The 1,153,433-nt window shown below is 42.1% G+C and overlaps 2 protein-coding genes, 1 non-coding gene and 1 pseudogene across 4 annotated transcripts; 1 reads left to right on the top strand and 3 right to left on the bottom strand.

Annotated features, from left to right (window-relative positions):
* Nucleotides 1–321,107: 321,107 nt before the first annotated feature.
* NELL1 (neural EGFL like 1) lies at nt 321,108–1,055,985 on the bottom strand. 2 transcript variants are annotated; one of them, XM_037162229.2, is made up of 20 exons: nt 1,055,795–1,055,985; nt 1,047,697–1,047,825; nt 983,258–983,408; nt 950,663–950,833; nt 915,942–916,038; nt 897,930–898,002; nt 896,925–897,007; nt 890,111–890,245; nt 888,789–888,891; nt 877,555–877,628; nt 871,171–871,270; nt 857,654–857,782; nt 707,549–707,674; nt 604,389–604,511; nt 496,648–496,743; nt 377,374–377,514; nt 353,481–353,674; nt 325,324–325,500; nt 322,968–323,192; nt 321,108–321,518 (listed from the first exon to the last, which is right to left on the bottom strand). In XM_037162229.2, exons 1-20 carry the CDS (start codon nt 1,055,847–1,055,849, stop codon nt 321,468–321,470), a joined length of 2,433 nt encoding a protein of 810 aa, XP_037018124.2. In that variant the 5' UTR covers nt 1,055,850–1,055,985; the 3' UTR covers nt 321,108–321,467. The 2 variants fall into 2 exon arrangements, with proteins under 2 accessions (XP_037018124.2, XP_037018113.2); XM_037162218.2 differs by lacking the exon at nt 377,374–377,514.
* LOC119061668 (U6 spliceosomal RNA) lies at nt 374,208–374,314 on the top strand. Its single transcript, XR_005084833.2, has one exon. It is a non-coding gene; the product is annotated as a U6 spliceosomal RNA (small nuclear RNA).
* On the bottom strand, nt 559,249–560,406 carry LOC119061553 (isocitrate dehydrogenase [NAD] subunit gamma, mitochondrial-like; annotated as a pseudogene).
* A 16,913-nt stretch (nt 1,055,986–1,072,898) lies between the features above and the next one.
* On the bottom strand, nt 1,072,899–1,117,387 carry SLC6A5 (solute carrier family 6 member 5). The gene is made up of 16 exons (XM_037162129.2): nt 1,117,370–1,117,387; nt 1,115,789–1,116,310; nt 1,113,089–1,113,227; nt 1,110,364–1,110,495; nt 1,109,845–1,110,018; nt 1,102,472–1,102,613; nt 1,099,639–1,099,771; nt 1,094,220–1,094,354; nt 1,092,356–1,092,459; nt 1,088,509–1,088,633; nt 1,083,518–1,083,630; nt 1,082,640–1,082,771; nt 1,081,637–1,081,736; nt 1,079,458–1,079,558; nt 1,075,343–1,075,510; nt 1,072,899–1,073,054 (listed from the first exon to the last, which is right to left on the bottom strand). The coding sequence occupies exons 1-16, from the start codon at nt 1,117,385–1,117,387 to the stop codon at nt 1,072,899–1,072,901; spliced, it is 2,394 nt and encodes a 797-aa protein (XP_037018024.1).
* Between the last annotated feature and the right edge of the window lie 36,046 nt (nt 1,117,388–1,153,433).

Below are 1,153,433 nucleotides of genomic sequence, written 5' to 3'. Positions count from 1 at the left end.
CCAAAGAAACCCCAGGCTCCTTCCCAAACTCTAGCATTTAACTTTTTTGTTAAAACAAAAATTGAATCCTGATTACTTTCTGTACAGGCCCTTTAAGAAAATTCTCTTTTTCCTGAATGACGTGGAAAAAGCACCATAAAAAGAAAACAAAAGGGTCCTTAACTTAGCCATCCTTTGAGACTTGGACTTAACTTTGTCCTAGTCTTGCAATGTCTGATATCTCACGTCATTTCTACATCTCCTCTATTTCCGGCTTTACCTTTGGTGGGATGGGTCTGATTTTCCCAGTTGTGACTGAGGCTTCCCCTTAACTGTATTATAGTTTTTATTCTTGGATTTCTTATAAATTGGTATCTCTTCTGAATAGGGAGCATTTACTCCAGCTTCGCAGATCAGATAATCCCTGAGTAAATGCAATATGATTCCAAATTAACAGTTCTAACTGAAAGACTCCGTATAATCCTTTAACTTTTATAAGGAAACACTACCCCTGGCCCCAAATAGCTTCGATTCAGTTATGTCTGCCTGTATCTAATGGCCTGAGGAAAATGCACTTATAAAGAACAAGCAGGGAGTTGAGGCTGGGCCTTGTCTATATCCACATAAAGAAAATTAATGAAACTATAAATTTTTAGGGTGGGTGACCTGGAAGACTGCAGATAGAATTCAGTCTCCCCAAAGACTGAGTGATGATATTATTAACGAACATCTGGCAGACACTTTAAAAAGCTTCACCCTTTCTTCTGCTCTTTCTTAACTGTGGAGGAAAAGCAATCTTCCCTTTCGTAAATTTAAGCGGGAACACCACCTTGGTGTGGACTGCAGGGGCTTGGTGGTGGGCTGGCTGATAGACAGACAGCAGGAACACCCGGCCTCTGCCCAGTTTGGGGACTGCGTGGGCCCTTGCCCAAGGAAGAAAAGCAAATTGGCCATGTGAATGCTTTGGAACTTCACTCAGCCATTTCTCTGCTTTTAGGGTAAAAACAACTACCTTTTTACATAATCAAATGTAATTTTCTCTTTCTCCTATATACGAATTGTGTTACTCATTGCTTAGTCTCTTTGTCACATAACTGTTCAACCTTGGACAAGGACTGTCATCTATTTGAGCCTATGTTTTTTGTATATGTAAAATCAGAGGACTGAATTTAATCAGAAATTTTCAACCTCAGCATTATTGACATTTGGCGCTGGGTGGTTCTTGGTTGTCAGGGACAGTCCTGTGCACTGCAGTCTGTCAGCAGCACCTCTGGCTTCTCCCCACTAGATGCCAGTAGCTGATCCCTTCCCATTTGTGACAGAAATGTCTCCAGGCATTGCCATATGTCCCTTGGCAAAACTGCTTCCAGTTTTGAAACACTGCACTAAAATTCCCTAAATTTCCTTCCAGTTTTTATATGCTGTCATTTTCTGTTGCCTTTTTCAATAGATAAATACCATTCCTACAAGTATAGATCTGAAGAATAGGATGGGAATAACGGGAATGGTGACCTGGGATTATACTTAATAATACACGTTTCCCTGGGAAATCTACTTTTGGGCATTTGCTTCCTTTCCTTATGAACTTTGTTTTCTTATTTACAAAGCAATATTGTTCACAACTATATTAAATTGTAGAAGCGCCATGAATGAAAAGCCTTGTTCAAATAACCAAAGAAAATCATATAAACAATTTGGCATATTTCTTTATAGGCTTTTTATCAAAAAATGACCTAAATTCTTTAATAAAAAAGTTTCAACTATAGTTAATGGACTTTTGAATTCATTGGTAAACTTGCTTAAGAAAATTTTCCTATGATGAACATTTTTGGTGCAGTTTTACAGCACTGTTCACAGTGAACAGTATAATTTCTCCTGAGATTACTACTTTGAAGCTTCATCTTGATGTCATTATGAAAGGAAGTCTAAGTACTTGCACTGTCCTGCAGGTTCAATGCTGTCTGGGGCTTAGTCTGTACCGTACTCCCTGGTATCGTCACTGTTCTGGTGATGTGGGTGTCATGCTTGCTCTAGATCCCACAGGAATATCTTCCGGGCTTTTTTTTTCCTTTATAAATTCTTCACTTCTGCTTTTCTATTTTGACTTCCCAGTTGCCCGAGTTAAGTGAGTGGCATATTCTTAGCTCTTGTATATTGGAGAGTGTCTTTTTTATTGTTATTAATGCATAAGAGATAAGTTGACTGACTGTAGTCCCTAAAGATCATATCATTTCCCTTCTCATATTCTCTATAAATTACTTCATTGCTTTCTGATATTGAATATCTTAAGATGGGATCTCAGGTAAACATGGTTCTTGTGGGTTTTCTCTTTCTCTCTCTTTGGTAGATTAACTCTTTGTTGGCAGAGATACTTAGAGGGTTTTTTCTTTATTCTTCTAATTCAGAGATTTTTTTTCTGGGATATGTCTAGATAGATATTGTACTTTATTGACTTTTCCTGCACTATACATAGGTTTTAAGTTCTGTGTACATAAGTTTTGCCCTTAAGCTGAAGCATATTCTCTTCAGTTTTAAAGAAAATTCAAGCCCTTTTGCTTTCTGTTGTGGGATTTCTTCTCTGGAGACAGTGTTCTAATGACCCGGCCTATAGGGGGAAGTTGGAAAGTGAGGGTAGAATTTGGGGGACCACTCATGCTCATTTTTTCAGGTCATCCTTGGTTTATGTCAGTTGTTCCATATAAATATTAATTACAATATTAATATTCTCTTTAAACAATGTCCAGCTTGGTCTGCGTTCATTGCCATTGCTTGGTTATTCCCGGCTGCATATTACCCTGCAATCCACGGGCAGCGAAGCTCTGCCCTTGCTGCTCCATGACTGCAACAGGTGGGAAACTGCACACCCAGGGCAGAGCGCACCCTGTTGTTGACGTACCCGAGGTGAGAAAATGGATAGATACCCCTGGCTTTCTTCCGTCCTGAGTCATTCTTTCCTCTCACAGCAGAGCAAACCTCTAGCTGCTGAGCGTGTCTTAGTGACCCATTAACCTCTCACATTTAGAGCTACTGTGTACAGGATAATTGAAAATGAAAGACAGAGAAAATGTGGAGCGTGTTAAACGGCAGCTAGATGGAAGATTGGTACAACTGTGATGTTAGATTAAAAAAAGAACCTGAGGCAAAAATTGCCAAGCATTGATGACAATGACTGTATACTGATAATGATCAAGAATATTTAAAGTTTCCAGATGTATATGCAGTTGACAATATGGTCTTAAAATATGCAAAGTTATAATTTAGATAATAATGAGGAAATATAGGTAAAATACCACTTGTAGTTGAAGATTTTAACAAACTACTCTCAAAATGATAGATCACAGAGTATTGCAGTTCGATTCCCAGTCAGGGCACATGCCTGGGTTGCAGGCTAGTTCCCAGAAGGGGATACAGGAGAGGCAACCATACATTGATATTTCTCTCCCTCTTTCCTTCCCTTCCCCTTTAAAGATAAATAAATAAAATCTTTAAAAAATGATAGATCAAGATGTCAAACAATAATTAAAATAATCATATAAAATATGCATGTAGAATTTTATACCAACAAACACAGGATTCTTTCTCCTTAACATGTAAACCACAGTCACACACATTAAATTTGTACTAATGTTTTAGATTGGGTCCCTTGGAAACAGAATCTGAGGTGGAGAGTTGAATACAGAGTATTTATTGGGATGTGCTCTCAGGAGATGCACCCACACACATATGAGAATGGCTGGATTAGACAGAGTGAGTTTGAAAGTGAAGCTCAGCCAACCCTAAGAGGAGCTTTGGAGCTGAGAAGGACCTTCAGTTTTCCAGAGTTAAGGCCGTATTGTATGTCACTGGCTGCATGTTGAGCTGGGGAACGGATACCTTGCCAGAGACATTTCCCTGCATCTGAGGGTGATTTCCACTAAGGGGCGTGCTGGGTGTCCTCAGCAGATGATATTCCCAGAGGCTGGGAAATCGGCGAGTCAGCCCTGGTAAAACCATCTGGATGGAGCCGACACTATCCACTACAACTAGATCACAAAGGTGGTGAAAGATAAACACCATACGATCTTACCTTTAACGGGAACCTAACCAAGAAAACAAACAAACAAGCAAAATATAACCAAAGACACTGAAACTGAGAACAGGCTGACAGTGCCCAGAGGGGAGAGGGGAGGGAATTTCAGGGGAAAAGGGTGAACAGTTTGTAGGAAGAAGTGTAAAGGACACATGGACAGTAACAAGGGGGTGTGTGAAATCAAAAGTGAGGTGGGGGGTTGGAGGAGTAAGCTGGGATGGGGGTAAAAGGCAGAAAACTATATTTGAACAATTGAAATAAAATTTAAAAAAGAAATCCCCAATACATCCAAAAGAATTAGCGTTGTACAGACTCTATTTTCTGGTAACAAGACAACAGTGCATTACAATTAGAAGTCAGTAACCAAAGAATAGATTAAAATCCCATATGTATTGAAAGTTCAAACAAACTATGAAGTTACCACTTAAAGGGGAAATCATGAAGATAAAATAATGAAATAATTACAATTGTATGACAATAAAAACACCACATGTGGAAATTTGTGAGATGAATTGGGAGCAGTACTTGGAAAAAATTAAAGCTTTAACTATGTTTGTGAGGAAACAGCAATGACTGAAAACAAGTGAGCGAAGAATTCAACAAATGAAGCTAGAAGAATTGGAGTAGAGTGATTCCAAAAAAATCAAGAAAAAAATAGTAAATTTAAGGGCAAGAGTCCAGGAAATAGGTAATAAAATCGTTAAAGTTAATAAAACCAGAGCATTATATTTAACAGGATTGATAAATATCAAGTGGGCGCAGGAAGTTGTAAGATAGACACTGGCTCTGCTTGAAAAATACAGAATAGCAAAGGAGGAAATAACTACGTTTGTTAAGAGAATAAAAGAATGTTACAAAGCATTAGTCAAAGCATTTGAGAGGCGAAAAAGACAATTAAAACTAAAATGGAATAATTAACACAGGAAGAAATAGAAAATAGAATGATAACGATGAAAATGAAATAATATCTTCCTTGCAAAATCCTTCATACACAGATGATATTAAGGAGTTAATATTTGCCTACTGCTAGTTGTTCTAGAAAATAAAACAATAGGAATATTACCTAAACCATTTTATGTGGCTAATGTAGACTTGGTCCTAAAAATGAATAAGGACTATATAAAATAATAAAACAATAAGTTCACTTTTAAACATATGTGCAAATATCTTAAAATATTACAAGGCCAAACCAACTAGGCTAAAATAAGTATACTTATCAAATAAGTATATAGAGATGGCCCAGTTTAAGAAAACCTATTAAGCCCCAAACATGACAAAGAAAAATATAAAGTCGGTTGAATAAATAATAAAAAAAAATTGTGAGAAATTTGGGTAGGAAAAATTTTTAAACATGATTTGAAAAATACCAACAATGAAGGGAAAAACTATGATCCATTTTATTACAATTTATCACATTAATGTTCTTAAGAAGAAAAATTCAAATTTCCAGTGCCATAAGTTCCAAAAAAGCATTGGAAAGAGTCTCCCACTTACTTATGATGAAAAAGACCTCTTAGAAAACTAAAGATTGAACTTATTTTGATAAAGACCCTGAAAAGCCTGTATCAATGTATTCCTGACCTTGATACACACTCCCTTTGAAGTTGCTAGTGAGCGTGAATCCTCTGTCACTTCTGCTATTCACCGAAGTACTGGAGGATCCGAAAAATATGTGCAATGTAACTGAGCAAAAAAAGACATAAAAGAATTAGGATTGCCATTATTTGCAGTTGGTATAATCCCACAGAAATGACATAGAACAAATAATGACCTGTAAGAACTAATAAGAGAGTTTGGAAAGTTGTGGAATACAAGGTCAACATACTACAAAATTAATGGCATTTTTCACACCAAAAATAGTAAAATAAATTAAGAGAAAAATGTTATTAATGAAAAAAAATAATTATCTAGGAATTAACTTAACCAAACATGCATAAAATTGTAGTGCAGAAAATAAATGAACTCTCTTACACGACATGAAAGAACAGCTGAACACCGTATTTCTGGCAGGAGCAATTTAACAGGTAAAGATGTTAACAATCGACCATTCATCTTTAAATTAAACTTCAAGTCTAATTAAATAGAAAATTTTAAGTGATTCAAAGTTGAAAAGAAGAAGTACATATTTTCAAATGCATTATGCAATTTTGAAAATGTGACATACCTGCTATTAGGGCATAGTACAAAGTCATCATAACTAAAAAGGTCTTGCTAAAGAAACAAAGAATTCAATGGACCAGAGCAGAGACTCAAAAAGCAGATTTATGCAAATGTAGGAACTTGATATATAATAAGAGTGACATCATAAATTGGTATAGAATAAATATATCCATTGTGTGTCAATTATATAATTATATAAAATATATACATATAAATATATTTTGTTCTATAAATTATTATATATAATATATTGACATTATCATTAATTCAACATTGGTGACATTAATCAAACTATGATATATTACTTATATATAATAAGGCTCAAAATAAATTATGTGCAACTAATAAATATTCATATATTAATATAATGTACAGTTGTTAATATATACAATTTTTATTATATGGTTATATAGTTGTATAACTAAAGTAGGAAGGACTCTACTTCCATGTCAGTAAATTCAGGTTTGTCCACGTGACTTACTTCAATCAATGAAAGGTAACTTTGCCAACATTCCGACTAGAGACTGCTTGGAGGGAAGATGACCTCTGATGGCACGTTGAGAAATAAATAGTTATTGCTGTAGAACGCTGAGATGGAGTCATCTCTTCCACAGCATACTCTAATCTGTCCTGATATAAGTAAAAATGACACATGCCTATGATTGACAACTACGCATACTTCAGAAACAATGAACTAGATTTTCATATGAAAAACATCAGTTGATCTTAGACACCATTTTGAGTTCCAAGTAGATGTGTGAAACTGTATGAATTGGTACAAGTATGAAACTATGAGATTTTTGGAAAACATAATTTATTTAAATTCATAACAATGCTATATATTTTTTCATAAAGGTCATTCATTAAATGCAATATGATAGCTATGAAAGAAAGGTGGCTATGACCAGTAATTGGTGATAAAGGAAATCTTCAAAGATGATCATCACTGAAATTAAAAACTCAGTGTAAAAGTCAAAACAGCAAATTAGACACAGTTTCCTCATCTATAAAATCAGGAAAATAGTAACCAACCTCATAGGTTATTGTGAGGATTAAATGAATTAGTGTCTATAAATGGCTTCAAAGAGTGTCTGGCATTTAGTAAGCTCTTAAAAAGAGCTTGCTGTTAATTAATTAGTTGCTGTTTATCATTAATTAGTTGAAGAGAGACTTACTAAACTTGCTGGTACAACAGGAGTTTTCCATCTTGTAATAAGAAAAGTAAACGATATATAAGCAAGAATAAGAGACATGGAGGACAGAATAAAAAGGTCGACATAAACCTAACAGAAGTCCCAGAAACAGAGAAGGTGGAAGAGGCAAAATTTAAAGAGATGATAGTTGAGGGCTTTTTAAAAAAAGATATATCCTCAATTTCTAAATCATACTGAATTTCTAGGAGGGTGGGGGAAAAAATCCAGTCTAGGTCCTTCATAGTGAAACCTCAGAAACCAAGGCATTGAGGAAATAATAATTTTAAAAAGCAGAAAAAGAAAGGCTAATTACCTACTACTAAGGAATAAAAGTTTATTTTCTTTAGTAAAAATTGATGCCAGAAAATAGTGAAACAATATTTTTACATATTATTGAGAAATTACCTACCTGGAATATGATACTTGGTTAATCTTTCTATTTGAGAGTAATGGTGATAAAGATGTATTTAGATGAAGACAATATTCTTCTTATTCGCCAACCACAGCTGACCAAGACCATGCATTTCCCAGGACTCTCCTATTAATTTTTACACTGAAAGTATTGAAGTACTAGTTTTAATGTTGGCTTGCTTTCGTCCAAATTTTCTACTGAATTGCTTACTATTATTACTGTATCATCCAGCTTTATTAAAAAGTATCTATTGACTTCAGTAAATTCCTCTCTAGGCAAGTAATTTAGCAGCTACATTTTAAGACCAAAAAAAAAAAAAAAGAAAAGAAAAGAAAAAGGTGAACTTAGAGGGACTCCTTTATTATGGACATGTATTCCCATTCTCACCATATCTCACTGCTTAATTATTTGACTCAGTTCATTACTTGCCTTTGCCTCCAGTCTTAACCTCCATACACTTTTTCTTTTTTGCTCATTATGCTCAGTTACATGGACTTCCAGCTATTCCTGGAACATACCAAACTTGAACTCATATCCTATCTGCCTGCCTGAATACTCTCTCTTCTGTCTTGCAACTCCAACCTGAATTTATTTCTGATCTCATTATTTGGCTTTTAGCATACTTCCTCAGAACTGTAGTCCATATTCACCCTAATTGGAGTAGCCATCCAGCATTCTTTCAAATGCAGAACTTGTCTATTTGTACCTTGAAACCCTGTCATTATGTAGCCTGTCTATCTGTTCGCCACTATACTTGTAAAATACGGAATAATGTTAAATACATAGTAAGGACTCCATGATCATTTACTAAATACATAAATTAATGAATAAGAAAATTGCCATAGAATACTGAGACAAATGATGACCTAATTTTTAATATGCAAAGAATTTCACATTAATATCTTATTTAGTCCTGTGACAGTCCTGGGAAAAGCATCAAAGAGAACAAAATAAAAGCCACACTGGCTGGCAGTTATTGTCCCTATTTTGCTGAAGAAGAAACCAAAAGTAAAGAGGTTAAATGATTTACGAATATCACAAACTGGTAATGAGGTTTATGGTAGACACATAATGTCCCCTCCACCTCCAAGAGGTCTGTGGGCTGTGTCTACTGTCCAGGCGTACAGAAAAGAACTCTCCTGGCTGAAGTCAAGGTTCCAGGGAATGTGACTGGGAGAGAAAGCTGAAAGGCATCAAAAAACACTGCTGGCCTTGAGAGTGGAGGAAGGGGAGGGGCCCGAGAGGAGAAGCTGGAAAGTGAAAGAAATGGATGCTCACCTGCAGTCTCCAGAAGGAGCTAAGCCCTGCCGACATCTTGATTTTAGCCAGGTGAGACCTGTATCAGCCTTGTAATCTACAGAGTTATAAGATAATAAATTAGTGTTCTTTTATACCATTTAGTTTCTGTTAATCTATTATAGCAGGAACGGGAAATGAATACAGGGATGAAACTAGAACTCAGATCTGCTGACTTTGGTGCTCTTTCCACTACACTGCACATCATGTTTAAAAGTTCAAAATTCCCCTAAACTCAGTGGCGAACAGACTACATACTGTCTGAACAGAAACACAACAGGAAAATATCTCCTAAACTGAGTAGATTATAGCATGCGTATATAAAGTGTATGTGATGGATTCTGTAAACAGTCAGCTATTTTGTTTTTTATTTCAAAGAAGATAATGATACCATGAAACAAGGCTACCTAGAACATCTAAAAAGGAGATGGGAATCTTAGAAGTGTGTTTTGAATCAATGTTATTTGAACCCATTTATAATTCGCATTATATCAATCATAATGAGAACAGAGCTCCAGTCTCATAATAATCTGTATCATTGTAATATACAGATAGCATTACTCTGAAGAGCAATTCAAAGCAGCCGAACAGCACTTTGGTGGGGACGGCTTTTCCTTGCATTTTCATGCAGCCTATAGAAAATAGGTTCAGCCAATAAGGAAAAGAAGAAAGAGAATAAAATAAATGAAGGAAAGAGAAGGAGGGTCAAAGAGATGTCGAACCCGCAGTAACTGCTGACATGAAATAAATACATAGGTGTTTTGGCTAATGCTGGATGGGCTGGACCTGACTTATTGCTTACCATAGTTCTGAGACAAAATAAAGCAGTTCATCTGGTCTTAAGGTTTGTTTTGGAATGTGAATTTATTAATATGGAAACTCTTTAAACATATGAAAATCAAATCATATTTAGTTTTCTGACTATTTCATTGACAGGAGGGGTAGGAAGACATTTAGTAAGCATGTAACTATCAATCAATAAAATATTTAGATTCTTAAAATAGGGTCTGTTACAAAAATCCAGAAATGCGTGGTCACATGTATTTTGTGACCTTTTGTGGACTGAGGTCAAATAAACAGGTTTCCTCAGTATTATTTACATGGTTAAATACATATGCATACCGCCATTCCTGAACAGGAGATATGGTGGTAGTGTTTGTGTTGCAAATTCTTTTTTAGTTATTACTTAGGAATATTTCAGGACAGACAACACAGTTTGAGTGTATAAAGGTTAATGCCAATCTATGCCTTCATGGTTGTTAGGATTTGAAAAATCCACTGAACATGTGTTGAATTTGTACCTGTGGTGCCTGACCATGATTAAGCAACTCTCAAGTGCAATGGTTTTAGTACCCAGTAATAGCACTATCAAAATCAACACAAGGAAGTTTGTTAACTGGCATAATGAATGTTAGAAATATCTTTTTATTGGGTAAATGAATGGTTTTGAAGATAACTGATGATAACAATCGCATGTTTGGTCAAGTTTGGTAAACTCAGTGTAGTCCTACTAAAACCAGGTAAAATATTATCCCACTTTTGATATAGCAAGTGATATACCATATTTCATTTAGCCACTCAAAAATGCCTGTAATCTTTTATGAATTACTTATCTTGAGTCTGGTTCTGTGTTGGGCTGTGAGATCAGAGAGATGTTTAAACCAGTCATCTCACTTATGAAGCTCATTTTCCAACAAAGCTACCATTCAGGGAAAATAACACAGAATATAATGTTAACATAATCAAGTTATAACTACCCCACCATAACGTGATCTAAGTGGGTTCCCTCAAACATCAACTCATGAAAAATAAGGTAGCGTTATTGAAAAGTTACTGAATGCAAGTTTGCACAAAGCTAGCCTTCCTCACACCCTAGGACTCAGCCTATATTTTTCCATCATAGCTGCAATCTGATGGACAGTAGTGGTGCTTGTCTGTTTCAGTTTAAATAAGGATGGAGACAACATCGGTGTCAGGGCTTTCCTGGACAATTGTCAGTGATTCAAAAGTTCCTCATTCACTTGGGTTGGGAGCCCATTCTACTTACAAATCAGGAAGTTGGACCCAGGGAACACTAGAGAGCTCAGTATCCCTGCCTTCCCTCAGCAATGCTTCCCAACATGGGGTTGCTTAAAGTAGCTCTTTTTCCTATCTCCTGTTTTTCATCTCATGCCAAGATGAAATATTAGCTTACCTCCGTAGGTGAAGTAGCTCATTACCAATCAAGGAGTACCCAATTTCTTATTATTGTGGGGAAATATAGATAGAATTTTAATGCAGATATAGAATAAGTACTGCAATATGAAATGCACAGTTGAATGAGAGCATAATTCCATAGAGCAGAGAATCCCAAATTCTGTCTGGGGATGTGGAAGCCTACAGAAAGGGGGCTGCATTTGAGTTTGGACTTGAGCAGGTATATAGTAGGCAACAGACAGTAGGCTGCAGAAAAGAAAGCTTGTCACAGGAAGAAGGAACAATGTACAAGAACAGTGATGTGGCTGAAGCACATACTTCCAGGCAAAGAAATGTGTTTGTTGTGTGTGCTTTGGAGGACAAGGGGGGAAGTTTAGGCAATAAAGACAGGTCCAAAGTACATTATTTTGAAGGATGCTATGTATCGACATTATCTCCTGTCTACGGAGAGCAACACATCATTCTGTGCAGTATGGAGTGGGGAGTTTCAATGGGAAGAAAGACTAGGAGTATGTAATATTCCAGGGCAAAAATGATAAGAATCTGGATTAAGCTGAATTTCCTACCTGTTGAGTAGGGTTTCCAGATTTAGAAAAATTAAACAAGCAAACAAAGAAACAAAAAGATGAAGTTGAACTTCAGGTAAACAACATTCTTTTAGTATTGGTATGTTGTTTGCAACATTTGGAATATACTTACACTAAAATATTATTTTTGTTTACATGATATTCAAATTTAACTGGGTATCCTATATATTATCTAATCACCCTAATATTAAGCAAAAGAAGAAAAGATTTTATAAAATTGATTGTTGTTCTAACTTTGCCTCCAAATGAAGCAAATCTTTTCTTAAACTGTAGAAATGCACACAATTTAAACTAAATTGCATTGAAATGTTCTGTACCATTTGACTGTAATTAATTCTGGTATTGCTTTAGTGATGTTCCTTCCTTTGAAAACTTTGAAAGCTTTTACGTACATGAAAATACATTCTTCCCACTTTTTCTAAAGTACTCTCTCTTTGTTCAATGGCAAACAATATTTAATGAGAACGAATTGCCGGGAAAGCACAATAGTGCCAACACAGTTGACAGTGCCTTAAGGCTATAAAAGTATAATGCAAGTCTGTGGGCTGAAATCTATTTTCACTTTCAGTATTTTTGGGTGGAGTGTGCACCCACACTTCCATGGCTGCTGTAGAACTCAGCAATGATCATTCCTATTTTCATTGTATAAGTCTGTAGTCATATACTGCTCAAACCTTTATTTTAATTGTATGTGGTGTGGTATAGCTTTGTACGAGATTCAATTAGCCAGCAAGAACTTTCTGAGGCTGTGAAGGGAACTAGCATTTACTGATCATTTACCAAGTAGTAGACAGCATGTGAAGTGCTTTGCATCTGCTTTTACTGCATCTGACATCATCCCTGTGAAGTCAATATTATTAGCCCCAATTTAAATGTAAGAAATTTGGGTCTCAGAGAAGAAAGGAAACTTGTCCAAAGTCACATTGCTTGGCAGAGTAGGATTTTGAGACTAGATCATTATTAGTACGTAGCCTTGATCCTTCTGGATTATTCTCAACTGGGGTGATCTTGCTCCAGGTGGCAAAATCTAAAGAAATTTTTGATTGTCATGAGTGAGGGGAGGATGTGATACTGGTATGTAGTAAATAGAGGCTAGGGATGCTGCTAAAAACTCTATAACACACACAAAAACCTCCCACAGTAGATAATTACCCAGCTCAAAATGTTAATGATGCCAAAATGGAGAAATCCTGCTCTAGAGTGCAGAATTGTACCAAATGCTACAGGGAAACGGGTTTAAAGTAAACTTTGAAAGATCTTTCCAACATCTTATTTATCCCAGTATGAAGCAGGCTATGTGCAAGATTACATATCCAGATTCAGGCTGGATGAATACCAACTAAGCCTATTGTTGAGGAGTGTCAGCCATTGGGTGATAGTTTGGAACAGATGAACTCTAAGCTATTATTTTTTTCCACATTCTGTATCATCTATAATAGAATAATTTAAAATTTCTTTATGACACATCAACTAGGTTAAATTTTTTTCTGTTTTTATTTAACCCAGCTCAGAGGAACATAGAAGAAATATAGTTCTGTGTATAAAAAACTTATAATGCATTGGAAGAATAAAATGACACTGCTACATCAAAATGAGAAAAAATCATATAGCAAAAGTACAGCAAATGTTAATAAAATATAATTTGAATTACACGAGCCTGTTAAATTGAAGAAAATGAAGGCTATCTGGCTTTCAGCATTCACAAAAAACTAAACACCAGTATTCAGAAATATCTATGCTCCTCAATTCCTCTCACAGCTACCTTTATTAATATGGTATTATCTCTTACTTAGAATATAGCTACCGTCCCAATTTACCTCCCTCTCACTTCAGATTAGCTTAGGAAATTGATAATTTATGTTATTCATATCAAACTGTGATGATTATTATTCTTTTAGTAATGCATTGTATCAAATTCCCTACAATAATATAATTTTGTTCTTTGGTTACAAAGTATACCTCATTGTTTGCTACTAGCAAAAGGGTGCATAATAGGGTTTTCAATCTATGGCATTTTGTAACAAATCTCTTATAAAATGTGTTTATTAAATTTATGTTGGTTTAACTTTTCATCAGCACAGCTAATTATTTGATTAGCTTTCATTAAAACACCAAATGAAAAGTATTATTTAAACACATATCACTTTACTAATCAAATGCTATAGAAAGATAAACAAATTTTTATGTTGCAAGTTCCCAGGTGAGTGGGCTTGTGTACATTCTAGGACCCCATAGGTCTCTCCAGTGAACTCTCTCGTGAGGCTGGAAGTTAAACAGAAGGGCCCAATTTGCTTTCGAGTAATGGAGGAAGTGACTGAAAGTAGGCTGAGGGCCAAGCAAGTAGCATTGGTCCCTCTGTGCTGAGACAAAGAAATATAGCCAAAATGAAAGAACAGATCAAAACTCCAGAAAAAAAAAACAAATGATGAGAAGATAGACAACCTATCAGATACAGAGTTTAAAACACTGGTAATCAGGATGCTCACAGAAATGGTTGAGCTCCATCACAAAATGAAGGAAAAAATGAAGGTTATACAAAGTGAAATAAAGGAAAATATACAGGAAATCAACAGTGTAGGGGAGGAAACCAGTACTTAAATCAATGGTTTAAAACAAAAGAAAGAAAGAAATATCCAACCAAAACAGAATGAAGAAATAAGATTTCAAAAAATTGAGGAGAGGCTTAGGAACCTTCAGGACAACTTTAAATGCTTCAACATCCAAATCATAGGGGTGCCAGAGGAGAAGAGAAAGAACAATAAATTGAAAACTTATTTGAAAACAAAATGAAAGAGAACTTCTCCAATCTGACAAAGGAAATAGATTTCCAGGAAGTCCAGGAAGCTTAGAGAGTCCCAGGAAAGTTGTACCCAAGGAAGCACACACCAAGGCACATCATAATTACATTAGCCAAGATTAAAGATAAGGAGAGAATCTTAAAAACAGCAGGAGGAAAGGAAATGGTTGCCTACAATGGAGTTCCCATAAGACTATCAGCTGACTTCTCAAAAGAAACCTTGCAGGTAAGAAGGGGCTGGAAAGAAGTATTCAGTCATGAAAGGCAAGGACCTACATTTAAGATTACTCTATCAGGCAAAGTTGTCATTTATAATGGAAGGGCAGATAAAGTGCTTCCAAGATCACATCAAGTTAAAGGAGTTCATCATCACCAAGCCCTCATTATATGAAATGTTAAAGGTACCTATCTAAGAAAAAGAAGATCAAAACTGTGAACAGTAAAATTACAATAAACTCACAAGTATCAACAACTGACCCTAAAAAAACAAAGACAAAAACTAAGCAAACAACTAGAACAGGAACAGATTCACAGAAATGGAGATCACATGGAGGGTTATCAGTGGGGAAGGGTAGGGGGAGAATGGAGGGAAAAGGTAGAGGGAATAAGAAGCACACAGGTAGGCACAAAATTAGATGGGCTGGGGGAATGCTGGTGGGAGAGAGGTGCAGGCAGAGAGGGTTAAAGGAGAAAAATGGGACAACTGTAATAGCATATCAATAAAATATACTTAAAATAATGAAAAGGAATAATAAGCTAATTTTTAGAAGAACAACAAATAATAAAGTCTAATTATTATTTCTGATTCCAAAAGCTAGCTAATTAAAAACAAAAGAGGGAAGGAAGAAACACATTAAGAATGGGAGGGTCAGGACTTCTGAAAATCTACTTCCATGTAAAGGAGGAACACTGGTCCCCTTTCAAAACAGCAAAGCCAACATTTTCAAAACTGGAGATTAACCTAAGGTTTGTAGCAATCTGAGGAGCTTATTCAAGATTCCCATAGAGTGTTTTGAAAAATTCCAGTATATTCCCAAGGATAGAGTCATGATTCTCAAAGAATGGTCCAGAAACTGCACAAGGCAAAAATTATTTTCATAATGATAGTAAGACATTATCTATCTTTTTTAACCTCATTTTTCTCATAAGTGTGCAGTGGAGTTTTTCAGACTCTGAGTGATATGTGATGTCATAAGATCGAATGCAGAAGTGGGTAGAAAAGTGGAGTTGTCCTGTATTAACTAGGCCAGACGTTAAGTGGATTTAAAAATATATATTAAACAATGTCATTCTTATCAGTATTTTTGAAAAAAGTTATTTTTCTCAAAAAAAATGTTATTTTTGTTTATATGTAGTGGGTTTATTATTTTTATTTAAAATATTTACAAAGTATCTCAGTTGAAATAGCATAATTAATATCTAATGTAAGCCACTCATGAGGTGGGACCCCCCCCAAATAGAATTTATTTATAAAAATTGTGTATTTATTCCTTTAAAAATATTTACATATAAATTTATTTTATTGTTGTTCAAGTACAATTGTCTGCCTTTTCCCCCCACCATGCTCCCCCACCCCAGCCCTCCTCACCTTCCTCCCCTGATTTCACCCCATCTTGTTTTTTTACATGCTTAAACTTCAGTCACTATCCAAGTCCTCTCCATTTGATGTATACATCTATTGAGACATTTTTCTCTGCTGAAAACAGGTTTTGAACTCGTCAATTTTGATGCCTTTTAGTGCTTTTGCCATTTCTCTCTTACTTCTTTTACATTAGCAATATACTTCCATTAGAGGACTTTTTTCATCTGCAGAAACAAAAAAAAAAGTTGCGTGGTGAACAGGGAGGGTGGGGCACCAGGGTCATGCTTGTTTTGGTCAAAAACTGCTGCGCACTCAGCACAGTGTGAGCAGGTGCACTTGTAAATCACCCATCATGTAATGGACAAACATGTTGAAAAGAGTCTTCAAAAAAAATCCACTGCAGCTGAGTGCAGCCTCTCACAACAATGTCAGCTGGTGCACTGATACAGATGGGTTCCTAGAATACCCATCAGGTGGAGGGAAGCCTGTACTACAAGGGGGTCTGCCTTCCAGAAGACAATTCTGGGGGCTTGGGCCCCCCCTTTGCATATACATCTTTAAGATCCTCAATAATTATTAAGCATAGAAAGTAATGTTGAGACCCAAAAACTTAAATGCTGTATTTTGCTGCATAATGCACATTTTTTGCCCAAATTTTTAAAGGAAAAATAAGGATGCTCATTGTATATAGGCCGTACCTGAAATACCTTGTATCTGTTCTTGTGTTTTGTAATTATATTTGTTACATAAAATGTCTTGTACCATAATATGTTCAAAAAGAGATACTAAAATTTCTTCACAATACAAAATGCAAGTGTCTAAATATAAATAAATTAAAAATTGAATTAAAAAATTAAAACAAAAGATTGTTTCCTAAAAGTTTTGGCCAAAAATGTGGGTGCACATTATACACAGCAAAATAGCATATAGACTCTTACAGGCATAAAGTATATGTATTGTTTATTCTTCTAAAGCTTGAATGTACTTCAAACCCCATCTCAAGCCAGTAGCATTCATATCTTTGCCTACCATGAAAACTGTGAAGTTGAAATAGTTTAACAAAAATTGAGCACCTGCTGTAATCATCATGTGATTAAATTTGAATCACTGTATGATAACTGACATGCAGCAATTCTTGGTTCCTTGAATGTACTTGTAAGTAATCCTCAAGTGTTTAGTGTGACTACATACTGGTTGATTTCCATCTTGATTCAAGTAAAAGGGGATATGCCATATTCAATGTCAATTTCCTTATATTTTCCTAGATCTGATTCATTCTTTATTAGGCACATATGAATATCTAAAACAGCATATGCAAACTTTAGTGGTTATTGGTAAATAGTCATCATTATTTCCTGTTTTCTTTTGAAGCAAAACATAAAAATACACATAGCTGCTCAGACAAAATCATGTCTCATAGAGCCTAAAGAATCACAACATTGTCATGAGTGATGACAAGCTACAAAGGAGGGTCCAGAACTTTAGACTCCAATGCCCGAGGCACATTGACCAGTGTGCTAATTTTGTACTCCTTGAGTACAAGACCATAAGTGGGCCTAGAAAATTGGCCATTTATGTTAACTCTTCAAACTCTCCCAATAAAGATTAGAAGTAAATAACACGATAATGAAATGAAATGCTGACATGTTTCCTTCCAGCTTGGTGCACAAACCTAGATTTTTCACGAATGATTACAACACTTTGCAAAGCTTGGACTGTGCAGGGAGACCTCAAGTTTGTTTGTGCCTGAGCTTAAGATGGCTTCATTTTCACATGATACCACGTGTTTGGTAAGTCCCAGCAGGCGTAGATTTCAATGTACGTTGATGAAGCCACCAAATGTGCAAGGCGACTGTTCTCTGTGGGTGGGAGTCGGCCTTCTCTTGCTCCTCCCCAGAGCCACTCCTGCTCACGTTCTCTGCACTCTTGTGTACTGTGGGTACTTTGAGGCAGTCCTCATGTGGAATGCTTCTGTTCTTTTTTCACTAAATTAATTAAGACATTTTCCACAGCTAGGCACAAAACTCCTTCTTTTAACCATTCAATTTAATGGTAGAAATTAGACATATAAATCATCAGTGGACAAAATCCCCAGGAAACTTGAAATGTGTTTCTGTACATCCTGAAAAAGAACATTTGAGAGCCACTCATACGACACTAATAGTTAAAGCCGCGCCTTGGTGACAGTTTTCCATTGCAACAGTGTGCAGTCTATGAGGTGTGGCACTAATGTGGATTAGTCAACGCACATCCGGGCAGATTTTGTTAAGTAGCTACTAGGACTGTGACACCACAGTTTGGACTGTTTAGCTTTAGAAGATGTACATAGTGTTGTGATCAAAAGTACATTTCACAATTAGATCTAAGCCAAAAGAAGTTCCTGTAATAACTCTATCCCAATCAATTCGCGAGCTCTCTTTGAAAGTAGCAAGAATGATTTTATTGCACGCTGAGCATTTGGAAGAAGCATTTATTCAGGCTTTCTTTTCTTTTGGCTAGTTGTCAACTCTACCAAAGGGTGGTGCCAGTTCCCATTGCATTTTTTTCTGTTCCAAGCATCAGAGAGTCCCCACACAAGCCTGGGCCTCCCCATGGTAGGGTGAATGGGCAAAGTACAATTGGGTATCTCAGGTCCGATGGGCCAGCTGTCCACGTCAGCCACCACCACTGTCTCAGTCCCGTGGTAGATTTCAAATGGATAAAAGAAGGAGAGCAAAGTTACATCAGATATAAGATAGTAAATTGCTACAAAACTTGATTTCCAGATCTTGTTAAAGAAGAGGAACATTTTGTCCTAAAAGTTTGACTTATTGTTTCTGCCTCAAAGAACTTAACCATTTTATTCCTGTAGATTGCAATTTTTGTATAAATAAATCCTAATAGTATTTGTGATAGAGACTTGCAAAGGATTCTGAGATATAATATAGCAGGCTGAATTTTTAATTATTTAAATCTGGAGAATTCAGATATTTACAAGAAATCATATTATTTCCTTTATATTATTATAAATCTGGATGTTTCAGTGATCAAGCACAAAAATAAACCCAGTGCTTTTTTTCTATAATATATGAAAGAAAGTATATAAGGAAATGTAAAATAAAGTCATTAACTTTGAGGGAAATCCAGCAATCATGGATTTAAGATTTCCAGGGATTATTCAGGTCACCAGATTTCATAATATACAGAAGAAATAGAGACCAATCAGAAGTTCCTCTAATACTTGATCCAAAATTTTGACCAACATAGTCAATTAACTTGTAGCTAAGCCTATATTGAATATATTATTCACCATTTTTCAACCAATTACATTGTAAGGGGTGGATTAAATATCATGATCAGAATATTTTACAGCTCTTTCCATTAAGGAATGATGTCTTCTTCCTCCTTCCTTGAATCTGCGCTGGCCTTGTGCGTTGCTTTGATCAATAGAATACAACCTAAGTGATATGGCTTTGCATCTGTTACTTCAAAACAGAAAAGGACGTTATTTTAGAGAGTGGTTTTACATTCACAGAGTTGAGAGGAAACTACAGAGATTTCTCACATACTCCTTGCCCCGATACATGCACAGCCTCTCCCATTATCAATAACATTTGCCAGAATGGTACATTTTTCTACTGAGGATGAATGTATACTGATACATCATAAACACCCAAGGTTCATAGTTTACCTTACAGCTGACTAGTGGTGTTGTACATTCTATGGGTTTGGACCAAAGTGCCATGCACATACCAATCATAATAGCATACAGACTATTTTCAGTGCCCCTTAAATCTTCAGTATTTGATCTATTTTTCCTCTCACCCAGCCCCTAGCGATCACTAATCTTTTTACTCTCTCATGGTTTTGCACTTTCCAGAATGTCATAGAGTTGAAATTATACAGTATATAGCCTTTTTCGGATTGGTTTCTTTCACTTCTTAGTATGCATTTAAGGTTCTTCTGTGTCTTTTCATGGCTTAATAGCTCATTGTTTTTTTAAGTACTGCATAATATTCCATTACTTGGATGTAACAGAGTGCATTTTTCCATTCACCTACTTAAAGGTATCTTGATTGCTTGACAATTATAAAGCCACTATCTATAAGATGCTATAAACATTAGTGTGCAGGTTTTCATATGGACACAAGTTTTCAGCTTCTTTGGGTAAATACCAATGGCTGGTCACATGGTTAAGAATATGTTTAGTTGTGTAAGAAACTTCAAATCTGTCTTCCAAAGTGGCTGTGTCATTTTGCATTTTCACCAGCAATGTCTGAGAATCCCTGCTGTTCCACATTCTTGACAGCATTTATTGTTGTCAGTGTTACAGATTTTGGCCATGCTGTACACACTTAGAAGTGTGTAGTTGTATCTCACTGTGGTTTTAATTTTCATTTCCTTGATGACATGATATAAACCATCTTTTTCTATGTTTACTTGCCATTTTTCTGGGTAGGTTGGGCCATGCCGACCAGAGAGAGAGGGCTCCTGTGGTTGGGCCTGTACAGTGTGGATGCCCCCGCCAGTGTCATGGTCTCGTAGATCATCAGGAAGTCTAGGACAACAGTGGTGTGGTGGCTCAACCCAAGGCACGGTGTGCCAGCACAGGGCCTTGGCTTTTTTTTTCCACTAGGATAACTTCAAGGCCATTTTTCAAGAGGTTAACATTATCAGCTACACTTCCAGTTTCCTGTTCTGCGTATGAGGAGCTTGGAAGCCATCACTCCATCCAAAAAATAAGTAAAAAGCTGAACAAAGTAAAAAACCCACAACTCTTCTGGGATCCATAAGGGAGGTGAGGACACAGGGCAAAACTGCTTCACCAGAGACTAGAGAGACTGCCAGATAAATACAAGGGTAATAATTCACCACAGCAAAGACTCATGAGCAGAAACTGCCATGGGAACCAATGTTGCTGTAACTGATGGTTACTGGAAGCTCAGGGCAGTCAAGTCTGAGAGGTAAAAACTCCAGGGAGAATCAGTCATATGGACCCCCCCCCCAATTTTATGAGCTTTATCTCCAGGAGCTAGACCAGGTCTCCATAGTAAATATCAGAGAATAATAATTTCTTTATGCTTCTGACAGAGGGAAGGAGAAAGGAACCATTTGAAAAGATGGCCAGAGTACTTTGTTCTCTGTAACTAAGTCTTCCTTCAGTATAAGCTAAGTAAAGCCTAATCTCTGGAATAGGCTCAGAACCTAGTGACCTGGAGGAAGAGAAATACCCTTCAGTCAGCTCTAGCCTTTCACTTAGGAGAAGGATTGAAATATTCGACCTCAGCCTACTTCTGTGTAAACAGTACTTAGATGGAACTTTATAGCATTGCATAGATTAGAAAAGAAGAAACTTCTGAAACCAATCATCTAAGTTTCTACCTTAGGAATCTGGAAAAGAGACAGCAAGTTTAACCCAAAGTAAGCAAATTAAAAACATAATAAGAATGAGAGCAAAAATAAATAAATATGAAAACTGTAAAGTAATAGAAAAAAATCAAAGAAACCAAAAAATGGTTCTTTGAAAAGATCAAGAAAATCAATAAACTTCTATGCAGGTTAATTAAAATAAAGAGAGAGAGAACCTATATCAGGAGTGAAAGCAGGGAAATCATGACAGATATCATGGTAATTAAAGAGATAATAAAAGAATACTCTGAATAATTCTATCAACACAGATTTGATAACTTAGATCAAGTGGGCCAATGCCTTAAGAGTGTCCCCTAACAACCATCAACACTGTCCTTGATGCTGCGCTTATCATGGGTCATTGATGGAGTCACCACACAGAGTCACATCAGTGAGACCTGGCCTGACCTCTTTCTGGGCCATGTGGATGAAGCCCTGGACAAGAGCAAGCTGAGTCAGCTGGGCATCACCCACATTATAAATGTAACTGAGGGCAGTTTCAAGTAGAAAGAGGTGCCAAGTTCTATTACAGAATGCCCTTGGAGTCCTATGGCCTCAGGGCCAATGACAACCCTTTCTAAGAAGACAGTGTCTACTTTCTGAATGTTCCCAAGGCCCCATGAGAATAGAAATACCACTATCTTAGTTGCTCAGTTCATCCCCAAGCTGATACCGCCCTCCCACCTTCCCCTGCTCCACCAGCTGAATGCAGCATATAAGTGAACCCAGGCAAACCAGTAGAAGAACTGCCCAGTCCACCAATAGAATTGTGGAAAATAATAAATCACTGTTGCTTTAAAGCCACTAGGTATTGAGTTATATATATATATACCTGAAAGCTGTATGGATACCTTTAAATGGAACATAAAAGGTAATGGGTATATTATGATAGATCTGTCTTCTTACTGAATAAGCACATTACTTGAAAAAAGTACGAGGTCTGTCTGGAAAAATCCAGCCATTGTTAATATAACAAGGGCAGTTTGAGTGACATCATTGTAAGCTGACAGCCAAGGAGAGTGGACTAGAATGTGCATGTGTGAACAATGATGACTTCACTGTACTAGTCAGTGGGGGAAGTACACACCATTGAGTGAGCATGTGTACTGCGTGGCCATCATATTCAAACTGAGCAAGCAGAGCAATTAATCTGCATCAAATTTTGTGTTAAGCTTGAACGCTCCTCTGCAGAAACTATTTGGATGATTCAGGAGCCACAGCTATGGCCAACTGGTGATTGGCAGCTTCATTAAGACAACACATCCACTTGTGCATCACATCTCATAGAGTTTTTTGGCAAAACATCAAATCACCCAGGTGCCTCAGCCCCCTCTACAGCTTAGATTTTGCACCCTTTGACTTCTGGCTTTGCCCAAATTAAAATCACCTTTGAAAGGGAAGAGCTACCAGACTGCTGATGAGATTCAGAAAAATATGACAGGGCAGCTGATGGCCATTGGGAGAACTGTGTGAGGTCCCAAGGTGCCTACTTTGAAGGGGACTGAGATGTTATTGTCTTATGTACAATGTTTCTTGTATCTTCAACAAACTTCTCTATTTTTCATAGTACATTACTGGATACCTTCTGTATAGAGCTTATATATTAAAAGTATATTTTTGCTAAGGGATATTGAAACCTCATATATTTCTAAACCTTATGGGAGTCATTAGAACAGTCTATAATGTTATTTTTCAGCTTTATTGAGGTATAATTGGCAAATAATATTGTAATATACTTGAAGTGTGCAACATGATGATTTGATTTATATATTCATGTAAATGGATTCCCACTATTGAGTTAATTAACACCCATCATCTTACATAGTATTTACATTTGTTTTTGTTTTGTTTTTGTAAGAACATTCAAGTTCTGCTCTCTTTACAAATTTCAAATTATAATATGGTGTTATCAACTACAGTCACTATGTTACGATTAGATCCTCAAACCTTATTTATGTTATAACTGGAAGTTTGTATCCTTTTACAAACCTCTCCTTATACCCGACCCTAGCCCTTGGAAATCACTTCTATACTCTGTTTCTATGAGTTTGACTTTTTGGGGGTGTCCACATATAAGTAATACCATGCAATACTTGTCTTTGTCTGGCTTATTTCACTTGGCATAATTCCCTTCAGTTTCACCTATGATGTCACAAATGGTAGGGTTTACTTTTTATAGCTGAATAATATTTCATTGTGTGCATGTCTCTGTGTGTATAATATTTTCCTTATGCATTCAATTATTGACAGCCACTAATGTTGATACAACATCCTGGCTTTTATGAATAATGCAGCAACAAACAAGAAAGTAAAGGTATCTCTTCAAGATAATGATTTTGCTTCCTTTGGATTTATACCCAGTAGGGGAATTGCTGGACCATATCATAGTTGTACTTTCAATTTCTCGCGAACCTTCACAGTGTTTTCTACAAGGGCTTTACCAGTTTACATTCCCACCAACAGTGCACAAGGGTTCTCCTAACAGGTGTGAGGTGATATTTCACTGTGGTTTTAATTTGCATTTCTCTGATGATTAGTAATATTCAGTACCTTTGTATCTACTTGCTGGCCATTGGTATGTATTCTTTGGGGAAAAATCTATTTAGGCCCCTTGTTCATATTTTATTTGAGTTATTATTATCATTTCTATAGTGTTTGTAGGAGTTTCTTATATGTTTTTGATGTCAGCCCCATATTGAATATGTAATTTGAAAATATTTTCTCCCATTCCATAATTACTTTTAATTTTTTGATGTTTTTTCTTTTTGTTTTATTATTGCTGTGCAGAAGTTTTTTGTTATTGTCATTTCACTTTTTTCTGAACACTAATCTATAAGATCATTTTTACTTTTTGTATTTCTTGTATATTTAGGAGTTTCCTTCTAGCTTTTGTGTGAAAATATCTATTTTAAATTTCTTTTTCTTTTCTGCATCAGCTTATCATATCTGCCCATACTGCCTTTCAATGTTCTCTCTGATTTCTTAGAGGCACGGATGGTTTCTGATGCATGTTAGCCCCCTATATTCTCTGCATCCTTCACTGGTTTAATGTTTAGAAGCAAATGAGCCATTAAGATAATAATCCCTGTTCTTACTTTTTTGCCCCGAAGCTCTTTAGCTTGTCTTTCTTTTCATTGAATCTAGTCACTGCTTTCATCAAGTCAAGTTACTGTAAAGGTTTTTACAATTTTTCCCCCCTTTCTTGAGCACAATGTTCTGACTACATTTTCATTGACCCTTTGGTTTGCTTCTGTCTCATTGCCAAACATAATTACTTTTCTGCTTCAGGACAGATGAACATTTAAAATCCCTGGCTCTAGAGTCACAGCCAGCCTGCACTGATTTTGGTTAAATAATTAACCTTCTCATCTGTATAATAGATAGCAATTAGACTAACAAAAACACATTTACTAAGCACTTAACTCCTGTTAGGTACTTTTATTCAAAAACCTAGTCAGTGTTCCAGTAACCCTATCAATTGAGTACTATTATTCTTCCTATTTTACAGACGATAGAAGTGAGATTTACTTATATTGGAGTTTTTGAAAGTACTGTGGAAACTAGTTTTCCATGTCCCATATAGCACAGGGAACACATAAGTTATATTTGGTTAAACCAGGCAAAAGCAATACTTTGAAATTAAGCAGTATTATTAAATGGCCAGAGACCAACCTGTCCCTGGGACAGAACAACTATGGTAATGAAATCATACATCTGCTCACAAATCCCCAAGCATCTCCTGGCATATTCTTCAGGATCTAGTTCTGATAGGTGGGGTGGCATAAAGTTACCTCTGTTGCCAAAATATATTTGCTTTAGAGACAGTGATACAAAGAATAGGAAGAAGCTCTAGACACACAACTCACTTCCTGTCCCATGTAGATATGTGTGAACTCTTGGTGCTACTAGCCATTATTACCAAGAAGCCAGAGTTTGTAGCCAAGAGATTTCCCACTATAGCCCCAGCATAGAACACGGCAGTTCGTCCTCAGTACAACTTGCTGAATGAAAGAACACATGAACTCCAGACCAGAGGTCAGACAACTTGAGTTCTCATCCCGGTTTTTTCTTCTGCTAAAGGTGTCATTTATTAAAGGTTGTTGGCTCTGCTTCACAGGAATGAGGAGATTCTTTTCTGACTTATCTCAGTAATAGGCTTAGCATGAAGACGAAATGAGATAAGGGATATGACCATTGGGGAAATTTTTAAATGCCCTTTAGTAGTTGAGATGAGTGTTACTTTACACTCAGCTTTTTAACTTGCCTCATTACCATCATGAATCCCATACATCTTTGCCTGCATTGCCTCCCCTTGTTTTCCTCCTCTGGAGAATATCCTCAGTTTATAATCTTGATCCTGTATTATATCATATCTTTGCCAAATGTCTTTGCAAAAGAACACTGTTCTTCTTGTTATAGTCTTGCAGTTAAAATAATTCAATAATAAAATAATTATTGGTAATCTGTCAGCTATAAAGATATCATTAAGCCTATTGAAATTGAGGCAGAGGTTAATGCCACTGGCTGAGATTCCAACAAATGCCATGCCCTTAGATGTCCGAAGCTTCTTTATCATTTTTACAAGTATCTGTGGACCTCTGCTCTCATAACCTCCTTTTCTGTGGTTCCTGTCTCTGTGCTTTTTTATTGTTATTTGCTTGTTTTTATTTTTGTTTCCCTGCCATCCACCCAAACCCAGGAATAAACCTCTTTGTACTTCCCAAAGGAATATTCTCACACAAAAGCTTTAGTCAGCAATGTAGAAATTACTTTAGATTTTGTTTCAGAGTTTAGAAAACTCCACGTTATGCCATTTTGTTCTCTAAAACTCTCTTTGATGCTGCTGCTTCCAAATTTTCTTTCTCCTGCCCTTTCCCCAACATTCTTGTAACTGAGTCTTCTCTCTTTCCTGCTTCATACACAAAGGTCTGTACCCACTGGAATTTCACATTTTTCTTCTATTGCACAGAGTAATTTTGCCTCTTTTCTGAATCAGTCTTGTGGCAGCCAACATCTGCATTCTGTAGACTGGGTTGGGAATCTGGAAAGCCAAAATTTCACACCAAGCACATATGAACCCATTTTTGTTGTTAAGATGAAAGTTTTTCCCTGATACAAATTCTTCTGAATAAAACTGTTTCTATATTATTACTGATATTGTTCCTTTTGAGTCCGGTAGGCTATTTCTGTTTTCCCACAGGGACTGGAGGACAGATTAGATCTGAACAGTCACAGAACAGAAAAAACTATTTATTGATTATGGTGTCAAAGATTTATTGACACTATTTCCTGGGCATCAGTCTAAGGGTTTTTAGTTTAATTACTCATTTAGTTTTCTCAATAACCCCATAGGCTAACCAGTATTGTTTTTACTTTTACAAATGAAGAAGGTAAGGCAGATAACAGCAAAGTGGCCAGCATAAAGTCACAGACTTAGCAGTGGAAGAGCCATCATCAAGCCCAGGTTCTTTGGATTCAGAATCTATACTCATAGTTACCCCCCTACGTGGACTTCCAATTGCCAGGAAACTGTACTCACCCCTCCATTGTGTTGAGATTTTACCTGTCAATCCATGGTGGCCAGACCACCAAGGGCAGAACCCACTGTTTTGAACAGTAACAAGTTCATCAGCAGTTTCTTGAAACAATGGAGGTTTCTTTTATAGAGCCCTGGGTACCATTAAGATCTTTATTGATTTATTCATAACCCATGGCACTTAGCATTAGTATTATTGTTCCTTGGTCTAACATACAAACACCCGTAGATGTAGAAAGATATATTACTGTGTCAAATGTAAGTAATATAGCCATGGAATCGTATCTTAGGATAACTGTTACTTAAAAGGGCTTTCTTATTTTGTTTATTAATTAGTTTATTTGAACAACAAAAGTACACTTTGTAAAATAGATTTTAGTTACAGACACATATGAGTCATAATTCTGGCTTCCCCATTTACCAGTGGGACTCTGAGTCTCAATTCCTCATACATAAAATAAGGAAGAATAACTATTCCTCTGAATAAATGACTGATGATAAGACAAGGTAATAGATGTGAGGTAATAAACACAGTGCTTGGCATCAAATAATTATTTATTGAGTCTTAACTGTGTGACAACCACCTTGCTCAGCATTTCACACACATTATCGCGTGGCGCCTTGTGCCTCGTACGCTCTCACTAAATTGAACTGCTCATTATTATTAATGTAGATTTTTAATAGCTGGATATTTTAGCCTTGGGTCTTTTTTATTTTTAAAAAACCTTTGAAGTCCACGGGCACACTGGATTTGGATGTAACTAATTTAATAGGGTTACACTCTTCAGAATAAAATTCTATATAAAAGTATTGACCTGACAAAATGAAATCTAAAAGATGAAGATAGAAAAAAAATGGGATAATGACATCAAAGAATATCAGACCTCAGAATACACTGGAAGAATATTAGTCCTGCTCTTCCAACCTCTGGCAAGTCTCCTTTCTGGACCATTCCTGGTAGTTCTAATATTCTATCCTAAAAGCATAGACACCGCCTTCCCCTTTTTGGCTTTGGTTTCCCCAGAGTTCCATCATCTCATGAAAAATAAGGTGGCGAAGAGATTTGCATTAACTTGCAGCTTTGCTTCTGCAAAAAAAATAAGAGAGAAAAACCATATCAGTGGTAGGCTGCCTTGGAACGAATATACAAGGTAGGGCAAAAGTAGTTTTACAATTGTTTAGATGGAAAATAATACAGTAATTAATGCATCATAATACTACAGGAATAAACTGTGTTTTATACACACACAAGCTGTAAAGCTACTCTTGGCATAAGTGTTTATAAATGTTTGTGTGTACATATGTACATATTTTGCTTTTGTGAGAGAAATTGACCTATAATGATTACAAATCAGAAGGCATGGGAAGGATACAATTAATGAGGTATGTCAGACTGGGGAATTTTAAAACACGTAAGTGCTTAAACTTGTCTTCAGGGGAGGCAGAGTAGGAAATTCCAAATTGGTACATTTAGTGCATTTGCTGGCTGCTTTTTAGTTTAGTGGAGCATCACCCAAGCCTTCTGTTATCATTTAATTCTGTAGCTGCAGAGTCTTCTAAAAGTGAGGCAGCACGTGGTAACTTTGGACCCCTGAACTTGATTTCTCTTCGTTTAAAGATGTTTCAATATTTCCAAATTTTCTGGAGTTTCTTTTTTTTTTAATTACTTGTTTCTTGCAGGTTCTTGTACCCCTTGCCCTAGACTTCTCTATAAAGACTTCAAAGCTTTATGGGGGAGGGAGATTTGTTCGTTTCCTTTTGTTGAAATTGTCAATTGATAATAGATAAGGTAGAACATAAAGTACATTGTCTTCTCCAAGCTCCTATTCTCTCAAGTGGCAACTGATTTGGTCAGTGCATGTTCACTGAACATTGATTTAGTTTAAATTCACTCAAGAAGTTAGGTCAATCCAATTTCTCTATTCTCAGTTTTCTCCTCTGTTCATTGGAAGTGGTAATAGGACCTCCCTCATAGGACCTCCCTCAAAATGATGCTGGGAGGATTAAGTGAGAAAATGATAACAGTAATAAAAAAAATATTGTAACTAACAACTTCTCAATGCTGATGTGTGAGGGAATAGTGCGAGTTCATTTTATGAGACTAAGACACATATTTATGAATTTGGATTGTAACCCAGCTGACAAGGGCCCATTCACATGGTGCCTTGGTGAATGACCCAGCAGTTAATGCTGGAAGGAATAGGACTTTGTTTCAACATTCCAACCCTGGGGGGCTCAGAGCACTTATGTTCAGAGCCCTCCTTTCCCATGAGATGCATCGCTTCCCTTGTTCCCCAAAAGGCTCTAAGCCAAAAGCAAACCCAACGGCTCCCCATATTCTTATCTTAGGCTGGCTGCGTGAACAGTTCTCCAGTCCCTCTGGAAGGTACCCAAGTCACCATCCTCACGCAGCAGCTCTCTTCTTCAGGCATGTTCTCATCAGCCTCCATGTAATAGTCCAGAAAAGCATGTGCGGTGGTGCATTGGATCATGGCGAACTGAAGTTCAGGAAAGACCTGACCTTCACCATCGTCCTGAGAGTCCAGATAAAGCCCATGTTTGCATCACAGTGGGTCAGCGTCTTGCAAGGGAGAGTCTTCCGAGTCAGCCAGAGCAGGCGTGATCAGGGCAGTAACATGCCTCCTTCCTTACTACCCCAGGCCACATGGCTGGATCCTAACTACAAGCTACATTAGCTGTTTGCTCACTTCTTTCTCTCACATGGCTGCTACATCATTCCTCCCTCAGGGCCCTTCTACTCCCATCCAAGCTGACTAGCTGAATCCCTCCTGGCTGCCCACTCTTAATTTTAATCCAGACCCAGAGCCTCCTGTGTGACCTCAGCTCTGACTCCTCCCACAAGTGAGTGACCCTTGCCAGTTCTCCTGCATAGTTTACATTCATTTGGCTGCCATTCCCAGTCAGGAAAAAGTGACTCAGTGATCCAGGGGAACCTGCCCCCCCCACCCACCCCCCGCTGCTGCTACTAAGTCGTAAGTCAGGTTACACCCTTAAAGTCATGCCCACCTTGCCTCAGGTGGCAGCATAGCTATTAACATAGCTATTAAACTAGCTACCAAATTGCTATAGAAATGCAAGATATCTTAATCAGTATTGTCTTCTCCCATTCCTCAAACCATGGGTTGTGGGGGGCCTTCTCCTATATTCCTGGGAACCTCCTCACCCTGTACCCCATTACAGGGTCAGGAAATTAATCTAACAAAAGTTTTCCTTTCTCTAGTTTTCATTTATTGTGCTTGCACATGAAATAAAACACAATGAAATGAAGTAAAATATATATCACACAAACAAATGAAACAAAATAGAGTACATGAGAGTTAAGTCCAATCAAACTCAGGTTCACCCATATCTCCTCAGTGGTCTCTGAATTCCTTGATACCTATTCAGAGTCCCCACTACACAGAGACATCTAAGACCTTCTTCTGGCCCACCACTCTGGAAATGAGATCTGAGTACACTACCAATTTTAGTAAAATCCAACCCGTCAAACTGTATTTGCAATACATCCTTTGGCTATGTGTTCAGGTATTAGCTATGATGACTGCCTTGTTTAAATTCATCACCATTCCCTTGGTAATTCCTGTTCCCTCGCCCTAACTTATTTCTCCCATGATACTTTTCATTTACCATACAGTTTACTTATATGTTATATTTCTTGTCTGTCTCCTTCAACTAAAAGATCCTGGAAGGCATGCTTTTTGTTTGTTTGTCTGTTTTGTTCACTTTCGTATCCCCAGGTCCTAGAAATGTAACCCTTCATTAAATATTTGTTGAGTAAATAAGTCAAAGAATGAATGAATAAGCTAACGGGTAAGGATACAAAAGGTAATAGAAAGATCATGGACTTCACATTCTATTGATTGTACTGTTCTAGCTGTGGCCCTATAGTTGATTCATATGTTTACTATACTGATATGTATTTAGCCATGTAGTATTATTTGTTGGAATCTCCAGGAAGCTTACATTCTAATGTGCAGACAATAAACAAACAAATGAGTTAAAGAATAATATTTGACAATAATCAGAGACTTCTATAGAATTTTACATAGGTGTCACGCATTGCAAACTTTGGAGAATGGTGGCTGGGGATATTATCCTCTAATTGTATTTGTATGACAAGCATATTTTTAGTAATGTACATTTTGTGTTATTTGACTTTGAAAGTGCTGATGGATTTCCTAGGGAGACATCAATCCTCTCCCTCCCCTAAGCCATCACATACTATATTTTAAGATAAGTTCTATAAAGGAAATAATGAAGATTGTGTGATCAGTATAATAGGGTGGGGCTTGTGGGGAATGTAATATTCCAAGTGCCTCCCTGAGATGGTACATTTTAAACTGAGGCATAAAGAATGAGAATGAGTCTGTCAAGCAGAGAGATGAAAAGTGAGAGTCTGGGGCTGAGGGAATGGGGCATACAAAAGCGCAGAGGTGAGGAAGTACACAGGAACATAAACATGGTCAGTGTGGACTGAGGGGAGAGGCTTGCATGGGGTAAGGTCTTAGGGATGGTGAAGTATATCATGGCAGTTCTTATAAGCTGCGGTGATAAGTTTTCTGTTCATTCCAGTGGTTGAATGGGAAGAGATCAACTGATTTTAAGCAGGAGAGGAGCATAATTTGATCTGTATTATGCAATAATCTCTCTGGCTACAGTGAGAAAAATAGTTTGGTGAAGAGCAAGACAGGTCATTCAGGAGGTCAGTGCTCTAGGTGAGGGATGATGGGGGTTTAGACTAAGGCAGTGGTCATGGAAAGGAAAGACGTGGGGGTTGGGCATATAGGTTAGGGGTTGAACCAGGAGGACTTGCTAACAGATTCAATGTTGGGGTGAGGGAAAAACAAGTTTCAAGGGTGGATCCTGAGGTTTTGGCCTGAAAGACTAAGTAGTTTAGAACAAAGCCTGAGTGAGAAATACACAAACAAGAAAATCATGTAGAATAATGTCTGACACCTATATTGGTCATTCAGGGAATGGTAGCTACTAATCCTTTTATGTTAGGTGTGGAGTAGAAAATAAATCATATGTCTCTGGTTTTCTGGACAAGGGGAGAATTAACAAAGTGGTAGAATTGGAAGCCAGATTAGAATGTCCCAGTCGCTAGGAAAACTTACATTTCTCCCCATCTCAGAAAAAAGTAAGTACTTCCTTTTTCATTTTCATTCAAAAGTATTTGGATCATATACACACATTCTACACTGAACTTAATCTGTTTAGTTACTTTGCTATTTGCCAGCCTAGATTGTTAGCTTTTTTAAGGGTTAGAGATCATTTAACATTCAGTCATAAATCCATAGTACCCAGCACATAGTTGGGGCTCAAATATGAGTGAATGAATAATTGTGTGCCTGACATGAATAAAACATCAGATTCTCAGGCTTCCCAGAGGTTTCCTGTGAGACAATATTTGGTGCACCCCCTCCATTTGTCAAACATTTGGAAGGAAATGCATATAACATCTCAGGTGAGGCACTGCAACACTTTTTTTGAAAGTCCAGAGGAGTATGGTGTGAAGTGGTCTCAGGATTAACTTTTATATAGATGGCTTTGTGTTTCAGAATACTGTGAAGTTACAAGACCCATAAACTATAAGCTCAGCCTTATGCTCAAAACTCTTTTATATCAGGTTGTGGAGAAAAGGGAACCCTAGTGCACTGTTGGTGGAATTGCAGACTGGTGCAGCCACTGTGGAAAACAGTATGAAATTTTCTCAGAAAACGAAAAATGGATCTGCCTTTTGACCCAGAAATTCCACTGCTAGGAGTATATTCTAAGAACCCTGAAACACCAATCCAAAAAAACATGTGCACCCCAATGTTCATAGCAGCACAATTTACAATAGCCAAGTGCTGGAAGCAACTTAGGTGCCCATCAGTAAATGAATGGATCAAAAAACTATGGTACATTTACACAATGGAATACTATGCAGCAGAAAGAAAGAAGGAGCTCCTACCCTTTGGGAAAGCATGGATGGAACTGGAGGGCATTATGCTAAGTGAAATAAGCTAGGTGGTAAAAGACAAATACCATATGATCTCACCTTTAACAAGAATCTAATCAACAAAACAATCAAACAAGCAAAATATAACCAAAGACATTGAAATAGAGAACAGGCTGACAGTGACAAGAGGGGAGAGGGGAGGGAATTTCAGGGGAAGTGGGGAAGGGTTTATAGGAACTAGTATAAAGGACACATGGGCAATAAAACTGGGGGGTGGTGGACTGGAGGGGGTGGCCTGGGATGGGGGTAAAGGGCAGAAAACTGTACTTGAACAACAATTAAAATAAAACAATAAAATAAAATAAAAACAAATATAACTCAAGAATATACAAAAAACAAAAATGAAACCTCTTTTATATCTGATAAGGGTTCAAAGCTGGCTTTCTTTGTTTTGTTTTTTCCTGTACTGTGCACTGTGGCTAGAAGAGTTGTATATGTCTTCACTGTGGCACCTCAAATACCATCTAAAGTGGGGTTAGGTAGAAGGTCGAAGCCCGAGATCAGAGGACAGAGAAGTTGATAAATGCTTTTTTACCCAATAGTTTATTATCTGCTATTAGGTGAGTTCTTGTCTGACCCCTACAAGGGATTCTCCAAAAAAATGGCTTTGCATTATTTCAGTCAAATCATCCTTGTTAAAATATGACTGACTGTAGTCCCACTTCAGCTTCTGTCTCATGCTGGATATCTTCGTGCCTCAGTGCCATAATCTGCAAAGCAGGGGTGTGCAACAAGCATGTATCTTCTGGGGCAGGGGTGTCAAACTGATTTTCACCAGAGGCTGCATCAGCCTCATGGTTGCCTTCAAAGGGACAAAATAATTTTAGGACTGTATAAATGTAACTACTCCTTAACTGTTAAGGAGTTGAAATTACATTTGGCCCTTTCAAGGCAACCGTGAGGCTGATGTGGCCCCCGGTGAAAATGAATTTGACACCCCTGTTCTAGGGCATGACTTCTCAAACTTTAATGTGCATAGACATCACCTGTGGAGGTGGTTAAAGTGCAGGTTGTGATATAGTAGCTCCAGGGTGGGACCCAATATCTTCCATTTCCAATAGGCTTCCAGCTGATGCTAAGGCAGGTGGTCACAGATCACACTTTGGGTAGGAATACTCCAGGCCCGTATAGAGTCAAGGAACACCTAAGTGTGATTTTTAATAGTGACTTACTATTTTGGTCTATGAATGTACCATCATTTAGTTAATAAATTCCATATTGTTGGAAATGCACCCTTTGGCCTTTGCAAATATCATTCCAATGAACTTCCTTGTGCATAAATATTTGTCTGTGTTGCTGGTTATTTTATTTATTCACTTATTTTTTGATATATTGCTAGAAGTTTAATTGGATTTTTAAAGGTACACATTTCAGTATGCATTTTAGCATGCATTCCCAAATTGGCAAGATTTTCAAATGAACTCTGATGAAGTCATTCTGTATAATTTCATCTTTGCAGCTTTTCCGCCTCCAGACTCATGTGACATTCTGACACCGTGACATTTTAACAATGCCTTAAGTAATATTTTATTCCAGCTATCTGATCTTGCCTCATCTTTTTAATGCTAGTTAAGTATTTTAAGTGTTGAGTTTGTGAAGTGTTGAGTGTTGAATCAGAGCTGTTGCTGAGAAAAAAATTTATAAGTGCATCCCTGGTCCAGAATACAAATACAGTATATGGCACTTGGATGCTATATGGGACCTCAAATCAGACAAAATGACTTTATATAAGTTAAGATATGCATGCCACTCAGTCAGATGATTAAACATTATCCTGAACAGCTGGCAGCTGACAGGAATGAGTTCTTTTAGATTAACTTGGATTCTCTAGATTCAAATAGAGAGAGAGGAAAAAAGAAGAAATAAGTCCCTTCATTACAGCTTAACACATACAATAATGATGTGGAGACCCACTGTGTTTTCAGCTAAGTAAAAAGGGCTCATCTGAGGAGCACAGTTTTGGCTTTCTTATCTGTTAGATGAAAAATACTATCTGATTTGCATACCTCACAGGGAGTTTTGAAGATGAATATAAGAACTAAACATATAAAATTCAGGAGAAGGGGCGATCCATTTCCATAGTAAGGTCTTTGTGACTGCACGGATGCTGGTTGTTTCAGCACAGCTGGAGCTCACCGCGGGGCCTTCACCATTTACAGTGCTACCCTCGCAGGGGCAGTGGGCACTGGGGAACGTGCCGAAGGGTTTCCTCTGGACACAGTAACCACAGGACAGGAAGATAATTGTGTTGGACCCGAGACCTCTGAACCAAAACCAAAAAGCAAAACAAAACACTCCTCAAACAAATGAACAAACATATAAACAAAAATGCCTCTGTTTCTTAGATTATTTCTTGGATGGTAACCATAGGGAAGATAAGGCCAATAAGAGAGAATTTCTTTTTCTTATATCTCCCTTGATCTTTGAGGCTGCAAGCTGGTTTAATGCTCAAATGAAAGGTCTCAGATAAGACCTAATACAAAATATAAATTGCAAATTAACATCTAGCACATTCCTCGGAGGGCGAATAGAATGAGGTTCACATGGGGTGGGGAAAAAAGAAAACTTCTTTTTATATATTTCATCACTTAGAATTTTTTTCTTACAAAATGTATATGACATACATTTTATATGTGGATAACAAGTGAAGAAATATTGAGATATTGGGGATGCATATGAAATGTGGCTATTGTTAGGAGTTTGTAGTCCTCAAAATACAGAGTTCAATGGCAGGGTGGAGAAAACTCTTGGCTGGAAACATTCTGGATTGACTGATTTCTGGATTCACCATTTATTTATTACCTGTATAATCTTCTAAGTCACTTAACCTTTCTGACTCTTAGTCTTCTCCTTAAGAAAATGGATATAATATTTGCCATACCAATCTCATGGGACTGAGCTTAAATAAAACAATTTTATTTTCTACAACAGAAGAAAAAACATGGGTAAGTCATCATAATTGTTCTATTTTTAAAATTAATTATCATTGTTGATTTCTTACGGTGCCTAATTATAAATTAAACTTTTTCATAGGTGTGTATGTGTAGGAAAGAACACAGCATGTGTAGGGTCTGGTGCTATCTGCAGTTTCAGACAAATGCTGGGGTTCTTGGAACATATCCCATGCATAAGAGGGGGATCCCACTGTTGTGTAGTGATGTTTTCTCAACATGAGAGCACTAGCCTGTATCGTCTTTCTTGGGTACATTTCAGGAGACAAGTAACAGACTATTGAGGCCTGAGCAGCAAAGGGCAAAAAGTAGACAGAGCAAAGGAAGACACCAACGATTGCCTGCAAGCACACTGAGCTGGGACCCATTTTTGTCCTTGCACACTGTGTGGTGTTTTTAGTGTACCAGTGTTTTATCTTTGTTACAGTAAGGACTGCCTTTGTGCTTTAGCATATTTAACAGTTGTTTGGGAATGATACATTGGCTCACAACAAACCCATCAGAGGAAAATCAAGTCTATGTTACCTGGAGGGGAAGATACACTTTATACCTTAAATGTGATCTCAGCAGATGCTGCTGAGGACGGTGACTACCCATGAGATAGTTCAGTGGGAGTTTTATTATTCTGTCCTAATCCCATATGTCTTTAGGTCATGTAGCTCTCAGTTCCAATAACAACAGCAGTTTCTCCCTAGTTTTAAGTGTGATTGTATACATATTTTGTAAATTTTTTATCAACACTCGTTGTTCCACCTGTTCTCCCCAAACATAATTTTTGTAAACTGCTTTTCCGCCTCAGTTATTCCTTTGTGATGAAACCTCGTGGAACTTTTTTAAAGCTTTTGTTTCAAGCTTTAAAATTTTATAAATTGACATCTCAAAACTCAGCGTATTGCCTGTTGTCGTCATTACCAACACTTGAATCACATTGTCACACCAGAGCAAATGTGAAAGAGCGGTAAAAATAAACAAGGAACGTTGGTGTTTGTCTCCAGAGATTTTTTCAGGGAGGAAGGGTTTAGGTAGATGTCTCATTTCTGAGAGTCAGAAGTTCAAAAGGTTAGAAAATGCTAAGAGGATTTGGTATTTTCTGATCTCCCTTTCCTGGATAAACGGGGGCCCAGGTGACAGGCTCAGACTGGGCTGCCCAGACGCTGAGTTGAGGTCGGATGTCAGGTGGGGTTGCTGCCCGCAGGTGGTGTGAATACTATTGTTTTTGGAGCCAGGAAGTAGAAGGGGTGGTGTATAGAGAGGAACAGAACGCAGATTGAACAAGAGCTTGTAAAAGGCTTATCGAAACATCTTAAACATAGTTTTAAATTCTCTCCATCGCTGAGAAAAATCAACTGTGATAAATAGTTCGCAGCAGCGAGCCTTAAGCAGAGGCGGGACAAATGTGATTTCAGGAGCTCTCCAATATCCCTTCCTCTCCCTCAAACTCACATGTTGGTTGTTGATGCCAGAAATGCTACTGTCAAGGGGGTTGGTCCATATTTGATAGCGATCCACTGATAGTAGCACTAGCTTGGCTGAGGAATCTATGAGCTGGAGAAGAATATCCAAAGAGTAGACAAAAATAGAGAGGTCCTGAGTCACCCAGCAGTATTTAGATTTTGTTGCCACAGGATGGACACACTGTAAGAGCAGGTCAAGGAGACAAGCAGGAGGACGCTATGGGTCAGTGCCTGTCCTAAGGATATTGACCACCGCTGGCTGGCTCTGTGAACTTCTTTTATTATATCCTTTGACAAATTAACTGCACTTTAAGGGCCAGCAAGGCAATGGACAGTCCAAATTGTGTAATATGCTCTGTTAAAACAAAACCTTCCAAAAGGGGTCGCTGTTAAGCTATAATTTGTTGAGACCAAATTTCCCAGCTCAGAGAACAGGTTTGGAGGAGAGAATAGGTGAGGGACCAGAAGACACTGTGAGCTTCACTGAGGCTTCACCACGGACCCCTAGGGTAGGGAAGGGTGTGTGAATGGAAGGATTAAGGGTTTGAAGGGGTCCTGTATCTATTTCACAATTTTTCTTAAAGCAGGTCTGTTCTTAAGAGATGGCTGGAGATCTTGGCTGGAGGAGGGGAGTGACTATAAAAATAACTATATTCAGATTTCTTTTCATTCATCATTAAATGCAGTATTTTCTCTGATGGAGATAATGAAATAAATCCTATATATTTTATAGGATACTCAAAATGTTCATATGAGATTACTCTATTTAGTAGTTTTATTAAGTAGTATGGAAATATGAAAGGACTATCTCTTGTGTGTGAACCACAAATAAAATAATTCCTGCCCCAAAGAAGCTTGTATATCATATAAGATAATGATATGTGAATATCATTATTATGTAAACATTCTCCAAATTTTTTCTCATGTAGAGACATACCAACTGCATTCATAATAAGCTCTTTTAAACTCAAAATTCCAAATCCCAGGCAAAATTTCAGCAACCATTACTGAATTATGCTGTACATTTCAATTTAGGTTATGGTCAAAACAAATCGTGTGAAGGTTAGATCAGAGGAATTGATACTTAGTAGTTAAGATGCCGTAAATAACTGATCAAACACTAGGATCCCACCATTGTTAACCTGAGTCCTTGGTCAGCAGCAGGGAAGGTGCAAAGACAAGAGCAAAAGTGGAAAACTAGCACTGTGATTCAAAGGCTGCTCCCAAGGACAACTGGAGACTTGAACGAAGGACAATCTTGGACTATGGATTTGAACAAATGACATCCCCAGGAGCAACAATTTTGAAAATCACTCTTAGCCAAGATTGTGATCTGATATATGGAAATCGCCCCTACTTCTACCTTATTTTTGGATTGTGAGACTAGGGGGAAGCAACAAAGTGAGCGGTCCCATCACTGCCTGTCGGATCAGAGTATATTTATTTATTCCAGCCTTTTTGCCATTCTGAGCCTTGAGAGGCAGGAGAAACACAGGCTAGTTTGAAGTTCCTGGAAGAGCAAGCACTTCGGACAAGGAGAAAAGTCTTCCTGTTCCCTGGAAGTGGTGCCCATTACAACCTCATTTCCCTTTAAAGCATCTCTCAATAAGAGCATTCTTATCCCTCCCTGGTGACTGCAGAAACCCGGGGAGGCATGGGGAGTCGGGCCCCTCATCCCCTTTAAATACTGACCCATTCACTTGGTAAATGAAGTGAGCTACACAGTGTAAACATTTCTATGCCAGCTTTCTCTGAGAATTAAAACTCTTCCTTTGATTAAGAGACTAGGTTGTGAATTCATCACAAGGAAGCACTTCCCATGCTATGATTATATTCTAGGATGATCAGGAGATAACACTGTAATGCAGAGAGAGCACTGACTTCAAAAGCAGATACATTTCAGGTTTGGAACCTCTTCTACCCCCTCTTCCCAATGCGTCTACTCACTAACATTGCGGGTGTGTAAAGGTACTTGATTTTTCTAAAATTTTAGTTCTTTCATCTGTGAGGTGAGACTAGTAACGCGACATAGTTGATACACATTGCAAATATGATATTGTCACACTCTACCCTAATCCATCCTTCACACTTTAACCAGGGGTATTTTCCAAGTCTAGCAAATGGTCTCACACTGATCTCATGAGTCAGCACAAGTTCATGAATGAGACTGACAACGCCTGGATGGTGTGAGCAATATCTATTCTCCAACTTCGAGCATTGCTCTCCCCAGCACTCTGTCACGAGGCATTTTCACCTGGATCCTCAGCTGTGCTTTGTCTGCAGGTGTTTTTAGGTCTAACATCATGCCAGTCTCTGTCCCAATTCCTCCTTTACTCAACTCCATTTGTACTCCTCCTTCTGACTTGACCAATTTTTCTTAGAATTCTTCTTCACCATTTCTAAGTCTGGGTTTGGTGCTCCTCCCAAAGGTCTTCCACCTCCCAGCACCTCCTGGACTGGTTGTAACGGCCTGTTTACCTACCTGCCTTCACCTCATACCTGTAGTACCAGTTCCATAATGTTGGACATGGGACTCAGCAGGAGACGGTGCCTGGTGAGACCGTACCTCCTGGTGTCTTTCAGCTGTGCCCTCACATGGTGAGAGAGGTGAGGGAGCTCTCTGCCGTTTATTTAATAAGGATACCACCCCATGCATGAAGCCTCCATCGTCATGACCTAAGTATCTCCTAAAGATACCACCTCTAAAACCATTACTTTGGGGATTAGGTTTCAACATACAAACTTGGGGGAGACACATATTTAGTTTGTGTTTTCAAGCGGGGTCTGAATGATCACTGGACTTAGAAGCACTTTGGGGGTTTATTGAAAATGCAGCCTTCCAGACTCCATTAAACTCTTGAATCAGAATTTCTGGGAGTTAGGTTTATAAATTTGCATCACAAAAAAGATACCAACTAATTTATATGCTCACTAAAGTTTGACAGTGACTGATAGAATAAATATTCAAATGAATATTTGATAATTAATTCAAGCTAAACCAGATTTCTGTGTTTTCAAAAGGCATCCCAGTCTCTGGTTCAGCCATTGGCAACAGCAGAGTGAAATGCTGGGCTAGCTCTCTATGTTTATTTTAATCAATTATGTAATACATCCCTGGTGGATGAACGGCTTCCTCCAGACGCCACCACTGTGTGCCAAGGCAAGCACACACTGCGTGTGTTAGACAGTAACATCTGCACATCTAATGTCGCAGTGAATTATTCAAGGACTCTGCCTTCTCGGTCTTATGGCAGATTGCGACTCCAAAGCTACCTGTACATGTTCGTGTGCACACAGAAACCCTGAGCTCTGGGAGACCGGCCTGCATGCCACGGAACAGGTCTGAGGGTGGGTATCAGTTCTCCACATCACAAAGCAGAGCTTCTTTATGAAAACTTATGCCACCTGCTAGGTATTTTTTCTGACCAAGGCCGTTTCACCATTTATGCTGTCAGACTCCTCTGTAGGGGTGCATATCCCCCAGTGAATCTCAATGGGACGCACTTCGTGCTGCTTTCGTATCAATCTTATGTAAATACTGGCTCATTAGATGGTTGGTAAAGACCTGTCTTAGGGGAAGAATAATGAAAAATACACAAAGCAGCCATAATGGAGGAAAAGTTGCTACTTAGGAAAGTCTGTCTGGATGGAATGGAAATTAGAAGGGCAAAATCTAAAATAAGCCTACTTTCTAGAAAATGTTTTCAAAGACATCACCATGTCTTTGCTGCATGCTCAGCTTAATTACTGGATTTGCATTCCAGAGTACATTTCGTAGTGTGGGATGTTTGAAAATCACATGTAGTAAAATCTCGAGCAGAATTCATAACGCTGCCACTGCCTTTCAGAGATGAGGAGTCAGTATCATAAGACACAAGTATATATCAAGAATTAAATTTTTAAAAACAATAAACAAAGCATGCATTAGAGTCAGTACTCACTCATTTTCTGCAGGTATTGGAATCGGTGCTGTACACAATCAGCAAACACTTAGTGTGTGACCCTCATCATGCTAAACACCAAACATATCTGATAAATAGAACCCCATCACTCCCCAAAGTACTTCAGCCTGGCTGGGGAAACAGCCAGCAAACAAGACAGGATGTGGGAAGAATGGAAATAGAGAGCATGTGCAGAGAGCCAAGAGGTAGAGCGCTGAACTCAAGGGCTCCATAACATCATCTTAGTCTGTTCTTGCTTAGGGAAGAAATAGAGCTCCTACATTTCAGGGAGATTTTTCTAAAAATTTTGTGCACTGCTTCATTGTTTAAAAAGCCCATTTATAACCCTGAGTCAGGTAAAACCTTATAAAACCTTATATCCCAAATGGAGAGCTTTTATCTGAGCTTATGCTGCCTTGGGCACAAGATATTTGAGTAATGGGAAAGATTCCTCCAGGGAGCATTTACTGGAAATATATTTCCTTCCCATTTGTAAAACCAGAAATGCTTGTAAAAGTAATCTCCCCATAGTAGTCAAAGTCAGTCTTCATAAATATCTCACAAGCCAATAACCTTGTTTTGCGGTCCTTAAGTTTGTACATTTCTGCATTGCTAACAGGAACTTCATTTGTTGTAGCCAAGGAGAAGCCCACCAGCCTTGGTGGCTGCACTTTGAACAACTGCAGCTGAAGGGACTGAGTGATACCTATGGAAGTAAATCTGACTTGACATTCAACCTCACCAGCCAGACTTGGAATATGAGGCGAGAGATGGCGCTAAAGCAGAAGTGGAAAGAAAAGGGGATCTCATTGGAGACCTGAGTAGCCATATCAGCGTCACAGTGGTGCCCTGTAATAATTAGATTGATAGTTAGGACCACAGCATGCTAAAGTAATTCTTAATACAATACACATTGTTTCACCAGAATAGACTCTCCTCTCAAGAGTTCTTGTGTGTACAAATGCACATTTTTATGGCCCCGGCTAAAACATTTGCGGATCTAAAACCCTGGGTAAATGATTTACCTGAGACCTGCTACAACCGTGCTCTTTCAGGTATCTTCCTGTTCATGTTCATGATTAGAGAATGGCTTAGTTCTTCATGTGGAGTTACTCCTGGTTCTTTCCACAAGGGAATCGAGGAAAGAGGGCCCTCAGGTTTCATTTAGGCAAACTACCTGAGCTCAGGTGTAAGCTTATCTCTTTTGTTCAAAGTGGACCAAATACACCACTACTACAATAATTCTGAGGTGACGAGTAAGCCACAAATCCCGATTCCCATTTTACAGATGAAGAAACCGGAGTTCTGAGAGGTTAGGTCACCAATTCAATAATTTAAGAATCTGTTAGACAAGAGGAAGCCAGCTTGGAGAGATGAAGTGACTTGCCTAGGGCCATTTTAAACTTCCCATCTGGCGGAGGCAGTGCCTGAATACAGACCATCACCATGCTGACCACTACTCTGTATTCTCCAAGCTCTGAAGCGGTGATGTTGGGTTTTGCTGTTTAACTTTTGCTAAATTCCACAGTTTCTCCCATTTCACATTTTAGGAAGTCTTGATTTCGAAACATTAGCCATACATACTAGTATAGTACTCTACCAGAGCTTGATTTTTCCCAATTTCAGCCTCCAGTGAATATGCATGATTGCATTTTGAAAAGTCAGTGATCTCTGGAAGGTAAAAGCTGATAAAGGAACTGCTGACACAGTAAGGCCTGAACTCTGGCAGTCCTGGGAGCGGAGTAAGCCAGGTTGCCCCGCCACCCAACTGCAGATGTCAGGTTGGCTACATGTTAAAAAGATGTAAAGTCAGCTAGAGCCTGTATGGGCACTTTCTTAATTTATTTTTCACAAAGCAATTACGATAATATTAATCTTTGAGCTTTAGGAGTCTCTCTGACAGCTTTAGTTACCCTCTAGAAAAGGTCTCAGAAAATTCCCTTTTACCCATTTCTGGGAAAAACACATGGAGGTCTGTTGTGGGAGTAAAGGCACTTGCAATTAAGAAAAAAATAGAAGAGGTTCAACCTCTCAGAATACTATTCCCTGTTCTCAGTCTTCTTTTCTCCCCATAACGGCAGTGCCTTTACCCATCAAAACAGGCAACGTGCCTGTTTTCATTGTGAGTTACTTCCATTACTGGCAATGAATTAGGACATCTTTTTGCATGTATGTTGGTTTATAATTCTGCATGCTGATGATTGGACTTTATTATCTGGTGACCGCTGAGGACATACAAAAGAAGCAATGGGAGGGAGATTTTTCCAGACATGTTTTAAGGTCATGAGGCTTCATAGTAAAACAGTGACGCAGCTCGTGCGGACAGGCCAGAAACATTCAGCAATTCATTGACACCTGCCCTTTGCGGACTTAACAGTTCGATAAAGGTAGAATAGCTTCAGTGCCCTGGCTTTTTAATATATACTATCTTTTCAGAAGTTCTTTCTGTTAATCTGGTTTAATATTTTTTAACTATTTTTTTTTAATTTTCTGTTTCTTTCTGTTGTGAGATCAATGACTTGTAATTTTAAAAGTGCCAGTCAGGTTACCAGAAATCCGAGGTAGTTAGAAATTACTCACAGGTACTGTTTTTGTTTGCCATGGATATTATGAACAATATATGGTTCCCGAAAAGTTAGACTTGAGAATGACTCTTGCAGCTATACAATTAGAACAGCGGCTTTTCAGGTGACAGTGAACTTCTAGAAGAGTTTGGGGTGTCACATTATTCTCTCCGAGATAGTTGTCTAGCTCCATAAAATTAACAAAATGTCCCATGTGACCATGGTCTACCTTTGTACGTTCTAAATGTCCCGGAAGCTACAACAACTAAAGAGAGAGACCTGGACCATCACAGAGAGTAGTCCTGCCTCCGTGCAAGCTACCACTTCCTGTGTGTCTGTCATGTGCCAGTGTGGGCCCGCTGAGCACTTTATTAATGACCTCTGGTCTCTAAGGCATTCCTATAAAATACGTGTTCGATTTCTCACTTCCCAAATGATAAACTGAAACTCGGAGAGATTAAGTGATGTGCCCAACGTATAAGTTATATAGCCAAAGCCTATAACTCCAACCTATATAACCACAAGTAAGTGTTGAAGCCAAAATTTAATCCTACATCTATCTGATTACAAAGGTAGCGCCTAGTGCTTTCATGTGATTAGGGTACTGTACACGTATTTTAATAGAAAGTTTTACTTTGTGTGATTGGTCCATGGAGAAAATATAAGACCAATTGATAAAAATCAATCACTCAACCTCTCTACCTTAAAGCAGAATGAGAAGCCAGTTCAATGCTTCTTCTACTTATCTGACCCCAATGGCTAGGAAGGGAGCATGACATCACAAGGATATGAGTGACTCACTCTTAGTCCCTGAAGTGCCATCATCCACTGAGTGGAGATGCCTGGTGACATTGCATGGTGAGATCAGTCCCAGGCTTGTGCAACCTGAGCCAGCCTGCCAGGCAACTCTTGGAAACAAAGAGAGTCTCCTTTATGCCTGAGAGCCAGAACCTCACCCAGGACGAATCCGCCTCCCGGTCTCATTCATCAGCCTGATGGTTTTAATTGTTAAATCAGAAGTTTAATTTGCCATGCTGGGGTAGCAACCCAATTCCAGAAAAGCACATGCATCAAGGGATCAATGGGGAACAAGTGTCGCAAGTTAATTGTAACTGATCTCTGCATTATTATGGAAGTCAGAACAATAGGAACATTTGTTTATCTTATTGTTTTATGTCTTAGAGATCTATGGAAACTAACAGATTTTATCAAGTTAATTTTTACTTTATTTTTATTTGTTATAGTCCAGGTACACATAAACATACGCACATCCTTTTTCAGTGTTCTAGTTTTCTGCTGGCTAAGTTAGCAAAGGCCTTTTAGGTTTAAATTTTTCTATTTAATCTCCACAGGAATGCTATGATGTACAATCGCCATTTTGCAGTTGAGGAAACAAATACTCAACTCTGACAAATGCATAGCTCTCAGTAGGTCGCAGAACTAGCCAGTGTCAAAGCCAGGACCCGCACCCAGGTGAGGCTGTATTCAAAGCCCATATTTTTTTATAACCCCTGCAGTAACTCCCATGCACTTTGCAAACAATGAAGAATGACCAATTAAGAGACCATCGTGGTAAAATTATATGAGGGAACCAGATCACACTAGCGAGAACTAAAAAAATTGTTCCTATTCATCCTCGCTAAGAAAGAGCTCAGAGAAACATAAAAGTTGCCTTTAAATTTATGAAAGACAGTCACATAGAAGTGAGACTATACTTGGTCTCCACCATCTCAATGGTGCAGACTCACAAAGCTGTATATTTTGTTTATGCTGAGTGTGAGCTTTGAAGTATGTTGGAACTAAGATTAAGCCCTAGCTTTATTACTCACCAGTTAGTACAAGTAAGACAACTTTTCTCATTTTAGTATTTATAAGATGTGTATTGTACAATATTACTATTTAGTGGAGCTACTCAAAACATATTTTATCACCATATAAGACAGACCTGCAAACACCTGGGGCCACCCCAAACTGGAGTGCTCATGGTTGTTGCCTCCCTCATCTCCAGTGCAGGTCAGGTTACTCAAGGTGGCTGAACAAAAACCCAGCCAGGGTTTTAAACATAGGAAGAGATTTTTGATTAGATTAGACCAGTGGTTCCCTAAAATTTTAATTTTGCCAAATATTAAAAGTTTAAAAAAAATGTAACGCCCATATATTAAGGATACATATTTTTGAATAGAAACAAAACAAAAGGATTAATTTAATCTGTAATTATTATTTAATAAGAAATTCATATTAAGTTTGAAGTGCATAATCTTAGAAAAAAGAGTCATTGACTGCAAGAACTTTATTTAAAATTTAGCACCCTGTCCTTTTCTGATTTTGCCTCGGACCAGCAACTTTCTAATGAGTGGATGTCTGTCCATGGGCCGTCATTTAGAAGACATTGGAATAGATGTCTTGGAATACTTGTTTCAATATTGAAATTTTGAAATACTAAACTATATTGTAAGCTGATTATCCCTCTTCCTTCTAATGGTGGAACTAGTTCAAACTGTTAAAGATAAGTAGACTGCAAGGGCGTCACCCAGGGATACTTTCTATTGCTGTTTACATTGTTACCTAGAGATAGTTAAGGAAGTCCGGTCATACCTGGTTCACCAGATCACTGGACATCATTTTGATAAGGATGAGACTGTGCTTAGTCCTGACCCGGAAGCAGTTTGTCAGAGCTGCCTGCTTTATTTTAACCTGAAATCTCACTTTGAGATGATGGAATAATAAACTGAGCAAGGGATTCTGAGAACGCTGTGGATGTATCAAAGTATTTAATGTGAATTGGCCAATTCACAAAGATCCATAGCAGAGGCCATTCCCTTTATTTCCTGGGCCTGAAAAATATAGCATTTCCACATTAGAAATCAACAAATTCCACTGTTTATATAGAACCCTATAATGCTTTGAAATCTTATCCTATGTAAATGAAGAAAGAAATGTCAACATTTCTTATGGAACAAATACAAATAGCAGCTCAGAAGTGACTTCTAATTCAATTTGCTTATTTTTCAAATAAAGAAAATGAAACCTAGAGCTTTAAGTAACTTGGTCAAGGTTAAATCTGTGGCTCAGTTCAGACTAGGAGTTCGGACTCTATCCCCTCAGTTCAATAATCTGGCAGACCACCTTGCCATTCAGAGCCACAAAGCTCATCTGTAATGTTTTCAGAAAGACGTTTCTAAGAAGTCCAAATTTTCACAAAGTAATTGACATGGTTCAATGTACACAGTAAAAAGATTGATAACCTTGGTCTGAATTCCGGCTGCGCCACTTGATAGCTGTATAATTTCGAGCAAATGACAATCTCTCAGAGCTCTGTTTTATTGTCTATAAAGTGAAGATGCTTACCTAATACTGTTGCTATGATAAGTGAATGATGTACTGTATATAACATTCTTAGCCCAGAGCTAGGTGTATGGTTAGTGCTCCTTAAACTAAAAAGCACATCTTTTTATTGAGTTTATTGGGATGACAGTTGTACACAAAATTACACAGGTTCCAGGTGCACAGTTCTACAACACGTCATCCGTACACTGTATTGTGTCTTCAGCCCTGCAAGTCAAGTCTCCGTCCCTCACTCTTTATCCATCCCACTCCCTCCCCCACCACCCACTCCCCGCCGCCACCCCGGCAGTCACCACACTGTTGCCCATGTTCATGAGTTTCTTTCCTTTTTTTCTTTTTTTTAGATTTTTATTTTATTTTATTTATTTATCTTTAGAGGGGAAGGGAAGGAGAGAAGGAGAGAAATATCAATATATGCTTGGCTCTTGTGAGTCCCCTGCTGGGAACTGGCCTGCAACCCAGGTATGTGCCCTGACTGGGAATCAAACAGTGATTGTGTGGTTCGCAGGCCTGCGCTCAATCCACTGAGCTAGACCAGCCAGGGCAGTTTTTCCTCTTTTTTTGCTCAACCCTTGAACCGCCCCCAACCCAGCCCCTCCCATTTTTATTATCAACATTTATAGTTCCTTGAGAAATTCTAGAATTTCAAACTTTTAAAAAATAATTTATGCAAGTTCAAAATTGCTCATGATGTTTCTTTTTTAAATTAAAATAGTAGGTGACACATTGGAAGTTTGAAAGATACCAGAATTCCAAACTTTAATATCTTTCAAACTTCAACTGTCACTTTATTAAAGGAAACCATAGGCAGTGTAGTGAAGACCAAAAAATGTGTATGGCAGGGGATCAGAGCCAGCTTTTCCATATTGATAAAGCTCTTATGACCAAGCTTATTTTATATAACATACATGTATATTATATATATAATTTTGGCATAGGCACATATGAACACATTTATATATCTCAGCATGTTGGAAATGAATAAGGAGCCATAGGGTGCTATCCAACCTTTGTGGGCGTTTTTGGTTTGTTTTGTATTTGGCTAAACATCACTATTCTCCACCTAAGCACAAACCTGGGATTTACTCAAAATTATGTACATTCCTTCTGCTCCTTATATGCAAATTCAGTCTTCGTGTTTAATTTTCATTCCCAAATATCACTTGTATCTGCCCCCTTGTCTCCTTTCTCTGGGTAACTGCCTCGATTCAGATTCTTCTTGGTTCTCACCGGACTACCCCAAAGGACTAGTCACCACATGACTACTCTAGTGGTGCCCTCCTGTGGTCCACCCTCGCCCCTGCAACTGCTGCCAAAATCATCTAATGTTAAAACCAAGCCTTGTCATTTTCCTGCTCAAAATTTGCCAGTGACTTCTCATGCCTACAAGAGAGCAGAGAATCTTTTTTAAAAATTATTTAATTGTTGTTCGATTATAGTTGTCTGCGCTTATCCCCCACCACTTCCCCCCACCCCAGCCAAACCCACCTCCCTCCCTTGCTTCCACCTCTTCCCTTGGTTTTGTCCATGTGTCCTTTATAGTTGTTCCTGAAAACCCTTCTCCCCATTCTCCTCTCCCACATCCCCTCTGGTTACTGTCAGTTTGTTCTTAATTTCAATGTCTCTGGTTATATTTTGCTTGTTTTTTTCTTTTGTTGGTTAGCTTTCTGTTAAAGGTGAGATTGTATGGTATTTGTCCCTCACCACCTGGCTTATTTCACTGGGCATAATGGGGAGCAGAGAATCTTGTACGAGGCATGTCAATGCAAAGGCCGTTCTTGAACCATTTTCAACGTGCTTGTCCAGTCTCATCTTTCTGAAGTTGTACTTCAGTACCTAGCCCAGTGCTAAACATGGAGAAGGCATTTAAGAAATAATGGCTGAATGAACAGATGAGTAAGTAAATGAATAATGAATGAACAAATCAAAATCAACAAATTGTAATGATAGATTACCACAAGAATTACTGTGGAGGTATTTTTTGTCTTATGATAAATCTAGTCATAATATCGTTTCACCTGATACCTAGTAGCTCTGTGGTTGAGTTTCAGTGTTTTCCATATCCTTTGTTCTCTCTCCCTTCCTCCCTCACTCCATCTTGCTATCTCTTTCTCATTTTCTTTTTCTCATAATGGCTACTTTTGCTCTTCTCCTAGGCTTAATAAATCCAGACTTGTGTGTTTCTCCTGCTAAAAAGTGTGTGCATGTAATCAGTAACTGTTCTTTCTTGTTTGGGGTGTATTCGTGTCCGTGTTCGGAGTCCTGCCATCTTTGGGACATGTACAAAGAGGAAACTACAGCACTAATCAATGTCTCCCTGAATATAAAGCTTTTATAATTTTTAATCATTCTATGGTTAGCCCTCTCAAGTCTTAAGTCTTTGTTTATAAACAGAGTCAGAAAACTAAAGCCAGGAAAGAAAGCGTTTTCCCTTCCCAAGTCATCCCCATTCTTAAAACTTTGCAAAATAGACACATGCACAAAATAGATACAAAGGACACCTCTTTCAGTCTTTTAGTTTATGAGACCAATGCTCTGAGACCTTGGGCTTGAGGATAGAATAATATGTAATTTATCATGTAAAATATTGATTCTGGGAAGCTGTTATTCTCCTAAAGGTCCTCATATTTTTTTTTAAATTAAAATTCACATTGTCCTTGCATTTACGTTAGGGACTTAAGGCAGAAAAGCACAAGGACCTTGTGAATGCCAAACTTCCCAGACTACTGCTCAGCCCCTTGGCCTCTTCCTTTATAAGCTGGAGGGACTCAGCTTGTTTGCATTCTCATTCTCCTCAGGGGCCACCACCAAACTGCTCTTTGGAGATCCAATCCTCCCAAATGCAGGTGTAAGGAGATTCAGGCTACTTAACTTCTGTTCCTTTAACAAGTTCCCTGGTTCAGGGAAATATCCAGGGTGAAAAAGAGAAGTTACACAGCTCTGTGAAACCTTACCAAGGTTTTATAATCTTAATGCTGGGTCTGTAGCTTCCACTCCTTTTCTTAGGTGGCAACCTGAAGTCCCAGTAGCCTCTTGTCTCCTAGTCAATGCTGTCTCAGGGTGTACTTTGGCTTGTCTCTTTCACAATGGAGAATAGATGGCTTTGGCAATTCCTGCAAAGACTCATTGAGCTTCAGTTTTAAGTGACCATAGATAATCCCATGTTCCCCTGAGGCATACAATTGCTCTTGGTCTCCTGCTTTTATTCACACCTCAGATTTTCATTTAAAAGCCATTTCTAATTGTGTGGTTCTGTCTTGTTGCCTTAGGTGTTGCCTTTTTGGGTACACACTGGGGTGACTTTAAAATGAATTGCAGAGGAAAAGAGTTTTCCATTAGAAGAAAACTAATATCAATAGTATCAGCAGGATCTTCACGTAAGACCCTGAAGGGGAGAACTGTGCAGTCCTTAGCAATGAGGGACAAGTCCCGTTAATACCAGACTCTTTGTGGCAGGGAGTGAATGATGATAAATTCCATTACTGCGAATGTCAGTTTAAGGGTTGATGAGAAACTTTGCTGTATTTCCACACTGAAAATGCCCACTCAGAGGAGAGAGTCTGTTTCCTTTGTTCTCTACCTTTAATAAGTCCATCTCTGACCAAAGTTAGCTGATTCTTACAAGTTGATAAGAACACAGCTGTCAATTATCATGAAGATGGAGTATTTATGAAACCAAAGGGTTTGTAATTCGCCCATTTGCGACATATTTTCTTTGTCCTAAAATAAAATGAGTTCTCCCCTTTCTCATAAAACTCATTTTCTTATGATATCTTTTGTTCTGTTACATTAGTCTGTAAAAAGTCTATGTCTGCAATTAAGACTGAATGATAGAATATGTCAATAGGAAGGAACTAAGGTTTTGTGGTTTTTTTTGTCCCTCCCACAGAGTAGTACAGGTAGCTAATGGGCAAATAGATGAATTGAAAAGATCAAGGCCATTTTACTAGAAAGTTCACCTCATTATTCATGGTCATAAACCCCAATCACAAGGGAGAAACGATTCCTATTTCTTATATCTCACCTAATTTTCTCCAATCAATGAGTCAGAACAAACTGGCCATCAAAGAAAACATTAAAGACCCAAATTATTGAGAATATACACATTTGTGAAACTTTTTGTATCTCAGCAGAGCCTAACACCTAGTGACACTGGAGTTAGGTGTCTCAAAGTGACCCACTAGTTATGTGTGGACTCTCCCAAATGCATTTGGCCTAAGGGGTTTCTGAAAGATGCACCATAGGTTAACTTTGGATATAGGATCAAAGGATGGTACTGAACTGCAGCTCTCTGTTCTGGAAGGCATAATGTTCTTGTGTCATTGTCCATTACTATTCATTAACTTTTGAAAAAATCAGTTTGAGATATAGAATAAGACATTAATGAGTATGACTCATTTTAATGGAAAAGCACACAGCATGGAAGCCTGGCACACTGCAGGGAGAGCCGTGGGGCAGAGGTGCCAGCAGTACCCAGGCTGAACTCCCTCACAACTGGAAAATATAGGGTGATCAAATTTGAAGAGACTAGCATAGGCATTGGGTAGCCATATGCTCAACTAAAAATAAAATTTTATTTATCTAAAGAGAGCTCAGATCATGGTAAACACTACCAGCACCTACCATATAATTTTTAAAAGGGAGAAGTCTCAACTATAAAAAGCAGCATGGTTTATTTACTAAGAATTCTACATTTTATTTAAAAATTTTTTGATTAAAAAGAAACAGGTTAATTTTCTGGGTATTTACTGGTTTTAATGGCAGCCCATTAAAAGGAGGAGGAAGAAAAGGAGAAGAAAACTTTTTTTCAGGTGGAGGGTCATGGTAATACAATTTCTTTCTTTCTATTTTTTTATATTTTCTATTTTCTTTAAAGAAAGCATTTACATTCTGTGAAAAATAATTAAAATATTGTCAAATTTGATAAATATGATATGTTACTCATTCTCAGACTCAGAGTCCAGTGAACATAATATGCGCTGTGTAAGTAAGTAGTTGACAATGCACAATATGATTTTGGGAAATCTGCCTAAAGAGTGATAATCTACTTGTAGTGACTCCTCTTCTTTATGGAGAGTAAACTCTTTCTTTCATTTGTTCTTTCAAATCCTCTTCTATCTGTTATTGGCGTGCCCTCTAGTACTATTTTCCCTGGTAATACTGTGGTTTTGTTGGTATTTCCTATAATATAACCCTGATATTTAACTTATTATCTCTTACAAACATGTAGGTGGATGTCTATGTGAGTTTGTGTATATGTATAAGTATGACCATATATGTATTTATGTGGGTACATCTATGTATATATCTATGTATGTGTGTATGAGTCTATGCGTATATAGTTATGTGTGAGTATAGATGGTGTATGTGTTTGTGTGTTTAAGTGTGAATATTTGTTTTTTGTTTGTCTATCCATTTGCCTACCTTTAAAATATTATGATAGGGGACCCCCAAAAAGCAGAAGTATCTTCTGAAGGGGAGTATAAGCTTCCCCTGCTAGATGAGTGTTCTGGGAACCCTTCTGTATCAGAGTACCAGCTGGTGTTGTGAGAGGTTGCATTCAACTTCAGTGAATGTTTTTTGAAGCCTCTTTCAATGTACTTGCCTATTTTATGATGGATGATTGACAAGTGCACGTGCCCACATTGCAATGAGTGTTCAGCAGTTTTTAACCAAAAACAGGCTTGACCTCCATGCCCCACCCTCCCTGTTCACCCGATCTCACCCTGGATGACTTCTTATCTACTGATGGGCACTTGGGCTGTTTCAAAATCTTAGCCATTTTAAATAACACTTCACTAAACATAGTGGTGCGTATATTCATTCTTTCAAATCAGTGTTTTGGGTTTTTTAAAGATATTTCCAGAAGTAGAATCACTGGATCATAAGGCAGCTCCATTTTTAATTTTTCAAGTTATCTCCAAACTGCTTTCCACAGTTGTTGCACCAGTCTGCATTCCCACCAACAGTGCAAAAGGGTTACTCTTTCTCCACAGCCTTGCCCACACTTGTTTGTTGATTTATTGATAATAGCCTTTCTGACAGGTGTGAGGTGATATCTCATTGTGGCTTTAATTTACATTTGTCTGATAATTAGTGACATTGGGCATCTTTTCATATGTCTATTGACCATCTTTGGACCCATCTATTCAGGTCCTTTGTCCATTTTTTAATTGGATTGTTTGGGTTTTTTGGTGTTGAGTTCTATATGTTTTTTTCATAAATATTGGATATTGACCCTTAATCATATATATCATTGACAAATATGTTCTCCCATCCTGTGGATTGTCTTTTCATTTTGTTGATGTTTTCCTGTGCTGTGTAAAAGCTTAGTTTGAGGTAGTCCCATTTGTTTATTTTTTCTTTTGAGAACTTTTTGTCATAGTTTGAGGAGGATTCAGGTTGCTGATCTTTCTAAAGTAAAGTATACATTGGAGTCCTTTTATGGCTCTTAGCACAATGTGTCTAAAGAGAGCAATCAGAGGTAAATGGCATAGTAGTAGCCTGCATTACAGTATTCACTCAGCCATTTCTCAGTTCTAAGACTGGAGTGGAGTAAGAGGTGCTATTAAGCACTAGCCTGACTTAGCTCACTATTTTACTCATTTTGAGCAATCAAAATTTCTCCTCTCGTTCTTCCTTAGTAACTATCTCATGCAGTAATAGGTGCTGGATGGGAAGAAACTGGGGACTGAGAGAGGTCCCCACAGGCTCTGAGAATACTTCTGATCAGTCCTTCAGCGCCATCCTGTATCTCTGAGCTGGGAAGTGCACAGGAAATCCAGCACTTTGATTTGAGAGCTCAGACTTTCTCCATGGAATCAGTCTAGAGCTGAAACCTGGAAGTCAGTCAAGTCACAGACGTGGATATGATTGACAGCACAGCACATGCAATCAACTTAATCAAAAACGATTTGATGCTTTTAGACAGGCTAGCAAATTTCCCATTTGACAAAGGCTTCAAATTCTGTTTTCTTATACTTCACGTGTTTCAGATATGTTAGGTATATACCGAGCTCATAGGCATTTGAGTTGTTGACCTGTGAAACTCTTTACAAGCCAGAGCAAGTCAAAGTTTTGTAGATCTAATTTCTCTCTCTCTCTGTGTTTCTTTTATTCTTTGTTTTTCCTGTGATGTGTATTGTGTGTGTTTGTCTCAGCTCACCCTCATTTTTCCTCTCTCTTCCTTTATCCTTAACCGCAGGCCCCATACTAAGTAGCTAATTTCCTCCAAAATTACTACCACTACAGGGGTGTACTGGGTGATTAATGCAGAAAAGGAAGGTAAAGTATAAAGAAACTGTATAAAAGACACATTTCATATTCTATCTTTGTTGATTATTATTTTATTCTTTGTAAAATGACTGCAAAAGAATCAAACATGACGTTTTTTGAAATAGTTAATGAGTATTGTGTTGCTGATTCCTTCCTTTCTTTTTGTCTTGATCACTGGGAAGCTCTAGGTTACATTCTGTGCTCATAGCAGGAGGTGTTATTAGTCCACTGTTCTAGTAAAATTGCTTATCCCTTCAATTATACAGCTTTTCTCATTTAAAAATTATCAACATTGTAATTACCACATGTCTATGGTGTGCGTTAATGTGGCTACACATTTTTTGTTTGTTTTTTAAAAGATTTTTTTAGAGGAGAAGGGAAGGAGAGAAGGAGAGAAATATCAATGTATGGTTGCCTCTGGTGAGTCCCCTGCTGAGAACTGGCCTGCAACCCAGGCATGTGCCCTGACTGGGAATCGAAACTCGATCCTTTGGTTCACAGGCCCACGCTCAATCCATCCCACTATACCAGCCAGAGCAAGGTGGCTACTCCCTGCATTAGGAAGTATTGTCAACTTACCTCCCCTTGGGTCAAGAGTTAGTGACTGGTCTGACCTCTAGAATGTAATGGAGATCATGTTCTGAGATTAGGCTGCTCTCAAGAAATTTCATGTTTTTTCCCCAGGCATCTCGAATCACAAAGGGACAGCTACCTACCATGTAAGAAGTCCAGCTACCCAGAGACTGCTGTGCCTGGGGGAATCCATTAAGAAAGAGAGAGACATCCAGCCAGCCTCAGCTGTTGTAAGCATTTCAGAAGAGCCAGACATGTGAAAGAGGAAGCCACCTTGGCCATGCCCAAGGAGACTCCAAACAACCTGAGGCTCTAGACATATGGCCCCAGAAGTTGAGGGTGTTCAAACCACCCCATATTAGGTCCCTGTCATTGTGGAACAGAGACAACCCAAACCATCTCTGAGTTCATTCCCAAGATCCTGACACATACCATTGTCTATAGAGTAAATGATTGTACAGCATATAGAATCAACTTAACAAAAAACAATCTGATGCTTTTAGTCAGGGCATGCACTTCCCATTTGACAGAGACTATACATTCTGCTTTCTCATACTTCACGTGTTTCAGATATTTTAGGTACACACAGATCTTGTAGGCATTTGGGGTAGTTTGATACATAGCAATAGATCATTGGTACTTGGATTATACATGTGTTTTTTTAAATATATGTTTGATTATGCTATTACAGTTGTCCCATTTATTTTCTCTTTATTCCCTTCTGCCTTGCACCACCCCTCCCATCAGCATTCCCCCTCCACTTAGTTCATGCCCATGGGTTGTACATAAAAGTTATTTGGCTTCTCCATTTCCTATGCTATTCTTAACCTTCTCCTGTCTATTTTGTACCTACCATTTATGCTTCTTATTCTCTGTGCTTTTCCCCCTATTCTTCTCCCTCCTCCTCCCCATTGTTAACGCTCCATGTGATCTCCAATTCTGTAATTATGTTCCTGCTATAGTTGTTTGCTTAGTTTTTTTTTAGGTTCAGTTATTGATAGTTGTGAGTTTGTTGTCATTTTACTGTTCATAGATTTGATCATCTACTTTTTCTTAGATAATTTTCTTAGGTAACATTTCAGATAATAAGGGCATGGTGATGATACTCCTTGAACTTGACCTTATCTTAGAAGCACTTTATCTGCCCTTCTATTCTAAGTGATAGTTTTGCTGAATATAGTAATCTTGGATGTAGGTCCTTCCCTTTAATGACTTTGAATACTTCTTTCCAGCCCCTTCTTGCCTGCAAGGTTTCTTTTTTTCTCAAAAGATGCAGTTTATGGAAACTCCTTTGTAGGTAACTCTCTCCTTTTCTCTTTCAGTTTTTAAGATACTCTCTTTATCTTTAATCTTGGGTAATGTAATTATGACGTGCCTTGGTGTGTTCTTCCTTGAGTCTAACTTCTTTGGGATTCTATTAGTTTCCTGGACTTACTGGAAGTCTATTTCCTTTGCCAGATTGGGAAAGTTCTCCTTCATTATATTTTCAAATAAATTTTCAATTTCTTGCTCTTCTTCTTCTCCTTCTAGCACCCCTATGATTCGAATGTTGGAGCATTTAAAGTTGTCCCAGAGGTTCCTAAGCCTCTCCTCATTTTTTTCAGTTCTTGTTTTTCCGTTTTCTTCTGGTCGAATGGTTATTTCTTTCTTCTTCTCCACTCGTTGAGTTGAGTACCAGTTTCCTTCCCTTCACCCTTGGTTCCCTGTGTATTTTTCTTTATTTCACTTTGCATAGACTTCACTTTTTCCTCTATTTTGCAACCAATTCTGTGAGTATCCTGATTACCAGTATTTTAAACTCTGCATCTGATAGGTTGGTTATTTCTTTATTACTTAATTTTATTTTTGGAGCTTTGATCTGTTCTTTCATTTGGGTCATATTTTTGCATGCCTGCTATGTAGTAAGGGGTCGGGCCTTAGGTATTCACCAGGGAGGGGCAACACCCTGTCACTACACTGTGGTGCTGTATGTTGGGGAGGGGTCAGAGAGGAAACAATGCCACTTGCTCTGCTCTCCACTGGCTTTCAGTCACTTGCTCCACTAACCACAGGCAAGTAAGGTCCTTCTGGTGTTGATTCCCAGGTGGATTGGTTTGTGTACATTCTAGGACCCTGTGGGTCTCTCCCACAAACTCTCCTGTGAAGCTGGGAGTTTTTCCTGCCACCACAACCTCACAGGATATTACAGCCAGAGGTTTTGAGGCTTTATTTCCCCATGCTGAAAGCCTGGGTTGTGTGGTCTGTCTAAAATTTTCCTTTAAATTTTAGTTTGGTTGTATGTCTTTGGATTTCATGACTTGGAATACCTCTTTCCAGACCCTTCTTGCCTGTAAGGTCTCTTTTGAGAAATCAGCTGACAGTCTAATGGGAACTCCTTTGTAGGTGACTGTCCCCTTAGCTTTTGCTGCTTCTAGGATTCTCTCTTTCATTTTAATCTTGGCTAATATAATTATGATGTGCCTTGGTGTGTTTCTTCTTGGGTCCAACTTCTTTGGGACTCTCTGTGCTTCCTGGATTTCCTGAAAGTCTATTTCCTTTGCCAGATTGGGGAAATTTTTCTTTATTATTCGTTCAAATAAGTTTTCCACTGGTGGTTGTTCCTTTCCCCTTTCTGGTACCCCTATAATTTGGATGTTGGAGTGTTTAAAGATGTCCTGGAGGTTCCTAAGTCTCTCCTCATTTTTCTGAATTCTTGTTTCTATATTCTTTTCTGGTTGGTCAAACTTTCATTTAGAATGGAAGGGCAGATAAAGTGCTTCTCAGATAAGATCAAATTCAAGGAGTTCATCATCACCAAGCCCTTATTATATGAAATGTTAAAGGGACTTATCTAAGAAAAAGAAGATAAAAAATATGAACAGTGAAAGGACAGCAAACACACACTTATTAACAACCACATCTAAAACAAAAGCAAGCTAAAAAGACAGCTAGATCAGGAGCAGAACCATAGAAATGAAGATCTCATGAAGGGTTAGCAACAGGGGAGTGGGAGGAGGAGGAGGGGGGAGAAGGTACAGAAAATAAGTAGCATAGATGGTAGGTAGAAAATAGATAGGGGGTGGGTAAGATTAGTACGGGAAATATAGAATCTAAAGAACTTGAGACACATGGTCATAAACTAAAGGGGGGGAATGGTAAGGGTGGGGGGTGCAGGGTGGAGGGGAATGAAGGGGGGAATAGAAAAACTGTAATGGCATAATCAATAAAATAAAAATTAAAAAAATAGTTTGGAAGGATAATTACTTGTATAAATTGGCAAATACTATTGGTATTAGAGAAAATTTGCATGCTAGCACAATTGACTTGTTTCAGTTACGCAAGAGCATAATTCTCTGCCCCTTCAGCGCTGTGTGGTGGCACAGGGAATATCCCACAGCATGTTTAACAACCCCTCATTGTGGTAATTGTCATAAACCATGTCAAACTCACTGGGTAGCCCCATCTGCAGCTGAATGACAACATGTTAAGTCTTCATAAAGCACCTTCTTGTTCTTAAAAATGCTCTGAATGTAGAGACAATTCTTTCCAGGTGGACACATATTTTTGCAACAGGATTACTACAATTGGGGAGTCTATACAAGTAGCTTTTCTAATATATACAAAAGTAAACATGATATAAGTTATCCTCTGTGAACAAACGGCACCCCTCCATCTCTTGACCATCACGGTCATGAAATATGTCAGTAAATCACAGTCTTCCCAGTGTCCTTCAGTCTTTTGCAATCTCAGCTGTTGCAGCGGTATAATGTGCATTGATTTTTACTTGGAGTTCAATGACAAGGAAAGCTGTTTAATCATTCAGCTCCTGATACTTAATAAAGAATATGTCTCATTTAATAAGTTTATTTTAGATAAGACCACTGTCATTGCTATGACTCTGCATCCCTTTCCACTTCTTTTGGTGGATGATGGCGGGAGGGTGTGTGATAAATGAAGCGTCAGATAAAACAATGCAACTGTAATCTTCCTGCTGCTTTCCTGGACCATCTCTATGGTCTTCCAGGCTGTTTGACAGTTCACCAGTGAAAGGTACTTAATCATCTTCTGCATAATTGTAAATACACAGTACATTTCTGTGCCTTAGAAATCACGATTAAGTAAAGAAATTCTGGCATCCCCATTCCAAGCTAAAGCCTATGCTGCAATTATAGATGGCAAGCACCCTATTGCTATAATTTTCCACCCAATCACATATCATTAGCATTCAATTTTGCTAAAACCACATGACATAAAAGTCACTACTAAGCTGCTACATTTTTTAGGGTATTGGCAAAAAGTGAAATTAGATACAACCACATTAATGTTCTGTGATGGGAGCCTGCTAATAGGATTAGAAGCTATCAAAAGGGTTAGAAGAAAACCATCCAAGAAAGTCACTCTCAATGTTAAAAGAATAATTACCTTGGCTCACTTTAGGGTAGAAGATTTTGTATACCAACTGGGGCCTTGGGAAGAAGAAGGACAGAGGGGACAAGATTTATTTTTGTTACTGAGGCATGGTTAACTTTCAAGTACAGGTTCCAGAAAAAAAAATCCTTTTAACTTCTATTAACACAAAATAAATGACTCCCCCATCCTCAAAACTTTTCTTGGCTCCCCACTGACTCTAATTTCTGGGTTATCTAATAACAGGTTAAACCTGCTTCACGTGTTTTCATGTGAACATTTATACAAACTTGGCCTGTGGCAAGACCAAGTGCAGAAGTCTTAGACTCATCTCTGGATACCTTTTAGAGTCTCAAAATTGAAGGGACATTTGTAGGAAGTCGGGGCACCTGCATGTATTCTAGGTGGCAGCTGGCATCTACCCTACCTAAGATAACATGTTCCTTTCCACCAAGATTTGGCTGTCTCATTTCTAAGCTGGCATGCCTATGCTTCAGACTTCGATAACTTCTTATAGTTAAGCCACAGAAAAATGAAGAAATAATACACCAATGTGTTGCATAGGATTTCCCCCACGGGAAACTTTTGACCAGTGAGAGTGTGAGGTGGGAAGCATGACCTGCCACATGTCAGGAAGCTTCCTACAGGGCAGGTTACACTGACACTATATGTTTTAATGCTGTGAGTTGGTCTTGAAGAAATAAAGGGTCATGTTTGACCTGTGAGTCTCTGGCCATGGACATGGTTGTATTGGTAAAAGTAAACAGTCTTAATCTCTTCAACTTTAAAGGGGAGTCAGTTGGTCTGATCTGGGATAAGACACCTATAAGAACTTGAAATATAATAACAAAACCCAACAGCAACCTTTCATGGTGATAGTTCAGCCCATTAGAGCAGTCAATACTTGGAAATGGGTATTTAGTTAGTCAGTGAGATTCATAGTCAGTAAGGTCTGGTTTGGCATCCAAGCTCAGTCACTAATAGTAAGAACTTTGGTAGGTTTGATTAACCACTCTCAGCCTCATTTCTCTTGTCTGATTATCTTGTCTATCAGAATAACAGAAGTGTCTGCCTCATAAACAGTTGAGAAGATTAAAGGGGGCAAAGCATGTAAACAAGGCACATAGAATGATGCCAGTAGCCTCAACGGTCCCTTCCATGTGAGATAAATAACGCCGAATACTTCCAGAAGGAAAAGAGAATTCCCTGAGAGGTATGAGCTGGCAGCTAGTCTGACAATAAGAATTAGTCCATGGCCTTCTCCTATTGAACACAATAAGTAATGAGGATAGAGAAAGGAAAGACATGGGTCCTGCCTTTGAGAACTTAGACCCCAGTAGGAGAGGCAGACACCTAAAGAGTTACTTGCACAATCACTCCTAGATGCCAATGCACCATTCCTGGAGACACCAGGTAATTCTGGCTTGGTCATAGCACCTAGTGGATGGAGAGAAAAAAAATTGAAGACAAGATGAAGAACATGATGGAAAAAATAAAATCTTTCTAAATTTTGCTCCAAGTCAGGTAACTCTGCCAAAATCAGACAGTATTTCTTAGAGCTTGGTAACTATTTTAGCCTTAATATTTCTATCTTGTAATGGATATAAGAATTTTTCTCTAATTGGCTTCTTTAGTAGAATATCCAATAAATGTCAAGTGATTTAGGCTAAGTGATTTATATGTATTATCTCATTTTAGTGCCATGAATGATTCTATTTATGGATATTTCTTGCTATTTTAATGAGGGACCTATGGCTTAGAGAATTTGCTTTCCCAAGTGACACATCATGTAGGTAGCAGAACAGATGTCTGTCTGATTTCTAAATCTGTGATCTTACCTGCAATCTATATTCCCTGCCTCACCTGTGGCTGTGGCTGGAGAAATCTTCCACATGAAGCCTTTAGCTGTTTATTTATTTATTTTTGAATTTTAATTTAAAAAATTTTTCAATTACAGTTGACATTCAATATGATACGAGTTTCAGGTGTATAGCATAGTGCTTAGACATTTATGTAACGTACACAGTGACCCCCTGATAAGTCTAGTACCCACCTGGTGCCATAGTTATTACAATATTATTAACTATATTCCCTCTGCTGTACTTTACATCCCCATACTGTAGCTGTTTATGATGCTCAGATACCACCAAACAATTTCTTAGAACTCAGAAATAATCATTTTAAGACATGGCCACTCCGGGTATGTGACTTAATAATGTTCTAGTTTTGCTAGCACAGGGCAGCTGCATGCACAAGCTTGATTGAAAATTGCAAAGTGAAAAATTTGGCACTGACTTGTGGGGAGTAAATATGTGCTGTCAATTGAATCTGTGAGATGGAATATTTTCTGAGAAATGTCAAAATACATTTCATATTTATGGTTTAGACGAGGAGCTATCAGAAGTCCTATAAACACAAAATGTTCTATTTTCCTGTTGGGTATTTACAGCCTGATAGGTTGGACACTGTGGAAAACTTCCAAATGCTCAGGAAGTTGAAAGGGGACTAGCAAAAGGGAAAAGGGTTAGGTTGGAACCCATTGTGGACAGGAGAGTAGAGAAACAAAAGTGACTCATTCTCTCTCTGGAAGGCTCAGTCGCTGGGTGACCTTTGATGACTGGAGCTGTAATGTCAGCTAGAAGGTCCGCAAATGTGAGCATTTATGCTCCATAATTCAGGCTACCTCTGATTGTCTTCCAGGATTAGGCGAGAGTCTGAGCTCACCAAGGCAGGACTCAGAATTTGGCCAAATGCTTTGTGAGAAGGTGTCCTATTTCTTAGGGATCACACCGGAGGCTGCATATTTTACGACAGGAGTTTTCATTAGAAAAATTGATGATTTTATTATGGTGAAAAGATTTTAAGTGCAGTTAATATTGAGGTATACATTACTGAACATTCATAGCAGGCTCCAGGAGACAGTGTGTACCGACTAACCCGACCTGATAAAATTTACACGTAAACAAAAACAATGTGTGCTGCGTACTAGGTTGGCAGAAGGGGTGGGATGAGGAGGAAAACGCCCAGAGATGAATAAGAGAAGAGTTTCTGTGCTCAGATTTCACAGTCTTCCAAAGGAGATAAAACAGATACGTGAATGACTGGAGAAGAAAGCTGAGTAAAGACTGCTGGGGGATTCGGATACATTCATTGAACCTCTGCTAAACACACTCACACCTTCCTTTGTTTAATCTGCACAATACCTCTGTGAGGAAGAGATTGCTATCAGACCTACTTTACTGGAGAGGGAATGAAGGTTTAGGGAAGCTAGCTAGCTAGTCAGTGGTTGAATCAGAGTTCAAAAGCACACCCCTCGCCCCCACCAAATAAAATGCATCTCAGGCGTCCCTGACTGTGATGTTATACAGGCAAATCAGAAAGCAGAACTGGAATTTAAAGGACGGTTAGATCCTCTCTACAGAGGAAAGAAAATCTTTTGATTGATGTGGCATTTGAGGCTTAAGCCTTGAATCATGAATGTAATTTTGGAGAGTAGAAATGAAGGAGTATATGAAGTAGAAATTGGGAGTAAAGGGTGGTCTAATTAAGAAAACAGGCAAATAGCCCAATTTAACTTTTCCAAGATAAATACTATTGAATATTATATATAATAATAAGATTTCAGTATTTCCTAGTGATAGTTCTTTCAATTAATTTTTTATGTTGTGAATTCCAGCTTTTCTAGATACCTACCTTCTAGTTTCTAAGTCTCTTGAGGTCAGGGGTTGTGATTTGTCATATTCTTTTCTTCCTATGTTACACAGATCAAGCTTACTGTGATTGGAAATTTCTCAAAATTTAAAGGGTGGGAAAAACCTAAGATATAGTTTAATCCAACTGTCTTATATTACATATGGGGAAACTGCAGTGAGGAAGACTAACTGACTTTTTTGCTCGATGACAGAGGAGGTTTTTAGGCTTTCATATGATGATGATGATGATGATGATGATGATGATGATGATGTGGAGGAGGAGGTAGGGGAAGAGGAGAACGTGCCTGTGATGTGTAACACATCCTCTTCCCCCTGGACAAGTTCTGTGACATGCTTTTCTTGAGAACGGTCACAGATTCACCATAATCCACCCACTTGATCATTTCACGAGATCTTTATTATAATAAAGAAGGTGGACTATGGGGAACATAGCTTCTCACTGTGGAAGAATCAAAGCAAATTAGTTTATTTAGAGAATGAGTAGATGCCCTTTACTGCCTTAAAATATGAATTGTGAATCCACATAACACTCACAGACATTGTGCCTTAAAAGTTCTCAAGTGACCTCCCCTCTAGCCTCAGACATCAAATTCTTCTTGATTGTTTCTCATCCATATTTATCCGGATACTGGAATCTTGCAGTCTCTTTTATCTTTCTTTTTCATTGTTTTCCTTTTTGGTAGGGACACCTGGATTTGAATTCTTGTGCTACAATTTATTAGTTATGTGCTCTGGAGAAAGATCTTGAACCTGCTGATATGATAATGACATCCTATCAGGCACCTGTGAGACATGCCTGACACAGTGCCTGACACCTTATATACTGTCAGTGATGTTTCTTCCCAGACATATACTATGCTTTTGTCCCACCTAGAGGCAATTTTTTATTACTTAGATCATTTAGTTCATCTATAGCTCAAATTCTTGCTTTTTAATTTCTTTCACACCTGGTTTCTCACATTAAAGTGTCAAAGTAAGCAAGGAAGGTATTTATTTTCCAGGTGGTCAAATAATCCAAGAGAGGTCAAATGGCTTGTATAAAAGGTCATCATAAATCAATTCTAAAGCAGAAACTAGAAGCCAAGTCTCTCTGATGGCTAGCCTCAGGCATTGGCACCCACACTAAGCCAACTTACTTTCTTGGAATATTCAGATACTATTAGGAAATAGCATTTCCTTCATTCAGGTCCCTAAGCCAGTTTACATTAAGAGGATTATGACTTATTTGGTTACACTGGAGACCTTGCCTGGAGTGGCTCAAGCCCATGGATTCCATTTCTGACAAACATTTACAATTCTGTGACTTTGAGTGACCTCACTTGGGTTAGTATGCATTCAGTATTTAAAGTGCACACCATCCTGCCTCCTGATTATGCTGCTGTAACTCCTGATTTGCTGTTGTGTCAGCCCCTTGATTTCGTGAGCATAATTTCTCATTTAAGGCTTAAATAGTGGAATCTATCCAAGCCTGGCACCTGCATTTGCCACTGATAGTCTTTATTCCTCTGGATTCTCGAAAAGTCTTTACAGTTCTGAGTTGCATTTCTCCCCGTCAAAGGGCTGTCACCCAGCCATCTCTTTAAGGAAACCATAGGCCCTACCAAGCTGAGAGGAATTGTTTCCAATGGCTCCTGGAGATAATTTCTATTCTCATTTTACTTATTCAGTAAAAAAATGCTGTCCTGTACAGAAAACATTTCCTGTTAGAAACAAGAAATGAATCAGTGGACCCAGAGTGGCTCTGGCTCTTTAAAGCTTGGGTATGTCATCCCCTCTGAGACCTAGTTCTTTCTCTAAACTGCAGATCTGAATACCTGTCCTATAACCTTGATGACCACTTGTCCTTCAAGACTCAGAATAGTTTTCTCAGAAGGCTTTTCTTGACCACTTTCCTATACCAGCACCCTACACCTAACCTAGCCTAGTACTTAGAACACTGAGTTGCAATTGGCCTATTTACTTATCTTTCTGCCAAGCTGGTCTATGATTCCCCTAAGTGAAGAAACTGTTACTGCCAATGTTGTACTGCTAGAGCCTAACATAATGTCTTACACATAGTAGGTTCTCAAAAGATGTTTATTAGATGAAAGAGTGAATGAATATAGCCACAGGATGGAAGGAGGAGAATTAGTTGGAGATTTAGGGAGTTTGGTCCAATTCGATGTTTCTCTAGAAAAAAATGGTCACTCCCTTAGTCTTGCCATTTCCTTATATATTGAACCATTCTTTATCCATCAAAGGACATACAAGCTAAAACTGAGCTTCGGATGCAGGAGTAATAGGAATCCTAATGACTCAAGTTCCAGAATGGAGAGGTAGATTAATCCAAGCAGGGATTCTTTTTTCTTCTACAAGTTCACACTTTATTATCTGGACCACATCAAATTATATTACTATTCCTGAGATCCTTGAAGTGATCTTAGGAAAATCACAGTGCCAAACAAAAATTTTAAAATAAAGGTCAAATGAGATATTTAATCCATATCTTCTAGAAGCTGAGAAGCTGAGTAAGATTTAGATCTTGAGAAGCTGAGTAAGATTTATCCCTATATACATTTTTTCAATATGGATGATTGTGACCTGCAGAAGCATGTGGCTATTACCCTGGATGGAGCAGTAAAAGAAAGTGAGGTGTGCTCTTTGTAAGTATGCACTCAGTGTGCAAGTGGCCAAATAAACTAATAATTTCTCTGGTCCAACAGGTCTTGGTTTAGACAACTACTATAATGTTATAACTCCATAGTCATTATTTTTTTCAACTACACGATACAAGTAGAAATTATTAGAGAACAAGATTATCTTTGGTCATGTCCCAGAAAGCTTGTAAAATAAATCAGTTTCTTGAAATGATGTGGTCTTATGGAGGATTTGGAGTTGTTGCTTGTTTTTATTTTTCAGCTTTTAAAATAGAATTTTACTTTGAGGTTTGGAGTTTGTTTCCTATAAATTTGGGAATTTTGGTCCAGAGTATAAACAGAACTTGCTTAAATAATGGTAAAACCACACTACACTTAGCCATACCACCTGAGAACATGAAGTATATTTCATTTCTATCTTCCTAGCAGGATGGGATAATTTAATTCTTCAAGAGAAGTGATTGTAAAGTGAGTTCTTTAATGAGTTCTTCAGATTGAAGTTTATTATCCTACAGTATTTTAAAATAAAGACATTTTATGTATAAGGAGCCTTCCATATCCACAGGGTATAGATCCCCAAATTCAACAAACTGTGGACAGAAAATAATGGTTGTTTGAATCTGCAGATGTAACTGCAGATACGGAGCCCACAGACACAGATGGCCCAACTAAGGGACTTGTGCATCCATGAATATCAGGATCTTTGGGAACCAATGGAACCAATTCTCCATGCCTTCTGAGGAACGAATGTATTTTTAATTCACTTAAAAATCTACTTATTCTATGTATACCTTCTGTGAAACTAGAAGAAATGAATTATTTTAATAATTGAATTTTAGAAATGATGGCTGAAATGTTTCAGTTCGAAGGACAGAGGGTAGAAGTGGGACAAATGTTTCTCATCTGCTAGACCATACTAGTCACTAGCACTAAAACTGATGCTGCTAGCTGGTGAGTCAAACAGCATGAAGCTTTAGAGTGTATTCTGAATATTTCAATACTCATGATGGCATTTTTCTTTCTAATATATCTTAGCAGAAAGTTTCCTAAGAGAGTGGGTTAGGTCTTCATTTAATAAGTTACATGGAGTGGATAAGTGATATGGAGAAAAACTAGAGTTAAATTTGAGCCTAATTGTGAGTTTAGGGCTACCTATAGCCAGGTGGGAGTTAAAATTCTACCCAAACCCCTGCATTTTGGAACACTTTTTTATGCTTGGTCCATTCCAAAACATTGCTATTGGAATCACTCTCCATTAAAAACAATTGGGAGCCAGCTATTAAACCTTGTTTGAAAGTTACAGGCTAACCTGGAAACCGAGGAGAGAGTACACAAGTTGCTTCTCTGAGAAAATTCCCCCCAGAGCTCAGAGTTTAGGCCTTTAGGGAGCCACAGATTACATGGGTCTTTAACAGAGAAAAGTCTTAAATTCTGGGTTTTGCTGCTTTGACCCATTGACCTCAGCTTCCTGAGAAATGAACTCTTGAATCCAAGTAAGTTTTCTCAACTCTGGAGAAGCTCTGTGATAAAGTTCCTGGGAGTTAAGATACCATCAACCACAGGAGTTACACTTCGTTAACAGAGAATGTCAGAATCGCAGATTTGGGTGTGATGGGGACAGCAGAAGAGACTTCGAAGTGCATCTTTCTGGTAAATGCAGAGACATCCTCTTCTATAACAGACACTTTTGCACATTTGCTTCATTGGTTCAAGGTCCTCAGGTCACCATCTCTAAAGCTTACATATTCGGAATGTTTCCCTTTACAGTGTCATTTGTCTCAGAGGGTCACCCGCCTTCCATTCAGAATCCTGTTGCTTAGCCTTAACAGCCACTGCCATCCTTCTGCTGTATTTCATGCCCCACCTTGGTGCGGTTTTAGCAGAGTGAGTAACTTGCCTCTGTCTCCTTTGATATCACTTTGTAGTATTCTGTGTACAGTGTTATCATTTCTCATGTTAGAGAGAATCTTTCCGCATACTACTTTTTGCCTTTGGAAGCTAAAAGACTTACCTGTCACCTAATAGACCAATGGATAAGAAGAATTTTAGTGTCTCTGGACTGAAGGGTATTTATTTAATTGAATTTATTTGGGTGCCATTGGTTAATAAGATCATAAATGTGTCAAGTGTACATATCTATGATTCATGATCTGTGTATTGCACTGTGTGCCCACTAGCCAAAGTAAAATAACCTTCCATCTCATGTATTAGGTCCCCTGTACCCTTTGCTCCCTCTCTTTACTCCTTCTGCTTTCCCTCTGCTAACCACCATACTGTTGTCTGTCTATGAGTTTCAGTTTTATATCCCACATATGAGTGAATTCATATGGTTCTTAGTTTTTTCTGATTGACTTGTTTCACTGAGCATAATATCCTCAAGTTCTATCCATGTTGTCACAAATGGCCGTATTTCATCTTTTCTAATGGCTGAGTGGCATTGCACTGTAGATATGCACCACGTCATTTTTTAAAAGATTTTATTTATTTTTAGAGAGAGGGGAAAGTAGGGGAAGAAGGGAGAAACATTGATGCATGAGAGAAAAGAAACCTCAATCTGTTGCCCCTTGCACACCCCCAACCCAGGCATGTTCCCTGACTGGGAATTGGACCAGAGACCTTTCAGTCCACAGGAGGATGTCCAACCCACTAAGCCCTACCAGTTAGGACAACACCACATATTTTTATCCAGTCATCTGTCCAAGGACACTTAGGTTGTTTCTGTGTTTTCACTACCATAAATAACGCTACGATGGACATAGGGGTGCATATATATTTGCAAATAAACATTTTGAAAGTTTTCAGGTAGACACACAGAAGAAGGATTGCTGGGTCATATGGTAACTCTATTTCTAATTTTTCGAGAAACCTTCATACTGTTGTCTATAATGGCTGTACCTGTTTATATTTCCACCAGCAGTGAATGAGTGCTGCTTCTTCTCCACAACCTCTCCAACATTTATTACCTGTCTTGTTGATAGTAGCCATTCTAACAAGTATGAGGTGGAATCTCCTTGTAGTTTTAATTTGCCTTTCCCCAATAGCTAGTGAAGTTGAGCATCTATTCACATATCTTCTGGTTGTGGGCTCTCAGTTCTGTTCGATTGGTCTATGTGTCTGTTTTTCTGCTAATAACATACTGTTTTGATTATTGTTGATTTGTGGTATAATTTGAGGTCAGGTAGTGTGATACCTCTGGCTTTGTTCTTTTTTTTTTTTTTTTCCTGAGAATTGTTTTGGCTACTTGGCATCTTTTGTGGTTCCATAAAAATCTGATAATTTTTTGTTCTATTTCTTTGAATGTGATTAGGATTTTTATGGGGATTATATTAAATCTGTATATTGCTTTAGGTAATATGGACATTTGAACTATGTTGATTCTTCCAATCAATAAATGTGGAATATCTTTCCATTACATTGTGTGCCTTTTTCAACCTCTTTTAATAATGCTTTGTAGTTTTCAGTATACAGGTCCTTTACATTCTTTATTAAGCTTATACCTTGATATTTTTTCTTTTGGTTGCAATTGCAAAAAAAACTGTTTTTTCCATTTCTTTTTTCTAAAATTTCATTGTTAGTATATAGGAATGCAGTGTATTTTTATACATTGATTTTGTATCCTATAAATTTACTGTATTTTTTTTACCATTTCTAATAGTTTTTTGTGAAGTCTTTGGGGTTTTTTTATGGAGAATCATATCATCTGCAAAAAATGACATTAACTTCATCCCAAATTGGATTTCTTTTATTTCTTTCTCTTGCCTAGCTGATGCTGAGTCAGAGTGGTCAGAGTGGACATCCTTGTCTTGTTCCTGATTTTAGAGGAAAAGCTTTCAGTGTTTCACCTTTAGGCATATTAGCTGAAGGTTTGTCATATATGGTTTTTATTGTGTTGAGGTACTTTCCTTCTGTACCTATTTTATTGACTATTTTAATCACAAATGTACGTTGTATATTATCAAATGCTTTTTCTTGCATCTATTGATAAGACCACATGATTTTTATCCTTTGTTTTGTTAATGTGGCATATTACAATGATTGATTTGCATATATTGAACATCCTTGTGCCCCTGGAATTAACCCTATTTGACCATGATATATTATTTTTTAATGTATCATTGCATTTGATTAGGTAGTATTTGTAGGATTTTGCATTTGTATTCATCAGAGATATTGGTCATAGTTTTCTTCTTTGTGCGTAATCCTTGCCAGGTTTTAGTATCAGGGTTATGATGGCCTCATAAAATGTATTAGGAACTATTGCCTCTTCTTCAACTTTTTTGAAAGAGTTTGAGAAGCATAGTTATCAAATCTTCTTTAAGTGTTTGGTAGAATTCACTAGTGAAGCCATCTGGTTCTGGAGTTTTATTTTTGGGAAGTTGTTTCAGTTTTCTTACTCTTGATCAGTCTATTTAAAATTTCTAGTTCCTCATAATTCAGTCTAGGAACTTATCCATTTCTTCTAGGTTATTGAATTTGGTGGTATATAGTCTTTCATAGTATTATAGTGTGATCCCTTATATTTCTGCTGATTGCCAGACAACTGTGTCCACACCTCTATGCCGAGTCTTTGCCCAGGTAACCACAGCTGGTACTTCCCACTTTCACAGGAATGCTCACTCAATATCTCCGATCCTCCTGGCTGAAGGGGGTGCCAGCCACAGCCTGATTCCTCCCCTCTCCAGACTGACCACCCCCCATTCCTTTGAGCTTTCTCCCTTCTTTCCTCCCCAGTTTGCTCCCCACTGGCCCCCCTTTAGGCAGTTCAAACTTCAGACCTCTCGGATGCATCTGTACATTGAGCAGTGAATCCTTTGCTCAATCGTTGCTAGTCAAAAAAAAAAAAAGGAAGAGACCAAGGGGATCACTCATGCCTCCTTCCCCCTGATATCACTCTGAACTGAAGGGTATTTAGAATTCCCAAATGCCCTTCATTTTGTGGATGAGGAAACAGTGTGCTAAGGGAACTGAATGACTTAGTGATGGCAATTAATCCATTATTTGCAAAACAAATGTTTGAATCCAGATTTTCCAACTCCTGTATTTTTTTCAAGTTTGATCTTTAATTCACACAATAAATACACAATCTAATAAAGTTCGTGTTCTGTATTGTCATAATAGATTACAGACATAATAGAAAAACAGACATTGTTTTTCTCTTTCATCAGTAGTAAACAATATGTAAATGATAAGGTGATATGACTTCTTAAAGAACAACCATATCAAAGTTTATATATTACAATGAGTCACAGATCTCTAGGTAGTTCCCTTGGAAGTATAAACAATTATCCAAGTATTGTGGAATTTGCTTAGAACATTATTTTAAATGGAGATAATTCAAGTACTAGAAACGATTTGAGAAGAAAAAGGTACATTTTTCATGCCCCTGGGATCCCACCATGAACAGGTGGGATGTATTAGGATAAGGAGATAGTTATCACTCTTCTCACTTAAAAAATACACAGCTGGACCAAGAAAGAGGTGGGGGAGAAACCCTGTGAACTTCCTTGCACTTTGTCACTAGTGGCTTTCTGTAGAGCAAAAAGGAGAATTAAATTTCCCACATAGTTTCATTATTGAAAGGGTCAGTGAGGTCCCTTGGGGCTTAAATATAATTGTTTTAAATCAACTGAATACTTATTATAGGATGGTTATAAACTATAAAGGTAAAATTATATATAAAGAGTTACATGAGGGCAACAGTAGAGACGTTTTTTAAAGTGCACTCTTCATAGTAGATGCTTCTTGTGTGGTTTTTTTTTTCAGAATTAAATCTGACAGCCTGAAGTGCTACACCCCCTGGGAGCTGCTCCCTTGGAAGAGATGTAAATATAGAAGCCTAAGAGTTCAAGCCTTGATCACCTGGGATTTAAACATCCATGTCAGAAACTGTTCTCAAATGTCCCTTGTTCAATCATCACATCTTATGACCTGGAAATCTGCAGAGGATAAATCTCTGACATGAAGGTATTTGTTGTATGCAAATATATAAATACATTGTTTGTTTGTTTGTTTCTACCACTTGTGGATTTCAGTAAACATAACTTAAGAATCTTTTGGATTATTAAAATACCCACAATCCCAAAATTATGCATTTTCTGTAGTACTCTTTTCACTTAATGGGTATAACAAAAGTCATTTATTTAGAAGTAGGGGGAAAAGTAGCTATTGAACTTTCACTTGCATTGAGTAGCAATTTGGTTGAGTAACAGTGAACAAGTTATTTTTTTATATGAGGAGATATCAGCTATTTTAGAAATAATTTAGTTCTACCTCTTAATTTGTAGATGAGGAAATTGATGCTGGGAAAGATGATATGATTTTCCCAAGGTGATAGGGAAGGCTAGTTACAGAGCTGGAATGAATCTTTGTGTTTAGATATTCTGCAGCAAGGTAGGGTGTGGGCATATGAATATGTGTGTTGATTTCTCAATCTGGGTCAAAATGCTTGGTGGGGGCAGGGCTTTATCATTTTGGTATACTATGGGTATATATACACATATTTACATGCAAAAGTAATCATTTACTGATATCAAACCTTTTGGGAAGGCTTTCTCAGTCTTTGTAATTCTTAAGATTTATCCAATGATCTTCAGTTCATTGATATGATAAAGTTCTATGATAAAGTCTATATTGTAACATATCTCTGGGTTTCTCAGGTAGGAGTCACAACAGAGGGCCAAATCTTTTATTTTTCTGCTGAGGAATTGGTTAGGCAGGGGCAGAGCACAAAATAAGGGAGCAATAGTTTTAAACAAGTTTATTCCTTTTTACTATTATTGTTCACCAGGAGTGCCCTGATTAAATTGGTAAAATTTTACCCAGATATCATTGGTAAAATCTGTAACTCATGCTCATATAGACAAATAATTTGTCTATCATTACCTAAACCTCAGTTTTCCAATCTTTGGTATACTCCCAGAATATATTATGGTGAGTTAGGGTAGACAACTATAACCCATGACTGGGATTCAAAAGAATGGGAAACAGGATAGATACAGAGAATAGAGAGGAAAAAGGAATATTATATGGGAAGAAATAGGCTCCAAGAGAAGAAGAGGTAGAACTTCAGATTTTACATTCTTGTCATTTCTTCCACCCACACTTCTCAATTACCAGACCTCCTAACCCTCTCAACTCTCCCTATACTTCAGACTGAAAATTAGTTCATTTGAAGAAGGTTTTATAGACAAGGAAATCAACACATAGGAAGACTAAGTGACTTGCCCAAGGTCACTAAGGAGAAGCATTTGTAAATGTGGTTCTGGAGTCTTCTCTCACTTTGGGGATCCCAGAAAAATCCCACATAGCCCAATGCGCTTTTCCTTACCTCACCTTCCTTCGTGGGAATTCCGACACCCTCTCTGCATTGTTCACTCTTCCAAGAGCACTGTCGCTCAGACTTCCTTTACTTCCTCAGCCCAGCTGCCTGTCCTGTTGAGGGTAGCTTTCCCATAGATACACACTCAGAGGCGAGGTCATTCTTCAAACAGGAGCACAGAAAAACACGGGGCTTGATGACTTTGCTTTTCAGCACACGGCTTTAATTTTCTATTAGATAGACAAGGAATGACACAACAGAGATTGAGGAAAAGTTCCAAGGACTTGGGAGCCAAGTGACGAAGATCTAAATTCAGATCAGTTTGAACTAGAACAAGGTATCCTCTGTCACTCTTCATCTCAACTAAAACAAAAAAACTGCACAATAGAAGACTCGATTTTATATAGAAGATGACTTCCCCAATCAAAAGGTTTTTTTCCCCCCACATTTTCTGCTAATGTAACCAGAAGGGAGATAATGTTTCATTTTTAAAATATTATGATTATAGTATGAATCCAGTTAAAATGATCAGTGACAGATATTTTATCTTCTTTGCAATGAATCATACTTTCAAAAGCAGTGGAAAAATTACCAATGCCATGTAATTAGATAGAAAAAGGAAAAACAATACTTGAATATTTTCAACCAATTTCAAGATCCATTAATAATAATGGCAACATTTACACAGGACTCATTATGTAGCAAGCACTCTCCTAAGAGCTTTCCATGTGTTAACTCATTGTCAGAACTCAGTGAGCCAGGAGCTATTATTATACCTTTATTTTTTCGGGTGAGGAAACTGAAGCACAGAAATGTTAAGTAATTTCCTTAATACCACATAGCCAAAAAGTGGTGGATTTGGAATCTGAACTCAGGCAGTTGGGCCTTAGAATCTGAGCAGCTAAACGTTTTGCTCTCCATAAAAAGGTGTCCCCTCCCCCCTTGAAATAATATCAGTATGTTGATGAAGTTCTGTGCTGAAATTCAGAAGGTCAAATAATTTGATTAAAGTCACATAATTATAGAACCATTTGTTGAGCATTCTGAAACAGAAATAGATGTTTAGTCTATCTCCTTCATTTCACAGGTGATGGAACAAAGGGCAAGGGCGGGTTTGCGTCCAAGATCATATTACTCTTTCATAGCCAGGGTTTGGCTTTGAACTCCAGGTTTCCCCGTCTTGGTCCCATGCTTTTTTTCATCTGCAACAAATGGGAAGGTTGCAAGCAAAACTTTCCATTGCAATTATAAGTTCAGCAAAAGTATGATCCTGACTTTTTCTGTAGTTTAGATCAAATTTCACTTTATTTCAGCTCTCTGTCCTGAGAATAAACAGTAAATAAGGAAGGATTGAGATAAAAGTAGAAGAGAAGAGCCATAGATAATGTTGCATAAAGATCAGGGGAGATAAAGACTGAGAGAAAGCTTTTGAGTTTTCTGGAAGAAGTTCTCTGGGGATATTGACAATCAGGTTAATATTTCAGAAATACAAGGTAAAGCTTGGTGGTGGAGATGGGAGAAGTGAGAACATATGGAAACTACACTTTCCTTCTGAATACATGAGTGTGTAATTCAGAATGATTATGAACTGCAGAGATGAGAATAGCAAGATGTATTTTTAAGTGCTGCTCCTGATCTATGAGTGTTAGTAGAAAAGTGTAGCTAGAGGTATCTCTCTCAGCTTACTTATCTTTATTTTTCCAGAACCCTATTCCATCAAGCTATTCTATAGACATCAAAAAAGGCACAGCAATTTTATTGAAAATTTAAAATTAGAGTGTGTTCGGTCCTTTTATGGGAGAATCACTATCTCTCAGGGTTACAGTGAATTTAAATAAGTTTTGTCATTTCCAGACTTTTGAGAACCTTTAATTTGTGACGTACATCATAAATCTCAGGGAAAAAAAAAGACCTATAGCATGCATGTTTGCCAAAAAAACTTATAGTACACATGTTAGCACTCCTATTTGATAGGCAGTATTCTTTTTTAGAAAGATAGCTTGCTGAATATTTTTATTCTCAATACATACATTGAAAAACTTTCTCAGAAATATTTACTTTTGCTCATTAATTTTTTATTATAAACTTCTATTTATGAATTCTCTCTGGAATTGGATTTTTCAAATGGTCACCTTATTAACAAATTGATAGATGTGCTCATAACACCTACTCCTTCACATTTCAGTTCAATATGCTGAACTAGAAATTATCAGCCCTGGTATTATAAGCCAGTTATGTCTCATAGTAGAATATTTCTTTATTCTCCTTCATCGATAATGAGCTTTGTAGACTTTATACCATGGGCTATGTGAAAAGCCCGAAATGGTTTTTCTATTTTCTGGGCACAAAGTAAATGATCCAGTAAATCAAGACTTTCCCTCTTGTTTCCAATGCAAAGGCTGCATCACTGTGGCTCTGGGTTTGTGACAGGAAATGCTTTCTGTACAGGACAAAGCTTTATAGGTTGACTCCCCAGCAGCAAGAAACACCAGGTTTTTAATTTTGCTACTTTGTGTGTGTAGTAGTCCTCTTTCTTCAGTTTCTATCCAAGAATTTAAGTCTAACATCCAAATTCCAGCCCCCTTTTTAGTCCTAGCCTTCCCTGGTGACCTGTCTTCCTGGACTTCCTTTGACTTTCAATTTACTGACTCGTTTATTGAGTTGTCAATTCATCCAACAATTATTTTCTATGTTAGGTGAATAGAGAGACAAATATGGAGCTTGCCATCTAGAAACTTTGGCTTAGTAGGGAAAAAAGAAATGTAGAATACATTTGATGAATATAATGCAGTAGATAAGAAATGCTATTAGATAGGGAGAGATAAGGGGCCACAGGGTCTGGAGGACTCTCTTCTAAATGGGCTCTGTGAGAAGGCTCCATTGAAGATGTGACATTTGAACTGATCTTGGTCTATAGAAAATTTTAAGCCTTCTGTATGTGCCAGCAATAAAAAAAAAAACTCCTGAAAAAAACTAATAGAAAGGAGTAACACTGAGTATTATGTACTCTTGTAGGTGCTTTTCCTATTCCTTTTTCACTATAATTATAGAAAGTATGCACTATTTCATTCTCATTTTGCACATGAACAAACTAAAGCATTTAAGTACCTTGTATAAAGTCACCCACTCAGTAAGTGGTAGAGACAGGCTTTACATCTAGGAAGTAAGACTGTGGGTCTGTACCCTCACTACACTCAACTACACTAGACTCTGCTCTCCTTGACGTAGTCCTGGATTTCATGGATAACATAGGAGAGAGTCGTGCACAGGTGATTATGACACATGTTTAAGTGATAAAATACAGGACATGGAAGGTATTTTGGAGCAAATAGGAAGAATGCTTAGTCTAGAAGGTTAAGGAATTGGGCATGTCTGATCTGGAACCTGAATGACAAATTGGAGTTTGCTAGGAAAAGAAAAGAACAGAAGGAGAATAGGAAGCGCCGGGGTAAGTGTTCCCGCAGAGGAATGGGATACACTAGAGCCTAATGATGTAGGAGCCTGGTCTGATGCCAGAGAAAACCATTCTGTGAGTACAGGGAAGAGCTGGAGCTATAATAACAATTATTACACAGGTTTGCTGTAAGACTAAATGAACACTGTTTGAAAAGGTAACCTACCGTGAAATGCCATCTATTAGGTGTTCTTTGATTTGTTCCCTTACTCTTTCTTTTTTCACTTTTAACTGTTGTTTACAACACATCTGTGCTCAGGTGTAGTTTTGTTTTCTGTTTCTGTGCGTATATGTGTACTGAGAGATTCCTTAGTCATGAATCAGTAAGAGTTATCCCCAAACAATGTTGTCACTCTTTCTAGAGTCTGAAAGCAAACCTCAAAAACGTGGAAAATCAAGATGAAATCCACTGAGTCATTTTTATTCCAGGAAAATTATAAATCAGAGATATATTTACATGCAACATTTGGGGCCATAGTCTCTTGAAAAGATCATGTAATGTTAGAAAAATGTAACAGGAAGAAGAAGAGAAAAAGGAAGGAAAGAAAGAATTTTACCAACGTGGAAGACGTCATAGGCTGGAGTAAGGCTGTGACCCTGCCCAGCTTCAGAGGGTGTTGTGCATGTGGTCATCTAGGGCGTAGCCCAGTGCACAGCCTGTGTGTCCCATGTGACAGCACTAAGGTGTCATGCAGTCACACCGTAGTGGATTTTGCAGAAAATTTTTAGGTTTTCCATAATGTTCATCAGGGAAATGAATGAGATTGTAAAGGGGACAGGTGACGTCATCCAGAATTCTCCAAGTAGAGGTATTTTAATAGATGTAGATTGTCCTTCTAGCCAAGACATTATAGAAAGGAGGGAAGCTGAACAAAGTTACCTAAGATGTGTTCTGATTCACTCTGAAGTCCCATGTATATTTTATAACAAGTTGGATGACATCTTTCTCTGGAGTTCTCTTTCTCCTTTTTACTGGGTAAGCTAAACTTATGCTTTAATTCAGCCACTGGAGATAGGTCCTGCACTTGGCTCATCTATCTTCATAATACTTTTATTATCCCCATTTTAAAGAGGCCAAAGACTGAGGCCCAAATAGATGGTTCATCTGGGAAGCACCCGCTAACTCAGAGCCTTTGTAGTGAATGATGAGATTATCTTGTAGTACTAGCTGAAGCTGACAGACCGGAGAGGATAAAAGTGCATAGCAGATTAAAATCTTAAAGAGAGAGAAACAAGTGCTAACAGCAGAAAACATTCAGGCCAAATATGATGTGAATAAAATTGATGCTGGGTGTTACTGAATGAAAATATTAGCTGAATAAAAATGCTAACAAAGGTTAACAGCCAAACATCATTGGAAATGCACAACAAATAACATTTACTGAAAGAAAATAAATGAACTGCAGGGGAAAGGAAGGAGCCAGAGTAATTTATAACAAACAAACACCCGGACGGGAGGATGCATCCCGTAGTAACAGGTTGCTGCAGTGTTCAAAGCTCCAGTGTCAAAACTCCTCAATCGCACTTGGCAGCTTTATTTTTTCTTTAAAAAAATTGTCATTCAGTGTATTTAAACTAAAAAAAAACCCCAAATACTTCCACAATATTTATATGTCTTTGATTTTTTCTTTTAAATATGTATATCATCTACCTATGTATCTATGAAGAAACACATTATTTTTTAAAAAGTAGAGTATAGAAAAAGTAGAAAAGGAAAAATGTGTCCTTATTTAATCATGCAGTGCCTGACCTGCAGCACACACAATTTCATGAAAATATGATACGTGCCACTGCTAACTCTTTGTTGTAATTTTCTTCCAATTCTCTTATGGTGCCAATTTGTTGTGTCTTTTTTTTCTCCCCAGGTGGCAGTCAGACAATATTAATCCTGCTTTTATATTTGTCATACTGTTTCAATATGTTAATAATAATTATATGTTAATTATAATTACATGTTAATGGCTTGATGTAGTTCTATACAAAGTTACCTTCAGGTCTGTAGAGTGAGGGCATCTGGCTGCCAGAAATATTATCTAAAGAAAGAAATTATCTAAAGGAGAACCTACAGATGAAATACACTTAGCTTTTCTAGTTGTTGATTAACATCTTACTCATTGGGCACTCACTACAGCATTGTTGTCAGAAAAGGCAATAGTTGTGACATCTTATGTAGTGGGTTGAATGGTGGTGCCCCACAAAATATGAGTTCCTGTTGTGATCTCCAGAACCCGCGAATGTGTCTCTACTTGGATAAATGGAATTTGCAGATATGGTTTAATGAAGATACTAAGGTAAGATCAAAGCAGTTTATTCAGGTGGGGCCAAAACCCACTGTCATGGGTCCTTAGGAGAGACAGATGAGAAGACAACGCAGATTCAGAGGAGAAAGCTTTGTGAAGACAAAGCCAGAGGCTGGAGTTTTGCATTCATAGCCAAGGAATGCCTAGAACTCTCAGAAGATGGAAGAGGGAAGGATAGATTCTCCCCTAGAGCCTCCTGAGTGAGGCTGGCCATACCAACACATTGATTTTGAACTTCCAGCCTCACAAACTGTGAGACAAGACATTCCTATTGTGTTAAGCCACCATTAACAGCAGTTTGTTCCAGCAGCCTCAGGAAACTAATAGCTGTCTTTACCTGTTTTAGCATTATCAGAACTGGCAAGGGGTCATGCTCCTCTGAGCAGCACAAACAGAACTTAGGAGGGTGGGCTGAAACTACATGGAACTTGACTTTGTTCATCATGGCACTTAGATTTCAGGGATCACTTCTGAAGTGTGATGTGCTCTCAACAGAGTGAGTTTTTCTGTGCTCTGGAGAGTGAAGCCACTCCCACCTAGATTCATAATGAAGTTCAAATCCAATCCCAGGGAGAATGGAACAAGCCAAGGCATAGAAAACAACATTTAAATCACAATGTCTGGATTTTTAAATAAAATGTAGGGCTTTCTCTTGTCCTCCCCCTTTCTAAATCATCACATACAAATAACAACCCAACATGATTATCGACAGCTCATCCTTATCATTTTCACTCACACAGAGCAGGTTTTCCCATAAATATTCATGAAAATTTTTTTCTTTTTCACTCATTCAAAATCCTTGCTTGATGGTCTGCTGTTGGATTTCTGGCACTGTTCAATGTCAAGGGCACTGCAGCTTCCTCTGAACAAAATAGGCTGGCTATCTGCAGAAATTCAGCTGCAGATACAGACTTCACAGTCTTGCATCAAGAAGACTGGCATTTGACAGAATACTGCAAGCTCACACACACACACACACACACACACACACACACACACACACACACACACACAAAGTATTGTTCACCCCAGGCTTTTTAGCTGTTCAATCGGTGCAATATCTGTAAGCATGTAGTGGGAGCCGAAATAAATATGTGTGCACCCACAATATTCTGGCTGCGGAGACACACAAAGTGTGTCTTCAAATGCTATGCATCCCTTTCAAACACAGGCAAGTATTAAGTAAGTGACACTTCTATTACACTGATTGACATCTCATTATCTAAATGTCTGGTGTTCTTTTTGCCTTTGGGATAATTAGTTGTCAGTTCCCTGAAGCAATTACATTTTCAGTGTCATTCCAGTTCTTCAGAAAGCAATAGAGGATATTAAAAAATCTTATATTCAGACCCAACAAAAGTTCTGGGGAAAATGACCTGATCTCAGAGGGTTAGGCCACTGAAAATAAAAATTAAATTAAATGAATGAATGAATGAATGAATGAATGAATGAATTGGCTCAGCACCTGCAAGAAGGATGGGAAAACAAATTACCTGAATCAGCATCACATCAGTGAAGTGCAGACATTGGGCAAGACTGCTGGGATTTTTTTTCAGAAGTGAGAGCAGTGATTCTAAAAGTTGCTGCTATCTGTCACTATGCCGAGTATGAAGCTGTCATCAAATTCTGGTTACCTCATCTAACCTCAGACCTTAGGTAGAAATTGCTGTTTGGTTTTGTATGTCTGTGTGTTCAGCACCTCCTCCAAATCTCTGGAAATATTTTTTTGCTGTTAATCTCTTTCTTCCTTGTAGCTTCATAGTACGTATGAAAGCAATATCTTCTTTTGTTGGTGCAAGGCATGTTATTGAATTTTTAAGTAAGTTCAGATTCACTCTGCAGCAATATGTGTGAAGGAAAGGCATCTGGAGAATGGAAATAAAGATACAGACAATACACAAGTGTGAAAGGTACATGATAGTGCACAGGGTCAGGCTTGAAGAGAGGTGGTTGATACTGAATTAATTTAAACTGGCGATGGCCATAAGTAAAGTACTGAGAAATCAAGGCAGGGAGGAAGGGTCTGACCCAATAGGGAAGCTCTTGCCTAAGCTGTCAAGACAGAGCATGAAGGAAGTGCCCCAGAGCCAGGACCTTGGTGGAGGTGAATGTGTGCCAGAAAGGATACAGCCATAGAATGCTGGAGCTAATCGGACCCTAGAGACCATCAAGTCCATCCCCTTTCATTAAGTCAACAAATGCAACCTTAGTTCCTACTACAGGTTAGATGCTGATCTGTAGGCTAGATGCTGAGGATTCAATGGTAAGCAGGATAACATGACCCCTGTTCTCATTTGTGATGCTAAGTCAACCAGTGGGAAAACAGAGGCTAACAATGGTGGAGCAATTGCCCAGGTCTCCCAGCTGGGTTGTGTCAGAGTGATTCTAGAATTCAGTTCTCTGGAATTTTTAAAGTGGTTTCCAGTAGCTGGGAGGCAATTGCACATATGGTTCAATGCCACCTACCTGAGGTTCAAATGCTCTGTTTTTTCATCTGAATAGATGTATGGTCTGGGCCATCCTCCTCCCCAAACACCCTCAACCACCTCCTTCGAAGTATCGTGTTTGTAGAGCATACAGGCATTAAAGCCTTGGCTAAAGACAGCAGATTCAGCAACTAACCACGTTAATTTTTGAAAACTATCCCAGAGTTTATAGCTTGATGGACCCAACTGTTACCATCAGATTCCAAATGCTGACTTTTTAATATTCACTTCTTCCAAAGGGCCCACATTGTATGAGGCACTCTCATGGTGCTGAAATGCAGCCACTTCTGGAGTAAAACCAGAAGGTCACTCACTGATTCTCATCTGTAAAATTTGCCAGACCAAGTGCCGGCAGACATCCAGAAGTCAGGTGTCAGGTGGCCAACTCTCCTTGAGTGTAAGTCTGTGAGTATGAGTGAGTGTGAGTATGTTTGTAGGGAAAATAGGGTGGTTAGCAAGTGGTGGAAACAATTTCTAGAACATGTTATTCATTGCTTATTAGAATTAGAACATTTGCCTAATTTCCTTGTGTGATGTCTGAGGAACATGATACACAGTTTAAGTGACAGTTAGTTGAAGAACCAGGACAGGTTGACTTAGCATCATAATGGAGAATAGGGGTCATGTTATCCTGCTCACCATTGAATGAATCCTCAGTGTCTAAACTATAGATCAGCATCTAATCTGTAGTGGAACTTAATATGTTACTTGTCAACTTAATGAAAGCCAAATTGAATGCAAGGGAGGTTAGATACTAGGAGGTATTTTAGTGTTAAGTGCTTTTCAGCCATCATTGGTGAGTGCTGGTCATCTTTGTTTAAGCACAGGTCTGCTTCTTCCTTGGGAGACTCTTCAAATTAAAATTTAAATGGGCGATTGGCTTCTTTACAAAAAACACAGTATGGAATTTATGTAATGTATCTATGAACTATGTACACACATCGTACTTGCCAAAACAAATGTATCTGAAAGAATATTTATCAGGACAATGTTGTTATTTTAATTTTTATATTTGAGCTGGTGATTACCTTCTTATTTTTATTCAAGCAAAAGACTTCTCACAGAGTCCACATGAATAACTAAGTTACAGTATCCAGCCCTTAATAGATGTTCAATAAATATTAGTTGAATACATAGGCCAAGAATGGACCTCAAAGAAACTTGTGGCAATGAGGAGCAGCATGGGATAGTGAAAAAACAAAGGATTTAGAATATTAAGTTTGGGATATTGGACCATTTACTTAACATCTTTGAGGCTCGGTTGCTTCATTAAGAAAATTCAGATAATAATGCCCATCTCTCAAGCATATTTGGGGAAATTAAATGAAGTAATAACTTATTATTATTAATTGAAAGTCCTCTCTCATATTAAGCGCTATAAAATATGTGTAAAAAGTACTAATTGTAATCTCTTGCTGCAATATGGTTGACTCTCAGGAGGAGCAGAATACCATTGTATGTAGTGGTTCTGAAAAGTTGGTATGTGCACTGACTACATGAGAAATGCAAAAGGAACTTGGAAAACCATAGTCTCAGGTTTCGCCCCAAACCTACCGAGTTAGAATCTTGAAAGGAGATATTTGGTTTGCAGTCCCGCAGGGCACTCTAATATGCAACCCGACTTACGAACACTGAACTTTGTGAGAATAGAGTTTCCTTATATAACAGTACTTGGAATCTCCTTCTGGAGGCTCTGTCCTTAGAGTTGCTATTTCTTTTTTTTTTTTCCTGAACTCAGGTTGTCTTATGACTGACCTAGTGCTATTTTACATGTATAAATACTTGATCAATGTTCTCACTAAGTGATAGACACATGGTTATATAAACAGCATCTTTGGCCAAAACCAAATTCATATTTGAATCTATTTCTAAGTAAATTTCAGAGGCGACCACACAGACATCACCCCTGGGATAATATGTTCATAATTTAAGGTGGCTATGCTATAGGCAGACACATTAAATAGATTTAAGGTTTCATTTTTGCAAGTGAAAAGTTCAGCTGTTTTCCTACCTTACAAATTATTTCTATAATTGCTCTAAAAACAATGCTTACCATATGTTGGTCAATTACCATCTAAAGTATATATGCCTTTCTTGATTGGAAAACCTATTTAAATTATTTTGTAGGAGTTCATTTCTATGGGTACATTTTAATTTTGTCATAACAATTTTCACAGTATGTATGCCAAAGTGACCCCCAATGAAATTTCTATCCACAACAAATACTTATTTTTTTTGCCAGTTAACTTAAATGATTTTCCATTTGAGGAACAGCTAAACCATTTATAAGGTTACCTGATGTTTAGCTCAAGTCATGAGACAAAATACTTTGTGGCCTTAGCTTAGCCACTTAATATGTTTGTGTGTAAATGTTGTTATTACATAATATGAGAGATCTGAGTAGTTAGGTTTCTTTTTGCTTTGACCTGTCAGGATTCTGTGAATTCCCCCAGCAGTGTGGGTGGGAGAACCTAGAATTTAAAAAACCTATAAAATAAAACATATCTGTCTCACTGATGGAGTAGAGAAAAAAATAAGCCTTACAGGTTTATAAAATTGAGATTGGGAAAACAACTATAAATCTCACTGAAAAGATATATGGGAATTACTGCCATCCAGGGACTCAATTATAGGCTACTCTCTGAGCCTTATAAACTATGAAGCACCCCAACAATAAAGGATAATTGCCTTAGAAAACCTAGCCTGGCATAGCTCGAGTGAGTCTGGTTCCCATTCACAACCTGTCATTTTAAAAAGATGCATCATTTAAAGGATAAACATAAAATATGAACTTCATAGTCCAATGAAACGACTCTCTCATCTCAACTGTAACTGTGTCTTAAATCTACGCAAAGTGGCACACAGAGAGCTAGGAGCTATCCAGACAAAAGTTCTGCTTTGACTTGCATTTACCTCAATGTCCCTCCTGACTTTTTCTTTCCTCCAGGGAAATACGGACTGTGATAAGGAGCATAACGATCAGCATAATAGCTTGCCTAGTCCTATGCCTTTAATCCAATTACAAATCCATTCAGAACCCCTGAGTGAGCTATCTATTGCTACCACTTTTCCTTAGTCAATTTATGCTCAAATCCATCAACACCCTTTAATGTGCACTGCTGTTCAGGGTCATTCAGTATTTTCTCCTCTCTCAGTCTCTCCAGCACCATGCGTATCACCACATCAATGTACACACATATACATGCTTGCCCAGACAAAGCTACCTCTGGACAAGATTTCTCCATAGTATTTTCTCATCCTTCCTATTGTGCGTTTTTCTTCCCTTTCTTTTCTTCTTTTAATTATAGAAAAGGGAAGTGCTTATTATTTTTTAATTAAAAAGAAGGAAATAGGATGCATGCTACATACCTACTTTAATATTGTTTTCTTCAAACACCAGGAGAGAAAATGGGCGGGTGTATGTTTTTCTTTCTTTTTCCCAGAACATCATCCTTTTCTTACTTTCTTTTCTCTCTTTCCTTCTGATTTCAAGCCTTTGTATGGAGCTCATGAATCTCTGCAGCCCTATTAACCTGGCAGGGCATGGTTAACAGCTTTCTCAACATTAGAATGCACTGAGTGGGATGTACAAGAGATTATCTTTGATAGGGAATTGGAAGATAAGAAGGGTTCTGACTATTAACTGGCTCTGTGACTCCGAGCAAGTGACTTTTCTCTGAGTCTCACTTTTATAATTTGAATAATGAGGGAATTCATGAGATTAGTAGTTTCTGAATGGACATCTTAAGGCCAGAATTAAAGGGCACAGAAGGAACAGGAAGGTGGTTTGGGCTTTGTAATACCCATTAGATTTTAATTCGAAGGGAAAAAAATCAAGACTTGGAAATTTTCAATGTCCTTTCAAGTTCTCTGATCCACAATTTGAGAAGTAACAATCAAAATTACAATCATGATATTTGTTAATACTGTTTCTAGATTTATAAATCATTTTGAATCCGTGATGTAGAAATAAATGAGGACAAGCAATCCTCGTTTATTTTGAGGTAGCTATGGCAAGGGGCCAGCCACCTCAGTTGTGTTTGGTGGAGATTCCAAGACATGGAGAAGAGTGAGAAAGATTTATAGTGTAAGAAGGGAATTCTTCAGATATGCCCTGAAGGAGGCTGTTGGCTTGGGGGAGCTGCAGGCAGGCTAAGTAGAAGCAGGGCATTCTGTTTGATTAATTAGGAGGGCATATTTGGCTTTCTCCACTTGATCCTAACTTGAAAGAGAGGGCAACATTTGGGGAAAATTCAGCTATTAATCAATCTCTGGTCACTTGGGGCTGATTTTGATAGAGATTATTGTCTGGCTGCTTGAACTGTTTGCTAGAGATAGTAGTCTTTCTGAACTGGTTACTGTAGATAGTTTGTTGGCTTCCTGGATTGATCGCTATAGGCTGTGAGTCAGAATTCTCTTTTTATGCATAGTCTGATCATTGGATGTTTACATATTCATCTCTCAATGATTTCATTTAGGCTCCAGAACAGTGAAAATGTAGCTGACTGGCTCCCCCACCACCCTGTGTTGATACCATCCATCTGAGAAGTAGTTTTCAATTCAAGACCTCTCTTTTAATGTCAAACTTTTGCCTAGCTTATTTATAAATCCCCTACCTATGAGGGGATAGTTTTCCATTTCTACCTAGGAAAAACATATAGGGATGATTAATAATGTCTGCCTTGCATATTCCTAAGTTAGGCTGGAACAGAAACCTCTGACCAACATTATCCAATAGATAGTTCTCTGCCACCGCTCGTGTCTCCCACAGCATTTGTGCCGCTAGGATGCTCCAAGTTATGTTGCCTCAGCAACACTTGTTAGGATCTTTTGAAGCCAGCCTGCTACTGTCAGCTGTAGAGCAGTGGAGACTTTTACGGCCTGTGAGCAAGATCTGCCAGAGCAACTCTAAGAAAGTCGGTCTGCAGCGCCCTCCAGTGTCAGGCTTTTGGCTCCCCTCTTCAAGTTTCTTTGGCTGGACCAGGGCACAGGTTTAGTGTCTCTTCTTTTGGTTTAAGTGGAACAACCCAAAGGGCATTATGACATCAAACGAGCAAGCAAACAAACCAACCCAATTACCTTAATTTTGGTATCTCATTTTTTTTCAAGGCAGATATACAAACAAACCCTATCAGTGACCTGAGCTTACATGATTCTTGTCTTGTTGCACATGAAGGTACAAAAAGTCTCAATGATGAAAAAAAAAAAAAGACCCAAAGGTGATTTTAGACTTTCAGCCCTCCGGCTTTGGTAAAGGGTGAGCATTCCACCATACCATATGGTACTTTGCATGAAAAACCACAATATCAGTCATGCCTATTAGGTAGATGGAAGGTCCAATTTACCTTTAGGCAGAAGAGAAACATGTTGTTTGCATTACCTAGTTTGGATTATCTAGGGCATCTCATTCTGAATTGAATTAACTCAGCTTGCACTGCTACCTGCATAAACTTAGGCTGGGCATCACCATCAGAGACTTTTAAAAGACTGGCACCATTTCTCCCTCCCTTATCTTTGAGTCTGAGTAGCAGATCTTCCCTTCCTGAGGGGGCATCCAGCCAGTCTTTCAGAATGTGCACAGGTATCTCACAAACACTGGCAAACTTACTCTCTGACTCTGGTTGTGTTTGGATTTCTCTACTGCTCAGGAGAACCTGTGTTTCCTGGTAACTGGAATCTCTACGCAGGCTGTGTGCGCTAGTCTAAGGACCTGGACTTCTCAGCAGTTTACTCCCTATGAGCACATATCATGAACATCCAGCAAGTACTCAATGATATGAACCTACTTCTTAAATGGAATACCTTGTGTTTTTGCCCCTTTATATTTACTATTACCCAACATACTGTGGCTGTACTTTCATGACTCCACATTTTTAATTCATTCACACAAACATATTTTCTTTTTTAAGTTTTTAAATATATTTTATTGATTATGCTATTACAGCTGTACCATTTCCCCTACTTTATTCTTCTTTGCCCTGCACCCCCTCCCACCCACATTCCCTCCCTCTTAGTTCATGGCCATGGGTCATACATATAACTTCTTTGGCTACTCCATTTTCTATACTATTCTTAACTTCCCCCCATCTATTTTGTACCTGCCAGTTATGCTTCTTAACCCCTGTACCTTTTCCCCCATTCTCACCCCTCTCTGATAACCCTCCATGGATCTATCTCCATTTCTGTGCTTCCAAAAATATATATATTTTCTAAAACTTTCTTGTACCAGCGTGTGTGCTAAAAGTCCACGATCCTACCTTTGAGAAAGAAATAATTCACATTTGTTTTGTTTTTCTGCCAGAGATACCTTTATTTTTTTTTCACCTGCTATCTCCTACTTATCCTTCAAGACTAGCTCAAGTTATCTGTGAATTATCTTAACCTTATTGGTAAAAGTCACCAGAACAAGGTTTGGCATGACTTTTGACCTTGGGGCTCTCACCAAAATCTTCACTAATGAGTTAAATGAATATGTTAAATTTTACCCCTATAAAATATAGTACAACTACCATGATTTTCACTTGCCACAGCTCTGACTGAGGAGACTGACTTGAGACAGAGCATGAAGGAAGTCATGCCTAAATATCAATACACTGCCAAAAATAATGGAGATTTTGTTGCCAAGCAATTAAGAAGTAGCTGCTAGTAGTACGATCCTACCACCACATATAAAAGTAGAAGACCAGACAAAAGTTTGACAGAAGGAAAGAGACAGCCAAGAAGAGCCTTCCTAGGGTCACACCCACCCCTGGGGGTCTGAAGGTATGTGCACTAGCACCCACTCAGGAACAGACTGAGATCAAGGCGGACTTCAAAGAATAACTGAAGCAACACATAGACCTATCAGCAAAGGGGAAGCCACTCCAACTCGGGGGGGGGGGGGTTAAATACAATATCTAACCAAATACTGGCTGAACAATATAATACTTTGAACCAGCAGCCATGCCCAGGAAGCCAGGCTCAAATATAGTCACCCTCATTCCTGGTGGTCTGGAAGGCTGAGCCCCCTTAAGAGTCATTAAAGAAGAAACTTCTGGGCTAGCTACTACTGCCTGGTTGAATATGAGGCAAAATTGTAAGCTTTCTAAATTGAGAAAAGTGATCTCCAAGCCACACACACATCCAAAGACGATGAATAAAAATTTAACTGACCAATGGGGCTTCGGCATAACCTTTGTCCAATGTATGGATCATGCTGCCCTGAGGCCAAACCCCAAGAAGCGTGGCTAAAATGAAAACGATTCTGAGTAGGTACATCAGAGGCCTCACATGGCAGGAAGATAGGCTTCACAAAATGAATTTAGCCAAGTCACTGAATAAGTATTAACAAATGAACAAACAAACAAACAACAAGTCTCAGAGGTGAGGGGAATCTGTGTATAATGCAGAGACCCTAGCACTTTGCCTGGTTTATGTCAATCACTAGTTTTGAGTTAGACTGAGTCCTCATATTGCTCTGTCCCTGTGACCAGTGCAAGGTGCTTTTCTCCCCTGTACCTCAGTTTTCTGTGATCCAGTGGTAATAGTAGCACCCAGTTCACAAGATTACTTGAGCATTAAATGAATGGTGCATGTAGAGAACTGGCTCATAGACCATGCTCAATGAATGAATGCATGCTAACTATCACTACCATCAAGTGTGATCGCCTTTGTCTTCCCCTGTTATGCTTAGAATATGTGCTAAGTTGCTGAGATCCTTGTAATAGATTGCTATTACTTTTGGATCAAGTGTTGGCACTTTTAAAATGTCAACAGGCCTGCAAAGGTTTGTATACGAAGTCATGGACTCCTTGTAGTGAGTATGGTCACCACTTTATCATTGCTGTAAACCAGAAGGGCCAAGAGAACATAAATTTGGGCAAAAAGGAAGAGGGCAACAAGAGAGGAACCAAGAAAGTTAGTGGATATTGAAAGACTAATTGTACTTCTTTTGCAATTTTACTTAGGAACAAACCCTCGAATTCATCCTCGTGTTTATAACAGAATGGTAGAAATGACTGACATTTAATTGCGTTTAACAAGTCTTTGTGATTGCTTTGAGATCCTGCATCCTACTGCTTGTCATTACTACGTAAGCTAATTCTACAAGTTATTTTTTATTGTGAACACACAGAAAGGCATACTATACCCCAGACCTCTCCAGAATGTGGGATTACTCGGCTCAGCATTCCTTACAAGCCAAAAAATACCTCAACTTTCCCATCCATGATTCCATTTGTTGGCATTAAATGCTCAAATCTCCCAAGAGCTTTCCTGACCACAGAACAGGCCTTGCTAACAAATAAATTTAAATGCCTTATTACAAAAAAAAAAGGCAGAAAAAAGGAAAAAGCTACTGATTTCCCTTATGCTAGGATTAGGTAGAAAGGAGATGCAATTATTTTCTTATGAAAATTTGGTTTCCTTGGTTTTAGCCATAAACATAATAATAAATATAAATTGCCTCAGGGCACATTTTTAAAATCTCATTTACAAAGGTTAGCAGTTGCATTATAATTTGAGTAAGGTTCATAAAAATGGTTTGATGTGCAGTGTACTTGTTTTATCTTTTAAAATAAATTAGCCACTGTTATTTGCTCCTAATTGGAACTCTATGTTTCCATAGAAGGCTTACTTCTTTTCTTCCTCTAATATTTTATTAAACAAACAAGTACTTTTTCCTTTTTGTTCTTTTCATTTAGTAAGTACTATTCTAAAAATGTTCAAACATTTACATAGCAAACAGTATGAAAAGCCCACAAATACTTTTACCAACCCTACGATTTATCTAGGTTTTGTCACACTTTATCTATTCTTTTTTCTTCTCGAGGCATTTCATATTATTTCATATAATATGAGCATACCCCAGACCTCATATTATTTCAACCTACAGACTTCAATATGTATCTCTAGAACCTATGTGCATTTTCTTACATGACTATAGTGCTGTTTTCATACCTAACAAAACGAATGCTAATTCTTGGTGCCATCTTTTACCTAGCCCATAATCAAAACTTCTCTGTTGTTTTCTTCCTGGTGGGTTGTTTAAATTAGAACCTGGCTCAGGTCCACCAATCTGTACAGGTCTGAGTCAAAGCTGGAATAGCGTGTCTCCTTTTCATCATATTTATTATTTTTTGATATGATTGTTTTGTTTGAAAAAACAGACAAGATCTATATCAGTTGATTTGAAGTAAGTTCCACATGATAAATATGTTTAGTCTTACTATTTATTCCCTGTAAATGGGCAGTAAGTCCAGAGACTGACAATGAGAGTCAGGTTTAACCATTTTGGCAAGAATGTTTCATAGACATTACCGCATATTTTATGTCTATCACATCAAGAGACATAAAATGCTTGACCATCTCCTTTCTGGTGATGCTGACTTATCTGTGTGTCCTGGCTGCAACAGCCTTACCTTTCTGTTTTTCCCATCTGTGTTTTATGTGATGTTTTTGGCCCCTAATCACTGCCAGTGTCAGTGACTGCACTAGAGGTTGCAAAACTCGTTTTAATAAATAAAAACATTTCTTCATATAATTAATTTGGGTAACTTGAAGTATTCCTAGAATTATTCCTTATAATTATTCCTATAATTACAATAGGAATAGTATGTAATTCTTAAATCCTTTCAGAGAAAGGATGTGTGGCCTGTTACTTCTAATATAATCAATTAGTTGGGAGAGATGTGGTGCTCTCTGTCTCTCCCTCTCTATTTCTTTTTCTTACACATCATAAGTTTATAGGTTTTTTCATATATACAATGAGTTTGAGTCTATTTCATTCATTCATTTTGATGCTTAAATTGTGTTTCTGCATCTTGGTCCAGTAGTCATCTCGCATGTAGTTCTTTTGACATGACCTGTAAGTTTTTGATTATTTCCTTGCTTTCATTTCCTATCCTTCCTGGATACCAAAAGAAATCCCAGTCTTATCCATTTTCTGTGCTTCCCCATTACCTCTGAGTCTCTGGGCTTCACAATCCAGGCACTAGATGAGCTCATTGTTCCTGAGTGATCTTTCTCTTCCTCCCTCCCTCTCTTTCTCCCTCTCTCCCTCCCTCTCTCTGTCTCTCTCTTTCTTCCTTTCTTTATTTCCTTTTTTATATTTTTTTCTTTTTAAAATATATTTTATTAATTATGCCATTACAGTTGTTCTATTCCCCCCTTCATTCCCCTCCACCCTGCATACCCCCTCCCCCACCATTCCCCCCTTTAGTTTATGACCACATATCTCAAGTTCTTTAGATTCTATATTTCTCGTACTATTCTTGCCCTCCCTCCTATCTATTTTCTACCTATCATCTGTGCTACTTATTCTCTGTACCTTCTCCCCCCTTCTCTTTCTCCCACTCTCCTATTGCTAACCCTCCATGTGATCTTCATTTCTATGGTTCTGCTCATGATTTAGCTGTCCTCTTAGTTTGCTTTTGTTTTAGGTGTGGTTCTTAATAACTGTGAGTTTGCTGTCCTGTCACTGTTCATCTTGTTTATCTTCTTTTTCTTAGATAAGTCCCTTTAACATTTCATATAATAAGCGCTTGGTGATGATGAACTCCTTGAATTTGATCTTATCTGAGAAGCACTTTATCTCCCCTTCCATTCTAAATGAAAGTTTTGCTGGATAGAGTAGTCTTGGTTGTAGGTCCTTTCATTTCATCACTTGGAATACTTCTTTCCAGCCCCTTCTTGCCTGTAAGGTCTATTTTGAGAAATCCACTGACAGTCTGATGGGAACTCCTTTGTAGGTGACTGTCCCATTATCTCTTGCTGCTTCTAGAATTCTCTCCTTCATTTTAATCTTGGCTAATGTAATGATGATGTGCCTTGGTGTGTTCCTTCTTGGGTCCAACTTCTTTGGGACTCTCTGAGCTCCCTGGATTTCCTGAAAATCTATTTCCTTTGCCAGATTAGAGAAATTCTCCTTTATTATTTGTTCAAATAAGTTTTCCACTGGTGGCTGTTCCTTTCCCCCTTCTGGTACCCCTATAATTCGGATGTTGGAGCGTTTAAAGATGTCCTGGAGGTTCCTAAGTCTCTTCTCATTTTTTTTGAATTCTTGTTTCTTCATATTTTCCTGTTTGGCCATTATTTTCTTTCTTCTAGTTCACTCCCTTGAATTGAGTCCCAGTTTCCTCTTCATCACTATTGTTTTCCTGTGCAATTCCCTTCATTTCAATTAGTTTAGCCTTCATACGTTCCTTTAATTTGTGGCTAAAATCAACCAGTTCTGTGAGCATCCTGATCACCAGTGTTTTGACCTTTGCATCTGAAAGTTTTGCTATTTCTTCATTGCTTAGATTTATGGGCTCTGGGGCTTTGAGATCTTCTTGAGCCATTTTTGGTCTGTTAGTGCCCGTTAATTATGAGGAGCGGAGCCTTAGATGTTTACCAGGGCGGGGCCGCTGAGGTCGCTGAGTTGTGATGCTGTATGTGCGGGCGGGGTCAGAGCAGGGAATTGGTGGCCCCCTCTGCTGTCTCTCACTGCTGGGGCCTGCTCGGTCCTGTTGTCTCACAGCCCACTCCCTCGCTGATCCATCTGCGCAGGAATGTGGGACCACAGTCAACCCGCTGCCCTGCACCCTCGCTGGGTACACCGGTCGTTCACTGGGTCGCTCACTGGATCCGCCTGTTGCAACCCCACGCCTGGGATCCACTTGCCTGAGTCCGCCTGACCGAGTTTTCCTGTGCAACCCCGCTCCGCCAGCTGCTGGCTTCACCCCTCTTACCAGTCAGGCTGAAGAATTTGTTGTTATCGCACTCCTGAAAAGTTCAATTTTCTGTGTTCTGGCTATGTTTTCTATTGCTAATATTTTTTTGTCTCTCAACTTGGTTGTGGGAAAGCACGGCATCTCTACCTATGCCTCCATCTTGGCGGAAGTCTCTTTCTTTCTTTCTTTCTTTCTTTCTTTCTTTCTTTCTTTCTTTCTTTCTTTCTTCTTTCAAAAGTTTTCTGATGAGAAAGGTAGGGAATATATATTTGGGAGAAAACAATAATTAATTTATTCTGAAGCTTGTTCCCCAGTGTGTTCTTTTAGAGAGGACTCATGAAACCAATATTCCCTAAGTGGTTGGGAGGAGTCCAGTGAAGATTAAGAAACAGTACTCTTCTAGGAAGTCCTAGCATAGGCACATACTAGGTACCAATCCTCTTTCAGACCCATATGCCAAGCAATTTAGAGATAATTAAACTAAGGTTCTTACCTTCAAAAAGTTCACAGTCTCTATAATACAACAGTATTATCTGGCATTAAAATCTCAGAGTTCTGCTAAGACATTACCATGTTTAGAGAATTTTTACCTGTATTTCCAAACACCAGATTTCAGATTCTTTAAGATCAAGCTGTTCCTTTGCGCTTGGCTTAGCCTATAGCTCACCATATGGGTAAGAATTGTCCTAACGTACATGGGGACTGATGTTAGACTGGAGAAAAGTCATTTTCTTTATAAGAAACTATTGAAGCATAGTAAACCATTTGAAAAAAGACCCCAATTTCATCTCTGGTGTCTCTCCCATTTCCTAAGGTACTTTCTGTGGGACACAAGGCTCAGGGTTCTTTTCCTAGAGTGCCCACCCAGCTGTCAGCCTTCCTTGGCATATTAATATCCCTCCATCTTAAAAGTTGACTTGAACTTCATACCCTTTATCCAGGGCACTGCTCTCATCTAACCCATTGCATTAATTCGTGGATAGATAATAAAATTTCATGTCTTATACTAACTCAGATGCTGATTACATGAAAAAGAAAAGCCTATATTTCAAAAGCTTCTAAGACCATATCCAGTCTCAGTAGGACTACTGTGATTAAGTAGGTATATTTGCTGGAGGATAAAGAAATGGCAGGTGGAAACCCTGGCATTTGTGATCTCTGAGATAACTCGTGATGATGCTATGCTACTTTACATAGTCTTGCCTTCTTCTATTGCAAAGCTTTTTAAAAATTGGGGCTCATGAAGCCTGAATTTTTAATTATGTAGAAATAAGAAAATCAAGGAAGATTTTAATAGAGACACTCCCATTTGTTGAATATGTTTAGGGAGTGAATATTTTGGGTTGATTAAATATAATGATAATCATCAGAATAACATAGATATCACTTATTCATTTAATGGCACACCTTAAATGTCTTGAGCTAGGTTCTGGGAAATCAGAAATAAAAAGCATATTTACAACTAAATTTCTTAAAAAGATTTTATTTATTTATTTTTAGAAACAGGGGAAAGGAGGAAGAAAGGGAGAGAAACATCAATATGTGAGAGCAACATTGATCAGTTGCCTTTCGCATGCCCCCAAAAAGGGACCTGGCCCACATCCAAGGTATGTGCCCTGCTCAGAACTGATCTGGGGATGTTTTGGTTTGTGAAACAATGCCCAGTTATCTGAGCCACATTAGTCAGGGCTCTAGCTAAATTTTAATGGTGAAAACAAACATGTCAATAAACAAATTCAGTACAATATGATAATTATTTGTAAGATTTTGCACAGTTGCTTTGAGAGCACTGAGAAGCTCTAGTTCAGAAAAGAGAATCAGAGAAGTCTCCCTAATAGCTCTTAAAGAAGAAAAGGAGTCAGCAAAACATGGTATTGGTGATAACACACAGGGTGAAGGCACCAATGCAGGAAACATGATGTACTTATAAGACTAGTTGTTCACTGCGGTGTGGATGTTAGAAGCAGGTGGGCATGTGGAGAATGGAGACTAGAAAGGCAGGCAGAGACCAGCCATTGTACGCCCTTGCACCGACTTCAGCGTATTTTTTCTACTTTACTAAGCTGATGATTGGAACCCCCAAATATTTTAATCTGGGGACTCAATAACCGTATTTAAAGATTTGTGATAAATTATACCAAAACTATGGAACATATTCATTAATTTAACAAATAATTAGTAAGCATCCATCATGTCTTGAGCACTATGCTGGCCACTGAGGATTCAATAGTTAGCAATAACATGCATATCCCTGCCTGCTTTCATGAATCTAAGGCCAACTTTCCATCGGTACTCTAGAGGCCATTATCTCTAACACCTTCTAGCCTATTTTCACCTGCATCCTTGGACTGGATTACTCCAGTTGACCTACAGACATTTACAAATATCTATCTTAGAAAATACAAATATCAAACAAGAGACGTTCTCTCTTAAAACAAATTTCTCTCTTCATTACTGCTAAATTTCTTTGCTTCTCTTCACCAAAGACCTATCCACTTCTTCTCTTCCCTCTCCACTCTGAGGTCTTTGTTCCTATCATTTCACTGGAGCAGCTTTTATTAAGGTTGTGATAGCCTTCTTGCCACACCTATGATGAACTCACTTTTTTCCTCCTATTCAACCTCTCAACAGCAACAAATACCCTTTCTTGTAGCACTTTCTTCTCTGACTCAATGATTGCACTCCTTCCTAGTTTTCCTCCTAAATCACATAGCTTTTTCCTTCCAGTCTTCTTTGCTGGATTCCCTCACTGTTCTTGGACTCAAAAAGTGACACAGGGTCTGTAATCCCCTGTCCTTCTTGATTTATACTCTCTTTTTAATTGATTCCATCTAGACTCATAGCCTAAATACCACCCATATATTGACAACTTCTTGATTTATATCTCCAGTTTCACTGTACCCCCAAGCCTCTGGATTCATGCTTTCAAATGTCCTCTCAGCATCCCCATTTAAATGTCTAACAGACATGCCAGACTGAATGTGCACATCTAAAACAGAACTTTGGTCCTTTCCCTCCTCACCTTTCCTCAGCCCTGCGTCTTTGCCAGTCTTCACCATTTCAGTAAATGGTACCGTAACTCACCCACCTGGCCTGGTCAGCTGTTTAGGCATCACCTTGATGCATCTCTTTCCCTTTTGATACTCTCCACATTCTGAAAATAGAGAGTCCTGGCTTCCATCACAAATTATCTTCAAAATATGACCATTTTTACCATCTCTTCTGCAGTTGCCCTAGCTGCTGTCATGTTGCCCTTGGGTGACCACAAACCTGCTCCCAAACTGCTCTCCATAGTCCATTCTCCAGGGAGTGGCCAGTGTTTTATCTCAAATGTAGATTGGGGCAGATTCCACAGACCTCCCTTCACCCCTGCCCCACTACCTCGGCCAAAGCCTCTCATTACAGTTACAATGATATCTAGGCAGTAGGATAGAGGAAGGGGAAAAGAAGAGCTTATTCCCTCCATTTTAAGAAGACCATAAAGCACTGCGGAGATCTCACTGGCTGCAATTTGGTTATCTAGTGGCACCTTGCTGAGGAAGAGCGTAGGAAATGTGCTATTTTTTCTTGGTGACTATGTACCCACTAAAAAATCAGAGATCTAAGAAGGGAGTACTGATATTGCGATAAGAAACTATCACTCAATACGTCATTGTTCAAGTGACTCCTCTTCAGAAGGGCTTTATTGATTATTGTGTATAAGGTGCCCTTGTTACTATCTTATTACCCTGTTTTATTGTCTTCATTACACATCACTACCTGAATTTATCATCCCTAGCAAGCTATGTCTGCCTATCCTTCTATTACTTAAGTCATCCCTATATTTATCTATATGAAATCTGCTTATGTATTTATTGTCCGTTTTTTTCTTTAGATCTAAAGACAAGAAACCAGGGACATTATGTCTATTAAATCATTGTATTCACAGCACCTAGAACAGCACTTGGTATTTTCAGCACTAATGCACTTGATGGAAAAATTCCCTCTTGAAAATAAAAGTTGAGGTTCTCCTGGGCACACATGTGTACTGTATGTATTCATGGTTAGATGGTTGTAGTGGGCAAATCAAAGTTTTAGGAGAATTGGCAATGTTTGAAATAGATAGAAAGAATGTGAGAAAGATCATAAGTTTTCAGTTGTGGAGTTAAAGATTCATTTCAGAGTGGTGATTGTGCATTTTATGACTCAGATCTATTTGGTGAGTTGACTTTCACCGGCAGTGCTTGGTTTCTAACACTCAGGCATGAGACATGACCAGTAGAGCTCATCTAGTGTTCCAAGTTTAGGGTATTGGCATAAGTGTTATTGAAGTGAGGCTCAACTTTAACTTTTTCTGGTCAAAACATAGAAGGCAATCAAAATGATTATGGTAAGTGTTTTGGATGAAAATAATATAAAGGAGAAAAGTGAGTTAGAAGAGAATAATAACAATACTGAATATTTATATTGTCTTTTTGGCATTAAATGGTGGTGGGTTTTTTTTTCAATTTATGCAATCTCATTTAATTTTCATGAGTATATAAGTAGAAATAACCTTTGTGGCTTGCAAAGGAGGTGTTACTATTTTTATCTTATACATGAGGATATTACAATTTAGAGTTTAATGAATTTCCAAAACATATAAAGGAAACTAGAGGGGGAAAATGGAGCAGATATCTAAATGTATCTAAAAGGAAAATCTATGAATGACATCTTACATCCTTTACCCTATTAATTGACATGGTTTGAGCTACTTTACTAACACTGGGGAATATTAGATTTCATCACAATTATAATGACTAAAAGGAAAAACTGTGTAAGTACCTATTTTTTGTTGAAAAATAAGTAATGTTGGCATAAACTCAAGCCACTTACACAAATGAAACCATAACTTTATGTGGAGCAGTGTTTTGAATTTCACATGAATAATGGATACAAAAATAAATTCATTAAAGGAATAGCATTTCATTCAGAATATTATAGGTGCATCCTAGTGTGATATGAATATCAACTGAAGGCAGCAGAGCATGGTAGGAAAGCACAGGATTTGCAACAGAAAAATTAGAATCCTGACCTGGCCTTCTCAGAAAATTTGTTTTGTCATTCACAATATGGGAAGGATAATAACTTCTTCAGAGCGTGGTGGGAAGCACCCTAGATAGACTTACACCAAGAACTAAATGCTTCTACCTGAAAAATGACACACTTCTGATTATAGTTCCTGAATTTTAACAGGCATATGGCCACACCTAACTCAAGGGGAAAGGAAAATAAACCCAGTGTAGACCTGAAAGGAGAATGAGAAGTCCTGGTGAGTAGCTTTTGTGTGTACCACAACGACTTAAAAATTAATTAGAAAGACAGAATGATGATGATAATAATAATAATTATAAGCATTTTCCAAAGCGTATTTTCTAGAATGATGTTGGTAAGTATTTTCAGAATAAAAGAGAGTTCTTTTCATCAAATGACTTTGGCGACTATTGAGGCATTTAAAGTTCAAGGCTTTTCTACTGTGGGATTTCTGCATTATGCTAAAATGCACTGTGGATTTCTAAAGTGGAGGGTGGGATCTCTTGTGTGTAGCATTTTTCAGTCTTAATGATCCCAGAATGCTTTTTCTCTGTTTGTTCACTTTCTAAGGACAATTGTTTCAGACTGTGCTGTACACCATAATCTCACGTGTTGAGTCACAATAACTAGAATTATTTCGAGACTGATGATAATGGAGTTTTCTAAGCCTGGGTGACAATATAAAGGCTTTTAGATTCTAGGACAATTGCCTTCATAGGCAATGATCTGCCCTTCAGTGTTTCATCATTGAGAACATAATGCTGGTGAGCAGAATTTTTAGAAGGTTTGGAAATAAAGTCTCTTATTAGAAAGATGCTCCTGAGTGACCTGCTAAGAAGAAGCTGAGGGCATTGCATGCAGACTGCTGTACAGGGTGTACGAAGGTTGCAGCTGAACCACAGCTCATAGATTTATCTCAGACACTGAGGCCCCATTCACACCATGACTGAGGTCAGGTTGGGTGATCTATCTTTCCCTTGGTGCAGTGATTGCTCTCTTTTATTCTATTAACATTACATTGATGAAGATTTTACTCTAAGCCCTGTGTCACAGAATTGATCTCATAAAAGTATGAGAAAGTAAAGTATAGTGACTCAGAGTGGTGTCTCTTTATGGACTTATACATGGTAGGAAGGTGGCCAGGGAGGCAGTGTGCCCCACAACAAGTTGCCATAAAGAGGGATGCACTTGTCTCCTTTTCAGGGCTTCTAGTCAAAGAACAATACAGTCATTCCCTTTTATCCACGGGGGTTTGGTTCCACAACCATCCCTCCATATCAAAGCCATGCATGCTCAAACACCTCGTCTAAAATGGCATAGTATTTGTTTTATCCAATACACATCCTCCCACATACTTTAAATCACCTCCAGATTACTTTTACTACATAATATAATGCAAATGCTATGTAAATAATTCTATTGTGTAGGGAATAACACCCAGAAAAATAAGTATGTACATGTTCTGTACAAAAGCAATCACTGTAGGCCTAATTACATAGTACACGTCAGCAACAGCATAACTTTTTTTTCTGGATATCTTCAACTTGCAATCGCTTGAAACCATGGATGCAGCACCTCTGGATACTTGGGGCCAACTGCCATTGAAAGTTTAGAACCTGACCCTGCCTGCATCGGTGGATGAATGATGAAACACAGAGCTGCCTCATGGTCTAGAGCATGCCTGGATTTGAAAATAAGAAGTCAGATTTTACTTATATTTGGATGATTTTTGTAGTTTCTTTCCAAAAGCATAGCTTCAGAATGCATGTCCAAAATATTAAAAAATGTTACAAGTAAAATAAAAACTCTGGCAGGCTTTAATACTAGTGAGCTTTGGATTTTAATGAGCTATTCCCAAGTGAATTGGATTTACTGTTTATCAGCACTATGCTTTTAAAATCAGAAGTTCATATTTATTCAGGTAACTTGCACAAAGAATACCTAGTTAATATGATTTTATAATTATATTCTGAATAATGCTCCTTCCAGTATTAATTAGTATTTATTTTGGCCATCTAGCTTGATACTGTTCAGAGCAACATGGTCTGTTTTGCTTAATATTGGTTTCCTCATAGTCAATCAAGAGAATATAGTTTCTCAAAATCAATTCCTAAAATTGTGGTAAAATTTTCTGGGATAACCCTTTAGCTCAGAGATTAAAACTACTTGCTCAAGAACTCAAAATGTGAGAAGGGGGGGGGGGGGGAGGGGGGGGGGGGGGTTGAAAAAAAAATAAAAAATAAAAAATAATTAAAAAAACTCAAAATGTTATGCTATATATAACTTTGTTGAAAATTAGATAGTTTTTCTTTGTTTAAATGTTTATTTAATCTCTATTGTATTTTTCCATTATCATTTAGTCCCCTGATACGCCTCCACCCACCATCCCCACACTGTTGTCCCTGACCACGAGTCCTTTTTCCTTCTCGCTCACCCCTCCACCCTTCACCTGTCCCCCAGCTATACTACTCCTGCTCTCTATCTATGAGTCTGTCTCAACTTACCTTTCAAAGTCATTTATTGGATTTTACTTTGTTATCATTGTTCTATGGCTGAATCATACTATCAATTTACACCATAATATGTAATATATATAATTAGGAATGTTCAGTATTTCTGAACTACATCTTCACATTTGGGGATCTGAGAAAGATACTTGTTTTCTCTTTTCTTAGATTTCTCATAGGTAGTTACATGTTTTATATTAGACCATCAAAATGGAAAAATATTTAAATTGAAAAGACAGTCACAAATTTATAAAGCATAGATGTTTAAACTCAGTTGGGATCTGCAAACTCCAAAATTTGAATTTTTAAAAATTGTTACCACAATAAGTTCTGAATATTTGAATTTCAAAGTTCCTGTATCAGTATTACATAAATCTGCAACACAGACAAACTTATTTAAGCTGCAGTTATAGTCTGGGTGTCATCGTCAACAGTCATTGTACTGATGTGTCTCTATTTTCACAGTTGCTTCCAGGGTTTCTATTAATAGCAACACCTCTACACCTCCAATTCCCAATGACTACAAGCTCATTTCCTCTTCATTTTCTCCTGTTCCCTGCTTTTAATGACTTTGGATAAGCCCGCTATCTGGATTCTAATTATGTTTACCCAGCTTACCCATTTTGCCTCTGAAGACAGCTATGCCCAATATGCAGTCTAATATAGTTCTCATGCTCATATTTTGCTGTGAACAGTGAAAGGACAGCAAACTCACAGTTATTAACAACCACACCTAAAACAAAAGCAAACTAAGCAGACAGCTAGATCAGGAGCTGAGCCACAGAAATGGAGATCACATGGAGGGTTAGCAACAGAGGAGTAGGAGGAGAGGCGAGAAGGTACAGAGAATAAATAGCATAGACAGTAGGTAGAAAATAGATGGGGGAGGGCAAGAATAGTATGGGAAATATGGAATCTAAAGAACTTGTGACACATGGAAATGAACTAAAGCAGGGGAATGTGGGGGGGTGTGCAAAGTGAAGGGGAATAAAGGGGGAAATGGGACAACTGTAATGGCATAATAAAATACATTAAAAATAAAACAAAATAGTTCTCATGCTATCATTAGATATTCTGATATTTTTAACAAAAGCATGAAAATCACTTGCATATACTAACTTCTCTAAATTAATTTATGACAAAAGCTATGTCTCCATAGCAAATTTATTTAATAATTCTTATAACTATTTAGATTATTGGAACCAGTCCCTCCTGAAATATGATTTAAGCTTGATGTATCTTCACTACGAAATGCTTTATAGGTGTTCTTTTTCCATAATTAGTAGAATATATAAATTAATAATATTTTTCTCACTACACATGTAATCACAAATTTAAACAGTAGGAAGTTTTGGCCAAGTATATGCAGAAATAAAAATAATGGGATTTTGTAGATATCTGTTAATAATCTATATTTTGTTCTATATTTTTCTAGATTACTGATAATATTCTATATTTTAATTTCACAAATGTGTTTAATTAATTGAAATTACATAGATTGACACTAAAGTAGTAAATGGATATCATTATATAATATTTGAGAAATATTCTGAGAAAATGTTTTTGCACTGTGCATGGTAAAGGTGGTCAAAACCAAAAAAGAACAAGAAGAAGTTCCTGCACTCAGAAAGATTAGAATCTGATGAGGAATCATTGATTGGGTCTGACCCTGACTAAGATAAAATAGTCTCAAGAATTATTTACTTTCCTTTGCTGTAGGCCCAGACTCATTAAAAAAAAAGTCTTCTATTTATCTTGTTATCAAAACAGAAGGCCATGGATAGGGTCATGAGCTTCTTCCTCAATACAGCAAGCCCCTCAATATATGAGTTGTATTTTGCTTTGGTTTTGGGTAGAATCTTATTTATTTTAAAGTTTACATGCAGTAAATGTCATTCTTTTTGATGTCCAGTTCCATGACTTTTGACAAATACACAGTAATGTAATTACCAGCACAGTGAAGAAACAGAACAGTTTCATCACTTCCCACCCCAAATGTAACACCCTTTGCAGCAGATGAAACTTCTTTTCACTCTTAACTCTTGGCAGTCACTGACCTGTTCTACATTCCTATAGTTCTGCCTTTTCTACAATGTCACATACATGTAAACATACATTATATAGGTTTTTTTTTAGTCTGGCTTCTTTCACTTAGCCTAGTCAGCAGTTTAGTCTATTTCTAAGTAGTATTTCATATATGGGTAAACAGTGTCTGTTCCTCTTCCCCATGTGAAGGATATTTGGGTTGTATCCAGTTTTTGATCATTAAAATGAGCTGCCATAAATGCGTGTATATTGGTTTTACATGAACATAGATTTTCATTTCACTTGAGTAAAAACTCAGGAGGTATGATCGTTGGGTCATCAACGATGACCCAAGTGTATGTTTAACGTTATTAAAAACTGCCAAATTCTTTTCCATAGAGTGTCAAATGTTTGTCCGTGCATCCCCACCAGCAATACATGAGAGTTCCAGTTGTTCCCATTCTTAGCAGCCTTGGTATTGTCAATACTGGCCATATTCTTAGGAGCATCCTTGAAGTTTGTGTTAATTTTTCACCAAGGTTCTCAAAATATATTTATAACATCATTTTTTGGATTTGCAAAACTGCTTGATCTTCCTTTCCCTTCTCTCTCCAAATCAATCCATTATCTGCTGATTTCATTTCCAAAATATCTCAAATCTTTCCATTTTTTTCAATTAGTTTTGCTACCACTATTGAAGATTATATTCTGATGAAACTCACTATAGCCTTTTAGCTGGTTTGCCTAATTGTGGTTGACCCAGCCCCCACTGATCCATTCTTTTCATAGCAGCAGGAGCAGTCACTATAACTCACCAGTGACTGACATCCCAGGGCCTATGGAATCCAGGGTTAAGAATTGTGTAAACTACTCCCTGCCTAACTCTTTTTCCCATTGACTTCTTTCCAGCCATTCCTGTGTTCTTCCAGTAGTTTCAACAGTCTTACCGTGCTCAGGGACTGTGCAAGTAATTCTCAGTCCTTAGCACATCCCCTTGCTTTGCTTCTTATTTCCAAAAAATCGTAGCTTAAATGCCACATATTCAGAAAATCCTTTCTCTACTACCATTTCTGAGGCATGTAACATTTATTAATTTCTCTCCTTTTTGTTTCCTTAGTAATATTTCTCATAATGTATCAATGTAATTTTGTAGATTGAACTATTTTGTTATTAAGTTTCTGTTTATATACCTCATAGTATATAAATAAGTACCATGAGAGGAAGAATGATGGTTGTTTCATATATTACTTAACCCTAAAAGTAAAAGCTAGCTGGAAAAATGATTTTATATCAAAAAAATAAGTATAAGAAAATAATAAAGAAAAGGAGGGAAGGTGGGAGGAAAAGAGGGAGAAAAGGAAGGAAGGGAGGCAGGAAGGCGGGCTGTTGCCTGGTTAGGTTTTTGGGCTGCCAACCAAGAGACTGGTTGCATGTATCCCTCTTTGCTCACATAACAAGTCCCCATTTAAAATTCTACCCTGTTTTCCACTTTTATTTCTTTGTTTTACTAATGAACATTTCAATATAGCCCCACAAAATTATTTCAAATACACCATTCATCTTTATAGTTTTCTTCCTCTATACTTTTGTCCATGGTGAACCAAATAATTTTTTTCAAAATATGTTTAATTTAAATGCCATGTGTTCTATGAAACTTGATCAGTCCTGAATTTAAAACTATAATAATATTTTATTTAAACCTTTCTTTAAATTTTTTTGTACTTTTCTTTTAAGAAATCACTTTCTGGTTAACCGTATAGAATCCTTCAGGTTTATATTTTATGTCTTCTATACTATGGGTTCCTAGGGCGGGAAAAATCTGTAGCTAATTATATTTTGTAATCCTTTAGGGTGTCTGACGTAGTACCTTAACCATAGTATCTTATCAATAACTTTTGTTTTACTTAATTCTCCATCCATGTACTAACAAGGAAATAAATGTTACATAGCTCCCATTTTCAATAAATGTTTAGACCTTGGCTTTGAACAAGGTTTTTTTATTTATTAGATGGAAAATTAGCTCTGTTATTACCTTATAAGTGCCATCCTACACTGATAACATAAAATATTACAGCAGGCAATTTCAATCCACTTATTTGCAGAGCATGGGATATACAGGTATTTAGTATCTACTCTGCACATAAACAAACATTAGGAAAATAAATTGCTGTTTTATTCTTACTTTTTTCCTCCTTCCAAATGCCAGTACTCTAACAATTCTGTCAAAACAGGATGCTTAATTATGGCACCTCTGCATTGGGAGGTTATTAATGTAGACAAAACTGTTGACACATTATAGCTAAGCTACAGCCGAGTGAAAAGTTTAATCAGCTGTAAAAACACCAATGAATTAGATTCTAACTATAATGGGCCATCACAGGAAAATGATTGTTGATGTAATTTGGAAAATAAGGTCTTGGGTGGGGAATCTTGCTGATTAAGAAAATGTGGGCTTTCAGCAGTCTGCCGAAAGGAGAAAGATTGGCTATAAAAAGAAGAACTTGGTGTTCATCTCTCTAATTGAAATCATTTGGTACGAGGCCATGAATGATAAGCTTACAAAATGCACAGTGCAAACTAACATATAATATTTCTTGCCAGAAGTAGGTTCAGAGCTGGAACTTAGAGCTTGATGAATAACATCCCAAACTCATATATCCCTAGAGTGAGATCATTATCATCTTTGGCTTGTTCTTCATCACTTTGTTATAATACCAATAATGTGAGCTCAATACTTTTTCTTACCTCTAGATTTCTGCACTGTTGTTCCCTCCTTTTGGACAACTATTTCTTTAGATTGTTGTATATATGTATCCTTCTCATCGTTCAGGCCTCGGTTCAAATATCACCTTCCTGGGAAGGGCTTCCATGATCACTGAGTCTTGTTTACCCTCCCCTCTCTAAGTCACACTAGGACGCATTGCCTTCTTTCTCTTGGTCAATATCTTTGTTGATATTTGAAATTGCTATTCTTATGATTATTTGATTATCGGTTTTCTGTCCTACTAAAATGCTAACTCAATACATATAGGATGCTTGTTTGTCTTATACACTGTTATGCTTCCAGTGCTGAAATGCTATCTGCTGTAGAGTCGTAATTTCATCAATATTATAGAACCTCACATATGGACCTCATTTGGTACATCAGCCTCCCCTGGTATTGGACAATCAGTGGTCAGCTTATTAAGAGAGGTCAGTAATGCTCCAGCCATTTTCCTGCTGAGAAAATGATATGGAAAGATTCTCTGTAAGTTGACCCACAGTATTAACTCTGAAAATCTGCTGGACTTCTCACATTTTACAAGAAAAAGGAAAACACCTAAGGAAGAAAGCAGAGGTCAGGAATTACTGTTTATTGAGGATCGATCATGTGCCAAATAATATGTTAGATGCTTTTGGACATATTGCATGCTTATTTACCATAATATAATGATAATAAAGCTTTTGAACACTTACTATGTGCCAAGCACAACTCTGAAATCTTCCATTTTATTCCAGTTTTTCTCTCATTAAATCCACACCATTAACTTGTGAGAAGGATACTGTGGTTATCTTCACTTATAGTGATGGCAATGGCTTATTGGCATGTATTATTTTCTGATTTAAGATTGGAAAGCCAAAGATAGAAGTAATTTTTAAGGCTAAAAATATAGTAAATGACAGAATTTGGATTTGAAACTGGATGACCTATAATTTATGCTTTGCTCTTCTCATGACAAATTGATGTACATATAGATGCATGCATGCATGTATGTAGTATATATGTATTTATGTGATGCCTATCACATTCAAGCATTGTTATTCATCCTTCAGAGGTGAATGACGAAAGATTCTTCAATTAGCAAAAAATTACTTTCTGAGTACCTACTTATGTGCCGAAATTGGATTTGGTTTTTTTTAAGATTTTATTTATTTAGAGAGAGAGAGGGGAAGGGAGGGAGGAGAGGGGGAGAAACATCAGTGTGTGGTTGCCTCTCACATGGCCTGCACTGGGGACCTGGCCTGCAACCCAGGCATTTGCCCTGACTGGGAATCAAACTGATGACCCTTTGGTTCACAGCCCGAGTTCAATCCACTGAGCTACACCAGCCAGGGCTGGATTTGTTTTTCTAGGAGTATACAAATAGCATAAAGGACAGGATAAGTCAAGAAGGATTTATTATGAAATGTGAGAGTGTAATAAGAATGATTAAAGAAAAAGATTGACTTGATTATTAGGTAGGTATGTGAACCCAGGACCAAAGTAGGGAGGACATGCATGATACAGGTCAGAAGGGGCTCCATGGACAGGTCGAGCTTGGATTGCATTCTGGGGGATGGGCAAGAAGAAGGAGAACAGAGAACACTAGAGAAGAGGGGGTGAGAAAGAATGAATAATGTTAACAAAGGTACAGAGCAGAAAGCTGAGCATGCATTGTGAGGCTGTAAAGGAGTGGGAAGAAGTTAACTAGATAGGAACTAAAGATGTGCACCGGAAGTGGAAAGCGGCGGTTCACACGGGGGGACCAGACTATGCTGCTAAATGTGCATCTCTTTTTCCTGCTCTCCTTTGGAACTGGTGTCTCCTTGGCATGGGTGCTGGAAGCACTGTGTGAAAAGAAGAGGAGTGAAGGGGAAATGTCTCCTATTGTAAGTGCAGGAGGTTGACCACAGGCGTGTTAAGGAATATATGCTAAGAGTAGTCTGACACAAATGAGAGCCTCCTGGAGATGCACATTTCAGCGAAGGAAAAATGGATTTCTACAGTGGGGAGAGGGCAGTCTGCCAACCCATCCATGATGCTTCTCACCAGTTTCCTACTTTTGTGGTTAACTGCCCAAATACAGGCTCTGCTTTACTTATGAACCTAGAGACTTTTGATGTGGACAATATACTTTCATGGACTAAAGAGTGTAAAAAGTGTTATACCTCCTAAAATTAATTCTGGCAAGAAAAGTCAGTGTATCATGTAAGCTTTTTTGGAGGCATCCTATCAACAAGAAAATTTGCTGTTGCCAATGCTGTAGGAGTACAAAGATAAATTGATGTTTACAAGAAAAATCATCTTGATACACAGAAATTCTAAAGTCAGAGCCTTTGCCAGGTGTGCTTTATTTTATTTTGCACAGGATTCTAAAAGGTAATTAGTCTATAATTTATTCAACCATAATTCAATAATTAAATCTTTGAAGAACCAGTATGTGTGCTGTGCTTCCATATATTTAAATGTAACACCTTTGTAATTTTACTAAAACAAAAGACAAACAAACCAGAAAAACCTGTGGGTTGGCCTTTTGCCTAAGGTCGCAAATATCCCCACCACCTCCATCCTTCCCTTATTCTCACAGATGGCTAATAAGATCTAAATTCCTAGAATTAATCTACATATTGTCAATAGAAATAAAATAAGACATTGTCCCACACAGGAAGAGTTACTAATATACCAAGGGGAACTAGATATTTAAATAATAAATGTGGTGGAGTATTAATGATTGTGTATTAAGCACTGACACATTTTGCATAGGGAAGTCATAAAAGGCTTCATAGCAAAAGTGACCGTTGATCTGAGACTTAAAAATATAAGGTATTTTCAAGAACAACTAGACACACAGGCCCGTGGCATCCTCAGCCCCAGGAATACCATGGTAGCAGGCACAGAGGTTTAAGAGAAACCACTAGCAAAGGAAACAATCTCTGCAGTCTTTCATTAATCCTCTCTCGGGTAATTAGCTTTCTGGAATATTGCCAAGCAGCAGAAAAATTTTCTTTCTCAGCACACCTGGGAACAACTGAAACACAGGACAAATATTCTTGCTGCCAAACAATGTTAACATACTTCATTTTCATGAACCTCCATGTAACAACACCCATATTAAATGTCAAACAGGTTGATTGTTTTCCATACCAGAATTTCTGGGCAATTTTATTCTGCAAAATTTGTGAACCTCACCTCAACACCTAATGTTACACCCTCTACTGAGAGAATGCTCGAGGTTTAGGAGTGCATTCACAGTGCTTTCTCTGAAGCATGGAATTAAAGGGAATAAGGAAATCCCTTGAATTCATTCTTTATTAGCGCATCATAACACTACCTCTGCTTACAGTGGTGTTGGGCTCTTATTCTTCCTCACTAGCATCTCAAAGAGAACCAGACCTTATAGTTTTTATGTTTATTGTCTTGTCAATGATCTCCTAGGAATAAGTCCAGATGTAGAAATAGGAGTTATAATGACACAGTACCACTGTGGGAGGAAGACCTTGGCCTTCAATTTGTTGGTCGCAGCATTTTTCCCACTGACATTCTCTCCTTCAGCCAGAGTGTCACTGATTCATCCAGGGGTCTCTGTTCTTCCCAACGTTACAGCCTTTGTACAGACACTGTACACACAAATCCTGCTGAGCTAGCCCAGGTGTGTTCAGCAGGTGCCTCGGCCGTGCCACACCTGCTATCAGAAAGTTTTATAGAATGGCGTACAGCTTCACCACAGCGAGAAGCATGAGGGGAAACTTCTGCATGGGGTTAGGCACCTCCAGCTGCCTCATTAAGCTTGATGCCCACAGTAAACAGATTCACCTCCATTTAGACAGGATTGAGGTTTTTAAGCCATTTGTATTGAGCTGTTTTATCTGGCACCCTCTTTCAGAGTGCAGCGTTACAGTGGGGTGAGCTCCTCCCTTCTCAAAACATTATCCCTGGCTGAGATGGCTGGGACCAGCCAGCTTCAGAAGCTGCAGGCAACTGCTGGGGTTTGGAGCTGTTCTGCTTCTCTGTGAGTGGCTTGCCTGCCTGCTAAATCTTGCTGCAAATGTAAGAGCCATCACTTCTCACAAACTCTCACAATTCTAACTAAATACCAACATGCAGAGACGAGAATTTGAAGATCAGAGTCGTGGGTGATGGAGGTTGATAGATCTAGATTCAAGTTCTTGTTCCAATCACTTACTAATTGGGACAAATTACAATTGGGAATATGGCAGTAGAAGAATTGATGTCTGGCTTATTGCAATTGATTTCTTTCTTTCATCTTAGGGAAAGAGGTAACTCTAGAAGGGGGGTGCTAATTACCATTTGAGAACCCATTTCATGATCAGTATTTATTTAGTCATCACTAAATGATACAGCATTGAACTCTGTCCCAGGCATTGTTCTGCTTGCTTGGCATTTATTAAATCATTCAATTGTCATAATGCACCTATGATGAAGACATTGTTATTATTCTTATTTTATAGATGAGGAAATTGAGGCATAGGGATATTAAATGACAGAAGTTGTATTTGGTGACAGACACAGAGCATTGTGCTCTCACCCGGCTCCTTTCTCAGGTACACCTCTGGGCACCTGAAATTGTCTCCTGCCCTGCTCATTCCTCCTGATAGGCGAGGCTCTCACAGTGTCTGGGCTCATGGGCCAGTGGACTTTTGAATGTGGCAGAGGAAACTGACTAGGGCCCAGTGGCTTCTCCAAGTTGCTCTCTGGACAGAGCCAGGCAGAGCTCAGTAAGGATATATGCTATATATAATGAAAACTACTACATATGGGTTGTGTTTTTCAAGCCAGGAAACCAAGAATTCCATTTTAAACCTCAGTATAGTGCAATAAGATACATATTATGTTTCCATATTAAAGTTTTAAAAAACCTCATAGACACAAACAGCAGTATGGTGATTACCAGAGAGAAAAGAGGTGAGGGAGGTAGAAGAGGGTAAAGGAGGGGGATAAATGGTGATGGAAGGACACCTGACTTGGGCTGCAAACACACAATACAACATGCAGATGATGCATTGTAGAATTGTACACCTGAAGTCTATGTAAGTTTATTAACAATGCTCCCTCAATAAATTCAATAAAACATTTTAAAAATTCACAAAAATCATGTATGAATGATCTTACGGGAATGGACAGGTGTATGCTCTCAGTACTCTGTAATGTAATAAGAGGGTTATTTCTTAGTTAAGGTTTTGGTTCTATTTACCATGCCCTTGAAAACACATATGACATCTCTGATCTCTTATGGTCCATTCAAGGCAAATCTCAGCACGAGCACAAACACACACGTGCTCCTCGATTTTTACAAAAACGCACGCACTTAACTGGGAAGTGATTGGTGAGTCCTGCCAGATTGGAAAGCTGTATTTAAGGACCGCTCAAAAGATTTGTTGCTGATTCCACATTATAAAGATGAAAAATAAACAAACAAATGAAAGCAAAAACCAGAAGGCAATAAAAGACACAAGTGCTTTCCCAAATACATTATGATTTTTTTCCCTCTCAACCATAGTTGAGTTTTCTAAGCTTGAATATCTTAAACAGCTTTGGGTAGATTAGCTGTTTGTGCTTGTTTGTTTATTTACTACTTATAAGCCATTTATCAATCTGTGTTGACAAAACATCACATCAAATCATGGACCCAGCATGCTGATGGTTCAGAGTTACTCGGGAATGGCTTTTGAGCACACTGTACATGGGCTGGGGCCATCCATCTGTTTACAAAGAGTAACCCTTCCCTCAGTGGGCAGAGACAATCATCTTTGTCTAATGACTATGAAGGACAATCAACGCCTAACGATAACCTTCACTGGAGTTTCGGCTTGGTTTGTGGCATCCACAAATTAGCAGATACTATAAAGGGCAGCTCAAGGCAGCATAATAAAATGTTTGCTGACCATAAATTAAAAACTGACTTTGGGAGGCCTGGGTGCTAATCCATTTACTTCACAGTCACCGTGTCTCCATCTGTGCAGTGGTGACTGGCCACACCTGACTGCATTGGGTCAAATGCGACTTTGAGGTTTGGAGCTCGAATCAAATTATTTCTTCTTATTTATTATCATTCCAGCCTTTCCCTTTTATGCTGCCCAAGGGTCACCTCTACCACGCTGTGTTTCTTCCCAGCCACTACACTGAATGGTTATGGCTCTGTTTGTTTGATCTTTGTCACTATTTACAACTTGTTCAGGCTGGTGACATTATATTTCATGCCCACCTTAACTCGGTCAATCAAAGGGCCATAAAGTAAATGCCTAAAATCACAAAAATCCAGAATAGTTCCATTGCTGTAAAACTGCCAGCAGGGCTGACGACTCTACCCAAATAGTTTTCATCTACTAATGCCAAGTGATACCTAAAAAACTTTGGCAAATAGATAAAATGTGTGATATATTAGAGCTGAACTGTTTGATTGCCTTTCTCTTAGTTACTAGAGCAGAAAGTAGGTTTTTATTTTCATGGTCAATATTTTTCTTCATCTGATTGATATGAAAGGGGTAGTAATCATTCTTTAGTTCATCTAATTAAGTGCTAATTACATTAGTTTGTTTTATATCATAATGCTGCATGGCTGTGTGAGAGGAATGTGGGAAGGCAAGAGAGAAATGCAAGCAGGGATTGTTTTGCATTTTGCTCCTAAGATGCAACCTTTTGGATTCTTTTTCAGTGCTTACACTTAAGATCCTATTATTCCATATTTTTGGTTTGATGTCAGGGCCATGAATTAAGTTCAACAGAAGAGGCTGGTGTTTCTTCAATTCAGGAGAATGAGAGATTAAGGGTAGAGTATTCAGGCAAAGGAAAGAATGCATGCGGATACTATAGGTCCAGACAAGCAAAAGGATAAATCTAAAAAAATAAATAAATAAAGGTCTTCAAACAAAAAATAAGTAAATAAAATACAAAGAACCAAGGCTATTAAAATAAGGAACCGATATGGGATCTGGTAAAAGTTCTGGGTCATTAAAATTCAGAAACTAAACAGTTGCAGTTTATGCATAGGCTATTATCAGCCAAACCATTTATCTGTCATTCTCTTTGTCACTATTAGAAGAACTTACCCGTCTTGTATCACATTCCCAGAGACCTGATTCTGTTTTCTTTTTCTTTTTAAGATTGTGTTTATTTACTTTTAGACAGAGGGGAAGGGATGGAGAAAGAGAGGGAGGGAAATATCAGTGTGTGGTTGCCTCTCATGCACCCCACACTGGGGAACCGGGCCTGTAATCCTGGCGAGTGCCCTGACTGGGAATCAAACCAGGGACCCTCTGCTTCACAGTCCAGTGCTCAATCCAGACTCACACCAGCCAGGGCTGATTCTGTTTTCTAAGATGATAGCTGGTCGGCCTCATTCTGTTTAGATGCTTCTCCTAAGATCAGTGGCTTTAGGCCCTGCCTGTACATGACAATCACCCGCTAAGCTTTAGAAACATGAAAGGCCAGTCCTTACCATGAACCAATGAAATACAAATAACAAAGTGCTTGCTATTCAACCTGGGTCCCCAAGTCAGTAACACCAGCATCACCTAGTAGCTTGTGAGGAGTGCAGACTCCCAGGTCCAACCCCAGATGCACTGAATAAGAATCTGCATCTTACAAGACAGTCCCAGGTGATTTACATGCATATTGAAGTTTGAGAAATGCTGCTGTAGGGCCAAGGGCCAGAAAACATTTTTTTTAGATCACAGATGTATTTGGATTCCCCTATAGTTTAGGAGACCAATTTACCAGTGAATAAACTAAGGATCAAGAGATTACATTTCTTACTTAAGAGAGAGTAGTAGAATGGGAACTAGAATCCAGAGTCTGCCTTTATTCTTTCCATGATTATATGCTGCCTCTTTTAAACATATTATGTCTCTCAGGGTGTATGCATTATAACTGCACTTTAAAGGACAAAGAGCTAGTACTGCATTAGCAATAATAGTTTCACTTATTTAGTACCTACTATGTGCCAGAGACCGGACTGAGCTTTCAACATATGTGAACTCATTTAATAATCTCCATGTCAGTGTTTTGTGAAGTTACTATCATTATCCCCATTTTGCATTTGAGCAATCTGATTTTGCCCAAGTGACATAACTAATAAGTGTTACAGCCAGAACTGCTGAACTGTATGGAAATGTACACCTAACACACTGCATTATCTTTGCATTGCTGTGTAAGCAGGTTGAGCACCATGCTTCTCAACCGTGGGTGAATATCAAAATCAGCTGTGGTGCTTCTTTTTAAAATTTGATTGATTTTGGAGAGAGAGGGAAAAAAAGATGGACGTGAGAGAAAAAAAAACATCTGTTTGTTGTTCCACTTACTTATGCATTCATTTGTTGATTCCCGTATGTGCCCTGACTGGGGATGGAACCCACAACCTTGGCATAACAGGACCACACTCTAAGCAACAAAGCTACAGAGCCAGGGCCTCTGTGGTGCTTCTTTCTTTAACATATTTTTATTGATTATGCCATTACAGTTGTTCTATTTCCCCTATTCATTCCCCTCCATCCTGTACCCCGCCGTCCCCACCATTCCCCGCTTTAGTTTATGACCATGCGTCTCAAGTTCTTTAGATTCTATATTTCCCATACTATTCATGCCCTCCCCCAATCTATTTTCTACCTGCCATCTATGCTACTTATTTTCTGTACCTTCCCCCCCTTCTCCTCCTCCCACTCCCCTGTTGCTAACGCTTGGGCATTACTCCTGGGGGATTTGATTCAACAGGTCTGTACTAGGGCCTAGGCCTCTGTGTTTTAACTGGACCTCACTGGTGTTTCTGGTGCCCAGTAAAATCTGACAAGCATTGTATCAGCATGAGTCTTTGTTGTGTATTGGTTTAACATGATTCCAAATCTCCTTGTTTGTGACTGATGTGAAGTTCTTTTAATCCATGTGTTTATGATAATGACAAAAAAGAGTTGCTTTCATTTAGTGGTTGTGTCGGGATGTCATCATTCCAGACCTGTCACTGATGGATAAGCCTCTGAGTGGCCTAGCTGATGATGTGAGCTGCTGAGGGCTTCTCAGTAAGAGCACGCAGAGGAGCAACCATGGCAAGGGGACATCTACACTATAAGTGTTGAGAGCTTCTATTTGAGAGTTTTGGTTTGGATGAGGTGACTCCTCACTAACTTAAAAACATTCCAGAGACCCACAGGGCATTAACTCCTATCTTGAAGAGGCAACTCATCATAGACAGAGGTGAGAAACCTTGGAGAAACCCGGTGAAGAAGTCGGCCCCAACATGCTCTAGCAACAGTGGACTTCAGTTTTGTCTCTGGCAGCTACAAGCTCCCGGTGGCCTGTCGTCTTGGGAGTGAAATCCTTGTATGAAAAGGTACACCTCTGTTATTTTGGGCTTTATTCCTTCAACTCCCATTGCCTGTCATTTTTTGGAGTATGTCTCTTTACTTGGCTGATTAGGAAATATTATACTTTATGCTATTGGCTTATGAATTTATTATCATTCCCACGGTAAACCTGTGCAAACTAAATTGCTGGCAAAGACAGAATCAGCTTTCGGAGCATAATTTTGCTGCCTCCTCCCAACAAAAACAAGCAGACTTTGTCTTCCTTTCAAGTGTTGAAAAAGTAGAGTCTAAACCAGGGGTGTCAAACTCATTTTCACCGGGGGCCATATCAGCCTGGTGGCTGCCTTCAAAGGGCTGAATGTAACTTTAGGACTGTACAAATGTAACTACTTTTTAACTAGGGGCAAGGGGCTGTGCATCGCCACTGGGTAGAAACAAGGTGCCGGGGTGGATAAAACAAGGAGGAGGGCCGGATTTGTCCTGTGGGCCTTGTGTTTGCCACCTGTGGTCTAAACTGTAATCCCAAAATACAAAGAGAAAGCCCCCCATGTCTCAAAACATTCAAAAGCATCTTTAAATTAATCTAGCTCTGCTGAGGCTCTGATACTTTGCCTAAACTTATCCCCTAGGAAGGATGGAGAGAAGAGACCAGATCCTGCTCCCCTATCATTCACTGATCGAATACAGCCTTGCTATGGACAGGTTGTTTGGAACCACAGAATTACTGTCTGCTTGCCGAGGCCCTGGCATGTGCCTGGCTCATGGCGTGACTCTCACATGGCCCACCATCTGGACCATGGGGCACTGCACCGACCGGCCAGCTGCTCTGACGGGCTCTGAAGCAAGCTGTTTCCTTCAGATCAAAAACCACAGAGTCCCATCTTCTATTCCTTTACCAACAGCTCACAAACCTGACTTCTGTAAACAAACACTCTCTCACTACCATGCAGCGCCCTCATTTTTTTATTTCCAACAACTAGGCTGGTTTATTACAGCTTCGCAGTCTACTTATTACTGCTCTAGCATCTTGCAAAGTTCCCTTCTGACCATTGGAAGTTACAGCAGCTGACCCTTCTGCAACTGGCTCTAAGCTAATATTCTTGATCTCTCTTCATTACTGAATAGTCTTCTCCCAGATCTTCTCTCGCTGCTCTGTGGACATTAAGCTTCATTCTCACTCCCCTCCCCATGGCTTTTTCTTTTGGTGCGGAGCCTGCAAACCACTGGGCCTTCACGCCCCACCTACAGTCCCACGGCACTAAACTGTGGGCCAGGAAATTTATAGAGCAATTGGTTTTCAATCAGTCTGGCTGTTTAGAACTAGAGACCGCCTTTGGCAGCAGCCCTTCTTAAGCATCTTGCTTGGCTGGTATTTTTAATTAACACAGCTAAATGCCTTGTAGCATTATTAGCCCAGGCCAGCAGGACAAAATTAACAGAGACAAAGGAAGAGAGGTTGACAGGGCGGAGAACCAGCTTGAGAGAGCTAGGTCTTAATCTCATTGCAGTGACAATTAAGTTTCCTTAAATCCTTTAAAAGGATTCTCCCTTTCAGCCCTGGAGATTGAAGTTGCTCACCTTTGGCACCAGGGTTCACTAGAGTGGTCCAGGCTCTGAGGATTTTGAAAGTGAGGGACTAGAATTCATTTATGCCAAACACCTCACAATCTAAAATAGTTGTCAACATTCAACACCTACTCACTTAACTATAAATAATAGAACTTTAGACCGGCAGTGTCTCCTTCATAGTAAACTTGTTTCACTCTCCAGCCAACATTGGAGATAAATATTATTACTCCCGTTTTTCGTAGGGAAACTGAGACTCAAAATCTTCCAGTGAACTTTTCAGGAGATCAAGATGTCAGAGTAAGTAGAGAGTAGGGTCAAAAGTTAACTCAGCCCTTCTAATGTCAAGCTACCTGTAGTGACACCATGATCACGTTAAATCTGATCTAGTGAAGATCCTAACCAATGAGCCAATGGCCAGTTTGTATTTTGGGAAGTGCTTCATAACTAACGGGAAGGAGACATCTCTTAGTGTAGCACACGTGATCAATTCATTCAAGACAGGACATGCAAGAGACATGTCATTGACGGGGCCTAATTTAAGCTTCCACTAACAGCAACTCCGGAGCTGTAGCTCTTTTCAACTTCCTCCAAGTGAGAATTAGCTTGGGCTGTGATTCAACTGGCCTGAGAGGGTATGTTGTTATTTTTCAAATTACAAAATAGAAAAAAAGAGACAAGGTTCCAGATTGGGGGTGGGAAAGTTCTCTGTAACTGGTGTTTGAGTTACAAATGCAGTAGGCAGGCTGGTTTGCCTGCTTCTTCCCAGGCGTGTAAGACATGCCTTAGAGTCAGTGCTGATAAAATGTTCTCATGTGATGTTATAATTAGAAGGTAGAACCTTAGTTAACTAGAGCTCAATTAACTAGATCATTTGTTTAGCTGATTATTATTTTTCCTGAAGTATTCTCATCAAGAGAAGGAGACAAACCTCAAGATAATAAGCTGACAAGATAGTGAAGGACAACATAGAATGTTCCCAGTATCTGGCTTGTGTCCTGAGCAGTTGGCTCAGATGTAGCTTCACATCCTGCACCTGAGTCAACTATGTGGTCATGGACACACACCCATTGACAGTGTGGAGTCCCCACTCCCATTTGGGGCTGGTCTAGGGAGGCAGCTGTGGGTGAGCTGGTGTCTGGGTACTGTCACCCAGATACTGTCACGTAAACTCTTAGTGCTTCAGTTTGCTCATCTATAAAATGAGGATATAATCACTAATTTCAAAGGCTAATTTTATTTTTTTAGTATTCATTTATTTATTTTTTGGGAGGGGAAAGGAAGGAGAGAAACATTAATGTGCACCCCATATGGGGGACCAGGCCTGCAACCCAGGTACGTGTCCTGACTGGAAACCAAACCAGTGACCCTTTGATTCAAAGGCTGGCACTCAGTCTACTGAGCTACACCAGTCAGGGCTCAAAGACAAATTTCAAAGATTAATGATAATAACTTCAAAATTTTTGTAACTTTTGAAGTACTGTATGTTTAGTAATGATTAATATTGAGTACATACTATATACCAATCATACACATATTTAAGTAGGCATATTTACATATTCTGAAATGCATATTTATCTATATATAAAAACTTACACATGTTAATTTTTGGCTGTTAATTCATTTCATGTCCACAACATCAGCATGTAGTAAATTATTTATTTTAAATATGAGAAAATAAGCAAAGACTTTATATGCTCATAGAAATTATTATTATTCATTCAAAAATTTGATTCAGTACATACTTTGAGTCAAGTATGTACTTCTCTCCTTTTATATATTTTTTACTCTTCCTTTCCTTCCTTCTCTTCCAACTACTCCTTCTTCTTCTGGCAATAGAGAAAGAATGCTAGATACAGAGGCAAAAAATCTGCCCTGCTTGGTGTAGCTCAATGGATTGAGCGCAGGTCTATGAACCAAAGGATTGTGGTTTGATTCCCAGCCAGAGCACATGCCTGTGTTGCAGGCCAGTTCCCAGCAGGGGACACATAAAAGGCAACCATACATTGATATTTCTCTCCCTCTCTCCTTTCCTTCCCCTCTAAAAGATAAATAAATAAAATCTTTTTTAAAAATTCTGTGCCAAATCCTGATATTATATAGTCTTGAGCAACTGACTTTGTCTTCCCTCTATCTCTTTTTTGCCAATTTCATAGGGTGGTTGAAATAATGAGATATTACTTTCTAATTCAACAAACTTATACAAAAGTAAGGCTAATGTCTTAGCTGTTGCTACTACAACTAGTTCTAGACAAATTCTAAGATCCTTTCATTCTTGACTTCCTAAGAGTCCATGATTCTTTATCCCCAAGACAGCACAGAACTGATAAATAGAGTGTTGACTCAGGGGACCATCTCCAAAAATCAGGTCAGGCCAGCAGATTGGAGTCCAGCCTTTAGTGAACCGGAAAATGAAAACTTCCAAGTCTTGCTTTCAACAATCTAGTACATGTATGTTTTTATCCTGTATTGAGTAAGTGCTAATCTGCCTTGGAACCTGATAGGGTAGGAAAGGGGGAAGACTACTGAAATGAAAAGGTATGTAAGAATTATGATAGCAGCCCTGGCTGGTGTAGCTCAGTGGATTGAGTGCGGGCTGTGAACCAAAGGGTCATTGGTTTGATTCCCAGTCAGGGCACACTCCTGGGTTGCAGGCCAGGTCCCCGGTGGAGGCCATGTGAGAAGCAACCACACATTAATGTTTCTCTTCCTCTCTCCTTCCCTTCCCCTCTGTCTAAAAATAAATAAATAAAATATTTTTAAAAAGAATTATGATAGCAATTTATCACATCCTATCAACAGAATTATGTTATGTATACTCACCAGGAGAAGAAATTAAGACTGTCTGCTCTAAAAGGCAGAGGATAAGTCCATTAAATTTGCCCTGTGAAGCCTTCATTTGTTCCTGTGGTTGCTGAGTAAATGCTTATTGATGATGAGCATGAAGCAATTAGGAATTGGGAGATTAGTGATAAGCCTTGAAAACATTGGTGGAAAAAAATCTTTGGCCATAATTCTAGCCAACTTAACAGATGGGAGAAAAGCTCTGGTGATTTTCATTCAGTGTAGTCACTTAGTAAGTATTGATCTTGTGACAGGCACTGGGCTAAACTCTAGTGCTACAGCAGTGACTATTGTACTCAAGAACCTTTATCTGCCTTATGAGTTGCCCAGGTTGTCATTATAGATGAGGGCTCTTATGGGAAAGATCAGAAATGCCCCAACAGTAGTGGGGATTTGGAAGTTCATTGGCTGATAGAAGTTTACTGTGACGGAACAAGAAGAGAAGCCCCAAGTGAGTATCGCAGACTCTCTGGGCTGGTGGTCCAGTGGAAGAATGCTCAGAAGGTGGGCCATTAGCTGGCTACAGGTCTCTAACCATTTGAGCACTTGAGTCTCATCAGTTGGGGGAATGTGGGGAGCAGTCTTATTGAATCAGGAAAATTCTCCATGTGTGTTTGTGTATCTAAGTGGGGAGGGGGATTGAACTTTCTTCCCAAACTAATATTCATTAAATAAAATTATGAAGAATGTTAATAAGTCAAACAGAAAGTGTTCAGTGTACAAATAGTCTTGAGATATGTTGTCCATGTATCACAGAGTTCCATAGATGCTGTAGTATGCCAGTGTGCCCTGCAAATCACTGATAATGACACAGTCCTGTTGCAGTGGGTGGAGCCAGGGCTAGCTCAAGTAGACACATGTCAGCATTAGAACCAGTGACCACTGGCACAGTTCTCACAGGAAATATAAAGGCTGAGAGAATTCTGCAAGCATTGGAGGGAGTTATTTGCATATGTCTCTATCATCTGGAAGACTACAGTAGATTGTCAATACTGCCTAAGCCCTTCAAATTCCTAGACCAGGACTTTGTATCATAATTCCTTTTTTTGTTTCATGAATCACACTTCGGCACCCACACTTATAAAATTCCATTTAGTTGCCATGATGGATTTGGTAGCCATCAGCAAGAGACTATTATGAGTTGAGTGTGCACATGCCTACGTGTGTATGTTCTCTTTTCAGAAGACAGATCGGTAGCACCGTTACCTGCTATCATGTGAAAGGTAAATGTCACCTTGCAGTCACTTACAGTATCCCAAATTGTTACTGACATTAGTAAATGTGAAACTATGGCTATATGTGTTGTTTCAGACAGACATATTCCTGCTATTAACTCTTGGGTAAGAGCAGCAACTTATCTAATGAAAAATAACAACTTGAAAACAAGGAACTCCAAATAATCCCATTCCACAGAGAAGCCAATAACAGGAAAGCAGGGCAGCCCCTCCGAGCTCCCACATTTCCTGCAGTGTGGGTTCTGAAGGCTTCGTTCGCTGTACCTGTCTCCGTAGCAGCGTGGGGAACTTAAACTTCAGTACGAATATCCTTCCCCTGCACTCCTTAGGTCTCTGAGGATGCATTTGAAATGGCTGATTGTAGTGTTCTATTGGATAAATTAACTTCCTAGTGTGTGAGGCTTCAACTCAGAAATGGATCACAACATATGCAAATCTAATAAGCTGAAGAGGCTGAGGTGGGGTTTTTTGTTTTTTGTTTTGTTTTGTTTTGTTTTGTTTTGTTTTTTGGTGGAGGAGGAAGGATTTTTCCATTCTTCTTAGTTAGGAGATATAGAAAGCAATCACATTCTCAGCCCAACAGGAGATTTTTTTTTTTTTTTTGCATATTGCTATGCCGGTTCTAAATGTGCAGTTGCAAAATGGCATCTGGGCTTATAAGGCATACCAGTTTGATTGGGTGGGTTATAAAGTCCTTTATTTATTCCCCCATTTGTACACAGTCTTCATCACTAGAGCATCTGGGAGTCTGGCATTACTTAAAAAACACAATTAAATTTGAATACCTCATACTGGAACCTTATTACAAACTTGTTATTTCCCTTTCCTTAATTTCATCCCATTACTCCTAATTATAGTTTTCTATCATAAACACTTCTCCACTTATTTTTCCCTTGGGGAATTTACAACCAGGGAAGAAACCTCTCTTTCTTCCTCCTATCCCTATTTTAGTCTCCTGAAGAATGGCAGTGGGAGCCATTCAGTCCATACTTTCTATTTCTAGAACTTTCTGTGAGAAGGATTCCTTTAGGAACAAGGGTCCTGCTCAGATGAATGTAACTCATCTGTAAGTAAATGCAGGATCAAAAACAGATGAGGCTGGCAGTCAGCTTGGCTTTTAATTCTTGCTATGGTCCAAGTAAAATTGCTCATTTTCTCTAAGACTTTGTTTCCTTATGTGTAAAATATGCATGCGAATTTGTTCTACCTATTTCTCAGAAATGTGTTGAACTAACAAACTCAGCAGAATGTTCTTAAACCATGGGGTTTTATTTAAATGTTAGGAAATGGTGCTACATAGCTAATGTTTTTGGAGCTCTTCCTATGTGTCAGTCTCTATGCTAAGGAGTTCATGTATATTCTTTTATTTTATCCTCCCAGCAACTCTTGAGGTAATGTTTTTAAATTCTATTTACAGATGAGCAAAATGAAACACAGAGAGGAAAATAATCTACCAAAGGTAAAAGTGAACAAGCAAACACTAGGAAGAGGCAGGATTGGCGTTTATACACAGGTGTTTCTGACTCCATAATCTGACTCACAGTAGCAGAATTGAGAAGCAGATTGAAGATATCCATCATCTGTATTTGTGAGACAGACCCTCGTGAGAGTCTCAAAGGTGGTCAAGGTAGGATTATTATCTACACTTGGGTGATTAGAATTGTGATCTTAAATTCAAGCTTTAAAAGTGGTCCGGATTTGGAAATACGGAGTTGGTATTGTGATGGTTAATTTTATGTATGCAGCTGAGTGGCCATGGTGCCATTGTTTAAAACATTGTTTAAAACATTGTTTCTGAGTGTATCCGTGAGGGTGTTTCTGGATGAGATGAGCATTTGAATTGGTAGACTCAGTAAATCATCTCATCTACAGAGAGTCTGAACAGAACAAAAGGTTTAGGAAAGGGTATTTTATCCCTTTTTTTCCTGGCTCACTGATTGCTTTGGGATAGCTCCTGTTCTCCTGCCCTCCCACCAAAATTTATATCATGGATGCTCCTGGTTCTCAGACCTTCAGGCACAGACTGAGTTACATCACCAGTTTCTCTGGGTCTCCAGCCTACAGATGGCAGATCATGGCACTTCTCAGCCTCCAAAATGGCGTGAGCCGATTTCTCATTCTATCTATCCATTCTATTTATCTGTCTACCCATCCATCAATGCTATTGGCTCTGTTTCTCCAGAGAATCCTAATACAAGTATAAATAGAATGAGCAAGGCCTCTATGGTCGGGAGACATCAAGGCTCTGTAAATGATTCAATTTTGCTAAAATGCTGTGTGAAGGGGGTTAATGGGGAAGAAGGGCCTTATTACAGAGAACTTTGAAAACAAGTTAGAGGTTCTGGATTTCATTAACTAAAATACATCACAATCTATTTTGAATTAATTTTCTCAAATTATATAAAAGAAAAAGAGGTGGTATGAAAGAGGAGTAGAAAGAAGAGGAGGAGGAAGAAAAGAAGACTAAAAAAAAAAGGAAGGGGAAGAGGAAGGTGAAGGGGGAGGAAGAAAGCAACAGCCACAAAAACAAAGCAAGACCCAGCACATACAAGGTCTGTTCTGATAAAGTTTCTTTCCACACCCACCCTTGTTCCCTACCTGGAACCTCACACTCTCATACACACAGATACAGGAAAACTCATGTCTATGTACCTAAACCTAAAGCCATGACCTAGGTACCAAACTGCATGTTGCTGGTTGTTTTGTACTAAGGATGGAGCCTCAGGTGAAATGCACTTTAGTTTGAGAGAAGTCATTACCTGGGCATATTTATGAGGCAATGGCAGCTGCTGAACTTTTGTTTAGAAAAGTTTAATGGCCTTACCTAATGAAGTACTAGAATTTTAAGTTTTCCTTCTATGAACAAAAGAAACCTAAGTCATGTTTTGGAGGGTGAAATCAGGCTTCAGCCACATGGTGAGAAGCTGTGGCTCGTCACTACAGAGTGATAACAGATTGTTCAGTTTTAAGGTGTTTTCTAATTGGGTCTGTACTACTGCTTAGTTGCCCCTTGGTCTTCCATTAAACCCTGTTTAGACAACTTATGTAACTAATATTGAAAAAATAGAGTCTGGGAGAAGGCAGTCTGCTTAAGTTTCAGAGCAAAGCAGACAAGAGAGAGTGTGCAGCTCTGATTCTGGCAGCTGGTCGGTCAGAGGGAAATCAGAACTGAGCTGTAAGCTGGAACTTTGGAAATGAGGACAAAACGAGGGATTTTGGAGAGAGGTTTTTTAGGTTAATGAAAGACTTGGGGTGTTTAAGTTTGGTTGGAAGAGAGAAAATAAATTGAAGGTGTTTTTGTTTTTACTTTTCGCTCTGGTGAGGGTCCTACAACCAGCCTTGGGCAGTAAACAAACTCCACCCTCCCCTACTCCACGACTTCTCAAACATTTGGTGAGGCATTGAACTTCTCAGTGTTATGAGATTGGGGGCTGGAGTTCTCTAATTGAGACTCTAAAGTAAGGTGGTCTCGAAATGGTGGAGGATCAGGAGTTGCTTTGGCAATGCAAATAACACCTGTGATATCTGCAGTCTTTGCTGTATTACTTATTTACTTTTTAAACTATAATGGAGGGTTAATAGCTTCTCTAGGTGTCCTGACTGTTGACTCTGGACAGCACTTTTTTCCCCAAGTAGCTCCAGCATCTCACTCTAAGCCAAAGAGGAGGTGAGGGTCCGGGTTACTGGCCAAAGGCAGGAGGCCTTCTGTCTCCACTTACTATTGAAAAATGCCTTGACCTAAAACTATTTAATGTCTTTCATCTTTTGCTGATTTTCTTATGCTGTTTGGGTCATTTTCATTGGAGATTTTGTCCCTTTGGATGATTCTATTGCACTAATAATTGTGCCGTTTTCATGAGTAGGAGACACATTAATGACTTGTAAATATTACTATGAAATCCTAGGTGGACAGCAGAGTGTGGGAGGAAACTTCTTCCTTTTCCCCGGTTCATTTTCAATAAAAAGCCCACATCAAAAGATGCCACACAAGAGACGCTTAGCACAGACAGGACAATCTAATTGCTCACAAAATACAATATTTACTCATTGGTTTATTCCTTTTTAATGTCCTTTAGCTAGTTTTGACATCTTTGCAAAAGGCCTAATTATGTGGTAAGTGCAGGGCTTAAATAGTCACTGAAATTCATAGCAATTAGAATTAATTTGCTTTTCAGGAGAGTTGTTTTCATCCTTATAGTTTTCTGAAGATTAATCATTTGCCCTTAGGCTCCCAGAGAAGATAAGCCCAAGGGGAAGTGTGACTTGAAAACAGCAAATGCTGAGCCATGGGGGTTATTTGAGTTCAACACTGGGGACCTAAAACACACATATTAGAGGCTTGCTCAAAGTATTATAGTAACAAACAGATTTAGGAACCTTAAATTATTTACTCCCAGTGTTTGCACTACAGGGACACTGTGTCCCTGTGAAAAGCCATTAGTGTCAACCAGGATGCCTGTGCAAAATGTGCCTAATCTTTCCTATACTAATGAAGATCAACACCTGTCTTTCAAACCTCCCATTAAGGGGAAGGATTTCCTGTCCTTTGTTTTTCCCATATTAATCTACCACTGTAGTATTTTCGTTTTGAACTTATTTCCCAGTACATCTTCTTTAATTGGTCACTTAGTCTAGAAGGTAGTTTCCTAATCTCATTCTGCTATCCAGAGCTTTTTTATGATCCAGTAAACTGGAAATTCAAATGTTGTCTTTCATTTAAAAAATAGCAGCTTCCATTACAAGGGACTTATTCAGTACTAGACAATGTACATCCATTGCTTCATTTAACTCTATGAAATACATTAAGTCCTCACTTAACATCATTACATTAATAAGTTCTACGATCTTAAGTGAAATGCCTAATAATAAAACCAATTTTATCATAGGCTAATTGATATAAACAAGAGTTTCTATGTGTCTCATTAATGTTATAATGAAGCATGTTATTCAAGGACCTCCTGTAGGCAATATTGCTGTTGTTGCTTTGTAGATAATGTTGAAGTGCTAGAGAAGTTAAGTAACTGAACCAAGGTTAGTTGGTAAGAATCAAGGGTACAGTTAAAACTCAGGCTGTCATATCAGTCCAAGGGCTTGACTTCTTTTTTTTTTCTTCTGCAACTTGCTTTTATTTTTTTTTTGTATTTTTTTATTCTTTTAATTTTTAATGAAATTTATTGGGATGCCAGTGGTTAATAAAATTATATAGGTTTCAAGTGTACAATGCTATGATCTGTCATCGGTATATTGCATTGTGTACTGACCACCCAAAGTCAAATCTTCTTCTGGCCCATGTTTGGCCCCCTTCCCCTTTGGGGCTCCCATCCACTTTCCTTCTAGTAACCACTACACTGTAGTCTGTGTGTCTGTGAGCTTTTGTTAGTTTTTCTTGTTTGTCCATTTATTGCTTTCAGTTTTATATCTCACATGTGAGTAAAAGCATATGGTGTTTTCATGACATATTATGTCATGTAATATGTCAGCTGTCTGACATATTATGGTTAGCATGATATTCTCAAGATCCATCCGTTGCCAGGGCGACTTTTTTTGAAAGTCCCCCAGTCTGCCACCAATGAAAGTAAACAAGACATGACATGATCTGCTTGGGGAAGAAAGGTGGCCAATCCCTCAAGAGGGAAGGGCCGTGAGCAGTGGCCAGTTTCTCCTAGGAAAAAGGCCACGAGCCCCCTACTCCAGGGACTTTTACTGGGTTGTAATACACAGGAATACAGGGTGGCAAGGATCAAACAGTAGATAACATTTCAAAGAAATCTGAGGGCTTAGTCTGAGTCAGTGTCTGTCAGGGAGTTTTGCAGAAATTTTGGGAGACATACTCATTTTTTGCTTGGACCCTTATATGAATGAAAGCACTAGCAGAGCAGATTTCACAGGTTTTTCAGGAATTCTTTGTGATGCAAGATTTCCCCCCACACACACACACACCCTCTAGCAAGGCAAGGAGCTGCACCCCTCCCCAAAAGGTATGAATAGGCTTAAGTGGATTAGAGTCAGGAAGCGCTTTTCCCAGAGGACAGGGGGACTCGGGCTATGTCACACAGCCTGTAGGCACGGGTCTATTGCTCACTCTTTGTTACAGCCCCCCCACCCTCAGCCTGAGTCCTTCCTTGAAGGCCTCCCAAGTGATTGAGTCTGACTTAGGTTGCCCCTCCTCTCCTACCTGTCATTGACTTCCGACCATGCTTTGGGGGCAAGGAGGAAACTGAGGCAGCATTTGCTACCAGAGACAAGCCTTGTCTCCTGTGGCTCACATTTCAGAGGTCACTCACTCATCCTTAGCCAGGGAAGGTGGTGGTGGGGGTAGGGTTACAATTCCTGAAACCAGGCGGAGCCGTCCACATATTGCTGCAAATGGCAGTAGTTTATCTTTCCTATGGCTGAACAGTGTTCCTTCTTCTCATTAGCCTGCCCCACCTCTTCAAATGGGTCAGGATCTGTACTTCCCTACCATACACTTTGTATTCACATTTAAGCCTTTGTTTGTTATCTACCACTCACCCAAATCATCTCTTTATTGTCTATCCAAACCCTTCTCTCAAAGACTGTATTAGTTTCCTATTGCTGTTGTAATAAGTTACCATAAACTTCATGGCTTACATCAACACAAACTTACTAATTTATACTTCTAGAAGTCAGGAGTCCGAAAATGTGTCTTAAAGGCTGAAGTCCAGGTGTGAGCAGGATTGCACAGATTCTGGGAAAGGGGGGAAATCTATTCTGTGCCTTTTCCATCTGCCTGCATTTCTTGGCTTCAGGCCTCTTGACCCTGTTTCCATCCTTATGCCTCCCTTGACTCCTACACTTGTGCCTCCCTCTCTCTCTTATGAAGACTCCTGTTAATATATTGGGCCCACTCAGGTAATCCAGGATAATCTTCTCACTTCGAGATCCTGAATCACAATGAAAAAATCCATTTTGCCACATAAAGTGATATAGTCACAGATTCCAGGGATTAAAGCATAGACAACTTTGCCAGATCTTAAATCTGCCTGTCACAAAGGCCAATTCCAATCTCATCTCCCATCTCAAGGTTTCCCCAAAAGGTCCATTGGCAGGCTACTCCATGCTATAGCTATTGCAAGTATCCTCTTAGCTTTGAAAAAATTGTCTTCCACTTAGTTGTATGATTTGGGAAATTAGGCTCTATTTGCTGTGAACTCCAAGTGGTCTCAGCTTCTCAGCTGCAAATTTAGAGATTATCCGAGAGTAGCAAATAGGTTTCATCTCATATGTCACATCCACGCAGCTGGTACAAGAAGCTCAAGCTTGTGTGTTAGGAAGATTTTGAGGCTCTTGTTTGAAAACAAAGAAGGCTGTGATCAATTAGGATGTTTGCCGTGAAGGCAGGAAGTGAAGATACAGTTTGGAGGCTGCATCCTGACCACTTGTGTTCTCTTCCCTCATCTCTCCCATGTTCATCACAAGGAAAGGCTGTTGGAAAAAGGCAACTGACTTTACAGAGGACCTTCTTTGTATCTGGCACAGTTCTGGTATGTTATCTAACTTAGCTTCTCTGACCCTCATAATGACCTTACATATACATGTTCGAAGTGGAAACTAGGCTTCCAAGAGATTAAGAAACATGTTCAAATGTTAAGTGCAAGAATTTGGGACAAAAATTCTAGGTCTATCTAGTTGCAAATCCAATTCTGTTCAATGTAAAAAACTCAAGATGTAAATGACTTACTCAAGGTCAAATGAAACTAGAAATAGAGTAGGTATTAAAATGATAGTAACTGCATTTCCCCAAAAAACAAGGACACAGAGATGAGCACATGCCACAATGCTGGGACTTTCATAAGAAATCCAAAATCTATAGTTACTGCGACCCATTATAGACACATAAAGCAGGGTTTTCTGTGTTTGATGACATTCAGATGACATTACTTATTTTCCCTGAATGAAAAATCTGGCTGACTTTTTTGGCTTTAAAAACTGCCTTTCTTTTACTTACACTAGGGTATTTGCCTTTAGATTTCTTTAATATTTTCCTGTAAATCAGACATTTCTATTTGTTAACTATTTCCCTGCCTTTATTACTCTGAATTGATTAACATGCTCTGGAAACTGGAGTTCTGATGGTGTCTGGAACCAGCAACATTCCAGGTCTTAGCCCAAGGGCCCTCATGCTGAGGAAGCATTCCCCTTGAGCCAACAATTTCCAAGCAATAGATCATGTCTTACTTAAATTCCTCCAGTGCTCCCCATATCTTTTTAGGGAAAAGTCACATTCTTCTTGGCCACTGAGCCTTCACTGTCTTACAGCCTACTGCACCACTAACCCCATCTTGCAGTGCTGTCCCCTCCCTCAGCCCCATCAGCCCCATTAGCCCCTTCAGCACCCCAAGCATCCTCAGCCCTGCCTGCCAGCTTCTTGGCTGCTTTCAGTTTTCTTGTCTAGCACCCAGGTTTCTGTTATGTCCTGAATTCTACCCCCTAGGTTGGACTTGCCCTTGCCCAACATAGCTGCTTGAGTGATTTTTCCAAGTGCAAATCTGATCATGTCATTTTCCTGCTCAAAATCCTTTAGAGACTTCCTTTTAACCAAATCGGTGCTTTTGAAACCCGAGGATATCAAGGTTGTATAGATGTATCTCTGAGTTTCACCACCCACTTTATCCCTTAACCAAGGTTCTAATTCAAAAGGTGTGAGATGAGGCCAATAGTAATAATTTCCAAAGTTCAAGGTCATTCAAATGATGAGCCAGACCTACAGAATATGCCCAACTTCCTCATCGGCACACATATGAGCCCTCTGTGTTGGCCTCATTAGATTCACATGTCATCACAATTTATGGTAAACCTGACCCCCACTCCTACCCAGTCCCAACCTCAGTGTTGTTAGATTTTGGCTACCCTGCCTTACTTGTGGTTCCCTGCACATACCATGCTCTCTGCTATCTCCATGTTAGGAAACATGGCATCCTTTTCTCTCAATGAGGATCTGGTTACCTCTGTAAAAGTAGTTTTCCAAATCTTGCTCAGGTATTAAGTCCTTGTTGGCTTCTCCATCCTCTCTGACTGAGTTGATCAACCCTCCTCTGGGTCAATTAATTACTGTATTTTGTTTACTTCATATGCGGTGCTTTATAAAGTAGACAACGTATTTGTCTTATGCATTAAAGAGTAGGTTTATCATGTCACAGCAAAATTAGCATTGTGCTAGAGATACAGGCCTTTTTTATGCCTATAACTGACAAAGTGTTTTTATTCTTACTATACTATTTATGACCCTTATAACAGCTATATGAAGCAAATTGGTCAAATATCCTTCTTTCTTTAGAGATGAGAGAAATGACTTTCACAGAAGCTAGCTTGCCCCATATCACAAAGAAAATTATGAGAATTCAAATTTCTCTTTCCAACAACATACATGTGAAATACGGTACATCGTCTCACAACATATCAGATAACGTCTCCAGGTATGCATGTTATGTGGCATGCCAATTAACAGTTCAAATTACTAAAGAAGTCATGTAAGTAAATACAATATATAGGATATTAAATCCTATGTAATTAACTCTACTGTAAGATGTAACTGTATTTTTATTAATAATTATATCCATTAAAAAGAAAATGCCAAACTAATCTGTTTTTAAAAACTAAAATAAGAGAACAGGTTTCCAAATTTTCCAGTGTCCAACTATTGTCTCTTTTGCATTTTGATCCTGAGGATGATTAGAATGTCCTAATTAGTATTTTGGTAAGTAGATTTTCAGCAGGGTTCCCATGAGGCCAAGCAAAGGCAGACGGGTACGCAATAGGCTGCATCCAGGACAGCATCAGGCACCAAGGAATTGATCTAAGTTCTCTTTTGCACAGCCATTCTTCAGTTTATTAAACAACTTTTTGGAGACATGATTTATTAATAAAATATCACAAATTTATTTTATTTGTTCTGACTGGTATTCCAAGCCAGAAACAAGTAGGATCAGGTATAATTCTTTGGGGTGTATAATAAAGTTTTCATTTGATAGCGCTTCCTTAATTCAAATCTAAAGATTCAGACTTTCATTTCAGAGGAATGCAGCTATTGCTATCACAGGGGAAAGCTGCGTGGGGCCCCAGCACATAAAGCTATAACTTTTTGCATTGATAACACTTCATAAACAGAGAGAAGGAAACCCTACTTTTCCTACTAATGTTTTCCTGTTAAAGCACGTTTGAGAAACCTTGGACTTCATGAAAGGATCCCTGGGAGGCAGAATAACTAGCTGAAATCCTTAATATTATGTATTGATTAAGATTCTTCTATCCTCACCAAGAAAAATCCTCTTTCAAAATATACACACATACAAAAGAAAGAAATGTATAATTTCTTTCTCTCATATAATTTCACCTCACATAATTGAAATATAGGAGATAGTGTGAACTCCAATATGATGTTATCAGTGGATCAATAGAATCATTAAAACCCTAGGTTTTCCTATATTTTTATTCTTTCATCTTTTGAAGGTTTTTCCTCAATATCCACTGTACTTGTAGAGTTACATTCAGAGAGGATGACATCCGGCGAAGGACCTAAGACAGTCTTTTTGTAGCTCTCTTGGGGAGACTCCTCAGACTAACTCCCATTCCAGTGAATTTTGTTCATGAAGCTCATTGGTCTCCAATGAATCAGATGTACATCCTCCTGTATGGGCCAGTCCCTGGCTAGGGTATAATGGGTGTTGGGCGTTAATCAAAAATTTATCAAATGCCACATTTCAGTTTTTCTCTCTACCAGAGTGGCATAATTTGTACTGAGAGCAACACGGGGCAGTTAGAGAGGACCAAGTCTATCCTAGATCTGAAAGTAGCTAAGTAGGGTTTCCGGCTAGCGAGGGCCCTAAACATGGTGGTTAGAAACACAATAATCTTGTGGTAGTCTCCAAAAGTAGGTCGAATTCAAGTGGGTGAAACATAATTTCACTCTGTCAGTGGCCATTGGCTCCCTGAAGAATGTGCCTTTGTCAGCAGCATAATGTAAGGCCATTTGGATATCCTACAGTGCAAGAAGCTGTTAGTGCTTTACTTTCTTTGGGGTGAAGGATTCAGCACTTTAAAACCATTGAATCTTTGGAGAATAAAAAGCGGTATTAAAAGATCCTTTTATTTGATTTCTCAACTTTTTTTTATATAAAGTCCTACTCATCTAGAGGAAACCCAGTATCCTTAGTTCAACTGTAGAACAAGATGAAGGGTCTTTAATCAGATTAATACAGACATAAGCTCCATTTAGTACCAATAGGAAGAGAAATTGAATAATTAATCTCCCAAAACCACCCACCACAAATACACAATGGAAAACAGAACTGAAGCCACCCATTCTTTCTACTCAACTGATAATGATGAATGGATACAGATATGAAAAAAATATAATCAGGAAAAAATGTTCAGGTCAAGAGGGTTGACAGATAAACTAATTCTGTGTGTAATGCTGGCCACATAAATATACAAAATGAATTCATGAGCCATGTGGATGCCCACATCACATCCCCAAATCATGTAAAACTAAATCATCTTATGACAAGTATTTTTTAATTCTTTGATAACTTACTTAGACCTACCCTGAAATTATCATCTCTAATCTAAATCCGACCTCAGGTTTGTCAAGCTGCATTGCTTTGAGGTAAACACTTCCTTCATTCTCAGATTAAATGTATCACATGATATGTAGGAGTCATTGTTATTTTAGGACATTTTTATCCTAAATGAAATTTAAGAAAAATATGTTTAAGAAAATTTAAGGTGAAAATATCTAGAAAATGAGAACATCTGTTCTAGAATATAGAATGTGATGATTGTTATGAATGTGATACAAATACACAAAATTCCACAATGTAGAGTGTAATGATTGTTATTGCTATTAATAATTGACTGTTAAGTTTGTCACTAGAACAAGGCAGTAGCAAATTCTTCCCTCATATTATACTGTGGAATCTTCTCTTACATCTCCTAATTTCTAAGCTCTAGTTTTCACTTATCAAGTACCTCGTTCAGTGGGGAAAGGTAGTAAGGCAGAAATTCACCCTTGTCTAGCTTTATCATGATGAATAAAATTTGTACACAATTTCAGAGTTACGCGGGAATAAGGCCCAATAATGTGGTGAAATCCATGTACATGACACTAAGGAGATGCTGATTACGTCTCAGATTCCATTAGATTTTCCTTTTTATACCAAGCCTCATTGCAGGCCTTGGGACTTTGGTGGAAGTAGTGATGCAGTTTTACTGTCTGAAAAGAACGATGCTGAATGTACAGCTCCAAAACATTCGGAACCCAAACAAGTAACACTCACAAGGGCTTGCATCTAATAAAATATCACCAGGTATGCAAAGAAGAAGGAAATTATGGTCCATAATAAGAAGAAATATCAGTGGAAGCAAATCCAGAAATATTGCAGATGTTTCATTCAATAGACCACAGTATTAAACAACTATATTGTATATGTAATGAAGTTAGAAAAATGGATTATACATGCCATGTTCAGAGACACAGAAGAGAAAATAAGGAAACAAACCAAACTTCTAGAGATGAAAAGTATAATATCTGAGATTAAAAGTATATTGGATTGGATCAATGGCAAGTTAGATATTATAGAAGAAAAGATTAGTGAATTGAGAGATTTGGCAACAAAAATTTTCCAAAAATAAAACCCACAGAGACAGAACACTTGGAGAAAAAAATATGAATAAGTTGTGGGGCAACTTAAAGCAACCTGATATACCTTTAACTGAAGTCTCTGCAGGAGAAGAAAGAGGGGACAACATTAAAATACATACATATGAAGGCAAAATGGCTGAAAATTCCCCAAATTTGAATAAAGCCACAAACTATTAAGTCCAAAAAAGCTCAGCAAACCCCAAACACTGGGAACAATGCAGATAACTATACCAAGGAATATTATAATCATATTTCTTAAAAATGAAGATAAAATCTTAAAAATAGCCACAGCGCAAAAAAGATGACATAAAAAGAGGGAAAAAAGGTAAGGGACATGGCATAATGTTTCATAGGAAGCAAACAATGCAAGTGAAGGGACGGCTGATAAATTTATTTAAACCAAGGAACGAGAGGAGGAAGTCTGCTCTTACCTCGTACTAGAGGCTCTAGCCAGCACAGGCGGGTAAGGAAAAAACCCAGACATTTAAATAGTGAAACAGATATAAAACTTTTTATTTGCAAATGACACAGTCATTTTCACTGAAAGTTGTTTTAATCTGAGGAAAAGAAACTTCCAGGGAAAGTAAAGGAGTTTTAGCAAGGTGGTAGGACCACAAAATCATTGTATAAATATATTTCTTTCTTTTTAAAAAATATTTTATTTATTTATTTTTAGAGAGAGAGGAAGGGAGGTAGAAAGAGAGAGTGCAAAAAATATCAATGTGTGGTTGGTGGCCCAACACCCCCACACTGGGGACCTGGTCTGCAACGCAGAACTGTGCCCTGACTGGGAATCGAACCAGCAACCCTTTGGTTCACAGGTCAGCACTCAATCCATTGACCCACACCAGTCAGGGCTAAAAACATTTATTTATATATGCTAGCAAAGAACATTTAGAAATTGAAATTTACAGGTGTCATATAATATATATTTGGTGTTAATAATTTATCATAGCACCAAAAATGTGAAATGCTTAGGATAGATCTAACAAAAGATGTGCAGAATATGAATACTGAAAATTGCAAAAATTTGAAGAGAGACATTAAATTACTTAAATAAAGAAATGTATTTAATACATTGTTCTCAAACAGATTCAATATTGTTAAAGATGCCAAATATCCCCTAATCAATCTATAGATTCAATGCAATACCAATAACAAGCTGAGTAGGTGCTTTTATAGAAATTGGTGAGCTGATTCTAAGTTCAAATGATGCACATTCAAAAGATGCAAAACAGACGACTTGGCAGGAGAAGAATAGAGTTAAAAAGCTTACTGTACTACCAGACTTCACAGCTTTCTATAAAGTTATAATAGTCAAGGTACTACGATATTGGCATTAAGATCAATGAAAGAGAGTGGAGTTTAGAAAAACACATATAAGATCAGTTGTATTTTCTTTTTAAGTTGCAAAGTTCATGTTGTGAGAAAAAATAATGTTTCTGACAAATAATACTGAAAAATTTGGATACCCATATGCAAAAATTAACAAAAGACTAATAAAGAAGCTGACACTAATACTTCTAAAAGGAAACACAAGAGAAAGTCTTTGTGATACTGGCCTAGACAAAATTTTCTCAGATATGACACCAAGGGCATGATATATAAAATAAATTATTTAATTTGACTCTAAAATTAGTAACTTCTGTTCTTCCAAAAACAGTCTTGAAAAATGAAAATGTAAGCCGTATTTGGCAGAAAATACTCGCAAATTATATATCTGAGAAAAGACTTGTACCAGAATGTTAAAAAAATTCTCAAATTCAGTAATATAAAAACCCATTACAAATGGACTAAAGGTCTTGGGTGAAGAAGCTGGATGAACACATAAAAAGAGTAAACACCACTTATTACTAAGTAAATACAATGAGATACTGCCACACTTTTTTTAAAAGATTTTATTTATCTATCTTTAGAGGGGAATGGAAGGAGAGAAGGAGAGAAATATCAATGTATGGTTGCCTCTCATGCGTCAAATAAGAAGGTTAAGTCTCAGAGAAGTTCCTGTCCACGTGTGGCAGGATTAAACCAAAGGCCATATGTTCTTATTCCCTGCAAACGAAGTTTTTACTGTTTCCCATTATCTTCTCATCAAAGCCCAGCTGAAATCCTACTTTCTTCAGAAATCATTTGATCCTCACCTTCCCAAATGGAATTATTTTCTGTTTTTCGTACCAAAAAAATAACCCTTAGGACATATCCATATCATGACTGATATCTTAGAATCTTTTTCTAATTATTACAAGGCAGTCTTCTTTGAGGGAAAGAGAATTTACATATGACAATGTCAGTGACTCCTAAACTTAAAGTAATATTTCTCATAGAGATGTCTAAATGGTTTTATTAAAAAATAACTTAGATTCAAGGATTTTAGTCACTCTACCTTATAATTCATTGATTTTCATGTCTTATCTCTATGCCTTTATAATCCTCACTCCTTCACACTAACTAAACTGCCTTAATATACTGTAGTAGGATCTCACTAAATACAAAAGAATTCTTTAACATCCGACTGTTATTTCTTTAAGAATCAAAGGATTGGCCTTAAATGGTAGAAAACTCATATTGCTATAGGCTGGTAAAACATTTGTAGGTAGGGAACTTCCCAATGGCACCAAACATGAGGTTGTTCAGACAGCCACACCTTCCTGCCTTGGATCCCATTTGCGAGTGTGTACTATGGGCCATAATTCTCATGACTCAGTGGAAATTATATAATAATAATAATCACAAAATAACAATGATAAGTTTATATTTAAAGTTAAATTTAAAGTAAGGGGATCATACCTATTACAATAAGACTAGTTGAACTGTTTTCACCACTGGCCCACATAATCAATTCTATTGATTTGTGAGGAAGAACCTAATATAAACCAAAGTATATGCAATCAGACATTTGAAATCCACATAGAGCAAACACTGAACATACAAAGGAGTGCACAAAAGAGATCCTACTTTATCATGTAAATAAAAAGAATTCCCAAACCTGACCAAAGACCACGTTTTATTTTGTAGGATCACAAATGCCTGAGGAAATCCAATACCCATTCAGACAAATGACAAAAGCATACTCCCACGGTTCTCCTGAATAACAGTGGGAGGTACACTAGTCTGTTGCAGGGTATCTCTGCATTTGTTTTCCACCAAAGCTAAGAGCTGCCTTTTGTCTTTGCCTTCACAACATCCTCAGAGAAAATCTAGCTGAAGAGAGACAGTGAAAGGAGCTATGGGCATATAGATCATCACTTTATCAGTGTTTGCCACCTTCTTCCCTCTCTGCTAAACTCCACTTGTGCAGTTCCACCACATAAAACACACGAAAATCAATTTTTCTGTAACTTAGTTTTGTAGGAGGAAGATTGGCTTTGTTCATAATAAGCCTGGAGTCAATTCTTGGAACTCAGACATTTAAAATATATGACTCGGGCAAATCGCTTAGCCTCTCTACTTTCCTGACTTGCCAAGTGTGGATGATAATGTATGTTTTGCTTATATTATGAGATTTATAATAATACAGATCCCTAAAATTGGTGATTTTGAATAATAATAGTAGTGTATGGTTTTTGACAACTGAAGAAATATTTTTATTTTTTAATTTAATCTTTGTTGCATTCTTCCCATTACCATTTAGCCCCCTTACACCCCCTCCCCCTGCAATCACCGCACTGTTGTCCACATCCATGAGTCCTTTTTTCCTTTTTGCTCAATCCATGTGTATATGGGGACTAATGGAATGTTTTAAAAGATTACCTGGAGAATCGCTATTTCATTTTGATTGCTATTTTGCTCTCTTTCTCTAGCCCTGAAGTGGCATAGCATTTGCTTTTATTGGCCTTTGAATGTATGTGCAATATGTGGTGTTGACCTATTGCAATATTGTGAGTTTTCAGTTATAGAGTAAATTTACTCCTTTATAATGTAGGTGCCAGTGCACAAGGTCAATGATCGCATTATAGACTCCCCACGTGAAAGCTATTGAACTGTGATATCCATCACTAAGTACAGTGGGGAATGATTTGACCTTTCGCTGAATAGTATTTATTGGATCGAATTATTTTTCAGCTTGAAAATAATTGAAGATCTCAGATGCCCATTTAAGCCACAGCCTTCTGAATTCATACCAATGCTTCATGATCCTGTTGCCACTGCAGGCAATCATAAGGAGCAGTGCATGAAATGTGCAAAAGCAGCATGCAGTAATAAAATGGCAGAAGGCTTTGGATTCAGATGACCTGAATTTAAACCCTGGTTACATGTCTGTGTTACTAATTGGATGGTGTCTGTCAAATTACTTCTCAGCATCTTAGCACTAATGTAAAGTTTAAATAAAACAGTATATTTTTAAATACTGTTGTTCAGTTTTAGTTTCAATATGTAAAGAACTTGCAGGTCATTGCTTCCAGTCTTTGCAATAAGAAAAAGTTGAGCAAACTGAAAATCAATGACTTTTCTTGATTCATTCAATGATTGAGGTTTCTGGCAAACCTTTACCACAAATTCTGGAGATAGAGGCACATCCAGAAAGACACAGATGAGGTCTGCTTGCCTGGTGCAGAATCCACTGGGACCATAAATGGGGTAGAAACACTAAAATGTTCATTTTGATGAATTGCTGGTGGTTGAGTATGAACTAGTCTGAGACTGGGAACCTCCTGGTGGTTTCAGCCTTACAAAAGCCCCCATTTTCATGGGCTTTACCTCCATAAATCCATTAGGTTCACATAGGAAAGATCAAATATTTGAAGTAATAATGGATTAGAATGGATTTCTAATAATGCATTAGAAAATAATGATAGACCCCAAACTCCAGATTCAGGAAGTTCAGAGAACACCAATGAAGATAAATACCAACACACATAACACGACACGACACAGACTTAGGCATATTCTATTCAAACTGCAGAGCACCAAAGAAAATAAAAAATTTAGAAAGAAATCAGGTCAGGAAAAATCTTACCTATGAAGAAAAATTATTTCTATCAGTCCAGAGCCAATCATAATGATCTCAGGATCATCAGTGTCAAATCTAAAAATTATAGAAGAGCAAAATCTTAGAGGTGAGAATTACAGATCCATTTTGTAAGTGGGATTGAGGCAGGAAGAAAATAAGATAATTATTTTGACAACAATTTGTTTATATGCTACAGTTAGTTTGATGTGGAATATCTGTTTAACATTGCATGCAAAATAAAACTTTCCTTCTAAAAAAAAAAGAAAAGAAAAAAAGGACAAAAATCACAGTAGACTTCTCATTAGAAACCATGAGAGCAAGTAGAGGATGTGGTATAATATTTGAAGTACTGAAAGAAAAAGGAAATTCTACCCAAAACAGAATTTCATAGCCAGTGAAATTCTCTTTCAAAAGTTAGAGCTTCATAGACAAAAACTAAGGAAACTCATTACCAAAAAACCTGCCCTGTGAGACATTTAAAAAAATTTCTTGACCAATATTTCTCATGAACATAGATGCAAAAATCCTCAACAAAATATTAGCAAATCAAATCCAATAAAGTATAAAATTGATTCTTCATTACAATGCTGGCACCAAATTTGAAAGTCAATTAATGCCATTCATTAAATCAATAAGCTAAAGAAGAAAAAGCATCTGATCATATTAACAGATGACAAAAAAGCATTTGATAAACTTTGATACCCATTTGTGATTTAAAACTCAGCAAACCAGAGAGGGGAACTTTCTCAACTTAAAAAAGAATCCCTACAAAAGTCCTCTAGCTCAGTGGCCCCCAACATTTTTGGCACCAGGGATTGGTTCCGTGGAAGACATTTTTTCCACAGATGGGGGTAGGAGTGTGGGGGGTTATGGGGATGATTTCAGGATGATTCGAGTGCATTACATTCAAGCTCACCTCCTGTTGTGTGGCCCAGTTCCTGACAATCCCCAACCAGTACCCGTCTGTGGCCTAGAGATTGGGGACCCCTGCTCTAGCTAATATTATAGTTCATTATGAGACACTTGAAGCTTGCCACCCCCCACCCCTGCTGCCCATCTGCCCAGGGATCAGGAAGAAGGCAAAGATGTTCTATCTCACCACTTCTATTCAACGTCATACTTGAAATCCTAGTGCAATAATTCTAGAAAAGGAAATAAAAGGAGTACTAATTGGTAAGTGAGAAGTGTCTTTTTTTTATTAATTTTACAAGTGACACGATTGTCTATGTATAAAATTCTAAAGAATCAACAAAAATGTCTGCAACTAATAAGTGATTAGAACAAGATTGCAGGATACAAGGTTAATCTACAAAGTCTATTGTTTTTCTATATACCAGCAATGAATAATTAGATTTTTAACATTAATTTTTATTTTTAATTGTATTTTTATTACCATTTTGAAAAACACATTATTCTTTATTTTAGCTCCCCCAATAAAAAATACTTAAATACAAATCTAACAGAATATAATCAAGGTATAGAGGGTCCAGCATAAATAACACCTCTTTTTTATTACAAAATCTTTTATTACAAAATCATAAGCATGTAATTCTGTAACATAACAATATCACACTGAAGCACACCATATGACATTTTGGGTGAAATGCTCAAATTAAAACTATAAATTATTACACTCATATTATTACCCTACCAACCATGCTCAAGCAGGCATTACTTCTGCATTACCTCATATCTTGTATATGAGGAAAACTGAAAAACTCTGATTAAAAAATTAAAGAAGATCTAAATAAATGGGAAGATATTTCACATGCATGGATAGAAAGACTCACTATTATTTAGACATCCATTCTCCTCAATTTTTAAATAGATTCAATACAATCCTGATCAAAATCCCATCAGGTTATTTTGTGGACATTGAAAAAATAATCTAAAGTAGCTGTATTCATAATTGACTAAGAAGCAACCAAGTTGTTCTTCAACAGGTCAATGGGTAAACTGTGGTATATGCACTCAATAGAATATTATTCAGTGATGAAAAGAAATGAGCTATAAACCAGCCAGTCAGAAAAAGCTACATACTGCATGATATCCTCTATATGATATTCTGGAAAAAGCAAAACTATAAAAGACAATGAAGTGATCAGTGATTACCAGGGGCTCCAAGGGAGTTAGGGAAGGTGGAAGTGGTGGATGACAGGAATTTTTAGGACAGTAAAACTATTTGTATGAGACTGTAAGAATGGGTACATGACATTTTGTATTTATCAGAATCCATAGAACTATACAACAGGTTAACCCTAATATGAACCATGGACTCTATTTGTTAGTAATGTATAACTATTGATTCATTAACTGTGACAAATGTCCTATGCTAATTTAAGAAGATAATAATAAGGGAAATAATATGAGATAGATGGGAACTCTCTGTACTGTAGTCACAACTTTTCTGTAAATCTAAAACTATTCCAAATTATAATGTTTATTTAAAAAATACCCTGGTTTCAAATATAATAGGCTTGCAAGAAGTATTAGTTCCCCTTTATCATCTAGGCTATATCACAAATAGCCTAAATTCAATTCAATATTCTTGCTGTCATATGGGTTGTTGTAAAAGGGAAGAAATTTCCTAGTGAATTAAATATAAACTTTAATAAAGTATAATTATATAGTATAAAGAGATTGATTAAAAGTTTAATAATAGACAGTTGAATCTCTTTTGAACATGATTTAATGTTTCTGATAAGTCAGATGGCACATGGGAATTTTTGAAAGCCTCTAAGTCATCACTATAACATCAGTGATTTCTGTGACAAGCAGAATTTTACTAATAGAGACCTCTTATTGTGGAAATGCCAATTTTAATTGGTTTAGATCAGGAGCAGAACCATAGAAATGAAGATTGCATGAAGAGTTAGCAACAGGGGAGTGGGAGAAGGAGAAGAGGGGAGAAGGTACAGAAAATAAGTAGCATAGACGGTAGGTAGAAAATAGATAGGGGGGAGGGCAAGAGTAGTATGGGAAATATAGAATCTAAAGAACTTGAGACACTTGGTCAAAAAATAAAGGGGGGAATGGTGGGGAAGGGGGTGTGCAGGGTGGAGGAGAACGAAGGGGGGAAATAGAGCAACTGTAATGGCATAATTAATAAAATATATTAAAAAATAATAATAAAATAAATAAAAAACTAAAGGTCACCATGAGACCAAGGTAGCTGTGTTAGCATTTCCCTATATTAGTTAGCTGCCTGAAATAAACGAGTGGAGCAAAGGATTTAGGAACTAGAAACAGTGAGAAATAAACAGGAAAGCCATTTTTGTCAGGCTACATAAACAAGGGCACATGATGTGCAAATTTTACCTGAGTCTATGTTGAAACATGCTAAGTCAAGAGAATGTTCTTTGCATTGCGAAATACATGCTAGATTACTCTGAAGAGCTCAGTGGGTGGAGTGAGGAAGCTCTCTGAACTCTGTCTAGTTCCCCAGGATGTCTTGCTACTATGTGTGATAACCCAATGACTGCTTATCCCTGCTGTACATATAGTTTTTCCAAAGAGGATTTTTTCCCCTATCTGAATCCTGCAGAGCACAAAAAAAGCTGACAATGAGGAACAAAATAAAGTGGACAAGGCAGAAGAATTAGTGCCATGTGAGAACTAAGACAATTACTTGTGCTGCCATCTTGGGAGACCTTCAAAATCCAAAGGAGGTTGTGTAGGTGTGTGTGCGTGTGTGGTTTGGAAAGAAGATTTTAGTTGAGAGGAAAACTGTCATAGAGTTCAGCAAGTCTGGGGGCAGCTAGATATTAATTCAAGAAAGGAAACTAATAATACCTGGGATCGCGCTGATTTAACACAATTATAAGGAACCTTAATCCAGTTTACCAAACTCAGTGCATTGGACCAAATACACTGATCCTATTGCCTGTATAAAATGACACTAGGCTTCTCTTGTCTATACCAAAACAAAGCAAAGAACTCCCCAGGATTCAATTAAGTGAAAGTAGATTATCTCATATCTCCAAGTCAAATATTTTTAGTCCTTTAAGACGTCCATTTGAGTGTGAAGGGATCAGAGAAGGTAATCAGGGATTTTCTTTTAAAAACTCCAGTTATGGAAAGACAGCTGTATTTACTTCAGAAAAATAAAAACCCTAGAGATCATCTCTTTAACTAAGCAGAAAATCTAAATTAGTTAATGGTCTGCTTTGCTCTAGACCATGCTCATCCTGGTCCTTAGCCATCAGGAGCAAGAAAGTAACCTGCAGACATTCTGATGGGAGATCATTTCACCATAAAATGTTATTTGGACACACAATTAAAAATGTAAAGTCTATTTAGCTCAAAGGTAGATAAATCAGTAGCCATAAAATCAATGCTCTATGAACCCACAGACAAAAAAATAATTATATCCTGGTCATTATGCCAACATTTAAAACTAGTAATAGATCTTTCTTAGACTCCCTTGCCATTTTAGATGAGGTCTGTATCTTCATCCAATTAATGCTGCAAAAACTAGTTAAATCAACAAATTACCAAGACCCTTTTCTTACTGCTCTTGTTTAGGGTTTGACACTGTTTGTATTTTAAGCCTATTTGAATTAATGCAAAAAAAATCTTACCATGCTTGTGCAATCAATTTTTGCTTATCTTTTTCCAATTCTCTTGGATACCATCTTACAAAGCTTTTGAAATTCAGCATTAGTAGGTATGTTTGGCAGTCATTTTTTTCTGAATGCTCTGGAAGAGGCCATATTATTTTAATTTGTTTCAGGGCTTCTTCATTATGAAATAGTTATACTAAGAGAGAGAATATGGTTTAGTGAAAAGATCAAGTAATTTGGAATATGAAAAATTTGGGTTTAAATTCTAGCACTATTACTTCTTAGCTATAACACTTTGGAGAAGCATCTAGCTAGAGATTCCTCACCTATAAAATGATGCTAATACTTGTATTTTCTTAAGAGGGTGAATGCAAGGATAATCTGAGTTCATGTGTATATCATATTACAATAGCACAATACCTGACACAGCATATGTACTCAGCATTTGGCACTCATTTAACCCACTATGGGCCAGAATGATGTCCAAAACTTTCCATATCAATATGACACAGGTACATCCAATCTGTACAACTGCCAATCTTAAACAACCGAGAGAGCTCTGCTAGGTTGTACTGGCTGAATAGCAGTGCCAAGTATAGGAAACAGGAGGAAATAACATTAGAAAAGACTGCTGAGAGAAATTTGATGAAGAAGTATTGCTCTGGACTCTCTACCACAAGCCCAAGTGCCCACACTGCATCCCCGAGAGCAGCCTCTGTCACAGTGCCACAAAAGCACAGCTTGAGAGCTTTATTTTAAAACGGTGCCTGTCCAGCTCCATAACCCTTGCTCTTTCCGCCACACTAAGGTTGTTGACTTTATCACTATGCACCTTCAAGATTCTGAGATGGTGCATCAGTGTCTTGGTCCAGCACATTTCAAAGCTGTGGTCCTTGAAACAGTAGGTTTCTGTGAGAATGATTAAAGTTCTCCTACAAAAAGTATAGTGAAAGTTGAGAGGGCAGAGCTAATGTGTTTCCTGAAATATGGCCCTTACATCAACCAGAACCTCCATCTCTTTCTTATACTGAGATTTCATTTAAATAAAAAGGTTTTATTGTTTAAAAAAAGGAATTAAAAAAGTCACTGTTGTATCCCAAACTCTATTCCTTGTTACTACTCATCCAAATAGAGATTTAACTTAGATCTTTGATCATATGCTCAGATTTTTCAGAGCTTTATAGCCCGGATCTCTGGCCAGGGCTTGGTTAACTCTTGTGCTAGAATGTGTACTTGACTTAGCATTTAGAAAGCTTACCTCAACTTTCCTACCTAGACTCTGAATGCCACGTGCCACCACCTTGTGTGTGATTCTAACCAACTACACTCTAACTCTGGTTTTTGTCTCAGGACTTCATGTGCCATAGGGTCTGTTTTCTCAGTTTTCACCACCTCTGGCTTGATCTTTATCTGTGTCACTCATTGGGCAAGATCCTGGCTTAGCATTTAGTTTTTCTAGGCTTATTGATATCAAGGATCAGTACATATTTTATAATATTGAGCCAGATTTGAAGGCCAACAAGTTCAGTACTTTAAATATAACCTTCTCTCTAGGCCAAGACTCCATCTGTGAAATTCAGGTTTTTGACATCTGCTTTTTTTCCTCGGGGGCATTTATTATCGATTTTTTTATTCTACTGGAACTCATTTCTCCCCCTGCCTATGACTCGAACTCTAATAACCACTGCACTGAAATCTTGACGTTCTTCACTGAGTGTAGCCTGATGAGAGGGGATGTGCAGGGGGTGTCTGTGGGGGCCACTGGGGCTGCTGAGGTTTGAACATGGACACTTGAGAGTCCACAGATGTACCAATGGTCAAACAGCCAGCATCTGCCATGGAGACCACCCAATTCATGGCCAACCCGGACCCCAGCCACCACATTGATGGTGGTTTAAATAAGTTCCGGGAAGCTGCCATGAGAGAATAAATGAATACCTGTTAGTTCAACTCTAGAATCGTGAAATGTTGTAACAGAGATGGGGAGGAAGCCACTCTGGCCACAGAGGAAAAACAGTGGCTCACCCTCAGCCACATTTGGGTCCTTTCCCAGTTCTGTGCCTGCCTACCTGTCAATCATTGGTACATGAAACTTATAACATGCAGTTTTTACAGCAGCTTAGCTAGCCTTTAAAGGATGGAAACTCCACCTATAAGTGGAACCTAATCAACAAAACAAATAAGCAAGCAAAATACAATCAGGGACATTGAAATAAAGACCAAAATGAGAGCAACCAGAGGGGAGGGGAGAGGGGGACAACATGGGAAAGAAGAGGAGGGGTTGTCAAAGAACACGTATAAAGGACAAATGAACAAAACCAAAGGGGGTAGGATTAGAAGTGGGAGGTAGGGATGGGAGGTGAGTGGTAGAGGGAAAATAAAGACAATTATACTTGAACAACAATAAAAAAATAACTGACAGTAACCAGAGAGGAGTGGGGAGAAGGATAACAGGGGAAATAAGGAGAAGGGTCATCAAGGAACATGTATAGAGGACCCATGGACAAAGCTAAAGGGGGTAGGATTGAGGGTGGGAGAGGCAGGGGAGAGTGGTGGGGAGAAAATGGAGACAACTGTACTTGAACAACAGTAAAAAAGTTTTTAAAAACTGATTTGGGGAAATAATGTTTAGTGAACATTTTTAGGCAAAAATAAATAAATAAATAAATAAATAAATAAATAAATAAATAAATAAATAAAAATAACTTTCTCTTGCTGGAAATTGATGACACTAGATTTCTGTGAACTATTTTAAATTTGACCAAAAGCAACAATTTTGCAAAAATCTTGATAAGTACTCTTGTGGTTTCATTTGATTTCAGATCTATCAAAAGAATTTTATACAATGAATAGAAATTCACTTGGATTTTTGTGTTGTTTTTATTGTTGTTACCCCAGGATTCTCAAGAGTTTATACTTCTGGGTCCCACAGTATTGCACCCATTGTCCTTATTAGCAATTAGTTGTTTACAAGTTACCTCTCTGGATAGTAAGATGACCAATATACATTCTTTGAGCAGAACCAAGTTTTCATGGCTTGAATGATTTTAGCACAGTTTAAGAACTGCCATGTAGCCCTAAAACCATTACCAAGGTCAGTGCCTGGCACTGACCAGGAAATCTAGCTTAACAAGTCTTCACAAAAGTGTTCTAGGAATGTAAAGGTTTCAATAAAATGCTATGCTCTTAAACAAGATGTTCTCTTGGGTACTTTTACAAAGCACTTACTGAGAACTAATGTAATTGTTAAGAAAATGCAGCTCTTCCTCTGAATAACACTATGTTTGTGATACAGATCCTACAAAAGTCAACCCCAGCTTTTGAAAGTAATGTGTATAATTTAAGTAATCAGTAGGACAGATAGTTCTTGAAAATGGAGAACGGTATTGCTTATTGCAATTCTAATAGCAATTCTGCCAAGTTTCAGCTCACAAATGATCATTCCAATTATTGTGAATCTTGCTCTTCTATGTTTAAATCAGAGGTAAAGTTTTATGTGACTATGACTGACAAGATACCGTCTTTCAAATGTTGGTAAGAATTATTTAGAAAATGAAGAAATCAGGCCACTGGATAATAACTTTCTTCTTTTCTCCTTTATCCTTCTTCTTGCTTTTCTCTATAATATAAAATCTTGGGTATCCATATAATTTATTGGCCAGTTAGGCAACGTAGGAGATATGGGTGGTTTTTTGTGTTGCTTATGGACCCACAAAATGGTGAGAATAAAACCAAAGGTGTGTTATGAAAGCATCCAATGTTTAGGTTAATCCTGTCTCAATGATATTCATGAAGAAATGAATAAAAATAACTGTGGCGTAAGAGGTCATCCTAACATCAAATTTATTACTGTTTTATTATTTTATATTTTTGTGTCAGGATTTCACCAGAGACACATAGTGAATAGGAGGTCTATATTAAAAGATTTATTGCAAGACATTGGTCTGTGGAGTTATGGGGACTGTCAAGGTAAGTCTGAAATCTACAGGGCAGGCTGTCAGGAAGTGTAGGCTGGAACATTCTGGAATGAGCTGAAGTTGCTATCCATAGGTGAAATTTTTTGGATTGCTCAGGGAAACTCACTTTTGCTCCCAAGGCCTTTCCACTGATTGATTCAGGACCACCCAGATTATCTAGGATAATCTCTCTTACTTAAAGTTAACTGACTATGGACCTTAATCTACCAAGTACCTTTATAGCAACACCTTGATTGAGTAATTTAGGACTTGTTACCTAGCCAAGCTGACACAAAACTGACCATCACCTTATGTTACAACACCCTTTAGTTTTCATAACAATTTATATACTTTCTTACTAAAATTAAAAATTAAAAATTATTACTTGGTCTCCAAAATAATTTTCTGAGATTTTTACTGGTCCATAAAAGGCAAAAGTATAGAAGCCACTGCTAAAGCATATTATTACTCTTCATATTCCCATTTTTCAGATGGCAGGATATTTAGGCCCCAATAGATGCTTTATTAATAAATTACGGGTCATATATAGTCATTATATGATGTATTGGTTCACCTTGTTACCTTTTAGATTAAGCCAGATCATATTAGTTTTCTATTGCTGCAAGGTGAATTATCACAAAACTTATCAGTTTCTGTGGGTTGGGAGTCTCGGGACAGAACCTCAGTGTAGGATCTCATCAGACCAAAATCAAGATGTCTGGGGTTATGATATTACCTGGATTTAGGGATTCTCTTATGAATTCATTCGTTGTTTGCAGAATTTAGTTCCTGGTTGTTGTAAGAGTGAAGTCTTGGCTTCTAGACCAGCCCCCTACTTTCTGAAATCTTTACCACATGGAAGACTGCTTCTCCAAGGACAGCAGGAGTGTTTGGTGGTTGCAGTAGTTCCGACTTCCTGTATTTGTGACCTCTGAAACATCCTTTAAAAGCTTTACTAGATTAGTTGAGGGCAACCAAGTAAAGTCTGTATTTAATTAATTTAATTTTAACAGTTTAGGGGCCTTCAATATCTACAAAATTATTTCACTGTTGCCACATAACCTAGCCTAGTCAGGTAGTAATATCCCATCATCCTGACAGGTCCTGCCTAGATCCCAGGAGAGGGTATTACCTACTGCATGTGCATGGAAGGCAGGAATGGTGAAGGTCTTTATTAGAATTTTACCTACCAAAGAGAGTCAATTGCTTTTTCAACACCATTTTATTCTTTATTTTAACTTGGGGCAAGGTGAAAATAAGATAAGAAATTTAATTCATTTCATTCAATACTTTTGGGAAGGCATTGAATAAAATAGGTTAAAATTAGGTTTATAAAAGCAATAATAACCAAGCACTATTATGTATGTAGTGGATTTTGTTCAACTAAATCAATATGTAATGGAATCTAGATAGGTTTAAACCAGAAAAAGTACAGAGAATTTTACAAGTTCCAGAAATAATCATAAACAAATGAGAAATAGATCATGGACTGACATTTTTACATCATTTCAGGCTATGAAAGGGGGTAAATACATTTGTTACAGGCTATATTCTCCTCTCATTTAGCTTCCATTCAAATACACAATTGTTCATCATGAAATTAAAAAGAAAAACAATGAGCTGAATAGTGATAAGGGTAGACCAACACCCAATTAACATCCAAGGGAACTGCACTGGTCTCAAGGTTCAGAGGTCAGCAGCCCATGACTATTTTATATCTGCCCTGGTTTTCATTCTTTTCCCCAGCAATAGATTTACCATCAAGCTCAAGAAGCTTAAACATCAGGACCACTCATTTGACCCTTCCAAGGCCCAAGAGGCCTCTGAGATTTTCACAGAGATCATCGATTTTCATAAAATTTTTAAAATAAGGTATTTTTATGTAATAAATTAAAACTATTAACTCTTTTCATTCTACCTTCCTCTCAATTATACTTCCCCTTGAGTTGGAAGGCATGGAGGAGCTATGAGCAATTTCTGAATACAATTAAGTGCAAGCTCAATTGGGGACGCATTTACTTGGGATTCAGTGTCATCTATTTATCTGGCTTACACTAATGTCTGTACATTATTACTATAGTCTGTCCCTGTGTAACAGTAGCTTCTGGGTACATTCTCACCCACTCAGCTAACTCACCTAGGAGTGTGACATAAAGAGTTTGACAGCAGTATGGAGATACCTCGAAAACTTAAAAATGGATCTGCCTTTTGACCCAAGGATCTTCCTTCTGGGAATATGTCCAAAGGAACCCAAAGCACTAATTCAAAAGAAGATAAGCACCCCTATGTTCATTGCAGCATTCTTTACAGTCACTAAGATATGAAATCAGCCTGAATGTCCATCAGTAGATGAATGAATTAAACAACTATGGGACATTTACACAATGAAATACTACTCAGCTATAAAAAAGAAGAAAATGTTACCCTTTGTGACAGTGTGGATGAACATAGAGAACATTATACTAGGTGAAATAAGCCAGTCAGAGAAAGACAAACACCATATAATTTCATTCCTATGTGGAATCTAATGAATAGACTGAACTAACGAGCAAAATAGAGACAGACTCATAGAGAACAGGATGAGGACTATGATGGGGTAGGAAAGGGGGGAAGGAATTGAGAAAAGAAAAAAGAACTCATGGATATGGACTACAGTGTGGTAATTGTGGAGGGGACAGAGGTATAAGGGGGGCTAAATTGTTATGAAAAAATACAATAAAAAAGCTAAACTAAAAAAATTTTTTAAAGACTTTTACAGCAAACTTGTTAATGAAGGATAATTGAAAGAACATTTAAGATCAGTCACAGTAAAAAAAAAACTTGGTGTGGTTTGAAATACGCTGGCACCTGTATGAAAGAAACTTGACTGATAATTCTTAAACTTGACAAAATTTCTAGACTTTTCTGCAACACTACCAAAACAAATCATAAAGCTGAAAGAAACCTTTGTAAACTATTATTATAAGATTTTTTGATCAGCCTTACTTAAGGAGAGGCTAAACTATCTTTAACAATTCTTTGTTTAGTTTCTCTGTAGAAAATATTATAAAGCCACTGTTACATCAAGACGCAATCATTGAGTATAGAGTCCAATAATGAATGACAAAATTATAGAGGTGTGTTAGATACTAAAAACATTAAGTAATACAAGATACTATTATTTTAATGTTTCTACGATCTTTGTGTTGTCAGATTTTTTAAAAATAGTTTATTTCCTTACTCACTTAAGGTAAATATTTACTTTCATCCTTAATTTTATGTTCATAATCTTATATTATGCTTCTTAAGCAAGCCTCCAAAGCTTATTAGGTTTTGGCCTTCCAAATCTGGATTTATCCCAAGCTGTTTCACTTTGTTATCTGAGAAAAAATAAAAATAAACCTTTAATAGAAGGTTTTAATCACTTCTCTAATACTTGTGCTATTTTATAATGAAAATTTATTTTATAATTACCTGGCATGTTTGCTTTCACTTGTATTTCTATACAGGTAACAGTACCCAGCTCTAAACTTTGCTGTGACTTAGCTTCTTTAAGTCTCAATTCTCTCATATGTAAAAGTAGACATCACATAGTAGGCCCCAAATAAGTGAACCTTTTATTGTCTTTGTCACTATCATCATCATTATTATTCTTGTAAATGATAGCATTTTAAATAAAGGTTTTCACTTACAGTTGAAATAGGTTAGTCAAGTAAACATTCATTCAAAAAAATACACTAGGAAACAAAGACAAAAGGAATTTCCTGAATGAATCAGATATCTAGGTAAAAAATGATAAAGGCCATTTGACTCTAATCATGAATTACAGTGCTCTCTCCAATAGTTTTCCTAAAGTGTCTCTCCTCTTAAGCAGTATTATATGCACACTGGGTATAAACAAGTTGACTGATCTGTCTCATTTATACCGTTCAAATACTTGCCCTGTTGCTACAAATGCAGAAACTGACTTAGTCACATTCTACCTGATTCTGCAATGTGTGGGGGGCGGGTAAAGGTGGTGATTGAAGAAAGGATTAAATACTCAGCAGGGATTGCCCTAAACTTCAAAAGAAAGATGAACTTAGAAATTTGATCTGTGTCCTCAGAGGGCAAAAAGGGCTCAAAACAGCTGTAAAATGTTCCTGTAGAGGGGAATCATTTGAAATTTAACTCCATAGCTGAAAACATAATCATATTAAGCATTTATGTAGCAATTGGTACTTTCCAACTTCTTTTCACATGCATCATGTGATGTCATTCATCCAGAATCATAAAACAGGATAGATTAGAAAGCTTCTGTGATATATTTAGTGATCAAGATCCCAAATTATGAAAACTGAACAATTTCTATCACTGAATGACCATACTCTCTTCATGATGGCAATGAGTGGGCACTCACAGTCTCATAATTAAAAAATGAGGAAAGAAGAAGAAAAACGTAAGGAGGAGATCAAGCAGAAACTAGATTCTAGTGAGGGTCGAGTAGAAACTCAGTGTTCACATCACCCTACTTGCTGCAGAAGGACTGTGTTCACCCTCAGGAAAGGCTCAGGCTGGGCCCAATGGAAGCGCCATCTCCGCGAGTTATGCCAGGGTTAGGAAGGTTGCCACTAAATTGAAACAAGATTCAAAACTAAGGGTTTTAAGGTGAATATGTGCTTGCACTGGCCTTTTATAGTGTGCCCAGGAGAAGCGTGTGGATGGCTTGAAGAGATATTGTGGTTCACACAGTAACTAAGTATTTCTTTTAGGTTATGGGGGCAACTTTACCCTCAAGTCCCCCTCATCTGCCATGGATGAAAGTAACACTACCAAGACACGATCTGCTTGGGGAGGAGAGATGGCCAATTTCTCAGAGGAAAAAGGCCAGGAGCCCCTTCTTCCAGTGGCTTTTATTGGGTTGTAATACACTGGAATACAGGGCAGCAAGGATCGAATGGTAGATAACATATCAAAGAAGTCTGAGGGCTTAGTCTGAGTCAGTGTCTGTCAGGAAAGGGGGTTGCAGAAACTTTGGGAGATACACTCATTTCCTGCTCAGACCCTTAACATACGAATGAAAGCATGCTTAGCAAAGCAGGCTTCACAGGACTTAGGAATTCTTTCTTATGCCTGATTACTGCTCTAGCAAGGCAAGGGGCTGCACCGCCTCCCCTATCCTAGGTTTTCAGGCTTAAGTGGATTAGAGCAAGGAAGTGCTCCTCCCAGAGGACATGGGGACTCGGGCTATGTCAGAATAGCCAGGGGGTGAGAGTCCATTGCTCTTTGTTGCAGCCTCCAGAGTCCTTCCATGATGGCCTCCCAAGTGATTGTGTCTGGCTTAGGTTGCCCCGCTCTCTGAGGAGTCTTACCCTTCACCCTTCATGGACTATCGACCATGCTTTGGGGGCAGGGGAAGAAGCAGAAGCAGCGTTGCTTCCAGAGACAACCTTTGTCTCCTTATGGCTCACATTCCAGAGGTCACTCACTCATCTTTATCTATGGGGGGTTCCAGGCAGACAGGTTCCCAACATTAGGTCAATAGTTTCCTAAGGTCTTTTAAAGTAACAGAACCTTTTTGTTACAATGATCAGAGGGAGAGTTTCGGGGGAGTAAAGCAACTGTGAGGTTCAAGATTTCGGAAACAAAGCTAAAAACATGGACTTTATTCTGTAGCTGCTAAGAATTTTAAGTGAAGCAGCATGATTACATCCTCAAATATTTTTTTTTTGCTTGTGTGACATTTGAGAGAACAAAAGAATGGGTCTCTCAGCCTCTTCTAAGGGAAGGAGACCAGAATTTCAATCAAAAGGCAAAATGTCTCCTTGAAGCAGAGTTAGGAGTTTCATTGCACTAATGTTTTTAATGAACGTGCACAATGAGCTTAAAAATATGAGCCATGTAACAAGTCCAGATGACATAATAATAATTACCAGTAAAAGGCAAATGAAGTGATGTCCCTAATGACAGCAACCAGAGAGGAGGGGAGAGAAAGATAATACAGGATAATAGGGAGGGCCATCAAGGAACATGTATGAAGGACACATGGACAAAGCCAAAGGTGGTAGGCTCAAGGGTGGGAGGTGGGGATGAGTGGAGGGAGTCAGGGGAGCGTGGTGGGTCAAAATGGAGACAATTGTACTTGAACAACAATAAAAAAAAGAAAAAGAAAAAGGAAAGGGATTTCCTGACTAAAAGCAAGAAATGCATGGGAGATTTTTTTTTAGGTTTACTCTCCCAGTGTCCATATCCAGCCAGTCAGGCCTTTTCTTCCAAGTTTGCTGGCATGTCAAGTTCCAGCCTAAAGCTTGGGGTTTCTGATGGAAATGCAGACGAGGCCTGATTGGATGCTCACTGACAAATTTTACAATCCTCCTAGCCTTGAATGGCAGCTACACTGTTTATAATGGAGAAGTGGTCCCTTTCCCTGCCTGCCACTGCTCAAGAGAATCTCTCACCTTCCAGTAATTCCCCACTATTTACTCACTGGACAATCATCATCAGATTAACTTTCAGTTATACAATGTGTAGTTAAAATGCAAATCAATAGAATGTGATAGTGCTGGCTACAGTGAAACTTTTAAAAACAGCTTAACAACACTTGAATGAAAAGAGCCATTTTCGTGTTTATATTTCATGTAATTGTGATGGTTCAGTCCTAGAAAAACTATAAAAATTTATACATTGAATTGCCTGATGAAAGGCTCATGCAATAATTACTTTCATGTACAGGAAACTGTATATGAAATAGTTCACAATGTTGAACTAACTTCTTCAGGATTTGTGGTGGCTTTTCATAGCAACCCATCGCCTAAAACTAACGTAGGGCCTTTTCTAAGGCTGTTTCTTTTTTTTTAATTTATTTTTTTATTGATTATGGTGTTACAGTTGTTCTATTCCCCCCTTCATTCCCCTCCACCCTACCCCCCATCCCCACCATTACCCCCCCCTTTAGTTTATGACCATGTGTCTCAAGTTCTTTAGATTTTATATTTCCCATACTATTCTTGCCCCCCCATCCATTTTCTGCCTACCGTCTATGCTACTTATTTTCTGTACCTTCTCCCCCCTTCTCCTCCTCCCACTCCCCTGTTGCTAACCCTCCTTGAGATCTTCATTTCTATGTTTCCACTCCTGATCTAGCTGTCCTTTTAGTTTGCTTTTGTTTTAGGTGTGGTTGTTAATAACTGTGAGTTTGTTGTCCTTTTACTGCTCATGTTTTTTTAACTTCTTTTTCTTAGATAAGTCCCTTTAACATTTCATATAATAAGGGCTTGGTGATGATGAACTCCTTGAATTTGATCTTATCTGAGAAGCACTTTATCTGTCCTTCCATTCTAAATGAAAGTTTTGCTGGATAGAGCAATCTTGGTTGTAGGTCTTTGGATTTCATTACTTGGAATACCTCTTTCCAGCCCCTTCTTGCCTGTAAGGTCTCTTTCTTGAAGGATCACCTGTTTTTTCTTCCCTGGACTACGGATTCCCATATGGTTCAGGAGGTCAAGACTTCCGGAATTTATTGAAGTGGCTACAGCTGGCCTCTGCTTCTACTCTTGCTCATCTTGTGTTCTATTTGCTGTACCAGAACCAGAGTGATATCACTGAAACATAAACGAGACTATGTTACTGCCTTGTTTAAATATTCTCCATTGGCTTTCCATTCTATTTAGAATAACATTCCATGTACTTAAAAGAGCCAATTCCAATATGCTGGGTTTTAAAAAGTTACAGGTGGGGTTGTGTTTGTCAAAAGATGTTTTAGCATCTGTTAACATTGTTATGTAGTTGTTCTACTTAATTCTATTAATATGGTATATATCATATTAATAAAATTTCTAATAGTGAACAAAAATTGCATTCTTTTAATAAATTTTACTTGATAATAGGGTATTATTTTCTTCTTATGTTGGTAGAGTTTGTTAAAAATGTTATCATATTTTTATGTGTGTGATATGGGCATGTAATTTTCTTTCTGAAGTCGTTATTGGGGGTAGGCATTCATGGTAAAAGGAATTTGGAAGTTTCCTTCATTTTAGCCACTGAAGCAATCTATGTACCCTGGAGTTTTCCAGTATTTGGAGACTTGGTAAAACCATTCGTGTCTATTTGTTGTCCTCTCACAACATTGTGTTTCCTCAGTGGAAACCGCATTCCTGTCAGGAGGATCTCAGTGATCTGCAGTCTCATAATGTAAAACAATTTCCTCTGTTTTAATGGTTATTTTCCCCTAGTCATTTCTTATTTTATATTTTTATACTTTCTTTTTCTCTCAACTAATCATTAATCTAACTTTATTAATCAAAAAATGGAATTTTTCTTTATTAAATTACATGTATTTTTCTATTAATTACTTGGTTTTTATGCTTTTAAAATTTGCAGTTTTATTTTTGCTAGCATTTTAGATGGGTATGTAATTTATTGCTTTCATTCTTTATGATTCCTGAATTTATTTATTCATTTATATTTGTTTTAATTTTCCTTTGTGAAGAATAGGGGTTAGCTCTTCCTTAAATGCTTTGTAGAATTCTCCTGTGAAACCATCTGGTCCAGGGCTTTTGTGTGATGGGAGTTTTTTTATTACTGCTTCAATTTCTTTTGTTGTTATTGGTCTGTTCAGGTTTCTTGCTTCTTTTTCATTGAGTTTTGGGAGATTATATTTTTCTAGAAATGTGTCCATTTCCCCTAGGTTTTCAAATTTCTTGGCATACAGTTCTTCATAGTAATTTCTTACAACCCTTTCTATTTCTGTGGTATCAGTTGTAATCTCTCCTCTTTCATTTCTGATTGTGTTTATTTGTGTCCGCTCTCTTCTTTTCTTGATGAGCCTACTTAAAGGATTGTCTATTTTGTTTATCTTTTCAAAGAACCAACACCTGGATTCATTGATCCTTAGAATTGTGCTTTTAGTCTCTATGTCATTTAGTTCAGCTCTGATCTTGGTTACTTCCTTCCTTCTACTTGCTCTGGGCTGTTTTTGTTGTTGTTCCTTGAGTTCTTGCAGGCGTAGGGTAAGGTTGTTTGTTTGAAATGTTTCTATCTTCTTTAGGTAGGCCTGTATTGCCATAAACTTCCCTCTCAGGACTGCCTTTGCTGTGTCCCATAAGTTTTGGGTTGTTGTGAGATCCTTTTCACTTGTTTCAGAAACTTTTTGATTTCTTCCCTAATTTCATTCTTGACCCATTTGTTGTTTAATAGCATACCATTCAGTCTCCATGATTGTGGGTGTTTTGGGTTTTTTCCTTTGGGGTTGTTTCCAATTTCAGTCCCTTGTGGTCAGAGAAAATGCTTGGTATGATTTCAATATTTTTGAATTTGTTGAGGCTTGTGTTGTGTCCTATCATGTGGTCTATCTTTGAGAATGTTCCATGTGCATTTGAAAAGAATGTGTACTTAGCTTCTGTGTGATGAAGGGCTCTGTATGTATCAGTTAAGTCCATTTTATCAAGGGTGTTGTTTGATGCTGCAATATCTTTGTTGATATTTTATTTGGAAGATCTGTCCATTTTTGATAGTGGGGTGTTAAAATCCCCTACTATAATTGTGTTGCTGTCAATATCTTTTTTGAATTCCTCTAAGATTTTCTTTATATATTTGGGTGCTCCTATGTTGGGTGCATATATATTTATGATGTTAATGTCTTCTTGGTGGATTCTTCCTTTGAGTATTATGAAGTGACCTTCTGGGTCTCTTTTTATGGCCCCTTTTTTGAAGCCTATTTCATCAGACATGAGAATTGCTACCCCAGCTTTTTTTTCTTGTCCATTTGCTTGGAAAATTTGTTTCCAGCCTTTCACTTTTAGTCTGTGATGATCTTTTGTCCTGAGGTGGGTCTCTTGTAGGCAGCATATGTGTGAGTCATGCTTTCTTATCCATTGAGCTATTCTGTGTCTTTTGATTGGAGCCTTTAATCCATTTACATTTAAGGTTATTATTGATAGGTACTTATTCATTGCCATTTTTGTACCTGTGTTCCTCTCTGCCTCTCTCTTTTCCTTCCTTTCCTTAAAGCAGTCCTTTTAGTATTTCTTGTAGGGCTGGTTTGGTGAAAGCGTATTCTTTTAGACTTCTTTTGTCTTGGAAGCTCTTTATTTGGCCTTCTATCTTGATTGAGAGCCTTGCTGGGTAAAGTAGCCTTGGTTGTAGGCCTCTGGTTCTCATTACTTGGAATATTTCTTGCCATTCTCTTCTTGCTTGGAATGTTTCCATTGAGAAGTCAGTAGCTAACCTTATTGGGACTCCCTTGTATGCTACTTCTTTTTTCTCCCTTGCTGCCTTTAAGATTCTCTCTTTGTCTTGGAATTTTGCCATTTTAATGATGATGTGTCTTGAAGTGGGCCTCTTTGGGTTCCTCTTGATTGGGACTCTCTGTGATTCCTGGATTTGTATGACTTTTTCTCTCATCAAATTAGGGAAATTTTCTCTCATTACTCTTTCAAATACGTTTTCTATCCCTTGTTCTTCTCCTTCTGGTATTCCTATTATTTGGATATTATTATGTTTCATATTGTCTTGCATTTCTCTTAATCCCTCTTCATTCTTTCCGAGCCTCTTTTCCCTTTCCTGTTCTGTCTGTGAGATGCTTTCTACTTTGTCCTCCAACTCACTAATCTGATCTTCTGTCGCATCAACTCTATTTTTAATACTTTCTATTGTGTTCTTCAATTCGGAAATTGTATTATTCATTTCCTCTTTGCCCTTGCTAATAGTTTCCATTTCCTTTTTCATGTTGATATAGTTTGCGGAGAGATTGTTGTAGCTCCCCTGTAGTTTCTGGTAGCTCATTGTGAGTTCTTTGAATTTCCTGATAACCAGTGCTTTGAATTCAATATCTGATAGTTGACTTGCCTCTGTTTCATCTAACATTCTTTCTGAGGCTTCTTCCTTTTCTTTAATTTGGGGATTGTTTCTTTGTCTTCCCATTGTTTGTGAGACTCTTCTTGTTAGCCTCAGCTTCTTAGATTGATCTGTTTTGACTCCCTGGGTTTATGGTGTGAACTTCTGTGGTGGAATGCCTGTGAAATTCAGTGGTGCAGTCTCTTTCGGTTATCCTGTCATTCTCTGCTTCCACCTACTCAAATATGCAGCAACTTGTGGCTTCTCTCCTCCAGCAAAGTGCAATGTGTCTCTCTGACTCTACTGTTCGGAGGCTTCTTCTATGGGTCCAGCTCTAGTCTTTTCGTATTTTCAAGTTGTTTGTGTCTCGTCCGGTTCCTCCATGACCATCGAGATTTCTGGTCCCTTATTTTCATATATGCTGGGCAACTGCTGGCTTGCTGGCTTCTCCTCTGCCCACAGGTTTCTCTCTTATGTACAAGGAACTGGAATTTGCTCTGTCCTACTCCGTCACCATCTTGAAAAGTCTGTTTTAATTTTCCTCTGATCATTTTTTAAATATGTCCCACTGATTCTGATACATGTGTTTTCTTATTAAATATTAGAAATTTTGTAATTTTGAATTTTATTTCCCCTTCCAGCTATAAGCTGTTTATTACATGTCTTTTCAATTTTTAAATTGAAGGGCCTTTTTTATATTGCTATTTCTAATATTTATATATTGTGATTAACATATATTATCTCTACTTACTAATGCTTTTCTGTGCCCTACCTGGACTAATTTTTGTTACTGTTTCAAGTGCTCTTGAGATAAAGTTGTGTTCTCTAATTGTTAAGATGTATAGTTCAATGTACAACCATAAATTATTCTTATGGACTATATTTTGTTTAGGATGTTATATTCTCATTTACTTTCTGGGCACTTGATCTGCATTGTACGGAGAATGGAGTCTAAAACTGTTCTATTATTAGTGTATTTTTCTCTCTGAAGCCTTGTATGTCCTATAGTGTTTGCTTTATAAAGATAGTTGCTGTCATTTTTTTGTGCAGATGTTTTGACTGTTATAAGTATTATATAATCATTCTGAATTGTAACTTTTAAGATTAATTAAGTGACCTTGATTGAATTTGATACTTTTAAATGTAAATTGTACTTGGAAATCATCAGAACAATGCCTATTTTTTTTCTATTTGCCTACTATGTATTTGTTTATCCTTTTGTTTCTTAGCCTTTCTGAATTAATTTTTAAGTTCTTCCCTTTGGTAAAAGATTACTATTGGGTCTTTCTTTCCCACCCAAATTGAAAATAATTTTTCTTCTACTAAATGGCCTAAGCCTACTCACCTTATTTCTATGACTGATATTAAGTCAAATTACTTTAAAATCTTCGGGTTAGGAAGCACCTTAATAATTCTATGGCTAACACACTTCCTAGAAGTTTTAGTCTGTTAAATCATTTCAGAGGTTGAATCAGGCTTTCTTCTGGACTACCCAAACCCTTAATTATAATGGCACTATACTTTTTACCTTGACCAGTAAGCAGTGTATGTGTGTATGACATTTTCACATGTATTTCTGAGCTGCTCTCCACTTCAGTAACAGGAGCTACTTGAAAACAAGCATCTTTTCTGTACATTTTCCTCCCCACTAGTCCTCTTTCTGCTGCCACACTCATGCAAACATCTCTAGAGGGTCAGGAACATGGTAGGTGATCAGTAAATATTTGTTGATTTAATTAGTACATGAATAACTCAGAGGAAGGAGCCTCTAGAAAGTTAATTATATTTAAGGTGTGTGAATTCATTGTACCATTTGTCTGTGGAGTGAGGTTTTAGACATATACAAGACATTTATATTTCTGGTAGAGGCAGAAAATAGTCTAATTGTCTTAGTGCATCTTGTTTTCATGTGATGGTTTCTGTCTGTAACAGTTTGCAAGGTCATGTTTGTTAAACTGCACTGCTTGTGCTTTTAACCTTATCACAAAAATCACATCTCATTTGAAAAAACAATGGGAACTGTTGCCCTGGTCCTTAACATAATACATTCCCATCACACTTGGCACGTGCTTCAGATCCCAGCCTTAACCTCATTATTTTGACTATCATAATAGCTCTTTTCAATGAACCTAAGAACTTGAAATTATGTTGATTTATTGGCTACTTAGAAAGGCAACTCTAACTTGATAGTGAAACTTCCCTGGTGTGCTTTCTTCCAGCTTTTCCTGCTCTAATTTTGTTTCCAGAAAGAACTACGGATGTTTTAACTTTTATTTTGGATCATTAATTTCACTAAGTAATTTGAGCAGCAAGGTACTTAAAGCTTCCTCAGCAATTTGAATGAAAGAAGATATTGAATGTGCCTCAGTTGAATGCTTCTTATTCTAGGCTGAAGAGTTTCATTAGATATAGGCTACACTGTCCATGGAAGATTTATGAGTATATGATTGAACCAGCAATGACAGATATGATAATATGTGAAGCTTTCACAGATTCATAGGTAAAAAGACTATCATTTACAGTGTCATGAGTGATAGTAGGAATTTAATTAAAATAAAAACAAGTTATTGGAGGAATGTTTAGAGTATTCAAATAGGGTATTCCTACCAACCAGATGAAAGAATTAAAAGTTATAAGAAAACAAAGCAATGATTGACAATTACTTTACTAATCAGGTTTTTTTAAACACAATTAAAATAGTTTTACTATTAAAATGTGATTCACTGTTTAAATTACTTACAAAATACTAGTTAGCAGAAGAGGAGAATAAAGCAAAGCCCCAACTGATGAGATTTTGATATTAAAACCTTGGATAATTTTTAAATAAATATATACGTGGTAGTCCACACAGCTTGTTTTCCAGGTGAGTTGCCACATCCATATCCATACCAGGTTGGACATTCTTTTTCTGATTGTCTAGTGTTTGTATACTCCTTCTGTATTTGAGGAATTCCTCACCTTTCAAGTCTTGGTAAAAGCCTGGAACTTGAAAAAGCTGAACTTGCCTCTGGTTGTTGGGCTGGAGACACTTTGTCACTTTCCTAGACTCTCTGGCAGCAAGTTTGTAGAGAGGTAACCTAACCTCAGCTAATCAGATGCACCCACTCAGCAGGGGTCATCAGCAGATACGGACAAGAGATCATTCCTTCTGGTGAAAACAGTGCAAGGAGTAGTTCCAATTTCCAGTCATTATCAGGGTGGCAAAGCAAGCTAGGTCACATGTTGAGAACCTGTTTCAGCAAGAAAAACAACCATCCCCATGGGTGTGAAATGTTATCTCCTTGTGGTATTGACTTGCATTTCTTAATGGCAAATGATGTTGGTTCTAATTCTTACTCATATGACTAAAGTTGTCATGAACAACCTCTTTAAGATCAATCTCTGAACACATTCTCCTTAAAATTAATTCCTAGGATTGAAATTGCCTGCGGAATATTTATGGATATTTTAACCCTTTTCATATGCATTTCTTTTTTTAATGTTTTATTGATTGTGCTGCTACAGTTGTCTCAATTTTTTCCTCTTTGCACTCCCCGGAACTGCCCTACTCCCCTCAGGCAATTCCCCCAAGTTTGTTCACATCCATGGTTCATGTGTATGAGTTCTTTGGGTACTCTAGTTCCTATACCATACTTTATATCCCCATGGCTATTCTGTAACTACCTATTGTATTTCTTAATCCCCACACCTTTTCACCCATTTCCCCAAACCCCCCTCCCATCTGGCAACTATCAAAATGCTCTCCATAGTCATGATTCTGATTCTGTTCTTCTTATTTGCTTAGTTTGTTTTCTAGATTCAGTTGTTGATAAGTATGTGTTTATTTCCATTTTTTATTCATAGTTTTGATCTTCTTCTTAAATAAGTACCTTTAACATTTCATCTAATAATGGTTTTGGGATGATGAACTCCTTTTTTCTTGTCTGGGAAGCTCTTTATCTGTTCTTCTATTTTAAATAATATATTCATTGGGTAGAGCAATCTTGGCTATAGGTCCCTGCCTTTCATGACTGAATATTTCTCACCAATGCCTTCTAGCCTGCAATGTTTCTTTTGAGAAGTCAGCTGACAGTCTTATGGGAACCCCCTTGTAGTTAACTAACTGCTTTTCTCTTTCTGCTTTTAAAATTCTTTATCTTTAACTTTTAGTACGTTAGTTGTAATTTGTCTTGGTATAAACTTGTTTGTGTCTCTTGTTTGGTACGCTCTGTGCTTTCTGGATTTGTGTATCTATTTCCTTTACCAAATCACAGAAGTTTTCTTTTCATTATTTTTTCAAATATATTTCTAATTTCTTACTCTTTCTCTTCTCTTTCTGGTACCCCCAAGATGTGAATGTTGGACCTCTTAAAGTGTCTTAAAAGCTGTTTATATTATGCTCGTTTGGGGGGGATTCTTTCTTCTTCTTGTTCTTCTGCTTGGTTGTTTTTTGTTTCTTTATGTTCCATATCATTGATTTGATTCTGAATTTTATCCACTCTACTGTTGATTCCCTGTAAATTGTTCTTTTCTATTAGCATATCCTTCATTTCCACCTGGTTCTTTTTTATACTATTGAAGTACTCACTGAGTTTCTTGAGCATCCTTGTAACCAGTGTTTTGAATTCTGCATCTGGTAGATTGCTCATCTCATTTTGTTTGGTTCTTTTTATGGAATTTTGATCTGTTCTTTCATTTTGGCCATGTTTCTTTGTCTCCTCATTTTGGCAGCTTCCTTGTGTTTGTTTCTGTGTATTAAGTAGAACTCCTATGACTCCCTGTCTTGATAGCATGGCTTGTAGGGCCCAGTGGCACAGCCTCCCCTATCAGCTATACTGGGTACTAGAAGGTACCCTTTGTGTGGGCTGAGTAGATCTTCCCCTTGTGGTTGAGCCTTGGTTGCTGTTGGAAGGTCTGTGGGAGGGATTTTCCCAGGCCAGTCAGCTTCAAGGACCGGCTGTGACCACTGACCACCAACCTCCACCCTACGTAGAGGATCAACTGTGCAGGGGCAGGGTAAAATTTCTCTGACATGGCCTGACTTGTCCATTGGGTATGCAGGTGCTGGGGTTTTCTGGGTGGTGCAGATCAGGGTCAGCCATCACCTATGTTCTGTCTGAGGCCACCCAGCATGAGCTACAAAGCAATCTGCAGATGACTGCTACTTGTGCTGGGCTTGGAGGTTTTCAGGTAGAGCCAGACTGTGATCCAAAGCTAACTGCTGCTAATGCCGGGCCTGGGGCCACTTAGAGGTAGGTGAGCTGGTCACAGACCCATAAGTAGCATGGGACAGAGCCTCAGATAAACACTAGGGCAGGGTAAACAGCATAAGTGGCTGCCTGTTCTGTGGCTCTGTAGGAAGAAGGCTCAGAAAAGGCACATTGGCTTCTGTCAACCTTTTTGTCTATGAGCGAGCTATCCCCTAGTTCTCACCCTAGTTGATGCCAGATACTTCAGTTCCACCCTTTCAAGCTGCTACCAGAGGAAATGTGTTTGAGTAAGTTCAGCACAGGCGCTTTAAGAGGAACTGCCAGGGAGTCAAGTAATTTTTTCACAGACTCAAATCTCCCTGGTTTTTACAGCCAAAAGTTATGTGGACTTCTCTTCCTGGCACTGGAACCCTGGGTTGGGGGGGGGGGCTGGTATGGGGCTGGAACCCCTTGCTCCTGAGATATTTCTTCTGAATTTTTATCCACTACATGTGGGAGTGAGACCTACCTCTTTCATGTTTCTGTGTCTCTGCATCTCCTACCTTCCTGGACTGATGTGTTTTTTTCACTTCCATACTTCTAATACTTCCATTCAGCTCAATTTCTGATTGTTCTGAATGATGGTTTGTCTGTAATTTAGTTGTAATTTTGATGTGGTTGTACAAAGAGGTGAGCCATGTTTACCTATGCAGCTCATATTCCTTTAAATATGATCCTCTAGAATGGTTGCATCAGCTTTGTTGCCTGCAACCTAGCTAACATGATAGATGAAAAATGATATCTGTGTTTTTAGTCACATGCTGGTGCAAACTGACCATTGCAATTAGACGTATTGACTTACATTCCTGTCCTGCTATGGATATGATGCATAAACTCCTTCAACTGTACTTCTTCACTTGCAATACTATTAAAAGGCTCAGCTTCAAGTGCAGAGGATCTCCTACTAATGGCAGCCAGCCACATCCATTCCAGGGATTGCCTGCTGTGGATGCATGCAGAGTGGAGTCTGGCCTCATCATCTTTAAAATTTCCAGTGATACACTCCTTGAGGCAGGTATCTCTTTCAACCACAGCACAGAATGCATGTGTTTACAACTTGGCCAGACAGCCCTGGCTTTTGCCTGCTGCTGGAATACAAACACTTCTGTGCCATCTCAGATCCTCCACTATGACAAAAATCTTGTCAGATAACTAGAAGGCCAGATTGGGGTATGGGCTACCTGACCGTGTGATGTGTGAACATTGATGAGAAACATTGGTAGGCCTCCAAAACTATCTTCTGATCCAAGATGGAAAATCTTTTCCATCATAATACTCACCCTGAAGAAGAATTTTAAGGAACCAAATTTAAAATCAATAGTTACTCATATTTGCTAATGACTTGTAGGTTTCTCCCTATGTGCAACTGCACACAAGATAAAACCTTTTTATGACATCACAACTTGCAGTTTCTGGGCTTGAATATTTTTAGCTTATGGGTTTTCCATTTTAAGATTTGAGTGTCAGTATTATTGATGAGAGAGTTTTAAACAGAGAGACCTGCTTTCTGTCCCCCATTTACTTATTTCTATTTCTTTCCCTTTCACTCTCACACTTCCAACAACTCTTGGTGTTTGCAGACTCTCCATCCCATGTAAACTTGGAATTGCATAAATGATATTTTTTTGCAAGTCAAAATGATAGATGTATTGTCTAACACACCAGTGGAATAGGCTGAACTGCAAAACAAAATACTAGATAAAGATCCTTTGTCCTAAAACACAAAGAGAACGTTCTGAACATCTGACTTTACTTTTTGGAAGTAAAGCAGAGTGTTTAAATTCCTCTTGTTCAGGATTTAATGTAAAAAAATTCCTATAAACATTCTGGATGAGAATTTTGAATTGTCTATTCCATTTTCATGGTTTATGAATTGCTAGATGAAGTGCATTCATTTTGAAAGTTGAAGTGAAGTAAATTTCATTCTGTGTTTATTTGAGAGAACTTCATGGACGTTAATGAAATCAGCTGAAGGGGAGTAAAGACTTCAACACTTAATGTCACTAGAGCGTTGTGTTTGCGTGCACAGCCTCTCCCGTCTGCCAAAAGCTACCTGCTGTCTATCTTAAGTGCATTGCTTTAGCTCTCTGAACTTCAGCCTTCTGATATCTCAAAAAGAACATGTTAATGCCAACCTTGTAATTGTTATAAGGATTACCTGAGATAATTATTTAAAGATATTAAGTGCATTATATCATCCCTGTCATATAGGTGGCTCTTCATAAAGGACAACTAACATCCTGGCACATAATAGGTACTCAATAAACACTTCCTAAATACCTTCCCTAAGAAACCCAAATTGAGAGTAAATTTTCAAATTTGCCTTTTCCCATTTTTTAGAATATGTGAGAAAAATATCTAGGGTACTTCTTTTTTAAGAGGACTTCTTTCTCTCTCAGAATTCTTCCATTGCTGTGGTCCTGTGCACTGAGCATGGACAGACCTCCAGGAAGCCCTGCAGCCACAGCATGGCTAATCTTCAGGGGCGTACTGCCCAGGGTAAAAAAGACTCTACAGTATCTTTTCTGAAATCAGCATCTCATTTGACTGCTGCGGCCTCGTGTTTTTCTGGCTTGTATTTTACATCTCTTCAAGGGAAGTAGTACGAAACATTATTGAAACTTATAGTCATGTTTTTCTGTGAAATTTTCAAAGTAATTCAGTTGGCTTTGTCTCATGTAATCCTCATGATGGACTTGGAAATTCTCCCATTTGTGGATGAGCAAGCTGAGATGTCAAGAAGTTGAAACACACGGTTAAATGTCTACAGAGAATGGCAGAGCCTGTGCCTCCTAACTCCATTTGAGCTCCCCAAAATCCTCACCCTTACCCATAATGCAGAAATTACATCCATGGAGCCATTTGCTCAGGGTCTGCTTCTGCCCATATTTCAAATGTCCATTCAAAATTATTCCCTTTCATATAAAAGCTCCAATTAAAGGGAAGATCTCCCTGAGAGAAGTAATGCTGCATTGTGAAGCATCCTTGTGGCGGTGAAGAGTCCAAGAGCTGACGAGCACAGGAGCCCTGGACAGCAGAACTTGGAAAGCTCAGAAGTCAGCCCTTGTTTCCATCCCAGACTGGCCTAGATTTTTGTTTCTTTAATCCCCTGCATATTTCATAGCAGCCTCCTTAAGGAAAAAAGGCAAAAAACAAAAACTGGTCTGTAATGTTTGTCCATTTTGAGCCAAATTCTGTCTGTCTTTATTTTTCCTTTCATTTGATGTTAGCGTCATGCTGGTGAAGTAGTATTACCTTTTCCCAAAATTTGCATAAAATAACTGAGGATGAGGGGTGTTACATAACTTGCCCAAAGTCACCTTTCTATAATGAGTGTGAGTCAGGATACGAATCTAGATTGGTCGAAATGTGAAGTTCATATTTAGTCTAGTATTAGATTGCTATTATGTTCTTGCTGAGTTTTCTCAGAATCAGAAAAAACAATGTATCGGTCACTCTAAGAGCATTATGTCATAAATCTGAGCAGTGCTGTTTGACGAATGTTAAGCCAAGTTTTGGCATGTCCCTTGCTTGGCTCCACAATGACTAAATAATGCCCTTTGTCTGGTCCCTATAATACACGCAGAGACACACACAGTCTCACTCTCCTGCTATCATTCTTTGCAGATAATAATTTAACTTTTATTTTCCAATACACCTGTAGTTTGGTGATAAAATGCAGATATAAATAATCAGAGGAAATTGGGAGTAACAAAATTTTTCAGTTGGTGGTATATTATATTGTTGATCCCTTAAACACTAGGATTTCCTAGCAAAACAAAATCGAAACAAACGTTTCTCCAGGGTGAGGTATTTTATAATCTTCAAAGGTGCCTTCATGCTCACAGGACAGTTCTTGGTTCTCTACTGACACCTAAATTCTCCTCCTTAGCTAATGTTTCACTCACTCCACTCCCAAATTTTTCTAAATATTTGTCTATTCTTTTTTTGTTTTTATATATTTTTTCTTTCTTGTCTAAAATTTCACCCATGTCAGGGACACTTTCCCCATCGAAATAAATCCTACTGACCTTTATGAGGACGTAGCTTATCAGGATAGAGAATGAAGAACACCTACGTAAATAAGATTCAATTCTTTATCCCAGGAAGGTCTTTAGCCAGTAAGTAACTTCACTGTTTGCTTCAAGACATTCTTGCATATTATTTAATCTGAACAAATAGTTTGTTCTTCTGTGGACATAGTTCTCATAGGACAATGGATTGCTCAACTAAGCAAATAATTTTATTGTCAAACAGTTGACTTGTCAAGACTGGTTTCAGGATAGTCACCATGCTTGCCTACCAATCTTAAGCAATTATGTCATGTTTCCATCTCCATCTCAAACCTTAAGAAACATTATATAAACCCATTGGAGCTTAGACCATGACCTTACAAAAATCTTTGATCTCTTCTTGTCAGGGATTACTAAGGCTCCATCAGAGTGTTAGCAATGGTTTAAAAAATGGTTTTGCTTATTTAAGGCTATTATGGGATGTGTATGTATAACTTCGTAACATTATATTATTCAGAGTTTTTTTCAGAGACAGAAAATAGAACACATGAGTCAAATTCATTACTTTGGCTCATATAACTGAAAGTCCAGAAGAAAATATCAGGATGTAATAGAGAGGTCGAAGCATTGTAATGAGAACTCAGCTCATTACAATGTATCTCAAATTTTACCTCCTGATGGCTTCTTCCCAGGTTAGCTTTCTCATGGTAGGCTCCATACCATTTGCAGTTGGCTCCAGGCTTGTATTCTCTTTAAGTTGTTTTCCCCTAAAAACAGACCTTAAGAAAAAGATTCAAGTCCAAGTGATTTATCTGAGACGTGAAAGTTATGTCAGTAGGAACATGAGGAAGCAGGGCAGGGAAGGTTAGGAGGTCAGTAAGGACTGCATTATAAAATCAGTTACCACTTTGGGCAATGGGACCATTGCCCTGGTGGTAGACTTTGGGCAACAATGTCAAATAAAGATCTCAAAGTTGTACCACCTAAATGGCCAGAAAGATGGGACACTTGTACACCAACTACTAATGGCCATTGTTTAATGCAAGAATGTCTAAGCTGACATGCCTGGCACAGGAGCCAACTTAAATGGCTGTAGAGAAAGTCTTTTGGCTGCAATCATTTGCAAAAATCCACAACTGGAAGTTGGCAGGCGTACAGTGAAGTCAGAGGCCTTCCAGAAAAGGACAGTGCAGCCTAAATACCTTATTTTTCCATGTATAATGCTCACTTTCCCCTGACACTTTTGAGGGAAAAAATAAGGATGCACATTATACATGGGTAGTACTAATTCCATATCTATAAAAATGTTTTTAATTCTTTCATTTATGCTTATGAACAAAAAGTGTAACTCTAGAAAACAATAATAATATCCATATGCAAATTAATACCATAGAATATGATAATATAACTATATTTAGTTTTATTTCTAAATACAAATAAATATAACAATATAACAATGTCCATATGCAAAATAATACCATGAAATATGAGAATATGATAATATAACTAACTATATTTAATTTCTAAATAGAAATAAATAAATAAATAAATAAATAAATAAATAATTGATTTAAAAATTAAAATGAAAGATTTTTTTCCTGAAAGTTTGGGTCAAAAACATTGGTGCATATTATACTTGGCAAAATATGGTAATTACTACACTCAGACCCTAAACTCTCAGCATGTGTAAAAATGAAATTATTTGTCTCCAGACAAGATGAAGTTACATACACTGAAAGAATCAGTCACTGCAAAACCTAAGGGGACAGTAATATCAGCTATAAATGGCAGAGTATAGACATCCAAATTCCTACCGTGCATGAAGTTATGAGGACACTGGCAGAAATTGTGACAGTCAACTTTTTCAGAACTCTGGATATTAACTAAAACTTTTCATCCACTTAGGTAGTGTTTATTAAAAAAAAACCCTCAATATTGGTAAGAACAGTAAGAAGTACAGTATTTCAATGTCTACTCCCATTTTTCTCATCTGAGCTCCACAGCAATCAGGAAACTAACACTCCACACTCATGCGGAAAACCAGCAGCCCGGAATCACTGGAGAGAAAGAATGAGATTGAAGCTCCTTTAAGAACTATTCCCTATGACACCTAAACCCAGTGTACTGTATGACCCAGTGATTTCACTCATAGCATACAATGAGGTCTGTCTGGAAAAAGTCCAGCCATTGTTAATATAACGAGAACGGTTTGCACTATATCAGTATAAGCTGGCATCCAAGAAGAGTGACTGGAATATGCATGGGTAAACAATGATGACTTCTCTGTACTAGTCCATCAAGGAGGGGTGAGGTACATGCTGTTGAATGAGCATGTATACTGTGTGACTGTTGCATTCAAAATGACTGAGTGAATAGAGCAATGAATCTGCATTGAATTTTGCATAGAGCTTGAACACTCCTCTGTGGAAACTATTTAGATGATTCAGAAGGCTGAAGCTTTGGACAACTGGTGATTGGCATCTCTATCATGACAACATGCCCATTCATACATCATGTCTCATACAGAGTTTTTTTGAGAGACATCAAATTGCCCAGGTGACTCAGCCCCCCAACAGCCCAGGTTTGACACCCCGGGACTTCTGGCTTTTACCAAAACTAAAATCACCTTTGAAATGGAAGAGATTTTGGACCATTGATGAGATTCAAAAAAAATACAATGGGGCAGCTGATGGCGATTAGAAGAGCCGTGTGATGTCCCAAGGTGCCTGCATTGATGGGACTGAAGTGTCATTGTCCTACATACAGTGTTTCTTGTATCTTGTATCTTGATCACTAAATGTCTCTGGCTTTCACATTACATGGGTGAGTACCTTCCGGACAGACTTCACAGGTCATTGAAGATCACTTTATCATTTAATCCCACAAAAATTTGCACACTACTGTTCATAGCAACATCAGTCCTAATAGCTAAAAAGTAGAGTGTCCATGAACTGATAAACAAATGAACAAAATGTGGTATAACCATACAATGGGATATTATTCAGGAATATTGATGGAATATTAATAATAATATAAATATTACTATAAAAGGGATGAAATTCTGATATATACTACATCATGAATAAACCTTGAAACATCATGCTGAGTGAAAGACAGACATAAATCTACATTCTGTATCTCATATAATTTCTTTTATGTGAAATGTCCACACAGGAAAATCCAGAGACAGAAGGTAATTAGTGGTTGCCAAGGGCTGATGGTGGATAGGAATGAGAAACAATTGCTAAAGGTACAAGGGTTTGGGGGGATGACTAAATTGTTCTGAAATTGGATACTGGTGATGGTGGCACAAGTCAGTAAGTATGCTGAAGACCAATGAACTGGACACGTTAAAGGCGTGTCCTCTGTCAGACTGGGGTTCAAGACCTTATCCCCACTCCTGCAGGATAAGGCAGCCTCAACATAGGCTGACCGTGGGATGGCTATAGAGGAAATTCAAGGCGCTACTTCCAGAAGGCAGAATGGGTGCTGAGCTAGCAAAACAAAAACTATTGTTCTACTCTGGCTAGCTCATCAAAGGCTCATGAACCCTTTGATCAGAGCCATTTGTCAGTTCTGCCAGTCTGTGCTTTTATTAAAACAACTGCTTTCCTGCTAAAAGCTGCCACCTGCTCTAATATTTCTTTTCAGTCTTGCATCTACCAAGACCAGACTGCTTTCTTACTTCTCCCAGCTACCTGCACACTAAATCATCCTTTTTCCCTACAGCCCAAATAATGCAACACTGAGAAAGAACCCAGAATTCTTATGACTACAAACTTTCCAAACAACACAGGTTTCTCTCACAGTGCTTATGCAATCAATTAGTATGAATATTCTCTGGGTGGAGGGGAGAGTCACAGTAGACCCCCAAACTGATTGGCTCCTAAATGCTCAGCCGAGGTGACTCTGACTACAATAGCACAGGTGAGAAAAGTCTCACACCTCGTATTACATATCTTTCAATAGGAAGTCCTGTTACTAAGCATGTGACCATAGACGTTAACAGAGAAACAAAATAACTAGCCAAAAAATTAAAGGTATTTCTCCACAATGTGAGCATAAAATGGAGAGTCAGTGTATGGAGTCCGTGGATTTCAGGAACCCCCACATTCTCTCGCTCTCTTCCCCAGAAATAACTTTGTAGCAAAACTCCCAGATTGTCAGAATTAAATTTCTTTCTGTTTTTTATTATGTTGTTTATGAAAATATAGTAAATATTTCAAAAACTAGCTTGAAAATCACTTCCAAAGAGATATCAACTGTTGTTTTTGATTTTATGTTAGCTTGGAAAGATGGTTTATCATAGGGTTTTATAACCCAGTGTCTCCTTACTGGTGAGAAGCGTCGAGTGATCAGCACATGTTCATTAAATTTGTGAATGATTTGCTTGCTCCCGACTCCTCTGAAGCAGTAAGTTCTTAGGTTTTGGTTCTTCTTTTCTGACTGACTCTAATTAGCAGAGCCGAGGGACCCATCCATGGATATCCAAAGATTCTTTCTAAAAAATCTTCCCCAACACAGTGGGTTGTATGAACTTAGATTTACCTCCATCCACTTTTTTCCAGAAATTCACAGAATTTGGAAAATACCATTACCTTTTTGGTCAACTTCTCTCTTCCACAAGTTTGAAAGTCTTCTCATTTAGCAAGGAAGGAATAGAGTTCCAGTTCAAGGATATTTCTGTTAAGTTTTTTTCTTTTCTTTTTTTTATCTCTTCCAAGACTGAATCATAAAAAGCATCTATTAAACTCTGCTTTTCAGGTCTTCTTTTTGCAATACCAATCTCTTCTCTTATAATTATTTACCCAAGGAACTAAAGTTAGATGTAAACTTTGAAAGATAGCAACACAGCTCAACCTTCCTTTAACATTTTGGAAACATGGCTTCATGAAAAATGAGTGAACATCAGTGAAAGTTAAAAAAAAGTTCTTAGAAGGAAATTGGACATTTCAGATGATTGGGACTACTGTGTCAAGCCTTCCAGGCTGCCTCCATTTTCCAGGGTTGGCCAGACTCCAAAGGAGCAAGAAGAGACTTGTTTGAAGCTATGTCAGGAGTTTTATTGTCGAAGTAGAATTAAGCAGAAAAAATTTGTTAGAATCTTCTGAAACATGTTTGAATGTTACTGGAAATGATGCAGGTGATAAAAAACATAAGACAGAAGCTAAAGCAATATCCTTGAGGAGAGAAAAGGACAGAAATACTGAGAACAAGAGAGGAATTGGCCTTAGCCTGGGAAGTTAGGATACAGACGCTGGGTGGCTTACACAGGTGTGGGTGAAGGTCGGCTGGTTCACAAGTGGTGGGGATGTATTGAAATTGTCCTCTGACTGACTCTGTGTTTAAAGAAAATGTGTTGCAGTTATGCCAATTATGAGCCAAGAGAGGAAAGTGTTGAAGATTTGAGGAGAAAATAACTCAGTGAAAAAATTACTTATCTAGCCGAGTAGAGAGATGATCGGATTAGGGAAGCAGGGTTTGGATAAAGAGGAGTGAGGTTGTTAGGCTGGGCAGTAGAATTGAAGCTGGATAAGGAGGGAAGTGAGAGCGTAAGGGTCCTGAGTGGGTGAAAAGGTGGGGGTTCAATGGATTGCATTTATATAGGGTTGACAATTGTTGTGTGTCTGGAGTAGAGGCAGTAGGCCAGAAAAATAGGAGGTGGTGGTGGAGGAGTGTGATGCTCGGAACTGCCATTGTGAAAGCAAAGAAATCTGTGAATCGCCTTCAGGGGATGGACTGCTGAGTAAAGTAGAGGATGACAATATTGGGTAAGAGTAAGTTATTGAAACCATCAAGAAGTAAGATACCTGTATCCTGAAATGTTTAAGGAAGGAGAGATAGATAGGAGAATGTGAGGTTATAAATATGAAGCTCTTGAAGGAATTTTGTGTCAGGTCACCAGAGGGTCAAGGTTATTCTGTAAGAGATTTCTGAACCCCACTGACAGGAGGAACCAAGAAGGCCCATTTGTAGTAGTGAGACAGCTGAGCTATTAGCCTCCCCTAACCTCCAGCGTGTAACCTGGGGAAGGTCTCTCAACCTCTCTAATCCTCAGTTTTCTTACTATGAATTGGGTAGATTAGTGCCAATCTATAGGGTGGTAATAAGAATAAATTGAGACAACACATATACAGCACTTACTACAATGCTTGACACATAGTAAGCATTCAAAAATACACTAGCCATTATCATTATGATTATCTCTCTAGCAAAATCGGACTCTCTTCGAGAAGAATTATCTTATTTCAATCACACTGCTGTTTCCCTATGCAGCTAGCATAGTGCTAGGTATTAAAAATGTTTGTTAAATTGAATCTGTATGTCTTACTCATTTCATGCTGCAATCAGTACTTTTGTTTTTGAAAATGGCAGTAAATGAGACATTTTTAAGATATACCTTAGTTCCTATGACAGCCTTTAGTACCCAGCAGCAGGGCATAAAATGCTTGGTTAGGTGCCTGAAAACACTAATCTCTGCCTATGCTTTAGAGTTTCTATAAAATGAGGATAACAATACAGTACATGTTTGCAAATGGCTTTTGAGACGGTAGATGAACACAGCACTGGAATTAAATTGTCGCTGATTTAAACTAGGTTCTGTTTAGTGCAAGATGCCTCATAAACCGTTGTTTTGCTACTTAAGCGCAAAGCAAGCCTATAGTTTTCACCCTGGAATTGATATTTTAACCAAGGAATTTTATATTTGAGTTCAGAATTATGTCTTTTGCCATACAATTTTGGTCAATGATTCACCATAATATATAATTTAAGGGTGCAGATGCAACTTGAAAAAAAAACGCTTTGCTTTCAACTGAATAAAGTACTTTGCTATATTTTACCAGTTTATGCGCCATTTCTAATTTTCTTTTTGAAATATGAAGATTAATTTTGGCCAAAGTCTCAGTTTTCTGTTGCTAAGATCAGACCTCTGTAAGTGATCACAAGGATGAATGGTACAGAGAAGAATGTGTCTATTTACACAATTTTTTTAACACAACTCTCACAGAAGCCCTAAGTGAGAGATGCCTTTATTGGTTTTATTATACAGATCAGAAAACTGCAGTAGAGACTATATCACCTGTGCAGAGTGACACAGCCAGTTAAGTGGGCCAAGGTTCGAACTCAAGTAGTGTGATCAGTGTGGCCACTTTTCAACCACGAGCTGAACGCTTTGTTTTGACACTAGCCACTACTGCCTCTTTGATGTAGAAATGACCTTCACCTTGGTTCTAGGTGGCAGTGGACCTACCTCTTAGTATTTAGCATCTCTTATGTCTTCATTTTAAGTGTAGTTGTGATGGGATTTCATTGAACATGGATAACATTTTTACTTAGGGAAATATGTTAGGATATCTGTTACTATGATGTGAGTAATCTGAGAGGTGAAATCTGCACACTCAAAGTGAACAGTTGTTTCAAAGAGACCCACAGTTTGAGATGACCTAATTCTAGGCTCACATGGGTCTCTATTTTAATAATTTATTTGCATTTCAAAAATGTTTAAGGGGTGCATATATCTTTGTGAATAAATGTTTTTTAGTTTTTCAGGTAGATACCCAAAGGATTGCTGGGTTCTACGGTAACTCTATTCCTAATTTGATGAGGTAACACCATAGTGTTTCCAACAATGGCTGTACCAGTTGACATTCCTATCGTAGAAATGTACACTTGAAACCTATATGATCCTGTTGGGCAGTTTCACCGCCCCCCAAATTTTTTAAATGGTTAAAGGAAAATAAAAGTATTTGTTATAGAACTGGAAAAAACTATGGTTTCTGGACTCAATGAAATAAACACCGCATTGGAAGCCACCTTCAAATTTGTGCTTTGCTTTTCAGTAGCTGGTATTCATGGGAGGAAAATCTGTATCCTCTTTTTAAAAAGTGGTGAGCTAGATCCTCCACTGTCCTTTCTGATGCCTATTTTAGTATTTCTTTTTTCACTGATATTCAGTGTATAGTAAATGTATCTGTGGCTCTCCATCTCTTTTTTTATTTGAATCTGATGTCTGTAGACCTTTCAAGAGTAAATGAGAATTTCAGTTTCCAGATGGTTTCCTCTAATGGTTTCAAGGAACATATGTCTGGAAAGTAGGACTTAGCACTGAAGAGGAAGTGAACCGTGCTAATAGTCAAACTGCCATATGCAGGCCATCGTTTGGCATAACTATTCAGAGCATTGTCTATGAGCTACCATAACTTTTATACTGAAAACTTTACTGAGTTAATATTAAGTTATTGTCCTATGTCTAAATATGCACCTTTTAAAGAAGAAGAAATATTTTTTTTCTGAAATAACTTTGCTTTTGAAACATATTTTATTATGGTATCATAAACCCTTAAGCCATAACCAAACCTATTTAAACAAAAAAGTCTTTAAGGTTTCAAAAGATATTGTCAAAATTTATGTCCTGAACATTATTCTTCCAAATTATTTTTTTATAACTTTTTGTCATGATCAGTGCAGGTTAGTTAGCATAACAGGATAACCACAGTAAATGAGTGAGGCTTACAAGTATCCTGGTAACTTTTTTTCCAAGGTACTTTCTGAAATGACCTAACTGCCCCACCCACAATTTGTTCCTAGTAGAGTATCAGTGAAACTAAAATAGATATGAGGCTTATTTCTGAGCACTATGGCTGGCTGAACTATGTAAGTGCACCATTATTGATTAACTGTCTAAACTGATTGACATTAATTTTATTAAGCTGGAAACTTTCTCCCTTATTTCAGCCTGTTGTTCAAGAGTTCAAGACTTTATTCCTCCACTAGGTCTAATAGAATGACTTACTGACTTTTTAAAAAGGCTTTTCATGGTCCAAGAAACAAATTCTTATGAAAGCCCAGAGGCTGAATAGTGATTTTATAAAGAAGCTTTTGGTCTTTCAATGTCTGATTTGTTCTTTGACTGCTTTCCAGATAATTAAAGTGTTCTACTTCCAAGCCTGGCATGTGAACTTAAAGACCTTTGAGTATTTCACCTTATGTAATATGGACCATTATTAGTTATGAGGTTGTGTTTACTGGGGCTGTGTAACAATAGTCAGCAAATGAACACATTACCTCCAAACAAGTGTAAAAGCTGTACTAGAAGAGTATAAGAATGTGGCTCCCACTTGTGATACCAGGTTGATGAGAAAATACATAGATTTAACAAATGGGTATTTTAAAAGCCGTACCTCTTCCTTATGTACAGTAATTTTTAAGCATATTTTATTAATTATGCTATTACAGTTGTCCCAATTTTTTCCTCTTTGCCCCCTTCCATCTGGTATCCTCTTCCCTCCAATGATCCTCTCCCCATTAGTTCATGCCCATGAGTCATGCATAAAAGTTCTTTGGCTTCTCCATTTTCTATACTATTCTTAACGTACCTCTACTTTATACCTACCAATTATGCTAATCCTTTCACCCTTTCCCACATTCTTCCCCTTCCCCCTCCCAGCTGATAACCCTCCAAATAATCTCCAAATCTAGGATTCTGTTCCCGTTCTGGTTTTTTGCTTAGTTTTGTTGATAGTTATGAGTTTGTTGTCATTTTAATATTCATAGTTTTGTTCTTCTTTTTTTAAATAAGTTCCTGTATCTTTTCATGTAATAATGATTTGTTGATGATGAACTCCTTTAGCTTTACCTTGTCTGGAAAGGGCTTTATCTGCCTTTCCATTGTAAATGATAGCTTTGCTGGATAAAGTAATCTTGGTCGTACATCCTTGCTTTTCATCTCTTTGAATACTTCTTCCCAATCCTTTCTTGTCTGCAAAGTTTCTTTTGAGAAATCAGCTGATAGTCTGATGGGAACTCTTTTCTAGGTGACTCTGCTTTTCTCTTGTTGGTTTTAAGATTCTTTCTTTATCTTTAACCTTTGGTATTTTAGTATGATGTGTCTTGGTGTGATCCTCTTTGGGTCCAACTTGTTTGGGACTCTGTGCTTCCTGGACTTGTTTGTCTATTTCATTTGCCAAATTAAGGAAGTTTTATTTCATTATTTTTTTCAAATAAGTTTTCTATTTCTTGCTCTTCCTTTTCTCCTTCCGGCATCCCTATGATTCAGATGTTGGCACTTTTGGAGATGTCCCAGAGTCTTCTTATACTGTCCTCATTTTTTTTTAATTTCTTGTTTCTTCTTTCTGTTCTGGTTGAATGTTTATTTTTCCCTTATGCTCCATATCATTGATTTGATCCCTGGCTACCTCTCCTTCACTGTTGGTTCCCTGTGGATTTTTTAAAAAATTTCATTTAGTGTAACCTTCATTTCTTCCATTATGTTGTTGCTGAGCTGAATGCATTCTCTGAGCATCCTGATCACCAGTGTTTTGAACTCTGCATCTGATACATTGGCTACCTCCATTTCATTTAGTTCTTTTTCTATGGTTTTGTTCTGTTCTTTCATTTGGGCCATATTTATTTGTCTCCTCAATTTGGCAGACTCCCTGTGTTTGTTTCTCCTTGTGTATTAGGCAGATCTGCTTTTACTTCCTGTCTTAGTGCATCTGTTTAGTTGTATGGGGTTGGAGCCTCAGGTATTCACCAGGGCAGGGCAACCTGCTTCACTGCTTTATGGCTCTGTGTTGGGGGAAAGCTCAGAGAGGGGACAATGTCTGGCTTCTGAAGGTTTACCCTGCACTCACCCCATTTCCAGTCACTTCACCCACTTCCTGTATGCAACTAGCACCCTTCCAGCTGTTGCCCTGGTAATATATGCCAGAGCGGGTGGGTTTGCAAGTATTTTAAGTCCATGTGGCCCCTATCAACAGACTCTCCTGAGAAATGGGCAGTTTCCTCCACTGCCCCAACCCCCACTTCTTTTTACAGCCAGAAATTCTGGGACTTTATCTTCCCGAGGCTGGAACTCTGGGCTGTCGCTGTCTGGCCTGGGGCTGGGGTTGCTCACTCCCAAGGTATCCCTCTCGATTTTTACCTACCACACATGAATGTGGGATCTCCCATTCAATTGCTGCCACTGCCACCTCTCCACACCACACTCAGTCTCTTCTCCTCTCCACCCCGAATCCAAGTCTCCGCCCCTCCTACCTGTCTGGATAAATGTGCCTTCTTTCAATCCTTGGCTGTCAGACTTTTATATAGTTTGATTTTCTTGAAGTTCTGGTTATTATTTGATTTTAGGTCAATTGTAATTCTTCTTGTGATTGCATGAGAAGGCAAAGTGTGTCTACCTATACCTCAATCTTGAGCAAAACAGCCCTATACACAATAATTTTTGAAAAGGTATGTGTCAGTTAAAAAAGGGATGCTAGATGGGAAGTTCAAATAATAGACAGTGGTAAAAACAGTCAGTTTAATGACTCTCTTACCACTGCCACCTCACATCACTGTTGTAATCACTGGATCATGAACTAAAAGTTGGAGTGAGCAGTCTTATTGCATATTGTAGTATCAAAAATTAATATGCATTAGTTTGGCTTTGAGGGGATAAATCTCTAAAATGAAAGAATAAATAATTGGAAATGTGCTATGTTGATTTCATCTGTCTTCTTTCTGGGGACCCAGCATCTAACGTGAGATGATTACATTCTAATTTGTTCTCTTATAAACACAACTAATTCAATTGTATTTTTGGCTTACTCCTGAAAGGATACCATGATTAGTAATGAGAATGTTCATTTTCATTTCATCTTTGCAAAAGAACATGTCTTTCCATGTGCTCACACCTGCAACTGTGTTTTCTAACTTTTCTTTTTTTTCTCTAACTATTTCTTGATTGTGGGTAAATTCTCCAAGCTGTAGAGGAAAGAAAATCATTGTCTTTTTATCACCTCCCTGGGGAATTCATTCCACTTGTTTACTGATGTGTATGGCTGACTGAATAAAGTATCCCTAATTAGAATATATGAAATAATCATTGGTCTATCTGGAGTCATAATTAATGCATTAGGAAAAATTTACTGAGTATCAAGAAGATAGGTATTAGCATAAATGAGCTTATTTCATCTGCTTTGAAACAGAGAAGATACCTTTTAGATACAGTGTATACTAAAACAGAGTGATAATAAAATGACAATTTACTAAAGTCATTAGAGCACATCATTGGAAATATAGATTATTACATCTAAATTCTCTTTTATATAATACAGTGTAGTGAGGGTGGGGGAGGCTGTTTTGATACCTTAGTAAATGTAACTGAGGGCTTAAAGAAAGAAAATTTTCACTTGTTTTCTTAGTGCTCCTTGAAAAAGTGCTCCTTAATAAGATCTGTATTTAGCATTGTCCTGGGTTTGGGGTGCAGGGCAAAAACCCTATTATGAGAATTTTATCTTTGCTTGGGAGGAAAGTGAAATCTTTTGATTGCTTTAAGCATGATTCTGGGTGGAAGATAGTAGAAGTTTGGAGCTAAGGACATAAAAGAGTCAAGATTGTCAAGAAGTTCACAAGATGTCCTTGGCTTGAAAAATTCACCACAGTCCACAGTCTACCATTCAGCCTTGCCTGCTCAGACATACAATTCTATTAGCATATTAAGAACCTATCTTTCTTTCTTGGACTGAATTCCCACAAATTCAGAATGAATGATATAAAAAGCAAAGGCTATCATACTGATTTGCCATGAAAAACATAACTATCATACAGCTGAGCATCTTTGCATTGATATGAACACTTCCTTCCCCCATGTAGCATATCTTCATGGGGAGCCAAATTGCCAGCCGAGTCTAGTTGCTGAGCATGGAAAAGGGCCAGGTCAGCAAGTGAGTTGTATGGGTTTGTCTTAAGGAAACCATCTCCACAGTAGAGATCATTTTGCCCCAAGGACTAGGATATTGGTGGCTTGTGGACTGTGGAGAAGAGGTAGTGCTAATTTTTGCCTTTCCAGCTCTTCCTTTCTTCACTCCTTCAAGGATGAGCTGTTATCTAGTTGACAAGTTCCTCTATGGAGAAGTTAATCTCTTCAGTCAAGCTCTGTAATCTACTCATTTCTTTAAGACATTTTTGCATGTTTGGATCTCTGGCACTATACATAGATTCTACATTTTAGCTCTCAGAGGTCATACTTTTTTCCAGTTCCTTGTAGGAGAATCTTACTATTGACCCCCTGTTAAATATCTTCCTATAAAAATCTATAAAGAAAAAGAAACAGAAATTCTCCTAAGACTCAGATTTTAATTGTTTGAACTGAAAAAATCTTAGATAACTTTACCAAGAAGCCATAGTCACCGCATGTACAGGCATGCTCTGCTGGGGACTGTGACATTGGTTTCAATATACCCCCTACTTGGCTGTTTCTGCATTCCTCTTTATGGCTCTTCTGCTGTTCTCTTTGACCCCTTTTCTCTGCCCACCCTTATCTCCACCCCAGCACTTACTCACATACGTGCCACACCACAAACCTCAGGAGGAACAGGCTACACAGAGCATCAGTGTGGGCCTGTGGGGAGCTCCCTGCACGCTCTTCAAGTTCTAACTCCCACCAGCCAGCAATGCACCCTTGTTCCAGGCACTAAACCTTTCCTGAACTTCAGTCTCCTTATCTGTAGATGAGGGATTGGACTTGGTAGATTTTTAAAATATTTTATTTATTATTTTTTTTTAGAGAGAGGGGAAGGGTGGGAGAAAGAGAGGGAGAGAAACATCAATGTGTGGTTGCCTCTCATGTGTCCCCTACTGGGAACCTGGCCTGCAACCCAGGCATGTGCCCTGACTAGGAATCAAACCAGTGACCCTTTGCTTCACAGGCCTGTGCTCAATCCACTGAGCTACACCAGCCAGGGCAGGACTTGGTAAATTTTTATATGTAGTTCACACTTTAGTGTAAATTAATTCAGTAAATTATTGAAAATTAAAGAAGAATCAGAATGAGCAGCGAATCGTTGATGGAATTAAGGCCCTGAGTGCATTAGTGATTTGAAAGTTATGTTCCTCTCTAATGATGGCTTTCTTTGAATGCTTATGGACATTGTATTGATTACAAAGTGATTTTATCTGTTATACCTGTTGCTTTCATCTGCTCAGAGTTGCTTGTTTGTTCCTTCAGGACCATCCTTCCTGTGGAGAACCTAGTGTAGTATGTGTTTCCTACACAACATTTCTTTTTCCTATCTGAACTATGCATTCAACTCTTATTTGGCTTCTTGTTACTTGTTCTTTAGAATCAGCTTGCTTCCCAGCTTCATGTTCTACTCCTTTGCTGCCCCTACCCTGGGGTTTCATCACATTGACTTTCTTGCTGTTCTCAACAGAACATTATGCCTTTTATTGTAAGACTGAATGTCCTCACACGTGCTGTTCCCTCTCCCTTCCTCCTCCATCTTTACAACTCTGACTCAGTTTCAATAGTGTGCCCTCTGCATAGCACTCCCTGACTTCCAACACACACAGGTAGAATTAGTCATTCCTTTTCTTTGCCCCTTACTTCCCTCTCCACTGTCTAACATAGCACAGATCCTGTACCAAAACTGTAATTACATTGTTAGTGCAATAATAAGCAAAGTGCCCATATGACCAAGCAAAATTTCATCTGGCTCCTTTTTCTTCTTCACTGGCTCTTAGCTTGCATCTAGACAGCTCCACATCAGAGGTCTGTTTGAAATCTTGAGCCTTTAAGCTAGCTAATTCTGCTATGTTTCACCTACCTGACAACCTTGGTCTCTGGAAGTTATAATGCACATATGTTCGTAATGTAATGGAGTACTTACTATGGGCAAGGCACTGTGTAAAATGATTGTACACGTATTATGTCATTAATTTTTTTTTTCATCTGAGAGGTAAGGAAACAGGCTTGGAGAATGCAGCACTTCAACAAGGACACACAGCTAGTGGCTCAGTGAAACTGGGATCCAAACGAAGGTGGATTGATGCCAGAGTCTAGGCTTGTGACCACAGTACCCTCTCCTAATTATCATTTATTCTCCTCTAAACTTCCTTCCCAATATGCTTCTCTGTTTTTCCTCTTCTCTGGTTGATCTCCCATTCATCCTCTCCTTCCGATCCATTTCTACTATGCCCTCTGGAATCCTCTACAACAGCGGTCCCCAGCCTTTTTTGGCACCAGGGACAGCTTTTTCCACTAATGGTGGGAGGAGGGCAATCAACAGGAGGAGCCCAAGGGAGCTTCACTTGCTCCCTGCTGGTCACCTTCTGCTGTGGACTTTGGGGTGGGGGGCGGAGGCAAGAGGCAGAGGTGAGCTACCATTTGATACTGGTTCCTAGCAAGCCCAAGGGTTGAAGACCCCAGCTCTACAATGCAAGCAACAGCAATGGTTTAATCTTTGATAGTAAGTCTGCTTTCCATTTTGCTCTAACCAAAATCTGACTCCATCTCTGCAAGTCCTATTCCCCTTTACACCCATTTTAGGAGAAGCTGTTCATCCTTCCTTGGGTCACGTACTTTCTGGTTCAGCCTGGCTTCCAGAGCAATACTCCTCCTCTCTTTTGTAAAATTCCCTCTTGTTTTATTGCCATGCTCTCTATTCCTTACCCCTTTGTATTGCTGTCTTCTGATGATATATTTTTCTGCCTAATAATTTTTCTACTGGGATATGTGCATCTTTGGGGGAGGGAGTAGCTTTAAAACTCTGTGTGGATAGCATGTGGATGCCCAGCTCACAGGTTCTTCTCTAACACACCTCACTGAACATTGAAGACTTCATCCTGATCCAACCAGATAAATCCTAAAATTTGTCATCCTTGGGCCATCTTCAACCTACAAAATCTTAAGAATTTATACTTGAAAATTTAACTATTACCCTCTGTCTTCCTAGGTCTCTCCAACTGAGTTATTCTTCCACTTTATATAGTCCTTTATTTTCTTTGTTCTTCTAATGGTTAATCATTCCATCTTTTCTCAGCTTGCTGCCTGCCGCCTGGTCAGACTTTCCTTTCTCCCTGGCCTCGACTTCATAGTTGAGTATTTGAGTCACTTTCTCACCAAAGCCATCAATTTCCACACTCTTTTATGTTCATGCTGCCTCTTTCCAGTAAATGGCAGCATTAAATCATTGCTACATCTGTGCTTTCTGCTTCTGGGAGCATCAGGAGACTATTACACTAAAATTATTACAAATGCTCATACAAGGACCAGCTAGTGTCTTTCCATTAAAATGCTAGGCATGTACTCTCAGCATCTCTAAGGGATGAACTGCCTGCCCCAGGAAAGCCGATCCTCCCATATCCACATGTATATTTATTATCAAAAGCATTTAGAATTATATATAAAGAGACAAGATAGAGTGGATCATTGGGAAAATTCTAATGTTCTGCTATTAATTTTTATGTAGTTTTGAGAAAAATCTCTTTTTTTCTCTGGGCCTCATACTAAAAGTTGAGATTAATTGGTGACTTCAAAATACATATTGCATGAGTTTCCTTCCTACAAGTTCATGGGAACTCTTGAAAGAGTTCCCATGAACCATTATACTTAAAGTAGAATATTATTCCATTAAATGAATCTTTTTTTTAAAGATTTTATTTATTTATCTTTTAGAGGGAAAGGGAAGGAGAGAGGGAGAGAAACATCAATGTATGGTTGCTTTTTGTGCATCCCCTGCTGGGAATTGGGCTGCAGAGAACTGGCCTGCAACCCAGGAATGTGCCCTGACTGGGAATCGAACCACGATTGTCTGGTTCTCAGGCCCGTGCTCAATCCACTGAGCTACACCAGCCAGGGCTTAAATTAATCTTTTTTAAAGATTTTATTTATTTATTTTTAGAGAGAGGGAAGGGAAGGAGAAAAAGAGGGAGAGAAACATTAACATATGGTTTCCTCTCCTCTGCCCCTCACTGAGGACCTGGCCCACAACTCAGGCATGTGTCCTGACTGGGAATCAAACCAGTGACTCTTTGGTTCACAGGCCAGCACTCAATCCACTGAGCCAAACCAGTCAAGGCAAATTAATCTTATAATTGGCCCAATAATCTACTCAGATGTGTACCTCTAAAATGTGTATGTTCATATCTATTAGTATAGTGCTGTATGTTGATCTATCTGTATATATAGATATTACGGACATAATGGGAATCCTAAGGTTAATAAACTTTGCAAGTCTTTAACTGCAGATTTTTGAACTGCAAAATAACTCAAGGCTTGCATTAAGCTGGAGTTCTAGTGGAAGGTATATAACTACAGCATTTTCCAACTTTATTCAATAATGGAAACTTCTTTGTGAACAATCAGTTCATAGGAATTTGTTTTCTGCAGAAAACACACTGGTAAATTTAATTGTAAGAAGTTTATTGTCTGGAGTGCGTTATTAATCACCGCTTTTGATCCAGTTAACAGAGAGACAAGTTGACCTAGTTCTCAACCAATCAATAGACTGTTAAGTAATAAAAATTAAATGAATTAGTAATGTTATTCAAAGTAAACAAGAAACTAGGCAAACACATTGTGGTACATTCATACAATGAAATACCACCAAGCATTAAAAAGAATTAGACTTTTTTATAATTCCCCTGAGGACATCTTTTCATTGCTTTTAGAGAGACAGAAAGGGAGACAGAGAGAGAGACATCTGTGTGAGAGAGAAGCATTGATTGGTTGCTTTCTTGTACACACCCTGACTGGGGATTGAACCTTCCAGTCACCTTCCAGGCGGTGAGGTTGATTCTGTAAACTGGGTATGTGCCCAGATTGAGAATCAACTTTGCCACCTTTCCATCTACAAGGCAACACTCCAACCAACTGAGCCACACAAGCCAGCACAAGAAATAGACTTTTAAAACACAAAATAGTATTTGTGTATCTTCTAAATATTATTTTGAGAAAAGGAAACTATACTAAAACTTTTAAAAAGACTTTTCTTGTAACGATTGCTTAATGGTCTATCATACACAAATTAAATCAAAAGAATGAACTTGGAGTGAGACATGGGAACTACTCTAGCTCTAATCTCTCTTCTCCTTTTTTTGTGACAAGGAAGATTTAATACACTATCAATATATGTTACAAAACCAAAATTATGTTATAATTATTACTTTACATAAATGTTTCTTTTAAAGAAGCTAAAAAAGAAAGAACACGTACATATTTACAAGTTGTTGTATTGGTCTGCTCATTTACCATCCCATTCTCTTCACTGTTCCTGTGGATTCCTGTTACCATGTGGTGTCATTTCCACACTCGAGTACGACTTGCTTCTATCTCTCCCTTTCTATTTTATTGTCAAATACATTTCTTATATATGTTATGGGCCCAACAATGTATATATTTTTAGCAGCTTCTTTTTAAATAACTTAAGAGAAGAAAGAGGAGAAATAGCAATTATACTGTTTTGTATAATTACCCACAGAATTTCCTTTACCAATACTATTTGGGTGCAAATGAATGAGGTCACTTGCTTTCTAAAGAACTTACTGTTTCTCTAAGATGGTCCTAGCAGCGAAAAAAAAAAATCCATCAGTTTTTGTTCATCTGGGAATGTCTTTAGAGTGTCTTTATTTTTGAAGGATAGTTTTGGTAAGATTAAGATTCTTGGTTACAGAGTCATTTTTTTCCTCCCAGAACTTTAATTATGTCCTCTTAGTGCATTCTGGCCTACATTACTTCTGATGAAAAGTCTGAAATTTTTCTGATTGGGGTTTCCTTAAGTGTGAAATACTAATTTTATTGCTGCCTTCAAGATTATTTTTGTCTTAGATTTTTAACATTTTTTACTGTGATGTCTCTGGATGGTAATGTCATTGGATTTATCCTACAGGAAGTTCCTTGAACTTCCTGAGTGTTGGTTAATATTTTTCATCAATTTTAGGAAGTATTCAGCCATTGTTTTGTAAAATATTCTTTCTTCTCCTTTTTTCCTCCTTTCCTTCTTTTATGGCACTTCATTATGTATGTATTGTTTTGATTAGTGATAAATTATATTTCTGAATGTATTTATTCTTTTATTTTTCTCTGTTCTTCTAATTTCATAATTTCTATCAAATTTCCTTCAAGTATAGATGTATTATTTGGGCTCGTTTTATGGCTAACCAATGGTTTGCCCCTGAAAGTGTTACATGCTCACTTGTGAAGAATGAGTATCTTGCCGTTTCTGGACAGTTAGTAGTGTTTCCTTGTGACATATCAAGTTTACTGTGGAGCCCCTCTCATAATTTAAAAATGGTATTGTTGTAATATCAGCTCCAAACTTTTAATTGGTTCTTCTTTTTAAATCTATCTCTTTATTGATATTCTCTATTTTTAAAGACCTTATCCTTGGAGCTTTCTTTACTCCTTAATCATGGTTGCCTTTTGTACTTTGAACATCCTAGAAGAGGCCTTGTAGGCCTATTTTTATGTGGCTGTGTGGAAGCCTCCCTGATAGTATAGGCTGGATGAAGGGAAGGAGTTTTTGACCTCTTGGCTGTAGTTGTCTGGAATGTATGTAACCTCATCACTAAGGAACTGAGAAATACTGCTAGCCTCCCTTTCCGAAGGAGAAACTACATCTGACTCTGATCTGGGGTGTGAGAGAACCTAGAGTTCTGAGTCAGCCTGCCCGAAGGGGAGGTTCCATCATGCCGAACTGAGGGAGGGGGAGAGGTGGAAGTGGCTAGTGGTTCAAATGACATAGTCTATCACTGTTTTTACTCTGGTTTGGTAGATCCACTTGAATAAATTCTTCTTCATGTTCTGTTTGCCTTTAGAACGATTTTTAGAGATTTTTATTTTAAAAAAGTATATTTCACCAGTTGCTGCCATTTTTCTGGGAAGCTCCTCACATCACCATTATGGAAGTCAACTCTAAGAGCAATTAATATTTGTTAAGAAATTCTTTCCAATCACTGAGATAAGTTTTTATCCATCTTTTATATTTACAATAATCCTAAGACATACATGATAATGAAGAGTATTTTTATCCATGCTATTGCATAGGGTAGAAGCTCCTTCTTTCTTTCTGCTGTGTAGTACTCCATTGTGTAAATGTGCCATTATTTTTTGATCCACTCATTTACTGATGGCCACTTAGGTTGCTTCCAGCACTTGGCTGTTGTAAATTGTGCTGCTGTGAACATTGGGGTGCATAGGTTCTTTTGAATTGGTGTTTCAGGATTCTTAGGGTATAATCCCAGCAGTGGAATTGTTGGGTCAAGAGGTAGTTCCATTTTTAGTTTTCTGAAGAAATTCCATACTGTTTTTCACGATGGCTGCACCAGTCTGCATTCCCACCAACAATGTAGTAGGGGTTCCCTTTTCTCAGCAACCTTACCAGCACTTATTTTTTGTTAATTTGTTCATGATGGCCATTCTGACCCATGTAAGTGCTATTTCATTTTGGTTTTAATTTGCATCTCTCTGATGACTAGTGTTACTGAGCATCTTTTCATATGTCACTGGGCCCTCTGCATGTCCTCCTTGGAGAAGTGTCTGTTCAGGTCCTCTGCCCATTTTTTAATTGGATTATTTGTCTTCCTGAAGTGGAGTTGTGTGAGTTCTTTATATATTTTGAAGATCAAATCTTTGTCCAAGGTATCATTGGCAAATATGTTTTCCCATACAGCTGGTTCTCTTTTCATTTTGCTGATGTTTTCTTTAGCCGTGCAGAAGCTTTTTATTTTGATGAAGTTCAATTTGTTTATTCTTTCTGTTATGCCCCTTGCTCTAGGGGTCATATCAGTGAGAATATTCCTACATGGAATATCTGAGATTTTTCTGCCTATGTTCTCCTCTAGGACTTTTATGGTATCACAATTTGTATTTAAGTCTTTTATCCATCTTGAGTTTATTTTTGTGTATGGTGTAAGTTGGTGGTTGAGTTTCATTTTTTGCATGGATGGAACTGGGGAGTATTATGCTAAGTGAAATAAGCCGGGGGTGAAAGACAAATACCATATGATCTCACCTATAAATAGAACCTATTCAATGAAACAAACAAGCAAGCAAAATATTACCAGAGACATTGAAATTAAGAACAAGCTGACAGTAACCAGAGGGGAAGGGTGAGAGAGATAATGGGAGAAAGTAGGGGAAGGACCATCAAGGAACATGTACAAAGGACCCATGGACAAAACCAAAGAGGGGTAGAAATGAGGGTGGGAGGTGGGGATGGGTGGGGTGGGGGAAAGTGGTGGTAAGAAAATAGAGACAACTGTACTTGAACAACAATAATAAAAAATGTGTAGAACATTAAAAAAAGAGCATTTTTCTCATTTTATAAAGGATGAAGCTAATCCCACAGACTTAAGTGGGCTCATTTGCCTGAGTTCTGTTAGGTGTCAGACCTCTGACTTCAACTGTGATTGGTAGACTCTAATACCCATGGTTTCGGCCACATCATCACTGCTGCCTCCCATGCTCCACTCTGATTAAGTATTAATTAACTAACATAAAATCGTAATGAATTAAGTGTACTAATACTCTGCAATGGGTTAATTCTGAAAGTAAGAAAAAAGGACAAAACTAATGAACATATTCAGTGCCAGAGATTTTCCATGAATAGTTGTTCACAGTTAAGTCTGTGGACCTCACCTCTGCAGCAAGAAGACTGAGTGTCTGCTGGGGAAACCAAGCCTGCTGCTGGAAAATTGTGCTCTTGTTTACAGAATCAGGACTCTTTCCTATTCCTGCCAGCACTCTGTGCGATTTCTATATTCTGATTTGACTGTGCACTCAGTAAATAATTGCAATACAGGATTGAAAATGCTATTTACAGTGCAATTCTAGAATAGTTTATACTCTTGCATAATTGAAATGGCTTGCTTCAAACAGCTCTCCACACCCACAGATGCCACTTAGCTGAGCAGAGGGACTTCCAAATCCATTCTACACAAAATATTACAGCAAATGTGTGCACTACATCCTGCTGCTGGATGAGTTTTTCTAAATTGCATTTATGTTAAAGTTGTTCATGTTAGGTGTCATTCCTTCCTGTTCATTAGCATTGTAAATATAGGAGGGTCTATTTATTATTTTATTAACAAAAACCATTCCTCAATGGAAAACAACTATAAAAATATGTCAAAAATTTAAAGAATTTTCCATATACAAGGTTTTATTATCATTCCTCAAAGAAACACTAATAGTGTTATAAAATTAACTAGTTCCAATATAAAATTAGTTCTATAATTTTTTTTCAAAACACACATTATAGAAATAAATGGTATAAATTTTCTGCAGTATTCTCTAGTTTTCTTTCTCTTCAGGATTAAGTTCTATGATGTTTTAGCTTCTAAATTTTAATCAAATAAACATTCCTTGGTCACCTAAGATTTACATATCACCATGCTAAACACTGGAAAAATACTGAACAAGTATTTTGAAAATGTTTATGGTGCTTAAATGAGAATATATGTAAAAGGTAACAGTATTTCAGACATACAGTAGAACTTACACATACTAGTGATGATGATGACAGTGAGTGTATATACAATGTGTGTATATTACAATCACCTTCCTTACTTTATATGCACAAAAATGGATACTATACATTTTCAATGACCATGTCATATTAAATGCTAATTTCAGGTTCCGAATAGTTAAATACAGTTATGTATAAGTACATTAATTAGAAGCTTAAATATTTTTAACTTGGTAAATAACTAAAACTGTTCGCTAGTGAAAACTCTGGTGGGTATAAATCAAAGCATCCAACTTCATTAAGTTAACCAGCTGCGAATCTGATTGCATTACTAAGAGTCAGAGGAATGCCTGTGGGAAAAGATGGAATAGATATCTCGACATTCGGTAAGAGGGGGAATCATGGGAAAAGGTGAAGAATGGCACTAGAGCAGAAGGGTGGTTTCAGAGAGCCTCGGGCTTAAATTCAGCTTAATTTCTAGCTGTGTGAATTACACAGAAAATCAAAATTCTTTCTTCCTCTATTTCCTCATCTTAAAGAGGGCATAATTTATATAAAATGCTTAACACAGAACCTAGCAGAGAATAATTGCTTAAAAATGGTAATTATTGTTATTTTAGCTGTTTTTTAAGTTTTTTAATTGAATTGAATTTTGTCTTGCATTTCTAACTGTGAAACATCAGTCAAAAGAAATTCCTGGGTCTAATGTTTTCCAGAGCTCACATCAGTGACAGATGAGCACAGAAAACTGGATTAGTTGCTAAAGAGAATGCCTTGACGAAATAGGCAGTGAAAGTGACACTGTGCCACACTCCTGAGCCACAGAAACTGTGAGGTAAGTTCATGTGGTTTTAAGTCACTCAACTGATGGTCATTTTTATGTAACAATAGAAAATGAATGCAAAGCTCAAGACAAAGAAATGCAGATGTGTGACATATCTTGAACTTCATGTTTAAAGATCCAAATAGGTGCAAATGTACCATAACAGCATTTGTATGCACATTGTATACTTTTAATTAGAACATGATGACTCTCTTATACACCAAGCTCCCCAAAATGTGCATGTGTGTGAAATAAGTTTGACTTCCACCCTCCAAGGAGCTCATGAGTTAGTGGGTGGCTGGAATAGACATGTCAGTAAAATTAAAAACACAGCAGGTGAACAATAAAGGTGGGACCAAAAAGAAAGGTGCTGGATGTGTGCAAAAGATGGAAGATTCTGTTTTCTTAGCTCCCAGGTGAGACATGGGCTCCACAGTATAGAAGAGAGACTTTAAAATCTGCTCTAGAGACATTGCAATGATTATAAGGTCCTCTTCTGGGCTTCCACCTTGATTACAGCAGAAGCTACTTACACCACATTTCAAATCGTGAACAACAAAGCACCTCTTTGTTCCAATTTCTGAGATTTTATCCAATAATTTTATTATTGGTCTGAAATGTCAAGAGGAACGGATTGCTTCACCAACCCTTCAAGAGCCCAAATGCAACAGAATCTGTTGTCATGGAAAAAATTATGTAAATAACGCTGAAAAAGCAATACCCATAGGAAAATAATATAAACAGCCATATGCAAAGGATGCTGCTCTGATTTTTGAAATCCCCTTTTTATTCTCCTCATTGACAGTGGAATCTAATTATGATGCCCTGAATAATAGGCATGCTTGGAGAAGGGTAGAAAATGGCAATAAAATGCCTCCACTGCACTAATGGATGCAATCTGTGTTTAACGCCCCCCCCCCCACCAACACCACCATTAATTCCCAAGTCCCAGAGTCACGGTAATTGATGGATTTTACTTTACAACTGAGTTCTGCCTCCTGTGCTTTAACACAGTGCCTGCTCCTCCTAACCTCGCTCACCAGCATGAACATGACCAGAAGGCAAACCGTCCTGCACCTGTGTCTGCACTTAATGAGACTAAGTTGCCCATCTACTGGGGTTTCTACTTTACATTAAGACCTAAGGTTTTCGTGTTAGGAAAAAATCTTATTTTTAAATAGGTTATGAATTAGAAGAGGCAACAGTTAATTAACTTTTCAACTTCATAGAAAAAAGATCAAGTCAATTCTTTTATTCATTTTTGTATGTCCATTCATTTATGCATACAACATCTGCCGGAGGCCAATTCTGCTGAATGTTGAGAATATAAAGATGACTAAGATGTGTTTCCTCTCATAAAGAGCTCTCAGTTAAGGGGAGGGAATTAGTATGCTCCAATCACATAAGACTACAGGGACATTACCTGTAAGGGACTTGGGGCATAGGGGACATAATATCTGCTTCAGGCTGGTAAGGAAGGGAGGGCTTCTTGTGCAAGAGAGTGCAAATTTTAGGAGAGAACTTTAAGAAACTCAAGCTGAGAGAAGAAAATAAGCAAATGGTAGTCAAGTTGAAAATGTAGTTTCAGTCAGCCCCATCGGGGAAAGCTGGAGCATGAACAGTACTTTCCTAAATATGAAGTTGGGTCCAAATGAAGGGTGGATAAAAAATATATTGTGAGCTTCAGAGTGGAGCTAGCTAATGGTTAACTAGCCTGGTGTCACTGTTAATATATTTAGCTGCGCTCATCTTACGTCAGTTTTGGTAATTTACACTTTTCTATTAAATTACTACTGTATCACAATTTTAATTTAATTTCAGTAAGTTGTACATATTATTCTTAGAAAAATTTAAAAACTCAACATCATGTGCAATTACATTTTCTTTTCATCCCTGATATTGTTAATTTCTACATTCACTCTTTATATGTTGACTGGTTTTGTCAACTTTATTACCATATTTCTGGAGAACTAATGTAATACTTGATTATATCATGTAAAATGTTTTTAAAAATTTTTTTCTTGGTAAATTTTATTTTTTATGTATTAGTTTCTTCCTTCTACATATTTAATATTTTAGATTTTTGTTATTGTAAAGCTTACCAGCATTCTTGCTTTCTAATATATGAATTTCAGATTAGGTATTTTTCTTTTAAATATCACTTTGATTACATCTCAGAATTTTTCTATATAATGCAGTCATTGCTTTAATTATCTAATACTTTTATAATTTTCATATGTTTTGAAGGCTACTTAGAAGCGTATGTGATTTTTTTAACATGAGGATTTTTTGGTCCCTATTTTTAAATTAATTTTACTTAAATAGTATTTTTGTCATGGTGCCCAATCAATACGACATTGATTTTTTAGAATTTCTTCAGACTTCATTATAGACTAACCATTAGGCTCTAATGTGTGGTTAAATTGTGCGGATGTTTCATGTGTACTTGAAAAAATATCTGTGTATGTGACAATGTTTATGAGAGAAGGGACTTTTGTTTGTTTTGTCCCCAGCAACAATAATTTTGCCTCACATACAGGCAGCCCTTAAATATACATGTCTAATAAACACTCACTGTGTTATACTTACACAGTTCATTGATGTCTTTTTTCTCCTGCTCAGAATATAGAAGCATCCGTGACTTTATTTTCAATCTTCCATTTTTCACTTTATAGTTGCCTGGTATTTTAGTTTAATATTGTTTTTCCTTATATTTTTATTTACATGTATATTTAATCTCCCCTCCTACACTGAAGTTCGACTGCAATTTTTATTTCATGCCTATTTGTTTCTTAGCACCAAATTGTACACAAATGCATACTAATGTATAAATAACTGCAGGGTGAGATTTATTTTGTTTTCACTATATAGTTAATGGGTTTATTTCATGAATATATTATAAATCAAGTTTATAAGGTGAATTTTATGGTCTTTCATTTTTATCTATTTTCAATCAACTTTTATTATTCTTAAAGTAATACATGCAGATGGTTTAAAAAGTTAAATAATACACAAAAGCTTATAACAAACACAGCTGTTCCCATCACTCCCCTGCTCCTGCCTTGGAAATGCTCCTTCTCATTATTTCTTTGAACTGCCTTTTCTGCTCTTTACCTTTTCAAATGTGACCACACACACACACACTCATCTGTTAAATTATCACCTATACTTATTGGCACAGTATGGTAAGAAAAAGTCAAAATATTTTACCTTATACTTTTCATTTCTCGTCTTCATTCACTCAGTATAGCTGTATTATAATATTCAGTGTTTTAATCATTATAATGGGTTTTTTTTACTGATAAACCAATTTTCTTTTCCTGAACATCTTTTGATTATTCCTACAGTTGATCATTTTTATTTTTATTCTTATAATTCTTGACAAATACCTTCATACCTTCCAATAATTCTGTTAAAAAGCTCCAAAGTGTATTTGATGGAGTCAAATCTCTCAGATAATATCGTCACTCACCCAGGAATAAACTCCTCATTTATTCTATCTCCTGCTAGAAAAATGACTTGTCTACCTTCAGGCTTAATGGAGATTTGGTCTAGGTTTTTTGGATTCCAGGTTGAAAGATTTTTTCTCTCTCAATTTTTAATACATGGCTTTATTATCTTTAGGTTTCTATTAAATTGTCTATTAGGTTGCTGTTGAATAAGTCTATAAAATGTTCTTCTGCTAGAGCAAATCTATTTCTTCTCAATCATAGTTGGGGTGAAGGGACTGTAAAAAAGATGGGGTGAGTCAGGTATAGACAAATTCCAAAAGATTTTAGAATTGACAAGAATATAAAATCTAAGGTGAACAACACATGTAGAGAAATAGATATCACCTTTATTGCTGATAACACTGAAGTAGGAGATTTTGACTTCCATGTGTATGTGGCAAAAATTGGTTGCCTAACATGAGACCTAGCAATTAAATATATTTACATACACATTCATGGGCTGGGTTGGAGAAATAACGTGCCCACACACATCTCTGCTCTGCAACTTAGACCATGGAAGAGAAGACCAAAAGACAGGGTTCCTGGTAGCAGATACTTCCCAAGGAAAAAGAGAAGAGGAACAGGGACGCCATGCATGCCTCGATAGTATTTTTAATACACATTCACACTTTCCTCTCTTACCCAAAAAGTGAGAGAATGAGGAGGCAACAGAGAAAAGCCCACACAACGAATGATCACAAACACATTGGCTTAAAACAACACAAATGTATGCTTTCACAGTTATGGAGACTGGCAGTCTTACTTCAAGGTATTGATAGGGCTGAACTTCTCCTGCGGGCTCTATTGGTATAAAATCCCATTCCCTTAGTGAACAGGTGTGAGAACTCCTTGCAGAGAGAGAGGCCCATCTTTGTTAAGATGTTCTGTTAAGTCTGCCTCCATGCACATTGAAGCTGAGACTTACGGGTTTGCACATGGACCTGTTGCTGCTGAGAGTTTAAAGAAGTCAGTCTCTGAGACTGGTGGTGGGACTTCTCTTGAGTCTAAGAGAGAGGAAGAAGCCAGTAAGAAAAGCTTAGATCTACGTGAAGAAGTGCTGAGAGGAGAAAAGAGGTGGTGGGCAGGGTGCTGAAGAGACCTTGGAGCAGACGGGAATGACCAAGGAGATTTTGAAGGCGTTTCCTGTGCGGTCTGTGTTGTGAATTTTCTACCTTATATCTCTAAAAAAGTCTCAGTAAAGTCTGCATTGACACTAATCTATCAGAGGATAAAGGTAATTCGACAAAACTGAAGGAGATGGTAAGCTACAATTTCAGACCAGCACAGGGAAAAATCAGACTATTCACTAGAAGTAGGAGCCAGGGGGCAGAGAAATGTCCACTTGGGGGGACCACTAGCAGCAAGATTGAAACTAGATTAACTGAAATATATAAGATCATGAAAGTATCCTTGTAAAGAATAAAGTAGAAGTTATATTTAGTCTTTGAATCATCTACCTACCAATTGATTAAAAAAGGTGAAAGGATTAAGCAAAGAAAAAGAACTCATAAACACAAACAACCGTATGGTAATTACCACAGGGAAAGGAAGTGGTGGAGGTAGAAGAGGGTAGAGGGTGAGTGAATGGTGATGGAAGGAGACTTGACTTGGGGTGGCGAACACACAATACAGTGTACAGATAATGTGCTATAGAATTGTACAGCTGAAACCTATATAATTTTAGAACCGATTTCACCCCAATAAATTCAATTAAAATTAAAAAAATAAAAATAAGACTTATGCCTAACAAAAGGAAATGAAGGTTTTTCTATCACAATTTTGAACAGCATAAAAAATTGTTATTAACCTTCTTACAATTTTGTGCAGGGATAAAATAGCAGTTGTTTAAATCACATTAGAGTCCAGCGCTCAGCTTTTTAGTAAGATTCTTGCCAGTAACTTGAAACCTCTCAAATTTTTATGCAACTTTCTTCACCCCTCCATGAACCCAGATGTGTTTAAATGGAGGTACCTAAGTGACACTGGGAAAAAATTGCTTAACATCGCACCTATTAGCATTACATTACATTTTCACGATAACCAACAGCAAATACTCCTTCAATGCTCCCTGGCATTACCACTGAATTTTTCTGGTAAGTGTAGTTTTTTTCTCATGGCAATGACTTTTTCCAGTTCTCTCTTCTCAAGTTTCTGGTCTACTTACTTCGTCAGCCATTCTTTTTAGGTGTCTTTGCCTCCCCAGCTGGAAGGCTCTGATTTTGCTGGAAAATCAAAGGTATCAGACATGAGATCCCTCGATTTCTTGCTATGATTACCTTAAATTTAACAACCTCCAAAACCATTATTTCCTAGGATTTTCCTATTGAAATGAGGTGATCTCCTCCTCCTCCTGTTTACCCTTATTGAGGGGCTGCCCCCTTCTACATTTTTTTGATATTTGCAGGATCAATTTTCTCCGATTTTAGCTTGCTCTGTTAATGTGTTACTTCCTGTACCAACAGGAAGTTTAAAAATGGTCACGTTGATTCTATCAACCAAACCTGTCCAACCCAAATTTTTTCTCCCACTTTATTTCTTTCTTCCTCTTAAGAGCCAAATGTCTGAAAGTTGTCTATGCTTGGTATCTCCAAAGTTTTCATTAAAATTTATGTCAACCCGCTTCAAATGGTATCTGCTTTAATTATTAATCCCCAAGGAGACTGTCCCCCAAACTCCTGATGAGCTGGAGTTTGTCAGACGTATCCTAATTCATGTTCTTATTGCACCATGTAACTTTCCTTCTGTTCACAACCCAGTTGCATATTATGTGTGTATTTTATTTTTCTATTAAAGACTCACCCTGCACTAAACCTAAGCTTCATGTGAATAGGAACTGCAGTGCTGATTTGCTCACCATTACATCATCAATGACTAGCCAGTGACTAACACATAGAAACATTTAAAATTGTTCCTGTTGAGAAGTTATGACTAGTCATAAAATCAACATTAACTTCATTTCTTGCCACAATTAAGAGCCATAATTAATTTAGTTTATAGTCTATTGACAATAGCGTTTGAGTGCCCAATGTGTACTGAAAGTAAATGGCCTACAGGTATATAATGTAGGTTTCAAGGGAAACCTCAAGGGAAATCACAACCTTGCCCTCATCTCATTCTTCAAATATTTTCAATTGTATTGCTATCCTGTTTTTATTCAAAGCAGTTCATTCATTCATTCATTCATTTGTATGAATATTTCAGCACTATAAGTTGAAGTAATCTGTGTTTCAGAAAGAAATTTGATTGGGTCGTCTTGTTCATTTCAGGGCCTAAAATGTTACATTAAGTGTTCATTCCTGCTCGTCTCACAGAAGCCCAGATAAATGCTTGGAATGACAATGGTGTGATTATCTTTGATTAGTGACTGAGTTTACTAATCCTCCCCTTCCTTTATTTTATGCAACAACAACAAAAGGAGAAGTAGTTATTGATTATAAGATGCTAATGTAGAGCATTCATAAATTTCTATAATTCCACTCATGAATATGCATAGTTATGCATATTGTTGTTCTCAACAGTGTATTGAATAAGAGGTACCTCAAGAAGTGTACACTTAGGATTAGAAAACAGACAGGGATATTGGAAAGCAATTCTGGGGGAGACGTTGGGCAGAAGCCAAGCACTGTTGCTAGTGCTCCATATGGAAGTGGTCCCTAGGCCTTTCATCGTATAAAATGTGGCTGCTGATTTAAGATCCCAACAGAGCAGCTATAGTAATCTTTAGTGGCAGCTCGGCATAATGCTGATGTTAGGGCAAGGGAACAACAATATGTAGAAGCTACATTAGTTCAGTGGAAAAGCTCTGGCTTCAGGCAGCCCTGACTTCAGGTTCTGCGTCTGTTGCTTTCTTAGCTGGGTTTCCTTAAGTCGATAATTAGCCTCTTTGAGCCTCAATATCCCCTTAGTAAACTGTAGTGATAATGTCACCTCTCAGGATATTTATCCAAATTAAGAGAAAAAATACGTAATGTTAAAATGTTAGCACGTAGGCATTCAGGTAATGCGTACGGAATGAAATCTCAACCAACAATACTGATGGCATTTTCTTTAAATTCAATTTATAAATTATTCAAAATACACATCATTTATTTATATGTGCTTTGTCGAAACTATTGTATTCTCTCGTAGTCAACATAGAACCAAACTGTGCTCTCTCACCTACTCTATCCTACATGCAATCGATTACTTCACATACATGTTAAGCTCACACCTCCCTTCCTGAGACTTTTCTGCCACCCAATTAACTAGCTAAAATGCAAGCCTATCCTCTGTGCCATTTGCACCGTCCCCATGACTGCCACAGCTGATTAGACCACCAGAGAGTACTTGACGTGGGACTGACTGATAGAATATAAGACACTCAGTTAAATTTGAATGTCACATAAACAGTGTGTAATTTTTAGTGTATATTCCAGATGTTTCGTGGCACACACTTATTTGCCAAATCTGACAAGCCCAACCTGGCAAAAAATGGGCTAGGTTTTCTTCCTTAGGGATTTAGAATTGGGATATAAGAGTCTGGTTAGTCCACAGTGTATATTGGGACTATGCAATCCTGTAGACCCACCTTTGTGCAATTAGAAATAAAGAGAGCAGGTATGCAGAGAGAAAAGGAAGAGCAGCCAGACTTCGGAAGTGCCAAGATGAGAGACCACGGAAGAGGGATAGGAAGAGTTACTCCGTAAGAAGCTTCCTATTTCTTTGATCCTCTTTATTCTGAACCCAGACTATGTACTTTCTGTTCTTGCAGTTCATGAAATGCCCTTGTATCCAATAAAGTTCCTTTTTTGCTTAGGCTAGTTTGAATGAGGTTCTGGCTGTTGCAAGCAATATTTCTGTCATGAAAGATCAGATTTTATTCACCGGCGACACCCTACCACGCCACTTTCACTGTGGTTCAGAAGATCTAGAATGAGAAACGGCTTTTGACCTGTCAGGAAAGAACCCCCCAGCTGCAGGCTGTGGATGGAGGACAGATGAGGAAAGTTGTCATCACTGAAAATTAGTAAAATCTTATGCACTCCAATTCAGAATGTTTTGAAATATTTTAGAGTGTGAGAGAAAAAGAAAAAAAGACGTTATCTGGGGAGAAGCTGAAATCTGGTTTTCTTTAACAGGCATTTCAACACCAGGCAGGCTGTGAGTTCTCTGGAATTCTGTCCTCCAATGTGTATATTTGAATGTTAGTGAGAAGCTCAGCAGGTTTCAGCCCAACTGGCCTTTTAGTTACTCATCAAATCAGCTTTTTAGTTCAGTTCATTTCCAGCTCTTTCCCACTTTACATCTTTGCCATTGCTTTTCTGCCTCTGCTGGGTCTTTCCAGAGAGTGATGGTTGCAGCTGAAGACTTTAGCTGTTAACATTTTAAGGAACAATTAATGCACCATGTCTTTCTGTTTCTTTTTCTTCCCTACCTTGTGTGACATTAAACTCTGGTTGTTTTCTGATCCCGAGACTTTGAGATTTCTAGTGGCCATATCAATATCAAAAATGTTCATAAGATAGAAAGTTGTATGTATATGTAATGTATTTTTATTTTGAATACAAGTAAAACCATTGGTTAAATGCTGATAGACTGAATAACAATGAAGAAAGCTATAAAAATACATGTAAAATCAGTGATAATATTATTTTTATATTTTGTTGATTTATTCACTTCATATACATCTTTGATTATCATTGTTTGCCAGGCATCTACATTTTTATTAAATTTTTTGAAAAAAAATAAGCAGAGTAAGTAGCATTTTCAAACCCTTAGAGGGTTTAGAAGATATAGAAGTTTTTGGAAACTAAAAACAGTTTTGTATATCAGCAATATTCATTACTTTATTCACTCGACAATATATCTTAGGGGAACAGTGGAGGAAGCCGGAGTGGTAAGCAAGAAGACCACACACACTCTCTCTTTTTAACTTGTTCCTACTGTACATGCCAGTCATTTTAAGACCCTTCCTGTTCAAACCAAAAGCTGATATTAATGATTGGGGAGAAAGAATAACAAGTTTGTAACCCCCAAAAGTTTATGAAAACCTCATAGACAACTCTTGGATACGCCAATACAATCACCTTTCCTCCAATTCCTCATGTTAAAAACCAGCATGTGCTCTGGTGTAGGGCTGAGAAAAGGAGAGAGGAATACTGATGTAAACAGGTCCAAACACATGCAGAATTTGTATAAAAGTTTATTTGAGCCAAACTGACAACAGAGGCTAGGGAGCAAGATCTCAAATGCTCCCAAGAATATCAGTTTTGCAGCTTGTCCTATGCATTTGAAATTAAGGGGAGAATTTAAAGAAGATTACATGGAGGTAGGAGAAAGCAAGGTGGTAACTGGATTACTGGATCATTAATGAGATTATGTGCTTTCTTGACAGTGGTTATGGCTTATTGCAAGAGTGTGTTAACCTAGACATACAGGAACAATAGACAGGTCTTGCTTATCCTTTTTGTAAAGATGTTTTACTAAAGAAGTTATATGCCTGGGACGTGATTATCAACCATGACCTGTCCAGTTAGGAATTTATAATCAAATCACCCTGTGCAGCTACTTTACATAACCAGCCTCCTTTTTTTCCCCACAGGAGAGAGACAGTGAAATTCGGGGCTTTATGAAAATAACCTTCCCTTTTACCAGTATCTCTTGGACCAGACCCTTCTTATTCATTTAAACTCTGAGGCCAGATCATGAGAGCAGTCAAGGAATCATTGTGCCCAGCTGACATGAAACAACTTTTTTAAGGTAAATGTTCAAAGTATTTAAGAGCTGCTAACTCTAGGTGAGTAAATAACAGAGACCTGAACTTAATTTTCCTTCCATTTTCCCTGTCCAAGTCCCCAAGCTATTGTAGAAAAGGCTATATCACAATCAAAAGTGTCTTTCAAACATAAAAAAAGAAGTATCCTCGAGTACCTGTTCTTCTCAAAAATGTTTCTTCAGCCTTTCTCTGGGGCTTTGTGAAATCAAACGTAACTTTTAGCTAACTCATGCACAAAACAGGACTTTGAGATTCGTACTTTCTTTCCCAGTAAGTTGGTTTGGGAGAATTCATGGTTTTTCTCTTCTTGGGATAATCATAGCCCTAAAATATTTCTGTATTTTAGTGAAGAAGATAAGGAAACAAAAAGATAGTGAAAAGGAGGAAACTTCACTAATACCTTCATAGACTAAGCACTCGTACACTTTTGCTCTCACATACATTAGCACATGAAGTCTTTATGCTTCCACCGCCGGGTAGGTTGTACTAGCTCTGGTTTAAAATAGAGGAAGTCGAGTGTTTGAGAAAGGAAGCAACTCCTCCAAGGTCATTATTAGTGCCAGAACCAAAATTCAGAAACAGCTGTGAGTGTCTCTGAACACTCTGACTCCCTAAATCCCTTTGCTGAATGGTTAATGAAACAGTCTACCAGGAGAAAACCTATTTTCCAATACCTGTCTCTGTAAGATACAGAGCAAAGCCATTTGAAAAAATTACTGAAACTCCAAGGAAACCATGTGGAAAAATTCTTCAGATGTTTCTATTTAGTCGATGAAACAACGTTTTGGTGGAAGATACACGTTGGCAGTGTGGTAAGGACTTGGTGGGCAGCACGAAATACTGCTTTGTTATTTATCACCCGCAGCTAATTTGCTGTTAGGGGATTTGGAATGGTTTGGCATTAACTGCTTCAGCCCAAGAGCTTTGTCTTTCTCTGTGTCCACAAACTAAAGTTTTTCACTGCTGTGGGAAGCTAATAAATTTCATGAACCTTCATAGTCACGGTGTGCGGGTGAAAGCTTATCAATGCACTCTATGGAGGAAAAAAAAAAAGAACTCTGCAATGTATAGCATTTACTGATGCCCATGGTCTGAACAGTCCTGAATAGTCCTGCCATGGCTCATTGTAGGCTCTCACCATAACATCACTAACTATGAAGTTGGAAAGAGATGCTCCTTAGATCATCATTTTTTGGTAAATAATCAAAAGAACATAGGTAACAGTAAAATTATTAGGAGGTGCTGAGATCTGAGTACTTATTAATTTTGTTTTTAAGGTGATTTATTTACATTATATACTTTAATTTTTAATCATGGCTTTGCTGCCAAACTGTCTTTTAAATCTCCAGAAAATTGAAGTTTGCTTCTATGAGCTGACATGAGGCAGCTCTAGAGCCCCGCGCTGATGCCTTCACTCTATGCCTGGTTTCTCTGGGCTCATCTCCCCTGCAGTCTATTCCAGTCAGTGCTACACACTGTTCCCTGTGTATCTGCTTTATCTCCCATGAAAACTGACCCATGCAGTGTCCCACTTCTTTATTGCCTGGAGTGATGGCTATGTTTCAAAACTGTTTAATAGATTAACAACCCCCAAAGCATGTATAACTCTAACACATGCATAAGAATACAATTATTAGTTGAAATGAATGGGTGACAAATGGTAGAAATTTCAGGGACCATAACAGAACAGTGGGTGTTATAGGCTGGTGGAATTCTCGGTAAAATTACAAGCACCACCCAATCACTCTACAGTGCATAATATAGTTCCTGAATCCAGACATCCTTGACATGTAATAGCCCAGTCATCTAATTTTTCCTTTAACATAAATAAATCCAAATCAGGATTTATATGAAACCAAACTCAATCATGCTGATGATCTCTCTTGGATTTCTTCAGTAAAGTATCCTTTAAATAGGTAGAGTATTGCTCTGATTGAACTGATATACTCCAAATGCCATCCAGGATTTAAACAAATAAAAGGCCTAGAACTGCATAATCTGAGATTTAGGAGGAATATTGTCAGGTGACTGAGGTGAGATGAATTGAGACCTTTCTTTGAATCAGACAGTGCTTTGTTCGTCCCAGACATATGAGGGTATCAGTCTTTAAAGCAGTCCAGAGGAAGATACTTAACAGCTACTCATATTCAGGTTCAGGGAGGAAACCTCAGCCTCTCCTATTGCACTTCAAATTTCATATTCTTCTCTCACTGACAAATTAAAAAGCAGTGGACATTACTGTGTGCAGTCATAAAGCAAAGCCATTCTCTGAAGATCATTAATTAGGCTGCTCACCACCCTTCCCTTTTCATTTTCTAAACAACCTCAATCTGTTTAACTTTTACACAGGAATGTTATTTGAATGTTGTTTCCCTCCTTGCAAGCATTGCAGTCTCTCTGCAACTGACTACACGGTGGGGTTTACCACCACCATCACCACCCACTTTTCCATATCCATCCATTTTCCTAACTGCCATAGCATTTAACTTTTGGGATTCCATGAATGGCAGCAACCTGCAGCCGCCAAGGAAACTGAGCCATGTCTAAACTAGTTTATAACTATGTCTCCTTTTTTCTGTTTTGGACAACTAAAGAGGAAACTGGGGCTAGGGTTTCAGGGATCACTGGTGCTAGGCTTCAGGAAGCCAATGACAAAGAGTTGACTGGCCATAACGTTCAAAAGAGCATCTGCAGATCTCTACCAGTAATACTGGCACCTGTAAAGTGTTCTGATCCTGCTGTTATCATTAATAATGATGCGGTTTAATAAGGCAAGCCCTGAATTGAGCTTAGTCACTTTTTAACATGGTTAATGAAGTGAGCCCTGTATTAGAGATCGGAAGATTTGGTTTAATCTTGGCTCTGTCTTGATCGATGACTTAAATAATTTAATTGCATAAACATTATTGCACAGCTACATTATGTAAAGCACTAAGTGTAACAATAAGAATAAAAAAGAAATATCTCTCCCCTTCAAAATAGTCATGTTGTACTGGGTCAAATCAATTAATCTCATTTTCCAGATTGTAAAATAGGGGTTTGACATGAGATTAAATGATCCCTAACATCACTGTGGGCTTTACATTATCAGCATTCAAGTTGCATAATTTTGAATATCTCTTATAGTTTCTTCTCTTGTTTTAGAAATGCACAGTTTATTCTCATCAACATTCTTGCAACTGATAAGCCAGCATGACCTTAAAAACTTGTTTAACATACCCAAGCCTCAAGCCCCTGTAGCAAATCAGAATACTAATAGCTACTTCTCAATATGAAGGGAGCTAAGAAAATAATTTAGGCAAGCTCTGGCACATAGAAAGTACTCAATAAATTATAGCTACTATTATATTAGTTAATAGATTTTTGAAGGATGAAATAATATCTTATTATTTATCTAATTTATGTAAATTACTTAGTACAGCATTGGGTCCATAGAAAGTGGGCAAATACAGGAGCAAATATCATTGGATTATTATTGGATTATTATTTTAAATCATACTCCTTACCTCATTTACATACATTAATCTAATTACAAACTCATGAGGTGAATTTTTAGTTCATATTAAGAATTAGACTCATAAAGGATAAGCTACTTATTTAAGATCATACAGCTTCCCCCTAAAAATAAAACTAAAAGGAGAAAGAAAAACCTGAGTTTAGAAAAAACATGACATCCTAACAAGTATTCAAATGCTTGATTAGCTTAACTAATCAACCTTAGTCTCTGAAGAACCAGAGTTGTGTGTGTAGGTAGCCACAGGTGCTAATGGCAGGTGAGTGTTCTTTCCTTCATTCCCTCAACAGTTCCTGAACACTATCGTGGGCCAGTCACTGTAGGTGGTGGGGACACAGTGAGAACAAACCTAGCCTCTGCTCCCAAGAAGCTTACAATCTAGCAAAGGAGAATTTAACAGCTAAATTATTACCCCAAATTTCAACTGGGTCCCAAAAGCAGGTATGTCTACAAAAGCAAGAGGGATTTGATCAATAGATGAAGGATGTGATGACTGAAGGATTTGGGGAATAAATGGGAATTGTTTAAATAAAGGAAGATGCTGAGTTGGGTACTCCAGTTCAACAGAAGCACACAGTGGGAGGGAGCACTGTGTACCTCAGCAACAGGAAATCATGGCTAGAGCAAGAGGGCAAAGGTCGGAGTGATGGGAAAAGACACGGAGAAAGCAAGGGTCTGGAGGAATCATAGTGTAAGATCTTGTGCCTTTTGTTAAATATTTGCTGTTTACTATAAAAGCAACAAGGAACCACCAAAAGCTAAACTTTGAAATACAATCAGTTTTACGTGTTACCATCCAAAATAGCTGTGGTGTGTATAGTTGTGTAACTGTACTGTTCAAGAGGATATCTTCAACTATTCCTATATTTGATCAGGTAAGGGTAGGACTGTAGCACATGGATGAAGGCAGTATCCATGTCAAAATTCTTCTCCCACTCTAGGGCCTTTTAGGACCTGATAGCATAAAGAAAACAAAGACCATCATAGTTCCCCAAGTCCTTTATTAACCTGATGCCTGGCATGCCGTTCTCAGTCTGTTTCACATGCCGGTACCACAGTGTCTGTCCCAGAGCCCTGTGCTTTCATCACCATCACTTGTTTCTTCATTCACTTACCTATGAGCAAACATCTGTTGAGAATCTATTATGTGCAAAAGGTTCTAGGTGTGAGAATTCATCAATAAATAAGAGAAAATTTTCTGTGTACTTCACGGAAATTGTGTTCTTCATTTCCTCTTGTCTCTTGCTGATAGTTTCCATTTCCTTTTTGATGTTGCTGTAGTTTGCAGAGAGATCATTATAGTTCCCCTGTAGTTTCTGGTAGTTCACTGTGAGCTCTTTGAACTTCGTAATAACCAGTGCTTTGAATTCACTGTCTGATAGTTGATCAGCCTCTATTTCATCTAACATTCTTTCTGAAGTTTCTGCTTTTTCTTTCATTTGGGGATTGTTTCTTTGTCTTCCCATTGTTTGAGACTCTTCTTGTTAGTCTCTGCTTCTAAAATTGATCTGTTCTGAAACCCTGGTTTTATGGTGTAAACTTCTGTGGTATGATCCTTGTGAAGTTCAGTGGTGCAGACTCCTTGAAGTTTCTTGATGTTCTTCGTCTCCACCTACACTCACGCTGGTCCTCGCGCTGGTCCCTGCGTTGAGCTACTACCTTTTGCAACAACATGGATGGAACTGGAAAGCATTATGCTGAGTGAAATAGGCCAGGTGCTGAAAGACAAATACCATATGATCTCACCTTTAACAGGAAGCTAAACAACAAAACAAACAAGCAAGCAGAAAAAAAAAAAAAACAAAGACACTGAAATAGAGAACAAGGGGATATTGACCAGAGGGGAGAAGGAAGGGAAGTTAAGGGGAAAAAGGGGGAGGGATTTGGAGGAACAAATAGGAAGGACACAGGGACGAGAACTAAGGGGGATGGAAATGGGAGGGAGGTGGGGAGCAAGGGGCGGCGGAGGCTGGGATGGGGAAAAATAGACAAAAAACTGTACTTGAAAAATAACTAAATAAAATTAAAAAATAAATAAATAAGAGAAAAAAATATCTCCCTTCAGTGAGCTTTCCTCTTCATGAGCGTAAGGAAGTGACAAACAACAACAACAAGGTAAATTTCAGATTCTGTCTGTCACGCTATGAAGAACATAGGAGAGTGCAGAGAGGACAGGTGCTATAAGAGGAGATGTCACTGAAAGATGATGTTTAAGTAAAGGTCTGGAGGGGGTATCTTTGGGAGAGACTGTATTTGATAAGAAACAACATGCACAAAGGCTGTGGGTTGGAAAGATGTTAAGGAAACATCAAAGAATCCAATGTTGTAGGCATATAATTAGGTGAGCATATTGCCTTGACTCTAACTGAGAACTTGCATCAAGAAGGAAGGCATGATCGACTGTGTTAAAGTGACGGACCAGGGAAGATGAGGGCAAAGAATTGGCCAACCACGTGCTGCAGTGAATAGCAAGAGGGAAGGCTTCGGAATTTGTGCCTCAGAGGATGTTTCTTCCTGGAGTTTTGTGACTCCAGCCATTGCAGAATGGCCAATACCCCCAACAAGAACAATGGTGCCCTCCTGTGCATGCTCCCATTCCAACTGCCAACCATCAGAAATGCTGGTGGTAGGACATAGGCATTATTATGTGTGTTCCTCTTATTTATACCACTAATCCCAATGGCCTATAATTGTCTTTAACAGAAATGTCAGACAGCCCAATCCTTGATTCTGTCCTAGGGATGGATATAGTACACATGAACTTCCACAGAATGACCAGCAACTACGAGGAACATTATCTAGAGAAAGCTCCCATGGCCTTCTCTGGTGTCACTGGGAGAGATTTCTGGGAGGCTTGCCCTGGGCACAGTTGGCAGGAATGGTAGGAGAAGGAATTCACAGAGTGGCTGTTCCCATCATACACATCACCATCTCTTCTTAAAACCTCAAGACTGCCCAAATCAGTATTATCCATGATTCTCGGTGTGTCTGGTGCCATTTAGTTCTCTATCATCTCTCTCAAGAAGTAGCATCATGGATACCTTGATGCTTTTACCAGTCCAGTTCAGAAAAATATCCTTACCAACCTAGAAGCCTTTCCAGTAAAATTTTCATACACTTTATTCTGGTTTCCAGCCCAAGGAACACAACTCATATCCCACTAATCATAAGGATGAACAAATTATGAGCTATGTGAGTAGACAAAAGTAAGTTTACAGTTGTGACTACACAAAACAGTTTATTATTGTATTCCTATTTATTAATTTTTGTGTTATTTGTATTGTCTTCTTGTTATTATTATTTTGTGTTCTTATTTATGACTTATCTCTTTAGGTAATGATGGTTGGTCATTTAACCTGCATTTGCCCAGCCCTGAAGAATCACTCAGATGAGCTCCTGCCTCTCATTTCATCCCCTGCTGGCCACGAGGACTGGCTGGCAGCTGACCTGAAACCATGAGAAACAATCAGCCGTTCTGCTAGAGTCCTTGGCCCATTCACATAAAAATATATGCTTTGGAAACATAGGTGTGTGACCTAGTACGTATGCCTTCATATCAAAGATTTAGATAGATATAGCTAATAGACAGGTATAGAAAGAATTAAATAATGAGTTATTTTAGGACTGGAGTAGATATAAAATAGAAGCAGAAAGATAAGGAAAGGGAGCTAATATGGAATACCTATCATGTGCAAAATCAAAAGTCTGCAAGGCTCGTTATGTATCATGTTCAATGTCCACAGTAATGCCGTGGGGTTAGAGGTCAAGAGCGTGGTCACTGAAGCTAAACTGCTTAGGTTTGAATCCTATCTCCAGTAATTACTGGTGCTATGACTCAGACCCCATTCACTCATCTCACTGCATCTCAGTGCTATCCTCCCGAAAATGGGGATAACAATGCTACCTACCCCCTACTTCATAGATTATAGAATTCTTAGAGCACTGCCCAACTCATTATAAGCACTATATGAGAATTAGCTATTGATTTTTATTAGACTGAACTTAGCCAGTGACTACACAGAAAGTGGTGATGAATCCTGATCTAATTCGAAAAAATAAAATCTATAATGAACATTACTCAACATTTGGTTAAGAATTCACATTATTTTGTCTTATGTTATTCATGAACTATGCATTCAACAAGGATTAGTGAGCACCTACTATTTATTTACCATGTGTGCCAGGCACTTGAAGTACATCAGTGAACAAAAGGCAACAAACATCCCTGCCCTTTCAAAGGTAATAAGCTACCTGGGGTGCCGGAAAAGGCAGGTAATAAATCTTAATAATAATAAATAAGTAAAATAACATTATATTGAAACAAATAATTTTTATAGGGAAAAGAGTAGATCAAGGTGACAAAATCCAAGGGAGCAAGTAAGGTGCAGGTAGAAAATATTTTGTGTGGTTAAAGTAAATAAACAAATGATACCATTTTTATTCAAGCTTCTGTGTAGCAAACACTAAATGCCCCCACTGTTGATTGTTAAGCTTAGCTAAACATTGAAGAAGCAAGGATATCTGCCTGCCTGTTGGAATTAAATAAGCCTGAAATTTGAATACTGGCTGAAGAACTTAACTAGTATGTGGCCTTAGACAAAAAATGCTTTAACCTCAATTCTTTCATCCATAAAGGGAGTTAAATACCATCTCCAACACAGGGTTGATAAGAGAATTAAATAAAGTAAATCATGTGAAGTGATTTTTCTCAGTACTTGTTAAGTGCTCTCTAACTAGCCATAGTTAGTGGCAGGCGTGGTCCTTAGGATGTTCAAAACAGAGATGCTTAAAACATTCCTTTCAGGGACACAGGGTTCAATATTTAAAGCCCCAGAGGCTTGTGAGTGAGGATGTCATTTCTCCCTACACGTGGGTGAAAAGAAATGATTTAGTAGTTTTAACTTCCGGGCAAAAGGTCAGGGATTGGAAGCTAGGTGAATACACCTACAGAGAGAGAGCACATTGTGACAAGTACTGTCAGCCTGAAAGCCTGCAGCTCACAGCGTGGACCCAGGGCTGGGACCCATGAGCTGAGCCCTGCTCCTTAGCCATTCCATGGCCTACCCTCTACATGTATTTGCATTCCTGTGTTTAGGCTTCACTTTCAAAACCACTCCGTGAGGAATTTATCTGATCATGGTCACCGTCTCCCCTAACCTGAGAGAAATGAATTTGCCCCAAATGTTTCTTTTGAAAAAGTGCAGCCCAATTTAGAGAAAAACAGAATAAATGAATGTTGTCCCTATGAGATTGAAATATATGCCCAGGGTACTCATTTGATAGGGAGATCAGGCACTAATGGATTTTCTATTACAAATCCCGCAACAAAAAATATAAAGTCTTTCATCCACCCGGAGATGTAAACCACGCTAATAAATGGAAATGGATTGGTTTGAGCACTCGAGTCAAGATAAAGGCAAAGAGATCTCCAAATGACTGTGCGCTTGGATACTTCATTACTTAAGCTGCATGGTAGTTAACTCCCTGTTGAAGCTGAGTATTTGTTGTGGGGTGAGACAGCTAGATCCTATTCCCTTGCTGTTTCCATTTTGATTTAGATTATAATAGAGTTCTCTAGGAGTCTCTATTTTAGCATAGATATCTGAATCCAAGTACCCTTCTCTATTTATTTGTGATAGGTTTTCTGAGTTTCTTCACTGCAAGACACAATTCTTGTAGATGGTCAAAAATAGCTAACATGATGTATCTGATAAACAGCAACTCTGGTTATCAAGTGGAATATATCTATCAGAAATCATATATTAATCCTCAATGCAAGAGAGGTATTTATATTTTATATCGTCCTGTGTAATTAAAGGTTATGTATTGTAGGAGGGTGGTGGCTGGAGAAGGAGGCAGAATTGCTTAAGCAGCCACTGTGTCCCAGGCTGTTGGACCTCTATGTATGTAACTCATTCAATCTTATGAAGTAATACTAGTCTAACGTCATCTTTGTAAGTGTAAATACCACCTTAGAGAAGCTAACCATTTCTCAGAGCTCGAAATTGCTTATCCTGGGTTTTAACCTAGTTTCGCCAGCTCCAAAATGCTCTCCCTGCACTGCTCCAGAATAAATCTGCTATTTCTAGATTTATGTATATGTTCTTATTTTTAAAATCAAAATGTCAAAACAAATGCAACAGACCCCATTTTTTCCCCAGTTGTTAAAGACCAGAATTGAATGTGTGTAAGAGTTAGATACATCACACGATGCCCGTATGCACACATACATGGGAGTGTGTTTTAGTGACCCAGGGGCACTGGCCTGCCCCTCATGCCCTGTTAAGACAGATCATTTGCTTGGTTTTAAATGCTCATAAATCACATGCCACACTACCAATATAATACACTTTTAAAATAACTTTTACTTCCTTTTTATTGTGGTAAAATATACATCAGAAAGTGTATTATCTTCACCGCACATCATATACAATTCAGTGGCATTAAGTACATATGCAATATTAGGCAACCTTTACCACTATTTAGTTCCAGAACTTTTTTATTGCCTCAAAAGGAAAACAAAACCTATTAAGCAGTCACTTCCTTAGGCCCTGAAAACCACTAATCTACTTTCTCTCTCTATGGATTAACCTATTCCTGGATATTTCACGTAAATGGAATTCTACAATATGACCTTTTGTGACGAGCTTCTTTTACTCAGTATAATATTTTTAAGGTTCACCTATATTGTAGCATGAAGCAACATTTCCTTCCTTATTGTGGCTAATACTCCATCATGTGTATGTGCCATTTATGTGTGTCCGCTCATCAGTTGATAGACATTTAAAAGGGGGCAACGCAGAAATGATTCTACATTAAATGTATATACCCACTGAAAGATGAATCCACATCTTCAAAAGTTTAAAATATGGCAAAATGTACCTCTTAAAATTAAACCATGATTATTTACTGAAAAAAATAGTCTATTTTAGCTGTGTTCCTCTGTGTGTTGTTTTAGAGGATAGAATCAGAGGCTGGATTTAGTAGCTGTTATATAAGTTTTTATTGCTTAAACATCAGTGTTATCATGCAAACAAAAATTAGTGAAGAAGAGCTAGCAAGTAAATGAGCCAGATTGCTGCTTATTTGTCACTTGTTACAGGGTTTCATAAATTCTAGGAAAGCCTGAAATGTTCATTCCAGATGCCAGAAAAGTGTTGATTTAGTTCGAGTTCCTGCTGTGCAGTATAAAATATGGGAAATTAAGCTGTACATCCTATTGTATATGGACGTTCAAAGCAGCATTATGTGCAATAGCCCAAAACCGGAAACAACTAACCGACACACCAACAGGTGGATGGTTAAACAAGTTGAGGTAAGTCCATGTAGTATACTACTCAGCAAAAACAAAACAAAACATCAAGCAATAGAGATATGCAACAGCACAAATGGGTGTCAGAGCGATTATGTGGAAAAAAGAAGTCTGAGGACAAGTACGTATTACATGATCTCATTTCCATAAAATGTTAGAAAATGCAAACTAACCCACAGTGACAAAAGGCAGGTCAACTAGTGTTCGGTATGGGGAGGGGGAGAGGCAGGAGAGGGGCTGCAAAGGGGGATAGCTTCCCAGGAAGCTATCCATAGAAGTATCCATATGTCAAAATTTGTAAAATTGTAAACTTTAAATATGTGCATTTTATTATATCTCAGACCTCAGTAAAGCTGTTTAAAATATACAAGTGACTACCTCTGGCTGGTGTGGCTCAATGGATTGAGAACTGGCCTGTGAACCAAAGCGTTGCTGGTTCAATTGCCAGTCAGGGAATATGCCTGGGTTACAGTTCAGGTCCCTACTTGGGGTTGTGCGAGAGGCAACCACACATTGATATTTCTCTCTCTCTTTCTCCCTCCCTTCCCTTCTCTCTAAAAGTAAATAAAGGAAATATTTTTTAAAAAGACAAGTAACTAAAATAAATAAATAGATAAATACAGGTCCCAAATTCATGGCTGCAAGTGACCCTTTATCCAAAGAAAACATAAAACACATTATTACTGTCTGCCAACAAAGAGGGTTAGACGGCTAGTATTTCATATTTTTAATAGTAGACACCAGGGCCCCTACTGCCAGCTACGCTGATGGAACTGTTTCAGGTATGCGCAGTTTGCTAGTACAGTCATCGGTAATAAGCAGGGGCCTACATTTAGGCCCTCATTTTTTAACTATAACCTTCTCAAAAATATACATGTGCTTCATCCCCCTATGAGGATGTAAAAACCGAAAAAAGACAGAACAAATGAGTCAATGTTAATGTAAGCAGCTCAAAGCTAGCAAGCACACCCTGTTGGAAAGCAGTCTTATTGTTATGTCACTCCCAGACAGCCAAACATTCCACAGTCCGGGGGTGAGTTCTGACAGTTTAGTTAGTGCCAATTCTTGGCGATGTACTAAGTGGGTTGTAAATGCATAGTCCATTCATGTGCATAAGGACAGGGAAGTGTTCAATAAAACAAATGAATATTGCGTGTGAGCTAAATTTTTCTGATTTTGTCCATTCTAAGAGAGTCTTAAATATAATAATCAATGTATAGATTATATAGATAACTAGAGGGTTCCTTAGCATGGAACTTTGGGAAGTACCCAAAATCATTAATCAAGGGTGAAGACACTGTATTGAGAATTATGTTGATGGTATAGAGTTCTAGAAAACAGCTGTAAGCCATATTCAATGTGTTTCTACTCGAATCTCCAGCTTCTCTTCACACACAAAAAAAGTGATATAGAAAAAAAGCACTTTAAAAACATGTTGCATCCACCTGCATGGATACCCCGTGACCAAGTTCCCCTTATTATGTCCATTTCATTAAGACCTCTAGTGTGGTCATTGGTTCTTAGTCGTTTCTTGTTAATCCCTAGAATGGTTGTGTGTCCTCATCTTAAGTATTTTAAATGCTTGCTGTGTTTGGTATCTAATTCTCTTTTATGGTCATCATCAATTTCACATCTTGTGACCTGTCACCTCAGTCTCCTTCAACTCTTCTCTGTACACACACGTGCACACACATGTACACACCCCCCAGTGGGAATATTTACTTTTTGCTTCAAGTCTTGCTACAAATCCACTGCCTATCGGGCAGACACGTGGAAACATCAATGCCACAATAGCTACTTGTGCGACTCCATTTACTGTTTTCCATGCAATAGGAGCTCAGGGAGTTACTGCTTAACCATAGCCTGTCTCACATCATGTGAGTTTTGCGAGCCTGAGTGGCAATCTCCATGTGCAGTGGAGACCAGGACGCTGAGTGTGCCCACCTGCATCTCACACAGCATAATTTTCTCTCCGTGCTGGATCCTAATGTTCTAATTGTGGCTCAGTGATAAAAAGAAAATGTGCTTCATCCTTCAACATATTTCAAATGAAAATTTTAAAACCCACATCAGGCAAAAGGCATAAAAACAGAATATTATCTGGGATTTCTGATGTTGTTGCCTTTGATCTCCATTTGATTTTGTAGTTGGAAGGTGGAACAGATGGTGGCCATCTTGTTGAGTATGGTGTGCCCATTAGAATGGCCCATTCTGCCAAGCAATTCTTTACAAGCAAAGGAGGCATTAGAAGGGACTGCGGCTTTCAAACGCAGAAGATGATCTCTGCCGGATGGATAATTACCCCCTCTCCAGGGGGAAGGGCGGGCAGTTTATGGCCATAGACGCAGCTCCTTTGTGAAACTCATGACACCTGTTACAATCCGCAGGGGAAGACAATGCAGACATAAAAGCAGGCAGCTGAATCAACTAATTATTAGCAGTGCAACTCAATCAGAAAAACTTCCAGACCATTCCTCAGTGAGGCTCGTATCTCTCCAAACAGCCTCATATTTCTTGTCCTCCCTGAAGACCAAAGGAAAAAATAAAAAGAAAAAAGCCCAACTCCAAACTATGTATATTTCTCATCTTTGGAAAGGCCATAAGAAGTAAATTCGACCCCAGACAGCATCTGTACAAAATATAAATGGAAGTGGCTTTGTTCTGATTCACTGGATCACTTTCAGGATCAAGCAACAGGTAGGTGCTGAAATAACCTGGCATTCCACGTCTATTGTCTCATTGCAAAAAATCCTCTCCAATCATTGTAGCAAAAGCAATAACAAAATGAAATTGCTGTAATTCATAAAATGCTACAGGTGAATGGAAATCAAGCTGCTTGTACAATAAATACCATGCCCCTGTACATTGTCCTGTTTGCTGGGAGCCTTATAGACACTTAGTTAAACATTCTTGGGTTCTACTTGGTAATGTGGCATTTGCTATCAATTTGTAAATTTGAATTTGCAAGACAAGTGAACAAGAGGCTGGTTATTTCCTTCTGGGTGTTTTGCACATAATTAGAATAAGCAGAAGAGAGGTGGCACCAGGTTCTGCTGGTGTGTATATGTTAAAGAAACTGTCCTTTCTCCTAGAAAGGAAATGATATCTACTATTAAAACAATAGCAAACTCTGCTCACCTCCCCATTAAATAGCTGCTTGAAACTTATCGGTATTGCTTACATGTTTCCATTAAATGTAAGAGCTGTGATTCTCTGCAGATGCTTCAGCCTGTTTTTTCTAAATGGAATCAAATCTTTTTATTTCTATTATATACACAAACTTATCTAAAGTTTCCTTCTTATTTATCTTTAGAGGAAGGGAAGGAGAGAGGGAGAGAAACATCAATGTATGGTCGCCTTTGTGCATCCCCTGCTGGGAACTGGCCTGCAACCCAGGCATGTGCCCTGACAGGAATCAAACCGCAAACCTTTGGTTTGCAGGCCCACGCTCAGTCCACTGAGCTACACCAGCCAGGGCTAAAGTTTCCTTCTTAAAAAGGAGCAAGCAGACATTTAATATTTTTTATTTTTCTATTACAAAAATTGTAATTAAATAATTTCATGGTTATTCAACAAAATTAAGCCACCAAGAAAAAGAAAACAAAGGAAAATGAGAATTTATAGAAATCTGTTCATGTTAACATTTCAATGTATTTTTCCAGTTTTTTCTGTACATAAGTTTTTCAAAAATATTTTAAATCATTGTAAAAATACAATTCTGTATGCTTTACTTCGAAGTTAATTAGCAATTTTTTTAAATTTATTTTTTGAATAATATTCCATAGGTTAGATAATATCAATTATTTTTAAAACATTCATTGTGTTTTTTGAACATTCAAGTTTTCTAAATGTCTTGATACTACAAATAATACTATGATAGAGAATTTTATATTACAATTATTGATATATATTAATATATACTATATATTTATATTACAATTATTTATTTACCAAAAAGTTCATTTAGACTACATCTTTAAAAGTGGTGTGGTTGTACATGCCAGTAGCAGTTAATGAAAGCTATAATGGATATTACAAGATTCTTAAAATATTCACTGGTTTGCTAAACAAAAATGATATCTCATTTTAATTTGCTTTATTTGATGACCAATCAGGTTGAGTATTTTCCCATCTGTTTTTAATCTAGTTGTATTCATTCTTTTATGAACTGTCCATGTCTTTTGCATATTTATCTACTAGGGGCTTTCTCTTCTCTCCCTTTGTGGGTGACTCCAGAGAAGAAATGGGCTGCCAGACTTGATGTATTTTTGTCTCCTAACTTGTTGCCTTGCTTTTAATTTTGGTTATTTCTTCGGGGAAAAGTTTTAACTTACATGTACATGTTTGTTTTTCCTTTGCATTTATTCTGTGGCTTTTGGGCTTAACATGTTCCCACTGACACCAGTATTCAAAAGCTCCATATTTAAGACAAAGATTATGTGGCTTCTTTGAACGTATTAACCCTTACTCTACCTAAAATTTATATTCTTTATAAGATGTGGAAACTAAAATTAATTAATTCTTCCCCAACTGTTAATCAACAGTCCCAATACCAATTACTGAATAATTTGCTTCTTGGTTGCTGACTGTTAATGCTTCCATAAAACACCACACACACACTACACGAAGGTAATTTATTACTGTTCCTTTAACACAGTGAGGTTTGCTCCAACACAAGGGAGTGCTGCCTTAAATGTAGACGTTACCAGGGCTGAGACTCTTATCAGAGAGAGCACTCTGTGCTGAGTCAGCCCTGCTCAGTGCCACCCAGTGAATTATGACAGAGTTTGTCACTTCCCCAGGGGCCCCATCCATTGGAACTGGTGACTGCCCAGCCCCCTTGGATTAGCTCTCTAACACCAGCCATGGTATCCCCTTCTCAATTATCAACAGTGTTTGCCTCTGAAGTGGCAACATACTTTCCAAATGCTCCACCTTCCTCCACGGAACCAACTCAAGTGCTCAGCGACTTAGAAACACCCAGGACAGACTGCCTCCCAATTCTGGCCAAGAAGAAACACAAGACTAATTATTTCACTCTTATCCCACCAACATTTGTGCTTGCTTGCCATTATCATAGTGCAAGATAGTTGCTCAAGCAGCAGCAATCTAGTATACAAAACTCCTGCAATGCTGACACTAAGTAATTTGTCAGAGGTTACCATGATACCTGACATTCAAGGTCTGTCCAGAGAAAGTCCAGCCATTGTTCATATAATGAGAACAGTTTTATGTAACCTGGCAGCCAAGGAGAGTGGACTGGAATGCACATGTGTGAACAATGACGACTTCACTGTACTAGTCAGTGGGAGAGGGTAGATGCCATTGAGTGAGCATGTGTACTGTGTGGTCATCATATTCAAAATGACTGAGTATAGCAACAAATCTACATCAAATTTTGCATCAAGCTTGAACATTCCTCCATGGAAACTATTTGGATCATTCAGAAGGCCATAGCCCTGGGCAACTGTGACTGGCAGCTTCATCACAATGCATCTGCTCAGGTATCACATCTTACGCAGAGATTTGTGGTGAAACATCAATTTGCCCAGGTGACTCAGGCACCCCGAAGCCCATATTTGGTGCCCTGCAACATCTAGCTTTTCACAAAACTAAAATCATCTGGGAAAGGGAGGAGATTTTAGACCATTGATGAAATTCAAGAAAATACAATGGGGCAGCTGATGGTGATTGGGAGAACTGTGTGAAGTCCCAAAGTGTCTACTTTGAAGGGGACTGAGGCATCATTGTCCTATATATAATACTTCTTGCATCTTCTTCAATAAATGCCTCTAATTTTCATAGTACATGGCTGGGTACTTTCTGGACAGACCTTGTATTATCTTCTTATTGCTACTGTGATAAATTTCCATAAACCACAAACTTAGTAACATAAAACAAAATAAATTTATTCTCTCACAGTTCTGGAAGTTAAAAATCTGAGCTGGATTTTAATGGGTTAAGATCAGAGTGTCAAGAAGGACTGTTTTCCTTTTAGGTCCTAGGGAAGAATCCTTTTCCTTTTCTCTCCCAGGTCTCAGAAGCCACCTGCATTCTGTAGCTCGTGGTCCCATACTCAGTTATAGAAGCCCACTGCCTACTATCTGCAAATCTCCCCCTGATTTTCCTGCCTCCATTTTTCATTTATAAGGATCTTTCTCATTACATTGGTCCTAGCTTGATAATCTGGGATGATTTCCCCATCTCAGAATCCTCAGTAATATTGCAAAGTCCCTTTTGCCATGAAAAGTGACATATTTAGAGGTCGCAGAGATTAGAATATGGACATATTTACAGGTTATTTTCTTGCTTATCACACTGAAGTTGAACTAATTGAATAAGCATGACCTCACAAAGGTAGCAATTTCAGGTTCAAAATAGGATCGGTATGTTAATAATTATATGTGTGTGTATTGGGAGGGTATCTTTGCCCATATTATGAATTTTATATTGGTCTTTTAGGAGAAACAGAATAGAATAGTGCTTGACTGACTATTCACTGGGAACAGAATATCCCATTTTAATCTCTTACACTGATCTTACTGCCTAGCAAGTTACTTAATAAACACTCCGTGCCTCAGTTTTCTCATCTATAAAGTGGCAAAAATGACGGTCTTTATCATAGAGTCATTGTATCCATTCAGTAAATTCATTTACATAGCTTAGAAGAATGCCTAATACGCAATATATAGAAAATAATGAAAAAGGGTTAACTGCTGTCTTCCTCATCCTCATCTATTCATTTCATATTTTGAGGCTCAGGTACAAGGATTCGTACTAGGATTTAATGCATTTTCTTTCAAGGTGCTCAAAGCTAGGAGAAGCGATGGGCTCCTAAATAAATTACTGAGTGACAGATCATACTTTGCTAAAGGTAAAATATTTATAGGTACACAGAACATCGAGCAACTGATTTTGAAGCTGTTGCACGGTGTGTTTGTGTGTGGTGGGAGCAAGATATGGTAGGAGTAACGGGTAGGAGTGTAAGGATGAAGAATTTAATGTGTGCTTAAGTCCTCTCCTTTAAGAACTAATCAGCGTGGTACACCAGTGGCTTAAAGTGACTAGAAGTCCTGGCTGGGTGGCTTACATGATTGGAGCATTATTTGGTAAGCCAAAATGTTGCAGGCTGGATCCCCAGTCAGTGCTGTGCAGGAGGCAACTGATTGATGTTTCTCTCTCTTCCTTCTCTCTCCCTCCACCTCCCTCCCTTTCTCTCTCTTCTGCTCTAAAATCAGTTTTTAAAAATATCCTTGGGTGAGGATTTTTCAAAATCCCTATAATTTTTAGCCCCCATATTAATTTCTCAATGCAGCAGGAAAGAGGCAATATAAAATAGAATAGAGTTATTTTTACTAAGGACCAAAGGAGAAGAAGTTTACATACCCAAAACAAAGAGGGCAGAGGTGCCTGGATGCTTTGGGACTAACTACAAGACTCAGAAAGCAAGAGGATGTAATTTTCATACAATATTAAAAGAACCATAGTAGACAGAGGAATCCTGTCATTCTGTGCATAAAGAGACTGAAATCTAGGTTTACCTAAAACCATAGCTATTAGATGGAAAACCAGAAAGCAAATCCTGGTCACATGACATGATAAGGACCCCTCAGGGCAAAACATAGCTGCCTCCAATTTGAACTACAATCTTTTTTAACAAGTTTCCTTCTGTGCTCTCCACTTTTTTAGCAATATAATGCCACAGCTATGCTGCTTTGGTGAAGAATAGTTACTTTTTTAATGATAAGAAGGCATCTTTACCTTCAATAACTTTGTTTTATAATTTAGTAATTGGTAATAAATAAGATATTCAAGGCCATTGCCTCTTGCTGTAAGGTGGATATGCATGTTCAATGAACTCAAAATTTTCTTAATTCAGTTCTCACGAGACACTGTGGTCATGATCATCAGCATTTTATGTAAAGAAAATAGAGACTTAAAATGATTCAACAATTTGCTCAAGTTTATGTAAGTAGTGAGTGGAGGAGCCAGGATTTAAACCTATTTCCACTTGTTTGAAGCACTTGTGACCTTGTACCTTTAACCTAGTGGTTTGTGGGTTTATTTCCTAAGTTCACATGCATCAAAAGTGACTTGGTCACTGGAAATAAGAAAAACCACCAACTAAACTTGGCAAATTCTCTGAAAAAGTGGCCACTTATCTCCTGTGATGTCCTAGGAAGGACTCCTCAGCTAGACGCAAATTAGATCAAGTGAGAGACAGAGGCAACAAAGATTAATGTGCTCTCTGCTGGCAGATGCAATCGGTATCTTCCTGTCACCTTGTTCCCTGGAAAGTGGAAAGATACAGCTTGAGGAGCGGGTTAGCTTCTGACTGTCCAGTAAAAGTCCACAGAAAATAAGGATCATTGTATCAGTATCACTGCCGACAGCTAATGTCTCAAAAAGACTCACCTTACAGAATGAAGTAAAGTTTTTTTAAAAAAATCACATAGATATCCTAATAATTTTGAGAAATAATTCTTGTTAAAGACATTAAATGGGATTTCAAGTGCACTTTTCTTGAACACCTCACTAGTACTTTCCACAAAAGATCACAAACAGCAGTAATATTTCATATTATTATATTTTTTGTGCAGTTAATTCTGCTTTTTCCCAAGTCGTTCTTTCTAATATTCTCTCCATTTGTTCTCAAAGTTGTTGTTTAAGAATGGTGGTGAGCTCTGGATGTACCAGAACTTTTCTTCTTAGAGCAGATGTATTATAGTATTATAGCCATGCACAGTAGAATATTGATTAATACAGTTAAGTAAAGAGAAGAGGAGTGTGGTGTGCCTTCCAGTGTTTGAAGCTCTGCCATATGAAGAGGTAATAGATATGCTGCTCCTGGGACTTGGGCCAAATGGTGGCAAGAAAGAGCCTTGAGGGAAACTGGACGTTCAGAGCATGTTACGAAGAAGGCAATTTTAGGTCAAAACAGGAAATACTATTCTACAACAAAATAGACTTCTTTATGAGGTAATGAGCCTTTCATCTTGAGAAGCATGCAAGCAGAAAAGGAAAGATTGCCTACTGAAATAAAAGATTAAAACAAATGAGATTTAAGGCCCTTTCTAACTCTGAGATTATAAATCTATGATATAAAATATGTATAGTAAAAGATATCTATGTCTAAGATATGGGTCACATACCCAAGATCTTATGTGTCAACGATTTTGTTGCCTATAAATGCTACATAAACTTGCTGAATTAAGGATTTTCTGATTAATAAATAATTGAGTCATTAAATAATAGACTATAAAAGGGAACAATAATGTTGACAAAGAAGACTTTCTTTATTCTTTTTTTTTTTACCCAAAATATATAGCAAGGCAATTTACTAAGGAACATTTTTTAAATCTCTTTGTTCACTTTAATAAGCTCCCTTAGCTTAGCAGAAGAGTGAAAAGAATAAATTGACCAGACTGAGGACTAAATTTCCCAATGTTTTTGGTCGGTAACAGCAAGTTATTTAGACAAAAGCTTGAAAATTCGAGAGTTGTCCCCCAACCCTTCTTTCCCCACATTCCTAATACACAAGTTACTCTTTGATGTGTACCAAAATGCTGTGGTTTTAAACAGACTTTTATTGAACTCACAACACAATCTGAATTGAGTTTACCTAAGTGGTTCTTCTGCTAGTCGCCATCGGACTTCCTCCGCCAGTCAGCTGGCTGTCTCTGCTTATGGAGGTTAGGTGTGAATTTTTCGTGGAGGTAAATGGGCCATGGTTCCCTCATTACTATCCAGTAGGCTAGTCCAAGTATGGTCACATGGTGGTGGTGACAAGTTTCTAAAAGTAGTAAGAGAAGCCCTGTCCAAGTAGCTCAGTTGGTTAGAGCGTTGTCCCGATATACTAAGGTTGTGGGTTTGATCCCAGGTCAGGGCACATACAAGAATCAACCAATGAATGCATCAGTAAATGAAACAACAAATTGATGTCTCTCTCTTTCTCTCTCCCTCTCTCCCCTTCCCTCCCTACTCCCCACCCACTTCCCTCTTTGCCTCCCTCCCTCCCGCCATCCCTCTAAAAACCAAAAAAATAAAAAATAAAAATTTTGAAAAAAGTAGAAAGGGAGAGCATGCCCCAAAGTATAAGCACTTTTCAAAGTCTGCTTCATCGTGTTTGATATTAGCTCCTTGACAAAGCAAGTCTTGTGCGTTTAATTGTATCCTCACAAAATCCATAGGTCGAGGTCCTAAACCCATGGCTCAGAATGAGAACTTATTTGGCGTTGAGGTTTGTGCAGATGTAATCAGTTAAGATGAGGTCACACTGAAGGAGAGTGGACGCCTACTCGATGTGACCTTTTAAACATGACCTAACCCAATATTTCTCTATAAAAAGGGGAAATTTTGAGACAGACACACACAGGAAAAATACCATGTGACATTTGGAATTATATGACAAGCCAAGGAACTACCAAGAGCTAAAAGAAAGGTTGGAACAGATCCTTTCCTAGAATTTTCAAAAGGAACGTGGTCCTGCCAACATCTTGCTCTTCGACTTAAACCCCGGAATTGTGACACAGTGAGTGTCTGTTGGTTAGGCCACCGGTTCCTGGCGCTCCACACAGCAGCCCGAGCAGTGACTGAACGAGCCCGGGCAGCGTGGGAGTAGACAGCAAAGAGCATGCGTACAGGGAAGCGTGTGCAAATGGGGGGGCTGATCCTGCAGTAATAGAGAATTCCTGGTATATTCAACTTCACATTGCTGAGCTGTAAAATCATTTTCAGTAGTTTCTCTGTATTGCTGTGCAATCAACATGGCCCACAATTAGATTCTTTCATTTTTCTTTCATTTTCTTTTAAGATTTTATTTCTATTTACTTATTTTTAGAAAGAGCAAGAGAGGGAGAAAGAGAGGGAAAGATCAGTGTGTGGTTGCCTCTCCAGTGCCCCCTATTGGGGACCTGGCCTGCAACCCAGGCATGTGTCCTGACTGGGAATCAGCCTGTGTGAGCCTTTGCTTCGCAGCAGGCACTTACCACTTGGCAGTAAGCCGCACCAGCCAAGGCTGTTTCATTTTACTTTTGGTTTTAGGGATACACTTTTAAATTATAAATTTTGTTTCAAAATTATGTAAATTATTTACATTGTTCCAGGTTCAAATCTATAAGACAAGGTACACTAAAGGAATTTTAACTTTTATCGCTGCTCCTACCCTGGGGGCAGATCTGATCTGTACATTGCCTATGAGAGTCCTTTTCTTCTCCATACCTACCTCAGTATCTCCCTTACCCCAAGGATTGACTGAAGTTCAATCCTTGAACATTCTTATTTCTTTCCTAATCTTGTAAGCTCCTCAAAAACAGAAATCAGGTCTTACTTTTCTCTCTGCCCTCAATGCCTAACTCAGTTATTTATTCACTGAATTATTTATAAGTTCAGACAGTGTTTATGTAGGGTCTATTATATGCTACAACTTGGAGACATGATAACAAAGAAGACAGAGTATTTATAGAGCCTAAAGTCTAAAAAAAGCGTAAGTATGATTAAGTGTGGTAAACATTACAGAAGAACTGCTCTAAAAATGCTTATTCCAACTAATGCTGTTTTGCTGCCAGAGCATTGCTTGGATAATTCTCATTATTTTTACCTCTGTAAAGTTGAATATGACTTGAGATAGGACTTGAACTTACTTGTCTAGTAGAATTTGTGGTGCACAATTTCCTCATTTTCTCCCCTATGGAACTGAGAGTGACCAATCACGTAGCTGTCATGAGGAGCAAAGGTGATTTGGGGACGCCACAGCTTTCCAACCACATTTTCTGCAGGGTCGCTGCACAAGTCAATCACATATAAACAGCAGAAAGAATGTCTGATTAGCTGGGGAGAAGGGGCAAGAGTCATGAGCCTGGAAATTAACCAGAAACATTCAACACCATTCAACAGATTAACTGTTTGTTTTTAAAAGGAGGAGCCCAGGCCCCTTCAGTCACAGAATTTAATGAGGAGCTGGAGCAAAGTAAGGCACTTCCATTATTTGTGGACACGCCTCAGTAACAAGCAATTATTGCATTCGTTTTGGGGCTGCCGCTGGCGTGGAACATGGACCCAGATGTCTCTACAGGAGCCATACAACCTCCAGAAACAGATAACATTGCCTTCTAAGAACCCGCCACTGCCTCTGATCTGTGTATCTGGCCGGTGTAATCCAGCATTTCTCAACTCTAGCTGCACATTAGAATCACCAAGGATACTAAGATAAAATTAAATAAATAAATACCTGTAACCAAATCTATCTCTCTGTACATCACAGACACCATCCCTCAAGGATTCTGATTAATCAGCCTGGAGTAGGGCCCGAAGTGTTCTTTGACAACCTCTCGATGAGATTTTCCAGCGTGCAGCCAACAGTGAGGATAACTGGGATGTCGATCTGAGATCATCTTTAGATAGAAATAATCAGTAGGATCCTGTTAACATGTATTTAACTTCTGCAGTTTGTATTACAATGATAGTGAACAAAAATTCCCCCTGGAGGTCATAATCATGAATGAGAACATGACCTGTGTTGCTAACTCATTCTCAAGTTTGAGGAAATCATTTTACCTCTGAGATACTCAGTTTTCTCCTCTGTACAAGGAGGTGGGGCACTAGCTCAGAGTTACCAACACAGATGCCTGCAGAGCAACGCAGAAGTCTAGAGTGTGGACGCTGGAGTCACGTACCTGTTATAGTAACACTACCGATATGAACTTGGCCAAGGTGCTTAGTGTCTTTCTGCCTAAGTTTCTATTTCTACAAAGCGTTCACAGTTATATTAACCATTGTCTCATAATGTTGTGAAAGTTAAGTGAGTTAATATATGTTACATACTCACCAACAGTGTCCAACTAGTACTGCTGACATCATTTGCAAGGTAGCAAGCATAGTTCATAAGTGTGAGCTGTGGAAATACACTCTTACTGCGTCCGAGCCAAGATAGATCTTTTTTTCTGTTTGTTCCTTCAGCCTCAACTTATTCTGAGTAAAACACTCCTCACTGAGGGATGAGCAGCTTAAACAGCCAATGCAGGTAAAGCCCTCAAAACACTAACAGGCAATTGAACTTAATAATACGACAAATGTCACCTACGATATTACTACTATGTGTAGGGCAAAGCAGATATTTGAAATGGCTGTGAGGTTCCCATTTTGCTTAAAGGGAAAGCTAATATTAAGCTGCAATTGATTTTTTGCTCTGCCAGATGTTCTGATCTTTTCCAGAAAAAAAAAGTTTTTATCTGAAATATTTGAATTTATAATACTGACAGTGGAATAAATAATTTAAAATTAATCCCATTAAACAAAGATGTCTGGTGTCATCAGTTTGCGACTGCTGGTCGAAGCTGTGTCGAAACCCTTTTAGCTGAAGGAACATTTGGCTGCAGTTCTTAACTCCTCCCTGAAGGCTATAGTTGCACAGTAGTTCTCAAAGTGCGGCCGGGGGCCAGCAGTGGCAGTCAGCATTTACTTCAGTTTGTTAGATATGCCAGTTCTTGCGTCCCTCTCCAGATCTGCTGAATCCAAACTCAGGGTAGATCCCAGCTGTATGTTTTAACAGGCTTCCAAGGAGATTTTGATGCTTGCTTCGTCACTGAATCACTGGTCTAGTGGAAAGACCAAGATCTTTGAAAGAAATGCGAACCCCAGTTCCACAGTAGCTGTACGACCTTGTCAGCCTGGACGAGGTCTCTGAAGCTGTGGTCGGGGTGGCCAAATGCCAGCTGCTCCTTTCAACTCAGGCCCTCCTTTCTGCTTCCACTAGAAAAGTCGCAATCTTTCTTCCTGTTCTTCCCTTACTTTTAGGATAATAATTCTGGCGATTAAAATGTTCAGCTTTTGCATTCTAAGAGTCCAATGCAACTGTGGTCTACAACTACATGAAAAAAAATCTCTTACAAAGAAAAAAAAACAAACAAAAAACTGCCCTCTGATGTTTCCTAGAAAGCGCCCAAGACTCCAGAGCAAATGAAATCCTAGAGCATTGGCTTGTCTCATTTCAGATGCGTGTTTATTATTAAATTCCACCTGTGGTTATTAAACTCTTTATCTGTGGACTCACAAAGTACTTTCCTCCTTCTCTAGTCTTACTTTTGGGACAATGTCTGATTTTCTTTCTTTGTACTGCAAGCACCAAAGTAGTAAAACAGTAAACTTACTCAGCTAGTAACTTAGAACTTTTTATTGGCTCTTAAAGAAACACAAAGATAAAGCACAACTTCATAATCTTAGGCCACATGGATGACGTGAGAAAAATGGAAGAAGTGACACTGAATTTTCCCTTGGGCCCCAGCCGCTCTCGGTCTCCTGCCCTTGGGAGTAGAGGGCAGTGAGTGCGGGATCGCAGGAGCTGGGGCTGCAAAACACTGAAAAGTTATCTAGTCCTACCAGTGCCTAGCATGCAGAGACCGTGAGAATTAACTGGAAAGGGGGTGATTTTAAAAAACACAGATTCCTGAGAAGCACTCTGAATCTTAGACTGGGTTAAGTGGCTGTTAACTTCTGGTGTAGGAAAAGATGGGAGCTGAAGGCGCAGACTAGCTCCCAAGTCTTAAATTCTCACCTCAGGACCGAACTCCTCTGGCCTCCGGGTGATCACTTTGGGGAAGGAAGTGACAGAGAAGAGGAGGAGAGGGGGAGGGGAGGAAAGATTAGAGTGAGCTGGAGAAAGGGGTGACCCAGACAGAGTGAGGAGAGAGACAAGAATAGAGATGAGGTGGAGAAAAGGGGACAGAAGGGAGGACTTCATTCTGGAGAAAGATGAGAGGGAAGACAAAGGGGAAAGGAAAGGAGAAAGACAAGTAGAGAAACTCAAATAGCATCCTATCCCTCTCTGCTCGTATTAGAGTTCAGACCGGTTAAATGAAGTTTTAACTTCCCTTTAGTCCCCTACAAAGTTTGAAACCAATTGATAGTACCCAACAGCAAGCGGGCTCCCACTACCTGCTGCCACCCTCCAGGCAAAATTCCAGAGACAAAGGTTTAGTGATAAAGGAAAAGAGTCTATTCAAAAGCTACACGATTTTGAAATAACAGCTTTCCTCCTGCATTAGTCACCTAAACCTATCAATTAATGCTAAAATCTTTAACTCCTGAGTTCCTCAATCATTTCTCTATTAGTTTTTAATTATCTTATTTCTATAGGATTAATTTACAAACTAAAACAACATAAGATACAAAAGCTACACAATTTTGGAAGAATGGCAGGCTTCTGCTTCAGAGCTTGGCCCCCCTAGAACACCGGAGAAAAATAACCCAGCTTCCCGCTGCCAGGCCAGCCTGACCTTAGGCTATGCCCTGAGTTTATTCTCCCATCCAAAATACTGTCCTTTGGGAAACGTAGCTGCAGAACCACCATCCAGGTATCATCAAGGAAGACAGCCAGAGAGCCAGTCTCTGCCCTTCTCTTATTTTAAATCTTCTGACACCTCATTCCATGTGGTCCAGAGGCAATCAGCTTCTCAGCCAGTCCCCTCCTAAGCTGTTTACCTAGGCTGCCTCAGGCAACTGCCTCCTCTGGCCTCTCCCTACTCCTCCCCAGTGATCTGATCAGATCTCTCTATCACTGAGACAGAGTCACTGGGGACAGACAGGCAGATAGAAATCAAAACATCAACTTGATACTGGCTAAAGCTAAATGACAAATCTGGCTTTACATCTGCATCCAACACAGCATTCAGTTTTTTCATCTGCCCTGGCTGGTGTGGCTCAGTGGATTGAGTGCTGGCCTGCAAACCAAAGGGTCCCAGTTGGATTCCCAGTCAGGGCACATGCCTGGGTTGAGGGACAGGTCCCCAGTGGGGGCGCAGGAGAGGCAACCACACATTGATGTTTCTCTCCCTCTCTTTCTCTCTCCCTTCCCCTCTGTTGAAAAATTAATCTAAAAATATTTTTTTCAGCCCCCTGCAGGCAGGGCTAGATAACTGTGGCTGCTGCCCACTCCTCTGACCCTGAGGCAGCATCTGTCTCTTGCTAAGCTACACAGTGCAGGGTTGTGTAGCACGCCTGTCCTCTGAAGAGTGCAGGTTGAAGAGGGAAGCCCCGGAGTCCTCCTTTTCCCAGACCTGCCAATCAGCTAAGCCACACTCGTTCCTCTGAGTGGAATGTCTGGAGCATATACCTGGTGACTCAGACAGGCCAGGAGGGTTACTTTGATGAAATTTATGAGATTATCCTCTTAATGACTCCGTATTAAAATTACCTGCTGTTTTATCTGTTTCCAAATTTCAGGGAGCCTAAAGTCCTGGGACTATATTTTGTTCATTTTTATCCCCAACATCTAACACTGTTCTAGTATACAGGAAACAACAAAAATGTTTTGTTAAATGACTAACTGAACATACAATAGTGTGTATGTGAAGTTTTAATGTTTACAGTCACAGAGGAAATTTATAAAATGCATTCATGGAGACAGGGGCTGAAGAGAGAGTATTTGTCACCTAAAAGAATAACTGGTATAATGAAAACATCTTACATACAAGCTCTAATTTGTCCCTGATTGTCAATGGAAACAGCCAAGTTCACAGCCAAGGTCATTGCTTAAGCTGCAGGAAATATTTATCTTCTTACTGACAACACAGCACACAAGAAGGTCTCCATAGATGCTGCTTGATCTCCTTAGAAAAAAAAAGGGGAGGAAGGGAAGAATGGGGGGGGGGGGTGTTTCCTTTACGGGAGAAAAAAAAAAAAAAAAAAAAAAAAAAAAAAAAAAAAGAAGGGGGGGGGGGGGGGAGGGAAGCTTTACTCTGGGGTGGGGGAGAAGAAAAAAGAGAAAAAAAAAAAAAAAAAAAAAAAAAAAAAAAGAGGGACATCAAGACTGGAGTGCTGAGTCTCATTGAGGTAGTCAGGAATTGTTCTGGCAGTTCAGGGCAACTGTGAGAACTGAAGCATCATGAGGATGGACCCTGCCATGCTCCCAGAAAGTGGTACCAACTCGGCTATTCCAAGAAAGCCTATTACAAAATGGGAAGTAAAAGAGAACAGCCATCTGGCCTGTCAGAATAAAAGTTCAAATAGGGTTGGAAGTCAAAGAAAGTCAAAGGAAGGATCTCATTATAAAAATCTATACCCCCTTGGGTGAAGCTTTTGTATACATCCATCAGGCCCATACAATATTTAATTAAGTGTGTTCTTTCATCTCTAGCTATGTTTTAAATACTGAATTAAAACTGCAGGAGGACAATAAAAGGGTGGAATTAATTTAGGGCCCCTATTCTGGGAACAATGTATTGTAAAAAGTCAAGTGTTAATAAGAAAAGCTGGCCCCAAAAGTCCTTCTTGTCACATGGGAGAAGCTGTAGGCAGTTCAGGTTTCACAAAGCTCTGGTGCAGTAGAGATTGTAGCCTAGTAAGTGATATAGCAGGTCCACACCCAGGGTGAGGATGGGTCCTGAGGTCAGATGAAAGCTTCACATGATCATGGAAATAGTGTCAATAAGCCCGATTCTTGCTGCAGGTGGACAAATGAGTGTCATTCCTTTCAGGATAATTTTCCTGCCCATCATGGATTAAGTAATGTGCTCTTACTACGCACCACCTTAGCAAACTGTAATTTTCCTATACTTCAATGATTAATTTTTAAAAATTTCTATCTTCAGCTACACTGAAGACATGGGATACTCTGATTACATATTCCTAGTGCTTAGCACAACTCTTTGCTGGTAATAGTTACCTAGATAATTACTGAAGAAAGAAAAGTGGAAGGAAGGAAGGAAGGGAGGGAGGGAGGGAGGGAGGGAGGGAGGGAGGGAGGGAGGGAGGGAGGGAGGGGGAGGAGAAGAGAGAAGGAAGGAGGATCCAGACTGTATCTAGGTCTGAAGTCAGCACTAGAAAGGTCCAGAAATCAGTGGGTTTTCAAGAAGCAAGAGGAATAGTTGCATGTAGACAGAAAAGTAGCCAACAATGTGGTGACTCAGTTACAGAAACGTAGCCATTGATTGAGATTATGGAAGAACCTTTCCAGACTCTGTCAATAATGAGAGAGATTCACTTCTCAAAAAGGAGAGAGTGGTGAGTGGCTGAGACGATGCCGTGGTAGCTGACATCAGAAATAAGGTGGAAGGCCATGTATTTTAATAAGCACATGGAAACAAGACAAGAGTCCAGAATAACTTATGAGTTTTTACAATATTTTATTTCTTCATATTTTTAAAATCAACTTCCCCTTTTATTTACTAAGACATTAGTTATGCACAATAAAGTCACTCATTAAGAACTTATACTCTTCAATGCATTCTCTTGAGAAAATGAGAAATTCAGCTAAGTCTAGGAGAAAGTATTTGAAAATCACTGATTTGATAAAAGACTGGTATTCAGAACACGTAAAGAACCTCTAAAACTCAAGAATAAAAAATACCCTTATTTTGCCATATCTAATGTGCACTTCCTTTAGCAAAATTTTGAGAGAAAAATACGGATGCGCACTCTACATAAGTATAATGATTACATACCAAGGGTGTAATATGGGCATAATAAGCCTGTGTGTAGTGCGCACAAAAATGTGGTGCACATCATTCATGAGAGCACAGTACACACAGCAAAATATGGTAAATAATCCAATTAAAATGGTCAAAACTTCAACAGACATTTTTTTAAAGAAGATATATGGATAGCAAATAAGCACATGAAAAGATGCTTTTAAAAAAACCCAAGAAAACCCACAAAACCATTGTTGACAAGGATGTAGAGAAATTGGAACCCTGGAGCACCATTAGTGGGAATGTAAAATGATGCAACCACTCTGGGAAATAATTAAAATTATACATTTAACAATAATTGAAAAATAGAATTACAGTAGGATTCAGCAATTCTACTTCTGGTTCTATACCCCAAAGAACTGAAAGCAGGATTTTAAAGAGACGTTTGTCCACCCATGTTCATAAAAGCATTGCTCCCGATTGCTAAAATGTGAAAGCAACCCAAGTGTCCACTGATGGGTAAATGGATAAACAAAATGTGGTCTATACATGCAATGGAATATTATTTGGGTTTAAAAAGAAATGATGCACTGACAAGTGTTACCACAAGGATTAACCTTGAGAATATTATGCTAAGAGAAATAAGCCAGTCAAAAGGTACTGTATGATTCGGTGTATATGAGGTGCTTAGGGTGTTACAGATCAGAGAGACAGAAAGTCTAATGGTGCTCATCAGTGGCTCGGAGGGGTGGGGCAGAGGAAATGGGAAGTTACTGTTTAATGTGTGTAGAATTGCAGTTGTGCAGGAGGAAAAGAGTTCTGGAGAGGGATGATGGTGATGGCAATACACTGAAATGAGATAACACTACACAGTTACTAGGTTGTATGAAATTTAAAAAAATGACTATACCAAGTATTAACAAGGATGTAAAGCAATTGATGGAAATGTGGCATCTCATAAAAAAAAACTATGAAAAACTGGCCCTGGCCAGGTGGCTCATTTGGTTGGAGCATCATCCCATACACCAAAACATTGCAGGTTCTATTCCCAGTCAGGGCACATACCTAGGTTATGGGTTCTGTCTGTAGGGCAAGTGTAAGAGCTAACCAATGGGTGTTTCTCTCTCACATCAATGTCTCTCTCTTTCTCTCCCCACCCCCATTCTCCCTCTCCCTCCCTTTGTCTCCAAAATCAGTAAACATAGCTTTGGGTAAAGATTAAAAAAAAATATGAAAAAATGGTAACTTTGAAAAGGTTAAACATACACTGACCATGTGACACAGCCATTCCACTTATAGGTATTTACCTATAAGAAACAAAAGTGCACATAAAAATCCACAGCAGGCTTAGTGGTATTAGCCAAAAACTGAACACAATTCAAATATCCACTAACTGGTGAGTAAATGAATGAACTGTAATAAATTCATATAATATAACATTACTCAGTGATAATAATCAGTGAACTATTGATGTGCATAACACAGATCTCAAAATAATTATGCTTGGTGGCATGAGCTCAACAGAGAATAATACACACTGTGTTACTCCCTTTATGTAGAATTAGAAGGTACAAAGTAATCTGTAGTGACAGACAGAAGGTCAGTGTTTGGGGACAGAGAAGGAGGAAGGAAGGGTCAGAGGGTTGGGTTGAAAAGGGCATAAAGAAATTTTGGATAGCGATGGATGTATTTGTTGTCTTGACTGTGTTGGTGATTTTGTAGGCATATGTATGTCAAAATACATGAAATTGTACACTTTATGTGCAGGTTCTATTTTGTCAATTATACCTCAAAGAAGCTGTTAACAAAATACATATGATAGGAAATAAATCAAAGAAAAACTGTATGTGAAGTAACACATATGATTTACCACTGCTTATTAGTGGTGTAACTGGGATTTCAGCTATTGCCTATGTGATATTAAAATCTTCCGCTTGCTCAACTTGCATGCTGTTTTATCAGGTATATAGAACCTTGGTGAATATTATTAGTGATTATTTCTGTTGCTATTATAAAGCTACTGCTGTTACAATTTCCTATCAACTGAAAGGGGGGGAGTTGTACTTGTTTTAAAGTTTTTATTACTTGTAATCAGTTTGTCTGGATACCCCAGTGAAGGCATGTTTAAGTATCTTTGCTTATGGGCATACAAATGATTCTTTACAATGTGTTTGAAGAAAACAAAATCAAATATGGTAATAAGTATTGTGTTAATATCTTCTAGGCTGTAAAATATGTCCCAATTGACTTTGTTCTAATCGTGTATAACCTCATCTGGCTATAGTAATTAAGAATAGTATGAAAGATTGTTCAGCTAATAACATTTAAGCAGTAACTATTCAGAGCCTTTAAAGAGTAGATGGCTGCTAATTCATTCTGATGAGTAGAAAATTCGTCAGTGACCAAATTCTGTATGTTGGGAAACAGTAAACTAAAATTGCAATGGCTATTCACAGCCCCGACCCTCAGGGCAGCACAGCCGGGTCCCTCTCCCCACTGTCCTGGTGCCCGCAGGAAGGTGGCAACTAGGCTGTGGAGGAAGACAATTTTTTGCTGACTTCAGCATGTTCACTGTTTCTTCTTTTTAGCCCCATCCTTAATGCCTATCCTACTGAGAAAAGTGCACATGTCTTTAATCCCATTCCTCCAAGCAAGGGAATAAATGATGCCAAGAAAAACAAACAAAAAAGGCTGTGGGAGCAGCTGATCAGATCAGATGTCCCACCTGCAGGCGTGAACGGGAGAGCACTGTCTGACCCACTGAGTTTGTGGTGGCCACGACGACAAATTTCAAAAGCACCGTCCAGGTTCACATTCTGATCCCAGCACACATTAGCAGTGCGAGCTCAGGAAAGCCACTTCCCTTTTTGTGCCTCAGTTTTCTCATTTATGAAATGACTCTAACGATAAGCCCATCTTATAGAGGTTTTATAAAATTAAACGATATCATCTATTATCTTATTTTAAAAACACTCATGAAGTGCTGTTGCACACTAGTGCTCTTTTTCCTCTACAAACGTGAGCTCAACTCGTCACCATAGTGCACACAGAGTAGTTAGAATAGCTTACAGCCCAGTGCAGGTGCTCAGCACACAACGTTATTCTTGTTTCCTGATTATGATTGCACAGGTTTATTGAAGAAAATTTAGAAAGTGCATTCAGTTATAAAGGATAGACAAAATATTGCTATAAATTCAGGGAAAAAACATTTAAAATATAAGGTTTTCAGGATCTTCTATAAAGGACACATAGACCAAACCAAGGGGGCACAGTGGAAGCAAGGGAGGGAGGTGGGTTTGGATGGGGTGGCGGGGACTGGTGGGGAGAAAATGCAGACAACTGTAATTGAACAACAATAATGTAAAAAGATAAAAATATATATTAAGCATATTTCCCATATCTTTTCCCTTTCTTGTTAAAAATAGAGCTCATATATTTTGTATTTTTCTGCTTTTGACCTACGCTTTGTGTCTTCTTTCATTTAACTTTTTTAAGTATTTCATTTATTTATTTTTAGAGAGAGGGGAAGGGAAGGAGAAAGAGAGGGCGAGAAACATCAGTGCGTGGTTGCCTCTCACACTCCCCCTACTGGGGACCTGGCCTGCAACCCAGGCATGTGCCCTGACTGGGAATTGAATCGGCGACCCTTTGTTTCGCAGGCCTGTGCTCAATCCACTGAGCTACACCAGCCAGGGTGATTTCATTTAAAATTTTTTAAAAAATTTTATTTATTTATTTTCAGAAAGAGAGAAAGGGAGGATGAAAGAGAGGGAGTAAAACATCACTCCATTTGCCTCTCACATGCCCCCAACTGGGGACCTGGCCTACAACCCAGGCATATGCCCTGACAAGGAATCAAACCAACAGTCTGTTGGTTTGCAGTCCAGCACTCAATCCACTGAGCCACACCAGCCAGGGCTTACTTCATTTAATTTTAATTAAACTTTGTGATATTAACTGCGGATCCACTTGCAGCTGTAACACATAATATATCTCACAATTGCCCACCTGGAAATATCTGACAAGACTGTAGTAAAATGTCACAACCAGGATAGTGAGACTGAAACAGTGAAGACATAGCTCAGCCCCCACGCCCACGCCGAGAGCCTCCTTTGTGGCTACAGCCCTGTCCTCCTGCCCACCACCCTCTGCCCACCCTCTTTATCTGCTCTCCCCCCAACCTTCAGTCTTGGCAACCACTAGTCTAGTCTTCATTTCTATAATGTTGCCATTTAACGTATGTGGAATGATACAGTAACCTATGGGGATTGGCTTTTTATACTCAGCATAATTTTTTGAAGATTCACCCAAGTTGTTGTTTGTGTAAATAGTTCATACCTTTTAAGTGCTGTGTAGTATTTCATGCTATAAATGGGCCAGAGTTTATTCACTTGTAAAGGGTATTCGGGTTGTTTCCAGTCAACAACACTCAATACCCTCAATACTCAAAGGGTATTGAGGTTGTGATGAATAAATCTGCTGTCAAATTCAAGTATATGTTTTGTGTAAACATAAGCTTACATATCTCTGGGATAAATGCCCAGAAGTACAATCACTGGCTTGTATGATAGTTATATGCTTGGTTTTTAAAGAAACTGCTAGACTTTTTTCAAAGAGGTTGTACCATTTTACATTCTAATCAGAAATCTATGAATCTATGAACCTGTAGAATTTTGGACATAAGAATTTCTTTTTGGAGATTAAGAAAATTATTAATATAATTTCTTAAATAATTAAGGGTATAATTAGATAATTAGGAGTCCAGTACCTGTCTGACAGACTAGACCAATACAATTGAATATTTATAGACAGTGAGTAAAGCAGAGGGCAAAGAGACAGGAAGAAAAAGAGATTTGCCTTTCATGCTAAAGGAAATGTGTTCCTCCCATTTTCAGGACATTAGATAAAGTAGTATTATATTGCTTCCTATGCAATATTATATTCTCCTTGCTTGGACACTATTATACCATATGTATTTTTATATATTGATAAAAGTTCTTTACAAAATAGCTTTAATAGGTATAGAATATTTTACTAAATAAATATATTAGTTTTGTGCCTTCAATTAATGTATATTGTTATGAAATTTAAATATTACATATAATTCTATAAAATGTTTTATATAATTTTGGACTATTTCCCTAGTTTTGGATTATTTGATGATAATTATTTTAAGTGGAATTACTGGGCCAAGAAATGTGAAACTAGTTAGGGTTTACATACATTTGCCAAACCACCTTTCATAAGCTTTGTCCCATTCTGTAGTCTCTCAAATAATATCTGAAAGGATGCTTGAAGTGGTACTTTTTTTTTTTTACCAAGAATGAGTGTTCTCTCTTTTAAAAATAGCTAATTTGTTAGTAAAAAGCACATGTGCCTTCTCTACTAGGCAGTTGTTGGGTTATAAACAAGGCCATGGGAATGTGAGGATACGGCTGCGTGTGTGTTATTTCTGCACCTGTGCTGTTCGTACTTCCATGCTGTGACACATTCTGTTTAACTGACATAGACAGAATCTTTATGTGTAAAATACTCAGTTCAACTAAACTTTTGGCAAAAACATATTTTGTTTTTAGTGTGGCTCTTCAAACTTTTAAAGATATTTTTCATGCACAAACATTTCACATTTTCATGATATGTTGTACAACTTCTTGAACTTTTCCTCTGGTAGTTCTTCCATTGCTTATCTGCGTGTCAAATTCTCCAGACAGAAAGAGGCTAAGTAATTCTGATATTTTCAAGTGTTTTATGATTTTATTTTTAGAAATGAATACTTTGAACCAGTGATTCTTAAACATTTCATTCTTAGGATCTCACTACACTCTTAAAAATTACTGTTGACTTTGGAGAGCTTTTATTGATGTGAGTTATAGCTTGCCATATAAACTGTATTATAAATTAAAGCTGAAATATTTTATATTTATGAAAGTAAACATTATTAAAACAATAATAACTCACTATATATTGCATAAATGATGTTTTCAAGAATAACTATATTTTCTAAAATAAAAATATTGAGAAGAGTGACATTGCTTTACATTTTTACAAACTTCATATCTAACTTAATAGAAAACAGCTAGATTATCATGCTCTGCTTCTGGATTCAATTAAATTCTGATAAGTTGTTTTCATCAAATATGTGGAAACTATCTGGCTTCACAAAGATGTGGAAAAAATGTAATCTTTTTCCAAACCTTTCGGACAATGGTGCAGAGAGAAAGAGTGAGCTGATGCTACAGCAAAACTCAACAAGTCATTTTCTTAAACATCAATCACAACGAGGAATCTAAAACCATGTCTATTAAATATCATACTCGGTTATCTTAATATCTATGTCTTTCTTGCACTTTGAATGGAATCTTTACTCATACATGATTTTGCAATATAATACACCACTCGTTTGGGAAATGTTGGTTCATGAATTATATAGATCTCTCAAATTTTAGCACATTTCATTAAACAGCATCAACACAATCACAAATCACATTCAGTATTGTTATAACCTATCTCATTAGAAAAGTCTTTAAGTACTTGTACGCACATTTTGTCAAGCTCTTGATGATGGATACAAGTTTCCCAAAATTCTATATTTTGCTAGGAAAATGTTATCACGGCAAAATGTGTGGCCACTTGTGTAACAGGCTCATTTTGTTCATTAATTATAATTTACCTGTCAGTCGTTATTTCAAAGTAAAAATAGTATTTCATGGAAAAAGCAACTAGTTGAGTTCTCAACTAAATCAAAGGTTGTTTTCTTCAAAATCACCATTATACTCCCATATGGAGCAAAATGTCGTAGCATATCTTCATTAAAAAGCCTCATTAAAAGGTCAAGATTAAATAGTTAACAATTTGTACTGCTTCTTTAAGGACATCCTTAGGTGAAACTGACATTTTCCCCCCAGATAGCGGAGGTAGGGATGAATCCAGCTACCAGCACAATTAGTGTCATGGCCCTGCTTTATGCTAAAACACCCTCAGTTTTGCCTACTGCTGCTTTGGCAGCATCGTTGCAAATGTGGGCACAGTGAAAAAGATAAGTTAAGAAACAACCTTTATTATTATAGTTTTTTTTAAGCTGGTAGATTCCTGAAAGAGACCTCCAGGTTTCAAGGAACCACAATTTGAAAACTGCTACTTTAAACTATGTAGATTTTTTGTTATATTGTTTGACAGGAAGACCATACTACCATACTTTTTCAGCATACTTAACCCATTGTCCTGATTCCTCAAGTGATTGGTGTAAATTACAAGTAATTCATTACATATATATATATATATATTCACCTCTGTTTTCTTAAAGACATACATATACACAAAGAGAGAGAAAGTAATTCTCTCTGCTATCAATTGATTTGTTCATTAATTCTTCCCTGAGTGTACTAATTCATTACTTATCCTCTAATATGCTTTAAAATCCAATGGGACCAAGAGTACAATTATAACTCTTCTTTTTAAAAATTTCAAAAGTGGTTTTGCATGCTTGATCACCCAAGATAAAATAAAAGATTTTATGCCCACAAAATAATTTATTTATATTTTAGCAAAATTGATCCTTGTATAAGGAATATTTAACCCACATACTTTGTCAGAGGAAAAGTTTTTATTAAGTGCAAATAAATTTAAAAATTAATTTGAAAATAATTTAAAATTTTGTAACACTTTGTTTTATCCTGGGATAATTGCTTTCCCCTTTATTTGAGTCTATACAATTTTTAACATAAATCCTAAATTTTTCACATTAGTGTAATTATTTGTATATTTCTTTGCTGTCATTAGGATTGTTAATTTTATTATGTCTTTGAACTCTATTGGTAATGTAAAGTTTTTTTATTTTTGTTTTTGTTTTCAGGTATAGGTTTTATTTCAGTCATGGTATTAACTATTTTATAATTTTCCTCTTGTTGGTCTTATTGAGTGTTATAAGATAGTTAAATCTCCTGCAAGGAATGATAATTCTGTCTGTTGTTTTATAAAAGAGGTAAAAAGATAATTGTATAGCATCCTGCTTGTTTTATATTTTGCTTTGCTTTTAAAACTTTTAATGGTGTTAAGTAGAATGGTTATTCCTTCTCATTTTACTGGGAGCACCTCTTGTGTTTTATCATTAACTAAGAGATTGATAGTTTGGGGCAAAAACATTGTTTTGCTATGATAACATCTGCAACCTAAAAATAGAGATGTACCTTATGTTAAAAAAAAATAGAGCATGTTTCTAGATATAGACAGGTTGAGTCTCTACACTTTGAAGATATAGAATCCCCCAAACATCCCAGAAACACATTAACTAGCGTTAGGCAGACCCCCAAGTTCTCCTGTGCAAACACATCTATCTGAAGGCAAAGGGGCGCCACTGACCAAGCTCTAAAGGAGAATGTGTGATCCTACAATTCTGTCCCTGGAAAGATGACTGTTGGGCAGTTAGCGATGCCTTCAGAAATGCATCAGATAGTTTCAAAACATCTCTTTAATTTTTCTTAATTTTCTAATTTCTTGAAACAAGTCTATTTCTGTTTAACCCTACTTTTCTGAACCTTCGGAGAAGATTCTTTGAACTGCGGACTCTTTCCATGTTTATGGAATTTTTTTTCCTCTTTGGGTATCTGTACAGATCTCTCTTTGCCATGTAGTGGCTGACTGTGAAACAGAAGCTGAATTGATTTCTGATATAGGAGTTTGCTAAACTCCTTCACCAGCTAGACTTGTATCAAAAGGGGGTATTTAGTCAGTTATTAATATGGGAAACCAGTGGCTGCAGATGGCGTTGTATCAACAATTCTCAAAGAAGGCCCCAACACTGAGCTCTGCTCTCTGCTTGCTGGGGATGTTTGTCCTTTGTCCCAGGCGCCAAACTAAGGTGTTCTCCCCTGTGGCTGACAGCATCCGTGCTGCTGGTCAACCCAAGCAAGATGAAATCCAAAAGTAACAAAGCCTGCTTTTAACACAAGTCCACAGCTCTCTGTGTAGGGGATGTCATTGGAGAGCTGTTAATGGCCTTCTACTGCCGATTTCTCAGGCACATCATTACCTGGGAGGGGGAGTCATGGATCAACCCCTAGTGGGTTTTTTCAATATTTCTATTTCTGTAACATTTAGTAATTTCTGGTGTATGGAAAAAATTCGTCTCTGATGCACAGTAGTCTTAGTGCAATCATTCTTCCAAGTGTGTGTACTGCATTTTAATTTATTGAAAATAGGGTTGGGAAGGGGGCAGGGGAAAAATGCCAAAATTTCCAGAACTTCATATTTGGCTTTTGACTTATACCTTTCCTGTGTTATTAAAATCTCTTTATAACTTTATCATTTACATGCATTTTAAACATTTCTTTTGATATACTCAGAAGCAGATAACTAATTTACCAAATTTCTATTTTAAACTTCATTACAAATTAAACCGAAACAGGAGGTCTGGTGGGGGAAGAGAGTATAGTGATATAATAATAATTTCTCAAAAAAGTGACCATGAGGTTGTTTTTGTTTCATTTATTTGTTTATTTTTGCTCTGTTTATCCTCCCTGACATTTCAGGCTCTTTGGGGTTAAAGTATTGATATCTTAAGAGGTCATAGGGCATAAGAGTCCCATTGAATTGTAAACTATAGCTTCTGCCTGGGTACTTTAGGTACCTTGTGTCCAGGGAGCAGCATGTGAAAAGAAGAGTCACTGTTTTGTCACAAGCATCTGGCTCCAATCATCAGAAAATGTGGGGATGCTGTTATGCGATGGAGGCAAGGGTAAATAAATGAGAACCTCGGGTGGCCACTGGCTGCCTCTTGGTTGTCTTTGCTTAAATTTTATCTTAAATGCACTGGCACAGGAGCCCAGCTTGTCTGGGTTAAGGGCAAATAAATTTATTAAGGGGCATTAATAATTTGTATTGAAAAGATTGGGGGAACAAGCTCAAGTCTTTTTTTCCTTTTTTTAAAACTAATTTTATTTAGTTATTTTTTGAGTACAGTTTTTTGTCTATTTCTCCCACCGCCCTGTGCTCCCCCCTCCCTCCCATTTTCACCACCCCCTTAGTTCTCATCCCTGTGTCCTTCCTATTTGTTCCTCCAAATCCCTCCCCTTTTTCCCCCTTAAATTCCCTTCCCTCTCCTCTCTGGTCGTTGTGCCCCTGTTCTCTATTTCAGTGCATTTGTTTTTATTTTGCTTGCTTATTTGTTTTGTTGTTTAGCTTCCTGTTAAAGGTGAGATCATATGGAATTTGTCTTTCAACACCTGGCCTATTTCACTCAGCATAATGCTTTCCAGTTCCATCCATGTTGTTGCAAAGGGTAGTAGCTCCTTCTTTCTCTCTGCTGCATAGAATTCCATTGTGTATATGTACCACAATTTTTTTGATCCATTCATGTACTGACGGGCACCTAAGTTGCTTCCAACTCTTGGCTATTGTAAATTGTGCTGCTATGAACATTGTGGTGCATAGGTCCTTTGAAATTGATGTTTTAGGAAGTCTAACTTTTCAATAACCACCTTCCAGGACGAGGACACTGCTACTGTCTTCATACTAATCCAGAATGATATTTCCTCTGCCACTCCTCTTGGCTTGAACTCAACCACAAGCCTATTGGCTTGTTTCCTCCTGTAGTTGACCTCTGAGTTAAATCCTGAGGTGGCAGGACCTTATCGGCAGAAAATGCATCATAGTTTTGCATCTTCTTTGTAAGACAGCCTGGGAAATAGAGCCGCTTTTCCTTTCATTTATCCTTGGGATGTTAGATATATAATGGGTTAAAATACTAAAATCTAGAAAGAGTGTTCAAAAGTTTTAGGGAAGATAAATATCTGCTACAAATATATTATCTTAGTTTGTGCTTGTAGGACCCTCTTTTCATCTCCATTTTCTTAAAGATAGAAGAGACTCTAGCTCTGAAAAATCAAGTAACATGCCAAAGAACATACAGCTAGAAACAGATGAAACAATATTTTAACTAATTTTTTTAAAGTATTTTATTTATTTATTTTTAGAGGGGAAAGGGAAGGAGAAAGAGTGGGAGAGAAACATCAATGCGTGGTTGCCTCTGATGTGTCCCCCACTGGGGACCCGGCCCGCAACCCAGGCATGTGCCCCGACCGGGAAACAAACCAGCGACCCTTTGCTTCACAGGCCTGCACTCAATCCATTGAGCCACACCAGCCAGGGCTGTTTTAACTAATTTTTAAAAATATTGTATTTATTTATTTTTAGAGAGAGGTGATGGGAAGGGGAAAGAGGGAGAGAAACATCAATGCGTGGTTGCCTCTTGCACTCCCCCTACTGGGGACCTGGCCGCAACCCAGGCATGTGCCCTGACTGGGAATCAAACTGGCAACCTTTTGGTTCGCAGGCCCACACTCGATCCACTGAGCTACACCAGCCAAGGCTTAACTCATTTTATTACAAAGTTTATATCCTTCTTGCATTGTCTTTCAGGCCGTGGATGAGGGAAACACTCTGCCAGTACACAGTCCTGTGAGAAGAGCCAGCACATCTATCTCATGCTGGCCTTAAACAATACCATTTCTTTCAGATTTTCATCTACTGGTTGTTTTATAAGCTGATCTCTTAATTAAAGGGAAAAACTGGGTGATGAATCTCATAGACATTTTTGGATTCTAAAATAAAGCCCTAAAAACTCAATAGAGCCTAGAAATACAGATTGTCAAGTACAAATTGGTGCCCAATCAGGGCCATATAATTTATCATCAGTCTTGAGGGTTGAAAATATCTTATTTAGGTAGCAAAGAAATGTTAATTTCTTAGACACATAATTAGATTGACATAGTTCACAACAATGGTATATTGCAAAAAAAATCACCTCGCTACCTAATATTTCTAAATTTTCCCCTGATTTAAACTCTAGTTGTAAAAAATAAACTTTAATAAGTCTTTGTCCAGAACTAGAACAAGGATCCAATCATCAGGACTGTATTTTCATTTAACATGGTTACCTGGAGAATATTTCTATTTTCAGGATAATTGAGACCCCCCCCCAAAAAAAAATTGCTCAAATTCTTTACTCAAAAACTGCTCACAAGGATTGTTGGGTAAGAGTCACATTATTAGAGAATTTTAATCATGATTTTCCTTAAAAAAAAAAAGAAGAAGAAACAAGCAATCTCTTCTCAGCAGAGAGTTTGGTGTCCATTAACTCCATATTACGTCAACTAGAATGTTGAAAACATTCATCATGGATGATAGAGCAGGCCTTTCAATGTGGGAAAATCTCTATTTTATGCTCTGAGTGATGTTTAGAAAAAAATAGAAGAACTAGACAAGTCAGAAGACTTAATTGAGTTTATAAGTATGCTACTTATGTACCTTGAAATAAGTTGCTTAAAATCTGGGAGTGTAGGTTTCTCATCTGATAAATGGGCAAGATAAGATTGTAGTGATCCCTTACCTAACCTGGGAGTTACGTTCCAGAGACCCCCATGGTAGGTGAAAATCCTCGAAGTAGAGGCATTATGTTTATTTTATTATTTATATATATTTTAAGGCTTTGTAAACCCTTTCCACACTCCTATAAACCTTTCCCACTCTCTTATTAACCTTTCCCACACTCGTATAAACACTTCATAGGCTCTTAAACATTCCTACACTCTTAAACCTACAAATTTTAACAACATATAAAATTTCATATGGGTACTCATCAGTGAAGTTTACAGTAGCTCCTTACTATATAGTGGTTCACTTATTGTGGCTTCACTGTATCATGGGTTTTAAAACACTCGCAATACAGTGAAGCCACAACAAGTGAACCGCAATATAATGAGGGATGACTGTAGTTTTACTGAGACACTGGACCAAAAGCAACTGTGCTTGTGAAAGTACTACCCATTCTCCTGTATTTTCCTTCTCTCCATTTTCAATTATTCCTACACTACTGGGTCTTGAGAGGGAGGGAAAGGAAGAGGGAAGGAGAGAAAGTGAGAGAACAGGAGAGGGATGGTGCGCCCATTAATCTTTCTGTTGTCCCCCATTTCTTACAGTCTAGTATCCATTACTAATTTGAATAGTCAATTTGATTGGACAGTGATTTAATCATCTGGTACACTAAGGCAGTTGGAACTTAAACTTGTAAGATTTTCAACTCTCTTCTGACTCTAATTTGCTATGATTTTTATCATCTTCATCCAAGGACATGATTATTGATTTTAGAGAGAGGGGAAGGGAGGGAAAAAGAGAGAGAGAGAGAGAAATATCAGTGTGAGAAAGAGACATCAATTGGTTGCCCTGAACAGGGACCAAACCCACAACCTAGGCATGTGCGTGACCGGGAATTGAGCCCATGAACTTTTGGTTCGTGGGACGGCATGTAACCAACAGAGCCACACCAACCAGAGTGGTACGAGTTCTTGTATCCTGCACACTGTTCTAGGAAAAAAGCTTTGGTCATACCATGTATCTTGAGCATCACAACATACCAGTTTTCAGCTGATAACTGCTTTTTGGTTCCCAGGCTGTCAGGAGTAGAACAGTTCAACCTACAGGTATTCCTTTTTCTGAAAAAAATAACAATAATTATAATGATATCTAATATATGGGTGTATTTCTGTATGCATACCTGTGTGTGTATATCCCATATATATACTCCATAAGTGTATGTGTATATGCACACATATACCCTATATACCACTTTGCATTTCACCTGTATGTGTATTGACACATACCTACATCTTTTATATACCACCTGGCGATTCACACAGCATTTTTACATATGTTTTTAAATTTTACTCATCATAACAACATACAATAGAGGTGTGCAGTAAAGTGTATACCATCTTGCAGCTAAACAAACTGGAGTTCAAAAAGGCCAAGTGATTTGCCCAAGACCTAGTACCATGAACATGACAGGGCTCTGTCTAGAATGGATGTCTTCTGCTTCCTTGCTGTGGGATTCTTTCTATTCCACCAGAAGCGTTTTTGTGTATGTAACACTGTAAGACAATAAAAGAGACATCTCATGCCAGGCTCTACTGAACTCCCTATTGTCTTGTTTTTCCTCAGACTTAAAAACTTATAACCCAAGAAAACAGAAAGTTTGAGGTGCTCAGCTTCTGTGTCACCAGCTAGAAGAAACTTAAGTCACGTGCTACCTGTGTGACCTCGATTTACTGATGAGAGTCTTAGCCAGGGAAAAGTGTCCTTCAGATTTCTCTGACAAATCGGGTGTATCTGACACATTGTTCTTCTCTATCAGTTATTTCACAGCGTGTGCTTCAGGAATCCAAATTTTTGTCATCCCTCCACCAAGACTCAGCAGGACACTTTTTGTTTCAAGTCGGCAGCAATGTAGATGGTTTCTAAAAGGAGGGTAGATGTGTTGTTACTGCTGGATGGAGTTCATAGAAGAGGAAGATACGACCCTTTGACCGGTCTTCTATTGTGCTAGCATTGATTTCACACCTTTTTACACTGGTCTTGCATCTATTATCCCCATGCAGAAAAGGAGGAAACTGGGGCCTCAGAGGTTAAATGTGCAGTCGAAAGATCAGAAATGGTAGAGTCTGGACACGTATTCATGTTTTCTGGAAACTAATCCAATTGAAAATAGAACCATGAATTGCCCATCCCACTTCAGTCCAATGGTGAAGAGAATTTATTTCTCTGACTTTGCTCTCTTCTGGGCTTAGAACAAAGACTTTCCAAGCAAAGACTTGGGGGACTCTATATCCAAACGCAACCCAAAAAATGTCCCCAAATTCATAAACTTCAGGATTGGCTAGTGTTTGTGCACAAGCATAATTGCCACTTTTGTGTTTTCTTATCTTTCTTTTTTAAGCTTTTATTTGGGTAACCACTAAGTATTTGTGCACAGGCTTTTTCTAAATGTTGACTGTTAAATACAAACGAGGAAAGCAGAGTAGGTGAGAGTACAAAAGGGTGTACGAGGAAAAATGTGGTGATGAAACAGTTCTGTATCTTGACTGTGGTGACAGCTACACAAACGCACTCGTGACAAAATTGTATAGAACAACACTCACACTCACAGTGCATGGTAAAGCTGCTGAAACTGAACTGAGCTCTGTGAGTTATAGCAATGTCAGTTTCTGCTTTGATATGGCACAGTATTATACAAGGCAGTGCCACAGGGAGAAACTGGATGAAGAATACACAGGAATTCCCGGATGCTTTATACGACTTCCTGTGGATCTTTATTTATGCAAAACTTCAAAACTTTTAAAACATCGATGATGAATTAGAGCTTCAAATGTAAAATAAAAGGAAATTAAATTATCCTATCAGAGTGACGGAGTAAATAAGTAATCATATTGCAATGTGTAAGTGTATCCAATCAACACGATATACACCTTAAACTTACACTAACAATTACTCATATGTATGAATTTGCAGACACGGGAATGGTCACATATACGAATATTCATAACAGGACTGCAAAAGGTTAGGAACAATCCGAGTTTCCATCAGCTGGCAAATAACGTGTGGCCTGTTCATATAATGGGGTAATATAAAGTAATGAAGACAAATTATAGCTATAAGTATCAATATGTGTAAATATTGCAAATATGCAGTAGAGGAAAATAAAAAATTTTCACACAGTATGATTTCATTTATACATGATTCAAAAACATTAAAGAAAATAATGCTTTGTTTAAACCTAAAATTGAGTACAGAATTGAATCTTGGAGGAATAGAGAGAAAATTTCAAAAGAAATTGATTATTTTCTTAAAAATGGGTGGTAAAAATATTTCCTTTGTTATTTCTTTTAATTTTCATATATTTTAATAAATATTTTATATGCACTCAATAATAGTAACAACTTTAAAAAATATTTTTGCATTTTAGTACCCTTGCATTTGAAAAGAAGCTTTTAGATCATTCTATGTTTATTTGCCGTGATAACAAAAAGAAAGCATTTTATTTTCCAATTGTTTCATATCTCCTTGGGCATCTTGAAACTGTGCCACTTGGCATGATAAACTGCAAGTGAAGGCCTTTTGAGAAAGGCAACAAATCAGAAATGCAAAATGCCATCACTGATTAATTTATGAAAAAGACGTTTTCCACCTACAAGAACCAGGGGCAAAACAAAACTGTAACTCACCAGGGGCCTATGAGCCCAGAAGTGTAGCGCTCGGTCATGTGTGACTATTTATCACTCCCTGTCTCAAGTCTGAACGCTATCAATCGTGTTGTTTGCCCCGGCACTGGTGGAATGTAAATCAGCCTTTCTGGGGGCATCAATAGGCCTTGTTCTGCTAAGTGATTTGATAGTTCTTTCATTTCAAAATGCTTAGGATGGATTATAGAATGAAAGCACACACTTTGGAGCTGTTTAGAAAAATCAATTCAAGCCACACTTAAGGACAAAGAAAAATCCTTCTGTTCTTTCTGGTGACATTATACTCGCCGGAATCATCCCACAGAGATGCAAATGCATGCACAAGGTAAATTTTGATAGGGATGTGACTGTGAGCACACGCATCAAGACAATGTTGGCACGCTGAACTTCCACATTTATTCTGATGACGATGCTAAGTGCGCTCAAAACGTTTTTGGAACTCCTTTTGGAAAACAGGTCCTGAAAACCTTGAATAAATGTTTCTAGTTTAGGGGTAGATTTCTTTGGTGTATAGAAAATGCCAGAAGTCTTTTGGAAACACAGTTGGGAGAATAAAGGGAGCTTTCAAGGGCAGGGAATTCTGGCTTGGCTCATACATAAGATGGACCTTTTTGGAGACATGAGTCTTGTTTCTGTGAATGGTTCATAAAGTGTCATTGAGGCCAACGCCCCATGACTGGGAAGATGTGGCAGAAAGTAGCAATTCAGATCCAGGTCTCCTTAGGAACCCTGCCTCAGCCACTGACTGGCTCTGGAGCAACTGGGGAGATACTGGCCACTTCAAATTTCAGCCAAGTCTCATGAAATGAAGATAATCATGGCTATATTTAAGGGTTGTTATGACAATCTAAAAATCATAAACATGGCTTCTAACACACTTGATCTGTGGCAAATAAAAGCAAAATAGAAACATAAGTAGTAAGTCTAATTCTAAGATCTTGAATGTAGGCAATGTTGAAGAGCAGTGAAGTACATGAGCTTTGTGTCAGATTCACCAGAATTTAAATCACAGATTCTCCATGTCCTAGGGAGGTAATTTATATAATTTTTAAGACAATTATAATATCAGAAAGACTCCGAAAATTAGGGTTGTAATAATAGTACCTGTTGATTTATCATAATAATTAGATATCTATTTAATATTAAAGTGGAACTGATAGTAAATTCAAGGAAGGTAGAAGTTGTAAACATTTAAGCCTTATTTCATGTACACTGAGATAAATGACTGAAAGCTGAATGATTCGGAAAGTGTGGAGATATAGGCTCTCCTAAACCATGCAGATTAGGAGTGGCAGTTTGAGTTCTGAATGCAGACAGTCTGGGATTGAATCTGGCTCAGCCAACTTCACTAGCTGCACAAATTTAGGCAAGGTCTTTAAAACTCTTTGTTTGGATCTTATACTCAAGGATGCATCTCAGTGTTGGGGGCCTAAGGTTTATACAATTTTGAACGTGTCCTTTGTGAAAATAAATATGAAGTTACAAATACAAAATTATATGCTTGATTCTGAAATTTGAGCTACTAACTGTAGAGTAAATTTGCCCCTGAAATCTCACAGGGTTGTTGCAGGGCCGAGACAGATGCGTCTGGATGTTTTCTGCCTGGTGCGCGCTCTCTCTCTGTGTTTGCTGTTATTTCTATCCCAGTTCCACAAACATATCTCAGACCTGCCAGCCCATAAAAGAAATCTTTTCAGTAGAAAAGAGAAATAGGTCTGTTTTTCCTTACCTGTGTTGTACATTTCGGATTGCCACGGAGTGCTAAAATGCCTAGCTATGCCCAGGACAGTACTGGTTATGGATGGAAGCTAAAGAGGTAAAGAAAAATGACCTCAGAGTAAGACGCCACCAAATGTGCCCGAGCAGCACTTCTCCACCTGGGGCCTACCCTGGAAAGAATGTAGTCTTGGGGACAGAGGTCACTTCCCATCAGCCTACCTTTGCTTTCAGGAGCAGTTCTAGGGAATAAGCACAGAATCGCCCTTCAATGGTGCACCCTGTGACAAATGACAATATTACTCATTAATCTTCTCAAATTCTGCCTCAAAGCCACATCTGATGATGTAAGAGAAACAGAAATATAGGAAAATTAACAACTTGAGGGGCAACCCATCCAGTGAGGTGGAAGTGTGGGGCAGGGGCCAGAGAGGGGACCCCGAGAGTGCCTCCTTAAACTCTGCACCCTGAGCATCTCACTTACCCCACCACAGGCCTGGCCACACTGTGCTTTCTCTCTCTCTAGGTCCTCATCTTTTCACACCAGCAGCAGTAAATGTGCTCCACTGTTACCAGTTTCAAGGTGTTACACTCTCTCACGTTTCTCTGACATTCTGCCCACACCCATGGTTAAATTCTGTTGAGATTACTCAAATATATGTACATATAAAATAAAGATCTCACAAAGCTAAGATCTAAGAACTCCACCCTCCCTACCATCGATGGTAAGCACCATCGATGAAGTTTCCGCCATTTCCCACTGTGGTTGTGGTGTTTGGTGGGAAGGCCAGGGAGAGAGCTGTGCCTCATCCAGACTTGCCTAGGCTACACTCAGGAAAACGTTAGCTCACCTGTTGCTTTCATCCACTTTCCCCCCTCATTTTCCAACTCATTCCCTACCCCTTCCCCCACGATGGTTAACCCCCACACCTCAGGAGTAGATTCAACCAAATAAAGCTAGCTTGCTCCAGAAATGTTCTGAGTATCATTAATTTCATGTTCTCTTGTATTTGGTTTATTTTACCTACACGGAGGCAGCAAGAGGTGATAATCAATTCACAAAAAACTTACTGTGTATTTAACAGAACTAAAAAAGAGAGCTAACTTCTGTCTGGAGGCTTGGCAAAGCCCATAGACTCATGTTTGATCACTTTTATTTGGCTACAGATATTTTTTATTGCCCTTGTCTGTTTATCCATTTTGAGGCTATAAAGCAAGAACCATCCAATTTGCAACTATCAACTTTCAACTATAGCATATATAGCTGAATGAATATATTCTTTTTAATGCAATTCTTCAGTTTTATAAAAATATCTTGTGTACTAAGAAATGACATTTTTTTTTTACTAAACATAATTCCAAAACATAGAACAGGTACTGGACCAATTCCTGGAAGGTCTTTCTAAGCATCTTTTCCACATTAAAAGTCAAGTACTTGTTTCTGAATAGCAGGCTTGTCCTGTCTGATTAAATACAATTTGCTCTCAAATGTGACACTTAGGGCATGGTCATGGTTATAAATTTAATTCATCCAATCAGATAATCATAAAAATAAAGACAGATTTGTTTTTTTTTTAGTTTACACAAGTATACCCAGCTATATTAATACTTAAAATATGTCAAGATTAATGAAAATGAATTTTTCCCATTGCCCATCAAAAATATAATCATATAAAATGCCAATAATTTGTTAAAATGATATTACAATTAGATTTTATCAGTTTAATTCAGTTCTACAAAATTGATGCTAATTTGAGAAATTATACTAAAATAGTAAGTTGATACCAAAATACCAGTGAAAGAAAAATAATGTACAGATGAGATGGGATAATTAGAGTTAAAACACTTTTAAATTTGTTTATTGTCTAAAAGTATAGAAAACACTGATAAGTTTTAGATTGTAAAATTGGGTACAGATGATAAAATTTCAAGGATAACTGCTTAAAAACCAGAGATAGAGAGTTAGAAGAGAAAGAAAAAACAGAAGCAAGGAACAGTATTATTAATCCAATACAGAGCAGTAAAGAGGAGGTGAAATAACCTACAAAAGGCAAGGCAAAAAAGATCAAAAGGCTTAATGCAAATTAATTTGTAGTTACAGAAGAAAAAAACATTAAACATTCAGGTATTGCATAATGATAATAAATATAATTGCCCTAAAGTTTCTTATATGCTGCAGATTTGTAGAATAGTTCATGTCAGAAAATTCTACTGGACAGCACTGTGTCTATTCAAAAATAGTTGGATTATATACCAAGAGGTTGACCTAACAATGATCATAGCAAAACAGTCAAACATAAAAGCAAAAAACTTGAATACCCGTCTACAAAAGAGGGGAACATACACTGTGGCTGATTTAAGAACTATACTATTAAACAAGAATAAAAATAAAATCAGCTAAAACTATTAGCATGAGAGACTCTCATGATGATATGTTTAAAGTACGTTGCAAATAGTATATACAATATGGTACAATTTATGTAGAGCCAGAACACATACAAAACTATCCAGCACATTGTTCATGTACCAGGGGAATAATAAAAGACAAAATTCAGGATACTCTTTATCCTTGGTAAGATCAAATGATGATCTAAAAGGAAAATAAAATCTGAGAGGAGCCCATTCATATAATGTTTTGTTGTTGTTCCTTTGCTGTATTGTGTATACAAGTTACCTTCCGTGTACATTATGAATAGTTTTATATGTACAAAATATTTTATTATACATCAATGGGGCATGATTTGTCTTTTTAGTGGCTAGGTCTTGAGTTTATCTCCTTTAACTTTGCTGTAATTATTTTCAGATAGATGTTATAATTAGAGTATTTAGAGTAAATTTTATATTTCTGATTTATGTTAATAAGAATAAGAGTTGAAACTTACCAAATGATTTTTAATAATCACTTAGGATGTATATTTTTTACCTATTTCCATGATTTAGGTTCCCAAATAATAAATCATACTTGCAATTCAGTGGTGAATCTCACTTTTTTTGGTATATTATTCTCTTGATGCACTGTTGGGTTTGATTCACTAGCATCTGACTTTGAATAAATAAGATTCTTTGATCCACAGTTTCCTTTTATGTTCCATCTCTGTAATGTTTTTAAATCAGCTAGGCTTGCTTCATGAAGTAAACTGAGTGGCTTTGCATCTTTTATATTTGTGGAAAAGCTGATTTTTATAGCATGGGGATGAATGGCTCCACAATAAAAACATTTGACCTCAAAAGACTTTTAGAAATAATTCTTAAATAACATTTAAAATATTTTGCATGTGTTCATATATTGTTTCAACATTATTTCATTAATTTATATGGTTAGAATAACAGAGAAAACAACTTTGTTAGGATGTTCACATTTGTATGTGCACACAATCTATAATTTTACATTATTTTTTGCATGAATTATTCCCCCAGAAATTTCTTTGGATTTATGCTTTCTTACTTTTTTTCTTTTTTAGCTTTGCCAAAAGCACATCTATTTTAATAATTTTTTCAAAGACCTTTATTTTAAATATATTTAACAGTTGAGCTATTTTTGTGCTCTGCTTTCGGATTTATTTTTCCCTCTTTTGTCTTTGTTTCCTTTCTCATGGGATGTTAGCAATAGGCCAAAACAATGCAGATAATGGGCCCAGAAAGACTTATGTTGAACCGGTATTTGTGAAAAACAGTATTCCGGCTCCAAGCACTGTGTCTGCTGTGCGTAACGGGTACATCAGCACTGACGTTTTGTGTTTTACAGCTGACTGAGTCTTCCTGATGCTCAGCCTCCCCCGCCTCACTCATAAGCACGTACAGACTGCTGATTAGCAGTGAAAATATTTCAACTTTAAATGTACCAGTTATCTTTTTATCTTATAGGTTAGTTCCTTCTTCAAAAATACCTTATTCATGAAAAATAATCACCTCTAATGGACTCTCTCCCACATTTTCTCCCTCTCAACATCTTGATAAAAGTTCTTAGAAATTCTATTGCTTTAAAAAATTTTTAAATATGTTTACTTATTTTAGAGAGAGGGGGGTTGAGAGAGAGAGAGAACATCAATCATCTGCCCCCACATGCACCCTGACTGGGAATTGAACAAGCAGCCGTGAACGGGATGTTCCAACTAACTGAACCACACCGGCAGGGCTCTTTTTCTAGTTTTACTGAGGGATAATTGACATATATGATTATACGTATTTGAAGTTTACAACATGATGGTTAGTATACATTTTGAAAAGGTTACCCAGACAGAGATAATTAATACATTCATCATTCATCACGTTACCTCACCTACTTAACTCTTTTCTTTCTTTCTTTTGGCAGTGAGAATGCTTAAAGCTCTTAGATTTTTCCCCCCACAAAATATTTTCATTTCTTTTAGAATCAGAAGGAAAAATATTAACTTTTAAAGTCAAAGATGACATTTGTCTTTATACCAAGGCAGTCATAAAATGTAATTTTAATGTGTTTTTACGGAAGATGGGGCCCACAAAGACAAAAATCCCCTAAAGGCCTACAAAAGTCATAATGTGGCCCTAAAGCCACATTACATTTTCTTTGCATAAACAGATGGCAGTGTCACCAAAAAATAAATAAATGAAAATAAATCGTATAAGGCATTTGTGATTCTCACAATTCTCAAATGTAGGTTTGTTTGTTGTGTTTTGTTTTAGGTATCTTTAGTACCTCATTGTATAGATCACGTCTTGGAAAGGGTCGCATATCCAGTCAGCGGTGGAGCTAAACATGGTTCCAATTCCCACCAACTCTGAAGTCCAAGCACATAAGCTTAGAGAAAATGGTCCCGTTCCTACTCTAAAAAGGTTCTGTCATGCCTGGGCTAGGCCTACTGACTCTCCTGTGCATCCCTTTGGGTCTGGACATCTACGTACAGCTGTGCCTGACCCTTGTCAAATGACCCTATGCGAGACTTAAGTAAGTGGCTTTAATGTTCCCTCCCAGTGAATCTCCAGCCCGACCTCTTCTACTAAGTTCTTCCTAACAGCTGCATTTTGTCTTTTAATGCTTCAAGTTCTGCTACCAGTTTGCGGTTCCTTATAAGTCATTCATCTCCACTATGTTATCAAATAACCTTTATTTGATCAACTGATAATTATTTATTGTACTGTAGCAAAAAATTTTTTTCAAATTTTCCTGGGGCAAACAAAAAGACATTTTTGGTCCTTCAACTCATTCATTGGAGAAAACTGAAGCTTAGAATGCAAAAAAAAAGTTTTTACAGTTAAGCAAACACATACACCTATTCCAAACTCTCTGTCATTACTCACCTAACCTTCCCACAGCCTTCCCAGCCAATAGATTCATATCAAAAGCTTCTAAGGTTCAGGGGTGACCCAAATTCAGAGCGAAATCTTGATAGATTTTATTAGCTCCTTTGCTGCCTCAGTGAAGTCATGTAATGTGACAGACTACACCAGTAACAAAGCAGTTTCCATAAGGTTTGTTATAAGCATTAAAATTACAGTAAAAGTCCATATCAAATGTCTGCTGCTATATAGTCAGCGAACCAAAATTTAAAACTTAAAACAGCCAATTCCACAAAGTGCTTCTTGTGTGCCCTGGCTTTTGTCTCACCTTGCTCATGCATCTGTGGCCAGGTGTGGGATGGGTGGCAGTGGGTTGTTCCAGAATATCCTCAGTCACACATCTGACAGTTGGTTTCCTCCCTGCGATGGTAGGGGGGACACTGGGACACGTGTTACATGTCTCTCAACATCAAACCACCTACCCTACGCTTGTCTACATGGTGGCTTAGGGTGCTAGAGCAGCAAAAAAAGATAATATTATATGTGAAAACATCAAGTCTCTGCTTGAATCATATTTGCTATCGGTCCCATTGGCCTAAGTAAGTCAGTATATTTGTAGATTCTTCAAGGGCATTGATACTAGCAGGCATAAACAAATGAGAGGTTGCTATAGCAGCGAGTGTCATATATTCCAGACAATCTTGTCATTTTTCCTCCTATCAACATAACATAGTAACCATCCCTGGGACTAGACTAATGAGAACATTCTCAAAGGTGCCTAAATTTTCCCCTTTAATGGAACTGATCATTCTCCTTGGCTCCATACATAAAACCAGAAAAAATCTAAACTTCCAGAATCTAAAAAGGGAAGATAAATGTTCTCCATATTTTTTTCTCCATATTTTTTGACTCACCTTTTTTCTGCGAACCTCTAATTGGGTTTCATTTTTGAACTCCTGTTTGTTCAACAGAAATTTTAAATCAGTGATGCCCAAAGAGAATGTGTGAAAAATGCTTCAAGGCAAACACACTCTTTTGGGAACAAGTTTAGTGGCGGAAACTCACCGAGGTAAGAGCAGCAGCAGATGAAGTTTCCGCTGCCCATTGCATCTGGGGGCCGCACACACGGGGCAGATCTTGTTGACCTATCAGCCCCTTCCCTGGTGTGTGTCAGCCTGAGCACCGGCCCCTCTCAGCTCCCTATCAGGACAGACAGCCTAGGGCCAGTGGGCCTCAAACTTCGGGTGTCTGGACCCTTTTCAACTCTCAAAAATGATTAAAAACTCTGAAAATGCATGTATATGTGGGTGCTATATGTTCATAATTACTATACTAGCCATAATTAAAGCATAAATGTATTAAAATATGTATTAATTCACTTAAAAATAACAATCCCTTCTGTGTCGACATCAACAATATAATTTTTAAGTAAACATTGTGTTTTCCAAAACAAAAAAAAAATCAGCAAAAGAAAAATCAGTGACATTGTTTTACATTTTTGCAAATGCCTCTACTGTCTGACCTACTGGAAGATGCCTGGATTCTCATCACTGCCTCTGCATCCAGTCTATTGTGATATCGCATGTGTGATATGCCAGGCAGCCTCTGGCAGACTCCACTGTGCACTCGTGAGAGGATGACAGAGAGGTAAACAACATCTGAATATAATGATTAAAATAACGGTGATGGTACAAACTCCCTGGGAGAGTTTTAGGGTGCCCAGAGATAGAAGACCACAATGTGAGACTGAAGCAGGTTTCCAAGGAGCTCTGAAGGATGCTAACTTCTGTTCTGGTGGAAAGCCTACAGGGAATCAATCTTAGATAAGTTAATCCTGCAGCAAAACAAAACATGAAAATGAGACAGAAAGATAAAACAAGGAAAGCCATTATGCAGATGCATGGCTTTGCGGATTTGCAATGTGAATCACCCCAGACAATACTGATAGAGATGGAGGTGGGGAAGATGTAGATTTGAAGGTTTTTAAAAAATAATACATTTAAAAACTACAAAAATGCTGATCTCCATATAGTTATTAATATTATTCTTTGAAAGTAGCGACTTTCCCGGGATCCCATAGTCACTCAGTGGTATAGCCCAAATGAGGACTTTGATTTTCTGATTCGCTAACCAGGTGCTCTTTTATTTATTTTAGTTTTACTTTTCTGGGAAGAGAATCAAGCCACAACAAATTCAGGAGTTTTGCAGGGGCCAGCCCTACTTATAAAAAATCAGGGTAACTGATACCCAAGCCTGCTGCTCCTGGGTGTAAAGCAGAGGGACACTTTGGAGATAGAATGGCGCTGTTTATGAAATCTCCAGCAAGTCTCTCCACTGCTCTGAGTCTCAGCTTTCTCATAAATACAATACAAACAATAACAGTACACACTTAAGACTGTTCCAGAAACTACTAAGCACGGTGGTCACATTCACTTGAACATGCTTGAGAAAAAAAAGAATTTCTTAGGGATGGCCAGAGAAAGGAAGGACTGTACATGTCCATCCTATAAGGTAGATGAATGACATAGCATGAGTTCCCTACAATGTAGGCTTCTTACATCCCTATGAGGTCTGAGGAATCCTTTCTGATTGCTCTCCATTTTAACCTATGCTTATAGACCAGCGTAGTTTACACATTTTACTTATAATCATTTTATAATACAGATGATTCAAATAGCTGGAAACGTTTACTGGGAAAAAAAGTTGAAGCAGGTGATAGTAAAGAGAAGAAAACTAATGTTCTAGAACACCTACCTTCTGTTAAGCACTTTAAAATAAGAGCTATTCAACAAAGTCCATTAAGAATTCTGCAAGGTAGGCTTTATTATCCTCATTTCACAGATGGGAAAGTAAAACTCAGAGATGTTAAAATAATTTGCTCAAGGCCCATGGTCTGTCTATCTCAAACAAATTCTTGTGCTTATTCCATCTCACCTCTTTGCTCCTGGGTGTGATAGATACTTGCAAATCAATGAAGAGTAGTAGTGATGAAAGGAGAAATTTGACTGATCTATTGGTCTTAAGGGATAAAAACAGAAGCATTTAGGTTTCAACTTATTGGAAATGAGTATTCTGCTGAATACAAGAAGGAACTGGTCTATGGAGCAGTCAGAAATAGCATGAAATTCTTTGGGAGGCAAGAACACATCACACAATGGGCCACAGGTGACAGGGATATGAATTTACATCTTCTGACAATGACTCAGGAGAGAATAAATGGGAAAAATGATGTAATTTCTGAAATACTACCTAATCTGGAGAATTCATCCTTAAAAAGGGCTACTTTATCCATAAAGCACTTGCTAATTCATCCCACATGTAATGTCCCCTCTTCTTTCTGAGTTCTTTGAGCAAAAATCATAAATCACACTTAATAAATGAAGATCGAGGCCTAGTTCCAGGTTGTGGGTCTGAGCACAAAGGGAGCTGAGGGGTGAAGGAGTGGGATCATTGCTTAGAGACAATTGGTCTTAGAGGAGGGTAATACCAACCAACAATCATGGAATTCATAGATTATTTGTCAAAGTGGCTAGACATACTTTTTTTAAATAGCTCTATTGAGATATAATTCTTATACCACACAGTTTGCCCATCCAAAGGGTACAATTCAATGACTTTTAGTGTGTTCACAGAATAGTATATCCATCATCACAATCAATGTTCCAATATTTTCATTGCCTCAGAAGAAAACCTGCAGCCCTCAGCCACCATCCACTAATCACTTTATCCCTCCAAGTCCTAAGCAACAACAGGTCTACTGGTCTCTAAAAATTTGCCAGTTTTGAACACGTCATAGAGATAGAATCATAAAATATGTGGTCTTTGTGGCTGGCTTCTTTCACTTACTATAATGTTTTCAAGGTTTATTCATGTTGTAGCATGGTTCAGCACTTTATTTCTTTTTTTATTCCAGAATAACATTTCATGTCTCAGAATACTACATTTCATTTATTTATTCATCAGTTGACAGACATTTGTGTTATTTCTACTTTTGGGGTATTTTGAGTAATGCTGTCATAAATTTCTATGCCCAAGTGTTTGTATGAACATGTACTGTCCTTTACCTCTTGTGCATATTTATTTCTAAGGGTGAAATTGCTGACTCATATAGTAATGCTATGTTTAACCTCTGGAGGAGCTGTCAAAATGCGTTCCAAAGCAGGTACTCCATTTTGCTTTCCCCCAGCCACGTATGAGGGTTCCAGTTTCTTCACAGCCTCACCAACACTCATTGCCTTCTCTTTAATCTACCTTTTATGAGACAGCCATCCTTGTGGGGTGAAGCAGCATTTTGCTGTGGTTTACATTTCCCTCGTGACTAATGATGCTGAGCATATTTTAATGCGCATCTTAGCCATTTATATATTTTTTCATAGAAATGTCTGTTCAAACCCTTTGCTCATTTTCAATTGGTTTTAGTTATACTTGTATTCGTGAGTTATAATAGTTTTGATATATTCTTGATATAAGTCCTTTATGAGTTATATGGTTTAAAATAATTTTTCCCATTTATGGGTTGTATCTTTTCCCTTTGTTGATGGTGTCCTTTGAAGCATAACAGTCTTTCATTGCAGTAATGTAGAGCGTATTTAATGCTTTTCTTGCCATTGTTTTTGTCATATCTAAGAAACCTAGCTGGTGTAGTTCAGTTAGAGTATCACCCTGTGCACAAAAAGTTGGGGGTTCCAGCGCACATACCAAAAGTTGTGGATTTGTGGGAGGCAACCAATCAATGTTTCTCTCTCACATTGATATTTCTTTCTCTCTCTCTAAAAATCAATAAACATTTTTTAATTAAAAACATTTAAATAAACATTGTCCAATTCAGAATCATTGCTATAACAAAAAGTCAGTGACTGAGTAACTTATAAACAACAGATACCTATTTCTCACAGTTGTAGAGTCTGGAAGTCTGAAATCAGGGTCCCAGCTGATTTCAGTTGGGTGAGGTCCCTCTTCGTGCAGCAGATTTCTCACTGTATCCTCTTCACATGGCACAAAGGGCAAGAGAGCTCTCTCAGGCCCACTTTATAAGGACATTCAGCTCATTCCTGCAGATGGAGTCTTCACAACCTAAGTGCTCCCAAAGGTCCTACTTCCTTATACCTCACATTGGTATTAGAATTTCAATATATGAATTTGGGGGAATGACAGACATTTAGACCATAGCAAATAGTTTTGCCAATTTCTTTCCAATATAGATGCCTTTTATTCCATTTTCTTGCCTCATTGGCCTGGCTATAACCTCCAGGACAGTGTTGAATAGAAATGGCAATGACAGACATCTTTGTCTTGCTCCTGATGTTAGCTCTGGTTTTATTTCAGATGCTTTTTACCAGGTTAAGGATATTTCCTTCTGTTCCCAGTGTGTTGAGCACTTTTATCATGAGCAAGTGCTGAGCTTTGTCATGAAGTTTCCTGTGTCTAGTGAGAGGATCATGTGGTTTTGGCCCTGTATTCTATTAATGTGGCATGTTACTTTAATTTATTTTGAAATATTAAACGAACTTTACATTACTAAGATAAATCCACATGATCGTGGTATATAATCCTTTTAAACTATATTGAGTTCAGTTTCCTTGTATTTCCTCCAGGGTCTTTGCATCTATATTCATAAGAATAGACTTATAATTAAACATTTTGTCACCGAAGAAAATCCTAGGAAGGAAATTGTGATGTTAATATCTTTGGCATGTGGTTTAAGGTGATTCAGGTACAAATAGAATTCAAATGAGGACTTAAAGTAAATCTATAAAAATGTTTCAGGAGGAGCATTTCTCAAGGTGATGCTCTACAGAGCACCCATCTCCATCACCTGCGTTTTAAGTTTCATTAAAATGTGTAGTTACCTGCAAAGAGCTATGGGCTCCAGTCATCTAGTGATGACAGAGGCCAAGAAAAATGATAACTAAGGGTAGAAATCTCAAAATAAAACACTTAGATTCGAATCCTGGAGTTTACATCTGTCAGCTATATACCACCGGGAACGTTTTTCAATCTTCAGGGTTCGGTGTTCTCACCTGTAATATAGGAGCAACAACAGAACTCGACTTGTAGTTGTGTTGAAGAGGAATGATATTCCTCAAATTCCCCAAATCTGTCATAGCGCTGGGATAAAAATTCACAAGTTATCACTTCGGGAATGCCCTGTTTATTAACATCTTTATGTTGGTGGACTCCAAAGAATTTTTTTAAGTGAAACTAACCTACCCAATTTTAGTATACTCATTTACAAATTAAGGCATCTCACAATCATCCTGGCTGTTATGGCTCCCTTGGCTGGAGTGTCTGTCCCATAGCCAAAGGGTTACAAGTTCAACTCCCAGTCAGGGCACATATGTAGGTTGTGGATTCCATTCCCAGTCCTGGCACATATGGGAGGCAACCACCTGATGTTGCTTTCTTCCACTGATGTTTTTCTCTCTCTCTTCCTCTCTCTTTAGGCAATTTATTTAGCTTCTCTAATTTCTGATTTCCTCAACAATAAATTAGGTGATCCTAATACCTATGTGGCTCGCTAAGCTTCTCATTGAGAATTAACATACTGCTAACATATGAAGTATTTAATATAATAATAACTGGCATGAAAGATTGCTTTTTATTTTTTAATCTATTTCTGAATCTCTCTTTCTCTAGTTTCATAGCCCTTTTGCAAACTCGATCTCACTTTTAGACTCAGTGCTTGCTATTGATATTCCCTCTCAACTTTCCTTAAAACTTTTGGGGCAGTTTCAGCTCTTCTGCTGTCTTCACTCTGGTTCATCTTCCAAGCTCCCTGAGATAATCCACTCCTGAGATGAGGCATTCACTGTACTTTGAGCAAGCTCTCACTCCCAGCCACTTACATTAAAATGACGTCATGGAGAGAGTAAGTCACCATGTACACAATCAAGCACTTTTTTTTCCCTTCGTTAAGTTCATGAAAACAGAGTTTACTGTAACACTGGGTGGTCTCTATTCATGCTATTAATAAAGTGCTTTTCACAATGCTTCAGCTTCTGCAGTCATCTTGTAAAATTAAATTGAATTTTACTCCTTTTCTCCAATCAGTGGTACTGCAGATGGTCATTTAATGCCAATTACTCTCCCCCCCCCCCAGAAGCTTGGTTAGATCTCAGCTGTTTCCTGTGTAATTAAAAGCACCTTTCCCCTTTTTTCATGCTTCCCTTCTGAATAACTGCCTGGATCATGATCAACAGTCACTCTTCCTCAGTGAATTTCTACCAGCACTGCATGAGGTGGTGACGCGGTGTCATTTTCAGGTACATAGACTTGATTGCTCAGGCTTCCTTCTTAGCTGTGATTGTTGGAGGTGGGAATAGTGTTCTGGAAAATAAGCTTAGTTTTTATATACCACTCAAAAATAAACTCAAGCAAAACAGTCTCTAATTCAGAACGAACAACTCTCATTCCTGAGTGGATGAACTAGAGGAGACTTCAAAGATCAGTTAGAATTTTAAAAAGAAAGAAAGAACAAACTTTATTTTACCAGGTCAGTTTTCCCACAAAGTAACTTCAGGACATAAACTTGTAGAAGCAAAGAGAAACATTAATGAGCAAGCCTGAAGCCCACATGTTGCTTATTGGGGTGTTCCGTGTGGCAGAGGATCCCCTCCCCCACACCAGCTCCCAGTGTGTTAGAAACTAGTCCACACAGCAGCAGGTGAGCGGTAGGCAAGCGAGTGAAGCTTCATCTGTATTTACAGCCAATCCCCATTGCCCACATTACCACCTGGGCTCTGACTCCTCTCTGATCAGCAGCAGCATTAGATGCTCATAGGAATGCAAACTCTACTGTGAACTGCGCATGTGAGGGACCTAGGTTGCAGGCTCCTTATGAGAATCTACTAACTGATGGTCTGAGGTGGAGCTGAGGCAGTGATGCTAGCACTGAGGAGCAGCTGCAAACATAGATCATCGTTAGCAGAGAGGTTGGACTGCACAGAGACCATAATAAACCAATTGCTTGCAGATTCATACCAAAATCCTATCAGTGAGTGGCAAGCGACCATTAAGCTGCATCTAGCATCAGGCTATAAAGCCACCTCCCCCACCCCTGGTCTGTGGAAAAACTGTCTTCCACAAACTTGTGCCTGGTGCCAAAAAGCTTGGGGACCACTGCCTTGTGGTTTCCAACTTAACTGCACACATCTGGCTGGCTGCCAGATTCCACGAGCTTCCACACATTCAATAAAGATGATGGTTTAGCTTAATCATAGATATTCAAGGAATTCAGGGAGGATCCTTGATGGCAATGGAGATAAAAATCACTGAGAAGCAGGAAAAGATTGAGTAATAAGTGAATGTTTTCAGAGAATCAAAACTTTACGTAGGGTAATTTAAAGTTTGATTGAATACATAATTGATTTCTTTCACTAGAGAGAAAAAGAAATCTACTAAGAAAGGAGAAGAAATGACAATTTCAAACATTAAGGCAAAATTAAGGATCTACCAACAAAAGAGAAGCAATGATCAATCCATACATTAAGGCAAAGTTTAGGACATTTTATCCTTGGGGATATTTTGTTCAAAGCAAGTATTTGGCTTGGGGTAAAGAGCAGTGCATGCTGGTATCATGTGACATACTAGAAAGTGAAAGAGCTTTGCCTCTCTAGCTGTGTGACTGTAGACAAGTTGCTTGAAACCTCTGTTACCAACTTGTCTTATCTTCTAACTTGGAAGATAAGTTATTCTGAAATGGTTATTCTGAAACCATGTTCAAGTTAGATAGTCTGCAACTCATATCTGTTTTCCCCCTCTTCCCTCCCTTTGAAAACAATCTTCCCCAAATGACATGTTTCTGTGTAGCCACTTCTTCAAGTTACTTCAGCATCTTTCCTTCATTCATGTCCAAAATACTAGTGGGTTGGCAAAAAAGTTTGTTTAGGTTTTTCCGTATGATGACTCTAACCGTGTGTAGTTGTCTTAACTTCTTTCGAAACAATTTTGTAACAGTTGTCATATCAGTGTGCATTTAAAAAAACATCAAAATTGGTGAATTTTTGTGTAGCCATTTTAATATTGAAGATAGAAGGAAATATGCAAAATTTTGGTGCATTATCCTTTCTTATTTCAAGAAAGGTAAAAATACAACTGAAATGCAAAAATGATCTGTGCAATATATGGAGAAAGTGCTGTGATTGATTGAATGTGTCCAAAGTGATTTGCAAAGTTTCTGGTATGGTTGATATTTTGGCCAAATAATTCTCTGCTGTGAGGCTGTCTCATACATTAGAAGATGTTTAGAAGCACCCCTGGCCTCTACCCACTAAAAGCCAATAGCAGGAGATAGCCGACATACTCATAATATCCAAATCAATAAAATTAGTGGTGAAATGAAAAATGTGTGTTTTATTTTATGGAAAAACTAAATGGACTTTTGGCCATCCCAATATTCAGAGTTTGCTAAGAGTCAGGTGCTCAGGTGCTCAGTGCTAATGATTAAAATAGAGTTCCATATTTTTAGAAGCCTACCTGATAACAGACAGGCATATGACTGTAGTAGACATGTAACCAAATTCTAGTTAATTTATTATTTACTTATTAAGTATTTATAGAGAACCTGATAAGGATCAGCCACTTTTCTAAGCACTGAAAATAGAGCCATGAGCAAGCAGTTCCAAAACTCTATCTTCATGGTTTATATTCTGGTAAAGAGACAGAAAAATATATATCCTACACAGCAGGTGAAATGTGCTAGGGAGAGAAATAAAGCAGGGAAGGAGAATTCAGATGCAAGGATAGAAGGGTTATAATTCTGAGTCATCGTGGAAAGTGCCCTTGATGTGTTGATGTAAGAGAAAGCTTAAAGGAGGCGAGGGGCCCTGTCATATAGATATCGGAGGGAAGGCATGCGGGAGGCAGAGGGATCGGCCCGTGCAAGGACCTTGAATAGAAGCATGCCTGCAGTGTCTTAGGAATAGCAAGAGTCCAGTGTGACTGGAACAGAACAAACAGGGCTGGAGGGGAGAACTAAGAGAAGCCACCAGGAGGTACACAGAAGCCAGATCGTGTACAGCTAAAGACCACTGCTGGGAGTTTGGCTCTTTCTCTAGATAAATGAGGAAACCGCTAAGTGTTTTTCAGCAGAAAAGTGACTGACATCGATGTTTACAGGTGTATTCTAGCCAGTAGGCAGCCAACAGGCAGTCAAAGCCAGAATAAATGCAGGGGCATCCGTTAGGAGGCTGGCGCAGTAATTCAGGTGGTGGCTGAAAGAGTCACTGAGATGGTGAGGTGTCAGATTTCGGGTACTTTTTATGGGTCAACCAGGACTTACAGATGGCATGAATACGGAGAGGGAGAGAGTAGTCAGGGAGGAATTGAAATGATAGGGTCTAAGCAACTTTAAACGTTGCGGTCGTAGTTAACTTAAATGGGGAAGACTGAAAGAAAATAGGTATAAAAGGGGGGAGCTCTCAGAAGTTCAGTTTTGGAAATGTTAACTAATTAATGTTGATAAAATTACAGTAGTACAGAATGTATGAGGGTCTGAAGGAGAAATGCTTTTTTCTTAGAAAAAGCAAACTTAAGCTGGTAATCATCTTAACATGCCATCCTAAACAAACTCACCCTTAGTTTTTGTAATCCATCAAACCCTCTTGTTTTTACTGTGCTGCAGCCTAGCCTAGCTGACTTCCACATTTCTCCCAAGGCCTTTGCATAAAGCCACTCTCCATCATCTCTTTTCCTACCTTCTTACAGAACCACCCTTCACTAGGCCACTTTTAGAACACAATGCCGAATTCAGTTCAACTCTTCTTTGCTGGTATTAGTTTTCTTAGACCCCTCTCTGGTGGCTTCTTATACCCTACACTGGCTTCCAACCTAAGACTCCTTCAGAGCTACAGCACACATCCAACGTCTTTTCTACCTTCCCAGGGCCTCTTTGCAGACTTCTCGCATTGGTTTTTGCTTTGCACGAGGCATTTGGCATGTGTCACAAATGCAGAGAGTCAAAGAAAGACACAGCTTCCTCAGATTCTGTTGCCCTGCCTGTGCTTATCCCTCTCCTGCCTTGGCTGTCTCCTGGCCACTTCTGTGCCTCGGTGAGGGGGGGGGGGGCGTTGCATGCTGGTGCTTCCTCTGCTCGGTCACTAAAGGGAAACCAGCTGCAGACCAGTCTTCAGCTGCCCCTGCCATGGCCACACCACAGTGTGTGGGACATGGATGCTACTTACCATCTAGCTCATCGGTGTCAAACTCATTTTCACCGGGGACCACATCAGTCTCGCGGTTGCCTTCATGGGGCTGAATGTAATGTGAGGGCTGTAAAAATCTCACTACTCCTTAACTAGGGGCAAGGAGCTCTACATTCAGCCCTTTGAGGGCAACTGCGAGGCTGATGTGGCCCCCGGTGAAAATGAGTTTTACACCCCAGTCTAGCTGGATGGCCCAGCCCTAAAATGCAGGGCAAACAACTCCCTGAAAGGATCATTTTGACCAGCGAGAGACAGGAGATGGGAAGAATCCAGAGACAGAAATTCCCTATCTGTTCTTCCCTCTCACAGACTGTTAGGTTTCTCAGCAGGATGCTCCCAAAATCATTCCAAGTAACCTGATGAATGTACCGGCCAAGAGACCAGCTGATTTTTTTTTTTTTTTAGAATACTAAACTATAATATGTGTCAATACATTATAGGCTCTGAAGAGTCTGCCATTACAAAACCTATTTACCTCATATATCTTAGAAATCTCCACCTTGATGGGGCCACTGGACTGTGGAAAGCATTATTTGTCTCACGACATCCAGTAAATATCATCCTGGAGCACACACTTTGGGAAATCGCACTTTAAATCACAAGAGTCGGTCTAGCCCTGTGAGAGGAGCAGCCTGGAGCGGCTGTCACCTCCCGGGTCCCCAGATGAGGCTCCCCTCGTCCCAGTCTCCCCGACTGCAGCTCTGCAGCCCCGAGAGAGGGGAGGCTGCAAAGTCTCCACTGAAGCAAAGCGCTGTCGGGCGACATTGCCTGAAAGAACAAGAATGGATTCTGAGACCCGATTCGCACGCCTCTGACGTAGCTGCTGGGTGAACGGGTGTCGTTCAGGGAGGAGTTATACAATTTCTGGGTAAAAACGAAAAGATTCTGCCTGTTCGTGGGAAGCGCTCAGTATTTTTACTCCAACTGCTCTACACAGATGGATGAGGAAGGATGGGGTGAAAAAGGAAGAAGTATGGCGCCTTTGACCTTTTCCGGTGACATAGCGTGTGGATCATTGTTTGCGTTGCTACCTACCCTGGTTGACAGAAGCATGAATATAGGGGAGCTTCTGCCACCAAGAACATAGGAAACCCCTTTCTACTAGCCCGTGGACTAGTCCAGGGACCACGAGTGTCTTCTACAGGGGCCGTGATTTGTGGAAGAGCCATTCAACTCTGAGAGAGAGATTCTGAGTTAGTCCAGCTCACCCGCTTTTTCTCACCTTTATGGGATTGCTCCGCCAAACACTCCCTTCCTCACGGGAAGTAAATATGTACTTTTATGCACCTCTGGATGTGAAAACATTAAATTGTCTTCTGTAGTTCTCCAGCAGGCAGGTGTGCTAAACCATGAATGGCTTTTAAGGACATTTTCAATCTTCTGACCACAGCCTGATGAAGTGTGCGTGCCTTGTAGCCTAGCACAGAGAGAATATTATAGCAGGTTATACCAGAGACTGTTTTCAGGTAATTACATAAGTAAAGCATTAACTGAGAAAAACAGAAACATTCTTAAAATTCTGCATATGAGAAATAGAACTCTGTGGAAATTATCCTATATGCTTAGTTTATTTTGTAACATTACTACTCTAGTAACAGCATCAGTGGTAATAATATGTACTTTGACCTTACTCTGTGCCAGGCACTGACTGAAAAGCTATACAGGTATGTTCCTATTTATTCTCTAGGGCAATAATAATTAATATTTAGTTGGTACTTGCTTCCTGGCACTGTCTGGAGTACTATACACAGGGGAACTCATAAGACACCATAATTATCCCTATTTTTCAGATTAGGAAACTAAGCCACTGAGACATCAGTGTCATACCAGGAACTGACAGAGTGAGGATTTGAACCCAAGAGGTGTGCCCCAGGCAGGTATCCTTAACCCCCATGCCAGGCAGCCTCCTAGGTGGCTGTGAACTACTTTTTACGACATACAACACACTTAATGTTCAACAATTCAGACAGTCTTATGAGGTTGGGCATATGTACTCCATTTACATAGGAAGATCCAAGTGTAATTAAATGACTAATTTCAAATTGTATTAGTAGAGTAAGTGATTAAAGCCAAACTCTGGTCTTCTTTTGTAAACTCTCATTTACTTTCTGGCATGTCCTTCTGCCTCTTTTTTCCCCTCTAATCTTTTCCGTTCTTAAATTCTTGTCAGATGGAGATGGATGCAATACCCTGAAGCGTTTTCTTGGGCCACGGGAATTCTTTAATGCACAGCCAGGAAAGATGACCGGAAGCCTGCCTCAATCTGGAGGAAAACATTGAAGGCAGATACCGTCTCAAATATATTCTCGTATGAAAAAATAAACTGTAGTGCTAGTAGCAGCATTTACATACTAGTAAACTGAATGCTAGAAACATTTTCTAGGGAAAACACTACGCTGCAGAATTTCTGAACAGAGAAGGTCTTTGTGACCGGAGCCAACCAGGAAAGAATTCACATGGGAGGCAGAGACTGGTACGTAAAGGTCACACTGGATGACAGGAAGGGGTGGAAAGGAGAAGCGTCCACCCGAGAGCTCACGTTTGCCATTCTAGAGGCCTCCAGGCTGAGATGTCTGGTCTAGGAATCCTCCCAGAATTCCACTGCACCGATCACTATGGTTCAAGTGGCACTCAGACCCCCAGTCCTCAGCAGTCGGTAGGCCCCCTTTTCCCTCCTCATCTTCCCCCACCCCCTTCTCCTCTAGCAACCACCACGCTGTACCCCGATGACACATTATAGAATTGTACACCCCAAACCTATATATTGTTATTAATTAATGGTATCCCAGTGCATTTAATTCAAAGAAAAAACTGGTTGGTTGGGGCAGCTCTGAACACAGCTCTCAAAGTGACACCTGCAGGACCAAACCAGCACTGACACTTCGTGTCAGGCCGAGGCTGCAGGTCTGGGCCACAGGCCACAGCCCTCACGGCACAATAATTAGCCTCGCAGCATTTCATTTACACAGGCCCTTCCCCTCTGCGTGTTAAGCATTATTTCATATTCCATTATTGGTGTCTGTTCACATCTGGCGCAGTTGTTTCATTATTAATGTGCAGGAGCGACTCAGAATTTTATGATTAACTTTAATGTAGATCTTCCTTCTGTAAATAATTGATGAGAAATATGATCACAGTCACACCAAAGCAGAAGCTGATATCCTTTCTGTCAACTCTGATCTTGTCAGTTGCAGGCTTTTTCAACTCCCCCTTCCCCCAGAACCTTCACTGGTTGCAGGTGTTTTGTATTCTCTGACTTCTCATCACTTAGTCCTTTGGTTATATGCCTGCAAACCCTTCTGATCACATCATGAGGAAAATAAAACACCATTTCCCCCCATTTTCTCCAACTATTTTTGGAAAGAAAACCTGAGGCAGCAGAAACAATGTTATTTTTATCCTCCTGGGGTGCTGACGCCAGTGGCAAATGAGTTAGGAGAAATCCGAGAAAGGAAAAACAACTTACATCTCTATAGCCCATTACATGGTGCTTTCAAAATTAAAAACCGAGGTGCTGCGGCTCATAGCTCAGTCAATGGGAAGTTATTTCTTTCCCTCTTCCTCTCTTCTCGGCCCACTCCCCCTTCTCTGCTGCATCACCGGCATGTGCTCTTCACCTGCAATGAGCTCCAGGCGCTGCTATGGGGAGAAAAGGAGAACATGCTCCCCTCTCAGTGCTGCTGGGTGCAGCGTCCTTGAAAAGTGTCTTATTTTCTGTTCAAGACAGAAATGGCTGGGAAGTCAGGAACCATCCTTTTTAGGAGCCAGTGAGAGGAGTGACCTGAGAAGCATGTGAAATGCAACTTCGGTATCCTCATCTGGACTGCCTGGTGCACCTGTTGGTCCCACGGGCCATTGGAGCTGGTCTCGGCCTCCTCGGAGCTGCCTGGTTCTCACATGTGGATAGCAGCTCCACTTGGCTAGCCATCTCTCCCTGTTCCCATCACAGTGAAGCAGAAATACAAAGGGAAAAGTTAGATTTATGGAAATTATACATTGAAGTTGGTGCAGTACAAGGAAAATGAGTGCTAGAGCAGGAACAAGGCCTCGTTTGTGTCAGATCTGTATGCAACAATGATCTTTCTCCCTCTTCCACCCTAGTCTCTTCATTCACCTGGGCCTACACATGTGGTCTGTGAGGAGTCCTGCCCCAGGTCAAAGCCCTGTGTGTGACCCCTCAGGCCTGACCACAGACGATTTCAAGGCCTTGTCTGGCCGACCTCGTGGGGGCAGCTACCTTCCCCACACACTTGGGGCACAACTTTTTGGAAGGAGTTGCGAAGGATGATTGAGCCCTCCAACCCCAAGACTAGCATTGTCCATATGAAAAGAATATCTGCTTTCCTAACTCAGACACCCCCATTAGGGGGCGCTGTATTGGAGGCCATGGCTGAGGCACTTTGCAGGCACCTCCACCAAGACCTCCTTATCACGGGCCTTGACCTCTGACTCAGTACTTTTCCACTCCTACACCTTTGCTCTGCAAACTCCTGCCCCCCTACTTCCTAAAAAGGCTGAGGCCTTGTATGTGATGTGCATTAGCAGGGGGCCATGAGATAATCCCCATCTGCCCTGCGTGACACCTGACCCTTGCTCAGTGCTGTCTTGAGGAGAAAAATGCAACACTGAGGAGCATGGTAATGCTAAGCAGGAGAAATATTACTTGCAGTTGGCTCATTGTCCTCATTGACAAATCAGTGTAGGAAGGAGGGTGGACAGCTGAGCACTATGCTGAGCACTTCAATGTTATTACTAGCGCAGTTCTGGAAGGGCAGAAAGCTGGAGGGTTCCTCAGAGCCCTTTACCAGAGGGTCTCAGGGAGTGCCCGCAGATTATTCACAAACAACCTTCAGGGCACCGGGATACCATGGGTCCTCCTTTTTGGTCCACGACAGCCTGGCTGAGTTCACCCTGTGGATCGAGTTAGAAATCCAACACAGGGGCTCTGAGAAAAGCAGAGAGCAGTGCCCTCACCCTCACTCATGGTTCTCTGACAATAAGACCAGGTATCATCAGCCCCAGGTCCTGAGCTGCCAAGTGCCTGATCACTGCAGTTGGTTCCCTGGTGCTGATAACACCCAGAGGGAGAGAAAGTTGTTGAGATTCCTGTGCCTCAGGATCATGTAGCTCAGTGGCCCAGCGGATCATAGACATTTGTTTGGGTTTCCTATATAATAAAGGAGGGAGTCTTGGCAAACGTAGTGAGGGAGTGCAGGTCTCCTGCTTCGGACAATGCCGAGAGCAGCCCCCACTCAGACGGCTGAACTCCAGTACCAGTGCCCAGAGCATCCGCTCCACATTGTCCAGCAGCTGTGCAGGCTGATGCCACGCTTGTTCAGGCTCCATGATGCCAGAGAGGAAGCTCTTCGCTAGCCTCCCAGAGCCTTGAGCCTCAAAGGTGGATCAGCAGGGAAAGGGCAGTGAAAGGGTGGCAACTCGACTCCCCCCAACCAAAGCCACGCAGAGCTGGTCGTTGGCAGGGCATATGTGCCATCCTGCATAGGCTTCTGAGTGCCACCATCCCTACCGTGGAAGCCAGGACAATGCCCAAACCTGCACCACCTGCCTGGCTGCCTGCCCTGAGCCTGCTGGTCCACCTGATTCTCAGCTCCCGCCCTCCCCCAGGTAACTCACAGCCAGAAACCACAGCCCATCCAGATAGCTGTTGAAAGCCTCTGTGATTGACACAAGTACCCTCTGCTCCGCCCAGTGAGCCTGGGGATGAGTCACAGAGCCCTGGTAGCCTTTGCTGGACCCTCAGCCTTCACAAATAAACCAGACGAGGGGCTAGGTTAAGGACTTTGTGTCCTGAGGGTGGAGCAGAGGCCCTATGCCAAGGTCAGAGGTCAATGGGGATGGCAAGGAGAATTGCATTTCTTGGGTCTCAGGTGACTGTTATTCCCACATTCCTGGCATCAGGATGAGGGGGACGAAGATAATTCTCTCCAGTTTTCAATCTGGGGGAGTCATCCCTGAAACACTTGCCCAGGGCCAGCTCTGGGTGGGTTCCCTCGGGTCCTGACAACCTCCACTGCTATCGCTCCTACTACTGAATATTGTATTGCTGTAGATATGTACACTCTTGTTCACCCTCATCCCTAAAGCCTGCTGGAAGAGTGCCGCATGCAGTTAGGGTCATTGTCGTGAGGCATGTGGAAGTGCATGGTCCTGCCTACTTTACTCTGTGCCTACTGGACTGGTCACTTGGTCAGGCTACAAACTGATTTCAGCATATACAACAAGCTCCAGGTGGGGGCAAGACATTTGGATAAAAACCAGCTCGACTACTTGTAGGCTTTTTGTTATCCCTGTGGTTGCCTATCGGAAAAGCCCCAACGCTGACCCAGCAGACTGCTCACGTCAGCTAAACCTGGGGACCGACTTGTTTTCCAGGTCAGAGCAAGCAGACGCGCAGCCATCTGCCTCCTGGGTCCATGAGAGGATGGCCCCTGGAAATCAGGCACCATGGTGGACTGGGCTGCACACACGGACTCCCACTGCCATCAGAAGGTGCCAAAACAGATGAAAAAGCTGTCCCGTGTGCCAGACCCTGGTCTAGGCTAAAAATCCTGTCCCAGGGACAGAGCCTTTGAGCCAGCAAACCAATGCCCTCAGCGTTCAATGCACTGAGGTCTATGACGAGGGAGGCCCGGCATCCCACTTGAGCCTTCCCTGAAGTACCAAGCTGTGGAGCTGAGCGTCTGCCTTGACGCCAGAGTCCTATGCATGTTCCTTTAGGCCATAGGTTCTACAAGGCTTTAGCTAGCAGGCCTCCTGGAAGGACACTGCCCTCCTCACACCAGACATTATGTGTAGCCCAGTCATCACTGATCTCTGCAGGGAGCTGTGGCCAAGGACACCGACACCGCAGCCAGCTGCGCTCAGGTGCCTGTCCACACCCCCAGCCCAGCCCCCTCCACCAGAGACCCCTCCTCATCACGGGCCTTGGCTGAGATATTTTTCTCCCTCTCAGATTCCATACTTTTCTTCTCCTAGCTTTTCCCCTCTCCTAACCCCCAATCCATAAATGCCAGGGACCTTATTAGATGGTCTGCAGCCATGAGATGTATCCCTCCCACACTGTATCCCACCCTCACCCCCGGCTGTGCTGCCTGCCTCCTGCTTCTCCCTGGTGCTATTTACAGGGTAAATCGAACATTGAGCAGTCAGTGCTGTTTTCTTTTGCCTCTTGTCTGCACTGCTGCTGTGCCTGATCGAAAGTGTGATGGTTACTTTCCCTCGAGCTCCTTGTCCTCATTAACCATCTCCGTGTCTGATTGCCTGACAGTTTGTTCCTAGCCAAGGCCCCCATGAGTCAAGATAAAATCAAAATTTAGTTGAAGGGACAAATACAACAACAAATTTTGAATCAACATGCATTTATTGAGCAACCGTTATGCTCTAGACACTGAAAAATACTGGGAGTTTATCAGGGACAAATTACCAGACTAATACAGAAAAGGAAAGAGACAATTTTAGCCAGAAACAAATATAACAGCATGCAGTGAGAGAGATACAGGGGTTCTGCAGTGGGCTATGTGCATGGGCTGGGGAACTAAAAATGCTTTCAAGATAAGGTAGTATCTGATGAGAGTGGCCTAGTGGGAAGGTGGGGTCGAAAAGATGTTCTGGGGAGATAGAAAAGGGGGTGTGAAAAATGAGACATGAAAGAGAACGTGACATTTTATCAAACTAAAATACATCTTTTATGTATTTGCTAGTGCACACATGCTATAAACTGTCATGTTCTGTGTGTCTGTTGTACCATGTGTACATGGCTGGAGCACAGCTTAGAAGAGACACAGTGGTGAGAGGTGAATATGAAGAGACAGGTGAGTCCACATCAGGAAACACTCTACTGTGACCGCATGTTCAGGGAGACATTTCGATCTCTACTGTCGCAGAAAAAAAAACCCTCAAAATGATAAACATTAAATGATTTAAAATATAGTGTTGTGTTTGATCCTTACAACCTCCCTTTAAGGACAATAGCAGAGGGAACAGTATAATGTTCTTATGGAGGAGGAAAAGTTAAATATCCAAGGGAGTGTGAGACCTGCAGGACGTACCCACAGTCACATGCTGGGAAACTGTGGGGCAGGGGAGCCAGCCCGAACCCCTATCTCAAAGCCAGCGTTTATGCCTTGTCTCACCGCATCGCTTTCCCTACGTCTGGTACTGGTGTGGAGAGATGCCTCTGACTTCCGGAGCATAGAAAAGGGTAGTTTTTCTATTTCCTTACATGTCACTAATTCCCAGAAAGCAACTATGATAATTATCAAAGCTATTATCAAAGCCAGGGATTCAGTTCTGATGAGAATGGGGAAGATGGATGCAAACTCCAAGGCTCTGTCATCCCAACTCATTTCCATGACCACTTTAGGTTACATCCTCTGGGGGGTCTTCTTTTATTCCAACAGTTCCCATCGGACTAGCAGAAATGAGGCCACACCAATTATCCCTGCTACCGCCTCCTCTCCAATGGTAATGAGTACTTACCATGTGCCAGGCACCATTCTGAAGGCCCTACACACACACTGATTCCTCTCGTTTTCTCTGCAATCTTCTGAGGCAGCCACTATTATTAACTCTAATTTACAGTGAGGCACCCGAGGCAGGCAGAGGCAGAGTAAGTTACACAAGGTCTCGCAGCTGGGGGATGGCAGACCCAGGGCTGAAACTCAAGTTATTCAGCCCGAGGGTGTGTGCTCTCAGCCGTTAAATGTTGTTGACACACACACACACACACACACACACACACACACACACACACACACACCCCCTACGCACCACATGTGCTTTTAGGCACACCACTTATATTACTCAGCATGATGCACTGGGATGTTTGCTAATTTTATGTTTTCTGATGCAAGTTGAGACTAACCAGGTTAAGTTTATAACCACCCAGTTCTGTGTGATGCACAGGAGTGGACAGTGCCCCGTGGAACTGCACACTGTGCTGCAGGGACTTGGACACAAATGGGTTGGCATCTGAAGCTTGTAAAACCCCGGCCCAGTGTGTAAGAGCTTTGGCTTTGGAATCAGACAGATCTTACCTACACTACCAATTGGACTATGTCTTAACTCTACGGCCTTAAGAAAGCTAACTTTATGGTGCAAGTTTTGTGAGTATCTATCCCATAGGTTTATTAAGTAAATGAAATAATGCAATTGCAAAACCCAGCAGAAAATCCCAGCTATATTCATTTTCAAAACTAGTCTGTGTGTTATTTTGTTTATCCTTTTGGCATGGTCTTGATTTGATTGCACTAACAGGGAATTCTGAGACTGGACTAGACTAAAATCTAAGGGACTGCCTGAGATCCAGCGCTGACAGGTGTTGAAGCATAGATTGCAGCCACATGCCGAGGCCAAATTACAGCATTAGATGAGGGTGGATTTAGATCAGAGACTCTGAGGTTACCAGCATGTCAGTGATGCGCTGTAACCAGCCTCATGTCCACCAGCAGCCTCAGCCATTAGAGAGACCCAGTGCAAGCCCTGTGGTCTCCTGACGTACAATGTCTTGCCCCACTGAACATCAGACAGCTCCACTGGCAGGTGAACGAATGACCTTGACTTCTGAGACGTGCTAAGAGGTATAAGCTGCTCTTAGACTCGGTCTTGTGATATAAGTGCAAGCTCAGACACTATTTAGCTGGCAATCCCTAGAAACTCTCTTAGCAAATCTTAGACTCAGTTTACTCACGTGGGAAATAAGATATGTCTAAACTCACAGGGCTTCTGTGGGACTTTACAAATAATAGTTATTGCAATAAGGAGACCCAGATGGTGAAAGGTTAATTAGTTCTCTAAGAACAGAGGGTTAGGAAGACCGCAGTTCTGTGGTTTGGAAGTTTTACCTGTTATGTGTCAGGAACTGTATTTTTAAAGATTCTAGCGTAATGCCTGCCAAACACTAGTTCCTTCGTATAAGTTTCTTCTCTTTCCCTTCGTTGCCACAGGCCTCTCAAGTGTAGCAGGGAGGAGGTCTTTAAGGACCCAATGGTTCAAGGGCCCTGTGTGGTGGGTGGTGAATACCGCAAGGGGCAGATTTCTCAACCTGGTGCTCGGGGCTGAAGAAGCTTTTTTCAGAGTCATCAACCCACTCAGTACACAAGCGTGGGGGACGGTGGCCCAATGCAAATTTCACAGAAAATAACCCTGCAGCATTTTCCTAAGACAGCCATCAGAATTGTTATGTTTGGGTAGAGGGCAAAACATCCTAGCTTAAGAAGCTCATTCTCAAGTTTATCTTGTCCCTTTTTAGAAACTGTATTTCTTTAAACAGAGTGATCAAGCTTATAAAAATGAAACCTTTTACAAAATTTCATGCAAAAATATGCTTACCACATTAGCATTTGTACAGAAAACACTGGAATAACTAGAGATTAATTAAATACTTAGATGTGTTTTTATGTTCACACTTAATATGGTGCATTTTATATGGTTAATTGGGTTAAGTATATAAATATTTAGGAACATAGAAAATATACTCCTCAGGTCTGAATTTTTAAAGGAAAACAGAATTATCTGAATTGGGAATTTGTTGCCCTAGCCAAGTGGCTCATTTGGTTGGGATGTTGTTCTATACACCAAAATGTTGCGGTATCAGTCCCTTATGCATGTGCGTAAGTTGTGGGCTCGACCCCTGTTGTGTTTGGGAGGCAACCTATTGATGTTTCTCTCTCGCATCAATATGTCCCTCTCTCCCCCTCCCTTCCTCTCTCTGTTGAAAACAATAGACACATTGTCTCTTTACTCATCTTGCAATATAATTAGATGTACTTCTGGTACTTTTCACAGAGTGAAATTCCAGACCCACCATGAGTCGCTTTGGAAAATATGGCCACGATGCACTATTCATGGCCCTGCTGCTCATTAATTCTTCTCAAACATTGCTGGAAAGACATTAGGCTCATCCGAGAAAATTTTGAAAAAATACTTTTTGTGGGATTCACCTGTAGAGGTTATGCTTTAACTTATCTGGAATGGCGTGTGCTCACAACATGGGCAGCCAGGGCAAGAACCGCTGATCTACATCATGTGCTCTCTGCTTCTGTTCTGAGCTAGGTCCTCAGAATCTCATTGGGTGCAACATCATACCATCAACCTCATATTCTCTCTGGTAAATGATAGGTGGCTTCATGTGTTTGTCATTAGAATGATGGTGGCTAGCCCACACTGAGAGGTGTTAGCTGAAACAGGTATATGAAACTTACTCTACACTTAGAATAAAGACTTTGTTCATTATGTTACTGTTTCTTTAGAAGTACATGGGAGGAAATGTGTTCTTTTGATAATATGAAAAAGTCAATTTTCTAAAGTCACTGGTTGGTTTTCCATCTTTTGGCCACTCTGAACCATGCTGACAGTAATGTTTCTCTACACCAGTTGGTTGCTAGAAAGCTTGAAGGCAACCTTGCTCTCCGCCCAATGCAAGTTGAGAAGCAACCATCACTGTATCAAAGTGGGCTTTGATCCCTTAATTCTTTCCCCTCCATTTCCTTCTGCTTCAGTTTTCTTCTCTAGTTAAAGTTCCTGAATCCACTAAGATGTGTGCATTGCTTTAACTATCTTAAATCTTTTTGAGAACACGCTGGGCTATTTTCAAACCAGCTGAAAAATCCCACTAAGAAATAATCAAAACAAAAGTTTCTGTTGTTTGGGTCATGAGTTAAAATACCTGATTTTACACTCTTCGTATCAATAAGATGATCCATCCTCCAATTTTGCAAAGAAGTTTGGATGGCTTAGTTGTCTTTAATTCTACAGTCTTTAGTCACTTCGAAGACACTTTTATATCAGCTCCACAGACCAAACAGAAAATGTGTGACTCGGAGATTTACTAGTAGAAACCACCAACGTCTTTCTTATTCTTGACTTTTTTCTGGGCCTTTCTCATGAAAGTTTTCTCTCTTGAAAATGCATTTTATATGTTGAATAGGACTGGATATTATAAGCAACAAATAATCTTAATAGAGATATAAATCTCCATTAGTTCATAAACGGTGTGTTTTCTATTTCTTTTTGTGTGGGGCTGAGTTCCCTCAGAAGTGAATTTTTAAATCCACTCTTAATCTACTTCAGTCAGTCTATCTGGATGGAAGGCCTTGGCCTCTATCTTCGCAAGAAGAAGGAACTGGCTGGTCAGCAGCTTTCCAAGCAAAGTGGACAACATGGAGAACATCTCGTTGTTTTCCTGTAATTTAATGATAAAGCAGAGCAAACGTGTACGTGCTCCATGTAGGCGGTAGGAGTGGCTGGTGGACGTGAGGCTGGCCCTTTAAGAGCCTCTTCGCTTTGCTGCATCACTGAAGTGACGGGCTCTGCTCATGTAAACAAACAACACAAGCATCCAGGAAAGCATGACACCTGTGTTTATGGGACATGTGTCTGAGGTCTGCTGAGCAGAATCCTGGGATTTGTAGGAAAAATGCACCACAGCCTTATGCCCCACAAATCTCCAAGGACTGAGGAAAACATATTTCTTGTCCTGAATTCTGTTCTGGCTTTTTTGGCAGAATAGGAGCCTGCCGGGCTGAGCAGTTGAGCTCAGTGACTGAACAGGGGATCTCTTTCCAAGGATCATCTAACTAACACCTGGCAAGAAATCCATGTTTTCTTCTTCTAATTACCAACCTTTCTGGCTTCTCTCTGGTTTTAATACTCCCAGCTTTCCCCAGCTGTCTCAATGGCAGCCTTTCCAGTTCTTTCAAGCACTGTATTATCACCTAGGTATGGATGAACGTCTGCAAGGACTGCCGGGGACCTCTTGGGGGTGCTGTGGGCTCCCTGAGAGTGTGAGGGGCTGCAGGGGCCAGGACACAAGGAGCCATCCTCACTCAAAGTTCCATAACCTTTCTCATTAATTCTAATCCAAGACTGCCCGATTTCTTCTCATATGAATATTAAAGGAACATCCCCAAATTCACCTATTTTTCATATTTGTCCTGCTGTAAAATGGATAGCTAATTCTAAGTGCTTTTGGCTAACAATTTACCATTTTAAAGTCTCCTTTTAATTTGGCCTAAGTTTTCTGTTCTGCCTTATGTGTTATTTATTGCTTCTAAATTTTTCAACTCGGTCATTACTTTTGAAATCATACAAATCTTACAGAAATTTAATCCATGCTAATTCTCCACATTTACATGTACAAGAAGCATTCCTATTGGTACAATTCCATTTTGGAAGAATGGCCAGGGCAAACTTTTATAGACATATTAAGTTGATAAAAATCTGGTGAATATTGTTGATTTCATATATGCTATTTATTGGTCACCTGCTTGCCCAAAGTCGGCTTCTACTTGCAAAGAAAGATAAACACAAGGTAAAGGAACACTGTTCTGAAACTAAGTTGCTGAGTTTCAATTATTTAAATAATATACAATGATATGTTCCCCTGACTGTAATCCACTTGAAATATGATTATTACTTTTGAATTTTTCTCAGTTAATTTGAGTGATATTCAAATATCGAGGTTCTGGCTACCTTTCCAACACAGGCACAGTAGCTGCCTGGTTAGGTTAAGGCTTTCTAGGAAAGTGGCATTAGAGCTAGATGCTGAATAATGAAGCCAGCCATGCATGGGTCAGGGTCAAGTTCATTCCAGCTGGAGAGAGCATTAGGCCCTTAGGTGGGGTAGAGTTTCCCCCCACAAGATTTGGGAATAGGCCTGGAGGTTCGTAAGCAAGGGCAAGATGTACAGGATACCACGCTGGAAAGGGACTAGATAAAAGCCGGTGAACAAAGTTTGGATTTTATCCTGAGAGCCAAGGTAGGTCATAGGCAGATAAAATACTCTATTTAAGAGACTCAGATGATAGAATATTGTTGCAGACCCTGTCCAGCAGTGTCTGCCTGTTGTGGTTGACAATGAGAATCAATGCACAGGCAACAACAACCCTGTGTGGAAAAAGGGAACAGCACGACTACTCTCTCAAGGGGGGAGTGTCTATGGTGCCTGGACCACTCCCTCAAGAGGGCAGCACCCTGACCCTTGTCTAGACAGGCTTTTATTGTCTTCCTTGGGTCTTACATCAAAGAAAGATTTATTATCTATCACACAGAACATTATTGTCTATATTCTAGGTACAATCAAGGAAATAAAAATAGCATGCAGAGGGGGATGGCAATGAGCTCATTAGCTCTGTCCTTGGGAGAGCTCACACAGGCTTTGGAAATTACCTTCAAGACAGACAATACACATTTGTTGTTTTAGACCAGGTGATGGAGTTTTAGGGAGAGCAAGCCATAATAATCTGTATGTATTTTCTAGGCCTGATTCCCCTGGGAAAACTCAGTTTGAAGGTCTGGCTCCTGCCCACCACTTTGCTTCTGTAGGTTTTCCATACAGAGTTGAGTCACATTTGCCAGGCCAAGAAAAAACCTGTCCCCTACAGAGTATATGACTTAGGGCCCCCACAGGAAGCAGGAATATTCAGTAGACATGTCATCACGTGTAGTGCGGGTGACAGTCTGATTTACTGCGATGCCACTCCATGGCACATGTGACTAAGCATCCCACCTCCCGCCAGCAAGGGGCTCAACTCCACATTCAAAAGCACGGACATTTCCAAACCAACCCACAGCTTTGTCTTGGATGGTCTATTTTTTTTTTTTTTGGTAACAATATCTTTAGATGTCAGAGGAGGTAGAAATCACACTAGCAATTTTAATGGAAAAATACTATAATCAATGGTTAACAGTATATACAGCTCACTAGGCAAGTGAAGGGGGGAAAAGAATTCTGGGGTAATAATTGCAAGAGACAGCTAATCTGATAAGACTGGGGAACAAAGGCAAGAACTCAGACTAAAAGGCCTGAAGGGGGCGCTACGTCAAGCTGAAATTCAGAACGCTTGAGGACAAGTATTGCTTGGCGTGTTCTGCATGAACTGGCTTCCAAGGCAGGGGGAGAATGGTCGTCACTGGCACGTATGCCTTTTAGAATCACATGTATTGTAGGGGCTGGTCCATCAGGACCTCTGAAGCCTTTGGGGGAAGGTTTAAATCAGGGGTGTCCAACCTTTTGGCGTCTCTGGGCCACGCTGGAACACTTGTCTTGGACTACACATTAAACATACACACAGTAACAAACACTAATGAGCAAAAAAAAAGTTTTAAGTAAATGTACGATTTTGTGTTGGGCCGTGGATTGGACACCCCTGCAGGGCACATAGAGAGTGATCTGTTAATTGGCTGGGTGATGCGTAGGCACTCAGCTTAGGGAGTGAAGGACCATGCTGACTACCTCCCATCTGCTGCATTGATTTTTTCCTGTATTACAGTCCTTGGGAGTCAATAAAAATTTCTGCCTTTCAGCACCTTCTTTGTTCTGCTTTATGATGGTGAGACTTTGAGTGTGCGAACCACATTTTTGCAGGGCTGAGAATAGACCTGCCCCTTTCTTTCTATTTCTTGTTCTTGTGACAATCACCTCGTCAATGTTTCTTCACCCTAGTGGCGTAGGAACAGCTGAACCCAGTTTGCAGACTTTCCAACTCAAACAGAAGCAGCCTTGTCGAGCCCTCTTACAGGCGGCCATGGCAGCGACCTGGCCTTCCATCCTCGGAGGTCTGGCACCCCTCAGAGGGCTTCAGTAGTGGCCTCTGAATGACCCTAGGACAAACCAAGGAAAGGTCTTTCTCCCTCTTATAGTTTTTATTCTCCCCGATCAACAGTTTAACAGATTAGACCTATAGCACCAATTGCTAATCAGAAAACACTTGATTGAGTCTCAGGTGGTCTTTTGAGGTAATTAACAGCTGACTCCTCTTTATCTTGGGAGAAGGTTTGGTAATCCACTTCTTTCAGGAGGCCGGGGAGCTGCTGGGAATTCCAGTCATGACCAAGGTAATTTTCATGTTCATGGGTGTATATATTGTAATTAGCACAGCCCGCTCTGTCTTTGGTCTGCATTTAATATCATCACACATGGATGTGACTACAGGGGTCCTTGCTCTTTGGAGCCTAAATTGACTTTGTCTTGAGGGGTCCAGAGATTCAAGTACAAAAGCATCTTAAGAAGCCACTCAGAAGTTCCTGGGGTGTTCTGAAGCACAGGTCAGTTACAAGTTCACATGTAGAGCTCTCTAGGAGGAAGGCAGGAAAAGGAGGAAGCAAAAAGAGATTCAGTCCTTACTCTTCATCAGAATATAAAACAATTAAAAAAATGAAACACTTGGATAAGCAATGGTTTCTAAAAGAAAAGCAGAAGTTAGGTTATTCCTAAAATTATGCAGACAAGGAGTATAAATCCAGGGATTCAAGTCTAATTGGCCCAAAACACCGGCATGCTTTCCACCACATCATGCCACCTATTTGTTTTAAAAATAAAATATGTATTTTTTTCATTTGGTCTTCACAAAAATCCTGGGAAGTGGTCAAAGAAGTGAGTGTTGTCGTCATTTAGAGATTTAAAGAAACTGAAATGTACAGGTTGTGAGCAAAGCAGAGATTAAGTGGCAAAACTAAACTTTTGTCTAGAACCCCTGTCTCTGCTGCTTCCTTTATTAACCTGCTAAAGGTGGAGAGCATTCGTCACCATCAAAGACAGCATTGCATCAACAGTTACAATGCACCAAGAGCTCACAGGCGAAGTGTTATTAAATACGCTTTCGCTCGAGCCTCATTTAATCTTCACTACAGCCACATGTAAGGTTGCTTGGTTACAAGGTACATAAACCCCTCAAGAAAACTGGTTGAATGTGACCGTGTGGAACTGGAACAGAAAGCCCTGGGAGTAGATCATGTTATCCTTGGAGTAGATAACCATGAAATAGTGGTAAAGGAGCAGAGTCTGGCACAGATGCAGCTGAGTTTGCCTTGCAACGCAGGCACTTCCGAAGTATTTAATAACCCAGGGCAAATTGTTTCACCAGCTTGAACTTTCTTTTCCTTGTTTTTAAAGAGGACATTATAAAACATTAGAGCTTTGTTTTGACAGATACATGGCTAAAGCTAAGATCTGTTTCCTGAGATCTTCTTCACTATATGGTTCCAGGTTAGAGCTGCCAAAAGACGAACTTGCTTGGGATTAGGAAGGTGGAGGGAAACCGAAGTCAAACTTTTCGGAAGGTCACCACCATCAGACCTGGTGACGGGTGAGTGTGGAAATCCCTGGCAGTTTGAGTTCACCTGCTCTATCCTTCATTCCACATCCAACTTGTTTTCCTAGCTGCTCACCCTGATGACCAGGATGCATATCTCTAAAAAAAAATTACCCAGCTGATTACCAAAGATGTTGGATAATTTGATTTTATGCTCACGCCAGTAATACATGAACATTCCAGTTGCTCCCATCATTACCAGTATCTGCCATTGTTTGTCTTTAGCCATTCTGCTTGGTGTCTATTGGTATTTTATTTTGTCTTTAATTTTTGCTTCCCTGATGACTAATGATGCTGAGCACATTTTTATTTTCTCAATGGCTTTTTATACATCTTCCTCTGTAAAATAATTAAGTATTCTGACCATTATATTGTGCTGTTTGTCTTTATTATAGAATTATAGAAGTTTATATATTCTGAATGCATGTAATTTGTCAGACATATGTATTGTGAATATTTTCTCTCAGTTGATGGCTCACTAATTCATTTTATTAATGTATTTTAATGAGCATACATTTTTCTATTTTGATTCAATGAATTTTTTCAGCTTTTTCTTTTATGATGGGTCCTGTTTATATACATATATTTGGGTCCTGTTTAAAAATCTTCACTTATCCCCAAAGCCACAAAAACTTTTCTCCTATGTTTTCTAGGTATAAGTTGAGTTTTCCTTCCTTGAAAACATAGCCAACTGTCCCAGCACTGTACTGTGGGGGGAGGGAAATACTTCACTTTCCCTTCTGATGTGCTTTGTGGCCTTGGTCAAGAAACAATGGTCTCTTCCTGGTCACAGTTGTGGGACTGTTTCTGGGCTTTCTGTTCTGTCCCAGGGTTCTGTCTGTATGTGGACACCATGCCATCTAAGTAGCTATCTTAAATATTCTGCCCGAAAGAATGTAAGTGCTTCGACTTTTGATTATTTTGTTCAAGACTATTTTCACTACACTAAGATCTTGGCATGTTCACATAAATTTTGGAATAAGCCTGCAAACTTTTATAATAAGTAAAATCAGCAGAGAACTTTATTAAAATTATGCTGAATTGTAGATTAATTTGGGGTGATTTATGGTCACTTAAGTTCAAGAATCACTACAAAGTGTTTTTATTATTGTTGTTCTCTATCACAAGCCTTTTTTATTGTTAGTGTATTGCAGTTGTCCCAGTTTCCCCCCTTTGCCTACTCCCTGCCCAGACCACTCCATGCCCCACCCACTCCCTCCCCCCACTGTCCATCCCTCACCATTGTCCATGTCCATGGGCCATTCATACGTGTTCTTTGACTAGTCCCTTCTCCTTCCTTCTCCAAGTCTTAATCTCAGTCTCCTCTCCTATGTTTTACTCATTATTTCTAACGTATTTATTTTTTGTGCTTGCCTGTAAATGTATTGTTGTATACAATTACACAGTCTCCCTACTTTTGCCATTTCACTTATGCACTAGCTTTCTGGTTGGTTGATATACTGTTTTTACTAAGTGCTTATCAGCACATCTTTCCTATATTTTTTAAGTTATATTTTCATCTCTTCCACTTAAAAAAGTCCCTTTAACATTTATTTTAATATTGATTTGGTGGTAATAAACTTCTTTACCTTCATCTTGTCTGGGAAGCTCTTTGTCTCTTTGATTCTAAATGATGTCCTTGCTGGGTAGAGTAATCTTGGTTTTAGGTCCTTGCTTTACATCACTTGGAATATTTCTTGCCTTCTGGCCTGCAAAGTTTCTGTGAAAAAATCAGCTGACAGTTTGATCTAAGCTCCCTAGTACGTCACTAACTGCTTTTCTTTGGCCATCTTTAAGAATCGCTCTTTGTCTTTGAACTTTGTGCCCCCAGAATCCTTTTCAACAGAACCCTGATGTTACCACCGAAAGATAAGTCTGAGAAGCTCTTTGTCATCTCTGCACCCTACATATGGTTTTTAAAAATATTATTATTATTATTATTATTTTTATATTTTAGACAGGGAGAAGAGAGACAGAAAGAAACACAGAGAAACATTGATGTGAGAGAGAAAGATCAGTAGGTGGCTTTCTGTACATGCTCCTGCTGGGTCCAAACCTGCAACCCACCATGTGCCCTGACCAGGAATTGAACTGGTGACCTTTTGGTTTGTGTGATGATGCCCAACCCACTGAGCCAGGCAGCTGGGGCCCTACATGCGGTTTTTAGATTGTTGTCTTCATCTTCTACTTCCACTCATTTATTCAATGATCTTCATGAGGAATAGAGGGTAAAGGGCCTCTGTTTGCTCTTTAAAACAGCAAACAGGATTCCCTGTTGGAAGCTATGTGGGCCACCAGGTTTACACAACAGGGTTTGGGAACGCTGTTCTGAACAGCGATACAGCGACTACAGCTGGGAAATAAATTAGCTTCTGAATGCAGATCCGCTCTTCTAGTTAGAGACTAACGTATTTTCCCACATTCAGAAATAACACTCCTAATCATGTGAGTTGGGCCTATCCAATTGTGCAAACACCTGTTTGTCTTGGCACAAGTAGAATGTGTGGTCTGGTAACACTTGAAATCCTCCTGCTTGCACATAGAGTCAGTAGCAAAACGTGTGCAGACTCGGAGCACCTCAGACAGGCAGAGAGAAGAGGTTGGAGTGACTCAGAGATGAGTGTATCTGGGTCGCTTCCCCTGACAGAATGCCAAGTGTATGAGAGGAAGGAGTGGGAGGAGCGCCGTGATTAAAGACGGGAGAGTAAGAACCCAAGTTTTGCTCCAAATCAGGACAGACTCTTTATCCAACAATTATTTAAAAACTGCGGCTTGATACATCTTTCTACCATTTTGCTATGGATCCTTTCCTTTTCTTCAGGAAATGCAAGCCCAGAAAATAACTTGTGTTTTGTCATGAAAATGACAAATTGATAAGAGCCCCAGAGTACTTCTTTAGGGTTGTGGGGGGTGAAAAACAATTATATATTATTCCAAAATAACTCCAGCAGCTGAGAGTTGAGGAATTAATACCTAAATGGCCATGGAAAATGAACAAGGAGAATTGCGAACTTTTTAATGGGGAATGTTCAGCCTGAGCTCAAGTTGTAAATACCAGCGAACGTTCCACGGTGCTTCATTGCATTTCTCCAGCACAATTTGTTTAGTGCTTCAAGATAAGAGACAGCCATATATTTTACTCTCCTGGCTAGTAGCCAATTTGCAAGAAAGCGAGTAATATAAAAATGGCTATTTACTCTGTTACAAGTGGTACAGTCCATTATCACTCTCCACTGATGCTGTTACAAGGATAGCAAATCAATAATCAGTTCTCATTCCCTAACTCAGTAAACCATCTGCTTTCATTATTGTAAACCGTGCTCAGTTTGGAGGCAAACTTTACTGCTATGCTAGAAGCTGATTCATTTGTGAAGACCACAGACATCACCATGGGAAAATTACTCCTTAGTTACCTTTCTCCAAAATTTAAACAGTTAAGTGCTAGAGAATTTCTTTGTAACAGGAGACACCAAAATTACAAGACATTATAAACATATCTGCCAAGAGAAGGAGTTTGTCTAAATAGATTACGTAGTCCATCTTGCACAGCCTTTTCTGAGTCAAGATTGCTTAAGTAAATACTGCCTCTTCATGGGGAACATCTGCTAGACACTTCATCCCAGCCTGTAGGCGGCTGCTTCCAGAGTGGACATTCAGATCAAGTGCACACCGTCCTGAAAACCGAGATGGAAATTGATGGGTACACTGCAGATAAAAAACATAATGGTCCCAAGCCCAAGTGTAGCAAATAATTTGTTCTATGTAACTCAGTTTAATGAATGATGCCAAGCCTCCATTCTGCCTGATCCAGAAAATGTCAACCAGTAACTTGCAAACAGATTCACTAAAATTCTGTTTTCTTAGTCAATTTACAATTTGAATCCCACCACTCCTCTTCCCAAAGCCAATCTTCCCCATCCATACTCTTGCCAGAGTTCAATGCTAAGTTTTGCAGAAGCTAACACAAATGTGGGAGGAGCATCTTCACTCCAATCTTATCTATTCTCTTTATGCTAGCATTTTTTGGGGATGCTACTTGCCCCATCTTGTCTCAGGTATGGCTCCAGTCAGGCAGGTATGGACGAGGATGGAGAAACAGTGTCACAGAGATGCATGAACCTTTGTGATTTCTTGTCAAGCTCCATGTTCTGTGTCCGGTTCACCTCTGGTCTACAGGCCCCCTCAGTCAGCTAACTTCAGTCCCCTTTCCTTAGGCAGGGGAAGAATTGGCTAGTGTTTTGTGACACTTTGGAACCAGAGCAGAGCAGACATTCATGCCATCATTACCATCCATTGCCGCCATCTCTGTTCTATTATTTTCATGTTGGTGTGGCACAAGGGGCATTGGTGAGGCTTCTGGATTCACATTCCAGACAGGACTAGGGAGGCACAGGTCTTTGCACTGAGGTTCACAAGGTTTTGGTAATTTGGAATATTTATTCTGTTACCTACACTAACAATCCTTATGCAATCACTAACCTTCTATTGGGTTGGCCAAAAAGTCCAAAGACATAATTTTCATTTTCACCAATAATTTTACTGATTTGGATATTTTGAGTATGTTGGCTCTCTCCCTCAATAGGCTGCTAGTGGGTAGAGGCCAGGGGTGCTGCTAAACATCTTCCAATGCATAAGACAGCCCCACGGCAAATAGTTATTTGGCCAAAATGTCAATATTACCAAGAAACTTCACAAACCACTTGTGACACATTTGACCAGTCATGGAACCTTCTCCATACACTGCACAAATCCTTTTTTGCATTTCAGTTGTGTTTTTACCTTTCTTAAAATCAGAAAGCATAATACACAGAAAACACTGCATACCTTCTTCCATCTTCAATATGAAAATGGCTGCACAGAAATTCACCGATTTTGATAAGCTTTTTAAAAAATGCAGGCTGATATGACAGCTGTCACAATACAACCTAACAAAAATCTTTCAGATGAAGTTAAAGACAACCAAGCACTATGAGAGCCGTTGTATGGAATAAACTAAATGAACTTTTTGGTCAACCCAATATTTATTTGCATGAAAGGGTAGGAGAGACACCTACTAAGTGTGAGAACAAGCTATTTAATACTTAGACTCCTGCCACGACAGAGTTCAGCTTTAATTGGTTGCTTCTACGTGATATCTCAAACAAGAGGTAGTCCTGTCTTACAGCCTTTATTATACTCAACCAGCATCAAGTAACTGTCTTTAGCTTTTTGTCCCATATCAGATGGTAGCCATTTTAAAGGCAAGCTGAATGGGTTTTTTAAAGATTTTGTTTATTTATTTTTAGAGGGAGGGGAAGAGAGGGAGAGAAACATTGATGTGAGAGAGAAGCATTGATTGGTTGCCTCTCACACATGCCCCTACTGGGGACCAAACCCGCAACCCAGGCACGTGCCCTAACCTTTTAATCTGCGGAATGATGCCCAACCAATTCGAGCCACACCAGTCAGGGCCCGAGGCTGCCTCTTTTCCCTTATTTATTTTTCAGAGGATGAGATAGAATCTTTATTTTAAAATAAAACTTATATGCTGAGAAATTGTATAAAAACATATAGTTTAGTGCGTGATTGTAGAATTTATACCCATAACACCACCATCAGTCCAGATTGGAATGATGGAAACACTGTTTTACACGCTGCATCCATTCATTTTTGTTGATGTGTAGAGTTCCGCTGTACACAAACACACCATGTCGTTTTTATCCGCACTAGTGTTTGGTACACCGTCAATGCATTTCTAGCTGGAGGGTGTTCTGAGCAATGCACTATGTATATTCTTATACAGGCGTCCTGGTCCGCATAAGCACCAGCTTCCCTAGGGTGTGTGTTTAACACTGAAATTCCCCGGGTCATAACGCCATCCAGGTCATTAGCTCTAGAAGATAATGCCAAATAAAATTGTGGAGGTCCAGACTTCCAACAATAGTGCATGATTTTTCCATCACCCTGAGCACCTGTCAGTGCTTGCCACATTTAAAAATTTTTGTCAGTCTGGCAGGGCCATGGTTATCAGACTTGTGTCTTTCACGTGCAATTTTCTGACAACTAATGAGACTGAGCTCCCTTTTGCACGCTCTTGGCCTTACTTTAGTCTTTGATGAATCCCTGTTCAAGTCTTTAAAAGAGTATTTTTTTCAGTGTTTTTTTTTAAGATTTTATTTATTTATCTTTAGAGGGAAAGGAAAGGAGAGAGGGAGAGAGATATCAATGTATGGTTGCCTCTCATGCGTCCTCTGATGGGAACTGGCCTGCAACCCAGGCATGTGCCCCAACTGGGAACTGAACCACAGTCCTCTGGTTTGCAGGCCCATGCTCAATCCACTGAGCGACACCAGCCAGGGCCCTGTTCAAATTAATTGCTAATTTTTCTTTTGGGTGTCTGTCTTTTTCTAAATAGATTATGAAATGTCTTTGTAAATTTTGATTATAGACTGTTTTATGGGTTACGCTTGTTACAAATATCTCCTATCTCACTTGCCTTTTCACATTGTTACAGTGCCTTATGATGAAGAAAATTTTCATTTTTAATGTGGCCAAATGTATTCATTTTCTTCTCTATGCTTAGTAGAGTTACAGCTTGTCCTCGAGATTATGAAAGTGCGCTCATATGCTCACACTGGGATCTCTGATCTCTCTGGAATTTGTTTTTCTTTATGATGTAAAGTAGTGAATCAACTTTATGTTTTTCCATATGGACACCCAAGTCCTTCATCATTTTTTATTGAACAGCTGGTCTCTTTCCTATTGTCAGCAATGCCACCTTGGTGAATATTTGAATCCATCTATTATTTCTGTGCTTACCATTTTCTTTTATTGGTTTGCTTGTCAGTATCACACTCTCTTAATTGCCATTGCTTTATAATAAATAATGACAGCTGGTAGAACTAGTCTTTTACCTTGTTATTTTTCTTCAGGTACATCTAGACTATAATTGCTCATTAAGTAGCTATTAAAATGTTAGCATGATCTTGCCAATACACTTAAACATTGTTGGGGTTTTAACTGGGATAATACTGATTCCTTATACCAATTTGAGCATAACTTAAAAATATTGACTCTTTATGTTTCTGAACATAGCGATCTCTCATTTTATGTTTAATTTTTTTTCAGTAAAATTTTATTATTTTCACTTATAGAAACTTACCAACTTTTGTTAGACATAATACTAGATATTTCACAAATTTTGATGGTGCTGCCACTTGTATTTGGTAATTTTTTTTTACCTATCTGTGGCTAGAATATAATGTTAAAAATTATTTTTTGCCCTGGCCAGGTGGTTCATTCGGTTGGAACATCATGCTGCATGCAAAAAGATTGCAGGTTCAATTCCTGGTCAGGGCACATGCCTGGGTTGTGGGTTCCATCCCCAGTTAGGGCATGAGTGTGAGGCAAGCAATAAATGTTCCTTTCTTACATCAATGTTTCTCTCTCTCTCTCTCTCTCCCCTTGCCCTCCCTTCCCTCTCCTTCCTCCTCTCTTTCTAAAAATCAATAAACATATCCTCTGGTGAGGACTTAAAAATATTTTTTTCTACCTTGATTTCAAAACCAACAACTTTGTAAAACTTTCTTATTTAATAATTTAAACTATTTTAAATAATTTATCTGAATAATTTATAGCAATTTCTCTAATGTTTTGCTTCTTTTAATAATTCATCTATAGATTTTTAAGATTTCCATGAATACAATTATATTGAATAAAATTATATTAATTTGATATATGTTCTTTTCCAACTTATTTTAAGTAACATTTTCTTCCTAGTTTAAGGCTAAGACCTCAAATATAAAGCTGAATAGAAGTGGTAACATTGTGTATCGTTGTCATGTTGCAGGTCCCAAAGGGAAAATTGTTAATGCTTCCCCATTTAAAAGTACTTCATTTGTACATATGCTTTGTCAGATCAATTAAATTCCCTTTTATTCTTTGTTTGGTACTTTCTATTAATAAGAGTGGATCTTGAATATTATCAAGAAATTTTCTGTCTCTGTTGAGATGTCCTTTTTCTACTTTAATCTGTAAATATGATGAATTATACCAATTTTTTTGCTATTTTTAAATCAGTTTTCATTCTTGAGATATCTTGGATACCATGTATTATTGCTTTCTGGACATAGTATTGTCACATTCTGTTTAATATTTTTTTCAAAATGACAAAATATAAATTCGCTTTAGAATGAATAATATTGCTTTTAGGGAGCTTACTTTAGAAGTTATTAGGGGGGAAATACCCAAAGAAGTTAATGACACAATACATCACACTGTGGCTTAAGAGTGAGAACTAGTAAGAGTAACTTCCCTAGGTCATTAAATTCCAACAAAGGTACCATTTCCTTATCTCTTTCTAACTTACATCAAGGCCATGTGTAATGGGCTGCCATCCAAGGGAAAGGCGATCCTGTTTCTCTCCAGAATGCACATATCTTAGGAAATAGATGCTTGACTTTTACCATTTATGGACATGCAATATCTTTGATTTGATTGATAAAATGGGCTCCTTCGGCAAAATGCCCACCCGTCGTTTGCTGATTTGTTCTTACATCCTTCTCCAGTCCTTCCCCTGTTCTATTACATTTTCCAATCTTCCTCTTCCCTTTGACTTAGGATAGAAAGGAGGAACCAGTAGAAAACCAGAAGGTAGGAGGAGGGGAGAAGCCAAGGTGTTTCCCCTGTGCCTCTGCCCTGAGCAATGTCCTCCACCCCCAGAGCCTGTGCTGTCCTCATGTGTCCCACTCTCCCCAGCCACACTTGCTCCCTACCCAACAGGGAAGCCCTCACCTTGCTTCTAGCTTCTCCTGGTTAGCCCTGGTTTATGGCCACCAGGACCTTACTTGGAAAGTCAATATTGAAACATTTACGCCCAGCTTTAACTTCCAAATTAGATTATCAAGTGATTTTTTTTCCCTGCTCACTGTATATTTGCCCCATACATTGACATACAAGATTCTCCAGAACTTGGCTCCTGCTTCCCTCTTCAAATGTCCTTATCCTTTTCTCCTACATCCCATTTCACAATCATATTCTTGCATATGGAATGAACCATAGACACCAGCATATCACTGTTTATCACAGTAGTTTCTGGCCCTTGACTGGACCAATCCCATCTTCAGAATTAAGTTGCTCTCAATGAATGGCCATTCACACTGAGGGTGGGGGGGCCCTATCACCTGGAAGGGATATTTTTACCTAGATCAGTAGGCCCATCTAATTGGTTACTGCTTTGGACTACATAGCTCTTAACAAGCACGTGCCACTTGGCTTGTTCTGCTGCAGCCTCAGATTCTTCTTCTGTCTGTAGTGTTATGAACAGAATCTTTGTTTAATGTGCAGGTGTCAACCTCTTTCCTCGGTACCCCACCCTCCTTTGGAGGTCACCTTCAGTACATCTCAGGAACTGTTTCCCACGATCACTCCTCCACACCTTTCCTAATGCTGTTCTCAGCTCTCGCACTACTATTCACTGCGGTCTTCCCTGGAATATTTCCAAAGTAGATGTCTCGGGACCTGCTCTGACAACTTTTTCCTCAAAAGGATGGGTTAGATGCTCCTCTTAAATTCTTTAACGTCTTATGTTCACCTCAGTCAGAACCCTTAGCACATTGCATTTAAATTCACAATCTTTAACCACTTAATGCATTTTAAGCTCCTCAAGGACAAGGCCCAGCGTCATTTCATTCTCTTCCTTCCTGGATTGACACACAGTGTGGAACAAATACTTTTGGTTGAACACCAGGTCAAAACATGTGTGCTGAAGATTTTAGCCCTGAATTTCAATGTACAATTTTTCCCTATAATCTAAATAATTTAAGCAATTGTTTTTATTGTCTTTTCCTTAAATTCTTTAACTGTATCTAAAAAGAATAATTGCAGCATTTCATGCCTGCTTTTTGAATGTTATGTGAGTAGCTTCCTTTCCCTAAAAACATTATAAGAATATCTACACTTTATGTAATTCTGTTCCTGGGAGAAACAGTCATTCGCGGATTCTTTCTTTATCTTATGACAATGAGTATTGAAATCTAGAATGACTCACCTGGTTCTGTCATTTGTTGGGAACTCTTTTATTTTCTAAGAAATTTTAAAAGATTTTATTTATTTATTTTTAGAGTTAGGGGAAGGGAGGGAGAAAGAGAGGGAGAGAAACATCGATGTGTGGTTGCCTCTTGCACCCCCCCTACTGGGGACCTGGCCCGCAACCCAGGCATGTGTCTGACTGACCAGGAACCAGCAGCCTTTTGGTTTGCATGCCTGCACTCAATCCACTGAGCCACACCAGCCTGGGCTCATTGGACCTCTTTTAAAAAGCAAGGCTTCATTCTGAACACCTGGGTTTTGTTTTTTAACTATCCCCGTGCACTATAGCTAGGTCTTGGGCACTCAGTAAATAGTGGCAGATCTGGCTTGATTGGGAAAATCCAACAGAGAGCACTTCACAGCACTCATGGTCGTGAGCACATTGTGGAAATGGAGAGTGGATTTGCTGAAGCCGCCAAAATAGGGGCAATTTGAGTCAGTCTACTCAGAGTCTTCTCTGTCGTTTCAAAAGCTTTTTCTCCCTTTATTATTTGCAAAGTGTCACCAAGTGTATTGTTTCTTCTGAAATTCCCTCCATTTCTTTACTCTGCAGAGGAATGGGGTCCTCTGCATGTAGCTTTAAAGGTAAAATGTTCCCTCCCAGCAGGTTTTCCAGAGAAACAATACCCAGCTCTTTCAGCACCATCATATTCATTGGATTAAATGATTTCAAATTACCCCCCTGCTCTTTGCTGTGGGAATTTTGGTCCTCCGGCCAGTGGGTAATCATTTCCAATCATTACCTCCTTGCTTGCAACCACTTATCTATAATACTCTCCTTTATCATCATGCCACTTCCCACACAGCCTGACAGCAGAATTCAAGTGCTGAGCAGCTGCAGGATTTACCTGGCCTGTTAGCAGTTTGTCATCCTTGTAGAATAGCTTTCCCCCTGAAAGCAACTTCAGATGTCGAAGTTACTCATTCATATCCTTGGAGGGGAATAAAACAAATGGGATACACTGTGTATTTTTTGGTGGCTCATCAATATCACTCAGATGTTTTGAACTCTGAAGAAGAGCGTGACCCAATCCCTGACCAGTTATTTGTGTAGTAGCCTAAGAGGATGAGGCCAGCGGGCATCAGAAGGGGTCAACACGAGAAAAAGCCTCAAAGACAATTCTCCTAATAGTAACTATTACTCAGGGAAAACCTGTCAAGTTTATGGACTTCATAAAGTATCTCTTCATCTAATAAAAATTCCCTCAAGGTATGCAATAGTGATGTCTTTTAAAAAGACAAACAAGGATGCTGCTGTTTAGGCAAAATAGCAATTTGTTTATAGTCAACTCAGTAGTGACCCTGGGACTCAAATCCAGGTCTCTGGCTGCAAGACATGTGCTCTTTCCAATTTATCACGTGTCCTCTAGGTGGACTTTGTTTTCATTCTTCTTCTGCTGGCCACTTTGTTTTTCAGTGTCTATGGTGCAGGTAGCTTCATTCAAATGTCTTACCATGGCATCAAAATCATGTTCTCTGACCTCATCCTCATGCTCACAACCAGACACCTCTAAATAAACTGAATACGACATCTGGCCAAATGTCAGAATGTAGTCAGATCTCAAGTGCTGACGCCCACCCTCCTGCAAACCTGCTGACTGCCTGTGCTTATGCTTCTGGGTCTTCGGGAATGTCGGTCTGGTTCCAACCCTACTCTGATCCCCCAACCAGCCACCGCTCACACCCCGATTCTTAGAGCTCCTTCAAAAAAGCTCATGTGGTCTTTGTTCTAAACCTTAGTGGATGAATGCCCAGACTTAGGAGGTGTTTTCTGTGGAGTATTTTCTTTCTCCACATAATGCTGTGTCATTGTTTCCTTTTATCTATAAGTAGCATCTCTTTCCTCTGAATGTCAGTAACATTTTTTTCTGTACCTTGCTGTATTCACTTCTGTTTTCCCAGATAACACTGTGCAAAATATGTGTTCAATAAAATAAGTATTCAATACCTAGCATAAATACAAGTTCATAGATGGTTGAAAGCATAAGCCACAAGCAGCTGGTTTCTTACAATGAAGAGAGAGCTCTTTGAACCAAGATGTGTGCCTGGGCTCGGGTGGTTGGGCATTCTCTGAACACCCCCGCAATTCCCACTGTCTTTTTGTTTTGGGATCCAAAGCTCAAGCCAAATGCAGGGACTTGCTCTACTAGCTTTTAAGCTACCGCATGCTGCTGTGAAACACACTTCTGCAATTGTGCATTTTGTAGGCTGTTCACTAAAAGGCCGGTCGAATCTTTTTTTCATGGTGTAAGAGTTCCTCAGCTTCACTCTTAAAATTTTTGTCTTTCTGACAATATGTTTTTTTGTGTGTTTTTTCAAACAGTGGGTATCTGCAGTAGTTTTCCCCATTGTTGAGTGAGAATGATTTCTGATATTTTTCTAAGATTGCTATGTAAAGTGACTAGAAAGATAAATCTCCCTACCCAAAAACAGTGTGATTAAACCATCTGGATCCAGAGCAGAGAGGCAGGTGATGAAAAAGCAGCTGCCAAGACGGGATAGCAGGACACATTCCACAGCTCACGGTGCAACCCTGCTCGTGAGAACGAGCAAGCGAAGAGCTGTGGGTGCAACAGAGCAGCAGCAGGATGGGCACAGACAGCTGAATGAAAAATACCCACCTCATCCGGAATGAGAAAGTGAACATTAACAGCTGTGGAATCTCAACTTGCAGGTGCCAGGCACATACTCTTTTTATTTAGATTGATTTTAATCAGATGTGGTGTAGCGAAGTCCTGCTGAGAATTACAGGAACAATGGTAGTCCCGCAAGAAGCAGAGGGAATCTCAGATCCTGTGAAACCCTGTCCAAACCGCTCAGCCTGCCATAAAAGATCTGCTCCAATCTTTCCTCCTGTGGCCCTTATCCTCGGTGCCCACTCTGCTCAGCCCAGTTATTTCATTTCCCTGTCTTTATTCTGGAAAAGGCGTCCTGTTCTAATCCTTCAAGACAACTTCACGATTTCCTCTTTAAATCTTTCTTGGTTGCTCCACATGGTTGTTCTAGCTGTAGAATCACAGAACCTCTACTCACAGCTGTGTGTTGTAAGTCAAGGTCATGACCTCATTTCCTCATCAGTAAAAGGTGCATTGTTATCCCCAACTTTCAGGAGTTTAGGTATAAAATGAGGCAACATTTGTATAATGCTCAGTATAGTATATTTTTCAGATAGTAAATTAATACTATATTAGTCCTCTTATCTCCAATATATAAAACTTGGGTGAGTTGCTTATTAAACATTGTTTTGATAATTAATTGAAGTGGATTTGTTAGCTCAGTCGCCTTTCTGAGCACAAAATGCCCACACTCCTTTGAAATACCCAGAGACGGATTCTTTCAAACTGGCTTTCGATGAAATGAAAAGGGGAATTTGTGATAAACTATTCTGATTATAATCAAGAGATATGATACAGTGCCATCAGGTGTTCTAGAGAGATTTATTTTTATCCTGATGGGCAAATGGAGATATTTGCAATACATACTAATCTACAAGGGCTTAAAGAGCAGGAGTCCCAAGCTTCCTCTGGAATACTGTCACGTATAAGGGGGTAACTTAAAATTGACTTTCACAGGAGAATGAAGCTATTAGTGTCACCAAGGAGGCTGGGACCCCTCCACATGGCACCTTAGTGAAAGACTCAACAATAAATGCTGGAAGGAGCAGGTCTTTACTTACAACATTCCGACCTTGGGAGAGCTTAGAGCACCGCAGCTCAGAGCCTGCCTTTCCCAGGAGACACAGCCCTTCCCATGGTCTCCAGCAGGCTGTGAGCCAAACATGTCCAAGAAAGTTCCCCATATTCTTATCTGTGCAGGATCTGGAATATGTTGCCATCAGCCTCTGTGTGATAGTCTAGAAAAGCATGTGCCATGTTACCCTGGATCATGGTGAAACTCAGGAAAGGCACGGGTCTTAGAAGTTCAGGTAAAATCCAGGTGCAGCAGCACAGGATCCTGTAAGGAAGTCCTTCGCAGCTCCGGAGTCAGCTACAGCAGGCACGATCACAGCAGCAGCATCTCCTTCCTTGTTAGTCCAGGCCACACAGCCTCCTTCCTCACTATAAACTACATAGCTGCCTGTTCACTTCTCCCTCCTCACTGCTCTCCCTCAAACTGCAGGGCAAGAATCCCTACTTACAGACAGCATATCTCTTCCCTCACTGCTAACTCCCCTGCATGGCCGAGAGCAAGAATGGCTGCCACGCCTGGTTTAAATCCCTGTGCCTCCTCTGTAACCCCATTTCCGACTCCTCCCACAACGGGCTACATCTGCCTGTCCTCTGTGTCTTTATCTTCTGCCTTTCTGCGGCTGGCTGCCCTTGTTAGTCTGGGCAGACATGGCCCTGGGGAGGTGGGGAACTGCCTCCAAGCTCTCCCGCAGGTGCAGCTATAAAGTCACGCCCGCATCCCTGACCGTGGGCTTGGCTGGCTCAGCAATTTAACATAACAAAGAAGCTAGCCCAGTTGCCAGAGACATGCCAAATCTCTCAATCCCCCAAGCCACCTTTTTCCTCTGTTGTTTTGGGGGGTGCTCTAGCTCAGCACCCCCTTTCAAGCTTGAAATTCGGGATAAATATCTAATGGACTATTTTTGTTGTTGTATGGTCAGAAGTCTTATTTAAAAAGGAAGAAAAGCATTTAGGTCAACTTTCTATTTCTGAATTTTTGCCATGTCATTGATGAACTGGGAATGGACACCAAATACTATTGACTAAAGTGTGTCTGATGTGAAAGTGAAGCAGAAATGACCTCATTACCTCCTTTTTTAATTTTTATAATTGCCCCCTTACTCCACCCTGGGTTTTAAGTCTTTGAGATATTAAAATTAAGATTCTCTAGAAAACAGTTCTGGAATGTGGATGTTCTAGTCTGTGGGTCTCTTTAAACATTTTGATGGAAGGGCATCCTCTCTATATGGGAGTGAGAATTACACAGGCATGTATCCACTCCAGTGCATAAAAAAGAGGAATATTATAACTCAATACATAAGGGTTAAATCAAGATTATTTTTAGCTTTTCTAAAAAAAATCAGTGCTTGGTAAAGCAAATCAGCATTTGCTATGATCAATACCCTAGAATAGTCCTGGAATCTGTGATTGTTATCCAATTTGGTAAAAGTGTCTTGGAGAGTGCGATTAAGTTAATGATCTTGCAATGAGGTTACCCTGAATTATTGGGTGAACCCTAAGTCATAAAACAATGACAGGTTCCCCATAAGAGACACACAAAATAGAGACAGACAAATAAAAAGCGAAGGCAATGTGACCACAGTGGCAGTGATTGGAGTGTTATGGCCACAAAACCAAAGACCAAGTAGAGCCATTGGAAGCCGGAGAGGCAAGGGAGGTGTCTCCCCTTGAGCCTGTGGAGGGAGGATGGCCCTGCATATGCAATACCTTGTATCAGACTTTTGGCCTCAAGAACTGCCCGGAAGAAAATTTCTGTGATTTTAAGATACCAGGTCTGTGATCGTTTGTTTCAGCAGCCTCAGTGTTACTGAACAAGAGGTCTGAGGGAGGGGGCAATATATCTGGCCCACCCAGGGACGCCAAAAACTGCTATACAACAGGGGCCCCTCCCAAGGACAAAATACTAATATCTACTGGGCTCTTCTGTCCGCCGCCAATTGTAAAGACATCTCTCAATGCCAGAGATTTGTGAAAAGGGAACGAAATGTTTATTTAATGCTATTCAGGCCTAACGCCTCCACTAAAATAGCAAAGTCCTTTAGGGTATACACCTACACCCACACAGTGCTCCCTTCTCCCACTGTCCCAACTCCGGGTACCGTAAATCAGGAAAAGAGCACACGTCCCTTTTTCAGGCCGCTGGCACCATCAGCTGTATCACCATGTAGGCAGGATCTCTCGAGTTAATCCAGTCATGTGGCACCTTCTCACGGTCCACTGGCAAGAGTTCTTTCTACCAAGTTCTAGTCAAAGTCTCTCCTACTTTTCAGGCCCCACGGCCAAAGGGGGCACCCCAAAGCCGTGTGGGCCTCTTCTACCAAAGCTGCAGGGGTCCACACCCCATCAAAAGCATGTGGCTTTCTTCTTCACCTGGCTGCAGGGATCTCCATTCTGGCAAAGCTGCGTGGTTTTTCCCTTTCACCTGGGAAAGAGGGGGTCTGTACTCTGCCAAAACCACGTGGCTCCCTCTTTCACCTCACCAAGAGGGGGTCCTCACTCTCCTGAAACCACGTGGCTCTCTCCTTATCTGGCTGCAGGGGTCCCCATTCTGCCCCAAATGGTGTGGCCCTCTCCTCACCTGGGCAGTTATCCCCTCATGTCCTGGAGCCCATCTTTTCCAAGCTCTCTCGCAGGCACTTCTCCCTCAGGAGCACAGCCCCTTGTTACATCCTGAGTCCCAGTCCACTCCCTTCTCCCTGGCTCAAAACTTGGCCACAGCCATTTAACATATCTATGAAACCAGTTAAAGGTTATAGATATGTTAAATAACCATTCCAGAGGTTAGTTGCAGAACTGTTGCTATGCAAAACAGCTCTCAATGGCCCGGCTCCATTGGTCTCTTCCCCCTTGGGGGTGGTGGTGAGGACATCTTATATGTCTCTCCAATATTCCTATACACTTTGAATTCTGGACACCATTCCAAATCTTTTTTTTGCCCCCCCCCCCCCGCTGCACCCTGTATCAATAGGAGACTAATGCATAAGGCTACTTTTACTTCTGATACTCTTCAATAAAATATGCAGTCTCTTTTTACTCCCTTCAATTACAAAAATTTACAAATCTGCTTTATTTTTATGTATCCTCTGCATTTTCTTCTCTCCTGAATAACAAAGGAGTGACAAACATTCCTTTCTCAGATGCACTGCAGCTGCTCTGCCCCGTTAATGAGAAGATACTGTGTTTCCCATTCTGCAACTCTGCAGCTGCTACTCCAAGCTCCTGCCAGCAGGTCTCCTGCTTTCTGTTGCCTTATCCAACCTGGCCTTCGCTGGTCTGCTACATTTTATCTGGTTGGGAATCAGAGTGAGGTTGCAACAGAAGAGAGCCTGGGCCCAGCTTTCTCCTTCTCCCACCAGTCTTCCACATCACAGTTAATCATCATTAGTACACTTGTGTGACTTAGTCCATATGTGTTGCCTGGGCAATGAGCACTTTTGATAAAGAGTATGACGTTACTTTTTTAAGCCTTCCGAATGAGGACTTCCTATGAACACATCATTTGTTTCAGAAATGGAAATATTTACAGTGACTGATGATACCTTCTAAAAGCTAATAGGATACTGATGTTTCTCTCACTTGCCTACCAAGCAAGGGTTCCAGTTCCAGAAGAACTGAACTAATCAATAGGAGTATCCACATCACAGGTTGCAGAAACAGACTCTGAACATACTGAGGAAAGTCTGGGGTTTAGGCACCATTAAATTTCATTAGATTAAAGTGAATGATAAGAGGGAGAATGAGTTTAGGGTCCGAAGAAGAGTAATTGATTTACTGATGTATAAACTTCCAAGAGGTATTAGGTAACATCTACGGTTTCTGGTGGCTCTAGACCGATGTCTGTGACAAACGGACTGTGCAGGCCATGCCAGTTTACAGCCATGTTTAGTACACCCTGAATGATTCGTTTAAACTCGAAAGCAGAGTGTAAGACTGATAGTATCATACGTTAAAATTCAAACTTGAGTCCTGGCTGGTGTGGCTCAGTGGATCAAGTGCCAGCCTGCAAGCTGAAAGGTTGCTAGTTTGGTTTCTCGTCAGGGCACTTGCCTGGGTTGTGGGCTGGGTCCCGGGTTGGGAGCCTGTGAGAGATGACTGTTTCTCTCGCACATCAATGGTTCTCTCCCTCTCTTGTTCCCTCCCTTCTCCAATTTCCAAAAATAAATAAAATCTTTAAAAATTAAAAAAATCCAAATTCGTTTCTTCTCCTGTGGAACCAAAAAGTCCGGGAATCCCGGCCCACATTTTAAGGGAGCAGCAGCTGTGGGCCGGCGGTCTCCCGAGACCCGTGAGATGCACGCTGCTGACGTCACCGCATCCTCACTGCCCCTCCCTCTCACTCTGTGTGCCGCACTGCCTGACGTTGTCCTTTATGACATTTGATATTTAAAAATCTGTTTAAAACTTCTGTAAGTCTTATTTCCAGTTTAGTGACTCATTCCTTTAATGTCATTTTCGAATTTTGTGTGCGAATTTATCTAAGAAAATTTCTTCTCCACAGTGCCTGGTCCACAACAGAATTACCTCAGCTCTGTTCCGTGCCTGTGATTGAAGGCAATACTTCAAAACATCACAGCAGTGGGGGTAGTAACCACACAGTAATCACACAGATTTGGGGGGTATTAGCCCCCCGAATTTTGTTCAGTTTTCTTTACAGTGTCTTCAAGTTCCCCAAGTTCAGTGAGTGTTTGACATTTTTGATCAAAAGAATATATATTTTATTTTGCATTTAAAAGATTTCCCCCTTCCCACCTTTACCTGCATTTGGTTCTTTCCATTTTTTGTCTTTTTAAAATTAAAGTATTTCTGGTATGCAGTATTATATTAGTTTCTGGGAAATGGCATACTAATTTGACATTTACATAGCTTACCATGTGATCACCACACTAAGTCTAATAACAGTCTGCCACTCTGCAAAGTTATCCCACTACCCCTGATTATGTTCTCCTATTTCTTTTGCATCCATTCCCCACCCCCACCCCTCTGGCAACCATCAATTGGTTCTTTGTTTCTCTGAGTCTGTTTTTGTTTTGTTTGTTCTGATTTTTTAAATTCTACATATACATGAAATCATGTGGTATTTGTCTTCGACTTATTGCACTTAGTATAATATACTCTAGGTTCATCCACGCTGTATAGCAAATGGCAGGATTTCATTCGTTTTTTTATAGCTGAGTAATATTTCATTGTATGTGTGAGTATGCATGTATACACATATACAATTAAATATATATATATCGTATTCTTTGTTTTAAAGTCTCTTTTGTCTGATATGAGTATTGCTATCCCAGAATTCTCGTTGTTTCTAATTGTATGAGATATCTTTTCCAATCTCTTCTCTTTCAGACTCTGCATGTGCATGTGTGTCTTTTGATCTAAATCTCTGTAGGTAACATATGGATGGGTCTTTATTAAGTCACTCTGTGTCTTCTAACTGGAGCATTTAATCCATTTACATTTAAAGAATTATCAATAGGTATAAGCTTATTGCTATTTTGTTCATTGTTTTTTGGCTATTTTGTAATTCTCTTTTGTTCCTTTTCTTGTCTCTTGACTTTTTCCTTTTGATTTGCTGGTATTCTCCAGTTTTTGTTTGGGTTCTTTTGTTTTTATTTTCTGTGTATTTTTGTTTGTTTCTTTGAATTCTTTGTTAGGCAAATTACCTCCATTTCATTGGAGTTTTTCTCCAGGGCTTTTTCTTGTTCCTTCACTTGGGACATATTCTTCTACTTCCCCATTTTATTTGACTTTTTGTATTTGTCCTTATGAGTTAGGTGAAACAGCTCTCTCTCCCAATCTTAAAAATAATTGGTCTTGGGGAGAAGTGGGCTCCGTGTAGACAGTATTTCCAGTGGTTTCAGCAGGCTGGTTGGAGGCCGGGCAGGGTGTGTGGTGCTTTGTGTGCCAGGAGGACCGGTTGCTGGGCGGGGCTTCTGATGTGCATGCATGCGCACCAGCTCCCTGTTGTTCTGGCTGTGCGCTGCCAGAATGCAGCAAGGTGTGGGGACCTGATGTCTGCCTGCCTCCTTCCCTTCTGATCGGGTGGGGCAGCTCTGTATGCCTGTGCACTGCACTATGGTGCCCACTTCCTGTTCCTGCTGGAGATAGTTCTGCAGACGAGCTACAGAAGCCCTGCAGGTTGGCCAGCGCACCTGAATAGAGTTCTCACCACCACCACCCCCGTCCATGTGCATGGGTAAAGTAAACAATTGCGCTCACTGGTCCCCTCAGCTCCTGAGTGCTTTCACTGTGCCTGAACCTTCTGTACGTGGTCTTTTTGTTGTTGCTGTGCTCTAAATTAGGTGTGTATTTGATGTGTTCTTTGGATAGAGCAACCTCAGCGTTCTCCATCACAATCTTGGAACTGCCTCTGGCTCTTTGTTTCGTTGAACCAGTAGTATTAAAGTGCTAAATTGTGTAACAGTCCCTTTTAGAGTTGAAAAGTTTTGCCCTGGCCAGGTGGCTCAGATAATTGCCAGCCCTCACACCAAAATGTTGTGGGTTCAATCCCCAGTCAGAGCAATAGATTGATGTTTCTTTCTTACATCAATGTCTCTCTCTCTTTCCCTCTAAAAAATCAATAAACATATCCTCAGTTGAGGTTTTAAAAAATAAAGTTGGCAATTTTTTATCATGTGAGATTCACATACCAGCTGCCAATAACTCTACCTACAACCCCAGTAACTGCATTTCTGGCTTGAAATATTTCTTTTGGCTTCTCATTTCCTGAAGTACTGACCTCTCTCCTTGATAATAAATTCTTTTTATTTTTTTAAATTTTAACAACTTCAGATATGGAAAAGTTGTTGCAAATTAGGTAACATCATTTTTTAGTAATCTAAATAAGTTAAATAATCTAAATAATAATTAGATTAATTACTAAATAACTAATAATTTAGTAATCTAAATAACATCATTTTTTAGTAATTTAAATAATTTCTTCTCACACAGCTGCATAAATATAGCGGGCGCCATCTTGGAGAGCTGGCTGCATTTCTATTTTGTTGTAATTGCACTGACTGTTATGTTCTCAGGTTAATGGGGTTCTCTGCTTCCTCAGCCTTCCATTGTCCCTGTTTGAAGCTATCACACAGGGTTACATCATAGCTAAAAACCACAGACCTGATTATGATTCCAATGTGCACAAAGCAAGAAACCAAATGAGGTCACAGTGCAGGGAATCAACTGACTTAAAGACCCAATTTTTGATAAATGTTCCTGGAATCTATTTCTGGGCATGCCATGCATCTCCATCTTATTACTTTCTCGTAACCTAGTCAAAATCTGAAACTTTTAATGAAAAAATAATGTTGTCATCTTTTATACCCTTCCTGGGTACTTAACAGGATTTTTATAATGATTGTTAACTAGTAATTAAGTGTGGATTAATGGATAGCTAGAAAATAACTGATTGCATCAATATGTGAGTGAATGAAGAAGTGGGCAAGCACATCAAACTACCTAATACTTGAATGACTTCCCATTGGTCTCAGAATGAACATGTGACTCGGGCCTTCACATGATGGTGGCCCGCAGGTCTCACTCCAGCCTACCTCTCCGATCTCATCTCATCTCATCTCATCTCATCTCATCTCATCTCATCTCATCTCATCTCATCTCATCTCAGCTCATTCTCCCCTTTATTGACATCTGGCTCTGCTCATGACCTTCAAAACCCCACGTCTTTTTCTGCCCTGCGGCCCTGTGCACTTAACCATTACTTTACTCCTGTGCACTCTCTTCTGGAAAGATATTTGCACAGCACTGTGCATGTGAGGCCATCCTCCAGATCTCAGCCTGTCCGTCACCCCCTTACAGGTCATCCTTGATCACCTTGGCCTATCTAAAGGGGGCTTCCTCAGGGCCCCTCCAGTTGATCACTTCGCATGATGCTCTTCTTGGCACTAATATAGTCTGTAGTTATATTGCTCATTTAACTAACTCATTTAACTGTTCATGTTTTTCATAGGACTCTACAGAGGCCATGAAAATAGAGACCAATGTTGTCTACTTATTTCTTTAAAGCCTGACATATTAATGTTGATTAAATGAAAGATAAAAGAGTAAATGAATAGTGATATCAGAAAATCGACTACATGCAGGATTGACTTTCAATACCAGATTTCACTGTAATCTGAGGGGTGTGTCTTTTTTTAAGATTTTATTTACTTATCCTTAGAGGGGAAGGGACGGGAAGGAGAGAGGGAGAGAAGTATCAGTTATGGTTGCCTCTCATGTGTCCCCTGCCAGGAACTGGCCTGTAACCCAGGCATGTGCCCTGACTGGGAATCAAACTGTGATCCATTGATTCGCAGGTCCATGCTCAATCCACTGAGCTATCCCAGCCAGGGCTGGGATGTGTGTCTTTTAATCTTAAGAAAGGGAATCATTGGATTTTTTATTTTCCTGCAGTTATTTTCTATAAAGCCTGAGATTGGGTGATTGGGGAAATGGTTTGTTGCTATTAGCGGTTTAGATATGCTGTCTGGGCTGTTAATCTGAACATTTCTCAGTTTCTAATACCATAATTTTCATAAAGTGGCATCACAATCAGCAGAGATATGTTCACAGGGACAATAAACAGACAGTACAGCTATCCGTGATTCTCTTTTATTGTCAGTCATCAGTAAGAAGTATGAAAAGCTCACCTGAAATTCAAATGTGGAAAAACATTTGGCATCATTAGAAGGATGGCAAAGGGGAAACCTGTGGATTAGGTGGTAGTTCTAGGTCTATGACTAACTACTTATGAACTTTGGGCAAGTCACAATCTCTCTGAGTGCTGGTTTCATTTGGAGACGTGAAAGGGAGCCATCCGGTCAACGACTTTCAGGCTGTGTTCTGCTGTAAAGGAACCCCAGTTCTCCCACCCGTCCAAGGAGAGAAACACTACTGTACTCTAATTTTTATAGTAGAGCACTGAGTAAATTTTTATTTTAAAACAGGCATTATTATTTTATAATTGAAAGCCACTAAAGTTTATTGTTCCCACTCTCCCATAACTTTTGACACTATAAAAGATAATAAATTCGTATTTTAAAAGAATTAATTGAAGACCCACTCTAGGCAAGGCACTGTGCTGGATGCTAGAAGAATTAGATTGAAGATAGCCTAGCCTGTAGCCTCTTGTAACCATAACACAAGGAAAATGTATACTGCAAGTCCATAGCAGTGACATAAGCACTACAAAGTTCAGAGTAAGGGAGTCTCTGGGATATATTAACATATATTAACATAATTTGTATGCATTATGGATTGTACAGGGGAGGGAGGGCAAAAGTAGATTTATTGTGCCATTGTAACATTATTCTGAGCTAATAAAGCTATTGTAATAATCATAACCTGTACACTTTTCATATAAACAACTGTAAGCCTTCTTTTGTCCCTCCTGTATATATTAGATATTGAAATACCTATATAGCATATATTATACATAATATATGCATTTGTATATTTTTTTTTAATATGTTTTATTGATTAAGCCATTACAGTTGTCCCATTTCCCCCTTCATTCCCCTCCACCCTGAATACCCCCTCCCCCCCATTTTCTCCCTTTAGTTCATGTCCATGTGTCACAAGTTCTTTAGATTCTATATTTTCCATACTATTCTTGCCCCCCTTTCTATTTTCTACCTACCATCTATGCTACTTATTCTCTGTACCTTCTCCCCCTTCTCTTCCTCCCACTCCCCTGTTGCTAACCCTCCTTGTGATCTCCATTTCTATGGTTCTGTTCCTGATCTAGCTGTCCACTTAGTTTCCTTTTGTTGCAGATGTAGTTGTTAATAACTGTGAGTTTGCTGTCCTTTCACTGTTCATATTTTTTCTCTTCTTTTTCTTATGGCATTTCATATAGTAAGGGCTTGGTGATGATGAACTCCTTGAATTTGATCTTATCTGAGAAGCACTTGATCTGCCCTTCCATTCTAAATGAAAGCTTTGCTGGATAGATCAATCTTGGATGTAGGTCTTTGAATTTCATGACTTGGAATACTTCTTTCCAGCCCCATTCTTGCCTGTAAGTCTCTTTTGAGAAATCCGCTGACAGTCTGATGGGCACTCCTTTGTAGGTGACTGTCCCCTTATCTCTTGCTGCTTCTAGGATTCTCTCCTTAATTTTAACCTTGGCTAATGTAATTGTGATGCACTTGCTGTGTTCCTCCTTGGGTCCAACTTCTTTGGGACTCTCTGAGCTTCCTGGATTTCCTGGAAATCTATTTCCTTTGCCAGATTGGGGAAGTTCTCCTTTATTATTTGTTCAGAAAGTTTCCCACTTGTTGCTCTTCCTCTTCCCCTTCTGGTACCCCTATAACTCAGATGTTGCAATGTTTAAAGATGTCCTGGAGGTTCCTAAGCCTCTCCTTTTTTTTTTTTTTTTGAATTCTTGTTTCTTCATTCTGTTCTGGTTGAAAGTTTCTTTCTTTCTTCTGGTCCACTTGATTGATTTGAGTCCCAGTTTTGTTTCCATCATTATTGGTTCCCTGTGCATTTTGCTTCATTTCACTTAGTGGAGCCTTCATTTTTTTCATCTAATTTGTGACTAAAATCAACCAGTTCTGTGAGCATCCTGATCACCAGTGTTTTGAACTATGCATCCGATAGGCTGGCTATTTCTTGGTCACTTAGACATACTGGCTCTGGGACTTTGAGCTGTTCTTCTGTTTGAGCCATAATGTTTTGGTCTGTTTGCACCTGTTACATATGAGGGGCGGAGCCTTAGGTCTTCACCAGGGCGGGGTGACCCACGTCGCTGGGTGATGACGCTGTACGTGAGGGCGGGGTCAGAGAGGGAGCAATGGCGTTTGTTCTGCTCCTCTTGGATTTTGGTCGGCTCTGCAGCTTCCCACAAGTAAGTTGGGCCCTTCTGGTGCTGGTTCCGGGTGGGTGGGCTTGTGTATGTTCTAAGACCCTGTGAGTCTCTTCAGCGAATTCTCCCGTGAGGCTGAGAGTCTCTCTCGGCACCTCAACCCCCCGTGAGGCTGAGAGTCTCTCTCGGCACCTCAACCCCCACAGGTGTTTTCAATCGGTGCTTTTAGGCTTTATTTTCCGTCACTGGGGCCCTGCGTTCCGCGGTCCGTCTCACTGTTCATTTTTTCACCTGATTTATCTGCGTGCATATGTGTGAGCTCAGTCAGCCAGCTGCCTTGCGTCCTTACTGGGTCTGCCTGTTGCCACCCCATGCCTGGGATCTGCCAAGTACCACCTGCACACCTGGGTCAGTCCGCCGCTTTTTCCTGCCATGACCCCTCTCCACTAGCAGTTGACTCCGCCCCTCTTACCAGTCTGGATGAATGGTTTGTTGTTGTTGGACTTTGGTACAGTTCAATTTTCTGTCTGGTTGTGTTTTTGTTTCTAAATCTTTGTTGTCCTTAAACTTGGTTGTACGAGGAGGTACAGTATTTCCATCTACGCCTCCATCTTGGCCGGAAGTCCCATTTGTATATTTCTTATGTAACAAAGAAGGAAAGAATAAGACAAGATTTTTATTTAATAGACGTACCGAGGTAACATATAGGACTTCTATCTCTCCTCATACTCTACTCTCCTGAATCACAGTGCTTTTAGACCACTGATAATTGGAGGAAGGTAGCTACATAATTGCTTAACTATTCATCATTTTTTCTTACCAATGCATACATTAGCATCTTTGCACTTGTGATGATGCAGACAATGGTTATGATCCATAGTAGGCAGATTTATCAAGCACTGCTTTGTTCATTAAATTGACATCCATGTTTACACTGCAAATTATAGCATAAGAGTTAAGCAGATCCCATCAGGAGATGTATCACATTATTTGTAAAGTAACTCTATTTTCAATTTCTGGAAAAGAAGGTATTCCAGGCATTGTAAATATACTTTATTTCAATAAGACCTCCTAACAGATTCAAAGATTGTCGCACCTTCTAACGGCCCACACAATGGTGATCTTAAAAGTAATATGATTTCTCTTGTATGTGGAATCTAATGAACAAACTGAACTAGCAAGGAAAATGGGGACATGGGGACAGACTCAGAGATGGAGAGCAGGGTGATGGTTTGGTGGGGGGTTAGGAGGTGAAGGAAATGAGCAAAATGGAAGAAGGACTCATGGACATGGACAACAGTGTGGTGATTGCTGAGGGGAGGGGGTATAAGGGAACTAAGTGGTAATGGGAAATAACAGAATGAGGATTAAATAAGAAGAAAAAGTAAAGACTATGTTGTCCATCTTATTCCTCCCAGCAGAGGTTAGCAAAGTACCTCATGCATAGAGTGCTCAATAATTTTTAATAAGAAAATGTCATTAATTTATTTTATAGGAAGTAAATGCCTTATTGATAGTGGCAGCCAATACTTTAAATTGTGCTGCCAAATATCAATTACATTTTGCCATCAAGTTAGAACAGATTAAATTTATCTCACAAGGCCTAATGAAAAGCAGAGTGTACTGAAGCTTATGACTGTCATTGCAAAATGCCAACACAGCTCTGCAGTAGTGTGCGCACAGGTACAGCACGGCCAAACAGAGCTCTACCGTTGTGAGTACATGAAACACAGTGTTTATTCTTGTGTTATTACCAATTATGTGTTATACTATTTTTCCATACAAACAACTGTGAACTTCCTTTTGCCCTACTCCGGATATACAAATTCAAAGAAAACTGTAAAATCCTGAGAGGTCCTTGGAAAAAATGGAAATGCAAATTCTTATATCCCCTGGTAGTTTTCAGTCATCATCTGTACCAGAGGTTGGTAAATATCTTCTGTGAGGGCAAGATGGTATTTGAGCCACATGGCGTGTTGGAACTGCGCAGTTCTACAATTCTACCTCTTCTTCAGGACAGAGTGTACAAATAGATGGTCACCTTGGTCCATGAAGCAGGCAGAAGGCCAGGTTAGATGAAAAGAACCATAGTTTGCCAACTGCTGACCTATATAATCACCAATTATACTGGTAAATATCTTTGTTTTTCCAATAAATATGGAAAGGTATTTTGTTTTTAGGGGAGGTATCATGAATATTTCTTCAGTTCTCACATTTGTGTTTAATGTGTTTAGTTAATGTGTAGAACTTTCAACAGATTACATTTAAAGAATTAAAATAAAATGGAGATGTGTTCCAATTTACCGAACTAAGCTGCTGTTATTAAATGTAGTATTTAAGATGCTTTGAGCACAATTTAACACAGGAAATTGATTTTATGTAGTGAACTCCATCTTCACAAAAAATATTGAGTATTACCTTTATTGGACAAATATCAATGAATAATGGTGATCTGAGTTTGTAATTTTTTATTAATAATTCTAATATCTGGGATTTAAAATACTATTTTTAGCATAACTGACTTAACAAATAGTTCTTTCTTGATACTAGGGGAGAAAACAAAATTTCATGAACCAATTTGACTCAGAATAATATCAAATTCAGGGCTCAGGCATCCCAAAGCACTAAGGTGTATTTACTTGAAACCGCAACCTAAGTTTGAATTCTCAGCTCAGATAAAAAGGCATTTGCACATTTAATTCATTTTGTATAACTCAGTAATTTCCTATTTTAAAAGTATGATAAAGGCTCAAATTTAAACATTCATTGTTATGAAATAACTGCTGAGCATATAAATAACTTTCCTTTTTAAATTAAATTTATTGGAGGGGCACTGGTTAATAACATTATATAAATTTCAGGTGTACAGCTTTGTTACACAACATCTGTATACTCCGTGGTGTGCTCTCCACCCAAAGGTTAGTGTCTTCCCGTCACTAACTATTTGACCCCCTTTAACTTCTTTGTCCCCCCAACATCCCACTTCTATGGTAACTATCATTCTATTGTCTGCATCTATGAATTTCTTTGCTCATTTGTTACCTTTTTTATATCCAACATATGACTGAAATCATATGGTTTTTGTCCATTTACATCTAACATATTTTACATAGCATTATACTCTCAAGAGCCATCTACATTGTTGCAAATGACAGAATTTCATATTTTTTACCACTGAGTAGAATTTCATTGTATATATGTACCACTTTTTCTTTATTCATTTTTCTGTTAAAGGACACTTAGGTTGTTTCCATCTTGGCTATTGTGAATAATGCTGCAATTAGCATAGGAGTTCATATGTCTTCACAAATAAGAGTTTTCCAAATTTGGGGACAAATACCCAGAACAGGGGTGGCTGGGTCATATGGGAACTCTAGTCTTAATTTTTTGAGGAAACTCTGTGCTGTTTTTCATAGTAGCTGCACAAATTTACATTCCCACCAACAGTGTTCCCTGTGTCCACATCCTCTCCAACACTTATTACTTTTTGTCTTACTGATAATAGCCATTCTAACAGGTGAGAGGCAATATCTCATTGTGGCTTGGATTTGCATTTGCCTTATAACTAGTGATTTTGAGCATCTTTTCATATACCTGTTGTCATGTGTATGTCTTCTTGGGAGAAGTCTCTGTTCAGGTCTCCTGCCCATTTTTTAATCAGATTGCATTTGTGGTTGAGTTGTATCAATTCTTTATATGCAGGGTGTGGCAAAAGTAGATTTATAGCAGATTGTATGGAAAAAGAGTACAATAATTAGTAAGTAATAAAAGAATAAACTCTGTGTTTTGTGTACTCACAACTATAAACCTACTTTTGCCCTACCCTGTATGTTGAATATTAGCCCCTTATTGAAAGTATTGTGTACAAATATCTTTCCCTGTTTGGCTAGTTGCCTTGTTATTTCATCAATGGTTTCTTTTGCTGTGTAGAAACTTTTAGTTTGATGGGGCCCCATTTATTAATTTTTATCTTTTTCCCCCTTGTCTTTTGGAGTCTAGTTCACACATACATGCACACACACAAAAACACACACACACACACCCCCTCTGAGACCACAGTCCATAAGTTTAGTGCCAGTTTTCTTCTATGTATTTTATTGTTGCAGGTCTTATATTCAAGTGTTTAACCCATTTCATGTTATTTTTTGTATATGGCATTGAACAGCAATTTACTTTCATTCTTCTGTATGTTGTATTACAGTTTTCTAAATACCATTTATTAAATAGATTTTACTTTCTCCATTGCATATTTTTGACTCCTTTGTCAAAAATTAGTTGCCCATATATGTGTGGGTTTATTTCTGAACTCGCAGTTCTGTTCCATTGGTCGGTGCCTGTTTTTTTTCCAATGCTCTGTTTTGATCATTGCAGCTTTGTAGTATAGTTTGAAGTCAGGCATTGTGACACCTCTGGCTTTGTTCTTTTTTCTCAGGATTGTTTAGTCTCTTCAAGATTTGTGGTTGCACACATTTTGAGGATTTTCTTATTTCTGTGAAAAATGCTGTTAGAAATTTGATGGGGATTACATTAAATCTGTATATTGCATTAGGCAATAGCCATTTTAATGTTAATTCTTCCAGTCTGTGAACACAGGCTATCTTTTCCATTTCTTGGCATCTTCAATTTCTTTCAACTATGTCTTGTAGTTTTCATTTTGCAGGTCCATCATGTCCTTCGTTAATTTTATTGCTAGGTATTTTATCCTTTTTTTTGTTGTTGTTGTTGAAAACAGGGTTGTTTTTGTTTCCTATTTGTTATTTTATATAATAACACAACAGACTTTTGTAAATTGATTTTGTATCCTGCAACTTCATTGTATTTGCTTATGGCTTCTCATAGTCATTTGTTGGAGTCTTTAATAGTTCCCATATATAGAATTACAGAGACTTCAAAAATGACAGTTTTACTTTCCCATTCCCATTTTGAATTCCATTTCTTTCTTTCTCTGGCCTGATTCCAGTACTATGATAAATAACTGTGCAAGAGTGAGCATCCTGCTCTGGCCAGGTGGTTTGAGGTGGTTGGAGTGTTGTGTTCACATCACAGTCATTGTGGGTTTGACTCACAGTCAGGGCACATACTAGAGGCAACTGATGTTTCTCTCTCTCCCTTCCCTCTTCCTCTCTCTCTTCCCTTTTCCTCTCTCTGTAAACCCAATAAACATATCCTCAAGTGAGGATAAAAAAAAAAAAGAGTGGGGATCCTTGTCTTGTTCCTAATCTAGGAGGAAAAGTTTTCAATTTTTCACCATAATGATTGTAGGTGAAGTTTGTCATATGTGGTCTTTACAGGTTGTGGTACTTGCCTTCTGTAACCATTTCACTGTGTGTTTTAATATAAATGGATGTTGTATCTCATCAACGGCTTATTTTTGCATGTATTGATGTGATCATACAGTTTTTACTTTTACTTTGTTGATACGATGTATCACATTGATTTGTGGATATTGAACCATCCTTGCATCCCTGGAATAAACGTCAGTTGATCATGGTGCATGATCCATTTAATACATTGTTTATTCCATTTGTGAGTATTTTGTTCAGGATTTTTGTATTTCTGTTAATCAGAGATACTCACCTGTAATTAATTGTGTGTGTGCATTGTCCTTGCTGTTTTTGGTACTGATGTAATGCTGGCCTCCTGAAATCAGTTTTGAAGTGTTCCTTGCACTTTGGTTATTTGAAGAATTTGAGAAAGATAAGTATTATTGTTCTATGAATGTCTGATAAAATTCAACAGTAAAGCCATCTGAGCCTGGACTTTTGTTTCAATTTCCTTATTAGTGACAGGTGTATTTAGGTTTCCAGTTAACTCTTCATGGTTCAGTCTAGGAAGGTTATATATTTCTAAGAATTTGTCCATTTCTTCTAAGTTACTGTATTTGGTGGCATATAGGCTTTCAGAGTATTCTTGTATAATCCTTTGTATTTCTGGAGGGTATGTTAACTTTTATTTTTAATTTTTTTTTTAGTTTTTTTAAAATATGCATTCTTTATTTTCTGTACATTTCCAGATAGTTTGAATAACTTTTTTCTTTTTTTTCATTATATATATTTTTAAATTTTATTTAGTTATTTTTCAAGTATAGTTTTTTTGTCTATTTCTCCCATCCCAGCCTCCCCCGCCCCTTGCTCCCCACCTCCCTCCCATTTCCACCCCCCTTAGTTCTTGTCCCTGTGTCCTTCCTATTTGTTCCTCCAAATCCCTCCCCCTTTTTCCCCTTAACTTCCCTTCCCTCTCCCCTCTGGTCGCTGTCCCCTTGTTCTCTGTTTCAGTGTCTTTTTTTTTTTTCTGCTTGCTTGTTTGTTTTGTTGTTTAGCTTCCTGTTAAAGGTGAGATCATATGGTATTTGTCTTTCAACACCTGGCCTATTTCACTCAGCATAATGCTTTCCAGTTCCATCCATGTTGTTGCAAAGGGTAGTAGCTCCTTCTTTCTTTTTCTTCAGTAAGTCTGGCTAGAGTTTTGTCAATTTTATTTTTCCAAAAAAACAGTTCTCTGCTTCATTAATTTTCTATGCCTTTTTGTATTCTATTTAATTTTTTCCACTCTGATTTTACTTAATTCCTTCTACTGACTTTAGGCTTTATTTCTTCTTTTTTTTTTTTGTGGGGTAATGTTAGGTTGTTTGAGATTTTTTTCTTGTTTCTTGAGGTAGGCTTTTCTGTTTTTTTTAAATGGGGTGAATATAATTACTTGCACATGCTTGGATGATAGAAATTCTCCCAAGATGCTGGAAATTTTATGACTATTTTTTAAAGAAGAAAAACTGTTTTAATATATTTTATTGATAATGCTATTACACTTGTCCCATTTCCCCCCCTTCATTCCCCTCCACCCTGCACACCCCCTCCCACCCACATTCCTCCCTTTTAGTCCATGGGTCATACATATAAGTTCTTTGGTTTCTACATTTCCTATACTATTCTTACTCTCCCCCTATTTTCTGCCTACCATCTATGCTACTTATTCTCTGTACCTTTTCACCTTCTCTCCCCCTCTCACTCCCCTGTTGCTAACCCTCCATATGATCTCCATTTCTGTGTTTCTGTTCCTGTTCTGGTTTTTTGCTTACTTTGCTTTTGTTTTTCTTTTAGGTGTGATTGTTAATGATTGTGAGTTTGCTGTCATTTTACTGTTCATATTATTTAATCTTCTTTTTCTTAGATAAATCTTTTTTTTTTCTTTTTTAAATTTTTTGATTATGCTGTTACAGTTGTTCTATTCCCCCCTTCATTCCCCTCCACCCTACCCCCCATCCCCACCATTACCCCCCCTTTAGTTTATGACCATGTGTCTCAATTCCTTTAGATTCTATATTTCCCATGCTATTCTTGCCCCCCCATCTATCTTCTATCTACTTCTATTTTCTATGCTACTTATTTTCTGTACCTTCTCCCCACTTCTCTTCCTCCCACTCCCCTGTTGCTAACCCTCCTTGAGATCTTCATTTCTATGTTTCCACTCCTGATCTAGCTGTCCTTTTAGTTTGCTTTTGTTTTAGGTGTGGTTGTTAATAACTGTGAGTTTGTTGTCCTTTCACTGTTCATGTTTCTTTAACTTCTTTTTCTTAGATAAGTCCCTTTAACATTTCATATAATTAGGGCTTGGTGATGATGAACTCCTTGAATTTGATCTTATCTGAGAAGGACTTTTATCTGTCCTTCCATTCTAAATGAAAGTTTTGCTGGATAGAGCAATCTTGGATGTAGGTCTTTAGATTTCATGACTTGGAATACCTCTTTCCAGCCCCTTGCCTGTAAGGTCTCTTTTGAGAAATCCACTGACAGTCTGATGGGGACTCCTTTATAGGTGATTGTCCCCTTAGCTCTTGCTGCTTCTAGGATTCTCTCCTTCATTTTAATTTTGGCTAATGTAATTATGATGTGCCTTGGTGTGTTCCTTCTTGGGTCCAACTTCTTTGGTACTCTCTGAGCTTCCTGGATTTCCTGGAAGTCTATTTTCCTTTGCCAGATTGGGGAAATTCTCCTTTATTATTTGTTCAAATAATTTTTCCACTGGTGGCTGTGCCTTTCCCCCTTCTGGTACCCCTATAATTCGGATGTTGGAGTGTTTAAAGATGTCCTGGAGGTTCCTAAGACTCTCCTCATTTCTTTGAATTCTTGCTCCTTGACTCTTTTCTATTTGGCCATTATTTGCTTTCTTCTGGTCCACTCCATTGATCTGAGTCCCAGTTTCCTTTTCATTGCTATTGGTGTCCTGTGCAATTCCATTCATTTCAACTAGTTTCGCCTTCATATATTTGTCTAATTTGTCAGTATAATCAACCAGTTCTGTGAGGATCCTGATCACCAATGTTTTAAACTGTGCGTCTGTGAGTTTTGCTATTTCTTCATTGCTTAGATCTATTGGCTCTGGGGCTCTGGGATCCTCCTGCGCCATTCTTGGTCTGTTCTGGCCCTTTAAGTGTGAGAAGTGGCACCTTGGATTCCCAGGTCGCTGGGTTGTGATGCTGTATGTGGGGGCGTGGTCAGAGCGGGGAAATGGCGGCCCCCTCTGCTGTTTCTCACAGCTGGGTGCGGAGGAGCAGTGCCTTAGGTGGTTCACCTGGGCCGGGCCACTCAGAGTCTCTGGGTTATGATGCTGTATGTGGAGGTGGGGTCAGAGCAGGGAAATGGCGACCCCGGGTAGGTGGCGGGTAGGTTGGGTGGGTGGGGTCAGAGCGGGGAAATGGCGGCGCCCTCCACTGCCGCTTGCCGTGGGGACCAGCCGGCCAGGTCCAACCGCCCACTCCCTCACCTGTCCACCCACGCACAAATGCACTACCTCAGTCAACACGCAGCCCCGCTGCCCCGCTGTCTCCCCCGCGGTCGCTCGCCTGGTTGCTCGCTCGGTCGCTCACTAGGTCCAACCCTGCGCCTGGATTCCGCGTCTGGATTCTGCGCCTGAGTCCGGCTGACTGAGACCTCCTGTGCAATCCCGCTTCACCAGCCGCTGGTTTCGCCCCTTACTGGTCAGGCTGAAGAATTTGTTGTTAACGGACTTCTGAAAAGTTCAATTTTCCGTGTTCTGGCTGTGTTTTCTGTTGCTAATATTTAGTTGTCTCTAAACTTGGTTGTGTGAGAAGGCACGGCACATCCACCTATGCCTCCATCTTGGCGGAAGTCTAGATAAATCTTTTTAATATTTCATGTAGTAAGGGCTTGGTGATGATGAACTCCTTTAACTTGACCTTATCTGAGAAGCACTTTACCTTCCCTTCCATTCTGAATGAAAGCTTTGCTGGATAGATCAATCTTGGATGTAGGTCTTTGAATTTCATGACTTGGAATACTTCTTTCCAGCCCCTTCTTGCCTGTAAGGTCTTATTTGAGAAATTAGCTGACAGTCTGTTGGGAAGTCTTTTGTAGGTAACTATCTCCTCTTCTCTTGTTGCTTCTAGGGTTCTCTCCTTAATTTTAGTCTTGGCTAACGTAATTATGATGTGCTTGGTGTGTCCTCCTTGGGTCCACCTTCTTTAGGACTCTCTTGAGCTTTCAGGACTTCCTGGACTTCCTGGAAGTCTATTTCCTTTGCCAGACTGGGGAAGTTGTCCTTTATTATTTGTTCAAATAACTTTTCTTCTTGTTGCTCTTCCACTTCCCCTTCTGGCACCCCTATAATTTGGATGTTGGAATATTTAAAGATGTCCTGGAGGTTCCTAAGCCTCTTCTTATTTCTTTAAATTCTTGTTTCTTCATTCTGTTTTGGTTGAATGTTTCTTTCTTCCTTCTGCTCCAAACTGTTGTTTTGAGTCCCAGTTTCCTATCACTATTGGTTCCCAGTACATTTTACTTTATTTCACTTAGCACAGCCTTCATTTTTTCATCTAATTTGCAACCAAAGTCAACCAATTCTGTGAGCATTCTGATCACCAGTGTTTTGGAGGGTGCATCTATAGGTTGGCTATTTCTTTGTCACTTAGTTGTATTTTTTCTGGAGCTTTGATCTGTTCTTTTGTTTGGGGCATTTTTTTTTTCATCTTGATGCACCTGTTATATGTAGTGAGGGGCAGAGCCTTAGGTTTTCACCAGGGCAGGGTAACCCAAGTCACTGCGTTGTGATGCTGTTTGTGGGGAAGAGGTCCGAGAGGGAACAATGGCACTTGCTCCGCTCTCTGCTGGATTTCAGTCACTTCCCCTGGTTTCCCACAAGCAAATTGGTGCTGATTTCTGGGTGGGTGGGTTTGAGTATGTTCTAGGACCCTGTGGGTCTCTCTAACAAACTCTCCTGTGAGGTTGGGAGTTTCTCCCGCTGCCTCAACCCTCACAGGTGTTTTCAATTGGTGCTTTGAGGCTTTATTTCCCAGCACTGGAGCTCTGGGCCATGCAGTCTGTCTCACTGCCCAGTTGTTCTGCCAGTTTATCTGCACACGAATGTGGGACCATCCAGTCCCCAGTCCACTGCCTTGCCAGGTCTGCCTGCTGCTGCCTTGCGTGCCCTGCTCCAAAATCCGCTGCCTTGCTGGGTCCACTAGCTGCCAACTTGCCACAAGTCTTCTCTGCCTGCTGCCTGCCTCCGCCCCTCCTACCAGTCTAGATGAATGTTTCTTCTCTAACTCCTTGGTTGCTGGACTTCCATACAGTTTGCTTTTGTCGGTTCTGGTTGGTTTTTGTTTTTAAATTATTGTTGTCCTTCTTTTGGTTGTGCGAGGAAGCACAGTGTGTCTACCTATACCTCCACATTGGCCAGAAGTCCTCAACTATTTTTTAAGAGCAGTTTTAGAATCACCACAAAATTGAGAGGAAGGTATAGAGACCTCTCACGTATCACCTGTCCCCACACGTGCACGGTCTCCCCCATTATCAACGTACCCCACCAGTATGGTAAGTTTGTTATAATTGATGGACCTGCACTGACAGTTCATAATCATTCCTAGTCCATAGTCCTGATTACAGTTCACTCTTGGCATTGTTTTTGCTATGAGTTTGGACACATATTTAATGACCTATACCCATCAGAATAATATCACATAAAGTATTTTTGAAGCCCCCAAATCCCCCTGTTCTTCATCTGATTATGCCCACTGTTAACCACTAATCTTTAAGAACTTTTTAAAATTATATATATTGGTATGACATTCGTTAATGACATTATATAAGTTTTAAGTGTACAGTTCATCATCTGTATGTTGTATTGGGTGTTCACTACCCAAAGTCTACTCTCTATCCATCTCCATATATGTGCCCCTTTTTCTGTCTTCATCCTCCTTCCACCCCACCTCCCCTCTGGTGATCCCCCTTCTGTTGTCTGTGTTGTTGAGTCTGTTTGTTTTGTTTGTTGCTTTCTGTTTTATATCCCACATATGAGTAAAACCACATGGTTCTTGCCCTTTCATTTGACTTATTTCACTTAGCACAATACTCTCAATCCATGTTGTTGCAAATGGCAGTCTGTCTTATGGTTGAGTCGCATTCCATTGTCTATATGGAGGTAGGCCTTTAATGCTATGCACTTCTTAGTACCACCTTTGCAGCGTCCCAAAAATACTGGTATGTCGTATGTTTCTTGTCATTTGTCTCTGTGTATTTTTAGATCTCTTCTGTTTCTTCTTCCACCCAATGGTTGTTCAGCTGCAGGTTGTTTCAGCTCCACTCTTGTGGTTTTCCCAGCATTCCTGTTATAGCTAATTTCCACTGTTATACCACTGTGATCAGAACATATACTTGGTATGATCTGTCTTATTTAATTCATTAAGACTAGCTTTGTGTCCTTGCCAATGGTCTATCATTGAGAATGTCCCATAAGCACTTAAAAGAATGTGTATTCTGTCATTTTGGATGGAAATTCTAAAAATAGCAATTAAGTCCATTTTGTCTATGATCTATCCATTGCTGTGAGTTAGGTATTCAGGCCCCTACTACTGTTTCATTTTTGTCAGTTTCTCCATTTAGGCCTGTTACCAATTGCTTTATATATTGCGATGTTGCCAAGTTGGGTGCATATATATGAAGTGTTATATCTTCTTCATGATTTGTCCGTTATCTCTATAAAATCCCCATTTTGCAGTGTATTATCTTTCTTATCTTGAAATCTACTTTGTCTGCTGTATGTACTGCTGCACCTGTTTTTCTTTGGAGGCAGTTGTTTGAAGTATCATCTTCAAGCAAATGTTTCTTCTTGGAGCTGAGATGAGTTTCCTCCAGGCAACTCATAGTTGGGCCTTTGTGGGAGCGAGTTCTCCGCAAGTCCCCCCAGTGCCACGGACACGAGTGAGTGAATAATGACTGAGACATGCTGGATCTACCTTGGGGTGGAAGGAGTGGGCTGTGGCCAGTTTCTCAGGGGAGACAAAGGCCAGCAGCAGCCAGTTTCTCTGAGGAGAAAAAGGCCCGAGCGCCTTCCTCCATAGCCTTTTATTGGGCTGTAACACACACAAATACAGGGCGGCAAGGATCAAACAGTAGATAACATTACAAAGAAATCTGAGGGCTTCAGAGTCTGAGTCAATGTCTGTCAGGAAGAGAGTTGCAGAAACTTTGGGAGACATACTCACTTCCTCTTGGACCGTTATCATATGAATGAAAGCACTCTTAGCAGAGGAGATTTCACAGGTTTATCAGCAAGTCTTTGTGATGCCAGATTTTTCCCCAGGACACACTCTAGCAAGGCAAGGAGCTGCACATCTCCCAACAGGTATTCAGGCTTAAGGGGATTAGAGCCAGGAAGCACTTCTCCCAGAAGACATGGGGACTCGGCTTTGTCAAAGCCAGGGGGCAAGAGTTCATTGCTCTTTGTTGCAACCCCCCCACCCCGAGTTCTTCCATGAAGGCCTCCCAAGTGATCGAGTCTGGCTTAGGTTGTCCCCTGCTGTGAGGGGTCTTACCTGTCATTGACTTCTGACCAAGCTTTGGGGGCAGGGAGAGGAACTGAGGCAGTATTTGCTACCAGAGACAAGCTTTGTCTCCTGTGGCTCACATTCCAGAGGTCGTCTCTCTTGCCCTTAGCTGAAAGGGATTGAGATACAATTCCTAAAACTAGGCAGAGCCATCTACAACAGGCCTTGTTTATCAATCCACATCGCTGCTCTGTGCCTTTTGACTGGTGAGTTCAGTGCACTTAGATTTAGGATGATGATTGACATACAGGGACTTACCAAAGCCATTTTATCTTTTGTCTTGTGGTTGCTGTGCATCTCCACTGTGTTTCCTCGTTGTAATTCTATCTGCTATTCTGGTTTGGCAGTTTTCTATGCTGTTTTTCTTCCTATCTTTTCTTACTGTGTTTTGCTTCTCAGCTCTCCATTTTTGTTTTGTTGTTAATATTAGATGTGAGTGAAATGTCTCACACATACAACAGGCATTTTCCTTCTAATCACCTCTTATCTTCATTCACACATACCCATTCAGCCCCTTCTACATCTTTTTTAAAAATAATTTTTTTCACAAAATATCCTTTCTTATTTTGTGCATTTCTTAGCAAATTGCAATAGTTATAGTTATTCATAATTCCCCATTCCCCCCCCTTCAAACGTTATAACTAAATGTTTAATAACCTATGCTGAAGTAGCTGTGCAGGTTCCTGCTTCTGTCTTCTCTTAATCAACTTACTCAAAGTTCTGTATAATTTTGACTTTCTGTTTCTGGTAAAAGAGCTCCTTTCAACATTTCTTGTAATAGAGGTGTCATGGTAGCAAATTCTTTCTTAGTTTGTTTGGGAAAGTATTTATTTTTCTTTTGTATCTAAAGGATAACTTTGCTGGATACATATTATTCTTGGTTTATAGTTCCTCTCTGAATATTTTGTATATTTCCTTCCACTCTCTCCTGTCTTGTAAATTTTCTCCTGGGAAATCTAATGACAATTTAATAGGGTTTCTGTGGGAGGTTACAGTCTTTTTTTTTTTTTTTTCAATTGCTGCCTTGAGAATTCTTTGCCATTCATTTTTGAGTTTGAATAACATGTGTCATAGAGGTCTTTTTGCATTGATCTCATTAGGTGTTCTGTTAGATTCCTTTATTCTTAATGTTTCCCCTAGGCTTGGGAAGTTCTTGTCCATTTTTCTCTGAGCACGCTCCCCATTCCCTTATCCCCATCTTCTCCTGGTTAACCTACCATCTCTAGGTTGCTCTTCATGAATGTAGTTCCTGTGGAGTCCTTTTGTTTGTTTTTAACTTAGTTCACTCTTCTCTCCCTTGTGGTTCACTTCTAAGTTTCTATCTTTGAGTTCACTAATTCTCTTTTTCATCTGGACTGCTCTTTTGCCAATGCATTTCTCATCTCATTTATTGAATTCTGCAATGCCAGAATCTGTTTCTTTTTTTTTTATATAGTTTCAGTCTTTTGGATAATTCACTCCTTTTGTTCCTGAGCTCATGGACCTGCCTTTCTCTGGTTCTTGTGTATCACTGAGTTTCTTCATAACTGCAATCTCGAATGCTGCCACTAAAATCACAGTTTTCCATGACTTTGAATTTGGTTTCTCAAAACTTTTCATTTTCTTTCTGTGCTCCCAAGTTATCTTGGTTGTCCCTGGTATTATTCGAGGGATGTCTCTCTGTCAGCACACTTGAGGTAGTGCTCTCTTTTCTTGTTTAAACATCTCTTACTCTCAATAATTCAACAGGGTGATAGGTAAAGTATTTCCTTCTGTTTTCCAGTAGGTGCTATTACAGTACAAGTTTTTGTTTTCTCCTACCTGCATTGCAGCAAATGCTGTACCCACTGTGTGGCATGTGTCATTGCTGAGACCAACTTGCCTCCTTTGTGGGGCACCATCACTGTGGGGGTGGCAGAGAACTGGTTTTGGGTGCTCTCAAGGCTCCTTTCTTTTCCTGCTGTGTTTTTGGCTTTACAGGTCTCTGCAAGGGCATGTGGGGATGGGAAGGCAAATTTGTGATATCTTGGCTCCGCCTCTTCCATTTATGGCTTTCAGCTCTCCTGCTGTTTTGTTTACAGCTTTCTAGCCACTCCTGCCATGGTGGAGATGTGGGAAGGCAGATGCCCTTTCCGAGGTGGAACCTGCTTCTGCCCCTCTGCCCTCCAGGTCGTAGTGCGAGGGCTTCATCGCAACTTCTCCCCTGCACTCACTGGAGCCCTGGAGGCTGCTCCATGGCACCTGCAGCACCTTCTCTGTCCTTAACTTTGTCCTGCCTCCCTGGCCGTTCCAATATGCCCCCTTCCAGTGCCTTCATGCATAGATCTTCCAGGCGTGTTGTGTGTTAAGTAGGGGACCCTTACTGAGTTATATTCCAACTTATAAATTTAAGGGGAAAAACAATAGCCTTCTCACTCTGCCTTGATTCTTATATCGGCTTTCTAAGTAGCTTTTCTTAAAAGTGTCATCTTCTACCATATAGAGGTTGTGTGATTTAGTGGAAAATAGAACTGGGGAGGCATTAGGCAACCTGCGGTTACCAATCCCAAGGTGCTAACAATCAATCAACTAGATCCGAACAAATGGGTTGACCAGGACATATTAACTTACTTACTCTTTTGTAATGTAGGCATAGTACCACTCTCCTGAGATACCATGATAACTTGTATTAATAGCTATGAAAGCCCCCTGGAAGTTGTCAAATATCATATAAAACTCATGCAAAGATACTTTCTCTTTCAATGTCAGGAAAGATGTAAGCATTGCTGTTCCTAGATGGCGGCTTAAGATTTTGTTTCACTTTGCCTGGTAGAGAGCATAGGAAGTTCTTTTAAAAATAATCATGTATTCATTTAATTATGTTTGTGGTGCATCTCCTCTCTTTATCTAATCACTTTCAGCTGGATGACTGGGCCTCTAAGTGTGTTTAATAGTTTGTAATGTTAGTATCATACACTTAGACTCCACACACGTATGTTCAGCAACACCTTTCGTAGGGGTTTCAATACTAAGTATGCAGTGGATGGGACAAGATCACAACAGGCAACTTTATTTGAAGAATTTGATCCAAAGATTAAGAAAAAATAAATAAATGGAGCCGAGTCTCTATTATGTTAGTACACAAAATCAACCCAAAAAAATACATCAACCTTTACCATGGGATCATTTAAATGTATTTGCAAATAATCTGATTAGGGACACGTGATTTACAACACGGGGAAACTGCTTTTAACAACCATAGACTTGAATGCACTGCACTGTAGGTCACCTAGACTAGTTAGCAAGGATGAGCGAAGTGGTCGGTCCAAAAGGCAACCCCCAAACCCCGTCCTTAGATGGAGACTTTGGTAATTGTCTGTGGTAAAGAAAAGAAAGCAAAGTGACTCCCATTGTTCATCACATTGGACGGTCGTTTTGTCCATTCTTCTCCTGTGATGACAAGTCCATTTCTGATACTTCAGTTATTCTGAAGACACTCCAAGTCCACAGAGCAGCAGACGCTTCCATTCTGCGCATCGAGACACAAGTGTTAGCCAATAGGGACATGGGTACAAACACGTTAGCAGTGTCTACTTTACATTCAAAATGAGTGTCTAGCATTTGAGACAAACTCCATGAATGCCCTAGTAAAATTACTAAAGAAAGAGCAGGAGTGGAAAAAGAGCATTTGAAACCCTCCAGGGCCCCTCCTGCTGGCAGCACGCTTTCCTGCCCCTGTCTGAGCTCCACCTTGGTTTGGGACTTTTTCCTTGGACTTCCGAGTTGTTTACACCACTTATCCACTGCACTTATTCCAATAGAGATTCTTTTAAATAATTTCCTGAAAGATAATTTGCCAGTAACAGAGCTAAGCAAAAGTACGACAAGACCCTGAAGGATCCTCCAAAATGGGTTCCAAAAAGGCTGACGTGTTAGGAATAAGTACAGAGTCTCTTCTGGTGACTACAAAGGGAACAGGACATATTAGGAGTATAAATGGTCAGAAATTCATTAAAATCAATTACACGTGTTAATGTAAATATACCATTACCCCCTCCTAAAGAACTCTCAAACCCTATTATATAGAAATAATACAGCTCCTGTCATTTTGGGTGCTGGGCTGCAGGTGCACGTGGGAGCACGGCCGTTTTGCTCTATGAAGTTTGATATCCTTTTTATGCTGCGGCTGCATCTTAAGGTGATACTTTCCAGAAAAGAGAAAAAATACATACTTATGTAAGAACATAAAAAGACAAGTCGGGAACCCTCCACTGATGTCTGAAGCTGAGGCAGGATTTGATAAAACCAAATAGGCTAGCGTCTCTCATAGGCTTACTCGTGGGAATCTTAAACAGACGTTTTGACCGAGATTAGGCACTGCCTCACCCTTGCTTCACATCAGCTCCAGTGGTAGCTCTTCATGAGCTTTGAAGGGAGAAAGGAATCAGTATTTAATTTTAAAAACACGCGAAGATGCCTCGTGGGAATGCCTCCAAAAAAGAGAGAAAACCAATCACAATGAAATCCTGCAGCAAGAGTGTCAGGTCCCTGCATGGAGTGCTGTGATTACTAAACAAAGCAAACAACTTCGGAGAGTACTTTTTTCCTGTGACAATTTCATAAAGGAGCTTGTAACATTTCCCAGGATGAAAAGTCTTTTTTCTTCCTTCCTTTCTTTAGAATACATAGGACAAAATAGCTTAAATGAGCCATAATTGAGCCTTGTGTCAATTGTTAAAATTTTGTAATTGAAAGGCAAGAGAGAAGACTATTCTATTCCATGTTCTCTTGGGATTTGTCTTTAGATACAGTGCAGCTCTGAGCCATTAGAGACATACCACCTCTTGTGAGAAGTAAATGACGCTGTTTCCACCGTGGCCCCTGGCACTTGCTCATTCAGAAACCTCGGGAGTCGGTCTCCTGCAAGTGTTCCCTGGCAACTATTCAAGGCATGGCTATGCTCAGGACATCCAATTACCTTGCATTTGCAGGTTGTGCAGGGAGATCCAGCCATTGTCCACACTGAGCCGCTAAGCCTTGAAATACCATAGCTGTCCAGGCAGGTTTTCCTGATGTCAAAGGTGATGTTATCAGCCAGGCAGGGGTCACTGACACAGCGGGGACAACACTCCCCTTCCAGGAGGGCTGTGTACTCACAGCTCAAATTGGGGCACGTGAGGGGCCAGCAATCCACCTCTCCTTCCTGTAGAGAGAAAGCCAAATGCCTTGCCATTGTTCGTATTCACAATTCTGTTGCTCAAGTTCCAGAGGGGGAAAGAGGCACAATAATTCTCATCACTGTCCTTGCTGAATGCTCCTACTTTGGCACCATTATGGGTATCACCCTCTCCAAGGTACTTTTGATGACCATCTCTACTGCAGCCCCAGGAAGAGTTAGGTCCCGTAGCTGTGTCAATGGCAGCCTATAATTATTTTTTATCATAATTATCCATACAATTACACATTAGGTTTTGAGTTTTCAGGCGTGAGGCGTATTTCTTTCATTCCCTGATGCTTAGCACAGTTTTGGTCAATAAATGCTAATCAAACAATGGTAAGGTACTGGCTGGAGTATAAACAGAAATGCATTTCTTTCAGGGTCAGAGGGAAACCTGAAGCTCCCTAATATTTCAACAATGTCCTACACTGAGTTGCTAGTAGCCAATTTAAAGTTAAGGTTGGGCAAATTCAGGAGAACCATTCATAATGGTTTTGAATGTGCCATGTACCTAGCAGACTTCCTGTATTCCAGTTTGAATCGATGTCCACATGTCTCTGAATCTGGCCACTGTGTCTCCATTGAGCTGCCCAGAAAAGAACTGCTTCTCTATGCAGCTGCTGCTTCTGTTATCATGACACTCACTACATAATTTATGCAAACTCATGTCTAACGATTTGGTCGGCTTCGCCAGGCTATGGCCTTTGATCAGCTTCACGGCAGACCGTGTTTATTGTGCTCACCATTATATCATCTGCCCACAGTCTGGTACAGGCAGACTCTCAGTGAATATTTCTCAAATACGACCCATACTATCCTCCAGTAATTGCTTCCGTTTTCTGAAGAAAGAGTAGACTTACAGGCTGGAGATGGAAGAGGATACATTTTTGAATTTCCATAGAAAGCTCATGTCCAAAAGTTAATACTAATTCTTATAAATGCCTGGTGATTAGCTTCTTGAAAAGGAAATAAAATTTTCCAGACTGATTTGGAAGCCAATTCTATAGTTATGTTGGGTTTTCCTAGGGTGGAAGTTTGAAATAATGGCTGTGGTTTGTATTTATCTGAGTTATGTTCTTCCCTACTAGGAATTGTTAAGAAGGATGCACTCTATTATCTGCACATTCAACAGGAGATTTTAGAAAATCCAGTAGAAATTGAAAGTATAATTTCTCTGAATACTTGTTTTCATATAGTCTCCATAGACTGCATCATGAATTTAACTATAGAACACAGCTAACAGTTCCCACTGCAAGTTGACTGAGTTACGACTTGGCTCCAGTAGTTATGTATGACTTCTCACAGAAGAAACATCATTTACTATGATAATGTGTCCTAACAGTTTTTACAGACTTAGAAATCTTTGCTTGTGGTATAATTTAAAAGAAAAAGAACCAGGTCTAGAAATTAAGCTTTTTTCTCCCCCTCTGGACTATGTCAAATCTGATATACTATTATTATTGCTATGTTAAAATCTAAAATAACATTATTGTGCAGTAATATCTTCTATGTACCAAGTATTGTATTTGCCCTTCACATATATCTAATACTCATAAAAACCCTATAAAAATAGGTACTGCTAATGCATTTGTGTACATTAAAGTTTGAAAGAATTGATCGGTGAAATGCTAAAACATGCTCAAGTAAATCTATTGGAGCTAGCACCTGGGAGAACCAGGACTGGATTCTAGGTTTTATGACTCGACCCTGACATTAGTATTCTAGTATGTCCCATTTTCTCCCACGTTGCAACCTTTCATGGTTATGTCCCAAGAAACGAAAGAGTTGGCTCTGTAACAACTACAAGTCCTGGTCAAGGTTTTGAAGCTTTCTAACATGCAGGGATTTTTCTTGATACGGATTTGCTAAAAAAAAGTAGCAGTTGGAAGCTAACATAACTTGAGTCAAATATATCCCATGAATATGTTCTTTTTGTCTTGCACAGTGTTTTAAATAGTAGAATCTGAGTGTCTTCAGGCAGAGCATATGCTCCTGAGTACGGGGCAGGACCCCCTGCATAGAGTTACAAAGAGCAGGGAACTCAAATGCACAGGCGACGGAGTTTGCACCCCCTCCAGAGGGAAAGGCCCACACTGTCTAAAGGGAGCTGACGTACCAGACACCGGCACTGCTGGCAGCCGTGAGTCCAGTTGTCTCCACTTCGATAGAGCTTGTGTCCGTTTTGATCTAGACATTGACTTGTGACCCTGGTGTCACACTCTGGGCAACAGAAGAGGTCAGCGCTTGGATTCTGGCAATCACAGGCTGTCCGTCGGCAGAATATCTTCCCGTCCTGTGTAGAAATGAGGTTAGAGAGGTTTCATCATGAGAGAGCCGCACCATGAGACCGACACCTCGCACTTTAGAGAGCACGTAGGAAATATTTCCTAGAGTCGAAGTACAGCCCTGGCCACGTCCTGCCTTTTCCACACAGATGCACCTGTGCTCTCTCCCATCCACGCAGCCTGACCCTGCCTGCCAAGCATCCCATGGGAAAATGGAGATATTTCTAAGTATTAAAAAAATCAATATTCCTTGATGCTCTCTTTTCTGAATGTTCTTTAGAAATCCTATTTCTAAGTAAAGTTATAACTAAACTAAAAAGATCAAAACGCATATATGATCAAGGAATCATCTTAGGGAAAAATCATGCTACTATGTGTACTTTTCCCAGTTCATAATGGTACTAACATTAAATGCATTCTCTGCCTCGGTGCTGGGAGGCAGTCTGACTGTACCCTGTTACAGAAGAATCAGCCGAGGTCCAGGCAGGCTAAGTGACTTATTCAGTATCACAAAGGAGCGACTCTCTAAGCAGCACCAATCAGGTCTTCCTGATTTCAGAATGCTTTTCTTCTACAAGACAGTCTTTAGGTTTGTTATGAGGGGCTACAATCAGGCGTCATGGTCCACCTTGAGACAGTTTCTCAGATTACAAGCATAGTAAAATTTCTGCAGCAGTGTTTCTGGAATTATAAAGGTACTTTACAATAATACTTAGGAAGAGCAGAAGGTCAACAGCACTCAAATATTAAGACTGAACATTTTGCAGCGTATCTTACTTGTGTCTGTTCACAGAAATTTTCGCCTCAGACAATGAAGAGGCTGAAAACATAGGGAGAAACCTGTGGGCACCATTTATACTGTGACTGTTCTGCTGGGTTTATACAAAACCAAAGAATCTCTAGGCCAAGGGTACCTTAAAGGCTATACAACCAAACCTCTTGACCTACACTTTAATCATCTCTAGAGCAACCATATCCAAATGTTACCAAGCCTGTGCTTGAACCTGTCCACTCCTGAGGAACTCACTGTAATGAAAGTCATTCAGAGTATGCACCTCTGTACCTGTCAGAATGATGCAAGTTGGACTTCTGGTTGCCTCTAATCATTGATTCTTGTTCTCAGCCTTGGTAACCTTAGAACTCACAAACCCAGCTGTCACATTTCAACTCTTCTGTTCTTAGAAGGCATTTATGTCTTCACTGAATCATCTCCTCTCTGGATTAAATATCTCCAATTTTTCGACCAGTCCCCATGGTTTTGAATCCCGTTAGTTGCCTTCTTCTTCAACAGTTTTGAGTATTTCCAATACTAATAATCTACCATAATTGCAACACTTATTTTGTGCCATGTATTCTGTTATTTCTATGAATTATCATGCTTAATCCTGAGGATTATATGGAATAGAACTTTACATCTTTATTTCTCAATAAAAGTAGTTTGGTTAGAGAACTAAGTATAATTCTTCAGTAATGGTGAGACCAACACAGAGTGAAATGAGATTGGCCGTGACCTTGTCTCAGTGCACTTCTTCCTTCACTGCAGCCTTATTTCCATGTTTACTTTCTTATTTACTTCAGTTACATCATCATGGTGACTTATTTGAGCTTAATGAAGATTAAAGCCCCATTAAGACCTATTCCATCTTGTGCAGTTTGTTGTCTTGGGTAGAAAATGTAAATCTTGGTATTTTACTCTGTTAGAGCCATTTCATCTCTCCTGCATGTCACAGTGACCTCTAAATGCTGTTTCTGTCATCCACCTTATTTTGCCCTTCACAGCTTAGTGACATCTGCAAACTTGATGGACCTTCCTTCAGGGTTATCATCTACTGCAGGAATAACAATGTTGAGTAAGAGAGGACCTGCTGATATAAGCTTACTGTCAAGTAAGGTGGAAAGTTTTAAATGCTTTACATTTTTTTGAAGAATGAAAAGGAGATATCCTAGCTACATCCACAGGGTCCAGCAGAAGTAATGCCTGCCTGAGTGTGGTTGGTAAGGTAATAATATGGGTGTGATAAAAGGTTTTAATTTGAACATTTCACCTAAAGTCATCTAGTGTGCTTGAGTGTGATATTGTTATGTTATAGAATTACAAGCTTATGGTTTTGTAATAAAAGAAGGGCATTATTTGTGCCAGACCCTGTATGTTGACAGGTGAAAACACTTTCTTTCAGATTGTTTGCACTGGCTTTGTTACTATAAGAAATGAGAAGAAATAGGGATTGAGATCAGCATCATGGCAGAGTGAGAGACTCCATTTATTCTCCCCTTAAATTTATAATTTGGACAACTTAACTGCACAGAGGATTCCCTGCTCCAATCACAAACACACCTGAAAGAGTCATGCATCAGGGCATTTGAAGGTAGGTGTATTGGAATGGATGGGGGGAGGACAGGGATGGTGGCCACCACTGGGTGCCAGTGAGTGCAGAAGCAGAAAAGGTACCGGGCTGCAGCCCTTACACTATGGCTTGGAATATAACAGAGGCAAAAGCAGTTTCCATGCCAGAAAAGGCAACTCCCTTCCCCTTCCCACCATGACAGAACAGGGTAGAGGTGGCCAGGAAGCTTTAAACAGAACTGGTTGAGCCAAAAGGCAAAACTTGAATACGGTAGAGCCACTAAATCATGAACTTTCTTCCCCAAAGGCCTTGGCAGAGCCTGGTAAAGCCAAAAACATAGCTGAATAAAGAGACAGCTCTGGGAGCTAGCAAAACCAGTTCTCTACCACCTGCCAATTCCCCAACCACAATGGTAGTGCCTCATAACCAAGGTGAGCTGGTCACATACAGCATACCAACCATCAAGGTGAATATGAAGCACTTTTCTTAATTAGAGCAATGCAGCTACACTGAGATCCAAGAAGCACAGATAGTGCAGGTAAGAGAAAACAAAAATTTGTGCTATGATACCATTTACTGAACAACAAATAAATCACCCTACTTTCCAAACTGCTGAACTGTTGAGCAAACTAGTATCTACACAAGAAAAAAGTACTATCTCAGACGCACTGACGGTGAAACAATCCATCAAATACCATGAACAACCAAGATTTCGTGGGAACACACAACAAAATTCAGAGTCATGTACTACTGTGATTAAAATAACAGAACTCAACATTGCAGGCACAAAGAAATTCAATGCTACACAAGAAAACTTAGAAAGGCAGTTTACTGACTCAGGAATAAAATTAATGACCCAAAGGAGTACTTTACCAAGGAGATCATAATGATAAGAAACAAATAAATACTGGAGCTGAAGAACTTCAATTAGTGACATGGGAAATGCATTAGAGAACATTATGAATAAGCAGATCAGATTTAAGAAAGAATTAGTGAACTTGAAAATAGAAAAGTAGAAATGACCCAGGGGAAAAAGAGAGTGAACTAAGAGTTAAAACTCTTATGAAAGAGTTTTTCTTATGAAAAAACTCTATGAGAACTGTGTGCCTGTATTACAAGAGCAATCTAAGGATAACAGACGTACAAAAGAGAAGAGGCAGAGAAGGGAACAGAGGGCCTGCTCCAACAGATACTCTATGAAAACTCCCCAAGCCTAAGGAAATCACCAGACTATAGAATGGAGGAAGCTAACAGAAGACCCAATTATATCACTTCAAAGAGACCTTCTCCAAGACACGTTACCAAATGATAAAAAATTAATTACAATGAATTCTTAAGGCAGCCAGTGAAAAAAGACTGTAATGTACATAAGAAACCCCACTAATTACATTCACATTTCTCAATAGAAAAATTATAAGACAGGAGAGAGTAAGAGAAAATATTCAAAATATTGAAAGAGAAGAATTATTAGACAAGAATAATATATCCAGCAAAGTTATCCTTTAAATATGAAGGAGAAATAAAGGCTCTCCCAGAAAAACAAAAGGTGAAAGAACTTGCAACCACAAGAACTCCATTACAAGATACATTGAAGCAGCTGTCTTACCAGGAGCCAAAAGACAAAACTATGGAAAATGTTGAATAACATGATTAACCAACACACAGAAGCAGAAAACTGCAAATCTACCTCAAAAGAAATTACTAAACACTTAATGGCAATATAAAGGTTAAAGAGGAAAAGAGCATTCAATATATCATAATACAGCAATTTGGTAATAAATGTGTGATATAAAAAGGGATAATTTGTGACAAAATCATAAAAGGGACAGAAGGACTGAACCAGGACAGGTGAAGAAAGACATCAGTTAGAAGAAAGAAGACTATTATATGTGTGAGATATTTCACACAAATATAACAGTAACCACACCACAAAATCCAGAACTAAGACACAAAATATGAAAAGGGAGGGGAAAAAATGAAATAAAAGCCACCAAAGTGCCAGAGAACACAGAATCACATGGGGGAAAAATGGAGATACAGACCCACCAGAAAACAAACGATAAAATGGCTGTAGGAATTCCTCACATATCAACAATCATCCCAACTGTAAATGAACCAAACTCACCATTCAAAAGACAGAGTAGTGAAGATGGGTTAGAAAACAAGACCCAACCACATGCTGCTGATGGGAGACTCATCTCAGCCCCAAAGACAAACATTGGTTCAATGAAGTAAAGGGGTAGGAGATGGCACTTCAAGCAAATGGCCTCCAGAGAAAGGTGGACACAGCAGTACTTAGACAAAACAGATTTCAAATATGAAAGTAACGAGAGATAAAGGTGGACAGTTTATAATAATAAAGGTGACAATTTATCAAGAAGACATCCATCTTGGGAGCACCATAGTATATAAAGAAATTACTAGCAGATCGAGTTCTGCCAAGATGGAGGCGTAGGTGGAAGCACTGCACCTTCTCGCACAACCAAGTTTAAAAACAACAAAGTTTTGAACAAAAACGCAGCCAAACCACAGAAAAATTGAACTGCACGGTAGTCTGACAACGAACCCTTCAGCCAAACCAGTAAGAGGGGCAGAGCCAGCAGCAGAGTGGGGTCGGGTAGGAAAGATCCACCAGATGGACCCGGGTGCACAACCCAGGTGTGCCAGCAGCCGTGGGCGGATCCCAGGTGTGGAGAAGCGGGTGGACCCACTGAGGGCTGAACATGGTCACACATTTGTGCGCAGATAAACCAGTTAAGGAGCTAGCAGTGAGATGGACCGTGCAGGCCCCAGCTGCCATTGTCCCTCTCTGACCCCGCCCCCACCTACTGCGTCACAAACCAGCGCCCTGAGCAGCTCTGCCCTGGTGAATAACTAAGGCTCCGCTCCTCATACATAACAGGCACAAACAGATCAAAACATGGCTCAAGAACAACTCAGAGCCTCAGGGCCAATAAATCTAAGCAATGAAGAAATAGCCAAAGTTTCAGATGTGCAATTTAAAACACTGGTGATCAGGATATTCACAGAACTGGTTGATTTTAGTCACAAATTAGAGGAACATATGGAGGCTAAACTAATTGAAATGAATGGAAATGCACAGGAAACCAATAGTAATGGAAAGGAAACTGGGACTCAAATCAAAGGAGTGGACCAGAAGGAGGGAAAAAAATGACCAAACAGAAAAGGATGAAGAAACAAGAATTCAAAAAAATGAGGAGAGGCTTAGGAACCTTCAGGACATCTTTAAATGTTCCAACATCCGAATTATAGGGGTGCCAGAAGGGGAAGAGGAACAGTCATGAGGGGAAAACATATTTGAACAAATAATAAAGGAGAACTTCCCCAATCTGGCAAAGGAAATAGACTTCCAGGAAATCCAGGAAGCTCAGAGAGTGCCAAAGAAGTTGGACCCAAGAAGAAGCACACCAAGGCACATCATCATTACATTAGCCAAGATTAAAATGAAGAAGAGAATCCTAGAAGCAGCAAGAGATAAGGGGACAGTCACCTACAAAGGAGTCCCCATCAGACTGTCGGCGGATTTCTCAAAAGAGACCTTACAGGCTAGAAGGGGCTGGAAAGAGGTATTCCAAGTCATGAAATTCAAAGACCTACATCCAAGATTGCTCTACCCAGCAAAGCTTTCATTTACAATGGAAGGGCAGATCAAGTGCTTCTCAGATAAGACCAAATTCAAGGAGTTCATCATCACCAAGCCCTTATTGTATGAAATGTTAAAGGGACTTACCTAAGAAAAAGAAGATAAAAAAGATGAACAGTGAAAGGATAGCAAATTCACAGTTATTAAGAACCACACCTAAAACAAAAGCAAACTAAGAGGACAGCTAGATCAGGAGCAGAACCATAGAAATGAAGATCTCATGGAGAGTTAGCAACAGGGGAGTGGGAGGAGGAGAAGGAGGGAGAAGGTACAGAAAATAAGTAGCATAGACGGTAGGTAGAAAATAGACGGGGGGAGGGCAAGAATAGTATGGGAAATATAGAATTTAAAGAACTTGAGACACGTGGTCATAAACTAAAGGGGGGAGGGGGTGTGCAGGGTGGAGGGGAATGAAGGGGGGAAATAGAACAACTGTAATGGCATAATTAATAAAATATATTTAAAAAAAAGAAACTACTAGCAGATCTAAAGGGAGAAAGTGACAAAAACAATAAAGTAGATGGCCTGAATATTGCATTGACAGCAATGGATAAATCACCCAAATAGACAGTCATTAAGGAAATAATAATCTTAAATGACACATTAGATCAAACTACTTAATTGGTACTTTAGGAACTTTCCAAACAAAACAAGAGAATATACATTCTTCTTAAGTGCACCCTGAACGCTCTCAAGGACAGACAATATACACTGGTGCACAAAACTAATTTCAATACATTTAAGATGGCCGAAATCATACAAAGCATATTTTCTGACTACAACAGTATGAATCAGGAAATTAACTTCGAGAAGAGAGCTAGGAAAACCATAAATGTGTGGATACACTCTAAGGAAAGAGGAGAAAAAACTCAAACAAAATCAGCCATCAAAGAGGATAAGTTACAATGGACACCACAGAAATACAAAGAATTACACAAGAATACCATGAAAGCCTGTATGACACCAAGTTCAATAGCTTAGAAGGAATGGAAAAGTTTTCAGAAATATGTAATCTCCCTAGTCTGAACCATTAGGTAGTCTGAACTACTAGTCTGAATAGACCAATCACTAGTAAGGAAATTGAAACAGTAATCACCCCCCCAAGAAAACAAAAAACAAACACCCCAAAATCTAGGTCCTGATATCATTGGTGAATTCTGCCAAATATTCAAAGAACAATTAATACCTATTTTTCTTAAATACTTCCAAAACACTGAAGAGCAGGACATAGTTCCGAATTTATTGCATGAGGCCACCATCACCCTGGTACCAAAACCAGGCAAGGACCCCATCGAAAAAATTACAGGCCAACATTTCTGACGCAGAGAGATGCACAGGTGACCACTCCCACCACTGTCACACAGGGCGTCCTGGCCAGAGCAACCAGGCAAGGGAAATTAAAGGTATTCAAACAGGATGAAGACAGAAAACTGCCACTTTTTGTAGAAGATATAATTTTATATATGTAACTCCAAAGACTACACAAAAAATTATTAGAATCCATAAACAAATATAGTAATGTTGCAGGATACAAATCAATCTACAAACATCTATTGTATTGTTATATGAAAACATGAAATATCAGACACAGAAATAAAAAAGAACCCCATTTACAATTATGACAAAAATATAAAATACCTAGAAATAACTTAACAAAGGAGGTTGTGAGCCTATACACCGAAAAGTACAAGACATTGTTGAAAGAAGCTGATGAAGACACACAGAAATGGAAAGGTGTTCCATATTCACAGACTGGATGAAGTAATAGTGGTAAAATGGCCATATCACCGTAAAGCAATACACCAGGGGTCCCAAAGTCATTTTCACTGGGGGCCTCATCAGCCTCACAGTTGCCTTCAAAAGGCCAAATGTAACTTTAGGACTGTGTAAATGTAATTACTCCTTAACTAGGGGCAAGGAGCTCAGCGCTGCCTCTGGGTAGAAACAGGGTGCCAGGCTGGATAAAACAAGGTGGAGAGCCTTGTGTTTGCCACCTTTGCAATACACAGCTTTAATGCAATCCCCATCAAAACCCAATGACATTTTTCACAGAAGTAGAACAAAAATCCTCAAATTTATGTGGACCCTCAAAGGACCCTAAAGAGCCAGAGCAATGCTGAGAGGAAAAAAAAAAAAAGCTGGAGGTATTACATTCCCTGACTGCAAGCAGCACTACAAAGCTACACACAGATCCATGTAACAGAATGGAGAGCCTAGAAATAAAACCAACATATACGGACAAACAATTATAGATGAAGGAGCCAAAAACATACAATGGAGTAAGTCTCTTCAATAAATGGTGTTCAGAAAACTGGAAAACCACATGCAAAAGAACGAAAATAGACTGCTAACACCATGCACAAAAACTAACAAAATGGATTAAAGACTTGGTCATAAGACCTGAAATAATAAACTATCAGCACATAGAAAAAAAGATAACACTAAACTCATAGACCCTGGTCTCAGAGGGGTTTTTGTTAACTAGACAGTGAAAGCAAAGGAAGTAAAATCAAAAGTTAATGAATGAGACTCTATCGAACTAAAAAGCTTTTTCATAGCAAGAGAAATAGTTGACAAAACAGAAGAGCAACCAACCAAATAAGACACTTGCAGACAATAATTTGGGTAAGTAGCCAATATGCAAAATACATAACTCATATACCTTAACTACAAAATAAAACAATGCATTTAACTGGATTGTTTTATTTTGTTGTTGTATATGAGTTCTTTATAATTTTTTTATTAACCAATGCCATCTCAATAAATTTAAAAAGAAAAAAATAAAAAATGGACAGAGGTCCCGAACAATTTTCCAAGGAGGACAGAGGGATAGCGACCTATATATGAAAAGATGCCTAACCTCACTAATTGTAAGGGAAATGCAAATCAAAAGCACACTAAAATGACAGCACCTCAGAAAGGCTATTATCAATAAAACAAGACACAATGTGTGGAGAGGATGTGGAGAAAAGGAAGCCCTGGCACTGCTGGTGGGAATGTGAACTGGTGCAGCCACTGTGGGGAACAGTACGATGGTTCCTCCCCCAAACTGGGAATATTGCTACCATGTAAGCCAGCGGTCCCTCTTTTCAGTATCTACACAAAAGATTTGAAAACATTTATTGGTTACATATATACCCCTGTGTTATACCCCTGTGTTCACTGCAGCATTAGTAACAGTAGCCATGATATGGAAGCAGCCTAAGTGTCCTTTGTCCAGTGAATGAATAAAAACCATGTGGTACATATATACAATGGAATCCTACTCAGCCACGAGGAAGGTGAAATATTGCCATTTGCAACAACGTGGGGGGATCTGAGTATCATGCTAAGTGAAATAAGTCATATGGAAAAGAATAACAACCATGTAATTCCAGTGATATATGGGATATAAAACAAAAAGGAACAAACCAACTTCATAGGCACCGACAATAGAATGGTGGTTATCAGAGAGGGCGCGTGCAGAGAGGACACAGAGGGTAAGGGGCGGTAATACAGGGTGACAGCAGGGGACTAGACTTCAGGTGGCACACTCCCAGTAGAGCTTACAGACATCATGTCATAAAGTTTTACACCTGAAATGTAATGTTCTCAGTGTCTCTGCAATAAATTTAATGAAAATATAATTCATGACAAGAAATCATAGTGTTCCAAAATATCAAGGGATGAAGGATTTGCACACATGTGCAGGGAAGGCCGTTCCGTGACGTGACTGCTGCCTAAGCAACGCCGGCTCTGCCACCTAGATGGGGGGCAGAGTACAGATCCCTTCCTCTGGAGGCCCCAGACACTGCCTCCTTGCCCCCCAGCCCTGCTCAGGCCCCACAGTGCTGCTCTCTGCTGGTGCCTGCTACAGCCTCTTGCCTCACCTGGGCAAGCAGGTTTCCCCTCATCTGGGGTGGGTCACGCCCCAGTGCCCTATCATCCTGCCCTGTGCTATGTAACACCTTCGTACCTACTGCAGTGGTGCAGCAAGTATCCATGTCGTCTTGTCGCCAAACAGAATGAACTTTGTAAGTATGCGCCCTTAGTAAACTCATAATGTGATGCTGGAGTCGACAGCCTCCTGCTTGGTCTCTTGGCCCCAAGAAATTTTACATAACAACGTATGTATGTATATACACACACACACACACACCCATACATATGCATATGTTCCCATGTGTGCATATACATACATGCATGTACCTATATGTGTGCATGTACTTGAGGAAAGGGAGAAAAAGACTCTAGTTAAGCAACGAATCGAGTCAGAATTCAGCTGGTCTGGACAAAGAAGTGCCCAGCTCCTAGGAATCTTCCAATAGGTCTTTGGCTCACAGCTCATATACCATTATTTTTAACTCACTGATACATTTTGCTTGTGTACCCATTGCCGAAAATGACCCCCTAAAGGTTTACTTTAACCAACAGAAGCTAAGAGAAGTAATGATAACTATGAATGATACCATTTGGTCAGCTCAGCTACAGCGGGCACTGTTTTACTCCCCCCAAGTATAGAAGGACCAGGTTTCAGGAACCCATATGGCTAGCTCCATGAGCAGGATCGAACACAGGGGTAGACTCTTCTAGAGGTGGCTACTGTCCCACAAGCAACGGGACCCAATCAGAATGTCAGGTTTCTCCCAATGTGTGGATTAAAAGGATGGATAAGCATAAGGGGATGGCCTCCAGGTTAGTGTAAAATAAAGTGGTATCACATCTCATCAATTATGTGAAAACGCCAAATGGGCCCCTTGTAGTCTCTCACACATTCAGAGCAACGGCTCTGTTCACTTTGGCTTTGAATTACAGGGTAACTGTCAAGAAAATCCTTTTTAATAATGAAAATGTCACAGGTGGCTTCATTAATTCAATAAGAATGCCATTATAAAACTTCAGCTTGCAGAGCACGGCTGCACAGAATCTAAATTTGGCAACAAATGGAGCCGAATGATGGTGAGTGATCCTTCTCACCAGCCATCTCTGGGTCATTCCCTGAACTTGACCTTTACCCCGGATGGAGTGGTCAGAACAGTCCCCACGTAAATGCCAAGGGAGTATTCTCCCGGGGCCCTTCCACCATAGAAGCTAAGTGCTTTTATGCAGTTTTATAATGAAAGTGCAGCTATAAACAACTAATAAGTATTGTAATATTTAAACTGCTCCTGCATTTTAAAGAGCAGGAACATACACTTTCCTAGCACATAAAAAGCTAATTTATTCTTCCTATGTCTCGGAAAATTACAGGTTTTTATTATATAAATTACACATTTATTACTGAATAGTCAATACGTTGATGCATTTACTCCAGATGGCATAATTTGACTATTTTTCTTTCTGCTACAGTTTCAGAACTTTTAAATCAAAAAGGTGGACTTAGGTAGAATTATTCATGTAAATTGAAAAATAGTTTAAACCAGCATTTGGCAAACTGATATCCAGAGCCCAACTTGGATGTCACCCATTTCTGTGAATAATTTTCCCTGGAACACAGTCTCCTTCATTCATGTATCGTCCACGTAAATGGACACTGTAGCTGCCTTGGCAGTACAATGTCGCGGTTGAGTATTTGAGATGGAGACTTGACAGTATGCAAGGCCTATGTGGCCCTTCGCAGGACAAGTTTTCTGATCTATGATATAAAGGATAAAATTAGGAGTACTCTAGACACATCTGATCTACCTCCTTACATACAAATTAATTGGGCTGTGATATCCAATTGCTTTACCAAATATTAATTATGCCTTCAGGTTACCCCCCACCAACCTAGTCTGTTAACTTTAATTAGTTTCAGGGTTGAAAACCTTGAGTGGTCAATTCCTCCAACCATCTTATTTTAATGAAGCAGAGACTAGGTCCAGAAAGAGAAAATGACTATTCCATGTAGTAACAGAACAGAAACTAGAACCCAATCTGGAATTTTATAACAACGACTGAGAATCATGAGGAGGCTACAGAGTAGGGGAAAAAAGTGATCACAGACGAACTGAGATCGAAGGACTCTTGGGGCTTACTATGGCTTTCAAAGTGCCGTCCCCTGACCAGCACTGTGAGAATCTCCCAGGAACCAGTCAGCAATGCAAGTCACTGTGCCCCAACCAAACCTGCTGAGCCACAGAGTCTGAGGGTGAGCCAGTGACCAAAGGCTCACAAGCCCTCCAGGTGACTAGACCAAGGAAACGTTTGAGAACCACTGTGGAAAAGCAAAGCACCCAGCCTGCTAGGGAATTACCACGGCATCCCCCCTCAAGCTCCTGCAGTGAGCAGGCAGGGTCTGGAACAGCACAGTAGGAAGGTGAAGTGGGGGACACGGACATTAGGACCCTGTTTCTTCACAAGAGTTTTGAGGACTGAACTAAACCACCCTATGTTCCTCTCTCAAAGAAAAGGAAACATTATCCTAGCACTTACACCACCAGCTCCTGCCATCAAAAGCACCCTGGGCGGGAAGGTATTGACAATGCTCCGTGTTAGGTTTAGAAAACAAAGAAAAGCCTTGTTTCCTTTCTTTTCTTTTTAAATGAGTAGACTGTAGGATTCCTGGAAACTAACCTCTACCCTGGCCCCGGGCACAGTCTGACTCATCCCTATTTTGTATGCGTGAGTATGGAGAATGGCAAGACTATACAGTTGTAGGTCAGCTCCTAGCAGACAGGGTTATTCTCTCCTTGCCTGAAAGAAGTGAAGGACCCCTCCCGTGGCCATCTTCTTCTGCTTCTGGGCGAAGACTTGTATGAGGCCAGGTGAAATGCAGCACTCCCGACAGCCTCGGGGCAGAGGTCTTCCTCACTTTGCCCCCCTCCTGTGTTGCCACCACAATTTGGCCCTGACTTTATCATGACACGGTGGGTGGTTGGTTATTTATAGAAGGCATTTTCCTATGCATCTCTGCAATTCCCAGAAAAACTCAAGACCTGGTATTGCCAAGTCTTCAATATTATATTTTGTTTCAGGATGAATGCCAAGCACTTTTCTTTTTAATTAAACAAACACTGTGTGAAGCAAGGATATGAAATCTGCCCTTCATATCTTGTTTTCTTTCTCTCACTGGATTTCCCAGTTACTGATGATAGTGGTGGGGAAAGATGTAGGCCTGGGAGTAAATATAGGTGTTGTAATAACTAACGCTTATGAGTGCAGGGAAGCCTAAAGGGCAAACCCTGGCTCCATCCCTTGTCTGTGGCACCTGCACTCTTTCTACCTGGGATAATGGGCAGCTGAGTCTCAGCTGTCCCACTCTGAAGCCTCTTTTTTACCCACAGAATGAGGGCACATGTTGTGACAGAGGCTGAGTGTCTGACATCATCATTCACCAGGACCCATCACTTCATTTCTGTGTCATCTTCCATGTGGTCTTACCTCTCTATCCATCTTTCAGGTTCCCTTCTTTCCTCTCCTGAACCTTTGCTTCATTCAGCCTAAGTAGCATCTCCATGTTTGGCTTTGATCTCCTCCGTCCTTCCCTCATGCCGTCAATCAGACTTTGACCGGGCCACGCCAATCCTAAATGAAAACCCTCTCATGTTCCTCTGCTGCTCACAGGATAAAGTCTAAATTCCATGGCCTGACTCTGTCCCCAGCCTTTATCTCCAGGCTCATCACCAGCAATATCATTCCCATACTTGACTTGCTCCTGATAGTCTAATCTCATCATTCACTACATAGTTCCCTAAGCACAACATATATTGTTATGCTATGTAACTTTCTTCTTGCTGTTTTCTGTTTGGGATTCACCTTCCTTACATCTCTATTTTGCTAAATTGTTCATCCTTTACGGTCTTACTCAAGGTCAATAGTGGTTCCCTATTCCTTTCTGCAGTCTCCTAGAATAGAGCATACTTCCCCTTCCTATGTTCCCATAACAAACTTCATGACTTTGCCATGGCATGACAGCTGGTTAATTGTTTGTACATCTATTTCACTATTCATCTCTGTGATCTCGGATATAAAAATGCCGCATTTCCTAGAATCTAATAAACGTGCAATCACTCCATCTCCCCATGTGAAAAATAAAGAAGTCATCCCAAGGCCATGGACAAATTTATGAATGAAAGAGCCACAGATGGGTATCTATGAAAAGAAGCTGGGCAGTAACTAAAATTTAGGGATCAAGTCCAGAGAAAGGACCATTTTTCACTCTGGGTTTCTGTGGTCTGGATAATGCTAGAGAAACATAGGTTCTAAAGAGTTCAGCAACCATCCTGTGAATAATCCATTATGTGGTCAAAAGGTACACAAAATCATTGTCACTACCAAGGAAGCATGTAGCATCTAAAAAAAGCCCAAATCTACCTGTGCTAGCCTAGCTTTAGCTTTGAACTCCACTCAACTGTGGACAGGTTTTGAGGACTTTTTTTTCCAATTGGCATGAAACACTAGTTATTAACCTGGTATATTGACCCTCAAGGGTAAAGTGGCCTTTTAAAAGAATTTTGGCCCTGCTTCTTTTTAAAGTAAGCCTCAACTCTTTATTGGCTTATGGGGTTTGGTTTTATTATTTGAATCATCAATGATATGATTAAAAAGCAGTACTTTATATCCCAACTTTGATTTGATTCTTAGCCTTCAAGATAATGTCATTGTAATAGTCAATTTGGATGATTAAGTACGTGGGGATTTTTTTTTTCTTATCAAATTACAATAGAACAGAGGAACTCCTGAGATTCCTGGCAGAGTAAGTAATTGCTGTGGTTGCTGACTCCCATGACTATAGCCAAATTACAACTAAATTACAGAACAATCATCAATGCGCTCCATCTGAAGACTAGCTAAACAGAAGGCTTATAACTAAAGATGCAAAGTGGAAGCCACAACAAAGACTGGTAGGTGCCATGGGGATGTGGAATGGGAAGGTCTCACAACCATGGTGTGGCAGTTAAGAATTAGTAGGGATATCTCAATTTCAAAGGTCCCTTCTGAGGGGAGCAGGGGGCCCCAGCTCCCCACTGGGCTCCCCAGCCCAGAGTACCAGTGCCAGGAAGCGGTGTCCCCATCATCTGACTATGAAGACCAGTGGGCTTGCATCCGAGATGAAGGGCTGCTGGAGAATGATGTGTCCTATTGAGGGCCCCATGCATGGACTTGCTCACTCATGAACTCACTTATTCTGAGCTCCAGGGCAGGGGCAGGAGCTCAAAAAGAGCTGGGGACATATGGAGAGGAACTAAATTACCTAATTTTAGGGCAAGAGCTGGAGGGGCTTTGGTCATGGCATCTCTCTCCAGGGATGGAAATGCTAGCAAGCACCATTGTTCTTTTGTTGAGCACTCCTCCCACCCAGCCAGCTCAGTGAGTGTGGGCACCAAGTCTGTGCTCACCATCAACCTGGCTAACACCATTCCCCCTGACCTGGTGATTCCCAGAGACCATGCCCGCCTCAACTCATATGACATGCCAAGCTCCCTCCAGGGGCTATTTCATACAAGCAGCCTGCCTTGGCTTGTACTATAGACTTCCCTAAAATCTTTCAAATGGCCACAAACCCCCAAACAAGCAGTGGCTGGCCTCACTGTGCCCTGTTTCTCTTGCTAAGTACCCCAAGCCTGGCACAAGTAGTGGCTGGCCTCAGCTCACATGATGGTCCCAAGCCTGACACTAGTGGCTGCCTGCCTTGGTTCACAGCAATTGACTCTCCCAAGTGCCAGCAACAGCAGCACAAGTGGCAAACAACTGCAGATCACTCTGTAGCTTCCACCAAGCTGTGCCAGGTAGGCACAGTGATGACTGACTTTGGCCTACACAGGAACCCCTTCCAAGGGTCTCCAGAACCAAAACACCTGGTGGCTGGATTCAGACCACATCAGAGCACTACCCAACCAGCTCTACAAGTGACAAGCCCAAAGGGTGAATTTGGCTGACATCAGTCCTGCTAAAGTGACTCCTACCATGTGGGGTTAGCCCTGCAAATCAGCATCTGCTTTACTCAGGATAGGCCATCATAGCTGGTCAGGACTGAGGTTCAGCCCCACTCACTGATGTGCCAATAACAATTAAAGCTCAACTACAACAGGGAGGCACACACAACCTCCACAAGAGACATGCCTGGAGCACCTTGCTCAGATGAACAGGGAGACTGTGCCACTGGACCCTACAGGACACCTACTACATACAGTGACTTTGCTAAGACTGGGAGATATAGGAGATCTACCTCATACATAGAAGCAGACAGAGTAAGCAGATACAAGGAGACAAAAATATCCCAAAGGATAGAATCTGAAAAACTTCAGAAAAGGAACTAAAGGAAATAGAGATAAGCAATCTACCAGATACAGATTTCAAAACATGGTTTATTGGGATGCTTAATAAACTTAGGGGAAGAATAGATGAACTTAGTAAGAGCTTCAAAAAAGAGATAGGAACCATAACAAAATACCAGTCAGAAATGAAGAATGTAATAACTACAATGAAGAATACACTATGGGGAATCAATAGCAGATTAGATAAAGCAGCGGATCAAACCAGTAATCTATAAGACATAGTAGTACAAAAAACCCAAGTGCAACAGCAAGAAGAGAAAAAAAATTTTTTTTAAAGAATAGATTAAGGGACCTCTGAGAAAACTTAGAATACCAGTATCTGCATCATTGGGGCACTAGAAGAAGAAGAGTTAGAGCAAGAGATTGAAAACCTGTTTAAAAAATGATGGGAAACTTCCCTTAGCTGGTGAAGAAAACAGACATAAAAATTCAGGAACTACACCGAGTCCCTAACAAGATGAGCCCAAAGAAGCTCACATCAAAAAACATCGTAATTAAAATACTGAAGGTTGAAGACAAAAAAGAGAGTCTTAAAAGCAGAAAGAAAAAAGCAGCTAGTGAAGTACAGGGGAGCTGAGATAAGACTGTCAGCTGATTATTCAATGGAAGTTTTGCAGCCCGGTAGTGAGTAGCACAAGATATTCAAAGTGATGAAAAGCAAGTGATGAACAGCCAAGATTACTCCACCCAGCAAGGTTATCACTGAGAATCAGAAAAGAGATAAAGAGTTTTCCAGACAAGAAAAAACTAAAGGAGTTCATCACCACTAATCCAGTATTATAAGAGATATTAAAGAGAATTCTTTAAGTAGAAAAGAAAATATAAATATGAATAAGAAAACAGAGCTTAGAAAAAAATCTCATTGACAAAGGCAAATCAATAGTAAAACCACTGGATCAACCAACTATAAAACTAATACAAATGTTAAAAGGCAAAGGAAGATCATGTGTAATTAAAATCATAAACTAAGATGTACACATGAACGTACACAAGAAATAAAAACTATAGGCAAATGCATAAACAAAAAGGGAATGATTGAAAAATGTACTGATTAAAGAATATATTTTAAGTGACATCAACTTAAAATAGGTTGCTATAAACATAGCTTGGTATATATAAATTACAAAACAAAAATCGAAAAAAGATTTATAAGAAATAAAGAGAAAGGAATCCAAACACAACACTTTAGAAAGTCAACAGCATCCAAGAGAAGAGAGCAAGAGAATAAAAAATGGACAGAGAAGAACTACAAAAATAATTAGAAAAACAGTAAATAAAATGGCTATAACTATATACCTATCAACAATTAATTTAAATGTCAAGTGAACTAAATGCCCTAATCAAAAGATATAGGTGGTAAGCAGTATGGAATTTTCTAAGAAAACTAAAAATGGATCTGCCTTTTGACCCAGCAATTCCACTGATAGGATTATATCCTAAGTACTCTGAAACACCAGTCCAAAAGAACCTGTGTACCCCAATGTTCATAGCAGCACAATTTACAATAGCCAAGTGCTGGAAGCAACCTAGGTGCCCATCAGTAAATTAATGGATCCAAAAACTATGGTACATTTATACAATGGAATTCTATGCAGCAGAAAGAAAGAAGGAGCTCCTACCCTTTGCAACAGCATGGATGGAAGTGGAAAGCATTATGCTGAGTGAAATAAGCCAGGGGCTGAAAGACAAATACCATATGATCTCACCTTTAACAGGAACCTAATCAACAAAACAATCAAACAAGCAGAAATAACCAAAGACATCAAAATAGAGAACAGGTTGACAGTGACTAGAGGGGAGAGGGGAGGGACTTTCAGGGGAAAAAAGGGGGTTTGCAGGAACTAGTAGAAAAGACACATGGACAAAAACTAAGGGGGGTAGAAATGGGAGGGAGGTGGAGAACACTGGCAGGATGGGCTGGGATGGGAGTAAAACACAAAACTGTACTTGAACAACAATTAAAATAAATTAAAAGAAAAAAACAAGATATAGGTGGATGAATGGATAAAAACCCAAGACCTGTACTTATACTGCCTACAAGAGATCCATTTAAGATCAAACAAAACACAGAAATTGAAAGTAAAAGGATGGAAAAAGATAATCTATGCAAGTAAAAATGGGGGAAAAAGCTGGGATAACAATACTTGTGAGACAAAATAGACTGTAAAAGAGGGCTGTAATATGAGACAAAGAAAGGCATTTCATAATAATAAAGGGGTCACTCCAAGAAGTAGATATAACTCTCATAGACATCTATAGACTCAATGTAGGAGCTCCTAGATATAGAAAGCAAATATTGACAGACATAAAGGGAGAGACAGGCAGTAATAAAAAGTCACAGCGGGAGACTTTAACACACCATTGACATTAATGGATAGATGATCCAGACAGAAAATCTACAAGGAAACAAGGCCTTATTGACAGAGTAGAACCAATGCACACCATTGACATTTTTATGATACTTCACCAAAAAGCAGTAGGATATACATTCTTTTCAAGTGCACAGAGAAGATTTTCCAGGTAAGGTCACAAACATTAGGCCATAAAACAAGCCTCAATAAATTTAAGACTGAAATCATATCAAGCATCAGACCACAATAGTAAGAAACTAGATGCTATCATAAGATGAAAGCTGAGAAACACACAAATGAATGAGGCTAAATAACATGCTGCTAAGCAATGAGTGGGTAAACAATGAGATCAACAGAGAAATCAAATAAAAATGAATACAATGACCCCAAATCTATGGGACACATCCAAAGAAGTTATAAAAGAAAAATTTATAGCATTATAGGCCTATCTCAAGACACAAGAGAAATCTCAAATATAAAAGACAACACTGGCAGTAAACTCTGACATTGCTCTCAGCAGTATTATTGTGGATATGCCTCCTTGGGCAAGGGAAATAAAAGGAAAAATAAACAAATGGGACTACATGAAACTAAAAGGTTTTGCACAATAAAGGAAACCATCAACAAGACCAAGAAAACAACCTACTGAATGGAAGATATTTGCCAATAATATATCCAGTAAGGAGTGTATATCCAAAATATATAAGGAACACATGCAACTTAACACCCCCCCCCAAAAAAAGAAAAAGAAAAGCAACAACAAAAATCCAATTACAGAATCAGTAGAGGACCAGAATAGACTTTTCCCCAAAGAGACCATACAGATGGCCAATAGAAATAAAAAAGATTCTCAATGTCACTAATCTTCAGGGAAATAAATGCAAATTAAAATTACAATGAGATATTACCTCAAACATGTCAGAATGGATATCGTCAATACATAAAGAAATAACAAGTGTTGGTGAGGATGTGGAGAAAAGGGAACCCTCATGCACTGTTGGTGGGAATGGAGACTGGTACAGCCACTGTGGAAAGCAGTATGGAGGTTCCTCTAATAATTAAAAAATAGAACCACCATATGACCTAGCAACTCCACTTCTGAGTATTTGCCTGAAGAAATCCAAAACACTAATTCAAAAAGATACATGTGCCCCTATGTCCCTTGAAGCATTATTTATAATAGCCAAGATATAGAAGCAGCCCAAGTGCCCATCCATAGATGATTGGATAAAAAAAGATGTAGTACATATAAACAATGGAATATTACTCGGCCATAAAAAAGAATGAAATCTTGCAATTTCTGAAAACATGGATGAACCTAGAGGGTATTACTCTAAGTGAAATAAATCAGGCAGAGAAAGACAAATCACATATAATTCTACTTACATATGGAATAAAAAAAAAACAATGTAAACAAGAAAACAAAACAGATGGTTTCCAGATGGGAGAGCAGTTGGGAGATGGGTGAAAAAGGGGAAGGAATTCAGAAATACAAATACAAATTGCCAGTTATAAAAATAATCACAGGGAGACAAACACAGGAGCAGAAGGGATAGACACCACGCAGCGTGCCATGACAAGCACACAGAGTTTCTAGAGTCACAATCAACTTGAAAATATGAAAAGACCAGAGCTGGACCCATAGAAGAGGCCTCCCAATAGTAGAGTCAGAGAGACAAATTGCACATTGTTGTAGGAGAGAAGCCACAAATTGCTGCATATTTGAGTAGGTGGAAGCAGAGAACAACAGGATAACCAAAAGAGGCTGCACCATTGAAATTCACAGGCATTCCACCACAAAAGTTCATACCATAAACCCAGGGTGTCAAAACAGATTAATCTAAGAAGCTGAGGCTAACAAGAAGAGTCTCACAAACAATGGGAAGACAAAGAAACAATCCCCAAATGAAAGGAAAGGAGGAATCCTCAGAAAGAATGTTAGATGAAATAGAGGCAAGTCAACTATCAGATACTGAATTCAAAGCACTGGTTATCAGGAAGTTCAAAGAGCTCACAATCAGCTACCAGAAACTACAGGGAAGCTACAATGATCTCACTGTGAACTATATCAACATGAAAAAGGAAATGGAAATTATTAGCAAGGGCCAAGAGGAAATGAAGAATACAATTTCTGAATTAAAAAACACAGTGGAAAGCATTAAAAATAGGGTGGATGAAACAGAAGATCGGATTAGTGAATTGGAGGACAAAGTAGAAAGCATCTCACAGAAAGAACAGGAAAGGGAAAAGAGGCTCAGAAAGAATGAAGAGAGATTAAGAGAAATGCAAGACAATATGAAATGTAATAATATCCGAATAATAGGAATACCAGAAGGAGAAGAAGAAGAACAAGGGATAGAAAACATATTTGAAAGAGTAATGAGAGAAAATTTCCCTAATTTGACAAAAGAAAAAGTCACACAAATCTAGGAATCACACAGAGTCCCATTCAAGAGGAACCCAAAGAGGCCCACTTCAAGACACATCATCATTAAAATGGCAAAATTTCAAGACAAAGAGAGAATCTTAAAGGCAGCAAGGGAGAAAAAAGAAATAATATACAAGGGTGTCCCAATAAGGTTAGCCACTGACTTCTCAATGGAAACACTCCAAGCAAGAAGAGATTGGCAAGAAATATTCCAAGTAATGAGAAACAGAGGCCTACAACCAAGGCTACTTTACCCAGCAAGGCTCTCAATCAAGATAGAAGGCCAAATAAAGAGCTTCCAAGACAAAAGAAGTCTCAAAGAATTTGCTGCCACCAAGCCAGCTCTACAAGAAATACTAAAAGGCCTGCTTTAAGGAAAGGAAGGAAAAGAGACAGACAGAGAGGAACACAGGTACAAAAATGTCAATGAATAAGTACCTATCAATAATAACCCTAAATGTAAATGGATTAAATGCTCCAATCAAAAGACACAGAATAGCGTCATGGATAAGAAAGTATGACCCACACATATGCTGCCTACAAGAGACCCACCTCAGGACAAAAGACCATCACAGACTAAAAGTGAAAGGATGGAAACAAATTTTCCAAGCAAATGGACAAGAAAAAAAAAGCTGGGGTAGCAATTCTCATATCAGACAAAATAGACTTCAAAAAAAGAGCCATAAAGAGTGACCCAGAAGGTCACTTCATAATACTCAAGGGAAGAATCCACCAAGAAGACATTAACATCATAAATATATATGCACCCAACATAGGAGCACCAAAATATATAAGGAAAATCTTAGAGGAATTCAAGAAAGATATAGACAGCAACACAATTATAGTGGGGGGATTTTAACACCCCACTATCAAAAATGGACAGATCTTGCAAACAAAATATCAACAAAGACATTGCGGCATTAAACAACACCCTTGATGAAATGGACCTAACTGATATATACAGAGCTCTTCACCCCAAAGAAGCTAAATACACATTCTTTTCAAATGCACATAGAACATTCTCAAAGATAGACCACATGATAGGGCACAAAACAAGCCTCAACAAATTCAAGAATATTGAAATCATACCAAGCATTTTCTCTGACCATAAGGGACTGAAACTGGAAACCAACCCCGAAGGAAAAAACCCAAAACACCCAAAATCATGGAGACTGAACGGTATGCTATTAAACAATGAATGGGTCAAGAATGAAATTAGGGAAGAAATCAAAAAGTTTCTGGAAACAAATGAAAATGATCTCACAACAACCCAAAACTTATGGGATACAGCCAAGGCAGTCCTGAGAGGGAAGTTTATAGCAATACAGGCCTACGTAAAAAAAAAAAACAAAACAGAAACATTTCAAACAAATGACCTTACTCTACGCCTGCAAGAACTCGAGGAACAACAACAAAAACAGCCCAAAGCAAGTAGAAGGAAGGAAATAACTAAGATCAGAGCAGAACTAAATGACATAGAGACTAAAAGTACAATTCTAAAGATCAATGAATCCAGGAGTTGGTTCTTTGAAAAAATAAACAAAATAGACAAGCCTTTAAGTAGGCTCATCAAGAAAAGAAGGGAATGGACACAAATAAACACAATCAGAAATGAAAGAGGAGAGATTACAACTGATACCACAGAAATAGAGAGGATTGTAAGAAATTACTATGAAGAACTGTATGCCAAGAAATTTGAGAACCTAGTGGAAATGGACACATTTCTAGAAAAATATAATCTCCCAAAACTCAATGAAAAAGAAGTAGAACACCTGAATAGACCAATAACAGCAAAAGAAATTGAAGCAGTAATCAAAAAACTCCCATCACACAAAAGCCCCGGACCAGATGGATTCACAGGAGAATTCTACAAAGCATTTAAGGAAGAGCTAACCCCCATTCTTCACAGACTATTCCAAAAAATCCAAAAGGATGGAAAACTCCCAAACTCCTTTTATGAAGCCAGCATCATCCTAATTCCAAAACCAGATAGAGATACAACAAAGAAAGAAAACTTCAGGCCAATATCACTGATGAACATAGACACTAAAATCCTCAACAAAATATTGGCAAATCGTATCCAACAATATATCCAAAAGATTATACACCATGACCAAGTGGGATTCATCCCAGGGATGCAAGGATGGTTCAACATTCGCAAAACAGTAAATGTAATTCATCACATAAACAAAAGCAAAGACAAAAACCACATGATCATATCAATAGATGCAGAAAAAGCTTTCGATAAGGTACAACACCCATTTATGATAAAAACACTCAGCAAAATGGGAATAGAGGGAACATTCCTCAATATAATAAAGGCCATTTATGAGAGACCTACAGCCAATATCATACTCAATGGACAAAAACTAAAAGCTTTTCCACTAAGATCAGGAACAAGACAAGGATGTCCACTTTCACCACTTCTATTCAATATAGTATTAGAAGTTTTGGCCACAGCGATCAGGCAGGAAAAGGAAATAAAAGGCATCCAAATAGGAAAGGAGGAAACAAAACTGTCACTCTTTGCAGGTGACATGATAGTGTACATGGAAAATCCTATAGACTCTACCCAAAAACTGCTCAAACTAATTAATGAATTTGGAAAAACAGCAGGATACAAAGTCAATATCCAGAAATCAAAGGCATTTTTGTATACAAACAATGAATCAGCAGAAGCAGAAATCAAGAAAAAAATCCCATTCGATATAGCAAAAAGAAAAATAAAATATCTGGGAATAAACCTAACCAAAGAGGTAAAAGACCTGTATGCAGAAAACTACACAGCACTGAAGAAAGAAATCAGGGAAGACACAAACAAATGGAAACATATACCGTGTTCATGGATTGGAAGAATTAACATCATCAAAATGTCCATGCTACCCAAAGCAATATATAGATTCAATGCAATACCTATTAAAGTACCCATGGCGTATTTCACAGACATAGAACAAACACTTCAAAAATTTATATGGAATCATAAACGAGCCCGAATAGCAGCTGCTCTTTTGAGAAAGAAGAACAAAGTAGGAGGAATCACAATACCTGATATCAAACTGTATTACAAAGCCACTGTAATCAAAACAGCCTGGTACTGGCATAAAAACAGGCACATAGACCAATGGAACAGAACAGAGAGCCCAGAAATCAACCCAACCCTCTACAGTCAATTAATATTCGACAAAGGGGGCAGTAACATAAAATGGAGTAAAGATAGCCTCTTCAGCAAATGGTGTTGGGAGAACTGGACAGCTACATGCAAAAAAAATGAAACTTGAGCACCAACTTACACCATACACCAAAATAAATTCAAGGTGGATAAAAGACTTAAATATAAGCCGTGACACCATTAAAGTCCTAGAGGAGAACATTGGCAAGAAAATCTCAGATATTCCACGCAGCAACATTTTTACGGATATGTTCCCTAAAGCAAGGAATATAAAGGAGAATAAACAAATGGGATCTCATCAAAATAAAAAGCTTCTGCATGGCTAAAGAAAACAGTATTAAATTAGCAAGACAACCAACTGTATGGGAAAACATATTTGCCAATGATACCTCAGACAAAGGTTTAATCTCCAAAATATACAAAGAACTTACACGACTCCACTCTAGGAAGACATCTAACCCAATTAAAAAATGGGAAAAGGACTTGAACAGATACTTCTCTAAAGAGGACATACAGACTATCCAGAGACACATGAAGAGATGCTCAATATCGTTAGCTATCAGAAAGATGCAAATTAAAACCACAATGAGATACCACTTTACACCAGTCAGGATGGCTATAATAGACAAAGCAACAAACAACAAATGTTGGAGAGGGTGTGGGGAAAAGGGGACCTTAGTTCACTGTTGGTGGGATTGCAGACTGGTACAACCATTATGGAAAACAGTATGGAATTTTCTCAGAAAAATAAAAATTGACCTGCCTTTTGACCCAGCAATTCCACTGCTAGGATTATACCCCAAGAATCCTAAAACATCAATTTCAAAGAACCTATGCACCACAATGTTCATAGCAGCACAATTTACAATAGCCAAGAGTTGGAAGCAACCTAGGTGCCCATCAGTAAACGAATGGATCAAAAAATTGTGGTATATATACACAATGGAATTCTATGCAGCAGAGAGAAAGAAAGAGCTACTACCTTTTGCAACAACATGGATGGAACTGGAAAGCATTATGCTGAGTGAAATAGGCCAGGCATTGAAGGACAAATACCATATGATCTCACCTTTGACAGGAAGCTAAAGAATAAAACAAACAAGCAAACAGAATAAAAACAAAGACGCTGAAATAGAGAACAAGTGGGCAGCGACCAGAGGGGAGAGGGAAGGGAACTTAAGGGGAAAAAGGGGGAGGGATTTTGAGGAACAAGTATGAAAGACACAGAGATGAGGACTGGGGGGGGGAGGAATGGGAGGGGGGGGGAATGGGAGGGAGGGGGGAGACCGGGCGGGGGGGTGGGGTGGGATGGGAGAAGTAGATAAAAAATAAAAATGTACTTGAAAAGTAACTAAATAAAATTTATATTAAAAAAAAATAATCACAGGGATTTAAAAGTACAGCACAGGGAATATAGCCCATAATACTGTAATAGCTATGTATGGTGTCAGATGAGTTCTAGACTTACCAGCATGACCAATTCATAAGTTATATAAATGTCTAAACAATAGCTATGTTATATTCTTGACTCTAATACAGTGTCATATGTTCACTGTAATTAAAATATAATAAAAATTTTTAAAATCAGAACACAGTCCTTTCAACTACAAATAATGGTATCAAACAAGGAGGGTCATGAATACATTCTTTCTGAGTGTTATTTACAGCATTTGATTTAGGGGTCTTTATTCGGCTCCTAAAATAAGACCTTCTTCACCTTCTACCACCTCTTGGGAGCTACGCTTTTAATGACTAATAAATACAATCAGAAGAAAAGTACGTCTGTAAAGAAATCTGCATACTACTTTATTCATAAAGGGGTTCAGGGATGGTGGAGGTGCATTACGTGAACAAACCAGAATTAAAAGTACCATGTGCATCCTGTGGCAACTTCAGTCTAATTCCCTGAAGGCTTCAAAGAAACTTGACTAAGTGAGAGCAAAGTAAGTGAACTTGGGCTGCTTGAATTGTTAGCACAGTTAACTGATGAACCTTTGGGAAATTCTAATGATTGAAAGTTCCATGCTTTATCATGGGCTTAAATAAAACAAAACCTAAACAAAGAAAAGAAATTTTGGTTTTACCTTAGTCAAGACTCAACTAAATTTATTTTCCTATTCCAGGGCCTGGGGATTCAGAAAGTCCCAAATCAATATGGGGTCAGATTGTGATCATCCTCCAAAGGTTAAAAAAACAGTATTTTCAAGAAAAGAACTAGTGAAGACATTCTCCACATTTTGCCTGCTGAATGGAGGGTTAACTGCCAACCTCTTCTGTAAGCCCTTCTCAACTATTCTAATGCACCACGAGTTTTCCTTCTTTTAAAAGCCTTTCCCCTGTGAGTTGGCGCCACATGGCTAAATAGTGTATGTAATAACTTGAAGAGTTCCTGGGGGAATGTCTCACGCAGTCATTAACACAGCACTGCACTGAGAGTTGGAGCTCAGTCGGGTTAGACCGACTGATTGCTTAACTGGTTTCTTATCAACCAACTGTATCAACAGATGTCACCTGTAGGGTGTTACAGAATATATGGCAAGATGAGAAAACTATGAAATTTGGGGCAAGAAAGTAGAATTCAAGTCCCAGCTTAAATATTGATATCTTAACATACTTAGGACACATTACTTGCCCTAAAACTTAGAAACTTGGTTTCTTCGTTTTTCAAACTTGAACTATATTAAATGTGACGCTGTTTTTAAATTACAGGGTGCTTGGAATGTGGGAGCTGCTCTGAAAATGGGGGTAAGAAATCGAAGTTTGAATGTGTTGAACTAGGTTTATGTACTAGGGGAGAAGTGGGTGTCATGGGGTCATGACCTAAAGACTGGCTAATATAGCTCTCCTAAGTTGGTGCCCCCAGGTCTGCGGGAGGTGTAACAGACTGGAAGGCAGGTAAATGAATTGGAGCTTTTCAAGGTTCATTTGAACTCTTTCTAGGAGGTACTCCGAATTTCTCAGGAGGCCAGCTCTCTAAAAGGCTACTAAGCAAGTAATTTCTCATGCTTCCCAAGCCCATAAAGCCCAAGATTAAACAGTCTCATTGAAAAGACATAACAATACAATGCAATACTACAGCAAAGCACTATCAAAGGAAAATGAAGAGGCAAGATCAAAAAAAGATGAAATAAAGCACAAGGGAATCAAACCCTTTGATGGGCTCACTTTGCAAAGCATAAAGCAAAACCGGTCGAAGACAGAATTTTAGTTCCATAAGCATTAAACTCACTTCCGAACATCTTAATGTGAGGAATAGCCTGGCGCTGAAAACAACAAAGAAGAAACCATTTACCAGAAGGCCTCTGTATTATCATTATCATTTGTTCAGTATGGAGGTTGGCCTGTCTCTGACCACTAGAGGCAAGTCTCTGAGCCTTGCTTTTCTGGAAGGTGTTGCCACCAAAGTGAGCAAGTTCCTACAGGTGATCATTGCAGGCAAAGAGTAGTTTTAATTAGCAGCTTTGCATAAATGTGGGGTGAGAGATCATTAAAGCTCTCACCCAACTCACCTTAAGGGCACTGCAGCCTCTTAGTGGGAGAACTAACTCTGCCCTGCAACCCCTGCGCTCTGCAGGCACTTCCCAAACCCGCACCTCACTTCTCACTCGGAGCAGGTATGCCTGCCTCTCAGCACCATCATTAGCTGCAGCAGGGATGAAAACAGGAGAAGTCTTTTCAGGAACTCCAGGACACCCGTGAGTTACCAAGCTGGGGGAAAGAGATGGGAAGGAAGAGAAAAGAGGGAGGAAGAGAAAAAGCCGTTACCATTTCTACGGCACCACACCAGCCTTACCTTGCAGGAACAGACAGAACACCTGTCTTCTTTCAGGGTCCACACCTGCCCATTGCGCTTCAGTCCTCCTTCATGGGGGCAGTCCCCAGAGCAGGAGGGCCCAGAGGGACAGAGGCAGTCGAAGCCCCCCGCCAAGTTGATACAGGCAGAATCATTCCAGCAGGTATGTGTTCGTAAGGCACATTCATCAATGTCTGCAATAAAGAAAGCACAGAACTTTTGATTCTAGCCAGTGATTAGAAAGTAATCATTTACAACAGCATTATTTAACATTGTTGAGCATTTACCTTGAGCCAGGTACAAGGTATTACCTCATTTACTCTGCAAGGCCCCTCTGTGTTGGAGGATCTGTTCTTATCACTACTTTGCAAATAACGGAGCTGAGGCTCATAGAATTGTTCGTAATCGTGCCCCCTGTCATACAGGTAGTAAGTGGCAGGTCTGAGGTTCAGACTTGCACCTGTTGCATTGCAGTTGCTAAATTATCTAGTAGCATCTCTGAATTAACTTTAGAACATTCTCAAGAACTCTACTATCCAGACAGAGACCATAAACACGCTAATCCATTAACAGTAGATACAGCTGATGGAGATTTGGGTCTCTTAGACAAGGTGTGACTAATTAATTAGCCACTGAGTAGGAACAAGTGGGCAACTACGGCAAGCCTGAGCCAGGTAAACTGCCTGCATCTGCTGGGGCCAAGGATGGAAAACAGGGAATTCTTGGGAAATGCTTTCCTAATCGAGTCTCACCCTCCTAGTGGCCGGCAGCACTCTCACCACCTAAGAAAACAGCTCAGAGCTACAGTAGAATATGGCACAGCTGTGGATGGAAAGCAGACATATTTTGTTGTTTCTCATCGATATCCCACTATGGAAAAAAACCCAGAAATCCAATCAGCCCTCCCAGACATTCAAAGCTCAAGTGACCTTAATAATAACCTAAACACAGCTGTCCCGTCCCAGTGGACGATCTATCACCTCACAAGGCAGCCCATTGCATCACTGGATTACTCTTTAAACTGTCTTCCTTGAAATGAAATGAAACATGTTAACTGGTAGCTTCTACTTCTTGGTACTAGTTCTAAGACCAGTCACGAGGAGTGTACTTGATTTTTCTTATTTATGATAATCTTATGCTATTTGAGGACACTGGTCATTTGTCTATCAGAGAGGTTTCAATCCCACTGATGAATCTACTGTCATGCCTTCTAAATATCCTTCAGGTGACAACACTGATTCCAATCAGTTTTTAACAGAAGCTCACTGTGCACAACGTTCTTCGCACACTAGGTGCTATAAATGTGCCATGACCTGTAAGACACTGTCCTCGTGAAGGCGATAAGGAGACACAGGAGTGCGTGCAGATGACTGCTGCTAAGTCAGAATAAGAACTGTATAAATTAACTTATTCCACATTCTGAATTTCACGTGAAACGTGTGAGGTTGCACACCCTTGGTTAAGGATTATGGACTAAATTGGGGAGACTATAGCTGTTATTGGCATTTCCCCCTAAAGTGCTCAAAGCAGTAAAATGCTCGAAAGCATAATATTAATTTTCCTGCTACTGCTTGTGCAGCTAGGACATACTAGAGCAAGATTCGGGCCCTGAGCCCCCGGGCGGAGGCACCGGAGTTCTCCCACAGTCCTGTGCCAACTCCAGGTCGAAAGGTCTGTGCCTCCTTTCAGTACGTTCGGTGGTTTTATCTACATTCAACTACCTACCCTCTAGACACTGCAATTCCTTTTTAAGGATAAGATCTTATGTGTATCCTCTTTAGTACTTTTGGTTAAAATTTTGAGAGTGATATAATTAGTCAAAGTTTGCTCGAATTTTGAAACTCCTATGACTTAAAAATCTTGAGAGATAAATGACCCATCCTTCCTGCCTGAACGCACACACTGTATTGGTACAAAACTTGGCTTCACAGCAGTGGTACAAAGTAGAAGATGCTAAGGAATTCCAATAATATTCCAAGATTTACTTTTTGTCTTTTCCCCACCAGTGGTAGCCTCAGTCAAGACATTTAGTTAATGAACAGTGATCCCTCCTTTGAAAACTGGAAATAATCCCAAATGAAGATGCTTAGATTCCAGGCCAACTACAATCGGGCCTCACTTACTTCCTCATTGTCCCTGGTCATGCCCATGTCCTCCCCAACCCATTTTACCATAAGATGCTCCTGCCTCACACTTCTCTCATGTCCTCGGTCCCCTTCCTCTACACTCTGAGTCTTCCCGACTGTATATAAGTAGCATTGAACGTGGGGGTTGGGGGCCCCATTAGAAAGCGAGCTGGACCACGTACTCGAGTGCTTACTCCGCACAGGCCATTTTACCTAGCGCACTCTGTCCTGGATGGTAGCATCCTGCTCTCTGATCCTCCTTTCCCTCCTGTGTACAACCACGCTCACTTAATCCACGGCCGTTTGAAAATAAAAACGTAGATAACATAATAAGGACTCGGTCAGTGTTTGTTTCTTGATTTGATAAATGTAAATATTTAAGACAAAGTTCGAGCCTCACCACCTTTGCTAAGTACTTCCCAGCAGGATGTCAATTCATTGTCACCATCCACCTCTTTCGAACTCCCACTGCAGCGGCGGCGGGGGGTGCACAGAATTCTATTACTGACGTGATGCTTTTGCATTATTCTCACTCCCTAGTTTTCGCTGAAGTAACAATTAAAATACTCAGTCTTATACTTCTTTCATCACATTTATAATTGAGTTTCTATGTTTAGGAGACACAGAGAGTAAATTGATAGCTGGACCCATAACTCATTATATACATACCTGCTCATAAAAATTGAAATTCAGATTTCTTTGAATTCTGTGTTAGATCAGATTTTCACACTTATCTACTGCATTAGCCTCCTTTCTCATCTCCTTGACTGTAGCCACTTCTCACTGTAGTTTAATGAGTTTTAATTGTGGGTCCAATAAAAAACCCTGGGGGAACCATTACAAAGTACTGCTGGCCAGGTCACCACCACTAGAGAATGACTTAACTGGTGAAAAGTAGGATCCGGACGTCTGGGCTCTGTTCAGCCAGCTGAGAATCATTGCTCTAAATGCCTTCCACAGGGGAGTGCTGTTCCAAAGCCAATCTGCGCATGTCGCCCCTCGCTCACCACCCCTCAGTGGTCCTCTGGAGCTTCTAATAAAAGGTTCGAACTCCTGACAGATCCTATCAGCCCCAGGTTCAGACTTCACTCGTTACCTTCTGTCTTTTCCCCTCTCCACTGAGTGGCAACAGGTGACACACAGACCATGGTGTTTCCTGTCTGTGACTTCGCACGTGCCTTTCCTTAGCATGTGAGTACTCTCCCTACCCCTACTTGTTCTCAGCATATGTGGAATGGGCTAGAGTATACAGGGCACTTCACTGAAAAGGTCATCACTTCCCTTCCTGGGCTACCTCTGCTCCCATGCGTGCATCGAAATCGGGATCGAACGCCCCCACCCCTCTGTCTGCAAGACGGTCACTACTGACATTTTGTTTTCTCTGTGTCTCACACACACTGCCTCCTTGCATCATCTCTTAGGAGTTACATGTTTTTTTTAAATTTTTAAATCCTCGCCCAAGTCTATTCTTATTAATTTTTTTTTTGGAGAGAGAAAGAGAATGAGAGAAACATGATGTAAAAGAGAAACATAGATCTGTTGCAGCCCATACATGCCCTGACCAGGGATCGAACCTGCAACCTAGGTATGCGCCCTGACCAGAAATCGAACCCACAAACTTTTGGGATGATGCTCCAACCAGCCGAGCCACTGGTGGCCAGGGCAGGAGTTACACGTTTAATATATCCACTTCCATAGATAACTAGTGAGCTTACTGAATGCAGAGACTAAATATTTTCCTTTTTCTCTTCTCAGTGCCAACTACAGCAGAGTAAATACACTGTGGACATTCAATGGAGTTAAATTACTTAAATTCCGAACATTTTCAGATGGATACTATTATAGAACCTACTTTGCCAAAATTTATTCTCTGGGTTGTTCAATAATCCTAAGACATAACCATGACCCTCCCCTTCAGGGAGTACATTTAATTGTTAAGTTTCATCTGGAAAAGTCCTTGGGTCTGGTTCAAAGCGATAAACACAGCGACATAGGCGCCACACTAAAATAGCGAGGCAGCCTTCCCCTCACTCCCCCTTCCCGGTTTCTTGTCAAACACCTGAAGAGAAGGGCAGAGTCACCAAACTGGAAGAGTGATTTCAACAGATCCACAGTGTCTACAAAAGAATAGTTAATTTATGTTCTGCTTTAAAATGTATAAATGACTTGTAATGCCCAAGTATAATATTCTTTATCAACACTTGGTTATTTTGTACCACGAAGTTGCAAACATACTGGCAGTGTTTCCCTCTCATAAATTAAGAAACCTGAGCATAAAGACGAACACACCTCGTGTGTACAGGAAAAACAAGGTGCAAAATTCACATTTGCTTTTGTTGCTCCAGGATGGAAGGATTTCACACCTTAATATAGGACCATATTGCCCACAGAGTTCCATGTAATTGCTTTACTTATGACACAGAAATCTAATTCTGCTTCCGTGCAATTTAACAGATTTATGGAAAGCCAGATGTTAGCAATTACGGAAACCGACATTATTCATATTCTTGGTAATACAGACCTGTTTGCTCTGCACAAAACCAACGTAATCTATTACACATATCCCAAGGCAGCCAAAGGGAGGCGGCACCCTATTTACATAGAGCAACTGTTGTTCTCTGCTGAGCAAACACAGAGACATTCACCATGATACTTACCCACATCATCAGACGGCCAACGACAGACAAGCAATGAAACAAAAACCAGACAAAGTATTCCACACTCAAATCTATAATCATTAAAGTGTACTCGGTCTTTTTTTCTTATTTCAAGTAATGGCTCTCTCTGATTTCCTTGTGTTGCTCCTTGTAAATTCATTATTTAAATGCTCCATGCCCAGATGAGATTTTTTCCCAATAAAATTCCATGGCTAAGCTTACATTAGAAGTCATTTTCTTGCATTGATATTTTCACAATCTCTGAAAGCTATTATCGTACTCAATTTTGCTTTAAAAAATGTCCGATTGTGCTTTAGTCAATCTGCTTTGTTCTTTAATTTGAGGTTCTTAGGTTACTTGAGTATGTAAGAAAACACAATTCAGGGATATTTATATCAGCAGCAAGCAAACCAATCCCAACCTAGCCCCAAACAATTTTCCTACTCTTCAAGAAAAATGGCTTTGCAGAAGTTTTAACAGCATAACAGCTGTAACGGTACCTGCCTCGGGGGCTGGGACTTCTACAAGTTGATTTCAGAGATCAAGGGAAACATTTTTCCGCTAGTGGTTTAGTAGCAGTTAGGTCAAAGGAGAGAACTTTTTTTTTTACCCCCCTTTCCTTTTTCTTGAGTAATTTTCACAACACATATGCTTTTACTTTCAAGCTCAAAACAGGTGATGCATCAGCAACACAATTTAACCTGGGGTTTGACTAGCCAGCTGTGGGTGCTCTGACTGGGAAATCATTGCCAGATATTAGTGGCTTGAAGATGAGAACAGAGCTTGGGGGCTTATTAATGATAAACAAGACAGAGCACAGATGCCTCTCCCATAGCTAAAGCGGCATCACTTCCTTCACGGTGGCAGAGAAAACTACAGACAAAAACACACACATCAGCAAAGGAGGTGGAAGAAACAAGCAGAAAAATCTGAGGCCTGAGGGGGCTTGCAAAATACAAGGATAATGAAATTTCAAACTGCATAGTATGTTTCAGGTCAGAACAAAAGAGACAACAGCCACCCTCTGTCATGTGCTAACCATACCACACTTGGCTATATCATGTGCCGTTTAGAGTATAGACTGTTGAGAGTGGGTTAATGTACTTAGGATACATCGGAGAAGATTTATCAGCATAGCGAGGGATTCAAACTCATCTTGCTCCAGTGACATATGAGGGGTTTGGCCTGAAAAGATACAGACTGAAAGATTGGTGAACTATGGCTTCATCTATTTGAGATGCTATCATGAATCTCTTTGGAAGAAGTTCCAATGCCCATTCCATGTTAACTCTTCAGTCTTGTTACTCCTCCAGTCCTTCTGGGGTCGGGAAGAAACCCTATCCTATGGTGTTCCTCTTTGGGCTCAGTGTGTACTTTTGTTACTCTCCAGTGAGTCTTTCTCTCTTCCTTTAGCTGTGAAGACTCTCTCTTAAGCAAAGGAAAAAGAAAACACCTTGCTTAGAATCACTCTTACCCTATCTACTTCCTGCATTCGGGTCTTACTTCCTGATGCCTACAATGAGCAGCTACCTCATCCTCTCCTAAGTGGTTGTAAGTTTTCACGTGACCCTCTCCAAAGCCTAAGTCCTGAAGGTTCACATGACCATTAGTTTTCAAAATCAGCAATCTTTACTTAACAAATATTGTTAACAAATATTTGTTAAGATCTTATGGCTCTTTTCTTGACCCTTCCAGGATATAATATTGCCCTATTCATGCTCTTATTTCTTCATTCATCAATTACTTGATTCACCAGTAACCATCTATCAACCAATTAACTATTTATACATGTATTTACTGAGCATCTATTCACTCTGTCTTATACACAGTGCTATGGACCGTGGATAAAATGGACAAAGAATACCTACATGATCTTTAAATACAAACCATGTAGTTTTCTCCCATTTTTTTAAGTTATTAGTCTTTCCTGAGCTTCCATCTCTGCTTTTTGGTTCATTTCTCCTCAGTGGAAGTAGTATAACATACCTGTTAAAAACTAAAGGTTTGGAGCCCAGCAGTTACAGGTGCCAGTGAATGTGGCCCATTGTTCCAGTTTGCCTGGGACTGAGGGTCCATGAGATAGATGAGTTTCACAGCTAAAATCAGGGACATTCCAGGCAAAGGGGACAAATGTGTCAAAGTCATCACAGTCCTGTCCCTACAACTTATTGTTTGTCTGACTCCAGAAAATTTGCTGAACGTCTCTGAACATTGGTCCTGTCATTTGCAAAATGTTGATAAAAATATCCCCTGGGACAGTCTGCTAATTTATGAGTCGGTATGTGCTTATCGTGTAGTTCTCATTCAAACATGATTAGCTGCTATTGTTGTTATTATTTCTGTTTGCATTGTCTGTGTATTTTTTTACCTCATAGAAATTAACTTGTCTCATGAATTCAACGGTCCTAACTCTTCAGGATGTACTGCAATCTGCACCACCAGCCCTGAGTTCTAATTATGCAGCCCCTGCCCCTGTCCCCACCCATCTATTTACTGAGGATTTTCACTTGGATTCTGAATTCTCACACAGCTTTTCACGGATTTGATCGGTTCATGGGACAGCCCAACCGAGGAATGCTAATACTCCAAGCTGTCTCACGAGCCTTACTCAGTACACCTGGCGCTCATACTCAGTGACTAGTATAGAAAGAATAGAGTTTGCTGACACTCCATGAACTTGCCTTGATCACTGCCCACATTTTATTTATAGGCTGCACACATGTAGGTGTTTTACTGCAGGTGGATTAAACAGTTTCTTCTAGGTAGGAAAACAAGAATAAAATAAAAGCATGGCAGCCTTCTAAATTAATCAAGTTGGTTTATTTTCTGCTACAAACAAGTCATGCTTAAGTAGTTATAAAAATTGTTTAAAATCAATTCAGTTCTGACCAGTGGAGAGAATAAATTTAAAAATCTATACATATTAAAATACTTGCTATCCAAGGAGAATTTTACTGCATAGAGGCTACAGCATTGATGCCAATGACTTTAGATTTATACATTTTTATACCTGCCTATAGGTGGGATGGTGAGTTGTGTTATAGCTGCGTCAGCATCACAGAGAAGTAGAACAGGTATGTTTGTACAAATTACTCAGTGCCTAAAGCTGGGCCATATACATTCTACTGTTATGTTTGTTTTATTGTTTAATCTCTTTTAAAAATATATCACCCTCAACTGAAAAGAATTACCCCTCTTGTGCTTCAATTTTGTTACTGTATCTCTTTATGTTACCCTGTTTGCTTAGTTGTGAACAGACTCTTCTATTTTTGTTCTTCATTCAAAGCAATATTCTGGTTTTTCTTTGTGTCTCCCACCACATTTTACAGTGTGTATCACCTATTAAGAAATGTAAAGCCATGACTTCAAATTGAATCTGGTTGAGCTGTGGTTTTAAGAAAGGACCCTGTCCTTTCGGTTCTCGGTTTTCTCTTTGGTAAAATATAAGAGTCATATAGAATATTTTCTAAGGTCATATCCACTTTCAACTTTATGTGAGTACCTTCCTAGGACGGGGCTGGCATGTGACTGGTGGCAGATGGAGAACAGGATAGACATCAATGGAAGAAGCCCGCTTTGGTACAACTGAGAGATTTTTCTTAGAATTAAATAATCTTCTTGGACATTCCACGTCTACTGAAACATCTCTAGTCTCTCTGAATGAGCATTTGCTAGCAGGTGCCAAAGAGAGAAGGTTGCCCAGGGAGCAGTGTGGTCTCCTTAGTGACAAACACGCATGAGGAATGCGGCCTCGGTGAAACCGAAACTCACTATAATTTGACAAATCATTCTCTCGAGCAAGTTATCGGATGAGAAATCACTTCTCTCTCCCATGACAAGGAAAGGTTTTAGGCACACAGAGGTCACACAGTAATTGCATGTACTCCCAGAAATACCCTGCAACCTATCAAGAAATCAAAGGCCAAAAAACACAGTCAAAGGTACAATTCTCAAGTCATGTCTCAGCCTAAGCAACAAGAGGGTCAAATGACAACCCCCAGGAATTCAAAGACCTGCCATGACTATTATTTACCGTTTCCATTCACCACTGTGTGTATTTTGGTCTCTAACTTCCAAGAAGTGGTTAAACCTCTTCCAGAAACTGTCCCAGTACAAGGAGAGTCAGGGTGTGATGAAGGACCACAATTCAGACCCCCACTGCCAAGAAGGGCAGAATCTACTGAGACCAACAAACTATAACTAAATCCAAATGTGATCTTACGGTGTCTTTTCATAGACATTTTCTTCTCTAGGATTTTCTCCCTCTCTTCATATTTCGTCCCATAATCAACTGTTTGGTAAAAACCAATATTGGGCTGTCTCCAATTTTGAAGGAATATTCTCTGGAAAGATCTAGAAAGCTTTTGGTGAAGCAAGGAATTAGAGGCTTCAGCTCTCTCAGCTCTAGACCTTTGAATATTCTTTTACCCTAAAGGAGGTTAAAACTCTAAGGAGCAAAACTAAGTTGGTTTCTTTTTTTTTTTTAAATATTAAATTTTATTTAGTTACTTTTCAAGTACATTTTTTTTTCATCTATTTCTCCCATCCCACCCCACCCTCAGTCTCCCCCCCTCTCTTCCGTTTCCCCCCCCCCCAGTCCTCATCTCTGTGTCCTTCATACTTGTTCCTCAAAATCCCTCCCCCTTTTTCCCCTTAAGTTCCCTTCCCTCTCTCCTCTGGTCGCTGCCCACTTGTTCTCTATTTCAGTGTCTTTGTTTTTATTCTGTTTGCTTGTTTGTTTTATTCTTTAGCTTCCTGTCAAAGGTGAGATCATATGGTATTTAAGAAGCAAAGATTCTCTCCATGAGCGAACTCTAGTCATGCTCCTCAGAGCCCCTTTCTCAACAAGGCCTCAACTTTGGCCTATCAAAGGTGCAGACTCTAAGTACAAATGATTTTGTCCACTCCCCTCCATACTTAAAAAGCCCCAGAATGGTTTTATGAGCAAACACTAGCATAATTTCTGATAGCTCAAGGCCACATCTCGATGACTGCTGCCCTCTTAAGTTCCTGACTGGGAAAGCTCGAGGCTGCCAGAGAAACTTCGGTCTGTTCCAGCCAGCACCTGAAGATGGGACCTGCCTCCCAGTCTCTGAGGAAGAACAGGAGCCTAACTCCAGGGAGGCCAGGTACAAACCCAGACCAGAAGGATTCACATGGACCAAAGTCCCCTTCCTGCTCTTTGTAAGTTTCCACTTCCCTCTTCCCTCTTACTCATTCTCCTTTGAAAATGCCCAGTCACCTCTTCACAAATCAAAGTTGAGTTCAATTCACAGTGGACCCTTGTCCCTATTGCAATAGTTTGTCACTGATTAAAATCTGTCCTTACTGTTTTAGTGCCCGGCTTTGTTTATATTTGATGCCACCCAGGCTGCTAGAGCAAAAACAATAGGAGTTCTTGACGCGGTTCATCTGTGGTCCAGCTCAGCTCCTCAGAGTAAGAAGCATTTAGGGGCCAATGTTCTCATTAGTAATATAAACAATTACTCTGAGTCCCTTTATTAATTGCACAAATATTTACTGAGCACGTATGATATGCCAGGCACTGGGGATACCATAGCAAATCATGAGGCAAAATTCCTCCTCCTGGGTAGGTTGAATTTTAACAGGGTGATGCAAACAATAAGGACTTTCTTTCATGCATCCTCCCAGGAACATGCAGATGCTTTGCTACCCCGGCCATCCCTGTGTACTTTCATTGAGTCATGATGAACGCAACTTCAAGCCACACTGATTTCTATCTTTTCATTATGTATAGTAACAATATTTACTACAGTCTTTGTATGTTATATTCTTCAGATTTTTCAAAATGCTTTCAAATTCATGACCTACTTTGTCCTTCCAAGAAATTTAGAATGTCGGCTCTATCATCATCTCTGCTTAAAAGATGCCCAAAATGAGGGTCAAGTGGTCATTGCTTCTCAAACATTTCTGCCAAGTTTGTCTCCCTGGCAGGAAAGAGTGAACTCATTTCTTGGAATCCAGGATATATATAAAAGGGAAACTATGAGTCTAAAATTTATCTGAGATTTAATGTTTTCTATTTTAAAAATTATTTTTGCCTTCTAGTCTATAATTTAATTAAGATTTTTGGATAGATCACTTTTTTTCCCCTCAACCCCCCAGTAGAGTGTGATTTCTCTTCCAGGTGTGTGCACCTGTGGATGCAGAGGCCTGTTTCAGCAGGCCTCTTGTTCCCCGGCCTGAGAAGTACAGGAACAGGCAGCACAGGGTGGAGGACCAAGCCCAAGGCCGCACGACTAGTGAGGTTCTGAGTCAGAACGAAGCACCAGCATCTTGACTACAGGTCAGGCTTGTCCCACCTCATCACACAATGGCAGGCTCCTGACTCTGCAGAAAAGAAGTACAGCAACAACTGGCGAGGACCAAATGGTAAATCTCATAGACACCAGCCAGTGCACAGGTTCTCTAAATATTAACTGATGCTCGCTATCTGTAAAAGGTACTAATAGAATAATGAAGGCAAGGTCCCTCTCTAAAAACATCACAATTAACCAAAGTAGACAGAATCCTTACCATCTATCATGTAACACAGCTTATTCCCTCCTGTCCATTTCTGTGCTGGGACCATCACAAGGGCATCTTCCTGGTTTCCCTGCCTAGGTCTCTTCAAAGACAAGCTAGACTAATGGTCTGATCCTGCAGTGATCTCATTATCTCAAAGATTTTTTTCCAGGAAAATGACCTCGTTTGAGTTGCCACAACAAGGTCATATACCTAGAAATTGTCAGGAACTTGTAAAATCCATATTTTACTTATATGTGTTCCCACTAATGGCTTTAGTAAGTCATTTCACGGCTCGTCTGCTGAGAAATTCTTATTGTGTGGCAAAGAAAAATTCATAACAAACTTGAAGGGTTGTTATGAAAAATACAAGACAAAATGTTAGCATGCACTAGTTTCTTGATATTGAGCATGGCCAATAGCTGGTAAATTCTTACCAGCTCTTACTTTTTTTCAGGGGAAAAGCATTCCGAGCAAAAAAAATAATAATAATAAGAGAATAAAATTGTACATGTTGCAGAAAATGACATCGATGCAAAACATGGTTTGAAAGTTTGGCAGAAATACTACTATATTTATATAGTTATTGGGTTGGCCAAAAAGTCTTCTCTGTATTTTTTTCTGTAAAATGAAAGACATATATTTCATTTTCACCAATAACTTTATTGCTCTGGATATTTTGAATGTCGTCTATCTCCTGCTTAGTTTCTAGTGGGCAGAGGCCAGGGGTGATACTTCCAACGCATAAGACGGCTCTGTGGCAAAAAATTATTTGGCTAAAATGTGAATACTACACCAAGAAACTTCACAAATCGATCAGAAATGTTGACACATTCGATCAGTCACAGCACCTTCGCCATACACTGCAAAAATCTTTTTTTCTGCATTTCAGTTGTTTTTTTTACCTTTCTTGAAACAATATAGCTTAATATGCTGAAAATGTTGCATATCTTCTCCCATCTTCAATATTACAATGGCTGCGCAAAAATTCACCAATTTTGTTAAGTTTTTAAAAAATGCACACTGATACGACAGCTGTCACAATACGATCTAATAAAATTGTTTCAAATGAAGTTGAAGACAACTAAGCACTACTAGAGCCATTGTGCAGAAGAAAACTAAACACACTTTTTGGTCAATCCAATATATTTATATTCAAATATAAATTATGTCTTTTATATTATAGTGGTTGCATTTTTAAAAGTATCAGAGTGTTTTCACAACAAAATTAAGGTTACAACCACATTGTAAGGCACTGATACTAAGAAATCGGGCTCACGACTCCTAACTCCTTATCCTAGAACCTAAGACTCCTTGTGCTCTGGTCTCCACCTCTATTTTCAGAGCTCCATTTTTGTCACTCCCCATCTACAACATACATATATATATATATATATATATATATATATATATATATATATATATGAAGTGATATATATATATATATATATATATATATATATATATATATATATAGATGGCAGTTCTCCCACACCGGAAGTCTCTCACCGTCCCCAGGGTACACAGTGATTTCCTTCATGACTGCCTATTCACAGTGCTATTCTAGCCTGAAATACTGACCTTCAAGCCTGTTTTACCTTCTCATCCTACAGATCCCATGAAAATATAGTTTCCGTGACAGATTTCAACATACACTGCCATTCCCCCAGGCCTCAACCCCAAGAAGAGTTAGTCACTTTTTTCTAAAGTCTCTGATTTTTATTTCTTTATGTATTTGGTTACTCTACAGCTCAATTCTCCCCTAATTCCTGTCCACCTCCTTTCTTCCCATTCCTGACTGGAAGGGCATTCTCTCTGGGTGTCTAAGATTCCCTCATGGACTAGCATAGACCAAACCCTCTCAGTAAGGGCCTGCTTAACCAGTGAATGGTGAGGTTATGCTCTTTATTTGGTCAGAGTACAGCAGGTTAGATTTCCCTGCTCACAAATCCACAAGTAAATATTCCAGAGCAACATGAGTGACCTCAAGACTAAAATAAACAATGCGATATTCATTTCAAAGCATTGTAGATGCTGATCTCTAAGTTGCCGCACAGATGGGGTCTTTGGCCCTAAGACATTCAGGCCTGAAGTCTCTGTAATGAAACATTTGCTGGCACTGTGCTTTAAAAGGCAGGAAGCTGATAATTATGTGAAATTCAGTATCAAGGATGCTCAGAAACAGGAAAGGTAGGCAGGGGACCCTTCCCTGAGATGGAACCGTAAATCTCCGTGGAGAACACTGAGAAATTAGATGAGAGTGGTGACTGGAAACACCAAGTCTGGCTCTTCAGCAGTGGTTTCTACATTGTTGGGGTCAGGGTCATTCTGAGACCCCAGGAACACTGCTTCTGCTTCCTCCCAAGGATGCACATACATCCACACACACTTGCCTGCAGTCTCAGGGCCTTTGTGGACACCTCCAAAGGCTTTCAAATAACCCCCCAAGCCAGAGGTTTTCAAGTCCGAGTGAACATTAGAATCAGCTCATGGGGGCTTGTACAAAAACAGATCTCCAGGCCTTGATGCCCAGATTTGCTGATTCGGTCAGTCTGCAGTGGGGTAGGGAATTTTCATTTCTAACAACTTCCCAGGGGTGCTGATGCTGCAGGTCTGATGATCTCACTTCTAGAATCCCTGCCCTAGGCTCCATAGAACACTGAGCTCATAGGCACTAATGTTCAGGCAACTATTGTTAGGAGTGCCCTACTCATTCTGTTGTCACTTGGCTGGAACTGCCAAGTCTTCAGGAAGAAAGTAAAAAAAAAAGTTAAAAATCTATGAAGAAGATTTTGCAGGATATGAGTTTCAAGATCCTGTGCAAAAAAAAAAAAAATCTAAGTGCCTCTGTTGCTGCTTGATCTTGCCCCAAAAGCCAAGTTCATAGTGAAAAGGCCTTAAAGAAAACCATAACCACATCACGAAGCTCCTTTTAGGGAAAAATGTCAGTCTTTCCCTGTGTACCCGCCAGCTTTAGTCCTCCTGTACCAGCCAGCGCGCACCAGCCAGCGTGCACCAGCCAGCGCGCACCAGCCAGCGTTCACCAGCCAGCGTGCACCAGCCAGCGTGCACTCCACGCCACCCACAAAGCCTTCCGCACAGCGCCCATCTCCACTTGCTTCCTTTTCTCAGAACTCCCACTGGGCCTATTCACGCAATACAGAGTTGTCACGGAGCACTTCCTGAGATGGGCACGCCCCCTCTTTCCATCCTAGAATCTAAATAAGCAACTGGCTTCTAATCACTGCTTTTGAGCTCTGTGGCCTGCGACATCACATTTCCAAATCTTCATTTACCCCAGCGGACAGGAGAGCAATCGTCACAATCTTATTTAAAAATTAGAGGGTAGGCTGGCAAAATGAAAAGGAGACAAAATATCTATTCAAAGGAGAACTACCTCTGTCAAAAGCCTAAGGAGTGACACCATTTAGCTGAGAGACAAAACAGCTATTCATACCTAAAAAGCCTTTAGAAAACAATCACTCAATATAGTATGGTAGCGATGAGTGATTTTCATTTTATAATGATTACAACAAAAAAGAAAGTAATAGACAAAAAGCCATATGTGAATGATTTCTTTACACGAAAATTAAATAATTGTATAAAAATTGCTGGTCTGTAAAGAACAAGCAGTGTGCTCAACACATTTCTGTTGCAGAACTGAAATAAAACCTCTTTTGAACAGCTCATTATTCAATGATACTGAATAAAGAAGGTTTTCTAGAAATTTTTGGAGTAGGGTATATTCATAAGTTTTTAAGTCATTATATATTGTAGAGTACTAAATCTGCAAGGTGCCTGGGAGGGAAAGGGATTTTAAAGCCAATTACATTTGGGGCACTAATGATGCAGGCTCTGAAAAGCCCTGCAGTTAATAAACCAGTGAAGTTCCATTAATTTAGAATTTCCCAAATATATTTCCTAATAAGACCCACTGGTTAAAAACACCGGGCATTAGCCTCCTAAGACGCCGAGTTTGATAAATGCTCTGTTGGAGCCATTGCCCCAGATGGGTTTTAACTGCTGAGGCCAATTGCGGGAAAAAGAAAAGGCTTCAATCAGTCAAAATCACTTTATTGTTGCATTTCTTTATGCCAGGCGGAAAGCAGACTCCAGGCAAAACTACGTGGCCCACAGAGCAGAGCCGTGCTTCTCAGTTCAGTGCGGCTGGGGACAGGGGACTGTCAGCCACTCGGGCTTCAGCTGCGAGCAGAGGTGAGCGGGCCTCCTCACCCGCTTGTCAGGTGTGCCTGTCTTTTCCACTCATTAGCTTTTGATCCCCATGACGTTGACTGGACAGCATCACGTAGTAATACTGGAAGTTCCCATCACCTGGAGGCCACCTTTCAGCATGGAGCAAGGTGATCAGGGGGACCTCCTAGATGGCCGCCGTCCTGGATGTCTACCTTCTGTTCAGTTATGTGTGGCCCCCAGAATACACTGGCATGGAGCAAAGTCTTAGTTCCCCCACACACACATGCAAAGGAACTAAATGAAGAAATCACGCATTGTATACCAGGGTGTATCTGCAAGAACACGATGAAGTAGAAAATGAGGCAAGTCGCCGAATCATCATCACTATTCACACCCTAATTTAATCCTTTCATAAGTTATCTCCAATTAATAAACAAATGACTGAAGCGACTGTGGGAACAGGAAAAACACGGGTGCTTGTGCACTTGCCACGCAGCTTGATGTGCTTCCCCGCATGAGCTGTCTGCCGCACAAGGGGTTTTTGAAGGTCAAGTGGCACACGGTTGGCATTTAATAAATAAAAATGTGGCTATTATATTAGCACTTGTACAGCAAGTCCTTAGCAAGCAATAAAGAAGGCAATATTTTTGCCACTTAATATTTCGAAAATATTAAACATGGACACAGTTCTTAGAAAGGAATGACATTTTCTGGAAGAAGAAATTGCCCAGGCATTAACTGTATGACCATGCACAAAATATTAAACATCTTCATGCCTCAGCTTTTTTTTTTCTCTTGTTCATTAAGCAGAGATTATATAACAGTTCCCATCTGGTGGACTTGTTTCGAGCATAAAATGAGTTAAGAAGTGCAAAGCTCTTAGAAGAGTGCCCAGAATATGAAATAAGCTGTTGATCTTAGCTATTATTAATATTTATTTGTATACCCACAATACACCTAAACCTGCCCATCCTTAGGTCTAATCCTGCCCACGTAGTCTTGTACAATTACGGGATCTCTTTGATCACACTCTTCCCTATTCACCTACATATTTTACAAAGTTGACAGTTTTATAGTTAATTACAATCAGATCAGAATGCTATTGGTTGGCTCGCATATGTTGATTCTGTCTCCAATTTGGTGTTTTAAACTCTCTAAAGAATAAATTCTTTGCATCCTCTGTATCACCTAGATTAGTGCTAAGACCATAGCAGATTTGTTTTTATGGATAAAATACATAAAACAATACTAGGATACTTTTGCAGAGTTTTATTTTAATAGCATCCCAATTTTCCTTCTCTTCTTTATCACCCATGCTCTCCACCTGGACTAGAACTGTGGTTCTCTGGCTCTGCATATATGAAGCACTGCTTCAAAGTCCGAAGTAGTCTCATGTGCTCCGTAGCTAATCACGACTACCATCAGGAAGGTGTTGGAGCAATAGGGAAGTTGCCATGGAAAATTTCCTAAACAAGCCCAAGGGTGGCTTATGGGATAGACTTTATAACTGGTTTGCTGGGCTGTTAGAATAATTCCTCAGAATGTCTGGTTTTAGTTCCAAAGTTTAAGTGGAAAACAGCACATAGCCCTGTTCTGTGTCAGCCCAGAGAGCCTGAGGGTGAACAAAGATCCGTGGGTTCACACCTGAGTTTAGTGCAATGAACTTGGTTCCAACAGCATTTTGTGAAGTGTTTATCACTGAAGCCGAGGAGGAACATTTACCTTCCTCTAGATGTCCCAGAATGTCCCCGGCTATCCCATATGCTGACCACCTGCAGGCTTATGTACATATGGCTGGTTTTGAAGGGGAGCAGAAAGCTTCCTGAGGGTCTGAGGGGACCCAGTTCTCACCTGATTTAACATCTGCAGCTGCATGTTCATGACCACTGGCCTTTTTCTACTCTGGATTCTTATCAGCAGAAGTGCAGAGAAGGTGATGATCAGTGAATAGGCAGGTGATACCACTGTCACGGCTAAGGTGATATCAGATCAACTGTCAGGAACCCACCACCTTGACCTCCTGCCCCAGCCCCACAACACTGGCCCTGAGGTCAGTGGATGACATAGATTTTCGAGGCTCTTGGTCCACACAAAATCCTGCGGCACCTCTCCATGTGGGCTGCACTCATTGTCTCTCATTCTCTCCTTGCCTTGTCTCACTGACCTCCAGCTGCTCCACGGAACGTCTTCTTTACCCACACACTCATCACTGACCTTACTCCTGTCTGGAAAGTATTACAGGTGTTAACATATTAAAGCAGAAACTTTGAGGGCAAACACCCCTGAATTATGGCCTCTGTGTGCCATTTATGGGCTGTCAAATTTGGGACGAGTTATCTTAATCTTTGGGGCATTTCCTCATCTTTAAAATGATGATAGCAGGGGCTTCCTTCCTAGGCGAGGTGTGGGAACTCAAGCAGACATTTCAGGGCATTCCCTGGCACGATGCCAGCCACGTGGCGTAAGTGCTCAGTTAGTGATGCTGGCTGACTCGGTTGAACACTCAGAACACAAGTGCTGAGTCTGCTTTATCCATGTTATTTTATATAACACTCACGATTACTCGGTAGCAACTTAGGAGGCTGGTGCTTTTGTAAGTTGCTCAGAGCAGCGCCTGGCACAAAGTAAACTCTCAATGTCAGCTCTTATTGGCATTGCTGTTTCTGTCTTCGTTTGACAGGTGAGGGATTTGAGGTGAAGGAACGTTAAATATTGACTATCAGGACCTACTACTCGCCAGGATACCTGCATAAAGAACACTTATATTAGGAAAAAATCCACCAGCATGTATTATTTTAATCACTGTATGCTAAGGACACAAAGGCTTAGAGAGGTTATATATCTTGCCAAATGCTGCTCAGCTAGAAAGTGGCCCAGTTGGGATAGCAGTTCTGAAGATGGTCCATATCACTTCCCAGCTTCAGATTTTGTGTTTCCACATTTTCCTGAGCTAGAAGGTTCTTCCACTGAAGTATAAGTGGCTCATTCATACAATTTAAAGTAGCAACTATATTTAATTCTCTCTTTGTCTCTTTACCTTTGGATTCTTCATATAATGAAGGGAAACCAAAAGTAGTCAATTCAGCTCAGTTGGGATTTGAATCTAGGCCTATGTGGACTTAGCACCTGCCTGGCCACTACATCACACTGTTACCTGCTCAGGCCTCCTCGCCCCCACCCCGCAGGGAGGTTTTGCACAGGGAGCACCTCCAGGATCCAGCCATTTTCACCCCCACTCCTATGAGCACCAGGCATCAGGCAGGACAATAGAATCAAATCATTCTCAATCAATCAGCCCCAGCACACGGACCAGTTAAAACTGAAGTCTCCTTCCCAAGAGACTGCACAGCAACCTTTCCTGGTTGTCCTATGTGGCTTTGCATGTTGATGGCAGTGGCGGCAGCAGCTCGGGCCAGTTCCAGTGGCCGGAGGGCAGGCTCCGGAGTCTGGGAACCAAGCTCTGTGGAGGAGGCGGTGCTGGGAGGCCAAGAGGTGCCTTGTTCCCAGAGAATAGCTTGTGATCAATAAAATGGGGGCTACTGGGATTTGAAAATCATGTTTGCTACAAAAAAATGTATGAGCGATATAATTTAATTCAATACAAATATAGAAAGGATAGCAAAAGACCTCAATTGTCCCCGAGGCTATAACAAACTGATGAAAAGGACAAGCCTGACCTGGTAAGTTCCATAAAAGTGGGACAAATATATAACTATGGGGACATAAAAGAGGGAGGTGTTTTTTATTATTAGAGAAAAATCTGTGACAGTGATTCTCTATGTTTAGCTGCACACTCTTTCTAATCACTCGGAGATTTTAAAAAAATGACCTCAGGAAGTCCCAAGCAGACCAACTGAATCCAAATCTCTGGGGTGTGAGGTCCCCTTGTAGGTGTTTTTGCAAAGCTACTCAGGTGAATCCACTGTAAAGCGTATTTGAGAATCACTGGCTTAGGGAGAAGGGCCTCATCAGGATTTTGACAAGTGGAAATGGGGACAGAGGGATGCTCAGGAAGCAGCATCCTGGGAAAGGAGCAGAGAAGAGAGAGTGCCGGGCTTGGACAGAGGGAAAGATGTGTGTGAGTAGGCTTGGCGGTCCATGCAGAAGATGGGAGGCAGCAGCGGGGAAACGTTCACATGCACGAGCAAGTTGGATCACGGTGACAGACTGGCATCTGATTTTTAAAATACGTAAAATCCTGCTTGTAATATATGCCACTGTTAATTATATATCAGTTTTCATTTCTTAATGGCCCAGATAATTATGCCAAGATAAAAAGGCAATTGCTCACAACTTCTGTTAAAATAAGAATCAGTGGGATTAAGACGACAAACAAATGAAAAATGTCCTCACAGTCGCCGACAACAGAGTGGTGATTACCAGTGGGAAATGGGGAAGGGGGGCGGTAGAAGAGGGATGAGGGGAGATGAATGGTGACGGAAGGAGACTTCGCTTAGGGCGGTGACCACCCACCGCAGTATACAGAGGATGTATCACAGAACGGCACACCTAAAATTTATGCAATTGTATTATCCAACATCACCCTAATAAATAAAAAATAAAAAAAGAGATAAAATGTAAAAAAATAAGAATCATTGTTTCCCACCAACACGGTATGCAAACACAGTGCACTGCAGCCTACAGGGAGAGCAGATCGCTGTCATCCTCTCTGCCACGCCACTCGGCTAACTTCTGTTTGACCTCTCTTTCTCAGAATTATAAAGCTACACTAAAAAATGAGAGAGAGACATGCACACACACAGAGAAAGGGAGATGCTTTGCAAAACTCAAGAATAGTGATTCTTTCAGCCTCAATAATCGCTAAGTCTAGTCATTTGTCCAATAATACGATCTTAACAGGACAATCTTTAAAATTTTTGGTGATGAAGTGGCAGATTGTGCACAAGAGCTGTTCTTTGGGATGTCAATAACACTCAAAGTTTACAGTAACTGAAGTCAACAGGGCAGGCGGGGTCACCCGCGTCTGACAAAAACTGCGCAGAGCGTCGTGCGGCTGTTCTCCCGAACGCCTCCCGCGCCACCTTCAGGTTGCAAACAGGCGCCCTCTCTGCTACTACCTGGGGAAACCGCATAGCTGAGTGCATGTAGCGGAAACACTTGAAAAATACTTTAAAAGATTGTTTTAGAAGCTGGTTTTTTAAAAATATAAGCATTAGGCTTATTTTGATGTGATAATTTTTAGTGTCATTAAGATGTGTTCTTATGTGCTCCCTTCAGCAGCGCATAGACTAAAATTGGAACGATACAGAGAAGATTAGCATGGCCCCTGTGCAAGGATGACATCCAAATTCATGAAGCGTTCCATATTTTTAGCCAAAGGGGGTGGGTTCGAGGGTGGGAGGCAGGGATGGGTGGGATAGGAGGGTGTGATGGGGTGAAAATGGAGACAAGTGTACTTGAACAACAATAAAAGAGAAGAAAAAAAAAGAAGTGTTCTTATGATTCAGAACATATCTGGTCACAAGGCCCTCAAGAATGGGATCTTACCCCCATCACACCCATATTGCCACAAGGCTTAATTAATACCGTACTGATGCAAGGGTTATTCTCAATAAATATTCTTTCTGAATTAAGACTCACATGATTTTGTGATATAAAATACCTTGTGCTAAGCACTATACTCTACAGACCGAATTACATCAAACTAGAAAGAAAATGAACCTGGCCTGATATTTTGATGGTCTATTCTTTCAATCATTTGCTCATCAAATGCCTACTATGTGCCTACATTGTTCCAGAGCTGGAGGTGCAGTGGTGAAAAACAGATGAGGTCAGTGCTGCAGGGAATTTGGGTGTTTGTGGCAGAATACATTTATACACATGCACATGCATGGGGAACTTGAAAATAGCAAATGCTATAAAAGATGTAGAAGAGAGTGAGTGATGTGAACATAATGAGGTAACTGGAGAAGGACTACTTCAGATAGAATGGCCTGGGAGGATCTCCTTGAAAAAGAGGCTCTGCTGCTGAGAATTACATAAAAAAGAACAAAGTCATACGACAAGACAGGAGTTGAGTGTTCCAGACACGGAGGACAGCAAAGGCCCTGAAACTGGGTGAGTTCACTGTCATGTTGAAGGAATGAAAAAATCAAAAAGGCTAAATATAAATATGTAGGGCATGAGTCCAAGAGTTAGCCTTGAAGTCCACGCGAAGAAGTTAGAAATTTATCTTACATTCAATGGGAAGGCAATCCCAGGTTGAAACAGAAAAGTGATAGGAGCTGAGGTATACATCTCTTTCACCGAGAAATAATTCTGAGCCAACAGAATACCCCAAACTACCAAAGACTAAGTGATGCTCATGTGTCTGTTCTTATTGCGACCCACTTACAAAGACATTTCTACAGGTGTGGGAATAAACGGGAATTCAGATTAACAATTACCCAAGGTAAAACTCTGTTCCCCTATCAAGGAATCCAGTTTGCTGAGGAGTTCCCATCTGCATGGGAACATGCACCCACCTCACCAGGCACAACAGAGACGAATCAGCAGGTGAGGGGACCATGACATCTGTCATCTTATCACAGACATTTATGAGAGTGACAGGGCACTAATTGATATAATTGATAACTATATCAGAATGACAGGTATAAACTGAGGCTGTCCCTGGGACTTGGGGTATAGAGTCACCCTTGACCCAGGCTTGAGTCTCCTCTTATAGGAAAACAGCTATGTGGGTGGGTGTCATCTTTTCTGTGACTGTGTGTCTTTACCGGGCACATGAAGTGGTTGATTTTTCTTGTTTACTGCACAGCAGCCACCAAAGGGTACCCCTGGAGAGACAGAGCATGAAGCCTGTTTCGTGCTCCCAGTCTGGTCAGAGAGCCCATCAATGGTATGGTGGTACAGTAAGTGGAACCACAGAAACATACACCAGAAAAAGCTCCCGAGTTAGCAGAGGACAGGAGCGATGACTCCCATGGAGACATCAAAGACTGATTTCTGGAGGCCTGTTGACACAAGAGCTGTTTGATCTAGTCCCACTCACCCAGCATCTATTTACACTGAGCTGCACACACACGGGAGTTCTGAGCTGTATGTAAAGCAAGCATATGAAGACCTAGGATAAATGCAAACTTCTTGCTGAGGTTGCATTAATGATTAAAAAAAACGTGTATAAAGTAGGGGGCAGAGTGTTGAATATGCAGGAACACTTAATATCATAATAACTGACATTTGTTGAACATTTAACAGATACAATTAATTCTCACATCACTCATATGAACTAGCTCCGAACATTTCCATCTTACAGATGAGATAACGCAGGTAAGGCTAGAAAATACCTGGCCCAAGGTAACCTACTTAGAAATGGCAGAGCTGGAACTTGGCTGAAGGCAATCTGGATCAAGGGCCCATGCCTTTAACAACTACACAGCGGGCTCCTCAACAGTAATATCAGAACTGTGATGGATAATTTATGCTGTTGCCCATTGGTCCCTAATTCATCTTTGCTTTAATGTAATCTCAGGGGAGAAGTTAGAAAAACCACTAAATGGATCTCAGTAGCAACCTCTAAAAAAAGAAATGCAGTGAACAAAGACACCAAATTCTCATTCAGCAGTGTGAGCTCTAGGGACCCGCGGTCAGAATGTATGCCCTCTAGGTCTGTCCAAGTCACTGTTAAGTATTCAGTTGAGTCCATGTGACCTGAAATAACTCAACTGGCCGAGGTTCTCATAGAAACAATTCCACTTTTGATCAGCTGTTTAGATTTCATGAAAGTTCTAAGGTCTTGAAGGTGAAGAACTCCATCTGTTAACTTCCATTCAGCATTTAATAGAACCACAAGTAGATCAGTGATTAAAGGGGACCTTGCAAGGATGGTGGTGGTAATAGCAACAATAATAAGGTCAATGCCACTCTACATTTGTGTGTTGTTTCAAAGCTTACCGTCTTTAGCTACAGGTTATCCCACTTATCCCTAACAATGTATGTGTATTACTATCCACATCTTTACGTATTTACAAGCGAAGGCATAGAGAAACGCAGTGACCTTTGTAGTACAAAATCTGCCATTTAAACTAAGCCTTTGAAGTCCAGCAACATTTCCTTCTCTCTCACAGCTGTGTCTCAAAGAGTTCAAGCTTCCAGCAAGCCACCATCATGTCCTTCAGAAAGAACTCAAAGCCTTAGCATACAGACCACCTTTGTCCTCCAACTGCCCCATTCATGTATGAAATTCTAAAACCCCACACTGCATAATCCCTAGCCTAATCCCTGAGTTGTGGAGGGAGGAAATTTGACAACTGATGACTTTAACCAGGGAGGGGTCATAGTTGAACACCAGGAGCTGAACAGAGTACCAAAGCTGGCTGTCCCTCCTGCAAGGGGCCTGATGGATGGAGGGCATGGCTGAAAGCCGCTTACCAATACAGGACTCCCCGGACAGTGAATAGGTCCCATCGTCATGGAAACCGCTTCTGCACTCACAGTGGTACCACCCTGGCAGGTTAACGCAGCGGGAGTGTTGGTGGCACTCAATGATTCCCTCTGTACATTCATCAATATCTGCCTCAGAGAAAAACACAAGCCCACCAGCACATTAATTTCTTTCGACACTAACCTTTCAGCAAACACCTAAAACATGCTCATGTCAATATATCAATTAAAACTGGTTAGTCACCTCAAATGAAAGTTACAGGAAGAACCAAGTCCCAGTTTTTGCAGAATCCAAATTGCAAGCTTTGCTGTCAGATGCATTGTCATATATTGAACAATGAAGGAGCTCATGGTCATGAAGACCTTCCCAACTCCAACTGTTGTGTAGGCTCCTGGGTCATCAAAAACTAAATCGAGGATGCTTAGCACAGTTTTGTTATTGAGTGCATATCCCTTTTCTCTGATTCATAATTCCAAAAGAGTAATTCCAGATATTATTTGATATTCTTGGGTCATATCCATGAACAAATAAGTTCAGGGAATTCTAGATTAAATAGTGTTAAAATGATTTTTTATAGTGCAGTTTCAGAGACTTATCACATTTATAAGCCCTGCAAAGCTTAGAGAGGGGAATAACAATATGCACTGTTTCTCAAATATATTTGGCTGGGGATGCTGGTGTTCTGGGGAGCACAGTCAGGGAGGTGCTCTTCTAATTCTTTTAACTGCTGATTTACTCGAGGACTTGATTTCTGACAGTCAATCAGAGATCCTCATTCTTCAGCCACTGCTGATGAGAGACAGTGCCCTGGGCTTCCTTTGCTCTAGGATCTGGCTTTTTAGGATCCACCAATTCCTGAATCATGCCTAGATTCTGCAGCCCAAAGGCTTGTCACTGAGCTGAAGCAGATGACACTTTTGCAGAAAGATGAGCTGTCAACTGTGACACCAAGGTCAGCTCATTCTCTCCATGTAATTATTTCTTGGAAGATAGTCATTGCTGGCTGGGAATCATCCCCTCACTCTTCTGGAAATACTGAACCTTGGCAGTCTTATATGAATGGAGATCTAATTAATATAGGGATAGAACACATAATGATCAAAACCCTCTTTGGAGTCTTTCCCAACAGCTCCCTGCCATAGGCATCTGCTCAGAGCAATTGGCTGCCATCAGTTCTATCACCTAGACAAGTTGTACATGCAGCTGCACGTGTCGTTTGAAACCTGTCACTCTCACCTCATGGCCTTCCAGCCACGTAGAGAGAGAAAAGGTGTCTCTTTACTCTGGACAATTCCAGCTTTAGTTCTGGCTTTTTCTGCCAACTGCCATCTTCTTCCTTTATGGCTTATATGATTGGGTCCATATAGTCCTCGGACATACAGCCTCCCTTAGGTCTCTAAAAGCCACCAGGACCCAGTGCTTCTAGGGTACCTTCTGCTCTTGCAATTGGGCTTGTGTCCACTTACTATAAATCCCCAGAAAATGAATTTGCGACAACTGTGTTGTCATTTCTGAAATGTTACAGGGGTATGGTTCTGTGGGACATGCCTTGAATCACTGAAAAATTTAATAACTGAAATAAAGAAGTGATGGAGGCTACGTTTCAGAGAGGAAGGGCTGACCCTAGGTGATGGGTCAGTTTCATATGTTTTGAGTACGGGTTACCAAGGGACACACACATAACTAGAAGGCTGAGTTTCACAGGTCACTTCTCTGTGTTCAGCTGAAAGAACCCTCTGCAGTGGATCAGCAACAAATTGTTGCTCAGACATTTATTTCCAAAGCTCCTAGAGGGGCCGTCATGATCCCCACAGACCCCGTCACTTCTGGACTACCAACACTATTTAGGTAACAGCCATCTAGCCACAGTTAGTGTTGAAGGAAACCAGGAAATTCAGAAGCAAAAGCTTCCCACATAAGCAAAATAACTGTACACCCTAACTGGCTGGAGAAAGGCCTGGTTCACATCTGCTGCCCCTTTCATTCTCAAAACCACCCCTGTTTGGAGGATAAATTATTTGAATACATTACAAATAAGTCCTCCAGCCTTCAACTTAATGGGCCATTTCTAGGAGGAGGAGTGGTGGTGAATGAGGTGCAAATATTTTTTCAATTCACAGATATTTTTATTCTCAGAACAAGAGGATAAGAAAGAGCAGTAAGAGCTTCCATGTTCCAGCGGGCCTGAAGTTATTTGTGTAGGGCTGCCACGGGGTGTAAGGACGGTTGGACAGGTATCCATCTACAATGGCCCCAGGGACCAGGAACCCCAGGCTCGCATCGGAAATGAGAAAAGCACTGGAGATACCCCCTGTCTGGGAGCTGCATTGCCAGGGACTCACTGGGAATAACCAGGGCTCATCACACACCGTTACCTGGTAACAAGGCTACACATTTCTGTTCTGGGGGTTTACACTTGAAGCCGAAAGTGTCTTTTTCTATGCAACCAGACTACTTGAGATGTGCTCCCAAAACTGGCCGTTTCTTCTGCACAGTCATGGCAGTGGCAAAAGCAACTACCACAGACCCAAATCCAGAACACACTGGAGGCTTTTTGGTGACATTTTGGGGGCTTTCAACATTTTAAGTGGGCTGTGGCTGCCTTTGCCCACAGAGATCTGCTTCTCCCGGTCAGCACTTGCCACGGGCAAACACACGAGACAGATGCTCTGGGAACAGGTCTCGGTCAGTCCACTGTGGATCCGACTCTGTCTCTCAAAGATTTTTGATAAATCACAGTGAGCCCGTCAGCATCACACAGGTTGTCAGCCATCCCAAAGGGAATGAACAAAAATAATCATTTTTCCCTTTATAACAACTCCTAGGGTTGTGTTTAAATTTCAGTTTAATCGAGCACAGACCTGAAAAGGGGGCAGAGGAAACAAGAGATGCCCGGGGGTCCAGAGTGGAACCTATGGTATTCATCTCTGTGGCCTCCATGCCAAGTGCTGGTGACGTAATAGCTCACATCCCAGCCCAGGCCACACAGCTAACAAATGGTGACACCAGGTTCAGAGTTAGCTAGAATCTGTATCTGTCACTAGTTTATCATGTCATCTTCTTGATATATCAAGAAAGGAAGTTTTATGCAACAATAACATTTATTCAGTACTTTAGATATGTGTTGAGCTGGAAATATGTGCCAAGGATGAATTTTGTGGTAGCTGGAAAAACACGTGACTGCTGAAACCTAGAATTTCACGATCAAGGGGAGGAGATACACACTCATCCTTCAGATCTCACCAATGTCACCTTCTTCTGCTCCTCCAGCTGCACAGTCCCCCATCTCCAGGGACTCTGCACACACACACTTCCATTCAAGCACACATCTTACTCTATATCACAGTTATTTCCCTTTTGTGTCCATCAGTCAAGTGCAAATTTCTCAAAAACAGAGACCTCTTAGGTTTACATGTCTTGTGACAGTATCAAGAAACATGAAAGTGCCCTCCAAACATTTGTGGGAATGAATGAATGAAAAAAAATGAGTGATAATGGATTAAATGAAAGCAACACTGAAAAGGAGCTGTAATACAGATTCAAAGGACCACAGCATCTCCTGCTGTTTGCAAATCACAAAGATGCCAAGTCAACTCACAAAACTAAATGCAATGAGGTTAGTTTAATCTTTACATGTTATTTGCCTTTAAAAGACACCATGTAGTTTCCATTTAATACTTTGCTTCCATGTCTAACCTTTAGAGAGTTTTAAGGCAGTGCAACAAAAAGACAGTTAATATAGCCTTCAGTGAAGGAGCTTACCTAGAGCTTGAGTTTTTTATGAATAATGAAAAACAGATGACAAACCAAGGTTTTCTTCATAGGATGCACCCTGAGCAACACATTTAATCCTATTTGGAATGTGCAGTGAATTTGCTACCAAAATCCATTTGCAAATGAATCCTTTGATTCTTATAAAATTCTACTCTCTTGAATTGGATGAATGTCTTCCTTCACCTGATAACCTCCCTCTCAGACTTGCTGCTTGCAAATTTACAAAAGCAAGTTTTTCTTAATGCTCATTTCCACGGAGATACTTTTGTATTTCATATTAATTGGTTGACATTCACAGTCAAGTACGGGCTTAACATGCACTTGGATGCCATCTTTTCTCAGCATTTATATAGTGGGCAGGATGAGTCATAAGAAAAACTTTTGAGACTTTCATTCATTCGAAAAAAGCTTAATAGAGCACACATGTGATGCAGAGATGAAAAAAAGGTTCCTGTGCGCCAAACTGAAATGTAAAGAAAATAACTGTGGTTAAGAACATGGAGTTTGGAGAAAACCATGGCTTCAGAGTCCCGCTCGCCATCACACTAATACATTGTTTAGATTTTTCCAAGTCTTTGTTTTCTCATCTGTAGATTGAAACGAATAAAATGAACTTGATTGAGTGGATGAACAGAAAAGACTCAAGAAAAATCTATTATGTTTCATCTATTGTATAGGATATTACCTTTGGGCTCTATATTGCCACTTACAACCAGAAGAAAGGGGGGGAATCTAATATTCATTTGTAATCAGGAAACTGGTTGGGACTGCCAGTGACTTCTGCAACTTTAGAAATATTCATTTATATTTTGAGATAACTGTACTTTTGTAAACATTCAGGAATAGAATCTATGAATCTATAATATATACCCCATTAAAATATAGATTCTCTCCTCCCTAAAATTGTCATATAAATTTAAGTGCAATTAGTAACTTAAAGGCCTGCGGACATAGCGAACACAAACATAATTATTGTATAATAGTTGCAGAATGCGAGGACTGGTTTCAACAGGGCACACATCAGAATGTTTGAGGGAAACTAAAAGGACCAGTAACTGAAGCAGAGATTCTGCAGTAGAAAGAGGCCAGCATTCCCACCCCCTCTTCCCTGGTTCTCAGGGATGTGTCCACAGCATACCTCCTTTGCAGACAGGTGAGGCCATTGGAATAAGCTGGAAATAAGGCAGTGCCACCATGGCTTTCCAAATCCTCTTGTTTGGGCCTCCACTCCATTGCCACCTGCCCATGGGGGAGTGGCAGGGGACTAGGGTACAAGGAGACCTTGGAAGCCCTTTGTGGAAAAGGGCAGTGTCTTTGCCTGGCTTCTGCATGAAGAGCAGAGCCTTCCACAGGCCAGAAACTGTCACAGACTATGTATGTACACAAATAGGAAAGCCATTTCTGTCTCACTGAGCCATTGCCCAGTGTGGGGTACTTTCCCAGTATTTTCTGTTTTGAGAGACTCCTTTCCACAGTGAGGGGAAAGACTGTGCGCAGGTCAGGACTCACACAGACACAACCTCTGCAAACAAAAACAAGCCAACAGGAAAAAAGCCTCAGCACTGGCCATTGATTACTCAGGCAGCTGAAGGAATAGGAGAAGTTCTCTGCTTAAAGTTGAGTCAAGATAACAACAAGCAAATGAGACAAAGCTTTGCGGTCACATGTCCTGGCTCTCTTCCTTTCCAGCTGTGTGACTCTGAGCAGGCGATTTATCTTTTTGTAGCTTCAGTTTCCTTAGCTCTTAAACGAGGATGATATGCCCAGCTCATAATGTTGTTTTAAGGATCGAATGAGATCAACGTACAGCCACTCTACAAAGCTCGACAGGCAACCATGAGGCCTGCAAAGATGAACATTCTCTAATTTCTAATCCCCACACAGCCACAGAGAAACACCGTCCGTGCCAAAACAGTTTCGAGGTTTCAATTTTCCGCACACACAATGAAAGGATTGCGCTGTAGCATCCTTCCGTCCTCTTCCGGCATGAACACCTGAGGTGACTGGAGATCTGGGCTCCGGGACTTACGCCTTCATCTGCTACTAGCCAGCTAAATGGCTGCTATAAGGTTTAAGTGACCTCTTTGTACATCATTTGCTTCTCCAGCCAACTGTAATTTTTTTTAAAAAAATGCATGTTCTGTCTGTCTCACAGACTAAACTCTGCCAAGGTATGAACAGGCTCTGGAAGTCAATTAACTGCTACAAAAAATATACAGTGGTATCATTATTACTGCTTCTTCCTTGTAAGTCCTGACTAGCTACTCATTGGGGTCCATTCGACTGAAAGGTGCCCGTTATCATAATGGTGTCATTGGCACTAGATCTGTGGCTGTCTTCCTCGTGTATATCTTTTTTTTTTACTGACCTGGCACAAGAGAATCGGTTTCTTCCTGGTTTATACTTTCTAATGTTATCTCCAAAGTCTTTCCTTTTGTCTGTTCATTTTCTAAACAAATCATCCCCAAATCCTTCCATAAAGAACCAATTTATTTGCACTTCAACCCTCCTGTCTAGTCTGGAGACTCGGATAAACGTCTCTGAACTGCCCACTAATACAAATTCATATACTAACTTCCACTGCCTCAGGATTAGCTAATCTCAGAGGCATCTGCCTCTCAAACTCATCCTGCCCGAAGTATCACAGAACACACCGAGTGGGCAAAAGTTGATTTACAGTTGTGAGTACACAAAACGCAGAGTTTATTCTTGTATTGTTAATTATTATCCATGTGAACAACTGTAAATCTACTTTTACCCCACCCTGTGTTTATATCAGAAAAAATAGGCTTCAAACTAGCCAAGATAAAAAAGACATTTCATAAAGTATCAATTCATTAGGAAGCTACAACTATCTTAAATGGCGAAAGTATTTAATAAAGCTTCAAAATGCATAAAATGAAACTGAAGAACTCAAGGGAAAAACACAGGAATCCAGAGACCTGAACATCCCCATTTCAGTCCTTGATGGAGTAAGTAGACAGAAAAAACCAGTAACATAGAGGACGTGAACAACACTGAACATCACACCCAGTCCCCGCAGCGCACTTATTTTTGCAAGTGCACGTGGTATGTTGAACAAGATATGACAAATAAAATCATCTAAAAATAGTCAAGAGACTGAAATGTGACTGTGTTCTCTGACCACACAGAATTAAATTAGAAATAGAGTAACAATAAAATATCTAGAAAAGGCACAAATATCTGGAGTGTACATCATTTCCAAAAGCCTGTGGATTTAAAAGAGATCACAAGGAAAATAGAAAATATTATGAACTGAACAATAATAAAAATACAGGATGTAAAATCAGTGGACACCAACCAAAGCGATGCCTCAAAACAGATAAGTGGCCATAAGGCTTACATTTGAATAAAGGAGTTTAAAACCAAGGCTCTAACTTTCCTCTGTAGGAAACTATTACATGACAGTCAGATAGACTTTTATAGTATATCTGGTCCTGCCCAAAAGGCTGGGGTCTATAAGGTAGGATTAGTGACTACATAGGAACATCTCAAAGACTCTATTAAACTAAAAGGAATACTTCCTCTCCTAACCCAAGACAGAATAACCAAATGCAAGTTCTCAATACCAAGAATCAGAGGGAACACAAAATGTATGATTCTGCCCATCAAAACCAAAGGAAGAGTCAAGAACAAAGGTTGGAAAGGGTAATTGTGAAATACAGATGTGGAAGAATGGGAAGAAGGTAAGTGTGGAGAGAAGCCCAGAATGATTTCCTAAATAAGCAAGTGAGTACTGATGTACACTTGATGTTGGGCCATCAGTTGCAAGTTACACTTGAACTTTGCTTCACAGCCCTCCCTCCCTCTCCAAACATAAACAGATTGGCTGACATAACTGAAAAGTCCAGGGGCTCTGCAGTTCGGGACATGGGTGATCAAACAGTCTCATCAGGACGTGGCCGCCCCTGCCTCTCCACTCTGCTCTTCATCACGTCAGCTTCACCTTCAGCAGAAGCCTCGCCATATAGTGCTCCCTGCTGTTCTAGGCCAGCAACATTCCAAGTCCATTGAAAAGAGAGAGATTCTCAACAAAAGTATTGATAAGAGTAAGATTTGAGCCTCGCTGGTCTGAATTTTGGTCCCTTGCTGAGTCAGGAAGTTAATGGCTGTGGCCATGCCTGGGTGACCAGTCCATTCCTGGAGCTGGAAGTAAAATCAGCTCTACCTGGTGACTAAAGGGTAATAAAAATATAATAGAGATTAAATTAAAAAAATTAAGTATCTTGAGGTGAAAATTGAGAAGGGGTGGTTCCCTAAGAACAACTGGGAAGCCATGACTAGAATGGGCGGTGTATTTGGGGAGGTAAACCCAGCAGATTCCCCTTCGCCCTCTTTTTACGTCACAGCGCACTGAGATGGATATGCTGGCTCAGGGCACCACGCTGCTTTGGGCTGCTGGTAACGTTTCCTTGGGAACGCTTCTCACTCCTTCACATCTCTATTCTCCTCTTAGCATCAGTGCAGAGTTCTTGACATATGCATCCCTTGCAGCCAAGAAGGTAAATAGAGATATCAATGTCAGTCTGCAAACTAAGTATAAAAGATTCTTATTTGAGGCTTCAGGAAAGATGGCAGAGTGAACTTCACACTATTAAGGGTCACCTGATGTGTTCTGGCACTCCTTTGGGGGAAAAATTCATTTAACCATTGCCGTCATCATCATCACCATTTCCCATTTTTGAGACCTTGTTTTGTAATGGTGTTAATTACTCTAAATATGTTTTTAAACTCTTCTGTCAGCTTATGTATAACAAAGACTTTCCCAGCCCCTGGTCCATCATTCGCCTGTTTGCTACAGATGCAGTACCTGCTTTTCCTCTGTTGATCCCTAAGAGGAGTATTTCTCAGACTCTTGCCAACGGGCTTCCAGCCAGGTGTGGCAGGCTGGAGGCACTGGTGAGACTTAGGAGGAGGAGGAAGAGGAAGAGAAGCAGGACATTTCTTTCCCTTTGATGGCACCTGTGACAGTGGCCAGGCCCCTGCAGCCCACACAGTGGCAGTGGCTCCCTGCAGTGCTGACCTCCAGGGTGCTCCCGCTTCCCCCAACTGCTCCGGAAACTCTCCTAGCAGCTCTGTAAATAATTGTCTCTTATGTTATCCCCACTGAATTACCGCACAGGTTTTTGTTTTTCTGTTAGATTGTAACTGACACACCACCTTCCATTCATTTCTGGGAGAACTTGACTTGTTCTCATAAAGAGTAGGATTCGTTAAAGGGAAAAAAAAAGTAGGGCCATATCCTGGCCCCAGGGGTTCAGTCCCTCTTGATCTAAGCCAGCAGTTCTCAAAGAGTGGTCATCTAACGAGTGGCATTAACACCAGCAGGAAATAAAATAGAAATGAAAATTATCAGCTTCACCCATAATATACAGAATCAGAAATTCCGGAGGCGGACCCCAGCAATTAGTATTTTAGCAAGCTTGTCAAAGTCATCCAGGGGACCACCACACTTTGAGGACCACAGGTCTACAATAACCATGTTATCCCTGTCCCTCTTCCCAGTGACTCATCCAGACTTGGGTGTGAGATCCAAGTTCTGGCTAATGAGAAAAAAGGGGGAATTTGTGGGGAAAGAGAGTGGGAGTGGGGTTGATTTCAAGATGAGACCACAGAATTCCTGACATGGTCATTCTTTCAGCAAGCTGGATGGAGGAACTGATGGCTGGAGGGGCAGCCTACTTGGTACCATGGGGGGGAAATGCAATAAAATCACGGACACCCCGAACTGATATGGGAAGCTTTGAAGAACCTTTGTTTACCCAAACCCCAAGCACCCTAGGAAGAGCGATAGGGCTGTTTGGGAAAGCAAACAGCAGGATATTCATAAGGGCTAGGACTAGCACCCCCACGGTTAGAACTAATTTCCGCATTTAGCTTTTGTACTCTGCTTCTGCCACGTAGCTAGAACTAACTTCCGCATTCCGCTTCTGTATCCCACTTTGCTATGTAGACAGGTAGACCCCATAGACTATATAAACCCCAAGAATCCTTTGTTTGGGGCTCAGAATTTAGAGACTGACTCTTCTGGGCCTGTGCACGTTCATAAACCTCGTACTCCAGAATCCCTCAGCGTCTGGTTGCTTCATTTTCCTGTAACGAAACTAGCCTTCTGATATCACCGAGCTGCTGGGCCAACTCTGTACAAACACACGGCCAGGATTTTTTTATCTTGAGATGTAAATCAGGGTCTTATGATTAAGTCACAATTACGTGAGTCTCCTATTACTTGCAAGCAGAAGTAATTCTAACCATTAGTATATTCTTATCCCTATTTTTCAAATAGGAAACCAAGCCCAAAAGAGAACAACTAATTTCCATCAGGCGATATATCTAACACATGCTACAGTATGACTCAAATGTGTTTTTCTCTGGTTCCAAAATGTCAGTAGGTTATTCTAGCTTTCAATATGTCACACCGTCCCTCTCGACAAACTTGGTCCCCTGTGACCTTATGTGCTCAGGGTACTGAAATGGCCATGTTTTACTTTTCCCCTTATGCCATTATTTCAAATCCTCAGTACCTTCATGGTACAAATCCTTAGCACCTTGACTAAGACAATAGGGGACTTGTCTTGAACAACACTGTTTTCCTGCTTAAAGGAAAGAATAAAAATTTCCTTTTAACTTATTCTTGCAAGATGTTAAACCTATCCCTTTAAGGACAGGTCCACATTTTTTTTTTCACTTTGAGTATTCTGATAGCCTGCATTATGGATAGTGGAGGTATTTATGCAGACATGATAAATAAGATAGTTGACCTTCAAACAAAACGGAGAGGTGTCGGCCCCCAATGAGAAGTGGAGAATTAAAGTAAGTCCTTTAGAAAGCTTAACCATATTTTTGTCACCCTCTGATTATACCTAGAAAAAAATTATTTCGTGTTGTGTAATGGCAGACATTATAATGGCAACTATTGCAATGAAAAAGGTATTTTGGAAAAGAATAAAAAGCTTTTATTTGTCAAATTCACCAAGTTCTGTGACTTGTATTCTTGAAAGGGAGAAAATTGCCTTTTATTTTCTCTCTTCTGTGAGTTGGGGAAAAAAATGAAAAGAGAAAATTCAAGTGCACTCTCAGACAGAAGGACCCGGGTTTCAGAGTCCCAAGGAGCACTTAGGCTGGTCTGTCTGGTTGTAGCTCCAAAGCATCTGGATGCATCAGGTTTGAAAATGTCCTTTGCAGGACTGATGCCGCTCACAAGGGATCCAGACACAGAACCAGCTCCTGGAGTCAATGTTGGAATCTTGGAAACCTGGACAGCTCAGAGCCAGGGCCGAGTGACAAGAGGAAACAGAGTACAGATCATTTCTCCAAATAAAAAACCACTCAAATTGAGAAACACTTAGGTATCTGGAGAAGACAGACGACTGAGAGTGTAGATTACATGGGATGAGAATCACTCAGAAATGAATTAGAGGATGATATTGTTGCCTAAGGTCATGTGCCCTATGTCCTTTTTCAATGCCTTTCAGTTATGTGATTTAGCCATTGTAATATAGGTGATAACTAAAAATGTCTGAATTGTACATGATTAGAAATCACTGAGCCCTGGCTGGTGTGGCTCAGTGGACTGAGTGCCAGCCTGCAACCAAAGGGTTGCTGATGCAATTCCCAGTCAGGGCACATGCCTGGATTGCGGGCCAGGTCCCCAGTAGGGGGCATGCAAAAGGCAACCGCACATCGATGTTTGATGTTTCTCTCCCTCTCTTTCTCCCTCACATCTTTTCTCTCTAAAACTAAATAAAAATTTCTAATAGAAATCATTGAATGATAGAGGGTCAGAGGAATGGAATTTTTATATGCCACAATATTCAAGGTCATGCACTCCAAGGATTAGAAGCTCCAAGCAGGCAATATAAGCGGATGCTATAGTCCAGGCCCAGGTAAACTGGACAGAGAACATGCCCTGTCCATGGGAGCTAGTACTGAGCTACAGCAAATGTCCCCACATCATGCTTGCCACGTAGGAATCCCAGCAAAGACCACCCCTTCACGCAGCTGAAGGTTCACTGGCTAAGTCTGGCTATAAGGTCAATATTATTATTACTGCTATTATTATTTTAAATACCAGTGAGGCCAACATTGGGCAGGACACATGAAACATGTTTTTATTAAACTTGAGCTCTCAGTTTGCAAACTTTGAATCCAATTTCCATCCTTTTGCACACGGGCAATTTGAGGCTCAGTGAGAGAGTTGATTTACCTAAGGTCTGCTAGCTGGTTGGCCAGATACATAATAACTTACACCATGAATCAGTTCAATAACTATTAAGAGTAGCAATGCCAAACAGCTAGACATACTTGAAAAACACACAGAAATTTATCACCTAACATGTGACCAGCCAGAAACTTTTCCAGATACTAGAATATTTTTCAAAAAGAAGAAAAAGAAAAGGAAGAGAAGAGAAGACAAGAGAATGGAAGAGAAAAGAAAAGAAAAGAAATAAAGAAAAAAAGAACCCTCACTGGTGTGGCTCAGTAGACTGAGTGTCGACCTGTGAACCAAAGGGTCACCGGTTCAATTCCCAGTCAGGGCACATGCCTGGGTTGCCAGCCAGGTCCCCAGTTCAGGGAGTATGAGAGGCAACCACAAATTGATGTTTCTCTCCCTGTCATTCTCCCTCCCTTTCCCTCGCTCTACAAATAAATAAATAAAATCTTTTTAAAAAAATGAAAAAGAAACATTGAGCGCCCAGGCATTAGGGTTTAGTCTCCATGGCAGCCCTGAGAAGTGAGGCTTACTATCCCCATTTTACAGTTAAGAATGCCGAGAGACCATGTCACTCGGCCAAGGCCACAGGATAGTACCTGACAGAGCTTGGATCTAAGAGCAGGGCTACTAAAGTCAATGATTCTGCTTCTCCCACTCTGCAGTGTTGTTCCTCTGTGGCACCTTCTACGAAATCTTAAGTAAGCACACATGGTCTCCTCCTTTGAGGACCTCCTGGTCTGTTGAGGGAGACAGACTTAGAAACCAACACCTCTCTCCGATGAAGCTCTACACTGAGACACTTCAGAATTTGGGGGGGACACACCCAGAGCCAGGTCTACAGGAAGCTACTCCCTCAGCCCAGTAGAGTTTCACCTGCTCCCCTCTCTGCAACCTGCAGTGAACCCAAGCGGAGGTGCCAACCTACTCCCTGCAATCTCCAGAGAATGCTCTGGCTTCAAAAATCAAACTCCGACCAGACAGTTTCTAAGAAAGCCTTTGGGAGCCATGGCTGGTGTGGCTTAGTGAACTGAGCACCAGCCTGTGAACCAAAGGGTCGCTTGTTCGATTCCCAGTCAGGGCACATGCCTAGGTTATGGGCCAGGTCCCCAACGAGGGGCACAAGGGAGGCAACCACACAGTGATGTTTCTCTCCCTCTGTTTCTCCCTCCCTTCCCCTCTGTCTAAAAATAAATAAATGAACAAAATATTTAAAAAATAAAGAAAGTCTTTTTGATGTGAAAGGCTGTGGACTTGGCAATAAGAAGGATCCCTTAGGCAGCGGGCGCAGCATGGCGTCACGTGCAACACGCAATCATGCCGCACCTCATCTTGTTTGACCCTCACACTCCCACAGTGAATCGGGCACTTCAGGGTTCAGATTCCCCCTTCAAACACGATGGACTGAGGCTCAGAGGGAAACTGCTCAAGGTGGAGAACAGCCCTGCTGAGAAGTTCTGGCTCCTGGCTCAATGCTCTCTGCAGCCTCACATGCTAACTTCTCAGGCATTTGGGGATAGAAAGGAGAGCGTATTAGAGGCAGGCAACAAATGGGAACACCCCCCCAGAGAGAATTAGTTAACATGTTGCCATGGAATTTGATTGCTGTTGGTGATATTTCTACAGTTTTCATCTTCGTCTCCTGAGATTTCCCTTTCGTGGTGTTTTTCTGTTTCAGTAGCTTTCCATAAGCTTCTCGCACCGTCCCCTCCCATCCTTTCCCAAGGCTGCACCAAACACTGAGCTTTTCAGAAAGAAGTACAAACATAACAGCCATAGAAGCCCAATGATCATTTATATTGAGGACTACTGAATGTCAGTACTGTAAAAACAATGCAAATGTCTAAAACCAAACTGGAAAGAAGAATGAGTAAATAATTCAAGTATCCACTCATGATTGCTAAAGAAAAGTCATCCTTCAGAGCATTTCCCGGGGTTTTTATTGTTGTTGTTGAGTTACCCTCAGTCCTACCCCATCTCTAAGCTACAGGAAAACGTTCTTCTAAGAAGGATTCTATCATCCATCACCATCACCACGACCATCTGTATCACCTTTGTCTCCTAACTCCCAGATTCTCAAGAATGCCATTGGCAAAGGAACAAACATATTGAAAATCGCTCCTGAGCAAAACGGGACAGAATTGAAGCTGCGCAAATTGAAGCAGCTTAGGAATCTCCGGATTCCTAAGGTGGGGCGTTCTGTCACAAAGACCACAACTGCACTGCCACCTGTGCCGATTTGTTCTGTGGGTGACCCCAACAGCAGCCTTGGGAAGAGAAGCAGCCCACGTGTATTGCATGGTTTCGCCTGGCACAGAGACAGTTTTATTTAACAACCGACTCAAGTGCCAACAGTAATAATCGGAAGTTGCACAGACAAATTTTGGATTCTTGACATCTCTGGGAAAAAAAGCAGATGTAGCAGCCCTGGGCCCATGTGGCCACATGGCAGCGACTGGTCGAAGATGAGCAGCAGAGACCCGCCACTGCGAAGCAGCCCGCTCGGGGCCCACTTCACTCACGCTGGACAGGTGTGGACACCTGAGTTCTTATGACGCCTGCCTGAGAGGCTGCCCTCATGCTGATTGTGGCAACCAAATTTCTAAACTTTTCGTGTAGTGCACATCTGATATTATAAATATTCTTAGTAGACAACAAGCATTTTGATATATCAAATATAAACAAATGTCAACTAATATCATAAGGTGAATATTTTAATTAATGTAAATTAGCAATCTTAATTATCAGTCTCACAAAAATGCTTGCTCTTTCTGAAGTACGATTTTTCACATGTGCAGAATACAGAAATATGTGTAGTTGATTCTGAAGACCTTGCAGAGTGATCCTATACCTCTTTATAGACTAACTATATAATGTTGCCAGGTCAATCATTTGCAATGAAATAATGTACAATTAAAAACTAGTGAAGTCTTATACCTTATTTTTGATAAGCTAATAAGCAATGTAAATAGAAATTTGAATATTTCGGTACTAGTTGAGGGACACACACCTGGCACCACAGGAGGGTAGATGTGCCATTGCCACTCCTGCTCACCAGACCAGGACTGACGAAACCGGGGCAGCTCACACATTGCTCTCCTCCCACTGCTCCAGCCAGCAATGCTCTGCAATGCCCCCCTCCACACACACATAAACACACATCCACAAAGGAATGGCTTCTCTGCAAAAGCAAAAGACCAACCTCATGTGATTTTTGGGAAAAAGATAATACCCTTTTTAATTAATAAATGCGAACCCTCTGCATTTGGCGTCTCTTCCTGTTACTCAAGTATTATTTCACAGCCACCAACTGTTCCCATGGTGTTGGTTACAACTCACTGAGTTACATGGTGATGGCAGGAAGAGAGTGACAAGTCAGAACCTAACTGACCAGCAGGGACAGACTGACTGGGGCTGGCACATGCCCTTTCGGTGGCAGCTTCAGTGGGGCCCCCTGGGGTCCCAGACTGCAGCTGAGTGTGTCCTCACTGCTCCTCCTCCAACACGACCAGCTACAGTTTCCATTTACAACCTGCTAACCATCTGTTGATCATTAGCTCTGCACCAGCAATGTGCTCAGGAGTTTGAGTCAGTGGATCTGGTGAGGCAGAATGCAAATGGGCTTTGCTGGCTTATATTTGTTGCAAATATTTATTTTCATGGTCATGTGGCTTATATTTACAGATGGTTTGGGGTTGAATTCATAGATCTGTCCTTTCCTCACTGTGTGGTTTTGGATTCTTTGGCTTCATCTTGAAAATAAAGATAATCATTCTTGCTTTGAGATGTTTGTGACTATTCGCTGAGAGGGCACCATTTGTAGTAGGTGAGTAAACACAGTGGTTTCCTTTCATCCTACCCCTTTGTTACCAGGGTTACAGAGTGGCAGACAATCTGTTCCTGCCTCTCCGGGGTTCATATTTCTTGAAGGAGACAAATTCATATGTAATAAAAATATAAGACAATAATATCATATACTTATAAATCAAATGCAGTAAGTACAAAACCAAAGCTACAATGTCATTCTCTCTAGCAGTAACATCTTGAGAAGGCATACACCTTGATAACATGAATTCAAATATAATGTGGTTTCTGAGTGGAAATTAGCTCTCTCTCTGCTTAGCTCTCATTCTCAAACAGAGGTGGAATCTAGTGCTTATGGTTTGGGAGATAGAAGGAAAAGAGAAAGCAAGGCCAGCAGTAAACAGGAGGTGGCGCTGTTTTAGGAAGGAGAATGGGTACCATGTGCCCAATATTCTTGTAGCTCCATCTTCTGGTATCATTTCAACCAAGTGGGTACCAGCTCACAGGACATTTCCAGAAGAGCTGTGAGTTCCAGCCTGGAGGAGGACTGGAAGCATCCTCAATGTCATACTGAGGTCTGAGGACGATCACCACCAGGGGGCACCAAGTAGCAGCAAGGCTTGGATGAATGCAGATCCTGGAGCTGCCGGCTCACCTGCAAGTGGAGCAGGCTCATTCTGACCATTTCTTCAACTTTGTTAATCAGTATCCTTGCATTTCACACAATAAAGTACTTTAGGCCCACTTCCTCTAATGCACAGATTTTTACTGTATTTGGATTTTAATATGCTGTGAACTCTATTATAATTCCCTATAAGATATGAACCTTCCTTATCTCCTCACTCATCCCATACCACTCTCCCCTTAGCTCGCAACACTCCGGATGAGATGGTTTTCTCAAATTCATCATCTATCCTACAGTTTACACTAGCTGTTTCCTCTTCCTCTGTTCTTAATACACACAACTGGCTCCTCTATTACTAGGTCTCAGGTCAAAGGCCACCATCTCAAACAACCCTTCCCTAACCACCATTCTGAAGTAGCTTCTCTTCTCTAGTGGTTCCCTAGTCCACCATCCTGTTTTTGTTCTTCATGACATGACCTGGTATGTATGTTTGTATATTGTCTCCTTTTCTCCACTGGAATACAAGCCCCTGAGGGCAGGGACATTTCTGGCTTACCACCATGTGCCCACAGCACTCCAGACAGTTGTTGGGAAGATGGCAAGCACATGGAAGGCTTCTTTGGGTTCCTGGTTGGGCCCTACGAGGGCAAACAGAGTAAGCCACGTAGTAGTTCTTGGCTTACTTAATTTAAGTAGGAAAGTTGCAGGAAACTAGGCTGAGTTGGAGGAAGGAAGAGATCATTACAGTGAATACATTTGCTGAAATGTATAGGAGGTAACATCTTAATAGTGACAGTGATGACAACAACTAGCCAATGTTGAGTGCCTACTCTGCCAAGTGCTCTTCTAAGTCCTTCACAGGTACTAGCTCATTTAATCCTCTCAACAACTTGATGGTATATGAGTCCAGGAGGTATCAAGCCAGGCACCATAAAAAATAGAGACATTTATTGAAGAAGACACAAGAACATTGTACATAGGACAATGATGCCTCAGTCTCCTTCAAAGTAGGGACCTCAAGACCTCACATAGTTCTCCCAATTGCAGTCAGCTGTCCCAACGTATTTTCCTGAATCTCATCCACAGGCTGAAATCTCTTCCCTTTCAAAGGTAATTTTAGTTTTGGGGAAAGCCAGAAGTCACAGGGCGCTAACTATTGGCTGTAGGGGGACTGAGTTACCTGAGTGATTTAATGTTTCACAAAAAAACTCTGCATGAGATGTGATGCATGAGCAGGCACATTGTCGTGATGAAGCTGCCAATCACCAGCTGCCCACAGCTGCGGCCTTCTGAATCATCCGAATAGCTTACATGGAGGAATGTTCAAGCTTAATGCAAAATTTGATGCAGATTCATTGCTCTACTTGCTCAGCCGTTTTGAATGTGACAGCCACACAGTGCACATGCTCACTCAACAGTACCTACTGCCCTAACTGACTAGTAAAGTGAAGTTCTCATTGTTCACACATGCGCATTGCAGTCCACCCTCCTTGCCTGCCAGGTTACCTTGATATTGTGTAAACCATTCTTGCTATGTTAACAATGGTTGGACTTTTTCCAGACAGACCTCACAGATACTATTATTATCCCCATTTTACAGATAAGGATACAGAAACATAGAAAAGTTATGTCACTTGAGATCACACAAAAAGTGGAGATGAGATACACACCATGACAATCTGTTTCCATTCTCCTCACTAGACTACTATTTAAAAGCAAATCCCGAAAATAGCAAGCACCCATAAAAGTTATTCTTACAAGAGAATTCTTACAAAAAGTTATTCTTACAAGGGAAAGAGTAGCCAAAGAGGTCTTGGCTAGGAGCAATAGGAACAAGTGTCTAGTCCACACAAAAGCAGGTCACATAATAGAGAGACCACAGGCAGGCGGTCAAAGCACAATAAATCAGGGGCAAGAGGGGCTGAAGGATGATTAAGAAACTCCTAAGAAGGTTCATGAGCTCAGTTTGGAAAGAAAAGAAGCGCTCACACCACAGGTTTATCTTCTCAGGCATCAGGAAGTCACACCATCATTCAGACACAGTGTGCCAGGCTGGATCGTGACATCTTGGCAGATTTGGGTTAGAACAAATGCCTCATAATTTGTCCTCTCGAGTTATAGCCAGATTTAGCCCTCAGCATATGCTGTTATTTTATACTTTCCACATATACCAAGCAGAGAATGTGAAAAGGGAAAGACTGATACCAAGAGAAAAAAAGACTGGATTGAACTTTCCTTCATGTTTCTACAACAATTCCAGTACAGGGCAGAAAAGGGAACGTACCCAGTTCTGCTTTAAGAAAAAAGACAAAAAAAAAAAGCTTTACAAATTCCATAGAGCATATCTAAATTTCATTTGGCTTTTGTGTTCCACGCCAGCATGGTTATTTATCGTGTTTATTGAATACAGCCACTATTCTCTGCTTCTCTGCACATTTATAAATACAACTTCTAAAAGGCATCCATTAAGGCTTATGATCTATAATTGCAAACAAGACATGATCAGTCAAGCATTCACCAACATTACAGAATCATGTAAAGTCATCCTGGCCTGCTCCTAAGGGCTGGAGGGGTCTTATCATTCAACACAAGCGCCCAAGATGTTAATTAGACCTCAGTCCCTGGACTTTTCAGGGAGACTTCCAGTCTCTGGGCTATCACTGTGTACATGCATCGCTGACTCTCCTGATAGATCAAGCAACGAGGATTAACAATACCTCTGGAATAGTAATCCTCAGCAGTTTGGGAATTAATTTTAATCACCATGAAAGCTAGGAGAATACTAATAGTCTCTATTGCTCACCTGTCATTTTTATGAAATGGGAAAGTAATTCAAAAAATTATAAAAGATAATATAATAAATGTATCAATATCCACCACTGAGTTAAAAAGATAAATCACTACAAATACAGTTAGTTGATGACTCTGCTGTCTGCTGCCTGGTCACCTTTTCCTAGATTCAACTAGCATTCCGATCACAGTTTTATCATCCCCACATGTTCGTCATGTGCGATTCCCCGCACAATATAGGGCACTCTTTTGCGATTTAAAAATGACATAAATGGCATCAGGCCACACACATGTTTTGGTAACTTGCTTTTTTCACTCAACATTGTTTTGACATTTACTCACACTGAGGGGCATGACCGTAATTTGTTCACGTTCCATGCTATGATCCTCTCCTTGATAAGAAGTTAGTTCTCGTACTTTTGCATCATAATCAGTGACACCACGAGCACTCCCGCTGATGTGCTCTGGTGCACCTACACGAGCGTTTCTCAAGCCTCTTCCTGTAATTGCAACTGTTGGGTCGGAGAGTGCTTATAAATTTATATAAATGATGCTCCAGCTAAAAGTGTGTAACTTCCTGTTGCTTCATTTCTTCCTCAACACCTGGGAGCATCAGAAGTTCTGTCAGCAGTGGCCATGAAATAGTATCTCACTGTTCTATTCAGATTCCCCTGATTACTAGTGAAGTGTAGCATCTTTTCATAGGTGCATTGATTTTTCTTGTTTCTGTAAATTATCTGTTTATAGTTTTGTCCACTTTGTTTGCCTTGTTTGTATAGATTTTTAGAATTATTTAAATAACACCTCTGTTGGTTTATATCTGCTGCAAATATAACACCTGGTCTCCGGGCATCTAGCTTATATTTTCACTTATTGGACATGGTGGTTTCTTTCAAAAACAGAAGTTAATTTCTGCTCATATGAAATAATTTTCAATCTTCTACTCTGTTGTGTTTTTTAAGGGGTAGTTTCTATTGATTCACCGTTATATTAGAGGCTTGATACAGGTTTTAGCACAGAGCCCATATTTCACTTGCTAAGATTTTCTTTCTGTAACACAGGGAATAAATTTTATTGAAAGCTTTTTTCTATTTGAAATGATTCAATATACCTCTCTCCTTGTATCATTTCATGTAATTAGTCATATTGATATGTTAGTACTGTTAAACCAATCTGGAACTTGTAAGATAAAAGCAACCTGTTAATGATATTTTTAAAGCACAATCTTTTTAAAGTTGTTTTCCCTACCTCTGTTCTAAAAGGAATTTATTTATGTGATATTGAACAGTGATTTTCCTTTATTAAGTTGATTAATACATGTATTCTATGTATATTAAGTAAAATTGTAAAGTATTTCCCCTTTTTTGTGATCTGAAGTATTTTGTAAATACCAGTACTGTAAGTTTTCTGAATGTTCAATTGGCTTTGCTGTATAATATCTGTGCTCAGGCTTTGACACCTATGTGCACGGTGGGGTGAGCAGTGACATCTACGTGCACGGTGGGGCGAGTAGTGATTTGTAACTAACTGAAACATTTTTATATTTTTGCTCCACTCAGTTTTAGTAAATTATATTATTCTAATAATACATATATTTTACCAAAGTTTCCAAATTTTACCATAAAACATTTTTATTTTAAGGAATAAGTTGTGTCTGAACTTAAGTCTCCCCTTTCACTTGTAATAATAACTGTTTGTGCTTTGTCTCTTCTCCCTGATTAGTACCTGAGGCTTTGTTTGTATAATAGACCTTTTCTAAGAAATAACATTAGCTTTTCATATCCTCCATTTTTCATTTCTTACTTTCTGTATTTTTACTAACTTTTTTCCCTTTGACTTACTTTGTTTTAGTCTGTTTTTAAAATTTTGCTAACTTCATAAATTGTATACTTTCTCATTAATTTTAGCCTTTCTTTTATTCTCACAAAAGATCTGAGGTACCTTAAAAAGACATTTAAGCTGCATTCAACACATTTAATCCCCTATTTTAATGCCTGAAATACCTATGGGGTTCCAACAATTCTATTTTCTGAAACCCCTGAATATGTTATTCTGTTGATTACTTTTCTAACTCCCATGCATATTATTTAGAGATACCGAGTGGAAGACTGTGTTCAATGCAGCGACGTCTGTGGGAACCTTGTATGACCTGATTTGGGGTGAGTTTCTCCAGAAAGGATGGGCCTTTGGTTCTGCCAGATGTCTCAGGAAGATAGAAATTAAAATAAGAAACTTTAATTCTTCAGATTCAGATTCTTCTCACTCATAAAAGTAGTATAAATCCAAACATTTTTCTCTGGAATATATTTTTATATATGAAGAGAAGTTATTTAATGAAGAACAAAACTCATGTTATAAAATGTTATAAAGCTACATTTTGATCATGATGCCCAGGCATTGTGACTTGATGAGAAGATTTAGAGGTCCTGAATTTGAATCCTGACTTTGCCTCTTCCAAAGTATGACCTTGAAAAAGTCCTTTAGACTTGTGAGAGTGTGATCCTGATTCTTTATATCTAAAGTATAGGGAATACATTACATGAATACATGAATACAGTGAAGATTACATACACATAGTATAAGCCCACCTAACTGAGTGCCTAGAAAATAATGTGTTCAATGCATGATGTGATAAGCCCTGTCTTCTGTTTCTTTCTTGGGCAAGATCGAATGATTGGCCTACAAGTGAAAGGACCCCTATTCAATTGTCTGTCTGGCCATAATCCTAAAACCATGGCATCCGTTCAACAAATACTCATTGACGTCCTCCATGAAGGGTAGGGTCACATGGTAAGAAACATTAGAGTGGATATAACATCTATCTCTAGGGCTTGGGGTTTTAATGGACTCTGGTTGCTAGATATTTTGAGATAACCACTATTTTGTGTGCTTTGAATATATTATCCTCTTTAATCCCTCCATCAACTGCAAAAAGTGTTTGCCCATCCCTGATGAAGAAACAGAAGTCCCAAATCACACCGTGAGAACACGTCTGAGCTGTAGTAAAGCCCAGACAACTTTACTCCAGACTCTATTTCAACTGTCTTAAACAGTGGCTCCTACTGAGAGTATAAGTCATTAGATCATATGATTTTCTTAAGTGGCTTAGGACTAATTCAGCCAGAAAATCCTCAACATGCCATCCCAGCCATGACTGAGCACCATGACCCGGGGTGAGTGTGGACCTCTGAGTTGCTTTGCTGAACAATAGCTGCACTGTGACTGCAGTCCAGCATCACTGGTACCCGGCTGCTTCCTGTTCTGAGAATGTTAGAACAAACTCGTCAATTAGCAGTCGGCAGCCAAATGGACAATTCCGTAAAGTATAATGATCCAAGCCACTTTGGGTACTGATCTTTCTTTTTAAAAAAATCATTATTTTTAAGACGGCACACCTCATTTACAAAATGTATTTTTAACACATGCACCAGCATGGTTTTTTAAAATTAGTTTTCAACTTGCCTTGTCATATTAGGATATTTGTATGGTGAGACTCTGGCATGCTGGCAGGACTGAACTGACCAGATAGCATGCGCCTGGAGGAAAACTCAGAATTCCAATCATCATTCAGTAGTCAATCACTTACTAAAATGAGTAAGAACAGAGCACAATTGAGTAAGAAGATATACAGAGAAGAGACATGCCCCACACCTGAAATCTCATCGTCTCGTGGAGAAGAAATAGACAAATAATTATACATATTCTCAATGTCACAGTTGAAGGGGTGATGCAAGCTGTTTTAAAGGAGAAGAAGGGGGGCTAGTGGTGAGGGTAGAGATAAGAATTCGACAAAGTTCAAAGATGAGCTGTCTAACCAGGGCCTTGAAAGGCAGATAGAATTTCAACTGATAGAGATAAAAGAGCAGTACAAGCCCCAGGAAATACCACACGTTAAAAACCATACAGGGTGTTCAGGAAACATTGAGGTGTTCAAGGTGGCTGGACCCCAGGGCTTTTGAGGACTGAGGTGAGGAAGAGCTGAGTCTATGAGGTGCGAAGGAATTCCTCACTGAAAGATCTTGACTTAAATCCTGCTTGAATTGAGTCACCGTGACATACGCAGGGAGAAACCTTGCCCAAGGCTTTCAGCACGGACATGTCATAATCACACTTCTGTTTCGGAAAGCTCACTTTGGAACTACGGCTTGGCAAAGACTGGAGGAAGATTGGTCATAAACAGTAAAATCATTTCGGGGGCCTTAGAACAGCGATACTCCTTCAAGGTGATGGTCCAAAGCCAGCATGTCCAGGAGGTTTTATCTCATTCCTTAAGAAAACTTATAGATAATTTTAATAAAAACTCTGTATTATAAAGACCTTTCTTAACTCTGAAACTCACCATATTTTTTTTTTAATTTTATTTGGTTACTTTTCAAGTACATTTTTTTTTCTCTTCCTCCCCCAACCCGGTCTCCCCCCTCCCTCCCATTCCCCCCCCCCCAGTCCTCATCTCTGTGTCATTCATACTTGTTCCTCAAAATCCCTCCCCCCTTTTTCCCCTTAAGTTCCCTTCCCTCTCCCCTCTGGTCGCTGCCCACTTGTTCTCTATTTCAGCGTCTTTGTTTTTATTCTGTTTGCTTGTTTGTTTTATTCTTTAGCTTCCTGTCAAAGGTGAGATCATATGGTATTTGTCCTTCAATGCCTGGCCTATTTCACTCAGCATAATGCTTTCCAGTTCCATCCATGTTGTTGCAAAAGGTAGTAGCTCCTTCTTTCTCTCTGCTGCATAAAATTCCATGGTGTATATGTACCACAATTTTTTGGATCCATTCATTTACTGATGGGCACCTAGGTTGCTTCCAACTCTTGGCTATTGTAAATTGTGCTGCTATGAACATTGTGGTGCATAGGTTCTTTGAAATTGATGTTTTAGGATTCTTGGGGTATAATCCTAGCAGTGGAATTGCTGGGTCAAAAGGCAGGTCCATTTTTATTTTTCTGAGAAAATTCCATACTGTTTTCCATAATGGTTGTACCAGTCTACAATCCCACCAACAGTGAACTAAGGTCCCCTTTTCCCCACACCCTCTCCAACATTTGTTGTTTGTTGCTTTGTCTATTATAGCCATCCTGACTGGTGTAAAGTGGTATCTCATTGTGGTTTTAATTTGCATCTCTCTGATAGCTAACGATATTGAGCATCTCTTCATGTGTCTCTGGATGTTCTGTATGTCCTCTTTAGAGAAGTGTCTGTTCAAGTCCTTTTCCCATTTTTTAATTGGGTTCGATGTCTTCCTAGAGTGGAGTCGTGTAAGTTCTTTGTATATTTTGGAGATTAAACCTTTGTCATGGCGTATTTCACAGACATAGAACAAACACTTCAAAAATTTATATGGAATCATAAACGAGCCCGAATAGCAGCTGCTCTTTTGAGAAAGAAGAACAAAGTAGGAGGGATCACAATACCTGATATCAAACTGTATTACAAAACCACTGTAATCAAAACAGCCTGGTACTGGCATAAAAACAGGCACATAGACCAATGGAACAGAACAGAGAGCCCAGAAATCAACCCAACCCTCTACAGTCAATTAATATTCGACAAAGGGGGCAGTAACATAAAATGGAGTAAAGATAGCCTCTTCAGCAAATGGTGTTGGGAGAACTGGACAGCTACATGCAAAAAAATGAAACTTGAGCACCAACTTACACCATACACCAAAATAAATTCAAGGTGGATAAAAGACTTAAATATAAGCCATGACACCATTAAAGTCCTAGAGGAGAACATTGGCAAGAAAATCTCAGATATTCCACGCAGCAACATTTTTACGGATATGTGCCCTAGAGCAAGGAATATAAAGGAAAGAATAAACAAATGGGATCTTATCAAAATAAAAAGCTTCTGCATGGCTAAAGAAAACAGTATTAAATTAAAAAGACAACCAACTGTATGGGAAAACATATTTGCCAATGAAACTCACCATATTGAAATAATCAAAGCAAGAGAGGCCAAGGGCGAGAGCCATGGAGTCTGCAGAGGAGAGAGTGAAAGGTGGAGAATCGGTGGTGCCTGGCACCAGCCTGGGGCTGAAATGAAAGTGAGAAGCAGAGCATGACCCTGGAAGTCCTGCTATGAGCTAGTGAGTGGGTGAGATTAAAATGAGTAAGCACCCACTGAAACTCAAGTTAGAGTGCTGAATATCCTCTCTAGAAGCCAGGGGAAGAGCCGAAAAGTGATCAAACCCCTATAACTAAGAAAAAAATAGAAATAAAGAGAGTAAGAAATTTTGAAAATCAAGTTTCCCAAAGCCCAAGATAGGTACATCATAAGCATCATGTTAATTAAGAATTTTAAGGGGCTTTGCAAGTTCATTCAATCATGCACAAAAACTGTAGTTGGAAGGCGGAAGAAGAAGCTGTGTAAGTAGAAGAAAGTACTAAACAGGCCTTGGGATCAAAAGACATAAGTGCCAACTCCTTCCCTCACCCCTCCCAGTTTACTCACCTTTCTGAGTTTCTGCTCCTTTATTCAAGAACGTGAACTAATAATCCCTGCATAGAAGTCAAGTGAGGGTCAAGTGAGAGAGTAGATGTGAATGCACTTGCAGTCTACAAAGCCCTCGACAAACATGAGCTATTATTACAATGGTATTATCACAAGGAACATGAAAAGCACTTGGGAAAAAGCATCTTAGTTTTCCAGTTATTTTGCCAAAATATTTAGTGGACATGTATGTGCCAGTCTTTGGCTCTAAGCCCTGGAGGATGAACACGGTTCCTGCTCTCAGAAAGCTCTCACGGAACCAGCATGCTCACAATGAGAAAAGGAAGCCCGAAGTTATTCACTAATTCAGTGTGGCTTTGGCAAGAAAAGGATTCAGCTGAGTACTTCCCGGACCCAGTACTAGGCAGGGGACACGAGCCGTGTTTCCCAGTGATGTCACAGTGTCCGTTATATTAAAGTTGGGATCCAAGAAAAAACCGGAGATGAGGAAGGTTCAAAGAGCAATTGCTGATTGTCGGAAAATAGGAAAAGAAGAGCCCAGCGTCACAGACATAAAAGAAAATCCAAAACTTGGTAAGTGAAAGGTATATTAAGACTCAGAGAAACTGAGGCATTGGAATTAGACATTATTTGCAGGGTCTGCCTTGCTGAGAACAGCTTTTACAGGGCCAGATTTACACTCAGCTACTGACGTTGAGAAGCAATGGAAATGTCATCTGCCACCTGAGGGCCCCTAAGAAAGGAGCTGGGCCCAGAAGGCACCAACTCCAGCCTCATCGTGCACGCACCACGGTCGGCCTGGCCAGACCTTTCCTCACACCCCCAGACAGCTGTGGAGCTGTCCTCGGCCTGCCAAGTGTCGGCCTCGGTGCTGCGGCCGCCGGCTCCCTGCGCTGCCCAATGGAAATGCGAAGAACATTCGCCGTGCGTAAAATGTCCGATTTTCTGGAAGCCACAGGAAAAAAGAGAAAATGAGTTCTATGAATTTCAATAATATACTTTAACTCAAATATCTAAACTATCATCATTTCAACATGTCCTCAATATAAAATGTTTACTAATGAGACCCTGAGAAAGATTGTAAGACGTCAACAGTCGCACTACAACATTAATGTCTTAACATGACGCAGTGGTTAACGTGAAGGGTGGTGGTACTGCAACATAGTTATGCCGGAAAAAAATATTTTTCCTTTCTTCAGTTTTAAAATTTTTAATTAGAAAATTAAATTAATTAAAATAAATAATTAGTTGTTCATTTGCACTGGCCATGTTTCAAATGGTCAACTAGTGGCTACCGTTTTGGACAGCACAGATGCAGAGTTTAGAAAGAGTATTAAGCACTTCAAGGAAATGTAAAGATCATCAGATTGAGTCTCTAGTGTACATGTGTTTATGATGAGGGAAGAAGTAAATTGTGCCAAGTACTGTGTTCTGTACTGGCACATGTAACATATATCATTGTATTTAGAGTAACACTAGGGCCCTGGCTGGTGTGGCTCAGTGGATTGAGTGCCAGACTGCACACCAAAGGGTCACCAGTTCAATTCCTGGTCAGGGCACATGGCTGTGTTGCAGGCCATGTCCCCAGTAGGGGTGTGCAGAGGCAACCACACATTGATGTTTCTCTCCCTCTCTTTCTTCTTCCATTTCCCTCTCTAAAAATAAATAAATAAAACCTTTTAAAAAATAAAGTAACACTAGGAAAATTATCCCCGTTTCACAGATGAGAAAATTCAGGCTCATATCAATAGGAGGGTTTACCCAAGACACATAGTAACAGTCTGATACAGGACTCAAATTCAGAATCCCTGATTTTTCCTGTTACTGAGAAACACACTTCTTTATTTGATTTTGGTCTTAATATTGGTATATTCAAGTCTCTGGATCTTACATCTACATCTCGACTGGTACGCCCTTCATATGGGGAGTTTCAATGTAATCTTTAAAAAAAATGCTGTAAACCTGAGCCTCTATTCATACACACACATTCCTGTTCCTTTCAATTCCCTACTTATCATTCAAGATATGCTGTATGTTCTCTCTTCAAGAACAAAACACAGAGAATGAATTATTCTGTATACATTATAAATAGCAGCCAGCTTTCCAAGGACCTGCTCGAGGAGGAAAACCATGAAGATTTGCTATGTCTGTTTTATTCCTTTCCTGCGTCGTCACAATGTGGGTGCATAAGCAGAAAGGGCCACTGTTATTTATCTGCCTGCCAAAAAATCACTAAAGCTCAAAACTGAAAGGCAAGAAACCATAATGAAGACTGTGAAAAACAAGATACTGGCAGGCAGCAGATATATTTTTGACACCACTTCCTTTAAAATCACATTGAAAAAGATTCTGATGAATCAGGCGGCGGAAACCCCAGGGGTGCATAACTTCCCCGGGGCCTCATGGGGGTGCTGATGAAAACAGAGCTGCCTGAGCCAGGCAGAGAAAGCCCCAAACAATCCGGGTGGGAGTAGGTGCAATAACCAGCTTTTAAAGAAGACCTGTACCTCCTGCGGTATTTTGCGATCATAAGATTATGGGTTTTGCAGGTAGAAGCTTTTACTTAGATTATTAGATTACACTTCCTTGTCATGTGGCCTCTGTATTCCTCAGTTTTCCCATTTGATCCAGTTAGGAAAGTCAATAATAGTCCCTCTCTAAAGACCAGTTAGTTATTTATCCAGGGTAGCACCCTCCTACCCAAATGGATGGTAATGCTTACTGACCTCTCCATACTTTGTGAATTTTCATCTCACCATCCTCTACCTCTATCATTGATAATATTATCAATAAGAAATCAATGCTGTAGCACCTGTAGGAAATTCGTCAATTGTAAATCATCACAGACCACCACCACTTGCCTTCCAAGCCTTCAGCAAGTTCTTTCCTGGGAGATAGTTGGCCACATGCATCAGTAAGGACAGAATTTCAAAGCTACGGTTTCTGTTTGCCAAAGACCAAAGAGTGTTCATGGACTTTGTCCAGGGCTGGTGTTAGAACAGATTAAAGTTTTAGGACTTGAGAGAAAAGCACAAAATAATGGGGAAGGGAGAAATGCAGTAAGAAGTGCTATAAACAATGTGAACACATTGGTTCCCAAACACTCTTTGTATATGACGCTTATTCTAGTTACCCCACTTTACCCCACCACAACAGACCATCAGTCATTTGAACGGTTCACATCAGTCATGTGAACTGAGGCCGCACAGAAGAGAACCTGATCTACTCCGTTACATCACTGGCTGGAAGAATAAGCTCTGAATAATGTTCTTGTCATTTATAACAGATTTGTAGTAGTCAGAGCATATGAAATAAATCAGTTTAAATCCCAGTAATGCACCCATTATTGCCCACAAGTGGTAACAGATTCTTTTGTTCAGTTCATTGTTAACGACTCACATAATGGGTTTCCTGCTGCTTTGTACACAGCACACTAGATGAGATACGCAGATGAGATTAAATAGTAGTTGTCACAATGTTCTCCATGTTAACAAGTACTAAAAAGCAAGCCCTATGATGTACCATTGCTAATGTGAGATTTTAAATACAGTATCCAAGAAGTGTGAGCCAAACTCGATAACATCTGGTAACATGTGAGACAACTATCACAGCAATTTCCCAGTACAAAAATCACACATCTTCAGTTGTGTCTGATCGAATAAGAATAAAAATGATATAGAAACAGAACAAGTCTCTATTGAATTGCTGAACTCAGAGACACAAAATTGTTCTATTTCATGGGAGTTTGGGAGATATCTCTAGCAGTAAAAGAAATCACTGAGATAAGACACACACACATTTGAAGACCTGTAGTTGATGCATGCTGTCACTCATATTTACTTTCTGGGACTATTGATATTAAATTAATACTCCATGAAAACAATCATAGACAATAAACAGTATAAAACACTTCTTCTCCAACCATCGGGAGCATCAGTGGTTAAATGAACCCCCTGCAATGGTTAAAATATTTCAGTGTGCTGGGTGTAAGAATATGATGCAGTGGGTGGTTCTAAATAAAAGAACGGATGTTTTAGTTCTGCTTTATATCTAATAATTTTAAGTATGAGATCAGACCTCAGTTTCCTTTTATAAGTAGAGAAAATAATGCCTTCTTTGAATGATACTAATTAAGTTCAAAGATATTACACTCCGAAAAGCACATGGTCAGCAAAGTTTGCACAGTTTGTAAATGTAACCAAACCTGCCAACAGCACTGAAAGAGGCAGAGGATTGTGTCACTGTTAATGAGAATAAATGGTCACAGATATAACCCGGGCAACCCATGGTAGGAACAGAGAAGTGGTTCTAGGTACTGGAGGTAAAAATGGATGCAGCCTTTTCATGACCTCCTTTTTTCCTAATAAAATTATATTTAAAAAAATTCAGCCATGCTGTTGGGAATATCTGTTGTTCATTTATTTGTAATAATATATAATATTATGTTATGTGAATATACCACAATCTGTTCATGTATTCTTCTGTTACTGAACATATAGATTCTTTCCGGATAATTGCCATTATAAAAACATGCTGATGATATACAGCATAGACACATCTTCTGTACACATATTCATGAATGTCTCCTTGTTGTATATCTAAGAGAGGATTATGAGGTTGTAGGATGTGGACATATTTATTTACCAAAATATACAGTGTGATGCCATTTTTATAAAGCTCAAAAACCAGTAAAAATATACAACATTTATTTAAGTATGTGTTGTGTATGCTGAAACTAAATATGTTAAAATACAAGGGAGTAATGAATATGCAATTCTAGAAAGGTTTTGCCCTTAAGAATAAGAGACAAAAAGGACAGAACATTGAACAACAGTAATATAAATTCAAATTATGAGTAACATTTCTTATTTTTACATGAGTTTATTCATGAGTTTTTCACTTTATATGCCTCCTAACATGTTTATGAATTACAAATGCTATTTTGTAAGAATAATATTCTAAAACAATAGATGCTTAAGGCATCTGATAAATTTTAGTAACTATTCCAAATAACAACTCTATATAAACTAGAAATATTAGACAATTACTGAATTATCTAAAGTCTACCAAAAAACAGCAGCATCAATCTTGATGGATGAACCCTAAATTTTAAAAAGGGCAGATATGACCACTACCTTTATTATTATCCAGGATTTTTTTATTTTTTAGCCTAAAACAGGACAGAATTAGAGGCTTTGCAAATATCAGAAAATATTATTAAACTTACATCTTTGTTAATAGTATATGCAGGCAATTGTGGTAAAAGTCTATATCCTAACAAAAATATCTCCTTCAGACAAGAGCTTCGTCATTCAGCACATGCACACAATGGTGATCACTGCCAGCACCCAGGGCAATGAAGGAAATGCCTGTCAGTCAGGGGATGGTTGCGTGAACTGGGGTTTCTCCGCACCATCAGATATCATTTAACAATTTTTAAACCAATGAGTGTTAGCTTTAAATTGACACGGTGTATGTCAAAGGCAGTTGAATATTGGCTATTCATATCGTTATGATGACTTCACATAGATTCATGCATGGCTATATATGTACAGATAATATACATTTACACATGTACACATGAACATATAACTGCTATATGATTCGTTCAGCTTGTTGAAGACGCACTTTGCAGGAATCACACATGCCCCCTTCTCAGTGGGCACGTACTTTAAACGGGACGTTTCTGTTTCCTTTCTTTGGGGTCCTGGGATGCATGCAGAAAGCACTGCCTATGCTGGATGCAGCTTTCCCAACCACACTTACGCTAAAGCGATGGGCCTCTAAGTCATTCAACAAGTGGGGTTCTTCACCATTAAAAAAGGATGATTTGATCTATTTTCAGGCGCTTGAATCTGGCCTTCTGTTGGGCCAACACTATGGAACAGCGACACCTACAGGTCACTGCTAGAATTACAGAGCACACAACATTAAAAAGGCAGTGCTGGGTGTGCTTTTTCTATAAAGAGTACAGATGACTAGCAGTGATCCTAAGAGTCAATAACCCTTTATCAAACGGGGTCTATAAATCCAGAGGAATCCTGAAATTACTTTCTAGTGTTTTAAAATTCTACAAGTTTGTTTTCAATTTAATGATAATTATTTTTAATGCCGTGTTCCACAGGTAAGAAGACAGCACGCTGTCTGAATTGCGGCTGGGCAGCATCTTTCCTGGAAGCGGTGTTACAGTCTTAAGTGGTAAGCTTGGCCATATTCTAAGGAAATCGTGGAAGCAAGAGGGAGCGGAAAGAACCCCTTTCATCGATAATTTCCCCTTCACCGCCAGGATTCTGAAAATTACTTTAAGAGAGGATGTTCTAAAGGTCGCAGTTACATGCAGACTCCTCCTTCCCTCTTTATATTATTCTAGCTAATTATTTTGAATATTCAATATGGCATCCTCTGTTTGTCAAATGCTCACTCTTTCTTTTAGACTCCCCAGATACTCATCACCCATACGTATATCATTATGTCCTATAAACCTTTGTGGCTCTAGGAGAAATTCAGTTACTTCTCTGGCATGTAGATTTAGATAATGTGAAAACTTCTCTGTGAGATGCTGGCCCTGACTCTAGAAAAATAAGACATTCACATTTTTTTGTTGGGGATGTTTGGCGTAAAAGTCACAAAGAATATGAAACTCTGCAAAAAAAAGGACATCAAAAGCCTTCCTTCCTTCTGTATATTTGAAAAAAGCTGTTTCTATCATTCATATAGGGAGTATAAAACATTTAGACACCAGCTTGAATCTTGTGTCTGTTTTGCATGGAGGTTCAGTGTTAAGAGGATAAAAAAGTCCAATGTATCCTAAATAAATTATACTCTTATTCTTTTCAAGACGGACGATTTGGGAAGTTTCGAGAACTTGCAATTGTTGGGATGAGGATCACAATGCATACGAGCTACCTGCCCTCTTTCTCCTAGTCCTAGTCTTGCACTCAGCCAGAACACCGATTTGCAAACCCGACTGGCCTTATAGACAGTGGCAGAGCACCATACCCCAGACATTTGAATGCAAATGGTCTGGTCTGAGTCCCTGGTCTCAGTGTTCTCTTCAAAGCTCCTTTGGAATTCTACTGTGCAGCCAGAGTCATTGACATCAAACATTGTGAGTAAGCAATCCACCCCCAAGGAGTCTCGCAAGCTCATGGAGGACAGAAGGTATCCAGAGGCTCCTGTACAACTTCTCCTATTACTGCACCGTGACTGAAGTTTTTATTATGAAAACTAGCATTTGTCATATTAGGATATGTCACGTGCATCGACCGAAGGGGTAGAATATTACCTCCGTTTTTCAAAAGATAAAGGTCCTTAGCAGGCACTGTGGCATAGTCACTGGGGGAAACCTCAGGTTAAGAGGTCAGACCGCCGTCTGTAGGCAGGTCTCAGGAGACTGCCTGCAGTCGGGAGGCAGAGCATTTCCAAAGATGTCCACAGTGGCCATCCGTCCAGGTCCTGCCTCTGCCAAGTCCACGGGCAGGGGGCTTTGCCTCGATTCCAGCATCAGGATCAATTCTCACTGTCACTAGCAATAGGAATGTACTCCATCTGCTTGTGCTCCCAGGAAATACCTAGCTGGTCTAGGGAGAATGATAAGGATGTGTTTCTACTTTAATGCAACCCTCCCATTACTCTTTCCGTTACTGACATCAATCATGCTGGAAGACCCTTATTAAGTCATGCTGTAATCTTCACCTGCCCAGATTAAAGAGCCCATGTCCTCTGACCTTTTCCTCAGAGGAGTGACCTTATGGACCTTTTAGTACATTCACTGCTCTTTTCTGAGCTTTGCTCAATAGTCATTAAATCTTGTCTAAATAGAAATCATGTGGGCTTGCCCCATAGGCTCTGGAAATCTAGACAGACATTACCTGTAGGGCATTCACATTAAAGACACATGATCTAATATTTCATATAGTCTAATTCTGATTTAAATACCATTTATTGAGCACATATGTACTAGGCATTATCCTAGGGGACTTCGGTATATCATTTTCCTTATATTTACAATGGCCTTTGAGAAAGGCACTGTAAATTTCCATTTTACTGAGGAAGAAACTGAGGCTCCAAGAGGTTAAGTTACTGATGATCTGTAGCCAGGTCCACCCCCAAGACCATATAGCCAGGAGCCAGAACAGAAGCTGGGAAGAAGAGGTAAAAGGCAGCAGGCTACATACAATAGTAAAAGTCAGTTCAAGGGATGGGCCCCCACCCATTTGGCCCAGGTGGTCTAGGAGGGAAACATTAAAGAAAAAAATTAAAACAGTCGTTTGAGAGGAACAGAACACCATAACATTAAAATTGGCTGAACTACTTCTTTCCCCTCTCGAGTGCTATTGGTTAGGCACATGTATATGCTAATGAGCAACTGGAGGAGGTGAGCAGAGCAGTCTCCTTCCCATTACACATACAGAGGAGCTTTAATCAGGTGTTCATTGCAGAGCAGTCCACATACTCTCCCTGTAGTCTGAGAGGCCTGAAAGCTATTTTAACTCAAAGAAGGAATTACTGTGCAGGATTTTCTGTCAGAGAAGTGTGACAAGTTAGCAGGCCTGTGCAGACCTTGTCAAGCCAAATGGACAATCTAACAGCTTCACTTACAAAAGGGTCTGCCAGCTTGTGTGACAGCAGGTGCTTCCCAGACAGTGAACTGTCCTTCTTCCCCACTGTGTGACTGGGTCCTGGTGCTACACACAATCTTACACTTGGCTGATTTGCGTTTCTTCTTGAATGGGAAGAAGAGGCAATTTGTACGGAAGAAGAGCGGCCCCATTCCTTCTTGGTAACTGAGTGGTTAAACCAAAAGTAGTAGCCCCTAGGCTTAGGATGGCTTAGAGATTTTGCTGATTCCAAAACTAATAGTAAAAGCTTCAGGAAAACTTCACTTTATACTTCAGAAAGGGAAGGATTTTTGCAGTTAGACCAAAGAGAATTGATCATTAGTCATTTGCTGTTTTCCATAGTCTCCCACTCTGTACTAATTAAACTTGGGAGACAGAAAAAAGATGGCGAATTTTACACAAGTAGTTTTCAAACGTGAGTTCTACTCACTTCCGCACCACAGTGAGGGGACTTGACAAGGAGGAGTCTGGCCAGGGTAGGAAGATGGGGAAGAGGCACAGGCATGAGAGCCAACAAGAAAACATTGACTGACTTGGAGATGTGTATGGGGGTGGGGGTGATGAAGACTGTGGGAAGAGGTGATGGTATAAAAGTGGAAGAAGAACTGGAATTTTATCAGCTTTTCAACAAACTCAATACCCATGATAGCAATGTATTATCATTAAAAAAAGCTGTTTAAAAAGATTTGCCCCTAAAAACTATGTCTGGAGAGCAGCACTGCCCTCTCTGCCCCACCCAGTGTAACTTCCACCATCTCCATGAGGGTCCACAAAAGGGCCAGGAACAGCCCCGGATCACCCTGTACTGATTTATCTTTGTCTTCCTGGTAACAAGGAGGAAGGCTCAGTTCTCTGAGACTTCCCAATACTTTCCGTTAATGAAAAGAGAGAAAGACACATGACTGTGGAAATAGAGTACAGCAGGAGTTTTAAAAATGTTTACTTTCTATAGTATGTATTTTTATCATATGACCTTCTGTTTAAAGCAAGCAATTTAAACATGTCTAGTAATGATAACACAAATCCTTAAGTCAATTTATTTAAGAGTTTAATTAAAGAGGAATTATATGTAATTAATTGTACAGGTGCAACTGGATGATGCCATGGAGGTAGCAATATCTTTAAAATATTACTTGAGTAAGATATGTTCCTAAAATGCAAAGTAGTTGACAAGATAGCTCCTTGTGAGTACAGATTCTCAAGCAGGGGCCTGAGGGTGGCTGTTAGGATATTGTAGAGTAAGTCTAATGTAGGACTCACTGACCTCTGATGTACCTTCAACCTTGAGATTTTATAATTCTTTCCTTTTCTTTCTTTGAACCTCATTTATTACTCAGCTTATGCTATAGCTAACAAACAAACACATTTCTCAATGAATTACGACAAAAAAATAAAACATTTGTTTCTTGCACGTATTACATAAGCTGCAAGTCAGCTCAAGCTCTGTTCCAGGTCTACTAGGAATTTGCTCCACTGATTGTGGACATTGGGTTGAGAGAGCAGCCCCTTAGCACAACGAGCTGCTTTTTGTAGCAGGGAGCATCTGCTTGGAAGCAACCTAGATCCTATTCACTCTCATGCTCATGGCCAAAGCAAGTCCAACGGCCAGTTCTGCCAAAGGCACCTATAGGAAACTCGGTAAACGATGTGACAATGGATGCAGATGTATACTCCCCTTCTATGAGTGGGAAGTAACAGATAGCTATGAATGACATCGCAATTTAGCACAAAGCCATTTACCATTCAGGCAGAGGACATGTGGATCATAATTAAAATTTTCCCAGCAGGGCGCAACTTCAGACATCAATATTTTCTATTAAACCGAAACTGAGATATGGCCTGTCATGTCTCCACATAATTAAAAAAGCATAGATAAAATAAATAGAAGAGCTTTCAAGGAGGCTGGGGTATAACAAATGTTAACATGAGGCGAAGAAAACACTTAGGGCATTAAGATAGATTTTACTTTTAGCTTCTTGTTGTTTTGTTTTCCTCACATGCAGGTTGTGAGGCCGCTGGCCATGTCAGAATGTGGGGACCACTAGCTGTGGTGCCCAACTTTTTGGCATCTCTGGGCCACACTGGAACAAGAAGAGTTGTCTTGGGCCACGCATTAAATACATTATGACATGTAATCACACGAAAAATCTCATTATGTTTTCAGTGAATTTATGATTTTGTGTTGGGCCGCATTCACAGCCACCCTGGGCTGCACGTGGGCCATAGGTCACAGGTTGGACACACCTGTGACTATGGGGACATTCAATACATGACACAAAGAGAACCCCTTTCCACTCTGGTTCTCTAAGATATCATCCAGCTCTAATATCCTGGACCTGAGATAAGAGATGTGAAAAAATGATTTGTTGAATAATAGGAGGGAGGGAGGTGGGGGAAGGAGGAATGAATCATCTTTAGTATTAGTTGTATTAGCTAAAGTTAGTAATTAATACTTTGTGCATTCATTAATGATTACTATATGTAGTAGCTCCCATAGATGATATTCTATACAAGATGACAACCCAGATTAGATTTTATTGAAATGGGATGTGAGAAAAATAAGTACCCAATTATAACAGAGGGATTGTGGAAGGAAGGAGAGTGCTTACCTCAAACTCTACAATACAAGGGAGGAATTCACTACCTCATGCACTATCAGGTTATTCTGGAGTAAAGGGTTAGGGGCTTTATAGCTGAATTCCCAGCTGCTGCAGAACTACCTGACAATCTTGAGTAAATCCCCAATCTCTATTGACCACAATATGCTCCTGTACATCAGGGACAACAACATTTAATGCAAATTTAATGCATTTTGATTAAATGCCTATGATGTGCTGGGTATTGTTCTAGGCTTTGGGAATTTGGCAGTAAGCAATGTAGAAGTTCGTGTTCTCTTGATGTTCACACTGTAGAGAGGAGCACGGATGATAAATCTATTACAATATACCATAATGTTAGGTGGTATTAACTGGGATAGAGACAGCTAATTGGATGGAAAGCAGCCCGGATCAGTGGTAGGAGAAGATCTATATTAAACCAGGTGGTCAGGGCAGGCCTGCCTGAGCAGAGACCAGAATGAAGAAGGAGTGGGAACTGCAGACCCTGTGGGGTGATGGCCACTCCAGGCAGAAGATACAGAAAGTGCAAAACCTCAAAGAAGAAATGAAGTTATTAGAGTCAATGAAGAAGAAAGTTGATATGACTGAAAGCAATTTAATGTTGACAAGGACAAAAGACAAGAACAAAGAGATAATGGGAGGCCAGATTATACAGAATTTCATAGGTCCAGGTTGAGATTATGATTTAATATGAGTGGGATGATATTACAGGAGACAGTTTTGTAAGGGAGCAATACATTAAAAATAGTACATGGTATATAATGTTATTTAGGAAATACTTTATTTTCCTTCCCTTATCCCCCACACAGTAAGGTACAGCATTCCACAAGCTTGAACCATAGGCTATTGGAACAGAGATCTGTGCAAATTTAAGGAATATTCTGCTCTTTTTAATACAGTTAGTAGAAAGAGTTGAACTCTAAGCCTGGTTCAACTCTGGTATATTACAGGGTGTCCATGTAAACCTCATAATTTCCCTCCAACTCATTTGTCTGCCCCCTCCCCCAAACAGAACTGGTTACACACAAATTATCTTGCCCACAAAATCCAGATCCTTCTCCATGTTTCCTTGTGCCTAATAACATTTGACAAAGAGATGCCAGGTTAGCTAGGATGCCAGTCATTTTGCTAACCTGGGGGAACATTGAAAGTATTCCTTCCCACCTTAAACAACAGGAAAAGAGTGAAACTCTGATAACCTAATAATAGATGAGTAGAATTAAGATCACCTCTTAGAAATCCCTTCTTCAAATATGAACAGATAATCTCAAATGAATAACATGTTAGACCAATGATATTTTCATATGGACAAATCAATAGATTAGCCAGTTGGTCACCTAGAAGGCCCTGCACATCCATCTAACACAAACAAATGAATGTGATCAGGGTAAATAAAAGGAAAAGGGTTGAAGACATTAACGGCTCAAAAACTAGCTGGCCTAGAGCCCCACAGACATGGGGCAGGAGTAAAGCAACTAATAGAAACATGAGATTTCTCATCTCTCTACTATTCTACATTCCTCCACCTGGAATATCGCCCCATCCCCAACACTCATCTCTTTTTTTAAGAGGCCAGTTCCAAGGCTGCTGCAGTCACGCAGATTCCCTGATTCCCCCACAGGAAGAATCTCCTACCTGAGCTTCCATAGGTGCACCTGTGCCTCCTGATGGCACTGAGCACTCTCCACATCTTAGATGTTAGTTACCTTTTTTCTTGCATGTTTTGCTTCCCCCAGGATCATATATTTTAAAAAAACCTTAAATATAAGACTAAGTTTGATTAATCTTTGTATTTGATTCCTGAAATCTGGGAGCTTTGCACAGTGCTTCATACAAAGTGAACACCCTATAACTGGTAATAACACGGATGGCTTAAATGGAAGGAAGGAAGGAAGGAAGGAAGGAAGGAAGGAAGGAAGGAAGGAAGGAAGGAAGGAAGGAAGGAGCAAGCTTCTAGCAACGTTTCCTATTTGATTGCTTCCTCTTGGACATTCCCATCATCTCAGCAGACCTGAACAACACAGATTTTACAGATTGTCCAAGGAAAGCAGAGCTTTGTCATTATTTTTCTAAGCACTGTCCCTAATATTTCATTCCAACCTACCTGATTTGATTCAGATATACACTGATCCTTCTCCTTCTCTCAGTACAATGACATAAGAAGACATGTAACAAGTTGTGGAAATTTTTCTTTTCCAAGAGGCATTTCAGAATGAGCTCTGAGTTGCTAACAGCAAACCTGGCAGTGGCAAAAGGCCGGGGGAGGGGATTTATGACTCAATAATAATCAAAAGAGTTATGTGCTTAGAGGCAGGAGTTAAAATAATGTTGTGATGTTCCAAATTTTTAAAGTTCAACAATTTACATTAAGGGAAAGCAGGTTGCACTTGATAAGCAGTATCTCTAATATCCGGAAGTACAATCAAAGTAATGATGAACTAAGCTGGAGACAGGAAGGGGGTGTGATAATTAGGGAAAGTAGTGAATTAAATGTTCCAGTGACTAGAGGTGTTAACTGAACAGCCAGCCCCAGCTGGGCAGAGAAGTTTCTAACAAAATAAAAAATACAATGAACACTGTAACTTTCTTCTGAGAGCCTAGACAATTCAAAGGTTACCTGGAAAAAAAATCAAGTTTTGTCCCCATTGACACCCTAGCTAACTCTCAAAGTTGAACTCAGTTGAACTCTATGGTCTCCAGGAATGGGCCAAAATAAATATTTTCAAACTTGTTTCTTTTTTATTTGTTAATAAGACTCAACATGGACTTTAAATGTGAAGCAAAAAAAATTATACTCCACTTATAGCTTTATATACTCAGGAGCCTACATCTACTGCTTTCACACTCGGGTGCGTACATGCATAGGAACATGTCTGCTTGTGTGTGTGTTTGTTCAGTGAATTGATGAAGAGCATGAACTTGGCAGTCACACAGAATCAGTTGAGTGACTCATTACTGACAGACCTAGGTAGGCCTAGGAGGAATGGAAAATCACCAGGCGGGAAAAGTACACCATGGGAAACTGCAGCCTGGGAAACTGCCTGCCGACTCTACCCAGGACAGACAGATGCCCGGCTAAGAGTGGGGCCTTGGGTCGGCCTACCTGGCATAACAGGATGCAGCTTTAACTTGAGCCTGACAAGATGTATTAAGACCGGTGGTCAGCAGAAATGGCACTCAGCAACCAGCTCCAGCCAATCAGACTCTGCCACCCCAACCAGTTACCCTTTGTGGGGTTTTGTGCTTAAAAACCCTGCCCTAAGAACAACTGAGCAAGTCTTAACCTCCCTAGGTTGGCTTCACTTTCCCTCTTATTCCTCTCTAATAAACCCTGCTCCTTAGCTTGCTGTGTCTATCTGGTTTTTTGAACAACTCTGACGTAACAATTATAGCTTTTGATCTTGCACAAATCCTAAGATACTCGAGCCTCAGTCCCTTTATTTCTATAATGAGAATAACGATGGCAACTTCCTCGCTGCATTGTTGTGATTACTGGATGTAATGAGAAATGGAAATCGCTTATCGCAGTAGGCAACCATGTAGGGTCATTATTATATTGTTGTATCACATTCATATGTTTGAAATTATTCTCAATTCTTTAAAGTCTATATCATTTAAGGGGAATATCGTGCTTCTGCCATTTGTTTACCAACATTTCCAGCTCACCAGCTAAGAAACATGGCTGGCTCTGTGGATCAGAAAGTCCTGAGAATGAATCAGAAAAAAACACAGACAAAAATAGTTTCATTAAAGTGTGATCTAGGGGGCAAGACTGAGAGAGTGGCAGTCCTGATCATTTTATCTTGGGCTCGATTTTATTCAGATTCCCCAGGCTACATTCCCTTCACTTTCTGAATTCATTTCCAAGTCTATATTCTTTTCTCAAACACAGAGAGCAAGCGAGACCATTGAAAAGGTGTGGAAAATGAGTGATAGACAACGTGATCCATGTACAGGACCATTTTCCTGTCATTTTCTGACGATGAGGATTGACAAATGCTGGCAAATGGCAAGCAAGTAAACCTGGGAAAATTTTCTCTGAAGGTTCATAGCCTTAAATAGATGTGATTTGTCTTGGGGCTTGAGTACGATCTTTTGTAAATAAAACAATGAGAATCGATGACCATGAATACTCGTGACAATTATGTGTGAAGCAGCTTGCTATGTATTTTACATTCATCATTATGTTTAATTTTCACAACAACTATGGTGAAGATAGTTCTATTTTTTATCATTTTATACATGAGAAAGTTGAGGCTCAAAGAGTTTATGAAGCCGCTTGTCCAGGGGACACAGCAGTACTCGGGAAGGCAAGGTCTGAGCGCTGAGGTCGGAGCGCCAGACTCCTGCCCAGACTCCAGAGCACCAGACTCCGCCCTCTGCCACAGCCTCTGCATCAGGCCCACTCAGCCCGTGCGTTCTGAGCATCCACTCTGCCTGCTGTGCCGCATCCTGGCAGTGTCAGAGTGAGGGAGGCATGGCATCTGCCCTTGAGGTAGATGAATGTCAATGCACTGTGGTCATTTCTGGTTAGAAAGATGCACAGACTGCCAGGTACACTTATAGGACAGGCACCACTAGTGGCCCACAGAAAGCAGGAAATGTCCTAGAAGGGGTGACATTAGAGCTAAGTCTTCAAAGAGTGGGTAAAGAAAAAGTATGAATCGGATCATTTAAAGTGATGAAGACAAAAATAAGGGAAGAGGTCGCTGGGAAGCCTGTAGATTTGGCTGAAATACACAATTAAAGGCAAGAGAAGGCAGGAGGTGAAACTGGTGACGGGACCCGATCGCAGAGAATCTAGGGTAGCACAGAGGGCACTGGATGTCACCCTCTTGATTACAGACGAAGGGAGCCACTGAGGCTTTTAGTCGGGAGAGTGATGTGATTATATTTGAATTTTAGACGTATGATGAATTTAGATGGATTTTAGGTTTCCCTGGCTTAGAGTAGACCCTCACTAATGGTTAAGTGTTACTTAATTTTCATGGATAAGGGTTAGAAAACCTTAACCAAGTTCTATTCTTCATTACACTCTTCAGGTGAAGAATCCAAAGGAGGGGTGATAAGTGGCACAGGGGTGACACTGCATTCAGAGAGGCCTGTTGTGTGCCCCCATTTAATTCGTAAAGGGGAGAAATCTGGAAGTCTGGAAATGCACAAAGACACATCTCATCTTTTCCTAAGCAGCATAGTGGTGCTCATGCTTTCACAATGCCTTTGTACTCGGGCTGCTGCGAACCCACAGCCTGCATTCCCACAGCACACCCTCCTTATCTCACAGTGCTGACTCCACTGCATTATCATGGGTCTCCTTTGTCTAGATCACGAAAACGCTGGACTTGGAGCAGCTTGAAATCAGGGTCTCTATCTTTGCAACCAGAAACAAAATACATAGACAAACCTCAAAACCCTACCCATATGCATAATCTTGAAAAAATACCATAAACTATAAATTTAAGAGAATAAAAAGGTATTCATAATAAAATAATACATACCCAATATGTAAAAGGCTGGGCATGGCTACCCTAGGAAACATAGTAAGGCAGTTGGATGCTTACTGCTGACAAGTTAATACGTAAGTGAACTAGGACAATGGTCAGTGATTTATTTTTAACACTTTTTCTTACAGTTCATACTTTTAAAGAAGACATAAATATGCATACCCATACACATATCAGAATCATCAGGAATACAGCTAGCTCTACAGAACAGCCCAGGTGTAGTTGCATTAGAGCTTCAGACAACCTCCATTGCATTGCCATAGCGATACAATTTCCCAAGATAAAGTCACGGCACTCGTTTTGTGCCAGGAATTGCTCTAAGTACATTACCTTATGGGCTTATTTAATTCTCACTACATTTTGAGTAGACCCTGTTACTCTCTCCAATTTACAGCTAATGAAACAGCCACAGAATGGTTAAGTACCTTGGCCAAAGCCACACCAACAGCTCATAAGTGTAGCATCTGAGGTTACAAGCCAGGCAGGCTAGCTCCCAAATCCTTAATTTTAACCCCTCTGTTATATCTCTTGGTGAGCAACTCCCAGTGAGACACCTAGGAAAACAAACAAAGAAAGTACACTCTTCCCACAAGTACTCTATTTGTAGCATTTCTAAAAAATGCAGTGTATATTAAAGCTGTGTAATAAATACTACTTGTCCTGTGTTAAGTAGTGTTGGGTTCTAGGCAGAAATTACTACAAATCGCTTTCTCACCTACATGAACCTCTGGGAAGATACATCAGTCACTGAGGATATAGGACCAGTCTTCAATGTCAAGAACTGTCCTTCACATTGCAAGACCCCTGACATCCTTGGCTACTGCCCACTAAATAACAGTCGTACTCTCTCTGATGACTATGAGAACCAAGTGTACCACCAGCGATTTCCAAAGTCCCTTCTGATGACAAAAGTCCTCCTTGATCATTAGCATCCAAACTCTGTTGCCTGAGCTAAGAGGACAGACATCTTATTCTCTCCCCAAATTCAATCAGAGCAGCTCTGCTTTTATCCATTTTATGCACTGGAGTTTCAAGTAAGTCTGTCTATAAATAAATGAATGAATTAATAAATAAATACACAAATAAATAAAAGCCTTAGGCTAAAGTCTTCAAACTACTGCCTCAGACTCGGACTCATTACTCACCTCCTTCCAGTTGGCATAACAAAACACTTGTCTGCGGGGCCCTACCATCTGTGCCCGCCTCCTTTTTTTCCTGGTGAGCACATTGCTAATGCCCCAATCACCTGTCATAACAAAGAGTCACAGTGACAGACTGCTGGCCCAGCTGGAGAACTCAGCCCCTGATGCTGCTAGCTGTGTCTCTCTCCTCCCTGACGTCCCCTTGATCTGCATGACCCTCTAGGCCTGTGTGCCCCTCCTGACTGCAGCTAGCTGGTGCCATGTCTGGTTCACAGGACGGCAGTGGTCTTCTGTGGACTGGGAGTCTGAGTCACCCCCCAGGCTATAGCTGGAGGGCAGTGCATTAGGCTGGAGACAAAAACAAACCTGCTGTTGTTAATAGTCCTGGGCCAGGGATCAGGAGACCCAGTTCTTATCCACTAATTAGCTTTGTGGCCTAGAGCAAATGACTCCCTCTCTCCAGGTTTCAGGCTCTTCATGGGTAAAATAAGACTGGGTTTCAAGATTCCAGAGCCCTTTTCACCTCTGACCCACTCCACTTTTTGACACTCACAACTGACTGCAGGTAGGAAGGTAAGTAGCATATACAGCTCCAAGGCAAGGTCAGTTGCACAGCCAGCTAAAAAAACTTTATGGGACAATGGCTTGCATTTTTTTACATGCGTGCAAGTGACCAGGGTTGCTCTGACCTCTTTAAAGGATCAGTAAGAGATGTCAGCTCAAGGAAATGGACAGAATGGGATAAACAATAGAGGTGATAACAATGCTTAAGGAAATGTGTTTTAGAATAAGCTTTTGCCTGGATTTTATTGGCTACTTATTCAATGTAACCTCCTTGCTCCTTTCTTCTTTATACCAGAAAATAACGTGTCTGTAAGGCTGTCCAAGGAATTAAAAAGGGAATGAATGAGGCTCAGAGAAGAAAGCTGGGGCAGGAGGGAAATCTATGAGGTGATGATACAAACATCAAGTGTGGCTTCTCAGAAAGAAATTGAAAATGCTGCACATGAGTTCTGGATGGACGCCAAACTCGACTGTCGGTGATGGACAGAGAGCTTCCCTGCAGTTGGCCTGGGAGGCCAAGTTCCCAGGGAGTCACTAGCATGTTGCATATTAGAAGCAGGTCTGGCCTTGCAGTGAGAAGCTTCTAGTTGGAGAGCCAGCTCAGTATCTAATTGGGTGACTTTGGGCAAATTACCTAATTATTTGGGGTTTCAGTTTCCTCACTGATACACATTATTACTACCAATATTTTCTATTATTAGCTACTGATATTTGGTGTCAGTAAAAATCCTTTCAAAATTTGAATCTTAGTAAGAGTCCTAATATCTGAACCAAACAAAAGAGGAGCTGCTCTTGGGGGCCCTGCTTCTTCCCTCCCAGTTATCCCAAAGGTGGTCCCAGATCAGCTCTTCATGAACCTTGGGGGTGTTTGCAAACTATCAGGTGACATGCTCCCAAAACTCTCTTCTACCATAAAGCAATGTGTTCACCAAACATTTACTGTGAGCCTCACCCACAACAAACAACGCTAAGCATTGACTGACTATATAAGATAATCATGACATCACATCTACCTTCCAGAGTTTGGGCCAATACTTCCCAAATAGCTTTCAGACTAGATCGGGCGCATTCAGGGTGGTAAGGCTGTAGAACCCAAATAGCTTTCAAATTATTACTTGCTTTGTCGTGAAGAATGCTTCCAGGGAAAGCTGGTGAAGGGAAGTAGCCCTCACTAGTATAGCTCTGCAAATAAATTAGCAAACTCTTATCTGATTTAGAGATGGTATATCCTGCAACTAGCTCCATGTGATTGTATCACAAAGAGCATGTATGAACCAATACTGAATTTCAGATTTTGCAAGTTTGTGAAAAAGACAGAGCCCGGATCATGGTGAATCCACTAAGTGATTAAGTGGATTCCTCTCTGCAAGATCCTATAGCAGCCAGACTCGACACCCATGTTTAACATTTCTCTTTTATGATGTGGCCTCGTGGTCCCAACATTTCATGGTGAACCTTTTCAGAGGCAGCAGCAATGCCCCTGTCGAATTTGGAGAAAACTAAACACATCTTGTGAAGTCCAGTGATCAAAACAGAAGCTGGGGAATGTCCTTCGGCATTCAAACAGAAGAACGAATGTAAATTCCTGATGCTGGCGCTCTCCTCAGCCTCCCAAACTGGCCTGGAGCTGTTATCTCTGGATATTTTTTGAGCCATGGAAGCATCCCTAGAATATGAGTCTAAATCCCAAGTAAATTGTGCTAAAAAAGACATATCTGTTCGTGATCTGTGGAAAAGGGAGTCTCATTAGTTTGTGTTGCTAGTCACCAAATGTGGCAGTTTTAAGTTGTAGCCAGAATTTCTTTGTTACTTTCCTGTAAGAGGTGGAAGGGAGTATGTCATTACCTCCTCTTGATACTAGGCAGGTTTTGACAACTTCAACTTTTGGAGCCTGAGCGGAAGCGAATGTATGTGATCCTGAAATCTAGGTCACAAAGACCATGCGGTTTCTTCCTTGTTTACTGAAGCACATAAATTGGGATCCCTTCACACCATGGAAGAGATCTTACCACCCCAAAGCTACCATGCTGTGAGAAAGCCCAGGTCACATGAAGGTGCCATGTGTAGTTGTCCTGGTAGCTAGTCTCAACTGGGCCTAGCCTTTAAGTCTTCTCAGCCCAGGCTCCAGATATGTAGGTCATGAAACCTTCAGATGATTCCAGACCCAGCCATTCAAGTCACATCTGTCTTCAGTCTTTCCTGGTAAGGCCCTAGACATCATGGAATAGACAAGCAACCCCTGCTTGGCCTTATCTGCAGTACTGACTCAAGGAGCCACAAGCTTAATTAAAGCGTTACTGTCATGCCACTGAGTGGTGGGGTGGTTTGTTATTCAGCAATGGATAATGAGAACAACAGAGGAGGTCTGAATTAGGTATTCTTTCAGTGGCAGATGTAGTTTTCACCCCTCAGCTTAGGGATGTGGAAGAGAAATCTGTCCAGGGTAGACTCTGCCAAACTAGAGAGAAACAACAAGTCTGCCCTGGAAATAAGAAACCTTCACAAAACTGCCCATGACTTAAGCACTCAGCCCCAAAGACTGAGAGGGGTAACTTTAGGTTTAAACAAGGAGTCTGGGGCTGTAAAAACCCAGAGGAGGAGGTTTCACACTCATCCACACTATTCTGTGATCCTCACTAATGAGGCAGGCTGGGGTGAAACCCTAGTTCGACATAGCCAAACACTAATTTACCACAAATCAATTCATTAAAAATCCAACCACCGAATAAGCAAGTCTCAGGACACCATCAAATCCTTATACTAGATCTTGGACAACTCACCACTTTCATTTCACTGCAGAGCAGGAACTAGGTGGCAACCGTCACCCAAATGATGCAAAAGGGTTTTTCTCCTTCGGCACATTCTTCATTCATTGTCTGCTGGACAGAGATCCACCACAGGCCTTGAAAAGGCAGGCAGAGGAGAGGTTCCTACACCTGAACTCTGTAGTGCTGCTGAGATCATTCTGGATGGGGTTTAGAGAACTGCTTCTTTGTGAATTTGTTCAGGAGCCTATTTTGAATCTGTGATGCAGTCCTGGCCACTCTTTCTGCAGTGGTCCCTTTCCCTCATCCAGTCCATCCTAAATGGTCTCCAAACAGTGCTTCCACTCAGAGGCAGGTGCTTGGTTGCAACATTGGAGAGTCTTTTTTTTTTCGTTTCCTTTGGCAACCCTGCAGAGTTTTTCTGTGTGGACAGGGAAGGAGAAGCACCCATCTCTCAAAATTGTGTTGTGGTTGGGCCACAGAAAATATGCACAAGTTTAGGTGAGTTAGACAGATGAAGACGGCTTCTTGGATGGCCATGAGCACAAGGGGAGCCCTTAACTCTGAGAAGTCTCCACCTTTCACTGAGAACTCAGCTTCTGACTGTGTGTGCATGATGAAAAAGGGGTCAAGAACAAACCAGCTCAAAGCAGGCACATTGGCCCTGGAGTGGGATGGAGTGAGGGACTGATTCCACAGCAGCTTATCTTCCTGTCCAAATGCCCTTCTCCAAACCATAGGACACCCTCTACGGTGATTCAAATAGAAACCCCATTGTTTTTACCCATCATATGGTTCCCATCTCCCAACAGGGAGCCTTCTTAACCCCAGAGAGAACGCCAGGTCTTCAAAAATAAATCCATTTTAATCATTCTCTTGCAAACTCACAAAACCATAAGCCCTGCTAAAATAGGATATTGAACGTAGCTGTGTGGGCTAAGCTAAGGAACGAGCGCTGCTTATCCATCACGATGCAGTAAGTAGATTCCTTCACACGAAAGAATTTTTAGACTCCAAATGGAATGTAGCCATGTCTGCTGCCTTTCTAGATATATGTGTTTGACCCAGTATGTTTCACTTTTATTTAATTCAAATTGTATGACTCTACACATTAAATCGAATCTCATGGCCTGGTTTAATGAAATTCTCCCATTTGAACCAACACGTCCATCCTATCACTGAGCTTTTAAACTCAGCAAGCTTACCCACACAGAAGATCATGACTGACAGATAAAAGCAAGCCACAGATGGCATGCAGCGGTCCAGAAAAATATGCCACCCCCCCCCCATTTATTCTCAGCTCACTGTTCCTGTTCCTGGCTTGTTTCTCTGGTTTCCTAACGCTTTGTCCTGGCTTCCACATTTTCTTTGACCCTTAGGAATATGCCACTCCATGGGGCTCTCTTTTTAGTTTCTTGGTATTCAATTTCCCCTGGGCATCCACTAAACCACACTAGCGGATTGAATCCCAGATTAGCACTGCGGTGACAGAGACTATCTCTCTGCAAATCACCTTCCACTGCTTCTTAGATTGGTCACCTCAGATCTGTGTTTCTGTCTCATCAACTAGAAGATGGTGGTGGTAATAGTACTGAGCCCCCAAAGGACGCTGTAAGAATTAAGAGAGTCTATAGTTAAAAATCTGTAAGACAGACCTAGCTCATAGTCATCCCTTAATAAATGGAAATTTGCTGCTGTCATTAACGCCAACCCATGAACAGGTGGAAGGGGGCTGAAACCTTACATCAGTGTTTAATAAAGTATTCTAAAGGACTTTGATTCCTTATGAGTTTAATAGGTTTTTACAGGGAAGAAAGGTCTGGCATTAAATATATTGGGAAATGCTAGGTTGAATATATTAAACTGATTTCTAAAATTCAGGACTATTCTGAGAACCTTGATTAAGTAACAGGTTGTCCTTGACCCTCAAAGCAGAAATGTAAGAGTTTAAGGAAAAACTGAGTTATCATGAGGGCTGAACACTGAGCGGATATTGGACACCGGTAAACACTCAGGGCTGTTATGAATTACACACGTGACCCTTGCAATTACTGAGGACTTGCTTGGCGCCAGGCATTGTGCAGTATTCACTGAAATAAATCTTCTCGTTTATGTTTCATACCAACCCTCTAAAGATAAGAATCATTTTCCTTTTATAGATGAGGAAACAAAAGCATAGAGAAGACATTATAAACCATCTCCACACTAGAAAATGGAGCGTCTGAGTTCAAACCCAAGGCCTCTGCCCCCGACTCAGTCTTTATTCACCGGACTACGCAGTTTCCCATGCCGCTGAGCCTTCTGGTGGTTTGGAGTGCTTTGTTCTCTGAAATAATCAGGGAGCGATGAGTCGTTTCTGTGCTTCAAAAGTGATTGTTATCAATTATGGAATTATTACAATGATTCCCATCTGCCTCCAGTTTCCAGCTAAGAATGTTAATTAAAACACAAATCCATCCGTGAAGTTGGGAAATTTATGACTGAAGATGTTTGCCAGTGATTCTGGTAGAAACACCCAGCATGTGTTCAGTAAATAATACAGATATTGATTTCACAATTCACTAGATGTCGATAATTCTTCCTTTACAAAATTACAGGACCTCAGGGACACTGTGAGGGAGTGGCGGGTGTTACTCTCTCCCCAAGTAGTTCATCTAGTTCACCAACTTGCCTCAGAACTAATATATATTATCATATTTCATATGCATCCTACTGACATGTAAGCTATGGAAAAGAGGTTTTATTACCTCACCAAATTGTTAAAGCAGAAAAATGGAACCAGGCCAGTGACAGAACTTGAGGCTTGAGGCTTTTAGCAACCAGAAGTCTACCCCTATGCCACCGAGGGCTAAGGCACTGGCCAAAATAGCCAAGTTAATCCCCAGCCACATAGAAAGAGCTCTACCTTGGGGCAGGTTTATCCTAGCTGCTCTATGATACCTAATTCTTGCCAGGAAAAAACAAGCAAACAAACAAACAAACAAAAAAAGCCCCACTATTCCATAGCTACTTCCAAGGCACAACAATTCCTCTGGGAATGGAGACCTTTAAAGACCAGCTAATCATTTGCAATCAGTAAGAGAATTATCTTTAAAAATCATCATGGGAATTTGTCCATATTCTGCCAAGTAAATACTGAGCAAAGACTTCAGGCTTCTAACATTGTTGGCTTCTCGGACTACTCAGGCTCAGATGGGCCAGTTTTAAGAACTTCAGCATAGGCAGTGAAGGGCACATCCTACATCACAAGCCAGAACATCTTCCAACTAACAAACCTCCATATCAGGGGTCTCCAACCCCAGTCCTGGCCTGTTAGGAACGGGGTGGGGAGAGAAGCTCACCTGAGCTCCGCCTCCTCTCACTGCAGCACCTGCTACCCTGCCCCATCCTGGTCCACAGCAGGAGCTGAGAGCCAGTGTGCAAGCGAGGCTTGTCTGAGCTCTGCCTCCGAACCCCTCGCCCCGCCCCACCTGAGCTCCGCCTTCTGTCTCCGCCCTCCTTCCCCAGACTGCTTGAGATGCCAGAAAGGTTGGGGGCCACTGCTCTACATGACTGGCATTGGTCTATTATTCTCCCATCATGTTCTTTCATCCATTTCTAGTTTTTTTCCCAAGTCTTTCCACTACAATCTCTAGAACCACTGTTCTAAGCTAAACAACCCCCATCCCATGACATCTTCAACTCCTCCTAGGGTCCCTCCATCTTCCTGGTATAGACTCATTAATTTTATATTCATTCATTTGCCTATATAATGAGAATGAGTTAGCATTTAGCATTCATTGGCATCAAGCAATGTACTCTAGAACCTTGTTCAACATGAAAATCCTTCTCCTTATACCACAATGCTATAAAGTCAAGGATCATTCTTATACTGCCCTTTGCAAATCTTGGAGCTTTATTTTATTGATCCTCACATACACCCCTTTCATGTTTTGAGGCTCATGCCACCCCACTTCCCTCCCTTTGTCTATCTCACATTTCTAGCATCTAGAGAGCTTCTGGTCATGCCATTTAATCTTCTAAGCATTTGGAAACATGCATCAGTCTTTACCTCCACTCCTGGTTTCTACCATCACAGCAAGGATGTAATCACTGAAGTTTGGGCAGCTCATCTAAACTATCTAACTTCCACGTGTCCAGCCTTCTTGATGCCAAAAATCGTATCGACTTTCCACTTCAGCCCTTCTCATGTTATCACTGACCCTCCTCAAGTACCGTAGTCCCTCCCTCCATCCTTCTGATCATCCTTTTCCTCACCCCCTTATAAAGTCCCTGTAGATCCCATTCAGCTTCATTTATTGCTAACACATCTCTTTTCATCAAAAATTCCTACTAAACCATAATTTTCAATTAATCCAACTTTCTTTTTTCCCCTTTCCTACATCAAGGCATAAAACTGTCTGTGGAGAAAATAAATATGATTTTGTCAATGGGCGACATCCCACATAGGTGATCTCAAGAAGACCCTCAGTAACATTCAGCCCTGTCTCTGTCTTGTTGCCTCTGGTCAGATCCTTTTGATTTCCCCACAGTGAGGATTATGTGAGTGTTAAGTTTCTCCTTATCAAGGCTGCCCCACTACCCCTCTCAGAAGGCTCTGAACTAGATTGTGGAGACTAACAGGACTGGGTATGAATCTTGACTTCGCCATTTCTTAGTGTATGTAACTGACATGGGCACTGGCTCTTGGTGCCCATGGCGTCATGGATGAGACGTGAGACAAATTCACATGAACTACCAAGTCCTGTGAAGGAAAAGGGGTGGCACAGACACTCTCTCAAGGGAAGAGCACCTCAGAGCAGCCTGGCCACTCTCTCAAGGGGAGAGCGCCCCAATTCTTGCCCGGACAGGGTTTTCTTGGGTTTAATTTGGGCAGGACTACAGGTACAGCTCATTAATCATTGTCAGGCAGTAAGGATCAGACAGTAGATAGCATACAAAGAACTATTAGGGCTTCTTCTGAGTCAGAGTCTACCAGCTAAAAGACTATAAAACTTTGGGAAACTAACTCATTTCCTGCTTGGGCCTTTATCATTTAACTAAGAGCATTCTTAGCAAAGCAGGCTTCACAGGATTTTACATATCCTTTCTCAGGCCTCATCACCCGGGGAGCCTGCTCTTTCCAGCACAGGGCTGCACTGCTCTCTGTCATTGTTGCAGGCTTAAGTCAGGCAGAGGAGGCAGATAATTAAGGAATTCTTGGAGACCTCTTGGTCTCAGGGGAGCCAGGCTTCATCAAAGCCAAGGGGCGAGGGTCCATCATCCCCTTTCTCCATAGCCCCCCAAGTCCTTCCCTGGGGCCTCCATGTGATCATACCTGTCTTAGATGGTTCCCCCCTTGGGGAATCTTACCCGTCATTGGCTAACTGATCAAGCATTGGGGGCCAGTTATGGAAAAAAGGAGCAGAAGCAGTGCTCCTGCCAGGGAGATAAGCTTTGTCTCCTCAGGGGCTTATGGTCCGAAGGTCACTCACTCAGCTTTAGCCATGGGGGGTTACAGCTTCTGAAACCAGGCAGGGTGGTTCCCAACATGTAGCCTCTTATCTCCTCCTTGCCTTGGTTTACTTACCTTAATAGTAGGTACTGTGAATATTAAAAATATATAATATTGTACAAAATATGATGTGAAATCAGTACTTTATACGTTACTGATATTGTGGGGTTGTGATGATGAAGAAGAAGGGTTTGCCTCTCGTTTAATGGGAACAAATTTAGTTTTTTCCCCACATCTACAAATATCTTCCTATTTTTCCCATTTAGGTAGAAAGGTCTCTCTACCTAAAACTAACCCTTAGGCCACTGCTATGATCCACTCTCCATAAGTCTATGCTGAAACATCCCTCAGTTTTCTAGTTTTTCCCATTCATTTTTCTTTCCACTTTCCATTTTAAATTCCATGTTTCCATTTTCATCATAAGTGATTACACTCTAATCCACGTATTAAATTTTGTTTTTCATTTTTCATTCAACAGAGTATTGCAAGAGCATTTCCCCCAATAATTTAAAAGTCTTTGAAAATAAAATTTCAATGGTTGTATAAGATTTTTAGAATACACTCTAATTTATATAACTATGCTTTTTTGTTAGGCACAAAGATTGTTTCCATTTTTCATTACTAAAATGATGATATAATTATAGTCCTTGTACATAAGCCTTCCTTTGGATCTCTGATTCTGTCCACAGGGTAGAATTTCATAAGTGGGCTTACACAGTCAAAAGCTGTATTTGTGAGGCTCTTTACCCACATTATCAAATTGCTTTTCAGAAAGATTATACCAATTTATACACCCACCAGCTGTGTATGAAAGAGATGGTCTCACCATACCCACTCTGTCTTTTAAGAATATTTCCTGCTAAATTTTCAACCTCTCCCTCTCTAATGATTCTTACAATAATAGCTAAACTATATTTAAGTGTTTTGCCCTCTAAAAATAATAATTTTCCACCCAGTGCCACTCTCTGGCACCATCTTATTCTTCTTCCTTTCACAGCCTGGTTTCCGAGACAGCGATTAGTCTTCAGCTTTAGTCTCTATCACCTGCTCTTCCTGCTGTCATCTTAATTGGGCCACCACCTCTTCACTAGCAAAGATTACTGCTGACCTAACTACGCAGTCCAGCAGTTTGTCTTTGCCACTTACATACATTAAATTTAAGCATATGACACAGCTAACTTTTTTCCCCTAGAAATTCTCAATTCCCTTCCCTTCGCTTTTGGGACACAATTTTCTTTTGTTTCCCCTCATCTGTCTTTAACTGGTTCTTTCCCCCAGAGCTAATTACTTTGTAGCCAGCTTCTTTTTCTCTTCACATTTCCTCTAGACTAGTTCATCTATGCTAATGCCTTTGGTCCAAAAATGTATTGCTGAGATATCCCAAACTTTACCTTCGTCCAACTTCTTCCATAAACTATAATAATAAGAACGTTATGTTTCAAGGAGCATTGGGTTTCTTTAAGTACATATCCTTGGGAACTTAAAGTCTAAAAGTCTGAAGTTAAATTAATTTTCCCTATGGCTTCTTGCTCTTTTATTGACTGTATTGGTAAAGAGTAGCACTAGTCACATCTATCTGTAAGAACATGTGGAAATAATGATTTTCTTTCACTGTTCTTAACCAACAGTCAACAAAATTTTACAAAATAATGTTCAACCCTATACAACTGACCATTGCAGTCTCTTCTCTAGCAACACTCACCTCCCTCACATTCTGAGATTTTGCATTTCGCATTTCTTCGAGATTATAAAGCACTACAACAATCTGACTCCTATCACTAAGATTTTCCATTTCTCCCCGCAGCGCTCCACCCACACAACACATTATGCCAACCTACGCAGCAAAGAACTGCTCAGTTTCTGAAATCAGCACCAGAAATAATTCTTTCATCGAGACTTCCTGCTTGTTCAGCTAGACCTGGCCTTTTCTTCCCCTGTACTTGAAATTCAACACATGTCTTCTCCTACTCAGTCCAGAACACTTCCTTAAATTTACTTATTGATACATTTTTCCCCTGCTGAGTTACCAGCCCCTTCAGGCAGGGGAAATTTAAGACAAACAACCCCCTGTCTGTTTGTGTTTGTAATGCTACTTTGGGGAATTTATCAAGGGATCACAGAAACGAACCTGGCACTATGAAGTCAATGTATCAGGTTAAAGAAACTATATCTTAAAAATCACCTTCTTTAAAAATATTTTCTGGTCTCAGTATCTCATGTAAAACAAGTGTGTATCTTCCTCTGCAACACACACACATTTCTGATGAGACCCCCCACACTGCTCCTTCCACAAACCCTGTCTCACTTTATAGCATTTTTGTTTATGTAGTTAGCTTGCTCTTTAAGGACAAATCCAGATTCTTATTCACCTTTGTGGTTTTACAGACCCTGGAGGAATAGATTCCCGATAAATATCTGTTTATACAGGTGAATGTCAAAAATGACAACATAAAATCAATATAAAGAAAATATTAAAATCTATTGAGGGGATAATTTCGTTCTACCCCCAAAAGAAATATACACCTGCATTAAAAAACTAGAAAATTTTTAAAAATTACAAAATTAGTCTTTCAGAACTTAGGGAATGCGCAGTGCAGGAGAGTGATTCCCCGGCACACTGCCAGTATCTTGGCTCCTGTGCCGAAGAAGAGAGAGAGAACCCCAAAGTCGAACAGATTCAACTTTGCGGATGCTATCAGTGAAACTGAAGACAGAACAACAGAATATACGCATAATGAGGCCAACAGAGAAAACGGGAGCAGTCAGAATGACCTGTAGGAAAATATCAACCAGTCTAACACAAATAACTGGGGGGAGGAAATGGATAAATGAGTATCAGAAAATAGCTTATTTTAAGAAATAAGGGCTCCAACTGTATAGCATAAAAACATTTTTAAAGGAGTTCTAAAAAGCTCTACAAAAATAAATAGAAAAAGAGAAAGAAAGAAGGGCTAAACTTATGGCTGTAATTTTCCCAAAGTTGATGAAAACCATAACATTACATATCCAAAAAAAAGCTTAACAAAATCTAAGAGAAGGACATAAATAAAACTTCACCAGGGCACATATTAATCAAATGCCTAAACACCAGGAATAATAAAACCTAAAAAAAACAACCAGACTAAAAAATACGTTATATAAAAGGGAGTAATAATAAGCATGCTCACATATTTCTCTTCAAAAAACATTTAAACCAGAGAGAGAAGACAATTTTTTTAAGTATGGTAAGAAAAAACTGTCAACCTGTAATTCTACATTCAGTGAAAACATATTTAAATAATGAAGGCATAAAAAGGCATTTTTAGGTAAACAAAAGCTGCGAGAATCAATCATCAACCAACTTACAGTATACTGAATATTAGAAAATTCTTCACACAAAGGAAATTTAAATTTAAAAAAAGATTAAAGAGCTCCAGAAATAGTAAGCATGTGAAAAATATCTAAAGTACAGTTTTTCTCATTTTTACATTTGAAAAGATAAGTTGGCTTTAAAAACCAAATATTTATCTATTTTTGAGTTTATATAAGACATTAAATGTATGACTAAAATAGCACAAAGAACCAAAAGGAGGAAATAAATGTTATACAAAGTATAAGAGAGCTGTAATAAGGTGTTTGCTCTACATGGGAAACAATTTAATATCATTTGGAGGTAGACTGTAATAAGTGAAATACATGTCTATTACCCTAGAGCAATATCCAAAAAAAGAAGAAAACAGAAAATAGGACAGAGTTATAGCTAACAAGCCAATAGTGAGGATAAAATGAAATAATAAAAAGCAATCAAAAAGAAGGTAGGAAAGAAAGGGGGAAGGGAAGAAAAGACGGTATAAATAAAACACAAATAGCAATATGGTAGATTAAGAACCAACCTTAAAATGATTGCTTAAAGTAAAAATAGCTTGACTATTCCAATTAAAAGGCAGAGATTGTGAGATTGGACTTAAAAAACACAAAACCCAATTACATGCTATCAGAGTAAGTCACTGAAATATAATGACACTGATATGGAAAGATATATCATGTAAACAGCAATTAAAACAAATCTAGAGTAACTAGATAGTAACATCAAAGTAAACTTCAGAACAAGTGGTAAGGAGAGATATTATATAATGGTCAAAAGGTCAATTAATCAATAAGACCATAATGATCCTAAATGATCCTACACACATACAAACAGAGATTCAAAGTACATGAAGAAATACTGATAGACTTAAAGGCAAAAATAGACAAATCTATAATTATGATTCGCTATATCAAAACTACTCTCTCAATAATTGATAGAACAACTAGACAACAAATTAGGAATGACATAAAAGACATGAACAACACTATCACAAACTTGACCTAATTAACATTAGTAAAATCTTCACCAAAAATTCCTTTGAAGAGAGCACATGAGACCTCCTCCCAGCACCACACTGGATTTACAACTAAATTATAGAACAATCAATCTGAATAACCAACTGAAGATTAGCTGAAGTCTTATAACCAAGAATTTATAGAAGAAGCCAAGTTGAGACTTGTAAAACTGGTGGAGAGGCAAAACAGCAGAAGCCCCACTCCCATGAATGGCAATTGAGATTCTAGAGGGGTATTTCAGCTATAGGAGCTCCCACTGAGAAGCATGGGGTCTCAATCCCAAGCCAGGATCTCAAGCCCTGAGTACCAAAGTAAGGAAGAGGCAAACATGTAACATCTGGCTGTGAGAAATAAATCATCAGGGATTCTGTCTACCAGGAAAAGGCAGGAGTCTGCTACAGACACAGAAGACCTTTTAAAGGGCCAATGCACAATATCTTGTTCACAGCCACTCACAATGGATGGCAGAGCAGACTGTGATGAGAAACTGGAGTTTGTGGTTCTGGCGAGATTGCTACAGGGATAGCTTACAAGATCTCTGAGCTGAGGTCTCCCACATGGCAGATGTCATCTTTCTTAGGTGGAACACGCCCCTCCTCAAGGCATCAGCCCCAGGGAATGCAATAGCCCCACCAAAGAACTCCCTGCCACTCCAAACAGTGGGACTTGTGTCTTGCTTGAGTTAGCTGTTTGGACCCTCTCTTCTGTTCATCCCCTACCTTTTATTTCTAAATATATATTTGCAGTTATATAATAAAATATGTGAATTTCAGTAATTAATCTATTCTAAATAAAAAATCAGGGACTATCATGTATGTAATAGGAATGCCAAGAAAGGGTTATTCAAAATATTTTATGAGCAATAATAGATGTAGAAGTGACCCACACTGGGTGCAGTTCCACCGTCTATTTCCTGTGTATACAAGTTTTGCTTTCTTCCAGATAAGTGAGTCAACATACAGCCTTTTCTCCAAGCTCACTGTGTAGACTTGAAATGGATATGATGGTGTTTCAGGAGGGAATCTGGGTCTCCAGTGACTTTCTATAAAAGTACATTTTCTGATTGTACTTTCCAAGTCGTTGGGATTTCTATGACATGACCGTCACTTCCATGCAGATTGCACTTTGTATCACCATATGACATATCCATTATACCAGCTCATCCTTCAATGCCATAAATCCTATTTCTTTCTACAGCTATAAAGATGCATGTTCAAACTCTGAAGTGTTTTTGAAGTCCAGCACCACAGACTGAGCCTGGAAGTCTTTTGCTTTTAAATTAACAGTGTTGTTTTATTGTTTGTTTTCTCCATCTTTAAGGCTTTGCGGAACATTCATTGGATATCCCCCAGATTTACCCCTCAGGGTGATAACAGTGAAATTATAAGAAAAAAGAGAAGGGCACAGATGGTACACTTTGTTTTTGGTTATACTATCAGATCAAAAGAACCTTTATATTTTTGAATGAGTGCCTTATTTTTAAAAATCAAGTAAACAATAACAGAATGAGAATAAATTTCTCCTTTTATCTGACCTTCTAGAAGTAAGCTACAGAGGCATTGTAATGGTTCATTTTCACTAGTGTTAACAGGTCATCATCAAAGCAAATCAAAAGTGTGTTTTGATAGCTTTAAGTATGATGAAATAATTTTGAAAAGAAGAAAAAAGATGAAGGGTTAAATTTACCTATTCCAAGACTTATTATCAAACTACAGTGATAAATTCATGTGGTGCTGGTTGAAAGATAGACCAATAGATCAATGGAAAAAAAGAGGATCTGGAAATAGTCTCAAAGGCAATTCGGTGGAGAAAAGGTCTTTTCAACAAATGATGATGGAACAATAGATATCCATATGCAAAAGAAAAAGCCATACTTTTGATCCATACTTTTCCTCTTGAAAAAAATTAACTCATACTGTACCACAGACCTAAATACAAAACCCAACACATTAACATTTCTAGGATAAAGGTTGGAGAAAATCTGTGTGGCAATATTTGGGGTAGCCAAATATTTCTTAGTGCAACCAAGAGCACAATCCATAGAAGAACAGACAGGGTTTCATCAAAATTACAAACTTCTCCTGTGAAAATAAAGAGAATGTTAAGAGAATGAAAAAACTATCCTCATTGGGAGGAAGAATTTGCAAAATGCATGTCAGAGGAATTTTATTCAACAGTAGAAGGAGCTATCAAAACTCAATAAAAGCGAGACACACAGCACACTTTTTAAAATGGATGGAAAAGTTGAACAGAAATTTCACAGTAAGAGACATCTGAGTGGTGAATAAGCATGTGGAAGGGTGCCCAACATTACCAGTCAGTAGGGAACTACAACTCCAACCACACACACACACACACGAACACACATGCACACACGTACACACAACCACTTCAAATAATTATTCTGAGTGAAAAACATGAGACAAGGAGCACATAGTATATGGTTCCATTGATTAGAATATCTACAAAAAACAAATTAATGTATAGTGAGTGAAAGCAGGTAAGTAGTTTTGGTTGCAGGGGAAGCAGAGAAAAGTGGAAAAACAAATTACAAAGACAGATATGGAAACTTTATTAAGACTGATCAATCTTTTCCCACAGTGATTGTGATGATGGTTTTGTACCTACATAAGGTATGTACCTATATTATAATGTATCAAATTCTAAACTTGAGATAGGTGCTCTTTGCTATGTCAATTTTACCTCAATAAAGTGTTAAAAAGAATACATGCAAGTGTGCCTATGTGTGTGTGTGTATATACAGGGTGGGACAAAAGTAGGTGTACAGTTGTATGTGAAACAGTGTATTATTTATTAACTATTATAGTATTTTCCATGCAAACAGCTGTAAACCTAATTTTGCCCCACCCTGTATCCAGGTGAACTTTGTACATTATTTGGTCAATATTATGCAATACTCCAATAATTAAAAATAAGTGATAATTGCATGGGGCATTCCTAAGATATGATTTTAAGAAAGATTACGAGGTTAAAAAGTTGGGAATATTGCATAGATTTACAGGGTAGAATAAAATGTGAGAAAAATGCAAAGAAAACACAAGGAACTGTAGTCGACAGTAATACCAAGTTTTCTGAGAGCAATCAGACAGATGATTTTATTATCAGAAAAATTATTTTGAATCTAATTTCAAATGTAACCTTAGCACAGAATCAAAACAATGCTAATATTCAATGCCGGGGGGGTGGCGGGTAATCTGACAGAAGGCTCTTCCCAGCTGGTGGGGGTAGTAATAAGGAGGACTCCCACAGAAAACAATCTGTATAATTGGACCCCAAAACTCGTGCAGACAAGGGAACAGTTTCACTCCCAGAAATGTTATCCGAGGACTGATGGGCACAAGTGTGTGAAGATAAAATACATAGATGGTCACGGCAGTTCTTACTAGTGAATGGCCAGATTTTCCTCTGCTGTTCACATTAAGAAGCTGCTTAGGGTGATGAAAATGCAGGTCTGTTGTCTAAAAATACATTCACGGTATTCTGGAAAGGGAAAACTTTTATATTCTTTATAGCATGGTCTCCTTTTACAGTGTAAAACGTGCTGCCAGTTTCTGTGCACCGGGAAGGTGCTGCTGGGAGGAGTGTATATGTGTATATATAGAGAGAGAACGTGGGTGCAATTATACATAAAATATTAATGTGGGTTATGACTGGTCAGAGGGAAAACAGCGATTATTATGTTTTCCTTTTATGATTCATCTGCCTGTTCTAGAATGAAACTGCAGCCTTTTTTAAAATCAGAAAAAAATTTTCCATTTTAAATGAAATAAGAACCAAAAAAACCCTTCCATTTCTATTTTGAATGGGAAAAAAGGACAAATGATCCTTCAGTTTCACGACGATTATGTTTTGCTTCTCTCCAGGAGGTCTTTATCTAAATGACTGCAATCATTCAATAATGCAAACAATGAAAATCATTCATTAAGCACTAGCTATCCCTCTAGTTCACAGTAAGCGCACGATAAGAAGGGCAGAATGGAAACAAATGAATAAAAAGGCAGATGACAAACACCTCTCCTTACAACGAACAGTGTAGCTAATGGCAGCCAGTTTCCTTTTCACAGTGTCAATGAAAGAGGGGTCACATACTAAACCTGAATTGAGGGGAGACTTGTATGGCAGGACTTACAAACCCAGGACCTGAAAGTAACCACATAGTATTGTCCTAACATAAAACTGCCTCAGTGAAAGCAAATCATGACGGGCAGTCCCATCCTAGGCCTGCAGCTTCCTTGACAAAGGTGGATCTTTACCTTAGCTGTCTATTGTCTTTTTGCATCTAAGATAACATACTCTCACAATGCCGGGGTCATCTCCCTTTCCAGACCCCTCTGGGCACAATCTACCACCAGAGCGGGAGAGCGTGGAACCCTTCATTGTTGTTTTGGTCCCTAAAAACCATCTGTAAGTGATGTAAGTATGGTAATGAACTACCCTATACCCACTGATGTAAAAGAAGTGTTTGTCTCCCCATTTAACTCTTTACCCAGTCGCAGAGATTCCACCCTCTTTTTCTCTAGCCTTCCCAGTCTCTCTCAGTGAATTTCATGTAACTCTCCCTTACATCTCCTTTTTTAAAAAAGATTTTTATTTACTTTTGGGGGGGCAGGGGAAGAGAAGAATGAGAAAGAAAGAGAGAGAAACATCCACATGTGAGAGAAACATCAACCAGTTGCCTCTCCCATGTCCCCAACTGGGAATTGAACTAGTGATTTTTTGGTTCACAGGCTGGTGGTGCTCAGCCCGCTGAGGCATACCAGCCAAGGCAATAGCTCCTCCTTTGACTGTAATGTATAAAATAAGCTGCAAAACTGCAATTCTCTGCAGCATTTTCTCAATCCATTGAGATTTTGCTTCCTGGCAACTGTCATCAGCTGGGCTCAAATAAACTCATAAAAATTCTCTACAGATTTGGATGTTTCTTACTTCAACAAGGGTCTTAAATTATTAGTGTCCTCATCCATTTTTTTTTTTACATCATTGGCCTCGCCTCTCACTTAGGTAGGCCTCTAAATATCTACGGTGCTGAGATGTCAATGTCAAGTAGTGACTCAGCTCTAGAGCTCTGTCACAGACCAGCTTCTATCAGCCTGGTGTGGAGTGCATATTTGTATTATACGATAAGGTCTGTCTGGAAAAATTCCAGCCTTGGTAATGTAATGAGAGTGGTTTGTGTGACAACATTATAACCTGGCCACCAAGGAGAGTGAACTGGAATGTGCATGTGTGAACAATGATGACTTCACTGTATTAGCCATTGGAGGTGGCAGATGCCATTTAGTGAGCGTGTGCAGGCCATCACATTCAAAATGACTGAGCAATGGGGTGCACAGGTTCTTTTGGATTGGTGTTTCAGGGTTCTTAGGGTATAAGAGAGTGGAATTGTCCAGCAGTGGAATTGTCAGGTCACAAGAAAGTTCCATTTTTAGTTTTCTGAGGAAATTCCACACTGTTTTCCACAGTGGCTGCACCAGTCTGCATTCCCACCAACAGTGCACTAGGGTTCCCTTTTCTCCACAACCTCTTCAAATGATCTCACCTATAAGTGGAACCAATCAATAAAACAAACAAGCAAAAAATAACAAGAGACACTGAAATTAAGAACAAACTGTCAGTAACCATGGGGGAGGAGGCAGAGGAATAATCGGGGGAAAGAGGGAAGGGTTGTCAGGAACATGTATAAAGGACACACGGGCAAAGCCAAAGGGGGGTGGGATCAAGGGTGGGAAGTGGGGGTGTCTGGGGTGGAGGGGAATGGTGGGGAGAAAATGGAGACAACCGTACTTGAACAACAATAAAAAAACCTACAAATTAAAAAAATGACTGAGCAAATAGAGCAACGCATATGCATCAAATTTTGCATGAAGCTTGAACATTTCTCCACAGAAACTACTCAGATGATTCACAAGGCCACAGCTGTGGGCAACTGGTGACTGGCAGCTTCATCACAACACTCCTGCTCATGCAGAGTTTTTGGTGAAACATCAAATCACCCAGGTGATTCGGCCCCCCTACAGCCCAGGTTTGGCACCCTGTGACTTTTGGCTTTTCCCGAAACTAAGATCACCATCGAAAGGGAAGAGATTCAGACTGTCAATGAGATTCAGGAAAATCTGATGGGGTGGCTGATGGCAATTGAAAGAACTGTGTGAGATCCCAAGGTGCTTGCTTTGAAGGGGACTGAGGCATTATCCTACGTACAATGTTTTTTGTATCTGGTATTTTCTTCAGTAAATGTCTCTATTTTTCATAGTATGTGGCTGATACTTTCTGGACAGACCTTGTATATCTCTGAGGACAAGATATGACTCTACTGAATCTATCTGAGTTCTGTGCACATAATACATGATCAATATATGTGAAATAACTCCATATGCTCAATATTGAGGGAGTACATCTAAATGCCCCACCCCATATTTCACTGGAGTACTTGACGCAAGGAGACGACCCTGAATAATTTGATTTCATGTTTGATTAAAATCAATTTAGTCCAGTGTCCTTTCTGTTGACCCATTATGCACTCTCTTCAACAACAACTGCTTGCTGATGGTTCCTTTGAGGGGCTGCAGTGTCAGGCGGCAGATGATTATCGTGATGGAGATGAATGGGAACCATGCGGTCGTGAGTCTCCTTCTCCAGTGTTGGATACAACGTATTGGGAAGTATGGAGCAAGGGTTCATACAGGGCTGATTTGTAGGACTCCAGAAGCAGGGCACTCAATCACAGCCCTAGGCAATCAGAAAAGGCTCCTTATCACATATTTAACTTAATTGATAGTTGAAAAAGAAATAGGGATTAACCATGTAAGCAGGGTGATTGGGTGAGACTGTAAACGGTTTAAAAGTCAGTCTACTTTCTTTTCTATTTTAATAAGTAAAACAAAATAAATCTTTCCTCATAACTCAGGATCAGAATATTGAACCTGAAGATGAACTAACATTATAGGAACCTGAAAATATTCTGTTAGCTGTTTTAATTAAATCATTTCTGAGCATTATTAAAATATTTATCTAAGGGGTGGTAAAAGTAGTGAAGTAAAATTACTGGGTAAATACATATTCCATTAAGTCAGGCTCTTTTTAATCAAGTTTTTACTGTGTTGCCAATAAAACAAAAAACAAAAAACAAGGTCAAAATAAATTTAGCACCGGGCTATCAGTTGAGCCACCGCATTAATGAGACATCCGGTTTAAGGTGCACTTCCAACTGATGCCAGATCTTATCAGTCACACAACTGACAAGAAACGACAACTAACATTTAAAGAGAAATTAGAATGTCAAACCCTTATCATACGTTATTTAAATTTCCATAGTTGCTCTGTAAAGCAAGTATCTTTCCTAATTTTAGAGCTGGGAAACTGCGGCCTGAGGGTTATGATTTAAATCCAGATCTTTCCAAAGCAAGAGCTCCAACATGACACAGACTTTAATGGTTGTGCAGAGGATATTAGTGCAGAATTCTATAAAAATGCAGAGTATGAGGCATAATACTGACTCCAGAGGGCTGTGCAATATAGCTGGGAAGGTAAAACGCGTCAAAACACAAATCAGAACATAACAAAGTGTGCCAAGTGACAAATGAGTGCTATACCCTCCCCCCTCAAGAGTGAGAGACAATTTGGTGGTTCAGGGATTTCCTGATAAACATCATAAATAGGAGGGATTTCAAAGACAGGCAGTTTTCTGAAAGGCAGAACAGGGAGAACGTCTGAGAAAGAAGAAACAATAGGAGCGGAAGTTTGGTTTGGGGAAACAATGTGTTCTGGAGAATAGAGGCTGTTTGGATATAACCCTAGTAGGCAAGATGTGGATGGCAAGATGAAAAAGAGTGAACAATAAAGGGGTTTCGAACATTTGCAAAAACACATCAGGTGCTGTAGAACTGTGAACTTAGTATACATAACTCCTATAGTCCTGCTATTCACATATTTTACAGACTCCAACACTCACTCAGGTACATGTGACTGTTGGAGGGAAAGCCTTCACCACGATTTTGGTCTGTAAGTAATACCTGAGAGTGGCAGACTTCTTCGTAGGAAGGTGACTAGTCACAGGACCTCAATGCTCTGCACAGATGACTCTCTTCAGGGCACCAATGTCATTGACCTTCCCAAATCCCAGGACAGTTATTTCATTTTAATCTCCTTCACTGTGCAGCTCTGGATGCTGCCTGTCAGTGCAGGTGCCAAGACACAATTCCTCAGCTTCGAAGACACTGCACCAGTGAATCAGTAAACATTTTCACACCCACTATGTTCCAAGCACTAATGGTGTTTTTTCCTGCTCTCTATTATCTTTTATTCTTGTCACACCTGCCTTTGGAAAAACAAAAGCTCCTGAAAGGAAAATATATATTATTTTTTCTTTCCCAAGAATGCCCAGTTTTGTGTTTTAAATATCGCATTATTCACCAGGGTGCAAGCAGTGTGATGTAAGAAGAGATTGAGCCCTGCTGGGTGTGGCTCAGTGGGTTGGGCGTTGCCCTACAATGGAGAAGGTCACCAGTTTGGCTCCTGCTCAAGGCATATGCCTGGTTGTAGACCAGACTCCCACTGAGAGCGTGTGAGTCAACCAACTGATGTTTCTCTCTCCTTCTCTCTCCCACTCCTTCCTCTTTCTATCAATAAAACATGAGGATTAAAAAAAGGAGGATAAAGTATTTTCTACTTTCAGAAGATTTTAATTTAAATATTTTCCTTTCATTTCTTTTCTTTGTAAGCAAAGAAAAATACCAAGAATAGGGCAAAATCAATAAACTGGACTGCGAATGCAAGTATGTACATATTTTTTAGTTTTAGTAAAAATATACATTCTTAAGGCTCTAACTAGGGACCATTATTGCAAATTCTCAAAGAAAACAATACACATTTCACTTATTACTATTATTGAGGTTTATCTTTGTCTAAATTTTACAGATTGCTGGATAAAATTTATTAAGATAGCCCAATAATGCAATTATTCCTTCCTCATTAAAGTACTCAATCCAAACAGACCCCTCGCTCCTTCAAACCTTCCCAAATCACCTAATGCAAAACCACATCACATAACAGCCACACTCCAGCACTTTCTTGTTAGAAAACTGCTATTCCCGTCAATACTCAATAGCCCCTGCTGCAGCAGGTAACAAACACAACTTTAAGGACACTATCCTGATGTCCCTTAGCTGGTGGGCACTGACAATTGTTAGGGTTTCAGCTGAGTGATGTAAGGTTTAGTTAGAGCAGAAAATCGGTAAGCTAATAGCTCTCAGAACCTTTAATAACAAGTATTTTCACCCTAGGCTCTTCAAAGAAATGTCACTATACTAAGAACAAGTGTCATTAGTATGTGAAACTCATTTTGTTCTATATTTCCATAGGTATCTTTAGGGACAACATGAGAGCTTCTGCCTTTGCAGCAGTTAAAACCACCCAAACAGGGCCCTGAAAGGTGAAAGAATCATTCTGTAAATAGGCATAATGTTTGCTCTTATGTTCTATAAGGCACACAGAGAAATGTGTGAGGGCAAGATGGTCTCACACTCAAGAAATTTATGGTACACTTAAACCAAAACTAAAATAGCTTTTATTGTATCCTCCAGTTTCAGTCTTGAGAGTTTACTGTATGCTAGACACTCCTAGAGCAGCTACACAGAACATCTTATTCATCCGTAACACGGCCCTATGAAGAAGATGCAGGGATTATCCCCATTTTGTAGATGAGAACACTGAGGTACAGAGCAGTATGGGAAATAGCCCAGAGTTGCACATCCAGTGAGTGAAGATGGGTTCTAGGAAAAAACACAAGCAGTTTGAATGCAGTCACAAACCTGAAGTCACAAACCCTTAACTTTACTCATGTTGACAGAGAGATAGCAGCTCAAGACATCACATGATTAAGTATGAAAAAGTGTGAAATAGGTCGAGCCAACTGCAGAGGGAGAAGGGGCAGGACAACGGTGATGGCGCTGAAAGCACAGGTGTCCCACTGCTGCTAACATGGAGGGAATCCCTCTCAACCATGGCAGGCCTTCAGCAGATCAGAATTACAACACTTGGATAAACTACTGTTCTGATCCTCAGACCTCTTGCTTTTTCAATCTTATACGGAAAATCTACACAAAATGCCTACATCCCAATTTCTGCTTTAGGAACATGGTATAAAGATCAGAGCTGACTCTCAGTTTGTTGTTTAAATATCTTATATTCAGATCTTTAACAAGTAGTTACTGAATTCCTACTATGGCTAGACATCATTCAAGGCACTTGGGATAATATATCAGTGAATGAAACACATTGATAGATCAAGTCCTAGTGGAACTTGCATCCTCTCAGCCAGAGAAGGATGATAAATGGTAATTACAATAAATAATCTGATGGTGTGGGATTTTGGAAAAAAGGAAATCGAGAACAGGTAAAGGGCACTGGGAGTGCCAGGACTGAGGCAGGAGAACATGCTGCAGTATTAAACAGGTAGTGAGGACAGGCCTCTTTGAAAAGGTAAGGCAGGTGCATAAATTTGGAGGAAGTAGAGGAAGTTAGTCAAGCAGATATTGGCAAGAAGAAAGCACGTATCTCCAACATCCTTCTGAATCAATAGGTCATTACATTATAATATAGTTCACTCTGTAAATTGGGAGAATTAGATTAAAGGTATTTTGAATTAGAAAGTCACCCAAGTATTTTTTAAATATGCATGTTATTCACTCCCTAATCATATGCTTCTTGTTTTAAATTATATATTGAAGACCTACTACACTCCAGATTATAGTTGTAAAGGACGTACCGATGAACAGGATTTGATGACTACCTTTCAAGTTGCTGTCTGGTGGGGGAGAAGTAATCATAATAGCAGAATGTGATAAGCAAGGAAACACAAGTATCAAAAAATGCCACAGGGGACAGTGGGACAAACACACTCCTGAAGTTAGGCAGGATTCCCACTGGCTTACTACAGGCTGCGGTGTTTTCCGTTTTGCCACTTCCTGTCAAATGAAGTTCATGGCCCGTGAATGCTGAGCCTGTCTCACCCTGCAAATCGCACTGTGTGATCTAAGGAGCAATGCGCTGCGTCTCAGGAGCCCCTGGCTCTTTTTAAGAGGATTGACCACACATCTGAGGGGGTAGCAGAGCACTTTATCAAAAAATTCCTCCAAAACCAGCTTTTTTAAATGCTTAAACCAACTTTAAAAATTGAAATTAAGTCCTGACTGCTGTGTTTGAGTTGTTTGAGCGTCATCCTGCAAAGCAAAAGGTCGCTGGTTGTGTTCGCAGTCGGGCGCAGCCTGGGCTGCGGGCCTGGGCTGTGGATCAGGTGCGTGCAAGAGGCATCCATGTTTCTCTCCCCTACCACACAGGTTGAGGTTCCTCTCCCACTCTTTCTTTCTCCCTTCCCCTCTCTCTAAAAATAAATAAATAAAATCTTTTAAAAAATTAAAATTACACTAACAATTTACACTGGATTGGTTATAAAGATTTTTAGACAAAATGGCTAAGAGTTCTCAATTTTCTGATTTGCATAAAGTAGAAAAAGATGTTCATAAGAATTCAAAACATTCTCATTATTCATAAAATGCCACAGAGTTTATATATGTTATTAAAATCAAGTAAGAAGTATCTTTAGTCAAAACAAATACAATCCTTAAATATACCCCAAAATGTCAAAATATAGTGTTATAACCAAAGAAATGCAAGAATGGTCTAAAAAGCTGGATTTCAAGCAAGCTCTTAACTTGGAAAGGTTGGCCAGAGAGAGTCAACAGGTTGTTTTAACAGACAGTGTACCTGGGCAGTCGTTACATTTAGTTGTGATACTAATAGCATAACATCTTTGTCTTACGTGTGTTTCATGGATTTATGTCGTCTGCCAGAAACCCCCAAGGAAGCCTAATACCCGTGGAAATGGATGGAAGAACATGGAACAAGTGTCTAAGATGTTCTAGGCACTGCACAGAATTTTGCCTGTTTTATTTAATCTGCACCACAACTCTTTAGTGACAGATGTTACTCTTATCATTTCACAGATCAACAAATCAAGGGGTCAAGGTAGGTAAGTCCTAGGATCCTTCCTGCTTCTGATGAGGTGGTGCCTGAGGTTTTAGGGTTCCTGGCAAAGACGTTCTGTGAAATCTTGCGAACCCACATCCCAAGCTGACCAAGCTGGTCGGTTTATCTCACAGATACTGTCCCTTCTAACAAGTAAGTAGGCAGAGGCTCTGTCACCAACCCGTCTGACAAGGGTAAATGCATCATAATATGTTGTCCTCCTCAAAAGTGACTTCCAGTTTATCTGACATTTGAACTTCAAAGATAGCACAGCTCAGAATGTGTGGCATTGGAATAACAAACTTGCTCGGAATAGCAAGCTGCACTTTGGCTGTGGACTGCATTAAAGTCCAGATGTTTAACAGTCAAGACAGGATCAAACCCCCTTGCGTGACATGGCTTCCGTGCCTGCAGGAAACCAGCTTCTACATTCACACGCCAGTTTTAATAAGTCAAAAATTCCTTTTATCACTTTAAAAGCTAAAATAAGAAACCCAGATTCAAGTACCAGTTTGAAAATCAGTTAAGACATATGAATCATCTTTCATTCCTCCTACCTTGTCAATATTACTTTAGTATTTAAGCCCATGAGCTTTATATAATTGTCTTAAAGATGTTTTAAAACATTTTTGACTTTTCAGTTTAATATTAAATGCTTTAAGAGCACTATTTCAGTGAACAAAGCAATCAAATCATTAAAGTAATTTCTTTTTTGCATGAGCAAATTAAAAACACTACTTGTGAATGTAAAAGTGGAATTCACATCAGTGCTTTTAAAATTCAATGTCCTTAGAAATAGTAGGACCAGAGAATCAAAATGAACTTGTCTGGGGTCTACAGCCTCAAATGTTGGCTGTGAGTCAGACACTGCAGTACGAAGGCTTATAATGGAAGTGACCGTGAGGCTATTATTGCCCATATACAAACTGCCGAGAGCAATGCTAAGCAGGTCTAGAGACCTGATGTGATCATCCATCGATTTTTTTTCATAGATTATCACAGCCCAGCAAGTCGCTCGATGTTGCTACATTTCACAGCTGCCAGAACTCCTAGATCAAGGGCATGTGCTTTAACAACCTTTGGGCTGTATTTTGTCACTTGTGAGGTGGGCACATTTTTCTCCTCTTCCTTCCTTCCTTCCTTAGCACTTTCCCACAGAGAAGTCTTCCCTCAACAGTGGCAGGTCAGCTAGGAAGGTGGTCATTGCAGTTCCTTTAAGAAAGCAAACAGCTCCTAAGTCATAAATCTTGCAAAAATAAATGAATTGCTGAAGTTTTCCATTCAAGTAAAGCAGGACGAGTATGGCTTTTCTACCTGAAACATTCTGTCAGTCAGAAATAATTAAGAAAGTTGGAGGGAAGTAAAAAAAAGATTAGTATTCCTAAAATGTTCATTAGTCAGTAACTGAATCCAAAAACCTTGGCCTAGATTAAATATAACTTGATCAGAAATTCCCAAAATAAACTCATGAGTTCACAGGATTTAACTTGGCTAAGAATGGCACCAAAAACACTTCTGTTTCACTCCTTTGACAGATAATAATTTGCATGAATGATTATTCTCTGTAAGAGACAATAGCTCTGGCTTTACTAAGGACTCTAGAAAAAGCAAGACAAAAGATATTAGCCCTGCACGCTCCCCCTCAAACCTCAGAATATAATACTAACCCTCTATTAACAACTCTTCCTTCTCTCTCAAGTAAGTTTAAATTAGAAAGTTTTTACAAAGCCAATTGCTTGAAGTACCCTGTAAGTTCACTGAAAATCTGTATCATTTTATCTTCAGGTCAAGCGTTTCTGCCTTTAATCGTGGGTACCTGTACACCAGGCCTTTCTTCCTAGCTTATGGACCAGTTTCTTGAAAACCCAAACCAGGTCGGATTCATCAGTGTAACCTCCCTGCCCCCGCCCACTTCTTCTGATCTCCTCTACCTCTTTACCAGACCTTAACTGACCAGTTCCTTCCACATGGGTGTAAGATCGATTTACTATAGTAAAACCCTTATGGCCATAATACTTGTAATAGCTCATTTATCCAATTAGATCCTGACTGATATATACCCCCATTGATGTTGGACTTGACCATGTGCTTTGCCCAATAAGAGCTTAGAGACTGAGTTAAACACAAGCAAAGGATTTAAATGTTCTTGTATAAGCTGGCTTAGCTCCTGTGATTCAGCCATCACCACGGGAAGAGCACATCCAATAGCTGAAAGTTCAAAGGGAATGAACAGATTCTGGGATGTAACTAAACCCAATCGCTGCCTGAAGTCGGTCCAGCCATTTCTTTCATGAACCCGTCACAGCCCTAGCCAGCCTGGCAGTAAGAAAGATAAATGTTTGCTATTGTATAAACCACTGCATTTTGGAATTAGTACATGGGATTATTGCAACAACAGTTGACAAATACACTCACAGAAGGTAATTAAGACTTGTAAAGATGGGATTTGCGTCTAGGTTTTCATATCCAAGTCCAGAATGTTTTTTTGCTCTGCTGTGGCAGCCAATGATTTGGTAATCCTAATCACTGGGGGAGAGGAGAAATAGAAATTGTTTTAAAAGTATTATTTAGCCCTGGCTGGTGTAGGTCAGTGGACTGAGCGCAGGCTGTGAACCAAAAGGTCGATGGTTTGATTCCCAGTCAGGGCACATGCCTGGGCTGCAGGTCAGGTCCCCAGTGGGGGCCACATGAGAGCCAACCACACACTGATGTTTCTCTCGCTCACTATCTCACTCTCTTCCCCTCTAAAAAATAAATAAAACCCTTAAAAATAAATAAATAAAAGTATTATATAATTCTCTAATAGATTGAAATAATTGTAATCATCATGGACAGTTTCATATCACTACCACTTGGCAATTGTTGTGAGGAATGCATGACAGTCAAAGACAGGAAGTCAACTCCAGATGCTAACAGTGTGGTGCATTTTGTGTTCAGCCACTGAGATGACCACAGTGGTTCAGCTTTGGAATCAACCTACTCAGAACAGTACAAAGGGACCTTGTTAACAGTGTGTATAATCACATAATGAACTTTCAAGTTCTAAAGGTGAACCATGTTTGCACCAGTATAGATACACGTGTCTACATCTCCTCAAGAATGCTGCCAACCCTTTTCACGAGAAATCTTTGAAGGTATCTTCTTTCTTATATTAATCTATGATTTATGATGCTCACACAATCACAATGATGATTATGCACGCATTCGTGTTTCAGACAGAGTTTCATTTACTCAACCTCTACAGAGCGTGTGCCAGGCATGTTCCTAGATCCTGGGATAAAATGATGAATGAGACTAGAACTCGGCCCAGGTGGATGATGTGCCAACTGCTGCCACCTGCTGGCTCTGTGACGGCAGAGTTCAGGGACTAGGGCAGGGAACAGGCCCGTAAATACATACGTGCCTGATGCTGTGAGATGCCCAGTGGAAAGCTCAATTTCAATGAAGGGTAGAATTACTTAAAAAAAAAAAAAAGGAATGGCCTCCACCAGTAAACAAAGGTTTTCTCCTTCCCTACCTCATCCCACTGTATTTCTTTTTGTGTATTTCAAGGCCTATATAATATATAACCAGGGTTTAAAAGTGTCAAATCCTCCCTATTTCTAATTTCCAGCCCAAAAGGCAAGCATAGGCCTCTCTTTTAGCTCTATCTTCTATTTACCCCCATATTTATAAGCAGCTTGCTGCTAAAGTTCATTTCTTGATTTTCCTGATATTTAACTTTTTAAAATGGACTTTTCTGTTTGGAAGGTGAAGATATCTTTGTCTCCTCTGCTATAAGCCTGTCCCAACATAGTTATCACAAGTTTTGTTTGCCAATATTTAGTGCTTATATAAACATTGCTGATGTTTGGCCCAAGTTGAATTTATAGTTATGTATCCCACCCTTTCAAATTTCTCAACTGCCTGTGGATGTTCCCATTGCCAAATTCCACGTATTCAGGGTCTCCAGCCTCATTTTAGAGAAGCCCATCTCCAGCAGCTTCCTATGAAAGCCAGCACGGAAGCACTTTGGGAACTGTCTTCGAAAGCTAGCACTGTCTTTACCTTCATGAGTGATTTAATGGGGAGCTGCAGAACTGTAGACTCTAAATAACTACCCTCAAATGTGTCTTTGTCTTTCTGTAGTTTTCAATTGCTTCTGTAGCAAATTACCACAGACTAAAACAATACAAGTTTATCTCCTTATGGTATGGGAGATGAGAAATCTAAAATATGTGAGGGACTGTGTTCCTGCTGGAAGCTCTAGGGGGGAAGAAAGCTTCCCAAGGAATTAGCTTCCCAAGGAATTTGCTTCCCATTTCCTTGCCTTTTTCCAGCTTCTAAAGGCTGCCTGCATTCCCTGGTTCACTGCCTCCTTCTGGCAGAGACATCATTCAAGCTTTTTTTTCTTTCTGTTGTCAAATCTCCTTATCTGACCCTGATCATTCTAAAGGGGCGAAGAGGGCTGAGGAATGGGGACATCTCTAATAGTGTCAACAATAAAATTTTTTCAAATGAATGCTGTGATTATATTAGGCCCACCTTGATAATCCAAGACAATCTTATCTCAAGATCCTTAGTTTAATAACATCTGTAAAACCCCTTTTGCTATGGAAGGTAGCCTATTTATAGGTTCAGGGAATTAGGACATTGACGTCTTTTTGGAACCTTAGTGTGTCTACAGCAATCTTCCTAACTCATTGATATTTAATTAGGTATAGAATTATGAACTTGAACTTCCTTAAGATTTTGAACACCTTCTTCTCTTGTCCTGAGTTTTCAATACCAGTGGTGGAAGCCCATGCCAATCGGATTTTATATCCTTGATGTACGACCTGTTTTCCCTTGTTTTCTGGAAGCAATCATATTCCTCCCTTCCCCTCTGCTATTTAAAATTTTATAGTGATGTGATTTTTAGAAATTGTACCTAAATATTTACTGAGTTCTTCATGTATGGAAACTCATGTCCTTGAGTTCTGGGAAATTATATTCATTAAATCTTTGATAATGGTTTTCTAATACTTTTTTTTTTGCTTTCTTTCTGAAACGTCTATTGTCCAGAATTAACCTTCTGAACATATTCTCTAATTTTTAAAATTTTTTTTCCTTTACTTTTCTTTTCTGGGGGAGGGTTTTTCTCTTTTCTGCAAATATCCTCAACTCGACATTCTGTCTAGTTTAATAAACTTGTATTTCTACCACACTCTTCTAATTTCCAAAACTTTTTTTATTCTTTGAATGTTTCATTTTATAGCACCATGTTATTGTTTCATAAACGCAATGTCTGTTCCTCTTTCTGCAACTATTATAGACTTACCCCTGGTATTTTCATCTCCTCATGTCTTCTCACGCTCTGGGTCTCTACTACTCAATTTGGTTGTTTTGTCTCTTTCATCTTTTAAGCTTTCCTGGGTACTCTGTTGTAAGACATTCAAGTTCTAGTATACCTAAGAGTCTTTTATTTTGGTATTGTTCCATACACCAAAAGACTGCAGGTTCCCTTCCTGGTGAGGGTACATCCCAAGGCTGTGAGTTTGGTCCCCATTTGGGGCACGTACGGAAGACAGCTGATTGGTGTTTGTCTCTTTCTCCCCCACCCCTCTCCTCTCTCTAAAATAAACAAACATATCCTTGGGTGAGCATTAAAATGGATAGATAGATAGATAGATAGATAGATAAAATGAGAACAGCAAAGTAGATATGATTAACTCAACAAGTGAGGAAAAGTAGGAGTAGAAAACCATTAAGAAGTAGCCAGAATTACTACTAATAGTCACAGCATGTGCAAGGTCAAAGCAATGAGAAAGACCTTCATATAAGCATTAGGAATACAAGACATTTTTTATTGTGATGTGGGCTGTATGTTATGAAAGCAGAATTTCTCCTAAACTAAATGAATGATTTTCTGAAACTGTATATTTGTTATCACCAATGTGTGCTCTTGCTTACACAGTTGAGGTTTTCTTTCATTAAAGTGTCAGCCTTGGTGTTTTCCCCTAAGGGACTGGCTTCATATTATAAATATGTGTAACATATTAATTGCTTCACTGAAAACCATTCTTCCTTGGGACCAGCAACAGAGAACATTCAGAGAAGAGTGTCAGCACATGCCTTTGATGACAATGGCAGCTAAAGTGACATAAGAAAAACTGAATTCATGACTGATTGGGACTCTAATTCTGTGATGCATCAAAGGCCCTTCTTCTGCAACATAGTAGTTTCTCTCTACTAACACCTGGGTTAACATTTAATCACCTCAGCATTATTTTAAAAAACTGATGGTTTCCATAATGACAAATAGGAAAACTTAACTGGTAATATTTTTTGTTTTTTATTTTACATGGCAATTTCAGAACTCTCAAAATTGCCTTTGCATGATTATAAAAGATCATTTTGAGCTTTGTCTTCATAAAGACCTCTTTGTCTCAATAGCTTTTACCTTCAGGATCTGTTGCCTCTATTTTATAAATTTGGGTAGTATAACCAGCTCTCCAAGTCCAAGGGCCTTGGTCAAAGGTATTGTATTAAGAGTGATGTAACCAAAGGAACGCAGTATCCAACTCTGCCCTAATCCTCTTCTTCACTTATCCTGACTTTCTATAACAGGCCAATAGGAGCAGGGGTCTTTAAGAGGAAGACTGGGTAGGGATATTCTCTCTCTGCTCTTGGGAAATATATCAGTTATTTTAGCCTAGGCATGCCGTAGTAATAAACAACTCTAATAATGCTTCTGCTTCTATAGCAGGGGTTTAATTCCTGCTCACTTTACATGTTTGTGCAGGCAGGCAGCTCTTCACTCTGGAAGCCCGACAGAATGAACAACGTGTATTTTAAACATGCCATCCTCATGGCAGAGACAAAAAAAGAAAGAGAGAGAGAGAGCACGTGAGTGCTGGACCATGCAATGGCTTTTAAACCTTCTGATCAGAAGGGAAACAAGTTCTTCCCACCTATATTCCATTGGCCAAATCAAGTCATACAGCCGAGCTTGATGACCTCAGGATGGGGAATATACTTCTCCCATGGAGAGGAACCTTACAAGGAACAGTTTAGTAACCTAGAAGAGAAGGACCCAGAGAAAAGGAGAAGACAATAATTTTGAATAAGTAATATGATCTACTTCAGGGAAGAAATACTGTTTTTCAGGTTGCAGCCCTGGGTCCTCACCAATTTCCTGGCTCAAAAGAGTCCTTATTTGATGTAGAGACTCTCCCTTTCCATCAGTGAGGCAGTGAGACTTGTGTCTCTGAGCTGAGCTACAGGGTTTAACAAATATAGCCTGGATGTTGCCGACTTAACCACTGGTGCCCTTGTCCCAGACTAAATTTCTTGTATCTATGGTATCGAACTCAGTACATGCTGCAAATCAATATTCATTGGACTGAACTGAATTGAACTGAATTACATGGCACTACCAGAGAAGGCATAAATTCAAGTACATATTTATTCATTAAATTATTGATGTAAACATCATTTATTTAAAAGCCACTGAATACCTACTATGCATAAATAAAAGAGACAGCACCTGCCTTTATGGACCACACAGGCTAGGAGAATCAAATTTATATTATTCTCTTGAACGTGCATCAAAAATTTCATGGTTTTGTGAACAGATGTACTGCTCACCTTTGTCACGGAAAGGTGGCCTTGCGGGGAGGGCTGACAGGTAAACCTCAATCACTGTCTGAATTAAGAACAAAACACGTATCAAGGAGACTCTCTTTTATAAAGTAATAAAGGACCACTCGTTGTTTATGTATTTATTTTCTCCTGTTAGACTAACAGGTAGGGTGGGGACCGGGTTTTCTTCATCTATGTCACCAGGGCTGCATTGACAGACATTCGACACAGGGGTGCCGTGGAACAACCGATACTCTGCCTCTCCAGTTCCATTCACACACTGAGTTCTGGTTTATTCGTTTCCATTAGTTCCTCAGTTGTTGTAGAGAACACAGGGTAACACGAGCTGCAATTTAATAGCTAACGGGGCCAAAATCACACGGTTAGCCACTAGGATCTGACACTGACCACCTGGCTCGAAAGGCTATTCTTCTGCAGCTCCCTATAGTTTCCATCCACTTCACTGACCAAAGTGTTAATAACATATTCATTTGCATGATTGTTTCATGTCCTTCACCACCTTCCCCAGAAGCAGAAAACCCGACTCCTTTGTTCACTGTTGTATATCTAGCATCCCACCTGACAGAGTGAACACAAGTAGATGCTCGATGTCTGTTGAATATATGAAAAAACAAACAATGCATTAGAGCTAAGAAAGACATCAGTTAGATCCTCATTGGTATGCAAATCATACTGCTGAATAGCTCATACAACTATTGTGAGGATTACCTGAGGCAATGTGTGTGAGGAATGAGCACAGTGCTAGACAGCAGACCTCCAAGTGCACAGTGATTAGGAAGAAGAAAACTCTTAGGAGCAGGTGTGGTTGAACTGGCTGGGGTTTGGAGAGGACCGACATGTGTTGTTTCCGAGAAAATAACATGGGTACTGGGTGAGAAGTGGGACAAACAGGGAGTGGAGGGGGCATTTAGTAACTGGGTCTAACTCGTTAGAAATCAGATGAAAAAATCCAGCAAAAAAAAAAAAAAGAAAAAGGACTCATGGACGTGGACAACAGTGTGTTGATTACAGGGGAAAGAAGACATAAGATGGATGATGGTAATGAAAAAAATAAAATAAAAAAAATTTTAAAAGAAATTGAATTGGAGAGGTAGCATAGGGTCAGAAGAAGAGTTGCCCCTGATAATCATCTAATCCTGGAGAAGACCAATTGAGCTTTCCTAATCCATCAACTCCTTTGTTCCACTTTAAAATGTGGAACATAGGAACGTCATGTGGTAAAACCAATCTGATTTGTAACAACCCTAATAGGTGCATCATAGACAATTTATTACCTGTGGAGTCATGTTTGGGAGATGAGCGAATTATCCTCTCTTTGTTTTGGAAGCTCCTTAAAAAAGGATTCTGAGTTTCATCAAAATCATGAATAATGTTGTAAAAATCACCAAATGCATGAGAAATATATGCAACTTTAAAAAATGAATGGGAACTTAGCTATTGCTCAGTAAATGTCACAAAGAAGGTACTAAATGCAGCAACAATGGTATCTGGTATATCACATTGATAAAATAAATATAGTGATAATTATTATATAGTGAAGGAGCAGAAGGAGGAGAAAAAGAAAAAAGGTAAGAAGTAGGAGAAGGAGGAGGAAAAGGAGAGGGTGGAAAGGAGGAGGAGGAGGAGGAAGGGGAAGAGTAAAAGAACAAGAACATGCAGAAACCACAAATATTCATGCACACACACTCTATTCTAGGGTCTGTTCTAAGTCCTTTACACATAGTAACTCATTCAACAGTAAGAGGCAGTGTGTTATATGTTGAGGTATGTGAACTTGGAGCTATGCTCTCCGGGTTTGTGTTCTCACTCTGCCACTTACCAGCTATGGCTCTTTAGAAATTATATAATTTCATACCACCTTATTCTCCTGATCTATAAAAAGCTATAAATTCATAATTTTGTGGGGATTATATGGATTAAATAAATCACCAAATGAAGTATGAGACAGAATATAAATGAACTAAAATGTACTTTACACAACTATTGTCCTGAATCAACTAAACATCGACAGAACCTTCAAAGAATTCTGGCCTTATTACATAAAAATTTTAAAAAATATTTAGGATCGAGAGTCCATTTCATTCCTTTTCTTTCTCATTTTCCTTTGCAAAGACCAATTAATGCAGGGAGTATAGGCACAGAGGCTGAGGGACTTTTGAAGGGGAAGTGAACGCCCATAGAGGCCACCATTTATGAAACCAGCCATCTCACTAATTACTAGGGAGGTGGCCTCCTCCCAAAGTTGGAAGCACTAAATTGCCCTGCCAAGGCAATACTCATTTTAGCGTATTACCCTGCAATGGGTACCCATTTTTTAAGCTCTGACTTTTCTGAACTTACTTCCAGGCCTGAAAGAGATAGATCAGCCATAATCAAAGGGTGGGCAGAAAACAGTCAATAATCTTTGTCCTCAGTAGAGAATCAGCATGCACTTGGAGACATCTTGCATGGAGTTCTATTTTCTCTCTGAAGGAAGATATTTGCTTCCTAGAGTGTGGTAGCAGCAGGGGCTCTAGGAGACCAAAACATTGCATAGCTCAGCTGCTGCAAGAGGCCTAATTTCTCTGCAAGCACGAAGTATTAGAAGTTGGCTCACCAAAAGGCTTCCCTCCATCCGTCCCTACCCCTCCTGACTTTGGAGAGTGCGAATTTTAAAGACTGGAAACATCAGTTCCTGGTGAACAGAACCTAATTAGTGACAACTAAAATGTCACCTGGCATGGGTCTCCAAGTCCCCAAAACACAGCATCTAACTTTGTTTTCAAGTGGTTGTGCCAGAGAACAATAAAATAGAAACCTCTCCCTCTCGACACCTCTCCTTTTGCTTAACTTTTTTTGTTTTTTTGGTAAAGCAACTGGAAGAGAAAGAAATCCTTGTTTTTGCAAAGTCCCAGTCTCAGTGCCTAGTTGTCATCAAAAGGAGGGACATCGTAGTAACACAGTTACTAGCCTGGACCACTGCTATAAAATCTAGAAAAGATTTTTAGGGGATAAATTAAATAAAAAAAGAAGAGTAAAAAACCCCCACAAAAAAACAGATCAATAAATCTAATATCATCATTACATTTTTAATCTGGATGTGCACAGATTCAACAAAAAAAGAGACTTGTCAATCAAGCTGCTAAAAAACAAAACAAAACAAAACAACCAAGATGGCCTGGTGTTATCAACTTCATACTGAGAAATTCAATCCTTTTTAAATCTGAGAGAGGCACATCCACCCTGCCCTACCTAAATCTGCAACTGGCTTCAAGGCAGCCACAGACGGTGCACCTCTGAACACGGCTGGCCAAAGCAAAGGCACATTTACCCATCTATCTCTAATGGCTCTGGCCTTGCCTTCCATAAAATTGCTGACAGCAAGGGCAAGGGAAGGTGGGAGACACAATACTCTAATTGTGCTTTCAGGGATATGAGTTCCTCCGACAAGTTCAGCTTCCTCAGTCAAAGCTGAAGCTCAGCCCAGTCTCAGGGAGTTCTAACAGCCCTGAAGGAGTGAAAAGCATTTACTTGGCATGGTTAACTGGGTCATTCAGGGGTACTTTAAAGATTATCTTGGCCCTCTGGTTTTCTTCATTTCCTGCTGATGTCTTTCTCTTGGGCATTTATTCTTTAGTGACTCATTCTGAGGCTGAACAAGGGAAAGATGGAAACTGCCACACGAGAAACGTGGTTGTCTGTGGGAAACTCAAGAGGGAAGGGGCACCTTTGCATGGACACAGGTCACAACTATTCCAGAATTATCTGAGTCCATTTACCCCAAGGATCCCGTATTAGGAGACTTGATAACAACAGTCCCATTGACAAATAGCCCCATTCTTACTCCATAAAATGCCCTTTAAAATCCAAAAGAGGCGGTGAACAATGATTATATATAGAAAGAAAGGAGCAGTGTATTTTAAAAAGGTCTGGAGATGTCTCATGAAAGCAGAAGAGTGTGGGAGGAGAGAGAGGTTTATCAGGCACAACAAACCGACTCACTCCTGGGTCCGTCTTGTGCTGCATCAGTGATTCTTAAGCTGTGATCCGTGGATGCTGGGAGCCAATGGACACACTCCAAGCTGGTCCCTGAAACCTTTTTCTCCTTCTCCAACATATTTGGGGGATGTATGCAAATATTTGGGGAGCTATGGGGAGATTCCGCATGGCTTCCACCAGTTTCCCAAAGTGATGTGTGTGCATACATGTGGGTTGAATCAAAATGTTTAGAAAAAAATCCCAGACGCCCTGCATACTCTATTCCCACCAGTTCTTTCTTCCTTGACCCTTCATCCCTCCCTCAAAAAAATATTCAAATTAACTTGGTTTCCAGAGACGCTTTACCAGGCCCAGTGGCACAGAACTCCCGTGCATCTTCCACCTGCTTCAAGCTCATTAAACACATTAATGAATCTCTCTGGATGATAACCACGGTTGCTGAAGTTCATGGAATTCTGTCTCCCTAATCTCTAATTCTGTGTAGGTTTGTGCTGTAAGGCGTCAGGAGAACCAGCCTGCCATTAAATGAAGGGCGGTACAGACATTACTACCATCGTGCGCAACACAAGCTGTGATTATGCTGTTATTGCCTCTACAGGAGGAACATAAACCCAAATGCCTTTTACATGCCCCCACCGAGGCCCCTACCTCCTAACAGCAGACAAAATGGGTCCTGTGTTTTACTTCGAGAGGGATTGATTCAAATTTTGACAGGTCATAAGAGGAAATAAATGTCAATATCTTGCCGTGGCCTCCAAAAATATTTTTCTACATCAAAGCAATTACTATTCCTCACAGATGACAAACAACTAAGATTTGAGGTGCATGGGTGACAAAGTGGTCCAGATGCCCTGGAACAGGTAGCAGACCAACTGGGCCAACATAAGGACAAAATCTGAAGCCAGATGTCAGAAAACTCAGGTTTCAAATTCCAGTCAAGATGGAGGCCTAGGTAGATACACTTCACCTCCTCACATAACCACAAGCAAAATCACAACTAACCTCAAAACAAAACACGCCCAGAACGGCCATAAAATCAAACTGCATGGAAGTCCAATAGCCATGGACTTAAAGAAGCCATATTCATCCATCCAGTGGGGTGGGAGGGGTGGAGGTGACAGGGAGTCGGAACGGAGAGCATGCAGTGCGGTGAGGAGAGGTGGTAGTTGTGGCAGCAGAAGTGGCAGTCCCATGTTCCTGCGTGGTGGAAAAAATTGAGAGGGATACCTTGGGAGAGAGAGATCACAGCCCGAGGCCAGACTGCACAGCCCAGGGATCCAGCGCTGGAAAGATAAAGCCTCATAATTTATGTCTGTAAAAACCAGTGGGAGTTGTGGTGGTGGAAGAAACTGCTGGTTTCTCAGGAGAGCCCATTTAAAGAACCTGCACAGACTTAGAACATATGCAAACCCACCCACTCTGGGAATCACCACCAGGCAACAGCTAGAACGGGGCCAGTCACAGACGGAATGTGGGGGAAGTGACTGGAAATGGGGCAAGTGCCTGGCAAGCCTCAAAAAGCCAGGCAGCAGCATTGATTGTTCCATCTCTGACCACCCCCCACCAGAGCCACAAAGTGGTGAAGTGGGTTGCCTGGCTCTGGCAGATACCTAGGGCTCCATCCCATATAACTTAACAGGTGGGCTAAGACAGGGGGTCAAAGCAGCTCTACCTAATATACAGAAATAAACACAGGGAGGCTACCAAATTTAGGAGACAAAGAAATAAGGCTGAAAGAACAGAACAAAACCCCAGGAAAAGAGCTAAACAAAATAAAGATAGCCAATCTGTCAGACTCAGAGTTCAAAACAATGGTGATTAGCTCAGAGAACTCACTGACTAGGGAAACAACATAAAGGAAGAAATGAAGGTTACACTAAGTGAAATAAAGAAAAATCCATGGTGAGCCGACAGTGAAGGGAAGGAAGCCAGGATTCAAATCAATGATTTGGAACATAAGGAAGGCATAAACATTCAACTAGAACAGAATGAAGAAACAAGAATTCAAAATAAATAAATGAATAAATAAATGAGGAGAGTACAAGACGACTCTGGGACACCTCCAAAAGTGCCAACATCTGAATCATAGGAATGCCGGAAGGAGAAGAGGAAGAGCAAGAAATTGAAAACTTGTTTGAAAAAATAATGAAAGAAACTTCCCTAATTCGGCAAAGGAAATAGACACATAATTCCAGGAAGCACAAAGAGTCCCAAACAAGTTGGATCCAATAAGTTCCATAGCAAGACACATCACAATTAAAATGCCAAAGGTTAAAGATAAAGATAGAATCTTAAAAGCAGCAAGAGAAAAGGAGACAGTTACCTACAAAGGAGTTCCCATCAGACTGTCAACTGATTTCTCAAAAGAAACCTTACAAGCAAGCAGGGACCAGCAAGAAGTATTCAAAGTGATGAAAAGCAAGGACCACGTCCAGGATTACACTATCTAGCAAAGCTATCATTTAGAATGGGAGGGCAGATAAAATGCCTCCCAGACAAGGTAAAGCTAAAGGAATTCATCATCACCAAGGTATTATTACATGAAATGTTAAAGGGACTTACTTAAGAAAGATAAGATCAAAACTATGAACATTAAAATGACACTAAACTCACTACTATCAGCTGAACCTAAAAAACAAAAACAAAAGCAAACTAAGCAACAATTAGAATTGGAACAGAGTCATAGGTATTGGGATCATTTGGAGGGCTATCAGCTGGGAGAGGGAAGGGGGAGAATGGGGAAAAAAGGTACAGTGATTAGAAGCTTAACTGGTAGGTACAAAATAGACAGTTAAGAATAGTACAGGAAATGGAGAAGCCAAAGAACTTACATGTACAACCAGTGGACATGAACTAAGGTCGGGGGAGGATTGTTGGAGGGAAGAGGGATTACTGGGCTCAGGGAGGCAAAGAGGGGAAAATTAGGACAAATGTAATAGCATAATCAATAAAATATACTTTAAATAAAGAAGATTCAGGTTGCTATTTTAGCTTAGTTACTAACACAGTGCAAGGCCCCAGGCAAGACACCTAACTTCTCTGGAATTCAGATTTCCTAAAAGTGAAAAGGGGAAATAGGATTTGATTAAAGATTTACTTAAGCTCGTCTTTCTAAGCAGTCAATTTTTTTCTTCAAATCTGACCCGATATAGGAACCTAATATGTGCAATCACACAAGTGAAGCATCTCTGACTGACCTTTGTTGGGGGCTGGGATAAGCCTGAAACAGGCTGATACAATCCGACCTGAAGGTTGCGCCTGAATAACAGGATGCTGCGGTTAGGAGCCATAGAACTCCCCCTCCTGGACATGCGGGTGGCACACCAATCAGTGCCTTGATCACGCGCCCGCCATGCACCCCCCGGCCAATCGCAGGCTAGAGCACGCTCTGAAGCCACCTATCCACTGCACTTCCTCCACTGCCCTCCTCTATATAACTCCCTCCATTTTGAAATAAATTTGCAGCTTGATCAGAATCCTTTGTCTTGCTGCCATTCTTCGCGCCTCCTGTCCCATCCCCCTTCATCCGTTACAGGTATATCGGCGGACCCCGTTGACTGCCTCGCTGGCCGAGGCAGACCTTGACATAGCTGCTGGAAGCCCATTTACTACACCCATCCCACCCCCAGCCAGCCTGAGTGTCACCGTGTGTCACGGTGCATCCCTGGTCCCATCTCTGGGCATTACAGATGACTCAGCAATCCTGAATGGCTGTCAGATCATGACTGATCCTTAAAACGGGGACGGGGAAGCCACTGCAAGAGTCTGAGTGCCCTTGGAATTGGCAATCAGAGTTTTATTGGTTTTCATAAGGTTTCTCATGCGTTTTGTTACTGCCCACTTCTTACTCCGCCAAAGTACTGGATTATCCAGAATGCTACATACACATGGGAGAGGAATGAGAGTGAGTGCCCCGTGATCAGGGCCCAGGACCACTGCCCTGGATGTCTGCAGATCTAGAGATCTCCTTGCGACAGCCCACGATACCTCCTGGTTGGCTACGGGTTGCAAAGCAACAGGGAGCAATAGCCAGGCTGTGCAGGTAGGGCAGGTGGGACTCAGGGAAGCCCTGAGGCAGAACCAGACCTGGACACTTGAGAGCCCTGACCTTCCTCCCGCCGTGCCCCACTCCTCTCATCAGGACCCACGCTGAAGCGGCTCATATTCCGTCCACTGCATCTCTATAGAAAGTTATTTTTGGAAGCTTTTCAAAAGGAGGTAAACATTTCTGAGGTTGATACCATTTTTCTTCCTGATACTTTACCTTCTGTGAATTCATTTGCCTCTAAACAAGAGGCACAGATGCTCAAGACTCAACCTTTTTCTTACTTACTAGACATGAACATCAGAATTAGAAGGACCTGGGTTCAAATCCTGTATGTGTCATTAACTGACTGGGTCATCTCCAACTCACCTTCTCTGGACATTGTTTTCTTTACCTGTACATGACCTGTCTTGGAGAGCTTAGCTGCATATTCAAGCAGATAAAGTGGAAAAGCACTTGGTTTATTGCCTGGTACAGTGTAGGCACTCAGAAATTATAGCTATTATTTAATAACAATAAAAATTAATTTCTATTTATCTATGAATTTACAGAATACAACCCATACAAAATTAACAAGTTTCTAATACCTAGACTATGTTCAGAAGAAGAAAACTTCTCTCTTCAAAACACAATTTTTGATAATTAGAAATTCACAGAAAATAAGTAACTAACTGGAAAAGATACTATTCTATCACTTTGCCATCAAACTATTTTAAACACATAAACTAATATTCTCCTTGAGTCTGAAAATGCCTAAACATTTGGAACTAAACTGCAGACTTGCCAACACTGCACTTGACAATGAGTCATGATCAATTTCTCTCTCCTGCTACGGCCTCTGATAAAGGCTCCTCAAACTAGAAAATCTAGAAGGCCACATCCTCCTATCAGTGACAAGCAATGAGACAAAAAAGGTCGTCGTTATGAGCCTCACATTATATGGCTAGTCAAAGTCACTGAGTGAGGACTGCCCAAGGGCTTCCCCGAAATCTCCCAACCCACACTTACATTCCCGGTGAGGCACTAGCTCACGGCTTCATTCCGTCACTGACCTTCATACCAGCATTTTCTCACCCACCTCACTCGCTGCCCCTGAATCCCACCTCTGTTAGATCCTCTCTTTATGGAAAATTTGGTATTTTGTTTGTAGATTTTTTATATTAATTTTGATTTTTAAAAAATACTGCATTAGAATATTATTTCCTTGATTACTGAGATTTTTAAAAAACTTTGCTTCTCAAGTGAGTGCCTCCCTCACTTCACCTTAGTTTCAGCAACACTATGGAATCCAAATAATTTTTAAAAATTAAGTATTTATTTGAGGGGGAGGAGGAGAGAAATGTTGATGTGAGAGAGAAACATCGATCAGCTGCCTCCCATACACACTCTGACTAGAGATCAAACCCCCAACCCAGTCTATTCCCTGACCAGGAATCGAACCCCCAACTTTTGGTATAGGGAACGAATCTCCAACTAACTGAGCCACCCGGCCAGGGGTGGAACCCAAATAATTTGTAACACAAACCTCCACTAGGTAGTTTTACTCTCCTTTACCCCCGACTGAGTTCCATTGTTATTTTTTTTTTGTGGTAGACAGGGCGCAGGTGTGAACACTGAAGCCATTTCATGGAAATAAACACTCCTCCAAGCTGTGTTTTAAAAAAAAATAAAAGGAATTCCTGAGAACCGGACAACAAAGCCAAGCCCACAAACCGGTTTACAGAACCTCAGTGAAACTACAAAGCGTCTTCGTGCTTGTCTTCTCCCCCATCTCCCCCACCTCCACCCTCTCTCTCCATGTAGGTCGGCGGCGTGCTAACGCCTCCTTCTTCCTGAGAGCCTGCTCTGAGGCAGACTTTACGCATGGGCATGTTGCAAGGATCGCACTTAACTCTCTCAACCTCGTCAATTAGACACTATTTCCTTCACTTCCAAAGGAACAAAATGAGAAGCAAACAGTTCTGTAACTCCCTTGAGGTTATGATACTAATTCCTGAGGGAACCAGTGTTTGAACTTGGGGAATCTGACTCCCAAATTGGTGCTATCTATCTCTATCACATCTGGTGTATTAAGAGAAAAAAAAAAAAACTGGCCAGGTTATAATCTCTTCCGAAAATATCACCACATATGCCATCTGTGGGGCTGGGGAGAGGTCGGATGGGGGGAAGATGATGTCCTGGGTTTCTATTAAGTTCATCTCTTTGTAACTAAATCGCAGCAGATCAGCCTCCAGCCATCGTTTCTCTAATCCCACAGGCCCGGCGCTCACCATACACTCCAGTGCAGGGGGCAGCGCACGCCAGGCACACGGCGCTGTGGGGACTGCGTGGGAGGCCGACCTTGTATCAGATATTTTCTCTCCTGATGGAGGAAAGAAGCAAATCACTTTTGTGATCAAACAGCATGAAGCTTTTAAATGGGTAGAGATTACATATTATATCTTATTGCTGAAAATCTCAATAAAGACACCATAAACAGACATCCACACACATAACAAATCACACTTAACTGTGACTGGTATCTGATTTATGTTAGGTGACAAATTATCCAATCATGTGAATATACTGCTGGAAGGGAGCCCAGAACAGGAAATGTAAAAAAGAAGAAGAAGTGGAGGATAAAAAAAACCCCTCTCTCCTCTCTGTACCTACTCCCTCTCTTAGTTTTAAAGCAAAACCCAGTGGGACCTGAAATTTACTCAGATTGTATTTCCCCAGTGGGCAATGCAATTTTCAAAATAACTAAGATTTCTCAGTTTACTGTAGAATGGAAATGAAATGAATGATATAAGCAGGTAATACTTGCTGCACTGAAGACAATTAATCACCTTGTTCTTTCAAACGGGGTTGTTTTCTTGTGTCTAGAGGATGGAACAATGGTACCAGAAGAAAAAAACAGTCCCACATAAGAAAGACGGGGGGTGGGGGGGTTGGGGGGGCGGCACTGCAATGTAGAAAGTAGTTAAGAACAGTGATCAAGGAAGCTCTTTTCTAAAAATAAAAACATGAAAAGAAATATTCATCTGAAATACGTAATTATTCAAATTACTTTCAACACAAATGAAATAGCAATGAAATGATTATGTCTGAAATTAAAAAATTGAAAGCCCACCATCTCTATCTGCATAAATGGAGCTACTGGGAAAACTCCAGCCAAAGGACTCGAAGCCCTTGAGCACGTGGCCGCATTTCCCCGTTAGCCTACAGCAGTGCCCTGACTTACTAACATGGGGAATGAGGAGACAAACGGTCCTCGGCAAAGGCGCTGCAACCCTGCAGCTGTGCTGAGTTCAGTGTCTAGCACCAGGTAGGAGGAGTAGCAGGAGTTACTATACTCAGGATGCCAGTCAAGTCTCATCGTGCATGATGACTCCCATCAGTCGACAGTGGCCTCCTAGACTGTTACATTAAGAAGGATTATGAGGTAGCACCTGGGATCCCAGGAGTGAGAGCCGTGGGGACCTCATGCTGCCCACTGCGGGCACAGGAATCATATATGTGCCAAGTACTTACCACCCCATATGTGCAGTTAATAACTCAGAATCACAAGAAAAAGGAGGGAAGTTACAGTAGAAGCGTATAAGAAACATATTCTGAGGGTCAAGGAGACAGAGGTGATATCCAACTTGAAGAATCAGAAAACACTTTGTGGAAGAGAGGGCATCTGGAAAGGACCATAGAAAGTTGCAGGATTCCAACTGGGAAGGAAGAGCAAAGGTCTTTGGGGGTAGAGGAAACTAGAAACAAAAGCACTGAAGTGGCAAGGTTTGAGTCTTTGGAGCAATGAGTACTTTTATTTAGTAGGAGGGCACAATAAACAAATGCATGAGAGGAGTGAGACATGGACTTTTATTTGGCAGGAGGGCACAAAAAACAAATTAGCGGAGTGAGACATGGGGTAGGAAAGTTAATTTGGGGAGAGACCGGATAAGGTGCTAAATGAGTGTGGCAGGCAAGAGAGTCATGTAATGAAAGGTAGGCTTTGGAACGATGGTCTGGCCAACAATTCATAGAAAGAAATGTGATGGAGACCCTCAGCCCCTGCAACGCTGCTGAGCACGGAGGACGGAGCCAGAGCTCTCTCAGTGCAGGAGAGAGTGTGAAGAATTAATTCGATGTCAATGATGCAAAATAAGTAATTTTTAAAAAATATTCAACTTTTTAGAACGAGTGATGAAAGTACACTTCTATTACTTCTAGTAATAGAAGTACAGAAACACGTTAGCGAGATTAATTCCCTAATTCTAAAGTCAGACATGGTTTAGAATGACCTTGGAAAAGATGCTTGATTTCTTTCAGCCTCATCCCCTCATCTGCACAAAGAGTATAATCCTTATTATATAAGGGTGTTTTAAAATTGGGAAGTTAATTAAGGTGAAGTACTAAGTAATACCATAACTGGAAAAAAAAATCACTCAATAATTTTCTTGTAGTAAGTATAATTATTAGAAAATTCAGGAAAAAAAAAACGCCCCAATTGGGAATAATATGGTGGCCAGACACGATGATGTCACTTAAATTCAAGGGAAAATACAATTATTTAAAAACATGTAGAGAACTTTCAACGAACCCAATGACAGCAAGTGGTGCTGATCTTGCCAGCAGCTAGGTAATCATCAAGTTTACGTTTAGATCACTCTCACTGGCTTCTCTCTTCTCCTGCTGAAGACCAGCTTCCATCACAGGGCTTTTATTACTGAGACAGGAGACAGCACAGGAAGAACTCCAAGCCCGCACTACCATCCTGGTTGCCAGGAAACGCCTTTTATCACTTAGGTAGAATGAACAGCAAATCAAGGCAGGGAGAAGAAAGAAGTATCTCACTCACTAACTCAGCAGTCCTGAGCCTGGTCCCATAATATTGCCAGGTGTTCCAACATCATCAGAAACACTATGTTAGCAAGGAAGGAGGGAAGTCCCTGAAATTCTCTGTAGCACTTTCACTATCTGGGAAAGAAAGCCTAGAAACTGCTTTCATCCCAAGGCCTGGAATGTGGGGGGGTTCACAATGCAAAGCAGCAGCCCACAAATAACTTTGGGTAACTGCCCCAACTTTAATTAACTGCCTCCTGCCACGTGTCTATTTTGCAACCAGATGAACAAATGGAGTCTGGAGTAGGATAAGGGTTCGGGCTAACAGACCCCACACATACCTAAGTTTTGGTAGTTAGGTCCCCCCAGGAAAGCTGGCACCACATTTACCAGTCAATGAATATGTAACTTTTTACACCCTTCCCGCCAATTATGTAAGTCCTCAGAACAAAGGACTCACTCTCTCTGTTCTCTGGTGACCCAGCCTAAGGGCACCCAGCCTCTGGCCACCTGGGGGCTTGCTACCCCAGCCTTCAGCCACTCTTACTTTGCCACCCTGCTTTGTCCTGAACCCATGCTTTTCATCCCCTGCCCCCCACCACCCTAGCTAGGACCGTTCTCTTCTGTGGAAACGGATCTCTAATAAATTCTGACTGCATGCTAATAGATTTGCTGACCTGTAATTCTTTACATAGGTCAGTTAGAAGAATCATATCTCTCCCCTCAGCATTACTGCTTCCTTATAAATTTAGTTTTCCTTGCACCAACTCTGCTCCTATCTGCATTCACTCAGTCACTGCATCCTGTTTTGAAATCCCTGGAAGACAGAATACAGTTGGTTCAACAAGTGTTCTGGGTCCATCCTGGCCCAGGAAGCATCTCTCTAGGTGTCAGGACTTAATTTGGTTTTAGGTTCCTCCTTCCGGGCTGCGGCTGGGGGCAGACCTGCAACAAAGGTGGGCAGGGGGTGCGGGGGAGTGACGGGAGTAGGAAGGAGAGTAATGGAAATTTCTAGCAGAAAGAATCACTTGAGGACAAGAAAATATGCTATTACCAGGTCAAGGGTTCAACGCACTGAGAAACTAATTTCAAAACAGCGTGTGGATGGAGATTGGAAAAGGATTAGTAGACCCAGGCACACAGACTGGTGAGGCATCTGCTCCGAGGGTGATAATGACGCTGCAGAGAAGTCGGTGAAACTCCTGAGGAAGTAAACAGTACACGGGGAGAACAGTTTGCTTTGGCCAACTTTCTCATGGCCCAGCATCTCCTTTCTTATATTATCTTCGCTGGAAGCACTTCCACCGACCTCAATTACCGCAGGTCACAGGCCTTTGTGTTATGTTAGCACAGAACACAATGACAGGTCTGAAAAGATACAGCACACACAAATTAGAGTCCCCTTTCTTTTAACAACTGTAAAATGAAACTAAAAAAACAAACTCCACACACAACTAACCAAAGCCGAGGCATTCTTATATTCTTTACAAAACGAGGTCTTGGGACCATCAGTTTTAGTCATTGTCAGGATACCAAACAAGTCACCTTTAAAATGAGTGACGGCATAGCCCAGAGGCAGCGGGGCTGGGGCAGCCAGGTGGTGTGTGCGACTGAGGAAGAGCTCGGCAGGCCCACGGGGTCTTGGGGTCAGATGGCACAGCCAACAGAAGGCCATAGAGACCCAGAGACTCGGCTGTCCCCACATCTCCTGCAACGCCTTTCTTCCAAGGCAGCTCACTTGCCACGCCCTCGGCCCTGGTGGAAGAGATGAAAAGGCTGAGCCGCTCTGTCCGCAGTGGGCATGGAGGGCTGAGCATGGGCTGTTTGGCTCCTAGCTCATCCCAAGCGAGTAGCAAGGTGACTGCTGAAACCCCAAAGCTCCTCCGAGAAGCAGAATTTGAGAAACACTGGCAGAGACTAGAACCCGCCAGGCCCCCGAGGAAAGTCCCCAGGACAGAGATTCAGGAGTCCCGGATGGAGATCGGAGTGGCGGTGCTCATTTTAGACAATGAACCGTGGATTAAAACCAAAATTAAGTTTTAACCTCAACTCTGGGGCATACCAGCTACATGGTGAGTGCCTAAGATTTCTGATCCTCATCATTATTTCCGTTCCACACGAGGCTACTGGGAGGAACCAGCGGTAAACAGTGTCCTTCCCTCGGGCCAGCGCCCGGCATCACCGCATGCCCCAAAGAAAGGGCAGCTGTAAGTCTTCCAGCTTCTAGAGCAAGTCACAGGAAGTTTTCCTGTGAAATGATAGTTAGGACAAGCATTTCTGGGGGTCTGTGCATCAGAACAGAAGAAGAAATTGTAAACTTTATATTAGAAAATCTGATCTTACTTCAGTTGTTCTAGTACAGGCCACATACTCCAAAGTTCTTAATAAAACCTTTGAATTGTACTATTCTGCCCCTGAATTCTATATGGAAAAAAAAAAAACCCCCTCATTGAAAAACAATGGGAATTAAGTCAATCAGGCAGTCTATTCTCAGGGTGTGACCCTAACTTGAGATCAAGTAAAAGAAAATAGCATTAAACAAAAGGAGTAGGAAATTGTAGCAAGATATTATTTGCAGTCTCTTTCTTGTATTTTTCCCTTTGTCCTTCCAGGAGTAGCCAGTCTCTTGCTACATTTCAGGCTTGAGAAACAAAGTTTCTTGCAGGTCACATGACTTTTGTGAAAACTGAAGTTCAACAATGAGATCAAACTCTCAATAGGGTCTTTAGAGAGAGAAGCAGGGGGTGAGAGATCTTCTCTGCAACACAGACAAAGGGATGCATAAAGGAGAACGCATCCCACAGGTGGCGGAAGCCTCTGTCCCCACTTTCTGAGCACCCCACAAAAAACCCAGAGTGAGGCCTGATGGAGACAGTGAATGGCACACCTAGAAAACACAGGAGCCTAAAATCTGTGGTCCCCGTTTGGAAAGACTGCCATTGCCTGTCCCCAGGTAGACACCGGTTGGTTTTGCACAGTCGACACCTATTCCCCATCCTTTCAATGAGATTCTTGACTTTCTATTAGGGACTTTTTCCTCCCTCAGTCCCTGTGATTCATGCAGAATGATCTACCCATACCGCTTAATTCAAACAGCGCAATGAGTCCCAACAAAGGATGTGAACGAGCGATTTTATTTATCTGCTAGGATAATCAGCATGCGAGGATGGGTGCCTGGAATGGCCAACATTTCACCGTGGGGCAAGTGCCTGCTGATCATGAAACTGGCCCAGATGAAGACAGAGACGGGAAAGAGACAGACTCACAACACTGTTTAAGCACCTTTATCTAGTTCTGCCCTGAGACTGGAATCTCCGGGAAGGAACGTTCTTCAATATGATAAATATTGAATTCCTACCAGTCTAGGAAATGGGGACTCAGAAGGGGGTTATTGTTGTGGACCACTCTGCCTGGTTTCAGGAATTGTAACCCTAACCCCCCTCCCCCCCTTGGTGGCTAAGGATGAGCGAGTGACCTCCAGAATGCGAGCCACAGGAGAAAAAGCTTGTCTCTGGTAGCAAATGCTGCCTCAGTTTCCTCTCTCTGCCCCCAAAGCTTGGTCAGAAGTCAATGACGGGTAAGTCTCCTCACAGCGGGGGGCAACCTAAGCCAGACTTGACCACTTGGGAGGCCTTCATGGAAGGACTCAGGGGGCTGCAACAAAGAGCGAGCAATAGACCCATGCCCCTCTGGCTATGTGACAAAGCCCGAGTCCCCATGTCCTCTGGGAGAAGCACTTCCTGGCTCCAATCCCCTTAAGCTTGAATACCTGATGGGAGAGGTGCAGCTCCTTGTCTTGTTAGAGCCTGTGTGCGTGTGTGGGGGGGCGGATCTGGCATCACAAAGACTTGCTGATAAACCTGTGAAATCTCCTCTGCTAAGAGTGCTTTCATTCATATGATAAGGGTCTGAGAGGACATGAGTATGTCTCCCAAAGTTTCTGAAAAACTCTCTTCCTGACAGACACTGACTTAGACTAAGCCCTCAGATTTCTTTGAAATGTCATCTACTGTTTGATCCTTGCTGCCCTGTATTCCTGTGTATTACAACCCAATAAAAAAGCCCTTGGAGGAGGGGTCTCAACGCCTTTTTCCCCTGAGAAACTGGCCACTGCTCACAGCCCTTCCCTCTTGAGGGATCAGCCACCTTTCTTCCCCAAGCAGATCCTGTCATGTCTTGTTTACTTTCATCCATGGTGGACAGGGGGGACTTGTGAGAAAAGTCGCCCCCACAGGTTATAACTTAAGGTAATAAAAATACAGTGTGTGGCTTTTCCCGTGCACCTGAATCTGTATAGCATACCTGATACTCATTTCTGCAGCTAGAGTGTCAGTGACTTCCCTGAAGATATTGACAACGGAGTCACTGCTGAAGTCTTCAGACACGAGCCAATACCAATAGGGCCAGATGACTCTCAGCTGCTCTCACCTCTGCACTGTTATGCAGTTAAAACAAAGAGCTGCGATGCTCAGCGCTATTTCAGGGTGACTTAGAAGTAAACTCGAGGAGTTCAGAAACTTTAACAGGCTTAGCATGCTGCTGATGGGAGCTGAAGGAACATCTTTCCTCAGATGCCCTCTTACGCTATAGAATTAAACTGCCCCTCACCTCATGGGAGATAAAGCTTGTTTTTAGCTCTTTAGTAGAGTGGTACCGAGAACATACATCTTCTAGATTAAAAGATGAATTAACGAAATAATAATTTTAAAAAAGGAATGGAGATTTCTTTTTTAAAATAGAGTTTATTTGTTTACTTCTAGACAGAGGTGAAAGGAGGGAGAGAAGGAGAGAAACCTGGATGTGAGAGGAAAACATGGATTGATTGTCTGTAGTATGTGCCCTGACTGGGGGCAGAACCTACGACCCAGGCTTGTGCCCTGAGCACAAATTGAACCAGCGACCTTTCACCCTGCGGGACAACGTCGGAACAACTGGAGCCACGCCCGAAGAGGCGGCATTATAGGCATACCACAGGGTCAGAGCTGACCCAGCATAAATTTGGGATGCTGCCTGAGATTATACCATGAGAACACTGGCATTTCATTCGAAAACTGTAATCACTAGTCAAATGCAAATATTGTGGATGTATCTCTCGCCTAAAGTCTTGAGTACTTTCCTGCAGATGATAACAGAAGATTACTTTGTTGCCCAATTAGGAAGAGGGTGAGGAAGGGAGGGTGCTGGAAGTGTGGGACGTAACCAGACAGGAACTGCTCTAGAGTATAGTTGTCAAACTCATCTGCACAAAAATTTGAGTGCGGTTGACATCAAGAAAGTCAAATGAGAAACCAAGCATAACAAAGACCAATTCTTGACAACCGGGAGGCAAACTGAACAGTGTAACTCTGCTTCTCTTCTTTGAGACTCTAGGTAAAAATACGTAAAGCTGGTAGCAGATTTCAACATCTTTTCTAACATTTAAATGGCAACCTCTTCCCCTGTTGAAAAGACTCCAATCAAAAAGGAGGGATAGAGACTGTATTTAAAAATATGCTACGTCCAAGGCACAGTTTATCCCTACAGTGTTGGCACTTATTAATCACAGCACATTTGTGGAGTAGAGGCTATTATCCCATTTTACACTTTAAGTTCAAAGACATTCTATGGCTTGGGAAACATCACAAAGTTATTGGCAGGTAGAGGCCGCTGGACACCCAGGAGGCCTGACTTGAAATCCACATTCCCTCCTGTTCTCGCGTCTGGCCTGCTACAAGATCGAAGACGCTTCCTGTCCTTAAATCAGGAAAGCTCAGGGTCTGCCTTGCTTGCTCTGACCATTCAAAGCTGCTTCGACCGCTTTCCTTAAGTTGTAGTGATGCAGGTTTCTCTGCCGGCTTATATTCCAACAAATCCACGGGGCAATTCTGAGGTCATGGACGGAGTGTGCCTCCAGCAGGAACCTGGAATAATTTTTCAGGTCACTTTGCACCGTATGGGTCACGTCACCACAGGGAACACAGTGTAACTTGCCTAAATTGCTGACCTGAGTAGGATGCAGGACAAATCCGCAATGACTGTGACAGTCCTTCACAGTCCTCTGCGAGGTAAGCATTTTGCATTTCAGAGTTTAGAAAAAAAAAGATGCTGTTTTTTACTGGTCAAAGTAACAGTCTCCTCAAATGCCCCTCTTAAGTACCTGTTTCTTACTCTGCATCCTGGGCAGCCGACATTTCACCGGCGATGTGGTGGTGTATGTGGCCTGAAATATAGATTTTTCCCAAGCAGCTATGGCTAAAGATTTATATTATTAATGTGGTAAAAAGTCGTTTATGGTTTCACCAAAAAGATACTTTGTATATTCTATTAAGACTGCTTTACAGCAAGTGGTATGTACTTAATGTTAACAGCCGATGTTACAGAAAGGGTTGTACAATCTAAAGTAGAGAGAAAGGAAGACACTGATTGTGATCTTTTCTTTGCCATATCCTACCTATAGCTCTGTGACATTCAAAGGCACACTGTAAAATTTGTCACTGCAGCCATCACTGGTGTCTGAAATGTGTTATTTTCTGTTTGACTGACACAGGACCTCTGTAGTCAGCCTCTCCCCCCTCCCCTCCCCTCCCCTCCCCTATCTCTTTCTCATCCCTCATCTCTTTTCTTACATTTCAGCCTTCCTATGACTTCCATGCCTTGTGGTTTACTCTGACGGGGAGATGTGGACAGGAATCATTAACTACGAAACAAGTGGACAGCCAGAAAGAGAAGAGCTGAAATCAGTATAATCATAGAGGAAGATAGATGCTAAAAGGCGACATAGTAAAACAACTGAAAGTCTAATTTGCTCCTTTGTTTATGGCACAGACAAGTCATGAATTCATGATGATTTTGTTTTCTGATTTGGATGATTTGGCAGAGCAGAAATAAAAGTTCCCCTCAACTCAAGAAATGGAGAGAGACACACAGGTTGTTGAGTGTTAACCAATTTTAGAACACACAGCATGGCAGAATTATGACCCCCAAATGAACCTGGCAGCCTGGAGCCGTGGCCAAATCCAAAAAGGGGAGTTAATGAGAATAAACTTCAGACTTGCCACTGAGCTACGAGGATGCTATTACACGGAAGGAGTTAGTTTCCTAGTTAGTTCCAAGACAGAAAAGTAGGACCCACAGCTGACTTACATGAAGAAAGATTTTTACCTGCAAATAGGAATGACTACAAAAATCTAATAAGATGTGCTGCCTCAGGGGGGTGAGTTCCTTTTACAGAAAAACAACGCTGACAACAGCCACGCAAACAGACCAGAAGAGCACTCTTCAACGCTTTTCATCTCGCCGCACATGTAAACAAATTACCAAAATTCGGTGCCACACCAAAAAACAGTTTTTGCTCGTCTGACAAAAATAGCTATAATTTTGATTCATTCACACCAGACGGCTATTGTTGTGGTGGCTGTTGTCATTCTTCTATCTGACAAGCTGAGGGAAAAGAGGTCAGTGCCCCCTGACTAAATAGCCAGGTATAGTACATTTTAAAAATGCTTGTGGTTGAAACATCGCTGAACTGGACTGAGCTCCTAAGAAAACAAGCTTTGGATGGGGTGTGGGGAAGGGATAGGAATTGAACAAGAGATCTGATGCTCATCTTCAATCTTGAGATTCTGGTAAGAATTCTGTAACCCAAACTAGGGTTTCATTAAAGTTACAGAAGTGTGAGAATTGGGAGGAAAGAGAGACACCGAATTAGACATTATTTTAAAGGAGTGTGCAATCACGAAGTAGTCTACCAGTAATGTGTACAGAAATAATCTCCTGCATTTGCATAGATATTCCATCTGTGAAAGTCTACACCAGTTGGCAGTGTTACACTGAAATAGCCAGGAGAAAGAAGCTTGAAGGTGCTGGTAATGTTCTTTCCTTGAGTTAACACCACCATCTCTATCAGCCTCCGAAGTCAGCATCACCGTTATCCTCCATCAGGGGCATCCCCGTCATTTCCCACCATCAACATCATGGCGTTCACAGAGGGGACATTACCACACAGTAACAGACACAGAGTGCAGAGTCGATGAGCCAGGGAGATGCCCACACAGGTCCACATGGGGACAGTGAAGGGGCTGTTACAGTAACAATGGCTGTAGTAAAGGGGAACTGTGGGTTTATGTCAGAGGGAAAATGTGTAAGAAAAACACAATGGAAGTACACCAAGGATGCTGTGCCAGGCAGTCTCGCCAGTCCCAGCAAGAGCACTTTAAGTAAGCAGAGGCATCAATCTAAATTTCACATTTAAATAAAGATGCTAATTACTCTCCTGCCCTAAGACCAGCAGGAGAGCCCTGTTGGTCTCTGCTCTCTCCTCTCCACCTTCCGACTTATAACTGACTCGAAGCAGAGCTGAAGCATAATTGTGTCTGCTGTTGTTATCCACACAGCATTTGAAATCAACTGCTCTTGATTATTAAAAAAAAGGGAAGTTAGTTCCCTCTAATCCCCTCTCAAAGATATAACCATAAGCTAAACTACTGTTTCACTTACTAAGTAAATAGATATGCTAAGTTTTTAAAAGAGAAGAATCATAGTAAAATGTATAGCCTTATTCCATTTAAGTAAACTGAAAATCAAAATGAAAACCACACTCCCAGAAATTCCCATTTAAAGGAACACATAAGTAAAGAAACGTATTAAGCAGTTGTCTGCGTGATGGAATGAGTCATGAGAGTGGTGAGCAGTGAGCAAAGAGATTAAATGGACAAGAGACAGAAGGGACCATGACAGCAGGATGCTGTGCAATCGCTGAGAGACATCACTACCTCATCCTTCCGCATCTGAGCTAAGTACCGAAGTATCATCCCAGACGCCCTCGCAAACCAGATCGCTCCGCCTTCCCCCGTGTTTCTGCAATTTCACACGGCCAGATTTTGTGCACGCCTTTCTCTCTCATCTGGAATGCTGCTTCTCCTTTGAGTTGGAGGTATCCGAGTCATCCTTTGAGGTTCTATCCAAATGCCCATCATTCATGACAATTTTCTTGGTCCTTCCTCCATTCCGCCCAAACAGAAGTAATAAATATCCCTCCTCTAAAAACTTAACAAAGCTTTCTATGGCTCTCCCACAGAATTGATTATTTTAAAATCATGTATTAGTACCTAGAAGGTGTCTCTCATCTCCCCAAGCAGTTCACGATTTGGACTTATTTTAAATCCCTTCTGTACATAGCAGTTAGTTGGCAACCAGTCATGGGCTGAGTGAATAGGAATGAATCCTGCAATTCACTTGAGGTCCGGGGGCCCTGCATGCCCGGTCACCACCTTTAGAAACCTCTGGTTCTCTGGGTTCAATTCTCCTTCTGCTCTGGCATCTAGTATTCTCACAATAATTTTTATTTTCTAGATGAATTACACATTTTATAATTTTTTGTATGTGAAGGAGTTAACTAATTGTATAAATGAAATGATCTCTTTGGCGGACAATGGAAAATTGCTTTAGAAAACACTTGTAGCCAACACTTCTCTCTTACAAGCCTGAGTTCCCCATAGATTTTCCTGCCCAGGAAAAAGATAACAGTGCAGGTGATGAGCCAATTCACAGGGCACGGCCTACTCCATTACTGATGCTTTGATGACAAGCACTGGGGCAAAAGAAGTCATTTGTGGGATGAAGGGAGTTTCATCACCAGGCATGTGCAAGTGAACCCTGCTTCTGATAAAACGTACCATGGCCTGCCCCCGGGATCGCAGAAGGCAGCAGAAAGACAAGTGGAGTCCGCAGGAGTTGACCTGGTCACTGCAGGTCAGCCGTCCTCTAAGCCAGTGTTGTCCCATTCCCCCCAAATCAATAAATTCTTATACTTGGTTGATTCTGAGGATGGATGTTTCTTTTTTAGTATTTTTTCTGGCTGCTTCATTTTCTGAGATTTCAAGTGTTATTTTCAGAGAGGCCAATGTAATTTCTACAGATGTCAGAAGTAGAATTATGCACTTAATATTTCATGCTCTTCAAGGTTCTGTATGGTAACATGACCTGTGATATTTCCCTTAGAGTGTTAAATGAAGGAGAAATTACCATTACTGTAATAATTGAAGAGATTCCACTCTATTATGAAGAAGTTTTCCTGCAATCACCAATGACATTTTAGTGGGTAAAGTGAGACCTACAAACTCAGTCATTCGAGTAACAGAAAGAAATATATCTTAGGTCTCTTACCCCAAGGGCCAAACACAGAATCTTCCTCCTGTGTTTTTTATTTGGCCACATACAGATTCAAAAGTTACCAGTTCACAGAATTCATTTCATAATCTGCTTGATCTCTCCCAGAAGGGATACTCGGCTTTCCTAAATGTGACTAACTTTCAATTCAGACCACCTCACTTCTGTTACAAATACAGAAGCCTGAGGAATTCAGATTCATTTCAAAGAGGGCAAATAGAAAGAGTGGAAAGCTTTCAGTGGCCCTACACATCTTCTCTCACTGCTGATCTTTGGGATCTCCCCTTCTCTCTCGCTCATGCTCCTGTAACGATGCCTGTATTTTATCCTTCCATTTTCCCATTACTTAGTGGTTTTCAGTACACTTTTCAGGAGTTTTCCTATTCTAGTTGCTTCTAAATAAAATTATAAAGTGTATCTTAATTCTCTGCAATCTATTCAGTTCCTCTTATGTTCCACAGGTACCCTCATCACCTCTAAACAAATCCACACCATCCAGGTACAGCCACTATGGAAAACAGAATAGAGATTCCACAAAAAAAATTTTTTTTAAATGGAGCTGCCATATGCTCCAGCAATTTCACTTCTGGGTGTTTATCTACAGAAAATGGAAACACTAAAAGATAATTTGAAAAGATACATGCATCCCATGTTTATTGCAACATTACTATGAACAGTTAAAATATAAAAGCAACCTAGATGTCCATCAACAGATGAATAGATAAGTATGTGGTACATATATACACACAATGGAATATTATTTAGCAGTAAATAAGAATAAAATCTTGCCATTTGTAACAACATGGGTGGACCCAGAGGGTATTATGCTAAGTAAGTCAGACAAAGAGAAACACTGTATGATTTCTCTTATACATTAAATTTAAAAACACACAATGAATGAATAAACTAAACAGAGCTGAAACAGACCCACATATACAAAAGATTAGCTGATGGTTGCCAAAGGGGAGAGGGTGGGAGGATGAGGATATAAGAAATCACTAAATAATAATAGTACTACTAATAATAAAATGAAAAAAAAGTTACTGCCCTAAACCTACACACAAGAAGTGGGTAATTCTTCCTTCTGTGCAGGGAAACTTGGTGCTGGGGAACAGAAAGGCTGTTACTGGATCTCCTTAACTATGCTTGCAGACTCTGACTATTCTAACAAATGCAAGCATCATCTCTTAAAAATATTCATACTTAAATGTTAAAACATGGGGACTCAGGAGTCTATATGGGGGACACTAGTAGGGAATGGCATTGATTATGTAATTTCTGCTACATGTTAATTAGTTAATGTGTCTTCCTTCCCAAGACACATAATCAATTCATGCAGACACAAAACATTCTTCCTTTAAAATGATTTTATGTTGGAAATTACACAGAGTGAATTCTACTCACATTCTTCACATACAGGAACAGCTCTGTCAGTGAGAGTCCCAGAATAAAGCCTCTAAAACTCTGAAGACCAGAGAAGATATATACACACATGAGTTCTGCATATATTATTTATGTTAATATTCTATGAGAGATGCTGTAACACACTTGAAAAGAGAACTATATATAGATCTTAGAAGCAGGAAGCCCTTGGTTTGAATTCTAATTTTCCTGTACTTATTAGTACTTAACCTTAGGTGATTTTCTTACATTTTTCAGGCTTCAGATTTCTTGATTGCAAATTGAGAATGAGGATAATGTCTAAGTCTGTAGGGGGTGAGTGTGAGAATTAAAGGTGTTAATTTATGTAAAGTGCTTAGAACAGTCTTGACATGGGTGAGGTACTCAATCAATGGCTGACATCTTTTCCATGTGTGTCTCTGCATAGAGATGATTTCCATCCTAACGGTTATCACTACAGCTTAGCTCAGGCTGCTCTCCTGTCACCAGGTCTTGGTGGGATTCTATTCTGTTGACCTTGCCATTGAAATCAGACAAGCTATTCCAACGCCCAGGTCTGAGAGGACTCCCTACACCGCGGATAGCACTACTGGGACAGCCTCTAAAATTACCCACCGGTCTTCTCAATTTCCCATCACAGTAACACAAATAGCCCATATTTAAAAGTTAAAATCGACTACTTCATGGCGAATCCACTCTCAGTGGTTCCTCTCAGGTCATACCATTTTCTCCATCATTTCTTGATCTTAACCTCATTAATCCATTTTATATATTTGAGAGATTCTAATCCATCTACCTTACTAGAATGTAAGTATATCTGAGGGCTAGAGTAATTCTTATTGTATTTGCAAAGCCAGATTTCTCTTGGTCACTAAGTGCTTTATGAATATTGGGCACATAATTATACTTAAAAGTGTATCGACTTTTTAAAATCCATGTATTTCTAGAGCCACAAAGCTCTGGTACTGTTTGAGTAACTCACGCAACACAAAATTTATTTAGCTTTACTATTTTCTATTTAGCATTAAATGTGTGCAGTTCAATGCCTATTTCTTTCATTGAGCAAAGTGTATTCAATTGTAATTATGCTTACCAAATTTAATTTTGCTCTTCTGAGCTCAGAGCTATCAATGCTCTTGACCCCCAGGTCTTTCTATATTATTTCTCAGTTCTCCCTGGTGTTTGTAACTCCCACTAAGGACCATTTGTAGGCTTAATTAACTTGTTGAATCCTCCTTCTTTCAGATCATTAATGAAGGTGTTAAGTAAGACTGAGCCCAGAGCTCCTCTCCGTGGTATCTAGGTGGCCCTTCCACCCCCATTATGTATTACACTTTCCTCTACCAGTTCTTCTTACTTACATTCCCTTGGTCATTTCCCAAGCCATGTAAAGACTCACTTCCAAATCATTTGAAATAATATTTTAAATGACATTTCATGGAAAATCACTCTTGATTAAAAACAGCAACAACAAAACCCTGATAACTATTCTTAGGAGAATGACAGTTTAGAGTCCCAATTTCTTATAATATCCTGAGAATGTAAAGGAATAGTTCAGACATTTAACATCTAAATAATGCTCTGCTGGGCTTTGAAATTTGAAGATATTTCCCTTCATATCTTCCCATTTGAAGATACTCTATTTGCAAAAGGGTCAATATCTGTTTTTTTTTTCAAAAATCTAGTCTAATAATCTTTATAAAGATTAATTGTCATGGGATAGTTATAAAATAAAATTGTATCCCTACTCTGAATCTCCTTTCTTAAAAATAAATTTATTTTGCATACTCTAATTCACAGTCACGTATTTATACTACTATTATTGAATATGCATTTTCATGTTGTCCAGGGATCCTTGTAACTTTTTCACTTGTGGGTCAGAAAAAAATTCTGAGCCAAGGGGCTAACTTCCAATTAAAGACCCTGGACTAAAATACTCACATTTGCCTCTACTTTCTTCACTAAGTGCTAATAGAATAATGTTAAAGAAAATTATAAAGGTCTTAAGCCCTCACAGAAAGAGCACATCAGAGAGGAGACAAGGGCAACATAATTTTGGAGACTTGAAAAGAGATGGATGAGTGTTAACTCACTCAGAAAACATGAGAAAAAAATGACTCATTGCCAGTAGTGAAAAAGATAAGAAGCAATGTGATTTACACCATGGAATACAGGAACTAGTGGCTTTAGTTGTCTCTGGAACTGGGGCAAACAGTGAGGCTAAAAGAACAAAATTAACTGGAAATTAGATAAAGAAGCAGCTAAAATTCCTCAGAGCTACTGTCTCAGCCTAGCAAAGGCTCGAGGTCAACTCCCAGCAGAGAGAACCATTAAAACCCAAAAGATGGTTGAAAGTCTAGATACCACCCTAAACACAAGAAATTAGGTGAAATTTACACACTGAATTTTGAAACCTCTTGCCTTATCTTCTTCACCTAGCTCTCAGAACGCTGGCAAACAAGTTTAATACTCACAGAAATGTAATTAATTCCTTCCATTAGATTAGAAGAATCTTCTCTCCAAGAACTGAATAGCTCAAAAGAATAAACCTAAAATCACTTACATCAACATTCACCACATCAGTAAACTAGATTTTTGATCAACTTTTTGACGGCTTCCTCATTAATGTGAACAGATAGTCAAGGCTGCTAGCATATTAGACAAAGGGCAAAAAAAAAAAAAAAACAAAGTAGCAGAAAAAAATCAACTTACACAAATCAAACTCTATTAAGCAATAAGACAACTTAAAATGTTCTTGCTATTGTATATGCAGAAACATCAAAAAAGATGTACTATCTACCAGAACTACAAACCATAAAAATATAGCATTCAGAAAACAATAAAATGGAATATCAGAAATGAATAACAAATCTGAGGAAGATAAAATTGATAAAATATCTCTTCTAAGTACCTGCAAGAACAAAAAATAAAAGGATAAAAATCAAGACAGAAGTAATCAAGCAATTAAAAGACCAATCTAAAAAGCAGTCAACAAAATAATAAGAAATAAAGAACAAGAAATGGAGGGTAGTAAATTATCCAATGATTTTATTTAAATCCCAAAAATGAAACTAGGAATTTCCAAATTAAAAGGCTCTTCAATGTGCCCAGAACATTGGTTTAATACACAGACTCTCACAAAGGTACTTCATCAACTCTTATAACACTAAGGTTTAAAAAGGAGACAATTTTCCAAAAAGAGTAAAGCGGGTGTCTTACAAATGATTAAGAATAAAATGGAACTACATTTCTGAAAATTTACATTGAAGAAAATGGCAATATTCCTACAATATTCTGATGAATAATCCTGCTTAGCATATAATTTTATAACCATCCAAATTATCAAGTAAATACAAAGGGCATGTAAAAACTTCAGACATGCAATATTTGAACAATGGATCATCTACACACTCTTTCTGAAGAAGCCAATTGAATATCTATTCTGTAAAAAGAAGGGTGTAATGCAAAAAAAAGGAGAAATAAACAATATTCAGAAAACAGGGAGACTGAACAAAAGAAAATGAGCAACAATAACAAAATAAAAAAAAATCCAGGGACAGCAAGTTTTGTGTACTAGAAGTAATAATAGCTAATCCCACAGCTCACTCGTAAAAGTTAAACATATATATTGGCTATGCTACAGAGACACATGGTAGGAAGAAAGGGGATAAAAAACAGGCACACAACTAAATGCAATACACTGTATGAAAGAGAAAACCAGGGGGATACGGAACACAGGGGAGAGGGCTTACCTTTATTAAGACGTCTGAAAATACTCCTGAGGAAAAGCCTAGGATCTACGTGAGGGAACAAGGGAAGACTGGGGACTGGATGTAGTGGGGGTGGTGTGCGAAGGAAAGCAGGTAACAAGAAGCCAGAGAGTTCCCTACAGAGCGAATACCCCAGGCAGAGGACTGAGCAGGACAAGTGCTGCTCTGGGAAAACCTGACGAAGTTCAGAGAGAGAGAGAGGAGCGCTGATTGCAACTGGATGGGGAACAGGGCAGCAATAACTGTTTCGGCTGGGGTTTATTTCAAGGGCACGGGGAACTGTTCAGGTTTTCCAGCAGGAAAACAATTCGATTTTTAGGCATTATATTGGCTGCAATGCAGAAAGGACATTTTTGTGAGGGAGGAACAGGACTTGCAGTCTGGAGACTCGCCTTCTGTGGCCGTTCCAGGTGAAAAACAATGGACAGGAGTGTGGATGAGGCAGCGAAATGCAGAAGATAGACAGACTGGTGACTGATTAGACAGGAAAGTGAGGGAGAAGGAAAATCAAGGGTAACTCTGACTACATATGATCCAAAAATACCAGGGATGAAGTGTGTGACTGACAGCAATAATCGACTCATACTTCCCAAGACATATCATGATGACAGTGGTGTGGCTTCAGAACTAACACAAAAACTTAAAGAGATTCCTAGTAAGTTATCTGTTTATTCAACTTTCGGGCGTCCTCCCTGAGCCCTGGCGCTGCCGTGGCAATAACACAAAGTCACTTAACCCTCAGGGAGTTTACGTTGTGGGTAGGCAGTCATACCCCCCCCCCCCACACACACACAGCATTATTGACTGCAGAGAAGGTTAACTGCTCTGAAGACAACAGGCAGTGTCAAGGAGGAAGAGGAGGAGACGTGTTTAGTCAAGGGTGAGGCTCTTTCTTCAGGAGATAACACCTGAACAGAAACCTAAATGACAGGAGGGAGCTGACCCTGAAAATCCCAAGCAAACCCAGCAGTAAGTGAAACTGGACTTCTAGGAAGTTCTAGGAAAATCATGGAGATGGGAAGGGAAGGTCTACCAGGCAGGCAGCACCAGAAGGCCCACAGCAGAGAAGCAATAGGGAAGGGGGCCCAGAGCATGCAGTCTTGCAGGCCATTGTAATGACTTTAACTTTTACTGAGTGACATTAGGGAGCACGGAGAATCTGAAGCAGAAGAGTAGCTGGGTCTCACTTCCTTTTGTAAACAACGCCCCTTTGATTACTGTGTTGAAAAAGACTGTAGTTCTACAGCAGTGGAGGAGAGGTGAGTTAGGAAGTTTTCACATCAGTCTGGATCACAGCCGAGAATGTCATGTGCAGGAGTGGTAGAGATCACATGAAGTGTGGACTCTAGGTATATATAAATATATATTTTATTTTCTTCCAAGGGCAGGCCTATTGATTTTAGAGAGAGGGAGAAAGGAAAAGGGAGGGGGGGAGAGACACACACAGAGTGAGATAGACAGACAGACAGACAAACATGAGAGAGAAACATCAATCAGTGCCCACCCAGACCGGGCACTGAACCCATAACCCACTTATGTGCCCTGACTGGGACTTGAACCTGTGACCCTTCAGTTTACAGGATAACACTCCAACCAACTGAGGGCTATATATAGGCTGGCATCTAAAATATGCCAGCCAGGGCTAGATATATTTTGAAGGCACAGCAAGGATGTGGATGTAACAGTGCAAAAGAAAGGAGAAGTCAGGGATGATTTCAAGATCCTGATTCAGAAAATGTGAAAGGCAGATTTTGTTATCAACTGGAATGAGGAAGACCATAGGAGGAGCAATTTGAGAGAAAGAGCATTCTAGTTTATTGGAGACCCTCAATCACCAATCTTTTCTATTATTTTAAATCAATATCACGTATTCGTAATCAACATATAAGACTGTTATGCGTGTTTGAGGCAGAGAGAACGTTACAAACAAAAACTCAGAGATTTGGAAAATCAAGGTGAATTTGACTGAACATCAGTAGTTTAGAACGGGTGGGAATTTCAGATGTGAAGGAAAAGCAGGAGATAAAGCCGGAGGGGCAGGCAGAGACCAGCCGCAGGACTGGTCTCATATGTACTGTTCTCCACGGAATTTGGACTTAACCTTATAAGCACTGCAAAAATACTGAAAGGTTTTCTTGGCAAAATATTTTTTTAATCATTTTCCAGAATTTCCCCTCACGGACTCAATGCACTAAGTTTAAGTTCCAGTCACCCATAGATAACTTAAAGGTCCCCTTAAATTAGAGAATGCTCCAAAACCACAGTGGCCCACCAAGCCACTTTATGTTTGATCCATTATATTTTGGACCCGAGTGAGTATTCTCAGGCCACTACCTTTTCTAATCAGTGGATCCTATGAGGAGAGAATGATGCGAATCGTAAGAGTTACAGTCCTTCCCCCTCACTCCACCGACTTCAATTAGTCTTTTTCCACATGGTTAACGGTGCAGTATCTATTCTTGGATACAAAGAATTCTTGGATACCAGTTACCAGGGAAAACTTTGTCATTTCTGGGCGCCAGCTGTTCATATTTTCACAGAAATGTGGATTTCCTTTCTGTTTAGCCACCATGCTTCAAATTAGAGTAGTGTCTGCATTCCCCAGAACATAAGATTAAAAATGAGTGTATGAACCAAACCCCTGATTTTTCAGTCCAATCGAATGAGCTTGCCTGATGGGAAGTGAGAACTTCTTGTCATCTAACTAGTGAGAAATTATTTCCTTCTTTACTAACTAGGCAAGGCGATCCCTAACAGCTTTCATTTGTTTGATGGGAATGCCAACCTATTATAAAGATTGGCTCCCTTTGCTTTGCTTGCTAGAAAGACCTACTGACAAACCCACTAAAAATAGACAACATTTCTCTATTATTCTTCTTAATGGCATTTCTTGCCTCTAGCCTCAATATGATATATTTTGATTTAGGTGCCTTTTAAATGAGATTTAAATTGGAGTTATTATAGCTTGTGATCTATAAAATGAAAAGAGTAGACCAGGTGAAGTTCAAGGTCCCTATCTGTACTCATTTATTCATTTATCACATATTTATTGATAATATCCTATTATCAAATGGAATAGGATATTAAAGGTGGATTGTCCTCATGTCAGACTTTTGGTAGATAATAATATCTTAGGACTCCCATACTCCAAAGTTGGCTGCTAGACCACCTTTCCAACACTTTATATTCAGTTGTGCTTACAGGAACCACTAACCATTAACCACCTTTCAGATCTGTAAACAAAGCCCTAGAAATTCAGCAAGAGATGTTGATGAAGCCAAAAGTGGTGACTTCATTAAAGAGAGCTGTTTAGCATGCTGCCAATTCCAGGTCACCTTTTTTTAGAAAAGAGAGGGAAGAAGTTCCTCTGTAAACACAATAGAAATAATAAACACCAGGCACACCTAGAAATGTCCCCTGGATGGCGTGGGACACAAGGACTAGTATCTGACTCATCCCTTTGCAGTGTGAAGTCAGTGCATAGGTCCTGGCCTGCCGCAGCCACACAGCAGAGCAAAAATAAAAAGACCGTATTAAGAAAGGCCTGTATTTGGGTGGATTGTGGGGGGTCCCACAAAAGAGCAGCTCCCTAATCATATGTAAATCTTTCAGGACAAATGAGCCACAGCTGAGAAGTAGACCTGCACAGACTCAGAGCTACAGAAGGATAAAAGCATTATCCACGGGGGAATCAAAGAACTTCAACAAAGCACCTCGGAAAGGGAGAAGCTGCAACGCAGGCCTCCCAGCCAGAGCCCTCCATGCTAGAAGGTCAGTCCCACGGTACCTTCTTCTCTTCCCATAAAAGCCTCTCATCCTGGGTAAGATTCCTGACACCTGCAAATTTTAAAATATGGTATTGAAAGAAAAAACACAGGAAAACTGTCCACGGCTCCTGCTTACCGTAGACATTTCAGACTGTGGCAGGCTAATGAGTGGGAAGGCAAAACTTTTTATGTACCATATTTTGCTGTGTATAATGTGTACTTTTTGGCTATGTTTTTGAGGGAAAAATAAGGATGTGCATTATACATGGGTAGTACTAATTCTGTACCTATACAAATGTTTTCAATTCTTTTATTTATGTGTATGCATTAAAAGTATAACTAACTCTAGAAAGCAATAATGATAGCCATATGCAAAACCCCCTGTAATATGATAATCAGTTTTGTTTCTAAATATTAATAAACCAATAATCAAATTAAAACAAAAGCTTTTTCTTCCTGAAAGTTTGGGCCAAAAATGGTAGCTTTAATACAATATTGAATAATAACTGAAATAATATTATATTTTGTCATGAAATGTCTCAAGCCACATATGGATCTGATAAGTCACAGTGAGATCGAAACCCTCCCAGTGCCCCTGTCTGTGCTCAGTGCGTGTGTCTGTGCGTATAAGTTGGAATCATATCACATGTGCCGATTCTACTTAGTGATGTGCAGTGCTTGTAGAGTGCTCACCAGACACCAGGAAACATTTAAGAATTTTCTAATGAGGCAGTATTGTTTTATTCTAATTTTTCATTTTATTTATTTATTTAATCTTTGTTGTCTTTTTCCTCCATTACTGTTTAGTCTCCTTATACCTCCCTTATATCCCCTTATAGCTCCCTTTCCCCAGCAATCAGCACACTGTTGTCCACGTCCATGAGTCCTTTTTCTTTTTTGCTCAATCCTTCTACCCCCTAACCTCTGATCCCCACTAGCTGTCATCCTGCTCTCTCCATCTGAGTCTGTTCACATTTTCCTGTTAAATCGGTTTGCTTATTAGATTCCACATACGAGTGAAATCACATGGTATTTGACTTTCTCTGACTGGCTTATTTCACTTAATGTAATGTTCTCCAGGCCCATCCACATTGTCACAAATGGCAATATTTTCTTCTTTTTTATGTCTGAGTAGTATTCCATTGTGTAAATGTTCCATAGTTGTTTTATCCACTCATCTACTGATGGAGGCTTGGGCTGCTTCCATATCTTGGTGAATGTAAACAATGCTGCAATGAATATAGGGGTGCTTATGTTCTTTTGGATTTGTATTTTATGTATCTTTGGATATATTCTCAGAAGTGGGACCAATGGGTCAAAAAGCAGATACATTTATAAATTTTTGAGTCATCTCTATGATGCTTTCCACAGTGGCTGCACCAGTCTGCACTCCCACCAACCATGCAAAAGGGTTTCCCCTTCTCCGCATCCTGTTGACACTTGTTGTTTGTTCACTTATTGATAATAGCCATTCTGACAGGTATGCAATGGTATCTAGTGTGGTTTTAATTTGCATCTCTCTGATAATTAGTAATGTTGAGCATCTTTTCATATATCTACTGGCTATCCATGTCTCCTCTTTGGAGAAGTATCTATTCAAGTCCTTTCCCCATTTTTTAATTGGGTTGTTTGGATTTTGGTGTTGAGTTTTGTTAAGTTCTTCATAAATTTTGGATATAAACCCCTTATCAGATGTATCAGCAAATATGTTCTCCCATTCTGTTGGTTGTCTTTTTATTTTGTTGCTGTTTTCCTTTGTTGTGCAAAAGCCTTTTAGTTGGATGTAGTCCAACTAATTTGTTTATGTTTGTTTCCCATTTGTTTATGTTTTTCTTTTGTTCCTCTTCCTGGGGAGATATATCTGATAAAATATTGCTCTGAACAATGTCCAAGATTTTGCTGCCTATGTTTTCCTCTACAGTTTTTATGGTTTCAGGTCTAACATTTAAGTCTTTGATCTACTTTGAATTTACCCTTGTGTGTGGTGTAAGAAGGTGGTCTAGTTTCCTGTTCCGGCACAAATCTGTCCAACTTTCCCAACACGACTTGTTACAAACTATCTTTAGCCCATTGCATGTACTTTCTTCCTCTTTTGAATATTAATGGACTGTAATAGTGTTGGTTTATTTCTGGGCTCTCTATTCTGTTCCTTTGATCTGTGTGTCTGTTTTTATGCCAGTACCATGCTGTTTTGTTTACTATAGCCCGGAGAACATTATGCTAAGTGAACTAAGCCAGTCAGAGAAAGACAAATACCACATGATTTCACTCCTATGTGAAATCAAATGAACAAACTGAACTAACAAGCAAAAGAGAGACAGACTCATAGATAGAAGCTGACCCCTTGAGGGTGGGAAGGGAAGGGGGTGGGGTTGAGCAAAAATTGAAAAGGACTCATGGACATGATGGACAACAGTGTGGGGACTGCGGCGGGGAGGGGAGTATAAGGGGACTAGATGGTAATGAAAAAAACAATAAAAATATATTAAAAAAAACAGTAACAAAAAAACCAGAATGTTTGTGTTAAGTGAATTTGAGGAATTGACAAAGGAATAAGAAAATTCCTGCAGAAGGACAAATGGGATGGCCTTGGCAGTGAGGCCTCAGGTCTGCCTATGGACAAAGCTGCCTCTGCTCTCAGTGAGACAGAGAGAACTCAGTGTTAAATTTCAATTTCAACTCCAAGAAACAGGAAATAAACAATAGCCAAAAAAAATCCTTCCCAAGGGCCAGGCCTGAGTTATACATGCCACCGTTACAGGTGCTAAATTAACTCACATTTTCCCTAGAGCAAAAGTCTGGTGCATAAACAAATATGTATTTTTAGCTTGACAGGAAATTACATAAATGTTTATGGGAACAGAGAGAACATCAATTAGTAAAGACGCCATGAATAAAAACAGCTGACGTTTGAATGGTGTAGTGAGAGGCCATAAGAGCTGGTAGACGGAATAGAGAGGCTTCAATAGTAGAAAATGAATGTAAGGCATGGCTGTACAGCTTACCTGAGGAGTATCTTTGGGAAAGTAGCCTATTATTTGAGTCTCAGTTTCATCATCCAGTAAATTGAGAATAGATTCAACAATAGGAATTATTGCCTAGTGTTTGCTAGGCACTATACCAAGTGATTTAAGAAAAAAAAGTTGTTTAAATTTATTGGCGGGGCACAGAGAGACAGATAGGGAGGGCGTATTATCAGTTTGGCTTTCCACTCATTTCTACATTCATTGGTCGATTTCCGTATGTGCCCTGATGGGTCATCAAACCTACAACCTTGGGGTATCAGGGTGATGCTCTAACCAACTGGGATACTTGGCCAGGGCTCTACCAAGTGATTTAAAGACACTATCATGTAATTTCACTACAATATTATGATGTAGGTAATACTGATATCCCCTTTTTAGTGGCAAGCTGAAGCCTCGAACCGTTACATATACCTGATCCACTGTCATAGATTCTAGTAAGTAGTGGAACCCCAACTTAATCTGGGCTAGCATGGCCTCAGAGATTGTGCTCTTAACCTCTACTTTCTCTCTTCCTGCCTTAGGCACAATAACGATGATGAGAGAAAGATACAAAACAATGTGCATAATCAAGGAGAAAATTATGGCTCATTACTCACAGGAGAGCATAATTTATCTGGCTTCCCATGTAATCCATTAGGTTTAATTTGCCCTGTACACAGATAATGTAATTAAGATGTATGTGGTACTAGAAGGTGCCTGAAATGTGGATTCAGTCATACGTGGGTTAGAACCCCAATCCCGCTAATGACTGGTTATACAGCACTTACACATGTCCTCATATGTTTGATGGTTGTCAGATGAAGGGGGGTTGGGGGATCGGTGAAAAAGATTAAGCGATTAAAAAGTGCAAATTGACAGTTATAAAAATAGCTGTAGGGATGTAAAGAACAGCATAGAGAATTTAGATAATAATATTATAAAAACCAAATGGTGTCAGATGTGTATTAGACCACTGAGGTGATCACTTTATAAGTTATATAAATGCCTAATCACTATGTTGCACATCTGAAATGAATATAACACTGTATGTCAAACTGTAATTGAGACATTTAAAAATAATTTTTAAAAAGCAAGAGGGTTTTTAAGCACTTCCAAGCAGCTCTGAGAGTTAAGTGGCAACTCCAATTCAGAGCCACAGGAAAGTGTATTGGCTTTTTAGGTCAATTTCTCCATCACAGCTACACAAAGGTTGAGTGGGTAGAACTGAGGAGCAGAAGGGGGTCCTGAGCAAGGTGCTCTGGGTTTGGCAGCTAAACTCAAGGCCGAGCTCCTCTCATGCTCTAGTGCAATGCCCCTCCGCTGCCATTCTGTACTTCTGCAAAGGTCCAGTGCAGAGAGCAGCTCCTCAAACAAATTCACACTCCAATAACTTTAATGAAAATGTAAAAGAGCATCTGTGTGCATTCTTTTTTTGGTGGCTTCAAATGGATGAACAACTCAGACCTCAAATCCTTATATTTTCCTTTGTAAATGATGCCACAAAAGCACTGCTTAATCTAACCGCACCACAACAACACAGTGTTAAAAATGGAAGCTGCCACTTCTGTGTGCCAGACAAGCAGAAAGTGCATGTTGAGAAAAGGTAAAAAAAATCTCCAGACTGCTAAGACACTGAAGACGCACATTTGTACTCCTTTCCTTTCCAGATGCCGTCTCCTGCAGTCCCGTGATAGCTGAGGAGGAAGCAGGAGAAATACTCGCTTTCCCGGTAACAGAGTGGAGTTATTATCTACCTCCTTAAACACTCTTAAAAAATTTCCCTGAGACCAGGACAGGAAGAGCACTTGAAATCAGATGAACACCAGTAGAAATCCCTCAAAATGAGGGCAAGATTTAAAATGTGGAAGAATATAGAAGTCTCTGTTTCTGATTGTTCTTTGTACCTAGTGGATGAACAATAGGCTCAGGACAAACTACTACCTTCTGTCTACACATCTGCAAGTCCATAAAGACACAGACAACAAAAACAGAAAGAATTATTTAGCAAAATGTCATTTCCCTTTAAGAAGGGTTATAAGATCCTTGGGAACTTGGAAAAAGGAAGTCCTTTTATGTTCTCTTAATTTTAAGCTTTAAAAAATCACTTTTCATTACAAACAATTTATTGTTGAAAATTTAGAAAATTTACATAGTCAAAATAGACAAAATAACTACTGGAGATTACACTGTAAATGGATAATGCTGCTAAACATTATTGTTATTATTGATTTCCAGAATATTCTTGATCAGATATTTAATATACTTTAGAAAGGCTTGGAAACTCTGAGAAGTTCAGGGGTTATGCGAGTTTACTGAATGATACTTACAATAAATGAACCCATTTCAGAAGCAAATGTGGGAAAAATGAAGGTCTGTTATTTTTATGATATCAGCTTGTACTTTACTAATTTTTTACACTACACTATGGTGTAGTCAGTAGCTCAACTAGTTTTGCCCAGCTCTCCCTGTCTCACTCACAAGGCACCGGTTATGGGTCCCTCATGTCTACGACATCGCAGGTACACAGTTTAAAATTCATGTAGTATACAAGCAGAAAATGCAGTAAAATTTGCTGTCGTATCTATACCCTCACTAACAGCCATCTTGATTGATTTGCTGTTGACACTCCTACTAAAAGTGACTAATTGAGAAGCCTTGTCATGAAGAAAAGTACTTTATTTATTTACTTATATTGTTGTCCAAGTGCATTTGTCTCCATTTTCACCCCACCACTGCCCCCCACACCACCCATCCCCGCCTCCCACCCTCCAACCTACACCCTCTTTGGCTATGTCCATGTGTCCTTTATACATGTTCCTTGATGGATTTTACCCTATTTCCCCCCATTATCTCTCCCCACCTCCCCCTCTGGTTACTGTCAATTTGTTCTTTATTTCAGTGTTTCTGATTATATTTTGCTTGCTTGTTTTGTTGATTAGATTCCACTTATAGGTGACATCACACGGTATTTGTCTCTTTGCCAGTGATACCTTGGACAAGAGTTTGATCTCCAAAATATATAAAGAACTCACATGACTCCATTCCAGGAAGACCATCCAATTAAAAAATAGTCAAAGGACCTGAACAGACTTCTCCAAGGAGGACACACAGAGGGCCCAGAGACAGATGGAAGGATGCTCGGCATCACTAGCCATCAGAGAGATGCAAATGAAAAGAAAATCACTTTAGAATAAATAAGATGATCATCTTACTACATACATTGAAAACTTTCCTCTAAAAAAAAAGAATAAAGGATTTTTTTCTTCCTCCAGGAGAATTACAAGGGTTAGTCACATCATCGGTGGGTGGGTTGGGAACATCCACAAGTTCACTCCATGAACAGGAGAGAGTGGACATAGAACAGGCTCAGCTCCTCCATCAGTCTGGTCCCTGGGACCATAAGAAGATGTGCCCCATACAGCATGTGATGGAGAGCAGCCAATTCCTAGCTCATGAATGGTCAAGAACTTTCTAAATATAATAATAACCCTGAGCACTTCTAAAAATGCCAGAGATGCATTAAAAATAATTTTTTGTCTAGCAAAACTGGTTTGTCATCAGATATAACTGACATACATTTACCTAACATATATATGTCTGTACACACACACACACACACACACACACACACACACATTTTAAGACTTTAAAATGCTACATCTAGGCCTGGCATTGTTAATACAGTGATTTTGCCTCTCAAAAGGTATTTGGCAATGTTGGGAGATAGTTTTGGTTGTCATGACTGGGGGAGCACTAATGGTATTTAGTGGGTAGAGTCCAGGGATGCTGCTGAGAATCCCACAATGTATGGAACAGCTCTCCACAATCAAGAACTTTCTCTTCTGAGATGTCAAAAGTGTCAAGGTTAAGAAACTCCTAACTAGACATAGCTTAATATTTTATATTTATTTGTAATGGCTTTATTTTTTAAAATATTTCATTTATTTATTTTTAGAGAGAGGGGAAGGAGAAACAGATGGAGAAAAACATCAACGTTCGGTTGCCTCTCGCATGCTCTCTACTGAGGACCTGGCCTGCAACCCAGACATGTGCCCTGACTGGGAATCGAACCAGCGACCCTTTGGTTCGCAGGTCCACATTCAATCTACTAAGCCACACCAGCAAGGATAATGCTGCATGTTTCATCTTTACTTACTGTCACTTGCAAATTTGCTTACTGCCAAGTAGAAAACAGTGTGACTCACTTCTCAGAGGATGATGTTCTGCTGTTTAATGGTAGGTAACATTTCTGGATGTAGTGTAGCTCCTTGATTTTATGTTTGAAAAGTCTCTAGGAAGACTTGGCGTTACCCTTGGCTACGTTGTCAGTACGGCATAACCCTTCAGTTCTCTCAAGTTAAGAAGAACACATTTAGCAACAGCCTTTTTCTATCCTAAGAGTAGAAAAACTACCTTTCTTACTGATTCCTTATTCACCCCTCTCTTTATACATCTTGATGTTAAATGTGAAACCATATACCAGAGCCAGGGACACAGAGAAGGAACAAAGGGTACGAAGAACCAACATGATACAGTGTTCAGAAAACAAGAGTTATCAAATATTTGCCCATCTTCAGTGGGGTTAAAAGAAGTTTATGTTTACTATAACTTATCAATATAAAATAAATGCAGCCTTGTTCCAATCTTTGTGCTACATACCAAACACAAGTGGGACTTCCAACTCCAGATAGGCTGCTTCTTTAACAAGTGATTTCAATAATTTAACTAATGGTACTGGAACTCTGAAAGGCTAAGCATCACAGTAACTGGGGGGACCAAGGGAAACACCGTGAAGACTAAATATAAGCGGATTCTATGTAGCTCAAAGGGGACCAGTTAGTTAGCCCTGAAAATAAAACAAAGCAAATCAGAGGTTTAGTGAGACGATGCCATGGACAACTGCAAGACTTTTGCGTTTTTCCTTTGTACCTTCATCCCCAAGGCATCAAGCATCACTATTCAATGGCAAATAAAATAACTTCGTGTTCATTGCTAATTATCAACATGACAAAGTAATTCAGACAAGATGTGGGCAAGCTTTTCAGTATTTCTCCTATGATTCTTCTCGATCCCTTAACACAATGAATTGGAAAATATGGACTTTATCCTATCCACAATAAATTTCATAGAATTAGAAATACTGGCCAATATTCAATGGGATGGTTTTGCTAGTGATGGGAGATACCATCATATACAAAGAAACCTTGTTTTATTTTATTTAGTTTTTACTGTATAATAACAGTGCAAGAATTCAAGAATATGCTACACTCAATCTTAACCTTAACTTTTATATAGGAACCCATGTCCTGCCTTAGCTCTATCTCACTTTTACCTCTGTCTGGTCTTGACTTTCCCCTTTATCTCTACTTTCCTTATTCCAGATCATGGACCAGAAGGTAAGCATTAATTCAACCAAGCACTTACCAAGAAGAGAAAAGGATATAAGTCAAATCAACAAGTTATAAAAAACCATAATTAATTTTTCGGTGGCCCAGTTCTAAAGTCAATGTTCTACTATAATTCTGTATAGTGTAAATGAAATAAGAACATTAGAGTAGATGGTCTGGTTAAATATCACAATAATATAATAATAACCGGTGTATAACAAGCCATCTGAGGTGCTTAGCAAAAGTGCGGATTCATGGACCTTCCCCCAATTATTCTGATTTCCCAGATCTGGGGTGATTGCCCAGTAATCTGCATTTCAACAGAAGGTCATGTATTACCTTGAGAAACTTGTAAGGCCTTACAATGCAGACTTTGTGGATGTAACGTGAATTTTATTCTCAGTTCTAATGTGGACCGTAGCACTGCAGAAGTTACTGAACTTAGCTAAGCTGTATTTTGCCATCTGTAAAGTAGAAGTAATAGTATTTATCTTTTTAATGTATTCTCTTTTTGTTTTTTTAACATTTTTATTTATTTACTTTTAGAGAGAGGGGATGGGGGAGAAAGAGAGGGAGAGAAACAGCAGTGTGTGACAGCTACACTACCAGTTGCCTCTAGCACTCCCCCAACTGGGGACCTGGCCCGCAGTCCAGGCCTGGGCCATCACCTGGAATGGAACTGAGGACCCTTTGGCTCGCAGACCAGCATCCAATCCACTGAGCCACACATGCCAGGGTTTTAATTTATTCTTAATATTAAAATATGCATTTAAAAGACCTGGCACATAATTAGTACATAATAAATGGTTTAACATTACTGGTAGTATCAGTTGCCATCAACATTATTATCATCACCATTCTGTCCCCATTAATTCTCGTATATTCATTTTAGGTAAATATAGCAGGGCTGGAGGAAATAATAAGAAACCTTTAGATGCATTTTTCTTTTACTTTAGAAAATCTAATTAAAATCAAATGCACTGCAATACTAAGTTACCATTAAGCTTCTTTGCTTTTGGCAAGAATTCTCCAGCTCCATGCGGTAATCCTCATACTTCTCAGAGACAGTACTTGGCTCTTCCATATGTTGTTTTTTAGGACAAAGCAATGCATTTTATTTAATAAATGTGATTTGATTCATTGATGATATCACAAAATATGGAAACAGTGCATATATTGTCTGTTGATTTCCTCATCGAATAATTTACATAGTTAAATGCTGACATGTTTTTGAAAGGATCGGGTGCCTTATAAGTAAATATCCAGGCAGTGCAATGTAATATGCAGAACAAATTGGGGTACAATAAATAGGATCATTTAAGAACATGTATTATCTAAATTCAAAACCTTTAAACAGGAAGGAAAACAGAGTTTTGCTTAGATATGTGGCATTAAAGGCTTCCTCTCCCTCACTAAATAATAGGAATAATGACTACATCATCATGTATCCATAATTTTATGTTGTACTATGAGCAGTATTAAGTGTGATATCCCAGACTCAGAAAAGCACAATACAAAATAATATTCAATTTTGCACAGCAAAACCCCCTTGATTACAGTGATATATGTACACTGTGGCACACTGGCACTGAAGGCCAATTTCATTTGCACACAGGTAGAGGATTCTCCCAGTTAATAAGAGCGCTGATTTCCCCCAACTAGCACCAAGTGTAAGTGCTACATTTACTACAAATAGAAAGATGCACATAATGGAATCTTACAAATACTAATTGACTTATATTATCTGGACCAGGAATGATAATGTTCTTAATAAACCGATATTAGAACAAACCCCAAGCACACCAATAAACCTGCTGCTGAAGTTATTTAATGAACTTTTAAGCAAGGAGCATGTGGTTCTAATTTAGATTCTGTTGACACAGCAGATTGTTACAACTCTAATAGTCGTGTATGATGCCACCCCCAATAGCTGATAATTGGGGCAGGTCAGTTCGCCAAGCTTTATCTCCAATTAGCATTTAAAAGGCACATTGCAAACTACAGGGGAGAACGACACAAACTTGCTATATTGGAAATGTTGATAAGAGGCCAAATGAAGCTCTTTTTTCAGAGGGAGAACGCCAATTATGCAGTAATCCAAAAATATCCACTCCGGGGAGCTACATCCCCCAGCGAAACATAATGAAACAAGTCAACCCACAGTAATACATACCCTCCCAGAGCAGTGATTGTCAACCTTTTTCATCTCATGGCACATATTAAGCTAATCACTAAAATTCTGCCTCACACCCAACTCTATTCTTTGATGTGACACCCCCCCGCAAGAAGGTACAATTTAGATTCACTCACATCACAGGGCTCTTGTTGTGTTGACAGTTGTCATTTTTTTTTAAACGTGACAGTCTAAAGGAAAAGAGGTCAGTGCCTCGGACTAAATAGTCAGGTATGAGGCATGTTTTAAAAATTCCTGCGGCCCACCATTGAAAATCTCTGTCCTAAAGAAAGAGCTTCCGTTCTCTCGTTCTCTCTGAAACTCTTTCTCCCCAACCCCTCCCCCCTCAAAAGGGCTAAGGTTACCTTTCTCGCAGTGGCTTCCTGTGAACCCAGAAGGACAGACACATGTGTTCGGTGCCACACATGTTCCACCGTATCTGCAGCCCTCTTCACAGAATGCTGTTGCAAGAGAATGGGAGATTGCTATTAGATAAAACGGGAATGAGAAACTCACGTTAAACAGCATCGTAACAATTCTTCGTTGCACAGGGAATACATAGTTGTGTTGATGTATTTAAAAATTTGGTGCACAAAAAGAAATAAATAATACTTCACTGGTTTACGTGAGATCAGTTGAAATAGTGGAGGTAAAATATTTAGCCCTGAGATGAAATATGCTGAATGGTAACTCATATGAGCAACTATTACTGTTACTCTTGTTACTGTTATTGACATATTTGAAATCAAACAGGATAAATTGAGTAACCACAAAGGATGGGATTGGGATAAGGGCAAAGGCATTTTAAGCACTATTTTCTGTAAACATCTTTATTACAATAAAGATGTTTTTACATTATTTTTTAAAGATTTGAATAGATGCAATGTTCGATAACAATACATTTAACTAACCACTAAGTTTTAAATATTTAAGACATTTCCAATATTTTTATAATAAAATCAATGCCCTGTCAGTATAGCTAGAATGTTTACACCCCAAATTATTCCTTTACGGAGAATGACTCAATGGGAAAATAGAGTTTTAGAGAGTGTAGAGTGTGTTAAGCCTTTTGACAAGCATTGCAAAATCATCCCAGCCCCACCCCTGTGCGGGCAGCCTTCCCAGATTGGGTTGGCTCCCCCCTCCTTACACCCCCACACAAGCTCTGCACACCTCTTCTTTGCAGTATGAAGTATGATTGCTAATGTATTTATAAGTGCTCATCATGTCCTGTCTCACCCATTGGAATTACAAAGGCTCATAAGGACCAATACCCTTGTTTCTCTGTGTTCTGCATTGTACCATAGCCTCAATATCTGAGTGCATAGTAGATGCTCAAAAACTACTTGCCGAATTAACTTATATTCTGCAGGTTGTTCTGACAGAATAACTCTTCCTCTAACAATGCTGCAACACTTTCATTCAGAACAATTTATTATGCAACCTGGCTGGATAACCAATAATTCCATGTACTAATGCAGCAACATTTCTCACTAATGAAGATGATTGCAACTTGTTAATCCAGAGTTTCTTTTATTCACAAGAGAACTAAGTGATACAATTATTGTATTTATAATTGCAGTTAGAAAATGTCAGCCTGAAAAAATGGTATGGTTATATTTTGCCATTATCACATAAATAATATGGGTTTAACTTCAAAAAGTCGCCAAACATCTTTAGGTAGTTGAATGCTAGTTCAAGTGCACAGAAATTCTCACCATATTATCATTTTCCACATCACTGAATATCCACCATATGATGTAACATTTTGTAGCTTAGTAATTAATTGTGAGTTTTTTTGCTCCTGCCAGCGGTATTTAAATACCATTTTCCCTTTCCAGCATTTAACTACCTTGAAAATATATATATATATAACATATATGTGTATATATATGTGTATACACATATGTATGTGTTCAACACACACATATACACACACATACGTAAACATACACACATATGCTCAAGGTATGTTTAACACAAAAACCTAAATATATATATATAAAAACTCTTGTCCCCACCATCATGCCTTTTGGGCTCTGGTGATTGACATTTCAAAGTTAATAAGGAAACAGAAAACAGGAAAGTGTTTCTGCACACAAAAAATGACAGATGGAAAGCTGTTAAGGAAAGTTTCAAGCGGCAACCAAAGAAGACAGGGTCTGGAAGCAGGAAGCCCAGCTCGGGAGTTTTAGCAGGCCTGTCAAAACACAGTTGATCCAGACCTCTGTGTGTGCACACACACACAGCACACCCAGAGATCTGCAGACCTGGCAGGAGACTCAGGGCTGCTTCCTAACACATGTGTGTTCTCGATTTACTCAGCCCTTAAACAGAAACGATAATACCAGATTTTCAAAGAAAGCATGAGGTGCTTGTGATATCCTAAGAATGGAATGATGCACATAATGTTCGTGATGCTCCAAGAATGTACTTGATAAATGGGGTGTTATAAAGATGAAATGAGTTTGCATTTGTCAGGGACTTAAAATACTGTGGTGCAGTGTTACAGATGTATTTTGTTCAATAAAACCAGTTATAATGATAGCAATACCATTATGACTGTGCATCATGGACCAGGAGCAAACTGTCAGCCTAATAGCTGGACAATAAACCCATCCCATACGATGTCCGGTTTCACCAAGATGGGTTGCTATGATCTTGTGATCAATCTATGCTGACTTAGTTTCCAGGAAGAGTAGTAAGAGTCCTTATCATGCAACTACCAGTAGGTGCTATGGTTTCCATTATAAAAATGCTGAAATTGGGGCTCAGAAATCCAGTGGCCAATTTAAGGCTGCGTGGGTAGAAAGTAGCAGAGCCCAGACTCAGAGCCTTCCCTACTCTTTCTACATCACAGTGCAGTTTTATCTGCCATGTGATATTCACATAGGCAGGTTTCTCCCATTTTTGAATACTTCCTTAAGAGCTATGGGAACTGACTACAAGTTAAAAAAAAAATGCCCAAATTGTGCAAATGGCATTGAAGAAGGCAGGTAGGGACCTATTCAAGTTCATTTACTTAAAATCTAATCTCCACTATGGTCTGAGTCTAGTCCCATTTTACCTAATCTAAACATAGATTATTTCAAAGGGAATTGATCTAGAATAAAGAAGAAATTCCTTTCCTACAGGAACCTTACATAAAATGACACAGTAACTTCAAAAAACACAAAAACAAAGAAGCAGTGTGTCATTCAAAACTTAAGCTACTATGGGGAAATCAAGTTGCCTTTAAATACCTCATAGAGCATCAAAGTATACTGTCATATCCTAGTCTGAAGACTGCGGATGGGTTATATATACCTGGACAGGCTCTTCTTGATCCACTACGAACCTAGCACTTCAAACAAGGACTCTGATCCTCTGAGGACCCATAATCTGCATCATGTGGTCGATGGCATAACCAAACCGAGGCACCAAGTCTCCACTACATTTCTTTGTAGCTTAGAAGATGGGTGGCAGAAGCCACATGGTCCAAATCCTGTCTCTATACTTATTAGCTGTGTGACCTGCAGCAAATGATTTCACCCCTCTAGACCTACGGTTTTTCAAAACCAAAACAGTAATGATAATAATTAAAACACCCAGGGTGGGCAGATTAAATTCAATGACCGACATGAACGACCCAGCACCGGGCACTGCCACTGGAATATGCCCCAAGACTAACTGTGATTGTCCTTATTTATCACCAGGACTCTGCTTTTCAGAATAGCAAGACTACTGTGCACCAGTTTCTGTTCTAGAGTCTGGAGGTGCAATGGTGAGTTCCGCAGCAAATACCCTGGTGCTATGGAGCGTGTTCTTCAGTGGGGGCCCATTGTCCCTTCTTCCTGGACTTGATGATCTCAGTAGTATCGGTGTGGTTTGCAATGAAACTTGGCATCACAACACCTTTGCCAACTCAGAACCACTCAGGCCTCACCAGTATATTGCTCCTTTGTCCACCACTTTCCAGATTCCAAAGAATGGCCTGAACAAATTATAGATATAAAATGAGATCCCTAGCCTGAATCTGTCCTTAGAGTGCCACTTGGGTTGGGTCAACTCGTAATGGTACAATTTCTATTTTCTATTTTCAACTCGTAATGGTACAATTTCCATTGTGCAAGAAAATAAAATGACAAAACCCCAAATTAAGGGAGAGTTAATTCACAGAAATAATGCTTTTTTATAGTCAAAATGTCTCAGCATGTGAAACAAGGCTTAGAGATGAAGGGGAACTAAAGGAGGAGGGTGTGCAGGTGCCAGGTGTGTAGATGCCCAGCATCACCATCATCTGCTCGACTTGACAAAAAATAGTTTTACCCTAATAAAAAGTAACAGCCCTTCAAGTTCTAAACACTTTGCAGGATCCTCTCAAAGTTTTACTGGTGTGCTTTTAGTTCCAAGGGACATCCTGTATCCTGATAAAATGAGGAAACACACATTTCAGTGTGACCTGTTAGAAGGAAACCCATTTCTTCCACCCTGTTCTCCTTGAGGACGCATTTTCCTTAAGATCATTTCTGACCTCTCTTTGCTAGCTTTGTTCATTTTGCCTCTGGGGAGGTAGAGGAAATTATTCTACTGATAACTTTGGGAAAAATAAACATCAGTTTGATGTATCTCGGAGGGGGGGGAAGCAGGAGAATGGGTGGGGAAGAGCCTTATGATTAGAAATAGGTAACGGTAACATTTCTTGTTTGGATGCTGAGCTATCAGGAATAAGCTACATTGTTAAAATAACTATCAAGGTGTCTAAATAAATACAAGCTCTTCACTGTGGATGGTTACAGGGTGGCATGAACCAAAAGTAATAATTCATTTAACCATGTGCACCGAAAATCTGAAAGGGGGAAAGAATATTTAAAATTGGGTCATGTTTAGTGAAACCCCACGCTCACCTCGTTTCTTGCTTGTGAGTGAGCTGCCTTCGGGTGCACCGATTTTCCCTACCTCCCTGAGGACACATTCCGCCGGGCCCTCCTGTTTATTCTGTGTTCATTCTTAGCAGACTCACTTGGCTCACAGACTTAAACTTATGTTTTCCAATCCAGCTCTGTCAATAATAAAAGTGACATCATCATGTTTGCCTTTTGTTTTATGTTCAGAACAGATTTACCAAAGGCTGTCTCAAATATCTTGGTTATTACAAGAAGGTGTGTAGGGTCAGGGTGTTACTGGCATTTGGTGGCCAGAGCACAGGCCTGTTGTTGGACATCCTACAAAGCACGGACGGCCCTGAATAACAAAGGATTACCTGGCTCAAATGTCGACAGTGCTGAGGTTGGGAAACTCTGTTTCAACTTCACACAATGAAGTCTACTGGGTATCTCCAGGAGCAGAATGATGTTATTATAATCTCTTTTTTCCATACCTATCCCTCTCCAGCTCTCCCCCACAGATAGAGTTTAAAATACAGAGAAAAGGGAGAGAGGGAAAAGCACCCAGATGGTTAGTCTAGTATAGAAAAACTAGCATCCAGATGTCTGCAATGGTCACCTTTCATGTCATTATTCCTTTCTTAAACTCCGAGTATAATACATAGTCTAGTATTTGATCATTGGCCTCCAAATCACCTTCGACCCCTATCACTTACTATAACTGGGGGTATTCACGGCTCTGATAGCTATTTCCACTCTCCTTTTCAACACCAATGGTAACAACAGTACAATGGTAATTTCATTTATCAAAGACAACATTCCATCTCATCTTTACAGTAATTGTGCATTCGTCATGTCCCCATTGTCAGAAGAGAAAGCTGGCGTAGAGGAGTTACATAAGATATTGAAGGTCACTCTGCTAAGTGGCATCCTGGGTTCCAAACTCAGACCCTCAACCACACCACTAAGTCATCTCTGTTTAGGGCTTGACCACCTACCATGTGGAGATAACGTGCTAGTTGCTCACAAGTCTACAACGAGGCAAAAAATGGGCCCCATCCCTAAGAAGCTCATGACTGAGTAGCAGAGGATGGCATGTACAAAACCAAGCATAAAAAAATGTGGTAAGTACTATTGTAGCGGTACAAATGAAGTGCTGAGGATACATGGAGGGCACGATTAATCATGTCTGGCGGATGGACGCAAAGCTTTGCACAGATGCTGGCATTTGAGTTAGACATGGAAGAACAAATAGGATTTTAGAGAAGCGCAGGAGAAGGGACAGGTCAGGTCAATGTTTTGTCCTGTGGAATGAATGGCACTGGACACAGGAAGACAATGAACAGGTATTTAGAACTCACATCGAGGTTAGAAGAGAGTGCAGTGAGCCTTGCAGGGAAGCAGGAGAAGTTCAGAATCTGTGAACAGCCATCTCCTTCTTCCCATCTCCACCCACTTCCCAGATTTGGTTCTTAAGACACAATAGTGGGATGCCCAGATATCAACCTATAGACTCTTCTTTTGTCCCATTCATTATTCTAGTTAGTTGAAGACACAGTGCTTTGCTGATCCGTTTTATTGCACTGAATAAGAAATAAGTTTTAAATCAGAAAACCCTCACATGCACACATGGACATCCAGAGATATAATATTTACTCTCAGTATGTGTGATGCATTCAGATATTTTCCATTGTATTGACTTCTATTGTGTTGACTTCTATAGTGTTGTACTGTATTGTACTGTAGTGAGTATCATTTATAGAATGAAACTGTGATCCAATGACTTGCTTTTCTGACCCACTAAATCTGCAGTTTAAACTGTGACCTTGTTTCACACATTCTGGGTAATTGCCATATTCTTCTAGTCCATAACATTCCGTGATAGGATGGGGTCACAGAGTCACTGCGAATGAATCTTCACATCTTCAAACTGAAATGTTGTTATTAGCTCAAAAAGGCTGACAAGAAAAGCTCTAAAAGGGCCATTTTCTATGGGTGTAGTTGCAACTGAAACTGGGCAGCCGGAAGGTTGAAATACTGACCATCTACGTAGGCCTGTAGAGATAGTCTCTTTATGGAGAACGGACTCGATGGGAGTGGCATGAGCATTTTTGGCCTGTACATGGGCTTCTCTAACTGCGAGATTTTCAAGGACCAGGATTAAGCTTTTTTGCAAACTCTCCATTCCTCTACATCATCTTAAATGGTGGTGGTATTAAACTCATATGTGTTGACAAAATAAATTAATCATATGGAGAAAATAAAAAGTTTGATAAGACAGTCCTGTCTATAAAACTATGTCATTAAATCTGAGATAAATATCTGACATGAAGATATCAAGTCAGATCAATCTGCTTAAAAATTTTATTAAGCATCTACTATGTGCTAGACATCACATACTCTAATTTTTTAGCCTCTCAGATCAAGGAGAGCAGGGATTGTATCTTAAGATATAATCCCTGCTCTCCTTGATCTGAGAGGCTAAAAATGTGTGTGGTTCTACTTAAAAACGATTCCTCCTCAGGGGACACTGGGTGATGCCTGGGTCATTTTCAGTTGTCACAACCGTGAGAGGGCTGCTACAGGTGGCCCTCCTGGTGAGTGGAGACCAAGGGTGCTGCTAAACAGCCCACAGCAGAGAATCGTCCAGACCACCATTAACAGCGCCCAAGCTGAGAAAAGACGGTTCTTCATGCAGTCATTCGGCAACTGAGCAGCCTCTGTAACCAGGATTACTCTGAGAGCCAGGACCCATGTAGAACAGCTAAAAATATTCTATGGAGAAGATATGAAATAACAAAATCAATCTTTGTGATAAAAAAAAAACAGAGCAGAGCAGCATGACAAAGGCTGTGCCGGGGGAAGGGTGGTAGAAACAGGGTGATCACAAACGGCCTCATGGGAACGGTGGCGTCTGAGTAAAGAGTGAAAGAGGGGAATGAGCAACTCACGCAGGCATCACATAGAAGACTGTTGCAGGCAGAGGTTACAGCAAGTGCCAACTCAGGCCCAGAGAAGTAGAATGTGCAGATCACATAGTGCCTTTCGGATCCTAGCAATACTGCCTGCGCAAGGTCAAGAGACGGTAATGAGAAGGAAAGGACCGTTTCTGCCTGGAAGGTCGAGAAGAGCTCCCCAGAAGGACCAAGATCTGAGCTGAATCAAAACAAAATAGCCAGGCAGGTTGGGGCCAAGGATGTCGGAGCCATGGGGCAGGAATGGCATGTGCGAGGTGCAGAGGCACGGAGCACTCCTGGGTAGACGGGAAGGCGGCCTCGGCTCTCTGGTAGGCCTGCTGTGAGGAAGCGGGTACAGTCACGGGAGCTGGTGCTTCACTAACGCAGACTTGGGGCCATTCCACAGAAGAGCCACTCTGCTCTGCCTTTCTCACCAGGCACCCACTGGCCTTATGAAGGACTTAGGACTCCCAGCACTGTCTTATTTTTCCACGATTTCAGGGTCATCCAGCACAGAAGTATTGGTTTTTTTCCGAGGAAGTCAGTCGAAATGTTGAACATGAGTCAGCATTTATGAGATTAAAATCTCTGCAGTTTATAAATGGAAGAATCATATAAAAGAAAGAGCAATTCAATAGGAAGTTGCTAACAACTTGGAAGTGAGGAATATCCAGCCTTGACATTGTGTACCTTGGGGATGATAAATCACTGAGACATTATCCAAATAACCTGGTGCTTAGATAATTCTTCGCCACAGAACTATGGGAGCAGTTAAGAGCATGATTCTGATAATGGAGACCTGGGTTCCAGCCATGGTTGTAGCCCTTAGTAACTGGATGATTTTTCCCAGCTTTATTCAGATAGAATTGACATACACTATGGTGTAAGCTTAAGGTGTACAGCATGTTCACTTGGTACATTTATATATTGCCAAATGACTACCACAATGAGTAAATTTGGAAATTGGCTTCAGCTCCTTCAGCATCAAATCCCCTATCTGTGCAAGTGGGTCAACAGAAGAATCTTTGCCATACAGGTATTAGCAGGATTAAACAGGATAGTGCATGCAAAGTACCAGGCCTACTGCTCAACCTAGTGTGTCCCCAGTAAGGTTAGTTCTTCTTAAATCTGTCAGCCTCTCTCTCTCTAGCTTAATTCACAGAGTGCAGCATTTTCTTCTCAAACGTCAAACTTCGCAGTCTGCCTTCCCTGACTGGCGCACAAATCAATGGCAGAGTTTGAGAGCTTGTTGGGCACTGGGATCAATTGCAAAGAAAATGATGAGGGATTAAGATAAACACCAAAGGAGAAGAACAGGCAGAGAGATGGTGCTCAAACTTCAAAAAGCAAAACTCAGGAATTCAGGTCAGGAGTCCCTATGACGTAGACACTAAGGCAACAGTCAAATGACATCTTTGCGGCAGAATCTCGGAAAGCAACTCAAACTGGTGTTCAGCGATTGCCGGAGCGCTAAGGAGGGGAGCCTAGAAGTGCCGTCTGTGCAAAGCGGTAGAGGAGAAAGCCCAGGGGCAGCTGGTCACAGGTTCCCTGCTGCACTGCCACATTGGATCTGACATGTATATTACCCAGGAAAGTCACAGTCTAGAGACTTTAAGAAATAGATTTCAGCAAATCCCCCCCAGGGAAAAACATTCCACCATTTCACACAACCATATGGAATTAGATGCTAAATCTTGAGTGAGTTATGCCCTCAAGCTGCAGGGATGGTGGCTGGGTAAGGCTACTCCGACCAGAGCCCTGGGGCGGGCCTCTTCATTTCCCCCCTCCGTCTTGAAATGTAAGCAATTTCTCAGACTTGTAATGTATGTTGTGCTTTTGTTTGAAAAAAAAAATGCTTCCCGGGAATATTTAGAGGTAATCTGTAATATATCTTCATTTTTTAATGAATGGGGCCCTGACAGGAGAGACATTAGGTGACGTGTCCGAGAGAAATGAAGGACGGAGCAGAGACTGAGAATTCCAGCCTCTGAGATTCTGACATAGCATCAGGTGCCGGATAAGCATGGCCGACTTCACCCGAGGGGAGAAAACTGGGAGTTTTTAAAAAGTGAGGAAGAGAGGAAGCAGGTAGAAATAAGGGGTGAGCAAAAGATGAAAGAAGAAAGAGAATGGAGGGAGAAATTGAGGGGAAAGACTGACCTTACCGGCCAACACTGTCCCCCCACCATTTCGCTACCTGACCCCCAGACTGCCGGATGACAGACCCTGGCACACGGGCAGCCTGGGTGCAAACCTCAGACTTGCCTTTTCCTAGCGGTGCAACCTGGAGCTAATCTAGAAACATCTGGAAACCTTATTTTTCCCATGACAGAACAGGAAGTAAAAACACCACTTTCTTTACATGGTTTTAATGAGAAATACAGGTTACTGTAGGCTGAGCATTAGATCCGGGTGTGCTCAAAAGATATTAAGAATTATTGACATTATCATTATATTAGTCCTATATGGTACTTACCTACCTGGGGGGGAACCCATTTGGGGAAAAATACACTAATATGGGGAACTAAAGGTAAAGACACTCCAACTTACAGGGTTATTAGACTGTCATTTGTATTTTTTTGAAGATGTAGTATTTTTTAATTCCAGGCTTGAAGGTGTGAACCAAGGAGTTCAGAGTTAGAATCATTAATTATCATGCTGTAGCATACAAAGAATTCCAAAGAGCTCTGTTTGCTACAGGATTCAAAAACATATATTTGACCTTTCTTTAGCTGCCTTCAAAGTCAAAAGGCAGGGTCTTCTTAAGTGAGTGCATCTGATTAATGGCTGCTTTCACGCTGCCTAAGCCCGCTGGGCCTTGATCCTTCACCATGGCCCAGTTACCTGCCTTTCCGGATACTTAGCTATATCTCATCTATCATGTGAGCTGCCCTCATTCTTGAGCTAATGTTATTTTTGAAATATTTAGGCTCAAGTCCCTCAAAATGTAGTTCTAAGGTACAGATGGCATGGTGGAGGTCCAAGAACACAGTCATTCCCTGGCATCAGAGAAACCTGGATTAAATCACTAGCTGTGTGACCTTCAGAAAGTTACTTACCTTCTCTGAGCCTCAGTTTGCCCACTGGTGAAATAAAGACCTGAAGAGTTCTTCTTCAAGTTGCAGTGGAGGTTAAATAACAGGATAAATATGAAAGCAAGAAGCAGAGCCTGCCTCCCTTTCCAGATCTATCTCCTGCCACTTTGCACCAGCAGCCTTATCCCATCAGACACACTTCTCCAAACATCCTGAGGCTGTTCTTCTATCCACCTATTTAGTCCACACGAAACTGGCCATGATGGGATTAAGCAAGATGGCTTGACTGACCACTTCCTGAGGGTAATATCCAGTAGTTATCATGATGTCCATCTTTTCTCCCAACTGGGAAACTGTTCCCAATTCAGACTCGGCTGGCAGGGAATCTTCTCATGGAGAGAACTTTAAAATATGTTCCCCATCCCCACAGTGTGCAGAGAACACTGTATATGATCAGTGTTACAGAACAAGAGGTCCGAGGGGGGGCGATATTCGGCCTACCTAGGGATGCCAAAAAAACTGCTACAGAACAGGGGCCCCTCCCAAGGATAGAATACTAATATCTCCTGGGCTCTTCTGTCCGCCGCCAATTGGAAAGACATCTCTCAATGCCAGAGATTTGTGAAAAGGAAACAAAATGTTTATTTAATGCTATTTAGGCCTAATGCCTCCACTAAAATATCAAAGTCCTTTAGGGTATATGCCTACACCCACACAGCGCTCCCTTCTCCTACTGTCCCAACTCCGGGTACCGTAAATCAGGAAAAGAGCACACGTCTGTGTTGCAGGCTGCTGGCACCGTCAGCTGGGTCACTGTGCAGGATCTCGAGTTAATCCAAAGTGCTGTGGTACCCTCTCATGGTCCACTGGAAAGAGTCCTTTGTACCCAGTTCCAGTCAAAGTCTCTCTTGCTTTTTCAGGCCCCGTGGCCAAAGGGGGCACCCCAAAGCCGCATGGGCCTCTTCTACCAAAGCTGCAGGGGTCCACACTCCACTAAAAGCATGCGTCTTTCTTCTTCACCTGGCTGCAGGGATCTCCATTCTGGCAAAGCTGTGTGGTTTTCCCTTTCACCTGGGAAAGAGGGGGTCCGCACTCTGCCAAAACTACGTGGCTCCCTCTTTCACCTGGCCAAGAGGGGACCCTTACTTTGTTGAAACTGCGTGGCTCTCTCCTACATGACTGCAGTGGTCCTCCCTCTGCCCCAAACCACATGGCTCTCTCCTACATCTGGGCAGTTATCACCTCATGTCCTGGAGCCAATCTTCTCTAAGCTCTCATGCAGGAACACACTGTCACTCAGGGGCGCAGCCTCCAGTTACATCCTGGGTAGAAGCCACTCCCTGGCTCAAAACCTGGCCACAGCTATTTAACATATCTATGAAACCAGTTAAGGGTTATAGATATGTTAAATAATCATTCCAGAGGTTAGCTGCAAAACTGTTGCTATGCAAAACAGCTCTCAATGGCCCTGGCTCTATTTGTCTCTTCCCCTTGAGGGGAGAGGGGAGGACATCTTATACTCTCTCCAATATTCCTATACACTTTGAATTCTGGACACCATTCCAAATGTTCCCCCCCCCCACCTTGGCTGCACCCTGTATCAAGAGGAGTATGATTCTAGCCAAGAAAAGACAGGCACAGAGTATCCAGGATAAAGGGAAAGAAAGACAGGGCATTTCACAGCCCCAGTCAGCATTTTCAGAGTACACATGAGAGGAGCAAAGCCTCCCATGGAGCCCTGTCTGCTGTGGCTCAGTGGATCGAGTGCCGGGAAGCGAACCAAAGGGTAGCTGGTTTGATTCCCAGTCAGGGCACATGCTTAGGTTGTGGGCCAGGTCCCCAGTAGGGGGCACGAAAGACAACCAACCACACATTGATGTTTCTCTCCCTCTCTTTCTCCCTCCCTTCCCCTCTCTCTAAAAATAAGTAAAATCTTTTTTTAAAAAGAAGAAATCATTTAATAACAATTGGCCTTAAGGACTCTATTCTTTCCTTGTATAAGAGTAAGAAGAAGAAAACTCAAGTAAAACAATACTTTGCAATAAAAACTATCCTACGAGGAATCAGAACATCACTGAACAGGATCCAAAATGGATCAAATCTACTATTAAAGACACACTGATTAAGGGCCATCTTCAATTTTTTGTTTGCTCATTTGTTTATTATTCTAGTGAGAAGCACTGTGGGATTAATAGCAAATCCACTGCAGGCCTTAGAAATCTGGGTTCTAAAATAATATTCTGAAAATTTATTTAGTATTATAATAATAAAGCACAGGTGCAGCAATCATCATCAAACATTTTCATTTCTTTTATAAAGTTCTCAGTTAATAAAAATCTAAGAATTGTTCATCCATTGAACTACCAACCGAAATTCTACTATGTACCAAGTACTCTGCTAGGCAGTTAACATAGAACCATGATCAGAACATATCATGCCCTTGATCTTATGAAGCTTATCTTTTGGTGGATGGAAAACAAACAATAAAAGTACAGAAAATCTGGATAACAGTAAGTTCTGTGGGGAAAACTAAAGCAGGGTAAGGAGGTAGGAAGTGCTTAGAGAGCAGTTACTACTTCCTTAGCGTAGTCCTCGAAAGGCCTAAAAAACCGACATATGAACAAAGACAAAAATGATGACAGTGAGCAGGCCAGACAGATAGTGTAGGAGACCATTCTGCCTGGCCTGGGCCCAGCCCCAGTGGCAAACATTTACTGCAAAGTAACTTCCTAAAATCCACGCTAAACCTTCCAAGGACAAATGTAACCAGTTCAACCACTTTTGCCTTTTCATTTGCAAATATCCCTCTTCTGTGATGTGATTAGCGGCACTGGCTCCTTTGTTCTCTGTAAAAGGTAACCACCTAAATCACTCCTGTGCATAGTAAATGAGGACCTTCATGTAATGGTCCATCATGTAATGGTCCATCATGTAATGGTGTAATGTGCGGAGAAACCCAATAAAGGGCAGTCACGGCAAAGACCATGGCTTTTGCTCCCCTTGAGAGAAAAGCCATGCTGTCCCTTGTCCTCCACGGGACTCAGTAGTCTGTGTGAATGTCTCATTTCATCCATAATGACGTGGACACTGTGGGCCAGTGTCCACATCAATGAGTGTTCTGGGCAAAGAGAACATGGGACCATTCCTAGTGTATCCAGGAACTGCAGGAGGTCAGGTGAGGAGCTGAGAGGCTCGGTTCTCCTAGTGTCTTAAGGACCTTTTGTTTTTTTCTCTGAAAGAAATTAAGAACCACTGGAATCTTTTGTGCCAAAGAATGATATAAAAACCCTAAGCTTTTAACTGGACCTTTCTGGCTGCCCTGTGTGTGGCAGAAAATACAGCACAGGGTAGAACAGGCAGTCATGAAAGCAGACCAGTTAGAAAGCTATTACAAGAATTCTAATGAGAATGCCCCATCAGCCAACACTCTAGAAGTGGAGAGGTGATGGAAGTCAAGGGTTCTATGGACCAGGAAGACTGCGCAGTACAGACGAGATCTTTGGCAGGAGGAAACATACTGGCTAAGCAGCATGTCACTTGCCTTCTACAGAATTAGGAACTAAGGAGGCTTTTAAATTTTTGCTGGCAATAATATGGTCTACGTCTATAAGTATGTTCTCTGCCTGCAATTCTTTTCCCCGTTGGTAAATTGGGTAACTTCTCCTCGGCCTCCGGATCTCAGCTGAAATGTCTCCTGAGCTGGGAAGCATTTTATGATGCATGACCCTGCCCCACCCCAGGCCTCCAGTCTACATTAAAGGCCTGTCTTGGTTTCTACTGGCTGTCACAGCAAATCACCACAGATTTGGTGATTTAAAACAGACAAGTTTATTCTCTCATGGTCTGCAATTGAGTTGTTGGCAGGGCTGGCTCCTCCTGGAGGCTCTGAGGGGGAATCATTCCATGTCCCGCTCTGGTCGTCAGGTGGCTGCCAGCAACACTTGTGCTTCCGGGGCTGGCAGCTTCCTAAAGCCAGTATCTGCTTTCATCCTTCTTATCACTTTCCCTGCATGCCTCTGGGTCAAATCTCCCTGTCATTTTTTTCTTAATGACGCCATCATTGGATTTAGGTCCCTTGGTAAATCCAGGTTGGCATCCACTGCAACAGCCTTAGCTAGACCCTCAAAGACCCTGCTCCAAGTAAGGTCACATGCACAGGTACTGGGCATTAGGACTTGGACATATCTTGTTGGGGACCACTACAGTTCATGCACTTTATTCCCCCTGTGGGTGAAAAAGGGTAATGTAAAAAATCATAAATTTCTAACTTGGAAGGTCCTGGTGGGGAATCACACCCCAGGCCTATAACTTCTTTAATGGAAGATTTTAAAGCAAGCTCTGTCCTTTGTTCTTGTGCTGTAGGTTAATCCACATTTGAAATTCTAGAAATAATACATTTTGAAGGCACCAAATCTTAATCATCCTATAATCCAATCCCTGCCTTCATTTCTCTCCCTATCTTCCCATGTAATCTTCTTTGCATTCCCTCCTTAATTCCAAATGCATAAAAGGAACAGCAAAACTGTTATTCTCAAAAGCATTTGAGATCCCGCTTCCTGGCAACTGTCATCAGTTTTGGCTCAAAGAAACTGATAAAAATCCTCTGTGGGGGTCAATGTCTCTTAGGTCTACACTCCTCTGGTGCACTCCAACCTAGTACTTACCGCACTGTCCTCTAATTGCCTTCTCACTGATCCATTCAACCTAATGGATTTGAGCTCAAACACACAGACCACATTGCTCAGCACTCTGTCCTCAGTTCCACACACAGCTACTGGCACATAGTATACAATCAATACCTCCCTATTGAGTAAATTAATTATAGATCATAAAGTACACTTGTTAAACCAGCAAAAGATGTAACCAACTCTCACCAGGTAGTTTAAGATTCCTTTTTATCATGAGAGAAGACACTTGGGTGTTTGCATCAAACATTGGCCTTTTACAGATGCTTTAGTTTCCATTTTGTTCTCCAACATAGCAGAATAATAGAGTATAAGTGAAACCATATATGTGTTGGACGATGGGAAGAAGAATTCTTAACCATCACAACAAAGGCTTTTGTTCAACATTAATGGTTTTAAGCTTTTACATAAAGTCTACCTCAATAGTTACATTATTTCCTTATTTCATTAGCTATTCAGGGAGCTACCGTTTCCTATTTGCTGTTTTCAAAAGTGGAATCAGGAACCTCCAACATCCAGAATGACGCCGCCCCCAGTGATACCACAGCCAAGAACTTGCTGGCGTACAGGATCAGTGCCCAAGCAGTGAACACAGGAGAATGCACTTTGGTTGCCAGAATAAGACAATGGAATTATTATCCAAAGCGTGTTTTGCCTGTGTTAGGAAATTAGGAATAGCAGGATTTGATGAATGCTTGATATAAAAGCCGGGAACTCGAGAAGAGTAGACAGGAAAGAAGGGAAGTAAGAGGCAGAGGTCGCCTACAGCAGCAGAAGCCAGGTCCAAGGTCAGGAGCAGGGCGATGAGGACGGATGACAGTTCTCAACACGAAGATGAGGAGAGTGGGGGATAGGGTCCCTCAGACTGGGGGACACCTGAGCTCAGAGCAGCGACCTCCTGGGTATGACTGGGCTGCACTGCAGAACTGTCCCAGTCTATCAGATTTAGAAAATCTGCTGGCTGTGAAAGGACTAAGTCTTTACTTATTTCCAGAGCTGCACAGTAAATGGTAATGATTATAACCCAGCAGAATGTGAACTATACAATGAGAGGCCAAATCAATCCACGTTCATTTTCTTGGTTTCCTAGGAATTACTAATGGTCAGAACCATGCTGACAACACATTGACCAACCTAGGACCTCAGACTGAGGCTCATTACAATAGAACATCAGGCCAAACTCTAATGTAGTAATATACTGAAACCTACACTGTTTCATTACACAAGCAGCAGACACAAAAAGGTACCTCTGTCATCAAAGACAATCCTACATGTACATTCCGAAACTTACATGGTCAAAATCAATATGTACATTTGGTTCACTGCTAAATAAAAAGAGTAACATTTTACTAAGCAAATGCAATACACTGAGTTCTGTGGGTTTTTTTTTCTTTTCCCCCAAAGCAAGGCAAGTAAGACAGGCATCACAGGTATAAAAACAACCACAACAGAAAATAAACAGAACACTGTGAAACTCTAAAACCATTTGATGGGGTTTTAGTAAAATCTTTTCTTAATGCAGAACATTTCCTGAACAGCTTTTCATGCTGATAAAACTCAAGTAGAGGCTTCCAGCACTTGCCAAATAGACTCAGGCAGGTGCTGGTGAATTACACTTCCCGGCAACTATACCGGCCATGAACAGGTTGACTATTCTCAGGCATGTGAACGCTGCCAGCTCCTATAAAATAGCATCACTGACGAGGGGTAAATTTCATCTCATAGAGTCATTTAAACCACCACATGTATACCTCCCACTTTCAGAGCAAAAATAATTTGTTCCTCTCAACATGTTCTCTTAACATTCACCTCAGAGTTGTATGTTTAATACAGAATCCTCCTCCATAATTCCACACTCACACACGGTCACCAAATGTCATTTTGTCCTCTCCTCTCCATCTCATTACTACTTGTACAGACACTTATTGTTTCCAAACACCTTACTCCTTTACCTAAAGTCCTGTGAGGGCCCTTCATCCCCTCTACAGAAGTCTTCCTTGGCATGCCACAAAAAGCCACAAAGACTTTCTTCTAAATTTCCCTCGATGTTTCTCAGCATGTTTTACCTAATTCTACCATCGATATGTCCCCTAGAACACTCCATAGTATTTCACATAATCTTCCACCCTGTAATGCTCTTCTCTACTTATCAATTCAGCCTTCAAGACCTAGTTCAAATGGCACCCCTTCTACAGGGATTTTCCCGGGCCTAGGGAAAACAGGATATTTCTTCTTCCTTGTTACTAAAAACCTTCACTGTAATCACAGGCTTTAGAAAAATCGCTGCATATTTACTATATCCAGAGAGTGCAGCAAACACTTAACACTGTTATTTCCTTTTAATCCTGCCCCAAAATACTGTCAGATAGGTTCCATTATTATTTCAACTTTATAAATAAGGATATAGAGGCTTCGAAAGGATAAATACCTTCTTCAATTTACATGACGCTTGAATGGTGGCGAGCCTGGTCACATGTTGTTGAAATCACTGGGTTACATATAATTTACTGCTAATCAAGCTTACAAATGAGCAAGAACCCTGCATTCCTCAATTTTGTATTTCTCCCAGTACCCAGAACAAGGCCTGGTACACACTAGGCAATGGACAGCATGTGTTTAATGACTGCATGAAAGGGATGCAAATAACAAAGGACATTCATCTCTCTAACGTGTTCTGTCCTATTTTGTAATTCGCCTCATGTTCAGCGTTTCATCATAATGAAGAAATAGAACCAAGCTTTGGGAAATAGCTTGGTCACGTTTCCCCCTCCGAATGTGGTCTAAATGATTGCATCTAAGAAAAAAGACCTAATTCTACGCAGGAAAAAATACATATTCCCGAAGACATCTCGACCCGCGTTGCGCGGCAGTACTTCACCCGCTTCTGCATTCCCAGTCATACGGGGTCATTCTGACAGTCCTTGCTCAACCGCATCGCTGTTGGCTCTACCTGGAGGGGCTGTGAACCTTTTCCTCCACTCACTTTCAAGTTCTTAAGAGACAGTTATCTCAAGTCAAACAAGGGCACTTCTTCCAGACACGTCCTGTCCCAGGGCTTCCTTGTGCCATGGTCAGGGTGAGCTCTGCCTAGCAAAACCTGGGCTTGGCTCAGCTATCGACTTTTGAGAAGGGAAATGAAGTGAATAGAATTTCTTGCTCATGACAATGACTCAGTGCTTAATGTTATGTGTGCCTATAATTCTGCTAAAAGTTAAAATTGAGTATCTTTAGGGAAATGGCATCTCTGATTCACATCTTCTTACGACGCAATTTCTTCAACAAGCCAATTCTCTCCCACTGTAGGGCTTTTCCATTTGTTATTCCACTTGCTTAGAATATTCTTCTTCAAGTTGTTCACGTGTCTCACAGCATCCCTTCCTTTTGCCCCCTGCTCAGGAATCCTTCCCGCGCCCAATAACTTCCCAAATGGCACCAGGGCCACCCTCCTCTCTCGGGGCCTCTGCCCTGCTTGCTGTTCCTTCACGGCACTTGCCTCTCCCAGATGCTGTAGTGTCAGCAGCAGCAGCAACGTGGGTGACATTCATGGAGCAGTTGGTCTCACCAAAGGCTGTGCTGAGCATCTGGCATGAATCGGGTGCATAACCTCCACAACTAGCTTAACGTTTGATTACTGCTATTACCTCCCATGCTGCTGACAAGGAAACAAACGTATGGAGGTTAAGTTACTGCTGAGTCGTCCACATAAACGGCTTATAAGTAGGGTTTCAGAGTATAAATAGGAGTTTTTCAGGTGCATAAAATGGAACAAGACATTTTGGGAGAGTAAATATGGAAACAGGCATTTTAGTGTGTGTAGTGAATGTTTCTGTTTTTGCCTGCTCAGCATCCATTCCCCATGAACAGTTACACAATGTACTTATTTATTTAGTTAGTGGGTTAGGGAATCCCTCTTATTCCTCTTTCACTTCACGTGGCTCGGGCTGAGTTCATCATACGTCCCAATTCTCAGAGTGGACATATACAACTAACCAGGGGAATGCTTTCTCGATGCTATCATAGGGTTGGGGGTGGTAGTAAGTCCTCTCGTTCCAGTGGAATGGTTTGGCTAGTCTAAGTCCAGCACTGCCAGTTGTCACCTGCCCGAGAAAGAAATCTAACACAGCATATTCAGACTGAAGGAGTGGGAAGACGGAGATGTTTTCCTCATAGTTATCAGGAAACAGCGACGCTGGGTCTGTCCTCTGTTGTTAATTTCAGGAGCCAATAGCTTCCCTCAAACTGCTTATTCCAGTTTGAGTTGGATTAACAGACTTCCAACTGAAATATCTTCTACTAATGGAGTAAAAACCAGATTTCTATGTATTAGGAGCCTCAACTAATTTAGCATCTATAGAACCTGAAATGATAGAAGATGAGGCTGGAGGCAGAAGCCAACTGAGTACAAGTGGGTAAAACGGACATGATGTGAAGGTGCCTGTACTGCCTTTTCTAGGGCTACAGGCTTCAGAGAGAAGGGGTTAGGTGCTGTGGACATTTCTGAGTGTACCAGCAGCCACACTGACAAAAGGGCTCTGAAACATGAAGAACTCATTGGGAAAAGACATCTTTTTTTCAGGAAGATAATTAGAGCACTGAACAAAGTAGCACTGTCCCTGATATCACATAGCAGTGGTATTGGGTTGTGGTGGGCAAGGCACAGTTTAGACATGAAACACGATGGCCTGGAAGGGAACTGGGACCTGTGGGCAGAACACGTGTGCTCATGTCCCAACCATCTCTCCACCACCTCTTCCCAACCACACACCAACTGGGTGACCTTAGAAAAGTCACAACACTTTTGAAATGGAGGGACCGGCCCCGACACACTGTCAATGTCACAGGGTTTCAGAGAGGTTCAAATAAGATAAACAAAGGCTTTGAAAACTGTAAAGCTCAATGCAAATGTCCATCATGGCTAATGTCATCAGCAGATCAGGGTGTAAGCTTTGGCACTCACTTTTTGTGTGACCATGAGCAAGTCATTACACATTTGGGCTCTTGTTTCCTTTTGCTCAAGTAGATTGAACTCAATGGTGTTGAACGTTCCTTCCAACTATGTGGGGGCAACTTTGCCCACAAAGTCCCCCCATCTGCCATGGATGAAAGTGAAACTACCAAGATATGATCTGCTTGGGGAGGAGAGGTGGCCAGTCTCTCAGAGGAGAAAAGCCAGGAGCCCCTTCCTCAATGGCTTTTATTGGGTTGTAATATACAGGAATACAGGGCGGCAAGGATCAAACAGATAACATTTCAAAGAAATCTGAGGGCTTAGTCTGAGTCTGTCAGGTAAGGGGGTTGCAGAAACTGTGGGAGACATATTCATTTCCTGCTCAGACCTTTATCATATGAATGAAAGCACACTTAGTGAAGCAGGTTTCACAGGACTTTTAGGAATTCTTTCTTATGCCTGATCACCCTGGATCCTGCTCTAGCTGGCAGAGCTGAAACACCTTCCCAGTCATAGATTTTTAGGCTTAAGTGGATTAGAATCAGGAAGCACTTCTCCCAGAGGACATGGGGACTTCGGTTATGTCAGAATAACCAGAGGGTGAGGGTCCATCACTCCCTCTTTGTTGCAGCCCCCCGAGTCCTTCCTTGAGGGCCTCCCAAGTGATCATGTCTTGCTTAGGTTGCCCCTCCTCTGAGGGGTCGTACCTGTCATAGACTAACCAACCAAGCATTGGGGGCAGGGGATGAAGCAGAGACAAGCTTTGTCTCCTAGTGGCTTGTATTCCAGAGGTTGCTCATTCAGCCTTAGCCATGGGGGGGCAGTTACAACTCCTGAAACCAGTAATTCTCCAAGTCTGCATTTTGCCTTGGTGGGAAAGTGGCCTAAGTTAAAGTAGCCAATTGGAATTTTCCAGAAAGCAAAAGCCAAGCTACTTAAAAAGACAGAACCCAATCATAGGTAAGTTCCTCAGCCAACAGCACCTACAACTATAACACTGAAAACGGATACAATTCCCATGTTAACTGAGCAACAAATGGCTTAAATTTGCATCAGCCATTTGCTTAATAAAGCCATTAGTTCACTGTGCTATCTTTGAGAAATGCTTTCTAAAAAATGTTAAAATTAAACTTTTGGCACTTAATGAATTAAATTACAAGGGAAATTCACTTAGGGTTGACACATTATTCCCTGGAGAAGCGGAATAATTGAGGCGTTCCAAACACAACAACTACCGTCACATGGCAAGAATGTCACTTGAAATTCACTGAAAGCCTGCAACGAGGTGGTCAGGCACGATCCCCATTGTAAAGATAGAAAAGCTCATGATCTCGGTGCAGCCTCACTCACATCCGAAACACAGTAGGTGGAACAGGTGAAATTTGAAATTTGGATCTTTTGACTTCCGAGTCTCCTTTAAGCTATCTTCTCTCTTGGAAGCAACTGTCCCAGGATTGCTATGAAGAGACTGTTAAGTTTTTAAATGGGAAAAAACAGAAAGCTGTTACAAGAGACCTAGAGCAGCCGTCACTCAGCAGATCTGAGGTGAGTTTGCCATCTGAGTTTACACAAGCAAATGTGCATCATCAATAGTATTTCTTCTATGACAAATTTTAGGCCCAGTGCCCACGTGTGTGATTGATGGAACTCAATTAATACTTCTCTCTGCTGCGTGATGTTAGTGACACCCAGTTATCTCAGTATGGTACCGCTGCCCTGGAATCTCTCCACTGGCTCCTGCTACAATTGGGTATTGATTGAAAAATTCTATTACTGTACTTAGTTACACAGCTTTCAATAAACAGGTCACAGACAGCACTGTGGCTGGTTTCAAGGAGAATGAAAGGACCTGAGGGCAATAGGATTCCTGAGAAAATTAGCAAGAAGACTTAAAAGCTCAGGCAGAATGCATGGATCTCTTTATTAGAGTGTCACCTGACAAATTAGTAAGTACTGACTCACTTCTGCTCCTCAAATGAAGCACGCCTGCTGGATGCAAAACTGAAAATGTTTAACAGCCACCTGGTTGTACTCTGAATACAAACAAGAATCAGCACTTGGCATGTGCTTATTTGGAAAGGCTAACATACTTCCAGTTCAATTAACATTTATTGAGCAACCCCTCTCTGTCTCAGGCCCCAAGCTAAGTGCCGGAGATACTAAGAAACATAAGACAGGATTTTCATCATCAAGAGTTGACAAATTATAACCCAAAGGCCAAGTCTGGCCAGGTACCTATCTTTGAAAATAAAGTTTTATTGGAACAGAGTCAAGTTCATTAATATATGTATTGTCTCTGGCTGCTTTTGTGCCACCATGGCAGGGTTGACTAAGTGATGGAGGCTATGTGCCCCATATTTACTACTTGGCTCTTTATAGGAAATGTTTTTTGACCTGTGGGTGAGACTATTGTACAGAGAGAGCAACAGGTTCTAATAGATGGCTTAAATATGATATCCCAAATTTCTGATAATCAGTACACAGAGTAGTAAGGAACCATTAAGGAAAAGTATCTACACTTTCCTTAGGTTGCCAGAAGGAAGTGAAACATGCACTTTTTGTGAAAGAATGAGCAGAGTTGGCTAGGAGAAGATAGATAAGGAAACAGAGAGAAGGTGCAAAACAGAAGGACCTGCATGAGCAAAAGTACAGTCATAGAACCAGAAGGTCACATCCCTGCATGGACATGAAACCTCCACAGCAGCAGCCGAACTCGACTGCTCTCTGGAGGAAGGTAGGGGTCTGATCACAAGGAGTCTTATATGTCATGCTGGGGAGTCTGGGCTTCAGCTGTAGGAAATCTCAGATGATTGAAAGGATTAAACAAGAGAATACATAGCCCAATTTGTATTTTGGAGAGATCTCTCTTGAGGAAAAGAGGAGTATTAATTGCAAGAGATCAATTTAAAAGCTGTTAGACCTGGGAGGAAATGCTGTAGTCCCAATGACAGGCACTGGACTCTAAGCTGTGGTTGTGGTGACATTTCCATTCCACAATGTTCAAAGGAGGAGCCTAATGAAGAGGAAGATGGGTGTCATTGAGCAGCTGCCTTAAAAACAGTGCTGACCAAAAACATAGCCAACATCTCTGACAAGCATTTATGCACTCATTCTAAATAGGAACAGAAAATCACAGCATGGCACTTCTGGTGGGTTACGAATATAATAAAAGAAAAAGAGAAAGGTAAAATAGCTGAATAAAAGAAGAGGAAGGTAACTAAAATTGTCCTCTGTGCCAGACACAGTGTCAGCTTCTTCACATACGTGCTATTATTTGATACTTTCTACTGCCTAAAATGAATGAATGAATAAGTGAATGAATGAATGCTAGAATACCCATTTAAAAGTCTCCAGTAAAGAGTCTGAGACAGGGCAGGTGCTCAACAAAGTTTTGGTGTCTTTCCTTATGGGATTGCCCTGAGAAATTATCCTTACTGAATCTTACCAGGAGTGAGGGTTTTCTCATTCAAATGATTTTATATACCTCTTCTCCCCCTAGCTTTCTGGAGGTACTCAGGATCCAGTGAGACAGGTCAGACTTGGCCTTGGTATCAGAGAAGTTCTAGTCCATGGTACTGCTGTACACATCTCCCTTAAGGCATTGAAAGTACAGTTTGGAAACAGATATGAGAGAGTTGAGTCAATTCCACATTTTGATCATTTATATGCATAAACAAGCTCACATTGTCCCCTAACTATGGAGCTATTTGGAAAATCTACACAAGGAAAATGAGATTTCAATTGGTTTCTTCTAAAAAAAAGTTTTTATTAAATATGCAAGGTTCTTTATTTGAAGCTCTTGAGTGCATGTGAAGTTTGCTTGCTCTTTCCTCCAAACCTGCAAGTCAGGTGTTAAAGTAATTACACAAGGAAGCCACTAGACCAAGGTGATCCTAATGCATCTGCAGCCTGCAGAAGCAAACAAAAACCTAAGGCAGAGTCAATTCTGCAAATGCCTCAAGGTTAAGAAATTGAAACTTAAGAACAAACAAACACAACCAACCAACCAATTAGGTTTCCCCAAGTAAAGCCAGTGCCTGTTCTGAAACCAATGGAATAACTTCCTTGCCTTGCTTCCAAGACCACACTAAAAAAGACTTTCCCTCAGCTCCTGCTGTTAGAGTGCTACTGGACTCGGGGAGATGTTTGCCCAGATAAACTCTTGTAAATTTTAATGTCCTTCAGTTTATCTTTTATCACAAGACTGGGGTTCTAAGAGCTGGTTGGCTCTGCATTTAGCATAGTGTGATATGCAAATAAGCACTTAATAAATTACTTTTTATGAGTCTAATGGCTTGGTCTGGGGAATAGTTTCAGCTATTGGCCATGTGTACTTAGCTGGAGAAGTTATCTTTCCTTACCCTCCAGTATCAGTTCATGCCCGATTAATACAATTCATCACACACACCCCAGATTCCCACAGTCATAAACACTAATTACTTTCCCTGAATTGCCAACATGGGGCCTTGTTTATAAATGCCCGAGTCTCCCACTTGAAATAAGATTCCCCTATGCCCTCCACAAACCCATCTGTGAGAATTCAAAATTACATACAGAATATACTAAATATGTATTTGTGCTATTTGGTGATGCTTAAGTAACCACAGAGAGAAAGCTGGAGTTGCCCATAGTCAATAGCGTATTTTGAAATTCTAGAAGCTTATTGTGTGACTCCCCTTTTCCTGAACTCTATCTCAATATATATGTATTAACATGCAACATTATTCCTTAGCTGATTCCTATGGTTATGCAAATTAGACTAGTTTTGCCAAAAATCATGAGTTTTTCCAAGGAAATGACATATATCTCTTCTCTATCAATCAGTACCTAACCCAGGGATAACCACACACATATTTAAAATCAAAATGGGAGTAAAAGTTATATATTAGCTTACGTTTATGGAAAAACACAGTCTGGGACAAGTTTGAATGTTTATGGGGGTGACACAATTCAGTGAGAGCAAGATGAGAGAATTGCAAATGAGAGAAAATGAGAAGTGAGAGGAGCAGCTGTATTTGTTTGACAGCACTGTTCACAGTGGTTGCCACATACATTTTGTTTTTTCCAATTGTGATTGTCCTTTCATGCAAGAAGATTACATTCACTTCCTTAACACATGGTCAATCAAAGTGCTCTGATTGGCATTTAGCAAATTCTGCTGAGTACAGAAGAGAATTGAATCAAGTCCTACAGCACATTACCTATGGAAAATGTGTGATGCGTGCTTTTTTTTTTATTACGGCATTGTCTGCACATCACATCTCTCTCACAGGACTATAAGCAATGAGAGGCTGGAATCCTGCTTGATTATTGTATATTTATCAATTTAGAAGCCATGTGGCATGGAGTAGCTGGGCTGGGGCAAGAGGAGCATCTTCAGCACATAAATTAGATGTCACTTACTCTTAGAATCACGAAGTGCCTTGTACAACAAATACAAAATTTATTAAACAGTAGCAGAATAAAAGGGAATTGAGAACCAATAAAGGAAGACCAGCCCTGGAAGAAAGGGTGAGAAGAATGAAAAGTGGGAGGGGAAAGAGCAGGGTGGCAGAAAGAGGGAGGGAAAAATCATAGACAACAGGGCAGAGACATCATCGACCAAGTAACAACGTGCCCATCCACATTCCTCAGCCTCCCTTGCAATTGCCTGGGGTCATGTGACTTGTTTTAGCCAAATGGCTGTGAGCAGAAATGACATGTGCCATGTCCATATCTATCCCTTCTTTCTGCCGTAGTGATTTTAAAAGCCTGTGGGACACACAGCATAATCACAAGATGGAGCGGGGTGACCAGCACTCATCAGACTTTCCACGACCAGAAAACATGTGGTGTAAGCTACTGAGATTGTGGGGATTGCTGGTGTTATGACACGGTCCTTCCATCCTGATTAATACAATGACTCATCAAATGCGATGGAGTCACACAGATTTGTTGTTATTTTTATCACAGGGGAAAAACATAAAGAGGAAAACCTTGACCATAGCATGACACAAATAATATACACTGGTGAGGACTTCCTGGCCCCTCCATTTAGGGTCCATTTTTAGGACATGTTATACTCAGGGTCCTAAGCCAAGTACCCTGAAAACTGCCGTTTCACCGAGAAGACCCGGGCTATCCACCTCGTCTCCGCGCACATGACAAACCTTTTGCACTGGAACGAGTTACAGAATTCCTCCCCAGAACATCATCTACTCTTATGATCGCATATTGTTTAACTGAGCATAATATTTGCTGAGTTTTCAGATGCAGAATGGGTCTCACATTTAAACCCAGTTATCTCTTTATTTAAGTGTTACCCTCTCCACATCTCAATCAGTAATTCAGGAAGAATACTTTCTTACTTCCTGTGAAGTCTGGAGTTTAACTGGTTCTTCCTGTAATCCTTGAATGCAACAACTTCAGTAGTTAGAAGTTTTAAAGGGCCATTTGATGATAGCAATGAAAAACAGATAATACAACTAAAAAGTAGCTTAAGTGAAAAGAACTTTATTTTCATACTTGTTTAATACATGTGCATGTCGCATGAACATGCATGAGGCACAGCATGTGTAGTGCCCAAAGCAAGACCACAAGAAACGAGACCTGAATTCTAGGGCTGCTTCTGCCTGTTACTAACTTTGTGATCCTGAGCAAATGGCTTAAACTGTTTTTGTGTTTGGTTTGAAAAATTTTGAGAGAACTAAGCAAGACTGAAAAGCAAGGTGGAAAGAGCCTACATTCTGAATAGAACAGTCCTGGGAATGAGACCTTCCCACTGACTCAGGCTTGGGAAAGCCACTGGCCACTACAGACCTCAAATGGCTCAGCTGTACAAAAGGGGATAAACTCTCTCCATATAGTCGCTGTGAAATTCAATGAGATAACATGTAAACAGGCATGGCATGGAGTCTGGCTTATAGAAAACACCCAATAAATAATTGAGTGTATATGTGTGTGTATATATACACACACACATACACATATAAAGTATACACACAACACATAAAGATCTTCAGTCAGGTTATTGCTCTAACCTGTTAAAATGCACTGTGCTTCATACAGAAAACATAACGGCCCGACCAAACTTTCGCTCTGTAGCTGGATGTTATGCAGGAATGGATACAAGTTTTGAGGGAAGAAAGGACCCGACCATGTCGCTGGCTTCCCCTGGCTGTCTTCAGGCAGGCGGCTTCCCAGCAGCGCTGACAGTAGGGACCCATCACTTCTGAAAGATCTCCTGGGGAGGAGATGCTTTAATCTCCATGGGCAGATAACAAATAACTGGCACTGGAAACTTTATACCCAGATGAAGGACGCGGCTTAATCCCGAGTGATTTATAGCTTGAGTCACATGGTTGTTATTGACCATTCCTTGATTAGATCTTTGGCATTTTCCCCAGTCGTGGCTTTTTTCTCAGTTTAAACAAAATGGGATCAGAAAAATTCAAGAGACTGAGATGATTAGAAGAATGTGAGAAAAAAAAAGAGACCAAAAAGAAAAGAATAAAGAAAATATCTAATAAGGTCATATTGAATGCACTTGCATTTTTTTCCTGTTCTACTTTTAGGTGTAACTGCAAAAAATATTTTTGAATACACAGAATACTTTGTGTTTCAGGCATTTTAAGTATCTTTTTAAAAACTTCATTTTTGTGTTCTGCAATATCATTAATATGATAAGTTTTAAAAGGTGGTAATATTTTTTTCTAATTGAATCTGATTCCTTTTGGGGGGGGGCTCTCCAAATAAATTGGTGTGTTAATGGAGGATATTATGCCTTTGATTCTATTAAGTACAAATAATTTTTTTAACCTGTGAATGAATAAATAGTCAAAACAAACAAATTTACTAATTCAGGTCCGGGACAGCTGAGCATTTTAGCTGTTTGGACTTACTCTCCCCTGTCTGCTCCCTCGGTACCCTGTCCAAACCTCTACCCTGTGACAGTCTCAGCATCCTGTATCCCGTACAGTACCCTGCCACAATCTCCCTCTGCAGCCGCCTCCCCACACACAGCGCACCACGCCCAGCACTGTCACAGAACCCGTGGAACTGCAGTGACTCAGCACTGTAGGTGCCAGGAGAGTGCACGAAAATCAACGGAATGGTGAAAAGGCACAAAGGTGGTCAAATGAAAATATCACAAAAGTATTGGTAAGCATGTGTGCCATTTACATTTTAAGTCTGCAAGGATATGATAAAAAAGATAGAAATTGTATTTTTACGTCTGTGAAGATATGATGAAAAAAGATAGAAAGAGATGGAGATAAACTGAGACAGAGACAGGGAGCCGTCACTCCCACAGATCCTTGAAAAGAACTGTGAGCATGACCACCGCCTGGAAAGAGCTGTCAAACCCAGCAGACCGTATCCTGCGTTACACAGTGGGTGGGACTGGGGGAAAGCAGACTACAGCTACCACCTCTTTTCGTAGGGACCATGTGACCTCAGTATGGTTTTTATTTCTAAATGTGAAATGTGGAAAAGATTACTTTTAAGAACAACTGCTCCATTTGCATGTTGGCCAACCAAGCCCAAAATATTTACTGTCTGTCCTACTATGGAAAGCGCTTGCTAATCCCTGGCCTACGCTGCTACCACCCACGACACTCTGCACGTCCTCCTCTGTAGCACTCACTACCCATACTTGTTTAGTCCTGTCCATCTCCCTGAACAACAAATTCCTTAAGAGCAAGGACAAGGACAAGCTCTGTGTCCCCAGCACAGAATGTAGCAGCTAGCATATAGAAATCAGGTTAACTGATGGGCACCTAGGTTGCTTCCAACTCTTGGCTATTGTAAGTTGTGTATGCAGCAGAGAGAAAGAAGGAGCTACTACCTTTTGCAACAACATGGATGGAACTGGAAAGCATTATGCTGAGTGAAATAGGCCAGGCAATGAAGGACAAATACCATATGATCTCACCTTTGACAGGAAGCTAAAGAATAAAACAAACAAGCAAACAGAATAAAAACAAAGACGCTGAAATAGAGAACAAGTGGGCAGCAACCAAAGGGGAGAGGGAAGGGAACTTAAGGGGAAAAAGGGGGAGGGATTTTGAGGAACAAGCATGAAAGACACAGAGATGAAGACTGGGGGGGGGGGGGATAATGGGAGGGAGGGGGGAGACCGGGCGGGAGGGTGGGGTGGGATGGGAGAAATAGATAAAAAAAAAAAAATGTACTTGAAAAGTAACTAAATAAAATTTATATTAAAAAAAAAAGAAATCAGGTTAAAAAGTAATAAATGAATGAACTCCAATACACACGCAGGACTTTCTCTGGCCCCTCAGTGATAGGTCTTAACAGCAAAAGAGGAACCAAAGAGTGGAAGGAACCTGCCCCAAATCACACAACTCAACAGCAGAGAAAAGGGAATTTCAATTCAGTAATCCTTACTCCTATTACAGTGTATTTTCTCTACGAACCTCCTGCAAGCAAAGGAGGAGCGGGCCAGCGTTGTCTGATCTGCTTTACACATGTGTCCATGGAGAAGGGACGAACTGGACAGAGCAGACTCCCTGCAATAAGGAAAGTGGTGCAGACACTGCTAGTGTCCCTGTTCTCTCTGCCCGTCACCCCCCTTCCCCCAGCCAACATTTCAATGCTTGATGAATCTGCACAAAAATCAGGAACTGAATGTGGTTTACAGTTGTAATACAGATCAATCACATAATAGTTACTAAATAATAATACAATAATAAACTCTGGTTTGCATACTCACAACTGTAAACCTGCTTTTTTCCACCCCTGCATGGTAACTCAAACAATAAGCAGAAAGAGAAGGATGTCAGGGCACCCCATCACAAGGCTACCTACCAACACACAACACACACACAAAATCAAGCTCACACGCCCACCATGCGGACCACCCTAGCAGCTTTACTATAGAGAGACCAAGGCCAGACCACACTCCCTCATCCTTACTCACTCACACCGCTCAGATTGTATCACCATTTGTTTCTCTTTCTGACTTTCATCACTTTAAAGATTTTATTATTTATCTTTAGAGGGGAAGGGAAGGAGAGAGGGAGAGGAACATCAAGGTATGGTTGCCTCTCATGCGTCCCATGCTGGGAACTGGCTGGCAACCCAGGCATGTGCCATGACTGAGAATCGAAGCGCAATCCTCTGGTTCACAGGCCCTCGCTCAATCCACTGAGCTACACCAGCCAGGGCAATCACTTTAATTACATCATAATAGTGGCCATGGTGGTGGTGTGGCAGGAACTGCTTTACCGACACTGTCTGATTTCACCTTAGCCATAACCCAGGAAGTGGAGTTCAAGTTCACAAAGGTACTAAGTGATAGATCTGGAGTTAAAAAAGTAGTCATTTTAACCAGTGTCTTCAATGAGAACCGCCCACCTTGGCTGCTGCTCTGCCCCTTATGGCTTGTCCTGATCTCCGTGTCCTCATTTCCATTTTTATTGATTTTAAGCATTTTCTATCTTTTAAATAAAAGCATACAGTATGATTTGTGGTAATTTAACATTACCCAGGAATGACCTTAAATCTATGACACAAGATTAATGTGCATTAATTCTAAAAGAACTGATAATATTTAACAACTTTGCAGATATATATATATATACACATATATACATACTTAACTTATTTATTTATACAACACATTTTTCTACAAATCATTTGAAGAAAATTAGGATAAAGGACATAAAACCATCTTATATACCAAAAGTAATCTTAGTAGAATTATTATTAAATAGAAAAAAATGAACCCATTCCAACCCCCAAATTCCATGAAACTTAGAGAAATATTTGCTTGTCTGTGGGAAGAAATAAAAAAAAAATAACAATAGCTTTGGTTATGTAAGAATTAAAATGTAAAGACCAAAAAAGCAGCAGAAAATAAAGACAAATGATCTTTTTCAAATGAAAACTAATATAACAAACAAAGTTCAAATTGTTAGATTTTTCAGGTATGCACTCAAACAAACAAGAAAAAAATGCCAAGTTAAAAAAATGGGCAGGACTCGCACTTCTTGAACTGACAGTTTAGATGACATAAGATGATTACTTGCAGACATACCGGTATGGCTATACCTGTATAAAATGTAGAAAGCAACTGTTTTCAGACATCAGACAGTGGGAAAGCACAGGAAATGATACCTCACAGAGGGAACCCAAATAAGGCGATCCCTAGGATTGCTTCAGCTTTCTGCCCGGAGATACTTTCAAGATATTATGAGGAAACCCAGGCTGAGTATTCTTGCTGAGTTTAGAGGACAAAGATTAGAGTTGGAGGAGGCAGAGGTGCCTGGAATTTGAAGGCAGAGAGGCGGAAACTAAACAGAGAAAATCCACAGAAGGTTCCCCTTGAATCTTTAAACAAAAACCTGGGCATCCCTGGCATAATTAATACTCAAAGAAGCCAAAGAGCAACCAATGGGGCACTGTCACCTGAAGAACGTATTGAAGCCTAACAGGGTTGGAAGACACTGAAGTTCTAACCATTGAGAGAGCTTACTGAATACCCAGGACAGTCAGTCCAGACGCCAGAAAGGCCACATTGAGAAACAGGGTCAGTTGGCCATAGGGTATGAAGACACGTTAACATCAGTCAAACCAAACTTAAGAACCAGCCTAAGAATGCCCCAAGCTTTGCCCAAAGGAACTAATTTTATTAAGAAAAGATTATGGAGAAGTTCGAGTTTTAGGGCACTCTCAAGAAAAAAAAATAGATTTTAATAATGAGCAATTAAGAAGAGGCTGATACCATCAAAGAAGCAACAAGCCAACCCACAGGATGACAATTTTACCAGAGAGAACCAAAAGAAGGGACAGCTAAGAAGAGACCTCCTGTGGTCAGCATATTCTTCAAAGACAGGCCTCAAAAAATTCTCCAGTAAAGGGCCTGAATTTACTTAGATCAGACAAAGTTTATGTTCATGGTCAAAAACAATAGAGCAATCAACCAGAAATCAGTGGAGCCTAAGAGCTATTTGTGTTTCCAACTCAGGGAGGCAGCTCCCTGGAGAGATCAGAGAAAGAGTCAGAGAGCCCAGGGAAAAACCGCTGTCTCCAAGGTGACTGACTACAAGCAGACCCGAGGTTGCCTGCTAAGGAGTGACATCAGAGCCATCACACTCCAGGGACAGCTGGCTTCAGAGAAATTGTCTGATCGTGGCACTACACAAATAAACAAACGAAAAAGCCTTGGGAGTAGGGGTCAATATCCAGGGCTGTTACAATATATTATCTAAGTAATAAAATGCTTCCTTTTTCATAAACGGAAAAATTATGAGACACTTAAAAAGAAATAGGAAACTATGACTCATACACAGAAAAAGTTTTAAAAAGTGGACCACCGAAATTGCTCGTGAGAAGGCCCATAAATTCAACATAACGAAGATTTCACAGCAGCGACCATATACTTTCAAAGAACTAAAGGAAGCAATACGTCACGAGGTAAAGGAATGTATGATGCAACTAAATGCTACTCAGCCATGCAATGGAATACACTGCTGATACACCCAACCAGGTGAGTGGACATGAGCTTTTTGCTTGTTATAGAAGAGTTACCCGTTGTGTGGTTCCATTTTCACTCAGTTCTAGGACAGGAAAAATGACTGTGAAACATGGGAACAGTGATGGCCTCTGGGTGGGAAGGGCACAAGGGAACTTTCTGGGTTGATGAGAATGATTACAGCTTGAAAGGGATGGAATAAAACCAGTATGGGCATTTTTCATAGCTTGTTGAAGAGTGCACTTATGAACTCTGTATTGAATGATATGCAAATGATACCTCAATTTAAAAACCTTTTAAAACAGGTAAAAATGTTTAGCTTAAGAAAACATGCAAAAGACCGACACACAAGTGGGAAAAAAATCAACCTTATCAGTAATCAAAAAGTTCACATTAAAACAATGGAATATTAATTTTTTATTCCAAAATTGTCAATGAATTAGGAGCTAATACTCAGTACTGGCAAAGGGTGGCAAGAGAAGCATTCTTATGTAATACTGCTGAGAAACTAAACTGGTTTAGCCTTGATCTAATTATTCTACTTCCAAGAATCTATTCAGAGGATATAAATCAGAGATAAAGACAAAGATTAATGTAAAAAGATATCCTCTGAAGCATGATTTATAACTGGGTAACACTGGAAAAGACCTACATGCTTAATAAATTCTAAGAGGAACATGTCAGGAAACAGAATCATGTATTCATTATGACAAAACACAACATATTAAAAAAAAGTCAGACTAGAAAGGAATTAACAATAGCATCTTCTCTGAATGATGAAACTATAGTGGTATTTGTGCTTCTTTGTATTTTTCAAGTTTTCTCAAAGATTTTTATTTCTCTAACAGGGAAAAGAAACTTATTTAAAAAGACACACAGAAAGACTAATAATGAGAAAGTGTCCATTTACAAAGCTAAAACACAAACATGTTTAAAATAAAGTAAATATGATTTGGAAGTTTTTAACAGAAAAAAAGGGAGTTGTAACACTTTATTCTCTCTAACTAAGAGGAGAAAGAAAATGCAGTCAGTAGAGATGAAACGCTTCCACGACCTTCCTGCATGTCCACAGGTCTTCTTCCTCCTCCCTCCCAGTCTCGCCCTCACTATTTCCCTCTGGCTTGCTTACTAATGTGGCCCCTTTTACTTACGTAGTTTAGACAGAACAGCCATTGCCTGTTGAGTAACCTGTTTTCTCTACCACTTTGGCAAAGAGGTCCACCAGTGGACACATCACCCACATTTTTTTAAGGTTTTACTTATTTTTAGAGAGAGAGGAAGAGGGAAGAAAGAGAAGGACAGAAACATCTATGTGCAGTCAGCTGCCTCTTTCACGCTCCCTACAGGGGACCCGGCCTGCAACCCAGGCAGGCGCCCTGACTGGGAATCAAACTGGCACTCTTTGGTTCGCAGGCCGGAGCTCAATCCACTGGGCCACAGCAGCCAGGGCCCAGATTTCTCAGAACACTCAATTAACAAGATATCTCCACCAGAATGTACTTCGCTTAAGAGCAGACTACATATCCGCTTAATCTTTTTTCTGGAGCCCACAGGCATGGCAACCATTAATGTTGACTGAAAAACTTCAATCTGTTTCAAGAAAGTCGCTACTAGGGTTTCCCTGGTAAGCCCACACTCCCACCCCCAGCGCCACAGCTACCTGAAGAATATGTGGGAAAAACAAGAAGAAAATTAAAGACCCCTTGCAGGAATCAACAGGACTACTCTTGAGAATCAAGATCGAAGCTATGGTACTTCATTTTAAAATTTCGTTCATTGACTGTGAAACACTTAAGATAACTCTCCATGCAGAACCCAGAGGAATATAAGAATGAGAAAAGAAATAGAAGCAAATGCTCTTTTGTGTAAATACCAACTCTGTCATTTACCAGCTAAAGGAATTGGACAGATCTCTTAAGCCAGATGTATTTGACCTTTTGTTGTCTCTGGGCCACACTGCAAGAAGAAGAGTTGGCTTGGGCCACACGTTAAATACACAAACACTAATGAAAACTAATGAGCAAAAAAAAAAATGTTTTAAGTAAATTTACGATTTTGTGCTCAGCCACATTCATAGCCATCCTGAGCCACATGTGGCCTGCTGGCTACAGGCTGGACTTTTTCATCTGCAAAGTGGGGCAATGATAACTATCTCATCGGGCTGTGGTGAGCCTCTGCACAGGGAGGTAATCAATGTCAGTTTTCGAAATAAACGATTGCACTTTCCCTATGGAGCTTATGATCTAGCAGATGTGAACATGTGCATTAGAAATGACCAGCCAAGGCAGAAAGCAGTCTAAGATCAGGTTCTTTGAGAGCTAGAGAAAGTAGAGATTATTTTTAGTTTAGAGTTAGGGGGTGGGCAGTAAACATCTAATATGATTCCCCATATGTTTACTGCTTTCCAGATCTATTAGGCAACGTTCTGACTCTGGGTCGCCTCGGGGAGCAGATATAGTCCTTCCCTCCAGACAGTAAACATGAATACAAACAAATAAGACAAGTTCAGATGGTAAAAAAAAAAATTGCTGTCAAATAAGAGAGTCACAGGGCAGAGAGACGGGGGACTAGCCAACCAAAATGGTCAGAGATGGCTTTTTCGAGGCGCCACTTTAGCTGAGAGGAGAGTCCTCGTGGAGCCATGTCAGAGGTCAAACGAGAGGCGCAGGCAGAAACGAGCTCCCCGGCTACAGGCCCAGCACAGCTAAACGTCTCACTGAACTGGAAGGTGTTTTCTAGGTCACCAAGAATTGGGGTAAAAACAAAAAGTGGTGCCCATGATGCACAGAAATGGGGGAGAAAGCCAGAAATTAAGTATTCCGATAGGTCTGGTTAAACGACTACTTCCTTCTCTGCTAACCTTGGAATAGCTTCACCAGCAACAAAGCAGAGGTCCTGTGAGCAAGGATTCCTGGGGAGAGATCAGCCAGTGATGCAAATATTGTTCTGGCTCATGATGCAGCGACATTGCTGTCTGAGACCCCTAGCCTTTGGGCTCTCAGCTTACAAACCTGGTAAGAGTCACCATAATTTTTCCATCAGGCAAAAAGGAGAGCAACCTGCTGATAATGAAGCCACTTCCCCAGCTACAAGTGCTTTGTTGCTTTGTTGTACTCTGACAAAACATGGGTGATCGTGTTTTCTCTCCAGTTAAGCCCCACGCATTGGGGAATTTTAAAGAGCTCTTTGACGACTGAGTGAAGCAGTGTTATTTCAAGCTAAATTGGCTGATCACTTCTTCACACAACAATGCCTTGTGTTTCTGTCCTAAGGGGGCACTTCCAATTCACTTAAAGGATAGCAGAGAGTCTAATGCATCGTAAAGCCATACAGAAAATTGGGAGAGACTGCCTTAAAGAGGGAAGAATGACCATCCCAGGGGGCAATGCGGCAATTTCTCAGCAGTATGAAGTTACATAGATATAATTTCTTTAATTTTCCAAAGTAAGCAGAAGGCAGATGTGGTTGACCTTGAAGAACTCTTCTTGGCAGTCTGATCTGAAGCCAGGCTCAGTTGGTGGATTATGAAATCAATATGATATCAACTTATTAGATCATGGTCAACACTGCTACAAAAATGAAACAATAAATGGACTAGAATATAAAGAAATACAATGGATTATTGAAGAGTGTATTATATAATGGTATTTTTATGAAACTTTTCTGGATAAGTGTGTCTCTGTGTGTGTGTATATATATGTTTAGTCATAATTTAAAATATATTTTGTATTGTTGGTAATAAAATTTAAAAGCCACCATTGTATGGGGACATCCCACTCAAAACAGGACATGTACCCACATATACCTACAGCACTCACAGACTCAGAGTCACAGCATCTGAACTAGAAGGAAGCAAGAATACCCTCCACACGTGTTATTTTGCAAGCAGGGAAATAGTTAAAGAAGTGAAATTACTTTCCCAAGATGACACATGGTTCAAGATGAGAACCAAGTTCTCTATAGCGATGTTGACACAACACTGCAGTGAGTCACACGGTAACACTGAAAAGGAGTTGTTCTGAGAACCAGAGCTGTGCATGGACTGAACCTTCCTGGTTAAAGAGGGCAGCTCACTTGACTCCGGCAGCACACAGTGTCCCACAGGAAGTGAGTGCAGTCTGCCTCATTGGTCACACATCTGTGTTTTCAATCACCCTTATCTTCCCTCATCTCAAGGTGAGGCCCCAGGGTTTGGGGTTTAAAAACAATACGGCATAAGAGGCTGAGCCCCAGTGCCATAGTCACACAGACCTGGGTTCAAGTTCTGTGGACTACGAAGCCCCAGAGGGTGGAGTCACGGCCTTCTTGTGCACTGCGGCTGTGTCTTCAACACCCTGCAGCCCGCGGGATGGGCCGCTGCCCAGGGAAGCCTTGTGGGAAAGAAGGGAGAGAAAAGAACAGAGCTCTAGGTCTGCCACTTGGCGACGCAGACAAATGACTTCCCATCACTGAGCCTCAGCCTTCTCATCTATCAAATGAAAATACTCGAGATGTTGCTTAGAGGGTTGACTAACAGAATACAGATCCAGAACGTAACATATTCCCCAACATACAGCGAACACCAGCAAGTGTCTGTTGTTGTTACCAGCTCTGTTAGTCTTGACCAGTGGTTGACTTTTAACCAAGTAGAACACCCTTTTTAAAAACATATATATAAGAGATAAAATGCAAACCTAATCTGTAATGCTGTTGGTAGGCCTCCTTCTTGCCCTCGGCAATGACCCCTGAATCACCTCTGAGGATCTTGGGTTGATCAGAATTCTGCATGAAAATCACTCCCCTCCGGGACATGACCTTTCCCTCCCTCTGGCAGGATCGCTGTGAGGCTGATACGGATTGCGGAGGCCTGGTGGGAAATGAAGCCCCGCAAAGAGCACCTGTCAGAGCCACATAATCACAAATGGCCTGGGAGACAGCATCCTAAAGCTCATGCGCTGCACATGATACATCCTCAGATGTATCTAGGATACATCCTCAGAGTCAAGGAATTTCAGAGTTGCAGCAAACGCATGTTTTCTGGAAAGGAAGACAATGGCGGAAAGGAGGGCTCGGAAACAAGACCTACAACCTGCAGAAAGCAGTGTCGGACGGAGCCATGTGCAATGGCGCTGAATTTCTGGAGTTTATTGATGCCTCACATCTCTAACAGTTTCCTCCAGGCACACATTTGCATATGGAAATGGGCAATGCTTTTTATTCATTCTCATTTCTTTCTTGATGTTAAATTAACTGGGCCAATAAACCACAGGAAGTATTACTTGAAATCTTTCTTCCATCACTATTAACATAAAATATTTAAGTGCGAATGGAAAGCATATTTCAGGGGGCTTGGCCTAGACAACAACAAGTAGAAAGGAAAATCGGAATTTCCAGGCGGGTAGGGGAAGGCGTGGATGCTGCTCTCGGGCTGCACATGGGACCAACAGGGGGGCAAACACGGGAGCCTCCCCCTGGGCTGCGAGTCAGAAGCACTGAGAGTCCCTGGAAAGCCTGGCTGTGCTGGGATGAACTGCGCAGCTTGAGCCCATTGCTTTGGTGCAGCCTCTCCATCTGTCAAATGGGAACTACACCACCTACTTTTCAGGGACATTGTGAGAACAAGATAATGAATAAGAAAGTGCACTGAGTCCCTTGCCAGTACAGCATCGTGCCCACATCAAGTGCTTTCAGTGTGGAATCTGATACTTCGCCACACTCTCAGTGTGTCTGTCAGTGCATCTCAGACTATCAGGGTGATGTAATTGCAAAATGTGGTGTTTTTAAGTGTGTTAATGAAGGATGCGGTTTGCCCCTCTTCTCATGCTCTCTGGAGCAGTTTGTGGAAGAGTTTTGCACTTGATTTTCAGAGGCTAAATAAAATAATTAGGATAAGTAATCCAGTGATAGAGGCTTATTTTCAAATATACTGCATTTCAGTCTATAAGACGCACCCACCTCCTCCCACCCTCATTGGGAGGAATAATGGTTAATACTGCTGCTGAGTTCTGTTTACATTTATACTGGTGAGATATTATGTTATTTATGTTCTTAAATATTTTACCACTTTTTTTGCTTCAAATTTTTTTTGCTATTTCCCTCCTCTAAAACCTAGGTGCATCTTATGGTCCAAAAAACATAGGGTATTTGCTTTAAACAGGGACAGAAGCCAGTGCTGCGATCAGAAACAGGACTGTCATGAGCAGTAGGCGAGGGAGAGGAGAACCCCACCCCGCCAAGGCTTGGAAGTGAGGCTCTGGCAGGAGCAGAGGTAGCTGCAATGGTTTAGGACAAATGAAGCACAGTGATTTACCAGGCAGCAACTTCTAGGGGGACTTGCAGTATGGCCTGAGCCCCTTTACCTCTCCCTCCCATTAGACCTCTCCCAGGTTCGATTCTCTCTGCTTCCTCTAAACCTCATAAACTAGCTCAAATAAGAACTATTCCAAAGTGCCTTGGAGGCAAGGACTGGGTTTACCTACCTGTCAGCCTTCAGCACAGCCTTTGGCAAATGCCATTCAGGCAACCAGTGTAGCCACCCATTGTGTTACTTGCTAAGTATACAAGAGAAGTGAAAAAATGAAAATAAACTCAGCTCTCATGGGGTTTGCAATCTAAACCCCATAAGTGGTTCATGAGTTTGATGAGTGTATCAGTTACTAGTGGTTTGAGAGTGGAACTTTCCAAATCTCTATGTCAATTATGTTAGGTAAATATTGCTGAGACCTCTCTATTAGTAGAGAATTAAGATTCAAAGTTGAATGAGGGTCTGCTTGAAAGAAGCCTCAAAGTTAACAAATCATCTTAACATGTATACACAGCATAATGGAAAAAAGCAAGTAACACAATATTCTAAGTTCATTGCAAGTATTATCCCATTTAATCCAAAGAACTGCCTTGTAAAGTAACCTCACTTTAGAGATGAATAAACTGAGGCACAGAGAAATGTGTTCTACTTGCCATGGTCAGTCACGCAGCTCTTAAGAGATACAGTGAGGACTTGAACTCTGACATTCTGACTCTAGGGCAGGTATTCTCCACTATTATATTTCAATGCTATCAGAAACAGAGTATAGTAAAAACAATAACAGAAGAATAATTCTTAATCGGAAAATTATTCCACCACTTCTTGTATCCATTTAACAAACATTTATTGACTACCTACTACATTTTGGATGTTGGGAATAATGCAAAGGTACACTGAATGCATTCTGCACCGGAATTTACGCACTGGTGAGGGAGATGAACACATAAAGAACAAGCAGATGATATTAGAAGGAGTGGTATCACAGTAGGACTTCCCCCTGAGAAGACGGAGCACTTCAGAGGGCCCTTGCAGGATGAATGAGACATGCGTGGTGTGGTGGGGCCACAGGGGCCTTTTCCAGATACATTATGAAAGTAGTAACTTTCGGAAGATGGGTTATCCCCTGGAAATTATTTTCCAGGCAAAGGGGAGATATTGTATGCCCTTCAAATACACACTTCTAGGGGAGCTGACTGTGGCCACCACCCTAGAGTATTGCCTCCTTGGTCCCCAAAAGCAGATGGTGCCTCCTGGATTAGGAACAGGGATTTTACTACCCTGTCTCTGTGTGCCCGCATCAGGTTCAACTTGACCTGTGTTTCCCCTAATGTTGTCGGAAACTCTCTGCAGTACAGGAGAAAGAACTCACTGTGCTGTGGAATCCAGTCAAGGTCAGGGAAACAAATGAATACCCTCATAAGCTGTAAGAGAACAAGAACTTTGGAGTTTTAGGTCGTTCACAATTGACCTATCTCCCCATGAATCTTCCAGGGTTATTAGTTACCTTCTGAAATAATAGCTTTTGTTTGAAAGCATATACAGCCTGTACCTCCTACCCCATAATAAATTCTTATTTTTAGAATTCAAGACATATTGAATTTGTTTTGAGATATGGAGAATTTTAATTTTATTTAACTTGCATGGTTACAGAACCACTAATACTAAAATTTTAAGAAGTGGCCCTGACTTGTGTGCCTCAGTGTACTGGGTGTCATCCCACCAGAGGCAGGTTCAATTCCAGGTCAGGACACATGCCTGGGATGCTGGCCAGGTCCCTGGTCGGGGGCATGTGAGAGGCAGCTGATTGATGTTTCTTCCCCTCTCCTTATCACTCCCCTCCCCACTCTCTAAAAATAGAAGAATAAAACCATTAAAAAGTGAAATAACATTTTAAGAGGTTTATAGCCAAATGATCTAATCTCTTGTACTTATAGCCTCTTGAGTGAATATGCAGAGAGTTAATGTGACTTGCCCTGGGTTTAATCCCCTCGTCTGGGTTACCCAACCCACAAACATTTGGTCAAATCAAACCTGTGTTGAAAAAAAACAATGGCTTTGCCTTTCAACATGTTTGTGCTAATGCTTCCTTTGCCTACAATTCATTCTCTCCCCCCAGCATCTTACTTCCCACGGCCAAGATTACTGTAGAACATCAAATGCCCCAGGGAAAAGTCTCACTCCCTGAGAAAAACATCTCCCTGAAAACCAACAGAGCACCTTCCGCCTGGTAGGCTTGCTGTAGGTGCCACAAAGAGAGAAACAAAATAAAGCAGAAACTTCTACAAATCTTTTGACTGCAGCATGAATTAAATTACACTGCTCTAGGGAGAAAAAAAGGCATTTGGAATGTATATCAAAAGCTACAGACTTGTTTATAAACTTTGAGTCAAAAATCCCACTTCAATGAATATATCTTAAAGAAAAAAACTAAAGCAATGAATAATAGCAAAGCTATATGTACCAAGATGATCACAACAACATTATTTATAACTGGAAAAAATAAATGTAATGACAGTAGTACTTCAGTGAGAGAACAGTTAAGCAAATTCCAGTTTATACAATGAGTGCCATTTTCTGCAGCGACTGCAATTGAACTCACGAGGAGCTTTGACAAGAGCGTTCAGTGGCAAAGAGCATGAATTCCGGTTCCAGCTTCAGCTCTCTCATGCCCTCCTTGTGTGGGGTTGGGACAAATTTCCAGAAACACTATCTAAGTGTAAATTATTATCATCATCAGTATCATTATATATGCTAGCCTAAGAAAATAAAATGTTTGTACTGGATGAAATAGATTAACAGGGGTAAAGCACTATATAGGCAAATAAGATATCATCACAATCAGAAACACACAAAATAAGGAATCATTATATCAAGATAACCATTTGTGTCCTCACCCCAGCCTTTGGGCTTGTGAAGTATTTTCATTATAGCTGAGGGCTCAGCCCTTGCCTGGCCCCTCCCCCAGCAGGGGGAAACCACCCTGTAATCAGAGACTCTGCAGTACAAGTGCACACCCAGGCATTTCTCTCTTTGCTGTCCAGTGAGGACCAGCTGCCAGCACTCTTCCTGTGCATGGTCCATTAGAATGCCACTCACCAGTAGCCTGAGACTTGCGCCAGTTCCTATCTTACTCATCTGTTATGGGAATAACTCTCCACTCCGCAATCCAGGACACTCTTTAGTCCCCAGGTTAGAGAACAGCTGGACACCTTGCTAGTACAACAGGAGTGGGGACCCCTGATCACGGTGAGACCAGACAAAATCAGCTTGAGGTGTCCCACCAAGGCAGGACCTCACCAAAATAGATCATGTCACCCCTGGGACTGTTCCCCCGCCATAATTGTGACCCAAAAGATAGAATAAAAGATTGGAAGGAAATGTATCAACATGTAAGCTGTGGAATTCTCTAAATAGTAACATCATGCAATGAGCGATTGTTTTTTCCTTCCTTTTATTGACTCTCCAGTGTTTTTCAATAACTGTTGAACTGACCACGTTTTAATCTGTATAATGGGGGAAAATAAGCTCTTTAAATGTATAGAAAAAGAAACCTGGGTCTTCCTCAAATGTTTGAAAGAGGCTTAGATGTCGTGATGTCAAATAGAAGTCATTAACTTGACATTTTTTTCATGGTAGAAATTTTCCAAGAGAAGTCCCCTGGGTACCAGCAGGTTTAAGTATCAAGGATGTAGCTGCGGGGACAGAGAAGATAAGAGCTTGGGATGGCACACAGGGAAGAGGAAGCTGGTGTGCTGAGGATATTACTAAAACAGCGTATTTTTGACAAATTCATATTCAGAAAATATCTTAAATATGTACCAAGAAACGCTAGACCCTTTAGAACAAGAACCAAACATATCCATAAGGTAAAAGTATAATAGTTGAAAAGTTATTGTATTTCTCCCTTAACGTTGCCTTTTAAACCTCTCTACAGGAAAAAAATAATATCCTAAAGAAATCCCTTTAACTCACCGGTGGAAAGTTTTAAAGCTCTATAGTATGTTGAAAGGGAGAAAAAATCCTACCACCAAGTATTTTGGAGGAAAATGCTGTTTATTATATTGAACTTGAAGAGTGACTAATTGTGGGGAAACAATTACAGGGTTCTCAAGATTCTTCCAAAATGTGGCAACCACTTAGCGAGAATGTCCCAATACCTTTGCATATCTCCAAAATTTACAAATAGTTTTTAAACAACATAATTAAGATCACCCAATGCAGTGACATCTGAGAAATTTCAGTGACTTCCACAGACCCCTGACAAGCACTAAACTCAGTGGAGTCCCATACAGAGAAGAGCCTGATTTGTCTGGTCCACCCAGCCCTCCATCAGCTTCCGTCCATCCCTCAGCAGAAGCACACCTCGGTCCGGGCACACTGCCTGCAATCAACACCTCTGGGCTGGGCCAGCGACCATGCATCTTGCCTGGATCACTGCACCGAGCAGCATCACGTGGCTGAGTGTGGATTCCATCCTCACTCTTGTTTACTAGTTGTGTGACTTTGAGGAACTTATGTTTTAACAAACTATCAAATGTTTCTCTTATCCATTGCTGGCTTTTACAGCCGGCAATGTTTACACCGCAGGCACACGTGTTTACCACTGAGGCTACTGCACGTGCGGGGCCCTCATGCTGCGTCCTCTGTGCCCTTCTTCCAAACCCTCCACCGCCAGCCAGTAATCTTTCCACAGGGAAACATAACATGCCACCTCTCTTTCTTAACCACTTTATGGCACTGCACTGCAGTCAGGATTAAAGCTAAATGTTTTACTTGCAAGCTTCCTATCACCATCTCCAGTTTCATCTACCATCACTTCCCTGCTTCCTGTGGTCCAATCACGCTGTCTTCTCACAGCTCCTCAAACAGGGCTTCTTGAGGGGGGGGCACCTCTGGGCTTGCCCACCCTTCTGTTCCAGCACCCTGTGGAGTACCTGGAAGATGATGCTCTCAGTGACAACAGTTAACATTTATTGAGCCCTGACTGTGCCGTAGAAATTATGCTAAAATGCTTTGCTTATATTATGTTGCCATAACTCTATGGCATCAATTCTGTTACAATCCACATTTCACAGATGGGGAATGGGGGCTGACAAGGCCAAGAGGCTTATTCAAGGTTGCTGAGTTAGTAAGTGGCAATGGGGATGGGAATGAGGGCTCTGGGGTGTGCACTCTCAGCCACCAGGTGAGATACTCCATAAACCTCTGTTGAATAATTAATCGAGTAACTGTCTGTTTGCAGAGTGCCTAATGACTTGAAACTGAAATGCAAAAGATACAGATCAGTGTATTGGCAAAACTGAGAATTATTTCCTGTTAATGGCCTTTGGATTTGCTTGAAAATAGTCAAGAGGTTAAAACCATGAAAACAAGACTCTTATTACAGTAAATCTAAGGTCGTCTTCCTGAGAGAAGATTCAGCAGGTCACATTTACTCTGGGTTCTTCTACCCCTTTCACTGAAAGTGACGCTTCTCAGAAGAAGGGATCACTCCCGGCTCACTTCTGTGAGTCCCAAGGGACAGCACACTGGGGTGGCTCAATGGTTAAGTGCACCGGGACAGGCGTCCAGATTGTCGAACTTCGTTACTACAGAGGATTTTGAGAATTTGAACTTTAAAAAGGAAATCAGCAAGGTCTTTAGAGTCAGCTGACAAATAACCCAACAGGGAAAACATCTAATGGGTTCAGGGGAATGAACGATTTCATGTTCAACTATCAGGTAGAAGAGGACGCTAGGGAAGGAAACATTCAATATAAAGGGCTACTCACAAGGAGGAAAGATACTGTGATCCTCATCTGCCCTGAAAGGTGCGGAAGAGGAGATAGGTAATTAAATGCAGTGATATTTGGGTTTAAAAAAAACTGCAGTGCCAGGCCTCATATTTGGATAAACTATAAAATATGCCTCTTCTCCATCCCTGGCTTTTAGACCTATCCATATCTACACTGCATGAGAACTGCGGAGCTGAGATGATTTCGTCGACTAGGTTAAGAGAATAGATGTGCATATTGTTCAGATATACACTGTGTTCTTATCATTTACATTAAAAAATTTTTAAATTACATTCATTGGGGTAACACTGGTTAATAAGATTATATAGGTTTCAAGGTACATTCCCATCACACGTGATCTGTATATTGCACTGTGTGCCACCACCCACAGACACAGCATCTTCCATCCTCGTGTATTTCATCCCCCTCACTGTTTCCACCCTTTCCCCTGTGGTGACAACCATACTGCTGTCTGTGACTGAGTTTCTGTTGTTCTGGCTTGTTCATTTGCTGTTTTCAGTTTTATATCCCACACATGAGTGAGATCATGTGGTTCTGTCTGGCTTATTTCACATAGCGTGATATTCTCAAGGTCCATCCATGTTGTGACTGCATTTTTACTTTTGCCGCTCCAAGCACAGTCTACTTCAGTCCTTCAAGCCTCTCTGTCTGATCTTTCAGAACAGAATACTCATACCATCCTCAGGGAATTGAGAATAAAATGAGAAAATCTGAAGCCCCAACCTGGGTGTCTGGTATAGAATCATGGTTTGATTAATAACAGCTGCCGTCATTCTCACGGTCAGTGTTATCATTCATTACTTTTCTGGGGGAGTTAGTTTATCTGAGGAGATATGTGTTAACATCAAGCCACGCAAAGTAGTCATTCCAAAAAGAAAGAGACAAAAAAAAACCTTACCATATGAAAAGAAACATCCTTTCTAAAAGAGTCCTCCCTCACGAGAATAGTTCACTATCAGACGCTAAGGACGTGGAATCTCTAGTCAAACTGCCTGGGATCATATCCAAACTCTAACTCTTGCTAGCTGTATACACAGAACAAGTCACTTAACCTTTCCACACTTCACTTTATTTTTCTATATAATAATTATGGCAATGACCTCGTAGTTTGTGAGGATTAAATGAGGCAATATGTAAAGTGCCTAGCATATAGTAACTTCTCAGTGAGTGCTAGCTGTTATTTCCTTAGGTATTAGAAGACATTAGTCAACATCTTTTTAAGCAAAATCCTAGGAGTATCCATTATAAAGCATATGTTCAGAATGCCTTGTGCACAGCTCCAATTTTTGCATTAAAAGTTAACCTAGGCATATATGACCATGATGGCATATATGACCTATTTTAGAGGTTCTTGGGACAGAATCTTCAGTACAGAGATATGTTATTAATACTTGTGTAAAAAAGATAAATAATATGTATTTGGTTTTATGCCAATATATGAAAGAATAGTTCCTGAAATGCATACAGCTTCAAAGCCCTGATTAGACAACATGAGCAAAGCTAAACAACAGAATAGGCAAAAGAATGTACATCTTTCCCCAAGCATAGAAAATACATGCTTTCATAAAAAGGTAATTAAAACCTGCCTATCAATACAGGCTAACAAAATTAACTTCTTGAAGAAATACATTCCCCATGGATTTATGCTGCCTCTTTTGCTCCAATATAATTTTATAACATTTAGTTTACAAAAATTGACTAAAGATATTTAGTATATTGCTTTGCAATGCAACATTTAATTTTATAGCATGGATAATGCATTTCTTTTTACAAATGTATCGGTTTCCTGATAGCATCAATAAGCTTCTTCAGAGTCATTAAACTCTATGTGAGAAACCAGTAAAGCTACAGATTTGGTTCCTGAAACACATGGATTAATTTTCAGCTCATAAAGCTATGGCATCACTTGCTTTCCCAGTGTCTTGCAGCCCGGACACTGAAGTCCAAAAGGAAAGCTCAGTCAACTTGAATGCGAGATTGTATACGAATTAAACCTTTCATATGGATGCTATTCTGATACTGATGAAAATGACCTACGTGCACCCAGGGCTCTGCAGGATCCAGCCCTGTTGCCTCATCAGCCTCCTCCTCTTCCACTCCAACCCTCGAAGTCCTTCCGGCCTTTGAACCTGCACACTAGCTGTTAACACCATTCTCTGCTTGACTGCCATGCTTCCAAAGCACCAGCCTGTGCTGAAATACTATAATGTGACATCAACCCTATGCAAGGGTAAAGAAGGACCGTGTTTGACACACAATGCCTAAGCAATTCAAGGAGGAAATTAAACCATTTCCTGTGTGTATAGTTAGAAATAATGTCAGTGCTTTGTGATGCTATGACAAGATAATGTCATAAAGATATGATTCCCCACTGCTAGATAAACTTCAAAGTAAAGTTGAAGAATTGGTAGTGAATTGGAGAAACAGGAATAGAACTTTAGAGGAATGAAAAAAAAAACCTTGATGGTCCCTTTAAAAACAGCTTTGTTCCTAGAAGACCTAATAATCTTGGAAATGGAACCACAACTCTAAGGTAAGCGAATAACACTCAATTATTCCATATAGAGACAGTCTGTTCTGCTCCCATCAAATTTCTATACTGACATACTCATCAAACATATTTCTTCCAACTCTAAAAAGGAGATGCAGGTCTTTCATATGTAAAGACTGCCAGGCTGATGAACTGTGTTTCCATTTGCTCACTCATTCAGGCCAGTCTTCCAGGTCTCTGGTCTCCCTGAGGACCTGCTATCAGCCTGCTCAGAGCGGGGGCTTAGGGAGGCTACACTTGCCCTCACTCGCAGCAGGTTGCTTTCTTGGTGCCTTTACTCAGGAATGAGGTTTTCAAATCTGGTTGGCTTCCTTTAACACAGGCGAGATATCCATCAACATTGTTATCTTTAATAACTTCCTACCATGATATACTCACTATACCCTCCTCGACATGTAATATCTCCTTTCAGCTTTGCAGCAAGCTCTCCAGGTATTTTACTGCTGTGTCCCTATTCTATGGATGAAGACATCGAGACTCTGAACATTCGAGTAACTTGCTCAGAGTGGCTTGGTGGTAAGTGCCAAAGCCAAGGTTCCCGTCTAGAGCTGTCTGGTCTTCCTCGGCTCAGGCTGTTTCTTACAGGTGCCTAGTAATGCCTAGCTTTGGATTTCACAAGAACTTCTTGTTCAGTCTGGCTCTGATCTGTGACAAACAGCCCTCAGTCTTCCAAGGTAAAATAAGAATAGAGAACCATACTCCCTGAGTAATTTTTTAAAATTTATTCTGAATCAAGATTTCCTTGTGTCATCACTTACCAAATAAAATTTTATCTTGGGCTCTTTGCCTGCCAGGCTGATGAACTGTGTTTCTATTTGCTCACTTAAAGCAGAGGTTCAGCTAGACCTCTCCTTTGAAAGAATATAAAAGGCTTTCGGTCTTTAGCTTTCGGCTGAGAATTAACGCTCGGGAGCTGGGTCAGCAGCCTTCACCATTGCATGGGTACACAACCGGTATTCCTGGCCTGGCCTGGACTTCGAGGGACGTGGTTAGACCTCTGGACCATAGCTATAGCTGGGTGTGCAGAACGGAGAGCTTAGAAAGGACCCATGCCTGGCCGAGTCGAAAACAATTGTACATTTATTACTGGCTATTGCCCTTTTGGGGGAGGTGTTTTCTTGTGTGTGTTTCTGTAAATATGTGTGTGTGTCTAAGTATGGGTGTTTAATAACTTTTAAAAAAAGAAAGAAATTGTCCATTTTCCTGTTATTTTCATTTACTTTTATGAAAAAGCACACACATATATATACACACACATAGGGGCAAGCAAAAGTAGATTTATAGTTGCTACAAATAACTATACAATAATTAATAAATAAAACTGTGTTTTGCATACTTAAAACTATTAAAAAATTTTGCCCATCTGTGTGTGTGTGTGTGCGCACGCGCGCGCGCACACACACACACACACACACACATATATATTTGGGGCTAGCAGCAAGTGGGTTAAATGACTGGAATATGTTCATCTATAACAGATCAGGTATAATCCTACTAATGCCATGAATACTGGCATCTGTTAAATTTTAATTAGCCCAAGGGCTGTTGATGTTGGCAGCACACACCTGCCAGCACAAAACAGTGTCCCCTGGTGCAGGACCACCAAGGCTCATTCCACCAAAACAATAATACAGCAATAATGAAGTTAGAGTGTCTATTTTTAGAGCAAATATCCAAACAAAAACCTACACAAATTGCATGCCTGAACAGATTGGAAAAGGTATGCTGTGAACACCCTAATTCTTCATAAAACAGACCTATAGTTAAAGCGTCGATTCCCATTCATGGCATGGGATAAGACAAAAATCACTTGGACCATTTTTGTCCCTGCTGACTATGATTCCCATTGCCCCTAAATGCTATTACATCTGAGGGAGATATCACTGCTAATAAAAATTAAAATTAAAAAAAAATTCCACAGTGTAAGGTAGAAAAAATAACCTCTTTCACCTTGCACTCATAATTTCAAATAGTTTCCATCATCTCCTTATCTCTGGATCTGGCATGATTCCAAATGCAGAACGCAACCCATGATAAATGAGGAAATGAGCTTCCCCATTTATTAAATGAAGACAATGAGAATTTCATCTGGCAAAGGGTCACTGAAAAGAGAGAATTGAGGCTGTTAATTTCAAGGGGACAATTACTCTCAGTACATCCAACTAGAAAGAAGATAAAAACACTGACACACTGCAGTGAACGTAGAGGCTCCTAGTGTCCATGGAGAAGCAGATGTTTCCCGAACTTTTTTCATCCTTACTATGATACTTTGAAAGGAAGCAGAAAGGGGGTGCGTGTGAACTCATGAGCAAGACATGAACTCAACGGTGCAGCTGCTGATTTGATTTTCAGCTTTACTTTCTAACATGATTTATTGCATGCACCTTTACTCCAGCAGATGCTTCGCTAAATTGATCCACTCATAGAGATGAAATGACCCATCACCTCAGAAGATTGACCAACTGTTCCAATGAATTGATTAATTGTTTCAGTAAATTGACGATTTGGCCTGACTGTGAGACTTGGCCTGTGCACAGACAGAATTCTGTGGTGATATCCAAATGAAAAACACGAGGCTCCAATAGATAAAATGTCCAAGTGCACAAGCAGGTATTTTAGAGAAGAGAAGCAACCAGCTAATAAATATAATCTCAATTGTATTAAGAATAATAAAAGAAACATTAACAAGTGCCAATTTCCACTCACCAAATTAGCAGACAGAATTAATGCAAAAATAATGCAGATGCGTTGACCTAGTAATTCCACTGTGAGAACCGTCTCTTTAGAAAAATAATTCGTAATACGGAAAAAAAGGTGCATGCAGATATTCACTGCAACGTTAGTTATGATTTTGAAAATTTGGAAACTGAAATACTCAAAGGTGTACAAAAGGCTAAGTAGGTGGTCGCAAGTGCTCGACATCAAATAATATGCAGCTATTTTCTTAAAATGCTTGGTGAAATGTCTACAGTAAGTGTAACACACATCATTTACATCACACAGTGTACGGATTTGGGCAGCCTCTGTTCACCCTGTGGCTTTGTGGCATGAGTCTTCACCCTGCCATTTATCAGAGTCTTTCATATCTTTTGGAAGAATCCTTTTGATAAACACATTGCTGCACTTTACTTGTTAGAATGGCAATTATGATTAATTTGGATGCATTTATGCTTGTCACCCATCTGGGATCAAATGATATTCTAAGTGCCCCTAGAATCTATGTGTTTCTCAAGTCTTTTACAGTGTAACAATCCTTTACATAGCAGATTTTTCCTGCTATATTAAATTTGAAATTCAATTACCATAAATAAGAAATAACACATCTGCATCTGCACATTTTTCTCACTGAGCTCAGAATATAACACCATTTCTTATTTCTTTGATCACTTTTGTCATTTCCCAGGCAAGATGGACCATATAGTTGCGCGGAAAGTTAAATGTCACTTCCACGTACAATTTAGCCTCAAGGGTTATAGCTCTTAGAAACAGCCATTGCCCCCACTAGGATTTTGCCGTCCTAACGAGCTTGGTGATCAGACTGACTTTCTGTCATCTGACAAATAAAGTCTGGACTCCCGGTGCCGAAGACACTGTGCCTCCCACCTATAGTCTTGTCCTCGTCCCTCACTGCTCCCCACACACCTTGTTATCCCTTCTCACACCATATTCTTTATCCTTAAATGCCTCTTCCGATCTTCCACTGCATACCCCTTAAAAGAAAAGTACACTGTATATTTGTTGGGGGCCTCCCTTGTGCTGGGAAGTACTTGACAAACATAACGCAATCCCTGCCCTCCCTGGAGCTTGTATTCTAGAGAAGGCAAGAGGAAAAACAACCAAGAAAGAATAACTAAGTAGATGATACAGAACATTAGGTGATAAGTACTAAGTAAAAAAAAATAAAAGAAAAGTAGAGCAGGGTAATGGAGATAAGGAATGTGGCGCATACCACATAAACTGGGAAGGAAATGCAGGCTCTAACTTAGCACAGAAATATGTATCACAAATGACTCTGCTTCAGAAAACAGAGTTCATTTTGTTTCAAGCTAGAGAAGTTGATTTGTCCAAGATCACAGAGCTCGTTAGTTCAGCCCTTAGGACCACTCAGGTTTCCTGAAGCCATTCCAATATTCTCACTCTTGCTGCTTCTGTGTTACATAGAGATGAAGTAAATGGGCTTGAGAATCAAAGGAACCAGAGTTCAAGCCCTGGGTCTGTGTCTTGGGCAAGTTAATTCTTTTACCTAAAACTTTCTTATCTAGTAAATAGAGATCATTGAAGTGCCTACATCACAGACAGCAAAATGAAATAATAAATAGAAGGCATTTAAGACAGTGTCAGAAATATTTTAAGCATGTTAAATGCTATTGTAGCTTTCTCTGTTTATTTTTAAATCTCATTAGAATACCAAACACCTGTATTATGACAATGAACAGCAGGTCCTAGCGCATTCAAATTAAATTAGCATCTATTTACATGCAAAATTTTATATTGCTCAGAGATCTGTCATACACAGGATGAGGGGATTGGAATTGTTCATGCCTGTGGCTTTTGTGCATGTGTGTGTGTGTGTGTGTGTGTGTGTGTGTAAACAGGAAGCTGACCCCAGGAAGGATTCGATGAAAAAAACTCAATACTCCTTAGTGACCTAAACCAGAGATTCAACAAAGCTGGAGGTCGCAGTAGAAGATAAAATCCTCCTTCTTCAAAGTTTATCTTTGAGAAAAATAGATTTTCCACAGAGCCCTCTAATTTTCTGGAAAAAATAAATGCTTCCATTTCTTTCATGATGTAGAAAATCATAGGCAACAGAAAAAAGGTATACAATTTATAAGAAGAACATCTTTCTTGAATTACCCAGCAATTTGTAATATATCTTAAGGCATGTATTTTATCTACCAAACTGTATTTGTATATTAGGTACTCATCTGGTAGCACAATATTTTCTTCTAGATGCTAAGCACCTTGGGGGAAGCACTCATATCTTATTCAATTCTTTTTCACAAGTGCTTCATGCAGAGTAGGAGCCCAATCAGTGTCGGTCAACACATGAATGAACACATATCTGGTGCATTAGCTTATCCACAGTCGCTGAGAAGAGTCCTGATGTATTACAAAACAGAAAACAGTTCCCATACATTTCTGTGTAAAGGCAGAAGCTATGAGAACAACATCATATAAACTGGTAGATCCGGATGAAACCACCTCCCACATGGAGTCTCTTTCCGCTTTAATTTTGAACTTGGCTATGGGACTTGCTCTAAGGTAATGACATCATCAAGTGCAATTATTAATACAAACAGAGCTTGATAAGCCCTTGCACTGTGGGGCTTGTCTCTCTGAAATGCTCCCTCTTGGGCCACATAGAAAGAAAGCCTGTCTAGCCTACTGATGGCTGAGATGTCATAGGCAGGACAGCAGAGACACCCCAGCCAAATGGCACCAGCTGCCAGCCATGGGAGTGGGGTCGTCTGGCTATTCCAGGCCCTGATGAGCTCCCATCTGTTTACAGCCTCCTGCTACAATTGCAGTCAACAATGCAGAGAGCAAAAGGACCAGTCACTGAGCTCAGCCAACCTCCAAATTGCGAGAAATAATAAATCACAGCTGCTTCAAGCCATGACATTTTGATGTGCAGTAACGGATAACTGAAATGTGAGAAAATCCCCTGCTTAAGAGCCAAAGAAGCACAGGTCCTAGACTCTGTCTTCCACCTACCAGTTTTGAGGCTTCTAGCCCATTGAGGGACCTATTGGCATCTTAGTTTCTTTATCTATAAAGTAGATAAAGACACAAAATTGCTGTGAGGACTGAATGAAGCAATATCACACCTAGCAAGTGCTCCACAAATAGCTATCACTGTGAGCATTACTGAGGTTCTATAATATGACTTTAATTTCTTGGTAGTGTTATTGATGGAAATCTCATTTGGTCGTCTGAGCTGAATGTTTTATCTCTACTTCACACCTTCTCCACAGCCCCTACCAGATGCACACATTAAGAAGCGGGTTAGGAGAGTCCATGGAAAGGCCTCTATTTTGGGTTAGTGCCCTGGCTGCCCTCCTGGCCTCCGCTCTTCTTCCCCACCACAGTTCATCATCCACACAGCAGCCAACGTGACCCACCCGCAGGCCTAAACCATTTCCCATCACCTTCCAGCTTTAAACCTACCTACAGTCTGGCACTGAAACATGAATAAATCCCAAAGTCCTTCTTCTGATCCAGAGTCCTACCTGGCCAATCACTGCATTCCTTTCTCACTGGGCGGCCCTCCCTCTTCCTTCCCTTTGCAATGACCTCTCCAGCCAGAACCATCCCTCTCGTTTCTTCGAACACCAGAGCATCCTGACTCAGGGATTTGCTTTTGCTCTTCTTCCTATTTGCACCAGACATCTTCATGTCTCCCCAGCATCCTTTGGAGATCAACTCGAGTGCCACCTTGAAGAAGCCTTCCTGGATCTGGTAAAACCTCCCTCATCCTTCTACCAGCAGTTACCCTTAGTCACCCTGCCAATGTTTTACTTTGATTTTTTGTTTTCTTCATTCTTCCTAGCCCTTAGAACTTGACTCAACATTCATTATTTGTATGTTTTCATGCTCGCTTTCTCTTTTCCCTCCTACAAAATGAAGTCACACAAAACCAAGGCTTCTGTCTCATTCATTACTTCAGCCCCTTTATGGAGAGCAAGAGTTTATACATTACGTCTACGGGCTTGTTTTTGTACAGTACACAAGCACAGAATGGCTTTTCTGTTTTTTTAATGGTTGAAAAAAAAAAGGAAAACAGTTTTCAGTGCCCATACAGAAAGTTTTATTAGAACACAGTATATTTATTGTCTATAGCTCCCATTGTTTTTAAAATAGCTGTGTCAGACACCATACAGCCCACGACTGATGAAGTATTTACTGTCTGACTCTTATCTTCTCCCAGCACGCACAAATTGCTAACCCTGGTATGGAGCAGTGTCTGACTTAAAACAGGTGGCCAATCTGTATAGGTCCAAGAAACTTTTTAAAAGGGAAAAGAATATCTAACAGAGAAAATTTCCCCAGACTGAGGCACAGGCAACATCTGACCAGGAATACGCTTCTTCGTAAAGAGGCAGTCAAGTCCAAGTTCATGACAAGGCCCTTGGAAGTCTTTCAGGTTCTCTACTCTTCTTCAAATGCAGCGTGCTTCTTTGAGGAGAACACCACACAGTCTGCATTCTCATCAAGGGTTCTAATTGATCCACACACAGAGAAAAGCAAAATGAACAGTACTGGAGACGTTTGGAAAAATTAAACACGGATTTCTTAATAAAGCTGAAAATAGCTTAATAAAGCTGAAAATAGGCTCCTGGCATCCCAAGGCGTGTTTATTTGTGTTTAAATAGATGGCTTCCCATAAACTGTTATCTGCTCAGCGGGCACCCTGTGAAAGAAGTACTTCTTCCTCCTGTGCATTTTAAGCTCTTTCCCCATGAAATTCAGCGAGAAACTGTGAAAAGCATCTGTCGGTCTAGATAAAAACAATAACCACGGTCAAGCTTCAGCTGCCCATTTACGGATGGTTCTAAACAGATACCAAACAACCCCAGAGAAGAGGATCGAGAGAATGACCATCTCTTTTGTAGAAAGTCTGCATCTTGAAAAAAGATGATGCGTATATCAGACAGAAGAGTAATGGGGCCATTCTCATTAGAACGTCGCCACTGAGTTCTGTTTATTTAGTTGCACACAGAGGTGGTGAATGTTTGCTCATGGGGAAGTCTAGATGGCACCCACACTGCCCCCAACACACAGAAGTGGTGACTAGAAGTGTGACAGACCCAGGCAGAGACTAGGGACAGCTTCTCTGGGCCATCAAGGAGCAGAATCAGGGAAGGAAGGGGAGGGGAATACCTAAGGTTTCAGATGAACTCCAAGGCCTTTTCCAGAAGGAGTAAGAGATCAAAGTAGTATCAGGGCAGGTAGATCGCTCAGCAAAAAGGAAAGGAAAATGTCCTCTTTCTGCAAATCTCTTTCTCCACCAAGAAAGAATTGAGAAGACATGGCTAAAATAAGACGTGAGCTGGAGAGAACAAAGTGAGGAAACCTGCTCACTCATCAAGAGTCAGACAGAGAGAAAGATGAAAGAGAATAGGCTTTGAAGAGGCAGCGACTGGGGTGGGTAGCTCAAGAAAAACAATACATCTTCTAATCACAAGAATTAGAGCCAGCTATGAAGAGGCATCTAATCAGGTTAATTAATCAATATAGCAAACTCATCATTCCACACCCCCCCGCAAAAAAAATCATAGAAGATTCAGATGTTCACCTTAAATTCTGAAAATCTCATAGAGAAACATAATCATGGCAAGATTCCATAGGTAAAATGAGCTCAACGATAACTATAGGCAAGAAAAGAAATGATGGGGGAGCAGTAACAGCTTTGAATATCAGGTCACGGGCAGATGGTGGCGGTGATGGCAGCTCCCCCAGCTGTCAGTGTCTTTGCTCAGCCCTTCTCTCTCCTCCTGTTCTCCTGCCCCCTTCTCCACCCTCCCCTTTCATTCACTCCCTCTACAGACACAACTTCTTTTGAGGAGTTTTCCGGTTCCCCCTCTTGTGGGCTCTCATAGCACCTGCTTACGTGGCCATTATAATACTTATCACACTCCACTATAATTACCCAGTGACTGTGGATTCCCTCAACCCCAGGAGATCCTAGAGAGAAAGGGCACAGATTCCTAGAGGTGCAACCTCAGTGGCTTGCACAGCGCTAGCGCCAGCTCAAAGAAAATACTTAATGGAAGGAGACAAGCAACGCTGTGGAAAACGTAAGTGAATGAAGGAGTAGATGAAGTTACTGCGTAAACAAGTATCTTGCTGCTGGCAAAATTAAAATTGGGATTAAAAAAACCCTTATTCCATCACAACATGAATACCTTGGAAAGGATCAATCCCAGAGACTTTTCTTACCCTGGAGAAAACAAGTTATTTATAAGTCAGGCCTCTCAACATCTTTCTTGATGGCCTGAGGTAAAGCTGATTTTTGATACCATATCTTTTTGCAGAAGTAACACCTTTTATCAATTTGAACGATGAAGTATCTTCAGTGTGCTGTAGCCTTAAATAAATACAATTTCATTTGCATTTCTTTCCACAGTACTGCCTGTATACCCAGAGATCTCCACTTCTTCCTTTGCTATTATATGTTAATGCATAAAAACTTCAAAATCTCCTTTCTGTCTCCCCAAAATGTTCCATTTAGAATATAACATAAATGCCTAAATAAGCAACCTCACAAATATGGAGAGTGATTCCCTATTTATTGATGATAAGGTCTAAAAAAAAGTAAGAAAGAAATATATTCTGGGCAAAGTTGAATGACTTTGAGGAACACATTGAATAGATAACTCTGTATAATGTTTGATTTATGGATTCACTTATTATGTACAAGTTATTAAGTATATTATTTAATCGGCCATATTAAATAATGGATTAATTTAGAAATATTACTTTTCTTTTACTATGATATCATGGAATAATGTGGTTTAATCTCGTCATGAATCTTGACTTCAAGGCCTTCCCCAATCCAGAGCCATTTTTCAACTTCTCTAAAGTTTTCCAAAGCTATCATTATCCATGTGTCTAAGATTTGCTAAAATAAAGCAATTTTTAACTCTATGTTTGATATTTTCATCGAAAATGTCATGTGAAGTTGCAAGAATCCAACTGCAAATATTAGGACTTCTTGTTTCCCCATTTCTCTAAGTGTGACCAAAGAATTAAGCTATCTCATTAAGTGATTTTTAAAAGGCATATATATAACGATATTTAATACTTGCAATTGTGAGAACGCTCTCCCAGGAGTGACTAATTCTTCATTGAGGGATTTTTAAAAATTTACTCTCCAGATAATTTATATTAAAAAATCCCCAAATGGCATTGCTGATATCATTTTCCCCCTCCAAATAGTTTCTCCTCGGTCAAAATAAAAGAACTAAGAGAATGCCTGATAATATGAGACCATGTATAAGGATTTGAATCTAAGGTAATTCCTTTTCTCTGTGGGATACAAAGGGAGGGGGAATCACCTTGTATTTAGATATATATTTTTTCTCTCTCTTTGTAGCAACATTCATTCATTTACATCTATTTTGCACAAACTAAATTTGGTATTAACTGTAGCAAACCAGATGCTGACTAGAGTCAAACTAGAGTCTTCCTCAGTAGACACTGCTTTTACTCAGGCTGTTCATTTTTAATCATGTGCAAAATCAGTACAAGGCATTCCAATTTTTTTAATTGCTTTTGTGAACTTGAGCCATTTTTTTCACTATTTGAAATATGTCTCTTTTCTCTTTTACTTGTATGTCTTGGAGCAATCACAAATGTAATACATCTAGCTTCCCACAACAGCACAAGCAAATTCGTTTTGGTGTGAAGAATACTTTACTGTATTGAAATCCGTGCTGTGCAAGCTGTGGGGGAAACTCCAGAACCAAGTGCCTCCCTTCAAAAAACATCTAGCCCTCTAACCAGCTTCCAGCAGGCATTTTGCATATTCCCAGCAGAGCCTTTATTCATACTATCAGTGTTTAGTGATGTCTGTAATGACCCAGAACCAGATCAATTTCTTCAAAAGTCTCCTCCTACTTTCAAAAGTCAGCATTGCTTTTTTTCACTTTATACCATTATTTTAGTTATTCTCTTGCTTCAATAACACATCGTTTCTCTTCTAAGTCTTGTCTTTTTTTGTCTGCCATTACTACAAAAAGTTTGACTATTTGATTTTCCATTTTTTGAAATGTCATTTCTCTTCAATCTCTGATGCTGCGTTCAGGCACCAAATAGTCTAATTTATTTGCATGTTCTGCCTGTCTCATCCTGGACTATAGGGGTTGCCCAAAATTCTGAGAAGCAGCTATGTTGAAAATGGGCTGGAATGAAGAAAAAGAATGTATATGTGAAGAGCCCAGTTTTTCCTTTTCTGTTTAACTTACGTGGCTCGTAGTAAAGCAGAATATAAGAAAGTGGAATAGCCCTGGCTGGTGTAGCTCAGTGGATTGAGCACAGCCTGTGAACTAAGGGGACACTGGTTCGATTCCCAGGCAGGGCACATGCCTGGGTTGCAGGCCAGGTCCCCAGTAGGGGATGCATGAGAGGCAACCATAGGTTGTTGTTTCTCTCCCTCTCTTTCTCTCTCCATTCCTTCTCTCTTAAAAGTAAATAAATAAAATAAAATCTTTAAAAAAAGAAAGTGGAATAAATCAAAATAAATTAAAATTAAGTAACAATATAGAAAATAAGAGACAATTTCATAGAGGAAGAAATGTTCCAGGCTTTTTTCTGCATTTCTTAGTAGCCAAGACAAGGTGGGAAATTATCAATGGATGGTGTAGATTCATGGTGGAAAACATGTTTCCTGTCCTCAGTTCTGACAGGGATCTTCCCCAAGGGCCTTTGAAACAGATTCATGTTCTCCCCAAAACTGAGAGCTGTCCCCTAACAGGAGTTTGCATCCCAGCCCTGGAGGAAAGTGGAAGATGATGGTGAGTAGAGATATTTAAAGACTGATACTGTCTAGCCGTCCAACGTTGTAATAATCTTTCCTCACGTCAGAACTTGAGGTCAGTTAGATACCCCCTTTAACAGTCCTCGAGAAAGTACACTGCTCAGACATGTGCTATCTGGCCTTGACAATAATCACTTGTGTTAAGCCACTAAGCTTTGAAGTAGTTTCTTATGCAGACAGACTACTAAAGCAACCTTATTTAATTTTCACAATTAAATGGAAGGTAAGTGTTTACCTTTATTTTACAGATGAACACACTTTATATGGTATTTTACAAATGGTATTTTACAAATGGTATAAAGAGAGCTTAAACCATTTATCCAATGTCACAGAGCTCCTACATAGAAGAGCTGGGCTCTTCTATGACAAATGCCATAGAAGACAAATGTCAGCCATGCAACCTGAGTGAGTGTGTGATCTGTGAGGCTGTGAACTAAGACAGAGCCACAATGAGGAGGAGGTAATTCAGAGAAAAATCAGGTGGTTTATAACATCAGGACTTTAAACAAAGCAGAGTAAACTGATAACATCCAATAATAAATGTAGTACAGAAATCTTCTCAGGAGGGGGTGGGGGGAAGTGGAGGAGGGTATGGGAGGATAAATGGTGATGGAAGGAGACTTGACTTGGGGTGGAGAGCACACAATACAGTGTTCAGATGATGCGTTGTAGAATCGTGCACCTGAAAGCTGTATAATTTTGTTAACCACTGTCCTCCCAATAAATTCAATAAAAAGGAAAAATAAGAAAAAAATTCAGGAAACAAAGGCAGCCTACCAACCACCTGTTTTGCTGCCTTGAGGGCTTTAGGGTTGTTTAAGAGGAACGAGCTTGTAAAGAAAGTTCACTGACTGAAGCCTGACAGGAGTGTTTTGCAATAGCTAAGTTCTTCCAGTCCCCCACTCCCAGCTGCGAATCCAGACCATTCTTCCTTCCTTGTCACCTTCCTCCTTATCTGCTTTTCACACATACTCTCAGAGCTCATCCCTGTCCTGGGTGCTGATGCTGACTCAGTCATTCCTATGGCCCAGGAATGCACTACGCAGTGAGGTGAGGGAGAAAGAAAGCCTGTAAGGACACCCAGAGAGATAAACCCCAGGCAGGTTATATAGGGGTGTCTGGGGGGACTGGGAGAGTGACTCCCCTCAATCCCAGCAGGGAACAGGGGGAGAGTTGGTCAAGGAAGGCTTCCCAAAGGTGGGGATGATTCAGTTTAGGCCTCTAGGATGAGATCATTTCCTGAAGGGGAGAGAAACCAAGGCCGCGTGCAAAGGCCTGAATTAGAAAGAGTAGAGAACTCTTAACAATGAACTCAGCCCCCTCTGAGGCACCCCACTGGGTTGGTATTGGGGTGGGGAGAAGGGATAGAAAAGGGGGACCTGGAGAAGAAAGCAGAGGTCAGAACACAGGGGCGCCTTTCATGCTGTGCTCAGTGGACTTTCCGCTGAGTAAGAGGCTTTAAGTGAGGAAGCTCCATGACCCTATTTTCCTTTCTGAAAGCTCACACTGAATGCATTGTAGAAAAACAGACTTCAGGAGGCTAAGTTATAGGCAGAACACAAGTTAGAAGTAACAGAATTTAGGAAGTTACCCGTGATGAGAAAGGCGAATGAGAAAGGAGGTGTCTGTGAGGAAGGAGAGAAGTGACTGGATTCAAGAAACCAAAAGGAGATAAAGGGACTTGATGAATCAGCAAATACGATTCGCCCTCTAGTTAAGTCAGTTACAAACCCATAATAACAGTCAAGGAAGCAACTTATCCACTAACTTCCAAAGACAGTAGTGAATTTACTATAATTCCGAATTTGATTTTAGAATGGCACGCAATGGATAATTCATATAATAATTTCTAACATGCACCATGCACTTAACACGTGACAGGCATGGTGCTGCCAGTTTCGGGCGCATTTTCTCACTCAGTCGTGCCAAGGGCCTCAGGAGGTAGGTAAAGTTATTATCTCACTCTACATATACCAGTCACAATCCTATGGGCTACAGCAGACAAGAAAAAGAACATGTGGTATTGGCCATAGAGATGCTCATAGTTAAGTGAGAAAAATCTAACACTGATACGTGGAAAATTCCACAATGGTATACTACATTTCATCACAGCTGCCTGGTCCAAGAACTGTGGGGAGATTCTGGAGACAGCCACCTTTAACAGAGAGGGGAAATTCAGCTCAAATGCACCAACCAGCATAGCTTCCATCGTCAGACAGAAGCCAAGAGCTGGGCTACTGTTTGCAGCTGGGCTGGCTATGCCATGAATAAATTCCACTAGCCACACATAAGAAAAAAAGGGTACAGAGTAGGTGGTATAGACTAAGGTAGCATGGGTTCATGCAGCTTTGGAGGTGGGGGAACTTCAAGCCAAACTGCACCCCTTGCTCCCTCATCAAACCATGACTCTGGTGCAGGTCTAGGTCTACCCAGAGGAAGGTCCCACAGGTGCCAGTAGCAGCTCTGGCCAAGGACACCATGTCTAGCATCCAATAAAGAGAACACAGTGATTAGTTTAATATGGACTCATCCCTACTTACTGTTTTCTACAAGAAAAACTAGATAGGGTTGCAGTAGTCATTTCCTCCTCAAACTAAATCCTCAATTATTAGCTTTTAGTTTTCTAAACCCTGGCCCTGACTTTGAGGATACATAATGAGGACAGGTGAGATCAAGGTAACAGGATAAGCCAGAGTCTTTTGGAAACCGTAAGGGACTGAGGTCTCAGTTCAATGTCTAACTTGTGGTCCATGCACCATGGCAGTGTCCAAAGACCATAGCTGAGGCACAAAGGTTTCTGAAATACTAAGGATTCAGTTTTGCTCAACCTCACTTTAGTCTGCAGGCCATCCCTGCTCATGAAACTCCTCTAAGTTTTTATAATCATTGTTTTTACTTTCTACTTGAGTAATAACAATTTCCAAGTGCTAATAAAATTATCATTTTTGTGGGTTTCTCAACTATGACCTTAAAAATACAGTAAATAAAATACAGTAAGATGACACTTAATGTGTAAATTAGCTCAGTGTGTTTCATTTTTCTTATGTACACTCTTTCTTTGAAAGACAGATTAAAAGAGAGTAAACCATAAAATACTGTGAAGCATTAAGCAGGGAGTTTACAGCCCATGGTTCTATTCGTACATCAGAAAATCGTGGGCCCAGTAGCTGTTAACCAGGGATTTGACCTGTAGACTCTCAAGCCCACCTAGAAGGAATTTAAGAATCCACTTCCAGGACAGCTGCCATATCCAGGGACTCCATGCGTGAGAAATTACACAAGCAAAAATACTTTCCTGACATAAACCAGACCATGGGATGCAAAATGGGATCTCTAGGGGGTAGTGGATTCACTCTGCACTAGTTCAGCTCTATTATACCTTATTTATTACTGAGGTTACCATGTATATTTTGTAGGCAAATTTTATCACACTAATTAGCTTATTAATAGCCTCTAGAGAGAAATCAGACTTCACTATAGGCTGGTTCCCTGAATTTTAATAACACAAATAAAGAGAAAATATATATGCTGAGTTTTCGGAAAGCCCCAAGACTCTCCAAACAGCTCCGATTTATTTAATGTATCATATCATAGAAAAGTATGAATGGCGGATTAAAGTAGAGAAGAATTTCCCAATAAATATGCAATGCAATAGGTTGGCAAATTTAAACAAGCAATGGCATTTATGGCATTTTATTCGCTGAGTTGAGGCAGAAGCCAATTTGTTCCAGAGCCCATACTCGCCAAGCCAGTGGGGGTTTCTGATATGGTAGAGTGAGGTAACAGTGGGTCAGAATGGTCTTGGACAGCTCAGCCTCCAAGACACTGTCCATTTAATTGAACTTCCTAATGTGGTTGATGATATGATTAATGACACACGATGTGGTACCCTGGCCTCCAATGTCTGGAGTACAGACACCTTTGTTCTCCGCACATGTCAGGACTGCAGAGCCAATGGAGGTGGCATAGGAGAGGAGCTGGAGGTAATGCAGCATGATACAGCCCGCCAGCAGCATAGCAGAAGGGTCGGCCACATTCTCACTGGCTATGCTCATGCCCGACTGCAATGCAGCTGTTTCAAGCACTGCATGTATGGTTCTATAGTTGGCACCAGGCATGAGGCCTGCACCCCCTACAACAAACCCTTTGCAGATATTGACAGTGTTACCATAAAGATTGGGCATCACCATGACATCAAACTGCTGGGGCTGGGATTCCAGCTGCATGGTGGTGTTATCCACAATCATGGCTTCAGAGGTGATCAGAAGACAGTGGGATGCCGCCTCCCTACAGACTGGAGGTAGACGCCATCTCCCAGTTTCAAGATGTTGGCCCTGTGCACAGTGGTCACTTTCTCGTGCCCCTTCTCCTGGGCCAGCTGGAAGGCATATTTGGCAATGCTCAAAGACCTGGCCTCCATAATGATCTTTAGGGCCTCTATTACTCCCTTCCTGCTCTTGTACTCCAGGTCGCTGTATTCACCGTCTGTGTTTTCCCTGACAATAAAGATGCCCATGTACTTGTACTGGGTCTCCACACCTGGAAGACACTTAAAATAGGTGACATTAACATAGAGACTGAGGGCAGTGTGAAACATGTTGCAGGACTTGTGACATGGTGGCAGGTTATGGTCAGTTTCAATGTTGCCCTCCAAGGCCACATGATTTCAATGGACTAACAAGACGGCATCATGAACGTCCTCATCACAGGAAGTGGAATGAATGGTCACCTCCTTAAAGTCCACAGGCACACATACCTGAACATAGTCAACACGCAGTGTAAGCTCAGGCCCGATGCCATCACTAGGGGTCATGGTCACAGTGTGCCACCCACCATACTTGGTGGATGGAGGAATATTGCACTGAAACAAGAAGCTCCTCTGCAAGGTTATGGCCAAGTAAAATCTCCCAGGAATGGTCCCGAGCTGTAGGTTGGCACATGGCCTGCCTAACGCAACTGGCAGCTGGTAGCATCTTCACTGCCATGATCATTTACTGAAGATGAATTTAATTTGTGCTCTTGCTCTTGTGTTGAATTGGCTTCTTTTGGTGAAATCCTAAATCCATTAATTCTTGCCTTGGTCACAATTGCCTCTTCTACCCTGTGTTTTATTTTGGAAAGACATTCTATTGCAGTGCGAGAGACAGAGAGCTAGTCAAGAAAGGTGATGTGTTACACAGTAATAACTATTTTGGAATTGAATAATAATTCATTAGGTACATTCAAAGTGCTAAGCTCTGTATGACATACTTTTACAAACTAACTTTATGCTTGTGTTTTAGAGCAGTTTTAGGTTCACACCAAAACTGAACAGCAGGTACACAGAGTTCCTGTACAGCCCCGGCCCTGACAAAGGCATGACCTCCTTCACTGTCGAAATTCTCCCCCAGAGTGGCACATTTGTTCCAGCTGATGAGCCTATATTTACATATCATTATCACTGAACATCCATAGTTTACAGTGGGGGTTCACTCTTGGCATTGAACATTGAATTTGGACAAATTCTAATGGCATGGATCTGTCATTATAGTATCGTACAGAGTAGTTTTACAGACTAAAAATCCTCATAGCTTTGCCTATCATCTCTCTCTCTCCTGTAACTCCTGGTAACCTCTGATCATTCTAGTGTCTCCACAGTTTTGCATTTCCCAGAATTTCATATAATTGGAATCATATACTACTGTAGCCTTTTCAGATTGGCTTCTTTGGTATTCACATTGGATTTGGTAATAGGCAGTTTGGTTTCTTCCATGTCTTTTCATGATTTGATAGCTCATTTCTTTTGAGGACCGAATAATATATTCCACTGTCTAGATATACCGCTGTTTCTCCACTCACCCAGTGAAGGACGTCTTGCTTGTTCCCAAGTTTTACAATTATGAATAAAGCTTCTATCAACACCCATGTGCAGGCTTTGTGAGGACATATGTTTTCAAGTCATCTGGGTAAATGACAAGGAGCACAACTGCTGGGTCCTATGGTGAAGTAATGACTGAGTTTTGTCAAATTGCTACACTGTCTTCCCAAGTGGCTGTACCATTTTGCATTACCACCAGAAATGAATGACAGTTCCCATTGTTTTGTATCCCCCTAACATTTGGTGTTGTCAGTGTTCCAGAGTTGGGCCATTTCCTAGGCATGTAGTGGTATCTAGCTGTTGGAATTTACATTTCCCTGATGACAAATGATGTGAAGCATCTTTTCATGTGCTTATCATCTGTATATTCTTTGATGAGGTATCTGTTAAGGTTTTTGGCCCATTTTTAATCAGAATGCTTTCTTATGGTTGAGTTATAAGAGTTCTTTGTACATTTTGGATAACAGTCCTTAATCAGGTGTGTCTTTTACAAATAGTATCCCTCAACTCTGGCTTGCCTTCCCATTGTCTTGCTATTGTATTTTTGCAGAGTTGTTTTTCATTCTAATGAAGTCTAGCCTCTGAATTATTTCTTTCATGGGTCCTGCCTTTAGAGTTGTATCTAAAAAGTCATTGCCATACCCGGAGTCATCTAGATTTTCTCCTGTTTTCTTCTAGAAGTTTGATGGTTTTGCATCTTACATGTTAAGTCTGTAATCCATTTTGAGTTAATTTTTGTGAAGGGTTTAAGGTCTGCAATTTTTTTTTTGCATGTGGGTGCCCAGATGTTCCAGCTCCATTTGTTGAAAAGTCTATCTTTGCTCCATTGTGGTACCTTTGCCAAAGATCAGGTGACTATTTATGCAGGTCTGTTTCTGGGCTCTCTTTCTTGCCATCTCTTTCTTTAGTCATCTGTTTTTCTGCCAATACCACTGTCCTGGTTACTACAGCTTTATATAGTAAGTCTTGAGGTCGAGTATGTCAGTCCTTCAGCTTTGTGCTTCTTCAATATTGTTTTGGCTATTTGGGGTCTTTTGCCTCTCCATATAAACTCTGGAAACTTTGTCAATATCCACCAAGTGACTGCTGGGATTTTGGTTAAGTTTACATTGAACATATAGATCAAGTTAGGAAGAATTGCTAGCTTGAATATATTAAGTCTTCCTATCCATAAATATGGAAAATCTCTCAATTTATTCAGTTCTTCCTTGAACTAGTTCATCAAAGTTTTGTGCTTTTCCTCATGTAGATCAACATATAGTTTGATTTATACCTCAGTATTTTGTTCTGGGGGATGCTAATGTACAAAAATGTGATAGGTACACAAGCTGTCTATTCATTGTCTTCACTGTGCAGCCGGCATTGGGATTGGTGACCCTGGTGGCCAGCTGGGCTGCTCTGTCCACAAGGGCTTTTTGGTTCTTTGAGGTGAGTTGTGAGCAATCACAGCACAGTAAGGTTCATTGCATATCAGCAGCACATTAAGCTCCTTGAGGTTGTGGACCAGGAACTTCTGAAAGCCACTGGGCAGCATGTGTTTTGTTTCCTTGTTGCTCCCATAATCAATGTTGGGCATCAAGATCCGGCCCTTGAATCTCAGTGCACCCTATTGTCAATACCTCTGGGTTTCCACCAGTTCTGTTTAATTTTGACATATCAGTCTGACTGGTACCAGGTGAACTTCTTGGTCTTCTTTTTAAATTTTAAGTATTTTTAATTACCCCACATTTTTGCCTCATGTGATGTGATGTGAGAGGACGTTATGACAGGTAGAAAAGTAGAAAGCTGTATTAGCATGAAGGATCCTCAGTCATACTCAAAAAGTCATTATATAGATTTTTGTTAATTATGGTTTGTTCGCTTGTTTTCAGGCTCAAGGCTTCAGCCTAAGGCCCTAGATATTTTTTTTAGGCATAAGAAACAAATAGGATATGTGACCACCTGCCTTGATCCTCTTTTTGACAAGCTAGGGTTTCATGAGGGGTCTGAGAACAGCCACGGTGCAGGGAAGGAGACGGTGCAATTGGCCCTCTATTTCAGAGAGCTTTTGTCATGAAGGGGTGTTGGGTTCTGTCAGATGCTTTCCTGCATTTATTTATACAATCAGGTGATTTTTCTTTTTCAGCCTGTTGAAGTGACGAATTACACAAATTGATTTTTTATCTTTCAATTATAGTTTACATTCAATATTATTTTGTGTAAACTTATTTTCAAATGTTGAACCAGCCTTGCATATCTGGGGTAAATCTCACTTGACTATGATGTATAATTGTTTTTATACATTGTTAGATTCAATTTGCCAATATTTTGTTAGGGATTTTCACATCTGTGCTCATGAAAAATATTGGCCTATAGTTTTCTTTTCTTATAATATCTTCATCTGATTTTGTTTACCAAGGTAATGCTGGTCTCATAGCATGAGTTATAAAGTATTCCCTCTGCTTCTATCATCTGAAATATGTTGTAGAGAACTCATATAGTTTTTAATTTTTATCTATTGATTTTAGAGAGTGAGAAACATCGATTTGTTGCTCTACATATTCATGAGTTCATTGGTTGCTTCTTGTATGTGCCTCGATCAGAGATCTAACCCCCAACCTTGGCATATAGGACACTCTAACTGAGCTACCTGGCCAGGGCATGGAATAATGTTTTCCTTAGATATTTGCCAGAATTTACCAGTGAACCCACTGGGGCCTGGTAATTTGTTTTGAAAGGCTATTAAGTACTGATCCAAGTTTTAAAATACAGAGCGGGGCAAAAGTAGGTTTACAGTTGCAATGAAACAAAACACAGAGCTTATTCTTATTTGCTAATTATTGTATCATTTTCCCTATGAACAACTATAAGCTTACTTTCCCCCACCCTATACATGCAGGTGTACCTCAGATATTTCGGGTTTGATTCCAGGCCACCATCGTGAAGCGCGTGTCACAATGAAGTGAGTCATCATCAGGACCTTGGTAGAGGGTCCTTGCCTTCAATTTGTAAAAATCACAACGTCTATAAAACACAGTAGAGCAAAGCACAAGAAAACGAGGTAAGCTTGTACTGCCTAACCAGATGGCCTGTTTCTTCTTGTGTGAGTGTTGGCAAATTGTGTCTTTTAAGGAACTGGTGCATTTTGTCTATGTGATCAAATCTGCATGCATAAAATTGTTCACAGTTTTCCTTTACTGTCCTTTTAATGTCCATAGGATTTATAGTGAGGTTCCCTCTTTCATTTCTGAGTAATTTGTGCCCTTTTCCTATTTTTCTTAGTTAGCCTGACTAGAGCCTTCTCAAAGACAGTGTTTGGTTTTGTTGATTTTCTCTAATGATTTTTCTTTTAATTTCTTATTGAATTCTTCATATCCTCTTTCTTCAGTTAATTTTGGATTTAACTTACTCTCCTTCTTCTAGTCTCCTAAGGTGGAGGCTTGGATTATTGATTTTAGATCTTTCCTCCTTTCCACTATATTCATCCATTACTACATATTTCCCTCTGAGCACTGCTTCCCACAAACTATGTGAAGTTGTATTTTCATTTTGTTCAAAATTTTGTTAAATTTCTCATGAGATCTCTTGACTCACATGTTATTTAGAAACATGTTGTTTAATCTCCACACTTATTTGGGGGCTTTCCAGCTATGTTTCTATTACTTATTCCTAGTTTAATACTGTGGCCTGAGAGCAAACATTGTATGATTTCAAGTCTTTTGAATACAGTAAGGGGTACTTTATGGCACAGAAGGTGGTCTACCTTGGTGAATGTGCTCTGTGAGCTGGAGAAGAATGTATACTCTGCTGTTGATGGATGAAGTAGTCTAGAGATGTCAAATATATTTAGCTGATTGATGGTGTTGAGTTCAACTATGTCCTTAAGAATTTCTACCTGCTGGAGTTTGTACCTTTTTATTATTGTTAACTTTAAAAAAAACAACCACTATTCCAAGATGGCTGTACCATTTTATATCCCCATCAACAATGTAAGAGAATTACAGCTTTTCACATCCTCACCAACACTTGATATTGTTGTATTTTTATATTTAGCCATTTGAATGGATTGCGTTCATACTTTACTGTGTTTTTGATTTGCATTTTTTCACTATGAGGTAGAGCGCCTTTTAAAAGAATGCTACAAGCATTCATGTCTGATATTTCCAGAAATCAATTCATCAACCATGGAAAGAAGGCGACTTCTGTGCTCCACAAAGTGACCCCAGCTATACCATTTTATTGAAAATGAAGCATATCTTTAATTACAAACATGCCACAGCCCCACTCCCATTTAACTTTCCGTCACCAGTGAACTCATGCAGCTCAGTGGCTGTTGGAAGAGGCAGGTGATTTATTTGTGAAGATTTCCAAAGGGCTGTTATAGTACAAATGATGAACACACAGACTTAGTAAGGTCTACAACGATGCAATACTCCCCCCATCTAAGGTGCTGTGCTGGGTATTTTACACACATTATAATCCACCAAGGTAGGCAGGACAGTCCCTGCTTTACAGATGAAGAAATTGGCTTACCACAGAATGTACACACTGATATTATTGTGAATGAACAGAGAATGGCAATAGACAAGGAGAATATTTCTAAGGGTTGCCAGAGGACTAGTCCAATGCTTCTGAAACGTGATCAACCGAGGTACTCATTGATACGCACACTCTCATTCAGAAGTTCTCTCGAGGAAGGGGTGCAGAGGAGGAGCTCCCCAGGGGTACATATTCTACTGATCCCCTTACCTCACTTTGAATACCAAGGGCAGGTCTTTACCTCTCATGAGGTCCAGGGAGGCCAGACTCAGCATCAAATGTCCTTGCAGACTGCCTGCCAGGAGCTGAAAAGGAAGCAGTACTTCTTTCTCTTCCTAAAAATTGATATAATGGCTTTCAAATAGGAGCCAGCTGGGTGCCTGTTGGTCACTTAATATGTCAAATAAGATAGATTACAAGATGCCCACCATCAATGCCAGAGGCTAGAGCAAATCGTAATCCCGGGAGAGAACGCTGGCAGACAAACAACCCAGACTTGGCTACATGGTTTTGTTTCTGCCAATGGGCCACCCTTATATAAGCATACACTCCAGTCCTCTTCCTAACACTGGAAAAGAGAAGACATCTTTTAAAGGTATGAATAAAGAAGAAAGAAAGCCCTTTCTGTTGAGACATAATCCAACTTGCACTTTTAAAATGATCTTTTGGGAGGACAATCTGGAGGATACACAGTAAGGTGGCTTGCCTGGGGGTATGGGGGCCTATAAGAGGCTGTCACTGTGGTTCTTTAAAAGGGATCCCCAGAGCAGCAGCAAGATCACGGGGAACTGGTTAAAAATGCCATTTCTCAGACCTCTCTTAGACTTACTGAGTCAGGAAGTCTGGAGCTGAGTCTGGGGTTGGGACCTAACCATCTGCATTTTAACGACTTAGGGGCATGCTGGCATTTGAGAACCATGAAATGGGCCCGCCAGAAAATGATGAGCAGTTGTGCTAACGTGAAGGCAGTGAGAATGGAGGGAAGTATTTTCAGAGACATTTAAGAGGCCAATAAACTTGGCTGCTCACCTGGGATACATTAAACATTATTCTGATTTTTGTAAACAGACTGGGTGAATGATGACACAATCAATAAAAACGTACAACACTGAAAGAACAGTTTGGCTGGGGGAATAGGTTAGAAGCAAGTTCAGTTTTGGCTACGATGTGTTTTGGGAGCCTATTTGAAAGTCCACATAAAGATGCCTGGTGGGTAGCGGAGGGCTTAATATATGTCTGCAGGTCCAGAGAAAGAACTGTGGGTGATGATATAGATTCAGAAGCCATCCATGTATGGGAGAGAGTTAACCACACAGGAGTATATAAAATAGCCTTGAGCTGAGGTTTTCAACTTTTCTTCTGCTATGACAGATGATGAATAGCTTTCATATGAGACACACTCCTTGGAGTATACTCAGAGAGTAATGAAAACCAAATACACACACACACATGAACAAAAGTAGTTGGTCAAATAAAGCAGAATTCCCATGTTGCTTTTATAGGTCATATTTATGAAAGCATTTTAGTAACAAATGATGAGTAACATCATTTATATAATAATCTCAGAATGTCATTTTTGAGGAAAAACATATGATTAATGTAATATAAAAATGATGTAAATTAATATTTTAACGATCAAATTCAGGCCAATATAGGTAACATAAGCAAAGTAAGCATGTGCTAATAAAGGTAAAAATAACTCATATTTTATGGTTAAAAATATAGCATGTCATAGTTCAAGGTAGTCATGATGTTAATATAAATAATTTCATGGTATATGTCATTTGGATGACCACACTGCCTTTGATTTGGAAACTGTAACTACAGCCTCATTCTCATTTCTAGGCCATGCACATGTATGTGTGCCTTCATCTCTCTTCCTCAGTGAAAATGCATCCATGAAGCAGTGTACCCAGTTGTATCCAAAAGGTATCCAGTCAAAGAAGCAAACTCAACTTAAATCCACAGTTTACCAGTTATAACATTTCAGACTTGCTGTAACTATCAATGACACATCGGTAACCAGAGTTCATGGATATTTTCAGCCAGCATATACTTGGCTATGAATTGTGAGCAAGTCACTTCCACTCACTCTAATTCCACCTTTCCTCACACACAAGCACACACTATTAAAGTGCAAATGAGCGACTGTGACATCCCTATAATGGTAATTTTCAGAAGAGTCTAATTACTTTAAAAAGTCAATCATTCACAAGTGCTTGTAACTTCCTGTTTGTGAGTAAGCAAGTGCCTTTGACATATGTCACGACGACGGGAACACAGCAAGGTGTCATGCCTCCATGGTCACAAAGTACTAGGTTGGATAGATGGTTGTAGAGAAAGCACAGAAAAATGATGACAAAACTGGGATGTCATCCATCATCAATACTTGAATTATTACAGGAGGACGACTAGAAACGAAACAATCTGGGTAGTGGGCAGGGAATGGAGACAAAATGTCACAGAAGCCAAGAGGAGTGAAACACTCAAGCAGTGAGTGCCCATATCTTGTTGAGAGGTTGAATAAAACTAGAAGGAGCAATGGCAGGGTCGCTGACCATCTCCACGGGGCTGTGTAGGTCAGTGATTGACAGCACAGGTGCCAGAGCCAACCTTCCTACCGTGAATGACTTCTACCACCCTGGCAAGTTCATGACATCTTCTGTAACTTATATTCCAGTGGGACTAGACACCAGAAAATACTAGATAGATAGATGCGTGGATAGATAGATAGATAGATAGATAAATAAATAGACAAGTAACATATAAGTGGATCTATTAATTTCAGAAAGAGAAAATTCCATGAAACACAGTTAAAACCTGCAGCCTTCAAGGAGCTTACAGTCTTGGCAGAGTTAACCTAAACATATCTAGGAAGAATGTGAGTTGCCAGTGGCCGCTAAATGGATCCCCAGTGACTTAGCGGAGACGTGAGAGGTTCCCAGGATGCACTGACTGTGTACCTGGGCTGTGATGATTAGCAAGGGGCTTCTGGTCAACCTCTCAGAAGGGCCAGCAGCAGATCGGTGCAGAGGAAAGGAGAAAATTTCTGAGATGGAGGCAAAACGGAAAAGCCTGTAGGGGACACTAAGTACTTCTGTTCAGCTGAAAGGAAGGGTTTATGTGGGAAAACAGTGGCAGATAAATGGGAAAAGTAAATTGGGGTCAGAAGACAGACAAACTGGAATGTCAAACTAAGAAAATTTATAACACCCTGAAGGCAGTAGAGAAACATTTAAGGTTTTGAAAGAAAAATACAAGTTTTTGAAAGATACGGGTTTAAAAACAGAAATGTGCACCTTAAAAAAGAGAAGCAATACATTTTCAATGACTAAGGCTACTTTCTACTAATGCTTTACCCTAATAAAAGCAAAATTTTAAAAACATTCCCTCTCTCAGAAAATTCCTGAAATTCACTTCACATTCTCCTACAGAATCAACTGATTACGAACACTATTTTATCAATGACGTTCCTAAAGAGATCAATGCAGAGAGACTTAATGTGTTCCAGCTCCTCCAGTGCCCAGTTAATGCACTGTCTCCCACTGTTCCATCACTGTTTACTCACCACGGAGGAGCTCACAGAGCCCGTGGTTCTCAGAGAGAGCCGTGCAGAGCCAGACTTCAAGTGACCCACGAAGGTGCCCCTCGCTCTCCTAAAGACAAGACACATTGTACAACACCAAACCCACCGGAAAAGGCCATGTCTGAGGAAGAGTTACACTCATTTCTACACTAAGCAGAGTTTTCTGGATACAGTTTACACTTAGGAAAGGAGAAGCACCCTTCCCGCCACACCCCGGCAGGAAAGTTGTTAAGATGGGGTTGGCAGTTCACCTTATTCGAGATTTATCTTTTTTAAAAATTATTTTTGTCAGGAACAGTGGCATTTATGTCACACATCGGTGCTTCAGCAGCAACATTAGCCTTTCTTGGAAAGAGGACAGGTGAAGACTCGAGGTTGCGGGTTAATTGAAGGCAGCCTACTTTTGATCTCTCCTTGCAGATAAATTTTGCAGCTACATGAATGACTCTATTGAACACTTTCTCTATTACCACCTAGGCCTCGCCTGTGCCACTCTAGATTCTCTCTCCGTGTCTAGGAGGGCTGTGATCTTCCAAGAACTCTTCATTCACAAGTGCCATCACAATATTTTTCTTCACTTTTTACACTTTAGAGGCTTTCCACTGACCAGGATATGGCCACAGAATCTCTTCTTGCTGTAATTACTGGGTGCATGAGTTAAGTCATTTCTGTTAAGCCAACCTCAGTTTTTAGATCAACACACACACACACACACACACACACACACACACACACACACACTCTCTCTCTCTCTCTCTCTCTCTCTCTCTCAACAACTCTGATGCTGGCTCAGGCAACCATGCTCTGTGGGTTTTCCCAAATGTTTCCATTTTTGGTTCACCCCAAATCATAGCCCCTGGAACACTCCACACTGGTTAAGCCAGTGTGAACCAATTTTTATAATAAGGTTATTATAGTAACTACAGAATCTGGAAATCAGAGACAGCGTTCTGAAGCCAGCTATGTTTGCCAACGGTTCTGGGATGGATTCCCTGCAGCCCCCACAGCCCGGTCTGCCAATGTGTGCCCTTCCTCCGAGATGGAAAACAGGCTCTACCAGGAGCACATCCAAGGCTGGGTTAGTAACACTTTACCTCCATTCCAAAAAGGCAGCCATGAGGTAGGCGCTATTCTCACTCATTAGTAAGTCAGGAAAGTGATATTCATAGTGGATCAATAGCTCCTACTAAGTCAGCAGAAGATTCAAATTCTGGCCTCTTCCCCCTAAGCTTGTGCTATTTCTTTTTTTATCCTCGCCTGAGGACATGCTTATTGATTTTAGAGAGAGGGGAAGGGAGAGAGAAAGAGAGGGAGAGAAACATGGATGTGAGAGAGAAACCTCAACCGGTTCCCTCTTGTCTGCATCCCGACAGGGGACTGAAACCATTACCCAGGCATGTGCCTTGACCAGCTATCAATGATGAACACTGACCTTTCCATTCATGGGACAAACTTCAATCCACTGAGCCACACCAGCCAGGGTCTAAGCTTGTGCTCCCTCCCTACACCCCACTGTCTCTTCTTCTGTTCTTTTATACGTCTCCATGTGCTGCCTTGGCTGCCATTCCTATCCTTGGGAACAAAAGGAAGGGTCTCACACAAAACCAAAACACCATGGTAAGATGTGAGGCATCAAACACATAAACTGTAATTATACAAAATTAAAGCTATCCACCAATTTCCAAGTAAAGATGCTTGGTTACATGCATGCATTTGCATGTGTTCCTTCTTGAAATCCCATTAAATTAGACTTAAGTTTTTTGGATTTTTTTTTTTAAAGATTAGAAACCTACAAGGACAAGGAGAATGACACAGGAGACCACAAAAGTGGAAGCTGGGAAGTAGATGAGGGAGTGATGACTGAGTTTTCGGGTCTGAAAAAAGTTAACCACGAAGAGTGAGAAAAGTTAAGACACAATCTGTTTTACCCAAAAAGGCTCAGGAATGAGCAAACCACATACTTTCCGAGAGTGGCAGGTAAAGGTGGGTTGAAGTTCTCTTTAAGAAGTAACACTGAGGCCCCGTCCAGGTGGCTCAGTTTGTTGGAGCATTGTCCTGTACACCAAAAGTTTGCAAATTCAATTCTGGGTCAGGGCACATGCCTAGGTTGAGAGTTCGATCCCCAGTTGGGATGCTTACAGGAGGCTGCTGATCAATATGTCTCTCACACTGATGTCTTTCTGTCTGTCTCTCTTTCTTCTCCCCTTTCCTCCCTCCCTCCCTTCCTCTCTCTAGAATCAATAAATATATCCTCGGGTGAGAATTAAAAAACAAAAAGTAACACCAGATCCCCTGCTCAGTTACATGACTGCCCCCCCCACCAACCAAGGGAAACTGGGGCACGTGTGGGGTACATGAGGGAATACCATACATGATTTAGTGAAAGTTCAATACTGAATTCAGGGGAAATAAGTTTCTATAGAAAACACAATGTTGAAAAATGAGTTCAGATTCCCCAGGAAGGTGTTTAGAACTGTACTCTCTAAGGAAACCAACAAACTAAAAATGAAATATTTACAGGTATTGACAATCAAGATTTCCCCAGAGAATGACCCAGATCACCCCATACTGGATTCCACTGTCGACCATCCCATGATGGTTTGTCGAGAACTTCTGCTGAGTGCTTTGTGCAAAGTACAGGTCTCACAAATGAGCAAAGAGCCAGGTTCAAACATTTGAGGGAAACTTCTAATATAAAATGCACAAGCCAAAACAAATAAATTAATTAACACATGGAAATAGTAATAGGGAGGACACACAGGGACCTATTAAGAGAAGAGCACTTCAAATAAGCCATCATTAATGTCCTGAGGGAAAAACTACATCACATTTATGAAATACAAACAATATGCCACAAGAAAACATAGAAAAAAGGAACTGATCTTGAAGCATAAAAGAAGATAGCAACAATGAAAATGATCAGTGAAAAGGCTGGAAGTGAAAGGGGAAGAAATTTCCAGATATTAGGTGAAAATAATAAATACATAGTAACAGAAAAGATAAGAAAATTGACACACCAAATCCCATATTGCAGACCTAGAAGGCAATGGAACAATGCCTCCCAAATTCTTTAAAAAATGATTTACGATGCAAAATACAATGCCTCTTTAAATTATCAAAGATGAAGATAAAATTATTTACTAGACACTTATCTTTTGCTTGCTATGTGCCAGATCATTTTCTAAGCAACTTTTAAACAACTCCTTTAATAAAAGCAGGATAGATTTCAGAGAAGCAAGTTCCCGAAATTTGTTCCTCCATCTACCCCTTGTCATGTGATTAATGCCAAGCATGCTCCAGGCGGCCAGAGCAGTGAGCCCAGAGAGAGAGCATGAGGTACAGGACCAGGGGCTACCACCCCAGGGAGAGGCAGAGGGGATTCCCAGATTCGTGCTGAAGAGAGGTTCCCAGGACATGGGCGACAGTGAGCCTAGAAATCAACCAACCTTTGGGGGAGATTCATTAGCAAACATGAAAGGGTTAATTTCTTTGAGAGTATTTATACAAGTGGTGAACCTTTGGGGATAAATGATGGTAGATCCATAGTGATCAACAAGATGATAAACTAGATGGTTATTAATGACAGGGAACAAAGCACTCTGCAGGAAAGGGAATCAAATGCGCTCAGTAATTCATTCATCAAGCACACACACAGAAATGGCAACACAAATACAGAGCACTGATGCAACAAAAGGATGTGTGGAGAGGCGTGTGGAAGATGGCCAAATCCCCGTCTTCTGTGGTGGTTAAGTCAATAAAAAAATACCAAAGTTGGGAATACGAAGAAGTCACAAAGAAACATGCTATTTAGAGATATGGCAAAAACACACCAAATGAATCTGTTAAAGGCACGGAGGTGGTGGCCTGCATGGATAGGAAAGGAGAAAACTTTTCCAGGGGATTAATCTTTTCTTTAAGTATTTTTTATTGATTGTGCTATTAGAGTTTTCCCAATTTTCCCCCTTTACTCCCCTCTGCCCTGCACCCCCAGCCCTCCAGCATCCCCCCGCCCCACTTAGTTCATGTCCAAGGGTTGCACATGTAAGTTCTTTGAGGCCTCTGTTCCCTATACTGGATTAATCTTTACAAAGCCTTCTTATTTACCTCTGTAACCCACGTGCCTGTATAAATTTGATCAAAATACAAATAAATTTTTTTAATGTTTAAAAAGGATTTTTCCTTTGAGCAGCAAAATATAAGGGTTAACAGTCATCAGACTGCCTGTGTTCTAATTCTGGCTCTCTCATGTATAACTATTTGACCTTGGGGAAATTGCTGCAAATATCTCTCTCGGCCTTAGTTTCCTCTTGTGTAACAACGTGAGGCTAATACTCTTCTTCAAAGAGTTTTGTGAGAATGATATGCACACCTACCATTTGAAGAGTGCCTAGATTGATGGGTGTTTACCATCATCATTATTAGTGCAAATGAGATTTTTGGGGGCATTTTATATCCGGTCTAAGAATAATAAAGGAAACAAAACTAAAATGGTATGTCATTCCATTTCATCTCAACTCCAAATTGGACAGATTGGTCTAAAATTGTAATGAAAACATTTTAAGAACCAACAGACTAACATTCTAAAGAGTAACAATGTATTAAGCAGGCATCTGATAAGTGCATACAGTTGCATCCTCTGATCACTCAAATGTCTATTTGATAATATGCAGAATATTCTTTGATATCATATCCACTTGAAGAATATTTGTAGTCCTTAATATTTTAACTTTCCTCTCCTTAACACTTTGAGAAACTAATGTAAAGTATTAATATGTCTTCCAGGGGAAAATGAATTAACCTTCATTCATAATTATCTCCTTACCAGAAAGAAATTATTTCTAAATCTATCTTCATATTTCAAATGTGCTACCTAATTTTTAAATATTTTAGGGACGATACAAGTATGAGTTTAAATACATCCATCTAGACTATGCGGAGTAAAGAGAGAGGCTCCTTCATAATCCTCAAGACAGAAGATCATTTTCCTTCATGTAGATGAGGACTCTGATGCATATTCATTAGTCTGCTCAGTTACCAGCTTGAAGACAGCAACTTAAAGCATTTCTCTTCACTGAACTCCTCTTTGGAATGGAATGTCAAAGGATCAGAACGTGCATGCCTAAGTGGTCAACTGAAAATGAATGTTCTATATGGCTTTTGTCCCAAGCTGCCAGGGATGGTGTTCAAAATGAAATACATCAGGAGGCACTGAGCTACTAATGAGCCATGTTGGAACATCCACAGTGCCAGCCGCATCATCCTGGGTTCCTCCAGCTGTACAGAGAGACTTCTAATGAAGACATTCTCATGAAACTAACACAGCCTCGTGCACGGTAACTTCTGTTTCCTGAGGCATCCTGCAGTAGTGCTTGTTAAATCTAATTACCAACGGAAGCACAGAAACCTATCACTTGTCTAGTACCTTGTTAACACATTCCCAATGAGCCAATATAAAATGAATGCGACAGGAGTGTAGTCCACTGGAAAAACACTGGAAAACATTGTGTGTGGCACTCCTCAAGGTCTGGGTGTCAGAGGGAGACTATTATGTGATAAAGCTGAGCAATAATTTTCTGATAAACAGATACAGTGCCAAGTTTGCTGAAATAGATTCGGTCACAGGTGATAGTGCTCGTGGTTTCTGTATACGAGTGGTCTGCTTTACTTAGATGCTGCCTGATAAAATTATTTTGGAAGGTTGTAGGTCTGTTCTGAATTTACATATAAAATGTACGGATGTAAACGAAGTGTCAGTTTGTACATCTGAAAATTAAAAAGAGCATTCTACTCTCATTTCATCTTTTCTGGAGGAAGGATAGTGCCTCATTTGTAACATCTGACTCAACCATGGCAGTGAGTATAGGGGGTCAGGGGAGAAAGTTCAGCTCACAGTGGAGTAACATTTGTACATTTAATGTTCTGTGAGTAGCAAGGGGAGTGGACAAGGATCAAGGTGGTGGGAGGGAAAGGGGAGGGAAGGGGGGAGGAGGGCTGGAGGTAGGGCGGGAGGGAGGAACAATGGGGAAAACATTGTAGCCTGTTGGCGATTCCTTCTGCCATTTCCCTTCACTTCGATATGTGTTTGCTATAAAATGAGAGAGTGTGGTACGGAGGATGGGAATCTGTGTTCATCTAAATCAGTCTCCATGACTCCCTCACGCCTCTAATAGCACTGGTATTGTTACCGAACAAGAGGTCGGGGGAGGGGGCAATATTTGGCCCACCTAGGGATGCCAAAAACTGCTACAGAACAGGGGCCCTTCCCAAGGACAGAATACTAGTATCTACTGGGCTCTTCTGTCCACCGCCAATTGGAAAGACATCTCTCAATGCCAGAGATTTGTGAAAAGGAAATGAAATGTTTATTTAATGCTATTTAGGCCTAATGCCTCCACTAAAATATCAAAGTCCTTTAGGGTATACACCTACACCCACACAGCTCCCTTCTCCCACTGTCCCAACCCCAGGTAACATAAATCAGGAAAAGAGCACACATCTGTGTTCCAGCCTGTTGGCACCGTCAGCTGTGTCACCGTGCAGGCAGGATCTCTCTCTAGTTAATCCAAAGTACTGTGGTACCCTCTCACGGTCCACTGGCAAGAGTTCTTTGTACCCAGTTCCAGTCAGTCTCCCTGGCTTTCCAGGCCACTCGGCCAAAGGGGGCACCCCAAAGCCATGTGGACCTCGTCTACCAAAGCTGCAGGGGTCCGCACTCCACCAAAAGCATGTGTCTTTCTTCTTCACCTGGCTGCAGGGATCTTCATTCTGGCAAAGCTGCATATTTTTTTCCCTTTCACCTTGGAAAGAGGGGGTCCGCACTCTGCCAAAACCACGTGGCTCCCTCTTTACCCTGGCCAAGAAAGGACCCTTACTTTGCTGAAACCGCATGGCTCTCTCTTTCATCTGGCTGCAGGGATCTCCCTTCTTGCAAAGCCCAGTAGTACTCTTTCACTCTCCTGAAACCGCACTGCTCCCCCTTCTACCTGGCCAAAACTTGGCCACAGCTATTTCACATATCTATGAAACCAGTTAAAGGTTACAGATATGTTAAATAATCATTCCAGAAGTTAGCTGCAAAACTGTTGTTATGCAAAACAGCTCTCAATGGCCCTGCTCCATTTGTTCCTTCCCCCAACTCACACCTGGGGAGGGGCGGGAAGGGGTGAGGACATCTTACATGTCTCTCCAATATTCCTATACAGTTTGAATTCTGAACACCATTCCAAATCTTGTTTTTTTTTTTTTGCCCCCCCCCCCCGGCTGCATCCTGTACCAGTATTGTACTGAGTTGTTGCGGACCTCTCTGCCTGGTTCTAGGAATTGTATCTCTACGCCCTGTGGCTTAAGGATGAGGGAGGGACTACCTCTGGAATGTGAGCCTCAGGAGACAAAGCCTGTCTCTGGTAGCAAACGCTGCCTCAGTTTCCTCTCCCTGCCCCCAAAGCTTCCTTGGAAGTTGATGACAAGTAAGACCCCTCACAGAGGAGGGGCAACCTAAGCCAGACTCGATCACTTGGGAGGCCTGCATGGAAGGACTCAGGGAGCTGCAACAAAGAGCAACGGACTCTCACCCCCCACCCCCCAGCTTTGACATAGCCCAGGTCCCCATGTTCTCTGGGAGAAGTGCTTCCTGACTCTAATTCCCTTAAGCCTGAATACCTGATGGGGAGAGGTACAGCTCTTTGCCTTGCTAGAGTGTGTCCTGGGGAAAAATCTGGCATCACAAAGGATTCCTCAAAAACCTATGAAACCTGCACTGCCAAGAGTGTTTTCATTCATGTGCTAAGGGTCCAAGCAGGAAACCCTAAAAGTTTCTGCAAAACTCTCTTCCTGACAGACACTGACTCAGACTAAGCCCTCAGATTTCTTTGAAATGTTATCTACTGTTTGATCCTTGCTGCCCTGTATTCCTGTGTATTACAACCCAATAAAAAAGCCCCTGGAGGAGGGGGCTCAACACCTTTTTCCCCTGAGAAACTGGCCACTGCTCACGGCCTTTTTCCTCTGGGAAAATGGCCACCTCTCCTCCCCAAGCAGATCACATCATGCCTCAGTCATGTTTACTCTCATCTGTGGCACAAGGCGGGGGGGGGGGGACTTGCGAGGAAAGTCACCCCAACACTGAATGTGGTTTTAATGTTTAAAAACACACTATTTACTTTTGGTTGCCTTCAACGAAGCTCCAAAATACAGCAATGCACTCATGCGGTGCTTGACCACAGAAACCTGAACAGTTCCAATTTTGCAGGAAATTTCTTGTGTTGGACTCACTGAGTTCACCAGCTGCTCTTCTTGCTGTCTTGTCCTCCTCAGTAAAAACCTTTTTCTTTTTTTTTTTGCCTTTCGCCGAAAGCCTTGGAATCATCACTCTTAATACCTTATTGTCTCTTACACTCATACCCAATCCTTCAACAAATCCTTGGTTCTAAACTCAAACTTCCATCCAAATCCAACCACATTCCAGTCCTCCAGTGCTACAACTGGCATCTGTCATCGTCATTTCTTGTGTGAACTACTGCTTCCATTGTTGCCTCCTTTTGATCTAACCTCTCCACAGCAGCCAGGGAATCCTTTTAAAAAGACAAATCTAATCATGTCACTATCCTCAGAAAACCTCTAATGACTTCCCTTGAGACACAGAATAAAATCTGAAGCACCTACCTGACCCAGACTTTCAAGTCCCTGGTGACGTGTTCCTGGATCACTGAGGGTGGCTGGCAGCATTTTTCTTGATCCCTTGCTCCAGCCACCTGGGTCCACTTGCAGCTCCTGTGGCAGGAGCTAGGTCTTTCATGTTATCTGCTCCCTCTGCTTGGAAAGTCTCCTTGAATGCAGCTTCCCTCCTCACTCCTTCAAGTCTCCCTCTTGGGTACAGCCCCATGGGAAAGGCTGTTTACAACAAAGAACAGCCTCTCTCTATCCTTCCCTCTATGGTTTCTCACCCTCCTTTATTTTTCTTCTTGGTACAGATCACTAATTGAAAATGTATTTATATACTTATTTGCTTATTTGTACAATCTAATTGCCCAGCTGCACGGACTTAATCTGTTTGAGTCCCTGTTATCCTCACTGTATCTAGAACAAATCTTGGCACTCAACAAATATCTGCTGACCAAATGAACTGAGAAACTGTGCTGAGCTACAGTTTAGAGAAAGGTTAAAGGGTGTGATGGCAACTTTTAATTGTATATGAATTACTTTTCAGAGTTTATTGCTCACATATGATTCCACTCTAAGTATATGATAAGGACAACTCTATTAAAATTCAACTTAAATACTAATCTGCTAAGCAGAGTAAATGGCTTCATTGATATAGGCTGGACTACAAAGAGCTAGGCAAGCAAAATCCTGGAAATCAGAAAAACAATGGTCTTTTAACCACAGTGGTCTAGAGAAAGTCCTCTAGTATTTCCCACCTTCTTTTCCCTGTCCAATGCCAGTGTGATCATCTCACTGTTTGGCCCCATAGGGACTAAAGTCCAAACTCCTGAAAAGACCATTCAAGACTCCCTCAATACTGGCCTGGCCAATGCCTTGGACACTTCCTGAAACACTTTTCTTCCGGTTTTCACTCACCCAGTGACCCAGCATCATCTCATTATACTCTGTTCCTCAAAAAGATCATGAGCAATGGTACCTCCGTAACTTTGTTCATGCTATTCCTCTGCCCCAAATGTCTAGCCTTCCCATTTACTTAGCAAACTCCTACTTGTCCCTTGAAATTCAGATGAAATGTGACCACTTTTGTAAAGCCTTCCCTGACCCCTGATTACAGCAAGTCACTCCCACTCTCCTTTAGAGTGATACCCCCTTCAAAGGACAATAGAATTGTAAAGTTATGACAAGCTTACCCATCATACATTAGAACATCCTCTCAGGCAGGGATGACAGCTTAATCATCTTGAATCTGTAAATAGTAGTGCAGTATTTGGTTTATACTAGATGCTCAATAAATGTTTAAGGGTGTTAGTCAATCACTTTCTCCCTGTTTCCTGCATATTTCTAATGATGGCTTTAAGGTAGTTGTGTCTTTCTGAGGCCAAAGTGAAGAGTTACATTGCCTTTGAAAGAAAAAAAAAAGCCAGTATTAGTAGCTACAACAGCAGATTTGTTTCTAGATCTTTGTCATCACCACTAAGAGCACCTCTACGAAGCTTCAGATCAGCAGTTCACCTCTGACTGTTAGTTACCTGCAGAAGACAGAAGTAAATCCATTCCATGTAGAACTTATGTGTTCAAGTCCCACCAATCTGTACGTCTATCTTAGGTTTTCAGCAAGAGATACTATATAATTATACAGAGATTGTTGAATAGAGGTGAAAATTATACATCATATAGATATGAAATGAAGGAGCCTTGGAAAAAGAAATGCCATAAACGTGAATGGGTTGTACTGAGCATTTATTCACTGAGTGTTCTTTATGTACCAGACACTATGCTAAGTTATGACAATGTTGTAGACCGCTCTGCCTGGTTCTAGGAATTGTATCTCTACCTCTGTGGCTAAGGGCGAGGAATGACCTCTGGAATGTCAGCCACAGGAGACAAAGCTTGTCTCTGGTAGCAAACGCTGCCTCAGTTTCCTCTCCCTGCCCCCAAAGCTTGGTCAAAGTCAATGACAGGTAAGACCCCTCACAGCGGGGGGCAACCTAAGCCAGACTCGATCACTTGGGAGACCTTCATGGAAGGACTCAGGGGGCTACAACAAAGGGGGAGCAATGGACTCTTGCCCCCCTGGCTTTGACAAAACCCGAGTCCCCTTGTTCTCTGGGAAAAGCACTTCCAGTCTCTAATCCCCTTAAGCCTGAATCCCTGTTGGGGAGGGGTGCAGCTCCTTGCCTTGCTAGAGCTGTGTCCTGGGGAAAATCTGGCATCACAAAGATTTCCTGATAAACCTGTGAAATCTGCTCTGCTAAGAGCATTTTCATTCATATGTTAAGGGTTCGAGCAGGAAATCCTAAAACTCTGTTCCTGACAGACTCTGACTCATATTAAACCCTCACATTTCTTTGAATTGTTATCTACTGTTTGATCCTTGCCACCCTGTATTCCTGTGTACTAGAACCCAATTAAAGGCCCTGAAGGAGGGGGCTTGAGACCTTTTTCTCCTCAGAGATACTGGCGGCTGCTGGCCTTTTTCCCCTAAGAAACTGGCCACTACTCACGGCCTTTTTCCTCTGGGAAATTAGCCACTTCTCCTCCCCAAGCAGATCATATCATGTCTCAATGATGACTACTCTTATCCGTGGTGGCTAGGGGTACTTTTGAGGAAAGTTGCCCCCACATGACAATAAGAAAGATATTAGTTCTACCTTTAAGAGAATAATGGCCTGATAGAAAAGAGGGCTATGAAGAGAGAAGATATAATAAACATGCTAAGTGTTGATAAGGAAGTAAGAATCACTTGCGGGGAAGGGGGCGGAGAAGGAGTACGTTTGAATGCTGAGGGAGTTGGGAGAGTCCTCAGTGAGAAGGCTTGAGTTGATTCTTGAAAAAGGGGAGAAATTTTCCTCAACAGTTAAAACCTAATGACAATTCAAGCAGAAATACCAGCAAGTACAAAAGCAACCACTGCGAGGGTCAATAATGGATCTGTACAGACAGGCACAAGCAAGACTTTTTAGAAGAACCTGGATGTGTTCCAAATCTTATTTTGCTAGCATTTTTTTGGCAAACAAATATAAAAAAGAAAGGATACGATGTGCAATCAGGAAATGCAATAATCGGAGGGGAGAGAAAATACAGATCGATTACTATACAGCTGTATGAGAAGAAACTACTACATAATAAACCTTCATTTCCAGTTTCCCAGATACTGAAGTGGTTTCCTCACCCCACAACCTGCCTCTGATGTCTGCCTGGATGTCATCTTGTCAACTGTATTCCCATTCCCCCTCCAAATCTAGTTCGAAAAAGCTATTTTGCTACCAAAGTGTAGTTGTGATGCAGTAGATGATCCAAGCAGAAAAGCCTATTTGCCTTGCAATATATCCTGAGGGTTTCATAAGGACAGCTCCTCTGTTTTCCAACCACTGAAAAAGCATAGCAATTACTTTCCTGGGAAACAGAAAGTCTAAAGAGCACTGATGATCAACAAACTTGAGAAAGCTGAGGTGTCAGATTTAGAAGTTGAGCTACTGTGGCCAGGCAAGATAAACGTAAAACCCTGCTAACCATGGTGGGGGAAACACTGGCTCACCGACCATCCTTACAAGTCCCATCTGCCCACTGCCAGGGATATTCTGACTATGCTTTCTTACAGGCCCCCCAATGGTCCATCAGGCTCTTAGTCTCTTGGTTCTTGATTTATAGACTGCATTTCCTCTGCAGATTAGCACATCCCTGTGCCGCCTGTCTGTCATTTCAGACTGGGACCATTCCCTCTGCTCCATTCCATGTCAGAGAAAGGTGAAGGAACATGCTTCTGGAAGGTAACTCAACCAGTGTGTCAAGGTTGCAGGGCTTGCTCAGCTGCTTTCAGATGTTCCCGAGCTGCAAGCAATCACCTGGAATCCCCCCTAGTGCCCATCTCAGCACATATGGGCTCGCTCAGAAATGGCTGCAAAATGTATTGTGAAAAGAAGAGATGGTCAAATGCCACTTAACTGCCAAGAGGAAGCTCATCCAGCAGGGAGCACAGTTCACTTTCTTGGTTTTTTCATCAATGATCACCAGCGTGTCTGCCACCTCTATTACCACAGGCTTAGTTAGCAACAAAGACAGGCCTGGTCTGAGGCTGTGGAAAATCACCAATGGGCAAAGATGAATACCCAGGTAGTCCCACAGACTTCGGCTTCCTTGGACATGTGCGTGTTCTCCTGCTGCCCAATTTTAAAGCTCCCCTTTCATCCACCTGCTTCCCTCATGCCAAGTCCTTCTCCTTTAAACTGAGCAAATGTAATGTTAATATTAACCTTAATCAAGATATGAAATGTATGCATTTGTTTGCTGGGCAGTGATTTTTTTTTTAAGCCAGCTATTAATTCATTCTGATGGTGGAATTTCCATAATGCAATTTCTTAGGTAGCAATGAAATGGCTTTTTTCCCATCATTACATTTTCTTTAGATACCATTAGGAGTGTTTCATTTAGTCTTGCAATTAATCTTGCACTTAACAAATGCTGACTTCACAGAGACACATTTATTATTTTCATTGCCTAATGCTATGAAGAGAAATTCTTGGCACACACCAGTGGCCTGCAACTCTCAGGCAATTTTGGTAGTTGGTAGAGGGGGGGGCAGTGTCATATACTGGCTCCGCCCTTTCTTGCTCCCAGTCCTCACTGCTCCTGTGACGGGGATGCTTTTCTCTTTTCCACCCACACTGCACTGCTGTGCAAGCCCCTGATCTTGTGTATCTCACCCGTGTCTACTCACTCTCCCTTGTCAGCTTGAAAACAGCTTGTTCAAGCCTTCCCATACCTCTCTCCCAAACAAAGACCAGGCTTTTGTTTTCAACAGAACATCCCTCATTTTACACATCTGACATATGCTCACTTGAGCACATATTCTACCCAAGTTTGCCTAATATGGTATTGTTTTATGCCTGTTGTACCAATGACATCATTAATAGCTCGCTCTTCTACTTTCAAGAATGTCACCAGCTGGATATTACAGCATCTGGCTGCCTTTATGATCCGTACCATGGAAGAAGAGTATATTCTGTACTCAAAGAAACTGCATTTGACTCTGAGCACTAGTATGTCTTTGTTACATAGCCTTGAGCACGTTTCTCCCCTCTTTAAACTCAGTTTCATCATCTGTACAGCAGGGTAGAAGATAATCTCTCTCTTAAGGATTATCTGGGAAATAACAGAGCGACGATTACTTTGATAACAGGTAAATTGCTATGTAAATCATAGTTACCACTCTATCATGACAGTTGTAGGATATAATCTATAGTAGCAAATAGAAATAGCTTTGAAACAAACAACTCCAAGAGGATATCATGGGTAATGAAAGGATTTCCAAGAATTAGAAACCTGGGTTCTCTCTCTCATTCTGTCATTAAGAGGTAATAGCCATGTCCATTCACAGGCATCCCAACCTGTAAATAAAGGAAGTGAGTCCTGAGGGAGCTTCTAGCTCTAAAATGCCTTGGTTGCCCACCACTGTAGTTGCCTTATACTATTTCTAGATAAATCCTTATCCACAGACATTTGACTCACCTAAAATGATAAAAATTTTCATAAATAGGCTCAAATGTAATTCTTTTGAATGATGCTTCACCTGTTATTAGTTGTATACCCCAAGGTCAAGAATAACTCATTGGTGAAATTATTGATTAAGAGGTAGGTTCTGAGAGGACATAGAATGCGTAGAATTGCCATCAGCTGCCCCATCTTATTATCCTGAATCTCAGCAATAGTCTGAAATCTCTTCCCTTTCAAAGATGATTTTAGTTTGGGGAAAAAACGGAAGTCACAGGACACCAAATCAAGGCTTCAGGGGGCTGAGTCACCTGGTGATTTGATGTTTCACCAAAAACTGCAGGAGATATGATTCATGAGTGAACATGTTGTGATGAAGCTGCCAGTCACCAGCTGCCCATAGCTACGGCCTTCTGAATCATCCCAGTAGTTTCCACAGAGGAATGTTCAAGCTTAATGCAAAATCTGATGCACATTATTTGCTCTACCTGCTCAGTCATTTTGAATGTGATGGCCACATAGTACGCATGCTCACTCAATAACATCTACCCCTCCTACTGACTAGTACAATGAAGTCATCATTGTTCATGCATGTACATTCAGTCCACTCTCCTTGGCTGCCAGACTACATCAATGTCATGCAAATCATTCTTGTTATATTAACAATGGTTGGACCTTTTCCAGACAGACCTCATATGCCTGGGCTTAATTTGAGGTTCAATCTACTGCCCTAAAAACATAATACCCCGTAAAATTTTCAGATGGAAATAGGTACCTTCAGTTGCATCAGATTTCAAAGAAATGGGGTGCATGGTTAAAGGAGGTGTTGGGACAACATGGCAGCAAGCCTCTAAGTGGACCTTGGATCCCAAATCTAGCTTCTCCTTTCACTCCATGGATCAACCCTGACCTAAACAGAAGACATACATGTCCCCCAGATCAGAATCAGGACAGTAAAGCTAAATGGCTTCCACAAATCATAGTCAGTGTTCCTTCCTTGGCTCCTGTCCCTAGGGTTCTGGTTACATAATCTCTCTTACTCACAGGTGAAAAGAAAATGGACTTTTAAGTCAAAGACCTGGGTTCAAATCCTAGCTCTGCCATTTGCTAACAGTCTGATTATAGACCGTTATGAATATTGCATGTTTCTGGTATGAATACTGCATGTCTTTGGGGGGTTTGATAAGGGTTAAATGGAACGATGTGTGTAAACATCTGGCACAGAGCATCACACTTCCATGTACCATACCTGGTCATTAACTTCTGTGCATGTCTGTGTGCCTTCACTGACTACAGCCCTATTCATAAATCCTATTCTGGTCGTTGCTCCTCTGCCAGAATGAAACTTCATCCTTGAATTTGTTCCTGAACTTCATCCTAATGTCTGGAGCCCAGCTACCCAGAGACAGACCATCTTAACAGTTTGTTCACTAATCTTCACTTCAATGTGCTCCTTGTGATCCATTCCATCACCGTGAACCTCCCTGTCTTAGTCCTTTCAGGTTGCTGTAACAACATACTGCAGACTGGGTGGTTTACACACAACAGAAATTTCTTTCTTATAGTTTCAGAGGCCGGGAAGTACTAGATCAAGGCTCCAGCATGGTTGTACATTTACCTGGTTCATGGTCAGTGTGTCCTGTCTTGGTGGAAGGAAACAGGGATCTCTCTGGAGCCTCTTTTGTAAAGGCAGGTATCCCATTCATGACTTCAGCACCTCCACTGTGTTTCTGAATGATGCTCTATGTAAACATATGCTGAGGATCTTGGGAGAATCTTCTTTTGTATTTGGGGAATAAATGATCTTAACTCTTCCTTTTAATTCAGAAGTTCTTTAAATGTGCTCTAGGTACTTAACTCAGACCCTGTCACTCTCCACCAGATACTGTGGTTCACATGTCTTAAATGATGCAGGCATAATTTTTTTTAAAGTATGCTTAGGAACTAAATGGATCTAGGTAATAAGCTTCTTGTTGATGCTTTCATGCTTAATGCCTTAGTGCACCTCATAAACCTCCATTTATTAGATCCAATAATGCTTCAGATATATAGATATTTTACATTTGCACTACATCACGGGTTGCTTGTTAAAGATTGCAGAATAGCCTTGGTCAGGCATCTCAGTTGGAGTATCATCTTGATGTGCTAAGGTTGTGGATTCGATCCCGGTGAGGGCACATACAAGTATTAACCAACGAATTCATAAATGGGTGGCACAATAGACTGGCATTTCTCTTTCTCTCCTTCTCTTTCTCTCTGAAATATTTTTTTTTAAATGTAGAACTGAGAACCAAAAAGGAAATAAGTATGCCCCCAAAATATAGTGGGGTTTAGTGACTGAATTGGGTCCCAAATTCAGTGTATATGGTTTGCAAATCCAGTTGCTTCCCAATCAGAGTGGCAGGAACAGGGTAAAGTAGACCAAGCTACTGCTCCCCTCAGCCCAGCCAGAACTTCAGCATGAGCAGCCTCATCTTCTTACTCCTTGTCAGGATAGTATCATGTCTATGTGTATCATGATGTAAAGATAAAAAGGATTGGAAGGTACAGTTTTCACTCCTTAGCCCCAGGATTTATAGTCTTCAGTGTGCAAGAATAGAGAGTTTTGCTCAAGATAATACAACTTATAGAATGATATAAATGAGAGTTATTGGTTTAATCTTACCTAACAGGAAACTCTTTTCAGTTTATCTTGTTCCAATTCCTATCAGCCAGAAGCAAAATAGAACAACTTTCCCCTACCAGTCTGAGTGATTAGGCTGTAGTGTTTCAAATCCAGGTAGCCACTGATAAGGAATCAAAATACTACCATTCTAAAGAAGAGGAAAAGGATATTTTCATTCCAACAGCCAAGAGCAAGGAAGCACCCTACAGGCTTTGAGGATGACAGGAATGGTTTGAAGTAGCGGCTGTTTTATTGAACAAAACGGAAAAGCTCCAGAATATGGCAGAGGGGAGTTAGGTGGATGCATTCATATAATAAGTAACTTCTTTAGTAAATAAAACACTCATTCAAGAATACTGAAATTGGCAACAGTTTGGCCATGTCTGAGAGGTAAAATGTACAAGTTTGTAGTCAAGTCTGCTAATTACCCTTCCATCTAAAACACTGCCTTCCCTTTGGCTCAATAAGAACCAACTTAACCAACCTGATTCTTACAATATTTACTCCAAATATATCTTATTCTCATAGAAATACAAAGCTCTTCCCATTGCGATGGTAAATATTCTTACTGCTTTTCTTCATAAAGAAGCTGAGTTACCATGCAAGTAGTTAGCACTCTGTTAGAAAATGATAGAAAACCATCTTAACCAGATTAAGCAAAACTAGAGGTGGTCCAACTTCAGACATGGCTGGATAAAGAAGCTCGAACAATGTTAGCAGGATCTGGTTCACCTCCCTGTCTCCATGCTGGCCTCACTCTCAGGCAGCTCCCTTATGGTCCCCAGATGGCCACCACTGCTCCTGGTCATATCCTTGCAGGTTCCTTCCCTTGCATAGTAAAAAAGTGAGACTCTGAAATAACCAGGATAAAACAAGCAAACTGAGGCTGCTGGAGTAGCATGTGAAAATCTGACCAATGTTTGCGGCCAGGAAAATGAACCGCTTAAGTCATCTTAGAGAAGGTGATGGATGGGTCCCAGTGCCAGGGCCACATGAACTGAGACTGAGCCGGAGTGGCTCCCAGGGGGAAACCCAGGAATGGTTACTGGCAGAGCACCAGAATGCCGGGTGGCCAGAACATCGGGTATCTTTATCTACTCTAGCTGGCTCCATTTCCTCTCCTCAGTGGTCTATAATCCAATTTCCACAGCGACCATTCCTCTGACTCAACCTCCCGAACCACCTTTGGAATGCTGAGGTTAACTACCCAGGCCCCGTACACCTCCAACACCCCAAATGCAGTCCTCCCCTCGATCCACCTCAGTTCAAACTCGATGTCGGATCAGCTGCTTCCTCTCTCCCTCCTGCTGCTCCTTTTTCTCCCAAAGATGGGGGCTATGACTTCTAAAACTTCGCCTGATGGGAAACGAAATTTCCCTAAATCCTCATCTTCTTCAGAAAATGTGTCTTGCACCACACAGCAGTAATTAGATTCTTGCTCATACCTGAAAAATCTGCTTTCTTATAACTATCTCAAGAGAAGTGTTATTATCTCCACATGACCTATGTTCAATGGAAAGAAAGTTTTGGCATTCCTGAAGCTTGTACCCATACGACAATTTGGTATCCAAATACATTACAATTCCAGTATTACAGAATACCTTTCTCCTTATCTACTTCATCCCTGGGCTATGCTACATGGCTAATTGACTCAATCATCCTTTCTAAGGCTCGGTTTTCTCATATGGGGACAATAATTCTGCTTTCTTCCTAGAGAACTGGTATGACTTAAGGGAGGTACTTGCTATAAAGCACTTGGCACAGTGCTCAGCTCACAGTTTTCTATGTGTGCTAGCTGTTACTATCGTCACAGGGGCAGGATTCTGGGTAAAGGGCCACAGTTTCTGTACAGTTTTATATTCATGTTGCTTTAACAGTCCTTGAATAAGAAGGGAACACACTTAAATGTGATAACTGAAATCTGCTGCACCAAACCACTTCAGTCAGTCCTTGGATGAGCGAAGTCACATCCTGGGGAGAGACTGAATGTAGAACACTTGTGCTTTGAGTGGGAACTTTATTTACTGACTGTCTTAACCTTCTTAGTGAAGTGTAAAACCCTTCCCCACATGATATAGAGAACTAAAAGTGGATTTTAAAGGAAAATAACTATTTCCTGAGTTTGTACTATGTGCCAAATAGTAGACCTAAATTATATCACTTAACCCTTATGACTTTATTACTTATTTTCCTCAACAAACATTACTAAATAACCCCTATGTGTTAAGTTATAAGGACACAAACGTGACTAGGACATGCTGTCTGCCTCCCCAGGCCAGCAAAGGGGATAGATTAAGCAAATCTGCAATTATAGCATGGCGTGATCAATGCCAAGAATAAGAGTAATATAAAAGAACACAGAACAGGGGTGAAGGGAGATTGCTTGAAAGAAGCAAAACTGAAACTGTATTTTGAAGAATCAGCAAAAGCCAAGAAAAAAATCGAGGGGAGGTATATTTCATACAAAGGGAAGACAGTGCAACTGAAAACATAATAGATACAAGCACATTATTTAACCTTCAAGTTGAAGTTTAAGAAACTTCCAAAGTCATGAAACTGCCAAGTGCTAGAGACGACTTTTGACCCCAGCAGACTGACACCAAAAATCCAGGCACTTCACCACTGAGCTAGGAAGACTTGGAACACGGTAAGTAGTTTGACTGAGGGGTGGGGAGGAACATGGCAGAAAATAAGGCTAAGAGGTAGGTGGGAGCCACAGCCAGGAAGGCCAGTGTACCAGGCTAAGCAGCGCCAATTCCATCCTGAAAGTCATGAGGACGCATGGGAGGGTCTTCAGCATAGAGTCACAGAGTAGATAGCTACATAGAACCCACTCAGTGTGCCGGATAGCACGTTAAGCACCCTGTTTAACTGCCCAAACACCCTGTGGAGGTAGATACAATTATTTTCCCAGCTGTAAAAGTAAGGCACAGATTGGTTGAGTGACCAGCCCAAGACAGCACAGTTACTAAGAGCCTGGCTTCCAAGCAAGCAGTCTGGCTGGCCCCCGAAGCCACACCATTCACCATTCTGTCATCCTGCCTGCAGGGATGCCAGAGAGTCTGTAATCCTGGGTCTGGGCTGAATGGATTGAAAAGCAGCCAAACTGGAAAAGACGGGTTGTGATACATACTACAAAGTTTGTGCCGTTTCCTTCCTAGTCCTTAGGCAGGTGAGCTAACTCGGTGAAGTTAAGAGAATTTGCTGGAGATCACGCAGTATGCGTCAGAGATGGGATTTAATTTCAAGAGTATCAGATTCAGTGTTTGAGGCCACCTCCTGCTTTTTCAATTTCAAAAAAATTATTACCAATTCCAAATTATCTGGATCTAAAATAATTAATAAGGCTTCATTATTTGTAAATTCAGCAGTCAAGTATAATCGCACTAAATGTTTAATTTAGCATCATATCAGATAATTATCCACAAATTGCCATGCTTCCCTAGCTTCAGGAATGCATGGCTCTCCTCTGGATAATTGCTACGACAAAAGACTGTAGGACATGTGACAACTGAAAGTTGATAAGCATCATTGCGCTGAACAGGTTGTTATGAAAAGCATTATTTCTGCTCTTTTATAAATTGTAATATGAAATTGATCTTGAAATGCAACCAAAGTAAATGCTAGGGATGATGTTTTTTTTTTTTCCTTCTGTTCTCTTTTATCTGAATATAATTTGAGTTTTGATGAATGCTCCTCACTTCTAACTCAATATCTGACTTTATGATGAAATCCCATCCCGGGACAGGAAATGTGATACTGTAGAAGGAAACAGATATTCTCAGACCCGGCATGTGCATTCTAGCCATCTGCTTAATGAACCTTACAGTTTTGCGTTTAACTGAAAGCCAGACCTGGGCTGCCCAATAGAGCGAAGAAACCCAAGAGAAGCCCCAAGGTTCCTTACTACCTCTCCAGGGACCTCCTCCATGTGCTTAGGTGTGTAGGTGAAAGTGTGCGCCAAATTTATTTCTTCTTCATGGAAACCTACCCTGAAGGATTTAGAGCTGCTGGGGCAGCCAGCCAGTAGCCACAGGTGGCTGCTGAGCACTCCAAATGTCTGAACTGACCTGTGTTGACCATATTTCTTGTTATTTCTGTCAAGGCAGCTTCTTGAAGCTTTAAAATAATATATGTGCTTTACATTATATAGCAACTGGACAATAGTATCCTAGAGCCTATACATCTTCTGATATCAGAGCGTATACAGGTGTATGTGTTAAACATAAAGCAAGTCCTCCTCTAAGAAATTTGCCATACTTTGCTTTTCCACTACCTAATAGAAACTTCAAAGAGATACCATAAGGGAATACGTCAAGGCTCGAAACCCTCACCTGTGTAAAACTCTGCAAAGCAGAAGTGTTTTCCATCTAGACACCAAAGGTCATTTCCTAGTTTCAAATAGTCTTGGAGACTGAATCAAAGCCATTTTCCAGTCTCATCTAGTCACACCTCTGAACACTGTGTTTTAGAGGAATATGCAGAATTCCTCCTTCATCTATAAAGCTATTTATACAACATTCAGTTTATGAAAGTATAATATTCTACCTATAAAAAGTATATTAAATTAGATTATTCCTAAATAAAATTTAAAGCACAGCTAAACTAGATTTAAATAAATACTTGAATGGTTGCCTTACCCTTGCCCAATATCTTTTAGAATATGCCCCAATAAAAAAAAAACAGTATTATGTCCAAGTGTGTAAGGTGGTACAAGAACACAGGGCAAGGGGCCCAATATATGATTTCTCTGTTTCAAGTATAAAAATGGGAAATTCAGCTTTGGCTGGTGTGGCTCTATGGATTGAGCACTGGTCTGTGAACCAAAGGTCACTGGTTTGAATCCCAGTCAGGGCACATGCCTGGGCTGCAGGCCGTGTCCCCAGTAGGGGGTGTGGGAGAGGCAACCACACATTGGTATTTCCCTCTCTGTCTCCTTCCCCTCTTTCTAAAAATGAATAAATAAAATCTTTTACAAAATAATATAAAACTAAACATGAGCAATTCACCAACTAGGGAAGGAACCGTCACTAACCACAAAAAGAGAATTGTCACATTAACAAGTAGGATTCCATGACTGAATAGAGTTATTAAAGGCCCAGGGCGCAGGTGGAGGGTCACTTTGCCTTGTCACTGGCGGTTTTCAGGGGGAGTTAACGATTCTGAGTGGTTTGCACTACTTTGAAGTGACTCATAAAGCAGTTTCTGAGTTTTTCTAAAAACTGCCAGGATCCGAAGTTCAGATAAGCTCCTGGAGGAATGAGTTCCCTCCATGTTTAAGCCCTCGACTCTCAGTCTATGTTCGTTGAGAGGGTACAAGCAATCTCCACAGTGAATCGGCTAGATTTTACTTGAGGACTGCACACAGAGGGTTATGTTCCACAAAGAACAAGGCAACCACTTTCATTCACTCCGAGTTTCATTCACAATGGCAATATTGCAGAGAGTGATAGAGCCCGCACACAGCTCTGTCTTCCTTCCTTCCCAAGCACACAGCCACTCTGCTCTATTGGAAGATAGAGCTCTGGACTCAGTTCTGCCCAAGGCCACGTGAGCCAAAGTGTAGGCGCCACTCTCAGGTCTGGCCAATAACAGCCTCCCGTGCATGACCTAACTTTCCTTCCTCACCTGCAGACTCAGCGGCAAGGATTCTGAGAACCAAGAAGAGGTCACAGCAAAAGAAGAAAGGTGAGTGGGTTCCTGAATCACCATGTGGAGCTCAACCCCCACTCATCACGGACTGTTAGGGCTCAATGATGTGAGTACTGCAGAAGAATGCAGTTTTGGACCCACCGAAAGTGCAGAGCGTGCCTGTTGCAGCAGCTATCAGTGTTTCCTTACCTTACACAAGCAGCTTTGTGTGTCTTGCCCATTTCACCTACCGTTTTCCCATTTAGGAGCAGAGAGTGACAAGAAATTTGAAAATGTCGTTATGTCTATTAGCAGATGAGGAAAGATGTAATAAGAAGAGGGCACTTGGCTGGTTTATTGTTACAGGACAAGGTGTAACCCAGATGCTCTGGCAGATAAACACGTATGTATAAATCGGGCTAAAGCAATGGAAACAGACACGAAATTCCTTATGGTCGTGATAGTGGACAGCTGTATTTTATGGACTGAGCCTTGAGCAACTGTTCACAGAGCAAAAGCACTCTGCCATGAGCATACCTAGCTTCATTCTATAAAACAGAGGAACGTGCCTGACAAAACACATCATGGTATAGGGGACAGGATGGGGCAGGAAGGTCAAAGCGGGCAGGTGCTAACCACAGCACATTCTGCTGGCCACTGCTGGCTAGGCATCCCACCAATATCCCATAAGGGCAGGGTTGTAGTTAGCACTGCTCCAAAACTATGTGGATGTCTGAATGTTATTTGGAAATTTTTTTTCCAATGTATCCTTTGCTTCCTTAACAAAGATCAGAGTCAAGCGATGCATCCAAGTACTAGGAAGTACCTGAGCCAAGCAGATCCAGCCGCAGTGCTTGACCCAGGCTCCTGACTGTGGAGCCCTCACAGCACAAGAGTCATTAAGAGCAACCAGAGCTGGTGAAGCCACCCGGACCTTAAAACATGGCAGCCAACCAGTAGTATAGCCTTTGTTGTTGTCCTGCATAAAAATATGCTTTGCGCATATTCTGAGCTGCTGTGGGCATGTCCAGTATGGCTGGCACCATTCTAGAACCATTCTAGTGGCTAAGGACTTTGAATATTTTGTGAATTATTGCTCCCAAAACATATCAGGATCCAGCAGATGGCCCAGAAATTCGCTATGACATCTTTCAATAATGTTGCCTAAAGAAAGTCTCCTGGTCCACTGAGAATTGTTACTTAGGAAAGAAACACAGTCATATATTGATTGCTCAACAGAAAGTCGATGTTCAGTAGCCTGTTTTAAAATAAAATTGACTGATATATATTTATATGGCTCTGCTAATCTCATGAGTCTTTTCAGATGTGACAATTATGGGTAACAAACATCTATGTAACTCACCAAAGTGCAACCTCAAAATGCACTCAGAAGAAGCAGCACTTGTCAGATCTCCACACCCTCTGAGATACGAGCTGGTTTAACACATTCCCTTGAAGCCCCTAGGGATGTGGTTACTGTCCACTGGGCTGCAGACTTGAAAAGGGAAGCACTGACTTCAGTAAGTGATGGAAAGTGCTTTATGTGCATCCAAGAGACTCTTTTCTTTCCCCCCAGTAGAAATCCACTTCAAGGAAAAAAATATTAATGGCCTGGACAAGACTATATCAAGGTCAGCCTTGTTAAGCCAAAATAACACAACCAATGTATTGCATCTTGTGCCACACACTCCCCTACCCTTGCCCCGGTCTTGTTAGGCACTCTTGTCGGTTTCGAGGCTGTAATAGAGCTTCTGTGTCTGCCAGAAGTTCTTTGTCAAGCTCATGAAAATAATATCTCTTGATAACTCAGACTAGACTATCTTTTATTATCTAGTTTTAGCCACATTTTTCAAAGAAAGCATCATTAAATTTTAAGCATAATCATGGGCCTAGAGACTGCCTTCTCTTAAAATTAAATCATCATTATAAAGTGCTCCCCCGCCTTCTTAGGAGTATAACAAATACATCCATGTTTAAATTTAGCTACAGAATTGTTGGTAAGCATTTACATTACAGTGAGTTTGCAAGGTTCGAAGTTATGTAAATACTGCTGAGCACTGGAACCAATACACAAATGCTTGTGCTAATATTACTACCGAACTACATTTACCCTTACTACTGTTTTAAATTAATTAATTTATTTATCTTTAGAATGGAAGGGAAGGATAGAGGGAGAGAAATATCAATGTATGATTGCTTCTCATGTGTCCCCTGTTGGGAACCGGCCCCTGCTAGGAACTGGCCTGCAACCCAGGCATGTGCCCTGACTGGGAATCGAACCGTAATCTTTTGGTTCGCAGGCCCGTGCTCAATCCACTGAGCTACACCAGCCAGGGCTACCATTACTATTCACAGTGCATCTAAAATAGGTAAGCATTGCCCTGGTAGGTGGCTCAGTTAGTTGGAGCATTGTCATGTACACCAAAAGGTTGCAGGTTCAACCCCTGGTTGGGGTGCCTACAGAAGGCAAGCAATCAATGTTTCTCTTTTCTCTCTCTCTCTAATCAATAGAAATGTCCTCAGGTGAAGATTAAAAATAAAAAAATAAAATAAAAATCAATAAAATGGGCAAGTATTTTGGAGATGGAGCAGCAGGGGTGCGAGAGTCTTTTTCATGCTATCATTCCCAGCCCTGGGGAGAAAATGACAGTGGAATGGCGGTTTTAGGTTTCTCTGTCTCTGTATCCATGCCATAGCTTTTCCCTCTATGAGGAGGGCCGTCTGACTGGCAGCTTGGGTGAAGACTGGCTCAAGTGTGTCAGAGACCAGGGCTCCGGAGTGACAGGGGCCATCTCCTCTCTCAGACCCGCTGCACTCAGGTGCAGTGAGATCCCCGGATTTTCTCATCTCTGTGCCAACACCAGACCAAAGATCTTACCCGACCGCTGCACCCTCTCTTCCAGCTTCAACCCTGTGACCGAGAGGGTAAGAGGTGAGCCCTAATGTGGGGACTGATGTTCCCAGAAAGACCACAATAAAGGCAATGCTGGGAATCCCACAGTGACCCACAACTATTTTCTCCTGATTCCAACCTACAGGAGTGGAGAGGAAAACAGTATCACTCCAAACCTCCAAACCACAGGCAGTGGCAGGACAACATTGCAATTTTGCAAAACGAAGTGATCCTGGGTTTACCTCTGGTTGAACATTTAAGAACCAACAGAGGAACGGATTCCATGCTGTTTCGAGTCGCATAGTGGAACACTGAGCTGAGTGTCCTAAATGCTTCCCACTGGTCACAGTGGGGCCAGGACACAATATGGAAACCAGTGTCCCACTCAACGGCACCTGCCACACCGGGATGGGTGGGCATCCGCTGCAGAAGTCTCCAGAACACGAAGGGCAGACTCCTGTCTTAGTAACTTGTGTTTCTCTTGTTACTTGGACTACCCAGCATGCTAAGTGCCTTCTTGTTCTAGACATAGTCTATATGAAGATCGTTGAGTAAATAAGTGAATAAGAATAAAAAAGGGCCAAAGAAGATTTTGAAATAAATGCAAAAGAAATGCAATAGATGCAAAAAAGAAGCCACGCTTGGGCTGCTTTACCTCTCAAATTAGGCTAAAGGATTTGATAAATTCTGATACAATTGTTTGGTATCCACAGGATATTTAGTACCCATGAGGCACATTCAAAAATCTATAGAAATGAAACATAAAATAGAATTATACCTAATAAATTTTCTGTGTACACCAGATACTGTCTTTGAACTTATACAGTAGGTCCACTGATGATTCTCTAAGACACTAAAATAGATACGATACAAGCATTGGCTTTACAATTTTAATTTTTCTTTGACTTTGTGAATGGTGGTGAGATTCAGTAGTAATTAATACATCACAGCCGTAAGAGTAGAGTTGTCTCAGATGAACTGGACAATTCTCCTTTTTCATCAATATATATTTACCAAACATGCAGGAAGCACAAGGTCTTATGTCAGCGGAAAAGGCAAGTGGCAAAGTTTAGCAAGGCACGACCACTGAACACCATAATCAGACCGAGAGGAGGAAATGTATCCTCACTGAGAAAGTCAAGGAAAAATGGGATTTGAGCTGGACTAAGAAGGATGAAGAGGATTTCAGTCAAAAGAAGAGCATGGAAAAGTTTGCTCCAGTACATTAAATGACCCCTAACAGAGGGGAGGGTCTTGAGATGGTCCAAGCTGGCCTGTTAGGAGAATGGTTAGCTGACTCTTAAATGTGACTGGTGAATTCATGGGGACAGAAGATACTGTAAGAGAGGTGGCTGGAAATATTCAGCTGGGGCCAAGTAGTTACAGTATCTTGAATGCTCAAGAGTTTAGACTTTATTCGGTAGGAAACAGGTTTTTTTAGTAGCAAATTTTATCTTCATTCTGTAGTTCCCCTGCCCCCCACTTGGGAACAGACATTTAAGCATGGCATTACTGTTCTACATATACCTGACAACCTATTTTTTACCAGTGATGTCAAAATTTGTATCCCTCTGTTAAGAACACTTTCTGATAACTGCTTGAATTTAACTAAATAGTATTTTGCCACCCACACCCACATGTCTTTGTTTATTTTTATATGGTTAAATCATCAAATAGTCATAAAAATTTTTTGAAAGTCACATTTCTTATAGTCATCTGACCTGGTCCAATTATTTCAATACAATCATGAAAAAAATCAAAAGCACTACCACAGGGAACCCCTTCCACATTACCTTCTACAGGTGGGCAATTTTAAGTGGGTCTAATTGCTACAAGTGTCATGCATAATTCGTGCAAGATTTTTCCTACTGACAGAGTCTAACCCTGGGCTACTCTAATCCACCAGCTTTCTAACTTTATAAATGAATTGGGTATAAGGTAGCGATTTGAATCCTTTCTCAAAATGTTATGAAATTGCTCTATAACCAGAAGTGTACTCCTAGAAATTATCAGTATGAATGTGTTTTTTACAAAGGACCTGACTCAAAACGGGTCAAGCCATCTCACAACGTCAGTCAACCTTGCCTCCTGCACTTCTTGCTAACATTTTGCCTGTATGCCTAATGGCAGAATTTTAGATGGAACTTTCCTGAACTCTTCCTCATTACATTAACCATGTTGGAAATCTGTGTCTAGAAGACTCTAAATACTTTTGCCAAAGGCTTTCCATATTCCCCTTACTATTTGCTTTAAAATCCTTAAATACCATCTTCTTTGATTCATAGCCCAGCAGTCTATCAATTTTATTATCGTCAGTGCCATCGCATTAAAACAACTTACCTTTCTCTTCTCCCTCTCTTCCTCCCATATTGCCCTCGAGTCTCCGAAAGCATCTTCGTGCACGTGAGAGTTGTAGATTACTTATTTAATTCAGGATTCCATTTACAACGTTAACATAAGTTGTCATATTAATCTTTCTGTTCACATCAAACCTCCTCTTGCCTCCTGTTCCTGACTTCCTGTATCTTTCTTGAACAATGTATCCAGCATCCCATCCAACAGAAACTAGGAGGCCACATGTCTGTATAGGCATCTCAATGCCAACACGCTCGCAATGAATAACTTCAGAGCACTGCAAGATTCTCAAGTGCCTTGGAATAAACCTTCACCATGTTCCAGGAAGTTAGACAGTGAATTGAGTTTTATGGTAATGATCTCCTTTGAGAGCCAGTCACCTATTAGCCATGCAGACTGTACATTGAAGTCCGTTTGTATATATACCTTTGGAAGCTGTGGTTTCCTCAGGCTTGGGGCGAGGCTTGAGTGGCTAAGTACCCTGTGTCTGGGGCAAACTTTGCTTTTATGTAAAGTCTTCTAGACACACAGTGCATGTTCTCTGAGAAAGGAACCTTGGTATGTTCACTCATCAGAGAGTGAACACTACTGAGTGTTATAATGTCCTTCGTTTTGTGATAACTGTTGGTTAAAGAGAGACACTTAGCCATGGCCTGCAGGAAACAGACAAGAAAACAGCCAGCTACAGCTCGGGATCACAGGGACTGGAGTAGGGACCACAGGGTGTCCTCGAAGGGCTGCTCACCCGGTCTGAGATCAGGGAGCGCTCCCAGGAGTTGAAAGGGAAGGAACAACGAAACTACACTGACATAAACTGCAAAATCATCAAAGACCTCCTCGCAGGATGTGAAACCAAACATCGGGCAAGGGAAGATTGATTAATCTACTTCTCGGGGCAACAGAAGGACACTGAGGAGACGCTAGGTGTGTGGTGTCACCTGCAAATGTCTCTTTAAACACACAAGCACGTTGAGGGAAGGCATCACCCTCGCTTTACAGTGTCTCTAGGACAACTATTCCCACAGTGGAGGTGGTTGCCACAGGCAAACAGATACTGAGATGATGAGCCCAGAACCCCTTGGCTAACTCCTCGGCTCTGATTTCTCACTTTAATAATTCAGAATTTTTTCTTTGAAAAGGGGACTTGCATTTATGAAAAAAGATGAAACTATAGACACACACATATTGCCACTTCTTACCAGAAGTGGTTGGCAGAGTTGGGGGAAGGTACTTCTTTTCCATTTGTTTGATTTCCCTAAGGACAAGTTCCCCCTTGGCCTGCTGACCTACCTTCTCATTCTTCTCTGAGTGTGAGCTGGGGGGAGGACCTGGGCATGCGCAGCCCAGTTCTTGCCTCACTTTTGTCCAAGGGACCAGGTGACCCATTCTGTGCCCTTCTTCCTGTCCTAAAGTGTGCAGAGGAAGCCCGCTATAGAGATTCTCAATCGATTGCTTCGGACCACTCACGACTGGCTGCATGAGCCTAATTTGGAGGTTCAATATCATGAATACCTATTGTCATGTGCATAAGCCACATTCCCTGGCATAATCTTTATCAGCATTCACATTGACATTTTGGTCTCCACTGACTTGATTTCTTTATCTCTCTCTCCATTGGTTCTGAATGCAGGTAGGGAAAACAAGGGTATCATTTGGAAGCACTCCTCAAAACATGATAATTACCATAATGAATTAATAAAGGGTCTGGCACAAATAATGCCCTGCTGATAATCTATACCAAATCTTTTATTATAAAATCATAAGCATGTAATTCTGTAACATAACAATATCCTACCCTATGACATTTTAGGTGAAATGTTCAAATTGCTGTCCATCTTCTGTGAGACATTCACATACCCTACCAACCACACTAAATGGCATTACTTCTGCTGGATGCTATATATTGATCCCTGAGACATTGATCATCTCAGGTATCCTGATAAGGCCAAGTTTCTGAAGCTACAGAACAGAGGGTCTGATCTTCAAGCACATGGGAGAAAAATGTGAGAGAACTACGAAGCCAGTCCGCAGGGAAGCAGAAAGGAGACTCCAGCTCCTGCAGCCATCCGTCCCCAAGTCCCAGTAACTTTGTGCACTCAGGTTCTGTGACCCACCTGGAAAGCTCATCAACGCTAGCAGACACAGCCGCCTTCACAAGCATGTAACCAGTGCTCAGTATACAGGGATTGATGCACAGAGCCCAGCATATGGGGTCTAATAATCTGTGGTCACCACCTTGAAGTTCCCAATAATTTTATCTTTAAATTTGTGTTGTGTAAGTGAGGTCCCATGGGCCACTGAAGCATGAGATGGGAGCTTGGAGCCTTATCACATATGTATCCCCACCTCCCAATGCCCCCCGTCTCTCTAGGATGGGTTCTCAGCTCTCCATTCCCTGACCCCTGAGCCCCTCTAATCACTCACAGCACCACCCTCCCCACTCAGCAGGGTCCTGTGTACAGACACAAGGAGGGTCGGGTTTGGGCACGCATGCTGTGGGTGTTTCCAGGTGGAACATGGCTGTGTCATCTCTACCCCTCACTGGCAGCACTTGGGTACATTCTGTGAGTGATAAGGGAACTGGTGGGGAGACTGCAGTCCCTTCGGTTCCCATCTGCTGTCCACTGGGGTGGAAGGAAGGCCAACTGACTCGCCTTCCCTGACCAGGTCAGAGCACACTGGTCAGGGAAGAGGAGGGCTCTGCAGTCTGTGGGCCACATGCATGTGCCCACTGGGGGGACTGGCCTGAAGCTCTGATGGTCAGCACACACCCCAAGACTATCCCCACAGCCAGGGGAGAGCCATAAAATAGCAAGTAAATCGTGACAGGTTGAGAGAGAGACCACAGAAGGATGGAAAAAGCATTATATTTTATTAGCTTTAAAGGGCAGATTTTTCCTACCTTTTGAACAAGGACCCCCCTGTTGTTTCACTCTGGGCTCTGCAAATCACGCAGCCACTGCTGCCAGGAGATTTATCTTACTCGAAACCAAAGGGTCCTAGCTGACACCTATTATGCCTTTGCACGTGGCTCTGTACTACAAGTAATTCTATATAAGCCTCTTCCCATGAGATAATATCACTCTGTAAATTGTTTTATTGGATTGAAAGCATTTTCACAAATCCTTTTTTCACCCTAAATGGTGGAATCTCCAGCGGCCTCATCTTAGTTGTCTTTGCTCTTTTGGTGACTGAAACTAGGCTCCAGACATAGAACTCACACTCAGGGTACGTTTGTGAATAGATATCAATATTACCAGTCATTCAGACAAAAATGTTCTCAAGGGTCATCACGTCCAGCCCCAAGGACGGGCAACAGTGAAGAAGGCTTAGTCTGTCAGCTACTAATTGACAACGGACTAGGTAAAGCCCACCTTCGGTTCCACGTGATCACGAGACTGGGCCGCAGGTGCACACTCTTCCACAGACAGCCCCGACCCTCAGGGCAGGCGTGCAGGTCCAATTCCCAACAGTTTGCATGTGTCTTCCCCACCTAACTCCAAACGCCAAAACACTTAGCAACAACTATCGCCTATTTTCAAAGGTACTTTAGTCTGTTTTACAAAACTCTCAGCAAAAAACTGGTTAATTTTAGATTGTCATTGTACTATCTCTTCCCTTTACTGTCCCTAGTTAGAACATCAAAAAAATAGAGAGAGTATGTGTGCATGTTAAATGATGAACAAATGAATAGCCAGGGAAGAAGAAATGAAAGTAGAAATAGAAAAGAAAGGGGGTAGGAAACAGGGAAAAAAGGTAAAGGAAAAGGAAAGGAGGGCGAGGAAGGAAGAAACTAAAGACAGTTGCACTAACTGGGTTAAATCAGATTTCACTACGTCTGATGCAAATTTTACCTGTGACATAGAATAATGCTGTCAGCTTTCCATGGCTATGTGGGAACTAAATGAGATATGAAGCACACCCAGTCAGGCATCTTGGTCAGATGCACTTGTGACTGTTGTTGAAGCTGAACCAGTATTCCCCATGCACATGAAAAAATCAAGAAAGTCCTATAAGGGCATCAGCCCCTAGGAAAGCCCATTCGTGAGAATTCACGCCAATTAGTATCGTTTGAGAAACTGCTGCCTTGGAGTTTGCTTGTTAACAGAAATGTGAGCAGTGTTTATTTCTATCAAGATGTAGTCAATTCTATTAACAAGACCATGTCTAGAGAACCTCTCACACATGAAGGAGGAGGAGGAAGAGGAGGGGAATTAGTTCAAGCTGTCTGGTGGTCCTTGTCCACCACCCTCCATCGATGTTTCAGTCATAGGTGGAAATGGCAACTATGAAATGCATGCCCTGAAATAAACACAAACTGGGGTACAGGCACACCTCAGACCCCGTGCAGATTAGCTTCAGGACCATAGTAATAAAATGAGAATTGCTCCAAAGCAAGTATCTCAATGAAGCATCTCAATCATTTTGCCGGTGGAAGTTTTTTCCAGTTTCTTAATAAATGCAACATCTATGAAGCTCAAAAAAGTACAGGGCAATAAAATGAGGTCTGACTGCAAATCATGAACCACCTTCTCTTTCTTCATCCTTGTACCACTAACAAACCATCTTCACTTTTTACAGCATTTGATAGTTTGAAACACATCGGTACATATTCCTTTCATAATCCTTTGCAATAACAATGTGGAATAAACACAGAAGATGATATTCAGCCAACTTCACTATTTAAAAATATAGAAGTTACAATGCACCAGTGATACAATCAGGTCTAACCCTTGGCTCTCCAGCCCGTACCTCCAGTTCTCCAACTACATGGCACCGCCTCCCCAAGCAACGTGTATAAAACAAGGGATTCTTCCCGCCTTATTGAGGTCAACATAATTGACTGAGAGAATCCCTGTAGGAGAATGATTTTCCCTAGTTCATAGCTTCCCAGCAAAGATGTATTTTCAGTGTCAGTGGACACCAGGAACATGATGTGAACTCACATTTTTTCCACAGTTGGACTTTCCAAGTCCACGAAGGTGAAGCGGCCACTTATCACAATGGCATGAGAGAGTGTCGCAAACACAAACTCCCTGAACTGCTGTAATTAATATTGTTTGACAAGGCCACATAATTCTGAGAAAAATGCATTAAAATCAAATCCCTGTGTTGCTCCTCAGATTTACAGCACGTGGGCAGCAGCAATGGCTTCAGTAACCCAGGGAGCTCTATGAATGTGTGTGTTTCTTTTGTTTTGCTTTGCAAATAGCTTCAGCCATCTTTTTAAAAAGCTAAGCGCTAGTTTATTTGTCTCATGGGACTTAATAAACACACAAATATTACATGCATAAATTCCCATTACAAGAGAGGCAAACAATATTGATTTCACAGCAATAAGTGAACGTTATTTTACACACACACTCCAAGGGGAAGATGATGAATGCGTTCCTAATTTCTATGCATTTACATAAATACGTGTATAGACATTTCGAAATAATGACATAGATACGTGAGGATGCTATCTGTATTGTCCTGTGACTTGACTTTATTATTATTATTTTCTTTCCTTTTTCTCAAAAGTCTGTCTTGGAGGTTCCCAAGTGTGCATGTGTGTGAATGCATGCTGTGTGTGTGTGTTCACTCACTTAGAGTTTCACGCCACTCCTCTCTAGTCCGTGAAAGGATAGGCCAAATATATCAAATCATTCTGTTAGTGATGAACAGTTGGGCAGTTTCTGGGTTTTGATGAACACAAACAATGCTGCACAACATCACTGTACGTGTACACGCCGAGCGTGCACTTTTCCGGAGCACGTTTCAAGAGGTAAAATCAGTGGAATCAAGAGAATTCCTACACTACTCTTCAGATTTATTGGGTGGATTTTGTCAAATTGCCCTTAGGAAGTTTTACCAAATTACACTTGGTCATGTGCGAGGCTGTTTACCCCAAGATCACCAATAGAATAAAATCAATCTTTTAAAATCATCCCTCAGTCTAACACATAAATACGGCAACTTACTCCCTGAACATTATTTGTCCCTCGTCATCAGCAGGTCCCCTCTGTAGAGCAGCAAGTTTTGACCTTTTCCATTTCATGGCACACATTAATTACTAAAACGCGGCGGCTCACAAAAAAATATATATCTTTTGCCAATCTCACAAAAAATTAATGTTGATTCATTCACACTGGACCCATTGTTGTGTTGGCTGTTGTCATTTTTTTTATCTGACAATCTAAGGGATAAGAGGTCAGTGCCCCTGTCTAAATAGTCAGGTGCTGTGCATTGTAAAAACTCTTGCAGCCCACCATGGCCCAACAGTTCAAAACTGCTGGGACAGGACAATGTGCTGTGTGTCCTTGGGCAAGATACTCAACTTGGCTGTGTCTCAGTTTTGTCACTTCCAACAGGAGGATGGTCATAATACCTAACTCAAAGAGTTATTTTCTGGGATTTTTTGGTACATTTGCATCTTTTCCAGTGTGATTGTGTCTCCTTCCTCTTTGGTTGATTCAGTCAGTTAACCCACATTTAATGAGGGCCTGCAGTGTGTCGGGCTCCGTTCTAGTTGCTGAGGACAGAGCATGGGGACAAGACCAAGTGGGAGCTCTCATGGCACTTCCACCCCCATGGGGAGGACACTACAGAAACACATAAATGTATGATGTTCTATCAGGTCATGTTAGCGAAGAAAAACAAAGTAGGGCACAGAGCTAAGAGGCAATAGGGGTGCTGTTTTGAACAGAATGGTCGAAGAAAGTTTCTGTGTGAGGGGACACTGAAAGAAATGAGCATTGAGGCCGAGGGGACAACAAACACAAAGTCCTGCAACAGGAATGTGGTTCGAGGAATAATGCAAAATGTGATGAAAAAGGAGGGGGGAGGAAAGAGAGAGGTCAGCTGAGAGAAGCCAGGGGCCCAATGCTGAACCAAAAGGAAGATCTGAATTTTATACTAAACGCTGAACTGCTGCAAACACAGAGAGCAGTTGAACCTCTAGGCTTCCTCCCCTGGCAGATCCCTCGAGTCTGACCACAGGAAGGGCCCACTTGCCCTCGGAGCAAAGTGTCACTGGGAATGGAGGCAACCAGCGTGCCCTTCACAAACTCAGGCCAAGAGGCCAAGCTCAACAGACTCACCATTTGCACAGCCATGGCCCTGACCCCCACATACACTTTCTTCATCTGACCCAAAAGCTACACTCAAAGCATTTCTCTTCTTCTCTGATGCACAATGCTCTTGCCAGTGGACAGACCAGGGACAGAAATCCTGATTGTGCTCAGCCACCAGAAGGGTAAAAGTGGCCTGCTACATGAGAATGCAGAGCCCAGGCAGGGCGGCAGCTCACGGCGCACGCTAGGGCAGCAAGCCTACCTCTGCAGATGGTCCCGTTCCCCACGTAGCCCGGTTTGCAGGTGCAGCTGTGCCCGCGGACAGTGTTGGTGCAGATGGCATTCTCGTCACAGTTGTGCTGCCCGCTGCCACACTCGTCGTGCTCTGTTTACAGGGTGAAAGAGAGAGACATCTTTTCTTAAGGTGGGATCACTGCTGTCGAAAAAACTGAGCTGGAACTCCCCGAATAGGAATGACAGTGACTAGCGTGTATCAGGGCCTTACGGCATGCCTGGCAGTTCCTGTGCCTGATGTGGTTGAAATCTCAACAGCTCTAAAGGATGGCTGTTATTATCCCCACTTTGCAGATAAAGTGAGTGTCAGAGAAGTCATATGACCTGTGTGAGTCACAGGTCCCATATGTGCTTCTCAAAGGACATTACTTCTTCCACGTTCTGTAAAGGTTTCTGCAGAGGCAGCAGTTCTCAACAGGGGGGCCATTTAGGGTCCTTTCTACCCCCTGGACATTTGACAGTGCCTGACAATATTTTTGATTATCATGATTTGTGATAGAGGATGCCACTAAAATCTAGTGGACAAAGCCCACGGACACTGCTAAGCATCTTACAGTGCACAGGACAGCCCACCACGAGAATTCCTTAGAGCACAATGACCAGTGGTGCTGAGGTTGGGAAATCCTTCCTCTATGGTTAGAAAAACCAAAAGACACACCTACATGAGACATTCTATGGCTTCTTTTGAAAAAAAGAACGTGAAACTGAGAAAGGAAGACAGTTACACAGACTGGCAAAGGAGCACTGGCCAATGACTATTTTCGAAGAACTGGCACTGGGCATGGGGCAGGTCGGCCAACACAGGGCTGTGCTCTGAGCAGAGAAGCGATTCACTCGCACGACACTTTAAGGGCTTTCAGCAGTTTAACTCTAATTTTCCAGAGATCCCATTTCCATAGGGCTCAGAATATCCCCTCTGGGTTGAATGTGTAGGAATGTCATCATATACAGGTTTAGAATTGTTCCTATGGAAAGCACAATAATTAATAAGTAATACTACGAGAATAAACCCCTTCACCTATTCACAACTGTAAACCTACTTTTGTCCCACCTTGTATATTCAAATAGTGGTAGCATCCTTGATCCCCAAGATGTGGGGGAAACAATCCAACACTACAAAAGGGACTGAGTTTCCAAGTAAGAAATCAAGATTTCACATAGAACTATGCTTTCCACTCATAATGAGGAAGTTTAAAGTCATCTAAGTAAATAAACAATATAAGAAACTTTGTTCTTTAATCCCTTTAACATCTGCTGGTATCACTTTTTAGAAATGTCAAGAAGAAAAATCAAGTAGGGTTATTCAGTCATAAAAGATTATAGAATAAGCCTGGCTGGTGTAGCTCAGTGGATTGAGCATGGGCCTGCGAACCAGACAATCGTGGTTCAATTCCCAGTCAGGGCACATGCCTGGGTTGCAGGCTGGTTCCCTGCAGGCCAGTTCCCAGCAGGGGACTCACAAAAGGCAACCATACATTGATGTTTCTCTCCCTCTCTCTCTCCCTTCCCCTCTAAAGAGAAATAAATAAAATCTTAAAAAAAAAAAAGATTATAGAATAAGAATTGAAATCCCAGCTAAAAAAAAAAAAAAAAAACAAAGAAATAACACTAATTGCATGCAACCAACAATTCAATACAGTTTGTTAACTATCGTGTCCTATTAGACCAATGTAGCAAACAGTTGAAATACCATCTGTCTTCATTAATTTTTATTCTAAATTCCCTAAAAGAGACCCAGAATGAGAAATGTTAAATTCTACAAAGTAGAGCTGTTTTAGTCACCCACATGCACACACACGACTATTACCAACATCTCCCATTCTCATCCCTTTACACCCCTCCACCCAGCCCCCACCCTGACCTTCACCATATTGTCTGTGCCCACGGCTATGCATATCTGCACGCATGTTCCTTGGCTAATCTCTCCTGGTCACCCCCACCCCTCCCTCAGATCTGTCAGTCTGTTCCCATGTATCCATGCCTCTGGTTCTATTTTGTTTCCTAGCTTATTTTGTTCATTGGATTCCACATATAAGTGAGACACATATATGACTCCTGACTTAACACCTTGGATTTTTCCAAAGAAAATTCTTCTTCAGGCCTTAAGATCAACCCAGATTGTCAGTGAGAAGCATGCACAGGTTAGCGCACAGTGAGAGGGGGAGAAAAGAGTTATGAGGACACACTTCTAGTCTGCGCTACAGTCATCTCCAGCAAACTCGAACAACAGTGTAACCCTGGGGGTGTCTCACCAAATGTACAGACCTATCAAGCACCTGGTGTGGGCAGGTGTGATACCAGATGATTTTAGTGATGAAAAAAGTCTAAGAATATAGACTTTGACTCCGAAAGCTTTCACACCTCCTTTTTAAAAGTCACTTAATATATAATTATTAGTGTCTGTACTGTTAATACAAAAAATAAGTAGATAAGATCTCAGCTCAAATGAACATTTTAATAGGGGCCACCAGACCGCAATGTGTAACACAGGGAGAAGAGATAAGAGTTGTAAGTAGGTGATCTTACACTTTGTCATACAAACAAAACATACTTTACAGTGAAAGGGGTGTTCTGCTAATAATTGTGCTGCAATGACAGGCATGACTCAGAGTGACCTGCGCAAGCCTGCAAGTGTGGTCATGCCAGATGAGAACAAAGACCGACTAAGAGTTCATTGATGAACTTCTGCTCATCAGGAGAGAAGCTTTCTTAAAAAACATACTCTTGAACCAATCTGTAAAAAATGGTCATAATCTTTTCAGCCAAAATTGTTAATGAAGTGAACTCCAGGAAAAAGAAAAGAAAAAAAACCAGTGTGAAGCAAGGTATTGTTTTATGCAACTTTCCAAAAGTTTGGGCCCTCCTTACCTACCTGATTTTCTTTTTACAGCTTTGCTGAGGCATGACTGAAAAATATTCTAGGATACTTAAAGTGTACAGTGTGATTTGATATATGCATACTTTGTGAAAGGGTTCTCCCCATTGAGTTCCTTAACACATGTACTTGACTTTATCTCCTAATATTATTAAAGCAAAGCCTCTTCTCCAATGAGGCACCCCATCGCTGCCCGACAAGTGCATGAGTTCATTTCTATCTTGTCATGTGGTTTCCTTGACTCAAAATAGGCTCTAACCTGCACTCCTGCCCGACTCCACACACCACTCCACACCCACACTCTTACTGTGCAGTTTTCTTCACCTGCTCTTCAAACCACATGAATTCCGCCCATCTTGTATTAAATTTAATGTCTTTACCTCTTTGTAGGCAATCACATCACAATATGTCATGATATTTATGAGTTTCATCATCAATGTCTTATTAACTAATTGATTTTGAAGAGAGGAATTGTAGAGTATTTTCTATAAGCCTGACATTGCCTAACCTTTTCTACAACCATCACTCCTTCATGTAATGGTATTGAGCCTAGAGAGTGCCAAGTGCACTTCATTGCACTAAACATTGTGCATATGTCACTTAATTATCCCAAGGGTCATGAAGTTAACTTTGCTCATTTTACAATGAAGTAACTGAGACCCAAAAACAACAACAACAAAAAGGCATTAAACAACCTGCATAGGGTCACAAAGCTGGTCAGTGGAGGAGCTCGGATTTGTGACCCTAGACATTGGGGTGACCACTGCACCCTGAGCACTTGGAAGCAATCTGGCCATGGTTAAAGCTAAGCCAAGACGTGTGAGAGGAATTCCATAATGCCAAAAATAAAGACTGGGTTTTTTCCTATACTGGCCCCAAGTTCCCGCTTAAGAACTGACCTATCCACAAAAGCAACTTGCTAGCTACATGAACTTGAGTCACTCAACCAGTCTATGTCTTAGTTTCCGAATATGCACAGTGTGGATAATAATAGAGCCTATCTCCTGGGGTGGTTGTGAGGATCAAATTAACTACTACAGGTAAAATACATACCACAGCACATTGTGGCTAGTAAGTGCTCCATTAGTACAATCTGTTTATTGTCATTGTTACTATTGCTATTACTACCACGAGTAGTACTAATTCTACTACTACTAGTACTACTATTACCATTACTACTGCAATTACTTGTGAGCACATGCAATTGTTGGTTGGTGGTAAAAATGATTTAGAAAACTTTCTCTTTCCATTATAGGCTGGTAGTTCAGGCAGGAAGGCTGTGAATAGAAAGGCTTGTGAAGATGAATGAGAATACCTCTCTGAAGATCCAAAGGAAGTATTACTATGGATACCAAGAAAGAAGACTATGGGTTGGAAAGGTGAAAAATGGATGCTTAAGATTGCTGATGTATGATCTGAGTTTGATTACAGTATATTTGGAGTGTTGAACCTTTCAGGACAGAGGGTAATGATGATCATAATTATTGTCATGCTGATTAATAGTTATTGAGCACTCATGAGCACCGTCATTTTCACACAATGCCTTCTCCTTCCTCTTTTCTCTTTTACAGGATAGCTCTGAAGGACTCCCAACTAATCCACCTCTGTAACATCATAATCAATTGTAATCAATAGCCATTATTAACGAACACATTGTTGTCCTTAGAAAACTAATCAGGACCCAAACGAGCTACTGAAACAATCAATTCAGCTGTGGTTGCAAAGGCCTCATGTTCAGGGTCTTGCTGGCTTATGGCTTCACTCTGTTCAAAGAAATCTCTTATATTTTACAAAATTGTTACAATAACTTCACTGGGATATGCCAAGCAGGTCTTATCAGTCCTATTTTACAGGTGAAGAAATGGGGTTTGGAGCACATCAAAGAGGCTTTTGCTGTAAGTACATAGTGTTTTGCATCTGGAACTCAAACTCCCGCATCCTCATTTCTTCTCCTGCCTTCTTTCCAAAACCCCACCTTATTTTGTGATAAAAAGATTTCTACAGTGTTGACCACTGTTAAAAAATAATTACAGACTTAAAGTTGCAAAAGTAGAACAAAGAGTCCATGGTGTGCTATTCCCACAGCTTCCCTGAATACCACCTCACATAGCTGTAGTCCAAGATCAAAACCAGAAAGCTGACACTGGTACATTACTGTGAACTGGTCCACAGACCTAATTCAGTTTACACCATTTTTTAAACTTCATACACTGTGCATGTGTGTGTATGTATGAGTACAGTTGTAAGCAATGTTACCAACATGCAAATGTGTGTAATACCAATGCAATCATGCTGTACCTCTGTGTTTGCCCCTCTTCCCCCTTCCCCTACACCCATCACCCCCAATCTTTGCCGCTGTCAACTACAAATATGCTCTGTATGATTTTGAAAATGTTACATAAGCGGAATTACACAGTAAGTGAATTTTGAGGTTGACTATTTTCACTGAGCATAAGGTCCCTGATTCCATCCAGACTGCTGTATGTGTCCATAGATTATCCTTTTTCTCGCTGAGTAGTATTTCATCATACAGATGTACCAGTTTGTTCAATCATTCACAAATTGAAGGATACTGGGATTGCTTTCTATACTTAGCTATTATGAATGAAGTTGCTGTGAACATCTAACTTGTACAGGTTTTCATGTGAATATATATTTTCATTACTCTGGAAAAAATGCCCAAACTGTGACTCCAGGGTCATCTAATAAGTACATGTTTTGTTTTGCAATAAACTGCCAAAGGATTTTTTCAGAATGGCTGTACTACTTTCCATTCCCACCAGCATTGTATGAGTTTCTCCACATCATTGTCAGCACTTGGTACTGTCACTTTTTAAATTTTAGCCATGCATGTGTGTGTCACAATACTGTCCTGTGATCTTAATTTGCATTTTGCTAATAGCTAATAATGTTGACCAGCTTTCCACATGTTCATTTGCTAACTATATCTTTTCTTTAGTGAGGATCTGTTGATGTCTTTCACTCATTTTATGATTTATTTTTTCTGTTGAGTTTTAAGAACTCTTCATATACTCTAAATATAAGTCTTTGTTGGATATGCTGTTTGCACTTATTTTCTCACAATCTAAGTTTGTATTTTTATCCTCTTAGCTGTTTTTCACAAGCAAAATGTTTTACTTTTGATTGCATTCAATTTATCTACTTTTAATTTTATGGAAGGTGCTTTTAATGTCATATCTAAGAACTCTTAGCATAAATCTAGGTCTCGAAGATTTTTCTCCTATTTTCCCTAACACCCTTGTTGAAAAGGCAATTTTCCTCCATTGAATTGCTTTTGTATCTTTGTCAACAGCCAATTGGTTATATTTGAGTTGCTCTGTTTCTGAATCCTCTCCTCTCCCACTGATCTATGTGTCTGTTCCTTTGTCAGTAACACTGTCTTGATTAATTTAGGCATATAGAAAGCCTTCATATCACATAGTCCTTTTTCAAAATTGTTTTAGTTTTAGTTCCTCTTCATTTTTACATAAATTTTAGATTAAGCTTATCCATTTTTATAAGAAAGTCTTATAGGGATTTTAACAGGAATTGTGTTAAACATATAGATCAATTTGTAGAGAACTGAAATCTTCATTATAGTGAGCCTTCCAATCCATGAACACCATTTACTCCTTCTTTGGGTTTTTCATCAGTATTTTATAATTTTCAGCATACAAATCATGTACATGTTTTATTAGCTTTATACCTTTTATTTAGATTTAGGTATTTTACTTTGGAGCAACTGTATACTATGTTTTTAATTTTGGTTTCCACACATCATTGACTAGTATATAATAACAAAACTATTTTTGTGTATTTATTTTATACCTTGAGACCTTGTTGAACTTATTCAGTGTTGTTTTGCAGATGCCTCAGAATTGTCTACATAGACAAATTACACCACCTGTAAAAAGGACTAGGTTTGTTCCTTCCTTTCTGATTTGCATGCTTTATTTCCTTCCATCGGCTTGTTGCACTGGGTCAGATGTCCAGTGCTAGGCTGCACAAGAGTGCTGAGAGCTGATCACATTGGTTTGTTATCAGTCAGGATAAAGCATTCGGTCTTTCACCATTCAGTGCAATGTTAGCTCGATCTCATACTGCCTGTCCATGCTGGGTGGAGGTGGACGTTCGGCTCCCTGCTGGGACCCACTGACAATGAAGCTGGGGGAGAGTGGAGTGCCAGTCAGCTTTGCGTCGCACTGCTTGTTCATTCTCCATGGGGCTGGGTGCAGTGGAGGCAGAGCTCCATGCTGCCCCCTCTGACGTTTGTACAGAGATGGAATCAGATTACTGCCTACCTCTGCTAAGCAGGTTCTCCACTGACATATGACTAAAGTAGGATAGGTCTCTCCAAAAAGGTTTTCTGCTACCTTAGGTCCCCCTTCTCCTAGTTCTTCCCCTAGGAGGAGTGGAGCTGGAGTCTCTCGGAGATGTTTCTCTCCATGCCTGTTGGTGGTTTTAGGCTGCAGACTTCCTTATCTCCCCATGGAGATACATGAGAGGCTAAAAGAAAGAGCGGCTCACGCCTTCTTGTTCCTCAAGGCTGAAGTTCCTCAGTAGTTCGCCTTCTTCTTTTCACCTTTCAGAGTCTTCCTGGGTTGTGTTATATCCGAGAGATTTGTATCTGCAAGAGGAAGGACCTGGGAGGAATGGAGCTAGTCTATCTTGACCAGATCCAAAAGACTTTAGTGTCTTTAATTGTATTTTTTAACAGATTTTATTTATTACTTTTAGAGAGAAGGAAATGGAGACAGAAAGAGAGGGAGACAAACATCAATGTAAGAGAGAAACATCAATCAGTTGCTTTCCACATGCCCCCAACTGGGGACCAAACCCACAACCCAGGCACCTACTCTGACCAAGAATCAAACCGGCGACCTTTTGGTTTGCAGAACGATGCCCAACCCACTAAGTCACACCAGTCAGAACTTCCGTGTATTTAATTTTAAAGCAACTAGTCACTTTCCTTCTCTACTTTTCTTAATAGCACTAATTAGGATTTGTTTCACAAACTAATTGGGATTTTTTCATAAGCATACTATGAACACATTTATTAATTTAGTATATTTATTGAGCAAATATTATGAACTAGATGTCACTGTAAATGTTTATACCATTTATATGGGCTAAATATTATTATCATTCATATTTTTAAATGAGGAAATAGCCATAGAGTTTGTAAGGGCCCCAATGTTATAGTGTGGTAGGTTTAAACCAAGGCAGTCAAACCATGCTGAAGAATTCGAGCCACGTGGTCTCAGTCATTCTTGAAATCTCTTGATCTCTTACCATCAATCCATCACCGAGTCTTGTTGACTTTTCTTCCTCAGTATCTTTCAGATTTGTTCCTATGTCTCCATTTCCACCACTCGCATCCATGGCACCATCATCTCCCCCACATCTAAGCTCCCGTCATGCTGGTGGCTGCCACAGCGTCTCAGTGGACCCCCTCACATCCATTACTGCCCCTTCGATCTACTCTTCATACTGCCCTTCGAGTGATTCTTCAGGAATTCAACTGTGATCATGTTGCCGTCCTTTCTAAAACTCTTCCGTTACTTCCCACTGGTCTCAGAATGTGGATATACATTTTCAATGTGACCTCTGGGGTCCATCACAGTCTAACCCCCACCTAACGACCACAATTCATGTTCACATTCACCTGCTCTGCCCTCTCTGCACTGCCTTGATCTTCTTGACTAACAAGACCTTGTTTTCTTGGCTCACAGGCACTTCCACATGTTCTTCCCTCTCTGCCCAGTAAACAACCCAGTTAACACTTGCTTATCATTGGTAACTGAACTTGTCTCCTCAGACAAAGAACTGATGTCCTTGATTGGGAAGTTTCCGTTTGATGTATTTATATAACACTCAGCACCTCTCCTTCAAAGGGCTAATCACGATTATAATTTTATATTTATTAGTGTGTTTTATTGTTTGTCTGCTATACTGGAGCACAAATGAAGATGGAAAATACTATACCTTTCATTTCTTCATTCCTAGACTCTAGCAAAGCTTATGGAACCTAGCAAGTGCCTAATACAAATACCTGTTTATAAAAGAAAGGAACAAACATAGGAAGGGAAGGAGGAGGGAAGGGAGCAACAGAAAAAGACGACAGAACAAAGGAAAAGAGAGTGTCATTGTCTCTGGCACTAAAAGCTGCAAGAGAGGTCAAGGAGAATTAAGACAAGAAAAAGGTAATTGAATCAGGAGGCTACAGGAAGCAGAAGCAAAGAGCCTATAAGTGAAACCTAATTAAGTAATGCTACGTTGATATATTTATTTATCACAGTGACTTTGTGAGAGGGATATGTCAGGGACCCTCTCTGAGGCAGGGCATTTGTCTCACAAAGAACTGCCAGACACACTCGCTGGACATGGATAAAAATACTTTCAAATCACATTACCTTATTAGTGACTTGAATCCAAAATGTATAAAGAACCTTTACAGCCCAGTCACAAAAAGATGACTCAATTAGAAAATAGAGGAAGCACCTACAGAGACATTTCTCCCGAGAAGACATTCGAATGGCTAAGACGCACATGAGAAGGTGCTCAGCATCTTCAGGGAACCCCAGCAAAACCACTTCCACCCACTGGAGTGGCTGTACCCAAAATGACAGACAGTAAGTGTTTACGATAATGTGGCGAAACGGAATCCCTTGTGCATTGTTAGTGGGAATGCAAAATGTTTGGGAATTAATTTGGCGGTTCTGCAAACTATTAAACACAAGGTTACCACATCTTTCAGTAATTCTACTCCTTGGTGTATACCCAAGAGAAATAAAAACACATGGCCACACAAAGACTTGAATACAAATGTTCACATCAGCATTATTCACAACAGCCAAACTGTGGAAACCACCCAAATGTGAGTCAGCTGATGAACGCATCAAGAAAATGTGGTATCGCCATATAATGTAATATTACTCAGTAAAAAAACAGAATGAAGCACTGCCATGTATACTTCATACAATGTGTATCATGGATTAACCTCAAACAAATTCTACTAACTGAATGAACTAGGCCACAAAAGACCACATATTATGTGATCCCATTTACATAAAATGTCTACAATAGGCAGATCTAGAGAGAGTGAGTAGGGCTAAGCCAGAGGGAATGGGGTAAGACTGTTAATGGGTACCAGTTCTGTCCCTAGGGTGACAAAAATGTTCTAAAATTAGATTATAAAAATGGATATACAACTCTGAAAATATATTTAAGACCACTAAATTATATCCTTTAAGTAGGTAAACTTTATGCTACCTAAGTTATGTCTCAATAAAGCTTTTAAAATCATTAACGAGAAAGTTCTCAAATAAGTTAAGACCTTTATCTCTGCCCATGTTCTAAGACAGGCATCTTCAAACTCATCAGCAGTCATTCCTAGATGAAATGATTTTCAGCAAATGCAGATTAGAAATGTTATTTTGCTGATATCCGAGAACTATGTCATATTTTGCTAATTAAAAAACAGCATTTATTTTAATAAATGAAACAGCATTTATTTATTTAATGAATGCTGGTTAGTAATTTTTTGCCAAAAGCAATTAGGTGTAAAATGCAAGCATCAATTTCAAAGTGACCCCCAACGTCTTCAGTGTGAAATCTGAAAACCTATGCCTTACACTCAACAAGAACCTGTTATTTGTAATCTAACACAATGCTTGAATTAAAGAAACAAATTTCTAAGTCAAAATAAATACAACTCTAAGCCCCCTATTTGCCAGAAGGAACAGCCAAATCTCAGGCCTTACCAGGGCTCCTTTCCAGCCCACTCTGCTCTTTATAGGAACCCACTACAGCCCCGCAGTCTTGGGCACAAGACTGTGAGAGCTATTTGATTTTTACACTGATTACTACCATTCTCTGTTCAAAGGACCCTGAAGCTTTGTTAATTCCCTGCTAAACTCAGGTGCTGAAATTTTTGCCAAGAGCAGGCCCCCTAGTATCAGGGCCCTGAATTTTGGGGTGTACCACAAATCCACTCCCCCCACCCTGGGGGACACCACTTTAAGAACCTGCAGATCTCCATTGTCCCTCTCCTGGGTTTTCAGACCATTTTACCTTCCCAAACACCAAACCAAAAACCCCAGCATCTTCTGGGTAACTTGTTCTCAATGAAAGTGGATTCACTCTTTCCATTGGCAAAGGGGCTTTGGGTCCCCAGGTCTGGAAGCTGCCCTTGACTCAAAGCCCAGAGGAGGAGGGTTTGGGGCAGAATGGGCATGGCTGTAGGTTGCAGAGAAGATGGGGATGAGGAGAGGAAGGAAACTAACTAATGCCCATCTCTCCTTTGTGTGCATGTGATTTGCATAAAATAGTCTTTTATTTCTATTATTGCATTTTGTATACACCTTTTCTAATTTCTCCACAGGACTAAGAAACAAAACACAAAGTAGTTAGCCGACCAAGTGCTTTTCTATTTGGATATATACTATTATGTATTAAACATGACAGGTTATACACAATGCATATTAACCACTTATATATGATGTTTGTACGTAAATAGGAAGTCTCTAAAACATATGTTGAACTATTAGCAGTGATTTACAAAGTAGGGGATTGAATAGAGGATACATGGAAGGCACTTACACTGTTCATTCACTTTGTACCTTTAAAGTTTTGCAATCAACATGATCTTTTATTACTAAACAAATAACAGAACTTTTGGAGGGTTTTGTTTACTTTTTGTTTTTTTAGAAGAAAAAAAATGGCTTCCACATATATCCAGTTCTACATGGAAAAACAAAGCTGTAGTGGCTGACAGACTGGGACACAAATCCCGAGAGATGTGGCAAACTGCCGCCCTCACTTTGCCTTCTGTGTGTGTAAAACGTGGACAAGAATGTCGAGGTCACTGAGCAGAGAACTTGCTTTTATCTCTATATCCTCAGATCTGTATGGATTCTATGACAGCGGAGATGTTCAAGAAGCATTTCTATAATGAATGTTTATGAAAAGAAATTCTGTTAAGCACCTGTGTCAATTGGGGCACACACTAGGTCCTCCAAAAAGTGCAGAGGCCCTCACCGCCACCGCCACCATCATCATCATCACAGTGTGGTGTTGGCCTATGTCTTCCAAGAACCCTTCCTCAATGACTCCACGAAGATTTTACTAGGAGCTTGGTTACCCCCCTTTATGTCCCCAAGGCTCCGAGTCCAAATCCAGTGTTGTCACCAGCTCACTTTGTGATCTGAGCAAGAATACCTAATGTCTTTGAGCCCCAGGGTTGTCACTTGAAAATGGATGCAGTAAGGCCCATCTCACAGAGCTGCTGGGAAGATGAACTGAGAAGACAGGACAAGTGTCTAGCAGCACGCCAGCTGAGTAATATGGACTCAGTGAGGGCTAGTTTTGTTACACAGGGATACTTAGAAATGCAACATCAAACTGCAAAATTAGGGAAAAGCTGAACTGTGGTCCAATGTTTCTGGGTTTCTCTTAAAGCTCTTCATCCGATAGGAATATCCAAAATGAGAATACAAGAGAGAAGTGAAGCTGTTGTTTGACCTTGCTTTTCTGTAACGGTCACACGAGCATCTCCCAAAGTAACCCTTTTTCTGAGCCCTTTATCTGCCTACTGGGAAGAGGTTGGTTTGTGTTTCCTCTGGTTCCAGGACTACCTAGAGGGACCTGGAAGAAAACTGCCCAATCATAAAACATGGCAAGGAAATAATACTGCATTGATAGCTTTCTCTGCCACAGAAGTTTGTCCTCTCTGTCAGGGTTTCCTGGTGTGGAGCAAGGTGGTGGTGCAGAAAGACAGAAGGAACCTGGAGAAAGACTGGCAAGGGGAGAAGTGTCTTTTCCTCCTTTTTTCACTGGTGACTGTAACTCTCTATGCAAGTGCACTGCGGGTCAGGTGACCATGAGGTCCCAAAGGCAAATGCCATAGAATGAAAGGAAACCCTGGAAATGGGACAGTCCTACGACCCTGCTTTCCAACATATCCCTTCATTCCTACTGAAGTCTTCCTCCACGCCCCGCTATAGTAGATTGAACAGTGCCCCCCCGAAAATCCATGTCCACTAGAACCCAAAATGCGGCCTTTTCTGTAAGCAGGACCTTTGCAGATGTAGTTAGTTACAATGAGACCCTACAACACTAAGGCGGGCCCTATATCCAGCGATGGCTGCCTTCATAAGAAGATGAGAAGACGCACAGAGCCACTCCAAGGCAGAAGACCCCTTGAAGACAGGGGCGGAGACGGAGTTCAGCTGTCACTGTAAAGACAAATCAGGAGCCACCAGAAGCTCACAGAGGCAGGGGAGAATTCTCTCCCAGAGCCGTTGCAGGGAGCATGGCCCCGCTGACTCCTGGAATTCGGATTCTGACCTCCCAAATGTGAGAGAAGATTTCTGTTGCCTTAAGGCACCCTGTGGGTGGCAATTTGTTGCAGCAATGCCGGAAAGCCCGTGTTCCAACTTGAGGTCTAATCTCACCCCATAAAGTGCTGAGACAACAGTGAGAGGCCAAGTGCTGTTGCCCTGTGGTTTCCGAAAAGCAGACAACAGAGGATGGAGAGAAAGGTGGTGGGGATACAAGGCCGCGATGAAATCGGTGTGATGTGCAGAAAGGGGAGTAAGGAGGGTAGTAGAGACAGACAGACAGACAGACTGGGCTTGAACCACAGCCCCACAGGAAGCAGCTCTAAAATACCAATCTGTTAGCCCTTCTGAGGCTCACATTCCCCATTTTTCAAGCACAGAGGAAACTACTTACCCTACTGTGGAGTTGTAAGTGCTGAAAAAGGTATTTGAGAGTTTGGACAGTGCCTGATGTATAGTAAGTGTTAGTTTTGCTTTTTTTTTCCCCAGTACGGTAGGCTTGGACTATGACCCCTAGAAAACTAGAAGAGATATGCCAGGCCTGCTACCAAAGAAACTGCCAGCCTGGAATTACCTGGGACCCACTTAGCTGGGATGAAGAGAGGCTGAGCATCCGCCCCTGCCGCCTCCGCTCACTGACGAATATTCCCGGGAATCTGTATTAACAAGAAAATCTCTGGAACAGAGGAAGACCCTCGGCTTCCTCAGCCTCACGGCCTGGAGAGTACACCGTCTCGTCCGACCACCCATTACAGGTTGTCTTCCTTCTTCTTCGTTGTTGGCTCGGTCCAGCCAGCGTGGAGGGAGGGTGCAGTGCCAGATTCCCCCCAGGCACCTGCGCTGCAGGGGCACACGGGAAGTATGTTGGGGGTTTCGGTGATGGATTTCCTCCATGGAGGAAGAGGAAGAAGGAAAGGGAAGAAGAAAGGGAGGACAAAACAAACATCTTGAGAACTCTACGGTCCTCTCCCTGCCTTCAGTTGCCTTTTCATCCTCCCGTATCAGACATGTGAAAAGAATAGTTTACAAAAGTGACTTTCTTCAATACTAGGTAATTATTCAGGACCTATTAAGTGTTAATAAGTGCTTGGCGTAGGGGATATAAGGGCAAGAACAGATATTGGTCCTGCCCTCATAAAGCCTATTGTCTAGAGACAAAACAAACAAACAACCCAACCCCACACATACCAAAAAAAAAAAAAAACAGGCCCTTCTAATCCAAGATGATAACACACTGCACGGGAACAGAGTACCGGCAAGGGGTCATTCAGGAGGGACTTCCTGGAGGAAGTGACACATAATGATACGACTGACTAGGAATTACCCAGGCAAAATAAGAAAGGGAGTCAACTCTGAAAGTGACGGGTTAGATAGAGGTCAACAGACAGGCAGATACACTCAGTCCAAGCTCCAAAGTGACACCAGAACTCTATCCGCAGCGTGTCATTACAGCGAGGTGACAGATCTATAAAACTGCCCCAACGAATACTGAGGGTGGAAACACAAGACAGAGAAAATGGCCCGGTTTTCACACGCACGGTACACGCTGTGGGCCAGGACTGCTGTCCAACAGGAAACAAAGCTTCCGGAAATAAGTCTGAGGTGGCTGCCTCTCCCTCCTGGATAACTCCTGGTGTTCACAGGAAGTAACGAGTATTTTGTTCTCTATTTTGTTCTCGGTGGCATCTGCAGCAGATTTTCTAAAAGTGGCCACAACAGCGCCCCATCTAACATGCTGTTCCTCAGTGTGACTTTGTCCCTCCCCATCAAGCAGGCCAGTCTAATCACCCTCCCACCCCTTAATCTGGGCTGCCTTAGAAACATGTTTGTAACCAAGGGACAAAGTATGTTTGTGACAAAGTATGTTCCATGACTTCCAAGGTGAGGTCAGAAGACATCTGGCAGCTTCCAGAAAGCTCGTCCTCTGGGTGCCCCATCTCAGGAGGTTACTTCTGTGAACCCAGCTGCCAGGCTGTGAAGAGCTGAGGACACAGGCCAGGCATAAGCCCACACCCCAGTCAGTGGCCCCAGCTGAGCTCAGCCTTGCTAGAGGATAATGCCAGGCGCTGCTTGTCAGCTGTCTGAGTCTCCCCAGCCCTGAAATCTTCCCAGCAGGGGGCCCAGATATCAAGGAGATACAAGCCATCCTTACGGGATGCTGTCTGGATTATTCACCCACAGAAATGATGGGCAGAGCAGACTGGTGCTTGTTTTATACCACTTAGTCTGAGGGGGCTGTTACACAGCATAGAAAACAAGACAGTCTCCCTGGGTGCGAATCGGGAGCTATTGCAGAACCTGGCTGAAATGCAATCAAAGACTCTTTTCCTCTGAGACAGCCTTCCATCTTCAAAGGGAGATGTGTTGAAGGCTGACTCACTGTCAGTGGTTTCTGTCTTTATGATGCAAAGTCTTCAGTTATTACCTAACACAGGCGAACTCTGAAAGGAACCCAAAGAGGGACAATTTGGTGGCAATCAAAATCGAGTTTCATCAGCATCAACTAATGATTGCCCTGGGAACTTCAATGCACACGGACTGTCAAAATCTGTCTCGAAATTCTACATCCAGTCCCCTGGTAGATGCTGTCTAATGATGTACTCACAGGGGAGGAACTAGAAAGTCAGAGCAACAAAGCCAAAGGCTTTTCTGGAGAGCTTATGAGGCCAGAAGCACAGACAGAGGTCAGAGACGAGGTCCTGTCCTGCCGAGAGGGGAGCAGTGCAGCGAGGGAAAATCTGAGCTCTGGACACACCCAGCCTTAGGTTAAAGTCTCGGGTCTGCTCCCGGGCGACTGTGCGCACTTACACTCGTGGCTGGTTATTCCTCACATCGTTCCTCCTGGAGTAACAAGGGCTGGATAAACACTGAGTCAGACAATATGGATGCACTGTTATTCTTTTTTAAAAAAGATTTTATTTTTATTTCATTTTAGAGAAAGAAGAAGGGGTTTCTTCTTTCTCAAGAGAGGGAGACAAACATTGATGTGTAAGAAAGGCATCGATCAGGCCCCAAACAGGTACCTGGCCCATAACCCAGGCTTGTGCCCTAAGCGGGAATGGAACCCATGACCTTTCAGTTTGCAGAACGATGCCTAACTCATTGAGCCATACTAACTGGTCAGGGCTGTGTGCAGTGTTATTCGAATATTCGTCATGCACCTGCTGTGTGTTTTGCACCATTCTAGGCTTGGAAGAAAAAATGGTGAGCAAAGATAATTGCCCTGCTGTACTGGAGATTACACTCTAGTGGAAAAAGACAACAAATAAATGTGCAAAAATATGTAATATAATTTGGGGTAGTGATAATTTGAAGGAAAGAAAGAATGAGGGGTTGGGGGTGGCGAGGGCACTAAATTAGACCAATCTGGGAAATCTTCTCTGACAAGATTTTAACCTAGACTCGGATAAAATGAAAAAGGAAACCGCACAATTATCCTGGAGAACAGCATTCCAGGCAGAGAGAATGCCAAGAAGAAGGTTAGAAGGGGGGAAAGGAATCACCAGGAGGCCCAGGTTGCAGAGGTTGAGGGAAGAAATGGGATGAGGGCAGAACATCCGATCTTCTGTGTGGCCAGGGGCCAAATCACATGGTCCTTTGACGCTATCAGGATTGTCCTCTAAGTGTGGTGGGAAGCCATTGGTGGGCTCTCATCACCCTCTGTATTAATGGCTGAGCACGGCACCTGGCATGTTATAGCACAAGCTGGAGGAGCAGTTGGGTTGTGCCGTTATTACGGACTAATGTCCAGGCAGGACGGCGGGAACATTCCCCATCAGCAGCACTGTGTCGGCCCCGCACTCAAAGCAAGAGTGGGAGAGCGGGGCCCTGCAGGCCCGAGTGGAGCTGAGGTGTCCCCTAAATGTAAAATACACACTGGGTTTCGGGACTTATTTCCACAAATAAGGATGTGGAGTATCTCGGTGGTTTTTTATATGGATTATATATCGAAATATGTTGGATAGACTGAGCTAAAATAAATTTGTTAAATTTTACAATATTTCACTCCTTTCATTTGATTGTCTCAATTGGGCTATCAGAACATTTTAAATTATGCACGTGGCCAACATTATATATCTATTGACACCTTGAGAAGGTGTATATACTCTTATACATCTTGAGAAGATGTATCAGGTACTTCTCAAATGTGGGCAAAAAAATAATAGAAAAACAGATTTTTTTTTTCATTCCTAAGAAGGGTGACAATTAGGTTTATCTTGAAAGCCGAGTCTGTCTGATTATAGCTGCCTGGAATGTTATAGTAGAAAGCATACAAAGCCGTATTGCTGGGAAGATTGCTGGAGCTAATTTATAATATTTCCCATGGACACAGGAGGAATTTGAGACACTCATACACAGTGTAATGAGTACTTTTATATGGGAATAATAATATCAATAATTTCTTGAGAATTCATTTTGCAGCAGGCATGTGGTAGACATTTACTCTTGCTAGATATATTCCATTTACAATCTCCAAAAGGAATCCCATTCCTATAGAAGGCAAAATTCTATTTTTCATGACAACCTTGAAAAGGGGGGATTACTACCCCTGTTTTATTATGTAAAAAACCCAATGCACAGAGGTTAGTTTCCTAAGCTAATTAGAATCCAAGTTCAAGACTTGAACCTAGGGCAGCATCTCTCCAAAGCTCACACTCTAATCATGTCTCCTGGGAGCTGAATATTATCTCCTAACGGCAGGCCCCTGGAATGCTGAGAGCTCTGTCCCAGACAGCACGGATCCCTGTGTTCTGCTCTCCCCCAAAGCGGTGTCTCCCCTTGACGGCGATCGATGCCGACCCACCTTTTGGTATCAGACAATGGTACCAGTGGCATGCATGCTCACGCCTTTCACCCACTTTAGAAAGTCAGTCGGGATCAGAGGTCCTCAACCTTTAGCCTCCTTAAAAACATGAGAGCTTATTAAGACAGATTGCTGAGTCCTACCCCTAAAGAGAATCTGATACCGTTGGTCCTGGGTAGGGCCAGAGGACTTCAATGTCCAATATGATCCTGAGTGATGCTGATACTGCTGGTCCAGGAACCACACAGTGAGAATCCTAAGTATGGCTCCAGCTCCCACGCATTCTTGGCCACACATTAAGTCATCCAGGGAATTTTTGACATGAACCAATGTCCAGCCATAGGTGAGATCAACTGAATCAGAATCTCAGTGGCGGGGTAGAGGCATTTTCAAAATCTCCCAGAATAGACGTGAGGGTTGAAAACCCCTGAGCCACCTGTTCCTTCTGTTTTATCCTCCTTTCTACCTGTTTCAAAAGATAAATCTGGAAAACAAATAACTAAGCCCAATCCAGTGAAGGGGCCGAGCCTTATACATCTCACTGTGAACAAGCACGACCTCAGGATCGAGCTCCTGCCTGAGTTCAGAGGGGCGGGTGCAGGGCGGGGGCTGGGGGTCCGGGAGGCCACAGGACACCTACTGCTGCCGGAGACAGAGCCCTAGAAATGCCATTCAGCAGCTGACATTAGTCTGCCCTATAGAGATACTTTAAAAGTAATTTAAGTTCAATATGTGTTCAGTCTCTGCCCTTTGCTTCATGGCTGGAGAAGTTTCCAATGCGACGGACACTGACATTGCAACTATCACCTGGCTCCACAGGAGTGAAATCTGATGGAACAGAAATGCTCTGCACTGTGAGGCTCCTCACAGAGAAGACCCGGTGCAACCAGCACCTAATCCTGTGAAACCCACAAAGCTAAGGGTTTCAAGTATAAGCCTGGTGAGAATTTTTTTCTCTTCATAAAAGCAGGTCAAATCCTAGGAATCTATAAATCTGATATTGACTTCTTCTCCCTTTGCAGTGTCAAAAGTGAAAGTAGCAGACAGTCTCTAAAACCTTCCCTTTATCCCTGTCACTCCAAAAAAAAAAAAGAAACATCAAATAAAATGACTTCTTACCTGTGAAATGTACTTGTGTTTAGTAACTTTAAAGAAGCACAACACGCAACTAACCAGAATCTCCTAGGCATAAGGTACTAAAACACTTCCATTTTGGATTTACTTACACAAGGATATTTCTCTCTGTATCTAAAGACATTTCCCCTATTTTTACATGCTTCTTTATTGCCCTGTGCTTATGCCAATGCTGACCATATATTTATTGATTTGGTTTTTCAGACTTCTGAAATGAAGGGCCTTTTATTTACACAGCTCCCTCTACCGGGTCTGTGCATTTAGGCTCCATACTTATCTAGTCCTTGAAAAATGATGGAATTCCTACCCACTTGCTACACAATATTGGTAGATACATCCCTTCTTTATTTCTGATTGACTTGAGATTCTTTATTTCTGATTGACTTGAGATTATCAAATTTCGAATTTAAGTTTTTCTGTCCATAACCTCTTCAAAAAAGAATCTTATTCCTATAGAAGGCAAATTAACTATGTGCAACATTAAAAATTTACTCCATTAACTATCCAATCTTGACTTTTGAATCCGCATCTATTGGTACTCAAATAACCAGATTTTCCTGCACATACTTCATGTTAGAAGAGAGAAACAACATGAAATAACCTGTCAGGTTATGCCTTAGAGTCATATTCCTATTCATTGTTTAAATATTACAAACAGCTATCACTCATCAGAGCTAATGGGTTTAAAAGCACTGATTTAAAAAAATTGCAAAAACCTCAGTCATTGAAGACTACAAAATATTCAACTTGTTTTTCTTTGGACTGAAAACTGGGTGAGCACATTTTATAAGTTTGCCCTAAGAGGGAGTAGAAGTAGCTCAAACGCTAGACCTGATGTAACTGCTATTGACTGGATTATTTATTTATCCAGAAAAGTATGACCATGCCCCTTCTTTGGCATTCAGTTTTAAGTTTGTGATAGGCTTCTAGTACTAAATCTAAACCAACTTCCCTTCATAAGATCTCCACAGGAGGCACACATTTTCAAAATCTGCCCACGAGTCAACTGAAGATTAAGAACATACAAACCCATGAACTATAGCGGTGCGTACTGCCATATGCTTTTGAAAATGGAAAGTGATAACCAGTTATAGTAGCTTCGTGTTGAACTTTCATTACATACACAGTCACACACCTGAGATGCTATTGACTGCTATGAAGGAATAACTTCAACAAGCAAACCAGACAAACAAGTCTGGATTTTATCTGCCAAGTTTACTCTTCAATTGTATATTCAATCAATATTCACCACAAATATTTGTGAAATGTCTAATCATCAGCAAACAGCACAGTGAGAACTGAGAACACTGCCTCCCATTCAGTGAAAATTAATACGCCTTCCTAAAACACTCAAAATTTGCATTAAGGGAGATGTGAACATTACATCCTAGACAAATAAGTGATTCTTCCATTTCATCCGCAAATGAAGCAAACAAACATCATTGTGCTTACATTTAGATATTAGAAGCAAAGGCTATAATTTAAAAAAATACATATCTCTAAGAGTTAGAATAAAACAACATAATTATGAGCCCATAATAGAAAAAGAAAATGCTATAAATAATAAAATGTCTAAAGCAAAAAATATAATTCAGTACCAGTCACTGGCATAAATAGTGCCTATTACTCCAACACTTTCCTGTAATCAAATGGGGGTTCATGTGTAACATTTTGCCTTTTTTCATATGTCTCTGCCAATCTAAAAAGTCCAATCGAAATGTATAAGTTAAATTATTAGAAGTTACATCTGAATAATACTGTAATTTAAAAATGAAATTGAAATATAATTTCACTTGCTTCTCACATCAATTCTGGAGGAAAAGCAGCACATTATCATTGTCCTCATTTTGCCTGGAACTGTAACTAAGTCCAAAAACCAAATCTTACCCAGAATAAGCAGAGTGACCTGCACAAGCACCTACATCTTACAGCCAGCACACGGGGGAAGTGCTGTTATAACCATCATTTTACAATGTGAAAAACTAAAGCACAGACAGAGAAAGGGCATTATTTTAATTTCCTATTACTACTGTTACAAATTACCAAAACAAAGTGTTTTAAAATAACACAAAGTTAACAGTGTTCAGTTCTGGAAGTCAGAAGTCCAAAAACAGTCCAAATTCAAGGTGTTGCAGGACTGTGTTCTTTCTGTGGGGCACTAATGGGGGATTCTGTGTCCTTGCCTTTGCCAACTCCTAGAGCTGCCTGCATTTTTGCTTCATGGTCAGATTCACGCACTTTTAAAACCAGCCATGTCCAGCCAAGTCCTTCTCATGCTACCATCTGTCTGGTTCTCTCTTCTCCTACCCTGCTCCACTTACAGGACCCTTGTGATTACACGGGGCCCACGGGGCCCAGGATAATGTACCCATCTCAAAGTCAATTGATTAACAACCTGAATTCCACCTACATTCTTAAGTCTCCTTTGCTTCTTAACCTAATATTAACAGCTACCAGGGATTAGAATGTGAATACCTTCATGGGGACCATTCTTTGGCCCATCACAGTGACACACAGCTAGAAAGTGGTACAGTCAGGACCTGAACATGGACTTGCTGGACTTCAAAGCCTACCCACGCTCTCAAACCACCCTATTGTATTGCTCCCTTACAATATGCCCCACATGAAATGCTAAGTCTTCCTTGCCAGGGAAGCCGAAACTGCCATCTCTCCCCTATGTTATCTCTTCCACTGTCTACCTGAAGTGCTGAGACTTGGTAAACTCAGGGCAGCATAACAAGTAAGAATCAATGACTGGGTTACAAGCTCTTCCTTCAGCCTCTGGGAATACTTGCGAAATGTTTGACCCCTGGTCTTTTTGCAATATTAAGTGAGGAAATATGTAATCATTACAGGTCAATGAAGATGCGACTCTGTTTGCCATGTACTGACCACTGATCCAAGGCTATCCCTGAGCTGTATTTAGTTGTCAGAACGTGCAGTTATTTATGCCCATCGTTGCCCTTCAGAATGGGAGCTGGGCATACTTCTCTCCATGCATTGTTCTGGGGGACTCTCGGGGTTTTAAATTGAAGGACCACAGACCCTGCAGCATCCCTGTTCCCATGCGACCCAGCTGGGGATCAGCTCCGGTACCTTGGAAGGTATGCAAACCCAATGGCATGCTATGATTGGACACCAGCAGCTGCACTGGGTGGCCGAGGACTCTGTGGCTCTGTGGGTTGTGCGTGCAGCAGTATCCCGTGTTCCATGTTCTCTTCTTGAAGCTAAGTGAACTTGCTGCTGGGTAGAACTATTATATCCTGTAAACTTGATTGATAACACAAACTGGAAATGAGACTTCTGGACTTGTTCAATGAGTGAGTGATCAGCTTCCCACATTTCACACAAGAGCCATTCTGGGGACTGCAGTGTTGGTACGGTTAACTATTAGGAGCAAACATCTGTGTTAAACTCAGGCAACACCAGAAAGCCTTCATTGTTTCTCTTGTGATTGCTATAACATTCTGTGCAGCTAAACAATATAGCCAAAGGACCCTGACTATATCCAAGACAAACTTACTAAAATTGAAAATCTATCTGTGTCCCAACTAACCTTTAATTCTTATAATGTCAGAAGCACTCCAAGTAAAAAGAAAATGAAAAATGACAGCAGATCAAAAGATTTTTAAGGTAATTTGCTTCCACTAAATTTAAGAAAGATAGTACAAGTAAATTACTAGAGCCCAATGGCCTGAGCAGACATTCTTACGTGATAATAATCCTATGCACATATGGCTTGTCTACAATATAGGATTCACTGCCACCAGGTTATCCTAACTTTCTGATTTTTATATTTAGTGCACTACATAGCCAAAATGTGTATTAAATAAACAAACACAATAAATTTAGAATTCCTAATAATTAAGTTACTGGAGCCACTAAGTAGTACTTATAAAATAAGCCTAGAAATAGGCAAGTGGAACTATGGTATTCCAGTCTTTAGAAGCAATTTGACAATTTCAAGGCAAGTTAAAGATGCGTATCATTGAATTATACCAGTGTATTAATTCTATTATTTGCCATTGTAAAAACTAGTCAATAGTAAAAAGGATAAGTAAATTATGGAATACTCATGCAATGGATTCCTAGAAAGCAATTAAAATAAATAGACTAGAACTGTACATGTGAACATGAATAAATCTCAAAAACATTATGTTGAGTGACAAAAGCAAACGGCAAATTGAATATATGCAGTATTATATTTTTTATAAAGTTAAAAACACGTCAAATAGCACTATGTACTATTTACAGATATAGGAATAGACAGTAATAATATAAAATATGCATGGCAATTAAAAAGAGAAGAATAGGAGTGAGGTCCAAGAGAAGTAAACAGACACAATAAAGTTGGTTGTAACTTTTCTTAAAGGAGGAACAATATATATGGCATGGTAGCAACATGTTAACATCGGATAGGATTCAATAGTGGACACAAGATTGCTCATTATATTTTAAGTGTTTCTATATATTTGTAGTAGTTTGTGAAAGTGTTACTAAAAGAATATCCTTATGGAGTCACAAAAAATTTATGCTGGAATGGACCCTAGGAATATTCCAGGTCAAATGGCCAAGGCCACTCAGTCAGAGGGCTCAGAAAGGCAAAGTGGACACTCAGAACCCTAAATCCAGTTTCTCTAATTTGCCTATCTGTTCCCTACCCATTCTGCCTTATAGTCTGTTATGCTTTACTTAATCTTTGGTCTTCTTGGTTAGAATAACTTTTCAAAAAAAAATGCAATTAGAGGAAAAATCCTGGTTTCATGGTTCCTCTAGTTTTGGATAACAGTCTTTGTAGCTTTATGGGCTATAAATTCCAAGAATGTGATCATAGGCACAAGTGAGGAAGAAAGGCCAGAGGACCATTGGAAAGTCTTCCCAGGTCTGAGCTGCAAGAATCATTTCCCCGAAACTGCCAGCACATACAGTGTCCTGAGAGCCAGATGCATTCCCAGAGCAGTGAGTAAAGGGCTGGGATGCACTTATTCCTCGTGGAGATGCCCACACCTGCCTCACCCTCAAATGTCAGCCCGAATTTCTACTGGAACCACGAGAAGTGTGCCCTCCCCAGATGCAGTGACTAAGGAAGACATGCTGTTCACCTCCTTCCCCAAAATGATACCAAGTCTGGAAAAAAAAACATGAAACAAAGCAATGTTCATTCAGCATTAGATTTCCTCATGGATTTGCTTTTTCCCTTGGTGTCCCTCTCCTAAGGGATGACACACACTTTCTTTAAATTCCGGAACATGAATCAGTTCCAAAAGAAAAGGGGAAGGAAGGGCCTGCCCTCTACTGAGCTCTTCTGCAAGGGGTTCTCTTATTGCAGCCTTCCAGCCATCCCTCAGGCAACTGTTGTCGCCCATACTACACAGAGAAAAAACAGGTTCCAAAGATAGCATCCAAGTTCATCTGTTTAGTACAGTGGAAGAAATGGACCAAAAATCCATGGTGCTCCAATGATACAAGGCTTCCAAAAGTGCCAGTGCTTTTGGCACTTCATGTCCTCTGGCAGATCCTCACTTTTCCCATCTGAAAATCGCGTGGAAAGGAGCAGCCTGGGGTACATACATAACTAAGAACTAAGCAACTCTGGAGCAGAGACAGTTACAATTCACATGGACAATTTGGAGAGAAGTCCGAACAGAGCCTGCAACAGCCAGAGTCAGCGCTCCCTGTCAGAGACGCTGCGCAAAATTTAATGACAAATAGGCAGACATCTGAAAGGAACGTATTCATTGCTTAATAGGTTAGTCAATCTTCTTTTTGGGAATTCCTTCATGGAAGGATATTACCATCCTAAGTGTTACTTTGATTTGATGCCTCCTGGGCACAGAAGCCTCCCACATCAAACCTCGTCTCCTTAGCAGGCATCTCATTGACATCTCCTGTCCTTTCCTGACCAGCTGCTCTGACCTTCCTGACTTCCAGTTTCCGGATATGTTGCCTCAAGCCTCATGAACTCATGTCATTTCCTTCCCTCAAAGAGTGGATCCAAGTTCACCTCTTCTGTAAAGTCTCCCCTTGATGAAGCCTAGTAGGAACCAGTGATTTCAACTATTTCAGATTCTCTTGTATCTTTGATGCAAGAAGAAGAGAAAATGGGACTTTTAAATTCTATTTTGACTATATGTCAGATCTTTTGCTAAAGCCTTAATAAACATAATCACATGAAATCACAATCTTCTCAAGCGAGGTATTTATTATTCCTATTTTACTGATGACAAAAACTGAAACTCAGCAACATTAAAGTGACTTATTTAAGGTCACAAATTTGGGAAAGGAGAATTGACAACCAAATCAACCTGGATCTAAACCCCAAACCAAAGGGCTTCTGCACTCATAGAAATAATGGGTTGTGTACAAATGTAGCTCTTTATTTTGTTCCTTCTCCCAGAGAGTATCTAACACAATTGTTTATCCATATTTCTCCATTTCTAAGATACTAGGTCTCCCAATGCCAACCTGGTTTGCATTGCCAGATGCCAGGGTGATACAAAAATGAAACTTACTCCCCTCCAAAAAATAGCATTAATGTTGACCAAGGATGTTGGACATAAAAACCAAACGCACCATCCTCTCCTTGCATACTACATTATCACGTGAAGCACTGAGCAGCTCTGGTTGCCACAGTTCAATAAAGACTTAACAAGACTTGGAGAAGGTCAAGAATGAGCAATTAAAGCATTCTAGGAGATGAAAAAGGCTTCTTAAGAGAACAAACTAAAATCAGTCATAACCCTAAGTTTATAAGATGAAGACTGACAACTGATGGATTCAGAGTCTATAAGAAGATGCTGGGATGTATGCATATGCCCACTGTCGTTGACATTGGCTTTTGTATTTGCCATCCAGCATCCATTTCCCCTTCCCACTGCCACCTGGGGTTCCTATGGGGAGCTCCAAGTCCTTTGCCATTGGTATGTGCATTGTAGCAGAAGGGTGATTCCAGGAACTTCCCTCCTGCTGCAGGCTCTAAGAGAATGCGACCTTCCTTTCAACATGGCCCATAAAGCCAAGGAGAAGTCATGTGACCTAAGCTTAGCCAATCAGACTACCTTTTTGCTTCAACTTTGAATTTTCAGACCTAGATAAGAGGGAAGAAGTGGTTGTTCCATTTATCAATTCATCCTTTCCTACTATTAGAGTATTCCTTACTTCCTGAACCCGGGCCATTAGAAACCTCCTTGATTCCGATCTCTCTTTATGTGACATTCTCCTCCCAATCCAGCAAGTCTATAAGCTCCCAGTGGCCTTATGATAAATCCCTTTGTTTAAGTTAGAAACAGTTTCAGATACTTCTAAGAAACAGATACACTCATCAAAGTCCAGATATGATGCTCTAAGGCAACCCTTTCTTCATGAACAACAGGAATTCAAGATGCAAGTTCAAAACTAGAGAGAAAGGAATTGATGCATGCCAGACACTGCGGTCAAACCTTAATACCTACTGTTGCTTTTAAGTCTCACCACAATCCAGGGAGGTGGGAAGTTGGATCTCAATTTCACAGACTGAAACTAAGATACAGGGAGGTTGAATAGCTTGCCTGGGATAAGTAATAAGAAATGAAAGAGTCTGAAATCAAACACAAGTCCTTAGTCAAATTATAAAAAATGGCAAATTGAAACAAGTGATATTTGAACTTCTTACTCATAATTTCAAGGAGTGGTGACCTGTAAGCATACTTTTATAATGCCTCTGTGTGTGCCTGTCAAAGCAGATGCTCAAGTTGGATGTGTTGCACAAATGAATGGAGACGATTCTTATGTGATTAGCTGTTAAAGCACAAATCACAACTGTGCTGCTATGAAAATAATACAAAATGTGTATGAGGTTTCCCTTTGCAAATGTAGCACGTCTACTTCATATTGCATACAGATGTTTTCAGCATTATATTTGGAAGAGTGAAGAAATTTACAAGTCCCTATACTCCTAAAGTGCTTCAAACTTCCCATCTCAACAATCAGAACCAAAGACAAAAATCTACATCACTTAACACATGATTTCACTTTAATAAAACCCACTTTTCAATATAACCGGTGACCTTCACTTTTGTAGAACAGATCGTAAATTTAATCATTTTGTAGAAAAGTTGGTAGTCTTTGGGGAATTTTATGTCCTTTATCTCAAAGACATTGATGTACACTTGAAAAAGTGGGAATCTCTTCACTCCTGACTCCTCTGAAATAACATGTATTAGCATGTGTGGAATGCTGATCAATGCTGTGTGGAAAACAAGACAAGGGAAGAGGCCATGGGAATGGGATAGGGGTGGGGAGAATGTAGGATGTGATGATTACCCACCTCTTCATTTTACAGAGAGAAAAATAAAGGCCACTGAAGCCAAGTTACGTATCCAAATCCCACAGCCACCCTGGCCTGCTTGGGGCTCACATCCCAGCACCGCGGTTCAGAATGGTGCTACTGCTTCATTACCATGCAGCCCACACTCAACTCGGAGACATACTGTGGGCCGACAGTAAGGAAACACAGAAAATGATCCTTTCCAGCTAACTCTAGAAAAAGAAACTGAGTGATAGAAATGCACCCGTTAATTTGTCTGGTTCCAACTAATGGAGTTAATTCTTTTTACTGCCCTGCACACCTACTTTTTGTTTTTGTTCAGCAACATCGTTGACTTCCTAATCCTGTTCAACTTGGCCCCACAAACCTGATTCCAATCACATTATTAAAATGAAAGAATAGCTATTGGGTCAGCACTGCTCCCACTAGAGACATCCATTATCCTTTGACAGGTAGCGTGGGGGATTGGAGCCCTGCCATCCAACAGGGCAACATCTTTGAAATACAAATGAACATCACAACCTGCCTTTTCAGAGGCTGTGTCTCGGCCAATGGACTGCCATCAAACGGATCGATGCCTCTGTTTCCTTAATTAATGGTCATCTCACAAGGGAGCCAGAGTGGATATTATTTCAACATTTGCAGACTGGTCCTCAAACACTGGAGCTCTCTTGGACATTCATGGGCATATAATGAGCCCTTATCCCAAGAACAATACACTCATTCTCAAGCTTTGTTTGTTCAGTGGACCCTATGAACAGATATTCTAAGACATACTCTAAAACCTACAGGAGTGATTTTTAAGGGAGGAATCTATATTCATATCTTTCTGACATCACTTGAGCAATCTAATTTGTTATGCACCTACTATGTGCATTATACTAGGCTGGCCCTTGATTGAGACAATTTGTCATTTAAAGAAAAAGGCTCTCCATATTCATAAAAAGCACAAGATTTCACTGTCCTTAGATAACCAAATAAAAATGGCACACTCCCCTCCCCCAAATCTTGAACAGCTTCCTCAATTTAAAAACTGCACTTTGAGTCACACCCCATTCTGCTTGTGAAGCTGGGACAGGCACTCTGAAAACCTCACCTCTCATCTTGCCAGCTGCCCATAAGGGCTGGGAAAGAGCTGCAGGGTTTCAGAATGAAGAAGTGACTGCATCCCTCTCATCTGCTTTCTTTAGCTTCCTTCCTGCCAGTAGTTATCCTAGCAATGATTCCTTAATCCAACAGCAGCAATTTTCTGCCAGTGGCAGCTTGTGGTTCCAGTGTAAGCTTTTCCAACACATGAAGAACCACTGTTGTAGCACCCCGAGATACCAACACCAGCCAGCAGGCATCACCTCCTTAGGTGTGGATGGGCCAGTCCCGTGGTACCACTTTCCCAGCCACAGAGACACAAGCACACACTAAGCAATGCCCCCTTTTCAGAAATCTGAGTTCCAGCTCCACGCCCCGCCTCCAAGCTTCTGAATGCTAATTCTGAAATGCGAATTCCAACCTCGTGCTTTTGTTCTTCCAGCCCAAGGTGGTAGCCATTGCCTGAAGCCACTTCATCAGTGATACCTTAATGTTCTCTTTTTGCATTTTTTAGTACTTTAATATATAGTTACAACTCATTGTATTAAATCTCCCTTAAAATAACCGATATGGTGTCTGTCTTCTGAGTGGACCCTAACTGCAAGTTTTCTTGGGGCCTGTTTCCTTGACTACCAGGTCTGAATCTCATCTCCTCCGCTTCATGTTGTATAAAGTTAGTTGGAAAGCTAGCTCACCTCTGTGTCTCTGTGTTCTCATGTGTTACCTTGGGGTGATGGTAGTACCTACGCTGTAAGATTATTATGACAATTAAATGACTCAATAAACATAAGATATTAGAATTATTCCTGATGCACAGAAGCAGTATTAAAATTGTAGCTGCTATTCTCAGAGGGTGAACCATACACTTAGAAACCAGCCTCTCCCCTTTGGTGCACTGGAAGGGAAAAAATAATGAGGATCATGTAAAGTACTGCCTTTTCCCTCCTTTAAATAAAGAAATAAAGTTTCTGTAATTCTATTGTGATTCAGTCAACACTGTGAGAATACTTAGCTTGCTGCAATGAAGAAAAAACAAAGGGGCAAATGTCAACAAAACTAAGTGGAGACATTTTCTATCTCTAATATTATAAAAATGTAAACTTCTTACTAAGTGATAGTAAGCAGTTCAGAGATAGCAAAAGAAGAGGTGTAATTTCCAGGCGTGTCCTTAAATCAGTGCAGACTGCCGAGGCCACACTGTGAAGCAAAGAAAGAGAATGAGCTTTGGAGTCGTAACTGGGATCCAGTTCCAGCTCCACCATTTCCTACCTCTGAGAATGACAACTTACTAACTCCCAAGCCTCAGACTCCTCAGAGCCATGCAGCCCCGGCACTTAGGTGACAATGAATCACAGATACCTTTCTCCTTTCAATAAATATTCCCTGGATAAATTCATTTGCCTGGTTTCACCATGTACTATTTCTTCTGTTTTTCCCATAAATATAATAGGAAAGTCTTGCTCATTCCCATATATCAAATGAAACCAGCAGAATCTCAATGATGACTAATTAATTAGGTTTAAAAGGTCTAATGTGGGTCCAGCTTCTGCGATGTTACCTTGGAGAGAGTATTCACCTCACCAAAGACCTGTGGGCTTTTTAGTAAGGCAGTGCAGGCACCTGAGGTGCATCCTCGGGGTCAGAGAAGCTCCTCTGTCATGCCGGCTGCTGACTTTGCCTGCTCCATCAGTGATCAGTAAGAAGGATGCAACACACAAGTGACGTATTACAGCATTGTGACCTTGAAACCTATATAATTTTATGAGCCACTGTCACCCCAATAAGTGTAATATTTTTTAAAAAACTGCAGTAAGGACTTCTGGCCAAGATGGAGGCATAGGTGGAAACACTGTACCTCCTCACACAACCAAGTTTGTGAACAACAAATATTTAAAAACCAGAATGTAACCAAAACAGAGAAAAAATTAAACTGTACCAAAGTCCAACAACAATGAACCATTCATCCAGACCTGTAAGAGGGGCAGACTCAGTGGGTTGTGCAGGAAAATGCGGCCGGACAGACCCAGGTTCACAAGCGGTGGTTGGCAGATCCTAGGCATGGGGTGGCAACAGGCAGACCCAGTGAGGGTGCAAGGCGGCTGGCTGACTGCAGTCACACATTTATGTGCAGATAAACCAGGTGAAAAAATGAACAGTGAGACAGACTGCACAACGCAGGGTCCCAGCGCTGGGAAATAAAGCATAAAAGCACCAACTGGAAAAACTTTCAGGGGTTGAGATGCCGGAGAGGCTCCAGGCTCACAGAGAGTTCCTTGGAGAGACCCACAGGGTTCTGGAGGGTGCACAAGCCCACACTCCTGGGAACCAGCACCAGAAGGGTCCAATTTGCTGATGGGAAGCAGCAGAGAGGACCAAAATCTGAGAGAGCAGAAAAAAAATGCCATTGCCCCTTTCTGATCCTGCCCCCACATACAGCATCACAACCCAGCGACCCGGGCCGCCTCACCCTGGTGAGCATCTAAAGCTCTGCCCCTCATATGTTATAGGCCAAAACATTATGCCTCAAGCAGAAAAGCAGCTCAAAACTCCAGAGCCAATACTACTAAGTGACCAAGAAATAGCCAACCTATTGGATGCACCGTTCAAAATACTGGTGACCAGGATGCTCACAGAACTGGTTGATTTTAGTCACAAATTAGATGAAAAAATGAAGGCTTCACTAAGTGAAATGAAGGAAAATGCACAGGGAAACAATAGTGATGGAAAGGAAACTGGGACTCAAATCAATGGAGTAGACCAGAAGGAAGAAAAAAACAACCAAACAGAAAAGAATGAAGAAACAAGAATTCAAAAAAATGAGGAGAGGCTTAGGAACCTCCAGGACATCTTGAAATGTTCCAACATCCGAATTATAGGGGTACCAGAAGGGGAAGAGGAACACCCACCAGTAGGAACCTTATTTGAACAAATAATAAAGGAGAACTTCCCCAATCTGGCAAAGGAAATAGACTTCCAGGAAGTCCAGGAAGCTCAGAGTCCCAAAGAACTTGGACCCAAGGAAGAACACACTAAGGCACATAATAATTATATTAGCCAAGGTTAAAATGAAGGAGAGAATCCTAGAAGCAGCAAGAGATAAGGGGACAGTCACCTACAAAGGAGTTCCTATCAGACTGTCAGCTGATTTCACAAGAGAGACCTTACAGGCAAGAAGGGGCTGGAAACAAGTATTCCAAGTCATGAAATCCAAAGACCTACATCCAAGATTGCTCTATCCAGCAAAGTTTTCATTTAGAATGGAAGGGCAGATCAAGTGCTTCTCAGATAAGGTCAAGTTCAAGGAGTTCATCATCACCAAGCCCTTATTATATGAAATGTTAAAAGGACTTACCTAAGAAAGAGAAGATAAAAAAGATGAACAGTGAAAGGACAGCAAACTCACAGTTATTAACAACCACACCTAAAACAAAAGCAAACTAAGAGGACAGCTAGATCAGGAGCGGAACCATAGAAATGGAGATCACATGGAGAGTTAGCAACAGGAGAGTGGGAGGAGGGGAGAGGGGGAGAAGGTACATAAAATAAGTAGCATAGACGGCGGGTAGAAAATAGACAGGGGGGAGGACAAGAATAGTATGGGAAATAAAGAATCTAAAGAACTTGTGCCACATGGACATGAACTAAAGGAGGAGAATGGGGGGCAGGGGTGTGCAGGGTGGAGGGGAATGAAGAGGGGGAATGGGACAACTGTAATGGCATAATCAATAAAACATTAAAAAAATAAAAAATAAGTAAATAAATAAATAAAAATTAAAACTCCAGTAAGGCACATGTATTTTACTACAACTACATTATTTTTTAAAAGAATTACATTGGATTCAGGATTTACCTACAGAGTGCAGGAGGTAGAATCTCTGCAGTTTTTCCAAATAAGGTGTTCAACATTTACATGAAACCATAGATAAGACTTTCTTTAAAAAAGTTAAATATGTAGACAAAAAGTTTGTAGAAGGAAAACAGGGGTTCTCTGGAAAAGGTAATCTGATGATAAATTCCTAGCTGGGCAGGTAGGTCAGGGTGGACAGTCATACCGCAGGCCTATAACTTCTTTAGTGAAAGGTTTTAAGCAAGCTCTGCCTATTGTTTGGGGGCATCCAGGTTAGCACACCTGTGAAATGTCAGCAGTAATATCCTGGAAAGTGTCAGCACCTGGTGAGCACACAATCTCATAACTACCATCTAATCAAATCCCCACCTTGCTTTCTCCCATCCTGTACTCTTCTTTAATTCCCTCCTTAAACACCAAATGCATAAAAGAAACTGCAAAACTGTTACTCTCAGGGGCATTTGAGATATTGCTTCCCAGCAACTGGCTCAAATAAAATGTCCTTACAGGTTTGGATGTTTTTACAATGACAGGTTTGCAATGGGCCTTCCACATGACCTGACCAAGACAGGGATGCCTACCCCTTAGCCTGCTTCTGAGACCACAGTTAGAGAGAGGACTAGACCGATGTCTTGGCTGCTCAGCCAGAGGAGGAACAAAAATCTCCCTCCTAAACAAATCCTAAACAGCTCCCAGCTGTAAATAAATAGATAGGAACAATTCTATTTCTACATTATTTGCCAATTCATTTCTATTCTTGAAAGAGGAAAATTGTCTAAGAACCAATGTGCTCCTAGAATCATAAATAAAGATTATTCTTCATTTATCCAAAACAAGTAATGGGGAAAAAAGTTTTATATAATGTCATCGTTCAATGTAGAGAAAGTAAATATTGATTTCACACACAAAGTATGATTTTTCTATATCCCACCTCTAAGTAATATGCATAGTGTCCTTCATGGAAATGTGGTTCATTCTACAGAAACTCTTACAAAGATTCCCAACTTCCTAATACCTAATTCTCATTCACAAACCTAGCTACTTAAGTAATTTCTCAATATTTAAGGCATTATGATGGGATTTCTTTCTTTTATTCCTATTTTATTGTTGTTTTTTTTAAGTCTTAAAATTAGAAAATGAAGACAATCAGAAACAAGTGTAGTCTTTAAAATTGTGTCCCTTTTTCAGGAGATGTTGGTCAAACAAATGGCTTTGTCATTGATCTTTAGATCTAAGGAACCCTTAATAGTTATGTTTATCTTACATTTTGACACATAAACAATGACCCAAATTGTCCCCTTGCATCCTTCCACAAACAGACAGCAAGAAAATAACAATGCATTGATCAAAACTGAGCAACCTTTCAAGAAAGGTTATATTCTCCTCCATGAAATATGGACAGATAATATAAAAACAAACGAATCTACAAAATACCCACAAAGTATAGATTTATTTAGAGAAATATGAATATTTATTAAACATGTCAAAAAGAAAACCTTCACCAAAATATACACTACAAGACATTTGATGAAGATGAGGAGTATAATATGAATTATCAAAAAGTCAAAATATAAAGCTATGAAGAAAGTCTTGAAATCAGCTAGATTTGTGGCACAAGCCCCAATGGGTCCATTCTGGTTCCATCTTTGCTTCTAACTGTTGATGGAGAAACATGAAAAGAGCAGCAAGTGCCTGACTATAGGCTAGAAAGATGAGAGAATTCAGGAAGTTTTCCTCAACAACTGAGCTGAAGGAAATAGTAAGCCAGGGAAGAAAAAAAGCAGAGTTGAAAATGATGAATGACAAAACAGAGCTGTAGGATATTATAAAAACATGCACTTATAAAGGATACATCCTGCACTAAGTCACAATACATTTGCAAGTATGTGAGTACACAAACGAATAAATTAATTTAAGAACTACAGGGGCTTAAGGATCCACAGTAGAACACGGCAGAATTAGCTCAGGTATGGAGGAGCTCAGAGAGTGTGAAGGGTAAGAAAGAGCAGCTGGGAGGTCACAATAGAATTGAGCCATTTGTGAGATAGACTGGGCATCAAGTTCACTTTTCAAAAATATCTTTGCTTTCTTTGCTTTGTACCACTCTCTGGTCAAAAAACTACAATGAAAACCACTGTTAATCTGTTAAATCTAAGACCAATGACTTCTAATTCTCTTGTTGGTATATATTCATGTACACTTATCAAACATCTGCTGGCTATAAAGTACTTATTATTTGTTAAATGTTAGGCATAATAGATATTCATCATCATTTTAATTTTATAGCCCATTACAACTAAATGTTTAAGTCTACCATGGATTGCATTATCGATCCCCATTTTTCATGACTCTCTGAATCCACACCCTATGCCAGGTAACATTTTTGTTCTTCCTGCTAAAGAAAGAGTGTATTTCCTTGACCTTTCATTTTGTTCTCATGTGAATTGCTCTGGCCAGTGGATATTAACAGATACAGCAAAAGCACAGGCTTAAAATGTGTGTGGAGGTACATTTGGCTTGTCTTCCACTTTCCTTTGCCATAAAAAACATGATTCAGCTCATCTGCTGTCCCAGACAAAACACAAGTCCTTGAGAATAAATGATTTTTTAAGTCATGTTGACTTTTGAGATGTTTTGTGACGTATCACTATTATGGCAATAGCCTCTAGTAGGTAATCAAACAACTGTCTCTCATTGTGCTTCAAAATCCTTCAAACACATTATTTACTCTAAGCCTATATTTCTGCTAGCCCCCTGCTTGAAATATTCTTTTTACCATTTTTATTTTCAAACTATTTTATATTTTCAGGACCTAGTTCCTGACCAATTTTTCCAGAGATAAAATTTCAGCTGCTGCCCTGGCCAGATGGCTCAGTTGATGGCTCAGTTAGTTGGCTCATCCCATACACCAAAAGGTTGGGTGTTCAATTCCTGGTCAAGGCACATACAAGTTACCTAGGTTGTGGGTCCAATCCCCAATCAGAGTGCATAGGGGAGGCTGATCTCTCTCTCTCCTCCCTGTTCCCTCTTTCTCTTCCTCTCAAGTTGATAAACATATCCTTGGTTAAGGATTTTAAAAAATTCCGCTGTTGATCTGATAATGAGTCAGACTATCACGGAACTCCTACGCTGCTTGAAGGCTGGAACCCAGACAATAATTAATTGCTCCGCAAATCAGTGATTCTCAGTCTGGAGGATGCTGGGTGGTTGAAAAATCTGCTCAGACACCTATGACATTATGCCTTTTTCCTCTACCTTGTCCAGTCAAGATGCAACTCGCAGCATCTCACAAGTCCCAACCATTCCACATATTATCATCGTTCTTTCCCATCCCCGAGAACTAGCAGAGGTCACCTTCCAATGTTGGCCTCACAACCACAAAAGCCTCTACTGTCATTTACTTAATATTTTCCTCTAAATTGACTTTTTAAACTTACCTAAATGTCGTAATAGAGGAATTTTGGAACTGAAAAAGAAGTGAATTTATCATTATGTTATTCATGGTAATATGTTACTTAATACCCTAGCAAAGCACCTTTCAAATGTTCTGATATACCACTCTTCCTTCACAGTGGGGAGGGGGATGGAAAGTGCTCTGGGTGACCCCATAGTCATTTTCATCTGCTCAACCAGAGAGCAAACCCCTTGATGATGAGGATCAAGTCTCACCAAATACATGGAAACTGGTAGCCTCAGACAAGGCCAGCAAAATAGAGAAACATCATAGGAAAGAAGGAAATCCTTATTTGAGAAGTAGGACCATAAAAAAACTATGCTTACCAGTTCATTGACCAATTTTAGGCAACTCTTATTAGTGTCTAAGAATTCAACTTGACCAGATAATGTCACTCTGTAACCTGGAGTCCATTAATGTCCCCAGAGCCCATTGACAAGGCTTTGGTTGAATAAGGGTCAGGATGGAGGAAGAGAGCAATAAATACTCTGATATGTTATACATTATTTGTAATGGAAGGGCTGAATGAAGGATTTGGATCTGAATCCCAATTCTGTAATTCATTATTTGAGTGAACTTGGACAAATCAAGACCACCACGAATTTGTTTTTAGATCTGTCAAGCAGTACCTATTTCATAGTTCTGCAGCGAACATTAAATGAATTAAACAAAAGAGACACGTAATGATAGTATAGACTCAGATCCACACTACAAGTTTAATAAATATCCATAATCCCCCTCCACTTTCATTTTTTAAAAGGCATAGCATGAAGGGGTTTGGGGGACACAGAGAAGTTCTCAGACAACATGGAGGCATCAGATGTCATGTGGTTTATAACAGTCAGTGAGAAATTTAAGGGGGTCCACAAGAGAGTCAGACAGACACCTTTGTGCTTCCCACATTGCTGGCATCAGAGCTGCCACACAGTTCTTGGTGTAATAATTTTCAAAGTGCAGATAACATATCAAGATACTTGGAGATCTTTAAAATGCAGATCCCTGGGTCTCATCTGCTGTGTACTAACTTTAAATCTGTGGATGGATGCTCCAGAACTGGCATTTGCCATAAGTTCTCCAGGTACGATTATGCAAACTGAAGTCTGTGCATCGCTGACAGAGTGACCTGTTAATATAACTCTCAAGAAGCCTGGGATCTTTGGTGAAGCACATGGGCTACAGGCAATGCTCTTGGGAAAAAGGCAATGTCAGGCAAGCCTGTCACCTCCAAGGGTCTCTTATTGCACCTGAAGTCATAGCCCTGCCACTAGTGAAAAAACACACATTTAAAAAATTGGGGCCAGGAAAACTGAGTCTTGGGGCTATTGTCATACTAGTTTCATGGTATAACTTCACACAAATTACATTTTATTCTCATCTAGGAGCTCATTATGCCTGTATTTACCGTTAGACTTCTCAGTCAGGGAATTCCTCATTCCTTCTACCAATCCTATTGGGTTTGTTAACACAGAAACACAATAGATGCTCCAGTCAGGATTCACTTCAGGAATTCACAAGTGTGCTGCCAACGAAACTTTTAATTGATGGCAACCTCAGAGTAGAGAGGACCCTTGCTTGCTCTCCATGTATTGGATGTGACACAAGTGTAGGCAAACCGCATGAGGAACCTGGGCTCATCTCTTTCTTCTCTGTAAAGAATCCTTCATTGCTCCTCAATATAATGAGGGAATTTCAGTGGAATCAAATTTAAAGGCCTAAAAATGGTATAATGACCATACCAAGTTAACAGCAATTACTAACTGGTTTAAGCCTCGTAGGATGACACTTGGCAGGAAGCTGTCACCGGTTAACACTGTATGCTCAAAACTTCAGGTGGACCAGGTCTGGCTCACAGGCAGCTTTTTATAGTCCTCCACTGCACCCCCTATGATTTACAAAGGGAACTATTTACAGTATGGAATTTCCTCAAAAAAATAAAAATGGAACTGCCTTTTGATCTAGTGATCCCACTGCTGGGATTATACCCTAAGAATCCTGAAACACCAACTCAAAAGAATCTATGCACCCCAATGTTCAAAGCAGCACAATTTACAATAGCTAAGTGTCAGAAGCAATCTAAGTGCCCACCAGTAAATGAGTGGATCAAAAATCTATGGTACATTTACATGATGGAATACTACACAGCAGAAAGAAAGAACTCCTATCCTTAGCGACAGCATGGATGGAACTGGAAAGCATTATGCTGAGTGAAATAAGCCAGGTGGTGAAAGACAAATACCATACAATCTCACCTTTAACAGGAATCTAATCAACAAAACAAACAAATGAGCAAAGCAGAACCAGAGACATGGAAATAAAGAACAAACTGACAGGAACCAGAGAAGAGGGAGGGAGGGGATAAAGGGGATAAACAGGGCAAAAAGGTGAAGGGGCACGCCAAGGAACAGGAATAGAGGACTCACAGGCATAGGCAATGGGGGATGGGATTGACCATGAGATTGAGGGTGGACGGGGCACAGGTGAGTAATGGAGAAAAAGGTGGGACAACTGTAAGTGAACAACAATTCAAAAGTGTTTTTTAAAAAGTGAAACTGTTATAATTTTTCCAGTAGCCCATGTGAGGGAAACAAATGGACTTTTGAGACAAGCATCTCCTCAATTACCACAATCCCACAACTGTGGGAGCAAGCTCACCTCTTCCATGGGAGAAACTGCCGCGGTCCGGCCGCAGCGGGTCTAAGGGTCCCCTCGAGGTGAAGGTAGGAGTCGGCGCAGAAATCAGGCAACTACGCAGCTCAAGGCAGGTGATGCTCTGAAGGCCTTTATTGAAAGTAAGGCTGAAGCTTTTATACTATTCTAGCTGACAAGCGATTTCAGCTGGCAAACGATTTCAGCTGGCAAGTGATTTCAGCTGGCTGGCAAGTGATTTCGGATTCATTGGCTTTTGCAGTTACTGTTACTATGCTTCTTGGTCTGAACAGGAACTTGGCTGTCTGCCTTGGTTAGGCTGTCGCAGGGGAGCTATTCTTATTCTGCATTTTAGATATGTCTAAAATTGACTCGGGATGGGTAAACATGCCCTCCATGCCACGTCCACCAGGTTGGAAAATGCTTCTTTGAAGTCTTGGACCTCCCCTCCTGACTTTGTCAAGGAAGGGATCCAACTGTGGACGTGGCAAGAAACACATTTTACTTCAATGAAACAAGCAAGGGGGAATTCCAGACAAAGCGAAGCTGATGGAATTTCCCAGCTGGATGGCACAGACAGTTCATAAAGACACATGCACACTCACACACAAATTCATGATGTCTCTTCTTAAGCAGCACTTTTGTAGTTCCAGGCACTACACAAAGTTGTTTTAGCTCATTTAATCCTCACAGCAACCCACAAAGAAGATGAAGAAACCTTCATCACCACCAGCCATTCCCTTTCAAGGCAAATATGGAGGCCTAGACTTATCAAGAAGAAGTAATAGGGTATTATAATAGTAGGGGTAGGGAGGGCAAACTACAAGTCAGAGACTTTGGAAGCTGGAGTGAACATGTTGGATGAGGGAAAGGTTAGGAAATGGAATGGAATCCACACTCCAGGAAAACATGGGAGTTCAGGCTAGAGGTCTGGGCAACTGAAGATCTTCAAGGTCAACTTTGTAAATCAGACTCAATCTGCACACAGCCTGGGTTTCTCCACTGGCTGCAACAGCAGTCATCCCAAGGGAGATATTTTAAAACTCTGTTCCAATATTCTAATACATCCAAAGGCAAAATACCCCTGTTTAAAGAAAATAAGTGGCAAGCCCACTGTGACAAACGGAAGCATCTACTTCATGGGGGACCAACCAGTATTTAACCATTGTCTGTGGAGAGCTAAATGGAAAAAGATTGACCTCTAGCTTGGCATCCCATTTTTTCACCTCAAAGATGAGAAATGTATTCATTTTAAACCAGCACTGTCACACATTGTTTCTGTGGATTACTTCTGAATTCTAAATTGGACCAATTAAGGACATTTTCCACCTGATTAAAATTCATCATGAATCTGAATAACAATGGAAAATATTTACAATGATTAAGTATGCTCTGCCAAAAACCCCTTCTCCTGTCTCTTTGTATCAGGGTATAACATGTGTGCATTCACAATAAAATCAGGCTCTAACATGGACTCCTGGGTGAGAGGAAAAGGGAGAGAGAGAACAAACATGAAATTGAATGGTGAGAAATAAAAATCCAGCCATGCAGAAAGGCCCAAAACCCGAACAAAGGAGATGTCATTTCCAGGTGCTAATAGGGCTACCCAGTCACAAACCCACCAGAGTGCCAAAGTGCAGAATCGACAGGCAACAGCTAAGTAAATCGGGTATTCCTTTTGGAAATGAGAGAGGGCCACAGCTGCTTCCAGTTTTTAAATAGCAAGTCAGTAAATTCAAATTTTTTCAAGATATTTTATTTGTAGCCCGAAGCAGGATTTTCACAGATACTGCAGAGACACACTTACCCTGGCATGGCCTATTTGGATGAGAGGTGAGGAGCAAGTCATTTGCAAGCACTCATCATTAAGGTACAGAAATGTGGAATGATTTACTTCTTGAATGTCAATAAGAATGGCTTCAAGTTGGTCCTAATTACATGTTCCCTCCCATCCACTGGCATGGAGAGGAAGGGAAAGAAGTGGAGTCAGATTACAGGGATTAATTACGTGCAACCTGCTGCCTTTCTCATCTGTTCTGCAACCCACACTGAGAAATCATAAGCGATGGAGGGTTATGACTAATCTGAGCACACCCAGGGAATTTACTCATCATGGAAACTGGAACACAAAATAGACTAAGAAAGAAAGCTCTAAGCAGTCTCCCAACTTGAAGGGATGAGATGAATTATCACTGCTTCTTCCTCCCTCCCCCCTCCAAGCTCCCCCATGCTGCCACATGCTTTGCCATAACTCTAGCTCTTTTCCACTTCCCTCCGTCCCCTTTGTCTGCCATTCACTTCTATTTTGAGACACAGAATACATTTAACCAAATATCTTATCATTTGAGAAGACAACCACTGGTCTGGACCATTTGATTGTTCCTATGTGGCAGCAAGGTCAGTAGCTGTCTTTCAGTGGTCCACCATACGCTCCACGGATCACTCACAGTGACTGAGATGCTATGGAGGATGGGGAAGAATGAATGAGAAATCGGTTTGTCTCGGATAGTCTGTTTCTCTCTACCATCCTGCCTTAGTAATTTAATAATACCCTCTTTCACACTCAAGAATGACTCGTTTTGAATGGAAAACATACCCTATGAAGTGAAAAGGGTGCTACCTCTTGGACTCAAGTCTTGGCTACAGATCCTTTTAGCCAGATGACCCTGGACAAGCTTCTAGTCACTCTGAACATTAGTTTTCTTGTCTGTATAGTAAGGATAACAATAGTGCTTGCTTCACTGGAATCACTGTGAGTATTGAATAAACAAACATATGTAAAACATTTAGAAGAGTACCTGGCATGTGAGAATAGACATAATTATTATCATTATTTAAGACATAGATTATAGCACTGGCTGGGTGACTCAGTTTGTTGGAAGGTCACCCCATACTATAAAAAGCTGTAGGTTTGATCCCCTGCCAGGGCGAGTACAGGAGGCAATCTCTCTCTCTCTCTCTCTCTCTCTCTCTCTCCCCACTCCACTCCTCTCTCTAAAATTCAATAAACATGTCCTCAGGTGATGATTTTAAAAAGCCACAACTTTAAAAGAAGAAACAGTTTATTACTTACTATAAGAATCTTTCATGAATCTGTTTCCAACCCCAAATACACTACCAGACTTGGTCAGATTCTCTTCTATTGCATTGCTATGGACACATACACACACACCCTCTAGATACCAAGGCACTAATCAAGTCAATGAACACATACTAAATGTCTTCCACCATATATCAGACGCAGTACCAAGGACTATTTTTATGCTTACCTCTTCTTTAAGACAGACAATGTGCCTTTTTCATCTTATTATCCATCTTGCCTACTACATAATTTACTCTCAAATATCTGTTGAAATGAACTGAAAGGAGGAGAAGAGAAGGATAACCCTGTCTTCTCTTGGAGTAATGAAAACAGATTACATAAGGAAGTGAAATTTATGCCAGGTATTAAAATGTGGAAAGGTTTTCATAGGCAGGGGAAGAAGAAAGTGTCATCCTCCATGTGAGAAAGTGTACAGCTGTTAGACGAGAAGAAAATGTGAAAGTACTTTGTAAATCTGTACACACCTAATTAGAAGCAAAACACAGAACTGCTAGTTGGATTGGTATGTTGAAAAAAATCTGCCAGAGTGGAATTTACCTTTCCCTATACTGATCCCTGAAGTGAAGTTTGAAATTTACCCAATTTGCCTCGTCCTGTCAAATAACTCATTGAAACAAGGGCACCTGAACAGCGTGTACCTCATACCCCAGACCTGTTCTGCCCATATCTTTCTGAGAAGTTGTGGGTAAAGCCAATGTTTGCAGTCTAATCAAATTTGAAACTCATGGGGAAGAGCTGGCTATTTAGAGATATCCCATAGTGACTTCTATTATAAGGTAAACTTAACATAGCAATAGACAGAATCATATTCTGCGATTCCTGTTGTTCCTAAACCTCCACGTGTTTTCGGAAAGCATGTTCTATAAAATCAAGGCAGAGCAGCATCACACACACACACACACACATACACACCCATCAAAGGGTCCAGCCCTACAAGCCCCACGAACTGCCAACATTAAAAAATACCACATTTTCCCCACCTTTTTTACCCAGCAATATCTAGGTTAAGCTGCAAACTCCCTTTGAAAAGAAACTAAGTAAGTAAGAGTTACGTGTCTGAAGATGGGCAAAAATAGCCTCAGCCTTAAATACGCACACAGAGCGTTCAGCATGGGGTGCGACATAGGCCCGATATTCTGGACAGCGTGGCCTTGGTAGTGCTGCCATGATTTAAAAAGGGAACAGAGAGAGGGGATTAACAAACAGACCCCGAGACTAATCCCTCAAGAAAGCAACTGTGCACACCCAGGAGAAGGTATGCAAACAAAAATATTGCAGGGATAATACCTAAAATCAAGGCTATTTTCTCAAAGCCAGGAGAAGAGAAGAGACTGTATGTGCACTTGGAATCAACCATATAATCATGGAGAAGGACCATGTGATTCACTAAAAAGAGGTAACAGAAAGTCGGCCTTCTCTCATTGCACCTGGGGCCTGGCTGGTTGAAATGTACCTTTGTCCACACCACTCCACATACGATATAGGAAACCAGGAACCACAGAAAAATTACTGTGAACTAACAAGCTTGGGCAATCCCTTGATCTACACAGATCTGCAACTCTCTGGGGAAGTGCTACTAGCTAAAATCTAATAACACAAAGTCCAGAATTTTAAGATTTGGAAGGAGCTGAGGAGAAGGACAGGCTGGATTAGACACTAGTGAGCCTATAGGTAGGTCTAATAAATGGACTTTGGAGAATACTTTCCAAAGGCCCTTGTTGGACTTGCATTCATAGTAGGGATGGTTGAGAACAAATTCGAAATAGTTGTTTGGGCTTTTGAAAAATAGATCATCATTAAGTACATTTACCAGGTTCACAGGAAGTTCAGACACATGCATATGTGATTTCAATTGCCAAAGTCGTAAGAAAAAGACTTCATTTTCATTGTAATAAAAATATCTTCCTATAAATAGATCAGTGCAAATGCAATAACAAACATTAAGGGAGACTGATTTAATTTACAGAATAACTAGGAGAGGAGACTAAGGAAGGAACATCAAAAATCCAACTTCAGGCCCGCGGCCCCAGACGAGCACAGTAGTACTGAATTGAACATAAGGAACTGGCACTGTAGACCCCAAGAAGAACCTTACAGTAATAAGGCAGGTTTCTTGCTGGAAAAGTCACAGCAGTATACATCCCCTGACTCAGAAATGCAGAGGAGCCAAAACCTCGGTGGCTTTGGGCTATGTGACAAAAGTTAAGACTAAGAGAACTCTTTGTCCATGAGTTACAAGAAGCTATGTAAATACCCCAAAACAGAGGCAATCCATATGGCATTAACAGTGCTAATAATGCAGGGAAGTACTCAATTTTGTTGCGTGAAAAAAGCAATTCATTAAAGGTTCTACCATGGATTTTTTTAAAAAAGGGCATGCTTACTTTGTATATAGAAGCAATAAATGTATACATACCACACAAGTTATCTCTGGGATAAGTTAAAAATTATCTCTGTATACATATAAGTATGCATACCAAAAAGCGACTGCATAGGTAAATACCATATATAAATGTATACTACAAAAGACTTAACAGTTATCTCTGGGTAGGGCTACAAATGAATTTTGCTCTTTTTCTGTATATATATCACACACAAATTCCACAGTAAGTATGTCCTTTTTATGATCATAAATACACATCTAAAACAGTAGGACTAAAAACAGTACAATTTTGTTAGGATCCCATACCAAAATGTAATGAGATCTGTTAGCAGATCCTATTAATAGGATGAGGAACCATAGAAAAGATAATGTTTCACAATATTAGCAAAACTTTTAGAGAACAGCCATCAGGTCAAGGCTGGATCTGTTCATATTCACTAATTAAAAATGACCTGATTCGAATCCTGAATAATGAATGGGCTGCTCCTACCTGTAGAGCAGACTCTGAAAAACATGCCTATGTCCAGATCTGCTGTGTTTATCATTTTGGCCAATGATTACATGGACATCTCTGCTATGTTGACTGGATATACAGATGACACAACACGTGAATAAAGAGAAAAAGTATTAGAAAGTAGAATTTAAATCCAAAATGCTCAGAGCAGACCAAGAAGATAGAGATGAGTGTCACGAAATGCACTTTCATATGAGGGTGATTTTTTATTTGTGTTTTTAAGAAACAATTGCATATTTTTACACACACGCATTCAACAATGTATTTAAGAAAGCTTACAAAAATGCATATAGTAAATTAAAAAGACAATTTTATATACTAGGTAACTGTGACAAAACAAATATAATTTGTTTGGAGGAAAAAATAGGAATATATTGTTGCATGGGACTCTTACATGTAAGAGTGGATCTGCCTGCCTTAAGTCCTATTAGATTTCAAATTATGTCTTCAAAGTGTTTGTTCTCTGTATCTCCATCTCCATCTCTCTCTCTCTTTCATTTGCCTCTGTTTCTATATTTGCACATCAGCCCATTCTCTTATTAGATCATCCTGGGAGAGGACCACCGGGAAGAAAATATGGCCACCAGTGGCTAGAAACCCACACCTTTGCAATTATGAACCAAAAGGAAAAGAGGCCTCTCAACATCTCCTACAGAGACGACTTGGGCTTATTCTAAGTAACTGGCCTGTCTTGAATCCAACACCCACCCATGGGTTCAAGAGTTCAGACTAGTCACATGACCATGTCTATGCCAAAAGGTGATCAAGGAATTATGACCAACTGTCCTATTAGGCTAAAACAAAGTAAGGGCGGGGTTCCCTAAAGATAACAGAAAAGCCGAGATGCAAAAGGGTACTCACAGGATAAAATTTCAATTAGCATCACCCTTCACATAATAGCAAATTAAAAGCCAGATCTTATACCTTAATGTTAAAAGAAATATGGGTATGAGAAGAGTCAAGTCAACAGTAACATTACTAACAGAACTGCATACCACATCGCCCCACATCGTTATCACGTGTGAGCCAAATGCAGCTGTAAGCTCCCATCAGTCACTTTCAAGGGTGGAGCCTAGACAGTTAGCACATACATGATATCATAAATAGGAACAAGCCATTCTTTCAAGAGAGCTTCAGCTTTTCTTCATTTTGATACTGAAACAGAAAAAAATCCTCTTAGCTCTCCATAATAAAAAAGGAGAATGCTCTGTGTGGCACTCCAAACGACGTCCAGAACAACATCTCAGCAACAGAAACAACAAATTTCACTTGGTGGTTCCCTGTTACATCACTTACAAACTCAAACATGGCTTGACAAAAGCAGTTTTGGGGGTGGGGGAGTAAGCGCCAAGGCCCCAACAGGCTTTGCTCCAATGATCGGGCAAGATTAAACGGCATAATTTAGAGCATTTGGAAAGATGGATAGACTGAATATCCTTCAAGCAATCCTAAGTTTTTTATAAGGATTTTCTAACAGTGGTGTCAAGGTTTTATCTCACATCGGAATGCAGAGAGCAACTACACCGCATCACCGATGCAGAATTGAATCACATGCTCCAGCAAATCCCTGGAAGGAAGGCGGCAATGAAGTCCTCTGGCAGGACCCAGAATTTATGTAAATACCTGACCTCCTCATGAAACCTTCCTCAGAAAAGTATTCTCCATCTGTTTCAACAAAGATGAAAGACAAGTCATTAAACATAGGTACAATTTTACAAGCTGATGGCCAGGAGGTTTGACAGCAGCACTTAAGGAAAACTACGTAGAAGCTTTAACTGACCATAGGTTCCATCGAAATCAGGAGCTCAGAGACATTAGAATAATTGAAGGGAATTACTGTTTCTAAAACAAGGCAGGAAAATGTCTGTCTCAATGGACGACTGATAATACTGTATCACTGAGCACAGCTGAATCTACACAAACTGCAGCATGATAATGGATGAGTTACTGCAATGCTAAGGAAAGTCAAAACTTGGTTAGATAAGAAATGAATGGAAATGTTAGAGAAATCTAAATTTAAAGAAAACAAGACAGAAAAAAAGGAGGATGTGACATCTGTCTTCAATGACTGAAAAAAGATCTTACACAAACTGGACACCAAGGACTAGAACCAGCGTCAGTACATCTGGGTCACCATGAGATGCTATTACTTAATTCGGAAGAAGAAGGAAGAACATTCTAATGGTCAGAGATGCCCAAAGATGAAATGGAGTTCCTGGAGAGACAGTAAATTCCATGTCACCAGGATTCCTGAGGCACAGATTGGATGGTCATTTGTCAGAGATGACCTTTAATTTCCTTCTAACACAGAAATGTTTATGGCTTTAGGAATCCATTCATTTATTACTTTATGAATACTTACTAAACACCAATTATGTTCTCAGACATTTTTCTATATATTAAGCATCTAGTATGGAATAAGATTGATACAATCTTTTCCTCCATAGATTTTAAATATAATGAGAAAACAGAAAATAAGTATTAAGCAAGCAAGTAAGTGATCTAGACCATCACAGATTCTGATGGATATGATAAAGGGAAGTAATAAGATAATGTAAAGTGACTAAGGTGGGGTGAGCTGGTGGGTAGAAGGAAACTTTTGGTCTATTCTACATAAGCAGTTCAAAGAAGGGTATTTTAAGCTGGTGGGTTTTTTTTCTTTTTTTTAAATGTAAAATCTCCTGGTTTTATTTTATTTTTTAAAAGATTTTATTTACTTATTTTTTAATTTATTTTTTTCTTTTTTTAATAATTAATTTTATTTAGTTATTTTTCAAGTACAGTTTTTTGTCTATTTTTCCCATCCCAGCTTCCCCCGCCCCTTGCTCCCCACTTCCCTCCCATTTCCACCCCCCTTAGTTCTCGTCCCTGTGTCCTTCCTATTTGTTCCTCCAAATCCCTCCCCCTTTTTCCCCTTAAATTCCCTTCCTTCTCTCCTCTGGTCACTATCCCCCTGTTCTCTATTTCAGTGTCTTTGTTTTTTTTTTTTCTGCTTGCTTGAACAAACACTTCTCCAAGGAGGACATACAGAACATTCAGAGACACATGAAGAAATGCTCAATATCATTAGCTATCAGAGAGATGCAAATTAAAACCACAATGAGATACCACTTTACACCAGTCAGGATGGCTATCATAAACAAAGCAACAAACAACAAATGTTGGAGAGGGTGTGGGGAAAAGGGGACCTTAGTTCACTGTTGGTGGGATTGCAGACTGGTACAACCATTATGGAAAACAGTATGGAATTTTCTCAGAAAAATAAAAATCGACCTGCCTTTTGACCCAGCAATTCCACTGCTGGGATTATATCCTAAGAATCCTAAAACATCAATATCAAAGAACCTATGCACCACAATGTTCATAGCAGCACAATTTATAATAGCCAAGAGTTGGAAGCAACCTAGGTGCCCATCAGTAAATGAATGGATCCAAAAATTGTGGTACATATACACAATGGAATTCTATGCTGCAGAGAGAAAGAAGGAGCTACTACCTTTTGCAACAACATGGATGGACCTGGAAAGCATTATGCTGAGTGAAATAGGCCAGGTGCTGAAAGACAAATACCATATGATCTCACCTTAAGCTGGTGGTTTTAAATGGAAATCCAGAGAATGAGAAAGAATAGGCCGTGTGAATTTCCAGAAGAGACTCCCAAGCAGAAGGAATAGCCAGTGGAAATGCCCTGAGGCAAGAAAGAGTTCCTGTCCAAGGAATAAAAAGAAAACCGACACAACTGAGGAACCCTGAGGGTGGGAGAAGACTTGCACTCCAGAAGGTCAGAGGCAAGAAGGAATGTGTAGCATCTTCCAGGGCATCTGTAATGAGTATTTGTTAGTTCCCAACCTCATGCCTGAGCCTTCCTTCCTTTTTAACAATATCCTGAATGCTGCGTTCTTGGTGTCGGGGAAGAATCTACTCCAGGAATAAGCCTAACTGGCTTAAACCAACCACAGTGCTCCACCCCATTGGCTATAGTTATTGTGGAAAAGCAACAACAATTAATCCCAGCACTTTTGTTTGAATTGTTCCCAAAGTCAATTCTCTCTTCTTAGGGCTTAAAACTAAAAAGCACGTCACTGCTCGCGGGCATTCTCAGACCACAAAGGGAGGTTTTGCCCGAGATTTCAGCAACACTGATTATGATTAAAGCCAAGAAGTAAAGAAAAAGAAAACTGGTTGTGATAACATCATTGATTCACTGGGTCAACCCCATCTCAAAAATCAGTCTTACACCTGTAAGCAACACTTCCTGTGTTGCTTAAGTCAGCTTGAGCTGTTTCCTATTGCTCATTATATAAAGATCTCTAATATGCAATGGACTGTGTTCCAACTTTATCCTGTGAACAAGGGAAGCTATTGAAAAATTTAACCTTGGGACAGAAGTGGTTTTATTAACATTTGGGTTTTTTTAAATTTTTTAAAATTATTATTTATTTATCTTTAGATGGGGAAGGGAAGGAGAGAGGAAGAAAAATATCAATGTGTAGTTGCCTCTCATGTGTCCCCTGCCGGAAACTGGTCTGCAACCCAGGCATGTGCACTGACTGGGGATCGAACCGTGAGCCTTTGGTTTGCAGGCCTGCACTCAATCCACTGAGCCACACCAGCCAGGGGCAACATTTTGGCTTTTAAACTACTCTGAAAGTCTTTGTTTCTTAATAAGAGAATTCTATGTTTTTACATTCATTGGCCAACTGATATAGTTCACTTACTCCATCTGTATACTTATTACTTGTTTTCGATGGCCACATCCCTTTTCCTTTCATTTGATCAAAAGTTTTAGCTCAAGCTCCTCAATGGATTATGGTGTTTCCATAGATACAGGAAAGGCTGGAGAAGAAACAGATTTGCAGAAACTCGTGAGTTTATTTACATACAAGGTAAGTCTGAAATGCATATCTGATATTCAGGCAGGCTGTCAATTTGGCTCTTGGACTTAGAAGATTAGATCCCAAGGGAGAGTTCAAGACTACAGATATAAATTTTGATAACTCAGTCATCAGCACATAAAAAGTATTTAAAGTTACTAGACTACCACCATCTTCTAACGATTACCAGGACAAAAGTTTCCCAGTATTGATTTAAGAAATGGACATATCCCAGGCCACAGACCTCAGCGGTTTGGAATGAAGACAGAAAGCACAGGGAAGGCTCGGCCTCTGGTAAAGGCCCCAGGAGGCCATCGGCGGGAAAAGACTGCAATGTTTTTGAAAGCCAACCTTTGAACATTAGCAACGACAACACAAATAGTTAGACTGACGTTATCTATGATATGCTATGAATTAAAAGAACTTTTATAGTAAACAGCAAAATACTTGAAACAAATAATCAAGCCTATATGGGAAATCAATGAGAAAATAATTGAATGGAAATAAAATAAAAAAGCCCTGACTGGTGTGGCTCATTTGGTGGGGTGTTGTCCTGCAAAGCAAAAGGTCTCCAGTTTGATTCTTGGTCAGGGCACGTGCCTGGGTGGTGGGATCGGTCTCCAGTTGGGGACCGATGGATGTTTTTCCCTCACATTGATGTTTGTCTCTATTTCTCCCTCCCTTCCCCCTCTCTAAAAATAAATAAATAAAAAGCTCCCAGTGAGGAATGTTTGCTAAAAATAAAGTCATCCAGAGAAGCACCTCATAAGATGACATAGGTAACATTTCATATGAGTCCACTGCTACTCCAGACTAAAACTCTTTGAAATGAGGCACAAACCAGAGGGTTTTTCACCTTCCATCGACAAGAATGCAAAGCAACAGAAAATTCTGAATGCTTGGCGGAAGAACTGAGTGGTCTCTGAACATACTCTATTTTTAAAGGCCAAAATCATGAATGCATTTTTATAAGAGCATCACTTCTTTTAGAAGTGGGGCCACTGGAGCACTTTGGATGAGACAAACAACGTGATACCTAGTGTATACGGAGTAACAGCTGCAAAATGGACTTAGCGGCGCAGGGACTTGGGCAAATCAGGTTGATGATGAGACAAACACTTACACAGTGACCTAGGTGCCTGAGGTGGGCACACAAACTCTCCTACTAACTTGTGGGGGTTGAGCAGAAATATCATGTGGAAAACTCTAAGGCTCACTCGGTTGTCCTCGTATGCAGGTAACCCTCCTACTTTAGCCCTTTTAGCCACTTAAATTCCACAAAGTATCCAAGCAAGCTTATTTCTCAGACCTCTTATGAAGTATAGGAAAAATAATGAAAAAAAAACATAAATGAAAATTATTTAGAATTAACATCTCCTTAAAATCGGCCATTTTATTAGTGTGCTAGGGTTGCCATAACAACATTCCACAGATGGGTTGTTTAAATGACAGAAATTTGTTTTCTCCAAGTTCAAGGTGCTTGCAGGTTTAGTCTCTCAGGAAGCCTCTCTCTGGCTTGTGAAGGGTCACCTTCTCTGTGTCCCCACATGGCCTTTTATCTGTGAGCATGCATTTCGGCGTCTCTTCCTTTTCTTATAAGGACAGTAGCCCTACCAGGCTAGGACTCCACCCTTATTATGGCTTCATTTAACCTTAATCACCTCGTTAAAGGCTTTGTCTCCCAATATGGTCACATGGAGCATTAGGGCTTCAACTTAGGAATTTGGGAACAGGGGGCAGTGGACACGATTCAGTCCATAATAGTCACCAAGCTCTAAATGTCTTTTAAACAGCAGCTCACAAACCCATCTTCAGTGCCACTGACTTACTTCTGGCCATCATTGTCCTTCATCCAGACTCTCAAAAAATTCAGAATAACCTGTCTTCAGATAGCCTTCCCTCCTTCCGTTCTCAAAAGACCTCTAAGGCATTGTGTCTTACACTAAATTTTGCAGGATGAGGTTTCAGCCTCTAGCACAAGAGGTAAGGCCCTTTATGGCCTGAGGGCTCCCGCCTTCCCACCCTCTGGGCAGCTGCTCCCTTCTGACATACATACTCCTCTCATACCAGCTTACTTGAAATTTCCTTCGCATTTCCCCCCTGGCTCCTCTGTGTGGACTACCTTTCCCATATCTCAAGCACCTGCTTTTTTTTTCTCCCAAAACTAGGCTCTGGCATCATTAACTCAGTAAAGCCTCACTGTCCCCTGGACAGAGTTCATCCTTCCTGTCTCAGTACAATCTCATCAAATGACACCCATTTCTATTGGCGTACTTTAGCGGTTTGACGGGTCTCCCTGTTGTACTGCTACACAGCAGCTGCGATTTATATCCTTCTGCACATTCATCTCTTGATGAAATTATTGAGAGAAGTATTTAAAACATACAAATCACAGAGATAAAAGCACACATCGCACAAGTCCCTAAACTAGGACCTGTTTTCCACAGCACTCAAAAGGTGGGGAACACAGAAACTGTCTTTGGCTCTGCTTAGTCTGCAGGAAATCGCTCCCTAGGCCCCAGCCACGACTCTGCAATGTCCAAGAGGCTGAAGACCTTCAAGGTCAGATTCTACCAATTTCACTAAAAGGCAAATCCTAAGCCAAACGCATTCTTGGGGATATAGCTTCATACTTTTCTCATGGCATAGGAACTTTCCAGAATCTTAAAACCAGGTTATATGTAGAACAAGAAATGTGCAAACACATTATACCACTCTAAGACAAACCCGCCAACCAAGAAGAACTGTTTGGAAGGGCTTTATCTTTAAGTGGATTCATCTAGTCAAGCCCAGTGGACTCCCTGCCCCCTCGTTACCCTCCCTGGTACAGACCCTCATCTCTTTCCCACCTCTACCAGCCCTACCTCCTTTCTACCCAACTCACACTAAAGCAGAAAAACAAGCAAAGAGAGCGAAAATTCTAAGCTGGGCGCAAGATGAAGACTCCCTTCTCAGAGCCAAGCTGAGAGAGGGAGATTTTACTTCTTGACACTGCACTATCCAGAGTGTGGACCGACGTGCCTACTCCACAATGAACCGTGCCGCAAGTGTAAAACACACACCGGAGACTTGGTGCAAAAAAAACATCTCTTGTTAATAATTTGATGTTACTTACATATTGAAATTATAATATTTTGAATATAGTAGATTGAGTAAAAAGTATTAAAATGGACTGTACTTTCATTTTTACTTTTTAAAATGTGACTAGGAGAAGATTGTCATTACGTGTCATTCCCATTACATTTGAGAAGTGCTGTCCTGTGGACCCCGAGGGAGAGGAGACGACAGGTGGTGACAGTTATGAAGAAGAAAGGGAGGAAGACCAGGAGGAATAAACAACGCAGAGGGAGGGAAGCGGTTCTTCTATTACAAAGGGTGTAACCTCACAGACACTCCACTGCTTTAACAGGGCCCTTTTTCCTCTCTGTCCACTCCCTTCCTAAAGCATCAAGCCCTGAGGACATCAGATGCCAGTCAGCATCAAACTATCTTAAGAACAAAGCCTTGGGTCTGTTGACCGCAGAAACAGAGATTGGGTCAAGCTACAGCATCTCGGCCTCAGCTGTGTTTCAGCCCCAGGCCCCCCGAACTGGCAGAACAGTGCCATAGTTGACGTCAGGACCCACAATGTCCACCTACCCCTCATCCTGGTCCCAACCAATCAGTAGCACCCACCACCCCGACTCCTTTAGCCCCATGACTGACAGTTTTTCCCTCGATATAACCCACCCCCTGGAAACCACTGGGAAGCCAGGTCTTTGAGCCTTAACTCACCTGTGACTCCAGGCTTGGTGCTATTTCCTCAACTAATAAGCTCTTACTTCCTTGGCTTTGAACTGCCATTTGCATTTGGCTGGGCTTTGATGTGTGAAGGCAAACAGGCCCTTTAGTCTGGTAACAGGGCCGCAGAGTGAAAGGGTGTCTAAGATAACTTTTTCATACTATTATCCCTTAAACCTTTTAGTTTATCTTAAATTTGTCCAAATAATTTTAAAATAAAAATGCTACTAATAAATATGTGTGTGAATGGTAGCAAAAGTCTAAAATCAGTTAAAATAGCAAATTCAGGAAGATTATGTAACCGGGTGCAGCCAAGAGGGGGCCCCAAAAAGGGATTTGGAATGGGGTCCAGGACTCAAGGTGTCCAGGAAATATTAAGATGTCCTCACCCCTTCCCCCACAGGTGTGAGATGGGGGAAGGGACACATGGAGCAGGAACATACAGGGCTGTTTTGTACAGCCACAGCCTTGCAGCTAATCCATGGCATGGTCATTTAACATATCTATAGCCTTTGGTGGGTCACTTAGATATGTTAAATGGTTGTGGCCATGTTTGGAGCCAGGAGGATGGAAGTCACCCCCCCCCATGTAAGGGGGGGCGGGGGGAGCTTGGAGAAGACTGGCTCCAGGACATGAGGCCACACCTGCCCAGACTCACTATGGCAGCCCAGTAAATTTGGAATAATAGAGGAATGCTGGCAGGTGTAACTGATTGTAGGAGGAGTCAGAAATGGGGGTACAGAGGAAGACTGGCTTGGGGATTTAAACCCAGACATGGCAGCCATTGAAAAAGAAAGCCACACGCTTCTGGCAGAGTGGGGACCCCCGCAGCTGAGGGTAGAGAGAATCACCATGCAGCTTTAGCAGAGAATCGCCACTCGGCTTTGCCAAAGTGGCGACCCTACCCTCTCCACAGCTCTGGCGGAGGAAAGACCCATGCAGTTTTGACCACAGTGCAGACCCCTGCAGCTCTGGTAGAAGAGGACCATGTGGCTTTGGGGTGCTCCCTTTGGCCATGTGGTCTGGGAAGCAGGAGAGACTTTGCCTGGAAAAAGGATGAAATAATTCTTTGCTAGTAAGTCATGAGAAGGTGCCACATGGCTTTGGATTAATTAGAGATCCTGCCTGGACAGCGACCCACCAGACTGTGGCAGGAGCCTGGATCCCGGATGTGTGCTTCTTTTCCGGAGTTAGGGTACCCCAAATTAGGGCAGAGGAAGAAGGAAGCACTGTGGGTATCTGTGGATATCCTAACGGACTTTGATATTTTAATGAAGACGGTAGGTCACTACTTTAAGTCTGTATAGCATTAAATAAAACTTTCCTTTCCTTTTCACAAATCTCTGGCATTGAGAGACATCTTTCCCCCAGTGGCAAACAGTTGAGCCCAGTAGGTGGTCCGGACGGTATTAGTATACCATCCTCTGGAGTCCTACCCCTGTACTTCTGTTCTGTAACAGTTTTTGGCATCCCTGGATGGGCCAAATATTGCCCCCCTTGGACCTCTGTTCTGTAACAATTATACATGTTTAAGTTGAGTACGTTATTTAAAAACCGTAAAAGGACCTTACGTCCAAAGTGAGTGCAAGAATACACTCAGGGCAAAGACCACCTTGCCATCTGTGGCAGAGCTAAAAGAGAACATGAATTGGGTAACAAATATTACAGAAATAGTAATGGATGTGTCCTTTGTTCCCATGAAAACACTGTATTAGTCTAGTTTCTTGCCTTGAAATAAAGTATCCATTGCTCAAAACTTGCTAAAATATTCATATATAAAATTTTTTCACTGAAAGCTCCATTTGTTTCCTTTAAACAAAAGAATAAGGAGCTTTCAAATGTTATGATTACACATACACAGACAGAAGCACCAGTTGCGGACTGTCAGGAAAATATAAATTGCTAATGGAGTCTAGACTCTAGCATGGCTGGGAGACTCCTGTCCTCTCATAAACTATTCAGGAACAAAAGGGCACACGATAAAATTAAAACACACCTCACACTGGAAAGTGGTTTGAAATAAAAACTCCTTTGCATTCTAAATAATTAATCGAAAGAACATCGTGTCAGATGATATTTACAAATAGCAGACATTCTGAATAATCCCCGGGCTTTGTGACAGGATCTAAACTAGAAATATTACCTGTGAAAAATGCCCTCAAAGCAAGAAAACAGTCCCCAGCTGAGGACACTCAGTGTTTCCCAGGTGGTACAATACAGCGATTTTTGCTACTTTAAATTATCCACTGAACTTTTCACTTGTCCTCAATTTGAAAAGGGAGAGGCAGACTCGCATGCACATTCTTTGTCTTCTTTGAAGTGATACATTTGCTTGTACTTAAAAAAATCCAAGTGCAGTTTTCTTCAGGATGAAAAAAGACAGCACCTCATTGTTCTCGAGTTACATGCATATTAGCTAGCAAAGCAAGAGATGCCTGGGAAAACTGCCAACACCTTTAGGAACCTGGGTTCTGACCGTTAGGTCTTGAGACATCCTCCAATCCTGAGAGATGACCACAGGTGGGTAAAGCAGGTGAAAAGGGCCTGAGTCCTAAAACTAGACACAGTGTGTGGCTCAGGTGGAAGGGATACAGGTGCTCCTCCAGCCAATGAGAGATTGAATTGTTGGTGTTATGCTGAACTATTGTGGTTAACTGTCCAGCAGCTAAGCATCTTTACATTTTGACAGTTATGTCAAGAATGGGCATAGGCACTATAAATACTAGAGAGCAGATGTCTCCCCGGCCCCACCCCCACACAGGTGGGAGAGCCAGAGCACGGATAGGTGACTTCAACAGAATCGATAACATACCCTCTCAGGAACTTTATCTCTTGGGAAGTGAGGCAAAGGCACTGGCCAGTTAGACTTACCCACTGCAGCTGAAATTGAGGTTTGAGATTTCAGCAGCATGATTTTGAGTGGCCAGGCTTGGCAAAACCAGATACTCAGTTGTAAATATTCCAGTACAATATTGAATATTTGGCATGGCATCATCATCAGGCCATTCCTAAAGCAAAATCTTGGATGTGCATTTACTCCCTTGGTTCACATCTCTAGTCTACCTATCCCTATGTCCTTCCAATGCATTTCTTTGCTGCTTAAATTAAGCAGTCAGATCTATTAAGTTAAGCCCATTGGAGAACTGAGAGGGATGCATGGATATCTAAGAAGGCAGTTTCAGTCCTGGCCGGTGTGGCTCAGTGGATTGAGTGCCAGCCTACGAACCAAAGGGTGGCTAGTTCAGGCCACAGGCCCGAATTGTGGGCGAAGTCCCCGGTTGAGGGCACAAGAGGCAACCACACATTGATGATTCTCTCCTATTCTTTCTCCCTCCCTTCCCCTTTCTCTAAAAATAAATAACTAAATGAAATATTTTTTTAAAAAATAGGCAGCTTCAGGGAAGTCAGTCACAGGCAAAAGGAGTCAAAGCCTAAGAGTTTAGAGTGACTGGTAGGAATAAGGCAGAAGCTCAGCTCTGAAGGATGCAGAGTAATAGATAATCATCGAGATGGAGACTCTGGCGGAGAAACCAGGACCCAGCCTGGACAGCAGTGAGAGCCAGGGCGTTGGTCTCAAGAACAACAGAAGCATTAGGAAAAAGGTATGAGACCAAAACCAAACCAGCAAGCAGCATTCTGTATAACAAGTACAAAAAACCCATACTGATCATTATGTGGCCTTGGACAAGTCAAGCAACCTCCCAATTCCTCCATTTCTTTCTCCCTCTGTCAATAATGTTACTACCATGTGCCCTAATTCAGAAAACAAAAGACATCAGACACATGAAAACACACAGCTTCCTGGAGGAACAAAAACACATCTTCACAGAAAGGTAAGATTGTGTTATATCTAATGAATACATATGAATTTCATAAAGGCATCTACACCAAAAACCACTCACCCAGTCAGCCTCATCATACAAACAGGAAGCTTAAGTGAAGCATTAGATATGATATGAAGACTAAAGAATATCTTCTAAATACCAAAAAGAACTGTGCTGTGGTAGGATTTGTTCACTTACTATGGAGATATGTTCCTTCACTAGGGACGCCGTAAAACACCACATGTGGACACTAAGAACCAAGGTAAAACTATGAAATGTCTAAGAGGCAGGACACATGTAGTATTCAAGTCATTATGCATTGACATAAAGCATAATTGGAAAATAATAATAGGTAATGCTTGTATGGGCGGCCAGGTCCTGTTTTTAGTATCAATTTAATTCTTACAACTCACTTAATCTTTACAAGTATACTATGTGGTGGAACAGGTGTTGCACCATTTTAAAAACAAGAAAAATGAGTCACAGAGGTTAAACTAATTGTCCGAGGCCATAAAGCTACGGAGGGGTCACCGGTAGAATTTGTACCGCAGCAATCTCTGGCTCCAAAGTAGATATTCCAAATTACTACCGCGTGCTGCTTCCCAAAGAAGAAAAAATGTTATTGAAGAGCAAGGATGTCACACACATGAATTCAGAATTCGACAACCAACATATATAATCAATTTAAGATTGTGGTTTTCATCTGAGGCGGAGACAATTTGCTTTCTCATGTCTCAGCAAGAACTGTTATGCAAAGAGGTATAAAGATAAGTGGATATACTCTGTCAATCTTCAATGTGTGATTCTCAAAAATGCATTGAAGTTGATGATGAACATTTTAATCATTCAACAAATATCAAATACTTGCTTTCATATACAATGCTTGCTATAATATGCTTGCATAATTTTTCATTACAAATAAATATACCTAAGACTACATGTTCTATTTATGGGAGGAGGGAATGAGATCCTGCAGAGATATTTAGATTGAATGAGTCAGCAAGGACAAGCACAATACCAAAGACAAATATTTAGAGAGATGCTGGGAATTTTTATTTAATTCAGTGTATGTCAATAATTACCCCCAAAGATTTTTTACCCCAACTCCTTAGCATTATCCTAAGTGGTTTCAATGTCCCCGTGGATAACCCACTACCCCTTGTAATTTCCAAGTTTCTGTTCTCTTCCAATCTACTTATCTTCACCCCCTTTCTGGGTCAGTGTCTTCTTCACATAACCACCCCCTGGGTACTGCCATGACCTTGAAGTGATCCATATCAGGAGTCTTAAACTCCAGTACTCTGGCTTCTGATCACAAACTCCCTCCTCCCAGGTCCCCCGCTTCCCCTCTCCTACTACCCATGCTCTTCAAACTATGGACCCTGGTCCCATCCTTTTTTCTGGCCATTTCACCTAGAAAAGCTCCACGGTCCGTCACTTAAACTCCTGTCTCTGCACAGGCCACACGTCCATGGCCATGGGCAAGTCTCGGTCCTACGTTCAGCCTTCCCCACCTGGACAAAAGCAGCTGAGCACTGCTGGAGGAAGATCACTTCCTGAGAAAGACTGGCTTTGCTGGAAATTTACGCTTTTCGATTCCATCAGGATATTCAACACTTCAAATTAAACCATTTGTTGATCATTCCTTCTGGAAATCTCTCTTTCCCGTATCTTCAGTCACATTCTCACTCTCCTCAACTCTTCACCTTCCTTCATTCTCAGCAGATGTCCTCAGTGCCAGCGGGCCCCCATTCATAAGAGGCCGGCAGCAGTAAGCTCCCGCAGTCTCCTGCCCTCTGTTCAACTACGAACTTCCATCTCTTTGACATACCCATAATTCCTCCTTCTGTACTGATTCTCAGGGTAAAGAAGCCCTGTTCAACTCAAGACTGCATTTTCCAGGTGGTTTCACACATCTCTGTGCTGTTGAAACCTGGCCTCCAGATTGTTGCTGACACCTTATCTTCAACTAAGGCCTGCCCGAGTCTCTCCCTTATCTGCCAGTCCCAGCCTCTCCCACCCATCCTCCACATGGCTCTCTTGCTACCATTCATTCTCTTATTTCCTTCCACTCAAGCTCTTTGAGAAATCAACTTACATTTGTTGTCTTCACATGCTAATCACCCACTCACCCTTTAACATATAGTCCTCTGACTACTGCCTCCTGTCCCCAGCACTTCCCTGTCAAGGGTCACAATTCACACCTAAATGCGAACCTAAGGGACAGTTTACAAGGTTAACTTGGCCTCCCAGTTCCCTTCTCCTGGACACATGAGTCTCCTTTAATTCAAAGACAACACTTTCCTGGCACTTTCCCTACCTCTCACCTACTTATCTGTGTCTTCGGCTATATTCTCCTCACCTTTAAATTCCTGAAGTGCTGACTGGCCTGGGTTCCGTTCTGTGTTCTTTACAAAGTTAAGTTCATGTATTTCTCCATTTTTCAATGCGGCTCTTATGCTGACAAAAGCCAAACACTTCTCCATGCCCAGTGCTTTATTAGAGTTCCGGACACCACCACTTACCCAACCTCTCCTCACTCCCACAAGTTCCTAAAACCACCTTTACCCAACCTGTCCCAATTTAACAAATGATCTCCATCAATCCCATGATCAAACTGGCCTTTTTCTAGATACCTATCTGGATTTATAGCACCATCACCCACCCAGCACCTTGAGTCAGAACCAAATGTCACTCTCTGCTGACTTTGTGCTCATACACTCCCAAATCCCAAGAATTTCTAGGAACTGCAACCTCTACCTTGGGCAAAATCCATACTACCTTTCCTCATGGCTTTAATTCAGGCCACTGTCTCTGACCTAATGCAAGAGCCTTTCCTGCGAATGCCGTGCCCCTAACCTCACCCACAAAACTCCAATAGCCCTGTTGCTTACAACCCGCTCCTGTAAGCACCACCCAAGCAATGCAAGCTTGTGACATGGCCCGTGTTCACTTCCATCAGCATTTCCCCTAACTGCCCGCTTTCACATTTTAGCACTAACAGCAGAGAAGTCCACTCATTCCCCATACCTATTTCTTAAAAGCCTCCATTTCAAATTCTGTCTCCCCTGCTTAGATTACTGTCTTACCTGTCCCACGACTGGCTGGTCCATTTCATGTCATCCTGGAAAACTCTCCCTCCAGGAAGGTTATATATACTGTCCTTCCCCCGGGAAGCCTTTCCTCAGTCCCTTCTCTCTCCCTACATTAATCTCTCTCCTCCTGACTACTTAAGAAACATGGATGTTTTTAGGTGTCTTGCCTGACCACCTTGACAGAGAACCCACATTTTTACCCATATGCCTTACTCACTGGACATGTGTTCTCTAAGGGAAGAAACTGGTTTATCCCACCTCTGGTTCCTCAGAACTTAGCACAGTCTTGTAGATTGTAATCACCTGATAAATGTTTGATGGGTTGCACTGAACTGGATTTCACAGTTCAGTTTTGCTTTTCAGAGATGGCTGCAATGATACATTTTTCTTGCTACATCAGGTCCTGCACTGATCATCTTTCAACCCGTATTCAATGTCACCATCCCCAGGGTGACAAAGTATCCCCTGAGATGCATGCATCTGGTTTTGATCATCAAAGATTCCAGCAGATGTAGAAATAGTATCTTGAAAATAATCCATCTCCCTTCTCCCTCAGTAAAGAGGGGCAGAAGTTCATTAAACAATCTTTTAAAAAGATTAACATTTTGCCCACAACAGGTCTCAGCTCCATGAAAACCTTTCAGTGCACAGCCACATGGTTTATTACTGGGGCAATCTAACCCCATTTTCACAGCCCTTTCCATGTCGTCCAGAAGACGAGAAAGCTTTCTGTCTCCTGATGGAAAGACAGAAAGTGCCACGAGTGGTGTCACACATGAACTCTTTCCTGCTGCCCTGGAGTGCGGTTCTCCATCCTAGCAAAAAGCCTTTATAAATCAACGTTGCTTCCAGGTATTGCAAGCAGGATTTCTATGGGTAGGAAGTCTTTCTCAACTGCCAAAGAGACCTAGCACAGTGTGGTAGGAAGAGTACAAGCTTCGGAGTCACATACTTCGAGATATACCGCTTATTAGTGGTATCGCCCTGGGAAACTGACATGAATCTCTGAGCCCCAGTTTGCCTCACTGGTAAAATAAAAGGTAAAATCATCTAAATTATTAGTTTATAATATTTATGTATAGCTAGGATGAATAAGGTGATACAGTATATTAAATTGTCTAGCAGAGTATCAGGTACATTCTAGGCACCACGTACGTGGCATTTCCTTTCTTTCCCCTCATTTCTATGTCCCCAAAGCCCTATTGACAATGAACTACAGGAGGGCAGACAGACAGTGTCTGTCTCCTTCACTGCTGTATCCCCCCCGCCTAGTAGTGTACTGGGTACATAGCAAGTACTCAGTAACTATTTAATGAAATGGACTTCCTGCCAAGTCTCTTCTACCCAATTCCACCAAAATACATGTCCTAGGTTATTCCCGGCCACACTGATGTGCGCTCTCTCTTTCTACCCTCCAATAACATCCACGTGCACCCACACGTGCGCATGTGCACCCGTGTTAACTCTTACATAAAACTCCAAACCAAGCTTCTGGTTTGTGAGAGCGTCTGTCGACCTCAGACGGGCTTAATAAATGGTCCATCTGGTGAAATCAAAAGCATCTATTTAACACATGATCAATTTTATGATATATAAAATACCTGATAAAAAACACAATTGTATTTTAAGTGCCTGGACTAAAATCAGTCTTCTCTAAGGAGGTTAAGGGGAACCAACCTCTTTAACCATTGAGGTGCCATCTGCATAACCAGGAAAAAGGCAGCTCATGAATTTCAAACAAAGCAATTTAGAAAGGTCAGCCTCCGTCACCAAGTGGAGAGACATCAATGGAGATTACAGAAAACACTTCTTAACTGAGACCACACTTTTCCGTGAGAAAGTCCATGTAAAAACACCCAGGTGGGAAAGCTGTGGAGGCCAAACCACTGAAATCACTCAGGAAAGAATTCGGTAAGAGCTCGTGGGAATAGACAGCTTACAAAAAAGAATAAAAAATATAAATTGCCTTGTGCCTGAAATATTTCACTCTCATGCACTCTCAAAAGGGGAAAAAATCTCTGTAATTTCCTCTTTGCATATTTTCGTTCAGCTGTAAAGAAACTGATTTCAGGGAATTCTAATTTTAAGGCCCATGTTCGCAATTGTCACCCGCACAGAGGAAAGCTGCATGAAGACCTCGGGAGGTGAGAACGCTCATAACTTGCAAGCTCAGAGTCTGCAGTGTCATCACAGCTCATCAAGGTCATTATCATTATTATAGGCCCCAGGTTCGTCCTTTCTTTCCTTCAATGCCCACCATGCTCAGGACCTTTCTGACAAGAAAACGAGTGCAGACGGAACTTTTCAAGATGATATTTTGAAACGATGTCTCTCGGCCAAAACCACAGTCGCCCTTGCCGGCTGCACATTTAGTATGCTCTTGTCTTGAGCAGCGGCGTTGGAACTTTATTCAATGTCAAGCAAAAACATACCACCTGTCAAATGGCCACACTGGGAAAAGTGGGCAGGGATGAGGGGAGGCGAGGGGTGAACTGGGACCAGGAAACAGATTAAAAGAATAAATCCTCTCAGTCACGCTCATGCTACCACTGCCGGACAACACATGTTTTGTGCAGACAAAAAGCTGCCACCCGTGCCCACCCCGACTCAGTTTACTGGGAAACATAAAATTGTGACAAGAAACAATCGATGTTAGAAAAAGATTTGCCCAGGTCCTTCAGGAGCAGACTAAACACTCTGATATTCCAAGCCCAGGAAATCAAGCACCTCCCCTTCAGGGGGCATTGGTGTCCGCAGCGACTTCAGCACTGCCCGCCACGGTGACAGGCAAGATCGGGGAGAGGCAGCAGTCCTCTGTGTATCTAGAAGAAAGGAATCAGGCCCGGTGGACAGAGCGAGATGCTTCAATCAGCTGACACTAAGAGACATATGGACCTCCCTTTGTGCGCCATTTGAACTTGGCGCGGATGTTTGAGGATACTAACTCATTTGATTTTTGCCAAAACACTGCTAGTAATAGCTGTTCCCATTTACTTGATACAGAATGTAGGACTCAAAAGGTTAAGCAAACTCATTGAGATTTTGTCACTATCATAACACTTTTATTGAGGGCTTACTCTGTGCCAGACACTGTACTAAAAATTTCTTTCTGTATCACCTCATTTGATCCTTCAAGCCAGCGTATGAGGCAGAGATATTATTGACAGTCCAAATTTCAGATGTGGAAATTGGGGTTGAGAAAGGTAAAGAAACATAACCAAGGCCATTAAACATGACGGATGGCTGAAGGAGTCTGCAAGGTCCACTTGAAATTCACACACCCTATGCACCATCAACACAGCATGCACACAAACACACATACCATTCACATGACACATATGAGACACACACATGTGCCACAGAAGAACTCTGCTTCCCACTCATACCAAACACATACACACATCTCCACACTATACGAGGGGGGACCCAGAAAACCCAGAATTATCTTCTGGAGGGCGGGCCCCTTGTAGTACAGGCTTCCCCCCACTAGGTGGGTGCTGTTCTAGGCACCCATCTGTATCACTGCACAAGCTGGCTTTGTGAGAGGTTGCGATCAGCTTCAGCGATTTTTTTGGAACACTCTTTCAATACGTTTGCCCATTTTATGATGGGTGATTAACAAGTGCATCTGCCCACACTGCGCGGAGAGCTCAACAGTTTTTGACCAAGAAGGGTGTGATCCCTGCGTCCCACGCTGCCTATTCACCCAATTTCACCCCAAGTGACTTTTTCTTGTTTCTCTGGATGGAAAAACAGTCCTCAAAGGGAAACAATTTGCTGAAGTGGAAGAGGTGAAACAAAAAATGGCAGAAGCACTAAAAGGCATCAAAATCGATGAGTTTAAAAACCACTTTGAGCAGTGGACAAAATGTCCCAGTAGGAGTACTGCATCAAATGAAGAGTACTCTGAAGCTGACTGAAGTTTAAACATGTAAGAAAAAATACACAATTTTTTATAAATAAACTCTGGGGTTTTGGGGTCCTCCATGCAATCGTTGCACACATATTATACATATCAACACATATCACATACATACCAGATACACCACACACATCACATGCACCGTGCATACTCCATCAACACAAACCATATACACACCCTCCACAACACACACACACGCACACACACGCATTTCATGGAGCATACAAAATGCATCGAGCATACACACATACGTACACTGCATACATACTGTCACAGCACACACGTCATATACACACATCACACACCTGTCTGCAGGTTGCTACCAAAAGCCCCTGGGATGCCACCTCCACTCTGGTCTCCGAGGAGCAGGTCTTTGTAACTTGGTGAAGGAGCACAGTTCTCAAGTCAAAGACAAGGCAAACTCTTAGGAAAAAGAAACAAAGTAACAACGTATGTCCCTTCAGATAGGCGGTACACAGCCTGGCTGCATGGCCCAACCACAGGGGACCCACCCAGGTGCTTTGGAAAAAATACTGAAGTCTAGGTCTCACTCTAGACTAAAATCTGAAATCTTTGGGTGGGGGGTGGGGTCCTTGTCTCACTTTAAAAAGTGCCCATCCAGATGCTTCAAATGTGCGGCCAGGGTTGAGAACAAGGCTTCTGCTCTTTCAGGTCCATTTGGATCTGTGTCCCACTGCCCAGGCCAGAAGTGAGGCCCAGCACCAACCTGTGTGGCCAAGGCAATAGCCAGAACTTACACACCCCTGCTGCCACCACGCCACCAGTCCCCACACCCTCTGCTGGCTCCTCAGCAAGTGGAGATCGCTGAGAATGTGGCCAGGGGACAGTCTGAGTGGCCGCCTTCCAGCTCGCTCACAGCCCTAGAACTGAGCCATACCCGGATGCAGTTGCAGGCGCCAGGTCAGAGCCTGAGGTCTCTCTGCCGCTACCCCAGCCTAGGAAACCCCTTCCTTGGCTGCATTTTTGGGAAGTGATGCTTGACAACTGTGCAGCCATGGCCAGATATGAGCAAAGGCAAGGTCAGCCCCTGACAGTGTGCGGACCCACCTCTGCTGACACTGACCTTCCTGCTCTAGTTCAAAGGAGCGTCTGAAGCTCAGTCCAACCTGAGCATCCCCCCAGGGGCTCACCAGGCCCCAGTGAAAGGCACCCCCACTGCCACCGGACCTTTGCAACTGGTTCCTCTGTCTTCCTGAAACAGTCTCCTCCCAGGTCTCTACATGGCTGCTTCCTTCTACTTCTTTAGCTCAAAACTGCCTCCTCAGAGAAGCCTTCCCTGACTACCCAATCTCATACGGCCCTGCCCTCAGACCTAGCCACTTGCTAGCTGTAGCCCGTTTTGTTTTCTTCAGAGCATGTATCACGTATACCAGCAGGTAGCTGGTATTTTTGAACTAGTCACTGTCATTATTCCTACCTGAAACTGTCATTCATGCAGTAAGGAAGGAAACCTGTCTGTGTGTCTCCTCTCTAGAAGACAAACTATGCAGGAATAGGAATTCCCTGCATCCTGTCCACATCTGTGTGCCCACAGACAGCACCTGCCACATAATAGGTACTCAATAAATATTTGACTAAATAAAAAAAAAGAGTAAGGTAATGAATAGCAGGGCTTTAAACTTCCATGCTATCATGGGAAGGAATGCCTCTAATACTAAGCTGTCAACTTAAAATCTCTCCGCAGCCAGGCCACAGACAGAGTTAGACTCAGGCCGATGCAACGACAAAGCCAGTGCTCTTAACCATGGTCATGTGCGGCCTCCCTTCCTGGGGAGAACCTAAGTCACAGAGCAAAACTGCCACACAGAAGTCTCACGATGTTCCCTGAGGCTCTCTTCTGTATGCTGTGACCCATGCCAGGAAGTGGGGGCATGAAAAAGAATTAGCAAAATCCAACAGATAAACCCAATATCGCTGAGTCTTCATTTCTCTACATGCAAGATTTATGTTTGAGGATTGCAATGTGGTCCCTCCACTAATGTAATATAATGATTATGTCATCATAGGATTTGATCAGACACATACGTTTTAAAATGGAAAACTCTCCGTTCACATTCAGAGACTCACGAGGTTTCTATTTTGGCTGTTTCTCTGCAGAAAGAAAATACCTCCAGTGAAACTCACCCTGGTCCCCAATCCAATTTGCTGGCTCCTTACAGATGAATCAGTGTGAAAGGTGTGCAGGGGAGTTGTTTCCTCTAATTAACTTTCAGTGGGTGAAAAGTACACTAATAGCCCACAGGGAGACGTTGAGCCCACACTGTTCATCAGCAGCTTAAGGAAGTGATTGAAGCAAGGCTCGGAAACCCTTCTGAAGTGAAATCCACCAAGAGCACAGTCCGTCTGCCTTCGGAGGTAAAGCAGTCAGCGCCTGACCCCTTCCTTCCACGAACCCATCACCTGAAGGAAAATGTGCTTTACCTGCTAAAACCTGCTATTCCCATATCTGCAGCTTCTTCTGCCTGAAATGTCATTCTCTCTTAATCTCTCTCTATTAAAATCGTACCTTCTGTGAGCCCCAGGCGAGGCTGTGCAACCTTTGAGAAGCCGTCTTTATCTACACTATGCACAACCACAAGCAGTTATTGAACGCCCCTTGGTTCTACAGTGGGTTTTGATCGAGGGTGATGTGGGAAGCTTTTCTGCGTGGTTTATGTGTTCACATCCCTTTACGACAATATTTTGAGTTCGCTGGTGACAGATGGTGGCAAATCCATTCTGTATTTTCCAGTGTCGTAAAAACTTAAGATACTTCTCCAGTGGTACCAGGAATGTGGGCACAGCCGGCATGCCCGAGAAGGCCCCACCAGGGACAAATAGAATAAGTCTTTCTTAGCACAGGCCACAGCTTGAAGACCCCTACCTGTACAGCTTAACTCTCCACTAGGATTCGCCCGCTAATGTCAAACTCATGCAAAGCAACTGTCTTCCTAAGGGATCAGAGACATAGGAAGGGTAGGTGACACAAAGGCATTTGCCACCCATGCTGATGCATGTGTAGTCACTGAGGGTTCTGACTCAGGAAGTCTGGGCCCCAGCTTGTACCTGAGAAGGAGAGGTAAGATGGACCCAGATGTTCCCAACCTTGACACTCCCAGATCAGAGTGTGTTCCAAGGACTGTTATCCATGAAATGCTCCAAGGAAACAGACTTGGGGAATATTATACAGCTTCCGCAGAGAGATTCAATATGCCCCTTAGGTAGCGAAGACTCTGAGAAATCGTTCTGTAAATAAATCTATTTCATTTTGCTCAACTCAGCATTTTCCACATTCATTTAAGCATGGAAAACATTTTTTTCCCAAGTATCAGCTACTAAAGTCCCACAGAACTGCAGTGGCTCTAACTAAAAATATTGCAATTGAATCCCTTTGGTACCATTTTTAGAAGCACTGGGAACTGTAACCCCATGAAGCAGGAAATGATGCTTTTGTAGATTATTAAAAGAATGCTGTATTTTCTTATCATCTTTCTTTACTATTTGGTGTGGGTACTAGACAGTGTCTATTTCATCCACTCACCTCACTCCCTCACCTGTTTGCATCCTCCTCTGCCCTGCACCAGGTCACCCTGGATGTTCTCTGCTGGCTGGCCGTCAGCTGGAGAACAGGAGAGGGAGACAGGGAAATTCTTCCCAGTCCCTCCCCTTACTGGTGCCATTTCCTCCGTCTACACCTTCCTGCCTCCAGGATGACAGCTCCTCCGGGGCAGGGACTGGGTGACTCCTGCCTCTGGCACCATCACTCCTCCTCTCATCTCTCAGACCCAAGGACAGCAAGGGCCGCTCGTACTGAGCACTTCGCCTTGCTCTTTTATACCCCTAACCCCACCCATGCCTCCGCGCAGCCCCATTTGGGAATGGCTTCTATTGTTTCTTCTGTCAGTCCCTGACTGATAGAGCAGGGAAGGGAACTGATATGTATTCGCAGAAGTACCTTCTATGTATCAGACACCACGCAAGAGAGTTTAATCTATATTATGTCATTTAATCCTTATGACCTTTGGTGATGGGCATTATTACCCCCCTTTATCAATGAGGAGAATGAAACTGAAAGGCAATGAAATTGTTTGCATTAGCTCCTACAGCCCAAGAGTGGCTGAAGCAGACTGGGGTGGGGAGCACTCAGTCTGTCCGTACTTTCTGTGAATTTACCTCATTCCAGGCCCTGGGCTAACCCCAGAGATGGAGTGGGGAGAGCAGAAACAGAGGCTGACCCTTGATCTTGTAAAAGGAAGTTTCCTCAGCCTTGGAATTCAATGTTGGAAAATAAAAACTGACTCATATCAAACTCCTGGTATACCTGGTCCACCATCCTGACCCTGACATTGGTCACACAGAACATGTCATAGAGGGTCGGGTCCACCACCAAGGTCAAGGAGGGATGCTGACAGCCATCTTTCTACTGGATCTGCCCTACTCAAACTATTCTAAAATACCTAGTCAAGACCAAGTTTACTAGACTACTGAATAGTATCTTGTATATGTCAATAATTGGATAATTGACATCTCGTCTGCATCTGGCATCTGATTAGTATTAAGTGTTACCATCCCATATCCTTCTATCTCAGTTGTGTGGATTAACTGCTTCACTTTACTCCACACTATTCCATTTCATTTTTTAAATTTTTTTACTTTTGGAGTCTTTCTCTTTACAGCTGTGCAGTTATAGCTGTCCCCATTTTCCCGTTACTCTACCCCACCTCCCTCACTCAATCTTCCCCCACCCCATTGTCTTTGTCCATGGGCCTTCATACATGTCCAATGAGCACAGTAGTAACTGCTTCCTGAGCCACTTGTATGTGTTAGGCATCTAACCACTTTATGTAGGTTAGCATTGGGACTGCAAATTTGGATTGTCTTGGTTTAAAATCCAATTCCTCCGCTTACTACTTGAACAAATTATTTAAGTTGTTTAAGCCTCAGTTTCTCCATTTGTAAAATAGTGATAATAAAAATACCTTTTCTTAGAATTCTGAAAATTAAATGAGAAATTCCACTCTGTCCTTTGTGCCTAGTACATAAAAAAATAATAATCATACACATATAACTATATAGTATGTCTATGTACCTGGCATTTTTCCTAGTGTTTTGCATGTATTAACTCATTTAATCATCATAAACACCCTGTATGCTAGGTGGTATTATTATTATTATTATTATTATTATTATTATTAAATTTTTGTGACTAAGGAGACAGAATGAAGTGATTTCCCCAAAGCTTCATGCCCATGTGTGGTGGGACAGGCATTCCTAGCAGGTCTGCCTGACCCCAGAGCTGGAAGTGAGGAGCCCCGAGGAGGAGTATTTTAAAGACGTCTCTGCCATGGGAAGCCTGACCTCACCTCTGGGTTTCAGGGCCCGTCAGCCTTTCTCTCCCTTGCTCTCCAATGACAGCAGGTTCTGCCACTGAAACCACGGTTCACACTCAGCATTCTGTTCAGGCCCACTCTTCAGTGACTCTCTCTCAGCCTTTGAATAGAGTTCAGTTCTAAAAATGGGCATGAGGGCCTTCCACCTGCTGTGGCTGCCACCTTCACTTCCCGTCATGCTCCTGAGCCAACCACACTAAGAGCGGCAGACTTCTGGGGTGCAAATATCCAGAACTCCTTGTGTCCAAGAGCCCTCCCCTGGGAATAAGGCCCCAGTGACAGAGTAGGAAGGAAAATCACAGCATAAGACATAGGACAGTCCTGCCAGCAACAAAACCTATATCAATCCTATGTTATTTTTCTAGATAGATAGGTAGATAGACAGACAGATCTGAAACCTAAAGCTTCACATGTGTTATTTCGTCAGGGCTTATTTTCTCAGTTGCTTCTCTAATACAAAAACAGACACAGGGTTATGAGCACGAATGCCTATGTCATACATCGTAGACTTTTTGACTCGATCACAACGCAATGCTCCTTACCTTAAATATGCAAGAAAAACAGCAGTTGGCCTCTGATTTCCATGCCCCAGGAGCTTGTCCCGAGGTGTTTCCTTCACCTTCCAGAGCATCGCTCCCTCAACCCATCACCGGCCCACCTGAGGTTTCCTGCCAATACTGGTCTGCATGCCTTGCCACTTTGCTTACAGACGCCCCCGTCCCCCCACTCATGCAGGCTCCCCGGAGGGCTCCCGAATGCCCCGCTGTCCTTCCCTTCCTCATCTGTGCTGAGAGGCCATTTTGAGATGTGATGTGGACTCTTCCTTTCAATGCAGACTTCATACTTCTCCTTTCCCTGCTTTTTGGATCTATTCCTTATTTACCTTCTTACCCCCACTTTCTGGTTTGGTGGTCCCACAATTTGGCTCCTTAAGCGCTCTGTCCTTACATTGGTCTCAACACAAACTTCCTTCACCCGGTCACTATAGCATTTCTATTTTCTCTCCAGATCTCACCTTCTGCTCGATTGTCAAACACTGACAGATACTTAAGTCTCCCTGAGACTTTATAACAGAGAACCTGTCTACACACAGAGAGCTCCCTACAAAGAAACCTAACCTAATTGTCAGCTTGAGATTCCCTTCTCTCCTGCACAGCACTTGCGGGTCCAAAGCCCTATGTTAGATTTACATAAATTCCAACAAGTCGGGGCTGAGACACATCATTTCAAAGAATTCATTAAGCCTATGAATCATTTCACTGTTTGAGGTATGCTATTTTTGTGTCCCATGAAACAAATTTAGGTGTGAAACTCAGTCCTTCCCTTAATTTCTGAGAGAATAAAAAAGAAAAGGAAAAACACCCTCATAATATGTTTTAATATTAGATTATTTATTTTGAAGAGGAGGGCCATACATCCGCTCTCTGCAAACTTAACGTAATGAACATACGATATCCTTGTTCTTAGAAGTCCTGCACCAGCTCCGCCATCAAGGATTTGTGCCAGCTGTTTCCTGAACTTCACATCATGTCATTGGCTCTTCTCTCCCCTCCCTTCTCCTTCTCCTCTATCAGCTTCAAACTCCTGTTTATTTCTATGGCTGGGCATTCTAACTCTCCTTTCCATTCCCTCAACTGCGACCACTGAGTTTATCACATTATTTTTCTAAGCAAAGATTCCTAAGAGAAATTCTCTTGTCAGCTATTAGGACAATAAAAAAATTTTGCTCTGCTACACAAAGTTTATCCAAACTTGTCCTTGAATTCTACTGAATTAGGGCAAAGTCACCCCTGATTCTTATGCTGATTGGCTGAACACAGAGTCAAGGAGGCAATAGTAACGGCACTGGGAGGGGTCTGGCCGGGAGATGCGTGCACACGGCCGTTCGTTCCAAAGTCCTGACCCAGACCCCCGTCTTCTCCCACTCAGGCTGCCCTTTTGAGAACGTGTCTGTTCAGTGGTATATACTTCAACCTCATTTCACTTGCATATAAGTCAGGACCCAGAAGGAGCCCCATTCAGCTCCCAGGTGCCTGGGAAAGTTTTTAGTTCATTCTCTACTGCCCTCCTTTTCCATAGGGCCTTAGAATCAGGGTTAGCAACAGGGAAAGAGTGACTTAACTATCAGGGGTTAATTACTGACATTTATTTCTCTCTCCTAGAAAACAATTCAGAAGGCAGGCAGTCTAAGAATGATGCATTGGCTCCACGGTCAGCAGGGTCCCAGACACTTCACTCTGCACTTCTGCAGGTAAGGAGGAGGCAAGACGGAAAGGCTGAGGAAACTGACTCCAGGCTGAACTACCAGGAACGAGTCCTCAAACCATACCCCAGAACTGAGAAGCCAAGAAAGATGCTGTCCCTGCCACAATCAGGAGGCTGCCACCACTCAAGAACCACCCCAAGTCTGCCCTGATCAGCAAGCTGTCAAATCAGAAAGGCTCCAGAAAAAGCAAGGGGCTGACTCTAAACCTCCACTACGATTTATGCCAGCAGAATGGAAGCCTCCGTCACTCCCTTTCTTCCGACACACCTCAGTTCCTGATCCACGCTGCCAGTAATTCATCTGCTTAGCAGACCCTGCATCATCGGTGATCAAACCTGGGACCCGGAGAACAAGGGGATTTGGAATGTAGATTCCAGCATCAGGCCTTCACGGAATCGGAAGACATGCCTGCAGGGGTCGGAACGGGTGTTGAGACGAGCCACTGTTCCCCACCCCAGGACGATGTCCCGTGTATTCCATCACCACTCGGTGCATTTTTCTTGAGAGGAAAGGAAAGGCTCATCCTAACAGGACTGCTGACCTGCAGGTACACTTGGCTGACAGCATCTGGTGGGAATGGAAAAGACAGACAAGCCTGGAATGTGGTTTCAGAGGACCTGACCTTCGAGTCATGGCTCTATTCGGGGGTGACCGGAGAGAGACAGAAAGGAAAAGGAGAGAGAAGAAGACTAGAACGGTATGCCCGCCACTGCATCCTGCTTTGTCAGGTGTTTGGCATGTGCCCCCTGCTCTAAGCCACTGTCTGGTTTCCTTAATAGTTTCTCTTATCATTCCTCCATGGATTTACAAGGCTCAAACACGACTATCCATTTATCTTCAAAGATTTCTTATTCAAAATTCACTGAAGCATAATTCATCTTTATATATCTGTACATGGTAGGGAGGGACTGGTTTTTATTATCCCAGACACAGAGAGTTTAACTGGCTCATCCAAGGTCACACAATGAGGCAGAAGGATTAAACACCACTAGCAATGTCAACTCAAGGGCATGTCCTTCCCGAAGAAACCCTCCTGCTCTAAATACTGAGGGAAAGCCACAGGGCTGGGGCACAGGACAGGGGTCAGAAGGGGACAGCTAGCTGCACACGATGACCTGAAGGAATAGTGAACTAAATGTTAAGGATTAAAAGCTTTCCAATGAGATTCTTTTAAAAATTTTTATTTCAGTTGAGCTTTGAGATTTTAACTTTGATTTTCAAGATCAGTTAGTTTAATCAAGCAAGATTTTTCTCTGCAAATACATTTTGTGTGCAGCCAATGAGTATGTGTGTGGGGGGCACAGGTGGAAAAAAACTGAGCCCCCAATTTCTTAAAAGGATAAAATCAACCATTTTTCATCTTTGAAAGTGACATTTTCCAAAACACTTAGTCTCTCTTGGGTCACAGGAGCTACCCGGTGGGGCCTATCAAAATACCTGTTTGTGTATCTTCCCCAAGGTCAACAACAAGAACTTCTGACATAGAACCCAGAACCCCCTCAACCAGAATCTAATGGTGTGGGTTCAAAGCAGTTCGGCACCAATCACCTGTGTAACCTGGGAATTAACTAAGTTCTCTTTGGGCCTCAGCTTTTCATTCATAAAATGAGGACAATAGCTTTACAGCCCCACTCACCTTCCCTGTCACGTAAGCATCTCCAACTCACTACCTACAGAACTGCCGGGGGCAGGTTTCGCTTCAGAGCTGACACGTATTATAAAAGTGAATCTGAACAACCGAAATTCTCCTTTCTCTTTTTTTATAATATGACCTAAACAAGAAATAAATAAATGGTTAAACTTTACCATGCAAGAGCTTTATAAGCTGAAGGAAATGACTCAGAGTTAACTAACCAGACTTTCAGTGGCTGAATGCCAAGACTGGCAATGGTCAGAAGAGGTGACCATCATGACACCCTCCCAAGGCTTCTGTGCATTGAATTAACAATAGAAGCCATTTAAACAGCAGGTATGACACTCCAATGTGCCCAAGGGTTCCGGTGCTTTACAAGTGTGACCTCATTACACCCTCACATCCATGTTCCCATTTCACAGCACACAACACATGCATCTCATTCCACACTCAGTTCCTCCAGAAGACCTTAGGCTTTGTGAAACAAGTGATCCTGTCTGTTTTAGAGGGCTTTGCAGTTCTCTCTTTATGATCCATTTGTTTTCCTTTCTATAATTACCTTGATCTTCACCACCCTCGCACATGTAGACGAACACCCACAAAATTCTGGCACTTTGGGAGACGCCAAGTCCAACCCAGGCTCCTGAGATGGAGCAGGTGACAAGCTAATCTCCACGGTCACACAGGTCACAGTTTTTGGTTTAGGGGTGAACATGTGAGCCAGGGGCTTCAGGGAAAGAGACTTTCTAGCACTTCTGGCAGGGGCTGCCCTCCCTATCTCCCCAGACGGGAAAGAGAATGTTGCTATTGGAACCCGCTGGAGCCTCGGGCAGTCTCAGCACGAAGTTGAAACCACGGAAGTCAGAGCAGAGAGATGGGAAAGTGGGAAAAAATCAAGTCCCGAAGACATCCCTGTGTTTCTGTGTCAAACCAGTCCTCAAAAATGCTCGACAACTGAGTATATGTGTGTGTGAGTCAATAATTCCCCTTATTGTTTGTCTATTTACAGTCGGATTTTGTTATTTCCAGCAACTGCACCTACTATAGCACCTACTAGAGTACGCAGGACACAAAATACTTATTGGTCACCTACAACATGGACAAATATTTATTAAGTACCTACTCCCCACCAGGCACGTATGCTAGCCTATGGCACAGAAGGAAAATGACAAAAGTCCCTGTCCTCTTGAGGCTTATATTCTAGAGGGAGAACCAGACCAAAAAGAAGGAAAATGAGTGACATATATGACATGGTTGATAGTGATACATTCCAAGGAGGTAAGATAAAACAGAAGGAAGAAAGGAAGTGTCAACAGGGACTGAAATTTTAGAAAGGTGGGCAGGGAAGACTCGCTGACTAGGAGACTGATGTTGGAGGCCTGACGTAAGCAGGGAACAAGCCAGACACTGGTCAGGGGAAGCGCATTCCAGGCGGAGGGGGCAGCAAGTGGTACAACGGCCCCGAGGCAGGACAGGCACGGGATTAATGGCACCATTTCCGGTCTCCCTGGTCATGATGGCTCACTTAGGAAACAGCAACTGCCAGAATGCAGGAGAGAGGATCAAACTCTTGCTTTATGAACGAGGCCCTCTCCCCTACTTTAAGACAGCATTTGAGGAATGGAGGTAGGAGGAACTCGTTTTGTTCTGATTCTGTTTACGCCACCCTGCATTGCCTAGGGCAGGGGTGTCGAAAGAACTCATTTTCACCCGGGGCCACATCAGCCTCGAGGTTGCCTTCAAAGGGCCAAATGTAATTGTAGAACTGTATAAATGGCACTACTCTTTAACAGTTACGTGAGAGCTCGGCACTGCCGCTGGGTAGAAACAAGGTGGAGGGCCAGACACGGCCTGCGGGCCTTGTATTTGCCACCTGTGACCTAGAGGGTATCACTCACTGAGCTTCCATTAGAAGCACAAGCCCTGCCCTGCTCAGCTGGCTCAGTTGGCTGGAGCACTGTCCTGTACACAAAAAGGTTGCGGGTTTAATCCCTCGTCAGGGCATGTACTGGAGACAACCCATCAGTGTCTGTCTGTCTGACTCTCCCTCCCTTCCTCTCTCTAAAATCAGTAAACATATCCTCAAGTAAGGATTTTAAAAAAACTCTCAATATTCCCACTTCTGATATTCTTACGAAAGTACTGCAAAGAGGATATTGCATGACACACTGCATCATCGTCAGCTGACCTAACAGAAAGGAAGTCCAATATCTCCTCGACTACAAGGAGCTGCGTGCCGGAATCCCCCGTAATCCAAGCGCCCTGACACCAGGCCACACACAGGGGAGCTCGTGTGGACGCCCTGCAGAGGGGGAGGGGCCGCCATCTAACAGGAACGGTCACACCTTCCTAACTGCAATTCACAACACTCTTGACTTTATTGTCCTTTGAATGTGGTTTTTAAAGTTGCTAAGCTCTCTGACAAATCATGCCTCGTCACAGCTGGATTTCAAGTTTCATGCTTTGACATCTCAAACCCAGCAAGTCCCAGGAAGCATTCATGTCTCATTTTATTTTAAATATTTTTCCAGCAAGGTAGGGAGCAGTTTTGAAGAGAAAATTTCACAACAGGCTCTACACCCAAAACAACATTTAGATCACAACAAAACCGTGTATTTACTTTTCATTTTTGCACCGACGTGTCTCTGGGTGATGATAGATGGCCTCTGCATTTTCCCTAGCAGAGAAAGCATCATCTCTTTGCAAATGCGCAGGCCATTGCCATGAAATGAACACGGGGTAATAAATACATCATTATGAATGCCATCATACCTAGTAGGTGGGTAATGACAGCACTTTGCATTTAGAATCGTTTCAGTGATTTATAAAACATTAGCTGAGTGATGCCCCTAAGGCCCCAGGGAGGAGAAGGGTGGTTTTATACCAGTTTTGCAGATGGGGAGACTGAGAGAGCAATTATGTGATTTCCCCAGGAGCACTGAAGGAATATGAATTAAATGTCATTGGTGCAGAGCGTTCAACCTCAGATTTGGTTGCTGAGGAACACCATGGGGTTCACCCCATCCTTAGCTAGCAAAACACCTTCGCAAGACTGAGTGCTGAGAATGTAACAGAGCAGTTAAGTGTGGGCTGAATTTCAAAAGTCCCTCCAGGGGGAAGACCTAACACTCAATTTGCATAAAATGAACTGGCGATCATGGTTTGTGGAAGATGGAGGAAGGAAAATGTGTTGCAGAAAACAGTGAATGAAAGGATGGGGTTAGTGCACTGCCCTGCCTCTATCCTCCAGCCTAAATAAAAGTCTCCACCCTCCTCCACAAGGCCGGCCCCTCCATCTGCACCCCGCCTGCCCACAAGGATGCAGTACCTTCCTCTCGGGCATCTTCAACCCCTCTCTCCCGTGTAGCTTTCAAATATTCTTTTTTTAACTGTGGCTTTTAATACTTATTTATTTTTTCCTTTTTATTGAACTTATTGGGGTGACGCTGGTTAACAAAATTATATAGGTTTCTGGTGCACAGTTCTACAACACGTCACCTGTACACCGTAGTGTGTTCATAACCCAGGTCAAGTCTCTCTCCATCACCATTTACTTCCCCTACCCTCCTCCACCCCTCCCCACCCACGCCCTCCCCCTGCAACCACCACACTGTTGTTTAACATGGTTTTTTTTTTCTCTGCCATTCCTTGTGTGCTGAACATAATCGTTTACTAAAGTTGGGACTGAAATGAGAAAAATATAATTTAGATGTTATCTCTGGTCAAGGCAGACTTTTAAAGTATGTTGTTTTCAGTGTCTTTATGGCACTTATCTGATAGCAATATAAATGATATCATGTTCATCTTCATTAAAATCCCTGGTTTCTTTCATTTCTCCTGTAGAAACACCTATTGCTTTTTTGCTTCCTCTTCCTGATTTTAAGAGTAGCAAACTTATGAGTAGCATTTGATGCCAATCTAATGACCTGTTTAATCACACAAATATTTAAAAATCAAATTTGTGGCCAACATTTAAAAACCATAAGCTTTCAAATGAAATTTTAATTTTTGTTGATTCTTTTAAAAAATCAGAAGATCTGGCCATGCTGGGAATTGATCTCTTTGTCTTATTTTTTGATGGAGAGGGAAGACTTTATTTTTATTAAATTTATTGTGATGACATTAGTCAATAAAATTACATAGGTTTCAGGTGCACGATTCTGTAACACATCATCTGTGCACTGTACTGTGTGTTCACCACCCAAAGTCAGGTCTCCATCCGTCACCATTTATCCCCCTTTACCCTCTTCCACCTCTCTCTACCGCCCCTTTCCTCTTAAAAGTCAGTTTGAGGTGGTCAAATAGCTTTCATTTGTCTTTGTTCTCCCTTTCAGGTTTCTCAACAATTATTTCTAAGCACTTGAGTACCAAAATCTTCCAAATTCTGACCACTGTGCAACTTTCTATCAAACACCTCTTTTTAAATCCCTTATTGGAGAGAGCAAGGATTCCATTCTTAGAATACTGCCATCAACTCTCTTCTTATCAAACATAATGTCTATACCCTCCTGAGCCTGCACATGATCCTCTAGCAGTACTACCAACCACCCACTCTTTCCTCCTTTTATTGCTATTTTACAATCTCTTCACCTTAGTGCCTGTTATAATGCGGCTTCCTCCTCCCCCAGCCAAGGGCTCTATATGGGGTTCTCACCAAGACACTGGACTTATGCAACTTTCTTCAAATGTGTTCTTATCCTTGTGGAAGTACCTGTATCAGGATGACTCGATGTCTATCTCGAATACCTAACTCTCAGGTATAAATCAGCTCAGTATTTCTATCCACCTATAAGTGAATTCACCCTATAAGAAGGGAGGAGATCTCGCTGCTTTCTTTACTCCATGCAGCGTTCCTCTCTAAGAGTAGGGCATCTCGTCAGACTGAACCATGTTCCAGGGTATCGGCTGGACCATGTTAATTGCAGGTGGAACTATACATCTAAAGATAGGCCCAGCCAACTTGCCCTTTTCTCTTCACTTCTTCACTGGTGAGCACTGGACATTTTGGTCCATAAAGGAGAGTTGGTTATACAATTTGGACTTGACTGGTGAAGAAAATGTTTCCTTTTAAACTTGTGATTAAATTGCCTGTTGCAGACCATTTCTGCAGCATAGTCTTGTACTGAGAAAATGTGCACTCACCAAAGTATGATGATGGCGGTGTTGGTGATGACAATGATGGTGGTGATGATGGCGATGGTAAATAGTGGTAATTATCATCATCATCATTAACACCATCATCATCATCTTTGAACTTTAATTTGCCACTTATCAATCATCTGGTTACATACAATCTAATACTATTTCACTTTATTAAACCCCACTGACTAGACGTGTCTGCATAAATATTCTATTGTCACTACAAATGCAATCCACACTATTCTACTCCAAAGTGGCTCCTTTCCCCCCCAACAATACCATTTCCATTCATAAAAATTCTATCTTTCTAGTCTCACAAAATACAAACACTGAAATATTTTTTATATTTCCATTTCTTTAATTTTCTCTACCCAACCAGCCAACACCAAGTGCTTTACCCAGACTTTAATGAACAAATTTACTGTGCAACCCACGAACTAGTCTCTGACCACCCAGTCCCTCTTCTTAGAAAGCACACTACCACTAGGATCAATCACTGCATGCATATATCAGGAGTTTATACCCATTCATGTCTTATCAACTCTGGGAGCCTCATCTGACCTTTATGTTTCCTCATAACCTTGCAGACATTCTTCACAAGCTGCTCCAAACCACAGGGTCTCTTCCTTCTTTTACTACCTTTTTTACTTAGAGATAGCACTACAGTATACAGCATTGCCTCCAAATTATTCCCCATGTAACAGAGCTGTGTGCTCAGTTCTACACTAAGTTCCTTATAGACAGAGTCATCTCTGAACTCGCCAACACCCACCAGCGCTATGCCACCCCCAGCACGGCTGGAAATACAGAAAGTGCTACATAAATGCATACTGATTGACCAACGGAGTAGAGCCAGTGTTGTGCTCAAGAATGACCATCCTGCCATTGTTATAGATAGATCAATTTTCAATGGTTTCCCGTAACATTTAGAATTAAATCTAGCCCTGGCTGGAGTGCTTGCCTGCAAACTGAAAGGTTGCCAGTTCTATCCCCAGTCAGGGCACATGCCTCAGTTTTGTGCCAGGTCCCCGGTTGGGGGTGTGTGAGAGGCAACCTATTGGTAATGTATCTACTACACATCGATAGTTCCCTCCCTTTCTCCCTTCCTTCTGTCTCTAAAAATAAATAAATACACTCTTTTTTTTAAAAGAATGAAATCTAAAACCATCACAAGGGTCTATATGGCCTGATCTCTCTTTACTGGTCTACCCTTTACCACCTACCTCTCACACCGGGCAGGACAGCCTCCTCGCTGTTCCTCAGACACTAAGCTGAACCCCCCTTTTTAGGAACTCAGCACTTAGTGCCCCCTCTCACTAGAGTGTCCTCACAGAACTCTTTCACTTCTACCCTCCTCTCACTCAGATTTTGGCTCCAACAGCCCAGTACCTTCCTAAGTCCTCTCCCAATGTTCCTTATGAAATAACCCTCTTGGTCACACCAATCATTTCCTAATCCTTTACCCTATTTTGTTTTTCTTCGCAGCATTTACACTAAAATAACAAGTTGTACTTTTTAAAATCAACTGTCCCCCTGTCTGGAACATAAATACCATCATGGCAGAAGTTTGTTCTGCCTGGTGCCCTGCTGTACCTCCCACACCGAGACTTCAGATGTTCAAGTGTTTGTTGAACAAACATTTGATACACAGATTATAAAGCTGTTCCAGGACACCTTAAATTCATCAAGCTGACAGTGACGCACCACTGTCTTTGTTTAAGGTCATGGGGTCCAAGCCCACTCCTGTTCTAGCCAGTGCAGTGGGAAGGGGCTCACCTTTTAGAATTGAAAACAGTTTGCAAGGATTCTGGCATGACAATGAAACAAGTGCAGAAATATTCTCAAAAGGTAAAAGCCAGTGGTTTACATATTTTACTTCCAATTTCCATAACCAAATTAAAGCATATAAAGTAAATGAGGAGAAAGAGGAATGTACTATTTACTACGCAACCTCTATGCTACAGGTATTGTGAAATATGTAGTTATATGTTTTGTTCGTTGAATATATGTGTCCCACTTCCACTGCAGATTTTACATGTGTTAGCTCCCCCTAATATTATGGCAGAATAAAAAGTATTATTGTTATTATCACTCCTATTTTGCAAATAAGGAAACAAGTTCACATGCATTGAAGTCCTGGCTGCAGGTCACATGACTTGTGGAGCTAAGATGTAAATTCAGATCTTTCTAGCCCAAAGCCAGGGCTCAACTCCGCACCATGCATCCTCTGCCCATGTGGTAAATCTAGTCATATCAACAATGCTTTCTGAATTGTCTTCACCTGATCTCTGAGAATCTGGACTGACCAGACAATTACACACTTCTCTGGTTTCCTTCATGAGTTAACACTCATAGGACCTGTCTACACATTCCCAGGAAGTACAGGGTGGGGTTAAAGTAGGTTTATAGTTGTTCGGATGGAAAACAACACAGTAACTAATAACTAATGATACAAGAATACACTGTGTGTTTTGTGCACTCATAACTGTAAACCTAGTTTTGCCCCACCCTGTACAATCACTTCCATACTTAAGAAAAGATAAATAACTTTCTTTCCTTCATATCACTCAAGATGTCTACAAAGAGATGCTTAAAAAAAAACAAAAAAAATTGCTACAAACAGATTGCTTATTTAATCTGCATTTTCCCACACAGCAAGGATTTGTTATTCAATGAATAATCATCAGAACTGTCAAAATCAGGGGTTCTTTGTCAAAAGCAAAGAATACCCTTGACTAAAGATGCCTCCTCCTTTCAAGAGCTCGCATGGCCAGGGAAGGCCCCACACCAGCCAAGCCTTGACCCCTCCTAGGCCTTCCACTGGGAAAGTCTCTACGCACAGCACCAGTAATAAAATCCCACTTCACAGCTCGAGAGCTACGAGTTCAAAGATGTTTTCTTTGGCCATCCCAGCCTGGAGTACCACCTGCCCTCTGATCTCTCCTAACAGTTAGAATCACAGATTTTCAGAGACATTTAAACTGAGGCCTCCACCCACATTTCACCAAAGTAGAAAGCCAATAGTTAGGTTAAAGCATTTTGTCTGGAGTCATAAAACTAGCAACAGTCGAAGCTGAGACCTGAATGCAGGTGTTCTGATATGTAGCTTCCACTCTTTTCATGACCCTCCATCACCTCTTCTCGCCTCCTCCACCCGCCCCAGGCCACCCCCTGAGGAATGGCACCCATTTTCCTGACACCACAAGCAGCTGTGTTGCTACTTTGGCTCTGTGGGCACCAGCCTGAACAAAGAGCACAGTGAATACCAGAGGGGCGACATTTGCCAACAAGTGTTCAAAAGCATCTACAGAACTTGGCATGGAAGAACTTCAAAGGGGAGACCAGCGGTCCATCCTGAGCTCGTATCTCCAGCTCTCCTTCACAGAAATCTCCTGAGGCAGAAAGAAAGGTTCTTTGATCACTTGTTGGATAATTCTCAGTCCTAAGTCAATAGTGGTTAATAAAACGTCGTATGGCCTAAGTCAATATGTAGAAGTTGTACGAAATATTCAGTGAAACAAATGGGAGCAAAGAAGGAGTGTGTCGGTGTGACATTCACTCATTCTCTTAAAGTGTCTGCTAAAAAGCTTTAAATATAAAACTAAAAGATGCCTTTAAAATAAAGTTTTACAAATCAAACAAAGTTGCAATTGCAATGTTACACATGATTGCAGAGGTGCATGAAATTTTTTAAAAAAGAATAAACTGGTGCCTATCTTGGCAGGCACTGTGGCTAAAGAGAGAAAAGGCCACGATTCTTAGCTTCAGAGAGGTAAAAGTTTAATGGGCCCTCTAGAAGGCTGCTTATAACCTAATATTCTCCTGTTACAGGTGATGAAACTGAGGCCCAAGGAAGTAAAATGACTTACCCGAGGGTGTGTAGTCTGTTGGTCTAGTTTAAAATAAGTCTCTTTAGTAATGCACATCAAATTCTTCCCTCTCTGTGCAATTCCATTTGGCAAACTAATGACAAGCATTTGTTTCAAATGTTGACCCAAATTATTTGCTTAATATGTGGACAGTATCATTGTTTCTAAACATGAATCATCTAAACAATTAGACCCATAGAAGCCACCTTCAGACTTTACTTCGTATGAGAGATGACTTTCAGAAGTGAATGAACAGGTACCAGAGTTGGGTGAGCAGGCACATCCTAGTTGCAGGAGGAAAATTCTAACAGGAGACCTCTTGACATCCCTGCTCCCCTGCCAGCATGCACTGGTACCCTGATGCTCAGTGTGGTGCTATGGCCCATATCTGCTTGGGTCTCCAGACCTTCACTGATGTCATCAGGTGTCCTCCAATAACCCTTTCTCTGAGCACCTGCAGAGTCCACCCATGCCCCCCAGTCTACCTATTACCTGTGGCTGAGCAGTCTGCTTAGGGACCATGAACACACGACAGCATTAGTTCTGTGTATTTTGCACACTTAGTCCCCACCTCTCCTCTAGCCGCAGAATAAAGCCAGTTGATTACAAAACCCCAAAGGACCTGCTGCTGACCAAATGCAAAACACTGACCTTTTTGCAAAAAGCCTGTTGGTGTTTGGGGACCATTCATTCACATAATGTATTTGTCCTCTGCATTAAAAAGTCGGGGCTGTAACATTCTTTTCTTTTCTGAATTATTTATCAACAGCAGGGAAAATGAAAAACCACAGACATAAAAATAAAGAAAAAAGCAAGGCTCTTTTAGCTCCCTGATTGCTTAGAGATATTTTCTGGTCCTGCCTCTAGAGTTGCCACATTTATCCTGTAGAATTAAAGTGGAGGCCTTGTTAACCATACTGGGCCATGGGCATTTAATTCTCCACATGCTGTGTACACTGTACCCCTTCCCAAACTCTATTCTTCTGAAATTGGTGCTGTTCTAGCAAGGGTTGGGGCCATTAATGCTGTGCTCTCCATTTAAAGGAGAACATTAATAACACACCAGTTATGCGACGGCTTGACTCCTATCATCTTCAACTCTTAGGGAGACAGCCATGACCCGGACTGTGTGAAAGAAGTCTCTGAGGCATACAATGGCCATGAAACCCATATATTTTATTGCACCAGAGAATACCAGAGACACATGTAAGCCGGAGAAGGAAGGACAGAAGTTCACTGATTTAGCAAGCTCTTTACCTAATCCCGAGTCATTCATTGGATGGCTTGCCTGTCCATCTCTTTTTCCTACAGCCTGCAACACTGTTTGATATTCCAGAACTGGCAGGCCTTGCTCCTTCACTTCGCTCACATCTTTACTTATCTGTACCTTATCAGTGAGCCCCTTCCAGACCACCCCTATAAAATTTCAGCCCTGATGCCCCAGCACACCCATCTCCCATCCCTCCCTTTATTTCTTTTTGTAGTTCTTATCTTCCCACATACTGTATATCCACAATTTTATGGTTGACTCCCCTCAACTAAAATGTAAGCTCCACTGATAGCAAAGTTTGGTCTGTTCTATTCGCTGATGTATTCCTGACATCTGCAGTAACACCTGGTGCTAAGCTTCCTCAGTATCTGTTTAAAAAATGAAAAACAAACAATGAAACAATAATCACTCCCGGAGCTATAACATAAGTTGATGCCCAGTACGTGTTAGGGAAGCAAGGAACCTCATGTAAGTGATATTTCTGGAGTTGACTTAGTAACAGGAAGAGAGCTTTCCCTGATTTTTTTTCCAATTTTTTTATTGTGGTAAAATACACATAACATAAAATTTATCATCTTAACCATTTTCAAGTTCAGTGCCACTCATACTGTTGTGAAACCATCACCGGAACTCTTTCCTTCTTGTAAAACTGAAGCAATAACTGGAAAACTAACAGCAACTCTGCTCTACATAGCTGTGGCAACTACCCTTATACTTAAAAAAATTTTTTTTAAAGATATTATTTATTTATCTTTAGAGGGGAAGGGAAGGGGAGAGGGAGAGAAATATCAATGTATTGTTGCCTCTTGTGCGTCCTCTGATGGGAACTGGCGTTCAACCCAGGCATGTGCCCTGACTGGGAATTGAACTGTGATCCTTTGGTTTGCAGACCAGTGCTCAATCCACTGAGCTACACCAGCCAGGAACCCTTCTACTTTTTGTTTCGAAGAATTTGACTATCCCAGGTATCACACAGACGTAGAATCCCACAGTATTTGTCTTTTTGTGACTGGCTTTTGTCACTTAGTATATATGTTCCCTGTGGTTCATCCATGTGGTAGCATTTGTCAGAATTTCCTTCCTTTTTAAGGCTGAATGATATTTTACTGTATGTATATATCACATTTATCTGTCAAGGGACATTTCAATGCTTCCACATTTTAGCTATTATAAAATAATGCCATTATCAACATGGGTATACAAACATCTCTTCAAGACCCTGCTTTAAATTATTATGGACATACTAGGTCTGTGCAGAAAAAGTCCAGCCATTGTTAATGCAACGAGGACAACTTGTGTGACATTGATGTATCCTGGCAGCCAAGGAGAGTGGACTGGAATGCGCATGTGTGAACAATGACAACTTCACTCTACTAGTCAGTAAGGGCAGTAGAACACTGTTGAGTGAGCATGTGCACTGTGTGGCCATCACATTCAAAATGGCTGAGCAAGTAGAGCAATGAATCTGCGTCGAATTTTGCATTAAGCTTGAACATTCCTCCATGTAAGCTATTCGGATGATTCAGAAGGCCACAGCTGTGGGCAGCTGGTGATTGGCAGCTTCGTCACAACAACACGCCCGCTCAGGCACCACATCTCATGCAGAGTCTGCAGGGAGGCAGAGGGGTGATGTCTGCCTCCTCTGATCAATGCCACATTTTTAATGGGCCACTGGCTTGGGTTAAAGAAATACACATATATATTTTTATGTGTGCATGTACACACATACATATGTCTATACATATATATATGTATATATGTATGAGATATATATATGTGTGTGTCTATGCATGCAATATATTGTATATATAGTATGCATTCTATTCAATATATACATGCATAATGGCAATATATATGTATATATTATATTATATATTATGTGTGTGTGTGTGTGTGTGTGTGTGTGTATCGTCTTAATGAGAAAACACCCTAAAACTTTAGATAATCCACAAGCCAGTTCTCTCTGGGCTCATTTCTTCAGCAGTTCATCAAAATTCCGATCAAACAACCATTATTTCAAAGCGTTTTTCTGATGCCTTATAGGTCTCTAGCATCCAAACTATTTGAAAATCCTGACACTGTAATGCTTTTCCTACATTCAATCGATGAACCAGATAGCCAAAATGAAGACCAAAAGTGGGGGGGGGGCGGTTTGGGGGGGGAAGCTAGCTGATCTAGGTAATACTCTTTGAATCTGAAAGGACAAAGAAATCAATAAGGAAATGCAACTATGGGAAGCACCGCCACAAGGCACTGGCCCCGTAAAGGGCATCTGTCTAGTAACAAGGTGTCATGTAAAACATTATGCAGGGTCCTTATACCACCAGGAGCTGTGTTACGATGACACAGTTCTTCAGTGTCCTATTTTTCCCTAAAATGCCCCTTAATGAACAACACCTGAGAGACTGACTGCTCCCCATTCGGGACCCCTAGGCATGCGTATCTCCCACTCTGGGCTGGCCCAAGCTCTGTTCCCTGACTCCCTCTTGATCTAAAGTGAGGGAGGCAAAACAATGATCAGCATCCATCATAACAGAGGAAGAATAAAACACATGCGTATAAGAAAGCCAGTGAAGACAGAGAGGTAACTAAATGCTAATACTTCTCCAATATGTTAAAAGCCGTAATAATGTAGCCATAGAAGAGAATAATTTGTAGGCATGAGCAGTTATTTTTTGAAGTAATGTAATGGGGTATTAAGGCAAGAAGTCCTCACAATGTCCACATGCTTGGGGGCTGGGGGAAGTGGAAGACTGAAACTGAGAGCTACTCCACTTATCTATGGCGACTTGGCTAGTTTAATAGTTATGGTAATAGCCGTGCTTGTGCCGAGGCGAGGGAGCTGGGCAGGACTTTCTGAATACATCCTGGCAGCTTATGGCACCTGTGTGAGGGGCAGGAAGGCAGTTTGCCCTGCTTTGCAACCACCTGGCCTGGAGTGCCTGGTCTGATCAGGTAGCCGAGAGCATTTGAACTATACGGAGAGAACTAGCAAATGTAATCCATTGTGGAAGGAGTCAGAAATGGGGTCCTACCAGAAACTCCAGGTCAGGTTTTAAATGAGGCGCAGGAGCCCGGAGGGAGATTTTGCCCTGAAGTTTGAACAGGCATAGGAGGGTCCCCATTGGCTAGCCATGAGGCTGGTGTGGAAGGAGGTGCAGCACAGTTTTGGACTAAGAGCTGGAGAACAGGGCGGCACGGGTGACGGAATTGCGGGGGACCTGTGCAGCAAAGCAGGGATTAAAACGAGACACCTGAACTCTGAACTGTGACCTGGATTGCTAGCTGCAGACTTCTGGTTTTTTCTAAGAGATGGTACCTCTGACCGGCATATTCTAAAATTGGCTTGGTTTGACAAAGGGAGGCAAGACTGGGTGTTTGTGGGTGTATTAAAGGGAGTAGGACTTAACGGCAGAATGCTGCCACTATTCTAAATGTGTGTAACTTTTAAATAAACAGTTCCTTCCCTGTTCACCAAACTCTTGCATTTGGAGTCAAGCTCCTTGGTGGTGGGCAACTGGACCCCCCAACTATTTCAGAACAGCATAGGCTGGGGTTCTGTAACAGTAACTCATGAAATAAGTAGGAAAAAAAATAAAATATTAACTGGTAGAAGCAGTGTGATGTCCACAATGTAGAATACAGATACAGGCATAGGAAATAGACTAGGAAAAAATACTCTAAAATGTTATTAGAAGTTGCTTTTACAAGGTTGAATTTTAAAAGGTTCCTCTTTTTTTTTATTCTGTTTCTTCATGTTACTGTAATATGCATGTATTACTGTTATAATTAGAGTTTCCTATACAATTTTATCACACTGCTATTTTTTGGCATGCCTCTCTGCTATAAATCTCTCCAAGGATATTTCCCAGCTGCCAGGGACCTCATGCTGGAGTGGAACCTAGAGCAAACTTCTGACATTCCATCCTTCTCCTGAAAGCAATTTGTCCTGTGGCTACTCCCAAAACCTAACCAGATGCCAGTCAGCAGAGCTGATAAATGCCAAAGGTGTTTGTAGGTGGATGGGTTTCCCTTCTCAGGAAAAAACTTAAAAGGGACCTTCTAGAACAGATTCCAAAGATCAGTACCCATCAGGGCGTACACCAACTGATGTTTCTTTCTCTCTCTCTCTTTCTCCTCTTCCTCACTCTCTAAAATCAATAAACGTATCTTCAGGTGAGGACTTAAAAGTAAAAAAGGATTATGTTTTCTGTACTGTTAAAAAAAGAAAAGAGAAACACATTCCTTGCTCGTCACAAACCACTGTGAAATCCATTTCTTACTGGTCTCCTTAACCCCTCAGTCGAGGGCACCTGACTGCAGGCCCCTGTTCCCCAAACACCTGAACACTATCTACAGAAACTGAGGTGCTCCAAGCAAGTGGCCCTCCAAATGTATTTCAAGGCACCTTGGCATCCCCCAAAGTGCTTCAAATGCTACTCGGTGAGAAGGGGATGGTAGGGAGGGGGAATTTGGTAAAGGAGTTTCAGGGTTTCAATACTGAGTGCCATCTACGGTTCAGTCATTGGGCTGGGCTTTTTCATGGGCTGAAACCTTTAAACCCAGCCTTCTCTCACGGTGTTCTAAACTGAGGCATGGAACATTTCAGGAACCACAAGATTCCCAAAGCTTGTAGAAGGAGCAGCTGTGGGTTAAACAGGATTCTCTTGGTCAAAGTCTCAGTTCTTCCTGCCATTCTAACAATGGCTATTGTTTACTGAGCATCCACAGACAAGGTGGCATTTGCATTAGAAAAGTGAACCTCTTGCACTGTTGGTGGGAATGCAGATTGGTGCAGCCACTGTGCAAAACAGGGTGGAGTTGCCTCAAAAAATTAAAAATGGAACTGAACTGCCTTATGATCCAGCAATCCCACTTCTGTGGATATATCCAAAGAAACTGGAAACAGTAATTTGAAAGAACATATGCACCCCTATGTTCACTGCAGCACTATCAACAACAGCCAAGATTTGGAAGCAGCCCAAGCGCCCATTGACTGTTGGGTAGGTAACGCAGACGTGGTGCATTTACACAATGACATACTGCTGGACAATAAAAGGAAGGAAATCTTACCTTGTGTGACAGCTTAGATGGACCTGGAGAGCATTATGCTAAGTGAAATAAAATGAACAAAATAAACTAACAAAATAGAAACGGACTCATAGATACAGAGAACAGACAGATAACTGTCAGAGGGTAGAGGCATTGGGGGACTGGGTGAAATGGGTTAAAAGATCAGGCCAAAAAAAACCCCAAACCCTCCTAGACAGTATGGTGGCTACCAGGGGGCTGGGGGCAGGCAGAAGGGGCTAAGAGGGTAAAGGGTGATGAACAGGGACTTAAGAGTCTTAACTTTGGGAGGTGAACACACAACACAATATACAAGATGTGTCATAAAGCTGTACATATGCAACCTATATTCAATAATTTTTTTTAAATGATAAAGGCACCTGCAAAAGAGCTCTGAGGCTGCACTGGAGTCTGGAGTCAGGAGGCCTGCACTCCAGTTCCGCTCCTCAACTCTAGACTGTGGCTCAGAACGATTCCTTACCCTCCCTCCATCTCACCTTAGATTCCTCGACTATAAAATACAGCAAAGGGCTAACTGTTATTGAGCATGTTCTCTGCGCCAAGACCTCTTCCAAGCACTTCATCAACATTACCCCAGGAACTTCTCCAAGATTCTGAAAGGTGAGTCCATTTCCCAGCACTGATGCTACTCATGAAGGCCAAAAGTTGGGGCAGAAACCCAGGCTTGTCTGACGCGGAGCCTTCCCTTTTCCCCACTTCTGCACAGGTCACCTCCAGGTCACACTTTAGATCCACAAACAAGAGGGCGGATCTATTTCTGAAGCACCAGTCACCCCGTTACTTCTCGATTCTTCTACGCCAGGTCTCCCATTCCACATCAGAATCGAACTGCTTCAGAACCTCCAGTGGAAAACTTTCTCTCTTCCATACACCAATTAATGTCCTTCTTTCTCCCACAGCCATGTTCTTTCCCACCACGTTTATTGCCCATACCTCACAATCTGGCACTCAGTTATACACGCTATAAAATCACTCTTCTTAAATGTAAATTTTTATGTCCCCCAAAGAGGCCATTACCTCCCAGAGGTCAGGAACCGTATCTTACAGAATCAAGGAACTGGACAAGTTATTATATTCTTTTGCAAAGTTATTTTTTTAAAGGAGCTGTACTTATTTCAAAAGACACGTTATTTGAAATCTCGACTGCTCTGCCTGAGCCCAGAGGAGAGTGCTGAGTGGTGTCACGCATTCGGTGAGCCAGTCAATGGCCATGGCAGAGGGAGACTCTTCGCTGCCTGAGTCTCACCTAGTGGTTGCTTTGCTATGGAAACCGTGGTCTTCTCTGTCCCTGCCCCCCTACCCGTGTCTCTCTCTGTTGAGGCCACAGTCCAAAAATAACTGGACATAGCGCCTTGAACCTGGAAACCTCACCAGCAGGGCCTCTGAAAGATAGGGCAGGTAGGGCCTGGCTATCGGATCACCTTCCAGGATCCACAGAGAAGGAAAACGGCACAGTAAATTAAAGTGCCCTCAATCGTCATGTCGGCCAATCAAATTCTGCAGGAACTTGGTGAAACCACGCCCCCCTCCTCTCTGCTTCGGTTTAGACCCATCATCTACTGCTTGTCAATGAGGATGAGAATTATCAGCACCGCCGAGCCATAGATGTTAAAAAATTCCACCTAGTGGGATGACAGTGGGCTTTAGAGAAACACCTCCGTGTCATCTCTGTTCAGCATGTTCTGCTCTCTCATAGTTCATAACAATTTTTGTTAATAAAACACAATGCGGATTCATTGCATTGTATTTCACTCCACAGAAAATTTGGAAAATACAATTAACATCATCAAAATGTCCATACTACCCAAAGCAATATACAGATTCAATGCAATACCTATTAAAGTACCAATGGCATATTTCACAGACATAGAACAAACACTTCAAAAATTTATATGGAACCACAAACAACCCCGAATAGCAGCCGCAATTTTGGGAAAGAAGAACAAAGTAGGAGGGATCACAATACCTGATATCAAGCTATATTACAAGGCCACTGTAATCAAAACAGCCTGGTACTGGTATAAAAACAGGCACATAGACCAATGGAACAGAACAGAGAGCCCAGAAATCAACCCAACTCTCTACAGTCAATTAATATTTGACAAAGGGGGCAGCAACATAAAATGGAGTAAAGATAGCCTCTTCAACAAATGGTGTTGGGAGAACTGGACAGCTACATGCAAAAAAATGAAACTTGAGCACCAACTTACACCATATACCAAAATAAATTCAAGGTGGATAAAGGACTTAAATATAAGTGTGACACCATTAAAGGTCTAGAGGAGAACATTGGCAAGAAAATCTCAGATATTTCATGCAGCAACTTTTTTACTGATATGTCCCCTAGAGCAAGGAATATAAAGGATAGAATAAACAAATGGGATCTCATCAAAATAAAAAGCTTCTGTGTGGCTAAAGAAAACAGTATTAATATAAAAAGACAACCGACTATATGGGAAAACATATTTGCCAATGATACCTCAGACAAAGGTTTAGTCTCCAAAATATACAAAGAACTCAAATGACTTCACTCTAAGAAGACAACTAACCCAATTAAAAAATGGGAAAAGAACTTGAACATACACTTCTTCAAGGAGAACATACAGAGGATCCAGAGACACATGAAAAGATGCTCAATATCGCTAGCTATCAGAGAGATGCAAATTAAAACCACAATGAAATATCACTTTACACCGGTCAGAATGGCCATCATAAACAAAGCAACAAACAACAAGTGCTAGAGAGGTTGTGGGGAAAAGGGGACCCTAGTTCACTGTTGGTGGGATTGCAGACTGGTACAACCATTATGGAAAAGAGTATGGAATTTCCTCAGGAAACTAAAAATGGACCTACCTTTTGACCCAGCAATTCCACTGCTGGAATTATATCCTAAGAACCCTGAATCACCAATCCAAAAGAACCTGTGCACCCCAATGTTCATAGCAGCACAATTTACAATAGTCAAGAGCTGGAAACAACCTAGGTGCCCGTCAGTAAATGAATGGATGAAAAAATTGTGGTACATTTACACAATGGAATTCTATGCAGCAGAAAGAAAGAAGGAGCTCCTACCCTTTGTAACAGCATGGATGGAACTGGAAAGCATTATGCTGAGTGAAGTAAGCCAGGTGTTGAGGGACAAATACCAGATGATCTCACCTTTAACAGGAAGCTAAACAACAAAACAAACAAGCAAGTAAAATAAAAACAAAGACACTAAAATGGAGAATGGGGGGACAGGGACCAGAGGGGAGAGGGGAGGGAATTTCAGGGGGAAAAGGGGAGGGATTTAGAGGAACTAAATGGACTTTAAAGGATACCTGGACAACAGCTATGGGGGGTGGAAATGGGAGGAAGATGGGGAGCACGGGGGGGCGGGGGCTGGGACGGGAGTAAAAGGCAGAAAACTGTACTTGAAATATAATTAAATTTTTTAAATGGGGGAAAAAAAGAAATAACATCATGTATAAACACCAGGCACAGATTCTCTGTTAATTACTTATTTGAGGGAATATCCCTCCATGTGTTTCTGTGTCTGTGTGTGATTGCATATGTGTTCACACATAATTTTTATTTTTTTATTCTTATACTTGGAAACAGTATACATACTGGTTCAAATCTCATCACACTGTATGGTGAGAATTTTCCACTGACACTGAATAAACATCAAAACATTATTTTAATACTCATCATATTCTAACATATGGATTTATTGTAGTTTATTTAATCAAACTTCCATTAATTCATATTTAGACTGCTTCTAGTTTCTTTTGTTACAAATAACTAATGGAAAAAGTGGCCACAAGAAAAATCTTCTCACATAAGTAATTTTAACTAAGTTAAAATTATTCCTTGGAATAAGTTTCCATAAATAAATATTTCTAGGCCTTCTGATATATAATGACAAAACATCCTCAAGAAATTTTTTGTCAATTTACATTTCTGTCAGCAACATATGAAGGTACCTATTTTCTGAACCGTCTCCAGCAGTGGGTGATTGACACCTACGTAAATATATATCTCTATAGCTACACACTGATAGTCAAATACATAAATTTACTATACTTAGTATCTAACTGCACTTATTCTAATTACTCCTGAGCTTGAAGTAATGTTTACAATGCTGTGAATATAATAAGTGCTGCTGATTACCTACACAACTGTGGATCTACACACACACACACTCATATACAACTTCTCTTGACTGGAACTCAAATTTTGTTTAGATGTAAGTTAGCAAAGCACTCACTGTAAAGAAAGACGGGGACTGCTCCAGCCACAGAGATCAATGCTGAGTCAAGGTAATTCCACTTGCCTCTCTAAGGTATATTTTATAGGTATGTTAAACAATTTTGTCCAATGAGATGTGAGAACCAATATGCTGGGATGGACTCCTGCTGAAGTTATCCTTGGTCTTAACAAAGGACTCTAGGAAGGAAATCTTTTTTTCCTCAGCCTCAGGGACATGGTTAATTCAAGGTGGCATGCTGGGAGTTGCTTCAGCCACAGCTGAGACCATGAAGGGAGCTAGATTGTTTCAAACCATCGTGCCGAAAATAACCAGGTAAAAAGCTGGAAACAGCCTGTGTTATGGTGTCAGGAAGCAGCTGAATGAACTAATTCTGGAAACACTGTCCCCAGGCTTTTTTGTCGTCGGAGGATACATTTATCATTTCAGCTGGTTGAGTCAGGTGGGTTTCTTTTTCTTTCAGATAAAATCACCTGAACTGATGTACCTATATTGTGTTGCCTCAACTTTCATCAACTTTGGGAGAATGTATAGAGGATAGTGCTGAAGAACTTAAACAGCTTTCCAATTCATAAAGTAAATCAATGGCAGAGCCAGAGCTCGTCACCAATAGCATTTCCACACTAGACATTAACCACAAGCATTTAGAGTTTTCATTCCATCTGAAGAATAATTCACGTACTTTCTCAATTATCTTGAGAAAAGACACTAAGTTCAAAGACACTTTTCTGTACTTAGTAAAGTATCAAAATAGACATGCATTTACAAAGTCTTTGAAATAGAAATAAGCCGTACGAGATAGCTCACTGGGTTATAAAGGAGAAATGTGCACTCAGTGTGTTGACGGACACGTGGATGTAAGCAGGGCTGCAGGGCGGGCCTAACAGGCTGCAAGTGCTGAAGCGCCCGGATCAAACTCCTTCTTGATGTGAGAGCTTAACTGTGATTCTGAGCAAACGACTCCAACAACAGAGTGTTCAGAAATATGAACAAGTGTTTGATGATGAATTGGGTCAAGGGCAACACAGTACTTGATAGGTTTGTGCACAAACACCCTGGAGAAAAGCTCCATCATTCATCCTGTTTGCTGCACAGCAGCCAATTTGGTTGGGATCTTCTACAGTCAGGTACAAGCTGGAATAAAAGTGAACTCCCAATGAAATCAGGCAAAGACTCCAAACACTGTACCAACACTTCAGACTTATTTTTATTCTGAAATCTTAAGGGAAATCCCTTTGATATCCTCCCTAAGACCTATTTGCTAGCTTTACTATGCCTTAGCATTATTTTAACACTATTATTCTCAGTTCAATAAATATTTGGTCTTCAGCTCTCCAGGACTACATACAGAAAAGAGAAATTGCCCTGGAAAACCAAACACCCCATGAATTTCTACCCCACAATCCCTGTTCAGAGCGGCCTCTTATTTTTTCCTGTTTTCTCCTGTTATGAACTTGTTTTTTCCACATCTGATGGGTAGAGGAGCCCAGTCACAAGGTATACATACACGTAATATAGCTTCTTAAATTCCTTCGCTGCAACTCAATGAATGCTTCTGAACACCTATCCTTTCCGGCTAGTGGAAACATAGCCTCAGTCACTTTGATGATTCCTTGCTTCCATGGCTCTAGAGGATTGCCAGTGACTGAGATGCTGGCAGAGAGAGCCGTCTGGTTCTTGGCCCATGGAATACACAGGTGACCACGGAGATGTCCCAGTTACCTTCAGGGCTCTGTGAGGCTTCACAGCGGTCACAGCCCAGTGGAAGGCTCAGGCCCTCCCCATGAGGCCACACGGGCACAGAGTCTCACGTACCCCGGGGCCTGGACTCGGAGGGAGGGCCCTGCCTACAGGTGCCGTCCAGGTCTCTGCCTGACTTCCTCCTCCTGACTGCCCTCTGACACTCTCTCCATTCTCCAGCCCTCTCTGTGCTACCAGAGCAGTGGCTCTCAGCCATGACTGCACAGGACATCACACGGACATTTCAACGAAGACGCTGAGGCCAGGTCATGACACCAGACCAAGCAAAAATCCAGATCTCAAGGCGCAGGTCTCAGGTGTGTACTTTTTCAGAGTGGTGGTGTTTATTTGTGTCCTGAGTGAATGTAGCCTAAGTTGAAGGTTGCAAACCTCTGTCCTAAAGAATTGGGGTTTGGAATGCTGCTTGGAATATTGTCTCACCCCTCCTCTGAAGGGGAAGCAGAATAGCGGAGTCAGCTCTTTAAAACAAGGAATAAAATAAAAGGATATACCAGCCAGAGGAATCAAAACAAAAGGCAAATGTCTCCTAACAATCAATCGGCAGGGTTTCGACTTGGGTTTTAAAATATCCAATGGTACATGTCTTATTTTGACTTTTCTAATTCAACAATCAATACATGTTGGCTGGTATCTGTAATAAGAAGTATTTTTGCATTCTAAAGCATTTGATATAGTCTTTTTCACTACAGTAAAAGTGGTATACATGGTGTATGCCTGAAAAAATGAGGATAATCAGTAGTTACTTTACCAGTATACTCTACCAAGGTACAGAATTGTTCTGTTTTAGCTCCATTTTATAGTGATGCTTTCTCAGTGAGTGCCACATCCTCTCCCAACCATGTTGTCTGACAAGGTCCAGGCATGGAGGAGTCAAGTTCAAGGAATTCGTCTCCCTGGAGGAGAACGTGGCATCCAAAATGGGTTATTTTATTTTAATTATTTTACTCTTGTTACTGAGTATGGACATTGTACTGTACTTACTTATTCCTGTGAAAATCACCCAAGAGGAAGGGACAGTTCAGGGGAAAACATTAGTATTCCCCACGGAACTGCCTGAAAGGATGGAAAAATCCCCAGAGATTCCCCTCTCCTTTATACAGGGGGGGTACAACAGCCAGGGTAATATAATTGTTAACCATAAGAGAAAACACGTCAAGTTGTATAAATTACCCTGGTTTGAGCAACTTAAAGTGATCGGGGCCGCCACGGTGTACCATAAATAAGAAAAACAAGTTAGATCTCTTAAATCAACAGTTAAGGCCAGTTAATACAGAACCAGGTTGTTGTTGCAAACACAGGTTGTGCTGCCAACAGTTGAGGGAATGAAAGAACAGATTAGAAAGACTTTCCCACGACTGTTCCTTACCCATAGATACAAAAGGTCTTCCAAGAAGACAAGTAAAAACTATATAGACCCCTACCCACAGCCCAGAGATACAGTCCGGACGGTTGAGATGCATCTGCGAGGCAGAGGCAACAGTGGCAGGATTTCCTGTCTATCCCTCCTTACATGTTAGTTTGGGTGATCAAAAGGTGGTGGGATTGTTAGACACTTGTATTTCAGGTTCGCCGATTAGCATAATTCCAATGAAGTTGTACAAAATAATTTCTTGACCAGAGAACAAAATCCCCTCCTGAATGTCTAAAAGTTGTTGGAGTAACAGCACCTCCTTTACCTTGAACAGGAATATATATGAATTAGAATTTAGTAGGCAAAGAAACAGGAAAAGCTTGTTAGATACTACAAACTAAGCGTGTAGATACAATTACCAAGGAGTCAGAGTCCATAGTACATAAAGAAACATTTTGGACAGAAAGATAGATAGCTAAGTTAGACATCACAAAGGCCTTATAATGAATTTCCTAACCTGTGCTTGGTCTAGTGTACCTTTTGCCCCATGCCAAATTCTAAGACCTTTAATAAACAATAAGACATTCAAACTCTGTACACAGAGCTATTTCAAATTGTCTGATTAATGGCTCTCCTGGTCAAAACAACTTTTGTTTAACATAACTAAAATTATGGAAATTCTTGTATTTTTCCTGGTTACCTTTGTATTGATTTTTTCTGCTTAACTGATCATGCTATACTGCAAATGTTAATCACTGCCTAAAATGAAAATATAAAAACCTGCTTGTACTTGCGGTAAACGGAACAGAGCTTCACTGTCCTTTGAGGCGTGTTGTCGTCTATTACCCATCGCCAACGCCTTACCCACCTTTGGGAAATCCCTGGACCCTGCTGCGGCTGGTCTGCGGCAAGTGAGAAAGCATCAGGTACCTCATATTTGAAAGAGGTCTATGTTTCATCAGCTTAGCAGAAAAGCATTTTCCGGAGAACTCATCTGAAATTTCTAACAGCTAATTTTTACTCCTAAGTCTTTACGCTGCTGCCTAACCTCTTTTCATTACAACTCTTTAATTTAAACCACTAAATTAATAAATGATTACACCCAACTCTTTAACTAAGCCTGCTTGGAGTATTTCACAAACATATACTTCAAGCTTTTACCCATGTCAATATCAAGAAAATAAAAAGCCTTTCAGCAAGGTAATAAAAATCACACGGATATTTGTTATCTCACTTGTTCCCTTTATTTCTTACCTTCATGGCAAGTTTTTGGCACAAAAATGAATGCTTGCCCATTACTGTCAAGCACCTGTCTCACTACTGCATGCTTCTGTCGTAAATCACAAGCGCCCTCCTTCAAAGCTGCCTGAATATCTAAGACAACATCTTATCAGACAGACTAAACACGGGAATTTACAGGGAGATAAATGCAAGTCACAGACCACTAACTCAAGTAGCTTGACCATTGCAAAAAAAGAAAGGGGAGAGAGGAAAGAAGCCCCCCATCTCCACTGCAAGCACTCCTCAGTTTCAAAGTTCACAGAAGAGCAAGAGCAGCTCAAGGATTTCTTACAGGAGAGAACACACACCCCAATTCCAAGGCCACAAACTTGCCCAGCATCGAAGGATGTTGTTTTGGACTTCACCCTTTCAAAGGCCATGGGAAACTTCTCTGCGAGAAAGTACAAGCTTCCTCCATAACAAGTGGTTGTGACAAGGAATCCCCAGGTCCCAGGTGTAAAATAATTACCTTAGAGCACACCATTTAAGTTCCAGATACTTATCATCAGTGTGGATCTATTATCCCTGAGATACTTTTTTTTTCACTTTTTAACTAGGAAAAAGCTAAAGTTTCTTTTCTGTTTGATATATTGCCTTTCCCCACCAGGATGACACTCTACATTTACAGTCCCATGTGTGGTTTTTCTGAAAGGACCACCGTTAGGACATAGAATTGGGAAAGGCTATTTTGGAATTTCTGGGTTTTGTCAGGGACCCCCAACTACAGGAGGTTAAACAGCTAACAGTTGTCCCAACTCTCCTAAGACTTTGAAGTGAAGTTAATCAGGTAAACACCAGCCCATTTTTGATGGTGACCAAACATTTGAGTTTTCTCAGTTGAAGCTGTGTCACAAATGCTGAACCCCCTGAATCTTGTATTTCAGGTGGCATATTGTATTTGGAATTGCGTATTGGATTCAAAAATAAAGTGATGGATGAATAAATGAGTGAATGAATGCATGAATCAATTATTCGGTAAATCAATATATCACCAAACCTGATGTAACTCTAGGCTCACTAATTTTTAAACAAACAGAATTTCCCAATATGACTACTGTTGAGAAAAATGGGTGTCAGGCTAAATGGCATACTGAAAAGGGGGGGTTGGGGATGACCTTGATGTACTTGGAAAACCAACTGAAAAGCGGTGGCAGACACTGTGATCATTGGGGAAAAGGAACACTGATGACAAGAAATGCTGTGTCAGGAACTCAGGGCAAACAAAGGATGCCTTCGGGCCTGTCAATTTCTCCCAGCAAACTGTCTCCTGGAAATGAAACACCGAAAAGACACAGCTGCAGACATCCATTATACACCTCGTTTATTACACTGGCAAATAACCACTTAGGGGAAGAAGTGTTCTTTGCCAATAAAGAAATGACAGCGATTAGAGGTGAGGAGCGACTCTATCATAGAAAATAAAGAGCACATTTGGCCAAACTAGCTTATGTTCAGGGCAGAGTTCTAGCCTGCCATGGAAAGTGTCCAGTGGAGATCCTTGAATCTGGTCTAGAGGAGAAATTACCACCAGGGAGAATGCTTGTCTCTTTGGTGTTCTCGATCCCATTGGTATTTTCCACTATGAAATTCTAACGTCATTTGGGCAATGCATGCCACCATGCCTTGGTCAACTCCAATAGCTCTTCTTGGCTTGTAAAACACATTCCAAACACTCCATCTGGCACAAGCACCTTTTTCTTATTGCATGTTGCTTGTACTTCCATCATAGCACTTAATACAATGTGCTTTATATCGTAATTATTTTTTGAGATTAATTTCCCCACGACATTGCGAACTGATGTTTAAAAAGAAGGATATTTCCATCGACAACTCCTCATGTCAAAGGGAACAAAATTTGCTGAGAATGTATTAAGTGTCAGTCACTATATTATTCACTAGCTCCATTCACCAAATGTTTCTGGTTCCTTACTCTTCTAGGCACAAGGCAGGACTGCATTTCCTGTCCCCTTGTAGTTGGTTGGGAACCTGTGACGAGTCAATGAGTTATGGATAGAAGGGAAATTCGAGCGTATCATCCCCTGGTGAGAACATTTAAGGGTGGACGCAGACCGGCCAGCCCTCTCCTCCCTGTCTCGGTGGCACCATGTTCGCAATAGTGATTACTCCATCGCCTTGTATCCCAAATGACTTATGGCGAGTTTCAGCATCCCTCCTATTGACCCCTGATAGGCATAACGCACAAGCAAGAAATAATTTCTCATTATTTTAAGTCATACTTTGGGTTATTGTCACTACAGAACATCCTATCCTGACTGATTTAAGCACCATGGTACATTTTTCACACATCTCATTTTATTTTTGTAAAACCCATAGACATAGTATATATAAACAGTATTTTATATATGAAATTTAGAGAGATAAATAATGAACCCAAGGTCAAATGTATTAATTCATTCCTTCATTTAATAAATATTTATCAATCACTGCTCTCTGCCAGGCTCCGTCCTAAGTAGCCAAGATAGAACAGTGAATAAAACAGGGAAAGGTCTCTGTCCTCAGAGCTTACATTCTCAAAGAGAAAAAAATTAATAAATCACATACAACAAATAATAAAACTTCAGACAGTGATAAGTAATATCCAGAGAATGGAAATCAGGCGATAAGACAGAAAAACGGGCGGCTAATTTATGTTCATCAGGAAAAGCCTCTCCGAGCTGATGAATTTTATGCTGATATCCGAGTGACAAGAACGAGCCAGTTGGGCGGATACCAAGAGGAAAAGGGTGCTAAGGAGGAGCAACAGTGTGTGCAAAGGTCTTAGAGCAGAAGGAGTTTGTTGAATGGAAAACAAAGTCAAAAGTCAGGGCAGCCACCCCATAATGGCAAGGATGGAAATGTGTGAGATCAAGTGAGAGAGGCTGAAAGAAGAAAGGCCTTACAAGTTTTAATATCAAAGAAAGAATGAAGTTGATTTCTCTGTGTAATGGGACACCACCTGAGAGTTTCCAGTGGATTTTCATAATTTCTGCTTTAAAAAGTTTGCTCTAGCGGCTATGACAGGAGAGAGTTCTAGTGGCAGAAAACTGGGGCAGGAAGTGCAGTGTGGGGGCCACTGCAGCGGTGGTCCAGCAGCGTGGTGGCACCGGGCGTGGGCAGAAGGGGACACATGCAGGGCAGCGGATGGAAAGCACGGTCAACAAGACTGGTGCCCAGCCTGAAAGTGCAGGGGCGGGCGAAGAAAAGGAACCGAGTACAACACCTAGCCTTTTTGGCTCAAAAACCTGGGTAGATGTTGCTTTTATTCGCTGAGATGGAGAAAACTGGAAGAGGAAGAGGTTTGCAGAGATGGGAAAAACATCAAGATTTTATGTCAAACATAAAATGCCTATGAAATAAATATCTATGCAGAGAGGTCAAGTTGACTGTATGATTCAGAAGTTCAGCAGAAAGACTGGAACTGGATAGATATGTTAAGTGTTGCTGACAAAAGTGCTGTTAAAAGTCCTAGGATGGAACAAAAGCATCTAAAAAGACTACAGAGGAGAACAGAGAGTGGGGACAGGGCAGAGCTTTATGGCGCTCTAACCTAAACTGCTAGGAGAACGGGCAGGCGTGGCCACTGAGATAGAATGGAAATCAGGAGAGATGATGTCTCAAAAGTCAAGAAAAGGATGTGTTTAAAAGAGGAAGGTGTGGTCAGCTCTGCTAAATGCCACAGCAAAATCGAGCTTTCTGCTTTCATCTGCTTGCGAGATTTCCGAAATTCCTGGGAGGAGGCTGTGGTGAAAGTCATGTGTGTGGGTTTGAGTATATCCTGGGGGGCAGGTCAGAGAAAGGGATAGGAGCAGTTACTTCACAATGGTTACCTCTGCCTCTGAGGCCTCAACATCCTGTACACATGGGTACCACTCCTGTTGTCCACTGTTAACCAGCGCTCCACTGCAGGGGAGAGTCTTACCTAGTGCTCAGGGTAAGTGACTTTGCTGGAGGTTTGAAAGTCACGTGGAAGACTTGCACTGCATACAGAATAGCAAAACCAGGAACAGACCTCACATTAAATATTCCTACCTTTCCAAGTCCGTTCACAGTTTTCCTTCCTCTGGGCCGCCTTCACTGGTCCTCTGTCCTCTATAGCACCCAGACTTCTGCTCTGACTGGTTCTTCCCTCATCCCCCTTGTTTTTCTCTCTTGTGTTCTAACTTTTCTGTTCCCTCTCAGATGAAATATACACACATAAATAAAACAAAATGTGTGTGTGTGTGTGCCTATGTGCATACAGGTATTTCCTTGCAGAGTTTTATGGTCTTTTCAGAGGAGCGGAAAGGAACGCTTCAGTACCCACTTCTATCCACAGCCCTGCCTTTTATTCCAAGTAGTACAGGTTCCTTTCTGAAAGTAATTCTGGAGCAAGTTCCTAAAATAATTCATGTTGCATCTGGTCCTGCACACACACCACCAGACAGAGCACCTGTCCTTATTCGTTAGGGGTTCGACAAGCACCAACACCTGCCTGCCTGCCTCCGTGAAAAAATAAAAGCGGAGGTGGCATTCTGAGGCAGTTTCAACAGGGCCTTTCCACACAGCAGGGTTTTAATTAAGGTTTATCGAGTTGTGTGATGCCATACTACTACTACTACGTTGGGAGCGCATTCAAGGGTTCCTTCCAGTCTTAGGGTTAAAATAAGTCAAGACATTGACTTACTATTAAGAACAGAGAAATAGTCATCTATAACATCACAGACTTTTCGACTGTGTTTGTGTAGAGATCCAAAAGATTTCCGTCCCCTTAAAATGTTGAGGTCTCAGCATGCTATATTTATATAGTCTCTTCTTTTCCTCTTGGAACTTTAGTTATATTGTATAAAAGACAGATAAATGAGATTTGGCCTCTGTGGCTGTCAGAAACTGCCATCAATCTGAGATCACCAGTCCCTGAGTTACAGAACAGTAACTTATAAAGATACAACCATCCACGGCAAAGGTATTGGACATACAAGCGTTGCTGCCTTAACTCTTGCAACTCTTTGCTCTTTTCAGAAGGTCACTCATAAAAAAATACATTATCAAAAGAGTGGCATTTTCTTCTGAGTGAAGAATGCAGCTCTTATATGCCAATGGTATCAGGATAAAGACAAAGATGCAGGAGCCAGGAAAAGGTACAATGTGACTAATAGCTTAGCAGTTTCAGGCTGCTCATTTAAAAAGTCTGACCAAGAGAAGGAATACTCGGAATCTTTATCACCCTTAACCAACTTACTGTTCATGACCCCACATACGTGATTGGAAGTAGAATGGAAGGTAAACCAAATGCCCCACAAAGCCAGCATTACTCACACAGAGGAGCCAACCACAGGCCCTGGAGTCCCCGTTTAGGACTGACAGCCCAGAGATACAGGGAGAAGAGGGAGCAAACTGACTTGTTAGCATATCAGTCAAAAGTCTTGACCAGCTCCCATGTGCCCAATCCCTGCCCACCTGGTATTCCTGATTCCCCTTTAAGTTTAATCCTTGTCTTTCCCAATGAGGGAACAAACTACAGTTTCTTATATATAAAAAACATTTCATTATGATGGAAGAAAATAATCCAATACAATGTAGAACTGATGGCTCTGAGTCCCTCGATGTTACTATAGGCAACTGGGACTTCAATTTCCGACCACACACCCACGTACGCATGATCTCACACACAGGCAGAAATGCTGGGAGTGGAAGTAAATTATGCAGATGAAATTTCTTTACTGCTTTTATTCTCAAAAGGAGAGGGCAAAATAATGCAAGAGAAGGACTACACAGGCCAAAACAGTACTCAGTGCCCTTGAAGCTCAGTGGAACAACACAGCCATGATGCAGAAAAGGGTTGAATCAGCCCCCTGATGCTCACCTGTACAAGAGAAGTCATCCACACGAATGTATCCCGGGACACAGTCACAGCGATATGAGCCCGGCAGGTTGACACACACAGTGTTGGCATGACAGTAATGCATCTTAGCGGCACACTCATCGATATCTGAAAGGGGGGACAAAAGCAACATCATGGTTAGTCGGATGATGAGACCGGAGGGTAATCATTTTCCAATGACATTAGGGAACGTGAACGCCCATGGAAACCAAGAGAAAAAGCAAGATGCATCACACACAAAAGCTGCAGTGCAAGTTCGGCTGGTACATTAGATCCAATCCTGAGCAAACAGTATTTCAAGAATGACGCATGGTATGATGCAACACTTAAAAACCCACGAAACATAAAGGCTAAATGCATTATTATTAATCTTTCACCATGCAGGGAGCTTGATTTAATGTCCAAAATCAAACTGTTCTGTGTCCAGTGAGTTGATACTAATGAATATTTATTAGGTAGCTGTTGTACCTGGTATAGCTGTTATCAGCAAGATCAAGGGAACCCATCCCCTCCCTGCTTGTGTGAGTTACTAGACAGGCTTTAATCCATCTGCTCCAAAGTGATGGTGCAGCCACTTTCTTCGACGCTAAACTGTGAACACAGACAGCAGCTCCTGTCTGATGCAAATGAGTGTGTTTCATCTCTTGACCTGCAGACCCATTCCATGTGATAGAATAGTGGGCTGATTCAACAAAAACATCTTTTTTAGAAGGGAGGTCAGAACATCACCTGCCTTCTCATAAAAGTTCATAATCAAATGACTTCATATTCAGTTTACTTGGACTGCTTTGCTTTTGTGTGACGGCTAGGGAGCGGGAAGGACAGAAACTCGGTACAGGAACCCAAGACACAAATGTGAATTCCAGCTCTGGTTCTGCTACTCACGAGCCTGTGACCTGGAGGGAACCACTCTGAGTCCCAGAACCCTCATCAGCTTGTCATGAGGGTCAGTTAGGAACCTGCTGCTTTGTATCTTTGTATGCATTATCTAATTTAATTCACATACAATTCCACTAGTGAGGTACAGCATTACCCTCATTGTACGGTCTAGAAAACTGAGGCTTAGGGAAGTTAAATACTTGTTACTAAGTCATCCTGTTATAACATGCTCTAACCAATATTTGACCATTTGAACTCAGAAGTAAATCTCTTATTTACTAGGACTTTGCTTCACAAAAGCACCTGTAAAATGAAAACCAGTCAAATAGAGTGTTACTATTAATACTATCATTGAAACACTGATACCCTTACTCCATGCACAGAAACTGAGAATAAAAACAGCTATCTTGAGTTACTAGAAATCTCACTTACTGAGTTATTTTAAGAGTATAAGTAGATATTCTTTTCAGTGCTAAAGATATATCAGCCTGTAAATAAAAGTTACTGTGGGGTAATCAAGTTCTTGGAGACTCAGCAAGACTTCCGTACCTCACTCTCATTAGAAACCAAACAGCAGAAATTAGTGAAGTCATTTGTGCAGTCAGAAAGGGTTCTACCCGCACAATGCCACGCCCTCCAAAAAGTGATCCAAGACTGTGCATAATAAAAACAAATGGACAACAGGGATGTAAACACTGTATGAGATCACATCAAGCAGGAGTGTGGAGGGAACTGTCCCAGAAACTCGAGATGTCTGTGCACAGGAGAACGAGATGGAACGCAGATCTTTCTGGCAGTCACCGCATTAGAATTCTGTAACAAGCTGGCTCCTGGCATTCCTTAAACACTTTGCTTCACAGGAAAGAGGATATGAAAGTCAAGACGAAAAGTGCTTCAGGGAAAGAGCAATCATCAGTTTTGTTACCTGCTGCTGTGAAGTTGCGCAACATAAAGACAGAGCTCACCACTGGATGCGGCAAGAAGTTCGCTGCTGTCCTTGACCTAGTAAGCATAGTTTTGGGAAAGGAAGGGGGCAAAGCTTGACCAGAGTCCATTAAAGGATGAATGGAATTTGAGGGGGTAGAGCCAGAAAAGCAAGGCAAACGTTTTGAGATATTTCTCCATAATGAAAAATGGGTAGTAGCTGTAGGGAGGCTGGGTGATGAGAGAGACTTGTTCAAAGATGGAAAACATCACAGCATGCCTGTGTGCCATCTGAAATGAGTCAGTGCCAGTGAAGAAAAATGGTGATGGAGAAGAGAGAGCAGATCACGGCAGGAGCAAAGTCCTGCGTGCTGCCAAGAGAAGCTGGTCTCCAGAGCACAAATGGAGTGAGATGAAGCCAAGCAATAAGGGAAGAGGTGGAGACAGGTGGGCATATTTGGTGGTGCAAAGTGAACTAGTTCTCCTTTGCTTGTTTTTATTTTCTCAGTGAAATGAGAAGAGAGGGTAACATCTAAGAAGTAGGAGACGGAGGAGGCATTGGGTGTTTATTAGAAGGGACAAGGTATAAAAAAGTAACTCTGGGGAGAGGAAAGGAGAATTTCCCAGGGTGGGCAACAGGAGCCCTTTGTGATCTGTGGTCAGGAACGTTACATGAGAGCAGGCAGCACGGTCAGGTGTTTTCCTCCAGTCTCATTCAGATATTTAGGACAAGCACAGGGTCATTGAAAAGTTATAACCAGAGATGAGTTTTAGGCAAATATAGTTGGTAAAAAGTGATACAAAGGACCTGAGTATGTAAGAAAACAGGTGCTGATAAGGAGGTGCCATAGGACCTCACTATTATAGGAGGGAGGTGATAAAATAAGGAGGTAGGCAACCGAAATGGACTAGACGTGATGCTGGACACGGTGCAGCACTATGTATCTTCTCAGAACTAAGGAAATTAGACTCCCAGCCAATGGGAGTTCTGCCTGCTAATGACCTTCAGCTCTTAATGACCTTCTGGAGACCTTGCCCTGGCTTAAAGTGTGTGGCCAAAAAAAGGGGCCACATACTAACCTGACAAGCTCAGGGGAGGCCTCCGTGGCAGCCTTACAAACTCAGAGACCTAAAGTAACCGCATAGGATGGGCTGCAATGACAACTTATTAACCCAAAGCAGGTCATGGTGGGGAGTCATGTCCTAGGACAGTATCTTCCCTGACATAAATCAACCTAGAATTGTCTGTCTACTGTCTTTTAGCATCTGTGGAATGTCAAAGTTAATTTCCCTTTTCTGGTCCCCTCCAAACACAGACACTGCATCAGAGCACCAAGGTAGAGACCACAGATCCCCTCATTGTTACTGTTACCATGTTAATTGTTGAGGGTTAACTATTCCTTACCCACCTGGGTAAAAGAAGTACGCGTCTACCATTTTATCTTTTATCCACTCCCGAAGGTTTCCCCCCTGTACTTCCCCCTACCTCTCTGACCCATCACCAATGGATTCCACGTAAACCCCTCTCTTTCGATGGTGATGTACAAAGCAAAATGCAGAACTGAAACATTTTCCCAATCTGGTGAGGTTGTGCTTCCCAGCAGTTGTCATCAGTTTGGCTCAAATAAACTCACAAAACATTCTCTACTGCAGGGCTATCAAACTCATTTTCACCGGAGGCCACATCAGCCTTGCAGTTGCCTTCAAAAGGACGAATATAACTTTAGGACTGTACAAATTAACTCCTCCTTAACTAGAGGCAAGGAGCTTGGCGCTGCCACCGGGTAGAAACAAGGTGCCAGGCCAGATAAAACAAGCTGGAGGAGCAGATTCGACCTGCCACCTGTGCTCAGGCTTGAATGTTTCTTACGTTGACAAGAGAGATGGCTTACCCCCAGTCACCCTCCCATCTGACGGCAGCCTACAATGAAGACGATTCTCCTTTATCTCAACTCAGGGTACTTCTACAGGGCTTTCTCAGGCTCCAAGTACTCAGGAGGATGGAGCTCACTCATCCCTTTACCCACCCTGTCTCCTCCCCCTCCCCCACAGATGTCCATCCCTATGGCATTGTGGATAAACTTCTTTATATGCCACCATCTATCTCAGACAGTGCTTGCTGAGGAACCCAAAGTTCAGCAGGAATCCTGATGAAGCCAAGGAATCATGACCCTGAAGGGACTAGAGTGTGTGCGCTGGAAAACTAGTTAGTGAAGCCACAGACTGGTCTGCTTGACACCAAGATTTTGGAGATTTCGTTAGTGTTGATTACAAGGTTTTTCAAGTGACTGCAGGACAGTAAAAGACCACATCACCGTGAGGGTTGGGGAACACCAAGAGAAGCCAGGTATTGGAGGCAACTATTGACATCAGTGTTATTCACCAAACACCAGCTTTCCTCCTTCTGGACACACAATGCAACAGTGCCAGCCCCTCCTTTCCAAAGGGAAGCCTGGCTATACAGGTGAGCGTCCACACTGACTAGCCCTCTACTGAGCCCCGAGTGAGAGGGACGAACAAAACCCCATCAGGGACCTCACAGCCTGGCAAACCACTGAGCGAAACTTGCTAAGTTCTATTGGGACTATAAGCCCTTTCAACAGGTGGAAGGGAGCTACTCTTCTTAGAGGCTCAGAGGAGGATTCTCTAGGGAAGGAGACAAGGAAAGGGGAGAGGAACAACATACCAGGTAGAAAAGACGGGTTGAGAAGAATTAGTTAGAGGAACCGAGTTCCGCCTGATTAAAAAGAAAAGAAATAGAAGCTCGAGCCCAACCCTGCTGCACCCAGGAGCCCCTGCAAAGGAGTCTGGACTCTCACCCAACTTCTGTCTCTAGAACACCCCTCGGCTGCAGTCGAGAGTGTGGACGGGAGCAGGGCAACCTGCAGGCTCCATCACCCTGGTGTTTTACTCATGGGGATACGGCCACACTAACTCGGTCTCATTCTGCTGGGGTGCCCAGACATTAAGATGAGATACTACGCAGGACATGCCTTAGAGTAGGGCTGTCTAACCTTTTGGCATCTCCGCACCACACTGGAAAAAGAACTGCTGTCTTGGGACACACACTAAATACATTGCAACATGTAATCACACACAAAAAATCTCATAATGTTTTTAAGTAAATGTATGGTTTTGTGTTGGGCCACATTCACAGCCATCCTGGGCTGCAAGCCACCCGCTGGCCTCAGGTTGGACACCCCTGCCTTAGAGGCAATTGGGTCTCCAGCCCACGGGCCTCAGCGGCCAACTGCAATGAATGCTTCCCAGTCATGGACTTTTGTCCACTCCTCCCAGAGGGAAACCATGGCTCACTTCCCAGAGGCCACTGGATCGCTGCTGAAAATGTCCTTGTTTCGCAGGATTCTAAGGCTTTGAATAAAAATATTTTCCGAAACTGGACAAGAGGATGGTTAGAAGAACCCTGGTGAGAACTTCCCATGTAGACTTATCCAATTCTTGTTCTCCACAGGGAATCCTGGCCATCCTCTCCCCCGCTGCCATCCCTCCCCATCCCCCCCCACCGCTGGCCATACATCCCTGCTGCCCCGCTGATGGGCCTCTGAGGTCTGCCTTCAGTTCATACCACTGATAAGTTCAGCTCTTGCATATCCAATCATTTCCTGGTGGCAGTCCAGAAAACTGCAAGACCAAAATAAAGCAGAGAAGTTGACAAATGTGCTGGAAAATTAAGCTGTCACAATGTTATCTTGGTTGCTTTATTCTCCCATCATGCAACCACCAGATACAAAAACTCCCTTCTGGTATAAATGAGGAAGAGGAGGAGAGGAAAAGGAGGAGAGAAAGAAAGTGTTTGGAGCCATCCAGCCAGGCCCCTGGAGACAAAATGGTGAGAGAAAGGAAGAAATCAGCAACTTCCCAGCTCGGGATGGGGAGAGAGTGGCAACATTTGGCAAAAGAAAGATCACTCTCCCTCCTCCAAAGGCACTTCCCTGCAGACAGTTTCAACCACTCAAGAGTGCTTCAAAAGCAAAACTGATTACAGAGAGAATCAAAACACAATTAACATCTTCAGAGAGCTGGGATATACTGAGAAAACAATCTCGAGAAATAGCAAGCAACTGGGATTTTTAAAAAGAACCTCGGACAAATGCTGCTTTTTGTTTACAGACAAAAGATTCTGAAAGGTAATGGATAATTACAAAACAAAAACAAAAACAAAACATTAGAAGTCCCTAAAGAAAGAATAAACCAATGCTCAGAGAGAAACTGGGTTGGCCCAAAGCCAGGAGGATTTTATAACCACAGCCCTCAGAAGCCACCTGACCTTTGCCCACATGGCGATGGTACTCTGCCTGCATGCAACCGATCTCTCTGTCTCTGTCTGTCTCTCTCCCTCAGACAATGGTCTCTGCCAGTGTGACACTCACCCACAAGCCAGGAGGCAGGAAGAGGCCAAGCCCATGGCTGAACATCAAGGTGGAAATTGAACACACTCAAGTCCAGACTCAAGATAGAAGTCTGAATCAGTGGAGGATGCTTTTCTAAGAACTGCAGTTTATGTGACATCTACTGGAAGGATGAATAGATTTTTGAAAATCCACATCGTTAAGCACAGAGTGATATTGAGATAAATAAGGGGCTAACAGTATGTATCCTCATAGGGTAAAACTAGGAACAGCCCCTGGTACCTGGTTAATACTCAATAAATAGCTGTGACTTCTATATATCAGGCACTACGCTGGGTGCTCCACAGGTAGTATCTCATCCCTCCCTTTACTCTTCCTGACTACTGTACGAGGTCGGTACCCCCATGTCATGATGAGCAAACCGAGGCTCATAGATTATCCAGTCACTTGCCTAAGGATTAAAGTCAGTAAACATAACAGCCTAGATTTGAATCAGCACCGCCTGTCCTTAAAGCTGGCATTGTCTTCACTGTGCCAGCTCGGCCCTCAATAACGTTTCAATCCTATGACTTTTAAAATACATCTGATGCTGCTACCAAGTATATGGAAAGTGTTTACATAGGTCTCCAAATTCTATGTCCCTGTGCAATGCTGTTCATGAAATCTGTGCTGGTGTAACACTCCCATGCACCTCAGCTCCTCTGGCTCCTTTAAATCAGCGCCCACGCTGTCACGCTCCCGGCTCCAGTGAGCCAGCTCTCCCAGCCAGGGAGCTGCCTTCTGCTCCCAGATGGAGGCCACAGCTTAATGCAGTCTCGACCGCGGTCGCTTAAGACTATCCAGTACCTACATTACAGGGTTAGAATCCAGAGACAAAAAGGCCTGGGATTTTTTTTTTTTAAGTTAAGTCGTGTTAGAGAAACTCCTTCAAAGCCCACTACAGCGTGTATCAAGCAGAACGGGGCTCAAACTGCAATCCATTCGTACAGATTGCTTGTCACCTTTGAAATATTAGAGGTATTTCAGGTCTTTTGAGGTAATAAAAACACAAGATTTACGTCCCTCCCCAGGATGGGGAAGAAGTTTGTTTTGTTTTTAAAAAGGTGTATTTATGAACTTTAAAACGAAACCTGATGTGGCGTAACGATTCTTCACAGATTGCCAGCCTCCGTCTGCATCTGAGAATTCAGAGCACACACAGACCCGAATTTGGCCTCATCGTCATTAAATTAGAGAGCCGGGCCTGGTTGCAGAGAGAGAAGTGAATTAAAAGAAGTCTCTTAATGAAATGGTGTTACTGACTTGAGCTTATTCATGAGAATTGCCTAGAAAAAGGTAACCCAGGGAGGGTAGGACTAGGAAGGGGTGTGGGGAGAAGGCATGCACATTTAAAAAAGAACGAAGCAGGGAAAGAAAACCAATGTTTATTAGGACCGAGCACTGTGGGCACCTCCTCTCTTCATTCCCAACCATCCCATGGCCTGGCACCGGAAACTATCAGCAGAGCACCTAGATTTCCAGCCCCGGCCTCTGTGACCCCACGCACACCTGTTCCACTCTGGCTGTTGGACCCAAGGCACCCGGTGAGCGGTCACGAAGCAAGTTTTACTCCTGCTTTTTCAACCGGCTGACTGTAGCACTGAGCCATCACTTCTTGTCTTAAGACATTGGTTTTCCTACTTGTAAAACTAGGGAGTTGAAGCAGAGAGCATCGAAATAATCTCCTGGTTCTGAAGTTCTTGACACATTTAAGTTCTTCTATCCAATCATCATAAAGCCTGCCTCTGAATCGGTTTCTCTTCAACCACACCCTCTGCTTTTGTGTTAAGGAGTTGGAAGATAATCCGAATGCTTTTCCCAAGATTCAAATCCTGGAAAATACTATCAAAATAATCCTAGTCTTCAATCTGTTTCTGGATACCTGTGTCAGCTGAGTTAGTATCTACCCTGAAAATGAACAGCACCTATGACCAGCAAACAGATATTCACACAAAGCCAAGGGCAAGTTCTCCCTGAAGTAGTAAGATAAACGGCAGAGCCATTATATCAGACTTCAATCTCCTGACTGCAGAAATCACGAGTTAAAAAACGTGGTGGCTTGGACAGTAATCTGTCATATTAGAATGATCAATATTTTCCATCTGTGCTACACAGAATAGCTTTTAATGTCAGGGCCCATACGACCTCTGATTTGCACTTATAAAAATCCAGCGAATCGGGAAATGGCAATAAAATACATTATTTTGTAGAAAAAAAAATCCAGTGATACAAGACGTGGATTACAATGCCCCTTTTAAGGTGAGAAAATAGAGGTGAGAGAAGATAGAAAAAAAAGGCCCCCAAACCCCTGTGCACAGAAAACCCCTGAGCTAGTGTCAAAACCATGTTCTTCTAGCTCTGGAATCTGCTTCATCCAATGCTGCATGTTTCTCTGTGGCTTCCTCCCTAAAGCAAAGAGACAAAAATCAAATGCCTATAGAATCTAGAAATATACATCAAGTGCCTACAGAAGCTAGGTACAAGATACTCTTGCAAAATATGTGCTTTCCACAAATAAGGTGTTTCTATTTTTCTTAAAACATACCCCTCTCCCTGTTCCTCTTCCTTTCTCTACCTCGCCCCCCCCCCACACTTCTAAAAACAAAGAAATGGTTTTCTCTTATAAGGGAGAGAACACAGTACAAGGCCAATGATACGTTGAAAGTGACTAAAACCTCAGTGGCGGAAAGGTAATAGAAGGAGTTTGGATTGTAGCAAACTAGAGCTCTAGTTTAATAATGCCACAGAGGAGCAATAAGAGATATCACTGACTATATAGCACTCACTATGTACTAAACAGTTTTAAGTGTTTTACATAGAGTAACTCAGTTAATACCTGTAAAAACTCTGTGAGGTATGTATTGCCTAAAATCAACTTAAAGTTACAGGTGAGAAATTAGAGACTTAGAAATGCACAGTAAACTGCCTAAGACCACATAGTTAGCAGGTGCCCCTGCACTGCCAGGACATGGATTCAGACAGCGTGGCTCCAGACTCTGTCCACTTCACTCTTTACTATTTCCTCCCAGGATTGTGAGCCCCCTCTTTGATCCTTCCAGAGACGTTGCATTAAACTAAACTTTTCAAAATACTGGCTGCATTGTTGTCAAACATTTTGAATCAAGCAAAACTTATCTGCCTATCAGATTCAACCTGTGGATGTCTGTGCCTTAAAGCATGTCATCACAACAGGCTTTACTGGGCAGAGACAGACAGACAGACAGACAGAGGGGGGAGGGAGGGACGGAGGGAGGGAATGGGAAGGAGAGGGGAGGGAATGAAGGGGAAGGGCAGGAGAAAGGGAGGGGAGGGAAGGCAAAAGGATGGAAAGGACAGAAGGGAAGAGAATGAAAAGTGAAGCAAAAAGATGACAACGAAATAGAAGAAAAGAGGGGAAATGATAAGACAACCTAGGAAGGTACCTACAAAATTTCTATGGACTGAACTGTGTGCTTCTCACCCCACATTCCTATAATAAAACCCTAACCTCCAAGGTCCCTAGAGATAGGTCCTTAGATGGCATCAGGAGAGTGGTGCCCTCATGATGTAACGTCTGCTCTTATGAGAAGAGATCCCACGGAACCTGCTCTTGCCTTCTCTCCACCATGCAAGGATGTGAAGGAGAAGCCACCAATCTGCGAGCCAGGAAGAGCTTTCACCAGACCTCGGCCACACCCGCAACCCCGGTCTCAGACTCCCAGTCTCCAGAATTGGGAGTAAATAAAATCCTGCTGTTTAAGCCAGTGTCTATGGTATTTTGTTATGGCATCCCAAGCTGACTGTTATAGTGTAGGGCAAATATAGATTTACAGTTGCTGGTAATGGAAAATAATACAAAGATCAGTAAATAATAATACAGGAATAAACTGTGTGTTTCATGCACTGGCAACTGCTTTTGCCCCCACCTGGTATAATAACCCTTTAAATAATATAATAATAAATAATAATATATGAATAAACTGTGTGTTTCATGTACTAGCAACTACTTTGGCCCTCACTTGCTATAATAACACTTTAAACCTCCCAGTTGCCTGGCAAAATGGATGTTTACAGCATCTGCTAAGATTTGTGTCAAGCAAACATGCTGCCTGCCAGATCAAATATTTGTGGATTAAAAATTCAAATAACCTTTTGGCCATGCCATGCATAGTAAAGAAGTCTTTAAACACAAGGTTAAAGACACTATAACATAGAAGTTAGACCACTGGATTTCTGACTTTTTAAAAAGATTTTATTTATTTATCTTTAGAGGGGAAAGGAAGGAGATAGGGAGAGAAATATCAATGTATGGTTGCTTCTCGTGAGTCCCCTGCTGGGGACTGGCCTGCAACCCAGGCATGTGCCCTGACTAGGAATTGAACCACGATACTCTGGTTTGCAGGCCCGCGCTCAATCCACTGAGCTACACCAGCCAGGGCTTGATTTCTGACATTTTAAAAGTGTTTTCCACAAATAACTAGGTCGGATGTTTGGAAGTTCATACTAAGATGCCCCCCCCCCCCCCCAGTGAGGCTGTTTCAGAGGCAAACAGTACTGTCATTAAGTTGCACATCTCTTTGTGCCATTGAGAATCCGGCACACCAATTTCTACCTGACATTCAATAGGATTCATAAACCCCTGCTGGTGTAGCTCAGTGGACTGAGCACTGGCCTGTGAAGCAAAGGATCGTGGCTTGATTCCCAGTCAGGGCACATGCCTGAGTTGCAGGCCAGGTCCCCAGGAGGGGACATATAAGGGGCAACCACACACTGATGTTTCTGTCTCACTCTTTCTTCCCTTCCCCTCTCTCTAAAAATAAATAAAATATTTTTAAAAAATAAATAAACAGTAAATAGGCCTCATAAGACACCACCCCACAACTTTCTTCCCAGCCAGGCATCTCTGACCTTGGAGAGTGCCCATACCCCGATCCTGAGTGCCCACAAGGAAAGCGGCTGAAGGAAAGGTGCTTAAAGCAGCTTTGGCCTCACACTGCACCCCACCTCTCTGAACCTACCAGCGTCTGAACCCAACTTCAGCCAACAGTACCAACAAAAGCACTGAGTGCACACACAGCGGTCCAACACCTCCTCATGAGTCAGTTAGACTAATCAAAGAACACACTGGAAGCACAGAAGTCACCATGGTCCCTTGTCTTCCCTACAACTGTAAAAGGAGAATCAGAAACTACTGAGAGACTGCTGAGTTCCACAGGCAGCAAAGATTCCAAGGTTAGTGGGACTGGTTCCCCTCTCCAGCCTTTCACGCTAAGTGAGAAAAGCCAGACCGTGCAGAACTGTACAGACACGCAATCACATGAACATGAAACTCAATAGCACAGTTCAAGTTCTACTGAGATTTTAGTGGCTAATTTCCACAAAGGGGATTAGAGAAAGATTCATGCAAAAGACTTAAGTTTTGAGTCTTGGGAAGGCAAGAAAGACACCCTCATAAAAAGGTGATGGCCTTTGCTTATTACTTTGATTGAACTGGAGAACTATTCTTCCCCCTCCCAGATTTCTTAAGATATAATTGACATATGATACTGTGTAGTTTAAAATGTACAGTGTGTTGGTTTTCATATAATCATACAAGGGGGCACCCCAAAACACAGATTTTATTTATAAAAAAGTGTGTACTTATTCTTAAATATTTAAATTTCAGTCACTTTCAAAGTACTGTCTATTTGATGCAATACACCTATCAAAATACTTTTTTCACTGCTCAAAACAGTTTTTTAAAAAGATTTTATTTATTTTTAGAGAGAGGGCAAGGGAGGAAGAAAGACAGGATGAGAAACATCAACGTGTGTCTGTTTCTTGCACGCCCCCTACTGGGGACCTGGCTCACAACCCAGGCATGTGCCCTGACCGGGAATCGAACCCACAACACTCTGGTCTGCAGGTCTGCACTCTATCCATCGAGCCACACCAACCAGGGATCAAAACAGTTTTTGTACTTCTTGATTTCGATGCCTTTTAGTGCTTCTGGCTTTTTGTTTCACCTCTTTCATACTGGCAAAACATTTCCCTTTAAGAACTTTTTTCACCCAGGGAAACAAAAGAAAAGTTGCTTGGGACAAAATCAGGTGAATAGGAAGGATGGGAGCATGGTGCTTATGCCATTTTTGGTCAAAAGCTGCTGAACACTCAGTGAGGTGTGAGCAGGTGCGCTTGTAAATCACCCATCATGAAATGGGCAAACGAGTTGAAAGAGTCTTCAAAACAAATTCACTGAAGCTGAATGCAACCTCTCACAACAACGCTAGCTGGCACACTGATACAGATGGGTTCTTAGAACACTCACCTAGTGGGGGACGCCTGTACTCCAAAGGGCCCACCCTCCAGAAGATAATTCCAGTTTTGGGGGGAGTCCTCCATCATATATTATAAAGTGGTTTCCACACTATCCTTGCCTAACACCTCCATCACATTATATAACTACCGTTTCTGTTTTGTGGTGATAAGATTTATTACATACTCTCTTAGCCACTTTCAAATATACAATACAGTGTTATTAACTATAATCACCATGCTGCACATCAGATCCCCAGAAATTATTCATCTGATAACTAAAAGTTGGTACTCTATGACCATCAATCAATGAATGGACAGAGACTTGGGGGTGGGCCTGTGTGTGGTATGCGTCTATATATAATGGAATATATTACAACCCTAAGAAAGAAAGAACTCCTGACATGTGCAACAACACGATGGACCCAATGGCACTATGCAAGGTGAAATAAGCCAGGCACGGAAAGACAAACACCATTGAATACCACTGACGTGTCAGATCTGAAAAACAAACACACAGATTGGTGGACCGGGGAGTGGGGGAAATGGGGAGATGTTGGGCATCTATTCTTTTGCTTTACAAAGATAAAGGAAAGCCAGCTGAGGACGAATGAGATAGGAGAATGCGCTGCTCCCCACAAAGCCATCTGCGTTCTCTATCAGCTGCAAGTATCGATTATAATCGTAGGCAGCATTTACTGACCATGACTATGTGCCAAGTTGTAAGCACTTTGCCTGTATTATTTCATTATATCCTCATACAAGTAAGAATATATTAACATTTTAATGTGATGGATCCATGAGAGGTTAACTAGCTGGAGGTGACCTCGGGGAATATGACTTTGGTATCTAGTCTATTCTGTCTCTCCACAAGGCCTCTAAACTCCCCCTCCTCAATAAGAATATCCCCATTCCTTGGTTAATTAAATAGCAATTTCCTGTAGTCATGTGGCAAATTATTCATTCACCACTTTCTCCACACAGTCAAAATAATGTGGATAGGCTTTAGCATTTTAAAAATAAATGATTTATTGCTGGAAGCTTAGCTCCGATTCACTACAGCACCCAATTAACCACGAATTAAATATCCAGCTCCAAAGTACACAAACAGGGGTCTGAGGCCCTCTGAGCAGGTAGGTACCGAACACAGCCCAGGTTTGGTACAACCCGGCCCTGCCGTTCAGCGCCCGTGTGATGAATGATGATCAGCCACATGTACCCAGGAAATGCGCTCTTCCTCTGTGCCCCCTCAGAGAGATTCTTTTTCAGATAAAATAATCTTGAATTGATATTAACATTATTCCCAATTTCAGGTGCTTACACATCTGACTGAACCTGTGTACACTAATATAAAAACCAAAACCATGACCTGTTTAAGCAGGTCCTTAAAATTCACCAAGTCCAAATTCCTATGCACTGTGATTGTTGAAAGAACACAAAAAAAAATGATGGGGAGAAAAGTGGGGGAAAGAATAAACACAGAACAATGAGTAACCCCTTTTCCTCTGAAGACACAGTCTAATGGTGGAATGAAAAGCACCATCCGAAAGGTGGACAATGGAGGGGGACCTGATGCCAGACCGCCCACTGGGCTTTTTAACTGTTTTTAAACAAAAGAATCCTTTAAAAAGTAAGAATAGGTAACATTTGGGTGGCACTACTAAAGACCAGGTACTGCCCTACATATACAGCCATTTAATCCTCAAAGAACACTCTGAAGTGGGTATTATTTTTTAGCACCGCAAGTCTCCAAATAAGGAAATCAGGGCATGGAGACTAAGATGTCATGGTGACACCTTGCCCCAGGTCACACACTGGGGGGGGGAGGGGCGGAGCTAGAACTCAACTCCAGGCGGACCTGCTGCAGGGCGGGGCTTTAGCCTCCACACCTGGCACTCCCGGCCACAGAGATCTCACCCCAGAAGCAGGGTGAGCAACTGGCCCTCACGGGAGCAAAAAATCTCAAAGATTATCCAAAGACTGTGATCCTCCAAAGGACCACGGTACATGAACAGACCTATAGTGTGTTCGTGGTGTTAGAATTTCATGGGCGAGTGATAGGAGAAATATGTCTGAAAGACGTCCGGGGGCAGGAGGTGGGGGGACGATGAAAACTGCTCTACACTGAGCTGCCTCTAGGTGGAGTGACACCTACTTGGAAGCCCAGCACGTACAACAGTTACTAGTGGCTGCGGCAAAGCAGAGGTTGGGCACGTGTTTGAAAGGAAGTGGAAACAGAACAATCCACATTTAGCTACTGTGAACAACGCTGTGACGAGCAATGGTAGTTGTACAAGCCCCTGCTTTCAGTTTCTTTAGGTACATGTCTAAGATGGGGATTGTGGAACCCCTGACCATTTTATGCTTAGATTCTTTTTTCCTTAATCCTCACCTGAGCACATGCCTGTTGATTTTAGAGAGAGGGGAAGACAGGCAGAGAGAGGGGAAGACAGGCAGAGAGAGAGGAGAAAAACATTGATATGAGAAACATCAGTTGGTTGCCTCTCACATGCACCCCAGCTGGGGACCAAACTGCAACCTAGGTGTGTGCCCTGGCGAGGAGTTGAACCCATAACCTTTTGGTGCGTGGAACAACACTCCAACCAACTGAGCCACGCTGGCCAGGGCTACGCCTAGACTTGAGGAAACACCGAACTATTTTTTAATTCTGCAGCGCCATAGACTGGAGGTTCCCAGGGGCTGGGGAGAGGGAGGGATGGGCAGCTGACACTTCATGGTTGCAGGGTGTCTGCGGGGTGATGAAGGAGTTTTGGAAGTAGTGATGATGGCCCCACTACATCATGGATGTAATTAATGCCACTGACCTGTGTACTTCCAAATGGCTACAGTGGCAAATCTCATATTATAGATGTTCTACTAATAATTATAAAATAATGTAATATATCAAAAGTCATTGATTTATACACTTTAAATCAGTGAATTGTATGGTACATAAATTATATCTCAATAAAGCTGTTTCTAGAAAACAAAAACAAAAATGAGGGCGAGGAGAGATAATCCCAAATCTGCATTCTCTTTTCTGAGGGGAAAAGAAAACAGCAATGCCCATGAGAAGCTGAATGCCACAGAACTAGAAAAAATGTGACAGATGTGAACCCAAATCCCAGCTTTGTCACTGATTAGTGTTACTCCGGGAAAGTCACCTGATGCATCTGAACCTGAACTTGGGTTTCCATGTCTGAGGAACCAGGGCTTTGGACTCTGAGATGTCAGTGTGTATCACACACATGCACCTCCCACAGTACCTCAGGCCTTGATAAATACCTTGACAGGTTTCTTCTCATGTTTTTGGTTCAAAGGCAGCCATTTTTTAGGTTTATTTACTTATTTTTAAAGAGAGGAGGAGAGAAATATCTATGTGTGGTTGTCTCTTGCATGTTCCCTACTGGGACCTGGCCCACAACCCAGGCATGTGCCCTGACTGGGAATCAAACCCAGAACACTTTGGTTCACAGGCCTGCACTCAATCCACTGAGCCACACAAGCCAAGGCCAAAGGCAGCCATTCTTAACAGGTCTCACTCACCTCTCTAGCCGGCCTTGGGGACCCCTGACTTGTTCCTTCACCGGATGAGAAGAGGGAGTCACTCTCTCCTTCCCTGCCTACCTGGGACAGCAGGTCGCCACCACCTGCTCGGCACACGGGCTTCTTCCTCCACTGAGACCACCTGCAATTCCTTGGTCTACATGATGGCATGACTGTCTCTCTGTGTGTGTGTGTGTGTGTGTGTGTGCTCACGCGCTGTGGTATCTCTGTTCAAGGCACTGTGAAAAATCAAAACACCTACGTTTCACAACTCAGAATGTACTCCTTTTGAGTGGAAACCTTCTTTGAGGAGAGGCAAAATAAAAGTGAGGAGTCTTGAGTAAATGAGAAGCTGAAAACAAAGATGAATTGATCTTCCTACTTTAGGCAAATGAAGCTAATCTTGCAAAAATAAATTTAAAATACCCATGATGTCATCATCCTCCTCCTCCTCCTCCTCCTCCTCATCATCATCACCACCACCACTGCCACATTACCTAGAGCACAGGTGGCAAACACCAGGCCCTGGGGCAGAATCTGGCCCTGCAGCTTGTTTTATCCAGCCCGGCACCTTGTTTCTACCCTGCGGCAGCTCCAAGCTCTCGCTTAACTGTTAAGGAGCAGTTACATTTATACAGTCCTTACGTTACGTTCGGCCTTTTGAAGGCAACCGTGAGGCTGATGTGGCCCCCAGTGAAAATGAGTTTGACACCCATGGCCTGGATGTTGAAAAAATGCTAAAGTCCTTTCTTTTAGATACACATTGAGGTCTAATTCAGAGACATAGCTAGCAGTGGCAAACAAACTTTTAAAGTGCTACATATACTTCCTCGGGGAAAGGGGGGAAGGAGGATGAAGAGGGTAAAGAGGCTCAGATACAAGGAGATGGAAGGAGATTTGACTTTGGGTGGTGGGCATACAATGCGATATACTGATGATATATTATAGAATTATACACTTGAAACTTAACCATTACCTCCAGTAAATTTAATTAAAATACAACCCCTCCAGGGAACAGAGGGAGAGAAACAGAGAAAAGGGAGGTGGAGAGGGAATTGGGAGGGACTGGATCTTGCTGTGTATAATGTGCACCCACGTTTTGGGCCCAAACTTTTAGGAAAAAAATCTTATGTTTTAATTTTGTAATTCAATTACTTATTTGTTTGTTTGTTTATATTTAGATACTTATTTTTGTATTATAAAGGAATTTTAACTCTTACTTGTGAACATACTGTGGGAAAAGAAATTTATGTAGCAAGTAATTACAAAACACACAAAAAGATACAAGGTAGAAGAAATTTTATGTGCCAGTAACAAATTTACAATATTTACGCATCACAGAAGGCCAAGAATTCTTCATCACTGTCATTATCCAAAGAATTATCTTCTTCAATTTCTACATTACTGGTGTCCTCTCCAGGGTCATTTTTCTCATCCCAGTAAATTTCAGCATCCTCAGTTCCATCCATAGCATCGCTGATGCTGTATTTTTTCAACTATTTTACAACCACTTCTTGCTTGACAGCGTTCCACTATCTTAGGACCCAATCGCAAACCTGGGCGATAGATGCCTCCTTGATCCTGCCTGTAGGTATTAAATCATCACCAGCTGACTGCATCCACGACGTCCACTCTTTCCTCATCAGGGCCTTAAAGTGCTTCTTTACTGACAGACAGAGAGGTTGCAGGTGGCTGCGTGGCCCACCAGGTATCACAGCAAGTCGGGTTTCCAAGTCTGCTGCGATGGCTTTTGCACTCTCTGTAACACGGGCTGTGGAGTGATCCAAAACAAGCAAAGCGGGTTTTTAAAGTAATTCCACCAGGCCTTCGTGACCAGACGTCCGTAAACCAGATTTTCAGGCCTTCTTCTTTCATCCATGTGGGCAATAATTCCACTTGGAACTGTTTCCTTTCGAAACGTTTTTCTGGTAAAGATGACCACAGGTGGCAGCCTCGTCCCATCTGCACAGCAGGCTAGAACAACAGTGAAGTGTGTTTTCTCACGGCCGCTGGTTCTAACGACCACAATCTTTGCTCCTTGGACGCCCCCAGTTCTGCTGGACGGCAGGCCCGTCAAAGGCGGGTGGGGTCTCATCCACACCGGCGATTTGGGACAGCTCAGAGTTGTCTTTCGACGATTAATAACATAAGAATGAAATTCCAAAACTTGATTCTTCATAGGCTGCTGGAAGTTTGGGGGCAAGTTTCATTCTGTCAAACCTTCTCTTTTCACAAAGTTAAAGCACCATTTCGGTGTCTCTGAGAAATCATCGATGTTTTTTCCTGTGCTGTCCTTTTACCTTCTTCGCCCATCATCTTGGTCAAAACAGAGCTCCCGGTTGGACGCTGCTCCGGAATCCAGTCCTCGCCTCCTGCTCCAACTCCAGCCACGTTGGAGGTTTCCCTCGCTTTGCCCTCTTCCGCCTTGGCCTCTAAAGAAGCACATCTTCCTGCAGTGCCTCCACCATCTGGTAGCACTCTCCGAGCGAGGAGGTCCAGTGCCTCTCGGCAGCGCCATTGCCATGCCGTTCAGCATATTTAATAAACTGGGCTTAAAGCTTACAGTGTCCAAAAAGCGTTTGGACACTTTCAAGGGATTTCCCAGTAAGTTCTCCCGCCTGAAGTGTACAAAGAGAAATGTTGCACTGTTGACCCTGTGGTAATAAAGTCAGCATCAGCTGTCCTATCAAGTGGTAACGATCAGCATCACCTGTCTAACTCTGTGCATAGCCATCTGTCATTCTTCATTTCATTTCATTAAGTTGTTGGCCGAAACTGCTTTTGTTGCAAGTTCATCATAAATTCAACACAACTGATAATTGTATTTTAAGGTATTATTTTGCATACAGCTATCACTGTTGCTTTCTAGAGTTACATTTTAACACATAAGCATAAAAGAATTAGAAACATTTATATAGCTATGGAATTAGTACTGCCACGTATAATGTGTATCTCTATTTTTCCTAAAAAATTTGGGCAAAAAATTACAAATGGCAAAATACGGCATTATCAAAGCTTATCTAAAAATTTACTAAAGAAAAAAGCTGAAGAAAAAGACAGCTAGAGCTGAATCAATGACTGCCTCCTCCCCACAGCCTTCAAATCAATGTCCCTGGAGCACCCACTTCAAAGTCAAGATTCTCTTACCAAATGGTACCAGCGGGGCTCTCTAAAAAGCCCCATTAGAAATTACCACCAGTCTTTGGAGGGACTGCTCCACTCTTTGGGGAAAGGCAAGGACAGGGCCTGGTGGGAGTTTTCACTGTGAGCTCTGTAGTGGAGACAGCTGACCTGGCCCAGGCCTGGCCCCTGCATGCTGAGTCCAATCTCAGGAGCTCAGGTGGCCAGGAACTCTGCTGGGTGACTGGGTCCGAGAGATGAGGCCGGCTTGGTCATGACTTCCACAGTGAATCAGAAGCCAGAGGCATAAACGAAGAGGGACATTGAAGGTGAAGGACAGAATTATGCATGGAAGAGTCACAGGGGGTAACGAGCAATTATGTCTAGCAAAGGGCACGATATGAGCTGTCTTAAATGATGAGGAAATATTCACAAGATTGAAAAGGGAGAAGGCACAGAATGGGAAGAAAAAGAGTCCCTGAAAAAGAAGAGACCCAGGGCAGGAAGTAGACCCACCTGTGGATGGGACTTCGCATAGCTGAAAGGCGGTGTGCGGAACCAGACAAAACTCAGGACGGCACAAGGAAGGTGAGCACAGGTCAGATCAAGCCGGCCCTGAATGCCAGGCTAGGGAGCATGCACTTCATCCGTGAGGTCCACGAGCTTGCCCCTGAAAGATGCTACCCGGAGACGGGAGTTCGTGGTTTTAGCGCATAAATGCACTACGGGGAAATACAACCTGATGGAAGGCAGCAACCTGGGGGCAGGGGGGCGAATTTTTAAATACTTTTATTTCATTCTTAGTAACAAAAAGTGTGTACCTGTGGAGAGCCACGGCTTTTGACTATAGTTCATTGTTATAGATCTGTAAATGAGTGAGTAAATTCACATAGAACTATTTGAGTGTATTAAACCATGGCATGATCCCGGATGTGTTTTTAAAAGATCGCTCTGGAAGCGTGTAGTGGGTGGGTCTGACAGGCAGCACATTAAGAACAGCATGAGTAGAATGAGGGCAGGGGTCTGGCTGTAGTGGGTCGACCAGCGGAGTGAGAGTTCACAAGCCTGCAGCTGGAGGATGCTACCAAAGGCTGGGGGATTATGATGCTAGGGGCGGAGCCCTTTAGTGATGGCAAGTCAAGAGCATAAGGAAGCGATATGGGAGTGAAGGTGATTGGAGCCCCAAAGATTAAAAATAAAACAAAACCTTCATGACTGGACTTTTGCCCAGAATGACAGCACAGCTTCGTATGGAGAAAGAGCCTGAACCGCTAGGCACGGAAGACTTCAGTGAGTGAGGGGGTCGGGGAGGGGGACTGGCCAGGAGATTTGGCCCTGACAGCCATTAGAAGGGATAACAGGTGTTATGAGCAGATGGCTGGGACTTCAAAAGAGGTTTTTTTTATGAGGGAGGAAGAAATTACTGTAGGTGCAGCAAAGCTGTCTTTGGAGAAGCCGACGCTGTCTCCGGGCTCCAAGGTACATTGCACTTGGGAGAAATGCAGCCTCCACTCTGAGAGCTTCAGGAGTGCTGTATTCCCAGAGGAGTTCAAGGAGGCTACGAGATGCGGGGCATTCTGGGAAGAGTTTGTGCGTGTGGGGGCATTAGTTTATAAGGCAACACGGGTTCTGGAGAACATAGTGCAGAACAGGGAGGAGAAAGAATAGGCAAGAAGACGAATCTGCTCAAAGACACAAAACAGGATCGGAAGTGGGGTCTCTGAGAAGGCAGGTGGTAAGGAGTCTGGGCGGTTTGAGCAGTGTGGCTCCAGCAAGTCCAGGGGATGGTGTTGGACAATATCAAAGGCCTGATCCAAGTGTTATCTGACAAGCAGCCTCAGCTGAGGAACCAAATTGAAGGCTAGAGAGGTCTTTTTGGCCAAGAGAGAGGCCGAACTGCTGGCACCTAAATAAACTTCCAAGAGGACCCTGACCAGGCGGTGAAAGGTGGAATTTGTGGGCTACAAGGATAAGCACTCCAGTTTGGCATCTGAAGTCTCAAGCTGGGGCCCTAACCTTCAATGGTATGTGGCAGCTGGCTCAAATGGGTTCATGAAAGGCCACTGTGCACATATCTTCCCAAATCCACAGTGAATGAGTTAACGGTGATCACTAGATGAGAGTTATTTAGACCACGGAATTCAATAAACTTCACAAATCATGCCTCCTGCTCCCCTGGTCCTGATCAGTATTAAACATCCCTACCGCACCTCTGCCTGCCTTGCCCTGCCCTTGTGTCTCCTAGGAAACAAACTTAAGGCCTCGGGCAGCCTTGCAGACTGCCCCTTCAACACTCTGGTCCCACCAGACTCCTATGAGGAGGCCCAGGCTGCACTGGGTCTGCTCTAGCTCCTCCTCCATTTGGGGGTACTCTCACCCTAGACCTACCCCTGGGACCCCAGGTGCCCTGCCCTCCCACTGCCTGCCCAGTGCCATGTACCCCAGCCATCAGCTCTGTGCATGATAGGTATTCATACCAATTCTGATTCTTCTTCTGTACCTCGCTATGTAAGTGACCTTGGGCATATTCGCTGCCCACTTTCTCTTCTACAAAATCACTAGCTTGTAGAAGCACCCTCACTGGATTATGTTTGAGAATTGACCAGTTTTTCTCATTTGCCCTAGGAGGCAGATAATGGTAGTGGTATACCATGCCAGAAACTGTTCTGAGCACTTTATGTGCTTGTACTCATTTAATTCTCACTAAAACCTTCTATGATGGTATCTTCATTCAACCTGTTCTATAGATGAGAAGGAAGGCATAGAATAGTTCAGCAACTTGCGTAAGATCGTACAGCTAATAGTAATGCCAGGGTCCAAAGCTGGGCACTCAGCTTCAGAGAGCTCACGCCTAACCACTGATCTATCTTCCCAGGGGTCCCCACACCCTACTCTCTTCCCTCCAACTCCCTGTGAATATCTTGTCTTCCTAACTTTCCGATCTAATCCAAGTCCCTACCAGCCAAAATCCTGAACTAGTAAGTCCTAGTAACAGACTTGAACCAAGAAAATGCTAAAGTTATATTATGTGTAAATAAACAAAACCAGAGACAAATCATATTGCCTTGGAATATACTCAGCACTTGGGGTGCTTTACTCACTCGTACTTTTAGCAAATGTAGTCTCATCACTCAGAGTCCATTTTAAGTTTCAGTCCACGAAAAAGCCTTGCCTCCCCATCCCCATTCTTTCCCCCGGGTCTGCCGGAGTCCCTAGTCCCACTCCTGGCTTAAGACCTGCCCCAGTGAAGGAACCCTGAACCTCTTCAACGTCCATAAAGTCTACTTCTGTCAAGTTGAATTATGTCATCACGGTGTGCACATCTCTCTACCCCCGTACTGGCCCGATTTTTTTCAAACACAGGGGTTGTCTTACATTTCTGTGTCCTTAATAACCAGTACACACAGCACCTAGTATCAAACATCGGCCAACAACATTTAAAAATAAGTGATTAGGGACAAATAATTAGACAAATAGATAGAAGAATGGATAAATAACATATACCGTGATAGATAAGACCTATGATGAACATCTTAGATATAAAAAGTTAAATTCAAAATCAGAAGCACAGTCAGATAAGAACTGGTTCTGTAACAGTCCCTTTTTCTGCTGCTAATTTCTTTGCTGAAAACTCATAAAGGTTTAAAAAGATATTTGCCTTCTAAAATTGCAAATGAACTTGCATAAATTATCACCCAAGCTCCCTCAAATTTACTATCAGCTCTAGAAATAACCTCACTTATTCATTAAGTCCTCTTTCTGACATAACTGGGTTATTTAAACCACAAATATATAAGGTCAGTTTTCAGTGAGCTGGGTATTCCTTTAGGTATATTTTATAATGTTAAAAAAATATTCTGAGCTCTTGGTCTAAGCACTTTAAATAGCTAGGTAAAATCTACTGAGTAACGGGACATATTTTCCAGTTCCAGAGAGGCCTTGAGAGAAAAAGATGTTTATCAGTGAGAAGATCTGTACCAACAAATAACCACCAAGATACTGTATAAATCACATAAAAACAGCTACAGTTGATTAAGTACCTATTATGTGCCAGTAAATGTACATGCATTAGCTCTAATGTACATGGTTCTGCAAGGCATTCATTTCCCACTTTACAGTAAAGAAAATTAAGGTTTGGAAAAGCTAAGTTTTCTAAGATCATGACATTAGCAGAAGGCAAAGCCAGGGTTAAAATATGAATCTGGTTTATTTTAAAGCTCATGACATTCATAAAGAGATTATACCTAATAATGGGACAGTTGTGGGGAGAAAACCTAGTGTATCAGTGTGCTTTGCACCAGACCCAATATACCCTCTATCTGGGTGAAATTCTCATGCGTCTCCAAAGGACTTGGAGGTCCCCTCGCACACCAGAACCCCAGCCAACAGAAGAGATCCCCCTTTGGACACACTCATAAAGGCGTTCACTAAGGTCCATCTGAAAACAAATCTTTTGCAAGTGAGCAGGCCAAGAAAGGCCAAGTTTGAGCAGAACTTTCTGTACTATAACATTCATCTCATCCCTCCTGGTTTTTCATGCACCTGGGAAGATATGAGGCCTTCCCAGTAGCTCAAGGTCACACACTGAAATGTGACAGAGCTAAGCCCAAATCTCAGACAACCTAACGCCAAGGTTCATTGCTGCTTGTCAGGACTATGCCTCCACACACAGAAACAACCAAAATACCCCAGTCAGACCTGGAGAGACAAACCCTGAACAAGCAAATAGGGAAACTCCGATGCCTTTTTCTGTTATTTAGGATCCATAGCACTGCTGCAGTTTGCTTAGCCTCCCTCTAAGAGAGGGTATTAACCACAGTTTCGTGGCTAACACCCATGCCTTCAACCAGGACAAACCATGCAGTAGAACAGTAGGAGGATGAACTAGCCTTTACAAACCTAGCTGAGACCAAATGCTTCTGGGCCATTGAATACCCATTCTCGGGTTATTGCTTTTCTTTGTGGGCTCTTATTTTTTGTATCATTGTACATCTCAAACTACAGAAAGTGGCAGGATGGAAGCTGAGCTCAAATAAGAGATGAAGACAGCTGTCTAGGGAATACTCCAGGTTCCACGAGAAGCCCCGCCTCCCTTCCCCACCACGGTCAGAGAAAAAGGAGCAGCAAGAAGCTCCCTGCAATGGCAGCCCTCCACCACGTCACACAAGAACTATATGACAATCTGAGCTCCACAAAGCACCCGTTCAACCCACATTTGTTCCAGAAAATGGCCAACCACAGAATGTTTCCATCCCTAACACTGAACATTCCTTCCTTGTTTGAAATACCCCTCAACGGCTCTCTTCCTCCCTTACCAGTCAATCTTCCTGAACAGCAATTAGAAAGCCTCTGCCACTTCCCAGAATCCCTTAACAAAATCCTTGCCAATCAGAGACCATCTCAGCCTTTCCCTTTTTTACTGGATAAAACTGAGTGTCCTTGGAGATACCTTCAGCCCTGCAAAAATGAAAGTAATGGCGATGGATGCCTTGGCCAGATTTCTGAATAAACAGCTTTGTTAACCTTGTCTTGAACTTGGCTTTGTTTCCGACAGAATTTATGCAGTTAACGATACCAATATGCATCCTCCATGAGGGGTTTTCCCATAGAAGAAGCCATTAAAAGAGAAATGACATGGTCCAAAGGAAAGAAGAGATTCATCCACAGTTATTTTTCATTCTCATTTAAGTGATACTCTAATGTTAGTCAAAGTTTTAGATGAATTTCAAGGGTCATGTATTTTTATACATGCCTTTCACCCACCTTGTAGATGAGAATAAAAGTGAGATATTAACTAAATTAAACCAATTCCATATGTGTTTAATACAAATCTTACCTTTGCAATGCATTAGACCTGATTCTGCTATTGGTCCAGGAGAAACACTGGATCATTGTACTCGAAAATGAGTAATACTTGACTTAGCACTGCTTAACTCTGAACAATTATGTTAAAATAATTGTCACTCTCAGCATTTTTACCTACTCCCTATCCCTCATCCATTTGGGAGGGCTTCTGTCCTCTCTTTTTTCTCTCCCATACTACTACACTGGCCGAGTCCTATCTCTGTGCTGTGACACCAACTAGCCTCTCTTCAAATTCACAGATGCCATCTTCAAATGATAAATCGTAGCAGGCTACTCATATAATTGATCTCATATTCCCCGTGCCCCTTACAACCATTAGCTGTGGCATTTTGAAGGACTTTGCACCTCTTTGAAAAATTAGATGCTGATGAGAACTCTGAAGGGAGTATGTCTCTCTCTACCTAAAAAAATAAAATGTTGCAAGTCTCCTCAGAAGTGTAATACTGACCTCTAGAACCACTCTGAAGATATACTTTTAAAAAATGAGATGGGAGCTATGCATAGCAGTCTATGGTAAGAGACCAATATTCTTTCACTTTACAGCTGGAAAAGATTGTATTTACTTGACCTGTGAAGTTAAGGAAAAACTACTTACTGCTGCCAGGACACATCTGTTGAATGTGTCTGACCCTGGAAGAGGCAATGAGGTGGTAGAAAGGACATATATGGGCTTTGGGGTCAAATTCAGGTTTCAATCCTGACTGACTCACTACATTTGTTGCTTCAGGCATATAACTTCTTTGAGCCCCAGTTTCCTTATATGAAATCCTAACTCTACCTTGCAGGGTAATTGTTATAATTAATGAAGCAAAGAGGTACAACAGACATACAGAAGCACTCTGTTAATACCATTTAAATCCGCCAAGGTTATCATTTTGCTCAGACCACTGCTGCGTATCTTTTGAAGCACATACCGAGTCACATCCCCTGAGGCACGGCTGCGGTCATCTGTAAACCTACAGCAAGGAATGTAAAAATCTAGGATAGTAGACTTTATTGGAGCTACAAAAAATTATTCAGAAGCAGCCCTGCCTGGTGTAGCTCAGTAGATTGAGCACAGGCCTGCGAACCAGAGAATCTCGGTTTGAGTCCCAGTCGGGGCACATGCCTGGGTTGCAGGCCAGTTCGCAGCAGGGGACACATGAGAGGCAACCATACATTGATATTTCTCTCCCTCTCTCCTTCCCATCCCCTCTAAAGATACATAAATAAAATCTTTTAAAAAGTCTTCAGAAGCACACACACATACAGTCACTGGGACTCACATAAAACAAGTTGTCAGCCTAGATGATTGACAGACAAGTTGGTTTTTGGCTTACATTTGATTAAGACTATTTTTTAAAAGAAGTTTTAGGCTCATAGAAAGATTGAAGGGAAAAGCAGAGATTTCCCATATCCTCCCTTCCCCCACTCATGCACGGCCTCCCCATTATCGACAAGCCCCTCCAGACAGGTACCTGTGTTGCAACTGATGAACCTACACTGACACGCCATAACCACCCTAAGTCCATAGTCCATGTTATGGTTCAATCTTGGTGGTGTATGTTCTATGGGTTTGAACCAATGCATAATGGCATGTACCCATCATTACAGTAACGTACAGCACCTTCTCCAATCTACCTGGTCAGCACCATCCCATCCCCTACCACTGGCACTGACTGATCTCTTCACTGTCCTCATAGTTCTGCCTTTTCCAGAATGTCATATCATTGCAGTCATACACAGTAGCCTTCTTAGATTATCTTCTTTCACTTAGTAACATATCTTTAAGGTTCCTTCATATCTTTCCATGGCTTGATAGTTCATTTCTCTTTTAGTGCTGGATAATACCCCACTGTCCAGATGTACCACAGTTTCTTTATCCACTTATCTACTGAAGGACATCTTGGTTGCTTCCACATTTCAGCGATTGTGAATAAAGCTGTTATAAACACTCACATGCAGGTTTTTGCATAGATATATTTCCAACTCGTTTGGGTAAATATCAAGAGTGCCAATCTGCTTTTGGAATTAAACTTGCATATAAATCAGGGGTTGGCAAACTTTTTCTAGAAAGGGCAAGATAGTACATACCCTTTGTGAGCTACAGTTCTGTCACAAATACCCAACTCTGCCACTACAGCATGAAAACAGTTATATACAACACATAAACAAGTGTGACTGTGTTTCAATAAAACTTTATTTATAAAAACAAACCGCGGGCCAGATTTGGCACAAAGACCAAATTCTGCTCTCTACTGATCCAAAGGAAAACAGGGTACCTGGAATCAGTGTCTTTTGTATTCCTTCCTTCCTTCTGTGGTCCAGCTCAGCCTGGCATTTACAGTACTTCCACATCCAAATCTCTCTCACAGAACATTGAGTTTGGGATACTCATAAATAATACTAGGGCAAGACAGACAGTTCTTGTTGGTCTTAACAGATTCACTTCTCACTCACACATACTTATAAGATTTTGCAGTATAACAATAGAAAAATAGAGAATATCTCCTTCAATGAATTTTGGCAATCTGTTCTAATTTATAACACTAGTAACTAAAAGATTATTTTCATTCTTTACTTTTTTCTTTCTTTTCAGATCCCATAGGCACTAAATGCCTAGGGTGATTCAAAAAGAAAAATATTTTTTAAAGAAAAGTCACAGGGTATGAACATAAAATTTTCTTACCCTTCTTTGTTCTATACTTGAAACTTGGTAAAAATTTTGATTCTAAGTATTTTGCTCCTGACTACGAAATAAAACTGGCATTTTTCCTTCAGCTTCCAGAGTCAAAGGCAAGTGCTCTCTTTAGTTAAGAAACATTCTATTAAGTCTCAATAGTCTGGAATAAGTACATCCTTTTCCTCTCCTCTTCAAGACTTTTTCCATCTACCTTTTTTTTTAGTTTTGTCCTAACTTTATTTTTTTAATATAATTATTTTTCAAGTACAGTATTTTGTCTTTTACTCCCATCCCAGCCCCCCACCCCGCTGTGCTCCCCACCTCCCTCCCATTTCCACCCCACTTAGTTGTCCATGTGTCCTTTATACGAGTTCCTGTAAATCCTTCCCCTTTTTCCCCTGAAATTCCTCCCCTCTCCCCTCTGGTCACTGTCCCCTTGTTCTCTATTTCAGTGTCATTGTTTTTATTTTGCTTGCTTGTTTGTTTTGTTGTTTAGCTTCCAGTTAAAGATGAGATCATATGGTATTTGTCTTTCAACACCTGGCCTATTTCACTCAGCATAATGCTTTCCAGTTCCATCCAAGCTGTTGCAAAGGGTAAGAGCTCCTTCTTTCTTTCTGCTGCGCAGAATTCCATTGTGTATATGTACCATAATTTTTTGATCCATTCATTTACTGACGGGCACCTAGGTAGCTTCCACCTCTTGGCTATTATAAATTGTGCTGCTATGAACATTAAAAGTGGTACTTCTCTTTTTAAAAATTTAATCTTGATATTTTTTCTGTTACCACTTAGTCTTCTCATACCCCCCCGAAATCACCACACTGTTGTCCATGTCCATGAGTCCTTTTTCTTTTTTGCTCAATCCCTCTACCCCCTAACAACACCCCCCATTAATTGTCAGCATGCTCTCCATCTAAGAGTCTGTCCTCATTTTGCTCGTTAGTTCAGTTTGTTCATTGGCTTCCACGTATGAATGAAATAATTTGGTATTTGTCTTTCTCTGACTGGCTTATGTCACTTAGCATAATGTTCTCCAGGTCCATCCATACTGTCACAAGGGTAAATTTTTCTCCTTTTTAGCAGCTGAGTAGAATTCCCTTGTGTAAATGTCCCATAGTTATCTCATCCACTCACCTATTGATGGACACTTGAGCTGCTTCCATATCTTGATGATTGTAAATAATGCTGCAATGAACATAGGAGTGCTTACTTTATTTCAAATTAGTGTTTCGAGTTCCTTGGGATATATTCCCAGAAGTGGAATTGCTGGGTCAAAAGGCAGACTCATTTTTAATTTTTGAGGTATCTCCATACTGCTTTCCACAGTGGCTGCACCAGTCTGCATTCCCACCAACAGTGAGAAAGGGTTCCCCTCTTTCCACATCCTCACCAGCACTTGCTGTCTATTGATTTATTGATGATAGCATTTGGACAGTATCTAACTGGTTTTTATTTGTATTTCTCTGATGATTAGTGACATTAAGCATCTTTTCACATGTCTATTGGCCATCTGTATGTCATCTTTGGAGAAGGGTCTCTTCACATTCTTTTTCCATTTTTTCATTGGGTTGTTTTTTGGTGTTGAGTTTTGTAAGTACCTTATAAATTTTGGATATTAACCCCTTATCAGATGTATCAGCAAATATGTTCTCCCATTCTGTAGGTTGTCTTTTTTTATTTTCTTGATGATTTTCTTTGCTGTGCAAAAACTTTGTGGTTTGATGAAGTCCTATTTGTTTTGTTTTTTTCTTTTGTTTCCCTTGCCTGGGGAGATATATCTGATAAAAACTTGCTATGAGCAATGTCTGAGATTTTGCTACCTATATTTTCTTCTAGGGTTTTCATGGTTTTGGGTCTAACATTTAAGTCTTTGATCTATTTTGAATTTACTCTTGTGTATGGTATAAGAAGGTAGCCTAGTTTTCATTTTTATGCACATATCTGTCCTATTTTCCCAATACCATTTACTGAATAAAGTATCTTTCACCCATTGTATATGCTTGCTTCCTCTGTTGAGTATTAATTGACTGCAAAGACATAGGTTTATTTCTGGGCTCTCTATTCTGTCCCATTCATTTATGTGTCTGTTTTTACACCAGTGCCAGGCTGTTTTGATTACTATGGCTTTAATAGTACAGTTCAATATTAGGTAGCATGATTCCTCCAACTTTGTTCTTTTTCTCAGGATCACTATTGCTATGCATGGCCTTGTGGTTCCATATACATTTTCGAAATATTTGTTCTAGTTCTATGAAATACATCATTAGAATCTTGATAGGAATTGCATTGGATCTACAGATTCCTTTGGGTAGTATGGACATTTTTCATTTGAAAGTCATGCTGAGTTTTATCTGATTTAGAACCTACTTTAGGGTAAAGGTTGATAAAGGATTATTATTAAGAAAGTGAGTGAAAGCTTCTAGGATTGATGAGGACGAAATAAGAATCTCCCAGATGTAGTAAAGAACAACATGCTCTTGGTTCATCCAAATGACGGAAGTCAATAGGTAGTGGCTGTGTACTGTGGGTGACAACTGCGTGCTCACTCAGTTCACATTTCATCTGTTAGTTGCAGCAATAATAGCTCAAGAATTCTCTCAATTCCGCCTTCTCCATACTTAAAACATTTAGTGAAATAAAAACACTAGTGATTTTAGAAGACCTCGAAAATAACACTTTTCTTATTCTAAAATAAGCCACATGTCCAAATAGAAAACATAACTTTTTAATGTTACAAATTGCATTGCTCAAAAACCTAGGTGCTGAGGACAGGATAGAGAGCTCTCTTTCCCTTCCTTTTCAATCTGTTGCCATTCTTGTGACCTTGGGAATGAATAGTTATTCTATTTCCATTACTAGGAATACAACAACTGGGTTTGGCCAGAGGCTAGGATATGACACAAATGCCTGCCTACGAGCCTGTGGGAGATGAGCTGCTTCCCATGCAGAATACTTACAGAGGTTCCCGGTTCATCCCATTTATTCCTTCTTCCAATAAACACTAAGTGGTGCACTTCAAACAGAGGACAGAAAGATGAAGCGACTGCCCTTCAGGAGCTCACAAGTATCAAAAAACCTACAACAGCTTCATGGTATTCCCACATCAACTTTTGTCCTTCAGAGTTCACTCTTCCTATGGCATCCTGAGCTTTCTTTTTTTAATATAACTCAAATCACATCCCTCTCTTGACCAAAACTCCACTTTGCTTTCCCTTTAAATTTAGAATAAAATACAATCATTTTCCTATGTCTTTACGTGACCTGACTCCTGCCTACCTTTCTTACCATCTTCCCTGTCCCCAGTTCTGCTCTAATAATGCCAAATTATTCTGTCTTTGAACACTTATTCATTTCTGCATTGGGAAATTTCTTGTTCTTGCTGAATGAAATAATCCATCTAGAATAATCTTTGCCCAGAGAGAGTCCCTTTTCATCTTTCATGTCTTGATTCAAAGGTCACCTCCTCAGACATGGCCTCTCTAGGTCTCCTCCTCCAGGGAGAGGAGACTTGGATGAACTAGCACCTTTCCCATCACTTGCCATCCTTTCTATCCCCTTGAAACATGGGGTCCATTTATTTGTTTTCTTGGTTTTGTCTGTCTCCTCCCACAACTTGTACATTCCATGAGAGTGGGGATCTTGTCTGTCTTGCTCACCATTGCATGCCCCATAGTTAGAATAATATCTAACGTATGACAGGGACTAAATAAATGTTTTCATGGATACCTCCACCTATTAACATGACTAAGAATATAGCTAACATTAATTTTGTGTTAGACACTGTTATAATCATATTATATGAACGATCTCCTTTAACCTCCATACCATAGGAGATAAGTATTTTTTTTAATCCTCACATAAGGATACGTCCATTGATTTTTAGAAAGAAAGAAAGAAAGAGAGAGAGAGAGGGAGGGAGAGAGGGGAGAAATATCAATGTGAGAGAGAAACATTGATCAGTTACCTCTCATATACATACATACCCCCCCTGGGAATTGAAACCACAACCTAGGTATGTGCCCTGACTGGGAAAAGAACCCACAACCTTTTGGTGTACGAGACAATGCTCCAACTAACTGATCCACCTGGCCATTCTTATACCCATTGTACAGATGAGGAAACTGAGGTACTGCATCCTCAAGTTCCAGTCCAAGTTCACACAGCTAATAAAAGACAAAGCTCAAACTCAATATCAGATGGTCTAACTCTGGAGACTCTGCTCTTAGCCGCACTGAGAAAACAATCCTGGATGGTCTGTTGTTAACCTGCCTGGGCCTATGCATATACTGCCATCGAGTCTTACAACTACAGTATTATGAGAAAAATTAGAGACACGAGACACCAATGCACTGTGCTTATGCCATCAGGACAAAAGGGAACCAAATACAGTAGGATGATGGGCAATTTCTTGTATTTACAACCAACGGATAACAGACAGCACCCATCTGGAAATGACCATGATGCCTGTTCCCTCTTGACACTCCAGCAAAGCTGGCTTAGCAAGCTACCCTTCCACCATGGGCTACAGAAGATCCTAATATGGAAAGCTAGACCCTCATCCCTGGACGACTCAGTCCACAGTCAATTTTATTTATCCATAAATCAAGCAATCAATACAACAACTAAATCTGTTTAGCCAAAGGCTGTATTTAGAATGCATCCGTTACCTTGTTTTATTTTCCCAACCATCATACACAATAGATACTATTCTAATCGCTCCATCATTAAATTGTTAAATGGTACATTGGTCTGTTTTACACCAGTGAACAAGCCAGAAGGACTTGGAAATCGAGGTGATGGATAAATAACCATCCTTCACTCTAACCTTGATATTCATATACCAAGGACCAAAGAGCTCAACAGAAGCTCAGGGCATAGTCCAACTGGGAGATGCAACCACAGACTTGAACTACAAAGGGCAACTAAGGCACCCCTTCTCCAGACACTCCAATGCCCTTCCCTGAAAATCACCTTAACAACAATACAAATCTACACTGACACTCTGAGAGCAGCACTCCCTGGAGCAGAGCAGAGTGCAGCCTGCTCTGCCCTGAGCAATGTTCCTGTCCAGCCATTCTTATTTGTAGGGCTCCTTGTATATTTCTTTAAAAAATAAAACTCCAAAACTGGATAATCAAAACTGTCATAATGTATACCTAATACAAAACAACACTTTTCACGTGTATTTTTGTCATATGGTTGACAATTGTATGAAAAACTGCTGTATGCTATTGCAGTGAGGTCTGCTAGTAAGACCCCGCCTAAGGCGAAAGTGTTATGACAGAGGCATAATGCCCACACTGTCAGAACGCCTGTCCCTGCAGGTAAAACCTTGCAGGGGGATGTCTACAGTCCACACTGGAGGTCCTGTATCAAAGCACCTTTCACTCTGTGTGTGAGCGACCCGGAATGCTCTCACAATTTATAAGGTAACTGCCCACAAAGCGTGTTCTGGGGGTCATGTATGCCCTAGTGAAACTAGCACCACGAGGAACACAAGTAGCAGTGTGACCTGAAGCAATATATTATTTCCTCGAAGCCACTTCTTCGGGAAGGTTCTTCTAAAGGAAATTCAGCAGCCAAGGCTGGGGAGAGGGATCCCTGCCTGCGCAAACCCCTCCGTGTAGCTTCCGGCCTAAGGCCGTCTGCTGCCTCACACAGTAACACTCTCCGGGAAACCTGCTTGCTGTCTGCTACCATTTGTTCACCACGCTCATAACCATTTTCTTCAGCCGTGTCCATGGTCCTCACCTCTGATCGTTCTGACCTTCCAAATGGCCCCATAAAAAAAGGTACTGATTTCATTCTCATCTATAAATCTGCTCCCTTCTCTCTACCACACAGGAGGAGCCAGGTGCCTACTCTTTCTGTCAGTTTGGTGACTCAGCAACCCCAACCCACCTGAATATCTGCTCTCCAAGTCTGAGGGTCCAGCTGCCCAAGACAGCCCCGTCCCTGCTCTGCATAATCCCATTAACCCAGCCTGTAGCAAGGACCGCTATGCTCTCCAGCTATGCCTTGCTCTCCACTTTTCTCCTACTAAAACTCATGCTATAAGGAAATCAAATGAAGAGTAGCAAAGAGTGACACTAATTTAACATCTACCAAACACTATGCCATATGCTTTCATACCTAACGGGAAGATTTTTAAATGCAGCCCATGGGGAATGCAGTGCATTTTAGATTAAAGAAGCTAAGAGAACAAAGAAACAGTGAGAAATTATGAGTTTGTGTAAGAAAGAGCAATTAGTTCATTGTTGACAGCATAACATCCATTAAATAAGAAAGGCAGAGATAAGTCTGTGGGAAAACAGCGCTGGAGCCAGATTCCAGAGGCTCTTTGGCAGGAGAGAGAGGGTAGATTAGAGACAAAGCACTAAAGGTGCGTGTTTTCTCGCAAACCTTCAAGGGGAAATTGTCATATATGGACAGCACGCTGTCTCTGCCTCTTTGATTACTATGATTAACTGATCCGAGACCAGTGGGTACTCAGCAGCTGCAGAGAGTGACTATGTAAATATGTTATTTCTACAGAATCACTTTGGTGCTTTCCTAAACAAATCTGTACTTTCAGGGGAAAAGAAAGTGCTTTTGCCAAACTGAGTCCACATCAACAGCCTCGTGAAATACTATGTGTAAAACCCCGTTCATCTGACCAGGGCCCTCTTGTTCAGATAGAGCCCTGATAAGCTCAGCCCCATTCAGCTGCCTAAAACAAGACTCCCCCTTCAACGCTGACTGCCAGAAAAGTAGATGCTCACCACTGTGAAGAATTCAGCTGTAATTTTCAAGTCCCCAGAGGTGATACAGGTATTAAGCCACAAGAGTTCAAGTTGCTGTTAGGAGGAAGATGTAGGTTTTTATGAAAGAGCGCTGCTTGGTGATTCCGGCATGACTCTAGCATCCATCGCTGTGGGTTTAAATCTATGTGACCTGGAGCAAGTTACTCAGCCTGTTGAAGAGCAATTGTAGGACCTGCCTTGTAAGATTATTTGAGAATAAATAAGAAAATCCATGTAAATTACTTAAACATACAGTTGGTGCTCATACGATTTAATTTATGTTTCTCTTCAGCGAGGTCACCTTGACTGCTAGGTATAGACGAGATGAGATGGGATGAAATGCAGAGAATAGGGAAAAGTAAAAGGCAGAAAGGGAGCTATTTTCCTCAAAGAGAACATGGCAGCCTCCTCCCGGGGAGAGGTAGATGGACCTGATCACATTTTATGGGTAAAGCTTACAGGTGGAGACTTAGTTAATGAAGTCAACAATAACTGCCATGCTCCCTACCATCAGAACTGGATGGGCCGTGGTGTGACGTAGTAAGTGACACAGTAAAGGCTGCCAGGGACATGTTTCTAGTAGGAAGTCAGGAGTGCAATTGAGGACACATGTTATAAGTTGAAATAGTAACTGAGCAATTGGATACAGACTCAGGGCTCAGAAAAGATTTGGGCTTCAGATATTAATTTGATATCACCTATGCTGAATGTATAGGGGTATCAAGAGGCCAGGTCTCTTGCAAAACATGAAGGGTTTGAGTTTGAAGAAGAGGAGTCCACAAAGATAACCAAGAAAAAGTGATCAGAGGGATTGGAGAAGGAAATAGGTGCTATAATAGAACAGAGAAGAAAGTGTCCCAACAAGGTAGTGGTGAGCCCAGGTGAGATGCTGCTGAGAGATCAAATAAGACAGTAGTAACAGGAAGTTTTCCCCTGATCTGACAGCATGTAAATCAAAGTAGAGAGAAAATGGGATGGAAATAGGTTAGAGTGGGAGTGAGAAAAGACTCGGAAACAACCTAGGGAGACAACTTGGGAGAAAAAACCTTGAAAGGGCAGATGGATAGGAGCAGGGGCCATTATGGGATGTGGACAACGAAGTACTTTTGTAGGTTGAAACATTGTGATATATACTAAAAGAAATATACTCATTGTGATATACTAAAGGAAATATACTCAAGGGAAAGGGTGGCACTGATAATGCAGAATAGAGTGAGGCCCCTAGAAAGTGAAGGGGTGGGTGCAGAGTGCCGAGAAAGACTGGCCTTCGATCGGTGGAGGAGAGTTTGTTACCGCAGGAAAGAGGGACACCCGGGTGCTGACATGGGTGGATCAGGGCTGAATGATGAAGCAGTTCTCTTCTCCATTATTTCTACTTTCCTCAGTGACCTATGAAGTAAGGTCACAAACTAAGGCTGGGAATGACAGCAGAAGGAGGAGAGGTTGAAAAGTCCTTACCAGTAAAACATCAGACAACTGCCAAATAATGGTGAATTTCTAAGTGAAATTTTGTGATGCTGAATATAAAACGCAATCAGCTCACCCGGTTGCATTACTTTCTCTGGTGATGGTCAGTGACTTGTGAATGATGGGGAGAAGCTGGACAATTGGGTTAATGTAAATACAACATGGAAGAGAAAGACAAAGGCATTGGAGAATATTTTCAAGAAAGGGATTATAAAAATGGGACGTGGAATTTAACTTGTACCGGCAGGGAAAGGTATGAAAGGACCTAAAAATCTTGAAAAGGCAGAAGCAATAGATGAAACATTTTAATGACGTAAAATAATTTTTTTGCTATTGAGTCATAGGACAAGGAAGATGGAGAGAGAGAATTTTCTGCCTGAAGAATGGAATGATTTAAGATTTCAGAAGTGTTGCCCACGTTGACAATTTTTTAGGAATGACCATGGAAACTATCAGCATAAAAATATCATTGAGGCCATGAGAAGGGACAGATGAATGGCTATGGTCAAATGAGATAAATTCATGAAACTGAGAAATCAACATGCTGCATAGGTTCATCCCAGTCGATGATAAAGCAATAGCTCATTGTTCAAAGCATCATCCCAACACACCAAGACTGCAGATTCGATCCCCGCTCAGGGCACATACAAGAATCATCCAATGAATGTATAAATAAGTGGAACAACAAATTGATGCTTCTCTCTCTTCTATCTCTCTCTCTAAAAATCAGTAACTATAAAAGAGTAATGGCAGGAATTGGCAAGTAGAGAAAGACAGTGAACCAGAAGGTACCTGGGTAAGAGGAATTTGCATCAGAGAGAGCAGCAAGAGCAGGGAGAGGCTGCTGCAGTCAGATGCTGTGCATCCCTACGATGAGAGGGGGTTTTATCACAAACTCTTCAGAAGGCAGGTTGGCAATATCGAGCAATATTTGAAATGCACATACCTTTGACATAATTGGCCTATAAGATTTTTTCTACAAATGAACATATGCATGTTCCATAGGTGCCAACAGATAAGTCCAAAGAGGTTCATTAAAACAGTTTGTAAAAGCAAACCTGGAAACACCTGAAATATTCACCACGTGGTCTAGTTAAAGCATGCCGAAGCTGCACCAAGGAATACCGTGCAGCCTACAAGAGAATAAGATAATTCCGTATGTCTGCCAATGTGGGACTATATCCAATGCACACAGTAAAGAGGGAAAGAGGCTCTGGAAAATATGTGTAATATGCTTCTGTTTGTATAAGGGATATATGCAGAAATGCTTATATACAATTTTCCCTAAATATACATACAAAAAAAGTATGAATTATATTTTATTTAAATAAGAAAAAGTAAGATCAAGACAATTACCCACTTTCTAGTTATAGGAATATGGTAAGGATCAATTGAAGTAATATTGATAAATCATTTAGCACCAAGGTCCTAATAAAAATATTTTTGCTGCTATGATCTGGTTACATTGCAGGAATGAATCAGAAGCCAGTATACCCCAAACCAAGGCCACCATTGTCTGCACCAGCCTTCCCTTCCCCCCACTCGTCCAGGAGGGCGCTCACAAGGATCCAGGCTCCCCACTGCGACAGAACTCGAACATCTCCCTTCTCTAACCAGCTCTTTAGCAACTGACAACTGACCACTTGATTTCCCTCGTCTTTACCCCCCCATGGCACAGCACAGCTCTTGCTCTAATTAGTCCTGTTCGCCACCTCTCCTAGAATAACCAAAGTACATATAACTATGGCTTTACATCAGAAGACGAGTTTGGTCACACAGCATCGATCTGGAATGCAGTGCTGGGTTTGTTTTCCACACCCTAATAATTCTAAATAATCTGTTGCTTGTCATTCTTTGAGAAAAGAGTTATTTGAGATGATTTTTAATATACATTCCTGAATAGTTGACGTTTTTAGGTTTTTGAAACTATTGTCATTCTTTCAGAGCTTTACTGTGCCAGAGGTTGAGCAGTATTGCGGCCTGACAAATGACCGGTTTAGGGAGTCTATATGTGTTTTTCTATTATAGTCAATGGTAATGTTCTGCGAATATTTGAAAAATAGGTATATTCTCCATAGGCTGCACATTTTTAGATATGTTTATTAATTTACCTTTACTAGTTTAGACCTTATGCTCAATTTTTTGTTTCATTTGTCTCAGACTGACATCAAAATCTGCCACAGTAATTATCTTCCTGTCAATTACTCCTTGCTTTATCTAATAGGTTTTGCTTTATGTGCGTTGATGTTTTATTTAGTAAACGCAGATTCATGTCTATGATGTCTTTACTATGAGTTCATCCTTCATCAACATCAAGTGACTATTCTCATTTCTCTGAATGCTTCTTGCCTTACATTTTATTTTGATTGATATCAATATCACCTCCATTGATTCTTTCTGTTCAGATTTGCTTGCTATACCTTGGCCCAGTTACAGAATTCTATTTTTTTTTTCTGGTATAGCTCTTATAGCCTGGACATCGTTGGGTTTTAAAACACAAGTGCAGAATTTTTACCTTAACCATTTCTATTGAGCTTATACCACACACCTAATCTTTTGTTATCATATATGTTTGACTTTCTGCATTTTAGGTTCTCTTGCCATTTATGTCTGTTTATTTCTTCATTTTATTAAGATGATTGTGATTAGTTTGCTTGTACCTTCTGTGGTGTTTGGAAGACTGACCCTCTATCTTTAATTCTACTAGTACTTAACTCTAAGACTTTCAAAACCAGTCATATTCTTCTCCCCCTCACACATGTGGATGTAGTATGTGTGCAGAAAGGTGGTGGTGGGAGAAGGAAGGGAGAAGAGAAATGGAAGGTGGAGAGAGGGGAGGATGGAGCGTGGAGGGAGAAGGGGAGTGGAGGGGAAGAATATATCTCTTTACAATTACATGTGAAATGCAAAATTTAGTATGCTTTCACCTCCCTTTGTATTGAACAGACTTCTCGTTAGGTTTGTATCTTTTAACTATGCATTTCCTTAGCAATTATTGCATATAAAAATGAACTGTTTTCTTCTAAGCACAATCAGCTTTGATGTTCATTTCTGTTTTTTTAAAATAATGGATTACTCCATCCTCAAGCGCTTTACTTTAGGATCACTTCCTGGCTACAGGAAGTGCCCCTTTCCAGGCACGAGTTTTGAGCTTGGATGCTCTGTGTCATCACACAGAAAGGACAGTTTGACTAGACAGGCATTTCTTGGATCACATCACTTTCTCTATCAAGACCCAACCTCATTTTCTTTTATCTCTTGACAGCTTGTGTTGCAGAGGAGAAGTCTGGGGCCCATCAGATTTTTGTTTCTTTGAGGCTATACTTTTATTCTGGTCTTTATTTTGTCCTCTGTGAGATTTTATAGAATTTCAAAACTTTTTGTCTTTGGGGGGAAAAATCATCAAAATACATTTAAGTGTATAAGTCTTTCTGTTATTGTTACCTGGAATCTTTTGTTCTAAGAATGAACATACGTTTTAGTTTTATAAATTTTATTCTACAGTATAATTTACTAATCAATGCTGTATTCAATTTTCCATTTGAGATGCACAATTATGGGTGTGTTCTATTCTGATCCATTTTTTTCTTTCTTTTTTGTTCTTTCCCTCAGTTTCCTAAGGTGACTTCTCAAGTTTGAAATACCCATCATTGCTATTTTCTACAGTATGTGAATTTTAATTGTTACAATACAGGAATTTTAATTCTGCTCTTAAATTTTTGTACTCTTACAGCAATTTGCCCTCTCAATTAATAGTTCTATCATTTAGGATTGCACTTGAGCTTAGTGCCTTTTTATAGCATTGAGGCATCTCCTTGTGATTACATAATCTTATTTCCCGCCTTAGTGAGACGGCACCTGGAATTGCCTTTTATTTCCCATGGCACATCATTCACAGGGATGTGCGTTTCTTCTACATGTTTAGAAGAACTCCATTTTGTCCTCTTCTGGTGAATTTTTAAATAAGCTCATTAACTTTCCCTTTTCTAAGGGGACCTTAGTTCACTGTTGGTGGGATTGCAGACTGGTACAACCATTATGGAAAACAGTATGGAATTTTCTCAGAAAAATAAAAATTGACCTGCCTTTTGACCCAGCAATTCCACTGCTAGGATTATATCCCAAGAATCCTAAAACATCAATATCAAAGAACCTATGCACCACAATGTTCATAGCAGCACAATTTACAATAGCCAAGAGTTGGAAGCAACCTAGGTGCCCGTCAGTAAACGAATGGATCAAAAAATTGTGGTACATATACACAATGGAATTCTATGCAGCAGAGAGAAAGAAGGAGCTACTACCTTTTGCAACAACATGGATGGAACTGGAAAGCATTATGCTGAGTGAAATAGGCCAGGCATTGAAGGACAAATACCATATGATCTCACCTTTGACAGGAAGCTAAAGAATAAAACAAACAAGCAAACAGAATAAAAACAAAGACGCTGAAATAGAGAACAAGTGGGCAGCGACCAGAGGGGAGAGGGAAGGGAACTTAAGGGGAAAAAGGGGGAGGGATTTTGAGGAACAAGTATGAAAGACACAGGGATGAGGACTGGGTGGGGGAGGAAATGGGAGGGAGGTAGGGAGATGGGGCAGGGGGGCTGGGATGGGAGAAATAGACAAAAAACTGTACTTGAAAAATAACTAAATAAAATTTATATTTAAAAAAAGAAATAAATGGTTTTCAAATATTCGATGATATGTAAAATAAATTTAAAAAAAACAACTTTCCCTTTTCTACATCTTTAAGTGAACAGAGAATAAGTCAGAACTAGTGGTTGCTGAATGTAAATGCCTGTTTCCATCAACACTTTTGTTCTCTGGGGGACTTGGTTTTGACCTTCCATATACAAAATTTGTCCTTCCATATATAAAATTGGAAAGCTGGTTGACATGGTCAAAATGTAGTCCAGCTTCTGCGAACACCCACAGAAAGAGCTCTGCTAGCCTGAGACAGTGTCTTCTCTTACTGCTCATGCCTGGCTCTGTAATCCTGAAAAAAAAAAAATGGTCCCAAGAAGATGATGTGCTGTCTTTCTTTTACTAATTCAGCACACATAAAACCACAATTCCTAGTACGTACACTATTTTGGGGTCATTTTCTGCATCAGCCCCCCTCCTACTGCAGCAGGTGTGAGTGAATGACCACAGACGTCAGCAGTCTTCCATCCCTTGCTTACAGGTATCGTTAGTGTCTCCAGTGGAGGAAAGTGAGGAGCCAATGAGGAAGCTAAGGAAACAACTCAGCTCTGTCCAGCTCAGAACACAATATCCCATCACATGGGGTCAGCCCCCTTTCTGGTTGATGGAGACCCCACACCCATGCTTGACACTAGTGATGAGGACAAGTTGAGGTTGCTTCCAAACTTCCTCCTGTGGGCTGTGCTGATCACATACAGAGAGTAGAGGCCTGTTTCCACAAAGCAAACCCATGAACATTAGGAGTCAATAAAATTTACTCTAGACTCTGGAAGACTGTTTAGTCATCTTTAGTTAACAGCTGAAGAGTTCAGTTATTTATATGTTCATAAAACTTCATCTGCAATCAATAAGAACCCAAGAGAGAGATAATCAGAGATTATAATAGATTCCAACTTGTTCTAGGACCAGGCTTCTCTCGATAACCATGTTTCTTCTGAAACCATTACAGAAAATGAGAAAGATAAGGAGACACTTCAGGGAATTTAGACTGTTATGAGCCTAAGAGTGAAGTGAGCAGAAAATGCTGTAGAGCTAAGATCCTGGCAAAGACTCATCTGAGTGGGTACCACTCATGCTTACATCAAGAAATAAGCTCCCTCCTCTTGCTCACGACTTTATAATAACAACAGGCATGTGTAAATGAGCATTCACAGTGGAACAATGCAGGTACTAGACATCTTAACTCACCTTTAGCAAAGGTACAGGGAGGTACTTGGAAGAGCTTGTACAACAGACAACAGAGAAATCAAAAAGTTTATCTTTAATTTCAGATTTAAAGGCACTAAACTCACATGCTCAGGGATTTCTTTGGCAGGGCACGACTGTTGCTGCTCTCGCTGAATGCAGTCATACTGTCAATCACATAAAGGTCTAACTATGTCATCCATCAAGTTGGCTCCCTAATTTCTGTATGAAAAGTAACCCCACATAAAAAAAGAGGTAAGGGAGTCACTACCCACCAGATCATCAAATAAAACTGACATAATCCTAGACACCTGAATTACTTCTCTACCTCGTGCAAAATTCATCATTAAATCTAGTTATTTCACCCTCAAAGAATTCTCTGAATTCTTCCCTACAACAATCACTGCCTCGCACACCCACATACACCTCCACTCACTGAGTCTTCCCAAATTCATATTCTCTTGTGTCTTCCATCAGAAAAGTGTAATCGCCTCCAGCTAGCCTTCCTCCAGGAATTCTCAAGCTTGGCTGCACACTAGAATCATCTGGAAATCTCTTGAAAATACTCATGTATGGATGAGCTTTGTGGTATGTGAATTATATCTTATTAAGGCTGTTTGAGAAATATGCAGGTATAAACTTCAATGCAGATCAATTAGTATCTCTGGGGGGGTCTGGCACTAGCATTGAGACTTCTTTTTAAAATACCATAAGGGGTTCTAGAGAATCATTGTGGTTACACATTATTGCTGTGGTCTCACAACCATCAGCAGCATCCAAACATAGATTATGAGGGTGTCTGACAGAGCTTTTCAAAATGCAGACACTGTACACCATCTCTACAACCTCCCCATCCTCCCCCCCCCCCACATCGGCTGCCAACTTCTGATTCATTAGACCTGCGTTACTGCTTTAGAAAATCTGTATTACCCAGGTGATTCTGATCCTGATGAGTGTCGGCCGGGTGCCCACCTGAGAATGCAGCTGCCTGCAACAGCAGTGCTTCTCCAGCGCTGAAGCGCCAACAAGTGACACAGGAGTCTTGTTAATCAGCGGTCTGATTCGTAGTTCTGGGAGGGCCCTAAGTTTCTGCATTTCTAATAAACTCCCCGGTGATGCTGATCCTACCGGTCCTGGACCATACTTTGAGTAGCAAGGTCCTAATCACTTAGAAATGCCAAAACCCACACAAGTTCATCCTCAGCTAATTAGGCTCGAGGGCTGGCTTTCCCAACCTTGTTCTCATCTCTAATACACGGTTTCCAAAGATTTGCTATTGAAATCCTTGACGGCTCTAAACCCAACAGCTGTTGGAAGGAGGTAGTTCTGTATCCCCACCCCCTTTATGGTGTGTTGCCTAAAAGAAGCCTCCTTAAAATGAACTCCACTCTCTTTTTACATTTCTCAACAAATAACGGAAAAGATTTACTTATTCTCTATTCAATAGTACCTAGATTAATTGGCCAAATCTAACTAGAAAAATGTTTTGTAGAAATATATTATTAAAATGTGAATATAACAACTGAAATATTTTTACTGTTTTCACTTTACTTCTTTTGAACGTTGGGTTAAATGCTACCTCCTCCAGGAAGCCTTCCCTGACTGTGCTTACTCATAATAACTTTCCCTCTGTGTGCTGTCGTATTACCTTCAGACCCCATCGAGTAGCCCTGGACAGTACATGGCTGTGATGCCATGCATCAAGGTCTCACCCCGCACCCTAAAACTTGAGATCTAGGGGCTGGCATCTCCTTTGGCTCAACACTGAACAGTTACATGAGGACTCAACCTGAAAATCATCAGTTCCCTTATTAGATAAATAGTACTATCCAGCATTCATGTATATCCAATCACAGATTCCCAAAATTGTTGACCCGATGGGCCAAGATTGGTTTATACCTTCACTTTTCTCTCTCCCATTCCAGAAACAGACCCAGGCCATCCTGGAAACTACACCCTCTTATTCCTTCTTTAAAATTACCAGGCATTGAGACTCCAGATCAATTTTCAGTAACCTGTTCAAAGATTCTCATGATTACCAAAAATTATGTGCAAAGTGCTAGAGCTGATTAAGGTTTGTTGTTTGCCTCCAGGGTGATGAGACCAGACTTGCATTTAACAGAACCTCCAGGTGCTGAGAAGCTCCCAGTCAGTCGACCAAATCAGCAATGAGCAGCCTACGGTGTCAAGCACAGAGACATAGAGAGGGAGCCTGCCTAGGGAGAGAGGGTGGGTCAGAGAGCTGGGATGCTGTAAAGGATGTGGAAACGACGAAAGAGAGAGCAAGCCTGCTTCAATGGTCAGGGGCATATTTTGGGGTGTTGTGTATTTGAGCAGAAAGTAAAACGCATATTAATGAAATGTGAGCTTCAGCCATATTGCTGACTAACAATGTACACATATGGCTGATGGTTCATCTTCCAGATAATCAACAGAAAAAGATATGTTTTGCCTCTGAAACAACAATATTAGGCCGTGATATTCCTTCCTGATGTTGCCTAAGGCAGCCATGTCTCATTACAGCTTTGAAGCACACGTTTCTCATTCCTCCTCCTGTTCCTGTTTACCGGCTTCTCTGGCATAAACAGTAGTTCTGTTTCTCTGTATAAATCTTTGCCACACTTTATGTGCTGGGTTTTGTTACAACTTAACCACTTGTCTTTAGTCTGTCATTTTTTATAATCTCCCATCCATATAAAGAATTGTTACTGTGTTATATTCCTCATAGGAAACGTCAAGGATGTTCGGGCCAAAGAATGCTCTTACACAATCAACTACTGATCTTTAAAAAGAAAATGGGATACAAGTCCGAGTTCTGAAGCTTGGGGGGTGTGCTATTTAGAGAAGAACTATAAATAAAATCCAGAGATGACGATATATTGGACAATAACAGTGAGAGAACTGTGATGTATAAAGTTCAGTATTTCCACTTTTAGTGTCCTTTCCTTCAAATAACAATGGAGGAATTTACAAGCATTCAAAGTTTCTCTTCCAGGCCATTACACTTATGTTTAATAATTCCCACATTTACTGACTCAATTGTTGGATGCCTTTTGGCTTTTAGCTGCATCAGCTCTCCAGAAGTTCATCTGCCGTGGCAGACACTCTAATGGCTTCCAGGACAAAGCTAAACAGGTTAATAGACCAAGACTTGATAAAGAAAGACACCTTGGTTGCCAGTTTAAATTCATTCTCTTCTGCATGTATTGGTGACAAGGCAGTCCTATTCTCCTGATAACAAGGAGGCTATGACTTCCAATTTCCTTTGCTTCTCATGGGCTTCTGTGATCCCATTGGGCAGGGCGAAAAAGACCTGCTCACGGCAGTGAGACAGACTGAGCCATCAGAGGTGAAAGAAGCCCCACACAGACAACAAAGGTACAAGTGCTAAAAGAGGGCTGAAGAGTTTCATTCAGACACACTCAAGGGTAAGGAAGAAAACAGAAATGCATTCCAGAGCGGTCATCTCATTACGACACCTATTGAGCTAAAGGAGTTTAACAGCCTTCCATCTTCTCCCCTCTTACAGTCAAGCTTTGCATGCAATTGTCTGAGTTCATGAGCTACCTGCTGCTTCTGAGAGCCCTCCTCAGCAGTCTGGAAACACAAAGCTACAGAGATATTAAAAGTCAGGTCATCCTCAAGCTCCTGTCTAATAAAATAATAGGTGGCCAGAGACCTACCCACAGCCACACCAATGATGGAAAAGGGCTCTGAATGACAGAAGGCTGCTTTGGGAGATGCCATTCTGAAGGTATCTTTTCAGCTATAAAATCATACTTTTATTTGGGCATATGCAGTCATTTAATACTAATAGTACAACAACTATTATTACCACCATCCTTACCATTTATTAAAAGACCAATATATGCCTGATACATTGCTACATGCTTAACAGGTGTTATCCATTAATTCCCTTAAGTAATATTTATCAGGTATCTGCTATGGGCACTGAGGTTATAGCATGTTCAAAGCAGGTGTGACCCTTTACCCAGAGAGATCATACACCCTGATTTATTAATTATTTACAGTTTTGCAAACAATGAAACTGAGGCTCAAAACCTGTCCAGGATCAAATAAGTGATTGGGGCAGGGTTTAAAACCAAGGCACTGTAATTCCAAAACCATGCTCTGAGCCTCTTAACTATGCTGATGCTCCAAGATCAGAGGCAAATCTGGACTACGCAACATGGGAGGGCTGGAAGCAAGGTTAGGTCTTCTAGCATTTGGTGTCTTTACTATGGGAGACGTGGGTGTCAGTTTTTAAGCAAGCAAGGGCTTCCAGTTGTCAGAGCGAGGGGAAAAAAATGGCCTGATATTACCTGTCTGGCAAGTGGGAGAGTGTACTTGGCTAAGACTCTCTTTTACTTGGAGACGCTGTTCAAGGTATCTTTGGACTCGGATGTTGGACAATGGTTCTCGAATTTCTTCAGATGCAAATCTTCATGGCATGGGGCTCCTTGCAACTCACCACAAGCTATTGAGACATTGTACTCGAATCACATGGTGCTGAGTACCAGGCTCCATGTGAGAGGAGAAGTAGCAAGTGCCAAAGTTAAGAAGAAGCATGGAAGCAGATCTTCCAAATAAGCACATACTGTGTATTAACACATTTTATGCAAATTAGGAAAAGATCAATATTGATCAGTTTCAGTAGCAGAACCCTTATGGACCCTAGAGCAGCAATAATAGACTCACTGCTCCTGGACCAGCCCCACTGCATGGCTTTCTAATTCTTCTGCTTCTGGCTGAAGCCTTGGAGATCCTAGTCTCCCAACTCCATTTGGAGAGAGGAAAGAACTCTAGTTTAAAAAGTTCATGCGACATCCTCAAACACCAGTTCTACCAATTCTCAACCCTTCTTGTGTTTGCAAGGGCTCCTTAAACTCCTGAAATTTTCTATCTCTATAAGCCCTAGCGGAAACAGCATTTGCATAAATATACATATATAGCCAGCTTCCTCTCAGTTCTTTAAATTTCATTTAGCCCAATGGTGTACGTTGGAACAATAAGTTGGCATCAGGCCACTTCAACAAAACCACCTGGAAGTAGTCAGGGAAGTAAGCTACTTGGGGTGTGAGGTGAACACACCATCTGGGGCAGAACAATACTTGTGTCCCTTCAGTTGAACTGAGCATGTGGTCCCTGACAACACTGCCACCGCCTCTGAGCACCCACGAGTTTCAGACAATGGCAGACGATGATTCGGGAGAGAGCACCTGTTCTGTGTTAGGCACTGTGCCCACATACTTCATCTTTTAAAAAAATGTACAATGACCTGAAAGAAGCTCAGAAACATTAAACTATTTCCCAAACAGGGCCACTCAAGCTGTAAGTAGCAAAGCCAAGACGAAAGCCTGATTTTCCGTCTCCAAAGTCCATATTGCCCAGTATATATTCTCTGATCCTTTACTGATAATTCCCAGCCTACAGTATCACCATCATTTCAAGAAAGTGTCAAACACTGTCCAAATAATACTGCAAAATGAAAATCAATCTGACTTTAAAGCCTTTTGTAATAAACGTACGCCACACAACCCTCTCCAGAAGAACCAGCCTAATGAAATGCAATCAGGTTACCTAACTTCATGAGAGGTTGGGACTTCCTAGACTAATCACACAGGTTTTACTCTCCAGGTTGCTCCCCCTCCAGCCCCACCCCCCAGAGTAATAGCATTAAGTGCGGTGCCCGCAATAACGCTCCACAGGGTCCACTACTTGAGATCCTGAAATAGTACCGCCAGCCTCTAGAAGCCCTCACCACAAATAAAGGTACAGTGGCTAATAACTTTCCATGCGACAAACCATTCAAAGGGCGTAAAAAAAACAAACACATCTGTTTCCACATTCCAAAGCCTTCTCTTCTCGCCAGGTGGACAGAGATTTTCACTGTTTTCAACCCCAGACTGTTAGAGACAAATGGAGTGTTTCCACGAGAAAATAAATTCTGAATGAAAGGCAGTGTCTGGCTCTGATCAACAGGATTTAGGCCCCTTAGGACTCCAAAAGAAAGCATGTATACTTGTATACACACGTTTACAACCAGCCCGTTCCCCCCTGCCTCTGCTTTAGTTCAGGGGCTCGCCTGGACTTGAAGCTTTATTTATTTAACAAACACCAAGCACTTCAGGAGATGTAGGGATGTTCCCTCAGGCAAACAGAAGGTCCCCTAAGGGCAAGCCTGCACGATTAATCCAGCCCCAAGACCCACTCATTCATTCAGCCAGACTGCACAGCTGCGGCCGGCAGGAGGCTCCTGAACCCACTGGTCAGTAGTAGATCGTCTGTATGACCAGCCGATGGGCCTCATCTTTTTCCTTCCTTCCACTCTTCAAAGCTGAGAGACTGATTGTACTCTTCAGCAGATGCAGTCGCTGGCTGTACCCATTTACCTTCAGCTGATGAGTAATCAAAACTCTAGAAAACATGTGTGTTTGAGTGAGAAGAAAGTAAGAGTAAGCCCTATACAAAATTTCTCCATTCATTTGAGGCCAGTCAAGGTGCTCTAATTCTAATAGAATTATCCACTGCTCATCTCATGAAGTGAAAAGCAGTGGACTCTGGACTCATACTGCCCTGCTTTAAATCTCGGCTCTACTTATTTATTCAATAGCCTTGTGAAGAGTAGTTAATCTCTCTATGTCTGTGTCTCAAACAGGGAGAATATTCACTGTGAGGATTAAATGAGGTAATAAATGTAAAAGGCATACGACAGAAAACCCCACATGGTTAGTTCTCCAGAAATGTTAGCTGTTGTTCACACTATTACTCTGTTCTATAAAGCAGGGCCCTTCCTACACAGGAACTTGCTTTCCCCCTGGTGAAGGGTCTAGAATACACCCAAAGCCCACTGGACACCAGAATGAACACATCATCCTCTAAGAAAAAGACGTCCATAAACAAGAAAAGTGACAGATCTGGGAGAAAAAGAATAGAGATAACAGAGTTTTAGAAATATATCTTATTTATAGCATATGAGGTCTGTCCAGAAAAAGTCCACCTATTGTTAATATAAGTTTGCATGACATCAATGTAACCCGGTGGCCAAGGAGAGTGGACTGGAATGAACATGTGTGAACAATGATGACTTCACTGTACTAGTCAGTGGGGGTGGCAGGCACCACTGAGTGAGCATGTGTACTGTGTGGTCATTGCATTCAAAATGACTGAGTGAGTAGAGCTATGGATCTGCATCAAATCTTGTGTTAAGCTCAAACAGTCCTCTGCAGAAACGTTCTGGGTGATTCAGAAGGCCACATTGTGGCCTGCTTGGTGATTGGCAGCTTCAACAAAACTACGCATCAGCTCGTGCATCATGCCTCCTGCAGCATTTTTTTGATGAAACATCAGATCGCTCAGGTGACTCAAGCCCCCTACAGTGCAGGTTTGGCCCCCTGTGACTTCTGGCTTTTCCCATTAACTAAATCATCTTTAAAGGGGAAGAAATTGTAGACTATTTGTGAGAGTCAGGAAAATATGACGGGGCAGCTGATAGCCATACAGAGAACTGTGTGAGGTCCCAAGGTGCCTACTTTGAAGGGAACTGAGGCATCATTGTCTTATGTACAATGTTTCTTGTATCTTGTATCTTCTTCAAGAAACGTCTCTGTTTTTCATACTGCCTGGCTGGATACTTTTGGACAGACCAAATCAGTGAAGCAGTCTGCATTTGCCTCCGGTTCATTCCCAGAGTCCCTGTGAACGTACTTTCCCTCCACACAGAGCCTCCTCTCTGCACAACCTCTCTGTCACTTTTTCCCTTAGTCAATGACATACCTGACGATGTCCCTCTGAGCAATGTGAACCGTCTTCCTCCTGATCTACGGAAGGTCTCGGCAGACAGGCCTTACTCCAATTAAAGACGGCGTGTTTCATCCCAGCCCACGCCAGGGAGAGTGAATGCGACTTCAAAACACAAGGCTTTCAGAAAACATCATGTCCGCAAGTGCAGCAGGTTTCAACTCTCTCACAAGCAGCCCGAATCTAGGACGTCTGATTTAATGTGCTATCCAGAAATCTCCTTGATCATGTGCTCTCCTTGTACTTGTTACAGACTTTCATGTTTTAAAAAACTATGACTTCATCACAAATGCCCCTTCGAGATTTGAAAGCAAACCAACCAAAAAGGAAACAATAAAAGAATTAAACACATACTTTCTCTTGGCCGATCCCTTTCTGCGGAAGGAGGGGAGGTCACGGGAGCAGCACTGATTTAGGAGCTGTTCTGGACCAGACAGCCTCATGCCCCGTCTCCCTGGAGACAATATAAGGGAGGCCCCGGGATAGCAGGGAGTCTTTTATTCAGTATTATACACCCGGTGCCTAGAACACTGCCAGGCACAGAGTTCTCAATAAATACACACTGAACGACTGAATAATAACAGCTTGTCGCTTTGCAGACTACTAAGCCGATGAACACAAAGAGGAACAAATTAACCTGCCCAACGTACTCAGAGGAGGGAAAGGCAACAGACTGACAACTCTAAATCCGCAGCCTGAATTCTACCCACTATCCCTCATTGTACGTTTTTATGGTATATTAAGAACCAAAGGAAAAGCAAAAGAAACATCCTGTTACCAACTCCACTTGCAGAGTAAGCGAAGAAAGTAAAACACTTGTTATGGACAACTGCCAATGCAAAATGTGCGGTAATCGGACGATGAATGCGATTCTGGGGCTGATTATTAAGCCATAAAAGTGGTGTACAAGAAAAGCTGGGAGACATAATGTCTTTATGAAGAGGCTGGCAGCTGGAAGTAAAGTAAAGGAGAAAAAGGTGCCATCGTTTGTCATTCAGATATCCAGCCTGAAAACCCTTTTGTTTCATTAAAAGCAACGACTCCAGAGCAAATGAGAACAAGAGAACAATCAAATTTGATGAACTGTATTCATTTAAAAGTGGAACTAGGAATCCCACTCAGGAAAAGGCTACAAATCAGATAAATTGAAATATTCAAAATTGTAAGTGAATTGAGGACACCTAGGGCAGGCATGGATGAATTTTCCCATAAAGGAATTAAGCGTTTATAAATGGTCCTAGGCAGAGAACCGTAACAATAATGGGAAAATATTTGATCTTCAGAGATGGCTAGTTCGATTTTTTTAACTGATATTTTCTTTCTTCAGTCACACATCGAAAATCAGAACATTTCATCACAGGGGCACTTATTCGGATGAATGGGGAAAGGCATTTCTTCCCAGATTCATCGTAAAACCTTTTGCCCTGTTTTTACACTCACTGAAAGTGATCTCAAAGTTAAAATGAGCAGTGTCCCCTTAGACTCATTTACTCCCCAGTGAACATCGGGCCCCATATAACACAGCTAGGACTAGAGATCTCTTTGAATTCAACACATGCAGTACAACCAACACCAGGTTACCAGGAAAATAAAAAGGGAATCCTTTATCAAGGGTGGTAAAAACCAAATCAGTGCTTTGTATCTTTTGAAGACCGTTAATAATTCTCTAGACACCCTCACTGAATCAGGGTGGGAAACAGTTCCACAGTGACATGAACAGACCCTATTACAGCAAAATGAGACAAGGAGCAGACTCATCAGCTCCTCCCAGCAAATCTAACATCAGTGTATCCGAGAGACACAAGGTGACTTTTGTTTTTTAAAAAAATGTAGAAATTATATAATGAAAGCAAGGACACTATCTATACTCAGAATTCCCTGAAATCCTGCTTTCATGAAGCCAGTGGGAACCAGATCCTTTTAAAAGGTCCGCCTTAGATGACACGGCTTCCTGTTCATTCCCCTGACATCCTGGGTCATTTAATCCATTAGGTTTATGAGCCTGTAAGCTTCTTAGGAGCCTATAAAAATCTTTAAGACCAGTAAGGGAAAAAAAGTATGTGCTCAAAAATGCAAAAAGAAAACTATATAATCAATATTACACATTGATTTATCTATAAAATGTACCATTATATCAATTTCATAAAGCATTAAAATGTACACCTGCAGAGGTAGCTTCGCATTCTTAGATTGTTCTCACCTATCTTGAGTATGCATAATGATTGCCGAGAAATCCAAGACATTGGTGAATTAAATGTGTAACTCCAGCCAAATAATTTCAGAAGTAAAAACTTCATAACACTCCTTAACAGTGAAAGTTGCTATTTAATAGAGCAGGTGGGGGGGGGTTTCAAATTGTTCAACATGAAGTGGGTTGGGTCCTCCAAGGTATGAGCACTTAACAGCTACAAGGAGTTTAAATGGCAACCCCACCCCAGCACCCGGCACTCTCTCCCCCTTTCCCTTCCTTCCTCCACAGGCCTTTGGAGTGACATCTGCACAGCACTAACGCCCCCAGGGACCGCCTCTGCTTACACTCTTCACTGGCCTCACACTGCACTCAGGATGAAATCCAGACTCCCTTCCACCGCCTAGAAGACATCCAGCGCCCAGTCTCCCCTCAACAACTCGGCCCCTCACTCTCCATGTTTTGAGGGAATCCCATTAATTCTGCCTTCAAAACATATCCGGAATCTGACCACTGTCATTACCTCCTCTCCCATCTGACACCCTATTCTGTGTAATCATCATCTCCTGCCTGGATAATGACGATTGCCTCAAAGCAAGTCCCCTTTTTTCCGTCTTTGCTGCCTATGGTCAGTTTCTACTACAGCGGCCTGAGTGAATCTATTTCAAAAGAAATCAGTTCATGTTATTCCCCTACTCAAAATTTTCCACTGAGCACGAGGTCACACGAGGTCTGCTAGGCCCTACCTAAGTGATGTGGTTGCCCCCCCACTCCCCCACCCTGCTTCCTCCACTTCTCTCCTCTCCTGTATCTTGATTGCTCCTGCTCCTCTGCTCACACTGGCCTTCTGGCTGTTCCCGACCATCCCAGGAGCACTTCTTCTCCCAGGCCTCTGCACCGGCTGGGTCAGGAACATTCTCCCTCAACACTGCTGCAGGGCTAACACCCCCACTTCCTTCATACCTTTGATTCGATGCCTCTCTCTTATGAGGCTGTCTCTGACCACCAGGCTAAAAATGACAACTTATCATTGCCACTGCCACCATGCCAGCCTGGCAATCCCTGATTTATTTTTTGCTTTCTCCCACTGCACCACCTTCTAATACCTTCTCTATTTGACTTATTTATCAGGGTGGTTGTTTGTTTATTGGTTGTCTTTGCTGCTACTGGAATATAAGCCGCAAGAGGGCAGGGATGTTTGGTGCTCATAATATATTTCAAGTTACCAGAACAATTCCTGGCAGCTCAATAAATACAGGTTGGATGTTAAAGCAGTCTCTCTCCTCTGTGAACACTGCACTTTTCAGTCTGCTGTATAACAAACCGCACATCTGGTGTTTGAGAGGGGCTCCTGGCACACAGCTTCCAAAATGCCTGGAACTTCCCAAGGCAGCTTTACTCATATAACAAAGGCATCTTTATTAATTCAGACTCAGAGACATGAGGAATAACGATGCTTCTGTTATTTGTGAGCCCCTGCATCACGATTGAGTTTTTGCTAATGAAGTGACCCTTGGTGGGTACCTAGATAACTTCAGGATGGGGCTTAGTCACAAGGTCAACCATGTGATTAGAGGACTGCAGCTGTGAGCCAGCCTGACGTGCAGGCAGAGATGGGCGGGAGTTTGAGTTCGCTCACAGAGCCAGCAATTCAGTCATTCACACCTACGCAATGAAATCCCCACAAAAACTCTGGCCGCCAAAGTGCAGCGGGTTGGTGAACGCGAGGCTGTGGCAGGAGGGAGACACGCCCTGACTCCACAAGGAGAGAACATGGAGGCTTTAGTTTGGGGACTCTCTCAAATGCCCCCCAAATACACACACCATTGTGTCTTGTCTGTTTCTGACTTGTACCCTTCACGATAAAACTGTATCTTAATGATAAAACTTTGAGTTCTGTTACTTTTCCAGTGAATCATTAAACCTGAGGAAGGTCATAAAAACCCCCAGTCATGTTCCCAGCTGGTCTGAAGTGAGGACATTGTGAACTGTGCCCTTGAACTTGTGAGGTCTGTGCTAATCCCAGGTGGTGCGTGCCAGAACTGAACTGCAGTACACTTGATGCAGTATACTTAGTGTATAGTCCCGCAAACATATCGGAGAGAAGCAGCCTGAAGTTCATTCTTTCTATATTTTGGATTTTAACCAGTCTAGAAAACAAAGAAGGAGAAATATTCAAAAGGGATCAAATTAATAAACTCATCAATACCTGGACTGAAGACTATGACTCAGATCTAGGATAAATGGAACCACCTAGTCTCCTCACACTTCAAAACTAACACTCTCAAGGACCCGTGGGCACAGCCAAAGGAGGGCACACCACCATAGTGGGTGGGAGGTAGGGGTGGGTGGGGTGGGAAAAATGGTGGTGGGAAAATGGAGGCAACTGGAGTTGAACCACAATAAAAAAAAGAAAAAAATAAAAAGAAGTGAAGCCTTGAATCTGAGCCACCGATGTAATATTCATTTTTTAGTAACCCGTGTTTAAAAAGTAAAAAAAGGGCAAAATAAATTTTAATTATGTATCTTACATAACTCATTATGTCTAAAATATCATCCTACAATGTAATATAAAAATTATTAATGAGACATTTTCACACTAATTCATCAAAATCTGATGTGTATTTCATGTTTATAGCACATCTCAAAGTAGACTAATCACGTTTAAGTGCCATCGATAGCCACATGAATAGCTTCCATGTTGGACAGCTTAGTTCTAGACATCAGAAACTGCCTGGAGCTCTTGCCAGGCAGCTCAGCTGGTTAGAGCATTATCCCAACACACCAAGGTTGCGGCTTCGATCCCCAGTCAGGGCACATACAAGAATCAACCAATGAGTGCATGAACAGGTGAAACAAAAAAATGATCTCTCTCCCTGGCAAGCCCCCAACCATTTCTTCTGTCTCTAAAATCAATTAGTAATTTTTTTAATATTAAAAACAAACTGCCTTGAAAAGAATAAACCCCCCAGTTACAAATAGAAAAATTGGAGAATGGCTTGGCCTGAGGGGCATGACCTGCCTGACTTCCATCAAAGAAGAGCCTCAGGCAGGAACTGAGCGGGGAAGGGATGTTGGCAAATTTGAAAAAGCAAAGCCCATCCCTGCAGAACAGAGAACAGATGCAGACTCTTCAAATGAAACATGTCCCAGAGAAGGGCTGGAAATCCCACCAGTCAAACTGGAGGGGTAGGTGGAGAAGCATCATAAATCCTAAGACCTCAGTTTCTCCAGAGGGAGGTGAAAGGGAACTTCGCCTCTCTACGGCCCGCAGCAAAATCAGGAATGTGGAGGACCATCTCCCTTTCTCTCCCTGTAAAGCCTTTGCAAATGTTAATGACAGCTAGTGTTTCTTGAGCAAGGCACCATATCTAGAAATTGAAGAAATATATTTCACTTAATCTTTACAACAAATCTCTTTTTCAGATAAGTAAACTTAGGCATAGTGAAGTTAAATAACTTGCCCAAGGCCAGCTAGTAACGGGTGGATTTGGATCTCGATAACGAATCTTTAACTCCAAAGCCTAACTTCCTAACAAAAAGTCTACAGCGTGAGCACTCTCCCTCTGTTTTCACCTAGAAAACTCAGTGCACTTCAAAGCACACACGGAATATCAGTTCCCCCTTGAACACATCCTAGTCCCACTCCAGCCCAATCAGTTCTCTCTCATGACTCGGGTTGACTTTGTTAGTGTCTTATCAAGGTTTTAACATGTATTATATAATTTAATTTAATCCTCAAAAGATTCCTATGAAGTAAATAATACCATTTCCACTATATAGAAGATATATTAGTAAGGGTTCTCAAAACAACAGTAACAAAAAAAACGGAACCAGTAAGACAGATAGGCAGACATTTAGATTCATTATAGTAGGGGTGTTGAGCTCATTTTCACCAGGGGCCTCATCGGCCTCACGGTTGACTTCAAAGGGCTGAAGGAAATTTTGGGACTGTATAAATGTAACTACTCCTTAACTAGGGCCAAGGAGCTTGGCACTGCCGCTGGGCAGAAACAAGGTGCCGGGCTGGATACAACATGGCAGAAGGCCGGATTCAGCCCATAGGCCTTGTGTTTGCCACCTGTGCGTTATAGGAGTTAGCCCACACCATTACGGCAGCTGAGAAGCCCCAGACCTGCTACCTATAAGCTAGGGAAAGAGGAAGCCAGTGGTGTCATTCAGTCTGGGCTCTGAAAGCCCAGCAATCCGGAGGGTGGTGGGTGTTACGTCCTAGAGTCGAAAGTCCTGAGAACCAGCAGCTCCAACATCCAACAACAGGAGAAGACAGACTCACCAGCTCAATAAGAGGCAGAGACTTCAGCCTTCCTCTACCTTTTTGTTCTGTTCCAAGCCTCCAGGACTGGATGATACCCACCCACCCTGGTAAGGGGAGCTACATCTTTACTCAGTCTACTGATTCAAACACATTGGAAATGTTTTACTCACAGACACACCCAGAAATGTTTTACTCACTATCTGGGTACCCCTTAGCCCAGTCAGGTCATCATATAAATTAGCTAAATCAGAAGGGGAAGTTGAGACTCAGACAGGTTAGTGGTGACTTGCTTCAGGTCTAAAGCTAGTAAGAAGCAGAATCAAGATTCAAATTCGAGGCTGTAGGAGTCCAGAGACACAGTGGGGCCAAATGAGGCTGGAGCTCTGCAAAAGATGCCAGCAACTGAATGGTGACCACAGGGCCTTCACAGGAAAAACACAATCAGAGAGTGACCCTAAGGTCCTGCTCACCTCGGTAATGTGCCTAAGCCTGTGTGGTTAGTTCATTGACATGAAACATTCTTCACTTCAGTTGGATGGCTGGGCACATGCAGATGGACCCTTGAAGATGTCATACATGAACTAATTTTTTACATTTAAGGATACAGGTGCAACCTCTGATCCAGCAACAGCCTGGTCCACTTAGTTCAACTCAGGACCTCTTCAGGAGCCCCTCTCTGGCAGCAATGGAAGGAGCTCTAGTAGAAAGCAGACCTACTGATTCATCCTCATGCCCTGCCATTCGCTGGGTCTCACAGAGGAAACGTACCCTTGAGATCTGGGAAGCCAGATATGTCACATTAATTATTCAGACCTTAGTGTGTATCAGAAAGCAAAAAGTTCTTAATTTCTCTGAGTTGTTAAAATATCAATTCTTTTTTCTCCTGCTAAAGTAAAATTTTCCATCCGAGTCATTAAAAATTGCTTCTTCTTCCTATGACATCCTGGAGATCACCTTGCTTTACTAGTACTGGATAAACACAAAGGTCACCGTTAGGGTGTCAGCAACTAGAGGCCTAAGTGTCACCTGGGGAGCAGGGTAAAATGCTGAGAAGTCTCTCTCTTGCCACCTCCAAAACAAACCTCGGTGCAGTGAAACAAGAAATGACACGGAGTGTGCTTGCTAATAAAAGCAATAGGAAACAACAATTTGATTTAAACAGGCTGATCCAAACACTGGTTTCACTTAAAGCTTGGAGAATGCCATTTCATTACAACATGTTTTCATTTCAGAAGATGACTGTCAGACCCAAACAGCTTTATTACAATAGAAGACAGGAACATGTAAAGATAATACACTTTTTAGATTAAGTGAATCGAAATGTGAGTGTGTTTTAAAAAATTTTATAAGGAGTTTATGAGTTTCCAAGCCTAGACCAGAGACAGCCTTGTACAATTTTGCTTCCTATAACATCCATGGACCCTAAAGTTGTAACAGCTTATAGGAGCCATGCCCATGGGTGGTAAAATCTCCTTAGCCAGAGGACTTGGTCTTGAACACAGTGACACTGCTTATACTCTGGGATCTTCTCTATCCTAGATTTTCTAACTCAAACTCCACCTCCTGTAGCTAGAAAATGGCAAAGTGACATAGAAGGTTTTAATCAACAAGCTCTCTGCATAGAAGAGAAGGTACAAGGAAAAATAATAATAGTTTATTTAAACCATTTGCATGTCCTTGGAAATAATTCATGTAACTTTTTTCCTGGTTATGGAAATAATATGTGGTCCAAAATATTAAGCTTTAGAGAATTATAATACTCAGAACATATAATACAAGAAGTCATGTAAACTTATGGTCTGGAATATTCAGGGTTGAAGGATATATTATTAAATGAAAAAGTATTTTACCACATAACAAGTACAATACACTACTTTTATAAAAATGGAAGTACTCATATGAAAAAGAAAAAGCCTGAAATCAAAAAAAGAGAAAGAAAGGTAGAAACTGGAAAAGTCCATATCAAAATGTTAAATGCAGTTTATCTCTAGGTTACAGGATCATAGATGGTTTTATTTTGTCTTATGAGATTTTTTTCCATATTTCAACTTTCCTGCAATGAAAGTGTACAATAGCCCTCTGTATCCTGGGGTTCCACGTCTATAGATTCAACCAATCATAGATTGAAAACACCTTTTTAAAAATGTAACCTAGTTGCTGCCATGTGTTATGTAGTTCGGCCTGGATGGCTGAGTCTGTACTGAACATGCCGAGACTTTTGTTTCTTATCATAATTCCCTAGACAATAAAGGACAACTATTCACAAAGCAATTACATTATTTGGTGTTATAAGTAACCTAGAGATGATTTAAATTAAATGGGGGTCTGTGTATGGGTTAAATGCAAATAGGATGGCATTTTGTGTAAGGGACTCGAGCATCAGTGGATTTGGGTGTGGCTGGAACCCAGTCCCTTGTGAATACCAAGGGACAGGTATAGGTTTAAAATCAGGGAAAAAATCATATTCGAAGGACACGCAGGAAGAACCTACAAAATAGATGATGAAAAAAGCCACATCCAGATTGTTGCTGCTGTTGGTATTCCCGCTGTTTAGATGTCCTAAAAACACGAACTGACTTTGACCGAGAATCTGGTTTATCAGAGACCCACGTTTGCTCAAGTAAGGCACCCTGTAGCCTGCAGGAGACCTATTATAAACACAGACACTTCTACAAAAAGGAGCAATTTTACCAAACAACTATGTTGTAGGGAAGGCTTCCAGGGCCTGACAATTTCTCCAACGGCCGCCATGCCAATGGCCTCTAGTAAAATGCAACCACAGAATTTACGGGGCGCTGAGTCCAGAAGTGCAAGATGCTCCTCCTCCACCAAGACTCTTGTCCCTGGAACCACTTTCACTAACAGGACCTAGACCTCAGCAGCCATGACAACCTTGGAGAATGAGCAGGAAGGTGGAGAATTTTTAGGACTCGTGCCCTGAAAGCTAAGTCTACAGAGGCTTAGCCACTGGGCTGTCTATTATAGACCTTGGGCTCACAGAATGTCAAAACCACATGGAGTCTTTGCATCTCACAGTCCCACCCCCTCACTTAACAGATGAGAAAACTGAGTCCCATAGAAGTTAACAGACGCTGAGGTCACCCTGATGGTTCCTAGCCCCAGTTACGGGAGAGGACAAACAGTAAAGCACAAAACTTTGAGAAAACCACTTAGATCAGAAAGTGGCTCTTGCTGAGCCTGACCTGAGCCTCGTAGGCTGGTCTGGATGGAGGGCTGCATATTTATGTGTGAGAGCAGATTTAGAAATGAGTCTTCTCGTCTGAGTGAGACAACACCACACAGTTTAATTCCAGCACACCCTTCAGAGTCTGCTCACGTGCATGACACCTTAGTAAATCAACTTCTAGGGGGGAAAAGCCAATTTCATATAGACTGTCTCAAAAATTACGTCTATATAATTTATGAGTTTTAAGTAATCTCCATTCAGATGGTCACTTCCAAGATTCTAATTAAAGGTCTTAGTTCTCAGAAGAAAGACTGAAGCAAGCTATAAAAGAATAAAAAGAAAACTTTGCAGGTCTTTTGATTTTTCCCCACCTACCCCTGATACTGAAAGGCTAAATAAAACCACACATCTCATCTCCTCATGGGAGGCGATGGCGTAGGCCAAGTTAATAATACTGCAGACAAAGGCAGACAATGGCATCTTATTTCATTCATCGGCTTTGAAATGTTTAAAGTGCATCACCGCCACTGCCCGTGACTGACACCTACATTTCTGTGTGTTTGTGGCATCAGTTGTCAAACTAACACTTTAATATGAAATGGACACATATACTTTCCACTTAACTTTTAAAGCGTTGCACGTGGGCCTGTGATGAAGAGCAGCTGTGGACTTCATAGCTGCGTGAGTCTTCAAAAGACTTAGCCTGTAGGCAGCAGCACCAAGCTGAGGTCTTCGCTGGGATGGGTCTGCATGCTGGGACCCACCGCGCTGTGGGGGAGGCTCGGAAACCAGGCCAGTGAGTGGATATCCAGTCTTAAACAGTTTCCCTCTACTGACGCCTTAGCAGGAAGACACTTGGGAAGTGTTGTATTTATAGTTATGGCCTAACAAACACAGCTCAGAAAGCTTAAACGCAGTTCCCCTCAGTGTGGGAAAAGGGAATGTGACAGGAGGGGGCAGAAGGAAAACCACAGCACAGATCTACCCACGTGGCCGGGCCCACCCACACTGCACAGCCGCAGAGGGTGCCATGCACACGGTATCCCGTGTCCCAGGTGAACAGCGCTCCCCAGAGCTAGGCAAAGACCCCTCCTCTCCTCCCCGTCACCTTCCCATGCCCTTCCCCATTTTCCATCTATTCTCGGTATTAAGATACTGACATTTTTAAACCAGTGGGAATGAGCCCAAAGGGCAAGACCAAGGACATTGCTCTTTGCTATAAAAAAAGAGAAAAACAACTACCACTATCTATCAGTAATTTCCCTCATTCACTCATTCCCTTCCTCCCATTATTAATTCCAGTCACTAACTGCTACACACTGGAGAACCAGAGAATCGGCTTGAGTCAGAGTCCTACATCACCAAGATACCTTATCTAACGTGCAGAATCACCACAGACACCATAGAGGATGAGGCTGGACCGCCAGGTTTCCTGCTGGCAGAAGGAAAAAATAGGGAGGGGACTCGGGGCCTTGCAAGTTGGCTCCGGCACACTGCGACTCCAGATTCTTGAAAAAAGATGAAAGAGGACTGTCCCCTCCTCTGAGGATGGCACCTGTGGTGGAGTGCTGGCAGAAATGCCCCTAATGACTCTCCTCCACATCACCAGGCCTTGGGTAGTCCCAACCCCATGAACTCTAACCTTGGCCATGGGACTTGATTTGCCTAATAGGACCATGGCAACCATCACACAAACAGAAATGTAACAAGTGCCTGTGCGTTGGCTTTTCTTGCTGCTCTTGGGAACTCTGAAAGCACTGCCATGTGACCAAGCCCACGCCCAGGCGCTGGGCAACCTCAGACACGCAGCTGTTTGCTGTTTGCCCCACCTGACACTGAGCCAATTTCCAGTCCTGTGGGATGTTCCTAGGCCACGCTCTGGCCAACCTAACCAAGCTAAGAAATTATATACTTTTTTGCTATATGACAGTAAGTTTCGGGGTGGTTTGTTATTTAGCAAAAACTATTGAGTCAGCACGTGACTCTAAAGCAGTAGAAACTCCAAAGATAGACCCTGTAACAGCGGCCCTGGTTAGCAAAGAATGTGTTGATGTGCAACCCTAGACAGTTTAATCAAATGCTATCCAGTTCAGATCTTCGGGAAATTTGCTTCATGTTTCTCAAATCAGAAACATCTCAAGTTGCTACAGTTTTTGGCGTCACATAGAAGCCGAATCAATTAGAGTTAATTGAAAGGGATGCAATTTGAGTGGGGGAGGCTAAAATTTGGAAACACCTGCATCAGGGATGGCTAGTCAGGGTGTTTCAGTGTTGCCCTGACCCATGTGGCTCCGTTGGTTGAGGGTCATCCCTAAAGCAAAAGGTCCCTAGTTCGATTCCTGGTCAGAGCACATGCCTGCGTTGTGGACCAGTTCCTGGTTAGGGGGTGTGCAAGAGGCAGCCGATCGATGCTTCTCTCACACATGGGTGTTTCTTTCCCTCTTCTCCCTCCCTTCCCTTCTCTCTAAATATAAATAAATAAAATCTTTTTTTTTAAAGCATGTGTTGGAAAGGTGATCGTGAAGCACCCTATAATGACTGTAGAAGCTACGCCGTCCAGCTCCCTTTCCACGTCTGCAGCAGTTACTCCCCAGATTCTGGGAGGGCTAGCAGTTGACTCTCTCTCCGGGAACTTCTCTCAGCTAAGGAGAGCTCCCTTCCCCAAGGTCATGGCCCCTTCCTTACATTGCCCAATGTCACGGCCAATGACTACTCCCTGCTGTCGGGTTGATACATTCCTTTTATTCCAATGCAGGACAATTCTGCTGAGCCATCCTATGCAATTGGCCGAGGCTTGTCTTGTCACTGCATAGCAGTTCAACTTCTTCCTTTCCCCGGTCCTGCTTCCTTTATTTTTTCACAGGTATTGATCCTGAGGGCATTCACCAATAAAGTTCCCGTACAATAGTCTCCATGCTTTAGGGAGAACTGGATCAAAGACACTCCCGGGACCACTGACTCGCCAGACAAGAACAATAAAGGGCAGTGGTTACAGAAGGAAGCCATCACCCAACAAAATAATGGCAGCACAGGTGAATGACAAGGAGCCATCAGAAGCCATGACCTTCCACGTGTTCATAAAAGGGGAGGAACCCCAAGGGAAAAAGTAGTTGGACATCCCACGGTCTGCGCAGCCCCAAGAAAGCAAGAGTCATGCCTGTCCACAACACCGACAGGTCAACCCGAAGTCACAGGAGCTAGAAAATTTAAAGGAGCCACATCAGTGAAAAACTCTCTCCCAGAAGAGAGAGGGTCAGAAGTAGGAAAATGCGGTCATGTCATCCGAGAGCGAACTGAAGGGGTAGGAAGATGTCAGCGAGTTGAATGAGTTACAGAGCTTCAGAGTTAGGAATGCAAATAATAATCTAAAGACCTGAAGGTATGGAAATTACTTTGGAATTTTCAGGTACTCTCTATGTGAATTTACCGGTGGAACTGTCTAACGTTTCAAAAAATGATAGTGGGAATCTTGTTTTTGTTTGTTTGTTGATGATTATAATGGAAATTCTGTGTTACAAATATTCAAAAATATTTAGGGATGTTTTGACATTTTGGTTAATGAATATAAAAACTATAAAGAAATGGGTTGCTTTCTAGGACATACATGGTCAGCAATTAACTCAGAAATACAAAACAACTAGCTAAAAAAAGCATGTAAAAATGTAAAGAAATCCCATAATTATTCTCAGAAAAGCTTTCAGACCTACTTTCACTAGAAAGTTGTCTCAAACTTCAAAGTAAAGTTATCAATAACCCCCTTGCCATGTGATATCCCAAGTTAAGGGAAGGGGAATGGATGTCCCCTGCTGAGCCATAGCCAGACCTGCCTAGGACTGGTGCAAAGTGAGAACACAGGAGGTCCTACGTGTGACAGAGCAAGCCATCTATGGGGAGACAGGAAACTAGAGGGGCACTGGGGAGCTGCATCCATTCCCCCACATCCTCAGTTGTTGTGTGACCTTCAGACTACATGTTAACTGCTTTAGTGGACAAACCAAGTAACAGCAACCTTGAACTGAGTGTGAGTAAGCACTCTAAATCAGCCCAATGGAGTTTGGCTAAACTCTCTTTCTAAAGCTTTTTATGAGCAAACCTGGATACCAAAAAGTAACACAACACTAACCATCAGAAAAACCGTTCCAAGATAAAAGCCAAATTTATTAAGCTATAGAGATGTAAAATACTAGAAAAGAGTATTTTAGAAATTTAGAAATTCTAGAAATTTTAAACTTGTAATGTTAAATAATATACCACTACTAACATGGTATGCATTTCATAATGCAAGGACGGCTTAATATTAGAAAATCTATTAATATGCTATATGACATCGTGAATTCATCTATTACTGACCAAAAGGACCAACTGATCGATGCCTAAAATGAGTCCGATACAATGTGACAATAGATGATTGTGAAATACTAGGTGAATCCCCATTAAAAGCAAACAAATTTAAAAAACAGAATGTCTACTACCATTTTTTTCAACATTAGATACCATCAGAAAAGTAATTACCATCTGCCAGTAAATTCACGAAGAGCAACTGAAAAGAAAAAGATAAAACTGGTAACATTTTGCATAAAATACACAGGGCACTCTGTTTCGTTTTCCTAGGTTTCCCAAGAGCAACATTTCTCATACTTGGGTTCGTGGAACCCTGGGGGCTCCTGGGTGCACCCTCAGGACACTGCAGCCTCTCAGGCACTGCTCCAAAGTCAGCAAGATGGCATGTTAATATATGAATACACAATGAATACGGTTAATTTGACATTTACTAGTTTGGGGGATTATAATTAAGAGCTACCAGAATAGTAAGTTCAATTTTTACTTAAAAAATTTTATACTTTAGAACTGTTATTCTAATTATGCTCCAAAATAATTTAAATTGCCACAAGTTGTTCAAAAATTTTTTTTCTTTAAAACATGGTCAATACCTGCACTGACTGGTGTGGCTCAGCGGGTTGGGTGTCATCCCACAGACCAAAAGGTCACTGGTTCAATTTCCAGTCTGGGCACGTGCCTGAGTTGCAGGTTCAGTCCCAGGTCAAGGCATGTGAAAGAGGCAACTAATGGACGTATCTCTTCATCTCTCGCTCATCGATATTTCCCTCCCTCTCTTTCTCCCTGCCTTCCCCTCTCTCTGAAAATAAATAAAATCTTTAGAAATAAATAAATAAAATAAAAACTGGCCCATGCCTTACTGGAACTTAAGAAACTTAAGGCAAATTGATTGCCTTAGACAATCAATTAAAATGCCATTAATGCTAATAAAAAATTCAGTGATAAAAACAGATACAAAGTAAATATATAAAGATCAGTGGCATCCTTAAATGCCAGTGATAAAATGGTAAAAATATAATGGAAAAAGATCATCACCATATTAGCTGCATAACAAAAGATAACCAGAAATAATATTAAGAAGAAATATTAGGGAAGAACATATACTGGACTATAAAACTTCACCTGGAGACTCAAGAACACCTGTATGAATGGAAAGCTATCTGGGATAAAACTAAATAATGCTTAAAAGGCAATTATTCTGAAATTTAATTATATGTTTAATTCAATTTCAACAGGATTATTACTGAAGTGCAATTATGCCGGTGTAGAAGAATAAAATTGGAGAAGGGTCAAGGAAGTTTAGTAAACTAATGTAAGAAATAAGGATGTGGTCGGAAAACAAAAGTTACAAAATAGAATTAGAATTAATGTAATTAAACAAGTACCTTTCCACCAGAACTTCTGCATGCAAATCTGATGTGTGTGAGAAGAGGAGTTACTGAAAGGCGTTTGGTATTTACCAGGTGTGTTTAACAAAAAGCACGTCTCTAGGAAACAGCCCCTGTACATCTCCAGTTCACCTTAGCACACAGTTTGAGAAACACTCGAAGACAGTCTCAGGGACTCTGTCCCATGACCTCTCCACCTTCAACACCTTTTCCTCAATCCTCGGTAGCCTTTCACCCCATTACTCACCCCCTAGACCTCGCCATCGTCAGAAATCGTACTACCTCCAACAATCTTGTTTCAAGCCTCTTGCATTCAAACCGCAGTCTCTTTTGCCTTCGGCTCACTACCATGGCTTACTTCTGCCATAACCCTTGCACCTCCTGGGAGCTGCCAACCCGTCCACCCGGCATTCACTGTCCCTGTTCATCAGCCTCTCCCCTCTCTTCACTTGCCCGGTGAAGCTTAGGTTCTGTGTGTTTCTTTTATTTTAAAATTAAATTTATTGGAGTGACATTGGTTGAATTGTATAGGTTTCAAGAGCACAATTCTATGATACATCATCATCTATATGCTGTATATCATGTGTCCACCACCCCAAGTCTAGTCTTCCTCTGCCACCACACATTTGACCCCATTTACCCTTTCGTACCTCCCACCCCTTCCCTCTGGTAACTGACATATTGGTGTCTGTGTCTGTGAGTTTTTGTTTGTTTTCCTGGTTTGTTAATTTGCTGCTTTCAGTTTTATATCTCACATATGAGTGAAATCATATGGCTCTTGACTTTTTCTGTCTAATTTCAGCTAGCATGATATTCTCAAGATCCATCCGTGTTGTCACAAATGGTAGTATTTCATCTTTTCCTATGGCTGAGTAGTTTCAGTGGAATACTGACCAACTACATCTATCTTTTCAATCATCCCCTTAATCTCACCCCTGTTGTCCATCTGTTCCTGTGTCTACTTGTCTAGACAAAGCCCTAAAACTTATAAAGTCAACGCTGTACCTTTCTTTGCCTTCACACAGTCAACTGAAAGTTTAAAAAAAAAGTTGAATTCCCACAACCAGTTTTATGGAGCATTAAATGGACACTCCCACACATTTGTCTGAGCCTCTCTGCCTCACCTCTGAGAACACTAGTCAAACCTCTTCCACACTCAACTTACATACACTCAACAGTTCTCATCTGATAATTCCAGTTCACCTTCCACAGACAAACTGCCTCCTAGAGAAATACTCTCATCTTTCCACCGTTAAATCAATATTCTACCTCACTTCTTTCACTTCATGTTACCAAAAACATGAAGGTCTATCCCCTGGCAGTTTTTTTCCTTGTGTTCTCAATACCATATCACCTGCCCCCTAAATGATCCCATCTCTTGGACCTCACACATCTCTCCTCTACTGGGTCCTTCCCATCCATATTTGTATATACTCTGATATCGCTCATCTTAAAAAATGAAGATGTGTTCCCACAACCAAACAACAAAAACAAACTTCACCTGGTCCCCTGACCTGTCCTCTGCCATCGATCCATTTTTTTTGTTATCCTTCAAAACTTCTCAGAACAGTTGCCTTTATGTGCTTCTCCACAATCTGACTTTTAATCCACTCCTCAGCCTGCTCCTCTCTGGCCACCTTTTGTCCCGAACACTCCCATGGAAACTGCTCTTTCACAAAATCCCCAATGGCTGGCCTCTTGTCAAATCCAATAGGTATCTTTCTGATCTCCTAATATTTCTCAGCAGCATTTGACAGAAACAGCTTTACTTTCTAGCCCTTTCCGAGGACTCTGCCTCCTCATCAAAGGCACCAGTCATCAGTTCTCTTTGCTGGCTCCTCCACGGCCACCCAAACTCAAACCTTCACTGGTCCTCAGGATTTGGCCAAAGCCCTTATCATTCTCTCTTGATGATCATGGCAATTTTTATTATTTCAAATATCACTTATATCTTGGTAACTCTCACATGTATATCTCTGCTGAAGGCTTCTCCTTAGTAACTTTAGATTCATATGTCCAACCTCCAACTACTCATCTTCACTTAAATATTTCACAGTATCTCAAGCAGAAGTCTTGAATCCCCCCCCTCTCAAAGTGACACCGTCATCCACACACACACACTAAAGCCAGACACTTCATGGTCATTCTGCTTAGAATCTTTAGTAGTAAATCCTTCTGCTTATTAGAAATTATTTAACATACCCCCAGGCCCTTCAAAATACGGATTCTGCCAGCCTCCTCAGTGCCACAATGTGCCTCTTTCCCCCCTATTTTTTTTGAGCAAAAGCCACATTCCCATCTTATTCATTTGCTCATTTCATATCCACCTGCCATACCAGAATGCAGTTTCCACAAGTTCAAAGCCAGGCCGTGTCAATCTCTTTACTGTTGTATTTCCTGCGATGGGCAGGAATGCTTGGCTGTGGCAGGTTCACAGGAAATATTCTTCTTTATTGCATTGAAGTGGCATTCATTAATAAAATTATACAGGTTTCCAGTGTACAAGTCTTTAATACATCATTTGTATATTGCATTGTGTGGTTATCATCCAAATGCACATGTTTTTAAGTTAGTGAGTGAATAGAAGTACTATTTTTGCCTACACTTCTTTCACCCGAAATAGCGCTACCAATTTCTTTTTGCAACCATCTTTAGTTCTTCAGAAAAGGTACATTTTTTCATAGTCATGTCCCATTTCCACCTCGGCAAGTTATTAACGGCCTCATAAGCAACTCTCAGTGTGCTTCTGACAATTTCAAAAGCTGCTCTGATGTACTTGGTCCATAATTACTACTCATTCTAGGTCTTCATTTTAACAAAAGACATGTTCCTTCACTAAAATGGAGGGGAAAGGACATTTTAATGAAATAAAATCTCACAAATCTTGCTCTGTATCATACATGCTACCGCCAAGGTGAGAAGCCAAATACTGTAAAATTCATTTCTGATAGTGCTGGAACGCATGGGTTGGAATGGATTCAGAAACAGTTCCCTGCCGTCCTTCTCAGTCACCTCTCCTGGGATGTTTTCAAGCACCACCACCTGCATGTCCCCTGGGGCCAGCTCAGCAGCGGGCTGGTGCTCACCAACACGAGAGGAAGAGATAGGTGGCTGCAGTGAGGAAGCACCTGGTGCAGAGATTTCCGACCTCTCTGTCCAGACTAAGCTTCTGGTTGGCATAGGTTTAAATTATATGGACTGAGACCACTGCTGATTCTCTCATGGATATTGCTCCACAGCATTCCTAAGTTCAACAATACCTGTAAATATTTATTTTCCTGGTCCCGCTCCATTGCCTCAAGACCCTGCCTTCTTTGGGAGCTGAAGAGCAGAGCACTACGGCCCAGTCTCCTAAAAATGAGGCCGTGGGACATTAGGAATATGTACATGTGTTCGAGGGTATGAGTCCTATGCAATGCAATGTTTTGACAACAATCCTACCATTCTCGTGTAAGTATGTTGGGGATTATTTAGGTGAATGCTTACTGAGTACTACCATGCAATGTTTGTGCCGACCCCCCCCCTTATTTTACAATGGACTATGCCATCTATGAGGTTTTTTTGGAAGAACTGTTAGCCAATGAGAAAAGAGGTGGGCATCATTGATAAAGGATGGATGTTTTTAATCCAAATGAAGGCCAGATCATATTCGGAACATGCTTTTCAAAAGACAACTTAACAATGGTTTGAATAGTGACAGTGAAGACAAATGCGTCATCACACCATAGTCAGTATGCACAAGGGCTCCCGGGCCTGAGAATCCACGTGGCCGACACACTGCTGGTGCTGATTTAATTTCACCCAAACACCCTCCTTGGTCCTGTTGAATTTGCGCTTTATTGGTCTGTGGTTTTGTTTTTACTTAACTAGTAATTGGTTTGCCCTGGTAGTTGTTAAAGAGCTATTATTATCAAGGATACATACCTGATTTTGTTTGCCTATATTTAAGACCTATTAGCATAAACATATTTAAATTAAGCTCTGTGATTTTTTTTTACTTTTTTTCTATTAAAAATCTGTGAATGCTTATACAGTACAAAAAACCAGATCGAAGCTCAAATCTCAGCTTTGACAGCAACTAGTGATACAGTCATATAGAGCAACTTACACATTCTCTTTGAACGGCAGTTTCTCCAGAGTGGCCACAGGCATCATGAGAGGTGGGTGGCCTGCGCTAACCACCCAGCTACGGACGGTGAGGAGTAAAGCTTGGTTTCCTGTTACTTGACTCCCTGACTTTCTGCTTACTCAGAGATTTATTGTTTTAAGTTTTTTATTTACTTATACTTAGAGAGAAGGGAAGGAGAGAGAAAGAAAGGCACAGACACACGGATGTGACAGAGAAACATCGATCAGCTGCCTCTCACATGTACCCCAACTGGGGACAGGACCAGCAACCCAGGCATGTGCCCTGACCAGGAATTGAACCAGCGACCTTTCACTTGGCCAAACAATGCCCAACCAAATGAGCCACACTGATCAGGGCTGCTTACTTATAAATTTAAATATCCATTGAGTGTTCTCCCATTAACATTGGGATGGTATATTAGTTATAGCCCTTTATTTTTAATAACACTTAACTGTTAAGTGTTAACTCCTAACAACTATGAAAGACAATTAAGGAGTTATTGACTCAATCTTGTTGATGTGGAAACTGAATTCTAAAGCAGTGAAGGGATTTACTGATGGGCATGTGTTGCTACACAGTCAGTGGTACAGCTCCTTCTAGTGATACAGTGGCACCCTGGCTGGTGTAGCTCAGTGGATTGAGAGCAGGCCTGAGAACCAAAAGATCACTAGTTCAGTTCCCAGTCAGGGCACATGCCTGGGTTGTGGGCCAGGCTCCCAGTCAGGGGTGTGAGAGGCAACCACACATTTGATGTTTCTTTTCTTCTCTTTCTCCCTCCCTTCCCCTCTGACTATAAAAATAAATAAAAAATTTTAAAAAGACTTAAAGTGCCACTGTTCTCTTCATTAGACTATGTCCAGATTACAATCAAAGGAGTTCTTTTCTAAATTCTTCGATGGAATATACGTTGTGGTTTGCCAGTAGGTACAAGAAGGGGGTCTGGCTATTTCATAAATAATGTACACAAGGTACTGTATTTTGCCCTATATAATGTGAACTTTAATGCCCAAATTTTTTAGGGAAAAATTAGGATATGCATTATACATGGGTGTAATAATCCCATGTATAATGCGCACAAAAATGTGGGTGCGTGTTATACACAGCAAAGTACTGTATTTATAAAACAACAGAAGTTGGAAAGGAAAGCAGAACAGCCATGACAGGGAACACTGATCTTAAAAGGACACTGACCAGCCCCTTCTTCCCCCTCTCCTTTAATTGTGCTGCTCACAAGTGCATCCTTTTAGATTTTAAGGTCTGTTACCAACTCACGCTGCAAAGAGGTTGTGTAATGGCTTTAGAAATTACATTAGGTCAGAGAAGAGCTTTTTTTCCCCCTAATTACCCAAGATAATATAAGTGATAAGTACTTTAAGGTTTCACCATGAAAATACAGGTGCAGTCAAATTTCCACTGAAATTAGGGGAACTACTCACTCTTGTCTTTTTATTCAAGGTTAGCCATGAAGGTCAAGGAAGTCAGAGACCGGCTAACACCACCAACAGAGAAATTCCCGTGTCCGAGCAGACACGGAAGTGCCCTAGTAAGAGAACACCAGATCCTCCTCGGTGCGCATGTGGGAAAGGGTTGCAGCCAGTACTGCCAACAAATCCATGACTTCGGGAACACAAAGGCGACAGAAGCGAGAGCACAGGGGCAGTGCAAAGATTAGAGAGGTCCAGGCTTTCACATATGATGCCACATCTGCACACACTTAGTTAATATTATTTAATTCCTTCCAAATGTCAACCAAGATGAGTCAGAAGATGTTTACATTTGAAGAGAAAATAATCAAAGCAACTAATATGTCCAAACAGTAATTCTATAATTTACTCTATCCTTATGATAAGATATTGTGTGGCCATTAAATTGATGTTTACATAGAATTCTAAGGACATAGAGAAGTGCTTTTGACAACTGCCCAGATTTAGAATAAAAATAAATATTCATAGTATGATCTGAACTGCATTTTTTTAAAGTATATCCAAGCACAGAAAAAAAGGCGGAAGGAAACTTTTGAAAATATTAGTGATAAATTTAGACTAATGAGATTAGGAGAAAAAATCTTTTTAAGTTCTTAGCATATGTGTAGGTTCCAACATGTATGAAATAATTGTTACTTTAGTATCAGTAAAAATATTAAAGGTCGGTTTCTACAAAATTATCATTTCTTGAATCAATTGCAACAGGGTGGAGTTTCCCTCAAAAAAGATTTTGCAGCACTAAAAGACCAACAGGAAAAAGAAAAAAGAAAACACACAGGTGTGTGTCCGTGGACTGAGGACCCTGGAGATCTATGTGAGCTCAGCAATGACCTCAGACTTTGGGGACTGCTCCCCTCCAATTTCACGCATTTTAGAGAATGATTTTCCTCCCTGTTGGCCCCTGCATGGGCACTTGATAAAGCCAGACCTGGTATATTATCGCACCTTTTAATTCTGCACATGAAAAGCGGAACCAGCTGACAACAATGCCGATGGACATTTTTAACACAGATCTTTTTCCCCATCCAGAAAATTGTTCGGCATTGGTAACTTTTTCTTTACAGCTCTTATATAAAACTTCTTTCTAAAGGCAGAGTAAATGTGTGCTTGAAAAAGAAAAACTCCTGGGGGCTCTCTCCCCTAGAACGTCCCCCTGTCTCTTACACATACCACCTCCAGTCACCTGGGACCTGCCGTCCACCTCCCACCTGCTCTTACTCCAACTCCTCCTCGCCCTCTAACCCAGCGTTACTCACAAGTTATCTGAGTGTGCTTTGTTGCAGGCAACCATGTTCCTCGCAGAACATAAATCAGCACACTATTTCCTTCATAAACAAAGTCTTGCTTCAAAAAAGAGATATAGAGAAGGCAACAAAAATGTCATCTGAAACAACGTGATGACTACACTGGTTTACTCTCCCTTTCTTGTCACAGACTGTGGACAAACATTCTCAGAGCAACACCGGTCCACATGCTGCACTTGGAGCTGCACTGCCCTCTGCCTTCCCACTCTCTCCAAAGCTTGAACCCGGGGTGTTCACGCAGTGATGAATGCATTGGACAAACGAAACAAGGCAACAGACCAGAGACAGTAGTGAACAGACTGAATGGTCACGAAAGAATTCTGTTAGGAAGGGACATTGGAGTTAATAAGAAGAAGCCAACCAAGCAAAGATCCGGAGAAAGAATTTCCAGGTACAGGGACCAGCTGGTGCAAAGGTCTGAGGTGGCACACAAAAGTTAAATAAAAATATGATAGAAGTATTAAGGGCTAATAGATTATAGAACTCGCCTAGACTAGAGCACAAGCTCCACGTGATGTCAAATGATTATTTCACTGTAAACATGTTTCCTAGTCAAGAAAGTTCATAAAAAGTTGAATTAATGAAGTTTAAATTTTTTTTCTAAAAAAAAGTCAGTTGCTAAGGTGCATTGGGAATCTCCAAGTGTTCCTTGAAGCCCAGGCAGAGATGCGCCATCCAACACCTTCATTCTACCAATGAGGACACTAAGGTTCAAAGATGTTTGGTGAGTTGACCCAGCAGGGCACTGATACACATTTAACAACCATTTCTCCACCAGAGGCCCCTGAGACCAGTGCACACGTAGTGTGATAGTCATGCTCCAAAGTGGCCCTCACGATCCCCATCTGTTAACATCCACCCTGCATGTGTGCCTTCCCCCTGGAGGGCGGGGACACCTGTGTGTGCACAGCTGATGGGATGTCACTTCCGAGATGAACTTACACTGCATGAGAGTTCATCTTCCTAGTGGACTCTCACTAGAGGCTCTTTCTCCCAAACTGGCTTTTAAGAAGTGAGTTTTTGTGTGAGGCCAGAAAGGCAAGGAGCTGAAGGCAGGCTTCAGCTGACATCCAGAAAGAAGTCAGGGCCCCCAGTCGTAACACTGTAGTACAATGAATTCCGCCAACAACCTGTGGGAGCTGGAAGCAGACTCTTTCCAGGTAAGTCCGCAGACAAGCAGACGGCCCAGCTACCCCTTCACTGCAGCCTTGGCAGACCCTGCACACAGCGCCCAGCTACTCTGTGCCAAACTCTCGACCCACAGAACCTGAACAATGATAAATGCATGCTGTTTTAAGCCAACAAGTTTGTGGCAATTAATTCTGTAACAAGCCCATAACTAATATACACACATATGTGCATACATTCATTATCGTTTTACTGCTCTAAAGGATGTGTAGTATTCAAAATAATGAAATATGCAACCGTCTTTACCATAAATTCTGTATGGCCAGTTGATGCTCCCAAATTATTTTGCTGATTTTTGCTGAATCATTGCATCCGTAAAAACTGTGGTTGCAAATGATGAAAAAGTGAAGTTTCAACATGAATGTTGCTGGATATTTTTACTTACACTAATGAGCAGGATGAAAGTGAAACAGCAAACACATATTTCAAACATCCATTCACTCACCAGTGCTGAGAGACCTCTTTGCTGAACTGCAAAACAGTTTTTGAATCCTCAAACACTGCTTCTTCAATTTTTGGTACTGCTCACAGTGTAACTACTACAGACAGAAAAAGCTTTTAAGTTTTCTCTGTATTATTAACACTTTCTCCATCTCTGTGCTGAGAGTGGGCCTGGCTGCAAGAAACGTTTTCATCAAGAACCACACAGTGAATATATTAGGTTTCACAGACCACACATGCCTGTGTCATATATTCTTTTTTGTGTTTTTTCTTGTTTGCTGTTACAACCTTTAAAAAAATATATAAAAAGCATGCTTAACTGTCTGAATATACAAAAGTAGTCCTGGGCTGGATCTGTTCCACAAACCAAAATTTTTCAAACACTGGTCTAGACAATCAACACAACAAATCAAAAAACTGATTTGTCATATCTCATTTCTGTGATGTAAATACTGCCACCATGGCTGATTTCAAGCTACTGACATGATGTCACTAAATGTGGGATGGGGGAGAAATGCACAAAAGCGCACCATTTGTCTTAGTCTGCTCTGGCCGTCATAACAATACACCATGGACTGAGTGGCTTGAACAGCATGAATGTGTTTCCCACAGTCCTGGAGGCTGTGAAGTCTAAGATCAAGGTGTTGGCTAATTTGGTTACTGGTGAAGGTTTTCTTCCTGGCTTGCAGGCAGCCCCCTTCCTTCTGTGACCTCACACAGCAGAGGGTGGGGGGATGGGAAGGAAGAAGGAGGGAGGTGGGGGGGGCACCAATGCCTGCACCTGCTCAAGCGAGCCTGGCCCCTTTTTATAAGGACAACTAATCCCACCATATCGGGACCCCACCCTGATTATTTCATTTAATATTGATCACCTCCTTAACTATCCCCAAAGTCACATTGGGGGGGTTAGGGTTTCAACATGGGGGAAAATCAGTCCATAGAACCATTATACAACTTTTCCACCATTCAGATAATAGAAACTAATAGTAAAAGTTAGAGAAATCATCAGGAAGTGATGAGTTTTCAGTGCTTATTACCTGTGTTCTTAACACAATTTACCTATTGGTAAGTTCATATAACTTACTTTTAAATACAGACTGTGTTAAAGAACTAGCTCTCGATATTCCTGAAAATCTCCATAGTGCCTGGCGGGAGCCGGCACAGCCCACCAGAGTAAGTTCCTACCAGAGCTGGCAGCAGAGCCTGTATTTTCAAAGCTGGTCTTCTTTCTTCTTCTCCTTTAGCAAATCGCCAAGACAACACTGTTAGTCTGCTGCCTACTATCAAAGAGAAATACAACCAAACTCTAGCTTTTGGGACAACTGATTTCTTTTTCCCCAGGTTGGAAAAGGCATGAAGACTAAGCAAGCTTTATCCTGTGGTCTAAATAGCTGGCTTGCTCATTAAATACATACTTCCTACACTCATTTACTATTTGCTTTTCTGCTGGTCCAGAATTTTCTCGGCCAAAGTTTGATAACGTACCATGAAAGAAATCTTACAAAGCAGTAGTTTCCCGAACATCTATGTGCTGGAATCAACTGAGGACACTTTATGCCCCAGACGCCATACAAACTAAGTCCTGTATCCCACTTTGGGAGGGATGGGCCCCCAGAATCTCTGTTTTTAGCAAGTGTTGATGGTGATTCCACTGTAACTAGAGCAGCATCTGCTGTCAGATAAATGTTCGAGAAGTATTAGCATATGGGACAAAATTAGCCCTGAGAACGAGCCATTCAGCAAGCCCAGGGTGTCTTATTCTTTCACACACCTGTCCTGGGGTCTTTTCAACCTTATCTGTATCTGTCTTTACAATAATGCTTTGTTTCAGTCCCACAGAAAATACGTAATTTCAGTGGCTCTCTTATAAAAGTTAATACAGCAAAACTATAAGCTTATGAAGTTTCTCTGAAATGTTTCCAAGCTTTCTGCTTCCTTTTCATTTCCCGGAATTCTCTATCCCCCTTTATCAAATTTGCTCTAAGGAATTAGATATGCTTAATCTCACTAATGTGTAAGCAATTAATATGGGACCATCCCCAATTTCACTCTTCCTCAATCTACACCACTCTCCAACAAACCCCATCAGCTTCCGGCTGCATCTGTCCAGAAACCCAGCACTTCCCACCACCTTCTCCACCGGAACTCTCGTAACAAGCCACCACCCTCTTGTGCTACACTAGTAAAATAGCATCACAATGGATTTTTCCTGTGTCTACCTTTGCCTCCCATCAGTCTAGTCTGAATACACAGTCTGAATTGTTTTTAAGGTATCAATGAAATGTCATCCTTCTTCTTCTGGAAACTCTTCAATGACTTCCTATCTCAGAATGAAACGCCGTGTCCTTACTTACCGTGACCTACACAGAGCCTCACGGCCACCTGACCACTCACCTCCTGCCCCCGTCCGGTCTTTCATCCTGCTCCGTCTCCACAGTCACATCTTCCCCAGCCACCCTATGTACACAGCACACACCCCTACAAGCTCCCAGCATCATTCCTGCCTGCCCTCCTGCATTTCTTTTTCAGGGCACGACTCTCACCACTTGGCATAGTGTGTGTTATCATCTATCACCCCCACCCACCCCTGACCAAAAAGTTAGCTTTGTAAAAGCAGGGATTTGTTGGTTTTGTTCACTGCAGTTTCCCAACCTGGCACAGGGTTTGGCATGTGTAGCAGCCATTCAATTAATATTCATTGCACACTCATTATTGAATAAAAGGTAATTATTGTCACCTTTCCACAGCTATTTCTCTTTTCACAAATGACCTGCTTCCCCTCCATCTACCCTTGATTGTGACCCTTAAGCGTACCGCATTCCTCTCGGTCTGGACTGGCTTCATCATTTGTGAGACCCAGTGGAAAATGAAAACTTGGGCCCCTTCCTCAAAAATTAGTACTGAATTTCCAGATGGCTACAGCAGAGGACCAGGGGTCAGGCCTGTCTAAGTTCGGAACCCTGAGCAGCAGGATGGGCCACTTGCCCATGAAGCTGGCCCTGCTCGGTTCTCTGAACACACCACACTTGCCCTGATGCCGAACCTACCACCTTCCACTTCTCCCTTCCTACAGGTCCCGGCTCTCCCTCAGGGAGGAATTTCCAAACTCCCTGGGCTAAATTGGACCATCTCGCATTCCTGCTATGTATGACCACTTTCATAAAGCCACCAGACTTCCGCTAACTGCTGATTTTGGCCCTGTCCACTAGGCCAGACTGTAAAAGGTAACGCATTATGGAAGTGCATTCCCACCACCAGGCCTGGCACCTAGTTAGTACCCAGTAATTCCCTGTTAAGTTAGCTGAAATGTGGAATAAAGTGCCAGTTGTGGAATTTTAGATATCAGAAGATAGAATGAAAAGATATTTGGATAGTCAGGGCACTCTCGGGCCGTGTTCAAATTGACTACTTTTGGTAGAGACTAGGACCCAAGGAGTCCATTGGGCATCTCTGCCCTGAGCATGGGAGCGTGTGGACACAGGAGAGCTTTGGCAGTAAAAGCTAACAGCTCAGGAAGCCTTGGCAGTGAAGCGTGTGACGGGAGGGAGCATTGGATATGAAAGTCAGGAAAGAGCAAGCTTGAGAGGAGGGCAAATAGAACAGGCAGTAATCCCAATCATATTGAACCTGAAACTGCCCTGTTGGCATCTCAATTTAATACGTAAGTGGGAGCCATGACAACCAGCCAGGCAGCAGGCATTGGCAGCAATGGTGTGGTGATTCAATGAATAGCAACCAGGGAAAAGACCCACGTAAATCTAATCCAGATGTCCTAACCTCAGCCCAGCATGCTGGGGTACCAAGAAGGGTCTCAAGTGACGTCAATAAATCAAGGCTGAACAGCAGCCATAAGAAATAGAGAAACCCTTTGGCACTCAGGGAATAACCAGTACACTCAGCAAATAGGTAGGAACTAGGGTCTCAGAGCCACGCATTCCAGACGCCAGGGCTTTGGATTAATTTCAGATCTCAGTCACAAACAGGTGCAAATAGGCATGGCTCTGGGGACAGGATGGGCTTGGGGCTGGGTCTGCACATGAAAGTCCTCAAGGCCTCCACCAATACAAGTATGAAAAAGGCAGACCTGATGCAAGTAGGGCTTCCTGGCCCCACTACGTGACCTTCTCATCCAGGTGAGTCCCAGAAAATTCATCTCACCAAATACATTTCGATCTAAGTTCCCAGCACACCACCATAGCAGAAAACTGTTATTCAACCATCTCAATACCCATTCCCAACTCCTTCCCTGCTTACCTTCTACTATGGAGTCTGAGAAATGTGAGACACCCAACCTCCCAATATGCTTTGCAGCCGAGGTGGCCATGTGACACAATACCACCCAATGAGACAGAAGATTTTGGGCCTGTGGAAGCTTCACAAGAGACTGTTCTCTCCTGATTCAAAGGATAGACATAGCTGCCGCTACTTTTCCCTCCTTCCTACCTTGAATAAGAATGTGCTGTCTGAAGTACAGAAGCCATCTTGGTACCGGGAGGTGACACTGAGTATGAAAACAAACAATGTACAAAAGAAAAGAGCCTGCTATGCAAGAAGAAAAAAAAACTGATCGTGGCAGAAAGCACACCTAAAATGTTTACTTACACCATCGATTCTGTAACCATGGAAATCAATTTGTGCAACACTAGAGAGCATTTCTCAAATGATGTTCAATAGTTATAAGTCGGCCATTAGAGTCTAGGTTCAAATCCCAACCTTATTGCTTACTGGCTGTATGAACTTGAGCAAGTTTGTCAATTTCTCTGTGCTTTTGTCCTCAACTGAAAATGGAAATGGTAATGGAATCTACATGATAGAGTTGTTGGAGGGTTTTAAAATAAGCTTTAGAACAGGGAATGTGATGAGCGTTTGGTGAATGCTGACAATTACTATGAAGGTTCTGATAGAAAAGAAAAGGTTCAGGAAATGAGCTAGCACCGCAGGTCCTTTTATGTTTATTAGCCAAACTACGGTCCTGCACTTCTCCTCCCAGTACGAACTACCCTGGCCTTCTCTTTTTGTATTATATAGTTGCTTTTCCTCTGTTAGCCTCTAATTCATGTAGTCATTTTAAATGGAGAGGAGTAGAAAATATACTGCCTACTTATTATCACCAAAAGACTCATCAAACCAGTATCATCTCTGCAAAAAAACAACCAAAGACAAATACAACAAAAGCATTTACAAACTACTGCCTCAATGACTGAACCTATTATCTCCCCATTCTCGTACAGATGCTATAAGGTCATTGGACCTTCGTGGACTCGTGGCTTACATATAAATGACCTCAGTGCAGCTGGGAGAACATGATGCTTGCAGCTTGCTCATAAACCAAGTACGTTAAATCCTGGCTGTAAACAAGTAAACGGTATTCCGCTGACAATACCAAGTATCATGTTTCATCTCTTTTATTCATGAACTTAATAGACCATTAAAGAGACATATTTACATTTCTACCCTATTATTTAACTACCAACTAATACGTCTCTTCATGTCCAGCAAGAAAGGCTTCCAATATATCTCTCCTCTACAAAAAAAAAATTATTAAGTTAGGAAAAAAGAGACACTTTTATTTTCAGCAGTATGGCGGAATAAATGGATTGATAAGTGCCTATTTTATAAGAGTGAGTAATGTTTGATAAAAATATAACTACGACTCCTCCAAGTGACTACGTGAGCTTGCAAGCATGCAGGAGATATCTGCAGGTGCCAAAAAGAAGACGAAGCTAAAAAAGAAAAGATCTAAATGACTGCTGACCAAATGTCTGCCAGGTTTCAATGTTTGGGGAAAGAGAAAAGGACAGACCAGCCCAAGACTGGAAACAAAACCCTTAAATAGAGCTGAGATTCCTAAAGAGGCATTTATGCCTTAGGGAGAGTGTGGGCTAAAAATCTGTCTGCTCACCAGGAAAGGGAGAGGGGTAGGAAGACCCCTCTCTTGTGTATGTGATAATAACATCCCAGTGAATTTGTACAGTCGCCAGCCCATACTGACAGTTTCAGGATCAAATCTATCTGAGTAGTGTGGGGTGCCTCTGGCCAAAAAATGACCATGAAGTGGCCCCAAATTCGTAGTTCCCAAGTACACCTGGAAGAAGAAAAAAATCAAATACTCTTTAGCCCTGTGCTGTCTGATAAATTGGTGATTAACCATATGAGGCTAAATTAAATTTATGAGTTAAAGTTCAATTTAATTCAAAATTCAGCGCCTCACATTCACTATATTTCAAGCACTTTCCTAAAGCCATGTAACTAAGAAGTAACAGAACTTCCCCTCAAGCAAAGGCCTCTAACCTCCAATTCAGTTTCTTCCCAGAACACAGTGCCACCTTGAACGTGTCTACAAATTTAAAGAGTAACGTACGGAATTTGCAAGCCCCATAGACATGGCATTTTACTGGAAAAACTTCTGAATATTAACGTAAGACTATTTTAATAATTAAAATATTAAAATATTTTGTGGATTTTATTTTGAAGTAAATGATTTTATTTCAATTTTAACTGAATATTTCCAATATTTTAATATTAATAAAATGTTTAAATATTAAAACATTGATGTTCCCTCAAAGGGAATCATCAGGGATTTAAACAAGATTTATATACAAGGATGTTTGCTGAAGCATTATTTATAAAAATGAAAGTTGAAAATGACCTCAATATCTCATCATTGGTAAGTGCAGAGAATGGCGTGTCTGTACAATGCATGTTACACAGCCATCATAAATCATTTTCTAAATGACTATTTACACCTCTCAGAAAATGCTAATGATATAGCATTGGGGGAAAATATGGCATTAGAAGTATGGTAGCCACTTTATTCAAATACAGCTGTTGCTGTAACACTTGACAGTGATGGGCAGAAGCATATCAAAAGCCTGAAAGTAAATGTGCCAAAAGATACAAAGTAACCACATTGGTGATTTTATCTTCATTCTCTAAAATGAACATATAGCTGCTGTAACCGGGACAAAACAAAACTCACAAATAAGTTTTTAGAAGTTCTTTTTTGCAAAAGCACCAGCAACTTTAAATTTTAATCTTACTCCCTGCTGAATGCAACAGGTAAAAGTTAACATGCTACAAGGAAATAAAATCAAAGGAAAATAAAGAAAGAGGAAGATAAAATGCCTCCGAGATTGAACTATGAGAGACCATATCCTGGTTCTCATTACCACAGAGTCCTAATTGAGTAAGTTAACTGGCCTAAGACATATAACAGACAATCAAACACAGAAGGACCCTAATTCCCCAGAATTTTCTGGTTTAACCAAAGCCTTAGCAGAGTAGCAAAAGGGCTGACCAGAACAGGAACCCCAGCCAAGGCATCTCATCCATAACCGCTGTCTATGCTACTGAAAGGGCAGACTGCATCTCAGAAAAATGCAAACCATCCGACCACAGAGATGCGTCATGTCTTCCAATCAGGAGAAGGCCTTCCCCTGAACTGAAACGAATGGAGGGAGCTTCCTAACCGCCCAACAGTTCCTAAACCCAGACATGCAAGGGGAGTAACAGTTCTCTTATAGAACACACCCGTTCCACCAAGCCTCCTCTGCTGACCCCTAAAGAAACAGCTAATGCAATCCGAACGTTCAGTTCACAAGCTAACCTCCAATAGCACAGGCTGTCACTTTCCCACCTGGTGTGTACCTATCACTGACTACATCAGGATGAGCCTCCCGTCACTTCATTTAGCTCTGTACTGGCGATCCCTCAAGTACCTATTCAGCAGGTTACTAAAGATCTTGCTGAGGAGGAAGAAATTTTAAGAAATTCTATCCTGTTTTCAGGTATAATATACCTGCCGTCAGAATAAAAGTGGTTAATGGTTTTTCCATTTCTCTTGCATTAGAGAAATGGATGAATGCAGAGAGGACTGAAAGCTGGAAGCTAAGCCACGAGGTGATTCTCCCCTTCGTTTAAGTCAAATGAGCTTCTGTGCCCTTTATTCAACCCTTCTCCTGCCCCCTTCTGCCTCTCAAGCTTCCCCTGGGGACTGGGAGCCTGAATCCAAGGCGCAATGCAGCAAGATGCAGCAAGCGGAGTAGGACAAAGTCAGTCTGCCGCTCAGGAAATCCGGTTAGTCTCGCTAACGTCGTTAAATGGAGTTTTCACAGACAACCCTGATGGGCACTCAGACCACAGTTAGGCTCTCCTAGTGCTTTTGGGGGGTCACAGTGAGGACGGTGAGGGGGAGGAGGGAGATGTGGAGGAAGAGATGATATAAGCCGGGAAACTTAGCGAATATAAACCTACAGAACAAAACAAATGTGTTCTACAAGCAGCACCACATTGACCAAAAAAAAGTAAGTCAAAGGGAGACAGTACAGACCTAATTATGACGTGAAGTTTAAATTAAGCCTAACTTCACCATTTATTAAAAACAAAACCTACTTCTTCTGCCTTCAGTGAATGTCACTAAGGCCCAGCAGAACAAGTACACCCGCCACGTCCAAACAAGTGGTGCAGAGGGAGGCAAACAGTCCCAGAGCCCACTTACCACCTTTATTTCCAAAGACAAGTCAACATCCGTGTCCTTCTCTGCCTGGTTTCTGAAACACTTAACAGCAACAAACCCACAACAGAGGGGACAAGAAAGCAGCGGTGGTAGCTGGCTCAGGTACTTCTAATTTAACGTGTATTGCATTAACCTGGGAAAGAAACCTATTTCTGCTAGATTCCAACATCTCACAAAAGGGGCTGAGCAGAGTTAAGGGTTTTAACTTTTCAGGGCAACAGAGAAAAAATACAAGAGCTTTTTAAATTAAAAGAAATATAAACTGTCCAATGCATGGGCGTTCAAAATAAATCACTGGAGACATATATGATTCCTCAATAAACATTGGAGGAATGTTTTGCAGACAAGACAAAATGTACCTCATCTTGTACTCTGGCCAAATACAGAGAAAAGAGCAGTTGCAGGGAGGTAGAAAATTTTAAATCAATGAAGAAAGTGAAGAAAGAAAGAGAGAGACTGTGAGTGGGAAGAGAGAGAAGAGGCTGAGGAGAGTACAGAGAGGCACGTGGATGACTGGAATAAAGTCCAACTAGCGGACTGTTGATTCTCAGGTAAATACACTCATGAATTTAACTGGTTTTGTTAATCCCAGCTTCTCATTTCATCAGTTATCTCTGACCTTAAAAATACAGGTTTAGTCTTCAGCATGGCATCATTAATTTAAAGCCCTTGTGTTTCCTACATGTTTTTATTGTACTTTTTATTTAAGCTCAAAATGGGTCATATTTTCCCTGGCCAAAACATACCATTAAGTCCCTAGGAGGAAATGGACTTAGCACCAAGACCAGAGATGGCTTAAAGCACCACTAGTTCTCAGCCCAGGCTGCAACGTAGAATCACAAGGAGAGTTTTAAATGTAATACCGATGGCCCTGAATGGGTGGCTTAGTTGGTTGGAGCATCATCCCAGACGCCAAAAGGTTGCAGGTTCGATTCACAGTCAGGGTAGCCACCTAAGTTGTGGGATCGGTCCCTGGTTGGGGCGTGTATGGAAGGCAACAATTGATGTTTCTCTCTATCTTCCTCTCTCTCTAAAATCATTAAAAACATATCCTTGGGTGAGGATTTTTTTTAAAAAAAGAAAGAGAAAATATTGATGTTCTAATAAAAACACAGGCGCCCTACCTACCCTGGACTAATTAAATCGGCATCTCCCCGGAACAGCCACAAAGAAGAAAATGTGCACCACGTGAAAAAAATGTTTTTACAACCCTCAGAAATACAGAATGTCTTCTTGAGTGCAGGTACATCAGATTTTTACGTAACTACCTTTTGCTTTTGGGTCCATTTTCAGGTGGATTCTGCAGAGAGAAAGGAGTTTCTAAGAACCAAGTTTGAAGACGTGTTCTTCCTGCAGACTTGAATCCACCCAACTTTTCGTCGCATGTGCAAAGGGGCTGGGCTGCTGAGACAGGGAAGTGGCAGCAGGCATTCTGCCTTAAAGGACAGCTCAGCCCACTCTCTCAGCTCCACCGCCAGGCCCGCCCCCGCAGTATGGCTCCCTGCTCTGCGGCCTGTTAAATGCTCATTTTGTGCCCGCCGCCCCAAAATGAGCTGGTCCAGAGAGAGCACTAAGGTTTCAGGGAAACTGAACTGCCTCTTGCTAAAAATGAAAACAACACAGTAAAAAATAAAAGGTATTCTAGGAATGGTAAGCAGTAAGAAAATTCTCTTTAAAACTGACCCTCTGCCCTCTGGTCCCATTTGAAAATCCCAAAACCCGAGAGGCGGCCATTGCTGAGACAGCCCAAGTAGGGAGAACCAAAGCATTATTTGCACATAATCCCCCGGACATCAAGGAGAGTTAACAGCACAGTGGAGGAATAAACAGGCATGCACATCAGTATCAACTTGAGGCCTGGTGTGCAGATTCTCAAAGAGAATGTTTAGGAATGGACCTCATGCAGTCATGTTATTCCTTTACTCTGCAAGCTTGAAATTTAGTTTTGTCTATTTTTGTTGTCTCTGGTGCTTCACTTGCTCCTCATAGCAGACATGGTCCCTGCCCTGCAGGACTCTGAAAACCAGGGAGAAAAACCATAAATACAGATGACACAGCTAAGTGAGGCTTTCCCCTAAGTAACCACAGGAGCCACCTCTGGTTCCAATGTCCTGTGAGACTAGCTGGCACTCTCAGATACAGTGGGTTATCGCCTTGCAAGAACTAAAACATGTTTCCTGCCAATGTCATTTAAAATAAATTTTCCCTAAACCTTCCCCACCCCATTCCCTTGTGTTCAGTGAAAAAAAAATAATCACTAGTGTTGACTTTCCTCCTTTCCCTGGAAGAACGCTTGTTAATCCTTCACAGGACAGTGAGTGGGGAATATCCCAAGATGGCTAAAAATAGCATGTGTTTCTAGAAAATTGGGGGTCAGGGTCTAGGCTGGATGTCAAAAGCCAGCAGAATGTAACTGTTTGAAGAAGGGGTAACAGACCCTTGCCTCAACGTAGCTGTGTGACCTTGAGCAAGATAATCTAATCTCTCTAAACCCAAGTTTCTCATTTGTAGAGTATCGGCAATAAAACTGTTCCATTCAAAGGACCATGGTAAAGATATTTTACAATTGAATACTGAAGGCAAACTGCACGGCACAGTGTTGGACACAAGGAAAATGCACAATTTATTCATTCACTCAAGAACTATGTAATGTCTGTGTGAAACATGCCAGGCAATGTTCCAGGGCAGAGACCGTCAACTCTTTTCACTTTGTGGCACATAAAAGCTAAATACTAAAATTCTGCAGCACACCAAAAATATTTTTTGCCAATATGACAAAAAAAATTGGTAAAATTTTGATTCATTCACACCAGATGACTATTGTATTGGTTGTTGTCATTTTTATATTTGACAATCTAAGGGGAAAGAGGTCAATGCCCCTGACTAAACAGTAAGGTATTGCATGTTTTAAAACTTCTTGTGGCACGCCGGGTGAGAATCACTATTCTAAGGGCTGGAATGACACACACAATCAACAAAACTCCCTGCCTTCCTGCTGTTTAGCATCTACTGTTAATGAAATTGCATGGCGTTTTAGATGGTGACGATTGTTATGGAGAGTACCAGGGGGCAGAGTGGGTTTGCAGTTGCTTCGTGACATCATTTTGAGTTAATACAGCTATTGTACTAATCATAACCTGCATGTCTTTTCCCACACAAACAACTATAAACCAATATTTGCCAAACCCTGTACAAAAGTGGTGAAGTACACAAGGTGCCAGGCTGATATGCAATTTTAAATAGACCTTTCTGATTTGGCAACTTGTGAGTGAAAAACTGAAAAGAAGAGGGGATGAGCCATGCGGAGGGAAGTCGGTGCAAAGGCCCAGAGGGCAAACCTTGTGTGGTGCGTTTGCAGAGCAGCAAGGAGGGCCACGTGGCAGGAAGAGGCAAAGCACGGGGAACATTAGGGATGGGATCTGGGAGGCAAGGGCACCGAAGACTAGGTAGAGCTTTGACATTTGGCTTTTACACTGACTGAATTCGGAAGCTGCTGAAGAGGTCTGGGAAGATGGGCGGTGTTATCTGATGGACACTTCACCCCGATCACATCAGCAGCAGTGCGCAGAAGGGATGGTGGGGTGTGCAGGAGCAGAAACAGAAGCTAAGAGAGCAGTGCAATGATAGAGGCGGGAGTTGATGGTGACGTAAACCAAATAACTGCAGTAAAGATGGTGAGATGTGGTCTGACAGACTGTGGATATATTCTGAAGACTGAGTTGACATGAGCTGCTGATAAGTTCGATGTGCAATGTGAGCAACTGGAACGACGGAAAGAGGAGCAGGCTGGGCAGGATAGGACATGGGGAATGTAAGTTTTATGCGCCTTCTGCACATCAAGTGGAGATAAAATGTACAAGGTCTGTCCAGAAAAAGTCCAGCCATTGTTAATGTAACAAGAACAATTTGCATGACATCAATGTAACTGGGCAGCCAAGGAGAGTGGACTGGAATGCACATGCGTGAACAATGACAGCTTCACTCTCCCAGTCATGCAGGCGGTAGATGCCATTGAGTGAACATGTGTGGTCATCACATTCAAAATGACTGAGCAAATAGAGCAATGAATCTGCACCCAATTATTCATTCAGCTTGAACAGTCCTCTCTGGAAACTATTCCGATGATTCAGAATGCCACAAATGTGGGCAACTGGTGACTGACAGCTTCATCGCCAAAATGTGCCCACTGATGCATCATGTCTCATGTAGAGATTTTTGGTGAAACATTAAATCACCCAGGTGACTCAGCCCCTCTACAGCCCAGATTTGGCACCCCATGACATCTGGCTTTTCCCAAAACTAAAATTACCTTTGAAAGGGAAGAGATTTCAGACCATTGATGAGCTTCAGGAAAATACAATGGGGCAGGTGATGGCGATTTGGAGAATTATGTGAGGTCCCAAGGTGCCTCCTTTGAAAGGGACTGAGGCATCATTGCCCTATGCACAATGTTTCTTGTATCTTGTATCTTCTTTAATAAATGTCTCTATTTCTGCATACTACATGGCTGGATACTTTCTGGACATGCCTCCTACGCAGTGAAGTACCTGAATCTAGGATGGAAGGGTCAGGTCTGGACTCAGACATAAACACGGGCAACCCCATGTCCATCGATGCTGTTTAAAACCATGAGAGGACATGCTATCCCCAAGGGAGAGAACACTCCATGAAGAAAGTCCTGGCCTGCTTCAAGGGGCAGAACTCAGGAAGGTGAGGAGGAACCAGCAAAGGAGACAGAGAAGCTGCAGCCAATGAGAAAAACCAGGGGTTACACACGTGGCCTAGATTTCCTTTGGATGAAATTCATTCATCTAATTATGCACCCATGCATCCCTCTATCCAGGTAGTCTGGTAAAACAGTTCAGAACACAGACTTTAGAATCACATAAACCTGGGTTCAAATCCAGATTCTTCCACTAAGCATGTCTGTGGCCCTGTGAAGCTATTTAACCTGGTGGGGTCTCTGCGTCCTTGACTATAAATGAGAATACCACCAGTGGCGCAGGATTGGAAGAATCAAATGAGACTTTATATATAAAACACAGAGCTCAGTCCACCAAGTGCTCAATAAAGAATGGCTATAGGTTCTATATTATTCATCAAGTGCTTCCTGAGCACCTAAATGGATGCAGAAAAGACCATGTTAGAGGCTGAGAAGAAAATTAAATCCCACAGAGAAAAAGAGGATACACAGAAATTTCAGAAACACTCTATAGCCCGTGGTCTGCAAGACAATGCTCTCTGAGGGCACTGACCTTTCCTGTCCAGTTTGTATAGCGTCCTCAGCAAGTGACACAAGCGCGGAACTTCAGAATTTCATGACAGAGTGAACGAGAGACTGACGTGAAGACAGGCTTGGAGTGTGTGGCAGAGAGAGATCACTGGGAGATGAAACAAGCAGAGAGCACGTCACTGATGAGATGGGAAGAAAAGCTTCAGGTGAGTTTTTTCCATTGAATAACCCCCAATTTACATAAACAAGCAAGATGAAATGGAAAGAGGCCTGGTCATTAAAAACGTTGGGGTTGGCATTTGTGATCACTGAATAAGCCCTGGGACCTAACCGAGGCTGGGGGGTGGGGGGTGAAGCTTGTTGCCTTAATAAATCTTGTTTTAGGGAAGTCTGATTCATATTTGTCCCTCATAGAGTATCTTCCATGAGGGATCATAAAAATAAAAGTGGACAGTCAAGAAAATCGAGTTTGTTCCAGGCACTCTTGTGAAAAATTTTATATGTAGTTACTGTTCAAAACAATCCTACAGTATAGATCCTGTTATTACTTCCACATGACCCATGAGGAAGTGGGAGGATGTAATTTTAACTAATCGGACTGAGTGGTAGAGCAGGGGCTTGCATCTCCGACCCCAGAGCTGAGCCTGAACTGTCACAGTGCCTGCTGCAGGGACCGTACGGGTCAGAGGTCAAAACACTGACAGTTCCCCAAGAACCTGGTGGGTGAAAAGGCGTAAAACAGGGAATTCGGTCAAATTAATGATAAATAAGATCAATATCATTACCCCGACATTTGACTTTAAGTCAACCCAGTTTTCTAAGTTGATGTCATTGTTTGAATATTGGTGAGTGAATGAACAGATAAAAATAAGCACATATGTGCACCAACACATCCCTAAAGTTTCTGAATCTCTAAGTAAGGCTGAATATGTCTGCTCACACACTCCAGAACATCTCTGGGTTTTTTTTCTCCCCTGTAATGGATGGGGATTGGTATTTCTTGTAACTAAATAGCCACATTTATTTGTGTGAAAGACTTCAAAAACATTTGTGCCTGTTTTGGTAAAACAGCTTCTATGCGATGCTCCATCACCTTAGAGAAATGCTGAGTGACTATATACAGAAAATGGAAAAATAAAATGATGTGCACTAAACCCCACTGCAGCAACCCAGCAAACAGCATACACGCCTGTGATCCCCAGAGTGACGCGCCAGAAAGAAGACACCTCCCTGCCCGCCTGTGCACATGCCCCTGGCTGGGGATGCGAGTGGGCCAATGTTGTGCATCGTTTTCATTGGCGTGGTCCATGGTTCATTACCTCTATGGTTTGGTCCACAGGCCCAGCAGGGTTGCACACCACCTTCACCCCAAGTCTTAAGACTCATAGGAAGTTTTTTTTCCTAGGTAGAGTATTTTCCCCACTAGCTTATTAAACTTGTAGGTTTGTGGGGGTTTTTTTTTAAAGATTTTATTTATTTATCTTTAGAGGGGAAGGGAAGGAGAGAGGGAGAGAAATATCAGTGTATGGTTGCCTCTTGTGTGTCCCCTGCCGGGAACTGGCCTGCAACCCAAGCATGTGCCCTGACTGGGAATCGAACTGCAATCCTTTGGTTCACAGGACCCCGCTCAATCCACTGAGCTACACCAGCCAGGGCCTGTTTGTGGTTTTTAAAGATGAATTAGCAGAATTAAATATTCTCTGATTTGAAAAGAGGTACATGTGCATGATAGACTATTTGGAAAACACAAATACACACAAAACATAAATTAAAGTCCCCTGTACTGCCACCGCATGGGGGTCACCCCTCACATTCACAGAATTTTTAAACCAAAGTGCACGCAGAACTGGTACCCATGATTTGAGGGATAACAGGGCTGTGGCTGATTCTGTAATTTTAGTGTTCTTTTAACACAGCTCTAATGTCATGTTATGAGTCATTTTTTAATGGAAAGAAGGACATGAGGCCTTAGTCCCGATTCCTTTCACAGTGAGAAGACTAAGGTTCAAAGTAGGGGAATGTCTTGCTCACAATCACACAGCTGCTTGTCTGCCCGGAGCAAGTGGGCAGGCTTCTGACACCAGTTCAGCACTCTCTGCACTGAACCGTCCAAGGTGAAACCCCACTATGCACGACTTTGGGTCTTTATGGTGTTAGCTTTTCCAAATTTCCCTATAAATCAGAAATATCCTAAAAAGTCAGAGCTTAAGCTTTGGGTAACGAAATTTCTTTCCACAGATGCAAGCCTCTCGAGGAAGCCAGGGGCCTGACCAGAACCTTTCCTGGCAAGCCCTCAGCTCAGATCCCTGCTTGCCAATCACAACCCTAGGATTCTGCCTGCTCTTGTTTATAACTCGGTATCAATCAACACTTTACTGGGTGCTTCACACGTGCCAGGTACCAGACGGTGCACACTTGACCTAATGTAACCCTTACAGTGACCTCGTGTCCCGGTCATTATCTCTACGTCATAGAGGCAGAGGCAGAGGGGACATTCCCAAGGCCACAAAAAGTAAACGCTCAGACTCAGACTCGAAATCCAGGATTGTCCAGTTCTGAAGTGTCTTCTCCCTTTCTGGATACTGAGGGTGATGCACTCTTCTCGCATCTTGCTATCATGGCTGCTCTTGAAACTTCTTTAATGTTAAGCGTCACGATAGCTCATTATAGGGAAATCAGAAAGAAAAAATCAAAACCACCAATAGGACTTTAGATTGAATAGTCCTGATTTCAAGGTTTAGCAATCCAATTTAGTAGCTGTATAGCATGACCTTTGGCAAATCACTTTAATTTCTGAGCCTAATTTCTTTTTCTGCAGTTGTGAACATTTGAATTAGCTTCCTCAAAACTAGAATGTCGATAAAAGTAATCATTTAAACCTGGACACTTTGAAAAGGAAAGGGGATGGTATTAATAAATATGGTGGGTCCACAGGTATAAAACAGGACTTGCTGGGGGACATCAGTACCTATGCTCCTCTGTAGACACCCATGTCAAAGAACCTTACGCACTGCCCAGCATAATAATGGCAGTCAAGCCCTGGCTGGTATGGCTCAGCGTGTTGAGCCCAGGCTGCAAACCAAAGGGTCACCAGTTCAACTCCCAGTCAGGGCACATGCCTGGGTTGCAGGCCAGGCCCCCCAGTGGGGTGGGTGCATGAGAGGCAACCACACATTGATTATTTCTCTCCCTCGCTTTTTCCTTCTCTCCCCCTTTCTCTAAAAATGAATAAATAAAATATTTTTTAGAAATCGTGGTCATGTTGTAATAGGTTCCTTTCTTTTCTGTATAAATGAAGCATCAAATTATAGTGGTTTTCCACTAGGGGGCATTTTACTTCCCAGGGAACATCTGGAACTATCTGGAGACATTTCTGGTTGTTACAACTAGGGGAGGAGATGCTACTGGCATGTAGTGGGTAGAGGTCAGGTGTGCTGCTGAACACACTACAATGCACAGACCAGGCCCCTATGGGCCTCCCCACCCCTCAAAAAAAACCCACACCAACAAACACCAATCATGCAGTCTTCATTAAGGTAGGAGAGAAGAGGGTAGAGAAGGTCTGATGTTGAGGATAGAAAGTTCACTTTGCTTCTCACGGTTTAATCCTGGGTCAACCAAAACGTGGTACTAATGCAATCAGTCCCCTTGGAATTCAGGTGAAGCGGTGCATTCTTGTGATAGTTTAATTACTACAAACGAGTTTGCACATGGGCCTGTCACCACTCCAAAAGTCCCATCGCACCTCTCAGGGGCAACCTCCTGAGCAGGAACACAAGTGGCCAGGTCCCGCGTCCACAGTGCGGCCAGCATACACTCAAAGAACGGCAGCTGGCATGCCGCCAACTCCGGTGCTTCTCTGAAAGTGTGAAATGAGCAATGACAGGGCCTTCGTGTGACCGGCCTTCCCTAGGACACACTCTGATGATAAAAACAAGTGTCATTTTTAAGCCCCATGCCTAAGATGAAGCCACTATTTGGGGAGCCAGACTTCTTTGGAAGAGAATGAGCACTCATCCACAACCGTACAGGCCATAATTAACTGATCATTCACCCACATTTTCCCATCTCAGATAAGCATGAGGTTGTAGCTTTTAACACTCTCTTCAGATCCACACCCCTCCCTCATCCCTGACCCCTCCAACCACGCTGAGTATTCACTGTTGCATTTGGCACCCGCCGTTTGGCTCAAGAGACTGGCTGTAAGACTGAAAATGTAAATACATTTATCTCAACTCTTAAGGCAAACGTAGCTCATTAAAATACAGTTACGAGCAAAACATAATCCCCGTTTCTCTGTAGATAAGGCACTTTTTAGTTTGGGCACCCTTCTGAAGGTCTAAAAACTCCAGAAAGAGATTTCAACATTTTTTTTTTTCTGAAGTCCTAAGTTTCTCTCTACACTAGCAGATCCCTACCAGGAAGAGTTTTATCCTGATCATGACGAGGGTGAACCTGTTCAAATGGCTCCCCAGATCACGGCTGTTTGCTTCAATGCCCAGCTATTGCATGGGCTCCCGAAATTAGTGGTCGTTTGGGGCTTCCTACAGCAGTATCTGTTCCAAGCAAGAAAAGAACGGAAAGAGAATGTTCAGAGACTCTCCCACACAAAAATGTCTTTTCTGACACAAGCTTTTTATCAACACAGAAAAGTGGCAAGAGATGAGGAGTGATGTCTTCCTGTTACTGCAGGTCAGGGAGATGAATCCAAAGTGATAGCCAGTTGGGCAGACAGAGCAGCTTCACAGGGGAGAAGGAGGATTCGATAAGTTTTCCTGAGACTGGAAAATAAAAGTGCTTCTTGTTCAGAAAGCCCTTCCCCCATATGCTTTGGCATCTTTTAAAAACTAAACTTCTGAAAATATAAAAAAGATAAACTTTCTTTCCACGGGGCCTTGGGTAGAATTAACCACTCCCAATCTGGAGCTGCCACAGTAGGGCGCACACAGTTACATCATAATAATTGGACTACGCAGTACTAAGGGTACTTACGTGCGTGCCTATGGGTTTGCTTAGGGCATTGTTTATGGCCCGCTGCTCAATGCTGTGTCTCGCACAAAGTGAAGCAGAAAATAAAGTTTGGACCAACAATGGCATGGGAACCACCTAGGGATGTGATATTGATGAATGTGTCCTGACTCTGAAGTATAGCCAGCTCTATAATGGTTAAAATCTGCTGAGCACTTGCTAAGTGCCAATCATCATTCTAGGTGCTTATTAACGGGCATATAATATTATTATTTCCACATATTCATTGGACTATAACTTTACAAAATGGATACTAATGTTGCCATTTATAGCCAAGTAAGAGAAGGTACAGAGAGTTATCTGTGATTTCACAGCCAAGAGTTGAAGTGGGCATTCTATCTGTAAAGTCCACATCAGGTTACACTGATGCAAGCGACTACTTCAGGGTGAATAATGGACTAATGCAACTCATGAAGCAAGCAATTACTGGGCTCTTAGGCTAAAAACCTGGAACAGAATTCAGGACTTGGGTCCAGGCATAAATCAAGAAATGGCCCTCAGTCAGGCCACTCAGAGTGCTTACCACCTCCCCCTGGGTCCTCTGCATCCTGATGCTGCCCATCCTGATTGGTTCGGGCATTCTGGAATAGAACTAACCGGGTACATCAGTGCGTCTCGCCTCCAGCACCACTAGCCTTTGGGACCAGACAACCCTTTGTTGTGGACGGTTCATCCTGTGCACTGTACAGTGTTTAGCACCATCCCTGCCCCCCTACCCACTGAATACCAGTAATATCCCTGTCTCCTCTCCTGTGGTTGTAACTGCCAAAAATGTCTTCAGACATTGCTAAAGGTTCCCTGGGAGATGAAATCATCCCCAGTTAAGAACCAGTAAAATACATGTAGCCCCTAGCCAGACAAGAAGGCCTTGCAGAGGGTACAACGACTCTACTCTCCTTTCTGTCATCAGAGTGAATCAGACTGTTCCGGGAATGGAAGGAAAACCTTAATTCTCAAGCCCCAACTCGGGCTACATATAATCAGCCTTTCTGCCCCCAACGGACGCTGGTGGGACAGGAGGTGATGGAAAAGCTCAGCTGTGTCTTACTCACTGCTTGGGAGTCTACGTTCCTTGTGCAATGGCACACACTCATTTAGAGGAGAAGAAGTACTAGTTCTTGTTTTGCCCAAGAACTAAAAAGCCTTTAATGAAACTAATATGCTCTAGGAGATAAGAAGGAGCAGTTGTGATCATTCCTACTTAAGACAGTATGAACATGAGACGTGGCTAATGTCACACAGCTAGTTTGTGGTGGAGCTAGGAATCAAGCCCAGGCTGCTTGTGTCAAACTGCATTTCTGCTCCCTGCCATCCCCAGGGGAGCAAAGCTTTCCAAAGACCAATTAAAGTAGAAAGAAAAGCGAAAACTCCGCAACTGCAATCTGATGACTAAATCATCTTGAGTAGAAAGTGGGAGCTGTCCAAACATTAGGAATACTCAAAATGAAGTAGAATACAAAAGCTGAATGGGAAGCAGCCCATGCAGATGAGAAAAGAATGAGGATTCTGCCACATCCCATCCATCTCTAACTCGTACCATTTGATAAATAATAGATCTAAGCATTCCTGCAGTAAACCCACTCACTAACAATTTCTCACTATAGCCTGGAAGTCATTGAAAATATACATCTTCCCTTGCACCAGCTTGTGGGGAAACAAAAGCACGTTACACAGTGGCTTGAACTTGACATCAGCAGCTGAGTGTCTCTTCTGCTGCTGGGCAGTCAGGATCTAATGTGCCTGCTGTATTTCAACTCAGTGATGATGGCTGGACCAACAGAAAGGAAAACAATAACCCTGAAGAATTAGATATTCTCCTAATCAGGAAAATCAAACCCAAACATCTGACACTACTGCAGCCACAGAAGTCACTACATGTGTTCCCATGTGCTAACACTCTAACTGATCAGTCTTTGTAGCCACTGGCCAAAATAATCCCTGTTTTTCCATAGACTCAGGCACAGCTTTTACAGAATGACAGAACCTGTAACATCATGGCCTCTAAACCCCATGGCCAACTGCACTCCTTTGGATGTGTTTAAGGCCTATGTTAGCATGAAAGTTCGTTCATTCATTGAACATGCGTTATTGAAAACTATTCTAGTCCCTCCCTGGGCTAGAGATGCTAACAGAAATAAGAAAGGTTCTTAACTCAAATATCTTATAGAATTAAAAACGCAAACATACAAATAATTAATTTGAATACTTTGAGATAAGCCCAGTAAGTTCAAATAGGAGTAAGGAAAAATAAATGACGGATTGTGCCTATGACTTCAAAAAGAATGATGCTTAAGCAAAGTATTAAAGATAGAAAAGTTAATGAAGTGAAGAAAAGGAGGAGGAATCTCCCCAGCAGATGGAACAGCATATCCAAAGGCACAGATGTACGAAATGCTGGAGTAAGTTTGGGGCCGCTGAAGAAGTCCAGGAGGATTAGAGCATGCATAGGCATCCACCGGGGTCCTGCCACTCCACAGACCTAGTTTCCATTTCATCTCATAGAGACGAGGAGCTACTGATGGTAAGGAGAAGAGAGACGTGATCAAATTTGCATTTAGAAACATCAACATGCTAGAAATGTAAAGAGTGGATATATATCATGCAAACAAGATGGAAAGCAAAGGAGGCTTCCGACAAGGGTGCCTCGCACCGAGTGCAGTTCCTATTCCAGGGGGCGTGGAACAGGCACACAAAAAAATTAACATAGAATATATTCGAGGAGCTCCAGGCATGTTCTTTCATTTAATACTATGAGGCACGTATCATGATTATTTGCATCTAACTGATAAGAATACTGCAGCAGTCAGGGTTTGATTAGGCAAACAGGAGCCACTTTATGGGTTCCAGGTATGGAAAGGGAGAGTCAGAGGTGTCCGTATTGTTGGGAAGGTCTAGGGCAGGAAAAGCCGGGAAGCGACCACCGATGATCTCAGAGTGCAGCAATGAAATCAGTGATTTCAGGAGGTGCTCAGGAAGTCACCAGAAGTCTAAAGAATCTCTGGGAACCTTGTTACCGCTGCCTGGAGCTGTAACAGCCAAAAAGGTTGTTATCAAGAGCTCACTGGGAAACTGCTGTGGCTCTCACATCTGCCCAGATGCCTGGATGCAACTGCTCCCGGGGAAGACTGGCGTCTCCCCTGCCTCCCAACACTCAGAGAAGTACCTGCCACTGCCTGCCTCTAATGAGAAATCAGAGAAGGAGACTTTAGGGGAAGCTTTCCTGTTTTTTTTTTTTTTGTAACAGCAAGGAGGTGAGGCCATCGGAAGGGGGCAGTGGCAGTAGTGCCAGGTGGACAGTACACAGGGCAGCATAGAAACTGAGCACAGAATGTTCAGCTGATTTTCCCGATAACACCTAGGCATTGAGACCAGACAAGTTAAGTAATCTGCCCAGGGGCACACAGCTCATAACAGGTAGAGCCAGGATTTTGGACCTACACATTCCGCATACAAGGCTTACCATGCTGATATGAGAAATTGGGGAAAGCCAAAAAAAATCAACAATAACTTCAGGTTTCGGGTCGGCTAATAATTTTAGATGCTGCTAAATTAAGACTATTCTGATTTATTCTTTCCCCCAATTCTTTTGCTCATGTGTCAAAGAAGAAAACAAAATGTTTAAAGGCTACAGTCTTTACTTTAATGGGACTCAAAAAAAGCTTTCAGTTAACGGTATCTGGACCTTGAAATTGTTCCACAGCCCATGGCCTCAGTGCCCGGAGGGAGTGCCAAGTCAAACCAGCAGCGGGCTCCCCTGACCCTGCTCAGGAAGCCGCGCAGCAGAGCTGCTGAGGTCAGTCCGGAGGCCACTCCTCCCAGTTCTGACCGAAGGCCACCCTCCTTGTCCCAGGATAAAACGGCTTTCTGACCGGACCACCACTAACACTCAATGGCACAGGCACTATTCCAGAATGAGGTGGCTTTTCCATTTCACAATCCTTTACTCAAAGCTTTCACCTTGAGCAAATTACTAAGGAACATGAATTTTAAATACCTCAAGGCTCAAGTTAAAATGACTCAAATAGACTGTTTTACAATGTGTAAAAAGCCTACAACAATCTACTATAAATAAAGCCAACATTTACACTTGGCCGGTATCCTACATGATGCTTGCTCCCTTCATTCCCGCACGCATTCATGAGTTCATTCTTTCATTCACTGACTTCTCTGTACCACGTGCTGGTGCAGGGGCCAAAGCTCCAAAGAGGACAAAGTCACATTCACAGGGACTAAGGGTAAGCCGACTTTTTCTCTAAAGGCTCAGAGGGGAAATATTTGGGGGTTCACAGGTAGACCCCTGTTACAACCACTCAACGATCTCGCTGTGGTGTGAAAGGAGCCATAGATGAGGCAAACAGATGGATGGGCTGTTTCCGATAAAACATATACAAAGACAGGTAACTGGTCAAATTTGGCCTAGAAGCTCTCATTTGCTAACACTGCTCTAGACCACTAGCTTTCAAAGTATGCACCGCCCCCCCCCATCAGAAACATCAGCATCGCCTGGGAATCCATTTGAAATTCAAGTGTCCATGCTCTACCCTGGACCCACTGAATCAGAAAGTGTAAGGATGGGCCCTAGAAGTCTGTGCTTTATTTAAGAGCCTCTAGTAATACCAACACATGCTACAGTTTCAAAACCGTTAGTCTAGACCTGCAACATCCAATATGGTGGCAGCAGCCAACTGTATAAATTAAATTAAAATTTCAATTCTTCAGTTGCACTAGGCACATTTCAAGTGTTTAACAGTCACATGTGGCTGCTGGCTACCACACTGATCAGGTTCCCTTCACTGCAGAAAGTTCTACTGGATAACACTGGTCTAGACCAACCCAAGGGCCAAAAACTGCCAGGTATCCTGACAGGTACGGCGATGTGCCAAGTACAAGTGTGGCAGGAAGTTAAAGATGGTTGATTCTCCAGGCGGGGAAGGGAGTCACTGAAGGTTCAACAGTGGTGGGTCTCGAGCCAGTGTGTCTGCCAGTGGTGCAGAGAGGAAGACCACTGCAGGGAAAGGTAACTGAGGGTAGGAGCACAGCACGTGCAAGACACCAAGTGAAGGGCATGGTTTGTTAGAGGAACTGTGATTTCTTCACTGCGGTTAAAACAATGAGTGGCTGTGGGTGAGGATGGAGAAAGGAAACTAGACCGAGGGAGGGACTACATCATGGCATCGCTGTGTGCCTTTCTTCCGGGTCTGGGGACATACCAGCTGCTTAAAGTGCGACTAGCTTGTGTTTGCAAAGGCTACCCAACCAAATGCTTCTAAGACCTAAGAGAGAGGAAGAAATATGTTTACTTATCTGATGTATCCCAAGGTTTCTTTAGCCAATTTGTTTACCTTTAGCTATCAGAAAGGAGAAAGTGGGTGAATTAAGCCAAAACGTATTTGTCATTTCACTGACTCATCATTTAAAAGAAAGCAAGTAATTACACTCAACCTTGCCCTGAATGGTCCTGCCTGTCCTAACACACAATGGAGACAGAAAGGTTAGGCTTCTGATGTGTATTCATTATCTGGTGGCCATCCATTAGCGTTCAGCGATGCCAATAAGCACCACAATGGCAGAGCCTCTCTCCACCACAGGAGCTGCGGGTCACAGTTATTTTCTGCCAATACTGGAAACACAAAAGGCAAATGCTACAGGACCCTGCAGCTCAGTGTTCAGACACAAAAGCTCTACACATTGTTTCCACAGAAAGCAGGCCTAAGTGGCCATTTATGTAGCAAAACAGTCACCGGAAAACCGGTGGCAGTACGGAGATAATTACAGGAGGTGTGTGGGAATGGAGAACATACTGTGTTTCCAACAGGATGTGCCCACTTAGAATGGAGCAATGTCGTGTGTTACTTAAGTGCAACGTTAACACCTAGTAAAAAGAATCAGAGGAAAACACAGATGTGGCCCTGAAATCGATTCCTGGAGGGAGGGAAAGGAGAAAAAGCCAGAGAAAGGGGAGAGGAAAAAAATCTTGAAAACAGGCCGTACATTTCATCACAAACCAAAGGCGCATCGGAAACTGCTGACCTTTTCATAACCGCATTGATTTGGCCACGGGACAAAACAGCCACAGAGCAAATAAAGTCACTTTAGGGTAACAGGTTAAAGCAAATTGTGAAAGGAAGGAAGAAGTTTGACCTTCAAAGGCTAATATTGTCACACCAACACAGCATGGAGAGGCATTTATCACAAGGTCACTCCCGAGTTTCAACTGCGATCGCCACAGGGAGCGGGTGCTGATTTGCAGAGCAAATCCTGAGTCCACAATTTGCTCAGATCAAGGAACCACAGCAGGAATTTCAACTGCAGGAATGTATCTCTTCTCCTCCCTCTTCTGAGCCCTACACTTCTGAGCCTTGCTTCATTCACTCTTGGGTCTCAAGAGACTTGCTCATTCTTTATATAGGCATCCAGCAATAAACAGAACAAATACATATTAATAAAACTCCTTGACGTTAAAGCTTAAAAAAAATGAACAGCACACTCCCAGCATAAGAAAAGGAAAAAGGATTGAAACAGATAAACAGAAAGAAAATTTGCCAACAGAGAGTAAGCTTCAGAAAAAGAGATAACTTAACAAGAAAAAGTGCAGAAATCTGGAAAAAAAATGGACCAAGTTCAAGTCATTGAACAAATATGTTCAATGATAAGTGAAAGCCAAGAGGAAAAATATCTGATAAGCTAAGGAAAACAAAGAGCCAAAAATCAAGGCTGTTTTTTCAAAAGTGCTTTAAGAAGTTAAAAATAAAAAATGACAATGTGGGTGGAGGTGGGGATAATCCATGATTATCCTTAAATGTCAATTTGATTATCTAAGTTGATTGTAAGATTTTAAGTTCACCAAGTTAGGTAGACAAATTACCTTTCCAGACCTGTAGCCACTTATTTAATCAACATTGTGAAACCTCTCATATAGCGCTATGCTGGACAATAAACTCACAAATATGTTAGAGTCACTGCCTTCCAGGAGTTCACAACATCCTGGGCTTAGAACAACCTGCAAGCCAATAACAATGGAAATACAACTGCTGGAGCCAGGAGTTATGCATACTTTGAATGATGGGCTTATCAGCCTCATAAACAAGAAACTTACTTGAAACATACACCTATCTACTGATAGGTTAGATAAAAGGCCAGACCACGAGGAAGGCCAGCATTGCGGGGTGGAGGAAATGGTACATTAAACTACATTTCTTCATGAACCTATCCTAGAGAGGCTCTTTCCCAGTGTTCAGACAGAATTTAGAATGAAACAGGGGGAGAAGATAAGGAAACAGAAGGAACAAGCTTGACTCCACTCTAAGAATTTCCACTTGAGAGGCCGGAAGTCCTGTGGGGGGCACGCTGGCAACTGGAAGAATCCAGTCTCGGTGAGAGGCAGCAAGAACACGGGTGACCCCTGCTCAGAACCCCAACTGTCTATTGTAGTAAACCTGGCTAAGTCATTGGTCTGACCAAGTTGAATCAAACTTAAAATTCCTGGCACAAGAGCCAACAGAGAGAGCCCTCTTGCCGAAGCTGGAACAACTGGAGCAACCAAATACAGCACCATCGGATCATAACCCAGAGTATAGAAGAAAATAGCCACGAATCTACTTTGCAGAAAACTTAACCTGGGTCTAATAATGAGAAAAACATCAGATGAGTTCCAACTGCCTGGTCCAGGGCCAGTCCACAAAATGCCAGCTATCTTCAAAGCTCTCAGAGTCACCAAAACCAGGCAACTCTGCAAGTCTAAGGAGACATGAGGACCAAACACAAGTGGTGTCCTGGATGGGATACTGTGACAGGTAAAGAATCGTAGGTGACAACTATGGAAACACCAATAAAAGTAGAAATTTGAATTAATCACAACCTACCAATATCGGTTCACTAATTGTAACAAATACACCATGGGGACTTCAGGTGTTAGGAAGGAAAAAGGAGAACTGTGTGCTATCTCTGCAATTTTTCTGTAAATCCAAAGCTGTTCTAAAATAAAGAGGGAAAAAGGAGAGAGGAAAAACATCCCTGCCAGATAACGTCAGACTCATCGAAGCCTCACAGCCACTGAACGAGAGAGCAGCCATTTTGATGCATCTCCTCGTGCACCGAGGCAACGGAAGAACAAATAAACAAATGGGACGGTACCAAACCCAAAACAAAACCATCAACAAAACAAAGACAACCTACTGAGTGGGAGAAGATATTCGCCAATGATATGTCCAAATAGGGGTTAATATCCAAAATTTATAAAGAACACATGCAACTCAACACCAAAAAAAAAAAATCCCAATTAAATAAGAAAACCCATTTTACAGGGGACCAAACTAACAGAGAGTCGGGGACTTGCCCCAGAACACAGATCCACGGGGCCGGAGGAGTCAGGCTCAGACCCAACCGGTCCGACCTCAGAGCCCGTGTGCTCAGTCACTACACTGCACCCACCGCGCACCCCACTGCAAGCACCTTCCCGTCCGCAGGCACTTTGTCCACACGCACCCCTCCAAACACAGCTCCTTCTGCCACCCAGACCCCTGCTGCTGGGCTCTCCCAGCGCGGGCCCTGAGATTTCCTCCTGAGAGGCTGCCCACCCACTTCCACGCGACTTCTGCAGCCTAGTCCTCTAGCCATTGATTTTCACCAACTGCCTCAAGATTAGAAACCAAACTAGCCCTTTCCTTGGCTCTTCCTGACCAGTTCCAGGTTCCTCTAATAACTGGGGATCAATACCCTCAGCACTGATTTCTATATCCTGGGGCCAGAAGGAGGGCCCGAGTCAGGTGAGTTCCCACTCCAACATGGGGCACGAGGCAGCCGGTCCCCAGGGATGGCCAGGGCTGAGCTGCATGAGGGCACAAACAGGCTCAAGGGGAAGACCAGGACTGAGGGTTTGGGCCTAACAGCTGCCAGCCAAGACTCGCATGTGGACTGAGGAGGGGAATGGGCTTCCAATGCCCCTCACTCCAAGACAGTGTCTAAATGTAGGAGAAGGAAAGGGCACCCCCAAGGTGGACTCTGTGGTCTTGAATGGAAGGCTGGCAGGGAGAGCAGCCCTGAACACAGCACACAGGCAGTATCTGGAATGTGCCCGCGGGGTCTGAGCGATGACGGAGCAAATCTGGGCCGATGAGCAAATCAGGATGCTTGCGGTAAGAAACAGCATTCTGGTTGTGGGAGGGGGCCCTTCTTACTTTCACCCGGCGGCCACTGAACGGCTATGGCAGTGCTCAGCCTGGGGGTGCCCTATGTGCTTCGGGTTTGAAACTCAGTATGGAAGCCAGAGAACACAGAGGCCCTGACCCAGAGGTGCTGTCATCGCGCCGCCCGGAGGCCCAGCCGCCCTGCAGAGGTGTGTACTCCACTGGAAAACGGCAAGGCCCAGCAGCCAGAGACTTGCTCAGCTTCCGAGCTGCCTCTCCCCCACTGTAAGGTGGGAACAACAGCTTGTATCTCCCAAAGCGATTGTGAAGAAGAAACCAGTAAAGCTCTTAGCACAGCTGTGGGCATCAGAGCCGGGGTCAGGACATGCTCGTTTGTTGCCCTTCAGGTTACAGTGATCAAAATAATTCCTGATGTTGAATGGGAAGAGAAACACTGGTTTTATGAAGATTTATCACATGCCCATGATATGCTAGGTGCTGGAAACGAGCAAAAACAGATGCAGCTGCTGGACCTGGGGAGCTCACCGTCTCCTGGGGAAGGTGGGCAATCTGTGAACCAACCACGCAGGGGCACTGGCCAGGAAACTGCCATAAGGGCTCTGCACAGGTGACAGACACAAAGATGGACAACTCAGATCCCCCCGAAGGAAGGTCTTGCCCCTTCCCCCACCCCTTCACCCTGCACAGAACATGCTCAGTAGGCAGCCTCTAGCTCCCCCAGGGTCTACTCTGGCAGCACACAGAGATGCCTGGTCTGAGGACATGCCCTTCCCTGGGCAGCCTGCATGGGCACGAATCCAAATGCAGGTATAAAGCCCTGACCAGTGTGGTCTAACAAAGCACAACTCCGACATGCAGTATTTGCTCCTGGTCTTTGTTGTGTCAGCTTTAAAACTTCTCCCTGTCCTGCTGCCTTCATTTCCTTTTCACGGGTGTTGATCTCTAATACACGTTTTACACCCCACAGTTCATCTCAGCAGCACCGGCTTCCAGAGAACCCGACTTGTACAATAACAGGGAGAAAGGGGGCTGGCCCATACAATGAAAAGCAGACGAATCTTGACTCAAGTGGGAGGTTCGACAAGGTTTCACTAAAAGCGAAATTCTGAAGTTGATTCCTGCAGGATGATTAGATCTTAAGAAAGCAAAGAGAAGGGAAATAAGGTTGCCACCTGGGAATTAAAGCAGTAAAATCCACATACAATGGGTGAGATTAGGCATCTGGAGAAATAAAACCGGAGGATGTGTATAAATGTGTGGCGGAAATATTCAGGAGCGCTGCGAACCCAGCCAAGGTGACCTGCGGGCCGTGTGGAGAAAGGAGCACTGCAGCCTGGCTGCCGTTTGCCGAGCAGAAGGAAGCCTCATCAGCGGCATTGTCCCGGGAACACTGTGAGCGGAGGGGTCAGGGCAGCTCCAGAGAGCGGCATGGCTGAGCGCTGGGCAAGCGAAGGACAGTCCGCTGAGATTTATTAAAAAATGATCTGGGACAGGAGAGAAGGCTTTTTTTTTACCTGCTTTACAAATTTACCGCTAAAAAAAAAAAAAAACATGTTTCTCATCAAGCCCCATGGCTCCTCACGGTTCCTCTGCAGTTCGACCCTCAGTTCAGCTTATTTTGAAGGTGTGCACTTCTCAGCACTTTACATACATTAGAGTGTAATGTCTGCTCTCACTTCCCAGATGGCAAACATTGCCACTTTGACTTTGAGGAGGATGGAACGCAGGGTCCTACGTTTGAAATGGCTCGTCTGCCGCCTCAGCTGTCAAGTCAGAGTGCGGAGTTTGAATCGGGGTCTGCTGCGCCCTGGGCTTCGGGATGAGCACTGCACACTGGGCACAGCGCAGCCCTTTCAAAGGCCTCCTGAGGTTCCCGCTAAGCCCAGCTCTATGGGGCTGCGGTGGGGGAGGAAGGGCAGGCAAGGTGGGGTGGGGAGCAGGTAGCAAGCTGAATCTGCACTGACTGTAAGAGAAGGACAACAGAGAATGAATAAACTTGTGTAAAAGATCGCGATGCGAGCACACCCTTACGAGACAATGAAATAGGGAAGAACCTGCCAAAGAAACTTCCTCGGCGAAGGAATGGGAAGGGGCGAGCAGTGGGCGCCTGTTTTCATCACGAGCCATGTAACCCTCTGGCATTCAGAAGTACACGGACGCTTTATTTTGACAAAAATAAAGGTAGTATGAAATATGACGCTCTAAGAGAAAGGAGCACAGTCTGAAAGACGTGTAGTGGATCCATTTCTCTATTTACTTTACACCTCGGAACTGCCAATGGCCAGGCCCCCAGAGCACAAGGCACTGCTGGGAAGCTGGCAGGGCCTGCCCGAGGGGAGAGGGGTCTGATGACCACTCAAGAACAGCCACCGCCTGGCAGGCCGTGGGCACTGTCCACGTGCACTCAGCCGCCTACCGGAACCTGCTACTAACCACACCTTCCTGTGAGCTCGCGCTAAGGAACCCTCGAACCCTCTGGTCATGTTGCTTCCCCTCGAGGGGAGAATACATTTACATACATTATAGTATAATGTCCACCCTCACTATATGGGTCTGCCTGAGAAAAATGTCTGCCCTGCCTGACGGTTACGGTAAATTATTGAATTGACATTTGGAGATATCATACATAATCAAGTTCTACAAGCATGTCAAATAGAAGCCTGCTCTAAGGGACAGAGCCCTTCTCAGCAAACTGCCAAAGTCAGATTTTCTGAGACAGCGGGATGCAGACCCTGGGCGGGAGTGATTAGCACCACAGGAACCGGCCCCTCGTGCGTGATCTCTGGGCAACCCATCACCTCTCTGCTTCTCTGTGAGCACAGGCTTGTCAAATGAGAGCCTATGAAGTCACATTAAGACCTGAGGTCTTGTTTACCTCTTCTCACCAAACAGGGAACACTGTGGGCACCAAAAAAGGCATCTTTTCATCTTGATATCCTGAGTACTTTGCATATCACCTAATAAATAGAAGACCACCAGTAAATGGTGGTGAATGAATGAGCGTATGATTGAGTGATGCTAAATGCTGGGAGACTACTTAGAAGCCAACGTGAGACAACCGTGAGGACGGATGCCAAGGAGAATGCTGAACTGGGTGAACCGGTGTTCCAGGAACTTTGCTGGGGCAGCTACGAGTCAGAGATGACCATTACTGGAATGGATCGCAAGTAGTTACAATCATCACAATGAGCTGATGTGAAATAATTTGGGATCACATTAAATAAACAGAGGCCCAAGGACATCCAAGTCCTTATAAACATTTGCCTCCCACCAAGCAACTGCCCCATTTGCACTCTGTCCCATGGACCATTTGGAGTCTGTGAGAGCCCACCTTCCTTGGCACCTGGAGTTGCCGTAGTTGATGGGACCTCGCAAAAAACACCTTAGGAACTTCATCTTCCCCTCCGTGTTAAATGCTTCTTTCCCTTTTAAGTGCCCACAGTTAGTAAGTTAGTAGAAGAGATGCCATAACAAGACAACAGGGTGTCACCACGAGCCCAGGCCCCACAGCGAGACCCCTGAATCTGCCGGTGCCACAGACTAGCCAAGGACACGTGTCAGGATGACCACAGGTGTCCTGAGAAGATGGCCTTTCCTCCCAAATTTGCTCCTCTCCCCACACTCCTATTCTGTAGCATGTCTCCCTATTAATTCTTGACCCACATTTTCCATTCCTTCATTCATTCACTCAAATGCTTTTTCCGCACCTGCTATGTAATCCAAACAACACTACGATGCAGCCTTTGTCCCGAGACACTCACAGCCTAGAGCCCACACGCCAGGAAGAAGTCTGAAACATTGAGATTTTTTAAATTTCCTAGTATCCTTTTATTTAGAATCATACCGATAAAATATCTGGATAGATCAATCCATCACCGAGTATTTACTGGATCTTTCCACTGAATAATCAGCTTCGAGTGAGCCTTCACAAAAGAGAAGTTTGAAGATGAGGCTCTTAACCTCCACGTGTTCTCAGAGAAGTCGGTGAGACAAGTCTGCACAGCTGAAACAACAAGCAGGCAAAGCCCGAAATTCCAAAACCTGCGATCCCACCTCTGATTATCTGGAAATTCAGTGATTACTGTAGGAGCAGAGGGAAGGCGAGTGGGAGAGCTGATGAGTTCAACCTCTTCCACGAAGAAGCCGGAGGCACACTCGAGGCAAGTGATTTTGCGTGTCTGGGCATTTCCTTCCCCCTACCATGACATGAGAGAGTCGGCTTAAATGATTTATAAAGTCACTGCCAACTCAGAACAACTCGGCATGTCTCCCATACAAGTCAGAGAAGGCTTCATGTCACGGCACAAACTTCATCTGAGCCTTAGCAAATAAACAAATACAGATTTCTATTCATATTTATATCTTTAGCTATACAGACAAAGTGTTAGAGAAATCATCCTAGCGAATAGGCCACACCTTCATTTTAAAAATTGCTTGTTTTTGAGTAGGCATCTAATCCCATTATCATCATTTTTTAATCTGAGAATTGGAGGACGTGATCGAATTACTCACTGTGAAATCATAATTACACAGCACCTTCAAGAGCAAATGAGTGTGGATGTGTGCGGATCCCTCCCACACAGACCCAGCATCGAGACGCCAAGAGGATAGCGTCTGGCTGCCTGGTTTCTAACAAAACAGAGAAACCTGCGAGCCAGGCCAGAGAATGCCGGGGAGGAAGGCTGGCGGGGTGTAGAATGCGCACACAGAAAGACCCAACCCGGAGTGGCAGCAGGTCCCCAGACAGCAGCCCCAGGCAGCAATAACTCTCATCCCAATCATTCCAGCAGCCTCTCACCCCATGCCTGACATACACACACTGCTTGTGAATGCCCCAATCCTATCACTGTGTCACACGTTATTATGTCTTCTGGGAAGACTATATCACAAAGAACTGACATTTGTAACAAGTTTAAAGGTTGGAGTAATTTCAAAATTGCCCATCCCCACCTCAATTTTGGGGGAAAAAAATGTAATCGGACAATAAGAGGATAAAGGAAAAACACGAGGTAAGTTGACTGTTTTTTCCTTTTTCCCTGGTGATGGGCCAGAATAAAGGATTACATCTGGAACGCTGCCTTGTTCAAGAGAAGAGGGCTGTGAACTTCTGCTCTAAGCCCAAGAATGAAGCAGGATCAGCCCACCTTCTCTTCTCAGTGTTATAGGTAAACCTGTCCCCCACTACTCCACCCACAGGAAGACATCCACAGAAAGTTAACTCTGACCTTAATACTCTGTTTTGTTTTCCCAGTGACTCATAGTGTCAGAGGCTGCTAGACATGATGTTTATTTCCGTCAAAGACCAGGGAATTTACCTTGGCTCAGCCTCCCCACCCCCCTATGTGGTTGTCAGAGAGATGGTCGTGTAAGTGGCAATGACAACTGAGAAGTCATGTAGCAAAACACCCAAACCTCCAGGGCAAAGCTCTCAGATGAATAGGATGTAGTCAAAAGGCTTCATTTCCAAGAGAAGTCCTGGAATCTTATCCCTCTGTGGCCAACTGTGTGGGAGACCATGTCACTGAGAACCTGTAGACGCTGATAAAAGGGCACAAAAGAGAGAATTGAGGACCCAAGATGGCGGGAGATGTTCAGAGGGCAAGGCCCGACTCACGCACCACATGGAGGGAAGACCAACTAGAGGAAAGCCACGCACAAGGGACCCCGCTCACTAGAAGATGTGGGTCAGCCACGGGAGGATGATGTGATCCAGTCATACCAACGGTCCCGCTTCTTGAGGAAGAACAAGAAGAGATTTGAAGAGAGGGCTCAAGACCTCCACATCCTGCATCCACTACAAAGAGTGGAGAGTGCCTCCAGAGACCAGCCTGCGGAAGCGGGAAGGCTTCCAACTGTCTAAGCCTGCAGTCATTCTGAGCCTTAGCGATGCCGGGGCCAAGCGTCTGATTGAAAGTTCTCTGAGTGCCACCAGGAAAATAACATGTAGTACAGAGTCCAGCCCAGTACTTTCCTAGATATGAGGTGGTTTTTTCTTATGTAATCATCCCCTGAAATCTAAATTAGTACAATGACTGCTCAAGGTTAAGTGAGTTCCCCAAGGCCACTGGCAGCTAATATAGGTGGGCTTCACACCCAGCTCAGTCCAAAGCCTGCTTTACTCCCACTGTGTTATACTGGTGTCACATGGTATGTCCCCAAACAACAATTAAACAATTACAAACAACAACAATTAAAAATTGTTAGCCAAGAATAAGCTCACCAAACTGGCACCCACCACTTCGGTATTTGTGCCTCCAAAGCATCCACCACAGTTATGTCTGCCTCTGCAGACTGATAATTTGAACCGTGATGATTCCAGCATGGGAGCAAGAAAACACTGAAAATGAAATACCATGGTAAGTTAATAAGACATCAGAAAGCTTTTAACCTCAGGGCTGCAAAACTGTGCCGTTAATGCTGGGGCTCACAGACACCATCTTCACCGAGAAAAAAAAAGATTGGAAATACAGGATACTGATTCATAAAGACAAGGGCCAAGAGGCAGCAAAATGCCACTGATCAGGCAGCAGCACCCCTGTGCTGTGAAGGGGGATCCAAATGCCACTAGTCTGATGACCCAGCAGTGGTCCTTTCACAGCAAAAGCTCCACCAGAGTGCTGTTCGTGGCCACACAGTGGACATGCAGCCTGGGACAAGCTACGCTCATCTTCTGCTCCCAGTGTGCGGCCCAAGGTCACAAGAGGGGAATCTGTGGTGTTATCTCATTTGTGAAGAAAGAGAAAAAGGGCATCATCGAAAATGCTCTGGAAAGATTAGAATGCTAATTTAAGATGAGGCTTACAGGAGAAGTAGCAATCAAACTCATTTTAAATCTTACCGTGAAATAACATCAAATAGACGTCATTAACTATGCCCAAGCATCAGTGACTACCATGACAATAAAACGCAAGCTCCTAAGAACACTGTGACTGCAGTTTTCAGGGCTGTCACTAAAGAAAACATGAGAAATTAGTTCTGGGATATTCTAATTCCAGGACACGCCCTGGATGGTTTCGGGGTGGATGCTGTCTTAATTAAATTTCTGATATGAGCTTATTTTTACATCCTTCTCTTCCAAAAGGCAGGTGTGGGAAAAAATTGACTAGCTGAGGTATTCCACCAAGGCAGCAGAGCTTCCTAGGCTTTGCAGTTTATTGGACTGGTAATGTTCCAAAAATTCTTTAATAACATATGCCTTACACATTACTGCCAATATTGTTTTTGGACAGTAAAGACTTTTAAATGTAGCATCTGTTGCCACTATCATTTTATTTTAAAGAGGACATCTGAAAACAAAAATGTACAGAATAATCCTTTATTTTTAATGGAGTGTTATTAGAAACTCACTTATCACTCATATTTTTCTCATTTAATCATAAATATGTGAAAAGTATCAAACTGGCATCCGTCCATGCTTGGCACTTAAAAAGCCCCAAGCAGAGGTTATAGCACTGTGGTTCGGAGCCAGAACTCCTGGGCTGGAAACTCAGGTTTCCCATTAAACAGCACTAAGTAATAATGGCTTCTCTGCTCCTGCACCTTTTGACAACAATGGCGGTGACCCTGCCTTCTCAATGGGATTAATCTTAGAATCAGTTCAGGCAATAAACAAAAACACTTAGAAACCAAAAAAGGCCTGCATTAATGTTTACTGGTATCTATGTTATTATGCAAACTTCACTCCCATTAATTAGGTTTCATCATCTACTATTTCAATGAGTGGATATTGAACACGCATTCAGTCCTAGGACCTGTGATAGGCTTCAGAGCTGTAGAGATAAGTATCCTGCTCCCTGCCACTCAAACTCATAGCACAGCCAGGAAGAAAAACACAGACAGAGGGAGCAAAATGTCAGTGTCACAAGCGCTATCTATCCTGGGCATGAAAAAAATGTAGTGGGAACACAAACGGAAAGACCATCAGTTCTGCAGGTAAAATCCTAGACCGCTAGTGATGGATGAATGACTAAAAAGTCTCCTACGCAGAGAAGCTGGGGAAGGGATTCCAAGACAACAGAAATGCGAGAGAATATGCATGGGTCCTTCCGTTTTTCTTATATTCGTCACTCCACAAATAACCAAGAAATTCATCTGTATTTTGTATTTAAACACTTCTCCACCTCAATATGTGAGCCTACCTTAAATTTTAGAGGCTACTAATGTATAATTTATGTAGAATACAAAAAGGAATTTGGTATTAATTCTCACAGATTGATTCTTGGAGTCAGATATACTGTTACTGCTGAGTATCCTGGATCAAACTCATTCTGCAGCTCACAGAGTGGCAACATCTCTTCCACATCTCAAGGTCTATTACTGGTCACTGCACCAACACAAGCTGGAAGAATGCAGAGAAGGAGTCATAATCCCAGCTCTCTCATTGATGGGATCCATGACATTGGGCAAGTCACTTGCCCTCTCCGAGCTTTGGTGTCTGAACCACAGAATAAAGAATCTGAGCTGGAGTATCTTCAGTATTCCTGCCAGCCTCAACCTCCAGGCTGTCCCCTGAACAAGATTAATGTGACTTAACAGAAAAGTGGCATTTAGGTAACCATTGCACTGTTGTTGCTTTGGTCCTGTCCTCTGCATAGCATATCTTAAAGCAAGAGTAGCTGTCCAAATATGACCCACTCTACCAAAGAACCAGGGATAGAGCAACAAAGTTGAAAGAAAAAAAGCACAGCTACATGTTTATGGGTATGACTTACAAAAAAAAAAAAAAACATAAAGACTATAAGCCTCCTGAAGTCAGGGACCAAGTCTAAATTTCTTTATTCCCAAATTCATTCCAGCACATAGGAGCACAAATTCATTGCAGCACAAATGTGCCTGCAACATAGGAGATGCTCCACCAATGCTTGTTCAATTATCAATTAGTTAATAAATCAGGATAGAAGGCACATTTAAAAACACAAAAATTATCAAATGAAATATTCCTTTAATACTCACTCTATTAGCAGTTAAAAATTGCAGTCATGCTTTTAAAGATTTGGTGCAACACTTCAGGGGCAGAGGGATTGGGGGGCATTGGGAGAAATTCTTAGCATTCAGCATCACTCCTAGAAGAGCCAAAGGCTGCAGAAGAGAAGCCAGTGCAAGGGGAAGCAGCAGGAGGCAGCATGGGACAGCTGCAGAAGGAGACAGGTTGGCAGAAGAGGAAGGTGAAGGACAGTGTGCCTCACCAGGTGACTCAGCTGAGGAGGAAAGTTTTGCCCTGGCTGAGAGCCACGAACTCTCAGTCAAGCATCCCCAGACAACCGCACCACTGCCACAGTGAACTCCAGGCTCTTCAGGTGCAGTAGGAGATCGGGGGGTGGGGGGCGGTTCGGGGAGCATGTTTGGTGCAGGTGCACAAAGACGTTTCCTGAAAAAAAGTTCCACACCAAGCGTAGATGCTCCTTGCTCCACAGCATCCTGTTAGTCTTTATTTATTAAGATTAAAATTTCCAATGATAGAGAATGGGGAAAACTGACAAGCAGGAAGACTTTCCAGGTGACCTATCCCACTGCCCTCAGCATTTCCCATTTACATTTAGGATAGAACGCTGACCAAAAGCGGAATGGTCCGAATGCCCGAAATCTCATAGTCTTCCCTTTCGTTCATTAATTAGTAGGTAATCATTATAGAATATTCTTGATCAGCCTCCACATTCTTCCAGTCTAAAGCCTTTTATGACCCTAATAGGTGTCTAGATTCCCCACAGAAATATCAGCTCTGGGAATGCTGGAATGGTTGGGAAATGCATGAGGAAGCATTTGCCTTTTCTGGTAGCCATGGAGATGTGTTTCAGATCTCTCTTCAAGAAAGACTTTGCCATTTGGTCATGAAAGGCACAGTTAGCTGACAGCCCTCATAGGCGTCACCCTGCTGCTGCAGCATTGGAGCCGAGGCCACATTCCTCCCAGGCTGTCCCCAGCCAGTGACTGAGCAATGCAGAGTCACTGAGGCCAGGCCATTTGTGCCTCTGCCTCTATGAATTAGAGGAGATGGGACTCCTCTAACAAACACTGTTTATTTGGGAGCTCACCACTGGATGTCCAAGACTTCGTCAAGTCTGCATGTGGTCTGGGGCGTGCCCTGTCCAATGCTGCTTCTTCCCACTTCACCTATCACAGGCATTCCCCCCTTCCCCAATAAATCATTTGTTCTTTGAATTCTGTCTCAGCATTTCCTTCCCAGGAAGACATGCAAGGGATATGTGAAATAGGACTCCAGTGCGCATACGGGGCCTTTCAATCAGGACCCCTTACCCAGCTACCCAGGGCTACTTTGGCCATCTCTCATTCTTCAGGTTTGCAAGGTGTGAGTCAGACACCAGTGCACTGTCTTCCCCGACCTCCTAGAAACACACAATTCTCCAAGGGTATCTCTGAAGCTCTTCTCACCAGGCTTTCCCATTCCTAAGGGTGGGGAGAGTTTAACTACTCCATTCAAAGAAATGGTCTCTCCACTCACCAATTCCTTTCTCCCTTCCTCAACCTTTTAATGGGATGAAGTGAGTGGCCAAGAATTCTCAAGTATCTCTTTGTAAGTCCTGCTTATCTGGCCCAGCATCTCACTTGGGATGGAGTTGTTGCCGCTGTTGTTTTGTTCTGTGTCTGTGAGCACCCCTCCGTAGAACAGAAAGATTTGTATTTTAACATCCTGCTATACAAAGGACATTTAAGTCCAGAAATAATGTCTAGCAAAAGCGTCACGCATTCTGCTGTAGCTTGTAGAAAAGCAATTTATCTGATTTATGTAAACCCTGATCAAATGCACTCCGCTGGGATGAGTCTGGGAGCATCACGTTATCTTCCCCTGTGGAGTCTCTTGACTTCAAAATCACATTTTGAAAGTTGCTAAGTGCTGGCTTTGTCTTTCTTAGGTTTTCTTTAGCTTTTCCCCTAAGTATATATGTCCATAACTGTAAGGAGACTGGATATTAAGAATCTACTACCTTCAGAGGATTCTGGCTAAAGATCAACAACTAGTAAAGATTCTGAGGTTCTAGCTCTGGGCCCCTAAGGCATGATCTAGATGACGGAAAAGTTCAAAAAGTTGCTCTTAAGATCACACTCAGGCATTTTACAGTGATCTTGAATCTCACCACCTGCCAGTGACAGAGGAAGGCAAACTGAGGTTCTTACTCAAGGTCAAACAACTATGAATGTCAGCTGATAGGAAGATTCCCAAAGCTACATCCACATCCACTGTGATTTAGTCAGTCACTGCCAACACCTCTGTCTAACCCCATTTATCTGCCCTTTGGGGATCTGAGAAACATCATCTATCAACACTCTAACTTAAACACCCCCTACAAACTCACATACACTCAAAGCCTTCACATGTCCTTCTGAGAAATCAAATATAATTAGCAAACACACATTCCAGAGTATTGACATCCTTTACAGAGCAAGAGGAAGATTAGAAGCTAAAACATTGATACCAGAACAGAAGAACAGAAGCTACTTTACCTGAAGCTGAGACACTCTTCCAGTTAAAACAGCTTAAAACTCAAATTAACAAAAGCCCAAACCCTTAAAGATAAGGGAAAAACTCAAGTAAAGGAAGTTGAAGCCTTTTGTGGGGGGGTTTAAAATTTTTATCATTGAGTTTTCTAAAAAACAAGCATCAGAAAAAGCATATATTAGTAAGCATGACATGCTAAAAAGCATGTCATGTCACTTTTTTAAAAAGTCGCCCATTTTCAATGCCACCATTATTGTTGGACAGTAGGATCGGCACTGATTTCACACCACGGCAGGGACACTAACGTTGCAGAGTGAATGCAATGATGCTCCTCAGCTCCCCTTAAAGGCTTCACACTCTTGCCTTGGAAATTAAAACTGCATGTAACCAAGGGAAATTCAAAACAGGGCATGGATTTTTAGAATAGGAAGTCTGAGGAACCAGTTGAACACTTTTGGTCACATGTGTGGCCAACACAAGACATGTCATACAGCAGACAGAGTACTACCAGGACCCCCAGAATCAGCAAGTAGAACAAGAGAAGAGCTGTGGACAGACCAGCAATAGGATGAGAAGGTAGCATCATAGCAAAGTCCGATGGAGCTCCAACTCCGAAGAGAGAAGACAGGATGGTCACAGAATCAATGCACAGAAACAAAGCAGCAGGTTACAGTCCACTGTGTACAGGATTCTACTGTGTGAGGGTTTCTTTCAGTCTTACAGGCAGGATACCCCAACCCTGACATCTGATGCCCATCAGTGACCTAGACTAGGGATGCGGCATATGATGTAATATGTTACAACCACCACGTAGTCCAAACTTGGATGCCATGAGTCTTCTGGCAAACCTGAGTGTAGCCTAATGGGTAAGAGGAGTCATACTTAATTTCAACTGTCAAGTTACGTCTGTAGCTTGTCAAGTGATGGTGGGCATCATTCTTTATCTGGTTCCTATTAAAAATATTTTTTTCCTTTGAAGAAAAAAAAGCTGAGTTTACAGAAAGAAAAGTTCCATAAAAGTAGCCTTTACAAGAAAGTAAGAAGTGCAATTTTCATCCTCCTTGCCAATATCCAGACTGAACTTATTCCAATCACCTCTCATATGTACGAAGCATGCACAGATGGTAATTTTCAAGCGCACTCACTAGACTGCCTAGTTAATAATGCTGATGAGTGGGAAGATGAAGACAGTTGAAGTGTTCTACTGGTCAACATGGTTGACCAAGCCAAAGCTGTTAAAGTAGCTGCTGCTTCCACTCAGTAACTCAAAAGATGTGTTTTGCATTGAGGTGCTTCCACATGTAGGAAAGAAGAGTAATTTTGGTAGGAATGGGACTGAGAGTACCCAAGAGAGTGGTGGGCCATGTGGGAGGTGCTTAATGAAAACTGTCACGACCATCACTGTGGGGAAAAAAGGCTATAAACTGAGAGTGCAGAACATGTCCTCACAAAAGAAACTTCGGGAATGGTAACCAAAAAATAAAAACTAAAAATCAGCTGTGGCTAAGAGATCATTTCAAAAAAAGTATGCTGTCTTAACTAAATCAACTAAATGCCGGATGACTTGACCAGACTCTCAAAAGTGTAGGGGAGGCATCTTTCTCATTTTTGTATATCTAAATGGCTGCTTGTTGAAAAGAGCGCGTGTAAATAAAATAATGAAAAAACTGTGTACCCAAAGAAATACAGGGTTTTTAGTTGTTTAACACTCTTATAATTTTTTTAAGATTTTACTTATTTATCTTCAGAGGGGAAGGGAAAGAGAGAGGGAGAGAAATGTCAATGTATGGTTGCCTCTCAAGTGCCCCCTGCTTGGAAATGGCCTGCAACCCAGGCATGTGCCCTGACTGGGAATCAAACCATGGTTATTTGGTTCAGAGGCCCCCGTTCAATCCACTGAGCTATCCCAGCCAGGGCAACACTCTTATAATTTTTAAAAATACTCTAAAAGTATTCAAAAGCAGAATATATTTAAAAATAATATGAACAAGATTGTAACAATGACTACAACAGTTTGCATTTTGCTTCTTGACTTCTGGCTTTGTCCATAGGTACAGTGATTTATTTTAAATAAACTTTCTATTGTGGAATAATTTTAAATTCACAAGAGAAGTTGCATAGATAACACAGCTCCTGAATAACTCTAATCCAGTTTCCCTGATATAAAATTTTATATTCCCATGATGCATTGTTAAAACTAAGACACCAACATTGGTACATTATCATTAACTCAACTCCAGACTTGATTCTTTACTGGTTTTTCCATCTACACCCTTTTTCTGTTCCAGGGTTTTGTCAAGGGTGACATGTTGCATTTAGCATTGTTCTCTTTTTCAGGCTAGTTTGGGGAGATGGACTCCACATCCGATCCCAGTCCCCTGGGCTATAAAATACAGAGGAACCCAAACCCTCTGTGACTTCCTTTGGCTTTCAGATGATGCCCAACATCTAGTCTTATCATATCCCACTCAAATGACCGACTTGGGATCTTGGAACTTGAAATCTTAAAATCCAAAACAGTCATCAGATTTCACTATTTCATTGAATTATAAGCCAGAAAAATACCGCTGGACCCATGTGGTCATACATTATGTTTACTATTATATAAATGTTGTAAAGTACTTCTTGATGTATCTTTCCTCTTGATTATCTAATTGTTTTCTGAAGTTTTTTTTCCTCTATAGTTTTTCTCATCATTAAGGATAAGTGCCAAAGCAAAATGGAAGGTATGCGCAGAGGTTAGGGAAAAGGAAATTTGATGTATGGGAAGTTCCTACTGTATACAAAAAGGAAATTGAAGCCTTTTCAGTGGGTCAGCATGGAGATAGGGGAGATTAAGAGAAGATCTCTGAAGAATGAAGGTACTAAGGACCTCATACCCCAAGATCTTTGGCTTTGTAGGGACTGAGTCATCAAGAAAATAAAATATCTAGAGAGGGCAGAGAAGGATGAAATAACAAAGAATCTGATGCTCAACTCGCCATGTGAAAGGAAGTCTGGAAGACCTTCTAACACTGTGTGCCCATGTCAACGGGGGAAGCTGCACTCGAACAGAAAGGTGAAGGTGGCACATTTACGCTGAGAAGACTGGTGGTTCCTCAGATCGGGCACATGGGAAGAAAGAACCCAGAGGTTCCTTGGTCCCCACCACAAGATCCCTAAGCATGCTAGCTGGTGAGGTCACGGGGGAGGTGTCACAGGAGTATCTCGTGGAATGATCCCAAGGCCGCCTTCCCAGGGAGGTGAGCAGGTGGGAGCTGCAAAGAGGTCTCAGAGAACCAGTAGCCCCTGGGGACTGCAGAGATGTGGCATTAATTGTCAAGAGGGAGCAGTTCCCTGGGCGCATTTATACATGGACACCCTGTCTAGAATACAGAAGACCAGCACCCAAAGACTGGGTGATGAATGACATCTCGCCCCATGGGAGATAGAGCAAAGCATCTTGGGACAATAATGCTCAAATGAGACACCCCAGGCCCCCTGCCAGAACAACACATAAGCACCACCTTGAGAAGACGAGGGGAGAGGAGAAGTCTCCAAAAGCTGTCAGGGAGTCTAAACTACGAATAGACTGAACACTTAGGCTTCCCGACATGAGGCTGAATTCAGCCAAATAACCGTTTTAAACTAAGAGAGACCCAGTGCCCATTACTGGACACACCTACCCCTTTCTTTTCCCAAGAACGAGGCAGGAGAATTAGATCAGCCCCCCCAAAATAAATTCTTACACACGGATTGTAGGGTATTGATTTCAACCCTGATACCAGAAGATAGGTATGTGAAGTGAAAGTAAACCCTTGTAGAACAGGCATAAAATGTTTCTTTTATCCTGCCCTTCCATCCAAATCCTGTTCAGTGGTCATCTCTCACCTTCTTCAAGAAACCCCGTTCATTTCTCCTCTGCTCAAATTCTACAGCATTCTAGTGAGTCTGATTTTGCTCCAAGGTGATTTAAGGAAGACAGAAACCACATCTTACCTTTACTTTGATATCCCACAATGCCCAGCATATACCCTGTGCTAACTGACTTACTCATTGACACACAGTAAAGCAGAGACAGCTGGGTAAAGGAATAACAAAGGGAAGAACTGAGACAAGAATGGAGCCCCTTGTTCTTCTGGGATGTGAAGAGTGAAACTACTTATGGAAGCTGGTTTTTTAAATTTTTATTTCTGTTCCCTCTGACACTTAGTTACTCACAGTTATTGAAATTAATAACTATTAATCACATGAAAAGGATAAGCCAAGTTAATTACTCTGGACAATTCACACACTGTACCTAATACAATCAGTTTTCTTCACAGCAGTTAGGAATGGGGGAAAAAGTACCACTAAGTCTGTGGGACTCCTGACCCCCTTTATTGAACTTGTACTTCCAAAAGAAAATAACATTATGTAAGTATGGAAAAAGAAGATAGAAAAAACTGTTCACCAGGGTATCTCTGCCGCTATTATTTCAAGATTTCTAAGGGCAGCACAGTAGAGATATGGAAATAGCCAAAACCCACGTCTAACGTGGGTTGTTAAAGTAAGATCTGATCGTCACGAGGGTTGAATCTGTTAGAAACAATAACTACTTATGACACTTCACTATGACACCCTCCAAAGCACATGGTTATTAGAAATTAAAATTCATTTTCATATAAATCTCAGCAAGATATTATACCAAAATAACTAGGATAACTTCAGGGGACAACAAATAATTCTAGTTTGGCTCTTCTAAGGCCTGACACTTGTGATATAAAATTTAAACTAATTCACTCATAAATACAATGGCATATTTGGGAAATGTGGACCATGTATCTCCTACAAGCACAGGCACAAATACTATTTGTTTACCATTTCAGGGACACGTAGAATTGACATCCCCCCTGCCCCCATTTCCACTGCTTGGTTTCACAGTTCTGAACACAGAACTGTCTTCATCAGCAATGCATGTGCTGTCCTTTCTTACTTTTAATTGTGGACGTTTTGAAAGCACAGCTTTTAGCTGACTGGCTTTCCGCTCCTTCTACCAGTGAACAGTAATACATCGAATCACAGAATCGGGTGTGCTATTGTGAGCTGCAGATGCACTCCAGATATTTCTAACTGTCCCATCTCCCGATGTCACCGCATTTCTCCTGCTGTCGAGTTTGACTGCTCAGGGAATCTTCACGGGTTTCCATGACAGTGCTCGGCGCTTATCGTCAAAACTGGCCTGCTGAGTGTGTGTCAGGACTGTTTCGGATCACGTGCTTATGTGGTAGAAATGGGTGCTTGTGTCTCCGAACCGAGCATCACAACCCGAAACAATGGAGATGAAGTGCAAGGCCCCAAACCCCCACAGGCTGCCAGTGTTCCAGAGTAAGTTCCTCTCCTTAGACGTCATTTGCATTAACCAGGACAGTATTTGTAAGCCAGATAGGGATTACAGGATGATCACAGATCATTTACCTTTACATTATTGTCTTTGAAAGTAGGAAAGAATGTAGGAATCCTGGGTATTTTGTTCTCAGATCTCACTGAAGACGTAGAAATGGTGATGCTGGCAACAAGGAAAACTCCTCTTGTTCGCTCTACTCACAAAATCCTGCTGATGCCAAACGTGTGAGTGTTTTCCCACACTGACCAACGCACCTGACACCTGCTGGGTTTCCTACAGTCCAGTCCTACAGTTACTGTCTCTGGGGAGTTGGCCTCACATCCCGCAAGTGAAGGACTCAGTCTCCAGATGCCAACCCCCTTCAGACCCCCGTCGCAGACCAGGGCCACTTTTAATTCCCGCTGTCTTTAAATCTGGGTTCCCAGGACCTCATCCTCAATTTCCATTATTTGCTAACGTATTCGGCTCACAGAATTCAGGAATGCACTTTACTTACTATTACCAATTGATTACAAAGGATATTTTAAAAGATGCAGATGAACAGCCAGATGAAGGGATACATAAGGTGAGGTCTAAAAGGGTCCTGAGTACAGGAGCTTCTGTCCCCATGGAGTCTGGGGCCCCTCAGCACATGGACGTCTCTCCCCTTGTTCCCAATCCAGAAGCTCTTGCAATTCCTTCAGCTGGGAGTTTTATGGAGGGGTCAACCTCCAGACCCTCTCCCTTCCCCTAGAGGTCAGGTAAGGCTCATTCTCTGTTCACGAGGCTGGTTCTTCCAGCAACTAGCCCCCATTCAGAGACTGCTCCTGAGTCCCCTCATTAGCATACAAAAAGGCAGGTGGCCCTTCAGACAACCCCAGGATTTTAGGAGCTATGTGCCAAGGCTGCCAAGAAAGGGGATGGGGGACAAGTATCTGTTTCTTATTATATCACCTGGGTGCACACAAATTTCTTTCTTTTCTTTTAAAAACCAAAAATATTTAAATACAATCATTAAAATTCTGTTTGCTGGCCAAGCTAACGAACACTAACTAAAAGCAGTCCACCACCGCCGTGCCTACGAAACAGGTGGTGGCAAGCTGCTTTGCTCACCCCAGCAAAAGTCTCACCAACACCGTGCCACAGCCCCACACTGCTGTGATTCCATCTGGCACCAACCCTGGGCTGGCACAGGCCCTCAAACAACTCATGGTGTCATGGTTACTCCAGGGGAACTGCAATGAGTAGAACATATAAAATGGAAACTCATCGCAGAGAATATCAAAGTCTACCCAGGAAAGTCAAGGAAGGAGTCAAGGAAGGATTCCTGGAAGTAGCGTCTAAATGCAGCCAGGAATAATCGTGTAAGAGTTCTGCCGGCACATAAGCAAGAGGACAGCATTCTCAGCAGACAGAAAGCTGCTTCACTGAAAGCTGAAAGTGTCCCATGGCAGTGACAAGCTAGGAAGTGGTCAAAGGTACACTCAGAGATGTGGGAGTAGCCGTCACTCTGACCCAGGGAAGAGCCCCGGGCATGGGTCAAAAGACAGAGGCTCTGCCCCACATTGTACCAGTCACCTTTCACCCGCCCTTGACCCGCACCTGCTGGAGAGACCACGGACTTGTGAGTGAGGGAAGCAACAACGAGAATCAGGTTCTTGACTGCTTTGGATCTCCTTCCCTCATATGCAAACTGCAGCCTGAGCTACATACATCACCTCCAAAGATCTCTGCCACCCGAATGCCCAAAGGCAAATATTAAAAACACAACTGACAGAAACCAAAACGACCTGAGACCAGTGAACCAACTGTCAGACCGCATGCCTAGCCACCGTCATTGGACAGCAATGACATATGTAAAGGACCCAATTTAAAGAAAAGGCCAGAAATTAAAACCACCGAGTGAGCAAGAACTCCACAAACCCCATCTGTTTGTTAGGTGTGAGCAAAGTCGCCCAGAGCAGTTAAAGGGAAGCAGTCTCCTGCCCCAGCCCCTCCCTCTGCAAAGCCTTTCTTTCCACAGGGCTGCCCCAGGAACTCTTCTTCCTTACATATTCAGCAGCCTGCACCTGTGAATTAATGACCTTGCATGTAAATACCTTTGTCTTCATAAAAATGTTATTGAGTTAAATAAAAATATTTTCAGCATTTTTTTTGCATCCAACGAAGACTTTGAAGGAACAAAGGAGTGGGCTTGCTGCACCCTCTGTGCACAATACCTGTCACCTTGGGAATGTGATGCTCCTGCAGCACAACACTTCTAGGGGACAGGAGAGTGAGAGCCGAGTTTCATTTCCTTCTGCCAAATTAGCTTCCTCTGCCACTGGGAGGAATGTGCGTAATGACAAGCCTGGAGAATGGGAAGCTGGTAGGGACTAGCAATTCCAGTTAGAGAGCAGCCACTCCTCAGACCTGGAACCGATCATTCAGGTCCCCGAGAGGTCAACAGGGCCCAGAGGTGTTTACTGAAATCCATGCCAGTTCCTGCAAATGACCACCCGCAGGCAAGTGCCAGCGTGCTAGCCTGGCCCAGAAAGCCTCTGCCACATCTTCTCGTTGTTATATAAGGCAAAGGACTGAGGCTTTTGGAATCGCACCTTTTTGGTTTTTAATTCTAGCCCAGGCCGTAGGCAGATTGGACACGGAATTTACTCAACACATTTCTCAGGCCCTCACCTTACAACTCCTTAACACAGAAATGGGCTCGCTGACTGTCCGATGTTGGAAAAATTAAGTGAGAGCAGGTATTAGAAGGCACTCAATAAAGGTAAATTAATTTGTCTTTCTCTTGTTGAAAAAATATCTTTGAAATCTCCGTGGCAGTTACACAGTGAATTTATAAATCAGCCCAGCTCATGGGTGGGCAGAAACAAGGACAGTGTGTTACAGTAAAACCATTAATTGCCAGAAATGTTGGTATCGGAGAGAAATAATGAGATGGGAAAACATTCTGGGGCCTCTCGTCCCTCAATAGATAAGACTTCCCTCTGTGGCAGTGGCATACGGCTCTGGGCTTTCTCACCTGGCCATGGGGACCACCTGACCCTCTCTGGATACTTCCTTAGGATAACCCCCCTCCTAGGAGTTGGAACCCATCCATAAGAGCTGGATCCACTGGGCCAATACCAGAGTCAGTCTTCAGGAATTGGGGCTGGGTTGAGAGAATAGGAGCTGGGAAATCGGGAATGGAGAGCAGCCACAGGGTGTGGCCGAGGAGACCCAAGTGCTGTGGGATGTTGCCCAGGCTCTCTCCTCACAGCCAGAAGCAGCCTCACATCTGAGGACAGAAAGGAGTTAAGTACCAAATTCTAAAGAAAGTAAAAAACATGGGGCCAGGCACCCTCAGTCAGCCCTGCTATCTCAACCACTGCAGCTCCATTCCCCTCCCGACTGCGGAAGCAAAAGATTGTGGAGCAGAGAGACAGGACAATGTATGGGGAGTCGTTAGCATGGGAGGAATTCCTGGGCACTGAAAGATGGTGCCAGCAGACTGGGGCGCCAGCAAGAAGAACCTGGGATGCTCTTCGGTTGGAATTCTGCTCATGCAGTGAACTGTTGATCTTCGCTGTGTCTGAAGAAAGGGAGAAGAGTATTAGGAAGAAAGGGCAGGGAAGGCGAGAGGTTAGCAGAGGAGTGGCCTGCATTCCTGGTGTTGTCATACCAAGAAAGTATGCTCCCTGTATGTCCACTGTGGAAGGTGACCAGACTAGCTATTCTGCCAGGGCCACATCCAACAAACCAGCTGAGTAAGGAAACCCCAGCAGCAAGAGGCTGTACTGGAGAATATTGGTAAATGAGGGAGAAAAGGGCAGGGGTGGTTAGATATGAGAGGCCAGAGTAAATCTCCACGTTAGGGACACGTGCAATGGGAGGGCCCCAGGACCCCAGGACCACAGACCTTACACGTTGATCCATGAAAGGACCTGTGTTTGGATCCCCAAGGGGAGGCAGAACTACAAACCCTTCTCACTCCGTTCCCACGACAAGCCCTCAGATCAAAGCTCGGGCAGTGCTCAAAGGGAAGGGAAAAGAAGAGCACTGAATTGGATATGAGACGGAAGTCTCAAACTAGACTGGACTCTACACACAGAAGTCACGAGAAGGCTCTGGAATCTGCCCAGGATGCAAAGGAAGCAACTGAGGGCAGTGAATGGAGAAAAGTCAAGCTACTGTGAGCTTTATACTCCAACTGATTTCAGACTGTTCAACTGACCAGGGACATCAGATTCTGCTGTGCAACACTGAATGAGATCAAGGCCTAGAAAGGTCAAGGTCTAGAAGAGAAGGCAGTGGAAAAGAGAGGATAATATGAGCAAAGCAGGAAAACCAAACTAAGAAAGTTTCAATGCCCAAAGCCTAGTTTGTACTGAACGCCTTCTTCATAACAAACAGTCAGCTATGGGCAGACTTGATTTTCCAGCACAGAGTTAGGAAGACGCCCTTACCCAGGGGAGAGGCCCCCATAGCTGATCCGCTGCAACCCACCCGCTGGAAAGGAAGCTCCTGCTCAGGGAGCCGCAGGCCTCACTCACCCCACTGAGGTTCAGGACCAAAACCACAAACCACCTCCCTCTTCAAAAACTGAAGAAAATGGTAAGAAAGAAGGCTCTCTTACCTGGATTTACACTCATTTCTGCCACGTGTTGGTCACATACTTGTAGGCAAGCAGCTCACCAGCACCATGATGGGGCACTACTCTTACCCAGGGAGAAACTAAGGCACAGACGGGTTTAGCACTTTGCCTGGGTCAAGTCAGCTAGTGGGGGAATCAAGTGGAGAACTCAGGTCCTTCTGACTCCAAAGCTTTCTGTGACACCTCGCTGAGAAAATGACAGTCTTCCCCGAGGTGCTCTGGCAACCAGTAAGAAAAAGCTTGGGGAAAAATATGCAAGTATCAGAAGCATAAGATGTCATTATTATCTATAAGCAGATGATAGCAAGGCATGTGTGATGAAATTCACAGCCATTATTTACCCTGGTAGGTCATTCGATTCTGACTCAGATGACCAAGGTCTGCTCAGAAGAAGGGATCCACTTCATCCCTATGTGATAAAACAGCAGGAAGTGCAAGGGGAATTTATCAAATTATGGAGACAACATTTCTTTAAACAATGGGGGGGGTTCCAACTACCAAATAGCCAAGTGGAAATAATCTTATCATATTTATGTCCTCTAATGGGAGCTGAACGCGGAAGGCTGAGCTGGGGATGGTTACTGGTCTTGTAAACACAGACAAATTCCAATCTTTTCTGTGCCTTAGTTTTCAGTTCCATTAAGTGAGAAACAATATATCACGGTTTTCAAAATCAAGAAGTCATTTCTACAAAATGCTCAGTGTCCGGGAGATGGCAAGATTTCCATTATAATATTAAAATGTGTTAAGTCACCCTGGCTGGTGTGGTCAACAGATTGAGTGCCAGACCGTGAACCAAAGGGTGCCTGGTTCCAATCCTAGTTGGGGTACATGCCTGGGTTGTGGGCCAGGTCCCCAGTAGGGGGTGCACAAGAGGCAACCACACATTGATGTTTTCTCCATCTTTCTCCCTCCCTTCCCCCCTCTAAAAATAAATAAATAAAATCTTTTTTACAAATTGTGTTAAGCATTGTTCCAAACACTTTACTTGTATTAACTCATTTATCCTTAGAGCAATGGTGTGATATAAATACTATTATTATCCTTATTACTCAGACAAAAAAAAAATGAGGCACAAAAAGTAACTTGCCCAACACCATAGCTAACTAATCAGTAGAGGAGGGATTTCAACCTGGGCTGTCTCTCTCCAGAGCCCATAATGCATAGATTTTTATTAGACAAGAATAAGTATAACTGAGGTCAAACTAATTGAGGAGGGCTAGAAAGGGAGAATAAATTAAGCAGGTTCCGTCTACAGCAAATTCTACCTGAGTTGAAATGGCTTCAGCCTTTTTTTATGAGAATTAGACAATATTTCGGCCCTATGGGGTTCCTTTCTTATCTATTAAAAAAGCCATTCTGATTATTGCCTACCATATGCCAGAGTTTGTGCTAGGCAAATACCGCATGAAATGTTCTGCATTTTTCTTTTGGATTAATTCTTTAAAATACTTAATTCTTCAATCCACTTATATAATAATAAACATTTTAATAAAATTTTGAAGTTTATTTACATAGGACAATGCTTTTTTACATAATGCTATGTAGGTAAAATTTGTAAAATTAGGGGGGGAAGAGGAGAGCCACCGGCCAAGCCTGAATTCTCTGGTTCCCTTAGCGAGCTCGACGCCCCATCACTGCAGTATAAGGCATGTGTCATGTCCACAGACACTTGTTTTATTGATGTGAGCTTAAGAAAGGTAAAAAGGGGCCCAAATTTTTCCAGGCAAGTTCATGCCATGAGGCATGACAGAAGGTTGCTGCATTACCTGGGAACTTTTAAAATGCTAAATCATTGAACCCTCCTTCCCTGAGAAATAATGAATCAGAAACTGGGGGTGGGGCCCAGCCATCAGACTCCAGGTAATTTTGATATAGTTTGCAATTTGTGAGCCACTAACTCCTGGTAAAACCTGATCCAACAGGACAAGCATCTCCACCTTAGGGGTAACAGTGACACTGGCCACCCCCTGACCAGTGCCACCTTTCCTGACAGTCTCCTCTCCCTTCTTTTCTGAAATGTGGACAGAAACTGCCATGGGAGAGAACTGAGCCTTGGACAGGCCTGTAAAATGGTAGAATGTGAAAGAAGGGTCCCGAGACCCTGGAAAGTCCCAGTGAAGCGCCTAGTTCTTTGGGACTAGCATGAGGTGTCACCTAACCTTTCAAGTGGATCAGAGTTTCTCTTTGGCTCCACAAAATATGGGCAGCCCAGTTTTACTGACTGCATAATGCTTAGGCCAACATATTTAGGTACAAGACTTCTACCTGTCTTATTTTTCTAGCCTAGGTATAATTACATTGCTTGGTGGGATTTTAGTTTAAAATTCATTTCTGCGCGGGCCTGTGAACCAGACAATTGCAGTTCGATTCCCAGTCAGGGTACATACCTGGGTTGCAGGCCGGTTCCCTGCAGGTCAATTTCCAGCAGGGGACGCACAAAAGGCAACCATACATTGATGTTTCTCTCCCTCTCTCCTTCCCTTCCCCTCTAAAGATAAATAAATAAAATCTTAAAAAAAAACTTTAAAAAACAATTCATTTCTATTAGTCAACTGCTCTTTTGTATTTTTGGGAGCCACCTCAAACACTTTATGGAATGAAGCAGGACCTCTATTAAAAAGTACTTTTACTTGCCCTCATCATCCTCCTAATGGCACGTCCATTTTTCTCATTCACAGGTATTCAAGATTACTAGCTGATTGTTCTGGTGAGTTGACCAGGTAAGTCAGATCAAAACATTATTTTACTATTCTCCAGCAAACAGAGCTGGCCCAATCAACCCAGAACCTTGAGAGACTGGGCACAACTGAGGGCAAAGCCCTCACTTGGTCAGTTGAACGTGGACTCTTTTAATTCACTGAAACCTGGTTTGAGATTGAAAAGGGTCCAAGCAGAGATACTATTTGGGGACTCTGAAAAGAAATTTAATCATCGAGCCTTAGTGACCAAAATGAGTAAATGTACTTTCAAAGCTAAGCAAATTACTCCCATCTCCCTGCAAATGGCCCATCGTCATAAATGCTGCCCATTAAGGTTCCATGTGACTCTGCACGGTCCACCAAGAGGACACACGATGGCGGTCACTCATTACTAAGAAAATGAACAGCATCCAGTAGGAGCCATGCAGACGCACAGCCCAGGCTAACAAAGGCGGTAGCAGCAAAGATCATAAAAATGTAGAGAAGAGCTTCCCACCATTTGTGAATACAACCCATTGTATTCTTAGGGGGCATTGGAGGGGTGAAAGAAGGGAATGTACTAGGTGGTTTAGTACATTCCATTCCAACCAACACAGTAGAACTACTAGCACACTTTATGGAAGAAAGAACTGAGAACCCAGGGAATTTGAGTAATTCACTCAAATCCGGTAACAAGAAAGAAGCAAAGCTGGAATATAAATCCAGATCTACCGGCTTTAGAGATCATGGGTTTTCACAAAAATAAAAGATTCAAATACTTGTTAGTCATCTAATACGCCTTACCCTTTATTGGGCACTCTGGATACCATGCTCAGGGGGGGAATGATAGGAGTAATCAAGAAATCATGCAATTATAAAATTAGCATTCCGAGGTTACAACAAAGGAGATAAGGCCATAGCAGAGTGTCTACTGAAATCCTGACCCCAGTGGTGAAGTCACCTGAGGAGGTGGTAACTGATCTGCGACAGGAAGAAAGGGTAGAAGGTAACTAAGGGAAAGTGTTAAGTAATGGGGAAAGATTCTTCAGGAAGAGGGACTCACAGATTGTTGGTGAGAGGCGTGTAGAATGAACAAAGTGACTGAGAAAGCACGGTGAAAAAGAGAGACCAGAAGCAAGGCCCTAAAAGGCCCTGTAGCTTGTAATAAAGATGCATGGTTTTCCTTAGAGCAATGGGAATTCGTATACTAAGGCTAGAGAGATGGCATGATCAGTTTTGCATGTTGAAAAGATTACTCCGTGTGCAACATGCAAAACTAATGGTCACAGAATTTACATGTGGTCTGTAATTTACATAAATTACAGCATAGGGAATACAGTCGATAATACTGTAATAACTATGTGTGGGGCCAGGTGTGGGTACTTGAAATATTGGGGGTGGGGACTGCTCTATAAAGTACGTGACTGTCTACTATGCTGTACATCTGAAACTAATCCAGAATAGTATTGAATGTAAAAAAATAAAATAAAATAAGGTGAGCTATTGAAAAAACAACTAGAATAAAGGAATATTCTTCCAGAATAAAGGAAGCTAAGAGGTTCCGGTGGCACCTGAGATGAGAAACAAGAAAGCTGGGGCTGATAGGAGTCAGGGAACGTGGAAGAAAGTGGATGGATTGAAAAGATATGCAGCTGATAAAAGCAAGCAAACTGGGTGATGGATTGGCCACTGGGGTGAAGGAGAAGAAAGCATTAAGAATGTCTCATAAATCTGTGGTTGTGTAGTAACAGGACAGTCGGTGCCATGGTCAGAGAGAGAGGACACACTGGAAGAAGAGTAAGCGTTCCCAGGGGACATAATACATCTGTTTGACCATGTTGTGTTTGAGATGCCTTGAGACATCCATGTAGAGCCATCAAATATGTAATTAGACATGCAGGCATGGAGTTTAGGCGAGAGGTCTCAGGGAGGGGTCCAGTTTAAAGGTGCTAATCATTCATCCATCGGAGCTAAGCAAACCACTGGTCTAGATGAGGTAGGTGGGGCTCAGGGAATAGAGAGAGAGCACAAACATCACCTAAAATTCTGCCTTGAGGAGCTCTGTCATTTAATGACTGGGGCGAGGAACATGAGCCAAGGGGGAGCGAGAATCCCACAGCACAGTTTACGAAGGTGCAGGTGGGAGAGCAGATGAGCAGTGTTACATGCTGCTGAAGGCAGCAATACAAATCTACGAAGGATGACGACCTGCAGGCTCCCACAGGTTCAGTGACTCACCCACAGTTACAAAGCTTCACAAGAGCCAAACCAGAACTGAAGCCCAAATCTTTCTGGTCCCCAAGTTTGTTCTCTTCCCACTACGTGGTGCACACAACAGTAAAAATTAAGGTTTCATGTTAAAAATAACAAGAAGCAGATCTGACTTTACTGTAAGTAAAGTGGTATCTGAAAAATATTTACCAAAACAAAGGTAAGACTTTTTTCATTTGCCAAAGAGATCCTAAATAATTAACCATAGACATCCTTTATTTAGAGAGCTCTGCTCTTTTCAAATTATTTGATTAATGAAAATTCCATGCACAGACAACTTTTTTATTTTTTTATTATTTTTTAAAATTTTATTTAGTTATTTTTCAAGTACAGTTTTTTTGTCTATTCCTCCCATCCCAGCCTCCCCCACCCCTTGCTCCCCACCTCCCTCCCATTTCCACCCCCCTTAGTTCTCGTCCCTGTGTCCTTCCTATTTGTTTCTCCAAATCCCTCCCCCTTTTTCCCCTTAACTTCCCTTCCCTCTCCCCTCTGGTCACTGTCCCCTTGTTCTCTATTTCAGTGTCTTTGGGGGTTTTTTTTCTGCTTGCTTGTTTGTTTTGTTATTTAGCTTCCTGTTAAAGGTGAGATCACATGGTATTTGTCTTTCAGCACCTGGCCTATTTCACTCAGCATAATGCTTTCCAGTTCCATCCATGTTGTTGCAAAGGGTAGTAGTTCCTTCTTTCTCTCTGCTGCATAGAATTTCATTGCGTATAGCTGGCATAATTCTTAACATCCTGCAGAGCACTTTCACGAATGCTGTTACAATCCTGGCTTTAATGCCAGGAGACAGAGGCACCCCTTCATGACTATAAGACCTTGGTCAACTCATTTAACTCTCCACTCTTTTAGAAAGAAGGGGCTGCATGAACTTTAAAGACACCACATGGGTAATATCCTGTTATCTCTCTGCCTGCCCAGGAGCACCAGTGGACAGTACCATTCTGTCCATTCAACATATGAGGAACCGAGGCACCTGGGGATTAGATCGCATAGCCAGATAGTAGCAATGGGGAATTTCAACCCAGTTCTCCTGAGTATCAATTTAGTGCCTTCTCCAAGTAATCAGTATCATCAGTGTTTACAGTTCTCAACATCTGAAAAATCCAAAGACATCAACAGTAGAGAAGAGCTACATTTTCTCCTGCTCAGAATCTGTCCTGCACCTCTGATACAACACCGTGACTGTCCTCTGAGGGAACACCTCTCCTCTACTCTCAGGCCACATGCAATGAGGGGAAGTGACCCCCACTGTCACTTTCCAGGCATGGGGCTGTGCCTGAGGACTGGCGGGTGAATATTCCATAGCTTCCTGGACCATAAGTGGTTCAGGGTCAAGTACTGGAACCAAACCAGACTAGTAAAACTCAATTCCATAACTTACTAAAAGGACTGGGATTATGTAGTTGGAAGACAAGCTCAAGCTGATTGTGGAAATGGGAACACTATGACTGTGAAGAAAACCAACAAGCTAGAGAGAGAGAGAGAGAAAGAGAGAATGAATCCTGGTGACACCATTTAAGGCCTGCACTCAGCCTTGCCTGAAAACTATACTGAAATTCCAGTTATTTGAGTCCACACATTTTCTCTTCTTACACCATTTTGAGTTTGGATTTCTGCTATTTGCATATCAAAGAAACTTCATCTGCACACAGTATTATTAACCCCAGTTGCCATGTTATATGTTACATCCTGATAACTCATTTATTTTACTCTTGGAAGTTTGTGCCCTTTGACCCCCTCCACCCATTTTGCCCACCCACTGCCTCTGGAAACCACCAATCTGTTCTCTGTATGTCTGAGCTTGTTTTTTTCCTTCTTTTCTTTGGTTCCGCATATAACTGGTATCATAAATTACTTGCCTTTTTCTCTGATTCACTTTACTTAACATAATGCCTTCAAGGTCCATCCATATTGTTGCAAATGACAAGGTTTCATTCTTTTTTGTGGCTAAATAATATTCCACTGAGTACAGACGTAGATAAATATATAAAATTACACTTTCCTCCCCATTCATCTACCGAGGGACACGTAGGTTGTTTCCATACCCTGGCAATTGTAAATAGTGCTGTTATGATTATGGGGGCGCAGATATTTCAAGCTAGTCTTTTCGCCTTAGGATATGTTCCCAGAAGAATTGCTGGAGCATATAGTAGTTCTGGTTTTAATCTTCTGAGGACCGTCAACACTGTTTTCCACAGTGCCTGCATTCCAGACACTGTTAACAGCCACAGGGAAGAATTTACCTTGCCTCACCTCCCACCACTCACCCACACACTATTCACACTGTAGGTGTAGTAAACTGTATTTCATCAGCACATCATACCCTGTCCTCCAGCCCACTCTCTGTCACAGCCACACAGTCCTTTGATGGCCCCTGAGATACGCACGGATAAGTAATTCAGGCTCGCTACTGAAATTCTCACACTCCTTTCAAAGTACTCTAAAATTTAAAAAAATAGAATTTCATAAATACGGGTGTTGAAATATATATGCCTTTCCTTCTAACAACCCTTTTCCTCCTTGTCTGCTTGGCAAACACTCCTCGGTTTCCAAACCTCAGTTTCCAGTGCCTTGTGTGACATGGAGTGGCACTTCCCGCATAGAGTCACCACAGATTTTGCTGGGATGGCAAACTGTGCTCATATATCAGTAGCTCGAAACAATAAAGTCAACCTATTTCACATTACATGTCCCCTGCAGGTCAGCAAGGGGGCCTAGACTTCTGCCATTTTCAGGAATGAAGGCTTGGAACACAGCCCCTACCCAGCATTTCGGGCTGCAGTTGCCAAAGGAAGTTCTGAGGTTCTTAGCCAGCAACTAAACACTCAGGCTTAAAAGCAACAACACATATTACTTCTGCTTTTAACTGCTTGGCCAAAACTGTGCGCCCTATGGCAAACATTTCATGCCCAGAAGAGGGTACAACCCAAAATACTCAGTGAGCTGCTCCACGTGGTCTGAAAACTGCTGAGTCATCCAACAGTCAGACTTCTGGGCAGGGCATCGGGAGAGCAAAGAGGGGAATGGGGACAGGGAGAGAGAGTTTTGAAGATAAACAAGAAAAACGGATATGTAATATTTCTAAAATTCTAAAGTAGTTATCCTGAGAAGAGTTAAACACCTTACAGAACCTCTTTATCCTTATTTTGTAATTTTATTTTTAAAAATATCTCACTGGTTTTGGCCCTGACGGCTGTGGCTTGGTGGGTCGGGCACAGTCCGGGGGAACTGAAAGGTTTTCAGTCCAATTTCCCAGTTGAGGCACAGGCCTGGGCGGCGGGCCAGGTCTCCAGTTGGGGGTGAGTAAAGAAACGCATCAGTACTTCTCTCCCTCTTCCTCCCTCCCTTCTCCTCTAAAAAAAGTAAATAAAAAAATCTTTAAAAAAATATCTAATCATTTTTGGGAAGGACACATTACAAACTTCTAAGTTGGCAGGGCCTCTACAACTTTTGTTCTGACACCGAGTGGGGAAAAATCCAAGGAAAATGAACTTTCTAAGAGGTTCCTCAGCTCAACAACATTCAGGAATCACCCGAATAAATGAAGAGGTATACATAGGCTGAGGTAAATGTCAATCCTAGCCATCATCTTTCTGGAATTTATAGCCTTATCCTTAACAATGAGGATTTTAAAAATCTAGTAACTAGTATATTATACCAATAGACAAGATAACCTATGCATCAGCACCCAATGCTACTGTGATGTGCAAGCTGGAGTCAGGAAATGTTAATTTCCTCCTTTCTGGGCAGTCTTAGCACGGAGCAAAGTACCTGAGAACTAGAAGTGCTCAGTAAACTCAGGGGGGGAAAAAAGAAGGGAGGAAGAGAGATCAATTATTCCAACTACTTAAACCTTTAGTGATTCAAATAGGTCTATTTTAAATCACTGGATATTCAGAAAAACACTTTCTAACCAAAATGCCAGGAACCATACCAGGCCTTAGAGACAAAACAATGAATAAGAAGCCCTCTCTGACAAGAAGAGGATCCTATTTGTCCTTTGTCATGTGCCACTCTGTGGACAACTGCCCAAATGATAAATAGGGTGCACAAGTAACCCCCAAAGCTGTGTTAAGTACATACAACTAGAGGCACTAAGCCTCCAACCGGCCATCCACACCTGGCATTAGGAATAAGAGACAGAGAATCAATGCCCAGGGTGAGCCTGGTGGCCCCCTGTGTATCCCCAGTCCCCAGGCAAAAATTCAACAGTAAATTTCTCTCCATGGACACTCCAAGGCCAGAAAACAGATTCAGGGATTTCAAGAAGACTTCTCAGCAACAAAGGGACATACAAGAATTCCAAGATTTCCTCCTCATACAATCAAAAATTTCAGTTGATCAGAATTAGCCGCCCTCTAAGCACATCACTAATCATTTTGACTGCATTTTTTATATATCTAATTGTAAGGTGCCTGATTTAAAGCAGATGGTATTTTAAAGCAAAGATAATTTTATGCCTCTGGGAAAGTTGGTAAGAAACACATGCTTGTTACATAAATGATAACACAAGCAGGCCCAGGGGTATGATTTTATAAGCACACCCACGTCTTCTGGTCAGGAAGTGTCGACACTCACAGTTTCTTAGTTTTAGTAGACCAGGTTTCTTTTTATGGTTTGTTGTCCTTTTTTCTTGAAAAAAAAAAAAAAGCCACAGATTTATTATGCTCAACTGCAATGTAAATGAGCTGAAGGGAGATTTATAAAACAAATAAACAAAAAGATTTATGGTTCCTTTCTCAGAGCAGCTAAAAATTTTGGAAAAACTCATTGACCTTTCAAGAGAAGAACTTGGTTCAGTGGCCCGGAAACTAAGTGTACCTAAGAGGTTTCCGATTAATCCTTTAATTTAAATCCTTTATCTAGTAAATAGGTGAGAGGCCTGCTGAATCTCATTCTTTCTTTTTGAAGTATAACTATTGATACCTGTGGTCATTACAAACAGCATGTCCCATCACACTTAGCACCAATAATGTTGGTAATAATTAGAAAATGAGGGAAGTGGCAAGACGAGGGGAACCAGGGAAATGGAGCAGACATCTAAGCAGGAGTAGCTGATTTCGCAGGGCACCCTAGGGAGGAAGGAGAACCCAGGCTGGGGACCTGGGTTCCTCTTGCAGGAGGAAGGGGATGAGAGTGGGAAGGTAAAAAGGCCCAGGGACAGTTCTCCAGAGGAGAGACTGGGAAAGGGTTCTAGGAAACAAGACTGAACCTAAGAGAAAGGACTTACTCCTTAGCTGTGAGACCTAAGACTATGAATAAAGTGTTGCCCAAACTATTGCCTATCTAAGGTATCCAAATTATGTTCCCAGGGCCAAAGAGAAGAGAAAGTCTAAACAGATGAAAACAAAACTCATTAAAGTCATTCAATGTCTTTGATACCTGCTCTTCATTTTTGTTCTCTTCTGCTTCTTCATGGATTACATGCAGCCTGGGCTGCAGGCATATGATTCATCAACAGTGCAATCTGATAAAGTTTGACTCTCCTTGGGTGAGTCATTTGTATTCTTGGAGCCTTAGTTTTATGAGAATAATAGCTGTGAGAATTAAATGCAGCAACGCCTATAAAATGCTCAGCACACCCTCACTGACTTGTGGCAGGATCATCACTGGTTGCTTACCACAGAGCTGAATTAGATCTGGAGAAGAGATGTGGTTTGGCGCAGAAACCACTGGAATAGGTATAAACCAACATAGGTTTAATGATAACATCTGAGCCCCAATTCCCTCTTGCAGGGATGAGAGCTAGGACTGTGGAATCAAAGAGATCTAACTCCTACTACTGAACTAGCCAGGTAACCTGGGGCAGCCACTTGACTTTTTCTAGGTGCAGGTCCTCCTCTGTAAAATGAGAATAGCAATATTTTTATTAGGGTATTACATGAAAAAAAAAGATTCAAAAAAGGAATGTAATGTATTAAATGTATAAATCTACAACATGTAGTAATAAATATTAGCAGCTACAAAGACTATGATTCACTCATTTACTGATATGCCCTTGATGATTATTTATCCAGCAGCTGCTCCATGCCAGCCAAGGCTTGACATTGGAAACTCAGCAGGGAAGGAAACATGAAAATCACTAGCCTCTTGAAGCCTAATCTCCACACTAAGAGTGCCGACTGTGCTCAATAAACACCTTGAATACCTTTTAAGGGAAGACAACATAGAAAGAGCTCTAAACCTGGACTGAGATTTCATTTAACTGAGTGAGTTCAATACCTAGCTCTGAACCCTGAGCACCTCTCTGGACCTTCAGTTTCCTCATCTGTGAACTATTCTAAGAGTGAGATCCATACCTAGGAGAGTTCAGAGGAGATTAAGGAATAATATATTTTAATGCACTTTGTAAGCTGCAATGCACATTACAAATATTTATTACATTTATTCTACTCATACACATACTTAGTGGTCATATTCAGCAACATCACACCCAAAGTTTATCAAGTAAGAGGAAATAACATGAAGAACCATTCTCTTCTTATTATGCCAAAAAAAATAGGCAATTTATGCAAGAGAAATAATAGATTTTGTAGGCATTTGCATTAAATAGAGTTTCTTAAACTTTTACAACTCACTATAGTCACGGTAGAAAGTCCTGACATTTTCAAAATGAAAATCCAGAGATTTCTAGAAATCCCCAGATTTGTAAATATTACTAGAGCCTATAATTATGTACTAAAAACATTAAAGACCACTTTCCAAAATGTGTTCCACAGAACTATAGTGCCACAGAATGATAGTGGTTTCACATGTTAATTAAGATGATTCCGTGCACAAACAAGTTAATCAGACATTAGGTTAAACACAGTTTTCTGAGGGGTTTTCAAATCCTCTATATGTAATTTTGATATCTGGTAGAGACATAATGTAAACATACACTTTAACCAAGAGTCATTTTTCCTTTCCTCCTTAGGAAAAGTGGAATAAACTTTAAGAATGCTATAGTAAATACAGCAGAGACATTTATGTGATCCTTTTAGATTTTCAACAAGAAGAGCTCAACACTCAGTGCCCAGTGGATAACCAAAAGCTGGGTGGGGATGTAGGTACTGAATGGGCTGCTTTTCACTCAGCAGCCAATATATCCCAGTGTGCTTTGGCTGACTGATTACTGCATGTTGCAGACATTCATTGCCTACACTAAAATTTATCACAACTTATGTTCAAAAGTGAAAAACCCAGCCTGAACATTCTATAAACACCACATATGTGCATGCATGTGTGCATACAGTCTATATGGAAAAAGTCCAGCCATTGTTAATAAAACAAGAATAGTTTGCATGATGTCAATGTAACATGGCAGCCAAGGAGAATGGACTAGAATGTGCATGCATGAACAATGACAACTTCACTGTACTGGTCAGTGGGGATAGTAGATGACGTTGACCGAGCATGTATACTGTGTGGCTGTCACATTCAAAATGACTGAGTAACTACAGCAAAGAATCTGTATCAAATTTTGTATTAAGTTTAAACATTCCTCCACAGAAATTATTTGGGTGATTCAGAAGACCGCAGCTGTGGGCAGCTGGTGATTGGCATCTTCATCATAATCTTCATCACAACAATGCATCCACTCATACATCACATCTCATGCAAAGTTTTTTGGAGAAACATCAAATCACCCAGGTGACTCAGCCCCCCACAGCCCAGATTTGGCACCCTGTGACTTCTGGCTTTTCCTAAAACTAAAATCACCTTTGAAAGGAAGGAGATTTCAGACTGTCAAGGAAACTCAGGAAAATACAACAAAGCAGCTGATGACGATTTGAAGAACTGTGTGAGATCCCAAGGCATCTAACTTTGAAAGGGACTGAGGCGTCATTGCCCTATGTACAGTGTTTCTTGTATCTTCTTCAGTAAATCTGTTTTTCATAGGTCCCCAAGGGAGCAAGGTTACATGGCTGGGTACCTTCTGTACAGACCATTTTTATATATCCTAACAACACTAACAAGGAAAGTCTATTTTTAAAGTTATACCAGAACTAATGACAATAAGTGGTAGATTTTAATTGTGCCCTCAGAGGAGACCAAGCTCTTACTTAGAACAGGAGAAAAAGCATGATAATGCACTTAGGGATGTCCAAAAACACTAAACGGAATCTCCTGATTTTTGCCAGCTACAGGAATAGCATTACTGAATAATCATTCACTAAAAATGAGTTATAATTCATCAAAGTGGATTTTGAGAAACAAATCCACTTCGCAGAATTAGACTGCAATTCTAAGTATACACAAACTCCTGAAACTTAGGCATTTCAAACTTCACGTGAAAACAGGTTTCCTTCAATCTACACGCCAGACCACCTGGAGGTACTGAAGCCTCGATGTAAGAGAAATCACCCATCTCCTCTGGACTCCTGGAAGAGAAGCCCAGGAAATGATACCTAACTGAAGATCCCAAGAGTCCTGACAACTGCTATTTATCACAACTTGTCTGCAACTGAGAAAAACCGTGCTCTGTTTACCCTGCCTACCATAAAATGCTGAGCTGGTATGTCAGAAAGACAAATGTACATTCAGAGAAAATACTACTTCTGTGTAAGAAGTTTGTCCTGGACTAGAACTTGAGAAACTGTATGCCTAGCCAGATGTATCCTGGCAAATACAGAAAGTGTAATGGAAATCAACTGGAGTAATTTTTTTCTCTGGATCATTCCACAGGAGTATGTGAATCACTTTTTGTGTCAGGAGGATCTGAGGTGAAATCTTGGCTCTGTCATTTACTAGCTGTGTAATGTTCCGTTTATTGACCAAGTAGATAGAGAGAATTAGTATTAAATAAGACAAGTGTGAACCCTGAGTAGCACACTGAATGGCACATGACAGAGTGCCAGGGACACAGCTGTGAGCAGAACAAGCCAACGATGCCAGCCTTCATGAACTGTGCGTTCTGGTGCTTGGAAACAGAACCCTAAGCTAATAAACATATTACTTTGCCAGTCAAATCCAAAACAAAAAATTTGCACAATGCTGGAAGCATCAACAGGTAAGTTATCATCTATCTGACACACCAGGTTTACTTAGTTGAGCTCAGAAAAGTTGCCATTAGAATTTTGAGGAGCCAGATGTCAGCAACAAAAGATGAAATTCTGTACTTGGCAGCAGCAAGAAAACTGATAAATATCCAACACAAATGAGGAGAAGTCCACAAATCTTGACGGCAGCCCCTTAGAAGCCACTAGCCAGCACTGGGCTTTCTGCACATCCTTTCAGAACTCAAAGGAGGAGGGGAAGGTTCTTGTGAAGATGTGCAAGCCATAATTAGCATGCATTTCAAGGTGGCTTTTTTCACTTTGAAACTGGAAATGAAATTGACAAGATCCTTCTATGAGATGATCAATGTCTTTGCGGGCAGGCACCATAGACGGCTAAAGTTTATTCATGCAATCACACCTTTGTTTATTCATCAGTTTTTTTCAGAAAGTATTCCTCATGTATCTTCCTAGACTTGGTCTTAGTGATACAAAGATGAATCAGACAAAGCCCTGGCCTTTGGAAAGCTCTTAACCCACAATATATGTTTAAAAAGTAAGAGAACATTATGCTGGGTGAAATAAGCCAGAGACTGACAAATACCACATGATTTCAGTCACATGTGGAATCTAATGAACAAGCTGAATTAACAAGGAACATGGGGAAAGACTCACAGAGAGCAGGACGATAACTGAGGTGGTGGGAGGAGGTTATGGCGTGAAGGGACTGAGCAAAAGGAAAAAGGACTCGTGGACATGGACAACAGTGTGGTGATTGCTGGGGGGTGGTTATAAGGGGACAAAGGATAATGGAAAAAAATACAATAAAAAAAGAAAAAAGTAATTAAGATCCTGTGTAATGGGAACTCTAATAAAGGTTTGAACAAAATGCTATCACAACCCAATGAAGAAAGCCACATCGCGGACATTAGAGTCCAATGGGCTATAGATAAGAAGAAGCAGACAATTGGGTCTGCTCACTTTTCAGAGGCTATCCAATGTCCAATCCATCAGCCAATCCTGTGGATGTCACCTGCTGCCCTTGTCCACCTCCACGTCCACCAGTGCGTCTTGCCTTGATTGCTACAACAATTAGAATTCCTGTCTTGCTTTGCATTCTGTCCTCCACCGCAGCCAGAGTGACTTTCCAGAAATACAAATCCAATCTTACTGTATCTTTTCTAAACCCTTCGACAACTTCCCACTGCCATCAGAGCAGAATCCAAACCTCGTCAAGCCGACAACCCCTGACTCTGCCTTGCTCTGCACTCATCCCTCTCCATCACCCACCCTGGGGTCCGAACCAACTGCGTGCTCCTTTGCTCTCTTGTACCTCCAGGTCTCCAGATGTGTGGTCCTCAACTCTCACATTAATCTGTCCACAACTCCATCTCCTCCTATGGGCTCAGCCTGAATCCCCCGTAGCACTGCAGACTCCCCATCAACCAGCTGTCACTGCTGCCCAGTCTCAAGACCCCTCTCTGGTGCTCTTTGCTGCTCATTTCAATAACTAACCTCTTCCTTCCTTACTATTTACTCACTGACACAGTCCTAAACTATACACTGGGTTGGCCAAAAAGTCCATTCAGTTTTTTCCATAAAATAAAAGACATAATTTTCATTTTCACCAATAACTTTATTGCTTTGGATATTCTGAGTATGTCTGCTATCTCCTGCTATTGGCTTCTAGTGGGGAGAGGCCAGGGGTGCTGCTCGACATCTTCCCATGCCTAAGACAGACCCGCAGCAAAGAAGTATTTGGCCAAAATGTCAATAGTACCAAGAAACTCACAAACCACTTTTGACATGCTGAATCAATCACAGCACCTTCTCCATACACTGCACAAATCCTTTTCTTTTTTGCATTTCACTTGTTCACTTTCTTGAAGCAATAAATCATAATATGCCAAAAATGTTACCTATATTCTTCCATCTTCAATATTAAAATAGCTGCACAAAAATTCACCAATTTTATAAGTTTTTTTAAAAATGCACACTGATAAGACAGCTGTCACAATACAACCCAAGAAAATTGTTTTGAATGAAGTTAAAGACCACTAAGCACTAGAGCCATCATATAGAAAAAAACTGAACAAACTTTTTGGCCAACCCAATATTATAAGACTTAATTATGTCTAATTGAGCATTTATTATATTCACAACAAACATTCATTAAAATCCTATTGTATGGCCTGGCTGGTGTGGCTCAGTGGATTGAGGACTGGCCTATGAACCAAAGGGTCACTGATTCAATTCCCAGTCAGGGCACATGCCTGGGTGCTGGGCCAGGTCCCCAGTAGGGGGTATGTGAGAAGCAACCACACATTGATGTTTCCTTCCCCTTCTTCCTCCCTTCCCCTCTGTCTAAAAATAAAAATCTTTGTCTAAAAAATCCTATTTTATGCTAAATCTTGCCTTAGACTGTTTTGCTCACGTTCTCCTAGTTATTCTTAAAAGGGAGATTACTAAACTGAGTATTAGCACACTGGCTTTACAAAGAGGAAATGCAGAACAATGAAGATCCCTGCTGAAGTTCACCAACAATGGCAGAGCCAGGATTGCTAACCCAGGTGCCCCAAGTCTGACTCAGATCTCTCCCCTGTTCCTCTGCTATTTTTCCCCCACTCATTTTGAGAGCATAATTCCTGTTCATGCAGACAAGCTTCACCAAGCATCAGAAGACACAGCAGGCACTATGCCAGCCACAGTAGCAAGGATACAATAAAAACACACTAAGCTCAAGTCTTCCTAGTTCTGTCTAAATAATAGGCATCTTGGAAATAAGAGTTACCGTGTTTTTCCCTGGCCATGTGACTCAGTTGGTTGTAGCATCAACCCAGACACCAAAGGGTTACAGGTTCAAACCTTGGCCAGGTCACATACCCAGGTTGCAGGTTCAGGTACCAGTCAGGTACCCAAGAGATCAACGTTTCTCTCTCCCCTCATTCTTCTGTCTGTAATATCAATTTTTTAAAATATCCTCAGGTGAGGATTTTTTTTAAAAAGTTATGTTTTAAATAACCAAAAAAGTTAAAATCTACTAACTCTCCATTTCCATTCATAGCCTTAAAACTCGCTGAAAAATGAGCAAAGACATTTTTTTCTTTCCTTTTTTTGTTACATAAAAATGCTAAGTACTGTACATAACATAATATGTACAGTATTATATCTTTCAGGGAGACACTTTGAAGTCCTGATGAAGTCCTGATGTACTGCACAGTGAGCCAGAAGATGTCTCAGTGTGACTTCTTAAAATGAAAGTCCCTCACTGGAAAATCACCTAAGGCCATCCTACAGGCTTGGCTTCCGAGTACCACCCAGCCTCTCTGATAGATTCACCTATGAGCAGAGCAAAAAAGATCCACCTGGGAAAATGCCAGGGGTTGGAGTTCGCAACCCTCAGAGGGAAGTCATGGCCAAGAATCAAATGCCTTGTGTCTGCGAGGTTTTGGGGAAAGGCACTGAGCAAGGCCAGAGAAGCTTATCTTCACGATTTCAGTGAGGACTTCTCTCCCCAGGACCCACCGTGGCCAAGCCTGAGGACCCATTCAGACCAATTTTTTAAGCAGTGTTGCCTAACTAGCTCCCTGCCTTCAGCGTCTCCCTAGCCAATCTTGTCTCCCTGTGACTGTGACCATGACCTTCCTCACATACCGATATGATCATGTTCTTCCCACTTCAGATGTTTCACAAGATACTCTGAAGCCTACAGCACCGATTTGGTTTGGACCATACAATTTGTGTTGATAATTTGGAGATATATACGGTGCCTCCTACATGGAAATATTTATCTATTTAATAAAGCATACACATGTACTTTTAAACTAACATATCATATACACTATAAAACTTAACACCAAAGTAAAAATAAAAGGACGAGATGAAGCAAAATAAGTAAAAGTTCTCATATTTCTTCCACATCTCACTGGACCCAATTTCCCACCGGTTGTGAAGCCTGCAGCCTGTTTGGGTCCACACTCTGGGATCGAACCGAAACTCCTCAGCCTGTCCACAGTGCTCTTCACTGTCTGACCATCAGCCATATGACCATTTTCATCTCCTACCAAAGTTTTTGTGTTCCAGCCACAAAGACCATTTCAATGTGTACTTTCATAGATGCTGATCCCTCTACTGAGGATGGCCTTCCCTCACACCTCCTCCCCATTCTTAAGGACTCAGTTCAAACGTCACCACCCCGCACCCCGGGCAGTCCGTACAGACACTCACTGGCAGAATGCACAGCTCCCACCAGTGTATTTCTAAGGCAACATTCAAATCCTAGGATGGGACGCATCCACTGCATTTTCATTACTTGATTACAAGGTCTCTGCTCCTTCAGGCTGAGCTTCTTGAGAACAGGAACTACAACTTAATCATGCCTGAAGCCTTGGAACCCAACACAGGACCCAGTCACAGTAGGTGCTGAGTTAATGTTTGCTGAAAGAATGAGACAAGACTCTAGGGCTGAATCTTCTTTCTGCCCTTGGAAGGACAGCTACATACAACCTTACAGACTTTACGCTGTTTAATTCCAGCAGGTGCCATTCACCTAAATTACCACATGGAGCCTCACTTCTACAAAATTCCATCATGCCTGGCAGAGGATTCACCGAATTAACAGTGGCTCAATATGTACGTCAGTAGATTGACTCGGGTTCTCCAGAGGAACAGAACCAACGTGGGGACTGAGACCGCAGGAGACTCGGGCATTGGCCGACACCATGACGGAGGCTGCGCCATCCCATGGGGCGCCATCTACAACCGGAGAACCAGAAAAGCACATGCTGCAGCTCAGTCCGATACCAAAGGCCCAAGAACCAAGAGGCTGCTGGTTTAAGTCCCAGAGTCTGAGGCCACAGAACCAGAAACTCCAATGTCCCAGGGCAGGAAAAGATAGACATCCCAAGTCAAGAAAAGAAAAATTCAGCCTGCCTTTGCTTGTTTGTTCTATGGAGGCCTCAGCAGATTAGATGATACCTGCCCACGCTGGGGAGGGTGGATCTCTTTGCTCAGTCTACTGAATAGAATATTAATCTCTTATAAAAACGCATTCAGAAATAATGTTTTAACAGCTGCCTGGGCATCCCTTAGTAAGAGTCAAGTTGGCACTTAAGATTTCCCATCCCAGATAAATATATATCCGGTGTGTATATGTGTATCTCGGCCCTTCAAATAGCTCAAGACCAAGTTCTACTCCAAGTCCAAGCACTGCAAATGATGACAATAACGAAAATATGTATGGTTATTATCATGATAATTACATAATTCACAATTATATCTTTATAATTATCATCATAAATATGTTATAGTACAAGGGTACGCAGCTTTAGCCTTTATGAAGTGTTTTCACACTCAGTATCTCATTTAACCTTTACAGCTAACTGGTACTATTTAAGCCTTATTTGAAAGTCCTATCTGGACCATGAGAAAATCAAGAGAGAAGAATTGAGTGAATTGCCAAGATCTCCAGCTGGTAAGTGGTGGAGCCAGGATCATGCAGTATCTTCTTCTCCTTAGTTCAGTGTCCTTTCACTACATCACTGCCTTGGGAGTTCTCAAGAAAAAGGAAAGGAGGAAGGGGAAATGCTAGAAAACAGGAATTCTGAGGATAGCTGACTACCCAGGAAACCTTCCAGGCAGGGACAATCCGCTTCGTCCCTCTGCCCAAGAGTTCTCTCTTCCACATTCACACGGCTTTGATTTTTCATTTCCTGTCATTATCCTACTTCCAGTTTCAGTTTGAGGATTTTCTTAATTAACGAGCATCCTCTTCCAAGAATACATTTACCTCTGGAAATGTTATGTGGATATTAATCCTTTACAAATATGCGTAAGCTTGTTCATGAATTGCTTTCCTTCTAGCATAAGATTCGGAACTGCAGCAGAGAAGAGGCCGTGGATTCCATCTGGAAGAAGAGATGGGGTCACCCAGGATGGTGGGGTTACGCTGGGGACAGAACCAATCCAGATGAGACGACATTGTGGGAGTCGCAGGGAACCTCGGAGACAATGCAGACAAGAAAGTGGGAACAGGGTAGTTGAGTGAGTCCTCTCCAGTTCCCAAGTGAACACGTTTTGATACAATCACTGAAGCCAGAGGATCACTTGGTAAGACTCAGAAAATGAAAAGTAAAGAACATAAAATTCACAGGGGAGATTATTTTCACTCATTAACTGTGTCAAGACTGAAAACTATTCCTCAAAGCAGATTCTTTTTCCTCCTGGCACAGAGCAAGCAGCACTTCCAGGCTCTCCTGCAGTGAGGCGTGGACAGAGGCAAAGCTCTGACGAGTGCAATGTGGCCGGCCCTGGCCCATGAAAACCTTCCATACATCACCTTCTGTTGCATTTCCACGGCAACCTAGGAGGCCACGGGCTGCACATCGCAGAGCAAAGAGAGGAAGGGCCTGTGTGCCTGCATCACAGCTTTGAGGAAAGCCACCTGCCAAATAGGAACATTAAATGGGAACATCAAACAGGAACATCCATTTGAAGGTCTCATGAACGGGAGGGGGTGGGGAGAGGAAACAGTTCCTACTGCATTAAGCCCCAGGGGATATTTTTTTCTCTATTAAGCAACTGACCAAAACAATTTATTAAATTTTTTACTGAGATATAGTTGAGTTACAGCATTATATTAGTTTCAGGTTTGCAGTGTGATTCAATATTTGTATTCATTGAGAAATGATCATCACAAAAGTATAGTTAACATCCATCACTATAGTTACAAAGTTTTTTTCTTGTGATGAGAACTTTAAAATCTACTCTCTCAGCAACTTCTAAATATGCAATACAGTATTAGTAAGTAAAGTCGCAATGCTCCACATTATATCTCTATGACTCGTTTGTTTTACAGGTGGAAGTTTATACGTTTTGACCCCTTCACCCATTTTACCCACCCCCCGTTCTGCACCTGGTAACCACCGATCTGTTCTCCTATCTTATGACTTTGGTTTGATTTGACTTTTTAGATTCTTCATATAAGCAAAATAATACTTATTGCTGCAAATGGCGAGATTTCATTCTTTTTGTGGCTGAGTAGTATTTCATTCTATATCCTTATACCGTATCTTCTTTATCCATCATTTCCACATCTTGTCTATGGTACTAATAAATAATGTTGCAATGAACAGAGGGATGAATATATGTTTTCTCTTTGTGTTTTCATTTTCTTTAGATAAATACCCAGAAGTAGAATTGCCAGGTCATATACTAGTTCTTTGTTAAAATTTTTTGAGAAACTTCTATACTGTTTTCCTTAATGGCTGCACCAATTTCTAGGCCCACTAGTAATGTGTATAACATATAAGTGTTCCCTTTGCTCCGCATCCTTGCTAACATGTGTCCTTTTGATGATAGCCAAGCTAACAAGTGGGGGTTGATGCTTCATTGTGGTTGTGATGTGCATTTCCTTGATTAGTGATGTTGGGCATCTCTTCATGTGCCTTTTGGCCATCTGTATGTCCTCTTCAGAAAAATGTATATTCACATCTTCTGGCCATTTTTTAATTAGATTGCTTGTTTTCTTCCAATTGGGTGACCAAAGCAGTTTTTAAAAATGATTCTCTTCTTGTCAAAAGTAAGAGAAAACTACAATTTCTCTCTTGTCACTTGGTGAAGAAGTCTGTAGCAAGTAACAGTGCAGTTTACATAGAATAACGGCAGCATAGAATTACATAGAAAGCAGGCAGCATTTCAGCATTCCATGGACTGGGTACATGCTTTTGCAAAGTATACTTGGGAATAGAAAGGAGGCAGGGAAAAGCCAGGGCCAAGAAGAAAGCTCATGTGTATCTGCTACTGGGTGCGAGGTGGCATGTGGGTTATTGTAGGCAAAGCAAAAGCTAGAGATTCTGTCTTGAGAAGCTGGGGGATTGAGGGTGGGGTGGAAGTTTAACTGATACCTGGGTACCAGAAGATCTCTCTAATAATCTTGGAGGCTAGATAAAGATTTTTTAATAAAGAATACCGTAAGGTATTCTTCTCTTAAACAGTCTGAATCCCTGGAAATAGATGGAAGCAGAAGCTCACAGTTAAGGTTTTATTCTATCATGAATAATCAGAAGAGGCTTTTGATCCCTGTGCGTCCAAAGCAGAGCTTCAGAAGACCAACAACGCCCAGATCTGAGTATAAATCAGGCTACGTGGAGCATGAGTTTCATGCCATTTTGTAAAAATGCAACACAAATAGTTACCTGATTAATCCTTGGGTAATTTGAAGTGTAATTATGCGTACTAGACACTCTTCCATACATTCTCTTAATCAGGAGTTTAGTCTGGTTTCTGTGGAAGTACATGCATGCTGGCTTTGCATCCAATGAAATCTACCCCTCAGCTGTTCTGAATCTGCTTTCTCTTTAAACTCTGACCTCTCTGTCACTTTTCCAGCCTCTTCACACTCAAAGTGTCGGGCCCTTTGTCATCACCTCGTGTCACATGAAAGAATTTGTAAATCACCTGGCTAATCAGCTGCTGTGTCTCAGACATTTCAGGAGCTTTGTTCCATAAAATTATTAAATTCATACCACTATGGGTGATTTCGTTCCACAGTACGGTTCCTTCAATACAGCTCTGCTCATGTTTTTACCTGAGTACAGTTCCACACATGCTTTTTTTCAAGGGAGAAATGCCTTCATCCTTATCACTGCCAACGATATGGTCCTGGCAGCACTGATAAAACCTAGTCCCTCCATTGAAGCACAATTTCATCTGAGAACAATTCCTCCTGCTCCCTGCCAGTTCTCCCAAATGATGGAGATGTGGGAAGCTCACTTTCTCTCTGTGTTGGCTTTGAAGAATACGCACTCTTCCAATCCCAAGAAAGATCCCCATAAATATTCATAAGTTGACGATCCTATGATCATAACTGTTGCGATCCACTATATGTTTAGTGAATATCACACGGTGTGCCAGTTTTTGACAAGCTTTGTCTCTTTATCATCATAACTGGGGAATCCGATTTTTCATGTTGGGATTGGTCATGACAAAGTACTAATTTACAACTTGTGGTCCGCACAAAATCTATCGCCTGGGAACAGGGCCACACAGACCAGTAATGATCCACACAAGCTGCAGTTTTTCTAGTAACTTTTCAAGACTTGCTCTATAAAAAACTGCTTTGGGTCATGAGCACTGAGCTAAGGATGTTTTTCTGAAACTACAAGGATTAACTACTTCAGGCAGGCACACCTGTGGCAGAGGCTAAGTTATGGAATGGTAACAAAGAGTCACTCTCCAAAATTTAAGCGGCTTACACAGTTTTTCACTCAGGCTACATGTCTATCACATGTCAGCTGTCGCCCTGTTCCATGTCGCCTTCATTCTCAGACCCCAGCCCTGCTCTGAACAGTGCCAGTTTGGTGTTAGAGGAAAAAGAGAATGAGGTGGAACCCTGTAGTAGCTTTTCAAGCTTCTGCTCTGAAATGCTATGTTTCACGTCCACTCCTGTTTCATTGGATGGGGAGGAACAAGACAACATTGGAAGACATCGGAAGAGGGCAGGATGGGGAGGCAGGACATAAAGCACTAGAATAGAAAGGAGTTGCATAGCATCTTTACTTCATCTCTCGTCTTAGTGTCCACACTCATAAAATGGCATTAATATGGCCAATGTTACCACCTTCATCACGGGCTTATTATAAAATTCAAAAGAGGACACTATCTATAAAAGGAGTTTGAAAACTTTAAAGTACTTTATAAGCAGAAGGTACTTTAATGCTAATTGTAGTACTTTCCATGCCTGGCAGATTGCATCATATATATGACATCACATTGTTCTTTATTCTTCTCAATAACTTACTTCAGAAAGAAACAGTTTATATGACCCTATTTATATAGATTCCACATTCAAAAAATATCAGCATGAGTAGATGCCAATGGCTATAACCTTGCTCAGACACTACCTGTAATGTCAGCAAATGTACTTGAAACTAAGTCCAACCCATTGAAAATGCCATCGAAAATGTGAAAAGCCCAGCCATACCAGATTCATAAAACACCAAAATCCAACCAAAGCAGTTTTTAAATGGCAGACGTTCCTGATTGAATTGGACCAGCTAAAATGAAAGGACCTCCAGGGAGCTGTGTAAGAGTTGACAAAGGTTCTTATTATCTTCTATTGATTGGCTAGGAGTTCCGATATCTTTCCCGTGGCAGTTTCCACAGAAACCTCTGCAGAGCAGGAGTTCTTGATGCACCTACCTCTGCTACTACCTCAGGAAGTTAAAGAATTTGAAGGCCTTTTGTGCTTCCTTTTCCACTGAGATTATGAATAGGTTTTTCAGGACAGCCTGGACAATGAGCATAATTCTCTTTTTTAATTTGCAAGTCAGTCTCATTCATCATGACTTGTACAATGTGGGTCATTTTTGCTCCATTTACTCAGAGCAAAAAAATAACTTGCCTGAAGCAGTTCATAAGTATCTACTTCCCTCAAGGCTGTGGTGAAGCAATGAAGTCAGATCTCTGAGTCTCTGGTACCCAGGTGGGTCCTTGGTGACCTCTAATCATGTATATCAGATCACCCCAAAAGCCAGTTCTGAGACCACAGCTGTAGAAATGGCCATAAGCTAAATTTAGTCATAAAAGAATGGAGTAGACAGTAGCTTTTTGCCCACCCCAAGCCACTTCTATACACTTCCTGTTGCCACAACCTTAATTGGGTCAGATCGGGGACAAAGATCATTTGATCTCTGGGAAGGGAAAATCCTCTCCAGGCTCCAGGGGTTGAACACAATTAGCCCAAACCAGGGACAGTCATCTCACTCAGCTTTCTCAGACATTGGTCTAGGGGCGGGGAGGATACAACCCAGGTCTGAAAAATAGGATGGGGTGGGGGCAAGGGTGATTATGGGGGATCTTCTTTAAACATGAAAAGACAGAACTTTATACAGAGAAGGTTTTAAACTCAACTCTTCCTTCCTTCCTTCCTTGCGACACTGGTAGAAGAACAACATGCTTGGGGCTATGATAGCCATCATATAATATATAAAAATAAGCCCAAAGTCCAACATGCTGAGCATAGCAGAACAGAAAGAAAGGACATTTTCTCTAAATGCTGCTATTCACTGGTAGAATTAGGATTGACTTTATTTTGAGATTCTCAGTGCCTCCCATCCAGATACCAGTATCTGACCCTAGCTCTCCTCCCTGAGTTCCATTCTTATACAATAAATGAGCTCTAATGCTTAGTCATCTCTTCCTAGGTGCATCCTTCTCTCCATGAGCAAGACTTCTGGAACTTGTGCAAAGTCTCCATGATAACAGAGAAATGACTGAAGCCCAAGCCCATCACCATGAGCCAAGGGGGCACCACTGAGCACAGTGGCCCAAGGTCAAGCACATATGCTAACCTGAGAATAGCTATGTCCAAAGAAAACAGTAATTAAGACCTAAAATTGCTCAACATGATGAATAAAATGAGACCTCACACGCAAAGGGCAGGTTTAATATCACAAAAGGCTCCCCATGGAGTTGCTTCTATGTAATGAAGAAATGTACCAACGAGCATAGAATCAGAATCCCAAAAAGCACTTGCACCAGCATTTTCTCCCAGATTCTGCCAGTTCTCAGTAGCTAATGGGCGGCAGGAATGGTGGGCGTACTGGTTCCAAGGGGACAACTGAGGGCTGACCAATGGTAAAATTAGTATGGAATTTAGTTTGAGGTTCCTTCTGTCATTTTTTATCATTGCTCACAGTCTATCTCCACATATAATAGAATGTAAGAAAGTGAATTTTTTCAACCATTAACTAGCTTGTAGGATTTTTCATGGTGAATGGAGGAGAATGTTCACATTTTTAATCTTTAAAAGAACATTAATTTTCTGACAAAAATAGTATAAAAATATTACTGTGAAATATTGAAGTTAACAATTGACAAAAAGTAATATGCTGTTAAAGGGTAGATAAAAGGTTCATGACCAAGGGGCAACTTCATCCTCCCAAGTGCCATGTCTCCCTAATCAAGTTGAAATCTATAAAAGTAAGGAAAAAAAGTGCAAAGGAGAGGGGGAAAAAATTCATTAGTTAAACTACATTGCTAATGAGAAACAAAGCAGTAATGAAGAAAGTCTTTCCGAAGAATTGACATGCAGGGCTATCTACCAGATACTGAACCTTCATGGTGATTAGACACATTTTCTATCAACTGAAGAGGTCTTCAGTCAAAGCCAAAAAGTTAAGCAGCGGTCAGTCATACACAATAGCAGAACAGGAAGGGATTTCCATCGCAGTCATCAGTTGTCTTTACCCTGAGACTGCCTGACCCACTCAAGAACCAAACCATTTGAAAGACAGCAACATTCATTCCATTCAAAACAACTACCTACCTAATTAACAGATGGCCAAGGTTCAATACCTTGTTCATGAAGATGACAGGAATGATTGGGGCCAACCAGGCCCCAGAGAAACAACAAAGCCATCATTTTTCCTCTTAGCCATTGTTATAACCTCTCTAAACAGATGGGAGGGAGCCGGTGAGCACCGGAGAATGAATGGTCTCAAATACGAGGACACTAAAAAGGTAGACCAGGGTCATGGCCCACTGCTGTTCTGCAGGCATATCAAAGGAGCATTCCTGGACAACGCTCTGCACTAGCAGAGGTGAATGAGGTCTCAGTTTAGAAACAGGGTTCACATAAGACACAGGAGTTCTGCTGTCTAGAGAGAAAATCGGGGCCACTGATGCCTGAGGCCACTAACCCACCATAATGGCATTAGTCCATGTGCCAAAGGTATGAGTCCATCTGTCACTATGACTTTTAGGAGAGTTTGGGAATTAGTAACTCTAATCAGTCACTAAGACCACGACTGAAGAAGAGATGCTGAGCTTGGAAAGTAAAAACGATAGCAGTTGGTTATAAACTAATATAAAAGCATCATTCAAAGAACAAAAAGGATCTATCCCCTACCATTTATTTGAACTTGAAAATGACAATATACTCAAGTAAGACAATAGAAAATCATCTGTTTATGGTTTTGCCAGTGATTGTTAAATACAGTTATAGCAGAACATGGGATGTGATAAGGCCCGACTGCCTTCATTGCTTTGCTGCATTTCATAACTACCTTCAAAGGCCTTGCTTTCACATGCTACTAAGCAGTGAGGACAAACCAGAAGAATAGACATTCTACGTAACTGATAGAATTTATTATAGGATCCCACAGGACCAGACCCAAGTGATGGCTTTCCATCTTCAGCCACATCTACCAGCAACATACTTCCCACAAGTGACTTCATTAAATAGCTCACTTACCTTCACAGTAGGCGGAGTCTCCCTGAACAGAGATGTAACCATTCTTGCACTCACAAGTAGCTTTTGTATTCCAGTTTTTGCACTCTGAGTTTTCACCACATTTGGGTCCTTCTGCACAAAAGTTATGACCTAGAAGAAGTACATATATTTTACATCATAAAAGAAAAAAATAAAAGACTGCCAAGTAATACAGAAAACATGAAACAGTTCTATTACATGTCACCATGCATGAAAACATACCTTGTGATGGGGAAGGGTGAGCTGGCAAGGGGATGAGAGAGCAGGAACAGGAAACTTGAGACCATCCCATGCTTGGGATTTCTTTTCCCCCTAATATTCAAACTCGGTCAAGCTGTTCCTTCCTAAAAGATTTTATCCATACTGATCCTGAACTCTCTTCCCACCACCTTCTTACATGATTAGTCTTCCCACCACCTTCTTACATGATTAGTCTTCTTATAATTGTTTTATTGCAAAGTTTATGATACATAAAGTACATAAAATGTGTATATATAAATATATAAAAGAAAGTTAATATAACCGGAATATTATCAGCACCTGTTGACCACACCTCCCCGAGGAATCCCATCCCAGCCATCAGAGATAACTAATCTGAATTTTCTGTTAATCACTCCCTTACATATTTTTTATAGTTTTTCCATGTGTATGTGCTTATTTCTAGATAATAGATCATTTAGTTTGTCCATTTTGAACTTCACATGACTGAAATCATACTGTACATATCTCCTATAATGCATTTTTTTCTATTCACCCATGTTAATGCCTGTAGCTATAATTCATTCATCAATGCAGTATAATATTCCATAGCATGGATATTCCACTATTTATTTTATCCATTATACTATGGATGGACATGGGAGTTATTTGCCTTGAGGCATGAGACTTAAGCCTAAATTCAGGCCCTGCGCTTTCAAAAATACAAGTATTTCTCTTCTATACCCCCACCCCAACTAGAGTTAATACTGACTGGAGAGTCTCCTTTTGCAGGATAAATTTTTCATACTCATCCACTGAGAATTCATCCTTCAAGGTTCTTGATTTATGCATCTCACAATAGCCCCAGGCTTTGTCTGCTGTCTACTACACAGTGTCCTTTAGCAGCCAGATTCAACCAGCAGGGATTACAAACTGCCTTCTGGGCAAATACCAACTCCAGTGTGCTGCTTATCCCAGTGGAATTGCTCTTTTTCAATATATCTGGTCTCTGGTTATTTCCCCTTACTCTATTACCAGCTACACACATTCTCAAAAAAAAGTATGTATTATGCAGCACTTACAGGTGAACTAGGAGGAACAAGTAATATTTACCATAAAAGCTGTGAAATTCAAATATGATAAGGTATATAAAACTGCTTTATCTTTAAACCAGTACATTTTAGTGAACTATAATTTTGCTGCTATGTTACACACAGGGTGAGCAAAAGTAGGTTTACGGTTGTGATTTCATGAAACACAGAGCTCATCCTTGTATTATTTATTAATGAGTGTATTATTTTCCATAGAAACAACTATAAACCTACTTTTGTCCCACCCTGTATTGTGGTCTCATAAGAAACCATAGATCTTGGAGTCAGGAGATCTAATTTCCAACTCAGGTCTGCAGCTAACAAACAATAAACCGCCTTGCCTGTATAGGTGTATATACTCAGGCTGGGTGGCATCTGTCATTTTTAAAGAATTCCTCAGAATCTGGGGCACAGGTGAGCTGACAGGTAGGGCTCAAGTCCCCATCCCCAATTCAAACAGAATAGCTCTGCTTTGATGTCTGACAGATTGATCATTTGAGCCACAGTTTCTGGCTTCCAAAAATGCAAAAATCACTGAACTATACAAACTTCCAGTTTAATTCCTTCCAGTGATAACATTCTAGAACTTTTTTTCCTTTGAAATAGAATTTTAAATCAACAATGTTTAGATTGTACTTGTTCTAAAAGATGATAGTAACTGCTACGAAATAATAAAAATAAAATTCAGGCACCTATGTATGGCATTATATTAGATGCTTTAAATGGGAATCATAATGTTATACACGTTCATAACATGTATAGAAAGTTAAGTGAGCTAATCCATGTAAAGCACTTCAAACAATTCTTGATACGTACACTCAGAGGTCAATGTTTGTTAGTCACCATGATGAGAGCAATAATGACTATGATAATGCTGACAACAATGACTAAAGTTCAAAAATAACTTGATAACACCATTATCCTCGGCTTCAAGATAAGAAAAGAGAAACTCAAATTCACTACCATCCAGCTAAAAAGTGGAGATGCTGGGGCTCTAAAGTCCCATGTACTTGTTACTTGTCATATATTTACTCAGATAGAAAAACCTAGAAATTAAAGGAGAAAGATACAGCTGTTCCTTGGGACATTAGCAAATGAATCCGAAGGCTTAGGTGAGCATAGCACCACATTCAGCCACACTACCTGTGACCTATGAACTGCTGATTGCTCCAATCAAAATGATAGCAAGAATTTGGCCTGTTGGAAATCTAAAACCTCCGTCCACCAAGAGTACTTCTACAAGGGCTTGGAAGCCTCATAATAACCATTACAACTAAAACTACTTGATGTTTTTGCTACCAAAGTGCAAGTTTGATAGGTCATAGTTCTCTTTGCCAGAGGAAGTGCCTGGACTTTCCTCCCCACGTCAGAACTGAACAATAATTAAGTTGCCACGTGTTCTTTCATTATGAAGCTTGACCCAATGCCATCTGTGCATCATTATTACATGTAGTCTTCTGTCTTTTCTCTTTCTTCTCAGGAAACTCTAACTGTCCTTTGCCTTCCAAATTCATTTGATGGGTGGAACAAGGCCCCTCCAACACTTGACTACACAATGCACGTCTCCCTGTCAAGCATGTGGCATGTCAATTCACGAGCAAAGAGTTCAGTAAATTTGCATTTCAAGATACAGTGAAAGGCCAAGGGATGAACCAACCTTAATGTCAAATCCATTGTGGCTGGGCCTATTATCCCCAAACACCTGTGTTTTTCAATTTAATCCAGGCCTTCATTCAAGCAATATTTATTCAGTGCCTACTTGCCTTTCTCACAAGTGATTAATCATTCACTCAATATGTATAGGGCACCCACTCTGTGAACTGAAACACCATGCAAACTTTGGAGGGCAAAGCAAAGATGTTTGAGACATTCTCTGCCCACAAGGCAATTACAAACTGTAGGAGGAGATAAGCCAAATACAAGGGTAGCATAAATATATGGTAACTTATGTTGCAATGTAAGCAGTACCAATTATATAGTGTTTTAGAGATTCCTAAATGATGAAAAACTTGGGTTCATCTGAGACAGAACCTTGAAAAGGAGCAAGGCACAAAGCCTAGTGGGAAAAAATAGGACTCCAGCCCTTGAGGAAGAAGGGTAAGCTTGAAAAACGTCAACTAATTTGGCACAGGTGTAATAACAATAACTAACATTTACTGAGGATGTACTATATGCGAGGCACTCAGCTAAGTGTTTCACACATGTTATCCCTTTTAATTCTGCTAACATCCCTCTGATACAGATAGGGCAACTGTAGCTTGGAGAAGTTAGTGCACTGGAGGAAGTGACACAGAGCCAGATGGAAGCCACAATTCTTAATCACTACGTTATCCCACTGTCCTCCGAGAGGAACAAATTCCTAAGTACTCTACAAACCCAAGGATAAAAGAAGACACCTCTTTGCATATGTACATTCTAATGCACTAAAATTTATGTTTCTTCTCAATCTCAAAATATATTTTCTGCTAGACAATTACAAATCTTTTTAATTCCTCACCCAAGGACATTTTTATTTGCTTTTCTCAGAGGGAGAGAGGAGGAAAGAGAGGAAACATCAATGTGAAAAAAGCATCGATCAGTCGCCTTCATACACACCCAGACTGGGGATCTGCACCAGGACAGGGGATCTTACACACCCAGATCAGGGGTCCCAAGTGCCTGAACCTGGGCTGGGAATGAACCCATAACCTAGGTATGTGCCCCAACTGGGAGGGAAGCAAACCCGAACCCCCTTGGTTATGGGACAACATTCCAACCACTGAGCCGCACTGGCCAAGGCTAATTCCAAATATTCTTAACAAAAATATCCTAACTTTAATTACCCCAACTTATTTAAAATCAGTGTTTACGTCTGATTCATTTCTCTCAACCAAGAGCTTCCCACACAATAACAGTTGGATGGACGGCTTATAAATGAATACAAAGTTGGATGGGCAGAAAGAGAGGAGGGCAAATTCATGAGTGCATGAAGAGAAGAATGAATCTGTAATGGTATTTAGTGCCCCCTCTTAACCAACTGGAAGGCAAATGTGACAAGTTTCTTAGTCACCATTTTTCTTTTTTTGAACATTTTTATTGAGGTGCAATTTACATACCAAAAAACTCCCCTACTGTGAAGACAGAGTTCAATGATTTTTAGTAAATTTCTCCGGCTGCACAGTCATGACCACAACCCAGCGCTAGAACTTCCATCGCCCCAGCTGGTCATCTTCATTGTTACAATGACACCTCAGCACCTGAGTCAGCAACCACGATGTAAATCCTCGGTCACTGCTGCAGGTTTCGTAACCCTTCCAAAGGCTTTGTCTTCCTTATCTGAGGTGTCTGAATGGCAGCACATGTCAGATAGAGATCCTCCCTTCACAGGGTATTTGTCTTCAATTGCTGCCCACAGTCTCTCTCTCAAGTCCCCTGATAGCTCTTGGTCATGTTTTCTTCAGCTGGTTATCAACAGTCTGATGTGTGAGATTCCTCACAGTCGCCCTCTTTCTTAAATCAATGGGTTGTTTTTTTCAGAGTTAGAGGCTGTGACCAGATTGTAGTGCACACCCAAATGCACACACATGCATAAATAAACTGCCCAATATTCAAGTTGTCTTACTTGACTATTTTTAATATGGGACTCTACAATCTCCAGGATTATTCTCCTAAATTAGAAGCACATGGTCATGTCTTTTAACTGAGCACTGGCCCAAATGCAGAGAACACCTTAACTTTATAAAGCTATTTACTGACTTCTTCCAACATGCTGGGCTCAGTGCTAAGTGTATTGCACATGTTACCTCATGAAACCCCCATAACAACCCAAATATTACCATCATCCTTACTTTACAAATTAGGAAAATATGGCCGAGACTTTAAGTTACTTATCCAAGGTAACACAGCCACCTTGGATAAGTAACTTGGATGTGGCAGAGTCCTGATTTGACTCCAAAGTTCTTGATAAAACCACAAAGAGAATAATTCTTCAGTGGGAAGCTCTTGGTTGAGAGAAATGAATCAGACATAGACCCTGACTTAAAACAAGACGCTGGCATAAACAACTACTACTGATTACTCAGTGCTGATTTTTGTGGGTCTCAAGCCTTCCCTATCCTGTGAAATTGTTGAAATAGGTCCATGTAAGATCCAACTGCAGGTTCTGGTGATCTGTTCTTAACAGAAATTGAGTCTAGGACAACTCTTGCACCCCAAACTTTCTGGCCTGTAGTTCAGAACATCCGCCCATCTCTAGAAGGAACAATAAAGACTCATGGTCCCCTCTAAGAGCACAAGAAATAACATTGACTTCTAGCATGCCCCACATCACATAGGTTTTGTCATTACCGCCAACAGCCCACGTGACCACTCCAATTGGACGTCCTCACGGGCATCTCACAGCTCACCTCCCTTTCCAAACCCGCACCCCCAGGGCTCTCCACATCCACCTACGCCACCTGCACCCACCCAAACTGGAATGCTAGGACCCATCTTTGCCCTCACTCCTAAAATACCAGCACTTCGAAATTCTGTTCATTTTATTTCATATCTTTGTAAGTTATCTCTTTCTTCTCTACTCCATAGCAATAAAAAATCCCCTCCAAATTATTGTCATCTCTCAAAGGGAAATTGCCTCACTTGCCTTCCTGGTTCCCCATCTTGCCTGTCTTGAGTCTATTTTCCACACAAAGGAATCCCTTTAAATCAAAACTGGATCATGTCCCTCTCCCTCTTAAAAAATCTTTCAAGGGCTTCCCATTTTACTTAAGAACAATACGAAAATCCTTAACTTTGACTTAAGACAATGAACAAGGCTTCCTCTCTCCCACAATTATCCCCTTTAACCATTATCAGACTTGCTTTTAATTCCTCTAAATAACCCATCTTCTTCCCTGATTCAGGGTCTTTGCAACCTTGTCCCTTCAAGTCAGAACATTATTATACATTCCTGCCAGAATAATTTCACCCTAGTCTTTAAGCCCCAACTTAAATATGACCCATTCAGAAAAGGCTTTTTCTCCCAAGTCTACATAAAGTCCCACGATTCTTTCTCCATGTGAAATTATCAGAATTTCCCATTGTGATGGCTAGCAGTTATCAATTTACTAATTATGTGCTTATTTGTTGAATAAATAATGGAAGCTCTTAACACACTATAGGTACTTAATGTCTGTTGAGTTAATGACTAAATCTGCACAGTCCTCCTAACTAAAGATCAAAAGTGCTTCAAAGATGAATAAACCAGCCCTGGCCAGTATGGTTCAGTTGGTCGGAGCATCATTTCATAAACCAAAAGGTGGCAGGTTGGATTCCCGGCCAGGGAGCAATCCCAAATTGCAGGTCAGTTGGGACTCATCCAGGACGCAACCAACCAATGTTTCTGTCTCACATCGATGTTTCTCTCCCTCTCTGTCTCCCCTCCTTCCCCTCTCTAAAATCAATAAGCATGCCCTTGGGTGAGAATTTAAAAAGATGAACAAGCCGAGTCTCATAGATGGTAACAACCTTCCCTATGGATACACAGTAGGTGATGGGTGAAAGAGAAACATAAACCCAAACACAATTCCAATACTCAATCTCTCTCCATCACCCCACATGACTGCCCAGCCACGATTTTAATCACCTAGGACCATTCCAAGAATGCTGTCCCTGGCATGAAGAAACCATTCTCATTTTCTAGTCTGTGATATGCCTTGACTTTTTCTAAAGGTGCAAACCTTGTTTCTTTCTCCAAGACACACTCCATTATTACTTTCTGTTTGAAAACTCAAAGTCAGAAGGAAAATATCTCATCACACAAGAGAACACCATGCACGGACGAGATCCCCAGAGGGCTGAGACCTACTTGGCGTTTACACTCGAGTGCTGATAAGTGAGCAGATGCTCCGAAGAAGACACGATCTGTTGAAGGGACATTTCAGGTTTTATCTGAACAACCTCCTTAATTTTACTTCCCACCAAAGGCAACCATTCATTCATCTGGCAAATATTTACTAAACACCTACCATGTACCTAAGGCATGATATTGGGCAATAGGCATATAACAAAAAAAATGCTGCAAACAGCATAAGCACACATTTATTCACCTTACAATCTAGCGCAGGTAGACTGATGATGAATATTAGCTAACAAGGAGATATTGTGATGGAAAGGTCCAAGGTGCTCTAGGAATGTATCATGGAGGAGGGTCCTCACACAAGGTATTCAAAAAAGGTTACGGATGATGAGGCTGGCTGAACAAAGGGTAGGAGTTCCACACACATGAAGCAGCAAGGGTCTACATCATGCTCAAGAAGTTAATAAAGAAACATAAATATTGGGGTCATACTTCTCCTCTACCAGGTAGAGTCTAAAATCTGAACTACATCTAGTGGTCTTGTATCTACGGTTCTATTGCTAGTGTTAGCAAAAACACCTGTAAAACAATATGCTGTCTTTAAGTCCATTGGCCTAATATGCATATATTAAACCCCGCCTGTTATAAGGAAGCCCTTCACACTGCCACTCTCCAAATCCCCCTCTGTACCCTTTATAATTATAGCAAAATCATCCACCCATTGTTGCTTTTACAGCTGATACTGAACAAGCATCTTGATGATTTACTATTGTAACTTCTTCCAGACCAATGAATGAATGGGCCACTTTCTCTGGGCAGGGCTTGGTTTCTTTAAGATAAAGTCTGATTCACATAGAGCGCCATTGCTTGCCCTCAATCTCCTGCCCCTCCTGTATCTCCCAGCAGGTCAGACAGGTTACTTTTGAAATCATGTACCTGGGCAATCAGCAAGTGTGCTCCACAATCCCCTACCCTAACTCAAACCCTAGAAAGCCAATCCCTTTCACATCACTACTGCTTGCCCAACCTTGAAAGTCACATAAGGAGCAAAGGTTCACTGAGTATGGTGTATTCTGTGGTATGGAGACAACCACAGACTGGCTAGGAGGGATAGGGCCCAAAGAACCTTTGTGAGAAATGGACATCCTTATGTACCCATAACCAACACTCATAGCACAGAAGCATGGGCCCTTGAGAAGTGAGAACATTTAACTCCTATGGACAGAGCATTGGGCCATTGGAATGGGCCTGTTAGAGACTGAGCTCTGGACCCCCACAGGTTCTGTCCTAGAAAGCAATTTTTTTTTCCTGCAACAGTCAACACTTAAGAGAGTTCCAATCTCAGCAGCCTGGCCTTCACATCATCTCCTACTGGGACATGCGCCTTCTTTTGGAGGCTCCCTGGACCCTGGTCCGCTGTGGCACTTTCAGGACCACAGGCATCCTGGACCCCTGGAAACTGAACTCTCCTGCAAAGGCCCTTTGTTTCCAGCTTTACCGGTTTAACATGCAGCCCTGTCATTACCGTGTCCACGCAGCCCAGGGCTACAGGGCTTGGTCAGATTCCATCCATCAATATGCGGGGGACCTGACCCAGCTACAAACTACCAGTTCCTCTATCTAGGCTGTGAGTTACATTCTCACTACGTGCCTCTTTTCCAGACTCTTTCACCTCAAATACCCTGAAACTTTCTTCCTAAAACCATCACAATTACAAATTCACCTAAAATGATGAGAAAGACTAGGAAAAAACCAATATGACTCCAAGATCCTTTGGGAGGATTTAATTGAAGGGCATAAAATCTTAAATAGTACAAATAATCTCCACTAATGTCAGTCCAGACCAGATGACAAGGCAAGTGGGCATGAATTAAAATTACAAATAAACTCATTGGGAACAGATGTCGAAAAGAACTTTCTTCCCAACACCAAAAGTTTTAAACATGCAGCAAAACCCTCCAAAGTCATCGGCGACATTGAAGATACAATTAGAGTCCATTATGAGGAAAATTACACCCCGAGGAGTGTTTCAAGAATTCTGGGATGGGCCAAATGATCAGTGTGTTTTCCTGGAGCAATCCTGAACATGCAGGCTCAAGATTGTTGGCTTTTTTCCCTTCCCCTTGAGCTGTGTGCACCAGCAATTCATGAGCGATCATTTTCGTGGAAGTTCCATGCACGCTTTTATTACTTCTCCCCAGGCAGAAGCAGAGATGCCACTCCAGCGCCCACTCCCCACTGCTCCACCTCATGGCCTCGTGCTTAAGTAGACAAGCTCCTGCTATATATAGCCCTTACCCCAGGGTGATGATGAGGCTAAACAAGTCTCAGGGTACCCAGGCACACACTGCCCTGAGGCAACCACAACAAAACATGCAGCCGTGATTAGGGCTGCTCTGGGGATGCTGCTGGTGACTGAGGCCTTGGGCCCCACCAACTGCAAGTGTCCATTAGCCTGATTCTCTTTGCATGTCTTCCCTCCTAACTGATCTGTAGTTAGTTCTTCTCCGGGGAACATCCTGGCTGTACTAATCAGCCCTGAGGATGTAAACACTTATTTGGCTGATTACATGAATTTTTCTCTAAAGGACAAGGGAATGAGTTATAGCATTTGGCAAGACCCGAAGTATCTGAGACTCTAGTAAGGATATCAGTTCTGTTCAGGGAACACCCTAAGTTAGTTATAACTATTCTTAACTCTAAGCTCCTAGGTTTACATCCAAAAAACAGAAAAACTCAGTGTAAAGCTATAGTCTTCACCTCCTCTTCTTGATTAGTTCAGTGGGGGTGGGCACGTGAGAAATCATATATGCAAACGGGTATGACTAAAAAACACAGCTTCAAAATCAAGCCAGCAAGTTATAACTTGAGGAAACAAGTCATATCTCAGCAACATGGGCTTTAATATTATTTCCTATAAGCAATACATACACCCTGCCAGCTGGAACTAAAAATAATTTCACTCAAAGTCATTGACATAAACATAATAGAAATATATGGTAGAAACACATCTTCATCCACCTTGTCTCCTACATTTAAAGAATCGATTCAAGCCCTGGCTGGTATAGCTCAGTGGACTGAGCACGGGCCTATGAAGCAAAGGGTCACTGGTTCAATTCCCAGTCAGGGAACATACCTGGGTTACAGGCCAGGTCCCCAGTAGGAGACACATGAGAGGCAACCACACATTGATATTTCTCTCCCACTCTTCTTCCCTTCCCCTCTCTCTAAAAATAAATAAAATATTTTAAAAAATGAATCAATTCATAAAATACCATCATTATAACAATCATTATTTTAAAAGTCGAAGAGCTTTCTGGATATCATATGACCCACCAATGGGGATCAGAAAGCAAAAAGCACTGCGCTTTCTCAAATTCGCAGTCTGAGCCCCTCACATGGGGTGGCTCATCGGTCCTAATGAAAATAAGCCCTGGAAAACTTCAATTTCCTGAGCAGGAATGAGAAAGGTTTCGACTTAGACCTCTGAGGAATAATACTCTTGTGGGGTGATCGCCCTCAGAAGAATGACCTGACATTCACAGCAAGATAGACAGAGATGATAAATATGCTAATTGCATGGCCTTCGGTGTGGATCTTGAAGGAGGCTACAGCCACTTCATTTTCCGTAACCAATAACATCAGGGTGGCAGAACGCAGACAGGCAAAAACACACCACTGTGCTTATCCATGAACCACGTATTTCAGGTCCTTGGAGTCCCTGCCTGCTGCCTGTCAGGGAGCGCACACAATCTCAATCCACAAAGCAAATCTTACGGCCTTCCCACAAACTGGATAAAAATTACTTTACATACAAATTGAGTGTTTCTCACATTTTCATTCCTTTCTCTTTTAGAAAGGGGAAAGAAGGGTGGGGGGACTAAATAAGCCACCTTAGCAGAGGGGCACTGGGCGGTCCAGTGTCCTTTAAATGGTAATTGGCCAACCCCTTCCTCCTCTTGCAAGACTCCACTCAGAAAACATGAACACGGAGGGAAAAGCAAAGGACAAACAGAGGTCAAAGGGGAAATGTATTTCCCACAATATTGTCAGTAACTAGTATGTTACTTCTAAAGATACTCTTGATAAATAAATTGGAATTTGGAGATATTAATTCACCAAGAGTGTAGTTTGAGACAATAGTTCACTGAACTCATCTGGACTGACTTTCTGCTGTCATATAAACTTCACATTTTCATAGGGGGGAAAAAGAGTACCCCGCAGCCCAGACAAACATGCTTTTCATTTCATGATTGGCAGCTGTGCAGAGCAAGCCCTGGCATATGGACAAGCGGGTGGGATGTTCTGACCTCCTCTCTGTTAAGGGTCCACAGGGAAGAAGGAGGTAATGACAGGTGCTGAAAAGGCCTTTTGTCAGAAATGATGCTTTCCTTATTCCAGTGTCTCAATTCTGGGATAGGAGCAGAACAGGAGACGCCCATACACCTTGATAGTTTAATTCCACCCTCTCCCCACCAGAAGTTCCTCCCACCACATGTTTTCTGAAGACATGCTCTGGTTCCTGTCAAAATGTACATAAATACCTGTAATACACATCCTTCCGCCCCAAAAAAACACATCAGCTGCCTAATAAAAGACTTGGCTGAGTCTCCTGGCTGAGAAGAAAGCAGGCGAGAGGAAGATAAAGAAAATCTTCACTGTCACAGACTGGTCCTGGCTATGATCTAATCTCTGACGCCTCATTCCTGCCTCAAAGCTGAGACAGTGAAAGCCTTGAATGAGTCTAGGGTTTAATGAGATGTCGCCTCTCTCAGCATCTTCACTGGGAAAGAAGCACATGCATTCATAGAGGTGCTAGCAGAAGCAGTCGCACCTGGTCTGTTGTAAACTGGGGCATAGCAATGAAATGTCTCTTGAATTTCTGTGAGATAACAAATGATTCTGCTCTAATGAAACCATAAATCAGAAAGGATTGACATAAACTGAGTCCCACTTGGCACCTCAACCAATAGCAATTGAGAGATTTTGCATTAAATTGCCAGACCTTCCTAACAACCCTATCAGTTCCCAATAAATGCATCCCTCTGAATATTCTAGTCAAGTGTCAGGTCCTTCTAAAGCATCCCAGTGGCAAATATGCTGGTAGCCACGAAAGTCAATAAAGAAAGGAAGATTCTGTAATGGCAATGGTATCGCGGCACTGATTCTAAGACCCATTCATGGCTATCAACACACTAATGTTTCCTAAGAATGTCACCAAAGCATTGCCCTCTCATCGCCAACCACAGAGAGAAATCTCAGCCTAAGCTGAAACACTCCATGATAATATACAACATTTTTACATATGAGAAGGTGCTAGCAGAGGGGCCAGCACAATATGGGCTGCCATCTGCGTTTGTACATAAAATGGTATTGGAACACAGCCACCCTCATTCATTTGTTTACTTACCTGTTGTCTATGCTGCCTTTGCAATACAACAGCAGAGTTAAGTAGTCGGAAGAGAAACCTTCTGGCCCTTAACAGAAAATGTGTGCCAACCTTTGTGCTGAAGAAAAGATTTTTACCGAGTAAAACAGGAAGTTGCCTGAGCTATGCTGCTACACTGCAGATCCTTAACTCTAGAAGCTTCCAAAGGAAGCCAAAGGGGATCTAACTCACTGACTATTTGAAAATGTGGAGGAGGATTTATGATGGGTATACTTCAAAAAATATCTGTGAGTTTAACAGAATTTGTTTTTGAAGATTTCAAATAAATGTAAAGATCTCCTAATGTCCTAATTAGATATCCTCATCTAATTCTGCCCGGGGTGAAAAGTTTTAGGGAGGAAGTGATATTCGAAGGGTTTGAAGACATAAGAATAAATTTGGAAAAGAAGGGGATTTCAAGAAGATAAGGCAAAACAATTTCTCCCCAAGAATTAAGTAGCAATTAGGTGTCACTTACCTGAACCAGTTTTCCTCACAAAAGTCTGAACATGATATATGAATCTATGAAAAAGGATTTACTGTAAGTCATCCTCTGTTGGATGTGGGAATTGGCCCATGGAAAGGGCTGAGAAAAATGCTTCCCATCCCACTCACGAGAAATATGTAATAATGGTGATAAAGGTCATTACTGCAGGAACTGTCATTATCATCATTACAGGAATTACTGTGTGCCGAACACTTATCTCACGCTGGGCATGATGCTAAGTGCTTGTGCACGATCCCATTTAATCCTCACAACAGTCCTATGAAGTAGATGCTATTATTATCCTCATTTTCTAATTAAGGAGACCAGGACTGAGGAAGGTAAATAGGGTACCCAAGTTTCTAAGTAGCAGAACAGACTTTGAGAAGCCATGCTACTGCCACCATACAATTCATTAAACCCTCACTCCCCAAAGCCACCCAACCCCCAGCCCAAGCTCAGCCCACTACCACGCCCACTTACCTCTGCAGACTCTACAGCACTGGTTCTCTGGGAGAATGTGGTCTTTTTCTGAGCAGTTCAAAGGGGGGCATGCTTCCGTGATTTTTACTAAAACTCCACCCTGGAAGTCAAATAATAAGAAAAAGTGTTCATATTTTTAGGCAACGATACCAGGATCTAATACTCTTGTTAACAGCCTGCAGTGATAACAACTTACAACAGTTAACAGTTCTCCCAAGAAGTGCACAATCATGACAAAGTGACAAATTAAATCTGTGAGCCTGCTGGAAGAGAAGTCACACTTCCCTTTCTACACCAAAGGAGCCTCAACTTCAGCAAACGGTTTCTGAATCGGGTCTGTGTCATAGAAGGTCCCTGCCAGCGCTCTGGGAAATCATCACAACAAACAACTCTCGGGTGGGGGAGTCCTCCTCTGCCATGTTTGCTGATTTCTGTGGTGCAAATGCCCTGACAATGGCAGGTTTTGAGCTACCAGCCTGATGTCACTGAACGCAGAGCTGGGAGTCACATCCAACGAGGTCTGGGAGTGCCTCCGAGCCGTTTCAGTGCTCCACGCGTCACGAGCGCTGTGGGCCCTGAGATCAATGAGACATCTTCCTGGCCTGTGATGACCTCACAGTTTGGATGAAAAGAGAAATAAAAAAAACTCTTAAACTAGAAACTATAATACAACACAGGAAGTCCTTTAAAAATGTGCTCTCATTAAGGCATGATAATGTGTCATGGGAAAATAACTAATTCTGCCCAGGTGTGGAGAAATTATGAAGATGCCACGTTTGAGGAAACTTGAAACATGGACTAAAATAAGGAAGAAAAGACTTTCCTGGCAGAAGAAACAAAGAGGCAAGGTACACAGCTACATTGGAGCTAAAGAGGGTCGTTCAGATGAGCACTCGATTCAGATGATCCCCCAGATACAAATGAAATCGCTCACAATAAAATTTAAATATTCGGCAGGTGATCCTTTATGATCTCATTTCACCAAAGGTCCTCTTTGTTGACATTATGAGCATCTGTATTTAGTTTTGCTCTGAATTTTAAGAATCAGTCCATTAATTATTATTAAAAAGGAGGTGGAAGTCCCAGATTTTATCTAAAATGTGAGGGTGCTCTCTTCCATTTTTAATAAGTACAGCACATTCTCACTTGTATTTCCTTTTATTTATTTATTTTGAATTCTTTTCAATTAGAGCTCACATTCACTACTACTTTGTATTAGTTTCAGGTGTACTGCGGAGTGGTTAGCCAATCATACACTTTACTCTCTTCTATTCTTAAGGGGATGTTTAAGTGAACCAAGAGGCAAGCTCGAGAAACAGTCTCATTCAGAGCCAAAAGGTGATTTCTGACACGGATGGGGGAACAGGATGGAGCCAGACAGCCAGGAGGGACGAGGAAGACACTGACTTTTCACCTCCCGGAGACTCTGTCACACCGGGGTCCCAGGGTTCACTGACTTGGCAGGAATTCCCATTCTAGCAGGCACATCCATTCTTCAATAAGAGCATAAACATAACTTTAAATGTCAACTATAAATTTAACTCCCAACTCCTCATCATTTGGGTGATTTACACCATGGCTTCCTGGCCTTTCTCATCATTTTCAACCCAGACAGTTCATCCTCTAGCGTTCCTTGGGGTGTCTTTTCTTTCCTTCCCCGTTGTTCTCTCTCTGTCCTTGATCTGTCCAAAGACAACCAGATCTCTTGCTTTTCTTATGATTCTATCTTAAAACGGGGCCTAAGATCTGAGGATTTATTCCGCTCTTCATCCTCAGTTCACCATTTCAGCTGTATTCCATTCCCGCCCCCAATCCCGACCACATAGGATGGCATTTACCCCAAGAATTAGTTAGCACCAGTCTGAAGGCCAGCAGGCCTATCAGATGTACCTTCCTTTCTCCAACAGGGAATCCAACCAATTACTACAAAACAACGGAAGTTAATAACCTTGCTTTTCGGAACATAAGCTAAATGCAAAGGAAAATGCAGTGCTTAATTACTTAACCATTATTGCCTCTACTTCTATCCTTTAATATGAATATATTTTTTCATTACCTCCTGCCTCCTTGTATAAATAAGAGTAGCGGACACTGTTGGACCTCCTTTATCAGCTCTGCATTCTCATCCCCCAGCTTCCGAATGCTTTGCTGCTCATGGATCTTCCCCCCGCCCTCAGGGGGTCACCCTGGAGCCACTTTGCCCATGCAGAGTGCCAGCGTTATCTACAAGTTCTATGCCTCCCACTGCCCGAACCCAAAGACAGAGCCTAACAGGCATGGGAGGGTCTTCACCGGGAAGAGAGACAACAGCTGGAATGTAACTTACACTCCAGAACCCCTGGAAGGTTCAGGGTCTGCCCTGCCTTTCAGCTAACTCTCCCCTGCTCAGTTCCCTGCCCTTCCCTCTCACACTTGCTGGCTTCTCCTGGGACCTACCAGTGTAAACCACCTGGACAGAAACCCTTAGTGCAGGGTCCACGTCTGGGAGAACCCAAAGTAGGACGATAACATAAATTTCACTTGTACTGTCAAAAAATCTAACTGTTGAGAGATTATCTCTAGGTAGTGAGATTCTGCAGTGATTTCCATTTTCTTCCTTATAAAACTTTTCCCTCTATGTTCCAAATTTCTTATCTTGTGTATTTGTGTTTGCTTTTGTAAAAAAAAAATTTCAAATACTAGAGATTTTTTAAAATCATCACTGTGACAGTTTCTTTTTAGATAATAAGGGCTTCCTGTCATTGATGATTAAATCAGTCAACAATTGTAATCAACCTTTAACATATTTGATAAGTAAGAGCATTTCAAATGTTTAAATAGAGACAAACCATTTTGCATAAATTTGAAAATAATAAGTGGCAGAAATCCACTTAGGCCAGATACATAATTAGGCACAAACCTTTTTTTAACTGTATTTTCAACACTGTATCTGGTAAGAAGAATCTAATGATTAACATTTTTTCATCCTCCTGATTATGGTACGTTATTTTATGGCCTCCAGAACTCTGCATTGGTGGGAAAATACAATCCTTCCAGTACTTGTCACTGAGAGCAACTGTCCCCATGTCACTGGTCAAATATAAACACTTTCAAGTTACTATTCACTGTGCTTTAACCTGAATTTCTAATAACATATAAAATTCGCATCTCTAAGTAAAACAAATTTGTTGCTGGCCTAAAGAAAGATCGCAGGGCATCAATAATTGGACAAACTTGAGCGAAACAGCTAGAAGATATTATTCATCTTGATTGTTTTAATTTTTTACTTATTAATTGATTTTATAGAGAGGAAGGAAGGGAGGGAGGGAGGGAGGGAGGAAGGCAGGCAGTAAGGGAAAGGGTGGGGGCAGAGAGAGAGAAACAGTGGTTTGTTGCTCCACTTAGTTACACATTCATTGGTTGATTCCTGTACATGCCCTGACCAGAGATCAAACCCACAACCTTGGCGAATTGGGACAACACTCTAACCAACTGAGCTACCTGGCCAGAGCTCATCTTGATGTTTAAAAAAATAATATATTAACTTCTGGGAAAACGTGGTGAAGACATTTCAAACGAAAGTTTGTTTCTTGTCTAATTGGTATTGCTGAAGCATTAAAATGATGCCAGGAAAATGGAAATGGACGAATCTCCAGGCAGCCCTTTGTCAACTGGGGATCTGCACCTGAACCACAGACCACAGAAAATGACCTCATTATTTGCTCAATTCTCCCAAGGACAGTACTTACATAGCAGCATTTGAAATGCCTAGGAGAGAAGCTAATACATTACACAGAACAGGTACCACAGGACATTAGGGCTCCAGTCTCGAGAAAGACTGCCAACAAAAAACAGGAGGCCCTCTGATCCCCCACCCGTCACCCCCTCTCCCTGCTGACAACATCTATTAAATGTGTCCCAAGGCTCTTTCTATGGCCTTTTATAAAAAGCTATCCTTTATCAAGGAAATCAAAGAGCCACTGCCTGACCAATCTGGTCTTAGGTGGATTAACAAGTAATAATTCAATCCTTCTGAACTGACTTTTCTAAAACTCAGAAGTGAGAATGATTTCCACATCAGTCTAACACTACGCAGAGTGGCAGTGGAGACTCTGAGAACTAGATGACATGGGCTCAGGTCGCAGCCAGCTCTCCGACCAGCTCTGTGGCTCTGGTCTTCTGGGCCTTAATTTCCTCCTCTGTAGAATGAGGATAAAAAGAGGCCCTATCTCATTGTGTTGTTATGATGTTTACATGAAGTAACATGTCTAAAATATTTTAAACAGTGTCTAGAAAATACTAAGTGCTCAAGTAATGTTAAATATCATTGTCGATGGCCTTCTTACTCTACAGCAAGTAAACATTTAGTAAATAACTGTAGAAAAACAATTGAAATTAATGACTTTTAAAAGGGTGAAATTACTCACATATATACACATACCACTTGTACACATAGAGTAACCTATCTGCCCCAACTTCTTTCTAAATTACACGAATATAGCAAAACTGAAACAGTAAAAAATGAACCAAAGTTTGTAGAACAGGGGCGTTGAACTCATTTTCACTGGGGGCCATGTCAGCCTTGCGGTTGCCTTCAATGGGCCGAGTATAATTTGAACTCCTTAACTGTTAAGGAGCAGTTACATTTATACAGTCCTAAAATTACATTTGGCCCTTTGAAGGCAACTGTGTCTGATGTGGCTCCCGGTGAAAATGAGTTTGGAAATGAACGCAGAATGCGTACCATGTACCAAAAACACTGGAAGTGCCATTCCAATAATCTGGCATTTAAATCCATGCCCATATTTGGGAGAGGTCTCAAATGGTGACTCTCTTGATCCTCTCTGATGATAACAGAGATCGAGTCACCATTGTGATCCCACCGCTCCTGTGCCAGTTGTAAGGGACAGAGGCGTGGCAGGTACTGGAGTCACCAGCCCAGTGGGCAGAATTGCCTTTAGGCATCCCAGCTCTCCCAGGGGTAGAAGAAAAGAGTAGGGGCTTTAGAATCCAAATGGTTTCCCCTCCCCTAGAACCAAAACAATTTAGAGAGAGCATGGCACGTGTCTCACAGGGAGTACACGTAGGGTCCTACTTATGGAATAAGAGCAGCTCACGTTCATTGAGGACTGACTCTGTGCCAAGCACTCTGCCCGGTTCTTCACATGCTTCATCTCATTTAATCTGCCCAGCATCCCTGGGTGGTAACGAGCCAGCCCCAGGTTGGAGACCACCCTCCAGCTCGCCCACTCCCGGGCCTGGCAGCTTGCCTTGCTGATGGAGAGATGGTAGAGCCCTTGCTAACACACAATCCCCAGCTCTTCCTCGGCCTAAAAAGCCCCTGTGCACAGCACCCTCTGACGTAGAGACCACCACACTTGCATGCCCACCAGACTGTCTGGGCCTGGAATCTCTGGCATTCCCAGTGGCAGCCAAGAGGAAGCAAATGGGACATACAATAGGGAAGTTCAAGGGAGTGAACCCCTGGGGGTGGATTCTGACCAGTGAGAGGCAGGAAACAGAAAAGAGCCTTCCCTCCCCCAAACCCCCCATAAAGGCTTTGTTGTGGGGCCGAGTCTGCCCTAATGTGCCACCTTGTGTCAGCTCTCCGCCCTTCCCTTCCTGCCCTTGGTCTCTCGCTCTGGCATTCCTGGGATGAGACCTCACCCAAGTAACTGCATGGCAGCTCCCACACTTGATCCAGCATATTGTTCAAAAGCTACCTCCCCAGACCCCCACCCCAAAGCTCCCTAGCCCTTCAGCCCGGTTTGCACTGTTTATAGAATGTGGCGCTCTATCGTACATTTATTTATGTTCTCACTGCCTGTCTCTTCCACCAGACCAGTGCTGTGAAGACAGGGACTTTGTTTTGCTCGCTGTTGTGCAATCCCAGTATGTATCAGTGGCTCAGTGCATGGTTGTTGAATGATCATTGAATGAAATCTGTGGTTCTATACCTCTTCTTTCAAGAAATACATGGGAGGAGGCAGGCAAGAGACAGAGGCAGGTTCTAATACTGTATCAGACACGGGGTGTTGAGGTGACGCTGTCCACAGCTGGCATCACAGACTGCTTCCAACACAACTCAAAACCCTTCCACAGGGCCACCTGCTCTGACTCACAGTAGATTCTACCCCCCTTCCCCTTCTCACGTCCTTCCCTTCATAACTTTGCCCAAGGCTCCCTGACTCACAGACGACCACAAGCTAACCACGCAGCGGCAGTGGCTGGGACCTCCCGTCCTGCACTCCAGTACACCACAGAGAGTCCTCCTCCTCAGGGACCCACTCAGGCCACCATGCTCCACTCATGCTCCACCATGCTCCGCTCCAGAACCCTATCGAAAGCCAATGTATCTGTCCGAAATTCCCTGCAAGGGGCAGGGATCACCAGATTGAAACTTACTCGGCATTCCCGACAGCTCTTGGTTAAAATCCGCTGGCCTTCCGCAAGGACTTTTCCTCCATAGATACATTTTGCTGTAATAAAACAGAAAAACGGGTCAGACAGTTAATCTATGCAACAAAATAGCTTCAGAGGTGCCATCAAATTCCAATCGATTCCACAGAACACGGATTCTCTGATTCTAATCAGTACAAATCTCTGTGTCTTGAGAAAGATGTGGGAACAGTGTATGTGTGTGTGTGTGTTGGGGGTGAGGGGAGAAAATCCCCCAGTCGGAACACCATCACAATTATGTTTGTCCCGAGTCCTTCACACCAAGGACAGAGAACTATTGCAATGACGCAGCTGCAGAAGGAACTACGGAGTGAACTGATATGGTTAGAAGTTAAAGAAGCGGCCATCCTCTCCACGGAGCACAAGAGCAGGGCTTTGATGCAGACGCCCCTGCTGTAGGAGCAATGACTAGGTGCAAGGGAACTCCCCTGTGTTCCGTCCATCAGAACTTCAGCCACAGGGCAGAAAGATGCTGTTTTTCCCTTGTGATCATGAAACACACGTGTCCTCAGCCTATCAGTTCCCGAGAAGCTCAGAGAAAACTGAGAAATATGGGCCCCGCAAGTTAAGTGCTCTATCAATGCACCACAGAGACTGCCTTTGGAAAGGAGAGCTTCACAGGCTAACAGGGACATGGAGTAAATAGGCCTTATAGAAAACTTAAAAGAGAAGCATAAAATGGAGCTCCCACCATTCAATTTGGATTCCACTGGGACTCAGTCCTCAACTCAACTTGCTGACCTACTTTTAGGCAAGTGCAAAACATGTTAATTTGATATGACCCTCCTGTGTTTCCACCAAACCCTCCAGCCACATCGACAAGAACAAGGAAGCAAAGGCCTAATTGCTCCCTCCCCCACCCGGATGAGGATCTTTCTAGCCCTAGTCCTCAGGAGAAGCAAAAGTGAAGACACATATACTAAGAGACCCCTACCACCAATCACTTTTTATTCTATAGAAACCACCTCATCTCTCAGAATCTCCTTTTCTATGTCTGTTAAAAACAGGTTGATTAAACATGACAGTTTCTAGTTCTATGTTGTTATGACTCTCATGAAATGTTCAAGTATGTAGGGACATTGGCAATGAACTTGTCCAACTGCTGTTTGCTACAGGAAGGGGAAAGCCCAGAGGCACTGGTTTACTTAACCTTGTAATCCCACAAAGGAAGCTGTGGTGTGCTCCCCAGATTCCCCTCCATGGCCAAAGGATATACTCCTACAGCTGCTGGGACAGTGGACAACCAACAGCTCTCAGCTAAGTTCTGATCTAAGACTTGTTATTGGCTGGAGAACAAGCCCAAGTCCCCTTCAGCCAAAGAGTGGGTGATGATGGTAGGACAAAGTCCTGGCCCCCACCCCCACTGCGGATAACGCTGACAGGTTTGCTCCAGTCCGGAGCTCCCTGTAGGAAGGACTGAGGGAGCTGCGGCCGCTGAGCCGCAATGCAGCTCTCCTCCTGCCCATCTCTGCTTCCTCCTCTCTCTCATTCTCACTCCGGGAGACCCTGAGAGAGTTTCCTGATGAAGCACAAGTCTCCATGTCAGAGTTTGTTTTCCCTCAGAATCTGACCTGCTGCAACCCACACCTCACTCAGACCTGTTCACACTCACTCGCTATCAGTGAATGGTGGCCACATCCACCCCAGCCCCGCACCCCACCACTGGGATCCTTCTCCCCTGTGCGATCACTGCCCACCTCCTAGCCATGCTCCCTCCTTAAGTGTCTCAAGTCCACCTGCTCTCCTCCATCCCCCAACACCTCCCCACAGACAGTCTTCGTTCAGGCCATCTCATCCTTCCAGCTTAATGCACCTGAATTTCCTAACTTGTCTTCTGTATTCTGGCTTCAATCTTTATCCAGTCCTTCCCCACACAAAAGTCAGATTTTTTTTTTAGGCACAAAGACATGGTCCTGCTTTAAAATGATTATGGATCTCCCGTGCCCTCAATATAGTCCAAATTACTTAATTCAGAACTCAAGGCCATTCGTGTGCCCCCTCTTTGTCTCTCAAGCTTCCTAGCTCAGCAGTTCCCTTGCATTCAGTCACCCTCCCAAACGTCCACACCTCCACAATGCTCTAGCCAGGAGTTCTCTCCCACTCCTGGGATTTGTGTAGACTATTCTCTCCTCCAGGAAGATCTCATCTCATCTACCTTCACTGGCAGCCTCCCCTCCTATATACCCATCAGTTCAGCTTCAACTTGGGTCTGACTTTGAACACTGATGTCATGCCCTGACTGTGTGCTTCTGTTGTACTTGGACCTAGCCCTAACACAGCGCATACCACATTTTATCTCAGTGGCCCAGTTAATTATACAGTTACCCTGCTAACTGTAACCACTGGGAAGACAGGGACTGCATCTCTTCAGTTTTATGTCCAGCCCCAAGCTCAGTGCCTCTCTAAGCCTATTGTTACTACTAATAAATAATGTTAGAACTAACGAGCCTCCGGTTGGTAGTAAAAGCCAGTCAAATTTCCTGATTCCCAGATAAGAGTTCTTTCTGCTACTCAATGCAATTTTTTAAATTTATTTTTATTTTTCAATTACAGTTTACATTCCATATTACTCTTTATGAGCTTCCGATGTACAGCAAAGTGGTTAGAAAATCATGCAGTTTACAGAGTGGTGTCCCTGCTGCTTCGAGTACCCACGGGCCTCACACACACTCACCCCGGTGTTAACGGCTGTATTCCCTCCACCGTGATTCTACATCTCTGTGCTGTGTGATGTTAAAAGCAGACACCAAGGGTCTCAGAACAAAAACTGAGACAATGGCAATAAAAATGTAGAGAGTCACTGTAATTTTCTAGGTAGGCTCCTTATTATCCTTATTCAATGTATATTCTTATACATGCAGTCGCACCTCAGTACATGTCAGCTTCAGAACTCATCAACACAGCACACATCATATCTTGACAAGAAAAAAATGCTTCATCAATATGAGCTTGCTCACCACCCACTGGACTTGCTAGAACTTGTATGAGTCGAGATGACACCCCGAAAGAGAAAATGCTTCATCGTCATTGGCTCGCCGCTCATCAAAATGAATTAATCATGAGTACTGAGGTACCCCCTCTGTGTATGTGTGTGTGTCCCTAATCACCTTTTATGCCTCCACTTTCTAGACAAATCATGACTCACTGGCACTAATGATGATGTGGGTTCCCCAATTTCCTTGCATGCTTGCACGAGGAGCCCACAGCTTCCAAAGCCCGGAATCCCTGTCCACTGAAATCCCAGACTCCCCAGCACAGCTGCCGCCAACCTGGCAGGGCGGTTCACTCCAGAGTGACAGTTCTGCTAAATGCCCTGCTCTCAGATCTGCCATCTGCTTCCTACCCAAGCTGGGGAGCCAAGAAGTAGGCTTTCCTTCCTTATCTTGCCCCCTGACCTCGCAATGGCACAGGCACACTTGCTACCCTGTCTGAAGACACATGCCTGATTACTCTCTTCCCCTGACTCATCCCAAACTCCTATGCAAAGATAAGAGTGTTTCACTGTTTACAGTCACAGCGCACATGGGAACTCATGCAGCCCTCAAATCCACCAGTCGGTATAAAAATCAAATGTCCACTGAACTTTATGGCCTCCCACAGCAGTGTGCTTTGGGGGCCTTGGTTAAACTCAGCATGATCCTACCCACCCCTGCCACTTGCAGCTTTGGCACTGGTGCAGGATGTGGCTATGATCACGATACCAAGTGTCTGTGAAATTACCTTAGGACAGCCTTCAGGACACCCACCGGAGGTCACCAGACTGTGCCCTACTGTCTCACACTTGCCCCTCTTCTCTGGCAGTGCCCTCTTTGCCACCACCGCCTTCCATATGCCTAACATCAGTGCTCATTATCCAGCCTTCGGATCTCCAGCCAGAGGGCTTATTTTTGATGTGTCTGAGGAAAATCAAGCAGGAGGTGAGTCAGGCTCTGGTGCCTTTGGCTGGGCTTTGGGGACTCCAATGCAACAGCTTTCAGTGCGAGTAGAAACGTGAACAGCTACCTGAAGCCCTTCACATCACGCTGGGGACGTGCAAACAAGGACATTTCACAATGTCTGACCGTGAAATTGACACTGGGCTCCAACACACCCGGCTGAATAATGTCAGAAACAAATGTGCCGGGGATTTAGAGAAATAGGTAGACAGTCGATGTTTTTGCACCCACAGACATCTAGCCCTCCAAATCTGAAGCTGATTTCTCTAGTGCAATGACCGGACACTTTTAACATTTGGGTGTGTATTAAATACACAATTGACAGGTATGACTCAGCACCCCGGTCAGACGTGAACACGAGGTTGCTCTGTCTTTGTTTAGGTACTGTGTGCCCTACACATACTTCAGCCATCCCTGGCACTCAGTAGCTTAGTATATCGAAGTCGGCAGCCTGTGTCCCGGTTTACAGGAGAGGGGCAGCGCGATCCTTCCTCCCTCTGGGAGCTCACTCCTCCAGCCGGCTTCGGACACCACCCATACACGCCATGTCTGCTAGTTTCCCCGTCTACACCTTTGGCACAATTTCACCACACACATTTTCACCACCTAAATGGACATTGGCACTTTCACCATAGAAGATAAAATAACTTCTTGATAGTTAGATTTCATTTCTCCACTAACAAATCAACCGCCTGCTGTTGACATAATGTATTTAAGCTAGTTGTCAATTTCATTTCTCCATCTACAAAGTTCTCACAGTACTCCCACTTTTATGTTACATGAATCTTAGCCAGAATATATCCTATACAAGAAAATGACAACATATATCGGTTTTCGTAAATCCTATGGTGACCACAGTCATCCCCTCCCATCCATCAAAATTAAAAGTTTACCAAACTATGGCAAGTAGAAAAAAGGCAACTAGCCCTGGCAGGTGTGGCTCATGGATTGAGCGCCAGCCTGCAAACCAAAGGGTTGCCAGTTCGACTCCCAGTCAGGGCACATGTCTGGGTTGTGGGCCAGGTCCCCAGCGGGGGGCACATGAGAGACAACCACACATTGATGTTTCTCTCCCTTTCTTTCTCCCTCCGATGCCCCTCTCTAAAATTTATTAAATAAATAAAACTTTTAAAAAGGAAAAAAGCAACTACTAATTTGCAACAATCTTTGAGAGCATTAATCATCAGTTCTTTAGTTGGAAAATGATCACTCTCATAATGAAGGAAGAAATTTCAGTAAAAAAAAAAACCTGCAACACTGAAAGCAGTAACAAATCAACAAGCCAGGAAAAAAAAAAAACCCAAGTACAGCACCATAAACAAAAGATTTCAAAGACAATGTATATTCATTTTTTACAATGAAGTCTTTTTCATTTTGTTACTAATTTTTTCATGCTACATTATGTTCTCTTTAATGTTTCTTTTTAATTTTTTATCCTTTTATCTTTCATAGCGAAATTGCCTTTCAGCAATTACACACTGAAGACGCTTGCAGCAAGCATACAGGCAGCACAGATGTTTACAGGGGAACTACCTAGAAGCCTCTGAGCAAGACGCCCACATCAACTGCTTGCTCCTCAGGAATCTCTAACTCAAACATGCTGCACAGAAGGCAGCACGCCCTGAACTAATTCTTCCACCTGCCTTAATTTCTGTTAATCACACACAGAGTCTCTCCATCAGTGCTTATTCAAAATCTGACAACTTGTCCCCCACAGTCTGTCCTTGAGTCACTTGTCTCAAGCAAAAAATGCTTGTGGAGCACCTACCATGCACCAGACTTTGAGCGACCACTCACACCCAGCCCTTCCTCCTCTTCTCCTGGGGCAGTGCTTACCTGCCAGCCTCACCACTTCCACCTGGAATGCACCTGAACCCCACACCAAACCCACTCCAGCTCTCCAGATGTAGCAGCCTTGTAAAAGCACTTCTTTGATCATGCCACAACCCTGCTTTAAAATCTCGCTTTTGAGTACCAGAACCAATGCTATGTTTACTTCCATGATTTTACCTGTGCAATTCCCTGTGGCAGGGGTGCTCTTATCCCCTTTGCCCATGTAGCAAACTCCTATTCATTTGTCAACACTCTGCTCAGCTATTACTTCCCCTATGAAGTTCTAACACACAAGTGTACATGCACACTTGCACATGCACACATTTCTAGTGGAGTTCATCTCTCTCTTCTCTGTGGCCAACACTGCATCTTACACGGCGTGCATGTTACACAGTCCTCTATGGTAATGAGACAGTGCATGCACCTGCCGGGACAGCAGGGGATAGAAGAGATGGGTTAAGAGTGTCAGAACTGGAGCCAGGCTACCTGGGTTTTATTTTGGCCCCACCAAGGCTAAGAGACACCGGACAAGTGACTTCTCTCTGTGCTTCACTTTCTTATCTGTAAAACAAAGATAATAAAGGGGCCTGTGACTTTGGGATGTTGAAAAAGTTAGCGAATTAATAGACATAAAAGGGCTTAATACAGTGGCTGACAAAACCGAAAGATCCACATGGGCCTGCTCTTGCACCCAGAGGTAAGGACAGTGTTTGGGAGAGAAACCTCGGGGAGGATGACTGAGCAAATCGAATGGACGTGATCATCAGCGTCCATCCCCAACCCACCTTGGCAGCTTTATTGCTACTCAGCCAGAAGAAGCCTCTGTTACCAGACAGACTACCTCCCTTCCCCTCTGCCACCCCCATTCCTTTGTAACTTCTCTTTTGCACAGCTGAAGAGTCCCTCTCCGTCTCCCTCAGATCTCAGCCAGTTCCCAAAGCTGCCCACCAAAACAAATGCCGACTCCGGGACACCACTGCCTGGAGATTCCAGTTCACTAGATCCCAGTGGAGCCTTGGGACTCTGGAAACTAGAAGTTTACCTGGTGATTCTAATTCACAGGTGGGCAGGCTCAATGCCTGAAATAGAGCAGATACCCAACAAATGTCTGAGGAATGAAACGCCCATTCCACTCCCTGGACTACGAGCCCACAGCTAAGGAATCCAGAAAGTTCTTGACTTTTCCATGATGCCTCCCAAACAGATGAAGGAAGATTCTAGTATCAGGACCTGACACCTCCAGTATAAAAATCTCCTTAGTCTTGAAAAGGAGCTTTTGTGCAGAATAGGACAAAGTACTTTCTGTAGGCAATGAACTGAGACATGGGTAGACAAAGTTCTCTCCTCCTTCCAATCTGATGATGTGGGCTCCCCAATCTCCTTGCATGCTTGCACGAGGAGCCCACAGCTCCCAAAGCCTGGAATCCCTGTCCAGTGAACTCCCAGACTCCCCAGCACAGCTGCCGCCAACCTGGCAGGGCGGTTCACTCCAGAGTGACAGTTCTGCTAAATGCCCTGCTCTCAGATCTGCCATCTGCTTCCTGCCCAAGCTGGGGAGCCAAGAAGTAGGCTTTCCTTCCTTATCTTGCCCCCTGACCTCGCAATGGCACAGGCACACTTGCTACCCTGTCTGAAGACACATGCCTGATTACTCTCTTCCCCTGACTCATCCCAAACTCCTATGCAGAGATAAGAGTGTTTCATTGTTTACATTCACAGCGCACATGGGGACTCATGCAGCCCTCAAATCCACCAGTCCGTATAAAAATCAACTGTCTGCTGAACTTTATGGCCTCCCATAGCAGTGTGCTTTGGGGGCCTCGGTTAAACAGCATGATCCTACCCACCCCTGCCACTTGCAGCTTTGGCACTGGTGCCACGCCAGTCTTTTTTTAAGTGCTACATCTCCTAAGGCCATAACAAGGCCACGAACACTCAGTATGTCAGCGGAGGAAACAATTTGCTTTTGTGTACCGGCTCCCATCACCTGGGCCAGATCAATAGCTTTTCTCAGAGTCCCTAGAACACCGCCCCCACCCAAACCCAGAGAGCAGCTCACGAAATTTACCCCGGGGGGACAACAACAGTAAATATTCTCCAACCTTTTCCTGATGTGAAGATACCTGAAAACTTCTACACATCCTACTGACTAATGTTAGAACTTCGCTTCATCATTCCTCACTCTCCTCTCCTCCACCCCACTGACCCACCTGCCACCCTCACTCCCTAGAAGGTTAGAAACCTGTAGCTTGGCTCCACCTCCTCGGGGGAGCACACCGGGCCCTCCACTGGTGTCCCCTCCCACCACCGGCAAGCTGTCCGTCTGCACCCAAAGTGCCCCATCTCACACCTTGTATGGTTGCATTTACAACTCCGGACACCACGAATCGTGTCTCCCACCTGAAAGCAAGCCCTCGGAAGCAAACAGGAGCCCTTTTATCCTGATCCCTGGAATCGGCACTGAGTAACTGCCTTATGCATATTTATATTAAAGAAGTAAAAAATAAACACCCTCTTGGCCAAAGGCTCTCAACATTTTAATCACCAGAGGTGCCTTGTAGCATTTCTTTTTAGCTTTTTTAAGTAGTGCTTTTAATAAGTTATCTGCATTACCATTTTATTAAATGAAAAAAATGTCAAACTACCAGTTGGAGCTACTGAGAAAACTAGTGCTACCTAGATAGATGCTAGGAATCTGCCTATGTATCAGCATCTAGGTAACACTGGGGAAATTATTAAAAGGTGTTTTAAAACTTAAAACTCTCCAAAACTAGAATAAATAAAAACGACTACCCCATGCACTTCTAGTGAGCAAACAATTTGATATGTATCATTTCAAAATGTCAGGCTTTTAATAAAGATTTTATTTACTTATTTTTAGAGAGTGGGGAAGGAAGGGAGAGAAACATCAGTGTGTGGTTGCCTCTCACACCTCTCCCTACTGGGGACCTGGCCTGCAACCCAGGCAAGTGCCCTGACTGGGAATCAAACCGGCAACCCTTTGGTTTGCAGGCTAGTATTCAATCCACTGAGCCACACCAGCCAGGGCAAAATGTCGGACTTTTGGTCCAATAATTCTAGTCTGGAGAATTCTACCTTAAGAAAATATAACACACAAAAATGTATTTTCTATACAAAACATGTTACTAAAAAGAAACTTATCAGAATGGAAAGCAGGAAACAACCTAGATATCCAACAACTGAGGAATGATTAAATAAGTTAAGCAATAGCCAGACAATGGAACACTATGAAGTTCATTAAAATGAGCTTCATACAGACTTTTTAAAAACATAGGAATATACTGAAGTGATGATGGTAAGTCAACAAACTAGAATAAAAATTATCTGCACAATAAGATCTCTACTGTACATAAAATTTTAAAAAATGAAATCCACTAAAATTTCAAGAGTGTTTATTTCCAAGTAGTGGTGCTATGGGAGATTTTTCCCTCTTTATCTTTCCTCTGTGGATTCCAAGTGTTACAAATAAACACACTGCTCTGACGATTAGAAAATCAAAAGGTTAAAACACAAAGCAGCTATAAAACTCATCTACCCCCTTTGTCCAAACAATAATCTCTAAGAAAAAGCATTCACGGATCTGTCCAGAGAACACATAATAATAGATTTAAAGTATCTTATATTTTTAAATACAAATTCCCAATAGTTGTTCAACTTCCTCTGTTAATTATTACATAAAATATCAAAATTGGAAAAAAACATCTGCACCTACTAAAAGCTATCTTTCTATCATAGTAGCAAACTGTAACCTCAACACCTGGGCACTTGTGCTAAAGGTACTGCCAGATGTGACTTCCAAAGCTCTTGGAACAGAAATAAGTAAGGTTCTTCTTTTAGATTACACCAGGTACACTCTCCTGAGTGGTGAGTGTGCTCTGCCAACCATGAGAAAGGGAACATTTGAAAGCTTCCTTTGAGTGTAACAAAGTTTTGGGCAGGTGAGACCAGACCAGCTACCCCCACTTCCACAGCCATATTAGGTAACATGCTGCTCTTGGCAAAAAGCTGAACCACTGTCTTTTGAAATGTAATGATGTTGGTGCTTTTCAACAGGTAAATGATCTTGAAAACTATCTCTAGGATGCCACATTTCTAACTTAAACTCTCATTTTCTACAGAAGACCATACAGTTTCATGAGAGACTATGGGCTTTGCAGTGCAATAGAACTAGTTTTATGATGCAGACACCGGCCCACAGTGTCCACGTCATTATGGATGAAATGAGACATTCACACGGACTACTGAGTCCGGTGGAGGACAAGGGACAGCATGGCTCTTCTCTCAAGGGGAGCAAAAGCCATGGTCTTTGCCATGAATGCCCTTTATTGGGTTTCTCCACACATTACATGATGGTCCTCATTTACTATGCACAGGTTGCTTTAGGTGGTTACCTTTTACAGAAAACAAAGGTGCCACTGCCTCTAATCACAACACAGAAGAGGATAATTGCAAATGAAAAGGGCAAAAGTGTTTGAACTGATTACACTCCTCCTTGGAAAGTTTAGCATGGATTTTAGGAAGTTACTTTGCAGTCAGTGTTTGCCACTGGGGGCTGGGCCCACGCCATGAAGAATGGTCTCCTACAGTTTTACATCTCACTTTGCCACTCACTGGTCCTGTACTTTGGTAAGTTAACTTCCTTAAGCCTAAGATTCCTGTAAAACAGGGATACTAATAATCTCCACCAAAAGGATCGAGGTGAGGATTCAATAAGCTAGGAGAACTCAAGAACCTAGCAGGGAAACTGGCCCATAACAAACATTCTAAATTGCAGTTTGTACACATTGCTTGTCTCTATGCTCACTTCACTATTTCACTTGAAATACTGCCCTTTGCAATATGGAGGGAAAGGATTTATAAATCACTGTATAACTTGGACAAGCCAACTGTGAGGAAAATTGTTGTAGTATTATAGCTGAAGTTCATCCCAAAATTCCTAACAAAGACCTTTTAAAAACAGGACATCTGGCCAAGACCTCAAAATGCCAAAACACTGAATTTGGCCCTTAACTTGATCATTCAGGTTGAGGAGGACCTAGCACATTCGAGCTTTGAAGTTATGATGTTAAAGATGGACTCCACCCATTACCAGCTGTTTAATCCTGTACAAGTGACTAAATCCCTGGGAACACTAATTCCTTCTGCACAGAATGGAAAGGAGGAAAGTAATTAGGGTTAGTGCAAGGATTTTTTTTAAAAAATACCCTATGTAAAGTGCAAGCCACATCACAAATGATTAAAACACAGCAACCTTCTTACCATACATTTAACATTACATCAACTACTGGGGTGCTTCATCTCATCAATGCTAATCAGTCTAGGCCTAACCCAGAGGGGAGAGAATAAATCTCAACGTGCAGAGGGCCACCCTGACCCTCATTCAGTACTTACGTCGGCAGACCTTACAGCACTGGCCAGCGATGTGCACGGGCAGGGAGTCTGGGGAGCAACTGAGAGGGGGGCAGGATATCCTCCGGCATTCCACAGCTCCACTCTGAGGAAGAAAGGACAAGGAGGGCATCTCAGAAGTGCCCTTTGAAGGTTCCCTCTGCGGAGAAAGCTCACAGCTCATCCCAGAAACCCCATCAGGGACACAGAAGCCGTGTGAGGAATTCCCAGTCCACTCCAGGACCACAAATAAAGTATTTTCTCCAGCCTGAATGAACCCATGCCACCTCAATTACTTTTCTGATATATATCACTGGCTTCTTTCCACCTGCCTGTGTGGGTTAAGTAGATTAGGCAGGAAACAAAAAGCCTATTTCTTCAAGAACATAAATAACACCTTTTGCAGACCCTTTCAATCATTGTTGGGGCTCTAACAATCTGTTTTGTATTTTCTCAAACAATGGCCTACTTCAGATATGCATCAAATAATTTCAACTGGATGCGGTTTACATATCAATTTGCGGGGAAGACTCCCATGATTTTCTGAAACAGAGGAAGGCACGTAGAAATGATGAATACCTCAAAGTCGAGGGGTCTTGATATTCTCTGAAACAAATGATGGCTACCTTGTAAAATAATTTTAAAAATACCTAGGAACTAATTAAACCACCCTTTATAATTTATTCTAGCAGAGAAAATGTCATGAATGAAACGAACCACTAGGTTCTTTGAAAAATCAAAATTCTTCCTCTCTGATATTCTAACCTCCAAACTCCAAACAGCAAGCTTCTATAATAATATTAGATCATATTAAGAGTAAGAGAGAAAGCAGATCTTAATTTCCAAGCATTTAAGTATGAAATGCTATTTTTCCAGTTTCCCTTCATAACAGCACAGATTACCAAACAGGGGCTTAGTACAAAGGTAATACTTCTTACCTTGTGTACTAAGAGAGCTGTATTCCATAGTGAAGAACCAGATTACATGGTAATTAGTGAAACTGCCCTGTTAAAAGTGTAATGAACAAAAGAAACTGCTGAACAAAGCAGGTGCAGAGGCAGGGACACACGGAACACACAGACAACTGTCAGAGCAGAGTGGGGACTGGCTGAAAGAAGGTGAAGGGACAAGCGGAAGAACATACGCGTGTCTGCCTAACTCATAGACACAGACAGCGGTGTGGTGAGAGCCAGAGGGGTGAAGGCCAGGAATGGGGAGACGCACAATGGGGGAGAGGGTAAGTGGAAATCTGTAAGGGCATAAACAACAGTAAAAATAACATTAAAAATAAGTGTTTTATTTTATTTGTTTACGAGGAGTCTCACTTTGCACGTGCAGTTCCTGCAGTGATCACCATCCACCCAGGAGTCTTGGTCTCTGTAAAGCAGTCCACTCACTTGACAGGTCTTCTCGCAATGACAGTTTTCCAGCTGACTCAGTCTTGTCTCAGCATAGTTGAGCTGCAAACAAGAGTTACCAGCTGTAATTTCTGTAATTCAATTGCTTTGTCCTAACAAAGCTACCAGCAACGAGAAAAATTAATTCCAGTAGGAGCAGGGGGAAATGCTCAGAGTGGCTCACTGATCCTCAGTCAGATATGTTTTCTGTGTTAAATTGTTTTTCCTTTACATGAGGTAGAATCATTCTAAATTAAAGACGTACTGGCTCCCACGGTCTAACGAGCATCAAATGAGACATTAAACTGTATCTCAGGGACCCCCTGGGTATTCCGAAACATATGTGCATTCAGCTCAAAGCCCCACACGAAGCCCTTATAATGAATGTGTTCTCGAGGATGCATTACAGTGTTTACAGGAGCCCTGGTGAGGAACGCCAACGTGCTTGCATTTATCTCCCACCATCTCCTCTGTGTTCTTCACATACTGACCGAGGTGTCGTAGTTTACAGCCTGGGCAGTCATTGCTTTCTGTCTCGGGAAAACTTCTGGGGAACTAGGGCCAGGAAAAGGGAAGAAGCCACAGAAGGATCTAGCTTCTCTCCAGCTCACAATCCCCCAAACAGAATGTCCCAAGAAGCCGCTTTGGTGTTCAGATGAAAGTCAAAAGAGGCAACCAAACCCCCAGTGAGAACAAGATTTGGTGAAAGAAACTTATTCATTTTTCTAAGTCACCTGTTACCATTAATCACAGGGTCTAAGAATCTTTTATTCTACAGGAATTATACAGCTTGAATGTCCTCATAAGTAACCCAGTCATGTGATTACCCAGTCTTTGTGTGTATATCTCCACTGGTGGGACACAGTATCTCCAAGGAAAGACTTTTTATTTGTTTTGTTTTATTTTGTTTTGTTTTGGTTAGCTCTGGATGTCTTAAACATCTTTCTTGGCTTGAGCCCTCCAATCTCTCCCTTTTCCCTAGTACATCCAGTTTTGCCCTTGGAACTATCCTAGTGAGTGTACCTCCCTTCAATCAGCTGAGGTTATCCAGTCCTCACCTGTGCTCCTGACACAGCCAGCCCCACCAGGGTCCCCACACAGCTCCTCCCAATATGGTTTGAATCCTCTCTCCCAATCGCCTTCCACTCAGTCTACTCCAGTTTGCCTTCCAAGATGCAGTGCCCAATCCTGAGCTTCATTCAGTATTATCTCTATTGCCACACCCACACGAAGGAGTAACTCCATCCAGTACCAGCATTTCCCTTCCTCTCCATTCCTTACATGGAGACTGCCTTGACTGAAAAACAACACAACTTTCTAAAAACTCATCAAACAGGCTTTCTTCTCCTTCTCAATCACACTTACACCTCCACGTGTTATGTATCTTCCCCATATACCGGAAACTAAGTCAATCTCTGATCCAACTAAGACTCTTTCAAGGAAGTACTTTACAGATCTGGTGGTTGAGCCTGGGTCCCGATAGCCCTGACCACCTTCTGCATTGACTCTGGTTCCAATCCACACAGCCCGCCTCCTCTCAGTTACTGAGAACAGCGCCACTCTCTGGAAATGGAAGGCACATGAAATTCCAACCTCGGTTTTTTGTCGCTTACTGCATCCTCTTCCTTCAAGTTTGCAGAATTTCTCAAGAAATCTCATGTCTGGTCTGCCTTTTTGCAGCTGGTACCAATGGGCAGGGAAAAGACCAAGCAGGATCCCAGGCAAAGCCACGTGCGCCAATCAGCCCTGCAGAAACTGAGAGTGGACTGCTCCTGAAATACCAGCTCCCTATGGTTCTTCTAACATGCAGGTTACATTCCCAAAGTTCGGGTTACATTTAACTCTCCAGCCTGATCATAGAGTTTCTAGAATTTATGATAATTAAGTTCTTTCAGGAATCCTTTAGGAAACAAAGGGAAAATACACTTCCAAGAGTTTGGAGAGGTCACATGATCAAACCCATGCATAGGGAAGAGATAAACAAGGAAGCGAAACATCACACATTATCTTTACTTCACTCCGCAGCCCCAGATAGTTCCTATAAAAGGTAGTGGTGACTGATGGCTGACCTGGGACTGAACAAGAAAAAACTGACCTCCATTGACATCCTTCCTAAAACCAGCTCAGAGTTGGCTGTCTGTGGGAGGAAGTGTCCTGTCTCACTCAGAAAACCTGGAACAACTCTGGTATCCGCAGCACTCCAAGAAAACTTCTTGAAGACTAAATGACCCAAAAGGCAATTCCGAATCTGTCCCAGGTTCCGGAAAACCCAGGACTTTGCCTAGGGGAAATAATGGCAATTTCCAGTAATGTCCAGTAAGACTGAACTATGCTCAGTCTTATGCTCAACTATAAAACTCAATTCCAAGGAATGCCTCAGATTTAATATAATAAAAGCTTTTCTCGGGACTAACTGCATTTACCTTCGGAACTCCGTCTTTGTTTTTAATATATTTAGCCTTTTCTGATAACATTGAAAAGTCCCACTCTCTGTAACATGAGTGCCTCAGACAGACACAAAGCGATAGCAAAGCAAAAAAACTTATTTTTCGAAGACATTGCATATGTAACCCGGCCTTCCTTTTTCTCTCTGCTACATCCTGTTGCAACAATAAGAGAAAACAGCTCTGAATCAGAATGTGAATTATGCTTTCTGTCACTGATGGTAGCATGCTGAATTCACACAAATTCATTTTCAAAAGCTATTTCTACACTACCTGTCATTTTCTCCCCAAATGCCTGCGGATCCCAGATAGATCCAGTATCAAATCTACATCTCTGTTGTTTTACTTTGGTTCATGCATTTATGTAAGCAACCAAGAACCAAATCATTTATTCTCAGCTGTTACACATTCAAAGATAGGCAGCAGAAGCCTTTTTCACAGTCAGAGGTCAATAAATGGACCTGAGTACATTAGTCATTTGGTAGATTGCTTTTTTTCCTCTCTGAAATGCTACTTATTTGGCATTTGCTGGATGGAAGGGAAAAAAGAACTGTTCTATTGTGTTAAATCTTTAAGCTTAATTGAAAAATCACTATTGAGCTGTTCAAAACAATGAAAGCCTCAAAATTAAATATGTTACAAGCTGAAATGCCACTCCAAATGCCGCTTAATTTGCATTAATAGATTTGTCAAAGATTTAAATGGAAGGAATGAGGAATTCCCAGTCTCCAGAACCTCCTCGTCCAGACCTTACAAAGCAGGGCAGAGCCTGACCCCATAGCAATGCACCCAGCCCAGAAGGTGGTGCCTTTCACGGTGTCAAAACGCACTGAGGAAACTTCCAGAGCAGGCCAGGGGATCACTGGTCTCATGGATCACTCATGGGAAGCAGCCGGGGACAGCTCCCCAGCGCTTTCTCTGCCTCGGGAAATGTATGGATTGGCCAGAGCACCAGGATTCTTCAAGAGGGCTCTTGTGTACCCTGACCACTGCCACCTAAAGGGACATGCAATCTGGGCCTAGGATCTGTCCTGTATCTATCTAGCAAGGACACAGTCATTCTCCAACCTTCCCACCTCAAAGGAGGAAAGGAATAGCAGGCCCTCCTAGGCAGAGCCGACCCCCTGGGCTTCTCCGGAGTCTGCGTGTGGTTTGGTGTGACTTTGGCTACCATCTCCTGTTCGGCTGCAGCACTGAGCTTCTCTCTACTAGGATCCACTCTGACCCACGTGTGAGGACTTTACTGCTTTCCAAGACCTCCTGGCACCTGGCTCTACACTAGGTCCTGGACATAACTCACTGCCCCTGCCAGGATGTGTGATACCAGCCGCTGGGGAAGGTGTACATTTTCTTAGGGACCATCTTTCCCTCATAGCTGCCTGTTTTTCCCTGAGGTTTACCAATGTAATTAACTATAGTTATGGTTCACTGAATGCCCCCTGTGTGCCGTGCACCAAACCGGACCTCCAGATCTCACCTGCCTATCTCATGGACTCTCTACAAAACCAAGTCTGGTGAACCCCTGAGCTTCCACCTTACTGGCTGCAGAGGGCACAGGGGAGAGGAGTTAGAGAACAGGGTGCTCTAAAGGAAGCTCCTACATGAAGATCAGGGCCCAAAGGGCTGTAAGACCGAACAAAGAGGAAACGAAGCTATCATAAGGCACAGGAAGATCTTGCTCTTCAGATATTGGCACACTGACTAGATGTATTCTCTGAGAATTCGCCTGGACAACCCTCTGTCTGCAGTTTGATTCTGCACAGCCTCTGCGACCCAAAAACCCATAAGGCAAGGACATGATAGAAAGTGCCCCCTCATGAACCTGGCAGCACTCGGGTCCAGACTTGGAAAAATCCACACGTTTCCAAGGAAAATAAGTAGCAGCTACCAAAAAAAATGGGTTAAGGGGCCTTGTTTTCGTCCTAACCTTCCCCCTTTATCAGCTGCAAGAAGCTCTGCGCTCACTTTTCATTCCCAACAGGTATCCTCTCTCTTGATTGCTCATCCCTCTTCTCACCGGTCCTCCACGCTCCTGCTGCAGCTCCCAGTGCCCCCTCTCCATCAGTCACCCCGGCTTTATACCTCCTGCCACTCTGCCTCGCCCTCTCTCCCAGCCATAAACTTTCTCAGTCATGATTCCACTTGGAGGATCTGAGTTTGTGTCCCAGCTCTGCCACCCACTAGCTTGAGAAAAGTTGTATAACTTAAAAAAAAAAAAAGTTACTTCACTTTCTCCGAATTCAGTCTTCTCATCTGAAAGGGAGGCTCATAAATCAGGCCTAGCTCACAGGATTGTTGTGAGGATGAAAGTGACAGAGATTATAAAAAGTTGAAGCACTGTATACACCCCATAGTAAACACTCAATAAATAATACCTAGTATGGGCTACCTTCCAGCTTTTTCCAGCGGAGGGGTTGACACAGGAAAGCCCAGGGACCAAATCTGGTCCACAACATACTTTTATAGGGCTCAGGAGCTAAGAATAATTTTTACGTTTTCCAGTGGTTGTATTTTAAATGGTTACATTTAAATGAGGTAAATATCTACAACACAGTCTCCATTTTGCCTCTTAGCCTGCAAAGCCGAATGTTTACTAGCTGGCCCTTTACAGGAAAAGACTGCCAACCCCTCTTCTAGATGACCGCAGACTGCAAATTATGATGTGAACATGGAAGTACCCAAGTTTTCTAATTCTAATTCTCTCCGTTGGTGAAAAGAAACAGACTTATAAATCTTCCAAAGTGAGAGAAGTGGGGTGAGAAGGTGGATTAAATGATTTTCTGCTTGCCATTGCCCACAATTAAATATCCTCCGCCACACAAAGGCTCATTTTACATTAAGACTGCTTTGGGGACAGACCTCAGTGTGAATCCTGGATAATGTAGGACTGGAAAGAGGAGAACGCCACTCCCTGTAACAGGACAGACCGAGAAAGCAAAGGGCAGCCTCAGTGCCAGGGAGGGGACAGCCTTGGTCCCCAGAGGCTAGATGACATGTTTCTTGTTCCAGAAGTTTAGGAGCAAGCTGCAGTATCACTGACAGTAGTGAGAGCAAGCTGCTTCCCACGACATGAAATGAAAGCCTCTCTGTGCTACAGGCTGGGAAGGCAAATCACTGCCTGCATTTCCCACTCCCACTGCACTCCAAAGCAAGAGCTGACGCCTCAGGCTCTTGAATCTCAGGTTCAGCTTCTCTCTCAGAAAAGTGTTCTGTCTCTCCTTTCCCGACAAGAGGGGACGTGACCAAAACCCGAGTTTGAGGCAGACATGTTGGTTTCAGCAGCCCTACCACCAGAAGGCATCCCCACCAATATTCTTCCCAGGGCCACGGCTGGTGGCAGGGAGCAGCCACGGCCACGGGTGGAATAAGGACTCCTGTATCAAATTCACTGTTACCAAAATTCTTCCTTTTGCAGAGCATAATGTCTCCTAGGCTTCACCTGATTCTATCTCCACCCCGGGCTGGAACTCATGTCCACCGCTGATTAGTATCATCATGGCAGCATTAGCCTCGTTTTCTGTTTCCTCGTACCTTTCACGGCAAAGCTCAGGGCTTTTCATGATGAGTTGAAACATTATGAATAGGCACGCAAGCCCCTGTTTGTTTACGTGTTCGGCTCTGCCTCTCAGTAGCAACGCCTCGGGGGTGGAAATCACGTCCTGCTCACCAGTGCCTCCCCTGTACCTGACATAGCACCCAGCACAGAGCCGATCCTGAGAAGATTCTTGTTACATGGATCATGCGGAGGAGGAAAAGATACAGAATTATAAGCCTGAAGGTGCTCAAATACTAAGTTTGCCTCCTTCACTATTTAACTCAGGACCCGTCCTGAGATGCATCCTATATTAGAAATGTCTAATGCCACAGTGCCTTCCTGTGACAGTAATCTGTCCCCAACAATAGCTGTTTTGCCCCTTCTGATCACTGGCAATTATTCTTACACCCGAAATGCATTTGCTTATTTGGCTCTGACCATATATCAATCTTCTCACAGTGTTACTGAGTTTAATAGCCAATGGGCAAATTCTTTTCCACTCCCAGGGAATCAACAGTGATACATATAGCCTCTTTCTTCCAAACATTTTTCAAGTAAACATTTTAGTGCAGCCTAATAGTATTGAAGACAGAAATAGCTATGTTTACTATAGGTAGTGCTATTTCATGTAAGAATAAACCATTTTCATAGTAACATATTACAGATGGCAAGGCTCAAAATGTTTCCATTATAGCAGTAACTCTAACTTCCAGCTAGAGTGGAGAAAGAAATGAAACATCACAAGTGAAATTCAGATACCTACTTTTGTAGTCATCTTGGCCAAAAGCTCCTGTAAATCCATTATTCCTTGCACCAGGCTTAAGAAATCACTACAGGTTGGGCAAGCTCAATAAAGAAAAGATAAAAACAAATGTTGATACAGTGCTAATATAAAAGAGAAATTTTTAAAACCACAGTTGTTTGGCTATGTAGAAAACTTTTTGCCTTTTTGTTCAAGTATTGCTTTGGAACTGCCATAAAATCAGAGGATTTCAGGTATAGATCTTTCCCTTTTTATTAATAAACAAAAAGAAATGAACAGAGGAAAAGGAACTATTCACTCCAAAGAAAGGCAGTATCCCATTTTTACAGTAAAAATCAAACCTCATATTTATGGACAGGTGACTGGAAAAATGCAAATCACCATAGAAGAAAAAGAAAACTCAAATCCAGGTCAAGCAGTCTAAAGAATGGTTTTTAAATAAAGTTAAGCATAAGAATTACAGCCCAAAATACTGTGAGAACTGTGTACAGCACCAGACGGGCTACTGGCAACATCAGGGGGACACTTAGTGAAGTGTATACGCTCATCTAGCCTCTAAGCAGCACACCTGAAACTACTGCAAAATAACATTAAATGTAAACTACAATTTTAAGAAATTTAAGTGTAAAATGTAAAGCAATAGCAATAGGACTGGGAACTAGCTAAAAAATGAAAGAGATAGCAATTCAAAAAAAGGTTTTTTACAGACATATAATTATATTAAACATACCTTACCATATCAACCTATAGAACCCAAACTGCTCATGTAATTTTTCTTACCTTCAAAGTTTCATTGTAGTTAAAGCTAGTAAACTAATCCATAAGCTTTTTAGAAATCCAAAGACACAGAAGTATATGCTATAGCTAAGCTCCTTCACTAACCTTACCATCTCATCAGTCAACATTGTAAGTAGTGTGTCATATTTTTCCTGACCTATTTCTCTGACATTACAAATGAGTTATATAATATTTAAAAATTCGCAAATGCTTTAAGTTGCTACTTACTGCGATTCAGGTTCGGACACTGGGTTATGTATCCATTCGGCATAAAGATGAATTTCCCATCTTGGATGATCCCCTTGGTAACAGAAGAGAAAGGCGGGGATCAAGATTGCAGCTACCCATGCACGGGGCCTTGTCACACGTTCTCCAAAGTAGGTGATTTTTAAACAAGACTGATACCCTCATTCGAAAGGCGAGTCAGCCTTAGTCTACACTGACCTCCTCCAAACCACCCTCTCCTAGACATGCTGATATGCACATTCATCAGGAGAGAGCTACAGTGAGTAACCACTGGTTGAGGCAAAAGTCTCCATAGCACTAAGGATCCATCAGAAAACACTCCTTAACCACAGGACCAAAAAGTCACTGATGTAGCAAAAATTCTCCTCCGGGCCCTAATCATCCTGGATCATTAAATATTCCTAATTCATAGAATTGTTTCAGCAGGGGCGAAAAGATCACAGAAACATATTAAACTAAAATGTTTCTATTGATTCACTTAGTCAAGTAAATAAAATTAGACCTGGGGAAAATTTCCTAATAATCTTTGCTCTCAGCTAATGAACACGACTGGGAACTGGGAAATCTGAAGCATGGCTCAACATCTCCCTGTGAGTAAAAGGTGGCCTTTTGGTTCTGTAACTAATTCTGGAAGTACAGCCCTAATTTAAGGAAGTCACTGGGGGCTGCTGTCTCTATGAAAATAATGACGTGGCTGTGGAGTTTTCCTGCTGAATTTCAAGATTCTGTTCCAGGTGTTTTTGCTTTTTTTTTAAACTGATTTGATGGAAGAGATATTACACAATAGATGGAAAATGTGGAAGCTGGTTCAGAATCTTGAACTTAATCTATAAATAAAATATTGGCTTAGGATAGTGTACAAGTCTTTCAAAGGAAGTAACATTTAACATTTATGCGCTCATCTCCTAAACAGCAGATGCTGTTTTCTGCTTATTATTTCCAGATAAAATATTAATTGGAAATATTAATAGAAATCACAGGATTGCAGGCCCTCTTCCTCAGCGTTAGATACATTTATTAACCTTTTCTTCTTCCCAGATAATGCAGTGTTTACGATTATGAGACAGCCTCACCAGGCGAGGAAGTCTCTGCCACTGCTGCTGAATATGAACTCATGTGAATTCATAATTTCTTATAGGAGAATTTCAGGGTACAATTCATGGAGTGTAATCTAAGTGTATCAGCTTTTTCCTGTTGCAAAGTGGCTCAGTTTTTCAGTGAATTAACTTTTTTAAGAGGACAGGGTACCTATCAAGCACATTTGAAAACTTTGAGAAAAGCACGGGATGGGAAGTCAGGGAACCTGGGTTCCAGTTCTAGATCCATTTCCAGCTACCTTGGTGAACTTAGACAATAAGAACCACTCTCTTTGAGCTTCAGTTGCTTCGTCTGCAAGGAGAAGCATTGGACTCCATGCAAAAGCTAAGGATCCTTCCAACACTCTAGGGCTGGGTCGGCAAAACAGTTGTTCAAATTAAAATTGTCACAATTTAGATCTCTGTGCGTGTGGTACTTTTCAAAGTAAAAGAAAAAAGTGAACTAAGAAGGAAGCTGTACGTACCCAATCAAAGAACAGACCATAGTAGAGAACTGAATATCAGATTAGAAAACATCCATCTAATCAGGTTGAATAAGGATGAATTTAGAGTGACCAGACTACGTGGGTTTTCCTAAGAGAGTCCCATGCAAACCAGGATGTTCCATCATCCAAGATGATGAAGAGGTGAAAGCACGTGGACCAGGAAGGATAGGGCACTACTATTACCTGTTTACTGGGAGACCCTCAATCATTCTTATTTTTACCAGCCATGGAAAGAACACTCAGAAACCTGGAATACATTTGTTGTAGTATTAATTACCTTTCTGATAGCAAATGGAAAAATCCCTTTGTGAGATTCAAGATGCCGGAAGAGTAAGTGGAAACTGCACAAACCTCCTCCCAGGACCAAACTGGAATTACAACTAAATTGTAGAGAAATCATCCTGAAAAAATGACTGAACACTAGCTGGAGAGAAGCTTTATAACCAAGGATAGACAGAAGAAACCACTTCAACACAAGGCTGGTAGGGAGTGTGGAGGAGGCACAAGAAAGCTGGCTGGGCTTCCCCAGGCAGCAGCTGAAGGTCCAGAGGGATATTTCAGTGCATGGGGAGTTCTCCCTGAGAAGTGTGGGGACTAACCCCAAGGGCTCCTCGGCCTACAGCACCAGAGCCAGGAAAGGAACCCAGATAAAATTCAGCTGTGAAAAGCTGTGGGGTTTCTGTCCCCCAGAGAGAAATGGCTAGAGACACGGAGAGCCTCTTAAAGGGCTAAACACAAAATTCCACTGGCAGCCACTTACTCTGGACTCTGGCAGAGGGAGGGCAGGGTGAACTAGAGATGCATGAGAGTCTGGGGCTTGTGCCTCTGGGGAAAGAACTAAAGGAACAGCCACCAGAATCCCCATGCTGAGTCATTCCCCAAACTGCAGAGGCCATCTTTCTCAGGCAGAGCACTTCCCTTCATGAGGCATCAGCCTAAAGCAAAGCAATAACCTTGCCTGCATGATTTATTCTGCCCCACCATGTGGAGCTTAAGCTGAGTACAGCTCGAACTTATATCACTGATTAACTTTAGCAATTAAGGCAGATCTCTGGGAGCTCTGACACTTAAACTGACTTTCCCCAAGGCCCACCTTGGTGTAAAAGCCAGTTTTGGTAGCTCTGCACACCAAAAGGCCTAGAAAAGGGAGCCACAAGCTGTGGATCACTAATAGGTCCAAACAAGTAGCCCAGGGCAAGTCGCAGGCAGCATCTGACATAGGTCTGCACCAGAGTCTTTGCAGATATACCTAATACATAGAAACAAGCATGTTGGGAAATGCCCTGCCTGGTTTCAGAAGCTGTAACCCCCCATCCCCCGAGGGCTAAGGCTGAGTGAGAGACCTTGGGACCATAAGCCACTAAGGAGACAAAGCTTATCTCCCTGGCAGGGGCACCGCTTCTGCCTCCTTTACTTCACCCTGCCTGGCCCCCAACGAATGACTGGTTAGCCAATGACTGGCAAGATCCTAAAAGGAGAGACAACCTAAGACAGACAAGGGGCCCCTCAGGGAAAAACTTGGGGGGCTATAGAAAAAGGGGGTGATGGACTCTCACCCCTTAGCTTTGACATAGCCTAAGTCTTCATTCTGTCTGCAAAAAGTCTCCCAGTCTCTTGGCTGCCTTACTTCCCCTGCCTGACTGAAACTTAAAACAAGGACAGAGGGCAGTGCAGCCCTGTGCTGGCAAGGCCAGGTTCCCCAGGGTGATCCAGCCTGGAGATACATAAAATCCTATGAAACCTACTTTGCTAAGAATGTCCTCAATTTCCTGATAAGGGTCCTAGAATGAAATGAGTTTGTTTTACAGCCCTTTAGCTAACTGAACCTGACTCAAAATAAGCCCTCATAGTTCTTTGTATGTTATCTATTGTTTGATCCTTACTGCCTTACAATGATCAATGAGCTTTACCTGTATTCCTGTGCAAATTGAACTCAATGAAAGCCCATTTGGTAAAAGGCTTCTGGCCCTTCTCCTCTGAGAGATCGGCCACCTGTCCTCCCCAAACGGATCATGTCTTGGGAGTCTTATTCTCATTTACAGCAGCTGGGGGGGGGGCTGTGAGTGGAGTCCCCCCATACAAACACACAGCCAAGCGGAAGACAATGAAACAGACCCCAAGTAAAAGAACAAAAGAATTCTCCAGAAAAGCTAAATGAAAGGGAAGCAAGTAATTTATCAGATAGAGAATTTGGAATAGTGATTATAAAGATACTTAAGAGCAAAAAGAAAACCCTAGAAGCAATTAAAAAAAGGACTTTACTTCTGACTGCAGAAGTAAAGAATGCATATCTGAAATAAATAGTACACTGGAAGGAATAAACAGCAGGTTAGGTGAAGCAGAGGATCAGATCAGTGATTTGGAAGACAAGGTAGGAAAAAACATCTAAGCATAGCAGTAAAAATAAAAAGAATTAAAATGAATGAGGAGAAATGAATGAGAAAGCTTTGGGACAACATGAAATTTAACAACATCGGCATCATGGCAATACCAGAAGGAGAAGAGAGTGAGCAAGGGATCATGAACCCACTTGAAGAAATTATGACCCAAAACTGCCCTAGTACAGTGAAAGAAAGACACGCAAGTCCAGGAGGGGTAGAGAGTCCCAAACAAGATGGATGCAAAGAGGCCTATACCAAGACACATCATAATGAAAATGAAAAGTCTTAAAGACAATAAGAGATTCTAAAAGCCACAAGAGAAAAGCAGGTAGTTACCTACAAGGGAGCTCCAATTAGACTGTCATCTGATTTCTCAACAGAAACATTTCAGGCCAGAAGAAACTGTCATGAAATATTCAAAGTGATGAAAAGCAAGAACCTACAAGTGAGAATACTTTACCCAGCAGGGCTATCATTTTAAATTGAAGGAGCAGTAAGGAAAATCCATTTGTAAAGGATATCCCATTCATTTATCCGGTGGCAACATAATACAGCACACATCACTTTTGTTTTTTTCAAGTGTGACCCTTGATTTTGTTACATTATAAATTACAAATTGCCTCTCTCACATCTTTCTTTTACCTACTTCCCTCCTCACTCCTCTCCTTTGCCACCATTAATCTCTAACATGCACTTGTGTTTCACACAGATCAGCAGGTAAGGTCAATGATGTTGACTTAAACTAAACGGAAATAAGGGCTGCCAGCTTCTCAGTGCCCATTAATGCAAAAACTCAAAGCACTTGCACTTATTTCTAAGGCAAGGTCACAAGGGTCAGCCCACAAAATGGCATGAAAATGTGTTCTTGCCAAATGAATCAAGGTGAAATGTTAATTTATTTGAATGAATGTAATTCCATAATGGATTAAATGAAGGATGGCAATATACTGTATAAATACCAAATGCAACCCAGGGGAGTCTGATTGTATGTGCGTATGCATGTGAAGACATACATGTGTGTATATTCCAGAACCTTCCCCGGAACAAGAACCAGAAGGTCTTGCACTGAATTGCCATAAGGTCTATATAGTGTAAGGACATTTGTCAACAAAACAAGCATTTGTTAAGTGTGTAGTTTTTTGTTACAAAACTACAAAGTAGCTCCATCAGCTTTTTTTCTCCCAGAAAAATCATCTATGAAGATTTCTATGGATAAAAATTTGCCTTCATGCTCTGCAAAAAATATGAAATAAGGAATCAAAAGGTAGAATTTCTATTATTTCTCCTTATTTAACTTTATGTGTATCCACACTTAACTGAAAAATGCAGCTCACTGGGCATAAGTTAGCTGACCCCATTGGACCTCTTATTCAGACCTATGCTTTATTTCAGATTGTTCATTAGAGCAGTGCTTCTCAAACTTCAAGTTTCTTAACAATCACCTTGACTATTTAATATTCTGATTATGGGTCAACCACCAGATTCTGTTTCAGTAGGGTTGGGGAGGGGCAGGGATTTTCTTTTTTTTTAAATTATTTAAAATTGCCCTGGCTGGTGTAGCTCAGTGGATTGAGCATGTGCCTGTGAAGCAAAGGGTAGCCGGTTCGATTCCCAGTCAGGGCACATGCCTGGGTTGCAGGCCAGGTCCCCAGTAGGGGACACATGAGAGGCAACCACACATTGATGTTTCTCTTCCACTCTTTCTCCTTCCCTTCCCCTCTCTCTAAAAATTAAATAAATATTTTTCTAAATTATTTAAAATTACTGATATTTAGAGAGAGGGGAAGACTGATTTTTTGAGAGAGAGAGAGAGAGAAGGAAGGAGGGAGGAGGGGGATGGGGGAGGGAGGGAGAGAGAGACATCGACATGTTGTTGCATTTATTTATGCATTCATTGGCTGCTTCTTGTTTGCACCCTGACCAGGGACTGAACCACAACCTTGGCGTACTGGGACAACGCTGTAAGCAACTGAGCTGCCCCAGCAGGGCAGGAACCTTCATTTTTCAAAGCTGTCCCAGATGATGCTGATGAAAGGTCACTTTGAAAAACTCTGCTCTATTCATTGTTTCCTTGGGAGCAAAAGGGTTTACTCATTACAAGTTCAGAGTGGTGAAAACAGCATCCAAATGCAATATATGAATAGAGTAAAATCTGCCTGATTTGAAGCTGAATGGCAATCAGCAGCATTACTGAATTATCAAAACCATGAAGGCAAAAATCATGTATTTTCATCTCAGGATCCCCTGCAGTTCCTATTGTAGTATATTTCACATGGTAGGAATAATAAGTACCTGAAAGGCATCAAACTCCTGAAAACTATGAATTGTACATTATGGAACAATAACACTTTCAGATCTGTTAGTCTGTGAAGAACAGGTAAGACATGAGTTGTTAAACTAGGGGTGCGCGTCGCAATTTTAGAGGAGGTTGAGGGAGGACAGTCATGCAGATTTTGAAAAAGCTTCCGAGGTGACCTTGCTGTATACCCAGTGAGGATCACAGAGGTAAGGCAGCTCACCCGGTCATTGGACCTACAAAAAACCCAGGGCTTTAATATTCTAGGTAGCTTTCCCACAGGACACCTGAGTCCTAGGCCATAAACTCCAACACCAGTGTCAAGCCACTACAACATGCGTAAGTAATAACGTATCATTTGAGAAAGTTTCAGAGTTCCAGGAGGTAACAAAGATGTTGTTACAATGAGGTCCTGTCATCAAAATAAGGTCCTATCTTAATTGCCTTAACTGGAAGATAGTATGCAACTGTCCAAAATAAATTATTTGCATTACATGCTAATGAAATGCATGTAATAGATAACACAATGTATAATACAAAATGCAATGCAACAATACATAATACAATTATGTATTTCTAGCCCAGTTTTTCAGGGCTGGAAAACAGAGACCCTTTTAGGTAGCCTAATATCCAGCCCCCTCCATGATCTTATTTACACTATTAATTTGCTAATGAACTGGTCTTCTCATTGTTAGTACAATTCTAAATCTTAGCCAATATGAGTAGCTAAATAAATCCCTAATGGGCAGAGCCCAAATTAATAAACTTTTGCTATTAGTACTAACAGAAGCAAGAAAAATGGAATTTCTCTCTTTGTCACACCCGCCTGCTGCCACCCTCTGCTTCCTACACTCAGCTCACCGGGCACTAAAAAATAAATTTGCACCAGACAGGTTGTACATCATGGGTGTTTTTCTGGGAGAACTAATGCCCAATTATTTCCATTGTTCAAGAACATTTCTCATTTCACAGTAAGAAATACAGAAAGATGCAATAAAAAAAGATTAGAAAAATCATGCCATTATTACACTCTTCTGTAAGGAATCACTAAAATTAGGCAAGTCCTTCCAAGGCTCAGAGCTTTCTGATACAAATAAAAGCAGCTTTGCCACCCAAAAATGCTAATTCTTTTTTAATGCTCTTATTTCCTTGCAGATCTCTGTTTACACTGAAGAAAATGGCTGTATTTTTTTTTATGCTAAAACACTGAAACAAATTGCTCTGAAAGGGAAAAGGAAATGGGGTGGGGAGAGTTCCTGCAGGGCACGTAAATATATGGATAAAGATGTGTTCTGTTTATAAACTGGCCAGGACCTAAGCATTGGCAACAGGCTAACGAAAAGTCAAACTCAGGGAAACTCACAAGGAGGATTTTCAAAAGGCAACCAATTATGTATTTCTGCCCTGAAGATAGTTAATAAAATATTCCAGCTTGCATAAAAGCCACGGAAGACATTTGTCAACTTTCATTATGATCAATAAAAACTGTCAGCTCATTAGCATGTCATTAGCTGTCCTGCTGTTTCCAAAGTCTTAATGCACAGAAATATTAACCTGTAAGTGTATAAGATTTTCCAGCTCTGTGACTTACACTTTCTGCATGAAAGGAAATATAAGAATTAGGGATGGGAGGAATCCAATATAGCTGCTTTTTCTATATGCCTATCAACATATGTTTACCATCTGTGGAATGATGGAAGCCAGCTGAGGTAAAAAAAACAACAACAGCTGTGATATTACAAAAAATTGTAATTCATTTTACTTCCCAGTGACGGCTCAGTTGTTAAGGAGACGGTGCTGTCCAGGTAAGGAAAAGGTTTCAGGCCCTAATTCACTCAACACGTAGAGAAATAGAGGGAGACAGAGAGAGAGCCTGTGTCTCTGAAAGGCTTTTCAATGTGAATTCTTTCGGAGATCTCCATCATTTAGAAACTGCCCGAAGGCCCAAACCACTGAAGCATCCTTAACTCACTGCCATTTACCTACGCTTGTTCTTCATTTCCTTACCCCCTGAAATAGGAACAGCGTAATCAGCTTAGAAGGCATCAAAGAGAAATCGAGTGGTAGTCACCCATCCTGACAATGAAAACCTGTGACAATCAGAAGATTCAGATAAGCCTATCACGACTGGCCGTGCATTTTCTCAAATGCATGCAGTTTTGATGTGAAAGAATCCCCAGCTTCTGTTCTGTGTCTCTGACAGGAATTACCTAACACTAGAGGCTAATGTGCCAGGCACCAGCCTCTGCTCTTCAATTGGCAGCACTTTCACTGCACAATCCCTAAGGACCCACCAGGGCCCAGAACTCAAGGTTGACAAGGGAGGAGTTTTTGCTTTTACTTTCTCTATGAAGCAAAGTGTTAATATGTAAAGCAGAGAATAATGCTATTTTAACCTGAAAACACATAATAAGCATTTTTAGTTCTGGAGCAATAAAGCAGGCATGGCTCTTGGACCCAGGAGGCAGCTTTTACAAAGGTCAATATTAAGAATCTGAAGATGCTGACTCACCTGAGAAGGGCTGCCTTTTTTACAGGGGCATTAAATTGATCAAGATAGTTTCTGTAATGAGACACTGACCTACTTCCCCTAGCCCAGAAGCCTTACTGCACCAAAGGATGGCCAGAAGCACTGCCAGACATACAGGGTTCTAAGGGGAAGATGAGTTTTAAAAGGTTCCTGCCTTAAGAGCCGTTAGACTAGGCTACACCTACTGGGGAGCAAAGAGGTTCACCCTGCTCCCAAGGGAGACAGCCTGTGAGGAAATGCCATTCCTTCTGATGCTTCTCACTGGGACAACCACTTCCTTGGGCTGGAGCCCTGGAAAAAGGCACCAGGGTCTGTCTCCGCCATGAGACATGGTGTAGTTAAGTGAAACGTCACCACCACCTAACACAGTGACTAGCACGTGGTAAGCAAGACCCTAAAAACTATGTATAGAATGAAAGTTTGGATGAATGAACAAGGACTGAAATAAAAAAGGCCTAAACTTAAATCCCACTTCCATCACTTAGACTGGCATAGTGCTTAGTCCCCTTGAGCCCCACTGACGGATGTGTACAACAGGGATAATAATAGCTACCTCCCCAGGATTCTCCTAAGGGGTAATGTAACTAACTGAGGCAATACGTGTAGGGCCGTACAAGGTCTGGAACACAGAGAGCAGTCAGTAATTGTTGTTACTCTCTTCTGCACACCTACGACCCACCTCTACTGAAATGTGATTGATTGTCCCAGTCTAGGAACGTGCTTTGTGCTTTCTGTCTTTATCAGGCACACAGTATCTCCAGTACAAGTTTCCTTACATCTTCAGAGAACCAGGCATTCAGCAAGCCAGAATATGTAACAGGACTAACTGTTCCCCCTCTCTTAATCACAAACTCCCTGCTCAAACAGAAGTCCCCCAAAGACAGAACAGGTACCTATCATTTCTATAATATACTGTTAAGCATACAGGGAACATTAAATACACAATAAAAGGGGGGAAGATGCATATTGCAAACTTACTATGAGCTAGGTCCTTTTAACATATTCTTATATAATCTGCATTATCATTTTGAAAGATAGTTTTGTCACTTTATAAGTAAGAGAAATTCATAGCTGTTATATTCATTCATTTTAAGAGTATACTGTCTGCCAACTATGTTCCTGGTACTATTCTAAGTACTTGTTGAATACTCACAGTTCTGACCAAAGTAAAGCTAGAGTCTAGAGAGAATTGCTAATAATAAACAAGTAAACACCCCCAAAGATACACTTGGGACCAGTAATACAACTTGTAGAGTTCCTTATTTTAAAATTACTGAAAACTTAAAGACAGCACCAGCACAGGAGTAAACCAATCACAGAGACTTTGTGCAATAAATGCAGTGCCCTGTGGAAAGGCACAGGTCAACTGCCAATACAGCCAGCCCTGCCTAGCCTTTCAAACTATAATTAGAGTGATGAAGGAAGTGGAAAACTTCCAGTGAGAACGTATATGGTAGAATGAATGCAAACAGATTGCCCTTCATGTACCCACATGCCTTGAACTTGACTTCATTCACTTTTCTGTGCCTCAGGCTGGTTAATTTAAATTGTCTTATGTTCAAGTTCATTAACTGTTTTTTCAGCCTGCCCAAGTTTGATAATTAATTATTCTAGTGAATTTTTTATCTAAGTTGTACTTCTCAGCTACAGAATATCTGTTTGGCTCCTCTTTATAATCTCTCTCTTTATCGATATTTACTTGTTCATACATAATTTTTCTGACTTCCTTATATTTTCCTTTAGCTTCCTAAGTACGTTTAATTTTTTTTAATGTTTAAAATTTTTATTGTTAAGTTCAGTTGTCCCCCTTTTCTCCTCATTACTCTCCCCTACACTACCCACGACCACCTCCCACATCCAATTCACCCCCACGACCTTATCCTTCTCCATGGATCCTTTATACACGTTCCTTGATTTGACCCTTCCCCTTCTTTCCCCCATTACCCCCCAACCCCTCCCCTCTGGTCACAGTTTGTTCTATATGTCCATATCTCCGATTCTATTTTGCTTACTTGTTTGTTTTGTTGATTAGATTCCACTTATAGGTGAGATTATATGGTATTTATCTCTCACTGCCTGGCTTACTTCACTTAGCATAATGCTCTCCAGTTCCATCCATGCTGTCGCAAAGGTAGAAGTTCCTTCTTTCTTTCTGCTGTGTATTATTCCATCATGTAAATGTACCACTATTTTTTGATCCAATCATATACTGGTGAGTACTTAGGCTGTTTCCAGCACTTTGCTATTATAAATAATGCTGCTATGAACATTGTGCTGCATAGGTTCTTTCAAATTGGTGTTTCAGGATTCTTAGGGTATAATCCCAGCGGTGGAATTGTGGGGTCAAAAGGCAGTTCCATTTTTAGTTTTCTGAGGAAATTCCACACTGTTTTCCACAGTGGCTGCACCAGTCTACATTCCCACTAACAATGCACTAGGGATTCCTTTTCTCCACAACCTCACCAGCACTTACTGTTTGTTGATTTGGTTATGATGGCCATTCTGACCTGTATGAAGCGGTATCTTATTGTGGCTTTAATTTGCATGTCTGTGATGGCTAGTGATGTTGAGCATCTTTTCATATGCCAATGGGCCCTCTGTATGGCCTCCTTGGAGAAGTGTCTGTTCAAGTCCTTTGTCCATTTTTAATTGGATTGTTTGTCTTCCAGGAGTAGAATCATGTGAGTTCTTTATATATTTCGGAGATAAAGCCTTTGGTCCAAGGTATCATAGGCAAATACATTTTCTCATACAGCTGGTTTCCTTTTCATTTTGCTTATGTTTTCTTTAGCCATGCAGAAGCTTTTTAATTTGATATAGTCCCATTTATTTTTTAATTTTATATCCCTTGCTCTAGGGGGCATATCGGCAAAGATATTGTAGCACAGAATATCTAAAATTTTCCTGCCTATGTTTTCCCCTAGGACTTTTATGCTGTCACAAGTCTTTTATCCATCTTGAGTTTATTTTTGTATATGGTGAAGTTGTTTGTCAAGCTTTCTGAGCACATTTAAGACAATTGTTTTAAAGTCTTTGTCTAGTAAGCCCATTGTCTGGGCTTCCTCAGAGATGGTTTCTGTCCATTTATTTTGTTCCTCTGAATGACAATATCTTCCTTTTTTTGTCTTGTGATTTTACTTGAATATGGTCATTGGAATACTATAGTGACTCTGGAGATCAGATTGTCTCTGTTCCCCCAGGGTTCCCCAACTTTGTTTTTGTTTTACTGAATTCTATAGTAGTCCATTTGTTTTATGACCTTCCCCATTATTTTTGCAGAGACTTGTAATCCTTGTTATACCAGGTCACTGGGATGTCTGAAATTGTACTATGTTTTCCACTATGACTTTTATGGTATCATGATTTATATTTAAGCCCTTTACCCATCTTGAGTCTATTTTGTTATATGGTATAAGTGGGTGGTTTAGTTTATTTTTTTTGTATGTACCAGTCCAGTTCTACCAACACCATTTATTGAAGAAACTGTTTTTACTCCATTGTATGCTTGTGCCTACTTTGTTAAATACTAATTGACCATAAAGACATGGATTTATTTCTGGGCTCTCTATTCTGTTCCGGTGAGTCCAGGAGCTTGTTCTTTGAAAAGATAAACAAAATTGACAAACCTTTAACCTGACTCATCAAGAAAAAAGGAGAGAGGACCCAAATAAACAAAATCAGAAACAAAAAAAGAAGTAACAACCAATACCACAGAAATACAGAGAATTGCAAGAAATTACTATGAACTATATGCCAAGAAACTCAACAATCTAGGCAAAATGAACAAATTTGTGGAAACATGCTATCTCCCAAAACTAAATCAAGAAGAGGCAGAAAGCCTGAACACACTGATAACAACCAGTGAAATCGAAGCAGTAACCAAAAAATTCCCATCACACAAAAGTCCTGGGCCAGATGGCTTTGCAGACAAATTCTACCAAACATTCAAGAACTAACACCTATCTTTCTCAAATTATTCCAAAAAAATCGAGAAGAGGGAAAACTCCTAAACTCTTTCTACAAGGCCAGTATTATCCTAATTCCAAAACCAGATAAAGACACAAAAAAGGAAGAAAATTACAGGCCAATATCTCTGACGAACATAGATGCCAAAATCCTCAAAACAATATTGGTAATTCAAAACCAGAAATACATTAAACAGATCATACACCAGGGTGAGGTGGGATTCATCCCAGGAATGCAAGGATGGTATAACATTTGTAAATCAATAAACATAATACATCACGTACATAAAATGAAAGACAAAAATCACATGATCACATCAACAGATGCCGGAAAAGCACTTGACAAAACCCAGCACCCATTTATAATACAAAAAAACCCCACTCAGCAAAGTGGGAATAGTGAGCATAAAACATAGTAAAAGATATATGAGAAACCTACTGCCAATATTATACTCTATGGGCAAAAACTAGAAGCATTTCCCTTAATGTCAGGAACAAGACAATGGTGCCCACTTTCACCACTCTTATTCAGCACAATACTGGAAGTTCTAGTCATAGTGATTAGACCAGAAAAAGAAATAAAAGGCATCCAAATTAAAAAGGAGGAAGTAAAGTTGTCATTATATGCAGACAGCATGACAGTGTACATAGAAAACCCTACAGTCTCCACCAAAAAACTACTGAATCTAATAAGCAATTTTGGCAGGATACAAAGTCAATATTCAGAAATTGATGACATTCTTGTATACCAACAATTAAGTATCAGAACCCCATTTACTATATAAACAGGGAAATTAAAGTATCTAGAAATAAATTTAACCAAGGAGGTAAAAGACCTATACTAGGAAAACTAGAGAACACTGAAGAAAGACATTGAGGAAGATACAAATAAATGGAAAAATATACTGTGTTCATGGATTGGCAGAATTAACATCATTAAAATGTGCATATTACCCAAAGCAATCTATAGATTCGATGCCTATCAAAATACCAATGGCACATTTTACCAATCTAGAACAAATATTCCAGAAATTTATATGGAACCAAAAAAGACCCCAAATAGCCTCAGCAATCCTGAGAAAGACAGACAAAGTTAGAGGGATCACAGTGCCTGATGTTAAATTATACTACAAGGCCACTGTACTCAAGACAGTCTGGTACAGGCATAAGAATAGGTTTGTCTTTTCATATGACCTTGTTTTGGTTTTCTTGAATTTTTCTATTGCATCTTACTTGTAGTGTGTCATTTTATTAATTTCTGTTCATACATGCTTATGTTTCCATGCTTTTTCCTTTCTCTGGGTTTATTCTGATATTCATCTTCTAACATCTTCAAGTGGATACATTAGTCATTAAATCTTTGTCTTTTCTGCCTTTGTAGGATATAGCTACTCTGAATAGCGTCTCCTGTTCTATGGCATGCCCATTTACTCTCTTACTCATGTATTTTGGGAAAAAGTTCCAAATTTTATTATTCTAATATATCAGACATTCTTTATGATTATTATTTTATGTCTTATTTGAGAAATATTTTTATGACATTGAGGTCATAAAGACTTATTTTAATGCTATCTTTTTAAAGCTTTACTGATTTGCCTTTCAGATTCATATCTATAATTCCCTGGAATTGATTTTGTTTATATTGTGAAAGGAAAGTCAAGGTTAGCTGTTTGCCTTTACAGAGATCCAGTTGACCCAGCAACCTATAGAGACAAGGTGCTCCCTCCCAGGGATCTGTAACACCACAATGTACTGTATTTTTCGGACCATAAGACACACCTTCCCCCATACCCAAATTTGGGAGGAATATGGGTGGTTAATGCTGCTGTTAAGTTGTTTACATTTACAGTGGTGAAGTATTATGTTATTTATGTTACTAAATACTTCACCACATTTTTTGCTTCAAAATTTTTTCCTACTTTCCTCCTCTAAAACCTAGGTGCATCTTATGGTCTGAAAAATATGGCATATTTTCATGTTATGTTTTAGGTTTATGTATCTGTAGAATTATTTATCATTATGAGACAAAATTTTTGGCTTTTGCCCAAGCTTCTACAGTTTTCTCATGTTTGGTTTGGTCTATTTCTCTTTTTTATCCTCCTTTTTTCCACTTCAGTATCAACATTTATGAATCCTTACTTTTAATTATTTCTATAAGCAATATATAGATCAGAATTTGAGTTTTATGAATCCAATATAATACTCTGACTTTTAAGCACTGGGTAAATATTACTTAAATTTGAAAATATTATGAAATGGAATTACATCTGTTGTATTATAGTAAGGATTTTTTTTCTCTTCTTGACTTAATTGAGGTTGATAGCACTTTTTCAGAAATCCCTTCATTCTTTCATACTTCAGTTTGGAAGTTAAACACTATTAGTATGTCAGTGTTGGTTTGTATTTTTAACATACAAACTTAGGTTCTAAGATTTATCAATTTCTGTATTCATTTTCTGACCAATACAAGGCCTTAAAACACTTTATATCAGATCATCTTCTATTATCATTTTATTGTTATCTACTATTTATTTCTATTTTTTGAAAACTCTGCATTGCTTTTATTATTTAGCCAAACAATGATTATTCGTTCTTGTGCATGCTCTCAACAATTTATTCACCAATTCTCCTTACTCTATATGTCTTTCTTCTCTAATGAAGATCTGCTAGTCATAAGCTAAAAGTACTGTTTGTGTGTAAATTCTTTATTTTGCACTCATTCTCAAATGATAAACTGGATATACGCACTACATTGGGTAGTTATTTTCTTGCAAAACTTTGAAAACTTTTTTTTAATATTTGGGCTTTTTTGCTTTTACTGTTTTGAAGCCAGCTGTTCAATGGAAAATTGCATTATCTCACTGGCTACTTTTAAGATATTCTCTGTGTCTTTGGGATTCTGCTATTTCACTAATATATCTAGGTATGGCTGTCTTTCTACTTATCTTGATTTGTGTTAATAGACTGTTAAAGTGGTCAAAAATTCTTCTCTTCTTTGTATCCATATCCTTGCAATGCAATATCGCAAAATAGCTCTTCAAGAGATGGAGTCTATATTTTCTACCCCTTGACTCTGCATTTAGTCATATGACTTCCTTTGGGTAGTAAATTAATAGCAAATGTGATCAAGCAAACAACCTTGAAAACACTCGTTCATCCTCTCTGGTTATACTTGGAATCTCAAGACTGCCAGGTGGATGATCCCGAGCTAGACTGGTGGAGAATGAAAGACCAACTGGAAGAGAACTGAGGGTCACCAGACAACAGCCAGCATCCACTAGAGATGTGAGGAGTCTATCTTAGATCACCCTGCCGCCTGCTGACCTGTCCACTGACTAAAGACACGTGCGACAGCCCAGTAGATATCACTGTAGCCAGGCTAAGCCAATCAACCACAATCATCCAATCAACCAAAAGAACCAGGAACTCATTAAAATGGCTATTGTCTAAGGAGCCCTTACACCAAAACCAGATAGGAACACTAAAAGAAAACTACAGAGCAATAACCCTGATAAATACAGATGCAAAAATTCTGAGCAAAAAATTAGCAAACTTAATTAAAAAGTACATTAAAGGATCACACACCACAATTAAGGCAGATTTACTTTTGACACTCAAGCATAGTTCAACATATACCAACCAATGAATGTGATACACAGCAATAGCATGAAAGATAAAAATCATATGATCATCTCAATAGATGCAGAAATAGCACCCAACAAAACCCAACACATTTTCATTGATAACAGTGCTCAAAAAATTGGGCATGCAAGCAACATACTTCGACATAATAAAGGCCACATATGACAAGCCCACAGCTAATGTCATACTTAGTGGTGAAAAGCTGAACGCTTTTCCTCTAAGGTCAAGAACAAGACAGGTGCCCACTCTGATACACTATTCAACATAGCAGTAGAAGTCCTAGGCAATAAAAAGAAACAAAAGGCATTCAAATGAGAAGTAAAATTGTGTTGTTTGCAGATGATATAATATATCATAGAAAATCCTAAAGATTCCATTTAAAAACTTTAGAACTACTGATCAATGAATTCAGTGCAAACTGCAAAACACAAAACCAAATAGAAAAATCAATTTCTCTACACTAAAAATAAAATAAAATGTACAAAACAAATAAAGAAAAAAGACCCAACCACAACAGTATCAAAAACAATAAAATTCTTAGGAATAAGTTTAACCATGAAGGTAAATGGCGTGTACACTGAAAACTACAAAACTTTGTGTCATCTCAAGTTTTTTATCAAACAAATGGAAAGATGTCCCATGTTCATGGCACAAAACAATTAATATTGTTCTAGACTAAATATCTAGTCCACCATAATGCCAAAAGTAAACTCCTGCCATTCTACTGAAGAACAAGACTATCTTTTTTAATTACTTATTTATTTATTTATTTATTTTTAGAGAGGGAGAGAAACATCAGTGTGTGGTTGCCTCTCATATGGCCCCCACTAGGGACCTGACCTGAAACCCAGGCATGTGCCCTGACTGGGAATCAAACCAGCGACCCTTAGATTCGCAGCCCATGCTCAATTCACTGAGCTACACCAGCCAGGGCTGAAGAACAAGACTATCTTAAAATTTCATATTTTTAACTTCTTCATTTTATCACTGGACCCTCATCTTTCTGTAAAATACCATAATGCAGTTATTTTACTGTCTTCTTTATAAGAAAACCAAAGCTCCTAGACACTGATAATTATTTCCTATTATATATCTAAACATACTCACAAAATGATATAACATATATTCTGAGAATGAAAACCAATTTAACAGTTACCTTAAGAATTAAGGTAATGAGAAACACCCTGGCTGGTATGGTTCAGTGGACTGAGTGCCAGCCCACAAACCAAGGGGTCGCAGGTTCGATTTCCAGGCAGGGCACATGACTGGGTTTTGGGCCAGGTCCCCAGTAGGGGGTGCACAAGAGCCAACCACACATTAATGTTTCTCCTTCCTCTCTTCCCCTTTCTCTAAAGATAAATAAATAAAATCCTTAAAAATAAAACATAAAAAACAGATTAATGTGATGAGAAACATTCTGAGGATCACCCACATTCTGCCACATTCATACCTGGGGCCAGAGTGAATTGTGTGGCCTCGGGCGAGTCACTTTAACTCTCAGCCTCGCAGAGAGTTTCAAAACACCCGCTTCATAAAATTAGGAAGATTTAAAGATTTAATTCATGTCAAACACATAAAAAGTGGAAAGTAGTCCTTACTTTGAATAAGCCATGCTTTGGGTTGCGCTGACCAAGCCATAAACTGCTTCCTGGCGGGAGGTTGGTCTCAGGAGGGTCTATGATGCGTTCATAAATCCTGTGGGGGCAAAGAACACAGTCGCTATTAGAGAGGCCGGCAGCAGAACCAGAACCTGCACACGCGGTTTGAAGTCCTCAGGGCTATAGCTTCTGCTAGAGACATGGAGCCAATATGCGGCCGTTTGAAATGGCAGGAAGGTGACGTGAATGTAGAGCTCTGTGTCTTCATAACCCTTGGTTGTTTCACAGCCTTGGGAGTTCCCTGGTGACATTCAAAACTGGCCCCCATACATGGGGGCAAGGAGAGACTGAACAAAGAGGCAGGCCACCCGGGACTGGTAGGTGGCAGTTTTCATTGGCGAGAGAACTGCCACAGGAGGCTTGTCTTGGGAGGCCACGAAAGGAGATGTCTGCACCCGCCCACCAGGATCTCAAGTTCACACAGAGGCCTGAATGGTTTCTGACAGGTCACAGTCCATATGGTCTCAACAACACAGTACTCTCTCAAGGCTCCATCCCTGAGTGGCTCCCAGTGTGGGAATGGGGGATGGGACGCACATTCCCAGGGTGGGGGATGGGGTGAGAAGCCTCCAATTGCCCAGGGCCAGCTTGCAGGTCAACCAGAGGTCAAGTCCTCTCAATGACCTCTTTCAACACTTGGACACATTACCTGGGCCCCTCGTGGCTTTGTATCTTCATCCTTTTGTCAGGGGAAGGAGGCAGTGGGTAACATGAGTGTCTGCTCTGAGCAGTGACCATTCTACAAGCTCTGTGAGGAAAGTAGTTTTATCCATATGACAGATGAGAAAGCTGAGGTTCAGGGGATATAAACGGGTCAATCAGAGAGCAGCAGAGCTGGAATGAGAACCTCTGGATGCCTGGTTCCAAAGCCCACACACCATACCTCACACGACTTCTCCCTGGCCCAGTTTATTTAGCTGCTACTCGTGTCTACAGTAACCTGCTCCACCCCTCCAAGCACGTGAGTAGCAGCTGCCCACATGGCAATATGCTTAGTCTGCAAAATCAAGCTTCTAAAGTCATCATCCAATCAACTAATACTTATTGAGCACATTGTATGGTCTGAGCTCTACATGAATCAACAAGAGATACAGCAATTAAACGAACATAAAAGTCCTGCCCTCATAAAACAAAAAAAGAAAAACAAAATTCTGCACATAAACAAAATATTCACGTATCTTCACATACCATACGATATATGAAGACATACAACCAGAGACAAAAACCCCAGGACCTTTGAAAGTACTTGCTGAACAACTGAATTCCTCCAGCGGTCCTGACCTAGCACACCCAGGTAGGCAGTCACAAATGTTCAGATCTGTGCTCTCTACATCTAGTCCCTGCGACCAGCAGCCAGTCACAGGCCCCCACCCCACCCCTGGCATGTACACTGGAACGCTGAGAAAAGGAGAGACAAGCTTGCCTACACGACAACTAAACTTGTCCTTGGATGCTCAGAAGACTTTGGGTAGACAAGACAGAGTGACTGATCCCCCATGAAATTCAGGGCATCACGAGGGCCCTGTCCATTCCTTGCATTCTCCAGTTCTTGCTCAGAACAGCCACAGAAGGAGTCATCTCCCGGGAAGTCCACAGGTCTCAGCACTAATCGGTCCTCTGGCTGCCCCTGCCAGGGGGTGACGCGTTCCTCCAGGGGCTCTCAGAAGGAAAGTGTGGAAGACCTGAAAGATGGTCTAGTTGTGCCAAGCAAGTGCATGATGGCAGGACCCTTCCACTCAGAAGCCATCACACCACAGCCTCGTATCTGAACGGCACCGTCCAACACTCCCCTACTCCACACTGGAAACATGCGGCCTCCTAAATACCCACGCAAGGTATTCAACCGACAAGGCTCCAACTGTATCAGGTGCTTCTTTATTAATGGTCTTTCCATTCATTATAAATGGAGGCTCAAGATACAAGCAAAGAAAAATGTTTTCTGTAAAAACACAGGCAGTGTTCTTCTCTCCACAGGAATTCAACAGACTTTTGTCTGTTAGCATGAACCATTTCCAATTAAACAGGCTGTCAAAACTGCTCTAAACCAAGAATGTGCTATAAACTTTTTTTTTAAAGTTCTTTCTTAAAATTAGGAAAAAGACAAATTTACAACATAAGAGAAATGCATAAGTTCCAATGGATCAGCTTGATAAAATTTACTACCGTCATTAAGAGTAATAAATATGCAGGTTGTGAAATATGGTAGCGCATACAGAATAATTTTCACTGGAGGAAAGTAGAATGCAAAATTATTTATGTGGTATGGAGATAACGATGGGAAAGTTATGTCCCGTGCTGGCGAGTTTCGGAGGAGGCCAGAGAGAGACAGAAACCACTGTGCTCGGGTGAAGGGCAGGACCCCTTCCATAACATGGTTTTACTCAGGAGTTGAAAATGTTGTCCACTATTTATCTTGACCTTCATTGTAAAGCATTTGCATCTGTCAGGGTGAGAGGAGCTTTTGATTCAAGCACTTTCTGGTTTTCCATGTACGAGAGCGTGAGCTCCCATGAGAAGAGCAGACCCTTCGTCGATGTTTCTCAAGTGCACGAATGAAAGAACAATCAAAAAGATCAACTTCCTGGCCTGCCGTATCGTCTACAACCACAGTAACCACTGGCGACTGGAAACAGCTAAGGCACAACGTCTGAGGCACACCCACTATCAGCTGAAGCAGGAAAGGGGTTCACAGGCTGGTGTTACAGGGGTGGGGTGATTGCCAGGAATGCACTTCCCCTAAGGAGACCTTCCTGACTTTCCCTTACACCTCCCCCCAAAAAAATAAATTCTGGCGGCCGTGGCAGCTGCCTTCCTGGCAGTCTAACCAGTCCACCCTAAGTCTTCACCAGGGAAATGTGTGCAGCAAACACAATTGACAAGCTGGACATGGATATAGCAAAACGAGGAGTGCTTAAAAACAGAGCACAAAAATGTATATAAAAGCCCACAGATCTAATCACAAGGAAGTAAGTATCAGACAAACCCAGTCTGAGGGACACCTCACAAACTAGCTGCTGCTGGTGCTCTTTAAAATGTCAGTGTCATGAAAAATACAGACTGAGAAACAGTTGCAGATTAAGAGAGACCAAAGGGACATAAAAATTGTACATAAGACAGGTTCTTGGACTGAGTCCTGGGGCAGGAAAAAACAGTACTACAAAGGGCATCAATGAGAAAATTGGTGAGATCTGACGGAACAGCAGATGACAGTATCTCGCCGATGCTCAATTTCCTGATTCCTCAGAATTTCCTGAGGAATTCCTGAGAGATTCCTCAGAATTCTGAGGAATCAGGAAATTGATTCTGCCCACTTCTCAAAGTGGGCGGTGTGTGTTTAAGTAAAGGGCTTGTTCTCGGGACATGCACACTACAATATTTGGGGTCGAGGGGTCACCCTGTTTGCAACTTACCCTCCATGGGCTCAAAATAACAATGGATATATGTAAACACACACTGTCATTTGGAAAGAGAGAGAAAAAGCAGAACCTGACAAAGAGTAGAGGGTTGTTTCTGTATCATTCCTAAAACACTTCTGAAGAAATTAAGATGTTCAAGTAAAAAGTTTTAAGTATAAAGTAAAAGCAAAAGGGTATATAAATTAAATACATGCACATGCAAAATGATTTTATATCAATTAGCTAAAGATGCAAATTTAAAGTCTTGTATAAAGTATATACTATCGTCTTCCTAAGGGAAAGGGAAAGGGAATGGGAATGGTGAGGGGGTGGGGAAATGAGCGAATGAATGAATGAAAGACACGAGAAAGGGTAACTGCACAGAATAATGCTGATAACATTATTATAAGCCAAGAAATAGGTTTATCACATTCTACCTGTACCCTGTACCAGCATGCCAGAGAAATACCATCAGAATCCTTGGGAAAAAACGTCTCATCCCTAGGGTACAGCTGAGGTGGACAGACCCCTGGAATGGGCAGATAGGGTGCAGCAGTCTGTCAGTTAAATCTAGTATCACTCAAGCCAAATGGAACAACAGTCAAGGCTCCTACAGTGAACTCCTGGGTTTCCTGTGTAGGCAGGAAAGAGAACCTTGTGATCGCATCAACAATCTGTCTGCAATGTGCGTGACACTGTGCTGCCTATGGGGATACACACAGGCCAAAGCAATACGACCAAGTCCTTGCCCTGGGGTCAAATGCCCGAGACAGATCACATGCCTGCGTCCACGCTATAGTTCAGTTCAGTAAGTGCTATGACCTATGGAGCAGAGGGGAAAGAAACCAGAATTTTGCCTGCCGCTTTCCAAAGAAGGGGACGCTAGAGCTGAGTGCAGAATAAAGACTGAAGTGAGGTCACACAACAAGCACTTACAACAAGCACTTAGTGTGTGTTGAGCACTGTCCTGCGGGCTTTCCGTCAATTCACTTCATTCTCACCCCTCAGAGGGTGTTCTGGCTGCGGTTAGGCTGCTTGCAAATGGCAGAGCCGCAATTTGAACCCAGACCCCCAATCTGTGCTACTCACTGAGATCCGTTAAAGTGCCTTTATTCATCAGGAAGGAAAAGAGGAAACAAGTCGATGAGCCCAAGTAATGGCCGAGACTGGGTAGCTCTCCCAGAGCCTGCTTTCCCTTCCTACTGGGCTCACAGCGGGACTACATTTCCAGACTCCCCCACAGCTAAGCACAGTCACAAAATGGAAGTCAGAGATGTGCGCCCCATTCCCAGGCCCGCCCCCTCCCCCAAAACATCTCCCTCAAGCATCTTTCACATGCTCTCTCACTTCTTCTCTTTCAGTTGACTCGAGGAGACTGAGGGCCACGAGGTGGGCAAAGCCCCAGAGGGAGCGTCCTGAGCCCCTAAGTAATGATGGGAAGGTCGCCTGTCTGCTAGACACACCCCAGCGGACACTGTGTAAGCAAGAAATAAAATTCTGTGCTGAGATGAGAGAGATTTTCTGTACTTGTGACTAGTTAGTAGTTACCCTAACAAATGCACCATCTGAAAAAGTGGAAAGGTGACGTGTTGTATTTCCATGCCCCAAAAGCCAAGAGCCATCGGAGACAGTGTGGTGCCGCAGAGACAAGAAGAGCTGTGATAAAACAGACTTGGGTTCATGTTCCAGTTCTTCAGTACTAACCAAGTTATTTCTCTGCACCTCAGTTTCCTCACTTAAAAAATGGGGACATTACTGCTGACCGCATGGGTGGTGTTGAGGCTTAAATGACATAGATGTAACACCCTGGGAACAGAGTAGGTGCTGCCATTCTGCAACACTCACAGATGACCGACAACACAGGGCCACCCAGGCCACGTGGCCCAGTCCAGGCCTCTGGCTGTGGCTCACGCCCAAGGAATCCACTGAGACATAACTATCAGTACCTCGGATGCCTGCTTGTGCTTTGGGATACAGTTCAAAGGAATGATGTCACTGTCGAATGCAGTGTGTTTACCAGTGTGAGACTCCAATGTTAAAAATCCAAGAATGTAGTGCCTATTTTGTTAAAAGCTTCTACCGCTTGGAAAATGTTTAAGTCCTAAGTTTCCTTTCATCTTCCACAGATTTAAAAAAGTTAGAACAAGTGAATATGCAAAGGAAATACACAGAATTAACAGCACTAATTTCTGTTACTGTTTAACCTGATTAGCTATGGAGCAAACTGACAATGTACTTAGATACTAAGCTTAAATTAAAAATGAAATTGGAGGAACAAAGTATATTTTACGTGACATTCTAAAATTCCAGTATTTTTATTATTTTAGTTTTAAAATGTTATTCATTAGCTTCTTTTAATTTTTTCCAGCCCTAACTCTGAGTAAATTACTCAAAATATTTTTTAAAAATTTTTTTATCTTAGCCCTGGCTGGTGTAGCTCAGTGGATTGAGCGCGGGCCTGCAAACCAGAGTATCGCGGTTCGATTCCCAGTCAGGGCACATGCCTGGGTTGCAGGCCAGTTCCCAGCAGGGCACTCATGAGAGGCAACCACACATTGATGTTTCTCTCCCACTCTTTCTCCTTCCCTTCCCCTCTCTCTAAAAATAAATAAATAAAATATTTTAAAAAAATTTTTTATCTTATTTTATTATTTATGCCAATACAGTTGTCTCCACTTTTCCTCCCTTCCCCCACCTCCACCCACACCCACTCTCTCCCTTTCCCAAGCCAATTCCCATATTGTTGTCCATGTCCGTGGGTTGTGCATAAATGCTTTTTAGTTAAAAATTCACCATTTTTTGCCCCATCTCGGCTCCTTTCCACCAGTTGTCAGTCTGTTTAATGCATCTAAATTCTAAGCAAACGTACTATTTAATATCTGTTATGTCCTTCCAAAATACATAAATCTCTGACAGTCACAAAAGTTTGACTTCTGTTGAAAGTTCATCATAAACACAAAAGATTGGAGAAGGGCTCAGGAAAAAAGAAAAGGTAGCAGGTATAATTTATTAGACCGTGGGTTTAGACACACAGTCACCAAACCAACAACCCAAACTGCACTTCTTTTATAAGAGTAAAATACAACAGGACAGTGCCCCTAACACTTCGTCACAGTCCAGTACTAGGCACTTTCCTGGTCCACTTGGGACCAGAAGTGGATTTAGCCAATTCACAGACAAAGGTCCTGGGAAAACAGGAATGTCAGAAGTGAGCAGAGGCCCTCACTCAAAGTTCTTATTTCAGACTGCCCTTAATGCATCTTTTACATAGTATTTTTATATATCCTGACTGCCCTACACACTGGTTCTTCACAGCTCTCTGAGACCCTCCCCACACGTATGACCCATTTGCATATACTCTCCAGAGCTCAATGCACATGGCCCTGAACTCTCACACTACCCACTGCAGTCTAACATTCTGGTCCTGGCTGGGCCTGCTTTCCCAGGCTTCCCTGCCAAGGAAGGAGGAATTGGCCGGTACCTCCACCCTCCAGTTGTGCCTGCACTTCCTGACTGCTGCAGCCAGTGAGTATCCGGGGAGTGTGGAGGAACAAAAATGCTCACAGCAAGGACACTGCACCTGCTCAGGTGTCTCCTGCACTGAGACCTTCCCAGACCCTCCTAGATAAGGTATCTCCTAACCACTCATCACTTAGCTTGCTTTCCCCTTAGCAAAGCAGATGACTCTGCAGCATTATCTGAGCTCTTTCCTGATGGTCTGCTCCTAGCAGACTACAATCATCCTGAAAGCAGGGCCCTTGCCTATCTTTTTCTTGTCAGTATCTCAAGTATCTAGAAGGGTGCCTACCCAAAGTAGGCGACTACTCCATAGATTAACTGATTGACTGATGGACTAAATGATTGAAATTCCCCAATACTCTCTTTTTTTCTTAGAGGGCTCTAATCAGACAGTTTTACAAGCCTTAAAGTACTATAGGAAAGACTTTATGATGAGTAGTTTGCAAAACTGAATTATACAGGCTGAGAAATCAGGTAGTCAGACCCAACACTTTATGCAGATGATTATGAGGAAAATGCAGCCAATGAAAACCAGTGAAATGTATGGTCCTTGTTAAGTGTCTTCCTCCACAGCCCCCCCCCATGAGGTTTACAGAGAAAGCCCGAAAGACAGAACAGGATGAACCCTGCACACTGGTTTTCTCCCAGGAAAGAGAGAGGGGCAGGCAGCAAGTTGTCTCTGCCAGGCAGACAACTCACTAACAGGAAAGCCACGGGTGTGTTTCAGAAAAAGCAAGAAAATAGTCAGCGGCTTGCAAATTAATTAGATTAAGCACAGTCCTTTTGACAAGCACACAATTTACTGCTTAAGTTGATTGCATTCTAATCAGCCTCAATTTATCACATTCCCATGGGTTATCTAATACAAATAGTGTGGTTATGCCAAAACCCTCTAAAATCTACACTTTCTTTTGGCTGGAAAAAAAACCTAATTCCCACTTCATCACATTTCTAAGCCTTTTGCACTAAAAGGTGCTGCCTATTAAGCACATTAAGAGAATTATGAGAATTTTGCATGCCATGAGTATCTAGTGTTATTTTGAAGTGGAAGTATCTCCCTTCTAATACAACAGCATGCAAAGTTAAACCTCCGGTCAAATATAAAAAGTGCCTTAGAGGAACTAACAATACAAAGAGTAGCCAGCATGGCCCTTGTAAAAGTCAGTCACTGAATCAGGGCTCATGTGAAGAATTTTCTTCCCCGGGTACAACCTCCCTCCATTCTCAACATCTGTGAAAAATGCCCTCCCCAGCAAGTGTCCCGTCTGCTTAAAAGCCAGTCGATAGTCTACGAAGAACTCAATTTTCTGTTAAGAGATAAAACCTTCGTAGCACAACACAAAGCAAATGCAGTGATTCAACAACACTCCTTATGGAGGAATATTGGATTTTTATTTACCTGGATGAAGAAAGGCCTCTGCAGGGACACCATGGTACCTTTCCCAATTACACAGAAGAATGAATTTCCAATGGAAACCATGTGAATCGACATGCCTTATGTTGCTGTTCAATAAGACAATATAAAGCCTAAACAAGATGCTAAATGAAGAGGTTTATCTTGGGCTTCGACTAGAACTGAAGAAAAGTGTTCAGGTTCTCCCTGAAGAGGAAAGTTGTAGTGACCTCTCTTTGCTAGACACAGCCCTATCCTCTGCCTTTTAGCGGCACTAGTGAATATCAAGGTGCTCTGTGGAGCACATTCCCTAAACAGAGGTCAAGGCAGTGGCCATGCTGTTTCCCCTCACTAACATGTTGGTGGGTGATCTTGCACACGAGCCTTATGATCACAGGGGCATCAGGCAACCTTCCCCCTTGGACCTCATAGATGTGAAAATAACCAAGTTCCTGGCCTCCACAGGACACCGCATGGTGTCATCAGCATTATGCCTGGCCCTGACGTGTATTGAGTATTCATTCCGGAAACCTACAACATGGTTCCTCAAAGCTTACTTTCCTCACTGTGACAGCAGCGTTGGCAACTGTGTACAATAATGACATACAGCCTGTTGGATTTCCACATCAACTGCCTGGCTGTTGTTAGTTACATTCAAATGTAGAACACACATCACACATGGTGCATCATGTCCTTGTACCACAAGGACATGAAAGGAATCCCCCCAAAGGGGACCTCTGTAGTCCCCTCCCACCAGTCTGTTTAACAAAACCAGAGGACGCTCAGCAAATGACCAGATTTTAAAGTGCACCTCTGGTGCTGAACAAGAGAAAACAGACTAATTGGGCAGAAGGACTACAGGGATAGAGGCAGTATGGCCCCAGCATGTAAGAGCTGAATTCCAGCCTAAATCCAGGCAGAGGGAGGGTGCTGGCAGGGCTTAGAAGGTTTCCAACCTGTTCCTTAGCAGCAGGCTGCAGAGTCCATACAAATGGAAAAAAAGAAAAGGGGAAGTTGAAATCTGTGGGAAGATGCCCTTATCATGGAGAAGACAGCAGAGTTTGAATGGGATTAGCAAATACTGCTGCCAGGACAGGATGCAAACACCCTCCATAGAAAGAAGAGGTCTCCCTAGAGAAGATCAAGGCCAGACATGAGCTGCTTCTTCCCCTTAGAAAACACTTGTCAAACTGCTTTTCCTTGCCTAGTAATTTCTACTATGTTCTTTCTCTCTCATCTGGATCTGGATAGCAAGTTCACTGCCCTTTCTTAGCCATATTTTATGTCTCTAATATCTCCCTTCCATTACCTCTTACCATCTCTTACTCTCTGCCAAAAGTTTATGATTCAGGTGTCATCCCAAGGTGATGCTGATTTATTGGGGCCAAACCACCGGCTCGTATCTGTCCTTTAGCACTGTTACCAATGAGTTGGCAGTATAATAACAAATGTGCTTATTGAATCTGCAGGAAAATACAAAGTTGGTGTGATTGTTTCAGCCATAACAAAGAATACCATCAGAATTGAGAGAGACATTAATAGACAGGAGTTAAGGCCAAATCAAATAAATTAAACATGTCAAAATGAAAGGCCCCATGGTTAGGAACTATGCTTCTCAAAGACAATGTGAAATCTAAGGCTGAACAGAAATACATATTGAAAAAAATACCTAGCTCTTTTTAAAATTATTTTTTTTAATTTATTTTGAGAGAGGGGGGAAAAGGGGAGAAAGAGAGGGAGAGAAGTATTGATGTGGGAGAGAAACATCAATCAACCGATGTTTCCTCTCACACGCCCATAACTGGGAACCTGGCCTGCAACCCAAGGATGTGCCCTGACCGGGAATTGAACCAGCAACCTTCCAGTATGCAGGCAAGACAATGCCCAAACCACTGAGCCACTCCAGTCAGGGTAATACACCTAGCTGTTTTGATCAACACTGAGCTAAGATGAAGCTGTCAGAAAGGATGTTGTGATCTTAAGCTGCATCATAAGAAGGTAATTATCTCATTCGGATCTGAGTCAGTCTGCCCAGACTAGCTGTAGGAACTTACCAGGTGACAAACAGACACACTTTAGAAAGCACCAAGCAAGATCGTGAGGGCCTTGTGAGCCAAAGCAAATTATGAATGGCTGAAAGAACAGAGAACACTAAGTTTGAAAAAGATTAAGAACAACACGATGAAGTCTTCAAATATTTGAAGAATTGTCCAATGGAAGGACTGTACTTGTTCCATGTAGCTAAAGGATGGAAAGTGTACACAAACAAAGTGAAAGCTACAAGGTGGAACTTTTGGCTCAAGACAAGAATCCTCAAGCAGTCAAAACACAGAGAAAGAGAACAGCCTTGGGAGGCAGTGAACTCCCAGGCTTTGAAGGGTGTCCTGGCAGATGAGAGAGATCATGTGGCAAAGATAGTAAAACTTGAACTCCAGGAGACACAGAGAGACTGACTGCCTTGAGTGACTTCCTACTATATGCCAGAAGTTTACATGTTTTATAATCCTTGAAATATAACTAAAAGGCAGACCTCGTTGATAGATGTTCACAAAGGCTAAGTGACTTGCCTGATACCAGCCAGTAAGTTGGTGAAGCGTAAGTTCAAATCCACATGTCAATTTCTGCCCTGCCATATTACCTCTTCATCTTCTATTGATTTAGCTCTTTACAAGTCCAGTATTCAACCGGTGTGTTACACAAACAGTGAAAGATACAGAAAGATCACTGAATTAGCATCAGAAAACCTGTTTGTGTCTTGCCTTTACTATTTACACCTGGGGCACATTACTGAACCTCTCCAGGCCCCCGGTTTTTTCATTCATAAACATTTAATAATAATACCTACTGCACAGGTTTTTGATGAACATATAAAACAAATAATCTATATAAAGGTACACTGTGAATTCTAAAATGCTATGCTTAAGTGGGATATTATTAAAGTTATTAGATAAGATCAATGCTCTTAAGTTCACAGAACAATCTAAAATCTACTTTAATTTGAAGTATTTTCAGGAAAAAAAAAATCCAGAAGACTGCTCTCAGCCACTTGGCTCAATGGATTAGAAAATAGTACCCAGTGTCAGCTTTATCATTTCTATAAAGCAGGTGCTTAGGGGCAACAATCTGATAGGAAGGAGGGGGAGTGAGAGCCTCCTAAGTCACTTCCTAGGTGTGACCACTAATGTCACACTGAAGCCATAGACATTGGTCCCATTTTTCCTAGAAGTTCAAATAAAATGCTCTGCTAACTAACAGCAACTAGCTGCCTCCAAAATATTTGCTGAAACTCATGATTAGGTGATAATTCAGTGTAAGCCATTTTATTTTTCATCTAGAGGAAGGCTTTTTTACTTACACATTATGATAAGTCAAAAAGACTGCAGCTCATAGAAAGCACACATGATATTCAGGACTTTCGGGATTAGAAAGGACATCAGAGGTCTTCTGATCCAACCACCATCTGCTACCTGTTCTATTAATGTTAAACATCCAAAAGCCATCTGTCATTTGTAGAGCGTATGTGACATCTTCATGTAATGGTTTAAAGCTTCCCAGAGCAAATGGATGTCTCCCCAAAGGCCCAATGATTGCCATTTCCTAACGACCCAAGTGAAATACGTCAGCGTCTAACAGATATGATAAGGTACAAGGGGAATATTTTTCCCTCCCCATCTAGAGCTGATGCAACCGCAGAGCAACCCCACACAAAACACTGGCATCTCCAAGGTTCGGGGAGGCATTCTTATTCTCTGAGCTTTTTACATTTTCAGGACCTTGGAAAGTGCCAATAAGGGTCATTGGCAGTTCCCTAGCCTGACTGTATACCGCCTGGTAAGCTCTTCAAAACTACAGATTCCTAGGCCCCTCGTCACATCGGACTTATAGGTGCCAGCCTGGCCCCACTGCACAAAAGAGTCTCTCTGATGGAGTCCTTACTTGGCATTGGCGACCCTCAAGTAGCAAAGTCAGGTTGACTGGGGGCTCCTGCCCCAGCCGCTTCACTGCAGCCAAGCCAGCTGACTAGCTGATAGAGGCAGCAGCTCAGCATCACCAAGGGCAGGAGAGGGGCCTAAGGGACACACACTCTCCTGTAGGGCTGTTTCTAGAGGTTATTGTTTAAATTTTAAAAAAGAAAGGAATATAAAGAAAACTCCTTCAGCATCCCAAATTTGGGGGCATATAAAGAAGTACAAGTGTTTTCTTGACTATTCTAACAGTTGTTTTATAGAGAAAGGAAAGAAGGGAGGGAGGGAGGAAGTTTGGCTGGACAGATGGATAATATATACAGGCACTTACAAATTTATTTTGACAAGAATAATATTATATCCCTGGTCTCCTGGAGCCTGCTTTATAGTGTAGTTGAACTACAGCAAACAACTCAACAAATAACTATAATTTCAAAGAGTGGCAAATGCCATGAAGAAATACGAATTAGGTAAACTATGTATCTCCATCCGCCCCTTCCAGATATACCCTTCGCCCCTCTTTGTCTTGCTTTGTGCCAAAGAAGACTGAAAGGTTCCCTCTCTTTTAGGTTCCAGTTGGTTTTCGGCCAGGAGGAAATGCCCCAGGAAGGGCCGGAGCCCGTTGGGGTAAATCACTATGTAAAGGACTTAGCATGGTCCTGGGCACACGGCACTCACTGAGTAATGGAACGGACCTGGACTGCTCCTATTAAGAACAACATTAATAAAGAAGGCCCTTGGCTACTAAGCTTTCATGTTCATTTCTTCTTCTCTCTCTCAGCTGCTGTCTATAGTCCTCCCAATATCAATGTGTCAATACAAACTTGATTGTTTTTTAATAATGTTTACAGAAAAGACAACTTGTATGCCTGGCTTCTGCTTTGTAGCAAGTGTACTGAATTATTCATTTAGTTTGGGGCTCTTTCTTTTAAAAAAAAAAGTAATCACTGCTGTCTTGAGAGAAATTTTTATTTTTTTCCTGCTATCAGTCCCGTCAGACTTTAGAAGTTCACAATCACTGAAGAAGAGCGAAGCAATTTAGATAAAATTTCCTGTGCTGAGAGAAGACTTTTGTTATTAAATGGGAGCCATTCAATAGTAACTGCCAGCTGTTTAATCAAAAAGCTATTGTTCATTTTGGAGGAAAAAAATTGGAGTTTGGAAAACAATGAGGCTGTGACGCTAAGCTCAGAAAATTTCTGATGCTTTCAAATTTGTTTCAAACTCCATCTGATCATTTAAACTAAAATGGCCCATTTCTGATAAGGTATTTCACGGCTGATGATAAGAAAATCACTGAGCTGACTGAGATCTCCTACTCATCTCTCTAATTAGCCCCTTTAGCTGTGGCCCCTCTGTGTTCAGGGTATAAATTAAAGACAGTTTTCAGAGGTGTCTCAAATAAGCCCATTATTGAGGACACACAGGTGACTCCTTTAATTCCAAAACTAAAATGAATGATAAAAATTAAGACAGTGAGAGCATTGTAAGAGAGAAATCCTGCATATTAGTAAGAGAAGTTTTTTTTAATTGACTATTCTATTGTTGTTCTATTACAGTTGTCCAAGAGAAGGTGGTTTTGAGGAAAGCAAATGGGAAAAGAATAAACTGAAAAGGCAGAAGGCCTCTACTGTAAATTCCGGGTTTAACCACAGCACTTGGATGTGGCCCTGAGTCAGTCACTTCATCTTCCTGGGATGATGGCCTCCCCTTTTACATGAAAAAAAATGATGCCAGCCCCACTGAGCTTGTTTTTTTAGTCTCAGTGAGACACTGCACAGTCACTTCTTTTAAAACTGTTGCCTCGTGCCGATGTGAAACCGGCCGGAGTAAAGAGGTATCGAGCCACCTGGGAGCTGGTTGCTTTGCCAGACCCTCCCAGTGACCCAGCTCCATCCCTGCCCTTAGGTTCAGACCATGAGCTGCTCTGGTCGCCTTTTTATAACCTTGCCCTTTTTTATGAAATTACTCGATTTGGCTTTGGTTACTCACAACCTACATGTCTGAACAAACATGGAAATGTGTAAGGAGGCACAGAGTCACACAATTCTACTCTCAGATGAGGAACTGCAGTCAGTTTCTGCACCAGCATGCAGGGGAAAGACTGAAGTTCTGGTCTCCTCACCCACCTGGGTGCTGACCTCACCCGCACCCCGTGAGGTGACCAGTCATTTACGGGCTCTTCTTTGCCATGCGTCCCCCCGACCTGGGCCAGGGCCAGGCACAGAATACACACTCCAGAACAACGGTTTTCATTTCGCTTATGTTTGCACTCATGTCAGACCGACCAGTTCGAGGAAGCAGCCACCTCTCTCCGATTGTGTGATTATCCAGTGCGTGAACTGGCTTTGCTCCCCCTGCCTCCTCAGTGGATTCATTGTCCACCTATCCTTCCAACACTGGGCTGACGGAAAGACTGAAATGCAAATTTTCACCTGAGAGGATGTTTGGAATAACCGAAGCATCACTCAAGTCAAAGCCACGCCATTATTTCCATGCATAAATGAAAATTTGTATGCACACTCCCTTAGTCTCCTTAACCTCCCCCTCACCTTTTCACATGGATCTCATAACAACTCTCCAAAACACGTAACTGACTGGACATTGCTGGCACTTAATAGTAACACTCAGGAAATATCAATTAAGTGAATGAAAAATAAATGAGCTACTTGGTGAACTCTAAGGCCTTAGTAATCTCGCCACTTTACTGTGCGTGCGACTTTTCCCCCAAGTCCCCCCGTCTGCCACAGATGAAGGTAAACACTTCCAAGATGTGATCTGCTTGGGGAGCAGAGGTGGCCAGTTTCTCCCAGGAAACAAAGGCCTTGGGCGATGGCCAGTTTCTCAGGGGAAAAAGGCCTCTAGCCCCCTCCTCCAGAAGCTTTTATTGGGTTGCAATACACAGGAATACAGGCAGCAAGGATCACACAGTAGATAACATTTCAAAGAAATCTGAGGGCTTGGTCTGAATCAGTGTCTGTCAGGAAGGGAGTTTTGCAGAAACTTTAGGGTTTCCTGCTCGGACCCTTAACGCATGAATGAAAGCACTCTTAGCAGAGCAGGTTTCACAGGTTTCTTAAGAATTCTTTGTGATGCCAGATTCCACCCCCAACCCTGGGATCCAGGATCTAGGATCCAGGATTCCCTCTAGCAAGGCAAGGAGCTGCACCTCTCCCCATCAGGTTTTCAGGCTTAAGTGGATTAGAGCCAGGAAGCGCTTCTCCCAGAGGACATGGGGACTCGGGCTACGTCAGAATAGCGGGGGGACGAGGGTCCATCACTCCCTCTTTGTTGCAGGCCCCCGAGTCCTTCTATGATGGCCTCCCAAGTGATCATGTCTGGCTTAGATTGCTCCCGGCTGTGAGGAGACTTACCATTCAACAACATTGACCATGCTTTGCAGACAGGGAGAGGATGCGGGCAGCATTTGCTACCAGAGATAAGCCTTGTCTCCTGTGGCTCGCATTCTGGAGGTCACTCGCTCATCCTTAGCCACAGAGGGTAGAGTTACAATTCCTGAAACCAGGCAGAGGAGTCTACAACACTTTACAGAGACTCCAGTTACAATGAACTATTTGCAAGTCCTATAAGTCTCATGCATTCACCTCTTTCTGTACATTCTGGCCCCTTGGTTTGAGACGCCTTCCTCACCTGGCTACATAATACACCATAAGTCAACTCAGCTGGAAACCTTCTCCCATATTCTCTTTCATCCAGTTTTATTAAAAAAGCCACTTTTTCTTGGTTTCCATATTGCTGAACAAATGTCTGATGCTAACCTAAATTTCTTTCCTGTGGAATTGATTTAGTCTTTTTGCCTTGAAGTCATGAGAATATTTTTTCTTTCATTTAAAATTTAATCATTTTACTGGGACATATCTTTGAGTTCATTTTACAGGTCAATTTTCTCACATTCATGATTAGCCCAGTCAATATGTGGGTTTGAATTTTGTTTTCTTGCATTGTAATTTTTAATAGTTTTATAGAGCTATAATTCCCATACATTGCAATTTATCCATGTTTATATGTCAATGGTTTTGGTATATTACACTATGTTTTATTGATTTATTGGGATGACATGGGTTCACAAAACCATGCAGGTCTCAAGTGCACAACTCAGTAAAACATCATCTGCACACTGCACATGTGCCCATCACTGCAAAGAATGTCTCTTTCCAACCCCATTCCCCCTGCCTTCTGCCCACCTCCACCCACCCCTCTTTCCCCCTGACTATCACCACCCTATTGTCTGTGTCTATGTGTCATGTGATATTTTTTGTGGCTAATCTCTCATCAACTTTATTAAGTTGTGGTAAAATATATAACATAAAATATTTCCAAATATTTCATTGATTTTGAAGTATATAATTAAGCAGCATTAATTAATTCACAATGTTGTACAACCACCACCATCCAGTTCTGAAATTTTTTCATCACCCCAAACAGAAATTCTGTAACTAGCAAGTGTAACTCTGCCTTTTTCCACCCCTCAGCCCCTGTCAACCTCTTACCTTTCTGGGTCTATGAACTTGACTATTGTAGACATTTGGTAAAAGTAGAATCATATATTTGTCCTCTTGGGTCTGGCTTATTTTACCTAGAATAATATTTTCAAGGCTCATCCACATTGTAGCATGTATATATGCATTTCTTTTCATAGCTGAATAATATTCCACTGTAGGTATATATCACATTTTGTTTATCCATTCATCTGTTAATGGACACTTGAGTTGTTTCTGCCTTTTGGCTATTGTGAAAACCACTGCAATAAACCTTGGCCTGCAAACACCTGTGTTCAAGTCTGCTTCCAATTCCTTTGGGTATATACGTGCAAGTTGAATTGCTGGGTCATGTGGTAATTTACATTTAGCTTTTTGAAGAACCTCCAAACTGTTTTTAAATTCCCACCAGCAATGTGAAAGCATTTCAGTTTCTCTATATCCTGACCAACCGTTATATTCCTTTTTATTACAGCCATCCTGTCATTTTTATTTTTATTTTCCTAATGATGAAAAATGTTGGGCATCATTTCACATGCTTATTGGCTGTTTGTGTATCTTCTTTGGAGAAATATCTACTCAAACCCTTTGCCCAATTTTGAAGTGGGCTGTTTGTTGTTTGTTGAATTGAATTATTTGTTAAAGGATATCATTAATATAAATAATAATCTCTTATCAGATATATAATTTGCAAATATTTTCTATGATTTTGTGGGCTGTCTTAACTCCTGGATAGTGTCATTTGATGCAGAGAAGTTTTTAACATTGATGAAGTCTGACTTATCTATTTTATTAACTGCCTGTGCTTTTGGTGTCATATCCAAGAAATCATTGTCAAATCCAATGTCATGAAGATAAAGGTCCACATTCGTTCTTTCACAACCAGTGTCAGGTTACCGAGAACACCAATAACAAGACTGACTCTTGCTGGCACTGCACTCTCCAAGGAACAAGAAACAAAAGCTACCATCAGCCTTTTCATCTATGTCTCTCAGCACCATTTTGACAATGACCTCTTTTCAGACCACATCCTTGTATTTAGTAAAGGCCTTATTGGGGAGTCCATCTCCGCAGAGGCGAATATCATCTCTACATAATGCATTGCTAATTGGAGGGGGTCTCATCTGTATTCCACATGAGTTGGACCTGTGGGCTGAGGAGAAGGGAAGAGGACTTCCTGCAGGCTTTCCTTTGAAGGATAATCTGCTGGGCCCCGTCCCCCTGTTGAATTTGCTTCTCATTAACCGTGCTGGGTAAGTGGGTGAAGGTACACAGCCCTCCCTGGAGACCTGCAGGCCGCCTGCTCAAAGCCTCCGCTTCCCAGTTCCCACTTCCAGGTCCTGGAATATCACAGTGACATAACCACTCCCTGTGCACAGCACACTGCGGTTCACATGACACCTTTTAAAAAAGACACATGATATTCTATTTTTTAAATTTGTATTTATTGCTTTGAGAGAGAGAGAAAAATATCAATTTGTTGATTCACTTATTGGTGCATTCATTGGTTATTGCTTGTATGTGCCCTGACTAAGGATCAAACCCCTGACCTTGGTGTATCAGGATGATGCTCTGGCCAGCTGAGCTACTAGGCCAGGGCTTACATGCCATTCTTAGCATTCTTTGTCCCTTCCTGTGAGGTAGATGGAAGCAAGGATGACTGCCACCCCAGTTCTACTGATCAGAAACTCAAGACTCAAAGAAGTTAAGGATTTGCCTAAGTATACATACCTAGGAAATGGGGAAGCCCAAGACTGATTTGGGGTGTCTGACTTTGAACTTGCAGTGGTCTGGGTCCTAGTGGAAAACAGCGATTCCAGGTACCCTCTGCTTTCTCAGAGTTTGTGACACACCACTGTGCTTTTAAAATGAAAGACCAGTATTAGTAGGATAACAACTCTTTTGTAAAAGCAAACACCCTCTTTGGATATCTTTTGGTTAGCAAAAAATGTAGGATTTTTATAAAGGCAAAGTGCTACAATGCAAACTTTCAGAAAGCAGGGACTACCCTTTGCTTTTTGCCATTGTGGTTTATGAAAGTTTTGGTAAGAACTCTCCTCTCAGACAGCCCAGGGGACATGTTTACTGAGGTGTGGTCATTTGAAAAGAGAATACAGTACGCCCCCCGTATACACAGTTTTGCTTTCCATGGTTTCAGTTACCCACCCATCAACTATGGTGAAAATATGAGAGGAAATTCCAGAAATAAACAATGTATAAGTTTTCAACCGCATGCCGTTCTGAGTAGCATGATGAAATCTCATACTGTCCCGCTCCACCGGGGAATGTGAATCATCCCTCCATCCAGCACATCTGTGCTGTATGTACACTGCCCACCTAAGTAGGTTCCCAACCAAATACAGTTAGTCATTTAGCAGCCATGTCAGGTCTCAGACTGACTGTCGAGATAGGGCAGTGCCTACTGTGGTCAAGTCACCCTTATTTGACTTGATAAAGGCTGGAGAGTGCAACAGGAGAGATGCTGGCAATTCTGATATGCCAAAGAGAAGCCACAAAGTGCCTCCTTCTCAACTTAAGGAACATTGTATATGGTGAGGCTACTAAGATCTACATTTGGAACCAACGTCTGGCTCTGGCTGGTGTGGCTCAGTGGACTGAGTGCCAGCCTGTGAACCAAAAGGTCACTGGTTTGTTTCCTGGTCAGGGCACACGCCTGGGTTGCGGGCCAGGTCCCCAGTGGGCTGGGGGGCAGGGGGTGAGAGGCAACAGATCTGTGTTTCTCTCACAACATCAATGTTTCTTTATCTCCCTCTATCTCTCCTTTCCCCCTCTCTAAAAATAAATATGTAAAACCTTAAAAACAAAACAATCTCTGTCCATGAAATTGTAAAGGAAAAAGAGACTTGAGTTAGTTTTCCTGTTGCACCTCAAACGTTGAAAGTTATGGCCACAGTGTGTGGTCAGTGCTCACGACAGAAAAACATTAAATCTGCAGGTGGAAGACTAACAGGAAATGTGTTCCAATCGACAGCACCACATTGAGCCAGAAAGCACTGAGCCTGTATGAAGACTTCAGCAAGGGAATAAGGGACCCAAGCCAATTACTATAATGAGGGATGGTTGCAATAAAATATTCTGAGTGATAGAAGGAGGACCACATTCATACAACTTTTATTACAGTATATTCTTATAATTGTTTTACTATTGGTGTTTTCATCTCTTACTGTATCTAATTTATACATTAAACTTTAACATAGAAATGTATATGTAGGAAAAAACATAGTTTATACAAGGTTTGGTACTATTCACAGTTTCAGGCACCCACTTGGGGTGATGGAACATAACCTCCATGGGTAGGGAAGAATTACTGTAGTACATTAAAGACATTATTTACAGAAGTACAGGCGGGGAGTAGATAAACCACAAGGAATGGTACACTGCTACAGTTTGTATTTTTTTTAAAGAATTAAAGAACCCTTTCCTTCTTGTGCTTGAAAAAACCGGGAACCCAAAAAAAGCTACCTGTTAGGGCCTGTGGCTTTCCGTCAAGGGGCAGAGCAAGGAGCCAGGGGAATAGAGACTCTCCCTTCCTCCCTCCCTCCCTCCCTCCCTCCTCCTGCCCATTCTTCCTGCTCATAAAATTCAGAAGGAATCTAGAAGGCAAAGGAGCCCCCAGAGTCTGGCCCGTGCAGGTCAGCCTGCTAAGACTCAGAGCAGAGTGGAGCAGAAGAGGGAGAATTCATCTGCAGAAGCAAATGAAAGACACGCAGCCCAGACTCCAGGGCTTTTCCATCAACTGCCGTCTCCCCCTGGAGCAAAGACTGGAGCCCATACCTAAGCACACTCCCATTTGAAGGAAGTGACATTTTGGTGAATCCCAGTGACTGCAATTATCAGGTCACCTTTCTCGTGTGGCACTTTGCAAGGACGAGCGCTAGAGCAAGGCTCAATCATATAATTTCATGTTGAACATCTTCACAGATACTGCAGAGACTATATTCATTTTCTTCTCTGCTGAAATCTGGACTCCGGATTAGATTCCCAGACGTCAAGTCCATTGCTACATGGCTGTAACTCCAGGGGAGGTAAGTAGCACCCCACCAAGTAAGTAGGGAGGCAAGCCTGGGCTAAAGCTGCCATCAGGCAGCTGGGCTTAGCTCGGTCTCCACGGCCCTTTGTGGGAAAGGCGCTGTGTTCACAGGGCCTGTGAAAGGGCTGTAGCCACAGGCAGCCACAACCAGCAGAGGCCGGTTTCCCAAAGTGAAAGCCTAACAAGAGCTGCCCCTGCCAATGGGATTGACAGATGCCAGAGGCAGGAGCCAAGCTGGCCTCTCCGACCCACTCATATTCTTTTTCCCCTGTCTGATCATGTCCTTGAAGATTCCCTGATGGCAGGAACAGCCATGTATATAAATGACTTCTGATTAACCAGACACTGGTATTATCTCCTTGGATTTGTCCTCCTGCTCACTTCCGGTTCATAGAGGAATCATCACTACCGAGTACAGCGGCAGCAGCGCAGAGATGTATCCTGAACACCAGGTGTGGTGCTAAACTACTGATGTGCCGATGACATGGTTCACCACCCACCCAAGAGCCATGTTCTCTTCTTCTTTGCTCAGAGTGCCTCAGGTCTGTTGAGGGAGCAATGCACCAGCACCGTGGAAGGAAGGATGCCTGGTCTACGACAACCAGAGTAAGCCCCTGCCCCTTTGCCAGGGAAAAGCATGCCGAGCTGGACAGGGTACAAGGATATAAAGGAGGCTCCGGTCCCAGATGCCATGTCTGAGCACTAACTCATCTCAGGCACTGCCTCAGCTAAACTTCTGTCTAAAACACATCCTTAGAGTTGAAGCCACCACTGTTTGCAACCAGAAGTGTCCTCCCAAATCTACGTGCACTGTCACTATTAATTATCTTATGAAGGAGGCATCAATATTATCCCTATCTTACAACTGAGGCTTAGAAAAGGAAAGTAACTTGCCAAGGGTCACAAAGCTAGGGGCAGAGCCAGAGTTGAAAGCCAGGGCTACCCAACTCCAAAAGCGTGTGCACTTGGCCACCAAACTAAACGTTTTCTCACTGTGTTCACCTGATGTCTGACCCCCGGATGGCATGGGCTCCACTTCAGTCACACAAGGTCAGAGTGAGCATTATGCCCAAGCTCAGAGGACCTGGCCCCCATCACATACCCACTTCATTACCATCTCAGCACAGGCTGACTGCCCTGGCTGCACCCAGCTACACAGCCAAGATGAGACAGCACCTGCTGATCTGAGGGCGGGGCTTCCCTGCCCGGTTTCTGTAGTCGCCACTGCCTGGGACTGGCCAGAGGCATGGATTCCAGCCCACAGCAGGAGGCAAGGGGCCTGCAGGGGACAGTGCCCCACACTGCTGAGGCACAGCACTGCCCACATTGCCCTACGAGAGGCAAAGCAGCCCGAGTTCCTCCTGAACACATTCCGGCAGCACCTCACTGGTGTTTCAAGCTTTATTCTGTGAAATGAAAAAGCAAACTGAAGAACAATACACACAGGCCTGTCTCATTACTGAAAAAAATGGGTTTGCATATGCAAAGAAAAAAATCTAAAGAAGAGAAATAAAATTATGAATGATCACTTCTGTGGAAGGGAATGAAGGGCAGGGTGGTGGGTAGTGTATGGTTTTAAACAGCTCGCACCTTTCATATTTTTTATGTTCTTCAGTAGTTTTATTAAATGCTATGTAATTTACATAGGGAATGCATTATAGTGAGTGATAGCTATTCCATCATATAAAGCAAACCTATACTGCAAAAATCGTCACCTCTACCTACACATTGTCCACTAGAATTGCTGTCCTTATGACTTCTTGTACATATTTTCCTTTTTGTTAATTTTGTGAATCAGGAAAGCCCCTTTCATAATTTAAAAGCAAGGGAAAGTCAGCTTCTCTGTGGTGGCCCTCTGCAAGGCTGCCTAATGCCCTGTGGAAAGGGACTAAGTTCTGTTCCCCGCCTCCCTTCACCATCAAAATACATCCCTACCAGTGCCATCTTAAAATGCTTCAGTGCTTGTAGCAAACCGCTGCTCCCCTTCGGTTCTGTAGCTGCACACCCGTCAGCCACACCCAAGTGCTAGCCCAGCTCAGCAGTCGATGGGGCAGTTTGGTGCAAGCTTCAGACCGTGAAGCATTGCCTACACTGTGTGTCTCGTGCCTCAGTATCTAATACTTTAAATGGCTACTTTGGCCTTTGTGTCTGTAAAGTGGATGCAGTATGAACTGTGTGTGCTTATAAGGAGAAACAATTTAAAAAATTAAAAATAGGTATGTATTTATTGAGTTTCACAGTAAGGCTATACCAACACAGCATGGGACACTCAGGGGCCCGAGGGGAGGGCCCTACTATGGGCCCCAAATGCACTTTTAAGAAGCATACCCGCAGAATTTTACAACAGTGACATGTCTACCAGGCAAAACACAAGTACCCAGCTGTGTTTGCTCTCCAGCAGAGGGGGCACGTGCCTTTAGTCCTCCGAACGACGGGCTTATGTTCCTACCCTCTCTGTAAATCACCTCCACTCCTTCGTGTTTGCCACGGCCCCTCCAACATGGGACACATGTGACTTCACCCTGAGAGCAAGGCACAGTTCACCTTGTGCTATGAATCAGACCAGGAAATCACCAAAAATCTTTCACAGATTAACCGCCTTGCTCAAAAAAAGAATAATCCTCAAAAGTGCAAGGCAGAAACACTAGGATTACTTCACCGCTCCTTCAGCCTGGTACAGGCAAAGTGCACGGAGATTCACAACACATTCCCGTGCAGGTTCTCACCTGACCTTCACAACAATGTGCACAAGTAGGCAGGGTAGAGAGGAGGCCCCTTCTGTACAGATGAGATGGAGGGAAGGACAAGGAGACAGAACAAATGGAATCCCCTAGAAGGCTAGCGTCACAGGCCCAGAGCCACAAACACAGGCCCCCACGTGAGAACTCTTCCACATATTCATGCATTCAGGTAATCACAAATACGAGCTGACCACCTACTATGTGACAGCGCTGTAATACATTTACGTGGTCACACAGAGGTGAGCTCTCAGGTGCTTACTGCCCCTGGGAAAGGCAGACATCAAATGAGCCAAAACTACCCTAAATAAAAGGATTACTCTTCTATCAGGAAAATGTAAAACACAAAAGACTTCTTTCTCTCACCCGGAAAATGAAGGATAAGTGAAAGTGAACTTGATTGTGTAGAAATGGCATGTACACAGATCCTGTGGCTTACGTGAGTATGATACACTTTCAAAACTAAGGGAACCTGCGATCGGAGGAATGGGAACTCTCACGCAATAAAGGAACACAGACCAGACTGTAAAATTGATGTAAGCTATATTAAGTGTTGTGACTTTTAGCCTAAAACTGAGAAGAGAACATTAACTGAGCTTGAGTGTGTGTGCTGACGTGGGAAAGGGACATGGTGCCCAGATTTGCAGTGCGAAGTCCTTACACATCACCCTAATGTCCATGAAAAACTGTCACCTGTGAAAATTACTCAGAACTCAATGTGCTCACCTACTTCCTATGCCTTACTCTCTTATTAGCTCCCACAGGCTCCAGTGCATACCTAATTAGATACCAATAAAAGAAGCAATAACGACAAATGCCCACCTAAATGGTCCCCCACAGCCCAACCCTTTATTTTGCTGCCAGTAGTTTTCAGTGTGACCATGTGATTGCAAAGTCACCTTAAAGAACACAGAGAGTTTACCACCTTGAAATAGTGAGTATCAAAATTTACTGGAGCAATGTAAAATCACCCACATAATACCAGAGCCTGGTGTAATGCATCTATTTCACATTTGAAGAAATAGTCGAATGGCTCATTTGCAGTCAGTCGTGATTTAAGATTAGGTCCTTGGCCATCACACATCAGCACAGAGGCACATGCAAGGCTTACAAATCGTATGAGGATGATGGGCCATTCAAAAGCCTGACCCAATGTTATCTCTGTGGTATTGAGGTCATGAACCTGTCTATCAACAGTCTAGATTCTAAGAAAAAAAAGAAGTCTTTACAACTAAAATAATACCACATAAGCCTTCTAGAGTCTAAAAACCAACAGTGGTTAGAATTTGTAATGGGGTAAATTTTGATCCAACAGGAAAGTAGCCCTGTGAGTTGACTGCCACCCCCTACCTCACAAAGGAATGATCAAACTTGGCCTTCATTTCGGTGTATAGACGGGATGCCTGAGGCCAGCAATTTCAACCAGTGTGCCGTGAGAATTTTTAAAACATGCCTCATACCTGACTGTGTAGTCGGGGCACTGACCTCTTTTCCCTTAGATTGTTAAATCAAAAAATGACGAGACCTGTCCAGTGTGAATGAATCAAAATTATACCTATTTTTTGGTCAGATCAGCAACACATATTTTTTGGTGTGCCACACAGAATTTTATTGATTACTTTATGTGTGCTGGGACATAAAAAGAAGTTACAAAGCGCTACCTTAGACTTTCTCCGTGAGAAGTTAGAAGCGTTATCTTGTCACATAGGGGTGTTAAAAGGCAGGGGAGGAGGAAGAGAAGAAAAAAGGAAGGTGGAGGCACTGGGGGAGAATAAACTCCCTGAAGAGGAAGAAGGAAGGACCTTGGGCCTCTAGCTGCAGGCTGCCCCTGCCTTACTGCAGCCCTGAGCGAGTTACTCGGCCGCCACTCCCTACCTGTCCGAGAGCCCACCTCAGTGGGCCACGGTAAAGACCCAGTGAATACAGACATCATCTCTAACCAAGTATGAGGCAGTAACTTCAGCTCAGTCCCAACCAAGCAAAAACATCTGAGTTTCCCCTGCAGGGTACTAGGCCTCTGAGGTCAAAATGCCCAAGACTTCAAGAAATTTCTACCACACTTGCTCCAGCTCCTGCCACGATTGGGCTTCAGAGACAGCTCAGACCTGGAGAGCAGGTACCAGCTAAAGTGCACTGAGCAAATGAGTGAATTGAGTGTCCTGCCAAGGACATACCAGGATGTGTCACAGCCTGGAGCTGTTTACCTCCAGTGGAAAGAAAATGCCATTCCGGGTAATACAAGCTTTCTGAGTGTCCCTGAGAAGCCAGCTGATGGCCCCAGCTCCCAGCATGTTGAGTTCCTACGTGTGAAATTTGCTGTCAGGAAAGCAACACCCTCAGACTAATGGACATTAATGACTAGAAATGCAGCCTGACATTACCGAGCAAGTCAGAGACAGCCCCATACAAGCCTTTGGAGGAGAACGAAAATAATTTCCACTCTAATTGCCTAGGAAAACCCTCAGGTGCGGGCCCAGAACACATTAACCCACTGGTTTAGTGGCTCTGGGACTCCTGCTGGGAGAAGCACTCACAGGAAGTTAAGGATGAACTAAGGACAAAAGTCAACTGCATTTAGGGTCAGAGCAGGGAAGAGAATGCAGAGAAACCTTTTTCTCCTGATTCTCACCTTGCCCTCACCACGCCCCCTACAGGAAGTGCAGCTGATCAGGGCAACTGTGTATCTGCTTGCTTGCATCCAACTGCTCTGTGATTATTTATAACATTAATTTAATTAAAGTTTCCAGAAAGATAAATAAATTTCTACATGGTAGTGTGGAAAATCAATTCTTTTCCATGACAACATAAGTTGTTAGACCCTTGGTCTAAGTAGAAAACTAATGCATATTTGGAATTCTTTCTCTTTTTTTTTCAATTAAAATGTCCTCCTCGTGGCTCATGCATTTTTTATTCCCCAATGCTCTTTTCTAATGAGTGAGGCATAAAAGAACAGAGATGACTAATATATAAATGTGCATTTTTTAAAAAACTAGAATTCCATAACATGTATTGTTCTGGTTTGACTTTTTATTTGCTCTCCTTGTTTTCCTTTTTAAAAGAAAGAGCCATGCATATCCATTGAAAAGGACAGAGTAAAATCACAACAATAAAGATGCTGGCACTGATTTTTTTCCCTCCAAGAAAACATTTATTTCTCTTGTCACCTATTTCTCTTCCATTTATCCTGTGTAGGCCCATGTCCATACAATACAATACAATTGAAAATGCATCTGAAGGCCGGTAGATGAAATCACTAGGAGTTGGAAATGAAGACTTATTTTCCTCTCTATTCTAATTTATCTTGGGCTCCTCGTATGCAGTGAGGTGCCTTCTTGTTAATCTGCTCATGGACTCAGGTAGCCAACAAACTCCCATGCACAGGGAAGATTATATTGTATTTCTTTTTAGCTCTTTCCATTTGCAACCTTGAAAGCCTGGCAGTCCAGGCTGAGGGGGAGAGATGCAGGCCACTCTCTCATCATGCACTTCAGTGAATCCTATGACCTCCTGCCTCTCCCTGCCATTGAGCCCAGGGTTAGCCAAAGGTACATTTAAACCCACCAGGAACAAGAAGAAAAAATAAAGGTTCTTAAAAAGACAAAATTAGAAATAAGTGTTCCAGTGACATCATTAGAAGCAAGGGCAGAGTTAAACTTGAAACCCACCTAATGAGGTTGGAATAATAACCCACAGGGTGTGTGTGCAGCATGGGCAGAAGTGGAGGGAGTGGCATTCTGTAGAATGAGAAATCCAACACAGTAATGTCTGGGCTGCCCAAACAATTAAGCAGCCACTCTCTGTTTTGCCAAAGGATCTACAACTTTGAACGTATTACACTGGCCACCTAGACCTTTAGATTCCTTCTCTCCCATTATTGATGTCTCTGCAGTTTGGCAGCAAAGTCTTTTTTCCCCTTCAGAGAATGTGTTACAGTTTCCAACAGCACAACTAACCATCACCTGCTGGCTGCAGTACACTGCCCTAGCTTGGAGGTCACCAAACTACCAAAGCCCCCCTGGCCAAAGAAGCCTGCACATTCCACCCCACCCCTCCCAAAGGCTGTCTACCATCACATGACTGGGACAGAGAACACTGGAAGAAATAAAGAGCACAGGGTGGGAAGAACAAGACATCAACATCACTTAGCATCCAAGGCACATTTGGCTTGGCATCTACTCCAGCAAGGAGGCTGGCAATTGAGAAAAAAAAAAGAATGGCCATCTAGGGTAAGTAGTTTTTGCCCACCCCAGTGGCATGCTGCACTGTCTACTCACAGATCAATGCAAATGATTCAAACCCCCTGCTGATCTACTACAAAAGTGGCCCTGTGGAGATGGAGAGCTGAGTTGCTGTCCATGGTCCTGACGGTAATGATGATGATGATGATAATAATAATAATAATAAAGCCTTATGTCCTCTATATAAGCATCTCATTAAGCAAAGCAGCAAGAGATACCCAAATCACAACTGGCAGGAGACATAAAAATCACCTAGTCCAAGCCCCTTCTTGTATACCTAGAGAGCTAAGGCCCAGAGACCGTGAACAACTTTCCCAGGGACATACAAATTAACAATTTCTTTCAACTCAAGTTTTCTGCCAAGAAAATTTTTGTGCTAACAGCTAGAATTTCAAAGTAGAGTATCAAATCCTATCTATTTTATTTAGGAGACACAGGAAATTATAACAAATGACTTTCCTCACTCAGTAAAACTTCACCTGGCTTCACATACCCTCATAAAAGCTGTGATAATTTTGGTTCATGAGCTCAGGAGGGAAAATTAAATTTCTGAACCTCCTTTCCCAGAGAATAATAAGGGGAAGAGGCCAAGCCACGTTCTCAAGGCCTTGACAGAATCACAATAAGATCTTATCACATTGGAGGGGGTATTTTCTTCCCCACTCAGGTTCAATTTTATATTTTTAAAGGACTCTGTTGGCATAAAAACTGTGCACCATTGTACTGCACTACCCACCATGGAACTAAAAGATGAACTACTGGAGAACCTAGCCTAGGATTTGGCAGTCAGAATAAGTTCGGGGACGTGACCAACTTCAGACCCTACACTGCACCATGGATCCACATTGCACACTAGATCCTGACTCATGGAACATCAGCCCTGTCCTTATACAGGTGAAAATTGGACTCAGTTGAAGTCACTTTCAATAGGATATTCTAACATCTTCCTATATGCCAGTATATGTCTGAGGTACCTCATGATGTTTATATTGGAGCTTGAAATTTTCTGAGGATTTCACTAACTCTTGCTACATTTGTGCAATGAAATATGGTTTTAAAAAGTTACTACCATTCCCACTTTAAAGATGCGAGCACAGATCCTGGCATGAATGAATGAATGATCTTCAATAAAAATTTAAGATGTAGATTCCCTGATTTCACTCTCCTGCATTGCTTCGTGTAGATCCCATTATATAAATGGCAAAGGCAAGAGAAATGCCCAGTATTTATTTCAGTCTAGGCTAAATCAGAGAGCTCATGTGCCTGGTCACACGGAGAAGAGCTCTTCATTTCCTTTCCTCTCACACTTCCTCCTCCATCCCTCCCTGCAGGCTTCCCCTCCCTGCCAAGTTGATACCACTCACCCATTCACACTCTTTTCTCACTGACACCATGACTGGCTTTGTGATACTTATAAGATGAACCTCACTCCAAGTCTGATTCTCCTATGAGTGGTACAGAATGAAATCACACAGCAGCACATCTGTAAAGCTGCAGCAATTGTCATGCATTCTCACCTAGGATGGCAAGAAATTAAGAGGCTATTCCACATCCCCAGAAGCTCCTCTTCTGCAGTCTCCCAGACTTCATGGTCTCTACCAGGACTCCAGCAATTCGTCCTGCATTTCCTTATGATCTTACACATTGCCTTGTACTGTTACTCAAATTCTCACATGGGTATGTCTTATCTTCCTAACTCACTTGTCATCTCTTCCTGGACAGAGTCTGGAGCTCCTGGGTTAGTTGAACATGAGGCATACACTGGCTTCTCATTTTAATTTTAGCTCATTTTGATGATGAGTTTTGTGCATGTGTTCCTGTTTGTGAAGAGAATAATATATCAGTGGGGTGGGGGAAGGAGGGCGAGAGTCTTGGCCTGGCTCTCTTGGAAGCTATAACCTTTGACAGTCATTTCTTAATTTCCCCCTCCTGGCTGTAAGTGAAAATGTTTGTGCAATATTAATACAGTACATCATATACATATAGCTTAAGGAATGAGACATATAATAAGATGATGTTTGTAAATAGTTTAGGAGCTCTCTGGAAAGGAACATACCATATCACCATATTTATTATGAAAACCTAGAGATAGAGATGTTCACATCCTGGAGTAACTCTGAAATACTGAACAGAAACCTCAAATAACTGACATGTTCAGTGATCTGCAATAAGTTTATTTTTCTGATTCTGCACTCTCTTCAAGATCAGTCATATGCAAACATGAACGTGCTCTGCAGTAAATAAACAGCATGTGTTAAAAGTAAAATCTAAATATGTTTATTGTCTAGACTACACTCATTGAGTTAACCTCTTGTCACAGTGACTATCAAACTACAGAGGTGTGTGTATAGGCACACATGTATGTACAGTGTATGTATATGTTGTGCACACTTGAACAAAAGAAGCAAGAGTTGGGAGCTCTGTTACAATGTGACTGTGTAAGAGAATTTTTTCCAGCAGGGAGGCAAGAGGAGGTTGGCTCAGAGCGAAGGCACCTGCATATTGCAGAATGTGCAGGATGAAGGCTGGATAAATGTACCATTTGACTAGAAAACATTTTGAGTCCATTCCTTTACTGTTGAGATGCTCGGCTCCACTGTCGTCACCACAAGACCAAGATGCTGAGAGTGACTTTTTGTAGTCACTACAAAATGATTACAAAAAGTCTTTTTTTTTTTTTTTACAGAGAATGACTTTACACTGCTCAGCTGCTATTATAAGTTGTCAAATCAGCCTGCTCACAAGGCTCAGTCCATGCTTTCTCTGGATCCAGGGGCCAGGACCAATCATGGTGGTGGCCCTAGTGGCTTCGGAATTGACAATGACTAAATGAATAAGCCATGAGTTTTGTGGTGGCAAGAATTCTCTGTATTGTCTACAGCCGGGCAGAGATAGTATGTCCCATACTTTAATATGATGGGTAGATAGATAATTAAAAGTTACCAAATAAAAGGAAGGAAATTCCCTTTGTGAAGAATGACAAAGGATACTTAGGCACTGAATGCCACATGTCAGTGACCTCCGAGCTTTGAGTAATGGGGACAGGCTGCAGGGTGAGCTGAGAATGGAGAGGTCAGGGGTGGGGGGGAATCTGAGGAAGGTGCAGTCAGGCCTTCCTTTGCTGGCAAATATTGATGTAAAGGCAACTGGAGAAAAAGCCAAGGCAGTCTGGTCACCCAATCAAATGATCCCTTACCTGTTTCTAACATGAGGTAAGCTGTTGTTACCCACATTTAGGGAGCTTCTAACTAAGCTCAGCTAAGCAGCTGAAGCAGAAAGGTGTAAGTCTCAGAAGCGAGCAGAAAGTATTAAACTGCCAATGAAAATAGCAGTCACTTGCCTTTGACAATTTGTGTAATCAGGTCTGAAAAGGCTTTGCTTCTCAATTCTAACTTTAAAAAGATGGGAAATCCTGCCACACTTAGAGTTCCTTGGAGCAATGGAATGTCCCAGGAAATCTTCTCTTCCTGCTGGTAAATGTTTGTATAGCCCTTGCACCTTCTGCAGCATCTCCCCCTGGGAAGACTCCTTAGCGTGGTTGTAACTCTGTGCTGGGAAGTGTCCATGAACTACACAGGTGGTGTAGAGGGCTCGGAAGGCTAAGGTTTGGGAGTTAGATCCAGTTCAAAGTTTTGTTTATTACATTATGTGATTGGGACCAAGCTACTTATCTTTTCTGAGCCTTCCTAACTCCAAATCTGAGTCTAATAAAATTGTCCCCACATGGCTAGCCTAAGGAATATCAAGCCCGGCACATTACCTGGCCTGCAGTGGGTGCCCAGCAAATGCAGGACCCTTCACAACCCCCAATGCCAATGCAATGGGTACCATTAATAAGACTCAACATCTTACCAAGCAGTTCCAAAGATAGGCAATATAAAACACATGGTAGGAAAATATTAGAAAGGAGCAAGCTGCTCACACCACACCAGGCTCTTACCTTCCTTCTCGGTTCCAAGTCCAGGGCCAATGGTCCCCACTGTTGGGCTGAATAGCCTCTTAGCTAGAGCAGACACTCTCGTAAGTCAGACTTGGTTTCAAATCCTAGCACTGCCACCTATTAGCAGCAGGATGGCAGACATATAATGCAACCTCAGTTCCACCATTTTAAAATGAGCAAAACAACAGCATGGAGTGTGGGGTGAATGAATTATGTAAAATGCTTCATTAGTCCTGTGCCTGGCACAATCAACACTCAATAAATGTTATTTATCACATCACCATCGATAACCTAACCAGCAGAGTTCTTGCAGGTGACAAGTTGAGAAAAATAAGATAATATAATGGTAAAGGTAAAAGGAATACAAAAGTAGGAATCTCGTGATGGGATAGAACGCATAGCTTACAGAGGAAAAAAACAGCTGTTGTAAAATCCCTTCTCTTGGGAGGATGGCCTGGATAAGAAGTAGTAGATCAGTACCCTGATAGGTAAGTTTGAGCTTCCACCATTGAAAATCAGCTACTGCTGGCCAGGAAGAAATTTGTGAAGAAGAAAAGTTTGTTTTGCTCACTAGATACTACCCTCTCCTTAATCTTTTCCTCCTCCTCACCGGAGGTCTGTTTCAGGTATTTAGTCTTCCAGGGTCCCCCATTTATACTTGCAGCCCAGCCTCTCACCCAGCTTCTCGCCCTCCACCAAGTCTAGATGAGCTGCATAAAAACTACACGGAGAGCTTGCTAAAAATAGACCTCCTCAGGTTCCAACCCTCAGGGTCTGACCCAGCAGGTCAGATGGGGCCCGGTTGCCCATATATTTTCTTATAAGTTTTCCAGTAATTCTTACGTGCAGACAGGTTTGGGAACTATTTTTCTAGACTTTTCCTACACCAAAGTCAAGATTTACCTCTCCTATAGCCCAGTCATTTCAGGCCTTTCTTTCCTGACCTATCTAAAAAAGGCATTTGTGTTTGGGCCCGTGAATCATCAACTGTCAGCAACTTTATTTTTTCCCACTCAGATTTTACCCCCCCCAAAAAAACCCATGTTGTGCCATGAACAAAAGTATGAAAAATTTCTAAAGAAGGGAAGGAATACTCAGAATTTCCTCAGTCCATTCTTTATAGATAGGGCTACCCGTAGAGAATATTGTGGCTTCTAGCTCTCCCATCCTAGAGAGGCTGATGTAGCCAAGAAGGGCATGCAGTGGATGCAAGTTTGAAGACAAAGAGGCACCATCAACACAGAATAAATAATCATAATAACAACCACCATGTACTAAACACCAAAGGCCAAGCATCGCCCTAAGCACAGTCATGGATATCATTTAACATTCTCATCTCTTCCCCTCTTCTCCAGAGAAAAGAATATTGGGTGGGAGGAGGGAGACGAAACTTTTGGAAGGAAGAAACAAAAAATTGCATAGCAAGAGAATAGCTGTGTCTCCAGGACTCCTCCATTGGGAATTACTGATGCTAAACTAGGGCTTCAAGGCCTCTTTCTGGTCTACAGCACAGGAGGACATGCACGGCCCTTCCTCTGCTCTCCTATTTGGACAGCATATGGGTGGTGGCAGGGGTAGCAAGAGTGCCTTCAGTTCTAGGGAGCTGAAGGAGATGATCAGCTCTTGAAGATGAAAATAAATGAAGACAGCGGCCTGAGGCTGCCTTTATTGAATCTGCCAAGCCCAGGACTGCAGGGTAGAAAGCCAGTGGTTTCTATAGAAACTCTGTCCATGCACACATATTATATCTGGGCAATTCTCCCAAAATCCAGAAAGTACCTTAAATAGAGGACATCAAAATGGACCATGACTCACTTGAACATGGTGAAATCTCCCTTAACATTGACGCTAGTTTCTGTACTTTGCTCTCCTGGGTCCTCTACCAAAAGAGACTACAAAACCAGGGTGGCAAGCACTTGAACTATCTCAACAGAAATATGGTTCGAAGCTGACTGACCTTGGCCTTTCCCTCCTTCTGTTCCAGAGGCAGGCTGTCCCCAACATGCCTGTTCTTTATTCTGGGCCCAAAGGAACAAGTCCTGTGGCTGAACAGTCATTTTCACTTTGCTATTATGATTAATGAGAACAAACAATTCAGAGGCAGTGCTTGCAGTGCAAAAATGCCTCAGTAATAGGACCCAGATCACTATCCGCAAGGGCTGTCACTGGGTTCTGGAGGGATCAAACAGCCCCTTGACCACCATTTTACCCAGCTGTCCAGCTGCAAATGACCCAACTGAGACCGAGAGTGTCCTCTCTTCAGCTGGCAGCAAACTGGACACCAATGACAGACCTGGGGAACAGTATCGCCCTCACACCCCAACCCACCATCTCCTGTGAAACCTCCCCCAGACCTCACAAATAGGCCTGCCATCCTCCAACAAGCTGAAAGGCTCATTCCTCCAGAGAACAAATGGTATCAATTCCAAAACACTCAAAATCAGCCTCTTAAAAAGTCTCCATTTGGAGAAGATATTTAAGCCAATCTGTGCCTGACGAAGTGAAATAGAATTAGCCACTTCAGTAGCACAGGTTACTTGGATTCATTTGAAGGTAGACTGACTGATTCGCTTCCGAGTGAAACGAACTCAACAACAATATATCATAGTTATCTGTGACCACAGCTCCATGGAATTTCAGACGGTGCCTGGAGGGCACAGAGGGGCACTTAATATTCCCCAACCTGCAATCAACCTTTTGTACATTTGCTCCTAATCACGGGATACTGTTTCATCTTAATGTACTGTTTTCTCAGTGTATTACAGTGGGTCATTCCACCATGCCTAATGGCCCATTCGGCAGGTTAAATTACAATGAGGGTCCCTTGGATTTTGTTTCCCAGCAAGGAGTTTGAGTCCCACCCCCCCTTCCCAATGGCTCGATTTCCAGGACTGATCGTGAAAGATCAAAGGCAAAGACATACCTGTTGCAGTCGACGTGGAGGAGGAGGTGAGAGGCGCTGACCGACAGGGCGACCTTGTGCCACCGCCCGTCTGCCATGCGGTACGGAAGTGCCTCTGTCCTGGGCTTCCCATCATGTATATAATGATACCGAATCTCATCCCTCAGACCACTGCTCTCCAGTTCAAAATAGCTGTGTGGGAAGCAGCAAAAATTTATTTTATTTTCCTTCTGCACATCACAGGTATCATCAGTCCTTGCTGCTTACTAGCTTATCGCTAGGTTTCTCAGAAGCTAAAATTACTGAAATACAACACAAAGTGCTGCAACCCAAAATCACAGGTACCCCATGGAACCCAATCCCCCAAGGGCCCTTATGGTGACCTTGAGCCTCTGAAATGGATGTTAATTGATTCACTTTGAGGTGACTGGCCACAAACTAATTAGCAAAACGCTGTGCAGTGTCTCTTAAACACTTAAAAGCAGTTCAGAACCTTCTTTCTATTGTCCAAAAAAAGGCCATTCACACAGAGTGGGTTTATTGTTATGCTTATTGCTGTCATTTTTACTTTTTCAAGAATTAAAGAAAAATAGAAGTCATGGTAGCTATAAGGAATTATACTGTCAGAGTGAAAAGAGTAAAGAGAATAGTAAGGCCTTTTTTTTTAACATCCTCTGCACAGAAAGCTCTAAGTGGACAATTATGCCTAGAAGACTAGGGGAGGAAACGTTCGAACTACTCACGTATAGACCAGAATTTCAAATCATCATAGAATAAAACATGCAACAGAGTTCTTTCCTTCCCCAGATTGTTATGTTTCCAGATCCATGAAAAACTCTTAGTACCACCCCTGTTGTCTGCACTTCAGTCACAAAATGCAGCTGGCGGCTTTGGAGCACTCCTCAGACACCCACCAGGGCCAAGACTCTCACGATTGGCAGCCTCCCCCTTCTGACCCCGAGTCTCCTGTGTCTCTCCTGAAATGGGTCCTCAGCAAGGGGCCTGATCTCACTGTCAAGAAATGTCAGGCAGTGCACTAGGCAACTCACAGACTGATTCATCGCCCTTTTCCATTAGCCAAAAACTGAGACTATGGAACTGATCCCCATACCCAAGCCAGGATTTAAACTCAGGTCTTGATTTGGCAGCCTATGTCCTCTCTACCAGTTCTCTGCCCCTCTCAGAGGCAGATGACCAAGTAGCAAAGATGGTCTCAGCTAGCAACCATCTCCCAGCAACTCATTCCTAACAACAACTCAAAAATGACTCACCTACACCAGGAACCAGGTTAAATCCCCAGACCTGGAAGAACCTACTGCTTTGCCTCTCATCAGCTGAGCTGGCCTGACCCCACCAACTAGACCGTATTTAATCTAAAACATGAAATGCATCTTCTATGAGAACCGAAATGAATATATCATGAAACCCAGCCTCTATTATTCATGACTCCAAAATCTCATGTCAGAGAAAAAGGCGTATTTCTTGCTGCTCTTTCATGAGGATCTTCCCAAGAGAGCAGTGCCAGGGGAAGCAGAGTCAAGTCTGGCCTCTGACCCACCTCATCTGCACGAGGCAAAGGGGTCATACACTGAAGAGGCTGCTTCCAGTTTGGGTGTGTGATTCCATGACTTTACTACATAATGTATGATACAATTACATTTTTCCAACTCCAAATACTTTACACTATTGCAGCAGGTTCCTGGGCCCACATACATACTTATTAGTAATAATAAATATAATACATATTTTATAAGACTCTGAAAAGAGATATCCTTTAACATAGAAGACATTCATTTTAAGAGATTCCTCCCGATTTCTTCTAAGCAGCTAGAACATTAGAAGAATCAAATAATCAGACTTTCAAAGGTCAAAAAGACTTTAGAGATTATCTGGTCATTCATTAATGCATTCAAGGTGTTACTGAGCACATAATGAAGGACTAAAAAGGGATTTAAACAAAAATCCTATTCTCAAGATGCTTTGGGACTAGTGGAAAAAGAAATAAAATATTTGTCTCTCCCACAAAAAACTAGAAACTGGCCTAAGAGAAAGGAATGGGAGGCATTTCATGACTGACTGCCATGTGCCAACAATGGGCCACATGCTTTCATAAATATCATCTCACTTATTTTCTTCAAAGTAGGTATATTATCCCTGTGTCACAGCTGAATTTACATATGATCAGAGATAGTAATACTTTGCCCAAGACAACACAGCTCCTCTAAAGATTAACACACAGTGAGAAATCTCTCAATTACTTTATTTTGACCAATAAGCTTCTACTGGGGGAAAAAAACATGACCTTGAAGGGACTTCAATGAATGACAATAAAGAAAGCAAAATAAAAACAAAAATAAATGACAATGAGAAAAGTACAGAGAGATCACCTGATGGAATCACTTAAAAAATAAAAAGAGGCAGCTGTATGTCATCAGATTTAATTATTATTCCCAGGGTTACGTCCTCAGTGAACAAGCACTCAATGTATTACAAACAGATCTTTTTAAAAATTTTTATTGAATTTATTGGGGTGACATTGGTTAAATAAAATTATATAGGTTTCAGGTGCACAATTATACAACACATCACCTATATATCATCGTACTGGATGTTCACCACCTAAGTCAAGTCTCCATCACCATTTACCCACCTTTACCTCTTCTACTCCTCACACCCTTTGCAGCTGTGGTTGCAACAGCAAATGGGACTGTTTCCTTAGTTTCCCTTTCTGACAGATCATTATTGGTGTATAAAAACGCAACTGATTTCTGGACATTTATTTTGTATCGTGCCACTTTACTGAGCTCATTTATGAGTTCTAGCAGATTTTCGGTGGAATCTTTGGGGTTCTCTGTACAGAGTATCCTGTTATCTGCACAAACAGATCATTTCAAGATCACTTTACAAAGCTTTCAGGCAAGTGATCACTTTGGGGTAATCACAAAATACAGCTTCGAGAAAAGAAATCTTCTCCACTGTTAGGCAGAGGGATACTTGTGTCTTTGAGTGAAGTGTCTGACAGCACCACACGCATATTCAACAAGTTGTGTATGTTAAACTTAGATGAAAATCAGGATGATGTGAGGAGTTGTTTGCTTGTTTTTTGTTAATCCTCACTTAAGGACATGTTTATTGATTTTAGTGAGGGAGGGAGGGAGGAAGGGGGATGGGTAGAAACATCAATCAGTTGCCCCCTGTACCTGCCCTGATTGGGGATCAAACACACACCCTAGGTATGTGCGCTGACCGGGAATCAAACCCACATTTTCGTGCATGGGACAATGTTCCAATCAACTGAGCCACCTGGCTAGGGCCAATGATGTATGTTTTTGTTTTTTTTTTAAATGTACATGATTGCTAAATTGGCCCTGGAAATGACAAAGGCATTAAGATGGTTGAGCTTTAGCTGAATAAAATTGCTTCATGAGTGCTAGGAGGGGAATAATACAATATTTCCAAGCAGTAACCCTCTGCTAACAGAGCTGTGAGGCTGAGTCCTAAGAGCAACTTGGAGAGAGATGGTCATTTGGCCTGATGGCTTTGGGTAGAGGCTGGAGGGAAGACTCGGGATTTGTAGCACAACCTTGTCATCCAAAGTATAGTCCCTAGCTGAGCATCATCATCACCTGAAATTCAAATTCCGGGTCCCCCACCAAGACCTACTTGAGTCAGAATCTGCATTTGCACACGGCCCCTTGATGATTCCTGTGTACTTCAGAGTTTAAGGAGCGCTGCAGTGGAGCACACCAGGTGTTGCTGTACTTCCTGGCAGCCAGTCGCAATGAGGGAGTCAGAAGCAAAGCTATGAGGAGGTAAGAGTCCTATGATGCTCCCAGGGAGTGGAAGAGCCCTGGAAGTGACTGGACACAAGCGCTCAGTGAGCGCGCTGGCCTGACCATTCCTCTCTTCAGGCCTCAGGTGCTTTGGGGTCTTCTCAGGATTGCAGGGGGAGCAGCTGGATAAAGAATAAAATAACCAGCCAGACTGTGTGAGCAGCATTTGTCCCCTTAGCCTTGGACTTCAGCCATGTATGATGTTCCAACAAAGTGCCTGGGCTCCAAGAACAGCCTGCTCATCCTGCAAATACTTGAAAGGGGCATTAATATTCATTACTAAGTTCTCTTTTTCAGACCAAACACCCCCAGCTTTATACTTCTGTCCCCCACCTACACCATGAGGCCACCCTGGATGAGGATTCTGCCATACTCCTCTTTTCAGATGCTTCTCTGTGTTGGTCCCCAAGCTCTAGGACTGGTAAAATGAATAATTTCCCCCTTAAATACAGCAGCCAGGAATAGACACCTTCTCTGGGACATGCGTAACTATGTGTGCATTCTAACACTTACACGGACCTTCCCATCATTTGACACTGCAAGTGCTTTCACACAAAATGCTCCCTGTGTTTACATACCTGAGTGTTGGTAAACCTAAGCCCTTACATCAGTGCTAGAGAGACCCTATCCAGAATCAACGGGATTGCCCACTACTGGGATAGTGAAGAGAAGGCACCAAGAACCCCAGGAGGATATATTGTGCCCTACCTCAGGTCAGCAGCCTCAGGGACTATACATACTGGAAAAGAAAAGCAATGACACAATTTTTAAGTAAATACACAGAGCACTGGCCTCAGTAAACCAAGACTTGATTTCGCCCTTAAACCTGTCTACAGACAGCCATGAAATCCTTGGCAAATATGCCCCTGCCTCTTTGTAACTCAGTTTCTCTCGTCTGTTAAAAAAAGTTTACAGATCTGACCCACAATGCGCTGGAATTCCTTGGAAGGGCCCTAAAGTCTAAGACAAGAAAAAGGCCAGGGCAGAAGAGAAGCCTCACTCTCACCTGTTCTATAAACTGGGAGTTTCCTGTAAGATCTCATTTGAATAAAAGAGACCCATTTACAAAAAATAGTCTGAAACCACAGGACTAAATCATATCTACAGTCCAGCTCCTGTCTAAGTTCCTATATTACTGTGCAAACGGATAAACTTGAAAAGAAACTGAATCATGGGTTGGTCAGTTAGTTTCATTCCACCCTGGACTCTTCTGACAATGCTGAGAGTCCAGGCCCCTTTGCGGCCTGGAGGACAGAGGACAGGAGATGGCAGATGTAGTGGGCACAGCAATTACTCACTCCATGCCCTTCTCCCTGGGCATGCATAAGACATGACTAGTTGTCACCAACAACACATGAGCAGAGGTGATGTGCATGACCAAGGCTAAGTAGTTAGGAAGAGCTGTGACTTATCTAGGCCAACTGGAAAGAGTCCAGTAGAGGACTCTGAGGACTTAAGTGAGTGGCGGTGTCATTAATTGAAATAAGCCTGGGTCCTTAAGTAACTGTATGAAGCAGACACCATTCCTCACACAGACCGACACTGAACTGGGACTAAACAAAAATACATCTTTAATGATAATAACCCACAGAGAGTTAGCGGTTCTTAGATTTAGAGGTTATTCAGTAGATTCCCTTGACTCATTAAAGAGAGCTACAGGAACATGAAATTCAGGAAAGGCAAAAACTGAGGAGTAACCATGGACACAAAGCTATTGCTAGACCATAAATAGAAAGAAATGGCAGAAGGCATGAATACAGTCTCATTCGCCTTATGTATGACAGATAACCTGCCTTGGATGGACTAATCCTCTGTTCGGCAAATAATATTTTCCAAAAATACCCACATCATGTCCCACCTCACACACCCTTCTGCAATGTAATCTTGACATTCTTCCAACAGAAAGGTGGAATCTATGCCCCCCTAAATGTTGAATATAGGTGGTCTTGTCAGTGCTTTTAAAACAAAAGTAATGCTTAGTGACTTCCAAGGCTGGGTCATAAAGAGTAATGCTATTTCTATCTTGTTTGCCAGAATGCTTGAGCTTGTAGCCCCAATCGCTGTAAGAAGCCTGACTACCCTGAGACAACCAGGCTGTAAGGAAGCCTAACCCAGACTGGCCAGGCTGCACACAGGTGCTCTGGTTGACAGCCCCAGCTGTTATCCAGCCAACCACCAGTGAAAACCAGACACAGGAGTGAATACACCTCCACACAGTTCTCCCAGCTGAAACCACAGACACTGTGGAATACAGACAGACCATCTCTCTGGACACTATCCAAATTCCTGACCCACATAATCTGCAAGCACAATAAACTCGGGCATGGTTTGTGACACATCGATAGAAATTGGAACACTCTAAGTTCACATATACGTGTTTTTACCTTGAAAAGCATATACTATAACTCAGAAATGTCCCTACTAAATGCCTGAGGTCACTGGCTAAATGAGCAAACCTCCAAGTGCCAATTTTCTACATACAGCCCCATAGACTTAGAAGTATGCATTTTCTTCTAACATCAGAAATGGAATTCTGCCCAAATAATGCAACCTAAACAATATCAATAAATCACATCTTTTAAAATGCATGGATTTCTGTAGCTATTTAAATGAACAAATACCAGCTCTGCCCTGGGGTCTCTGCTAGTTGGAGTGCCATCCAGTACACCAAAAGGCAGCATGTTCAACCCCCACTCGGAGCCCGTGCAAGAGGCAACCAATCGATGTTTCTCACATCAATGTCTCTCTCTCTCTCTCTCTCCCCCTCATGTTCCCTCTCTGTCTCCCTCCCTCCCTATGTCCCTCCCCTTCTCTCTTCGTCTCTCCTTCCTTCTCTCTCAAATCACACCCATGGGTGAGGACTTTTTAAAAACAGAAATAAACACCGAAGGAATACACTGGTACCTTTTGCACGATCCATTGTGCTCCTTGCGTCAGGTCCGACACCTTAGCCTTGGACTTCCTGGCAGTGACCACCTCAGGGGTCCTTTTATAAATCTGATTATCTTATCTGGCTTCTGGCCCCAAGTTCTCTTCCTGCCCTACAGAGTTATTTGACTAAATTAAAGGGATGTCCTCATTTACTTGAAGAAACTTCCATTACTCCCAACATCTTTTTCCTTCTTTCAGAGTAGGATGGTGTAGCACAAAAAGAAGCCAAAAAAACAAAATATGCCTGGTAGACAATGGGCTTCAGAGTCCCACTAACCTGTGTGCAATCCCTGCCTCAGCCACTTAATCACTGTGAGGATGGAAACAAGACACATCATTTCTGGAAGGCTCCAATCTTTATAGGTTTCTTTTGAGGGAAGAAATGACATATCATCTGTGATTGTAACTAGTGATTACGATGACCCTACCTATTTCTTTCTGCAAACATGGAAAGGAACAGCCTCAAAAACACGTGATGCTGCCTTTTCTCAGGAAGAGATGTTTCTCCCCCTCCCCCTTTCCCTTGTTCAGACTTGACCTGGTGATTTTATTTCCAACTGTAAATTTACATATTAGTTTTGCACTCAGTCCTCTTTGCAAAGGTCTAGGTAGAGATCAATGGTGAGAGTGATAAACTGCCTCTGTTGTTGAAAATAAAACATCCCCTGTTAGATGAAATGTAAAAATAATGTTCTTTCCACCTGTTCAAAACAGTTCCATTACAGCCTTAAATAGACTGATGCAGCCGTGCTGTTCTTACTGAAAAGAAGGCTATGTCTAACTTCCCCAGACACCGAGAGCCTGGAGAAAAAGCATGGAACTTTGGAAAGTTGAGATAGAAAACATTTTAATTGGGAGAAGAAATTTAGAATAAAAGCAACCAACAATGAGCCAGTTTACTAGAACAAAAGAGAGAATGGATCATTAGGCTTTGACTGTGAAGGACTCCAAATACAGTGGAATATAAATATTTATTAAGCAAACCAGCAGAGGGAATGGAGCTTAGAATCACAAAACTACATCTTGCCTTAAGCCTCGGGTAGAGCTCCAGATGTCCGGGAACTCAAATTAAGATGTTCCTAGATATCAAGACTTAAGAAATAGGAACCAGAATAATAATAGGAGTTGTAGTTATGGCCAGCACACATGGAGCACTTTCTACACTTCTTCTTTACTTTTACTAAAGACTTAACAAGAAGGAATATTATTGCTCTCAAACAAGAAAATATAAAGTCTTTGGTTTTCTTCACTTCATTAAAATTTTCTATCCAAGTCCAAAACTGAAGTAATGTATCTTTAAAATGCTCAGTGAGAATTTTTCTTCCCATCCTATCTTCCCTCTTCCCAGAGCCCAATGTCCCTAATAGGCAACCACTGTTACTAGTTTCATAGGTAATCCTTGCAATGTTTTGTTAATAAGCCTTTTTGGAATAGTTTAAGCTTTTCAGAAAAATTGCAAAAGTAGTACTGAGAATTTTCATATACGCCAGTCCTTTTGCTCTATTATTAACATCTCACATTCATGTGGTACAATTATCACAGTTAATGAACCAAACTGATACATTACTATTAACTGAAACCAATACTTTGGTCAGATTACCTTAGTCTCCTTTTATGGTCTACAATCCCATCCAGGATACTACATTAGATTCAGTTATAAAATCTCTTTAGACTCCTTGTAATTGTGACAGTTCAGATTTGACTTGTATTTTTTTTATGACCTTGAGGATTTTGAGAAGTACAGACAAGGTATTTTGTAGAATTTTCCCAATTGGGATTTGTCTGTTTTTCTTACGCTTAGATTTGGGTTGTAGGTTTTGGGAAGAAAGGCCACATAGGTAAAGTACGATTGTTATAACATTACATCAAGGCTACATACTACCAGCAACAGTGTTGACATTAATCTTAGTGCTGCCCTGGCTGGTGGAGGTGGTGCTTCCCAGGCTTTCTACCATGAGGATCCCTCTCCTCTCCTTTCTTTCCACACCACCCTCTTTGGAAGGAAAGCCTTATGCACATTTAGGATTCATTCAGGTCTCCAAGGGGCTTGAAAGTTCACTCCTTTGTAAATCTGAATAGTATGCCATTATATAAATGTACCACAGTTCATTTACCCATTGATCTGTTGAAGGATGTCTTGGTTGCTTCCTGTTTTGGGGTGATTATGTATAAAGATGCTTAATAAAATTTGCATACAGGTTTATGCAAAATTGGTTTTTAAATGAACTGGGTAAATTTCTAGTAGTACTGGACTATATAGAAAGACTACATTTAGCTTTGAAAAAAAACCTGTCAAACCTGCTTCCAAAGTGGCTGTACTACATTACATTCCCACCAGCAATAAACGGGACTTTCTGTGCAGCCTCACCAGTGATTGGCATTGTCTGGTTTGGTTTGGTTTGGTTTGGTTTGGTTTGGGTTTCTTTGGTGGGAGCAGAGTTAAGCCAGTCTAATCATCTGATGTAAGTATGTAATGGTATCCCATTAAGTTTGTATTTCCTTAATGACAAATAATAAGCATCTTTTTATATGTTTGTCATGTATATATCTTCTTTGGTGAAGTGTCTGTTCAGATCTTTTACCCAATTTTAACTTGGGTGGTTTGCTTACTTACTATTGAGTTCCAAGAGATTTTTGTATATTTTGGATCTAAATCCCTTACCAGATCTGTGTTTTACAAATGTTTCTCCAATCTGTGACTTGGTTTTTTTTTTACATTTTCTTAATCATGTCTTTTGCAGAGCAGGTTTTTATTTTAGTAAAATCCAACTTATCCATTTTTCTGTCATAAATCATATTCTTGGTGTTGTATATAAAAACTCATCACCAAACCCAAGGTCATAGAGACTTTCTATGTTTTTTCCTAGAAATTTTACAGTTTTGCAAATTACATTCAAGTTTATGATCCATGTTGCATAAAGTTTGCTGAAAGGTAGATAGTCTTTGTCAAATTTCCTTTTTGGCATAAAAATGTCCAAGTGTTTCCATATAATGTGATAGACTATCCTTTCTTCCAGAGGTTTTTATGCTGTAAAAGTAATAGGGAAATATTCCTTTTCCCCACCTTTCTAACACAAATGGTAGCACAGCAGCCTCACTGTACTATACTTTTTTCACTTAATATAACAAGAGATCTTTCTTACACACAGCTTCCTCTTTATCCTTAGACTTTCCAGTACCATTTCATACATATTTGCTCACTCAAAACTAAAGTCACTTACTTCATTAGAGTCCAAATCTGGATTGCAACTCGTTAGAGGCCCATTTTCTCAAGGCCATGCCAGGCTTGTGTAGTGGGAAAGCAAGATTGAAAACCACAGACAAGGAAAGGAACCAACTGGTAAGGTACATTAAGGACGTAAGTAGCAAGCCCTGAGTAGTGAAAGACCTTTGTTATACATGCCTTTCTTCAAGGAATTTACATAAAATTGTATCACTTGATGAGGTAAAAGAAAAATGACAGAGAAACAGACAACATTACAATCCCAACCTTTAAAGAATGGGGGAGAAAAGTCACTCTTGAATTGCAACCCAGGAAAGTTTCCTAGAGGAGGTAGCTGTACCAGAACTACTTAAATGAAGGGAGGGGGTGAGGAAGGTGCTTCAGGAGGCAGAAATGGAAGGAAGGACATGGAAGGAGATATGTGTCTGGCATTCTCAGGAAATGGAAAAGAAGAGCAGGTGTGAACAGCACGTGCTCCATGAGGAGAGCTGAGGAGCTAGGGAATAGACACAAAGGGCTAAGATAGAACCAATCTCTGACAGGCGGCCCCTTTCCCACAGCTTTGTTATTTCTCAAGCTATTTCCTGCTAAGATAAACAGGCACACTCACAGACATGAAACATTCGCATAGGTGTCAAAATTATTGGTGCGTTACTTCTAACTCTGGTCCTTTCTTCCTCCACTCAGAAAGCACATCAAGTCAGTGCTCTAATGCACTCTGAATCCACTCTGTTGAGGTACTTTCTTCCATAAATGAATCACAAATTTGTACCTCCAGCCTGTGTTCTGAGCTGTATAGTTGAGTAGTCAACTGTCTACTCAGCAACTTCACTTGGATCCTTAACGTTCACCAAACTCAAAATATAACCCCAACCCTAGCTGGAGTGACTCAGTTGGTTGGAACATTATTCTGTATACCAAAAGGCTAAGGGTTCAATCCCCAGTCTTTGTGGGCATGTGTGAGAGGTAGCTCAATGACATTTCTCTCCCAATGATCTTTTTCTCTTTCTCTGTCTAAAATCAATAGATATATTTTTTAAAAGACATAACTCCTGTTCTTTCCTCCAAAACTCAGTCCTCATCCATCATATTCTCTATTAAAATGAAAGCTGGAATTCTGAGCGTTGCCTCTGACACTTTTCCCTCCCCTGTGGCTGCTGTGCAGCCCATCAGCAAGCCCTATTGCTTCTGTTCCTACGGTTACCTACTCTATCCATTTCTCCTCACTTCCTCTACTGCTGCCATCCTTCCCTAACCACCATCCTCTCTTACTAGAAATTGTATACCCTCTGAACTGGTCTACTTCAATCCACTCTGGTCCCCTCCAATCCATTTTACAACCAAAGTTAACTTTTTAAAACAAAAACCCAACCATGTCATCCGTCCTTCCAGCTGCCTCCCACCCTCAAGCTTACAATCCATAGGTGACCTCTCACTGCTGTAGAGCTTTAGAATTCTTAAACATGGCCATCAAGAACCCACATGCTCTAGATCTTGTCCATCTTTCCAACTTCACTTTGTGAACTCTCTCTTCACTTTGTTCTCTGCACATCAACCTCCTTTCAAATCGAATACACCATGCTCCCTCCCATCACAACACACTTGTACATTCCGCCCCTGCTATCTAGAATACTTTGAATTCCATCTTTTACCTAGTGAACTTCTACTCATCTTTCACTCATCTCAAATGTCACCTCCTAGGAAGACTTCACGGATATGAACACTCCTCCACCACCCAGGGTTTTTTATAGGATGATGTTATTTTCCTTCCCAGTACTTATCTAGCTTCTATTTATATATTTCAGTCATTTTCTTAAGATCTGTCTCTCCCACTGATTGCAAGCTCTTTGAATATACAAACCATGTATGTTTTTGAACATCATTGCATCTTTGGCACCTAGAATATAGTAGAGATTCAATTATTATTTATGGAATAAATTAATACATTATTAAATCCCTGGTTTTTATTAACAGTAATAAATTATATACAGCACATCTCACAGCTGACTGTGATACATCCAACTGATTTCACGTTGAAGTTGAGAATCACTCTGGTAGAAAATAAAAGTTCCTCATCAAGACAGTAATTTAGTAAAACCATCATTTGAATACCATGCTATTCATAAAAATTATTAACATTCATCAAGTTCTCACTATATGCTAGCTTCATAAGTACTTCCTGTACAATATTTCAGTGAGTTCCTGGAACAATCCCATGAATGGGATCTTCCATTATCTTCATTTAGCAAATGAAGAAACCAAGTCAAATGGCTTGACTAAATCAATGCCAGAACAATAATGCCTAAGCCAGACTCCCTCACATGAAAGCCCATGAGCAGCACAGAGGTGCACCTACCCATAACTAAAACTGCCACCAAAGCTTAGAGTCACTGGGACGGCTGATATCATGGCAGAGGTGCATTGTGAAAGGACAGCCACCCTGTGCTGGAAATGCCTGTGACACACTGAACAGACCCCAGGCAGGGCCTGCCTCTGTCCGTGGTGCTGAGAGTCCCACAAAACTGGAGGCTGAGAGTCAGTGCCTTAGGAAACACAGTCTAGTGATTCCTGACTGATTCTGTAAGGAACAGTCGAGCTCTCACTAAAGCATATAGTGAGGTATATTTTATGCAAAAGTACATATCATAACTGGATTGCTGTAAGAGCTCAATAAATATCAACTATTATTATTATCATTATTTAAACACTGCTTTGATGATGAAATTTTATTTTTGACAATGATTCTGTACTTCAATGTCAAAGTAGTTTGATGTATAACAATAAGTAGTGAGATGTGCCATATACGATGTATTGCTGTTAATAAAAAAAACAGCTTCATTAGTGTACTCATTCATTTATTACAAAAATAAGTATTAAACCACTACTCTATGCCAGGTCCTAAGCTAAGCTCTGAAGTTGCAATCATAAGCAAAAGCAGACATGGTCCATGTGTTCTTAGAGTTTGCACTCCATGCAGAGTGAAATATAATCATACTACTAAATGTAAACTTGGAAACAGACAAGTGTTGTGAAGGAAACGAATGTGGTTCTGTGACAAACCCAAACCAGCTTAAATCACTCTGAAACAAGACAACCTGGATGATAAGCATGGGGTAAACACAAGCATTATCAAGCATCTCTTATGAACATTAGGATTACTGGGAAGAGCTGTACTTAGGAAAGAGCCTAGAACAATAGCCCAAATAGGCTTAAGAGGTAATATTTGTTCATAAGAGGTAAGACACCTAACAGATGATATATGTTAACTCTTGCAGCAAGCCATTAAGAAGACAAGTGTAGCAAGTCCCCAGCCAGTCACCTGCCATCACAAAGCCTCATTTGCCAGAATCACTGCCAGTAGAAATGACTAAATATTTCCATTGACGAGGTTATTGCCACCACCTATTCTGAATCCCCTGCCCACTCCTCGAAAGCAAATACCTGGATCAGGTGAATTTATCTAAAATTAATTTACCTAGGACTAACATAAGTGAAAAATTTGCCTAGAGGAGCTTTATCTAAAACCAAATTGGACTAAAACCAATTTACCTTCCTATCACATGTAATTGTTATGAATTTCACAGACATGAATTTTATGTCAATAGTACTATTAGGGGAAATTCCCATTAAGTCAACTACCTGTTAGATAAATTGATTTTAGAATAATTCAAGCTTGCAGCATCGAAGCCGTATCTCCAACAAAGTACAGGAAGTGTCTCCAGGCTTCAGGGCTGCCTCTCGCATTCAGTAAAACTTTAGGAAGCTGGTGTAGCCAGAATCCTTTTGCCTTCCAGGAACACTAGTAGACTTCAAAATTCATCCATTTTTAGGTCGCTGCCAGAATTCCTTTATGTTCCCCACCTCCGTCAGGCCTGCTAAGGGCTGAAGAAGTTTCCTGCCTATTATCCTCCTGGAGCTGCTTTTACCTTAATCTCTGATCAGCTCAGACCATGCAGGCATCTGAGAGGTTGAGCCACTGTGAAAGCAGTGTTTTGTCAAAGTGCTTCACAGACTTTCAGGGGCACATGCATCACTTTGTTAACAAGTAGGTTCCAATTCAGTAGGTCTGGGCTGGGTTTTACCATGATGCATCTTTAATAAGCCCCAGGTGATGGTAGTGGTGGTCTGCAGGCCACACTATGGGTATCTGGGTCTAACAATATGAGTATGGCTGTTGAGATGTGTAGGTTGGACTGGAGGTGCAATTCACCAGATACCAGAAATTCATCAGATATTCTTCTCTGCTCTTGGAGAAGAATGCCAAGAAGGAGATCAGAGACTTACTCTAAGTTCTTGGAGTCTGAAATCATGACTAAAACTTTCTCTGCAACCAGAGGGAGTTTTCTTGGCAATTGCTTTCAAATGCCAAGAAAACTTCAAAAGCCAAATCACCTAAAAGATGATAAAAATTATTGCTTTCCGTACCAGGAATTTCACAGTCACATGAAATATATCCCTGCCTACCTTGAAAATGCATTCTTAAGAAGAGTTCCTCCCTTTCCCAAGATACCTGGAGGCCTGGGAAAACTATCTTTCATTCTAAGAACATCCTCCAACAGACCTTACAATGAGGAGCACAATGGAGTGAAGATAAGACTTCACGTTACTCCCTGTCCTATCCCTTCTTGCACAAATAGGTCAACAAGGACACACCTTGTCATTTCAATGATTCAAAGGCAGCCTCTCATTTGAGGCTTTAAAAAGACCTCTATCAATTACTGCTTCCTTTAACAACAAAAAGAAAACTAATCCTGGCTGATGTGGTTCAGTGGATTGAGTGCTGACCTGCCAGCCACGGGGTCACTGGTTCCATTCCCAGTTGCAGCACAGCCCAGGTTGTGGACCATGTCCATGGTGGGGGGATGCATGACAGGCAACTACACACTGATATTTCTCTCATCTCTCTCTCCTTACCTTCTCCTCTGTCTAAAAATAAATATTTTAAAAAAGAAAAAATACTACAGTAAAGAAAAATGCCAGGCTCCACTTTAACCAAGTGATCAAGGTTAACATGAACCCCTAAATGCATAACAACTAATCACAAAAAATGTCAGAAACTCAAATTGAGGGGCATTCTATAACATTATTAGTCAATATTCTTCAATAGTGTCAGTTACGAAAGACAAGGAAAATAGGAGGAACTGTCACATTTTTGGAAATTAAAGGGAAACAGTAACTAAATGCAATGTGAGGTCCTAGACAGGATCTTACAACAGGAAAGAAAGGATATGAATGGTGAAATTAAGTAAGATGTGTAATTTGATTCAGAGTCCTGCAGCAATGTTAATTTCCTGCTTTTTTAATGTCCCCATGGTTATGTGAGATGTTAACGTCAGAGGAAACTAGGTGAGGGACATACAAGAACTCTCTGTACCATTTTTGCAACTTCCCTCAAGTCTAAAATTAGATCGAGAGAAACAAGTGTAAAATAAATTACTGTTTGCTCACCCAAAAGGTAGAGCCCAAGAGGCCACACCAGTGTTGACATCTCAATGGGAAAGTCTGTAACATTTTTTGTACTTGGGGAAAAGGAGAGACTGGATCCTCTAGACATTCTCTCTTGAATGTGTTTTCTCTCAACAAGACCTTGGTTTGTGGCCTCTCCTTGTCTCCCCCAGGCACTGGATCATTCTTCCAATAAATCAAGGGAAGCCATAAAGTCACCCTGATTCCAACTGTCAAACCCACCTTCCACCTGCCACACAGTAGCAGCAAAGTAAAACCTTGAGAACAGCTAGAAAATGAGCCACTAAACCTGACTGGTGGAAACTTTCTGGGAAAATAATATAGGAAAGGCATGAAGACAGCAACAGAAAGAAGTAAGCATTCCCCCACCCTGAGATTGGGTAGGTGTCTGAGTAGGGAAGGCCTGAGGGCATACAGAGGGCAGGAACCAATTGCTAGGGAAGAGGGACCCCAAAATAGTTCTATAAAGCCCTCACCTCAAGCATGACATGAGGAGGCTCTATTCTAAGAGCCTTGGAAGTAAGCTAGGCCAAGGGCTCACTAGTCACAAAGATAAGGACAATTATTATTATTACTACTATCGTCAGTTCTTTTCTGGATCTCTAGTGTTTGCAAATTAAATGTAGATACCAGATTTCAAACCTGAATGATTTTAATAGATATTACAAGAATAAAACAAAGTAAAACAAGAAAGACTTTTTTATTGTTGTTCAATTATGGTTGTCCCTATTTTTCCCCCATTACTCTCCCCTGCCCTACCCACCCCCCACCTCCCACATTCAATCCCTCCCCCTACCATTGGCTTTGTCCATGGGTCCTTTACTCATGTTCCATGACTTGACCCTTCCCCCTTCTTTCTCCCTTACCCCCCTCCCCCCTCCCCTCTGGTCACTGACAGAGACATGGAAATAAAGAACAAAGTGACAAGAAAGACATTAAGAAAAATTTAACCCATGCCCTTTGGGCTAACAACAGAAAGCACAGTGGCTAAATAACAATAACAATAACAGCAGCCAATTATTGAGGGCCTACTATGGGCCAGACATTGCCTCATATCCTCAGTGTAAGCCCATAGGGAAGAAATTAGATACCTCCTTTGTACGTGAAGAAGTGAACGTTTGAAGATATAAAGTGATCTGACCAAGATAACTAAGATCTGACCAAGATAACTAAGATCTGACTAAGTGATGGATCCAGGAGTCACACCACATTAACAATCATCTTTCTGCCCATGACACTGCCTCTAGGATGCTGTGAAGGACATCAAGTTGCTGGCACCAGCAAAGACACACTGAGACCGTTGGCACTGTGTGGCACGAAGACCTTACATGTTTTTAACGTATTGTGCCCACAGCAGCAGATTGAAGTCACTTAAGCCAAGTTTATCTTTCACAACCACACCACTCTCCCCACAGGGAAGATGCTACGAAAGAAAGAAAGAAAATACATATAAACTCAGCATGAAAGAGACTGCTAGCTTATCACCAAAACCACATACTTTCCTTGTTGGCACAGGGCTAGACTCCTTTCTTAGCCTCTCTCGCTGCTAGGTATGGCCACATGCTGGAACTCCAGCCAGCAGACTGGAAACAGAAGGGACAACTGATACGCAGCGGATCCTTGTTCAATGTCATCTCATTATAACTTTGATGAGATGCCATAGGAACTTAACTCTTGTTTATATCAATTAGCCTATGGTAAAAATTGGTTTCATTATAGGTCCTAGCACTAAAAGTCACAGAATGACATTCAGAAAGGACTTATCATATGCTGCTTTCAGAATTGCCCCTAAGCCTCCTAAATGCAATCCTTCTCTTTCTGGTTGCTGGAATGTAGACAGCGCTCAGAGCAACCCTGAGCACCGCATGTTGAAGAGGGCAGAGTGACAAAGTGAAGGAGGGTCGGGTCTCTAACTTCCTAGCAAAAGAAGAGCTGCCTGGGAAAGATGAGTAACCAGAGACACCTGCACTGGCCTATTAGGTGAGCAACAAATAAATACTGTATGTCCCTAGCTGAAACTGTCCCTGAGAAAAACGAGTCCATAAGACAAGCCCCAGGAATCCCTCTAAGCCACAGAGAAAGCTTCCTGCCACTTCATTTGATAGCATAATGGCACCGGCATTGTAGATACTTTTACAGATGTCTCTTTGAATCATCCTATGAAGGAAAACGGGCTCTCCAAACCACAGGACAATATAAGATGTTCCATGAGATTAGAAGCTATGCATTCATCTCAACAGGTTCTGTTAGAATTCCCATCCTAACGATGAGAACACTGAGAGTAAACTAACCCAGACATGACTCCTTCTGTCTGTATTCTCACCCTAACTCCAAGGCCACTGTTTGGGATTCTAGCCTAAGTCCCTCAGGAGGAAAAAAATAGTTAAGCCAACTGCCAGTAAACAATAGATCCAAGTTTGAAGTTTGGGTCTTCTGGGTGGATAATGTATTAGCCTACATAGAAAGCAGTTAATGCAAAAAAGCACACCCTTGCAAATACTAGTCGCCTTTGTCTGCTTTCAGCCACACATAACTTATCGAGAGACCCCCCACTCACTTCCTCTCTTCTATCCAAAGGTCAGTTTAACAAAGCACAAGAACATTTAAACTGTGTCAGTCAAAGACTTAGATGGACTCCAGCCAAAACACTTTCTTGCTTGAGAGGCTTGATGGTGAAAATCTCCAGGGAAGTCAACTTCCACGGCCAGCCTTTGGACAATTTTCCTGAAGGGGTGTTACTCCTCCAACCAAGTCCTTGCCCAGAATCATGAAATAAAAATTAATTCTGCAGGAATTCATATTCACATGCCCAGAGAGGAGTCTGGGGATCTCAGCAAAGATCAGAAAGACTAATGGAGACAGAGGAAGCCAGCTGTCCTCAAGGTGCCCTCTGCCCTCCTTTCTTTAATAATGGAATCTTAGTGGGTCACAGGGCCACCCAGAATAAAGGCCACATTCCCCACCTTCCCTGCAGCTACATGTGACCACGTGACCCAGCTCTGGCCATTAGGGTGAGAGGGAAAATCACATTAGGAGCATGGTCTCCACTCTGTTCTCCTTCTTGCTGACTTAGCAAACCATCTTGAACCATGGGGTGGAGGGCAACACCCTAGAGGTTGCAGGGCAACCACACAGAACAGCCTAGCCCCCTCGTGCCGTGACCCTGTGGGGTTGTACACTGCACAACCAACATTCAAACCGCTGCGTGAGAGTGAAACTTTCCTCTTGTCTAAACCACTGTTCTATTGCTCCTTGTTTCAGCAGCCAAATCTGTATCCTAGTCAGTACAGGTGCCTTGTGGCGGGTGCTGGGAGACTTCTGGAGGATTTTTGTGAGCCAAGGCTTACCTTCCAGCCCCGGATGGATGGCTCTTTCCTCTCTCTGGCCTTTTGAGAGAGCATAAGGCACAGCTGGAAATTTCTGATAGTGATTCCCACACACTTGTCCACAGAGTGCCTGCCTTAAAATCACCTGGAAATGTATTTAAAACTGAGATTCCTGGAGCAAATTCCCAAGGATTCAGATTCAGAAGATTTATAACAATCCCTAAAATTTGTATTTTAAAAGCTCCCTCCATAATTAAAATATTCAACCATACACTGTGGCCTGCAGCTCATGGGGATGCGGGTGTATGTGTGAAGAGCCCTCACTGCTTCCCTGAGACCCATCTGGCTTTCCCCGCTGCTACTTCCCCTTGTTCTTCTCTCTCTGGTGCAGCATGTTCCTCCCCACTTCTATTATGGTTTGCATCCCTGGGACAAAGCTCTCTTCTCCAGATTTCCAGGTCAGGCACAGTAGATGCACCTTAAGGGACCATCCTCCACACTGCAAACTAAACCTGCATTAAGCCCCTTTACCCTCACTGCCTACATGAAAATCCCATTGCCTACATGAAAACCTCATCATTCACTCATTCATTCAAGTACACATTCTTCAAGAAAAGTCAAACGCTCAAGACTCCTAATGACACTGCCAACCTTCCAAGCTTTCATCTTCAACTTTTACCTGCCCACTCAGCATTTGTAACAGCTATTCTCCCACCCGTGGAGGCCTAGGAACCCACGCCCAGCCCTCAACGCTCAGCTCCAGCAACCACAAAAGCACTGGGAAGGTGGTTACTGCTCTGAACTGGTTAACTGTCAAAGCCTGCTGGAAGAGCCAGCCTCACAATCCTCACTTTATACAGATGACTCCACCGACACCTTTCTGGGGTGTTTCACTGTCTACATCTGTGCCCTGGGCAGACCTACCTTACAGGAGACTCTTGACCTAGAAAAAGACTGCCTATCTCAGGGAGAAAAGAAGTTTATCTCATTAATTCAATCAACATACAACAGGCATTTATGCCATGTTATGCCCTGCTATGGCCTGAATATAGAAGATAAAATTACCTTGTTGCCAATGGCTTACAGTATCTGCTATACTATTTGATTTCTTTCTATGAGGGCTTGATGTCTGTTACCCAAGTGCTCCCTGAGTTCTGACTAAGCCAGTTTACTGAGCCATTCTCTTGACTCTGACCTCTTCAACTTCTGCAATCCCCTGGGAGTCTTTCTGCTAGGCTTCCAGCCCACTCCTCTGCCTAATCATCCAACTTGTGTATGCTCCCTGACCCCCAGAATAGCCTCAGCTGCCAACTCATGACCTGTTCCCGTCCATTCCCAGGTTGACTTGGCTCTCTCAGTTCTGACTTGTGGCCACCCATGAACCTGCTACGGACCTGACTAAACACAGTGACCCGATTCAGCACTTTGATGCCCTTGGATGCACTTTATAAGCCTCTTTGAAGAAAAGAACAGCATAGCACAGAGTCTAGAGTTAATGATACTGTATTGTACACTTAAAAGGTTACTATACAGATCTTACGTGAAGTGTTCTCGCTACACAAACACAAAATAAACTATTTAATAATAAAAATAATGAGGTGGGAGGAAACTTTTGGAGGTGATGGCTATGTTCATAGCACAAACTGCGCTGTTGGTTTCACAGATATATACTTATCTCCAAATTCATCGAGTCGTGTATGCTAAATATGTACAGCTTTTTGTATGGCAATCCCACCTCAATAAAATGGTTTTTAAAGACAAGGAAAACACGAAGGATCTGGACCTATTATCACTGCCTACCCAGAGACTGCTAGAGAGAGGCCCTCAGCTCATCTCTCTCAGGGCATTTAAGAGCTTTCTGATAGCTCAGCCTCATTTGCCAAGCAAGTGCTCCCCAGTAACATGCAAGTGATCGAGAGAGCCGCCCTGGTACTCAGATTAGCCACACGTGAATCACTACACAATCCAGGGTAAGCCTGTTAGGATCTGAGTTATTGCTGCCCTTTTGGAAAATTTAATCAGTGTTTGAACAGTATCTCATTTTAAAAGATCTAACGGCAGAGGCTCAATTAAAATTCCAAGTATCAAAGTGAGAAAAAGCCTCCAGTGGACATCGGACTTCATCCTGAGTTTTCAACACATGAAAATAGTTGGACATTTGACAATCATAACAAGTCCTTTTGAAGATGCACATGATTACCCTACAATCAACTCAAGATGTTCGACCACCCTTCTGCCAGGATGTGAAGACCCTGCATACTTTGTATAAAAGGCTGTTTATAAGCTGTTAATACTCATTGCATTAGAAGAAATAGAGCCGCCCCTTCCCCGACCTCAGCATAATCACGCTTCAGCTCGATCAGGCACCTGGCACATCTCACTGTAGTGTGGGAGCCTGAAAACAAGAGGCTCGGTGGTAAACTCTTCCCCAAATAATGCTGCTGGTAGTCTGTATGCTGGAGGCAGCCAGAGGAGGATGGAGAGTAGAAGGAGGGAAGGATTAATGCCCATGCCTGGCTTTTGTTGTCATGCCCAGAAATACCCTCCGTCCCTCCCTCCCTCCCTTCAACTGCCTTCCCCACACACTATTACTAAGCAAACTCTTCCTCATGCTTCAGTTCCAGGTGAAATGCCACCTTCTCTACAAAGCCTGCCTTGACTTTCACCTGAAGAATTAGTGGCTTCCTTCTCAGTCTTTCAGCAGTACCTACTTCCTCTCTTATTCAGTCAATAAATACTGAATGGTGCCCTGGCCATTGTGGCTCAGTTGGTGGGAGCATCATCCCATAACCAAAAGGCCAAGAGTTCGATTCCTGGTCAGGGCACATACCTAGGATGTGGACTCAGGCCCCAGTCCAGGCACATAAGGGAAGAAAACCAATCGATGCTTCCCACTTGCATTGATGTTTCTCCCTCTCCCTTCCTCTCTCTCTAAAAAGTAATGGAAGAATGTCCTCAGGTGAGAATTAAAGATAGTAATGAAAATAAATAAATACTGAATGGTGCCAGGCACTGTTTAAGGTGCTAGGGTTACAGCAACAAACAGAACAACCAGAGTTTCTGCACCTGAGTTGCTTATGTAATGGAGGAGGAGGAAACAATAAAACATATGTTGTGTAAGGATGATCAAGTTTAAAAACATAAAGCAGGCCGATGGGGCCAGTGCATGGTGGGAGTGGGGGAAGGGCACTATTTTAGACAGCTGTCAGGAAGGCTTTTCTAGTAAGATGTAAACACACGAGAGGATCTCTGAACGAAGCGATGAGTGAATCCTGCAGGGAAAAGGGTGTCTTTATGTGACAGGAATGAGTGCAAAAGCCTTGGGACAGAGGCAAGAGAGAGCTGGACAAGTATGTGAAACAGCAGGGAGGCCACTGTGATTGAGCTGAGTGACAAGGAAGGAGTGGCAGAAGATGAGATCAGAGGGGGACCCAGAGGCGAGATCACAGACAGACTTGCAGCCATGGTGAAGCTTTGGGGTTTTATACTAAATCTGTGGGGAAATGATTGGAGGGTGCTGAGCAAACGAGCCACAGGCTATGACTCGCCCCTTCCATCACTCTTACCTGGTGTGTTGTAATTGGTGATGGATCTTCTACCCAAAGGCTCATCTCTACCTACCTGCCAACTAACACAGCACTTGGTGTATGAAAGGTGTGTAGTAACTCTTCAGAGAAGTCAAAGAGAAAGCACAACTAACAGAGGTCGCTGAACCGGCCACGGTTGCACCTGGGTGCATAGCACTGGCTGCCTTCTGCTGATCTTTCTCAGGAAAGAAAGGGTCTACCTCCTAAGTTCTGTGTGTGCCTACAGCCGCCTTACTTCAGGCTTTATTCGCAAAACAGCACTGTTCTCCAAGCACGGAAATAAGCCATTATTCTAGTCTAAACATAACAGAGCACCAAGAGTGGTGACTGAAAAAGGCTGCTCAAAATTTCTGAAGCCAGAGTTCCCATGCCATGGAAATGGCTTTGAATAAACTGTCATAGGGTTCCAGTTCCATGGCCACTACAGTCTGAATTGAGAACCTCATCTCACCCTCCAAAAACACCCACCACAGACCCTCCTGCATGGTCATCCCAGACAGAGCTCAGGGGACCCGGGGGACTATCTCCTCATGGCTGAGGTACCACAGAGCCCTAGTCACTAACTCTGGGAGTCCCCCAGGGACTCCAAAAGATGAAAAGGGAAGTTATTTCAAACCTGTGCAGTCGCTGTACTGACCTTATTTCATAGCTTTTACAAAAAGAAGTGGCAAAGGATTCTTATAAATTTTCACGGCTTTGCTCAAATGTAAAGTGTCTGAATTTTACCAGCCGGTCCAGCCATTTCTGGCATCCACTCTGGCTTAAGGGACTATGACAACAGCAAAGCCCGTGAGTTGTTTTTTCATTGACTAGACAGCTCAGGAGTGATTCATCTTACCTCCATCTGAAACTTTCCATCAATCTACGAAGTTTCATCTGACAATTTATAAGCAAATACCTCAGTTGCCTGGCACCGTCTCCCCGCCTCTGAACCATCTCCCCGCCTCTGAGCCCTGCCAGGTGGAGAGCACAGCAGGCACTGCCCTCACCAAAACCTGGCTGAGCCCTCGACCCCTTTGGAGCATTGGGATGACTGCCTTTTCAGCAGGCACTGACCACTACAGAAAGGCAAAGTGCAAGCACCAGTTACTAAGAAGACACTTGAACTTGGCTCACCCCATCAATCCTCACGGGGCCTCTTACTGCTGGTTGCCTGGCGCCCTCACCCATCCCATCATGTTCAAGGTTCCAAGACTCGCCAAACTACTTCTTTCTAGACAAACAGCCCGGGTGGCCTTGAATCAATGCTGTATGCACAGTTCCCACTGTTAGAATGCTAATTCAAATAAATGATATTGAATAATGCTCCCCAAAGCACAGCATGATAAATGTAAGTTTGGGAAACGCTATGGTAAGCAAGTTTAACCGTGTGTTGGTTAAGACAGTGTGCTGAGGAGCCTGCTGTCCATCATTTCACTAGTTGGGTGAATGCTGACAAAGCAACCAACACCCCATGCTTGTTTCCTCATCCATGAAATGGGGATAATAATTGACCCTACTCCATCGCTTGTAAGGATTCGATGCAACAAGGCTTCTGTAGTGCTTAACACAGTGCCTGGTACCTTATTACATGATTTTAATGAGCCTTTAATATGCTGATATTAATTGTGATTCTCCAAGAAAGTGTGGCTTCTTTCTCTAGTGTATATCATCTCATAAGTCTTGTTCTACCAAACTGTCTTGCAGGCCCAGTGGTCCCTGGAACCTACTGGGGGGGGGGCTCCCATGCCAGTCAGTGACATGTGCCCTGAGTCAGACTGGAATGACATCAATCCCTACACATCCAACTCAGCGAAACTGCAATCGCTCACATGAAGCTTACCTGAGGGAGAAAATGAGATGTAAAAATAAGGATTTGGGTCAAAACCCTTAAGTACCCTTCTGGGTCATATTTCAAGTGCTTCAGACTTGGGCTTTGTACTCTGCCTTTCCTGTTTTCTACCTGCAGAACCTTGGATAAATTACTCACCTGCAATGGCCAGCAGCGTCCTAATCTCAAAGACGGATAAACAACACCTATCTAACCTTGGCTGTGATGGGGATGAAATGAGATAATGATGTCAAGTATCTGGCACATTCTAGGTAGCAGTCAGTTGTGCCTCCCCTTTCATGTGTCAGGAGAAGGGCAGATTCAGTCTGAAAGCTGCCACCAAATAAGGGCAGCCAGACCAACAGCTCCCGTGTCCAGCCCGATGTTCTTCTGTGAACAATGCTGAAGTCAAACGGGACCAAATGAATTCACCTGCTCTTTTAAAAAGTTCATAGTCAGGTCCTGAATGCTGGAAACAGCAACGGAGCATTCCCACCGCTTGCTGGTTGGAATCAAGCCAAACTCAAGACACTGAATATATAACATCCAGAAAGAGATCATTTATTCCATGTTCCCAAGCACATGCATTCTGCAGATTTCCACTGGCTGTCCTGACTGTCTCCCTGTCCCTGTGAAGCCATGTGTTTGTTGCTGGGGTGGTGGTGGTGGTTGTCATTGTTGTTATTCGGTTAGGAGAAAAGTGAAATTCTTATACCTATATACAAGAGAGGCTGGAAAGCTGATTTTTAGGCCAGAACACCCCATTTAAATGTTGGCAACTAATTCATGATGAAAAACATTTAGTTGAAACATATTGTGGCAACCATTTCAATGTGAGCCCAAAATACTTCTGCAAGCCAAGTATTTTCAACCTTCAAGCCTGCAATTTCAACCTTTATCTCACAACACAAAGGCCGTGCTCATTAACAAATCCTACAAGGCCTCCTTCCCTCAGCAGCCCACCAGCGTCGACCCCCCAAATCTCTGCAGTTCCCACCCTGCAGACTGCACTCCACCCACAAGCCCCTGTCCACAGTGCCTGGCTCCCACTCCACACACTTCTCCACCTCTGTGTCACGCCTGTCTCCTTGGGGGTGAGGCCTTCCGCCTCTCAAGGATTGCTATTACTAGCTAGAAGAACCTGGTTCTGGTGTCTCCAGGTGGAATGGTAATGCTTCACATGGTGAACTGTCAGGTCACTCCTACCAGGGTACGATTACTGGCAACCAACTCCATTGATGAAAAGTGGGGATGGGAATCTGGGCAACTAAAAAAAAACTAATTGAGTGTATTTGTTCATTTATGTAATTGCTGTAGTTTCACAAGTTAGGAAATCATTTGATTTCCAAGGAACAGTTCTAATGGATGGATGAACTTCCTTGCACATAGTTGGGGCTCAGTAAGTGATTCTGAACCCCAAAGGATGGAGCCTGTGTAAATATCACATGCGGTCACTTAGGAAGAACTCTCTCACAAGGTAAAATTGTCAAGGCAGCTACGAGTGTTGGCATCTCACCTCGAACCACTGTTCTCCAAGCCCTCAACTTGCAAAGTTCCATGCATACCGTCCCTTAGTCTACCCCCTGAGCCCACTGGGCTGGGTCCCGCTTAGTTTCTCCTCTACCTGGACACTCGTCTTTCTGATGTCCTCATAGCTGGCTCTTTCTCAGACCCAGTTCCAGTGTCCCTCCCTCTCTAGTCTATCTTCTCCACTCATCTCTGCTTTGTTTCCCTGCATGACATCTACCATTTGGTTTAATCGTATCCATATGCACCCACTGATTCACCCCACTGGAATGCGAGCCACCTGAGGATGGGTCCCTTCCATGTCCTCTTCACTCTGCACAATCCACTAATGTGCCTACCAAAAGGTTAGTGTCCAACACAGATGAGCACCTTAAAATGAAGGAATTCCAATTTGACAGACGAGTAAACTGAGGAACCGGGAGGGGTCTGGCCATGGCCCCCTGGGTATTCACTGACAGAACAGACACTGGAGCACATGTCTACCGACTCCAGCCCAGCACCCCAGCCACTGTACCACCCTCACCCCCGGACTGATAGTCCGGGCACCTTCCAACTAGCACCCAGCAAGTTGGAATTAATCTATCATTCATCAGTGACGAGGCTCATCTCTCCACGTTACTCTCCCCAGAACCAAATGTTACCCAGATATGCAGGTACTACTACTAATTTCAAAGAAAGCCAAAGACAGGGTTTTTTTTTTAATTCTCCAGAAGAGTTCTACTGAACTTAAATGATTTTATGCACAAATATTAATGAAATTGTGACTTTTTACTAAAAAGTAAAGGCTAATGGCTACAGTTGCTATCTTTCCACTTCTAAAACATTAGGCAATCCACAATCTTACATGCATATATACGAGCATGAGCAATTTGCCCAAAACATTACACTCCACTACTATGATGCTTCTCCTCTTCAATTAAGTCAAAAGTCATCTGAACAGCTTCCCTTCTGATGAAGATTTAAATGTTATCTAGTGTGTCCCTGAAAAAAACTCATTTTCTTGACATGAGATCCTTCCATTCCTTTCCATTTCTGTCTGGAAATTACTTTCTTACGTACACCGCTACATCTGCGCTCTGCTGGGCGGAAAGATGAAAGTGAGGGAAACTCGAATTCCAGGTGTCCTGTCTCCTGGCATTCGGAAGCATCTCTAGATGATGCACATTTTCAGCTTCTAGCTGTTTCCTTCTTCAGGAAGAAGCCTCCATCCAAAAGTAAGAGGTCCCATTCACCAGCGAGTGTTTCCCATCCTTTACCACCCTTTTCAGTTCCTCTGTATTTTGGTTCATTTATTCAACTAAAACCGTGAACAAAGGAAATTCAAGGAACTGCACTTTGTGGCATGGACCACCCCACTCTGCTTTTCAGGGTGCAGCACCACCCCCACAGCCTGACCAGAACTCTGAGCATCACCCCGACTCCTCTCTTGCCACCCTCCACCATGCCACAAAAAACTACAATCAGTTCACTCCACCTCCTAACTATCTCTCAGTCATCTGCTGCCCATCTGTACCACCACCATCTGGCCTAGTCTGGGACTTATCCTCTGAACTATGGTCTAGATTCCAGTCAGAGGCAGCAACCTCCCACTTGGTCCTCTGGCTCCAATGCTGTGCTCTCCATGCCATGCTCCAATAAGCAGCCACTGTGATCTTCTAAACCATAAATCTAATCGGGCCACACCTTCACTCACATCTCTTCCATGGCTCCCAATTGCCCTTGGAATAAAGGCTACCCTCCTTAGTGCATTGATGATAAAGCCACTCCTAATCTGGCCTCTTACTTGATCCGTCCAGGTTCACGTCTTGCCAAACCCTGCCCCTTATTCTCTACCTGGGATCTCCCCTCCCTCCAATGACACAGCATTTTCCTTCGGTTCTTTCAGGGCACCATGATCTCCACCTCTCGTGCCCTCACTCACATTGCAGGCATCCAGAGCCCTCCCATTCATCTCTCCTGGCTCACTTCTACTTATTCCCCTTTGCCCAATAAGCATAATTCTCAGTGGAAGGACTCTCGGTTCCTCTGGACAAGGCTAGGTCCCTGCTCTGTGCTCCCTGTAACCCTCCTAGCACGATACTAGCCATACACAGTGGTGTTTCTCCAGCACCGCATGCTTTACAATTATCACCCAGCAGCTAGCACCACATATGACCTTGGGTAAGATTCCATGGCTGTTGCCTCAATATTGATAAGGGAGCTCCAGTCTAACCAGAGCCTAGTTCCATATCTCAATGTGGGGACCATTTGTGTACTTTGAAAGCAGCATGAATAGATCTGCATTAGGGCAAGATTCCAATTTCAACTTCGCTCCCTTCCTTCCTAAATATAAGCAATTTAACAATAGAAAACATCTACTTTTAAAACTATATAAGCTTATACTACATCACCTTGAGGAAGGAATGAAAATTCCAAATGTTTGTAAGAGATTTGATTTCTGGAAATGCTCTTTTTAAATTAAATTGATGGTGGTGCCATTGGTTATAAAATTATATAGGTTTCAAGTGTACGATTCTATGATACATCACCTGCATATTGCATTGTGTGTTCACCACCTGAAGTCAGTCTCCTTACTGTTAATCGCTCAAGAGAAAAGTTCTTTGTTGGGTTGCCTTCATTAAACCATATAAATAAACTCTTCTGGAATCTCCTCCCTCGCCTCACCTCCTACCCTTGATTATGATATTCTTCAATAAATTATCTGACAGTAACAAATTACTTATACGTAAGTTTAAGCAATCCACAATTAGAAAGGTAATCCTTCACAGTTACCAAATATGTTTCATTAGGACAACCCATTATTTTGGATTGTCTGCAACAACTTCTTGATGTGAAAAACTAAGTACCATTTCAACTGGTCAGAAGGTCCCCATATCTACTTTTTTCACTCCTGAAGATTTGGGGGAGGAAATAAGAAATACCAAAAGAGGCCATGAGAGAGGAAATGATGTTTGTTGAGTTGAATATCCTAGATTTCAGCTTCCTATCTTATGCTTGGATTTTATTTTATCTATCATGTAGGAATAAAATTGAAAACAGAATATTTTCCATTATTTCTTATGAAGTTGCATATACTGGCAGAAAGTCCAATTAGATTTAATCTGTTAATTAAGCTTTGAAGTTTAACAAAGCCCTATATTAATGCACTTGAATTACAAAAAATAAACATTAAATCTTCAATGTCAGTAAGATAGTTCAGCAAGACAGATTCATCTTTGTGGCTCTTCCAATGTACTCTACTGATACAGTAAAAAAACAATCCATCAAATTAGAAACATAGATTAGAGAAGGAGTGCCCATTCCATTACATAAGAGCCTACTTCAATTACTACCTCTAGGTACGTTTTTCGATCATCTTTATACTTAAGTTTTCCATTTCATTTGTCTATTTACTTAAGGTATTCATGGAAACCCAATTGGCTCAGTTCCCTAGGAAGCGTGCAGGTACTGCAGTGCCGAGAAGTGCACTCTGGTTTAAGGAATTGCAGCCTCTCAGAAGAAGCATCCCTGGCTGCTGGCCCCCCACCGGCTATGAGACGCCTGCCTTTGCCCAGAAGGGAACTTGCCAGAGCCACTGAAGGAACTCCACTGCCATTAATTCAATAATGGCCCTGTCTGAGAACAGCTGGAAGCCTAGCAGAAACTGGAAACAGTGATTTCCAAAACTGTAAATGCAGTTGTTCTGGATGACAGCTTTGGGAAAGGCAGCTGAATGGTCACTCTCTGTGGCGCACAGGACGGCTAGGGATCCGGAACACCGTCCCCACTGTGCTCGTCAGCAAAGGGGAACTGTGGGGCTTGAATGCCACCATGAAGTCTGGGTGATATGTGAGGGGGGACCCAAAATAACCCTGCAATTTATTTATAAAATCGTGTACTTACTCTTATATGCTTAAACTGCAGTCACCTTCAAAGTACTCTCCATTTGATGCAATACACCTACCAAGACGTGTTTTTCCACTGCTCAAAAGAGCTCTTGAGCTCGTCGATTTTAATGCCTTTTAGTGCTCCTGCCATTTTTTGTTTCACCTCTTTCACATCAGCAAAACCACTCCCTTTGAGGACTTTTATCAGAGGAAACAAAAAAAAGTCACTCTGAGCAAGATCAGGTTGAATAGGAAGGGTGGGGCACAGGTGTCATGCCGTTTTTGGTCAAAAACTGCTGAACGCTCAGCCTGCTGTGTGCTCATAAATCACCCATCATGAAAAGGGCAAATGCACTAGAGTCTTCAAAACAAAAAACTTTCACCCAAGCCAAACGCAACCTCTCACAATGACACCAGCTGGTACACTGATACAGATGGGTTCCAAGAACACTCACCTAGCAGGGTAAGCCTGTACTATAAGGGGCCTGGCCTCCAAAAGATAATTCTGGGGGTGTTTTCAGGTCCCCCCTCATACACCATTTCTCTTTAACCACTGAACTAGGGAAAGTGACTGCTGCCCATCTGGCCAGTCCTCAACATCCCGTCTTCCCTCAGTTTCAAATGTCAACATCAAATGTCAACGTCACACCACCACCTAGGCCACCACCACAGCCACCGTCATGGCTTTTTTTATTTCAATTTAAACTAAAATGGCCTCTTTTATTGTGTTTCTACTCTGTGCCAAAAATTACACCAGGTGTTTTGCAAATACATTTAATCCTCACAAAAATCTCAAGGTACTATTTATTCCAGGCTCCAGATATCCACACCTTTGCCCTTTGCACTGGCCTGCGCACAGTCCACTGTGGTGTGTCCAGGGCCACACCTGTGCCTGGGACAACCTATTCCAGGTGAACCTTTGAAAGTGGCCATGAATTTCTCAGCAGTCCTAACCAGAGATGGAGAAAATGAATCACCTATAGATTTGATATTTATTTATTGAGTACCTACTACAGGTCCAAGAGTACTTACTTGGAAGAAAAAAAAAAAGACCTTTGTGATCAAGTCTCTCATCTATGCTACTCTTACGTATTTGGGTGCAGACTGAAAAGAAATATCCCAAGACTGCCTAGTCACTGCAATGTCCATGGTCCCTCATCCATCACCCACCACCAGGCCAGATTCCCTGTCCTGTGCAATGAAAGGTGGTACAGCTAATGCATGATGTAACTGGGCCTGCCTGGCTTTTAAACCTGCCCGAGGAGAATTTGACAAGGTTCTTATCACAGTAGAAGCTATTAGTCTGCCTCTCTCAGAATACAATAACTCAGGTAAAGTAAATATGCATAGGAGCCAACTGACATAACTGAGAACTACTGCACACAAAGTTTTATCTGTGTGTATCTACACACAAACTACCCATTCCTTTTAAATATGTCCCCAAGATTAAACTAGCGAGCATGTCACATGACCACCATTTCAGCAAGAACTCCATTTCAAAATAAAATGTCCAGCAAACTCAGAAGTCTAGGAGGCTTACGACGCATTTTTATGTCTACAAATAAAACCAGAAGTAATCCATTAAGTATTTTAAATTTAATTACCTTGAGTGTTTTTTAAAATCCCCTAACTTGGATCAAAGGGACTATCAAACTAAAATTTAAAATTACAAGAAAGTACAAAAAAATGAAAACATAGCAATATTAATGGGCTGTACTCAAAGCAATATTCACAAGACAACATAAAGGATTCAGTGAAAAAAATACTGAAAACAAACATTCAAGAAGCTAGCAAAAATAGCAATGAGATGATTGAAGAGGTAAAAAACAGAAATCAATACATTTAAAATGAGAAACAGTAAGCCTGATCAAGAAAACTAAGAATTGTTTCATTAAGGGAAAAAAAAAATAGATTACACAATCCCATTATAAGCACAGCCAAAAAAAAGAAAATACATATATTTTACACTACAAATTTAAAAAGATATAACCACAAGTATAAAAATGTTAGTAAGTAAAAGAACGTAATGTCCAGCTCTTTTCCTTAAAAATGCAAACCTAATGAAATATATGATTTGGCAAAATACAACTTGATCCAAAGAACATTCTAAAATTAATTATATAGAACAACATAAAAGAAATAGAAAAATGAACACTTTCAATAATAAAAGATTTCCCAGCCTCCCCAAAATCAAATTATCAGCCCATAATATATTCATGCTAATTCTATCAGAAACGTTTATAAAAGAGGCATTAGCTATATATTTAAACCAGTCCAGAGCATGAAGAATATTTAAAAAGCCTCAAATTCACTCACATTCCACCAAATACCTACAGCATCTTACTTACAATGAGTTAAAACATTTAAGCGGTTAATGAGTTCAGTGTAAAATGTTTATTTCACTGCCTGGAACTTATCAGTGCTCCAAATAATGTTAGGTGCCACTGTTTCACCCACCTACCTGGCTCTAGGATGCGGTTCGTCCAATCTTTCACTCCTTCCCACTCAGCCTGTCAAACATCTCACTTTTTTCCTTCATCCTTCCCGAAGCCTCCAGTGGCCTCCCACAACCCTTAGTGGGATTAACCACTATTACCTTTATTCCCTAAACACAAATTATTACCACTGCATCCATAATACTTTGCTATGTATCTGTCCATCTCCCCTACTAGCTTATGTGATCCTTAGAATAAAAATTCTGCATTATTCACTTGAATAATTCTAGTGCCGAGCACAAGCTACATGATAAATCCTTAGTAAAATTAACTTGTCTGATGACCTAAATATGATGGATAGAATGTGGTTTTATATGAGCAAAGTCTACCAGAAGATAGAATATAGGTAAGAGACTCTCAGGAGTGAAGAGCAAACAGGGAAGCCACCTGGCCCAAAGGACATCTCAATGCAAAGTAAACATACTGATGTGTTCGACAGAAACGGCCTCGGCTGCTGAATGTTCTCTCGGAGCTACAGCCTCTAAACTCCGAGACATTCTGTGTGCTGCATTAGTTCTGAGCAGATTTTCCAAAAGGGTAGGGCTTTCTCACCTGTGTTCCAGTTCACGAATGGACAGTATCACTCCTGAAGTTGACGGCTTTTGCTGTACCGTGGCCAAAAATGTGAAGTCGCTCTTGTTCCGGAAGAGCTGGATTAATTTCTCACTCACGTGGGGGGCTGCATGGATCTCTCTTTCTGTGTCTAGATTCAAGAAGGAAGAGCAGGAGGAACAGGAAGAGGGGAGGGGAAGGAGAAGGAAAGAAATAATACCAAAGGGAAGGATGGACAGGGAAAGGGAAGAGGAAAAAAAGATGCACTTTTAAAAATACTCTGTCCAAAGGACCCAGGCTGCATTTTTCATTGTCCCTTGTTGTCAATACTTTTCATTTCCAGATGCCACCCATCCCACCATACAGCTGCACTCAGTGAAGGACCCAGAAATGCCATCTCTACCACGGTGCCCACTTGTCAGTGCAGGTTCCCCACTGGCCAGTGATTTTCTAACATGACATGAATTGTGACAGGACCCTGAGCAGTCTGGCCTGCTGCAAACAGATTAAGTTGCTGTGACTAAGGTGAGGGCCAGTCAAATAAGTGGAGTGCTAACTTCAGAGAATCGGGAGCCTAGCGGGATCCAAACAGCACCCCACAGGCTCCAATTCCCCTTTTCCGGTGGACTCCTCTCACCACAATGCATCAAGGGAAATCTGCCCTTGGTTTGTACCCCACAGAGGTTCACTGGCATTAATAATACCACACAACTCGGGTTTTGCTTAAAGAACAAATACATTCTTGGGGTCCATACACATGCCTGAAATTGCTCTGTAAAAACATGCAGTGGGTGGCTTTCCTCATGAAACATTTACTAAAGTTCAGGCTAGGTGAGCAGGCCCAGAGGTCTGGAAGTCTGGCTAGGCCTGCTCCTGGACCAGAATCTTTCTGCAAAATCCACGTAATGAGAGACATTCACCATGTCACACTCAGACTCACCCTCATCCTAATTAATAAACTGGGCATTATCTCCTTAATGTTACACTACACTTGCTGGCACCAGAAAGTGGGCACCAAGGGAGATGAGTTGGAGAAAACGTTTCAAAGATGACAAATGAACACCCAAGGCAGGTTTGGTGGACCTTCTCTCATTCCTGGAGCACACCCTCTGACCGTGGAACTACTTGGTTAGTTCTCCTGGGCGCCAGGGAGAGCCTTGGAAAACCACGGAACTTCAAAGGCTGCATTGCCCAAGCACCACCACGGACTTACAGGTAACCTAGAAGAACCTCATCCTGAAGAGGGTCTTTTAACAGAAAGAAATCCTTGAATTCTCGACCTTGGTTTGGGCTCAGTCTGCCCATCTACAAAATGAGGGTGCGGACTAGGTGATTAGTCAGGGCCTCCCGAACTTGACCCTTCATAATCCCCTGCAAAGTTGTTTCAAGTCTGCACCGCAGTCTACTGTCTGCGGAAGTCTGGCTTTGCATGGCATGAAGGCTGATCTTCCCCCATGGAGGCACCCACCCAGGAAGGACACTCCACCAGCATGAACCTGCCTGGATAAGAAGGCCTTCACTGCTGTACTAACAGGGGCACACTGTCTGCTTTGGTCAAGGGCTGAGATGACAGAGCCACTTAGAGAATGCTTCTACACCTTCTACAAAATCCCAGCCAAAGACAGTCGAGGATGATTTTCAAAACGTACTAAATGTATGAACAAACCACTTTGTTGTAAATGACGGCTCGTCTGCAAATGTTTGTTAGCGTTGTTTCTATCAATGCTGCTAGACAACGAGCCTCGTGATAAATTCCACCTAGAATTCAGTGCCAGAAAAAAACATTTGGCTCTTGAGGTTAACTCATATGTTTACTTTTTCCCCCCCTCTTTACTATTTCCTTCTTTAGTCACCAATTAGGAAGCCACTGATTGGTAGAGGCTTCCCAGGGAGCTCAGAGGGTTCTGAGGCTTGGGCCCAGTGAAAACAGGCCATGATGGGTAAGTGACGCCCGCTGGGGAAATGAGGCATAAACACTGTACTGGTTACGGGTTTTCTCATCGCTCTCTTAATTCTCCTTTGGTGATATCGTCCAGCTCCACAGCCAATGACCCCTAAATTTATGGCTACAACTTCAAACTCTCCCTTAAGACATAGGCTCGTATATTCAATATCCTTCTTAATATCTCCATGTGAACGTCTAACAAGCATGTCAAATTGCATGTGGCCATAGGAGAACTCTTGTTCTCCCCCTCGGCCCACTAAAGGACCTTCCCCCTCAAGTTCCCAGTCTTAGTAGATGGATCACCCAGGGTCTCAAGCCAGAGGGCCCCGTGTGTGGAATCTGTCTACTTCTTCCCAACTTCGCTCTTCAAACCCTTGCCCAACCTGCCACTGCATCTCCCGAAGGTACCCCAATAGCTCCTGTCTCCCTGCTTCCATAATATCTTCTCTTTTCCACTCTCCACACAGCAAAGAGCTCTTTTGAAAGCATAAGTCAGAATCACTTCAGTCTCCTGCTTAAAACCTTCTAATTGCTTCCACTGCTCCCAGGCTGACATCCTGGCTCTTGAGCGTGGCCAGCACAGTAACATAAATTGACTTTGCTTGCCTCTCTCACCTGCTATCACACTCTTCTTGGCTGAGAGAGGAGCTCCCCAAGCCCACTCCTGTCTCAGGGTCTCCCCACAGCACTCTATTCATTTGCCTGGCTCCTCCCACTCCAGCTCTGGCTCCTCCTCCTTCGGCTCCCCCTCCAGGAAGGGCAACCTCCTGGTCAGTTCCTCCAAAGCAGGCTCTCCGCAAATGTCTAACATGCCACTCTGGTTATTCTCTCCGTATCAGTAATCATAATATATGTATCGTAATTAATTTATTATTTCTTTATATCATAATCTTAATTCATGTTTCTTACTTTATTTCCTTTCCCTACTAGGCTATAAACTTCATGAAGGCTGGCATCATTTCTTTATTCACTGTGGTAGCTATAGTTCTCAGTGCCTGGCAGAAAAGAGGCATCCAATCAAGACTCATTGAGTTAATGTATTTCCATTTATTTCCGTCACTGACATTGTTCCCTCAAGTAACCACAAATATTTGTCAGAATATAAGGGTATCGTTAGAAAACTAGGAGATAGATGGGTACCTCCCAAATGCCAGCAGCTATGTAATTAAAGAAAATGATGCTCCGCACCAATGCAGCCCCTGCTCTTTACAGGATACCCCACCTGAGGGCCTGGTCCAGTCCCGCCACACTGCTGATCACCCACCCCTCCCGGCAACAGAGCATCTCCTTCGCCAGCTTCTCTCATTCTTCTTTGTAAATGATTGGCACATTGAAGTAAAGACTCCGGTAGCACTCACCAGAGCGAGATGTAAAAAAAACATCTATTTTGATACATTGAGACTTTATGTGCATTCTCACTTTCAGAAAAGCTCTTTCGAGTAAATGTTGACAATAATTCAGCCGCTAAAAGAGCACAAGACAGTAATCCCACTTCTTCGTACAGAGAACCACGGCAAGAAAACCGGACCAGGTCTCAAAGCACTGAGGGCTGCTCTGAGTGGTGCAGAGACCGTGCCGTGGCCCCTGGCGAGAGGCGCCTCCGCTCTCAAAGCCTCCCCTCCACATCTGAGAGGGTTGAACTCCACGATCTCCACCTTCTTTCCTAGTCTCACCACTGTGTCCGTTAATCATGTTAAGCCTGCATAGCAAAATAGACTACTAAGGGTACTTTCTATCTACTAAATGCCCGAATGTTACAATTTTTTTCTCCTCTGATTTTCCAGATCAATATAAATGTAAAGTCATCAATTATTGAAAATAGTCATATGTCACCTACTTTGCCATAGCCTGCCTTTTTTCCTGGAGTTAAAAGAGCAGCCACTGAAAACCTATAGTGAATATCACACTTCCATATTCAAGCTCTGTAATGTATGTTAGCTGCATTTTACAATACTCAATTCTGCTAGAGAGAACATGAAAACAAGGGGAATAGATAAAGCTCCTAGGACGTGGTAAATACAGATAGCAGGTTAGAAACCTGTGAAACGGCTCAGTAACAATGGGACAAATGGAACATAAACGTGAACACAGATAAAAAGGACTGAGTAAGAGCGTTACTTATAAATAGAAAGGAGTAGGAGGACCAAGTCACAATGTACAAATCATGCCACCTCCAGAATGACAGCTATGTCATCCCCAAATCCAGCATCCATCCTTCACACCCATTCGCCTCCCATGGCGGCGCCACATGCACGCTGAGAAATGCTAAATAAAACCCATCACTAATCACCAAATTAACTGGTGAACTACAGCTGTTGGCAGATGTACTGGCCTGAGGATCTCCAACAGAGAAAGCAAGTTGGCTGCAGGCACCTCCCATCCCCGGGACCCCCTCCTCTTTTTTTTTTTTTTTTTTTTTTTTTTTTACTTCCTGCCCCTGATACAGATCCCCCAAGCTGACCTGCCAGTTACAACTTATGAACCAGTAATCAAAAATGCTTTTCTGGGATGTATTATGGTCTAAGGTGAATGGAAAGAGGGTTTTTTTTTTTAATTCAGGCAGTAAATTCCTATCTGTACTGCACCCCCATTTTTAAACCTCAGCTCCAGCTCACGTAACCGCAGCATCAGCAACAAAGCTGAGGGAGCAGGAGGGAGAGAACGAGGGGACCCACGAACGACAGACAAGCCAGGAATCCAGCAGGGTCTCTACCCTCCCCCACACCCTCTTGTACCTGCACTAAGTGTGGCATTCCTCTCCCTCTCTTTCCCTTGCTTCCTCCTCAATATTTTTGAAATGGGTTTAATCAGCCACACGATGCAAGCATCCGAGTTTGGTCTGTCTGTGAGGATTTTTGCTCCGTGACCTCTGGGAGGGCACTCGAAGGCTACCGTGGCATCGCAGTAACTTCCCACACAGCCACCACTTCCGGTGAACATTCCACAATTTTAAAAAGAGGAGAAAAGAAGAATGTGCTTCCAAATACTTTTGCATGATCTGGTTGAGAAGTGCTAACTCAGCAGCGAGGGTTAAGTGCTCTCTGTGTGCTGGGATGAACCAGCTACACCTAGTCATTTTTTAAGAGACACTAAAAATGCTAATGTGATGATTAAGCCTCAGTAAGAAAGTGCGGGGTGAAGTAGGGAGGAGCCTGAAGAGCAGTAGAGAAGGAAAGAAAATAAATGAGGGCATGTGCACGCTTCTCTAATGTACAAGCAGCGTCATTTCTCTTCCCTGACTTCTAGGGTAAGCAGGGTGGTGATTTTCACAGTCAACAAACGTGTGTGTGTGTGTGTGCCAGGCACCACACTGGGCGCCCGGGAAATGAAGGTAAAAATACACTTTCTGCCTTTGAGGGCTGATCCAAAAGCAAGACAGTTACCTGGAGACGACAGGTAGGGTCGGGCAATGCACAAATTAAGCAGGGGGCCCTTGGAGGCTGGGAATGACATCCTGGAGGGTGCATCACTGGGCCCAAGTCAGAAAAGATGAATGAGCGTTTACCAAGCAGGAGGGCGGGGGAGGAGGGACTGGCTGTGCAGATGCGGACCCCCACGTGTTTCCATTACCTTTGCATTTTTCTTTCTCTGCAAGCATCTCTCTCACTAGAAGTCCAGCAGGAAAGCATCCGCTCAACCTAATGTTGAAGGGAACTCTCCAACGACTGCTGAATTGAACAAGCAAAAACAGCAGCAGCCAGAAACATGACAAAACAAACACACCAGGGCCGCCCGCCTCAGCCTTGACTAATGGAGAATCCAGGCCACCTCTGAGCAATCGCCGCAGTTTCCACCAGGAGCCTCGACACGCGGAAGAAGCCCGATACATGGCACAGCGTATGCGTCCAGTGTGAGCGCCACCTACACTCGTGGTAACAGTGGTCCCCAAGTGGGAAGCAGCACCTGTTAATTTGAAATGTCTGCTGGCTTTGCATTTGTGAGTACTAAGGAAATTTGCCAATTCAAGACAGCCAATAATCCATGGGGCAAGTCCTGCTGAGTCGGGGGCGGGGAATGGGGTATGGGGGTCTGGGGAGCAGGGAACCACATGTCCCTGTGGTTAGGTCCTGAAGCCTTTCTTTGAGAATGTCAAATATTACTGATCCGAGTGGCTTTCAAAGAAGCCGAAGTCACAATGAGAAAGCAGTGTGGATACCAGGAGACTCCCACTTAATGTGTCGGAATTTCTATCTCCACTAACAAGTTCACAATAACATCCCATTAAACCTCCATTAGCTCCAGAAGCCAGAATGACAAAAAAGCAAATGTGTAGGGCTTATTATGCTGCCAAATGCAAGGTTAACTGCTTTGCACATATCATTTCACTTTCAACACTTTATTATTTTTCCTATTTTACAGACAATAAAAAGTGAAGGTGTACAGAGTTTAAGTAATTTTCTGAAAGATGCTGGGCTAGGAAGCCATAGTGCTGAGATTCCAAATGACAGGCTGGCCCCACACAGTCCAGTCTGCTGTGTCACATCTGCTGCTCCCCAGTGTGTGTGACCTCAGTGCTTGGGGCACGAAAAAGGACGATTCACCATCAGACACCTGGTGCCTGACCAGTTATATTCACTCAGGAAACATTTATGAACAATCTATTTGTAAAACACTTCTGTGAGCTACATATCAGCATCTCCCCATTTTCCAGGTGAAGAAACTGAGGCACAGAGGTTTTATGGCCTGCCCAGGCTCGGGGCGAGGGAGTGGAGACAAAATTGATTCTCACGGGACACTCCATGGGGTACTCCTGATACCCCACCTACTTTTTCATCATCTCTTTCTGCTCTCCCAGCCCCCCACGCTCCCACACTCCTCCTTCCCAGGGCCCCACGCCTCCCCACCTTGGTGCAGCCCCATCTACAGTGACCCCTGTCTTCCTCCCTCTTCTGTGGGTGCCAGCTTCATGGCTACTCCTTCAGGCCAGCTCGGGTTCCCTGAATCCTTTCACTGTATTTTTGTAATACATCAGGGGTTCATGTATGTAATCAACTCGTGAATGGTTCTCACGCCCACTAGACGGAAATTCCATGAGGTACGGTTTACCAATACGTTCCCCACATGCTGCACACTGCCGGGCCCATGGTAGAGCTTCACCAAATGTCTATCACATTCATAATTAACCTGGACTAATAAGTGACTCCAAAGTCTGGAACACAACACAGCCAAAGAGGTTTACCAAGGATACTCAACTACAACCCCAACTTGTTGAGAAAAAGCACATTGAAATGAGCCGTCCAAGGAATAATGAAGCCAGCTGAGCGTCCCCTCCTCCTCTGTTAGGGGACGAAGCCCGAGGAATCTGTGACGTATGGTATTAATCAATTTTTTGTAATTACTATGTGACTCAATCTAAAGAAATTCCAGTGCCCCCATAATTTTACTAATTGGACAGGCACGGTGGGGCAGCTGGGCTCTTCTTATAAACATTTAAAATGCCAGTAAAGAAAGCCAACACCCCCCCCATGCAAAGACATCAGCAAGCTGTGACCACCCCTCATTAGGCAGCTTCCTCACACTCGCTCCACAACCCATCAGCGATCCTTGCCCCTCCACCACCCCCAGCTCAGCTGGACGCCTCCAAGTAAAGAGAGAGTTATAGCTTGGATGGATGCAACTTAATCTGAATCACAGGACAAGAGAACAAAAGAGAGTGGTGAGAAGATTTAATATGACTACAATTGCACTGCAAATGGTTATCTCATAACCTTCTAGTTATGAGATAAGTAAGCATTAGGGATGCCACGTACAGAGTGATGCCTAGAGTCAACAATGCTGGGCTGTATATTGGAAAGTTGCTATGAGAGTAGAGGCACCAGTGCCTTGCACCCTGTCCATCTGCCTCAAGCCCAGCCAGTGTCTGGAAGCCAGCCCCGCCATGCAAACTCTGGGAGATCTCCAGTAACTCAGCTTCCTTTCTTCACCCTTGGGTTGCCTCTCCTGTAACACAGGAGTAATGCCATCCATCTTGTAGGAATCAATAGAGTAATGAAAAAAAATGTATGGAGCCCTGACCAGTGTGGCTCGGTTGGTTGGAGCCTCATCCCATAACCAAAGGGTTGAGGGCTCAATTCCCAATCAGGGCACAACCTGGATTACAGATTCAATCCCTGGTCTGTGCACGCGTGGGAGGAAACCAATCAATGCTTCTCTCGTGCATCAATGTTTCTTTCCCTTCCTGCCTCTCTAAAAGCAACGGGGAAAAAATGTCTTTGGGTAAAAAGGATTTTCAAGAATGTGTGGAACATGACTAGCACACAGCTGGTGCACAATACTTCCCCTCCCCCACCCTCTCTTTACAACATTTCTGAGAAGCTTTGCAAAGGGGGCTCAGAAATCTACACCCTGAAGTGTGAGCTTTAACATATGCCAAAATATTCCCATACATGCTGGGATTTCACATGCATAATAACTCACTGGGTAGACATTAGCAGTCCCACTTTTAAGATAAGGGACCTCTGGCTTATGAAAGATCTGTGACTTGCCCAAGATCCCTCCTCTGACTCCAACCTTTGCAGCTCCTTTTACGTATTTCTGAATGGGCTTCTCCAACGCCAGATGAGAAATAATCATGAAATTCGTTCACTCCGTTCCACCGCAACGCCAGTCCTCCCCTCCCTGAGGGCCCTCCTCCCCTAGGACCCTAAACTCTCCCGTATATTGAAGTGCAATCTCTTGCCTGCTTAAAAACTTTGGAGCAATGGACTGACCTAATTATAATTAGTTCCCTTTTGTGCACAGTCCTAATTCTCAGGCATGAAAGAGACATTCTAAATGTTGTATTGGCCTTGACCTTGCCACAGCGACTCAAATTCAATAGCAAACAGTAGGGTCCCGTGTTAACTGCCAAGGTCTAATTTATGATGATTCATTAAAAATCATTTTTACATGTTGCTTCAAATGCTGTGTTTCAAGAATAAAAACCTGCCTGCATTGAAATGCAAGTGATTTTAATATGCAAACCTCCTACAGAGATGATGTCTCATTTTAATTATTGTTTCCGTTTAATAGGTTTTCATTAAATTAGAGGATGGAGCAATTATGAGGGTGAACAGCTAATGTTTCAAAGGTAAGCTCCCGTGGCTCATGGGCAAAGACAGCTGTGCCTCAGCGATTGGGAAGGCGCCGCTCGTCCGAATGAGCTTGTGTTCAGCCTGGCAGGAAACAGTGCCGGCGACTCCTCTTTCGACTTCGAAATGGAGCTGGCGCCCCTCACAATGGCAGGCCAACAGCGTAAGCCTGTGTTGAAATGGGGGAATCTTAATGATATAACCTTTCTATCAGGAATCCAGGTTCCCCTATCATCAGAGTAGAAAATGCTCTAAAAAGGCCACAACCTGCAAAGCTTGATGTCAAACCACAGGAAAATACTCCTGATGAAATTGTCTTCTCTCTCACATGCCAGTAATTTAGTTGGTTTAGTGGATTAATGTCTGACTTTCCACCCCTGGGAAATTGGTTCAACTTCACCACAGGCTGCAATGACCAAAATCATATTAATTAGCAAACTGTCAGCGCCTCAATGAGAAATTACCTGAGTGGCTTCAGTGACATTTTACCCTACAAACTGCACCGATTTGGCACTTCGGGACCAAGAGGGCAGCATTACATCTCAGAGAGAGGTGAAGGAATGAATGAGAAGCAGGGCATGAGGGGAGGGTGCATGGTAAAATCTGTTTTATTGGGGTCCCAGTGGTCATGAGGGGCATGACTCAGTACTGGGAGGGGCTGGGGGCTCTGCACTGCAGACATCTGCACCTGGGGAGGTGAAGGAGGCCTGTCAAGCTTCCAATGGGCAATTTCCTTCTCTCCAAGCGAGCTGAGGGAGGAAAAGAGAGCAGCTAGAGGGGACCCGTCAGAAATAACTAGCCTATTAGCTTAGGGCCGGCCTGGTCACTCTGTGTGCCAAGAAAGTAACGTGGGAACCTGCTGCTGAGCTATGGGAAGGGAAAACGATCTTTTCCGCACCGTTCCACATCAGAAAGAAATCACAAAGCAGCATTAGTCCCAGGTAAACTGCAGCAGCTGAGCGGGATAAGGCCGTGTCCCTGCTCACCACCACCCCAGCCTGTTACCAACCACCTGCCAGGGCCCACGCTGGCCACGGCCCCTGGAGGAGGTTCTTTTCTCAATTATTCCAAGTGTTTTGAATATTTCTAACAGGAGTAATAACGTGGAACTCCTCCACGCAATGCTTTCTACGCAGCTCCTTTACATCCACGGTCCTGAAAAGCACATCATCAGCCCCCAGATCTCGTGCATTAATCTAATTACACGCCTTGTTAGCTCCTTAGTTCCAGAGTCCCCCCTGGGGAGGGCTCCCTAGCTGGCCATCTATCTGTGTTGGCCGCAGGGTGTCTGTGCTTTCCGGCTCCTGGGGAAACTGCAGTTATGGCCCTTTCAACCCTGCTGAGGGGGGACAGAAAAGCTTTCTGGACACCTGAAACTCTGGGTTCGGGGTGGCAGAAGCTCCAAGAAATGGGTGTACCTGCCCAAACGGGGGGAGGGGGCTGTGGGCGTGGTTTCTTGCAGATTTGCGGTGCTTCTTTGAAAACTAACCTCCTCTTTAGAGATTGTATTCCAATCATATTAAATATTTATGTCACCATTAAGAGGAATCTTTGGAATCGCTGCTTGCTCCTGAACTGAAAGCCAATTGCTTTAAGGCTGCTGGATCTCTCTGCACCAATTTCTCACTACCACCCTCCCAAACAGGATCAATCTTACCACCAAGGGCGAAAATTGCAATCCCCATTTACTGGAGCTCTTTTTAAAAAAAGAAGTGAAAATGTCAATTTTGCAGAAAATTTGTCTTTGATCATCGCTGCAAATAATTTGCCTCTCACGTGTCCTAGGGTAACAACAGTGAGTCAGTTCTCTGTACATTAAATAGTGTCTTCATGATAATTTACCTTGAAGAGTTCCTGGTAGGTTCTCAAAGAGCCTATTTGGGGATAATCTCACTTAGCCAACAGATATTCTTTTGGGGTCCCTGGACCACCCCCTCCGAGAGTGGCTATTAGTGCCTTCGTGAGCAAAGCCCTCTCAGGCCCCAGGTTGAGCATGGAGTGCCAGGCACAGGTGAGGAGCTCCACGGACCTGTAATCGCATCTCAACTCTTCTCCCACCTGGAGCTCCGGTCACCAATTCCACGCCTATCCAAACCGTCTCTCAAGGCCCAGCCCAATCCCTCTAACTCCACAAAGCTTCTGGAGCCCCAACTAAGGGTGATTTCCCCTCTCCACTTCAAAATTCAACCCTCCATCCATTCCAACATGTTATCTGCAGAGCATGTTCTCCCTGGCAGGCTCTGGACCACAGTGAATGAGACAGACTCGGTCCACAGAGACATCCAGCCAGTATGTCGTACCACCCAGGCCGACACATCTCACTTCTGCATCTTGCCGAATCCAGCTGCCAGTTCTCGAGCCTCAGCCCAAGTGACCTCTGGACACCTCCCAAACAGAGGTCCTGCCTCTCCTTTTCGAAGCACTACCTTTTGGGCACTCCTTTCTTCCGGTATTCCTCTAAGCTCCACAACCATCTTGAAGCTCCTTCATGCCCTCCTCTGCCTGCTCTCTAATTCTTAGGGTGCCCCTAAGCAGTTCCATTCATCAGCAAGCCCTGAGCACCACCTCCATCGCCACCGTGACCCTCAGCCCTCTGAAGTCCACAAACAGCAGCAATGCCGCATCTCGGCTTGCTGCCACTCTCGCCCTTCCTCCCTCCCTCCTCCTCCCCTCTCTTTCAGAATCTCTTTCTCCCTCTAACCCATGTGTCAGTCAGGGAATCAAGGAGACCTTTTTCAAGCTCAAATCACACATCAATCACTTAAAACTCTTAAACAGCTGCTTGTATTATTGGTTTGGCAAAAAAAGTCCATTATATTTTTTTTCTGCAAAAGACACATTTTTCACTTTCCCCAATAACCTTATTGATTTAGATATTTTGAGTATGTTGGCTATCTCCTGCTATTGGCTTTTAGTGGGTAGAGACCAGGGGTACTGCTAAACATCTTCAATGCATACAACAGCCCACAGCAAAGAATTATTTGGCCAAAATGTCAATAGCACCAAGAAATTTTACAAACCACTTTTGATATATTCAATCAGTCACATACCTTCTCCATACACCGAACCAATCTTTTTGCGTGTGTTTCAATTGTATTTTTACCTTTCTTAAAATAATAAAGCATAATACATCAAAAATGTTACATGTCTTCTTCCATCTTCAATATTAAAATGGCTGCACAAAAATTCACCAACCGAGTAATTTTTTAAATGCACACTGACATGACAGCTGTCACAATACAATCTAACAAAATGGTTTCGAATGAAGTTAAAGACAACTAAGTACTACTAGAGCCATCGTACGGAAAAAGCAAAAGGGACTTTTTGGCCGACCCAACAGCTTCCTGATGCTGCTATAAGGAGCTGGCGGCTTAAAGCAACACAAATGAACAAACTTACAGTTCTGGTGGTCAGAAGTCTCCAGTGGGGTTCACTGGACCAAAACCCACGTTTGCACAGGGCCACACCCCCTCCAGGGGCTCTCGAGGAGAATCATTTCCTTGCCTTTTCAATTCTCCTTGGTTGTGTCCTCTCCTACATTTCCCTCCTACATTTCCTCCAAAGTCAGCAGCCAGCATCTCCCAACCGTCCTCTGCTTTTACCTTCTCTCTGTCTGACCTTTCGTGCAGAGGGACGCTTGTGATTACATTGGGCCCACCTGGATAATCCACGTTCATCTCCCCACCTAGAGATCCTTAACTTAATCACATGCACAGAGTCCCTTTTATCGTGTAAAAGGACATATTCACAGGTTCTGAGGATTAGTACATGAGTATCTTAAGGGCACAGGTGGCAAACATTAGGCCCATGGGCCGAATCCGGCCTCCACCTTGTTTTATCTGGCCCAGGACCTTGCTTCTACCCAGCGGCAGCGCCAAGCTCCTTGCCCCTAGTTAAGGAGGAGTTACATTTACACAGTCCTGAAATTACATTCGGCCCTTTGAAGGCAACCGTGAGGCTGATGTGGCCCCCAGTGAAAACGAGTTTGACATCCCTCCTTTAGGGGGAGGGAGTCATTATTCAACCAACCACACTGCCTAAAGCAATTCAGATGAAACCCTAACTCCTATGCATGGCCTGAAAGAACCCTCATGACTTGGTACCTCAGCTGGGGCTGAAATGCAGACCCTGCTCTTCGGCCCCGTCCAGCACTTCCACCCGCACCGGGCATCCTTGAGCCCCTTAAACTTTTTTGATCCTAAGGACCTTTGTACCTGGTATTCCAATAATAGGGGCCCTGGAGCAAAACAGCCTGGATTCCATGCTTAGCTTCACCATTTACTGGACCTCCAACATTGCCCAAGAGATTTAACCTCCCTGTGCCTCTGGTTTTTCTTTCTGTAAAATGGGGCTTATCATACCCATCTCCCTTGTTGGATTAGTATGGAGTGTTATAAGGGTTGAGTTAATGAACATAAAGAATTTAGAACAGTCCCCAGGGCATGAAAAGTGTCCATCTATTAAAAATGTAAGTGGTCAGCCCTGGCTGGTGTAGCTCAGTGGATTGAGTACTGGCCTACAAACCAAAGGGTTGCCAGTTCAATTCCCAGTCAGGGCACATTGCAGGCCAGGTCCCCAGTGTGGGGCATGAAAGAAGGAACCACACATTGATGTTTCTCTCGCTCCCTTCCCCTGTCTCTAAAATGATAAAATAAGTCTTTTTTGAAAATGTAAGTGATCATTAATATTATCTTTGCATGGATGACTCTGTCACTCAGGCATAAGCTCAAATATCACATTTGTTAGGAAGCCTTCCCCCAAAATCCTGCCTAAAGTCTGACCTCTCCTTTCTTTCTCTACAGTATTGCTATTTTACTTCCTTTATAGTATATGTTACTAGCTAAAGTTGCTAATTTGTCACTAATTACTGGTTTATTATAATTGCCCACCTCCGCTAGAACGCACAGGGTTGAAGAGAGACTTTGCCTTCCCTCTGCTACCTGTCTAACACCCAGAACAGCACCTGCCAGAGACGTACAACACATTTGTTAAACAAGTGAGTGCAGTATTGTGCCGGCCCCTCCTCCCCACACGGAGACCAAGAGCCCCAAGGGCAGCACGACCGAAGCAGGACCAGCGCAGGGGCTGTGCACAGCAGCACAGCAGACGCTCAGTTAACACCGGCTGACTGATCGATAGGTAAATGAGCTGCAGGGGCGGCTTTAAAGATAAAGGCTCAAAAAAATGAGTTTTCTCCAACCTGTCACTCAATAAGTGAGAAGAGACTCCAAAGTCCGGTGTGTAAAAAAGGAGAGAGGCTCTAAGCGGCAGTGCAGTGAGCTGCTCGCCCACCCTTCCCCTGGCCCACCGACCCTAGTGGGTGGACGAGCCTCTATTACAGCGAGACCTTCTGTTGAAATGAAGCATCAAAAAAGAATGCTGCCACTAGCTTACGTATGAACTAGGTAGCCAACACCAACCACGCTGGTGTCCCTCCCCCGGGAAACCCAGGCAGGAGACAGCCTCCTCCCTGACGGTGCCCCAGCCCCAGAGACGAGGGGGACAAAGAGTCTGGGGTGAAGCCGGCATCAGGATTTATTGGTTTATCCCAGGTGATATGACAAGCAGCCAGAGCTGAGGCCTGGGTCCTCCTTGGTGTCTTGGCTCCAGGTCACAGTGGCAAACTGGCAGGTGTTGGGCCTGACGGTTTTGCCCGCAGGCTTAGGTGCACCCGCCCAACCGGCACAGCCTCCCAACCGGCACACCACCTTTCACCAAGTCCGAGGGGCCGTGGCTGATGAGATGCACCAATATTCCACACGCTCCACAAGGAAAAGAAAATGCTGCCAGCTGTAACTTTGGGACACTACTGACTGTAAGACCGTTTGTTACAGAATTATGAAAATGGAACCGGTGTGTCCTCGAGTCAGTGGAATACAGTACAAAAATTGGGAGACTTCATGTAAAAATCCAGTAAAAACTTAGATGACCTGGTGACACAGAGCCCACGTTCCCACAGACGACGGTGCAGTGAGTGCTGGCACTGAGGGTATGAGGCACCTTATATCACTGCCTGATGTCACCAAGTGGCAGCACTCCCTTGCATGTGGACACTGCTCAGCTGTCACCAGGCTGACCCTCTCTGCATCTGGGATCGTGGCTGCTCCCCAGCCCATGTCCAGCTGGTGCAAACACCGCACACCCTCTACACTGGGATCTGCACAAAGCCCCTCCATTCCCTTCCCTCTGGGGCCCTGGTAACCACAGGTATGAAGTTCAGAGTGCCCCCGGCCCTGCTGTGACCAGGCAGAGCACTTCTGAAAAAAGCAGCCCTCTTCCCCTCCCCCCCAGCATAACACATGAAAAGCCATTGTCCCAGTGTGGCATGCTCTGAAAAGTTTGGGAGACAATGCCCCGTGTCCAAGTGGAACTTGGGGGCAGAGGAGCTGGCTTTCACCAGTGGTCCAGACACTTGGCATCTGAGTCGCGGGCCAAGTACTCCCTCTGGAACTCAGCTTCCCCTCCATTAGACAGTAACAAATATAAACATGACACTTGTATCACAGTATCTATCTGATGATTAACATGCAATCAACTCATGAGCAATTTTGAAAAGGTTTGTCACCGTCACTTTCTCCCTTGCCTGAGTGCCAGGGTCAGATGACTCCAGCCAAGTCAGGCACATGCACTGACCACACTGGGAAGGTTTTCCCTCACCTGCCTTCTCAAGTAACTTACAACCTGGCAGCGTACGCAGGAGGTGCGCAGGTGGCCAGAAAAACCCAGGATGATGAAAGTAAGTCCCGAGGGAATAAACATCCTACACTGAACCCATAATGCATAATGCTTTGAACCAGAGAGGGGGTGGCCAGGAGCATTAGACGTGTGGGTTGACAGGTGTCTCCAGACAGATTAGTTCACAAATGAGGAACTCCCTAGCCTGAGCCAGCGGAGGACGCCTTTAGAACCACAGTTGGCCTTTTTTTTTTAAGTGAAGTTGAGACATCTTTTTTAAAAGTGCTTTATCTTACTCTTCAAACTCACCCCCGCTGACTCGCTCGCTGTGTGCACGGAGGCTGTCGGCGGGGGTCCGCGTGCAGCCGCGCCCGGGACCCCCAGGCAGCACCGACACAAGCCACACACCCAGTCCAGCCAGGCGACTTTTTCAAAGGAATCATTAGAGACCGAAGAATTCTTTGAAAATGTCACAATAAGAACTATTTTATCTTTTTTATACCATAATTATGATGTGGAGCTTGGCTTCTCTTATTTCAGCCAGGCACACCACAACTCATGAATAAAACATGACAAGTTTGACAGCAGTCGCTGGAGAGGTGCCTCCCTACCAGGAGACGTGCTCAGTGTACCAGAGCTTTTGTCTTCCGACAGCCTTTGTTTCCGGGATGGGCTCTGATCTCAAAGAAGGACCACATGCTGTTCTTCCCCCTCCCAGCCCCTCACCCTCCAGCCCACGATTCCTGACTTCGCCACCACACCTGAAACCGTGTTTACTTTGTCTTTTAATGAGGACATTTCTAGACAATTAGGGAACAAATCAAAAACCCCAAAGGGCACTCTGTGAACTAGGCAAGTGGTTTGAAACTACACGTCAAACTATTGACTCAGAGAAACACAGTCCGAACCACAAACTAGTGCCCGAAGTGCGCAACCTGACACCTTCAAAATCTTGCCTGTGACTGCACCTGCTTAGCAAAATACTTAAAGCAGCTACAAGGTGCTCCTTCAAGAAGTTTCCTCTCCCCAGCAAAGCGTGCCAGTCCCTTCAAAGGTCAGGCTCCAGTCTGCCTGGCAAAGAAATAAATGCAAAAAGAAAGGAAAGGAACCTGTGGCTTCCCAAAACCATCGCCATTCATCATGTGTCCCCAGGGACGTCAGACTTCAAGTTTCGAGGTTTCATTTTGGGAAGCGAATCTGTAAGTATCTTTTCCTATCACACATGGACCTGGCTTCTGAGTTTCCTTCCAAATACAATTTCTTTTCCCCAGGGTTTGTTTCAAAATATGGAAAAAGCAAAAAGACATCTTAAAGTCATCACTTGCCTGGAACCTGGGAGGGCTGAGATTTCCGCCTCCTGGATAAGCAATCTGCCAAGGTTCCAAAGCTGTGAGTTTGTCTGTGCAGCTTGACAAATTGAAGATTAAGCCGAGACTATAAAACATTTCTAGCACTCAAGAAAATAAACCCTGGTATCAGCGAGAAAATCAGCACGGGAAAGCTTAAGCATATGTTGATTTCCTGTCTTTCCCGTGCAAGGTGCACAGTGATAACTATTCTGGGAAATTGCAAGCCTGTGCTGTTTTGTTTTGGTGTTTTTTTTAACCTCACCCGAAAATATGTTTACTGGTTTTAGAGAAAGGGGAATGGGGGAAAAAAAAGACAGAAATATCGATTGGTTGCTTCCCAAACATGACCCGACCGGGGATCAAACACACAACCTTTTGGTGCACAGGACAACGCACCCACCAGCTGGGCCAATCAGCCAGAGCCAGGTCTGCCAGAGCCAGTAATTGGGTGTAGTTGTTTTTAACTTCACCCGATTACTCCGAAATACTAGGCAGTCTTGAACTGGGACGCCCTTCTAAGCAACCAGAAGCAATCTGGGGCCCAGGTGAATGGCTGCTCTCAGTACCTCGAGGCTGTAGGTTCTGAGGGGGTCGGTCGAGTCATGTTGGTTTTATCTAATCTCATGGTGCATTATCCCACTCCTCACTCCCACTGACACTTTTTGACATCAGACAACCCAAAGGTGGTCAGGTGCGGATGAAAAGTAAAATTCCTCTCCTACTCCCGCTCCACACCCCCCACTCACACTCGTTATAAGCCAGACATGTTGGCAGTTGGAACGGAAAGATGAATCTGATCTTTGGCAGGTGAAAGAGGCAGCAGCTTGAACACTCATGAAAAATAGTTCATTCCTATTCCCCCAGGATAATACACAATAGCAGTGTCTGGCACCCCGAGGAGCTGCCTGGTTGAGGTGCTGGGCTGAGCCTTCCTTCCCTCAGAGCCAGTATTTCAGAGGCCAGATGCAGCCAGGGAATTTGGCAGCTGGCATTTAAATCTTTAACAAACACTGTCAAATGGGATTAGACACCAAACTTTATTGGGTGTAGTGTAAAAACAAACAAAGAAGGGTAAAGAGATTCCCGATTCAGTCCCAGGTATACTGATATCAATGGTGCTTGAAATCCTGAGAAACCCTGTCTTTCAGTCAAAGGATCTCAAGTGGTCAGTCTCAGGGTCAGGCTCCAGACCGATGGATCTGGAGCACAATTGCTCTGAGCCCCACCGAGTGGCTCCCTCTCTCCAACCCTGGCTGGGCATTCCCTTCACTCTCTCCTTCCACTGGCCTCCTCCCACCCAGCCCTTGGAGGGCAGAGAAAGTCCAACACTCTTCAGACCCACTTTTTCCCAGAAAAAGTCAGGGGACTCACAGTCCAGGACATAAAGTGAGTCTGCATTTGTGCCAACAGCAGTGCACACCCAAATGTTTCTGGGGCTCTCCGATCACCCTCTAAACACGGCTGGCATCCAGGCACTGCCTGAGCAGCAGGGAATTACACCAGTGGTACTAGGTAAGTCAACAGAAAAGGTGAGTCGAACACACTGGAGACCATTACGCTACACGCACTCCAGCCTAAACTTTTCTTTTTCACTGATGGTACAGAAAAGACTGGCATTTCTCAACCCGAGTGTTAAATCTCCTCTCTCGTTCGTGTAAGAGGCTTGGCAGTGGGCTAGGCAAAGGCACAGACCCTACAGCACAGGCAAGCCCGGTCCCCACTCCACACTACACAGCACTCTATGCTCTGGGACTTCTGTTTGGCACCCACAGAGGAAAACAGAATGGTTTTGTTGTTGTTAGGTTGGCAGCCTGAAGGTAGGGAATGAGGCCTGCTCCCTCCTCCCCAGGGCCTTGAGCTTTTGTGTCTACAGGGATAAGAGTTCACAGGAGATGGGGTTTTTCTTCAGAGATTTGGTGGATCCTGCATGAAGCAAGGGTTAGGGGACATGAGACAGATGTGGAGTAACTGCAATAGAGTCCTCCTCCTACTTCAGTGCAGAAACATGCTGCTCCCCGAGGGGCGGGAGCCACAGCAGGGGTATGGCTCCAGCTTCCGCTGGATCAGGCACCTGCTAGATGCCTATCCACTAGCACCTCAGCAGCCCAGCAAGGAAAGAATCCGGCCCTGTTGGCACCCTGACCTTGGACTTCCCAGCCTGGAGAATGGAGGTGAGAAGTAAATTTCTGTCATTTAAGCTGTGGTGTTTTGTTATCGCATGCCCAAACTCACACAGCCTGTTCAGAGGAAGCAGAAGGAGCATACCAATATTTCCAGAAAGCGGGGGCATGGCTCTCACACCACGTTCTGGAGGCAGGAGATATGAGCACAGGCTCAGGTGGAACAACACTTAGAAATAAACAAGAGCACATGACCCTCAGAGACCAAGCCTACAGTTGAGAAGACAGGTGATAATAATAGGGTGCAATCCTGGAGGGAAAAGAGCTTAGTAAGTTCCCGTTATATAAACTCAGTGTGCAGTGATAGAAAGGCAAGAGTGTAGATGGTGTAACAGGAGGAAGGCGTGTGGGGCCAAATAAGAACACTGGAATGGTTTGGAAGGGCTGTTGGGGACTATGGGGCATGGAGGCATTTCGGTCATGCAGGCGCTGGTGGGGAGCAATCAGAGCCCCGCTGAGACCTGCTGATAGGAACCCAAAGGGCTCTAAGCAGCCAAGTCTCACCATCCCCACTGAGCATGGAGGGTGGGATTTATCCAAGGTCAGGGACACGGCGAGGCTCTGTGCCCAGTGACGGGGCAGAAAGATAAAACAGGGCGGATTCTGTTTGCAGTGATGAGCATTTTTGGAACCAGACAATGGAGGTGGCTGCACAACACTGTGAGTGTAATAATGCTGCCAAATGATACACCTAAAATGGTGAACATGGCAGATTGTGTTATACATATTTTATCACAGTAAAAAATAGTATTTAAAAGGTTGATGGAAAGGTAAGTGAAGCCAGAGAAAGAAAAAAAGGGGCAGAGGGGTGATAGGGACAAGTGACAAAGAAAAATAAGTGTTGGTATATGGGAAAACATAACTGTAAATGATACCTCAGACAAGGGTTTGAACTCCAAAATATGTAAAGAACTCACACAACTCCACTCCAGGAAGATCAACAACCCAGTTAAAAAATGGGCAAAGGACCTGAACAGAAACTTCTCCAAGGAGGACATACAGAGGGCCCAGAGACATATGAAAAGATGCTCAGCATCTCTAGCCATCAAAGAGATGCAAATTAAAACCACTATGAGATACCACTTCACACCAGCCAAAATGGCCATCATAAACACATCAACAAACAAGTGCTGGCGAGGCTGTGGAGAAAAGGGAACCCTAGTGCACTATTAGTGGGAATGCAGACTGGTGCAGCCACTGTGAAAAACAGTATGGAATTTCCTCAGAAAACTAACAATGGAACTGCCTTTTGACCCAGCAATTCCACTGCTAGGATTATACCATAAGAATCCTGAAACACCAATTCAAAAGAACTTATACACCCCAATGTTCACAGCAGTTCAATTCACAATAGCCAAGTGCTGGGAACAACCTAAGTGCCCATCAGTGAATGAGTGAATCAAAAAACTGTGGTACATTTACACAATGGAATACTGCACAGCAGAAAGAAAGGGGCCCCTAACCTTTCATGACAACATGGATGGAACTGGAAAGCATTACTCTAAGTGAAGTAAGCCAGGCAGTGAAAAACAAATATCATATGATCTCACCTGTAAATAGAATACAAACAAGCAAGCAAAATATAACCAGAGACACTGAAATAAAGAACAAACTGACAGTAACCACAGGGGAAGGGGCAGAGGAATAATGGGGGAAAATAGAGGAAGGTCCATTAGGAACATGTGTAAAGACACATGGACAAAGCCAAATAGGGTAGGTTTGAGGACAGGAGGCAGAGATGGGAGAGGTGGGGTTGTGGTGGGGTGAAAATGGAAACGACTATACTTGAACAACAAAAAAAAATTTTTTAATAAGTGTTGGAGGAAAAATAGAGAAAGAAGGAGAAGTGAGGAGAGAAAGACTTTGGGCTGGGAGGTCCTTCCCCAACACAAACCATCCCCCAACTCCTTTCTCTTCCAGTCTAAACATGTCATCAAAATATCCTCCAACATTCCAATGACATGGCTTTCATACACCTCATCCTGGCCCATCCCACTCCTCCAGACTTGGCAGTCCAGAGCGTGATTTCTCCCCATACAATCAGGAGCCCAGAACTGGGTACAGCCACACATGTGGCATATGCAGAATAGAGTCCACAGCAAACGGTCCTTAACTGGGAGCACTTTTCCTCTCCCCCAGGGATAGTTGGTAGTGTCTGGAGATAGTTTTGGTTTGTTCTTGGGGTTCTACCGGCATCCAGAGGGTTTAGGCCAGGGATGCTGCTAATGCAAAAATGCAAGAAGCCCCACACCCCAAAAAACAATTATTGGTGCAGAATAAGCCTGCTGTAGCACAGCTGTTATCTCCCACAATCTGGACATTTCATTTTTATCAAGGTGGACTGAGACTAACAGCACAGGTACTTCTGGCTCAGATTGAACCCAAGTCAATTAAAAAGCCCGAGCCTTAACTTCGAACCAAGATGGAGGCCTAGGTGGAAACACTATGCCTCCTTACACGACCAAATTTAAGGACAAGATTTAGAAACAAAAACACAACCAGAACAGACAGAAAATTGAACTGTACCAAAGTCCGACAATAACGAACCATTCATCCAGACTGGTAAAAGGGGTGGAGTCGGCAGCTGGCCAAGAGGAGTCATGTCAGGACAAAGCAGTGGCTGGCAGAATCGGGCACAGGGAGGAAACGAGCAAACCCAGTGAAGCTTGCAAGGCGGTTGGCTGACAGCAGACACACAATTGTGTGCAGATAAACCAGGCAAAAACAGGCAGTGAGACAGACCTTGCAAACCAGGGCCCAGCACCGGAAAATCAAGCCTAAAAGCACCAATTGAAAACGCTTTTGGGGGCTGAGGTGCAGGAAGAGACTCCCAGCCTCGTTGGAGAGACTCACAGGGTCCTAGAACGTACACAAGCCCACCCACCCGGGAACCAGCACCAGAAGGGCCCAATTTGCTTGTGGGAAGTGACAGAAGGAACTGAAATCTGAGAGAGAGTGGAGCAAGAGCCATTGTTCCCTCTCTGACCCCACCCCCACATACAGCATCACAACCCAGCAACTAGATTGCCCCGCCCTGGTGAACACCTAAGGCTCTGCCCCTCATACATAACAGGTGCAACTAGACCAAAAAATTGGCTCAAACAAGAACAAATCAAAACCCCAGAGCCAATACTTTTAAGCGACCAAGAGATAGCCAACCTCAGATGCACAGTTCAAAACACTAGTGATCAGGATGCTCACAGAACTGGTCGATTTTAGTCGCAAATTAGATGAAAAAATAAAGGCTACACTAAGTAAAATGGAGGAAAATGCACAGGGAACCAATAGTAATGGGAAGGAAACTGGGCCTCAAATCAATGGAGTGGACCAGAAGGAAGAAAGAAACAATCAAATAGAAAAGAATGAAGAAACAAGAACTGAAAACAATGAGGAGAGGCTTAGGAACCTCCAGGACATCTTGAAACATTCCAATGTCCAAATTATAGGGGTATCAGAAGGGGAAAAGGAAGAGCAATAAGTGGAAAACTTATTTGAACAAATAATAAAGGAGAATTTCCCCAATCTGGCAAAGGAAATAGACTTCCGGGAAATCCAGGAAGCTCAGAGAGTCCCAAAGAAGGTGGACCCAAGGAGGAACACACCAAGGCACATCATAATTACATTAGCCAAGATTAAAATGAAGGAGAGAACTCTAGAAGCAGCAAGAGATAAGAGGACAGTCACCTACAAAGGAGTTCTCATCAGACTGTCAGCTGATTTCTCAGAAGATACCTTACTGGCAAGAAGGGGCTGGAAAAAAGTATTCCAAGTCATGAAATGAAAGGACCTACATCCAAGATTGCTCTATCCAGCAAAGCTTTCACTTAGAATGGAAGGGCAGATAAAGCACTTCTCAGATAAGGTCAAGTTCAACAAGTTCATCATCACCAAGCCCTTATTATATGAAATGTTAAAGGGACTTATCTAAGAAAAAGAAGATAAAAAAGATGAACAGTGAAAGGACAGCAAACTCACAGTTATTAACAACCACACCTAACACAAAAGCAAACTAAGTGGACAGGTAGATCAGGAGCAGAGCCACAGAAATGGAGATCACAGGGAGGGTTACAGGGGAGTGGGAGGAGGAGAAGAGGGGAGAAGGTGCAGAGAATAAGTAGCATAGATGGTGAGGAGAAAAAAGACAGGGGCAGGGCAAGAGTAATGTGGGAAATGTAAAAGCTAAAGAACTTGTGACACATGGAAATGAACTAAAGGGAGGAAATGGGGGAGGGGTGTGCAGGGTGGAGGGGAATGAAGGGGGGAAATGGAACAACTGTAATGGCATAATCAATCAAATATATTTTTTTAAATAATAATAATTACAAAAAATAAAAAAGCCCAGGCCTTTGACACACGGACTGCTCTCATGATCAACGTGCTCCCGCGGAGCTGACCTGGGGACCAGTGGGAAGCACCTGATACGAATCCCCACAAAATCCTGTCTTGTCAGTTTCAGTCCCTGGTTCAAGCCTATGAGACCCCGAGAACACTGATGCTGACGTCACGGAAGGAGCCGCTCCTCCTACTCTCCACCACCTCCAGCCTCAGCTCCTGACTGGGGAAGGTAGACAGGATGCTGAATGGCTGGGAATGGGGAAAAGGAGGGTGCGGCTATTTTTCCCAGTTTGCAACGTCCCTCTCAGTTCCTTTCCTGCCTGCCTCGGTGAAGATGACGAGGGCCCTGGCCTGAGCACCGCAGGTGGGAGCAGCCCTGTAGGTGAGAGCACCTACACCACCACACAAAACACCCCTCCTTCATCCATCATCATCCTTCCTGTGCACCTCACCATCAGACACCGCAGCTTCCTCCCTGCCCTGTGGGGAAAACAGGCAGCAGAATGGCTGGGTGTGTCGGGCCAGACACTAGTGTGTGTGGGGGTACATTTCCCAGCTTCTCTTTGTGGAATGCAAAATATCTGAATTGACTGAAACAGCATTAAAAGTGTTGTTCTTCTGTGTTTGTCAGCAGACCTGGGTGAATCCGAACTTTTCACAAAGTCTGACAAAACAATCAAGTTCGATGCTGACTGACATCAAAGCTCTAGGCTATGAGGACTGTCAAATACAAATCTACAAAATGACAAATCTATAGAGGAACTTCCAGGAATTTGATTCATTGTCATTTTGAAAATTAAATTTTCATGTTGTAATTTGGGGGGGCTAGATCTATTACATTATTTTCTTTTCATGTCAGTATAAGACAGTCAATTATTCTTTCTTGGAAAGGGCTGTTTTTTAAAGAGATCATGTCCTTCCTCCTTTGTTGACATTAAAAGATCTGAGTAAAATTTTGGTGAAATGAATAGATAAAAGTTAATATATTTATACCTTTACTTGGCAAAAATAAAAGTTGAAGGTCCTGCATCAGATTCTGAATCTTTTCTGCAAATTTGCCAAATTGTGAAACCCAGAATTCCAGGAGCCAACAACTTTAAGGTTTGAAAAGTACACCCATGATGCTTTCAGCCAAGTGGCTGCTGGCAAATGCCCGCCTGGAAAGGATTACGTGCAAACTCAGACAGCAGGGCCCTGGGGGAACACCTTTCACGTCAATACCAATTCGGGAACCAACACTTGCAGGACAGGTCTGTTCAGCCAACTATAAACCCACCTAACTATGTTACCAACAGGCTCACACTTAACCATCTCGCCCAGAGACCTTCCTGAGATGCTACTAAAGGCCTCAGTGAAATCAGAGCCTATTTGTCTGTGAGATAACGAATGAGCTGATGAAGAACCCAGAGGTACTTGGATTACTTTCTTCCTGTTCATGATGCACGTCGCCTTTTTAAAGTAACTACACCACGGTTTTCCTTTGGAGAATCACCCCTCACCCACTTCCCATCTATGTAGTTCGGATGTGGACTCCACCCCCCACGTCCACAGGTAGATATGTAACCCAGGCCTGGCCAACGGGCACCGTCCCTTCTCCTGACCACAGCACTTGGCTCAGGGATGGATGTATGACCAGTGACAGTTTCATGAGACAGAGTTCCCAAAATTTTTGTTTTGCTTATTGCCCAATACAGAAGCATCTTTTGACTAAGGTTCTGGAGAGAATATGATATAAGCCTAGGCTCCCTTGCTCCCCAGGGAGGACAGCCCATCTAAACATAAGCAGCCCCAAACAGGGCTGGGCTGAGGAGACGGAGAGAAAGTGAGGTTATATCATGATGACACCATTAAGGGACCTTAATCCAGAAGGACCCAAGCCTATTCTAGCTCTAATTTTGGTGACATGCACCATTTAAATCTCTCTCTTTTGCTTAAGCCATTTGGAGTTGGCTATTGATCTACTGTAAATAAAAGAGTTTGGTGGTACACAGATTCTTTTAAAATGTGACTTTGACAAGTCCAACCACTTCTTTTATCACACAAACCATTTATTGTGCATCTTCACATTTCCAGACGCTGTACTAAACTCAGGAATACAACAGAGATAAATTTGGCTCTGGCCTTTAAAGAGGTAGTTTTTTGAAGAACACAGCTAAGAACACAAATTACAAGAACATATGTGGTCCGGGCAAAAGGCAAGTATAATTAATGTAGGCGCACGTGGGCCAAATGAACTGATTCTGCCTTTCCGGGCCCCAGGAGCCATCAGAGAGAGGTAACGTGTGAGTCGATTCTTGAACCAGATCCGGGAGAGTCAACAATTTCTGTTCTAAAGTTTCCATCTATTAAATTTAATGAGAAATCTAGAACTGTGCCAAGAAGAGATGTGAAGATCACCAGCCCATGCTTTCTGAAATCCAAAATTTCTCCATCAAGAAAATAATGATGATGGTATTTATTCGGCCTTTCAGCACCTCCCTCATTCTCCAGGATGTCCCTGAGATGGCAGGATGAAGATGGGATCAAAACGAAGTCTTTCCTATCTCTCTGGATGAGATTCCTCCGTGCCTCAGGGCTAGAGTTTGTTTAAGGAGCTGTGAGGCTCCCTTTCCATTTTGTAAATAAACCAAACTTTAACTTTTCTCTTAGTCCTGTCTGCTCCACATTGTCCCATACTGAGACCATTTTTTCTAGAAGGCAAGATTGACCCAAATGAGAAGAAGTGTCTCTGTGTCACTCAATTGCACACCCTCTGTTCCACGCGTGATACCCGTTCCGACCTTTTTCTTCCACTTCTCCCAGACTCCATTCATAATTAAACCTTAAAACCATAATAATTTCTGGTACATCAGACATGTCTCCGAGACTTTGTTTAAAGGGCAATAACTTGGCTAACGAGTAATTTTACGGTCTCACCAGTGACAACTTAATTTAATAGAGAAAATTCTCCAAAAAGGGTTTTTCTTCACCGTTTGTACAAGAGATGTTCCTAAATTTCCATCCTCCTACCGATCCCACTGCTGAAAAGGCTGCTCCCAAAGCTACTAAAACTAGAAATCGCACCAGATTATCCCGATAGATGCAGAAAAAGCACCTGACAAACACTGAACAACCATTTGTGATGCTAGGAAAAGAACGCTCAATGAGTAGATCTAAAAGTTCTCATTATAAGAAAAAATATTTTGTAACTGTGCACGATGAAAAACGTTAACTTGACTTGTTGCAGTAATAATTTTGCAGCATATATGAATATTGGATCATTATGTTGTACACCTGAAATTAATATAATGCTACATGTCCATTATACCCAAATTTTTAAAAACTCCTAGCAAATAGGAATAGATGACAACCTCCTCGCTTTGAGTTAAGACATCTATTAAAAAATAACAACCTATGGGTAACAATAAATGCCTTCCCTCTAAGATTGGGACAAAATGTTTAGCATCACTTCTACTTAGCATTGTAGTGGACATCCTAATCAGTGCGATCAAAGACAAAAGATTGGAAAGGAAGAAGTCAAACGTCCATTAATGGATACCAACGCAAATAAAGAAAACCTCATAGAATATGTAAAATAAAAAACTACTAGACAAATAAGTGGATCAGGCAAGGTCTCAAGGGAAATGATTAATACATAAAAGTTGATTGCAATTCTATGAAATGGCAACAAACAATTTAAATGAAAGTTAAATGGTATTACATATAAAATAGCACTTAAAATGTAAACTTAAAGAATAAATCGAAGGAGGGGGGAGGAATGGGAGGGAGGGGGGAGGGTGGATTATTGAAATAGAATGAAAGGTACATAAGACCTGTACACTAAAAACTACACAGTAATACGAACAGATAGTGAAGAAATCTAAACTGATGGAGAGATAGACAATATGCATGGATTGACTCATGGAAAACTCAGTATTTTTAAACTGCATATTAACCCAAATTGATACACTCACTTACTACAGTACATAGCAAAACTCCGGTGTAATTTTTTGAAGAAATTCAGAGCTTATGTTGACATATAAATTAAAATAGAAAGGATCAAGAATTATCAAGCAATTATGGGAAAAAAGGACAAAGTTGGAATTACTATACTGATTGTAAAACTTACTCTAAAGCTGTAGTAATCAAAAGACTGTGATATTAGCATAATAAATAAGCTAAATCAGTGGACAGAGTGGATATACAGAAACAGACGCACACAGATACAGTCAAATGATTTTTGGCAAAGTCACCAAATCAATGAAATGGGGTGGGGCAGGGGGAGTCTTTTTAACAAATGAACCACAACATCTACATATGTGTATAAAAAACCCTCAACCTGTATCTCATACCATACACAAAAATTAATTCAAGATGTATCATAAACCTAAACCTAAGAGCTGGAAATATCAAGTTTTTAGAAGATAAAATTTCTTCGTAACTGTACAGTAGGCAATGATTTCTTAGCAAACCATAAAATAAACTAGTAATATATTGGACTGCATCAAAATTTAAACTTTCTGCTCATGGAAATGTCAGCAAGAATATAAACTGATAAGCCAGTGACTATGAGACAAATATCTGCAGTGTATAGACCTGACCAAGAGCTTGTAGCCAGAATATATAAAGAACTGCTACAAATCAGTAATTTAAAAAAATAGTAATGGGTAATAGACTTTAACTGACCCTTTACAAAGATGTAAGAAAGGGAAACTCACACACATACAAATGATACTCGACATCATTAATCATCAGGGAAATGCAAATTAAAGCCAATATTAAATGTTGGGGAGGATGTAAAGCAACTGGGACTCTCAAATTTTATTGATGAGATGGTAAAATGAACAACCACTTTGGAGAACTCCAAAGGATTGTCCTGTAAAGTTATACTTATCCACTCACCCAGAGACTCTACTTCTAGATAGTTATTCAAAAGAAATGAAAATATATTCACACAATGGGACACTAACTGGCAACAAAAATGAACCACTGATACATGCAACAACATGGCTGGACCTCAAAAATATTACGTTAAACAAAATGAAACCAGACACAAATGCACATACAGTATGATTCTATTTGTTTGAAGTACAAAGACAGGCAAAGCTAAGCAGCTGGAAGAGTGGGCAGAGGGGGGCACTGTTATTGGAAATTTCTATATCTTGGTTTTGGCTGATGGTTTTATGAGTTTATACAATTATAAAAATTCATAAAACTAAATTGAGATTTATTCATTTTACTGTATCTTAATATCTCAATTTACAAGAAAGAAAGTTAACAGGAAAATTGAATATTCTTTCTCTTTTCCAAAAGATGTTAATAATTCCTTGCCCACCATAGTCCTTGATATTAACTACAGCATGTGAAACCCACCTTCTCCCACCCCTGCTCCCAAAGCTAAGTAAACCGAGAATTGTAACTCAACCAACCTCAGACACCCCTGGAATAGCTGAATCACATAGCAATCTTGGATTATTTATAATTATTTAATGTTGGTCTCTTCCATGACATTATACACTACATGAGAGTAGGGACCTTGCTGGCTTGGTTCCCCATTCTGGCTCTACTGCCTATAACAACTCCTGGGGAATAACAGGCCCTCAGTAAATATGTATCAGGGAAAAGATGGATGAGTAGATGAGAAAATTAGAATAGACTCAAGGATTATCTGGTCCAATTTTCTCCATGACTCTCTCTCCATAAAGGAGAGAGACCCAGGGAAATTTAAACATGTGATCAAGGTCTCATAGCCCGTGGCAGAGCTCATGCCCTCCCAGGTGGCGACAGAAACACCCCAGAGGAGACCTGCTCCCTTCTGCTGCTGTATATTGTGTGGTTTACATGTAATGCCTGGCAATGTGGCAACTATCTTGTGCGTATGAGGAAAGCAAAACCAACATGCTGAGAATGGTGGCACAGAAAGAGGGGGGACAGTACATTTTTATTTCTGGGGTAGAGAAATTTCTGGAGTAGAGAGCCAAGTGGGTGGTCAGACCCTGCTGGGCACCTAGGCAGGGACCACCTATGACTTACGGCTTTGCCTCAAAGATGACAGAAAGTTATTGAAGGAACACTGAGTTTTCTAGCTCCACTGTGGACGGGCAGGAGGAATAAAACTTTGGCCGTGGAATGCAGGTTTTGCATCTGAGCCGACATGTAGCCTTGACTCTTGGTGCAAACTCATCCCTCTTCTACTATGACAAGGGTCAGAAGAACAGTTGGTGCTTAGCAATCTAACCAATCAGGAAAGTCACCAAAAGTATAAACTCTACCATGTCAGACCAATCTTCCCTTCACATAGTGATGCCAACGGACAGGACAGGTAAGGGCACATGGGTACTGGATGTGCAGGTTCAAACTACATGAGGAGAGAAGAAACCATGCATAGCTACCAGGGTCAAGAAGGGCTGAAGCTCACAAGCTTGGGTTTTCCTCCAATATCCAGGTCGCTTTTATCTCTAGATGATCATAGGATCTCGGGCATTGTCCTCTGCCAAGACACCTTCCTAAATCCACCTCAATCCCTTCCCTCTTCCAGAAGAAAGGATGCCAAACCTCTCTTTATCATGCCTGAACTTCCCAGTGTCTTGCTGACCAGAACATGTCCTTGTTGGATCAATATTTATATGATTACTTCAACAGATTCAACACATTCTACTTCTACTAATAAAGCACAGCGTACAAAATATTTTCAAGCATGCAAGACCACGATTGGAGCTTTTCATACACAGAACTTCAATGCAAGTACATTTCTCACATAGAGTACTAAATATTTTCTCACTGTTTTCATACATTCAACTGCCCTTCCAGTCAGCACTACCCATCATTCTGAGACAATATTCCATTGTTCCACAAAATTATTATCTCTAGGCCAGGTGTTTTATAAGAGGGAAGTCAGGCGTGTAATTGTGAACAGGACACATCTCCAAGTCACAGCTAACTCAACAGTCCTCCCTCAAGGCGAACCCTTCAGAGGGCAGAAGAAGGAGCGGCTTCAACCGAGGCATGAGCATGATGCTGACCTCAGTCACAGCAGGGGCCCGAGTCCCTTCGAGGTCCTTTCCAGAGTAAACGGTGCACAACCAGGGATAAGCCACCCTGGATTTCACATCCTGGGTCTCCCCTTTCCGAAACTACCCTTGAGAAATGAATCGTATAAAAATTAGTGAAAGGATCAAGTAAATGGATCTCAAAATGATCTAGAATACATCGTATAAAAATTTCACCTTCAGTATCCCTTATGTGAAGGTCCCACCTGGCAAGCAACAGAATCAGAAAAAGGCAGTGCTCAATACTACACGAAATAATAATCAGCATGACTTAGTGAGTGTCTGCTACCTGTCACTGCTGTGATTCCCCACTACACACTTAAAGAGGGAAGGGAATTACTATCCCCACTTCAGAGATGAGAAGTTTGGGGTCAGAGCAGACCATTGACCACTGACCTACTAAGTGGACAGCAGGATTGAACCCAGATCTGGCTGACTCCAAGTCACATTTTTTTCACTAGTCCATGTCACCTTAAAATTCTTGAAAGGCTTGGAGAGGTTTGTCTAATGATTCCCAAAATATTTGTCTACGGATCACTCTAAGGCAGTGGTCCCCAACCTTTTTGGCACCAGGGACCAGTTTTGTGGAAGAGCATTTTTCCACGGATCGGGATGGGGGACAGGGTTTCAAGATGGTTCAAGCACATTCATTACATTTAAGTTCACCTCCCGCTGGGCAGCCCAGTTCCTAACAGTTCAGGCGTAGACTGGTACCAATACTTGGCCCAGAGGTTGGGGACCCCTGCTCTAAGGAGTAAGGTGAAAAGTCCAAGAAACCCTGTGCTTTTTCCTCCTCCAACTGACACTGCCAAAAAGAGTCCCTCTACCTGTGGCCACAGCCCCCATGACCAGACAAGTGTTCCCTAACTCAGGGGACATGGATTCCAGTGGAACTCTGCCATGGACTGGCCCCTCCTGTCTCAGTCTCCTCACCTATTAAATAGGACAATACCTGCCCTTGCCAGCCTCGTGGGCTCACTGTGAGTTACATAATTGGAGGACACAGGCTTCAGACGGGTAAGAAATTTTCCTTCCTCATGAAGACGTTTTCACTCTGCATGGGGAGCAGAAGGAACCCTGAGATCAGAGTCAGATGAGAGAAATAGAAGTTTGTACTTCAGCCACTGCTACCCGAGTGTTAGGGGACAGCATGTTCTGTACTCTGAGCCTCAGCATCCTCATCCAGATGACAGTGTCATTGCACCAGATCAGTAATTCTTCAAATGTGGCCCCTGCCAAGTGGCAGACCACGTGCACCCTCCTGATGGGTCTCAAACCGAAAAATAAAGGTCCTTCGGTTAATTTCATGAGTAGATGGCCTCCCATTGCAGAGTTATTTTTAACAGACGGCTAAGAGTTGCTCACTGCTAACCTACTAAGTAGGTCATTGTAATCTGTGGCCAGTCAACTAATGTTTCTAGTTTATTAAGGGCTCAAGTACTTGGCAACGGTCAAAGTTCCTCCTGTGTATGAACATGTGCAGGTGGGTGAAAGGCCCATTGTTTTTAAGGAGAATACATTGGTATCCACATCTTGGTGCTGTCCTCAGTATATCATGTCTCTCAATTGCTACTATGATTGCATATGAATTAATGTTAACTAAGATCCATAATGGTCAATTTAGATTTTAGTGGGTCATCTGATTAACCCCACCATGTGAGGTGATACATATTCGAATCTACAATGTTGAGACTAATAAGATTTCTTAAAAATATTTTATTTATTTTTATAGAGAGTAAGGGAGGGAGAGAGGGAGAGAAACATCAACTTATGGTTACCTCTCGTGCGCCCCTTACTGGGGACCTGGCCGGCAACCCAGGCATGTGCCCTGACTGGGAATCAAACTGGCAACAGTTTGGTTTGCAGGCCCGCGCTCAATCCACTGAGCCACACCAGCCAGGGCTGAGACTAATAATTTTCAACAGTTAGGCTTGAAGCCAAGAATCAGATGGCTGATCAACAAGTATTTATTGAGCATTTGCTATATGACAAGCTCTGTTCCAGGTACTGGAATACTTCCATGAACAAAACAAGATCCTATCCTCCAAAACTACACATTCCATCAAAGGATTACACAGACAATAAACACGGGAACCAAACAAGTAAATAAGGTGATGTTAGGTATCAATAAAGTGAGATGTAAAAGATAAAACAGGATATTGTGCTACAGGGTGAATGAGAGGCTGCTTTAGCCCAGACCAAGGGCCCTCAACGGCCTCTGAGAAGGTAACTTGTAAGTTAATAACTGAAGAGGCAGACTCTGGATGAACTGCATTCCAGCAAGAGGGAGCAGCAAATAAAAAGGCTCAGAAGTAGGAACAAGCGTAAAGTGTATCAAGGTGTGGCTGTCATTCAGCAAATGTATTCCTGTCCTCCATTCACTGTGGGCAGAATATGCCACCCTGCCCATTGATGCTGAGACTGGCCATATGATTCACTTTGGCCAATGGAGTATAAGCAGGTGTGATATGAGCAATAAGCCTGGACTCTTAGGCTTCTGCTTTGCCATAAGAAGGGCATCCTGAGCAGTTGCTGGCCCTTCCTACTCGGCTCTCCAATGATCACACATGGAGCAGCCTTGAGCTCAGACATAGAGATGAAGAGCCAAGCCTAACTGTATTTTCAGCTTAAAGCAGAATCTCCCAGTCAAGCTCGGACAAGATCAGCTGATTCAGTCTATTTCTACCCCTGTGAAAGTGAGAATAAATGCTTATAATTTTATCCTCCTCAGTTCTGGGGTAGTTTATTACATGATAATAGCTAGCTAATCTAGCATGATCAGACAGAGAGAAGACCAGTCTGTTTATAGTGAGCAAGGAAGATGGGGCCTAAAGTGGATGAGATAAGAAGGAGGCAGAAAAGGTAGAACTTTACAAGAAAGGTTTTTAGTTTTGATTTTAAGTGTATGTGTAAGTCATTGAGAAGTTTTAGGCATAACAGTGACAACCAACAACTGCTGTATGTAGGATGCAGCAGGTGCAAAAGTAGAGGACAGGACACCAGTTAGGTGGCTCTTTTGATATCCTGAGAAAGAAACAAAGGGAGCTTGGAGTAGGGATGTGGCTATGAAAGTGATAAGAAGTGATCTAATTCAAGATATATGTCAGAGGCAGAAGAGATGGTATTAATTAATGGACTACTTTAGGGATGTAAAGATAAGAGTGTTCAAAGACGACCCCCAAGTTTGGGGTCTGAGAAACCGAGTAGGTGATGGACTGACTTACTGACATGGTGAAGTCTTGAGGTGAAAAGGTGCATCAGTGAATGTGTTCTCCCATTCAGTTGGTTGTCTTTTTATTTTGTTGATGGTTTCCTTTGCTATGCAAAAACATTTTAGCTTGATGTAGTCCCATTTGTTTATTTTTGTTTGTTTGTTTGTTTTCCTTGCTTGGGGAGATATATCCAATAAAACACTGTTACAAACAATGTCTGAGGTTTTACTGCCTATGTTTTCTTCTAGGATTTTTATGGTTTCAGGTCTAATATTTAAGTCATTAATCCATTTTTTATTTATTCTGGTGTGTGGAGTACAAAGAGGTCTAGTTCCATGTTTCTGCTCATATCTGTCCAATTTTCCCAACACCATTTATTGAAAACCCTTTAGCCCATTGTATGTAGCTTGCATCCTCTGTCAAATATTAATTGGCTATGTAGGTGTGTGTTTATATCCGGGCTTTCTATTCTGTTCCATTGATCTATGTGTCCGTTTTTATGCCAGTACCATGCTGTTTTGATAAGTGTGGCCTTATAGCATTGTTTCATATTAGGTAGTGTGATTCCTCCAACTTTGTTCTTCTTTCTCTGGATCAGTGTTGCTATGTTGGGCCTTTGGTTGTTCCACATACATTTTTGAAATATTTGTTCTAGTTCTGTGAAGACATCATTGGAATCTTGATAGAACTGCATTGAACCCATAGATTGCTTTGGGTAGCATGGACACTTTAATGATGTGAATTCTTCCTATCCATGAACACAGTATGTGCCTCCACTTACTTGTATCTTCTTCAGTTTCTTTCTTCAATGTCTTATAAATTTCTGAATACAGGTCCTTTGCATCCTTGATGACATTTATTCTGAAGAATTTTATTCTTTTTGAAGCCATTGTGAATGGGATTGTTTTCTTAATTTCTCTGTCAGTTCATTATCGGCATATAAAAATGCAACTGACTTCTAGCTATTAATTTTGTATCTTGCTACATTCCTGAATTCATTTATCAGTTCTAGTAGTTTCTCAATAGAACCTTCGAGGTTCTCTATGTATAGTATCATGTCATCTACAAATACAGTTTTACTTCTTCCTTTCCAGTTTGGATGCCTTTTATTTCTTCTTCCTGTCTGATTACTATGGCTAGGACTTCCAGTACTCTGTTGAATGAGAGGTGAAAGTGGACATCCCTGTCTTGTTCTTGGTCTTAGGGAAATGCTTGTAGTTTTTGCCCATTCATTATAATGCTGGCAGTGGGTTTGTCATAAATGGCCTTTATTATGTTTAGGTATATTTCCTCTATTCCTACTTTGCTGAGAGTTTGTATCATATATGGGGGCTGGATTTTATCAAATGTTTTTTCTACATCTATTGATATGATCATGTGTTTTTTATCCTTCCTTTTGTTTACATGGTGAATTAATTTATTAATTGGTTTGTGAATGTTGTACCAACTTTACATTCCCAGAATAGATCCCAGTTCATCATGGTGTGTGATTTTTTTGATGTACTGCTGTATTCAGTTTGCCTATATTTTGTGGAGGATTTTAGCATCCATGCTCATCAGGGATACTGGCCTATAATTTTCTTTTTTTGTAGTGCCTTTACCTGGTTTTGGAATTATGATAATGCTGGCCTCACACAATGAGCTTGTGAAACTTCCCTCTTCTTGAATTTTTTGAAGTAATTTGAGAAGGAAAGGTATTAGTTCTCAGAATATTTGGTAAAATTCACTTGTGAAGCCATCAGGTCCAGGGCTTTTGTAGGGAGTTAATATCCAAAATTTATAAAGAACTTACAAAACTCAATGCTGAAAATACAAACAATCCAATTTAAAAATGGAAAAAGGACCTGAACAGACACTTCTCCAAAGAGGACATACAGAAGGCCAATAGACATATGAAAAGATACATCAAAGAAATGCAAATTCAAACCACAATGAGATATCACCTCACAACTATCAGAATAGCCATCATTATTAAATCAACAAACAATAAGTGCTGGTGAGGATGTGGAGAAAGGGGAAACCTTTTACACTGTTGGTGGAAATGCAGGCTGGTAGAGCCACTGTGGAAAACAGCATGGAGATACCTCAAGAAATTAAAAATGAATCTACCTTTTGCCCCAGCAATCCCACTTCTGGGAATATATCCAAAGGAACCTAAAATACTAATGCAAAAGAACATAAGCACCCCTGTTATCATTGCAGCATTATTTACAATGGCCAAGATACAGGAGCATCCTAGGTGTTCATCTGTAGATGAGCGGATAAAACAACTATGGGATATTTAGAAAATGGAATACTACTCAGACATAAAAAAGAAGAAAACTATATGCTTTGCAACAGCATGGATGGATCTGGAGAACATTACGCTAAGTGAAATAAGTAAATCAGAGAAAGACAAATACCGTAAGATTTAATTCATCTGTGGAATCTAATCAACAAATTAATGAACTAACAAGCAATACAGAGACAGACACATAGATGGAGAGCAGGATGACAGCTACTAGGAGGAGGGATTAGGGAGTGGAGGGGTCAAGCAAAAAGGAAAAAGGGCTTATGGACAACAGGTGACTGCAGGGGAAAAGGGTGTATAAGTGGACTAAATGGTAATGAGGAAAAATACAATAAAAATTATTAAATAAAAATTAAAAGGTGTATAAGAACTGAGAATGGGTAGTTTAGGAATCTTTTGTTTGAGAGACTAAGCAGGCACTTAGATACTCATTATGCCATTCAGGAAAATGGTGCAGGCTAGAAATACACACTTGAGTGTCCTCAGTGGGCAGATGGTATCTGAAGTCATGAGACCAGAGGAGGTCACCTAAAAGAGGTGGAGAACATAGACACCCTGAGACAGAATCCAGTCCAACATTGGAGCTGTAGCAGTTGAGGACAAGTCAGTGAAGGACACAGGGAAATATGGACCCATGAGCAAGACAGAAAGCAGGCAAGGGAGGCAGCAGGAAACCTAGAGGAGTTTCCTGGCTCACTTTTGATTTATATGTGGCTCTGAGTGGTTGCTAAGAGAGGCATGTATCTAATTACAAAAGAAAGACCTAGAAAAACTTTAAACAGTCATATCTCACGGTTATGATACCTCACTTCTACAAAGCCAGGATAAGTTTGGCAGGTGAGCCATGGTCCTGTGCCTTGTGGAAGTGGACTTCAATCAGAAAAGTTTCAGAGTCACTGAGTGGTCCCCCCAAGCCCTTCAGGCTCTGTAGGGTCTTTGACCAGAGGTGGTTGGGAAACTACATTAGCTCAGTGTGGATCTGCTGTGTCTGCCTATGAGTGAGGTACACACAGAGACATTCCAGGCAGAACAGAATACAGAGGAAGAACTCTTTTCCCCCACACATCTTCTTCTTTTTTTTTAAAGATTTTATTTATTTATCTTTAGAGAGGAAGGGAAGGAGAGAAACATCAATGTATGGTTGCCTCTCATGAGTCCCCTGCTGGGAACTGGCCTGCAACCCAGGCATGTGCCCTGGCTGGGAATCGAACAGCGATCGTGTGCATCGCAGGCCCAGCTCAATCCACTGAGCTACGCCAGCCAGGGCTCCCCACACCTCTTCTATCTTCAAGCAGGAGCACTACACAGAGTGGAGCTTCCAGTGGCCGTGAGAAGAGGTAACAGTGAGGCCTATGGAAACCAGGGTCCTTCTGTCTAGGGGAGAGGGGTTTGCTCCCGACTGGAAGGATTTCCAGTCATAGGTTTCCCTTGATTACCTCTCTGAACTCCCTGTCTTGCCTGTAGCCATTAAGGTAAAACACGGCCCAGAAGCTCCTCCAGCTTGGGAGAATGTGTCCTCTAAAGCTCTTCACCCCCAAGAGAACTAAATAAGGAACATAATGACACCTGGAGAGAAACAACAGTCTCCTCTTGGGGAAAAAAGGCCTTCCTGCTACAAAGTCCATCTCACTAGAGGAACGCACCAGAGGTTGGGGCCGAAGCCCCAGCGAATAATGAAAACACTCCTTTGCTCACTTTGCCCTCCAGCCTTTTGCTCCTCATAGTGTGGCCCACAGACCAGCAGAATCAGCACCTCCTGGGAACCTGTTAGAAATGCAGAGTCTCAAGTCCCAGCCAAGCCAACTGAATTAGAATCTACGTGTAAGCAAGGTCCTCAGATGTTTCATATGCTTGTTCAACTTTAAGAAGCATGACTCCAGCATATATGTTCCTTAGGTCTTTGCAGGAAGGGGTGACTGGTGGTGGACCAGAAAATTACTTATCAGGCTGCCTCGCCAAAACCCCACCCAATCTCCATGAGCACAAGGTACCGGAATTCCAGGAGTTGTGTGAGGTTGACATAAATCTTGGATATATGACTGAATTAACCTTGGAGGGTTTGCATGACTTATCCTTGAGGGTTCTCTCTGAATTACTCACCACCCCCAGGAGACACTGCCTAAAGAAGCCCCAGCCTCTGGAAAGTTCATAGGGATATTAACAGAGATGAAAGGAAGCATCTGATAATCTCAGTGGCTTTCTTCTGCCCCTTTTTATCTAATCGGGGATGTTACATATCCCTCCTGACTCCGCCTATGGACTTCAGAGACCTAGGGGCCATTCCATCAATGGGAAGGTGACATGATCTGTGAAAATCAGATAGAAATGGAAGGCCTTCTGCCAGGTGATACAATGTGACACATGGTTGTGCTGAGACAGAACAAAAGCCTACTGGTGGGGGCACAGGACCAGATGCCAGGAGAGGAGGGGAAGAGGTGCGTATCTGGAACGCTGACTTGGAGAACCAGAAGTGCTTCGAGGCAGAAGGGAAAGCTCCATCAGGGTGACCAGGAGTTCGGGATTAGTGTGTGCCGAAGAAGCTCCTATTTGAACTCTGCCACAAGAACATCCAAAATCCAGGAAGGGCCAGAATAGCTAAAAGAATGGTCTTGGTTGAGAAAAAAGAAAGAAAGAGGAAAAAAAGGGGAGGGGGGACTTAACAACAGTAGACAGTACCAGGCCTAAACATGGCAGAGAAGGAACCAAAGAAGGTTGAAGCTGTTTGCAAAAAAGTGAAACCTTCAGAAAGGTGGGGAGGAAACATTAGAATGTACTGAAAGGGAAACATTAGAAAAAGGAGAGTCAGGTGCCTTTTCTGCAGTCCAAGAGGTGCTAGACCAAGAATATTCCTGACGTGGCTGACACTGAAGTTACGGAAGCCTGCAGAAATCAAAAGCTCAGCACAGAGCCCTGAGCGGTGTGGCTCGGTGGGTGGGGCGTCGTCCTGCAAAGCAAAGGTCCCTGACTTGATTTCTGGTCAGGGCCCATGCCTGGGTTGGGGGCCAGCATTCCTGATGGGGGCAAGCAAGAGGCAACCAATCACTGTTTCTCTCCTCTCTTTCTCCCTCCCTTCCCCTTTCTCTAAAAATAAATAAATAAAATCTTTTTTTAAATGCTGAAGAAAAATTGCATTGATTCATGCTGTGAAGGGGCTTGACCATGAGGGACCCAGGAGGGAAGAAGTCCTAAATCTCAAGAGTTCCTGGGCCAGGGGCAGCTATGGAGGCTGCTGTGCCCTCACTGGCATCACAAGGCTAGGAAATCTTCAGGATGCTTCAGGTCTGGAAAATAACTCAAAGAAGAGGGGAAAGAGCCTGGGCCCAGGGAAATGCAGAGCCACGGACAGAGCCACCTGTTGTAAAGATGGGGTTGCTGCTCCCCGGGGTGGCGGGGCCTGCTCAGCCTGTCTCCGCCCAGGAACACCCACCCTCCGTGTCCGTAGGGCGGCAGAGGACAGCAAAGTCCAGAGTAGGATGGACAGTGTGGACTGGAAGCCACACTGCCAGGACCGGTTCTGCCACTTCCACGTTCAGTGACCTTGGATACGTGACCTAACTTCTGAAAACTGAGGATCATCACCATCATGGGCACCTCGCAGGGTGCTTAGCGGGGCTGAGTGGACTAGAAAGTTGTCTGAAATGCAATTAGAACTCAGGAAGCATGGCCTCCGCTTCCCTCACAACAGAAGGCCCACGCGGACGGGGTGACCATGTGACTGCGTGGCTTAGGCACCTTGACCGTGTGCAGCGGATGGATGGGAGCTGCTCAGTAAATACTTGCTGGTGAATGAATTGTTCCCTCTCTGGCCACGCCTCCCAGTGTAAGGGCGGTGTATCGGGGTCGCTGTTTCTCTGCCTCGTGGTCTACATCTGGATGAGTCCTTTCAAACCGGCCCCGCCAATCTAGACCACTAGAGTCTTCTCAGGCATTCCACACGGTTCTTCCTCATCCCACCCCCACTGTCTGGGGGACCCTGCAGACAGGGAAGGGAGGTCATGTTTTCTTTCTGTGCCCAGGGACTGGATGGGGGTGGAGGAGGGGAGGAGGGACGTCTATTAACACAGCTGGCAATGACCCAGCTGAATCCCAACCAAATCCCACTGCGCATCCGCTGAGCAAGGGGCCCCTGTCCCTTTCCCTCTCCAAGGTTTCTGAGAAGGCACTGTCGGGAGAGTGCAGAAATGCAAAGGGGTTTTTCCCATGCTGCAGCTCCCAGACTCTGTACCTCGGCAGAAAATGGAAATCCGGGCAGACAAGTGGCTGGCTTATTGTCTGCCCGAACGTCAAAGAGCTGCAAAGCACAGCGGGAGGCCGAGAGACAGTGTTCATTTACTGGGAGCATTTGGCTCCCAGAAAGCAGCCTGACCACGTGGTGCATGTCCTGCCCTTCCCCAAGTACGGCACGGAGGCCAGAGAGGCACTGACCAGGCCTGACGCACCCTTGCCGAGGGCTCTCTCCCCCGCAGGCCTTACCGGGCTCAGTCAGCCAGCCCTGGAAGGTGCCAGCATCTTCTCTGTGCCTCTGCTGACCCCATGGCCCCCCTCACTGCCTCTTCCCAGGCAGCGCAGCCCGCAGGAGCTCTCCATGACAGTGACTGCTGAGCTGCCCGAGACAACGGCCAACACAGCGTGACTACTGGGCACCTGAACTGTGGCCACTGCAACCGAGGAGCTGAATTTTTCATCTCATTTACTTTACATTAATTTAAATTTAAAAACCAGCAATGGCTTATGGCTACTGTATTGAACAGTACAGCTCTAAGGTGATAAAAGAGCCCCTCTGGAACCTCTGCCCCCAGCTTTGACACCTGAATTGAGTTGCTGTTTCAATAGAAACCACACTTTCAAGGAATACATTAACTAAAGTGAAGTCTGGCTCCACTTCCTGGGGTTGAAGGCCAAGTGCAATGCCAGCTCCGAAGGATAAATGAGCTTCACCCCTCGCATCCCCACAGCTCTCACTAGTCCACAAAGTTCTCCCCCAGACATTACCTCACTGGCAATTCGTAACACCCCAAGAATAAGTGGGACGTGGTCCAAGGTCATGAAGTTAGTCGCAGCCAAGCTGGCACTTGAATCCAAGTGCTCAGGCTCTTATTCAATTTACCAGCGAAGAACAAGGGGTGGGGGGCGGGAAGAAACAGCCTCTTTGAAATGAGCAAATTTTCTTAGAATATAAACAGCCAAGTGACCCCGATTTTGATTCCACAGATGCCCAGACCGTTCTCTCCCAGGACCCTGTGTCTACTAAGCTGAAGCCCTTCTGCTTAAAACCAGCGGTGACTGACCATGGCCAGCTCTCCCCGGCCCAGCACGCCCAGCGCCCTGACAGCCCCTCAGCACCGCTCCCTGTCATTCTCCGGATCTGCCAGCACTGGGCCCCTCGGTGTGACAGCTCACCGCCAGGATGTCTGCTGTCTCCTTCTCCACCTGACAAGAGCCCCCCCCCCCCACCAGGCGTGGAGCATCCTCTGCTGGGAGGCTTTCCTAGGCACACACGTGCGTGCACACACACCTCCAGCCCACAGCAGAGACATCTCCAATGCTGTTACGGTTCTCTACATTCCCTTTTCTCACACTGCCTGCGCTTTGTGTAAATACCTCTCTATGCTGCTCAACTGAGTGTCTCTCATTCATTTATTTAACAAATACTATGCCGATTGCTAGCATACTGCAGCTGAACACCACAAAGAATCGAAACTCGTGGAGCTTATACTTAGCATGAAAGAACAACTTAAAACAAATTCACATATGACTCTAAACTATAATTCTTGATGGTTCCAACTCAGAGCACTACTGCATGGTGCCCAGATAATAGTAGCTCTCCGCACACAATGGGTGTTTTTCCCACTTTGTATTTTTACACTTGGACTATTTATGATCAACTCTTACAAAGTATCCTGTGGAAATAACGTTAATAATAATTTTAAGTATGACTGACACTCATTGAACATTATATGCCAATTGCTTGTTAATCTCCATGCGGGAATGATATTCCTTAATCTGTACAACAGCCCCCTGAACTGCATACTTCCATCTCCCTGTTTTAGAGATGGGAAAACTGAGATCTCCGACAGGGAAGTTACAGAACATGCTCAGGGTCATAGGTCATAATCCTTTTGAGCATTATCACATATTTATGGATTTCTAACAAAAACATATTTCACTTGATCGCAATACCTGTTGGTTTCCATAAGTGAATTGGCTCACCCTGGCCAATGGGAGCCCTTCCAGTTTGCTCCGCGGCCATACTTCACACGAACTCGGATACCTCTGAAAGCAGACCCCCAGGGCCATCTAGACGCTCCCCACCCCCAAGTTTCATAATTAGCTATGTCTACAGAGTTTCCCTCCGTGGAGAATAATATGAGAGCCAAAGTAGCAAGCTAGAGGGCGGGACTCAAACCAGGCCATCAGACTCGAGATCCTGAGTGTGCTCTGGAGTAAGAGGAAATAATGAAAATAATGGTAGAAATACAAAAGATGGATAGTAAGAGAGAAGGCTATACAGAGATGGGGGGACAGAAACAGGGTGGGAAGAGAAAGAAGTTTCCCAAAATTATTAACTTCTGCTTTAAGTATTTTAGGATCGTTTCCTTTGTAACAGTGAAAATAAACTCACTTACAACTTTAAAAATAAATCCAGAATGCCCTACATACAGTAAGTCAATTAACATCCCATTTTAACAAGGGTCAGTGCACTGCAGGCCTGAGACACCCACGGACTGAGCAACCCGCTGTCCTCTCTGGAGAGGGGGAAAGTCAAGGTGGTTCTAGAACTTCAAGATTGAAGACCACCCCAAACCAGGGAGGGGGTTCAGCTGGGCCGACTGTCCAACATGTTCCCGACTGGGGACAGCTTGAGATCTATGTCTGTGCCACACCCATGTGCTGACAGGTGGCCCTCATCAGCCAGTGGGCTCCTAGGTTCTGCTGGAGACCAGCGGACCCGTGAAGGAAGCTCTGACCCCCAACCCTGCCCGCTCAGCTGCCCGAGCAGGGAGGGAGGGCAGGGAAAGCAAGTGAGGAGGCTCGTTCTATCCCATTGCCTCACCCCATTGTCTTCCCTCCCCTGTCACACCTTCTGCTCTCACCTCAAACCCCTGCCACCCCTGCTTGCCCTCAGTGGATGACCTCACTCCTTATTTCACTGAGAAAATAGAGAAAAGGACCTCATCTTTGCAAAGGTCTACCAACTCCTGACCCTGCATTCATTGTCCTCTGTGTTCACTGTTCCCTGTACTCACTGGCCTCTGCCTTCCCTGCTGGAGCCCAGGATCTGCTCGCCCTGCTCCTGAGATCAGTGTCCCCACCCAGGGATGAGAGTCCAGCCCCTCCCACCCAACCGAGGACCTCCCTCCTCCTCTTAGCCCCCTGTCCACTGCCTCATTCTTAGGTGTCTCTCACACACTATTCCCACCCACTTTCAAATGTTATGATAGTTCCTATCTTAGCCTCACCCCGAAAGATTTTTTCATTGCTTTTAGAGAGAGAGGAGAGAAAGACCGATGTGAGAGAGAAGCGTTAGTCGGTGGCTCCCACATGCGCCCAGGCCAGGATCATATGCACTGGACTGGGGACTGAACCGTAACTTAGGTATGCGCCCTACCTAGGAATCGAACCCACAATCCTTCAGTTACAAGACCACTCTCTAAAAAACTGAGCCATACTGGCAAGGGTATAATATTTCCTATCTTGAAACAACAAAGCCCTGGTCATTGGTTTGAGCTTCATCCCGTAGATTAAAGGCTATGGGTTCAGTTAACAGTCAGGGCAAATACCCAGGCTGCAGGTTTGATCCCTGGTTGGGCGCATATGAGAAGGCAACCAATCAATGTTTCTCTCTCACATCGATGTTTCTCTCTCGAGTCACCTCCTCCCTCTGCCAGTGACCCAGGAAAAGAATTCGGATAATAACAGCTGGTGAGAAAAAGATGCAAAAAGGCAGTGCAAAAGCGTGAACCATCCCAGCAGGAAATCAGGGTAAGTCCTAGAAAGGGCAGACTCGGAATCAAATGCTTCTCTACCAAAAAGTTTTGGAGAGCAGCCCTGTGCTCTCACATCAGGGAAGCTCCTTAGTCAGAGAGCCTGCTAAGACAGCTGGGGACAAAACCAGTGAGCGTGTACTCACATGCTGTGAGCGCATGTGCCCTTACCGCATGCGTCTGCATGCACCTGCCCCATCACCCTGGACGCAACACTTAGCAGTGCTGGGCATGGCGTCAGCATTTGTTATGCATGGTTTCTATTTCAATCCTTACAGTAACTCTGTGAGGTGGTTATTATTATTCTGATTTGACAGAGAAGAAAACTGACAGGCAGAGAGCTAAATTAACTAACCCACCCAGTGGGTAAATGGCGAGTCTGGAATTGACACTCAGGTCTTAACAAGCACACAACACACAGCCCTATGCTTGGGCATGCCCTCACCCCGTGCCCACGTTTATACACCCAAAACCAGAGACATGCACCCCACACAGACCTCACACACGCCACTCCGCACCCCTCGTGGGTATACTCCTGGCGATCCTTCCAACCTCCCCTGGCTGCCACTCTCCAGTGTCTGAAGCTTGTTTTGGCCACAAGTTCAGAGATGCCAGCTCTCTCTCCTCCTGTCATTCAGCCATGACCACTGGCCCAGTAAACCAAACAGTATGAGCTACCATTGAGTTTCGACTGGTGCAACTGGATCTCAACAGGTCATCTCCAAAGTACTGTAAGCCCATGAAACCCTCGCAGCTCGTCACTGTATGAAGGGGCCCACAAAGCACCTGAAGCCCCCGGAGTCTCCAGGAGGTACAGACCTCAGGGGAACAGCCAAGTTAAGGGTTGTGGGTATTAAACGCCCCTGCTGGGCGGCAGCCGAGGACACCAGAGAACCCAGGCCAGGACACACCAGTTACCTCACCACTGGCCTTCAGACATCAGGAGGACATAGTGTACTTAGAACCATTGAGAAAAACTGGGTCCAAAGGAAAGCTTCAAAGGTCTAGCTAGGTACCATTCCCCTGGTTTCAGACAAAACTATTCCATGCAGATCCGACTCTGGTTGCTCGGGGGATTTAACACCTCCCTTCAGTCCCCCACTCGGAACTCCGGAAGGTTCTCCTTGGGTGTAAACTACACGCCTGGTGAAGTCACACACTGGCTCCTGCCTCCGTGGACACAGGGCAGCTGACCACCACCACTGTGGGCACTGGGGAAGCTGACAAGAAGCACGCTGCCCTCAGTCCACTGCTCTCCACGCCGCAGGATCCCAGGGCTCCGGGTCTGGCCCTGAAGTGCAGATGGTGTGTTCACAGCAGCCGCCGCACAGCAGTGCCAGACGCGACTCGGCGCTACAGGTGTGCACCACCCACCGCTTCTGGGTTTCCCGTACTAACGCTGCAAGAGCACACAGTGGCGAAGCGGGTGGGCACAGGATTTGAGGTCAGGGAGGTCTGGGTTCAAATACTGATTCTGCCACTTAATGTCTCTGGGTCTTAGCTTTCTCATCTGAGAAATATGGCTGCAATGAGGATGAAATGCAATAGGGTGCTTACATCTGTGAGAGACTGCATATATTTGTGAGGGTCCGCATATATTTTTGAGAATATGATTGATCAACAGAGGCTTGTGCCAGAAATATGCATATACCCATGATCTGCATACAATTTCAGGAGGTCCACCGACTCAGTAAAGCTTATCCATGGACTCCAAGTTGAGATTGTTGACATATAACTTGTGCTTCCTAGTCAAGCTCAGTAACTATTAACAATATAGTATTTTTAATAATCTTTTACATGTTTGCTTATCTTCCAACTACGCTTTCATTCGCTAGAGGATAGGAAGCATAGCATGGACCTGCCTCTAATCCGCAGTTCCTACCTGGTGCCTTGCAGTTACTGAGCCATGGAGCCCCTGGAAGGTTTGGTTCCATGGGCCCATGCAAGTCAGAGGAGCTCAGCCTCCTCCTTGGAAATTCCTCTTCTCTCTGCATCTCAGAGCTGCTGCCAATACATTGGAGCACAAGCCAGAGAAGGAACAGCTGCTTTCCTTTTCCCTGGACCTGGACAAGCTTAGTCATTCCATCTATCAAGCATCCGGAGTGCATCCAATTTCCTCCCTGTTGGCTCAGCTCCACAGGCAGCTTGCCCACCCAACCACATCAGAAGAGGCAACCCACAGTTCTTCTCCTCTCCTGGTGCCCCCTTCTTTTGTGAGAACTGTCCAGCACAGCACCAGATATAAGGGAGGCTCTCAGTAAATGCCAAGCACAGAGATGATGGGTAGATGGGTGGATGGGTGAATGAAGAGATGGGGGCATGGCTTGGTTAATGGGTGGGTGGGTAGGTGGGTGGGTGGATGGATAGATGGATGAATAGATTGGTGGGTGGGTGGATGGATGGATGGATAGATGGATGAATAGATTGGTGGGTGGGTGGGTGGGTGGGTGGGTGGATGGATGGATGGATGGATGGATGGATAAATAGATAGGCAGGTGGGTAGATGGATGGATGGATAGATGGATGAATAGATGGGTGGGTGGGGGGATGGATGGATGGGATGGTGAGTGATTGGGTGGGTGGATGGACAGACGGATGGATGATGGATGGATGAACATGAGCTGAAACTGAACTGGAGATCTGAAGATCAAGATACCTCAGAACTAACTCTCCACACGACATGGATTCTAATTTTTATTCTACAACTAACAAGCTGTATAATCCTAAATAAATCATTCTTCACACTGGGCATCAGCTTCCTCACCTTTAAAACTCACCTTTAAAAGAAAAAATTAGGCTAAAAGTGTAATTATATTTATAAGACACCACAGATTCACGCACTTTGAACTCCAGGCCAGAGATGGCCCCAGGCAGCTGCTTACACTGTTCTCATGGCGATGCAGTGGCTGCCACAGCTGCCACCAACACCCCTGCAGACTCGCCTGGAAGGCAGCTCCCAGTGACCCTGGCGGCTCACGTACATGCTCCAGAGCCTCATGCCACACCGCCCACCACCATCTCATGCTCTGGGGCCTCCCAGATGCCACTGAGACAGGAGCTATATCACAGGACTCACCTGGCATCCTCGCACATGCAACCCAGAAGTGTAGGAACAGATCTGGGCCCAAAGGGCATCTGGGCCCATGGGAGCTGGGAGTCAGCACCCCTAAGTACCTGGACTGTTCTGGGCCCATGGGAGCTGGGAGTCAGCACCCCTAGGTACCTGGACTGTTTGGAGCCCTGGCGACTGCAGAGGGCCTCTGTGCACACATCCTGAGAGACTGAGCAACCATCTTGCCAGGAAACTCTGCCCTGATTACTAATGAACATTCTCTCTCATTTTTTCTCCCTCCTTTGCTGCTTCAGGCCCCAGTTCCCTGCCTCTGGCTTCTTAGGCTAGTTCTCCCCAGTAAATTGTTACTGCAGAAAGGAATTATCTCATATTTATTTTGTGCTCACTATATGTCTGAGACTGTGTATCACCTAGGCTAACTACTACAATGACAATAAAAACAATTTTCCTCTGCTGAGCATTTTCAACAAGCCAGGCGACAGCTTAAGTGTTTTATATCATCAAATCCTTTTTAACAACCCTACAAAACATTGACTACATACAACCCTAACAACCGTACATACTATTGACTCCATTTTACAGATGAAGAATCTGAGGCATATGTTATCTACCTTGTCCAAGGTTACACAGTTACCACATGAGGGAGAGTAGAAACATCCAAAACATTTCTGTAAAGTGGGTGATATGGCTATCCTCTTTGACAGATGAGCATCAGACTCAGAGAGGTCAAGTAACTTGACAGAAGTCACACAGCTACTAAGTAGCAGAGCTGCAACCTGAAGTTCTGAAATACACTTTCCTCTGTTTCCTGCAAGGATTCTTTTAACCCTAACACGTTAACCTGTTAAGTCACCAATACACAAGATTCTTCCAGTGTGAACTCCAGCTGGATCTCAGCACCAAGGCCACGGTACTTACCCTGGCCTTCCCACCGGCCTATCCCAAGGTGCCAAATTCTGTCCACTACCTCTCTGAACTCTTCTAAAAATGTCCAAAGTCTGTTGTGCTAGCTGTAACCAGGCTCACAAATTTCTCCTGCCTCCTGCTGCCCATCCCCCACCACCAGCTGAAAGAGAATTGTACGCTCCATCTCCTTAAACTGAAAGCTTGGCTTTGGCCGGTGAAACCTGAGCAGGTGTGACACATACCACTTCGGACCAGTGGACACTGCACCTTTCTTCTTCCCTTTGTCCCAGCAATGGCCAGCCCACTGACAGAGGCTGCACTGTATCTAGGGAGAAAAAGGTGAAGGAGGAGGCAGCCAGTCTATGACAGGCAAGTGGCATGAGCAAGAAATAAACTCTCGATACTGTAAATCACCAGGACCCGATGGTGGTATATCACCATAGCACCTGGCCTTCTTGTTGATACATACATTGCTACAAGAATTTGGGTGCTACCGTAACAATACAACAACAACAAATAGATGAAAAATACCTGGCACTGGCTATGGCAGTGGACAGATGGACACTGCATTACTAAGAGCTGGAAAGATGTTTATGTGCATTATGCAGTGATGAAATATTAGGTAAAGCTGTCACCTGAAAGAAACTAAAGGAGAAAAGTGTACCTGATGAGCTTAAAAACAGAAAGTTACGTGTGCCCTGATGGGTTACGCATTGAATTATATCCCCCCAAATTCATATGTCAAAGTACTAACCCTCAGTACCTCAAAATGTGACTGTATTTGAAGTTGATGATCTTTACAGAGCTAACAAGTTAATATGAGGTCTTTAGGGTAAACCTTAATCCAGCATGACTGTGTCCTTATTAAAAGGGGAAATTTAGACATAGAAATGAACATAGAGAGAAAATAATGTAAAAAAACTAGAAAACAACCATCTACAAATCGAGACAAGGGGCATGGACAAGGTCCTTCTTTCACAGCCCTCGGAAGGAAGTGACCCTGCCAACACCTTGACTTTGGACTTATAGCCTCTAGAACCGTGTGGGACAACACATTTCTGTTGTTTTCGTGCCCCAGTCTGTGTTATTTTGTTATAGCAACTCTAGCAAACTGATCCAAGCAAGAAAAATTTGGCCACCTTGTAGATGAAAAAAAAAAGAAATAGAATCCAGAAATTCCAGAACGTGTAGGGTTGAACGAGATAAGTTTTTCACATCTCCGAACAAAAAAAGATAAAACTGAGAAATACTTTGGGCAGGTCAAGCAAAACTCAGCCTCGAGACAAGGATCCAAGCAAGATTTTGGACACCGTGCCCCTGTTAAAACATCTGAACGAATTCAGATCGTGCCGGTGCATCCTCTTAGTTGGAACAAAAATGGCCCAGGCTCTGGCTGGTCCATGAAAACCGACAGGTTCCAAGGGATCAAAATTCATCATGAGGGTGGCTCTTGGACCATTAATCTGACTGGATGAGAAAATGCCTAAGTGATGTCCTCATTTTATAGGCAAAGAGCCATACAATCTTAGACAAAAGATGGTTCGGGAAACAAAACAGCCCCAGGGGCCCCCCACCGACAGAGCTTTCCAGAGGCCAGAGAGGATAAAGGCAGAGAAGGGGCTCCAGAGGAAGCAAAACTAAGAGCCGTGGAAAACAGCAGACGGGAAATCTGCATCCAGGGAGCCAAAGCACACGCTCATCCCTAAGGGCTCTTGTAGCAGCGTGCCCATTAAATCCCCAAATTGCTGTAATTGTGTATCTTCCATTCTCCCCCTTTCCAAAAATATTCAAGTCCTTCCAGCCCTGCTGTAATACTGTACACCGGGTACTCGAGGAGCACGTCATTCGCCGCTGTGGCGCATGAGTATCTGAAACAAGAGAGGCGAAGGAATGGCTGTTGTAAAGACCCAGCACACCATCTCGGCCTCAGTCTACGGTGCGATGACTGGGTGGGGTTTTTACCCCGTCTCCTGAGACACAGAGGCAGGGGCGTGAGTGTGTTCTGTGAGCTAAAGGGAGACTGAACCAGATATTTGTGATGGGAAGGGTAGATTACAATAAACTGTATTAACATTCGCAAATATTTGCTGCCTTTCCCTGGGGAAGGCCACAGCCTTGCTTGGTCCTGGAAGTTGCTTTGAGCCACAGTGACATGTGAAAGCTTTCAGGGCCAGCTTGTGCTTTGCATGCTGTCTTTTCACTGTGTCATAACAACCAGCACGTCCTGCAGAAAGGATGCTCTGTCCACCTGTTCCAGAAGCCCCCAATGTTCCATGGTGAGCATGCAGACAGCAACCAGCTCTTGCGGCAACTGACCAGTGAAATCCAGCCATGCTGAGTGGAACAACCAGAACCTTCCTCCTCCTTGAAGGGTCCCAGCCAACACTCCTTCAACTCATCGGCATGTGACTCCTCACGCTTCTCATCCCACTGAGGCTCAAGTTCTAGAAGCTGGATAACCGATTAAGACTACAGATGGGGGGAAAAAAAAAGGACTGGGCAGAGAAACCCAATTTGAAGACACATAATACATTTTGCCAGGAAATAAAGTTCATGGCTTATCTTGATATGTTCCCAGGTCTGACATTATCACACAACAAATAAGACCACGAAATTGATGTCCTGACCTCTGCATTTCGGGCAATTCCTCCTACAAGGGGAGGGAGGACAGGGGCACAGCAGTGCACCAAGGGGTGGGCTTCAGACAAGGCAGAAGACCTCCCTGCCTGAGCGGAGCTCCAGACTGGACCCTCTCCCGCTGTTCACCCAAAAGGGCACTCACTCTCCCCGAGACCAGACCCTGAACCCTGACTGCCAATGAGCGTCACCGCTGCAGTTTTTACAAGCCCGTCAAAGCCCACGGTGGACCCCACGGTGGGCGAAATTAATCCTAATCTTCTAAGGGCGGGTCCTCAGCATCACAGTTTGTTTGTTTGTTTTTAAGTTCCTAAGTGAGACTAGCACAAGCCCAGGGCTGGGACCATGACACCAGGCGGGCCGTCCCTGGATGGCGGGGACCCTGACTGCCATCGTCGTACCTGCATCTCTGGCCCCTAGTATTTTGCCTGGAACAAAAAGATGATTCCCCGTGGAAGAAAGTAAAGAAAAAAATCCTTTAAGTCAATTTAAAAAATCCACGCGTCCTGACCCTGAACAGGTCATTCTAGCCCCTTGCTTGTTTCCTCCTATAGTTATAAATGCAACTTCATCTTTTAAAAGTACATTTTCTCCACAGCTGCACTGTCTGACAGAGTGGCCATTAGTCACATGCAGCTACTTAAACCTAAATTTAAAATACTTAAAATTAAATAAAATTCAAAATTCAGTTTCTTGCCCTGGCCACTGGGGTTCAGTTGCTGGAGCATCATCTCATAAACTAAAAGTTCACAGTTTTAATTCCTGGTCGGGGCACATGCCTGGGTTGCGGGCTCGGTCCAAGTCTGGGCCTGTACAAGAGGCAGCCGATCAATGTTTCTCTCACATAGACGTTTCTTTCCCTCTCTCTCTCCCTCCCTTTCACTCCCTCTAAAATCAATGGGTACGTCCTCGGGTGAGGATTAAAAGAAATTCAGTTTCTCAGTTACACGAGCCATAACTCAAGTGCTCAGAGTCAGATGCGGCTGGCAGCTGCAGCGCTGGGCAGTGTCGATACAGCGCTTCCATCATCACAGGAAACTCGATCGGACAATGCTATTCTGAAATAACCAACTTCACTTTAAAGAGCTGCAAGGGACCCTGGTGATTCTGTCCAACCCTCTCCCTTTACCAGCAGCACTGAAATTTAATGGTAATGAACATAAGGTCATGAACATGGCTACGTGGCTACAAGAAAACAACTGCGTAAGATACAGAAGGGAGGAGTCAGAGCTCAGCAATAACAAGTGGAAACAACACACAAACAAGCCTCTGTGGGGTCTTGGTCCACAGGAAGTTTATTATGAATTAATCCCATGATGGGGCTGCAGCACTAGAAACGTATGAACTTGAACAAAGAGGGGTTGCTCTGCCGTATCTGGATCTGGTGACACTGGAAGCACTGCGGTCAGACAGCAAACGCCGTTAGGGACGTGGGCAAGTGACTAGGTATTTGCACAAGGGAAGATAATGTCAGAAACCTGAACCAGGCCGAGTTCCCGCCGCCGATAGGCAAATGGATGAATAGAGGCTGGTGTGATGCCGCAATTCAAACTAATGAACTAGATCGCTGTGTCCTCGGAAGAATGATGGTAAATGAAAGGCTGCGTTTCAGAAAGAGCCACACTGTGTGATGCCATTTATATATATTTTTAAACCACGCAAAGCAACAGCTAGCATGCGCTGGGTGTTTACTGTATTTCCAATAATACACTAGGAATGCATTCTATGAATCAACTCACTTAATCCAGAGGACAGTCCTATGGGACAGATCATTTATTGCCTCCTCAACACACATGAGAGGAATAAATGAGAGGTTAAAGAACTTGCCCGAGGTTACACAGCCAGTAAGAGTCAGAGCTGGGATCGGAATGCAGGCAGTCTGGCCCCCAAACCTGCTCATAGAATCACCATATGTATGTTCTCTCTCATATACACGTCTATACGCACACACACAAACGTGTACATGTGGTAACATAAGCGCCCACACGTACACACTCACATGAACTGAATATGCACCAACCATGTTGGGGATGGCCTTGAGGGAGGCTGAGAGAGGGAAAGGGCTGGGAGGGGAACACGGGATATTCAACTTACTCTGTAATTTTTTTTAAGGTTCTAAGCAAATAAGACAGAATGTTAACATTTGCTGATTCTGGGGAACCAGTACAGCGTTGCTGTTTCCATAATCCTCTGTGCTTATCTGCATTTGCATTTTGTTTTGCAAAGTATTCCTTGTCCAGCTAAGACAAAACCCCACAACTTTAAAGACCCAAGGCCCAGAGAAGTTAAGTAACACACCCCAAAGTCAACAGTGAAAGAGCCGAACTGGATCCGGGTCCCCAGGCCCTCGGCTCCGTGCCTCCTCGGCAGCCCTGCTGCCGCCGGGAGCGTGGGCGCCGCCCTGGTGAACAGACCAGAGGTGTGAGGGCTGAGCCAGCCCGGCGCATCGGTACCTCCTGGCTCCACCTTGTGCACTGGCTGCATCCATGAAAAGTTGTATTTAAAAAATATGGGCATATCAAATCATGTTATTCCGCTTACTTACATTATAATTTTGGAGTTGTGTTCCCACAGAAAAGAATTTACTCCCAATATGTAAAAATAAAGCCCAATTAAGAATCACAGCGTTCACCAAAGAGCGCTGCAGTCGACACAGGTGCAGACGTCCCACAAGGCTCTCTCAAGAAAACCCGGTCACATGGCCACAGGGACCACGTTCCAGATGGATGCGTACCAAAGTGGAGCCCCGTGTGTTAACTCTGATTTTCTGGCATGCGCCCTTTTGGCAGCCAAACGGATTACCAGGTACTCAGCCACAGGTAGTCAGCAGGCCCCGCCAAGTGAAAGAATCATAAAATTCCATTAAACGGAATTCACCAGCTGACAAGACACCATCTGTCCTGGTTGATTTAAAATACCTGCCAAGCGATATTTTGCCAGATGTCCTTTGGTTTCTCCTAAGAGAAGCTACATCTTTATTGCATTGCCTGTGTTTACTTGCTCCCAGTCTCCTGAATGGGGGGAAACATCCAGGTGGGACGGCGGGGCACAGACAGACTGTGCAGGTGTCGGCTCCCAAGTTCAAATCCTCTGTCTGTCAGTATAGACAGCGTGAGCTACTGAAATTCCCTGGGTTCCAAATTTCCTCATCTGTACAACGGATATAAAAATAGCACATATAGAAAAGTGTTAGTAGAAGTGTTAAAAGGCAAATATATTTTAAGAGTGGAGATAATCCTTCTTTAAAAAAAATCCAGTCCAAAACAGAGGTAACCCTCCTCATTAAGCACAGCCAATAACTAACTGCAAGTACATACTCCTTGAGGAAAAAAAAAATGAAACAAATATTTTTCTGAATTTATACACATCAATTGTTCAACATTACCTGAACCAACATAACATTTATTTATCTGCTTATCGTCTGTCTCCCTTTAAGAGCCAGACCTTGTCTGATTTGCTCACTGCTGTATTCCTTGTGCTTGAAATAGTGCCGGTCACACATTGGGTGCCCCCTCAATATTTGTTTAACGAAAAACGTATACTTTTGGAATACTCTTAATAATGTTAACTAACATGCCTATTCCTTTTTTATTACTTACAATAAATGTATATCATCTACATTAACCCTTAAAATAACTTGTATCATAGATTTACGCTATTACCCAATGTTTAAAGAAACAAATTCCAGGAGGTGAAGTGATTTGCCCAACATCCACTTGTTTGTATGGGATTGGCTCACACACCTAATGGTTTCTAAAAGAATTCTTATCTTATTACATGCTCTGCTGTCTCTCTCCATCTCTGCCTTCCTTACTATACTGTTTGATGGGAGGGGAACAGTGAGAAAACAGACTTACTGTAGATGTCAGAAGTGCTCAAATTTGGGAAATAAGTACAGAGCTTATTGGCTCTGTGATATACACCTAAGTCACACAACCACTTAGGCATTTTCCAAAATATGCCGGCACAAGAGCCACTTTGCCCTGGAGAGGGACTCGCAAGCCCCTTCCACTCGAGCGGCTTGCTCCACTTTTATTTTGGCAAGAGCAAAACCACTTCTATTTGGGAGACGCTGGTATGTGCAGTGGATCACTCCACTAATTGATTAAATGCGAAGTTATACTAAATCACTCCACTCAAAGTGAGGCTGACTTATAAATGCTCCCAGAGGTAATTAGCGATGAAGCGCATCCAATCAACAGAAAAAACAATTCAGACTTGGGCAACAGTGGGTGGCAGGAAACCTGGAAGATCAGCATTAACCTAGTCCTTTGGGGAGCTCCATCTTACTCAAATTTTCTGAGCATTAAGAGCTATAGCTCAAGCTTCAAGCACCGTTTTGGAAAGCGATTACACAGGGGCAATGCTCCTACGTAACAGAAACCACAAGATATTTAATTCCTATTCATCTTTCAAGGCCTGGTCCCGGTGCCTCCTCCCCCAGGGAGTCTTCCCCAGGTTATTGCATGAGAAGAAAGTTCTCTCTTCAACATACTCGGGACTTTACCCATACCCCACTGCAAGCCAAAGCTACCCTCCCCTCCAATAGAGTACCTGCGGCCATGCAGTGTCAGCCTGTCTAGACTGTAACATCACAAAGGTCAAGGTCTTTCCCTGCGTCTTCCACAATATCTAGCATAAAAGTCTAGAATGCAAACAGCTGCTAAAAGTCTCAATCTTCTGAACGTATCCCACTTTAGCCTTTGTTCTATCTTGTCATATAAAACAATTACTTGAAAGATACTATTTTTTTTCCTTTAGAAAACTCCTAAATAGAACTCCTGAAAGGTAGCACTTTCCTGGAAGACAAAAAAAAAAGCAACACAAAAAATTTCGCTCATGCATATTCTACTTCACTTTTATAAATGAAACACTAATGGACAGACACATCCTTCCAGCTACTTAACACCAAGGCACTGTCCACCAGGAAACAGCACAGTTCCAAGCCCCCAGGTCTTCTGAGTCCCAATCAAGGCAAAGCAGAGGTTTTCCAAAACGACTTTTAAAACTCCAGTGCTGATATTGGATGTGTTTCAGCTTAGAGAAGATGGGAGCCAGCCTTAAACACAGCCGTTCATTCTCCCTGACGCCACCATCAATCTCTAATAAAATATAATCTGTTTCAGGCAAGAAGAGAATAAAAACCTTACTTAACTTCGAGCCCTATACATGGACAGCAAAAACAAAGACAACCTTAGAAGCCGACTAGCCCCAGAGTAAATCCTATCAGATTTTGGAGTTGGGATTATAGGAGTGTTTCCAATTAAATGTGCTTTCTGCTTAAATTTATCAACATTATTAATAGGCTTCCATTTAAATAGAGGTTTTTCATTCCCTTAATATACAGTAGCTCAGAGCTGGACATAACAATGGTAAAATATGAGAAGAAATAAAAATCAATAGAAGAAAGAATAATAAATCCATTTTTTATACTTTACAGTCTCAAAGTGCTTTCCCATTTGTTGTCATTTAATATTTGCAATCAGCCCTGACTGGTGTAGCTCAGTGGACTGAGCACTGGCCTGTGACCCAAAGGGTTGCCAGTCTGATTCCCAGTCAGAGCACATGCCTGGGTTGTGGGCCTGGCCCCCAGTAGGGGGAACATGTGAGAGGCAACCACACATTGATGTTCCTCTCCCTCCCTTTCTCTCTCCTTTCCCCTGTCTAAAATAAATAAATAAAATCTTTTAAAAATATTTGCAATCAGTCTGTGTATTCTTCCCATTTCCAGATGAAAAAACTGATGCTTAAAAAGGTTAAGACACACTCACTGCCAACCCTAAGTAGTCCCTCAAGGCATTTTCATTCCCCATTGACAAAATGGAACAATAGTGGTACTTACCTTTATGACTGTAGTGAGGATGAAGTAAATTAATACATCTAAAGGGCTGAGCCTTAATCTTCTGTCCATGCTCTAATCCTCTGCTTTTCCTATTACTCCAATCTATCTTGGCAGGTTAAAATCTACATTACTGCCCTGGCTGGTATGGCTCAGTTGGTGGGGCGTCACCCCACAAACCGAAAGGTTGCAGGTTTGATTCCCAGTCAGAGCACATGCCTGGGTTGCAGGTTCAGTCCCCAGTCAGGACACCTGCAAGAGGTACCAGATCGATGTTGTCTCTCACATCAGTGTTTCTCTCCCTCTCTCTCTCCCTCTGTTCCCCTCTCTCTAAAAATCAATAAAAAATGTTTTGAAAAAATCTGACATTACTAACACACAAGACAGTTGATACACCCAGGAGAAGGTCAAAGTTAAACTCCAATACTTAAAAAAATGACTCACACTAAATGAATCAGGATCAGGGTTAGTACTGCTGTAGCATTTTATACATTTTTGTTTATTTCATCCTCACTATAACCATGTACAGTAAGTACTATTACCCCATTTTATCAGTGAGTAGGTGGAGGAAAAGAGCTTAGGTAGCTTGCTAGTTGTTCTCATATATTAGCAAAGAAAGAGAGGACTTTGTAGCCTTCCCATTAACTGAGCAGGGGCAAAACATTAAAATCTGTAAGCTTGTCTAGGCCTGCACTGTCAAGTGTGGTGACCCCTAGCCACATGTGTCCATGGGGTACTTGACATGTGACCAGTGTGCCTGAGGAAATATACATTCATTTGAATTCATTTGAATTGAAATTTAAAATGAATTTTCAGTGAAACAGAAGTTTCCTAGATCCTGGATATCCATCCATGAAGGGCTGTGATCTTTGAGAGATGACCAGCAGAGGAGAGGAGCCGGACAAGTACCCAGGCTTCCTGCTCTGACCGAGCTTCCAGGCTGTGGCACAGGAAGAAGGAACTCGGGCCGAGCCCCACCATCTCCCTGAGTGGGTGTGAAGAAGCTGAGAATCTGGGGAAACCAAGGCACCGGGATTTCACAGGACAGCTTTCAGGAGAGGAGACAACAGCACAGAGGAGAAAGTATGGCTCTGTCTCCCAGTCAGGACTCAGTGGGACATGATCGGTGTGTGCGTATGAGAAAACTCCCCACGAACAAAGAACCCCCACCCAAAGATACCAGTGCCCAGCACACACTCAGGACTGAGAACGGTACTGTTCCCACCAGTTAAAGGAGAAAAATCTCACAATTCATGGGGATTTGGTTGAATACAGAAGGATGAAAGATAATTGGCTGTACTCTAGCTATTAGCACCAGCATTGCTCCAGGGCATCTAACAAATCAGAAACAGAGGACCCAAAAAGATCAGTTTCCCAGTAACTTAACTGTATCCTAGAGTAAAACTCAGTAACATTTATAAAAATACAAACTTACTCAGCATCAAACAAGGTAAAAGTCACAATGTCTGGCATTCAATCAAAAATCATCAGGCATGCAAAGAAAAGCAGTATGGGGAGAAAATGAACCAAAATTGACCCAGCACTGAGGCAAATGTTAGAATCAGCTGTCAGGGGACATTAAAACAGTACTGTAACTGAAGTCTATCTATTCAAAGAGTTAGATGGAAACATGGAAAAAATTGTACGGTCAAAACTGAACTTATAGAGACAAAACTACAATAGAGGAGATTTAAAAAAAAAAAATCACTGAGTGATACCAACAGCGGACAATACAGAAGAAAAGTTTAGTGATCTTGAAGACATAGCAATAAAAACCATCAAAAATGACATACGGAGAGAAAAGATCATTTTCTAAATGAACCAAGCGTCACTGAGCTACGGAACAACTTTAAGCAGCCCAGAATACATGTAGTGGAGTTCCTAAAGAAGAGGGATGGGGAGGGGACAGAAACAAATATTTGAAGGTATAATGTCTAGCTGGTTTTCTAAATTTGATGTAGCTCAGTAGCTCGCACACACACAAGAAATATGAAGAAAACCACAGGAAAGTGCATGCTAATCAAATTGCTCAAAGTCAGTGATAGTCTCAAAAGCAGGGGGAAAGCAGTTGCATTACCTACAGTGGAACAAAGTTGGAAAACAACAGATTTCGCTTCAGGAACAATGCAGGTGAGAAGACAATGGATCAACCTCTTAAAAGTACTGGCGAAAAACCTGCCAACTCAATACTCTGTACCCAGCGAAAACGTCTTTCAAAATATTAAAAAAAAAAAAAAAAAACCAGACTTGTTTTTAGATGTACAAAATCTGAAAGAACTCATCACCGGCTGACTTGCAATCTAAGAAAGGTTAAAGGAAGTCCTGCCAGCAGGATGAAAATGGTAACAGATGAAAATGTGAGCCCAAGTAAGGGTCTGAAGAGCACAGACAATGGTAACTGCATTAGTAAATATGGGGCTGACTTTCTTATTGGCTATAGCTGTTCAAATCATAATTGACTTATTAGAAAAAAATAACAACAATGGATGTAGTAAAGGGTTTATAACATAATTAAAATTATAATGTATGACAATAATAGAACAATGGTCAGGAAGAGAGAAGTAAACTACTAAAATGTTCTTAGACATAAAGTTGTTAAGGGTAGATAAGGATGAGCCCTAAAGCAACCACTAAAATAATGAAACAAAGAATAATAGCTAAGAACTCAGCAAAGGAGATCAATTGTAATCATAACCAAAAAAAAGACATCCATTATCCAAAAGAAGCCAGAAAGCAGAAAAATGTAAGGAATAGATAGCACAGGTAGAAACAAAGAGCAAAAATATACATTTAAATATAATCATGTCAATAATCAAAATAATGTAAATGGTCTTCTAAATATCTTCATGAAAATATAAAGATTTTTTGGTTTAAGAAAAGAAAAATAAAGGTAAGACCAGCTACTACTCACAATAAAAGCATTTTATATGCTCAACGTGTATAAGCATCAAAATAACTATAATTGGTAAAAGAATCCAGGCCAAAAAAAAAAGTACCTATCATATGATTTTGTTTATATAATATCTGAGAACATGCAAACTACTCTATAGTGAAGGAAACCAGATCATTAGTTGCCTGGGGATAAGAGCTGAAAGGGGCAGAAGGGAGAGATTATAAAAAGAAGAAAAGGGAAACTTTTGGAGTGATAAATTTGTTCACAGTCTTGATTGTGGTGGTAGTACAGGTATAGTTATATATCAGAATAATGGCATGCTACACTTCAAATGGGCACAGTATATAAGTCAATTGTACCTCAATAAAGCTATCTTTAAAATATGATAACTAAGCATGTATGGAATAACTGGGCAAACCAACTTTTTCAAGTTTAAATTTTATGAAATATAAACACAGTTCAGTTATTTCAGATAAAAAATTGCTTCCAAATTAATATACATGGTAAGCATAAAATATAAGCTAGGTATTAAAGACTTTGTAAAAAATCATAACATATCTATTAATTTTTTGTGGTCATATGTTGAAATGGTAATTTTTTTTACATATTGGGTTAAATAAAATGTATAATTAAATTTCATTTCACCCATTTCCTTTTACCTATGTAATACAGCTACTACAAAAATTAAAATTGCAGGCGCCACTCGTTGCGTTTTGATCAGACATTACTGCACTACAAAGTAGGACTTATTTGGAACGCACTGAAAACAGCATAGTGTCCGCCTTTCTGCCCTACGGTGGGTAACCATCCTGTGCTAGACACAATTTTGCCCCCTCCAATAAAAAATGCCCACATCTCAATCCTGAGAAGCTATAAATATACTACTTCACAGGAGGTGGTGACGGAGACTTTACTGATGTAATTAAATTGTCAATCTTGAGATGAGGCTACCCAGGACTATCTGGGCGGGGCCCATATAATCACAAGCTTCTTTATGAGGGAGGAGGAGGAGGCAGAAGAGTTCGTCCCAGAGAAGGTGACTGGCCAGCCGAAGCCGAGCTTGGACGGCCCCGGCCAGAAGCCAAGGAGTGTGGGGCCTCCAGAAGCTAGAAACAGCAATGAACTGATTACCCCGTGGAGGCCCCAGAAAGGATACAGCTTGGCCAAGAACTTGATCTTAGCCACCTAAAGCCCATTTGAGACTTCTGACCTTCAGAACAGTAAGATAATAAATATGTTTTGTTTCAAACCACTAATTTGTGGTCATTTGTATTAGCAACTATAGGAAACTAATACAGATTTTGGTACCTGGAAGTGGGGTGCAGCTGTAACAAATAACTAAAAATGTACAAGTGGCCTTATGGAGTAATATGAGGGGGGATAAAAAAACCAGAATTTATTTCTAAAAAACTGTGTATTTATTCTTACATGTATAAACTTGTCACTTCAAAGTACTCTCCGTTTGATGCAATACACATACCAAAACTTTTTTTCCACTGCTCAAAACAGTTTCAAACTAGTCAATTTTGATGCCTTTTAGCACTTCTGCTTTTTTTTTTTTTTTTTTTTTTGCTTCACCTCTTCCCTATCAGCAAAACGTTTGCTTTTGAGCACTTTTTTCATCCAGGAAAGCAAAAAAAAAAAAAGTCTCTCGGGGCAAGATTGGGTGGGCCATGGGGGGGGGGGGTCATGCTGTTTTTGGTCAGCCTGGTGTGGGCAGGTGTGCTCGTAAATTACCTATCATGAAATGGGCAAATGCATTGAGTCTCCAAAAAATTCACTGAAACCAAAAGCCTCTCACAACAATGCCAGCTCGTACACTGATACAGATGGGTTCCGAGAACACTCACCTAAGTGGGGGAAGCCTGTACTACAAGGGGCCCAAACCTCCAGAAGATAATTCAGGGTGTTTTGAGTCCTCCCTCGTAAGAGACTGAGAAATTTTTGAAGACCATGATAGAAAAAGCCTAGATTGCCTTGAATACATTGTAAATAAGTGAAGACTCAGAATGATGTAAAGGAAATAGTTTTAAAAAAACCTCTAGTATCCCAGAGAACACTTAAATCATTGTGGAAAGACTATTAGAAATATGAACATTAAAAATACTGCTGGTGCCCTGACAGGTGTGGCTCAGTAGGTTGAGTGCCAGCCTGTGAACCAAAGGGTCACTGATTTGATTCCCAGTCAGGGCATGTGCCTGGGTTGTGGGCCAGGTCCCCAGCTGGGGGCGTGTGAAAGGCAACTGATCGATGTATCTCTCACACATTGATGCTTCTCTCCCTCTCTTTCCCCTCCCTTCTCCACTCTCTAAAAATAAATTTAAAAATATTATTTTAAATAATAAAAAATTAAAGAAATAAAAATATAGCTGGTGAGGGCCAAAAAGGAAATGAGGAACTTATTGCTGGGACTGCAAACAGGAAGACACAGGACCCTTGTTACATTGTGGCAGAAAACTTTAGCCAAACTGTATCCTGTACTCACATGGGAAGCAAGCCTTGCAAAAGCTGAATCGGGACATTTGGCTACAGAGACTTCCCAGCACACTGTTGAGTGCAGTCTACTTTACCTGGCTGCTGTAGCGAGTTGAGACTTGTGAAGATATTGAGATGCAACAGACATGAACCAAAGAGCAGACTTTATAATAAGCAAAATAACGACTCCCCAAAAATGTCCAGGTCCTTTCTGCCAGAACCTGTGAGTATGTTTCCTTACACGGCCAAAAAAAAGGACTTTACCAATGAGATTAAATTACCTATCTTGAGCTGGAGAGATTACCCTGGATTATCCAAGGGGACACAATGTAATCACAAAGCTCCTTCTAAGGGAAATCCCTCCTCAGTCAGACTCCATAATGAAGTTATACCTCCCACCAAAGAAGCCGAGACGCCCTCCCTGCGGTGCGAGCCTGGGAGACAGCCCAGCAGCAGCTTCCGCAGTGGAGACACAGAAATTGGAGAGCAGAGCGCTAGCCCAGGAAGCCCGCACTTGTGGAATAAATGAATGAGTGAATGAATAGTGAGCAGAGCAGGCAAAAGATCCTCTTACGAAGCACGTTGGACAGAAGAAACTTGGTCTTCATTTCGTAGTTAATTGTACTATGGAAAGAAGAATTTTAACTCAACTCAAAATGTTTATTCATGACGGCGATGTGCCATGCACCATACATGGCCTTGGAGGTGAGGAGGAGGGGGCTAGACAGGCATGACTTTGGCCTTCGAGGAGCTTATGGACAAGCCCGGCTTCCACAGTAACCCTGCACATGTGTCGGCAGCTCTGCCCAGGTCAAGGATCTCGGGGCGGCTCAGCACTAACTGAGCGAAGGGAAAAGTAATCCGGTCTGTATTCTCTTCACCATGGCCGGTTCACACACTTCAACTCCTTAGCAAGATTAAGTGGAAATGAACATATCTATAGTCATATGATGTTTCATTATACAATAACTGTACATTTGCTATATATATCATTAACCAGGCTTAAGTTATCTGCAGGGTAAACATAATGTAAATCTCATCCCCTAAGGTCAGCACAGTCACTCTGAAACAGTTCTTTTGTTATCTTCATAAAAGGCTGAGAGGAAAAAAAAAACCACCAACCCTGCCAGGCATCCTCACCAAGGACCATCTAGACTGCCTGACTAGCACGTCCGATCAGGCCAGTGCCCCACTTCAGCCCCAACGAAGGCCCCCACTGCCCTGAGAGTCAAGTACAAAACCACTCACCTGGCATAAAGGCTGGGTAGTATTTACAATAGTCACTACAAGTCCATCACCTCCTGCCTATCGGAATGGCCACAGACCCTAAACCATCAATACACCCAAACCTGTGGATATCAGCTAAATACCAGTTCTACCCACGGGGTCCAATGTAACCAAGTCCCCGCCTACCTCTCCTTGCAGCCATGCTACTTGTCTTTTTGTTGACCTCTGCCTTAAGACCTTCCTATGTACTATTTCCTCTCCCCCAAATGCTCTGAGCCCCACCCCTCCCTACACCAGGCTTACTAATCAGTTTTCAAGTCTCGACGGACATGGCCCTTTCTCAGATTAGCCTTTCCCTGGCCACTACCACCTCCCCACCCCAGTTAAAGCAGATCCGACTGCACTACTCTTATTCAACACTGCCTGCATTGCAAGTACAACAGGAATTCAATAATTCCTTGTGTAATGACTGTTTTCCTCCCTATGTTTTAAAGCAGGGACTACACTTATCTTATTTACTCTGACTGGTAGCCCATCTATTAGCTCATTGCCTGGTTCACAGAAGGAGTTCCGTAGTAATAGCTACTTACGGAGAGTCTATGTACCAGGCGCTGTTTTAACCACTTCACTGGATTAGCTCCTTGCAGCAGCCCCAGGAGGTCGGTACCATTATCTTAGATGAGGACACAGAGACAGTTGGGCCAAGTACCTGCCCAAAGTTTCTAAGCTAATAAGTGGTAGGGTAGGTAACTGACTCTGGCAGTTCGGCTCCGGAGCCCACGCATTTAAGAAACATGTGATCCTGCCCCTGAGTGCTCGTTGAATGACTTAATGAACTGTGGTCAAACTCTGTGGGCAGAACCAACTCAGCTGCACCCCTCAGAGAACACAGCCGTAAAACACCCTCTGTGCTCGTGAACCCATGAGATGAGAGAAGTAGGAAAAGGTACAGTTGTAGATAAATATGCAGATAATAAAGAAATATCCTGTAAAAATAATACAGCTGGCCGATGGCTTTCAAGGACTTCGCAACTTCATTCCACTTTACATCTCTACCAAAATCCCCAGGAAAATATGTCACCGCAAGCCAAATATTTCACCACCTTGTCCTCCAGTGTCCCACCTCATACCATCAAAACACCCTCCGCCGGCAGAATATCCGAACACCCTCAGCATTTCTGAACATTCCCTGTGGCAATCACACAAGAGAAAGAGCAGAGATGATCTCCAGCAAATACACGCCTGACGACTGCCCCCCCCTCCCCACCGGCAGACCTCTTCCCCATGCTCTGCCCCACGCAAAGGAAAAAGTAGCTTTACCTTGAAATAAGAACGCTTTGCTGGTGTTGTGCAGTCCAGGCACCTGCGTGACGCCGAGGGTAGTGTTCACGAGGTCGAGCTCAGTGATGATATCCATCTGGAGGTCGGGGTCCATCCCAGAGCCCAGCACTGAAAAGGAACAAAGAGCTGTCTTGGCCTCAAATGCAAACTACTGGCAGTCGGACGGACCAGAAATCAGGAAGCCGGTGGTCAGTGCTTGGAGATGCTCTCTTGCTGGGATGAAAAGGAAGGCAACTCTGCTCCATGACCCTGCCGACTTACTCTTTGCCCACCCCCACCCCTCATTCCTGGTAGACAGATACTCACTTGTCCCAAATTCACAGGGCCCAATAAATTTCAGAATCACAATGTATCTATTGTACATTAGAAAGGTAATATGTAGCATCATATTACCTTCAGCAACATCTGAATCAGTACCCCACAATCAAATACACTGTTTCTGGAGCAGCAAGTGTAACGTCTTCCTCTAATTGGTTAAACAAACACTATAACTAGAGTCATATCGGTTGAGCTCAGGGTAAGTGTTGCAGTCAGAAAAGACATGAAGAACTTTGGATTTCCCAGCTTTTTCAGATCTGGGGACTGTGGACACAGAATAGCCCTGAGAGTCGGGGCTTTAGAGACTGAAGCAGCAGCGAAATCGGACACCCCTCACCAGGGAAGACCTCCACGGAGCACAGCACTCCCCATTCATCGGGCACAGCCACCTGTGGTAAAGTGGAAGGCCACGGACAGAGGGACTGGCCAAAACAGAGGATCCCTGCAACGTGGATGTTCATTTCCTTCCAAGGGGACGGACTCCTGCATGGAAAGTTAGATGCTCTGCCTACTCTCGTTGGAGACCTTAGCGCAGAGAAACATGGCCCTCAGTCCCGTTGCCCCACTAAGAAACAGCAAATCTCTAAGGCTGTCTCAGAACGCTGGGTGGGGGGGTGGCGCGGATTCCTGCAGAATGATACCCTCACAACTGCAGAGTGACTCCCAATTACATCCATAAGGCCAGAGCTCACTCTGAGGGACTGCTATTCATAAAGCTGTGTCTAGCTACACTTAGCATCTCAATAGTGCAATTCTGCTGGCACAGTTGGGAATGTTTTAATCAGCAGCAGCTGTTAACTTTTGTCTAACTGTAATGCAGTCGTGGAGGCAAGAACGGGGTGAGCTTGAGCCCAATTTGTCCCAGAGACACTGAGTGAATGTTCATCAGGACATCGTGAGCTATTACTACCCTCATCTGTCCTCCCTCCCTCGGCCCCTACCCCACAGATTTAAGAAGGAAATGTACCCCATCCTTAGTCTTCCTGTGAGGAAACAGACTGCTGCAGCAATCCGAGCTTCTGTCAACAGAAGCTGGGTCCGCAAAGGGTCTTTGGAGCTGAAGCCTGTTGCTGCCAAGGCAGACCAAGGGTTAAATGAAAGGCACAGTGCATTCAACTGCATTCTCAGTTTGTGCCAGGCTTCCCCTTGCCCTCTGCACCAAAGGTTAAAGTTTTCCCCTTGCAAATGCAGCAGTTATGAGATCAGTTCACCCAAAGGCAACTCTTCCATCCATTCATGCACTCTGCATTCATGCACTGATTCAGTGCTTTTCACCAGGTATTACTGAGGCTTACTATGTGACACACGCATTGCTAGGCACTGGAGAGTCCTCATCACTGAGCATGCGCTCCCGGGGCAGGGGTGAGGAGAGGGCAAAAAACGCAACCAACAAAATCATCTGAGACAGCAGTGAATGCTATGCAGAAAACAGAGTAATGAAATAGAAAGCAACTTGCATGGCGCTTCGGAAAAGATGGTCAGGGAAGATTCTTCTGAGCTGAAACCTAAAGGATGAGAAAGGGCTAGATACAGGAAATCTGGGGGGAATGCTTTCCAGGTTTAGAGACAGCAAGTGCAAACAAGGGACAAAGTTGGCGTATTCAGGAAACTGAGAAAGGGCTAGGGTGGCTGGAGAGGAGGGGGCTGGGGGGGGAGAGCGGTAGAAATGAAGCCAAAGAGTAGAGCCTGCCTGCCTGCCTGTGAGCCACAGTGAGGAGGAGATGAGGAGCCGGGTGTTTGTTGTTCTAATGGCAGTGGGTGTCCCGGAAGGCTTTCAGGTGTGTGTTTAAGGGCCAAAGGCGTGGGCTGTGCTCTGATCTACACTATAACTTCACAAAGTCTCCATCCCCCCTGCCTGAAGCGGCTATCCCTCACACGGACTCGGTTCACAAAGAGCGACCGAGTAGCCACTGTGTGCAGAGAAGCATGGAGCTGAATGGGAGTCCACTGGCCAAGTCGCAGCAGCACGAGCCTCTTGTCAAGGCTGCTGATGTTTTTCTCCTCGTGAGCTCAGGTACCAGCAGTTCTGTGATGTCCTTGCAAAGGCCGGAAAGGAACTCATATTTCAGTTTGATCTATAGACTTGATTGGTGTGGCTCAGTGGATTGATCTATAGTGTTCTACAAATGTATGCCAGGAATTAAATCAAGGGGACCTCCTTGCTGGCCTTTCTCTGAACAGGAAGTGGTCTGGGAATGGGCCCTGACCTGGACACGAGAAAAAGGAAGCACCCCTGTGACCCCAGAGCCTTGAACTTAGGGCCCAGTTAAGTAACTGAAAGGCCATGCACGATCGCTGCCTGGGGGCAACGTCCTCAGAGATTCAGGCATCTGGGGAAAGCTCGGGAGGAGGGGATGGCATTCAGGCCAAGGACACTTTCTGAAAGGCCAGTGGGTGACTGAATGATTGACCTCTGATCTCCACCCTCCCACAGCCACACCCTCTGCGGTGAGGCTTCACAGTTCCCTCCACCAGAGAGGGAACCACACCCAGCCAAACCCGGCCTAGATCAGCCAACACCAAACCCACCAACAGACGTGTGTACCAAAACAAAAGCTGTGTTGGCCCCAACCAGGCTGGCTCAATGGTTGGGCATCATCCCACAAACCAAAAGGTGTCGCCTGTTCAATTCCCAATCGGGGCAGGTACTGCAGATGCGGGCCAGGTGCCCGGCTGGGGGTGTGCCAGAGGCAACTGATGTTTCCTTCTTTGTCCCCCCGCTCGCATCTCTCTATAAATAAATAAATAAATAAATAAATAAATAAATAAATAAATAAATAAATGTAAAACACTTAAAAAACAAATGTCCTTTTAGGCCCCTGAGTTTTTGGTGGCTGGTATGTGCCTTTTTTGTGGCAAGAGTCAGCATGCAGGGACCAAAGACCCACTCTGACTGCCATCCGTAAGATGCCCAAATTCTCAGACTAGGAGCCTTGCAGCTGGACGAGCCTGAAAGGCCCCCAGACAGATTCTGTGGACACAACAGAACACCCGGTGGCGCCATGGATCCCGGTCCCCAACTGAGAACACCGCACCCTCAACCCAGAAAGTGCTGCGGGCACCAAACTGAAGCTCCTTGTTTCAGCCCCATCTCATCCCCCCACTAACTCTGTGCCCTCAGAAAACCCGTCACTGCTCCAAGCCTCAGTTCCCTCATCCCTGAAAGGGGGACGATCACACCTGCCTCACAGCCCACTGATGCTCCGGTGGTCACTGTGTCAACACTCCTATGTGTCAACACTCCCATGTGTCAACACATGTGGGGTCTGCTGCATGTGCCTCTCACAAGACCACCTCTCTAGGCCATTCCAGCTCCCTGGGCCCACCTCCAGTGGAACCATACAAAACGTGCAGAGGGCCTCCTGCCTCCCAACCCTTCCACTTGCCTAACTGACCCAGAAAGGCTCTCACCCCAGCTGCACTTTTTGAAATGTTTTAATAAATCCATATTCACGCCCCCTCTACAACCCGCAAGTGAAGGAACTTCCCTGGCTTCAAGATAACTGTGTTGCTCAAGCTGTGAAAACATCCCATAAAAACAGAACAAGAGAAAGCAGTTAAGCTTCCAGACAGTTTTCTTCTCTTCTTTTATTTGGCCCCTTCAGCATGAAAACACCTTGTGGTAACGGCAGTACAAGTAAAAGACAGCACCTTGCACATGGCCTAAGGAATCAGAAAACCTATTGATAGGAAAGCATGTACACGGCCTCTCCTGAACCTTCCAAAGTAGGACTGTTGGTGCCATTAAAAGTAATCTTTTTATTGGAGTGTTTCTGCTTCTTATCCGAGCGTGGAGCTACTGCCCTTTCCAAGGAAACTCCATTAAAGTTTTCTACTTTGGCTATAACTGTTCTACAAATGTCTGAAGTCACGAACTGGAATTCAACAGAGTAAAAAAGCTTCTGGGGAAGAAATACTTTTTAAAACCTAGAAGGCAGAGCATCAGCATCACAGAGGCACCTGGGGCCTGGCTCCGGGATCTGGAACCACCACCCTAATCTCCCAAACGCCTGCCTGCCGCTGCGGGGGCTCCTGGCCAGTCCTGAGCCCCGCCCAGGGAGGCCACGACCCACTCAGTCCACCCTCGGGCTCACAGGCCTAAGCTCCGCACCGAACCCTCCTGGGTCTGGCTCACTTCAAATCTAATCTGGCTCATTGTTCACTTGCCCCTGATCCAGGCAGAGGAATAGGATGCTGGACAGATGCTCCAGGACCTCATTTTACAGCAGAATTTCACAACCACTTGATAGCACTTGGGCCCCTGGACTCCTACAGAAGTCGTCAATACCTCAAAAGGAATATCCTTGAAGAATACGCTCTTGGCCTGTTCCAATCGGCCAATATTTCACATGATCAGTAGAGGCTGGGGCCTCTGTGCACAGCTCCATTCAGTTCCTAGTTAATAAACTGCAGAGGTGTTTCAAAAGAGAACCCTTCCCAGCTGGTGGCAGCGAAAGGCATCCACCTGGCCCCTGGGGCTCCCTCCACACTCTGGCTAAAACCCCTGGAAACCCAAAGGAGAGTAACCCAGGAGTTTTACATTATTCACACTCCCAAGCCACTGGAGAAAACTCATGGACATTCTGTGGTATTACTGCAATTATTTTAGCCGTCTATATTTTCACGATTAGTCCTACACTTGGAAATCCCAGAATCATTTTTTCACCCACAAAAACACAAATGGAAAATGGCAGCTCCCATCGCAACTCCACTTGACTCTCTAAAGCAGGTTCTCTGGACAATGGGCAGTTGGAGCGGCTCCTTCTGACACCTATCACTAGATCCTCTCCTGTGTAACCTCTGCTGCACTGCGGTGCTGCTTTAATTAAAAGGCGCCTGATATCATCTGCTCATTTCCATTGAAAGGCAGCTCGCCGCTGCATGTCCCACAAGTTTATTTCATCTCGGACTGTTAACAGCCCTGACAACAACTGTCCCTCCCACTTGACAAATAAACTTTTCCGAGCGGCTGTTGAATCCTGATAAACTAATCCCGAGTCAGCCTCTGCTACCTTGTAAGAAGTTGAAAGTGTGAGGCAGAAATGACGGCTTGGGCGAAATCAAAGAGGCTGCTCTCAGAAAGCCGCTCATCACATCCCCGCAAGCTACCACGCATTCTAAGTGCAAGAATCGAGATATAATACCCCCTTCTCTCTGATTCCTCTGGGGATTTTTGCAGAAGACATGAGGCCTGCGGTGTAGCAGTACCGTACTGCCACGTGGCCGAGGAAACCAGCCTCCCTGTGCCTCAGCCGCAGCCAGCGGGGCCGACCGGCCAGCCTCCTTCCTCTGCCTTTACACAGGCTGCGCCCTCTGCCTGGGATGCTTCCCCCGCCTTGTGCACCTGAAAACTCCCCACACAGCCTTCAAGACCACTCTCAGTTGTCACCTCCTGATTAAACCCTTCCCTGACCACCAACCACTCCCCGCCAGAATTCACTCCTACTGTTCCACCTCTGTATTTCCTCAAAACAAACTTGTACTCCCATCTCTTTCTCAGCCCTCCCCCACCAAACTGCAGAATAAAAATTAAAATGCTTTGCAGGGTAAGGGGAGGTGAAAAGGGTAGAGGAGGTCAAATACATGGTGATAGAAGAAAACTAGACTTCAGGGTGTTGAGTCCTCAGTGCCACATACAAATGACGTATTACAGAATTGTACACCTGACATCTATGTTTGCAACCAATGTTACTCCCAATAGATTTAATTGTTTAAAAGCTTTCCAGTTTCTATCTAGATTATCAGCTAAACTGTGAGTTCCTGGAAGTCAAGAACCAAGACGTCTCCTCTTTGCATAAGCAATCCTGGAACCAAGCAAGACACTCAGCTATTTGGGGAATGAATGAATAAATGCATGAATGAACCTTCCCTACAACAGAATTTTTTACAACATGTAAAGGAGCTTGGTGTGGGAAAGGGGGAAAGGCAATGTTCTTAAAGCTCTCCACAAGCGTCCGCCCAGAGGCGCAGTCCACGGCCGTGGGCGGGGGGGGGGGGGGGGGGCACTTTGTTGCCCACTTTTCAAAGGAGTCATGAGAACAAAGGAGTTAGTCTTACTCGGTAGTGAGGTGCACTTGAGATGTGCAATGACCAGTTGGAGGCCCCGCCCCGCCCCCTCCCACCTAGTCTCTCTCTCTCTCTCTCTCTCTCTCTCTCTCTCTCGTTCCTCAGTAAGAAGCCCACCCACACTAGATTCTCAGTGTGCAGAGCTGGAGCTCGCGGTCTGCACTAGCCATGCCTGTCCTGATTTTTCAGGGGCGCGTTTCTCCCAGTTTGTTCTTGATGTTAAAAGACAAACGCAGCTGGATGGGCCTGAACTCAAAAAGCAACTATCCTCGGCGACACTGAGCCTTGGCGTCTCCTAAGCGTTGGGAGTCCGGCTGGAGACAGGGAAGGGAGGCAGGTTCCTTTTGTCTGCGCAGAAGTGCACACCAGACGCTCTTCCCTTAAGCAAAGGAAAACCTGCTGCCGGCTCAGTCCTGGGAAAATGGAAAGAGCCAGCAGGAGTCCCCCAGACGCCCAACTCCAGTATACTCTGGTGGGCTAACTGCCAAAGACGGGCGCCTGGGGGCAAGCGGAGAGAACTTTTGAGCCAACCAAGACCAGGCCCCCCTCCCCTGCCCTTCTCTAGCTTAACTTGCTGCCTAGCCCGGAAAGGAGGCTCTGCCCCCACGGAAGGGAGATTAGAGCGGTAAAAGAGGAAAAGATAAACGCACAGTGAGTGACTACGCACCAGTGCTGGGGTGCAAAACGGCCTCGTGTACCAAGGCTGGCTGGCGTGGGAATGAAAGCTCGCTCACCCCACAGCCACCAACCCTCATCGGAGAGTCCTAATTTTGCCAATTTCCTACCCCCACCCTCCTTTCCACATCTGGTAACCTCGTGGATTAGACAGCAGACAGCAGATCTCCAAACCCCAGGAGGCATGGGGGGGGCGGCGAGTGAAGGAAGGAGGCGCTCTCAGAGTCCTCACAACTGCGTGTCTGGAAGCAGAACGAAGTGGGGACTTAGGAAAATTACGCCAATTATCCTCCCTCCCCCGACCCTAGCCCTCAACCTGCAATTATAGCAAGGGAAAACGGGTGTGGAGCTTGAGAAAATTTCCTCGATTGTATCCACCGGTCCGATTCCCTAAAAACTGTGCGCCCAGCCCTTGGGCACAGGGGAATGGGGAGAGAGGGGCAGGATAAAATGCTCCTGAGTTCCCCCGGGGAGAGTCAGGAGGGGACGAGAGGAGAGCGCGGAAACCGGGGTTCTTCCGCAGCCCTCACCCCGTGCGGCGCCCTCCCGGGCTCCGGCCGTGCCCGCCAGCAGGAAGCGCTCCCTCTAGGGGTGCGACTCCCACCGCTGCCTCTTGTCGGCCCGGTGGGGCGCAGGGAGAGAGGTTTCCAGCGCACCTTTCAAGTTCTGGGGTGTGGAGCTCACGGCCCGCCCTGCGGTAGGTTTCCACCCGGAAGCCGGTTACAAGCAGCAGGAGGATGCGCGCCCTCGGCCGCGCCCCTCACTCCTGCGTCGGCGAGGCCGCGTCCCCCTGGAAGGGGGCACTCCACAGGGGCACCTTCCAGCCTGGGAGTCCCACTTCGCACCCTTTCACCTGAAGCAGGGCAGGGAGGTCTGAGGGACCTATCCACGCCGCGCCGCCCTTCCCCGGACCAGCAGAGCTCGGCTCCAGGTCTCCCGAAGCTTGTGTGGGCGCTGGGCGCAGCACAGGGGCTCCCCGCTTTCCCTGTATCCCTTCGACCGCCCCAGCCGTTCTTACCTGTCCTGGCGGTGCACACACAGAACCATACAACTAAAATCACCTCCATCGGCATTGCTCCCGAGGGTCCTGGCCAAATGCGGCGCGCGGAAGCCAGGAGGAAAGAGATGCGCCTGGATCCCGAGGCGCGCAAGGCTCAGAGCCGCCAAACTTGCTAGCGGGCGACAGGGGAGGTGGCTCGGCAGCTCCGGGTGCTGCGCTCAGGGATCGCGCCCGGGAGGCGGCCCTGGCCGCCCCGCCCCCACCCCGCCCCCCACGGCGGGCGGCGACAGTGCGGGGCTCCGGCCCCAGCCCCAGCTGCGGGGGCGCTAGGCTAGGAGCTGGGGGGAGCTGGGGCGGAGCACCGGGCTCTGCCACTCACTCCGTCAGGTTGCGCTCGGCTCTGGGATCGGGCTCTCCTCCTTAGCTGGTAAAGCTGTAAGGTGCAGCAGCCGCTACTACCGGGAGCACCCAAGCCAGAGTCCCGGGACCAGGGCTAAAAGGGAGGAGCCGAAGTCGCTAGGCGCCCTGGCCGCTTCCTGCCCCAGCGGGCTGGCCGCGCAACTGTCGCAGCTTCTGTCTCGGAGCTGGCTGCCAAAGTTGCCACAGTTCATCCCGGCCAAGACAAAGAACCGCGGAGCCCTCGCGGGTGGGCTTTTTTTCCGGGGAGAACCCTCACCGAGAAGGTGCCGAGGAGCGCGCCCAGTCCCTCCCGGGAAAACAATTAGTCGAGATTTGCTCACGCAACTGGGTGGAAAGGAGCGCACAGGGACCTGCGGGGGACAATGGCTGAGCCCCGGCTCACCACCTGTACCTTCCGTCTGCTCTCTCCGGAGACCCTTCTGACCAGATGGTACGGGGGTGGGCAGGGAGAGGGTGCTGAGGCAGCGGGTGCCTCTGAAAGGTCCCCGAGCAGCAGCGAGCTAAGGTGGGTTCTGGGGAACCTATTTGCAAACCTTCCGGTTCTGCAGGGCAAATGCTGCCACATAGGGGAAATTCCTAATCATTTTTTTTCCCTTGGTCGACTTTCTTGATGGTTTTGTGAGAAGCCCCATTCTGCTTACACAGTCACATTTTGGGCTCTCCCAGTGTTCCTCTGGGGCCCTCCCCCATACCCACTGCATTCCCTGGAGAGAAAAGCGGGGCCTTTGCTTTCCACCCGTGGGCGGCGAGAGAAGACCTCCTCCCTCTCTGTGGTCTTCCAGACCCAGGCCTTCCCTATGAAGACCTCCCAGGTAGTCCCACGTCCATCCAGGAAGGCAATTTATACCTGGATACAAAGTCAGGAAATCCGGCGACAGAACCTCTGATTGATACCAAATGAGCTCCACATGATTTAAGCGCCACCCCCACCCTCACCCTCCCCACACACACACACCCTGCTTGCTCTCACTGGGCCACTCTGTCTGAGAGCCCAGAACACGCCTTTAACACTTTCAATGTGGGGGGCTCAGAGGCAGAGAGGGAAACTTCTCGGAACTGCCCTCCCTCATTTCCTGGGAACCAAAGTTCCAGAATCCACTTCACTACTGAGGATCTGTCCTTGTCGCCTCTTGCACCCCTTCTCCCCCCACACATTCTAAACCCCTACAGAACCATGACCCCCAGGAGGCCCCATGGAAGTGACCCGACTAGCAGTGCTGCTTCTTAAAAGACAAGGTTTTATCCGCACGATCTTCTGATCTCTGCCCTATTTTCTGGATATTTCTGTGTGTACGCCCCTGTCCTACTTGGCCCTTGACATTGTGGTCCTTTGGCAGATGGGGAAAAAAGAGAACACACAGGTAAATTCCAGCTCCTGACAGCTGAGGCAGGAGGAGAGAAAGCAGCAAAGCGTGCTGCCCACGCCAGAGTAGAGCTGAAAGGAAGAAGTAAACTGGTATCAAGACTAAAATGTTCCTCCGAGTCTTCTGGGATTCAGCTCCAGCCTGGAGGGGCTCTGTCTGCCCCGACTCTGTGTTTTCATTACAGAGTCCGTGCTTCTTCCAGGCACTTTTCTGGAGAGTGTTACATTTAAAGCTGTTAAAACCACACGTCTCGAAGACAAGAGAATTCCTCACTTTTAGTTAGGCCTTCTGAATGGGGACCCCCACACAGCATGCTGCGGCTTTAACGACACCTCAACAGGAGCCGGCTTTGGTCACTTGGAACCGCTGTTTGAAGGCCTTTTTATCGACCTCAGAAATCCCAGAATCCCTAGAAGTCCCCATGACCCCGTCAACAGGAAAGTGTGGTCTGGGGAAGGCCTTCGGAGCTTTATCTCCAAGCCTCTGTATGAGGAGTTGGCCCTGTGGGATGGGGCTTCTAGTGTGTTCCGTTAAAAAGTAAACCAAGACATTTGTTCTGTCAAAGACTGGCAGCAGTGTATCCATTAACAGTAGCAAGAGTTCATCTCAACAAGGTCGTAAATCTTCCTACATAACAAAATTCTTCAGTCTCCTCCTATAAGAATGTTTCTCCAGTGGGGTTTTAAATGTGTCAGCCTGTTAGGCTAAGGTCACCTTCGTAGGACCAGCCCAGAAAATCTCTGCAGTGGCCATGAAGAAGCTGCACGACTTTGAGCTCAGTGTGAGGATAGTGTACTGGGCCCCGCACTTGGTGGGAAAAGCCGGGAGACTTGGTTTACTCAAAGCCGTATCCCATGTCTGCTCTGGCCTCCATCCACGGTTTTGCCGGGAGCCTGGATCTTCTTTGGATCATCCTTTTGTCCTCTTTTCCTAACCGCTACCTGTCAGAGCGCCTAGGGCTCAGCCCTCCCCTCCCCTTCCAGCCACATTCACTCCTGTGTGTTCTCAGCCAGCCTCATGGCTTCAACTACTAGCTAATGGATGATTCTCCCACGTGTATCTCCAGCCCAGCCTCTCCTTTGAACCCAGGCTTACATTGGTTTTTTAGGCGTCTTAAATGTAATATGGTCGCAACGCCAAAATTAAAAATATTTGTACTTCATCAGGGCCAGAGAGGCTCAGTTGGTTGTAGCATCCTCTTGGACACCAGAAGATCACAGGTTCGATTCCCAGCCAGGGCATGTACCTAGATTACAGGTGCGGTCTCTGGTGGGAGCCTGTGTGGGAGGAAGCCAATGGATGTTTCTCTCTCTCACCCAATAAACATTTAAAAAAAACACTTATATTACAAAGGCCAGCATAGGCAATGAAAAGAACCACACAATGAAAAAAGAGTGTGCAAGTCAAATATCTGAGACTTGTATTTATTAAAAACTATTATAACTTAATAGTAAAGGACAAATAGCCCAGTTTAAAAACGGGCAAAGGCTCTGAGTAGACATTTCTCTTAAAAAAAAAAGATGTACAAGCAGCCAATAAACACACAAAAGATGCTCAACTTCATTAGCCTTCTGGGAAATGCAGGTCAAAACCACAGTGAGATATCACTTCACACCCACTAGGGTGGCCACAATCAAAAAGACATAACAAATGTCGACAAGAAGTGGAGAATTCAGAACCCTCATGTACTGCCGGGGGATAGGAAATGGTTCTTCAGTCGAGCAAAGTTACCGCGTCACCCAGCAACTCTGCCCCTGGGTCCGTGCACGAGAAAATGGAAACACAGGTCTACACATTAAGGTGAACACAGGTGGTCAGAGCAGCACTGTTCGCAGTGGTCAAAAGGGGAAAACAGCCCAAGTATCCACCATCTCGTGAATCCATAAATGAAACATGGTATATTTATACGATAGGCTGTTAATTCAGCAAAAAAGAGAAATGAAGTTCTGATACATGCTACAACGTGAATGAACCTTGAAGACACCATGCTGAGTGACAGAAGCCGGTCACAAAGGCCCACATGATTTTGTACGATTGCATTGACATGGAGTGTCCAGAACGGGCAAACCTAATACGACAGAAACTGGCTGCCCTGGGCTGGCAGGAAGGAAGGTTTAGCAGGTGACCGCTAAGAAGTGCAGGGTTCATTTGGGGGTAAGAAAATGTTCTACAATGGTTATGATGATGGATACAAAACCCCCAGAGAGTCACCACCTGCTACCAGCCACTGAATCATGTACTTTAAACGGATAAACTCTGTGGAATGTGAATTCTATCTCAATGTAAGTTTTTTCAAAAACTTCTTCAAGGATCATGAAAAAAATTATAATATGACTAAATGAATACTTTTGAATTTTCCTTCTTCCAGAACTGTCTTCTAAGGAGCCCCGGCTGGTGTGGCTCAGTGGATTGAGTGCTGGCCTGTGCACCAAAGGTCGCTGGTTCAATTCCCAGTCAGGGCACATGCCTGGGCTGCCGGCCAGGTGCCCAGTTGCCTAGTAGGGGGGTGCACAAGAGGCAACCACACATTGATGTTTCTCTCCCTCTCTTTCCCCATCCATTCCCCTCTGTCTAAAAATAAATAACTTTAAAAAATAAAGGAAAATAGCTCTCTCCTAAGGAGAGGGCACTGGGCTTCAGCAAGTTCTCCAACCAAATAACCCAGGGTCATCCTCGACTTGCCTCCCTGCTGCCCCGGGTCTAATCCCAGACCAGCCACTGCTCCCCAGCCCTCACCGCTCTGCCTTCCTCCAGCCCATCAGCGTCTCTCGCCTGGGCCGCTAGACTCCCCTTGTTCTCTCTGCCTCTGCTCTTGCCCTTGACGATTTGTCACACACACACACCACCACCACCCTCCAGCGGTCACAGTCTCCATTTCAAAACATGTATCAGATCACGTTCCTTTGCTCAAAAATTCCTTCTGCACATTTCCATCACATCTGAAAAAATTCCAAACTTCTCACGAGGCCTGTGCTCACCTCCCCACCTTTCACTCTCTCCCTTGCTCAGCCCAGATAAGACTCGCTGTTAATCCCCCAACATTCCAAGTTCATACCATCCTCACGGTCTTCACACTTGCTATTTCCTCTACCTGGAACATTCTTGCCATTATCTTTGTATGGTTCACTTTTTACACGACTCAAATCCTGCTCAAACGTCGGCTCCTCAGGGAGACTCTGCCTAAACAAGCTTCTCACTTCACGCCTTTGTCATTCTCTGTCTGTCTCCTAACCCAGCTTTCCTCCTTTATAGGGCTATGAGTATCTGAAATAATGATTTACTTGTTGACATTTATTCTGTCTTCCCCAATCTAATGTAAGCTTCGCAAGACTAGGATTTTTGTCATTCTTGCTCACCTCTGTGCCTCTGCACCAAGAACAGTACCTAGCACATTGTAGGAGCTCATTACACAGTTATTAAATGGATCAAGGCTCACCCTCCCAGGAAGCAGCATGGAGAATGGACACATCTCATTGACCTTCACCTAGAGTCAGACTGCCCCGTCCCACTGCCGGCCCCACACAGGCCAGCGAGTCCTCCAGAGGAAAAGCAAGAAAAGCTTTGTAGGATCTAAATTACATTCAAAGGCAAGGCCAAACGGGCTTTTAACTACTATCACATTATGGACATGGAACACAAATATCCATGAAAAACTGTTGGAGGTGGGGGGACAGGGAATGAGAGGATAGTGCTGTTACGGATCAGATTGTGCCCCCCACCAAAAAAAAATATATACACACACACACACACACACACACACACACACACACATTGAAGTCTTAACTCCAGCTCCTTACTTGGAAATTGAGTCTTTGCAGATGTAATCAAGCTAAGGAAAGGTCATTAGTGGATGCTAATTTCAATATGACTGGTGTCCTTTAAGAAGAGGAAAACGGCACATGAAGACAGACATACCAAGAGAACACCACGTGACCACAAAGCCACCGAAGCACTGCGGCTGTAAGAGGAGGAGGGCCTGGGCCACCAGAAGCTGCGAGAGGCCAGAAAGGACCCCTCCCTCGAGGCTTCAGAGGGCGCATGGCCCTGCCGACACCTTGGTTTCAGACGTGCCATCCCCAGAACTGTGAGAGGCGAAATCTCTGCTGTGCCGAGCCTTCCTCTCTGCCGTGCTTTGCTCTGGCAGCTCTAGGAGACTCCTGAAAGGGTAGGTCTGCTGGTGGAGCCCAGGAAAGTGCAGAAACACCCACGTTTCCTTTACAAACATGGCAGCCCCAGTGCTCTCAGAACCCTGCAAGCCCGACCCGGGTGGGAATGCTCATTTCCTGAAACAGACATGCAGTCATGAAGAGGGGTTGAATGAACATATTTGAGCACACCCCTCTGTTTTTATGTGAATATATGAGTGCTTTATAAAAAAGGTATTCTCCGCTGCAATTACTACAATCTACTTCAGTGACATCCAAATTAGAGGGACCCGTATTTTGCTAAGTAAACTATTGTCCTTCTGTCTTGCAGCTTCAAACACTCTGTAGAACAAAGGTAGGTATAAATATGTAGGAAGACAAAGAGAAAAAGTCTACAGATAGATGTATAGAGAGAGGCCATCTCATAATTCTTTGGATGAAACCCCCTAACCGATATCACCAGTAATCTCAGGTGAGTTTAGAGTCTCTGATGACAAGGACCAAGGCGTGCACGCACCCAGGCTTCCTTAAGTGTCCTGTGAGCACATGTGGTCCGCTGCTGCTGCCCCGGGAGATGCAGACACACTGCCCTCAGATGGGCCCAGAGCGGGCTCAGCCCGCCCTGGTCACAGTGACAACAGCCCCATTTATTCAGTGTAACTGGGTGTGGGTTCTACTCTAAGAGCTTTCCGTGAATTTGTTCCCAACTACGTAGGCGGGATCGTTATGCCTGTTGCACAGACATGGAAACTGAACCATTTGCCATGTAGGTGACTGGACCAAGGTTCCAACCCCGGCACAGTCTGTGCCCTGAACTGTTAAGCACTGTTGCTTCGTTCTGGGACGAAGCCTGTGGACCCAGTCTCCTTGCTGAGGTCTGTGGGAGCCTGGTATGGAGCAGCCCTGTCCCCTGCATGAGTTCTGACCAATTGAAAAATGAGAGTTAGCAGGAGGCCCAACCTCACCTTTATGAACACAGACACAGGGTTGGAGGGGCATGGCCTAACGTGAAACCAGAGAGGGCCACCAGCGCTCCCTCCAGGTGGGACCTTGGCACAGCCACCTGCTCTGCTGATCTGGGTGAAGAGAGACAATGAAAGAGCGCTCACTGAGAAACAAGGACCCAGGAGTGTTTAGGGAAAATCCTTCACCATGGAAACCAAAAGTGTGGGGAACAGATGGTCACCTTGGTCAGCTCTGAAACTTTGCTCCACAAAGGCTCCTTCTATCACCCAGTGGCCCTGGGCAGCCTGCAAAGCGCTCACCCGGTCTGTTTTTTCCAGGGCTTCAGATGATCCTTTATTTCCGGGAAGAGTCCCATGGGCTCAGCACCATTGCCATTACGCTGCAGCAAAATCAGGAGGAAGGCATCCCTTCATACTTCCTCGCTCTGAGTTGGGGAAGACGGAGCATCCCTCATCCAAGCACAGCCTCTGTGAGCAGGCGTGTAGACCCAAGGTGATGGGTATCTTCTGGGCGAATTTCAGAACGGGAGGAGCCTGCTCTAGTGACTTTAGGCAACAGCCTGTCACACCCATCCATGACACTGGCTCTGCCCATCTACACTAAACAGAAACAGGCATTTCCAATGCTTTACACCACTTTCCAGAGCCATGGACCACAGAAGTTTTTTCCTCACCAACAAAGCGACATTAAACTCTCCCACCTTTTTCAGCGGTTCCCTGGGTCTCCTTCTAGTCATCCCAGTTCATTTCATTACTCGTGTGAGTGAGGATTCTATCTGGCTTCATGTAACAGGAAAAACCCTAAACAACAACTTAAATAAGACATGTTTAATGCTGTCTCAGGTAAAAAGAATTCTGGAGTTGGATAGTCCAGACTTAATTTGGTGACTCTGAAATCTACGGGTAGCCAGGTTCCTTCCACATCTCTGCTTCCTAGAATATAGTTCTTGTCCTCATGGTTCAATATGGCTGCTAGTACTCCAGCCATTACAGCCACATTCCAGACAGCAAACATGGAAGAGAATGAAGAAAAAGAGGAGAACATGCCTAGGAGTCCCGTGGACCATGTCCATTTTGAGCAGAACCTAGTCACATGGCCACTCCCTACATATCTGTTAGTTACTGACACATTAAAAATACATCACAGAACTTCAGTGGCCTGTAACTAAGCATTTATTCTCATGTGGCTGCAGGTTGGCTGGGATTCAGCTCACCCAGGCTGTCCCTGGCGGGGCACTTCTGCGTCAGGCTAGAGTGGCCAAGCTGACTCTAGCTCTCACGGCAGGTCCGTGTAGTCATTGGAGTGACTCTGTCACACCTGTCTTTCATCTTCCTCGGACCAGGGAGCTAGCCAGGACAAGTTCTTCTCATGGCACAGAGAGGCACAAATGAGCACATGCAAATAGGCCAGGTCTCCTGAGATCTGAACTCAATACTGTCACACTGTCAGTCAAGTCGAGGGGCCAGAAGTTCGGCCCGCCCACAATGAGAACAGAGCCCGCCTGTGATTTGGGGTGAAGAGGCAGAGTCCACCTCGCACACCTGGCAGGCAGCAAGGAACTGGGAAGTGTCTCGTTTCGGCTAGGTGACAAGCCTCGCTAAACTCAGAGATGTTACTACGGAAAGGAGGAACAGAAATTCAGAGAAATTCAGTCTCTGCAACACACCATCTTTGCAAAATGCCAATACTGGCCTGGGGCAAGTCTGCGTACTTCTTCCCCTCACCCCAAGACAGGGGTGTGCAGAACGGTGCAGCGCTCACCGGAAGGCAAGGAAGGAGGAAGAACACACATCGCGAGCGTCTGGCACAGGCCTGCGCTGAGCAGCGCTCTCTGCCTTTGAGCGGGAGGGACAGAATGATTTGTCTTTTATGTGGTCTGTCTCAAAGCTCTCAGCTGAGAGAGAGAAAATTCAGGCAGCTTTAAAGGTGGGACCGAGAGCTCTCCCTGCGCATGTCTCCCCAACACCAGCAGGGGAAGCAGGTGCAGTCTGGAAGCCAGTTGTGCAGATTGGGTATCCCTCAGAAATGGCCACGGAATCCTTGGCCTCCGCTTTCTGCAAGGAAGAGGGAAGAGGAACCGAGTGATGGGATGAAAACGTCCAGGCTGAGGCCGCAGAGCCCACCTGGGCCAGCTCCTCCTCTGGATGCTGAGACCCCGCCACGATGCAGAGAGCAATATGACAGCCCCTGGCAGGACCACACTCCAACATCACCGCGGTGCCCTTTTCTATCAGCTGGTGTTGCCTCTGGGCCAGTTGCTTGAATTCTAAATACAACCCCTGGTGGCCCCAGTCACGTAAGTCAGGAAAGAGGTGACCTGCTAGAGGAGCCCTGTATTTCTAGACCTGTGACCCGGTGCCCTGGAGTCCACGTCTAACATTTTGAAAAGGCTGTTGCACAATCAAGCCAGTGTCCTCGCCTCCAGCCTCTCCCCACCATTCTGTCCTTGACGTGGTGACCAGGTGAGCATCCCAAGTGCACAGATCTGGTAATAAACATCCAGCATTTGCAGCGCGGTTACATTTTCACATGCAAATTTCCGTTTGATCCTCATACCGACTCTGTGAAGTGGGTGTCGCTGTTCTATCTTTATAAATGAGAAAAAGGAGACTGTGCTCATGAGAAAAAGAGCTGGGACCCGAACCCAGGACACAGCTTTGTCTCTGGCATGCTGGCTGCCTCCTCCAGGAAATCTCTCTCTGCTACGCAGCAACCTGCCTTGGTTTCCTGTGGCCCATCGGGCAGCGTCCAAACTGTTTCTGTTGACATTGAAGGCCTTTGACTGTCAAGTTCTAAACTGCAGTTTCAGCCTCCGTTCTCACTTCCCCCAAGCATGTACTCCAGTGTCCGACTGTGTCCATCACTCTTCCTGGAAAGGTCCGCCTTACCCCCGTGCCAGGACTTCCTTGCTTTCATCCACCTGGAAAGCTTGCCCTGGGATCAAAACCCTCCCCACGTCCATGTCCCTACCCCAGGGAGTCCTGTCTAATCCTCTCAGTCAGTCGCAGTGTCTTCCTCTGCACCCCCTCAGTGTCCCACACTCAGGACAAGCATGTTCTTGTCCGAGTCCTCCTGGGCCCTCAGAGGACTCCCCACCATGCGTGACGGTGATGTGTGTGCCTGTCCGAGAACCCCCTCGCCCTGAGTGACCTGGAGGGAGAGGCCACGGCTCACTCACGTTTTCCTTCCATGTCACAACACGCACTCTGTTGGTTGTACAGGGCCGATACTCACCGTTGGCTCATTCGATTTAAATAGTGCATTTACTGAGTATCTACCATGTGTCACAAACCGTTAGGTACTAAGAAACATGTGAATAACTGAGACACTGAGTACGGCATAAGAACGAATAAAGGAGTGAGTGGGTGGAAAAAGGGCGACATGTGACTCTGTCTCACACGCATCTGCACCGTATTCCAGTCTGTGTCCTCTCACCCCTGCGCGTGTCTGAAGAGGTTTCCTGGAAGATGGGCGAGAACTGGGTTAAATCCCTTGCAGCGTCAAAATCCTCATGAACGTACAAACAGCCAAGAAAGGAGCAGCTCAAACACACACGGTCTCTGTTTGGCGGAGTAGCGGTTATAAATGAGAGAAGCCAAGCCGAGCTGCTTTAAAGGCACCAGAGGAGCTTCCTGTCACCAGGGTCCCCCAGGGTGAGTCTTTTAGACACAATTACTCATCCTGCTCACACACACGTCTTCGTAAGTCCAGTTCCCACAACACGGGATAGCGTAGAAGAATTCGTGTATCAGAGATGCTGGAATCGCTGACCTCGGGTTTCTGTGCAACTGCGAGATTCCAAATCTTGGGTTCCAGGGGCGCCGTCTGGGAAGGAGGAGGGTGGAAGCCTGAACGAGTGCAGAGAAGAATCAAAGGCAGCAGGTGTCAGCTCAGTAAGAAAACAGCTGCCGGGTCCGGGCGAGGCATCATGGCCAAACGAAGGAAACCGCAGAAGCCAGGAGAGCGGTCCGAGGAAACTCCACAGCGCCCCTTCCGGCCGACCCCTGCGCCCCGCCTTAGCCACTCCGAGTAGGTTGGTGCTGCTCTCTGTGTGAGAGCTCGAAGCTCCCCACGTGTCGTCATCATCCCCAGTTAGGAAAGGACCATTTAGAAGGGGCATGAAAACACAACATGGAATGTCAAGTGCAGCACGGGGAAGAGAGTGGATATTGTGCTAACCAGGCACAGGGCCAGGTGGGCGCTGGACGTATCCAGTGGTCACTGAGTGTGTTATATAAACATCTGATCATTGCGCTGAACACCCGAAACTAGTATAATGTTGGATGTCCACTGCAATTGAAAAATTAAAAAAGTAAAAAACATCCACAGAGAAGAGATATGAGCAGAAACACACGCGCGCACACACACACACACACACACCCCAGAGCATTTTGAAGTGCAATTTTGTGATATCTGGGATCTACTTGGATAGACACCAAAGAAACAAAGTCTCCGTTCAGTGCGGCGTTGGTGGTATAGTGGTGAGCATAGCTGCCTTCCAAAGTCTCGGTTCAGCACAGGGAGAGGGATGAATGAAAAACATCGTGGACGTGCGTGGTAATTGGTGAAACTAATAGGGATGAAGGTGTTCATTACTATGAACACTCCACTTGTATATATAATTGAGAATTTTCCAAGTAAAAAGTTAAAACAAAATACAACTGAGCAAAGGGATCTCAGGAAGGAAACCAAAGATGATGAGCCTGCTCTGAACTCTGGTCCATGAAGCTCTTCTGCCTCTTGCAAGGGAAGGTCGTGGGCTGGGCTTGGTATCTGCTGCTCCGTCTGCCCACTGAGCGCAGGGTGATGGCCACGCCTTGGCATGTGTGGAAGTCTCGTTTCCACAGGATGGACACCTATGCTCTTGGCACGTCAGGATCCCCAGTCAGGAAAGGACCATTTCCCCATCAGTCTGGGCAGGCACTCTTCTTCCCTCCAGAGGTGGCCCAGCTCATCCTGCTGACACGGAAGCGGGAGATGGAGGAGAGGGCATGAGAGCGCTATGTTCGTTTGGAGGAAGCAGAGTCAAGCTTCGGGACTGACACTGTGACACAGGAATGCCCAGCCACCAGTCTCTGTCCAGCCAGGACACTGGAGCGCGGGCCCCACCTCTAGGCAGGAAACCTGGGGCCCCGCCCACTTGTAAGGGGAGAGATGGCACTTATTGGAATGTATGTTTGCTTCATATGAGCAGTCTGACTACTCGTCTCTGAGTTCCTTGAGATCCGGGACCGCTTTACTTTGAACTCAGTCTTGCCTGGGGTCTAACTCAGTGCAGGAACTGCACACACATCCGCTGAAGTGAAGTGGAATCAAAGACTGAGAACAGGATTGTTAACACACACCCAGGGATTAAACTCGCCCAGTGCCTCTGCTCGGATTGACCCAGGTTCTTTCCCTCCCTCCCTGTCCTTCCCTGCAAAGGGCAATTAATAATTCAGCAAACAACAGTGTATCCGGATGGTTAAGAACATAACAATTTAATTAATATCTGTCTCTTCAGCAGTGCAGGTCTCACGGACCGAGCAGGGCCCCTCTCTGTTTCTGCTCCAAGTCCCTCCCAGTAAAAAATGATCAACCCGAGAGGCACCCAAAGGCCACATGCTAAGAAAAAAAGAACAGGGGTAAAGGGTTTGTAATAGACACAGGCCTGTGACCCTCATGTTTTAAACACAGACATTTATTTAGGGTTTTGTGAACTCATACAATATCAGGATAAATTCTAATTTATATTAGTATATAATAAGCAAATATATAATACAATAAATTGCATTTGTATACATAAATACAAACTTTGAGGTAGGGCCTCAAGAATAATGACCTCTTACATGAATAATACACAGTATCTAATATGTACTCTCTAAGATATATATCTATGATGCATCATTGTAACATAATATATTTTCTCCGTGTACAGTTAATGAAAAAATATAAGGACCTGGTTAGGGAACATATCTTTATTCATAGGCAACGGGCCACACAAGATGCCTACAGTTAGGACATTAGCCAAGTACGCAATTTACGAATAAACCTATCCCATGATAGGTCCGTAATAAAGTGCAAAAAAAGTCCAAAAGATGAGACACAGTACCTCCTAGTCAATGACTAAATACCGTCCTAACAATAAAATACACCTATAAGGCAAATGGTTACCCGAAGATGTATTTAATCCGGCGGGCAAACCAAACCACTGCTCGTTTTTCAGAGGCGATCGGTGCCCCATCTGAAAACGCTTTCTCTTTGGCTGCAGGCTGCTCAGGGGCGGCCGAGCGGAGACCACAGTTCAGAACTACTCAGTCTCTCTGTCCAGTGGAAGCAAAATTTGGGAAAGACAGGAGGCCTCACTTTTCCAAATCCCAGGGCCACTTTGGGGAGAGATCAGGACCAGGATTAAGTCACGCAAAACTTTGCTCCCGGCCTGGAAGTTTCCTGCATGATACCCAGCGTGCAACAGGAGGAAGACTCGCACTCACTGACCCTGAACTTTTCTCCCTGCCACACAGCATGCCCTCACTCCGGTCGTCTGCCTTAAAGCACTGTGTCACCAACCCAAACCCGGGCGTGACAGCAGCCGTGTGACCTTGCCATCACGCATACATTAAGCAATAGTTCTTGTGCAAGTCTCTGGGAAGAGGATGGTGACCTGTGGCCAAGGGGATACACAGGAAAGAAAAACCGTAATTCTAGGCATGGACACCCATGCGGACAGGTGAAGGCTGTCAGGGAGCACTCAGGCACGTGAAGACAACAGAATAAGAACTTCAGGGAAAACTCCGCCCCAAAGCGACATCAGCATAAAGACAACCCAAGGCTCACGACCATTTAACAGCCATGGTGTTAAATGTCTTTTTAAAGTGCTGCTCACCAAAACTCAAGTTGATGACATTTCTTACGTATTAAAAACACATTGGAAATTTCAGAGACGTGGAGGTCATTGATCTGCCTTGACCACAGATTTCATGCAAGAAATAAACATAAAGGGAAAGAAAAAAAGACCAGAGTAGACACATTTATACATGACAAACAGAGCCCTAAAGATTAAGTTACTAATACGCCAAAGATATGCGTAAGAAGCCACAACACCAATAGTTAAGAAATATACATTTTTTTTCTCCTTTAAGGATTTTACAGGGTTACTGTTTTTAACATATGGCTTTTTTTTTAAAAACTCGGATGGGCTTCTGGCATTTGTTGATGTTAGGAAACAATCTCACGAGTGAAAAATACCCCACGTTCTGCACGGTGGACCAGTGAATGTCTTTCCTCAGCAAGTTGGGTTTTCCTCGGTTTTCAGGGGAACGCTCAGTGGCAGTTTACGACAGTGCTGTTTGTTTTGTCCGTATCCATTCATTCAACACAGCAGGGAACTTCCGTCGGGCCACAAGCAGCGCACAGCCCCTAGGGTCCCAGCCACGTCCACGGGAGGGGGGGTTCCCGATGGTGGCCAATAGCCCAGATACAGAGCACACATCTGGCAAAGAGAGCCTCCACACTGAGTATAATTATAGAAACGTTTCCGGATAGGTTCAGAACCTTTCCCCTTCAAGGACAATGTACATAAAACTTGAAAATTACAGGGAAAAGAAAAAAAATCCAGCTGCTTGAGGACCAGTAGCTGGGTCTGAACTGGGCAAATCGCAGTTAACACCGGCACGGCTGTCTCTAGCTGCAAATCCCACCAGCTGGTGAGGAGGTCCCTGTTCTCACCGTGAAGTTACCTTTCAGTTTGTACAAAACAAATCTGGCAACATCCATGGGATTTCCCCCCTTCTTTGAATCACAACAGCAACAATGAGCAGAAACTGGGTTGGCATCCAGCACCAGACTCAAGCTTTAGCCAAGAAGTGAGAGGGAAAATCCAAAAGCTGTTTGTCCTGACACAAACGTAGAGGTCCCGTGAAGAACGCTAATGCATTTCAGCTCTATTCACCAGCCTTCAAGGTGGAAAGGCTGCAGGGAGTTTCCAAGCCTAACTTGCTCCCCTGCCTCTCCCACTACACCACGTGTCCATGGCAGAGGCTAACTTTCAATGCCACTCCACGAAATCGACTACATAAGGAGGGCTTCTCACCAGTATGGCTTTCTTGTGGAAATGTGTGTTAATGGCAGACAGGTCACTGTGGGAAAGGCAGGGGGAGGTGAGGCCACAGCTGGGCTTCCTGCAGGGAAGTCTAGGGGACGCTCAGGGTTTACTTTCTGTGGTGGATTCTAGTAAGTTCTAGCTTTGGGAGCAAGATAGAAAAAAGAGATCAAGGAGAGGGAAGAACCGATGCGCACTGCAGGCAGAAGAGATGAAAACCTCAAGTTCAAACCCATCCCCGTGTCCTTTTCTAAAAGTTTTCACAGGCCACTCTTGCAAACTGCAAGTTCATGTTGGTGTTAGCAAATGGCAACGATATTTGCCCTAGAAAAGGGAAAGCTTAGTAAAATGAGTGGAGACTTTTTTTTTTAACAAATGAAGTTATTTTAAAACAAATGTTACATCAAGGTCTGTTGTTGGACTTCATTGGTGCTGAACGGGATAAAAATGTCATGTCAATGTACGAGATTTGAACTGGAAACTTTGCCTGAGACCCTGTAATATGAAGACAAATAAGAAAACGACTGGGAAAAAAGAGAAAGAAAATTATTCCAAGGGTCCCCCCTAAAGGCGACCATTTGAGGTTTAGATAGTATTCCCACGAGAAAAAGAAACCCAGACCACACGACTCTAAACTCGCCCTCTCTGCGGTGATCCATTAGATACTCACACGGACAGAAAACACCATCACGGTTCACGGGACATGAACACAGGTCACATGTGAAAAAGTTCATCTGTGTGCGTTCGGGACACAGGGAGGTAACACAGGTCACGGCATAGCGGATCTCTGCAGACACAGGCTTCGCTCTCGTTAAGAGTGCAGTTCTGAGTACCGTGAACTGGGGACCCTTAAAACAGAATCGGCTACATGCAGTCTTAAAAGCTATCGTCTTAATTGGCTCGCTAGCTACTCACCTAAGCTGTAGTCATCAGAAATTTCTGTCAATACCATGACCTACAATGCACTATCAGCTCAGTGAATATCACGGTTATTTTCTACTAAACTCTCCGTTTCCTTGATTTCTCTATGATCACAAGCAGCACTGACTATAAATGAAACAGAGTAAAAATTGAGAAGTTATCTGTCTTTTAAGAGTCTGTGTCTTATATATATAAGCACAGAGACAGAAGCAGGGTAAGTCTCATTTTCCCAGACACTGGAAGTTCTACAGGCCACAGAAAGATATTTAGAAAAGAAGAAACACAGGGTCGTGACAGTGAACTGCGGTGCTAAACGTCGTGTAGAAACTGGAATGGAGTCTGCGGCCACACAGCCCTGGACATGCGCGGTCTCAGCTGATCTCGGAAGCAGAGCAGGGTCAGGCCTGCTTGGCACCTGGATGGGAGACTGGGATGAGACGCTACTGGGAATGCACAAAAAATCAGGCACAAATTATAGGATGGCCTCTTGTGCAGAGGTGGAGACATGACCCAAAGAACTCACACGTATGGCTATTTGTGTTTAGAGACGACCAAGGGAAGAGGACCGACTCTTCGCCGAGACCTGCAGTGCCCAGAATCAAGTCCCTGAGAGTCCTTGGCCCACTGGAGACAGCCGGTCCAAAGGAACTAAATGTTCCCAGTGGCAAATCATCTCGGCGGTGTCCGAGTCCACCGGCCTCGTCTTACTCCGAAGCATCTCCTGACCACCGCTGCCCCTCCAAGTGGACCCCGCCCTGACCTTTCTGTGTCCGAACGAGAACACTACACTGCTCAGCTGCACCACACTGCGGGGTCCAAAGGAACAGTCCTGTGATTCTGCCCATCCGTACATGCCTCACGGGCACCGCCAGGGACAACGCGCGGGGGACGTTTCTGTTGGACCAAATCACACATGCGCACTGTGACGTTCCTGGAAAGCACTCCCCTAGTTGATCCGCTCCCGTGGGGTAAAGCGCGTGCTCGGGGGACCAACCCTACTGGAACCTGACACCATGGACACAGGCAAAGAGCGCTCAGCGCTTCAGGTGGTCCGCGTAGCTCTTCACTACAGCATGCGACACTATGTCCTACGTTACCACTCTCATGCACAGATATGAACCAAGATGTGGGGAGAAAGAAGAAAAGTGGGAAGAAAGCTGGGGAAAACATTAGGGGAGGCAGGGCGGAGAACAGGGATAGAGTCTGGGCCATCCCGGGCCATCAGACTAGCACTGGGTGCCCAGTTCCAGATCCTTCACCGGCAGTTTGAGTCCCAGGGAGGAGGTTCCCAGGGGGTCGATCATGTTCTTGTAACGCTCCCCACGGTGCTTAGCTAAGAATGGGCCCCAGTCCGGCTGCGGCGAACACACCAACTTTAGCCTCTGCAAAGAAGCCAAAGACACACAGGGTCACAGAAGTAGTGTACCTGCTCCCCCAAGGCACCTCTGCCCCCCCCCCAACCATGTGCAACCACAGTTGCCAGAACGCCCCCTGGAGCCAAGAGCTCGGGAGCCAAGAGCTCCCCCACCAGGAGAAGTTAGGAAGAACAGCCATTAATTACCCAGGCCACGGATGCATTAAAGAGGACACTTAGTTTGGTTCACTTGAAATTATTTACATCACCTTGCAAGCAATATTGCAGTTGCTCAGGGTTTGCCTTGCACAAGAGTAATAGAGGGTAAAGGACCCTGATTTTAATTACACATTTTGTCCCTCCAAATGAAGGGAATCCACACGTTTCTCTCTCCACTGCCAAACCCAATTTGCAAAGGACACGTGGGCTCCATTACTTTTGTTCTCCAGTTTCAACAGTGGGCTGCTGCATCAAAATAATTGGATTTTGTTTGGCGTATTTCCCAAAAGTATAAATATGGCCAGAAAATAATCCCAACCCCAAAGATATGTTGCCTAGAGTGAGAAAATATTTTAATTATCTATTGACAAAAATACATGCTTCTGACTAGGTTCAGCAGTGTTGGGTTCTTGCAGGCAAGCTAAAAATAATGGGGATGTCTCTAATCCTTCAGCTGAACTTCTTATAGGAAACGTAATTTGACTGAAACATATTTTAGAAAGAGGAAGGAACACACATTTCTGACTACATAAGAGAGAACAATTACTTGTTTATCAACTATTAAAGGAAAGCTGCTGCTTACAGCTGTTAGTTTAATCTCCCCTTAATTATCAGTTTGCAACCTTTGGGCCCCAAATGAACCACAGTAAATTTATACAGCCCACTCGTCAGTGTGGAGAATTTCAGCCTAACACACAAAAAGTACCGGAGGCTAAACCAGCTTTTGTTCAGAGGGGAAGAGATTCCTGGGTCAGTGGGTGGGGAGGCTCAACTGGGGTCCCACACAAGCTCCCTGGGGGTCGGGGAGGCCACAGTCATGCACCTCAAGGGGACAGGGAAGAGAATTTCCCGAGGACGAGAACAGGAACGCTGCCTCAGGGAGACGACTCCCACATCTCCCTTTGCCAAGTCTATCTCCATCTTTCTTTAGTCCAGTAAAAACAAAGGCTACCTCCCCCAGCATTGGGCATTTGGTTACACATGTACTCACGGGCTTTATTCCCATCTGGGCTCTCCCCTCCTGAGCCTCCGCCGCACATTCCAGAGACCTCTCTTTCTTTTCTCCTCCTGGCTGGCCAAGTGTAGACCCCTATTGCTGGTCCGCACGACCCTCTACCAGCAGGTGCTTCTGCACCGTGGTCATTAGACCACAGTGCGCATTAGAATCACCTGGGAGCTATAGCCGCCCGGGGCTCACGGCCCCAGACTCAGGCTCAGTGGGGCCCAGCTGGAGTCTGGTCTTTTGCGTTTCCAACCAGCTCCCCCCAGGGGTGCCGGGGCTGCTGGAGCCTGGGCCAGACCCCGAGGAGCGAAATGCCACACCTCTGGGTCATCAAGATGGAGGCAGGGCTGGTTTATAGTTAGCACGTCTGAGCAAGTGACTTGTCATAAATAACAGAAGCCACTTTACTGGTGGCAGTCAGTGCCCTTCCCATCCACTCTAGAGTGAGTGGGTGGGTTTTATTTTTTTTTTTGCGTGGGCGGGGCATTATAATTGAGAAGTAGGTCCAGGAAGGGATTAACTGACAGAGAAAGACAAGTCTCATCTCTGCCAGCCACGCTCTGGGCCTTTCCTTACACTCTACAGCATGAAGACCTGTTTGTTACCCAGCCTGGACCCTTTGACCTCCCCTACGGCGGGCACAACAGAAGGGCAATGATTTCTAATTTCATGGCCGTAGCTGTTTGGAGGGAGGAGCCTTGAACGGAGAGGACCATCAGGAAGCGGGGAAGTACGATGTGAGGCTGAAAACTGAACCCTGGGGCTGACACTGTGGGCAAGGGCAGAGGCGCAGAAGCTCGGGGAGAGGGGAGGCACTGGGATCCCGCGCAGGCGCAGCCCGGAGCAGTCGCCGGGCTGAGGAACGACGTCGTAACAGCGCCGCGTGCGGACTGGCCCGGTGCCTCCGTTAGAGGAATAATACGTAATAAGAATGGGCTTAGTAGAAACAGGGGCAACTGTAATCATTTAATCAGCAAGTCTCCCTCCAGTATAAGTTTGCTGAACCTTCTGCTGTTTAATGCACAGGGTCCTCAGAGCTGCTCCCTTGGGAGGGGATGGAGGGGGATGGAGGGGAAAGGAGCCGACAGACTCACCTCAATGAATCGACCAGGAGCCAGATGCATTTTTATCACGAACATAATCGGGATCCAGATGACGGAGCAGGCGAGCATCAGCCATCCGAGCACCATGGACCAGGGAGGGTAGCGGTAAGAGCCGTAGGTCATGGGCTCCCACTGGTAAAAGCTGAAGCAGAGGATGAACTGGGAAGAGAAGAGGAACCCACGCGTGAGGCTGGTGGAGCGGCCTTCACTGCACGGCCGTGTGCTGGGCCCCTGCTACGGGTTTGATGCTCACGTGTTACCATCTCCTTTCACACCCGTAACGACGGCCCTGAAAGGGAAGTATCAGTAACCCTTTTCCCAAATGAAGACACTGACTCTCAAAGAGGTGCTTCCGACACTCACACTTGCGGCTGGCCCTACCTCCCAGAGGACCTGAGCAATGCACCTGCAGGGACGGACACACAGACAGGCTGACAGGAAGTTTAGAGGACACACTCCAAGGAGGTGACTGCTGGGGGGAGGTGGCAGCAGGGTGGTGGGTGTACTGTACTTTCTGTACTTTCTGCCTGTACTTTCTATGATAGAGCATTAGCTTTTTAAATAAGAAATAAATCCCATTAAGCCTATGTGTTTTAGTTTTTGAAAAGGGAATTGAACCTACTCCTCCTTGAACGGGGAATGGCCGGCATCCAGGAGCCGACGATAAAGCTGCTGAGTGAGACCCGAGTGGTCTCCATGCAGTGACTGAGTGGGAAGCGTGGCCCTGTAACGAGCAGTGGGCAAAGAAAACAGATGCACAGCCCCCTTCCGACCAACTCGAGGTGAAGGGGCCTCATCTCCGCATGGTGGGCCGACAGCCAGGAGGCCAAGAGGCTAATCTCCACTCTGCTTCTAATGAACTGAGGGACCTTTATGTCTCTGCTAGAAAACGGATATAGTTCACACCCTGCATATGGCACAGCACTTTTCTGGGAACCAGAGTCTGGCTTTGACCCAAGAGCCCCCTCCATCTGAAGAGTGGTCACGGTTTTTTCCACCCACTGGGGCCGGCGACAGCAATGAGAACCCTCTGAAGACTTGGTTAGTGAGGCTGACACAGAACAAGGGCAGAAGTGTGCTGAAAAAGGAGGCACCCGAAAAGACAGGACAGGGGTTCCAGCCACTCTTGCCAAGTCTCTGGGCACCTGCACTGGTAAAAGCTGAAGCAGAGGATGAACTGGGAAGAGAAGAGGAACCCACGCGTGAGGCTGGTGAAGCGGCCTTCACTGCACTGAGAAAACTGCGTACCTCCCTGGATTCATCCTGCCCCCCCACCTGGCAGCATCACCCTGGAATCGTGTAGCTGATGATACTGACACTCATTCTTCCTTCCTCCCCACCTTTCTGGTACTATCTTAAGCAGTAAAATAACTGCCCCAAAATGACTGCAGAAAATTATTGTCAGGAAAGATAATCTATGGAGGTGTTTGGGGGAAGCACGAAGCACTGAACAGATGCAAGGCATCTGTGCGATCACTGCGAAGCCCAGACTGCCGAGGCAAGTGAGTATTCCCGTGCAGTAATAATGCGATATATCAGTTCGGAGCAACATGAGCCGGAAGACAACTGTTGGGAAAAAACTGCTTTCCCGGAAAGCGATGCCTCACTCTAGGCCCCTTTTTAAACATTGGCCCCTAGAGTTATAAGCTTTATTAACCCGTCCATTTAGAAGTGTGGCCTAACGTACTTATGGTGAGTTGCTCCATTCCATTTACTGTATAAGTAGCAATACATCTGCTTATGTGTGCGCATAATTCAGTAGTGTGATCTGACTATGTACGTAGTAATTGCATGGAAAATATTTATAGCCCTATAAATCCATGAAGGAACATATAAAAATGATCCATTGTATTTCAGGGGTTTTGAAGCAATTTAAACCCATAATCTTGGCCCGTTCCGCACACTACAAGTAGCCGTTTTTATAGAAAAGGTCCCGTGGCAAAAAAATAAATAAATATGTGTTAGGCTTGGTCCTTCCACACCCACATCCGGTGGGACAAATATCACTTCAAACTTCTCTGTGCAAACTGGTTCTTGCAATAACTTTCCCTTGGCCACGTCGGCTTCCATAAAACCCTGCCCTCCCCCGAGCCTGGCCGTGGGAGACGGTCATTTAACCACTGAGTCAGGCCCGTGGACCTTCTGTTGATGGCAGCCCAAGGCCAGGACAGAGACTCATCGGTTGACAACGATGACAGAATTGACCACTTCTGCTTGGCCCTAGCTTCCAAGCACAGAAAGGCAATCTGGTTCCGGCTATTTTCTGGACCTTTCCACAGGTCTCTGATGGGACTTTTATCCTGGGAACCAAGTGAAGCACAGCATCGCTGAGGCACTTCCTCAAAGACCACAGCAAGTCCCCCAAATTCCTTTTCTTTGACATTCTACTCAGAAACAAGATTATTTTAATCCCAGACTGGGGTTAAAAAAATTAAAGAGCATCAGGTCTTAGGAATGTATTAGAGCGTGCCCTGGACAGGTCTGAATTCAGCTCTTCGCTCTGCCGCCTGCAAGCTTTGTGGCCGTGGACAAGCCCGAGCCCTCTCCGAGCCTCAGCACACACAGCGGCAAAACGGGCAAAGCATCAGCCACGCACGGAGCAGAGTAGCCGGAGCTTTCGAGACAGTGTCCATGAAGCGCCTGCCTCTTCCTAGACCTCCACCAATAGTACTGCTGGTTATTATCGCATGATCCCTCTACAGAAAGTAATCACATTCTCTGGAGCTTACTCTCTTCCAGGACTGGAGGGCAAGACACGGAGAATCTAGAACAGAGAATAACTTTGACTTCACCCAAGAATAAGACATGTGCAGCAATGGCTGGCAGACAAAGCAAAGCCCCACAGAGCCAGACCGGAGATGGGAGGGTGCTGCCTTTCCTCCCCACCCGTTAGGTAACCCCTGTTGTCTGTACACATCTTGGTCCTGAATTCCAGAGAGTGGAAAGTCTCTCTCCCTTCTGTTAGGCTGTCACGCCCCATACCCAGTGGCACTTTCAGACAAATTACAGCCTCTAAAATGTGAGTACCGCTGTGGACCTCAGAACAATGCCCGCATCCGTGCAGAGGGAGATAAATGCCAAGTGGCTTTTCCGTGTCAGCTTCTGTCTTCTTAGGAAGAGGTTGAGGTGTTTTGATTAAAACTCACTCTGTGGCAGCTTTTTTTAAGGAAAACATATATTTTCTTTGTAATTTTACTTCTAGCTTGTTCCTTTACAGAAGTTGGTACTGTGTAGGAAAACAAGGGACTTAATCTGGTTTCTACTGTCACCTGCTGGGTACAGGTGGAATGACAGCTGGCTTCCTGCAGCCTTGGGAGATGGGGGGTGAGGGGGTACACGCAAGGTCTCCATGGATTACTGTGCTTGGAGAGGGCTTGGGGGCAAAGCCTGCAGCCTGTAGCACAATAAGGGAGGTGGCAGGATGAGCATGGAAGTCCCCATGCAGATTTACTGATGCTTGGAATGTTCTGCTCTGTAAGATGAATGTCAGCTGATCTCAAAATGTCATCACCTCACTTGAGGCTGACAAAATAGTTCTCGGAGCAATAAAAATAAACAGTGAAAGTCTAATATTATGCCACATTCATTGTAGAGTGTCTGCATTGAGTAGTGGTTAGAAGCAAGGGTTCTGCAGCCAGACCTGGATTCGAACCCAAGCTGTTGCTGTGTATTAGGTGTGCAAGGCGAGGCAAGTCTTCTAACCCCTGGGCGTGGGTTTCCTCATCTGTAAAACGGAGAGGATGATAATGCCCACCCCACAGGGCTGCTGTGGGAAGAGCTGACGTGATATACACGAGGCACTTGGAGCACAGCCTGGACCATGGCTGGCAGTGCGACATGGGATCGCTATCCGCCACCAGTGTGGGAGACAGGCTGGTGCCACAGGAAATGCTCCATAAGATGCTCCAAACTGTGCCTGGGTCCTAGCTCTGCACCCGCCCGGCGAAGGCCCACCAAGCACGTTGCTTCACCTCTTTCCCACGTCCAAAAACCCAGAACAACACCCATCCTCCCAGCTCCTCGGGCTCCCGTGCAGGCTCAGTGCAGACACAGAGCACCGCCTGCAGATGTGAGGTGCTCTTGGCAACGAAGCATGTGGTCCTTACAGTCAGAATGGTTGGTGTGACGAACGCCCAGCAGACTTTCCAGAAGATGTTTGGCTGAAAGCCGATCATCATCTCTATGTCTTCACAGAACCGTTGCAAGCCTGCAAACAGACAAGGGGAGGCGAAGCATGAGGGGCAAGGGTGCGGGGGGTGGGCAGCATGAGAGCCCCTCACCAAGTGCACGGGCCAGGGGTGGCCCCAGCCTGGCATCAACGTAACCTTGATGATGCAGGAAACTATCAGATGGGACTCGTTGCTGGGAAGGTTGGGGGAAGTTGGACATTTAAAGAGATACCCTACCTACTCTCCACAGTGAGGTTCAAAAGTGTCACCCCCACCCGGTGACATCTAAACAGCTCAGGTCCAGCCCAGGAGTCTCAGCACTGCCACAGCCGGGCATATCCACCACACGGCTGTTTTCAGAGGTGGCCCTACGCACTCAGCAACGACTCTAACAAAACCGACTAAGACTGTGCTCAGTAAGTACAGTGTGTCGTGAAAACCTTGGGATTCAGAGCGAGAGTCCCTGTGCACTGGTTTTCGTGCCCCCTCCCAAGGACGGTCCTCTGGGAACCGGGTTATCCTTGCTCTGTGTGATGATAGCGTCCAGCAAAAACCCACGTGAATTCCGACTGGAACATCACGTTGCTGGAGCTTGAAGGACTGCTGTGTTCTTGGTCACTGGCCAACTCGACTAAAGCAACACGCAGGAGGGATATTTGTTCTCATGGCCACAGGTAGCCACCATCCCTTGGCTTTACTAAGGTTTTAAAACCACTCCTTGAAAGAACAACCCATGGAGACATGTTTTCAAACTGCGTAGTTTCTGTCACTGTTCCCCGAGGTCTCTCAGGACTGTGGGCTCGCTGAGCTGAAGGGACCTGAGTGACTCAGGCTCCTTCACCATCAGCAAGGAGCTGACAAGGGAGCCAGTGGTCTCGGCTTAATTCTTCTCCTTCCTTCATCCCCTGGGTCATTTCTAAATCCGTGCCCCCCCACCCACCCACCGAGAATAATCCCCTGTGCACCCTCAGGCCGGCTTCCCTGAGACCTTGGCCACTTGTTCCTCCTGTGCCCGGGCTCCCCCACCCCCTGGATTTCTGGGTCCTGAGCCCCATGAGGAGCAGGGAATTCCATCTTTGGGCTCCTCCTCCCGCCTTCACTCGCCATCTCTCACCCTTTTCTATCGCCTCCCTGTGCACCTGCTGAACCAGCTGCCTGCACCTGCCCAGGGCCCCCGCCCCCAGCCCAGACTTCTCCTTCCTGGTCCCTCGCCCCAGTGCCTGGTCTCTGCTACACGAAAGTGGGGAAGGATGGAGTTATTTGAGAAGACAGTCTCTCGTTGGGGTAGAAAGCGGAGATGTGGCATTGGAGGTGGGGGGGCAGAATGGTCCATCTCAGCCCATCATGATATGAAAAGAGGTCGAAGGTCGCCACCGCTGACAAAATAATGGATCCTGAGACCGTGGTGGCACTCAGCTTTTGGCATTTACTTCTTCTACTCCGTGCCCAGAAAGTCACCATGCCTCACGGTTGGTGCTGAGAACACTGTTGGGGACTCATCGGAGGCGGCTTTCCTCACTCACTCCGGAAGTTCTCAGGTCGCAGCGAGCTTCCCGCCCTCCTTTAAGGCAGCCTTGACGGAGATCAGCCGCAAACTCTGTGCAGTGGGGAGAGCTCCTGACCAGCAGGTAGGATCCAAGACTGGACATGCTCTGCCTCCGCTCACTGTGTGCCCTGGGGACAGCGTCCCCCTTCGGAGCCTTGGCCGGTTTACTGAGGGGACTGGGCCACGGGCACTCTTAGGGCCTTTCTGGGGAGGCCATTCCATGAGGGAAGGCAAGAAAGAAGCATATGCTTTGAGCAGCAGATCTGCCCGTCTTTGGACAGCCATTTGTGCCTTTCCTTTAGTGCCATCCATGCCTTCGATGGGTGGCCTCCGGACACCAGGCCCTCTGGGCCTACATGACGGGAGAGAACCAAAGGAAGAGGCATCAAAGCTGTTTCTCTATTAAATCTGCATCTCGGGGGTCCCGTGGCAAGCTTGGAAACAAAGGAGCAGCTCTCTTATGTTGCCTAAGCAGCAGCAACTAAGGCCTTCCATTGTCTTACGAAACACGGAAAGTCCGCTTACCCACACCAAGTGCTACTGCAGCAGCAGGCACGGCTGTCCCCTTACCGTACACGTAGGAGATCCCCACGAGCTCAAAAATGGCAATGATGACGAGGGCATAGGAGGCCGCGTAGGTGTCCACCAGCTGAAACATGTAAATTCCGCCCTAGCAGGGAAGAGAAACAAGATCCGAGGGCCTGGCCAAGGCTCTCTCCCACCTCTGCCAGCAGAGGGCGTTCGGGTGCGGACAGAAGTCCGAGGACTGCGCCTCCCTAAAGCCGGCCCAACCCGCCAGCTGGAGGCCTTGCCAGGGTAGCAAAGCAGTCCCTCGAGAGAGAGACTCTGAGTCAATCGAAAAGGAAGCACAGGAAACGATCTAATGTCTTACTCCTAAAAGGCGAAGATCAGCATCAGAAGGTGCATGTGAGAGCAGCCAGATTGCTTTGCTTTTGCTTTAAGCAACAGATGATCATTTCTACCCATATATCTGTGTCTGACTGACCTTCCTATAACCTTTAGGTGTCTTTGGGCAATTCCTCCTGCATCCCACCTGAATCTTTACCTTACTCTGTGAGTCTCTCTACAATAGATGAGGCTGAAAGACCCATTCCAAGCCATCATTTTACAGATGAAGAAGCTAAGGCCCAAAGTGGTGACTTGCTCAAGGTTACACAAAGAACAAAAGTAATATACATAGTGAGTGAGCTACCAGTCAATTTACCAAGATGCTCAGGACTAGAAGGAACTCAGGTGGCTTCAGAGTCTTGTTTATGATGCATAATCAACTGGAGATTTCTCTGGTCAGTGAATTTGGATTTTCATTTTTTTTTTTTAAAGTAGGTCACACCTGTCTCTTTGGCACAAGAAAATTGCATCTCAATTATGAAGATGCTGGAAGGAAGTACCACTTGTAGCTAAGGTGACATATTTCCCTCTGTGGTCAGAATCCCTAACGGACCAGTGCCAAGTCCTCAGAAATGACAGGCATTTGGCAACTGTTACAAGGTCTGAGCGCTGAGCCTGGAAGGACAGACAGCCGCCAGGTGTCCACCTCCCCGCCCCAACTCACCTGAGTGATCATTGGGAAGCCCATGATGAAGAAACAAATGCAGCAGCCCAGAGTAAAGACCGGCTTGTGTGTGCGCAGGTACTTGGGGAACTCGTCCGAGATGGAGGTCACTATGGTCTCGATGGTGGCAAACTGGAAGGGTACCAGGAACAGGGTGTCAGAGAGAGACCACGCAGTCCCGAAGGCTCCCGAAGCCCTCTGAGTGTCCCACCGGGGCAGGTGCGTCCGCATCGAGTTTGGTTTCTAGGACTGCACTCCCTTGTTGGGTCCAAAAGACCTCGCTGGGGAATGCAAGCAGGACATGAGCTTTGGAAACTGTGGCTACAGCCGCCCCACCCTGCCTGCACTCATACTCACCCATCAGGACACTTGAAGCTTCACTTTGAAATCATGAGGCATAAATTCCTCTCCTCCAGTTTACCTGTTTTGATCTTCTCCTTGAGGAAAAACCCTCCTTGCACCCAACTACTGAACTCAGAGCACCTGTCAGCGTGATTGGTAGTCAGTAGTCTCAGGCCCTCAGCAATTTCCCTGAAATGGACCTCCTGTTATTCTCCCTCACCCAGCCCCACAGGATTTGCTTTGGCAAAATGACACCAGCACAGGAAATATAGAGGCTTAAACTGGCACAGAAAATGGAGCGAAGAAGAAAGGAGCCAAGGATGGCTCCTTGGCACCATCCCACTAGTCACCCGCAAATAGAAGGTTATCCTGAGCCCCAGACAGGAACTTCGCCATCTCTACATAGTCTACATAGCTTGAGAGAAAAAATTCAGGCGCCGCTAAGCCCATCCCCTGCTGCAGGCTGGACGCAGGACCCAGGAGAAGGGAGTGTTCAGGAGGAGCCTGGGGAAGGGATGGGAGGAGCAGGGGCTCACCATAGTGTCCAGTCCGAGAGTGAGGAGCATCAGGAAAAAGATGATGGCCCAGAACGGAGAGAGGGGCAGCCTGGTTAGGGCTTCGGGGTAAACCACAAATGCGATGCCCGGCCCTGGAAAGAACAGGACAAATGATTGCAGACTGGCCCAGCTCCCGGCCCCCTCTTCCTGGAAGCCCACAGGGCCCTCTCTCCACGGAGATCCTGAATTATTACGTATTGATGCTGCTCCCACTGGTTATTTTTTTACTCATTTTAACCCATTTCCCCAATTAGATCTCAAGCTCCCTGAAAGGAAGGACCAGGGAAATGAGGCCGTATTTGGGGAACTCAGAAGAGAGGCTTGAAAATTGTGCCAAGACAGATACTTGGACCACAAGGCCAAGCTGTGTGCCATGAAAGTAACACGAACACCCACCTTCATGCGGATGAGTTGGATGGACTACAACTAGTACCCCCTGGAGCAGTGGTTCTCACTCAGCAAGGGGTGGTTTTACCCCCAGGGACATGGGATGATGTCTGGGGACATTTTTGATCTTTAACAACTGGGATGGCAGTGGACGATTACTGTCATCTGGAGGGTGGAGGCCAAGGGATGCTGCTGAGCACCCGTCACTGCGTGGGACAGTCCCCACAAGAAAGAATTATCTGACCCAAATGTCAACAGTGCTAGGGGTGAGAACCTGCTCTAAAGGTTAGGCCATGCCCAGAGTGATGTCATTTTCCCCTTTATAACCACCCTTTCTCCAGTGCATTCCTCCAGGAAAATCCATATACATACAATGTAAATATATCGGACATATTTAGGGTCTTGCCCTACAAAGGCTTCCTAAAGATGGGGCTTGTCGGTCTGTGGGGAACCAGCTGGGAGAGAGGGGGTGATAGAGCACAGTGTAAGGGTTAGGAAAGATTGGGTTCCGATGGCCAGACAGCTCTGGGCCCAAAGTCACGCTCCACAACTTACCAGCGGCGCAACCCTAGACAAGTAATTTCGTTCTAAGAGCCCCTGGCATGCCCAGCCGCACAGTGGGAATAACGATGGCACCTCACAGGGTGGCTATGAGGAACAGATGAGAAAATGCAGGCAAAGCACTGAGACCGGTGCCTCACTCATGGTCAACACTTGCAGAATACTAGCTTCTGCAATGAGTGAACAATGAACTTGGAAGTCAGCAGTTCTGATTCAGGTTTCCCCAAGAATACTGCCTGGGATCTCGGTGCAGGAGGTTTCTGCTGCCATTTTCTCTGCCGTCATAAAGCCCTGCCTGAAGTTCCGACCCGCCTACAGCCTCACTAGGAGGATTACTGCAACCTAGGATGGCTAAAGATGGGCAGTTGTGAATTTCTTTGTCAGGAGAGGACTAAACGATAATGGGCAGAGACACATGAATGCCCGGGCAATACAGCCCCCACACACGTGTGGACACCGGAAATCACAGCACCCGGAGTTCTGCCGACTGAAGCATAACAGCACTTTTTAAACTAGAATTTATCAGGTTGTCTGTTCCTAATGTTGGCAAGGGCCTTGGGGTACTTAAAGTGTAAAGCCCTCAGATACCGCCTCCTGCTTTATGCATGTACTTAGCACACAGGAGAGCCAGCCTCAGACGGCTCACTGTGTGAACCATAAAAGTCTGCATTAAACTACAGTTCAAAAATAGGTCTCGGATGCAGAACACCGAGAAAGGCAGGCAGTGACAGTGGGGCCCATGAAGTGGACTCGAGGTCTTGAAACGGCCACTAGCGGTGGACTTTGGCCGACGGCTGTAGCAGGATCCAGCCCTTCTCGGGGGCGGACACAGTTTCAAAACCAGTGGCTTGCTTTCATTTTGGCCGCCTCCCTCCAGTGCACGGGTGAAGGAGACCTTTCCGGGAAGCTCTGTTCATCCAAAACGGCTGCAGACTGGATTTTAAAAATACACTTTAATGTTGTTTTGTAGAGTTCAGATTTTTTTCCCTCAAATAAGGACTCTCCAGGAGCCACTGTGGAGTTCTCCCCAGAGGAGCCCGCACGGCCGGCAGAGGCCCAGCCCTGTCTCTCCCGTCCCGGGGGGAGGCAGTGCCGCCTGGGCCCCTGCACTGGAAAACACGCCCTGCTTCTCACAAGCTTTGAGACCTCGGGCGAGATTCGTTCGCTCTGGCACAAAGCTCAGTTTCCTCATCCATGCCACGGAGAGAACAGTACCTGCCTTCATCATGTTTCTGCGAGAACTAAATGGGTCGACACAAACAAAGGGCTCCGAACAATTCCTGGACCTGGGAGAACTCAGGAAGCACAGACTGTCATACTCTTCCTGTGACGGGAATCAAAGGGACTCTGCAGGTCAGCAAGTCCGACAGGCCCCAGAGACCCAGACGGACAGCATCCTTCATTCTAGAGAGACACCTGAGACACAGCTGGAGGCCCTGGTCAGGGCCACGTGTCAAGACCCACAGCCCACGAGGAAGGGCCGCTCAGCCGCAAAGCCTATTACAAGTGGACGAGTCCTCAGAAGATGCACCTGAACCCTCGTGCCTTTGGGGAGAAGGGCTGGCCCCCAGGTGGCAGATGGATGGTTGGACGGCCAGGCCTGCTGGAGGTCGTTCACTGTGGTCAGTACGGTCTCTGAAGCACGAGGGGCGAGGGGACCAGGGCAGCACTTCCTAGGGGTCTGGCTACCTGGCAGCCACACTAGACCTGGGGACTCTAAGTCCGAAACACACACTGTGCCCATCTGCTCTGCTCTCGCCCAGCCTTGCTGCTGTCGGATGAGTGTCTTAGTAGGGCTTGGGGCTGATGCTGACCGGAGTCGCCACCCCACAGGGAGCCGTGGGCGTGATGCTGGGAGGCTGGCTTTCCAGGAAGCAGCAGGTCTGGGAAGGACACACGCCCTTCCCTGTGCTCATTGTGAAAGGCGAGGACAGCTTGGTCTCATCACCAGTCCCACCCTCTGCCCCCAAACTCCAGAATGGCTGAGATTTGGGGTAATGACTACGACAAAAACGCTTCCCCTAGAAGGAGCAGTAAACAAAACAGTGTTGTTAGGTCACTAAAGAGAACCTGTTTTTGACTAGAGACCAACACAGGCACTGATGTTGGGTCAGCAAAATCACACTGCATGTCTACATGATGACCCTGCCCGGCCGGGAGGGACTGGGGCTGGCATTTAATGCAGGCCTGACCCCAAATCTCCGTCCTGCCTTCATCAGAACCGGCAGGATACCAGAGGGGTCAGACCGGCCCAAAAATCCTTCTCATGCAGGCAAATGCGGTGAGCAGGGCCAGCTGCCGCATGGGGTCAGGAAGAGGTCCTCATAGGCCACTACCCCCGCCCCCCACCGTGGGGAATGAAGCCCACTGCCCCTGTGCTGGTGGCGGTGAGGGACCACCCAGGGTTAACACAGCACGTCAGAACCTGTTAGAACAGTTTTCTCCTCGTCAAAATCAGAGGAAGTACAAACAATCTGGAAAGGGGAAGTTTCATAGAGAAGCCTGTCTGGCACTTTTGATATAAAGGAAAAACAGAATTCCATCTGGATTTTAGGGACACATGCCCCCAAATCCCTTCCCTGCAGCAGAAAAGAGCTCAGATGTGTTAACTCATGTGGCTTGGCCATTGGTTCACAATGAGGACAGTAACGCCACAAAAATAATAAACCACCTCAGTTCTGCTAGAAAATGGGGCAGCCCCCTACCTGCTGTGGCTACTGTGCTTGAAGGAAATGAGGACAGCTGGGGTGCACGGGCACCCCTGAAGGCAGATCCCCCTGGTCCCTCTCTCTGTCCCACCAGGCCCTCCAGGGAGCTGAGGATTTTCCACCGGGGAGAGGCACAGGCTCAGCTCCCCTAAACCAGGGCACTGCTGCAGAACCAAACACCCCAGAGTTCCCCAGGCTCCGCAGAGCGAGATAAGCACCCCTGAAACATGCTGGCTCTTTAACTCTCTGAGGCCTTGCAGCCCCGCTGAAGCACTAATTCGTTACCCTTGGGGAGCCAGGACCGACCAGCAGCCCACCAAAGAGGTGACGTTTCTGAGGCTTTGTTCTCTCACATGCTGCCATCTGAGCCATTATCTAAGAATTGCAGAGGCTTCTTGAAGAAAGGTGAGTGCCCAGGGAAGCTGCCCCAGCCTGGTCCCTACACTGAGGCATCCCCCAAGGTCTGATTAGAGAATGATCATAATGATAGACAGTAATGGCCACTCTGAACTCCCTTAATCCCCCAAACCTGCCAAATACCCAAATTCTTTGGAGACCAAGGCTGGGTAGAAATCAAGAGTTAAATAAAAATATTAAACTCTCTCTCTCTGCAAAATGCTGTGCTAGAGATATGGATTAAATGAGAGGAAAATGAAAGCTCTCTGTTAACTTGGAAGTGCCACACGAATATTAGCCGTGAACACAGGGGTGACCTGGGTAGAGAGTAAACATTTATTCTGCATCCCTTCCACTGCCATCATCCAACCTTTCCACCCACTGGGGAAAAAAAACCACAGCCTCGCTCACTGAGCAGAGAGCCCTGGGAGCACATTGGACCTCCGACCAGGAAAGTGCTTCGCCAGGAGAGGGGCTCTGAAGGGGCTCCCATGAAGCGGAAGCTCTCAGATTCTAGAGTCCCCTGCAAGGAATGCCACCCCGCGCCAGCCGGCGTCCGCCTCGGCTCCGGGACACTGCTCTGCCGGCTGGAGGCTCTACCCACACCAATGTGTAAGGGGGAGAGGCCTTACCTAGGCCGGAGCTGAGTTAAGAGGGGAAGAGAAAATGAGGCAGAGGAGGGGGAAGCAGGACGGGGGCCTTTGTAGCACCACCCCACCCCAGGTAGGGACCAGCTGGCCCTAACCCTGCATGAGCTTCTACTGAAGATATATCTCTGTCCCTCCGCAAAGGGGCACCCGGGCCATCCAACCCACCGTCCAGTCCCAGAAGGCCAACTCCCCAGCAGAGAATAAATGGGGGCTCATGAAGCGAGCCAGGAACCTTCCCTGTGACAGCAGGGTGACAACAACACTGTACCTTGGTCCGCCACGTTCTCAATGTTGACCTTGCGTTCGTTGGCCATGAAGCCAATAACTGAGAAGATGACAAAGCCGGCAAAGATGCTTGTGGCACTGTTGGTGCAGGTGACAATTAGAGTGTCCCTGGAGGAAGAGACCAAAGTTGGCCGTTAGGTGTGCATGGTGAGGAGGAAGAACATGGGGAAGGACATGATGTGCACACACGTGTCTATGTGTACATGCCATTTCTCCACATGCCCTCCCTGCAGGCTGGCCTTGTTTTCTCTTATTCACTAGGAAAGGGACAACCAGGCCTGACCACGGACTCCCTGGGGCTGAATTTATATGCACCAAGAGGCTCAGAAAGGTCTCCCCTAACTGCCCTGGGCCAGGGCCTCCGGCTCCACAAGCTGAGAACTGGGTGTTCCCTCATTGCACGGACTGGGGTAAGTCTGTCCATCAGAGCAGAAATGGAGCAGATGGGGTCTTTCAGGGATAGGAACCATGGAAGAGAAGAGAAGACAATGGGACCGTGAAATGCCACCGAGGTATGAGGACAGCCTGAAGCTGGGGCACCCACACTGAGTAGGGCAAGGGGGAGCTGAGGGGCGAGACCTATGCCCTGTGTTCCTCCCAGCGCCCTCTGCTGGCAACAGGCTGAAGTTTCCCAGTCCACCCTGCCCGGCCAACCTAGACTCCAGAGAGAGGTCACAGCTAGATGGAGCTTCAGAGCTGAATCTAAACCCCGCTTCTCCTACATGTTCTCCGAAAGTCACTTCTTTCCCCTCTCATTTGAAATGGTGGCAATGACCCCACCTCCCTCACAGGAGTCGTGAGGGCAGAATGAGACGATGGCCAGCACAGACAAGTGCTCAGCAAACAACCCGCCTTGCCCGCCCCTCAGTTACCCATGAGGAAAGCGAAGCCCAGGGGAAGGTAATGGCTAATTGGTGGAAGGTCAGGATTTTTATCCAGACTTCCTGCATCGCAGCCCCATGGTCCTGCCACACCACACAGCTTCACTTCTAACAAAGCACAGAGCGATGCTTCCTGGTGTTCAGACTGATTCTCGGTCGTAAGTTAGTGAGCAGCTGTGGCCAAAGAAGTTCATGCACCATAGTCTGGCATTCCCGCTGTTATGCGCTGAACTGTGTGCCCCTAAAATTCAGAGGTTGAATTGCTAACCCCCAGTTCCTTAGAACGTGCCTGTATTTGGCAATAGCATCTTTAAACAGGTAATCAAGTTAAAAAGAAGTTATTGGGGTGCTCCACTCCAATATGCCTGGTGCCCTTGTAAGAAGAGGTGATACACATGCAGGGAAGAGCCATGTGAGGACACGGGGGGAGATGGACATCGACAGCCCAGGGGAGAGGTCTTAAAAGAAACCAGCCCACCAACACCTTGCTCCTGGACTCCTAGCCTCCAGAACTGTGAGAAAATTCTGTTGTTTAGGTCCCCCACGCCGTGGGGTTTGTCACGACGGCAGCCCTAGCCGACTAATACACAGGCGCTCTCCAGCCCCCAGGCACACACCTGCCACCTGGTCCCCCTGCCCTGCTCCCCCCATCTCCACCCCCTCACTCCACTCATGCCCAACTCTAGCTGTTTCTGCCTCCTGGACACATTCCCTCCTCCCCTGCACCTGCTACAAGTTGGCTCAGTATAGATCTCACTCCTGCGGGGCCCTCCCCGCCGCCCTAGGCCGCAGCTTACCTACAATCTCGTCTTCTTGGTTCACAAAATATTCCAACCATTGCCAATATCAATAATGGCAACTGCCATTTGTTAAGCACCTACTATGTGCCAAAAAAAACTTTGCATACATCATCCCTTACCCCTCAACCAAGTATGATCTGAATTTTATAGATGAGAACACAGAGGCTCAGAGAAGTCACATATCTTGCCCACGTCTTGGGGTTTTAGTAAATGGTAAACTCGAAACTCAATGGTCCAAGGTCCACCCTCTCTCCTTCTCTTCTTTCCAACCTTCCCTCCTTCCTTCCTTCCTTTCTCACTCCCTTCCTTTTTTATCAGCCTCCTGAGAGAATGGTTTTTATTTGATGCCGACTCTGTGGGCCAGTGTCCACATCAGCTGGTGCCCATGAACAGCAACCCAGAGGCCACAAGCCATGGTCATTGTGGACAACACACCAACTTGGTGGGAACAAATGCACACGAGCCCGGGTAAGGGGCAGCCACCACAAGTGATTTTCAGGAATGTCATAGGGTATGTTAGATTTCAGAGGAAAAGCGTTTTCTTCCTGGGTCACTCTCTCTGGCGACCGCTTTATGTACTTTGAATGTTATCTGTTTGATCATTATTACCTGACAATGATCGATGGGCTTAATCTGAGAATGTGGGTCTTTGGAACCACTGGTTGCTTACGGATTGTGATAATGTTCTGTGTACTTTGACGCATTTGGGAATTATTTTCCCAGGGTCCTGTGAGAGACCAGCCAGCAGCAAGCTTTGTGGGATCTATAGTGGTCCTAACTAAAAACAAGGGGGGAGATGTAGAAGACCATTCTGTGTGGCATGGGCCCAGCCCCCAGTGGCAAACATTTACTGCAAAGTAACTTCCTAAAATCCACGCTAAACCTTCCAAGGACAAATGTAACCAGTTCAAGCACTTTTGCCTTTTCATTTGCAAATATCCCTCTTCTGTGATGTGATTAGAGGCATTGGCTTCTTTGTTTTCTCTAAAAGGTAACCACCTAAATCACTCCTGTGCATAGTAAATGAGGACCATCATGTAATGTGCGGAGAAACCCAATAAAGGGCAGTCACGGCAAAGACCATGGCTTTTGCTCCCCTTGAGAGAAGAGCCATGCTGTCCCTTGTCCTCCACTGGACTCAGTAGTCTGTGTGAATGTCTCATTTCATCCATAATGACGTGGACACTGTGGGCCAGTGTCCGCATCACTTATTTTACTATTGCTTATCACAGACATATTTAACTTTCAGATACAGTCTGTTGCAGGAAGTGGTCAGGCTCTGGCAGGACTTCTGGGTTCCAGAGCCCCTCCTAACATCACGCATCCAAATGTCGCTGTCATCAGAATCCCCTGAGGATCCTGTCTGGACTCGAAGGTTCCTGGGTCTGCCCCACCTCCAGACTTCTGGTTATAGATCTGGGAGGGGGACTCAAACTTTTGCATTTTTGTGGCCGTATTGAGTATAACGGACAAATAAAATGTGTTATATTTGAAGTGCACAATGTGATGTTTTATTTTTATTTTATTTGCTTATTTTAGAGAGAGGGAAAAGGAGGGAGAGAAACACTGATGTGCAAGAGAAACGTCGATCACTTGCCTTTCATATGTGCATGGACCGGGGACTGAACCTGCAACCCAGGTAGTGCCCTGACCGAGAATTGAACTGGTGACCTTTAGCTTTGCAGCGTGATGCTCTAACCAACTGAGCCACACTGGTGAGGGCCAATGTGATGACTGGATACATGTACACATTGTGACAGGATCCCTACCATCCAGTTAATTAACACATTCGTTACCAAGGTGCTCTTCTTTTATACTGATCTCTAGAGAAATATTTGTTGAGTGACTGAATGACCTTACTTCGAACCGTACGACTATACCATGGACTGGTGGCTGACAAAACGACTAGCCCAGGACCCAGCCCACCAGAGACTCAGCTCCGTCCCATGTGACAGAGTCTGCAGTACAAACTGGGGTGCAGGCCACCAGAAGCCAGCAGCTAGTCCTTAGCTGGGGGTCACCTCTGCCAGAGGCAACTCTGGCTCTACTTCGGGTAAAGTGTGAGCATGTGGCCGCAGTCCATTCCTCTGTCCCCAGCCTTTATTCCCACTCACCAGCCACCTCTGGGATCTGAATGGCTCCCGCTTACCTGTAGCAGTTGTTGTGGAATTTGTTGTAGGAAGAGAGAGTGATCAGGCCCCCCCATGCGGCAGATAACGAGAAGAAAATCTGAGTGGCGGCATCCTTCCACACCTGGTGGGCAAAAGGGAAGAAGAGTCAAGGTCGCTGGAAGGGGCTGACCACGCAAGGGGAGTCTGCCATGACCAAGGCCACATCATCTCCCCGGGCGAAGGCAGTCAGGGACTGGATGGCTTTGGCACCAGTGTAAATGAGAAACCTCGTTGGTGCTGGGAGCCAAAAAGGCAGTGAATTACCTGGGAGATTTCAACTGCATTCGAATCAGAGAAGAGGAACTCAGTAAACCACATACACAGTACACATGTTGTCTTCTCTTCCCTACCATGGGGAGCTATACGGAGGGGAGAGCCCTTTCTGTGGCTGCAAGCACTCCCCCAAAATTATTTCTAGCAGCAAGATGTATCCGTGGGTACATTATACAAGCCTCTTAAAATCAACATCCTACAGATTACAACTGCTACTAAAATTCTGAAATTCCACAGCCCCTCATTAGAGTGAAGCCACCTCTGTCCACAGCAGAGCGGGCTTTATGGTGCCGCATGCTTCTTGAACTTGGCTGACATTGCCACTCAGTTCTCTTGGTGATTTTTCTTAATTGTCCTCATAAAATTGCAGAAGGCCACTCAAGAGTTTGAGCCAGAGATTTATATGATTTGGATGATAGATGTCTCATCAGTTTTATAATATTAAATCTGGTTTTTAAATTGTGCTTAAAATACGCAGAGGAATTTCAAGTGAGTGCTTGCAAAAACCGGGCCTGCCCCAGCATCCACTCTCCCATACGTCTTTAGCCTTTCATCCTGCTGAAGCCCCCCCTGCCTGCATCAAGGGGTATGCAGCTAAGAGAGGATAATCATATTGCTTAGTTTCTGGCCAATGATGTGAAAATCATGTGTGATGTGGGACTTCTAGAATTCTGCATTTTTTAAAGAGAGTGAGGGTGCTTATCTCTACCCCTTTTCTCACCCCTTTGTGCTACCTGGAACACTGATGTGATGGCTGGAGCTCTGGCAGCCAAGTGGAAGCTATTCACTTGAGGATATTAGGACAGAAAGACAGGAGCCCGGGCTCCTGGTGACACCCTGGAGCTACCCAGCCAGCACCTGACTGTCTACCACTGGGCTGCTTTAGTGCCTGCAAGTGAAACACACTTTTATCTTAAGTTGCCCTTACCTGAGGGTTTTCTGTTGTGTGCACACCCAACCCTAGCTATGTGTTCTTAACATATTCCGGAAAAGTATGTATTTCTTTAAGGTGAGGAAACTCACTTCTTCTTCAACAAACACCCCCTCACTTGGAGGTTTGGGGACTGGGGACTTTAGAGGAAGACGTGCCGGTGGAGAGCATGCACGGACAAAGTGCAAGCCTGTGCTGGCCCTGTGTCCGTGTGCCAGGAGTTCTCAGAGGTGCCTGAGCCCTTTAAACGGTGCCTGGGGTCGGGCTACGTGCGCTGCTATTTTCCAGCCAGCAATGCTCCACTCCCGACACCCTATAATTAGTAACAGGTAAGTGGTGCGAGGTGGCCCAAAGCTATTAAGGGGATTTCATTCTTCACTCCGGCCTCTGCTGCTACCCGAGATGTAGGACAACTATTCCAGCGATCCGAACCGCCCTCCCCCACGTTGCCCTCTGCTCATCACAGGGCTCCGGAGTGTGGACTGTGCCCGGACTGTCCGGGCCTTGTCAGCGGGAACAGTGGGGTGCCCTGTGGGAGGAGGCACGATCCGCCTGCCACACAGGCCCAGCGCAGGGCTGTCCCCAGATGCCGCTCCCCCCCACCCCGCACCGAGTCATAAACGAAACCAGAAGCCCACCGTGGCATCCGTGAGCTTCTCCCACTTGGGTGTGATGAAGTACCAAATGCCAGCGCCGGCCCCGGGCAGGGTGACGCCGCGGATGAGGAGGATCACCAGCACGACGTACGGGAACGTGGCCGTGAAGTACACCACCTGGAAGGACCGTCCGACAGACTGAGCAGACCTGCGCCCGGCCCAAGGAGCTTCCGCAGAGGCCCAGCGGGCTCTGCCGCCTGGACACGGGGGCCCGGAGGCGAGGGCACCCGGGGAGTTTTCCCCAAGCTCTGCCGGGGCCGCGGACTCGGGGAAGGCCCTGGGACCAAAGGGGGCTCGGAGGGAACCAAAATTAAGTCTGTAGAAGGGCACCTGAGGCTGAGGGGTGAGTCAGCCCACAATACGCATGGCTGGGGGAGATCTCCCCGCACCGGGATGCTGACCCCTCCTCCACCCTCACTCCCAGCCCATCCTCTGCCAGGGGCCACAAGTCCCACCATTAGAGATTCATCCTTTTAGCCTAAGTGGCCCATCCTTGTTTAAACAGACACCCTAAGGGAGGCAGCCTGGTGAGGTGAGAAGACCCTGCCCTGAGAATCAGACACATTTAGGTTCAAATGAAATTGCGCCTCTGGCACTGAGTAGCTGTGAGAACTTGGACGAGCTATTAAGCTTCCTGAATCTCAGTTTCTGCATCTGTAAACGGGTGTAAGGGTGCCTTTCTTAAAAGGAACCGCCTTTCCGTATCTGTGAGGTCAAAGGAACCCCAGTATACTGTCTGATTTGTAATAGATCATGATTAAATACCATTAAGTCCAACAAGCATTGATCGAGGGCCTCCTATGACCCAGGCCCCGTGCCAGACATTAATGCACACAGATGAAGGGACTCGTAACCTGCACTGATGCAGAAGCAGTGTTTGAATAGCAGGCTGGACGACACGCGTGGGACACTGTGACGTCCAGGGGAGGGCGCTGTGCTCGAACTGGGAGTTTACTGAATGAGTCGCCGACATGACACGCAAGCTGGATCTTAGAGGCCAATGAGGTGAGGTGAGGTGGCAGGTGCAGGAAGACAGCGGGCGAGCAGGTGGGGGAGGGCAGAGCTCTAATCACTGTTAGGACAAGGAAAGTTAAGGCTAAAAGTGAAGGGGGAGGGGAGACCAGGCACATGGGAGGAGACCACATCGTAGGAGGCTGTGAATGCCAAAGGAAGCTCCTGGACTCTGGACCAGAGGGAGGGGCCACAATCAAGAAACATTTGGGACTGTGACTGGCTAAGGATTAAGATGGGTGGGAGATGCTATCTCAGTCAAACCTAGGGATGAAGAAAGGGCTTGGGATCAGGGCTTGGTCAACAGAGAAGAGCAGGCCTAAGTTCAACTAAGCTCCATTGCTTCTGAGCTGGGCTGCATTGAGAAATGACTTAACCTCTCTGAGTCTCAGTTTTCACACCTGCAAAGCAGTGATAACAAGAGCATATTCCTCACTGGGGCTGTTGGAAGACCACAGTGGGACCACCCACTCAAAGTGGTTCAGGCCTGGAGGCCCCGGAAATGGAAGCTCTGCCTTGGTCTTACCCAGGTCTCCCCAGTCTCGGTAACACCGACAACCTTCAGCTCACGGGCCAATGGCATCCGAACGTGCATTAGAAGATACTGGGAAGGATGAGGTTAAGCTCCCATCCCAGCCCATCAAGCCCTCTCGGATCCCTGTGGTGGGCTCCGATAGCCAACGGGGCGAGCACTGTTGGCTCAGTCCATCCTTTCCCGCCTGCTGGCTTCCATCCTGGGACACCGGCCCCCTGGGAGGGAGACAGGCCTCACCACACACTGGCTGCTCCAACTCTAGGGTCTGGCAAGGGGGCTCCGGTGACTGGCAGACACTAGAATTCGGGGGACGAGGGCCGATTTGGGGACTTGCAGGAAATGGGTTGGGGGTAGGTTAGAGTTGAGATTAAGATATAACTTTGGGATCATTTCATGAAGCATGTGGGGGATGTTGGTAAACAGGACAAAGACCGCTGCCCTCAAATAGCTTACATTCTAGCCAGAGAGATCGGCCACCAGTAGTACTCACAGTATCATTTGTGGCATGTTAGAAGGTGATGTGCCCACTGGCGGGGGTGGGGAAGGAGAGCAAAGGAAAAGGGGGTAGGACCTGCAGGGAGGACACTGGAAAGACGGTGGTACTAAAACGGGGCAGGCAGGGAAGGCCTCATTGCAAAGCTAGCCAGGACTTGCAGGCAGTGAGAGCGAGCCAGCTGGAATCTGGGGGAACATTCAAGACAGGGAACAGGGGAGTAAGGCCCTAAGAAGGGGCTGTGCCCGACCTCTAGCAACAGCAAAGAGCAGAGCACAGGCAGGAGGGGAAGTCAGAGAGCTGGGGGTGAGGGAGGGACGGGTCCTAGAGAGCCTTGGGGGGCCTTTACTCTGTGGGGAATGGGAGGTGCTGCAGGAATGTGGGCAGAGTGACCCGATCTAACATTTTAACTTCCATCCAGTTGCTCTGTTGCGAATCTACCGCAGGGCAGAAAGGCAGAAGCAGGGGCAGCTGTTGGGGGGCCATGCTGCCATCCAGGCAAGGAGGATGGGGGTGCCAACCAGGGTGCCTCACAGGAGCTGGGAGAGACTGGTCGGACACTGGATACGTTTTGCAGAATTTCCTGACGGATTACGTGGAATGAAGGGCGAGGAGGGCGGAGGCAAGCATGACCCCAAGCAAGTTTTTGGCTTCAGCAACCAAAAGGGTGCTGTTGCCATTAGCTGAAATGGGGCTGGCTACAGGTTAAGGTGAAACAAGGGGTTGTTTTTTCCTCTAAACCCAGTTACTGCTCAAAGCCAAATTCTTTCCTTCTGGCTACAGAACAGGGATGGGTGGGTATCCTTTGCACTGCTACCTCCTACCTCTACTAACTGGGGGTCTCTTCCCAGCCCTCCCCCTGGCAGTCTCCCCTCCTTGCCTCAAGCACTTGGACTGCTGGGCACTGTGGGGAGGGGCATATTCCTGCCAAACTGGCCTCCCTCTCTCCTCTTAAGGAAGCCCTTCGACACAGACACCAGGAAACTAGAGGCATCTGACATCTCAGGAGAAAACTGCCCACCCTAGGAAGGCCTGGGTGTCCCCCAAGCTGCCAGATGGGGCCGGGAGAGGAGATGGCTACGAGGGCAGGGCACGGCCCTGACCTGTCTGACGTCCCCACTCGGCTAAGACGGCAGGGGCAGGGCAACGCCGAAGGAGTGTCTTTCCACCTCCTGAGAACATTCGGCTGGTGGGAAGCGGGGACAGAGGAGGTAACAAGGAGACGCGACCTGGACAGAAGCCCAGCAGGAAGAAAACCCCAGACTGGCACCAGCTGAACTGGCTGAGACAATGCTTCCCATCTGACTATTGAAAGCCGTTCGAATACAACCATTCCTGGAGCCCCCACTCTGGACCGGCTGTGAGTAGTCACATTTTGTACAGGAGGAAAATGAGGCTCGGGTTGTGCCTCGCATGGGGTCTAACACCTCACTCAAGGTCTCCCAGCTGCAGCCGAGATGTGACCTCGAAGCTTTCTAACTCCTGTGTTCCCATTCCGGAAAGCCCTTTAGCGGTCCTCTGTGGGCAATGTGATCAAAACTGTATGAGGCAGGGCTAGCGTTTAGGAGAGGCAAGTGAGGCACGTAGAGTTCAAAATTTAAGGACCCATTCCCAGGGTCCAGCCAGCATGTGCAGGAACCTGAGAGCGAGTGCCACCTTAAATTTCACACCCTGAGCACTCGCTTGCCTCACCCAGCTGGGCCCTGGCATGTGGGATGCTGCGCTTACTTTGCAGACAGTGATCTTACGCCACTAAAAGGGCCCACAGTTCGGTTCCTATATCCTGGGGACGCCTAAATGTGAGTCAGGTGTGCACGGAGGCTCTCTGCCAGCTAGTTCCGCTGGGCTGGGGGAGCTTCCACATGCACCTGTTTCGGAATGTACTGTCAGAGGAATTAAACTTGAACAGTAATGAATTACACTTGGCAGGAGTGACAATGACTAGTTGATCGGAGCCTGCGGGCCTGACACTTGGCTGCATTTTCCTCACAGCGGGAGCCCTGAACAGGTGGTCAGGTAAGGCCCCACCAGCCTGGGCTAGCTCATTAGGTTAGCTTCGTGTTTTTGCCACAAGTCTCAGGCAGAGCAGCCCCCAGGTCCAATGGGCTGCATTTGACCTTCCGGCCGCCTGCTGCTTGTCCCTGCCTCTGGAATTCTGGCTGCTCAAAAGGAAGGGTGAGGCCTCAGAGGAAGCAGTGAGCCAATCTTCTCTCGTAGGGCCCCATGAGCAAGAGGAACAGAGCTTATCTCACTGGGAGGAGCAGGAGGACACCCTGCTGCTCAGAAATGACAGTGTTCGTGGAATTTCAGTCACAAAGGAGCCCATTATAATACGAAGCTTCAGCCACGCATCCACCCAGGCTTCCCGACAACGCCCCATGATGAATGTCTGCACACTCCAGGGCTGTGTCATTATTTCTGGTGCTATTCTCCATTTAGAAAAGAATCGATCCTTGATCCCTACTTGGCAACCTTTCTCAGTGAAGCAGAAATAAGCTAGCAGACCTGAAAGAAACCCTTGCTCAGGGATGCTTGGAGGGTCCCATTCCAGAAAGCTGATACAATCTAGCACCACGGACTAAATTCTAAATCAAAGCAAAGAAGCAGCTGTGACGCCATCCTCAACCTAAAGCGCCACAGACCAATAAAAGCAATGGGACCACCAGGGTGGCACCCCTGTGTCCTTTTAGGACGGGGGTCCCGCAGGGCTTCCTGGACTCCTGGCCTGCCTGCCTTGGAACTGAGCTTGGGGTGGGACTTCCCACATCTACAAAGCGCCAGCCAAGCTACCGCCCAGCAAGAGTGGCCAAGATCCCACTGGCAGGATGGCCCCTTGTCAGTGCCACAGGGCAGGGGGTGGAGGAGAGTTGGGTTGGGGGTTGGAACAAGGGCATGAAAGGCTGAGAAAGTGGTGGAAGCGCTTGAGAGGAAGGGATCGCTTCACGATTCTGATCTTTTCCCAGCATCTTGGCAGCCAGACTGAGAGGCAAAAGGCCTGGAATGCTAATTCCAGAGTCGAGGAGAGTGACCGAATCACATCAGGGACGTCCCGTCTGCTGAATGAAGATGTGGCCCCTGACAGGAAAGGAAGGAAACTAATCGAAGACCCCCCCCCCACCGTGCATCAGGAGCTCTGTGTACCCTTGCCTCCTTCAGTCCTCACCACAGCCCTGAGAACAAGGTGTCATTACCCCATTCCACAGGCAGGCATGCAGTCACCCGCCCAGGCCCCCCGCTGCTCAGCGCCAGAATCAGAACTGCGCCTGCGTCTCCCGACGCCCTTTCGGAGGTCTTCAACCTGCTCCTGACACAATCACCCCTGGGGACCCAGAGCTTTCTCTTAGGTAAATGCAAGTTCTTACTTTTCCTGAAGTCTTGATTCCTTTTGCCAGAGACGCATACACGATTACCCAGGCCAGGAAGAGACAGAAGGCTAGTGGCCACCTGATCTCCCCAGGATACTCAATCCCTGCAGAAATCTTCAGCACGAAGTACCTAAGAGTGGGAAAGAGAACGGAGGGAGGGAGGCTTCAATCTCCGAGCAGAGCCACAGCCTTGAACAAACTCCAGCAACCCCCACCCTCCCCATCAGGGACCTGATAGGATCAGGTTGTGAGGGATTCTCTGACCTGGGCTCCTGCCCGCAGCCGTCTGCCCAGAGGCCACGTGGATGGTCCCCACTCTTCCTCATCCGCTGGGAGGCCTCTGATGGCCCCAGACAGGCTCTGCACAAGACTACGTCAGCTCCACCACCATCGGGACACGCCCCGGGAGGAGTGCAATGAATCCCACAGCACCAGGGAGCCCAGTGCAGCCCCCACAGGCATTACCAAGGTCGATGTCTGAGTGGAAGGTCACATCACTAACAGAAACTCTAAACTGTGAAGGATGATTTTTGTGAGTTTTCTCTATTGTCCTACTCTTTTATAAGGATGTATTTCAATACATCCTCATAAAATTTGTATGAGCACAATTTCTATTTCTACTAGAAATAGAATAGAATTTCTATTAGAGTAGAAATAGGATAGAAATATTTCTATTTCTATTTCATTTTATGAGGAAATTTCACATTTAAAAAATCAGCGCGGGGTCATTGTGCTAAGTGACTAAACATGCTGCTCTGCCTTTCAGATCAGGTTGTGCTGGGCATGTCCCAAAGCTGAGACTGGGAAATGAGACAGCAGGCTGGCTGGACCTTACCCAAGGACTATACTCAAAGGCAGATAAACAGAAGGGGCTGCTGGGTATCGGCATCTGCAGCTGATGACCTGGTTGAAAGCGGAAGAAGTCTTGACCTGCCCGAAGACCCCCACATTCCTGGCAGTACCTTGTGGCCTGGCCAGAAGGTGGGCAGGCAGCCTCGCTCCTGGGATAGGAGGCAGTGGTAGGCACAGTGAGTTCTCATCAGACTGGACCACCCCATCCTGGATAAAAGGCCTGTGTTTGCTGGTTGGTGGCTTTCTGTGACCTGAGCAAAGGCCCGGCCAGAGTCTGGGCTCTGCCAGACTGCGGAAACGACAGCCCAGAACTTTCTGATCCGCCGAGGAACCTGAAGGCAGCAGCACCACTGCCCTCCCCTCCGGCCAGCTAGCGAGTGACAGCCCGAGAGGCCGTCCTGCAGGCCACAGCCACGCTCTTCAGAGCAGGGACAGCCACACTCTGCAGGGACAGAGCCTGTTCCGGTCTCAACCCCTGAGGCAACCGGGGCGCAAGAGCTGAGTAGACTTGACCGAGGGTGGAAGTGAACAGGCTCCCAGACCCTCCCCGAGTGTGTAAAGGACCCACCCCAGGTCTCTGTCCCTCAGAGGGTAAGCCATTTAATCAACAGTCCCAAGGCACCTCGATCGCCTCAAATACTCCATTCTCTCATCAGGGCCCTTGGAGGGGCCCCAAGAAACTCCTAATAACACTTCCTCTCGGAAACCGAGTCTGGTCCCAGAGGATTGGTGAAGACCACCAAGAGCTGACTCACGAAGCGATTCACAATACACCCAACCTCGCGGGTTACGTGATCCGACCTCACATAACCACCAGGTCACACTCAGTTTCTCAGCACTCGGGGTGAGTCCACGCACACCCTCCCTGCCCTGACATCATCTCCAAGGGGATCAGTTCCTCATTCAGCCCGAGGCCCCGTCTGTTCTGCAGGGGACAGCCACGCACCTTCTGCATCTGCACAGAAGAGAGCTCTGGCATTGAAATTAATGGCAGTTGGGCAACTGGTAAGGTTTTTAGTGACCACTTTATTATCTAACTAAAGGTCCCAAACCAGGGCCCACAGATGTAATGCATTTTATGTGCCAGTGTTTTGTTCGAATTGGTTTGCTAACATTTAAAGTGGGAGACACACAACATGTCAGGTTCTGTCTCTGACTTCCCTGTAAGAGGGAAGCTCCGGCTGCACGGCCTGCACCCCTCGGACAAGAATGTGGGGCCGGGCAGTCGCAGCCTCCCTGGCACGGGGCAGACATCCCCACCCGTGGGCCCCAGCCCCCACCCCTCTCTATCACCCACTGCATTTGTACTTGGCTCTCCTGCCTGACAAGCAGGCACGCGTCCCTGCCAAGTCCCTGAGCACACCAGCTTACAACAACCCCCAACTCAAGGCCTAACTAGAGAACATGATTTGCCCGCTGTTGAACTCTGCCTACATTTACCTTCTTTAAGAAAAAACTCCATAAACTTTACCAAATCATCCTGAGGGAGCTGAGGATTCCCTAGAACATCAGTCCTCAGTGTCTGGCAATGCAGATGCAGAAAGTACAGAACCAAGGTGAGACTGTTCTTTAAAAAAATGATTTAGTTCTTTAAATCCTTGACTATGACTTGGTTTCTGAATTTTTTGCCTCTGTTTCCTTCTCCAATGCAGGAGGGGAAAAAACCTAGTCAACTGAAGATCTGCTTAGGTCACATTGCATGAAGGTTTTGCAATGATTTTGGCATCGATGTCAGAATTGTAGCAGCAGTGGTTCTGTCCCCACCAGCATTCAGCCAATGCTCAGCTCCAGGCCCAGCGCACAGTGCTCTCAGAAGCCAAAACCAGGGAAAATACCTTCCTCACTGATGTGTGAACAGGTAGGGAGGGTGCAGAGGGAAGCTACCCACCCCTGGGGCCACCCACACCTCCGGTCTGCAGGTGGAGCACCCATTAATTCACTGGATTTCTCCTAGAAAATAATAAAAAGGCCCTCGTACTTGAAGTACTCCTCACTCCCACTGACAAATGTCTTATTGGCCTGGCTGGTGAAGTTGACCATTGTCAAGTTGGGGTAGGCGCTCATGCAGAAGGTCGAGTTCTTGATCTGTATTTTGGGATGATCACTGATGACACAGGAATCTGTTTAAAAGAGGACAGAATGGAAACACAGTGACGTCCACACAGAATATATATATACGTGTGTCTTAGCAGCAACTCAAAAACAAAAGCCTAAAGGATTTGCCAAATATCGGAGAGTAACTTGGGGAAACTTTTCACCGAGCCAGGCTAGGTGGAGATGAGGCACAGAATTACACTGTATTCAGCACAGTGCCCCACGGCAGTGACTCGTCCTGGTGACAGTGGCTCTCACTCGCAGAGTGCTCTCTCTGTGGCACTCGCTGAGCTGAGCACTTGATGCTTTGCATGCATTATCTCATGTAATGCTCACAACAGCCTAGGCAGGGGCCCTTTTACCTCTGTTTTTAACATGAGGGACCGGGCTCTCCTGACATCATACCGCTAATGCGGAAGAGAATCAGGATTCAAACCCAGCTCCGTGGACACCACTGGAAGGAAGTGGAGTGTGAGATGAATGTAATCCGAAGTAAGCAACCCTCCTGAAGAGCTACTGTCACAGCAGCTCTCTTGTGAGATCACCTTGAACTCACCGCCTGGCTGGAGGGCTGACTACAGTAAATACCCTAAGATGCGGGTGACGTGGTTTTCTACGCACTCACGCGCGTCAGTGGCCACAGCAAGCGGGCGGTGCGCCTGTGCGCCTGAAGCAGGACCTAACCCAGGGGTTCTCCACTGGGCGTGAGTGCGTTCCGCAGGGACACTTGGCAATGTCTGGATACATTTTAGCTGTCACATCTGGAAGATAGGGAGCTACTGGCACCTCGTGGGTAAAGACCAGGGGTGCTGCTAAATATCCTGCAATGCACAGAACAGTCCCCACAACTGGGAATTATCCAGATTATCCAGTCCAAAGTGTCACCAGAGAGTGCCTGATCCAGGCTGGGCTGGGAAGGGGAGGCTGACCTCCTGAGTCTCATGCACCAGGCAGTGCACTGGACACTTAAACAGTCATTTTCCAGTGAAATCCTCATCCAACCGGAAAGGTACACACTACTTTCCTGATTTTAAATAGGCAGAGGCCAAAGTCTTTCTGACCATGTTACAAGGCCTCTCTGACAACTTTACAAATGCTGATCGCTTTATAAATTTTCGCATAGTCCCCCAGTACTAATCCCACAGGATACTGTCTCAGAAAGGAGCAAAGAAGCCCTGGCTGGCGTAGCTCAGTGGATTGAGCGTGGGCCTGCGAACTAGAGTATCGAGGTTCAGTTCCCAGTCAGGGCACATGCCTGGGTTGCTAGGCCAGTTCCCAGCAGGGGACTCACGAGAGGCAACCACACATTAATGTTTCTCTCCCACTCTTTCTCCTTCCCTTCCCCTCTCTCGAAAAATAAATAAATAAAATATTTAAAAAAAAAAAGAAAGGAGCAAAGAGTGACGGTGGCAACAATACTAACACATGCAACTGACTGTGCACGCTTTCGAGTGCTTTATGTACATTAGCTAACTGACACCTCCCATCAGCCCTGCGAGGTTGGGGCTGTTATGTTGTCTCTATGTTACACACAAAGATGCTTCTCTGGGCCAAGGTCACCCAGAGAAACCAGAATGCAGACATTCTCCCCTTGGAGGCCATGCTCCTTAACATTCTGCTCTGGGGTAGAGGTCAGAGACCATGAACTCAACACCTTCCAATGGCAGCTGGTGACACAAACGGGGAGGGCACAAAAGGCAGGGTAACATGAAGAGCTGGGCCCCCGCAAACCGAGAGTACTCCGACCATCAGTGCCGTGCATTTCCAGGTGTTCCCGCCAAAAGTGCAGGAAACCTGTTTTCAGAGGTTGGAAATGAGGTCAAGTTGTTCTTACGTCTTGTGGACCATGGGAAAAGCACATGCAGCCCCAACACGGCGCAGGGACTCCCGGCTCACGCCCTCTGCAGAATGGCAAAGTGGACGCAGCTGTGAGTGCTGGGCTTCCACTGCCACTAAGGGTTTAGATGAGCTCCTCAACCTCTCCAGGCCTCCGTGTTTGGATGACAGTTGTATCCGAGCAAGAACCAAACTGAGATCACGCATGAAAAAGTTTCATGCAATACCCAGCACACGGGTGGACTCCATAAACTCTACCCCAAAACTCAGTCATCACTGTTACACCATTTTACAAGGTGAGCACCTCTAGTCCTCAACATCACCTCCCACAATCCTACTTGCCAGTCATAAATTACTTCTGCCTCCCACACACCCCACCCAGAATGTCTCGTAATACTGCATAAAGATTAAAACAACAATTAGAAGACTCCCTTTCCTCTGATGAGTGAGTTCTTTAGGCCGGAGTCTTTCAGCAGCGGTGCTCCTGACCTTTTGGACCTTTTGGAGTGATTTATGACTCTCTGCTGCGGGCCACCCTGTGCATTGTGGGGTATTTAGCAGCAGCCCTGGCCTCTGCCCACTAGATTCCAGGGGCATCTGTCCCCAGCTGGGACAACCAGAAATATCTGTAAACATTGCCAACCGTCTCCTGCAAAATCTCCTGGTGTTGAGAAACACCGCTTTAGAATCCTCAAAATACCTTCTTACTCACTATTTTCTCCTTTAGTCTAACGAGGATTCCGAACTAGTATCAAATATTTCCTGAGGAAGCATTTGTTTCCCCCAACAGTGACCTGAATGAAGACTCTTAAACACCCTCCACATCCCGTTCCTTTCACTAGTCACGTTACTTAGTTCTTGCTCTCCTGCCTAAAAGTACATCCATCCCCCAGGACGAAGAGATGGCTCACACGCGAGCAACTGCCAAATGGCTTCCAAAACTGCCCCCGGGGAAGCGCACTGGCAGCTTCCCTAGACAGTGTCTCTGGATCACTGCTGCCCTGCAGTACAAGGTCACAGCGCTCCTGCGGCACTGCAGCAGGGCTCCTTGCGCCTCCAGCCTCCTGCAATATCCCTTCCCACCACCGGGTGGCAGAAGCGCGCTTCCCGCGCCTTCAGGTCGGCCAGCGGCCGAGTCATCAGAGAGCTCCGCGGCCCAGCAACCCTGAACAAAGAACAGCGATAATGATCATTCTAAATTGGAAGCTGTCTGAATGGGATTCTCTTTACTCGGGCAATTATTAATAAATGAAAGCACATGAAAGGCTAGGGAGACAAGGAGTCATTTAATTAAAGTTCTAATGAAAATTAAGCCATTCCAGAAATAGAAATGGTATTTATGTGGTTCCCGTTTTAAATGATCCAGCTAGCTCCTAATTTCACAGAACAGTCGCTGGTCTCACTTGGCAGGGCATGGATTAGCCAGCCGTTCTCCATTACAGATACCTGGATGGTTGAGTCCCCCTGAGGAGGTCTTTCTTACAAAATACACTTTAGAAATGTGTAGCTTCTACCCATGGACCGGGTACTGGGGGCTGGGGGGAGGGGGAGGTGGGGGTGGGCAGTGCTGTTCCCTGGGGCCGGCATGGGTATCTGTCCTCTGGATGGTGAGGTGGATCTCAGGGGCGTGAGTCCCTAGCAGTGCAGAGAGGGCCCCGGGGGTAAATACCTCCGTGCTATGACCGAAGGTCATAAGGGGCGATCTATCCCCTCTCCCGGAACTAGCTGCCTGCTATCACAAGGGCAGGTTATAGGGTTGTGAGGGAGAAGGCAACCTTAGAAGGTTATTTGCGAAGCAGTGCATTAGGGGAAGGAGTTGTCACATTTTCTCTCCCAGAATGGCCATTGGCAGAGCCTGGGACACCCATCATCCGGACCCTTGACTTGTCCATCAGAGCAGTGGGGCTAGAAAGCCGACTGTCTGGGCAGGTCAGACCACCACCACCTTTGCTAAGTCGCCCAGGACCCCAAAGGACCAAAACTGCTTCTGTGAGGGAGAACCTGGCCCCAGTAGGGGGACACACTCCTGTGTGGGTGACATAGGGTAGGGGAGACTGGAGGTGGGGGCTGCACTTGCACACACAAAACCTCACTTTTTAACAAGCAGATGAAAAAATTTAAAGCACTAGCTAAGAAGGAGATAATATCTGCCCAGTCTGTCCATGCCTCCCGGGAATCATCAGAGTGAAAAACGTCCATTGTCTCTCCCTGCTCAGAGCCTGCTTAGTTTCTCTGGTTTGTGCCCGTCCACCAGCAGCTGAGCTGTGCGATGTCTTCCCTCCGCCTCTAACGCTCCCTGGGTGCTGTGAGCCAGACTGGGAACTCGGTAAACCCAGGGGTACATAACCCCCACCCCTGGCCAGCCGGGCCTAGTCTACCTGCTCAGCCAACAAAAAAACCCAACATTTATAAATGACTATAAAATCATCATCTATCTCTATGTCCTTGATAGAATATGTAGAAAAGAAAGGATGGCCCCAAATCTGCCCATTAACATTTTGTGTGTTACCTTCCTATACATTTTCTATCCATGCACATATTGTAAACAAAAGTAAAGTATACTCTACCTCTGTATCCTGTGTTTGTGTTTAACATAATACAGTGAGGATTTCCCCTGTTATAAATACTCATTATTGATGACGGTAGGAAACTGTACCCTATGGATGCACTAGGATGTACTGTGACAAAGGAATCATTCAGTGCTCACTGGAATTTCTGTCACGTGGCCAAGTGCTCCTCCCGTGTCCCAGGACTGGAGACGTGGCGGCAATGACCAGTCGCACATAGTCCTTCACCGTGTCTCTGGGTCCCCCCTCAAGGTAAGTTCCCAGAAGTGGAATGGCTAAGTCAAACTACTGTTCAGATAACCCCACAGAACCTCAGCTACAAAGAGTGAGGGAGCACCTGGACTGACGTCACTCTGCCAGGACTGACAGGGTAGGACCTGCTGGACCAAGGAGTCTTTGGGATCCCTGGATGAGCAGAGGATCGGGGTCACAGGCCCCAAACCCCAGTGCTGGCTGTACCTTGTGACGTACAGCCCGGCACTTCCACACTCTGAGCCTTTGAGTCCACTTTCTCACCTGTGAAACAGTGACCATGTCATCTGCCCCTTGGAACTCATAGGGCTCTTCCTAGGAATACCAGAGACATCATTTATGAGGCTATGTTATAGACTGGGGAGCAGTTAGCACGGCAGTTAGGACCAGAGCCTTGGGCAAACTTGGGTTCAAATCCCAGGTCTACCACAGAGCTATCTCTGAGCTTGAGCTCCAGTCTTCTTTCACCTGGAGAGTGGGAATAATATTGAGAGCCATGTGTTGGCTTCTCGTCCATGTTAATATCGGTAACAAGAGTAAGAGGGTTTAACAGGGTGGTTGGCGTGTCGTAAGCGATGCTAGCTGGTATTACTGCATTAGGGTGCTGCACAAATATGAGTGGATGTTGTCAGCAGAAGAGAACGGTGTTTCTGAACTGCCATCCCTCCTGGAGGACATACCAGGCACCCATCACTGTGGCCCTCGTGGTCCCTGAGGGAAGCCCCAGTGACGCTCCCACAGAGACTGAGTCAGGGCAACAGCATCCCTGCAGCAGGCAGTCCCCGGACCATCCGGAAAGGACAAGATGGGCTCCGGGACGGCCTTCACATGTTTCTCCACTGCAGACCCCACATCCTGGAAAACGCACTGTGCCCCAACACGGCAACCATGTTGAGGAGGTCGTTCTGGCAGCTGATTCTGGGTGGTGAATCGGTGGACAGCTGCCGCGTGGGCTTCTCTCAGACAGCACGTGGGCAGAGGTGACCTCTGGGATGTGGGCAAAGTGAAAGCTACTGCCCCCTCCCCTTGGGTGAACCCCCGGGACCGTCAACAACACAGATTCCCAGGCTCCATCCTCAGGTCCTTCAAATTGACTGGTCTGGCGTGGACACTAGTGACGGTTCCATTCGTTAGTTCCCCGGGTGATTCTAATGTGTGGCAGCTTGGGTTGAAACCTCTGCTCTAAGAATATGTCAGCAAGGAGATGGCAAAGATGACACTGAGACCCAGAGAGTTTAAGGGACACTTATTCCTGGTCGTACTAGTAAGTGAGCCACACACCTGGGAACCTGTGCACATCACCCCCCCCCCCATTCCTGAGCACTTCCGGGTACACGGGGTGTGGCTTTAATGGGCACGAGTCCCAAGATTTGGCTCCTCTTCAGTCGTATTCCAAGCCTCTCCAGGTGGAGCTCGGTCACAGTGTGTATGTACGTGACCATGTATGTAAAAATTCTCCAGTGTGAGTGACTGTCTTCAGGTAGGTGCATCTGTCTGGGGGTGTGGGAGGGAAGGATGCGCCTTTCCCTCTTAGCACATGCCAAGGGTTAAATAGTGTTCTGTTCTGTGCAGCAAAAAAGCTGGCTTGGGGGCCGGGCCTCAAAAAAGCCACTCACAGAGAGACTCCAGGGTGCTGACCTCAGCACAGATGCCGGTTAAAGGAAATGACAGCTCCTGGTGGGAAGGGGGAGAAACTGCTTATTTCTGGAGCCCAATAAAGTGACCAGAGCCTTCGAAGGTGACTGATATTACTAGCACCTTCTGTTTGTAGAGTTTCCTACTTTTCCAGCTGTGTCATATCCTCTCATTTCCTTTCTCCTCCTAGTGGTCCCATGAGGTTGGTAGGATGAAGCACATTGTCACGGTTTCTGTTTTTCAGACAAGGAAATCTCAGGCTCGAAGAAGAGAAGTAGAAGAGAAGTTACCCGCCCAGGGTCTGAGATGGTCTGTGGACCAGGGAGCCTTGCTGACCAGTGTGCCTGTGCCTCCTTGCCCTCGGTCTCTTGCTCCTGACCCAAGAAGCCGACAGCTTCCCCCAGTCCTGAGTCGCAGTGGACTTCAGGTCTGAAACAGCCCCAGGACACTCCCTGTCTCCCCAGGCGGACCTCCTCTGTTCTGTGTTACTCAGTGCACATTTCCATCGAGGTCTCTAGTGAAGCGTCTGTTCCCACGTCTCCCTCGTGCACCGAGCAGCATGTTGTGACGCATGGCCCCAGGACCATGGGTACCGCTCTCCTAGACTCCAGGGCCACACTGCTCTTCAAACTGCACCATGCTCGCCAGTCACCTGGGCACCTTGCTGAAATGCAAATTTTCTGCCCCTGCCCCCGAATCTAATCAATCAGACGCTCTGGTAGGCCTATACATCTGCACTTCTAACAACCACTCCAGCCCTTCCTGAGCAAACAAAAATTGCATTAGCATTTTCTGGGACATGAGCTCCTTCAATACTAGAATTAAGTATATCTGGTATTTTTTTTAAAATCTCTGTAGCCCCAGCCCTTAGCATAGGGCCTGGCAGACATAATATGGGCTCGATTTGTCTTTATGGCGTGAATGAACAAATGAGTACTTCGCCTCATGTAGGTATATCCAAACTTACCTAATAAGAGTTTGGTTTTATCTTTGCATTCTGGTGTGTTCCAAGGGTTGTTGCAGGAGCCCCAGGGCAGCACAGACACAAAGGAGGCAAACAGGTAGAAAAGTGTGTAGCAAATAATCACATTGTAGTATATGGCTATTAGGACGGAGATGATCAGCATCGCGATGCCACAGCCTGTGGAAACAACATTTCAGGGGTTCGTTTCATCCCCAGTCCGATGGAACTCTTACCGTCGGGCAAGGGGGGACCTAGGTTCTGCCTCTCTTTGCCAGATGGACACACTAGTGGGGGAGTGGCCTCTGCAATCACTAAGGACATTGAGGCCTTCTGCCAGGAGGGGAACGATGCCAGAAGTGGTCTCAGGCCGTTAGAGGTCCCCAGAGGTGGAGTTGATCAAGTAAAGAAGGAAAGAGTGAGTTGTACTGATCACAAAAGCCGGGCCCCACCCCCCCGGGGCCATGTGGCGCCGGAGAGAGAGCACGGTAGGGCTGAAGAGGCTGAGGCATAGGGTGGACTCACCTTGCAGGGCTGGAATGGCCTTCCACACGGACACTGGCCCCTGGCTGGCAAACTGTCCCAGTGACACCTCTAAGAAGAAGATGGGCAACCCAGCCAGAGCCAGCATCATCAGATAGGGGATGAGGAAAGCACCTTGGAAAGAGAGAGTGGGAAGTGAGAGCCCTGGGAGGCCAAGGCCGGGCTTGGGCCCACTTGCACCCCCTGTTGGGGAAAGGACTTCCTCCCCTTGGCCAGGAAGCTTCTGATGGTCCAGCTGAGCTGCAGGCACCCAGGGACATTTGAGAGCCCCCGTCTAAAAAAATGCAAGGGCCCCTGCAAACACACTCCTTTTTTCAGTTCCCCACTGGGTAAGCTGCTAGGGTTGTGCATGCTGGTTTGGTTTGAGTCTTTTCTGCTTCTCATGAAAGTACTTCAATGTCCCCAAATTAAGCCCTTCCACTATTCCACAAATCCATGCCTTTGACCCATTGCTGGAGCCAGAGTTGGTGAAATCTCACCATTCACCCCCAAGGATTTAACAGCTGCTAAGCTAGACTTTGGGAGCCCCCTCCGCATATAACCTGAGTTCACCCGCATGCATTCTGCCAGCTGGGGCTGGGCCCGCTCTGACAGGCAGGTGGCCGGTACCCGCTCCTCCCCCACCACCGCAGGCATCACACGCTCTCAACTTCCCTCTCCACCCACGAAGTCCCTTCCATTCCTCAAGGTCAACTCAAATGCTTCCTCCTCTAATAAGTCTCCCTCGTGTCCCCTCCCATGGTACCTTTCCCAGGCACTGAGCACTTGACGATGTTTATGTGGGTATCTTTTCTCGACTACAGGCTTCTTTCCCTTCAAGGATTCTGTGAGGTTGTTTGAAGCCTTGGGGAATAGCCTTGACCTTTGAAAAGGTTCAGACCAGGAAGCGCTGTTGCAGGGGTCAGACCAGCTCCAGGGCCAGAGATGACAGAGCCCAGGACACTGTGCCCGACAGGAGGAAAGCTGGTCTTCCCCAGCTTCCGGCCAGGAGGAAAGACCTTCCCGTCAGAGGGGTTTCCTGGGGGCTCCCCAGGCCGGGAAGGCCAGGTCGCAGCACCGGGCTGCCGAGGAGTGACATTAGGGGGGCTTCTCTGTCCTCTCCTGACAGCGTTTCTGAGAAAGACGTGGTCTGTGCAGTCTGTCTCTTCTGCTCCTGGGAAGGAGGAGGAGAGCTCCCCACTCCGAGCACTGAGGGCTTGGGCTGGGGGGCCGGGGGCCACAGTGCGAAAAGGTCCGACTCTCCCTCCGGGAGCCTGGCTGGGCCCTGAGATCCGAGAACCACTGGGAGCATAAGCTGCCCCGCGCTTTGCAGATCTGGGGCTAGCGAAGCACCAGCACTCTCACCACCAAACTCACTTGCCTAGAGCTCCCTCGCCCCCTGATCCTGCATTCCCATCACTGAAAGCTTTATTACAGCACCTTCCTCCCACTTCCTGCTTCCTGGTCCAGGGGCCCCCCCGTGAACACCAAGCTGAAACCCAGCTGCGGTGCCTAGACTTGGGGGGTCGGTGCACAGCCTTCAGTTTCCAGGGCACCCTGATTGCAAGTGCTCTGGGATCCTCATAAGTACTTGTCAACTTGTCCTAATTTGCAAGTGGGAGGAAGGGACATTAACAGTTTTTCCCTTTTAATTGTCCTGTGGTGCAGCATTTCCCCACCCTCCCACTGTACCAGATTCTGCCTGGAGCCCACCCAGGAGACAAAGAACCACCACCAACAACAAAGACAGGACAAAACTCTAGCTGCCTAACATGATGGGGTAAGGGGCACATTTCTGGTCTCTTTGGTCCAGTTGAACAGCTGCGGTAGGGGTTCTAGGCAAAGACTCCTATTCCCAGAGGGTGACTTGTCAACCAACATGGGGGCAGCTGCCAACCCGAACCTGCAGCACCTCCAGGTCCAAAGGGCAAGCAGAGAGGACTTGGCTGTGCCAGGTCCGTTTTTCACGGGCACAGAAGCGGTGCCACAGACCCTAGAAGCCTGGCAGCTGGTGCTTGCTACCTGGCATCCCTCGCCATTTCAGAAATGGTTTTCCTTCAAAAAGCATTTTCTCCAACCCCCAGTGAGGGCAAATGAATGAGACCCACTTTTGCTAAATGATTTTGCTAGTCAAAATATGTCCTGCTTGTGCCCAAGAGGACGCATGCGCGGGGACTTCTGAGAGGCTTTTGAGAGCACGACCCGACCCCCAGCCCCTCTCTGCTCACACCTGGTCCCCCTGCAGCTAGCATTCAGCACCACCCAGAGCGCCCGTTCTGTGTAGGCTGGGATTTCCAAATTATAATCTTAAAACATACTTAATTCAGTGGCCAGGACCACACAAACTACTGGCTGCAAAGTCACTTAGGTGCATGAAGTATGCTGCTCCCTGAATACTTGTCAGACTAGAGTATGACCTTCATCCATGCCCACTGGACTCAGGACCCAGGCCCCCCTCCCCCCAGCAGGGCCAGGCAGGGATCATGAGGGCCCACCTCTTCCCTGAACTCCACCTCCAGGTAAAAGCCTTCTGGATTTAGTGCCCAACAGTTGTGGCAGTTCCTGCCCTCTTGCTTAACACTGGTGCCCACAGGGGATGGGGTTGGAGTGGGAGGAGGTGGTCCTGAGCCACTCCTCCAGGCCCAGCTAGAGGCTCTGGGTCCCTCCCCCCCAACCTCCAAGTGCCCACCCTGCAGCACCACAGGCGGAAAGACCGGAAAAGCCATACCTCCCCCGTTCTGGAAGGCCAGGTAGGGAAACCTCCAGACATTGCCCAGCCCCACCGCATATCCCACCATGGACAGGATGAAGTCCAGTTTGCTGGACCAGTTCCCTCGGGCCTTATTCTCATCCCCTTGCTCGTCCTCCTGGGGGCGGAAAAGCACATTGTGGGATAACAGCCCCAGTTGGTCAGCAAGCAGGTCCCATTCCAACCCTCCGCCCTGCTGAGGGCCCTTCCCAGCAAGCAGGCCCCCACTGTTCAACCGAGGATGCATCCGCAGGCAGAACCCCAGTTCCGAAGAGAGAATGCATCTGCAAGCAAGACCCTCACCCCTCCACTCTGCACTGAGAGTCTTTCAGCAAGCAGGCTCCCAACTCTGATCCAAGGTCTATCTTAAACAGACCCTGCACCCCTCTTGCCTAAATCCTGCAGTCAGGGCACACCAGCAAGCAGCTTCCCCCAAATCTTGAACCAGTCAGTTAATTGCAAGCAGGTCCCTCAATCCCCAAACCCAACCAAGAGTTCATTAGGCAAGCAGGCCCCCAATATCATGCCTGGAGATCACAGCAAGCAGGTCCCTAACCAACCCTTCCCTCTCCAAGCCCCCCAACACACCCCTTCTTCTGCACTTTCTCCCTCTGGAGTCTGTGCTAAGGCCAGAAAGAGCCGCAATACCTGAAGCCAGCCAGAGCCCCTGCCTCGCCCGGGGGAGGGGTACTTTCAGCACTGGGGTAAGGGAGATGGCAGGGGGGAGGTGTGAGGGTTGAACAGGAGGGGTAACAGAGAAGGTAGACATGGTAAGAGACATGGCAGCTAATACCTTGAATTCTGGTTTACATTTTACTATTAACCAGCTGGATAACCACCACAAACCACTAGCTCCCTCTGAGCCTCTGTGTCCCCCTCTGTAAAGTGAGAGGCTTAGAATAACTGTCTCCTGAGGCACAGTTATTCAGCACCAGCAGTGTAGGGACCTTTGGGGTTCACCTCTGCAAGCTTGCACTAAGATGCTCTCTTAGGGCAATACGGTTCTAGAATGCCTCAGTACTAACCAGGAAAGGCTGGGGGGGAGAGCCACCTCAAGTAAAACCACGCAAATGTTCAGGACACCATCCATCCCACTGAGCTTCTAGGGACCCACAGAGCCTCTAGGGACCAGAGTCACTGCACAGCTTTCAGCTCCGCAGTCACCTTCCACCCCCTATTCTGGCACCCTGGTTTTGTTGCACACTGTCCCACAGCCCGTGGCAGGTAGAAAAGCAGCTGTCGGGAGAGGAGGTCTTGGGGAGAACGAAGGAAGGCCAAGGTGTGGGTCAGAAAGGCAGCAACAGAAAGATGGGCAGCGCTGAAAACAGCCAAAGGAAGGGCCGATCTGCACTGAACATCTTCAGCATCCTCCCGCACTCCTCCCCACACATTCTACCTCCAGCCCCACCCCCACCCTCCAATCCTTCCAGAGCTAGAAGGGTGGGAGTTCCAGCTGCTTTTGCCGCAGTGCGGAGGTTAAACAAGACATGTGAAACAAAACTCTGTCTCCACCTGGGGTCACACTGTCGGGCACTTGCTGTCAGAGGCAGTTAATAGACACAGACAAACGGTCCAGCAGTGAACCCCCCAAACAAGGGCGAGTGCGAAAGCCAAGGTGTGTGTTCATCTCTGGTTGTTCTAACAGCTGAGCTCCTGCTGCATGGGCCCCTGTGTGTGTGTGTGTGTGTGTGTGTGTGTGTGTGTACACGCACAAACCCCAGAGTGATTACAGAAGGGCTATCTAAACCTGAAATCTCGTACGGGTGGATGTTCTGGTTTAGGCACCCACCACTGCCTACATGCCTAACCCTTGGGCCCAGGAGGGAGAGGAGACGGTGGAAGGCAGGCACCGGGAAGGGAGGGGCTGAAGTAGGTGACACAGGACGGAGGAAAGAAGAGATCAGAGGAGAGCGAGACTGGAGGACACCGGGAGAAGACAGAAGCCTGGGTGGGAGAGGGGTCACCAGTGACCGCTGCTTATCCCCCACCCAGGACTGGGATTTGCTCTGGGGGTTGTTCGTGCCTCGGGTTGGGCACAGAGGATCAAATGCAGGGGTGGTTGCACGTTTGTGGAGCCTGAAGCTCGTCCGGTTGAGAGAGGTCCTCTCGGAGGAGAAACAGAAGCCCAGGACTGAGGGGACAGTCAGGGCTCGGAAGGGCCCTGCGGCCGATGCTTCAGGAGCAGGCTCCTGTGGGCCCACCGCTCGTCCAGTGAGTCCTCATGAGGTAAAGGGTAACCCCCAGTTACCATTTAAAGCTGTAGAACTTAAAACTATTATTTCATCAGGGGTTTCCTCTGCATATTTCTTCATTTTTAATTAAGAAAAAATTAAAGATCCAGTTACTGGCAAGAGGGGCAGTGGTGTCTGCCTAATGTGGTAGGAATCCATCAGCCTCCACTGCTCAGTCAGTCTGCACCTGGATTTCTGCTGCCCCCGTGGCTGGGAAGGGCTCCGCAGTGGCAGGTCCTGAGGTCTCAATCCCCCTGGCAGGGTCACTACAGCTGAAATGGAGACCCCAGCGCAGTGCGAGCTTCCGAAGCCCCAAAGCTGCCTCCCGCATCCATTACCTGGCATTGCCAACCAGTCTCCCCATCAGCACACGTGCACCCGCCACGGCCTGCTCACCTCGCGCGCCTGTGGAGCAGGAGGCGGCACAGGCCAAGCGCGACCTGCTTACCTGGGCGGCAGCGGTGGCCATGCTGCCAGGTAGCACAGACGTGATTCCATCCGTGCCCAGCACCACGGTGCTCTGGCTCATATTCACCCAGCCCACGGTCTGGGTATTGTTCCGTTCCAGGGTGCCCTTGCCCACACTCACGTCCGCATCCCCCTCCGGGCCGCGCAGGGCTGGAATCTTACAATGCAGTGCGTTGCGCGGCCCGGCGCCCCCAGGAAGGGCCGCCTGAGAGCCACGAGTCTCGCTCAAGTCCCGCGGAGCTGCCGAGGCCTCTGGCGGCCGCAGGCCATTGAGTTTGCAAGCCCCCAACCCCTGGCGCTCGGCCTCACAGACTCGCGCACCAGAGGACTGGAAAGTCTGGGCGCCGGAGGACGCGGACCTGGGCACGTGCGGTGGCAGCGCGGGGAGCTCCTGCTCCGGGCTCGTCCTGGGCGCGCACGAGCCATCGTGGTGGCCGGGCGCCACGGCCGCCTCCAGGCTGTTGGCTGGCTGTTTACTCATTTCTCTGGGAGCACCGCAATCCTGCAGATACAACGCGAAATTCGTGCAAAAAAAAAAAATCAAGGCAGGTTTGAAATGACCTGTATCTACATATAGAGACGTTCACAACTCGGGGACAGACACAATATCTACGGAACAAATTGAAACCTGGAATTTTTTTTTCCTTTTCCAATAAAAACTGCATCAGTATTTTTCAATTTGCCCGTCTGGTCAATAACCACATGACATAGGGAAGCTAATATTCTTCCACTCGGATGGAAGCAACCTAAGACAAGAGGCAGAAACATCGGCTTTTTTTTTTTTTGAGTGGTAAAGGGGAGGGTAGAAATAGCCCTACAGCCACGAGCTCCCCGCCCACTTTGGATTTCACATCACGACTGTAGGGTACCCGTGTCCCCATCGCCACTGTAGAAAGATTCTTTAATTTTCCGCCCCATTTCCTTTGTCATTCAACAATGCACATTGCTTTTTTTTTTTTTTCTTCCCATAAGCGACAGACAAGCTGCGGCCACAAAGCTGATGCCCTGGCACCTGCGAGCATCTCAGGCCCAGTCGACTATGTGGGTCCCAGTGCCCCCAAATTCTTCTCCTCCGTCAGCCAGGTAGCGAGGGCGGGAATGAGGACATCAGCCAAAATGACAATGACGGCCCAACAATAACAATAAAGTATAAGATAGTAACCAGGTTTGTTGTCTTATACAACCTACATTCACTCCCAGATTCACAAATATGTAAAAGAATGAGCAAAGTCCCACTTTACCTCTCCCCCCCCAGCAAGAATAACCATTCACAGATGACCCATGTCCTTCATGGCCCTACACTTGCTTGGGGACGCAAAACTCACGGCTTATTTTCATTTGCTTTCTCCCATTTGAGATTCAAATTTAAAGAATTGCCAGCGGAGGTTTTCCCCTCCACTTTCTAACCCCTGGAGCTATCTGTCAAGGATTTCTAAATATTAGCACCAATAATTACTATTTTACCGTAAGAAAAATCTTATTTTCTCCTCAACTGCACATTTTCACTGAGCCGTCTTTCACAAGTCCACATCACTCCTTAATTTGCACCAACACTAAGTACCTTGGCTCCAGCCAGCATTCTTATCTCAGCAGCTTCTAGGACTCAGAGCGACCAGCCTCGGTGCAGGCACCTGGTTTCAGCACCAAGGACAGTGACCAGGATCCCGGAAAGTCGGCGACTGGGCCAACTTCTCAAGCCCCACAGCCTCAGGAACCTCTTTCCAGTCTCAGGTGGTGTTCACAAGTGCAAATACCACGGCGACTGTGAAAACTCTGCCCCCTCCTCCTTCCAAAATGTATAGACCATTTCAAAAAGAAGTATCCAAAACGAATCTGTCCTCCCTAACCCCACAGCCCCCAGTCTTAAAAGAACAAAAGCAAACACTCACCATGTCTGACACGGGCAGAACGGGGAGAGAGTGGAACCAGCGATTGCCAAGACTGGTTTTGGCTCCAGCAAGAGAGGCGCTTTCTATATCTCCTTGGGAAAGGCCAGGTTTGCGTCAGTGCAAGGCAAGGTGCCCTTCGTTTGACATTTTCTTGATAATACAAGTTTGATAAATCATTACCCCCATGGATTCGAGTTTTAAAGGGACAACAGCCGAGAGTACGCTGGCCCGTTGTCACTGCGGAGGGAGGGGGCTGCGTGTTCGGCGTGACTCATGTGGGTCTGATTACTAAACCGAAGCGGAGGGAGGAGACGACAGAAGTTTGCCTCTCCCTAATTAAGGGAAACATGGGCGGGACACGACCCACTGCACCCCAGGCGAGCCGAATAGCGGATTGGGCTGCCGCGGTGGGCGCAGGGGTAGGAGTTAAATCACCTTCCTGGTTCCGTCTTTCTCTTCCACTAGTTCCCGGAGCCGCCTCTCCAAGTCTGCAGGCAGCAGATTCCACAACGTTACCCAGAAAAGGATCGAGGGTCTGTCCGCACGTCCCACCGCGGCTCTGCAATGGCCGCTGCGCGCAGGTGCTGCTTCTCTCCGGCTGCGCCCACCTGCGTGTGTGCGATCCGCACAGCCCTGCCCTTCCAGACGACCGGTGTTTCAAGGGGGCCTGGGGTTTTGCTTCAAAAGAGAAAAAAAAAAGAGGTCTAGCATTTTCGTTCCTATTGTATCTCTGTTACTACAAGAGAAATTCCTGGGTGAAATTATGAATGTCCTCACCGTGCTTGTTAAGCCGCTCTAGAAATATTTTAGAGAACTAAAAAGGAAATCATCTCCAACACCGAGCTGGTTCTTAGGTCACTTTCAAAGTCAGAGGGGACTCACTTGTTTTCTTCTTAGCCCTCTCAATAAAAACCCACCACAGCCAGGCCTGCCTTGGAAGGCGAGGTCTCAGAGACCCTCCAGATAGCGACCCCCAGCAACCCGGCTGCAGGGCCGGCGCGGGAGGGAGTGCTGCGGTACTTCGGCGGGGTGGGGGTGTCGGAGGCGATAAAAAGATGGTCTTTACTTTTGGCACAAAGCAATGGCTGTATTCAAAACAAAGGGAAAACACCTTTACGAAGAAGGTGTAGTTTGGAGATTAGAACGGGGATGCGTAGGTAAACCGCTCCTCTTCCCTCTTCCTGGAGGGTCTGGGTCGGGTAAGCCCTGGCCGCGGGAATGGGGCGCTACGGGAAGCACTTGGTCCCTTCCCTTCCGCCCCCAGCGCGACCCGCCACCGCCGCAGGGTCGGCAGGCAGAAGCTGTGACGGCAGATTGCGGTGAGAGCCCGGGGCACAGAGAAGGCGCCTCCTGCCGCCTTCGAGCTGCTCCAGAGCGCTCGGATTCCTCCGACTCGCCCGCCAGGCCCCTCTGAGCCGAGAGGAGTGGGGACCCGAGGTCCGCGCTGTTACTGAAGGAGGATAGGATCCCTGAAGGGACCTTCCCTGAGCGCTTCGGGCCGCGTTTAAATGTAGTTTTGATGTAACGTTTACTAAGCTCTCAGCATTGAACCACTGTGCAGTGGCTTTTTATGAATTATCACATTTAGCCTTGACAACCACCTTTGAGAAACTCCCAGTTGTAAAGCAAGGGAAACTGAGGCTCATAAATTCTCCTTCGAACCTGGAAGATCCCCCCCAACCCCGCCCACAGGCGGGGAGCGGGGCTCCGAGGAAAGCAGGCACGTGAGGGAGAAAGGGACGAGTGTGCGGTGGGCTCCGGCTGGAGGAGGGTCAGGAGAGCAGGCGGGACAGAAGTCCTGGGGCGCGTGCTTCGGTTTTGGTGGGCGCTGGGAAGCGCCTGGGACTCGGACAGCCACGGGGAAAACCGCGTGGTGGTGGGGCTGGGGGTGGGGGCTGTCGGGGCTGCATCCAAAACAGACCCCAGTTTCCACGGAGCCGAACCAGGAGGCTCGACTGGAAGGGGCTGCCCGGCAGCCCCCGCCTTCCGCGCCACGAGACGCACCCCTGGGTCTGTGGAGGTCTGCCTCCACGGGCCCGGGGCCAACTTTCACCCGGGAAAGTCACGACTACCGAAGGCTGCGGCCAGTTTCCTCAATTTGCATTTGAGCCACTACCGCGAAGTGCGGTGTGAGAACTGGGCTTCCACCCCGCGCGTCGACGTCTGGGGCGCGCAGACGCCTGGGCTGGCGCTGGCGCTGGCGCGGGAGAACGCCCCCAGCTGCGGCTCCGGGTGGAGTGACGCCAGTGCCCGCTCCGTCCCCCGGCCTGACGTTCAGCCCTCGGCCCTCCCCAGTCAAGTGCGCTCTCAGGCTCCTGCGAGGGGCCCGCCCCGTGCCAGGTCCGTCAGTGGGGCTGACGCAGGAGAAACGCCGCCACCCGCCCGCGGTGTGGGGGGCGGGCTTCCGCAGAGGCGCAGCTTCGACTCCCTACCTCTCCGGACTCCCAGCCGCAAGATTCTAGAAAGGAGGGGCCGCGTGGAGAGCGGAGGGAGGGTCTGGAGCCAGCAGGCCTAGAACGGTCTCTCTGACTCCGGTGTGGGGCAGGGCGGGATGAGAGGGCGGCCAGGGGCGGCTCGTGGACGTACTGAGCTGTGTGTCCGTGCTCGGCAGCGCCAAGGGTAGAGCCTCAGTATTAAAGAAAAGAATTAGAATAAAAGGCGCAAGTCTCCTGGGGCGGATTCCCGCCCCTGCCCCCCAAGGCCGCCTGGGTGGAGTGATAACCGCGCCGCCTAGAAGGCCGTAAATCCGCATCCATCACGACGCAGCCATTCGGTCGGAATTAGCCAGTCACTAGGACCTTAATTACTTTGTCAAAGATGAAAAATAGTAATTGATTTTGCCCTCAAACATTTTTTTACCCCCTCCCTTTGCAAATAAGCAAATAAATAACTTTATTTGAAAACCCACGTCTACCCCGCAGTATAGGAGGGGGAGGAGGTGGTTTACTGGAAAACAACCCAACGGTGGCAGCCCAGACGCCGAGTCCGCGCTGGGGCTGGAGAGGAGACCTGTGGCCGAGGCCGGGGAGCAGGAGCGGGCCTGCCCTCCCTGGCACTAGGGACCGAGACACCAGGGAGAAGTAAACGGGTTTCAACAAGGCCTGCTCTAGTGTTAGCTGGCGCTTGCCTCCTCTCCCGCTCAGGGCAGCAGGGGAGAAAGAGCTGCCAGGCCGGGTGGCAGGCGAAGACACTTGCTTAAGGTCGGCGGGCAGAGCCAGATTTGTGCCCAGGTCTGCGTCCAACGCATCCCCCCCGCGGACGGAATGGGTGCGCCTGTGTCGGTGGTGCTCAGTTTGGCGTGGGCGCCGTGGGCGCCGTGGACGCCTCAACCCTCCACAGCTGACGGACGCAGGGCTCAGCGTGGGTTTCAGGTGACACTGCCAAGAAGCCACGCACTATTTTTGTCCCGCTTGCCTACCACTGCCCGGCTCCACGGCAGCGTTTCCTACTGAGGAAGTGGGTTCTGCAGACAGACGGCGCCCCCTCCCAGCTCTGTGACCTTGGGGGACGTTCCGAATCTGTAAAATGAGGATAATAAGAACATCAACCTATCCCAAGGGTTGAAGATTAAATGGGAGTGTGTCCATGAAGTGCCTAGGTTCAGGCTGGATGCCTGGTGTGCTTTCTGTAAGCGATGGTTATCACTCACAGAGAATAATCTGCTCGAGGCCCCTCAGATTTAGCAAACAAATCAGCTCTTTCTCTTTGGTCCAGAAGGTGTGGGGAGGGGAGACATGCACGGACCAGAAAGCCTCCTTAGACAGCAGACAGTTACTGTGTAACGTTCCCCTTCTCCTTCAGTGGTTTGGCCCTGCAGTAATCAGGTATGTGTTTTCATAGAAGAAAATTGGGAGCATCCTGAAAAAATGCTCAAACCCAGAGCTGCTATAAGTGTATTCTCTTTTCTTTAGATCAAAGTAAACCTGAACAGGAACGATGGGAGTTTAGAGCTTCATGATCAATCAGCTGCATCCTCCTGTTCTTATCTGGACCCTGGTGTCAGGGAGACAGGAACTGATCAGGACAAGCTTCCCTCGCCATAGCATTTCAGGAGAGTTCATACTTGGAAATAAGTGGTTCAGTTCAGTACCTAGTCTGTGTGCAAAAAAAAAAAAAAAAAACCAACACATAGGTCCAAAACCCGGGGACTGAGACAGGCAGGACGCATTCCTGAGTCAGCAGTAGTGATGACTCTCACTTCACTGCAGTAAAACACGGGGCAGTGGGTGCAGGCGCAGCAGCAGAGAAGTGTGGAAGAAGCTACAAAGGGCATTCAAGGTCACCTAGAGTCCCACAGGCCAGCTTTAGGAGTGAGAAAACACAGGTCTGTGGAGGAAAAGTGAGTCTGCAAGGTCACTTGCAAGTTAGGAACAATCTAGCGGCACCTCTTATTTACAAGGAGGGAGAAAGAGGCATTCCACCACTTTCCTCCTCAAATCCCACTTTTAGGCTCTATCCCAAAGAAACAACAGCACAGCGCAAGAATGTTTATTATGGTGTAGTTGGTAAAGGAAAGTCTTGGGGAAAATATCCATATTAGGTTAATATTGTAGCTAAATTGTGGAATGATTTACAGCTGTTAAAAAGAATAGTTTAGAGCCATACAGTTGGCTTGGACAGATTGAAGTACTGAGTAAGAAAAGCCAGGTGTGTTAACCTGTGCATAACATATATATCCATTGAGTGTGTGTCCGTGTGTATGGTGTGAGAGACAGATCCAGTAAGGAGTGGAAGCACACATACGAGATAGTACCTAGGGTGGCTGGTGGGCAGTGTGGGCAGGGACGTGGGTTGGGAGGGGAGGGGAAGAGAGGGACGAGGATGAAAAAAAAGACAAGAAAAAGAGAGGAAAAACTTGTACTTTAACAAACATTGGATTTGTCATAGTCATACATTTATGTAAAATATAAATGAAAAAATTCAGTCCCAGAACCTACTACTTTAACTAATGAGGGTATTCACCAAACAGGGTAGTTTAATTAGGAAGTATTGCAGCATACATCTATTTTACTGTCTTTCTCTGAAGAGCAGAATTCAGAAAAAAAATTAGTTAATTAAGGATCCAAGCTACCAATCTTTGGCTAACCTTCCTTTCTGAAGTCCCAGTGTTTCTGTCTCCTACCTCTGCTGGGGCGGCGCCGGACCTGACTGAGACCTTTCAAGTCTTAAAAATATGACCATGCTTTGCTCCCTCCACTTCCACCCTTGATATAAACGTTAAACAATAAAATAAACTAAAATTATACCAAGATGAAAATTTCTGATTTCTAACTTTTCCATAATGACAATATTGGGGCTTTTCTAGCGAACGACACATTCTCCTCTGCTTTCTTTGCTTATCGTTCTTCGGGTAGGCCTGCTTTGCTGGTTGCTTTCCTTTCCTTCCCAGTAAAGTGGGGTTTCTTGTTGTGACTAAAGGAGGTGCAGTGCACAAAAGCCTCCAGCACAGTGTTTGGCACAGAGTAAGGGCTCCCACCCCCTTGAGATAGTGGTGGGTGTTAGAGGTTTTGAAAGGCACTGGTTCCCTGGAAGAGCAACACTGTTACTACCACAAAAAGTGTGACACCAGTCCCAGAGACGAACAAAATGACGTCTTCCTCTAGGTATTGATGTTACTGCATTTGGTGGCCAAGTTTTAGTCTCCTCGCCTTTTTTTGATGAGAGAGATGAACCTTGCCTGGTGTCTTTGTGTGTGTGTGTGTGTGTGTGTGTGTGTGTGTGTGTGTGTGTAAAAATGCCAGCCCAGCCGTGATGCCGGGCCTTTGCCTTTGCAGTCCCTAACTAAACTGTAGACGCACTGCTCCAAATGCATCTCCTCTCAGAGGGTGTTCACGAACAGAGTTAAGATCTCCATTCTCTGTGCTTCTTTAGCACCTGGAGCATTATGATTATTTCCATGTATGTCCTTTAGATGCACTAGCCACATGTGACTACTTACACTTAAATTCATTAAAATTAAATGTAAAGTTCCGTTCTTCAGTTGTACCAACTACATTCTTAGTGCCCAATAGCTGCGTGTATTGGACAGTGCAGGGGACATTTCCATCACTGCAGGGAATGCTACTGGACAGTGCTCCAAATCGGGAACCCTCAAAGGCAGAAGAGCTTGATTTTTTAAAAAAGTCTTTATTTCTACTTGAGCTGACTTACACTAGGCCCTCAGTGTTTTTTAATGAGTACCTCATTGATTAGCCTCTTTATTTTTTATTCGTCACCTATTGCCTTCTCTAAACCATATTATTTTATGTTTTTATTAGTTTTCATTTTTATTTTTTCTGATGATAAAGACAGTACATGTTCATTGTAGAAAATTTGGAAAAGCCCAAAGGAGAACATAAACATGTATGTTTCCATCACTCCGAAATGTGTCTTCTTGACGTTTTAATGTCAGACCCTTGGAAGTGCATGTGCAGGGAGATACAGTTTCATTCTTGTGAATGTGAGACTGTGAAGTTCAGCCCTTTGTAATCTGTATTTTCACTTACATTGTTGACACAGCTCCTCCCCACTGCCCTGAAATCTGCCTTATGTTTAATTCCTGCACAGATTTCATAGTGTGAATACTCTACAATTTAACTAATAAATAATTATCTCACATTTAGATTGCTTCAAATATTTATTGCAAATAGTACTGCATTGTATATCTATAGCTATCTATATTTATCTTTGCTCACATCTCTAATTTGGATTCTTAGCATGGGTTTCTAACTATGAAATTAGTATTTAAAGGAATTGCACATTTTTGAGAATTGGATCCATCTAATCTGGACCAGTTTCTCTGATGTCTCCCTCAAGACAGAAGCATGCAGCTGTGTGTGAGGATGGACCCAAGCTCTGGGCAGAGGGTGACAGTTCCTTTGTTTCCCTTCTACTTTCCAGCGATGCCCAGCAATCTGCAACCTCCTCTGTACAAAAGCCATGAGAACAAAAAGCCATAGTAGGTTGCCATAGGACTAAACCAGCTTCCTCTTTAGCCTGAAGGAATTTTTTAAATGAAAAGAATATTCCTTAGTAAATATAAATATTTGTAAATGTCCCTACGCACAATATCCAAATCTTTACAACTATTAGGACCAAACCAATAAGCCCATCTGTTTACAGAGGATTTAACTAAGCAGCTGTGAGAAATAATGCAAACATCGCTGAAATGTGCAGGACTCACGAACGGTCCCTCTGCAGTGGAAATACCTGATTCAGGGCTCTCTCTGGCTTCTGCAGATTATATGGATGATGACATGTTTTTCCAAGTCATTAACTTGGGCACAGCTTTGGGGACAAATGAGAAGCTACATTCAAACCACTCTAAGAGTCTGAGTGATTGGTGGAGCTGACAAAGGAAAGGCCCTCTGTCATTCACCGCTGTGGGAGCATTTGGGGAGTGTGACTGTCTGTGACGACTCATGGTTCAGTGATTCCATTGTTTCATGAGGCCTGGCTTCACTGATATAAGAGAAAAAGGTGGACTGTCCCACACGTGGTAACACTATCAAAGACATTTCCAATGGGCTTTTTCTCCTTTAAAATATGACTTTGTCATATTTGGCATTAAAATATTTTTTCTTTGTATTTCATTAGAGAAAAATACAAGCAAAAAGAAGAAAATAAATATCATTCCACTAGGACTCTTTCAGTCGGAATGGACAGAAACCCAACTCATAACTGGCTGAAACTCAAGGTATTGGGTCACGGTAAGGCCAAGGTCAAAATGGAGCTGACCTCAAGTTGGGCCGAGGTCCAGGCTGCCCACAGTGTCAAGACCCTCTCTCTGAGTCTTGGACCCTGTTTGCCCATTTGTCAGGTGTTTTTGGATTCTCAAGTCATTGACGTCATGTCTCCCAGAGTTCTGGGTTTTCATGTTCATCATTATCATCGTAGGGAAAAGAGGTACATCTCTACTTCAGTTTGGGAAGTTTAGGGAAAGGACTCTAATAGGCCAGAGGCTGAGACGAGGCCTTCAATTCAGATAGATTATCTGGGAAAGGGTCTCAACTGAGGTGGCAAGGGAAGTGAGACGGGCAGGAGAGGAGGTGGGGAGGGGACTGTGGGCACCTGCAGTGCAGGCCTGCGGGGCTCCCTCCGAGGCACCGCGTGGAGCGCGTGTCAGAGTTCTCCCACCCGGGGACAGGGAAGCTAGGAGGCAATTTGTCCACAGACTCTCATCCCTTACTGGCTGAGGACTGTCCCTAAGGGTGTTAGCTCCCAGCTGTGGTGGGGTACCTGCATTTGGGCAGAGCAAGTTTCCACAGTGCTGGAAAAAGGTCCCCAGTAGAGGAACAAAGGGATGTGGGTGTGTGAGGTGGGAAGCTGTCAGTGTGACAGAAATTGTGCAACACAACTTCCGTTGAGATGCACAAGAGATGAGACAAAAGCAATGTGGGCTGGGGCACACAGCCACTGCCATGCTTGACTTAGCTGGTTCTGTACTCCTTAGACCGATCACACAGTATCTCAGTTAGTCCAGCCTCAGCCATGTGTCCATCTTTTAAGCCTGTGAATGGAAGCCCCATCAAAGCCCATGAGGTAATTACTCTTCCATATCATGTGTATTTATGCATTTTTTCCTTCTCAACTGTGATCATACCATCTAGATACTTCATTTTGTACTTAACATTTACTAAACACACTGATATATAGCGAACACTTTGCTATATATGAATACATGTCATGAAAGTATAAAATGTATCAGTCAATATATTTTTGACTTTTTTGTACTAAATGGACCGTGATTAAAAGTGGACTGGAAAGATGAATATATGAAATCCCCAGTAGTTCCTCTGCCCAGAGAAAAACATTTTAGAGATACAATGCCAGGTATCAGAAGAAGCTATTTTAAAAAGAACATCAACTTTGGAGTCTTGGGGTTCAGGGTTTGAGTTCCAATTCTTATTACTAGCTATGTGATCTTGATCAATCTATTTAATCTCACAAAGCCTCATGTCTTAACTTACATGCAGTAAATGCTAGACAAAATGGCAGCTGTTACTATCATCCATAAAGTGAGGTAAAACTGTCACTATTTGCAGGTGACATGATATTGTGTATAGAAAACCCTAAAGACTACCAAAAACTGTTAGAACTAATAAATAAATTCAGTAAAGGTGCAGGATACCAAACCAATGCACAAAAGTCTGTTGCATTCCTATAAACTAATAACAAACTATCAGAAAGAGAAGTTAAGAAAATAGTTCCATATACAATGACATCAAAGAGAGTAAAATGTGTAGGAATAAATTTAAAAAGGAGGTGAAAGACCATTATGCTGGAAACTGTAAGACATTGATGAAAGAAATTAAAGAAATAAATGGAAAGATGTCCTGTACTCGTGGATTAGAAAAATTAATATTGTTAGAATATCAATGCTACCCAAAGCAATCTACAGATTCAGTGCAATCCCTATCAAAATTGCAATGGTGTTTTTCACAGAACTAGAACAAACAATTCTAAAATTTGTATGAGTCTTGTCTATTTGTCAAAGACAAAACTCTGAATAGCCAAAGCAATCATGAGAAAGAAAAACAAAGCTGGAGGCAATATACTTCCATTTTTCAAACTATATTACAAAGCTATAGTCATTAAAATAGTATGGTATTGACACAAACAGATACATAGATCAATGGAACAAAATAGAGAGCCCAAAAATATACCCATTCACAATGGTCAATTAACTTCTGAAAAAAGAGCCAAGAATATACAATGGGGAAAGGACAGCCTCTCCAGTAAATAGTGTTGGTAAAACTGGATGGCAACACACATACACGTACACACAATGGAATACTGTTCACCCATAAAAAGAAAAATCTTACCATCTTTGACACCATGGATGGACTTTGAAGGCATTCTGCTAAGTGAAATAAGTCAGACAGAGAAAGATAAATACTGTATGGTCCCACTTATATGTGGAATCTCTAAAAACCAAAAACAAACTTATAGATATAGAGAACAGATTGGTGGTTATGAGAGGTAGAGGGTAGGAGAAATGGGTGAAGGGATTCAAAAGGTACCAACTTCACATTATAAAAGAAGACATGGGCCCTTGCTGGTCTAACTCAGTGGATTGAGTGTGGGCATGTGAACTAAAGAATCACTGGTTCAGTTCCCAGTCAGGGCACATGCCTGGGTTGTGGACCAGGTCGCCGGTGGGGGATGCACAAGAGGCAACCACACATTGATGTTTCTCTCCCTCTTTTTCTCTCCCCTCCCCCTCTAAATAAATAAATAAATAAATAAATAAAATCTTTTTTTAAAATAAAGAAGACATGGAATAAATGCACAGCATGGTGGCTATAGTTAATAATACTGTGTTGCATATTTGAAAGTTGCTAAGAGACTAGATCTTAAAAGTCCTCATCACAAGGAAAAAAATATAACTGTGTTTGATGATGGAGTTTAATTAGATTTATTGTAGTGATTATTTCATAATATACACAAATATTGAATCATTACATTATACACTTAAACTAACATAATGCTATATGTCAATTATACCTCAACAATTAAAAAATACAAATAATAAAATTAAATGAAGACCACCAACCCTTCTTCCTACCAGCACTGTTGTGGGACTTGAATTAGGTCATGCAGATAATGTGCTCAGGAGGAGAGCCTGAGGCATAGTAGGTGCTTAGTTAATGATAGCCTCCTACTCTGATCCCTAACCTTACTGCAAGTCAGACTCTCCGACCAGGCAAAGACGCTGGGCAGCACAGCCATCTGAGGGGCACCTTACACCAAAAGGTCCTCCCAAGCACCAAGATTGTTACTCTGCCACCCACCACCCCCTCAAAATTCCACCAGTTCAAAATTTAGTATTATAACCAAGTTTTACTGAAAAAAAAAACAAACAATTTAACATACTACTCAACTAACAAAATACACATTTATACTGTGGTACAAACTTTATTGAATCACTCTCGTCCTTACACCTTGCCAACACGTTCAGAATCCGTAAGTGAAGAGCCTAGTTAGTGAAGAAACAAAGGGAGGAACAGCTTTGCACCACTGGCTGCTCTGGGGGGCGGTTCCCAGCAGCAGAGGGGTTTGTGTTGCCGGAGAGAGCATGACGTTTCTGGATTTTGGACAAGTTGGAAGAGAAAAACCGGCCAGTACAAAGATCCCTGAGAAGGGTAGAGTTTCTCTCCTATTTTTCCGCTACTGTCCACCATCACTTCCAGAGGGTCACTAACAAGAATGGATAAATGCGTTCCTGTTGAATTGAGGTTCAGTTTCCAGTCTTTTCTCTGCATCTAAATGGCAGTAGCCCTAAATTAGGTATCACCTGAGTTCAGCACCTACATAGAGTTGTGTGACCTGAACAAAGTACTAGCTTTCCTGAGACAGTGTCTGCAGGTGCAAATGGAGATAATACAACTTGCTGTGCCACACTCTCAAAGCTCAGGTGAACATCAAATAAGGTAATGGAATGGAGAGAGCTATGTAAATTGTAAAACACTACTCAGTGTGGATCAGGCCCACAGATCGGGTTGAATCGTGCAGGTGTGTGTTTGTTGCGGGAGAAGGGTGTTGCTTAAAGAGACCCATAACCAAGAAGGTCACTTAAACTGGCTATAAGGCGCAGGAAGAAAAACTAAAGCAACAGCAACAGGAGCCGACACAGAGGACTCAGCCAAGGAGCAAGAGGCAAACCCAGTACCTCCAGCAAGTCCAGCAGCCCCATGTGCCCAGCTGAGATCAACAATGGCAGGCCCAGTGAGCAACTGTTTTTTCCAAAAATGAATGGTGAACTGGAACAGACTGAAGACAAACTGGAACAAGCTCAAAATAAACTGCGTGCCTGCATGTGTACACCTGATAGGCAGACAAGCACACGCCCCAGGGAGGGCTTCCCTGACAGTCCCTCCATGACAGAGCTGTGGTGGGAAAACCAGGGACTCGCTTCCACACCAAGACTTGGGGGCTTTTTGAGAGAAAACAAAGCAAGCCACATTCTTATACCACCCAGCTTTTAATGGTTCATGTAAAACTTACCAGATGAACCGTGCGTTTTAGCTTTTTTCCTCTTCCCCTTCCCTTTGCTTCAGAGGCCAGATGGCATCTGACTGTTCCAAAGAAGTGGCCACCTCTGAAAAGTGCCCCTTGTAGAACACGTAGACACTCTAGAAATGCTCCTGTTTGAAGAAAATAGAGGGCGAAACAGAAGTCTTGAGTCCGTGGCACACTGTTCAAACAGTTTGGAGGAATGAAATCCTGCAGATTTAAAATCATGAATCGAACATGCAATGTAAAAATGGAACGAGCATCACTCTTAGCCTTGAACATAGTGACTGGGAGGCACTGTATATTTCGGTTCTGCCAATAAGACTGTGAACCGTGTGGCTGTTGTCGAACTTCTAGCTCAGACTCAAATGAGGTGGATTTTGCCTTTAAAGGGTTGATTACTGAGAAACAACTTAATAGTGATGAGTGAATCAAATAATGGACATCTGTACAAGTAGTCCATGTATTAAGCATCCAGTTTGGGGCTCTGTATCGCTGGTGTGAGCCTTAAACCAACGTGGTTTGAATCAGTGGTTTGTTCTCTGAATGGTCAGTTGCTGAATCTGCAGATAACCTTACTAAGGACTTCAAACATGAAGCTGTGGTATCAGGCTTAAACTGTCTGAAGCATTGCCCTGGCTGGTGTGGTTCAGTGGATGGAGTGCAGGCCTGTGAACCAAAGGGTCGCTGGTTTGATTCCTAGTCTAGGGCACATACCTGGGCTACAGGCAACCCATTAAAGCATCAACTCAAATCCAAAATCTCATCTAAATAGCACCAGCTCAAAAGTCTCAGGTTTCATCATTTAAATCACCTAAGTCAAGTATAGATGAGACTCTTGTATGAAACATCTGGGGGCAGAACTCCTTTCCATCTGGGAACCTGTGAAATTAGAAAACAAGTTCTTTGCTTTCAACACACCATGGTGGGATAGGCAGTATGGGCATTCCCATTCCAAAGGGAAAGAATGAAAAGAAATTCAGAATCCCAAACCCAGCACGGCAAACTCCATTAGGTTTCTAGGCCTGGGGCCTTCTGTGGCTCCAGGCTTTGCCCTCTGGGCCCGTGATTTGAGGCAGGCACTCTTATTATGGTCCCTTTACAGGTAAGAACAAGGAGGCACAAAGGAGTGAAGCAACTTGTGCAAGATCATACAGGTAGAGAGAGGTGGACAAGGGATGTTCCCAAAAACTGAATGCAGGGCCTACCCCCACAGAGGTTCTCTGGGTTTATGGAGGGTCCCAAAAAGTGATGGGGGCTTTTGTTGATGTTGCAAATTAAAAATACCTGCCTAACTGCATCATCATTAAAAATACTTCTGGAACAGAAAAGCACACGCGCTTGGCTCCTCCCGCCCACACTCTTTGCCTGCAGTTCCCTCTTTGATCAAAACCAGGCTTCTCAGAGCATGAACAGGCAGAGGCAAGACCCCTGAGGAAACTGGAGGCAGGTTTGCAGTGGGTCCAGATAACGTCCCCGTCCTGGTCATGCATGTCATGTGGGCACCCATGTTCCTATGGCTGAGAATGAGGGCTTTGGGATCAGACCATGGCTCCTCTACCGTCTCCCTTTATGACCTCAAGCAAGTCATTTTTAAGGTTCTTTCTAAGGTTTGCCTTCCTTTTTTGAAAATGAGATGATTACAGAGCCTACCTCAAGGATTTGTTGAGAATGAATGCAGTAATGACACATATCGTGCTGAGCACGATCCTTGATAAATGTGAGCTGTTGCTGATGTTATTGTTGCTGCTGGTTGCTTCTCTGCCGTGCAGTGATCTCTGGAACGGACGTCCTCCCGCTAAGGTTGTTTGAGTCTGATTGATCCCGAGGCTACAAACATTCTTTACAAATATTTTTATAGAGGAAAATTCCTGGTGTGGCTCCAGCCTTGAGTTATCCAAAGGATTAAATTCCAGTGTCCTTCTTCAAATTCTTCCTAAAAAAGTAAAGTGGGAATATTAGACACGTTCACTTTTCATCCTTCTGCATCTCACTAAAATGCATACTTTCCCCCCTCCCCTTCTCTTTCCGCAGCTACGTGGGATCTTGAGAGAAGAAGAAGTTGCCATGTTTGTAAACTAGCTTTCCAGCTGCTGAGCTGTGCAAAGAAAGATGCCATAATTGGTTAAGGTGAAGGGAAAGAAAAGAGATAAGAAAGTACATTATAATGAGGGTCAATCGTAGAAGCTTTCTGAAGACCAAGGAGTTATTTTCCCCTGATTTACCTGCCAGCAGACGTAAAGGAATAAAACTGCACACTCACGGGAAAATACTTGTGCACAGTTACTCTTGCACTAGATTTCCTTCCCTGCTTCTATTCTCTCTCTCTCTCTCACACACCTGCCCCCAAAGAATAGCTCTGTCATGACGTTCCAGCCCAAGTAAAGGGTGCTTTGAAGGCCCGCAAAGAGGGAGTTGGCTTGTGAAGGGCAAGAAAAAGTATGGTAAATCAACATGAAACAAGAAAGATACTGGGGAACGGTTATCTGGAATTGGTTGGCTTTGATTAATAGTTATTTCCCACATTCTATCTTTGATTACAGGCTCCATCTTTAGAGGCCAGATTTGGACAAGGCCAAGGGAAGACGCTTATGGACAATTGGCCCAACAACTGACTGTTGAATATTTTTGGGCTGATTAGTAATTTTTTTGTCTTGACTGAGTGAAGCTCACTAGCCAGGGGCTTTGTGAGCACATGGGTACTTTGTCCTTTGAGCCAACAAAGGGAATTCTTCCTGCAGTGGCCTTCTAGAACTCACTAAGGTGCTGATTTTTAACTCCTTTCACTGGCTTCATGTGAAAAAAAAAAGCCTCTCCAATTGGGTTCATGTTTAACTTGGTTTACATTTCATATACTGCTCACATTGTGCAGTATATGCTTGTGTATTCAGTAAAGACTTACAGGGCAGTATCTCTAGGCCAGGTATTCATAGAAATATTGCAGTAGCCCTGGCCAGGTGGCTCAGGTGCTTGGAGCATTGTCCCGCACATCAGAAGGTTGTGGGTTGGGTTCTCAATGGGGGCTCATGTCCTTGGGTGAGGATTAAAAAAAGAAGGAATATAGAGAGCAATGGGGGGAGGGGGGAGTGAGACAACTGTAAGCGAACAACAAATAATAAATATATAAAAATAGGGAGGGTGAGGAATCTCTGGGACAACATTAAATGTTCCAATATGTGAATTATAGGGGTGCCAGAAGGAGGAGAACAAGAGCAAGAAATTGAAAACTTATTTGAATAAATAATGGAGGAAAAATTCCCCAATCTGGTGAAGGAAATAGACTTCTGGGAAGCACAGAGTCCCAAAGAAGTTGGACCCAAAGAGGAACACACCAAGGCACATCATCATTAAGTTACACAAAATTAAAAATAAGGAGAGAATCTTAAAAGCAGCAAGAGGAAAGGAGAGAGTTACCTACAAAGGAGTCCCATCAGACTGTCAGATGATTTCTCAGAAGAAATCTTACAAGCAAGAAGGGGCTGGAAAAAATATTTAAAGTCATGAAAGTCAAGGACCTACATCCAAGACTGCTCTATTTAGCAAAGCTGTTATTTAAAATGGAAGGGCAGATAAAGTGCTTCCCAGATAAGGTCAAGTTAAAGGAGTTCATCATCACCAAGCCATTATTATATGAAATGCTCAAGGGACTTATCTAAGAAATTGAAGAAGGTCAAAAACTATGAAGAGTAAAATGACAACGAACTCATAGCTAGCTACAAATGAACCTCAAAAAAGAAAAGCAATGAAAACTAAGCAAACAACTAGAATAGGAATAGAATCAGAGAATTGGACATCACATGGACGGCTTTCAGTGGGGAGGGGGGAGGGAGGAATAGGGGGTAAAGGTACAGGGAATAAGAATCATCATTGGTAGGCATAAAATAGACAGGGAGAGGTAAAAAATGACTTAGGAAACAGAGAATTCAAAGAACGTATATGTACAACCGTGAACATGAACTAAGGAGGGGGGAATGCCGGAGGGCTGGGGGGCTCAGGGCAGAGGAGGGATAAGGGGGGAACTGATAAAACTATAATAGCATAATCAAAAATATATACTCAAAAACAACAACAAAAAATAATACGGCAATAAATTAGACAGCTGCAGCCTCTGCCTTCATTACTTTTATGACCTACCTAGGAAGAGGACTATTAGGCTATTATGATAGAGTATGATGAAGCTTGTTTTAATTAATAACAGCAAACATTAATTGAATGATTATCAAGAACCAATTACAAAGTACCTTACATGCATTTTTAATCCCTGTGACAACTGATAAATTAGTAATAATTTATCTCCATTTAATAGATGAAGAAACTAAGTCACAAAAAAAGCATAAATAACATGCCCAAGGTCACTAACTAGTGGTGGGTGGGCAATCTGGCTTTGGAGGTAGTGCTTTTAGCCATTATGTTACCATTAAAGAAGTTATAGATACACAGGGTTGGGAATGGGGTTCTTTAAACTGCTACAGGTGTTACAAATGGCGACCTCCCCAGTCCTGGAGGACGAGCAGGATTCAGCCTGTGAAAGGTGGATACATCCAGCACAAGCACTTTCAGCTTCAAGTAATGCCCGGTCAACTATTGCATAAGCAACAGGGGGTTATTTTTCTACGTACCGAAATGCCTGGTGCTGAGAGTTTCTAGCAATGGGGCAGAGGCCCTAGGAAGTCTGGATTCTAGTCAGCATCTCTTTCCTTTCTCCCACTGGCCTGCAGCATGTCCAGGTCTCACAACTAATTTCTGGAGAAGAAAGCTAGGAGAGCACAGGGTTCAGAGATTTTGCTTGCACACCTTCCTATTATGGGGTAGCGAAAATCCTTCCAGATGTTTCACAGCGACTTCCCTATACAGGTAATTAGTTAGAACTGGGTAACACACCCACCTCTAGACCAGGTCTTGGGCCTGCCTTCTCCGAGATCAAGGATTTCCAGGATTCTGTAGGCAAAATGAAAACAGTGGATTTTAGCAGGTAACCAACAGGTTCTGCCAGAGCAGAAAAGAGCATTCTAGGCAAAGAAAATTGCATGTGCAAGGACTTTGCAGAAAACCAGAGTGTGACAACAGTGAGGCACAGGAAGAAGCTCAGTTTAGCAGGAGACGAGCTTGAATGACGGCAAGAGGTGACGCTGGGAAATGATGGAGAGCCTCAAGCATGAAAGGCCATGCGTGCCATCTGAAGGAGTTTATTCGGGGCCATTGCTGCCTACAAAGATCACTGTGGCAGTGCTGTGAAGAACATTTGGGGGGAAACCAGTCGGGAAGAGGCTGCCGTGGTGCCGGAGAGAGCTGCTGTTCAGAGCTCTTACAGAGGCACCATGATGGAGCGAGAGGTGGGCCGCCACGTGTCGGAGGTAGAACCGAAGACCGAGATTGAATGTGGAGTTGATGATTGATAAAGATGGTCTGCATCTCCACTAGTTAAAACACACTAAGTCAGGCCCTGACCAGAGTGGCTCACTTGGTTGAGTATCTTCCCACAAAGAGAAAGGACACTGGTTCAACCCCTGGTCAGGGCACACGCCTGGGGGGTGGGCCTGCTTCCTAGTTGGTGCGTGTGAAAGACAACTGAGATCGGTGTTCCTCTCACGCATCAATGTTTCTCTCCCTGTCCTTCTCCTCCCTTTCCCCTATCTCTAAAAATAAAGAAATATAATTCTAAAAAAAAAAAACCCAGCACCAAGTCAGGACTGCTGAAGCCCATCTCTGGGGTTCAAGTTCACTACAGTGAGCTGGCAACCACTACAGAAGGAAATCCATGAAGCCCGTTCCCTTTCACGGCCCTGCTCTGTCACCACTGAGCTGTTGCACTGCATGAGGGTTCCTTCCTCACTGCACGGCCCCACAGAAAGAAATCCTCGTTGAAGTCTTTGATAGCTTCTTCACTTTTTCTCCTCTGTCCTCGCTCTCCCCCTGGAACTCTTAATTGTGAAATCATCTAACTTTCTCAGTATTGTTCTCTCACTGTCAGGTGGGTAACCCCCCGTTTTCAGTGTGGTGCCCCACTTTCAGCAGTGCCTGGTGCCCCAAGAACAGAACCCTCCTGGCCGTGCCTCCCCACAGGATGCAGCTCAACTCTGGGGTTTGGGAGGGTGCTCCCTGGACGGTGTCGGGCAGGGGTGGTGATGCGGACGGTCAAGACGGGGCCTCTTACACAGACTTTCATCCTGCTGCTTTGTCCTGAGCCTTTCCTGCGCTCTGCATTTCAGAGGTACTTGGCGCCTTCAGTTCCTGATCTCCAGGGAACTGGAGCAGGAACCAGCTTCCTTTTCGGTGCCCCCACCTCAGGCTGTGGCTTGTGTCTTCTCTGGTCCACTAGGTCGGCCTCACTGGCCCACCGGCTTCTACCTCTTTTGATCTCCTGTTGACGCTGTCAGCACCACTGGATAGCACTTCTCTCAACAGGAGGCGACAGAAACATGATGATATTAATTGGGAAAGACAGTACATGTGCTTCAGACGTTGTAGGTGGTTGGAGGGACGTTCCCCAAGGAATCAGTGTAACTGTGACATTGAATCTGGGCTTGGCCACTAAGTCTGTGACTTGCCAATGTGAGGCAGGTGGAGGCTCGTGCATTGGGTTTTGTTCTCCGGCTTCTAGAAGTCTTGAGACCACCAGGTGAAGAAGCAAAGGCAAGCCTTCTAGATGGTGAGAGACCACATGGAGAGGGAAGCCAAACTGTCCAAGCAGAGCACAGCCCTCAGTCCTACGAGCTACCCATGGACTACAAATAGGTGAGGTCGGTTAATACCAGCAGAAGATCTGCCCACCTGAGCCCAGACCAAGTCAAAGGCTCACAACTGTGAGCAACTACAGTGTTTTTTTTGCTTTAAGCAACTAAGTTTTGGGATGGCTTGTTATGCAAGTGATAACCGACACAGAGGCAGAACATTGAAACTTTCTCTTTTGTTTCCTTTGCATTTACAAACCACACCGAGCAAGCCTATGCTGTTCGGTTCTACGTGTCCTTGTAAGTTTACACTTATTTTTATCCCTTCATTACCATTTTAGCGTGGTGTTGGGAAGGAGTAAAAGTACATGTCAATTCCATCACATTTAACTGGAAGTTAAATTCACTTCTGTCTCTTCAGTCCAGCGAATATTTATTGGGCACCTAGTAGGTAGCGGCAGCCCCGGGCACTTGTAATGCAGCTCTTATTTAATCTTTACAATAACACTCTGCACTAGGTGCTGGTTTCCCCCTTTAAAGGAGAAGCAGCCAAGACTCAGTGAGGTTAAGCAACTTGCTGGATGGAGATCACACAATTAGTAAGGAGCGTCTTTAGAATCTGTGCTCTTGACTGAATGTCAACAAAGCCCCGATAGTTCCAATACACTTTGTTGGACTAGGAAATAGACAGTAGAGATGCAAAGACTGAGATGGATGTACGGCCCATCACTGAATAGACTCTACCTGTCAGCTGACAATATGAGAGATGAAGGAGAAATGACGTCTGAGAACGCTGCCTCCTCTTGATGGGCCTTTGACCAGGTCTGCTGTTGGACAGCACCCTGAACAAAATGGGGCAACCGAGGGATGGACGTCTTAATTGGGGGAGGTGAACAGATTTGCTTCCAGGGGCTCTCTTGGATATTTCTCTTTCTTCTCTGCATCTTCAGAACCAGGCTCCACTGAGCATGGTTGTCAGCACTGCTCACGGTCTGCTTTTATTGGGGAAGATTGGTTGGTGCTACTTACACGACATTTTCCCAGGGTAAATGGTAGTTTCTGATCTTGTTCCTCCGTGGTGGGTGGAGAGCTAAACCCTGTGAGGCTCAATATGGTTAATGGCTGCCAAACAGTTACAACTCCAGGCATTGCTTGGGAAGTATTCCCAGAGGGCTGGCAAGTGCCTTTTGTGCTCTGTGTAAGGGAAATTAAGTGACGAGAAAAGCATGTTCAATTTAGATCCATCTGGTCTGGGTTGCTTCTTTCCCTTTCTATTCTCCAGGAAAGAGAATTATTCAAAGATACATTGTGATCGCTTTAACCTGCTAGGCAGCCAGGGTGTTTGGGGCCCAGTGTTTTGAAGAGCAGAGAGATAAAAATGGCTCTGATTCTGACTGGTAGTATTTTAAGCTCAGAGCAGAGCTCATCTTCCAGGGTGCTGGCTACCCAGGACATAGAGCTTGTGGGGGAAGAAAGGGCGTCTGGTCTGAGAACATTATGTCTAGCCAAAAACCATATGCATGTTTTGTTTTTGCTAGAAAAATGGTCTTTTAGAGTACCTGCTAGCCAGCATGTGACTATCAGGAAGCTAATCCAGATATAATTATATCTTATATAATATAATATGAATATTATAATAATTTTTAAAACTCACATATACAGCTAGCTTATATTGGGTTGGCCAAAACGTCCGTTTTGGGTTTTATTTTTTATACGATGGCTCTAGTAGTGCTTGGCTGCCTTCAACTCCATTTGAAACAGTTTTGTTAGATTGTATTGTGACAGTTGTCATATCAGTGTGCATTTAATAAATCTGATCAAAATTGGTAAATTTTTGTGCAGCCATTTTAATACTGAAGATGGGAGGAAATGCACAAATTTTGGCATGTTATGCTTTATTATTTCAAGAAAGGTAAAAAGGCAACTGAAATGAAGAAAGTAGATTTATGCAGTGTATGGAGAAGGTACTGTGACTGGTTGAATGCATCAAAGGTGATTTGCAAAGTTTCTGGTACTATTGACATTTTGGCCAAATAATTCTTTGCCATGGGGCTGTCTTATGCATTGGAAGATGTTTAGCAGCACCCCTGGCCTCTATCCACTGGAAGCCAATAGCAGGAGATAGCCGGCATTCTCAAAATACCCAAATCAATAAAGTTATTGGTGAAAATGAAAGATGTGCCTTTTATTTTATGAAAAAAACGTACCAGACATTTTGGCAATCCAGTGTTGGTGAGTGTCATTTCAGGATAGGAAGGCTGTCTTGAGACAGATTGGGAAGGGCTAGTGGTTTTAATGGCCTTGATACCTGTGAGTTTTTAATCCAGAGGTTTAATTAGAAAGGTGACTGGTCATCCTGATTTGAAGCAAACAGCAAATAAAAGCAATTGTCTTGCACCAGTTGCTTTGATCCTAAGACTGTGGCCTAGTTCTTGCGGGCCAGACTCAGAGTCTGAGGGGGATAAACGAGCCCAAGAGACCCATCAGGAAGATGTACAGAAAGGCTTTCAGGTTCCATTCCTCAGCCTGAGTTTCAGAGCGAACCACCGCACAGAACCACAGCTGACCCAGCAGGCTGGGCCCTGAGAGCCCCAAGCACAGCCCCACGTTCTACACATGCAGAAAGGAGGCCTAGAAAATGGGGTGGGGGGAAGGGCTGACAAGCCACAGCACAGTCAGCCAGTTCTGGGGGATCGATCCTAGGAGCCTGACAATTAGATGTCTCTTCAATCAGACACTCTGTAGTAATTCAGGGAAGACACCGAGCCCTGTGAGGGGAAGGCTGAGACAGAGAACAGAACACAGTCTCTCTCCTTTCCTGCCCAAGCAGCTCTGGCCCAGACTTTTCTCCCTGACCCCAATAGCCCCCCCACACACACACAAATTAATCTCACTGACCTTCCCAGGTAAGAAGGCAGATTCACCTGCTGTTGCTCAGGCAAAGGTGTTTGGGAGGTCTGGCCACCTCCACCCACTTCCATTAGTTTATTAAAGTATGTCTGTGTTACTTTACCTTCATGGAGTCCAGGAAAATAAAATGATCTCCATCCATTCAAGACCCTTTTTGTCCCCTCCTTGCAGGGACTGGAGATAGTTGATTTGCCCCTGGATCTGGCTCTGCACCTGCTTTGGGCTCCCACACCATTGAAAGAAGAGAAGAGCAGTCATTAGAGCTGTAAATTTGACCCTGGGAGATCAGGCCGTGCAGGTGGCCCATGCGTGGCCCTGGCACCCTCTCTATCACCTGCAAGTTGGGTGAAGACAAGGAACCCCAAGGTTGGGGTCAATGCCACCAGGGGCTCCTCTCTGGCAGGGGGTCATGTGAAAGGCACAGGGAAATCAGTATTGTTTTGTCACCCCAGGTGAAGCCATCCTATAACTCTGGGTTTTTGGATAAAGACATTCTTTTAAACAGAGATCCAGACCTTGGCAATTCATTCATGCACACACCCGTCGTCTGGAAAGAGGGCATCTTTCCAATGGAGCCTCTGGTGCTCCAATGGGGGTCTTGAACCATGGAGACTGGGGAGCTCACCTAGGACACTGGCCCTGTGCCTGTCCCCCCACCCCCACCGCCGGGAACACTGGCTTGGACCTGGGCAGGACTGAGGCCTGGCCTTATCTGTTGGGCTGCCCACATGGTGCCATATGGAGCTTGGCAGTTCTTGCCCAGGCCTAGGCACCAACCATCCTTACATCTTACACCCGTGGCAAGTTCTAAAGCTGGCTTGAAGTCTCTCAGTTGTAAACACACAGAGGCAGCCATTTGGTCTTTCTGTGCAGCCTCTGTGGGGTTTGGGCTGCGGCCTGAGCTGCCACTTGACAGTCGTAGCACAGGGCTGGGCCTCCAGGGTGAGCAGGAAGGGAGGGGCGCACCGTGCAGTACAGGCTCTGATGTCAGGGCAGTCTGCTGTAAAGGCTGGGTCTGCACAAACTGTCGTCTCTCACTGCTTGCTGCATTGCCGCCGTCATTGTCTTGTGTTTATGACAGAGGAGTCACTGGCTGTGGAACAATTACTGTGTTGCAGACAAAGTATTATGACTGGAGGGGAGAGAAAAACAAATAGCAGGCACTTTGAAATCTGGCTTCTTCCGTGCTTCTGTAGCAAACTTTCCAGGTGCAGAGCAATTGCAGCACCAGGAGCCCCCTGGGCAGCTGCTGGATGACAGACAGTTCCAAAGGGAAAGGAAGAAAGAGCAGTCATCCTGGTTTAGATAAGGGAGCCAGGAGTGTATGACTTGCGAGCAAATTGCAGTACCTGTCTGGGCACCAAAAAAAGCTGAATTCAGGGCTTTAAAAAAAAAAGCGAAATGACCATACCCCCTGCTTTTAAGAACCAGTGCGATAAATGGTATAAAAGGTCATTTTTAACTTAGTTATTCACTCACTGCTGATTTAAGCACACACTTCCATTGCACATATAATATAAAGAATGCATTAGAGTATAGAGAAAGCAAGGCGGGACAGAAAGAGGTTATGGCCACAGGCCTTGGAGTCAAGCTTTCTGCATTTGCATCTGACCCCTCAACTTTCTGTCTTTGAACTCTCTGATCCTTGATTTCTCAGCTGAAGCCTCATAAATCTGTTATGAGGATTAAATGAAATCTATGGAAAGTGCTTAGAACAGGGCCAGGCATATAATAAGTAACCCATCGAACATTAGTAGTTATTAAGTGCTTGACCACCAGTTTTCACACACGGTGGCTAACTTGTGAATGAGCCAATTTTTGGAGGAGAGCAGTGAGATTTTGTTACTGCATACAGACTACGTCACCCAGCTCCTCTCCCTTCACTGGGCACTAATATGAACACATTCATCCTTCTCCTGTAGGGCCAAGCTCCTTTCAAGATGTGCTTATATTCCATAAAATGTTAAATTGGGCAAGATCAAATATATCATCATGTCCAGATGATTTAACTTCTGAAGTGTATAATTAAATTGTTTTTCATACATTTACAGAGTTGACCAACCACCACCATAAGCTAATTTTAAATCATTGTCATCACCCTCCAAAAAGGTGTACCTGTGACCATTCCCCCTCCCTCCCCTTCCCAGACTTAGACTACTACTAATATATTTTCTGTCTCTCTGAACACTTCATAAAAATGGAATAATCCCCTATAATGTGGTCTTTTGCAACTAGCTCCTTTTACTTAGCCTAATGGTTTCAAGGTTAATCATCGATCAGTGGACATTTTGGTTGTTTCCTCTTTGGGGCTATTACGAATATCACTGTTATGGACACGCATGTATGGTTTTGGTGTGGACATATGTTTTTATTTCTCTTGGGTACCAGGAGTGAAATTGATGGATCATATGGTTGACTCCATGTTTATCCTCCATGTTTAAGGATACTTTACCTTAAAGTATCCTTAAAGAGGAACTTTAGGGTGTTTTCCTAAAGCGAATGCACCATTTACAGTTACACTAGCAGGATTCCAATTTCTCCACATCGTTACCAACACATGCTATCGTTTGTCTTTTTTTATTAGAGTCATTCTGCTTGGGATGAAGTGCTATCTCATTATGGTTTCCATTTGCACTTTGCTGATGGCTAAGGATGTGGAGGACTTTTTCCTGCATCTTCTTTGGAGAGACGTCTATTCAGACCTTTTGCCCAATTCTAAAATTCGGTGGTTTGTCTTTCTATCGTTGAGTTGTAAGTGTTCTTGATGGATTCTGGATTCAAGTCTCTTACCCAACATATATGATTTGCAAATACTTTCTCCCATTCTGTGGATTGTGTTTTCACTTATTTGATGGTGCCCTTTGAAGTATAACAGTTATAAATTCTGATATAGTCCAACTTGCAAATCATCTATTTTTACCTCTTGTACAACTTTTTAATATCCAAGAAATCATTACCTAATTCAATGTCATGAAAGTTTACGTCTATGTTTTCTTTATGAGTCTTCTAGTTTTAGCTCTGACTACTTCACTTGAACCAACAAGGCAAATAAGATCCAGGGAAGATAGGATGTGCTCTAAATTAACTGCTAATAAGTATCAAATTAATACTTTTAATTTAAAAAGCTTAATTTTCTATAAGTTGAAATCCATATAACTTCAAGACCAGAGGGCCTCAAGTCACGTTAAAATGTCAGTGTCACAACCTAGTTCATATTCATCCACTATGAACCTCATTCCTTGAGCTATTAGTCTGGGTCAGGCACTGTACAACATGCATTTTCTTTCTAATTCTCAAAGCCGCATCATAAATAGGTACTATTATCACAATTATTTTAAAGATGAGGAAAATGGTGTTCAGAAAGCTTTTTAAGTGATGCATCTAAAATCACACAGTTAATAGTGAGACACAGAGATGAGCTTTAAATCCAGGGCCCACACCCTTCTCATCAGCTGTCCCTGTTAGAGAAACTAATGATGAGGGCTAAACCCTAATCAAGGGCCTCTGACATGATAGGAACCTGCTGATGACATGAAAGGGACCACAACTGTCATGCTCACTCCTTGTCACATCTGTTGGTAATTTCTCCTGCTGGGGTTAGGCTGATTTGCGGTGGCGAGAACCCCGCCACCACAAAGCATCTGCGTTGCAATGAAGTCCTGATTCTTTGTCTTTAAATCCAATTTTCCACTTGGGTTGGCTAGGGCAGGAGGATGTCAAAGTCTGTGCCAGAGGTCAGTGCTATAAGGTGTGTGTCTCTATTTACATAACGCATTGGAACATTTTGAGGGGGGATCCATCTTCACTGACATTAGCCTTGGGACGCTCCTGGATGGGAGAGAAGCAACCCCAAGCTTAGATTTCAGTGCTAGCCACATGCAGAGGTCAAAGTTTGCTATTTTGATCAGGCATATTTACTTACATGTGGAAATTCCCGGTGGGAAGCTGAAGAACACAGCTTAGGAGTGGTCCCCAAGTGGGAAATTGAACAGTACACTGAGCTCCTTTTATTTCCATTTAATTTACCATCGGTATCATTACCATCATTTTGTTAATCATTTCACTACCAATGATGTAACTTGGGACTGAGGTAATTGCAGCCGAATGGGAAGGCGCTTATCTGCAGTGTTCAGTGAGCGGAGGCTTCCATTCACCTTCTAAGGGATGGGTATAAGTTCTCTCCTTTATTCATGCAGCATAGAGACTCTTTGAAATGCTGAAGATATTAAGAGCTCCCTGGAGCCTAATAAACTCTACATCAGGCTGAAGAGAGCTTTCTGCAGTTTTCAGCTGTGTGCTGCCCGAGACTGTATCCCGCTGCACCGGGAATGGGCTTCCTGAGATTCTAACAAGCTGAGAATCGAGTCAATCCAAGAGAAGCAGACCACGCCCATCCCATATCTGAGCACCATGGAGAAAGTGATCAGAACTTTGCACTCAGAGACCTGACTCAACTACTCGATAGCTGCGTGACTTTGGGCAAGTTACTTCGTGCTTTCTGCGTCTCTATTTTCTTACTCATTCTAAAGAAAGTAATACTGCTGACATAGGTCGTTGGGCAGGAAATGAGGGAAGATGGGTAAAAGGCTCCGGGCATTCCTGGGCCCATAGTAGGAGTCCAATAAATGCTGTTTCTTTCCTGAAGAAGCGCTGGTATGAGGACTTTTCTTCGGAGCCTCGGGATTGTTTGGGAGCCAAAGGCAAGGAAAGCTTTGAGGAACTAGGGACCGGGTGGGAGGTGCCTTTCAGTTGGCAGGAAGGAAGACGCTGGAGGGATTCCAAAGGTCATGGTTGGAAAGCTGGAGACCCCATGTGGTCTAGCCCCTGCCTCTCCCCTCACCCACTTATCCCAGTCCTCACAAGGACTTCTTTCACCCCGATGGGTGTGCTGGGCGTCCCCTCCTCGGAGGCTCTCCACAGGCCACTGCCTCTGCTTGGTCTGCTTCTCCCCCAACCCCCTTCTCTTGGCTGAAGGCTCCCGATCACCTGGGTCTTGGCTTCTTTGTCATGTCCTTGCTGGACAAGCCCCAATAGGCTCTCGTGGATCAGCTGGTGTTTCTCTACACAGTATAGATTAGTTTGTAGCTACATGGGCTTCTGTTCGTGTGGGCTTTTTAATTTAAAATATCTCCCGACTCCAGAGAGTGTTTGAAGCCGGGGTCTGGGAGTACTCTGTTTACACCGTTTCCCGGGGAGGCGTTCAGCAATACCTGTTGGAAAACCCTTGAAGAAAACGAGTAGGGAGGGGGCGTTGATGCTGAACTTCCAGTCCTGAGTGAAGATTAGCTGCCACGGTATGCTTTCTATCAGCCAGGGGCTCTTCTAAGTACTTCTGTGCATTAACTTGTTCAGTCTTCCCATAACCCTATTATTACTATCATTCCCATTGTAAAGATGAGGAAACTGAGGCATTAAGAAGTCATTCCCAGGTGGTAAGTGGCAGAACCATGACTTGGATGTGGTGATCAGTGGGGGACTAGTTAAATAATGTTCCCTTGGCATAAAAATCCTGTGCAGCCATCACAAAGGATCATACAAGCAGATTTATAGATGATGACATAGAATGTCATCCATGCTATATTGGTGAGTGTAAAAAAAAAACCAGATTAACAGCTCAGTTAACTGAGAGCTTACTGTCAGGAACCATGCTAAACTCAGTAATATTCATTACTTTACTCAGTCCTTGAAATAGTCCTATGGAAGAAGTTTGTTCTGTTATAATCTCCAAGTTATAGACAAGCAAACTGAAGAGTAAATGGCTAAGTCAGATTTCAACCCATACTTATCTCCAGGTCTTATCATCTATATCATGCTGTCTTTGTAATCCTTTACAATATTGCATAAATACTATGACAAACACTGCCAGATACTGCATACCCTTGAATATCTATTTCTCCCTGCTTTCACGGGTAACAGGATTTTTAGCTAGGCACATGGCTACATGTCTTAAACAAAGACTACCTTTCCCAATGCCCCTTGCAGCTAGGTATGGCCATGTAGCTTACTTAGTTCAGGCTAATGGTATATTAGCAGACATATTATGAATTCCTTTGGCCTCTCAATCCATCTTGTGTTTTTTGTTTTTGTTTTTTTTGATCCTTCCTCTCTGTGTTTTCTCCAATGCAGATGCTGTCCTTTCAACCACGAGGTGGAGGCCATGTGCAACACAGTAGCAAATAGAATGAACCTACGTGACTGCCACCCTGGAGAACCTTGTCAATCCTGAACCTCTCACCCGGCTTCCCTGTGAGAGACAAAGGAGCTGCTATGCTGTTTATTTAGCAGTATTTTGCTTGTCTGTCTTTTGTAGCTGAACTAACCCAGCCCATGAACACACGTGGGTATGCACATGCATAGAAACATTCCCGCAAGGATGTTCATCATAACCCTTACAGTGGTTGCCTCAGGATTGCAGGATTTGTAATGGTTTTTTTTATGTCGCTTTTGTAATTCTCTGGGTATATGGGCCACTCTTACAAAAGCCATAAGACAGAAGAAAAATATATCATAATACCCTCCACCTTCTGCCCTACGGTTTCAGTTCAGTGGCTGAGTTTTCACCTGCCCTCAGCCCATCCACAGCACTGACTCTGGATGACTGCTCGCGCTGGCTCCCTGGGGTGGGTTTCTGGCTCGCCTGGCATGGTCGTGCGTGCGAGCTTACTGCTGCCAGCACACATCTGCAGCACACTGCCGTGCTGGGCGGGGGAAGCCAGATTAGCTTCTCCTTGCCCTGCTCCTCCCCAGGAGGGGAAGAAAACCAGAAAATCAAACCAGTTAAGGCATCTGGAATGAAGACAGATATATATATACCTGTAGGTTGTTCATTTTTTCAATAACTATGGATGGAGGGCCCCTGTGTTCCAAGTTCTTTTCTAGGTGTGCGCATACAGCTGTGAACAAGGCATCTTTGTTGTGATGAAGCGCACGTCCCTGAGGAAGGGAAGCAGAAATCAACAGGAATGCATTTAGGGGTTCCCGTATCACCCCGCCTTGTTGTGCTGGTCTCAGCCTGAGCCCATCTACCAGTGGTAGTTCTCCCCTGACGACCTCATTCTTCACTTGACAAACATTTTCTGAGTGCCTAGAAGTGCCAGGCTCTACCCTGGGAATTTCAAGGCAAGCAAGACAGTCTGTGTTCAAGATTTAGCCAGACAGATGGGAGTGTCAGCACTAAGAACAACAGGATTATGTTATTGCTATTACTAAATAAAAGCCAATGTTTTCTGGACCTGACTAATGTGCTAAGTCCTTATAGATAAAGCACTTCATGCATCCTCACAATACCACTTTGCAGTATGTGTTATTATTGATCTCTGCTGTGCAGATAAGGAAACTGAGGCAGCACAGCACTTCCTCAAGGCCACACAGCTTGTACACAGTGGAGCCAGGCCGCCTCCCCGGGAGGGAGTGAGGCACTGGCTGTGGGGAGAGGCATGTACCTCCAAACCTTTGGACCTCCAGGCCCCAGTACCAACGGTAACTGACTTTTCTCCCAGTGAGATGCCTCCCCGTATTACCTTTTAAAAAGTCATGGTGGATGCAGCAGGGAAAGATTTGGAGTCATCTTCTCTGGAATCTGAGAACCTGGACTCAAGGGCTGACTCTGTCACTGGGCAGCAGGGTGGGGAAGCTGGGTTAGTATCACACATCATATGCCCTGCTGTGCCCCAGGGAGTTTCCTCCTCTGTAACATAACAGGATTACACTATAGCATCTGTAAGATAGCTTCTGGGCCTGCAACTTTTTGATATGAAAGATAATTCAGAGACTTCCGCCAAGATGGAGGCGTAGGTGGAAGCACTGTACCTTCTTGCACAACCAAGTTTAAAAACAACAAAGTTTTAGCAACAAAAATGCAGCCAAACCTCAGAAAATTGAACGACACAAAAGTCTGACAACAACGAACCCTTCAGCCAAACCGGTAAGAGGGGCAGAGCCAGCAGCAGAGCGGGGTCGGGCAGGAAAGATCCACCGGACCGACCCGGGCACGCGACCCAGGTGTGCCAGCAGCCATGGGTGGATCCCAGGTGTGGAGAAGCGGGTGGACCCACTGAGGGCGCAAGGCATTGGACCCATTGAGGGCTGACTGTGGTCACACATTCACGCACAGATAAACCGGTGAAGGAGCTAGCAGTGAGACGAACTGCACAGGCCCCAGTGGCAGGAAGTGGCAGAGGGAACCACCACTGTCCCTCTCTGACCCCGTTCCCACATATACAAACCAGTGACCCCGTTCGTCACAAACCACTGACCTGGGTGGCCCCGCCCTGGTGAACGACTAAGGCTCCACTCCTCATACATAACAGGCACGAACAGATCAAAACATGGCTCAAGAACAACTCAGAGCCCCGGAGCTGATAAATCTAAGCAATGAAGAAACAGCCAAACTTTCAAATGCACAGTTCAAAACACTGGTCATCAGGATGCTCACAGAACTGGTTGATTTTAGTCACAAATTAGAGGAACACATGAAGGCTAAACTAATTGAAATGAAGGGAAATACACAGGAAACCAATAGTAATGGAAAGGAAACTGGGACTCAAATCAAAGGAGTAGATCAGAAGGAAGAAAAAAATGACCAAACAGAAAAATATGAAGAAACAAGAATTCAAAATAATGAGGAGAGGCTTAAGAACCTTCAGGACATCTTTAAACGTTCCAACATCCAAATTATAGGGGTGCCAGAAGGGGGAAAGGAACAGCCACCAGTGGAAAACTTATTTGAACAAATAATAAAGGAGAATTTCCTCAATCTGGCAAAGGAAATAGACTTCCAGGAAATCCAGGAAGCTCAGAGACTCCTAAAGAAGTTGGACCCAAGAAGGAATACACCAAGGCACATCATAATTATATTAGCCAAGATTAAAATGAAGGAGAGAATTCTAGAAGCAGCAAGAGATAAGAGGACAGTCACCTACAAAGAAGTTCCCATCAGACTGTCTGTGGATTTCTCAAAAGAGACCTTACAGGCAAGAAGGGGCTGGAAAGAAGTATTCCAAGTCATGAAATCCAAAGACCTACAACCAAGATTGCTCTATCCAGCAAAGCTTTCATTTAGAATGGAAGGACAGATAAAGTGCTTCTCAGATAAGACCAAATTCAAGGAGTTCATCATCATCAAGCCCTTATTATATGAAATGTTAAAGGGACTTACCTAAGAAAAAGAAGATAAAAAAGATGAACAGTGAAAGGACAGCAAACTCACAATTATTAAGAACCACACCTAAAACAAAAGCAAACTAAGAGGACAGCTAGATCAGGAGCAGAACTATAGAAATGAAGATCACATGGAGGGTTAGCAACAGGGGAGTGGGAGATGGAGAAGGGGGAAGAAGGTACAGAAAATAAGTAGCATAGATGGTACGTAGAAAATAGATGGGGGAGGGCAAGAATAGTATGGGAAAGATAGAATCTAAAGAACTTGAGACACGTGGTCATAAACTAAAGGGGGAATGGTGGGGGAGGGGGTGTGCAGGGTGGAGGGGAATGAAAGGGGGAAATAGAACAACTGTAATGGCATGATTAATAAAATATATTGAAAAAAGAAAAAAGATAATTCACATTAGTAGTTTCAAAATAGTTGAAGATAAAGATCAAGGCCCTCTTTAACAAGACACAGAAAGCAAAACCTTTTTAAAAAGCTGATAAATTTAACTATTTGCAAATTAAAAACGTTTCCATCCTAAAGAACACCATAAACAAAGTTAAAATAAAAACACCTGTGTGAAAGTATCTGTAAAACATGCAGAGACAAAAAGATTCCTGTTTAGACTATGTAAAGAATCCTTCAAACCATATGAAAAAGTTAACACAGAAGAAAGATGGGCAGATCATAACAAGGCAATTTATAGCAAACAAAATTATGTGGTGCATAGAAATATGAAAACATGCTCAAATTCACTAGCAATGAAGGAAATAAAGATTAAAACAAAAATGAAATACTGTTTTTTCACCCACTGGACTGTAACACATAAATATTCAGCATTACCAATCAGTGGCTCACATACAAGGAAGCGGAGACCCTGGTGGTGGGATGAGGAGGTGAATTTGGCAATAACTGTTAACATGTAAAACGTCCGAATACTGGGACCCAGAGGTTCTCTCTCTCAGAAGCACCGGTACTGCCTCCAGGAGGGCCCATGCAGGAACGTTTACCCCTGGCACTGTTTGTCCTCACTACAAACCAAACAAACAACAAAACTGGGAGGAGAGGAAGCGGCTTACATGCCTGTGTAAATAATGAACCTCATTCGTTCTATGTTATACAGTAACATGCAAAACATTAAGAAGAATGTGATGGAGTTGTGTACTAACATGGACAATCCATAGGATATACCAATGAGTGGAAAAAAAGGAAGTTGTGTAACAATACAGAGTTTGAAACCATCAGAGGAAACAACAATCAATCGTTCCCATAGAAACTGCATAAAAGAGGGTCCGGAAACAAATACCAAATTGACAACATAAACAAGTTCTCAGGAAGGGAAGAGAAGAATCAGCATTGGGGAGGCCTTATCAATTTGTTTAGCTATCTTTAGAAGGACGATTTATTCATGCATTATTGTATAATCTTAGAGATTGTGGTTGATAGTTGGCAGGTTCTCCTTTTCCCGACTTCCAAGGAAAAGAATTCCTGTACTGTAAATTATGTGATCATCCCCAACCACCCTCTGCCCCCGCCCTTTCCCCCAGCACCTGCCCCTCTGGCTCTGCACTTCAACAGACCTCAGGTCCGACAGCTCCAGAGGCCAGGCACTCAGCCCCCTTCAAAGATTCCATTAGAGTTGTTTGCTGTGCTTTGACATTTGTTCACACAGAGCTAACTGCAGGGCGATTCTGCGATTACGGTGTGTTTTTTTTCTTTTTCAATAAAAAGAAAGGTTGAACATGTAATGTTAACATTCAACCTGGTGTAAAAACATTTCAAAAACTTTGGAAATTGATTTTTGTGGGGAGCAACCTGGAAAACATTTGTTAAAAGTTGCTCATGCTTAGCTCTGTTAGCTGGCAAGAGGCAGCAGTGCGGGGTTAATTTAGAGCAGCGGTTCTTGTTGTGTGGCCCCTGGACACGCGGCAGCAGCACCGCGCAGCAGCACCGCCTGAGGATTTGTTAGAATGCACAGTCTTGGGCCCCACCCAGACTTGCCGAGTCAGAAACCCTGCAGGCTAAGTCCCAGCAGTGCCCTCCAAATGACGCGGGTGCATTCTGCAGCCTGAGAACTTTGATTTACATGGCTAACTATAAACCGCCTCTGGCAGAGCATCTACAAGGTAACAGCCTCAACCAAACCCCGTTTTAAGCTTCTACTCATCCTCCGGAGCCCAGCAGAATCACCACATTCTCAGGAAATGTTTTTCCGGTTCTATGCTTCCACAACCCCATATACCTCCTCTTTTTGCATTTACCACAGGTGTACTGCACACTTATTTTGTGGTTATCTGCTTAAGGTGTGTTTGCGGCCCCCCCACCACACACCCTAATCTGCTTACGGATTCTACAGTGTCAGAAACCTAGTGGGCACTCAGTAAATGTTGGTGAATGAATGAATGAACAAATCCTTCCTAGAGAGTTTTCCCCTGACTTTTCGATATATTTCCTACTATTCAATAATAATCAAGCTTTTTTTCCCGTCAAAATCAGTACTATTTTTCCAGATTTGAAACCTTGGTGAGCCTTTAAATCTGTCACATTCATTCATCTCTAGGTACCAGCCAGTTACCAAGTCCTGTGGATCCGCCCATTGGAGCGTATCCCGGCCCACGGGCATTCCCGCTGCCAGTCCTCAGCCCAGCCCTGCGCAGGGCACTCCCGCCGAAGGCAGGCAGTCTCTCAGCGGACTCCAATCTCCCCTCCGCCCACCGCATCAGTTCCATTTAAATCCTGTGTTCATTAAAATTGCAGGTTGCCAACTATTAGTGTCTGCTTGGCATCTTACAGTCTTCAAGATGCTTTTACTTAAATTAAAACAGCAAACATTAAATGGTAGCTTCCATGCCAGGCACTGAAATGATTCCCATGACAATAAAGGAGGTATTTCTTACTTATTTAACGTTCTCATGGAAGGAGAAAGCCAGGGTGAGAGGAGCCGAAGTACCTGGTACTTGATTACTCAGCTCCTATGTGCGGACATAGAGTATGACCTCTGATTCTGGGTGATTGGGTGACCTACCCTCTATGCTGCAGTGTCCTCTTCCTAACCTTTACCCACAGTCCCTCAAGCTGTAAGAGCTCCAGTATGTGGACCCATACCTGGCGCCTCCTGTCACTCATCCATGTCACTCCTGCTAAAAGTCATGCAGTGAGAACAAGCCTGTATGACAGAAGGAGGGTAGGCTCTGCAGACGGACCTGGGTTCACATCCAAGCTGTGTGATCCACACCAATTACTTGTCCTCTCTCAACCTCTGTTTCTCTCTCTGTAAAATAAGGAAACGTAAAATATGACCTTGTAGAGTTGCTAAGAGGACTAAAGAAGATAGTTTGCTAACCAGCATACTTGGAGTGTTAATCAATATTAACTATTATTATTTCTACTTCTAGTTATTTATATATCAAAACTGGACTCTTTTCCTAACTGCCTTTCTCTGTTTTAAAAAGGCTTGTCTTTCTTTCTTCTCAGTACACATCACGATCATTTCCATATTTCCAATTATAAAATGATGAAGTCACTTGTAGAAATGAAATCAAACAATACATAAAACCACAGAGCAAAGAAATTTCCTGATCTCACTCCCAGAAATAAACACTTCCTTATAGCCGTGTGTAGGCAATGTTCTGAAATCTAATTTTTTTCACTTAACAGAATTAAATAGACATCTGTCCATGTCAGTGAACAGAGGCCATGCCATTATTTATAACAGCTGAGTGGTATGGCATCACATATAACATGTTTTCTTGATTAGTTAACTACTGCTCCACAACAAATTCGCCCAAGCTCAGTGGCTTAAAATAGTTTTCATAAATATTATATATAATATATATTCTATGTAAATTATACATATGCTATAAGAATTCCTTCTAGATCTAGAGATGGTTACAGATGTACCACATGTCTGCAGTTCGGCTGGAGTTCAGCTGACCTGCGCTGGCCTCAGCTGGGCAGTACCGCTTTAGCTCATAGCTGCTCTGTCTACAGGCTGGCAAGCGTGGCTCTCCTCTGTGTTCCTCATCCTCTTCTTGGGGCCAAGGGACCACCTGAGACAGGCTACAGAGAATACAGAAACACAAGAGGGAAAACAGAAACGCTTGAGGCCTCTTAAAGATTGGGCTTAATGTTACTGCTGCCCACAGGCCGTTGGCCAAGTGCACCACATGGCCAAGAGCAAAGTCAAGGATGGGGAAATAGACTTTGTTTACAACGAAGATACGTGACTGAAGTTTGGAGTGAAGAATTGAGACCAACAATTCAGTCGACCACGTAGATGGTTTCCAACTTTTTAATGACTATGAGCCATTTTGAACCTCTTTAAATATACTTTTATTTACTTGTCCAATTTTTATCTTCCTGTGATAAATTTCTAAAGACACACTGCTGTGTCAAAGAGCAATGAATTTCAAATACTGATGTGTATTATCTAATAGTATTCCAAAAAGATCGTACACTCCTGGTAAGTGTAAGGGAATGCTGGTTTCCTCATACTTTTGCTACTACTAGGTTTTGTCAACTAAAAATGCAATCTTTGTTCTGCTAGAAGAAACATCTTATTACCTTTATTATCATTTTGTCTGTTGGTCATATACATATATATACACACACATATACAGAAATATATATATATATATGATTTTATTTATTTATTTTTAAAGACGGGGGAGAGAGAAGGAAACATTGATGTGCAAGAGATACATCAATTGGTTGCCTCTCATATGCCACTGGGGACCTCCCCATTGGGGACCCACCCCCCCAATCCAGGCATGTGCCATGACCGGGAATTAGACTGGCGATCCTCTTCACTGGCCAACACGCAATCCACTGAGCCACACCAGACTGGGCAAGCCTTTCGCATAGACTTTTGAATGACCGTTTCATGCTCTTTACCTAATTTCACTCTTGTAAAAATAAAATCAGATTTTCACAAAACTAGGAGGAAGTCACAGCTAGCTTCTCTCAGCACAGTCTTGTGGAATTCTGTGTGCTAACTCACCACTACCCCTTTTA

This window comes from Artibeus jamaicensis, unplaced genomic scaffold, assembly GCF_021234435.1.
Source record: "Artibeus jamaicensis isolate MK-2021 breed Jamaican fruit bat unplaced genomic scaffold, CSHL_Jam_final contig_797, whole genome shotgun sequence".
Lineage (NCBI taxonomy): Eukaryota > Metazoa > Chordata > Mammalia > Chiroptera > Phyllostomidae > Artibeus > Artibeus jamaicensis.
This window is presented reverse-complemented; position numbering and strand designations above follow the sequence as displayed.

Bases quoted from the DNA above. Each gene is read 5' to 3' on its own strand.
- NELL1 (XM_037162229.2), bottom strand. From the start codon at position 1,055,849: ATGCCGATGGAGGTGATTTTAGTTGTATGGTTCTGTGTGTGCACCGCC. The intron at 877,629-888,788 runs GTAAGTACTGAA...GTTTTATTACAG, and splicing joins GTGCTGTAAGGTCTGCCGAC to CAAAATGTATCTATGGAGGA. The intron at 377,515-496,647 runs GTAACCTTAGCC...TCTCTGAGGCAG, and splicing joins AGGAAGCCACTGCGAGAAAG to ATATTGATGAATGTACAGAG.
- SLC6A5 (XM_037162129.2), bottom strand. The intron at 1,082,772-1,083,517 runs GTGAGCCCCTGC...GTACCCTTCCAG, and splicing joins CTCTCGGACTGGACACTATG to TTTGCCACCATCGAGACCAT. The intron at 1,081,737-1,082,639 runs GTGAGTTGGGGC...CTTCCCTGCTAG, and splicing joins GCTTCCCAATGATCACTCAG to GGCGGAATTTACATGTTTCA.